Genomic DNA, 880072 nt, shown 5'->3' on the forward strand with positions numbered 1-880072 from the left:
GTGTACTGATAAAGAGGCTTGTCAAACAGTAGATAAGCAAGTAGAGGCCAGATAAGAGGACAAAGAGGCCACTCACAGGCGAAGATTGATAATTAGGAGAGGCCAATAAACCATGGAGATTATTTGATATGGGCAGGAGCTGTTAAAGATGTCTGTAGAGATTGACTGATGGTAGAGGACAAAGCAAACACAAGGAGATGATGGACGGATCCCTGAACTTTTCAGACACTCACTCCCAGTCACAGATCTGGGTTGAATCCATCATGTTCTTTAGCTCACTTCCCACCCCAGTTCAGTCCCAGCCATATGCAAATCAGCCTTGACCCTGTGCCTCATGGGAACAGTCCAGCCTCAAACGGCCAAGCCAGTATAGTAGGTGGAAAATACAGTTGTCATGTTTGTCCTGCTTTTCCTCTTCATCACAGAGGATATGTAGAGACCACACTCTACAGAGGGGAATCTTGAATGCTTACTTCCGCACCACCGTTTCTTAGCTATTATAATTTCCACAACAAATTATTGTATACTTTTATTTAGCCGTGTTTTGGATAAGTCGTGCTTAGATACGGTAAGCTCGAGAGTGCAAAGAGAAAACATGGTAAAAGCATATAGAGACTGCAACATGGAATAAAGGCTTAGAAGAATATGTTTAAGAACCCAAGACAAACGTTGTAAAAGGCAGTGGACTCGAGAGGCAGCCATTTTTAACACGCACATATACCATTACATGTCTCTTCTTACATAGTCTATAAGCTTCAGGGATGTGACATGGGCGGTGGGACAGCCACAGGAAGCCAGGTCAGGGTAGTGGCCCTCTTCCAGCCCACACTGCTCCTCTGCGGCGTCCCCTGGTGTCCTAGCAGCCAGCATCCCTACAGAACCCTGAAGAAACAGGGCATCTCTGACGTGTATTCAGTGCAGTGTCCATGGAAATGTTCACCACTGTAGGTTTGTATCAAATGTTGATGTGTATCCCTCCCAATAGGTTCCAACATAACAGGGCGTAGTGACAGGATGGTGTTATTAGTTCCTCCCCAGTCAGAAAAACATTTGTATTCTCCTTTCTGCAGGACATACTGCTCCCCGCAGAAGTGCTTTTGCTGACATGCAACCCACCTCGTTAGGTGAAACTTCCATTCTCCTCCAGCTTTCAGCTCCTGACTGGCCACGATTTGAGCTATTCCAGTCGCCGGTACTCCTTAGCTATTATTAAAATAATACGATTGATTTCGCCCTCAATGATAGTCAAGATATGAATGTTTAACTGTGGTTACAAGAAAAGGTGTGTGTTATTTATTTTGGCACATATGTGGCTTTGGGTGCTTCTCAAAGCTAGAAAAAAGGGCAATCGGGCACTGGCATGATGCCACATCAGAGCTTCACGAGATGTTCATCATAACACAGGGGAGCCGCGCGCCGCTCCAAACGTTGATTGGTAAATAACTGACCGGGGATGTCAGTTTCCACCAGCGGTGCTGGCTGAGGGGACCACGTGGTTAATAATTAAACCTTTGCGCCTGTTCTCCTTCTCTTTCTGCTGATGCTTTAATCCTGGGCCACTGGCAGTTTAAGACTGCACTGCACAGGAGCTTTTCTCCTTTTTGCCAATAGTTTCTCGCCCAGTCGCCATGCTGCCAGCATTGTTTTTGCTTGTGTTCCCTCTGGCAACCTTTGCCCAGGCTCAGCGCTGCTACCCAAGTAAGCCACTTCTGTTACCCTTTGAATATTCCCGTCTTCCGTTATTGAGACAGTGGGGGCGGATTATCAGATGGGTGGATGAAGGCGTAGATGGATTGGTGAGTTTGGATGACTGGGTGAATGGGTTGATTGATAAATGGATGGGAAATTGGGATTGGGTGAACAGGTGGGCGATAAATTGATTGTTTGCGTGATTAATGAATGGATGTGTGATTGGCTTTGCATGCATGGACGGATGGATAGTTTGCCTACGTGGGTCCTTGTAGGCGGATAACTTGATTGATTAATGCATGAATGGATGGATGAGTGGCCTTGGTCGGCATGATGGATGGGTGGGATGATGGATCGTTGACCTTGTGAGTTTAGGTGAATGCTGGATGGATGAATGGATGGGTGAGGCTGTTTAAATGCGACCACAATAAAACCAAACCTCCGTGCAGGGTTGGAGATAAGCGGTCAAAGCCATTGGTAAAATGTAAATATTTAAATATTGTATTGCATTGCAAAAGCCATGTTTCTTCTCTAATTCATATAAAAAAATTTCTGATGTTTTTAACCATATTTCGGCCCCTTTTAATAAACATTAAACGGAATACTAAGTATTCTGGGTTCTGTGTTCCTCGTGTTACGCACAGTGCGTCAGTGAACGGAAGTGCGCAACGCGCCCTTAGAAGCCTGTCTTTAAAACATATTCTGACAAGCACTTTCTGTGTGGAAACCTACTGACGTTCTTACGTCTTATCACATTTTTTTCTAGAGGCTCCGAATGCATTCCAAGTGCGGATCAGTCTCAGGGCTGCTCTGGGGGACAAAGCAGTAAGTATTCTAACAAGCTCCTCTCTCCACCCCACCCCACACTCATCCTATTATTTTATGTTTGGTCAATGAACAAACACGATTTGTGATCGCCAGCAGGAAGGTTTCGCGATATTGTGTTGTTCTTACAATATGTCGATTGATATTCTACAATAAACTCAGCTCACCATGCCCAATTTTAAAGCAAGGGTCTCCAACCGTTTCTGTAGTGAGAGCCCCTTCTGCTCCAGGAAGGTCCTCGCAAGCTATTAGCAAATTTTATAACTGTAAAATATTGATGGCGCTATGTCCTCCCTAAGCCGATTTATCAATAGTGACTACCCAAGTATTCCATGCAAGGTTACCAGCAAAAATGCCAGGGAAAAAGTTTATAAATATTAAATGCCTCCACCTGACTAATGAAGTAAAACATTCACATCTTCACACGCTGTCTGGCTTAAAGGACATAATCAGAGCACTAAGTCTCCCTTACATAACTTGAGTTATGATGAATCACTTATCAACTTAAAACATATTTTGAAATTGAAACCTTTTGTCTTCTTCATTATATCAGTTTCTGAAAATACACATATTTTTCTATCAATTAAAACTTTCCATTTTGGGAAAACAAACTCAATTTAAAAAAAAGAAAAATTGCCTTTAAAATATCAGTTTTTATTTTTAGGAAATACCCAGTCCCCAAACATCAGCTTATCATGTATATCACATACTTACACGTAAATGTCTCACATGGAGAGACTGCTTCAGATGCCCAGGTTTTACAGTCATAGGTCATGGATGCTCACCATAGCACCAAGGATGACTGTATTATGTCCATGATGCCCATCCATTATACCAGGGCCATAGTTGTGCTGAGTCGAACATCAGAAGGGCCAAAAAAGCCACCATATATTAGTCATGGCCATTATTATGCAATGGTCGGCCACCATTATTTTTAGGGATAGGTAAAGGTAGGCTAGTCCTGCTCTTAATATGTCAGTGATGGCTGCCAGTATGCCACAACTAAACTAAGAATGTCCAAAATAGTCAAGGATGGCCATTATTATGCTAGTGGCACTATTATACCATGAATGGACACAATTGTGCCAGGGATAAAACCCTTATGATGGGGGCTAGTGTACACATTTTGCTGTCCTTGACACCAGGCGTAGCTTTCAGGAAACGACAGTCTTTGTTATAGGTGCAGACATAAATGAATGCAGATGAGGCTCTTAATTTCCTCTGCTCTGGATCATATCCTGCACTTCTCAGGTCGTGGGCTGATCATGCACTCAACTGACAAATTTTCACTATGATCCTGCACTCCCACAATTTGGTAGGTTAACAATGATTACTGCTGAGGCTACAACTGCCACTCTTCTTTTATGGTCCACTGTTCACAGACATGATGTGACTGGTAAAGCAGTGACTGCAACATGGCAAATCTCCTTGTGACTTAGTTAGATTGAGATTGGATACAAGGTGGGAATGTGGCAGACTCCATATGCCTACACAATGTGTGGTTGAGGGCTAATATGAGTCCCTGCCTTATGTTTGTCTGGTGGTCACTCCAAGGGTCTTGATATGAGCAGTGCTGCCTTATTTAGTATGCACAGACTCTCTGAATGAGATGCTGGGCTTGACTTCATCTTTGAGAGCTACTTTGAGGGTACTGTCAAGGTACTAGTAGCTCCCCAGCTATTCGTTGGAGACCCTTGCAAAGTAACTTACATAGAAGTTTCAACAGAGAATCAAGATTGTTTTAAACCTCATTGTTTTAAGTACTTTCTATTGGTTTGAGTAGAATTGTTCAAGTAAAACTCTGATTTGGTTCACATGATACAGTAACATGTGGGATTCATGTTGTTGACACTATAAATTAGTAATTTCTTCTTCTTAAGAAATACCCTATAACATAATTTTTTTGGGTGATCGCCAGTAGGTAGTTATAGTTAGGACCTAGTTACCATAGGAAAATTGTAACATTCTTTTTCCAATAACTTTGGCGCCGGTTTACGAATCTTCGCGAAAGTTTCAAAACTGGTGGGGCGCACTGATCAGCTCCTATCCTGAAAGTTTGGGGGTGATTCATCAAGCGGGGGCCGAGAAAAAAGGGGGGTCCCAAAACGCGTTTTCCCCTTGTTATTTCCAATAGGAAATTTTGGACACGGCTACAGCCCGAACTGCTGAATGGAAGTACACCGAATTTAGCAAAAAGGTAGCCCTTGGTTCAGAAAGCGCCCTTTTTTTAAATGGTGTGAATCCCTTCAGTAGTTCATAAGAAATTCAAAAAATAGAGGTAAAAAAACTTAATTACCCATAGGAAACTTTAGACACGGTTATAGCAAAAACTGTTGAACGGAATTGCACCAAATGTGGCAAAAAGGTACTGTTTGGCTAAGAAAGCGTCCTTTTTAAAAAATGGTGTAAATCCGTTCAGTAGTTTTTGAGAAATTAAGAAATAAAGATAGTGATATCTATGGCCGTGGAGGATCCGCGCACCCTCCCGATCACGAGCTTCATGCTAATTGGCTGTCAACACTCCAAACCAGGAAGTGTAGGCAGCCATCATGTGCCTCAGTAGAACCGAGGCACAAGAAAACAGAAAAAGAAATGCGAAAAACAAGAAAAAGGGTCAGGGTAGAAACACCCTGACCCCCTAGGCCTGCTCAGGGGGTCCCAGAAGGACCCCCAGGGCCAAAAAAGGCATTAGTCCCACAATTTACAAAGCACCAGGGAGTGCGTTTGCGCAGTGGTGCAGGGAGGGGGCGTGGCCTGATGTCACAAGTGTGCAAACACGCCCTGTGGCGCGCTTTAAGTTAGGGAATTAAGTCCCCTTGAATCCTGAGGGTCCCTGGGGGCCAACTAACCCACCAGGTACGTCCAGTAAGTGCCACAGAGTTGCATTGCAGAGAGGTGTAAAATGGGGCATGGCCTTGAACCACCTCTTTGCAACGCAGCTTTGTGGTGCTTACTGGAGGTACGTGGTGGGCTAGTTGGACCCAGGGACTCTCAGGATTTAAGGGGACTTAATCCCCCAACTTAAAACGTGCCACAGGGCGCCTTTGCACAGTGGTAAAGGGAGGGGCGGGGCCAGAGGTGATGTGTGCAAACACGCCCTGTGGCGCGTTTTAAGTTGGGGAATTAAGTCCGCTTCAATCCTGAGGGCCCCTGGGGGCCAACTAGGCCACCAGGAACCTCCAGTAAGCGCCACAGGCCTGCGTTGCAGAGAGGTGGTCCAGACCATGCCCCTTTTTACACCTCTGTGCAACGCAGCTCTGTGGCGCTTACTGAAGGTACTTAGTGGGCTAGTTGGACCCCAGGGACCCTCAGGATTCAATGGGACTTAATCTCCCAATTTAAAACGGCCACAGGGCGTCTTTGCACACATCACCTCAGGCCCCCCCTCCCTTCACCACTGTGTAAACGCTCCCCGTGGCGCGTTTTAAGAGGTAGTTTTAATCCCCCTGCCCTATTATGTACTAGGGACTTACAGAGGAAGTCATGCTAATCACAGGGGTACCCCAACGCATAGTGTTCCCTAGTGTATGTAGGTGTTTTCACAGTATTCTAAGTGTCTTATAGCATAGCACTGGCTCTAGGCCTGGTTAGTCAGAGTCAGTTACCACCAGTACCCGTCTGAAAAAGTTGTGGGCACAGGATGATTTCCCAACAAGGCCTCTTTCTGCTCCTCTGTTGGTTCTTTCTGCACATGTCTTGCTTCTTCCTGCATTTTTCTTCATCTTTGTGGACTTCTGTTGTTTCTTTCTACATTTCTTTTGGTTTTTTCTGTGCATTTTTTCTTCTTTCTTCACATGTCATACTTCTGTAGGCATTGTTAGAAACTAGCATTTAAAAAACCTTAGAAATTCACTGAAAAAACCATAGGTTCGAGGCACGTTATAGTTAAAAATAAGCATTTAAAAAAACTTTGAAATTCACTGAAAAAACCATAGGTTTCAGGCATGTTATAGTTAGAAATTAGCATTTAAAAAACCTTAGAAATTCACTGAAAAAATCATAGGTTTCAAGGGCGTTATAGTTAGTTGGACATTTCACTCGTACAAAACCCGTGAAATTCCCCCATTATTGTTAGTTCAGCTAAATGCTAATTTCTAACTATAACGTGCCTGAAACCTATGGTTTTTTCAGTGAATTTCAAAGCTTTATTAAATGCTAATTTCTAACTATAACGTCTCTGAAACCAATGTTTTTTTTCAGTGAATTTCAAAGGTTTTTTAAATGCTAATTTTTAAGTGTGATAGTAGTTCTACCTATTTTTTTGTACTGATTTTCTACAGTTTTTTTACTGTTTATTAATAAAAATTGTATTTATTAAATAACATATATTTTTCTGAAAATTGCAAAAAAAAAAAATGCAAACTGAAATATTGATTAATTTTCTTGTTTTCATTTTTATTTTAATATATTTATATTATCTTCTTAAAAAAAAATTCAATTTTTTTTCTGAGTCGCGCACTCAAAGCGTACACATCACGGTGGGTGCGCGCATTCTAGCCGCCATTTTAGAAAAGTCGAGAAGGATCTGTGTGCGACGGCTGCGAGTTTTTCAGTTTTCAGTCCGCGACTCCTGTTCCCGCACATTCGCGACACATGCGCATTACGGTACGAGATGCTTGCGTGGTTGAGGGTCCCGCGTGACGTCCTATACGTGCTGGGACGTGCTGGGTGCGCGACTCCCGCAAAAAAATGTATGTTCCAAAATGATGTGTATGTGTCTTTAATATACATATTAGGGCAAGAGATTATCTAAGATATTCATAAAAATAATATATTTGTACTTATAATAAACTTATATTATTTTTAAATATATTTTCGTGAAGTCGGATGCATGCATCGTGAGTGCAGAGAACCAGGTCAGCAGAGCTGCTGTAGAGCCAGAGGAACCAGGTTAGCAGAGCCGTTGTAGAGCCAGAGAACCAGGTCAACTGAGCTGCTCTACAGCCTAAGAAGCAGGTCAGCAGAGCTGCTCTAGAACCAGAGACCCATGTCAGCAGAGCTGCTGTAGAGCCAGAGAAACCAGGTCAGCAGAGCTGCTTTAGAGGGAGAGAACCAGGTCAGCAGAACTGCTTTAGAGCCAGAGAACCAGGTCAGCAGAGCTGCTCTAGAGCCTGAGAACCAGGTCAGCAGAGCTGCTTTAGAGCCATAGAACCAGGTCAGCAGAGCTGCTCTAGAGGCAGAGAACCAGGTCCGCAGAACTGCTTAAGAGCCAGAGAACCAGGTCAGCAGAGCTCTTTAGAGGGAGAGAACCAGGTCAGCAGAGCTGCTCTAGAGCCAGAGAACCAGGTCAGCGGAGCTGCTTTAGAGCCATAGAACCAGGTCAGCAGAGCTGCTTTAGAGCCAGAGAACCAGGTCAGCAGAGCTGCTCTAGAGGCAGAGAACCAGGTCAGCAGAGCTGCTTTAGAGGGAGAGAACCAGGTCAGCAGATCAGCTTTAGAGCCAGAGAACCAGGTCAGCAGAGATGCTCTAGAGCCAGAGAAACCAGGTCAGCAGAGCTGCTTTAGAGGGAGAGAACCAGGTCAGCAGAGCTGATTTAGAGCCAGAGGACCAGGTCAGCAGAGCTGCTCTAGAGCCAGAGAACCAGGTCAGCAGAGCTGCTTTAGAGCCATAGAACCAGGTCAGCAGAGCGGCTCTAGAGGCAGAGAGCCAGGTCAGCAGAGCTGCTTTAGAGCCAGAGAACCAGGCCAGCAGAGCTGCTCTAGAGCCATAGAACCAGGTCAGCAGAGCTGCTTTAGAGCCAGAGAACCAGGTCAGCAGAGCGGCTCTAGAGCCTAAGAACCAGGTCAGCAGAGCTGCTCTAGAGCTAGAGAACAAGGTCAGCAGAGCTGCTCTAGAGTCAGAGAAGCAGGTCAGCAGAGCTGCTTTAGTGGGAGAGAACCAGGTCAGCAGAGCTGCTTTAGAGCCAGAGAACCAGGTCAGCAGAGCTGCTTTAGAGGGAGAGAACCAGGTCAGCAGAGCTGCTTTAGAGCCAAGGGACCAGGTCAGCAGAGCTGCTCTAGAGCCAGAGAACCAGGTCAGCAGAGCTGCTTTAGAGGGAGAGAACCAGGTCAGCAGAGCTGCTTTAGAGCCAAGGGTGCAGGTCAGCAGAGCTGCTCTAGAGCCAGAGAACCAGGTCAGCAGAGCTGCTCTAGAGCCTACGAACCAGGTCAACAGAGCTACTCTAGAGCCAGAGAAACCAGGTCAGTAGAGCTGCTTTAGAGGGAGAGAACCAGGTCAGCAGAGCTGCTCTAGAGGGAGAGCAACAGGTCAACAGAGCTGCTCTAGAGCCAGAGAACCATGTCCGCAGAACTGCTTTAGAGCCATAGAGCAGGGTCAGCAGAGCTGCTTTAGGGCCAGAGAACCAGGTCAGCAGAGCTGTTGTAGAGCCAGAGAACAAGATCAGCAGAACTGCTTTAGAGCCATAGAGCAGGGTCAGCAGAGCTGCTTTAGGGCCAGAGAACCAGGTCAGCAGAGCTGTTGTAGAGCCAGAGAACCAGGTCAGCAGAGCTGCTCTAGAGCCTAAGAACTAGGCCAGCAGAGCTGCTCTAGAGCCAGAGAACGAGGTCAGCAGAGCTGCTGTAGAGCCAGAGAAACCAGGTCAGCAGAGCCGCTTTAGAGGGAGAGAACCAGGTCAGCAGAGCTGCTTTAGAGCCAGAGAACCAGGCCAGCAAAGCTGCTTTAGAGCCAGAGAACCAGGTCAGCAGAGCTGCTCTAGAGCCTAAGAACCAGGTCAGCAGAGCTGCTCTGTAGCCTAAGAACTAGGTCAGCAGAGCTGCTCTAGAACCAGAGAACCAGGTCAGCAGACCTGCTGTAGAGCCAGAGAAACCAGGTCAGCAGAGCTGCTTTAGTGGGAGAGAACCAGGTCAGCAGAGCTGCTTTAGAGCCAAAGAACCAGGTCAGCAGAGCTGCTCTAGCTGACACCAACTGACTGACACTGACTAACTGACACTGACTGACACTGATTGACTGACACTGACTGACCGACACTGACTGACTGACACTGACTGACACTGACTGACTACTCTCTACTACTCTACTACTCACTCTCTACTACTCTCTAGTACTCTCTCTCTACTACTCACTCTCTACTACTCTCTCTCTACTACTCACTCTCTACTACTCACTCCCTACTACTCTCTCTCTACTACTCTCTACTACTCACTCTCTACTATCTACTACTCACTCTCTACTACTCGCTCTCTACTACTCACTCTGTACTACTCTCTACTATTCACTCTCTACTATTCACTCTCTACTACTCTCTACTACTCACTCTACTACTCTCTACTACTCTCTACCTCTCACTCTCTACTACTCTACAACACACTCTCTACTACTTGCTCTCTACTACTCGCTCTCTACTACTCTCTAGTACTCACTCTACTACTCACTCTCTACTACTCTCTACTACTCATTCTACTAATCACTCTCTACTACTCTCTACTACTCAATCTCTACTACTCTCTCTCTACTACTCACTCTCTACTACTCTCTCCCACTCACTCTCTACGACTCACTCTACTACTCACTCCCTACTACTCTCTAATACTCTCTCTCTGCTACTCATTCTCTACTACTCTCTACTACTCACTCTCCACTACTGTCTACTACTCTCTACCTACTACTCACTCTACTACTCTCTACTACTCACTCTCTGCTACTCTCTCTACTACTCACTCTCTATTCTCTATTACTCACTCTCTACTCTCTATCTCTCTACCTCTCTCTCTCCTACTCTCTACCTCTCTACCTCTACCTCTACGCTAGAATTACGGCCAATTTTTTTTAAAAAAATCAGCGCGGTCTCCCGCGCTGAATATTCTAATTTGCCCCCGGGGGCCAAATCCTGGGGGTTTAATTAAAAAAAAAAGTGTGGGGGGTCCCAATCCCCCCCACACTGCCCCGGGGACCGCCACCCCCCGGGGCTCTAAGATTGTATATGCGAGGGGGCTCACAGCCCCCCCGCAGCCCCGGGGACCGCCACCCCCCGGGGCTTCGTTATCATAGGTGGGGGGCTCGCAGCCCCCCCAGCCCCGGGGACCGCCAACCCCGGGGCTTAAAACTATTTGATGTGGGGGGGCTCTCAGGGGCAACTTATACATGTTGGAGGGGGGCCATGTGGCCCCCTTCCTGGAGCCTTGTATTGGCCCTGGGGACCACCACCCCCCAGGGCCGGCTACTGCAGTGTCCCGGGGTGCCCACCCCCGGAACACTGCTGTTTGCAATGGCAGGGCGGGAGCCGCGGCTCCCACCCTGCCTTTGCAAACTGCTTTGCTTCATTGAAGCGAGAGCAGGGAAACCTGCTCTCGCTTCAATGAAGCAAAGCAGATTGCTTTTCCACATGGGGAGCAGCATGTTAGCTGCTCCCCATGTGGAAAAGCAATGCCGGCTCCCGCAGGAGGCGGGGAGCCGGCTTGGACCGTGCGGGGATTGGGGACCCCCCCATGGTCTCCAACGAGAGGCCTGGCCCCGGGGGGTTGGGGTTCCCAGGGCCAGAATTGGCCCGGGAGGGGGGCAACGCGGCCCCCCTCCTAAATTAAATAAAAAAATAAATAATAAAAAAATAAACAATGGCCAGCCCTGGGGGATGGGGTCCCCGGGGCCTTAAAGTGGCCAGAGGAGGGGGGCTATGCAGCCCCCCTCCATAACAAATAAAAAAAAAAAGGCCCATGCCCCGGAGGATGGGGTCCCCGGGGCAAATTATGGCCTCGGGAGGGGGGCCACGCAGCCCCCTTCCCGATGTTTTAAAAAAAATAATAAAAATTGGGGTCAGGCCCTGGGGGATGGGGTCCCCAGGGCCAAAAAAATAGAAAAAGAAGGGGGGCTACACAGCCCCCCTTCTAAAAAATAAGAAGGAACAAAAAAAATGGTATCGGGCTGGAGGCCACGTCCCCTCCTTACACCACTCTGCAAACGCGCCCCCTGGCGCGTTTGCAGAGGGGGAACTAATTCCCCTTGAATACTGGGGGTTCCTGGGGGCCAACTAGCCCACCAGGAACCTCCAGTATGCGCCAGGGGGCTGCGTTGCAGAGAGGTGTAATGAAGCCACGCCCCTTTTTACACCTCTCTGCAATGCAGCTCCGTGGCGCTTACTGGCGGTACCTGGTGGCCTAGTTAGCCACTAGGGGACCTCAGGATTCAAGGGGACTTAATCCCCCAACTTAAAATGCACCACGGGGCGCGTTTGCACAGTGGCTATGGTTTTTTCAGTGAATAAACATATATATAATCTGCATATCTATATAAATACAAATATAAATGCATGCATACATATACATATACATATATGCATGCATATGCATGTTATGTACATGAAAGTTTGAAAAACACTTATACAAGCAAAGCTAAAAAGCCACCTAATTACGAACAGAATTGCTTTAACTTAAACGAGGGCGAGACCTATTGCATTTTCAATGCTTGTTTACTTTGGTTCCATCAAGAAGGCAGCCAGATGTGTCACACATTTGCCATCAATTCTGAATGGTAGCACTCTAGTTGCTCATTAGATCACTGTAGTAAAGCTACTGCTCACCAGGGAAGTCTGCTGCTGGTGTTCAAAGTGCATGTTTCAGTCTGCATGTCAGAATTTTTTAATGAAATAGAAGAGGATTTGAGAAGTCAAAATGTGCCCTAATTTTTCTTTCTGCAGCACTAATCATAATTTCTATGGCAAAATGAACCCCCTAATTTTGTTCCTTTGCAAATTAAATGTTTTAAGTATTGCCACTTTATTCCAATCAATATGGCTTCATGTGTGCCATACTTTTGTCATAAGTAAGACTGTTAGCCCTCTAGTTGTTCTTTAGAACACTTTGGGACATTCTGTCATTGGGCTATACTTGGGCTACATCTGGGTGATATGTGTGCTACATTTGTGCTCTTTTGTCTCTGGTGGCCATCTTGGGAGACTTCTTTGTTATGAAGTTTCCTAATTTCTTCATTTACTACAGTCTCCTCAGTAGGAAATACTTTCAGGTTTTTTACTTTGATTCCATCAAGAAGGCATTCAGATGTGTCACCCATTTGCCAAAAATTCGGAATGTTAGCACTCTAGTTGCTCATTAGATCACTGTAGTAAAACTACTGCTCACCAGGGAAGTCTGCTGCTGGTATTAAAAGTGCATGTTTCAGTCTGCATGTCCGGATTTTTTTAATGAAATAGAAGAGGATTTGAGAAGTCACTCAAAATGTGCCCTAATTTTTCTTTCTTCAGCACTAATCATAATTTCTATGGCAAAATGAACCCCCTCATTGTGTTCCTTTTAAATTAAACTACTCACTCTCTACTACTCACTTGCTACTACTCTCTACTACTCACTCTCTACTACTCTCCAATACTCTCTACTACTACTCTCTACTACTCACTCTCTACTACTCACTCTCTACTACTCACTCTACTACTCTCTACTACTCACTCTCTACTACTCTCTACTTCTCTCTCTCTACTACTCCCTCTCTACTACTCACTCTGCTACTCTCTACTACTCACTCTCTTCTACTCTCTCCCTACTACACACTTTCTACTACTCACTCTACTACTCGCTCTCTACTACTCTACTACTCACTCTCTACTACCCACACTCTCTACTACTCGTTCCCTACTACTCTCTATTACTCTACTACTCTCTACTACTCTCTCTACTACTCACTCTCTACTACTCACTCTCTACTACTCTACTACTCTCTACTACTCTCTCTACTACTCTCTACTACTCACTCTCTACTACTCTAGTACTCACTCTCTACTACTCTCTCTCTACTACTCACTCTCTACTACTCACTCTACTACTCTCTCTCTACTACTCACTCTCTACTACTCACTCTCTACTACTCACTCTCCACTACTCACTCTCTACTACTCGCTCTCTAGTACTCTCTACTACTCACTCTACTACTCACTCTCTACTCCTCTACTACTCTCTACTACTCACTCTCTACTACTCTCTATACTACTCACTCTCTACGACACACTCTCTACTACTTGCTCTCTACTACTCACTCTCTATTACTCTCTACTACTCACTCTACACTACTCCCTACTACTCACTCTACTACTCACTCTCTACTACTCTCTACTACTCACTCTCTACTACTCTCTAATACTCTCTACTACTACTCTCTAATACTCACTCCCTACTATTCACTCTCTACTGCTCTCTACTACTCACTCTACTACTCTCTACTACTCACTCTCTACTACTTTACTACTCACTCTCTACTACTCTCTACTTCTCTCTCTCTACTACTCCCTCTCTACTACTCACTCTACTACTCTCTACTACTCACTCTCTACTACACGCTCTCTACTACTCTACTACTCACTCTCCACTACTCACTCTCTACTACTCGTTCTCTACTACTCTCTACTAGTCACTCTCTACAACTCTACTACTCTCTACTATTCGCTCTCTACTACTCACTCTACTACTCTCTACTACTCTCTCTACTAATCACTCTCTACTACTCACTCTACTACTCTCTACTACTCACTACCACTCACACTCTACTACTCACTCTCTACTACTCTCTCTCTACTACTCACTCTCTGCTACTCACTCTACTACTCTCTACTACTCACTCTCTACTACTCTCTCTCTACTACTCACTCTCTACTACTCTCTACTACTCACTCTGTACTACTCACTCTCTACTACTCTCTACTACTCACTCTCTACTCTCTCTCTACTACTCCCTCTCTACTACTCTCTACTACTCACTCTCCACTACTCACTCTCTACTACTCGCTCCCTACTACTCTCTACTACTCACTCTACTACTCTCTACTACTCTCTCGACTACTCACTCTCTACTACTACTCTCTACTACTCACTCTCTACTACTTGCTCTCTACTACTCACTCTCTACTACTCTCTACTACTCACTCTACACTACTCCCTACACTCTCTACTACTCTCTACTACTCACTCTCTACTACTCTACTTCTCTCTACTACTCACTCTCTACTACTCTACGACTCCCTACAACTCTCTCTCTACTACTCACTCTCTGATACTCACTCTCTACTACTCACTCTCTACTACTCTACTACTCTCTACTACTCTCTCTACTACTCACTCTCTACTACTCACTCTACTACTCTCTACCACTCACTCTCTTCTACTCTACTACTCACTCTCTACTACTCTCAACTACTCTCTCTCTACTACTCACTCTACTACTCTCTACTACTCACTCTCTACTACTCTCTACTACTCACTCTTTATTACTCGCTCTCTACTACTCTCTACTACTCACTCTCTACTACTCTCTCTCTACTACTCACTCTCTACTACTCTCTACTACTCACTCTCCACTCCTCACTCTCTACTACTCGCTCTCTACTACCCTCTACTACTCACTCTACTACTCACTCTCTACTCCTCTACGACTCTCTACTACTCTCTCTACTACTCTCTACTACTCACTCTCTACTACACACTCCCTACTACTTGCTCTCTACTACTCACTCTACACTACTCCCTACTACTCACTCTACTACTCACTCTCTACTACTTTCTACTACTCACTCTCTACTACTCCACTACTCTCTACTACACACTCTCTACTACTCTACTACTCCCTACTACTCTCGCTCTATTACTCACTCTCTGCTACTCACTCTCTACTACTCACTCTACTACTCACTCTATACTACTCTCTACTACTCACTATCTACTACTCTCTCTCTACTACTCTCTACTACTCTCTACTACTCACTCTCTACTACTCACTCTCGACTACTCATTATCTGCTCTTCTCTCTCTACTACTCTCTACTACTCACTCTACTACTCACTCTCTGCTACTTTCTACTACTCTCTCTCTGCTACTCACTCTCTACTACTCACTCTCTACCACTCACTCTCTACTACTCACTCTCGACTACTCACTATCTACTCTTCTCTCTCTACTACTCTCTACTACTCACTCTACTACTCACTCTCTGCTACTTTCTACTACTCTCTCTGCTACTCACTCTCTACTACTCACTCTCTACCACTCTCTACTACTCACTCTCTACTACTCACTCTCTACTACTCACTCTACTACTCACTCTCTACTACTCTCTACTACTCACTCTCTATTACCCACTCTTTACTACTGTCTACTACTCACTCTCTACTACTCACTCTACTACCCTCTACTACTCACTCTCTGCTACTCTCTCTACTACTCTCTACTACTCTCTACTACTCACCCTCTACTATCTATTACTTATCCTCTACTCTCTACCTCTCTACCCCTCTCTACTTCTCTCTCTACCTCTCTACCTCTCCTCTCTACCTCTTCCTCTCTACCTCTACACCTCTACCTCTCTACCTCTCTCTACACGCACACATATGCACATATATATATGCATATATATGCATATGCATTCATATATATGTATGTGTATATATATACATACATATATAAACATATATATAATCTGCATATATATATAAATACAAATATAAATGCATGCATACATATACATATATGCATGCATATGCATGTTATGTACATGAAAGTTTGAAAAACACTAATAAAAGCAAAGCTGAAAAGCCACCTAATTACAAACAGAATTGCTTTAACTTAAACGAGGGCGAGACCTATTGCATTTTCAATGCTTGTTTACTTTGGTTCCATCAAGAAGGCATTCAGATGTGTCACACACTTGCCATAAATTCAGAATGTTAGCACTCTAGTTGCTCATTAGATCACTGTCGTAAAGCTACTGCTCACCAGGGAAGTCTGCTGCTGGTATTGAAAGTGCATGTTTCAGTCTGCATGTCAGAATAATTTAATGAAATAGAAGAGGATTTGAGAAGTCACTCAAAATGTGCCCTTATTTTTCTTTCTGCAGGACTAATCATACATTTTATGGCAAAATGAACCCCCTCATTGTGTTCCTTTTTAAATTAAATATTTTAAGAGTTACCACTTTATTCCAATTAAGATGGCTTCAGGTGTGCCATACATTTATCATAAGTAGGACTGTTAGCGCTCTAGTTGTTCTTTGGAACACTCTGGGAAGCTGCAGTAGAACACAAAGGAATCAACTGACAGTCTCTGCCCTTGTTGGATGTACATGTTTTACTGAGAATGTCAGACTTCATTCTCACATGACTGAGAAAGATAATGTGAATTTACAGAAAATATGCTCTCAGTTTAGCTTATAGATCACCTTCCAAACCTCTGTGGGAAAAGCATGAGAAAATAGTTTTCTCTCAAACATGATTCATGATATCCCAGCAGAAGGCTTTTTCACATGGTAAAATGACCTTAGAACATACCACAATTCCTAAAATGAGTATGGTAGAATGGAGTGGTGTAGAGTAGCAGGGCGTAGAGTGGAAATGCATACAGTGGAGTGATTTAGAGTAGAGTGACGTAGAGCGCAATAGCATAGTGTGGAATGCCATAGGAGAAGTTGCATACAGCGGAATAGTATAGAGTGGAGAAATGGGGACTGAATTAGAGTACAGTGGAGTAACATAGACTGGAGTGGTGTAGAGGGTGTATGGTGTAGAGCAGAGTGGGGTAAGGTATAGTGCAACTGCCATCATTCAACACCCCCTACCGTTCTGTAAATCCACACTCTCATGTAATATACAACTAGAGAATACCTGGTCTCATTCTATCTGCTCTGCCATTCTATTTGCCCACACTCCCATGTAATATACGAATATCGATTACCTAATCTGCTGTTCCCCTTTCAGCCTCCCTTAGTGTTTTCAGTTCTCTTCCTCCATCCCACATTGAAACGTATACCTGATGTCCTTCCACCCTCCCCACCTCCTACAATGCCTCTTCGTGAGTTGTGGGTGCAGTACCGCACGTGCAGAAGCTCTGTCAGAGTGTTCTATTGCCTGCCAAATGCAGAAAAATTTGCTCTGCTTATCTGTTATCTCTACAAACCCTTGGGGTGCTGGAGAGGGCAGCTCCAATACAGCTGTTTCTCTTTGCCTCTCGTCTGCTTCCCTTTTTTCTGTAGAAACTTGTGGGATGGTAGAATAGATTGTGACAATAGCAGCAGCTCCCCAACGTCCCTCTATTTTGTGTATACCCTGGGAAGGTAGATAGGTACGCGGAGTCCCACCCCAAAAATGACTCACCATTGCAATTGGTGTGACATCACAACAGGTGACAAGAGCTGCCAGACACCTTCCATGCATTTATCGACTTCATAAGGAAATAGACAACAGGCATTGACAAAGTCAGTGAATTTGACTTTTGTAGAGTGCACATAGATACACACAACCCCACATCCAGCCCCACACAAAAATACATTTGGTCAGACAGCACCCAAACAGGAACATATAGCTGAGTCAGGTGGAGAGACAGACAATGGGATGAATGAAGTGCTCGCTTGACAGTTGATGCTGGGGAAATTCAGGTTCAATATTCACTTAAATGTAACCCCATCCAGAGACAATCACTCTTGGAGGAGAGACATTCGTGGAGTTCTGACACAAAATCATTGGCCTCTCCTTGGAATAACCATTGGCTATGGCAATAGGTTTGGATTTAATGTGATGCACACTGTTTTCTCACAGGCACACCACTCACCCTGCAATCACATGGGTAGAGCCTTTTACCTCTGATGTACAGGGAATAGGATGAGCAACCAAAAACGAGTGATTTCCTGCTCTGGTGTGAGGAAATATGTGCACAACCAAGGGGCATATTTACAATATTTTGGCCTAAGGCAGCGTTGCAAGCCTTCTAGCTGCACTTCCCTCCGTCAAAAGAAAAAGGGCGGAATGTGCTGTATCTACAAGATGCGGTGTATTCCTGTCCTTTCTGCCGGTACACAAACTGCAGCTGAGCACCAATGCAGGGACCCTTGCACCATGGCGCAAGGGTGTCTGTGTTGTTGGCATGATTGTTTTTCTGCAGGAAGGGAGAAGAGACACTTTCCAGCACAAAAACAATCAAAGGAGGCGTTATCCTCGTTCTATGTTGCGCAGAATGCAGCACATTTGGAAAGAGGAAAAAATGAGGAGAAATGTAAGCATTTCTCCTCGTTACGCCGGCTGTGGAAAGTCATTAGTTTTGGTGCTGCCCCAGATTTACTCTACGTTGTAAATATGGGGCAGTGTCAAAAACCATGGATGTTGCGTGGGAACACCCACAGCAACACTTATGAAACCCCCCTTCCATGCAGAGTAAGGCATTGCCTTAATCCATATTTACAAGGCCATGAAAGTCACGCATGGTGGCTTTGCGTGGATATTAAATATGCGCCTGCACACTGCGCCTCTGGAGCGATACAACTCCCCTGTGAAGTAAACGTGCCACAGGGGCATTGCTTCCAAGAGTGCATGACTAAAGGAACAAAGCATGAAAGGGCTCTCAGCACAGGTGCCAGCAAGTGTGCTGTGCACCTTGCTAAGTGCCTTAAAAAGACCAGTTTATTGACTAGTAACCAACTGGAAGTTGAACTGAGATTTACTAAAAGCGTAATTAAGGAAAATAAAGTAACAGACATGGCAGCTGCATATTGTACAATCTGAAGGTGACAGATGAGATGTTTAGGTAAACTAAGCAAGAAAGCATTCCTAAACTCCAAGCAGAATGAGATAGTGATGTGTAACAGAGACCTAGGGGCAGAAGGTGAAATCAGTACTGAATGTAACACCAACATTTTTGGCCATAGTAGCAGGGGCTGGGAGTGGACCAGGAGCCAGTGACTACCAAACAAGGATGTTTCCCTAAAAGCAACTCCTCAGTTTTATCTGCATTCAACTTCAAAACGTATTGGTCTTCGAAAATGTCACATAAGATATTCCCAGGGAATGTTAGTAGTAATACCACTTTCTAATTTCAGAAATTGAATATTGACAGTATAGATAAAAAAAGGATTAAGACGAAACGAAGAAATTAAAGTAACTAAAGGGATTAAATAAACATTAAAAAACGCCTCAAAATGCACAATAATTCTAAATTACGTCCAGTATTTTTACTATTGTATTAAAAAGAAAAGGTACTTTAATTTACACAGAAATATTATCTCCAAATGTACATATTGAAATTGAGGGGTGTCTCTAACAGAATCCAGGGCTACTCTGCACCAGTCTTGCCTCCTTCTCTCTTCATCGCTGCCACAGCTAATCTTCATCTGCAGCGGGGCACAGCGAGAACTACAGCCCCCAAGCTCCTCAGCGGCGGAAGCCCGCCTTTGTCAGCAGCACGCCCGGAGGCGCTTAAATTGGAGGACTTCCCCGGCAGAGCGGGTGTCTCTAACAGAATCCAGGGCTACTCTGCACCAGTCTTGCCTGTATTTTGGCTGGTGACTATTGGGGCACTCACCTCCTTCTCTCTTCCTCGCCGCCACAGCTAATCTTCATCTGCCCAGCACAGCGAGAACTAAAGCCCCCAAGCTCCTCAGCGGCGGAAGCCCGCCTTCATCAGCAGCGCGCCCGGAGGCGCTTAAATTGGAGGACTTCCCCGGCAGAGCGGGTGTCTCTAACAGAATCCAGGGCTACTCTGCACCAGTCTTGCCTGTATTTTGGCCGGTGACTATTGGGGCACTCACCTCCTTCTCTCTTCATCGCCGCCACAGCTAATCTTCATCTGCCGCGGGGCACAGCGAGAACTACAGCCCCCAAGCTCCTCCGCGGCCGAAGCCCGCCTTCGTCAGCAGCGCGCCCGGAGGCGCTTAAATTGGAGGACTTCCCCCGCGACGCGGGACGCGCGCGGGTCTGCGCCGGGCTAAGCCCGGGCAAAGGGCGGGCCGTCTGAGGCCGTCCGAGGACAGGACGGGACGGGCCACATCATTTCCTTCTGATTCATTGCTTCTCCACCTTCAAGATTTAGGACATACAGGTACTGCTGCTTGTTGAGCATTACTACTCATAACACTCCGTTGGGCAACATTGTATAGAAGAGATATCTGCCTGGAAGTGTACAATACTACATACTATTATTTACGGATTGTGTCATCAAATAGATGTTCTGTAAAGTATTGCCATAACATCGTGGTAGTATGTCCAAACAAAAAAAACCCTCGATGTCGAATACTATGGATAATTATTTGGTACAGATTGACAGCAAAATTAACAATGACAGGAGGGCGTCATTAGGGCTAAATTGTTCTTCCAACCTCCCCTTGACGAATCCTCTGTCAGAATCATTGCTGGACTTTCCTTCACAGGCTAATAGTAGTACTCCAACTGACATAGAGGTCTTAGACAGTGACATTTCCGAACAAAGTGTGCCCCCAGCCAATAACCTGCAACCTAATCTTGATCCAGATTTAGTTTTGGATATCGAAGCAACAGATTCTCAGTCCCTTGCCCCTCCTCCTAGAACCAGGGCAGTTAGAGCATGTAGGAAATCCCAGACCAAAAATAATGGGTCTCGCCCAGGCAGGAAAAAGCCGACCGCTGTAACTAAAAGCTTGAATAAGGCAGAGGCATTAGGGCTATTTGATAACAAGGACCCTGAAAATGAGCTATCTACAAAAATAGTTAGTATGATCTATACTAAAATAGAGAGTATCATTATACCATTGGTGGCCAAAATTGATCAGCTTATGGCAGAGGTACTAAGATTGAGTGCTCTGATAAATAAGCCAGTGGAAGAGGTGGCTAGTGCTTTGTCCCCGGTACCAAGTAGATCAACTCTAAACGTGGTGCCCTCCAGGGGTGGAGAAAGGGCTGTAGAAAAAGAGATAGTGAATTATCCCCCTTTGCAACCTATAATTGAAAAGAATCTTTGGAAGGCATCCAAAGACGGTCCCCAACCTAACCCTACTGTCTTGCACTTAGAGAGTGACCAATTTCAATGTATCGCTGAGGCCTACCCCCTTACATTAGTTCTCGCTAATGTACCCACCCTGTTGCCTGGTAAAGTAGAATCCACATCCTCTCTGATTAGCAAATCCTTGCATTGGATGACAAACAACATAAGGATGTCCCCCTGGGGTGAGCAACAATTAGCCGGGGAAATTATCATGGCAAGAAGAGTATCATGGCTAGGGCATAACCCTAAAAAATTAGAGGGGGATTGTGTAGTTCTTAACTTTTCAAATCTAGGCGTGCTCCCCAGTGTGTTGAGCAATATACTTCCCCCCCAACGAAGGCATGGTGCTATTATTCCATTAACCCTAAAATATTTTTATTGCTTGAGAAGTGGGAAAGCTAATCGAGCGACATCGAGGCCAAGGTGGATTTCGGCCCCTAACAAAAGGGGTGACTCAACTAGCAAGTGGAACATTAGCTTGGAAAATAGGTTTGGGGTCTTGTCAGATTTAAATGAATGTGATTGACTTGATAGGGATGTTAGACCAGTGAATAAGAATATAATAATGCTTGATGGGTTGACCTTTCCTATAGCTCCCGTAATCTGTCAAGAAAAGGGAGTAGTATGTAACCCCATAGAAAAGCAGGTAGAGGTAACTGAACTACACACGTTAATATCCTCCAGCCCTTCTGAAGGTGGAAGCTTAGGATCCAAGGTATTTGTAAACAAATCACCAGGTATTCCATGCATTAATGTTGAACACGTGAACAGGTTAGCAGGTGAGATCCATGGTCCATTAACAACAAAAGAGTCTTCCTGTTTCCCCGTAACTGAGACAGGGATGACTTTTCTTTCCTGGAATATTGCAGGAATTGGCAACAAGTTGCATTCCACTGAATGGTGCAGCTTTGTTGACCAGTTTGATATCATCTTATTCCAGGAATCATGGTCACTGGTCCCAGTTTTTCGTATGGGATTCCTTAATTTTCATATACCCGCCACTAAAAAATCTAAAGGTCGTCCATCAGGTGGCTTGATAATTTGGATCCGCCAATCATTATGTTGTAAAATTAATCAACAGAGTCTTCCATCGAACGACATTTTGTCATTAAACATCACTTGGCCTAATGGCCAGGGAATGGTAATCTTTAATACTTATGCGAGAGGGATGGTTGGAGGAACTCTATCTGACGTAATCTCTTCCCTTGATTATCATCTCTTAGTACTTCCATCTGAGATGTCTATAATTATAGGAGGAGATTTTAATACAACGTTTGAGCCCCTTGGCCCTGAGGACCAGTTTCTTGCTGTCGAGGAGGACAGCAGGTGGGGTATTCCCCAGCTGGATCTTCCCGCAGTTAAGAGATGGTCAGCAGCAGCCATTCAACTCAAAGCTCTTTGCTTAGAAAGAGGGCTCAGAGCAGTTAATGGGCGCACTCAGTCAGATCGGCAGGGTGCAAGCACATTCGACAATGGTGGGTCCTCTAGTCGCATAGATTACTTCCTGGTGGATATTAGAGTCTGGCATAAGCTGAACGATATGATTATAATTCCACGGGAGAAAAGCGATCATAATCCCCTGTGTATGGAATTTAAAGCTCTTAATGGGCTTAGAGAACCCAAAATTGGAGGGGAGAAAACTACTCTGGATATTGTCGTATCGAACAATATGCGACATGTTAAATGGGATAGATTTACTGAGCAGTCAGAGAAGGTAGAGGACCTTAAAAAAGTGGTCATTGACGAAGTAGCCAATTTAAATACCCAATCTGCTAATAAAAATTTCTCCTTAATTGTGCTGGAGGCCCATACCACCTTTTTTGTAAAACTTCAAGGGTTCTTTATGAAGCCCTCTAAGATTGGGAAAGATAATAAGAGAAAACTACCCGAGGTGGGATGGTTTAATAACGCTTGTAAAGTAGCTCGCCAGAACCTGAGTGTAGCACTCAGATTTAGAAATATCAAAGGTGTGAGAGCTGCTAGAAAGTTATATAGGCAAGTACAGTTAGTGGCTAAGAAAGAGTGGGATGAGGAGCACTGGCAACATTTGAAACTTGCCTGTTTAGCCAAAGACCAAAAACAATTTTGGGCTATAGTTAAGTGGGATAGAGGTGGGATTGCACCATCACCTCAAAATAATGTTGCTAAAAATCACTGGGTGGACTTCTTCAGACCGCAATATGCTTCTAACTTATCTGAAGGAGAACCTTCACTTCCCCCCACTATTTATTTTCAAACGCAGGTGTTCTCGATTAAAGATGTTAATTTAGCACTAGATTGTGTAACCAGGGGCAGAGCCCCAGGAATGGATGGGATACATGCTGACGTGTTTTTAACTGATAGATTATCTTGGTGCCAATATTTCCAATGGCTAGCCAATTCTGTAGCTATGGGTGCACCTATCCCCTCCTCATGGAAAGGTGCGGAAATAATTCCGGTTTTTAAAAAAGGCGATAAATCACTACCAAGCAACTACAGACCTATCAGTCTTATAGACTCAGCACAAAAACTTATAGGTCGACTAGTGCAAAATAAATTACAATCTTGGGTAGAAGAAAACAACATTTTATCCCCGTATCAAGCCGGGTTTAGACCCTGTACCAGCTCTGTTGACCAGGTTTTCCATTTTTTAGCACTTTACTGGAGGAACGTGAAGCTGACTAATGGGACCCTTTATGCGGTCTTTATAGACTTGAAATCAGCTTTTGACCTAGTGCCTCGCTCAAAACTATGGAGGGTTCTCGACGATGCAGGGATGGCACCAGAACTGTTAACGTTACTTGTCCGCTTGCATGAGAACAATTATGCACGCATTAGGTGGGGAAGTCAGGGGGAGGTGACTGACCCATTTCCTGTTGAGCGTGGTGTTCGAGAGGGATGTGTCTTGGCACCTACGTTGTTCTCCTTGTATAGCAACGACATTGTTGACCATCTTAGTGGCTCCCCCACGGACACCCCTGTATTGGCAGGGTCTCGTGTGCCAGTCCTCATGTTCGCGGATGACACGCTGATAGTTTCGCGGACACCAAGCGGGCTACAAAAGGCATTAAATTTGTTTGGTGACTTCTGTCAAGAACGCGGTCTTGAGATAAATACCTCCAAAACTAAGTTCATGTGCTTAAACCAGCGGAAAAATTTTAGAGGTGTTATCAAATTTAATGGCATCCCGTTGTAACAGGTTGAGGCATTTACATACCTAGGAATATCCCTCCAGAATAATATGAAATGGACAAACCACGTCGACATGGCTGCTTTAAAATGTCATCAGCTAGCAGGTGCAATAGTCTCTAAATTCAAATCTTCTCTGACCAAGCCCATCACTCCTGCCTTGGAAATTTACAACATGAAAGTTGTTAGTGCTTCTTTGTATGGATCGGAACTATGGGGTTTTGCTAATCTGAACCAACTAAGATTGGCAGAAAATAAGTTTTTACGCTGTATAACAGGAGTTCCTCAAAGTACCCCAATGATTCCGCTCACATACGACCTAGGCAGGAAAAAAGTTGAGGATTCGGCACGATTACGCCCTCTCCTTTATTGGCGACGGATTATGGTAACTCCTGAACTAGCCCATTATGCCATCGCCTTGAAGGATATTATTAGGGCTGGCTATTTTCATTCCATCTTATGGCTCAAGGAAATTAGAGATCTGTTAATAAAATTGGAATTAGGGCATTTATGGAATGACTTAAATGGTTCAAGCTTCCCATCTAAGTCAATAGTTAAAAAATTGTACCGGGATATGACCCTGACATCTGCCTTTAGCTCTGCTCAAAAAACAAACCTTACGGGTCGCTTTTTTGACATTAAATCTATACCATCTTGTGAGGCATATTGGGATATTATAGAAAGGGCCACTGATAGAAAACTGTATTTTCAGTTTAGAATCCAGTAAAAGCGTTCACCCATAGATGGTCATCTACCCAGGATAATAAATGTCCCCACTGTAAAGATCTGATTGAGGACGCAGGACATTTGTTGTTTGTATGTCCCTTGTATATTGCTCCACGTCATAGGTGGTTAAAACCAGTATGTTCAAATTTGGGAACACGCAGTTACAAGGTGGCCCTAAGAATACTTGAATCTGATTGCACTCCCTGCCTGGCTATTGCTGTTGCTAAATTCTTAGGGTGGACCTGGATAATACACTCTCGCACCCTAAAATCCTTAGAAGCAGGTCAATGAACTTTTGACACCAAATGATGCATGATTAATTTTAAAATGAAGATTTTACTTTTTAAATAGATTAATTTTATTGATGATGTTCTCTCCTCAAACTGTTCACCAGCATCATGATTTAATGTATTTTTAAATGTATTGTTAGGATGTTTACTTGCTTTTATGACATGCAGTCGAATAAAGCTCTGAAACTTGAGAAATTGAGACCTCTATAGCACCACCTCAATTAGAGATGTATTTAAGATGGTCACTTCTGTTTAAGAAGGACTCCCAAAAGAACAGTACAGTTTTTGTTCGTCTAGGAGTTCACAACATTAAGTTCTTCCTGTTGGAGCTGTCACAGAGCTCTCATGTAAAACCCTCGACTCTTGAACTCGTCATGGAGTTTACAATGTAAATCTCATTCTTAGTGCATTTGACAAAACATTCAAAATGTAAAACTTGATTCTATGGCCATTGAGTCAGAGTAGTCTAAGGCTGACTTGGGGAGATGTTATGGACTAGAATTCAAGAACTGAGCAATACACAAATATAGCACATAACGAATCAATGCCTAACCAATGTTTTTATTTAAAAAAGAAAAGAACTTTAATGCCCGGCCAACTAAATATTATACTCAAAATTACAAATATTTACTAGATTTCAGATAGAATTAGCTTTTGGGACCCATCCTTCAGGGGTCTTGCTGACTATCCAGGGTGCATATCACATACCCTAAAGCAATTTCACATGGGACAATTAACCCTGTAAATGTAGCCTGCTCCCATTATCTGTGAGGTAACATGAGGCACTTTGCACAGAAGCAGGCTCCAATCCTAAAAAAAACAGCAATGGGCCTATATGGGTCTATTGGAAAACATGAAGCTTTTCGCAAACAAAAACGTTAAACGGACAGGCTCTACCAAGTAATTCTAAATGTAAAATGAGAGGGCTACTGCCGTTGTCACCACATTTAATAATCAATAAAGTAAGCCTGTTGCTTTAACATGAAATAAATAAACATTGGTGTGTGCCCCCTGCCTAGAGAGATCCATTGAGCATTTTAGGAAGACTCAAAGTATACATCAATATTAACCTTAAATATCTGCAGATATCAAACATTTTTCAGTGCCAAACTAAGAACATTTGTATTAAGCTCCTTCTTATTGCATTTGCCAGAGAGTTCACAACGTAAATCATCTTCTTTTTGCATTTTATCACCAGTAAAAATGTAAAGCCCATTCCTAGAGTCCTTGTTTTGGAGTTGGCAGTGAAAGATTGTTTTCAATTGTGTTTGCCAGAGACTTCACAATGTAAAGCTCCTTTCTGTGGTGTGTCATAAAGTTCACAATGTAAAAGGTATTCTTGACTTTGTTTGAGTTCACAATGTAAAAGCCCTTCCTACTGAGGTTGTCAGATAGTTCACCATATAAAACTCCTTCCTATGGTGTTTGTCAATGAGTTACATTGAAAAATCCCTTCCCAGTATATTTATTAGAGAGTTCACAATGTAAAACCCCTTCTTATTTTGTTGGAGAAATCTGGTTCAGGATGTCTCAAGGCAGTGAGAGTTAGAGGGCTCCAATTACATCAAATGTAGGTCTTTCACCTCTGATAAGATGCTCCTTTTGATAAATGTCTCTAAGAGTAATCAAGTAGAACAGTCCAAGGCTGACTTAGGAAGGTGGTGTGGACTAGAAACCAAGAAGACAGCAAAACACAACATGAACACTCAGTACATCAATATGCAACCTGTGCTTTTCAAAAAACACAAATGTAAATGTTCCTTTATGCACTGACAACTAAATGGGATAATCAAACTGAAAAATATTTGCATGCTTTCAGGTGGAATTACAAATCAAATTAAAACCACTCATAAAACTACCTTGCATATTAACCAAAATCAAATCACACACGCTAAAGCAGTCTCACAGTGGGCTAATAACTCTGTTAATGCTGCCTGCTCCCACTATCTGCGAGGTACCATGTAACACTTTTTGCACAAAAGACTTTAATCATAAAAATGAGCAATGGCTCAATATGGGCCTATTGGAAGCCATGAGGCTTTTCACAATCAAAAAGGTTATGTCTACAGACTCTGTCAAGTGATTTACAATGTAAAAGGGAGATGTCTACTGCCTTTGTCACCATTTGACAGTAAATCAAGTAAGCCTATTGACTTGAATATGAGCATAAGGATGACCATGTGTTTTTTGCCTAGAATACTCATAAAACAATTTCGGCAGACCCAAAGTATACATTATTATGGTTATTATCTCTCCTTCTGAAGACATGAAGCATTTATTGTGCTAGACCTAAAAAGGGATATATGCACAATACCACTTTCTATTACATTTGTCAGTGAGCTGACAGAGTGAAACTGATTCTTGTTCTATTTGTCAAATAGTTAAAATGGAAAGTTTCTTCTGTGGTGTCTGTTACCGAGTTCACAATGTAAAGCCTCTTCCTATTCCAATTGTGAGAGTTCACAAAATGAAACCTCTTGCTATTCCATTTGTGATAGGGTTCCAGTACTTAATTTGAGCCGGTGGTTTCCGGTGCTCAGAAGTAACACTAATGCCAGTCCCTCACATGGTGACTCTGTCACATGCCAACAGTGTTTAATACATTAAAAACTAATAATACCTGCCACCCAAACTATTCTTATCGCTTTGGAAGGTCTAACATAGTCTAAATTGCCACACTTGTAGGAGTGCAAAGGTTAGTAGTTATGTTGTTAGTGTCATCGGCAGCACTGGCAGGAGCAGTGGGTTTTGCAGGCTGCAGGGGCCTCCTGAGAAGAGTTCTGCCACTTACATTTGTACAAATTAGGCAATGGAGGGTTCATAATGTAAAGTCACTGCCTGTGGTGTTTGGCAAAAGAGTTCAAAATATAAAACTCTTTCCTATGGCATTTGTAAGAGAGTTCACAATGTAAAGCAGTTCATATGTTTGGGGCAAGTAGTTGTATAATGGCCTATAGGATTTAGCTGTTTCATTCAGGGATATTGCCTTTGTCATAACTTTTCATAACAAACGTGTCAGACCTTTAGCATATGGAATAGGGTTTTCCAATGGATCAATCAGACTTACAGTCTTGGTCATTGGCTTTCCACCATTGCTGATTCAGGCCTATCATACTGAGTATAAGGTGTGTAATACAAGCACTCTTTTCCAATTGAAGCACTCAACTTCTTCCCGATCGAATTCAGTAGGAAGGAAGATCAACATGTAGGTGCGTCAAAAGTCCTTCTGTGAGTAGTGCTGCCAGGAAGTGCACCATTTTGGCGTAAACTCAGGGTTAAAAGTCTTCGTAATTCTGGGTTTGCGTCAAAATGCATGGGTGGATGCATGGGAACGCCTACCCGACGCAAAGTAACGCAAGGCCGCACTATGCGCTGCGTTGCATAACTCTGTATTTGCTAAACCACCCAAAGCCATGCACAGTGGCTCTACATGTCTTAGTAAATGCCAAAAATGATTTTGTGTCAGGGCTGTGCCACAAAAGTGACGTAACTCAGATAGAAAATCATAATAAATCTGGACCCTGATTTCTGGCACTAAGGTCCAAATCATGAGCAACGTGCGCCTCTACATAAAATGGTATGAGCACCTCAGTTTGCAGAGGGACAGTCCCTTTTCTGTTATTGTTACACCTTCCCTATGTTTGATTAACACAGATGTGTAGATCACATTATTTACTGCTTAGTGCACGTTTTATGAAGTTGTATCTAACTGAGAATGTCTGAAAAACATTTTTCCATATTCTCAATTAGGCAAAAACGCGAAACAATAAATGAATAATGTAATGCGCGCGCCTGTGCATGCGCAAAGAAAGCACGGGCACCACTTAGTGAAATGCAACTGCACTTGTGCAAATGAAGGTGTGCACACCAATGTTTGTACAGGTGCACATTGTTCTAATACAGCTCTAAGAATAATTCTGGTTGCTTGGAAGGCTTAACTGATGAAGCAGAGACAGCAGCAATCAATCTATATGTTTAAGCAATCAAGGAGGAATAAGTCTTACAAAACAAGCATTGGCAAAAGCAAACATGTTTTGCTTGCCGTTTCAGTCAAAGCTAAATATGTATAGCCTGCTGCAGTTAGAAAAAACAACACAAAACGATTGCGTTCTGTGTACTACGGATTTATGAGATAAAGAATTAAATGGGTGATGAGTCACTGTACGGAATAATACACCAAACAGTCAATAGCAGGAGGTGAGATATAAATACTTCCTACGTGTCCGCTCTACGAATATTTTAAAGAATTGGAAACAGTTGTTTATACCTACCGCTGCACTGTCATGCCAGATTAGAAACACGTTTAAAAGATGGTACAAGTAATCAAATCGGGAAAAAACACACTGTAGATAAGAATTTTTAGATGTTAGCTTCTTTATGAAAACAAGTCTCAGCAGTTTTTCTGAGAGACTCTAAAAATTGGGAATGTTTCTCGCAAACTCGGGAACATCTCCGCATTTTTGCTGCTGAGGAAGGAATCCGCTGTCGAGGAAATAAGGACGTTTTCACCATGGGACATTTTATGCTGAACTTTTTACTGGAAAACTGGATCATGGCCAAGAATTTGGATTTAGCGCAGCCTTTGTCACAGTAAATTGATTAATACTTTAAATGAATGACAACCTTTTTAAGAATTTGCTAACTGAAGCAACAATCATTTATGCCGAAGCAGCAGCAAACAGCAAAACACAACTTAATTTGTGATCTAATAAGTTTGAAGTGCTCTTTCCAAACCTGTACATGAGTAGCTACTAGAAGCACCCTTATATTGGCTCGGAAGAAAACACATCTGAATGAACTCTGGCCGAACATGTGCCTATGCATCTCTGGCTCCGATTTGCTCTCTAATTTATATACGCTACTTAAGCTACATATAAGAGTGACTTTTATGTGGGTAAGTTTAACAAAACCTCAACATGGAATTATTCCTAATCCTGACAATACTATAGTATAGAGTAAAAGCATCAACTCTTGCAAACTACATTGGGGTCCCCCCTATTCTCAACCTGTGGGTAGTATGCCACACAGGCCCCCCAACATGACATTGGTGGGCACACTGCAGTGCTAATACTGTACCAGAAAGTATCAACAGCTCGAGGTATGGGTCTTTCGTGATTCTGTTTTACCACATAGTCCGAGTTGTAAACCTGGGGTGCAGGGCTCCAGCCGAGCTTAGACGTGGGTAGATGCCGTCTACCCACTATTTTCAGAGGGTAGACGTTATCTAACCTGCTGCAAAGCTGGCCACTTTCAGCGGAGTGCCACCTTCCTTTCCAACTCTTCCCTTAATTCACAGAAATATGCTGAACTCGTCCCGGTGTAATTTTCTGACAGCTGGACACTTTCCGCAGCGCCTGCACGTTGTTTGCTTTCATTCCCAGCAGCAACGTTCAGGTGGGTAGGGGCTTTTCAGAATCTAGTCTTCGCCCTTAGCCAAAGCTGGAGTTAAGGGACCATTGGGCCTCTTTTTGTTGGCGTATTCTGGCTAGGAGCTTTTGGAAGTCTCATACCTAGATGCAATAGAGGGGAAACAAAGCTTCACATCAGTGCTTTAAATGGGGAAAAATAAGTGCAGGTACTCACTAAAATAGGGGTGTGGCAAGTGGGCGGGGCTAGGGGCGGGTCTAAGGGTAAGATATGATCGTACCTAATGACTTCTGTACCATTTGCAGCACATATCAAAGCACACGAGAAATGCGTTCATGTCACTAAAACAGATTAACTAATTACAAGCTCCTCGGAAGCAGAGCTGCATCTGCCCTGCACTGGAGGGAAAACCTAATCTGCGCCTGCCGTGCTGATCATGGTACCGGTACTCTCTCTGGCTACAGACAGGGCCGGCTTTAGGGCGGTGCGACCGGTGCCACCGCACCGGGTGCTAGATTCCTGGGGGCGCCGTGTTTGAACGTTTATTAAGCTTTTGAAGCACCTGCTGCAGCGTTTCTTTCCGTCTGCAATTACCAGGCCTCACATAAATGTCAAGAAAACTCGTGTGATTAATTATCTTCCTGGAGAGAGATAACGGTTTTGTAAAGTTGAGGTTTTGACTTAGGTGAAGTTAGTGCAGAGGGTTAATATGCCTGCTGCAAATAACGTGTACCAAGTAGATTACAGAGTGCGTATGATGTAAACAGAACAGCAGGTTACTGCTTTTAAAAGAGGCACCCTTTTGTTACTTGCAATTTATAACTAAAGTCCTAATATAGAATAGTGAGCTATTAACTTTCATCCTAGAACTGCATACACACTGCAAAGTATACATTAGAACATTGATTAATGTTGCAAAAAGGGTTAATTTGGCTAGAAATCGATTCTTATTATTAAAGAAAACTCCCAACTATGCTGTTTCTTTTTCGACTCTGAGTTTGTGCTTCTCCACACCAAGCACTCTTAACCCCTTCAGTGCCCGCCCCTTTCCCCGCCCAGTGCCGGCCGTTGCATTAGCGGGCGGGGTCTATGACGAGCTGGACTCGTCATGGGCACAGCGCCACCGCGGCCCATGACGAGTCCAGCTCGTCATGGGCACTGAAGTGGTTAAACTATACTGCCTACCAGTATGGATGACATGTGACGCCTACACTTTCAGTCCTTTGGCTTATGTAACATTTCCTATACACGGAGTTACACACATATCATTGATTGTCTCTGTGTAATGTGTGTGTGATGCAAAGTGCTCGGACACCCTACACTGGTATGAGTGGCGCTATATAACTAATTCAATGCATCTGAGAGTGTGGTTATGGAGACTTGGTCACTGTTAAAGGGTGCTAGTAAGAGAATCCCTGGTGGAGGTGGTCATTGGGGGGGCGCCAACTAACATTGTCGCACTGGGCACCACCAGCACCTCCCTGGCTACAGAGAAGTGCCGGTACAGATGGCAAAAAAAATCGGAGGTGCCGGTACTCAGTACCGGTGAGTACCGGCCTATTTAAAGCACTGGCTCACATCTTATCACTTCACAGGTACTTAAGAGAGGCATGCGTTTAACTTTGTTCAGTCCCTGTTTATAAGAGATATGCAAACACTGTAAGAATGCCAGATGTGTTGGCCGGCCCAGTATTGAAACAAATAACAATTTAAATACCAATATTTTGTTTTATTTCTTTTATAGTGCCTTAACAGGGTGGCAGAGCGCTTTACATCACATGTACAGATTATACATTAACAATAAAGCATATGCCTGTACATCAAAATAAAGGATGTGTTACATAAGGCAGTGAGGGTTACAAGGTGTAGGAGCCACAATTCCTTCATACCTCACTGTGCTAAAGTAAAAGGATTACAATTTACAAGTAACAAAAGGATCCCTGTCTTAAAAGCAGTAACCCACTTACCTATTTACATAAAATAAACACCCGTCATCTGCGAGTTACATAATGTGCTTTGCTGGAGACATATTAACCATCTATGCTACTTTGATTCAAAACTATTACTAGGCATAATACAGATCTCTCCAGCAAATACGTTATCCTCCAGAGTTATCTTACCATTATTATTATTCCCTGAGATTTAGCTGGCACACAAAGATCTCTGCAGCAGGTGCCTTAACCACATACGATATTTTAAACTACAGACATTGCAACCAATTAAGCAGAACAGATTTAATGCCACATTTCTCCTTGTAGTCAGTTTGTTTCTGGCAGTGTTTTAAAAAAAATGTTGAGGCTCAGATTTTGCGTTGGGGAGGCATCAATATTTTGGTGCTACTCCAGTGCAAAATCTAATTTGTTAAATATTGTACTGTGCTCAAATGGACTCATGATAGACCTGCTAAACATATGTGAGGTCTTTAACTCTGATGTCACTTCCTGGGAGGTCACGGGTTGTGATGCCACTTTCTGTGGTGCCACATTCGATGTCACACGCCGGGATGTCACGCACTGTGAAGTCACTTTCATTCTGCCTAATTTGGTTAGTTTCACAGCTTTTTTCTTTTTTTTTAGTGATTGTGCTCTGCAAGGAAACGTTGATTTGTGCGGGCTGTCTTTATTGTGCAATATTTTTAAAATTACTTTGTGCTATTTTCAGGGTATTGAGCTAGAAATGTTTGCTAGCCGCCCTGTATGCAGTGTGACTGAAGCACTTAAAAGAGCAGCTTTGTCACACACATTTCCACACTATTCTGCCTCCGTAATTCACCTGCATTTGCAGAAGCTTCTATGCACAATTCTCATTTTAATGATAAACTGTTCACACAGAGCGATAGCATGTTGCTATGACCAATTTTAAAATCCTCTACTTTGTTGGCACTGGAACCCGTGATCTGTTATGCGTTAAAGTGTTGCTGGTTTAACACACTGGGCTAGTCATCCATCAGTTTGTTAAATTCCATTCATGTTTATCCAGTTTATGTGAAATACACATAGAGGTAAAATGCCTTACTGAGGTTAAAGAAACTGGAAGTCTGACTCCAAGCTTCTTGAAAATCTTGATAGGCAGGCATTTCTCCAAAAGCCAACACAAGTGCCATAACTAGTGCCTCCAATTGCACCACATGCTACTGTTGTGCACATTTTGCAAGTTTCAAAACTGAAGGTGAAGTAGAATTTCCTAGAAGGAGTGACAGTCTGTTGCTCACCTGATCGTGACTAAGTGGTGGGCACTTCCAGACACATAGCTACAATTGGTGCAGCAGGTGCAGTGGCACCAGAACCCAAAGGACTGAATGGCCCATTGATACTTGATAATTGCTGTAATGTACCACCCCAACAGTCCAAGGGATAATTTCCTTGGCTTGCACCATGGCATCTTTGGTATTCAAATTTGTACTGCTCCATTGTCTGGCCATCCCTGCAACATAGCTGCCAAGTTTCTCAGGTGTATGCCTGATGTGCTGGTCTAGTCCTGGTTTTGTCTTTGAATTTGGGGACCTGTAGTCCTGTTTTATTACGGAAAAAGCAAGACTACAAGTCCCAGGATCCCAAAAAACCTTGGACTGGAGCAGCACCATGCACGGACCTGAGAAACTTGACAGGGCTGCTGCGAGGACGCGCTAGAGACAAACAAAACAGTTGGCAGGGTCAAACATTCTTCGTACAACTACCTCTGTAAGATGATCCAGCAACAATCTTCCTTTAATGCCTGCATGACAGTGCCCAATCTCCTCCTTTAGTGTAGCAATATTGGGCTCCTTTTGATTTGCTTTGGGCTACAGGGTGCCCTGAAAATCTGGCAACACTGGAAGAGAGTTCGTAGTGTTTTGGAACAGTTTTTAAAGGACTGCCCTAGCCTGCAATGCTGACGTAAATCTTGTAGGTGTCCCATCTCATCAGCCTTTTCTGGCCATCCCCACCCTTCGCCATGCTCAGAATATCAAATACAGTGTTCAACTTGCATTTTATTTCTTATAATGATCGGAGTATTTGTAATTGTTGGTGTGTACAATGGTGCTCTCTTGGGTATATTAATACATCTTATAGTTCCCAATTAAAGTTTCTAGCATCTTTATTGCAATGTGTTATTTGCTTTGTTCTTGGTGCCAAATTTAGTATGCCACAGGCTAAAGTACTGATCAGAATATTACTTGTCAAATCTCTTAATATATTCAAGTGTACTCATGATAGGCCATGTCACTTCCTGTGATGTCAGATGCGGTGATGTCAAACGTGGTGATGCCACACCCATTCTGCCTAACTTGGTGAGTCCCCCGACTTCATTTTTTAGGACTCGTGTCCTACTGGGGTGGGAATTAACCAGTGGAATCAGTGTTCCTGCGCTGATTTCCGCATATTTTCCTCTTATTCCCCTGCCTTTTCTTGCAATAGGTTTTTTTTCCTGGAAAAAGGTGCAGTGGGGAAGGAACATAGATGAGCAGTGCTCTTGCACAACTCATAACCCAGAATCATCTGTAAACACATGGGATTACTGTAATGAAGGCCTTAGAGGAGGGACCACAAGCAGCTTTTATAGCCGTATAATCAAATCCTTCTTTATGTATATGGAAGTACTTCATATAGGTCACGCCACTTCCCATGCATGGGTGCTCACTGTCACTAATTCTATTCTAACACCCATCAATCTAGATCAGAAGTAGCTTCTCTCATAATGATCGATGCACACATCAATGTCCCCTTCCTATTTTGTTTTAAATAGCTGTTTTTATTCTCATTTTGCCTTTTCTTTTAAATTGAGTAGCTCATGGTATCACACTCTGTTTTTACGAACTTTTGGATAGTGTCACATGCTAATTGTAGTAGTGGACCTGGTTATCTGACAGAATATGGAGGAACAAAATACTGTTTGTCCAAAAATATTGTATGAAACATATTTAGGACAAGAATGTAGAGCAAGTAAGTGCAAACTGGTAAGTATAGATTTACTATTTTTAGCTCCCCACCTATGCACCTTGAAGTTATATATATCATCAAAGTACATATATGTGGCGCTAAGCATAGTAAAACTTTGCTTAACAAAAGAAAGTTACCTCAATGCAGTGGTCGAAGTATATTAAAAAAAAGGTATGGGAACTGTGATGCTGTGCGCACGGAGGATTGGGATCAAAGAAGCGGCTTAAAAACTAAATTGGTCTTTCACCTTAGGGCAACTACACATATAATAAGGTACAGCTTAAATAAAAAATAAATGCAACTTAAGTTACTCAGTGTGAAATGCACTATCATACATTATAAAACCTCTATAAGATAATGCACTGCAGAGCTTTGTGTCTGTAACCAGAGAGCCACAGAACTGAATCCTGGTTGGTACAGTGGAGAATAGTGACTTCTATATGTTTAGTGCTATGAGGTCCCACTCTATGACAGAAAGCACTGCAAATATGTAAGTCATTATTTTCAACTTGCATTACGCACAGTATAAGATAGGCCGCTACAAAATGCACAAACTAGTTTGATAAAAAAAGTTGTTCCAAAATATAGATTTTAGTAATAGCCAGACTGCACATGGTGCAATTTTTTTAGAACTGTCCCTTAATAGCACACATTCCACGTTTCACCTGTTAACTCCCTTGCAGTACTACTTAGAAAGAATACATCGGTGTCATCAGGCAGTGTCAAGGGATTCCATCAATTAAATCGAACATCAGCTTTCAAGCACGCTTTACATTTGCAGATGAACCAGTTGCGTACATTTACATTCGTACAGGCAAGCAGGCAGCCTGGCAAGAAGGCTTGTTTAGCTTGTTAAGCTGTCTGCCACTAACTGAAATATTGCATCAGCTACCTTGCCTGTTTGGGCACAAATAACACTTCAAAATTGTCCATTTGTGGCCTGTTACTGACACCCCAAAAGAGCCATCAAGCATAAGATTGGTTACAACAGATTCCTATCCCAAGCCACCTCCTCAGTAGAGGTGGTGCGGTGCGTCTCTTGATCTGCCACCAAACTGGACATTAAGACGACTTCTGGTACCAGTGAATATAAAGTGCTGCACTCCACTAAACGGTATGTCTCTATGTTAAAATAAGTCATTCAGAAGAATGAGGGATTCTTTGCGTTGGTGACGGCCTCACCTGCCTAAGCCATCCTAGGGCCCAATGTCTCCAAACAGGCTGAGGAGGTTTGGAAGACGTCACACATTGACACTTTCTCTGTAGAAAAAACACCAGACACCAACAAAATTCTGATTTTTATATTGGATAACCCTGCTTGTTCCCAGGTTATGTCAAGTCGAAATATAAATGTATGGTTAACTTGGGTAAGGAAGTAACTGAGCAGAAGCAGCTAATGTTTCAGGACATCATTGACAGAGCTACCAGTCCAATAAATATAAGTGTCTTCATCTGCCTACCAGTGATCCCGAAAAAACTCATCATTCTGTGGATCAATGGCAAAACATTTGAGATTTTTTGATCTCTCCACCATGTAGGTCATCCAGCAGTACAACACTGGCACAATCACAGTTAACTTGTTGGGTATCATCCAAGAGGTGCTGGCCAGATCCCAGTCCAGAATTCAGCTGGTAAAGATTTTCCAGTCTTTCAAGACCAAGACAACGTTTTGATGAAGTCACAGGCAGCTATGCTCTCTTCCTCGGTCTACCAGAATAAGAAGAATCTAAAAAAAAAACACCATCCTCGACCATTGTTTAGAAGTTACAATGAGTTTCATGACTCCACCTCCATCTTTGGTGCCATCTCTAGAGGTTCACTGCTCCCCAATGGGGGCAATATTTTTTCTCCACTGTGACCATGGATCCTAGGTTTCTGCCTGTGCTTGGATCCGCTAGTGTGGAATGGCTATGCTAAATACCTCCCTCAGTTGCCTTCTTGCACATCCAATCTGCCTCAGACAACAACTTGTAAGCTTTCGATCCATCACTTTTTGTATACTTTAGTGTCGGCTTTAGTGGGATGAGTATGCCCAGACGTGGGTCCCGTGCACATTGTGTCACTGGAACCAAGACATACCTGGCTGATGAGCCAATAAAAAGGGTGAAACCAGTTCTGGGTTGCTTGTGTTCTGGGTCAGAGAGGACCTGGCTTGGCAGTTCGAGCTGGACTGTTCCAATTGAACGAGGGCCAAGACTAAGTTGCATACAGGGTGGTCCGAACTGAGGTTGCATGGTGTGCAAAATAACAAATGTTCCTCTTTCCAATAGAAGAGTTAATTACTAATATTTCAGCTCTCATAATTACATCCATTTTTTTTAAACGTGTTGAGGTCATCTCGGGTAAACAATGAATTGAAAAAATGTCAAATTATTATTTGTTTTGCTGCTTAGCTGTTACATAAATAACAAACCAAAGCTCTATATTGATTGATTTTTAAACACAAAAAAAAGAGAGACTGGTTAAACAGTACTGTGGGGTGGCGCAGTATTTATCAGCATGGGTACATCCGTGCTCAAACTTTAGATCATGGTGACGAAAACACATGGAAAGAGACCTGCCGCGCTGCTTTCTGTATCTGGGACAATGGGTCAGGAAGGATGTAATGAGGGAGTGAAAAAGATTCTGGTTTGCTTTTTCAGGTGTTGCTATTGTGTTTTGTACTGTGGACAGTTGTGTTTTGTGTTATTTTGATGTTGTTGTGTGTTTGTGTCCTGTTACAGTTGTGTTATTGTGTAGCTATGTTGTTATTAGTATGTGTTTCTGTAGTTGTTTTTTCTTGCATTGTGTTGTCATGTTTGAGTGTCTTTTGAGAGTATAAGACTATATGGCAGTGCTCTGCCGCCACAAAAAGGAAAATCTGGTGTAATGTCTGTCCAATAGTTGCGTTAGAAGTGCATTGTATGAAGAGGCACACACATGAAGACTTTTGAGGGCCAAGCGTTGCTTGTTCGATAAAGGACACCTTTTATTATCAGCCCTAATATTCCAAATTGAAATATTCATCAGGAAAAACATCATTCAATTAATGATTTGAAAAATATGGTATTCTGTGTCTTATTTTCACTTTGTGTGCCAAATTAGAATATTACATTTAAAGTGAATTTATGATGGAATACTGCAACTGTAGAGATGTATTACACAATGGCAGTAGTCAGTGTGTAGTTATGGTTAAGCCTGAATTTCCATTGAAAAATCATTTTTTGTTTTCTTAATAACTTTCTGCTGTTCAATTAATCTGCACAAAACTTCCCAATAAAAAAAGTGTATGCAATTTGGGTTTGGCATTACACATGTTGCGCAGCTCAATCAGGTGGGGGTCAAAAATTGGCATTGCCCATTTTAATTCCATGTGATTCTTTACTTTCCGATACATAAAAAACAGCTGAAGGAATTTAGACTAAAATTGACTTGAAAGTAGAACTGTACTCAAATAAATACCCTAGCTTGGTTTAGTCTAAATTCATTTAACTGTTTTCCAAGAAGTAGTCTTTAAATGCATTTTTGGTGGGCTTGAAATTATAGTGTTATCTGGACAGTTGATCTGGGAGGTCTGCAAATTTGGGTTACAAATCTTCTATGTACCCACAATTTAAACAAGCATTGGCATTGGACCTTATAAGTGTTTAGCCATGCAACAGTTGCATACCTAAACACTTATAAGGTCCCAAAAGCGAGACCTATTGGCCGCAAAAGTGAAAGTGATTGCGATCAAACATCAAAGCGGCCGTGAAAGTGAAAGTAATTGCGGTAAAAGTGGCGCGCGCGCCCGCGCACATGCACTGTAGCTCTAGGCTGGCCTGGTAGCACTTTTTGGAGCCCTCTCAATAAGTATATATATATATATATATATATATATATATATATATATATATATATATATATACTTATTATATATATATATATATATATATATATATATATATATATATATATATATTCACTGAAAAAACCATAGGTTTCACACACGTTACAGTTAGGAATTAGCATTTAAAAAACCTTGCAAATTCACTTAAAAAACCATAGGTTTCACACATGTTATAGTTAGGTGGATATTTCACTCGTAAAAAACCAATGAAATTCCCCCGTTATAGTTACTTCAGATAACTATAACTCGCGCGACCGCCACTCTATCACAAGGATGATGTCATCAGTGATGTCAAGAGTGATGCCACTGACCATGTCATGAGTGATGTAATATGTGACGTCATGAGCAGAGGATTGCGGGCGCGCGAGTTATAGTTATCTGAAGTAACTATAACGGGGGAATTTCATTGGTTTTTTACAAGTGAAATATTCACCTAACTATAACATGTGTGAAACCTATGGTTTTTTAAGTGAATTTGCAAGGTTTTTTAAATGCTAATTCCTAACTATAACATGTGTGAAACCTATGGTTTTTTCAGTGAATATATATATATATATATATATATATTACCTACTGGCGGTCGCCAGTAGGTAGTTATAGTTAGGACCCTGTTTCCATAGGAAAACCGCAACATTCTATTTTGAATAACTTTGGCGCCGGTTGACGAATCCTCGCGAATGTTTCAAAACAGGTGGGGCGCTCCGCTCCGCTCCTACCCTGAAAGTCTCAGGGGGATTCATCAAGCGGGGGCTGAGATAAAAGGGGGGTCCCAAAACGCGTTTTTCCCATGCATTTTTCCATAGGACCTTTAGACACAGCTACAGCCCGAACGGCTGAACAGAATTACTTGAAATTTGGCAGAGAGGTAGTCCTCAGGTCAAGGAAGTGCCTTTTGTAGGTTTGGTGTAAATCTGTTCAGTAGATTCAGAGAAAATAGCCTTTAAATCAATATATATATCTGAGCCAGCTTACGGTGCGCTTACGGTGCGCTTACCGTACGCGTACGGTGGCGTGCGCGAGCTCGATTTTGATTGGCTGTTAGATCTTAGTAAACATTCGAATCGGTCGAAACCAGGAAGCGGCGGCCGCAATTTTCTCTCTCGCTCTCTGAGTTGGGCAGCAAAAACGATGCCAAAAAATGTCTAAAGAGGCAGTTTCTTGAGATCCTAACCACCCAGCATTGATATAGGGGTCCCCAAACAACCCCCAAGCCCAAAAAAAAAAATTTTTTTTTTCGGAAAATCGCCGATTACGCTTACCGTACGTGTACGGTAAAAGAATTTTTTTAAAAAAATTATCCACACCCTCCCCACCCCGTGTGCAAATGGTGCCCGAAGTGCACCATTTGGGCATGGCTTATTACAGGTAAGAAATAAACAAAGAATAAATTTCACAAAGATGCGCATAATATGTCCCCCATGTGCGCACGGTGCGCGAAGCGCATCGTGCGTACATGGCCCATCCCGCATAACGTGGGCATGCGGTGCGCGCAGCGCACCGCGTGACCACCGTGCGTGCACGGCACTAACTGCGTAAAGTGGGCGCGCGGTGCGCAAAGCGCACCGCGTGCTCACTGTGCGCGCACGGTGCGCGAAGCGCACCGTGCGCCCACTTTACGCAGTTAGTGCCGTGCACGCACGGTGGTCACGCGTGCCCACGTTATGCGGGATGGGCCATGTACGCACGATGCGCGCACCGCGTGCCCACGTTATGCGGGATGGGCCATGTACGCATGATGCGCGCACCGCGTGCCCACGTTATGCGGGATGGGCCATGTACGCACGATGCGCGAAGCGCATCGTGCATACATGGCCCATCCCGCATAACGTGGGCACGCGGTGCGCGCATCTGTCGCGGCCATATTGGCATGGTTAAGTAGCTACTTAACCATGCCAATATGGCCGCGACATTTGCATTATACCAGCGAGTGTTTTCTTGTAGAAAAACCATTTTTTATGTTTACTACCACGGGAAGCACGAATGGTTTACAAAAATGGTGACATTGACTTGAATTTCCATCGTGTGAACAAGGCTGTTTAGCCGAAACGCGTAGCGTGGAAATAAACGTCCCACTGGGTACTCACTTTGGAGCCTGAGAGTGTGTTTTATCGCAACTTGACGAATTACGAATATATATATATATATATATATATATATATATATATATATATATATATTCACTGAAAAAACCATAGGTTTCAGACATGTTATAGTTAGCGGAAATTTTACTGATAAAAAACCAATGAAATTCCCCCGTTATAGTTAGTGCAGGCAACTATAACTCACGCGACCGCAATCCTCTGCTGATGCTAATACTGTATTTAGACACTTATTTGCCCATGTCTTCTTCCATAAATTTTTAGCTATACATATATTAGAAATATTTTTTTTTCATAAAGACACATATGTCATCAGCAGAAGATTGCGGTCGCGTGAGTTATAGTTGCCTGCACTAACTATAACGGGGGGATTTCATTGGTTTTTTATCAGTAAAATTTCCGCTAACTATAACATGTCTGAAACCTATGGTTTTTTCAGTGAATTTGCAAGGTTTTTTAAATGCTAATTCCTAACTATAACGTGTGTGAAACCTATGGTTTTTTCAGTGAATTTGTACGGTTTTTTAAATGCTAAGTTACTTTACGCCATTCGTGGCATGCACGCCCACTTAACGCAGTTCGTTCCGTGCGCGCACGGTGCGCTTCGCGCACCGTGCGCGCACGGTGAGCACGTGGTGCGCTTCGCGCACCGCGCGCCCACTTTACGCAGTTAGTGCCGTACACGCAAGGTGGGCACGCAGTGCGCTACGCGCACTGCGTGCCCACGTTACGCACCGTGCGCACATGGAGGACATATTATGCGCTTCCTTGTGATAGGTAATCTGTTAAATTTAATTTGTAAGTGATGACAATACTATGCCATGCACAGAGAGTGTTTTTTTTTTTATTAAAATTTTTAGCGTAAGCGCACCGTACGCGTACGGTAAGCGTAATCGGCGAAATTTTCAAAAAATAAAAATTTACCGTTTTTGGCCTTTGAGGACTCAACTAACATGGCTATGTGCATGGGCGCTGTCTAAACAGCCCCTTTATATGTTTTTTGCCTTTGTTTACAGCCCCCCCCTCAGAGTGCGAGAGAGAAAATGGCGGCCGCCGCTTCCTGGTTTTGACCGATTCGAATGTTTACTTAGATGTAACAGCCAATCAGAATCGCGCTCGCGCACGCCACCGTACGCGTACGGTAAGCTTACGGTAAGCGTACCGTAAGCTGGCTCAGATATATATATTGATTTAAAGGCTATTTTCTCAGAATCTACTGAACAGATTTACACCAAACCTACAAAAGGCACTTCCTTGACCTGAGGACTACCTCTCTGCCAAATTTCTAGTAATTCTGTTCAGCCGTTCGGGCTGTAGCCCTGTCTAAAGGTCCTATGGAAAAATGCATGGGAAAAACGCGTTTTGGGACCCCCCTTTTATCTCAGCCCCCGCTTGACGAATCCCCCCGAGACTTTCAGGGTAGGAGCGGAGCGTAGCGCCCCACCTATTTTGAGAAATTCGCGAGGATTCGTCGACCGGCGCCAAAGTTATTCAAAATAGAATGTTGCGGATTTCCTATGGAAACAGGGTCCTAACTATAACTACCTACTGGCGACCGCCAGTAGGTAATATATATATATATATTTATATTTATATATTCACTGAAAAAAACATAGGTTTCAGAGACGTTATAGCTAGAAATTAGCATTTAAAAAACCCTTGAAATTCACAGAAAAAAACAGAGGTTTCAGGGGGTGTTATACTTAGCTGGCCATTTCATTCGTACAAAACCATAGAAATTCCTCCATTATAGTTAGTTCTGCTAACTATAACTTGTGCGCCCGCACTGCACTGCTGATGATGTCACATATTGCATCATTCATGACATGGTCAGTGACATCTCAATGACATCACTGAAATATTGATTAATTTTCTTGTTTTCATTTTTTATTTTAATATATTTATATTATTTTCTTTTAAAAAAATAAAAAAAAATTCGGAGTCGTGCACTCAAAGCGTACACATCACGGTGGGTGCGTGCATTCTAACCGCCATTTTAGAAAAGTCGTGAAGGATCCGTGTACGGTGTGCGACGGCTGCGTGTTTTTCTGTTACATCATATACATTCAATATTACGTGATGTGCGCGATTGGTATGCGACCAGTCCTCGACTTCTGCTCCCGCGCATTCGCGACACATGCGCATTACGGTACGAGGTGTTTGTGCGGTTACGGGTCCAGCGCGACGTCCTATACGTGGTGGGGCGCACTGGGTGCGCGACTCCCGCAAAAACAATTTATGTTCCAAAATGATATGTATGTGTCTTTAATGTACATATTAGGGCAAGAGATTATCTAAGATATTCATAAAAATAATATATTTGTACGTATAATAAACTTATATTATTTTTAAATATATTTTCGCGAAGTCGGGTACGTGCATCGTGAGTGCAGAGAACCAGGTCAGCAGAGCTGCTGTAGAGCCAGAGAAACCAGGTCAGCAGAGCCGTTGAAGAGCCAGAGACCCAGGTCAGCAGAGCTGCTCTAGGGGCAGAGACCCTAGTCAGCAGAGCTGCTGTAGAGCCAGAGAAACCAGGTCAGCAGAGCTGCTTTAGAGGGAGAGAATCAGGTCAGCAGAACTGCTTTAGAGCCAGAGACCTAGGTGAGCAGAGCTGCTCTAGAGCCAGAGAACACCAGGTCAGCAGAGCTACTTTAGAACCATAGAACCAGGCCAGCAGAGCTGCTCTAGAGGCAGAGAACCAGGTCAGCAGAAGTGCTTTAGAGCCAGAGAACCAGGTCAGCAGAGCTGCTCTAGAGCCAGAGAACCAGGTCAGCAGAGCTGCTTTAGAGGGCGAGAATCAGGTCAGCAGAGCTGCTTTAGAGCCAGAAAACCAGGTCAGCTGAGCTGCTCTAGAGCCAGAGAAACCAGGTCAGCAGATCTGCTTTAGAGGGAGAGAACCAGGTCAGCAGAGCTGCTTTAGAGCCAGAGAACCAGGTCAGCAGAGCTGCTGTAGAGCCGAAGAACCGGGTCAGCAGAGCTGCTCTAGAGCCACAGATTCAGATCAGTAGAGCTGCTGTAGAGCCAGAGAAACCAGGTCAGTAGAGCTGCTTTAGAGCGAGAGAACCAGGTCAGCAGAGCGGCTTTAGAGGGAGAGAACCAGGTCAGCAAAGCTGCTTTAGAGCCAAGGGACCAGGTCAGCAGAGCTGCTCTAGAGCCAGAGAACCAGGTCAGCAGAACTGCTTCAGAGCCATAGAACCGGTTCAGCAGAGCTGCTTTAGAGCCAGAGACCCAGGTCAGCAGAGCTGTTGTAGAGCCAGAGAACCAGGTCAGCAGAGCTGCTCTAGAGCCTAAGAAGTAGGTCAGCAGAGCTGCTCTAGAGCCAGAGAACCAGGTCAGCAGAGCTGCTGTAGAGCCAGAGAAACCATGGAGGCAGAGCTGCTTCAGAGGGAGAGAACCAGGTCAGCAGAGCTGCTTTAGAGCCAGAGAACCAGGCCAGCACAGCTGCTTTAGAGCCAGAGAACCAGGTCAGCAGAGGTGCTTTAGAGCCAGAGAACCAGGTCAGCAGAGCTGCTCTAGAGCCAGAGAATCAAGTCAGCAGAGCTGCTTTAGAGGGAGAGAACCAGGTCAGCAGATCTGCTCTAGAGGGAGATAACCAGGTCAGCAGAGCTGCTTTAGAGCCAGAGAACCAGGCCAGCACAGCTGCTTTAGAGCCATAGAACCAGGTCAGCAGAGCTGCTTTAGAGCCAGAGAACCAGGCCAGCACAGCTGCTTTAGAGCCATAGAACCAGGTCAGCAGAGCTGCTCTAGAGCCAGAGAAACCAGGTCAGTAGAGCTGCTTTAGAGGGAGAGAACCAGGTCAGCAGATCTGCTCTAGAGGGAGATAACCAGGTCAGCAGAGCTGCTCTAGAGCCAGAGAACAATGTCAGCAGAACTGCTTTAGAGTCATAGAACCAGGTCAGCAGAGCTGCTTTAGAGCCAGAGAACCAGGTCAGCAGAGTTGTTGTAGAGCCAGAGAACCAGATCAGCAGTGCTGCTCTGTATCCTAAGAAGTAGGTCAGCAGAGCTGCTCTAGAGCCAGAGAACTAGGTCAGCAGACCTGCTGTAGAGCCAGAGAAACCAGGCCAGGAGAGCTGCTTTAGAGGGAGAGAACCAGGTCAGCAGAGCTTCTTTAGAGGCAGAGAACCAGGTCAGCAGAGCTGCTCTAGCTTACACTGACTGACTGACACTGACTGACTGACACTGACTGATTGACACTGACTGACACTGATTAACTGACTGACACTGACTGACACTGACACTGATTGACTGAAACTGACTGACTGACTGACTGACAATGACTGACACTGACTGACTGACTGACACTGATTGACTGACTGACTGACTGACTGACTGACATTGACTGACTGACAATGACACTGACTGACTGACACTGACACTGACTGACACAGATTGGCTACTCTCTACTACTCTACTACTCACTTTCTACTACTCTCTACTACTCTCTCTCTACTACTCACTCTCTACTACTCACTCTCTACTACTCACTCTCTACTACTCTCTGCTACTCACTCTCTACTACTCTCTCTACTACTCACTCTATACTACTCTCTACTATTCACTCTCTACTATTCACTCTCTACTACTCACTCTACTATTCTCTACTACCCTCTACCACTCACTCTCTACTACTCTACTACTCACTCTCTACTACTCTCTACTACTCTCCCTCTACTACTCAATCTCTACTACTCTACTACTCTACTACTCACTCTCTACTACTCACTCTCTACTACTCTCTACTACTCTCTCTCTACTACTCTCTACTATTCACTCTCTACTACTCACTCTACTACTCTATACTCTCTACTACTCACTCTACTATTCTATACTACTCTCTACCACTCACTCTCTACTACTCTACTACTCACTCTCTACTACTCTCTACTACTCTCACTCTACTACTCACTCTCTACTACTCACTCTCTACTACTCTCTACTATTCACTCTCTACTATTCACTCTCTAATACTCACTCTACTACTCTCTACTACTTTTTACCACTCACTCTCTACTACTCTACTACTCACTCTCTACTACTCTCTACTACTCTCTCTCTACTACTCACTCTCTATTACTCTACTACTCTCTACTACTCACTCTCTACTACTCACTCTCTACTACTCACTCTCTACTACTCTCTACTACTCTCTCTTTACTACTCTCTACTATTCACTCTTTGCTACTCACTCTCTACTACTCTCTACTACTCTCTACTACTCACTCTACTACTCTATACTACTCTCTACCACTCATTCTCTACTACTCTACTACTCACTCTCTACTACTCTCTCTACTACTCACTCTCTACTACTCACTCACTACTACTCTCTCTTTCCTACTCCCTCTCTACTATTCACTCTACTACTCACTCTCTACTACTCGCTCTCTACTACTCTCTACTACTCACTCTCCACTACTCACTCTCTACTACTCGCTCTCTACTATTCTCTACTACTCACTCTCTACTACTCTCTCTCTACTACTCAATCTCTGCTACTCTACTACTCTACTACTCACTCTCTACTACTCACTCTCTACTACTCTCTACTACTCTCTCTCTACTATTCTCTACTATTCACTCTCTACTACTCACTCTACTACTCTATACTCTCTACTACTCACTGTACTACTCTATACTACTCTCTACCACTCACTCTCTACTACTCTACTACTCACTCTCTACTACTCTCTACTACTCTCTCTCTACTACTCACTCTCTACTACTCACTCTCTACTACTCTCTACTATTCACTCTCTACTATTCACTCTCTAATACTCACTCTACTACTCTCTACTACTCTTTACCACTCACTCTCTACTACTCTACTACTCACTCTCTACTACTCTCTACTACTCTCTCTATACTACTCGCTCTCTACTACTCTCTACTACTCTCTCTCTACTACTCACTCTCTATTACTCTACTACTCACTCTCTACTACTCACTCTCTACTACTCACTCTCTACTACTCTCTACTACTCTCTCTCTACTACTCTCTACTATTCACTCTTTGCTACTCACTCTCTACTACTCTCTACTACTCTCTACTACTCACTCTACTACTCTATACTACTCTCTACCACTCATTCTCTACTACTCTACTGCTCACTCTCTACTACTCTCTCTACTACTCACTCTCTACTACTCACTCACTACTACTCTCTCTTTACTACTCACTCTCTACTATTCACTCTACTACTCACTCTCTACTACTCGCTCTCTACTACTCTCTACTACTCACTCTCCACTACTCACTCTCTACTACTCGCTCTCTACTATTCTCTACTACTCACTCTCTAATACTTACTCTCTACTACTCTACTACTCTCTACTACTCTCTCCCTACTACTCACTCTCTACTACTCACTCTCTACTTCTCTACTACTCTGTACTACTCTCTCCACTACTCACTCTACTACTCTCTACCACTCACTCTCTACTACTCTACTACTCACTCTCTACTACTCTCTCTCTACTACTCACTCTCTACTACTCTCTACTATTCACTCTCTACTATTCACTCTCTAATACTCACTCTACTACTCTCTACTACTCTTTACCACTCACTCTCTACTACTCTACTACTCACTCTCTACTACTCTCTACTACTCTCTCTCTACTACTCACTCTCTACTACTCTCTACTACTCTCTCTCTACTACTCACTCTCTATTACTCTACTACTCACTCTCTACTACTCACTCTCTACTACTCACTCTCTACTACTCTCTACTACTCTCTCTCTACTACTCTCTACTATTCACTCTTTGCTACTCACTCTCTACTACTCTCTACTACTCTCTACTACTCACTCTACTACTCTATACTACTCTCTACCACTCATTCTCTACTACTCTACTGCTCACTCTCTACTACTCTCTCTACTACTCACTCTCTACTACTCACTCACTACTACTCTCTCTTTACTACTCACTCTCTACTATTCACTCTACTACTCACTCTCTACTACTCGCTCTCTACTACTCTCTACTACTCACTCTCCACTACTCACTCTCTACTACTCGCTCTCTACTATTCTCTACTACTCACTCTCTAATACTTACTCTCTACTACTCTACTACTCTCTACTACTCTCTCCCTACTACTCACTCTCTACTACTCACTCTCTACTTCTCTACTACTCTGTACTACTCTCTCCACTACTCACTCTACTACTCTCTACCACTCACTCTCTACTACTCTACTACTCACTCTCTACTACTCTCTCTCTACTACTCACTCTCTACTACGCTCTCTCTACTACTCTCTACTACTCACTCTCTACTACTCTCTACTGCTCACTCTCCACTGCTCACTCTCTACTACTCACTCTCAACTACTCTCTACTACTTACTCTACTACTCACTCTCTACTGCTCTACTACTATCTCTTACTCTCTCTACTTCTCACTCTCTACTATTCTCTCTACTACTCACTCTCTACTACTCTCTACTACTCAATCTCTACTACGCACTCTCTACTACTCTCTACTACTCACTCTCTACTACTCCTCTACTCTCTACTACTCACTCTCTACTACTCACTCTCTACTACTCTCTCTCTACTACTCACTCTCTACTACTCACTCTCTATTACTCTCTCTCTACTACTCTCTACTACTCACTCTCTACTACTCACTCTACTACTCACTCTACTACTCACTCTCTATTACTCACTCTCTACTACTCTCTACTACTCACTCTTTACTACTCTCTCTCTACTACTCTCTACTACTCACTCTACTACTCACTCTCTACTACTCTCTAATACTCTCTCTCTGCTACTCACTCTCTACTACTCACTCTCTACTACTCACTCTCTACTACTCTCTGCTACTCACTCTCTACTACTCACTCTCTACTACTCACTCTCTACTACTCTCTGCTACTCACTCTCTAATACTCTCTACTACTTTCTACTACTCATTCTCTGCTACTCTCTACTACTCACTCTCTACTACTCACTCTCTAATACTCACTCTCTACTACTCACTCTCTACTACTCACTCTGCTACTCTCTACTACTCACTCTCTGCTACTCTCTCTACTACTCTCTACTACTCACTCTCTTCTCTCTATTAGTCTCTCTACTCTCTACCTTTCTCTACCTCTCTCTCTACTAATCTAGACCTCTCTACCTCTCTACCTCTACCTCTCTACCTCTTCACCTCTACCTCTACACCTCTACCTCTCTAACTCTCTCTACACGCACACATATGCACATATATATGCATATAGATGCATATGCATATGTATGTGTATATATATATATACATACATATATAAACATATATATATAATCTGCATATCTATATAAATACAAATATAAATGCATGCATACATAGACATATACATATATGCATACATATGCATGTTATGTACTGTTTGAAAAGCACTAACACAAGCAAAGCTAAAAAGCCACCTAATTACAAACAGAATTTCTTTAACTTAAACGAGGGCAAGACCTATTGCATTTTCAATGCTTGTTTACTTTGGTTCCATCAAGAAGGCATTCATATGTGTCACACATTTGCCATAAATTCTGAATGGTTGCACTCTAGCTGCTCATTAGATCACTGTAGTAGTCAAAATGTGCCCTAATGTTTCTTTCTGCAGCACTAATCATAATTTCTATGGCAAAATGAACCCCCTCATTTTGTTCCTTTGCAAATTAAATGTTAAGTGTTACGACTTTATTCCAATTAAGATGGCTTCAGGTGTGCCATACTTTTGTCATAAGTAAGACTGTTAGCGCTCTAGTTGTTCTTTAGAACACTCTGGGACATTCCGTCATTGGGCTTTACTTGGGCTACATCTGGGTGATATTTGTGCTACATTTGGGCTCTTTTGTCTCTGGTGGCCATCTTGGAAGACTTATTTGTTATGAAGTTTCCTAATTTCCTCATTTACTACAGTCTCCTCAGTAGGAAATACTTTCAGGTTTTTTACATTGATTCTATCAAAAAGGCATTCAGATGTGTCACACATTTGCCATAAATTCGGAATGTTAGCACTCTAGTTGCTTATTAGATCACTGTAGTAAAACTACTGCTCACCAGGGAAGTCTGCTGCTGGTATTGAAAGTGCATGTCTCAGTCTGCATGTCAGAATTTTTTAATGAAATAGAAGAGGATTTGAGAAGTCACTCAAAACTTGCCCTAATTTTTCTTTTTTCAGCACTAATCATAATTTCTATGGCAAAATGAACCCCCTCATTGTGTTCCTTTTAAATGAAACTACTCACTCTCTACTTCTCACTCGCTACTACTCTCTACTACTCACTCTCTACTACTCTCTACTACTCTCTACTACTAATCTCTACTACTACTCTCTACTACTCACTCTCTACTACTCACTCTCTACTACTCTCTACTACTCACTCTACTACTCTCTACTACTCTCTACCACTCACTCTCTGCTACTCCACTACTCACTCTCTACTACTCTCTCTCTACTACTCCCTCTCTATTACTCACTCTACTACTCTCTACTACTCACTCTCTACTACTCACTCTCTACTACTTGCTCTCTACTACTCTCTACTACTCACTCTCCACTACTCACTCTCTACTACTCTCTCTCTACTACTCTCTACTACTCACTCTACTACTCACTGTCTACTACTCAACTACTCTCTACTACTCTCTCTACTACTCACTCTCTACTACTCTCTACTACTCACTCTACTACTCACTCTCTACTAATCCCTACTACTCACTCTACTACTCACTCTCTACTACTCACTCTACTACTCTCTACTACCCACTCTCTACTACTCACTTTGTACTACTCACTCTCTACTACTCACTTTCTACTACGCTCTACTACTCTCTCTCTACTACTCATAATTTCTATGGCAAAATGAACCCCCTCATGTTGTTCCTTTGCAAATTAAATGTTTTAAGAGTTACCACTTTATTCCAATCAAGATGGCTTCAGGTGTGCCATACATTTATCACATGTAGGACTGTTAGCGCTCTAATTGTTCTTTGGAACACTCTGGGAAGCTGCAGTAGAACACAAAGGAATCAACTGACAGTCTCTGCCCTTGTTGGATGTACACGTTTTACATAGAATATCAGACTTCAGTCTCACATGACTGAGAAAGATAATGTGAATTTACAAAAAATAAGCTCTCAGATTAGCTTATAGATCACCTTCCAAACCTCTGTGGGAAAAGCATGAGAAAATAGTTTTCTCTCAAACAATATTCATGATATCCCAGCAGAAGGCTTTTTCACATGGTAAAATCACCTTAGAACATACCACAATTCCTAAAATGAGTATGGTACCATCAACAAATGATTTATAATGTAACTAAAGTCTTAAAACCTTCTACTAACTGCAATGCATTTTAATGAGGTGCTATCATGTATATTGGTCCTAAGATGGCTGCCAACACTTCTTGGATGAAGTACTGACACCCAATCAGATCTCACGATGAGATGTGTGGTTAGGCTCCGTCCACATATATATGTGATTTTACTTTTGATTTTCTCAGGAACAACTAAATGGATTTACACGATTTAAGCAAAAGGCACGAGTCTGAACTAAGGACTACCTTTCTGCCAAATTTGGTGTAATTCCGTTCAGCAGTTCGGGCTGTAGCTGCGGCTAAAGGTTCTATGGGAAATTGCATGGGGAAAACACGTTTTGGGATCCCCCTTTTTTCTCTGCCCCCGCTACATGAATCTTCCCGAGACTTTCAGGATAGGAGCGGACCGGAGCTGGCCAAAAGTTTTGAAAATGTTCTGAAGATTCGTCAATCAGCCAAGTTATTGGGAATAGAATGTTACGGATTTCCTATGGAAAATAGGCCCTAACTATAACTACCTACTGCCGACCGCCAGCAAGTAATATATATATATATATATATATATATAATATTCACTTAAAAAGTTAAAAACCATAGGTTTCACACATGTTATAGTTAGCTGGACATTTCACTTGTAAAAAAACAATGAAATTCCCCCGTTATAGTTAGTTCAGATAACTATAACTCGTGCGCCCGCAATCCACTGCTCATGACGTCACATATTACATCACTCGACATGGTCAGTGGGATCACTCATGACATCACTGATGACATCATCCTTGTGATAGAGTGGCGGTCGCGCGAGTTATAGTTATCTGAACTAACTATAACGGGGGAATGTCATTGTTATTTTACGAGTGAAATGTCCAGCTAACTATAACATGTGTGAAACCTATGGTTTTTTAAGTGAATATATATATATATATATATATATATATAAACTGTCCTTTTGGAAAATATAAATGACCGTTCAAGCAAACAATGAACGAAAGAGCTAGCCCAAAGCACAATTTCACATGTGTGATTATTATTATGTTGTGTTATTGTTGTTATTGTCATGATTATTATTTTAATATAAAAGTCTGGCAGTATGCTAATGCTGTCTTCCGGCCATACCTACAATTCAAATACATTGAAAAAAAGTAAGTTGGAAAAAAAGTAGGTTGGAAAAAGTGAAGTATCGTATGTGAAATCAGGTACATGGGCTAAATTAGCATTAACTTTTTTTTAAAGTGCAATTGTTCAAACAATTACAGATACATCAACAATCAGGCAGCAAAAGTGTTATAGCTTGTACCAGGGGTCTCCAACCTTTTCTGTAATGAGATCTACTACTGCTCAAGGAAAGTCCACCCGAGCTACTAGCAAATGTTATCACTGTAAAGTAGTGACCACGTATATTAAATTGACAATATGACCACACTGAGCAGGATTATCAGTAGTGGCCATCCAAGCATTTCAGGTGAGGTTTCAAGCTGTATTGCCACGAAAAAGCTTATAAATATTAAATGCCTCCACTTGACTAATGAAATAACAGCCAAAGCATTGCCTGCTCTGTGGCACAAAGGACATAATCACAGCAATAACTCCCCAAACTCAGCTTCAATTATCACTCAACTATCAACTTTAAATGTATTTTGGAACTGCAACCTTTCATCTTCATCAACATGTCAGTTTTTGAAAGTACACATTTTTTTAAATCAAATACCACTTTCCACTTGAGCAAACAAGCTCCATTTTGAAGACGAAAGTCCTTTTATGAAGAAAATATTTTTTGACTGACGTGGACCTATTTAGTTTCAAATGCCCAGGGATTGTCATGAATGCTTACCACAGAACCAAAGATGCTTGCCCCATGCCAATAATGCCCACAGATATATCAGGAGAACAATTGTACCAAGGTTAAACACCATCACGGCCAGCATGTCCACTATGTAGCAGTCACTGCCATTATTATGTAATGTAAGTGGTGACCACCATTATGTCAGGAATGGCTGAAAGTAGGCCAGTCATGCTCTAAGTATGTCAATAGCACAAAGTATATCAAGGACGCCCAAAATATGTATAAAATAGTCATTAATTTGTCATTGCTCTCTCTAGGCAATGAATGGACACAATTTTGTCAGATATGACATATGATGGGGGCTAGCATATCCTTTTGGTGGTCTTTCACACCATGCATAGTTTCCAGAGAGTGACACTGTTTATTAGAGAAGAATACAATGTCTCTCACACACACAGTCACACACATAAATATGATCACATGCATACACGTACACAGATGAATACACATGAGGCTCTTACTTGATTCAGCTTTGGACCCATACTCTGCTCTCCCCAGCTCTCAGGCTGATCATGCACCCAACTGGTAAATTTTCACTCTGGCTTCTGCGGTCCCACATTTTGTGGGTGGGAGCAGCAGCACTGGTTATTGCTCAGGCTACTGCTGCATCTATTCTTTCATGGCCCACTATACACATGGTGTGACTGATAGGGCAGGGCCTACAACATGGCCAACCTCCTTGTGACTCAGTTATATTGAGAGTGGAGATAGATGGTCATTTGTAGACCCTGTTAGCAGAAACAATGTGTAATTGAGAATCCATGCCATTGATTTGGCTGGTTGCCACACTAAGTGTTGTGAGATGAGAAATCCCGCCTTTATTAATATGCACAGACTCTCTAATTGAGATACTGGGCTTGGCTTTACCTCTGTGAGCTAATTCAAGGGTACTGGAGAGCTACCAGTAGCTCCTGAGCTACTCGTTGGAGACCCCTGGGCCTTGTACCTTGCCAGCTATCAGAAATCAGAAAAGTCAACCTTTCTCAATAAACTGCTTGAAAGCTTCCCAAATCCTGTGTAACCTCTCTTGCATAAGATCAACAACCTAGAATATCCCTTCTTTTGGTTCATCTTCAGGCATATCCGAACATCATTCCAAGTACATAGAAGCCCTATTTGACTTGAAATGTATGGTTATTAGGAAAGTGCTTACCAAAATGTCATGATTTGTAGCCCTGATGTTGCCATAAAGACTATTAGAGTAGGAACTGAACAGAGCCTAGTTTTAAATTACGCTTGACCCCTAATCCAACCCACATGATTGAGTCAGATTGCAAAAGATAACTTGTCAAATAAAGATGAAACCAATGCATATGCTCCTTACTGCCGCCCATACCTTTAACCCAGTGAAAACTTAATAGAAATGGAAATTATCGCCTTTGCTACATAATTTACAGAAGAACAATTCTTTATGTTGATTGTGGAAATGATTAACTGATTTGAAGATTTGTGACTGCTTCAATAGTGCTTGAGGTTGAAAATTTAGAAAGTACCAGAACTGATCTCCGAATTACTTTAAAATGGCAAAAGGGTTTTTAAAACAACCATTGTAAAAGAAGAAGTCTTTAACAATTTTATCTAGGTCCATGATCATGATTTATTTATATCCAGCCATAGCCTGGAACTTTGGGTTCGGCTAAAACTTTGTCTTCTTGTATATATGTGGTCATGTGGATTTCATTTTTGTTTCAGGCCTTAGCAGCAAATGTCTGTTATAATGCGCAGTCCTAATTTCTTGGAGACTTTTAGACACTTGAAATGGCCCAATGACCATGAACACCTTGTGGGCTACGCACATCCAAGAGATAAGCAGTATGTTTCTGTGCATTTTTCCAGGGCTAATGAGAATTGAGTCCTGTGAAGCCACACAACCCACTAGCACAATTTCATATCTAGACTTCTGAGGTACCCTTTGGTAGCAGCCCTACATATTTATGTTTCACAATTCTGCAGATTGTTTCTTATCTCAAATAGCTTTATCTATTTTGATTTCAATCTTTCTTTAAATTGCATTGCAAAAAGGTCACAAGGATGGATTAGCCTAGATAATAACATATGAATAACATTTAATTTCATTCCAGGCCCATCTTTGGTCTTTAGTATAATGAATTTCAATGTTTTAAAACAGAATTTAGCCTTACCGCCTTCAGCCAAGGGCTATACCACTTGTTAAAGGCCCTGAACCCGAGTTGTAGACCCAAGCTGCAGACAAGGGCCTATAACGATGGTGAGGGCCTTTAACAATAGGTATAGCCTAAGACATTACGTCAAAAGGGAGAAACCTGAAGACAAACATTGGAATGATGGAGCTCCAGGCTTATACTAGCCATTATAAGCCCGGGGCTATTTCATTGTCTTCAATGTAAAACTTAACATTAATTTGTTCTAATAATTGTTATAGAATCTTTGTTTCCTGTGACATAGGAAATCTGTGCAAAGACCTCTTGAATATTGTTCTCAAACCTTCTTACAGGAAGAACACGTTTTTAACATTTGTGGAGAATGATTTCATGCAGCTTGTTTGAAAAGTATTATACTGAAGATTTCTGTTTCACTATTGAATAACAACTATATATATCAAGGGGATAATCATGATGGAAATGAAAAATTGAACATCTGAGAGTCTTATGGAATGGAGTTTGAAAATCTCCAATATTAGTGAGCATGCATACCACATAATGCAGGAATTATATTTCAGCTATTATATTCACTGGATTAGATGGACCTAGATGGACCTCATCATAAAGGAGGCACTAGAGATACTACATTAAAAAATTGGAGGCTCTCAGATAGATAAATAAAAAGTTGCTGAAACAGGCTTTAAAACTGTTAAAGAGCTACAAACTTGTCTTATGGATTAGAGATAATGAAGTCGTTCAATCAAAGAAAATAAAATCTATGTTCAGTAATTGGTGCTCGCCAGACAAGAAAGCACACAATTACAGTCAGGAGTTTTGGGATCTAGTATGTGTTACACAAAGGAAGAATACATTCGAGATGAAGACAGGTGTTTTCTGTCCGAATTTTTTGAAATACCTTTAAAACTTTCTTTCTTTTCTACAGTTGATTTTTGATCTTAAGTTTTTGATTGCTCTCACTTGTATCAAAACAAATATGGTTTGAATGTTGATGACAGTTCTTATTGTGGATTATAAATCTGTTGCATGGATTAGTATCATATCATGAGTAGCAATCAATAATATCAAACATAAAATTAGAGGTTACAGAGTATGATAGCACTGGATCACATGTAGGAGTTGTATAAGGGAAAGAGTGATAAATGCAGGAAGTTCAAATTCAAGTAAGAAACATGACAGTTCTTTTGAATAAATGTAATAATGACTATTAAAATATTAAAAAATATTCCCTGTTTGATAGTTTTATACACAAATAATTTTTTTGTTTTTTTATTTTACTCAAAACTGAGTTGCTATTGATTATGGTTTTATTATGAGTCAAACTGCTCGTTTTAAAATAATGTAGGGTATGTTGCTTTAAGGACGTATCGACAAGGGACAATGCTGATATCAACCAGCAGGTGCCATGTTTTACCACAGAATTTGGTTTCAAACTCTTATACCAACTATGTGGTATCTGCCATTTCTGAATTCCGCTATAAATTTGGTGAAAATTAGACAGGAGTATCCGAATAACCCTATGTGAACCTAGGTATATGACTGGATATAAATTAGGGTTCTCTATAGCATAGATCCACTCTATACTTAAATATTAAGCAATAGTGGAATTAGTCACTGCCGCAGATCATTTTATGAACATTGTTTACTTAATATGTATTTTCACATGTATTGCCTTTAGACTCTTGTGACAAATATGTAGCATAAGCAGTACACAAAATTGCTAACTAATTTATTCACAACATTTCAACACCTTATGCATATAAATCACATTTCATTTAAGGTATTGCACAGTCCTTCCATTCCTTTAGTAACTGGAGGGTGTCCAAATGTATACAATGTCCATGGTAATCCCGAAGAGTGGTCTAATCAGTGTAATCACACGCTGTTTATAGTCCTTCCTATTGGTGTGTTTTATTATTCTAATTGATTGCTTTACTGAATGGAACTCTAGATAGTCTACGCATTTTTACCTATATAAATCAGGCCTCTTCAGGACATTTTACAAGAAACTGAAGCATTCAACCAACCTGAAAAAATTAAGAATATACTCAATCATGTGGGCTCCAGAGCAAATATTACTAAAAAACAGTATTAACATTGTGGACCTGAACATCCCTGTGCAACACTCTAAACCGTTCAATTGTGAGTAAATTTATGTTACAGTCCTTTCTTATCAGGATATTTACACTTCTGATTGGTGTGCTACTCTGAAATAATCAGGCATTTCATTGCATTCACATGAACACCTTCACAAGTAGATTCTGACACCACATGGTACAAAATTACTCATGATGCCCCATCTCACTTGAAACAAATCTACCTCTGAATATTCCAGGACACTCACTATAGGTATCTGATAAATCCTGCTCACATAATCAGTGTCATTATCACATTGTCTACAAAACCCTTGATAGGAGGTGTTATGACCTAGTCTCCTCTGCTGTGAAATGGAATGCACTGGTCCTATCTGGTTTGAAAGATACAGGTAGGCTGCAGAAAACACCCATCTGAACCCGTTATCTGTGATCACTGGGTGACCTAAATGAGAGCGCTCTTCTCTCATGAGGAAGGAGTGTCATCCTTTAGAGACACAATCCTGCATATAATTTGCTATTACTGCATCCAGGATGATATAAGATGTCCTAATATTAAATGGTTACTCTGTAATAAAAATCATATTTGAGCAGCATCTCATAAACATTTTGGTATTTCACACAAGCTACATGTGGCATTATGATAGTCCAAGGCTGTGTGTAAGGGACGCATCTCGTTGTGAGTGTGATCGTTGGGGACCCTGCTTATGGTGCTATAACACCCTGGTGGGATTCTGGTCCCAGGGTGCAACTCCTGCCATAGCAACTGTCAGAGGGCCGTGACTGTGACTTCTCTTCTCTCCGTGGTGGGACTCCAAGTCCCAGGGTGCAACGGGCCACACGCCTGTTGCCTCTGGTGAGAGGGAGGCATGACCAATGCGCTTAAAGCACTGCCTCTTCCCCCATGGTGCAGGACTCATCTGGTTGCGAGTGTGATCGTTGGAGACCCTGCTTGCGGTGCTATAACACCCTGGTGGGATTCTAGTCCCAGGGTGCTACTCCTGCCCTAGCCACTTTCAAAGGGGCGTGACTGTGACTTCTCTTCTTAAGTCCCAGGGTGCAATGGACCACACACCTGTTGCTGCTGCCGCTGACGAGGGGAGGCATGACCAACGCGCTTAAAGCGCTGCCTCTTCCCCTGCACCGTGGGACGCACCCGGGTGAAGCCCAGGTCAAGGGCTGGCCTGTCCTTGCCCGTCATCGACCGGAAGAGGCCAGGCTGGGCCCACTCTCTTGGCTCTCTCTTGGACCAAAGGTACTGCTCACATTATTTATTGAACTGAACGCCGTCAGCAAACGCACTGTGTGTATCAACGTGAGGGGATCACCATCAACCCATGCGACCTGGTGGGCACCTAATATTGGGGTAGATCACCTCACCTAGTTGCTTCTAAGTTAGTCTACCCTACTTACATTGAGTGATTAATCCTGTTTATCGATTTGGGGTCTCAGGCAATGGGGAAACGTAAGGCATCAGACCAAGCCCAGGGAACATCGAAACCCAAAAATAAAGTGGGGGACAAGAGGAAGAGCACCCTGGAGGAAATTAATAACTTGATTGAGGAAGTGGAAACATTAATACGACAGGAGCATACTCAATCAAATCTGCCCTCGAAGGATTAGTCCCCAGGCCTAGTACAGTCAGTGGGTAAAGGGACAAAGGCGAAATCGATAGGGGCGGGCCCATCTGGGAGTAAACCAACAGCGGGACAAGGGTACACTTCCATAAAAAGATTTTTATCTACACTTCCCCCGCAAGGGGACGGGCTAAGGGGTAACCCAAGTAATACTAATCATTGTAACCGAATATTACCAATCATCCCCCAACGCAACAGCAGTAATGGCGGATTGTTAGAACAGGCCAGGAGCCCAGATTAGTGCCCACAAAGAATAGAGCGAGACCAACTTGGGTTTTGACTTATATAGCAGCAAGGCCAAGTCAAAGTAATCAGAAATAACAAAAGAAGGTGCCAATGCTGCACTGCACTTTCAAACAAAATTAAACAAATGAACTGACTTAAACAATTCCATTTTGTCCATTAAATGGTTGATTTTAATCTGATATTTTTTAGGCAAATATTCTTATTATTTTGCACGGTTGTACTTTAAATGATTCAATAATATACATACAAAATCAAAGGAACTACATACAAAAATCTTTTGCAATTATTTACATTTACATAAACAAATAAACATATCCATACAACTTTCATACCTCAAGCGATCAGACAAAAGACAACATTTAATTAGAAATTTACATTTATATACAAAAGGATAACACTTATACTTCTTGAATAACCTATTTATAAAGTGTATTATTAAGTTGAAGGCGAAGACGAGTCAAAGAGAGGTCTACGCGTTTCGAATCCCTTCACCGGGGATTCTCATCAGGACCAGAATTATCTGGGGAACAGAAACATATACAGAGCTGGATTAGACCATTGGCCCTTAAAATTAGCAGTCTATTTGAAACAAAAGTTGCTAATTTTTCAAAGGTGGAGTCTTACCTACACTTTACTGTCGCACGACCGCAATTGAAACGGATGGTGGTAAGCCTGCGAAAGAACGCATCTATAGGCGGCCAAGGTAGAAGAAAAGCAGTGTTTTAGAGTAGACAAAAGAACAGAGCAGCAGCTTGCATCTAGTCTAAGCGCTAATGTGCCAGCAAGGTCATGGGACAGACTTACAGGCAGTTTTCAAAGAAGATTCCGATCGACGTGCGTGGCTCCTCATTCAGCCAGGGCGGAACATAATGCTTCTGTGTTGAGAATTCGAGGGCAGCATCCTTGAGAATGAAATAAAATCCAACCAACTAATTACGGACACAAAGGCACTGCTTGAAAAGGTTGATAAGGATATTCTGGAGTTTAAGGACTTTACAATCAACCAAAAGAGTACCCAGTTTGAGAAGGATAAGAAGTCCTTCTCATTGGAAAAAGTTTACCCATACCTCCAACTGGATTTTTACACCAGACCAGAATCACGTAGATTCCTTTCGGACTTTCAAGGGAGATCGAGGCAAAAATTTATCACTTTTTCAGACACCACATCCTCCTCAAGTGGGAGTGATACGGATAACATCAATCCAAGTGGCGATTCGAACAGGCGCGGCAACAACAGGATTACCAATCGAATTTCCAACAACCGTCTTTTTTAGGACGGGGCCGTCAAAAACAACGAGGCAGAGCAAGATACACCAATCAACCATGGGAAATGTCCACGAGACGCCAAAATTACAAGAACTGAACACACAAGTGGCTCTGCCCCGGCGGGAATCACAAATACAGATGAGCTCACCAATTTTCAATCTTTCAGATAAAACATTGACACAGGATGAACTGGGAGTATTGGAAAAAGGTCTATCTTTTGTGCCATCTAAAACAACAAATTTCGTCCAACTGAAGACGGAATTCATTGAATTTTGTCGCAAGATACGTTTAATCACGTTTTTTTCGGGTAATCCTATCGAACAAAATAGTGAAACAACAGGCCTGAGGAAAAAATCTATTTTTTGCCCCCCGTCCTCTAAAACACCTAAGGAAGTGATCCTTTTTGAGAAAGTTGTGCTATCAGCTATCACCGAAGCGGAAAATAAAAGGAAGAGATTCGTGAAATCCAACATAACGAAAGCGCAAAAAGAAGCACTGATCTCACTCAAAAACGACCAGTCCATAGTAATCAAACAAGCCGATAAAGGTGGCTCAATTGTCATCTGGGCCACCGAACGGTATACTATGGAAGTTATGAGACAACTCTCAAATGTACATTGCTACCGGAAACTCACAAAGGACCCCACTATTGAAATGCAAGGCAAACTTTTTAACATTCTACAAAAAGGCTTTGACCAAGGTTTTCTTGGTAAAAAGGAATACGATTTTTTAAGGAATAAAAATCCAAGGATACCAATCTTTTATGTACTTCCAAAAGTACATAAGGATCAGAGGAACCCCCCAGGACGCCCGATAGTCTCGGGGTGTGAATCGCTAAATGAATCAATATCTAAATTTGTCGATTTCTTCCTTAAGCCTTTTATGAAGGATGTTAAATCATATATACAAGACACCACAGATTTTTTGGCCAAACTTAACGATATGATTTTTGAAGAAAACGTCCATCTATTAGCAACATTGGATGTCACCTCACTCTATACAGAGATCCCACAAGATGAGGGTTTGGCGGTTTTGGAGTTATTTCTCAACGGCAGACCAAAACCTGAAAAGGTCCCCACGAATTTCATTATGGAATTGGCCACATTTGCCCTCAAGAACAACTACTTTTGTTTTAAAGATGATTTTTTCCTGCAAACCAAAGGTGTTGCGATGGGGTGTCCTTTTGCCCCAGAGCTGGCAATTTTGTTCATGTCTAAGTATGAGGATCAATTTGTTTACAACAACAACCCTTTTTCAATCTATATCACGAACTGGGTCCGATATATCGATGATGTGTTCCTGACATGGACTGGTGAAGAAATGCAACTCCTTGAATTTGTCAACTGGTTAAACAACAGAACGGCTGATATAAAATTCAGCCTGAACGTTTCCAAATTTAAGATCCCTTTTTTGGACGTGGAAATTTATCCCAGCAATGGAGGCCTAGTGACCACACTCTACAAGAAAAAAACGGACAGGAACAAAGCGTTACATTACTCCAGCAATCATCCTCGCAACTTAAAAGATAATCTGCCGTACGGCCAATTCCTGCGAATTCGACGGAATTGTAGCTTCAAGGATGAATACCTTTACCATGCCGAAAATCTAAAGAACAACTTACTCCAGAGAGGATATCCTAAAAAACTCCTAAAGAAGGCAATCAAACGTGCTTGGTGGACTCCACGTGAAGCACTTCTGGAAAGAAAGTCCAAATCCAAAACCAACAGGATTGTTTGTGTATCAACCTATGGCCCAACGTCGAACTGGCTCAAAAAGACCATCTCTCAAAATTGGCATTTGATCAAAGAACTGGATGTGTCACTAAAAGAGACTCCGTTATTCGCTTTTAAAAAAGATAAAAGCATAGCCAACCAGTTAGTCAGAGCGGCACTGCCAAAAACCAAAAGTCAGGATCTAAGAAGTTTGTTGAATCTGCCCCCAATACAAGGACATCACAAATGTGGGACATGTGTCTGTTGTGATTCCACAATCGAAGGGAATTTCTTCACCCACAAGGGGGTGAATTGGAAACATGATTCCTTCTCAAATTGCAAGACAAAGTTTGTAGTTTACGGAATATTGTGCCCTTGCGACAAATTATATATTGGGAAAACTAACCAAGAGATAAAGACGAGGATACAACAGCACAAATCCAGGATACGCAAGAATGTGCCTAATGCCCCGTTGGTGAACCATTGGATAAACAAAAATCACACTGAAAGAGACGTTAGATGGACTGTAATTTCAAAAGTTACACAGGATACCCGAGGTGGCGACCTTGACGCCAAATTAGTGAGGAGAGAAGCGATGCTCATTATCAAGTTTAATACATCAGTGGCTGGTCTGAATGAGCTATCAGAGATTTTTAATTTGTAAGAACATCCTTATATATCACTCTCTCTTCAGTCAGCCAGGCATGCCTATCACCGATGTGGTCTGCATCTCAAACACGCTCCTTGTCCCCATGGACCGTATTCTTTTACGATCAAAATAGCTATGTGTCACATTTGACGGCACTCCCGCTAACAGAGAAAATCCCTGTGTGTTGGACCAAACAACCAATCACTGTGCGGCATCCACGAGTGATTAGGATTAGGAAAGCGCACGTTGCTAAACGGGATCATTCACTTACCGCCCCTGGAGGTGTGGCATGATGGTTTCAATCACGACCAAACTACAATCCCCATAATCCCTTGAGGGACTAGCTTTTTGATTGGCTTCCGTCCAAGAAGTACAAAATGGCGATGGTAGCATTACCCAAACACTGGCCCTCGCGCACGGTGCAGCTGGGACCCAAGGGCGCTTTGGAAAAAGACTGATAAGGTAATTCCGTCCTTGGAGGAGGCTGATAAACGCGCTGTTGTCTCTGCTTCAACATTTTGGACTGCCGACTGAATGTGTCCTTGCTTTCTGTTGCAGTGACCGGTCGAAAAACCACCGAGTCGCTGCCCTCGAATTCTCAACACAGAAGCATTATGTTCCGCCCTGGCTGAATGAGGAGCCACGCACGTCGATCTGAATCTTCTTTGAAAACTGCCTGTAAGTCTGTCCCATGACCTTGCTGGCACATTAGCGCTTAGACTAGATGCAAGCTGCTGCTCTGTTCTTTTGTCTACTCTAAAACACTGCTTTTCTTCTACCTTGGCCGCCTATAGATGCGTTCTTTCGCAGGCTTACCACCATCCGTTTCAATTGCGGTCGTGCGACAGTAAAGTGTAGGTAAGACTCCACCTTTGAAAAATTAGCAACTTTTGTTTCAAATAGACTGCTAATTTTAAGGGCCAATGGTCTAATCCAGCTCTGTATATGTTTCTGTTCCCCAGATAATTCTGGTCCTGATGAGAATCCCCGGTGAAGGGATTCGAAACGCGTAGACCTCTCTTTGACTCGTCTTCGCCTTCAACTTAATAATACACTTTATAAATAGGTTATTCAAGAAGTATAAGTGTTATCCTTTTGTATATAAATGTAAATTTCTAATTAAATGTTGTCTTTTGTCTGATCGCTTGAGGTATGAAAGTTGTATGGATATGTTTATTTGTTTATGTAAATGTAAATAATTGCAAAAGATTTTTGTATGTAGTTCCTTTGATTTTGTATGTATATTATTGAATCATTTAAAGTACAACCGTGCAAAATAATAAGAATATTTGCCTAAAAAATATCAGATTAAAATCAACCATTTAATGGACAAAATGGAATTGTTTAAGTCAGTTCATTTGTTTAATTTTGTTTGAAAGTGCAGTGCAGCATTGGCACCTTCTTTTGTTATTTCTCACAAAGAATAGAAGCACCAGAAGTGCCAACACCTATGTCCAATCCATCTACTAATATGAAAGTGGTCACAAAAGAAGGCTACATTGATGACCTAAAATTGCAGATCACTAATCTAACCAAGGTGGTCAGAGCTCTCAAGGTAATAGTTGGTACACTATCTGATTCTCTCAAATTAGTGGCAGTGGACACCTCAAGTATAAAGGATCAATTGTTAAGTATCAGAAGGCCACGCCCAAAGAACAGCATACCGGTAGTTTGGTTATGAATTGTAGGGTCACATAGAGTAAATCATACGATCCCCAACCACCAAGAGTGGACCGTCTCCTTCTCCAAAAGGGCATAGCCCACATTCCAGTACCCCCTAATTGTAATCAAGACAGGCCCAGTGGAATAAGGCACCAGTGCCCTGAATCTGTCGATGATTACAATTACCACCTAAGAACAACACACCCTTTGAGGAGACAGGCACAGGAAGCACATACCCCCTATGGTCAGCCACAAGCGTCCAACCCCAAACGGCATTTTTTTAAACTAATTTTTCAAAACGAACACCTAGCCTAATTAAAGAAGATGAACATTCCCTTATTAATAAATATACACAATGGTTTAGACATGTGAGGAAATGTAGATCACTTATCCAGACATAATTTCTGCCTAAAGGTTCTCCGAAACAGGCTCTGACCTGGAATATGTACGCTTAACATTAGTCAGTGCCGATCTGGTAGAGAATCTAGTGGCCTTTGTCATCTGGACCTCACATTTAAATTCCACAAAAATCAGGATGAAGTATGACCCTCCAGATGTATCGAAGAAACATGTTATGCGAAAACTTGTTCCAAATCATATTGAGGGGTCTCCCCTACGCGAAATAGATTGATGGTTACGGAGAGCTCTCCAACAATCACAACTGAACCAAATATTGGAGTTTAGTGGAAAGATCCCCGGCCGTCAATCAATTTCATGTATTAGTAGCGCATCCTAACATATCATTTTTCCTATGGTTATAGAGAGCAAGGATGGTAACCCATGGGAACCAAATGGGCTCACAGAGTCGTTGTGCCTCCCGGATTTAGCCCAGTTTTCATATCTTTCATGGAATATTGCGGGCCTGCAGTTAAAATAGAATCTTTGGACTGGTCTGACCTAATTGAAGCCCAGAATATCTGCATATTTCATGAAACACGGTCTTCAGACCCAATCCATCTTACAGGCTATCTCAACTCCTATAAACCGGCAACCCAAGGACAGAGGGACAGACCATCAGGTGGGCTAACAATCTGGGTTAAGCAGGATATACGATATAGGATTCAGGAAGTTTATATTGATAGCCCGGATATCATGGACATTTGCTTACAGAGCAGAACTCAATCACAAATAACAGTTTTTAATGTTTATGCAAGAGGTCTTAAAGGTGGAAGATTGTCTAATACCGTTTCCTTTCTAGAGGATTTCTGGATATAAATTCTGAAACTGTTAACCTTGTAATTGCAGGGGAATTTAATACCACCTTTGAGCCCCTTGACCAGGACGACAGTAAACATACCAAAGAGGAAGATGCACAATGGAACATCCCCTCCGTAGAGCTGCCCCCCATCAAGAGATGGTCAGAGGCAGTGCTACAACTAAAAACATTGTCCATGGAAAGGGTATTAGGGCAGTTAATGGGAGAACTCCATCAGGCAGATCAGGCTTAAACACAGTTAACAATGGCCACAGTATGAGCCGCACTGATTACATTTTCATCAATCTGGAACAGTGCTCTGCCCTCATTGATATGGAGGTACAGGAAAGAGCAGATAGCGACCATAACCCCCTTATACTAAAAATGAAATCGCTAGTAATTAATATGGTTCCAATACAGACAATGCAGTGTACAACAGAAAATGCCCTGCTCTGAAATGATATGAGACGGGTCAAATGGAACAAAATTGTTGAAAACAAACAAATGCTCTTATCAATAAAGACAGATGTTACTAACACCTTGGAATAGTTACAAACTGCCCATACCCAGGTACAATGAAATGAAAACATAACTAGAGCACATGATAATCTAAAGAATAATAGAAAGGAGCGGAATAATGTTACATGTTATAAACAAATAAATGTTGTAGTACAAAATGAATTTGAGTTATTTGTTTTTATTTCTTATTCTTTATAATTATTTGTGTATTTCCTTCCTAATTGTTTCAATTATTCAAAAGTATTCCAATAAACCTATACATTGGTTTCCATCTTAACCATCACATGTAGAACTGATGCATTGATTCATTTATATCAGCAATATTCAAAATTATACACTTTGTAATAAATCAATTCAAATAAATGATGCTTAGTATCTACCTATCACTTGCCAATAATTTCAGTATCTCATTCCATACCTCTGTATATCAGTTAGTTAATCCACACAGCCGGTCCGATAGCCCAGCAGGGCTATCGGACCGGCTGTGTGGAACGAGGATATGCTGAAGTAAGATTAATTATTAGCTAAGAGGAGGTTAATCAACAAACTGAAATTACGGGAATAATAATGGATGTGGAAGTGTCTGGAAAAAAGATGGTGGTTTCTAGCTATTGAGCTGGATTATCGGATCTGTTGTGGAATATATGGGGATATATTATTCCAAGATTAACTAACTGATATACAGAGGTATGGAATGAGATACTGAAATTATTGGCAATTGCTAGGAAACGAAGAATTGGAAAGAGTACGGAAGGAAAAGAGAGCATAGATTTGCAAGGATTGTTTCAAGTAACATTGAGCCCTGATGATGTCCTAGATAGGACGAAACGCGTTGGCTGTATAATTGTACATATTGAGCATTGTATTGAGCATTAAGCTGTACAACTGTATATACTAAGCATCATTTATTTGAATTGATTTATTACAAAGTGTATAATTCATTTTGTACTACAACATTTATTTGTTTATAACATGTAACATTACTCCGCTCCTTTCTATTATACTTTTGATGTTCTTTGTTAAAGTGGCTTTAACGGTAGGCCACTAGGAGTGAGCAGGAGACCATTAATTGCAAGTAAGGATATTATTACACTAGATTATACTCTCTGGTGCACACATAGTAGCAACCCTCATCGTTTTTTCTATAAGCACATGATAATCTATTTGGCAAAATAAAGGCATACTTTCTCAAGCCACTTAGACAGCCTTGCAAGTTGACAGCGAAACAAGTCAATTGGTACAACAAAGCTTGCAGACAAGCATACAAGTCACTAGCGGCAGCAATCAAATTAAAAGATCTGGCTATCATTAAACAAACACGCAAGATGTATAAAGCCATACAGCTGAAAGCCAAAAACGACTGGGATGAACAGAGATGGCAAGATCAGGCCAGCACAGGGAAAAATCTTCAAGCTTTTTGGCAACTGGTAAAACGGGGAGAGTAGGGCAAGCACCATCCCCACAAAATCATGTAGCCCCAGGTATGTGGGTCCCACACTTCTCAACACAATTTGCTGCAGAGGGGGAAACCGAGGAGCCTTTATGAATTCCACCACATGATTCAGTTTTGCATTTTGACATTGGGGAGGTAGCAGTAGCTTTGGGGGCAGTAACTGGAGGCAGAGCCCCGGGTCTAGACAGCATCCGAGCAGATTTATTTTTGCATGACAGGGATATCTGGCAAAGGTATATATTGCTGTTAGCCAACGCAATAGCTAGCGGAGCTCACATCCCTGAATCTTGGCGAGGTGCAGATATTTTACCAATTTACAAAAAAGGTGATCGATCCAGCCCCAGCTACTACAGGCCAGTAAGCCTAATTGATTTGATACAAAAGGTAGTGGCAAGATTGGTGCATGTAAGAATTCAGGATTAGATTTTGGACAACGATATAGTAACACCTCTACAGGCAGGGTTTCGTGCCCATGTTAGCACTATCGATCAGGTCTTCCGTTTTATATTACTCTAGTGATTGCAGGAGGCACAAATTACGCTGCCTTTGTGGATTTGAAGTCTGCATTCGACCTGGTCTCTCGAAATAAACTCTGGTCGGTCCTAAAGGACCTAGGAATGCTATCAGATCTATTGTCCATAGTTGTGAGATTACATGAGGGGAACTTCGCACAGGTGCGCTGGGGTACACAGGGAAATAACACAAACAGGGGGTTCGCCAAGGGTGTGTTATGGCCCCAACACTATTTTTGCTATTTTTAAACCGGGTTTTAATTACTTTTCTACCTACCCAACAGATGCACCATCACCGGCAGGTATCAAAATACCTATATTTATGTTCACAGATGACATGCTTGTCATCTCAAAAACACAGAGTGTCTTACAGCGAGCACTTCCGCGCTTTGAAGACTTCTGCAAGGTCCGGGACTTGTGATAAACGGGAACAAAACGAAATTTATGGTCCTTCATAATCATAGGGCAATCAAGGGCAGTGTACTTTTAGATAATGAGTACCTTGAACAGACAGATGTTTTTAATTACTTAGGGATAACCCTCGCAAAAAAATTTAATTGGAAACCCCAGGTAGAAACTATGGCCCTAAAACATCACCAACAGGCAGGTGCATTCATGAGAGAACATAAAACTTCACTAACTAAGCCTACACGCCCAGCTTCGAAGATTTACAACACCAAAGTCATAGTCTCAATACTCTATGGCTCAGAATTACGGGGCTTTGAAAATCTGACATCATTAGTCCCAGCCCAAAATAAATTTCTGAGAGCCATCACCGGTCTCCCGCAAAACACTCCATTAAAGCCTTTATACCATGACTTAGGATGCAATCGACTGGATGAGATAGCGAGGTTTCGCCCGATAGCATTCTGGCGTAGATTATGGACCACTCCCGAGCTATCAGATTATGCTACAGCATTTAAGGATATTTGGGAAGCCGATACCACATGTAAGATCATCTGGCTATAAAAGGTCAAAAGCAGACTGGCCAATTTGGGCTTGAGATATCTTTGGTATGATCCTGTGGGTCAACAGTTCACCTCCAAAAGGGAAATTAAAGAGCTTTATTTATCTATGATTGTAACGAATAGCACACAAACCATTGAGAGCGCATCATTGTCAGGTAAATTCATAGAGTTTAAGCCTTGCTCCTTGTACGAACCATACTGGGATTTTATTTCTAAGCCTAGAGACAGAATACTATATTTTCAATTTCGGGTCGGCACTCTATCATTAAAATCTTTTACCCACAAATGGTACAATACAAACGACAATAGATGCCATCTATGTGTAGAACATGTGGAGACCTACTCACACATTTTATTTGTCTGTCCTGCATATAAGGCCCCCCCGGGAAAAATGGCTAAAACCATTATGTAAAAATATGGGCACTAGGGCCAGTATCACTGCTCTAAGAATATTGCAGGCAAATACAAGTGAGCTGTGCGTAATATCAACTGCCAAATTTTTGAGTTGGATGTGGTAAATTCGTGATAAAATGCAAATCATGTCTGTGCCCACACAAACCAGCAGCCAACAAAATGATTAAGTCGGTTCTTAATCCGTTGGGCTATTACTATCACTTGGCTAGTAATGATTAATGACCGTTCCAGTCGTGTATAATCATAGTTGTAGCAATAGATGCTCACAGTCACCTAACACCGTATATGTATTTGTGCTACCCTGTAGCCTTGTTCAAGGGCTATATCATGTAGGCCAACTCCTGTCTCATTGGTCCAAGTACATTCCTATATTATTTAATTAATTGTACATTATCAAGATACTTTTATGAAATAGAGATATCTCTATTTTTAAAATTCTTTTAATGAAGATAAGAATGGTCTTATGGTTTCTCTTTTTTATATAATCAATCTTTTATCCAATATATATGGACTTGAAGTTGTTGAACACCATTTGTGAATTTATGTATATATGACCAGTTTTATGGTCAAAATAGGCGTACATTTCCTCTTAAAAAATGTTTTATGTATTATTGTGAATGTCTTTTATGATCTTGGTGATCGAAATAAAGATTATGAACTATAAGATTATTTATAGACATTTGCATCTGCATCTAGGACACCCAGTCAGATGACACAAAGCTTCATGAAACATGATCTGAAGCACAGTTCTGGTCCGATATCTGTCTGTTGAACACACACCACTTTTCTAAAGCCATGTTTTCCAGGTTGTGTATTATCACATACATTTCTTGTAATAACGTTACCTAGTATAGGAAAAATAATAATTTAAATATTGGCCCCATGCATTAAACAAAGATGAACCAAACAATTTCGAAATTGAAGAGGACAACATCACAGGAAAAGGTGCCCCTGACTGGAAAAATGTGTGAGCACCACACCGCAGATACTGCACATACCTAAAGCATACAAATGTGGAAACATTATGTGTGAGGACATTCCCATACTGTAAGGAAATGCCTCTTTTGTACGATTACCCAGCCATGTTTTGGTACTGATGTTGCTGGTTATTCAGCTCTGAATTGCACTGGGCCTTGCTAACTAGGCCCCATTGCAAGTGCACTGACTCCTCAAATGTATGTGCAATTGGCTAATATCTGATTGGCTTATTTAGCTTATGTGTGAGTCCTTAGTACATGGTACACTGTGTGGCCAGGGACTGTAAGTTACATGTCACAGCGAACTGCAGCATTTATTGTGCCACCACTGCAGTGACAAGGTGAAAACATGCCTCTAGGTTTGGCAGAGCAGATTATTAAAAGAAGGGCATGTGTCTTTTAGGTTTTACATGTCCTGACAGTGAAGACTCACCATTGTCGTTTTCACTGTAAAAATGCTGGTAGTCCCACTGGCTAACATGGGTTACACTGGCACTACCACTAAGTGCAAACTTACATTTGGAAACAGCAAAAATAGTACAAATTAATTGTTACATTAAATCTGACATCTTGATAAAGTCAGATTTAATGTAACTCATAATGTAAAGGTGACTTTAGAAAGTCACCACTTGCCCAAAGTTTCTAGTAGTCGTTGCTAAATAACTAGAGCAATTATCAGTTGAGACAGCGTTCTGCCCTCCTATCAGCAAGTGTGAAAGGCTCCCAGTAAAGGGGAACAAAAGGCCTGTTGGTGGGAGGATGTGTGACCTCCTCCAAACAGGATGGCCAGAGGGCTCTGGCTGCAGATGGCCGAGTTTCAAAGGGCCAGCCACCTGTCAAGGGCAAATGTGTGTCACACTTTAGCATGCCCTCTTCTTAGTCTAGGTAGACAGACTGGTATCTCTTCCAGAAGGGGGAAACATGTTGCAGAACCATTATTCATTAGGTTCTGTTCATTATAATGGACACTCCTTTGGGGTGTGTCCATAGCTCTGGCCAAGGGAGGAAAGGTTCTTACATCTTGGATTTGGGCAGAAAGGTGTACTGTGTGGTTGTTTATTGTCAATCCCCCAGGAAGTGATGTAAGAGTAGGCAGGATTGCATGTGGGAATTTTACCCTCATTTGTTAGAGAGTCTCCCCCAAATACAAACTTGAAAAAGGCATACATTTGGCACCCCTCTGTACCAGCCTCTGAACAGTACTGGGCTCAGAAAGAACAGAAGAAGGGCTGTACCTGATGAACTTGTGGAATTCAGAAAGGCAAGCTGCAACAAGGAGGATCATACCTCCTAAACCAAAGACAGGACTTCAGAAAGAGAGGACTGCACTTGCTGTTAAAGTGGTGGAGAAAGACGCAAAGTGCTGGACCTGCTCCCACTTGTACCAAGGGCCAGTGACTCCAGGGACAAGATGGCTAGCTTCCTGTTAAACATCAGGAACGGTAAAGAAGCCCTGCATCTGAAAATTCACATCTGACTAGTTACAACTGGATTTGCCCTGGACCCTACAGGTGCATCCTGAGAGATTGAGTCATAGCCCACAAGAGGTGACCCCCAGGTTCTGGACCCTTGGCTGGTGATAGGATGTACTATTTCTCCTAAAAAGAAATGCAACTTGTGAACCTAGAGCTCAAAGATAACAGTTCCCTGGGCTGCTGACTTCAGATTGCACCCGCTGGCGGTTTGTGAATAGCACAAAACTCCTGTTGAGAGCCAAGGCTCAGATCAGACAGCTGGATTTCTCCTGCAGAGGATGCATCAACGAAGCAAAGAGCCAAAAAATGTTTTAAGTGCAAAGGTAAAGGTTTGACCAGGACCAACCCAGCTCCTGCATCTGACCTGCGCTGCATTGCGGTTGGCCTGAAGATTTGACTTTGTCCAGGACCCTCACATTTGAGGCTCATAGACTAACACCAAAAGTGAAAGTAAGTGATTTATGAAACTTTTCAGTGCATTACAGTGATTTATGAAAACACTTGAAAAATCATAACTTCGGTTCCCTTCATCAGATTTTTGTCACCATGGTTTCTATATAAAGTTAAAAAAATATACAGTTAGAGTGAGATTTTTATTGTGTCATGTTTCTTACTTATTACCTGTTTTGGTATTGGTAAATGCTTAACACTTGTTTTGCTGTGATTTGAACCTGACTGCTCAGTGCCACAGATGCCCAGGACCAAGCTAAGGTTTAAATGTAAAGTAATCCAACCGGATTGGAAACAAAATAGTGACATTATTACTTGGTGGGTTCTCACAAGCCACTTTCTCACATATATGATACATACCGACCATCTTTAAAATTCAAAGTGAGGAGTTCATCATGATCGTTTAAGCCGTTTTACACAGTGCCAATTTTTCAATCATTTTGGCATCATGTCGGGCTGATTTTGCTTCAGTCTAACCAACACTCACAATTTTGAGTAATTACTGCTAGTACAGTCCAAGAAATATAATTTTCTGAGTGGTTAAAATCTTTGAAATGAGATATCATGGGGGCTCCTAATGTACTGCACCTGATCCTTGACATGTGTTGAATGGTTCTTTTCTTAACCTCTTATGAGGTTTGGTCTATATTGTGTAGTTACAAATGCATGTGATGCAGTAAACAACATTTTTCGTATTGAAACTGGAAAAGGCTAGTTAATTCAGTTTTGTTCCATTAAAAAACACTTCTTTGGTACTCTTAGTTTAACTGCACACCTCATGTAGTGCATCTCTATAGAGTCTGTAAATTCGAAGCAAGAATAGCAAAGAAGATAGATCACCATTAGGTTTCTTTGTAGTTCTCACTTCCCTCACTATGTACTGATGAATATATTTTTCCTTTTTTTAAAAAAACCAAATAGCAGTCTAGGCAAATTGAAATTCTGCAGTAATTTCCAATTCTTTTTTATAATTCTTTTTATTTTATTAGTGCATATGCTATATGTTACTACACATGCCAATGGTGTCTATTTATCTCTTTCTTTTGAGATCAGTAGCATCTCCCTAGGTATATTCCTTGCTTGTTTAAGGGCAGTACTAACCATTTCAGGTACCCCCTCGTATCCATTCTTTCTTTTAAGGAATTAGCATTACTTGAAGTACTTTTTCCTGTGGGTATAATCTCTGTGAATATGCAAGAATTGCCCGCAGTGTACAATGAGCGGAAATGTAGAATGGAAAAATGCAGCAGGGTGTTTTTATTGGTAAGCTTAGTATAGAGACTTACTGCAGGGTGGTCATCATCACACATAATCTACAAGTCAAGAAAATGTGTATTATGAGTTATAAATTTGGTGGGCATTTTAGACACAAGTCCTCTGATTATACCATGAACTAAGGTGGAATGCTATGCCCAATGTACATGCTAGGGATGAAATGCTGAAGTGTTTTTGAGGTTAGGCTTTCAAAAAACGAAAAGTAAGATTTACCAAGAGTGAAAGTAATGTTTATAATGTGTGTCTAGTTTTATACAAAAGAAAGATTAGAGCTGCACCACATGAAAAAGGTAAATTTCACAGTAGAATATATCACAGTTTGAATATAACAATTTCTGCACGATCCAATTGAGTTTCTTCCTTTATTGTTGTGTCATGTCATATTCATAAAAACATCAGCCAACACGTTTCGTACAGTAAAACATTGGACTTCTTCAGGGCTGCAAGTCAAATAAATATATATACATTGTAAACAAACTATACAAACTCACTGTACGTTTATATACACCTATGCACAACACAAAATGCGTGACACATAGTTGCAATTGAAAAAGATCAAAAAACAAACCTATGACACCCTGTTTACAAAAAGGAGGGAACAGCACATTGCTGGTCCATAACAAATGAGCCCAAAAAGCTATACAAGGTAAAACCACTCGAAAATTGACATAATATCAGGCATAATAACAACATAAAAAAGAGAGTTTAGAAACAATAGATTGTGGAAAGTGGGAAGAACTGTGTCAAGTAAGAAAGAGCAAGAAAAACAGCAAGTGTGTTGAGAAAAAGGTAGGTGCAAAAGTGCTCCCCAACATAGAACCCGGAGCAATATACAATTAATGCACAGATGATGTGTTCCAATCAAAGTATTTGAAAGACCATTCCGGCCCAGAAGACATGCCACTCAATGTTGCAGAGGCCGTCTAGGATGGAGATTGTGTGACCCTGATAGCATGATACCTGCAAGGTCTAAAAAATACAAAGCTATGGAAGAGTCCCCTATCACAGGTGAGAGGGAGAGAAGGACGATGGTGCCCGACATACATGTTGAAGGATCATATATGTAAGACACGTACCAGAAAAGATATTAAGCGTCAATGCCATTCAAATTATTTCATGAGGTGGTCGAAAAACATTCCTCAGTCTACGAGCCAAAATAAGGCATCTGTAAATAATAAACATGAGCCTTGCAAGAGCAAAGTATTCTATAATTGTTGTAGATATGCCCAGGGTAAGGGGTAATAAAATGTCTACCTGTATAGTATCAAGTTTGATGGCTATAGTCAAGCAGTCAGCGAGTCAAGAGATACATTCAAAGGTCATAAGTGGCTACTGTCCATGCAACTAGCGGGTCCAGAAAACATTCAACGGTCAATGTATGGTTTCCAATAATATATTGCCCTTGGATGGGGAATTATCCACGCTGCCGAATGCACATATAAAAAAATAAAACAACTGAGAAGCCGCACCCAGGAATGGGCAGGTTATATGGGTAGGTGAAACAGTGAAGAGGGCAATGACAAAAAGTGGGAGTGCGATTTGCCTGATGAAAAATCAAAAAATATTGCAACTAAAGGGCAGATCTGTGTACTCCTAACAAAGGGTCAATATGCAAGACTAAGGAGTCTGGCAATGAAAGACGCTGTGGCATAGCATGTTTCCACTTACTGCGATTGGTGTCAGCAGGGTCGGAAAAAACGGCTAGGAAACATGATGTCCACTTTGAAGAAATGAGCAAACCAGTATCGGCTCATCCACGTCTTTTATGTGGTCTGCTGCTTGAGGCCAGTAATGTGACATGGTCACATGATCGCCCAGGGACTCGAGTGAATGCGGTGAGCATGTCCGCCATGTTGAAATGAAGTTCGCACGGAGAAGATAAAATAAGAGAAACCTTAAAAATAAGAGAATCTCTCAGTTAAAATAAACTGAATGTCTAATCTAATGAATGTTAAGAGATGCAAGGATAATCAAAAGGACAATCAGAATAAATTCCTAAAAGCGGAGGTAGTGCGCTTTTCAATATAATAAGAAAAGACAAATTGCAGCCGTTTGAGAACGAAACAATAAGAAAAAAATCTATTTGCATTGCGAGATAGAATGCCTGATCATGGTCAAGCCAAGACTTATTAGAGCGAGAGAAATGAAATGCGGAATAACGTCAGGACGTTTACAAAAAGAAAAAGAAAAGTAACTAGAACCACCATATTAAGGCGGAGAGCCCTGCAAGTGCATCTATGGAGAAACATATTCAGTCTCTTCATCATGTAACCTGAGGTGTTCTATCTGCTCCAAAATGCTAAGGAGGTTCATGAAGAAAAATGGGAGCGAAGTTAGTCGTAAAAACAAAGGCACAACTTGTAGACGTATTTTAACAATCTGACAAAAGGCCAGTAAAAAGATGTATAACAAACCAGCCAGGCCCCCGAGGATGGGTCTCCAGTGAAATGTCCTATTACAAGGTGGAGTTATGAGTAACTGTTTAGGTCACACCAATAATATAAGAGGTGGCAAACAAAAAAGTTGTTGTGTCCCCACATGTGGTATAGTAAAAACTGTTGTATCATGCAAATGTATGCCAATTGGAAAGGTGCCTACCGGGTGCCATAGATAAATGGCTGTGCAGACCGATATAAACCCCGTACATGACGGTGCTGTCAGTAATCTCATAATAGGGACCAAATATAAAGTACCCACCTATTAAATAGGTGGTGAAAAAGCCTGGTACACTGTGAGGAGATGTATATGGGTGCCAAGGGGTTCTGTGTATTAATGTGGATGGATACCCAACGGTTCAGTGTGTCGGGTTAAGATGAAAAAGTCCAACCGAAGCAATAAATACATGCAGAGATGATACGGGAGCCCCACATAGCCCCCAGTGATAGGACATACCACAAAATATTGTGTGTGGAAACAAGTCAATACAAAGATGATGTATAGGAAATTATGTAATTCATCATCTGTGTTATGTTCCCCATCGATACATCGTAAACGACATATCCAAGTTGCCTCCCTACGCCGCAGTGCCAGCTCTCGATTCCCAACCTGTGGGTTTGGGGGGGATGTGGTCAATGCCGTAGAACCAGATTTTACAGTCCCCCCCATGATGCTCTCCCATGTTAAAAGACATTGGGTATTTTAGGTCATTGTTTTTCATAGCACGGACATGCTCTTGTATGCGCTGTTTAAGTGGCCTCACTTTTTTTTAATTTTAATTTTTTTATTTTATTTATTTAAACAGGGCAGAAATACAGAAAAACAAGTAAGAAAAGAAAAGACAGAATATTACAATGATATATCAAATAAAATATTATCGTATCTATACCGTAACATACATATCCGGTGGAGGTGCTATTATTGACATATCTTATAACCTAATACCCTCTTCTAGTATATACTTCCTTAATCTCAATTAGATTGCCCATATTATACAGTTTAGTTTCCCAGTTCTTCCTATTCCAATTATTTCCTTTCTTTCATCCATTTAATCATAGGTGCCCATATCTCAGATCCTTTTTTCTTGGCGCGATGTCCCTTAGCCTCATACAGTACCATTTCTTGAGTATACATATATGAAGGAGCCGATAAACCATGCTAAATAACTAGGCACTTCTTCCTCCTTCCAAGCTGTTGCAATCAATAACCTTGCTACTGCTACTGTCATAAATACAAAATCTATCTGTGATGGTAATAGACCTAGTTTATAATCAAATCCAAATAACATTAATGTCGAGGTTAAACTAAAAATGTTGTTAAGTGTTTCAATCCAGAATTCTTCTATGCCAGTTTTAAGGGGTGTTAGTTTACTACATGAGGAAAACATATGAATTAAATCTGCAGGGCCCACCCGACATCTAGGACATACATCATTCTCCTGTTTCCCCCATTTAAATAATTTCTACGGAGTGTAATACAAATTGAATATCGTTTTATAATGTTGTGATTTGAGATTTGCCGAGAGAAAATTCTTTTGCGCTAACTCCAATGTCCGGTCTATATCTATTTCCTCATCTTCTAAATTCTCAACCCATTTAGCCTCAATTTTTCCAATATCGTCCGGGAGATTCCTTAACAGAATATTATAATATTCCCCAATCTTAGTTTTTCCTCGAGAGGCTAACTCTAAAACTGGTATAGAATCCAATTTAAAAGTTTCCTGCGGGAGTGTTTTCAACCAACTCCAGATTTGAATATATTTAAATTGAGATTGTTCATCTATTCCTTTAGATCTAACCAAATCCCAAAATTTTATAATCTCTAATTTATTGTTAAACAAATGCCTAATTCTATCTTTCCCAGCCGACGCCCAGCCTCTTGCCATAGCATCATCCATCCCAGCTGGAAATAATGCTGAGCCCCACAGTGGTGTATACCTATTATATTTCGTGATTTTCAATTTATTCATAATTTTCTTCCATATCCCCCAGGCAGATCTTAAACATTTAAATAGAGTTTTTTTTATAATAGCTGGGTTCTATTTTCTTCAAAAACATACCCGAAGCCTCCTTGCCAATAGCTAAATGATATATTGATGGTAAATCGTTTTCAGGGGAGATCTTATCATTTAATAACGTGAACATTTGTTGTAGCCAAACTGCCCAATAGTACAGCTGTAGATTTGGTGCTGCCTACCTCTGCCCTGTGGAAGTGACAAATATTTTAATGATCTCTTAATTTTCTGAAATTGCCATACAAAATTAGAGAACATTGTCTCCATTCTTCGGCTAATAGACCCTGGTATTTCCAATGGAATTGACCGAAATAAGTATAATATTTTTGGGAAAACCTTCATTTTTAAAACATTAATCCTCCCCACAATAGTTAACTGAATTTTATCTATCCGCCTTAAATCTTTCCCAATTTCATCTAATGTTTTATCCAGGTTATTTGTCCATATTTTATCTAAATCAGCTCCTATCTTCACCCCCAGATAAGTCGCGAATTCAGTTTGTCGTTGATCTAAAATATTACACCTCTTTGAGCAAATAATTTGAGTCTTACTACTATTAAGTAAGTATCCTGATCTTTTTCCGAATTCTTCCGCCATCTTTTCAATTTCTTTTATTGCTGACTCAGGATTGGATGTCGTGATGGCTATATCGTCTGCATATGCCAATACTTTCGTTTCATATCCACTGGTTCTGATAGGTCTGATATTGACATTTCTTAATAGTTGTTCAATAAAGGGGTCTAGATAGATGGCAAAAAGAATCGGAGAACATGGACATCCTTGTCTTGTTCCTCTAGCTATTTCTATGGTTGTTGAGGTATTGCCCATGATCTGTAGTTTAGCTATTGTTTAAGTGGCCTCACTGTGCTCCCCACTTATATTTTTTCACAATCACAGACTAACACGTAGACCACATATTTTGTTTTACAGTTTATGAACTGTTGTATCTCATAGTTCTTGTTCGAGTTATAACGGAACTTCTTGATCTCGTTTTTTCCCATGTGGCAAACACTGCGCCCCTAACACGTGAAAAACCCATGAGGTGCAGGTGGTAGCCTAGTTGTATTAATAACACTTGTGATATAACTGGGACAGAGCATGTTTCTTATCGTTTTACCCTCCGATAAGTGACCTTGGGGGTGATTGTAATGGACTCCTTCAGATTAGGTACCTAATAAGCCCCAGTGTTTCTTCAAAATTTTATAAAGCCTGTCACTGTTGGTGGTGTATTGTGTGATAAAGGCCTTATGTGTGTTTATTCTTCCCTTGTTGTTCCTATTGAGTTTTTTGGCTAAGGTGTTCTCTCTAGTGATATTCATGATTCTGGTTTCAGCCTTCCTCAGGGTCTCCTCTTTGTATACCCTACTTTTGAATCAGTTTTTTATAGTTGTGATGTTATCACTAAGTGTGGTTCCGGAGCCACAATTACATCTCACCCGTACCAATTCTCCAAAGGGTATGTTCCTAATGATAGACTTGGGGTGTGAACTAGTAGCGTGCAAAGTGCTGTTACATGCACTCCGTTTCGGGAACATCGTACTTTGTATGGTGTTGTCTTCTACATAGAACAGAAGATCTAGAAATTCGATGTTAGTATGACTATTCTGAATGGTGAGATTCACGTTATAAGGATTACTATTCAAGAAAGAGTGGAATTCAAACACTTGGTTTAGCGTTCCTTTCCATGGTAAGATAATGTCGTCGTTATACCTTCCACAGTAGACAATGAAGTCCATCCAAGGGGAGGCATATCTGCCCCAGGCGTGCTCCCTCTCACACCAGCCCATAAAAAGGCTGGCGTAAGAAGGAGCAAACCAGGAGCCCACGGCGGTGCCCTGTATCGGATGGTACCAATTTCCATCATGCAAGATTTTTTTTTTTTGACAGGATGATGTCAATCATTTCAATGAGCATCTCATTGTGTTCCATATGGTCTGCCGTGTGTGTTCGCAAGAAGGATTGTACTGCCGTCATTCCAAAATGCTTTTGTATACCGGTATAGAGACCTGTAACGTCCATGATGACAAACATTAAATCATCAGACCACGACATCCCTCCAAATTTGTGTAGTATGTCCCTGCTATCTTGTATATAGGCAGGTAAGTTCACTACAAATTGGCCTATAATTATATCCAGTATAAGTTAATCTCTGCAAACCTGTTGACACCCATAAAGAATAAGATCTGTCCAAATTTAATTACAGAAGAGAGAAGAACTGGCCCAAGGCCTGTTTTCCAACAACCAAGCGAGGGACGCCAAAACAATAGAAGGACAATTAGGAGAGGCTTTAAAAATCAAATTTCGAAGACTAGAAAGGCCCCAAGAGCTAGAACTGCAGCGAGAGGAGGCAACATGGATCTGTCGTTTAAGATGTATTGATAGGGGACATAACACAGATGATGTATTACATTATTTCCTACAAATCACCTTTCTGCTGACTTGCTTCCACACACTATATTTTGTGGTATGACCTACTATCACTGGGCGCTATGTGGGGCTCACTTATCATCTCTATATGTATTTATTGCTTGGGTTTGACTTTTTCATCTTAACCCGACACACTGAACTGTTGGGTATCCATCCGCACTAATACACAGAACCCCTTGTCACCCATATACATCTCCTCACAGTGTACCAGGCTTTTTCACCATCTATTCAATAGGTGGGTACTTTATATTCGGTCCCTCTTATGAGATTACTGACAGCACCATCATGTACGGGGTTTACATCGGTCTGCACTGCCATTTATCTCTGACACCCGGTAGACACCTTTTCCAATTTGCATACATTTGCATGATACAACTGTTTTTCTATACCACATGTGGGGACACAAAAACTTTTGTGTTTGCCACGTCTTATCTTTATTGGTGCAACTTAGACACTAAACCTATAACTCCACCTTGTAACAGGACCTCTCACTGGAGTCTTATACTCAGGGGCCTGGCTGGTTTGGTATACATCTTTTTACTGGCCTTTTGTCAGATGGTTAAAATATGTCTACAAGTTGTGCCTTTGCTTTTATGACTCACCTCACTCCCATTTTTCTCCATGAACCTCCTTAGCATTTCAGAGCAGATAGAACACCTCAGGTTATATGATGAAGAGACTGAATATGTTTCTCCATAGATGCCCTTGGGGTGCTCTCCGCCTTAATATGCCGGTTCCAGTCACTTTTCTTTTTCTTTTTTATAAATGTTCTGACGTTATTGCACATTTAATTTCTCTTGCTCTGATAAGTCTTGGATTGCCCATGATCAGGTATTCCATCTTGCAATGCAAATAGAATTTTTTCGTATAGGTTTCGTTCAAAAACAGCCACAATCTGTCGTTTCTATTATTTATTGAAAAGCGCAATTCCCCCGCTTTTAGGAATTTATTCTGTTTGTCCTTTTGATTACCCTTGCATCTCTTAACATTCATTAGATTAGACATTCAGTTTATTTTAATTTAGAGATTCTCTTATTTATTTATTTTTAAACATTTTTTATTGACATTTTCAAAACAGATAAACAATCATCGGCATTGAATATGTTGAGATTCAGTCCATTGATTTGCGCATATGTATTCAGCGTCTGACATAACAATACATTAACATGACAATAACATTGAATCCCCTGCTGCCCTCGAGCCTTATCGTGGACAGTCATAGTGTTCATTATTCTACAATTTATCCTCTTTAATCCTTCAGTCACTCACGTCTAAATCTGAATTTTCTTTTGGGGGGTCGCATATATTCCCTTGATAGGTGTTCCATCCTCCCCATATCTGGGTCCATTTTTTGGGGCAGCCTCTATGTATATATACTGTCTTTTCGACGATCATTGTGGTATCCATGTCCCTACACCACTACACTACATCTTTCGGGGGGTCGCATATATTCCCTTGATAGGTGTTCCATCCTCCCCATATCTGGGTCCATTTTTTGGGGCAGCCTCTATGTATATATACTGTCTTTTCGACGATCATTGTGGTATCCATGTCCCTACACCACTGGGGAAGGATAGGAGGCTGTCGGGATCCCCATCACTGAGCTATGTTTCGCTTCGCCAGCATCATGCCCAATGTTACCCAGGTTTGTGCCGTACGATTAAGATCTGTGGGTTCCCATATGTTAAGGAAGCATCTCCTCGGTTCCGGGAGAGTCGTGATTTTTGTCACCTGCGAGAGTGTACTCATTATCTCTTTCCAGTACCGGACAACTACGGGACATAGAGGGTATGAAAGAGAGTCCCTTCTTCACCACACTGTCTAAGGCAAAGCGATGAATATGTCCGATAAGTGTATGTAGGAGTGTGCGGGTATAATAAGTGCGATGTAGATTTTTTAATTGTATCAAATTAAGTTTTGATGGTATCGCAACCTCTTTGGGGGATGAAAGTGCTTCCTGCCAATGCGTTTCGTCAAAGTCTCGTATTCTGTTTCCCATTTAGATTTAAGGGCTTTTAGGGGGTCTGGCTGGTTATTTATTATTTTCCGATATGTTTGGGATGTGGCGTTTTTAGCCAGATGTTCTGTGAGGAGTCTATCTTCCAGCGGTGAGGACTCCGCCAGCCGTGTACCCGGTGTGATCGCGGCCAGGAGTGCGTGTCTAATTTGTAGGTAGCGAAATTGTTCGGTGTCTGCCAGACCATATGTAGTCTGTAAGTGAGCAAACGTGACTATTTCCCCTTTATTCCAGAGATCTCCGACTCGCGAGATTCCTATCAGATCCCATTGTCGAAACCCCTTAGTATTGCGCATCATACCCAGTCTTTTGGGTCCCATGATGGCGTGGCATGTGTTATCTTTCCCTCCCATCCTTGCGTTCGTTGTGCCTGTATAGTATGTGCCGTTGGGCCCGTGAGGCCATGTCTCCTGATCTTGTTGTATAGCGCCCCCATAACCCCTACGGCACCCAGAAAATGTCGATCCATACGGTATGCAGGGTCGTCACCTGGTACATGTAGCATTGGTTTATAACCATGAGCTGTGAGGCCCTATAGTATGTTTTGATGTTGGGGAGGGTGATACCTCCGTCATACCAGCTTCTTGTCAGTTTATGGAGTGCTATCCGTGGTGTTTTTCCCTCCCATAATAAACTGGTCACTTCTGCGTTTATTGCGATAAAGTATGTGGGGGAGACCGGGAAGGGCGTGTTCTGCAGCACGTACAGAAATCTAGGGAGTGCCATCATTTTAAAGAGGGCTGCTCTTCCCAGCAGCGTCAGTGGTAGGGAGCGCCAATGCTTGACGCCACACCGAAACCGGGCTAAGGGTTGTGTAAGATTTTCAACGATGAATTGTGTTCTGTCCGCTGTTACATATATCCCTAAATACTTGAAACCGTTCCCCGCTATCTGTATTTCACACCCCCTTGGAAGCCGTAGTGGGGAGCCTCGGAGCACATAGAGGTAGGATTTCTCCCAATTGATGGTATACCCGGACACCCTCCCATACGACGTACATATATCTAGGAGACAGTGAATTGAGCGTGTCGGAGAGGCTAAGTATAACAAGACATCGTCCGCGTATAAGGAGATGCGATCTTCCCATCCCACTGCCCACTTCAAGCCACGGATGACCGGGTCTTGACGTATCCAGGCCACTAGCGGTTCCAACACCAGCGCAAAAAGAAGTGGCGAAAGGGGGCAACCTTGTCGTGTCCTCTGTCCCAGCGGAAAGGCGGTCGATATATGACCGTTCACCACCACCTGCGCCAATGGCCGGGTGTACAATAGCTGAATCCAAGCGCAGATCTTGGGACCAAACCCTAGGTGGCGGAGAACTGCAAAGAGGAAGGGCCATTCCACCAAATCAAACGCCATCCTAGCATCTAGTGATAAAATGACGGCATCCTCCTCTATAGTGGAGCGGCGCGCCATGACCCCATGTAGCCGCCGCAGGTTCAGGGCGGTATTACGGTTTGGCAGAAACCCGATTGATCCGGGTGTATTACTGTGGCTAGGCACGGCTGCAGTCTCACTGCCAAAACTTTTGCCAGGATCTTTGCTTCAGCATTGATCAAAGAGATCGGTCTATAGGATATGCATTCATGTGGTGGTTTATTGGGTTTATGAATGGCCACTATGGTGGCCAGTCTCTGATCTCGGGGTAGGATCCCCTTCTCTAAACTGTCAGTGTACATGTTTAGTAAGTGTGGAACAGTTGGCGTTGTTGCTTTCTTGTATAATTCCACCGAAATTCCGTTTGGCCCCATTGCTTTCCCTGTGTGAAGCGCGGCTATTGCAAATGTTAGTTCTTCAGGAGTCAAATCTTTTTCGAGGGCTGTAACCGCGGATGGGTCTAGTGTGGGCATAGCTATATCTTTAAGGAATTCCAGATTTTCCGTTATGGTGGTTGTGGCCTCCGGAGTATATATTTTTTTATAATGCGCCGCCAAAGCCTCTGCAATCCGCTGGGGCTCCGCAGTAAAACTACCATCGTCCAGTTGGATCTGTGCCACCCATCTAGTAGCCCGTTCCTTTTGTTCCAGTCAGGCCAAAAACTTACCCGCTTTATCACCTAGTTCGTATATAGTGTGTTGTGTTTTGGTGTGTCTAGTTTTCGCCGCTTCCCAGACGTAGGACTTATATTCTTGCTGCGCCATGTGTACCCGGTGTGTCGTATTGTCATCTATATGCACTGCATGTTCTGCCTCTGCCCGGGACACCCCTTGTTCAAGACTGTCTATCTCCTTTTTCTGGCTCCTCTTATGATCAGTCACCATCGAAATGGCCTGTCCTCGAAGGACTGTTTTGTAGGCTTCCCATAGTGTCGTCGGGGATGCAACTGACTGTTTGTTTTCTGCAAAATATTGCTTAGTTGTCACAAGAAGAGCTTTATTAATTTTAGGTATTTTAAGGTATCCGGGATAGATCGGGAATACCCTACGCCTCTGCGGGGTGAAGGCTGCGTATGTGATGAGGACTGGAGAATGGTCCGAAATACCCCAAGGTAAGTGTGTCACCTCTGTAGTACCCATCATCCCCGTCGCCAATGTAAAAATGTAGTCCAGCCTAGAGAGGCTATTGTGTACCCCCAAATGGAATGTATACTGTCGCTCTGTCAGACATCTGACTCTCCAAATATCTATTAGGGCTAATGCCTCTGTAAATTCGAGCAATTTAAGATTGGCACTACTGGGATCCCTAGGGGGCAGCCTGTCTATGGATGCATCCATCGTCGCGTTGAAGTCCCCTCCCATTATTAATTCTCCGTGTGGAAGTGACAGGAGGAACTCCCCCAAAGCCTGGAAGGTAGTCTGATGTAATGTCGGAGGGATATATACTGTCACTAAGTTATATATTTTCCCCTCCCATTGGCAGGTCATTGCCGCAAATCGTCCCTGGTCATCTTTTCGGGAGTCGCTTATTATCAGTGGGAACCGCTTATTCACTAGTATATCCACCCCCTGTGAACCTGTTGTAAAGTCAGAATGTATTACCATTTTGAAGCCCCACCTATCCAGGGCTCTGCAGGTCGTGCCTGTTAAGTGAGATTCTTGGATGAGTGCCACAGCCGGCCCTTTACGCTTGAGATATTGTAAGACCAGCCCTCATTTTATTTTATCCCCTAAGCCATTTACGTTCCAGTACAACACTTTAAATGGGGGGCTGGGCATTCGGGGATTCCCTATTCTTGGCCCCATGTCAGCATTTGGGGCATGCATTCGTGTTTTATCTGTCATCTATTGCAATACGAAACTGCATTAAACATACATTCCCCCTCACATCAATGCCATGTCAATATCCTGTGTGTAACTCTGAATTCCAAAACTAAACCTAAAATAACTTCTGTGATCTGCACCCATCCCTCCACCCCCCTCCCTGCCTCCCTGCCCAGCGGATGTGGAACTACCCGCCACCTCAACTCAGCAGAGTGCTTAATCCCCATAGCTTTATACTTGCGTAGGGGGGAAGAGCCACTCCTTGCCTTTCGCCCTCTCCCAAGACAGTTTGTAGTTCAGTGCGAGAAACCTGAAATTCTGGATGCCTTCTCTGCGTCTTTCTAGCTGTGTACCCTCCGCTTCCTCCAGTCCGGTGTCCTCTGATGATTTTGATGACTGAGACTGCTGTTTATGCACGGGACCCGTTCGCCTAGAGTCTTTCGCTGGGCGCCAGCCTTCCAGCCAGTCAGAGGCCTCCGCCGGTGTGGTGAAAAACCATGTCTTTCCCTCCGCCTCCACTCGTAACTTTGCTGGATATAGCATTGCATATTTGAATTCACGAGTGCGAAGTTCTTTTTTCACGTCCAGGAAATCACGGCGCTCCTTCCTCACTGCAGCAGTATAGTCCGGTTATAGGGTTACCGTACAATTGTCCACTCTCAGCGGGGGAGCAATGCGCGCAGCCTGTAGGATGGTGTCCCGGTCACGGAAATTGAATATGCGTGCCAGGATCAGCCGCGGGGAGGCTCCCGGTCTGGGCCTTCCTCCGGGCACTCGATGCGCTCTCTCCACCGAGAAAAAGTTGGACAGCCCGCGCCGCTGCAACTGATCCGTAATACGTTTTTTGACAAAGAGGTCCAGGGCCGGCCCCCTCTCGCTCTCCGGCATGCCTACCACACGTATATTATTCCTCCTGGACCTTCCCTCCTGATCGTCGAGCTTATCCAGCAGCTATTTTTGCACAATTTCTAATGTCTGTATCTTCTTTTTATACGTCGCTGTTTCTTTGGTAAGAGTCTCTGTGGTAGTTTCCACCTCCTTTAGTCTTGTGCTCATTTTAGATATGTCGGCACGCAGCAACGTGATATCAGTCAAGATTGTCCCTATGGATACCTGCATCTGGGTCAGCGTGGCCATCACATCTTGGAGGGTAATCTCCTTCGGCTTGTCAGGAGGCAGCGCGTCCGCCTGCTCCCTGTGATAAGCATATTTTTCGAGTTTGGTGTGAGACACTGTACGTTGCCCTCTGCCTCCCATGGTGATCGAGGCGGGCGATGCTACGATCCGGTTTATCAGGGGGGAACCAATAACGGGAAGCCAGCAGTCGCCGCCGGCTGCCACGGGGGTCTCCCACGTGCGGCCTGTCGGTTTTACCGGTCCCCGTTGAGCACCCCCTTTGGCAGATCTCGTAGCTAGTTTATCTTCCTCCTACTTTCCGGTCAGTCTCACACTTCAGTGCATTCCGGCCCCCTCCTACAGTCTCAATCAGCACCAGGGACCACCACCGCACAGGATAGGCCTCCAAAGCCGAGTCTGTCCCATTCACCTATGCTGCAAGCCAACCGGAAATGACCGTCCCCTGGATTCCCCCAGCAAGGAGTCCGTCCTCCACCAGGGTCACAGTGCAAACCCATCACTTCTAGAGGGGCAGACAATGTTCCGTTCGTGGCCCAGGAGTCCGCGCAGCAGAAGGTGTATCACAGGAGTCAGTAAACTGTACTGGCTTCCCGCACTTCTGTGTCTTTTTGCCTCCGATTACGGTCGCGCTGAGGCTCCCACACCCGACGGTCGGGGTACGGCCTCAATCACAGGGCGCCGGGCCTCTCCCGCAGCCGCCGCCGACCACAATACCTCAGCAAACGTCGGGTCTCGGCATTCACCTCCACATCCCCGGGGCCTCGCTATGGGGCAATCAGCGCTGCGTCCAGCGTCAGGCGCACAAGCAGTATTTCACCCAGGCATTGCGGGACCCACCTCATAGCTCCATCGGGTTCTTCCGGAGAACGGCAAATTCTTCCCTCAGGGCACAGTCTCCTCATAGGCTGTAATTTTCAATCGCTGGGCACTCGAGCAAAGCGATTGAACTTCGGGACCGCAGGGACCAGGGCACGCCAATGTGAGAGCTGCGTCCCTGGCGCACGATGAAGCGAGGCCCCGGCTTTACTTTCGCTTTTAGGCCTCCGTCACGTCGCTCCGTCACGTTTCGCCACCGATGTCGGTACCGGGCTGGAACCGCCCTCGATCACTGCCCTGGTCTTCCCGGGCTGCCGCCGACGTTCCGCCCTTGGTTTCTCACAGGATTTATGCCAGGATTGTTCAGGGAGTGGGTTTCAAACACAGAGCTGCACTAGGCTGCGGCCATCTTCGTTGGCTGCTGGCCACGCCCCCCTCGATTCTCTTATTTTTAAGGTTTCTCTCATTTGATCATCTCTGTGCGTACTTCATTGCAACATGGCGGACATGCTCACTGTATTCACTCGAGCCCCTGGGTGATCATGTGATCATATCACGTTACTCGCCTCAAGCAGCAGACCACGGAAAAGATGTAGCTGAGCCGATACCGGTTTGCTCGCTTCATCGAAGTGGACGTTGTGTTCCCTAGCCGTTTTTTCCAACCCTACTGACACCAATCGCAGTAAGTGGACACATGCTATGCCACAGTGTCTTTCATTACCAGACTCCTTAGTCTTGAGTCTTGACACTTTGTTAGGAGTACATATATCTGCCATTTAGTTGCGATCTTTTTTGATTTTTCATCAGGTGAATCGCACTCCCACCAATTGTCATTGCCCTCTTCCCTATTTCCCCTACCCATATAACCTTCTCAGTTGTTTTATTTAATTATAGGTGCATTCGGCAGGGTGGATAATTCCCCATCCAAGGGCCATATATTATTGGAAACCATACATCGACCTGTGAATCTTTTCTGGACACGCTAGTTGCATGGACAGTAGCCACTTACGACCATTGGATGTTTCTCTTGAATCACTAACTACTTGACTATAGCCATCAACCTTGATACTGTACAGGTAGGCCTCATAATGGCTCATAGACTGAGGAATGTTTTTCAACCACCTCATGAGATAATGGGAATGGCATTGACGCTTAATTTCTTTTCTGGTACGTGTCTTACATATATGATCCTTCAACACATACGTCGGGCACCGTAGTCCTGTTCTCTCCCTCACCTGTGATATTGGACTTTTCCATAGATTTTGTATTTTAGACCTTGTAGGTATCATGCTATCGGGTTCACATAATCTCCATCCTAGACGGCCTCTGCAACATTGAGTGGCATGTCTTCTGGGACGGAATGTTCTTTCGAATACTTTGATTGGAACACATCATCGGTGCATTAATCGTAAATTGCTCCGGGTTCTATGCTGGGGAGCACATATTCACCTACGTTCTTCTCAACACAATGGCTGTTTTTCTTGCTCTTTCTTACTTGACATGGTTCTTCCCACTTTCCACAATCTATTGTTTCTATGCTTTCTTTTTTATGTTGTTATTATGCCTGATATTTTGTCAATTTTCGAGTGGTTTTACCTTGTCTAGCTGTTTGGGCTCATTTGTTAAGGACCAGCAACGTGTTGTTCCCTCCTTTTCGTAAACGGGATGTCATGGGTTTGTTTTTTTATCTTTTTTAATTGCAACTATGTGTCAAGCATTTTGTGTTGTACATAGGTGTATATAAATGTACAGTGAGTTTGTATAGTTTGTTTACAATGTAAATGTATTTATTTGACTTGCAGCCCTGAAGAAGTCCAATGTTTTGCTGGACCAAGCGCGTTGGCTGATGTTTTTATGAATATGACATGACACTACAATAATGGAAGAAACACAATTGGATCGTGCAGAAATTGTTATTTTCAAACTGTGATATATTCTACTGTGAAATTTTACTTTTTTGCTTTTCACATGGTGCAGCTCTGCTCTTGTTTTTGTATTTCATATTTCCCTGGTGACGGAGGCATCTTTGGGCAGAAGGTGTACACAGAGAAGTGCACGCAAGGATACAAAATACTATCCAACAATAAAATTTAATATAGGTGATTAACAGTGTGGGTGCTGTGTTTGTGCTCAGGTCCACTGCCCACGCTTGCGTTTTAATGTGTGTCTAGTTCTTTAGCAATTAATCTTTGAGTCATTTCAAGTAAAGATTTACATAGATGAAGTGATTGGATTTTTCAGTTTTCTCTCTCTTGTAATTATTAATGAAAAAGATCACTTAAGTGCATTCATTAAATAGAAGATTACTGCTTATATATATTTTTTCTTTTTATTTGTAAAGATGGACATGTTTATTTAAAGGAATTGATAATTTGTAACCTTGCGTAATCAATGTCAAGATCATGAACACGTTTTGTTCACGATTTGATTTGGTTCGGAATTTTGACACTAAAATATCTTGACTAGTGCAGCTACCGCCTTTTGCATGTTAATCATGCTGTTGGCCTTTATAGATTACAACTATTTAGTCTTCTCCCCAATTTTATTCAATACCCAACAAAAATGGAGATCGAGTTTCCTGAGGTGTTCAAATGTTTTGAAACAATCAGGTAGAAACCTTTTGGGGATCAGAGGCTTTTTAATTTGTTCATTTAAGTAACAGCCTCCAGAAATTCCTTTTCACTAATCAGATGAAAAATAGTATACTGCTCTTTATTACATGTATGTGGTAATGTGGTTTGGAAGAACAGGCACAGTTCTTTTCATTTAAGACTGCAGAGTGCTCCAGGCATACCAAGGAGTATAGTAGTCTCTGAAAGCCTGGACTATCACATGTGATTCCACAGTGACAATACTTTAGATACAATGGAAGTAATTATTTTCCAGTTTACAGAGTGATCATTTTACTACTCTTTTTCACTTCAAGTTTCCAGTTATAGTTGAATCCAATGTGAATCCTCATCCTCCCTTTGCATTGGAAGGTGTTGCTGCGCTACAGCAGATCACTGTGACAATTAGGGGAAAATGGGGAATATGGAAGAGAAAAAACACACTGCAGGCCAGTGGTGTAGCTAGGCCTTTTGCTGCCCATGGCAGCCCCTGTGTTTGCCGCCCCGTGACAGCCGAATGTTGGAGCGGGGTTGCTGGTGATTCCTGCGTGGACACACTGCATCGGCCGCAGGTAAGAGCGGGAGAGTCCGCCGCTGCCAAAACTCCCTCCCCCCCGCACCTCCCTTGCAACGCCACTGCTGCAGGCCCATCACAGTCTTCGGTGTATTGCTTCATGCCCAGTACTTGGGTATTCAGGATGGGGAAACCTTTTGGCAGTGCAATAATGGAGGAGGCAGGTAAATATGTGTGAGAGACAACCACCTCAGCATCCCAGCTGGTTGTGCTAAGATGGACTACTTTCTACTACCAGTAGGAGAAGAGGCAACAGTCTCCACAGTGACTGTGCTGTGCAAAAGGGAACACACGCAAGACTAAAAATCTAACTCTCTGACAGTAAGCGTACAATAGAATTATGGAACTGACGTAAAGGGCAAACACAGCAAGTGTGAGGGCCTAAAATCTTGAGTGACCAACTATAATGGGAACAAGGAGCCACAGCAACCCTCAGTTGACAGGCACCAAAGAAGTGTCTGCCTTCCTCTCTTGTGCTGCTGTGCCACGCCCAACATGGAAGGCAGACCTCTGTGATACAGAACATTCTCTTAAAGTATTGAGTGGAATGCATATGCTGAAAAGCTAACTTCAGTGCGCCGGTCACCATGTTGGTAGGTGCTATAATTGCTAACTCTTTATTTAGTTTCTTCCTGCTCAGGATCTTAACGTGATAGTATGTGCGAGCAGGAAATTGTTTTTTCTTGAAACGCTCCTAGCCTTATTCATGGTTTCCTTTCTTGTTGGAGGCAATTTTCTAAGGGGCTGATTCAAGATATAGGTTAGATATTTTTTCTGCAAACACATTTAAGAGTTTATGTGCAAATTTAGAGGAAGATGGTAATAGGTAGAGTTACCGTCCGCACCTATTCTGGTATAATGATCCTGATTACTGTCCACCAGATATGGTGAGAGAAAAGCCTCCTAATCTAGGTTGACTGACCGCTACACGTTTATGGCAGAGAAAACCCCTGGAAAGATACCTTCAGAATGGTGGCAGACTTTCAGGAAAAGGTGAATATAGGGCTCCCATTTGCTAGGCTATTTTCCCCAGCATGTTAACTAGATTTCAGTGTGGCCATTAACTGTGTAGTACCTCTTTAGGCCACATTTATATTGTCCACATTTGTTGGTAGAATGCCCTCCAGCATAGTCAAACAGTTGTACATTTTCGGCTAAAATGCTTCTCCATTTAAGTCGCCCCTTTCAAGGCTCACACAGCCCACACCAGTGCGGAAATTTTCGAAACTCTAGTGGCCACATTGAAGTACGGAGGATGTTCAACAGCAGTCTTAGAAGAAGATGAAAGTCCACCAGCACGAAGGACAGAAAATCTGCTAGCCACAGTCCAAATCTATTATTGTAATTTCTAGTTTCTACGTCTTTCCCCTGTTAAAAGCAAATTTCCATAATGACTGATTTTTCATTTAGTTTTTGTGCATTGAAAGTTCAAGCCCATATTCTAAGATGATGCAACAAGTACATATTTGAAAGTACCCCAGACTGTGCAGAGGTTTTTCTGGTGTTGTATTTGTTTTTAAAGAAATTATGGCCTTTTCAACTAATTTTCTCAAACAATATTTGATAGAAGTGATCTATTCAATGTGCAGTAACGTTGAGGCTTCCCTAATTCTATCTAGACTTTAGTGGGGAGATCAGAGCATATTCGGACAGATGGTTGAGTACAGCTGAAATACTCTGACATTTGGGTATTATGCTTTTAGAACACAGCAAGTCATCTATCAGGGAGAACTGTAAGCATTCACCAAAGAAGAACACTTAGACAGAAATTGCAACTGAAATTATAATTTTATATACGCCAAGTATGGGATAGGTCTAACTCATACATTTTTGTTTGGACAGCCTATCCAGTTCAGGGAAATTTGCAAAACGTTTGTGACTTACTTTGCGATATGTTCATGTACCAATTTACCTGAAAGTCAGATCTATACAGAGCTGCTAATCTGGCCATTAATTTATATTAACAGTGGTCCCTCACAAGAAGGATACGAGTGGAAGAATTAATATAGAAATACAATGAGATCTATATTGTGTTGTCCATCCAGACAAAGGTACTTTTAATATTTTATATATTTGCGAAGAAAACAAAACAATAAAGTGGGATTACAAACCCGGCGACAATTAAAACAAGAAAAGAGGCTCAGACATTTCATAGCACTTGAAAAGGATCAATAAATTTGTCAAGCACAAATCATCCCGGTAGAACTACAGATTAGAAATATCCCCGGAGTCTTTATGGATAATAGCAAGCACCTGACCGATTTCAGTTATATTGGAACCACATGTTCCAGACACTGGATGGTGGTAGGAATAGACACAGCCACTGAAACTCAAGAACTAGCTGAGGAGATTAGCGATATAAAGAGACAAATCAAGGAGAACAGCCCTGTAGCTGAATGCAAAAAGCAGAACAAAAAGACGGTCAAGGTCAAGAAGGATATTAAATCTTACACACTGGAAAGAACATATACTTACCGAAACCAAGATTTCTACTTACATAGGAACTACACCAACCCACCAGAACAAATGACCTTGGGGCAGATTCAACAAACGTAACACTCTGGTCGGCTTCTCTGACACATAGGCAGAATTGTCCGACAGTTCTGACCTGGGAGAGGGCACAAGTGTCTCCTCCAGAACACCAAACCAGCCTTTTTTAGGGAGAGGTCAGGATGAACCCCCAAGCGAGGTCGAGTAAGACAACAGCGCTGGTTCAACATTCCAGGTGAATGGCAGACTCGCCAGACATTTTACCAATGGTAACTGGGCAGGCCCATCCTCCCTATATGAACAACCCACAGACAGGCCCCATTGTTAACCTGTCCACACATCTTCTCTCAGACTCTGAAATATCACTACTGAGCAAGGGACTCTCCTTTGTACCTACTTCTCATCCCAACTACCTGGACCTACAGACCAAACTCTTACATTTCTTTCGGAAGATCTGGTTATATGCCTACTTTCTTACCAACCCTATACAGACCAACACACCCAACACCACTCTACAACCACCCTCCACCCTCTTGCTACCCTCTAACAGTATTTCAACTGAGATACACACATTCGAGAAGGTGGTTCTCAATGAAATCTCAAACTAGAAATCTCACGACAGTTTATCCCCTACAATAACTCACTAAAGGAGAAAAAGGCCCTAACTGACCTGAAGACTAACCATTCAGTGATAATAAAACCAGCTGATAAAGGTGGCAGGATTGTCATTCAAGAGATTGAATCCTACAGAACTGAGATACTGTAACAGCTATCAAACACGGACCACTACCCCAAATTACAGACCGATCCCACATGTGAACTACAACAACTCATCCTGAACATCACAGGCGAGGCCAAAACCATGGGATTTGTAAGCCAGAAGGAGTACCACTTTTTAAATAGCAAATCTCCAAGAACTCTGGTTATCTATACACTACCAAAAATTCACAAAAATAGTGCCACTCCACCTGGACGCCCGATCGTATCTGACTGTGGATCGATCCTGGAACCCCTGGGCCAAAATGTGGATTTTGTTTATCAACAACTTTGTTCCCAAGACCTCGTTCTACATTAGAGACAGCATGGACATGATAAACAAGATAGAGCACCATCCATTTAATCCTAAATCAGACATCCTCTGTACTCTATATGTAGTATCACTTTACATAAACATCCCCCAGGCAGATGGATTACTGGTTATTGAGGACATACTGAACTCTAGACCTCGCCCACATGCCGTACCAACTCCTTTCATTCTACAACTACTGGAGATAGGTCTCACCAAAAATGTCTTCTTGTTTGATGCTCAGTTCTATCAGCAAATCAAAGGGACAACCATTGGAGCGGTTTTCGCTCCCAATTTTGCCATACTTTATGTGGATAACCTGGAAGTGACCAAAATCTTGACACCTACCTACCCATTCTATTCTGGCATTTCCATATGGAAACGTTACATTGATGATATTTTTCTGATCTGACACTGAACCGAAAACACCTTATTACAGTTCCTACACTGGCTCAATAAAAATTGCAATGGTCTGAGATTCACTCTCTTACAGAACAAGACGGAAATCGCCTTCCTTGATCTTAATTTCAATCATAGGGATGGTGAATTCATTACTTGCCTATACAGAAAACCTACAGAGCGCAACACACTGCTTAGGTATGAAAGCCACCACCCACGAGCCCTTCACGACTCGCTCCCCATTTCCCAATTCCTCCGGGTTAGGAGAAACTGCTCATTCAAGGAAGATTACTTCCATGAGGCTGACATTCTGTCTGACTAACTGATAGCAAAGGGTTATCCCTGCAAAATAATACGTAAATAATTGAAAAGAGTGAGGTACTGCCCAAGAGAATCCCTCGTGTCTCCTAAACCCAAAACAAATCAGAATCGTATGGTCCCACTAGTCTCTAACTGTCTGAGAAAATGTATTCTCAAAAACTGGCCGATTCTCAAGGCTGGTAACCTGAACCTAGAAAGACCCCTCTTTGCATTTTGCAAAAATGAAAACATAAAAGACCATCTTGTTAGAGCAGCACTACCCCGAAAAAAACAACAATGACACTCAATGGCCATTGGGGTTTGAACCCTCTATCTGGACACTCAAAATGTAATAACTGTGTGGTTTGTCAATTCACAAATGAATGCAAAGAATTCACTTTTGGCAATGTAAAGATAAAATTGAAGCAATTTTCGAACTGTAATACTACAACTGTTGTGTATGCTGTCCTTTGCCCCTGTAACATGATTTACAGTGGGCAAACCAGCCAGAAGGTAAGGATCCTAATCTGCCAACATCGCAGTTGCCTACGTTGCAAGACACCCAATGCCCCACTGGTGGATTACTTCCCCTCCAAGGGACACACAGAGAATGACATCAAATGGTTGGTCATCAGCGTAATAAAACCTCCACATAGAGGCGCAGACATGAGCTAACTACAAAGCGGAATTAAAAAGGATTTTACGAACTGGAAGCCTCCACATGGGACTCAATCAGATGGAGGATTGGACCACTTTGCTGGAACTCTGTTAAACTACTACCATTCCATGTACTCTGAGCAGCACTTTCTTATGTGAATAATGACTCTGCCTATAGGTGAATGGGACCACCTTTGATACATTCTCTTTGTCAACAGGATAAGTAAATAACATGGTCCCTGTTTATCCCTTTTCCTTGTTACTCTTTATTTTTCATTATTGAACTTTACCACCTCCATGTCAGGAAATTCACCTATAGTTTGTTCCTGGTTTTTAATATGGTTTTTAATGGATTTTTCCCAGCAGTTTTGAAAGGTGGTTATTTGAAAGACTATCCATCTCATTTTTACTTTGCTTTTTTGTCCACTCTAACCGCAGGCAGCACACAGCATTTGTCTTTTTATGCTTGCTCAGTAACAGATCCATATGATTTCACTCTTAACTGTACCCTGTGTTATATTTCTATTATTGAGGTGATTTAGCAAATCCTCAATTTCCAAAGTCTCTCTGATATATGTATTGTAATTTCTCACAAGATGTGGTGAAACCTTTTTCGGAACTGAAACAATATCTATTTAATTGATAATTTGCTGTGCATTTGAAGCGTTATGCCTATATATTTCAAGCTGGCCGCTCCCTCTAACAGCTTGCAAATCCTTATGATTAAATAATTCATTCTGACATATGTATTATCGTTATCGTTATGAAAGAATGAATGAATGAAACTTTATTGTTCAATTAATTACAATTGTTAATATTATTCAAATGATGCAATGCAATATACTAGGTCGGAATTGTAAAAATCACGACTAATTGTGTATGCGCTTGAAAACTGTTATACGTCTAGCGTGATGCCTATACCTTCCCTCCTCTTTCAATTTGGCCGCTCCTTTCTAACTGCTTTCTCCGATCTCCCAGCACTGGTTCACTCTCACGTGACCGGTGCAATGCCATCTTGACGCCGCCTTTCATAATGTCACTCCCACTACCGAACCACTTCACCTTGTTACTATTAGCGGTCTCCATATCGGTCACAGGTCATTCGTTGCCGAGGTATTACATACAGCACCCGGCTCTTTGCTATCGGTAAGTCTGGGTGTCTGTTGCACGGTTATTCTGGCACGTAGCGATTCCGTTATTTCATTGCACTTTCTCAGATTTTTTCCATAGGATTGTCATCCTTGACATTGTGGCCCAATTTTGGTTATGGATCTATCAGTTTCTATTGAAGAATTGGACCGCGAGTGTGGTAAGTCCATTCTTTATACACCACACGTAACTGTGACTGTTACAGCTGCACCACGGCTAACTTCTCTCATTCCTCAATTGTAGAGTATGTCGTTGACACATGATTTCCTTCTTAGTTATTTTCAGTACTCCTTGGGACTATACCCTTCCTCTAAAAGCGGTAAACATACCTCTTTCACAATGCTTGCCACCACAAAGACACCCTTTACTTCTATCGCCTCAGCTCTATTCCACCTAGCACAACACAATTAAGAACATGCTAGACCTACCCATGAAATAGTTCGTCCAAATGTTCCCCTCCTTTTTCACCTCCGTCATCCTTACGGGCAGGACCCATTGCTGAGCACAGAGATGTATACCAGGAATCGTCACCACCTGTGCGTGACTGCCCATGGTCTCCTATGGCCTAAACTTCAATTCCTGAAACAAACTCTTTTTCCCTCTCCCCCCCCCCCCCCCCCTCGCCTTACATTAACAGGCATCGGCCCCAGGCATATATGTCTATGTCCTTAAAATGATCCCGGTACTCCTTTTGTATGAGATCGAAATGTCGTCGACTCCTTGACACTGTTATATGAATTATTGAATTGTGCTATGGTGTTTGCCCTCATTTGTGCTTGACAAATCTATAGATACGTTTTTAAGTGCTAAGAAATGCCTGAGCCTCCTTCCTTGTTTTAATTCTCGCTGGGCTTGTGTTCCCACTTTATTGTTTTGTTTCCTTTGCAAATATATAACGTATTAAAAGTGCCGGAAGGACAACACAATATAGATCTCATTGTATTTCTATATTAATTCTTCCACTCTTATCCTTCTTGTAAGAGACCACTGTTCATGTAAATCACTTGTACCCTAGGTCCCTGACCAACCCAACTGGGTTCCCTTGTCTAGATGTAACACAATCTGGCCATTAAGGCACTTTGAAAGGTGTGTCAGATACTCTACTAAAAAATAATTTGAAAGCAATGCCAGGTCTTGGCAGCGATGAGTGAGAATGTCCATACTTGGAGGGTGACCAGTAGCATCACTGTGCAAATGTCAGTCACTTAAGATATGTGTAAATTTGAAGTTTTCCAAAGGTGCATTTTTAAAATTAAAAATATTGTTTGCTTTAAATCAGCCCATTACAAGATGTGAAGGAGTCAGCAGAAAGGTGCTCACTTCACGGATAGCTTGTGTTACTGCAACTATTTTCTGACTCCTGGGAGGCCACTCATAGTGGGTGACTTGTGTTTAAAGCTGCTGATGTTGGAATTGGAAAACCAAGGGCCAGATGTACTAACATTAGGAATAGCAATTCCCTAATTGTGATTTTCTCTATCCAAATCGCAATTAGGAAATGCTATTCTTAATGTGTGAAAATTAGAATTCTAAAATTGCGATTTCTAGTGGGTCGCAAATCGACCAACCTCATTAATATTAATGAGGTAGGTCACAATTTGCGACCCATTAGGAATGACAGTACAAAAGGGGGTGGTGATGGACGGAGCATCAGAACCAATCAAACACTCACACCCAGTCAACAGATCTGGGTTTGATCCATCACCGTTCTTTAGCCCACTCTGCCACCCCAGTTCAGACATGGCCATATGCAAATCAGTCTGACCCTGTGCCTCATGGGAACAGTCCAGCCCGAACTGCCAAGCCATGCCTTCCCTGGACCGGAAACAAGCTTCCTAGGACCAGTTTCTGGCATTTCAGCCGTCTTCAGCCAGGCTTGCTTGAATCCAGTGGCAAAGTGAGCAAGGGACTCACGTCTGAGCATACCCTGCCAACTTATGGTGAACAAAGCGGTACAAAAGGGGGTGGTGATGGACGGAGCATCAGAACCAATCAAACACTCACACCCAGTCAACAGATCTGGGTTTGATCCATCACCGTTCTTTAGCCCACTCTGCCACCCCAGTTCAGACATGGCCATATGCAAATCAGTCTGACCCTGTGCCTCATGGGAACAGTCCAGCCCGAACTGCCAAGCCATGCCTTCCCTGGACCGGAAACAAGCTTCCTAGGACCAGTTTCTGGCATTTCAGCCGTCTTCAGCCAGGCTTGCTTGAATCCAGTGGCAAAGTGAGCAAGGGACTCACGTCTGAGCATACCCTGCCAACTTATGGCGAACAAAGCGGTACAAAAGGGGGTGGTGATGGACGGAGCATCAGAACCAATCAAACACTCACACCCAGTCAACAGATCTGGGTTTGATCCATCACCGTTCTTTAGCCCACTCTGCCACCCCAGTTCAGACATGGCTATATGCAAATCAGTCTGACCCTGTGCCTCATGGGAACAGTCCAGCCCGAACTGCCAAGCCATGCCTTCCCTGGACCGGAAACAAGCTTCCTAGGACCAGTTTCTGGCATTTCAGCCGTCTTCAGCCAGGCTTGCTTGAATCCAGTGGCAAAGTGAGCAAGGGACTCACGTCTGAGCATACCCTGCCAACTTATGGCGAACAAAGCGGTACAAAAGGGGGTGGTGATGGACGGAGCATCAGAACCAATCAAACACTCACACCCAGTCAACAGATTTGGGTTTGATCCATCATCGTTCTTTAGCCCACTCTGCCACCCCAGTTCAGACATGGCCATATGCAAATCAGTCTGACCCTGTGCCTCATGGGAACAGTCCAGCCCGAACTGCCAAGCCATGCCTTCCCTGGACCGGAAACAAGCTTCCTAGGACCAGTTTCTGGCATTTCAGCCGTCTTCAGCCAGGCTTGCTTGAATCCAGTGGCAAAGTGAGCAAGGGACTCACGTCTGAGCATACCCTGCCAACTTATGGCGAACAAAGCGGTACAAAAGGGGGTGGTGATGGACGGAGCATCAGAACCAATCAAACACTCACACCCAGTCAACAGATCTGGGTTTGATCCATCACCGTTCTTTAGCCCACTCTGCCACCCCAGTTCAGACATGGCCATATGCAAATCAGTCTGACCCTGTGCCTCATGGGAACAGTCCAGCCCGAACTGCCAAGCCATGCCTTCCCTGGACCGGAAACAAGCTTCCTAGGACCAGTTTCTGGCATTTCAGCCGTCTTCAGCCAGGCTTGCTTGAATCCAGTGGCAAAGTGAGCAAGGGATCACCACTCTCTTTTGTACCACTTTGTTCGCCATAAGTTGGCAGGGTATGCTCAGACGTGAGTCCCTTGCTCACTTTGTCACTGGATTCAAGCAAGCCTGGCTGAAGACGGCTGAAATGCCAGAAACCGGTCCTAGGAAGCTTGTTTCCGGTCCAGGGAAGGCATGGCATGGCAGTTCGGGCTGGACTGTTCCCATGAGGCACAGGGTCAGACTGATTTGCATATGGCCATGTCTGAACTGGGGTGGCAGAGTGGGCTAAAGAACGGTGATGGATCAAACCCAGATCTGTTGACTGGGTGTGAGTGTTTGATTGGTTCTGATGCTCCGTCCATCACCACTCTCTTTTGTACCGCTTTGTTCGCCATAAGTTGGCAGGGTATGCTCAGACGTGAGTCCCTTGCTCACTTTGTCACTGGATTCAAGCAAGCCTGGCTGAAGACGGCTGAAATGCCAGAAACCGGTCCTAGGAAGCTTGTTTCCGGTCCAGGGAAGGCATGGCTTGGCAGTTCGGGCTGGACTGTTCCCATGAGGCACAGGGTCAGACTGATTTGCATATGGCCATGTCTGAACTGGGGTGGCAGAGTGGGCTAAAGAACGGTGATGGATCAAACCCAGATCTGTTGACTGGGTGTGAGTGTTTGATTGGTTCTGATGCTCCGTCCATCACCACTCTCTTTTGTACCATTAGGAATGACAGCCATCACAGAGCTTCTGGCCTGCTGGGGTCAGCAGGCCACCATATCTGTTATTGCTTTCAATAAATCAATCTTTTTTTTTAATGCAACTCGTTTTCTATTAAGGAATAGGGAATGCATTTAACAGAAGAAAATGAAACTTTTAAGTTTCTTGTTTTGAGAGTAGGCAGTGGTTCGCGGAACCACTGTCTGATCTTAAAAATTATATTTGTTTTACATTCTCAAAGGGGTATTAATGTTTTACGACTGGAATTTGGTCGCAAAACATTAATACATACTACTGCGAGTATTTGGAAGAGATGCCCTAAAAAGGCCCCTTCCGAATGCTGAAGTGCAAATTGCTATTCGCAAATAAGTTACTGAATCGCAAATTGCCTTTTGTACATTAAAATGAGCTATTTTACGGTTTGAAAAGGCCCAATTCTGGAAATCATTTAGTTTGCTCCAGCAGGCACAGTAGAAAATTTGGGAGTAAAGTGGGAGGCAAATCTCTCCTTTTCTGCGCAGATACAGCAAGTGACAGCCTCCTGTTTCAGCAAGCTGAGACACCTGCGGAAATTCCTACATTTGCTGCCGGAGGATTACCGCCGGGTCATAGTCCATGCCACTGTGACATCTAGGCTGGACTATGCTAGCGACCTTTACTTGGGTTTGCCAGCATACCTTATCAAAAACTACAGATGGTACAGAATGCAGCTGCGAGACTGATTAGACGTGTTCCATTTCGTCATCACATCTCTCTGCACATTAAAGAGCTTCACTGGCTGCCGGTGGCAAAAAGAATTGAATTCAAAGCCCTAACCTTGGCATTCCGGTCATTCCATGGGGAGTGCTCCAGTTATTTGAGACAATGGTTATGCATCTACAAACAGAATCGCGCCTTGAGGTCCAATTCCCAAAATCTGCTTTGTATTCCGCGAGTTAGGAAAGCCCGCCTTGGCAGCAGATCTTTTACAGTGCGGGCGTCCAAGCTATGGAACACCCTGCCTAACCGCATGCATCTGATTAAGTCAGAACCACTATGCAGGAAAGCTGTAGAAACATGGCTTTTCAGTCTAGTTTAATTGCTCTCAGGGTTCTTGCGAGTTGCGGCATGGCTGCGCGCCGTCTATTGTTTTTTAGCACCGGGACACCTCTGCTGGAGGTAGCTGTTCGCGCTATACAAATGTCGGTATTATTATTATTATTTGCGGTTTCAGAAAAGCTTTGTACATCTGCCCCCAAAGTTCGAATCCCAGCAGTACCTCAGCATCCTGTGATTATATAAAAATCACTAAATCTCCCTATGCCTAAAAGAAAAAGAATCTTATCCCATTCTGCTTCCAATGTACTCTAATTCCCATAGGTCTCGATTTCGCTTTATAGAACCGCAAAAAATGGTCTGTGTTATGCAGTCAGCAGCAAAAGTACAACCACATCGTTGTTACCAGGGCCGTCGTTGAGTGTACATCGAGGCTGAATTATGTTTTACTGACAGTAAGGGTCTTGTTGCATTTCCAAAAGGACAGCAAGTAATGTTGCTTGAAAACAAGTGCCATTTTTGTTCAGCCCTTTTTAGAAAAAAATATTTGCTTTTTGAAGATGACAGACCTCGCACCAATCTTCCCTCCATTGCCCACTATGATTGATATTTCCTTGTTTTGCTCTTCAAATAGACCTGGCCTTGCATATCTTTGTTTCTTTTTTTATGTTGTCTTTTTCTTCTTTCTTTGATGCTCTGCTTTAAGGCATAGCCATGCAGAGCAGCTTCTCCCTCATGAAAGACCTACAATTAAAAACTGTGAATGTAGAAATGCTTTATATTGCAGTTTCACATGTTTAAAAAAAAGGTGGGTGCAGGAATTCAGATCAATGCTAGAAGTTGATTTGAAGTCCACACAAGACTGTTGACCCTTAGAGGGATGTCTGTGTAACTGCTATCAGAAGCAAAACAAGCATTTGCAATGCAATAGGTCTCGCATTTACGAGAGTTTGAGCTAAAGGCTTTGTAAATGACAATGCCTTTTATTTATGTGTTGTTTTTAAAACAGATTAAATAAAAGGCACTGTCATTTACAATGGCAATGGCTTAAACTCTCACAAATGCCAGACCTATTGTACTGCAAATGGGTTCGAGGCCATGCTATGAAGTTTTTTTTAAAGCAATAGGAGCGAGCGTGTCCTGCCTGCAGGCAGGACAAAGCTATTTGAGAAAATAGTGATCGGAGCCTGTTAGTGAAGCCTGCCAAGTAACAACGCATGTAACAGGGTGTGTTCTCATAGGTGGTTACAAAATAAGACAAGGCGGTACTAAGGAGGGGCTTCTTAGTCTATTGACCAATGAAAAGCCACAGTTTACAGTGGACAATGACACAAGCCAATGAAAAACATGGGCGGTGAGTGGGCGGAGCTTCAAGTTCATACCTTAATACAGCATTCACTGCCCACCCCTCGTGTGGGGTGTACTCCTGCAGAATTCTATGCACTTGTGTCAGAGAATTGCACAATAAGTAAGTGGATTCAGGGCTACAATATCATTCTTTTTGAGTGTCTGGGAGCAGTAAATCCAGCTACTCTGAAATCTAAATTCAATTTACGTGTGCAAATGGCTTTTGTGAATCAGACCTTTAATGCTTTGAAACTTACAGTATTTTTTTTCTCTTTGTACAATGCACAAAAATCTTAAGTTCTTATGTGCGCTTCATCAACCTCGTGCAGAGGCAACGCTGATGAATCTAAGGGCCCGATTACAACTTTGGCAGTGCTGGGACCGCTGTCGCAATCTGGTGGTCTGACCACTCAGATACCTGGTGGCCCAACTGCCGAATTAGGATGCAGGCGGTGAGGCTGTCGTCAGACCGCTGCAAGACCACCACCACCACCAGGATCTCAGATCCCACAGCAGCTGTGGTGGGGAGAGCGGTGGCACCACCATGGGGATTACAAGCTTCCTTCCTGTCGACCTTTTCATGGCAGGGACCCCACCATGAAAAGGTTGGCGGAAAGGAAGGTAAGGGGCCCCAAACAGGGCCCAAGGGCGATTCAGCCCAGTGGGAAAAGTGGCTGGAGGCACATATTGTGCCCCCCTGTGCCTGCACTGTCATGGCAACAGGGTGCCTAATGTGATGCAGCGCTGGAGTGGGAAGGCATTCCCTTCAGCCTCACTCATTGAGCCGAGCATGCTGCTGCGACAGGGCCGCTGCCGGCACACTGCCAGCCCCCCAATGAACTTGTGATGCAGCAGTCGCGATGCCGCTGGCTTGGCGGTGTTCTTCCGTCTGCTACTGTCGCAAACTGGTGGTGTGCCTGCCAATATCATAATTGGGCCCTAAGACTCATATTTTTTCTTTTTCTCCTTCCTTCCAGTATGTGTGGGACAAGAGTGAGGACTATTTGTTTAAATCCATGGTTGCATGGGCAATGAGGAGCTCTCTACAGGATGAAACCTTCACGTGAGTAAACTCAAATCATTAAAGGCTCATGTCAAACTCCATAATGAACATTATGACTATTAAATAGGAACCAGCTATCAGTATGATTTAGTTCAATATCATCTGTATTTTCACACCTTTTTTTCATGTGCCACAAACAATAAATCAACAATACAGTTTATCAATAGTTTTCTACGAAAATGTTTTTTTGACAAAAAACTATGTATTTAAAATAAATTGTTAGATAAGGAGAAAGTTAGAGCCCACAGCACCTAGTGTTAAGTACATATTATCAAGAATTAATAATTAATTTCAGTACATAGAGTACAAGTTTGAGAAGGTGTAAGAATTGGGCTTATGTTGCACTGAGAGGAAAAAGTCTTCATATTATCAAAAATCAGTAATCAATTCAGATGGCTACAAAACAAAAAATAAATAACATGATAATAGGGCGAGCACTACGAACATGTTTTTTTGGTTTGGCAATATAAATATAAAGCAGTAATTTAATCAGATTTGATTCTCTATACGTGTTTCTTATGTTTCTGACATGCTGATACTTTATTATAGGGTGACTGTTGGGCAGAGTATATAGATTACAATTTCATATAGTGATAGATAACATTACTGCCTACTGAGATGTGCTTTGCCTGGGTAACATCATACAACATTGGCAATGCTTCTTCGGGGGGACTTGTACATTTTTATTTGGCATCAACTTAATATTTACCTCATTCACCAACAATTTAATTTTTTCTCTGTCGATAATTAAATGCACAGACATATATTTATCACTTTCTTTTTTTCTTAGTATAAAATTCTTAACCGGCTCTAATACCTTTAGATCATAGGTTTCCTTCAAGTACTAACATAGGAATATCCTACAACACATTTTAATTGGATTAGGAATGTGGCTGTAGAAGCTGAAATAAATGTGAGGTCTGCTGGGTGTAGGCAGGATGTTTTGAAACGGTTGGCATACGCCTAAACCTTATTTAAATATACGGGATCAAGCAAGTTGGGAGATTTTCCTGCTCCTTAATCATATAAATGCTCCCCCCCCCCCCCTTGGCGAAGTAAGGAGGGATTCATTGATTTATTTAATTTATATTCACTTTCTTCAGATTTTACATTTGGATTCTCCACAAACCGACACATTTGACTTTCTCAAAGCTTAATGGCACAACTATCATTAAAGTCCTTCAGCCCATCTGGAACCTCTCCTTCCAAGTAATTCTATATACTTTTCCTCATAAAGTGGCCTTAATGAATGCCTAGGTGCAATCCAGTGTGAACTAATACAATTTAATATATGTATATTTATTATATATTTGTGGTTACCAAAAAAGGCGAGACGCAATTGGCCCAGAATGCAGCTGCTCGAATGCATTCCCATCCCCCATTTGCCTGCCACTGGCGTAACAGATCAAATTGATGTTTTCTCCTAAATAATTCCAGAGTAGATGATCTCTGGTATCAACACACCTAGGGCTTCATTTACCGGATTTTGGCATAGGGCAGCAAGGCACCTTGCTGTGCTTCCCTACGCCAAAGTGAAAGGGCCGGAATGCATCACGCATAGAAAGAGGAAACAACGAGGAGAAATAAAGATATTTCTCCTCGTTATCCCTCACCTTGGGAGGCATTAGGATTTGGCGCTTCCCCAGGTTTACATGATTTTGTAAATCTGGGGCAGTGTCAAAATCCATGAGTGTTGCGTGGGAAAACCCACTGCAAAGCCCATGGAATGCCTCCCGGGCGCAGAGTTTGCAACGCATCGATTTGACCTGTGTTGCCGTACTCTAGTTTTATGAGGCCACTCGAAACCACACAGGGTGACTCTGCGTGGCTTCTTAAATCTGATTCAGAGCCCTGCGTCATGCATGTACCACTTTACGTGATGCAAAAGTGATGCAGGGATCTCATAAATAAACGCCCCAATAGCTTATCATCTTGTAGGTCATCAAGCAGTTTGGCGTGCTAGAACGTACCATTATTAAGAAACAGTTGAATAGGTGGGAGAGTCTATGTAGTGATTTACGCTGTACAAAAACATTAATTTTTCTCTCATCCTAACAATCGTTTATGTTGCTTATTGCAATGCAACAAAAATGTAACCTAGTTTTTCAGTTTACTATGCTCTGAAAAAAAATATAAATTTTGTGTTAAATTCTAAAGGTACCCTCAGGGTTATCAATATAACACTACAAAATTCCACTTGAAATAACCCATTAACCAAGGAACAAGTCCCAATATTTGATGAGTGCAACAAATGCCTTCAGTGTACACAAACATTGAAGCCTTTGTCGAGACAGAGAAGGTGCAGGGGAAGAGACTCCGAAGCCAGCATTGCAAGAAACTCCACTTAGTAAATCACTTTCCATTTAGTGCTCTTTCTTATGAAAAGGAAAAGTGTATTGGTACACATACCACTGGTGGCTTCTTATGAAAAGGAAAAGTACTTTGTTACACATACTACTGGTGGCTTGATTACGAGTGGGTTGTTGTTTTTCCTTCCCATGCATAAACCCTGTTTACCCAGGGGTTGGAATCATGAGTTTGGCTGTATTTAACACATTCCGTAATTATCAGATGTTTTAAGTTGCTCAACCTTCGTTAAATTTCAGCAGGTCACACTTGTCAAAATGAAAGAGGGGAAAGCATGCAGATTTTGTTGCGTTAACCACCTAATCTGAATGTTATTCCCCAGTTTCTCGTAATAGGTGCTATTTACTGCACCTGATAAATACCGTAACCTGTGGTATTGTTTTTAATCAGGTGCAATAAATAGCACCTAAACTCGCAAGCAGGGAAGTAAATACTGCACACAAGTTAACACATGTATACAGGAACACAGGTGGAAATGCCTGCTGTGAACTCACTAAAGTGCCTCAAAACCAACACAGGCACATTAAAGAAAGGTTCCACATGGTCCCCCAACGATAACCTAAACCTTTAACGATCTAAACAAAAGCAAGCTGTGAACCCTAAAAGCACAATACTCCCCCTCCCCGGGTCTAACACAACATAAGAATTACATTAATGAAAACCCTTCAAGATAATAATACCTTTCAATGACATACACCATATTCTTATTTACTATAAACAATTTATACATCAATAAAGCATTCATTCTTCAAAATAGAGTATTGTGCAAATCTCTCTTCTATTTTTAACTTGGCTTCAAATAGCCACTGTACCTAGTAATTAAGATCAATGCCCACCCAAAATTGCAAACTAAGGGGCCTATTATGATCTCAGGCGGATCGCCACGGCCGGCCAAATGTCCCTGTGTGACCCCCCTGCCATATTAGTATGGCGAGGGGCACCGCAGCGGACGGAATGACCATCCGCCGCTTTTCCGCTGGTCGGATTGCCGGCCGGGCGGAAAAGTCAGACAACATGGGCACCGCCATCCATATTATCATGTGCATTCTGAAAGGCCTTTCCATGGCGGCGATGTCGCCATGGAAAGGCCGGCGGACAATGCTTTGAGGGCCTGTTACGGGCCCCCGGGGGAGGTGGGGGAGGTGCGGGGCTGCACTTGGGGGGTACCTATGGTACCCCCCTTCATTGGCATACACAAGGTGGCAGGCACATTGTACATGCCAATGCAGAACATGCATATTTCATATTGTGGCGGGTGCTGCTTACAGCACCGCCCGACACAATGTTAAATATGCAAGATGCGACCGCCAGGGTGGCAGTCGCATCCTAATGGGCCTGGCGGGACCGCCGCACCTCTGGCGGTCGGTCCCGTTTACCGTTACGGTGGCAGGCGGACAAAGTCCACTCGCCATCGTAATGGGGCCCTAAATCCCCAGCTCAAGAAGTTCTTGCGAAACAAAGCAAAATCTATTATTCTGGTGGTGGCCATTCTTGTAGAGTTCCATGAGACTTAGTGTGACACTTACAGATTAACACTGCGGCTCCTGCAGGGGCTTGGCACTCTCCTGGTAGCACCCACAAACTGTGAATTCACTTTTGGTGGTGCACATCTTCATCTGGGCATCACCAGAAATATTTTACAGTGTTTTAATCCCACCACTGAAGCTCATGGGGTGACTTTTGTAAACCACAAATATTTGTTTCCTGAACCCTTTGACATGCCTGGGCCTGGAAATATTATCTTTTGAAAAATAAAAAATAGAAATTGCTTGCGTTCCTTGTGTGTGACACTTGTACACTTTTGCTTGGGCATGGACAGGCAAACTCCATTCCGACCCAACACACTCTGGTAAAGAGTCGGCTGTGTTTGTTCCTCTCCTTCTTCCACCTGCAGTACAGATGGGTGGCAACTGTGGTTGTGCTCCCATTTTTCCCCAGACATAGGCACGGGGAGCCAACACAGGGTCACACTGTTCTCCCCCACAGCTCTGGCTCTCTCTGGGAAACAAGTGCAAAGGGCTCATCCGAAGTTGGACCCCAGAGCACTGACCCTCCTTGGGGGTGATTAGCAGTCCCATCTGGGTCCTTACGGCTGAGTGTGACGGTGCACTAGGTTGGCTCTCCGCAGGGGTATGTAATTAGGGAACCTCTGAACAGTGTATTCATTTTCTAGGAAGATTCAATTAAGACCTTCTGGCCTCTAAAATGTTGGCACTATCTTGATGGGGCATTTCTTTCTATCTGGTTCCCATTCTGATGAGGGAGAACTCAAGGGCATGCCCTCCTCCCCCTTTAACTCCTGATATTAAACTCTGTTTAGCTGCTCCAGCACAAAGCTGCCTCATTCCAGCAGCAGAAAGCATCACAGAACCCAAGACCTGCTCTCCTGTCTGGGTTCCTGGTAACCTTCTTGGCTTGGGGACTTTGTTTAGCAGCACCCTACTACCCTGAAGGTTAAACTGGCTGCCTGCACTCCCCAGGTTCACATCCTCCTGACAAAAGTCAGGGCAACTATGTATCCAGGAGGAGTCACAGGATTGCCCAACATTTGTACCCTCCAAAAGACAGTCCCCATATGTTTTAGGGGCACCCTCTACTCCAAGGCCCCCAGAGGGTCCACCCTCTAATGTGTGCCAGATGGAGTGGAGAGGCTAATTCCACTTGCCCTGGTTGCAAAAGTCCAATAGAGTCCTTAGAAGTACAAACCCGGAGTTTTCTCCATGGAAGGGTTCATCAGGAGGCTGGTCTTTCTTCTCACAGTATATTCCTTGTGCAGGGGTTTGAAAGTGGAGGTGGAGTGTTCTAAAAGGTGGGCATCTCTGACACATCATCCCTCCACCCTTCATCCATCCACCCTTCACCCGTCCACTGCATAGTATGTAGGACTTTTCCAATATAGCGAATTCAAGCTTTGGACTGTCACAACTCTTCCAGGTCCATAACTCTAACCCCAACTCACACAGAAACCTGGTGTCTTTCTTCCAAAACTTTATAAAGGAGTCCCTTATATAAATAGTGCCAGAGTTCTGGTTGCCCCCCTTTTGTCTCAGTGAGAAAGGGCATAGCCAGGCATTTACCGAGATGGAAACACTGGATTACTGTCTCTGGCCTGAATTTAGCACATATGGCAGTGGTGGCGGCAGGCCATGTTTTGTGATTTATAGTAAGACCAGACCTTTTTATATGTGTCAGTGATTCTGTGATCTACTGACCCATTTCGTGTACAGTTACACTGTTTTATGGGACCCAGAACCATACGCTCACATCCTGTGTGCATGTCAAATGCATGTTTGTGTACAGTAAGCACATGGTGCATGTATGGTAGTAGGACTCTGCATGTTGCATGTTTGTGAGTCTGAGTATTTAGGCCCCTAATTTAGTATGGGTGGCTTCCCTAGACAGTGGAAGTGGGTATTCCTGTGGTGGGGGATTGAGATCCTGTCTAGACACTGAAGCATGGTGGATGGAGACAAGGCTACCTTTTGAAACTCTATGAAGCTTTTGTTTACCAACGGGCTGATGAATACTTCTTCTGGGGCTTTGCCATTTATTGATTAGTTCTCCATTAGCACAGCTGTTTGGTTGTTGGTAGATCTGAGGGAGGGGCAGGACTGCAGTTTCTGTTGTACAAGGACATTTCTAGGACTCCTGGTTGCTGTTCAGAAAGGCTGATGACAGCCAGGTGCAGAAATCTCACACTTCATTGTGCCCATGCTGTGGGTGATCCTGGTTGAAGACAACACCAATGCTGCCTGCTGGGCACAAAAGCTGAGTCTAAAGAGCAGCCTGAAGTTTGAGACATATGTTTCACATTCCCTGAAAAGTGAATAAAAGTGGAATCCAAACTACCCCAGTTTGTGTCAGTTCCAGATTTTTATGATCAAGGCAGGGAGTGACCTGCAAAGGACTGCTGAGTGACCAGAGCCTGTGCCTGCCTGGCACACAGTCTCCCAGAGGTGATGTCTCAAGGGACATCGCCTCAAGACTGCACTTTCTGCTGGAGGAGCTAAGAGTCTGCCAAGTGCCTAGAAGCCTGCCTGCCTGCCTACCTGCCTGACTACCTGCTGAGAGATGAAAGGAGTCTGGCCGGCCCTACAGGGAGAGAGACCATCCAAGAGGAGAAGCCAAGTTTATTCCAGGACTGAAGATAACACAGAGAAAGCAAACTGCCAGAGTGACTGAAGGTAGGAGCTATCAATGATGCAGAGCATCTCACGGTCTGCAATTGAAGCCAACAGCACCAGTGTTGTAGTGGGTCTCATAGTCTCTTTCTGTGGTTCCTATCAAACTACAACAAAAAAAGACTCAATTTTCTGCCTGCCAGGTGACCCCTCACCACTGCTGAGGGCCGCAATTTGGTGCTGCTGCTTCCAACAGTGAGAGAAGCTGTGGTTTTACTGAAGAAGAGTCATTTGGGCTAAGAAGCCAGCAGCTACCAGGAACACACATCCATCTACACTGGCCCGAGTTTGACCAAAACTGGCTTGCTGTGGAATGCACCTGGTGTGACCAACCGTGGGTTGCAACTTCCTTATTGTAGTATCCGAATGCACTAGCCCAAGGTGAATTTCAACTGCCTTCCCGTAGGATCTGTCTTCACTAGCCCAGATGTGGGCCACAACTGCTTAAGATGCCAGGATTACCGTTTTCACAACCTTCATGAGGTTCACTTATCTGTCCGCTAGGAGGCAGTGCACACAGAAGATGCGGGCTGTGCTCAAACAGACCATGCTACTGCCGAGGTAAGAACAAAGCACATTGATTGCACATTTGAACCTGTGGGGTTATTACTGGGGGTTGATAGCAACAGGGTCTCCAAGGTGGGAGAGAACATTGAGGGCAGGTGGAGGTCTGTGTGACTGAAATTACTTTCTTTAAAGACAAAAGCAAGCACTGCGCTGGATGACCAGTTATTGTGTCTGTTTGCAGATTTATTGTGTTCTGAGCTCTAGCCCTGTCTGCACTTCCTCCTTGAGAAGCCTGTGACTGCTTGCCCTATCTACTCTGCGAGCCAAGTGTGGAAAGGGTTGTTTTGCCTCAGTTTGCAGAACCAAAGTAGGATAGACTCCAAGACCTCAGCGGAAAACAATCACAGTCACACAGTTCTGTAAGTAAATGTCATTAATTGAGTCTCAATCCCTGTAAGCTTTGGGCAGCATGTGTAATTGAGTACTAACCTTAACCAGTGGTGCCTGGCTTCTAAAAAAGGTCCACTCCAACACAGCTGAAGTAGGAGGTTCTGTGCTGGTTCCAAGCAAACATGTATTCACATTGCTTGCACACGTGTCGGTGAGTGAGACTACTATCTAACTCAGCTCGGTCTCTGCTCAAAATTAGCCTATCACAGATTTGACCATGAGTAAAGTGTTTATGGCCTATACAGGTCTTATACTTTAACTGGGCATGCAATATGAATTATCCCCATTTCATTTTGATATTGTGTGAGTCTGTAGTGCATTACTATGAGGCTGTAGTGCTTCACCATATTCTCAATATAGGTGACAGCACATTACCTTTACTTTGGCTCAACACAGAGAAAAGAATAATAGGTCCATGGGACCACTGCCTGCTGTTAAAAAAATAATTTTATTTACATTCTCAAAGGGCAAGGGGTCCCAATGTGACGCCTTTGCCTTTGCGAATGGTTTACCACCAGTGTTAAACTGGTGGTAAAGTATTACTGTTTTGCGACCGGAATTTGGTCGCAAAACAGTAATACATATCATATCAATTTGGTATTTGGAAGGGACACCCTAAACACACCCCTGCCAAATACAGAATTGCAAATGTAGAATTCGAATCGCATTTTGAATTTTGTACATTTAAAAAAGCATTTTTTCCGGTCTCAAATGGCCCAATTCTGCTAATTTTGACATTTGCCACTAGAAAAATGCTTTGTACATCTGTCCCAAAGTCTCTTTCCTTTGTACATCTGCCCCAAAGTCTCTTTTCTTATGTTCAAAAAGGTCCAGACGGAAAATATAAATTCCGAGCGGTGTCAGAGAGCATGTCTGTAACTTGAGGAAATGTAAAGTTTTTGGAGGAATGAACGAAAAAAATCTTACGGAGCTCTTATCCAACGGCTTGAAGAATGATTGCAACAAAAAACATTTACCTTGAAACTTAAAATTGATGAACAAATTTTCCCCTGCCGTAAAGATAGTTCCTCTTTTGTCCTGGGGACCCAGCTTTAACTCTAGCATCTGGTATGTTGAAATCAATGGCATCGATGAGTCGGATGTTGTACAGCCGTGCCTGAACTGGTACAGCAAGTACCGTGAACAGGAAGCTATTCACCTGTGTCTAAAGCATTTTCGTTAGCACAACTACACAGAGGCTTTTGAGTCCCTTCAGAAGAAAACAAAGATTGCTTTGCAGCACCCTATGCTCACAGATCTACATGACAAACTAGTTCTGAAAGATGACTTTGATGCCTGTGAAGAGCTGATTGAAAAGGCAGTGACGGCTTGTTCAACCAATATATCAGTCGGCAGGAGTACAAGCCTTGATGGAGGCAGATCATCCCTAAAAGCATGAAAACACTAGGTGATGGAGAAGATAGCAGACCAGGGATGAGAGGTGGACATCAGAGGGTCATAGATGTGGAGTCTGAAACAGTCTATCTATTTGGTGGCTGGGATGGCACACAAGATCTGGCAGATTTTTGGGCTTACAGTGTTCCAGATAACCAGTGGACCTGCATATCGAGAGACACAGAAAAAGAGAGTGGGCCTAGTGCGCGGTCGTGTCACAGAATGTGCATTGATACTCAGCGGAGGCAGATCTACACGCTGGGACGGTACTTGGATTCCTCTGTGAGGAACAGCAAATCTCTAAAAAGCTGAAGGGCCAAAGCTGGTGTTTGATCATCAGATCTGCATGGACTCTGAGAAGCATATGATCTACACGTTCGACGGTAGAATTTTGACTTGCAACGGGACAGTGGATTACAGTCGAACCACAGAGCCCCAGTTTAGTGGTTTGTTTGCTTTCGACTGTCATTCTCATACATGGAAGTTTCTTCGAGAAGACTCTTGTAATGCTGGGCCTGAAGATATCCAGTCTAGGATAGGACATTGCATGCTCTACCATTCAAGGAAACAATGCCTATACGATCAAAGACATATCTTAATGACTTCTTCAGCTACGATGTGGACAGTGACCACGTTGAAATCATATCAGATGGCACAAAAAAAGACTGTGGCATGGTTCCAATGACAGGCTTCACCCAGAGGGCCACCATCGATCTGGAACTGAATGAAATAAATGTCTTGTCTGGTCTCAGTAAGGACCAAGAAAAGTGGGAGGAGAATGTTCGGAATTTCTTTTGGATTAATGATATTGTGCGCAACAACTGGTCCTGCGTCTACAAAAATGATCAAGCCATGAAAGACAGCCCTAACAAAAGTCTTCAGAAGGAGGAGCCCTGTCCCAGATTTGCACACCAGCTAGTTTATGATGAGATACACAAGGGTCATTATCTGTTTTGTGGCAATCCCGGAAAATCTTGTTCTCCAAAAATGAGATTGGATGACTTCTGGTCTCTGAAGCTCTGTCGACCCTCCAAGGAATACTTGCTGAGGCACTGCAAATATCTTATTCGGAAACACAGGTTTGAGGAGCAGGCACAGACAGAACCCCTTTGTGCACTAAAATACTTACAAAATGACTTGTATGCCACAGTGGATCATTCCGACCCAGAAGAGACGAAAGAATTCCAACTCCACGCCTCAGCTCTGTTTAGATCCAGCTCAGAATTCACCCCTCTTGGTTTATCCGATGTTGACCACAAGTACGCACAGAGAACACTGCTCTTTGATACACTGGTGACTATCTTCCCAGACAGCATGACCCCACCTAAGGGTAATCTTATGTACCTTATCACCCTGTAACAGAATTCTTACGGACACTTACAAGAAAATAAGAAGGAAAAGAAGATTTGAGTGTTTTTTTTCTTTCATGTACTGCGGCAACAGACTGGAAAACAGAAGTGCAAGAATACAATGATCCTTGCTCTGCAAGAGATAGTGCTCAAGTGTCAAACAACACGAGTACCCACCTGCTGTGCTTGGATTCATTCTTTAACATTTGTAAAATCACAAACCTACTGTGTGTATAAATGTATACATATATATATTTATATACGACAACTAATAGGTAGTAGTGTTCCTTATAAAGGAATAACCGCACACCAGATTGTTACACAAAATTATTGATTGAAAAAAATATATTTTCGGCGTTTAGTTTCAATTGTTCACAGTTGAATCGGCGTGCTCAAGGCAAGTTTTGACATCTACTACCTAGAGACATCGCCAGCATGTTGAACAACATGCATACATTGAAAATTAGAAAAAGCCTGAACAGCACACCCCTGTATATTAAATTTTCAGTCCAACATTAATGTAGGTTTATCACTGTATCCAAAATTACATGTACTCGTCAGTACAGGTGGGAGAGATCAGTTCCATCAATCAATGGTCTCCATTGTCAAAGAATCCAAACCCCTTCAATTTCAGTGGATTGTCATCTTTTATTGTTAAAACAGAAATCCCAGCACACGATCTAGCCGACACGTGTTTCGTCTTATACTAAGACTTTTTCAGTCTGAAACAGTCTATCTATTTGGTGGCTGGGATGGCACACAAGACTTGGCAGATTTTTGGGCTTACAGTGTTCCTTATAACCAGTGGACCTGCATATCGAGAGACACCGGAAAAGAGAGTGGTCCTAGTGCGCGGTCGTGTCACAGAATGTGCATTGATACTCAGCGGAGGCAGATCTACACGCTGGGACGGTACTTGGGTTCATCTGTGAGGAGCAGCAAATCTCTAAAAAGCTGGAGGGCCAAAGCTGGTGTTTGATCATCAGATCTGCATGGACTCTGAGAAGCATATGATCTACACGTTCAACGGTAGAATTTTGACTTGCAACAGGACAGTGGATTACAGCCGAACCACAGAGCCCCAGTTTAGTGGTTTGTTTGCTTTCGACTGTCATTCTCATACATGGAAGGTTCTTCGAGAAGACTCTTGTAATGCTGGGCCTGAAGATATCCAGTCTAGGATAGGACATTGCATGCTCTACCATTCAAGGAAACAATGCCTATACGATCAAAGACATATCTTAATGACTTCTTCAGCTACGATGTGGACAGTGACCACGTTGAAATCATATCAGATGGCACAAAAAAAGACTGTGGCATGGTTCCAATGACAGGCTTTACCCAGAGGGCCACCATCGATCTGGAACTGAATGAAATCCATGTCTTGTCTGGTCTCAGTAAGGACCAAGAAAAGCGGGAGGAGAATGTTCGGAATTCCTTCTGGATTAATGATATTGTGCGCAACAACTGATCCTGTGTCTACAAAAATGATCAAGCCATGAAAGACAGCCCTAACAAAAGTCTTCAGAAGGAGGAGCCTTGTCCCAGATTTGCACACCAGCTAGTTTATGATGAGATACACAAGGTTCATTATCTGCTTGGTGGCAATCCCGGAAAATCCTGTTCTCCAAAAATGAGATTGGATGACTTCTGGTCTCTGAAGCTCTGTCGACCCTCCAAGGAATACTTGCTGAGGCACTGCAAATCTCTTATTTGGAAACACAGGTTTGAGGAGCAGGCACAGACAGAACCCCTTTGTGCACTAAAATACTTACAAAATGACTAGTATGCCACAGTGGATCATTCCGACCCAGAAGAGACGAAAGAATTCCAACTCCACGCCTCAGCTCTGTTTAGATCCAGCTCAGAATTCACCCCTCTTGGTTTATCCGATGTTGACCACACGTACGCACAGAGAACACTGCTCTTTGATACACTGGTGACTATCTTCCCAGACAGCATGACCCCACCTAAGGGTAATCTTGTGGACCTTATCACCCTGTAACAGAATTCTTACGGACACTTACAAGAAAATAAGAAGGAAAAGAAGATTTGAGTGTTTTTTTTCTTTCATGTACTGCGCAACAGACTGTTAAACAGAAGTGCAAGGATAAAATGATCCTTGCTCTGCAAGAGATAGTGCTCAAGTGTCAAACAACATGAGTACCCACCTACTGTGCTTGGATTAATTCTTTAACATTTGTGAAATCACAAACCTACTGTGTGTATAAATGTATACATATATATATTTATATACAACAACTAATAGGTAGTAGTGTTCCTTATAAAGGAATAACGGCACACCAGATTGTTACACAAAATTATTGATTGAAAAAAATATCTTTTCGGCGTTTAGTTTCAATTGTTCACAAGGCAAGTTTTGACATCTACTACCTAGAGACATCGCCACTGAGGGTTACTTGTAGGTAACCCTCAGCAAATCGTCTAGTCGAATCAAAATCACGCGTCTCATTTTTTTGCGGGACATCCAACGTTCGGTTATACTTAACACCGTTCTGGGATAGCGTGTACACTCGTATCAGGGAGTTGTACTGAATACTGACATAACGTGATTGAAGCGTGTCGTTTTAGCATTGGGTTTACATCTCTATTTGCAACTATGATTTATTTCAAGATTCATGGTCTTCCGTAGTCGAACGTGATTTTGATTCGACTAGACGATTTGCTGAGGGTTACCTACAAGTACCAACCGGGATGATTTTTACACATTAATTGCCTTGAAAAAGTCTTTGTATAAGACGAAACACGTGTCGGCTAGATCGTGTGCTGGGATTTCTGTTTTAACAATAAAAGATGACAATCAATTGAAATTGAAGGGGTTTGGATTCTTTGATTGATGGAACTGATCTATCCCATCTGTACTGACGAGTACATGTAATTTTGGATACAGTGATCAACCTACATTAATGTTGGACTGAAAATTAATATACAGGGGTGTGCTGGTCAGGCTTTTTCTAATTTTCAATATATATATTTATATTAATGTGTGTGTGCTTGTATATACATATTTATATGTACATATATATACACACATAGATACACACGCACACTTTTCCAAGCTGATGTTTGAGAAAGAATGTCAGTGAGATAAGGGAGATCATGAGGTTTTCCCTCTGAAAACTTGAGGTTTGCAGAAGTTCATGGCTTGCATCTACCACAACAACAAATGTCTCTTCTGTGTTTGCTTCAACATAGCTGTATCATGAACTTAAACCTATTCAAGATATTCTTGTTGGTAGTGTAAACAGCACAAGACCCTTGTGAATGTCCAGGTAATGTACATGTCTTTTTTGTCTTGTAACAACCCTTTCGCAGTTATAATTGATGAGAAGCACAGGGTTCACACTTCTCAGAGGCCTGCCAAAGCAACGGAACCTGGGCATCTGGGGGTCAACCTTGCAAGCACGAATTGGAGCAACCATACTATAGATAAACAATTCTTGCCATATTTTGTATTCCTTTGTTTTTCAGTCTGACATGGAGAATGTGTGTTGCACAGCAGTGTCTGCATGTGTGCACACATTGAAGTTTTTACAAAAGTGAACTCTAAATTCTTGAGCCCTAGCATTATGTATAAACATGTAAATCAGTGAATGTGGCATACTGGTGCAATTTTGAAATATGTGAATTGGTTTTCATTTCTTGGTTATGGTTGAAGATGAAACTGTGTGCAGCAGGGCATGTGTAGGTTCCTTTTGTATTCCAGCATAATTTCATTTACAAAACACAAGTCAGAACATTGAGAGCTATATGTGAATTTAGCAGTTACGAATTCCCGTGATATTAAGTAAGCCACTAGAGCGTGCCATGAATCTGTTTTCCATGCACTCTTTCATTTTTTCTTTCCTTTTCTATACACTCTTCATGCCCTTCTCTGTTGAGCAGTGTACTGGCTGATAGGGGAAATGAAGAAGCACTTGCCTGAAAAGCAATTGGTTTGTGGGTGTTCCACAAAGCAAAATTCTTCACAGTAGTTAAAGATTGCCTTTGCCTCACAAATTACTTGTTCTTGTTATATCTACCTTTTTGTGTCTCTGGCCCTTTGCAATACATACAAATACATATGCCTGGTGTAACTATCTTTCCTCTGCATTATGGGGTGGGTACCTGCTGTCTTAATTTTACCTGCTGAAAACATGGAGCCAGAGCTAAATGCATTCTGTACATGGATAGATTAACCTTAGCAGTCTCTTTTTAGGTCGAGGGACCGTCCGGTCTGCCGAAGGCAGAACCAGAAGTCCAGAGATTTAATGATTCTTAGAGTGGCTATTTAGCCCTCCTCTCTTTTTGCTTCTCCTCCATTGGCTGGCTTCCTAAACGGAGGCCAGCCATTGGAGGAGAGAGCCGTCCCTCCAAATAGGCTCCGTCTTTTTCAGATTCGGGGGCGTGTTCCCTGCTCTTCTTTCCACTTTTTAGCCACGCCCCCGAATCTGAAATCCGCCGCTGCGTTTCTCCGAGGCATTTCTGCTTCGCCTCGGAGAAAGGCAGTGGTGTGCTTGTTACTATCTGTTCCACCGACTCCTGCGCCCTCCGCACCAATGGCGCCCACTTAGCATTCCACTCGGGGGAGACTCCTTTACGATCGTTGCATTCGGAATGAGGGGATGCCGGTGCACATTAAGGAGTAATAGGAGCCAGCTTTAGTAAAGTACTTGTCCTAACTTTTTTTTTTTTAATTTATTTATATAGAGCGAACTCGCCCGAAGGTATTGGAGCGCTTTACATGCGCGCCGGTTACGTTGCGCATTCAGGCACGAGGGGGGGTTAAGGGATTTAGCCAGGATCACGAGATGTGGACACGACCCCGAGTGTCGAACTCTGGTTTCCCGCACCAAGGTCGGCAATCTAGCCGCCGGACCGCATCCACTCCCCCGCTGCTTAAGCCCTTACCCTGCCACTGCTCTCGGCGCCAAGAACCTCCTCGTCTTCGCCTGGGGAGCTGGGGGTCGCTACTGCGCCTTTCTATCTCACTAGCTCACTTTCACTGTCTCTTTCACTACCTCTCTCTATCTCACTACATCACAACACCACTCTGCTTACATCTCACTACTTCACAACATCCCTCTCCCTCACTACCTCACTCTCTCTCACTACATAACTCTCTACCTCACTACTCCACTCTATCTCACTACCTCACTATCTCACAACTTCTCTCTCTCAAAACATCACTACCTCACTCTCTAGCTCACAACCTCACAACTTCACTCTCTCTCACTCACTACCTCAATCACTCTCTATCTCACTACCTCACTCTTTCTATCTCACTAACTCACTTTCACTCTCTCTTTCACTACCTCTCTCTCTATCTCACTACATCACAACATCACTCACTATCTCACTCTCTATCTCACTATCTATCTACCTCACTCTCTATCTCACTACTTCACTCTCTATCTACCTCACTCTCTCTCAAAACCTCACTCTCTATTTCAATACCTCACTCTCTCTATCTCACTACCTCACTCTCTCTCTGCTAATGCAATAGGTATCACATATGCAACAAAAAAAAAGCTAATGCCAATAGAAATGACAATGCCATTTATTTAGGGATACAATAATGATAAAAAAAAAATGACCAATACCAATAGCTCTACCTATAATATTGCCGAGACCATTGCATTGTAAATGCTTGTTTCTCTTTGTACTGCTGAAAGCAACTTGCTCTGGTGACAATATTTACAGAAGATGTCTTCCATCTTGGGCACACATGCTTTCTGATTCTTTTACAGACATTTGTTCATTTGTTCCCATTTAGCACTTAGGCTTCAATCTGCTGTGTGTGGTAAATCTTTGTTTGCATAGACTGTGTTTGATCCAGAATCTAGATTAGAGCTATAACCGTAATTATACTCTCTGTGTGCTTCACCCCCACACAAATTCTACCAGGTATAGTTGGAGGAACGTGTGTGGAGGAAACGGGTCAGAATGAGGGGAAATGTGCATTATTTCAATGTGGTAAATGATTTCGTTCTCTCCTTCGTTCTGACCTCGGCACCTCAAGATCAGACAGTGCAATCGTCCTGATTAAAACTGAAACATGTGATAATAGAATTACTGTCCCCTCAGATTGAGCACCCTAAGGCTTTTTTTCAGGAAGATAGTAAAATGCATACTGGTTGTCTCCTCCCTACAAGGAAAAAAAACTGTGTGCCAAAGCTACTCATTCTTTATGTATCCCCCTATCTCCCCATAAAAAAATGGATGAGAAATCTTATTTTGGTGCTATGTAATTGTAATGCAGGGAATACAGGTTTTTGCAATAGGAAGTGCTTCAGTTTTGGTCCAGTGAAGTATCTATTTGTAAACATATTATTGGGAGTCATCTGCTGTGGTATTTTCTAACTTGATTGGTTCGTAATCTGTGCTTTCGTCAATCTCATATCTTCACTGCTTCCCAATGGGTTTCCCAAGCACTCAGGTATTAATGACATTTTTGCCTCCTTAAGAGATACCGAAAATAAAATAGACTAAGCGGCTGAAGGGTAAATTCCGTGAATACAAGCACATATTTATTTACTGATGTGTCAAGAGTATCAAAGATTGAGCCGTTGTACAAAGAAAATAACTGATTGTATGTTTCCTTTTTTCATAGCCAGACTTTGGAGTGTTACATACAAATGTTTGATTTCAGAGAGTAAAAGATTTTTCATTTTTTTACCAATTTCTGTTCTTGGACGATGTTGTCACCCTCCTCTCTTAATGACAAATAAACAGCATTTTGGATTTGGAAAAAAAAAGAAAATATAAATTTACCCGTATTTGCACTCCATTATAAACTACAGGTTTTACGGTATTTTCCTGTATCAGTCCTTAATGAGATTCGGGTTTGAACTACCCTTCTGGGCCAAGTATATTCTCCGGGCCGGCAAGTAGTTGAAAGACTCCCCCTAGACAACAAACCCATTTGGGCGGGATTACATTTCTCCTTGGAGAGTAAGAGGGCAATAGAGAAATCTGCATGGGCTGATTACCTCACAGTCAATGGCTCCCTCAAATTGAGAGGATCCTTAAAGTCCCAGCTTTTTACTTTGCCATTTGAATATTCCAGACATTTTCATTAAATTCCTTTTCAATTTGATTCCAACATTCTATATGCTTCTAAAACTGGCTTCATCTTCCTCTGCCAGGATTGTCCAGACTTTTGCTTTCTAACGCATTTTCATTATTTTGAGTCATAGTTGACAGCATGTATTCTTCATTCTTGTTGGATAATCAACTGGTCGTCCTACAACAGGTTTCTGTAAAAATATCAAAGCTTTTTGAGGCAACTATAGGGTGATTAGATATGCTTTGCAAAACCCCAAATAAAATAAAATAAAATAAACTACGATAAGGCAAAGCGTAACCAGTATACATGGTGCTTGCGGTGCTGTAGTTATTCCTAACAGGGTAGCAAACTTTACTAACGCAATAAAAAATCCTCCTTAGGGATAACCTATAACTGAAGGCACAGAATGCCTAAAAAGAATCTTGCACTTTGAAATACAAAAGGTAGGCTCCTAACTTAAAAATGGTATGGACACCCAAAAAATGAGATTAAGATCTCAAATTTCTTTTAAGATTTCAGAGTCGCCAATTTGCATTTATGAATTTACCTCAGTATTGAGCTGTTTTCTATGCATGAAAAGAATGTGCAAATAAGTGGGCCAGTCTAAGTAATTCAGTCTTTTAGCATGAATATCCAATGTAGGCCTCATAAGTCTAATGTCATGCAGTGTAAAGTATTTGAACCTCTCTTTCTCCCAAATGGGTTTCCATCCCCACAGTTGACCTGAGTAGTCCCTGCACTTTCCTGAGTTTTAGTCCTTCATGTGTGGCCTCTCTCATCAGTTTTTATTACACTATTTATTGCTGAATCAGCCACCTTCTTTGTGAGTGTTGTGATCAATATCTCAAACTCCATAATATCAGCTATCAGATCGTTTACTATTCTAAGGGCCTTAGTACCAGTTTGACTGTCCAATAGACCGCCGAACCTGTGGTTGCCCTCAACCCACCGCATTCGGACTGTGGCACTTAGACCACCACAGGACCGCTGCTGCCACCAGGGATACAATGCCAGGTGGTGGTGCAATGGCCTGATGCCCCTAATATGTTGGCAGTGCCGCTGCGGCACCGCCAAGCATATTAGGAGTTTCCTCACTGTCACACTTTTCATGGCGGTGCAACTGCCATGAAAAGTATGGTGGTGAGGAAACAAAGGGTGCCTCTGCACCATGGGGTGCATGTAGGGGGGTACATTTGTGCCCCCGTCTGCATACACCGCCATGTTCTTGCACTGAACAAAATGCACATGGAGAGGTGTGGCTCACTGGTTAGAGGTGGCAGATCCGTAAGCAGAGAATCGGCCAGGGACCAGGGTTCAATTCCCGACGCGGCAGGGTCGTGGACCAGGGTCAAAACGGACTCGATAATTCTCGCCTCGGTACCTACTCTAACCAGGAACACACTCGGCAACTCTGGGCATTAAGCTTGCCTCATCTCTACAACGGCCCCCCACAGACGCTGGGGATGCCTGGTTTCACCATGGAGATACCCAGAAAGGGACCATCTCACAGGGATAGCCAGGATGGGTTCCCCAGCGGTCTATAGCGCCGGGACACTTCCGAGTAGCTGTGCGCTGTATAAATGAAAATAACAAAGGGCAATCAGTTTTAAAGTTAGATGCCTCATTTTTTAATATATTGTGCGCGTATTAAGGGCTTACTAACCGGTTTTGTGGTACAAGCTTCTCTAGATTCAGATTGTCTGTTTCCCTCAGGGTGCAGATTTCTGATGACTGTTTGGCAGGCTTTTATTGATCAGACAGTGGCCTGAGGGATGTTGACTGCCTTCTTTTTACCCATTTTTCGTCTCTAAAACTATGTTCAAGAGAGGGAGCACTGGGATTTCCCAACAATAAAATTCCACTGCTCCAGCGTTTAACCGGCAAACCTAACACATCAAGTTTATGCGCAACCTTAAAAGTTATTTGTTCTCTAAAACATATTAAGAATGTCCAAGAATCTTGTAAGGTGGCAAAAGACTCACCAATTCAAAAAGATGCCATGTCCAATGGGGCCAAGGGGATGGCCCTGCCAAGCCTCCTCTGGGCTCCTCTGGATGCAGATGGGCATGTGCTTTGGCCGGGCTTTGCTGGTGCGCGGTACATACGTTCTGCGCAGCACCTTTGTTGGGGCCTGTCTCCTCCTCTCTGCAGCATGTGGTCCTGGCATGAGGCTTAGTTGTACTTGTAGTCTCCAGCCCCATTCCAGGGTATCCTTTGCAGCAGGACTTTCATGGGCGTGATGCAGCGTTTTGGACCAATCCTCTTACTATTGGTCCTCCGATGGACCTTTCTTTCCGACTGCGAGGTGATGGGACTTACTATTACGTCAACCATTGACTGTCGCTAAGAAAGTTTATTACAAGTTAGAATCAAGTTAGGATACACACCTCTCAGCACGATGCTGTAAAGATACAGAATAACACCTAGGAAACCCAATTTTCTAAAGATGTTTAGCAGTACCAGTACAACACAAACAAGGAGCTCAGTCAGAGCAATACAAAAGATTAGCAGTAGTATCTGATGCTCAGAGAAGAGTCTCAGACTTTCTTGTCTATACATATGTAAATCTAGAATCACCTAAATTAGATTTCAAGCTAAGAGAATGGTGTTGAACCTAAAGGATCATAAAATTCAGGAAACTGCAGAACATTTGGCAAAATCTATGGTAGTACGGGAAATGGGAAAAAAGAAGTATAGGAAGTAAGGGAAGGTTTCAGCATTGCAGAAGCTTGGTCAAGAGTCTTCTTGGGTCTGGGAAGTAAGTGTTAGCCTAAGCCACACTCAGCAAGAATTAAAGGGAATAAGCATGGAGGTCTAAACCTCTCAAAGTCAAAGGAAATGTGCTTCCAAAAGTTCTGGAAAGGTTCTGAAAGTGTTCTGAAGGGAGCTGACACAAGAGTCTTTTTACAAACACCTCCATGTATGCATCATCAGGGGTTCCATTGTCCTTTTCAATTCTCACATTGTAGACTGCAAAATTAGCAAATGATTCCACACTAAACACAGGAATTACATCTTCCTTTTGATACCAGGCCAGGTTATAAAAGATTCTGAATAGGCCTTTCAGTTAACGCTCTGGCTCTCCATGTTCCTTCGTCAAGGTCTTTTTCTCAGGCTCTCCCTTCTAGCACTAACTAACAATGCGTGTGAATACCTGCAAGAAAGTCATGTTCGCAGAAAATGGATAACAGTATTTTATGCAGCATGGAAATGTAGGCCTACTTAGGACAGCTTAACGTGTTAAAGCAAGAGTGCACCTTTAATATGCGTGTGCACTTTCAAACACAAATAAATGTGAAATGGCAGTACATTAGATTCATATTACCTGTGGCATACAGTAAAATCGTTTGATAATCATGTGTAAATATGGCTAAGAAATACATTTAAATGAAATATACGTGTAACATTAGTGCACACATTACATAAACTTCAGTCGTTTCTAGAGTATTCACATTTTAAATATGTGAGGATGGTTTCTATTCAATCATCTAAACAGTAAATGTAATTTAATGTATTATGTGTTACAGCAAACAAATGATGGACGGAATGCTGACAATGCAGACATTCTCCCCCAGTCAAAAGATCTGGGTTAAATCCATTGTTCTTTTGCCCACTACGACACCCCAGTTTGGACCCAACCATATGCAAATCAGTCTTGACCCTGTGCCCCATGGGAACAGTCCAGACCAAACTGCTAGGCCAGGTCCTCCCTGGACCGGAAACAAGCATCCTGGGACCGGTTTCAGGGTATGTCACCCTTCTTCAGCCAGGCTAGCTTGAATCCAGTGGCACAGTGAGCAAGGGACCCATGTGTGGGCATACCCATCCTACTTAGGGCGAAAAGTGTTACAGCAAACAAATGATGGACGGAATGCTGACAATGCAGACATTCTCCCCCAGTCAAAAGATCTGGGTTAAATCCATCGTTCTTTTGCCTATTACGCCACCCCAGTTTGGACCCAACCATATGCAAATCAGTCTTGACCCTGTGCCCTATGGGAACAGTCCAGACCAAACTGCCAGGCCAGGTCCTTCCTGGACCGGAAACAAGCATCCTGGGACTGGTTTCAGGGTATGTCACCCTTCTTCAGCCAGGCTAGCTTGAATCCAGTGGCACAGTGAGCAAGGGACCCACGTCTTGGCTTACCCATCCCACTTACGGCGAAAGTGTTACAGCAAACAAATGATGGACGGAATGCTGACAATGCAGACATTCTCCCCCAGTCAAAAGATCTGGGTTAAATCCATCGTTCTTTTGCCCATTACGCCACCCCAGTTTGGACCCAACCATATGCAAATCAGTCTTGACCCTGTGCCCCATGGGAACAGTCCAGACCAAACTGCCAGGCCAGGTCCTTCCTGGACCGGAAACAAGCATCCTGGGACCGGTTTCAGGGTATGTCACCCTTCTTCAGCCAGGCTAGCTTGAATCCAGTGGCACAGTGAGCAAGGGACCCACGTCTGGACTTACCCATCCCACTTACGGCGAAAAGTGTTACAGCAAACAAATGATGGATGGAATGCTGACAATGCAGACATTCTCCCCCAGTCAAAAGATCTGGGTTAAATCCATTGTTCTTTTGCGCACTACGCCACCCCAGTTTGGACCCAACCATATGCAAATCAGTCTTGACCCTGTGCCCCATGGGAACAGTCCAGACCAAACTGCCAGGCCAGGTCCTCCCTGGACTGGAAACAAGCATCCTGGGACCGGTTTCAGGGTATGTCACCCTTCTTCAGCCAGGCTAGCTTGAATCCAGTGGCACAGTGAGCAAGGGACCCACGTCTGGCACACATTATGTAAATCGATTTAGTTTTATAATGAGTGCATGTCTACTAAGTAAGGATGGTTTATTCATCAAGTCTGCAAAGGATATAATTTAATACTGTTCAGGCTCACAATATAAATGCATTCGCTTATCCTACAGTGAATGCACTCTAGTAATAAATGTCAAGGGCAACCCTTATTTTAATGTTGTTAGACCATATGAGAAACATGTGCTAAGTCCACGTTTATGTTATGTAATTGTGACGTGTACATTTGTAGTCAGTTTTGCGCTGCACCAGGCGCCTTATAGTGCTTGTTGGCGCCCGCCTGCTCCCTGCGGTCCTAACACAAGGGTTAGTGGGACTTAACAATCTTATAACAGTCCAGTGTTACATAAATAAATATAATGCATATGTCACCTTGATTAAGGGCCTCATTAGGACTTTGGCGGTCTCACAATGGACTGTGCTGGCAGCCGCCAGATTAGGACTTCAATCCTGGTCTGGCGTGCAGTGCAGTCCTGCGGTGGTCTGACAGCGGCGGTCTGTTAGGATCATAAAAGATCCTAACATGCAGACCGCTGCTGTCAGAGCGCCGACTGCACCTTCCTGCACGGTGTTCCATATATGCCAAACCGTGCAGGAACTGGGGGTACAAATCCTGCATGCACCCCTGGTCCCAGGAGTAGCAAGGGGCCAGTTGCCTCTCCGCCATCCTTTTCTTGTCAGGCTCACTGCCATGAAAGGCAGCATATTAGTGCTCCTGACCTCTGTGCCACTGCCACAGGATCCTGGATCCTCGGTGGACGTAGCGGTCCTGTGGTGGTCCGACCGCCACACTCCTAATACTGTGGGCGGTCCCACAGTGCAGTGGTGGTCGGACTGCCACCATGAATATGGTGGTCCTATTGACCGCTGTACTCGTAAAAAAAGGCCTAAGTGTTAAGTTGTGACATGGCACTCTTCTTATTGAGCTGTATAGCAATACTCATGTATGTAATATTATATGTTGTCCTATATGTTTTATGCTTTTTAAAAAAATTATATTTGAACTGTCTGTGGCGACCGAAATAAATGCACATTAATGAAATGAATTGTGAATTTCGGGATTATAGTTTACAGGGACAAATTCCCAAATATTAAGGTCAGGGCTGGACTGGGAACCAAAACCGGCCCTGGCAAAGTGCTCGGCTGGCCCCCCGGGGTGTTGGGGATGTGGCTGAGCTGTTTGCCACAGCCGGTTTTGGCCGATTTCTTTACAGCGGCCGATATTGCGGCTATGCTGCAAAAAACAGCCCTGTTACAAAATCGGCCCCCAGGGGCCCAAAACCGGCCCCCAACCCTGGCGGCCCACCGGGCAAATGCCCGGTGCCTGCTACGGCCAGTGTGGCCCTGATTAAGGTAGACCATGGTGCTTTCTATTCTCTACAGCCTCTAAGTAAATGTTAGATTCTCCATTGATGTGTTTAACATGATGGCATACTATATCCATTGAATCCTCAAAATTCAAAGCAATGCTGTAGCACTGTCCATGCCACAATCTGGAAAAATATATATTGTTGATTTTTTTTTTCTTTCCTTATTTGTTTTTAGTGCCTCCAGTGTGGAGCTCTGCAATACTACCAAAAGAATTTCATTTTGGTTCGTGGTCATAAACACGACAGATTCCTCAGTTGTGCCTGAATCTAAAGTTGAAACGGCAATACGGTAAACTGTTTTACCTGTACTTTTTGCAAACAAAAGTTATACATTTCTGCTCCTCTACATCACTGTTTGTTATAAAATATGCTGGATATGGAAATATTTCAGGTTGTCACTGGGACTGCCAAGAATGCCACTACAATTAAATTTCACATGTTAAGTTCAGGGCCGGACTGGGGACAGCAACCAGGCCTGGCAGATTGAGGCTCGACCAGCCACGGGAGGGGCTTCTGGGGGGATTTGGGGTGTTAGTGAGAAGCACACTCCCACTTTTGTTACAGGAGGCCGATATTGCAGCACTGCTACAAAACCCTCCCTCTGTAACAAAATCTGACTCCACAGGTACAACACTGACCCCCACCGAATGTATGACGTTACAATGCAAACATTTACAAAGCATGCCTTTACAACGCAGTTTTTACATCGCAACATCCATCACAACGCATGATTTTACATCGCATGCCATCTCAACGCATTTTTAGAAACTACATTTACAATGTATTCCATTACATCGCATTATACCATTACAACGCATACCATTACAACGCATACCATTACATTGTTACATTGCATTTAAGGTAAGTGTTGGATAGTGTACGGGTGAAAATTACTATTCCCACTCCAGTGAGTGTAACAGTAGGGTAAGTGTTGGATAGTGTAGGGGTAAAAATTACTATTCCCACTCCAGTGAGTGCAACAGTAGGGTAAGTGTTGGATAGTGTAGGGGTAAAAATTACTATTCCCACTCCAGTGAGTGCAACAGTAGGGTAAGTGTTGGATAGTGTAAGGGTAAAAACTATGCATTGTAATGGTATGCGTTGTAGTGACGTGAGCTGTAATGACATGTGTTGTAGTGACATGTGATGTAAAGGCTGCGTTGTAATGGCATGCGATGTAAAGGATGTTGCATTGTAATGACTGCGTTGTAAAGGTTGTTTCCCGCCCCCACCACTCTGGCCCACGGAGGAAACTCCTGGTGCCCACTACGGCCAGTCCAGCCCTAGTTACATTGGTAACAAACCTTTTCTGGCTTTTAGTGATATATGATGCACTATGTGATTTATCATTTGCAAACCCTGCCAAATGCCAAATTGCAGGATTTGTGACTGCCACATCACTTATTCTTATGTTTTTTTTGTTTAAGAAATTTTTATTGAGTTTTCAGAAGAAATAAAACACAAAAAATACAAAAGGAATACACTCAAATAGGAAATCAAAATCGTACTTACAAATTATAGAAACCAATTAATAGGAAGCAATATAAAAATCCCATAAAATGATCAAACGGTAACGGAAAAGAAGAAAAGAAAGAGAACTAAAGAGAGAGGGGAAAGAAAAGTAAAAGGAGGGTAGAGATCAAAGAAATAAAGAACATAAATCATAGAATATAAATCAGAGAATAGCAAATGTCCTAAGACCATATAAGATATCAGAGAAAAGAACCAAATGAGGAAAGAGGAGCATGTGAAGAAAGATAAGATGTAAAAGGTAACCAGAGAAGATCAGATTTAATTTTTTGAGAAATGACAGAAGAAGAGACACTGGCAATCCGATGTTCATCGCAAATAAAATTCCACCACATTATGAAGATATTTTCGAATTGTCTTTCCAAGAAGATAAAATGACTTTGAATGCTAATGCAATAAAAAGATCAAACAATAAAGAAATAGACGTGGAGTCATCCAAATCAGGTGAAGAGGAACCTAAAAAAACATTATGAAATGACAAACTCAGATTACAATTAAAAATGTTCATACATTTTGACCAAACTGATTTCCAAAAAGTCAAAACATTAGGACAATCATAAAGGAGATGTCTCAAAGTGCCGGTATGCTTAGAACAAGACCAGCATAGTGGAGACGAGGAAGGGGAGAACTTGGATATGCAAACAGGAGTAATAACAGCTCTATTGTAAATAAAATACAAGGATTGAGTTATACGAGCAGCCGCAGAAATTTTAAATAACTTAGACCATAATTTATCCCAGACATCAATAATAAATGAAAGGGATAAGTATATTTCCCAAGCAAGTTCAGTAGGGGATTTAGGTCTCTCGGTTATATGCAACAACAATAGTTTATAAACAAGAGCGTCTTTAGGTTTATGCACAGGAAATAGACTGTATAAAGGTGTTGGGGGAGTAAGGGATGGTGAGGTTGCAGGAGAGTCAAAAGAAGCTAACTGTACTTGTATAGCAGCTGAAACTAAAAGATACTCGGTAAGAGAAGTGTCAGGTAGTTGAAATCGTGTTTGCAAATCAAGGAAGGGAGTAACAGAGTGTTGAAGAATTAATTGATGAACAAAAATAATACCCTTCTCCTTCCAGTGTTTGTAGTAGAATGATTTACCCTTGTATTTAAGAAATGTATTATACCAGATAGTAGAAGATAGAAAGCATTGAAAAGGAGTTAAACCCTTAGTGAATGTATTATATAATACATTTTGGGAATATTTTATAATAGGGTTATTAGAGATGAAAGTACAATTAGACATATAGAGCACATTCTGAAAAGAAAAATCTTTTAAAGAGGAACGCTCAAAAACAATCCATCTTGGTATAAGGGAAATACGTGGGTGTTTCTTATTCCATAAAAATTTTACACAAATGGAATTAATTTGTGACAAATATGAAATGGGAATGCGAATAGGCAACATAGACAATATATAAAGGACATGAGGTACAATCATCATTTTTATAGTATCTAAGCTACCCACCAAGAAAGATATAGTGGGGTCCAGGTAAGAAGCAAAGATTGAATTTTAGTAATTAATGCTGCAAATGTAAATTTAATTGTGGCAGGTAGGGAAGCGGAGAACCAAATACCAAGGTATTTAATTTTCGTGGGGCACCATGTAAAATTAGTATCATTAAACATATATTGATAACATAACGAGTTCAGGGGTAAAACTTCTGTCTTAGAGAGATTTAACTTATAACCAGAAATGCTGGAGTATAACCGAACCTCATCCAAGAATGGGGGAAGGGATGTAAGAGGATTAGCCATATATACCAATATATCGTCAGCATATGCTGATAATTTAATTTCTAAAGAGTTATATGTAAAGCCAGATATATGAGTATTAACCCGAATATGCTCGAGAAAGGGTTCGAGGCAAAGAACAAATAACAAAGGGGAGAGAGGACAGCCCTGACGCGTACCACGAGACAAAGAAAAAGATTTTGAAAAGTGATTATTTACAAAAATACTGGCCCGTGGACAGGAGTACAATAATTTAATATATGAAATGAAAGTTGGACCAAAACCAAACCATTGGAGGGTTCTAAACATAAATTGCCAATTAATACGGTCAAACGCCTTTTCGGCATCTAGAGACAACGCTGCAAGAGGAGATTTAAATTTTTTTGCATGAGAGATAACATTAGCAAACATTCGAGCATTATCTGCTGCTAATCTACCCTTAATAAATCCAACTTGATCAGTCTTAACCAATAATGGAAGAAGACTCTCAAGACGAATAGCAAGAATCTTTGCAAATATCTTACAGTCATAGTTAATTAATGAAATAGGGCGATAGTTTTTGCACAGGGAATGATCTTTGTCAGGTTTGGGAATAATAATTATTAAAGCATCCATAAAAGAGCCAGAGGCCTTCGCATCATTAATAAAGGAATTAAACAGTGCCAGCAGCTTAGGAACAAAAATCGATGCAAAGGGAGAATAAAATTCGAACGAAAAGCCATCCGGTCCGGGAGCCTTTGATTTTTTTAAAGGATTTAATGGCATTAATAATCTCTTGGGCAGTAACCGCATCCTCCAATGAATCAAATTCACTGGGTAAGGAAGGGGGAGAAGGAAGGCCAGAAAAAAAGATATCTAATTTTTGATTAGAAGGATTCGTGTCATCAGAGTAAAGGGCCTCATAGTAATCATGAAAGATATTGGCAATGTCGTCATCTGAGGACACTAAATGTTTAGTGGATTCATTTAAGATGGGACCAATGTTTTTATGTTCAGATTTGATCTTTAAATAGTTGGCTAACATCTTACCGGCTTTATTTTGGCCACCATGATATTTAGATTTAATTTTAAGGAGGATATTACAAGCTTCCACTGTCGCAAGTTTGTTAAGTTCAGATTTGGCCTTAATGAGCTCATGAAGAGCCGAGGGTGATTTGGAAGTGAAATAGTTATGCTCCAATAATTTAAGCTGTTGAAGTAAAGCTAAATATTTATTCCTAGCAATTTGCTTTTTCTTAGATACATAAGAAATAGCAAATGCCCGAAAGGAGGCCTTAAAAGCATCCCAATTATTAGAAACAGAGGTTGCTAAGGGATTGTTAAACATGAAAAACTCTTTAACAAAGGAAGTAGCTTCTGTAATGAAAGTAGAATCCGATAGTAAAGCATTATTAAGCTTCCAACGACTAAATTTTTGGAGGTTTAACGAGAGATCCAAAACAGTAAGGACTGGTGCATGGTCAGAGATGAAAATTGAACCAATCTCCGAGGATTGAATAGACGGGAGTAGCGATTTGCTGACTAGAATATAGTCAATCCTGGACCGTGTATGGTGAACATTGGAAAAGAACGTGAACTCAAGAGAATCCGGGTTACATGTTTTCCAAACATCAAATAAAGGACGGGAGGTAATGGCCGATTGAAAAGCCTTGTGGGATTTGTCTGGTTGAAACTTGGACTTAGATTGTCTATCAGAAAAGGGGTCAATCCATTGGTTAAAATCACCAGCAATAATAACATTAGGGCAGTCAAAGGAGGAAAGTAGAACCTTAATGTTATGCCAAAATTTGGGGTCAGGTTTAACCGGACCATAAATATTCAATAAGACCAAATCCTTGCCCTGCACAACAACCTTGGCCATTACCCATCTTCCATCAGCATCCTTTTGCGTAGATACAATTTCCACAGACAACGATTTGTGAAACAATATAGCAACACCCCCTTTCTTACTAGAGGCAGGGGAGTATACAACTTGACCTACCCATTGTCTTTTCAACTTAAGTGATTCCTCTTCATTGCAATGAGTTTCTTGAATGAAAGATATTTGAGAATGTAATTTGTATAAATGAGAAAGTACCTTCTGTCGTTTGACGGGGTTGCCAAGACCACGAACATTCCATGTGACAAACTTACACATAATGGAGGAGCGGAGGGGTACAAAATGTAAGAAGATGATACACTTCAGGGATACAGCTAGAAAAAAAGAGACACCAAAATTGATCAAAATAAGAAAAGTATACAGTAACACAATACACAGTTCCAAAGGACATATGCAGTAAACAGCACATTATCAAATGAGTAAAAGGACATGTAAGGGGATAAAATAACAAAGCGAAGAAAGAAAGAGAGAATAGAAAAAGAAGTGAAAGAAGATAGATCAAGGAAAGATATCCAGATCTAAAAGACAACAACAGAGACAGACGCATGGGGCGTGACAGCACTGACGAGAGATGGAACGGCAGAGAAAAAGGTAAGAATAGAAAACTAATAAACAGCCATATTAAAAGAAAGAGCTAAAGGATTAGAGGAAATTAAGGAAGGGAGGGAGAGCCAGTTGCAGGGAGTGAAGATAGGTTTTGAAGAAACGATTTCAGTTTAAGAGGGTCATCAAAAGAACGAGTGGAGCCTTCATGTGTGATTTTACACAAACAAGGATGGAGGATGCCATAATGAATATTCAACTGTCTCATTTGTGGACGAAGCGCCAGAAATTCCTTCCTTCTTGCGTTGGTAGCATTAGATAAGTCTTGTGAAATAAAGATGTTGTGACCTGACCAAGTAAGGTGACGTTTTGTTTTGGCAGCTGAGAGGACTCGCATTAAATCAGTAAATTCCCAAAACAACATGATAATACCTCTAGGTTTAGAAGCATTAGGTTGAAAACGACCAAGCCTATGGGCACGTTGAATATTTAATGCAGGATCAGGGGCAATGCCTAAGAGCTCAGACAGAAATTTCTTCAGGAAGAGAAGCAGATCTGGACCCTCAAGATTTTCTGGTAAACCATAAAGGCGCAGGTTGTTACGCCGATTGCGATTTTCAAGGTCCTCAGTGTGAAGCTTAAGACATTGGATTTCCTGTTCCAAAAGGGGAATTTTAGTAGAAATGTCCTGAACATCACTAATACGTTGCTCCATATCGAACACCTTAGCTTCCATAGTAATCCATCTATCCTCAATTAATTGGAGCTTCTCATTAGTAGTAGCCATGAAAGATTTAAGTCCCCGTACTTCATCCAAAATAGTGTCAATAACAGGATTTTGAGAGGATAGAATGGGTGAGGGAGGGTCATTCTTGGCTCTCTTGGGTTTGGTACCAGAAGAAACTGCTCTAGCCACATGTGAGGCTTCGCTAGCCATCTTGGAATGATATGACGGTCGAGAGGTGATTCTCAATAAGGACTTCCGTCTGCCCATCCGTCAGAAGAAGACACCACCCTCCTCAACAAGTCTTCTGAGACCAAAGAAATGCAAAAAGCCAAAAAAGAAGATAGCATGTGCAAGTGAAGAACGTCACCTTCCGTCAGCACTCTGGTGATAGTAGACACTCGTGAGACAAACAACGTCTCAATTAAAAATGACAAATCACCAAGAGGCTAGGAAATGTAACAAAAATAAAGTAGGCATATACTAAATATAAAACAGAGAGCCAGAAAAAGGAGAAAAGAGTGCAACTGGCAACACCTCTGGAGAGTCTATTAAAAATAACATGCTGCAACTTAGACACGCGGTGATGAAGGGAAGAGCATAATCACCATCAGCTGCGATAGGTGGTATCAGGCAACAGTCATTCCTTATTTTGACACAGCAAGTGATATGGAATGAAAAATAGAAGAAAACGTTGCCGCGCGTTCATAACCAGAAACGCCGGATTACCTCACAACATGCAGTAAGCAGCGAACGGTCCGCACAAAATGGCGGCCGCCGCTCGCATTCCACTGAGGTGAAGACACCGCCACAGCTACCGGGTCCGGGAAAGCAGAATGCAGGGTCGGAACAACCAAAATCGCCGCACCGACTCTGCAGCGCTCCAGACCCATCCTCGAGGGGTCCCCAGGGGCCAAATAACAGGCTGTAACAAGTAGAATGACTCCGCGATCGAGCGGAGCTCACAATCCAGCCGCCATCTTCTCGCGGCGCGTGACCACGCCCCCCCCTTATTCTTTTATTCTTATGTTTTAAACACATTTGGAAATGTGTACTTTTTTTCCGAATTGCAAAATAGGTTTAGAACATACAAGTTTTTCTGAATCACAAAATGTGCTTGGAACATGAGAAAAAGTGATTTAACAGTCTCCAGATCTGTAATTTAGCGATTCACGGGACTTGTGGCCATTAACAGTGGCGTAACATTTGCCCCCCACACCCCACGCTATCAGCGTCGAAGCTGCACCAACCAACGGGCCTCTTTCTGAGCTGTTCAGTGCCCCCTGTGCAAGAAAACATGGTCTGGGCCTGTGCGTGCAACGCCACCTTCGAAAAGAAACACAGACGCAGCTTTCATGCAGTAAGTCCAGTTTATTTCCATATTTACTATGCACTGGGCATTGCTTTCCTACGCCCCCACAACAATATCACACTGTCGCGGCACATTCCTCTCATTGAAAATGTTATTGATTTCACACAGAACCATTTTGCTCAGACCATCAATTTTGTTGCATGCTGCAAACTAGCGTCTTTTTTCATCAAAAACACTTTTTCAAAAATAATAAAACAAGTGCTACTGGCCTCAAGGCAATTTCTGTATGCCTTTACTGCAAAACCCCAACAGAAAAGTAGGAAGAGCAGTCAGCACAGTGCACAGTTCAAAATATGCCCGATGTTTTAGCGGTGGGGCAAACTGGTAAGCGGTGGGCTCCATGTACTTTGCAGAGGGCTCCCTCAAGTTTCATTATGCCACTGGCCATTTAAGTGCCTGATTTAGAGTTCTGCGGACGGTAACTCTCTCACAATCATGGCAGATATCCTGTCCATCGTATTACAAAAGCATTGTATCCAGTGGCATTTGTAAAATGGCGGCCGGGATGTCTATCATGTTTGTGACAGATTAACCTTTGCTCCTAGTATAGCATGCCTATACATGAGCCATTTTGAAAACCAACATATTTGGAATGCTAACCCATACACTATTAACATCTGCAAGTGGTATCGCTACATCGATGACATCCTTATGGTATGGCGTGGCGATACCCAGAGCCTTTCTAACTTTACTCTGTGGATCAATGATCTTAACCCTCATTTACGATTCACCATCAACAAAGACAGAGAAACCATCCCGTTTTTGGACATCAACATCATTGCTAAAGATGGCACACTGAGTAGCTCGCTATACACGAAACCGACTGACAGGAACAGCCTGTTGAGATTCGATAGTGCCCATCCGCGATCTCTCAGGGAAAATCTCCCGGTAGGACAATTCCTACGCATACGCAGAAATTGTTCTGAAATTCGAGACTACAAAAAAGAGGCAAAGACACTCACTAACAAACTGAAACAAAGAAACTATCCAACTAAAATAATCGAACAGGCTAATAAAAGAGCACGGAATACTCCCAGAGAGGCCCTGCTCGAGACTCAAGAAAGACAACAACCTCAAAATATGATCTGTGTTACCACTTTCAACTCGTCCTCTAACGATGTTAAAAAGATCATAAATAAAAGGTGGTCCATTCTCACCTCCAACAAACTTTCATTTAACAAACCCATGTTCTCCTTTAAAAAGAACCGTAGTCTGAGAGATACCCTGATCCATACTGACTCTTATGGAAATGTGGGTCATGTTCAAACAACATTATGGGATACGCCCCCAGTGACTGGACATTACCCTTGCGGGTCCTGTGTAGCTTGTGAATTCACTAGAGCTAGCAAAACACTTGAAAAAAAAAAAAAAAAAAAAAAAAAAATTCGGATAAGCGAGCATAGAAGTACCATCAGACGCATGATCACAGCTACCAGACTCACCACACACTTTGTCGAGAAACATCATAAAGACACTGATATACGATGGACAGTCATTGAGAAGATCAAGGGCACCAGAAACCTACAGAAAAGACTCCTAGAGAGAGAACAACGTTGGGTGTATCGTTTGGGAACACATGAAACAGGATTAAATGACTCTATACCGTGGAGTCAACTTAATAAATAATCACCCCATGGATCCTCCACCTGTTGACATTGAGCTACAGACACCCTGTCTGAACTACTAATTAACACTACTGATATTGCACATCCCCGCTCTTAATCCACTTAGATGATGGACGGGTTTTGATTGTTACCAGTGCGACAACATATTCCATCAAAGAGTCACTATAGTACTCAAGCAAGATGTCTTTCGCTAGGTTACTGATGATCATTATTGAACCAACTATTCAACCCCCGCCTCTCAACCTCTGTGTTCTATTTCTATTTTTACACCAATGTCTAACCATCTGTAGACTTCTATCGACAACGAACTAATGACTAATACCAATTTTTAGTCTTCACATCTGGGCATCACTGGCTATTTACGTTTTATCAGCGGCGTTTTTTAAATATTATGTTCTATTCATCTCATGTCCTATCCGCTGCTCACCACACACGAGCGCCTAGACTTGCACTCGTATCTTGTTTAACACTCTCTTGGTAATACACCCAGCGTAGATCGACTACCATCATTTGAGCGCTCAGACTGGCGCTCGTTTTCTTTTTGACCCTCTCTGGGATACATCCCCATAATACCCAGCGTAGATCTACTACTTTCATTTCAGCCATCAAATCAACAACAAACCACAACTCCCATCTACCCCACACGCCGTGACGTCTTACGTCACTTCCTGTAACTGAGGGGCGTGTTTTTCAATCAGCCTAAGATTCCGGCGCGCCTTCTCCGTTATTTATACTCGTCCCAGGCTTCACATCCTTGCGAAAGCCGAGGACCAGAACCAAACAGGTAGCGGGCAGGGCGTTTGATCTTAACGAAGTAAGTACTTTTACCGGTACGATGTCCCACTCATTGTATGTCAATCTCCGTTCCATGACCCCACCAATACGGAACGACCTGCTCTTCCCATTCTGCCCCGTGACACACTGTTCATTCACGGTTCCCCCAGGACCGCCCTATCTGGCCCCCTGGTCCTGAGAGATTCAGTCTACCTTCCCGATTTGGGTAAAGTATAACTGTAGATATATCACGTATGAATGTGTTGTATGCATGTGTAGTATGTAACGTTTCAGTCACTTATTTATCTGCCCACCCGTAGCATAGTTCTTGGTATCACCAGGAACATACACGGTTTTTAATGTGCACTAGTACCTGGAGACACTGTGTGCACGCTATTTTCAAAAGAACAGACATCACTCTGTTATCGCTAGAATGCGAATCATCTCGCCACGCTCACAGTATGTCTGTCACAATTTCTATGATATGTTGCAGTCATTATGAGTGGCATGATAGGAGGACACTCCTCCTCACGTGAGCATGCGCACAAGGATCCACGCATGTTCACGGGCGGTAAACACTGTACCGCTCTAAGAGAAATGACACAAGCGGCAACCCGACCGCTGGTATTTTTATATGTTGTTTGTCTCTACTTCTTCCTTTACAGATGGAGCCTGGCAGTTGACACACATCCACTGTTAATTAAACCACGTGGAGCAGCTACTCTGCCCTCACTATACTGACAGAATAGGGACACCCCATAACGAGTAATTGCACTCACATAGGGGAGTTACTACTTTTTTGCCCTGAAGAAAGTCCTGGACCATTTTTTGGCCCCTTTTCGGACTGAAACATGTCGGCACTAGGGTCCTAGGACCATAACACTCCTAAAAGACCCATTTTTTAAGTATTTTAATTACCCGGACAGACCCAAGAATAAAGGGATACTGGGGATCTGTCTGAGGTGTTTTATCTAGTTAACTCCCTCTGCCGTAAAACATATTAAAAGCACTCCCAACACTGTGGTCGAGCCCACCCAGACTTCTAGGGGTCTGGGTGACCCGATGATGAAGCATGACACCACTAGGGTGTGTGAGGGTAACTTATAAAAACACTTAGTTTCCCCACGACCACGGTTGTATTAGGCACAACCTCGTGTTATGAATTCTCATTTCTCTCCCCCTATTCCTTTATTTTACTAGATCTCCATAGATCTGCTAGAGTATTTTTTGTGCATATAGTTTCTATGGGAGGATATACTCTACACAATCCTGCCTCTCTTACCCCCTTAGTCATTGGGACTTCCCAATACTTCTGATGTGTTATAGATTAACCCGTCCACCAAACTCTAAATCTGGATCTAAACCACTTAGCTTATGTGGCGCCCGCCCAAGGGAGTAACACTGGGCCCATAGACCCTGCGGTGCTGTCGGTCACCAGGCTTCCACATCCTGGGGGGCCAACTAGGCCCTCACTGGACTTGGAGTGTAAAGTGAACAGCAGCTTTGTGAAGTCTATGTGTCTTCCCCAAGCTGAAAGTAAAAAGTAAAAACTTGAAACATCATTTTATAGATGCAAATGCCAAAGTATGGCCCAGCGAAAAGGCTACTCAGTACCTATCATTGTGATCGGGCCAAGCCAAGAGAGAGAGTTTTGGCAGAGGCAAGAGAGTGGCAGACAGTTGACTGCGCATTGGGGACAAGGGACAAGCGTGGGAACAAAGTGGAGGGGAAAAGAAGAGGACAAGACAGAGAGACAGGATTAAGAGAAAGTGGGGTGATCGGTTAAAAAAAATGGAGATAAGGGAAAGAGAAAGACCAAGGGAAGGAATAAAAGAGAGAAAAATGGATAAAGAGTGAAAGAAAACGGCAGGTGAAAGAAAAGAAAACCAGAGAGAAGAGGGGACAGCGAGGGAGTAGATAAAATGGGCTAGAAAGATGAAGAAAGAGAGAGGGAAATGAGTGAGATGAGAGGTAGAGCAACTGCAAGGCAGTGGAGAGACAGTACAGAGGAGGCGTGCAGAGCAGGAGAGAGAGGCAGATAATACAGCATTGACAAGAGAGATCATGGAGAAAAGATACAATGGTGAGTTAATATGTGTTTTCTCTTGAAAAAGCATGTGAACAAATTGATACCTTATAACATGCATGCACGTTTTTTATTTGGTGAGAGTAATCTATAGTTATTCGATGACAAAACAATGGGTATACACCTTAATAAAACGTTTGCTGCAAATTCCCTAGTGACATAATTGGCATATTTTTTCGTCGTGTCACCAATATTTTCTTTGGGCAGTAAAATGAATTGCAACGTTTTTTAAGCCTATTACGCCAAATCAGTGTTTGGGGGGACATGCAAATGGACAGCACCCATATCTAGATATTTGCAGAGGGCCCCATTCATAATTTTGTAATTCACAATTCAATTCTTTATTAAGGTTAGGAACTCAAAATGAGGTCTACTTAAAAATTCCAGGTAAAATCACAAGATGAAACAGAACTTTACATTACATATATAAATCATTTACCTGGTCTGGTGGCACAGTGGACTAATGCGTCCTTTGCAGGGGCCTGTTTCCGACCTCATGGTCACAGGTTAAAATCCCCGCAGGTCCACTCAGCCTTTCATTCATCTGAGGCCGATAAAATGAGTACCGTTGATTTGGGTAACAATGAAGATCTGCTATTCAGCGCCAAGAGAACTCTTGGTGAACGAGCGCTTTACAAATACACATGTTATGTTATAAAATTTTATTCGTAAAAAAACTTTTTTAGAGAGAAAAAGAATGCAACAGCATTTTATGAAAATTCAGATTTGTACAGACAAAATCTCTGCCACAAGAACAGCAAAGGATATGAAGTAAAAAAAATAATGAGCATATACAATTATAACCGAGACTTCATTCACCCTAGCGGCAACAGTGGAGTGCAAAATTCTGAAGGTTGCATAAAGATACTAAAGGAACCAATATTACAAAAGATGAAGACAAAAGTCATAATGCAGTTGGATTTTAAAATACAGTTAAAATGTCTTTCCCGCAAAAGGTAAATAGAATTAATTATGTACACAATTTCATAGCGAAACAAGGAGAAAGTGGGTGACATAAAATCAAATTATTCAAACCTGCAAGTAAAAGAAACTTCATTCAATCTAGCAGCAACAGTTGAGTGCAACATTCTATGAATAATATAGGTATACTAGAATAGACAACAGAAAAAAGATAAAGACAGATAATGCAATGAAAAATGGATACAAATATAATTCCTTTACGGCAACAAATAAATAGAATTTGTTATGTATACAATTTCATAAAAATACAAGAAAAAAAGTGAGGAACATAAAATCGATTAAACAAGCCTGCAAGTAGAAAAGAGAAATGTGACCAAAGGATAAAGCCTTGACCCCCTATCTAGGGCAAAGATGTTAAATAAAAATTGAGAATAGGATATGATAAGATAGAATGAAAAGTCCTGCCTCCTGCCATAAGAACCTCCTATCTAGGATGGGGGATTCGTATAAGTGGTTTATAGTACTATTATAAGGCTCTGAACTTTAAAACAAATTTAAAAATACATTAAAAAAAATATATTTTATATCAAACTAATTCATTCTTTGGGAAAAGGAGGCACTCACAAGCTGATACTACAGTTGTAATGTTATTCTGTAAAAACAATGGGCGTAACTGAAATAGGGGTTATGGAAGTAAGGCTGGGCAAACAGAATATGATCAATGCTCTGGATGGCAAGATGGCTTAAATTGCAGTATATTCCTGTGCTCAAGGGGGGCACCAACTTCCTGTTAAATCATTTAAAGGTAAAATGTTCATACGGAATAAGATCAACAAACTGAGAACCCGGTGATCTAAATTCTAGGATAGATATTTCTGGGCAACTCTTGGGTTACAGGAGTTAATTATTTTCTTTAATCTTTCCTTCAATCGGCAATACTCGAGATCTCTTTGAAAACTAATAGTGGAGCTAATGCTTTTAATAAATGCTTTGAGTTCTGAAGGTGAAAGAGAGAGCACAAGTTCCTCTTGTGTGCAAAACAATTTTAATGCTAAAGTGAAGATACGGGCAAACGAATACTTGTCTGCGATTGTACCAAAGATCTCATGACTCCGGAAGCCCCTAATTGTATTCGAGTTGCTATTCTTTAGCAAATATCCCCATCGAATCACTCTAGCTAAACCTTGAACAAAAAAGCTTATCAAACCCAATTCCATGTGCATAGCTGGAGTTGGTGCCACAGTATTAAAGTTGTTTAGTTTAAGTCAAATCTGGCCCTTTATTTTATCAAGGAAGCTCCATTCTTCTATTTGAATGAATTCGATGGCATAAATAAGTCTTGGCAGGACCTTTGCTGTAAAAACAAACAACCTGTGCAAGAAGTGCCTACGACCCATTTCATTATAGAATCTACGTAAACCATTAGCGTGTGACATTGCTTTATGAAAGCTATGGCCAATGTGAGGTTTATTCTTGGTGTTGCCAGCTATCATTTTGCCCAAATAAAGATAGGGCTCTACAGTCTCAAGTTTCTCGGAGCCTATGCTCCAAACAAAGTTGCAAGCTTTCCTGTTCTCTCTATATTTTAAAATCAAAATTTTGCTTTTCGAGGTGTGTATCTTCAGGTATTGTGGCACCGTATATTTTTGTAGAGCCTTCAACTTTTTATTCAACCCTATAGGAATCAAATCCATAATTATAATATCATCCGCATAGATTAGACACGGAAATGGGTGGCCTCCTATCTTCGGTGCGTCGCCCTCTTGTGAAGAAAAACAATCTGGAAGATTTGCTACATAAAGAAAGAAGAGAATCGGTGCTAGCAAACAGCCTTGCTTCAGGCCATTTTTGGTAGAAATTAGGGCAGAGAGGCCTTGATCTCCTCCTAGAAGAACCTGAGACCACGTATTAGAGTGCAGAGCTATAATAACAGATAAAAAGGGGGGGGGGATTACCATTTAATGACGTTTTTTTCAAAGTATTGGGTGATCAATCCTATCGAAAGGCATTGTAAAATCTATAAAAGCCACAAATATGTGTGACTTGTGAGTTAGAGTGTACTTCTCTTCAATTAATTGTAACGCGCAAATTCTATCTGTGGTACAATGGTCTTTCCTAAATCCAGCTTGTTCTACAGGAAGGTTTTTCTCTTCAAGCACCCAATCATTCAGATGATCCAGGACACTGTGCGCAAAATGTTTCCCAACTGAGTCTAAAAGGGCTATTTGCCGGTAGTTACCCGGGTGGTGCCTAAGCCCCTTTTTGAAGAGTGGAATTATAATATTGCTGGATCAGGAGGAGGGAATCTTACCTAGCCGGTAGCAATATTTAACAAGCATTGGCATAGCCAATAGGTCTCACCTTTGGGACCTTATAAGTATTTAGTTATGCAGCACAATATCCTCGGTGCAACAACATTAACTGTTGTATGGCTAAACAGTTGTAAGGTCCCAAAGGCGAGACCTATTGGCTATGCCAATGCTTGTTTCATGTACTTTCTAGTCCATCACCTTAGACTGGTCTTAAAAAAAACAATCTTCTCAAAACATTCTCAGAATTCACATCTCTGGTTGCCATTGCTAAAACCCACCTCTGTGTTTTCAATTTTCCATAAGTCCACACATAAAGCAAAACCCAGCTGTTGAATTCTGGCACTGTTCAGCACTGTCTTGGGTTGGTTCAGTTATTTTCTGACAGATATCAATTTGTTAAAACAACTTCTCTAGATCCCCTTTTGGTCAACTGCAGTGGCTAACAGCATAATCAGAGCCATGATGATCAGCTGTTACATAAAGCACGTGAGCCCTGCTTGCCCATTGACTTCTCTCCATCAATATGCTTTTGACACACAGCTGTATCTCACAATCATTTGTCCGCAACATCCAGATGCTGCCCAGACTCCATCCAAACTTTGATGTGTGCCGTCTAACAAAAGCTCAACTTAACCAAAAAGATTTCATGCTCTTTAGTAGCTGCAGGTTTCAGCTTTTTCCCAATATGAACCACAGTGACTATCCTACTTTTATTACCACCTGTGCCAAGCCAAGTTGTCTTCCATCTAAATGATAATCTGTCCATAAGGACCACGTACATGTCCGACCCCACATCTCTGCCCAATCCCAATTTTTGTATCACTGTGCCGCTTGTACTTAATTCTGCCATTGGCCTCCCTTACTAAGATCTTGTCCTGTCTCATGGCAGAGCCACTGCTGTGCTGAGTGGCTTTCCTTTAACCATTTTAGCATTATGAAAGCTGTTGCTTTCATAGCTGCCTGCCTCTTTTGCTATCAAAGGAACTTTGACCCTTTTAGCCCTAACTCAAAACTAATTTGCCTTCTCCCCCTACCAGACTACATCACATTTTCGTCATACTGCGTAATGTACAAAACCGTCTCTGCAAACAAAAAACTGTCATGCAGACAAGCTCAGCAACTTTGTCAGTCTGCGCACAATACACTGCACTTGAGATACGGAATGACCAAAAGAAAGGTTAACAAGGCAGCAGGAATGCAGCCTCGCTTACCTTTGTGTCACCAGGAGCGCGCCTCCAGATTCCTTTCCAGAAACTGAGGGGAGAAGTACGCGCCGCCCGAGAGAGACCTCTGTCCTGCAATCCACGGTCCCTAGGTGGGCTGGCACCTGCGACATATCAAAGCAACTTGGCCGGGGGGACACTTTAGGGGCCTATTGTCTGCCGTGGTCCGTGCCGCCTGCCTGTCGGCTCCCTGCCTTGCGCCAGACTTGGCATTTGCCAAGTAGCTTTCACACATGGAAGTTTGTCTCAAGCAATTGCTGACAAGCCACAAACAAGACATTATCCCTCCTCCCACCTCCTTTCCCTCCCTCATTCCTCTTCCGCCCCCGCCCTCGTCTCCCGTTCCATCCACCACCCCTCCTTCCTCCCTCCACAGAAGGCCAAGGAGAGCTCCAGTGACAGACAGTCAGGCAGCCTGGGCCCGGCCGGCAGCAGACACAGGCAGCACGCGGCTGCTGGGGACCCGGAGGCGGGGAGGAGGCAGCCTCCTCTGCACACGGAGGCTCTGCAAATAAATAAATACAAAGAGCGGGGGGAGTCAGCACTGGGGAGCTACTGGTTCTCCGCTGCTGCACAAGACATGGCAAAAGAGATGGGCTGGAACCGAGGACCGAGAAATGAAAGCAGATAATACTAACTTAATAAAAATGTCTCCAAACACATTGTGTTCTTGATAAACGCTGTCCTTCCCCGGGCACAACACCACTCATATTTTTTAGGAGGGGGTGGCTGTTGGTTTAGCGGGTTGGGATCACGAGTTCAACTAGGCGAGGAAAAGATTGGCTAAGCAGCTCCAAGTAAAGCGTGCATTCTCGAGGCTCCTTGGCTTTAATGAAGCCCCAGGAAGCAAGCTCGATGCATAAGTCACATTATAAACCTGCATGCTCTGAACCCTGCACAAATAAGTGGCGAGAAACCCAACAAGCGCTCGCCATGACGTATATTTTTCTCTTTTTCTGCCGTCCCACTTTGACGGCCTCGCCTGCTAAAAGGTTTCTTATCTTTATGGGGCCATGTGTTTGGCCCCATAAAGATAAGAAACCTTTTACTTCAGAAGGAAAGCAGGCGAGGCCGTCCAAGTGGGACGGCAGACAAAGGCGAACAAAAACATCACTACCAACTCTTTTCCAATGGCTGGCCACCGTTTAGCATAAACGGTGACGCCAGCCAATGGAAAAGAGGGGTGGGGCTTAATGCCCTTTACACAAAATACCCCAAATCATTAAATCTCACCATCGAGACTGCGCATGTGCGCAGCCTATGCCAGGCGAGACCTAAAAAGAGGGGCAAGGAATGTGGCTCATATTGCAATTCAAATCTCAAAATATTCTGCAAGCCCCTCCATTCCACCAGAGAATAAATTAGGCCTCCTTAAAGGGTGGGGGCGTCAAAGACTGTGCGCTACTCTGTTATGTGCTCTTTTTCAGAAAGTAATTATCTATTTTCAACACCTCCACTGGAGAGGGGCTTTGGGGTTCATGCAGATCTCCAAGACTACCAACCATACCAAAGCATCAAAGTCCATTAATGTTCTCAATTACACTAAATAAAGTTTCCAGCAGGGAAGGATGTGCGTGGTGCCTAACACTCATGCTTTAGCTAAGTTATTAAAGGCCGGAAGGACTCTGCATCACATGCAGAGCCGGTGACGTAACAACATTTGAGGGGGGGCCATGCAAGGTACATGAAAGGCCCCCACCGGATCCAGTCAGGATTTCTCAGGCCAGGGACCCATCACCCGTGCACAGTGCCTTATCCTTTCAGGATTATTGCAGAGAATGGTTGACAACATGGATTCTGTCTAAAGGAGCCTTCTGTTGGCTAAGATCCACCAACATTATCACAGAAAAAACAATGTCGGCACCAGTGGTAAAAGGAAAAGGTCTCTTGGTATTTGCATAGAGAGGGAATGTGAAAAAACAAGACACATGGGTCTGATGTTGGGACTTCTCAGTCCTTTGTTTGTCTTCACTGCTCCCTACATGACTTGTGCTTTTTGCAGCTGAATTGCATGGCTCATGCATAGACTAAGCAAGTCAGCTAGCAAGTGACTTGGTACATTCCTTGTTGCTCTTTTGGTACCATTCCTCTCTCTCTTTTTATGATCTCATGGTCCAGAGATCCAGCCCTAGTGACAGGTTGTTTTCTGTGCTTGTTCATCAGTTTTGGAGCAGTCTACACCTGACCTTGTGTCAAATGGTTAATCATGAAAAGAACGGTAGAACATTACAATCCCATTTGTTTTGTCAAGGTTTAGCATCTTTTTTAGACACAGATCTTGCACCATGGTATGTCAAGGAGGAAGGAGACCGTTTGCACTTTAAAGGTTTCTCTATCACTCACTTGGCAGGCTCTCATCCTACAGCCATACTAATCGGAATGACCCCCATCTCATCTAATTTCAGAAAATAACCTGGCCGGCTCAGGAAACATCTTGGATTAGGTGCTGCCTTGGAAATTCTGTTGATTTAGGCATTGCTCACAGTCAGCTTGTAGTGCTTTTAGTTATGTATTTGACCCTTTTATTTGGAGATGCTCCCTGGTTTTGCTGTTTAATTAAAGATATAAATAATAAAAATGCCCTAAGAATTTCACCAAGGTCATAATCCTGCAATATTCAGATCCAAAATCTGCCCATGCTTTGACGCTGTACAAAAAATATTAAAGAATTCAAATATTCAACAGTCAGACATTCTAAAACAGTTCCACATAGTATTGTTTCTGGGGTTCGAGCCATAGCTGCTGACAGCGGTGTTGCATCCGCTCCAGTTCTGGAGCATTTATATGACCATGCCACACACAGAGCTCTGTAACACACGTCTTTATTCTTCGGCATGCAATCGTTAACTGAACGCACTATGTCGTAACCTTTATTGACCACACCCAGATACCTTCTAACTGAATGCATAACTTTGTAAGGAGTTTGCCAAGGACCACAAGGGTCCTACTGCACATGATCGTATGACACTACAAGCGGCTGGTATGCAGGAAATTTATCTGGCAAAAGAGAGTGCCTTAGGAAAAAATAGTCTTTTGGCTTTGTGAATGCTTGTTATATTTTGTGATGGTTTTTGCAAAGTTTTATTTCTAGGGAAGCTGACAAGCCCTCATCAAACTTGCAAAAACATTGACTAAAAACAAACATATTCTTGGACTCAAAAAGCACACATTGGCGTAGTGATCCCTGGCACTTAAGGGAATTACTTTGTTTGTGAAGGTGCTCCTTGTGTAAGGCCAGAATGCCATCTTTCACACTGCATTAGCTAATGGCAGAAGTGGACATCACCTTTGTTCCGTGCTGTATGCAGTTGTGGGTGGACTTAAGATGTTACTGAAACAACACCAGACCAATGGTTGAAGAGGGCTGACAGAAAGTCCTTTTTAGTAAGTATACAATACATATAATTTTAGTAGAATCAAAGGATTTTGGTTAACACTGAAGCTAAAAATGACATTTACACAGACTGTTAAATGGCAAATTCCAAGTTTCCCAGACAGTGAAAAAGGAAACATTTTATTTGTTGCCACACTTGATTACCATACTGCAATTCTACTAGAAGAAGCTAGATAAACATTTAGCATGGTAAGTATGAAGGTCTTTACTTCTTATACAAATAGGTAAAACCCTTATTTTTAGGAAGTTAGCTTTGATCTGTACACAGGAGTATCAATGTGCCTTCTCAGCCCACTGGAAATTTGGCATGATGCCTTCTTCCAGTCTACGTAAAACATGATGGATCTAGCACACATACTCCACAGGGCACCCTCTGAACCAGAGGTCTTCAAACTGGGGGACAGGCCTCGTCTGTGGAGCCTGAATTGATCTCATGTGGGTAATAGGCACATTTACTCCTCGTCTGAGGTACCAAGGCATCATACCAAACAGAATGCTGTGTTTAAAGAACAAAAGAGAGTGGTACTGAGTCATTCATGTCCTGTAGATGTCAAAGTGAAGAGGGGATCCAAGTAATTCACAAGGTCTTTCAGACTGTGGGTAAGTTTGCCCTTTAAGTGAAACTGGGCTGGCAGTAGCATGTTGGCAAACTTGTAATCTGATTGCATTTTTATTTTAATAGAAACATCTTTATTTCAATTTCCATAACAAACAATACACCAGGTTGCTTGGTCTGAGCACATAAACTGCACATGATGGTTCACAGGTTCACAACCGTCCCCCCAACCCCTACCACACTTCCATAGCTATCGAGGCCCTCGCTGTACCCCTTTTGGGTTAACCATCTAGTTCGGGGTAATACCACCATTTGGTCCAAAACGTCTTGGGCTGTATATATACTTTCTTCCATTTTGGCACTCCAGTCCATGTCACGCCTCCATGATGTTATCAATGGAGCTACCGTAGACTGCCACTGCTTAGCTATATCACGTTTAGCCACCAACATGCCCAATACCTCAAGTATCCTGTCCCCTCGGGGACCTCTCAGTTCCTCCATTATGCCCAACAATGCCGTTCTGGGGTGTACTTCAAAATACGTCCCCATACCTGGGCTAAAGTGGATATGGCACTGTTCCAGTTAGCCGGGATGACTGGACACGATCATACCATGTGTAAAAAGTCACCTCAGGGATTGCAACACCATCAAGTAGGCCTCCTGATGAATGTTTAATTGTACAAGCAGAAGCCATGCCAAGATCGCTAGTGTGCGGGGGGCCATGCATGCATCCCTCCAATCGGCTTCATGCAATACCCCCGCTCACCCCACCCACATCTCCTGCAATGGGCCCATCAAGTGCAGGGAGTTCCACACCAGGGTTTTGTAAATTAGGGAGATGGCACCTTTCCCACAGGGCCCATAAGCAGGCAGCCCTCGAGTGGACTATATGCGGGTATATCCTTCAGCTCTTCTTTGTATTTCAAGAGTACATGTCTAAATTTATCTGTAGTGAAAAAAACTGCGAAGTGGGCATGTGAAAGTCTGCATGAAGTCCCAGACGAGAGATCTCTTTATGGTGCCACCCTTGGAAGCCCTCCAGAAACGTACCTCACACAAGGGGGTTTCAAATGTGAGCCTAGGGTCCCATCCCATCTACTTCACTTCAGCGCAGCCCTCCACACCCTGACGATCACTTAAGTCACCTCTGGAAGGGAAGTCGGGATGGGCAAGCCTTAAAGATTTGATTCCATTGTTAAAAGTGATAACTAAATATTACAGTATTGTTTTTAATTGTGAAATATGTTTAGAACTACCAACGATTGTAGAATTATTGGGAGAAAATATGTTTAGCATTCTTATTTACATAAAGTTACGTGTGGCGTTAACAGGTTTGAAGAAATTATCTCTAGAGCAATTCATTTTAACCTAGAAGCACAAGTAGTGTAGTTTTAATTCCACAAATAGAAAAAACACATACAAATAAAAATACATTTGTTATTTGCCACAGATATCAGAAAATAAAAACTGATGAACAAAGCTACTGGTTTGAAGAAAATACATCGCTAGTTTCATTAGATGATTTGGAAGAGCGTCTGGAGTGGACACTCAGATATTGTCAAAAAAAGCTGACTGTGTTTTTAGATTTCGTCAGCACAGCTCTTTGGCTTTGCTTGTGAAATCTATTGTTTTTAATATAAACTTAAAAGGGACTTACATCTCGTCTCCTCTCTTTTCTGGCTCCTCATTGGTTCCTGTGCGTGTCACTTACCTTTTCTCCATTTCTATTGGCTGTAGCATATTTTCTTGCATTTACAAATGCTTGTTTCTTTGTTGGGTCCTATGCTTACAGAAAAGGGAGGAACCGGATTAACAGTGCATTCTTGCTGAATGATGATTTCCTGGAGTTCGTGCAGATTCTTCCAACACTCAGTGCCCCGCTTGAATCCTCCGTTACGGTGTGGCTTGTGGTGTTTGGAGTCATCTTCGGCCTGGTTCTGGTTGCAGTATCTTTCCTGATTGTGTCTACCATCCGGCGACACCGAGAGTGAGTTTTAGTCCTACAACTGTTTTTTGTTAGATTTTACCAAACACAATGGAAAGTATATTTTGAGACATTCAAGCGATTATATTTTTTCATGAATTGTCTATAGAACTTTACACTATTTATGCCAACTCATGGCAACCATTGGTTAAAATGCTCTTTCGTCCTCTGCCAATGAATAGCACTATGTCTTGAATTATGCAGTTTTCGGATTCATGAAATTGTGGAAAATGAGTCTTTCATGAGCTCTGTGTTTTCTTGTTAAGAAATCTTGCCATGTACAAAGAACCACTTACATTTGCAGCCTGAAGAAGTCATCGGAAGAAATGTCATATATGTCACAGTTATGGATAAGTGTCGTGGAGGCCAACCAAGCTAATAAATAGGTTGATAGGGTGATAAACGAGGACCTGGCTTGGCTCCTAGAGCCTGAGCATGAGCCCAGACATCAAAATATAAAATGTACTACATTAGGTTACTCCTGTTTTGAGCCACATTTATTGGAATTGATACCATCTAAACATGAATACCCTTCGGCACCCCACAGCATGAGAATGATGCCACGAGAGATTTGTGAGCCAAGTCAATTGTCATGTGCTCCCTATATGTGGCCTAGGTTGTGATTATAGATAGAGCAAGTTTACAGTCTATTAAACTAGGTTCACAAGTGGTTTTAGTGTGGTCCACCTCCTGAACTAACAGATTTCAAGGTACTCTCAAATGTGATGAAGAAGGAAAAAAGGCACAGTGAAATGTATGCCCAAAACTTCAGGATTTCTCCTTCTTATTCAGAGTAGAGTACGCTGATGCCAACCAAGGGCCTAGGGCGGCACCATTTTGCGGATCAGGGACTCACTCTTGCAGTGGCCAGCAGTGCTCAGGCAGGTCCATTTGCTGGTCAAGTTGCAGCAGGTCATCTGGACAGTTGTAGGTGGACCTCTGGAGCTTGTTGTGCCCCTCAAGCTCGGAACAGGAGGTCAGTCAGCTGACCTTTTTAGGGACTCTGCCTGGGATGAAGGGAGCAGGTCCAGTCTTCCTTCTCGGGTAGCAGGGAAGGCCTCAAGCAGAAGGACAGTCCTCTGTCAGCAGGGCAGTCTTTCTTCTGCCATATACACAGGTCCAGGAGTGTACTGAAGAGTGGGTCTCAGGGTCCAACATTTATACTTGGTGGCAGCCTTCACATGTGAGAAACTTCTAGACTTCACCCCACATCTTGTTTTGGAATTTCCTCTCTTCCTATGCGTGGCCCCAAGATGTCTGAGGTGAGGAAAGGCTAGTTGAAGTTCTTTGTGAGTGCAAGAGTGTTGTGTAGTTCCTATGAATCTATATAGGATATGTGCGTTTACACAACATAAACTGTGTCCAGACTGATTCCAGACACCCCCACCGGATATGTTCGCCTGTATACCAGCTAGCTCACAGTGCCACTATGAACTCCTCTTACCAAGGAGCAAATAGTTTCTGGCAACTACCGAACATGACAACCCTGACCCCTCAGGGATCGTGGGAACAGTACAGTACTTTTTGTTCAGTCACTCATGCTCACTTTGACTCGGAGAGATACACAGAATAAACAATGGGGACGTTTTTCAATAAGCATTTATTGAACCAGCGTCATTCTAGTGTAAAATATGTGTGTTGCAATAACCATAAGACAGAGACAGATATAAACGGTTATAATCACCAAGAGAGCAAATAGATGGTAGAATTCTACCCTAGTGTTAAAACAATAGATATATACAGGTAAATGGATACATGACAGTAATAATACGTAATCCTACGATGCTAACCCTAACTCGATGTAGCTACGTTTACATAGCATGTATGTAGGTGTATAGCCAAGAATCCCCCTTGGATAAAGCCAACTCCATTACCTGAAGTGAGAAAATAAAGGACCCTGTCTTGGTCTCGAGTTGGATACCCCACAAGGGATGTCAGACCACTGCATGCTGGAGTATTGCATGCAGGTACTTCAGTGTCTCCTGTCAGCATGGAAGCATTTTCTCCTCTGCCGTCCCCAGATATGGTGCTTATATACCCAAAAGGTACCCTCAGGGGTTCTACCTTGCTGTGTCATGTCAGCCGAGGATGACGATAGGGATGACCCTTATACATAATTATCATGCAGAAGATGCAGAAGATAGTAGTCCTGCTGTGATTCTGAGAATCCTCATGCATAATAAATGAGGCTAGTTTTTGGAGAAAACCACACAACATTTATGTAGCACCTAACTAGTTAAAAGGTCAGCACAAACCTCTTATGTAGTACAATGGCAGGGTACATGTAGGTGAAAAGTTATACCCAGGCCTATATTGGGGTACACTGCGAATCATAACAGTCCCTATTCAAGTGCAAGTGTGGTAGGTGACAACTCCTCCCCCACTCATCCTGTCAGGAGGCCCCATCCTGCCAACCGTGACACTGGAAGGAATACACAAAAGGCAACTACATATGGACATGGGACCCAGGACGCAGCCTGCAGAAACCAAATTGTTAGGACAAGAAAATGCAAACTTTCTAAAAGTGGCCTTTGCAGAATGGTGATTTGAAAGTGGACTTTACTATTAAAGAGGATTTTTAAATTTAAATTCTCTAGAGACCAAACATGCCAATTTTACCTGGTCGCAAGCAAATCCTATGGGAGAGGTAGGCCTTACAGTAGTGAAAAAATAATGTAATGTTTTTTCACTACATGGACATGTAAAATCTAAAAGTACATGTACAACTTTTTAAGTACACTTCGCCCTGTCCTAAGCGCCATTTCGGACTCATCCTAGTGGTGACTTATATCTATTATGAAGGAAGGTATTTTAGTGGAGACAGGGTTCTATATAGACACATTGCTATGTTAGCATAAGCGCTTTAGATGTAAAACACCATCTTGCCACTTTGCTGCTTTTGCACACGACACTGCAGGTAGCTGTTATTACAAGTAAAACTGCTTGCTTGCTTTTTCTTCACATGAGAAGGTTCTGTTGTTCACATCCCTAGACGTGCACCGCGACCTTAGTCTGAACACTGTGTGCAAAAGCCGTCAAGGTCAAATAACAATGTGTGCTGTTGAATTCAGGTTGATTGGCCCACGCACTAGACACAACACGCACACAGCTGCAAATATCTGAAACTCAGGTGCCTTTAATATTGCATTTGCATGCATGATTCTGACACTTGGAGAAAAACCTTTCCAGCCACAAAGAGCAGAGCGGATCCTGTGATGTGATTCACCTAAGCTGATCTTTGAGGTATGGGGTTCCCCATTCAAGCCTAGAGACCTTCTATTAGTTTTATAAAACTAGTTTACTAGCGAAGGGAGGGTGGTTCACAAAGTATTATAGGACTTGTTTTCCACTATCATTTATAATATGATTTCTCCCTTCATTTTCTATGGTATTGTAACAATGCTGATGGTTTTGTTTTTAATCATTTACCTGCTTGTATTATCCAAAGTACTGCACCTTAGAGCACGTAGTTAAAATAAATATTTTAAACGTTACCGTGTCTCTGATTACTCTTATTGTGGACTGATATGAGAATAATAACGAAAAGGTGTTTCTGATTCCCACCATTCCTGAGAGTACTCTAAGTCGCTTGTTCTGGGTTGTCTAATCATTGGTAGCTTCGAAATGACACGGAGAACGAATGAGACACTGATGCTAGTCGGATAAGGGGTTCTGGGTACTGAGGTGAGTTTTTTGGTACACCACAATTCACTGAGGTCCTGGTTTCCTGTGCATAGTTCTGTGCATGAGCAGAATCCCCACAACAGTATAGGCCTAGCAGAAGGTTTACTTTGCGAGGTTGAAATTGCAGTTTAAAACTGCACACAGGCTACAGTGGCAGATCAGAGACATGTTTAGAAAGGCTACTTCAGTGGATGAATCAATGAGTGCTGCAGGCCCATCAGTAGCGTTTAATTTACAGGCTAGTGAGTACATGTAATACCACTGGGGACTTACAAGTAAATACAATTTGCCAATTGGGTGTAAGCCAACTTTACCATGTTAAAAGGAGTGAGCACAACCGCTTTAGCACTAGCAGAGGTAGAATGCACAGAGTCCTAAAAACCAACAAATATGGATCAAGTAGACAGGATGGGTGAAGGAAAAAGGTTTGGGGTAACTCCACAAAGAGGGCCAAGTCCCCCACAAGATAAATGTTACATTGCAAAGGTTTTCTCCTTTTACTCTCTAATTCTATTCACACCAGGGCACGTAGCAAGTTTTTGGAGAATGGAGTAGCTTGTGAACAAATCCTGGTGAGATGAGCATTCCCACTGGTCCCCTGACGGGATTGAACCCCCTAAGCATGAACTAGTATACGCAACACATCTCATGGGAAGGGGACGCCACCTCACCCGCTGGCTATATAGAGGTATTCAAGCTCACTCAGGGATTGCGTTACTGCCACTCTGTGTTAAATGGTCACTAGAGCTGGGACACGAATTGTCAGACAAGGACTGGTCCACTGTTTTAGAATTCCCTAAGAAAGTGTCACGCAGTGCTAAATTTAAATATATACAGTTCATGATCGTACACAGGGCATACCTCACACCACATCGCCTTAATTGTATGTTTCCTAATGCACAACTCACCTGCCCTAGGTGTCAGGAAGAAGATGCAGACCTACTCCACATGCTGTGGGGGTGACCGTGTTTACGCATATTCTGGCAAACTGTTGGATACAGGGTGCAGGAGGTCACTGGAACGACTGTTTGGCCTTCGGCGGAAAGCTGTCTGCTGGGTCTGCATAAACAACCCAAGGAGCGGAAGGTCCAATATAGATTTGCTGACTTGGCTGCGCTTATAGCAAAGCGTGCCATCACAATGCGGTGGAAATCTGCTTCCCCCCTACACCTCTCCTATGGCAAACAGAAATGGTCCACTGGGGTACTGCGGAGAGTATGGTTATTAGACAGGAGGTATTTAGAGGACTACGTAAGATCCCTATCTCTCTAGATTGGGACCATATGCTTGAAACATTCAAAGCCATTGATATGCTGACCCCTCCAGCATCGCAGAGCGGTCCTGGCCCAACCCCACATTCCACATCCCTAAGAGCTGAACTGCATGCTTCCTTTATACTACCGTTCCCCCTTATCGCTCGGAAGACCTAGAGATCTATACATATGTATGCTGTGAAACGATCTGTTATTTAATGTGTAGATACAAGCTTTATTCATCTTACGCTGTAAGTTAGTGGACCAGGAACTGGGTAGGGGGTGGGGGGTAGTCTTTTGTTTTTGTATTAAGTTTATAAAGTTTAGCTTGTTGGATATTCATGGGCCTGCTAGGATTCTGATACCTCGCTATTTTATTGGCATGCATGTCCCGATTTTTCTGCTCCTTATATAATGCATCAATGTCTTGATATGTGTTCTTGGATACGGCAGTCCACATTATCATTTACATTTTGAGAATAATATGTGCACTGTTTGATATCTTTTCATTCTTAGCGCCCAATTGCTTTGGGAATGTACCGCAATTATTATGCTATTATGAAAACTCAATAAAATTGTGTTTAAAAAAAAAAGATGACCATTCCCACTGACAGTCCCTACAGTAGTGCTTTGCAAGCCCGCTGTCAGCAGAATTGCTTCCACTGATAAATTAGAAGTAACTGCTAGGTAGGCTTTTAACAATTTACCTTCTATGCAGTTTGTCCAGGTAGAGCAGCCGTAGGTCAGCATTTAGAGTTATACAGTATATATGTAGGGAGTTTTAATTTATATATTATCTTTAGGGTGGGTGGATTTTGTTTTACCATTCCTGTTTGGAGTGTGGGTGGACCTCCTCTCATTATCATAGCCAACACATTTTGGGGGGGCCTTTCATTCTGATAGTATACCCAAATCTTGAGTTAATCTTTAATTTATTTTTGCCTGTAACATTTTACAGGACTTGTTTTCTCATTTACAAAATAAGGATTCCTGTGCAGGCATTGTACTGGGTTTGACAAAGTTGATGTTGTTACTGAACAGCAAACCATAACTTTGTTTTACTTATTTCCATGATCATATGAAAGTTAGAAATAGTGTAAAGCATTCTCACTTGGTATCACAAATTCATGTCTGTGCTCTATAGGCTGGCAATGCAATTCTATGGTTGCCCCTCCCCCCTTCACTGTTGTCTCACACTCCTCTGAGCACTGGCAGCAACGTCCAGTGTCAGCTCTGGAGGACTTTTACATTTTGTCTAGTCTTGTGATCAGTCTCTCAGAGGGATGGATCTGATGCTCACGGCGAATTGAGGGCAAGTAAAATGCAGCGACCCTTGCGGAGCAGTGCTCTGAGTGGGACCTGCTAGGGAGCAGGAGTAACATGTCTGTCAGTACATTCTGAGCCCAGATGTGTGTGAAGGTCCTTATCATACTGTATACATCTGTCCACACCATTAGTATTGCCCCTTTAATGATAGCTACGAAGTAAGGATGAGGGTCAATTGCTGGGTCACCTTTGTGCAAGCATTTTTGTTTTGACCCACACCACCATGTGAATGAGGGTCTTGAACATTGGCAGATTGGGCATGAGGGATGTAAGTGCTTAACTTTTTCCCAAACAGCATTTCAGCAGGGGATCTACTAAAAGAAGATGCTGCACTCTACACATGAGAGTGACCTGACATTTTGTCAACAATGTCACTCAGGGCCATATGTAGGTAGCAACACATTTACCGATTCATAAATACCGAATTTTACCAATTCGGTATTTATGAATCGGTAAATGTGATGTAGGTAATGAATTGGTAAATATTACCGATTCGGAAAAATTCGGTAAATATGAATCGGTATTTATCGATTCGGTAATGGGGCATACCTTCCCATTGATTCCTATGGGCCTGGAGGTAAAGGGGGGAGCATATACAAGGGTGGCAGGGTGTCACATTAACACCCTGTTGCACCCCTGATTCTTGCATGTGTTCACATGTGGCGCACATACATGCCCTAAGGGCATGTATGTCTGCCACATGGCACTCTTACAGCTGCAAAATATTGCGTTTTGCAAGGTATTCGTTATTTATCACCAACCTGTATTTGGTGGTAAATAACGAATTCTTAATTCTAATTTGCACTCTTTAGAGTGCTCCCTACATTCAGGATTCGGTATTTACCGATTCGGTATTTTACCGATCCGGTAATTTACCGAATCCTGAATTATGCCTCCTACATCACAAATAGCTAAATACCGGTCGGTAACGGGATATTTACCGAATTTCGGCCATTACCGACCGGTATTTAGCTACCTACATGAGGCCCTCAGAAAGGAAATCATAACTTCTGGGCCTGATTTAGAGTTTGGCGTATAGGGTACTCCACTGTAAACGCAACAGAGTACCAGCCCGCCTCATTTAGAGATGGGCAGAGCTTAAGTATTCTGCCAACAGAGCCCCCATTGGCTCTATTGATGGAATGCTTTCTCAAATGGGCCAGTTGATTAGGGTCTACTGTAGGACGAGCATTACGGCACCTTAGACATTGTAGTGTTTTTTTTTTCCTGTCCACTCCCGCCAGGAAAACCCTGGCAGTGAGGGACAGGAAAAAAACAGTAATAACCCCCACACCATGGGAGAAAACTCCCAGGATGTGAGGTTCAATAGGATCAATCGTTTTTTGCTTTTCAAAAGCAACGTCCTGCTTTTGGAGTTTGTTTTTGAAAAAGTTAAAGGTTTGGTGGACGGCTATCAAATTCAGTGGCAGCCATCCACCAAACATTTAATACACTGAAAATAATTGCCATGCCAGTGGTTCCCATCAAGGTGCTGAGATAACCGCTCAGCAGGCTGTCATCTCTAAATTTGGCATGCAGTGGTCCATCAGGGTGGCAGAGTTAATGACCTCCACCACCCTGACAGACTGTACTCTGCCCACCAAACTCAAAATCAGACCCTGCAATTATTTTTAGGGGTGCTTTCCGATATCTCTATTGCGGCAGGAAGACAACAGTACTTGCTGCAACCCAAACTTCACTGCTGCTCAAAAGCTTAAAAGACACTCATTATCCGTAGATGACTCCACAACATAAACATTAAATTCACCACAGTGTTTTTCGTATGAGAATAATACCTAGAAATAGCCCATGCAGGTATGGGGTTTTTGTGAACCACAGCTACATATTATGATATTTGCTGGTTTGAGGGAAATATATGTACTCATGATGGGATATTTGATGCCTTGAAAATCAATTTCTTACCCAGGTTCTATGGCATAATCATGGTCTTCATGACGTTGTGGTGTGAGTATACTCTGACTTGCCTCAGAATTGTGCTACCTGGGGATATGGAGAAATCATTTAGGGATTTCCTTTCAACTGCAGCCTTCCTGGTTTTATGACATGATCTGTGAGTGCTACCCTTGGATATTGCAGAATATTTTGGGGAAGTTGTAAGAGAGGAGCACAATTTAATTGCTTTTCACAATCTTTAAAAATGACTATTTTTACCACATGCATTGCAGTCATTAATGTTGTGGGGTATACAAGCATGTGTCAGTAATGACTACACTGCTTGCACATTCTCATTTTAGTCTGTGTTGAAAAGTGAGTGTATTTAAAAGTGCAACGCGTAATTTGAATAAAATATGTAAACAATGTCATCAGAAAACAGTCTGTTCCTGCCTAAGAGGCTTATTTTCATTTTGGCAGGCAGCTCACCAGTTCACAGGGTTGGCAGCTGTCAGGGCCCTTGTGCCACAGAAGAGGATTGTCTACTATATTTAGAGATCCCCTCGTGCCTGGTGTGGGACCTTTTTGTCATAAGCACCTCCACAAGTACCTCCACACTGAAGGCACAGATGAGTGGCGAGTGGGTGCCATGCTTGTTTGGTCTTCTCAACATTCATATTTTGTTGAGAAAAACAAAAAACCAGAATGGCCCTAATGTGCAAGGAGCTTAGGGCCATTTTTACGAAGTATTTTTGCTGCTGCAAGCAGCCCGATCCGCAAAACTGGGTGTTTGCGGTGCCAAAAATGCTTTTCCAAATGTACAAACATCCAAACTGCAATTCTGCAGATTCATAGTTTAAGTGTAGAAATCGCTATTTGGAAGGGTAGTGTTAAGGGCGTCCCTTCCGAATAGAAATTTCCAGTGTTATGTATCAAAGTTCTGCAACCAAAATGCGGTTGCAAAACCTTGATATTTTACCACCAAACTAAAGTTGGCGGTAATGCATTTGCAAATTGGAAGGGGGTCCCTATGGGACCTCTTTCCCTTTGTGAATGTTGGAAAATCATTTTTAAGAGCAGGCAGTGGTCCCACGGACCACTGCCTGCTCTTAAAAAATGAAAATAAAAGGTTTCATTTGTTATTGCTGAAATGCATTCTCGTTTTCCTATACGGAAAACAAGTTGCATTTCAAACCCCAAAAAACCTTTATTCAAAGGCAATCACAGACATGGTGTTCTGCTGACCTCAGCAGGCTGCCACTCCTGTGACGGCAGGCTTTCCTAATGGGTTGTAAACTGCGACATACCTTGTTAATATTCATGAGGTAGGTCGATTTGTGACCGGCTAAGATTCGCAAGTATAAAACAAAAAGTTTCATGCATAAGGAATAGCGATTTCCAAATAGCGATTTGGATAAAATCGCTATTTGGAATCACTATTCCTTCTCCTTGTACATCTGGGGCCGTATTACGTATTGGCATTGTATGCGCCCGGCGCACCTCTGAAAGGTGCACCCGCACAAACAATGCCAATGTGCCCCATTATGGGAAATGCGCTGCCCTGGGTACAGTCGTGTACCTGCGCTGCCATTGGGGCAGCGCATTCATGTGAAAACACTGACCAGCTGCTCCGTGTTTTCACAGTGCAGACGGCACCCGCCTGCACTTTCAAAGGGGATTAGGGATTCCCTTGCTGGCGTGTGCAGTCAGTGACTGTACATTCCTGCAAGGGGATGTCTGGAGGTCCATCGGACCCCCTTTAGACCCTGCAGAAGGCTGCTCTCAGGGGGCGCGCTGACAGTGCTCGACCTCTTAAATAGTGCACTTTCAGTGCGCCTTCTGAGGGCTTCTTTGACTCTGCGCCCATGTCTGTAATATGTATACAAAAACAATGTCTCAACTGGAAATTATTTCAGACGGCAAATTTAGAAACAGATTTAATCATAAGGAAGAATGGAAATAAAGGAGACCCAAAGAAATTCATGGTGAAACAAATAGGTTCTTATTTGCAAGTAGTTATAACAGAACTACAGTACATTGTATGTAATAGTAACCATAAGTGGGTTGTGCACTAAACGTGCTAGTGATAGTGAACGGTGCAGTGGCAGAAGAGAAAGTGAACGAACAGCGTGAATGCCGCAAAAAAATATTTACAACAAAATTGTGGTCATTAACAAAGAAATATATATACAAGGAAAATTATTTTAGAAGTTGTTTTAAATTACTTAAATTGACCACAATGGGCCCAAAAAATGACGCTGGGTAGTCAACAGCGTTTTGACCTGTCCGACTTCAGGTCGTCATCAGGACCAGGTTACTTGATTTGGTGAGAGGGCTAAATGGAACGAGTAGGCGTCCCATGCGACGGGTTTAGTAACAAGGGTACGCCAGGAAAAATCTGCAGGCGAATGAAGCAGGTAGAGAAATGGGTGAAGGTATAATCAACCGTGGGCGATGGAAATGCTTGGATGAGCCAGTGCTTTTATTTGGAGCGCCTGATCAGGAGGTGTCTGGTACGTATTGAGGTCAAAAGGGTCCTCTTACGGAATGAAGCCGCTGGGTCCGTCCGTCCGTACGGGAGTACAGCAGGCTGACTAGGGTGCTGAGCCGCGAATAGCGGTCACGGCGTGGGAGCAGTCAATGCTCGTGTAGAAACGGGAGCCAGCAATTCAGCCCATCTCGCTACCAAGTTGAGTCTTCGTTCCCACGCCCGTCGCTTGGGACGCCTACTCCTTCCATTCAGCACTATCACCAAATCAAGTAACCTGGTCCTGATGACGACCTGAAGTCAGACAGGTCGAAATGCCGTCTACCACTCAGCATCATTTTTTGGTCCCAATGTGGTCAATTTAAATAATTTAAAACAACTTCTAAAATATTTTTCCTTGTATATATCTTTCTTTGTTAATGACCACAATTTTGTTAAAAAAAAGGTTTTGCGCCATTCACGCTGTTCATTCACTTTCTCTTGTGTCAGTGCACCGTTCACCATCACTAGCACAACCCACTTATGGTTACGATTACATACAATGTACTGTAGTGCTGTTATAACTACTTGCAAATAAGAACCTTTTTGTTTCTCCACGAATTTCTTTGGGTCTCCCTTATTTCCATTCTTCCTTATGATTAAATCTGTTTCTGAATTTGCCATCTGAAATAATTTCCAGTTGAGACATTGTTTTTTGTATACATACTGTACCCTGGTCTTGACTGGATTAATGGGTTTACTCCTGTCTTTATGTTTCCATGGCTGTAATATGGCGCGGCGCAGAGTCAAAGGAATTCCTTTTTTGCATAGGGCACGCCCCTATGCAAATAAGGGAACACCCTCTGTTGATAGCGCTTGCGCTTTAAGTGTGCCAGCACTATCGGTATTATAGAAGGGGACGCACAAGTGTCTGAGCCCCCTTCTATAATACCGAAGTGCCTAGGGGGCGCGCAAGCGGGAGCAAACGCCCATTGGGCCCTGGGGCACCTTATGTAATACGACCCCTGGCCCTTTGCCATTGCACTTCAGGCTATTTGTTTGTTTTCCCTTCCCTGGTCAGCCATGCCTCCTAATGTGATCTCACGGTAGTCCAGCAGTGAACATGCTGCCTCGTTTAAAGTTTCTGACGGCTGCGGCGGGTCAGACTTTGCAGTCAGAAATCCATGGGTGCTGCTGAAATTGATTGAGGCGGGAAAACTCTGTAGGCCAGATTCACCACTTTTTCACGCAGTGCAGTGTAGCAGCCACAAATGCTGTACTGTGCTGCGTGAAAAGGAGAGAGGAGGAGAGTGCCAAATTTTCTGAAATATGCCTCTCTCCTCACTCTCCCTAGTGCCGGTGCTGAAACCAGCTACCGTGTGCCACGGAGACACCTTTGCACCATGATGGAAGGGTGTCTCAATGAGACTAGCATAGGTTTTGCACTGCAAGGGTACCCTTCCAGTACAAAATACTATACATAGACTGACCTAAGCCATTTTCCCTCTTTGTACATGTGCTGTACTGTGCAGCTCACGTACAAAATTGAAAAAGGAAGGAGAAATTAAAGCATTTCTCCTTCCTTGCACCTTTTGTGACGCAAACACGGCGTAAAATCTTAGTAAATCTCCAGGAGTGTGACAAGGCTGGAGAAACCTCCATTTATGGCGGCGCTCCCACTCCACAAATACTAAATGAGGTCCTAAATACTTAGAATACTGTTCTTCTACTCACAAAGTGCCCTTATTTCAGGGTGAGGAATGGGCACACAACACTCCAGTCTATGCAATTATATAGGCTAGGAAAGGAATCCATCCATCTGTAAAAAACATAATAAAGTGTCTATGATTCATAATTTCGAAATATCCACAAGGTTATTTTGATGAGATTAGAAATAGCACCTGACCTTTGAGTTTTTTATCTTTCTATTTAAGTAGCTTGTTGAACTTTGAAGCACACTATAAAATGAATTAATGTTTAAAACTCTGGAACAGGCCAAAGTCAAAGAGGGAATGAAGGTGTTTGAATAGGTTTATGCAGATTGCTAAATCTGAACAACTGATATCTGTCCTGCTAACGCTTGGCTACATTTCTTGGAAGTCTGAATTGTATATTATTCTGCTATATCCCAGTGACTCCAGAGCACAGAGATCCAGACCTTTCATTCTAAAACAAATAAAATGAACAATGACTGTAAAGTCTTAGGAAACTTTAATGAATCTAGGAGACCATTAACCTAAGAGTTCCACTAGTGGTTGGCGATTCGCCAAAAACCTGAACATGGAGGCATACCCCGGGTTCAAAAGTCATGTGAGATACTGTCAGTGGACTAGTTTCAAGAAATTAATGTCTGAGAGCTGCGGTTTCATTGTTATTGTAAAATATTTTCTGTTTGAACCAGTTTCTTACACAAGCAAAAATCATACAAAATTTCATGCCTGCAAAATCTCCCGAAATTTTGCAAACTGGTATCAAACACAATTTGTGAATTTAGCAATATTTCCCCTGTGTACAAATAAAATGTGGCAATTTAGTATCTACCTGTTCCGAGGTACCTTATCTAAGTCAAAGGTGAGCGGCAACCAGAAGCCTGGAATGATAGTAACTTTGTTAACTCAACACAGCGAGTGTACACATAAATGACCAATCAGAGGTTAATATGTGGCAGAAGGCTAAAAGCCAAGTCGCTTAGGGCCTGATTTCGCGTTTGGCGAAAAGGTACACAATCAGAAATTTGTTGGATATCCTGACTGTCTAATCACAAGTGCCATAGGATTTAGTATATGTTCGTGACAGAGTAACCCATCCGGCAAACTCTAAATCAGGTTTTTGGTCCTTTCCTATTTGCACACCAAGTATGGTCTAATAAACACAAATAATATTATATCTATGTAAGGCAAAATTCAGTCCATAATTTTTCTACAGGTTACTTATGCATTCGTATGTAGCCAACCAGGGCATTTAGAATTGAGGGCCTAATTCCGAGTTTGACGATCCATATGTCCGCCAAACTCACTGTGGAGGTGCAGTGGCGGTCGGGGATGCCAGTGGTCCGACCGGTGTATTATAACTACAACATCATACCACCATAGAACTACCGCAACCACCAGGGATCCACGATCCCTGGTGGTGGCACGAAGGTCTGAGTGCTACAATATGCTGATGGTGCTGCTGCGGCACTACCAAGCATTTAACAAGTTTCCCCATCGCCACAGATTTCATGGCAATTAAACCTGTGGGTGAGGAAACTAAGGGGGCCCTACAGGGGCCCCTGTTCCCTCATTGCCTGAGGATGCATGCAGGGGGGCACGTGGTGTGTCCCCCTGTCTACATGCACCCTTTTCCTGCATGGCATGGACCGCACAGTGCATGCCGTGCAGGAACGGGCTTCGGCTTTCACATTGCGGTGCCTTTTTAATAGGCACCACCGTGGAAACGCCAAAGGACCGCTCACCAGACCACGGTAAAACTCGTAATCTGGCAGGCAGCTGGCGGTGAGGTTTGGCGGTGTGAGAGCTGTGGCGTGCCGCCCCGCTCCCACACCGCCAATCTCATAATCATACCCTGAGTGTTTACCAAGTCTAAATTTAATGATGCAATAAGTTGTGCTGTACATGTATCCCTTTTAAAAGTCACATTGAAGAGTTATTGAGCTCAGTGGTGGCAGTATGTGTTCCTGACTACATATTCCCAAGGATTTAAGAGGCAAGATGTGCACTTTTTACACAATGTATAAATATTTTTTTTCCCTTTTAAGTTGAACATTCTGAATAATGCAAGAGTCAAAAGAACTCTTTATTAGGTGTGAGCAAAGTTTTAAGTACACCCACGTGGTTGGGCAAATCAGGGAAATTTGCACTTTGCAACTCTGCACGAAGTTCCGTAAATTTGTCAGAGGCCAGCATAGTTTCACTTAGTCTGTTCTGAAATTACCTGCAGTCGGTTATTCCTCCGAACATGGACAGAACTTTGGGCGACAAGGAAATGTGATTCCATGCTGTTATCTGAAAGGTAGTGCAGAAACATAATAGTCACCGCTCAGCTGCAACACATTCTTTCCTCTATGCACTAAATCCCAACCTGGTATTTCCTGCAGTGGGGAAATGAGACAAGTGCTGTGGCGTAGAAACAACAAGGTAAGTGACAAATTAGGGTCTGCATAACAGTGGGAAGCTTCCAGCTGCAGCACAACCCTCCTTTTAACCCATAATTGTGTTAAAAAAACATACTTTACCAGCTATGACGTTGCAAAGCTGACCGGAAAAAAATTGCTAAGTTGGGTGGTCAGCTTAGCCCTAATATTAATGAAATAACTAAATGAGTCTATAGAGAATGAAACAATTCTTAGACAATATCTAATTGAAATGAAGAGTATTGGGTTCCAAAAAACAGAAACAGTATTTGACTGTGATGTGGAGTCAAAGTATTATAGTTCACAGTGGATGTGAGGCCTGACTGTAATGAGGTTATCAAACGGAAATCACATGAAAATCTACTGCGCTCCCAACTTTATTTAAATTAGCAAAGTGCCTCCACAACAAAAGATTCAACGCTAAACAAGGTGTGGTGGCTTGTCATCCGCAATGTTGAAGGACAATTTTCCAATCTGCTAACTTCTGTTGTGCTGTGAGGTAAGGGGTGGTGCACCCATCTTGCTGCCTAACCTTGTTCCTGTGTTGAATTGGAATCTTGATTCCTAAATAGTTGGCGGATAAACGGACACTTTCTCTATTCTCTAAATTATGCTTAATGCTTTTTCAAGACTTGTTACAATAATGCTATGTAAAGCTTTCTCCAGATCTGAATACATAAGAGATTTAAGGGCCAAGAGGCTTTCTCGTAAGCAAATTTATATTTGGATCTGAACACAACATTGATCTCTGGTAGTTTAGCATCTGACCTGACTGGATTAGCTCAAACTTGAACTGGTTAAACCAAAGGTGGGGGTAATCCTACACCAAGCACTTTCCCTGTTGTAGACCAGATCTCCCATGTATTATTGACAGCAGTGTACTTTTGTTCAGTTTTATTGGGGATTAAAGAACAATAATGAGTAGAGAACAGAAAGAAAATAGGTATTCTTAAGTGTTAGGAGAGATGAAACAGTTGGTCACAAACAGGAAATAAGAGATGAAAGAGAAAGAAAGATGAACTGTTACTAAAAATGTGGCTGTAAAAAGAGTAGTCTCTGGGTGTGAAAAGTGAGGAGCACGTTGTAAGAGACATTGAAATTATGTAACTGACCGTGGGAGGGGGATAAGGGTTTGGTGATGACCATGGAAGAGGAGAGTGGAAGAAGACTGAAGGCCAATAAAAGGAAGATGGGAGAGAAGGATGAGAGTGGGCAATGTGATAGACAGTGATAAAAGAAGAAAAATTGAGCATGTGAAAAGTGGAGGAGCGAATGAGAAATATAGGAGATAGGCAAGAGAAAGAAAAGAATAGAGATTAAATGGGTAAGATGATATGTTATGAAAGGGGTTTGAGGTAATTGATGAGGACAAAATAGGGATATGAGAAATAAAATAATGAAAACTATTGGGGGATGAAAGATGTGTGAAGGAATGCTTTCTGTTGAACCAATTCCTGAATTCTCTAATCAAATAAGTTTATTAACAAAAGTATTTTGCTCTGCTCCATGTCCTGGCAAACATCGGGATCCGTTGTGAGCAAGTCTGTGGGTTGATGGTTTCAAATAAAACTAGGTACCCTGGTTTGAGTGCTAGGAGTGGATAGATAAAATAAAAGAGCCTTGGGTGGAGCTAAGGTATAGGAACCTCATCTTATGATGCCCCTAAATGGGCAGATTTCCCTCATCTGGTGGCTAGAGGTTAAGTGGACAAGACAATTGAGCAATCTAGGCTGAAGATCTTGGAAACACAATTAACATGTTCCTCACGATGATATGCTACATTTATGTAAGTGAGGCCTTCCTCCGCCATGGGAATACATTGACAGAGATAATTCGAGTAGAGGGTTCTCGACCCCCTAGAGAGTCCACAAACAGAACATTTGCCACTTCCTCCACAAAACGTAGGATTTTCATTTGCTACTCAATTCTAAATCTGATCCTAGCTCAAATGAGTAAATCCCCAGGACATTCTAACCGTCACATGGTGGTAATCGGAGGGGCTTCTTGACTTATTTGGAATAGAGATATTGATGACCAGGATGCGTGTTTCTAGTCCAGGGAGAACCTGGCCTGGCAGTACGGGCTGTAGATGGACTTGGCTGGGTGGATTCTTTTGAAATTGTTACAAGTCTTTTCAGCGATCATCACCCTTTGTTGATGTCACTTAATATTAAAACACAGTGGAACAAGGGACCACAAATTGTGGAACATATAGAAACCTATGGTACAAAGGGCATTACCGTGAGGTGGACAGATGTCAATGGAGCTGCCCTATTAGAACAAGCATTGGCATAGCCAATAGGTCTCGCCTTTGGGACCTTATAAGTATTTAGTTATGCAGCATAATATCCTTGGTGCAACAACATCAACTGTTGCATGGTTAAACACTTATAAGGTCCCAAAGGAGAGACCTATTGGCTATGCCAATGCTTGTTTTATTTACTGCCTGCTGTGGGTAGGAACCCCGTTCAAGATAGAGCCTGACTCACCCTGCACACCTCATGATTTTCTTTAGGTTCTAGTCATACATTTCCCAGGTCCTTGGTGAAGGGCTGCTCCAGTCCAGGTTTTTTACTTCGGACTTTAAGTCCTGGTTTTATAATGGAATAAACAAGACTACTAGACTCAGAATTCAGGAAAAAACCTGGACTGTGCAGCTCATCACAGGTGGACCACGGGAACCTGGCAGGCGTGTAGTGGTTACTAGCATTTATGGAGCTAGTGATCAGAGTGCAGGGTAAAGAAACCCTTCTCGAGCAGTGTGACCATTATGAAGGCAGTGAGTCATGGTGCTGTAGCCCAGGATACAGATGCGCTTGTCAAGAGGACAGGGCCATCCAAATATATGTCACATGTGTAGAACAATTGTGGAGCAGCAGGTATTACTTGAGAAGATTATCTCCCTCCTCACTGAATTTTTTAAAATTTGCATTTTAACATTCATCCTGTTTTTAAAAAAAAAATCGTACACCTACGTAAGGTACGGGATACTGTGAGGGAGATTTAAGCACGGTAAAAAAATTAGGACTGGCATATTGACGAATCCTGTTTCTTACAGCATTTAAGGAGGGCGTCCAAAGTATGAGTACGGCAAAAGGCAGCATTACCCCCTACATAAACCAACCTGCCATCACCGAACAGCACCTTACAGGGCTGAGGTTCGCACTTTTCATTGTTTTGTTGTTTTAACTGTACATACATTAAAATATTTTGAAGTATCATTAAACTGCTCCTCTTTACATAATTCTGGTTGGACATTCTTCATTGCAGCTGTGATAATTGTGTTTGCCGTATCTCTGCACAACCTTCATACCACCCCCTTTGAGCAAGACCCGGACTGCTTAGCCAAGCTAAGCAGAGTGCACAAGGCCTCAGGCGTGAGCTATCCATCACAGAGGACCCAGTTCTGCTCCTTTAAGGGAGCGAAAACCTATCAAATGTTTGATATTCTCTATTCCGTCTAACTGCAAGGTCAATACAAAAACACTGACACCCACCACCCCCTATGTGCAGCATTGCAGTGTAATGCAAATGGAATGTTGGCTGCAAAGTAATAATAGGAAAGAAATATAGCAAATCTGTTAAAGATGAAAAATATTCATTTTCATAAACTAAGGGGCATATCAACAAGGGCTTTATCTCTGCTTTTTTGGCTTTAAAAGCCAAAAAAGCAGAGATAAAACTAGCACCCTATCAACAACAGGGTGCTAACATGCAAATTCGCATGTTAGCACCCTTTTACTCTACGCTTCCCCTTGCATCTCTAATGAGATGCAAAGGGGGCGTTACAGAGTAAAATAATAGGAGAAATGTCGCTAAGCAACATTCCTCCTATTATCAAGAATATCGCTAACCCTGTTAGAGACAAAAAAAGCAGCGCTAACCTCGGTTAACGCTGCTTTTTTACGTCTGGTATTTTTCTGACTTAGCCATGATATCCTATGGAAGGAGGATATCATGGCTAAGTTTGTCTGTCCCTATCAACAAGCTAACGTGAGATTATCGCTGGGTTTCCAGCGATAATCTCACGTTAGCCACTTAGCACCAGGATTTTTATCGCTATTGAGATAAGCGTTGCTAATAGCACGCTATCTCAGCGATAAAAATCGGCGCTAGCCGGCGATAATTATCCGAGCGCTAAGTGCGCTTAGCGATAATTATCGCCGGTTGTTGTTGATATGCACCTAACATTTTGAAAAATCAACTGAAGGTGAATAAGAATTCTTTAAAAAAAATAATAACATGAGACCTGGTTCAGACAAAAGTCCCCGATTGTCTCTGCCAGTGGCTCTCCACCTGCCATTTTCAACTGTCCCCGAATTTCTCCAGATCTTTTAATTTTATGGCTACGTTTCAGGAGCCCTAATCCATAAAAAACACCCATACTGCCAATATAGAGCTTGCCAAGATACATCCTTAATCTTGATGTACCACACAGCAGGTGAGACCCAAAACTGGTCTCTCCATCTCTCAGGAGCACAGGTTAATGCAGTATTTGCACAGTTTTGTGGTGCAGCAGCTGCTCCCAGAGACAAGCTCCCTGTGTAAGTTAAACATAGGAAACGCTGGTAAATTTGGGACCTTTCATATTTATTTTTAATGAATGTTTGCAAACATTATGTCAAGTAATAATGATCGTAGACATCAGAATGAGGGTGCACTGAGGAATGTCTGCAATCACCTAAAGTGCTCCTGTCATTAGGGTTACCTGTAGATGATCTCAAACATCTGTTAGCATGAAGGATTGAGAAGGGCACCTGCCCATATTGCAGTGACAGGGACAGTCCATCTCCACCACTTGTCAATTAATCCCTTTTGCGCCTTTTTCCTTAGGATCTATTTGGAGGGACTGCAAAAGTTTTTTTCCATAGCTAAATCCTGCAGAACGTACGTTATTGGTGTCATCTGGGCACCAGATCTCATTAGTCATGTTGGAAAACAAGGCAAATTTGCTCCATCCACCATCTTCTCTCAGTTGGGAGACTGCCAAGACTTAACTAGCTGGATTTTACAACGTTTCTAATGCATGTGACCTGCCTGGCAGTGGGCTTCTACCACTCTGCTGAGGGCTGAGTATATAGGCTGGCATTCCCTCCACCCACAGGAAGATCTTCATTGGTTCACATTTATCTGAACCCTGCTAGGTGCTTACTAACGGTTTCCTCAGGTTTTGGCTAAACCCAATGCCCGGGTGAAGCACTGTTATTCCTGTCCAGCTACGTGAAATCCACCAGAGAGCCCATAGAGTCTTAAGTGGCAGATATAGCATACCACGGAGCCTTCTATAGCCCGGACCACAGACCAGTGAAGGGTTGTCCAACAAACATCTACAAGAGACGGCAACCCGAGTTGGGACCCTGCCAGACAAACTGCTGCTTTGTGGGTAACCCTCACCCTTGCCTTGTACCCATTAGCCGCTATATAGCATCACAGGCTCCAACGTAGAACACTGGCACCTCTCCGGAGACATGGTGGTCTTGGCAATTGATGACAATTTTCTAGAGACTGAAGGTTGGTTGCACCCTATTTAGGACGGAGGTCACTTATTTTCTTTTTCAGATGGCTGTAAGGCACTGGAAAGTAGAATGAAGATTAAACATTGTAGTACTCATTTTTTCTCCACTTCTGAAGCTGTTCCTTACAGGTCATGGAAAAGGCCATACAGCAACCTACTGTGACACACCATATATTAGAGTAACACATTTCAGAAACCTCACTAAGGAATGCTTTATGTCAGGATAGGATGGAGCACAAATTGGCCACTTCAGCAAAGATTCAGCCTGGTGTGTCCCATACATCCTGGTGCACAGTATTAAAATTCAAATTGGGAGGTATGATTCAGCAATACTGATCTAAACGTCCCTCACTATATCCTAGTTTTCTCCAGGGTGCTACAGGCCAACAACTTGGCCTGACTAAAACATACGCCATTTTACTAGCTTCTAAAAGAAGATTTATCTCGTTAACAGTTTTTTAACAGTATTTAAAAATTTCAAGAACTGCGGTATGAAGCTCTCTACAAAAATCAATCATTAGCAAAGCCAATAGGTTTGACGTCTGAGTGTTGTAAGCTTTGCAAATCCCTATTTAGGTACTAGGTAGCCAGCGCAAATAAAAACACATGAAAAATGGTAGCTCCATAAAAAAAAATTGCTTTCTGTTTTGCATGGTCCCCTTTTCAGATGCTTTAAGCCTATGCTCACTCTCCAGTGTTACAGGGATGCTAATAGTACCTAACCTTATACATTGTAATGGATGCGCAAGGACACCCCTAAAGAGCCAACTGAAAAAACTGTTATGCCAAAATACTCGGGCTGATCTAAGATGTGATTGACAATGTTGGAAGCCATTGGCTAAAGGTTATACAGCAGAAGATAACAGCTGAAGGAGGCTGACTCAATGCCCCATGGAGTACAGAGCATATGTTCATCATGAATAACGCAAGCACCATGGACGTCAAACCTTATAAGCATTTTTAATTGTGAACTAGACCAATAAAATAGACACGTCAATAAAACAGCCAAAACAGCATTTTCGAGGTAGTAGATTAAATGGCTGAAGCTAAAAAGTTGGTGCTGAGTAGTTATCTTTGCAGAACCGCATTTTTAATCAGTAAATTGATTCTGGGCATAAACGTCCTCGATAAAGAAAAGGAAGGGTCCTGTACTTTTTCTGCTTCACAATGCTAGGTGGGTATTGCCACCACTTTTCAATACATTTGCAGATAATTTAAGAAGCATGAACCTGAAAAAGTAACTTAAAATGTAGCTGCCGTATCGTCTATTGGTTAAACGCACAGTACTAAAAAATAATGTATCCTTTGTGCCTTTGCTTGCTTCATACGGGATTATTTTTTGAATATTTATGCAGTACTATGTAATGTTAACAGACATTTGCATAGCACTGTACTATCATTAGTATGTGTCGGATTCACGCATCTTTAAAATCTGTTCTCCAGGATTCTATTACAATTCAGTTTAGTGCGACTTTTAATACTAGTGATGACGGATGACACCAGAAATCATTCTTATTTACCTGTAAAAAAGGATAGTGTACAGAGACAAATGTAGACGTGTGTCTTAGGTTTTTTTGGCCAATCCAGACCACCGCTGGGTGCTTTAGAGTTTTGTTTCTACATGCAGAAGTCGAACCAACCTACCCTGATGCATCACGGGAAAAATGAACCTAAGGTGGTTGTTTAGTGACAAACAATGGGAAGTCTTGAATGAACTGCCTCTCGGATAAAAGGCAGGTCGGAGATGCAGTCCATTAGTTCAGATGCTAACCCCGGGACGAGAAATCTATGTTCAAGTTCGAATTACCAACCTGTGTGGCCATGGGAAAGTCATTTCAACTTTACTGTACCTCAATTTCTGTCACAGCCAAAAAGCTGGAGCACCTGGAATGATCATGCAGTCATTCTTAAGACTGCGAACACAAAACGCTTGGCTGTAGGAGTGACCTCTGCACCAAACTTGAGTTCGAAAGCACAATACCCCTGACACACCAAGGCCGAGCCAAATCACGGAGAATGAAAAGTAAAGGAACATTCATGAATCGTCTACTTGCACGAAGGACGGCAAGGGCACTCTCAAAATGATCAAATAAATTCTTAAATTCGGTGGGCGAGATTTCAAGCTTCAAAAAGGCTGAAACAAAAAAAATCATCATGGCCTGACTAAAAGTCTGTGTGAAAATGCGGTCATTCAACCAGTTCTGCCTCGACCTGCAACGGCGAGATTAGGCTCGCTGTGTTAGCCTGGTCACTGCACCGAGCCATCAGCCGTGCGACCTGAGGGCCTGCACAGGACGTCAGAGAGAAAGCACGGGGGCGCGCGAGGAATGAGGAAGTAGGTGACCTCCGACCCATGCGAGTGTGGAGCGGGTTCGCACATTTCTTCTCACAAGCAGAGGTGAGGGCTACGAGGGATATGCTCCTCGTGGCACCACGTAAACATACAGACAGCAGAAAAAGATCCCCAGAAGTCACTATATACTAGGTTCAAAATGTGACTATAGGACACGTCACTGCAGCCTCCTCCTTCAGAGGACTACCCTACAATCTGCACACACCCATCCTTTCACAGGTGTCACCAGTCAGGTGAGCCTCCTAATAACCAGCACAAGCGCACGCCTCGCGCGGCAGCAGGGGGAGGGGGCCTACGCGATTCCCTTGGGGGAGCAAGCAGCAAGGCACGATGATTGCGACCATATGGCCACACCATATGGCGCTGCTCGCTCCCGCAAGGGAATCTCCAGATGTGCACGCGTTGACATTGGAAGCAATGCAACGCGTGCACGTTTGTGCCCTCAAAGCTGTGCCGACGCCTAAAGGTCTTTCCTATGCAGCGCATGCGCGCTGCATAGAAACGTTTTAAGGACTACCCAGATGAATGTTCCACCTGCACTAATCAAAATTCTTTGCCTGGACAAGTTATAGATGCCTTTATTAAATTATTAACAACCATTGTGGGTAAGTTGAGACCAACTAGAAAGAGGCTTGATAATATACCCATTAGGTGGTTTAACTGGATTGCTCGAGGGCGAAACCTGAAGAAAGCCCTCCACAACCACCCCAGAAATAGGGACAAGAGTTTAACTTTAAGACTTGCCTATAAGCAAGCGCTAAGGAAAAGAAAGGTGGAGTTGCAGGACGAAGCATGAGCATAGCTGCAACAGGCAACTGCAACAAGGGATGTTGCCCTTTTCTGGGAAATTATAAATCAGCCCTTCTTAAAAGATTTGTCAGCCCCTCAGGTAGAGTCGATAGACCAACACGGCCGACAGGCTGAGTCATTATGGGGAAATATTTAGCCCAGAAAACCAAGACGAAGACTCTACCGATGTTTTGTAGGACCATCACACCTAAAACCATTTAGTCTAGAGGAGGTCACTACCTCCTTGGAAAAATTTGCTACTGTGAAGGCACCTGGCCCTGATGGGGTCCCAATTGACACATTTAAATCATGTGTTAATTTATGGACCCCTATACTGATGCAAGTTGGCAATGCGGCAGCCAAAGCATATCTGCCCACATCTTGTACATAAAGTAATATTGTTCCCTTTAAAAAAAAAGAGACAGTGGGGATGCAAGATGTTATCGCCCAATATCCGTCCTTGATTCCTCTGCAAAACTAATGGGCAGAGTCTTATTAGAAAGGTTGGAATCCTGGGTAACACATAATCAGATCCTAACAGACGCAAAATATGGTTTTAGAAGGGATGTAGGCATTTTGGAACAATGTATTAACCTTCATCTGCTCATCAGCAAATACACCCTGGCAAAAGAAGGCCACATCCATCTATGTTTTTCTGTTTTGAGCAGTGCATTTGATTTGGTTAATCACGCCAAGCTGTGGCAGTCACAGTTTAAGATGGGGGCCCCTACTGAGATTGTGAATTTTTTGTTGCAGCTATATGCACAGTTGACATCAAGGGTATCCTGTCCAAAGGGGGTTTAATAATAACTACAAAGGGTTCTAAAAGAGGAATGGATTTAAAATATATAAATTCATTACTTAACCAACCTACTTTAGGCTTGCCAGCAGCTTGAAGGCACACCCGGCCCCATTACTGCAGTTTTATTTGGTTTTTGGTAGGGAATGATGCTGGATCCCTGTTCTCCCATAGATCCTCAAGCCCTACGTTGGTTAACAAATGCTTTAAATTCTTTAGCCGCCCTAATTTGTTCTGTTTAATCAAAGACATAACTTCTCCTAGTGCTTTGGCATATGTGCTTAGCTTGAGAGTTGACCATGTTCTCTGCCAAAATAGCACTGGGCATGGCGTTGCCTTATCCACAATCGATTTCCTACCCAGATCTAACCTAAGGGGGTGAAGATGGATACTCTGGGGAAGTTGTACTAGGCTGGTTTCCTATATGAGAATCTCTGTTCTATTTGAGAAAGTTTCAGAGTGGATATGGCCACTTGGGGCGTCCACAACTTAGATTCAGAGAGGGTAATTCTCAAGTATTCAAAGGTAGTTTCCCTCTCCAGTTGAATATCTCTCAAGGTTAGTCTGCCCCTATAAGACTTGTGGGGGTTAATCATCAGAAACTTGGTTTTAGAGGTGTTAATCTCAAGAAAGCACACATCACAAAAGTGTTTGAAGCGGGAAAGCAATTTCTGTAATCCCCCCGGGGTTTTTGATGCCAGCAAGGTGTCGTCCGCAAAAGTCATGGTTTACAATAACCCAAGGAATTCGACAAGCCTGTCTCCTTGCCTCCCTTTTATTCTCACTATATTAATGAGGTAGATGAGTTTTAATAAAAGATAAATGCAGATGCTCCAAAAGTTGGTCAACATCTAACACCGGTACTCCTATACGCTGATGAAGCCATCCTAATATCTAGAACTGGTAATAGTCTCCAGCACTTGATAGACGGTTTCAGACGTAAACGGGGGACAAGGATATGAAAACCAATCTAAAGAAATCTTTTACGATGACGTATGGAAAAGGGAGAGCCAAGAAGAAAATTCATTATATCAAGGGAGTAGCACTTCCTGCAACAGAAAGTTTTACATATTTAGGTGTAACTTTCTATTGTAATGGCCAATGGGGGGCTCATGTAGAAGCGGCAAAACTGAAATTCGTTAGATCTTCAGAAGCCCTTTTTTGGTTTGCATAAAAAATTGGTAATAAGCCCATTAGATAGCTGTTGACCATATATAGAAGTAAATGTATTCCCAGTGCCAATTATGGAGCCCCATTGTGGGGACTGACAAATTGTAAATTGTTGCAGACTCAGGAAAATCTTTTCTTATGCAGACTATTAGCAGTACCCCATTCAACCTCCTCTTATATTGCTCATAAGGAGTGAGTAGTCCCCTATTTAGAGGATGGCTTGCAGACAAGCCCCACCATACTCTGGTATAACATATGGAGTAAAGATGGTATTAAATTCACCAAAAAGATAATAACAGACTGGCTTACTCTGGAACATAGAACAAAATGTACTTTGGCTGGCTTATGTAAACAGTTTGCTAAAGGAGGTAGATGGCAAATTGAGCATTGATGAGCCAGAGGGAGCATTGCAATCTAATAAAAAATGATTTAAAATCTGTTCTGATGGGGAAGGTATGGCGGATAGAGAAAAGAGAGAGTGCGTTACCGACTGTGTCATGGAACCTCTCAGGCCCCATACAAAGAAATGCCCAGACCTACCTCATCTTAGTATCAAATATTCAACACAGATTTTATTTATTAAGACTGTGAGTAGGTACATTGCACTTTTTGGTTGCTTTTCCCGAAACGTGCCTTTGTTCCCAAAAGTTACCCAAATGCCCATGTGAAGGCAATCCAACCAGACTACATTGCATTTGCTACATCTTTGTAACTTTTTTTAGTGATCTGAGGAAAGAAATACTGGGGCCATTGTTTTTTTAAAAGAAATCATTATTTATATGTAGATGCCTTTCATTTTATCTGTAATCTGTAATACTGTGAATCTGTGCTATCGAATTTAAGTCTCTGTTTCTTATGCCATCGAAAGAAGGAAACAGCTGCTATACCTGAATATTTTAGGATAATGAAAATGATTAGTCCATTAATTATCCCTCATTTGATGTTTTTGATAATGCCTTTTAACTTGATTACCATTGTGTTGATGCCTAGCCTCGTATCTGGTGTCTTGTGCCTGTACATCTAACTGTCCACGTTAGTAGATTATGTTTATGGACTTTATATCGAATTTTTATTAAGATCGTTTGTAAATTTTAGCTGTACAATTCTTTTATGTATATTTTTATCTAAATAAAGATTTATTTATTGATTGAATAGAGACATTGATTCCTCAATATTTTTTTATGTGTTCCCAGCTCAAAACAAGTTATGTATGTCCAATTTGCTCTTTCACCAAACCTTCTCTTGGCGTGGTTGTGCAGATCTGTTGTGTGGACTTTGCATGTTCATTTATAAAATGATCCCTTAGCAGTGCTTTCAGGTGTTGTGCCCATGATTGCTTTTGTGTGAACACCGAGCATAAATATATTCTGGTTGGTTAATAGATCATCCAGGTGTTGGATCTCTGTCATTTCTGGGTTCACTTCACATGGGATGCTCCATAGTGGTATTCATCTATTCACATGTTATGCTTGTTATGGTGGCCTTAACTTCAGGACACTGACTACTTCTAAAATTGGTTGGCTTGCAGAGCTGCATCTATTCGCACGCTGTCTGCAACATCTCATGCTTATGTGCATAGATGTACCCAACTTTGTGTTTGAAACACTTTTTTTGAGTATCATATAACTCATACAACACTTCACCTACAGGCCAAACTACATCTAATAATCTATCAACCCTGGGCTCTGAAAGAGTGCCAGGAACCCGGTGAAAATCGTAGTGCTGATGAAAGGTCTGGTGAGGGACATGAAGTGCTATATAAGTGTTACAGTACAATTCTGTGGTTTAGGTCAGAGGCCTCTTGTCCTTTAGGTTATTTGTGACATCATGCGTTTTGCATATTCACCTTTATGATTTGACTTTTCTTACTTTAACAGAAAAATTGTGCTGAAAGTATAAGGCTATATAATTGTTTTGTTCTATATGGTAAAGTGGTTTCAGTGACTTGATTAATAAGGATTACAAAGTTTATGTTTTGTCCAGTAACTCATCTCAAACTGTTTATTAGTAGTGGAACTATCCAAGAGATATTATTGTTTTGGGATAAAGTAACTCTGTCCGCTCTATGACTACTTGAACCATTTAAACATTGAATTTGACTGGGAAAGACTGGAAAATCTGGTTATGGAATTACTTAGCCCGCTGACTCCCTAACTCACGAAAATCGAGGAAAGACAGGTCACCTTAGCTAAAAATAATACATTAGGCTCGGCTTTGTCACCTTGTTCTAACCAAGGTGCAGCCCCTTATGTTCAAAGGGAACAGGTAGTAGTGCCTTCAGTCAAAGATCCCAGGATCTTGTCAGTGGGTGCTGTCTCCCCACCCCAAATTGTTCCATTCCCACAACCTTCCGTCCACTTGACCCAGCCGGTAAACCCCAGAGGAAATAGTCATATCCTCAGTGCCAGTTCCAGCTCAGATTACAACCAGCAACTAACCAACCTGAGGGGGAGACAAGGAAAAGAGGCAGAGAGCGGTTGTATAGCAGGACAAATAACACAGACAAAGGAGTCTTTTGAAGATCTCCTCCTGTTGCTTCCCCACTAGTCCTGGAGCTTGTAATCATGTTGACACTGAGAGGAGGCCAAAGGGAATCCACAGTTCAACTTATGGACAAATCACTCCATTGGCTAAACACCAGGGTCTCAAATGTTGGTGGTATCAGGGACCAGGCCAGACACATCATTATGGCTCGGAGAGTGGGTTGGGTGGGTCCTTCAACAAAGGTAATCCAGGGGGATTGCGTAGTAGTACATTTTAATAACAAATATGTCACAAGGTCCTTTTTTATTTTGATTCCAGGAAAACCTTTTATCTAGCTCACATATCTCTGTCCTTCCACTAGAGTACTTCTACAGACACCACTCAGGACCATATAAAAAGGCCACCGCGGCTTTGAGCTCAGGAGTGGTGGGCAGCACTAAACCAGGATACATGGTTAAGAGTGGGCTGAAGTTAGCAAATAGATTTGAGCCTTTATCCCAACTGACAGATTTGGAATCCTGCGACTGACTGGGAGGGGAAGTCGCGGTTAAATCACAAGAGCTAGAAAATATGGTAAATCCTCAGAGCCCAAATACAACAAAAGACCAGCAGGCTAGGGGGGTTGGAGCAAGGGGGGTTGTACAAACCATAAGAATAGGTACCTGGAACATATCAGGCATTGGCTCAAAGATAGGCAGCCCTGATTGGTTAGCCCAGTGGCAAAATTTGGACCTTCTATGTATACAAGAGACGTGGGCAACTGATCCTATCTTTATAGATGAGTTTCGATCATTTTAAATAGAGGCATTACCATCCACTTCAGGTAGAGTGGGGGGGGGGGCGGCTATTGACACTGATCTCGAACACTCTGCCTCTGAAAATTAAAAACGTCCAACACCGAGCCCCCATTTTTACTTTCTCTTGCTAAAGGGGAACAAGGCAGGGGACTGGTTATTAGTTAAGTTTTATAACAGCAATATTGGGGGTTACATGAAGGATGTAGTGGCTCACCTAGATGCAGAGATTCAAAAAAGCATTACAACATCTCATGGGAAAGGTGTGAACATACTGTGGGTAAGAGATTTTAATGCCCAGCCATGCAAGTATAATCTAAATAAGGTCTTTGGTCTCGCGGATACGCTGGGGGACCCTATCCGCCACTTTACTCATCACAAATATGGTAAAAGAACAGTTTAAACAAAATGCTAATAGCTAGAAACCTGAAAATCATCAATTAGGCCAACCCTAACACAGGTAATCTTGATAATACTTCTTTATGGAAAAAACTATTTAGAAGCCAGGAAATCAAGGGAGAGAATCCTTAGAGAAGAGGCATGGGAAAGAGTAGAAAAGGCAGCCCTCACTAAATGCGCCAGCGATCTCTGTAAGACAATGAATGCTCTGTTTTTTAAAAACTCAGTGGATCCTACACTGGATACCCATGTGGGTGAATAGGCCTGGGTGGCCCACTTTGAGAGGGTCTTTGGCTCAGTTGAGAACAGACCATTCGAAGATTCTCCCATGATCCTTGCCTCAACAGAGTATTTAACATTCACACTTGTGGGACACCCCCGCGCCGCACGGCCACCAGCTGCTGCGTGTGCCCCTTGCCTGCCCTCTGCCTCGCTGCTGCCTCGTCTGCCGGCTGCCGGCTGCCGCCGCTGCGGTTGTTTTTGCCCTTGTTTTGACGTTATTTTGTGCCTGCTTGGTTTAACTCTCTTTTTTTCCCTTGTTTTTCGTTTATTTGTGCCTGTTTTGTTGTAATTTCATTTTCCCTTGCCCTTGTTTTGACGTTATTTTGTGCCTGCTTGGTTTAACTCTCTTTTTTTCCCTTGTTTTTCGTTTATTTGTGCCTGTTTTGTTGTAATTTCATTTTCCCTTGCCCTTGTTTTGACGTTATTTTGTGCCTGCTTGGTTTAACTCTCTTTTTTTCCCTTGTTTTTCGTTTATTTGTGCCTGTTTTGTTGTAATTTCATTTTCCCTTGCCCTTGTTTTGACGTTATTTTGTGCCTGCTTGGTTTAACTCTCTTTTTTCCCTTGTTTTATCGCTTATTTGTGCCTGTTTTGTTGTAATATCTTTTTCCCCGTGTTTGCTATCCTTCCTTGCTGTCCGCCTACCTCGCCGCCCTCCGCCCTCCCTTCCCGCCACCGCCGCTTGTCCCCGCCCCTTTTTGTCTTCTGTAACCCTCCCCGCTCCCGCCTCCCAGCTGCTCCGCCCACCCGCGCACTTCGCCTTAAATGGCGACCGTGCGAACGCGCAGCGGCCACGCGCAGCGGGTGCGCCGATTGTGCGCCGAAGGCGCGCCAAAGGCAAGCCCGTCTGCGCCCGTCCGCGACCGGATCGCGTCCAGCGCCAGGACCCCTGGCCCTCGAAGACCCCGACCTACCCGCCTGACGTACTCCGCCGCCACCCTCATCGCTCTCAACACCGGCCGACTCCCAGAATGCCACCAAGCCACACCACGACGCACCCACGGACCTTTCAGCTGCCACGCCTGCAAGTTCTCCTGCATCCAGACCAGCCCCGCACCAGCACCCGCCATGTCGAACACCAGCAGCACCCACCTCAAGTGCATCCTGCTCAACACCCGCTCCGTCCACAGACACGCCATCGAACTCTGGAACCTCCTAGACGCCACAGCCCCTGACGTTGCCTTCCTCACGGAGACCTGGATGAACGCCTCTTCAGCTCCCGACATCGCCATCGCTATCCCAGAGGGCTACAAGATCGTCCGGAGGGACCGAAACGCTAACCAGATGGGAGGAGGCATCGCCATCATCCACAGGAACACCATCCGTCTCACGACCAGCACCGACAACACCCTGACCAGCGCCGAACACCTGCATTTCCAGATCCACACCAACCCGAACACCACCCTCAGAGGCACCCTGATCTACCGACCCCCTGGACCACGCACACAATTCAGCGAGGACATCGCCGACTTCGTCAGCCCGCATGCCCTCCCCTCCGCTGACTACATCCTCCTGGGAGACCTCAACTTCCATCTGGAGAACAACAACGACCACAACACCAGCACCCTGCTCGACAACCTGGCCAACCTGGGACTTAAGCAACTGGTGTCCACCCCCACCCACCTCGCCGGACACACACTCGACGCCATCTTCTCATCCAGCACAGACATCGACTTCAGCCACGCCACAGAGCTTCAATGGACGGACCACAGCTGCGTCCACTTCACCTTCAAGAGAACGACGACCCACCATTACCAGCAACAGGCCGCCCGCAGAAGCTGGAACAAGATCACAGCAGACCAGCTCGCCACCTCCCTGAGCCAGCACCCTCCTGCCAGCTCAGCGAACCCCAGCCAGGCCGCCGACAACCTCACGAAGTGGATCAGCAACTGCGCGGACGAACTCGCCCCGCTGAGGACCCCGCCTAGCAGACCCGGCAGCAAGAAGGCCCCATGGTTCACCGACGAACTCAAGAGCTCCAAGAAGAACTGCCGAGCCCTCGAGAAAGTCTGGAGAAGGGAACCGACACCGGACAACAGGACCTCCTACAAACTTGCCACCCGGAAACACCACCAGCTGATCCGCGCCGCCAAGAAAACAGCATTCAAGGACCGGTTGGACAACAACGCACACAACTGCAAGGAACTCTTCAACATCGTGAAAGAGCTTTCCAACCCCAGCGCAGGAAACAACGACATCACCCCATCGCAAGACCTCTGCAACTCCCTCGCCTCATACTTCCACAACAAGATCACGGACATACACAGTAGCTTCAACAACCAACCAACGCACACCATGACCGACCAACCACCCCCCCCCACCACCACCCTCCACGCCTGGACCCCGATCAGCACCGAAGACACCATCCGCACGATGAACTCCATCCACTCCGGATCACCGACCGACCCCTGCCCTCACCACGTCTTCAACAAGGCCGACGCTGTCATCGCACCCCACCTGCGAGACATCATCAACACATCCTTCGACACCACCATCTTCCCTGAGAGCTGGAATCACGCCGAACTCAGCGCTCTACTCAAGAAACCAACAGCGGACCCCACCGACCTCAAGAATTACCGCCCCATCTCGCTTCTCCCGTTTCCAGCCAAAGTCATCGAGAAGACCGTCAACAAGCAGATGGCCGCCTTCCTCGAGACGAACGGATCCCTCGACCCCTCACAGTCCGGCTTCCGAGCCAAACACAGCACCGAGACCGCCCTCATCGCCGCCACCGATGACATCCGAGCCCTGATGGACAATGGAGAAACAGCGGCCCTCATCCTCCTAGACCTCTCCGCGGCATTCGACACGGTCTGCCACCGCACCCTAGTACGGCGCCTCAGCAACATCGGAATCCAGGACAAGGCGCTGGAATGGATCATCTCCTTCCTCGACGGAAGAACACAGAGAGTCCGCCTACCACCGTACAAGTCAGAGGCCTCCGAAGTCATCTGCGGCGTCCCCCAAGGATCATCTCTGAGCCCCACCCTCTTCAACATCTACATGAGCCCCCTCGCGGCCATCGTACGCAAACACAACCTCAGCATAATCTCCTACGCCGACGACACCCAGCTGATCCTCTCCCTGACCAACGACCCCGCCGCCGCCAGAGCCAACCTGCACGAAGGGATGAAAGAGGTAGCCGAGTGGATGACGTCCAGCCGCCTGAAACTGAACTCGGACAAGACGGAGGTCCTCATCCTGGGCTCCTCACCCTCCGCCTGGGACGACTCCTGGTGGCCTCCCGCCCTGGGCACCGCACCCAAACCGACGGACCATGCACGAAACCTGGGCTTCACCCTGGACTCCTCCCTCTCCATGACCAGGCAGGTCAACAACGTCTCCTCGGCGTGCTTCAACATCCTACGCATGCTACGGAAGATCTTCTGGTGGATCCCCACAGAGACCAGGAAGACCGTCACCCAGGCCCTCGTCACCAGCCGACTGGACTACGGCAACGCCCTCTACGCCGGTACCACCGCCAAGCTCCAGAAGAGACTCCAGAGGATCCAGAACGCCTCAGCCAGACTCATCCTCGACATCCCACGATCCAGCCACATCTCCGGACATCTGAGAGACCTTCACTGGCTCCCCGTCAACAAGAGAATCACCTTCCGCCTCCTCACCCACGCACACAAAGCCCTACACGACCAAGGCCCGAGCTACCTCAACAGCCGAGTCAACTTCTACGCTCCCAAACGCCACCTCCGATCAGCCAACCACGCCCTCACCGCCGTCCCCCGCATCCGAAGAGCAACTACAGGAGGAAGGTCCTTCTCCTACCTGGCCGCCAAGACCTGGAACTCCCTCCCGACCGACCTGCGCCTGACCCAAGACCACCTCTCCTTCAGGAAGAAGCTGAAGACCTGGCTGTTCGAGCAGTAGCGGCACCCCCCCCCCCCAGCGCCTTGAGACCCTACGGGTATGTAGCGCGCTTTATAAGTGATTGATTGATTGATTGATTGACACTGGATGGGATAATATACCTAGGAAAATGTATTGGAGGGAAGGCTCCGGGCCCAGATGGAGTTCCTACTGATTTATTTTAAACACACCAGGACCTGTGGGCCCCACTTTTTATGAATGTGATAAATGCAATTGCAAAAAAGACCCACTACCCTCCTGGTCGTCCAGAATTATTATCCCGATCTTCAAAAAGGGAGACAAGGAGAACCTGCAGAATTATATGGGTTTCAAGATGGGAAAGGCACAATTGATCAATGCCTTAATTTAAGTTTGATAATCGATAAATACACCAGAGCCAAGGGAGGTCAGATTTTTATGGCATTTATGGACCTTAGTGCCGCATTCGACTACGTGTCCCACACCAAATTGTGGACCTTAATGGATTCCATGGGGATTTATGCCACTATAATAAATTGAATCCAGCAATTATACACCAGTGCAACAGCAACTGTCCGTTACGGTAAAAACTGGGAATGTACGCGCACCTTCGAGATCACCAGGGTGTGTCCTCACCCCTTTTTTATTTTCAATTTATACAAACGGGGTTGAGGCATCGTACAGGGGGTCAACACCAGTCGTCCCCATTTTTGATAGCTGTAACGTACCAATACTGGTTTATGCGGATGAAGCGGTCCTAATTGCCAGAACAGGGTTAGCCCTTCAGCGTTTAATTAAGGATTATGTAGCCTTTATGGCCTCTCCGGCCCACGGGGTAATGAATCGAAATCCTTTATTTTTACTTCAGGGGTGTCTATGGGTAAAAGAACACCCCCTCTTCCATATAGGCTCCTAAAAATTGGAGGTGGTAGAATCCTTTCCGTATCTTAGGGTCTTGTTTGATAAAATCCAATCATGGGCACAAATGGTCAAAAACAGGACCCTAGTGATGGAGAGGAGCTTAGCAGCAATCTTTGCCTTTTCCAGAAAGTTGGGTTTAAAATCTCTTGAAATGATTAAAACAGTTTACAAAGCAAAGACAGAATCTGCTGTCTCCTACGGGACAGGTGTGTGGGGTATGGTGCCCGAAAATCAACTCCAAAAACTGGATGATAGTTTCTTCAAGGGTATAGTCTCTCTCCCCAAATCTACAGCAAATTATACTTTCCATTTAGAGCTGGGTTTGCCCTACGTGACTGATTGTATCAAGTTAGCACCGATCATGCGCTGACACCTTATCTGGCGTAAAAACTCTGACTGAAATAGGACACAAAGAACAATTTGAGGATCCTAGAGCATGCCGGAAGATCTCAAAGTATGAAATCAAGATCTCCTTTCAAAAAAGGCTGCTTTTAATCGATACGAAGCCAATCGTTCAAGGAAACTGGTCACCTTCTATCAACAAATATCCCCAATTCCAGCAGGAGAAAATTTTTATTTAGGAATCACTAATATGCCCCAGCATAGATATATTTTAATCAGATTTCAGATTTCAAATGAAACTAATCCCCGTGATGTTGGGTTTCTCAGCAAACAAGTATAATCTTTCTGATTTGCCATCCTGTCCAGGTGATAAGGTATCAAAGCAGTCTGATCTTCATATAGTTTTGTTTTGTGGTTTTTATAAAGTGGAACTTGCAAGGTTTATTCTTCCCATTCTAAAACGATGTAATTTTAAACAATGCAGTGTTGCACTTTATTTTCTAAAGAGATTCTCAGAGCCTTTCATAAGCTGTTTATTAGGCTCATTTTTATGGGCTTGTATTAGAACTAGGAAAACTTTGCTCTTTAGCACCTTATGAAAAGCTACATATGTCATTTACTAGAGTAAATATTTGAAACGAAAACCCTGTACTCTTTGGATTGCCTTTGACACAAAGGATCTTCCCCTTTATATTTTAGAATTTTATACATATGTCTGATATTTTTCTTGTTAAATTAATTCTGTTTTTTAAGAGTAGTAGACCCGCAAAATTGGCACAAGAGAACATTATGACTTGATTCTAATATCCATCCTTTTCCTCAGTTCTAAGAATTATTTGTATTTAATAGGTTGTGGCCCCTCTTATTTATTTGTTTTTATGTGAACGAGTGTATTAGAATTTCGTGTAGTGTTAAATTGTCTTATGTTAAGCAATGTATATGGCTATCCTAAGTGATTCTGTAGTTGTTCTCGATTTGCTTTTATGGATTTATATATAAGTCCAAATAAAAGTTTTGATTGATTTCATTGACTACTTGAGCCAGCCTGCCTTGCCTGCCCCAGCCCCTTGGTGTAGAAATCCACCTCTTTTGCAGCCCTTAAGGGCAGTGCAGAATGGGCGCAGGACACACCCTGACAAAGACCAGGCTCAGACCAGGCCAAGACCGGACCAAGAGGAGGCCCATCTGTGCACGTCAGCATCCGCTCAAGACTGGGCCGGCCTCCCTCTTTGATTTTTAGGAGGACGCTTCTCGAATCCTCCTGCTGAAATGGGTGAGTGGAAGGTGTTAACACATGCTCACCTTCTAAGAACAATGTCAATTCAATTGATACATTTATAGTTAGAGCCGTCGTGGTGTTAAATAAAGAGATTGAACTGGCTGGAAAGAAACTTTCTATTGGGGTCCATATCTCTGAAGGGACTACCAAGACTGCCAGCCCCACAATTATGGCCTTATCACCAGACACCATATCTACTGTTCTCTCGGAAACACCTTGTTGCACCCCAAGCAAACATAGCTCCCATGTTGTTGAACCAGCAGGAAAAAGAAAGAGAAGAGGGAAAACCTGATTTCTAACTGCGACAAGGGCATTGACACGGTCTTGCCAAGCAACTAGAAGACCTCCTTCTTGAGAGAATAAGTTTGCTATTAAGTGTGCTTCTTGAGCCTGTTGTAGAAAAGCTGGACTAGCTGGAGGCTGCCTTCGATAGGGTCGTAGTGTTTAGAGTCCAGGATAAATCAAATCTCATTCCGGCCGCTCCCCTAAGGCTGGAAGCCACACAGAAAATGATCACTAGGGAAATCAGTAGCACCCCTGTTGCTGGACGACTTTCGTCAATTTCCCAGAGAATTGCCCGTGCCTGTTCCCAAAAGATTTCAGATGCTAACAACAGCGCTGCTCCCCCAGTTAGTAAGTTCATAACATACCAGCTACCTACCATAAATCTTCCTCCTAAGTCCTGTCTGTATGTGCTTACCTTAACGAATATTCCGCCCCTAAAAGAGGAGGTTTCTGAAACTCATACCAAATTTCAAAATAAAGTTGCACACTGGCTCAGTAACCACCTGGGCTACCACCCTGCAAATAAAATAATGTTTGTGCACAGAGTTTAGTGGATTGGACGTGCTATTAAACATGCTGAAGGAGATACCAATGTTGTTAATTTTAACTGTGATGACTGCGTGAGTCACCTGCTTTCACTTGTTTGCAATTTACAAGGCATTCCATGGGAAATATTGGTACACCCACTAGGTTTTTATCATCAACCAATATCCCGACCTTTTAATCATGTTTTCAATCTTATGCGTAACAATCTCCCTTCCTCAAGTACAGCTATCGCTCTCCAGAACTGGTTTTCCCCCTTGCAGGACATTACAGATATTGACTGACAACCATTCCCAGAACAATCTCTGGTTCAAAGGACTGATGTGTTTTGTCATAAGGGGCCTATCAACTGCTCAAGTCCTATCTCTGGTAATTCCAAATCCATCAAGACTTTAAGATGAAACCTTACTGGCTATGCTTCTAGGGCACAGTGTCTAAAGTGGTCTTCTGAAATCAAAAGTTACAATATTATATCATTACAAGAGACTTGGAAAACAGATGTCATTAATCAATATGGCTATAGCTGTTGGTCTATTTTCGCACAGTTTTCTAGCTCAGGGAGAGCAAGAGGTGGTCTCTGGGTAAAACTATCACTGAATTGTGAAGTCACCCCAGTCCCCGTAGACAGACGTGCATTACAAGTAATGGTTCTAAATTGCAAAAGCAGTTGCAAGCTTTGTTTGCTGAATTTTTATAACAATGATTTTTACTTTTCAAATGTCACTGATTATGAAATGTTATTTGAGGTAGTAGACTCTTTAACTAACTACCTGAGTAGGGGAATGACATGTGGCTACTTAATTCTGTGTGGAGACTTTAACTGTGTCTTGAATGCTAGCATTTTTTCCATGGAGACAATTGCTGATGATGTAAAATGTAACTCTCAATGATTTTATAGCAACAGAGTTTGGAAGACTAGTATTAGAAAGAGATCTGATTTGCACCCATGACCAAACTCATCGGTGCCAACTTTCTTTGGTCGTGGGTGCTCATCTATTATAGGTTATTTATTTCTCTCTAAACTAATACTTACTTTTGTATCGTATTGTGAAATGCTTAGTTTGAGCATGGGAGACTGTTATCCTCTCAACCTGTGCCTGGAACATCCCATTGCTTTTCACGTTCCAATTCCTGGACTTATTATCTGTCCGCTTCCTAAAGATAACAACCTCCATCTTGTATGGAAAATGCCATTTCCCTAACTCTTTTTTGAAACGCTAATCTAAAACAACCTCCAGGTTTTTCTCACCTGCCTCACCTTTGAAGGCGATGGTGGCATCATACTAGAGTCTTTCACAACTTTTGTAGGCAAGTGATAAATCTGCTTTTGAAACCAGCTATCAGACCCAACTCCCAGAACCTTAGATTTTTGTATTCAGCTTGCTCCTTGGCAAATCGCAAGCTAAAACTCCCTCTGGGCATTGTACTGAAAACATCTCACTCATTAGGAGATGTGGGGCACAGTACAAGTACACTGTAATGGATAGGAAGAAATAAGTAAGGAAAGAGAATGTAGAGCTTATATGGAAGCTAACAGAAGGAACACTAGCAAGACTTTCTAGGCAATAGTCACTTGTTTAAGGAAAAGGAACAGAAACATTTCACCCCTCAGTTCACATATTACTGTTGACGTATGGGTTAAACACTTCTCTGGTGTATATAGCCTTAGTGGCAGGGACGACTATTCAGAACCTCAGGAGCTTGTCTGAGGTGTTTGTGTCAGTTTGCAGTTTGGTTTATGTGAAGTGGTCAATGCTCTGAGGGATTGCCCACCCAACAAGCCACAGGCTCAGCTAGGGTCCCAAAAAAAAAACCTTTTAAAATGTAACTTGGATATATGGGTGTCTTTGTTAACTAACATTTTCCATATAGTGTCTAGTGCCCCCTTACCATTATCCTGGGCCTCATCCAAAATGTTACCCATCTTTAACAAGTGTGACTGATCTTACCCAAGATGTTACCAACCAATTTTTCTTATGGACTCTACTGCTACAATGTTAGGGAGAGTGATCTTTAATCAGATCAGAGACTGAGCTAAAAGGGCGTTTTGTCAGTGCAGATGCAGGGAGTGCCTTTGTACAGTGGATCATTGTCTAAACCTCAAACTGATAATTGGTACATATGTTGTGGCCAAACACTACCCACTGTGCCTGGCCTTCATGGACCTCTCTTCTGACTTTGACAGGGTAAATAGATCCAAGCTTTGGTTATTTCTCCTGAACAAAGATCTAGACCCACCCTGGTCAACTTTTTGGCTACCTTCCACCAAAATTAAAATCCAAGGGTCAGATTTGGCCCGAACATGGAACTACTGAGCCATTTAACATAGAAAGAAAAGTCCGTCAAGTGAATATTTTAGCCCCCCATCTTATTTATTCTTTATATAAATGACTTGTGCCAAAACCTAACTTCTTGTGGTCATGATGTCCCACTGATAGATAACCTCCAAGGACCAGCATTATTATACGCTGATGAAGAGCTACTGATGGTGCACACACCCATGAGCCTATCCCATCTTTTACAACGGTTTTCCATATTTATGAAGGATCTTAATATGGGTATTAACTACTCTAAATCTTATCTAATGGTCTATGGCCCCAGTAAATCCAGAATGAACTCCATTTATTTTAGCTCTAATTAGTTATCTTTGAAGGCCAGTTTTCCTTACCTGGGAATTATATTAGAAACATCTGGTCACTGTCCTCCAATATATTTGCCAGATGAAGGAAATATATCCAATCTATTGACTCCCTTTTCCAAACTGTACCCTCTGGCAGGTGGGAACCGACGGCTGCTGTTTTAAACATTTTTAAATCACATGTGTCCAAATAGCAACTTACAGGGCTGGCATTTGGGAAGTAATCCTTGTGCCCAATTCAATCAGCAATTACCTTAGATCTGAGCAGGGTCCGACCATTCCCTAGCTAGCTCAGGTGAAAAATACTTCTCCCAATTAGATTGGCCAGATCTCTTTGATAACCTACTAGCACAACAAAGCTGGATAAAACCTGGTGTAAAAGCACTTTTATGGTTGCCAGGTGTTGACATCGTGATCTCAGGGAAACCACAAAGGAATCAAATAAACAGTCCCTTTTCTTACAGATGACTATGAGAATTGAATCCTACTTATTGTATAGTTCAAGTCAGTGAAAGAGATGTTTTCTGTTGAGTTTAAGCACCAGCTCTGTTTGTGCTTTGTTATGTTTTCCGTATAGCTTCTATGGGAATGTTAACCGCCAGCCCTGTCCGTGTGATCATGTCTCAAAGCAAACATTATAACACTTTACCTTTTTTTTGCAAATGTTTTGCGCAACTTACAAGGTTGTGTTTATTGCCTATCTTAAAATTATACAATTTTAGGTCATGTAGGGCAGCTCTTATCTTCCTTCAGACTCTGAATGATAAAACAAATATGCTTTGCTGTTTCCAGATTTTCTTTTAAAACACTGCTCACTGCTATAAATCCATGTATGAAAAAGTTTAGATTTTTACTCTATGTATGTTTTATGCATTGTTGTTCCAATTAAATGTGTTTTTATGAATACGGTTCTTAATCGACTAAAGCTATTTGATAGATTGACAAATTGCTTTCAGTGACTTGATTAATATGAATTACAAAGTCAATATAGTGTTGAGTAACACATCTCAAATTACGTATTAGTATTGGATCTATTCATAAGATCTTATTGCTTGTTTTGTTGAGTTCCTTTCTATATTTATTTGTATTTGATCTAGTAATATATTAGTAATATTTAAAATAAAGTCACATGTCACATATTTTAGACGTTATATTAGTTAAGGACTATAGAATATTCTCACACAACAAAACTTGATGTTATTATTTTATTCTTCTTTAGGAAAAAGAAGACTCTAAGAGAAATTGAAGATTCAGAAGGCATCAATAAAGTAACAGAGGGAATAGAAAATAGAGTTTACTCTGATATAGAAGATTTGAAGTGTGGTCAAGTTAATGGAGTATATGTTCCAGATGATAGTGAAAATGTGACTCCAATGTGAAACACATTTGTTGCTCTTACAAAGACTTAATCCATGATGTTGTAAATCCCAAATCATCATTCCGATTGGAGGGCTGGAGAATAATGCAATGTAATTGTTTTGTTGAGTGGTGGCATAAGTGGATAATACGCACTTTGTTATTTCAACAGTGTGTGTCTGGAAGACACAAGTTAACCGCTGACATCATGCATATCTACTTGTAAATGCATGCAGCATACAATTAGTACCTGTGCATTTTCATTAAACAAAACAACTGTGTTCAATTCACACCGTTGCTTAAGGAATCCCAGTACATGGCTTGCAGTTCTCAAGTATTCAACGCACAAACCCTGGATAATTTACTTCCTGACCGTTGTAAGTGACAATGTGAATTTGCATTATTACTGCATGTAATAAGGCTTTTTCATTCAATATACTTAAAATTGGTTGGAGTTTTTTAAAACTATTTGTCACCAGCACATGAAACTTTAGAATGATGTAATGGATTTATAAATGTCGATTTAATCTGGTTGCAGATTGTCACCAGTCAATATATCATATTTGAAGAAGAAATGATAATCCGTCTTGACGGAATCTGTTTTAGTGCAAATTTTGGCTCGAGTATTTAATTGCGGTATGGAGATGACAGACCAAAACTTCCAGTATCCTAGATCTCAAAGTGGTTTGTGGCGAGCATGTAGTTTCTTCTATTGGGGAGACTTTTATTGTCATAAACGATCTTATGCTCTTCTCAAATTCTGGGCAAAGGCTAAATTCTGATTGCTTCAACAATATACTGAAATCTGGGGTGCTATCTTCACTTCCAGCATACTGTGTTAGTTATCAGGATTTACATTAAAAGGCACATTCTCCGAAACCTTATGATAATGTTCGCATGAATTAGTTGTATAATATTTAAAAAATCTTTTATGTCGTATGTAATTTGCTGACATATAGCACTAGTATAACTACCAATTAACAAACAAATATTACTTTAAAAACACATTAGTGAAATATTGTATACAAATTGCATGAACTCAAGATAAGAGTACAGGTATCTTAATGACATTATTAACTTTAGTGACACGATAACAAGTGTGGTCAGTCACCCCTTATGAGACAGCACAAAGTGCCATGGCCAGACCATGTCATTAAAACAGAGACCAACCACATCCAAATCAGCCATGGCACTGTCACAGAAGTGACTGAAAGTCAAAGCTGATCAAATAAGAATACAAGTAACAAAAGACGTTGTCCTGCCCAGATGAGACATAAAACAATGAAATGGGCTTGATTGATTAAGACTGATTCAAGCCCTTCCAACCATCAGTTTCATTGTTCTTTGCTGCCAGTTGCCAGGATCCTCCATGAAAGTCCTTGGTAAGCGTGTGTTTCTTGTTTATCATTCCATGGATGGAAATTGATCCTCAGAAAAAGACCTACTAAATGTAACTCTTTTGAAGAAATGTTTCATTTACATGGAGAATGTCAGAATATATATCGAATTCTGATTGAAGAAAGACAGTATTTGTCAGCATGCATTTGCTATTGTTTTCATGGCAGCCCACTCAGCGGATGGGAATCTTATTCATTCTTAGTGGTTATAAGACATACATTCTAAAGAGGAGACATCTCTGCTGTGGAAAATGTCTTGGCGTTTCTTTTGTGTCTTTTTTCAATAAAAGCAATACAGTTGTACTTGTGCGTCTGACTGGTACCTTGGTTCAGACATTAACTCCACTCTGCCATGGAATTGCCTCTTGCCCTGGATCCCAATTCCATTTTAAGGCAGTGTAAAAGACCAGGATAGTGGCAATCTGACAGCATTTTACTCATAACCACCCCCTATGCCAGACCGCCTACAGGGCATTTTATGGCACGAGATGGTCAAAGTCGCCATTCAAGAGTCCCTAGTAAAATTAATCTGGACAGTCATGCTCTGATTATGGGATATTTATCTATTTCATTGATTGTTTTTATTTTGTGCGAACTAGGACTTCACTTGCTTTGTAAGGGAGACGAGCTGCAAATCAGGAGGGGCTCAGCAGGTGTTTCAGGCTTCCGCTAACTGCAGATGTTCAACAGCATAGCCCCTGTGGCACATAATGTAATTTGGTGATTTAGTTGGTGGCAGCAAAGTATAATCTATCAGGAACCAGTCACTGGCCTTCTGTCCATAGGAAGGGTGGAGCAAAAGATGGGTGGTTCCTGCTGTGCAACTCCTGTGGCCCGTAGCCAGAATCCGACAGGTGTTATGTTGCGCCTCTTGCCTTTTCCTGGATGGTCTGACTCATTTCTAGTATACTTACTGCCTTACGTCTGTCTTCGTCTGGCCTAAATGTAGGGGGGTAGGTTGGAATTGGTGTAGCCTGAAGGAGTTTACGCATTCCCAAAGTAATAGGGGTTTCTGCATTAACATTGATTTTAAGATGTTTAAGTAGATATTTTGGAGTGGAAGATTCAATAGTTTGACAGAAACCGAATTTTAGGTAATAAAACTGATTGGTTAAATGTAGGCAAAATCCATATTATTTTACTGCAGGCAAAAAGACAGGGCAAGGAATCTTTTTGAGTGACCATAAATTAAAGTTTCAAAGATTCATAGGTGAACCTATAACTATCACCTTTTTTTACACTGAAAGTTAACCACTGTGCTCTCATCCATCACTTGGCATCTCTACATGCTTACGGAAGAGGTGGCCATGTAAGTTGGTGAGTTCTGCTAAAGGCACAACATATTAAATAGCCATGGATAAAAGGTGGAACCTTAGGCTCGCCATGGATAATCACATTGAAGGTGGAGACAAATCTGGATAGAGATACAGGGCTTGAGTCACAAAGTTAAACTATTAGTACAAACGTATCTTTTTCGAGCTGCGTTCTCCACACTTACAGCAGAGTCTCCACAGCCTTAAAATTACTATTAACTCATCATTTGTCGCCTTGATGCGGACTGCTGGAGATGCGGGACTCCCGGTGCTTCGTTCCTGCACATGGCCTGGAATTGCCCTGGAATAGAAACATTTTGGAAAGAGATATTTGATACAATCAATGAGATTCTGGAGACCAATATGACTCCCCCACCTGAAGTGGATCTATTGGGATATGTCAAGGAGGCCCCAATAGGACACCGTAGGCTACTTGCTGTGCTCCTACTGCCAGCCAAGCGCAGAGTTCCGATGTACTGGGGCATGCGCAAACCCCCCGACATCAAGGCCTGGTCCTAGACACCACGTTTTGTAAGGAGCAATTAAACATATATTGGAAACTATTACCACCAGCATCCAGGCCCAAAGACATCTGGGGACCGTTTCTAGCTTGGTTAGCGGTTCGAAATTTAGCTACTGTCCACGCCTCTGCAACCATTGTCGAATCACATCCAACAATAGCTAACAATCAATTTGATGCCCCATATTCTATCTACTGTCATTGAACTGCGTTACTTTCACAAAGCCTCCTCTTACTAAACAATGCTATGCAATTTATCTTCGTACATTTGAGCCTTGTCTGCTGGTGTGCAATGTAGAATTTCACTCAAGCATGTGACAACTGCTTCTGCTTTGGTTTTGTTTTACTTGTTATGTTATATTTGTTACCTTTTCACTGTAACAATATATATATATATATATATATAAACACTGATTTTCTGTACCTTTTTCTAAAATGCCAATAAACAAATATTTTTAAAAAACTCATCATTTGTGAATAGCAAAAAATGTAAACGTACACAAAAGTGTAAGTTTACCTTTGTAAATCAAGCCTATATTCTGGGATCTGCCCGATTAAAAAGAAGAAAGACACTAGTCAAAGACTCGTTCTCCAACCCTGATCTCAAGCAGTCTCTACTTGAGAATGGCATGGTCAATGGTGTTGATGCTTGTAGGAGAGTAGGGTCTGCTATCCTATGGTCACCCCAAATTTTTGCTTTTTGCTTCACTGTTTTTTGACATATTGAGGCTGTGGGCCTGCCAATCAGACCCCCAGCCTGCTGTTCTCTCTACTAAATTCACACTATGCACCCTAGGTGCATAACCAATTGGAAGCGGATCACCCTGTGAGCCCCTGTACCAGTGTACACTAGGTAACCAGGGCATTGGTGTATCTAAGGCCTGCCAGGGGCTGAAGCATGTATTATGCCACCCCAGGCTTGGCCTAACAAATTTGACACAACTGGCTGATCACTCAGCTGGGGTAAGTTGGTGTAACCACCTCTTACTTAGGTGTAGTATACCTATACCTAACCTTAAATGGGACACATGTTAACCTATAAGTCACTCCTATGGCAGGCCTTTACAATCCTGAAGGCAGAGTGCTTGGTTCCATGTGAGATGGTGCTCTGGCATGAGCTGAGCCTGTCTGCAGTGGTCGGAACAACTTGCTTCTACTGTTTCCAGATATCGTCATACCATATACTCTTAAGTGCATTATGAACCTCGCGGTTAAAATGTAAATGTAAATGTAAATGTACAGATATTTATATAGCGCAAATCACCAACCGGTCTCTAAGCGCTTGCTTAGGGAACCCGTCCTGGTATTCCCCTGTGAGATAACCCAGCAGGGAATCCACAAGGTGAAAGCCAGGCATCCCGCCGCGAGGGGCCATTGTGGAGATTAAGCAAGCTATTGCCCAGAGTCGCAGAGTGTGAACCCATGAATCGAGTATGCACTGGAGCGAGAATTATCAAGTCCATGGACAATTTATGGACTCAAGACCCAGCCGAGCCGGGAATTGAACCCTGGTCCCAGGCTGACCTCTGCTTCCAGGTCTGCCTACTCTAACCAGTGAGCCACACTTCTCTTAAATGCTATCTTTGGTTTGGCTTTATCAAAACATGTCGAGTAAGGTGTCATACGAATTGGAATACTAACCCCTCGCCAATTCTGGCGACGGGGTTAGCATTCCACCCTTCTAGAGGGACACGACATGTACAGTACCTGAAACCCGGGTAAAATCAGACATAGCCTCAGCTCCACAAAATGGATGCTGCCACCACAGACACAAGTCTGCCCTCCTGCTGCTGGGAGTCCTTCCAGCTTGGGAGGTGTGGACAAAGGGTTTCCTGCCAGGGGAGGTGCGTGCACCACCCCAGACAGGATTTTGTGTATTGGTCAGGTAGGGCTTGAAAGAAACCAGACATGCCTGAGGCTCACAAGGAGCCTCGGTGCATATGCCAGTTCAATCCGGTCCTGGGGCACACCAGTCCCGGGCCTGGGGCGAGCTGGACAAAGGATTGGGGGTGTAACCACCCCCCTTCCTGGTCCCACCCTTAGGGAGGGACCTAGCAGGTAGTCCGGCCCCTAGAATCCGCTTAAAGGTAGGAGCTGTGTCCTAAGACTTCAGACATCCTGGAATCAACTTGAAACTAAGAAGAAGACGGGAACTTCGATGCTCTGCCACACAGAGGACTGAAGCCAATCTCCCCTGTGGTCAGGGAGTGACCACCTTGCTAACGCAAGCACCATCCAGCGAATCAACGTCTGCTTTGCCGCCGCCTCCCGCCGGAGCCCGAGCCCAGAGACTGACAAGACCTGGACCTCCAGACCTCTCACTGCCCGATCCACAGTCCCTGAGAAGAGGAGACCCGTGGAGGCACCGAGACACATGGAGCCAGCCATCTTGAAAAGACCACGACAAGCTGCAAGTGCAACAACCGAGGCTCCCTCCAAGTTGTGCTTTGGGATCTGAGAAGCCCAACCCTCGAGCAGCATCTGCATCAAAGGTGAGCCCTCCAGCATCTCCACGATCTGCGTGGGGCCCTTCTGCATTTTGCCACTCGACGCGCCTAACCGGTTGCTGGCCCGCTGGCTAGTGGCCATCTTGGCGACGAACTTCAAGAAATACACCGTTGGTCTGGTTGCTCCAGACTGGCCCTTGCTCCCCTCCAAAGGAGCAATCCCTCTGACCTTGCTGGTCAGAACCATCAGCTTATTTCATCTTCCACAACAATTGCTTTTGCCAAGGCTTGTTTGCTTTGATCAAGTCGCCGACACCGCCGACAGCGAGAGCCTGCGTGGGACAGCTCGTGAACCGACTCCTGGACGTCGTCGACCTTCAGGGACCACGTGGCTGCAGAGACAAGCTACACCTTCCTTCCTGTTTGCACCCGACATCGCCTGGTACCCACCTGGTGCCACGCTGGTCACTGGCTAGTGACTGAGAACACTGTCCCCTCTGCTTACAGGTCTTCAACATCTCCGATCCACTCTTGGATCCACCGCATCTCTTCCGGGGCGACCGCCTGCAGCATCTTTGTCTACAGGCTCCATTGAACAGATAGAAGAAACCCGACGCACTTCGACGCCTATGCACCCGCTTCCTGTGGGTGAGGTAAAGCTGGCACTCCGGTGCCCAAGTGTAGAGAATCATCTCTAGTGTCTGTGTTTCGAATCTTGAGTTCATAGTCCATCCGGAAGATCCTTTTTGCAGTAACTTTGTACTTTTTACGCACCCATTGAAAACCTATGGGAGCTCGCGTGTGACTATTTGCTCTGCACACGCAACCCGTGGACCTCGAAAGACACTAGTCAAAGACTCGTTCTCCAACCCTGATCTCAAGCAGTCTCTACTTGAGAATGGCATGGTCAATGGTGTTGATGCTGCTAACAGATCTAGAAGAATCAAGGCACTGGCCCCCTCAGCTACTACTGTGAGAAGATATAGGGCAGCGACTATCAGATTCAGAGCTGTGGTGTTGCTGAGAGCCTGCCATGGCATCATCCAAGACACCGTTTTCTTCCAACATCCCCTCAACTAACTGGTCTCCAAAATGCTGGTAGTCATGAGCAAAAAGAAGAAAGAGCTGAAACTGGAGGTTTACGAAGGGTCAAGAGCAGTCTTGTTAAGTAGAAAAGTGCCGATGGCCTTATTAAGTTGTCCATTTTGAAGAGAAAAATCTGGGACTTGCCATAGTCTCAAGGAACCCAGCTTGGAAAAATGTTTTACTTTGTAAATGTATAGGTATTTATATAGCGCCGATCACCACTACGGGTATCTCAGCGCTGTACTCATACCGCTGAAGGAACCCTTCCTGGCTTTCCGTGTGGAGTGTCCACTCCTGGGCACCCCCATGGTGAAGCCAGGCATCCCAGCGCTGTTGGGGGCCGTTGTGGAGATTAAGCAAGCTATTGCCCAGAGTTGCAGCGTGGGACCCATGATTAGAATAGGCACCGAGGCGAGAATATCCGGTCCGAGGAATTTATAGCCCAAGACCCTGCCGCGGCAGGAATCGAACCCTGGTCCCAGACTGGTGCTCTGCATCGAGGTCTGCCGCTCTAACCATTGAGCCACACTTCTCCTTGATTCCTGGATCTGTGCATTCTCCCCTGGTCACTCATTGTATTTCTGTGAAGGATGCCTAACGAATTGACCATAACCGGGCCCAAAAGAACAAGTGAAGAAGGCATGGCTGTTCATTAACAGCAAAGAGCCCCACGTCAGCTCCTAGGACTGCCTTACTTGAACCTCTTCTCACTGCTAGTTGACTCCTTAAGGAAGTCTTCTCAGCTCTAAGCTCTTAGCTGTCTTTTCTGTTTCAGACATCAGGAAATGTCCACTGCATAAATGATAGGGGGCAAGCTACTGCTCTCTTCTGTCTGGTCAACATTTTCTGCCATGAGTATCAAGGGCAAGTGCTTAGCATTAGGTGACAGATGCCCCTGGCAGCTCCCTGGAGGGTACATAGAACCATTTTATAAAGGGTTGAACAAGGTATGATGTTTCTTGTATGGCAATGCATGGAATAAATACCTGATAGCATAAATTCCACCATCTGTAGTACTTAACTGCGATGGAGCACACACTCATAACTGTTCATCCAGGTTTGCACGCACTGATTCGAAGGAGCAGTGATCTTCAAGCCTGGTGTCATGCTGTTTCCTGGTGTTAGTCTTTTCCTTGGCCTCAGGAACCTTTCTGTACCGCTTTCTGTTCCCGTGATAACATACATGATACTGATTCTCAGATTCACCTGCAGTGTGAAACCTTCGATACCTACTGTGGGAGTTCAACATCATACACTTACCTACAGTATTCTCCCATTTCCCAAGCATGAAGCATTTGAGATGTCAAATTGACATACAGTTTGAACACGTTTGTGGGTTTCTTGTGTGTGCATAGGGCTTTCCCTCTCTTTTGGGGTGGACACCATCTCGTTTTCCACAGAAAGATTTCAGCCCACGCCAATTTGCATTTCATGATCCCAGACACCTTAGCAGGTTTCTTCTATGAGCTTCATAGTTGGCCCAAATGTCCAAAGTTTTGAAATGATCATGGCTGCTTTATGGTCCGCACTCTCCTGTCTGGGTGTGTTGTGCCTCTTTAATACATAAGTAAATAATGGTTCATGGATCATTGTACTAGTGTGTTACTCGCTCTTAAATTCCTCATTCTTGCTTTGCAGACCTGTTAATTTCAAAATTACCATTTCATTACAGAAGCTATGGGCAAAGGACCGGCTTCTGATCAACCACTTTAGCAAGCACACAAACTCATGTCGGAAAATTCTGATTCCACACTGCTAATGTGTTTCATTAGAAAAGGATGTAAAAGTATTTTTTTTTATAACTGAATGGATTATTACTTAGAAGGTTTTAATCCTAATTGGCTTTTTCCTTCAGTTCTTTTTGACACCACTTTCCGGTGATTATCTCTCAATAACCTGCTGTTACTGTGTGGAATCACTGTTTGTTTAGGAAGGTAAAGGATCAACCCCTTTGTCCAGGCCTTGACAGCCCCAAACCACTCAGAACCTTTCAATGAGCTCAGCCTTGATGTTATAATGCAATTTCGGATGCATGTAGAAGTGACTTTTTTGTGTGCATTTCCTGAGTCTCCTCAAGAATCAAAAGAATCAGTACAGTCCACTGGTGTATAAAAACCAACAGAATGAAGCCCTTTGTAACCACTTTATAAACAGTGCTGAACCCCTCCAGCCTGTACACTGAACCTTTGCCATGGATCTTTGAGCAGACACCAAGAACTGAAATAGGCCAATCACACTTGTGGTTCAAACTGGACCCCTTTTTAGGTTGCGAGGCTTGCTGTATTGGAGTGTGTACTTGAAGTCCCGCCCACTCTCCACCCATATTTTCCTTTGGCTTATGACTTTGTCCTTCGTAAATGCTGGCTTCTAATTCGTTAATAGGTTTGTTAGTCCCTCCTTAGTGCCACCTTGTCTTCATTTGTAACCTCCCATGGCGACTGGCACTTTTACTTCTGTTGCAGCACGGTATGTCTTACTTAGTCTGCAAGCACTATTTTCTTTAATGAGTTTCTCCTACTGCAGGCACGACATTCATTCAGTGCACCATGCACGCATTCACTTTCAAGCAGCCCCTGACAATGGCGTCCGCATCTGTGAAGTGAAATAGGTCTCGCATTTACAAGAGTTTGAGCTATTGCTATTGTAAATGACGATAGCTTAAGCTCTCGCTCTCGTAAATGCGAGTCCTTTTGCATTGCAAATGCTTGTTAAATATTTGGATGACCACAGCTTGCTCTACAGATTCTAGCACCACTCTCCTAACTAAAACCACCTTTCAAACCCAACATAACTTGTTAATAAAATATACAGGAGGTAAGATCTATTACCAGACCTAGACACCCTGTTATGTCTCTTGGCCTCCAGCTCTCATTACCTCCAGCAGGAACAATGATTTAGAAAAATGTCTTTCCCATGGCCTCCCTCCTACCTCCTTAGCTCAGTCCACTCTAATCATGTTCACTCTGTTATGGTGTAGTAAACTGGGCCCTTAATTTCTGTTTCTGGGTATATGAGTATGAATAATGGGCCTGCAAGATGGTGCCTGTCGCTGCCAGATTCCCAAATGCCCCAGGGTCTTCTGCTGCTACTGCCTTTCTTAAATTCTCCAAACCCTCACATTATCCCTCTTTTGTTTTAGCGTGAAAGGCACTTTATACCATTCCTAGGCCTTCAAAACACATTAGTGTTCCCTTGTGTAGAGTACATGACCATGTGTAGCAGCTCTCATTCCACCCCCCCCCACTCTTTAAACAGATTGGTCTCAGGGCCGACTTTAGGTCAGTGCGACTGGTGCGGCCGCAGTGGGCGCTGACCTGTAGAGGGGGGCACTGTGTTTAGCAATAGCTTATAAGTTACGATTGGAGAGATGAGGGGCACGTTTGCCCGGTGGTATTGAGAGAATCTGAGGAGGCAGTCATGGGGTGTTGGGGTGCCAAAAATGATAGTCGCACCGGGCGCCACCAGCGCGAAAGCCGGCCCTGGTTGGTCTTAATTAGTGCTGTTGTCACGTGGTTTATAGTTGTGGCTTCCATTCACGACTGGGGGGGTTCAGTACATTTGCCAGTGGCTGCTTATCGGCAAGAGCGTAGTAATGCACCTGCTATGCCAGCTTCAGTAGGGCTGTCACATTAAACTATTTTTATGGCCCCTATTAACTTTGATCTGTGACTTGTAGATAACGAGGAACAAGCTAATAAAAACCACTTCAACAAAGAAGATAGCATTGCACAGCGGTGGGGTGGGGTGGGAGTGCCAAATGGTGGCAAGGAACCAAACATGGCTACAGAGAGAAAAACAACAATAATAATTGAGAAGAAAAAATAAGTTACATGTAAATGCAATGAGAGCGCTAAGGAATGAAATAAAGACAGAAAAAAAGAAAAAAAGAAACGAAGATCAAAGAAGGCTAGAAGAGACAAAAAAAGTAAGGGGTGAAAGAAAGAACGCGGAAAAGGAGAAAGGGAAAGAAAAGGAAAGGGAAAAGATGAAGGAAGGACATTACACTGTTTGGAGATCAATTTCGGTGGACCTTCCTAGAAACAGTTGGTATGGAATTCTTTGCTCTCTCACGTAGGTGCAATGTTTCTAAGAGGAGGGCCTTTTATTTGATAGATACTCCCTTGCTTGTAGGGTTAGTAAACATTTTTTAACATCTCCCAAGCCACTAGGGCCTTTTTGTCTATGCCTACTTCCCACCTGCTCAGTTAGCTTTATTCTCTGCTGTAGGAGGAACAGTAAAGATCCATGGTGTGCTGATTCTACTTTGATGGGAAAAGAGCGGAAGCTTGAGATGAACATAGCAAAACATCTTGTCAAAACAAGGGTAATACTCTTACGTGGCATGACAGCAGTCCATGGTGCCAGTCAACAAGGCCAGCAAATGGAGAAAAATACAATACAATATTATGATAACCCCTTCAGCAAAAGTATTTTTTTAGCTTCTCCAAGTATTTATGGAGTATGTGAAGATACTGATGTTTTGTACACACAAAGTTAGCGTAACTCTTGCAAACTAATATGTAAACCACAAAAAGGCCCTGTGGTTTGGAGCAAGGGATTTTCATGTAGGAATATTAGAACTTTGCAAAGTATTTTTAAGCCTATGTTATTTGTGTTCAGTCACTCAAAATGAAAATCAAAGGATGCATTTACACACGGGCTCTCAGTTGATGTCTCTATAGCCAGTCCCATCTCCATTAACATCAGGGGCCCTGTAGGGATTCACAACAGTCGGCAGAGATCTCCTGTCTGATAATTGGGGTGTTTTGTCAGAAGAAAGTGTGGCCACTGAAACTGACACCACCACGACAAGACCACCAGCTCATACTCAGATAAGAGTTGTTGAAACATCAATGGAAGCCACAGATGTATCATCAGCGTCAAGTTCTGCTCATTTTTTAGTCAAGGGTTCAGATCCAAGTCAACCACCAGGCAAGTCCAAAACAGGAAAACCAGGAGAAGTAATCGGAAAACCCGGATGCACGAGCAGTCAGAAACAAACTTAGTTGTCAATATTTCTTCTATAGGATTAACTTCACACCAAACTCAAGTTCTCAATAAAGGGTTGGACTTTGTTCCCACATATGACACCAACGTTTTGGAATGTGAAGTAGCACTTTTCAAGTTTATGAGGATTTTACGTTTGAGGCATTTCTTCACAAATGTGTTACCAGCTAAAACTGACACTGAGAACACTGAGTTTTTGGAGTTTCGACCCAAATCTAAATTTCAGGCTCCTATTTCGCACAAAATTTTGGACTCTTTTGAACACTTGGTCCATAAAGATTTCCTTTGTATACATTTCAGTAAATCCAAGAAGAAGAATCTTTCAAAACGCGAAATCAATATGCTACATTCTTTACAAAACAACACTGAGATTCATATCCAGAAAGCTGATAAAGGGGGAGCTATTGTAATTATGGACAGAACGTTCTACATATGTTCCGTCCAGGAGCACGTTGCAGATTTACAGACATATCTGTCTCTAGACATGGATCCCACAAATGAATTAATAACCACTCTCAAGAGTATTCTAGACCATGCTCACGAGATGGGTTGGATTTCAGTCTCTACTAAACAATTTTTGATGGTTGATTACCCTAGGAGACCTCTACTGTACATGCTTCCTAAAATTCATAAAACTCTTCACAATCCTCCTATGCGGCCCATTGTAACTGGATGTGGTACCATCTTCGAGCCTCTAGGCCATTACATCGACCATTTTTTGCAACCTTTGGTTCAAGATTGGACATCGTATGTGAAAGACACCAAGGATTTTTTGTCAAAATTCAAGTCTGTTGTCTACCACGAAAAGATGCTAATTTGTACTATCGACGTCAAGTCTTTATATACTTCCATTCCGCATGTCGCAGGCATGGAAGCGGTGGAATGGGCTTTACTGCGCCAATCATCGATGAGAGCTGACAAAGTGTTTATTCTTGAAATTTTACACTTCTGTTTGTACCACAGTTATTTTTTCTGGAACGACCATTTTTTTCTACAACAACAAGGCACTTCTATGGGTTTTGCAGGGGCCCCTGCTTATGCAAATACCTTTATGGCAAAATTTGAAAATGACCATATTTACAATGATAATGGATGGACAGATAATCTACTGCTTTATTGCAGGTACATTGACGACATTTTTATACTTTGGACCAATACCCAGAAGGTTTTGGAACATAAAATAGAACAACTTATCACCTATGATGATCATGTCCAGTTTACACATACGATCAGTGATAAAAGCATTTCATTTCTAGATGTGTCCCTAACCATCCATGAAGGTATAATTCAAACTGAAGTACACAGAAAGACCACTGATGTCAACAGTGCCCTTCACTTTCGGAGTTTTCATCCCAGAAACCTCAAACAGAATTTACCTCTTTCCCAGTTCTTGCGGATCAAAAGGATCTGTTCCGAACAAAGTAGTCTGGAAAAGCATTTGGATTTTCAACAGCAAATGTTTCTAAATAGAGGATACCCCAATGAAGTGATCGAGCTGGCGAGAACACGCACTTCTAAATACACTTGTGATTGTTTGTTACAATCCAAACCTAAGAAGAAAACATCTAGACAGGTTTTCGTCTCAAAATTTTCCACGAGCTCATCAAAGATAAGGCAAATCATTACTAATAGGTGGGAAATGCTGCAGAATGAATCCGATTTCAATGGTATTTTCAAAGAGCCACCTCTATTTGCTTTTACCAGATCCAAAAATTTGAAAGAGATCATCAATACCCCGAAGAAATCTTCCATCTCTAACTTCAAAGGAATGAATAAATGTTCCAATTGTGTACATTGCAATAATGTCATCATGGGCAATCTTTTGTACCATCCTACCACCGGAGAAATCATCAAGTTATTCCACAACTTTGATTGTAATTCCAACAAATTGATTTACTACATCAAATGCCCCTGCGGGAAGCTTTACGTAGGAAAAACCGAAAGAAAAATAAAAACCCGTATAACTGAACACAAAAGTGCTATCAGACAACAAAATAAGAACAGCAGTCTAGCTACACATTGGTTAGATGAACGGCACAGCATCGCCTAATTAAAATTCGAGGTTCTAGAAAGAGTTTTATATCACTCAGACATGGACCTCACCAGGTCCCTTTTACAAAGAGAAACATTCTGGATCAGGCGTTTAGACACCTTACTTGACAAAGGAATGAATGACAAAATTGATTACTCATGTTACTTATAGACACTTTGGTACTGATCCTAGTGTTCACGCATGATCACTGTAAACCTGCCATTTTTGTACTCACACTTACGTGTTCTATGGTATTTTGTTTCTTATTCTTTATTCTTTATTTTTTATTCTGAACACTCCCTTTGAGTTTCATTCCATCAGTGGGATTTTTTCTACGAGGTTGGCTCTTTTGTATCCGTTCATAATATTCTTAGACCATGATGTGTTTGTAGTTTGCCCTTGAAAAAACTTTCATATTTCACACTCATTTTTCACTATTTTCTCCTCTCCGCTATTTTTATTTTCATGTTCCACAGTGCGGCACACTTTTTCACATTGTAGCACAGATCGGTCCGGTCAGCATTCCGTTCATCGTTTCAACATGGCGGCCGTTTCCGCCGGTCTGCTTACAGTCCGTCGTTGCTTTTTCCTTGCCGATATTGCATTCCTGCTTCCGGCACGCATTTAAACCAAACAGTTGAGCTCAGCGTCGCGTACTTCCCATTTGTCTTTTTTGATGTTCCAGCGTCTTTGCAGTGTATCTTACAGACCGTTGGCGGTTTGAAGAGGTAAAATATTGTTCGCGTGTTATTTGTTAGCTTTTTATATCGTGCGCAGCAGCTTGTGTCCTCACAGAAGTCTGTTTTATGTTGACAGGGTTCGTTTTGGTCTGCCTTTTGGCCATACAAATTTGTTGTTTGCGTTTAGAGAGGTACGATGTTTGTGTTTGTTCACGAGGGCATTGTCACAGTTTGATCGTTTTCCAATGAAATAGTTTGCATCTGTTGTTTTTCAGACCAGAAGGTTCCTAAGCTTTGTATTTGTGAGTATTTTGCCCGCATTGTTTCACATAGGTGGAGGGTCTGTTTTTCGTTTTTCTTTTTCTCTCTTTTTCTCTTTCTTATTTAAAAGTGTATCATGCAGTGCAGACTTTCATTAACTTTTGGTCATTGCTTCATGTTCGTTGCCTTGTGAATGATGATGTTTTTACCATCCACATATATTGCATTGTTTGTACACTTTGTTCACATTTTTAGATTTCAAGCCCCTGAGGAAGGGCCCATTACAGCCCGAAATGCATTGGGCACGACAAAAGCTTTTGGAGTCATAACTAATTTTCTTTGTATTTGTTTAAAAAAAATTCAAATCAACACTGAAAATTATCTGAACTATGTTTTCAATTTCATTTCGATTTGTGAGCACTGTACATAATGTTTTCAGTTGGACGTTGGATAAAATGTATTTCATCTTTTGAACTTGAGCATGGTCAAGCCTGATTATTTTGTTGTTTGTAGCTCCACTTTAGTAACAGTGCACAGAGGTTGAGTCCACAGACTCTTGTTATTGTCAGTTTTCAGTAGGCACTTGTTAGACAGTGAGTGCCATCCACTGTAGCACGCTTTGTTTTTCTAAATTTCGATTGAATAGAGTCAGTGTTGAATACACAGTAAAAGAATTGTACAAGTGTGTGCCTCTCCAACTTTTGATTATTAGTCACTAAAGGTGAGGCCATAATTCAAAGAACTGTTTGCAACTAATGAATATCTCACTACAGCATTTTCACGGCAGTGAGTGATACTTCACAGTTGCATATTAGACTGTCCCCCAACTAATGAATAAAAATAAGGCGCGACTCCTCCTTGGGGCTCAGATATCAATATTTTTCTTTTTATAATTTCTCAGGAACTACTGAATGGATTTACACCATCTTTTAAAAAGGGTGCTTTCTGAACCAAGAGCTACCTTTTTGCCAAGTTTGGTGTAATTCCGTTCAGCAGTTCGGGCTGTAGCCTGTTCCAAAAATTCCTATGGAAATTAACATGGGGAAAACGCGCTTTGGGACCACCCTTTTTTTCTCAGCCCCCTAACGAATCACCCCAAAACTTTCAGGACAGGAGCTGACCGGAGCTCCCCACCAGTTTTAATATTTTTGCGAAGATTCGTCAAACGTCGTCAAAGATATTGGCAAAAGAAAAAATACTTTTTGAATAGAAACAAGGTCCTAACTATAACTACCTACTGGCGACCTGTATATGTTCAGTGAAAAAACAAAGGCTAATGTACCACTTTAGTTAGGTGTGACAAAAAGATCAGTTTTTTCTGTTTTTGAAAAAACCCTTACAAAGTCACTGAAAAAACTAAAGGTTAAAGTAACTTTATAGTTAGGTGCGACAACATTAACATTCTTAACTAAAAAAACACAGAAAAAAAACACAGAAAATCACTTGTTATAGTTTGCAGAATTAGATATAACTTGTATCCACCATGCAATACGTATGACCTCGCATATGACATCACTCATGACATGTACAATGACATCATTTATTACATGACTGATGACATCTCAAATGACATAATTGGTGAAAAACACTGATGACATCATCCCCTAAATTCAGTGATAGGTCCAGATGTGCCTCCTTAACCACATCCACCTAGTGCATTCAAGATATGGCAACTTACTTCTGTTGCCAGAATCAGGGGAATAAGTGACAAGATAGTCGTACTAGGTGAAGAAAAGTTCAGGCAATTGAGATTTTTGGGGAAAAAACGTAACTCTATGTTGGTGCCTGGTAGATGAATGTTGGTGTGCTGTGTATCCTTCCCTGGCTAAATGAGAAACATCAGGGTTAATAGTAAATTGCTCATTAGGTCTACGATGTCTAAACAACAATCAGACATGCACTTCTCTTTCAAATTTTGAAAAGAATACTTAGCTTTGGACCACCTTACAACTCATCCCCTCCCTTTTGCAATGACCTTGTGACAAGCTGAATGATCAATCATAAATGATGAATGGATCTATGATAGAAATTGGCAAAATTAAGTAAGCTCTTTATTTCATTTACCAGTGTTGCGTACCGTCATTATACAATCACTTCAGCATTCTGCATGTACACCTCAGTAAAAGAATAATGATATAAAAGAGAAACCCTGCCACACAGTGTGGGAGGAATGGCATTTTTCCCCGAGTTGGCCAATAATGTATGGGAAAGCAATTGCTGAATAATTGCTATGCATGCTGTGTGTATTTGACCTCAGAGTTTGCATAAATATGGATCTGATCTAAATCAATGACACAAAACACACTGAAGCTTTATTTTAGAACTTTGTAAGTGAAATATTTGCAGACCGGTGGAGCATTCAATTGTCCATTGGGCATAGTTTTTTATTGGTACAGACAACATTTGGTCAAGTAGACTGCTTTCCATTCATCACCATTGCTAGAAGGACTGGTATGAAAGGCAGCTAGTATGCTATTTTATGGTCACTCAACTAATCCAGGGAAATGGTTAGATCTCTCCCTATTGTGATCACAAAAAGTAGAGTGAGGAATTTTAGAATGCTCCATTAACCTTTTTTCCATGCTTTCTTGAGATGCTCTATTCTGGGTTCTCTTAAGTGGAAGTATATTCTGCTTCAAGGTATTCCTGACCCAACTTTGATGAGATAGTACTCCTAACGAGATAAGAGTGGGGCCGATTCACAGAACTAATCTGAGATAAAATCCTAAACTTACTACTTTTGGTATACACAGAAGGCATTTAGTCGTAGTAAAGTTAGGACTCCTAACTTTCCTACTACTAAATGCCTTTTGTGAATACCGAAAGTCGTAAAGTTAGGATTTTGTCTCAGTTTAGTAGTAGTAAAGTCAGGAGTCCTAACTTTACTACTACTAAATGCCTTCTGTGAATACCAAAAGTAGTATGTTTAGGATTTTATCTCAGATTAGATCTGTGAATCGACCCCATAGTCGCTATCTATTGCTCGGTTGCAACTGTACACAAATGCATCACTGTGTCGTCCTGGTCTGTAATTATGAGCCAGGAATATCAATGAGCTGGACAATAATACTGGGTGAGTTCTCTCTATAAAACGTATTTTAGGACGTCTATGGTGGCCATTGCCCAGCCCCATCATTGACTGATGCCCAATACCCACCATGAAAAGAAGAGTATGTCCTTTTTCATATTGGCCACAATTGCAGGAAAAATGGACTGATTAATGTGAAATTGCCTGCTTACATTACCTACCCCAACATTCCCAAACTAATACTGCCTTCTAAGGCAACGCATACCCTCATGCTGCAAACTATGACATTTATGACACTGTCACGGCGGTCTCAATGTTTCATATTGCATAAAAACATTCCACTGATAGCCTATTCTGAGATTGCAGATACTGACTTTTGAGTGAAGGGTCCTCAAATAAGTGGAAGAAGGACACAGTGAAGTGTAGAAGAAGGAGACTTTAAATATCCCAAGTAAGAGAGCCCATAACCAACCTCCAACACCAGCAGAATAAATCACATTCTGACAATGAACCAAATGTGCAGGAACGCGGAACGCAGTCAAATACAAGGGTAAACACATTAAATAAATGCAACATGGTCTGTGCATCTTGTGTGACAGCACACGATGCACAGGTGCGAAAACCGACTCATGAGCATAAACATTTATATGTATACTACTATAACCTTCCCCTTATAAAAAAAAAGGGAGAGCAACGAAATAACAAAGTGAATACAACTTTATAATAATGCACTAGTACAGCAGTTATTGCAAGTAATAGTCTTTGAATCGGGTGGGAACAGAAACATTGCGAGAAACTCTAGTTCTGGCACCTTGTGAAGAACAACTTTCAGAGTTGATATTCACACCCGCACTTGAAGATTCAGAAACAGAAGTGAAACCAATCCTTGAATTGGAATAAACCGAATTATCATCACTGCTGCAGGGTCTCACAGGCAGGCCTCTAGAATGATGAGCAATGTCGCCTCCACAGTTAGAACGGGCAACATCAGTGTCCCCAGAAAACCAACATGCATCAGCAGCAAGATCATTATGTATCATGTTGCCATTACCTTTAACCTCTTGAACTTTCCTGGCTTGATCAGGTGAAGTGTTTACCAAACTCTTCCTCCTCCACCATCCTTTCTCTTCCACCAATATGGACCCTTTTGAAACCTTAGAAATTCTGAAAGGCAGAGAAAATGGAGACTCTCCCAAACACCCACATTGTAGTCAACAAACTTGCTGTTATGTTTGTTATTAAATTATTTCTCTCCGCAAGTTGTTTCTGACCCGGTCCTTTATGTTAAAATTGAACATCAGATCCAGTCAGATCTTGTATCCAATCAGGGCCCAACCTACAGCTTGGTGACCTATTGCAGAGCAATTTAAATGGAGAAACACCTGTCACACTGAGGAGTCACCCAATCATTCCATGATTTCTTTCTTAGAAAACTCTCACCCTGCACCCCAAATGACAACACCATTTGCACCCCTTCGTTAAGAAATCTATTAACCTGCTCAACAAGGCCATTGGAGGTAGGCAAGTATAAAGCACTGTGCATGCGTTTGATGTTGTTGTTGTCCACAAATTATCTCATTTGATGAGACCGAAAATGCCTACCATTATCAGTGATCAATTCCCTGGGTGAGCCTTCAACTTAACAAATTCTCCTAGGAAAGAAATGACCGAATTTGTGTCTGGTGCGGAAACATAATCAAAGCAGTAAGAAAGTTGTCAACCAAAACAATCATGTACCTTTTTTAACTCGGCAGAAGATCAAAGAGCCCCGTAAAATCAAGGAAACCCTTTACCCAAGGACCATCAGGCAAGACAACAGTATGTAACTTGGTTTTTGACGTTTCCCCATGTTTGTTAGAAAACAAGCACATTTTATAATCGGACACCCATTTATTAACCTGGGCATCCATTCCTGGCCACCAATAATACTTTACGAGGTTGCATACCAGGGCTGGACTGGCCATAGCGGGCACCAGGCGTTTCCCCGGTGGGCTGCCAGGGAGGGGCCGGTTTTAGGCCTCTGGAGGGCCGTTTTTGTTACCGGGGGTCAGCAATATCGGCCCCCGGTAACAAAATCAGCCCGAAACCGGCCCTCGCAAACAGCTCGGCTGTACCCCACCTCCCCCTGGGGGGGGGGCTGGCTGAGCAGTTTGCCAGGGCCAGTTTCGGATCCCAGTCCGGCCCTGTTGCATACAGTGGCCGTCACTCCGAAGTGACCTTCTTGCGAGATGTTAAATAAAGACTTCCTCAATGTTAGAGAAGGTGAGGCTCTGCTGGGTGCCTAGAAATTTTCCTGCCTGCTATGAGAGGGAATGAGTTTGCCTGGTCCTGCAGACGTAGAAACTGTCAATGGGAACAACCCTAGCATGTTCCGGGTGTGTGGAGCACCTAGAGGAGGCAGACTCTGGCAGAAAGCAAAGTTATGAGAGGCTTATATCTTGAAAGTCGACCCTGGTTTCTCTGTGTGGTTCCTATTGAGGAACTACCCTAAAGACTGTATCCGGCCCACTTGTCCATATCCACTGTTCACTGTATCCGTGAAACTGTGTTGCAGCAACTTCACCTCACTGCCGAAGCCTGAACTGCCCCGTAGGCCTCAACTGCACCTCACCACTGTAGTCTTTCTGACCTGGGAGGCTGCAACTGTACCATGTCTCCATGAGGGAGGCAGCACAGAGCCTGACTGACTGCAGAGAGCCTGACCGGCTGAAGAGGGCATCCCTGCTGATGAGCGGTGCCACAACATCCAGACACCCGGTGCCTATCTCCAATGCCACTGGCCCAGAGAGTGTCTACAGCAATCATGGACTGTGCCTGTGCAAGCCCACCACCCATTCTGCAGGCCCACCGCCCATCATGTTGGAGCTGGCACAGCTATTGTGTTGCTTCCCCTGTAAATGGAACATACAGACTGAAATATATTCATGGAGGATGAGCCAAGGACCAGAGACTTTCTGCCTGAAGTAAACCAAGTGTAAGATTGAATGACTGTGTTACACTCTAAGCCCCCGTTAAGGGAATAACTGTGATCATTTGCATCTGTACATAAATCATGCCTTTGCCACCAAATACTGAGGGCTATAGCCCCTATATTCAACCAGGTGGTTGGTACAATAGAGTGGGAGGTCGCATGCTATCTGAAGAGTGTAACCAGATATTCAACCCTGTATTCTTGGCTGGATTGTTTAGTATTTTATATTTTTGAGTTTGCAAAAGACATGCTCTAGGTCGGAGATTGAAATTATTGCGTCTGTTGGTTGATTGTTGAGTTCTGAGCTCTTGCCTCCTGAGAACCTTCCTGAGAAGCATTACACTGCTCGTCCCCTCTACCATGACAGTGAAGTGCGGAAGGGATTGTACTTGTCCCAATTTGCTGAGCCATAGTAGAATGGCCTCTAGGACATCAGTACCTAAAGACCACATCCACCATTGTTTTGGCTCAGTAGCCCTTGTGTTTCCTCTGAGCCTGAATGGGCTCTGAAATTAATAAACCCTTTCAAATTTCGACTGGGTAGAGACTAAGAAATAAGTCGGTTTTGGGACTGTACTGGAGAATGCCTAGAACCCCTAGCATAGATCGTAGCACATAGAAATGTGAATGACAGAGGTGAACTAATCTAGCCATCGCAGAACCTCTGTAAGTCTGTGACTTTCTGAAAACATTGGGTCAGTGTACAGGTATGACATAATTCACCTACCTCCCTCCATGAACAAAGATGGGAAAAACTACTAGTACCACCTTTATAGATCTTACCCTTCTACCCCAGCTCCTCCATGGGTTGACTTGAGGCCCAAGGCCGGGAGACACCTACCTGTGTAGTTGGTTGCAAAGGAGGGCGCAGTACTGTCATTGGGGCAGGAAAATGCAAAGTAGTAAAAGCCCCAGCAAAAGGGACTCACACCCATGTGATGTGTTAATAGTATGGAAAAAGCACATGCAAGTATATTGAATTTTGGATTAAGTGCACTAGCGGTGAGGATAAAAAGGTTTTTCATGAAGAAGGTCTTATGACATTGAGTGTATAAATATCCATTAAGAAATGGTTGACAGAGTCTGAGTATAAATCCATTCCAGAGCAATGAACAGCTTTTCTAATTCGAAACAAAGAAGTCATGAAGCCTAAGCAAGAATCTCAGTTGTGGGGACGGAAATACACCCACAAGAATCTGATGAGCCAAATTAGTCACTTAAGGGACAGGATTTGGATTTGAGTGCTCACTGTACTGCCTCATCCATATATGTTTCACCAAATCACTTGTGAAAACTTAGAAGCAGTAGAAGAAAAAGAGGAGGATGCATAATGATTTTCCCCATACCAGCAGGAGATGCTGTGGGTGCACTGCAAGGTGCACTAGAGAACAGAGCAGCACCTACCAATGGGCCAGCAGGAGGGGTGCCCAAAGTGCTATCCTCATAGGGGTGAAAGCTACTGCCTTTGCCAGGAGTTAAGGAGCACCAGGGCAGTGGTGACAGCATAATGAATAGTGATCAGAAGAAGTGTACACGCCTATTTACCTCTGTCACTGAAGTGAAACCTACAGGCTCCGCAGCTGTGTGCTTAACTAAATCTTGGCTTACTTCAAGTTAATATGAGGTGCTGTGCAGAGCATATGTGTTAAATGCATGTGCTGGGTGTATGTGTGACTGTGATTGGAACATACACGGAAGACTCTGGGTTCCAATTTGAGAGACCGAGGGCTGACTGAAAGTGCATGTGGAGGTAGAGGAATCACTCCAGACAGATTTGTGGATTGCTGCATTCCTGTGATCTGGGTGGGACAGAAGCACTAGAAGAAGAAGAGCCAGGCTCTTCAGTACACTGCAAAGGGTGCGCTTTGATTCATAGAGAGGGATCACTGGTAAGGGTTCTGGGCATATCTTTGGAAAGGTCTGGGGCTGATGAGAGAATCATAAAGAGTAGGGCTGGGGCCCTGGGATAACCTTTGATGCACATATCACTGTAGCTGACTTTCAGGTGAGAACCGCTAATCACTCCCATGGCCTGTGTTGTGGGGCTTTCAGATTTGAAGTTGCTTCTGCTGTGAAAGACTGCTTTCTGGTGGAAGGGCAGAAGAGTGGGCACTTCAAAAGGAAGCAGACACCAAACACAAAATTCAAAGACTCAAACCCTAAATCACATTTGGTGTCTGGAAATGGACTTTAAGAACGGGACCTTGAGGCTCCCAAAATTGTCAACTGCTAAGCAGTCAGCGGGTAGTGCGTGTAGGAGAAGGTCTGCAAGACTTCTGCTTGTGATATGGATTGGAGGTTAAGGCCTGCTAGTCTCCCAGCTGTGGGAGGGGACATTGTCCAGGGAAGTCCCAAAACCACCTGCCCCTGGAGCCTGGAGCACCAGTGCCGACCTGCTTACCAAGACCAGTGTGCCCTGTGAGGTGAGAAAGAGGAGATTGTTGGGGGGAGCATGGTCCAGTTGGGGATCCTGGAGACTGGATCCCTATAGTGAGGTGTGAGAAGAGGACTGTCATGCCCATCGAGCCGTTACCTGTGTGAAGTGTGAAAGTCAGTAACCTGTATGCTGGAGGGGGCCACTGTGTAGTTAACTTCGCTGATCGGGCCTCCGTGAGTGTGCTGTGTGAAAGTCGGCAACCTGTATGCCATAAGAGGCCGCTTTGGAGTTATCCATGCTGATCAGGTTATTGCCTGTGAGTGACTGTGTAAGTTGGTAATGCCATATGCCAGAGGGGGCTGCCATGAAGTTAGCCATACTGATCGGGCTGTTGCCCATGTGCAGTTGCAGAGTCAGCGACCATGTATGCCAGAGGAGGGCACCATGAGGAAATTGTTGCTGTGCTAATCGGGCCGTTGCCCGAGTGCAAAGTAAGAGTGGTGACCCTGTATGCAAAAAGAGGCCATCAGAAAGACAAGCATTGTAGTTTGGTTGATGTGGGCATGAGCCCTGGATGAGTAATGGAAACAGCAGCCTATGAGCCCACCCCACCCACACCTGTGGGAAGGATCAAAGGTAACTGACCGTTGCTCTGAAGGAGCGCTGAGGACACCCAGCTTCTGCCCCTGCAGAGCTGCAAGAATTACTCACCACAGGCAGCCACTACAGCCTCTGCACCTGAGAGTGAGATGTTCTTGGAGACTTCGGTCAGACAATCCCTGCCCTTGCTGGTAATACTGATCGAAGGGCCGAAAGGCCCTGGGGAAACTTGTCTGGGTGGTGGTTAGCTCTTCAGAGCTGGAACATTTTTGACTTTTCATCACAGAGTCTGACTCCTGTGATTTGAACTTCTAGTAGGGGGTTAACATTAATGTCACCTATAGTGAATGGGGAATAACCACTAGTGAGAGAGAAGAGGGACTCAAGGGACTTCCTACTGAAAACTAGAGCCCAGATTTTTCGGGCTGGATGTATTATTTATGTATGCCGTATTTCAGTTTGTGTTAGTTTAGAAATACGTCTTTTGTCATAAAAGAGAGCGTTTGAATGGACAATCATTTTCTGTTTCTACTGCACATGTTTTGAATTGTGACCCTGTGTTCACCCTCCTGTATCTATCTCCCCTTCCCGAGAAGCCTTATCCGGCTTGACCCACACTACCACTGAGAGTCAAGTGCTGAAAGAAAACTTGGCCCCGTTGCTCAGGTCCCAAAGTAAGTCTAGCCCTGGGATATCAGGAGTAAAAGGCATCAACCCCCTTGGTTGGGCCTAGTAGGTCCTGCTTTCCCCATATCCCTCTGAAAGGGGTCTGACAATTGGCAGCAGGCTGTGGGGTGCATAATGGTTATGAACCTTGTATACAGGTGTGACATTGCCCATATCCGATTTATGTTAGTAGTACAATAAATCCAGTTTTTACACACAAATTCAGCACACACAGACAATGGAGAACCCTGGATTGAGAAAATAACTCCTCTCTATAGATCAGTGGGATTTATATAGGTACAAAGGGTGGAGGATTCCCAGGTGTAGAGACAGAAAGGTCCATGCTAATTTAATTAGGGATCAGTTTGAGACACCGGGTGAAAGGGAAGAGGCTGTACTTGTCTCTGAGGAGTAAACCATGGTCGGAACACAAGAAGAGTGTGCTGTGGATTCAGGTTATAGTATCCCCGTTGGACAAATCTGTCCCAGTCAAACGCAGAGTGTGTCCCCAAATAAATTTTCCAGAGTTTCCCCAAGACACGCACCATCTTTCGTTTCTAAAATACCCCAGGTGTGTAAACCATCTTGAAATACTAGAGTACGACTGTCATAAGTTCCAGGAGTAAATCCCCTGGGTACATTTATTCTAGCAGAGACCCTGAGCTTGCAGTTGGCTCTCAGGAAGACTAAGGAGAAGGCCAGAGAGTCTGAGAGGGAGAAACTAAGACTAGCTCACCAGGAACAAAAGGAGATAGGAGAGACAGGAAGAACGGGCTCAGGAGGATAAATTGCAAGAGAGGTAAGAGAAACAGAGAGGAAGGGGGAGAAACAGAAGGAAAAGGAAAGAGAGCTGTAGCAGAACATTTTAGCCCCTGTGAGAGAGAAATTTAGGATGACAGCAATGACAAGTTCATCTAGGATAGGATAAGCGAAAGTGGGAAAGGAACTATCCACAGGCTGGTTCCAACCCGCGCGGTAAGGGGCAGGGTAATTCACATGGTAATCGAGGAGGGTCCAGGCGAAATGAGAATGGTAATGATGACATTCAGTGACCTTGTATTCCAGAGGCCGCTGCTGTGAAGTTAACCTTGCTGGCGTGCAATTATGTCGTTGCGCGAGTGTGGCGTAAATGTGGTGACCCTATATGCCGGGGGGAACCACTGGCAAGGGCAAGGGTCATAGTCTGGTGTATGATGTTGTCTAGAGGAGAGACCACCGCAGTCACTCATGTGGGCTTGAGCCCGGAGTGAGAACTGGAACCAACAGCCAATGACCACTCCCCCACCTGTGGGAAGGATCAAATAAGACTTACTGTTGCGCCACAAGAGTGCTGAGGCCACCGTCCCTGCAGAGCCGTAAGAATTACTCACCAAAGCCAGATGCTGCAGCCTGCGAATGAGACGCTGCTTAAGACTCCAGCCGTGCAGTGCCTGCTGGTGGGGGTAAGACTGATGAAAGGGCTGGGGAGCCCCAGGGAAAATGGTCTTCCAGTTAGCGCTTCAGGCCGGAACCTTTTTTGCTTTTCTAAAACGGTTCAGAGTGGGATTCTTGAGATTCTGACTGCTAGTGGGGCATAACCTAAATGTCACATATAATGAATGGGCAATAACTACTACCACAGGTGAGAGGGAAGTGGGGCTCAGGGCCTGCCCATTGAACACTAGAGCCCTGACCTCATGGGGTTGTGTGAATTATTTCTTTATGCTGTATTTCACTTTGAGTTTGTATATAAATACTCCTTTTGTCATAAAATAAAGTATTTGGCTGGACAATCATTTATTGCTGCTACTGAGTATGTGTTCACCCTCTGTATCTACACACCCTTTGTGGTAGATACAGAGGGTCTTTGCTGAAGAGGATTCAAGAGGTGGTAGGCTTGTAAACCAACCAGGTATGGTGTCTGTAGGGTTTGCATTGTAGATGATGCAGCTGGGTTTAAACCTGGCACCGGCAGGAATTGGGAGCCAATGAATTTCCATGACTGTGGGGGATGATGCAGTCATATTTCTCACGTCCTTGATGGCAAATGCTGATGAACCAGTGTTGATTCTGGGAGGCCATGGAGCAGAGCATCAACACCATCCAGATCAGTGCTTAACTTGTAAACAAAATAGTTGCCAGGGCTCTTGTCAGGAGGCCTCTGCAGCTTGCACCATCCATTGCCACTGCCGTCATTGCCAATGACAGTACCAACACAACTACTACTAACCAGCACACTACAAGTGTTACAACTATTCCAGGAACCCAAAGCTATAGAAAAAACTTGGGCGGCAGGTATTAATTGTTTTAATGCGTTCTGAATTCATAAACAATTGCTGGTCTGCTCATCTCTAATTTATACAAACAGCGCCACCATGTGGCATCTGTCATATGTTCCAGTGTCGACAATGAAGTGCCAGGGCCGGCACCGGAAGTCACCGGCTCAAATTAAGCACTGATCCAGGTTTGAGAAGTTGCCTTCTGGGAGAATCAGATTCACTGTAGTGGAGGAAGCAGGTGTCGGGCCTCGCTAAGGATTACGTTCAATCATTTTTATATTTTTAAAGGCAACATTTTGAGTACACCTGTGCATTTTTCATTGGAATTCTCGTTTATAGGTACACAACGCTCTGACTAACAGTCTTCAACTGATGAGTTAGACAACAAGACTTTAGTCACTAGCTGGCCGTTTGAGGGGTTAGGTAGTTGGGCTTATTACAGGTTTTTTAGTCACGTACTTTTGAATCGTCGAAAACATAAGACAAACCACCATTTAAAATCTCTATCACCTGCAAATTAGATCACTGCATGTTAATTGACCTCACGTGCATTAAACGATAGGGAAATCTTCTTAAGTATGCTGTACATGTGCCAGTGCTGTGTCACATCTGGATATTATTTGCAACATAATTAAATTGTAAGTAGGTCCGCTTTTGGTTGTTAAATAGGCCACAAAATATACTTTAATGTGCACTGTGCATACATATTTTTCGGCGTCAGCAGGCCATAAAGCCGAAAGCTCTTAGTAGCAAACTACTGCATTGCAAGTTACCACACGCCTCCAACACAACATTTTATAACCTTTGCTCACTTGCGCAAATTATTTCTTCCTAGCAACGTATTTTCTAGGCTATAAAATAGATAACGTTTATGGAAGCTTTTCAGTGATAGGCAATACGGGAGTAATGGCTTCCCTGCAGAATCCTTCCGAGAGGCTTTATTGCACGGCGGGTGATCAGCGGTCAGCTGATGTACTGAGAAGTAAGGGGGCTACAAGCTGCCCATGTATGGGCAATAAAACATAGGAAACATTTCCTGAATCACAGAGTGCTCAACACGGTGTTTACGTATCATGGTTTGGAGGGATGTGAGGACAATACTTTGTTTCATGGATTGACCCATTCCCCATCCCCCACCCTCTGTACCCAGTGCCCCGGATTCTACATCGACTCTCCCTTCTCCTAGACCCTGATTGCCAGTGCCCTTTGTTGGACGCAATAATTATAAAACTCTATAAAATCTGACTAAGATGTCATATATATCATCTGTTTGGACTTTTTGGGAAACAAATTCCAGATTCAGGTGCTTACCGCCCTAAAATCTGCACTCCCCCAACATACCAAGCCGATTACTTCTGTTAAATTCTGGCAGGCTTGAAATGCCAAAATTTAACAGAGGGTGATGTAGTGACCAGCTGGTCATGGCCTAGTGTTTCTACAATAATGGGTTTCCACCAGCCACTCCTTGAGGGCTGGCTTCCACACTCACCCCGCACCCATCCATCACAGATTTCACCGGTCAGGTGACCTGGCTAATAAAGGGGCCGGGCACACGTGCCCTCGGCCAGTTCCAGTCAGTACGGCTATGTGTCAGTGTACTTTGTATGGCTACATGAGGGCCTAGAGTCCTAGCCCTTACAGGCTTGAGCCTCATTGGACCCAATAATTGCCAGGCGCAATTAACATCACACTGCTTATAACTGAGATCCCTCCCTTTTGAACAGGGATCACAATTTAACAAGTCACTACTAATCAGGCCCTTCGAATAATTGAGTAAGAAGTCACAAACAACATGGTGTCCGCTGAGTCTATGTTAAGATTAAGCCTTACTCTCAGACCTTCACAGAACATCCTGGTTGGCCAAGAGACTTAAAGGAACTCTTGTAACAAGTATTAGCTGTTGTCTCTGGATAAAGGGAGGCTAGATAATATTGCTAATTCACTCAGAGCTGTGCCCTGTCCTTTTTTGGGCCTTGACTCTCAGGGAGGAGAAGGTAGTGATGGATATGGGCAAATGTTCAGGCTCACATTTGGAGGGTTATAAATGCGGAGGGTCCTTATAGAGTATCTACTAGGTTCTACTAAAGACGAGTATCCAGTTAGAAGTGTCTTTAAGACATATAGGTTTTAAGTCACAAAGGGTGTTATTGGAGTAACAATATGAAATGAAAACCTGAGTCCATAGCACTTTCTATGACTCAGGTGTGGCCAGAGAATATAATGTTGAGTACCTGTTAGAGCTAAACCAACTATACCATGGAGTTCTATGGTCAAAGGTAATCTATGGGCTAGAGCTTCAGGATCTTTGGAAGTCTTCTCAAAATGTTTGTTATAGGACAATAACTTACTCCATCAAAAACTTCAATTAAACCATACTTTTGCTTTTACTGTCAATAAAGCAAGGACCATCCGTAACCTGCCTGACCACTTTGCTTGGCAAGAGCACCGTGGGTTGTCTCAATGTTGTAGTAAAAAGCCACCAGAGGCCCTGTGATAGCTCAGCAACCAAAACTCCTTCTGCAGCACCTGAGGGTTAACACGAGCTCACCATCCTTCAAACCTATCGCCCAAAGAAAACAATTTGGCTTATTATCCAGTGTAAGTCTGGGTGAATTAGGGAATTTCTTTCCGTAAAGGGCTGAGGGCAATGGAAACAATGTTAAAAAGAAGAATTCTTCAACCAGAGTTGAGGCCTGTATCTTTGAAAGAGATCTCACTAGCAGTAGAGCCATTGGAGAGATGTGCAGGCCAATCATCTCCTTAATCTCACCAGGACTGGGCCATGTGGCATTCATCTATTCTCTTCATCCTGGTATCACAACAGCATCATTTTTGGCGTGGTAGCTTGCAGCATCTATCCTTGTCTTGTCAGCAGCATCTGATCACCAAATCGCAGCTCAGCTCCAAGTCTATTCTCTCTAGTGTGGTAGGTCGTCACTTCTGTTTGGAGAAGTGAACCAAAGGTACATAGAGGCAAAGCTGCATTATAATATTCCCATGACAAACTAACAATTCAATCCTAGCATAGACTAAAGGTGCATTTGACAGACTTCATCCATTGAAAGTTGCACTTTTCCTCACTTTACTTTGTAGAAAACAAAGACAGGGAAGTCCAGAGCAACAAATGGTTACTTTTATGTATTAGGTACAGGCAGACTTCTTTTTGGAGCAACTGATGTCAGGCAGAGAAATGAACTCTACCTCAATATAACAGGAAATGTGGGATGGGTAACTGGACATAAACTGTGTAGAAGTGTGAGAGTTGCTTGTAGATCTGGGGACCCAACAGTTTCCCCTTCCCCAACAGCTAGAGACCTTACTGGTGTGAGCTATTTCTGTTGCCAAGGAAGAAAATGCACAACAGAACCCCCCTCCATTTTGTTTTTTCGTAAATAGCTTCCTCATTCAGTTACATCCTATATGGATCCATTCACAGAAAGTGGCGTACAGACCCTGATTGCCAGTGCCCTTTGTTGGACGCAATAATTATAAAACTCTATAAAATCTGACTGAGATGGCATATATATCATCTGTTCGGACTTTTTGGGAAATAAATTCCAGATTCAGGTGCTTACCGCCCTAAAATCTGCACTCCCCCTAACATACCAAGTAGATTACTCCTGTTAAATTCTGGCAGGTTTGAAATGCCAAAATTTAACAGAGGGTGATGTAGTGACCAGCTGGTCACGGTCTAGTCATGATAGAAGCAAATCAGAAGCTGACAGGGGATTCCTGGGGAAGGAGGCTGCTAGAGTCCAAGGACGTAAAAGAAAGGGAGGGAGTGGTCATGCATGACCCATATTCTTCTCTAGGAAGTATTATTTTGGGTCACATTCACGGGGTTCTGCAAAGGGTAGCTGTTCTACTTATGTGAAGAAAGCCCACGCATATCACACACCAATAGAGTACTTATGGGAAGCATAGGGTCCAAGTATTGAAAGATTTATCGTATTTATGATAAGGAGTCTATCTACCTGTACTCCTGTGATTGATTCTGTCTGAAATGTCAGTGTCCCACAAAGCTGATCTGGAGGAGCAGAAGCAGCTCTCCATTTTGGGAAGGGATACATTTTGGGCATCCCTTCACTTCAACAGGACTTAGCAATATGTCAAGGCAGCAATCCAAGATATAGAAGATGCAAACAGCTCATTCGACTTGTAACAACAAAGGTACACATGAATCTTATGTGTCTCTTAAATATTGAAGCGTAGCATGTTTCCCGCTATATATAATAACAGTGGCCATCATGGTATCATTTCAGAAAGAAAATGAAATAACTTGGTGGGATATGATCAATATGTCAGAAAAGCATTAAAAGATTAAACATATAAATTTAAAGAAGGACCATGTACATAAAAGATAAATCAGTATATGCGTTTTATGATATTGCGTCAAAATACATAGATTAATAGTTAACTAATAAAAATAAACATATATGTGCCCTGGGTGAAAAGTGAACACAGTGCTGAGGAATGAGTTAACAACCTGGTAATCAAACAAGAGATAGAGCGTTAACTATGTACAGAATAATTGCACAGTGTGCAAGTATTGAGAAAATATATTCTAATCAGTTCGTTTCCATCTGCATTTTAATATTTTCTATAATATTGTCTAGCTGTGCTCAAAGTTAACATTTTCCCCTCCTTGCCCTTTGCAACGAGGCAAGTCAACCAACAATGAAATATGCAAAGGTCAGCACCTTTTAAAAAACGACTTGCTGTTTGTTGATGGGGAGTCTTTCGATTCCAACAGGAGAAACTGTGCTTTAAATGCTATTGGGTATTAAAAAGGAAAAAGTCTTTGAACACTTACCACCACTTTTACAATCTCATAGTGTAGATGCACGAAATTACAATTGTTTTACAGAAGCATGGGACAGGCTAAAGCGTCATTTCACGGAAGACCCACATATTAATTCAGATATTTAAATTGTGTACTTGTCATCAACATCTGAGTGACAAGGCTTGTCCTGGAGTAAAGAATGCTTAAAATGAGGAAACATAAATTTTCTGGTCTAAGGGATCTAGTATAAGAAGGGTGTTCAGAAAGACAATGTTGTGGCTGGAACCTAAAATATTATGATCGTATTTGTTCAAGATGAAGTATAGTGTTGAACCTATATCTTCACATGTAGTAAATAAAAACAAGTCGCTGTTAGAACCATTTGGTTAAAGCCGGGTACATTCTAACATATCTGTGGCTGTGGAAAATGTAAATATTCAAGAAAATATTGAATTAGGTATTGATGACGAGTCATATAGTCCACTTAATTATGTGATAGATACAGATGATAAAGAACTTGAAGTTATCACTGCTTTGAGTTCTCAATTTCCCATCCTGTCAGATACTTACTTTTTTCAACACTGAAAAAACAAAGATTGAATTCAAATGACATACAAGCATATGCCTGTGATAACAAAGAAATTGATGTGTTAGGGTATTTAATTACTTCTATTTTCTGTCTAGGATAACGCCTTCTGGTCAAAGTATATGTAGCCATCAATGGACAACACGTCATCGAGCAAAAATGGGTAAATCACGGAATCCCAATGCAAGTAATTCTGTGTCCTGTAGTGAACATTTTCAAAAATCAGTTTATTGCAAGACGCCATGTTAGAAGAGTTACATTAGAGATGGTTTAGGAAAAGTTCCTGTGTTTACACACAACTACGGGGCATATTATGTAGGGACAGCGATAAATAATGCAAAGCACGCTTAGCACTTTTTTATTTACCGCCGTCCATCGCTGGAATTTATCCCCCTGGTAGCACGTTATCAACAACGTGTTTCTCCAGGGCGATAAAAATTCCAGCGATAGCAGGGAAATCGCCGTTTTGCAGGGAACATCGCTGGTTTTCCAGCGATGTTCCCTGCAAAACGGCAATAACCTTGCTGATACGACCCTGTGGTCGTATGAGCATAATCCACCCCAAAAAAGTGGTGATAAGGCCCTTGATAATATGCCCCATAGTTCTCAAGATTCATGTTATTCCTTTTAAACACACGCTTAGGAGTGTTTCTTTAAGTGCAAGGAAAGATGTATCTAAGGGCCATATTATCAAGGAACGACGATAATGGGCTTAATAATATGCCCTTGTGAATTCCCAAAGAAACCCAGGTTCTGGTGTGAACCTGGGCTTCTATGGGAATTCTCAAGGGCATATTATCAAGCCCATTATCGCTGCTTTAGCGGCAGTTTCCTACCGCTAAAGCGGCAATAATGTTATCGCCGTTCCTTGATAATATGGCCTACTATATATATAAAATACTACAAGTTACTTGTGGAGGTGGTGTAATTGAGCTGGTAGATTTGGCTAATGAGGGACTCCCATAGTTTCAGTTTTAATACAAATTAGCAGGTTGAGCCTCTGTGTGTAACCTTTCACTGTAAGTAAGCAGATAGTTGTTAACTGTACCTCCATGTCCTTCATTCAAGGGTTATTGGCAATGCTGGATGGAGCAAAAGTGTTTATTTAGAACATTATAACTCAAGTAACCATACACCAGATTGAGCTAACCAATGACTTCTAATGCAGAACCACTTTTATTGCTCCTGAGGGTGCCTTCAGAGGCACCAGGATGCCATTTGGTCTGTTCTCCACCGCTTTAGTGTTTCAGAAACGGATGCACAGTTTGTTTAGAGCTACCAAAGGGAATGTGGATTTGTAGGACGATGTTTTTGTGTTTGCAGTTTGCAGTTGAAAAAAAAAATCAGATTTGGAAGAAGGTATTGTCTATTATTTTCCCAAAAGTCAATTAAATGTAAGCCATTGCAAGAGTGAAATATACCATAAACAGAGATTAGCTTAGATCTTACTTGTGGTTAGGTGAATTTTCTTCTATATTTGCAATTTTTTTTCAGCAATTGCTGCCCTGATAAAATTGCCTCGTAAGAAGAGAGCTAGATTTGTATGGTCTCAAGAACAAAATGAGGTATTCTTAAAAGCTATAATTAAAGTTAAACCTTTATTCTGCTTCTCTCAATCTGCTAAAAGTATTCTCATGGAGGTTGCCAGGTCAGAAGGATTGGGAGCTGTTTTTAGTCGAGTGGAGGCTGGTAGGTCTCTCTGAGTATTTGTGCGCGGTATAAGTACATTATAACATAATATTATAACATAGGTAGGTGGTTGTGGTATTTGCATTAAAGTCTCGCTCAAAAGCAGAATCTAAATACTTGCCAATAGAAAGAGACTCTGGCCAGTTTGTTGAGTATTGAACACTTCATAATGTAGCTGTGGGGTAGGTTATTTTCAAACAGAACTGATAACAACTTTTTGTTTCATTTCTTAACAGTAATAGCACTGAGAACATGTGTGGAGTCCTACTTACGATTTTATCAAGGTTATTATTACAATTTTATTTGAATGTCAATAATATAGGGAACACTGTGTTCTTGATAAGTCTTCCAGTTAAGAAGGCCGATGAGATATTGCACAGTAAAAGCAAAGTCATGTTTAAAGATGGCACATTTCAAGTGGTTGTTTAATGGGTCAGTTGAGAAAAGGGTGGTCAGGTTGAGTGCAGAGTATTATCTTGTGTGTATATAAGGCATGGGAGGAGAAATTATGGCATTGCTGCAGGTTCAGCAAGCGAATATACAGAAATGCCGAATACAGGTGAGTGGAGTGATGTGAGTGTTGCATTTTACATGTCATTTTTAGAATTCATATGTTAAAATTGGGCATAGGGAGAGAGTTTGTTGCATAAATGATTTAGAATAATTGTTGGGTAGTTGTTTGGTTGATGCGAGGAAGAAAACTATTGAATGATGGATTTATTGAGATGGATTGGATACACAAGAATGTTTTGTTAAGAGTGATGAGATTGAAAGGTTGATTGTGATATGGTGCGAAAGTGGAATATTGATAATTTAACCGGACTTTATTGACTGAGCAATGGACTATTTAGATTTTATGTTGGTATATGGGGGACTTACAATTCATGGCGGAGATTGGTAGCATGTACATTTGTGAAGTCTTAGTGTAAACATGCACATGTATGGGTTTATGATGGAGAGTCTCAAAACTCTATTTGGGATTGAAAACATTCTTTTAGGTATACATTTTTGACGAATTGAATGGGATACATGTTTTGAAATGTGAATTGAAATAATCGAATAATGTAATGAAGTAATGAGAAAGGGAAGATAATAGAATGAGTTTTGTAAGAGCATATGGATAATGGGTTGGGATTAATGAGTGACTTATTGAGCTGGTATCTTAACTGTGCATATGTTGATGTAGGTATCATAATTGCTAAACGATATTAAAATTGTTTTTTTAATAGTTAAACCACACGAACACTGTACAAATGTTTGGAGTATCGTTTCATCACTGAATGTTCAGCATTAATGATTGTGATTAATAATGATTAATGAGATAAATGTTTATTGCTAAAAAGACAATTACTATATGAGATTAATATTTGACTATTCAGGAGTGTAAAATGGATTTGGCTGAAAAAGCTGGAAAATACAGTGTTTGGAACTGTGAGGAAATGTGGCAATTAATTATATTAAGATTGTAATATGGTGATGGTCAGGGGTTGGGGAAATTATTGGTGGTTCAGAAATTAAAATGAAGAATATTCCCCCTATAGATGAGTTTTGATGTATATGAATGAGTTTTAAATGTATTGTATTGTAAATAGAAAAATAAGAACATTTTCTGTAAGTGTTTTGTCTAGGTCTTGATGATGTCCCATCACAGGGATGAACGGCGTTGGCTGGGCCATTGATGTGTTTATTGAAATCTAGAACAAACTTCACATTTTGTAAATTAAAGTAAGTGGAAAGAATAAAGCAATAAAAAAAAATCTGGCTTGGTTATCTCACTCATTTAATTGAACTCATTGTGGAATATATCCTGACCATCACTTCAGAATTATTTTTGGTGGACCTCTGTTCAAACAGGACATAATACTATTTAACAATGGAGCTGCGGGGAGGAGCCTAGCGCGCAACCAAGATGGCTGCGTAGGTGCGAGGCTCCCGAGGACCTCCGCAACCTCCTACGACTATCCTGAATTTATCCTGTCTCGGATGAGGGGACTGTGTGGGTGAGCCTGAGCTGAGGTGGCACCCGTTTCCTGTTGTCAAATCGGACCTCGGACACCGGAGTGAGCACCGATTGAAGTCTGCGGCCTTCTCCTCGCCAGACCCCGGATTTGCGCTGAGGGGTGACCCAGTGACAAAGTGAACAACAGCGGCGGGCCGGGCCTGGCGAGTCGCGTACCCCGCACTTTCGCTTTCGCTTTCGCACCCTCTTGCCGTCTCTGCAGGGTTGGGTCGCGGGGCTCTTTGTGTTGGTGTGGCCTCGCTGGGAGACTCGGCCTGCCCGCCGGCTGTGACCCACCCCGCCGATCTGGGGTGGCCCCCCCCGGAGCTTGTGGCCCTGATTGCCTGCCCTTCACGACGTGGCTGGTGCGACCGGGGGACTGGTGGCCATGGCCACGAAACAAGATGGAGACCGGGCAAAGACCAAGTCGACCCGGTGTGGCACCACCCATCAGGCCAACAGTATGGACCGCTATACCCTCCAGAAGGGATCTCCCGGCGGACCGCACAAGTCCCCTGAGGGCCCTCCTGATGCCCCGGACCTGCCCACGGATCTGACTCTGCGGGATGTCATGGGCGCCATTGCCGAAATGAAGGCCTCGGTGGGCCAGCGGTTCGACACACTGGCACATAAGATCGACTCGGTCCTCGTGGATGTTGGCCTGGTGAGGGCCGATCTTTCCAAGACCAACGACCGAGTTGATTCTTTGGCCCACACCGCATCGGGCCTTACTACTGAGGTGGCGGCACTACAAACAGAGGTGCGCCGGCTTAGTCAGGCGAGCGCGCTTATGGATCGGCGCCTGGAGGACTCCGAGAGTCGGGCCCGGAGGAACAACATCCGCATCATCGGGGTGCCCGAGGGACGGGAGGAAGCGGCGGCGGACCTCTTTGTGGAGGACCTGATTGCTACCCATCTCCAGCCACGGGGGCTGAGTAAATTCTTCGCGGTGGAGCGGGCCCACAGGGTTCCCGGGGGAAGGCCGAAGGTCGGAGCCCCTCCGCGACCTCTCATTGCCCGGATTTTCAACTTTCGGGACAGAGACGCTATCCTGCAAGCCTCCAGACTGCATGGGCCGGTTAAGCTTGACAATATGGAGGTGAACTTTTACCCTGATTTCACCCCAGCGGTCCAGAAGCAGAGACTGAGCTTCCTAGGCGTCAAGCGCCGTCTTCGGGACCTGAACCTTAAATACGCTATGCTCTTCCCAGCCAAGCTGCGAGTGGAGGTAGAGGGTCGCACGCACTTTTTTGATCGTCCCGAAGCGGCCAGAGACTGGCTGGACACTCTGTCTGGGGATCGTGATCGAGGGGGCGGGGGGGGCAGCGGGGGGAGACGGCACACTGGATCGGGATTGAGGGGGTAATATTGGGCTTCACTCTGGACAAAAATGATGCCACTTTCGATTAAGCGTCTGTCTGTATAATTTCCCCTCCTATGGAGGTTGTGTGGGGTCTACTGGGGGTTCTCCTTCCTCCTCTAGGGGGTTTAGCTAGTTTTACTATATATATGGGGCGACAGGCACACTGCACGTTGGGGGGGCTGTTCGGGCTCATGCAGGGGCGCAGGGAGGGGGGAGTTTTGTTGTGGCGGGTGGGCAGGGATGGGGGGGTGTTGTTCGTTTTTACCACAAGGCAAAAGTATCATTGTGTTAGCTCTATAGTGCTCTCGGGGGGACAAATGGTGGCTTCTGTCTATGATGGGGGGTAGGGAACTAACTCTGTTGTCCTGTAACGTGAATGGACTGGGGGACAGGATTAAACGTGGTGTGGTCCTGCAGTTCTTGAAGCGAATCTCGCCCGATGTAGTTTTTCTGCAGGAGACACACCTCATTGGCAACTCCTTCTGCGCCATGAATCGGCGTGGCTATCGCCTAGTGGCCCATTCGGGCTTCACGTCTGGCTCAAGGGGTGTGGGCATCATGGTTAAGAACTCGCTCCCGTTGGAGATTGATGAGGTGCTCCATGACGGCAGGGGACGTTACACGGTCTTGGTGGGAAGGATGGAGGGCAAAGTGGTCGTTTTTGTGTCAGTATACGTCCCGCCGGGGCTGCAGTTGACTACCTTTGCGGACCTGGGGCGCCTCCTCCTTGGCCTTCCGGGGGGGATTCTGGTGGTGGGGGGGATTTCAATGCGGTGGTTTCTGGGACTGTGGATCGTCACCCCCCTAGGGACCTCCCCCGGGCTCAAGCGTGGCTATCTGGCCTATTGGACACCTTGGGATTGGTGGATTGCTGGCGTTTAAAACATCCCACGCAGCTACAGTATACCTTCCATTCGGGGGCCCATGGTAGTCTCTCATGACTAGATTATGTCCTGGTCCCGGCGGCCTATGTTGGGAGGGTGGGAGAGGTGCGCCATTTGGCACGGGGTATCTCGGACCATTCCCCGCTCCTGTTACACCTGGATCTTTTTCCGAGGGGTGAGGGTAGGGTGGTCCCGATCAATCCCTGGTACCTGCGCGACCCCACCATTCGCGCTGAATTGATTAAATCCCTCCAGCGCTATTTTGACGAGAATGTGGGGTCCGTGCCTTCGGCTGTCTCACTGTGGGAGGCATTCAAGACAGTACTACGAGGAGAGGCCCTGTCCCTTATTTCCCACACCCGGAGGCGCGAGCGGGAGGAGGTGACCCGGGTGGAAGCTGAGATAGCCGAGTTGGAGGGTAATCTAGAATGTGGGGTGACGGATGCCATATTACATGTTCTCCAACTCAAGCAAGCGGCCTATCGGGCCCTCGTCACGGAGGCGGCCAGGGGCCTCAGTAGAGAGCAACAGGGGAGACTGTATGATGTGGGTGATAAGGCTGGTAAATTGATTGCGTGGCTGGACAAAAAGGAGAGAGCGAGTCGTGTAGTCCCGCTGATTGAGAAAACGGACGGTGTGTGTGTTACTGAGCCGGAAGAAATTGTCTCCTGCTTCGCGGATTATTTCCGTGGGGTGTATTCCCCGGTGTCTTCCCGCTCTGAAGAGGATTCCCGTGCCCTGCTCAGGGATATCGCGCTGCCTTCCCTTTCGGAGGAGGACAGAGTGTCGCTGGACGCCGCTCCAACCTCCGACGAAATCGCCCTCGCCATACGTTCGGTCGCTTCCGGCAAGGCCATGGGTCCTAATGGTCTCCCCATCGAGTTGTACAAGTTGCGACCGGATACGCTGGCACCACATCTCCGATCGATGTACGCGGAGCCCAAAATTCTCGCCACGGTCCTGGCCAATCGGCTGGTCGGCGTGGTGGGCGACCTGGTTCACCAGGATCAGTCCGGCTTTATTCCCCATCATAACACGGCCCTTAACTTGCGGCGTTTACATGGGGTGCTCGCACGTGTTCAGTACATACGGGAGCCGGCCATTTTGGCGTCCTTGGACGCCACCATGGCGTTTGACACGCTTGAATGGCCATACATCTGGGCGATGCTTGCGAAGTTTGGCTTTGGCGCAGGGTTCATCAGTTGGGTCAAATTGCTGTATTCGGGCCCATTGGCGCAGGTGGTGGTGAACGGTAGAGTATCGGCTCCGTTCGAGCTGGGCCAGGGCACGCGGCAGGGCTGCCCCTTATCGCCGCTCCTTTTTGCACTTGCCTTGGAGCCCCTGGCGGAGTGGCTGCGGTGGGAACCTTCTATTCGTGGTCTCCGTTGGACCCCCGAGTATGAGGACCGCGTATCCCTATACGCTGATGACATCCTCTTGTACCTAGCTTCCCCACGTAAGTCACTGATAGTACTGGTTGATGTTTTGCATTCATTTGGTCGTAACTCCGGCCTTGTCATCAACTGGGCTAAATCGTGCGTGTATGTTCTCTCTGGGGAGGCTCCTATTCTCCCGCGGGGCTGTCCGATCCAGATCGCCCCGCAGGGATTTCGGTACCTGGGTGTCTTCCTTACTCTGGACCCGGAGGCCCGGTATGATCGGAACTTGCTTCCCCCCCTCCAGCGCCTAAAGGAAGATGTCACGCGCTGGCGGCGCTTGCCGCTTTCGCCGCTCGGCCGGGCGGCATTGTTTAAGATGATGTCTCTGCCGCGTTTCCTGTACGCTTTGCAGAATACTATGGACCTCGTCCCAGCGCGCTACTTCCGCGAGGTGGAGAGTTTGCAGCGCCGCCTGTTCTGGGACGGGAGGCCGCGTATCGCCCTGGCGAAGCTGACGCTCCCATGGTATGACGGAGGGATTGCCCTCCCGGATATCAAACGGTACTATTGGGCCTCCCAGCTGGCTGCGATTAATCACGGCCTGTACGGGCCCGCCTTAAACCCGGCGTTCGAAATGGATAAGATGCTACTCCCGGGTGGGGACTATAATCGAGCGCTCTACTCCAGCGCGCCCGACGCTCGGCTGACCGGCCCCACGCGTGTCATGGTGCGAGTGTGGCACGCGGCTAATGTGGCGATGGGGTGGAAGGACCGTCTGACCCGGGCATCACCACTATACGCGTCCGAGCAGTTGGGCTCCCTGTGGACCTCGAAGGGCTTCGAGAAGTGGGACATGATAGGCATCAGCAAAGTGGGGGATCTCTGGACGAGGGGAGGATTTAAAACGTTCGAGATGCTGCAGACGGAATTCCAGTTGCATGACAGGGAGTACTTTCGGTATTTGCAGATCCGTCATGCACTGGGCTCCGTCTTCCCGGACGTTGCATCCATCCCGGAGTATTCCCCCCTGGAGGATAGAGTGCTGGATGGGCACGTTCCGGACAGCACGATCTCACTGATCTACAAAAAACTGATCAATGACCGCTCGGGATTGCTGACTGCCCTTCGTGAGGCTTGGGTTGCCGATGGACTGGAGCTGGACGACGAGGACTGGACCACTGCGGTGGCCTCCCCGAAAGAGGTGGCCATGCCGGCCCGCCTTCGCTTCGTCCAGCTCAAGATACTCCACAGAGTCTACATGACGGGGCCAAGGCTCCTCCGTATGGGCTATGCTGTGGACGGGTTGTGTAAGCGTGGGTGTGGCGCTTTGGGGACCTTTCTGCATATATTGTGGGAATGCCCGGAGGTGGAGCGATTCTGGCGTGGTGTGCATGAGGTCCTGCGTGTGGTTACGCATGTGGTGCTGCTACCCGAAGCGAGGAGATGCCTGTTGAATGTGTGGGAACCTACCGACTACTCGGCGCCACAGACGTGGTGGGTGACTCTGGGATATATGGTGGCAAAGCGCGATATTGCTCAACTGTGGGAATCCCAGAGGTCCCCGACTGTCTCGGCCTGGAAGGAACATATGGATTGGTGCATGTTTCGGGAAAAGGTGGTGTATGTGGCGAGAGGTAAGCCTGGGACATGGGTGAAAGTATGGGGCCCCTGGAACGCCTACCGCGGGGGAATCTGTGCTCCGCCGTTATTGCCCGATCCGTCGCCTGCCCCATCCCCTTAGCCGACCCATCTTCCTTGTTCCGGGCATTGAGTTTACCCAGCCCTAGTCCTGATCTCTTCCCCTTCTTGATACTCCTATGGACTGGTAGGGTCCCCCTCTCAGGGGAGCACATGCTGCTATTTCTGATTGTGGATTGCCTTGTGGGTTTGTTTTTCTGGTTGTTCTTTCAGTTTAAAATGAAACCGTACAGTTGGGGTCCGGATGGTGTGGCTATCAACGCTGCTGACTCCTGTGCATCTTCCTTAGCCGCAACACACGCTCTACAATGTGTATCATATGCTCCTTTTGTCTGCTAGCGGCCGGCCGGAAGGTTGTAGGCCCATCTTTGTATATTTTTTGAGTTTTGTAATAAACGGTTTAAAAAAAAAAAAAAAAAACAATGGAGCTGCCTTCCCTCTATTGGACTAAATTCTATCCGGAAATGGGGGTTGATGCCAGTTGGGCCACAGAGAGCGTGCACACCTTTTGCGCAATGTGAGTGATAGGCCTTTACGGTGTAGTGGTGCCACAAATGCCAATTTGCTTGTTGTATGATATGATTACAATTTTATTGTAGCTTATATTCCAGAATCTCTAAATGTAAGAGCAGATTGGTTGTCAAGGCTTTTTAAAGATGGAAAAAGTTCAATGGAAGAGGAGTTAATTAAAGGATGCACTGTATCAACTGTGAGTGACGCCATTAAAGAGGTTGGACAAGTGAATAGTGAACTAACTGGGTCAGATACCATGCAATAGGATGTTGAATTAGATACGTTCAGGGAATTTGTCTGTGTTGGTTGGCCTGAAGAGAAACTGCTGGTGCTAAAGCTGCAAGTATTGTGGAACACCAGGAGTTAAGTTTCACTGAAAGGTGACCCAAGTATGAAGAAAGGCTGTTTTATTCCACATTCCTCAGTTTGCAGCCACATTATCACATTAGTGCATGATGGACATATTGGTAAAACTGTCACTGAAAAAAAGTCTGATCAATGTTTTGGTGGCCAGACAAAGATCACTTAACACACACGCACTGCCCTTAAATGAATGGCTTAGTAGAAAGGTTTAATAGGCTTACTAAAGAAAGAGTGCAGTTATCTTTGAACTCAGGTATGAATGTCAAAAGGCATGTTGCCAAATGAACGTGGTCCTATCACAATAGTCCTCAAAACATTACCGGGTCCACACCTTCTAAATTACTGAAGGGAAGGAAGCCAAGAACTGGTTTGAATTCAAAGTGGCTATCTGGGGATGAAGATACAATTTCTTTGAAGGATACATATAAAGAGTTGAATATAGAAACTAAACGTGGCAAATTTGATGGGAATGTTCAACCTGCATCTTCTGTTTAGAGATTGAAGTTTCACATAGGTAATTTGGTTAAAGTTAAGAAAACAAGTTATAAGGAAAAGTGAGTCTATATTTTCAAAGGTGTTTGATATTGAACTCTTAGATAAGGCTTCGGCCTTAAGGAACAATAGAACCCCGTAGCGATAGTCTAGGTTCACCATGTTTAGCGGAGTTGTACATACTTATGGCTTGCATTATCTTTCAAATGCAATTCATTCATGTTCAGAAATTCAAGCTCACAGTAAAAACTTTGTGCCCACAACCAATATATTTCCGGAGAATATTGCTCAAAGTCCTGAGTAGTTAAAGGACTTTTAAAACAGCCCAGCTGTGTCTAAATTGACTATTGTAACTCATCGACGACTGCAATGTAAGATTTTTATACAAAAGACATTTCAAGGTATTGTAATAGAGAATACGTTCTAAACATGTTCCCTTGACTAGAGAGCACATATGAATTCTCTTTATTGATTTAGCTTTAGGAGTTTAGGACAGTGGAAAACCCGGATTGCAATGCATATGAATTTTAAATGTATTTTTTGCAGATACTTTCTTTGTAGACAATGCAGAGATCATATTCTGTACTTAACTTCAATTTCCATGTTGACATCAAGCAAGAAGAAGACATCTAGCGATATGTCACACTTCCCGCTCAAATGGCACATATGTGTTGCTTGAGATGCTCATTAGTTTTACAGACGGGACAGCGTGTGTTTTCTTGTATTTCAAAGCCCTGCGTCAGTGCACTGGACACTTGTATGTGTTTTCATATTGCCCTGAGATTGTTTTTTGCAATGCAGCACAAGGGGCTGGTTTGCTCACTACAGTGCTGCCTAATTGCAAATGCATGGCCAAACTGATGCCAATACTTTGATTTTCATAATATAATCCAGAGTGCTTCAAATATATGTGACCTTTGAAATAGTGTTTTGAGGCTAGGATTACATAAATTGGCTGAAGGTTTAGCTCTACTAAGTGTCACATTCCAAAAATCCCTGTTTTGATATCTCATGTAATCTAAGGATCAATTATTTTGTAGCAGCTAAATTGCACTGTGTGGAGAAGACTGGTATTTATTATCATCTACCCGCTTACTTTAGGGATCTATTTAGGCCTGAAGCGATTCACTGCCTCCATCCTGGTATAATCCTAACCAGCAGCCTGCATTTTCCCTCTAAAAGTTGCTTCCTTTATTATCTCTTAATTACATGGATCAGCAGGCAGGCTGCTGTGGAAGAATGAGGAGTCAGTGGCTGACACCAGCATCACAGAGAAAATACCACAATGCAGTTCCTGCTGTGGGCACTGCAGGGCCAGTGGCCAGAACCAATACCTAGTAGCCCCGTGCACTGTATAAGCAATGCAGTGTAGGGAGGTGTTAGAAGGTGGTTCTGACCATCTGAGCTGCCCGGATTTTTCGCTTTTTGAACACCTAATTGTTGAGCTTTTACTGTGGGAAAGCCTCATAAATTGGGACCCACCCACAGTGAACTCATGATGAAAGAGACTGCATGTGGATTTTACCTGTGTCCCCCTGGTGAGAGTAGGCCGTTGCGCTGCAGCCAGAGTAAGGGGCACCGGCTGGTTACATGCAGACATGTGTGTACAGGCGTGTGCACAAGGGTAAGGGCTGCACAGGAGAGATTCCTGGGGTGCGCAGCCCAGGAGCAGCTACAAATTGAATGGTGTGGCAGGACGTATGTAGAGCTGGGTGGTGACATGGAATAGGCTTTATACAATGGGAAGAAACATGGAAGGAAAAGTCAGTGTGCCTTTAATGTTTTCACTGAACAACCACTTCATTAGTCTCCTATGACGATGGGGACCACATGGGATAGTTTCACTTTCCTAGGGCATACAAATTCCAGACACACACTAAATTCCACTGCAACTTAGGTGAGAAGAAGTATTCTGCAGAGTCCAAAGTCATATCTGTGCTGCTTTTGGGTCATCCAGAAATTTCATATTTCTCTGAGTCAGCTCATAACCAGAGCCTGGCTGGGGCTGACCCTGCCAGGCTGGATTAATGACCTTCTTCCCCAAGCTGTAGAATCAGAGGCCTAGCCCTTCACGATAAGCATTCCAAGGGCGAAGGCCTCCTCTCCAAGAAGAGAAGATGGGTGGAGCTACGGGTTAATCCATCAGCAGCTGTCACCTGGTGCCAGGCACCAAGCTGCTCTGGAGAGAAGGCAGCAAGGAGGGAAGGGGCTTTTCAGAGACCATGTGGCATGAGACCCCTGGATGACGCCATTTTGAACTAACCCAGAGGCCTGGGCAGGAAGGAGGGAGCAGAGGCAGATAAGTGATGTGTCGCTGTTTGATAGGGCAAACAGAGACGTCCTGCCAGCCCCCTCCAAATTCTTTAAAAAGAGTTTGCACAGGAAGAGGAGCTCTCTCTGGGGTGTGGTCTGGTGCTGGAGCCTGGCACCATGGGCAGCTGGATGGAAGAACCTCCAGACTGGCCCAGGACCCTGACTTGCGCCACAAGGGAAGACCAGGACAAGGGAGCACAAGCCTGGGCCTCTGCGCAAGGAAAAGAGAGGCCCAGGAGGAGAGCCAGGTGAAAGACTGGTGCAGGAAGCCAGGGAAGACTGCTCCCTGCTGAGTTCACCCTCCTGGAGACCAAGAGGGTGAAAGAAAGTGCTCACAGTGGCTGGGGAGCAGCAAGAAGAGGCCAGAATGGAGCCGAACGGCCGCCTGGGGGCCGAGATACGCCCCCCAGAAAGTAGGCGACCTTTGAACTCTCTGAGGAACGAAAACGAAGCACGTGGGGCTCCGCCGCCGGTCCAAGATGTGCCCCCTGGGTGGGTCAGGTCCCAGGGGGCTGCCCCCGGAGGAAGGACAGCTGGGGAGCGCCATCGCGCTCCCTGTGAAAATGGCCAAACAGGGTGCCAGGAGCCCACCTTGGCCCCCAGCGACACCGGAGGGCAGGGAGCGCTGTTGCGCCCCCCCCACGAAGATGTCTTTGGGGTTCAGGAGCCCAACTATGGGCCCCGGCGCACGGAAAGGAAGCTGAGGAGCGCCGTCGTGCTCCCCATGAAGATTGTCCTGGAGGGGCCCGGGATCCCCAATTCCGGGCCCCGGTGTGCCCTGATGCGTGTAATCCAAGTCGGGGAGCGCAATGGCGCTCCCCGTGAAGATGGGCCAGAGGGGGGCCCTGGATCCTCAACTCCGGGCCCCAGTGCGGTGAAGGAGAGGGGGAGTGCTGCCACACTCCCACACGACAGCAGGAAGGTGCTAGTAGTGCCATCGCACTCCCCGAAGACCCGCCGGGAGAGGGGCCGCCTCCGTGTCTACCCGCCAGAGCGGGCAAACCGAAATGGACTGTCCGGCTCCAGCGGCCGTACCAGAGGGTGCGGGCCGAGCGGGGAGCCGGCGGGAGCCACCTGGGGTGGGCACCCCAGGTGGCTCTCCAACACAGGCACGGAGGAGAAGCAAGGGGCCCGGGTGGGACTGGGTCCCCGTAAAACAGCCAGAGCAGCCGGGGTGGGTTTCCTGACCTGCCTAACTCACCTGGGGGTCCGGGTGGGACCAAGCCCCCATCGAGGCCTGGAAGCAGAGTGAGGCAACCCGCAGGAGCAGTGCGGTTCTCCCCGAGCAGTGGGGGAGCCTCTGCTCTATTATTCACGGGGCTGGAGGAAGCGCCCCATAATGCTTTGCAGGCCCGGGCCGGCCTGCAGAAAAATGCCTGTTTTTCTGAGTGTGGTGGCCCCAGGAGGACGGAGTCACCACCAGGTGTATGCCAATGCACAGGGGGAACTGCAGGAGCAACACAGCCTCCCCAGCACGAAGAGTCAAGTCGCCCCCTAAGTATCTGGGGGACTCCAAGGAACAAACCCCTCAAGGGCTCAGCTTACAGTCTAAGCATCCCAAGGCTGGAACTTTTGTTCTGCAGCTAGGGGTGCATTAAGGACTGCCTCAAGGTGTGGAGGGCTGTGCTGGGGATGTCTGGAGAAGGGCATCCCCTGGAGGTGAAGAGGTGCAATGGCACGAAAAGTGCATTTACCAATGTTATTTCTATGGTGGGACAGAAAGTACCTGTGTAAGGTGAAATCATAAGCCAAGTGGGGTTAGTTTGCCAGACATTCCTGCTAGGGTTACTGGCTGTATATGCTTAATCCTGTGATTTTAACTGTGATGCCTTTAGGGGCTTTAATTGCAATGCATTAGAATTGTTATCAGCTATGCTGAGTACCTTGTTTAAAGTGATGCCCAAAGATGTATTCTTGCTACTGCGTTAGGGTAAGAACAACCCAGACTGTTAGCCACTAAGAGGTAGAGGTGCATACTGTATGGTCAGTATGAGATGCTCAGTCAGGGTTATGTGTCCCCAGGGCAGGTGTACCTATTTTTAATGCTTGTTGAGATGATGGGGTGGGTCGCCACTGGGAGGGTGCCAGTTGGCAAGGCCCTCGGTCCAGGTTGTGTCAACCCACTGCATTAGGGGGCAAGATGATGTGCATACATGGGAGTGGTGATACTAGACCCCAACCCCCCTGCGGGAGGGGTGGAGATGTATTGCAATGTCACAAAGTAATTCCAACAGCTTATGTATATTTGTGAATTGGTGCATAGTATTGAGTAGTGTGCGTGTTTAATAAATGTACTCTTTCTTTTATAAAGGAAAGTACAGATGGACAATCAATTATTGAGTGTTATTTCTGCGTACTTGTAAATGGCGATTACTAGCCCACACCACCTCCCTTGAGTAAGCCTTTGACTTCTCTGCAACGCTTCCCTCTGAGAGTCAAGAGCTAAAATAGGGTGTTTGGTTCCCAGTGAAGGACAAATGTGACATGATATTTGTGCAGGCCTCACAGATACTGCCTCGTTTTCCAACAGAAGGAAATCCCAAAGATTTTGCAGGCCCACTGGAGCACACAGATCTTAGAATCACTAGCACTGGGGTGAGCAAGGGCCTCCAAAAAAAGGGGGATCATTTGTATTTCTCCATTGGCACCAAGGGGGTTAGGATTGGATCAACCGGGCAGCCTGCTGTGTGCATCATCGTTGAGCACTGGAGAGGAGCAAGCAATGGGGATAGTGCCAGCTTCGAAATAATAAGCTCCACCGCCATCCTTCTTCACTACAAGACCTTGTTAAAATAGGCATGGAAGCACTTCAGCTCATTCTAACATTGTGTGTGGATGGTGGGCTGCTGGTATTGGGAGAGCTGAGCATCCTATCATCTGAACAGCTGTATCCCCACCTCCAACCATGCATTTTGATTGGTGACAGGGAGAAGGGACCTTGGTGGAATTGAGGTAGCCCTTGGGGTCACTTTGATAATGATACAACAGGGACCTACATGTAGCAGTCAGGCTTGACTTAAGAAGCAATGTGTAAAGTATTTGGGCAACAATTATTGCAGCAAAACAGTGAAAACATCACACATAGATTAGAAACATAGAGCTTAGTTTAATACACAAAATAAGACCAAAATCACAAACATACAATTAGTAGTAACAGAGTTATGAATTTTTAAAGAATGTATTGAAATATAGTGCTTAGAAACGTAAAGTGCCAACCCGGGCTATCTGGTCGCACTGGAATGGGTCAAACCTGAAAAGTCAAGCTAACCACAATGGAGGGCAGGTCTGATATAGGAGCCTTGCAGCCCCCACTGAAAAGAATAACTTCCTTGAGGAAACGTTGACATCAAGGAGCAATCTGCGTGGAGCAGTCGGAGGCGATGGTCGGCACCAATCTGTAGGATTGTAGGTGATGCTTCGGTTCTGGGGATGCGTCAGTGTCAAACCCTTGGTGGTGAAGGCCATGGAACATTGTTGATCCCTGCTGTTGGGTCCTTGAAGTGGCAATACATCAGCGTCAAACAGAATGTGTCGATTCCGACCGGCGCAAAGTCAGCACTATGGGGATTTTGCAGAAAGAGCCAGAAAACCCGCTTCTAAGGATCCAGGACGGGATTGGTACCACTTGGCTGGGCAGGACTCACACATGGCAGAGTCCAGAGGCTGTAGCAGGGTTGAATGAAGTCTTTTATGTCCCTGAGACTTCAGAAAAGGAGGCAAACCAGCAAGCCCTTGGAGTCATTTGTTTCTGGGGATCTAGAGATGCAGGTCCAGTCCTCTGCACTACCATGCAAGGAGGGCAACAGGCAACAGAGAAGGCACAGCAGTGCAGGAGTCTGCAAAGTCCAGCAGATTGACAGTTCTTTCAGCAGCACAGCAGTCCTTCTTCCTGGCATCCAGGGCATCGGTCTGACGGCTGCATTTTGATGCAGCCCGTCGGACCGCAGAGGTCGGGGGGAAGACAGCCACCTCGGACACGATCCAAGATCCAAGATCCCATCGGGGTGACAGTCAATCAATCAATCAAAAAGCTTTATTCGACCGTGATAATAATAGTCATAAAAGCACTTCATCCAACGTTATTTGCAGCTTGCCTTGATTACATTGCATAGAAATGGCACCCGGGGATTGCTGGTCAGGAAGGCCAGGTCCGTTATAAACTTTAGAGAAGTGACTGACCCAGACATTTTCCGGTATCGCAATCTCAATAGAGGGGCCTTCCCCCCCCCATACAGGGGAGGGACCATTAGCACCTTCCATAAGGCCACAGAGTCCTTCCGTTGGGCTACAGAGTGAAAAGATTCCCAAGTTTCCTCCCTCAAGGTTTGTTTTCTATCAGCAATAACCGTCTTATATTCTGCACTTGCCTGCCTTACCCCCAAAGGAGATCTGGGTAGCTTGTGCAGCTCGGCTTTCAATTTAGAGTGTGCTTTAGTGCAGGCGTTATTAAACCAACCAAAAGTTTTAGGCTTATTACGGCATTGGACACATATTAAGTTCCTAACCTCGTTAGTTATTTCGAGGAAGGAGTGTACAATGCCGTCCGATGAGGAAAGCTCACTCAGGCAGATATCAAAGGCAGGTTTACATTTCAAAATGAGTTGTTTTATCAATGCCTCACGGTCCACTTTGGACCATCGTAAAGAAAAGCCATTAATTTTTTTCAAGTCTAGGCTACCTATAACCTGGTTAGTCGATTGCTTCCTCTTGAATCTTGGGAGAGGCAAATTTAACTTTAAACAGAGCAGGTAGTGATCGCTCAGGGAAATACCCCCATCTTAAAGGAGCGCAACCTAGATGCATACGTGCATGAGGCTAACATAAAGTCAATGGTGGATGCAAGACCTCTTCTGTTGAAAGTAGAAGACATAGACTCAGGGATGGGTACAAGATCATTCACAAAACCCAAGTCATTACGAAACAAAAGTTCATTAAAATGTTCCCCGGCCTTCATATGAGTAAAATAAGTATTAAACTCCCCCTCATCATTAGGAAGTCCGCACGTTCTAAAATCAACCAATTTGCACAATGAACAATTAAAATCCCCCATCAGAATTATCATACAGTCCTTTGAGCTCATATTACAGATGGCATTCATGGCTTCACCAATTTTTGTAAGCACATACCCAAGTTCCCCAGCTGGAACATTGTTGTAAAAATGTACCAGAACCATACACTGTGAGGGATTAATAATTAGTTCAATGATATGATGATAACAATAACCTGCACAAAATGCAATCTTATCCGCCACTAGCTTGTTTGAGATATACGTGCACAAACCGCCCTTAGGCCTGCCTCCCAGACCCCTCACCCCCAGAGTATTAAAAGTCCTATAGCCGTTAATATGTATTGGATCTAAGCCCCATGTTTCCTGCAGACACAAGATATCAATGCTTTCAATGAACTCACACCACACCGGGTTTTGTATCTTAGAACGTAACCCTGCAATGTTCCAAGAGGTGATACTACATGTAGATATTGCTGCAATAGGTGTGGAACTCTCTTGTATAGAGGAGGGAAGGTGGCTAGTGCAATATTGGGACCCTGCACTGGAGCAGCGCACCCTGTAGTTTAACTGCAAGAGTGATGGGGAGTTACTTCCCTCGGTCTCCTTAAGATTCAGCAAAGTCGGTGGGGGAGATAAATTGTTCACTGTAATGGAACAATCTGACTTACTATAATGAGCTATAGAACTATCCCCTGGCAATTCGGCCCCCCCCTTCTACTGTGACAAAGGGCTGTGAGGGGATCAACAGTCAGTCAATATCTTCCAGATTGTAAAGAGGTTCAAAAAAGTTATTTACGGGAACTGGGTACATATAATGAGTAGAACCTAAGCGAGGTCCCTCAAAAGGAGGCTGAAGGGATCTGGAAGGTTAATAGAAAAAACCCAAAGGCAGGATGCTTAACCCCTTACTTCTAACTGGCCAGTTGCCCACCCTGGTCAAGATGGTTCGAACCAGGGCTTGAGATGCAAAGGAAAGCACTACACAATCTCCAGGCACTGACTTGTTGGATGCTCCCACCCACCCTATCCGACGTGCCATCCTGAATTCAGCGAAAAGATCAGTTGTCAAACCTGTTTTCCCACTTAAATAGTGCATGGATTTGTTATGTAATGTAGACCAATGTTCGAACACTCCTTGTGGCAACAGGGGGACATTCACCAGGACTACGGTAAGTGGTGTTGCTTCCGGCGGAAGGTGTAATACCTTTGGGCCCATGGTACATACCCCAGGGGGCATCTAGGGTCCTAAGCTGGATTGAATCGGAATCCCTTATCCCTCTTTACATGATGTCTACTGGTTGGAAATAGATCTTAAATCAACAACATCCGAACGTCCCTGCTGCGTTAAGTGGGAAGGCTCAAACTGCCTTGCCTGAGACTGTGAGGGGCCAGCCCCCATGGACGCAGGACATACTGGGTTATCATGCAGTCTTGAGCAAAGTGTAAACGGTCCTTATGTATAGCATTATTCTGAGGATGATTATATGCACGGTCATCCAACTAGCTGGAAGGAACCTTGGAGACATATTGGCTTGGACCTGATGGCACAACGGAAGAGCAGTTAATGAGCCTCTCCAAGTTAGCTAGCCTTCCCTCCATATTGGTTAGAGTCGCCACTAAAGGGCTAACAATGGCTGTGAGGGTTTCCTCCATCTTCCGCCAAAACTCCCCATAATTCAGACCTATAGAAAAAGTAGTAGCCACCACGGCAGGGGGTATATGGATTTGTTCAGAAGTTTACTCATGCAAACCTGTTATGGGCTCAGGCCCTGAAGGTATATGCCGCTTGGTGGTTTGCCTATTGTTAACCTGCAGCCTCCTTTTCTTCCCTGGGGGTTTGAAGCTCGTTGTTTGACTATTTTTTGCTTTTTGGCCCCAGGTAACGACTTTGGATCTAACAGCCTCATTATTCGATTCCAGTGTGTCATGTGGGTTGACGTGCAGTGACCTGCTTGTAGGGGGATCAGAAAGGGGAGATATCATAGGGACACGTGCAACTGGAAAATTGGCTTCTTGAGCAGGTGGTGACGGGTGCAGCCCAGCTGGAAGGGGCTCGATAGATAGTCTGTATTCAGTTAACGCGATTTCGTGCATTAACGCAGATTCAGCCCGTGTCAGAAAAGCATCGAGAGTTCCCACAACACCTTTCCCTAGGACTTACGCTTGCTCATTGTAGGAGCCCCTTAAAAAATAAATGAGCCTACAATAATTAAGAATTAAACAGAGCTTAGATCCCTTTGACAAAATAGCGTAATGGCACAGTAGAACAAACCAAAGAGTCTCACCATTTGGAAAAATAGAAAGTAAGTGTCAATGGGCTAGCCCAGTCCGGCCTCATACGGTCACTGACGGGCTCAGACCGGCCCGCCCTTGGCCCAGGCTTTGCCCGGGCACGGCCCAGACGCGGCCCGCACGCGTCCCGCGCCGCAGGGGGAGAGGCAGCGCTTAATGCTTGGTAGGAAAGTTGACGCCTCCCCCTCACTCGTGGCAGCTGTACAGGCAGAGTTACACCCTGGGGCTTGTAGTCCCTACCCAGGGTGTTAGCGGCAGGACTGGGGCAGGTACGATGGATCCTTGGGACTCCTGTCCCACCAAGGAATCGAGCAGAGATTGAAGGCACCGAACACAAGACAGTGAAAAACCAGCCAGATAAAATTACTCAGAGAACAGACTCCCCCAGTCAGAATCCTAACCCTAAGATGGAGGTGGTGCTTGCCTTTTCATGGCGGTCTCACTGCCATGAAAAGGTAGACAGACTACCATGAAAAGGCAGACGGAAACAGATTTTGGGGACCCCAAGCAGGGCCCCCTATTGGCCACCGCTAAGTGGACCTGGGGGCATATGTAGTGCTCCCCACACATCCATGCACCATGTGCCATGCACCACATGGTGCCTGGCACACGGTGCATGGATGTGCACAAAGTGCCTTTTTCTACTGCGACATGTGCTGCAGGCATTTTCATGGGACACAGCACAAGCTACAGTAGAAAAAAGCACTTTCCGACCACTGTACTGGCGGTTTGATCATAATAGGGCAAGTGGGAATGCCAGCTTATTGTCAGATGGTCACCTGCCAGGTGCAATGATAGTCAGCGGTCAGACTGACCGCTATCCTAATTAGGGCCTAAATGCCAAAATAGTGATTAGATGCAATAGGCATCAATTAGTATTATCTGGTTGCGCTGGACCAGGTCAAAGTCAAGCATTCAGGATGACGGTGACGGAGTGCGGGCCGGATACTGGAGCCACACAAGGGCCGCTGCACAAAGTTCCTTGATCCTGGTTGAGAGTTACTGGATGCAGTGAAGTGATGTGTCATTGTCTGTCATGTAGTTAAGGTGTTCCTTGATCCTGGTTGAGAGTTACTGGATGCAGTGCAGTGATGTGTCGTTGTCTTCCCTGTAGTTAAGGTGGTCTGTCGATTTTCTTCACGCAGTGGTAGCAATAAGCTGGTCCTGAAGCCAACCCAAGAGGCATTGGTTCCGTAGACAATATGCCAAATTTCTCAACACACTCAAGGGGATGCATCGACCTTCCCACACTGCAGAGGCGGTGATGCAGTGGTTCTGATGCATCGTTTCTTTAGGCGAAGCACTGGTTCTGAGTGCGATGTGCCAATTCTGCTCCCACAACAAGGTTGATACCCCGGTTCTGCTACACGCAGACTGGAGATGCGTCAGTTTAACTGGATTAAGCAACTGGGTCAACTTCCAGTGAACCAGGCACAGGAGAAGGAGGTGAGACTTTGATATCACTGAGTTTCAGGAATCAGGAGGCAAGGCAACAAGCCCTTGAAGATCACTCTGGGTTTATGCAGAATCCAGCTCTCCCTCAGCAGGGTCAGAGAGCAACAGGCAGCAGGGCAGCACTGCAGAAACCAGTTCTTCCAGAGTAGCAGTCCAGCAGAGTGACAGTCTTTGTTGCAGCAGCAGTTCTTCTGGCAGAGGTTCTTTACAGGCCCAGAAGTGTCTGATTTGGTGGGGTCAGAGACCCAGTGCTTATACCCAGTTGCTCCTTTGAAGTGGGGGTGACTTCAAAGAGGTTCTTTGAAATGCACAGAGGTCATTTCTTCCTAGCCCTGGCTCCAGACTCTCTACAGCAGGGCTTTCCAAACTTTTCATGTTGGTGACACACTTTTTAGGCATGCATCATTTCTAGCAAACCGGATGTTAAATTAACTGCATATAACAGATAAAGACAAATACATATGTTATAGAAATAGTAAAATAACGAAATGTATGGGGACTCAAAATATCTCACAAAAACCTTTCATTGCTATTTTTAAAAATATATGATTTGCAATAATGCCATCTGTGGAACAAAGCCAAACAAGAAGTTACAAGATGCGTCCCACTTAGTTTGCAATCTATATATTGATTGCACATGTTTCTGGAGTGTAAGAGTTTCATCTCTTTTGAACACTATATCACATTATTATACATAATGGGATGCGTTTCGTATTGCCTATTTGCCTATTTGCTTGGCTGGTTGAATTGGACCCAATACAGATTAATTGGCCACATACTTTTTCAACATATTCCTATACATTCCACAGTCAACATTAGCGAGTCATAATGACCAATGCCGTGCTTCTGACCACTTTCTTTTTGGCCATATATGTGACGCCTGCTGATTTTATTTTTCCCAATATTTTTATCGCCTATGCACGTACAACTCTACTGCGGATGCTGTTTCATTATTGCTGTTCAAGATTACACTTAAAATGTTTCCTAGGAGTTCAAAATTTGAGCGCAGCGTCATCTGCGCAGTTCTGTATAAACTCGAGTTTTGAGCTCAGATGTCCCAAGAAAAGACACAAAAACAAGGACAATTCGCAGCAATAAAACATAACTTGCAGCACAAATCTGGCTTGTTTCAAACCGAAGTGAAGCTGGTTTCTGGGGAGTACTGCGCTAACTGAACACTTTACAAACGTCTTACAGCATATGAATGACAATCAATACATCACAGTTTACTGGTAGGTCAAATGCAAGTTCAAAATGGCGAAGCAAGGTTTTGCATGTATACTATCCCCTAATGTTCTACCACCTTCACGCCGCAGTATATTACTCATCACCGGGCCCGCAGGAGAATGACATCGCGATGCTTCTCCTTTTCGCCCTCCGTAGGAACAGAATCTGCATCACTAACATGCGCAGTACCTTCCTGCTTGTTGAATAGACCGCATCTCATTGTTGTCGCGTGACACAACCACACATGGCAGGCGACACAGTACCGTGTCGCGACACAGAGTTTGGAAAGCTCTGCTCTACAGCGTTGTAATCAACCCTTTGTGTGGAGACAGGACACTGCCCAATCAGGTATAAGTATCAGCTTCTCCTGTTCCCTCCTCGCCAGCCCACTGCCTACTAAGTTTGTTCCCCATACCTCCAAACGAAGGTCACTAGCAGGTTCCTGGACCTGGCAGTTATCCTAACTAAATGGGAAATAACAAGGCATTGGAAAGCACCAGGAGGGCCCCGGATTGAAATATGGAAAACAAAATAGAGAGATGGGCGGGGTGCAAGGGGAGAGTCCTGCTTAGGAATGCCTGTGGAAATCCTAATGTTAGCCTATGAGAGGAAAAGGCCTCACAGTTGTAAGAAATTAATGTAAGTGTTTTTGCCCTATATGCTACCTAGGGCCTACCTTACAGGTGACGTATATGTAATAAAAAACAAGTTTAAGGCTTGGCAAGGGGTTTTACATGCTAAGTGACATGGCAATGTAAACTGTGCACACAGGCTTGGCAGTGGCAGGCCTGGGACATTTTTGAAGTGCTATTTGTGTGGGTGGCACAATCCGTGCTGCAGGCTTACTAGTAGCATTTAATGTACAGGCCCTGGGCACATGAAGTGCACTGTACTAGGGATTTACAACTAAAATGAATGTGGCATTTGTGGATCAATCAATTTGACCACGTTTAGGGGAGAGGCACAGGCACTTTAGCACTAGTCAGCAGTGGTAAAGTGCTGAAAGTCCCACGGTCAACAAAAAGAATCAGCAAAAAGAGGTGGTAAGCAGGCAAAGAGTTGAGGGGAAGACCAACCTAAGGCTGACAGGCCTAATATCCTATAAGTTTACCAAATGTGTGAGCCTCCACGGTGATACATTCTATAGTGTGTACAGCATCACCAGCGTATATAGCGTTATCATCTGTGTAAGCACTTAATTTAATTGTGACCCCTTTAAATACAATGTCTTCTATCTCCTAGTTGTTGCTAATATATTGTAAGTATGGCTCTAAGTAAATTGCAAATAAAATAGGAGACATTGGGCACTCCTGACGGTTACCCCGATAAATTCTGAATTACTCTGATGTATGGCACGTTAAAACTAGTATGCCTGTGGCGACCTGATAAAAAATCTAAACTTGGTTCTTAACTTGTCACTAATACGCAAATTCCTCATTGTTGCACAGCAATAGATCCATGTTGCACAGCAATAGATCCATGTTGCCTTTTTAATGCTTTTACTGCATATAAGAGGATCATATCGGCAGGTTGTTTAGTATATTAGCAGTATCAAAAATGGCTATGAGAGTATTTGCATGACAAGTAGTGTCCCTACCGGGCAAAAATCCATGTTGTTGTGTACTGGCAATTTTGGCAATGATAGCAGCTAATTAAGTGGTCAGTATCTTCACATGGATCTTAGCATCAGTATTGATTAAGGAGTTAGGCCAGTATGATCCTCTTTCTTCAGGTGGATTCCCTTTTTTTCTCTTTCAGAGATGACATGAATGAGAATGGCTATAAGTATATGGGTAAATGTTTTGAAAAATTCTAGAGGTATAGCACATCTCCTGCTGCAGCACAGCGCACTCGTTACCACTCCTTCACCTAAAGAACCGACGCATCAGAACTGGTACAGCATCACTGCTGCAGTGTGGGAAGATCAACGCAGCCCCTCAACTGTGTGAAGAAACCCGGCACATCGTCTACAGAGCCAACGCCTCTCGGCGCATCATCTTTGGAACCAGCATATTACCATCACAGCATGAAGAAAATCGACGCATCACCTCAATTGTAGGATCGACACAAACGCATCACCCAGCTGCACCGCAACCTCCTGCCTGCAATAAACATGTTATTCAGCGCCAAGATGCCCACAGGTGAGCGTGTGCTTTACAAATACACGTTATGTTATGCTTTGCTGGATGGTAGGGCAGCGATAGCCAGTCTTATTTCCGAGGCAGTAATATTGCCTTATAGCATCAACACATGTCCAGGGCAATAGTGGCACCTTAGCTCTGTTTGAATACTGACCTATTTGTACATATGATAAAATGTGATCACAGCCAATAGGTTGTGATAATATTTCTTAAATTCACTAAGAACAGCTTGTTGCTCATGTTAAATATTGCCCTCATTATCCTTGATGCATTTAATCATTTTTGTTTTGTGTTATTTTACTGCAATTGTATTAGTCAATATTTTGCCAATAGACTTCCCATACTGATAGTTTAAGTCCTTATAAGCTCTATACATAGCTATAGCTTTTGGCTTAAGCACACACATCCCCAACTTCAGTGAGTGCTGAGTAGACCTCTCGCTCACATTGATCCTGACTACATATTGCTGCTGAGTGTTCACTTTCAAGTCTAACTATTTGAGCCTGGAGTTACTGGCAGCCGCGGTGCGTCCATTGGGGCGTAGGGGCGTAGCCCCACCAGCCCTGGACCCGCGTTAAAGAATTAAAATAAATCAAGTTTTAAACTCGAAATAATTAATTACTTACCATTTTACACGGTGCCGGGCAGCACCCGACTTTATCGGGAGTGTGCAGGGGGGGGGGCGGGCCGGGCTGGCTGGTGACGTCTGTGTTTAAAAAAACGTTTTTATCCCCGCATGTATGCTTCGGGCAGCAACTTGCCCGAGCATGCGCACCCAGGCCGGCCCCATTAGCTAGTAGGGGGGGGGGTGCAGGACCTGCTGGCGGCAGCGCTGGCAGCAAAAGGGCGACAGGGCGAGGAGTCACTGTGCCCTCCAAGCCAATCCTGGTGCTGCCTGCAGCGCCACTGCGCCAGGATTGGCCGGTCACCGCAGGGGCGGGCAATCCATATTGGATGCCGAGAGCGTGACGTAAGTAACGGTCGGGTTCACTAACTTCACTCTGTCTCCACTCTCGACTGACTCGTGCGCGTCGCTGCCTGAGCCCAGCCTCGTGGTCGTGAGGGACGGTGTGTGTGCTGTGGCTACTGCTTGCGCAGGACCTTCATTAGTTCGTTCCCATAGGTAAGATACAAGTATTTATTATGGGAGAGAGTGAAAATGAGCCGTGAGGGCCGGGGTGCTGTCCGGATGTAGAAGTATGAGGCGGTGAAGGCAGGTTGGTTATAGGCCTGTGAAGGGACGGTGGCATGGGTGAGAGCCTGAGGTCTGCCAAGGGGGTGACCTAAGTGACAGCCGTCATCAGAAAATATATGCGGGGGCTGTTAAAATAGTGCTTGCTAAATATATTGAAGATGTATATATGTGTAAGCCCTTTCACGCTCACTCAGTTCCTCACCCATATCCCCCTCCCATTGAGTTTTCAGTGCCAAAAGGTGGGTGGCTGTGCATGGTAAAAGTGGGGCATACAAACGTGAAATAAGTTTGCGCACTCCCCCCATGTCCGTCAGTGTTTGATTTAGTTCATGTGTCTCCGGCTCGTGTGGGAACCCTAGCCAGACCAGCAAATGCGAGGAAGCAGATACCTGCAACATCCCATTTAGCACAGAAGTCTGCATATCCCACCATTCTGCTATCTTCATATTAGTCCCCCGAGCAGTGTGAGCCACTTCCTTCCCCCTTTGCCTTAAGAATACAGGTATCATGGGGCTAATCACAGTACACCTGAGGACTAATTGTTGCATGTAGATATGCTCCTCATTTTCCTCCCGTGTTGTGCGGTCCCGGAAATTTAACAGTGTCCAAATTTGTTCTGGTAGGGCCATTTTGCATTTGTCCGTTGCCATTGGTAGCGCCATAAGCATTCCTGCTACCCCCCCCCCCCCCCCCCCGAACAATGGTATTGTGTGTTGAAGGTGAGCTGTACAGTAATAAACCCTGAAATTCAGGGCCTGTAGTCCCCTGATGTCCCTTGGGAGTCGCGGAACCTCCAGGCTGATCCGCGTCCTCCCATGCCCCCAGCATAGCAGCCTAAGTAACTCATCCAATTTCCGAAAGCAGGACTCTGAGATACGCATTGGCATGTACTGTAGTACATGTAACACTCATCTCGCTTATGGCTATTCATCCCATTAAGGACATCAGGAATCGCAGCCATTTATGCACACTCCTTTCTGAGCTTTCAAAAGTACTCCCACATTTGAGGCATAGGTCTCGGACGTGTCTGAGCTCAGGTAGATCCCCAGGTACTTAACAGGTGTTTTCTGCACATTTGTATTAGAGACGTTCATCTCCTGCAGCCTTTGCCACCTGTATGGGAGAGAGAACTGACTTGTCGGCATTCAACCAGAACTCCGAGTGAGCCCCAACCTCTAGCAGTGTCTTGTAGTGCTCCCCATGTATCTTTTTGGTTTCTCAGTGTCCGCAATATGTCACCTGCATACAGCGGGAGGACCTCACGCTTGCCTCCCACCAGGGAACCTCTGTCTGGAGATGGACTGGGATTGAGGATGGAGGTTTGCAGAGCAGACCTCAGTGAATACTCAGCCCCTCCCCAGTCACGCGAAATAGATTTCCAATTCGGTTTCCAGCAATGTCTGACTTGGAATTTCCCATTCTCCTCGGTATAAATGGGGGAATGGTGATTGATCCTTAGCTCTGAGCAATTACTGTGGAGGTGAGATGAGTGAGTCTGCAATTACTGCTATTTAGCATGTTATGAGCGATGCAATGTGTGAGGTCACAGGCATGGCAGGGACGCAAGATAGATTTAGCTCAATAAACTATAAAGGGTGATTTTCAGTGGCTTTTCCATTTTTGCGCGTAGTTTTTGTATTATTTCAACACCTAACTATAAAACCACTTTAACTCACGAAAGGCAAAGACTAAAATGCATCATAAGTCCCCCGCCCCCACCCCCCTCTCCACCGCCCTGTTAACAAGTGCAGAGCAATTTACGCAATGGGTACATGACATCTATTCTTTCTTTATTTTTATGTTTGTCCCTTGACAGTGATTAATAATTGTGCATACTTCACCATATGTGATACATCGAGTAGTGACAATTTTCATCCAGAGGAACCCCACACTTCGTATAGTGTTTAAATTCTAACCCATATGCTTCCTTCTAATGAAGAGTACAGTAATTGATACCTAAAATAAACAAAATATGAAGACTAGTAAAGTGTGATCGAAATACAAAAACTGCGAATATAAAATAAGACTGAGGTGTGTAACAAAACACGAGGATAAAACACCCGAGGCAACCCTTCTTTTTAGGGAAGATTGTCTATTTAATACACCATGCATGAAAGAACTGACCACCGTCGCCATCTTGCCAAGATTGTTGTGGGAAGCAGAGAGCTGGGCTGCTGTGCCCTAAAACACACTGTCGCAGCTTCCGAGCCTGCCTTTATTGTTTTGTGAATTGTAATGGGTATTGTTAATATTAATGCTTATTGGAGCGTTATGTTTTTTCCCCACAGTCTTTGTTTCATTACCCTACTGTTTCAAAAATAAATTGTTATCTTTTCATTTTCAGCACCTGACAACCTGAAACATTACCGCATTTTGGGGCAATTTTCCAGCAAACAACAAGAGGACCCCAACCTCCTTTGCTGCTCTCTCACCCGACCCCGGCTACAACCCAGCAAACACCAGTGTTAAAGGTAAGGCAACTGATGCTATATATTTTTTTACATCGTAGTTAGAGCATGTATGTCATGTGGTCACTCTCAAGGCCCTCAAGCAGTGTCTTTCAGTGCCTCCAGCAACACTATGGCACAGAGAGGCAGGAGGCAGTACGGCTCTATTTTTAGCAGTCATTTGAGATGTATTAGGATAATGCACAATATATATGTATAATGTATTTATACTGAAATTTGATATTATTGCACTGCACCTTATACGTTGTACTTTGATTATTGACAGGTTTCTTTAATATATATATATATATATATATATATTGGTAAGGCCAGCAACACCTGACACCCCATCATGAATACAGTACAAGAGCTGATTACAAAGTCATTCCAGTCACGGCCACTTGAACAAAAACTGAAGTTAAAAGAATTGGGACCTCATCAGCCTGAAATAAACCTACAGCAAACTACCCAGGACAGAGGAAAAATGTCAAAACGTACATTCTCAAATGCCTGGTACACAAAAGCTGATTGGCTTACAGGCTGCCCTATACGCAATTCTCTGTTCTGCTTCCCCTGCTTGCTGTTTGGCGGTGACTTTTCTTGGACACGGCAAGGAATGGTCGACCTGAAGCACATCGCTGAAAAAATAAAGAAGCATGCGCTCACAAGAAATCATCTGGAAAACCTGACAAGACTGGGAATGTTGGGGGAAGACGCACCAATTGAGCAGCAGATAAATGATGCGTATCGCAAATCCATTCAAAAACACAATGAAGCTGTGGATAAGAACAGACAAAATCTATCCAAGATCATTGATTGCATTAGTTTCTGTGGTGCTTTCGAACTGGCATTGCGAGGCCATGATGAATCGGAAACTTCCTCAAAACCTGGGATCTTCCGAGGCCTAGTGGATTTAATGTCAACCATAGACCAGGATTTGGAAAGACATTTAGCACATGCTACAGTCTTTCAGGGCACCTCTAATACAATACAAAATGAACTCCTTGACTGTATGCTCGAAATTATAAGAAGCCATATTGTGCAAGAGTTGCGAAACACAGACTTTGTGGCTATTCAGGCTGATGACACCACTGATGTGTCCACTCAAACACAGTCCGTGTTAGTGTTTCGGTACCTTGACAGTGACAGAAACATTGTGGAAAGATTTTATGGCTTCACGCATTTAAGTGACTCTAGTGCAGCAACCATCACTGAAGCAATACTGTGTCAACTGGACTTAATTTTCCCGGACCTGCCTCAAAAACAAAAGCTTATCGCACAAAGCTATGACGGTGCATCCGTAATGAGTGGGAGCCTTAGTGGAGTTCAGAAGAGAATTCGAGATGTGTACCCTAATGCTCATTTTGTGCACTGTTACGCCCACCAACTCAATCTTATTATGCAACAGGCGGTATCAAAGATCAGAGAGACACGAGTCTTCTTTCAGGATATCGGAGGCATAGCAGCATTCTTCACACGTTCCCCCAAAAGAACAGAAGCCCTTCATGAGATTGTGGACAAAAGCGTACCAAGGGGATCCTCAACTCGTTGGAACTTTCACATTCGTACAGTCAACTTAATCTTTGAACAGAGGGAGGGCCTTGAGAAATGTTTTGTCGCCATAGCATCCAGAGCAGACTTTGATCACACAAGTCAGAATGAAGCCCATGGCTTTATTAGAACACTACAAGACAAAGAGTTTCAGTTCTTACTGTTTTTATTTCATGACATAATGATTCCTGTTGATGTGTTATACGATCAGTTGCAAAGAAAAGACCTAGATACTGTCTCTGTGAAAGCCAATACATTTGCATTTGTACAACAGATTATGAAAGTGAGAGATGGGGTTGAAGATTTAGAGAGCAAACTGCCGCAGCATTCTGTTTTTGCAAACCGCAGACAAAACATCACCTCTCTGGTTCGAATTGGAAAGGAGATATGTGACATTGTAATTGTGCAGGCGAAAGAACGCTTTTCGTTCACAAAACATTTGGTGAGTGCGACTTTATTGCAAGGTAAAGAGTTTGCACAATATGATGAATCCTTCCCTGAGCGTGCTCTGAATCAGGCTGTGGAAGCGTATCCTATGCTCAAAAAAGAGCAGCTGAGAACTGAGTTAACTGTACTCTACGGAATGCCTGTGTACCGGAAGGCCACAAGCGCCTTGACTTTGCTGAGTTTAATTCATAAACTGCATATGGAAAACTCACTTACAGAGACAGTGACTTTACTAAAAATTGTGATTACGACTCCAATGACAACAGTAGAAGCTGAACGATGTTTTTCAGCCTTAAAGCGCATAAAGACATTCCTCAGGAACACCATGCTAGAAGAAAGACTAAATGCTTTGGCGATGCTATCTGTAGAGAGCAAGCTAGTCCAAAAGATACCGGACTTCAACATGAAAGTAATTGACAAGTTTGCTACACTGAAAGAGAGACGTGCGGATTTCATCTACAAAAAGTGAATGCTGCTACTTGTTTGAATACAAAAAATTCTGATTGAGGTAAGAAATGCATTGTTATCTCTGTTTTTAAAAGTTTTCTAGTGTTTGTTCTATTTGGAGACTACACAGATTTGCTCACCTTTGTTCACTGGCCGGACCTGTCTCCCGCAGGGTGAACGATTCGTTGCTTGTGTTGCCTATCAAACCTTTCCCCTTGGCAAATTGCGAAAACCTTTATACCAGTGGTTCCCAAACTGTTTACTCCTGAGGACCCCAATTGAGTCACCACTGGAAGCCGGGGACCCCCAAGCAATTTGTATGACTTAAATTTCAAACATTAAAACAGTAATTCGAAAACAATAAACACACGTGTGCACACAAAACGGATACTCGAATTACTAAGGATTTTAGTATTTTATATTGAAAGAATTAGCAAAAAACAGGAGGGTTAGCGCTGCATCTCCATGACTAACTTTTAAATGGTTGGTTTTATTTCGCAGTATGAGACTCCTGCCAGGGCCAGACTGGAAACCCAAAGCAGCCCAGGCAAATGTTTTCAGACCAGTCCCCATACAGTGCACACCTAGTGCAGTGAGTGCGCCTGACCACTACAAAGGGGGCTTTGGGAGGCTCTCCCCCCAAGACAATTTAGGAAACAATGGTGCAGTCTACAACAAATGTATCATTATATATTGAATTGTATCAGCTTTTAAAGAGTAGTAAATGATGACCTTACTATGCACCAGGATATGACAATCTTTGTTGGGGTTCTTCAATGATTCCCATATTATCCTCCTCCAACAGTGCCTCTCATCTCTCCATAGCCCCTCTGTCACATGTATTTAATTTGTTTTATAACATCTCTCATACCATTGAAGGATGTCAGAGCACCTTAAATCACACACATATAGGGGCTGATTTACAAGCCCCTTGCGCCACAGGTGCGTCACAAAAAGTGATGCACCAGTGACGCATTTTAGTGCCCCATATTTCCAAGGCAGGAAAAGCAACCCTGCGTGACTTTTACTGGTCTTGTAAATATGGCCCAATTGCACACAGCACTTTACGTGAAAGGGACGTTCCATGAGTGTTGCTGTGGGTGTTCCCACGCATAACCCATGGAACCAGACACATTTCCAGATTTACGAGGAATCGTAAATCTGGAAATGTGTCTGAATGCTACGCCACCCCAGGGGAGGCGTAGGGAGGGGCAACTTGGAGAAATTTATTAATTTCTCCTCTTTCTATGCATGTTGCATTCTGCAGCACGCATAGAAACAGGATATTACCTCTGGTGATTGTTTATGTACAGGAAGGTGTCCCTTCCTGCACATAAACAATCAGTAAAACAATGACGTTTTGCAAGTTCTATGTGTGCTAATGCAGCACACTTAGAAGTTGAAAAACGCCATTTCTGATTGTTTACATGCAGGAAGGGTTACTTCCTGCACATAAACAATCTCCCCACGACACAGGCATCCTTGCACCATGGTGCAAATGTGCCTGTGCAGGCGTATGGCAGCAGTTTGTGCACCAGCACAGGGGGAAGCACAGAGATGCAACATATTGTTGTAAATATGTCGCATCCCTGTGCTTCGAAAGTGACTCAGTGCGGCGCAGCCAAATGGCTTGCGACACACACAGTCAATTTTCTTGCAAATCTGCCCCATGGAGACAATGATTCATACGTGTAAATCAGTGTATAGAAAATGTTACATAAGGCAAATGCGACTACAGGGTGTAGGATTCACATGTTATTCATACTGGTAGGCATTTTTAAAGAGTGCTTGGTCTGGAGAAGCACAAACTCAGGATTCAGAACATAACAGTGGTTAGCATTGACTTTAACAATAAAAATGTATTTCCACCCAAATAAACCTTTTTAGCAGGATTAGGATAATGAAAGACTTGAAACAAACATATGTTTCTAACTTGTATCATGCAGCTTGCAAGCAGCTCTTTGATGACAGTTTATAGGTCACTGTGCTAGATTACTATTGTCACTTATGAACTGCACAGTAACAAAAGAATCTGTGACTAAAGCAGTAACCCACTAACCTAGGCACATAAAAAATGTTTTTCAAAATGCATGGTACACGTTCTTTGCAGTAGGCATATTAACCCTCTGTGCTACATTAGATAAGTCAAAGCTGCCACTTGACACAACTCTCATCTCTCTCCAGCAGGTACATTAATCACCGACGTAATCTTGACACTTTTATTGTTGCTGGAAAACTGCTGATTCTACAAGGAACTTTTTTGTGCTTTTAAAATTACTGCCTGAGGACCCCCCTGGGAATGTGACCACAGTTTGGGAAACACTGCTTTATACCATTTATATTTGGGCTACTTGCGTGGACCTATGTGAAGTGTGTGTACAAAGTTCAGCTCAACCAGAATCACGGTAACAGCGCATTGCGCTGCCTCTTTTATATTCAGTATATTGTAAGACTGTTTTTCTTCCCCCGCCTTTCCTTGTTTTGTTTCCCTGTTTTCCCCTTGCTTGCCATTCGTTACTCTAGAGTCTAATATTCAGTATGTTGTAAGACTGTTTTTCTTCCCCCGCCTTTCCTTGTTTTGTTTCCCTGTTTTCCCCTTGCGTGCCATTCGTTACTCTAGAGTCTATTCTAATAGAGTCGGAAGGCCGTAGGGGAAGACTGTGGACTTGTCTTCAAGTTCCTGACGCTCCTGCGGAACGAGCCTGGCAACCATTACACTGCTGTGCAACTTCTTCTACTCTTAGAGCTGAGATTTCCATGAGTCTTATAGTCTGAATTCAGCACCTGAGCATAATAGGACAGAATGTATGAAGCTCTGTGGTAATACTGAATAAGCAGCTACCTATGTTATGCCATCTATTAATGTAATAACTGCACTTTCACAATTGCTTTATTAACCTTCCTGCTTTCTCAAATTTGCTTGAAAATGCACGATTTTTCTTCTTTTTTTCCAAAATTTTCTTGGGGGGGGGTAACCCCCCCAAACCCCCCTTTTGGGGTTCGGGCTTGCTCGCTGCGGTCGCTCGCTACGGTGCTGTATGCTAATTCGGTTGAGCCCCACCACTTTCAAATCTCACCCACCGCCCCTGGCTACTGGTGTCTCAAAGACTGAGCCTAATTTTGTTCAGCAATAAACTGTATTGTTACTCCACAAATGTATGCTTTGAGGCCTCTTAGATTATTTACAAGGGGTCTGAGCACACATTAATGTCAATATACCCCATTAAAAGACGGTAGTCATCCTATTTTTATATATTGGATTTGAAAGTAGAGGACTTGTTAGGATCCAGAATTTTAATAGTGATAACTAAAGGGTTATGATCTGATTATTTTTTTGGGGGTATAATTCTATATTGCACTGGTGATGATCCTTTGTGAGACTAGAATCATGCCTATCCAGAAGTAATATCCGTGTGGTGATCAATAATAAGTGTGTCTAGGATTCTCTTTCTTAAGGGTCCACCAGGTATCTAATAAGCCATGCACCCTTGTTAGATGTAAAATAGATCCTCTGACATTACCCATACAGGGAGTACCCCGATGATTAGTGGTGTTTATTTTATAATTCATGATACAATTAAAATCTTCCATCACTATAAGTTCCCTGGTCCGTCCAGTCAATTCTAATTTTAGTGTGTCAAAGGGCCTGGGGTCATCACTATTTGGGGCATAAACTGCTCTTAAACTATACATTGTTTTATTCGCTATAAATTAAACAATGGCCCACTGACCACTTTGGTCTGCTGGTCTGCTGTCGGCCAAATAATACTTCTATGAGCAGATCTTTAGCATAAAATAGCAATCACCATAATAGATACCTGGCGTACCACTAATTTATATCCGATCTTCCTTAAAACTGCAAAATCTTTATACAACTATTTGTGCGTAATAAATATTTTAAAATGTAGTTTTATTGATTTTAACGTTATCTCAAGTACCGTTCAGTGTGTTAACAAATACCCAGTGGTTTATACATCATAACTTTCTCCTTACCTAATCACAGTTTTAAGGGGCAATTTAATCCGCCAACATTCCAACTCTTTATTTTAAGACTTAACATAGTTTTGGACTAGGCAGTTTGGCATGGTTTTCCCAAACATGTGGCCTTCCATTCTCCTGTGATTGCTGACTTTAGGACTTTGCACACTTTACCACTGCTATTTTGTGTTAAGTGATTGTGCTCTCTCCTTCTAATGCAAAAAGGTATACAGTTCCTCTAGTCGAGAAAGGGAAAGGAACGAAGGGATAAACTGTCACTTGTCATGGGGAATAAGGCCTGAACACAGGTAGTACAGGTCAAGAAAGTGGAAGGGGGGAGGGGGGGGAAACGTTTTTTGGAACTAGGGCTCTCACACACCCAGCAAGCTAGGTGTGATGCTTCATCATTTGAGCCTGCCCCTCGTCAGGTCGGCGCTGCAATTCCTGACGGGCTCCCAATATTGGGGCTCTTTGGCAGGGATCTTTTGTTCCTGCCGAAGGGTGCCGTGGGGGTAAGGGGCCCTAGGTGGTGTAGATGTAAATGGATGTGTAAAATAGGTACTGTTAGTCCACACGTGAATTTTATTAAAGTGGTAAACAGCCTAATTAAAAACAATGAAAATTGAGGTGGGTATAGGCACTAGTGATTATGTAGCTAGTTATGCTTACCCTACTCTCAAGGAGATCGACATGTTTCGTGCCTTGGTCGCCAAAATGGTCGGGGCACTTCCTCAGGATCAAATATTAGAGACTATCTACAACAAAAGGTAAGTTACTGGTCTACATACCTAGCAGGTGCATAAAGTAACCTAAACTGCTTTCAAGGCAATCTTGCAGCAGTGACCGGCGGTTATAATGGACTCCAAAGTGGGTCCCGCGTCAAAAGGCGCCTCTGTTCCTGAACCTACCCCTGCTTTGAAAACATGTCTCAGGCTTGCCATTGCAGCCTGAATGTGCAGGTTTAAAATGTGATTTTGACTTTGCAAGATAAATCAGGTCTAAATCCTTCATTTTTAATGCATATAAGTCACCCCTAGGGTAGGCCCTAAGCAGCCCAGAGAGAAGGTGCAGTGTATAAAAAAGGCTGGACGTGTTCTTGTAAGTTTTATGTCCTGGTAGTAAAAAACTCCTACATTTGTTTTTCACTACTGAAAGCACTGTTTCTCCTATAGGATAACATTGGGTTAACTTATTACATATAATAAGTGATACCTTTCAATTGGGAGCATGAAGGAATACTGAGTTTGGTGTCTAAACAATTGTAATTGAAAACCCTCTTTAGTGATAAAGGTTAGTTTTATGTCACAATTCTCAAAATGCCACTTTTAGAAAGTTGGCCTTTTCTTGTCCTTATCATTTGGTGCCTGCAGCCTGTTTCCTGGGTCACATGACTAGGTGTAGCTGGCAGCTGTTCTCTGTATATTGCTCCCAGACAGTAAGACAAAGGGGCATACGTGTTGGTGGATCGGCTATCTTTGACTTGATGAGGGGAAGTTGCTGTCACCCACCAAACTTGCACATCATAAACATTCTAAGTGAGCACACTCCCAAAGGGTTTTACAGTAGTCCATTGTGACCCCAGACAAGCTAGGACAGGCCAGGGTGGCAGAAAATTCCAAGCAACTCTGGGGGAGAAAGCGCCCAAAACGTTCTCCTCACTTCAAAGTGGGCACCAGATCTAACTATTGGACCCTCATACACATCTCTTCAGTACACCGCTGGACCTGTAGAAGACTACGAAGGACAGCTGTGCTGCTCTGCAGGTACTGCTACTGTTGTCTGAGTGAAAGAATGGATCTGCATTTGCAACCCAGGAGCACCAGAGTGAACCCAAGGGCTAGTTGTCTGGCCTCTTGATCAGAGCCTCATGGACAGAAAAAGCTCCTACCACCTTCAATCCAGCACCACCTGGACTGTGCCTGCTGGGAGTTCTATCTCCTAAGTGGTGCCGCCCCAGTCCTGGTACCTTGTAAGGTGGCCCAAAGGTGCTCTGCCAGCCCAGCTGTAGTCCAGTGTAACAGAATTGATGCAGCGTAACGCAACTGCTTACTGGTGCATCAGAACTGCCACAGCGTGATGCATCCCAGATTCCTGACCTCCCACTGCAGCTTGCAGTCTCCTCAGAACCTCCGCTGCATGAAGCATCCTTGATGCAGGCTTTCGTATTGCAAGCCCCTTGTTGACGGCATTCTCTATGACGATGTAGAACTCCGCATTGCAACCCTGAAGCTATTCAGAACGGCCGGTGCATAATGCATCTTTGACACAGAACTTTGCATTGCAAGCCCTTCATCGGCAGCATACTCAATGATGATGCAGGGCTCTGTATTGCAGCCCAGCAGCACCTCGGAACCCCCACTGTGCGATGCATCCACGATGCATTATCTCACAACGCTTTACAAACCAGGATTTAAGGTACTTTTGTTTAGTGGGCCTAACTTGTTACCTCAAATATAGTTGGTCGCACTCTGCTCATCACACCAGCAAGTTGCCCCAAGGAACTGTGGTCAATGTAGTGGCGACGGCGAGTACGCCTATGCCACGGTGTGTATAGAAAAGTATGTGTCGCATTAGCCATCCATGGACACGTGTTTCGAGGTAGTTGCCTCTCGTCAGCAGGGAGCAGGTAAGTGTATAGGGGTGCCGCGTGGACTGCCAAAAAGTAATTAAAACAGGTAGAGTACCTCTCAAGGCGCGCAGGTGCAGGTCCAAGGCTCGTCAGCCCGCTGGCTCAAGGGAGCCGTAATAAATAAATCAAATATAGTTGGTCGCACTCTGCTCATCACACCAGCAAGTTGCCCCAAGGAACTGTGGTCAATGTAGTGGCGACGGCGAGTACGCCTATGCCACGGTGTGTATAGAAAAGTATGTGTCGCATTAGCCATCCCTGGACACGTGTTTCGAGGTAGTTGCCTCTCGTCAGCAGGGAGCAGGTAAGTGTATAGGGGTGCCGCGTGGACTGCCAAAAAGTAATTAAAACAGGTAGAGTACCACTCATGGCGCGCAGGTGCAGGTCCAAGGCTCGTCAGCCCGTTGGCTCAAGGGAGCCGTAATAAATAAATCAAATATAGTTGGTCGCACTCTGCTCATCACACCAGCAAGTTGCCCCAAGGAACTGTGGTCAATGTAGTGGCGACGGCGAGTACGCCTATGCCACGGTGTGTATAGAAAAGTATGTGTCGCATTAGCCATCCCTGGACACGTGTTTCGAGGTAGTTGCCTCTCGTCAGCAGGGAGCAGGTAAGTGTATAGGGGTGCCGCGTGGACTGCCAAAAAGTAATTAAAACAGGTAGAGTACCTCTCATGGCGCGCAGGTGCAGGTCCAAGGCTCGTCAGCCCATTGGCTCAAGGGAGCCGTAATAAATAAATCAAATATAGTTGGTCGCACTCTGCTCATCACACCAGCAAGTTGCCCCAAGGAACTGTGGTCAATGTAGTGGCGACGGCGAGTACGCCTATGCCACGGTGTGTATAGAAAAGTATGTGTCGCATTAGCCATCCCTGGACACGTGTTTAGAGGTAGTTGCCTCTCGTCAGCAGGGAGCAGGTAAGTGTATAGGGGTGCCGCGTGGACTGCCAAAAAGTAATTAAAACAGGTAGAGTACCTCTCATGGCGCGCAGGTGCAGGTCCAAGGCTCGTCAGCCCGTTGGCTCAAGGGAGCCGTAATAAATAAATCAAATATAGTTGGTTGCACTCTGCTCATCACACCAAGTTGCCCCAAGGAACTGTGGTCAATGAAGTGGCGACGGCGAGTACGCCTATGCCACGGTGTGTATAGAAAAGTATGTGTCGCATTAGCCATCCCTGGACACGTGTTTCGAGGTAGTTGCCTCTCGTCAGCAGGGAGCAGGTAAGTGTATAGGGGTGCCGCGTGGACTGCCAAAAAGTAATTAAAACAGGTAGAGTACCTCTCATGGCGCGCAGGTGCAGGTCCAAGGCTCGTCAGCCCGTTGGCTCAAGGGAGCCGTAATAAATAAATCAAATATAGTTGGTCGCACTCTGCTCATCACACCAGCAAGTTGCCCCAAGGAACTGTGGTCAATGTAGTGGCGACAGCGAGTACGCCTATGCCACGGTGTGTATAGAAAAGTATGTGTCGCATTAGCCATCCCTGGACACGTGTTTCGAGGTAGTTGCCTCTCATCAGCAGGGAGCAGGTAAGTGTATAGGGGTGCCGCGTGGACTGCCAAAAAGTAATTAAAACAGGTAGAGTACCTCTCATGGCGCGCAGGTGCAGGTCCAAGGCTCGTCAGCCCGTTGGCTCAAGGGAGCCGTAATAAATAAATCAAATATAGTTGGTCGCACTCTGTTCATCACACCAGCAAGTTGCCCCAAGGAACTGTGGTCAATGTAGTGGCGACGGCGAGTATGCCTATGCCACGGTGTGTATAGAAAAGTATGTGTTGCATTAGCCATCCCTGGACACGTGTTTCGAGGTAGTTGCCTCTCATCAGCAGGGAGCAGGTAAGTGTATAGGGGTGCCGCGTGGACTGCCAAAAAGTAATTAAAACAGGCAGAGTACCTCTCATGGCGCGCAGGTGCAGGTCCAAGGCTCGTCAGCCCGTTGGCTCAAGGGAGCCGTAATAAATAAATCAAATATAGTTGGTCGCACTCTGCTCATCACACCAGCAAGTTGCCCCAAGGAACTGTGGTCAATGTAGTCGCGACGGCGAGTACGCCTATGCCACGGTGTGTATAGAAAAGTGTGTGTCGCATTAGCCATCCCTGGACACGTGTTTCGAGGTAGTTGCCTCTCGTCAGCAGGGAGCAGGTAAGTGTATAGGGGTGCCGCGTGGACTGCCAAAAAGTAATTAAAACAGGTAGAGTACCTCTCAAGGCGCGCAGGTGCAGGTCCAAGGCTCGTCAGCCCGCTGGCTCAAGGGAGCCGTAATAAATAAATCAAATATAGTTGGTCGCACTCTGCTCATCACACCAGCAAGTTGCCCCAAGGAACTGTGGTCAATGTAGTGGCGACGGCGAGTACGCCTATGCCACGGTGTGTATAGAAAAGTATGTGTCGCATTAGCCATCCCTGGACACGTGTTTCGAGGTAGTTGCCTCTCGTCAGCAGGGAGCAGGTAAGTGTATAGGGGTGCCGCGTGGACTGCCAAAAAGTAATTAAAACAGGTAGAGTACCACTCATGGCGCGCAGGTGCAGGTCCAAGGCTCGTCAGCCCGTTGGCTCAAGGGAGCCGTAATAAATAAATCAAATATAGTTGGTCGCACTCTGCTCATCACACCAGCAAGTTGCCCCAAGGAACTGTGGTCAATGTAGTGGCGACGGCGAGTACGCCTATGCCACGGTGTGTATAGAAAAGTATGTGTCGCATTAGCCATCCCTGGACACGTGTTTCGAGGTAGTTGCCTCTCGTCAGCAGGGAACAGGTAAGTGTATAGGGGTGCCGCGTGGACTGCCAAAAAGTAATTAAAACAGGTAGAGTACCTCTCATGGCGCGCAGGTGCAGGTCCAAGGCTCGTCAGCCCATTGGCTCAAGGGAGCCGTAATAAATAAATCAAATATAGTTGGTCGCACTCTGCTCATCACACCAGCAAGTTGCTCCAAGGAACTGTGGTCAATGTAGTGGCGACGGCGAGTACGCCTATGCCACGGTGTGTATAGAAAAGTATGTGGCGCATTAGCCATCCCTGGACACGTGTTTCGAGGTAGTTGCCTCTCGTCAGCAGGGAGCAGGAAAGTGTATAGGGGTGCCGCGTGGACTGCCAAAAAGTAATTAAAACAGGTAGAGTACCTCTCATGGCGCGCAGGTGCAGGTCCAAGGCTCGTCAGCCCGTTGGCTCAAGGGAGCCGTAATAAATAAATCAAATATAGTTGGTTGCACTCTGCTCATCACACCAAGTTGCCCCAAGGAACTGTGGTCAATGTAGTGGCGACGGCGAGTACGCCTATGCCACGGTGTGTATAGAAAAGTATGTGTCGCATTAGCCATCCCTGGACACGTGTTTCGAGGTAGTTGCCTCTCGTCAGCAGGGAGCAGGTAAGTGTATAGGGGTGCCGCGTGGACTGCCAAAAAGTAATTAAAACAGGTAGAGTACCTCTCATGGCGCGCAGGTGCAGGTCCAAGGCTCGTCAGCCCGTTGGCTCAAGGGAGCCGTAATAAATAAATCAAATATAGTTGGTCGCACTCTGCTCATCACACCAGCAAGTTGCCCCAAGGAACTGTGGTCAATGTAGTGGCGACAGCGAGTACGCCTATGCCACGGTGTGTATAGAAAAGTATGTGTTGCATTAGCCATCCCTGGACACGTGTTTCGAGGTAGTTGCCTCTCGTCAGCAGGGAGCAGGTAAGTGTATAGGGGTGCCGCGTGGACTGCCAAAAAGTAATTAAAACAGGTAGAGTACCTCTCATGGCGCGCAGGTGCAGGTCCAAGGCTCGTCAGCCCGTTGGCTCAAGGGAGCCGTAATAAATAAATCAAATATAGTTGGTCGCACTCTGTTCATCACACCAGCAAGTTGCCCCAAGGAACTGTGGTCAATGTAGTGGCGACGGCGAGTACGCCTATGCCACGGTGTGTATAGAAAAGTATGTGTCGCATTAGCCATCCCTGGACAGGTGTTTCGAGGTAGTTGCCTCTCGTCAGCAGGGAGCAGGTAAGTGTATAGGGGTGCCGTGTGGACTGCCAAAAAGTAATTAAAACAGGTAGAGTACCTCTCATGGCGCGCAGGTGCAGGTCCAAGGCTCGTCAGCCCGTTGGCTCAAGGGAGCCGTAATAAATAAATCAAATATAGTTGGTTGCACTCTGCTCATCACACCAAGTTGCCCCAAGGAACTGTGGTCAATGTAGTGGCGACGGCGAGTACGCCTATGCCACGGTGTGTATAGAAAAGTATGTGTCGCATTAGCCATCCCTGGACACGTGTTTCGAGGTAGTTGCCTCTCGTCAGCAGGGAGCAGGTAAGTGTATAGGGGTGCCGCGTGGACTGCCAAAAAGTAATTAAAACAGGTAGAGTACCACTCATGGCGCGCAGGTGCAGGTCCAAGGCTCGTCAGCCCGTTGGCTCAAGGGAGCCGTAATAAATAAATCAAATATAGTTGGTCGCACTCTGCTCATCACACCAGCAAGTTGCCCCAAGGAACTGTGGTCAATGTAGTGGCGACGGCGAGTACGCCTATGCCACGGTGTGTATAGAAAAGTATGTGTCGCATTAGCCATCCCTGGACACGTGTTTCGAGGTAGTTGCCTCTCGTCAGCAGGGAGCAGGTAAGTGTATAGGGGTGCCGCGTGGACTGCCAAAAAGTAATTAAAACAGGTAGAGTACCTCTCATGGCGCGCAGGTGCAGGTCCAAGGCTCGTCAGCCCATTGGCTCAAGGGAGCCGTAATAAATAAATCAAATATAGTTGGTCGCACTCTGCTCATCACACCAGCAAGTTGCCCCAAGGAACTGTGGTCAATGTAGTGGCGACGGCGAGTACGCCTATGCCACGGTGTGTATAGAAAAGTATGTGTCGCATTAGCCATCCCTGGACACGTGTTTCGAGGTAGTTGCCTCTCATCAGCAGGGAGCAGGTAAGTGTATAGGGGTGCCGCGTGGACTGCCAAAAAGTAATTAAAACAGGTAGAGTACCTCTCATGGCGCGCAGGTGCAGGTCCAAGGCTCGTCAGCCCGTTGGCTCAAGGGAGCCGTAATAAATAAATCAAATATAGTTGGTCGCACTCTGCTCATCACACCAGCAAGTTGCCCCAAGGAACTGTGGTCAATGTAGTGGCGACAGCGAGTACGCCTATGCCACGGTGTGTATAGAAAAGTATGTGTCGCATTAGCCATCCCTGGACACGTGTTTCGAGGTAGTTGCCTCTCGTCAGCAGGGAGCAGGTAAGTGTATAGGGGTGCCGCGTGGACTGCCAAAAAGTAATTAAAACAGGTAGAGTACCTCTCATGGCGCGCAGGTGCAGGTCCAAGGCTCGTCAGCCCGTTGGCTCAAGGGAGCCGTAATAAATAAATCAAATATAGTTGGTCGCACTCTGTTCATCACACCAGCAAGTTGCCCCAAGGAACTGTGGTCAATGTAGTGGCGACGGCGAGTACGCCTATGCCACGGTGTGTATAGAAAAGTATGTGTTGCATTAGCCATCCCTGGACACGTGTTTCGAGGTAGTTGCCTCTCGTCAGCAGGGAGCAGGTAAGTGTATAGGGGTGCCGCGTGGACTGCCAAAAAGTAATTAAAACAGGTAGAGTACCTCTCATGGCGCGCAGGTGCAGGTCCAAGGCTCGTCAGCCCGTTGGCTCAAGGGAGCCGTAATAAATAAATCAAATATAGTTGGTCGCACTCTGCTCATCACACCAGCAAGTTGCCCCAAGGAACTGTGGTCAATGTAGTGGCGACGGCGAGTACGCCTATGCCACGGTGTGTATAGAAAAGTATGTGTCGCATTAGCCATCCCTGGACACGTGTTTCGAGGTAGTTGCCTCTCGTCAGCAGGGAGCAGGTAAGTGTATAGGGGTGCTGCGTGGACTGTCAAAAAGTAATTAAAACAGGTAGAGTACCTCTCAAGGCGCGCAGGTGCAGGTCCAAGGCTCGTCAGTCCGCTGGCTCAAGGGAGCCGTAATAAATAAATCAAATATAGTTGGTCGCACTCTGCTCATCACACCAGCAAGTTGCCCCAAGGAACTGTGGTCAATGTAGTGGCGACGGCGAGTACGCCTATGCCACGGTGTGTATAGAAAAGTATGTGTCGCATTAGCCATCCCTGGACACGTGTTTCGAGGTAGTTGCCTCTCGTCAGCAGGGAGCAGGTAAGTGTATAGGGGTGCCGCGTGGACTGCCAAAAAGTAATTAAAACAGGTAGAGTACCACTCATGGCGCGCAGGTGCAGGTCCAAGGCTCGTCAGCCCGTTGGCTCAAGGGAGCCGTAATAAATAAATCAAATATAGTTGGTCGCACTCTGCTCATCACACCAGCAAGTTGCCCCAAGGAACTGTGGTCAATGTAGTGGCGACGGCGAGTACGCCTATGCCACGGTGTGTATAGAAAAGTATGTGTCGCATTAGCCATCTCTGGACACGTGTTTCGAGGTAGTTGCCTCTCGTCAGCAGGGAGCAGGTAAGTGTATAGGGGGGCCGCGTGGACTGCCAAAAAGTAATTAAAACAGGTAGAGTACCTCTCATGGCGCGCAGGTGCAGGTCCAAGGCTCGTCAGCCCATTGGCTCAAGGGAGCCGTAATAAATAAATCAAATATAGTTGGTCGCACTCTGCTCATCACACCAGCAAGTTGCCCCAAGGAACTGTGGTCAATGTAGTGGCGACGGCGAGTACACCTATGCCACGGTGTGTATAGAAAAGTATGTGTCGCATTAGCCATCCCTGGACACGTGTTTCGAGGTAGTTGCCTCTCGTCAGCAGGGAGCAGGTAAGTGTATAGGGGTGCCGCGTGGACTGCCAAAAAGTAATTAAAACAGGTAGAGTACCTCTCATGGCGCGCAGGTGCAGGTCCAAGGCTCGTCAGCCCGTTGGCTCAAGGGAGCCGTAATAAATAAATCAAATATAGTTGGTTGCACTCTCCTCATCACACCAAGTTGCCCCAAGGAACTGTGGTCAATGTAGTGGCGACGGCGAGTACGCCTATGCCACGGTGTGTATAGAAAAGTATGTGTCGCATTAGCCATCCCTGGACACGTGTTTCGAGGTAGTTGCCTCTCGTCAGCAGGGAGCAGGTAAGTGTATAGGGGTGCCGCATGGACTGCCAAAAAGTAATTAAAACAGGTAGAGTACCTCTCATGGCGCGCAGGTGCAGGTCCAAGGCTCGTCAGCCCGTTGGCTCAAGGGAGCCGTAATAAATAAATCAAATATAGTTGGTCGCACTCTGCTCATCACACTAGCAAGTTGCCCCAAGGAACTGTGGTCAATGTAGTGGCGACAGCGAGTACGCCTATGCCACGGTGTGTATAGAAAAGTATATGTCGCATTAGCCATCCCTGGACACGTGTTTCGAGGTAGTTGCCTCTCGTCAGCAGGGAGCAGGTAAGTGTATAGGGGTGCCGCGTGGACTGCCAAAAAGTAATTAAAACAGGTAGAGTACCTCTCATGGCGTGCAGGTGCAGGTCCAAGGCTCGTCAGCACGTTGGCTCAAGGGAGCCGTAATAAATAAATCAAATATAGTTGGTCGCACTCTGTTCATCACACCAGCAAGTTGCCCCAAGGAACTGTGGTCAATGTAGTGGCGACGGCGAGTACGCCTATGCCACGGTGTGTATAGAAAAGTATGTGTCGCATTAGCCATCCCTGGACAGGTGTTTCGAGGTAGTTGCCTCTCGTCAGCAGGGAGCAGGTAAGTGTATAGGGGTGCCGCGTGGACTGCCAAAAAGTAATTAAAACAGGTAGAGTACCTCTCATGGCGCGCAGGTGCAGGTCCAAGGCTCGTCAGCCCGTTGGCTCAAGGGAGCCGTAATAAATAAATCAAATATAGTTGGTCGCACTCTGCTCATCACACCAGCAAGTTGCCCCAAGGAACTGTGGTCAATGTAGTGGCGACGGCGAGTACGCCTATGCCACGGTGTGTATAGAAAAGTATGTGTCGCATTAGCCATCCCTGGACACGTGTTTCGAGGTAGTTGCCTCTCGTCAGCAGGGAGCAGGTAAGTGTATAGGGGTGCCGCGTGGACTGCCAAAAAGAAATTAAAACAGGTAGAGTACCTCTCATGGCGCGCAGGTGCAGGTCCAAGGCTCGTCAGCCCGTTGGCTCAAGGGAGCCGTAATAAATAAATAAAATATAGTTGGTTGCACTCTGCTCATCACACCAGCAAGTTGCCCCAAGGAACTGTGGTCAATGTAGTGGCGACGGCAAGTACGCCTATGCCACGGTGTGTATAGAAAAGTATGTGTCGCATTAGCCATCCCTGGACACGTGTTTCGAGGTAGTTGCCTCTCGTCAGCAGGGAGCAGGTAAGTGTATAGGGGTGCCGCGTGGACTGCCAAAAAGTAATTAAAACAGGTAGAGTACCTCTCATGGCGCGCAGGTGCAGGTCCAAGGCTCGTCAGCCCGTTGGCTCAAGGGAGCCGTAATGAATAAATCAAATATAGTTGGTTGCACTCTGCTCATCACACCAGCAAGTTGCCCCAAGGAACTGTGGTCAATGTAGTGGCGACGGCGAGTACGCCTATGCCACGGTGTGTATAGAAAAGTATGTGTCGCATTAGCCATCCCTGGACACGTGTTTCGAGGTAGTTGCCTCTCGTCAGCAGGGAGCAGGTAAGTGTATAGGGGTGCTGCGTGGACTGCCAAAAAGTAATTAAAACAGGTAGAGTACCTCTCAAGGCGCGCAGGTGCAGGTCCAAGGCTCGTCAGCCCGCTGGCTCAAGGGAGCCGTAATAAATAAATCAAATATAGTTGGTCGCACTCTGCTCATCACACCAGCAAGTTGCCCCAAGGAACTGTGGTCAATGTAGTGGCGACGGCGAGTACGCCTATGCCACGGTGTGTATAGAAAAGTATGTGTCGCATTAGCCATCCCTGGACACGTGTTTTGAGGTAGTTGCCTCTCGTCAGCAGGGAGCAGGTAAGTGTATAGGGGTGCCGCGTGGACTGCCAAAAAGTAATTAAAACAGGTAGAGTACCACTCATGGCGCGCAGGTGCAGGTCCAAGGCTCGTCAGCCCGTTGGCTCAAGGGAGCCGTAATAAATAAATCAAATATAGTTGGTCGCACTCTGCTCATCACACCAGCAAGTTGCCCCAAGGAACTGTGGTCAATGTAGTGGCGACGGCGAGTACACCTATGCCACGGTGTGTATAGAAAAGTATGTGTCGCATTAGCCATCCCTGGACACGTGTTTCGAGGTAGTTGCCTCTCGTCAGCAGGGAGCAGGTAAGTGTATAGGGGTGCCGCGTGGACTGCCAAAAAGTAATTAAAACAGGTAGAGTACCTCTCATGGCGCGCAGGTGCAGGTCCAAGGCTCGTCAGCCCGTTGGCTCAAGGGAGCCGTAATAAATAAATCAAATATAGTTGGTCGCACTCTGCTCATCACACCAGCAAGTTGCCCCAAGGAACTGTGGTCAATGTAGTGGCGACGGCGAGTACGCCTATGCCACGGTGTGTATAGAAAAGTATGTGTCGCATTAGCCATCCCTGGACACGTGTTTCGAGGTAGTTGCCTCTCGTCAGCAGGGAGCAGGTAAGTGTATAGGGGTGCCGCGTGGACTGCCAAAAAGTAATTAAAACAGGTAGAGTACCTCTCATGGCGCGCAGGTGCAGGTCCAAGGCTCGTCAGCCCGTTGGCTCAAGGGAGCCGTAATAAATAAATCAAATATAGTTGGTTGCACTCTGCTCATCACACCAGCAAGTTGCCCCAAGGAACTGTGGTCAATGTAGTGGCGACGGCAAGTACGCCTATGCCACGGTGTGTATAGAAAAGTATGTGTCGCATTAGCCATCCCTGGACACGTGTTTCGAGGTAGTTGCCTCTCGTCAGCAGGGAGCAGGTAAGTGTATAGGGGTGCCGCGTGGACTGCCAAAAAGTAATTAAAACAGGTAGAGTACCTCTCATGGCGCGCAGGTGCAGGTCCAAGGCTCGTCAGCCCGTTGGCTCAAGGGAGCCGTAATGAATAAATCAAATATAGTTGGTTGCACTCTGCTCATCACACCAGCAAGTTGCCCCAAGGAACTGTGGTCAATGTAGTGGCGACGGCGAGTACGCCTATGCCACGGTGTGTATAGAAAAGTATGTGTCGCATTAGCCATCCCTGGACACGTGTTTCGAGGTAGTTGCCTCTCGTCAGCAGGGAGCAGGTAAGTGTATAGGGGTGCCGCGTGGACTGCCAAAAAGTAATTAAAACAGGTAGAGTACCTCTCATGGCGCGCAGGTGCAGGTCCAAGGCTCGTCAGCCCGTTGGCTCAAGGGAGCCGTAATAAATAAATCAAATATAGTTGGTCGCACTCTGCTCATCACACCAGCAAGTTGCCCCAAGGAACTGTGGTCAATGTAGTGGCGACAGCGAGTACGCCTATGCCACGGTGTGTATAGAAAAGTATGTGTCGCATTAGCCATCCCTGGACACGTGTTTCGAGGTAGTTGCCTCTCGTCAGCAGGGAGCAGGTAAGTGTATAGGGGTGCCGCGTGGACTGCCAAAAAGTAATTAAAACAGGTAGTGTACCTCTCATGGCGCGCAGGTGCAGGTCCAAGGCTCGTCAGCCCGTTGGCTCAAGGGAGCCGTAATAAATAAATCAAATATAGTTTGTCGCACTCTGCTCATCACACCAGCAAGTTGCCCCAAGGAACTGTGGTCAATGTAGTGGCGACGGCGAGTACGCCTATGCCACGGTGTGTATAGAAAAGTATGTGTCGCATTAGCCATCCCTGGACACGTGTTTCGAGGTAGTTGCCTCTCGTCAGCAGGGAGCAGGTAAGTGTATAGGGGTGCCGCGTGGACTGCCAAAAAGTAATTAAAACAGGTAGAGTACCTCTCATGGCGCGCAGGTGCAGGTCCAAGGCTCGTCAGCCCGTTGGCTCAAGGGAGCCGTAATAAATAAATCAAATATAGTTGGTTGCACTCTGCTCATCACACCAGCAAGTTGCCCCAAGGAACTGTGGTCAATGTAGTGGCGACGGCAAGTACGCCTATGCCACAGTGTGTATAGAAAAGTATGTGTCGCATTAGCCATCCCTGGACACGTGTTTCGAGGTAGTTGCCTCTCGTCAGCAGGGAGCAGGTAAGTGTATAGGGGTGCCGCGTGGACTGCCAAAAAGTAATTAAAACAGGTAGAGTACCTCTCATGGCGCGCAGGTGCAGGTCCAAGGCTCGTCAGCCCGTTGGCTCAAGGGAGCCGTAATAAATAAATCAAATATAGTTGGTCGCACTCTGCTCATCACACCAGCAAGTTGCCCCAAGGAACTGTGGTCAATGTAGTGGCGACGGCGAGTACGCCTATGCCACGGTGTGTATAGAAAAGTATGTGTCGCATTAGCCATCCCTGGACACGTGTTTCGACGTAGTTGCCTCTCGTCAGCAGGGAGCAGGTAAGTGTATAGGGGTGCCGCGTGGACTGCCAAAAAAGAAATTAAAACAGGTAGAGTACCTCTCATGGCGCGCAGGTGCAGGTCCAAGGCTCGTCAGCCCGTTGGCTCAAGGGAGCTGTAATAAATAAATCAAATATAGTTGGTCGCACTCTGCTCATCACACCAGCAAGTTGCCCCAAGGAACTGTGGTCAATGTAGTGGCGACGGCGAGTACGCCTATGCCACGGTGTGTATAGAAAAGTATGTGTCGCATTAGCCATCCCTGGACTCGAGCGACTTGGGCTGACGAGCCTTGGTTCCGCACCTGCGCGCCGTGAGAGGTACTATACCTTTAATATTTTGGCAGTCTATTCGGCTCCCCACATACTTACCTGCTCCCTGCTGACGAGAGGCAATTACCTCGAAACACGTGTCCAGGGATGGCATAATAATTACATACTCGTGGCATAGGCATACTCACCGCTGCCACTACATTATCCAGAGTTCTATAGGGCTATTTGCTGGTATGACGAGCAGTGTGCGACCTATTTCGTATTTGCATTTAAGCTCTCTCGAGCGACTTGGGCTGACGAGCCTTGGTTCCGCACCTGCGCGCCGTGAGAGGTACTATACCTTTAATATTTTGGCAGTCTATTCGGCACCCCACATACTTACCTGCTCCCTGCTGACGAGAGGCAATTACCTCGAAACCCTTGTCCAGGGATGGCATAATAATTACATACTCGTGGCATAGGCGTACTCACCGCTGCCACTACATTATCCAGAGTTCTATGGGGCTATTTGCTGGTATGACGAGCAATGTGCGACCTATTTCGTATTTGCATTTAAGCTCTCTCGAGCGACTTGGGCTGACGAGCCTTGGTTCCGCACCTGCGCGCCGTGAGAGGTACTATACCTTTAATATTTTGGCAGTCTATTCGGCACCCCACATACTTACCTGCTCCCTGCTGACGAGAGGCAATTACCTCGAAACACGTGTCCAGGGATGGCATAATAATTACATACTCGTGGCATAGGCGTACTCACCACTGCCACTACATTATCCAGAGTTCTATGGGGCTATTTGCTGGTATGACGAGCAGTGTGCGACCTATTTCGTATTTGCATTTAAGCTCTTTCGAGCGACTTGGGCTGACGAGCCTTGGTTCCGCACCTGCGCGCCGTGAGAGGTACTATACCTTTAATATTTTGGCAGTCTATTCGGCACCCCACATACTTACCTGCTCCCTGCTGACGAGAGGCAATTACCTCGAAACACGTGTCCAGGGATGGCATAATAATTACATACTCGTGGCATAGGCGTACTCACCGCTGCCACTACATTATCCAGAGTTCTATGGGGCTATTTGCTGGTATGACGAGCAGTGTGCGACCTATTTCGTATTTGCATTTAAGCTCTCTCGAGCGACTTGGGCTGACGAGCCTTGGTTCTGCACCTGCGCGCCGTGAGAGGTACTATACCTTTAATATTTTGGCAGTCTATTCTGCACCCCACATACTTACCTGCTCCCTGCTGACGAGAGGCAATTACCTCGAAACACGTGTCCAGGGATGGCATAATAATTACATACTCGTGGCATAGGCGTACTCACCGCTGCCACTACATTATCCAGAGTTCTATGGGGCTATTTGCTGGTATGACGAGCAGTGTGCGACCTATTTGCATTTAAGCTCTCTTGAGCGACTTGGGCTGACGAGCCTTGGTTCCGCACCTGCGCGCCGTGAGAGGTACTATACCTTTAATATTTTGGCAGTCTATTCGGCACCCCACATACTTACCTGCTCCCTGCTGACGAGAGGCAATTACCTCGAAACACGTGTCCAGGGATGGCATAATAATTACATACTCGTGGCATAGGCGTACTCACCGCTGCCACTACATTATCCAGAGTTCTATGGGGCTATTTGCTGGTATGACGAGCAGTGTGCGACCTATTTCGTATTTGCATTCAAGCTCTCTCGAGCGACTTGGGCTGACGAGCCTTGGTTCCGCACCTGCGCGCCGTGAGAGGTACTATACCTTTAATATTTTGGCAGTCTATTCGGCACCCCACATACTTACCTGCTCCCTGCTGACGAGAGGCAATTACCTCGAAACACGTGTCCAGGGATGGCATAATAATTACATACTCGTGGCATAGGCGTACTCACCGCTGCCACTACATTATCCAGAGTTCTATGGGGCTATTTGCTGGTATGACGAGCAGTGTGCGACCTATTTCGTATTTGCATTTAAGCTCTCTCGAGCGACTTGGGCTGACGAGCCTTGGTTCCGCACCTGCGCGCCGTGAGAGGTACTATACCTTTAATATTTTGGCAGTCTATTCTGCACCCCACATACTTACCTGCTCCCTGCTGACGAGAGGCAATTACCTCGAAACACGTGTCCAGGGATGGCATAATAATTACATACTCGTGGCATAGGCGTACTCACCGCTGCCACTACATTATCCAGAGTTCTATGGGGCTATTTGCTGGTATGACGAGCAGTGTGCGACCTATTTGCATTTAAGCTCTCTTGAGCGACTTGGGCTGACGAGCCTTGGTTCCGCACCTGCGCGCCGTGAGAGGTACTATACCTTTAATATTTTGGCAGTCTATTCGGCACCCCACATACTTACCTGCTCCCTGCTGACGAGAGGCAATTACCTCGAAACACGTGTCCAGGGATGGCATAATAATTACATACTCGTGGCATAGGCGTACTCACCGCTGCCACTACATTATCCAGAGTTCTATGGGGCTATTTGCTGGTATGACGAGCAGTGTGCGACCTATTTCGTATTTGCATTCAAGCTCTCTCGAGCGACTTGGGCTGACGAGCCTTGGTTCCGCACCTGCGCGCTGTGAGAGGTACTATACCTTTAATATTTTGGCAGTCTATTCGGCACCCCACATACTTACCTGCTCCCGACTGACGAGAAGCAATTACCTCGAATCACGTGTCCAGGGATGGCATAATTATTACATACTCGTGGCATAGGCGTACTCACCGCTGCCACTACATTATCCAGAGTTCTATGGGGCTATTTGCTGGTATGACGAGCAGTGTGCGACCTATTTCGTATTTGCATTTAAGCTCTCTCGAGCGACTTTGGCTGACGAGCCTTGGTTCCGCCCCTGCGCGCCGTGAGAGGTACTATACCTTTAATATTTTGGCAGTCTACTCGGCACCCCACATACTTACCTGCTCCCTGCTGACGAGAGGCAATTACCTCGAAACACGTGTCCAGGGATGGCATAATAATTACATACTCGTGGCATAGGCGTACTCACCGCTGCCACTATATTATCCAGAGTTCTATGGGGCTATTTGCTGGTATGACGAGCAGTGTGCGACCTATTTCGTATTTGCATTTAAGCTCTCTCGAGCGACTTGGGCTGACGAGCCTTGGTTCCGTACCTGCGCGCCGTGAGAGGTACTATACCTTTAATATCTTGGCAGTCTATTCGGCACCCCACATACTTACCTGCTCCCTGCTGACGAGAGGCAATTACCTCGAAACACGTGTCCAGGGATGGCATAATAATTACATACTCATGGCATAGGCGTACTCACCGCTGCCACTACATTATCCAGAGTTCTATGGGGCTATTTGCTGGTATGACGAGCAGTGTGCGACCTATTTCGTATTTGCATTTAAGCTCTCTCGAGCGACTTGGGCTGACGAGCCTTGGTTCCGCACCTGCGCGCCGTGAGAGGTACTATACCTTTAATATTTTGGCAGTCTATTCGGCACCCCACATACTTACCTGCTCCCGACTGACGAGAGGCAATTACCTCGAAACACGTGTCCAGGGATGGCATAATAATTACATACTCGTGGCATAGGCGTACTCACCGCTGCCACTACATTATCCAGAGTTCTATGGGGCTATTTGCTGGTATGACGAGCAGTGTGCGACCTATTTCGTATTTGCATTTAAGCTCTCTCGAGCGACTTGGGCTGACGAGCCTTGGTTCTGCACCTGCGCGCCGTGAGAGGTACTATACCTTTAATATTTTGGCAGTCTATTCGGCACCCCACATACTTACCTGCTCCCTGCTGACGAGAGGCAATTACCTCGAAACACATGTCCAGGAATGGCATAATAATTACATACTCGTGGCATAGGCGTACTCACCGCTGCCACTACATTATCCAGAGTTCTATGGGGCTATTTGCTGGTATGACGAGCAGTGTGCGACCTATTTCGTATTTGCATGTAAGCTCTCTCGAGCGACTTGGGCTGACGAGCCTTGGTTCCGCACCTGCGCGCCGTGATAGGTACTATACCTTTAATATTTTGGCAGTCTATTCGGCACCCCACATACTTACCTGCTCCCGACTGACGAGAGGCAATTACCTCGAAACACATGTCCAGGGATGGCATAATAATTACATACTCGTGGCATAGGCGTACTCACCGCTGCCACTACATTATCCAGAGTTCTATGGGGCTATTTGCTGGTATGACGAGCAGTGTGCGACCTATTTCGTATTTGCATTTAAGCTCTCTCGAGCGACTTGGGCTGACGAGCCTTGGTTCCGCACCTGCGCGCCGTGAGAGGTACTATACCTTTAATATTTTGGCAGTCTATTCGGCACCCCACATACTTACCTGCTCCCGACTGACGAGAGGCAATTACCTCGAAACACGTGTCCAGGGATGTCATAATAATTACATACTCGTGGCATAGGCGTACTCACCGCTGGCACTACATTATCCAGAGTTCTATGGGGCTATTTGCTGGTATGACGAGCAGTGTGCGACCTATTTCGTATTTGCATTTAAGCTCTCTCGAGCGACTTGGGCTGACGAGCCTTGGTTCTGCACCTGCGCGCCGTGAGAGGTACTATACCTTTCATATTTTGGCAGTCTATTCGGCACCCCACATACTTACCTGCTCCCTGCTGACGAGAGGCAATTACCTCGAAACACGTGTCCAGGGATGGCATAATAATTACATACTCGTGGCATAGGCGTACTCACCGCTGCCACTACATTATCCAGAGTTCTATGGGGCTATTTGCTGGTATGACGAGCAGTGTGCGACCTATTTCGTATTTGCATTTAAGCTCTCTCGAGCGACTTGGGCTGACGAGCCTTGGTTCCGCACCTGCGCGCCGTGATAGGTACTATACCTTTAATATTTTGGCAGTCTATTCGGCACCCCACATACTTACCTGCTCCCGACTGACGAGAGGCAATTACCTCGAAACACATGTCCAGGGATGGCATAATAATTACATACTCGTGGCATAGGCGTACTCACCGCTGCCACTACATTATCCAGAGTTCTATGGGGCTATTTGCTGGTATGACGAGCAGTGTGCGACCTATTTCGTATTTGCATTTAAGCTCTCTCGAGCGACTTTGGCTGACGAGCCTTGGTTCCGCCCCTGCGCGCCGTGAGAGGTACTATACCTTTAATATTTTGGCAGTCTACTCGGCACCCCACATACTTACCTGCTCCCTGCTGACGAGAGGCAATTACCTCGAAACACGTGTCCAGGGATGGCATAATAATTACATACTCGTGGCATAGGCGTACTCACCGCTGCCACTATATTATCCAGAGTTCTATGGGGCTATTTGCTGGTATGACGAGCAGTGTGCGACCTATTTCGTATTTGCATTTAAGCTCTCTCGAGCGACTTGGGCTGACGAGCCTTGGTTCCGTACCTGCGCGCCGTGAGAGGTACTATACCTTTAATATTTTGGCAGTCTATTCGGCACCCCACATACTTACCTGCTCCCTGCTGACGAGAGGCAATTACCTCGAAACACGTGTCCAGGGATGGCATAATAATTACATACTCGTGGCATAGGCGTACTCACCGCTGCCACTACATTATCCAGAGTTCTATGGGGCTATTTGCTGGTATGACGAGCAGTGTGCGACCTATTTCGTATTTGCATTTAAGCTCTCTCGAGCGACTTGGGCTGACGAGCCTTGGTTCCGCACCTGCGCGCCGTGAGAGGTACTATACCTTTAATATTTTGGCAGTCTATTCGGCACCCCACATACTTACCTGCTCCCGACTGACGAGAGGCAATTACCTCGAAACACGTGTCCAGGGATGGCATAATAATTACATACTCGTGGCATAGGCGTACTCACCGCTGCCACTACATTATCCAGAGTTCTATGGGGCTATTTGCTGGTATGACGAGCAGTGTGCGACCTATTTCGTATTTGCATTTAAGCTCTCTCGAGCGACTTGGGCTGACGAGCCTTGGTTCTGCACCTGCGCACCGTGAGAGGTACTATACCTTTAATATTTTGGCAGTCTATTCGGCACCCCACATACTTACCTGCTCCCTGCTGACGAGAGGCAATTACCTCGAAACACGTGTCCAGGAATGGCATAATAATTACATACTCGTGGCATAGGCGTACTCACCGCTGCCACTACATTATCCAGAGTTCTATGGGGCTATTTGCTGGTATGACGAGCAGTGTGCGACCTATTTCGTATTTGCATGTAAGCTCTCTCGAGCGACTTGGGCTGACGAGCCTTGGTTCCGCACCTGCGCGCCGTGATAGGTACTATACCTTTAATATTTTGGCAGTCTATTCGGCACCCCACATACTTACCTGCTCCCGACTGACGAGAGGCAATTACCTCGAAACACATGTCCAGGGATGGCATAATAATTACATACTCGTGGCATAGGCGTACTCACCGCTGCCACTACATTATCCAGAGTTCTATGGGGCTATTTGCTGGTATGACGAGCAGTGTGCGACCTATTTCGTATTTGCATTTAAGCTCTCTCGAGCGACTTGGGCTGACGAGCCTTGGTTCCGCACCTGCGCGCCGTGAGAGGTACTATACCTTTAATATTTTGGCAGTCTATTCGGCACCCCACATACTTACCTGCTCCCGACTGACGAGAGGCAATTACCTCGAAACACGTGTCCAGGGATGGCATAATAATTACATACTCGTGGCATAGGCGTACTCACCGCTGCCACTATATTATCCAGAGTTCTATGGGGCTATTTGCTGGTATGACGAGCAGTGTGCGACCTATTTCGTATTTGCATTTAAGCTCTCTCGAGCGACTTGGGCTGACGAGCCTTGGTTCTGCACCTGCGCGCCGTGAGAGGTACTATACCTTTCATATTTTGGCAGTCTATTCGGCACCCCACATACTTACCTGCTCCCTGCTGACGAGAGGCAATTACCTCGAAACACGTGTCCAGGGATGGCATAATAATTACATACTCGTGGCATAGGCGTACTCACCGCTGCCACTACATTATCCAGAGTTCTATGGGGCTATTTGCTGGTATGACGAGCAGTGTGCGACCTATTTCGTATTTGCATTTAAGCTCTCTCGAGCGACTTGGGCTGACGAGCCTTGGTTCCGCACCTGCGCGCCGTGATAGGTACTATACCTTTAATATTTTGGCAGTCTATTCGGCACCCCACATACTTACCTGCTCCCGACTGACGAGAGGCAATTACCTCGAAACACATGTCCAGGGATGGCATAATAATTACATACTCGTGGCATAGGCGTACTCACCGCTGCCACTACATTATCCAGAGTTCTATGGGGCTATTTGCTGGTATGACGAGCAGTGTGCGACCTATTTCGTATTTGCATTTAAGCTCTCTTGAGCGACTTGGGCTGACGAGCCTTGGTTCCGCACCTGCATGCCGTAAGAGGTACTATACCTTTAATATTTTGGCAGTCTATTCGGCACCCCACATACTTACCTGCTCCCTGCTGACGAGAGGCAATTACCTCGAAACACGTGTCCAGGGATGGCATAATAATTACATACTCATGGCATAGGCGTACTCACCGCTGCCACTACATTATCCAGAGTTCTATGGGGCTATTTGCTGGTATGACGAGCAGTGTACGACCTATTTCGTATTTGCATTTAAGCTCTCTCGAGCGACTTGGGCTGACGAGCCTTGGTTCCGCACCTGCGCGCCGTGAGAGGTACTATACCTTTAATATTTTGGCAGTCTATTCGGCACCCCACATACTTACCGGCTCCCTGCTGACGAGAGGCAATTACCTCGAAACACGTGTCCAGGGATGGCATAATAATTACATACTCGTGGCATAGGCGTACTCACCGCTGCCACTACATTATCCAGAGTTCTATGGGGCTATTTGCTGGTATGACGAGCAGTGTGCGACCTATTTCGTATTTGCATTTAAGCTCTCTCGAGCGACTTGGGCTGACGAGCCTTGGTTCTGCACCTGCGCGCCGTGAGAGGTACTATACCTTTCATATTTTGGCAGTCTATTCGGCACCCCACATACTTACCTGCTCCCTGCTGACGAGAGGCAATTACCTCGAAACACGTGTCCAGGGATGGCATAATAATTACATACTCGTGGCATAGGCGTACTCACCGCTGCCACTACATTATCCAGAGTTCTATGGGGCTATTTGCTGGTATGACGAGCAGTGTGCGACCTATTTCGTATTTGCATTTAAGCTCTCTCGAGCGACTTGGGCTGACGAGCCTTGGTTCCGCACCTGCGCGCCGTGATAGGTACTATACCTTTAATATTTTGGCAGTCTATTCGGCACCCCACATACTTACCTGCTCCCGACTGACGAGAGGCAATTACCTCGAAACACATGTCCAGGGATGGCATAATAATTACATACTCGTGGCATAGGCGTACTCACCGCTGCCACTACATTATCCAGAGTTCTATGGGGCTATTTGCTGGTATGACGAGCAGTGTGCGACCTATTTCGTATTTGCATTTAAGCTCTCTCGAGCGACTTGGGCTGACGAGCCTTGGTTCCGCACCTGCATGCCGTAAGAGGTACTATACCTTTAATATTTTGGCAGTCTATTCGGCTCCCCACATACTTACCTGCTCCCTGCTGACGAGAGGCAATTACCTCGAAACACGTGTCCAGGGATGGCATAATAATTACATACTCGTGGCATAGGCATACTCACCGCTGCCACTACATTATCCAGAGTTCTATAGGGCTATTTGCTGGTATGACGAGCAGTGTGCGACCTATTTCGTATTTGCATTTAAGCTCTCTCGAGCGACTTGGGCTGACGAGCCTTGGTTCCGCACCTGCGCGCCGTGAGAGGTACTATACCTTTAATATTTTGGCAGTCTATTCGGCACCCCACATACTTACCTGCTCCCTGCTGACGAGAGGCAATTACCTCGAAACCCTTGTCCAGGGATGGCATAATAATTACATACTCGTGGCATAGGCGTACTCACCGCTGCCACTACATTATCCAGAGTTCTATGGGGCTATTTGCTGGTATGACGAGCAATGTGCGACCTATTTCGTATTTGCATTTAAGCTCTCTCGAGCGACTTGGGCTGACGAGCCTTGGTTCCGCACCTGCGCGCCGTGAGAGGTACTATACCTTTAATATTTTGGCAGTCTATTCGGCACCCCACATACTTACCTGCTCCCTGCTGACGAGAGGCAATTACCTCGAAACACGTGTCCAGGGATGGCATAATAATTACATACTCGTGGCATAGGCGTACTCACCACTGCCACTACATTATCCAGAGTTCTATGGGGCTATTTGCTGGTATGACGAGCAGTGTGCGACCTATTTCGTATTTGCATTTAAGCTCTTTCGAGCGACTTGGGCTGACGAGCCTTGGTTCCGCACCTGCGCGCCGTGAGAGGTACTATACCTTTAATATTTTGGCAGTCTATTCGGCACCCCACATACTTACCTGCTCCCTGCTGACGAGAGGCAATTACCTCGAAACACGTGTCCAGGGATGGCATAATAATTACATACTCGTGGCATAGGCGTACTCACCGCTGCCACTACATTATCCAGAGTTCTATGGGGCTATTTGCTGGTATGACGAGCAGTGTGCGACCTATTTCGTATTTGCATTTAAGCTCTCTCGAGCGACTTGGGCTGACGAGCCTTGGTTCTGCACCTGCGCGCCGTGAGAGGTACTATACCTTTAATATTTTGGCAGTCTATTCTGCACCCCACATACTTACCTGCTCCCTGCTGACGAGAGGCAATTACCTCGAAACACGTGTCCAGGGATGGCATAATAATTACATACTCGTGGCATAGGCGTACTCACCGCTGCCACTACATTATCCAGAGTTCTATGGGGCTATTTGCTGGTATGACGAGCAGTGTGCGACCTATTTGCATTTAAGCTCTCTTGAGCGACTTGGGCTGACGAGCCTTGGTTCCGCACCTGCGCGCCGTGAGAGGTACTATACCTTTAATATTTTGGCAGTCTATTCGGCACCCCACATACTTACCTGCTCCCTGCTGACGAGAGGCAATTACCTCGAAACACGTGTCCAGGGATGGCATAATAATTACATACTCGTGGCATAGGCGTACTCACCGCTGCCACTACATTATCCAGAGTTCTATGGGGCTATTTGCTGGTATGACGAGCAGTGTGCGACCTATTTCGTATTTGCATTCAAGCTCTCTCGAGCGACTTGGGCTGACGAGCCTTGGTTCCGCACCTGCGCGCCGTGAGAGGTACTATACCTTTAATATTTTGGCAGTCTATTCGGCACCCCACATACTTACCTGCTCCCTGCTGACGAGAGGCAATTACCTCGAAACACGTGTCCAGGGATGGCATAATAATTACATACTCGTGGCATAGGCGTACTCACCGCTGCCACTACATTATCCAGAGTTCTATGGGGCTATTTGCTGGTATGACGAGCAGTGTGCGACCTATTTCGTATTTGCATTTAAGCTCTCTCGAGCGACTTGGGCTGACGAGCCTTGGTTCCGCACCTGCGCGCCGTGAGAGGTACTATACCTTTAATATTTTGGCAGTCTATTCTGCACCCCACATACTTACCTGCTCCCTGCTGACGAGAGGCAATTACCTCGAAACACGTGTCCAGGGATGGCATAATAATTACATACTCGTGGCATAGGCGTACTCACCGCTGCCACTACATTATCCAGAGTTCTATGGGGCTATTTGCTGGTATGACGAGCAGTGTGCGACCTATTTGCATTTAAGCTCTCTTGAGCGACTTGGGCTGACGAGCCTTGGTTCCGCACCTGCGCGCCGTGAGAGGTACTATACCTTTAATATTTTGGCAGTCTATTCGGCACCCCACATACTTACCTGCTCCCTGCTGACGAGAGGCAATTACCTCGAAACACGTGTCCAGGGATGGCATAATAATTACATACTCGTGGCATAGGCGTACTCACCGCTGCCACTACATTATCCAGAGTTCTATGGGGCTATTTGCTGGTATGACGAGCAGTGTGCGACCTATTTCGTATTTGCATTCAAGCTCTCTCGAGCGACTTGGGCTGACGAGCCTTGGTTCCGCACCTGCGCGCTGTGAGAGGTACTATACCTTTAATATTTTGGCAGTCTATTCGGCACCCCACATACTTACCTGCTCCCGACTGACGAGAAGCAATTACCTCGAATCACGTGTCCAGGGATGGCATAATTATTACATACTCGTGGCATAGGCGTACTCACCGCTGCCACTACATTATCCAGAGTTCTATGGGGCTATTTGCTGGTATGACGAGCAGTGTGCGACCTATTTCGTATTTGCATTTAAGCTCTCTCGAGCGACTTTGGCTGACGAGCCTTGGTTCCGCCCCTGCGCGCCGTGAGAGGTACTATACCTTTAATATTTTGGCAGTCTACTCGGCACCCCACATACTTACCTGCTCCCTGCTGACGAGAGGCAATTACCTCGAAACACGTGTCCAGGGATGGCATAATAATTACATACTCGTGGCATAGGCGTACTCACCGCTGCCACTATATTATCCAGAGTTCTATGGGGCTATTTGCTGGTATGACGAGCAGTGTGCGACCTATTTCGTATTTGCATTTAAGCTCTCTCGAGCGACTTGGGCTGACGAGCCTTGGTTCCGTACCTGCGCGCCGTGAGAGGTACTATACCTTTAATATCTTGGCAGTCTATTCGGCACCCCACATACTTACCTGCTCCCTGCTGACGAGAGGCAATTACCTCGAAACACGTGTCCAGGGATGGCATAATAATTACATACTCATGGCATAGGCGTACTCACCGCTGCCACTACATTATCCAGAGTTCTATGGGGCTATTTGCTGGTATGACGAGCAGTGTGCGACCTATTTCGTATTTGCATTTAAGCTCTCTCGAGCGACTTGGGCTGACGAGCCTTGGTTCCGCACCTGCGCGCCGTGAGAGGTACTATACCTTTAATATTTTGGCAGTCTATTCGGCACCCCACATACTTACCTGCTCCCGACTGACGAGAGGCAATTACCTCGAAACACGTGTCCAGGGATGGCATAATAATTACATACTCGTGGCATAGGCGTACTCACCGCTGCCACTACATTATCCAGAGTTCTATGGGGCTATTTGCTGGTATGACGAGCAGTGTGCGACCTATTTCGTATTTGCATTTAAGCTCTCTCGAGCGACTTGGGCTGACGAGCCTTGGTTCTGCACCTGCGCGCCGTGAGAGGTACTATACCTTTAATATTTTGGCAGTCTATTCGGCACCCCACATACTTACCTGCTCCCTGCTGACGAGAGGCAATTACCTCGAAACACATGTCCAGGAATGGCATAATAATTACATACTCGTGGCATAGGCGTACTCACCGCTGCCACTACATTATCCAGAGTTCTATGGGGCTATTTGCTGGTATGACGAGCAGTGTGCGACCTATTTCGTATTTGCATGTAAGCTCTCTCGAGCGACTTGGGCTGACGAGCCTTGGTTCCGCACCTGCGCGCCGTGATAGGTACTATACCTTTAATATTTTGGCAGTCTATTCGGCACCCCACATACTTACCTGCTCCCGACTGACGAGAGGCAATTACCTCGAAACACATGTCCAGGGATGGCATAATAATTACATACTCGTGGCATAGGCGTACTCACCGCTGCCACTACATTATCCAGAGTTCTATGGGGCTATTTGCTGGTATGACGAGCAGTGTGCGACCTATTTCGTATTTGCATTTAAGCTCTCTCGAGCGACTTGGGCTGACGAGCCTTGGTTCCGCACCTGCGCGCCGTGAGAGGTACTATACCTTTAATATTTTGGCAGTCTATTCGGCACCCCACATACTTACCTGCTCCCGACTGACGAGAGGCAATTACCTCGAAACACGTGTCCAGGGATGTCATAATAATTACATACTCGTGGCATAGGCGTACTCACCGCTGGCACTACATTATCCAGAGTTCTATGGGGCTATTTGCTGGTATGACGAGCAGTGTGCGACCTATTTCGTATTTGCATTTAAGCTCTCTCGAGCGACTTGGGCTGACGAGCCTTGGTTCTGCACCTGCGCGCCGTGAGAGGTACTATACCTTTCATATTTTGGCAGTCTATTCGGCACCCCACATACTTACCTGCTCCCTGCTGACGAGAGGCAATTACCTCGAAACACGTGTCCAGGGATGGCATAATAATTACATACTCGTGGCATAGGCGTACTCACCGCTGCCACTACATTATCCAGAGTTCTATGGGGCTATTTGCTGGTATGACGAGCAGTGTGCGACCTATTTCGTATTTGCATTTAAGCTCTCTCGAGCGACTTGGGCTGACGAGCCTTGGTTCCGCACCTGCGCGCCGTGATAGGTACTATACCTTTAATATTTTGGCAGTCTATTCGGCACCCCACATACTTACCTGCTCCCGACTGACGAGAGGCAATTACCTCGAAACACATGTCCAGGGATGGCATAATAATTACATACTCGTGGCATAGGCGTACTCACCGCTGCCACTACATTATCCAGAGTTCTATGGGGCTATTTGCTGGTATGACGAGCAGTGTGCGACCTATTTCGTATTTGCATTTAAGCTCTCTCGAGCGACTTTGGCTGACGAGCCTTGGTTCCGCCCCTGCGCGCCGTGAGAGGTACTATACCTTTAATATTTTGGCAGTCTACTCGGCACCCCACATACTTACCTGCTCCCTGCTGACGAGAGGCAATTACCTCGAAACACGTGTCCAGGGATGGCATAATAATTACATACTCGTGGCATAGGCGTACTCACCGCTGCCACTATATTATCCAGAGTTCTATGGGGCTATTTGCTGGTATGACGAGCAGTGTGCGACCTATTTCGTATTTGCATTTAAGCTCTCTCGAGCGACTTGGGCTGACGAGCCTTGGTTCCGTACCTGCGCGCCGTGAGAGGTACTATACCTTTAATATTTTGGCAGTCTATTCGGCACCCCACATACTTACCTGCTCCCTGCTGACGAGAGGCAATTACCTCGAAACACGTGTCCAGGGATGGCATAATAATTACATACTCGTGGCATAGGCGTACTCACCGCTGCCACTACATTATCCAGAGTTCTATGGGGCTATTTGCTGGTATGACGAGCAGTGTGCGACCTATTTCGTATTTGCATTTAAGCTCTCTCGAGCGACTTGGGCTGACGAGCCTTGGTTCCGCACCTGCGCGCCGTGAGAGGTACTATACCTTTAATATTTTGGCAGTCTATTCGGCACCCCACATACTTACCTGCTCCCGACTGACGAGAGGCAATTACCTCGAAACACGTGTCCAGGGATGGCATAATAATTACATACTCGTGGCATAGGCGTACTCACCGCTGCCACTACATTATCCAGAGTTCTATGGGGCTATTTGCTGGTATGACGAGCAGTGTGCGACCTATTTCGTATTTGCATTTAAGCTCTCTCGAGCGACTTGGGCTGACGAGCCTTGGTTCTGCACCTGCGCACCGTGAGAGGTACTATACCTTTAATATTTTGGCAGTCTATTCGGCACCCCACATACTTACCTGCTCCCTGCTGACGAGAGGCAATTACCTCGAAACACGTGTCCAGGAATGGCATAATAATTACATACTCGTGGCATAGGCGTACTCACCGCTGCCACTACATTATCCAGAGTTCTATGGGGCTATTTGCTGGTATGACGAGCAGTGTGCGACCTATTTCGTATTTGCATGTAAGCTCTCTCGAGCGACTTGGGCTGACGAGCCTTGGTTCCGCACCTGCGCGCCGTGATAGGTACTATACCTTTAATATTTTGGCAGTCTATTCGGCACCCCACATACTTACCTGCTCCCGACTGACGAGAGGCAATTACCTCGAAACACATGTCCAGGGATGGCATAATAATTACATACTCGTGGCATAGGCGTACTCACCGCTGCCACTACATTATCCAGAGTTCTATGGGGCTATTTGCTGGTATGACGAGCAGTGTGCGACCTATTTCGTATTTGCATTTAAGCTCTCTCGAGCGACTTGGGCTGACGAGCCTTGGTTCCGCACCTGCGCGCCGTGAGAGGTACTATACCTTTAATATTTTGGCAGTCTATTCGGCACCCCACATACTTACCTGCTCCCGACTGACGAGAGGCAATTACCTCGAAACACGTGTCCAGGGATGGCATAATAATTACATACTCGTGGCATAGGCGTACTCACCGCTGCCACTATATTATCCAGAGTTCTATGGGGCTATTTGCTGGTATGACGAGCAGTGTGCGACCTATTTCGTATTTGCATTTAAGCTCTCTCGAGCGACTTGGGCTGACGAGCCTTGGTTCTGCACCTGCGCGCCGTGAGAGGTACTATACCTTTCATATTTTGGCAGTCTATTCGGCACCCCACATACTTACCTGCTCCCTGCTGACGAGAGGCAATTACCTCGAAACACGTGTCCAGGGATGGCATAATAATTACATACTCGTGGCATAGGCGTACTCACCGCTGCCACTACATTATCCAGAGTTCTATGGGGCTATTTGCTGGTATGACGAGCAGTGTGCGACCTATTTCGTATTTGCATTTAAGCTCTCTCGAGCGACTTGGGCTGACGAGCCTTGGTTCCGCACCTGCGCGCCGTGATAGGTACTATACCTTTAATATTTTGGCAGTCTATTCGGCACCCCACATACTTACCTGCTCCCGACTGACGAGAGGCAATTACCTCGAAACACATGTCCAGGGATGGCATAATAATTACATACTCGTGGCATAGGCGTACTCACCGCTGCCACTACATTATCCAGAGTTCTATGGGGCTATTTGCTGGTATGACGAGCAGTGTGCGACCTATTTCGTATTTGCATTTAAGCTCTCTTGAGCGACTTGGGCTGACGAGCCTTGGTTCCGCACCTGCATGCCGTAAGAGGTACTATACCTTTAATATTTTGGCAGTCTATTCGGCACCCCACATACTTACCTGCTCCCTGCTGACGAGAGGCAATTACCTCGAAACACGTGTCCAGGGATGGCATAATAATTACATACTCATGGCATAGGCGTACTCACCGCTGCCACTACATTATCCAGAGTTCTATGGGGCTATTTGCTGGTATGACGAGCAGTGTACGACCTATTTCGTATTTGCATTTAAGCTCTCTCGAGCGACTTGGGCTGACGAGCCTTGGTTCCGCACCTGCGCGCCGTGAGAGGTACTATACCTTTAATATTTTGGCAGTCTATTCGGCACCCCACATACTTACCGGCTCCCTGCTGACGAGAGGCAATTACCTCGAAACACGTGTCCAGGGATGGCATAATAATTACATACTCGTGGCATAGGCGTACTCACCGCTGCCACTACATTATCCAGAGTTCTATGGGGCTATTTGCTGGTATGACGAGCAGTGTGCGACCTATTTCGTATTTGCATTTAAGCTCTCTCGAGCGACTTGGGCTGACGAGCCTTGGTTCTGCACCTGCGCGCCGTGAGAGGTACTATACCTTTCATATTTTGGCAGTCTATTCGGCACCCCACATACTTACCTGCTCCCTGCTGACGAGAGGCAATTACCTCGAAACACGTGTCCAGGGATGGCATAATAATTACATACTCGTGGCATAGGCGTACTCACCGCTGCCACTACATTATCCAGAGTTCTATGGGGCTATTTGCTGGTATGACGAGCAGTGTGCGACCTATTTCGTATTTGCATTTAAGCTCTCTCGAGCGACTTGGGCTGACGAGCCTTGGTTCCGCACCTGCGCGCCGTGATAGGTACTATACCTTTAATATTTTGGCAGTCTATTCGGCACCCCACATACTTACCTGCTCCCGACTGACGAGAGGCAATTACCTCGAAACACATGTCCAGGGATGGCATAATAATTACATACTCGTGGCATAGGCGTACTCACCGCTGCCACTACATTATCCAGAGTTCTATGGGGCTATTTGCTGGTATGACGAGCAGTGTGCGACCTATTTCGTATTTGCATTTAAGCTCTCTCGAGCGACTTGGGCTGACGAGCCTTGGTTCCGCACCTGCATGCCGTAAGAGGTACTATACCTTTAATATTTTGGCAGTCTATTCGGCACCCCACATACTTACCTGCTCCCTGCTGACGAGAGGCAATTACCTCGAAACACGTGTCCAGGGATGGCATAATAATTACATACTCATGGCATAGGCGTACTCACCGCTGCCACTACATTATCCAGAGTTCTATGGGGCTATTTGCTGGTATGACGAGCAGTGTGCGACCTATTTCGTATTTGCATTTAAGCTCTCTCGAGCGACTTGGGCTGACGAGCCTTGGTTCCGCACCTGCGCGCCGTGAGAGGTACTATACCTTTAATATTTTGGCAGTCTATTCGGCACCCCACATACTTACCGGCTCCCTGCTGACGAGAGGCAATTACCTCGAAACACGTGTCCAGGGATGGCATAATAATTACATACTCGTGGCATAGGCGTACTCACCGCTGCCACTACATTATCCAGAGTTCTATGGGGCTATTTGCTGGTATGACGAGCAGTGTGCGACCTATTTCGTATTTGCATTTAAGCTCTCTCGAGCGACTTGGGCTGACGAGCCTTGGTTCCGCACCTGCGCGCCATGAGAGGTACTATACCTTTAATATTTTGGCAGTCTATTCGGCACCCCACATACTTACCTGCTCCCTGCTGACGAGAGGCAATTACCTCGAAACACGTGTCCAGGGATGGCATAATAATTACATACTCGTGGCATAGGCGTACTCACCGCTGCCACTACATTATCCAGAGTTCTATGGGGCTATTTGCTGGTATGACGAGCAGTGTGCGACCTATTTCGTATTTGCATTTAAGCTCTCTCGAGCGACTTGGGCTGACGAGCCTTGGTTCCGCACCTGCGCGCCGTGAGAGGTACTATACCTTTAATATTTTGGCAGTCTATTCGGCACCCCACATACTTACCTGCTCCCTGCTGACGAGAGGCAATTACCTCGAAACACGTGTCCAGGGATGGCATAATAATTACATACTCGTGGCATAGGCATACTCACCGCTGCCACTACATTATCCAGAGTTCTATGGGGCTATTTGCTGGTATGACGAGCAGTGTGCGACCTATTTCGTACTAACTTTTTACCTATAGCCGGCCCACGCTCCATTGTAGTCGTCCTGAACTTATGACTTGGTCCCTGTCCAGCACGACCAGATAACCATAGTTGGCACTTTGTGCTTTTAGGCACTATTTTTACTTACAACTTTGAGATTGCATAGCTCCGGTTCTACTGATTGAATTTTTGTTGTTTTGGTCTCAAATAATTTATTACATTTTAATTAATTCTTCTAAATAGGTGAGGGACTTTTCTTGTGTTGTGTTTTCACTTTATTACTGTTTGTGTGCTGCATAAATACTTTACACCTTGCCTCTAAGTTAAGTGCTTTTGTGCCACACCCCCAGAAGTTTAAGCACAGATTAACTGGGGTTTGCTTGTTTTCACCCTGACAGAGATTGTGGTTTCTGCTTGAGTAGGGTTTCACCCCCGTCAAACAGTAACCTGATTTTCTACACATAGGTACTTCAATGATGTATATTTAAAAGTCATGTTTAGTCTTGTGTTCTCTCTCTTAATTAATACAGATGTTAGCTTGACAAGTCTCCAGCATAAAAGATGACATAGAAACCACTCACTTTCCCCCTTTTTCAATTCTTGAAAATGCTTTCCATTGTGTAACACCCAAACAGCAAACCACCTGACCACACCAGACCCCACCCCTCTCCACCACTCCCAGGAGCCTGCTGGGACACAAATCATCCCAACTCTCACAGTCTGTTTTCTACCACAGTTGTGTGAACCTGTTCACCCCACAGAACACACCATAGAAACCTTTAATCTCTTTGTATATATCTTAAATTAGTAAACCTATGTAAATTCAGTATTAGATTACTCCCATATTCGCACCCCTGCTAATCGACATCACACAGCACCTCACTCCTCTTTGTCTTTGTAGAGTATCCCTTCTACTTCCCCCATTGTTTCTGAAGAGCAATAGCATCTTCTTTGCGAAAACAGGAATGTATTTTACCATATCTCATGATTTTTACTTGAGGCAGTTCTTGAAAAACAATCTGACCACCAGCTGCCTGTTGAGGACCACTTATCTGGCAAAAATCTGGGCATGAAAAAATGGATACTGAGCCCGCTGTAAGGGGTGCAGGGGGTGTGCTTTAAAAAGTTGGCTTGGTGTAGCAAGAAGTTTCTAACGTAAATCAAAATTGGGCATTGTATACCAACATTAGATGAGGATTTGTTTACAACTCGAATTGTAATGTGATGAGCACACTACATCTGGCAGTCCAGGTCCAAATCAGACAGTTCCGGAAACACTTATTGAAGCAATCCACATATTTACTATTGACAAGCTTCTCCTAACCCCGCTGGAGCCCCATTACTCTGTTGTTCCGCTGCCAGCGGTTTTCCAAGTCCTGAACCTTGCGCTGGAAGCCCTTAATCTGGTCTACAAGAACCCTTCACCATTCCAGGTGTGTGAATTGTAGCCATGTCCTAGTCTGCAGTTCTCTTTCTCAATTAATCTTTTTGAGTCGTTAATATGTGAATATCACCAGCTACTAAAGTGAGAGACTGTTGAGTGCAGAGGTTATCCGCCTTGACCTCAGCATAATGTGTTGATGTCTAATGTTTTGATGCCTCTGTAGTTCTTTTAAAATAGTGGCAAGAGATGGTTCAATATTAGAGACTGGTGATTTTCTGATATTATCCTTGCTCTCAGGTCCCCCTAAAATGGCTGAGCTCTCTGAGACAGTACTGTGTATATTATTGGAAGGCAGGGTCAATTCATAGCACTTTCTAGGTCTTAGTACAGTAGTCAACTACCTTGGCTTACAGCGACTTCTATGTTGCTGGCTTCCTTTAAGCTTAATGATTCTATGGTCGTCTTCCTCTTCTGTGCTGTTGTATCCTCTTTGTTTGTATCCGTTCTCTTAGCTTTCTGGTTCAGGATATTACAATTTTCCATCTGTTTTTTAGTTTGGAATCTCCATTTTTACAGGACATTTTAACTGCCCATTTCCCCTGTAGAGTATCTTTAGGTTGGGCTCCAATTGCTTTAATATTAGTCTCATGTCTAAGTCCAGAATTTTGTATTTCACTAGAGACTGATCCCTCATCAGAGGTGATAGGGGATCCCAAGACTCTATGTTGAATTGCATATTCAGCCATTTTATATATTGTTTCTTTATCAGCTTGCGATTAGTGAGGTCAGGAAGATATGTGGCAGGTTTTCCATTAGCAACAGCAGTTTCTTTAATCAATGTGGGAGTCAAGGCCTGCATGTTTGTGCAGAGTATTACTACAATACTGACAGAGGTTGTAGCAGTAACATTTGTAGCGGTACCATCTGTATCAGCGGTAGAGAATTCAGAAACTACTACCTTTGTCTCATTGCCATTAACATTGTTACCATTGCATATGGTCTTGTAAGTTTCAGGCCTGGTAGTAGTTGCATCCTCACTGCGCGGGCCTTGTGATAAATGTTGAGTGAGTCTATGAGAGCAAGTATGTGGAAAGTAAGACCCCATGTGCGGTGTCCATCACACAGGCTGCAACTGGGGAGGCCCCTGCAGGTATCACCATCGACTGACTAAGGGGACTGGATTGTGTTGATAAGTAGGTTGGCACTGGTCTGCCGATTATTGTTCACTCTAGATTCCTATTTCGGTTGTTGTGGCTTCATTGTCGACTGGCTTCTCTTCCCGAGAACCCCAAATAGTCAGCTGGTACTGATCGTTATCCCGAACCGCATGCACTCCAGCCTGTATTCTCTCTTGGTGGTACCATGAGATTAGCAACAGACCTTGAGGTAGAAAGACTTGTATGGGAGAGATTATAAATAGCTGACAGGAATGTGGAAATCTTTATGAGCAAATTCAAAGCAGTATAACCGCATATGCAGCTGACTTTCTAGCAGGTTGGAGAGAGATGCTACAGGTCTACGCTGACAGAGCAGCCAGCCGTCACCTTTATTTCTCCTATCTCACAAATAGGTCCTGTTAGAAATTGGGTTACTGGTTGATTGGGGTGTGAGCCCTGGTCAAGCAGCAACCAGAGTCCTAGTCAGGGTAAGGCAAAAGTAAACCCAAAATTAACTTGTGCTCACCCCCCGGGTAGCTTGGCACAGAGCAGTCAGGCTTAACTTAGAGGCAATGGAAAGTATTTGTGCAACACCTCAAACAGTAAAACAGTGAAAACACTGCACAAAAAGATCCCACACAAATTTAAAAGAATGTAGCTTCATTTACTAAATAAAACAAGACCAAAATGACAAAAATCCAATCAGTAGAACTGAAGATATACATTTTTGAAGAATAAACTGCAAAATAGCACCTAAAAGCCTAAAGTGCCAACCCTGGCTTTCTGATCGCGCTGGACTGGTTCTAAGTCAAATGTTCGGGCTGACAGTGATGGAGCGTGGGTCAGATACAGTACTAGATTAGTTCTGCTGAAGGTTTACCTTCTCAAGTTTTGTGCCAAGAGTCCCATTCACGTTCGAGAGAGTTACGAGGAGCAAGGAGAGTGTTGCAGGTGGTAATCGGCATGGGGGAGCAGGCTCTGTGTCGTGGAGTGGCGGATTGGTGCTTCACACTGGCGGACCCCTGTGAGGGGTCAATGCTGCTGTACGAAGAGATGGGCTGGCAGCAGCTCACTCTCAATTTCCATGCAAGTGGTGCGGTTCTGGTGTGAATCGGCCTATTCATGGTCCAGAACAGTCCAAAAACTTGAATTTAAGATCTCAAGAGCCACACCAAGTGTCCAGAACCTGAAAGGCACCTCTTGGGAGCCAGGAAATCGCTGATGACGGGTCCAGGAACTGTTGGGCTGAGGCTCATATCAGGAGGCCAGAAGACTAGCTCTTTGAGTCACTCTGGGGTCCTGGGTTCAAAATGCAGTTGCAGGTCTAGTTCTTCTCCATGCAAGAGGGCAACAGGCCAGCACAGCAAGGTATCAGCTCCTTCCGAGTAGCAGTCCAGTAGAGTGACATTCCTTTCAGCAGCACAGCAGTTCTTCTTCCTGAAAAAGTGTTCTCAGGTCCAGAAGTGTACTGAAGTGGTTGTGTCTGAGGTCCTTCTTTTATACCCTGGTGCCCTGGTTCTGGAAGGTCGGAGAAGCTTCTAGACAGAATTCCATACCTCACTTGCACCTGGCCTCAAACTGGCTGAAAAGACAATGCAGTGTCGTCAAGCCCTTTGTGTGGACAAGACACAGCCTATTCAGGTGTAAGTGAGGCTAGGTCCAGCTCCTCTCTTCTGTCCTGCCAATGATGGCCCATTCAATCAAACCTAAGCTCCCATTGTGTGCTGCTGTCCTGGGGGAATACACAAAGCCCAAATGCCAATTACTCCCAGTCATGTGACCAGGTACAGGCTGCAGGCACCAAATGGCTAAGGCAAGAAAATTCCAACTTTCTAAAAGTGTCCTTTTCAGAATTGTAATTTGAAATTTGACTTCACAATAAATTAGGAATTTAAAATTAGGATTCCAGAGACATTAAAAGATGAACTGATTATCTCTTCCCATTTGTAAATTACTTTTATAAAATGTAATAAGGCAACTCCAATGTCATTGTATGAAGATATAGGCCTTGCAGTAGTAAAAAAAGAATTTAAGAGTTTTACACTACCAGGACATGTAAAACTTGAACGGACATATTCAAATTTCTTAACACATTGATCCCTGTCCTCTGGGCTGTAAAGGGTCTACCCTAGAGGTGACATATATATTAAAAAGAAAGGTTTGGAGACGGGCAAGAGCTTTATTTTTCCAGGTCGACATGGCAGTTTAAACTCGACTCAAAGGCTCTGCAATGCCAGGCCTTAGACATGTTTAATGGGCTACTTGAGTGGGTGGCACAATCAGTGCCTCAGACCAACTAGTAGCATCTAACTTACAGGCCATGGGCACATGTACTACCAATTTACTAGGGTCTTATAAGTAATTTAAGTAAGCCAATCGTATAATGTTTTAAGCAGAGAGTACAAGCACTTTAGCACTGGTTAGCAGTGGTAAAGTGCAGAGAGCAGTGGCGGCTGGTGAAATTTGAAAGCAGTGGGGCGTAAAATTTGTGTTTGCGTGCACCACAGCGAGCGAGTCCGAACGACCTGGTTACATGTTGAAAAATTAGTTTTTTTATTGGTTCCCCTCTCTGCCTCCCTGAGAGTGCCCACTTTCATTTTCTTTCAGTGACACACAGGGCTTTAAGTGGGATGAAAAAACAGGAGGTATGAGTATGAGAGCATAGGGGCATTGCCGCTGTAATGAAGGGCGTGGCATAAGACAGTTAAGTTAAAACTCTGTGCTGAGCATAGAGTGTGCCCCACTGGTATTTTGCTGCTTCTGTCCATTCGTCCAGATCTATAACACAAGTAACATTACACCTACATACAACAAGACAGGACTATTGGCTTTGTCAATGGCTATCAATTGCATAAGATAAATAAACAACTACTATGACTTTTTTCATATAATATATTGCAAATGCTTCCATTCTTGTGGGCGAGGTTGTGTAGTAACGCCAAAATTCAAAAGTGAGAAACGTAAAGGTCGAAATCTAACGCACTGTGAGAATGTTGTTATCGGTTTAAAAGCTGCACGACCTTTTCCCCAAATGTAATATTTTAAATGACGATATTTGTGTGGTGTTGCGTTCAGTTACTTATCCTAATCCCCCAGAAAAATCCCTATAACCCCAAGGCTTATCCAATGCTGTTATGTACCCTGAGTCATACCCCATTAGGCAATGTTTGCCACCACAGACGTGTGCTTCTGTGACTGCTACGACTGGTGTCCAGTCAAACAGTACTAATTCGCTCGACACCGGAGGGGTATTTACTTGTGACGTGCACGTCGCAGATTTCTCGGCAGCAGGTGCATTAACCAACCAACCAGCCCTTCCAGCTATAAAGGTTGGTAACAAAGTCTGCCTCCCTGAAACCCAAGCCGGAGCCGCGCAACAATGAAAGGCTACATCCATCCCACGGTATGTTATTATCATGTCTGGACACAAAGTGCTGGTTATGTACACATGACGCAAATAACGAATAACCACATGATGCAAATAACGAACACCGACCTGCCAGTGGGGGGAAATGGAAGGAACAGAAGGCGTCATCAGCTCTCGCCATGCAGCAGGGACGGGTACCATGGCAGAATTGGCAGTGCGCTCGGTGTTGTTCGAAGGGAGGTAGAGTTGGGCACCGCGTTTCATTTGCCATCAGGCTGCACGCGGCGGCTGGAGAGTCACAGTACAAACGAGGCATTTTTTAACGTACATACATAACTGTGTCTGGAGTCCAGGGGCGGCGCGTCACTATCAATAGTGCAACAGGTGCAGTGCTCCAACGCAGCGGTGTGTCAATTAAGCCAAATAATAGCGGCTTATTGGTACATGAATGTGTGTGTGTGGCGGCGGGGGTGGAGGGGGGGGGGTTAAGGGGGTGGGCAATGGTTCGGACCCTGCATAGCCAGTTCAGATTTTTTTTATAGCATTCTGGGACTTGTAGCTAGCTGTGATTTTATATTAGTGTGCACAGGACTGAAAATCCCACAATGTAAAAGCAAAAACGGACTGGGTGAGTTATACAGGTACACAGTATAGGGTTAATTGCAAATCAGAGGACGACAGCCCAGTTAAAAAACATAATACAACTATTTAATACTATAATAAAAATCGAATTCGTGGCACAATTTCAAATAGCTCCTGCTAGCTTCGAATTCATATCATCAGCGCAGTGAGAGCAGTATCATTTCATTGGGGAGCACGTGTTGGACAGAGGGTGAGGAGTATCTTACCCAATGCAGTCGGTACTATGCTCAGGAAGTTCCCAAGGCGCTGTCGGTCATGGAGGGGCTGGGGCGCTGCCACGGATGGAGGGCAGAGGGTCGCGCGGGCACAGTCCACGGGTGCAGCTGGGGGCACGGCTGCATACCCTAGAGGTCAGGGTACAGGAACGGTGCTCCCGGCATCGGTGTGCGTCAGCCTGCACGGGGAGTTCAGCGGAATCTAAACAAGGTGTATCGGCACAACCACTCCCAGGACCATTACCTGCTCACCGGGCACAGGCCCGCTGCCCCACCCACTCGGCCAGCGGCGGCCGGCATGCTCGAGGGAGGGGGTGGGGGCCGCGGGTGGGGATTAAAACAATTAAAAATAAAACATACGTAACGTACCTGAGTGTTGGGTACCTCACCGCCTCAGCTCCTGGCCGGTCACGCTGTACTGGTGCAGCGGCGGTTGGGTCCACGTGTACCTGCTGCAGGAACAGGAAGTAGCCAGCAGGCAGCTTCCTCCTCATCGCAAATCAATCGCTGCGCAGGCGCAGGCGCAGCAGGAGAGCGCCCCAGCCGGGACATTTTCTCTGCATAGAGAAATAGTGTGTGTGGGCGGTCCTATGCGAGGGCAGGGGGGAGTGGTTTACCCACACTGTTGTGGGTACTGACTGTTTGGTCGGCTCAGGGCCGACGGCCAAACAGTCAGTATCTACAACAGTGGGTAAGCCACTCCCCCCCTGCCCTCGAGCACGACCGCCCACCCTCCCGCCCCCAACCAAGCACAGAGGCACTTCTGCTTTCTCGCAATGCGAGAAGGCAGAAACATAAATGGTCGTTTTTACCATTTATGCTTCTGCCTTCTCGCACCGCGAGAAAGCAGTGGGGCAACGCCCCAACGCCCTAATGGGGGAGCCGCCACTGGCAGAGAGTCCTAAGGCCAACAAAAACGAATTCATCAAAAACTAGGAGAAAGGAAAAACGTTTGGGGGTGACCCTGAAGAGAGAGCGTCCAACAGGTCAATGCATCTTCGTTTCATGTTTGGATATCTGATTACTCTTGCACAACAAGATGGGAGTTGCCTGACGGGGGGTAGTAAGTTTCCAGTTTTCACAGGCATTATGGACCGTTACTGTCATGCCCAGACCAGGGGCACTAGGACCCTGGGACACAAGGGCAGAGGCCAAAGGACACTGGACACCAGTTCCGGTGAGGGGAGGGGGCAAGGGGAACAAAGGTCATTCAAGGGCAGGACCTGAGGGCGAGAGGTCAGGGCCCACTGGTGAGACGACGAACAAAGAATAAAGAATACCTGAAGGCTCTGGTGTGTCTCGCGTGGTCTGTGGGGTCGGGAACACGACAACTGCCGACGAAGGTGCGTGAACGAGTGCCCAGCAGAAGATCGAAGTGCAGCGGTCTGTCGCGTCGAAAGACACCGTAACAGAGACCAGGAGCCCACAGTGGCTCGTGTGTGCAGCCACTGAAGAAGACACGGCGCGGGAGCCCACCCCGACTGTAATCGAGCGCAAGAAGACTGCCCTGCATCACCCGGTAAGGAGACTGAAAAGTCGAGTGAACGCACGCTGTTTGAAGCGCGAAATATCGCGAGAAGAGGGCAGGGTCAGGCAGAAAAAAGGACATTAAGCATTTAGAAGCAGCGGGCGGCCATTTTGAAGTCAGGCAGCGCCCCGATTGGAGGAAAAGTATTGTGAGATCACCGGTGGCCATTTTGAGGTCAGGCAAACAGACCAATAGGAAGAGAGAACAGCGCGGCGGCCATTTTGAAGTCAGGCGATGATAAAGAAGTGCCAAATAGAACAGCAAAAGGAGGAAACAAGCATTGGCAATGGCAAACAAGCACCAGAAGTGACTAAAGAAGCACTGGCAAAGGCAAATAAATAAGCACCATAAGTGAGAAACAAGCATTGGCAAGGACAAACACAGAAACACCAGAAATAGAAAACAAGCACTGACAAAGACAAATAAAAAGACCAGAAGTGACTAAAGAAGCATTGGCAAGGACAAATAAAGAAACACCAGAAGTAGAAAACAAGCTTTGGCAAAGGCAAATAAAGAGGCAGCAATAAAAGAAAAGGATGGCAGAAAGACAAAATGCGCAATATCGGAGACCACTACCATTTAACCCATCAGAGCCACAAGCAGGAATACGGTGGGAGAAATGGATCAGGCGTTTTGAAAGATACATGGAAGCGACTGACGTGACAGCAGCGAAGCAACTAGGCCTATTCCTAAACCTAGCAGGGGATGAGGTTGAAGACCTACTAGTGACACTGCTAAAAGAGGAGACTACCACCTACGACAAACTACAGGCGTGCCTGACAAACAAATTTGACCCGCAGAGAAATGTTGATTTTGAGCGATACACTTTCACGATCGCTTTCCAACAACAAGATGAAACGCTGGATGACTTCGCAACGAGACTGCGAAAGCTAGTAACGCACTGTGAGTTCGACAAATTCGATAACGAACAAGCCATCAGACTGCGCATCATAGAGGGCTGCCGTGCCACGGAATTTCACGCAAGAATTCTAAAAGAACCAACGTCTTTAGAAAACATCCTATCACTAGCAAGAGCGGAAGCAAGACCGACAGCACAAGCAAAGTAAATGGAACGAGGAAAGGAACGATCAGTGGACCAAGTGCACCGAATGACAAACAACAACCGCACAAGGGGATGGAAAAAGGACAGAAATGGCCAGACAGTGAAGAAACGACCAGAAGGAACGTGCTACAGGTGCAGACTTGAATTTCCACATCGAGGGCCGTGTCCGGCGTTTGGTCAGACTTGTCGGAAATGCAATGGGAGGAATCACTATGCCAGTGTGTGTCAAGGAATGCAATTCAGGAATGACAGAGGAAGAACAGAAAGACCACGAGTACCAGCCAGCAGGCATGTTCGACACGTCGACACAGGAACAAGGAGCCCTCAATAGGATCAGAAGAAGAAGAAGAAAAAGAAGAGGGATCGACGGGACGACTATACCTCATGTCGGATGTCACTACCGAACAAAATGAGGAGGGTGAAAGCAGAGAAAGCATATGTCTGGTAGACAAAAGCAAGATCAAAAAGACAGAATCGGTGACAATAGGTGTAGGGTCACACAAAGCAAAGTTCGTTTTAGACAGTGGCGCGACGTGTAACATCATGTGTGTGTCGGAATACGAAAAGATGAAAATAAAGCCAAGCTTGAGGCCGTCCCGAATTGAAGTCTTCACCTGGGGGTCCCGAACACCAGTAACAAACATGGGGAAATTCACAGAAGAACTGACATACAAAGACCAAAAGACGAAGGAAGAAATTCATGTATTAAAGGGCGACATCCCAGCGCCATGCCTTTTGAGCAACATCACGGCTCAGATGATGGGTCTTTTTGAAATGACTTACAATATATCAGACAAAGGAAGCATCCTGAATGAATACCCCAAATTACTGCAAGGCTTAGGGAAGCTAAAGGGGCGGCAAATAACACTACACATTGATGAAACAGTAAGGCCGATTGCGCAACATCATCGGAGGGTACCAATACACCTGCAGCCACAGGTAGAAGAGGAATTGGATGCATTACTAAAACAAGACATCATAGAACGAGCAGAAGGACCAACACCATGGGTGTCTCCGATTGTGGCCGTACCAAAGAAAGATACGTCAAAAATAAGAATCTGTGTCGACATGAGGATACCAAACAAAGCAATTGAACGCGAGAGACATCCCGGACCACACATTGATGACATGATCAGCTGTCTAACAGGCATGAGGCGATTCTCTAAACTAGACCTGTGCAAGGGATACCACCAGCTAGAACTAGATCCTCAGTCTCGATACATCACGACGTTTTCCACACACCTAGGCCTGTTCAGATACAAACGTCTGAGTTTTGGCGTATCGTCGGCTGCAGAAATATTTCAAGAGACAATACGACAAGTAATAAGGCCGGTAAAGAACAGCCTAAACTACAGCGACGACATCCTGGTGTTTGGAAAATCAAACGAGGAGCACGACAAAGCGCTAAGAGAGGTGTGCTCTCACCTAGAGCAGGCGGGTCTGACACTAAACAAAGAGAAATGTGAGTTGGAGCGAGACGAACTAGTATTCTTTGGCCACATCTTCTCCAAGAAAGGAATGCGACCGGATCGCAACAAGGTAAAAACGCTGGAAAGAGCACAACAACCAAGAGACGTGGCAGAAGTGAGGTCATTTCTTGGCCTGGCCAGCTACTGTGTAAGGTACATTCAAGACTTCGCTACAGTAAGTGCACCACTGAGGGAACTAACAAAACAAGGCCAAAGTTTTGCATGGACTGAAAAGTGCAGCAAAGCGTTTGAGGAGATCAGAAGCGCCGTAACAGCAGTAGACCACCTAGCATACTTCGATCCGAGGATATGCACTGAACTGACAGTAGATGCCAGCCCAGTGGGGCTAGGGGAAATACTGGCGCAACACCAACCAGGAAAAGACTCCCCAAGACATGTAGTAGCATATGGAAGCAAAAGCCTATCGGATGTCGAAAGAGGATACTCCCAGCCAGAAAAAGAGAGCCTGGCGGTAGTATGGGCATGTGAACACTACCACATGTTCATCGAAGGAAAACCGTTCACAATAATAACAGATCACCAAGCGCTGATAACAATATATGGAAATCCAAATGCAAAAATACCGCCCAGGATAGAGAGGTGGGGGATACGGCTAATGGTCTACAATTTCAAAATAATACACAAACCAGGGAAAGAACACAATCCTGCGGATTATATGTCAAGGCACCCACTGCCACAAGCATCTCAAGCGAGAACTATGGCGGAGGAATACCTAAACTTTGCACTCAAACTCAACACACCAGCAACGATATCAATGGAAGAACTGGAACAGGAGACTAGGAAAGACCCCACCATGCAAGCAATAATGAAAGTGACGTAACAGCAAAGGTGGAGGCACGTCAACAACAACAACAACTGGGAAGAAGGAGTGAGAAAAGAAGAACTGCTCGCATTCAAAAAGATCAGCGAAGAACTCTCCGAAAGCGAAAATGGAATAATGATGAGAGGCACCCGAATTGTAATTCTGCAAACTCTGAGGAGAAGGACAGTAGAACTAGCACATGAGTCACATCGAGGGATTGTGGCAACACAAAAAATGCTACGAGAAAAAGTGTGGTTCCCGGGACTGGACAACATGGTGGAAGACACCGTGATGCACTGCCACATCTGCCAAGTAACAGGTCCCCCATCAAAGCCGGAGCCACTGCAAATGTCCAAACTACCAAAGGCAGTGTGGACAGAACTGGCAGCTGACTTCTATGGACTGCTGGAGACAGGAAATTACCTGCTGGTAATAATAGACGAATTCTCCAGATTCTCAATAGTGAGGCAGGTAGCTTCGACGTCAGCAAACGCAACACTGCCAGTCCTGTACGACATCTTCGCAGCATGGGGCTCACCACAGACACTGAAGACGGACAATGGGCCCCCATTTTCAGGCGAAGAATTCAAAAGGTTCATAGAATACCTCGGGATCAATCATCGACGAATAACTCCCCTATGGCCACAAGCAAATGGGATGGCAGAACGGTTCATGGGAACCATCAAAAAGGCAATACAAAGAGCAAAGTTGACGCAGATCTCAATAGGACAAGCTCTGTGCCAGGTCCTAAGGGATTGTCGAAACACCCCGCACAGCTCCACAGGAAGGTGCCCCGCGGAACTGGTGTTGGGGCGATCAAGCAGGACGAGGCTGCCAAAAGTGAAAGAAAAGGAAAGCATAGAGCGACATGACATAGCAACGAGAGACACCCAAGCGAAAGAAAAGATGAAGGCATATGCTGATCGGAGAAGACACGCGGCAAGCACAAGGATAGAAGAAGGAGACACCGTGGTAGTACGGCAGAGACAAGTGCGAAAGTCAGACAGTGTTTTCTCAAGGGACCCACTGACAGTGACAGGAGTCAAAGGGCCAATGATAACGGCTTCAGCCAGGCCATACCACATCACTCGCAACAGCTCGCACTTCAGAGAATTGAAATCAAAAGAAAAGGAGCTGCCAATGCATGGGCTGAAGGAAGAGACACATGAGGAAAGAGATCAAGCGGACGACAGAACGCAACGACCGAGAAGAGAATGCAAGAAAACAAAAAGACTAATTGAAGAAATGTGAGGAGACAGAGGTCCGTGGAGACACTCTCTCTCTCTCTCTCTCTCTCTCTCTCTCTCTCTCTCTCTCTCAATACAAAAAAAAAATACAAAAAAAAAAAAATGTTGTTTGCAACAAGGAGGGAGATGTCATGCCCAGACCAGGGGCACTAGGACCCTGGGCCACAAGGGCAGAGGCCAAAGGACACGGGACACCAGTTCCGGTGAGGGAAGGGGGCAAGAGGAACAAAGGGCATTCCAGGGCAGGACCTGAGGGCGAGAGGTCAGGGCCCACTGGTGAGACGACGAACAAAGAATAAAGAATACCTGAAAGCTCTGGTGTGTCTCGCGTGGTCTGTGGGGTCGGGAACACGACAGTTACCTCTGAAGTATTTGAACATGATGTAAGTACCTTCAATTGCACTGCATTTTATTTACATCAGTAGAACACATATATATCGCATTCTTATGGTATCTATGGCTTGCACTAGTTTTCGTGCTATATGTAGACCAAAGTAAATGAAGAGGTTTGTAAAAAAAATCCCTTTTGTGCCATTAATAGCACAGGCGAACAAATTGCATAAGAGAGATAAAGAAGAAACAATGGTCAAGCCTAGAGGTAGGTTTATGTTTACATCTTTATGTTACATGGTAGGATATTAGGTGAAAATGGTAGCTATTGTTGGTTTCGAGGGGCAAAAGATAGAGTTTTAAAGTCAGTCTGATCTCTGGAAGCTCCTTTGATGCTGAGCAGGTCCAATTTTCCAATTCATTTTGGAGTCTGGGTGTGTAATATACCCCTTCTTTGCATACATTACGCACACATATAAACGTATATCGCACTTATCTACATACATTATACTTCTGGAAATAATGCATAATGTAATGACGTGTATGTTGAGAATTTTTCTACTTACTGAATAAAAGAAAATTATAGGTATGGGAGTGTGGGAGATTTTGTTAGCATCCTGGTACTGAACCCCGGGGTTTAAATACAAAGGCTGCCTAGTTTTAACTCTATCCGATGCCTCTTTCTCACACCACTGTACATTTACTGCCTCTCTATCACACTCTTGCTAGTTCTTTGGCATCCCTGCTTTCTACTTTTGACACCCGTTTCTATCCTTTTCTTCTTCTTCATTTTCACCTTTTCTGCCCTTCTCTCTCTGGGTGAAAGTCTGATAATTAAACGATAGGTCTGGGCCTCCAAAACTGAACTCTGGTGCCCACGACCCGCAGCCACCGGCACACATTAAGCACTGCTAAAATGTTTTGTGTGTCAGCTCCTTTCTATTCCGATGTCCCTTATGTGAAAAATAAACAGCACTTGGAAGAGAGTAAAACGCTGTTTAGTATGACGTAAGTGCACTGAGCCTTTTTTCGCAGATAAGTTCAGATGCTTGTACTTGCTCGCTAGACGGTTTGAAATCTGCCGCTTTAAGTTCTTTGCTATCAATACACCGTTTCAAAGACTGATAAGTGTCAATTTCACGACTGTATCAGTTATGGAACTCATTTACCGCCATAAACATGGATAATGGTGCTCACGAAGATGACGCTTGCGTAAACAGGTTGATGTCCATGCCAAAGTCTGAATACCTTGGTACTGATTAGCATTCCACCTGCTGTGAGGATCAGTCATTCTACGCTTCACCTCACACGGGAGGATGTCTCTGTATCCCTGGCTCTGCCTCGCACTGCTTGCTGTAGCTTCAGCACAGAATGACGTCACAAGTCAAGCCAAGGCCTTTCTGGATACATTCAACCCAGAGGCGGAAGATTTATCGTACAAAAGTTCACTCGCGTCGTGGGCCTACAACACCAACATCACCGATGAGAACGCTATAAAGATGGTAGGTGCGCGCTGCTGTTTTTGGGGTAACTCTCGTAGGTTTTATTGTTCATTATTAAAGTTAGGATGATATGTCTGACAGTCCATTCTCATTATTTAGCATGTATCTTGTGGAGAGGTGTGGCTCACTAGTTAGAGGCGGCAGACCCGTAAGCAGAGAATCGGCCAGGGACCAGTGTCAAAAACGGACTCGATAATGTACCTACTCTAACCAGGAACACACTCGGCAACTCTGGGCATTAAGCTTGCCTCATCTCTACAACGGCCCCCCACAGACGCTGGGGAGGTCTACAGCGCCGGGACGCCCCGTTGCTGGGGTAGCTGTGCGCTTTACAAGTCTACAACATTAACATCTAATAACATTGGTTTTCTAAAGTGATTTACATTTTCTTTTGTCTGTACTTGCCTAAAGAATATTGAACTCCCTAAACTGAGATGTCAGCACATTGATTGGTTGATGAGTTAGTCAATAATAAAGTGCACATTTCTATAGTGGTACCCTGTTTTTTGCATTGAAGCACTAGAGATGATACAGTCCACTCTTACTAATAGTGCTTAGGTAACTAGCATATTAAGGACGTTGTAATACCGTGCAATTCTGTCGAGTCAAATAGGTTGCAACAGTTTTATTCCTACCCCCATTGCCAGTTTCCTCCTGACAAAGTCCTCTAGATATGTTTGGTCGTGTGCTCTTTTATGTGATGCCTCCAGTTAGCTCCCAGTGAATGTTTTTGGTGGCAGCCATTGTAAGATTCATGCTTATTATACCCGAGACCTGCACTCTCAGTATAAAATCCTGTCTCTAATTTCCTTACTACACTAGAATTGTGACATCTATACTCACCTGTAATATAGAAATGACATAGCTGCTTAACTGTAGTAACTTATTAAAGTCGAGATGTGATGTCAGAACGTCTGCTGCTAGAGCCAGCAGCCAATATGAAAGGCAGGTCACAGAGTATACTTATAGCTGTAGTTTAACTATGAACACGAGAAATTATTTTTTATTTTCTACTCTATTTTCTAAAAAGAACAGTGATCTACAGACTTGAGCTATAAATGGCAACAAGGTTAATTTTAGGGCATCACAGGAACGATGGAATCTCTCTGTATGTTTCTACACATTCTGGGCTGAAGCATTTTTTAAATCTGACTTTTATTAAACTGATACTAATTCCTTTTTTGCAACCAATTATTAATTGGTTTTTGGTGTGTTTAATTTCACACAACTGATTCTGATTTCATTCTTCATTCCTGCCACTATATTACCTCCTTCATATCAAAGAGAAAGAACCAAAGGATTTAAGTGGTTTGTGAGAAGATTAATGATGTGACAATCTATTATCAGGAATAGCTTACCCTCTACCATACATTAAATGGATATTGCAAGTCACCTTGGTATTCTATGACCAAATAAAGGAACTCCGTATTGACCTGCTATATCCTTAGTTGACTTGCAATATACTTATACTGCACATCAGTGGGTACTTCATCCCAAATAAGATTCATGGCCAAGCTGCCATGCTTGTTTTTGTCAAAGCTTAAATCTGTCCTGGTAACCTTATGTCACGGCATTTACAACACTTACACGTAGAGTAGAGAGAGGAGTTATTTGTAAAGGCGTCGGAGTATATGCTTCACAATCACGTTAGACACACAAATACACAGACAGACAGAGGGAACAGGCAGGGCAATATTATGCCTTTATGCTGACGCTATTTGTTCCATAAACATTATCTAAAGGTTCTTTTCTACGAAGGGTGTTGGACCCTCACCGACACTAGGGGCATGCCTCAGCCTCAGTCTGCTCTTCGTTGGTGACAACTCCTCTGTGACTAGAATTAATAAGGCTCTTTGGCAGAGATTTGTGAGAAGCTTCAGAATGGTGAATTGCTTCACACCGCGGTAGGGCTGAGTTATAGGGAAACTAAAATTGTGTGGCGGTGAGTAAATAAACCTCCATTCTCACAAGGTTGAAAACAAAAAACAGAGGGTTGCTCTACTGCCCTTCATTAAATGGAAAGTCGACATGTTCTTACCAGTTTGTCACTTAATGAGGTAATTGACGATCTTCAGATCTTTCACGCTGAATGCCTGATCTCTATCCATTTCTAGCCTTTATCTATCTTTGTGTGAAATATGCAGGTGTAGAGAAGAGGAACAATACAGACCCAGCTGTAAGGAATAACACATCACTAGTTAGTGACTAAACCTGGTACCTAAGATATCCTTTGCAATCTTTATGAAGTTCCCAATTTCTGAAATTCAAAATTTTTCTGAAAATTCTGAATTCAAGAACAAGGTACTTTTACCTTCGAAAACAAAATGACAGTTGGGTGAGCTAAAGAATGTCGGAAAATTGCCACATGCATTGTGTGCTAAGTGCATTTTTGGCTATTTTTCAGAAGATTTTCCACTCTTCTATGTTCACATTTACCTACCTCAGGGATGGCAGGAAATAAAAATGTAATTCCCTCATCAGCCAATCAAATTTCAAGACAAATTCAAATGTGTGCTTCACAGAATTTGGGAGTTTCTGGCTTCTTAGCTAAATAGCCAAGTTACCTTTGAATTTTAACTTTTTGATGCCTGTCTGACACACCTTTCGAATGCTGATGTCTAAAAAACAAATGGTTCCCTGGGACTCACTCATCATAGCCCATGAGGTAAAAATACATGTCAGTGTTGATCATCTACAAACTCACAGTTTTATTGTTCTTTACATGTGCTACACAATGAATCAATAAAGTGCAGACAGCGTAATGCTCATAAGTGCAATAGTGGAAAAATTAAAATGTTATACATAATGAACAACATGGGTATCCATAATTCATAATTATCAGTCCAGCACTAGTACTGATCCAGAACACTGAATTATTATGAATGATCCACACATGAGTGTCGACGTTTCGACCTAGAGATTATTTATAGCGGGTCTCCTGAGGACAAATAATCGATCTGACCAAGCACCTCTCAACTGTCTATATCTTGCCTTTGTGGGGGTCTCACTCAGTTTCAACAATGTTCCCTTCTCGCAGTGGGTCAAATTAGCCTTGTTGTCTGTATTAAATCAATAGGATGGGAACCGCGTCAGTCACACCCGCTTGCTCTAAGCGCTGAGTCAAAAAAAACTACAGTATGGATTTAGTTAAAATGGAAAAAGCATTCTTTCTGAGTGAAGTTCTAGCGTAAACCCATTCAATGTTTTTGGATAGTAGAGAGCAAAATGTCCCATGGGAAATGCCTTTTTTGACAATCCCTCTAATATTTGTTCACTGTATGAATCTGCAAAAAAAATGACATCACAAACTTTAGCCAATTTCTCTAGTGATATGCAAACATTCATTCATCATCATTTATCAAACAGCTTTAAAGTTCTTAGGAATCCTAGAAATCAATTTCAATTGCATATGAACCCTAAATAACTATAGAAACATTATATATATTTATATCTATATATTTATATTATATTTCTATCTATCTATCTATCTATCTATCTATCTATCTATCTATCTATCTATCTATCTATCTATCTATCTATCTATCTATCTATCTATCTTTATATCTATCTATCTATATATTCACTGAAAAAACCATAGGTTTCACACATGTTATAGTTAGCGGAAATTTTACTGATAAAAAACCAATGAAATTCCCCCGTTATAGTTAGTGCAGGAAACTATAACTCATGCGACCGCAATCCTCTGCTGATGCTAATACTGTATTTAGACACTTATTTGCCCATGTCTTCTTCCATAAATTTTTAGCTATGCATATATTACAAATATTTTTTTTTCATAAAGACACATATGTCATCAGCAGAAGATTGCGGTCGCGTGAGTTATAGTTTCCTGCACTAACTATAACGGGGGAATTTCATTGGTTTTTTATCAGTAAAATTTCCGCTAACTATAACATGTGTGAAACCTATGGTTTTTTCAGTGAATTTGCAAGGTTTTTTAAATGCTAATTCCTAACTATAACGTGTGTGAAACCTATGGTTTTTTCAGTGAATTTGTACGTTTTTTTAAATGCTAAGTGACTTTACGCCATTCGTGGCGTGCGCGTCCACTTAACGCAGTTCGTTCCGTGCGCGCACGGTGCGCTTCGCGCACCGTGCGCGCACAGTGAGCACGCGGTGCGCTTTGCGCACCGCGCGCCCACTTTACGCAGTTAGTGCCGTGCACGCACGGTGGGCACGCGGTGCGCTACGCGCACCGCGTCCCCACGTTACGCTAGATGGGCCATGTACGCACGATGCGCTTCGCGCACCGTGCGCACATGGAGGACATATTATGCGCTTCCTTGTGATAGGTAATCTGTTGAAATTTTTTTGGGAAATGCTGTGCTCTTATATGCCATGCACAAATGGTGGCCTTCGGACACCATTTGCACACGGGGTGGAGAGAGTGTGGATTATTTTTTTTAAAATTTTTTTACCGTACGCGTACGGTAAGCGTACGGTAAGCGTAATCGGCGAAATTTTCGAAAAATAAAAAATTACCGTTTTTTGCCTTGGGGGATCTTTGAAGACTCAACTAACATGGTTATGTGCATGGGCGCTGTCTAAACAGCCCCTTTATATGTTTTTGGCATTTGTTTATCAGCTCCCCCCTCAGAGTGCGAGAGAGAAAATGGCGGCCGCCGCTTCCTGGTTTCGACCGATTCGAATGTTTACTAAGATCTAAGAGCCAATCAGAATCGCGCTCGCGCACGCCACCGTACGCGTACGGTAAGCGTACCGTAAGCGCACCGTAAGCTGGCTCAGATATATATATTGATTTAAAGGCTATTTTCTCAGAATCTACTGAACAGATTTACACCAAACCTACAAAAGGCACTTCCTTGACCTGAGGACTACCTCTCTGCCAAATTTCTAGTAATTCTGTTCAGCCGTTCGGGCTGTAGCCCTGTCTAAAGGTCCTATGGAAAAATGCATGGGAAAAACGCGTTTTGGGACCCCCCTTTTATCTCAGCCCCCGCTTGACGAATCCCCCCGAGACTTTCAGGGTAGGAGCGGAGCGTAGCGCCCCACCTATTTTGAAAACTTCGCGAGGATTCGTCGACCGGCGCCAAAGTTATTCAAAATAGAATGTTGCGGATTTCCTATGGAAACGTGGTCCTAACTATAACTACCTACTGGCGACCGCCAGTAGGTAATCTATCAATCTATGAGAGATATATATATATAGAGAGAAAGAGGCACAGAGAGAGAGAGATTGTAGCCTCTAAGCAACTATTATGTCTGTTATGTATGGTTGCTCTTGCTGCCCTTTCTGCTAATTTCACCTTCTAAATTGCCCCAGCGCTCTATTTCCCACTCTTCATTTCTTCTTTCCAATTCCTAAATCCCCTGGTTGCCTTAACCCCGTGCACCCTCCTTGTTATGTTTCTATCCCTTCACTCCCTGGCAGACATGTGCCTACTCTTGGGTTTAACCCCTTCTTTTTCTGCCAACTTTTATGCAAGATAATATTTCCTAAAACTTTAATGCCATTCGATCGAGCACCTCAATGTATCCATTCCCAGCTTATCATGTTTCTCTAATGTTCACTTTCTACTTCTGTCCCCTTGTATCCATTTATTGCCCTCTCATAGCTTTGATATTTGAGGTAACAATCAAGCACCTGATCTTTGTCCACCAGCAACTTTTAGATCTCTATTACCCTGCTTTAACTCTCTGTCAACCTTTGGAACTTAATTTTCTTTCCTCTAATCCATCTGCGGCCTGTGTATGTAATTTATTTATTTATTTGTTATATTTCTAAAGTGCAACGGTTACCCGAAGGTGTCTTGGCGCTGGCTGCTGCCCTCTGAGCACAGGTTATTATGGAGATGCTACATATTAAAAAGCCAGGTTTTTAGTCCCTTCCTAAATGCCATAAGGTCGGTGGCAGTTTTAAGATGGAAGGGGAGTTCGTTCCAGGCCCCAGGTGATAAATCTTCGTTCTCCCCTCATGGCTTTTTTAATGGGAGGGACTGTCACCTTCTTATCTACTAAGGAGCAAAGAGTTCTTTTAGGAGTGTACCATTGAAGCCGTCGCTTCAGATATTCTGTTCCTGTGGCTTGGAGGGCCTTTAACACAGTGCATAAGGATTTAAAACATACCTGTTTTCTGACTTTTAGCCAATACAGTCTTTTTATTTCCTTAGAAACAGAAACAAATTTAGGTATGCCTGTGAGCAGTCTTGCTGCCGCTTTTTTAAAGATTTGGAGTTTATTTAGATATTGTTCTTGAATATTCAGATAGAGGCCGTTACAGTAGTCCAGCCTTGATAGAATGAGAGATGTGATGACTGCACGTTGACTCTCTACCGGCAGGAGATGGATTATTTTCTTGATCATTCTAAGAGAATGAAAGGTGGCTGAAGCAACAGCATTTATCTGATCACCAAAGTTTAGTTTATTATTAAGTATGACTCCCAGATTCTTAGCTTTCCTAGTGGGTTTAGGGAGGGTACCTAGTTTTTCCGGCCACCAGTTGGAAGTCCAGAAATTGGGATTGTTTCAAAAGGTTATGCCTTAAGTTTCAGGCAATTCTGAGTCATCCACGTCTTAACTGATTTCATACAGTCGTGAAACCGTTTACTCTTTTCTAGTTCTTGTCCTGAAAGCAGAGCCACAACAATTTGCGTGTCATCCGCATAGGAGGTAAGATAAAAGCTGAACGATCTGATCAAGGTAGCCAGGGATGGTAAATAAACATTAAAAAGAGCACAAGGTAGGGAGAAAGGTTTTGACCGAAATTCATCCAAGGACACAATTTCTGTTCTTTTAGTTAGAAAGGCTTTTAGTAACTTCCATGCTTTGCTCTGAATCCTGCATGCTGACAAACGATCCATCAAGAGATCGCGATAGACCGTGTCGAAGTCCGCAGAGAGATCCAACATAATCATTGCTGCCTTGCCTCCCTCATCTAGGGCTTCCCTAATTTCTTCCGTAGATTTTATGAGTGCCAACTCTGTGCTGTGTCCTTCTCTGAATCCATATTGAGTAGGCTCCAGCTTATGATTTGCAAGGAGAAAGTCACTAAGCTAAGAGTTCATTGCTTTCTCAAACAGTTTTGCTGGCAATGGAATGCGGGAAAGTGGTCAAAAGTTATTGGGATCCTTAGGATCCAAAGTGTGCTTTTTCAGCAAAGGAAGTATTGATGCCAGCTTCCTCGTTTTAGGGAAATGTCATGATTCAAACATAGTATTAAACAAGAGGGTAAGCGACATGGCAATAGGTTCGGGGACTAATTTGATTACAGAGACTGGACAAGGATTGTAAGGAGAGCCTGATTTAACCGATGCCAGAAGCGTGATTGTATCATTTAATGACAGTGGGGCAAACGTATCCAAGGTGGGAGGGGGGTCAATTGCTGGTTTAATCCCAGCAATTAGAACATCTGTCCCTCCCAACAGGATGAAGTTAAAAGATGAAAAGATGAGCTCCACCTTGTTTTAGGAAGAAAGTGGCAATTTCCTCACATAGCTCCTGACTAGACTGAATTTTGGGTGGGCAGGGGGAAACCAATCTAGATACAGTCTTAACTTAAACAATTCTTTTGTTGAGGACTTGGCTGAGTTAATTTTGTCTGCAAAAAATGTTCTTTTTGTGTTAAATAATAGGTTCTTATAGACAATTAGACTTTGCTTATATAGTCCTCTTTCTTCTTCCTAATATTCTTATCTCCAATTGCGTTCTTGACGCTTACAGTCGAGTTTTTGCTTCCTTAGTTCCTCAGTGTACCACAGAGCGGTAGGTTGGGATCGTTTGGGGGACACATTTTTCACTGGGGCTAGTATTTTGCAGGCTATCTCCACCCAATTTGTATGCCACCTAGTGGCCTCCTCCACCTCTGTAGGCGGTGGGCGGTTGCTGTAATGAGACCTTCTAGTTCTGTGCCCTTAATTTTATTCCATGCTCTTATTTCAACCAGACTTTTAGGGGCCCCCCTGCTATCATGTCGATCTGAAAAGTCCAATTCAAACTGGATTGCTGCATGGTCTGTCCAGACAAGTGGCAACAGCCCCGTACAGGTCAACTGTGGATGGTTAGGGAAAATCCCATGCAACGTATGTCCTGCTACATGGGTGGGCCCATTCACATGTTGTTTTAAGTCAACACCACTCATCATATCTGTCAGGGCTACTGTATCTGGGTCGGTGAGTACTTCCAGGTGGTAATTAAAGTCCCCCAGGATAGTAAAAGAATTAGCCCCTCCTCTAATAGGGTTCCAACTGTGGATAGGAATGTATTCCTAGGTCCTGGTGGTCTGTAGCCTAAAACGCCCTTGAATGAGTGATGGTGCGACAGGCCGAAGCTGAAAGACAGTGCTTCACATGCCGGATTCGAAGCTGTGTGAAAGGTGGCCTTAATCAAGTTATGGTATATAACTGCCAGCCTCCCCTCTCCTAATTGACCTATTCTGTGTGTGGCAGAGGAACCCTGGTAGGTGGCTTTGATTAGGTCAGGTCCTGAAGCCTCATCTGTCCAGGCTTCCATGACAAGAGTGGTGGGGCCACGTGGTGGGGTGGGATTTCGACAAACGACGACGAGGGCAAATTAATTATTCATGTAATTTTCCCTTGTAGTCGTTTGTTGAATCCCCCCAACCATACCGTTCTTACATGCCTGGGCCGCTGCTTCTCTAATCCCAAGACCTTCTATGACGCCTGTCTATTTCTTATTAGGTTCCCAAGACAGTCAGATTTTAGATGGTGGTTGTTGAAGACTTTGTTTGTATGATGGCAATACTTACAGTGAACTATTTTCATGTACTATTAGCACTCCATGGGAGTGTGTGTGTTTTCATGGTCTCTGCCCTATACATTATTTCTCCCCTCTTAGGCCATAGACAGGCAAGTCAAAGAGATCTCACAGATTCACAGACCAGTGCTAACACTGTTACAGAGTTCTTACACATTGCAAACAAATCATACAGGTTTGAGTCTCACAAACATCTAAAATATGCAAATGTCATAAAACATTTTTTAGAAATATCCCTGCATGATTTAGATGATAACAATCAGGAACAAGTGCCCTCTGACACACTGGGATTAAAATCAGCAATATCAAGAGCTGACAATGTCTGATCACTGAAATATGTTTGGAAATATATTTTGAAAATTAAATGTTTAGAACCCATTTTAAAGAGCAACGGGGCAAGAAGGAGCTACTAGGCCCAACCGTAGGGTGTTGCACTTTTACTCCGATGTTCTGGGCCCTGTCCATAGTAACGGTGCCCACTACTGCCCATTCAGCACTTGAATCTCAGTGGTAGCGCAGGCTGAGAAATCAAAGGTTCTTCAGGGGGAGGTAGGTGCAAAAGTATGCAAGGGCTTATATGTGACCCCCAATAGGATGATTGCCCAGTCCAATAATAATCTTTAGAGTAAAAAATAGTATTTAGTATACACGCTAAACACAGCACACAAAATAATCCAGACAATAATATCTCAAGACTAGCCCAGTTTTTCTTGTACGGGCAGTAATCTCCCTGTGGGTCCTCTCGTTCCCCGCTCTCCTAGTCCATGCTATACTCAGCGTTCTTGGAAGATTTTAGGAGATGATCCCAGGTCCTTCAAGCACTAGTGATGCACATCAAAGTCTGGGGTAATGGAAAGAAATCATATCATTGCACCAGAGTGGAACTGATTATTCCTCAGTGGCTCATGGTCTACCAGTAGTTACCACATTTAGAGGTGATCACCATCATGCTAGAAATCCCATTATCTTCCAAACATTGCCATCATTAGGCCAGCCATAGACCAGATCCTATGAGTAAAACCACAATCTGCCAAGAATTGCTATCATTATTAGAAGCGGTCATTGACACAAATTCTCTACCTAATGGTGGAGATTCAGGTTGACATGAGAGGGTTGTTTTGCTTTCTGGAAAAGGACAATATTCAAACTCATAAATCTCTTTAGGCAATTCGATATAAATCGAGTGTAATGAACTTACAACTTAATTCTCTAAAGTAAACGCTGAAAGCGATTGACGAAGTGAGCATGCAGCAGGTAAAAGAGATATGCATAAATTCACAGTTGGTTGTCATTCTTTATCAATAGGAGAGAACATGTAGAAATGAATGTTTCAAAACAACATGAAGGGTTTTGGCATTAAAGAGGGGAGCAAGGGATCAACACACCGAGTTCAGACTAAAACTTTTTAAGCAGTGGCACCACACCTTTGCGAGTCAAGGTAGGACAAATATGTCCAGACAGCTCATTAGTTCCCTTTAAGGCAAATGTAAAAGACCCTTGGGTATTTTCTGCCTTCCTTGGAATCTTTGTGTCCAAGAGAAGCCATATTTGTTGACTACTCTCATAACCCAGAGAATGTGAGCAGATATAAGCTTATTGTCATATAGCAGTGTTCTATGAAGACAAATAGGTTATCGGTGTTGCGAGGTCTGCAAATATATCAACATGTATAAGATACAGGAGGAATCTGAAGGTGGTGAATATGAGTTCAGCGTTTATGTGATAAACAGTGACAGAGGTAAAGAAACCCTTTACAAGACTAATGGCAAGGACTAAAAGGTAATCCAAAGATTAGATATGGCTGAGCCTGAGTACAGTAATATCTACGTTAGATGTGAATAAGATGTTGGTAGCTTCACACATGCTGTAGCACACAAAGGATAGCAGTTTGGTTTCTTAGTGATGTATGAGATTGTGGGAGGTTTGCGGGTAACAGGAAAATGTGAAGAAATGCGAGGCAACAAATGTTATGCTTTATTGGTTTATAGCTGGAAAACACAACAAGAATGGTTTAAATAATCCCCATTACTATAGGGATATCGATAAGAGAAATAATTATTATTCCACTAAATATGATTAAGTGTTTTTCACAGAATATAAACAGTGAGAGAGGTAAAGAAACCCTTTACAAGACTAATGGCAAGGACTAAAAGGTAATCCAAAGATTAGATATGGCTGAGCCTGAGTACAGTAATATCTACGTTAGATGTGAATAAGATGTTGGTAGCTTCACACATGCTGTAGCACACAAAGGATAGCAGTTTGGTTTCTTAGTGATGTATGAGATTGTGGGAGGTTTGCGGGTAACAGGAAAATGTGAAGAAATGCGAGGCAACAAATGTTATGCTTTATTGGTTTATAGCTGGAAAACACAACAAGAATGGTTTAAATAATCCCCATTACTATAGGGATATCGATAAGAGAAATAATTATTATTCCACTAAATATGATTAAGTGTTTTTCACAGAATATAAATGGTATCCTGCAGCCACTAAAACAATTGAAGGCCCTGGAATATAACTTTCAGAAGAAAGTTGATGGTACTGTGTTCAGGAATCACATCTACAGCTTAAAGAATGTAACTCGAGAACTGTAGGAGGCCAGAGAAGTAAGGTTGTGTCTATATGAAAGGGATTACAGTGTTGTTGCCTAGGCAGTCTATCACTGTGAAGCACACATCTACTAAACTGGGAAAATGGGTTATAGCAAAAGCAGGGCAGGGTACGCTTCTGTTACACTCACAATTTTTATGGGTCAAATATTGATGTCCCAGTATCCCACAGAAGAGGGTTGAAAATCCACCACTTGTCTGTTTTGTGCGGTATTTTAATATCCATTAAATCAGGTAAAGGGAAAAGGTGGTCCCACAAAAGAATTTTGCACTTGAATAATGCAATATAATGGAGTTGGTGTACTCTCAAACAAATAATACATTAATGTGCCTTTGATATGTCCAGAGAACCATTCATCCAAAGAATTGTGGGTCTATCTTTTCTAGTACACACAATTTAATATCTTCAATAAAGCTTAATATCGTTAGCTCTGCAAGACACAAGGGTCAAGCAGCAAATATGTAGTGGACTATATGACTAGTTTGGTCATTTTGTAAATGGTTTTTCAAAAATATTTATATCCAAAATGGACATTAACTGCAAATAGATGTCAAATATCCATTTTATAAACTTAAAAGGTAAACATATACACATATTACATGGCAGGGCAATATTGACACAATAAATGTTACCAAATGTAAGAAATGTTTAGAAATATGTATAAAGTTTTGTAGGGAGGCTATTCCTGTAAAAGCCATATGTGATGATGTAAAGCCTTTTCGATTTACACAGTTGGATTGAGTGAAAAAATACAACAGCCTGAATCCCACCCTCTTTTGGCCAAAGACTTCCCAAAAAAGTGCAAAGAAACATTAATGAGGGCAATAGACAGACTGGAGGGATAAACCATGGGAAGCAAATCAAGGAACTTTTTTAGATTTGGGAAACTTTAGTGAAGATTATAGCTAGCGAAAACATTAGCAGCTAAGGACCTGACTAATTAGAAATTGAAAAAAGATTTCAAAGGAAGCCAAGTATGGCATGTTCTTAATCGACCATGTGGGTAAAAATGGTGAAACTCCCTAGGTTTTTATATTTATTGCAGAACTTACTCATACAACATAAAGGTGACACATCCATATAGCTCCATTATCAGTATATATTATGCAGGTATGCAAAACAGCACAAATCTCGGTTCATAACATTTGTCACAAAGGCAAAGTCAGGATAGTGATTTCCAGTTTACAGCACTGTTAGTGGGCTTGTTTGTATATAGACTTTAAGTTAATTAGCCACAGGCACTAATAGTGAATTAGATACTTTTTTCAGAATGGATAAAGAATCAGAGTGAAAGGTTTCAGGTAATCAGGTCTTGGGTTCTATACTATTGTTCCTCAGGAGGACTGCAGCAATTTCTCACAAACAACGTTTAAGAAATATATGACATTTATATGTTATCTGAAGAATAAATGTTCTGATGTAGATATTATTTCCCGTGACAACCTTTTGGGATATGGGAGTCTGAGATTCCATATTAAAATATTTCATTATCCTGTTTGCTCCTTTGCTAGGCCTTGCGGTTTATAAATGCCACAAGCAAACCCCAATGGCAATTTTTACACAGTTACCCGTTATTTAATATATACATGTGTATTTATATACATGTATATATTTATTTCTTTATTTATGCCATGACAGTGACAAATACCACTTTATTTATAGCCACAGTACGAATAAACACATATTCAGAAATGTATTTACCACTGTATATATTCACAAATGTATTACTACTGTGCAAAGGTGACATTGCAGTTTACTACCGCAATATAGGTAACTTGCCATTAGAAAAACATTGTTTACTACCTCACAAATTGCATTTTACAAATGCTTATCTCATGGCCACAAAGCCTGTTCAATGTGATTTTACCTTACTGTACAATTTTAACCCCTTGCATCCTGCTATTGGTTGAATATCTATTTTTTAACTAATAAACGTAAAAAAAATGAAATGTGTAAACCATATATGCAGATGTGCAGGATGTCATATGCTTTTATTTCCATTGATGAGATAAGGGAGGGGCATCATGACCCATACGGCTTTTTTGGTTATTGTGTCCCCTCCTCACACTCAACAATGGTAATAATTAGCATGTTGCACTCTGCACCTCTATCTATTTATGTATATAAATATATATATACATATATCTATATATTCACTGAAAAAAACATAGGTTTCAGGGACGTTATGGTTAGAAATTAGCATTTAAAAAAACATAGAGATTCACTGAAAAAAACCATAGGTTTCAGGGACGTTATAGTTAATTGGACATTTCACTCATAAAAAACCAGTGAAATTCGGCCGTTATAGTTAGTTCAGCTGACTATAACTCACGCCCCCGCAATGCACTGCTGATGACGTCACATATTACATCATTCATGACATGGTCAGTGACATCACTGATGACATCACTGAGGACATCTCAAATTTTCAAATTTTGTGTGTTTGTTGATTTTGTCAAAAAAGAATGGCTTTTAATCAGCAACCCATCGACCCACTGGATATGGAGGAGGAAGAAATTATTGAAGCGGTGAAGAAAAGGAAGGAGAGCATTGTGTGGGCATTGTGTGGGCGAGAAGAAAGTGAACGCCCGTAGGGTCACTTGTACGATCTGAAAACACATTTTATCCAGGGTCTGCAAAAAATATTCATGCGGAACCAGCAGTATGAAGAAGCACCTGGAGACTCTGCACTCGGTTAACCTGGCTAGAGATGAGAGGAGGAGAGGACTTAATGAGGCGGCACAGCAAGACCCAAAGGCCCCTTCTACCTCTTCCCAGCAAGTTCCTCCAGCGCCAAGGCCCCACATCATCCCAGAACTTTTTGAAGTGGCGATCAGCTGTAAGAAGTGCGACACCAAATTCTGCATTGCAGAGCAATGTATCGATGTTGTCACAGCTGCCAAAAAAGCACATAAATATAAATGTTTTTTATAATGTGCTTTTCTTTTTGTGGAACAGCTTGTTTGCTGATTTTAATTTTGTTCTGTTCTAAAAAACAAATCAAAAGCACACAAAAAAGAAAAAAAGTTTTAAAAAATACAATTTTTTTTAATTGTGCCCCCCCCCCCCCCCAAATAAAAACGTTTCTTGCGGAACCACATCTATTGGTTACAAAAAATAATTACCTGAGCATGGGAGCAAGGACACTGTGTGGCTGATTGGAGAAGTACAAGCGTGCTGTGTGATTATTTTATGAATGTTTGGGTAGATTGAATCAGTGTATAGATAATGGCTGGGTGATTGAAGGAGTGCATTAGTAGTGCATGGGTGATTGGACTAGTGTATAAGTAGTGCCTGCGTGATTGCATGAATGCATGGGTAGTGGCTGGGTGATTGGAAGAGTGCATGGGTAGTGCCTGGGTGATTTTTATAAGAGCTTGGGTAGTGACAGATTGATTATATCAGTGCTTGGGTACTAACTGGGTGACTGGACGATTGCATGGGTACTGCATGGGTGATTCCATCAGTGCATGGGTAATGCTTGGCTTCTTGCATGAGTACTTGGGTAGTGCTTGGGTGATTGGGACAGTGCATGGGTAGTGCCTGGGTCATTTCATAAGTGCTTGGGTCGCGGCGGAGTAATTTCATGAGTGCTTGTATACTAACTGGGTGATTGGAGAATTGCATGGGTCCTGCATGTGTGATTGCATAACTGCATGAGTAATGCTTGGATTATTGCATGAGTACATAGGTAGTGCTCGGGTGATTGGGAGAGTGCATGGATAGTGCCTGGGTGATTTCATAAGTGCTTGGGTAGTGGCGGAGTGATTTAATGAGTGCTTGGATACTAACTGAGTGATTGGAGAATTGCATGGGTTCTGCATGTGTGATTGCATCAGTGCATGGCTAAATCTTTGGTTATTGCATGAGTACATTGGTAGTGCTCGGGTGATTGGCAGAGTGCATGGATAGTGCCTGGGTGATTTCATAAGTGCTTGGGTAGTGGCGGAGTGATTTAATGAGTGCTTGGATACTAACTGGGTGATTGGAGAATTGCATGGGTACTGCTTGTGTGATTGCATCAGTGCATATGTAATGCTTGGGTTATTGCATGAGTACATGGGTAGTGCTTGGGTGAGTGGGACAGTGCATGGGTGGTGCCTGGGTGATTTCATAAGTGCTTGGGTTGTGGCGGAGTGATTTCATCAGTGCTTGGATACTAACTGGGTGGTTGGAGAACTGCATGGGTACTGCATGTGTGATTGCATCAGTGCATGGGTAATGTTTGGGTTGTTGCATGAGTACGTGGATAGTGCTTGGGTGATTGAAAGAGTGCATGGGTAGTGCCTGGGTGATTTCATATGTGCTTGGGTAGTGGCGGAATGATTTCATGAGTGCTTGGATACTACCTGGGTGATTAGAGAATTGCATGGGTCCTGCATGTGTGATTGCATAACTGCATGGGTATTTCTTGGTAGATTTGACAAGTGCATACTTAATACCTGGCTAATTTCCTGAGTTTATAGGTAATCTCGAGATGATTGGTTGAATACATGGTTAGTGCCTTGCTCATTGCATGAGTACATAACTACTGCCTGGATGATTAGAGGGCCGCAAGAATAGTGCATGGTGAGTTTATAAGTGCTTAGGTATCAGCGTAGTGATTGGGGTAGTACATGCTACTGGCTGGGTGATTGTAGGAGTATATGGGGTAGTGCATGGGTGATTGGAGCAATACGTGGTTAGTGCCTGAGTTATTGCATAAGTGCATGAATAGTACCTGGGTGATTGGAGGAGTACATGGGTAGTGCCAGGGTGATTTTGTAAGTGCATGAGTATTGCTTGGATGATTGCATGAATACATTGTTAGTGCTCAGGTGATTGTAAAAGTGGAGGAGAAATATCTGCATAGTTAAAGGATTGCATAGATACTAGATGGGTTATTGCAACGTTTTACAAGTAATGTGTTTGGATGATTTTAGAGCTGTATGGGTACTACCACATTGAATAAAGGTGTATATTGGTAATGCATAGGTGATTTTGAAAGTACAGAGGTTATATTTGAGAGATTGAAGAAGAGCATAGGTTCTGGTGAAGAAAATTGGTGAATGAGATAATTTAGTTTAAAAAAATGAATGACTGCAATTAAAGTGACTGAAAATATTATTTAATAACTTTATGCTTATCACATTACTGTGTCTAACCTTCTTTATTGAAGTACATATCAAACTCATTGAAACAATTTTGCAGTTGTTTTCTTATAATCAAAATTTAAAATATTTTTAAACTTTTGAATTACTTTCTGTAAAACAGAAGAAAAAATAATGTTATTGCATATAATATAATAGTTTGAAGAACACAATATAATATTAGAATTACTTAACATATTCAGTTTGCCTTTTTGCTGTGTTCAGATTCTGTTGAATTTCACTATACACAGTGATTTCAATCTTGATCATCATGTAACGGTGGGCAAAAAAATACAATCAATAAGATTGTTAAAAAAAAACAAATCTGTGTCAAAGTCAACTGTTTATATTTTCAACAATAAACACTCTCATTAACATTGTATACAATACAAAGATCAAATATATGAACTGCTTCTTTCAAAAACAATTTTCTAAATGCAATATCAAAAAACAGAAATGAAAATTGAAACCGAAATTGTTGACATCTTCCCAATAGGCCGAATGATGTTTCCAAAACGATTTGCATTGAAAATATCCAAAATAAACTCGTTAATTGAACTTTACATCTTCCCAATAGGCCGAATTATGTTTTCAAAACTTTGGCACCAAAAACATATGAATTGGGTAATTCATTAGGCAACCGACATTTGAATTCTAAGTGGGCATCATTACAATGTGATCATCCTTTATTGCACTTTAAATACACAGTATAGTGTCCAGATGTTGTAGAAGGTCCATAATGGAAAATAATTGCCAAGCTTTGAAAGTTCTTCCTGAAATTGACAGTTGACTTGCCACAGATTTTTTTATTTTAGTTTCCAATTTTCTTCCATCTGCTCTACAAATGTGTAGCATTGAAATCACATATTGTCCAAATCTTTCTATAAATAATGTTGATAATATTTCAGATTTGCACTGAGTACATTCCATATTTTGATTAGCTGATTTTACTAATTTGTTAAAAGACACTGTTTTGCAATCTGGTAGTGTCAAATATATGAATTGTTCAGTGTCTATTTCAGTGGTAGAAGGAAATTATCAATCTTCACATTCATGATCCCATCTGTAACAAAGTCCAAACAGATTTTCAATTTGTATTCCTTCATCTTCCAATAATGCAAGCATAAACATAAGAAATTCTTGAGCACCTTGCTGTACATTATGTGTAAATTGTGAAGAACTAGAACATATATCCAGAAGATGCCGAATGCCAGAAGCACTTTGGATTTTAGTTTTATCGGTTGTCAATTTTTCAAAAATATAATGCAACAAAGAACAAAACCTTTTTTCTTGATTCTCCGTAATTTGTTGTTGAAGATTTCTAGAAAAAATATGACGTTCACAGCTATATTACCATAGCAGTTGATACCTGAACTATTTTCTAACTGATATCCTACAATATCATTAACAGAGTCCATTTTCTTTTTGTTTGGAGCCTCAACATTCTCTTGATTTTTTTTCTTATTTTCAACCTCACTTCCGAGTTTCTCATATGTTCGTTTTCGACATACTTCACGCTTTTCATATACAGGATATTCACCTAAGTTGGGAGCATACAGTCTTCTTTACCGATTATACTCTCTTACACAATTTGCATCTGCACTAATCTTTCTGTCATCAAAATCAATCAAATACAATCCAGATAAAGTTCTGACTCGGGACAATGCAACATATGCCATGCCCTCTTTAAACACTGTACTTCCAATGTTTACTAAAGCACTGTCTACACTTAAACTTTGAGATTTATTAAAGGTCGCCGCATATGGTAAAGAAAGAGCAAACTGTTTTCTACGAACATACAAGTCTTTAACAAACTAAAAACAAACAGCACAACGTCCAATCTGTTTTACCTCTTCAATCTGATCAAATTTAATCTTCAACAATTCAATTCCATTTCTATTTGGATAATTACCAAAATCAACAACTTTTCCCATTTCTCCATTTACTAAACATTTTTCCACATCCATATTACGCTGTAAAATTACCCAACAGTTTTCACATACATATAAATTATTTTGTAAACCAGCAGTCTTAGATATAGATTTTTCCAAAGAATCCAATTTTGATTTTAGTTTTTCTGACAAAATAATAGTAATTCCTTCGTGTTCTGTTTCATCAATGGCTTCCATTTTCATTATTTATTGCTTTTTCCAGCTTCAACAGTTCTTGATTGAATGTAGAACACTCTTGCAGTGTTGGCATTAGGCAAAGTATGGATTTATTTTCTCTAATTTGTTTGTATATTATTTCCGGAGCAAAATTTTCATTTGGAAACAAGTTTGTAAGTAGCCGACTTTGCAAAGGTTCTTTACCATGTTTTGTCAATACACCAATTCTCATATCTTGAAGAATGCTTCCATAATCTTCATCACTTGCCTGTCGCATATTCTTAATAAGTTGTTTATGTTCAAAATGAGACCAAATGTTGACATTTCCAATACTTCCCAAAGATTTCCTGGTGTCTTCATGCACAAGTGTTTTAAAAACTGGTTGCCCTTTAACAGGTGTAAGTTGCATTAGGTTACCAAATACAATCACATGTTTTCTTCCAAATAAGACATCATAATCTGTTTTTAAAATTTGCTGCATTCTTAAATGTACAAAGGCAAGCATTAAGTTTGAGACCATGCTCACCTTATCAATTATCAGAAATTTCAATTTTTTTAGTACTTTTGAAACTTCATAACTAACAAGCTTCTCCAGATAACCTGTGATATTCCAACTTGTTTTCATGTTCAACTAGTAGCATCAGTAAACTATGTAATGTAATCCCTTTAATGTTGTGTGCTGCTAACCCAGTTGGAGCAGTTACAACACAAGATAAATGTGATTCAGTGGTTTTATGTAGATAACTGGTCAAAACTTTAATTAACATTTTTCCTGTACCAGCTTGACCACTGATATACATTTGAATAGGTTTAAATGGTGTGCAGTTGCTTTCTTTATTTTCATGAAGTAAACCATGGTCTATCTGTTGTGTAACTTGCTGATATATTTCTTTCTGTTCAATTTTTAGTTGTACTTCCAAGTTTCCCAATACCATAATATCCTGTTCAGCTTGATGCATTGCTGTTTCTACTTCACTCATGTCTAGTGCTGCTTCATTTTCAAGAATTGGTTCTGCTAGTGGATCTTGACTCAGTGGAGCAGAACTTTGACTATCTTGAGAACTGGCTCTAGCAATCTCAGCTGCAATAGTAGCTTCTTGTTCAATTTCTTCATTCAACATTCATAGATAATTTGGAAAAACTGTATATTGAATGCTATCTTTATAGGCATTAAAATAATCTTTGTAGCACTGAAAATCTCCAAGTAATTCCATTTCAGTACGCCAAGGCTTGAAGAGTTGCAGAAGTGCTAAATAGAAAAATTCCCTTTGATCTGCAGTATCGCAACTGAGTTTCCTGTGATTAATGAGATTTCCTTTAGTATGTTTCACCAAATATCCATCAGAACCAATCACTACATATTTTTCTTCATTTATATTTACTATAATATTTCTCTTAAAGCTGTAATATTGCAGTACTTCATAGAGACATATGTTTTCAAGCTAGGGACTTATTTTAGGATAGTACGTATCCAACAATAGCTGTACTTTCCGGTTCATTTAATGCTAAATAGTAAATTTCTTGTATAGATTTCAATATTCGATTTTGTGTTGCAGCAAGACCTAGACTAACCCAAATGATTCCTCTTGACTTTTAATATAAACTTGCAGAGGTCAACTGATCTGAACATTCGTAGGATCCAATCTCTTGCTGGGACAGCATCTTCAAACTAAAGCTGTAAAATTTGTTACTAAGGTGCCGATTCCGATCCAGGTCAGAAAGCACTCCGACCAAGCCGGATCCAGAGTGTTTTCTGACCGAGCCGAAGTCCTGCAGTCCGACCGAGCGAGTATGATGCGGCCGTATGCTGCCAGACTCGGTTTGGTCAGACTCCCATAGAAGTCAATGGGAGCCGGTCGTACGACGCGTACATGGGCTCCCATTGACTGAATGGGTACGTCTTGCGCAATGGCGCCCCCTGCAGTGGGTACGCATCTGTGCCATCCACACCGTACATGTCTGTGTTGGGGGACCCTTGGGTCTCTCTTTGTGTCCGAGTCGTAGGGCTGCGGGTGACAGGGGGTCCGACGCGGACCCCCAAAGGCAACCACCTGGACATTATGAGAGCCGGACACTCCGGCTCGCGCGGGCTGTCCGACGCGTGCATCGTACTGGCTCGGTCATAAATCGCATCCATTGCACGCCACGGTTAGCTTCCGACTGAGACATACGGAGCGGTTCGGACCCGGAAACGACTCAGTCGCTGAATTTCACGTAGCTCGCATCGTACTTGCTCGCTCGTACAGCTGTACGAGTCGGGCACAAAACAAGCGTACGGCTCGTAGTTTTTCAGGCCGGATCGCGTTCGGTGCCCTTCTGACCCGGATCGTAATCGGCCCCTCTGAGTCATCTCTTGTGAAATTTCTTCCCACATTTCTTTCAACTCCATTTTTTCAGATTTTGTTATGTATGACGTAACATAGCGAGCAACAGCAATGGAATTATCTGCAACATACTAGATATCCATATTTGCATTCCACATCGACAAAATCACTGGACTGTAATCATTAATATACTTTGAATATTCACTTCTTTTTAAATTGTAAGTTTTTTTGGGAGATTTTCGAGTTACAGTATGCCTCACTGCTGACATGAAACTGCTGACTCTTCCTTTGGAAAATAATGGACGTGGGAATCGAAAACAACATTTTGTATAAAACTTTTCCTTTGACTTGTATTTCCGTCAACAGTATTTGCCACATCGATGAGTTAGAAACCGTAAAACTTGTCTTAAGGTATTTTCTTTTCCTGTTTTTGGAATACCACATGTAACATAGTCTTCAATGAAGGATAAAACAGTCTCATCAGAATCTGTTCTAAATTTGGGTGCATCCTTGATCCATAAAAGCAGATGTATATGAGGAGCACCTGTAGCTTGGTACTCCTTTCTCCAAAATAAATCAATAACTTCTCCAAGAGGTGGGTTGTTTTTATTGCAGATAAAAGACATCATAGCTTCAAACCAATGATTGAAATATCTGCACACATTTACAGGATCCAATGAACACAGTTCTCCAGCTGTCTTGAATTGAATGTTTTTAATATTTGAATTTGCTTCTCGAAGAAATTGAAGTAAAACGTCCCATGCGTATGCAGCACAGCTTAGCATAACAAACCATGTAGGGGTTCCTAAGTTCCTTAACATACATTTAAGTTCTCCATGACAATGATACCAATACTCATTAGTATCACGTTGACACAACATCAAATTAATCAATTGAGATTCTAAATTATCGTCTCTCTGTTGTACTTTGTCCATGAATTCCTTTGCAGAAACATGTTGAAGATGAACACTGCACATGGAAGTCTAGACAAGTCACTTTCAAGGAGAAAATGAAATATATATGGAATACATTGTCGAAATCTTGGATGTTCTGAGTACAATCTTGTTGTACGATATTCTGATGCTGGTATCTGCACGGGTCGCTCATCATATCGTCCACCTTTTCAATTGGGGAACAGCTGTGGAAAACAACAGGCTTCTAAACCTCTTTACCAAACACTCATAGGAGTTCCCTTCACTTTTTTCATTTGAAATAATTCAATAGTATTTCCAATCACTTCCTTTGAATGTGAAGGATGTACACTATAATGTTCATACATTTCTTCACTTTTGGAGATGTCCACTTTTTCAATTTGGCCACTTGAAATTCCACTATCATTTCCTAAAACTATTTCTTCTTCTTCCAGGTACACTTTTTTGTAATAAAGATTGTTTTTTATGAGATATAACGCAGCCTTGTGCACTTTGGTGACATCTACTAATTCTTACCATATTTTCCGACTCTTCGTAGGAACACCATTAACTAGAATAACTACAGGTTCAGTTTGTTCTTTCTCTACACCAATAGTTTCAATATTTTTCTTTAAATCTAAAGGTAAATACACACCTCTTCCTTTTAATCCTCTTTGTAAATCTGTGGGAGGCAACTTACCTGTTTTAGGCTCCATACGAACAATAGCCTGAAACGGGTGCACAGATTGAATCAGAATGGACACATACATATTTAAATCTACCAGTTCTGGAGGAATAGCTACCAACTCTAGGTTATTATGTACAGCTCTAGCTGGCATTTTGTTCTCCTCGAATTTGCTATAACAATATTGGCAAATGCGTTGATCACTACCCAACTCAAAGCAATCTTCCAACAACAAATACGCTCCAAATTCCTTCCACTTATCATTGTTTTCTTTTTCACTTTTTATATACAGATCAACATTCCTAGTTTGATTTCTATAGAGAGTACATCGACAACAAATACAAACATAGTTTGGTGTTTCACAACAACTTACCTTAAACTTCGTAATTTCTTCTTCAAACTTCTCAGTACTACTATCTTCCACCTCTTCTTCAACACCTACACTTATCAAACTGTCACTTTCTCTACACTCCTCTTCAGGATCAAAGAAACACAACTCGATATCATCACAAACTTTTTTCACATCTGATACTGACCCATGCAAAAGAGCAGTGTTTAAGTCACTTAAAATTATTGCAGGAGTTTTTACATAGTACAATCTTCTTACTAACTTCCGCATTTCAGAGTGATGTACTGCTGACATTCTCAAATGATGAAAAACACTTTGACACACTTTTCTAGAAAGACAAGCCAGAGAATGACCTTGCAAACCAGTATTTTTTCTCACTTTACAAGGATCTAGTCCTTGCAACATCTTAATCTTTTGTTTAATACTTTTTTTTACTATACTCTCGTAAGAAATTTCATAAAATATCATAGACTCCTGTCGTATACTATGAATACTACCACAATCCCAAGTATACACTGGGGCTTTACAACGTCTCCCTAGAACTTCATCAGCTATCACTTTTTCCACATTTCTAGGAACCACCTTTTCTTTTGCAATTGCACAACCGTTCTTCACTTCATAAGCACGAACACTGGTATCAACTGCGTGAACTAATGTATTGTTTTGAAACTAGCTCTCTTCATTAAAAAACAGCTCTGAACTTGAAGTGTGCTTCCAGTCACCCAAATTTGTTTTACAAAAGTTAGTTCTGTTAATTAGTCTCTTCTTTTTACTTTTGTCCTTCATTGTATGCATTGGTTTATCTAATGTTCGCATTCTGTTTAAAACTAAAATGAACAATTTTCTTTTTATTTCAAAAGCCTTTTTGACTATAGTGTCAATCTATTTTTTCTTTTTATAAAATGCAGATCTTTTATATTTCTTGCCATGTTCAATACATTTTTTAGTACTCTACTTTTATGTCAAACAATGATGGACGAACCCTATCTATGCGTGGCACTATCACTGGTAGGCAGTGTTTGGAACACATTGGGTTTGTTAAAAGACCCCTCACACACTACTCTACTTTTATACATACGTTTCCTTATATTATAAAATTGATTCATCCTTCTTTCAGCATAGATTGTTTTTATCAGAACGTGATTTGCCATTAATTTGTCCTTTATTCGTTTCATTCTTCTTTGTTCTAGAACTATTCTTTCTATTTTCTACATTGTCAAAACCCTTTCTAGTCCTTGAAAGTCTTTTAATAAATTATTTCGTTCTCTTACCGCAAGACTTTTTCTTTTTTGCCACATGTTGTAGTTCATCTAATTCCTGCTGTTTGCTTTTTCTTTAAATAGTATTGTTTCTTTTCTTGTTTTCTCTTTTCCTTTTTTTTGTCATGGTAAGTCACTCTTAATAATAATGAAGAATATCTGGAAAAAAAATATTTAAAATGAATTTAATATTATTAAAATAATTATATAGAAATATACTATTCTATTACTAAAGAAACACCTTCTATTTAAAAGCTACAAACAAGTGCATATATGTTTTTCGGAATATATTCACAATTACACATGAGCTGTAAAATAAGTGAAGAGAGTTGTAGAAAAAGAAATGCAGCAGTAATGTCTGAATGATTACAGTACTAAATATCTAGTGCCTGCATGATTGTGAGACTGCATAACAACTCCTTTGGTATTTTTATAATTGCATGAGACAAGTGCAGAAATTTGCAATAGAGATGAAGGAAGAAGTAACGGTAGTGCAAAAGAAGCAACAGAGCAGCAAAAAGAGGCAATTAATGTACAGAAAGAGGTAAGAGAACTGCAAAAAGAGGTAAGAAAGTTGCAGAAATAAACAAAAAAGGTACAGAAAGAGAGAACAGATAGGCAGAATGAAGCAAGAGAGGTGCAGAAAGAGAGAAGAAGGGTGCAGAAAAAGGGAAGAGGGATGGAGAAATTTAAAACAAAGGTACAGGAAGAACACAAAGCAGTACAGAAAGTACGAACATAGGTTTACAAAGAGGAAAGGTGGCTACATAAAAAGGCAAGTGAAGTGAAGAACGAAGCAAAAGAGGTGCAAAAAGAAGCAACAGAACTGTAAAAAGAGACAACAAGAGTGCATAAAGAGGTAGGAGATGTGCAGAATGAGGCAAGAGGGTTACACAATGAGGCAGATGGGTTGCAGAAACAGGAACAGAACTGCAATAAGAATCAACACAGGTTGTGAAAGACACACGAAGGGTGCATGAACAGACAAAGCAACATTTGTGCCTGGGTGATTACATAACTGCATGCGTTATACCTTAATGACTGCATAAGTGCATAGATAGTGCCTAAACCATTGCATCTGTGCAACAGCAATGACTGAATGATTAGAGCACTGCATATGTTGTTCCTGCATCATTGTAAGACTGCATGGCGAATACTTAGGTGTTTTTATAAGTGCATGACAGTTGGGCCTAGCCAAATATAAAGCCGCAGACTATTACATGACTCAACTATAAGTGTACCCATATTGTTAAAAGCACACATATATATGTGTCTACCTTCCCAAATCATCACGATATCTAAATGAAATGTATATTTAATATTTCTGAACTATAGGAAAGCCTAGCAACTGAGACATGTACTGCATCTGCCTGAGTGATTCCAAAACTCCATAGGTAGTGCTTGGCTGATTGAGAGCAATGGTAGTCACTGGATTTTTACAGGAGAAGATGGATAGTGGCTAGCTAATTGCCTGAGTACATACATACACATTCACTGCATGGTTAAGTGTATAAATAGCATCTGAAGGGATCGATGAGTCATTGAGTACTGCCTAGGTGAACAGACGAATGCAAGAGAAGTGCATGGGCGATTCTACGACTGCAAGGGTAGTGTGTAGGTTATTACATGACTGCATAGGTACAGCCTGCATGATTGCATGACTGTAGAGAAAGTACATTACTAGACCCTGGATAATGACCTGCTTGCAAGGCTAATTTCTGGAGGATTACTGAAGTACATAGCAAGTGAGTAGATGATTCTATAAGTTCATGAGTAGCGCCTGGATGCTTAGTGAACTATTAAGATGGTGCCTGACCGATTACAGGAGTGCAAAGGTAGTGACTGGGCGATTTTAAAACTACATGAGTAATGATTGACTGATTTCATAAGTACAAGAAAAGTGCATATGTGATTGAAAGAGAAGAAAGGGATTAAAGGAGTACATTGGTAAAACCTCGGCGATTGCATAACTGCAGGGATAATGACTGGGGATTTACATGACTACATAGCAAGTGACTGGGTGATTTTGTAAGTGCATGGGTACTTCTTGGATAGTTGCAGGACTATTGAGGTAGAGCCTGAGTAAGTAAAAGACTCCAAAAGTAGTGACTGGATGATTTCATACCAGCATAACTACTGGCTGAGTGATTACAAGAGTAGAAAGATAGTGCCTCCGTGATTGAAGGAGTGTAACAGTAGTGCATGGGTGATTATATAACTGCATGAGTTATACCTTAGTGATTGCATAAGTGCACAGATAGTGCCTAAATGATTGCATCTGTGCAACAGCAATGGCTGAGTGATTAGAGCACTGCATATGTTGTTCCTGCATCATTGTAAGACTGCATGGCGAGTACTTGGGTGTTTTTATAAGTGCATGACAGTTGGGCCTAGACAAATATAAAGCCACACACTATTACATGACTCAACTATAAGTGTCCCAATATTGTTAAAAGCACACATACATATGTGTCTACTCTTCACAAATCATCAGGATATCTAAAGGAAATATATATTCAATATTTCTGAAATATAGCAAAACCTAGAAACTGAGACATGTACTACATCTGCCTGCGTGATTCTAAAACTCCATAGGTAGTGCTTGGCTGATTGAGAGCAAGGGTAGTCACTGGATTTGTGCCGGAGAAGATGTATAGTGGCTAGCTAATTGCCGGAGTGCATACATACACATTGACTACATGGATAAGTGTATAAATAGCACCTGAAGGGATCAATGAATCATTGAGTACTGCCTAGGTAAATAGACAAATGCAAGAGAAGGGCATTGGTGATTCTACGACTGCAAAGATAGTACGTGGATGATTGGCAGAGTGCATGGGTAGTGCCTGAGTGATTTCATAAGTGCTTGTGTAGTAGTTGAGTGATTTCATGAGTGCTTGGATATTAACTGGGTGATTGGAGAATTGCATGGATATTGCATGTGTGATTGCATCAGTGCATGGGTAATGCTTGGGTTATTGCATGAGTACATGGGTAGTGCTTGGGTGATTGGGAGAGTGCATGGGTAGTGCCTGGGTGATTTCATAAATGCTTGGGTAGTGGCAGAGTGTTGAGAATCTTTATTTAGCATATAAAAATACCATAAAAGATACAATTCAGATATAATAAAAAACATAACATTTACAGTATACAGCTCTTAGAAAAATTCTTACAAGGTACCACTTCATCATAGCCATCATATCTTGTTACTTTGAAAAGTTTCAGAAAACTGGTGCCCTACCTAAATTTTAAACCAATAAACATGTATCATCCAGTAAATTCAGGTTTAGGAGCAAGGAAATAATTCATAAACAACGCAATAAAATTAAAAATACTATAAAATACTTATTACAAAACGGCAAGGTGTGAGAGGCAAGATAGTAATGTATTAAGGTCAACTGTCCCTTAAAACCCTTAATCTGAGAGCAGATCTTAAAAAGTTTGTAATACTAAAAAGAGTAAATGCATAGCCAACAGGTCTCGCCTTTGGGACTTTATAAGTGTTTAGGCATGCAACAGTTGATGTTGCACCAAGGATATTGTGCTGCATAATTAAATACTTATAAGGCCTCAAAGGTGAGACCTATTGGCTATGCCAGTGCTTGTCTTTCACTGATTCCATTCGTACTCCCTTTGCTCCCCTGCTCCCATCACCTATCAGCACTCTCCCACTGCCATTCTGCACACTCACTTTATTCACCCTTTCTCACATCCACTTCTGTGGGCACTGTTTTGACCCCCCTCACATGGGCACTGACTTGCCCCATTGTGAGTGAGTTCAGCCTAGCCCCCCTCACTTCTGGGCTTTGTCTAGTCGCTCCCCTCTCGGGCTCTGTCTTGCACCCCCTCCCCCCCTCAGGTTTTAGTGCAGACGTGGTCAGTCAAAACGCCGTCACTCAGAGTGTAAGAGAGCTAATAGCCGAGGTGAGCTGACCCACTGCACCATGCTGAATAACTGTAGAGGACGGCAGCAGAATGCGACTGCCACTTGTACAGACTCACACTGGATGAAGAGCGCTGTTTATTTATATATTCGTGGATCTTAATTATTAATTATTTTGAAAGCCTGAGACTGGCAAGTCGGCAAAACTGTCTTCAAGCCAGACCCCAAGATTCCCTCCTCTGCAGGACACGTTTTTATGAATCGAGAACTGAGCCTCCGTTCCCAGAGAAGGTCATGGCGTGCACAGATATTGGAGTTGGCTTGGCGACAACCCAGTCCTATAACCGCCATAATTTATACCCTGTTATTTGTAGCCACCAGCCAGTCCTTCTGTCCTTACCTCATGTTCTCGGATGACCTGCTCTCTGGTGACAGCATTAAGTGGCAGTCACCGCAGCCACTCAGAATGTTAACCATTCGTTGAAGGACAGCTGAGTGCATAACTGAATACATTTGAGAATCTTTGAATCTGCGAGGTGATCACACAACATTCCTTACTTTGTTCTTTTTGTTTGCGGTTTAATCCTCCAAGTCACAATGGATGTGATGTTTCATTGAAATTCAGGTAAAAAAACAGGTGAGTTAACCAGGAACTGGGAGGAGAATTGACAAAATAACTTCTGTATGCCTGGTGTTGAATGCAGAGTTCATCGGATAAAAATAGAACAACCCAATAAAAAGAAACAAACATAATTTTAAGTAAGTTACTAAAATAATAACAACTTTAAAATAGTTAAAGGGGGCAGTTAAAAAGGATATTTTTTTTTAGCAATTTGTATCATATTGTCGTCTGCACCTCGGATATGGCAAATATATACCCTAAAAGTATTAGCTACTCATCCTCAGCAAGTCACAGGTCAAGCAGACATCCGCACAAGGTAGGATAAGTAGTAATGAGCATCCCCCTCTCTGGACGTACTGCATTTTCTTAACGTTGGCGGTGGGAGGGGTTTATCATCAATGTGTGTGGCGAGTTTAATCAGTTTAGCTTCCCAAATTAACTCCGGGTTGCACCCTCCATACAGTCATTTCGGGTCTTAAGGACCACACACTCTGCTGTAACCCATCTATTGAAGCCACTCAACAGTCTAACATTGTGGGGGAAGGTGTAGATTGCAGATGGCAAGCATAGGCTTCGCTTGTAAAAAAGTTAAGTTAATATATCTACGCTCCTGACCTCACCCTTTATGGGCGATCGAGTAGAACAAGCCATCACAACTCATGGTTGTGTAAGTTTGAGTAGGAATATGGATAGGGACCAGTTCCACCACCTGCAGCTACTAATACTGAATAATAGAGCACCCCATACCATATAAAAAAAAATAACAGCAGTGTTAAGAATAAAACCAGTGGAGGAGCGGGTACTAGGGAGCACGGCAGCGAAGCGAACGTGCGCTGCTGCGCGTGTTGGCCACCGACGGGAATGGGCGGAGCAAAGAAGGGACATGCGCCCGCCTTTGCCCAATTGCATGCTAGCTTTTTTTTAAAAAAGCACGCGAAAGCCAATGGCAGTCGCGGAAAGCAAAACCACACGCACGAGCATGTGAGCAGCTTTCAGAACCCCATACAAAAGGGCTCTCGCTGCGCAAGCAGTGCTGCGCATTGCAACGCAGGCGCGAGCCTTAAAAATGCCAGAGCAACACGTGCCTGCCTAAATCTGGCTTTCTTTAAAAGGCCCATCAGGAAATATTTTCTAGGGAATGCATAATACGGGCAAAACAGAACAAAATGTAGGGTATCCTGCGGAGACCTATTGTCGCAGCCGCAGTATCCTTTCTGTTCTGTGCTTGCTGTGAAGCCTGCCGGCACCGCCAGTAGGTGCTGAAAAAGATTTAGCCTAAAACGTGTGATTAAAAATCTATCGTGAGCCCTGCATATGAGAGACAGGTAAGGTTCAATGCCATCGGTAGACTTAATTACTAAATATTTTCTCACTGAAGACTTAATAAGCTCTCTGTCCTCCCTCTGCCTCATAGAGTACTTAATAAAGCATTCCTTGACAATTACCTTTTCCCGAGTGCTCTTATTAGCTGGATTTGTGAATAAGTATAAACGCCTTATTTTATCAAAGGACTTATTCACATACCCTAGCCTGGGAATTTTAAGCCTGTGTTCGAGAGAAAGACAGTTTTGAATCACCGGCCGCCTCCTCATTTGCCCAGATCTTTACCCAATATAGTAATGGTCTAACAGCCATCAGATCCGATATATAGCTGGTTCCCAACTCTTCATGGATTATATATGCAGGAGTGCTCTGGGGGACTTTTAGTAGTCGTCTCAGATACCTATTTTCTTCATTTTGCAATTTGTTGGCTTCCACAAATCCCCAGACCTCACTTCCGTATAACACTTTGGAACAACACATTGAGCTATATAATTTTAAAACCACTTCTGTGGTCCATTGCCCTAGTCTATGTGCAAAATTCGAAATTGACCCCATTGACATCACCAAAGCTAGGCACTTTTCCTCTAGCAGATGTATAACATTTAGATGTTCATCAAATAAGATGCCCAGGTAAGAAAAATACTGTATTATGCCTAGGGTGTAGGAACCTATTGTGTAGTTATAAGATTTACGTGGCTTCTTTCCAATTTCCATAATGTATGATTTTGTGAGATTTGGAGCCATATCCAGTTTCTCCATAAAGGTCACAAAACCATCAGTTAGGAGCTGCAAACCTCTGGGAGTGCGAGCAAGCAGCACCGCATCATCTGCATACAGCAGAACCGAAACCACCCGATTACCTATCCTGGGGCTATCTGCCTGTATCAAGCTCAGTGCGGAGTCAAGAGCATTAATATATAAAGTAAAAAGGAAGGGTGCTAGTATACAGCCCTATCTCACCCCGCTGGAGCACTTGAAAGGATCCGTTACCTTCCCCTCCTGAGTGAGCCTAACCACCGCTGAGGTATTAAAATGTAAGACCTTTAGAATATTAATTAAGGCCGGGTCCCCCCCGAGTTCACACATCGTCAACCACAGTTTCCCACGGTTCACTCAGTCAAAGGCCGCAGTAAGGTCCATAAATGCTAAATACATCGTCCCTGATTTTGCAACCGTGTATGTAGCAGTAATAAGATAAAGGTTGAGGCATTGGTCTTTGGTGGATTTCCCAGGTCGAAATCCATATTGCACATCCGTAATAACCTGGTTTGCCTCCGCCCATTCCATCAACCGATTTAAGACCACCCGCCCCAAAACCTTCGCCAGCACATCAATAAGAGATATTGGGCGGTAGCATTCTGGGCTATCCATATTGCCTTTCTTGAAAATGGGGACAATGATGGCGGTGGACCAGGATGGCGGCATTACTGTGTCCACTGCTGCGTTTAGGACCCATGTTAAAAGCGGCACCCAGATCTCTATATTACTGAGGAAGAGATCTGGGGGGATCCCATCTGGGCCTGGCGCTTTGTTCCTAATGAGACCCTCAAGTCCCACTCTAACCTCATCCAGGGAGAAGGGGATTGTAATTGTAAAACATTTATAAAGCGCATGGTTACCAAAGGCATCCCAGCACTAGAGGCCATGTTCATGAACTAAGTGTCAATTTATGGAAACAGAAAGGTTTTTATGCGTTTCCGGAAGACCAGATGGTTGGTTTCACATTGAATGTCAAAGGGAAGGGAGTTCCATAGTCTTGCTGCGTTATATGAAAAAAGGCGACCCCCTGTACGTGCTTTCTTAATTCTAGGTACAACTGCCATCTGTTTATTGCCTGATCGCAGGACTCTCTTAGGCTAGTAGGAGGAAATGAGGGACCGTATAATGGGTGGGCCAGAACCCAACAGTACCTTATGTGAAATGCAGAGAGCCTTAAACTGCACTCTCTGCTGAATGGGCAGCCAGTGAAGGGCAGCCAAGGCAGCCCCTGCTTACTGTCGGCTGGGAATATTCAGGAGTTGTCGTGCCGCACAGTTCTGTACAGTTTGTAGTTTCTTAACCGTGGAGCATGGTGCTCCTAAGTATAGGGCATTGGCGTAGTCAAGCCTGGAAAGAATAAGAGACTGGTCCAACACTTTCCTTGCCGAGAAGGGGAGAAGAGAAATGATTTTCCGTGTCATCCTCATCAGCCCAAAGAAGCTACTTTCCTTACTTGCTCCCCAAGATCAGGGACAGAGACTGCTCCAGATATAGCTCCTGTAGCTGATCCGAGCTAGAATGATGATTGTACAGCCCCGCGAAATGCTGCTGCCTTTGCGCCGGGAGAATGTTGTTGCTTAGCCCGGGTCTATTCGAGTCTTTAAAGCAGGGATTATTTATAACTCTCCAAAAGCGATTAGAATCCTTCATCCCCACTGCCTCTGTGAGTTCTTCCCAGGCTTCCTGCTGCAATTGTCCCTTGCGCCCCTTGACAGCTAGCTTACATTTGTTCCGGCAAGCCAACACCCATTCTCTATCCCTCGGAGATTGCTTAAGGGCTGCTTTCAGCTCTCTTAGGGCTCGTGAGGAATGTTCATCGAATCACCTTGGGGTGTCCGATCTGGCTGTGAAAGCAGGAGTTTTCAGCAAACTATAGACTAGCTGCGCAACATTACCAAAGGCCTCCACTAGTTCTGCCCCTTGCACTTCCAGGATTGCATGAGTACATGGGTAGTGCTCGGGTGATTGGGAGATTGCATGAATAGTTCCTGGGTGATTTCATAAGTGCTTGGGTAGTGGCAGAGTGATTTAATGAGTGCTTGGATACTAACTGGGTGATTGGAGAATTTCATGGGTACTGCATGTTTGATTGCTTAAGGCCATGGGTAATGTTTGGGTTATTGCATGAGTACATGGGTAGTGCTTGAGTGATTGGTAGAGTGTGTAGGTAGTGCCTGGGTGATTTCATAAGTGCTTGGGTAGTTTCGGAGTGATTTCATGAGTGCTTGGATACTAACTGGGTGATTGGAGAATATGTAATCAGTCAATCATTACTCATGTACTTTTAAAATCACCCATTCACTACCTTTGCACTCCTGTAATCGGTCAGGCAGCCTCTTAATAGTTCACTAAGCATACAGATAACTGTATAAATATAATCTGAACAGCAAAACACACAAGATGATGGCTGGAATGTTGCACATTGGCAAAACATTCACCCCCAGTCACAGATCTGGGTTTAACCCCGAAACCGGTCCTAGGAAGCTTGTTTCCAGTCCAGGGAGGACCTGGCTTGGCAGTTCGGGCTGGACTGTTCCCATGAGGCACAGGGTCAAGACTGATTTGCATATGGCTGGGTTCAAACTGGAATGGCATGGTGAGCAAAAAAACTATGGATTTAGGCCCAGATCTCTGTACTGGAGTGGAGTGAATGTATGACATTGTTCTGCATTCTGTCCATCAACTGTTGTTTTTGCATAAATATAATCTGAAGACATAGATGAGTCATTAGGTATTACTCAGTTGAGTAGATAAGTGCAACATGCCTGCAAGGGTAATATATGATGGTTTACTTTTGAGCTACATCTTCACCATTCTAAACATATGTGACATCATTAATCTATACCTTTCAACAGACTTAAAAAAGAAGGCTAATTAACAACACCTTTTATGAGCATTTTCAAAACCACACTTTTATTCTGCATCTTCACCTTTCCATCTAAAATTATGCGGTCAGGCAGCCTCTTAATATTTCACTAAGAATAATACCTTATATGAGCATCCTAGAAAGCACACTTTTGCGATGCATCTTCACCATTCTATCTAAAAATATGTGGCATCATTTAACTTTACCTTTGTACAAACTAGAAAAAGAACCATAATTAATAACACCTCATATGAACATCTTTCAAACTGCACAGTTCTGCTGCATCTTTACCAAACTATCTAAAATTATGTGGCATGATTCAACTATACCTTTGTAGAGACAACAAAAAAGAAGCCTAATTAATTACACCTTATATGAACATCTTTCAAACTACACATTTGTGCTGCATCTTCAACAAACTATCTAAAATTATGCGGCATCATTCAACTATACCTTTGTACAGACTAAAAAAAGAAGACTAATTAATAACACCTTATATGAACATCAGTAATCCATCTTAAAAAATACACATATTACTGTACAGACTCTTTTTTAATCAACATTTAAGCACAATAAAACAAACTACAATATACAGCTCTACATTTAATAATATATTTCAAACAACACAGTTTTTGAATAATGTTAAAAGTTTAAAAATAAACCTCACAAATGTATAACTCACCTTGCAAATAAATGTGTTAAATTTAAAATCTCACAAACTCTTACAGGATTTTCTTTTACACACAATTAATATAATGCACCAGACTCAGCAAGGTAAACCCAGTAATGGCAAAGTTTGCCTCTCTTTCTCTACACAAATACATATAATGAACAAATCACATTGCTTCCTAGATTTTTTCAAATTGTAAAACACATTTCTATTGGTTACACATAAGAACCCTAGCAACTGACTTCTAAAGGTGCCCAAACTGTTTGTACATTTTTATGGAAGTCGCGACCCCATCGTGCACCACCGCGATGGAGTCACAAATTCATACGGGAGTTCAAAAAGATATAACAAAATAAACACTATTTTTTAATTAAACACCACTTCTAAAGATAGTACTGATTTGGGAAATATCATTGTAAAAACATATTACTTATATAAAAATTACAATTTCACATTTTAAAACCACAGTTAAATTTCAAGCCTTCCCCCATTCTGCTTCATGCCACTTTCCATAGTAACAGTTCATGGAACATTCAACTGAGCTCACAGGTCACACGTTCACCATATTTTCAGGTTCACCACACAATGTTGCAAATGCAAACAGCAGGTGTGGTTGACTTGGCAAAATATGATCTTATCCTTTCTACTGTACCTTGCAAACATTTTTTACTAACCAATAAGAAATATGCTTTAAAAAAAAAAGTAAAATGCACCCTATTTTTAAATGTAGAATGTTCTTAAACAGCCAATCAATTCTCCTATTTTTTTTAAAAGTTGCATCTTGTCCACCATTTTACATACCTCTCATTCTACCAACTGACTACTTTAGCTACAGACATCTTTTCATTACTTACAGACATCCCTTCAAGATACTTACAGTGTGGATTTTTGGGCCAGCTATGTTTTCTGGTGCTAAATGTGGACATTAAATGGATTGGACGGAGAGGATTAAAGTGGCACCAATTGATGCCTTTGGTTAAAGCGTTTTTGCATCTCCAACCCCCTGACCTCATGATTGTGCACTGTGGTGGCAATGACCTAGGCACATTGACTGGGGTAGGTCTGGAAATGCTAATGAAGGACTCCTTTGCACAACTGATGTTGCTTTTACCTCAAACTGTTTTTGTATATTCTAACATATGCCAAAGACAAAAATGGAAGTGGTCAAATCAATTTTGTCCACAGATTAAGGAAAGCTAGAAAAAATGTCAATGAAGCTGTTTCTGCTTACCTCAGAGACCATAGCATGGGCTCAATATATAACACAATCTACGTTTTGATATGGATGACATCTACAGGAGTGATGGAGTACATTTCACAGATCAGGGAAACAGAGTCTTTCTCAACAACCTAAAGCTCTGCATCAGGACTTACATGTAGCTACAACAAAGTCACAATGAAAACAAGGGCTCTTTTTAGAGCCTGCCTATAACAAAATACTAATTTACATTTTTTTTAAAAACATATTTTTTTAAAAATGGTTTTGGGATTTGCGCACCCAGCGCGAAGTCACAAAACAAAAGCACAAACTCAGTGTACTACTACGCAACACACTTTTCAACTTTAAATATAAATTTTTTTAATATTTATTTTTAATAACTCTATCAATTGTAATCTTGTCATTAACTTCAAGCGCAATACCTCCGTAAAACAACTTCACACACACAACACTACCTTCTATATTATATACTACTTAATTATTTATTTAAGGTGAATTCACGACGCCATCGCGATTACACAGGGGCCATGCTGAGCGCCGCGACTCCAAACTTGATCGGAAAAAAAGCGTTCCATTTCCATCATTTCATATTTGCCCCGGGGACCCCATCCCCGGAGCATAACCACACTTCTTTTTTTTATTATATATTTTTGGAGGGGGCCGCGTGGCCCCCTCCAAAGGCCAATTATCGCCCCGGGGACCCCATCCCCTGGGGCCTGGCCAGACTTCTTTTTTTATTTAAATAATTTTAGAGGGGGCCACGTGGCCCCCCTCCTTAGGCCAATTATGGCCCCAGGGACCCCATCCCCCGCTGCCTGGCCTCTCCGTTGGGGACCGTGGGGGGAGCCCCAATGCCCCTACGGTCCCAGCTGGCTCCCCGCCTCCTGCGGCAGCCGGCATTGCTTTTGCACAAGGGGAGCTTCTAACATGCTGCTCCCCTTGCGCAAAAGCAATTCAGCTTTGGTTTTTGGAAGCGAGAGCAGGTTTCCTGCTCTTGCTTCCAAAAACTGAAACAGAGTTTGCTATGTGCTCCCATCCTGCCATAGCAAACAGCAATGTTCCTGGGGTGGGCACGCCGGGACATTGCAAGAGCCGTCCCTGGGGGGTGGTGGTCCACAGGGCCATCAACGGCTCCATGAGGGGGGCAGCGTGGCCCCCACACATCGCTCCACATAGCCCCAGGAAGGTGGTGGTCCCCAGGGCTGCGGGGACACTGTGTGCCCCCCGCAAATTAACATTGAAGCCCTGGGAAGGTGGCGGTCCCCGGGGCCCCCGCTGTATAAACTGGGATTGCCCCCGGGACCTGGCCCACCCAGGGGCTTAACAATAACGAAGCGCGGGAGCCCGCAAATCTTTATTTTTTCTTTTTTCGGCGCTATTCGCCCACCCTGCACGACTTCATCCATGTTTTTTATTTTAAAAAAATGCTTTTTTTTAGCCCTGGGGGTCGCACCTCTACTGGCCTAGGGGGTCAGGGTGTTTCTACCCTGCCCCTTTTCTTGTGTTCTTACATTTTTTCAATTGTTTTCTTGTGACTCGGTTACCAAGTCACAAGATGGCTTGCCGCGTGCCCCCTGCATATGATGAACAAAGCCCCGGAGAGGTGGCGGTCCCAGGGGCTTGGTGGGGCCCATGAGACCCCCGCACTTAATTAGGAATTCCCCGGGGAGGTAGTGGTCCCCGGGGCAGCGTGGAGGGGCAGGAGCCCCCCCACACATTTTTTAAAACAACGCCCCGGGGAGGTGGCGATCCCCGGGGCTGAGGTGGCACATACCCCAGCATACAAATAACTAGGCCCCAGGAGGTGGCGGTCCCCAAGGCTGCGGGACCCCCCACGGGCCCCCGCTAATTATTTAGGCATTGCCCCCAGGACCTGGCCTACCCGGGGGCTTATAGAAAACGAAGCACGGGAGCCCGCACTTTGTTTTTTTGCATTTTTTCTTCGTCCGAATTTGTGCACTCAGTGTGAATTCTGCCAACATTTTGAAAAAAATGCTTTTTTTGGGCCTGGGCAGGCCTAGGGGGTCAGGGTGCTTCTACCCTGCCCCCTTTTCTTGTTTTTTTACATTTTTTCAACTGTTTTCTTGTGACTTGGTTGCCAAGTCACAAGATGGCTGCCAACACATTCTGGTTTGGAGTGTTGATAGCCAATCAGAATGAAGCTCGTGCCCGGGAGGCTTCGCGAATCCTTCCCGGTGCTCAGATATATACATTTTTATTTTTTGAATTTCCCAGCAACTACTGAACGGATTTACCCTCCCTAGGGACGGATGACACCTCCCTGGGGATTTGTTTTAAAAATGAGTGGGGGGGCAGGTGCCCCGGGAATTGCCACCTCCCCAGGGCATTCCTAATTAAGTGGGCAAGGGCCACACGGGTCCCCCCAAGCCCCAGAACCACCACATCCCCGGGGCTTTGATTGATTATAGGTGGGGGCCTCATAGGCCCCCCCAAGCCCAGGGGACCACCACCTCCCCGGGGCTTACTTCATTAATGAGGGGAGGGGCCTCGCGGGTCCCCAAAGCCCCGGGGACCAGCACCTCCCCGGGGCTTCCTACTTGAAGGGAGGGGGGCCGCGCGGCCCCCCTCCTGAAGCCCAAAATGGTTCTGGGGACCCCCACACCCCAGGGCTGGCCCTTGCAATGTCCCGGGTTGCCCACCCCTGGGACATTGCCGTTTACAGTGGCAGGGTAGGAGCACGGCTCCCGCCCTGTCATAGCAAACTCCTGCTTTGCTTCGTTGAAGCGGGAGCAGGAAACCTGCTCTCGCTTCAACGAAACAAAGCAGAATTGCTTTTGGGCAAGGGGAGCTGCATGTTAGCAGCTCCCCTTGTCCAAAAGCAATGCTGGCTCCTGCAGGAGGTGGGGAGCCGGCAGGGACCGTGGGGGCATTGGGCCTCCCCCCACAGTCCCCAACACTGAGGGCCGGCCCCAGGGGATGGAGTCCCCAGGGCCAGAAGTGGCCAAGGGAAGGGGGGCCACACGGCCCCCTCCCGTATTATTATTATTATTTTTTTTATATAAAAATGAGGCAGTGCCCCGGGGTTGGGGTCCCCGGGGCCATTATAGGCCTCAGGAGGGGGGCCACGTGGCCTCCCTCCAAAATAAAAATGAAAAAAAAATGCTGGCCAGGCCCCGGGGGATGGGGTCCCCGGGGCCAATAGCAGCCCAGGGAAGGGAGGCCACATGACCCCCTTCCCATTTAAAAAAAAATTTAAATGCTCAGGCCCTGTGGGATGGGGTCCCCTTCTAAAACTATATTTTTAAAGAAAAGCCGGCAACTCACCGGAGGCCCCTCCCCCTCCCTGCACCACTCTGCAAACGCGCCCCCTGGCACGTTCTAAGTTGGGGAATTAAGTCCCCTTGAATACCGAGGGTCCCTGGGGGCCAACTAGCACCACACAGCTGGATTGGAGAGAGGTGGTCCAAGGCCATGCCCCTTTTTACACCACTCTGCAAACACGCCTCTTGGCGCACTGCTGGTGAGGCGTTGAGGTCCTCTTGTGTCCTGGGGACCTCAGGACACAAGTGGACTTCATCCCCCGAGCAGCAGTACGCTAGGCGAAAAATACTCTTACCATAAAGCCAACCCCACGCCGTGCACAGCATTTGGTGGGGTACAATATGGGTCTGGTCTCCAGGCTTGACCTGCAGTCAGGCCCTATATTCAAATACCACAGGCAAGCCTCTGCATCCAACCCGTCGCAAGCAAGCAACCCCACACCGCTTATGATCTGTGGACATGCACAATGTGGGGTTGGGCGCAGGGCCTGGCCTGCAGCCAATCCCTGTGCCCATCCCCCTTATGCACGACCTGCATCCAACCCACTACAAGCATCCTACTTCCTGCAGCACACAGCCTTTCGTCATGCTGCTGGTCTCGTCAAAATGCGTCTAAAAGTCACAACACAGAAATATAAAAAGTAGGTTTATTGGGTTTATGATAGGGGGAGCATATCAAAATATCTATAAGGAAAATCCATAATCTTGGTGCCGACCCAGGACAATCACATTGTAAATTTCATTTGAGGGTGTGGTGGAGCCCCTAGACCACAGTGAGCCCAGCCGGCTCTCCTGGCAGGAGCTGGCTTTTTTATGTAGGTGGTTGCCCAAGTGTCCAATAAGAGCACCCACAATATTAGCTAGTTGGGTGCCATGGGGGAAACCTTAGGGCCCCTGCAGCCCCAGACAATTCCCCTTGCAGGAGCTGTACACTTTCTGATTTGTATGTAAATGCTGGTGTGCACTCACACTGCAGGGGATGTTGGGGCCGCAAAGGGGGGCCCAAGCTCCTTCCTCTTTGATCCCACATTATTTTACTGCTCTCGTCGGGTGAGAGCAAAGTTGAATTGCCTACCCAGGAAAGTGCGGACAGGGTATGCCGACAATCTCCCGGGCAGGGAACCGCTGTGTTGTCGGGGGTCGGCTGCACAGGACACAGGTATTGCGCCTTGGGGGATGGGGTGCCCAGGGTTGACACCGGCATGGGTGGGGAAGGCATGCACAGTCCCACTCCCCCTTTTAAAGTAATTTGGTCTGATGGAAAGACCCACTCCCCCTTTTAAAGTAATTTGGTCTAACGGAAAGATCTCAAGTGTGGCTCAGGGAGGGGGTCTATTCGTCCCCTCCCTTTTTAAAATATTGGCCTGGGGTTGGAGTCCACAGGGCCCCATTGAGACTCTGGGAGCGAGACCGCATGACCCCTCCCCTTTATGTACTATTCAGCCCCAGGGATGAGGTCGCTGGGGCCTTGTAGAGGTTGGGGAGAGGGGCGGCTTGACCACCTCCCCTTTTATTAATATGTCAGGCCCCAGGCTGAGGCCCCCAGGGATATAATCAATTCAGAGAAGGGGGCCTCACGCAAACCCCCTTCTCAAACATTAACATGTACTGACCCCAGGGACCTGGCCCACCCTGGGGGACATAATATATTAGGGTTTTATTGCGATATCATGTTAGTACCACCAAGTGTGAACATTTTTTTTTTCTAAAGATTGTAGCTCGGAGTTGGTCTTTCTGAGAACCCCACACAAGTTCTAGTGGGGGCAGGGTATCCCTACCCTGCCGATTATATATTTTTTTAAACTCTTTTCAGGACAGGAGACTAAATCCCCAGAGCCCTGTAATGACTGCAGCAACACTTTTGCTCATGTTGCTGCCAGTCCATCAGAGTGCTTGCTCCCACTGGAGCAATGTGGCCCAAGAGATAAATAGCGCTCTAGGCCAACCAGAACGCTCTATTTTATTAAGTGGAGCTCATGGGACTCTCATGAGAGTCCCGCAAGCTCAACCGTCAAGATATATATATATTTTTTGTACCTTCATTTCTCAAAAACTACTGAATGAATTTACACCAAATCGCAAAAGCATGCATGCTAAAAAGGCATTGTCTGGTAAAGAATTAGTTGTAAAGGCATGCATGTTTAAGCCAGCATTGTAGAGGCTGTTTTCCAGTTGGGTTAACCCTGTCGAATTCCAGCATTGATGGAGCAGACTTATGAGCACCGTGCATGGATAAATGTGATTATTTGTGTTGTAGCCAAAATGTTGAGGGCAAAAGAAGCCTACAGAACACTGACTGCAGGCAGAGGAACATTTTAAGGCTGGCAAGAAGCCATTCAGTGGTACAAGACTACTTAGACACTTAGTAACAGACTGAATTATTGTACCCCTGCTATGAATGTTAAAAATGTGTTCTCACATACATACATCAAGTTTAAGTAAAGAGAAATTAGGCAACATGGATATGGGACATTCTTAACAGTCAGCTACACCCATTGTCTATCTTGCATTTCGGTAAACTGAGAAAGTGGTTACAGGGATAAACTGCTTCCCAAATTATATTTTGATCACTATACTCATCCTATTTAGATTCCATTGTATTTTCTGGTATTTTGGCCAGTTGTTTATAGTGCCTCCTATGTAGAGATGCATATAGTTTAGCTTATGCTAAATTCCCATAGCATCAGTTCCTCCTAGTTTACATAGATTATACACGTCAAATCAAGTGCTTTGGAGCCTAAGTCCTCTATTACTAGAGCCCTTGAGGGGTTTGTGTTATTTAACAAACCCAGTAAATACCAACAATGTGGAATGAGGTATATATATATGAGATGTCATAAATACACTGATTTCTAGTTTTCACTTGAAACTGAGGAAAAACATGAAATGTGGTGCCTAGTGCAACACGTTCTGCCTGTTTCTGTATTTATTTGAAATATTTTACCACAATAAATGTCAGCAGGTTTGATCTACTGTAAATGGACCTAGGTAAAAGTGTGAGGTTGCGATGTATCTAGCTGTCATTTGTGGCTTGTGTTCAGAGGAAGGGAAGGTTGACGGTGCATGCAGAGTGTTGGCACGGATTGGAAAAAGGCTTTGCGTCTTCACTTGATGCGCTACACAAGATGCTGGAAGACCATCAAGGAAACTGCATGTCTCATGAAGTCACAGGACTCTCACAAGGCTTGCGAATGCTGGCAGCCATTTTAAAGTCAGAGAATTTAAGTTTCTCATGGTCCAGTGCATCCTTCTTTTTAAAGATAAGGAAAATCTTGGAAATTCTTTGTGATAATGATTTGAAATCGACATAGATCCTGAACTGAATACAGAGAAATATTCTTAGGAATCCATCTGGGTTTAGCGAGACAAACTCTATTTTCTGTGTACTGTTTCAGACCAACTTTTAAGGGGCAAGAACTCATATTTTTGTAGAGCTTGTTATTCGAGCTGAAGAACAGGAAGGATCGTCAGCACCACAAAAACGTTGATATTCATTTTCTTTTAATGCGCATGATATATTTCATTTATTAAAGACCCATGGATTTTGGTACATTTTCAGATTTAACATCAGTGATAGGCTTGGAAATGTGTCAAAATGCTATGCCTTCCCTGGGGTGGCGAAATAAGGAGAGATATGCTTATTTCTCCTCATTTGTTCCTCTTTACATGTGTGCTGCATTCTGCAGAATACATAGAAAGACAAACAAGCCTCAGAGGAAGTTTTGTGCAGGAAGGTATCCCTTCCTGCCCCAAAACAATCCTGCCTACAAAGCAGGCTCCCTAGCACCATTGTGACAGGGCGGCTAAGTTGGCGCGAGGCTGCAGGTTGTGCACCAGCGCGGGCAGAGAGCAGGAATGTGCCGTATAATGTTAAATCCGGCATATTCATGCCCTCTCCCTTCCATGCCGCACAGCTCAGCCAGTCTGCTTTCTGTGTTGCGTGAATATTTGATAAATATGCCCCAAAATAAATATATAAACCCTTATCCAGTTGAAGATATTGCCCTCAATGTTAAGTCAGAATGGCAATAGCCAGTATTTCAGTTTTCCCTCTTATCCCTCTTATCCCATTCCCCTTTCCCTAGGACTACTGCTAAGCAAAATATTACCTTGTGAATTCAGACATTTGTGGAAACTTCCATTGCTCCCTTAGAATCCAGACCACAAGGTGAGTGCTTCCTTTCAGGCAAGAGCGCCCAAAATCTATTTCTCCTTTTGTGAGGTTATGTTTTACCATATCAGCCCTATAGCAGAACATCAACAGGTAGTTTGAAAAATGATCTTTTCCTAACTCAGAGTCTGACGGAATTTTCGACAGATGAGTTCCATCAGTGCACTTGACAAACCTGAACTTGTATGACTGTCAGGATTCTCCCAAGTGGCACTCACAGGGGCCTTTGAGGTGCATCTGTTGCAGTAGTATATGACAGAACTCTGATCACTGAAATGTACTCTATTCCTGGCTTTCATGTTTACTCTCTCATACCTCCTGGTTCTACTGGTTTTCTCCTTTGCAAGCCTCAGTTCTACCTTCCCGTCATTGGTGGTTCCTTAATTCCTCGCACCTGGCTCTCTCCTTGCACCTGTGCTCCTCCCCTGAGCTTCTACCTGTTTCCGCCCTCAAAGCTCAGTGTGCATTCTCCTTGTGCTCTGTAGTGATCCTCCTGCTGTATTTCAAGCCTTGCTCTTTGATTTCTGTTTTATTGTGTTTTCTGATACTTAATTCCTGTTCTGACTAGTTAATTGTGTCTGTTGTCCATCTGTTGCTTATCTCACCTCTTTGTACCTTTGATTGATATGCTCCCTGTCTTGTTTGCACTAGTTCTGATCTGTCCTGTTATATGCAGTCTCCTTGCCTTATGTCATCTGTGTTTGTATATATGCATATTTCTGCCCTGTCTCGTTCAGGTGCACTGTTTTCCTAGTCTTTTTTCAGTATTCATAGTTCTGTGCATCCCAGTCCTGCTTGCATGCCTTATCTCCACTAAAATTGGTGCATACAGATTGTGTCCTGTGTTTTATATCAACTATAGCTCTGCAAATCGTTATTTAATGAGCACTTAAGTGATGTTGTTCGTAAAAAGGAGACAGTGGCATTGCACATGTGAATATTCAATCAATCAATCAATCAATCTACTTATAAAGCGCACTACTTGCGCTGAGGGGAGGGGGTGCCGCTACTGCTCGAAGAGCCAGGTCTTGAGGAGTCTTCTGAAGGCGAGCAGGTCTTGGGTCTGACGCAAGTGGGTAGGGAGGGTGTTCCAGGTCTTGGCGGCGAGAAAGGAGAAGGCTCTGCCGCCGGAGGTTGCTCTTTGGATGCGGGGGACAGCAGCGAGTGCGAGGCTGGTGGAGCGGAGCTGGCGGGTAGGGGTGTAGAAGCTGAGTCTGCTGTTAAGGTAGGCTGGTCCGGAGTTGTGGAGTGCTTTGTGAGCGTGGGTGAGGAGCTTGAAGGTGATCCTCTTGTCAACGGGGAGCCAGTGTAGGTCTCTCAGGTGGGGGGTGATGTGGCTGAGGAGGGGGATGTTGCGGATCAGTCAGGCAGAGGCGTTTTGGATGCGTTGTAGTCGTCGCAGGTGTTTGGCCGGGATTCCTGCATAGAGTGCGTTGCCGTAGTCCAGCCTGCTGCTTATGAGGGCCTGGGTCACCGTTCTTCTTGTTTCGGTGGGGATCCACTTGTAGATCCTGCGGAGCATGCGGAGGGTGTTGTAGCAGGAGGAGGAGATGGCGTTGACCTGTTTTGTCATGGAGAGGGAGGAGTCGAGGATGAATCCTAGGTTGCGTGCGTGGTTGGTGGGTGTCGGTGCCAGTCCCAGCGTGGTCGGCCACCAGGAGTCGTCCCAGGTGGAGGGGGTGGGTCCGAGGATGAGGACCTCCGTCTTGTCCGAGTTCAGCTTTAGGCGGCTGCTCCTCATCCAATCTGCGACGGCCTTCATTCCCTCGTGGAGGTTGGTTTTGGCAGTGAGTGGGTCCTTGGTGAGGGAGAGGATGGGCTGGGTGTCGTCAGCGTAGGAGATGATGTTGAGGTCGTGTTGGCGATGTTGTTGTCCTCGAGGTGGTGGGCCAGTTGCGTGTTGACGATTTTCTCGATGACCTTCGCCGGGAATGGGAGCAGGGAGATGGGCCGGAAGTTCTTGAGATCCTTGGGCTCCTCTTTGGGCTTCTTGAGGAGGGCGCTGATGTCGGCGTGCTTCCAGCTTTCCGGGAATGTAGCTGTCTCGAAGGAGATGTTGATGACCTTCCGTAGTTGGGGTGCGTTGGCTGCGTCTGCCTTGTTGAATACGTGGTGTGGGCAGGGGTCCGATGGAGAGCCTGAGTGGATGGAGTTCATGACCTTGCGTGTGTCGTCGTTGATGTTGGTCCAGGAGGTCAGGCGGTTGGTGCGGGTGGTGTTCGCAGGGGGGGTGGGAAGCTGTCGTGGATGTCAGCGATCTTGCAGTGGAAGAAGGTGGCCAGCGAGTCGCACAGTTCTTGTGATGGCGGGATGTCATTGGCGTTGGCGCTGGGGTTGGAGAATTCCTTCACGATGCTGAAGATCTGTTTGCTGTCGTGTGCGCTGTTATCTAGGCGTGTTTTGAAGGAAGATCTCTTGGCTAGTCTGATGAGGTGGTGATGTCTGCGGGTGGCGTCCTGGTGCGCTGCGTGGCTGTCCGGTGTATGGTCGTGGAGCAATTTCTTCTCCAGATTCCGGCATGCACGTTTGGAGGTCTGGAGCTCTTCGGTGAACCAGGTGGCTTTCTTGCTGGTGCGGCTGTTGAAGGGTTTCTTGAGCGGGCGAGGGTGTTGGCGCAGTCGTTGATCCACTGTCTGTGGTTGCGGGCGGCGGTGTCTGGGTCAGTTGGGTCGGTGGGTGGGTGCTGGGCGAGGGTGGTCGTCAGCTGGTCTGCGGTGACTTTGTTCCAGCAGCGGCGTGGTAGCTGTCGGGTGAGGTGGTGCGTGGTGGGTTTTTTGAAGGTGAAATGGATGCAGCGGTGGTCCGTCCAGTGGAGTTTGGTGGTGTGGCTGAAGGCGACATGGGTGCTCGTGGAGAAGACGGGGTCAAGCGTGTGGCCTGCGGCATGAGTGGGTGTGGTGACGAGTTGTCTGAGGCCGAGGTTGGCGAGGTTGTCGATAAGGGTGGTGGAGTTTGCGTCCTTGTTGTTCTCGAGGTGGAAGTTCAGGTCCCCGAGGAGGATGTAGTCCGTGGAGGCGAGTGCGTGTGTGCTGGCGAGGTCGGCGATGTGGTCGCTGAACTGTGCCCGGGGACCGGGGGGTCTGTAGACGAGTGTTCCTCTGAGGGTGGTTTTGGGGTCCGTGTGGATCCGGAAGTGCAGGTGTTCGGCGGTGTTGAGGGTGTCGTCTGCGTGGGTGGAGACCTGGAGGGTGGGTTTGTGGACTATGGCTATTCCTCCTCCGATTCCGTTGGTGCTATCCCTGCAGGTGATCTTGTAGCCGTCCGGGATGGCTATGGCAATGTCGGGCGCCGAGGAGTTGTTCCACTAGGTCTTGGTTAGGAAGGCGGCGTCCGGGGTGGAGGTGTCGAGCAGGTCCCAGAGCTCGACGGCGTGTTTGCGTGTTGAGGAGTATGCAGCGAAGGTGGTTGGGTCCGGTCTTTGGAGGTTTGGTGGCTCTGTTGCAGGTGAAGCTGCAGGTGCGGCAGGAGAAAGGTCCGTGGGTGCGTTTCGGGGCGGCCTGGAAGCAGCGGTAATCTCGGTCGACATTGAGTGCGTGGAGGGTGCTGGCATCGTAGCGGAGTCTGGTGTCTTGGCGTCCGCGGGGTCCAGGGGTTCTGGCGCTGGCCGCGGTCCAGGCGCGGACGGGCGCAGACGGGCTTGCCTCTGGCGTGCTTCCGGCACACCCGCTACGCGCGGCCGCACAGCGGCCGCCATAAGTGAGGGAGGTGGGTGGGAGGGGCAGCTGGGAGGCGGGTGGTGGACGGGGAATGGGAGCAGTGGGCGGGGCCGCAGGGAACACAGCGGCGGGAACGGCGAGGGACACAGAAAGGAAAAGGGGGCGGGCCGCAGGGGAGGCAGAGGCGGGACGACGGCGAAGAGGGAACAGAAGACAAAATGGGCAAAAGAGCATAGGGACAATACAGTGGAGCAGACAAGAAATACAGTGATACAGTAAGCACAATAAACACACTGAGCACACTAAAAAGAAGACCAAAGCAGGCCGTACCAAGGTAGCGATCGGAAGCACAGCTGTTCAGGGGGCTCGAACACGCTTAAGCAGAGGCAGTGGGGAACGGGTGCGGTCAGGTGGATCTGCGCGGCGTGGGGAGCGACCTGCCTGCCAGGGACAGGGTCAAGGGTCGCTATTACGTTTTTGATTTTGGCACTTGTCTGTTAAAGACACCACCAAAACTTTTCAAATGTTTTTTTTGCTGGCTTAGATTAGCTTGCCTTTGGAGCAGTAAAATAGGGCGATGTCTCTTTTTATGAGTATTTTATGGTCCATTGCCTGCAATGTCTCTTTCAGGTTCTGTTTAAGCTGATTGGTTTCCGGCACTCAGTGAGTCGGCAAATGTTTATCCTTACACTAAGGTTCCATTTTGTATATTGCTACTAAGACTTGTGCATTGAGTCCTACTAGCCAGTTTTGCAACAGGGCATTGATGGTTTTAGCTTTGAAAAGACAATTTCCTAGCTTTGACATTAATTTTTATCATTGAGCAGATTCCACTGCCTCATAAACTTGTGTAAGACTATATTTATTATATTTATAATGCCCCATATGTTAGAGGATCAAAAAACACACAGCTTTGTTATCCGACAAAGATGCTATCATGAGTGACTTCTGTGTTCATCAAAGATCACGTTTATTGTGCATTCTGTATTACAGGTAGGCCCTTTTACCTGCTGGACAATATTTACTCAGTGGTTGGTGGGTGGTTCTGGTCTATCTACCTAAATATTAGGTCACCTACAATCATGAAGGTATTATGTGTAACAATTAGGTTTGTGATAAAGATTCTCAAAGAACAAGGCACCTCAGGGAGGGTTCCTGTAGATGACCAAGAAGTGGTTGGCGTGATGGATGATGGCCAATATGATCTTAGGTCAAGAAAATATACAGTCTGGTAGGATTTACCGGTGCTTTACTATCCATAATGTTCTTTTCTGCCAGTCCAGGCCCGGAAAGGCCTGGACAGCCTTGCTGTATGCACACCACCAGCATCTTCAGCGGGCTCGTCCAACGTGCAGATGTGCAACAGGGTCTGCTCATCCAGACTAAATAATGTTGTCACTGTCCATGTGACAGTTAATGACTAATAATTACCTCCAACCATTGGCTCTGCCCTAAGCGGTATGCATTTATTAACACTTTATAAGTAGACGATGTCTTCATATCTATCAGCCAGTTACACCCAAGGGAAGGCAAATTTCACTTCCCATGGTCTTGGTAATGACATTTAAAAAAAAGTTCCCAAAATGCAATTTTGTTGTTCTGGATTTTCATTTAACAACCCAGCGGATTCTGGGAGTTGTAGTTGTGGTTCAGCTCAGTTGGAATAAAGTTTTGTATTACATTTGAGGGACTAGCATGATGTATGAAGTCTGCTAAAGTAAGGACAATTCAAATATTTGTGGGAGTCTACATACACCAGAGAACAAATACACTGGTAGGTGGCATATGTGCATGAAGGAGGACTCCTGTTCTTTTGTGAAGCAAGTTCCGATCGTGTACACAAAGATAATCTGTTCTCAATGCAAATGTCTAACTTATTCATGGATGCCAAGTTTGGTGAATTAGGCCCAGTGCTTAATTTAAAAAAAATACAGAGGCCAAATGATTTTCTTATGTGCACATTGCTGGCCCTGTCATATCGAAGCTGTCTAGTCTTGATTCCACCTCACCCCTCTTTCTTCAACCACCCACACTTGGTGTCTCTTTATCACACTCTTCCATGTTCTTTGTCATCCCTGCTTCCTACCATTGTCACTGCCTATCTTCGAATTCCTCCGAATTTCTCCCATTTCTGCCTTTCTCTCTTTCTCTGAGTCAAAGTCTGCTGACGAAAAATAAATGTATTTCCCTCCCAAAAAAAAAAAATTAGTGCTGGTGCACACCACATGCCAGAATATATTGGGGCCTATTCAGAAGGGCATTTCAGTGTGTAAAGTAGAACACCTGTAATCCTTTTACATGCCTTTGTTAACTGAGCACAAAACAAATAATATTGAAATATTCAGGGAATAGTCGCATACAATCAGTACAAGTAGAAAGGACTAACTAAACCAACCATCTATGAACTTTTACCAGTAAGGAGTCGGAAGTGTGGGGCCGATTCACAAAGGATTGTAAGAGTAACTACTCCCATACTGTTTTTATGAGTGGGCCTCTTTTTTCAGAAAGAAATCCAAAATCAAAACTAACACTGTGTTTTTTCTGGGTCGAAAATATAAATGCATTTCTGAAGAGATCAAAGATCTCCAGTCTGTTAAGACTGCTCTTTTAATTATTTCCCAGAAAGAAGTTTAGTCATTATCCTGCGGCTCCCACAGAACTCAATAATACTCAGCGAGTCTCATGTGTTATCTCCTCCAATTACATGGGATAATGCTCCGAAGTGGATAATAAACCGTGTTCCTAGAAAACATTAACTCTGCTGATGGGAGTTTTTGTCAAACAAAATCAGCAGTTTTACCCCCTTAGCTATTCCACTTTTATGCTTTGTTTGTAGGAGGTTTAGAGGAGCATGCACCCTTCTAATCTCTAATTTTCATTTCTAGCAAAATTTATTTCGGTGTTAATTTTGCATCGATTTATAAATTTAGGAGCATACATGATAACCATAGGTCTATAAGTCTGAAATGTGTTTTCAATACACTATAAGCAATTATCCTGAGTAGTAATGGGTCCAAACAAAGTGTACGTCAAACAGTTGGCGTCCCTCACTCTACAGGGACAATAAAATGAGTCTATCTCAAGCAACAGTTGTGCATTTTGTAGTTTAACTGACATGAAATAAAAAGCTAAATTTTCACTTGAGCAGCTACCCAGACATAATTGCTCAGAACAAATGCTTTAAGTGGCAAATGTGGCAGAAATGAAGTGTTCTGTTGTTCATGTTTGGTTCCTCTGGCCACATGGCTATGATTGTCTAGAATGGTTAGTGAAAGGCAGTTAAGGTGTTGGTGCAAGTTTTCTCCTGTACTTGCTGGCTTGCGAGAATAAAAAAAAGTTCACTTTGGCACAGGGGTAGTGTCATCATTATTGCACAAGAAATTGATGACAAGTTGTTAAGCAGCCGTGGTCAGAACCCTTAAGAAGCAGAACACTCAGAGCAGTTCTTTCACAAACGCACAATTGTAAATAGGTCATTATTGCGTGTGCATCTCGCTCATTGTCTCCCACAGAGGAGAAATATTCTGTGATAGAAAGAGAAACACTGGCATATATGGGGGCAATGGCGTAACACAGGTCCCCCGCAGCCCCTGCGGTGCGGGGGGGCCCGAGCTCCAGGGGGGCCCTCACCACAGTACCCTGGCCTGAGAGCTTGTAACTGAGTCTGGAGGGGGGCCCTCCATGTAGTTTGCAAGGGGGCCCCCTGAACCTTTGTTACGCTAGTGTATGGGGGATTTGAAAGCTTCAGCCAATTTATATGGGGATTTCTGTTAATCTTGAGGTGTGATCACAAACCACTCACAAAATTACTTATTACTTGTGGCATGTCTCATGCTTCCATAAACCTAGCAAGATTGTGAATGAGATTGCAGGATTTTATTTAAGACGTTCAGTATGTACTTGGAGTGGCAGATGTTTTGAGCTGCATGCTGCACAAAACCAAAGAGGTTTCTTTAAATGATTTGGATGAATGTGTGGAACAAGGAAGAAAATGGTATCAGTGTAGAGGAATGGAGAAAGGAGATAGAAGCGGATAAAGAATAAAGTGTTATGGAGAGTTACACCATGATTTGATGGCCAAAGAAGAATGGCATTATTAAACATCTGCGTGCATTTCGGGTAGTGAGGAATGAATTCGCTGTTGAAGAAGATCTTTTGTGGAGAAGAGGATAAGTGATCCCTCCCACAGCGCTGTGGAAGAGAGTTCTTGACCTTTGTCATGTAGCTCATGTAGGAATTGTTCAAATCTAAGAGAAGAATCAAAGGTCTGTACTTGTGGCCGGGACTCGATAAGGATGTTGAAAGAAAGTTCAGGAAATGTGAACGATCCGATAAGTGGAAAGCGACATTTAGACCACATTTTTGTCCCATAAGCAGCCTATGCTTGCCGGGGAAGAGGATTGGTATGAACATTGTGGGTCCTACTCAGGGGGAAAAAGATGAAATGACATACATCATTGTGATTACTGATTATCTCTCTAGATGGCTTGAAAATGATATTGTGCATGGAACAGGTACAGAAACTCTCGATTGTTTTTAGATAGGGTAGGAATATTTAAATGTGTTGTTAGTGATAGTGACCCACAGTTTTTATCCAAAGGTTTTCAGGATTGATTGAAAATGAATGGGATATTCTACAAATCAACTTTGTTTTATCACCCAAAAGGAAATAGCAATGTGGAAAGGTATAACTGTGTGATTAAGGGTGGCATTTAACTAGAGAGGAACAACATTTTGAGTTGAGTGAAAGAGGTATACATGATGGCGCGGGAATATAGGATTACACAACGCAAAATCACGGAACACAGTATGCTTGTTTTGATGAAGAGCAGGATTTAATTTCCAAAGACAACCTGGGATGGATGACTTAAATAAGAAAAGTGTTTAGCTGTTAACAAACCAAACTGATCCCGCCCAATCACAAATTGATACACTTTAATTTCCTCAGGCGCTTGTACACCACCCCATGTTTCCTGGCTAAATTGGATCCCTTGCAGTCCTCGAGTTGTCCTAAGTGCAGCAATGTAGACGCCGATTTTGCTCACACGACTTGGACATGCCCCCACTTGGGGTACTTCTGGACTGCTGTTTTGGCTCAGCTCTCACAGATTGTGTGTTTGACTGTTACATCTGACCCGCTCTCTGCGTTGTTGGGTTATGTACATGATGTTCCTAAATAGGCTTGTGGGTTCACAGCAATGGCTCTCCTACTGGGCAAACGCAAGATAATTCTGTGTTGGGGCAGCAGACTTATAGTCTGACCATGGATGGATGACCTAGGAGCCTCATGTTCTGCGATGTTACTAGCGAAATCTACGGCTCCTTGTAACCCCCCTCCTCTAGCCCACAGGACATCTGGCAAACATTTAATGCTTACTTGCAGCGACGCAAACAGCAGGGGGCTATCTGACACGGTTACCTCACTGACGAGGTTTACTGCCCCGACATACGCACATGATTCACTCCTGCCCTGTGGAAGTTTCTGTACACCTGCCTTACATATAGATGTTGTTGTTTACCTGTTGTTTTTTTCTTGTGGCATTGAACATTTTCTGAAGTGTAGTATATGTTGCAATGATGACGTTCTTACTGGTCTGGTCTTTCCACTATTGATATTACTGACAATGTACACAATTAATTCCCCATGCTGTGGGTAGTTATGTATGTTATTTGTGTCTTTAAAAGGATAAATAAAGTTTAAAAAAATAATAATAAAATAAGACAAGTAGAATGGTATCCAGAGGTAGTTAGAAGAAACCATTGTGCATGATCACACAGCTTACAAGTCAAGGTATGATGAGAAACAAGGTGTGAATAATGTTGGATTGCTAGACGGTGATTGAGTGAGAGTGTAGAGAGGTAATATGGTGAAGAAGGGAGACTGTACATTTTCCCAACCTTTGGAAGTAAGCAAGACATTGTGCAGTGCTGCAGTTCTGAGTTAAGCAGAGCAAGGCACGTGGGACAGTAACCCAAGTGTTCCCCACGTTGTGAAGAAAGAGCAGCACATGAGAAAAGGTTTGATTGGTTAAAAGATGAAGATGTCAGTGAAGTAGAAAGCGGCGTGTGGCAGCCCATAAAGTGTCAGTATCCCTGTTGGCAGAGAGAGGAGCCATTAAAAAAGAAGATTTAGCAGAATAATTTCCAGACCAAAGAAACTGGAGGACTTTTTCTGCATGTTATTGGAGTACAACCTTGCCTGGTCACATACACACAGCATATTTGAACGACCTTTAAAATATTTTTGGTTCCTTCTTGTATTATTGCAATATTGTAACATTTTCTTAATTAGTTTACCCTGAGATTGTGAGAAAGATTGGTATATTTAATCTGTCTCAACTTGTTCCTTTCTTCCTATCTTCTGTCTTTGTATTCGTATTGGTTCTTATGGGCCACTGTTTGTTCTTGGCTATGTGGGGTTCTAGAATATTTAGAGGCAAGTAGTTAAGGTTTTGATGTAAACCTGCCTGCATCTCATCACCTTCTTCCCTGCACTTGCCGGGTTGTTAGATTAAAGAAAGGTGCACTTTGGCACAGGAGTAGTGTCATCATTATTACACAAGATGAAGTCCCGTAAGCGCCTTGCACACATTTGACTCAACACACTCTAGTTTGAACTTTGCGTTCAGCATGCTTTGTTCAAATTCACTCAACCTAGTTGATAAGAAATTTCAGAAGTAATGGTTTATTTAAAAAAAACCTTCCTGGTTCTGTCTGTGGATCTGGATTTTAGCAATTGGGGCAAAGGTTGTATATAGATTTGCTAGGGTTTAGACATGCCATTCATACATTAAAGGGATCAGGCAACAATATGTATTGGAAAGTCATAAGATGTTTAACTTATACAATTGTCTCAGGTGACCATATGAGCAAGCACGCTTTCTTTTTAGGTCCGGTCACTGACAGTTTTAGTACTTTCTAGATAGACTGTATGCCATTACTTAAAAGAAAGCGTTCTTGCTCATATGAGAGAAAGGAGGCTCTGTGTCAGATGTCTCAGCCATAGCATGTTATGTGTTTTCCATGCTTTGCCTTTGTTTGGGTGACCTCTCCGTCACAGTTATGTCATTATGTAAGTGGTTACATTGTAAATTGTGTTCTTACTAGGTTTTAGTTATAGAGCAACAAGTACCCCTTTTGTTACACTGTTTCTGCACATACGTATTGCTATTTATCATTCAGACTGTAGGTGAGTGACACACAGACACCCTGGCACCAGTGGCAACAGCACAGAGCTGCTTCAGAAAATGGATATTAGAGCATGAAAAATTGGTTGTCGAGTTGTACATTTATGGTTGGGAAGATGCCTGAGTAGTATTGCCAACCAGCGTATCATGGAGCCCTTGTGATATGAGCAGTGCGCTTTCCTAAGAGGAGCTGCCATAATGTGCTCTGCCACTGGTCCTAACTCCTCCTGCCGCCACTACAATCAAGAAGGCCGTAGAGGATCAGGTGCCCAATTGGTTTGCTTTATCTTATTGTCTGTCTTTAGAGTCCCCTTTACTCTGAGTATGGTACATAGTCGGACTGGCCGGACCGGGCAGCGGGCGTTTCCCCCGGAGGCTGGAAGAGTGGGTGCCGGTTTCATTACTGGGTGCCATTTTTGTAGCAGTACAGCAGTTTTGAAAGCAGCTGCTGCAGAGTCCCTTGTATATCCAGTTGTTTTCAAGCAACAATAAAATTGTCAAGATAGCCCTCGTGATTATTGTACCTGCTGGCGAGAGATCAGAGTTATGTCTAGTGGCAGTTTTGACTCATCTAAGGTAGCACAGAGGGTTAATATGCCGGCTGCAAAGGACGTGGACCAGGCAGATCACAGAACAGTATTTTATGTACATAACTTAGTGGGTTACTGCTTTTGTCGCAGAGATCCTTTTGTTACTGTGCCGTTCGTAAATTACAATCTTAATCTAGCACAGTGAGCTGTGACTGGTCATCAAAGAGCTGTATGCAAACTACATGGTACAGGTTAGAAAGTTATGTTTTTCCAAGTCGTTAATTATCCCAATGTTGCTAAGAAGGGTTTGTTTGGGTAGAAATAAATTCATATTAGTAAGGCCAACCCTAACCACTGTTACGTTCTGAATCCTGAGTTTGTGCTTCTCCAGACTAAGCACTCTTAAAAAACACGCCAACCAGTGTGGATGACATGAATCCTACACCTTGTAGTCCCCTTTGACTTATGTAACATTTTCTACTGATTTACACATTTATGATTCATTGTCTCTGTATTGGCGTGTGATGTAAAGTGCCCTACACTCTGCACTGGTATGAGACGTGCTATAAAACAAATGAAATACATGTGAGAGAGGGCCTATGAACAGATGCGGGGCACTGTTGCAAGGTGATAGTGAGGAAATCATTGAAGGGCCCCAACAAAAATTGGCCTGTCTTTGTGCACTGTAAGGTCATCATTTACTATGCTTTAAAGGCCAATACAATTGTATATATAATGACATATGTGTTATAAAATGTGACATTTGTGCCCAACGTTTCTTGTGGCGAGAACCCCCCAAACCCTCCTGGTAGAGGTTAAGCTCGCTCGGTGCACTCACCATGCACTGTACAGGGGCTGGTCTGACAAAATTTGCCAGGGCTGTTTTGGGTTCCCAGTCCGGTCCTGGTGTGGGGGAAACAGCGTTTACAATGCTGTCATTACATCGCAGTACTATTACAACGCGATCGTTACAATGACTGCGTTGTTAGAGCACGTTGCATTTACATCGCAAGTCATTACAAAGACTTGCTGTTGGGGGCGCTGAGGTATTAGAAATGAATTCCAACACCTTCCCTACTGTTGCACAAACTTGAGTAGGAATACTAAATAATAGTATTCCTAAGTCTAGCGCGCCTTCTACTGCAAGTCGTTGTAATGACTTGCGATGTAAATGCATCGCGTACTAACAATGCCGTTGTGTAAGGACCGCGTTGTAAAAGCACGCGATGTAATACATCGCGTTTTGATGTGCTATATTCCTGGTGTGGTAGTAGCTCTCCCTTCACACGAGTTCATGCAAAATATGGCACTCAGCAGTACCATGCTTTTTCTATTGTTTGCAGCTTCTTTTATGTTCTTGATACCCACAAGTAATAGTTAGCAACAAATATAATTATTAAACCACGTTTTAGGAATGCAGACTATAACTATCAGGTTTACAGTTATATTTTATAAAGGCTACAGTTAATCTTGCATTTATTGCAGGAGTATGAAAAAAGGCTCCTTTCCAACAAGACCGCTGCGCTTCCAATTTTCCTTCACCTTAGGTGTAGACACTGCAGGGAGTTCCATGCAGAAAGCGGCTTATTATAGTACAGAGGTGGGCCTGCTGCTCCACACATGGTCGTCAAAAAAGATGTGAGCCGCAGCAGCGCCAGCGTCCTGGGAAAAGAGGGGCTCGTGGAACATCCTCATCCCTCTGCCATGCGGGCAACCAGCAGTGTCCTCTTCACTCCACCTGTTGCCTGTTCTCAGGGGCCAGCTGCAGTGGTATCCCCACTTTCCCATTAGGCTGGCAGAGCGTCACCCCACTGATGTAGGTGCAGTAAAAGTGAAAAATAAAACAGTAATTAAATGAATTACCATGATGTGCGCAGTGTAAACCTGTCCACCTAACTGTCGCAGACAGCTGGGTGAAGAGTAGGCACAGGCCTCTTGTACCTGCTGGAGCGTCGAGGCAGCCTGATCCAGCCAATCCTGGTGCTTCTCTCATGCTGCTAATCTGCAGCATGAGAGCAGCATCGGGATATGCAGGCGGGGGCTGCCTGAGGCTCCATGAGGGGCCTTCGGGCTGACGCCCGTAGAAAGAGGAAAACACAGAGGAGAGCAAAACACTGGTGATTACATTTTTAGGTCTCGCCTGAGCCAGCGTGTGCGCTGGCCTGGCGAGACATTTAGTGAGTGTGCTTTTAGAAATCCAACAACGTTTTGCTTGTGGCCTAAAGCTTGCGGTTACCTGCGCGGGCAAGCGCACAGCCGGCATCTGACTGCGACATCTGGCTTTCCTCTCTCTTTCCTCTCTCGCTCGCGGGCACCCTTACACTCGCGGGACGCTGCAGCTGCTTTCACTTTTACCGCCGCGCGCTCGCACCACTTATTTTTATTTCCTTTTAGCGCGCGCGCACACAACTCCCGGGCTTAGTGCTTTCACCTGATATTGTCCGATTACATTACATTAGGCCACACCCGCTTGCCTGTCCTGCATAATTATTGAACCAAGGGCATTATAGCGCTTCACACGGAAATCAGCTCCCCTTACACAACAGTTTTTAAGCACAGTGTAACGAAGCGATTTGCACGGAATCACAAGATGCTGCGCCTGAGCCGAGATTCTAACCTAGTTACCCAGTTCTAACATCCGCAGCCCTAGCGCAACGGGTGTGATATTAGGAGATTTGTCATAAGAAGAAGCACTCCCTGAGCTGTGAATACGTAGTGCTTTCACCTGATATTGTCTGATTACATTACATTAGGCCACACCCGCTTGCCTGTCTCGCATAATTATAGCGCAAACTTGAACCAAGGGCATTATAGCGCTTCACACAGAAACCAGCTCCCCTTACACAACAGTTTTTAAGCACAGTGTAACAAAGTGATTTGCATGGAATCACAAGATGCTGCACCTGAGCCGAGATTCTAACCTAGTTACCCAGTTCTAACATCCGCAGCCCTAGCCGCAACGGGTGTGATATTATGAGATTTGTCATAAGAAGAAGCACTTCCTGAGCTGTGAATACGTAGTGCTTTCACCTGATATTGTCCGATTACATTACATTAGGCCACACCTGCTTGCCTGTCCCGCATAATTATAGCGCACACTTGAACCAAGGGCATTATAGCTCTTCACACGGAAATCAGCTCCCCTTACACAACAGTTTTTAAGCACAGTGTAACAAAGTGATTTGCTCGGAATCAGAAGATGCTGCGCCTGAGCCGAGATTCTAACCTAGTTACCCAGTTCTAACATCCGCAGCCCTAGCCGCAACAGGTGTGATATTAGGAGATTTGTCATAAGAAGAAGCACTCCCTGAGCTGTGAATACGTAGTGCTTTCACCTAATATTCTCCGATTACATTACATTAGGCCACACCCGCTTGCCTGTCCCGCATAATTATAGCGCAAACTTGAACCAAGGGCATTATAGCTCTTCACACGGAAATCATCTCCCCTTACACAACAGTTTTTAAGCACAGTGTAACAAAGTGATTTGCTCGGAATCAGAAGATGCTGCGCCTGAGCCGAGATTCTAACCTAGTTACCCAGTTCAAACATCCGCAGCCCTAGCCGCAACGGGTGTGATATTAGGAGATTTGTCATAAGAAGAAGCACTCCCTGAGCTGTGAATACGTAGTGCTTTCACCTGATATTGTCTGATTACATTACATTAGGCCACACCCGCTTGCCTGTCCCGCATAATTATAGAGCAAACTTGAACCAAGGGCATTATAGCGCTTCACACGGAAATCAGCTCCCCTTACACAACAGTTTTTAAGCACAGTGTAACAAAGTGATTTGCATGGAATCACAAGATGCTGCACCTGAGCCGAGATTCTAACCTAGTTACCCAGTTCTAACATCCGCAGCCCTAGCCACAACGGGTGTGATATTAGGAGATTTGTCATAAGAAGAAGCACTTCCTGAGCTGTGAATACGTAGTGCTTTCACCTGATATTGTCCGATTCCATTACATTAGGCCACACCTGCTTGCCTGTCCCGCATAATTATAGCGCACACTTGAACCAAGGGCATTATAGCTCTTCACACGGAAATCAGCTCCCCTTACACAACAGTTTTTAAGCACAGTGTAACAAAGTGATTTGCACGGAATCACAAGATGCTGCGCCTGAGCCGAGATTCTAACCTAGTTACCCAGTTCTAACATCCGCAGCCCTAGCTGCAACGGGTGTGATATTAGGAGATTTGTCATAAGAAGAAGCACTCCCTGAGCTGTGAATACGTAGTGCTTTCACCTGATATTGTCCGATTACATTACATTAGGCCACACCCGCTTGCAAGTCCTGCATAATTATAGCGCAAACTTGAACCAAGGGTATTCTAGTGCTTCACACGGAAATCAGCTCCCCTTACACAACAGTTTTTAAGCACAGTGTAACAAACTCAGCGCCACCACAGCATTACTCAGCACCACCACAGCATCACTCAGCACCACCACAGCATCACTCAGGGCCACCACAGCATTACTCAGCGCCACCACAGCATCACTCAGGGCCACCACAGCATCACTCAGGGCCACCACAGCATCACTCAGCGCCACAACAATATCACTCAGCACCACCACAGCATCACTCAGCACCACCACAGCATCACTCAGCACCACCACAGCATCACTCAGCGCCACCACAGCATCACTCAGCACCACCACAGCATCACTCAGCACCATATCAGTATCACTCAGCATCGCCATTGCACTAGTGCACCACCATATCATCATCACTCAGCAAGACCTGAGTATCATTCAGCATCACCTCAGCATCGTCTCCACACCAATCACCACCACCACCACCACTACCACCTAAGCATCCCTCAGCACCACCTCAGCCTGCTCTCGGAATCTGGCATCTGTTGATTCTCCCCTAGTGTCTGGCTGCTGCTAGAGTTATAATACAGGTACTAGTTCCCAACCTTCACCCTCCGATTGTTTATGCCCCCTCAAAAAAAAGCTTTAACAAACAACCATTGGAATGAATAGGCAGAAACAAGTTGCCAGCATTGCAAGAACAAAAGAAAACTGAGGTCATTTTTTATTGTAAATACTTTTTTTAATATGGTCGTTCAGTTGTACATAATGCCTTCTTGGTCATATATAAGGTAACAAAAATGCTTCTGACACTTTTTTATTACAACTTTTCAGCAAGCTGCACAGCAGCCACACTTCTCTACAGTACAGCTTAAAGACATTGACAAAGTCAATAGCTCTGGCTAAACACTGGGGTTTGTGTCTCGGTCCCCTCTACACCGCTTCAGTGTTGACAGTCACCACCCACCACTGGCCAACCTACTGGGTGGTACAGTAAAACGGGGGGGGGGGTGTCGCCTGTCAACTGCTTCACTGACCAGGAGCACCTCCTACCAGCTTCACTCCATGGTTAAACATCCTTCCCTGCCGGATTTTTTTTTCTCCCTATCTCTTCCCCAATAAATGCAAGGTCAATTGTAACTTTTATTAAACAGAACGCTGTACGTTAGCAGTTGTTTAAATATGCCTAGAGCCGGTGCTATTCGTCGGTACTGTGCAGTACACTTCTTTTGAGGCTCTTTCTCTTGGTTTGTCTGTCGTGATTCAGGGGTTGCGAGTCACAAGAGGGTCTCATCTGTGCCTCCAAACTGTAATCTGTCTTTCAGACCCCAGTGGGCACAAGCCCTTCGAACTCTATGTATTGCATTAGTTACTTATGTCTACACGTTGAGTTTTTGTAAGAAAAAACGTTTTCTTTTTGGGTTTTTTTTGTTCATGTTCAGTTAAACAATATGCAGTTAAAGGACTCCACTGGTGACACCTGACTGTGAATTGTATACAGTGTTTTGATTTTTCCACATTTAACTGCAGTCCTAAGACCTAAATCTTTCATTTGGAAATGGGATATGAAGGTGTGTGTGGTGAAATATATTCCAATGATGAAGAACAAGTGCACTGTTGAGGAGATTCACCTTATTTCAGGCATGCACAACATAAGCACAGGAAGGATGGACAGATATCAGATTTCCATGTTATCCACATAAGATAGTTTTGTGTATAATGTATTTAAATGGAAATCGTTTGGATTTTATGTGGATATCCTCATTATCTGGCATAGATACAGCCCTAATGAATCTAAGTTGGGCACCCCTGATTTGTTTTTTATCAGAATTCTGTGATCACTCTTCTAAGAATACCTACTGGGCTTGTCTAAGGGCTAAATTGCTTTTATGTTCTGTACACATAACTGTATAGACATGTGCAAATTCACATGCTTTGCACGCTTTGCAAATCAGGCAGAGTCCACCAATGCATAAAACTGTAGTATTTTGAAAAATGTACTCCTGGTAAAATCATTGTATTTCTTCCTCAATCATCTTAATGTGGGAAGTTCAACATTTACTATGAATATAAATTTGACATCTGATAGAGTGTTTCCACATTGAAAAAAGGGTGTAAATCAAATCAAATAAAAAAAAAATACACTTTATTCGATTTAAAAACAATTAAATCATAAAAACACATCATAAAAACAAAGACTTAAAAACATGATGTATCAATCCATGTAAGAACATCAAAAATACAATACAGATTTCTTTAAACATCCTAACGTGAATAAAATCGAGAATCAGTTACGCTGGGTGCTGATTACATCGAGTTTCTAGATTTAACCACCCCTTTTAATAATATAGCTATATGGCCAGTACTGATTTCATCATCCAAATATTGCAGTTTAATGAATGCAGGTCGACACTGTCTCAGACCATGTGATTTTAAAATGGGTATGATCCATCTCTTCCTGATTATGATGTAAAACTTACAGAAACATATGACATGTATTGTCGACTGTGGGGAGACGTCATCGCACGGGCATGGGCACAAAAGATGTGACCAATCATTAATTTGGGGGAATGAAACCATGTTATGAAAATTGCCTAGACGCAAACATGTCAAAAGCATCCTAGCGTATATACTCAAATTAAAAGACAAATAAGGTTGTAACCCTGGTTCGGTCTGGATCAGTTGATTAGCACTGACCGTTGATTTCATAATGTTAGAGGAAAATCTAAGCATCTCCAGATGACTAAAACATAGGGACTTTAACTCCTTCCTCGTAATTGAAGTCAAACGGTCAGGTTTATCAAAAAACTCGGGATGACCCATGTCATACAGGCTTTTTTTGACATACACCAACCAGGAAATACGTAAAACCCCTTGTAAATTCAGACAGTCGTTTATCACATCCCGGTTGAGACTGGTGGAAATACCATTTCAGACTTTATGCCACAATAATATTGGCTGTATTTTTATTAAGTCGGACACATATGGTAGTCCCAGTTCGGCGTGACAAACATACGTAGCGGTGCTGGCTGGGACAGCTAAAAGACATTTTAAAAAACTGTTCTCGATTTTCTGAATAGACTCTACACTTGCATAGCCCCAAATGCCAGCTCCATACAGTGCAGTTGAAATGCATTTGGCCTTGTAAATTGTCAGTAGATCTATAATGGGACGCTTGCCTAGCTTCCTAGCAAAATTTAAAAGAGCTCCCACGGCTTTAGCAAAGAGCAATTTTCTGAAATTGATAGCTGGAGCCCACGAACCCCTATTTTCAAACACAATACCCAAATAAGAGAAGGACTTGGCAAATTCCAACCTGTTGTTACCAATAAAAATATCACGGCACTTGGTAGAAGGCTTAGTGCATTTCATTGTAAAAGTTTTGCCGATATTTACATTTAGGTCTAAATTAGACATATACAACACAAAACTCGTGACTAGTCTCTGCAGGCCTAGTGGTGTACGAGCTATTAAAACTGCGTCATCAGCATATAAAAGTACGCCAATAGACCGTTTGCCAACAATGGGTATATCTAGACAATCCCTAGATAGGGTATCCCCCAGGCTATTTATATAGAGGGTAAACAGGAATGGTGCTAGTACGCACCCCTCCCTTACCCCCTTTCTGACAGGGAAATTATCACTGAGTTCTCCTGTTCTCCCATAGCGAACCCTACCCCGGGCATCAAGGTATGATTGTTTTAAAAAATTAATTAAAGGGGTTTCCACCCCCATGGCCTCCAGTATGCTCCACAACTTCTGATGGTTAACACCATCAAAAGCCGAACTCAAATCGACAAAACACAGGTATAAACTCCCCTTTTTTGCCTGTGTATATTTCTCCAATAGGAGGCATAAGTTCAAACTCTGCTCCACAGTGCCAAGACCTTGGCGAAAGCCGTACTGAAGCTCAGAAATTACACCGGCATTCTCTGCCCACATTTGCAGTCTATTTAAAATAACGCACCCGGCTACCTTCACTAGAGAATCTAGCAATGAAATAGGTCTATAACAAGCCGGGTCGTTACGATCGCCCTTCTTAAATATCGGGACAAGAATTGATTCCGTCCAGGTCGGAGGGAGGCCGCAAGTACAACAGGCCCGTAGGACCAGAGTAAGCAGTGGGCCCCACAACAGGGGGCAAGATTTAAATAAGTCCACAGGTATACTATCTGGTCCTGGGGCTTTTCCGCCCTTGCTTGCATTAATGGCCAAGATTACCTCCTCCGTGTTAAAATCAATATCGATTGGGAGGAAGTTAGACAGAGCAGGTCCGGGATAATCACCCTGTGTAGCAAGAAATGGAGCGTTCACCTCCCTCCAGAACCCTTTTGTATCCTTGATGGCTGAAGCTTTCTTTTGCGCCTGCCATAGGTCATTCCTTCTGACCTCCTTTCGCTCTTTTAGGGACTTTTTATACGCCGCCCTTGCCCTTTTGATGGCTTCCTGATCTTTCATGGGCTGGTGTAGGACAGCTATCAAGGCTGCATGCGCCTATGGTCAAACCAGCCTGGCCTATCTTTAAAAGATCTTTGAGGATCTGATCTTAATTTAGTTTGTATGGCCTGTGTAATTTTACAGAAGGAGTTAACGATATTGGAGTCCAAGGCGGTCTCATCAAGACAGACAAAAAAATCAGTTTTACAACTAGTCAAAAGTGACTTAGTTAACCGAAGTGAATCTATCCCTGCCCATTTAATAGTGTAGCCATTAACCCTATCGATGGCAATATCTTGTGAGGCCTGTGCAGACGCGTGTTTTTTAGATAGCACGTTAGCTGGCAAATCCAAAATAACACTCAAAGGATAATGGTCACTGAAGGCAACTGGATACATTTTTAAAATTAGATATCCTACCAGCGTGTCTGTTTGATATTAATAAAAAATCTATGGTCGAGCACAACCCACGGCCGTTGAAAGTATGACTAAATGGGGAGGCAGGTGAACATAGATCATTGGCAAAACCCAAATCCTGGGTAAACTTTATTAATTTCAAATGATCCCCAAACATGAGTATGCAGGAAATGGGAGATATCTTTCTCATCGCCAGACAATAAACCACAATTACCGTCTGCTGCATGTGGACAAGGTCCCAAATTAAAGTCACCAACCCACATTATACAAAAATCCTTGTTATTACCCCTTTGTGCTTTATCCAAGGCCTTCTGTAGCTGATTTAATACTACCTCAGATGCCGAGTTAGGTATATTATTGTAAAAATTAACAAGAACAATACAATGTGTGCTATCAATGCTCAACTTCAGGACCTGAAAATAGGAATTAGATTCGGAAAGATCTATCTTGCTCAAATTCATCCTATGGGATAAATATATACTTAAGCCTCCCCTTTTCCTCCCACGATTAGAAGGTACGTCCGGCGTAAAAAAAGATTTGAACCCATTGATGTGATGTACCACGTCCATCCAAGTTTCTTGGAAACATAAGATATCAAAGTTATAGATGAAGTCTAACCAGGCGGGATCAGCTAGTTTAGTAGCTAGTCCCGCCAGGTTCCAAGAAAGAATATTCACTAGGCTAGGCCTAGGCTCACCCTGAGCAACAGACTTAGTACAGACAGCTATATTATTAGTAGCATTGGGTGAAGGGACCAAACTAAAAAATAAAGATGGATTTAACGTGTTCACATTACACAGCTGTGTTCCCTTGGTGATATTACCAGCGACATCACTAGATAACTTGGCACCAATCGATAACCCCAGTCCACCATAAGAATTAGTATCGGGAATAGCAGACCTCGGGCTAAGGATGTCATGAACAGGTACCCTTGCAACAGAGGGCATAGATTCTGAACAAAAAGAATTTGATAAAAAAGACCCTCTTTGCAATGTGGGGCCAAGCAAGGAAATGAGTCAGTCTATATCATCCAGGGATGGCAGGATATCAAATCTATTGTGCAAAGGTACCATAAAACCTTCATGTGTGTTAGAATTGTTAGGCCTCTGCCTTCGGGAGGGTTGGGGGATAAAAGAAACCAAGGGGCAATACATTTATGCCATTATCGACAATAAAAACATTACCAAGTCTACGTAGAATCTCCTGTACCAATTTAGGTGATCTAAAAGTAAGGACAATACAATCACTGGGAAGATTTTTATCGCTATTCCCCACCCAGTTTACTCGCCTTGCCATTTTAAACTCACCAAACAAGATCTCTGTAAGCCCGGTTTTTGTTCCGAGCCAACAGAGAGTCTTGTTTCTCAGTCCCTCCCACGTTTCGTTAGCCGTGAGAGGGAGCTGGGGTACATTGGCCAAAATGATTACATATGGGGTAGCTTCCGGGGGTAGATTCAGACTAATCTCCTCCCTAACTGTAGAGGATAAAAAGGAAATGGATATGGGCCAAGTTTCTCTTAAATTATTAAGAGTCAAGGCACCTCTAAGCGAGGTACTACTATGACCTCTAGAACTTTCTGACACATTATCTACAATATGGATGGGTTCAGTCTGCAAAGTGGGGGCTACCGTAACTTCATCCCGTATAAAATGTAGAGGTGTATTCAAAAAATTACTGGGGGTAACTCTCTGCCCTAATCTTAATAGATCCTCAATGGCAGTAACCCTAATCAACATTTTGTCAAGCGAGGCAGAAACAACATCATTAGATACATCATTAGATACAGAAACAGCAGATGTGACTGGGGCAGCTATGCCCATACCCCCCACTAAGTTAGGCGTAGACTGTAAGATTACTAATTTATCGATCAATGCGGTTAGTGTGATGTCCATGTGATCCAGACGGCCTTGTAATGGTACAAGGCTGTTATCTAATAACTCTTTAAAATCCATTAGAACGTTTCCACATTGAAAAAAGGGTGTAAATCATAATACCATGTCAAGGCTTGAATTGAACTGCCTCAAGTGGAAGGGAATGTAAAAAAGGGACCGATGGAGATAGACTGAGTAACAAAAAGAGGGCTGCTCAGAATCCCACTCATCAACACATTCCAGCTGAAGAATGATCTTGCAGGCTATCTTAAGTAGGAACCAGAGACAAAATGGGGGCAGGAGAGACACTGGTTAAGGACACGCACTGGATATCGGTTCAGGACCTTCAAGGAGACATTGCTCAGAATTCTATGAAAAATAACAAAGCACAGAAAAAAGCAATGATGCTCTAAAACATAAATATCACATCAATATATTTTGCATTCTGTAATAAACGTAGTAGTTATTCAGTGCCGATGAACACTGTTAAACCTTCTGTCTATCCTAAACCAGGCCCGAAGCTCCGTCACGCCAAGGCAGGGTAGCCAAGCTCAGAGGAAATCACAAATATGTTAGAATCAAGGCTCAGCATAAGCCCAAGAAACAGATGTTAAGGTAAGGTCAAAGGAAAGGAGGAAAGGGAACAGAAAAATGAAGTACAACATAAGTGGAGGGATGAAATCAGTGAAATAAATGGTAGCGGAGTAGCCAAAACAATGAGGAATGTTCCCTGGCACCTAAACTAGCCCTGGAGGAGGGTTTATACTGTTGTTTCATCCTTGCCCAATATGTCCCATCCTAGAAACAGGAAGTACTTCTCTATAAGTCCACTTGTATCTAGTGCACCACTCTCCAACCAGTGCACCAGATGGAATATCTTCCATGTTCTCCATTCCTGATCTTTCCTGACTTTAAAGGATGCGTGGGAACCCTTGAGTGAAGGACCGTTTCTACATTGCTTTACATCACGCCGCCCTGCATTTGGTAAACCCTGACAGCTGACAAGCTTTGATTGACAGCATACTGTGCACCAATCATTGCACCGGCTATGCCTAAGAAGCCAACTGTATTGTTTATGTATTAATAATCTGGAGTCCTGTGACTTTCAATATATTTATGGTTTGGTATGCAAACACTTATAATTAAAGGAGGTTCTGGGTGAGATAGAACTACTGGGCAAGACTGAAACAAGCCATATTTTACTTTCCAATCTAGCTTCATGATGGCCAGGCTCATGTTAGATTTTCAGGATATCCACTTGCAATAAATTTACATACAAAGAATCTTAATGAAACTCATTTACATCATTAGTATTTATTCTGAATATCTGGCATTGAACAGCCCCTTCTGGGCCTATTCTGCACACTGCTACATAGATATCTGATCAGCATTTAAGTGCAGGACTTAAAATACTGTAAAACAGTGATCTTATTGTTCTTGTTTGTTTAAGAAATAGGTGTGACAATCCTGATCCTGCCATTCTGTGCCAGGGAATACAGCTTTCTTCTAATTGCACTTTGAATTGATCTCTTACAGAATGAAGCAAGCGCAGCCTGGACTGCATTCTACAAGAGAGCCAGCGAGGAGGCGAGCAAGTTCCCACCAGACCAGATTAATAACAATACAATCAAGCTCCAAATTCTCTCCCTTGGCGAGAAAGGGACCTCTGTTTTGCCGGATGACAAATACAATCTTGTAAGTCAATGATACCTCCCAAATGCTTAGTTTTACAGACTATATAGCATCTGCCAAAAACCTAATGACCATGTTATCCTAACATACAAATGTTTGCATGCACACCTTTTCAACTTGGTACCTACCTCCTTTGCCAAAGTATTGTAGATTAATTTGTAACATATTTTTATTGGGATACTTTTAGTAATCATAGCAGTAAATAACATTTAGGACAATGAAAACAGAATATCGCTGATGTATTTTACAAAATGTGGATACTATCTTATTAACAACCACAAAAGTGGGGAAGGAGAGGAACTAATTGTCGAGGTCCAGCACACAAATGCCCCAGGTTTAAAGAGTGGACAAAATCAACAGGGGTATACCCAAATTACCCTCTTATACCTGGGTATGGGACGTAATTTTATACAATAGAAAATGGTATAAAGGAAAAAATACAGAACAATATATGAGTAGAGCACATTTAATTACCCTCTCCTCAATTATTATTATTCTTGCAGAATATATCAAAACATATTTGTCACATACATGTGCAATGACACCTAAATATTGAAGGAAACACAAAAAGGACATATATCACAACATCTGTACATAACCAAAAACAAAAATTACATGACACATTAACCCTAAAAAATATATAATAATTCTCACTAGTGTCCCCTTACAGTTCTGGACAAACCATTTAGAAGTAGTCAAGGTGACACACAAAAGGCTAGTGGACCAGTCGACCTAGTTCTAGTGTGACACCCTACAATTCCACACATTACTATAAATTCCACGACTCCTCCTTAAAAGTATCGACGTGACCACGTTTCAGCCTTTTCTTCTTAGGCCTCTTCAGGACAGGGGTTATACATTAATATTACACACAATCACAAGACCGGGATACAGAGTGTAGACCGCCGTCTAGGTGTCTCAGAGCTCTGGATACAGTAACCTCCCACTACGAGTGGTGGACCCTCCGCGTGTGTTCATATGATTAAATCACCATCCGCGGCAAAATCGTTTATTCCATCTATTCCATTAGGAACCAATCGGCTATTTCGAGCGAAGCTAATTTCCTCGATACACCTCTAATCCCTACGGTCGCCAAAGTACATCCGTTTTCAGGTTTAAAGTGTGCCATGAAAAATTAGATGCTGTTCCGTAATGCGATAGAAGATTAAGTCACAGTTGGAGACCGCTGGTGTTCCTAAATTTCGGGGATCCCAAATTCATGATGTTGTTGGGCTTGGCCCTTTTTGGCTAAAGTTCCCTAAACTTTTTGCTTTCTCCCTAGAACTTTTTTCTGACATGGTGTTGCCAACTTAGATGCTTTGGGCACTTTGCCACTGCTGGTCATTGTCAAAGTGCAAGTGCTCCCTGTATAAAGTGTAATGGTAATTGGTTGTCCATGATTGGTATGTTTGCCGTACTAGTAAAGACCCTAGTACAGTGCACTATGTGTGCCAGGGCAAGGTAATGCAACCACTACTAGTGAGCCTGCAGCACTAATTGTTCCACCCACACAAGTAGCCTTAATGAGTGAACTCAGGCCTGCTATTGCAGTGCCTGCGCGCAGTTTGTTAAACTGCCATGTTGTTCTGACAAGTGCACCCCCTTCCCTTTCTATGCACATCAGGCACCCCTATGGTAGGTCCAAGGTACCCCCTGGGTAGGGTGCAGTGCATGTGAGAGGTAGGACATGTACGAAGGTGTGTACCATGTCCTGACAGTGAAATAATCTCCATTTCATTTTTCACTGTGGAAAGGCCATCTTGCCCATAGGATAGAATGGGGAGGCTGTGTAATATGTTTTCCAGCCTATCTTCCCAAAGGATTAAGATGGAGAGGTGAAGTTTAGTGTGTCTGAACTCACAATGTAATAACACATCTTTTTTTTAAGGTGGATTTTGCATTGTGTGTTTAGAAGCTACTCTTTTAGAAGTGGCTGGGATTTTGTGCTCTAACATTTCTGTGTGTCTCTGCGTGGTTGTGGATTGACTGTCTGGATTTGAAAGTGATAGGATCTGGGGAATGTCTTGACTCAGGAGAGGAGGTGAGACAGCAACAGACTGACCTGCATCTGGAGTGTAGGAGGAGGAGTAGCCCATAGAGGTGAAGAGGCCTGGGTTGTTGCCATGAAATAATGGTCCCATCTCCTGCTGAGTGATTGAGAATCCAGACCCCCACTAATCAAAGGAAGAAAGTGCCACTGGCAAGGAGGCACCCAGAACTAGTTTTAACAGGGGTCAGTGCCCCCCTTAACACAAAGACTTCAATGACATTTAGGGGTATAACTATGAGAGCTGAAGCCCCTGAACTTTGGAGAAATGGATTGATCAAGATTGAACAAGACTGAATCTACTTCGTGGTCAAGAGTAACCTTTGCCAAGGAAGAAACAACTGAAGAGACTGAAGGAAAGGACTCACCCATGCTGTGTGTTCTGGGTCTGGCCTGCAGTTTGCTGTTTTAACCAAGGAGAGTCTAAAGGGACTTTGCTGTGTGCTGTGTCCCCCTGCTTGAAAGGACTTTGCTGTGTGCTGTGTCCGGAAGTAACTGATCCCCAAGGGCCCAAGGTGAGCTGGCTCCCTGTTGCGGAAACTCAGGAACACAAAAGTTTCCAGGAGAGTCTCAGCGACGCTGTGTGTGTGTGCTTTTTGCAGCCTGAGCCCTTCATGAGGATTGTCCTGAGATTGTGTGCACCGGAGTCCAAGTGAGTCTCAGCGATGCTGTGTGTGTGTGCTTTTTGCAGCATGAGCCCTTTGTGAGGATTGTCCTGTGATCGTGTGCACCGGAGTTCAAGTGAGTCTCAGCAACGTTGTGTGCGTGTGCTTTGTGCAGCCTGAGACCTTCATGAAGATTGCCTTGTTATCTTGCACACCCAGAGTCCAAGTGAGTCTCAGCGATGCTGTGTGCGTGTGCTTTGTGCAGCCTGAGACCTTTGCGAGGATTGCCTTGTTAACATGCACACCTGGAGTCCAAGTGAGTCTCAGCGACGCTGTGTGCGTGTGCTTTGTGCAGCTTGAGACCTTCGCGAGGATTGCCTTGTTAACATGCACACCCGGAGTCCAAGTGAGTCTCACCAACGCTGTGTGCGTGTGCTTTATGCAGCCTGAGACCTTCGTGAGGATTGCCTTGTTAACATGCACCCGGAGTTCAAGTGAGTCTCAGTGACGCTGTATGCGTGTGCTTCGTGCAACCTGAGACCTTCGTGAGGAGGGCCCGGTGATCGTGCACCCGAAGCTCAAGTGAGCCTCAGCGACGCTGTGTGCGTGTGCCCTGTTGCAGCCTGAGATCTACGTAGCATCAGCGGCCTGGACCGCCAGCCCCGGAGGAGCTGAGCCGCCTGCCCAAGCCCGCTGTTGCCAGAGCGGGACCTCGAACAACCTCGTCAAGGGAGGGCCCGAGTCCCACTGCCCAGAATTCACAAAGATTGCATCGGAGGCCCAAGTCGCTGGAAGAGGAGAGGAGAGCGAGGTTGCACCCCCCAGGTAAAGTGTGTTGACGCCTGGGGCGGGGTGCAGGCTCAGATGGAGACGCTCTCAGCCTCTCCCATTCCTGCAGCGCGAGCCTCTGCTTCGGCTCGTATCGCGGCCCGTACTTGCCAAAGGAGTGGCAGTACCGGGGCCGGTGTGCGTAGCTGCACATTTTGTTTACACCATACCCATGTGGGGGCAACTGTTGACAGAGGCTGACTGCGAGTCAGCACGATTGGCGGAGAGACCGCCTAAAGGCACCGTGATCGGTGCTGGAGTGTATTACGCATTGCATTATTTTTGCATAACAAACTACCTGATTGTCGTGTTACACATTGCATTATTTCTGCATAACGAACTACCTGATTAGTGTATTACGCATTGCACTATTCCTGCATAACGAACTACCTGATTAGTGTATTACACATTGCATTATTCCTGCATAACAAACTACCTGGTTAGTGTCTTACGCATTGCTTTATTTCTTCATAACGAAGTACCTGATTGTTGCATTACGCATTGCATTATTTTTACATTGTAAAGAGTCTGATTCTAGCATTACGAACTACATTATTTTTATATTGCAAAGTGCCTGATTCTAGCATTACGAACTGCATAGCATTGCAGTAGGACTGCAGTGGAATGGTTAGAAGCGCTCATTGATATCGCCAGAACCTACAAGGGCTGGCTGGCCTAACAACTGGTCAGGAGAAATATTACAAATATGGATATGTTGGATTTATATCGTGTGGTCTTATCGTATATCTTTTTATATAAATTTATACTCGTTTTTTATGAAACTCGTGTGGAGTCCATTTGTGGTGTCATCATTGGGTTGCTGAGAGCGTGGTTGCAAATACTTTACACATTTTCCTTGAAGGTAAGCCTGGCTGCTTGCGCCAAGCCACCGAGGGGGTGAGCGGGGCTATCTGAGAAGGTGTCCTTTCCCTGACGTGGAAACGAGGGTCCCTGTTTGGCCTATGGTACCTATCTCAGCCAAGCAGGGATCCCGGGTCTAACAGATGTAATAGACCCCACCCACCTATGTGGCATTTGTCCTCATTAGGCTAGCTACAAGCAGGCTGGGTGCTGCAGTACCCAGCGGGCTCCCTCAAAACGGGTCTCTTTATCGGAGATCCCTTTCCTGGCTTGGTGTTTGCCAAATCTTTGGTTGCAGACACATTTTTAGGTGTAAAGGTAGAAGGTAGATTGAGTGAAGTGATGGCTAAAATTGACTACGGGCACTCCTTTTACGTGATTTATTCTTGGCGAGTAACAGTGTCAAGGTTAAAAGCTAAACTGAACCAAAGCAGGCGTTGTAATGGGCCCTTAGTTGAGTTCAGTTGGGGCAACATATATCATGCCCGTCAATGCAAAAACAATCTGGGCATTTTTTCAAGACCATAGGGGGATCCTGATTACACAGTAGACCTTTTTTTCAGACCTCTGTTGAGCTGGAGCACAGATACAGCAGAAGGAGATCTAAAGGGTGCTTCAGAAGGCAAAAAAACGCTTTGATGAGGACAGATGGGAGGAGCTAACGAAAGCCTCCCATGAGAAGAATTGGACACAATTCTGGCACTTAATAAAATGGGGCAGTGGGGTGGCTGTGTCCACCCCCTACAACAACGTTCCCCCTGATAAATGGGTTTCCTATTACCAAGCCCAGTTTACCTGTCCTCCAAGTTCTGTGCCCGGTCATATCGACCTAGCAACTACGGAGGTTTTAACTTTTGGCTTGGCGGAAATTGAGGCAGCCATAGAAGCGGCACCAGTAGGTAGGGCACCAGGCCCGGACTGTATTCCCTCGGACCTTTTTAAATTTGATAGAAATAATTGGGCAAGGTACATTCTTATTTTGCTAAATGCTTTGGTTCGGGGCGCACCTTTGCCTGTCTCTTGGCTAGGCGCGGAAATTGTCCCGATTTTTAAAAAAGGAGATCGTTCTTGTCCCTGCAATTATAGACCCATTAGCCTAATTGATTCACTCCAAAAAATAGTGGCTAGGACCATATTAGCTAGGGTCCACGAATGGATAGATGAGTCTCAGGTGTTATCCATCTACCAAGCTGGCTTTCGGTCACACGTAAGCACAATTGACCAGGTATTCAGGTTTATAATGATTTACTGGCGTATGGTTATAATATCGGGGGGGACTTTGTTCACAGCCTTTGTTGATTTAAAATCTGCTTTTGATTTAGTCCCCCGCAATAAACTGTGGGATTCCCTCAAGGAAGCTGGTATGCCGTTGGCTCTTTTATCTTTTATAGTTAAACTTCATACTTCAAACTTTGCACAAGTTCGATGGGGCCAACAGGGTGGGATAACTGATAAATTCCCCGTAAATAGGGGCGTTAGGCAGGGATGCGTTTTAGCTCCAACCTTGTTCTCCCTCTACATCAATAGGGTTATCTCCTACTACACTAACTATTCAACCGACGCCCCTTCATTAGATGGTTCTAAGGTCCCACTTCATATGCTTGCAGACGACACGCTTATCCTGTCAAAAACTCAATCTGGTCTGCAGCGGGCCCTGGATCGATTTATGGTGTTCTGTAATGACCACGACCTGGTAATCAATGTTGATAAGACCAAGTACATGGTGATGCACAAACATAACACAGTTAAGAGTAAAGTGTCATTGAACGGTATTTCTTTAGAACAGACTGACACATTTACATATTTTGGCATCACCATGAGTAGAAAGCTGACCTGGAAGCCGCAAGTAGATTTATTTGTACTTAAACATAATCAGCTAGCTGGAGCTATATTGAAAGAATTTGGAGCCTCCTACACAAAATCAGTGGGGCCTGCAATTGCTTTATATAAAGGGAAAGTTAGAGCATCAACCATATATGGGGCGGAGATATGGGGCTACGATAATCTCTCGCCCCTAGTCAAAGCCCAAAATAAGTTTCTGCGTTCATTGACCGCCCTCCCCCAGTCAACACCCATTCAACCTTTAATGCTAGATCTGGGGTGCAGGGCGTTTGACGCTGATGCTGGGTATAGACCCCTCTCCTATTGGAGAAGATTGTGGACTACCCCGGAACTTCTATCCTATGCCAATGCAATTTGGTATATTAAGGATCTTGATACGCAAAGGAGAATAGTTTGGCTCCAATATATTAATAATGGCCTGTCTGATATGGGGCTGGGCCATCTGTGGTTGGATCCTAGGGGCAATCAATTCCCTAGTAAACTAGATTATAAAGTTCTATATTGGGAATCCAGGTCACGGAAACTTTGGTCTGAGACAAATAGTAGCTCACTAACTGGTCTCTTTTTGGACCATAAGTACCTGAGTAGCTTTGAACCTTACTGGAATTTCATCTCTAGAGTAGGGGACCGCAAACTATATCATCAGTTTAGAGTGGGGTCTCTCCCACTTAACTCCTTTAGTTACAAGTGGAAGGGTGGAGCTGACAGATACTGCCCCACTTGTATAACACAGGAAGAGTCTACCGCCCATGTTTTGTTTGCGTGCCCAGCTTTTGCTCTTCCTAGGCAAATATGGCTTAAGCCGATTTGCTCAAATCTAGGCACCAGATCATATAAAACAGCTATGCGTATTTTGAGAACCAACACCCGAGAGGACATAGTTATTGCTCTGGCCAAATTTTTAAGTTGGTCCTGGGCTATACGCAGGGTCCAAGAGAATAGGAACAACCCTTTAGTCCTTTAAGTTTTAGAAATTTAAATGTACTTATGCCCTGTTATTCTTAGTCTTATTTTTTTTATTAAAATTGGAAGATTGCTATGTTATGTTACTGGTTTTAGTATGACCTCTAGGGCTGGACCCGTTTTGAGGTTTTTTTTGTTTTTTTCTCCCTTTTTTTTTTTTGTTTTCACATACACACTTTTATTCTTTTATTGTAGTGTATCTTTCATGATGTAACAATCGAATACTGATTTGCTGATTGATTGATTGATTGATCCGTTTGGGTTTCCACCAACGCAATGCGATGATGATATTGTGATTTACCCTTAACAAGATCTACACACATTCAGAAATTACCTCTACATGCTTTTTACAGACTCAACTGATATAATAGCATAATTGCAAAGAATGGATGGAGGTTAGTGCTTCTCTTAGCTTCAATGCTCGCCAGAAATGAATATAAATATTAGGCTGTGCAAAAGCTGAGCTCATTAGCAAGATGGAGGAACACAAAATGGTTCTCTGCTGGTTCTAGCTGTTTTTTAATCACTCTTCCATAATCTCCAATGTAAAGACCTTTCAATTAACCCACTTAAACAGGAATCTAATTCCAGCAATCCCATAGCAAGCCAGCACTTAGGTCTATCTATGGACTCTAAAATAAGATAAATCTTTCACAAACATTTTGAGTAAACAGGCAAGAGCTTTGGTCTGTTGTTTGTGTTTCAATTTAAAAAACATTTTTAAAAATACGAGCCAGAATAATCACAATAGCACAACTCTTTGTGAGCCAAAGTTAAGTACCATAAAGATGTAAGTTGTGCGTTTTTGCTATAGAATCTAAGAAGTAGGCCTTGCACATAATAGGCTGAAGTTCTTCCAATCTCTAGAGCCTTCATCAGGAGGTAGAACATACAACTATAATGATTTCGAGACAAAAATGTATATTGTAGAGGCATATAGATTTCTGAGATATGTGGAAGAAACAGACTTCTAATCTCACTTAACTGTTTGCAATCTATAAAACAAAAAATATTTTCAGTTTTTGGCTTTGAAAGACTATTCAATGCACTTTGTTAGGCGATTTAATGTCTTCATCCACCTTACAAAATAATTTTAAAGTGTTTGTGACTTTTTATTTGTATTGTCTCTTTTAATTTTGTAGACTATAATTCAATTTAGGAATAAATGTCATGATACTATGTGCCAGGCTGTACCCCTAGAGTTCTGTTAATAGCAGCACAATAACAGTGTCTGCAAAAATAATATGTCAACTTTTAAGAAAAAAAATCATTGTAATGCTTGTCGTCCTCCCGCCTGAGCTTTGGCGAACAATGCAGATTTCTGATTTTTTAGGTGCCTGTCACGAGCCATCTAGATAAAAGAAGAAATATGCTGATGTATCAGTATCCATGTTTAATTCAGTGTCCCTCTATTCCTTTGCAGCTGAAGAAAACCCTAAATGAGATGAGCACCATTTACAGCACAGGCAAAGTATGCGATTCATCGAAATGTTTGCCGCTTGAACCAGGTAGCGTACAATAAGAGAGGTCATAGCAATCATACATATATAAATGTTTATTTCAAGCTATATATGTCTCATTTGTCCTCAAGTGCTCTCTTATGTATCAATATTGGATAACCTTTGACTGTGGCATTTTAAGGGAAAAGGGGGAAGCCACCTAGCTACGTCAACTTAAGAGTGAAACAAGGTCAACAAATGCTTAACTTTGTTATTTTTTTGTCTGATAGCAATTGCCCTCACACTTCCATTAGGTCACATGTTCTGCCAGAGACTTATATGTCATGCCATTTATTGACGTAAGGTAGTGATTTAGTCAGACTGATTTCCTTCATAAATCTCCTATGTTTTAGATTAGTCGTCTCAAAGTATTAAATCAATAGTTACACTATGCTATGCAAATGACCCCTGAATATATTGTTTCCAAAAATGTGCTCATGTAATTCATCCTTGCCAAACTTTTAAAATCAAAACAATAGAACATTCAAAAATATTATAAGCACAGTGAAGCAAGAGGGAGGAGTGCAAATGGTAAATAGAAAACATGATATGCTAAAACAATGTATTAGCCCATACAAATTCTACTTTCTAAAAACTCAATCAGGTGCAAATGCAAGCTGAAGCTTTGAAAAGGCAAACTGGGGCAATACAGCCTTCTGCTGATCTCTAAGACACCTAGAAAATGTCCCATGCAATCGAACAAAAAGAAGGATTGATCGGAAGCAAAAACAACCATAAAGCGGCACTAACGCTCTGTGGTGTATATTAATATAAAATCCTTCATTGCTTGATAGCGGCCAAGGCTTCATGCAAAGTTCCATGTCTGCTCCTATGGCAATATTTTGCATACCATGTGCGGTTATACCGCACTTAGGTGTGCGCCAACTATAATCCAAATTACTTCAAGGCATTGCTGAGCCAGGAAGCTAGACGTGGCAACAGGATATGGACCCCCCCCCCCTCTAATTTCAGCATAAAAAAGCGAAAAAGTGAAGAGAACTGTCAGTTGGTGGTGGCCATGCACAATCCATGAACCACCTACATATTTGTGAGGATTTGGAAGTTTGCAAATGTTAGAACCCCTTTCAGAGGACCAAGGGCAAGCAGGAGCTACTGGCCTGAACTGTAGTGGTTGGGGTCTTCTACTCCTGATATCCTGGCACCTAAATTACTATGAGCTTTGAACAGTTGGACCACATGCCCCTTCAGTACTTGACTCTTGAGCTGTCCAAGGCTTCTCAGGGAGGAGGAAGGTGTGGAGCAAACACAGGCTCACAACTCGAAATACATCCATCAATCCCCAATAAATGAGTGTCCCTTCAAATACTTGCTTTCAAATAAAAGGCAGTATTTATATACAAACACAAAGTATAATACAGTATACCTGGGGCCGAATTACAGATTGTGCCCCTGGGGCACTTTGGTATTATAGAAGGGGATGCAGACGCTTGTGCATCCCCTTCTATAATACCGATATCGCTGGCACACTTAAAGCGCCAGTGCTATCAACAGAGAGTGTTCCCTTATTTGCATAGGGGCGTACCCTATGCAAATGAGGCAATTCCTTTGACTCTGCGCCCCCGCCAGATTACAGACGCGGGCGCTGAGTCAAAGATGCCCTCAGGAGACGCACTGACAGTGCGCCATTAAAAAGGTGGTGCACTCAGGGGTGTAACACAGGGCCCCACAGCCCCCGCGGTGTGGGGGGTCCCCGAACTGCAGAGGGCCTCCTCAGCACAGTATTCAGGAGTGAGAGCTCCGGATTTAATACGTAGTGGGGTCCCCTCCGTATACCTTGCAGGGGGCCCCCTCAAATTTCGTTACAGCACTGGGCACACTGTCAGTGCGCCTCCTGACAGCAGCCCTCTGCAGGGCGTGAATGTGGTCCCATGAACCCCACAGATATACCCTTACAGGCGGGTGCAGTCACTGCCTGCAACCGCCTGCAAGGGGATCTTTAATCCCCTTTGAAAGTGCAGGCGGGGGCCGCCTTCACTGTGAAAACACAGAGCGGCTGCTCCGTGTTTTCACATGAATACGCTGCCCTGGGGGCAGCGCAAAGTTCGCGGCTGCCCTGGGGGCAGCGCATACACCATAATGGGGTGCATTATCACCGTTTGTGCCTGGCGCACCTTTTGAAAGGTGCGCCGGGTGCAAACAGTGATAATGTGTACTACGGCCCCTGATATTATGCACACAGTCTTCTCTAGGTAAGCCCACTAGGGCTCCCAGGGTCAGGTTCTCAAGTCCCACCTCCCCTTCTAAGGTCCGTCGCTGTTTTGTGAGGTGCTATCCATGCTAGGCCCATTAGTGAGTTCATATCTTAGAAGTTCCAAAATGGCTTGGCAAAAGTCAAAGCGCCAAAGCTCGCAAGTCAGAGCAATCCCCCCCACCCCCAATAGCCTGCGCAGCCCTGTATTTAGTATTACTCTAGCTGGGGCCAGACAGAGTGTCCAAGTGCACGTCTGCAGCCCAGCGAGGAACAGAGCCCTGGATCCTGTGGTCAGGTTGGCAGGCATGCATGGCGCTCCTCCTTCAACATGGTAAGTCAACCGGATTCGAGTAGTTGAATCATATTTCTTCTCCTTTGGGTCATGATCCGCTCCTTCTTCATGGCTTCATGCTGCCTGAGGCCAACAGTCCTTTCACTTCACCAAGGCCACCTCTTTGCATACCAGGGGTTGCAATCAGTGGCATACAGGGTGGCAGCCCATTCAGGTCACTGCACTTCACAGGGCAATGGCCGTACTCTTGTCAGATCGATGCACAAGGGTGACAGCCCTCAATCTTTTCTGAAGTCCTCACCTGGGATCGAGGGAACGTGCAAGCAATTGCAATAATGTGACACCCCTCCTCAGGTCACAGAGCTGCACAAGCCAATGCCCCTCTTGTCACAGTGTGGAACCAAGGGCGATAAACCTTATTCTTCACCTTGGCCCCCACTTGGCATATCGGGGTCACAACATTGCACATGAGCAGACAGCCTGTTCAGTGCGGTTGTCTTGATGGACCTGAATATCACACTCTCCTCCCAGGAGCCACTCATCAGGATCCCTGCTAGACCTCTCTCCCACTAGAAAAATGTATTTCTCCTCACAAGGTCCTCTGGTTTTGGATAAGGCAGAAGCTGCTACTCCAGGCGAGTGTTTTTGATTCTCCTGGATGATGTCCTCTCACTGAGCATGGGAGACTGGCAGACTCTTAGTCCCCAGTCCTGGTCACAACAGGCAGAATCATGCTGAGCATCTCCAAGTTGATGTACAGCTTCAGTTTGACAATTTGGGAGTCTCAAGCTCTCCTTTCCAAACTCCATTTCCAGACATAAATGTAATTTAGTGTCTCTGTCTTTGAATTTCATGTTATGGGGGTCATCCACTTTGAAGTGTCCACTCCTCTGTTATGCTCTTCCTCTAAAAAGCGTCTATCACAGCAGGACCATCTCCAGTCTTGATAGCCCCAAACACAGGCCTTGGGAGTGACTAGATGTTCTCACCTGGATGGCATCTTCATTGATATGTGCATCAAAAGATTATCAACCCCATCTTTTTCTTGAGATGTTCCCAGTCCCTTTTGACCAGTGGCCTCATTCAGAATCAAAATTCCCTTTTGAAGTATACTGACGAGCCAGGCCCTTCCTTCCACCAGTGCATGTCCCACACAGCTTTCAGGAATAGTAGCAATGAGCAAATCCTTCTGGAGGGGAATCCAATACCTAATCATGTCCCTCCAGCTACCCCTGGGGTTCCTTATCTGGACCGACAGGCTTCATGCACTGTACCACTTGCAGGCACTTGGGCATCCTTAGTGATGACTGCAAATCCGGGTGTAGCTTTCCAGGTACTGCTGCCACCGGCACACACACATCACAACATACCATGTAACCATGTCCGGCCCTCCATCCATCCTGAGGGAGGCCAAGGTTGAGCTAAGCACACATCAATGGAACTTCAATTGAGTGGTGCCTTAGGCCCCACTCCCATGATGCAGATTACTCATTTCAAAATGGTATGTTGCTACCACCACCCCATGTGCGTGCTACTTAGCTCTTGGTAAGGGCTGTAGCCCCACCACCATGAGGGTAAGTGCTTTGTGCGCCTCGCCCAGTTTAACCAGACTGCAATCTGTGAGACGAGCATAGGTCATGGCATACACGCAAGATCCATATTAGCCCAGGACCACAAATTGTTACAAAGAATCCACATATCACAGCAGCTAAGGCAGTCAGGGCAGAGTTACATGTCTATTACCGTGCAAGGAACTTTCTGTCCCAAAAACAAACATTCAGGCCCTCTTTAGAAGTATGTTGGAATAGGGTGGGGTATTTATACCTGTGGAAAATACCATTACCCCACACGTGGTAAATACCTCTTATTGCAGAAAAATGAGGCCGAACATGCAAAATCGTTTTTAACACAAAAATCCCTCATGTTTTGTCTTTTGTCCAGACCCTTTTCCCCGATAAATGTCAGCAGATTTGACCTGCTGGAATTTACCTGCGAAAAACTGTGAGAGTGTGCTTATTATCTCAGAACGTGTACATCTAATCCCTGTGCAAACCCTTCTTGTAGATGTTAGATTATAATAAGGACCTTAGATTTAGCATGGCCATTGCTGCCTTAGAAAGTCTCGTAGCCAGAGGCGTTTTAAGGCATGGGCAAAGTGGGATCTAGTCCAGGGTCCCAGGCTTTCATGGGGCCCCAATAGGGCCAGCTCTGTTCTGCATAGAGTCTTGCCCCGATGCCCTTTAATAATTCTTATAAAGATTGTTTTAAATACCGTTTTCCTCTAATTTATTTTTAACGTGATTGATGTGTGAGTCTAATACAGACATTTTGCAAAGAAATGTTGTGTTTATGTTTCTTGCAACATCAGTAAATAAAAGCTTCATTTAGATCAAAACAGGATCTCACAAATGAGAAATGGGGGGGGTGTCAGTGAGATAATTTGTAGTAATATTAGTGAGTCGCTGCTGTGATAGAATATTGAAAACACACATCACTAGCCATGAATATTAGATGCAAACATAGGGGCCGATTCACAGAACTGACTTAAGGCAAAATCCTAAACTTACTACTTTTGGTATTCACAGAAGGCCTTTATTAGTAGTAAAGTTAGGATTTTGTCTTAAGTTTGACTTAAGACAAACTTAAGACAAACTTAAGACAGACTTAAGACAAACTTCAGACAAAATCCTAACTTGAGTCTGTCTTAAGTCTGTCTTAAGTTTGTCTTAAGTTTGTCTTAAGTCGGTCTTAAGTCTGTCTTAAGTTTGTCTTAAGTCAAACTTAAGACAAAATCCTAACTTTACTACTACTAAATGCCTTCTGTGAATACCAAAAGTAGTAAGTTTAGGATTTTGTCTTAAGTTAGTTCTGTGAATCGGGCCCTAAGAGTTTGGACCATTGTGCCTGTGCACTGTCAGTGACCTGACCAAAGAGGGCATGAAAGAGCTGCAACTAGATCATAAATTCAAAGCTTTAAAGAATAGGGGCCCCCAAATCCTTAGGAAATGAAAAATGAATACTGCTAAATTTCATGATGGTGTTGGATATGAATTTCACAACAGAGAGGTACAGAAAAGAGGGAGTGGCAAATCTATTTCCTTAGCATATTTTCACTGGCGCTCCTTGATTTTTTTTGTGAGGCCCATAAAAGTCTGAAATCTTCTCTATCCATAAAATAGACGTTAAGTATGGAATTAGCTATTTTGTTATAGGGTTCAGCGAATGAGGCTCTTAAGCCTCAGTTTAGAGTTAACAGTTTGTACAAAAATCGTGCTGCCTGGGCTTATGTGCGCACAGACTGAGATATGTGAAGATTTAAAAGATCATTTGAATCTAAAAAATCCCTTTCTTGCCAGCTGTTATTCAGAAGTGGACACCTGGTCGCTTTAAAGATGCTTTACACGTTTTTAATATCTGCCCTTTCTGTTGATGGTGCTTTGTTACTTAACAGATTCATAAAGGTGTCTTAACGCTACTGCATGCCTGTAAATGTGAGCGATTGATTTGCTTTTCTTATTTCAGGACTAGACCTCATCATGGCTGAGAGTCAAAACTACAATGATAGGCTGTGGGCATGGGAAGGCTGGCGATCTGTGGTGGGCAAGAAAATGAGGCCACTTTATGAAACCTATGTGGACTTGGAAAATGAAGCAGCCAGAATGAACAGTGAGTAGACAAAAATGCTGACTTAAGCAGCCCTCTTAAACAAGAAACATTTCGAAATCTCAGACAATTGCAAATGCATAGTTATTCATTATGTGATTAATTAAAAAAAAAAAACGTTTTGTAAAGAATGAACGAGGCTCGAGAATGTATTAGAATGTTTCGTACAGATAGAGCTAAAAATCTAGAAAAAATATAGAAATCCTCTATGCTTTTGGCAAGAGATTCCAGTCTGGCTTGCTGAGGATGTAACATAGAAAATGATGGTCCATGGGAAAAAAGTATTTTTTAAAATAGATCAACAAGTTGGTCAACTATTAAGAGTAATTTGCAGAAAGTATGGCAAGCCATCCATAGCAGTGTGGTGCCAAAGGCAGCGTGGCAACAGGCATTCCATCAAAAAGATAATTTAGGTAGCCCAGAGTTCATAATTATGAGTCGATTTAAGACTAAAAAGATGGTATGGTTATAGGAAAGTAGGATCTGCTTCTTATGGTTACCCCCACTTTTTGCATGATGTTACACTGTTTTTGACTAGTCTGACTGGGATCCTGCAAATCAGGACCCCAGTCTATCTGCTTTCTTCTTAAAATGTTATGCATGTACTTTGGTACACTCCAGATTGGATTCTGGGGTACCCTTGTCAGTCCCTAGTATATGGTACACATGTAGCCTGGGCATAGGAACCCCAGAGGCCTCCTATGGGCTGAAGCATGTATTATGCCACCCATGAGAGGCCATGCAGAATGGAACTTCAGTTCTGCCATTGCAGCTTGTGTAGGATGGTGCATGCACCACTTATGTTAGATATAGGTTTACTATATCTATAGGTCACTACACTTAAAACCTATAAGTTACCCCTATAGCAGGCCTTAACAATCCTGAAGGCATGGTGCTGTTTTTTACGTGAGAGGGTGCCCCTGCATGAGCAGAGCCCCTCTGCAGCCTCCGGAGACCATTCTCCCGGGTTGTCTTTGACACAGCCAGACACATAGGTAGAGGTGCATTATAACCTTGCGGTAAATGCTATCTCATAAAACGGCTGAAACAAAACATGTCATATTTGGTATCAAACACCTTGGAATCATACCTCCACACCGTTAACCAGTGTGGGAGGTATGAATCCACCCCTCAGAAGCAAGCTTCTTGGGTCCCTGGTCTACCCGGTACCAGCCTTCTCGACCCGGACAGCACAAAATGGATGCTGCCGACCAGAGACACATTTCTGCTCTCCTGCTGCTGAGCCAAGCTCGAGCAGAGGAAGGCAGCACAATAGGCATCCTGTCACAGGGAGGAATGACCACCTCCCAGACAGGATTTAGTGTATTGGAGCTGGGTGGGTGTACTTCCAAAGTGCCTGAAAGTCTGCACATGGGGCACATTTGGTGGCCCTGTGCATAGTCCAGCGCAAACCAGTTCTGGGAGCCGTTGTCTACTGCTCTGGCGCTAAACTGGACAAAGGACATGGGTGTAACCACCCCCCTGTCCCCTGGGAGGGTCCCCTGAATCTGTCCAACCCTCTCCCGTGGGTACAAAAGGGCTTACCTGGCTGTAGGACCCTAGATTCGACGTAGACAAGATTATGAACAAGAAACCACTGACCTTTGTCCGTCTGGTCACTCTGGACTTCGCTGGACTTCGACTGGGCCCGACTTCATCTCCCTCTTCGTCCAAAGCATTGTCTGTGCCCGTGCACCATACAGGCTCTGTGCAGGACCTGTGGCACATCAATGACAACTGAAGTATCTCCCTTGGGGTGAAGGAGCCACTCCCCTGCATTCGCAGGCATCGTAATGTAACTGACCAGATATCTGATCCTGAGCTCCTGTGGACTCCGTAGGCTCCAGCAACACAGGAGGTGGGTTCCTACATTCCTTGAGGTTGAGCTGCCCTCTCACTAAGTTTGAGGCCAGTATCCCTCGTGGGGACCGCATAACCCAAACCCCTGTGCACTGCATACTTTTGCAATTGCATATGCTTGTTGGTGTCCCCAAACTTTGTGCATTGGGCTTTCGATAGTCCCAATCTCTGCGCACATTTCATACTAAGGACTTTGACCTCTTCACACTCTGTGCTCTTCAAGCTGTTGTTTGGTGAAACTGCTAGAGGTCCCCTCGCGACTCCTGTGCCTTCGGTCTGTGGGTCCACTTGAGGGACAATCCTGATTTTCTTGGGATCCCCTGGCTGCGCCAGGCCTGCCCTGACTCCCCTTGCTATGGTGAGTCCTCTGGTTATTGCTGGGCCAGACCATAACCTTTCTTGACCTTCTTCGTGGGTTGCTGTTGCCAAGGCTAGTTGGTGCTCCCATCAGACACTGACACCTCAGCACTCAACATCCTTCGTGGGACAACTCATATCCAGCTCCTGGCCATCCTCGACATCTCCTGGTCCCTGCAGCTGTAGAGTCAAGGTTTCCTTCTTAACACCTGAAGCACCCAAAATTAGTGGGCATTCGTCACTCCTGAGTGACCCAGACTCTGTCCCCTCTGCTTTCAGGTTCCTTCCATCAAGAATCCACCAGCGGATTCCACCGGACACTTTTCTTCTTTCCAGCAGTGGCATTTCCTTGAAGACTCCCATTGAGAACGACGGCGGTTTCCGACGCCACTTCAGACCTATGCACCCGGCTTTCCTGGGATAGGTAACTCTGATACTTCGGTATCCATGGGTGGGGTGGCTCTCCAACCTTCTATGTTCCAAAGGGTTTCCTCGTAATCCACTGGGAAGGGTCCTTTAACTTTAAAATTGCAACCGCAACTCTCCCATTGAATTGTACGTAGCACGCTGTCGTGTTCTCACACAGCACCCGTCCTCCGTGAGGTCCCTACTTAATCACCTTGGGTGGTTCCTTGGGGTCCCAGCGATTCTACACATTCTAGACATTGTCTTGACTCGAGTCGTGGTTCCTATATCACTATTTTAGTATATGGTTTGGTCTCCCCGGGAGCCCACTGTGTATTAGTGCTACTTACGATTGTTTCTGTGCTGCAGTATTGTGTGCTTTGTGTTTATCTGCGTGTTGCAGATACTGTGAGGTATTTAAGGTGTTCTGATAATAAATATATATTCTTATAACTACTGTGTGGTTATCCTTTCATTTAACCGATACAATAAGGTTGCATTCTGGTAAAACAAGCTACTTAACATTCCTTCAAGACTAAGCCCGAAGGCTGCTCTCCACAGCTACTACTTGGATAGCTTTCTAAGGGTATCTTTGACCTCTTAAATCACCATAAGGGTTGTTTGGATTGGTACAAGGTGCCCACTTTAATTAGTGGCCATCATATACCAGGCCACCTTCTCACAATGGTCCTGTTGTATGTTACTGTATAGAGTGTAATGAGGTGGTGAGATAGATGAAGTGGCTACAGGAGAGAGAACGTACATATAAGGACTGAACCCAAACTGACCATTCATATCTCTTCTAGCAATAATGTAATATGGTGTAATGTAATACTTTTTCACAAGATGCAAAATCAACACCTCTCACTAGGCACAAATAATACAAGCTCTCGTGTCATACACCTTAATCTATGCTTCTGATTTATTCTATAGGGAATATATGTATCAGGCAATTATTAAATACAAAATAAAACTACACAAGATGGAATATATGCCGATGCTAGTTACTTATTTGTAGACGTTCCTGAGCTATACTTAAGTTTGAGTTTTTACTCAGCTTACAAGTTGTTGAATATTGCCATTTTTAGATTGTTTTCCTGCATCTAAAATTCGTGGTAATTTCACTGGCCCCTGCCTCGTCCTGTCGTGTTTACATGCCTGTCAGTATTTCTGCACTGAATCTGTAGGGCATTGCCAAAATTTACAATTGAAAGAAGATTATACCACCCATTTATATAGGTGATACCATCCAGGCGCCAGGCACATGAAAACATAAAACTTCATGGGGCATATCATCAAGGAAGGGCGATAATTATCGCTCAGCGCGCTTAGCGCAAGGATAATTATCGTCGGCTATCGCTGGATTTTATCGATGAGATAGCGCGCTATCAACGACGCTTATCTCCAAAGCGATAAAATTCCAAGCGGAAGCTGCCAAATGTGCGATTATCGCTGGAAATCCAGTGATAATCGCACAACATTTGGCGATAGCTTGATAATAGGGCAGGGCAGGGCAGACTTAGCCATTATATCAACCTTCCATTGGATATAATGGCTAAGTCAGACTGAAAGCAGGCGTAAGGAAAGTAGCGATAACCGCGGTTAGCGCTACTATTCTGATCGCTACGCAGGTTAGCGATCAGCTTGCTGCTAGGAGAAATGTCTGTTAGCGACATTTCTCACGTTATTTTGGGGAGGAACGTCCACTTTGCATCTCATTAGAGATGCAAAGCTGGGTGTTAAGGAAAAAGGGCGCTAAGGCATGGATTCACGTGATAGCGTGACCTTGCTGATAGTGCGATAAAATTATCGCCACTTTTCCCCCGAAAACGGACGCTAAAGCGGCGATAATTTTATCGCCGGCCCTTGCTGATATGCCCATAAGAGCCATATTATCAAAGAACGGCAATAACATTATCGCCGCTTTACTGGCAGGAAACAGCCGCTAAAGCGGCGATAATGGGCTTGATAATATGCCCTTGTGAATTCCCATAGAAGCCCAGGTTCTGGTGTGAACCTGGGCTTCTATGGTAATTCACAAGGGCATATCATCAAGCCCATTATCGCCGCTTTAGCGGCTGTTTCCTGCCACTAAAGCGGCGATAATGTTATCGCCGTTCCTTGATAATATGGCCCCTAGTTTTTTAGAAATGCACAACGTTATTCTTTAGTTCCTAATGTAGTCGCATGTATTTTATTTTGCAGAGTTTGCCAGCGCCCGCTCTAGAAACAATTAAACGTAATCCAGTCCCTCAGCTGTGCATCCAAATCTCAATTTTGGAAGTCACAACACTGAAAATCTACTTATCCCCTGCTGCCATCCCTCTGCACTCCACAGGTGCTTCTTCAGCAGAGTTCATAGCACTAGTTACTATCTTGTTGTGTGCCAGTCTGAAATCCGGTTAAAAAAGAAAACAATAACGTAGAAAAAAGGAACTCATGTGAGCACAGACGTCTGCACCGATGAAAGCTTGCACAAACAAAAGGGACAATGCTTCTATCTGAAGCATGTATCTTAATGCTGCCTAATTGTCCCTTGAAGTAAGTCTAATGATCCTCTAAGAAAGTGATTTATTAATTGGGGTGGATGGGCGTCCACCACAGGTCATACAATCACCAACGTTTTAGGGCCAGCCAATAGTTTCAGTAATTTAAACCTGAGCTCAGTCCCTGGTAGCTATGGACTCGAGTAGACAGGATACATCAGAAAGAAAATGTGTGAAAACAGTTAAAAAGTCACCACACAATAAAAATCCTACTTCAATTTATAAAAACAGATAAAAGGGTAATGAGCAAAATGGCATCCAAATGACGAAAATACAATAAGGGGAACCAGAGATATGAATATTACAAAACTTAAGTGAAATTATGCGCCAATGATAGTCACTGGATGGGGTAGACACGCTGACCGCGATGGAGATCGGGTTGGACACATCAAGTGGATTGGTCCCAGTGAAAGTCTGGAAGTTAAAAAGTCAAAAGAAATTTAAGTTCCACTTTAGAAAGGGAGGAAATGTTGAAATTTCTTTTTGAACCCTGATTATGGGTGTAGGCGCCATTTAGGGCATGTGATAAATAACAATACCACAGGTTGCATTATTTATCGGGTGCAATAAATAGCACTTATCACGAGTTTATTTGGATTGGCATGCAGATTTTGGTGTTTATCACACTAAAATCCACACAGTATGTTAAATACCGTATGCTTTCCCCCTGTTAAATTTTGAAAGGTTGGATCCGCCGAAATATAACAAGTCTTCAGGTATTTAATGCATCCAATAATTATCGGATACGTTAAATACCTTTATACTTGTAATTAAAAAAAAAGCGTAAACAGGGGATTATACACTTTTTTAGAAGAAAACACCTCCTTGGCCACTGCTGAAATTGTAGCTGCCACCATGGAACCAAAGGTTGGATACCTGAAACTGATGGTCCCCCTGGAGCTCCGGAACGTTGGAGATTTCTTGCTGAAAAGTTTATAAGTCCCAATACAGAATGGTACTTAGTAGTGGTTTTTAGAGGCTCTGTGGGCTTTGAGAGGAACAAATTTGAAATTCAATCCAATGTTTTTGACTCTGCCATCAGATACTTTACCTGATTTGCTCTGCTGAAGCTCAGCTGCTAAGGAAGAAAAGGTTTTCAAACTTTCCAACATTTCAAATCACAAGATTACACTCCTAATGACTTCAGGACCTCGAGGGAGGCCCCTAGAGACTCTTACAGTGTCAGGTAGTGGCCATGACATGGTGTAGTCTCTACAACATGAGCCCTTAAAAGAGAGTAGGATATGCCAATAAAGGATTAACACATTTTACATGTTTTAGGGGTCAGACCAAACACTTTGGGGACTTGACAGTAGTGCCCTTCCCTGCAGTTATAACATTCTGAAACAAAAATGCCAGTAACCATGCAAAAAAGGGTATGTGCTCACATAGGCCCCTCTAAATAAAAAGGCAAAGAGCAACAGCCTTGCCAGCTCTCATATTTTAAAGAGGAAATTATGTAGAAAAACACTCTACAATTGTGGGGTCTGTTCCAGCCTCACATCCTACTGCCATGTCCACTCACTGTGGGAAGGTGGACCAACTCAACAGTTTTGGGCTACTTACCCTCAAGTTCTGCTTTTGACAGTACTGCCCCTCTGTCAAGCACAGCCCCAGCTGGTTAACTGGTCCATGGGGAACTCTTCACATCTGCAAGCTCCTCCTACATTAAAGCTAATCTCAGCCTATGCACAAAGGCCTCCCAGCAAGTGAATAGGACCTCTATGCCAACACAAGTTGGTGTAGCTCATCCGGTCTTCTAAGTCAGGCTTCTGTCCCTAAGAGTGTGCCATCTCTTCCCAGAAGGCACGAAACCAACAGACACTACTGAGAACAGCCCATGTCAGGAACCAGCACTCAAGCCATCCACTGACTGGTGGGAGATATAAGCGAGTGCCAGGAGTAGGCATCACTTCCAGTCTTTGGACTGGCAAGGAGTTCCCACTTGCTCCTGCACTTTGGCCTCTTGGGTTTCTTAAAGCGGGGGTTACAATCTTAGGTTGCAGATGCCCTCCTTGAACTCTCACTTCTGCTATACCCTGAGACTGAGCATGACCTGACAGTCGTAGACGTTTAAGGTAGACATATAGTCAACCCTCAAGGGTGACACACTCTTTGTCTTGTAGGAGTCTATTTGGCCCAGGTATGTCCCTTTTAGGACGCTACGCTCAACTTTCGCGAAACATCTGGTGATACCTAAAGCTGAAAGGATGGGCAGATGTTTTACTTTTTCCACTGCAAAATTGCTGAACAGTTTTCCACTGTGCATCTAATCTCTGACCAATTATAGCCATTTCAGGAAAGTGCTTAAAAGCTAATTGTTCTCTAACTAATATGTCCCTAGAAGGGTTACAGTTCCTTTCATTGTATTCTATTCTATTGTATTGGATTTGTTAATCAGATGGTTACCCACAGGCTTCCCAGTGCTAAACTTTCATGACACTTTTTAATGTCAAGTCTCCCATGGGCATTAGCATGTTTTAAAAAAAATCTCATTAATTCATTCAGGTCCTGTATCTCCAGCTGCTGTGACAGTCAAGGCAGTACTTCCAGGTTAGAAGTGGCCCTACCCATGCCAGTCTTGGGTTCCTCTCCTGTCAGATCAGGAACCCATGGCCCCCTGGTCTCTACATTGTGAATGGCATCCGCTGCCTACCCCCCACCCTTGTCCAGGACCTCTGACCCTACACTTAAAAACAGTTCCACCAGAAATCTGTGTTTTTCGTGTGCCATTGGCAGTCGATACCCCCAGCACTTTTCTCACCTGTGGAGTTCATTGCCAAGGATGTAGTCTATGGACATGGGGGAACTGAGAATTTCACTACTGTGGGCAAGTGCCCCTATTTTAAGGATACTTGACATGTGGCAGACATAATCCTGCCCATGGACATTCCTCACCCTGCAAACCTGTCTCGGCAGATACTGGTCTGGGGAAACCTGTTTTCAATAACCAAGGTCTGTAAGGCACAGGTATCCTACAGAACAGTGACAGGGACCTCAATCACTGTGACCCTATTTACCCTATGGAAGTCATTCCTACCACACTCAGGGATCATCAGGTTATGTTATGTTATGTTACGCTATGTTATGTTATGTTTTACTGATTTGTAGAGAGCACTATCTCCCACAGGAGAGTATACTGGTGCTGAGCAGGTGTGAGTCTAGCTAAACCTAGGGCCTAGTAGGGTGATGAGGGGCCATGCGATTAGCATTGTTTTTTTTTAATAAGATCAGGAGATGTTTTGTGATGTCTGTTGGGTCCAGTTCAGGTTTAAGTTGCTGTATATGGCGGTGATTTAGTTGCTGAAGGACTAAGAGAGATTATTGCAGAGATTCTGTGAGGGTGTGATCAAGTTGGAGGTTGCTCCTGGTGTTCTCCAGTATGGCAAAGATTTATTTGCTTCTGTTGATACTGTCAGTCAAAGCACCTGCCCAGCTCAAAGGGTTTGTTTCTCCCTAGGTTCCCACTCTCCTGCTTTTTAAAACTGGTTTGGGACTCTTTCCCTTTTTCAGTAGTGCAGTTTTAACCCTATGTAGTTTTCTTTTTGAGACTTGTTGCTCCCCTCTTTTCCATGTGTGTCCCCTCTGCCACCTTGGGATCACCTTCAGGGACTGTTTAGGCACTCTAGTGTATTCCCACACATTAGCTGCCTTACCAAGCCGTCTGGGGTCAGTCACTGTGGAATCCAATTGAGGCTGGTCTTACACCGAAGGACAATCCCGCTAGATGTGGTCTTTTATTTTCAAATGATATAGCCTATCGTACGTACTCACTGTATTTCCTTCCCTCCACCCTTCAGTGCTTTTAATCAGGTGTCTTCAAAATGTACCAATGTTTGATGTGGATGCTTGTGTGTGTACTGGAAATTCTTTAGGTTCTCGTCTGATGTAAGACCAAACTTCTGCAGTGGGACATCCTTCATTTGGATGTATGATTCAACTAGAGGTAGGCGTGTATCTCCCCAGAGCAGGTACCAATCCCCACTACAATGCCCCACCAGTGCTGTTTGTACACACTGTGCATACTTAATACTCTTTTAAAGGAGGTGAACCAGTTATCTATGTCATCCCTCACCACAAAGCTAGGCACAACATCCTTTGAAATGTGAGGGGTATGTGCCACCCTTTAGCCACTTAACCATTGCTGCCTCGATCTTAATGTGAACGGACAGGTACTAACCTGGCTCTCTTCTCTTCCAAAGCCATCTTCTGCTCTTCAAGCACTAGCCTTTTCTCCTCCAGTGCATGAACTGTTTGCTTCTCCTCCGGGTCTAGGGTAGCCGCCTGTACCCTCAGTACTCTCACAGCTTTCCTGTTTGTTAACTCTGGCTTTTGAGCTTCAGCACTGATTAAGTGAGACTGTCAGAGGACACCAGTGATGCTACTCCTTGGGAGCCACTCCCCCTTTGCACTAGCACTTCAGCCATCTCATCCTCAGAGGCAATCGGTGCTTCATGGGACTCCTCCTAGGCCTCGAGGGCCTTATCGTAGTCCAACTTCCTGGCAGTCAGGCCCATCGTCAGCATCCTTGATTTGCACATGATCATCATCTCCACCACAGTACGATTAGCCACAGTAGCCAGATCCACCTCTGTGTTCCCAAAAAAGATATAAGGTGCAAAAAGTAGACTCAGAAATAATTTAGAAATGATCCAATAAAAGACCTCATGCCAATTGAAGAACATAAAGCAATTTTTGCTGTTAATTCAATTTAGGGATTGTTAATTTCAACTTTTATAAATGAGTGGTACTGTTAAACACAAGGTCCAGATTCCACAGCGGGGCATCAATGTAAGAAAGTGAATTGTTAATTGGGGTGCATGGTAGTCCACCACAAGTGATAAAGTCACTAACCTGTTAGGCCCACTCACATTTTGCATTACTTTAAACCTGAGTTCAACTCCTGGTTACTGTGGCACGGAGCACACGGGCTTGACTTGAAGAAAATGTGTACTGAATTTAAAAGTGCCAATACAGTTACAAAGTGAAAGGAACAACACAAAATCCCACTTCAATGTATAAAAATACAGAAAAGTGTAATAAGGGAAATTCCACCAATACAACAAAACAACAAAAAACCAATAAGGGGAACCAGATATATGACCTTTTAAAGATTTAAGTGGAAAAAACATAAAGAAAAAGTAATGCGCCAATGATAGTCAACAGTGGCGATAATCGGGACCAAGTGGCAATTTCAGGCTGCCTGTGATGGAGCCCAGGTTGGATACACCAAGTGGATTGGTCTCCCGGTGAAAGTCTGGAAGTCAAAAAGTCAAAGAAAAATTCTAAGTCCCATTTTAAAAAGGGGCTTTGTCACATTTTGGAGTTAATTGTTGAATTTTCTTTAAAGTCCCAGAGCAGGAATGGGCTTTGTCATTTTTTGTGAAGAAAAATCTGGATATTTGAAGCAGGTTGGACCTGCTAGAGTTCTGGAACTTCAGATATTTCTTGCTGAACATTTTCTAGGTCCCAGCACAAAATGGTATTTTTTTTCGAGATGCTTGGAAACTTTGAGCAGAACGAAGATGATATTTGAGCTGATGCTGTGTAAATGGTGGTCAGATACTTTTTCTGGCGGGTCCTGCTGAAACTTGGGTGCTATGAGGAAACGTTTTTCAAAATTTCAAAATTTTCTTCTGTTCCCCATATATCCACAGGAGTACTCCTTAAAGGCTCCTAAGGCCTCATGGGCGGTATTTAGAGACTCCCAGGGTATAAGGAAGAGGCCACCAGGAGGGTCCAGTCCAGGTCCAGCTGCTACTAGTCAGCTGGGCACTTCAGGAAAAAGGGCTCTTGCAACTTGTTGTGTCTCGGTAACCACAAAGGAGGTCAGCCAACTGAACCATGAAGTCCACTTCATTATCCTGGGTACAAGTGGCAGCAGACCCAGACCTCGAGGTCTCCCTACAGGTCTCATACTGCCAGTGCAGTCCTTCTGTTCTTCCACTGGTTCAGAGAGTTTTCCAAAGAGAGTGCCTTGGGGTGTCCCCTTTAAGGTTGGCTCTAGGTAGTGGTTGAGGGGTGACTCCTGCTGCCTCTTCCCTAATTAACTGGGTAAATGTTCCTGGGGGCAACCCTATCCTTTTTTTCAGGATGTCCTTTTTGTCCTTCTTCAAACAATCCCATGCTGCCCCTCACACTCACATTTCAAAATGGAGAAACCCACCTTCCCTTATGCAGAGTGTGTCTGCCCATCCAGAAGTGTGGCCAGGGTAATGAGCAGCCCCCCTCCTCTGTGATCACTAAAACCCCATTCTGAGGGTGGCTTTCCTCCACTGGGTTTGCAACCAGCCTAAATATGGGCACACATGCTGGGCCTTTCCAGCCATCACCTAACAATTGAGTGTGACAATGCAGGTCCCTTTAAAGTAAATTTAGTTACTAGGCCCATACCAACTGGTCTTCCTGCCAGGGGAAGAAAACACCTCCCAAATCCTGGCCATTATCTCTCCTCTGGGAGCATGTTTCACTTCTTCATCACACCTGATTCAAGCCAAGTACAGGTTGGCAGTGACTGGGGGGCTAATGCAAATGAGCTCTCATCAGCTTCAGACAATGCAAAGGTAATTTTGTAAAAGTAATGTTTCCCATTTATTTAATAAAACTCTGACTTCACCATTAGATTAGATTTTTATTAAATATAAAAAATAAGTCTGTGATAGCAGACTGTAGCTGATACAGGTCAAAAGTTATGGATTAAAATGTATAATCTATGCTTTGACTTTTCTTATGTGCCAGTTACATCCTGACCAGTGACAATGTTGTTTCGGGCCTAGTCACTCAAGGAACATGTCATTTCTAAGGTCACACATGTCCAGCTCTTAATATTATACACCCTATCTTGTGGGCAGCAAGATGTGCGCAGGGGTGACTTTTTTAATTTTTAGATTCAGTTGTTCCTGCCTCTCAAAAGAGTAATTGTGACAGCTATGTGCAGCAGCGTTCAAGCTGCTACTATCTGGCTACATAGCGTAGACCATGTTTTGACTTGTCACACTAGCAGATGGCACAATAAGTACTGCAGTCCCCAGGTGACATTTAGCTTTCCATGCCATAGATGTAGTCTTTGCCATATGCTGTGGCTTTGCAGGAGAGTTAAACATGCTTATCAGTGATCAGCCATTATTCACATGTTTTAGGTGTCAGAGCACATACTCTGGACAGTAATGCTGCGTAGAGTCTAAAAAAACAGCAGTAAAACTCAGCAACACAAATGGGTGTGACCATGGAAACAGCATCATTCTTTTGACTCAATTTTTCATCAGCATAAATAGGCTAATGCGCTGTTCAATTTTCTTGGCGGATCTCACCCAAGCTCTGGACCAGACAAATGCCCATGCAACCAAACTAGGGGAGAAACCATTAACGAGTATGATATACACAGACAACATTGTTCTCCTCTGTAGAACCAAGGTCGGCCTACAAAGGCTGTTGCATAAATTAAGCAATTACACCTCAGCAAATAAGTTGGAAATGAATCTCGAGAAAACAGGAGTCTTAACATTCAGCAATAGATTCGTGAAGGCAGAACCTTCGCACATAAACAATCATAAACTAACCCAAGTGCAAGAGTACACGTGTCTAGGAGTCATAATCGACACAAATGCACCTTTCTACGACACAAGCAACGAATGTAAGTGACAGCTGGGTCCCTTTTAGCTGGCTTTCTGTCTCTTTAGAAGAGGATAGATAGTCACTCGCTCCTCCCTGTATTAGAGGCCATTAGAACAGAGTTCTTATCAACCAGAGCTTATAGTTATGTAGCGTTTATGGCTGTGAATCTGATTTGCTAGAAATGTTACATCTCAATATATATATTAGGGTAGGATTTGAGCTTGTGAGGCAAAAGTGCACTAGACAATGTGCCTTTATCAAATTCTGCCACAAACTGAGAGCAGCCAAGGATGAGTCCCTAGAACAAAGTCTCTGGCCTTAATTATCCTTAGACACTGGACCTTACCCATACAGAGACCACCTGCAGTCTAGTGTAGGGTCTCTACAAATAAACAGGTTATGGGACTTGACAATGTCATTCCAAACTTTTAGGGAACACATCATCAGAACTACGCATGTGCTTTTGCTTTTGGAGGCTCAAAATGCCTTTTTAACACACGCTCACTCATGGATCACCATGCACTCTTACAAAACCCTAGTGCTACAGGGATATTTAGGCTTTAGCTCATCTTCTCACATAAAAATGAAATGAATATGCCTGCTTTAGGGAGATCTCCAAACATTAGATCTGTGCTGAAAATGACTTGTAAATGAAAACAAAAGATTCTGCAGAAGATGCACTCAAGCCCTGGAAACCATTACGCATGTTATTTGTATTTGTCTAGCATTCCTGGCTGAGCGACGACAACTTCTGCACCATCTAGTCACACTGGGTGTGCGAACTTGTCGTCAAGCTGTAATTGCATATGTTAACCGGGGCAACACAAGACACTACACAGATGATTAGATTCCTGAAAAAGCAGCGACTAAATTCCAACCAAAAATTCAGATAATGAACATTATGCCCTCTATATAAAATAGCAGCTATTCCTGCCTCAAGACTGTACTTCATGTCTAGTCTTTAAGGTGGCTGTTTAATATTTTATTGTACTTTAAAGATGAGTTTCACAGTGATCTTTATGCAATGTTTTTTTATTAACTATGCATAAATAACAAATTTGAGTATACATTACAGGCTAATGCAAAAATGAAGTATAAAATTGTAAACTTATCTTTTTTTACTTCATGCTGTTTTGAAAGTAAAATATTTCTTATGCTTTCCACATTCATTCATTTTTTATTTCCCAGAACATTTACTTTTTACTTGAAAAGGATGTATAATCTTTAGAAAGTTGGATTGTAACCTGTGCAACTCCCAGGTTTTTTTCACTTTTTGATCTCTGGCTGTTGGACATCTGCCGTCAGGTGGGACCTTCCAATGGAATCTCATCTGATGTATTGATCTTTTCAAAACTCTTCTGAGTTAAAAGCTCAAGTGCCCACCTTTTAACATGAAGTCAGTTTCAGTGCAGCTGGGTTAAGAGAATGCATATAGTTTGTGCTGAACACATGTGCATAGAAGTGTTTGGCACAGGCTGGCATTTGTGCAGAATTAGCACTGTGGCAGATGAAGCCCATACTGAAAGCAACATTATTTGATTGGAGACTAAAATAGACTGCACCATCCCTTTGGAGGTAAAGTGGAAATATGTAATTCTTTATAGTACAGTCATACAAAGTCAGTGTTGCTGCTTTGCAAACAAACTACTGGACCTGGATCCACATAGAGGTCCATTTAGTCATCTCTGGATACTTTTGTTTGTTTCACAACTTTGCAAATTTCTCTAAGGAAGCCCCTGATGAGACTTGCGTTCTGAGTGAGTGGCCTGGCTGGAAGAGTTATTTTCTCAGCTGCCCTAGCTGACAACTTAAGACCCTGAACACAATAGGCCCCTTCCAGGAAACCTAGAGCATATCCTGCTGAAGGAAGGAGGCAGGATTGGACTCTTCAGCACTGTCATCACACAATTACCTGCTAAGCTAGGGCTTGGATACTCCAAAGCACAACAATGAGCATACACAGACTTCTGTCTCTGCTTTTCAACAGTCTCTTTAAAGATCTTTGGAAGGAAAAGGAAGGCTAGAGTAGGCATAGTTTGGTACAGGGAGATATGTTATTGATGTCAAGGACCACAGACCAAAGGGGGAGTAATAGTGATTCACTGTCTCATCTTTAACTTTGTATATCCTATTTAGTGTTTCTGATTATCTGATCCCAGTGGGATTCCTTTCTAAAAGGGTTTACTACTGTGGATGGCCTTGGAACCTCGTACACTTTATCCATCTCTAATGTTATTGAACATTTGGGGCCAGATGTATCAAGAATTGCTTTTGCGATTCTTAAATAGCAAATTTTACCGATTCGCTTTCACTCTCCAGTGGTCATTTCACAAATTTATGGACTGGGCTGGGGTTAGGCTTAGATTTACAAAGATTTCGCGTTAGGGTTGAGTCACTTTTTTTAAACAGACCTGCCGTAAAATCCATTTTGGTGTTTACAAAGCAACACAAATGTCGTTTTCCGTTGCTTTGGAAAAAAAAAATAACAGTGCATTGTGCCGCCTCGCTGTACCCTGCATCAGGGAGGCATTCCATTGGTGGTGCATGGGCATTCCTGTGCATCCACCCAAGGTTTTTGATGCAAGCGCATATTTACAAATAGTTGTAGACGTGGGTTTGCACTAAAATGGTGTGCCTTCCTGCGGCTGGTGTAGCGAGGAGAAATATCTTTATTTCAACTTGTCATTTCCTCTTTACAGGTGTGTTGCATTCTGCATTCAAAAGAAAAATGCCTTTAACGATATTTTTTGTGCAGGAAGATCTCCTTCCTGCACAAAAACTATCCTGACCATAACGCAGTGCAAGGGTGCCTTTATTGGCACTAGGTAGCCCAAAGTGCACCAGTGGAGGGAGAGAGCAGAGCTGCCTCATTTCCTCAAAAATGGCGTAGTTCTGCTCTCTTCCTTTCACACAATGCAGCGCTGTAACTTCACTTGCGGTGCGGGAAATGTAAATCCAGGCTTTATTATTTTTTGGGTATTTTATGCTGTTGTGATTGATCACATGACACCGCTGTCATTTTGATAGGAACATAGCTTACATCCTGTTTTAGGCCATATCCCCTAACCTCAGAGATGTACAAATCAAAAACTGACTGACCTTTTTAAACTGTTTTTAAATTTTGATATGGATGTATTTTGCAGCTTTTATGATTCACTTTGTGATTTTGAATAAAGCTTATTTTGACTTGACTTCCATGGAGACATTTTTTATTCCATTTTGCTCTCCACAGATGAATAGAAATCAGAAGAACACTGTAGTAGCACACACATTTCTGTATGTGCTGCTGCTAGAGTGGAGGTCAGATACTTGGCTTTGTGTGAACTCATTTGCAGTTGACCTATACCCAGTGGCGGCTCTCACAGGTAAGCACGGTTAGGCGGGGTGGGAGGTAGTGGAATTTTGACATACGACGGGATAGTGAGAAGCAAATAAATAAAACCACTTACCTTCTGCTCACCGCATCGCCTACTTGACGATGCGGCGAGCGCAAGGTAAATGGTTTTATTAATTTACTTTTGAATATCCTGTTGTATGTCACATTTCACTACCCCCACCATGCTCCGCCCTGCCTCACAGTCCCACCTCACTTACCTGTGCGAGCCACGTCTGCCTTTCCCTCTTTTATAAAACAATAACTTGTCAAACCCTGACTGCAAGAGGACTCTATTCTGGGTGCTGTGCAAATGTTATGGTGTTATTGCATTTACTTCCTCTGGCTAGTTACCTAAATTCTAGATTCATGATCTTTGGGGCCTAGTCTTAAGAACATAAGATGCATACTGTTGACATATTAATTTTTGGAGAGGGTGAAGGTTTGAAATGGGAGTTAAACATAACACGTGTATTTGTAAAGTGCACTTATCACCCATGGGTCTCAAGGCGCTGAATAACAAATGTTTATTGCTACCCAACTCAGGAGCCGATTCCGATCCGGGTCGGACGGGCACCGAATGCGATCTGGCCGGAAAAACTGCGAGCCGTACGCGTGTTTTCCGGCCGACTCGTACAGCTGTACGAGCGAGCCAGTACGATGCGAGCTACATGAAATTCACCGACCGAGTCGTTTCTGGGTCCGAACCGCTCCGTACATCTCGGTCGTAAGCTAACCGTGGCGTGCAATGGATGCGATTCACAACCGAGCCAGTACGATGCACGCGTCGGACAGCCTGTGCAAGCCGGAGTGTCCGGCTCGCAAAAGCTCCCGGAATCGGACTTCGGGGTCCGCATCGGACCCCCCGACACTCACAGCTGTACGATTCGCACACAGGGGGAGACCTATGGGTTTCCCCAACACAGGCATGTACGGTGCGGTTGGCACTGACGCGTACCCACTGTAGGGGGCGCACTTGTTCGAGACGTACCCATTCAGTCAATGGGAGCGCATTTACGCGTCGTACAACTGGCTCCCATTGACTTCTATAGGAGTCTGACCGAACCGAGTCCGACAGCATACGTGTGCATCGTACTCGCTCGGTCGGACTGTAGGGGTCCGGCTCGGTCGGAAAACCCTCCGGATCCGACTCGGTCGGAGTGCTTTCCGACCCGGATCGGAATCGGCCCCTCAATGGAACTCACTTTATCGACCTCAGATGGATGAAAGGTTGAGTGGACCTGTGACCAGGAGGTCGAACACAGGCCCCTGCAGTGGATGCATTAGTCCACTAAGCCACCAGACCCAGATCTTAGATTGTTTTTCCTAAGTAAGAGTAGAAGAAATGCAGCTACTACTATTTGTGTTTCCATACCAATGATACATAAGTAAAAGTGATGCCCAGGGGTGATCTTTTTAAAAACATTCAAATATTTGGGTTTTAACCAGGAGGTGAGGTAATACATTTTCTTCATTAGTAGAAACGTTGGAATATTTTGTAAATTCATTAGACAATAGCTTGGAAAATATGAACATTATTACAGGGGAAAAAATATATTGGAAAATATTCACATTTTTATAGGTGAAAGAAGAAATAAACTGAACTTAAAACAGGGTATGACCAGGGAAGTCATGGTGGGCTGTTCATATTAAAGCAAAGGGTGACAATGATGCTCTGGAATGGAGTCCGAAGTCATTGCAAGTGGCTGAAATCAACTTTACCTTTCCTTCCATCACTTTGTTGTTGGCTGCAGTAGGTGCCCTCAATGTGCAGCATGACTAGGCCGTACCTCATTGACAAGGCCTGACTAGGGTGAAATTAGTCTGGAGTTGATTGAATTTCCATCTGAAGGGGACCTGGTATGATAGTTGGACTGGACTGTTCTCATTAGAGCAGGACCAAAATTGATTTGCACAATGCTGCTCTCGGTCAAGAGTGGAATGGTGGATGAAAAGCAATAGTCTGTAAAGGGGCCCGAGTGATAGCCAGTGGCTGAGATTAATTCATGCATTCCTTCTATAACCTTGCTGTATGTTGGCCCTTCTGATATTACACATTTCTCTGGAAGCTCAATAACTAGTGGCTGCTGAGAGTGAAATAAACCACTAGCTAATAGCAGACATCCTCTTGCTCATGATAATTGGCAAATTTCAGGACATTTGTGGTTTACTATTCACTGAACATTAACTAACCTATTTCAAGTTTTTTTAAAATGATGTACTCATTAACCTGTCAATCACTCATTCCAGGCTGCTCATAGCCTTCTGCCATCCGGCCATGGGCAGAGGAGATTGCCTGCAGACCTTGCCTGGACTTTCACTTAGATTAATTTACTAACTGTCTGCCACATATCAAGAAGATTAATCAAAGAGGGGCAAAGTTATCAGTGAATGAAACTTTTATTGCCCCTCATTTATCTTTGCTCTTACCTTGATGGATCTGCTCAAAATCTGATATTACCAACAAAAAGAAAAACTTTCCAAACATCTATCAAATTCCCAAATGTATTAGGAAATGAATATTTCTTTGACCATCTTAAAATCTGCCCACCCCACATGGACCTGCCTGAGACTGAGAAAAATAATAGTAGTCTAAACATGTTGTGCTACATTTTATTCCTATCCAATAAATGGTGCCAATGTGATTAGTAAAATGAAAATGTTATGGCCACAGCCCCTTTAACTTAGCTCCCAGATTTCGTCTTGACAGGAAACTTTAAATGCCTGCACTGGGTACCTTAAGTACCTGCACTGGGTGTAACTTGCTAAATGCTTGTCACATATGATGCAGATTCATCAAACATCACTAAAGATATAAGCAAATTTATCTTTGTATCTTCAATGTGTGCTTCACTGGACACACCATCAGCCTGCAGAAAGCTGGAGGGAATATAGGCGCTTTTCCCTGACAGAATCCGCTCCATGTGACTCACTTAAAGAGAAAATGAGGCAATTCCTTTTGTCCATGTTGGGTTCCTGGATGGGCGCTAATATGTAAAGTGAAAATGAGACTAGGTGGAGACAGCAACTGCTTGTCTCTAGACCCAACAGTCCATCGGGGAAACACATGTGCACTATGCATGTCACTTTATAGGACGGCAAAGCCATTAACCAAGACAATGGTTTAATTTCTCAAACTATTTTATTTATTTATTTATAAAGTTTTATATAGCGCGAACAAGATCCCGAAGGATATCAGAGCACTTTACAATAGGATGGAAGGAAGGACATAAATGCAAAATTGTCATCAAGTAGGAGTAAAAAAGACAAAAAACAGGGTTAATCGCAGAATACAGGACAATTGCACCATGGAGGGTAAAACCGTGAAACAGGTATAAGCGGGCAATGAAGGGGGTCACAGTGTGCGGTAAAGAGGAACAGTAACAAATGATGGTACAATGGACGTAGGACACAGTGTCTTCGATCAGATCCGCCTATCCCAATTAGGGTAAGAATTTATTCAAAATGAATCTTTTGGCTTCCAGTTTGAATGCCGTCGTTGAGGAGATTCTGCGTACTGCCTGTGGAAGAGATTTCCATATCTTTGGGGCAGCGCCGGAGAAGGCTCTGTGACAAGTTCTCTTTTTGCTAAGGACGAGTGGTTTCAAGAGGAAAGTATTGGCGCTTCTTGAGGCTCTTTCACCACGAGATAGCTCAAGTTTTTGCACTAGGTACCTGGGAGTATTGAAGTGAAGGGCTTTGTGCGCCTGAATGGCAATCTTTAACTGAATTCGTGCTTCGTAGGGCAACCATTTAAGAGATTTTAGGACTGGGGATATGTGCTCATTTCGTTTAGTGCCTGTAACCAGTCTAGCCGCTGTGTTCAGTGATGCCGTTAGTGGAGCCAGGGTGTATTTGAGAAGGCCACAGAGGGTAGCGCTGCCATAGTCAAGCCAAGGCAAGACAAGCGCTTGGACCACCTGCTTGAAATCATTTTGTGGAAGGAAAGGTTTGATATTTTTGAGTGTCCTCATCAAGTGGTTTGCTCCCTTACACACCTTACTGAAATGATTTTTCATATTTAGGTGCTTGTCCATGGTGACTCCGAGCGATTTGGCTGAGTCTATGAGGAGAGGAGTGCAGTTGAAGGCAGTGATGTGACTCAGCCACAGGTCTAGCTTGGGGAAGGGGTTGGGAGGGGAGATGAGCAGGAATTCTGTTTTGGAGGTGTTGAGCAGGAGATGGTTCTCAGTTAACCAGTTTTGAGTAGACGTTAGGGTAGTGTTGAGTGAGATGATGTTTTTTCCGGGGAGGAGATTTTCAAATAGAGTTGTGTATCATCCGTGTACATATGGAAGAGAATGTTAGTGGAGTTTCATGAGTTAGCTAACGGTTCCAAGAACAGGTTGAAGAGGATAGGAGAGAGGACGGACCCTTGGGGACCCCCTTGAGAACTGGAGATTGCTGGGAGAGAGAGTGATTTGCCTTGACTCTTTGAGATCTGTGGTGAAGGAACTATGCCACTCATGGACACTTATATACAACGTAATACAGACTGAACATATTCATAAGTGTTTATTGCTAATCAACTCAAAAATAATAAATTTTATCAATAGTGCAAGAATGAAAGATTGAGCTAAATCCAGGATATAAATGTATGTCTTGCTGGCTACAATCTGTTTGCAGTGGGAACATGCATCCTAAACTAATTTGGGAACCTTTGACAAGCATAATACCCCAGGATCACTCCAGCAAACCACTCACCTGAAGGTTTCATGCAATGCTGTTTGACAGGGTTATTAAACATCTAATCTTGTTTTTGATGATTTAAACCAATGACCAAATGTTGCACACCATTCTCCTTGTTAAATGTTTAAACCCCCTGAGGTATCTTACCCATATTATATCCTCAGATGCCCTTGATACTTATAGCTGACTAAAGCTGGCATGTTAATGCCCTGCCCTATTATGAAATGTGGTCTTTTCGTGACCAATAAGTAAGATAGACAGATTTACTGTCATATATTTATTTGTTGTCAATTTACTTGGGTGGCAGACTAGGCTGAAAATGTATACGCAACTTCAGATGAAAGGCTGTCACTGATTCTGCTCTTCACTCATGGTCTTCTCTCTACTATTTCTGCCCACTTGCTGTCCTCCTCCTAACCTCATATATGGATTCCCTGAGTATATTTTTCTTTTCCAGCCAAGAGGTGTCTTTTTTGGTTTTCTGCATCACATATTAGGGATTTATTTGTGAAAACACATTTTTCAATAGGTTTGGCTAACTTTGTAAAGTTACATGCTAATTTTTTTTTACAGAATATGCAGACTATGGAGACTATTGGAGGGGGAACTATCAAACAGAAGGCTCCCAAGAATATGAATATAGTCGCGATGACTTAAAGCGAGACGTGGAACGAACATTTGAAGAGGTAAGCAGTAATAATACAATTTCCGTGTCTGTGCATTATTTTACTGGAATATGCAGCTATTGGGTAGTCAGCAGAGAACTGGGATCAATTTTCCAAGTATTTTGGTTACATGCACATTGCATGCCTTTGCTTTATTTACAATATTGAGAACTGGTCTGCTATTTGTGTTTCTTTGGCATCACAAACACGAAAAGGAGAGAGAATGAAAACTCGCCCGCCTTCACTTGACTATATATACCAAAGTACAAGAGCTCACGAGGAGGAACAGTAGGTGTATCGGAGGGTGAGACACTGTGATGAAAGTGTGACAACAGGGCCTACTGCTTGGAGATCCATGTTGTGAAGTAATTCTACACAGCAAAACCTATAGCAAAAGGTGATTCAAAAGCACTGAGTTTGAAAACAAGCTCATTTGCTCATGGTTTAGTGTGCATGCATATTATCCTTCGGTCCTGACGAAAGCCATTTTGACCCACTAGGGCACTTAGCATAAATGGCTGAAACATGTTGACCATGACAAGGGATACATGAGACCATTAATATCTCAAAAGTATCCAACACTGATCTTAAAACTTGTCCAAGGTCACCAATATTAAAATACCTTTCAGGTAGGTGACCTTGAGTCAATTTTAAATCACTTGCAATTTTTTCATCTCACTAAAAACAGTCAACTCCGCTGTAATCAGGTGTTAAAGCACTCCTTGGAGGCACTTAGCTTCCAGGGTGGGAACCCAATAATGAAGCATGTCACCGACTAGGTTGGTGAGTGACAGTTCTTTGAAAAAAAAACTTAGGGTCCCCCCATATTCCTGAGGGGTAGAGACTCTATAGTAACTCTTCTTATGTAAACAGGGTAGTCGGTCGTTTTGTGTTTCTTTGGCATCAATGATATTATTTAGAACAATAAACATGGGTTGCAATAACTTTATCAGGCAAAATAATTATCAACATTGTATCAGGTAAAGATCTGGAAGGGCAGAGGCTTACCTAAAGAGTAATTAATATTAGAATTTATATAACTTTAGGTTGGTGAGTAAAGTAATATTACACAACTGTGATTAGACCGTAGTTGAATATAAAGTTCACAGAAAGGGAACTAAGGGCCTGATTATGATTTTGGCGGACAGGGTTACTCCATCACAAATGTGACAGAAATACCATCCGCCAAATTTCAATTCCTGTATCTATCATTTGGAACTTGTAATACAGTGGATGGGATATCGCTCACGTTTGTGACGGAGTATACCATACGTCAAGATCGTAATTAGGCCCTAAATCTATTAGAGACCATTTATTTAAAATATAGTTCACAGAAAGGTTACTAAATCTATTTGAGACCAAAAGGAGTTCCTTCTTGAGTCAGGGTAGTAGTTTTACAAAATGGTGGTAGTCAAATCAGGAGTACAAACCTAGGAAGCTACACAGTCGTTTGTGAAAGGTTAATTAGTTATCTCAGAAATTAAACAGGATGCGTTCAGTAAGCACTAATTTTAGTATTTCTGTTATCCAGTTTTATCTTTGTCAGTAGAAGATAGATTTCAGCTCCAGAAAACAATTTTTTGTAATCACTAGAACTAGTTGTAATCCAAAACCTTTGAAATTTACTACATTCAAACTGTGTTTGATCATCATTAAAAGAATTATTCAATGGGGTGAATGTATGTCAAGAGATTGTGTTGAGTGTATTTTCTCGACAATACCATTCCACAAGACTGAAAGTTTTCCAGTATTGCACCAGAGTATCTTCCCTCAATTATGGTCAGACAAAAATAGTATACCCTAAATATTATTTGGAAAAAATGCCCCAGTGGAGGTAATAATAGAAAATATACCCCCAGTGCAGCAAATTTTGAGACTTATCTTTAGCCCCGAATAATCAACAGTATTCTGAAGTACAGACGGTTTGCTCCTGTTTCAAATGGGCACCAAACCGGCTTTGCAACTTTTATATCTACTTTAGACTCCATTGTTTGAGAGATTTATTTTTTGCATTCTACTTGACCAAGAACAAGTTCTCCTTAGAATGTGTTGCTGCTAGCTGTAGATTGTTTTCATATTGGTGTTTGTTTTATGAAAATTCAATAAGTATATTTGCAGAATGGTCAGAAGACTGTCAGTATTCAGATCTCTCTTGGCAACGGATCTGTGTTTGACCAACAGAAATAGATTACCATTAACTGTTAGAATTTTGTATGTTTTATAGCCAGAACAAAAGAATTTGGTGGGCTAATCAACACTGCCATTTGATTTACCTTGTGTTGGTAGTAATCATTTGATAGATCTCAACCTGATAAAATTTCAGGAAGACATTGTTTCAGCGAGCTGGTTCTGGTGGTCTTGGGGGCTAATGTAATCACTGCAGGCATCTACGTTTTACCTCATAGTCAAAGGTTTCAATTCCAGTGACTTTTCTTGGCCTTTAATCCTTCCTAGGTCGAAAAAATGAATAGCATTTAGTTGGGTAAGAATAAACAGTGCTTATTTTAGGACCAAGATATCATTGAGAGCGGGTGTGTGCTTTACAAATACATGCTATGTTCCCGTTTTTAATGCAATGAAATAAGAGAGGGTTTTTCAACTAACACGAGGGAGATATTGTCTGAATAAAAACCATATACGCCATAAATCACATTTTGACATACAGTTACCCCCATACAGGGGGCTTAGATGTAAGAGTTCTCATTTGGTTATTTATTCCTGTCAAATAACAGTAGATTGGCTTTTTGAAGAGAAACATGTCCAGCCTGTTTTAAGGAGAATTGTGGTGAGCCACAATCAATGCTGACTGTACAGCAATTGATATGAGAATGTGTAATTCTTCAGCTATGAAAACCCAATAAGGAACATTTAGTTTGTTGAGGTTACAGGTAATTTTATCTTACAGAACCAGACAAAGTTCTTCAAACAGATTATCCAGATATATATATATGGTTGGTTTTGACATGGAAAATCAATATTGTGAAATATATACAAGTTAGATAAAATATAAAAAAAATTCCATTCAGTTTGGGCCGTATATTGAAATGTAAACTTTGCTGTGCTTGTTAGTTTATTTTTTTGTTACGTAGGCTTTATCCAAGTTTGTGTTAATCAACGATTTTACATTTTTGGTAATCATATTTGCCAGATATGTCAATTCTAAAGGTTACCTTTTAAAAGGAAACAAGCACTGGTTGCTTTTTGCAACTTTTCATTGAATATGCATAATGGCTGATTGGGTCCAGTTGATTTTATACCTGGAGTATTGACTAAATGTATTAACCAATTCTTGCAAGGAAGCTATGGATTTTTCAATTTAGACAACGTAAGCAGCATTTTGTCAAGAAACAAAAGGCATTATAAGTGTTCTGAACCTATAATTTCTAGAAGATCAGCTTGGGAATCGTTATCACCAAAGGTCTCAAGATTATGTAGGAGGACTGCTTGCTTGGTACCTATGGCAATACATTTTATCTGACATGAGATCATTGTATCTGTTTTAGTAATCATGCAGTGCTTTACTGGTTTCATGAAAGTTGGTGATGAAATTCATCCTTCTTAATACCTCTAGTAGTAAAGACAAGTTGACATTATCAATTGTCTTTTCTGCATCCAGTACAAGGATAAAACGGTAAACCTGTTTGTCGCTAGCCAGTTGCAAATCATCTATAAGCATTCTTCACCTTTCTTTACATTTACAAAGCATGTTTGGTCGTTATAGATTCATTTCGAAAATGCCATATTAAATCTTCCAGCTCATATTAGATATAGTGATCAATATGGCCTATAATTAGCACATTTTAGAGGATCTTTTCATGGTTTTGGCAAAATAATTGCATAACAGTTTTATTCCACTGTAGAAAGAGAATCTCCTCATTTTTCTATAGGGTTCTATAGTATTCTTTCAACTGAGTTTTATAAAAACAAATTCAGGAATGATTGATATTGCGTCATGGTCAGGGGCATCATACAATGGATATTGAGTACAAAGCCTGACATTTTGGCAGGCCAAGTACCAAGCACTATATGGACATAACCTTTGGGACCTAACCGAGGCTTTTAGCTGTGACGCTCTGTTCATACATTATTTGCATTAAAAAAAATATCAATAACTATATAATATTATTTTGAAAAATGAATTATATTTATATAATTATATATATATATTTTCAATGTTGAAATTATTAATTTGATTTAACATTAATTACTGTGAGGTGTTATTTTAATTCCCTTCATCCATTCCATTCAATGGGAGTGTATTGCAGTAACAGGGGTTGGAGAGCTGCGGTGCTTAGTTAGACAAAAATCAAGTATATAGAAGAATACCTGCCCTTATGGAAATAGATAGAATACAGCAAGAATTCATTGTAATCCCTTATCTAGAAAAAATACTTTTTTCTAGAGACCCCTCACCCACCAGGGTTGCCCCTAGGTGGCATGCTTCATCATTGGGGTTCCTCTCAATCCTCTATGGATTGAGGCGTGCTGCGACTTGTGAATTACGTAGTAGCACTTTTTTTCGTAGACTATGTGTAGTGGAGTGATGTGGAGTGGAAAGGGAAAGAATATCAAAAAATACCTAACTAGTTGGCCACTCATTTATTCCCGCCCCTAGTTGGTATGGTTAAAAATCAGGGGTCGTTTACTGAGAAGAAACCTGACCTTCATGAGTCTGGTTGTATCAGTAATGTGTTTTTGTCAACATGTTTCGAGCTGTTCCCCTAATAGCTCTTCTTCAGGACTCCACGAGGTCCAGTCCTGTGTGTACCATTCCTAGTGAATCCTGTAATAAGGACACAAACCATGCACACCTAATGCGCACTGTATATATACGGTTCTAGTGATTAATCTGTGTTTCTGTAGATGCTATATTATTGCGTCATGGTCGAAGCCAGGGGTAGAGCGGCTTGTAGTCACACTTTCATCAAAGCCGCCTCTGGTACAGTAACCAACTTCCCTCCCTGGAGACCGCATACTGTCTAACTATGTAACTGTCAGGAGGATAAACGTAGCCTCTACCTCTGCCTCCCTCTCTACTTTGGTAACGATCTGTGGTGCTTGACATACTCTAAAGTTTGGCTGGAGTATATTTAAACCTGCTTTGACACGTTTAGGGCTCTAGTAACTATAGAAATGTATTTTGGTGCATTGTGGGTGTCTTACTCTTTAGTGGGAATATTTTTTGTGTTAGCATGTCCTTCCCAAATCTGTCCTTAATTTTTCATAAACCCCACTAATTTTAAAGAATTATTATCCAGTTTTCCACCAATCTCGTGTCCCTCCAACATTTACTACAGAGTACTATACTTACATGTAAGAAGATCTTCATCACTGTGGAGGAGATCTTAGATCAGAAAAGATAGGAGAGGCAGAGGTCTCTGGCCAGAGGTTTGTGATTTACATTTTGTAGTCAGTAGTACTAAAATACATACTATAAAATGCAGTTTGTTAATTGGGTCCCTAGTATCTATTATTCCTACCTAGTGTTTAAATACTAATAGGTTACAGACAATAAATAATATGATGTTTATTGTAATAGTCTACTCATTCACAACTAACAGTGGCTCTAAAAGAACAATACTTTGTTTTTAATTTTTGTGTGTTTTGGTGGGCGGAGCTTGCCACGAAGCGAGATGGCCACGACCTAGGCGAGCTCCTCGCAGACCCCCTAAATATCCTTCACAATCCTGCATAATAGAAACTTGACTAAAGTTGACTGGTGAAACCTGTACCTACCGAACATCAGGCACCCGTTCGTATCGGGAATTTGCAAACTGTGGCGCTTTTACAGCCCAGAACGCGGTGTGGAGTTTCTGCAGCCTGGCCGGGAGAAACCGAAACCGAAGCAGCCGTGAGTAGCGTGGCTGGGACGCAGGGCATGCAGCACGGCCCCAGTGGGGCTCCCTGCCCGGTACGATTGGAACTCCACACTTGGAGGCACCGGAGACGAAGAGGAACAATACAGTAATATAGAGGTAGAGCACCTCCGGAGTGAATGGCGGCAACAGTGCAGGCAAAGGTAATACGGGGAAGGCACCGTCTTAAATTGAATACACAGTGGGGGAGAAAATGCCACGGAGGTCTAGTACAAGCCCCAGAGTCGTACGGTGGTCTGCACACTGAAAGCTACATACTGTCATCAGATGAGAAGAAGGGCTCAGGAGAAGCTGCGCGACCGGTGGGGACTTCACGCTCAGTAATTACAACAGCCCCTGCGAGGGGGGGGTGTAATACCACGCTGGGAGCTGGAGGGAGAAGAAGCAGCGCACATCGGCCAAAACACAGAGCGGTGACAGGGGCACAACCATTTGCGGTGCCTGTCTGGAGCACTAAAACTGGCAGACCCCACCATGCTGTACCTGCGCACCACGATCCTGGCGCAGGCTTGAGGCCTGGTCTTGTGACACACGTAGGTGGTGCCGTCCCTCTTTCCTACAGCCACCGGTGAGGGCCTGGGCGCTGCCGGATTGCACCCAGACACTTATGCATTCACGGACATCGTACGACCTAAGAGCAGAAAAATTTAAGGGTGGCACGGTGGAACGACAGTCATCCCCCACTCAAATAGTAATCACCGGGGGAGACAAACAGATGCCCGAAACAAAGTAGTGAGGTGCTAGGATATCATTCGCCAAGAGTGGGAAGTGGCGCATACTGGACGCCCTGTGCCTTCACATTACAATACAGTGAAGGTGAAGTGGGACACAACAAAGGGCACAGTGACATCCCAGAATATTAGCCTGCAAGCAGAGGGATCCACTGCGCCTAGAGCCTGCTTGCAGTGCTTGCCTGTCTAGACTGGTGCCTTGACCTGCGCCGTAGTGCCCCATACCATAAAGGAGGCATACCCACACTGCAACAGCCTCTGGGACACCGCAGTTACATTCCTGCTCGGCACCGCTTTTCTCTGAGGCGCCTGGCACAGAGGCCGGGCATAGTCGGCAATATAGGCAAGACGGACAGAAACCAGCCCAAAATAACTTTTGAACAAGCAAAAAACAGCCAGATCAAGGTGCAGAGGATCAGCCACAACTGCAGACGGTGACAGGCGCTGCGGGGGGGGTCACAAACGATGACGTGCAGGCCATGTTTACCACGATACAAGCAGCCTTAACAAATATTGATGGCAACATAGACTCTCTGACGTACCGGGTTGACAGGATGTCAGAACGCCTAGACAAGCACACGGAAAGACTTGATATGGCTGAGTGCCGAATATCCGAGGCCGAAGATGGACACGAAGCAGGTGAAGTTGGACAAACATCTTGCGGCTCTAGCAGCGAAAGCAGAAGTCTTGGAAGCGAGATCCCGCAGAAACAACATCCGCCTGACGGGCATATCTGAAACTACAAATACGGGACCTAGGGAGAGATACGTTGAACAATTGCTCATCTCAATGCCTAGGATGGGAGTCGTTCTCTGAAATATTCATCGTCGAGAGAGCGCATAGATCCTTGGCACCAAAGCCACCAGCCGGCGCGAGACCAAGGCCGATCATACCACGGATATTAAACTACAGGGATCGCGGCGCAGCACTTCGGAAGGCTAGAGAGTTGGGGAAAATGAACCACGAAGGTATGGATATATCCCTATATCCTGACTTTACTGTGTCTGTATAAGAGGCAAGGAAGAAGTTTGGCCCGGCAAAACAAAAACTGAGAGAATTGAATATACAATATGCCATATTGTACCCCGCTAGGCTCAAGATCACGGACGATGGAAAGACAAAGATTTATAATGAGCCAAAGGATGTGCTGAAATTTCTCCAACAGAAAGGACAACGAGGAACGAGAAGGAGATCTCCAAGAGGGGATCAGGAAGAACAATCTACTACATCAGATATCGAATAGCTGCATTTTGAAGGAGTCAGCAGCCATCCTCATCAGAATAAACAACGCTAATCTGGACGCACAGCCTGGACCTGACAACCGAGAGGAATTGCTGCAAGATACAGGAGCATTCACTTCCCCAAAATGAATAGTTCCACGAATGCAGCCGTCGATCATAGTGTGAAAGGTTTTTCCATTCGGTCCCCGGGTAACTGCACCTGTAGCTAGATGCTGGTCGAGGCTCGGAACTGCTATGTATCTAACACAGATAAGTCAGATGTCCGTATAAATGAGTACCCTACTACAATGCTGTACTGTAAACTGTGACAGAACATGTTTGCTCTTTGGCCTCTTTAAGATATATCAAAATATTACTAATAACTTACCTTGTGATAATGTGTAGGTACGATATGCTATGTTAAGTTTCTTGATACATAAGTTAACAGGGCGTCCGCCCATGTGGGGATAATCCACAGGAAATGGGCTGGCAGTTCTCGCCCTTCTGTGTTAACCACACCAGTTTACTTTTTGGGGTTCTTTTGTTATCTGAGGGGAGGGAGGTAGTGGGACTTTATGATACACTGATCTGGGATTGGCTCCGCAAAAGGGGATGGGGCGGAGTGGGAGAGAGAGGGGGTAGGGGAAGGCAGAAAATGTCTGGTCAAGACTGAGAAATTGAACACACAGTTTTTGCTTTACACCTGGAACTTGCAGTGGAGGTGGTTACCCTATATAGGGAAGGACGAGCATGGCTGACCCTGACATGAATACCCGAAAACTAACATGCATACTTTGACAGACATGGCATAGACGCAGCGTGTACACAAGAAACACACCTTACCTCTCTTACTGAAACACGGGTGGGTACAAGATGGGCATCGTACCGCATGGCGTCCTCATACTCTACGTATGCTAGAGGTGTTCTACTGTTAATTAGGCGAAGCACCCCATTCCAGCTTATTCACACAGTGAAAGACGACCAAGGCCGTTATGTTATAGTGCGGGGAAATTTCAGAGGTACAGTGCTAACGATAATCACGTCCTACAGTCCAAACACCGATGATCCCAGTTTTTACGCAGATATATGGACTAAACTTAGGGAATTCCAGAGCGTGCCAATAATATGGGGTGAAAGCTTCAATACATGCCTGGACCCAGCCCTAGATAGGTCAACTGGTAATGAAGGGTATGGTAAACGAGCGGCCAAAGTACTAAAAGAAGGTATGGTGATGTGGGGGATGACTGATATATGGAGGCTGAGAAATGACGGACGTAAGGAGGGAACATGCACATCAACTTCATATAACACATGGTCAAGGATAGACTACTGGCTGATTACGCACGATGCATGTACGTGGACGAAAACGATCAGACACCTACCCAAGACCCTATCAGATCACTCCCCGGTCTGTCTCATGCTGGAGGTCCCCACATATATACCTAGGCACTTCACATGGAGATTGCAAGGGAACACCCTTTTAGACCAGGTGTTTCATAGCGAGCTAAGAAAAGCCATAGGGGATCATTTTGATTTAAACTCAGGATCAGTGGGCAGTGCAGGAACGTTATGGGAGGCATTCAAAGTTACAATTTGGAGTCACTGCTTTAGTAAGCATGCCGGGATCTTGAAGGATATCCAGCAGCGACTAAACATAATAGAAAGGGACATTGGCCAACTTGAGGCGGAACATACACAAATGCAAAATCCTACTTTATTGGTGACAATCAGGGAGCGGATGAATGACTACCAGAAATATGCCGCAGATGAGATAAAATATAAATCATGACGATACACAGCACGGATTTATGGGGAGGGCGGCCGGCCTGGACGTGCCTTGTCCAGCAAAATCAGACCGTCATACATAACACAGATCAGGGATGACGAAAACCAAATGTTATACGACACCACGCCCATTTTGAACTGTTTCAAGGGCTATTATTTTCAACTCTGTGACAAAAACACAAACACCACCTCAACAGATGTTAACCAATATCTTCAGGACATAGCTCTTGCATGGTTATCAGACACTCACCAAAAGTTTTTAGACTATCATATCACTAAAGAGGAACCTATAGATGCAATAAACTCCTTGCCAAATAACAAAACCCCTGGTCTAGATGGACCACCTGGGGAGTTCTATAAAGCACTTCAGGACTTGTTGATACCATATTTAGCCGCAATGTACAAAGAGGCATATGAAGAAGGTAGACTTCCTGCCTCATTGAGGGAAGCACTTCTAGTGGCGCTCCCAAAACCAGACAAGGACTTAACCAGGTGCGACTCCTATTGCCCATTGTTGTTAATCAATATTGATGTTAAAATTCTGGCAAATGTTATTGCTACCAGGAAACAGCTCCTGCAGGAGAAGCTAGTATTTCCTGATCAAGCTGGATTTGTACCAACTAGATCTACTACTCAAAACATACGCACCATATTTGCACTGTACCACCACCTGGATCCAGAGCTACCCGCAGCAGCGGCCCTGTTGGACGCTGCGAAAGCTTTTGATTCAGTGGAATGGACGTACATGTTCACAGTATTATGCAGGATGGGCTTCCCGGAACGTTTTTTGAGGTGGATAGAACTTTTATACAACGGCCCCACTGCTAGAATTAGAATAAATGGGCAAACATCTGACCCTATTAGTATAAGTAGAGGGACGAGACAGGGCTTCCCGCTCTCGCCAAACTTGTTCACGCTGATCTTGGAGCTATTAACTTGCAGAATTCATCAGCGCCACTCGGAAGCCGCTTTACAGTTTAACCTTCGCCCCCTTAGCATTTCACTATATGCTGACGACATGGTACTATTCACTCGCCACCCCAATACACATTTAAATAGTCTTATAAGAGAATATGTCTGCTTTGAACAGTATTCGGGGTTGCGAATAAACTGGGACAAGTCAGTGATCATACCTCTTACATTGGCCACAACCCAGCCGAACTTAGATTATCCCCTGAAATGGCAAACTGACCCAGTTAAATACCTGGGCATATGGATACATAGGGACCCAGAACTAGTAATAAGGGAAAATTATGGAAGGGCGATGACCAAACTTGACGAACAGATAGATAGATGGATACAGATGCCCCTATCATTAGCAGACAGGACAGCTCTGCTAAAAATGATAGTCTTACCTAAAGTTTTATTTCTATTTATTAATATTCCTATCTGGTTAACGCAGGCAATGTTCTCTAAACTACGAACGGCAATGCAGAAGCTAACGTGGGCGGGTAAACAAGCCAGAATAAGTTGGAACATACTAACGAAACCATACCACAAGGGCGGTTTCGGGGCACCAGATTTACAATTATATTTTTAATGCGCACAGGCGCAACATGCTCATTATTGGATTCAACCACATGCGTACATACCACACGTGGCAGTGGAAAAGGATAGTGTACAACCCACCCCACTGATAGCCTTTGTGTCAGACCCGAAATCCCACACAAACAGGGACAGGATTCAAACTGTGCACTGCACTTCAAGAGCATGGTATACGCTAGCATGCTGAGCAAACAAACTTCCTATTTACACCCCATCACTCCCTGTCGCAAACCATCCGAAATTATCAGTAACACAAGAGCAAAATAATCACACTACTGCTAGAGGGAATGAAGCTCTTTACAATGAAGGATGTTTTTCCACACGGTAGATTCATCCAAAGGGAAGACCCGTCATTAAGCACACATAACACACCCATGAAGATGTTTGCCCACCTGCGGCTACAAGTGGCGATCAGGAAGCTATACACCTCCTCCTTTCCGGAGGAGCCACCGACGTTGTTAGCAATACAGACACTACTGATAGCACCCACTCGCCAAAATTTGTCACACGCTTATACAACGCGTCACAGTCAGAGCACAGTGGGATTGCAAACAGGTCACTTGCTAAGTGGGAAACATTGATAGGAGACAGCATTGATGAACGGGATTGGGAATATAGTTGCACGCAGCTACAATTGATGACATCCAACTGTAATTTACGAATAATACACTTTAAATTCTTACATCAATTTTATTATACCCCGATCCAGTTATACAGATATGGCCTTCGATCACATGACAAGTGTTATAGATGTGATGCATTGAATGCAGACTTTTTGCACATGGCATGGGCATGTCCGCAGATACACAGGTACTGGCAAAATATCATGGGAGCACTTACCGCAATGTTATTAGACCTGGTACCGAATACTCCTCTAGTGTGTTTACTGGGAATATACAAACTAAAGCCTGCAAAACGACGGAAATTTCTGGCCGTAGCGCTACTGTTAGCAAAACGTTGAGTTGCTATTAGATGGGGCAGCAAACGTCCCCCTAGGTTTAAAGACTGGCTTATGGACATGTCCTATTGTAGGGAAACCATGGAGGTTTACGCGGCAGACCTACCACAGGCATCAAGGCCTCGGGATGTCTGAGAACCCCTAAAGCAATACCTTCTGTCTCTACAGGGGGACGATTGATATATGATAACTGATGGATCAGTGGATCATGTGTTACTTGTGTTGATTTTTCATGTTCAGCGGAGAGAGAAGAGATGTCAGATTTCCACATGCGTTCCGTTATGTATTTAAATGAAGCTCTGTTGTGTTGGGGGCTCTGAGAACTTTGGAGGGATTTCAGGGCTTCGAGATGTGATGATACATTTACTAACATCCCTATGTACCCAAAAAAGGTAACCACTGATGTATATTGCTGAAAAAGGTATGCTGTTATTTGTACATTATAAACAGCTGACTCTACTGTCCATGTGATTTGCAGATGTTGACGAGACGTAATAAACAAATTTAAAAAAAAATGTGTGTGTTTTAAATCTTTTGGTTATAATGAAACTGGAAGACAAACAATTGAATTTGAAAAACGTGTAAAACGATAAGGAGACAAAACATTTTGAAGTAGAACTCTCTGTTGTTCATGATCAGCAGCTTGTTTTGTATCTGGATGTTTTGGTCATGGTACCACACCTGGACAATTCAGTGGTATTCTTGCTGTGTCTGGATTCACCTCTGTTTCTTCTTACTATTTCACCTCTGGTGGAATCGTGAGGTGTTCCTGGTTAGTTTCCATTTCTTCCAGTCTCTTCTTCCATCATGCCTGATGTTATCCTAGACCTTAAATGGCAAGATATGGTAGCAGATCCAAAGTAATAGTTTTCATTTGTTTCCCTGGTAGATTTGATACTCACAGATATTGGAAATCACTTTGCAATAATTTAGTATTTTTCAGAAACTGATAGGGGAAGTACTACTATACTGATAACTCCATTGAGCTCTGCATTTTATCTCCTCCGGGGTCCACAATGGTAATGACATCAGTAGATGTTGTAGAGTTGCTGGAGGAACTGCATGCTGCGATTGTGTTGTTGTTCTCCTGATGTTCCTGGCTTTTCAGCCACCTATTCATCTGTTGATAAAAAACAAGATCAATCAAAGCGGTGTAAGATGTTGCAGTCACTCCTCTAAAAGGCAGAAAGAATCACTGTTCTAAATGGGCACTTTTTTATGTTGTCCAAGGCTATGTGAAGTTACAACCAATTGAAAGGTCAGATTGTTCTATACCTTGACAGGAAGTGCACAGACTTGACCAAAGGTCTGCAGACTTTCGGGAAGTCCTGCCCTCTTTGCTAGGTGTACCAGGTTTGTGGACTCAGGTTTGAGTTTGTGGACTCAGCACCTTTTTTTAAATAAATGTGAGATCCCCAACAAGGAACCCACATAAACTCAAAGTGACACCAGTCAACTCTAAAATCTATTTTATTTACTGAGGATATGATTCAGTTTTCAAATGTTAAATGGCCCCAAATGAGTTAATGGTTTGCAGGACTTAAAGCTGAGTCTGTAAACTTAGCACATCTAAAACAGCAACTATAGTCCACAAATTCTGAATGTAGTCTGCAGAATATAGAAGGGGACCCACATTGGGTCGATGACTCTTGTAGTTTACAAACTCTTTCCGGAGTCAGCAAGCTATGAAATAAGACCAACATGGGGTCAGGAGTTCCACAGTTTGAAGACTCTTAAAAGGGTCCACAGACTATGGATTGTGAATGCAGGTACTTGTGCCTGTCAAGGAATGTGAGCCCAGTAGAGTTTGCAAGCCCTGAAACATGATTTTGTATAATATTTAAACCGTGAGGGGTCCTTAAGGGGTATATCCAACAAGGCCTGGGGGACAGGATCTTCTCACCACGCCCCCTTATAGGTCTTTTGATCTTTCCAGGGCCCTTAGGCCATTCCCTGAATCCTGTGATGACAGCCGCAGGAGCAAATGTTCTCTTGGAGCTAGTCAATCAGAACCTTCCGATCCAAGAACTCAGATTAGAGTTTACAGACCGAAAAGAGATGAGGGGGAAAAACTCCCTTGCTGAATCAAATTTATTAAATCTTTTAATTTGGATTTGGAAAATGTCCCCGATCCTGGGCTCTATGCCATTTTGCAGGCTAATTGTCCAAATATCGCTACCTTTTTAATACTTTCAAGTCCATCCAACATGTTTTAATATTAGATTTTTCCAAACCTACTAAATGGATTTTCACCAAACAAAGCAAAGGCACTTCCTTGAGTAAAATCCTATTTACATGCCAAGTTTGATGTGATTCCATTCATTTTCATTTTCTGTATTGAGTAGCAAGGAATTTTATGGAAGTTAAAATGGGAAATCTCACTTTTGGGACCCACCTCCTCACTGCCTAGTCTGGTTTTAGGCCCAGGCTTCATAGATCTCAACAAACTTTGCCGTGCAAAAGCACAAGTTAATGCATTCATTTGTGGAAAGTGTATTGCAGATTTGCCAAACAGTGCCAAAGTTAAGAAAGCAAAAAATGCCTTTTGAATGGAAACTGCAACCTATCCATAACTTTCACTGTGTGTGTGTGTGGGTGTGTATTAAATATTTTAAAGAGGATCCTATATGATGATATTTGTTTAACATTTTAATTTTTTTAAACATTATTGCTAATTTTCAAAAGCCGTGGGAATGTTTACTGCCCTATATAAATAAATATGATGATATCAAGCTCAACAGCCTTCTTGACAATAAGGTTGTTTATTGTCTTTAGAAGCTTGTGTTGCCCGCTGCATTTAGGGATGGGCAAAGTACCAGAGCCTGGATTTACAAAGACTTTGTGTTACTTTTTTAGCACAAACTTTCTACAGTCCAATGTAAACCGCAAATTGCATAGTATTGTAACCAAAAGTAACATAAAGATGCACAATGTGTTGCATTGCATTCCATTACTTTGCTTCAAGGGGGCCTTCCATGTGTGATGTATGGGTGTTCTGTATGGACCACCAGTGGGTTTTGACACGCATCTGTATCAACAAATAATTGTAGACAGGGATTCGCATCAAATCCTGTGCCTCCTTGAAGCACGCGTAACAAAGAGAAATGTTTTCATTTCTCCATGTTTTTCCCTCTTTGCATGTGTTCTGCATTCTAGACGGCACCATTTTATACCACACATACAACGAGAGAAACTAATTTAAGCATCATTTTTTAACAGGAAGGTTCCCCATCCTGTACAAAAAAATATGCTCACCACAATGCAGACACCCTCGCAGTATGGCACATGACATTGGTGCATGCAACATAATGTGTGGCAGCGCAGGAGAGAGCAGAACATCGCCACATCATAGTAGATATAGTGCTGTTCTATTCTCTCCAGCTCATGCAACACCACAGTTCAGCATCTTTACTTGTTGTACTGCATTGCATCATTTCTAGTAAATCAGGGCCCAGGTTTCCAGTGGCAAAGACTCACATTGTTTCACTTAAGGAAAACCTCCACCAATGGGACATCCACCACTGGGCAGTCAATCATTGCACATCAGAAGGTCTACCCTATTTAGCACAATCCATCTAACGTACATTTTTCCTGTTTCAAACCACCAGGAAAGCCTGCTGGTTTAAAACAGGAAAAAACACAAATGATGCCCACTCGCTGGAAGATAATTCCCAGCAAGTCAGGGTCATTGTTTCTCAATACCAACTGCTTTGGATGTTTGTTAAAATGTTTGCAGAGGTGATGAAACAATCTGCATACCAATGTGGCAAAGTTTTCTGCCTTCAGTACCACCAACTTACTGGTAACTGTCCTCAAAGTTTAGAGATAGGTATGAATCCCTGACTATGATGGGCAGTCCACTGCTAAGCGATCAGACTCCATATCCTCTGCTGATCGGACATACCCACGAGCCACCAGTCATTTTCTACATGCCCCCTCCCCAATTTTTTTTAACAGGTTGCATGGCATCAAAAGCAGAGAGAATACCCACTTTCTATGGAGATAGGCAAATAAGATACTTTTTCCACAGTACTCCCCAGATTACTGTACCAAAGAGAAAGCTTGATAATCCTCCCGTAGAGATTGAGAAGTATAAACTACAGACATTCCAGCTCTATTATTACGACTAAGGGCCTAATTTAGATTTTGTCCACATTTACCAATTCTGGTAAATTTGAGAATGCGTCTAAACCCATGGGCGTTGCGTGGGAACACCCACACAGCGCCCATGGAACGCATCCCTTGCGCAGAGTAAGGCAGCACAGCAATTTGCACTGCGTTGTTTAACTCCAGATTTATGGAGCTACTCAGGGCCAAGCAAAGTGGCCTTGCGTGGATTCATAAATCTCATTTAGGACTTGCGGCACTCTTGCACCACCTTGCGTGCAAGAGCGACGCAGTTCCGCTCGTAAGTATGTCCCTTAGTACACGTGCAATGGTGCAGATGTAGCAATCACTGCTTGCTAGTTGTATTCTCTTGGCCCTGCCAATTTAGGCCTTGAAACTAGTGAATGGGGTGCATACTGAATTTAATTTCTGTCTCTTGCCCTTTCTGGCTTGTCTGTGTGCTTTGAGCATGGGAGGATTGGCAGCCATGGTGCACAGCGAGCCATAGTCATTGTCGAAAGAGGGGTCTCTGGCATTGCTTAATGCTTCCAGAGGGCTGTGAGCGAGAGGCAAACAATGTCTGCAGATGGCACTTCCCACCTGAAAGAAGCTGTCAAAATGGCTGTTGTGATCCTCACTAGAGGCAGCTGCAGTTGGAACAGGATGTGGCCCGCTTCTGGATAGCAGTGTTGACAGTAAGTCAGGCCAGGTAGGTGGGAGCAGTGGTCCAGCACAGGAAAGCTGTTGAAGTGCATACCGCCACAGATGGTGTTTTGGAATGTGGGGCTCACCCTCCCCTCCCAGATCAGATGGAGTGAGGGAACAAGGCATTGACAGGCAGTGTCCAATTGAGCTGCAGCAGTGGTGTGAGTACTGCAGCTTGCATGAAGAGGTCAGCCAGAGCTTCTGTCACTTGCCCACCTTCTTCTCTGGTGAGGTCACCCTTGAGCTGGACAGCTTTCATGTGGCACAGATCAACCTCCAGTACTGCAGCGCTAAAGTCAGGGATGACCAACACCTCTTCTGGGAGACAGCCATGGTATATTGGGCCCAGTGGTCTTGCCAAATGTTGTTGGTCCTATATGTGGAGAAGGCCGATTAGAACGTAGGGGCATGTCAGCTTGGTCTTCTTCCTTGGGTGGACATGGGGTGTGGGTGTGTGTTCCCTCAGCAACAGCCTCTTTTCTTCTAGCATAAATCAAGTGCAGAGTCCCTGTAAACCATCCAGCTCCTAACCCAATGGTCTATGGGGAGTGAGAAGTTATGCATGTAAAAGCTGGAAACAGGCCTAATAAAAATTCATGAGGGGGTTTTTACTTGGTGGGACCTTGGGTGGACATACCTTTTGCGGCAACAGGTGCAATGGTAGCAGTCCTGTATGAATGAGTAGATTTGGCTCCCCAAGACCGTAAGCCCAGCTACAGGCAGACCTCTGACTAATGTCTTGGGCCCTAGGCCCACATTGCAATAAGGAATAACAAAACAGAGACAAATGTCCTGTTAGCAACTGAACAGTGAGGGCGCATGAACCTAGCCCATTTTTTTATTTCCAAGGTGTTAGGAAGAAAAAGTCCCTCGCATGGTGACAGACGTGCAACCCTGTCTTGAGTTTCCCAGCTGCAACAATATCTGCTGATCTTTGGTTTTGGGTGAACACGGATCATATTTGTGTGCCATGACCTAAGCCTGTCTCACGGAGTGCGGTCTTGTTGGACCGGGAAGGGTCACCTAAAACATGAGTCTTGCAGTGGTACTGGGCTACAGCCTTTATCAGGAGTTAAGAAGCACAAGGTTGGTGGCGGCAGCATGCTGTGTTTTAGTAATGGGGATTAGTAGTGTTACTGGAGAGGGTTCTGCTGGCCCGCTCTTGCAAAGTTCTCGTACTGTGTGCTTAAGTCACCCTTGGCCTACATCATGGTATTATGTAGATCTGTACAGCGCATGTTTGTTTATCTGTGTGTGCTATGTGTGCCTAAGAGTGGTACAATACAAGAAGGCCTGTGGGTTACATATTAGAAACCCGGGGCTTGAAAAAGGCACGCGGAGAAGCCCTCCATACAGATTTGCGTCTTGCCACATTCCTGAGAGCTGGGTGGGAAACACACTGGAAGGGAGAGCCAGGCTCTCCTGTGCACTTCAAAAGGACTCTTTGATGGGCCAAAGACAGGTATGAGTAAGGATATTTTATGAGGCTGCTTAACTAGCGCTGATATTCAAGTGTTTTTCCCCAAAATAGACCCATGGATTGCTCTTGTGCAAGTGTCACAATTGAAGAAAAGCACTTTTTAAGCAAATGCCACTGCATTAAAACAGCCAATGCCGCAATTCTGCCTCTGCTGTTTGGGCTGCAGAGTGCAGCGGAGGCAGCTGTGGAGCAATTCGCCATGTCATCTGATGGCAGGTGCACCGTCTGTTATGCTTCATTACAAGGAAAACCTGGCTCCGCATTTTGGGACAAGGAGTGAAGACAACAGATATGCTTTTGCAAAACCCTGCTGTGCACTGTGGTTCACTGCCACACCCCTCCTCGCGATACAACCTAAATTCAAAATCAGGCCCTGAGTCTGACAAATGTTAATGGATACAGCTCAACTTTCTGGGGTGATAAAAGTGGTAGATTCTGTTGTGAACTTACTTTTCAGGCAGCCTAGCACTGTCAGATGGCTGAGCTTGAAAGACCCAGTGTGTGGGATGTGATTTTTTTTGGGGGGTCCCAGAGGCTGGAATAGGCTGCCAGAATGGCTAAAATGCCTACCCAATGCTTGGAAAATTGACAATTAAACAGGGCAGAGGAGCATAGCCCCACTGATTTCTCGCCGTGCGAGAAAGCCAAAACATAAAATGGTAATAACTTGTAGTTATTACCATTTTATGTTTGCTTTGCATTGCGGGCGGGCGGGGCTGCTCTGCTCTTTGAGCAGGGCAGGGGAATAGTGGTTTGCCCACTCCTGAGTTTGCAAAGACTGATTGGTCGGCCCTTTTGAGCTGCCCAAACCAGTCATGCGCACTCTGCCCTTCTCCATTGCAGCCTGCATGGATAACATGGCCACCCCGTTGGCCCCTGGCTGGGCGCCGTCCCGAAAATCCACAACTCTGCTTGCAGCGTTGGGATTGGCTGAGGGGAGGGAGCCTGGCTGCCTGCTTCCTGTTCCTGCCAGAGGCAGGAGAGCAGGAGCAGTGAAGACGTGGAACCCGGTGGAAAGGTAGTTTTTTTTAAATTGTGATCCCTTCCCTGTGCAACCCCCACTACGGTGCAACCACACCCCCCTGCACCTGCCCCCCACCCGTGAGCCATGCCGGCTGCTACTGCAATTGAATGGTGGCTTAATGTAGGAACCATGAAGGCTTCCTGAGTAATGGTAATATAGCTATTTGTGATTCAAGCTGGGAGAAAGGTGCCACTTTTAAAGATAGTTTTCATTAATGGACAGGTTCACAAGATAACATATCATTTCTATAATCCTTTAGATACAACCACTTTACAAGGAACTGCATGCCTATGTGAGGGGCAGATTACATGATTTCTACGGCCCTGCATATATAGATAAAACTGGATGCCTGCCTGCACATTTACTCGGTAAGGAATTTAAGATTATCTTAAAGTGTCTTCATTATATGTGATTTTTAGACAAATGTAAAAGGAACATGTTTCATAGCATATGATCTGTATTGATATATAATTCAGATTGAACCAATTTCCTTACCAATTTTATTCATAGACATAAACAATTTATTTGGAAAGGATACAGACGTGCAATTTTAAAAAAAAAACTATATTTTTCATATCCTAATAGACCTGTTTAGTCATATTGTTAAAATTGGGGTCAATAAATCAAGCTTCCATTCATTTTCGAAAAGAATCAGAGACTTGCCTTCCAACTAGTGCTGGCTTAGCATCACAAAATTGACACAATCTGGTGTAAAGTATTATTTTGGTATTTACTTTCCAGAGCAACGCGCTGTGAGCTACTTTGTGCTGCTTTGCATTAAGCGGGAATACCATAGTACATGAGTGTTCCCATGCATCCACCCGGGTTTTTTATGCAAATCTTTATCTACTTAAAAAGGTAGACAAGAATTTACTTAAAACACATTACGCCTCCTCTTGACCTGCGTAATGTGTGAGAAACGTTATTTTCTAAAAATATTTTTGAATTTTGCATGTGTGCTGTAATGTACAGCACAGGTACACATTAGAAACCTTTTAATGTTTCTAAGCTTAGTATTTTGCCCTGGAAACATACCCTTCCATTACCAAAACCTATATAGACATGACACATAACTTTGCACTATGGTGCAAGGGTGCATCCGTGGGCCAAAGCTGTCAAAAGGCGCACCAGCGCAGGGTGACATAGAACCAGCACCATATCTTATTTAATATGGCGGCTGCTGGAGATGGCCCTTTTTGCAGGGTTATTCCTAACCTTTTTGCTTCTTCCTCCTATTTTTTCCTGACCTGTTTGTGTTGGTTTTAGGACTCGGGGCACGTTACCACTGCCAATCAGTGCTAAAGTACATATGCAATCTGTGTAAAATGTGTATGGATTGGTGTTTCCAAGATTGGCCTATTTGATTTATGTGTCAGTCCCCAGTAAAGTGCACTGCGAGTGCCAGGGCCCATAAATCAAATGCTGTTGGTGGGCTGCAGCACTGGATAGTGCCACCCACGCAAACAGCCCATAAAGTGTAACTCTGGCCTGCCATTGCAGAGCCTGTGTGCAGTCTGGAACTGCCATGTCGACTTGGCAAGTGCACCCACTTGCCAGTCCCTAAAACTTCCCTTTTCTACATGTTAGTCACCCCTAAGGTAGGCCCAAGGTACCCCTGTGGGCAGGGTGCATTGTATGTGAAAGGTAGGACATACCCTGGTGTGTGTGGCATGTCCTGATAGTGAATTACAGCCTACTTCTTTTTTCACTATTGCAAGGCTACCTATTTCCCATAGGCCAGAATGAGCAGTTTGATTATAACATCCTATAATCCTAACTGACCCAGGGAACATGGTAGAAATTCGAGTTTAGTATGCCTGAACTCAGAATGATAAAATACATCTTTTAGTGAAGTTGGTTTTAGCATTCTGTGTTTGAAAATACGACTTTTAGAAAGTAGGTATTTTCGTACCTAACCATTCAGCCTGCCTCTGCTAGGTTGTGTATTGTCTCTCTGGTTTGTGAGTGACAGGGGCGAGGGGAGACTCCAGGAGACAGGGTGAGTCAGCACAGAGCTGAATAGACCTATCTGCATGTAGATGGGTGGGAGGAGTAGCACCTGAGTCTGCATAGGGCTGTGCCTGCCTTCCACAATGCTGGCTCCACCTCCTGTGGTGCGTCTGAGGACCCTTGCCCACACTGACAAAGGAAGAAGGTGCACACTGACAGAATGCACCCAGAATTGATTTGAACTAGGTACAGGACCCTCTGCCTTCAGAGGACAAAGGATTTGCTAGTATAAATACTGGGGCCCAGACCCCAAGATTTCAGAACTCATTTGGATCAAGAAGACTGCCAAGAAGAAGAGCCGGAGAAGCTGTGAGGAGGAACTACCACTTTGCTGTGTGCTTTGCTGTGTTGGCCTGCAGGGGCTGCTTCTGCCTTGGGCAGTGAAAGGACTGGGCTGAACTTTCTGCAATATACTTTTGTGAGTTTCTCCAAGGGCTTGAGGTAGAGCTTGCCCCCTGTTCAAGAAGTCTCAGGAACAGCAAAGACTTCAAGCTCGATGCCGTCTACGACACCGCTGCCGACTCCGTGTCCTGAAGGCACCGCAGAGGGCACCGCCGCAATGCCGCACCGCGACCCTGGTCTCATCAACGATGCCTGCTGATGCCGCCACCGAGCCGCTGCTCGCACTGTGACCTGTGGGCACCGCACTCCGCACCGCCTCGCTTTACGATGACACCTTGGTATCCCCGACAATGCCGCTTCATGCCGGAATCAACGCCGCTGCTTGCACTGTGGTTTGAGGGCACCTCTTGTAAGTTACAAGATGCACCGCCCTCATCCTGAACCGCAGCCTTGGCCTACTGACGCCGGTGCCATCGACTCCAGTTCGTCAGCCGACGACAGCGCTTCAGCAACCACAATGCCACTGCCTGCACCGTGACCTGCCAGCACCGTGACGAGCACTGCCTTCATCTCACACTGCAACCCTGGTCTCACCGACGACGCCATCTGACGCCGCCACCGAGCCACTGCTCAGACCGCGACCTGAGGGCACCGCACGCTGCATCGCTGCACTTCGCACCGCAGCACTCGGCACCTGCCGACGCCAGCGCTCCTGACTTCAACGAAGAGGAGTTTTATCTGCAACACGTGTGACTTCGAGGGCCCGACGACTCCTGCACCGACCTCCGGAACCGACGCCTTCAGATGCCGTGTGTTCGGAAGCTCAATGAGAGATCATTGACGCCCTGCATTTCGGAAAGGTACTGTTTGCGGGTCTTCCCGATGCCGCGGCTGGCCCGCGACGCCACATTCAACCAGTACTGTTTGGATTTGTTTGCTCATGACTCCGTGATAGCCCCGGACGGAGCTATTGACATCAAGGAACTGTTTTATAAGGTTATTTTGATAACTGAAGATTTTTAAATGCCGTATTGTGGATTTTTATCGTGTTTGGTCTTGTCTTAAGTATATAAAACTATTCGATATTTTTCTTAACTGGTGTGGTGTCCTTTTGTAGTGCTTACACTGTATTACTGTTGGTTATGTGCAAATGCTTTACACACTGCCTCTAAGATAAGCCGGACTGCTCTGCCAAGCTACCAAGGGAGTGAGCAAGTTTTTTTTTAGGAGTGTAACTCCCTTACCCTGACTAGGAAGAAGGGTCCCTGTTTGGACAAAGGTGCAATCCCTTGCCAACTAGAGACTCCCATTTCTAACAGCGTCGTTCTGCTCTCTCACTTTGATGCAACACTGTTGTGTCAAATCTTAGTAAATTTGGCCCTTTATTGCGAAAAGCGCAAAATGGACATCATTATAAAACTTCAAAGCAATCTGAACAAAATATTATATATATTTACAAAAAGTAACACATTGTTCAGTATTAACCAAAAATATTACGAATTTGTAATGAATGCATGCACAGATGAAGATAAACAGAGGCAGTGCGAGAGAAGAGGCTCTCTATGCTAACGCAAGATAATAAAATGGCAAGATAACTAATATTAATAAAGCAAAATTATAAGAGACAAAAAGCTTATTCTGACAAAAGAGTTAAATGTATTTATCGCCAGTCCTAGAATTTTTGTACCCTAGGCACACCTGCAGCAGTGCATCCAATCACCTCATTGTACTTGTTATAGGGGCGTGATTTGACTGCAGTTGTAGTCAAGTGATACTGCTAGACAGCTGAAGTCAATATGAATTGATAACACCAACCATTGCGAACACCATATTTAGTACATGGGAATCCTGCTTTGAAGTGAAAGACGAAAAGCGAGTTCCAGAAACTAACTATTCAACTCTTTCGAAAGTGCACACGGCATTGATGGTCAGGCACCCCTTGCACAATCTACCTCCCCTCCTGGTGTTTGCACTTCTAGGGCCAACACTGAAACAAGACTAATTAAACATCAGCCTCAAGGCCCCACGACACACTGCAACAAAAAGGCCAAAGAGTTGGGTGTTTCATGTTTTTGGGAGTGCTCCAGTGGCGAAATGTAATTTCGCCCTTCAACTACCAAACTCCCTTGTACCATTACCATGCATTCCATCCCACTCGCCCCACCTGACAAAGATACTCTATGCACCCTGCTGAATGAACTGCATCAAAATATAGTGTAGCTGGAGAATTTTGAAAACTATTGGGCTCAACAAAATTGCAACTTCATGAGGTCTGATAAGGAAATGAAATACGATAATAAGTTCCTTTTTATACAATCACTTTTTTATATAGTACGTTCAACTACTGGTTCTGGTGTTTCTTAGCACTGTAGGCCGAGTTTATAGTGCTTAATTTATTGGCCTCGGGAGGGTAGGGATGCGTCAACTTTGCCATGTTAAACGTGGGTCGCGCACGTCACATTGATGTCACTAGAGAGATCTTATTTAACCATGTCACCTTGCCAGCCATACAGTTTTAAAAGGAAAGCACAGAAGCACAAAATATTGGACGTTTAAAAATTATTATGTAGCAAACTTTACAAAATTGACTTTACTGAGAATTTTTCCACTTTGCCATGTTATGGCAATTGGCAATGCCGTCAAAGCCGCAAGATCTGTTTAGGAGAGGTATATTTCTTCTTTGGATAGCAATCCATTTTCCATGGTTTTAGAGATCAGAATATGTCATCTTTGTTGTGTATATTACTTTGTACTGCTTGCCTCCCCGTCTAACAGATTAGCTTTCCTTTATGTGTGCCTTTTAATTTGAAGCACTGCTCTGTGCCGCATTTTAATATGAAACGGTCAACTAAACAGTGACAGTGTTTAACTTGAACCGGTGTGTGTCCGGTACTTGGCACCAGCATTTAATTGTCAACACTGGTGCTTATGACAGTCTGCCTCATGGGGGCGCTGTCTGTCTAATTTAGAGATGAGCACAGTTGTTTATTAATTCAGTATACATTCAAAAGGACAATTACCTGCCGCCCAAGCCATTCTTCATAGCTTTAGGGGCGTGGAATAGTCTGCTTGTCACACTTGAAGGTGTGTGATGGTTAGTAGTTGTGTTGGTACTGTCATTGGCAGCACTGGCAGGGTCCATGGGTGGAGCAAGCTGCATTATTTTCCTGACTAGGGCCCTGGCATTTATTTTGTTACAATTTAGGCACTGAGTAGCAAGGGTACCATAGGACCTAATGCAAGCAAAGCTCCCAGTGCTATAAGTAGGTAGCAAAAGACAGCCCTAGTTGGGGTGCTGACTTTCCTTTCACAAATATGGGTCGGTGAAAGTATTTTCTAACTTGGGAAACAGGCGAAACTCATCCATTTGTTTTAATACTACTGAGGACTAAAGTTGGGCTGCAAAACTCTCAAATTCGATCCCTAGGCATCAGTGGCGGATGTCAGGCGTTTCACAAGTTTGTGCAGTTGTTTCTGTCAAAACTGAACCTAGGGAGAGCAACGCAAACTGGCGGGATTGTAAATAAACAAGACAGTTAATGTTTGTGTGCATCTATCTCCCTTTACCTAATTTTTGACTTTTTCTTCTGTGGTAGTTGCAACAAATCAGTGAACTTTTGTAGAATTGTACCCAGTGCCACAGGAAAAGAAAGCAATTTTTTGTCCAACCGAACCAGTCTTATTGGTGAACAGGTTCGTACTGGCCTATAGGGCAATCGGACAGTGCCAGAAGGGCTGGTCTGACATGTCAGTGGGAGGGCTATTTGTTTTTTTTTTTACTGTTCATGGGTCTGTTTTTATGGCTTGGTGACTGGGATTTATTGCTGATTTCTCAGACTTTACCACAAACATTGCCTGCAAAAAAGCACAAATGCATGCAGTCTCCAATACATTGAAAAAGACCGATGGTTACATATTCAAAACTGTCCCGGATTGGAAATGTGGGCCCCTTTTTGCAGCTGTCTGATTCGCTAGTGGGAGCCACTTTTATTTTGGTTGCAGGCCTATTTTCTGCCACTGGATTCAAGTTAGCTCCGAAATCGGTCCCAGGATGCTTGTTTCCGGTCTAGAGAGGACCTGGCCTTAGAGGTCGGGCTGGACTGTTCCGATGAGGAACAGGGTCAAGACTGATTTGTATATCGCTGGGCCCAAACTGGGGTGGTGTGATGAGCAAAAGAATGATAGATTAAACCCAGATCCTTATAACTGGGGATGAATGTTTGCATTGTTCAGCATTCAGTCTATCATTTGTTCCTTTTGCTTTTGTCGCCCTAAATGGGAAGGGTATGCCCAGACGCTCACTGCGTCACTGGATTCAAGCTAGCCTGGCTGATAAAGGGTGATGCCCTGAAACCGGTCCCAGAATGCTTGTTCCCAGTCCAGGGAGGACATGGCCTGGATGTTTGAGCTGGACTGTTCCCATGAGGCACAAGTTCAAGACTGATTTGAATATGGCTGGGTCCAAACTAGGGTGGCTTAGTGAGTAGAAGAATGATGATGGACTAAGCCTACATCTGTGACTGGGGGTGAGTGTCTGAAAAGTTTCAGCACTCTGTCAATCAGTTCACCTGTGAAGATGTCTCGCTGAACTACCTCGAACTAAAGAAACATCTCCCCAGGCAGAGCAGCATTAAAGCGAAATAAATCATGTGCAGTGACAAAAAAGTCCTATGTTCTCTGTATCCTAAAGCAAATGTCTCTATGCCGGGTTATTAGGGAGCTGACGCTGAACGAATACGTCTTTATGCACTTGAAATTTGTGGCAAACTTTTTCACGATCCCTCTTTGACCATAAACTTTTTTCAAATTAGACCTTCTAAAAAAATCACTTGTGCATAGCCATCTATTTTCAGCCTGCTGGTAGATTTCTAAAACTTTAATATTATTTTTGCTACCAGTGATGTCTCTCAGAGACATTACCACAGGAAGAGGTATTACCCGGAGCTGTAAATACATCCTATCCCAAGCTTTTTAACTCTGAAAACATGCAGAATTGGTCCTTTTCTGTATTTTTGGGCCTTCTTCCCTGATAAATTCCGACAGGTCAACCCTTTGACCTCCCAAAATTCGTCAGGGGAAAACATAGGCGGGTGCTAATGATCACAAATGAGGGATTATGATATGTACACAAACGCCTATGGTCTGTATGTAACCCATAGGTTGCAATCATGGCCTTTGTCACACCTCCACCACCCATCAGCCTCTAAAAGGCTCAAGCCATGCGCCTGTGCAGAACGACATAATTCCAGAAACATCAGCGTCCCTTGAGAGATGTTTAGTCCCATGTCCAATGAGTAATGAAATCTAATCTGTATGGTTAACACACACAATGCAGATTTGGTCTCTTTGTTGCGTTACTCAGCTGAGCCATTTCTAATTTCATCATGAACCTGTGTTCGTGTCTCTTGGGAATCTTATAAAATGTTGAGGCTATGAGTTTGGAAAGAGTAATATCGTTTACTGAAGAATTCCTATTTTGCACACTGCTTCGAAAAAATTGGCAGACTTTAATTGTCGCATTTAAGAATTCACAAGAGACTAATGTATTAATATACCAAAGTTAAATCAAATTGAGATTGCAACAGTACACACAACTTCAAGTCGATCTCAATTCCATACTGTGGGCTCTACACGTCAGGGTTGATCTTTTTTTGCAATGTCAGTAATGGTTTGATTATTCCCTGGGGTTTTTATATAGCATCACATTTCAAAATGCTAGTGGTAAAAAGTCAGAAGCGGCTTCTCCGCTAAGGCGGAGGAGCATTGCCCCACAGCTTTTCTGCAGTCTAAAAAAGGAAAAATAAAATGATATAACACAATGTTATTATCATTTTATTTTCCCCTGCTGAGGCAGTTTTGCATGGTGGAGCGGGGCAAGGCTGCTCACAGAGCAGGGGAGGAGTGTATGGGGCACTTTCTAAGTGCGCATGATGGTTTGGCCGGCCATCTTGGGCCAGCCTAACAGTCACGAGCACTTAGCATGCTCTCCACCTGGCTATATTGCACAGCTTGGGTGGGGAACATGCACAGGCTCCCAGTCCCTGTCTGAACGCTGAACCACAACACTCAGACCAATCACAACGCTGCTGTCATGTTGGTGACAGCAGCGTCGTGATTGACTTAGGGGAGCCTTTGTGCTTCCTGCTTCTGTTCCGGGACTTATCAGGAAGAAAAGTGGTGGAAAGATGCGGCCGTGAAGAGGTAAGTGAATTTTTTTTCTTCACCCTCCCTGCTCACCACCCCTCATCCATGCCAGCCACCACTGAAAAAAGTACAGAATAACAAGGAAAAATGTGGCTGGAATCTAACCCCTTAATAACTTGATTTTCAAGAAATAGTTAGATATGGACTGATCATTTGCGTTAATAAGCTTCTTATTGTTTCTAATTCAACCTAATGCAAGAAGTCTCTAAACAAATGAGAAGACATTTTTCTTGAAATGATTCCATACACAGGACTGTCCATCCACAGGGCTTTCTTTTGTGTTACATCGATTTTACCTACTGAAATTCGCGAAAGGGCATTCGAGCACATAGCAATTTTTATCGAATACTAATAGCATATAATCATAACTAACATTCAGCAAACGTAGAACACATATTTCATGTGAATGATGCAATATAGACTTCTAAGCTATTAGTTTTACATGTGTGTGTGGCTGCATTAAATGCTCCCACAGGACTCAGGGCAAAGAGTGGAACAGACATTCATAGATTATATGGCAAAGGTCTCACAACAGCTTAACAAAATGGACTCCACAGCGGCATTCCAAAGGTTAAGGACAGTGTCTATGGATTCATCATTTGGCGGCACTAGATGAGCTCAGAAGTTACATTTTAGAGATGTACAAGTGTGAAATAACAACAATTCAAGCAGTAAGTGTGAGAAAATTCCTCTTTATGCGTGATCATCTCCATTTTGCTTACTAGTATTGCCAGTTTTTGGCCTTTACAAACGGGCACTGCTGTCCAGGCTCTAGTCCATGTGCTAAGACCCTAAAACAAGTTAAAATTGTTTAATCCCCAAATGGTATATTAAGACTTTCCAGTAAGGCCATAGCACATGGTGCAGGAAAATACACCAAGGGCATGGAATTAAATATCACTTGTTTACTACAGAACATGTTGTGCCATCCAGTAGGCTTACAAAGAAAATACTGCTTCAGGACTACCTGTGTAGCCTGACTCCTGGAGCTTTTAAACCTGCAGAAGAACTTGCCAAAATAACCCTTTTAAACAGGAAAGCCTTTTTAAAAAAATATCTAATAAGTCACCCCTGAGTAGGCTTTCAAATCCACAAGGTAGGGAGCCTAGTATTTAAAAGTGGAACATGTAATCATTTTAGGCCAGCAGGTTCATAAAGTGACTTGCCCCCCAAAAACTATTTTCACTGTGAAGGACTTTAGCTGATACTATAAGAAACAAATAAAGTTTAGATAAAATAGTAATTCTGCTACCTTTGGTACGCGATAAGCTACACAGATGATTCAACAATTCACCCTTTTGTTTTAATGTTTATTAAAAATCCAATCCACTGGCGGTCAGATTTTCAGTAAATGTTTAGGAAAAGTAACTTTTAAAAAGTTAGACTTTATCTGCCTGAACCTCCAGTTGGCTAATTAGAGTTAACCTGCCATGCTAATTAGAATTAACCGGCCAGCAGCTGTCCTGCCAGTGCTTTCCCCTAATAAGGTGAGCTAAGTGTAGAGGGAGGCCGGGGAAAGTGAAGCCTTTTTTACCAAGAGACATTGTAGACAGTTTGGTACAAGTCTAGTGTGGGGGGGGGCTGGGCCCAGAACCAGTTTGGTGTAGTTGAAGTGGAGAGGGCTGCTTATTTCTCTAAACACGTCTGTCTGTCAAACCAGAAACCTCGAAGAAAAGTGACAGTGGTCTAGCTGAATAGGTGGGAAGGTTTGCCTTGGGAAATTGGTTTTCTCATTGTTTAGGGAGTGTTCAGGGGAACCTGCACCCACTGGTTAGAGAATCCTCACACCCAGCTCATTAGAACACATCTGGACCTATGGAAGAACAGAAGAGGACTAGACCTGCTGTCCGTGACCTGTGTGCAGATCTGAGAGGCTGGACCTTCTCCCACTTGTAACTTTAACTGAGACGTGGCCTCAAAGGGTCAATTGGCTACAGGGACACAACAAGCTGCATAGGACCTTTTTCTGCTAGGACCAGTAATAACCCGATCTGGAATTAACTCTTTGGTAGCTTCTGCTGGAGTGAGTCTTGGCCCCTCTGTGCTGTCTTGAGGTTCTGGGAGTCTTACAAGTGACAAACACAAGATGCTCCAGAAACTCAGCTAGACCTTGTGGTAAAGGTGTCCAAGTTCAAGAGGACTTTGTTGGATACAGCTTCAGGCTTTCCCTGATGGAGGATTTTGGAATTATTTCTTGTGAAGCACTCACATCCTCACTGTTGGACTTGGCCCTTCTGGCAGGTTCACCCCTGAACTTTTTTTGATTTTTACTGGTGACTTGGTGTGGTGATTTGTTTGGTTTTCTGCGCACTTTCCCTGTGTCCCAGGGTAAAGTGCGTGCGTGCTCTGAGTGCATGAGGTGAGATAGGCCTGCCCTCCCATAGGAATGCATGGGGAATGTATGTGTCCCTAGTAGTTCCTGATGCGTGGGGTGTGCAGGCCCGAGTTTGGTATGTGCGGACTCGTGGGAGTGAATGCTGCGCGATGATGTGTGCGGCGTGTATGTACCTAGTGTGGAAGTGCCACTTCTAGAAGTGGGCACTTCTGTGTGCAGTGTGTCTGTCGCGTGATTGGCTGGTCGTGTCATGTGACGGGCTAGGGATTCCCCAGTGTCAGGATGAGTCACCCAGTGGTGAATGGGGAGATCATCAGCTAGATGGGTGGGAGGAGTCCACCTGGGTCCTGAATAGGACAGGGTTTTCCAAACACAATGCTGGCCCCGCCCCCTGTGGTGCGACTGACGACCCTAGCCCTGCCAATGAATAGAGTGAGGGGCTGAGCACATCAAGGGTGCTCCCCAACCAGCTGCGACTGGTTTTCCCCCTCACCCTGAACCCAGAACAAAGGGTTTGTCTGTATAAAAATGGGGCTGTGTCCCCACAGAAGCTGTTCTCTGCCAGGATCTTACCTGAGGGGGGCTGCTGCTGCTGCCGCTGGACCAGAGGACCGCCACTTGGACTACCTCCCTGCCTGGAGGCCCAGTGAGCTGGCTCTGGGTCCAGCCTTGCCCCCCTGCCTTTTGAAGGACTTTATTGCTGGACTTTGGGCTTATTCTCCCCAGAGCGTCTGGGAGCTTTTATTGGCCTTTAGCGCTGAGAGCGCTTCTACTTTTTATCCTTAGCGCTAGGAGCGCTTTAATTCTACAAACCGGTGCCCACCCGGCGTTTGCCCCGTCTATACAGATCCTGAAATCCCCTGGCAGGTGCCCACCCTGCCAGGGACCTTGCTGTGCTCGTTGGCGGGTGCCCACCCCGCTTATTTGTTTATTTTACGGCGGGTGCCCACCCCGCCGTACATCCACTGTAACGAGGGAGCCTACCCCTCTTGTGACGGGAAAAATCACCGCTGCAGCCCGGTCCGGGCTCAAACAGGAAGTCAGGCAGCACTGACTAGGACGTGGGCGGAGCCTGACATAAAAGCAGGAAGCGGACGGGAGCCTACCCCGTGCTCCTGCACAGAGGAAGAAGATCGGGAAAGCAGGACGGCGGCAGCGGCTCCTCGCGCAGGGCTCCCGCGTGTGGAGGGAACCCTGCAGGTCACCAAGACGAGGAGGAAGCGCCGCCGGAGTCCCGGTGAGTGGGGCTCTGTGTTGAGGTGGTGGGGGGAGTGTCGGGGCACAGCTTCGGTGCCCGCCCCGTACCGCGTTCAGAGCACTGCGGGGGCAGTGCTCATTTCTCTTTTTCGCTGCCCCGCCTGACAGTGGGCAGCGGTGTGGGGGACCGAGGAGGTTCCTAAGGGCGCGTGTGCGCTCCAACGAGGGCCGCATTTGTTTGCTCACGAGCCCCGTGAGGCTCCCACGACTTGGGCAGCAATTGTCTTTAGAGCGCGAGGCGCTCCAATTTGGGATTGCTTAATCCAAGAGTCCAGAGGGACTCCAACTACGGGGGCATTCTGTTGCAAGTAAGAGCGGCCCCGAAAGGCAGCAGGCCGCTCCAACGTCGCCCCCAACTTTGTTCTAGAGCCCGTGAGGCTCCAACGTCGGGGGCAATATTTTAATAGAGCCCTGACAGGCTCTAGGAGGCATTTCCTGGTTCACGAGCCCACGAGGCTCCACGGGGGCAGAAGTTGTGTAGAGCACAAAGGCTCCGACGACGGGGGCATTTCTTTGATGATCTTGAGTCCCTGAGCAGGACTCCAACAACGCCGTGGTTGTTTGATTGAGGCCCACAAGGCAGCCCCATTGTCATAGCTCAGAGAGGGCTCCAAAGGCACAGTAGTGCCCTCACTCATTTTGTCCAGCTGCCCAGCACTTAGTGGGCAGCTGCAACGTTTAGGTTGTGGCCTCGGTGTTCTGGCTTGCGCAGCCTGCGCCGGCGCGCCCTGACTTTTCTGGACGCAGGGCGTCCTTGCCCCTACTAGGCCAGTTGGCCCAGGGACTGCCACAGTAGTGGCTAATGTGAGTTTTGGCGCTATTCCTTTCCTGCACCTGAAATGTTTTTATGCATCATGTGTTTATTTCCTTACACCCCTAAATGTATTTTATGCATCCTGTGTTTATGTGCTTAGACCCCTACAGGTAGAGTGATACTTAGGTGGTTGTTTTTCCCCTAGTACAGGTGGTACTAGTGAGGTCCTAGTTCCCTGCGTGGTATTCCTAAAGGTGGTTAGGGTTGCGTAGGTGGTACTTCCTGGTTACCAGTAGTTACTGGTTGTGTGCTATATGTTCTATTTTTAGTGCTACAGTGATTGTATGTGCTATGTTCTAAAATATTATTCCTACGTTCTAAGTGCTATTTCTAAAGAGTACTAATTCCTGACAGTGGTCCATGTGGCCCTGTCCCCTGTATATATAATCCCTTGTAAATTCTGCCCGTGCCTGTTGGCACATTGTAAAGTGTGTGTTTTTATCTAATGTGTTGTGTATAATACAAAGGTTATTTTTATATAATACCTTGTGTGGAGTTTCCTTTGTGGTGGGCCTTGGGTGTTGTTGCTGGGTGCGCGCGCAAACGCTTTACACATCGCCTCAGGGATAAGCCTGTCTGCTCGTGCCAAGCTACCAAGGGGGTGAGCAGGGGTTATCTTTGGCGTGTAACTCCCCAGCCCTGACTAGAGTGGTGGTTTCTGTCTGACTTTGGCGCAAGCCTTAGCCAACCAGAAATCCCATTTCTAACATTGGTGATCAGCGGTGGGATTTGGACTTGCGTTTGCGCTGTACCGCAGCGGCAACTGGCCGCACTACAAAACTCTGCATTTAGATAAATCACATGGTATAGGGATTATTGTTTTAAAATTGTTTTTAATTGTCATTTCCTTGGAAATGTGTTTTTGTGCACTGTGAGTTAGGTGTCCCTAGCTCGGGAGGGTAGATCATCCCCCTTAGTGCATTGTGTTTCTGGATTCACCAGAGGGTGGGATCCAGTGGTGGCAGCGTAATAGTGTCCTGTACATTTGTCCCCCGCCCTGCGCCCAGAGTTGGTACCTGTGTCACGTGGTGGTCAGGTTGAGGAATCAGGGGTGGTAGAAACTGCCTTACCAGTCCGAAGGGAGGGTTGTGTGTGGATGAATGGTGTGTGGCACTAGGCAAGTGAGTGTGAGTTCTCTGGGTTAGAGAGCTTGCTGAGTCTTTTTGTGAAGTGTGTACTCCTGTTAAGCTCAGACCCCTAGGTTCCCTGTGTGATCTTTTCTCTAGAACGTCTGCCAGAATGGAGCCTGCTTTTGATCTCAGTGATCTAGTTTATTACGGTATGCAGGAGTTGGAAAGGTTCTGTAGAGAGAGAAACATAGGGGTGAGCGAGTCAGACACTGTGTACGAATTGAGGAACTACATGATTGGATGGCAAGCAGATGAATGGGAACGTGAGCGCAGTGAGGAAGAAAGGGCCCGGGCCTCACACCTGGAGGGTGGTGGGTCCGTGGGGAGCCCTGAAGATTTAGAAGAAGATGACAGTACCTGGACTCCAGTAGAGAGTGAGGACCCCGTAGGTAGGGAGTCCCTTGCTGGGTCCAGCGTAGGAGATAGCGCCTCATCCCTTTCCTTGTCCCCTGAGTATAGTGGTAGTTTTCTGGATTCCCCAGTGAGGGTGGAGTCCAGGGGGGGCAGCGATATAAAGTGCAGTACAGAGAGTCCCAGTCCCCCGAGTGTGGTACCTTGTTCCCGAGAGGAGGAATGTAGGTTGAAGTTCAGGGGCAGTAAGAAGCTGTCTCACCAGTCTTGGGAGGAGGCTGTGGAGGAATGTCATGATGCACTGGTGGACTGGTTGGTGTTTAACCCGGAGCAGGATTTGGATGGAGTACTAAATATGATTATCAAAGAGCAGATGCTCAGTAGTTGCTCTCCAGGGTTGCGCCAACACCTGTTGAGGTATAACTCTTTTTGTCCATTTGAACTTGCAGAGGAAGCAGACCGCTGGGAAAGGGCCAGAGGTTCTCTAGTGTCATTAGTGAGTGATTCCAACAATAGTGGGTCAGAGATCCTCCAGCCCAGCGTGGTGGAGGAGGCTCAGTGTAGCCCAGCTAGGTCCCAGGATAGCGAGGAGGGTGTAGGGGCTCACTGCCTGGCTCAGTGGAGCAGGAGTGAGGGGGTGACCGAGGGTCCCCAGACGCCCGAAACCCTGCCTCAGGACTTGGATGGTTTCATGAGGGAACACCAAGTTGGGGACCTAGGCTGTCCTGTTAGTCCACTTGAGGAAGATCTCTTAGTGAGTGGAGGACCTGGGGCACCTGTAACCAGGGCTCCTGTGGTTCTGGAGTCTGGCAGTACCGCTCCGGTAGGGAGGGTACAGGAGTCCAGCGTGAGTGATTGGGGGATGAGTTCCCCAGTGGAAGAGCCGGTGGGTCAGGGACTTCCCAGTTGGGCTAGGTTCCCGTGTAGTGACCAGGGTGACACCACTTCTGTTCTGGGGGATCTCCGCGCACTGTCAGGTGGACAGGGGACGGGAGATCAGCGCCAGACAGACAGTCGCTCGACATACGTGTCATTTGATAGCCTCAGGGGGATGGAGTGGAGATCCCCAGAAGTCCTGGAGTGCCAGGCAATTATTCCACCAAAGGTTCTAGGCCGGAGGTTGGAAGGCCAGGTTCGGGATCAGCCTGACCTGAAGGGTGGGACGTCTGTAATCAGCGTCCCGACCAGTTCTTCTTCCAGAGGTACCGCCCCAGTTGGTAGGGAGCAGGGTTCTGGAAGGGGGTGCAGAGGGTGGGAGAGCCCACCTCTGCCCCCGGTACAACCTGAGGGGTTAAACCCTGGGTTGGAATGGCGTTCTAGGTGTACCCCTCGCCAGAGGAGGAGGAACCCTAGGAGAAGAGGTAGGGGGAGGAGAGCCTTCCCTGAGACTCCTGGTCCGCCTGAGGGTGTAGACCCTAGGCTGGAGAACCAGTGGCAGTCTAGTCCTGTCTTTCAGAGAGGAAGAGTGGAGAATGGCCGCTATGTGCCAGGGGTTACTACCCCCCACTCTGTGGTTAGGCAAAGACCAGTGGCACCTGGGTGGCCTAGGGCCTGGTCTTGGCCGCGGACAACTTGGGAGTACCAGTGGGGTAGCCCAGTTGGTCCAGACAGTGGTGTTAGAAAGAATTCCATGAGTTTGCCGTGGCGTAGAACCGGAGGGTGTCCCTGCAGTTGCGGGCCCGCGTCCGTGTTCTATCGCCCCAAGCAGGGAAGTCCATCACGGTGGTGATTGGGCTGCCCTGCGTTTTGGCTGGAAGGGGGTTGTGTTGGACTTGGCCCTTCTGGCAGGTTCACCCCTGAACTTTTTTTGATTTTTACTGGTGACTTGGTGTGGTGATTTGTTTGGTTTTCTGCGCACTTTCCCTGTGTCCCAGGGTAAAGTGCGTGCGTGCTCTGAGTGCATGAGGTGAGATAGGCCTGCCCTCCCATAGGAATGCATGGGGAATGTATGTGTCCCTAGTAGTTCCTGATGCGTGGGGTGTGCAGGCCCGAGTTTGGTATGTGCGGACTCGTGGGAGTGAATGCTGCGCGATGATGTGTGCGGCGTGTATGTACCTAGTGTGGAAGTGCCACTTCTAGAAGTGGGCACTTCTGTGTGCAGTGTGTCTGTCGCGTGATTGGCTGGTCGTGTCATGTGACGGGCTAGGGATTCCCCAGTGTCAGGATGAGTCACCCAGTGGTGAATGGGGAGATCATCAGCTAGATGGGTGGGAGGAGTCCACCTGGGTCCTGAATAGGACAGGGTTTTCCAAACACAATGCTGGCCCCGCCCCCTGTGGTGCGACTGACGACCCTAGCCCTGCCAATGAATAGAGTGAGGGGCTGAGCACATCAAGGGTGCTCCCCAACCAGCTGCGACTGGTTTTCCCCCTCACCCTGAACCCAGAACAAAGGGTTTGTCTGTATAAAAATGGGGCTGTGTCCCCACAGAAGCTGTTCTCTGCCAGGATCTTACCTGAGGGGGGCTGCTGCTGCTGCCGCTGGACCAGAGGACCGCCACTTGGACTACCTCCCTGCCTGGAGGCCCAGTGAGCTGGCTCTGGGTCCAGCCTTGCCCCCCTGCCTTTTGAAGGACTTTATTGCTGGACTTTGGGCTTATTCTCCCCAGAGCGTCTGGGAGCTTTTATTGGCCTTTAGCGCTGAGAGCGCTTCTACTTTTTATCCTTAGCGCTAGGAGCGCTTTAATTCTACAAACCGGTGCCCACCCGGCGTTTGCCCCGTCTATACAGATCCTGAAATCCCCTGGCAGGTGCCCACCCTGCCAGGGACCTTGCTGTGCTCGTTGGCGGGTGCCCACCCCGCTTATTTGTTTATTTTACGGCGGGTGCCCACCCCGCCGTACATCCACTGTAACGAGGGAGCCTACCCCTCTTGTGACGGGAAAAATCACCGCTGCAGCCCGGTCCGGGCTCAAACAGGAAGTCAGGCAGCACTGACTAGGACGTGGGCGGAGCCTGACATAAAAGCAGGAAGCGGACGGGAGCCTACCCCGTGCTCCTGCACAGAGGAAGAAGATCGGGAAAGCAGGATGGCGGCAGCGGCTCCTCGCGCAGGGCTCCCGCGTGTGGAGGGAACCCTGCAGGTCACCAAGACGAGGAGGAAGCGCCGCCGGAGTCCCGGTGAGTGGGGCTCTGTGTTGAGGTGGTGGGGGGAGTGTCGGGGCACAGCTTCGGTGCCCGCCCCGTACCGCGTTCAGAGCACTGCGGGGGCAGTGCTCATTTCTCTTTTTCGCTGCCCCGCCTGACAGTGGGCAGCGGTGTGGGGGACCGAGGAGGTTCCTAAGGGCGCGTGTGTGCTCCAACGAGGGCCGCATTTGTTTGCTCACGAGCCCCGTGAGGCTCCCACGACTTGGGCAGCAATTGTCTTTAGAGCGCGAGGCGCTCCAATTTGGGATTGCTTAATCCAAGAGTCCAGAGGGACTCCAACTACGGGGGCATTCTGTTGCAAGTAAGAGCGGCCCCGAAAGGCAGCAGGCCGCTCCAACGTCGCCCCCAACTTTGTTCTAGAGCCCGTGAGGCTCCAACGTCGGGGGCAATATTTTAATAGAGCCATGACAGGCTCTAGGAGGCATTTCCTGGTTCACGAGCCCACGAGGCTCCACGGGGGCAGAAGTTGTGTAGAGCACAAAGGCTCCGACGACGGGGGCATTTCTTTGATGATCTTGAGTCCCTGAGCAGGACTCCAACAACGCCGTGGTTGTTTGATTGAGGCCCACAAGGCAGCCCCATTGTCATAGCTCAGAGAGGGCTCCAAAGGCACAGTAGTGCCCTCACTCATTTTGTCCAGCTGCCCAGCACTTAGTGGGCAGCTGCAACGTTTAGGTTGTGGCCTCGGTGTTCTGGCTTGCGCAGCCTGCGCCGGCGCGCCCTGACTTTTCTGGACGCAGGGCGTCCTTGCCCCTACTAGGCCAGTTGGCCCAGGGACTGCCACAGTAGTGGCTAATGTGAGTTTTGGCGCTATTCCTTTCCTGCACCTGAAATGTTTTTATGCATCATGTGTTTATTTCCTTACACCCCTAAATGTATTTTATGCATCCTGTGTTTATGTGCTTAGACCCCTACAGGTAGAGTGATACTTAGGTGGTTGTTTTTCCCCTAGTACAGGTGGTACTAGTGAGGTCCTAGTTCCCTGCGTGGTATTCCTAAAGGTGGTTAGGGTTGCGTAGGTGGTACTTCCTGGTTACCAGTAGTTACTGGTTGTGTGCTATATGTTCTATTTTTAGTGCTACAGTGATTGTATGTGCTATGTTCTAAAATATTATTCCTACGTTCTAAGTGCTATTTCTAAAGAGTACTAATTCCTGACAGTGGTCCATGTGGCCCTGTCCCCTGTATATATAATCCCTTGTAAATTCTGCCCGTGCCTGTTGGCACATTGTAAAGTGTGTGTTTTTATCTAATGTGTTGTGTATAATACAAAGGTTATTTTTATATAATACCTTGTGTGGAGTTTCCTTTGTGGTGGGCCTTGGGTGTTGTTGCTGGGTGCGCGCGCAAACGCTTTACACATCGCCTCAGGGATAAGCCTGTCTGCTCGTGCCAAGCTACCAAGGGGGTGAGCAGGGGTTATCTTTGGCGTGTAACTCCCCAGCCCTGACTAGAGTGGTGGTTTCTGTCTGACTTTGGCGCAAGCCTTAGCCAACCAGAAATCCCATTTCTAACACTCACTAACTAATAACCCATGTTTTTTTACTGTAACACTATTAAGAGATGAGGTTCATGAACCAAAAACAATGTTTTATGAAAAGGATAACAATGTGTGAACTAGAAATCACTGAAATTAGACAAGAGAAATAGAGCTCTATATATAAATAAACTCGAGCAGTCCCAATGAAGGTCGTGGAATCACATGACAGTCAACCAAGACAATGTTAGTTTTTAAGAAGAAGGAGCCTTTCAATAGATGACTCATTTTTTGTGGATTGCCGTTACAGCCTTCAAATGGCCCGTTCTTGTTTTGTGGCTTCTATGGGGCATTGGCAGTTTCAGAGGACACTGCTTATGGGGTCAAGCTCAGGAAGTTTACAGTGGTTTGGATTGCCCATATAGGAGATCCCAATGGAACGTCTTTGCAACTTGAATTTTATGAAAGTGCAGCATTTTGTAAAGGTGCAGGTGGATGTCCCAGTGGTTTTCTGTATCACCAAACCTGGATAGCATTTTTGTAGACTGTAATCTTAAAACTTTCAAAGACCTGGCCAGGGTCACCCAAACAAATCTAAGTGAACATGATTAGACATTCTAGGCAATGATCATTGATTGTACAGGCCGATCTTGACCGCTTCCTGACTCAAGAGATTGCAAGCACTGGCAGCACAAAGCTTCCTGTCTTGCCTAGACTCATATACCAGTTTCTTTCTGGGGTTATTAGGAAGGAGGCCAAAATTGCATTGAATAATCATTTATGGGATCGCCCAGCCAGACGAGTGCTCAATTAGTTCTAGAACAGCATTCTAATATTCCCCCACAACTGGGCAATGCCAAACCATAAATATAAAGTCTGCCACTGTTGCTCGACATCGCACACAGCCCTGTGACCTGTATGGATATATCATGTGGAGTAGTCTAGGAGAGAGGTATGCAATATGTATCATGTAATAATGTGTAAGATTGAATCTCACGCACAATGCCACTGTACGTACCCCTGCATGTATTTTTGGCCAATCTTTAGTGTAAAGGGGTTCCTCACATACCTGCTGCCAGGTATCTTCAAGTGGGAGGAGAGAATACATCTATCCGCTCATAGAGCACAAAATAAATAGGTTGTGAGATTACAACCCCCGGCCATTCAAATCATAGTCAGTAACGTTTGTGTGGAGGATGAGAGAGCATGATACAGCAACATATTAAGTTGTGCTATCCTTTATAAGTTGGTTATGAAATATTACAGGAATCCCTTTGAATAACCAATTGAATACACCTAAGTCAAAATTAGAATGAGATCTGTAAGTACCTACAATGAACTATACATTTACCAATACCGTTGAAGCTTTACCCACTTTATTACTTCCTTGGAACTTATTTGCCACTTGGACCTAGTTAATTTCATCATAAACCAGATCTTCGCCAGATACTGTAGATACTGGTCTAAAGCTAGATAGTTAAATGTTAGTATTTATAACTTTCACAGACGAGGAACCTAAGCAAAAGGCAATAAATGCCAAAAAGTGCTAATGATGTACCCTGAATCTAATGGGATCAATGCATTTTTTCATATACTACCACAATCACTACTGACCACGCACATTATGATATGTCAGCTGTTGGACTTGGCCCTTCTGGCCGGTTCACCCCGAAACTTTTTGCTTAAAATGGTGACTTGGTTTAGTGATTTTAGTGACTTCTGCGCACTTTACCGCTGTGTCCCAGGGTAAAGTGCGTGCGTGTTGTGAGGTTGGCCTGCCCTCCCATAGGAATGCATGGGGGAATGTATGTGTCCCGGTAGTTCCTGATGCGTGGGGTGTGCAGGCCCGTGTTTGGTATGTGCGGACTCGTGGGAGTGAATGCTGCGCGTTGATGTGTGCGGCGTGCATGTACCTGGTGTGGAAGTGCCACTTCTAGAAGTGGGCACTTCAGTGTGCAGTCTGAAATGTGTGGCTTGTCTGGCGATTGGCTGGTGAGGTCAGGTGACGGACTAGGGAATTCCCCAGAGTCAGGAGGAGTCACCCAGTGGTGAATGGGGAGTTAGCATGTTGATGGCTGGGGAGGAGTGTACCTGGGTCCTGAATAGGACAGGGATTCCCCCACACAATGCTGGCGCCGGCCCCTGTGGTGCGTCTAATGACCTTAGCCCTGCCAGTGAATAGGGAGAGGGGCTGAGCAAAACAAAGTGCTCAGGAACCTGCTGGAACTGGTTCGCCCCTTCCCTGCACCTTAGACAAAGCCTTGTAATGTATAAAAAGGGGCTGTGTCCCCACAGAAGTTGTTCTCTTCCAGGATCCACTTGAGGGGGGGCCTGCTGCTGCTGGGCGCCAGGAGAGACCGCCACTGGGGACTGCCTCCCTGCTGGAGGGCCCTGTGAGCTGGCTCTGGGCCCAGCCTTTGCCCCCTGCTCTCTGAAGGACCTTTTTGGTGGCTGGACATTGCTTATAGCGCCTGGGAGCGCTTCCTGGACTTGGGAGCGCTGTGCGCGCTGTTTTCCTGGACTTGGGAGCGCTGTGCGCGCTGTTTTCCTGGACTTAGCCACCTTCATAGCGCTGGGAGCGCTGGTTTGCTTTATAGCGCTAAGCGCGCTGTGACCCTGATAGCGGGTGCCCACCCCGCTTATTTGCGTGTATTTCGAGGGAGCCTACCCCTCTTACGGCCGGAATAATCACCGCTGCAGCCCGGGCTGAAACCGGAAGTCAGGCGGCTGAGGGCGGGCCTCCGGGACAACCGGAACTTAGGAAAGGAGGGCGGGAGCCTACCCCGCCTCCTACTGCAGCGTCGCGGCTGCAGGCAGGAGCCTACCCTGCGCCCCGGTGTGGTCTGACCGGAAAGTACGATCCAGGCGGGAGCCCACCCCGCGCTGGACTGAGAGGAGGAGCACGGCGGCCGGAGTCGGTGCGGAGGGGGCGCGAGGCACATTGTCGGTGCCTGCCCCTCCGCGTGGAGAAGAGTCCTCCCGTCCGTCGGAGCCGAGAGAGAGAGCAGCCAACGCGGGAGTCCCCTGCAGACAGCCTGGTGAGTGATTGAGAGGGCTGGGGGACTCCGCGCATGTGCTGGGGGTGCGGGGGCAGCGTCCACGAGCCCCGTGAGGCTCCACCAGTGGGGGCATCTCTGTCGTGCCTGCGCAAGGCACCCGGGCAGTGCTTACGAGCCCCGAGGGGGACTCCAGCGAAGAGGGCGATCCTTGTCTCTTTGAGCCCGTGAGACTCCCAACGTTTGGGGGCATGCTTCGGTGAGAGCGCGAGGCGCTCCAACGTGAACACAGCTGGGTGTTCAGAGCGCTCGGAGCGCTCCAACGTGGGGATTGTGTTTTCTCGAGCCCAGTGAGGCTCCAACGTTGTGCTGAGCCACGAAGGCTCTAGGGGGCATATTTTTGAATGGTCCAAGCCCATAGAGGGCTCCAGAGGCACGCAGAGTGCCTGAAGCTCGTTTTCCAGCTGCCCAGCACTTAGTGGGCAGCTGCCACGTTTAGGTGGGGGACCATTTTCGTTTCAGCTTGCGCAGCTGGCGCAGCTTGACTAACGCAGGGCGTCCTAGCCCCTACCAGGCCAGTTGGCCCAGGGACTGCCACAAGTGGTAGCTCAGGTGGAGTCTTGCGCAGTTGTTCCTACTTGCACCTCTGAATGTGTGCTGATGCATCATGTGCCATTGCTTTTACACCTCTGAATGTTTTATGCATCATGTGTGTTCCTTCCGTGCACCTCTGAATGTGTTTTGATGCGTCATGTGCCATTGCTCTACACCTCTGAATGTTTTAAGCATCATGTGTAACGTTCTATTACCCCTACAGGTATTGTGATACGTAGGTGGTTGTTGCTTTCTCCTAGTACAGGTGGTGCTAGTGAGGTTCTAGTTCCCTGCGTAACAGTCTCCTAAAGTAGTTAGGGTTACGTAGGTGGTACTTCCCCGATACCAGTAAGTACTGGTTGTGTGCTATACATATTATTTTTGTGCTACAGTGATTTTATATATTTTGTGTGCTAAATATCTAAAAAGTGCTAATTCCTGACAGTGGTCCAGGTGGCCCTGTCTTGTACATAATCCCTTGTAAATTCTGCCCGTGCCTGTTGGCACATTGTAAAGTGTGTATTTTTATCTAATGTGTTGTGTATAATACAAAGGTTATTTTTATAGAATACCTTGTGTGGAGTTTCCTTTGTGGTGGGCCTTGGGTGTTGTTGCTGGGTGCGCGCGCAAACGCTTTACACATCGCCTCAGAGATAAGCCTGACTGCTCGTGCCAAGCTACCAAGGGGGTGAGCAGGGGTTATCTTTGGCGTGTAACTTCCTTGCCCTGACTAGAGTGGTGGTTTCTGCCTGGCTTTGGCGCAAGCCTTAGCCAACCCGAAACCGCCAGGTCTAACATTGGTGGCAGCGGCGGGATTTGGACTTGCGTTTGCGCTGTACCGCAGCAGCGACTGGCTACACCACAAAACTCTGCATTAGATAAATCACATTTTAGGGATTATTGTTTTGAAGTTCCTTTATTTCTTCTCCTGAAGGTATCATTGTGTAATTGTGTCCAGTACATTTGTCCCCCGCCCTGCGCCCAGAGTTTGGTACCTGTGTCACGTGGTGGTCAGGTTGAGGGATCAGGGGTGGTAGAAACTGCCTTACCAGTCCGAGGGGAGGGTTGTGTGTGGATGGTGTGTGGGGCACTAGACAGTGAGTGTGAGTTCTCCAGGATAGAGAGCTCACTGAAACCTTTTGTGAATTGTGTACTCCTGTGTAGCTCCGACCCCCAGGTTCCTTGTGTTGAACTCTTCTCAGGAACGTCCGCCAAAATGGAGCCTGCTTTTAACTTCTGTGGTCTGTTTAGGTACAGTAGGTTGGAGCTGGTAAGGTTCTGTGGGGAGAGGGACATAGAGGTGGGTGAGTTAGATACCCAGTCCAAACTGAGGGACAACCTGATCACTTGGCAAAAGGTTGAGTGGGAGCGAGAGCGCAGCGAGGAAGATAGGGCCCGGGCCGCACGCCGAGAGGGTGGTTGGTCTGAGGGGAGCCCTGAGGAATCTGAGGAGGAGGAAGGTTACCTGACAGGGACGTCAGTAGAGAGTGGAGACCCCGTAGATAGGAAGTCCCTTGCTGGGTCCAGTGTCAGGAGCAGCACCCCATCCCTTTCCCTGTCCCCAGAGGAGTGGGTGGATAGGAGGGAAGAGAGGGAGCATCAGCTGGCCATGGAGAAGCTCAGGTTAGAGCATGCCTGGGGGATGGCGCAGCTGACGATGGCAGAGAAAAAGCTGGAGACTGAGAGGGTCTTAGCGCAGGAGAGGATGGCGGAGGCTGAGAGGGCCTTCGCCAGGGAGAAATCAGTGCTGGAGAGTAGATTATCGCCTGCGCGCAGTCGTAGTTTTCTGGGCTCCCCAGGGAGGGTTGAGTCCAGTGGTGGCAGCGAAATAGAGTCCCGTGCGACAAGTCCCACGCCCAGTTCCCCGAGTCTGGTACCTGTTTCCCAAGAGGAGGAGTATAGGTTGAAGTTCAGGGGCAGTAGAAAACCGTCTCACCAGCCGTGGGGGTTGTTTGTGGATGACTGTCATGAGGCACTGTGGGACTGGCTGGAGGTCAACACGGAAGAGGATTTGGATATAGTGCTCAAAATGATTGTCAAAGAGCAGATGCTCAGTAGTTGTTCTCCAGGGTTGCGCCAGCACCTGTTGAGGTATGACTACTTTTGTCCTTGGGCGCTGGCAGAGGAAGCGGAGCGCTGGGAAAGCGCTAAAGGTTCTCTGGAGTCATTAGGGAGTGACTCAAGTGGTGGTTCAGGTACCTTCCAGCCCAGCGTGGTGGAAGAGGCTCCGTGTAGCCCAGCTAGGTCCCAGAGTAGCGAGGAGGGTGTAGGGGCTTACGGCCTGGCTCAGTGGAGCGGGAGTAAGTGGGTGACTGAGGGTCCCCGGACGTACGAAACCCTGCCTCAGGACTTGGGTGGTTTCATGAGGGAACACCAAGTTGGGGACCTAGGCTGTCCTGTTAGCCCATTTGAGGAGGATCACCTAGTGAGTAGAGGACCGGGAGCGCCTGTAAACAGGGCTCCTGTGGTTCTAGTGTCTGGCAGTACCGCTCCAGTAGGGAGGGTACAGAAGTCCAGCGAGAGGAGTGGCATGGGGCTGTGTTCCCCGGTGGAGGAGCCAGTGGGTCAGAGACCAGCCGGGAGGGCTGAGTCTCCTAGAAGTGACCATGGCGACTACACGTCTGGCCTGGGGGATCTTCGCGCACTGTCAGGTGGACAGGGGACGGGAGATCTGCGCCAGGCAGACGGTCATGCAACATCTGGGGCATATGTTACTCTCGGGGGGATGGTGTGCAAATCCCCAGAAGTCCTGGAGTGCCAGGCAATTATTCCACCGAAGGTTTTAGACCGGAGGTTGGAAGGCCAGGTTCAGGAGCAGCCTGACCTGAAGGGTCTGACTACGGTAACCAGTGTCCTGACCGGTTCTTCTTCCAGAGGGACCGCCCCAGTTGGTAGGGAGCAGGACTCTGGAAGGGGGTGCAGAGGGTGGGAGAGCCCACCTCTGACCCCGGTGCAACCTGAGGGGTTAAACCCTAGGTTGGTAGACCAGCTCTCAGGGAGGGGTCCTGAGCTGGTTGGTGAGGTATGTTACGAGGGTGCCTCTCAAAGGAGGAGAGGGCGGAACCCTAGGAGAAGAGGTAGGGGGAGGAGAGCCTCACCCGTGACTTCTGGTCAGCCTGAGGGTACGGGCCCTAGGCTGGAGGATCAGTGGCAGTTTAGAACTGCCCTGATGAGGGGTAGAGTGGAGAATGGCTGCTATGTGCCAGGGGTTACTACCCCCCACTCTGTGGTTAGGCAAGGACCAGTGGCACCTGGGTGGCCTAGGGCCTGGTCTTGGCCGCGGACAGCTTGGGAGTACCAGTGGGGTAGCCCAGTTGGTCCGGAGAGTGGTTTGAGAAGAAACCCCAGGGGTTCACCGTGGCGTAGAACAGGAGGGTGTCCCGGCAGTGGCGGGCCCGCGTCCGTGTTCTATCGCCCCAAGCAGGGAAGTCCATCACGGTGGTGATTGGTCTACCCTGCGTTTTGGCTGGAAGGGGGTTGTGTTGGACTTGGCCCTTCTGGCCGGTTCACCCCGAAACTTTTTGCTTAAAATGGTGACTTGGTTTAGTGATTTTAGTGACTTCTGCGCACTTTACCGCTGTGTCCCAGGGTAAAGTGCGTGCGTGTTGTGAGGTTGGCCTGCCCTCCCATAGGAATGCATGGGGGAATGTATGTGTCCCGGTAGTTCCTGATGCGTGGGGTGTGCAGGCCCGTGTTTGGTATGTGCGGACTCGTGGGAGTGAATGCTGCGCGTTGATGTGTGCGGCGTGCATGTACCTGGTGTGGAAGTGCCACTTCTAGAAGTGGGCACTTCAGTGTGCAGTCTGAAATGTGTGGCTTGTCTGGCGATTGGCTGGTGAGGTCAGGTGACGGACTAGGGAATTCCCCAGAGTCAGGAGGAGTCACCCAGTGGTGAATGGGGAGTTAGCATGTTGATGGCTGGGGAGGAGTGTACCTGGGTCCTGAATAGGACAGGGATTCCCCCACACAATGCTGGCGCCGGCCCCTGTGGTGCGTCTAATGACCCTAGCCCTGCCAGTGAATAGGGAGAGGGGCTGAGCAAAACAAAGTGCTCAGGAACCTGCTGGAACTGGTTCGCCCCTTCCCTGCACCTTAGACAAAGCCTTGTAATGTATAAAAAGGGGCTGTGTCCCCACAGAAGTTGTTCTCTTCCAGGATCCACTTGAGGGGGGGCCTGCTGCTGCTGGGCGCCAGGAGAGACCGCCACTGGGGACTGCCTCCCTGCTGGAGGGCCCTGTGAGCTGGCTCTGGGCCCAGCCTTTGCCCCCTGCTCTCTGAAGGACCTTTTTGGTGGCTGGACATTGCTTATAGCGCCTGGGAGCGCTTCCTGGACTTGGGAGCGCTGTGCGCGCTGTTTTCCTGGACTTGGGAGCGCTGTGCGCGCTGTTTTCCTGGACTTAGCCACCTTCATAGCGCTGGGAGCGCTGGTTTGCTTTATAGCGCTAAGCGCGCTGTGACCCTGATAGCGGGTGCCCACCCCGCTTATTTGCGTGTATTTCGAGGAAGCCTACCCCTCTTACGGCCGGAATAATCACCGCTGCAGCCCGGGCTGAAACCGGAAGTCAGGCGGCTGAGGGCGGGCCTCCGGGACAACCGGAACTTAGGAAAGGAGGGCGGGAGCCTACCCCGCCTCCTACTGCAGCGTCGCGGCTGCAGGCAGGAGCCTACCCTGCGCCCCGGTGTGGTCTGACCGGAAAGTACGATCCAGGCGGGAGCCCACCCCGCGCTGGACTGAGAGGAGGAGCACGGCGGCCGGAGTCGGTGCGGAGGGGGCGCGAGGCACATTGTCGGTGCCTGCCCCTCCGCGTGGAGAAGAGTCCTCCCGTCCGTCAGAGCCGAGAGAGAGAGCAGCCAACGCGGGAGTCCCCTGCAGACAGCCTGGTGAGTGATTGAGAGGGCTGGGGGACTCCGCGCATGTGCTGGGGGTGCGGGGGCAGCGTCCACGAGCCCCGTGAGGCTCCACCAGTGGGGGCATCTCTGTCGTGCCTGCGCAAGGCACCTGGGCAGTGCTTACGAGCCCCGAGGGGGACTCCAGCGAAGAGGGCGATCCTTGTCTCTTTGAGCCCGTGAGACTCCCAACGTTTGGGGGCATGCTTCGGTGAGAGCGCGAGGCGCTCCAACGTGAACACAGCTGGGTGTTCAGAGCGCTCGGAGCGCTCCAACGTGGGGATTGTGTTTTCTCGAGCCCAGTGAGGCTCCAACGTTGTGCTGAGCCACGAAGGCTCTAGGGGGCATATTTTTGAATGGTCCAAGCCCAGAGAGGGCTCCAGAGGCACGCAGAGTGCCTGAAGCTCGTTTTCCAGCTGCCCAGCACTTAGTGGGCAGCTGCCACGTTTAGGTGGGGGACCATTTTCGTTTCAGCTTGCGCAGCTGGCGCAGCTTGACTAACGCAGGGCGTCCTAGCCCCTACCAGGCCAGTTGGCCCAGGGACTGCCACAAGTGGTAGCTCAGGTGGAGTCTTGCGCAGTTGTTCCTACTTGCACCTCTGAATGTGTGCTGATGCATCATGTGCCATTGCTTTTACACCTCTGAATGTTTTATGCATCATGTGTGTTCCTTCCGTGCACCTCTGAATGTGTTTTGATGCGTCATGTGCCATTGCTCTACACCTCTGAATGTTTTAAGCATCATGTGTAACGTTCTATTACCCCTACAGGTATTGTGATACGTAGGTGGTTGTTGCTTTCTCCTAGTACAGGTGGTGCTAGTGAGGTTCTAGTTCCCTGCGTAACAGTCTCCTAAAGTAGTTAGGGTTACGTAGGTGGTACTTCCCCGATACCAGTAAGTACTGGTTGTGTGCTATACATATTATTTTTGTGCTACAGTGATTTTATATATTTTGTGTGCTAAATATCTAAAAAGTGCTAATTCCTGACAGTGGTCCAGGTGGCCCTGTCTTGTACATAATCCCTTGTAAATTCTGCCCGTGCCTGTTGGCACATTGTAAAGTGTGTATTTTTATCTAATGTGTTGTGTATAATACAAAGGTTATTTTTATAGAATACCTTGTGTGGAGTTTCCTTTGTGGTGGGCCTTGGGTGTTGTTGCTGGGTGCGCGCGCAAACGCTTTACACATCGCCTCAGAGATAAGCCTGACTGCTCGTGCCAAGCTACCAAGGGGGTGAGCAGGGGTTATCTTTGGCGTGTAACTTCCTTGCCCTGACTAGAGTGGTGGTTTCTGCCTGGCTTTGGCGCAAGCCTTAGCCAACCCGAAACCGCCAGGTCTAACATCAGCCAAATAGTAACTCTGTGCTTTGTCACTCTAGTGGGTCATGGGCATCTGCAGATTGATATGGATAGCTAAAGGCAAACAGTAGAGCATTAGCAATTTTCTAAAAACACCCTGCATCTAACTTCAGTAGTGAAAGGATATACCTTTCTGTGTCACCAACTCTCTGTGTCTTCAGCATGAAGCGGACTTTTCTGAAACTAAAATTCAACAAGATATAAGTGACCACTGGAAAAATGATTAAACTCCTTACGTATTGGCATTATTAAGTACCTATAACTTCATATGTATGCACAGTATAATATCTATTAACTTAGTTTCTGAATTGTCTTTGGCACAGCTTAAAAGTAATTAACATCTATAATGACTCTGTGATTCCTGATCTGGATGGCATAAATATTACTTACTTAACATCTCTTGTACTTAAATTCATATTGTATACACATATCACCATCAATAGTGATTTGACAATAGAAGCTTTTGTGTGCCTTCATCAAAGAATTAGGAAATATTCATGATATTTGGTTGGCTATAAAAGAGTTTAATGCTTGTTTTCCAAACAGCTTTCTCGTACAGTACTTGTATGTGATATGGATGTCTTCCAAGCAAACACTTAAGGAAGGTATTGTTCCACCAACATGAAACACAAATAGACAACGCGAAGATTCTGGGTACAGTAACATGGAAGGATGCCATGGAACATTAGGGCAGTTACAACTGGCAATCCAACATGGCGGATTCTGTATTCAAACCTTCTGAGAGTTTGGGAATTCCTAGGAACTATATATTCTGTGTGAGCAGCATCACATAGCCATCATGCGCTCATAGCCATTCGCCAGGCTGCGTCAACATTCAATGCATATTGTCGGCTTCTCTACCTTTGGAGCGCACACACAGCTCAAGTGTGCCGGTGCACTCCCCTAATCCTAATCCTAATGGTAAACCCTGCCTCCTGACAATAATGCACTGTGAGGAAATCTATATTTTGCTGCTCTACCGATTGTTCTGCCTAGACATCTGGTATCTGACTTCTGGAGTAGATGAGGCCTGTTGACCAGACCCCAGCAGTAATTGGAAAAGATAATAATTTTTACCATAAGGTTGCCACAGCTGACATTTTGGTAAGTCATCTGCAATTGTGGGCAAAGGTTTTCCACAGTAGCACAATGTAAAGAGAATGTTTTCTTTACTTGCATGTAAAACGATAACAGACTTAATATGTCCATGTCTCCCCCAGCGGTCTGTGCAGCCTGCTTAAAAACCTTAGCTACCTTCCTTTATGGAAATGTTACAAACTACCATTTGCAGCATATATACAATTCAATATGAGGAATCCAATGCAAAGATCAGATTTCAAATGCCTTTCCCACTCATCCAGGTTTTAAATCATGAACTATAAAGGGACTGAAAGTTGGTGCAGTATTTAGCAAGAGTCCCACACAAAGAGTGTAGAACAGGACATAAAACTTGCTTCAAGATCTCCACATCACATTTCCTTGTGAATAGACCCAGCAACACCATGGACTTTTGAGAACTGGAATCTTCCTCACATAAATGGGGCATACACATCCTGACAACTATCACAGATGGGGACTTTTACTTCTGATTTTCTTTGTTCCTTGCTGGGAGTATTGGGGCCAGCCTTAGGACCTGTTCAGGAAAGGATGGATGCAAACTCCAGAGGACAAGGTTGAAGGCATTGTGTTGTCCTGTGGTGAAAGGACAAGCTTTTCTCTAAAAATAGTATATTCCTTAGGGCTCATAGTGACCAAGAGAAATATTGCCCATCAATGGGGATACCTGAACCCGCCCGCACTTACTGGAGGGCTCATATGGATCTCTACGTGATAGCTGAAAAAGTGACTTACCAGACGAGAGTATGTCCCCGAAAATTTCGTAAGATCCAGACTCCTTGGATACAATTTTATGGGCTAGTGTAGAGGGGGAAGACGACGAGGCAAAGCCTGGGAGTCGAAGAGAGATGAAGAAACTCACCCCTTTCCTCCCCCTTTCCCTCAGCCTCCTAGTCCTCCTGTGTCCCTGTGCCCTTTGTAATTTTGCCAGATTTGGGGGCATATTATCAACGGCCAGCGATAATAATCGCTGGCCGTGCTTAGTGATAATATTATCGCAGGCTATCTCTGGAATTTATCGCCCTGGTAGTGCATTAGTAACAACGCGTTTCTCCAGGGCAATAAAAATTGCAGAGATAGCGAGGTTATTGCCCTTTTGCAGGGAACATCGCTGGTTTTCCAGCGATGTTCCCTGCAAAACGGCGATAACCGTATTTGAAAAGTTTAAGTTCTGTATTTCATAACCATAATGTTGGTTGGTGTTGCTGCACATGCATTCCTATGTGGAAATCTTTGTTGCTTGGCCTAAACAATCCATGGTGACCAGGCATTGCAAACAGAAACTAGTTACCTCTTAAAAGTCAGATTATTTTGGACTGAAACCAGTGGTGGCTGGCGTCTACAGGGTAGGGGGGAGCGTGAAAATAATATATAAAGAAATACACTTACCTGAAGACGAACACGACTTCCTCATCACCGGATGACTTCTTTCTTCGACTGGAGCCCCACCACCAGGAAACTCCCATGACCAATCCTGGCACTGCCTTCATGCAGCATGAGAGCTGCTCCCTGATTGGGGGGAGCAGCCTCATGTGGCACTCCACTGCGCTATGCCGACCTGCACTTGCTCTAACCCAGCTGTCTTAAGAAAGCTGGGTTAGAGATGTCTAAAGTGCGCATGTGTGGCTGGCCATAGCACGACCGCTGGCCAAAACGTCATGCACACTTTAAACAGTGCATAACAGCCTACCCTCCTCCCCACCCTCCTCCCTGCTGATGTCACTCAGCAGGCCCCACCATGTCCTGACGTTCTGTTCGGGACGGGGGTGAAAAATAAAATGGTAATGAATTACCATTTTATTTTTCATCACCTGGGATAATTTAAGTGAGGTGTCGCTCCTCTGCTCCAACGGAGGAGCCGTCCCTGATTGAGATGTCTCTCTCTTCCCTTGCCTTCTATAAGCACCTTGAAATATGACAAGAATTCCAAGGAAACAACAAATTAGATTGGAACTAACTGAGAGGGAAATAAGTGTATAAAGTGGGAAATAAGATAAGTGGATAAGATTCGGAGTTCACTAGGAGGAAGAAGAAGAAGAGGCCGATTTAGAGTTTGGCAGAGAGGGTACTCTGTTGTAAAGGCAACAGAAAACCCTCTCCACCATACTGAAGGTCCCCATGCCTCATTTACAGCCCAGCGGAACTTTAGTATGTCGATTGCGGAGGCTATTTTGTCTCCGTCACCGACATACACCTCCGATGGCCGAACAAAGTAAGGGCCGCCGGAGGTTCCAACATTTGTGCACCCTCCCCATTTAGAATGGACAAATAAATGCAAGTTTTCACTGATCGTCATTGCCAGTTAAAACCTGCCGGAAAGGGGCCCTCCCAACCCACTCCTGCACCATGGGAGAAAACTCCCATGGCGAGGGGTTCATTGCTTTTTAAAATTTTCAAAGCCATAATCCTGCTTTGGGATTGTGTTTTCAAAAATAAAACAATTTGAAATTTTGCTGCACATCTCCGTCATGTTGACAGAGCCATCCGCCAAACTTTCAATGCATCAACAGAAACTGCAGTGACAGCTGTTCCTGCCAATGTAAGAGATGTCCACTGAGCTGGCAAACATCTCTACAGTTGGCGGGTGGGTATTCCCTCAGGCTGACGGACTACTTTACTCTGACGCCCTAACAAAGTAAATCCTCTTCACCAAACTCTAAATAAGGCCCTAAGTCCTTAACTAGATGAATGTCAGGAGAAAGAGAATTCTACGTTCCTGGATCACTAACATGGAAAGTCCATTATGAGGTGACTGATCCCATGTACTGTTGCATTATAAGGTGCAATTTTGTCACATTCCCTTCCTGCAGGGAGAAACGGATCCTCTAGAGTGAAACAGGTTTTAAGCACATTAGACGGACTGGTTCACTTTGATGGCTTTAAATATAATAGAGAGAAATTTAAAGATGGCACAGCTTTGAGAGGGGCCCAGTTGAAGGAGATAGCAACATACGATATGATTGTGTTTCATTGTGTAGAGAGCCACCCGGCCTCTGCAAGACAATGTATCCTTGCATCAGCCCTCGTGACCGGCTCAGTCCGAGGGCATAAATAAACGGGCCTCAGGTCGCATGTGACCTTCCTCCGACACACAAGCTAGAGTACGCGTGTTGTGTGTTGTGCCCTTCTAGCAGGCCAATCCCTACAGTAATCAGCCCCTTTACACTGGCGTTGAGGAGTGAGACGGGCTCACGTCTTTCACACGACGCGTGCCTGCCGCCCTGCAGCCCAGTGGCTTTGCGACCTGCATGACGGGAGTCTGCTGCCACTCGACTCACCATCATCGATGCGATCCGGCTCCCGCTGACACCCAGCAGTTAAGGGCGGTGAGTCACCAGCGTGCATACCAAGGCTTGGGCGGGTGCAGCGCAGGGAGACGTCCGCCTCACCCAGGGCAGGCTCAGCACAGACGGCGAGGCCCGCCGTGTGTGCGCGTAGACACGAGGGTGGGAGCTTTCCGGCCCAGCACAAGGCGAATCCCAGGCACGAGGGGCCTTCGCAGTGCAGTGCAGGACCTCGCTGAGGAAAGGAAGGCCCAGACAGCAGCGGCAGGTGCTCGAAACCGCACCATATGGCCCTGGTCCTCTAGAGAGGCGCAAATTAAAAAAAAGGAACTATAAAACAAAAGTGAAAGCACACTCACAGTCTCCCATAAAGACTGGACAACCAACAAAGGCCAAGGGAGAAAGAGGGCTCAGGGAAGGCACAAAGGGCACACCTGCAGAACCACAGAGCACAAGGGGAAAGGTAGCATCAAGACACCAGAAGTCTGAGACAAGGGGTAAAGAGGCACCAGAACACGCACAGTGCAAGACAGCCTCTGAAAAGAAAAGCGCCACCAAATGTAAATGTAAATGTAAATTTGATACTTGTATAGCGCACTACTCACTCGCAAGGGTCTCAAGGCGCTTGTACGAATACCGCTGTGGAACCCATCCTGGCTTTCCCTGTGAGGCGTCCACTCCTGGGCACTCCCAGGGTGGAGGCCAGGCATCCTTAGCGTTGTGGGGGCCGTTGTGGAGATTAAGCAAGCTATTGCCCAGAGTTGCAGAGTGGGACTCCATGATTGGAATAGGCACCGAGGCGAGAATTATCAGGTCCGTGGAATTTTTGAGCCCAAGACCCGCCGAGGCGGGGAATTGAACCCTGGTCCCGGGCTAGACCTCTGCATCAGGGTCTGCCGCTCTAATCATTGACCACCAAGGGGTCAGCATGGGAGATCCACCACCACCCCAACAACAAGCTCAAGCACCACTAGCGCCATACACTCATGCGTCAGTGACACCGATACCGCCGTTCAGATAACTGGTGGACCTGGCCACCGCGGCACCCAGGTGGAGGCTCTGGGTAGGCCGCCTCAATCATTAGCTCACAGGGACACGCAAGACTGATGGAAGAGTGAAACTCTCCCTACTCAAGCACTTTGGGGGGGAAAAACTATACAAGCTCTTTGAGACACTGCCAGACACGGGGGCCACTCATGAGTATGATGCAGCAATTGAGGCCCTGAATAGGTACTTTGACCTGCAGATGAACCCGGACTACTAGCGGTTCAAGTTGTGCCAGGCTCAACAGACAGAAGCGGAAACAGTAGATATGTTCTACGCCCGGATCTGGAAGCTCGCCACGACATGCACGGGAATTGATCAGAATGAGGAGATCAGGGCCCAAATCATACAGGGGTGCAAGTCCGTTGCCCTGCGGCGCCAGATGCTTAGAAAACCAGGGATTTCGCTGGACGAGATTCTAATAGGAGATCAGGGCCCAAATCATACAGGGGTGCAAGTCCGTTGCCCTGCGGCGCCAGATGCTTAGAAAACCAGGGATTTCGCTGGACGAGATTCTAATACTCGCCCGCTCCCATGAGCTGTTGGACAAACAGGCAGATGAGATGGAGGCAGTTCAAGTGAGGAATACACCAACCACGTTGGCGCCAAGATCGGCGCACGTGAAGGGAGATAATGTAGACGTCGTGCAGAGGCGACCTGCACCAAACCAAAGGCGGGTCACAGTAAGCCGGCCTAGTTGCAAGTGTGGACACTTCTGGTTTGATCATAAGAAACAGGACAGACTTGCTCAAAGTGTGGCATAGACAACCACTATGCCAGTGTCTGCCGCAGTGGCAGAGGGAGGTCCCGCGGAGGCGTGACCAGAGGGCAACCAACGACCCTCAGGGACCTCATGCTAGAAGATCGGGAGAATACAGAGGCCCCACCCGAACAAGGCGCTACCGCCTACTAAGAGGACGACGATGACACGTTTGTTATCTCATTCGCAGGCATACCAAGTCGCAAAGGAAGCCCTGCCCCAAAGTGACGACATCAAAACCAACGGGATTTCAGTACAGGCCCTCATCGACACTGGGGCGTCTGTCAACTTAGTGGACTCTGACCAATATGAAAAGCTGTAGCCCAAACCGAAACTAACACCCAGCGCTGCAAAGATCTACACGTATGGTGGCACCGAACCCAAACCAGTGCGGGGATGATGGAGGACGAGATCTCCAACGCCAAGTATTCTGTGTAAACCACCTTTCACATCATGGAATGAAAGAAAGGAACGTTGCTGAGCTGCCACACAGGGGTAGACTTGGAGCTGGTATTCTTTGCCAAGCAGGTCCATGAACACCATGCTAAAGACATGATGAAGGAGTTCCCACAACTCTTCAAAGGACTGGGCAAGCTCCGGGGATGCCAAGTGAGGCTACACATCAACCAGGGCATCCAGCTACGCGCACTTCAACACCAGCGCATACCGTTCTATCTTTACCCCCTGGTGGAGCAAGAATTGCAGAACCTAGAGGACCTTGCCGTAATAGAAAAGGTGTCAGGACCCACTCAATGGGTATCCACGCTGGTGGTAGCGCCCAAGCCGAAGCAACCCAGGGCGATCCGGTTATGTGTACATATGAGGCTCCCTAACCAGGCCATCCGCGTAGAGCAGCATGTGACCCTGACGATGGATGATATTGTAGCGGACTTGAATGGCGCCCAGTGGATCTCAAAACTCGACCTGAACTCCGGTTACCATCAGCTGGAGTTAGCGCCAAAGAGCTGCTACATCACCACCTTCTCCACGCACGTGGGACTCCGAAAGTACACCCGACTCAACTTTGGATTGTCATCCGTGGCGGAGGTCTTCCAGAACGCTATCAAAGAAGCCCTCTCCGGCCTCGTCGGGGTGATAAATCTAGGTGACGATATCCTGATATATTCACAGAGCCTGGAGGAACACCACGCCAGGCTGAAAGCCACATTACAGAGGTTAGCCGACTGCAGACTCACCCTCCACAAGAAAGATTGTGCCTTCTATCAAGGGTCAATAGACTTTTCCAGCTATGTGTTCTCGAGAGATGGACTTCGTGTCGATCCTCGCAAGGCAGAAGCCCTCTGAAATGCCCCAGTGCCACAGAACCCCACAGAAATAAGAAGCTTCCTGGTGATGGTGACATATTGTGGAAGGTTTCTCCCAAACCTTGCTATGATATCTGAACCACTACAACAACTGACCAAGACCGGGACACCCTGGGAATGGACTCTTCGAGGAGAAGTGGCATTCCAAGGCATCAAGAAAGCACTTTTGGATCAAATGACGATGGCCTACTTCCACCCCAAAAGAAAGACAGAGCTGGTTGTCGACACCAGCCCGGTGGGGCTAGGGGCAGTCTTACTGCAAGAATACACCAAGGGAACCTGCATCCCAGTAGCCTATGCCAGTCGCGCACTATCTCCAACTGAAACAAGATACGCACAAATAGAGCGAGAGGTCCTCGCCATAAGATGGGCCTGCCAGCACTTTCATCTCTACGTATGTGGCCACCCTTTCAGAGTAATAATGGACCACAAACCCCTCAGTCCAACTGCAGGCTCTCATTCCAACTGCTATATCGACCGGGTGCGGTTAACCCAGCCGACTTCCTGTCGAGACACCCCACGACAAGGGAGGGGGACCAGGTCCCGGATGACACCGCAAACACCAAGGCTTTCATATGCATGATCGAAGACAATGCCTGCCCTATTGCAGTCCTCAAGGACGACTTGTGCAATGCCACGGAAGCGGACTACACCATGAGAAGAGTTAGAGAAGCCCTGGAGAAAGGGCGGTGGCATCGATTTCTGGATGGTCTCTCCTTACTCACGGCAGAAGAGCAGAACTCCCGGCGACAAATATTGAGGGTAAGACACGAGCGCAGCATCGACGGGTCCGGGCTGGTTCTCAGAGGACAGAGAATCGTAGTGCCCAAAGACTTACACCAACGGATGGTCATCCTGGCCCATCAGGGTCATCAAGGCACAGCCAAGACAAAGGCCCGGCTCTGAGCAAAGGTGCGGTTCCCCAGCATAGACAGCTTGGTGGACAAAGAAGTAAGGAAGTGCCATCCCTGCACGACCACTGGTGCGGACCCTGCGCCTGCGCCCGTGATCACTGAATAACCTTGCTACACGCCATCGGCCAAAGTAAGTGTTGACTTTGGAAGCTTCCCGGACGGGCGGCATACCATGGTCATCTTGGACTCTTTCTCTAAACTTCCGGTGGTTGAGTTGGTACCATCAACGGCGTTCACACACGTTCAACCGGCTCTAGAAAATATCTTTGCCACCTTTGGATTGCCGGAAGGAGAAAAGTCTGACAACGGACCACCCTTCCAGGGTCAGGACTTTCACAACTTTCTGAAACGGCGAGTCATCTGTCACCGCTGGATCACACCCCAATGGCCTCAAACCAATGGCGAGGTCGAGCCGTTCCCAAGGACCCTCAACAGAGCACTGCGAATAGGAGTGGAACAGCAACAGGACCCGGAGACATGCCTCCACCAATTCCTGCTCACCTACCGGCAGACACCTCACTCGACCACGGGGTGCGTCCCAGCTACGCTCTTCTTGAAACGTTCCCCAACGGACTTCATCCCCGAAGATCCCAACTGCGCACTGCCAAGTCTGGACGTAGACCGAACCCAACAGGAACGCAAAGTCACTAATGAAAAGGCCACAGCAAGCCGAGGGGCCAAGATTCCAGCTGTGTGTGTAGGATCCCGAGTGGTCCTCAAAGATCGTCACCCAGGCTGGAAGTTTCACATACCCTACGAAGCGGAGTTGTGAATTGTTACCAGGGTGGATGGCACTATGGTCATTGCTCGGCGAGGCACACGGTGGTGCGAAATTTATCCTGGTTCGAGGAAGCCATTGGTGCCCCGCACCCCAATCGGGCACCGGAGGAAGAGGAAGAACCTATAGATGTGTTCATGGGACCAACAGCAGGTCCAAGAGTGATTCTGGCGCCGGGATGCGAGAAGTACACCAAGGGAATGTCCTCGGGGCTCACCCGGAAGTGGAAAGACAGAGGTTCCAGGGGAGCATCGCAACGGACCCGGGTGAAATGCCACCTCGCAGTCAACAGTACCTGCTGAGACCCAACCCCACACCCACCCAGAAGCTAAGGGACTATGCGTGCTGAACCTCTGACGAACCTCTCCGACAGCTGCATCGAAGATATGCTGAGTTAACACTTTTGCTCTAATGTTCCTGTCCTCTTTCTTTTCCACTATATTTTTTAAATTGTGCATATTTATATAGCGCGAACTCGATTGGAGCGCTTTACATGAGCACCTTATTTACATTACACATTCAGGCACGAGGAGATTGTGATTTGCCCAGATCACAGGATGTGGACGCGACCTCGAGGCTCGAACCCTGGTTTCCAGCACCAAAGTCGGCAGTTTAGCCGACGGACCACATCCTCTCCCCTACACCCAAAGGAAAGGAGGGGTATAGAGGGCCATCCGGCCTCTGCAAGACAATGTGTCCTTGCATCACCCCTCGTGACCGGGCTCGGTCCGAGGGCATAAATACACGGGTCCCAGGTCGCACACACAAGCTACGCGTGTTGTGTGTTGCGCTCTTCTAGCATGCCAAACCCCTATAGTGATCAGCCCCTTTACACATTGTTCCTTGTGTGAGGTGGCACTGGCACACACATAATGTACTTGAGAGGAAGAAGAGACGCTATTTGTTTTATATTTCAAACTATTTTAAGTTTGAAACGTTCAGTATCAGTTAAATGGCTCCATCTTGTGGCCTAATGTGAAACCACTTCTGAATAGGTACAGAAGAGCTGTCTGTTCAACACCGCTCACACACATTTGGCTGGCTGGAGTGGCAGGAGAAAAGGAGCTGCAAAACATGTGCCACATGCCGCTAACTAGCCAGCACACTTTCTTAAATGACCCATAAGGCCAAGCAAAAGAAGATCTATTTGAGGCAACCTCTCTTCCCACATCATGAGCTATACAAGCGTTGCCAGCGTCCGCCGGTGTTGGCTGTCCCTTCTACTTCTCTGGTGTTACATGACATGGGTTGTTGGCATACTGAGTAACTGGCCAGATGGCTGACCCAAGGGCGTGACGGCTGAGACGTTTTAAGGCGTAGGCAAAGTGGGATCTGGCCCGGGGCCCCAACATTTCAGGGGGCCCCTGATCGAGCCAGCTCTGCTTTGCAGAGACTCTTGCCCTGATGACCTCCAATAATTCCTAAGCAGATTGTTTCAAATATCATTTTCCTTTCCTTTACTTTTTAAGTAGGTGATGCTTGAGAGTCATTTTTCAGAGAAATGTTGTATTATGTTTCACACAACTTCCATAAAAAAAGTTTCTTATAGATCAAAACAGACCCTCACATATCCATGTCACAGAGATTACTTGCAGTAATATTACTGCTGTGTTACAATATTGAAAACAAGTCACTATCCCTCAATATTAGCTGTCAACACATTTAGAATTTAGACCAATGTGCCTGTGCGCTGTCAGTGACCTGGCCAAAGAGGGCTCGAAAGAGATGAAACTTCAAAGCTGTTCCAAACAGGGGCTCCAAAAAACGTTTTGCCCAGGGCCCCCAAAATCCTTAAGATGTCCCTGCATGACGGTGGTAGGTGTCTGGTCTGCATACATGCTACTTCCAATTAACCCCGAGCTCTGGATGCACATTACCAAATGTGTATTGTGAACGGTCCTAGTTGTCCAAAAACCATGATCCTCTGATCGCTAAATAAGGTGGGAGATGTGTGAAATTAGTCTAGGGGTCTCCTGCAATATTTTGGGAGCTCTCTCTTCGCCACCTACATGTAAATGATCCGTTTGTTCTTTTAAACTGTGTTTTGTAATATTGGCATGTTGTACACATAGGCTCCATTAAATCCAGACAGCAAAAAATAATTAACGGCCTTTCTTGTGTTGAAAGATGAAAAAGAGGTAACCAAAATTATTGAATCAGATCTTTACATCTTTCCACGTATCTTTACATTGTGAATACATTTTTCATTTACATTTTTGTATTGGCATTTAAAAGAAATGCACAAAACAAACTTAAAACAGAACCATCATTAGCATCTAGATATATAAAAAACACGTATATAATATATCAATTATAACAAACATGTACTTGGTTGAACAGTTACTGACTGTGGTAAATGAAATATAGAAAATCAGTAGAAAAAAGAACATAATTAAAGAAAATATATAGTATAAAAGAGAAAGACAAAAGAGTCAAATTCAAATTAAAAATAGATCTTAACATAGATAGGCTCCTGTTAATATTCGTTTACCAGAGCAATAGAGAGGAAGAGAATAATAAAAGTAATACATTATAAAATAACAAGCTTGGTAGAAGATTGGTTACTAAACAATTAAGGAACAGTAGCCACAAATATCTGTCTAATCTTCACTTGAACTGTATATGCAGGAGCATTATCAACTCTATGATTCGTACAAACCCCATTCCACCATGAATGGTGTAATAATTTATATAACTGCTCCCAATAAGATATAATTTATTTGAATGCTATTGCAAAAAAAAATTAATTGCTATATTTATTCTGATAACTATTGTTTTCCTGAAAGATACGGAACCAATTAAAAACATTTTTAGAAGCTAAAGGAACATTAGTGCTAAGAATTCCATAACATTTTAACAATATCATTTTCCAACAAGAACGTAGAGTTTGTGCAATCCAATAACATATGTATCATTGCAAGAACAGTAGGCCTCAATTTTGGAGTCCATATACTTACACACAGTTGCAGGAGAATAAAGAACTCTGATATAAATGGAAATTTGAGTACATTTTTTTTTTTTTTGTCCTCATATGCCACCAAGGTTCTATATGCGCAATCAATCGGCTTACAAGCAATATGCTGTCACAGTTCATACCAACTGGGGGGGATAGTCATGGAACCGGGGCCTCGTCCCACAGCAATAGGGCTTGACATACCAGCGATCGCCATACCATAACCTCAGAAGTTCAGCCAGGGTGCTACCCAAGTGCTGAAAAAGGAATCAGAGCACCGCTTATACCAAGCAGTGGGATAGATGGCTTAATCATTGGACCTGGGGAAAAAAAAAAAAACAGAGTCTCACTGATCCCATTTAAGAAGGTGCCAAAATGATCTTTTGTCTGGATTCCCAGCTCTAGCCAAATCAAACTTAGAAACATGCAGGGCAGAGGCGTACCAATCATTGATAGAAGGACGTAAAGGGTCCTTCCACTTTCTGCATATCTCCCTTCTAGCCAATAGTATAGCGTAAAACACTAGCTTCTTCGCCGAGCTGGAGACCCCCTCTAAGATTCCAAAAATCACCAAATTTGAGTACATTTATGATGCTTATGGAATTCTCAAGGAATTCCTGACTATGTAATTGTTGAAGATTCCCAATGATACTCACAAGTAGCCATTAAGGCTCACAGAAATATAAAGGAAAAGATTCCTCATGCGGGGATGGGAACAGAAAGATGGATTTGCTGTTGGTGTTGGTGTTTTTTCTTTCTCCAACAGGATCATATTACCCCTGTACAGAAAACCATTCTCCAACATTTCTTCAAATTTGGGACTGCTGCTTTCCCTTTTGAATCCTGATCATAATTTTACTCCTTTCCTTCGTGGGTGTACATATTTGAAACTTTTTGATGTGAAAAACTACTTTTAAATATTTTATGATTATCTAGACACTTGCAATTTTTCTGGGTATTTATCTCACTTTTGCAAGTAGACCTGCTGCAGAAAGTCACATACCTGCTTTTTGGAGCAACTACATAGAAATCCCAGTGGGCAAGCAGTATTTACATGTGCAATGATCCCATTTATGAGGGCAGAATTACACCATTCCTGATTTTGTAAATTAGAAATGGAATTATACCTCTTAAATATGAATGTCTAAGTGTTTCCTACATACATCTTAGTGACTATGTCCCTAAAAGACTATACCTCATAACTATAGTCCAACGCATATTGCTATTTTAAAGGTTTAAACAATAACATTTGTGCCCAGAGATTTTGGAGAATGGATAATGATGTTCTTTTACCAAGTATGGCAGCATTCAGGAACACAAATGTGGATCTTTGAAACTTGAGGGTGAGGGCTCAATGAAATATTATGATAATTTGCACAGAGCCACCCGTGCTGGTATAGCTCAAATAGACTATATTTTTCTGTACTCTTTTTCTGTTGATCAATATTTTTTACATTCTTTTTTTCATGGTGTCTCTCATCTACGTCCCTCATTCTAAGGTCCACACTGTTACCGGGAGGTAATGCCATCCAGGAGAATACTGATGCACACGATAGAGCATCCTTTTATTCACCTCTTTTAGTAACAATGTTAACGCATTAGCTTTGTAGCAAAGTGTCAGGAATGGCCATCACATAACTTCATTTGATAATCACAAAAGATAAAACTCTTTTTCCTCTGACTCCATGTATTTTTGTACGTTAAGCACCTGACGACTGTATGACGGTACTACACATACTAATACCTCATGTGCCATTACAAAGCAGATATTACTACGCTAGTACCCCTATAACGACCTACCATTACAACGCATACTTTTACCAACCATATGCCTTTACCACGCATGCATTACAAAACAAACAAAAACAACAAGGAGATGCCAATACTGATAATCCATTTAGTTTTTACTTTAGGTAATGCCTAGAACAAATCTACAGCAGCCTTGAGCAATCTTTTGCTTAATTTTAATTTTATTGAAACTAATTTAACATTTTAAGGTTCCAAATTAATTCATTATTTGAAAAACCAAATTACTTTCATCAGAACAATATCTGTAAAAACAACCAATCAAAAATGTATTCGACAGGACGAATACATTTTTGATTGGTTGTTTTAACAGATATTGTTCTGGCTATTAAAAGGCTATTAAAAACTTGCAGCATTACATGAAAAATAAATTAATAGAAAAAGTTAACAACATTTTTTTTTTATCTTGTCATTGGCTAAATGAAAGAACATTCTATGCATCGTTACATTAATTCATACAGCATTCATATGTATGTTGATGGTTTCAAATGATAGAATGATTCCTTCTGCAGGGACTTATGGGTCGGGCTACTGGAATTATGCGTTTGTGCCGATGCTGTGTTTTTCTCATACTTGTTGATTTGCCAAATAATCCATTATCTGCTAAATAATCTGCAGATTAAAAAAATATATATTCTAGCTCAAAACCTACTAAAAAAGCAGCAACATGTGCTGGCGCTCAGTGGAAGGTCCTTTCCAAAGGTTGAGTGGTTACTTTTCTGTTGCTTATTGTTATACTTTGGTGTTAAACTGGTACCAATAAGGTGCATTCTATGCCCATACAGTGTTAACAAGTGTAAAAAAGTCAAACTAATTAAATAATACTCACAAAATGTGCAGCATCATGCCACATAATTTACCTTTTGTTGCTGTATTCTTTAGTCAACCCTGACACATAATTTAGCCTTCCCCTGCCTTATAATTCCAGTGGCCCTGCCTACGTGTAACAGGTAAGACACTTTAATTATTCTCAGCATGGTCACCGCAGGATTTCATTCTTATGAGGCTGATAAAATGGGTGTCTCATGGTCGAATAATAGGAACTCTTGTGACTATATGTAAGGCTCCCATACAATGGAATGGCCAAAAGAAGCAACATTTCAGACAAAAAGACCTGGACAGACTCAAAGCCAGATGGGAGAACGAGAGGCCCAATACAAATGGATTAAAGGAGGGGTTCCAGGGGGATAATTCTAGGGTTCAGGGTGGGTTTTAAGGGGCCAGGGGGGTAATTTTAGGGTTCCGGGTGGGTATGGGATTTGGGGTGCCAGGGGGATAATTTTAGGGTTCACGGTGGGTATGAGTTTTGGGGTAACAAGGGGGTAATTTTAGGGTTCAGGGTGGGTATGGGTTTTGGGGTGCAAGGGGGGGATATTTTAGGGTTCAGGGCGGGTATGGGTTTTGGGGTGCCAGGGGGACAATTTTAGGGGTCAGAGTGGGTATGGGTTATGGGATTTGGGGTGCCAGGGGGCTAATTTTAGGGATCAGGGTTTGTATGAGTTTTAAGGGGGGTAAATTTAGGGTTCATGTGTGCTCCAATTCTTGCCAAACATCAAATGCAGAATTCACCACTTTTTTTCTCAGCTTGCCCTGAGCATTACCCGACCCTGATTGTCTGCCATTTTAGCCCCACCCCTATTGATTAACATTAGCCACGCCCCTTCATTTGCCAGGTTAGCCCCCCCCTCCCGGAAAAATTTCTGTGGACGCCCATGCCCGACCCCTTTTACCCTAAAATAGTAAACCCCCACCCCAGGCCCTATCCCCCTTACCTGTCTCTCCTTGTGGTTTCTCTCTCTCCTCGAGGTTCCTTGTTCCTGCAGTCTGAAGGGCGGTGCACATCGTTATGAGGAATCTGAAGAGCCTCTGTTTCCTCACAACGATGTGGATCACCTATATTTTTTTTCAACGTATGTGCTTTTTCCACACATACCTTTACAACAAAATTCATTGTAAAGGAATGCGTGGTAAAAGCACATGTGTTTAAAAAAAATGCGTAGTAAAGACTACGCGTTGTTACAACGCATGCGTGGTAATGCTTGTGTTGTAATGGCATGCAGGATAACAGCCGCGATGTAATGGATGTTACCCCTTCAAGACAAACATAATGCTCATGCATTGCTTTTAGAACTGCACCAGCAGATAGAATGTTTACAAGTGTTAGTAACCTGTTACAGCAATGTACCATTTCTTGCTCACTTAACCCATTATATGTGTGAAGAGGATTCAGAATTAGCGATGAACCACAAATGTTCTGTTCTAGAGAGTGTCCATATGAAGGTGGGTGGACAGAAGTCCCTATATGAAGCCCGGTTCAAAAATATCTTGCCATGACATCCTCTTGTCGAACTCCTGACTTACTCTTGAAGTCTAGGGGTAAGGGAGGAGTAAACCGCTTGAATTCTAGAATTAAGCCTGAACTCACCCAGGTCCAATTCGGACTTAATTTCAAAATAAATCTGCCATCCATACCTTCAAACAGCAAAATCTCAGTGAATTTAGCTCAAAGTTTGGACTATCTAGACACTTCATGACATCAGGAAGAAACAAATAACTTGTAGAAAGGCAAAACCATTTCAAATGTACATTTTGGTCACGCATAGATTGGCCTGGATTCTGCCACATGCTTTCATGCATTCAATGAACAGTCAAGTTATGCTGTCATTCAATATTTTTACATGAATGCTCCTGTCTTTACACTGTATAGACCAATATCATTTAGGAGTTAAATTTACATGAATATCCAAGGGGATTACTTGCTGATTTATAAATTCAGTTTTGGTAATTTTATGAGAATACACTTTGTACAAAGGGAAGGTAAGTTCAATACTTAGGTACTTTTCCAAAACTCTTAGACCCTCCGAAGATAACTCCTTCACCTGGATAATTGTGTGAGGTATTCATTATGAAAAATGTTGAACTAAAATGGAAATCATAAACCTTTAGTTTTCTAGAAATTACATTTATGAGAGAAAACATAAATAATTTGTCCTCATTGTATTCAGGCTAAACAATCTAAATATATACTTTTATTTCTTAAAAGGTGACATGTGGGGGAGGTTTTGGACAAATCTGTACCCTCTCGTAGAGCCCTATCCAGCCCAGCAAAGCATTGATGTGACAACCACTATGATTGAACAGGTAAGAGTGAGACATGTATGTTTCACTAAAGCATGTTATTTAGCAGAAGACCTGCTGAGGAAACTTCCTTTCATAAGTAGAAAGGTTACATGTACTGAGTTCATAAAATGTGGTCTGGGTCAGATTTAGCACCCGGTGAAATCTTAATACTTGGATAAAATTGGTTAATGCTTATGGCAAAGAAATATTGGGGTGAAGTGAAAAATGTCACGGTAGGAGCAGCTTCAGACGGAGGGAGACAGATGATTAAGGCTTCTCAGGTCTATACAGTAATAATTAGTTCATTGTTCTACATATTGTAGGTTGAAGCAAAATGGGCAGGGGTTGAGGATCTTGTTGTATGCTCACAATGATGTTCTCCAGAGCTGATGTGTGTTTTTTAAAGAAAAGCTATTTTCAATTGGTGGCAGGTCACATATTTATTTTTCAGAACAATCAAGTTCTTTTTGAAGTTTTTGAAGTGGCTAGGTGACTATCTCCTGAAAGAATCTAGGCTTTCTTGTTGCAGTGCTCCCGAATGCGTCTTGCACACTCTTCTTCCTAGCACCAAGACCTTCTGGGTTTCTGGCACAGTGCCTATAGGAACCAACTTATTACCATTCCGGTGCATTTGGCTTCTCAACTGGAGCTGGCAAACCGTAACACCCTCTGGGTGTTGGGACATTGGAACTACACACAAAACGTTATTCTCCTTCCAAAGCCTCTCAGATGCGGATAAGGATAAGCGGACAGTTAACACTGTCAAAGAGTCCAACTCTGGAGGATCCTCCTAGAACTGAAGGAAAGTCTATCCCAATCTAAGCTTTTAGCAGTTCTAGGGGATTTCATCCTCAATGACGCATTAAGCCTTGTGGCTTATGCGTAGTGTGGGAAAAACAGTTGGTTTGTGATTGTGCGCCCTCACCGTGTAGTAAACTCACAAACCCTCTTGGGTCCAGTCATGCGAGTTTGCAAAACCTTAGCTAAACCCCAGGTAGCTGTGACTTTGAACAGTCGATCTTTGTCAAAGGAAACAAGTGAAAATCATTTTGAAGTAACAAAACAGTTGAAGACAGAAACATGACACAAACAGAATCTAACACCAATTTATAAAATAGATCCAATTTTTATCAATTTTTAGACATCAAAATGAACAAAATCCACCAGAGGGTTCCGGAGATATAAATAATTAACCAAATAAAAATTCACTACTTTTTCACTTGAAACACAAAGAAGCATTGACAACTACAGTGGTTCGCGGTTCACTTTGCAAACTCTGGAAAACGTTTATACAGTTGTAAACTACTACTCCAGCTCGTGTGGGTGACCAACTCCAGCAGAGAGCAGGTAACAAAGGCCAATGAGGCTTGGTAATACAGTCACCTCACAGTCAAAGCCTTCTCCAGTCCAGTTCCAGGCACTATGGATGAACTGCCATAGACTATACTGGAGTGGTCCTGGTCCTGATGCAGGATTCTGAAGGATGCTAAGGATGCTGATCTGGTAACAAGGGTCTTCCTGGGGTCTCGTCATGGTGTGGAAATGTGGATTTTCCTGATCAGTTATGTCCCCTATCTTGGACCCCAACGGTTCTATATGCATGTCACAAGTACATGTATGTTCCCTCCAGTTCCAGTTTCTAAGACGCAACATATGTGTGTCTACCGTTGACATGTTCTCTGTCAGATCCGCCATCACAGGGTTGGATATTCGATTCCTAAGTATGAAAAGCCACCGACTTTATATGGCTAAGTTACTCCATTTTTACAGTTCAGGCAAGTAGGCCCGATTCTGTCCTCAAAGCCTTTCCCTGCTCTCTGTCTTTGTCAGCTTCAGCTTGAGCTCGCATCTGTATCCATGAACTTTGTCCTACTCCCTGTGCAGCTAACGGTGACTGCCTCGGCCAGTTTTCGCCTGTCTGCCAAGAAGTTGTATTTCACCTTCGAATTATCTATTTTACTCTTCAGCCGATGCATTCCTGTCCAGTGATTTAGGTAAACATTTCCTTTAGCTCACAAGCAAAGGACTCAGCCTTTCCGTCCTCCTGCAAGTGATTCATAGCCCTGTTGCCATGGAAAGTTTTCTATCCCTCGCATCTCATATAGACACTTGGACGCTTGTACACGCACACAGTCAGTATAGAATAGATTCTGTCCGAGAGTTCTTCCTTGTGGATAACATAGTTCTTTAAACATAGGATGTTAGATATGATTTGGGATTAGGTTGACTTGACCCCAGACTTCTCGTCTCCACATGTAGAGCTAAATGTCAAGTCCCCTTCACCCCCTAGTTGCACGTCAATTACACGTCATGCTGCCGCGCGCGCATCTATGCCAAGTATTATCTTATAGATCCACCTATGTCTGATAATTCTAACCAATCATGTTTCTTTTATTCCTTATTACGCCTAGTTTCGATTATGTCACTGTTTTGTCACTTTTCTTATCAAATGTTACGCCTTCTACATTCGTTTCATTGTAATGCACTTATTATAAAAATACATGTCTGTTAATGAATTATTGTACTTCACTTCCTGAACCTTCGTGGTGACGGAACCTGAGGGCCGCGACTCGAGTCGGCCATTTTGAATGGAATAAAGCCCATTAGAAAACCTCTTATACCACGGATTCTGCCTCTTGTTATTTTGAGCTATTTACTTTATTTTAAGATTCCGTATGAAATTCAGTCCGGTAATATTTATTTTATTTACCACATAATGGCGCCCGAATAGGGACACTTTCTCATCTCACGCGCCGGCGGTGCGTTGCAGGCCCGGTCTCCTGCCACAGCTGGACGGACCATAAAACGCGTACCAGCAGGATTTCCTGTAAGCTCCCTCCGGTCAAGCGGGGGCGACTGAGGCTGCGATCAACCCAGACGAGGCGGTGAGAAGTGCGAAGTATCCCGACCAGAGCCTAGCTGAGAGAGCAAGATCCGAGGTATACAGAGGCCCACCAGGTTTTCCGAAATCCCGACGTCCAGAGGGTCCGATGTCCGCAGTTATCGAGTCCTGTCCATTCTCTGAGGCCTTCCGTTTCAAGGAGCTACTCGGTGAGTACCATCGCCGGGGAGGCGTGTTGACGCGCACATAGGTTGTGCCGGTCAAGACGGATTTGGGTACACAAATCCGGTCTGCACTGTTTAGCAGTGTATATGTACTGTTTAGCAGTATATCAAGTATTCCGAAGTATTCAGTTATTGTCAAGAATTCAGCGTGGTGATTAGTTAGGCAGACTGTCATCATTGTCGACCATTGTTATAATGTTTAATGTTTAAAGTTTAAAGTATTCAGAAATGTCTTGCATATTGTGGTATGAATGACTGTTCATTGTTCACTGTTCATTATTGTGTTTCTCGTATTAAGCAAGTTCAAGAGTAAGTATCAGGTCAGTTGTCAATATGCCGCTCTTCTCGAAGTTAAGACAGATTACTACCAGAAAAGGGGTGCTTGAAGAAGCAGTTCCTATTCCTCCTAGAGACACTCCAGGACATTTCATGTACCATAAACATGGCTTAGATGCCATATTGTTTCTTGATCTATGGGCAGATTATACCAAAGGATTACCGGAAAGTCAAAGGTGGCCCATAGCGGGAACCTGGGATGCAGAGTGCATCATGAAAGTGGAGGAAGAGTTATGGAAAAGAAAGGTCAGACAGTCACAGAAAGACGCTGTTGAGTTATGGCGTAAAGAATCTCATAGACGAACAGAAAAAGCACGTAGACAAGAAGAGAGGAGTAAAGAAAGTTCAAATAAAGTTCAAGAAAATCTATTAATTGAGGAAGGTATCCGAGTGAAATCAGAATAAGTGAATAGACAAAGAAATGCTCTTATGAATGGTATGTATCCCCTTCTAGCCGAAGGACTACCTAAGGCTGCTCCAGAGATACCAAAAGACTTGCCACCCCCATTATTTCCAATTAAGGTACATCCAAAGGGGCATCCCAGAACCGCAGAAGATGTTTTTCTTTCCTCATATCTAGACGATGCAGCTCCCGAGTATGCTAACGCCACACCACATAGACCGTCTGGCGGAGGGGTCCAACGTCAGGAGCAGGTATCTGTCCCCGTGCAACAGCAAGTCCCGATACAAGCTTCGGCAAGCACATCTGTTTCCGCATCTGTCTCCGCAGTCGACTCTACAGAGGTATCGACACCCATAGTTGCTGTGTCACGTTCAACAAACCCATTCACACCCGACGCCCCAGATAGGGCCACGGGAGGTGCTAGCAGTACTTTTACACCACCTAGAATAAATAAACTTGTCTTTCAAGAGTCAGCGCATTCACGTACACCTAAATTCGTAAGTGAACGTACGCTTAAAGAACTCCTTGTAAATTGTAGATATGACCCAGTGGTTGGTAAAGAGGACGAAATGGTCCTGGCATCATTACGTATCAGGCGAGCCGCAGAATATTTAGCAAGGTTACCAGGGATGACTACGCATCTAGATAACATATATCATTTTGTTCAAACAGGACGAGATCCAGGATGTATTAACAGAGCTATGGAATTCCAGAAAGTAGAGATACAGGGGGAACTGTTACGTTTCCTCATAAACTGTGTAATCAGAAATCAAGATCGTCCGGGGGTAGACCCGAATGCAATGCTTATTCTTACAAGATGGAGTCAGAATATATCAGAAGGGAGACACGATAAGCAAAATTGTATAATAGCCATGTGCCGAAAAATACGTAAAGAAATAGAGCGTATTCATGAAGAGAGATTGGGAACAGACGAGTTTGAGCAAGATGAAGTGTCCGAATCAGGGAATTCCGCAAGACAGTCAGAGACCATAGCTTATGTAGGCAGAGGAAGATCTTGTGAAAATACTAGATGTTTTTCTGATCCCATACACTCCGTATGTCCAAATAATAGCAGAACGTATCCGACGCCTGTAATAAATCTGAAGTCTCCTGAACATTCGTTTCAAGCCGCAGATAAGATACTACGAGAACGAAGAGGTTACCACCTCCTCGATTCTATGGATGAGCAAGAATTAGCCAGATCAGCCGTTCACTGGATTGACAGTCCTGAAAAATACGGTGATGAGACCGTAGCACACACGTTTCTCAACCTCAGTACAGATGAACAACGCTTAGCTGGAATCTATATGATTCAGCAACTTCTCATATTATATAAGAACCAACATGCTGACCCTGGTCCTTTACCTGATATATTAACGGAACTACTCACAAACAGATGGAGAGGTTCTAGTAATAAGCTAATTAAAGAGATATTAGTGTCACGTAAGCAGTACGTCCTTTTTGTAAGTCCGGATTCTCTCTCGCTGCCCCACAGAGAAAGAACGCCGTACTATATGGATAGACAAAATCCTTTACGAGAAGTGCACCCAATAAAAGGCGAAGACAATGAGTTTCACCGTGTATTTGTTTACACACCCATATCAAAAATGGAATTATTAGAAATGAAGAAAGTAGTACCTAGTCATGACAAAGACCCAGCGGGTTTCCACCGAGAAATTAAAGACATGTTACTGATGGGAGAGTACACCTTTCCTGATATTATGACGATATTAAAGGTGCTTTTGCCTGCTGGCATATATGAAAAACTGAAAGAAAAAGAGTGGGAAGTGGGAGACCAAAAGATAGACTGGACAGCATTAGCAGAGGAAGAAAGGAGCCGAGCTGCAGGTTCAGGGCTCGGGGATAAAGTTAAACTGTTACCAGGTTTACTAGTACAGGTACTGCCACGTTTATTAACTACAAAAAAGGAAGATTGGGGTGCAATCACAGCCTGCAAACAAAAGCAAGATGAAGACACAAGCGATTATTATGCTCGATTTGAAAAATGTTTTGGTATAAATAGTGGTATAAAAGCAAGTAGTGACTCATATCCACATTTATTTGTGACAAAATTGGTGGAAAATGCATTGCCTCCAGTGAAGAATAGAATATTGAAATTCGAGAGTACCTGGCAAAGTAACACTCCGTCGCAAATGCTACAAATGTTACAGTATCATCACAATAGAATTAGGGATGAACAAGAACACGAGCATAGACGCATGAAGGATACAAAAATGAAAATGCTAGTTTCTCAGACAGTACCAGCAGATGGTCACAAAAAGGGTGTGACACATTCTGGTGATTCTGCAGTTCCTGTAAAAGGAACCTGCAATTACTGTAAACAACTAGGCCATTATGTACATGATTGTCAAGTCCTGAAACGTAATATAGCTACAGGTATTGCAAAAGAGAGACCACGATTAGTTAGACAAGATCAGAATGAACAAGGAGCTATGCAGCATGGACAGTCCATGCCAGTTCAGCAACAGTCTATGCCAGCCTCACAGCAACCCATACAGTTTGTGCCAGCTGCACCACCGTTGCCTGCTACTGCCACACAAACCACAACACGACAAATGTATCAGACTGCACAGTATGAATACCCTGAGTATCAGCGCTACGCATGAACCAGCCTAGAGAGGGAAGTCGACTTACCGCTTATCGAGATTCCTGTAGATCAAGAAGGACCTTATGTACATAGTGAATTATTAGGTCAAGATAGAAAATTCTTACTCGATACAGGGGCAAGTCGAACAACCATAAAACGTAGTGAAGTTCCAGGGGCACCCCTCTCAGGCTCTCAAAATGTTTCCCTTGGTTTTTCAGGAAAACCTATTGTTAATGAAGTATCACAGCCTCTACCACTTACGTTAGGACCTTTGACACGAACTACAGATTTATTGCTTACTAAATCATGCCCAGAAAATCTGTTAGGAATTAAGACTCTGAAAGCACTAGGAGCCATAATATGTTGTTCTCCGGAAGGAGTAAGGTTGTTTTTACGTGATTTTAAAGGTCACTATGTGTCTAGAGACATGGATCCCCGACTACAGACTTTACCAGTACATCTATGGGCACAAGGCCCTACGGATGTTGGCTGCATGAACATTACACCCTATCGAGTTACATTGAAAGCAGGAGTGGTACTACCACGAATGCGACAATACAAGTTACCGCATGATGCTGTAGTGGCTTTGTTGAAAATCATTGATGAGCTAATTGCCCAGGGAGTAGTTGTAGAAACAGACTCCAATGTATGTAATTCACCGATAATTCCGATTCTTAAACGAACTGATCCTACTGCTCCGCCAGTATACCGATTGGTTATTGATTTGCGTGAACTAAACAAGTGTATTGTACCACAATTCCCTGTGGTCCCTGATATATCATCATTGTTGACAGCAATTGATTCCGAAGCAACATTCTTTACTGTAATCGATCTCAAGAATGCCTTTTTCAGCGTCCCAATAGATCCGGAAAGCCAATACTTGTTCGGATTCAGTTTAAATGGGCGCAGTTTTAAATTCTCACGCGCTCCCCAAGGATTTACAGAAAGCCCCAGCATCTACAGCCAAGCACTGAAAAGAGAACTTGACAGTATCCACATGCCAGTCAATACTGCACTGCTTCAATATGTCGATGATCTGCTGATCACCGCAAGAAGCGAGTCAGAATGTGAAAAAGCTTCTCTGACAGTTTTACATTTCCTAGCCGACAAGGGGCACAAGGTGTCCCCTTCTAAGCTGCAATTCTGTGTTCAGCGAGTTATTTATCTTGGTCACTCGCTGTCCAAGGAGGGAAGGCAGCTTACACCAGATCGCATTCAGTTAATTGCTAACATGTCAATACCCCAGACACAAAAGGAGGTGCGAGCCTTCATAGGCCTCACTTCATATTGTAGGCAGTGGATCCCTCAGTACGCATTTCTAGCAAAACCACTTATTCAGTTAACCACACAGGAGGCAGCCACATCGACTGTTCTCCCTTGGACTCAGGAACATACACAAGCTTTTGAAAGCCTAAAGGAAGCTTTATGTCAAGCACCTGTTTTAGCAACGCCATGTTATAGCAAACATTTTACACTCTTTGTTACAGAACGCGAAGGTACTGCCTTGTCAGTACTCACTCAGGATCAAGCAGGATCATGCAAGCCATGTGCTTATTTTTCCAGTACATTAGATCCCGTAGCTCAGGCTTTGCCTGCATGCCTGAAATCAGTGGCAGCGACAGCTTTAGCAATCAGACAAAGCGATGCCATAGTATTAGGACACCCATTGACAGTTCAAGTACCACATGCAGTAGAGGTTCTTGTGAACCGAACACAAACACAACACTTGACCATAGCAAGACTTACCGGTTATGAACTGACATTGTTTCAACCACACATAGAGATCCGACGGTGTAATACATTGAATCCTGCTACACTATTACCTGTAATTGGAACAGACCCACTAGCTCATGATTGTGTTGAAATCATTGAAATAAAGACGAAACCTAGACAAGACTTGACAGACGTTCCATTGTTAGATCCAGACCTGACGTTGTATGTAGACGGATCATGCATGAGAGCAAGTACAGGAGATTTAGTGGCCGCGTATGCAGTCACAACAGACACTGAAGTTATTGAAACAAATTGTATAGATACTTTGTCAGCCCAAGCAGCAGAACTCATTGCTCTAACGCAAGCCTGTATTCAAGCCACAAATAAGAAAGTTAATGTATACACTGACTCACGTTATGCATTCGGAGTTGTACACGACTTCGGCGTGCTGTGGCGAGAGAGAGGTTATTTAACGTCCCATGGTGCCCACATTCAGCACGGACCCCTCATTCATGCTTTGTTAGACGCAATACATCTACCCACTGCTATATCGATTATGAAATGTAAAGCACACACGAAGGTTACTGATACCATTTCTCAAGGCAATGATTTAGCTGACAGAACAGCTAAACAGACTGCTCAGAATCGCACATTAGACATGACAAAGCCAATAGTTCAGACACCAACACAGTGTATGACAATTAAGGATCCCGCACTTGATGTAATTGACATACAGACACATGCCACAGCAGAAGAAATAAAGAAGTGGACTGAACTAGGAGGGATCCAGACAGATCAAGGGTGGATGACAAAGGAGAAATCTGTATGGTTTCTCCCTGATTCCATGGTTCAAGCCATTATAGCTACAGTTCACAGTCCAGCACATTTAGGAGAGAAGGCTATGCTAGACAGCATTCAGCACATTTGGTTCAACAAACATTTACGAGCAGCAGCTAAACAAAAAGTTCGTACCTGTATGATATGTTGTCAGTTTAATCCAGGAAAGAGTGTTCCCGTAGAGCAGGGTGGATTTCAGCCTCCTGACCATCCTTTTGAAGTCCTCCAGATGGATTATATTCAGATGGAACGTTGTCGAGGATTCAAATATGTCCTCGTAGTTGTCTGCGCTCTCTCCCGTTGGACAGAGGCGTATCCCGTATCAGATTACACTGCCCCGACTACTGCCAAGCAGCTAGTTCGAGAATTCTTCCCACGGTACGGTTTACCACGTGTTGTATATTCAGATAACGGTCAGCCTTTCTCATCCGAATTAATGAAACATGTCTCACTCTTGTTGGGATATCAGTGGAAATTCCACTGTGTCCGACACCCCGAGGCAGCAGGTCTCGTAGAAAGACATAACCAGACACTGAAAATCAGACTGTCCAAAATATGTAGAGAGAAAGGTGTCGACTGGATAGTAGCATTACCAGTTGCACTCTTTTATATGAGAATGGTAGCACACTCTAGAACAGGGCTATCCCCGTATGAGGTGATCTTTGGTAGACCACCGAATATGTGGGGGACGCCTATACCACGCAAAATAACTGACATTGACTGTAACATGCTGACAGATTACTTGGCTTCCTTGATGTCTGCACTACAATCTTCTCGTTCACAGGTAGCTGCAGCCTTTCCCGACAACACTGAGGCGAAACCCCATGACATTGTTCCGGGTAATCTTGTCTTTGTGAGAAATTTCGACAGGAAAAGTCAATTGGAGCCCAGGTGGAAAGCACCGAAGTTGGTCCTGTTGACCACAAGAACAGCCGTGAAGATCGAGGGACGTAAAGGGTGGATTCATTCAAGTCACGTCAAAAAATTCCATGGACTACCTTCAGATATAGACACTGTGCCCTGCACTCCCTCACAGACTGATTCAAAACTTCCTTTTGTTGAAAAGAATGACTCTCAGTGCTATAAATTAAAGCTTAGGCCCAAACAGTCGAGCAATTTGATTGTTTAAGTCCTCTCCAAGGTGAAGCGGTTGAATTGTCTCCGACATGTATCCCTTGGACCTGAGTAGAGAAAATACCCGAGAAATGTTGAAACGACAGGCGTATTGTAAATCACTGCGTAGCCACTGTATTGTGACTTTATTAATTTTGTTTTTCTTGAGTTTTTTAATAGTTACTGCAAGTATATTGTTGCATATGTATTATCCTGATTCTAAACGTGTTTTCAATATAACTGATGAACACTCTTTTAGTGACCTACCGCCACATGAGTTGTCCTATAGACTTGCGCTGCGTAATAACACATTCATTAGTATGTTACATCATTCCCATCAGACTAGTAATGCCACCAATTGTTGGGTGTGTGGCCGACTCCCTCCCTATCAGAATAACAAAGGAGTTCTGCCTTTCCTTCCACATCCGTTCACACACAATGGCTCCTGTGGAGCATGGTTTAGTTTATTAAATTCCATAGACCCAGACACAGCAGTTTATCAACAACATTGGATATGGGGAAATCTGAATCTAGTTTTATTCAAAGTCTGTCACCCTAATAAGGAGGGTCACCCCAGTAGAACAGGAACTGATTTAGAAAATGAAGTGTATAAATTAGGTAATTTTACGCCTAATCTTATGATTTTGAATGTCAAATCCGAAGTTGAACTAATTCTGCCCACTATGTCAGTATTTCCAGTTAAGGGTGAATTATGTGTAAGAAAAGTTGGTTCCATACACATGGGCCATAGCCAATGCGTTACTACAGTAGAATATAGTGATCAAGGTAAATCTTCATTTAGAGCTTCTCGCCATTCTTACTTTATATGTGGTCAGACGGCATATATGCGTCTGCCTCTAGATTGGGATGGTACCTGTTACATAGCATTCCTTTTGCCACCTGTTTTCCTAGCTCCCCCTGATTATTATCGAAATGTTCATTTAGTACACAATAGAGAGCAAAGAGATCTCCCAGTTGTCGATTATACTGAAACAGCATGGGACAAGTATGTAGATTTCAATAAAGGTATCTTTCCCTATATAGGTACAATATCAAATAGTAAGCTGATACGCAGACTCACCAAGACTCTTGAAGCTGTAGTAAACGAGACTATAGCCGCCCTAGGCAATCTGACAGAGGAACAATCAGTGATGAGAATTGTTGTTCTCCAGAATCGACTTGTCCTTGACGTCATCCTGGCCGATAGGGGCGGAGCTTGCAGGGTCATCGGATCCAGCTGCTGCATATTCATACCAGAAAATTCGCCATCTGTATATAAAGCTATAACACGCCTTCATAAGATTGTAAGCCAGATACACGAGAATCCAGGCACTTGGACGTGGTCCGGGTGGTTTTGGAGTGTGACATCAGCCTGGGGATGGAGAGTTCTATCCTTCCTAGGTATTGGCCTTCTTATGCTCTTCAGTTGTTGTTTATGCCTACAAAGTGGACCAGCGATTTGTGGTCTGTGTGCCACATCGTGTATTCCACATCAAGGTTTTCGTTCAAAATACCGGAAGAAGAAGGAAGAAGAAATGATGCTCCATGAGCAAATCAATGGAATGATGAAGATTGATGTCTCGTGAAGGGCAAGAAGGGGACAAGGAGGGAATGTGGAAATGTGGATTTTCCTGATCAGTTATGTCCCCTATCTTGGACCCCAACGGTTCTATATGCATGTCACAAGTACATGTATGTTCCCTCCAGTTCCAGTTTCTAAGACGCAACATATGTGTGTCTACCGTTGACATGTTCTCTGTCAGATCCGCCATCACAGGGTTGGATATTCGATTCCTAAGTATGAAAAGCCACCGACTTTATATGGCTAAGTTACTCCATTTTTACAGTTCAGGCAAGTAGGCCCGATTCTGTCCTCAAAGCCTTTCCCTGCTCTCTGTCTTTGACAGCTTCAGCTTGAGCTCGCATCTGTATCCATGAACTTTGTCCTACTCCCTGTGCAGCTAACGGTGACTGCCTCGGCCAGTTTTCGCCTGTCTGCCAAGAAGTTGTATTTCACCTTCGAATTATCTATTTTACTCTTCAGCCGATGCATTCCTGTCCAGTGATTTAGGTAAACATTTCCTTTAGCTCACAAGCAAAGGACTCAGCCTTTCCGTCCTCCTGCAAGTGATTCATAGCCCTGTTGCCATGGAAAGTTTTCTATCCCTCGCATCTCATATAGACACTTGGACGCTTGTACACGCACACAGTCAGTATAGAATAGATTCTGTCCGAGAGTTCTTCCTTGTGGATAACATAGTTCTTTAAACATAGGATGTTAGATATGATTTGGGATTAGGTTGACTTGACCCCAGACTTCTCGTCTCCACATGTAGAGCTAAATGTCAAGTCCCCTTCACCCCCTAGTTGCACGTCAATTACACGTCATGCTGCCGCGCGCGCATCTATGCCAAGTATTATCTTATAGATCCACCTATGTCTGATAATTCTAACCAATCATGTTTCTTTTATTCCTTATTACGCCTAGTTTCGATTATGTCACTGTTTTGTCACTTTTCTTATCAAATGTTACGCCTTCTACATTCGTTTCATTGTAATGCACTTATTATAAAAATACATGTCTGTTAATGAATTATTGTACTTCACTTCCTGAACCTTCGTGGTGACGGAACCTGAGGGCCGCGACTCGAGTCGGCCATTTTGAATGGAATAAAGCCCATTAGAAAACCTCTTATACCACGGATTCTGCCTCTTGTTATTTTGAGCTATTTACTTTATTTTAAGATTCCGTATGAAATTCAGTCCGGTAATATTTATTTTATTTACCACAATGGTCCACCAACACAGGGTCCCTTGAAGTCCAGTTAAAGTCCAGCCAAGAACCAGTTGCCTCGGTCTACTGGTCTTCGGTTACAGTGATACCAGTGGCTCCCTATAACTGCTGATTAACTTCAACTTGCGCAACCTACTCTCCTGGGTCCAGCAGACCTCGGGTACAACTTTTGAGGGTTGGGACTCGATCTCCCAGGCTGCTCTGCAGCGGTCAAGCATTCTTGGCTACCAACTCACCAAGGCAGGCTACTTGAGCATTTGTTGCCCGTTTGCTGTAACAGGAAATCAGCCAACTGACTCTTAGTACCACTCCTTCAGTCTGAGGTTCAGAAACTACTTTTCCTGGAGCAGGGCACCACAGGCACAGTTCTTTCTTTGCTTGCACAAGGAGTAGCAGATGCAGTCCAGTCTTGGTTCAGCCTCTCTTTGCTGGATTCAGGGCATTCCTTCTGTACACCCTTCAGTACAGATGTGATCTAAGGTCTGGGTGTCAGGGTTGCCACCTTTATGCTGAGGTTGGGCCCTATGTAGATGTGATGACTACTAGCTAATTGGCTACCAGGTCCCCTCCCACCTAGTGACAATTTCCTGTGAATCTGTGGTATCCAGCTAGCAGAGAATGCCCTATTCTGCCCACTCACAAGATGGCAGAACCCTTCTTATGGTGTTTGGTGCTCCCTAGCCCACCCAAGAGCTGTGGCTGCATGGGGGCTACATGACCATGGAGAAACCAGTTTGGCGACTTTTCCCCCCTATGTGTTGCTGACATCAACTTGTCTGCAAGAACAAAAGAGCAGCCCCTCTCATGTGGGTCCATTTTTCCTTCATAGGCAGCTTCCCCTTTGAAGTTTGCCTTTTGGGCTCACACTCTGGCCATCACCAGGGAGAGGTCATGCCTCCTCCATCAGCAGGCCCTTTATGTTACTTCATGAGAGTCCTTCACATTTCTTCACAGGAGGGCAGATTGTTGTCTTTGACCAGCAACTGTAAACGGTCACTGGAAACTTTGGGAAAAGTGATTACATACTAAAGTTGCTTTTTGGGCAAAGGGTACATCAAATTCAACTTGACAATCAAGTCTAGTTTAACGCAACGATTCTTTTGATACATTAATGTATCAAATTTAGAAGTTCTATATAGAAGTTAGCACAAATTATTTGTCAGCATGTAAATCTGTACTCGCCAATGGGGCTACTAACATTTCCACAGTAAAAAAGACAGCGTGGGATTTTTAATGTCAGGACATGTAAAATTAAGAGAAATACATATCCAACTTTTTAATTTAATGCAATCTGTCTTTAGGGCTCGCTAGGCCTGCCCTAGGGGTGACTTAAAGTATTAAAAAGGAAGGTTTGAGGTTTGTCATTGCTTTAAATGGCAACGCTGATTTAGCAGACAGAAACTGCTCGGTCAGCCAGCACTGGCAGACTGGGAGTCATATTTTGATTTGTCTCAGTCGTGGTGGCATAATAAGTGCTACAGTCCATTAGAGGGACTTTAACTTAGAGGCCCTGGATGCCCCTTGTAACATACACCAGGGAGTTATAAATAAGTTAAATTATGACAATATTGGGTGAAGCAATCAAACTTATACCTTTTAAGGGTCAGAGCACTGGCACTGAAGTCTAGGTAGCAGGCTTAAGTGCACCTTTAGTGGTGAAAACCAGGAGCTCCAATCCAAAAACTTTGGGTGATTATTCAAAAAGAAGCATGGCAATCACTACACTACGAGTTGTAGGAACGCAATCAGCCAACAAAAACTGAGATAAACATTTACAGTTCAAGACCCTAGTATTTGAGAGCACCTAGAAGCAGGCAGAAAGAATCAGAGAATAAACATAGAATGTCAAGAATGCCGTGAAACCTCCAAAACAAAGGGTAGATTCTTTTCTGCGCCTTAGGAGGTAAGCCTTTATCATAGGTTCAATGTTAGTGGAATTAGATGCTTCAAATAGGCACACCTTAGTTCTCAGTGACCCTGGATGCAGTGAGTCAGTGTATTGTCACTTAAAGGACCAACCTGGATGAAAAAGCAGGGGTAGACACTAGTCTGAGCTACAGTAAAAAATGTAAGCCCACATGCAACCAGGGTTTGCAATAGACCACACAAAACGCTCTTGAACTAGGTAAGTAGTGGCAAGCCATCTGTTTCCTGCACCACCAGAGACACAAACACTGCAAAGTCAATGAAGCAAAAATAACAAACATCTAATCTCCAGGCAGAAACACCATTACACTCAACAGCAATGCTAAGGGTTGTTTCTTGGGATAGCCTTCTTCAGATGTCTGGTCAAAGGGGCAGGCTCCACTTTCCTGGACACCTATGACTTACTTGGTGTATCCACAATGGCAAGGTCAGCAGCAGGGCAGGTCAGTAGGCCAGCAGAATTTCAGCAAGGACATTCAGACATGTTCCTCGCCAGCAGGAAACAGATAGCACTCAACTTAACATACTGGAAAACAGCAGCAGCAAGCCCCACTCAGATCTGTGTTCAAAAGGTGTGCAAAGCTGGATGGTAGCTCCAGCTTATATATCCAGCTTCCCATAAATGGCACATGATCCACTTGCAATCAGTCAGTGCATTCTTCAATTTCAAAAGGTCCAGCCAATCAGACTGAGGAAAAGTTTATATTCTGAGAGAGACTTCTGGGAATGCCCCCTTCGCAGAATGCACAGTCTATCAGCAAATGGCCAGGTACCCGTTAGAGTGGAGTTCTATGCTGGAAAACCCTGTACATGTCCCCAGGCATCCAACTGGGAGAAGAAGTGGGCCGAGGTGTTCTTTATGTCTTTTGTAGGTGTATTCATCCTCTTTAATTCTGCCATTATTCTTACGGATACAGATATGTTGGTTAGTAACCAAGGATAAAAGTTTCACTGCGCACACATGTTCAGATGATTGGAATCAATATTGCTAATGTTATGCTTACAATGTTCATGGACATCCCAAACACACAAACAAAAGGCACAAACTCTCTAGTTAAAGTCTCTGAACTTAATCTACTTGTAAATCCCTGTATAGAACTCACGATGGGGAAGCTACCGCTCCCGAGAAGTTTAACATATATCACAAGCCAGGTGTGCAGCATGGTGTAGTGTCATGTGAGTTTACAATGACTGAATCTTCGTGGCTTCTGATGGACTCCGTAGAACTGTAACGTAAGCATTAGAGCATAGGGCAGTGAAGGCATCTTTAGAAAGTTGAGTTTACATTTACACGCAGAGGATTAAAGATGTGTTATACTAAGGTCCGTGTGTAGCGTAGTCATTGGCAAAAACCCGGGCTTGGCAGGACACTATATTGATGACGAGATAGGGGATAAGTAACCCGAAGATTGACAGTGCTCTCCCAGAAAATGTTCTGTGGTCCAGTAAATTGCTCGTGCATGCCACACATTTGGCAAATGTGGATCCAAAGCGCAGCCCTAGTTCCATGCAAATCATTTGAAGATAATGAAAGCTTCACTGAGAAGTCTACACATCGGTGGCTGAGAACCTGCTGAGAAGGCTGCACAAAAAGGAACTGCACTACTATGCAACTCAAAGCCATATATTCATAGAGTGATAACGCTATGGGTGGATGAAACCAGGTTTTGAAAGAACAGCAAAATAGCACTGCAAACAGAAGCGCTGTGAGGAAGAGATCAACCAGGAGTCAGTCAGCACAAAGAGACGCTTCAAGGCAAAGTGATACAAGAAACAGTCATCTGCTTACCAGTACTGAATAAAGATTGTCATCAAGCCACAGCACTGGAGGGAGTCACCCCAGAGAAAGCATCTGGGATTGTGCTTGAAGAGCCATCCGTATCTGAAGAGGCACCCCATCAAAGCTGCTGAGTGGGGCTCAGAACAACTCTAAAGGTTTCTGAAGTGCAGAAACTCAAGAGCGGTGATCGGAATAGTGACAGTGTTCTTCTCCCATTTCCTGTCATTATCAAAGATGGTCCAGAGGCCAGCACTTCGCAAGGCCTCATAGATGGTTTACCGAAACAAGATCACCAAGCAGTGTCGAAGAGAACTATACTCATCACGTCAGGAAGTTCCATCAATGGTTACAATGCTGCCACCTTCTTGAAACCACCACCGCCCTTTGATACCAGCAAGTAGTTGAATATTGGCTACAGATGGATTGCCTGGATAGAGTCATTTGATGATTTCATTGATGCAATTGAAGAAGCAATTAACAAGAAGATTATCTAGTACCTTAGGAATCTTGCTGTTGAGGGTGTAAAAGAAGTCATAAAGAAAATGCTGCAGTTAAAAGCAGAGGAATAAAGATGTGTTATATTATATTTTGTTACTGCTAGACTACTACTAGCTATTGCCAATACATTCCCCCCGCTCACTGAATTACCCATAGTAGGGGACATAGTGGTATCCCGAGTTACCTTGCCCAACACTGGCGGATTAGTTTTTGTAATAGTTGGGGTAGAGATGGATGCAGCATCGACAGTTGAAACATTTTTGTTAGGAGGCATAACAGATAATTTATCGCACCCCTGGCAATTGGTGACATTTTTCTGCCGAGACTGCGCTGACGAATACATCAGCTCCAAACAAGTCAATCTGTTTTCAATACCGTCCAGTCTGTCATAGATTGGTTGGCAAGTTCTATAAAATATTATCTCCATTTTTCCCCAAAAATCGTCACCCACGTTTTGCAAGTCATTGGGTGGGACTAGGGAGGGCGGTATTAAAACGCTCTCATTCCCACCGACTACAGATACTCCTGGGAGAGCAAAGGATTTCTCAGGGATATCCACGGGGGTGATTCTCCTAGTCTTTGCTGTATGTCCAACATTTTGCGGTTCTCTGCGCTTCCTCTTGGTTTTCAGATTTTTCATACTCTCTTTGTTGTTCGTGATAGGTATTTTTGCCTTGGGGTTCGTGGCGGACCGGGTCTTTACACTCTCAGGAACACCAGTGGTTTGAGTTGGGTTTGGTAGTCCCTTTTTTGGTCTAGTGTTAAGGTTGACTCCATCAGAATCTGGGATGCAATGCATAGGTCTTTCATGAGAGGGAGAATTATTTCCCGGTACCTCCATCACAAAGCTTACATCATTGATATCTATTCCCTGTTCCAAGTTTCGAGCCGGGGAATGTACATGGGACAGGTAGCCCAGCGAGGAGCGCTTGTCTATGAGAGAACCCAACGACAAGCGCTTCTCGGTAAGATCGATCTCCTTGTCCAGGATAGTTGATACTCTTACCAGAAATTGGTCTAGTGTGCCGACCAGAGACTTCCGATCAGTTACAGGGGCGGTGGTCATTGTCCGAGAGTGCTTTTGTATTACTCCTTGCTTGTGGTCACTATACACTCTATGCGCTCTATGTGGTAATGCAGGTACAGCACAATAGAAGGTTATCCCATTAGTTCCAGTGGCACAATAATAAGCAAATGTAACTGACCTTTCAACGTTTTTCAAAGAGAATTAGCCCGACCCGGCCTTACTCGGCCTCTAACGGGCTCAAACGGGCCCGCCCTTGGCCCGGGCTTCGCCTGGGCGTCGCCCGCGTGCGTCCTGCGCCGCGTTGAGCCTGTGTGGGTTTTAAACAGGCTGGGCGCAGGCTGATCTCATCACAACCGGGCGCCCAGCATCAGGGCCTCTGGGTAATGTAGTTCGCTTGGCCTCCCTTACGGCGTTTCCTCGGGAAGTAGCAAGCACAGATTTCCCCAGCAGCAGGGCCGTTCCCCTCACGGCGATAGCGACAGCAAGTTGGCCAGGTCACAGGTAGGGTCCTCAGAGAGCGCGTCCCGCGCCGCGTTGAGCCTGTGTGGGTTTTAAACAGGCTGGGCGCAGGCTGATCTCATCACAGCCGGGCGCCCAGCAGCAGGGCCTCTGGGTAATGTAGTTCGCTTGGCCTCCCTTACGGCGTTTCCTCGGGAAGTAGCAAGCACAGATTTCCCCAGCAGCAGGGCCGTTCCCCTCACGGCGATAGCGACAGCAAGTTGGCCAGGTCACAGGTAGGGTCCTCAGAGAGCATGTGTTATATTAAACTCCATGTGTAGCGTAGCCATTGGTGAGAACCCTGCTAGGGAGGACACTACAAGCAGGTCAAGGATCGGTACCCATTTCAGGCTGCAGGATGGGGCAAGAATTGGAAGCCTACCCTTCTCATTTTACGCCACAGGGTTCCCCAAGGAGTACCAGATATGTGGATTGAGTGGCCCTTATAGATTAGGAGCCCCACACACTCTGATATAAATTAAAAATGCACTGTACAAAAGGAGAATGTGTTGCAGTGATGGCATAGTTGCTGGGTAGGTTGTGGACTTTCATCCACACATTGAATTGTGAACGTTCTTTCTATGGAAGCCAATAAAGGCATTTTTAAAAGTGCTTGAAATTATCAAAATAATGAGAGCGGCTTATGGTCCTGTCAGCATGATTTTGCACTCTCTGGAGCTTTGAGAAGCATTCTTTGTTAGGCCTGAGTCTGTGGCACTGCAATGCTTCTTCAGGTATCAGGAGAGTTTAGAAATGACCCCTTTTTCCAGAATAGGAGGCCCCGAGTTAGCCTGTGGCTAGATAAATATTCAGAGTGAGCATTCACCTTTTTCAGGAGAGAGGCACCAATTGCTTATTTACTAATTTTGGGCACTTACATATTGATATCAGGAAATTTGTGAAATGGTTGTATGACGGAACCACAAGTCCTTAAACCATGAATTACCTTAACGACGACGCCGGATCAACAAAAGCTTCTCAACAACGAAAGTCTTCACAATAACTTTGTTTACCACGAATATGCCTTTACCACTAAAATGTGAATATTTTACAGGTAAGTATAGTAGGTAAGTATAAACTCTATAAATATATATATATATATATATTACCTACTGGCGGTTGCCAGTAGGTAGTTATAGTTAGGACCTATTTTCCATAGGAAATCCGCAACAATCTATTCCCAATAACTTTGGCGCCGATTGACGAATCTTCGCGAAATTTTCAAAACTTTTAGCCAGCTCCGGTCCGCTCCTATCCTGAAAGTCTCAGTAAGAATCGTGTAGCGGGGGCCGAGAAAAAAGGGGGGTCCCAAAACGTGTTTTCCCCATACAATTTCCCATAGGACCTTTAGCCGCAGCTACAGCCCGAACTGCTGAACGGAATTACACCAATTTTGGCAAAGAGGTAGTCCTCAGTTCAGACTCATGCCTTTTGCTTAAATGGTGTCAATCTGTTCAGTAGTTCCTGAGAAAATCAAAATCACATATATATCTGGGCGGAGCCTAACCCCACATCTCATCGTGAGATCTGATTGGCTGTCAGCACTTCATACAAGAAGTGTTGGCAGCCATCTTGAGACCAATATACATGATAGCACCTCATTAAAAAGCATTGCAGTTAATAGAAGGTTTTAAGACTTTAGTTACATTATAAATCATTTGTTCATGGTATCATACTCATTTTAGGAATTCTGGTGTGTTCTAAGGTGATTTTACCATGTGAAAAAGCCTTCTACTGGGATATCATGAATCATGTTTGAGAGAAAAATATTTTCTCATGCTTTTCCCACAGAGGTTTGGAAGGTGATCTGTAAGCTAACCCGAGAGCATATTTTCTGTAAATTCACATTATCTTTCTCAGTCATGTGAGAATGAAGTCTGACATTCTCAGTAAAACATGTACATCCAACAAGGGCAGAGACTATCAGTTGATTCCTTTGTCTTCTTCTGTAGTTTCCCAGAGTGTTCTAAAGAACAACTAGAGTGCTAACAGTCCTACTTATGACAAACATATGGCACACCTGAAGCCATCTTGATTGGAATAAAGTGATAACTCTTAAAACATTTAATTTAAAAAGGATCAAAATGAGGGGGTTCATTTTGCCATAGAAAGTATGATTAGTGCTGCAGAAAGAAAAATTAGGGCACATTTTGAGTGACTTCTCAAATCCTCTTCTATTTCATAAGAAAATTCTGACATGCAGACTGAAACATGCACTTTGAATACCAGCAGCAGACTTCCCTGGTGAGCAGTAGCTTTACTACAGTGATCTAATGAGCAACTACAGTGCTAACATTCTGAATTTATGGCAAATGTGTGACACATCTGAACGCCTTCTTGATGGAATCAAAGTAAAAAACTGAAAGTATTCCTCCTACTGAAGAGACTGTAGTAAATGAGGAAACTAGGAAACTTCATAACAAATAAGTCTCCCAAGATGGCCACCAGAGACAAAAGAGCCCAAATGTAGGACCAATATCACCCAGATGTAGCCCAAGTATAGCCCAATGACAGAATGTCCCAGAGTGTTCTAAATAACAACTAGAGTGCTAACAGTCTTACTTATTACAAAAGTGTGGCACACCTGGCGCCATCTTGATTGGAATAAAGTGGTAACACTTAAAACATTTAATTTGCAAAGGAACAAAATGAGGGGGTTCATTTTGCCATAGAAATTATGATTAGTGCTGCAGAAAGAAAAATTAGGGCACATTTTGACTTCTCAAATCTCTTCTATTTCATAAAAAAATTCTGACATGCAGACTGAAACATGCACTTTGAATACCAGCAGCAGACTTCCCTGGTGAGCAGTAGCTTTACTACCGTGATCTAATGAGCAACTAGAGTGCTAACATTCAAAATCTATGGCAAATGTGTGACACATCTGAATGCCTTCTTGATGGAACCAAAGTAAACAAGCATTGAAAATGCAATAGATCTCGCCCTCGTTTAAGTTAAAGCAATTCTGTTTGTAATTAGGTGGCTTTTTAGCATTGCATATATGTATATGTATGAATGCATTTATATATGTATTTATATTGATATGCAGATTATATATGTTTAAATATGAATGTATATATATACACATACATATATATATAAATGCATATGCATATATATATGTGCATATGTGTGCGTGTAGAGAGAGGTAGAGGTGTAGAGGTGTAGAGGTAGAGAGGTAGAGGTAGAGAGGTAGATGTAGAGAGGTAGAGAGGTAGAGGTAGAGAGGTAGAGAGTAGTAGAGAGTGAGTAGTAGAGTAGTAGAGAGTGGGTAGTAGAGAGTGAGTAGTAGAGAGGAGTAGAGAGTGAGTAGTAGAGAGTAGTAGAGAGTGAGTAGTAGAGTGAGTAGTAGAGTTAGTAGAGAGTAGTAGAGAGTGAGTAGTAGAGAGTAGTAGAGAGTGAGTAGTAGAGAGAGAGAGTAGTAGAGAGAGAGTAGTAGAGTGAGTAGTAGAGAGTGAGTAGTAGAGAGAGAGTAGTAGGGAGTAGTAGAGAGTGAGTAGTAGGGAGTAGTGGAGAGAGTAGTAGAGAGTGAGTAGTAGAGGGTAGTGGAGTAGTGGAGAGTGAGTAGTAGAGAGTAGTAGAGAGTGAGTAGTAGAGTGAGTAGTAGGGAGTAGTAGAGAGTGAGTAGTAGAGAGTGAGTAGTAGAGAGAGAGTAGTAGAGAGAGAGTAGTAGAGAGTGAGTAGTAGAGTGAGTAGTAGAGAGGGAGTAGTAGAGAGAGAGTAGTAGAGAGTAGTAGAGTAGTAGAGAGTGAGTAGTAGAGGGTAGAGGAGTAGTGGAGACTGAGTAATAGAGAGTAGTAGAGTGAGTAGTAGGGAGTAGTAGAGAGTGAGTAGTAGAGTGAGTAGTAGAGAGTAGTAGAGACTGACTAGTAGAAAGCAAGTAGTAGAGAGTGAGTAGTAGTAGAGAGTAGTAAAGTAGTGGAGAGTGAGTAGTAGAGAGTGAGTAGTAGAGGGTAGTGGAGACTGAGTAGTAGAGAGTGAGTAGTAGAGAGTGAGTAGTAGAGAGAGTAGAGAGTAGTAGAGTAGTAGAGAGTGAGTAGTAGAGAGTAGCAGAGAGCGAGTAATAGAGACGGAGTAGTGGAGAGTGAGTAGTAGAGAGCGAGCAGTAGAGAGTGAGTAGTAGAGAGTAGTAGAGAGTGAGTAGTAGCAAGAGTAGTAAAGAGTAGTAGAGTGAGTAGTAGAGAGAGAGTAGTAGAGTAGTAGAGAGTGAGTGGTAGAGAGTAGTAGAGTGAGTAGTAGAGAGTAGTAGAGTAGTAGAGAGTGAGTAGTAGAGAGTGAGTAGTAGAGAGTGAGTAGTAGAGAGTAGTAGAGAGTGAGTAGTAGAGAGAGAGTAGTAGAGAGTGAGTAGTAGAGAGTAGTAGAGTGAGTAATAGAGAGGGAGTAGTAGAGAGAGAGTAGTAGAGAGTAGTAGAGAGTCAGTAGTAGAGTAGTAGAGAGTTAGTGGTAGAGAGTAGTAGAGTGAGTAGTAGAGAGTAGTAGAGTGTGAGTAGCAGAGAGTTAGTAGTAGAGAGTAGTAGAGAGTGAGTAGTAGAGAGTGAGTAGTAGAGAATAGTAGCGACTGAGTAGTAGAGAGTCAGTAGTTTAATTTAAAAGGAACACAATGAGGGGGTTCATTTTGCCATAGAAATTATGATTAGTGCTGAAAAAAGATAAATTAGGGCACATTTTGATTGACTAATCAAATCCTCTTCTATTTCATAAAAAAATTCTGACATGCAGACTGAAACATGCACTTTCAATACCAGCAGCAGACTTCCCTGGTGAGCAGTAGCTTTACTACAGTGATCTAATAAGCAACTAGAGTGCTAACATTCCGAATTTATGGCAAATGTGTGACACATCTGAATGCCTTCTTGATGGAATCAAAGTAAAAAACTGAAAGTATTTCCTACTGAGGAGATTCTAGTAAATGAGGAAATTAGGAAACTTCATAACAAATAAGTCTCCCAAGATGGCCACCAGAGACAAAAGAGACCAAATGTAGCACAAATATCACCCAGATGTAGCCCAAGTATAGCCCAATGACAAAATGTCCCAGAGTGTTCTAAATAATAACTAGAGCGCTAACAGTCTTACTTATGACAAAAGTATGGCACACCTGAAGCCATCTTGATTGGAATAAAGTGGTAACACTTAAAACATTTAATTTGAAAAGGAAAAAAATGAGGGGGTTCATTTTGCCATAGAAATTATGATTAATGCTGCAGAAAGAAAAATTAGGACACATTTTGACTTCTCAAATCCTCTTCTATTTCATTAAAAAATTCTGACATGCAGACTGAAACATGCACCTTGAATACAAGCAGCAGACTTCCCTGGTGAGTAGTAGTTTTACCACAGTGATCTAATGAGCAACTAGAGTGCTACCATTCAGAATTTATGGCAAATGTGTGATACATCTGAGTGCCTTCTCGATGGAACCAAGTAAACAAGCATTGAAAATGCAATAGGTCTCGCCCTCGTTTAAGTTAAAGCAATTCTGTTTGTAATTAGGTGGCTTTTTAGCTTTGCTTGTATTAGTGCTTTTCAAACTTTCATGTACATAACATGCATATATATGCATATATGTATGCATGCATTTATATTTGTATTTATATAGATATGCAGATCATATATATGTTTATATATGTGAGTAAACAAATGCCCTGGAGCTGTTTCAGTACGCACTCGCTGCAAGCCAACCCTCTGGCTTTCACTGATTTCACTCGACCCCTGCATTGTGGTGAAAGAATGCCTGACGCGTTTCAGGGCTTGCTGCCCCTTATTCATAGGCTGTCACGAGTCATTGGGAGGTGCTCCTTTGCACCCATTGGTTGTTCGCTCTTAGTGAGGTGTTCTCATTGGATGCTGGGACTTGTATTTCCCTGGAGCCATATTTAAAATACCCTGAGTGGGTTAATGTTTATGTTTATATATGTATGTATATATGTATACACATACATATATATAAATGCATATGCATATATATGCATATATATATGTTCATATGTGTGCCTGTAGACAGAGGTAGACAGAGGTGTAGAGGTAGAGGTGTAGAGGTAGAGGTGTAGATGTAGAGAGGTAGAGAGTAGTAGAGAGAGAGGTAGAGATATAGAGAGTGGGGAGTGAGTAATAGAGATTAGAGAGTGAGTAGTAGAGAGTAGTAGAGATTACTAGAGAGAGTAGCAGAGAGTGAGCAGTAGAGAGTAGTAGAGTGAGTAGTAGAGAGTGAGTAGTAGAGAGTGAGTAGTAGAGTGAGTAGTAGAGCGTAGTAGAGAGTGAGTAGTAGAGAGTGAGTAACAGAGAGAGAGTAGTAGAGAGTGGTACAGAGTGAGTAGTAGAGTGAGTAGTAGAGAGAGAGTAGTAGAGACAGAGTAGTAGAGAGTAGTAGAGAGGGAGTAGTAGAGAGTGAGTAGAAGAGTGAGTAGTAGAGAGGGAGTAGTAGAGATTAGTAGAGAGTAGTAGTACAGAGAGTTAGTAGTAGAGAGAAGTAGAGAGTGAGTAGTGGAGAGTGAGTAGTAGAGAGTGAGTAGTAGAGTGAGTAGTAGAGAGAGAGTAGTAGAGAGTGAGTAGTAGAGAGTGAGTAGTAGAGAGTGAGTAGTAGAGAATAGTAGAGTAGTAGAGAGTAGTGGAGCAGTAGAGAGTGAGTAGTAGAGAGTAGTAGAGAGTGAGTAGTAGCGTGAGTATTAGAGAGTAGTAGAGTGAGTAGTAGAGAGTAGTAGAGAGCGAGTAGTAGAGAGCAAGTAGTAGAATGTGTAGTAGATAGTGAGTAGTAGAGAGTGAGTAGTAGAGAGAGTAGTAGAGAGTGAGAAGTAGAGAGAGTAGTAGATTGTAGTAGAGTAGTAGAGAGTGAGTAATAGAGTGAGTAGTAGAGAGTAGTTGAGAGCGAGTAGTAGAGAGCGAGTAGTGGAGAGTGAGAAGTAGAGAGTAGTAGAGAGCAATTAGTAGAGAGTAAGTAGTAGAGAGTGAGTAGTAGAGAGAGAGTAGTAGAGAGTGAGTAGTAGAGAGTGAGTGGTGAAGAGTAATAGAGAGTAGTAGAGTGAGTAGTAGAGAGTGAGTAGTAGAGAGTAGTAGAGAGTGAATAGTAGAGAGTAGTAGAGAGTGAGTAGTAGAGAGTGAGTAGTAGAGAGTAGTAGAGAGCGAGTAGTAGAGAGTAGTAGAGAGTGAGAGAGTGAGTTGTAAAGAGTGAGTAGTAGAGTGAGTGGTAGAGAGTGAGTAGTAGAGAGTGAGTAGTAGAGAGTGAATAGTAGAGAGTGAATAGTAGAGAGTGAGTAGTAGAGAGTGAGTAGAAGAGAGAGTAGTAGAGAGTAGTAGAGTAGTAGAGAGTGAGTAGTAGAGAGAGAGAGTAGTGGAGAGTGAGTAGTAGAGAGTGAATAGTACAGAGTGAATAGTAGAGAGTGAATAGTAGAGTGAGTAGTAGAACGTGAGTAGTAGAGAGAGAGTAGTAGAGAGAGAGTAGTAGAGAGTGAGTAGTAGAGTAGTACAGAGTGAGTGGTAGAGAGTAGTAGAGAGTAGTAGAGTGAGTAGTAGAGAGTATTAGAGAGTGAGTAGTACAGAGTGAGTAGTAGAGAGTAATAGTAGAGAATAGTAGTGAGTAGTAGAGAGTAGTAGAGAGTGAGTAGTAGAGAGTGAGTAGTAGAGATTAGTAGCGAGTGAGTAGTAGAGAGTGAGTAGTAGAGAGAGAGTAGTAGAGAGTGAGTAGTAGACAGTGAGTAGTAGAGAGTAGTAGAGAGTGAGAGAGTGAGTTGTAGAGAGTGAGTAGTAGAGTGAGTGGTAGAGCGTGAGTAGTAGAGAGTGAGTAGTAGAGAGTGAATAGTAGAGAGTGAATAGTAGAGAGTGAGTAGTAGAGAGTGAGTAGAAGAGAGAGTAGTAGAGAGTAGTAGAGTAGTAGAGTAGTAGAGAGTGAGTAGTAGAGAGAGAGTAGTGGAGAGTGAGTAGTAGAGAGTGAATAGTAGAGAGTGAATAGTAGAGAGTGAATAGTAGAGTGAGTAGTAGAAAGTGAGTAGTAGAGAGAGAGTAGTAGAGAGAGAGTAGTAGAGAGTGAGTAGTAGAGTAGTACAGAGTGAGTGGTAGAGAGTAGTAGAGAGTAGTAGAGTGAGTAGTAGAGAGTATTAGAGAGTGAGTAGTACAGAGTGAGTAGTAGAGAGTAATAGTAGAGAATAGTAGTGAGTAGTAGAGAGTAGTAGAGAGTGAGTAGTAGAGAGTGAGTAGTAGAGATTAGTAGCGAGTGAGTAGTAGAGAGTGAGTAGTAGAGAGTGAGTAGTAGAGAGAGAGTAGTAGAGAGTGAGTAGTAGACAGTGAGTAATAGAGAGTGAGTAGTAGAGAGTAGTAGAGAGTGAGTAGTAGAGAGTAGTAGAGTAGTAGACAGTGAGTAGTAGAGAGTGAGTAGTAGAGAGTAGTAGAGAGTGAGCAGTAGAGAGTGAGTAGTAGAGTGAGTAGTAGAGAGAGAGTAGTAGAGTGAGTAGTAGAGAGTAGTCAGTCAGTGTCAGTCAGTCCGTCAGTCAGTGTCAGTCAGTTAGTCAGTCAGTATCCGTCAGTGTCAGTCAGTGAGTGTCAGTCAGTCAGTGTCAGTCAGTCAGTGTCAGTCAATCAGTGTCAGTGTCAGTTAGTGTCAGTCAGTGAGTCAGTGTCAGTCAATCAGTGTCAGTCATTGTCAGTCAGTCAGTGTCAGTGTCAGTCAGAGTCAGTCAGTCAGTGTCAGCTAGATCAGCTCTGCTGACCTCGTTCTCTGGCTCTAAAGCAGCTCTGCTGACCTTGTTCTCTCCCTCTGAAGCCGCTCTGCTGACCTGGTTTCCCTGGCTCTAGAGCAGCTCTGCTGACCTAGTTCTTAGGCTACAGAGCAGCTCTTCTGATGTCGTTCTCTGGCTCTACAACAGCTCTGCTGGACTGGTTCTATGGCTCTAAAGCAGCTCTGCTTCCTGTTTCTCTGGCTCTAGAACAGCTCTGCTGACCTGGTTCTCTGGCTCTAAAGCAGCTCTGCTGACCTAGTTCTCTTCCTCTAAAGAGTTCTGCTGACCTGGTTCTCTGGCTCTAAAGCAGTTCTGCTCACCTGGTTCTCTGCCTCTAGAGCAGCTCTGCTGACCTGGTTCTATGGCTCTAAAGCAGCTCTGCTGACCAGGTTCTCTGGCTCTAGAGCAGCTCTGCTGACCGGGTTCTCTGGCTCTAAAGCAGTTCTCCTGACCTGGTTCTCTCCCTCTAAAGCAGCTCTGCTGACCTGGTTTCTCTGGCTCTACAGCATCGCTGCTGACCTGGTTCTCGGCCTCTAGAGCAGATCTGCTGACTTAGGTCTCTGGCTCTAGAACAGCTTTGTTGACCTGGGTCTCTGGTTCTAGACTATCTTAGATAATCTCTTGTCCTAATATGTATATTAAAGACACATACATATCATTTTGGAACATACTTTTTTTTTGTGGGAGTTGCACACCCAGTGCACCCCAGCACGTATATGACATCACACGGGACCCGCCACCGCACAAGCGTCTCGTACCATAATGCGCATGTGTCGCGAATGCACGGGGGCAGGAGTCGCGGACTGGTCGCATACCAATCGCGCACATCACGTAATATTAAATGTATATGATGTAACTGAAAAACACGCAGCCGTCGCACACCGTACGCAGATCCTTCATGACTTTTCTAAAATAGCGGCTAGAATCCACGCAGCGACCGTGATGTGTTTAAGCTTTGACTGCGCATCTCCGAAAAAAAATTGGAAAAAACATTTTTTTAAAGAAAATAATATAAATATATTAAAATAAAAAATTAAAACAAAAAATAATCAATATTTCTGTTTGAATTTTTTAAAATGTTTTTTTGCAATTTTCTGAAAAATATATAATGTTATTTAATGAATAAAATATTTATAAATGAACAGTTAAAAAACTGTAGAAAATCAGTACAAAAAAATAGGTATAGCTACTATCACACTTAAAAATGAGCATTTAAAAAACCTTTGAAATTCACTGAAAAAAACCATAGGTTTCAGAGACGTTATAGATAGAGATTAGCATTTAAGAAAGCTTTGAAATTCACTGAAAAAACCATAGGTTTCAGAGACGTTATAGTTAGAAATTAGCATTTATAAAACCTTAGAAATTCACAGAAAAAACCATAGGTTTCAGGGATGTTATAGTTAGCTGGCCATTTCACTCATACAGAACCATAGAAATTCCTCCGTTATAGTTAGTTCTGCTAACTATAACTCGCCCGCAATGCACTGCTGATGATGTCACATATTGCATCATTCATGACATGGTCAGTGACATCACTGATGACATCACTGATGACATCTCAAATGACATCACTGATGACATCATCCACGTGACAATCTGATACACCTCATCATACACTAGTATAACCTTTCATCACTCACTGTAAAATACAGAGTACCATATTTGAAACCATTGACACACCAATACCAGTTACTACATACCCACTCACTGATCCCTAAGTCTACACACTCAACTACCCATTCAACAACAGAATCATTTATACATGCAGTCACTAATTAATAGAACACTATCAAATGCACTTATACACATATATAGACATTGACACATCAGCAGTCATCTTAGTCGGTTATGCAGTCATCCTACTCACTCATGAAAAAAATTAATCACACTTATATTTACTCACTTACACAATTATCCAACAACACCTCATTTATTCAAACACATAGTAACTCATAGTTAATATGTTAAAAAATCACCATTACAATTATACACTCATTCATATAGTTACTCTCACAATCACTGACTCTTACACATACTTCTTTATATACACCAACTCTCACATACAATACCTTTTATTTTTTTACTTTGTTGAAGATGTACAACTAAAACATATATTCGCTCACCAACACACAAATAAATACACTCAGTCACCCAAACAACTGTTTCCACATGCACTCTTAAACCTATACACCTAGTCAATCAACCATTCACACATCTATGCATAGAGTTACACACACCCCTTCCAACCACACACAAACTCAGTGTCCCATACAAATACTCACCCAACTAATCAATAACTAATATACACACTCATGTAGTTAGTGACCGACTGATGAAGCATGTTATACAACAGAGACAGTGATGCACACATTCACATAGTTTAGTTACTAATCCATGTATTAAGTGAGACACTTTTAATTACTCACTTAAACAGACAGTCAGACAGCTACTAAATCCTCCATCCAGACAGTTATATATCCACTCAATCTTCAATACAGATTGGTATATATATATATATATTCACTGAAAAAAACATAAGTTTCAGGGGCGTTATAGTTAGCTGGACATTTCACACATACAAAACCATAGAAATTTCACCGTTATAGTTAGTTCAGCTAAATATAACTTGTGCCCCCGCAATGCACAGCTCATGATGTCACAGATTACATCATTCATGGCATGGTCAGTGACATCACTGATGAAATCTTAAATGACATCACTGATGACATCACTGATGACATCATCCAGTGACTGTGTGCTTCTGTACATTTTAAATTAGTTTTTTTTATATATATGCCAAACTGTATTGAAGAATGTGTGGTTGTATACGTGTCTGGATGGGGGATTTAGCAGGTGTGTGACTGATTGTATAAGTGAGTGATTAAACGTGTATTTGTGAATGCATAGGTTAGTGACTAAACTGTATGAATGTCTGTATCAGTCTGTCTGTTGTTATGTAAGCTGCTACATGGGTTGATCAGTAGCCACATGAGTGTGTATATAGGTTATTGATTGCTTGCCTGAGTATTTGTATGGGAGAGTGAGTGTGTGTGTGGATGGGTTTGAGATGTGTGACTCTGTGCATAGATGTGTGACTGGTTCATTCACTGGGTGTATGGGTTCAAGAGTGCATGTGGAAACAGCTGTATGGGTGGGTGAGTGTGTGTATGGGTGTGTTGTTGAGTGAATGGATGTCTCAGTGGTACATGTGTGAGTAACTACATATGTAAAAGGCAATATATGTGAGTGATGGTGTATATAAATAACGATATGTGAGAGTGAGTGATTGTGAGAGTGGCTGTATGGATGAATGTGTGCTTGTATAAGTGATTAAAAAAGACAGTAAGTATGTGTAGTATTTGTATAAATAAGTAAGGTGTCTGTGTATAACTGTATAGGTGAGTAAATGGGTGTGATTGATTCTTTGCATGACTGAGTAGGTGTGTGAGTAACTCTATGGATGAGTGGCAGTGTGTGAGTGTCTGAATAGATATATGAGTGCATATGATAGTGTTGTATTGATGAGTGATTGCACATATAAGTGATTGTATGGGTGAATGAATGGATGTGTGTGTAGACCTAGGAATCAGTGAGTGCGTATGTAGTAACTAGTATTGGTGTCTCGATGGTTTCGAAAATAGTAGTCTGTATTTTACCGTGGGTGTATCAAAGGTCATATTAGACTGTGAGGAGGTGCATCTGACTTTCATGTGGATGATATCATCAGTGATGTCATCAGTGATGTCATTTGAGATGTCATCAGTGATGTCATCAGTGATGTCACTGACCATGCCATGAATGATGTAATATGTGACATCATGAGCAGTGCATTGCGGGGGCGCGAGTTATAGTTAGCTAAATTAACTATAACGTTGGAATTTCTATGGTTTTGTACGTGTGAAATGTCCAGCTAACTATAACGCCCCTGAAACTTATGGTTTTTTTCAGTGAATTTCTATGGTTTTTTAAATTATAATTTCTAACTATAACGTCTGTAAAACCTATGTTTTTTTCAGTGAATTTCAAAGGTTTTTTAAAAGCTAATTTGTAACTATAACATCTGTAAAACCTATGTTTTTTTCAGTGAATTTCAAAGGTTTTATAAATGCTAATTTCTAACTACAATGTCCCTGAAAACTATATTGTTTTTAACTAAATTTTAAAAAGACGTGCATACTTTGTGAAAAACTTACTAACAGTAGTCTGTTATAAGTTATAATTTAACAATGTTTGAAACTTAATTAGCAGTAATTAACATATATGTGTGGAAAAAGTGTGACGCAGCAGCTATGATACCTGACTTCTAAAAACAGCGTTCACAGTTCGATTCCCGGCCCACCACTATGTCACTGTGGGCAACACCTTGCTTAATCTTTCCGACGCCTCCGAGCGCGGCACACCTTTCCAGGGGTAGCTGTACGCTTTACCAATGCTCGCATTTTTTTTATTTAAAAACCATAGTGATGAGAAATATTAGCACGTTTTTTTATTCTATTTCAAAGATATTTTTTTTATGTCTTCTATTTAGAATTAAGGCAATTAATAAATGTATGTAGTCATGAGAATGGAAATGACATGGTTTGCCGGGTAACAGTTTTTAAGCTGTCCAACGTATGGACATATTAAGGACCTTATACGTGTTAGAATCGAAATCGAAACCTTTACCGCTTCACATTTTGTAACTTTTCCCAACACGGGCACAAGTTAAACAGTTAAAACGTGAGCACGTGTCAACTGTAAAATGTGACATCTAAATGGGTGGAGCCGCATCTTCCTTCCATAGACTACTCAATAACCAAAAAGTATATAAACCACACTCGTTGATTAATTAGTTTCGTTTTTGCGAGTTATTTACGCGTGTCCATTCAGTGATGCAGGTGCTCTTTTCTAGAGTCGGATTCTTCTTTTGCGGCCACAAAACATAATCCAGAGTTGTAAGTTGTTTGATTATGGCATAGTAGATATTTATAATACGTAGCTATTTGTCAATATTTAAACACTTGTATTTAGAAAATAGTGTTATTGATTGTTTTTGCCATTTATATGTAACGTCAGCAGCTTGTTTTCAGAAACAGACAGAATACAGCAAACATTGTTCCTTTTTTAGCTCTTTTGAGCTCATATAGTGTGACTTTGTATATTATAATATTGACACTGAACTTGATGTCAGAGTTTATGACCCGTCCACGCGAAGACTAATAATTTATATGCAACTTTAGCAGCCTCTTGGTGTTAGTCTCTTTCCCCTTTGGGATCATATATTGTGAGTATGTATACCATAATATCCACCCATTATGATCTCAGAGGAGTTTATGACCCGTCAGCGTGAAGATAAAAGATTTTGAAGTCCCGGAGAAAAGAAGCTCTGTACATATTATTCGCTGAAAAGTATTTCATTATTGATCTTTTGTATTCATGAGTTTATGCTCCTTTTTCTTTTTGTGTGACATCGGTGATACTCTGTATATTGTAATAGAGTGTCATATTTCCACACAACAGGAAGTGGAGATTTGTCGCCGCCAGGAGTAACCAATCTGAAATACAGCTTACTAACCTGTATAACTTACTTGATCAGATATTTTCACAGTGAGAATATTTTTGGAAATTACAGTTTAAAAAAAGTTAGTTTGCATACTTTATTAGTGAATATATTTGATAAACCCTACATTTTTTGGGGGGTATTTCTATTTTTCTCTTTTGCGGTTCCTATTCACCTTCTCCCTATGGAATTTATAAGACCAGTAGTGCATATTATTATACTACTATCCTATATGCTCCTAAAGGAGTACGTGATTTGTTAGAGGAGCAGTGAACGACCTCTAAGCACTACGACAGAACTTTCCTGACTTCTACAGAATATACATTTTTAAAAACGATAAAGCGTACATTTGTATGTAATATAAACTCATTTGTGTTTAACTGTTTTTACTTCTTCTTGTTCTTCTGACCTCAGATGATGTAGTGCGGGAGTGTTTCTTGTAGCACTTCTTTTCTACTTTATCTAAAAGTAACTCATGCCCTCTTAAATTATCAAGAATATGGGGCAACACTTTTACAAACTATAGCAGGAATAAAAGGGACGCTGTGGCCACGCTTAAGGGATATTTTATTAATTGCATTTTTATTTGTCACCCCTTTGATATATACAGCTTCAGTTTCCGAAGAAAGTATCTTTGTAATTGCTTAATAAAAACTGTTTCAAACCTAGACTGAAATATTTGCTGCACAACCACAGCTCCCTGTCAGAAAAGTAAACACCACATTATAAGTAAGTAGTGCTCCTGGGAAGTATCCCACCTGCAAACTAAATAAAAAGAAGACCTCAACACACTCGTTATTTTCCCGCCGTGATTTCTACACCCCACGCCAAATATATAAATGGCCCTTAAAATATATAAAAAACAATTTTTACCTTCACAATCCCTGCCCACCACCTTGTGACCACTGTACAGAGTTAATAGTGTTCCTACCCTCCCCACTACTACTCTGTTTTCCCATACTCCATAGAAGTGCATCACAAAATGGTTCACAACAGTAAACCGTTCCCAGCCAATAATGAGCAAACTTGTACTCGGAACATCTTAGCCAATAAAATGTCCATGATGTTTCGCAGAGTTGGAAGGAATCGCTGCCAACACTTCTACTTTCAATTGTTTACAGCAAATGAACATTAAGCTTGGGAAGGTTCTGCTTGGAACATGTTACCCAATCAAATGTCCCTGCTACTCTGCGGACGGGGAGGAAATGGCTGGCAACATTTCTACTTTCAATGGTTCACAGCCAATCAACATTAAGCTTGGGAAGGTCCTGCTTGGAACACGTCAGCCAATCAGATGTCCCTGCTACTCCATGGACGGGGAGGAAATGGCTGGCAACATTTCTTCTTTTAATGGTTCGCAGTCAATCAACATTAAGCTTGGGAACGTCCTGCTTGCAACACGTCAGCCAATCAGATGTCCCAGCTACTCCGCGGAAGGGGAGGAAATGGCTGGCAACACTTCTACTTTCAATGGTTCACAGCCAACGAACATGAACCTTTGGAAGCTCCTGCTTGGAACACGTCAGCCAAGCAGATGTCCCTGCTACTCCGCGGAAGGGGAGAAAATGGATGGCAACACTTTTACTTTCAATGGTTCACAGCCAATAATCATTGAGCTCGTTGTTGGAACACCTCAGCCAATTAAACGTTAATTTTGTTCCAGGCACAGAAACAGAACACGCCCTCCCACATAATATTAAATTTCGTCTAAGAAAGTGACACTGTCTGTGATAAAAGTTAACACGGCATTATAAGTAAACATTACTGCGCATTATATTAAAGGAAAGCTGCAATACGGCGCATTGTTATTAACAGCGCACTATAAGTAAACATTACTGCGCATTATATTAAAGGAAAGCTGCAATACGGCGCATTGTTATTTTCCCGATATGATTAACACAGCCTACTGAACATTGCCGCAATACCGCACATTCACACTACCTGTGAGTGCACCGTTACACAGCCTACTGAACTTTGCCGCAATACCGCACATTCACACTACCTGTGTGTGCACCATTACACAGCCTACTGAGCATTGCCGCAATACCGCACATTCAAACTACCTGTGTGTGCACTGTTACACAGCCTACTGAACATTGCCGCAATACCACACATTCACACTACCTGTGTGTGCACCTACACAGCCCATTGACCATTGCCGCAACACCGCACATTCACACTACCTGTGTGTGCACCGTTACACAGCCTACCGAACATTGCCGCAATACCGCACATTCACACTACCTGTGTATGCACCCTACACACTGCTTGCCGCAATACGGGGCATTGTTTTCCCGACGGGATTTCCAGAGCCTACGCAACCTTGCAGCAATACCGTGCACCGTTGTTCTGTGGACGTAATTTCCACAGCCTACGCAACATTCAAACTCCCTGCCTCTGCACCGTACAGACTGCTTAAACTAAGACTACAGTGTTCCTACTATACCCTCTTATACAATTATTCTCTTTTTCTCCACCATACGCCTTTCAAATCAGTCACAAAATGGCTGCCAACACTTCCTAGTTTCAACAGTTCGCAGCCAATGAGCCGCACGCTCGTGCTCGTAACGCCTCAGCCAATCAGATGTCAGAATTCTCAAATATTGATACCATTTCAACAAAAGCGTGCTTTCTGGACCAAGTCCTTTCTCCCTGCCAAATTTGGCGCAATTCTGTTCAGCAGTTTGACCTGTAGCCTTGTCTAAAGTTTCCTATGGAAATTGCATTAAGAAAACAAATTTTGGAACCCCCATTTTTCTCAGTCCCCCCTTCACAAATCACCCCCAAACTTTCAGGATAGGAGCTGACCTAAAAAGAGGAACTTTTTGGAAAATTTCGTAAAGATTCATCACACGACGCTAAAGTTATAAGCAAATCAAAAAATACTTTTCCTATGGAAACTAGGTTCTAACTATAACTATCTACTGGTGACCGCCAGTAGCTTATGTATATATCTACATCTATATTCACTTAAAAAACCATAGGTTTCACACATGTTATAGTTAGCTGGACATTTCACTCGTAAAAAAACAATGAAATTCCCCCGTTATAGTTAGTGCAGGCAACTATAACTCACGCGACCGCAATCCTCTGCTGATGACGTCAGATATTACATCACTGTATTTAGACACTTATTTACCCATGTCTTCTTCCATTAATCTTTAGCTATACATATATTACAAATATTTATTTTTCAGAAAGACACATATGTCATCAGTGATGTAATGTCTGACGTCATCAGCAAAGGATTGCGGTCGCGTGAGTTATAGTTGCCTGCACTAACTATAACGGGGGAATTTCATTGGTTTTTTACGAGTGAAATGTCCAGCTAACTATAACATGTGTGAAACCTATAGTTTTTTAAGTGAATTTGCAAGGTTTTTTAAATGCTAATTCGTAACTATAACGTGTGTGAAACCTATGGTTTTTTCAGTGAATTTGTACGGTTTTTTTAAATGCTAAGTTATGTATTTATAAATTTTATTTTTTTTCAGGTTTTTCACCGTGCGCGCACCTCGCGATTTAAAAAAAAAATAGTTTTTTTCGCCCTTGGGGGTCCTTCTGTGACCCCTTGACCAAGGCTAGGGGGTCAGGAACAGTCCACTCTGCCCCCTTTTCACGTTCTCCACCTTTTTTTTCCACCCCCTCAGACTGCGAGAGACAAAATGGCGGCCGACACTTCCTGGTTTCGACCGATTCAAATGTTTACCGACATCTAACAACCAATCAGAATTGCGCTAGCGCTCGGCAGGGTGCGCGCACAGTGCGCGCACGGTGCGCGCGTATAGATATTGATATGCTTTTAAATGCTATTTTCTCAGGAAATACTGAACGGATTTACACCAGACCTGCAAAAGGCACTTCCTTGACCTTATGGCTACCTCTCTGCCAAATTTCACGTAATTCTGTTCAGCCGTTCGGGCTGTAGCTGCGACTAAAGGTCCTATGGAAAAATGCATGGGGAAAACGCGTTTTGGGACCCCCCCTTTTTCTCGGCCCCCGCTTGACTAATCACCCCGAGACTTTCAGGGTAGGAGCTGAATGGAGCGCCCCATTAGTTTTGAAAATTTCGCGAGGATTCGTCAACCGGCGCCAAAGTTATTCAAAATAGAATTTTGAGATTTCCTATGGAAACTAGGTTGTAACTATAACTATCTACTGGCGACCGCCAGTAGATAATATATATATATATCCATCAACACTCCACCACCACTAGAGCAGAAGGACAAGCCACTCTGGTCTATCCTATCGTATAGCGGATATTTTATTTAGCAAAGCGGGTGATCTACAAACAACTCATTTCAACCAAACTAGGTCTTGATCACGTGATTCATGATCCCACATCCTAGATTTTCAATCTTTCTCATGATATTGATAGTGAAGACAGACTATATACAATCCTTTTTTCTTTTTTCCTTCTTTTTTTTTAATTTTTTCATTTTTTGGAGGGTATTTTGTTTGTTGCAACTATAATTTCCATAACCACTCTCATTTCAAAATGTAAATTATAATCCTTGTATCCTGTAACAATTATAATGGCTTATTCTCTTCTTCTTTTTCATTTTTTTACCCTTCATGTGAAAAATGCAACAATTAGATACCATATCTTATTTTTTTACCAAAAGAAGAAAACAATTTTGAATCACTATCACGACTTATGTCACTTTTCCTAAATGTGTGGTTATCAATATTACTTGCGCAGTTCTCATTACCAATATGAAAAAAATGCCTTATGTGATATAGTCTCATACATTTTCACATAATATTTTTCCGTTATTTCACGCTCAAGTAGCATAAATTACCACATGTTTTATAGTTTCCTAAATTTCCATAATACATTTTCTTAATGTATATCAGGCTCAAGTAGCCACTTTTCCTTTACAAATTGTAAGACTATTAACCACTGTAAATCATCTTGTAATTTTCTTGATGCACATCGATTTCTTGCTGAGTTCTCAACATATTCTGCATAGAAAACATAACCACATATAATAATATTACATTCTAAAGTTTCATTCTATATCATTAAAACAGTTAAAATCTTCACAAACCAGTCCCCCTTAAAAACATTGGAAATGGAGCCTCATACTACCGTCAACTCAATAATCCTTGTCCTACAAAGGTACATGTAGTTCCTCGTCAATATTCATTCCTTCTGGGAAAACACAACCAGCTGTGAGGATCATCCTGAATTCCATCCTTCTAAGCTGTAATGTTCCAGCTCCTACCCTTGCGGGTTTAGATATCATGTTTAGGCAAAAAAAGCTGGCCGTCTTCCAATCCCCACCATGATGTGCATTGAAATGTTTTGCTGTGCTGTAACTCGCATCATTGTTAGCTATAGCACGCCAATGCTTGAGAGTCGAGAAAACCGGCGGCCCGATATTTTACTTTCCACATGGGTAAGTAATATATACCACATATTCAGTTTTGCATGTGATTAGTTTAGGTATCAACCACTTTTTCTGTGTGTGTGTCAAAACAGTTTCTCTCACATTGGTGCTCAACCTACAGGCCTTGCATTGCCCACATCTCTTGAAACCCTTAGCTTGTTGTAGCCAGGTTCCTTGTTTAGATGTTAGATGACTATGTCCCAGCATATCTCCCAAACTCATTTTATGTTGAAAGGTTACGAAAGCATATTTCCCTACTCTCTTCTGTAAGGTGGGATCAGATGTTAGTAAATCCCACCTGTTCTTCAGAATCATTTTCAGTTCACCCGATTTTCTGGTGAACTTAGTAATAAATCTAATAGGTCCTTTGTCTGATCCTTCCTTATCAGATTTCAGTCCATACAGGGCTTGCTCTCTGCCTACCTTGTCAGCTTGTTCGTTAGCTACCTTCAGGACTTCTTTGGATACCCCCTTTTTCCCATGAAGCATTCAGTCATCTATTTTTTCTCTTTTGCATAGCCTTCCTCACTGCTGCAATTACGTTTAGCGCATAAATACTCACTGTATGGTATGCTCCATTTGCAATTTATTGGATGGTTACTATGAGTGTGAAGAATTGAATTCCCTGCTGTTTCTTTCCAAAATAATTTGGTTACTAAAGCTTGATCTTGTACTGACATTTTCAAATCCCGGAATTCTATATGTTCCCTTCTCTAATTCATAGTGAACCACAAATTTAAACTGTTCACATTTAAGGCCTTCCCAAACTGTTGCAACTGATCATCGGGCCATTCCAGATGCAAAAAACATCATCTATATAGCATATCCAGACCAGTAGTTTGTCTGTCCACTGTTCTATGTTGGCCCCCAGAGCACCTGCTCCTCCAACCAGCCTACCAACAGGTTGGCACAGCTGGGGGAAAAGCAGGTGCCCATGGTCGTGCCCTGCAATTGTTTAAAATATGTTATAAAAAAAACCAAATACATTCTCTGATAGACATGTTAATCATCTCTCCAAGCATTTGTGTGTGTGATAACGAATGTGTCACTTTTTTACTTGGCAAATCTTGTAATCAAAGAGAGATTTCAGGTCCACCAACTCTTGTAGACACTGAGATCCTGTTCACAACTGCTCTTTCAGATTAACACAATTAAAAAAATGACTTTTGATGGGAGGTGCTCTCTTTATTATTGTGTACCGAAATGTGGAATTAACCGCCATCTGCATTCGATCTACAGACAAACCATTTACTGTTTAGATGAATACCCAAGACCCTCCTGTTAGTCGTTTACACGCCCATCAGTACAGATAGGCAAGAATCTTTCTCCAGCGCCACAATGCTCTTCATTTGCTTTATAAATAAATAATAAATAAAATAAATGCTCACTGAAAACTCCCTACTCTTAGAATTTAGAAAAGACAGTACAATATAACCATCATCCCTGTGGGGAACTGTCTTTTACATCATCTAAGAATATTCAAGCTGTAGCCACACAAGAAAAATGTAAGTCGTAAGATAATAAAATGCCCCAGAGCGCCGGGATGCCCAAACTCACTTAGAATGGTCTGACCAGTATAATCTGTGGGTAGCAAGATGTAATTACTATGGAAGTACAGGTCCTGTTTCAGAATAGCCACTCTCCTCAGGACCAATTAATACCAGTCGAGGTCACAATACACCAACCCTTACTGGTCCATTGTTCCTGTAGTTGGTGGGCCAGATGTTCCGAAAGGAAGTCTAAACATCCTTTGCACGACTGCAGTATGAGAGTGGTTGGAAGGTGTCAGAAATTCACCCGTAAAAATACCTCATCACCACTGTCAAGACCCTATCAGGGCCAACAAGAGTGATATCCACAGGCCTTGAATTGTTGGCTGATTTCCAGTAACTCCATTTTCCTTTCCAGTAGAAGCATGGTGCAGTTGCATCTCAGATGAAACAAAAAGTAGCTCAAAGTATCAATGAGACCCTCATCTCCCAGTAACCAGGACTCCACACCAGTTATTGTGGAATTCATCCCTAACATCCTTTGTTTCATCTCAATCGGATATGATTTAATTGCCTAATCATCTTTTTTACATCGTAAAATAATGTTTGACAATCACTTCCAAGGGTGCCATAATGCCCCTCTGGACCCTTGCCAGTTTCTGTGTGGTTATGTATTTTGTATACTTCTCTAATGTACCCCTCCCTTCATGGATTGGGGTTCTCCCATGCAGGGTGCTTTTTGGGTATTCTACTCCTAATGGCAATGCTACTGTCTCTCGCTGCTTGGGCATGCCGTGATAACCATGGTTGCTAGACCTTTCCGGGTTTGTGCTGCAGTGCGATGACACCGATTAAGCCATTGCTCACCACTTGGCCCCAAATGTCTTACTCTTCCTTTGTTTTGTCAGTGGTGCATCAACGTTTGTGAGTCCTTGGAGTTCCAGTTCCACCAGCGGAGCTGAGATCCCTGAGGCATTCCTAGCACTGCAATATTCATTTTAATTTCAACACTAGCCTTGGAGAGAGCTGCCTCCTGATGCCATGTCTTGTACACCCAATGGACTGCCAACTACATGAGTTTTACCACCCGTCCTGTAAAGGTTCACTGCCTCTATATGGAGTGGAAGTTGTCCTCACTGCCAAGCTTCTCTTTCTTGGTGGTTAGAGCTCTTAAAAACATGATATCATCAAATGGAAGGTGATTTGTGCTGGATACATACAGTGAGAATATTTCTGCTATAAAATAGCAATCTGCATTTAGCAGCAGAAGCCGGGGTAGCTTTTTCTACTGAAGTTTCTAACTCTTCATGAAATGCATGTAGTGAGGCGAGAAACTGTGGCTGATGCTGATACAAAGGAGAACTAATTATGAAGATTATTTAATGAATGACAAGGAGCTGGAGACAATTGCAGAACTTTCAAAGGGTAAAGCCCTAATATGATACCTGCTTAAGTCTTTTGGCTTGTGGGCACGCATTTTTACCATGTTATTGACAGGGATTTCACGTACTACGATATGTCCCTTGTCCTGGCTGAACAGTAAAATAATCACACTATACAAGAAAGACCCCAGAAACGATCCTAATTCATAAAGACCCATATGCCTTATTAATATAGACTGCAAAGTAGAATCTAAACTAATTCTGAAAGCCATGGTAGATTGAGTTGAGCAAGACATACTGAGCCCAATTCAAGAGAGATTTTCCCCATAAACCGAGTCTGTATCTTCTTGCATATTATGCACAGATATATTATGACAACTTCTGTGCCTCTGTATGTGACATTTCTTGATTTCATTTCAGCCCTGGACCTGGTCCACAGGGCAAGAGTGTCAAAATCTAGAAAACCTGGCAATTGATGTGGCATCATTAACTATTTTCATAATGTGTTCTAGTCAGGAACCACTGCTCAAGTAAGAGAGACTGAGCAGTCCATTTTCAACTTCATGTGGAGCCGAGCTGGGGTGATCGTTGTCCCCACTTTTGAAGTCACTATACATGCATGATGTAGAGCAGAGATGTCTTAGCAGCATTGCAGCCATTGAGAGCTTCCAGACACCAGCACTGTTGTAGGCTGATGACGCCACTCTGAGTGCCAAAATCCCCAAAAGGCTACAAGCCAATCTACCTGCAATGGCGAAGTATTGTACTGAAAATTGATTTAAGAAGAAGTCAAAGATTATGGCCTTTGGAAAACAAAGGGGTTATATCAGGAGTTTTATAATGCCAGGACGGGGGCTAAATTGGAGGAAGGGCACTCTTTCAGGTATATGGGAATAGCATTGTCCAGCAACATGCGTTGGAAAGTGCATATTTACAAAGCAATACACTAAAGTAGAAAGTCCCATTGCATATGGGGATTAATTTGGGAGTAGGCAAAAGTGCAAAGAAAACAGCCCCCATTAGAGAAATTCATTAAAAAAAGCTGCTCCATCTGCCATTAAGTTATCCCACCATAACGGAGGAGATTGGTTTTAGTAACAGTTTCGTCCAAGAAAGATGCCATCTGGCCACCTTAAAAAATGGCTAGGGCAGAGCATTAGGTATATGTGTGTGCACTTGTAGCAAAAGGTATTAGAACTCGCAACAATAAATCAAAAATGCCAAGCAGTCTCTGACACATTTGTTAAGTGCCTAGTAATACCCATGTTCTCCAGGTAAGTTTGAGAGAAATATGTGGGTCATAACTTGTTTGTTCCTTTAAGCTCTGAACTGGTAAGTTGGTTCAAACCTGCACTTGCCAAAGGCCCACGAAGAATCTACCGCGTTGTGTTCAAGTAAATCCTATAAAAATATAATTCATTTGCCTCTTGGCCTTGTTACTCTTTGACGTATATTTAAATATTATTTAAATTATTTAAATACTTATTTAAATTATTTAAACAAGCATCAAGAGCCTCTCTTTCCATTGGTCATACTGATCAGTCCATATTGAAGAATGGATGTCTATTTATCAAAGTACTGCATGCATATCAGAAGCCTTACCCAGAGGGCCTCCCAACAAACAGCACCAAATTTGGTATTGATGGGCTGGGGACAGGCATAGTATGGAAATTACAGGAAGTAAAGAGACCTTTATAGTTCTATTTACTTTTGGGTTCTATGATACCTTTAGGACCTCTGAGATCTGGGGTAGAATTTGCAGTCTCCTGGGTACCAAAATCCAAGCCTGTGATGGCAGCTGATATGTGTTGAAGAGTAGGTTACTGCTTTAGGGCTTCAGTACGACTCCTATTTTAACATTACATTCTAAGAAGCTGGAAGTAGAACGTTTGAGGCTACAAAACCGCAAGTTAATTAAGAGGTTAATTTTGTAGATGCGTGAGTGAATTTTTCAATTTTATTTAGCAATCGCCACCTTTTGTGCTACATTTTGATTTCATTCCTATGTGTGAATGAGGTGAGCCAGTTAATATACACTGGTTGAGTTTCCAGCTTCTCTGCATAAAATGCAAGACAAAGAAGCAAATATGTCTGAAAAATGAAAAAATAATTTGTCACATGACTTCAGAATCTGCTTGTCATTTGCATTCCATAGGGAACACTTGCTCTAGAATTACAATTACTTACAACAATAAACTATTTTGTTTCAGAAATGGACTGTAGACAGAATGTTTAGGGAAGCTGAGGCTTTCTTTGTCTCTGTTGGGCTCTTCGAAATGAATGACAAATTTTGGAATTTCTCCATGCTAACGAATCCTGATGATGGAAGAGAGGTTGTTTGCCATCCCACGGCCTGGGATATGGGAAATAAGGATTTCAGGTATTTAACAAATACTATTCTTACTCTTTATATTTATTTACCACTCTATATATTTATTGGTACGCTTTGTTAGAGAATGGGCCTTAGAGCACAATGCAGGAATATTCAGGACAGGAAACAGAGAGTAAAGCAACACTGATTATAGTCCACAAAATCAAGTCTAACCTGAATCAATACTATCTGATCTAATCAAATCCAATCAAATTCATTTATATAGCACCTAAACTCAATGGTATTAAGGAGGATGGGTCACATCAAATGAAAAAGTGATCTTCATATTGTTTCTTAAACTGCTTTAAGTCAGTAGTCTGTCTTAAGGAAAGAAACAGGTCATTCCTGAATCTGGATCCGATTGTCAGCAAAACCCCGTCTCCACTCTGCTGTTGAGTACAGTGCTAAACTAGCTTCAGCATAACACATGGCTCGTTTGGGACATTCCGGCCAATCAAATGAACCCAGTATTCTGGGTCTGTAAATATACAATGAAAAAAACATAAATAAAATACTGAAAAAAAAAAGTACCTGTCTTCTGATGTTCTTCTGCTCTTTGTCCTCGCTTAAGCACACAGACTCCCAGTGTCCCCTGCGGCCAACCCTGACATTGATCTCATACTTGAAAGCAGCATCTGGATTGGCCTGAGCGCCATCAATTTGCGCTCCCAGAGAGAATGGAAGTCTGTGCTTTGCTGCTTTCAACCCAGCAACGCAGCTGGGTTGGAGACAGCTCAGTGTGCTTATCAGTTTGGCCATCCTGACATGCACACTGACAGCAGTGTAACCACTTCCTCTGGTCACTGCTCTCGCGATGGCCCACTTCCAATACTCGCCGGCCCTCAGAACCTGAAAAATAAAACAACAATATATCATCATTTTATTTTACAAGTTTTGAGGCTGGCAGGGGCTGATGCTCCTCCGCCATAGCGGAGGAACCGCAACTGCCTGTCTCATGTAGGAATGTGTGCATTAAGTACAATGCCTGGAAACCCAATATTGATCCTCATAGGAAGACATCCCAGGGATGGAGAATAGGAATGATTCAGTGCAATTTACCTACACCAGACAATAATCACACTGTTATATATGATTTCTGCATCCTGCTCAGTATTGGGGGCTCCCAGGATTAGACTATCACAGCAATCCAATACCAACAAGTGCAATAGACACTTGAGTCACATCATTCAGGAATTGGACACGTTTCTAGGCAGCGTGGAGAGCCAGCAACTCATTCCTCCTGGATTCCCTGATTACATTCATTCACCCATTTAAGAAATTACCTTTGGGGGGAATAATAGGTGGGTGTCATTCATGTAAAGGTGAAACTCGCATAAACAGGAAAGTTGAGGTTGACATTTAACATTAGTCCATCTGCCAGAGAAGATACATGGACAAACCCCAGTGAAGACAAGCATATGGAATTGGGTGGCATACATAGATTTTGCATTGCAAGTCCAAATGATTATGGTGGACAGAGGCGTCACCCAAATAAGTTGTTTTTCAAACTCCAGCGATACAAAACCGTCAACAGCCACATATATGGTGAGGAAATATTTGCGATCAGTGACTGTAGGCAAGAGTGAGCTTGGAATAAACTGGGGCAGAAATTAGGCACCAAAATAAGTGCGTCCCATTAGCACACCAGGGCCTGTATTACCATAAGGGCACACTTTCTTTGTTTGTGCCATGGCGCACCTTAAAACAGGTGCGCCGGGTGCAAACAGGAAAAGTGCACACGATTATGGTGAATGTGCTTCCCTCAGGGCAGCTGCAAAGTCGTGCTACCCTGATGGCAGCATATTCAAGCAAAATACAGTGTGGCTGCTTCAAAAAAGCACCATGTTTCACGGTGCGGGCAGAAACCCACCCGCACTTTGAAGAGGGGAGAGAGATCCCCTTGCAGGCAGGTGCAGTGAGTGACTGCACCGGTCCGAAAGGGAATGTCAGGGTGTCATGTTTGTTAGGCTTGTCCTGTCATGTATACCCCTTTTTACATACATTGTCCCATCCACCTGACAATAACGGTTCAGAAGGGTGACCTTTTACCTAGTAGTTAGCTCTGTCCCTTTGTGAACAGGCTCTTGAAATATTATGAAAATAACGCTGTACCTGATGTACATAAACAGGTCCCCAGGAACTGCATACTTACTCTGTATAAGGGTCACCGCTTTTTTTTCATCCTCAGCCAACAGGCTAACTATGCATGATCACATTGTTTTGATAAACATTTATGATTGTTTGGAAAACATTTATGATTGTTTTCAAAACATATGTATTCTAGAAGAAACTCTAGAGTGACCACTCTAGTATATAAGACCCTTATTCCCCCCTGCAAATTAGAGGAGAATTCCTTCCAAGCTGACATGGGGGCGCTGCATGCTGAATCTTCGACATGCAGCGGGGTGTCATCCTCGAAGCGGAGACGGGGTCCTTTGTTCTCTACCATCAAGTGAGGGAGTTGGAGCTTCCCTAGGGGATTCTTGGCTAGCTACATACATATACATGCTACACTTACATATTTGGGCTAGGTACATTTAGGGAAATTGCGTAGGGTGCGCATTTTAGGACTATGCAAGTGCTACTGTTTTATCTGAACTGTGTATGTTCATCTTCTTAGCACTATGATAGAAATGTATCTTCTGTATACTATATTGTCACTTGCAATTTCTATCATCTGCTTCTGTCTCCTGACCACAGTTTCATGCCCAAAGTTTGGGCAGCACGGCAAAGTCTATTCTGTATGGCTTTTACTTGTTGGCTGTTGCCTTATTCACATAGGATTTGCCTTTTTGAAAATTGTTCTGAATTATCTTGGGGGAGAGGGAGGTCTACTTTTACTTAGAATACATTTGTTTAGTTGGAAACAAAACATGCGCCAAATCCGCATGATACAAATGCAGATTTCAAAACACATTTGCTATCTAAACAAATGTATCAATGTGGCACCATACGGTCTTCTTATGAGGCTTGAAACCTAAATAGATTTGAATAGGTTACAAGAAGAAAGGGTGGTTAACAATTTCTTACATCAGCATTGTTGTGAGAAATGACATTTAATAGGTAATGCTTATACGTTAATAATCTGCCAGTTGTCCTTCACTCATGTGACAAATGCATCATATACAGGATAAAGATGTGCACAAAAGTGAATATGGAAGACTTCCTGACTGTCCATCATGAGATGGGGCACATTGAGTACGACATGGCCTATTCTACGTTGCCATTCCTACTGCGAGATGGGGCAAACGAAGGATTCCATGAAGCCGTGGGCGAAATCATGTCACTATCTGCTGCTACTCCTGAGCACCTGAAATCTCTTGGTCTGTTGCCAGCTACATTTGTGGAAAATAAAGGTAAGAGAAAGAGAAAATGTGTGTGTGTGTGTGTGTCAGTGTGTGTGGTATTCATAGAGATAAGCAGAATGTAAAATGCTACGACTCATAAGTGAATGTTGAAGTGGATTGTGATGCCAACAGCATGTCCTCAACAATGATAATAATGTTATTCTCTGCCAATCTGCATATATATGTTTTATGCCTCACTTTTTTATGTGGACTGGTTATAAATAAATGTGCATCTGATACAATGAGTTAAATCTATCTATATTCCTACTAAACACACTCTGTGAATATTAGCAGAGTTTTTCTACTCTGTTCAGTTATTGTATTTTGCAGTGGATGAGTCAAAAAGCAGAGTTTTATGACATTAGGTAGTCTATACTTTGAAAATAAAACATAATTTGGCCTTTGTACTGTGATAAATGGTTAAGTTTACATTTATGAAAGCACTTATTTCAAATAACATTATATTGGGCCACCTTTATTTTTTCTCAATATGTGTGTCTGTGTGTGTTTATTGTGTTATGTTTGTGTGTGTGTGTGTTTATATATGTGAATAGGTATGTAAGTGGTTGTGTGGGTGTATGAGTGGCTCTGTTGAGAGGCTTTATTTGGGATTGACGGTGTGTGAGTAGCTGTATTGGTGAGGGAGTGGTTGTGTAAGTGTCTGTATGGGTGAGTCAGTGGCTGTGTGAGTGACTGTATGGTTGAGTGGCTGTGTGAATATGTTTATGGGTAAGTGAGTGGCTGTGTGTGGGTAAGTGGGTGTGTGAGTGGCACTGTGGATGAGTAAGTGGGTGTGTGAGTGGTTGTATAGATGTGTGAGTGGGTGTGTGAGTGGTTCTGTGGATGATGTCATCCGTGATATCATCAGTGATGTCATTTGAGATGTCATCAGTAATGTCATCAGTGATGTCACATACTATGTCATGAGTGATGTGAGGTTATAAGCAGTGCATTGCGGGGGCTTAAGTTAAAGTTAGCTCAGGTATATATAATTGCTGAATTTCAATGGTTTTGTACGAGTGAAATCTGAGCCAAACTATAACATCCCTGTAACCAAATCCAAAAAGCTTTATTCGACAAATAAATGTCATAAAAGCGAAATACATCTAATAAGATTCATTTTTGTTACAAAAAGTTTAATTGCAAATAATATAAAAAATAAAGAAAAAGATTAATAAATACACATCAATCTTACACTTGATTAAAAATCGTATTAAACATCTAGAATAAAGCATTAGATAAAAAATTGGATTGTCCTAATTAAAATTACAATAGGTAATTAAGCATACACAGCGATTAAAAAGGATAAGCTGCAGACATAGATGCCAGACATCGATTAATCAATTGGTTAAAAGAGATTTTGATCTTATAGCCCACATCCAGCTCAGATACTTGGCTACAGCTGTTGCAATACATGGGAGAGTATCCCTGTAACCACTCAGACAACGGTGAGCTCCCGTCATGCTCCATGGATGAGCTCACTTCCGGAGGAGGCGTAACAGCTGCTCTGCAGACAGCCAACTTTGGCTGGGAGCGCTTGGAGAAAATCACGAAAATGGCGAACACGAACGTGAACGCTGCATTTAGTTATTTATTTATTGATTTCAGAGTCTTATAAAGCGCTGGCCAGACTCGAAGGTATCAGAGCGCTTTATAACATTTATCATGATGCAATTGGATACACATTATTTCAATAGACAGCATTGGCTCGTGTCGAATCTTGTTAAGGCCTGGAGGGAATCATAGAAGCGAATCAAAAAGCAGGCAATGTAAATGCCTTCTTATTGAGGTGGCTGTATTATCCTCTGGGTGAGATTCCTGTGGCAGAGGAACTCTGTCTCGCTGGTTGGAAGCTATCCAGTTGGATGAGTTGGGTTGAGGTAGAGGTCTTTAAGCTGTCTTTTGAAGTTTATGAAGGAGGGGTTGGTCCTGATATGGACTGGGATGGAGTTCCAAATTTTAGGAGCATTTCCAGAGAAGGAGCGTGATAAGGTTTTCTGTTTGTGAGTTTTGGGAGGACTGAGAAGTAGTGTGTTAGTGCTCCTGAGATTCCTCATCTGACCTGCCTTTTTGAGTTTGGAAGCCAGTTAGGCGGCTCTGAGGTTGGAACGCACTTCAATCGCTAGACATTTTAGTTTAGTTCTCTTAGAGAGGGAGAGATGTGGTCGTATTTCTTTATTTCTTTGCATCTTATTCGCTTTGAGGGGAAATCATTGTTGGAAGGTGAGGCAGCCGCTGGCTCACATGGTGCATGAATAGGACATGTTACCACACAAACTTTTACAACCCATGCCTTTACAATGTGTTTTTTACATCGCAACATCCATTACAACGCATGATTTTACAACGCATGCCATCACAATGTATTTTTAGAAACTACACTTACAATGCATTCCATTACAACACATACCATTACAACGCATACCATTACAACGCATAGTACTTTTAGGGTAACAGTAGTGTAAGTGTTGGATAGTGTAGGGGTAAAAATTACTATTCACACTCCAGTGAGTGCAACAGTTGGGTAAGTGTTGGATAGTGTAGGGGTAAAAATTACTATTCTCACTCCAGTGAGTGCAAGAGTAGGGTAAGTGTTGGATAGTGTAGGGGTAAAAATTACTATTTCCCATTACTTACCTTATACTGCGTTGTAATGGCATGCATGTAGTGTCAGGCGTTGTTATGGCTGAGTTGTAATGGCATGCGATGTAAAGGATGTTGCATTGTAATGACTGCATTGTAAAGGTAGTGCGTTGTTCTGACTGCGTTGTAATGGTTGTTTCCCGTGGCGCGTGTGTGGCTGAGGAGATGCGCAGGAGGTGGGTGGTGAATGGTGGATGTTGCCTGTGCTGTTTGTGCCTCCCCTGTCACAAGATGTTGGAATGGCTGGACTGTGGCCTTTCACTTTTAGCCCTCTGTTTCACGGCGTCTATTGTGGGTCTGATGTGCATGCTCCAAGGGATGCACAGAAATATATTGGAGGCATCTAACGGGGGGAATACTAACTGCCTAGCTCCACGGAGCCCCAACCATCTGGAGGAGTTTGGAGAGATCCAAGGACTCACGCGATCTCCAGGCAAGAGGAAAAGTGAATGCAGAAAAATCGACTGGTGAGTCTCCGATGAGCTTTTGATTTCTCTGTTGGGCTGCCTTTCTGTCCTCCACTTCCCCACTGTTTCAGGGCTTCCTGTGTTCAACTAACTCCCTATAAAGCAGCCCAGGTATTCAAGGTTACTGCAGGAGGGGGACAGTAGGAGAACTTGAGGAGGCTGAGGGAGACTGAGAATCCCAAAACCCAGCTAAGAAGCAATAAACCTAACGGGCCCTAGAGCGGAGACAAGGCGAGAGAGAAGGAAGGGGGAAAAAAACCGCTGTAGGTGGTCATAGCGTATAGCTGATTTGATTAGCTATAATCACCAGGAGATTAGGAAGAGGGGTCGGAAGCAGCTCTTAGGCTCCCCCTTGAGAGGAGGAACAACCAATTCGGTTGCGGAAGCGGTTCGCCTACTGCGGATGTGGCTTGCAGCCGACCTGTGTTAACTCCGGCATTACCCTGACTCAATTCAGGCAACAAGAGACAACGAACCCTCAATGAAGCACATTTCAATAGGCCCTTCAGCAGCAAAAAAATGGGCTACAAGGAAGAAGCCAAAGCCAAAACAAAATATCGAAGGAGTCAAATCTTGTTCTTCCAATCACTCAACTCTCTCTCCATCCAGATAGAGTGGAGTATAACCTTCACAGGCTGGAAGAAACAAGATAGATGTAGGGAAAAACACAGAAAAAGGCAGTACCCCCTCCACAGTTGAGACAGCCAAGACAGGAATCGATTCCTCCAAATCGCGAACAGATCTGTTAACTGAATGCCTAGAATATATGTCTCAGAAATCAGGAAAATCAACTTATCCTCTCTTCACTTTGGGAGGGCCTAAGGAGGTGCACAAAAGCAATCTTCTCGAACCAGCCAACATGCAATTGAAGATCAATGGTGACGTACCCCTTGCCATGGCGATAGAAGTTGCTCCAGTACACAACAAAGAATTAACAATATTAATGGAACTAGAGGAAGAAACAGCAGAGATGTCTTCTCATACTATATCATCCACTACTATTGAGACAACGGTAAGCCAGATATTATGTGAGCTTCGCGCAAAGTCTTTGTTGGAATGATTGACGAGTTTAAACACCATAACGCCCCGGCTGGGATAATACAGCAATCCTAGCTAAATGTCCTGCATAAAGGCAGATCATATATATGCTGCCTTGCCCGGACCTGTGGACCTGCTGCCTGCTCCTGAGCTAATTTACCTTTCTGCTGCACCTGGGGCCCTGACGCTGTGTGCCTCCCCTGGCGGCGCTCCACACCATCGCGCGGCCTCGGCAGGGGGAGACTACAGCTCCCAGGTTGCCTAGCGGCCAACTCACGTTCTCTTCGCGCCCGGAGGCGCAGAAAAGGGAGAGGCTCCCTCGGTGGAGCGGGTGTCTTTTTTTGTGCTACCTTGCCCGGACCTGTGGACCTGCTGCCTGCTCCTGAGCTAATTTACCTTTCTGCCGCACCTGGGGCCCTGACGCTGTGTGCCACCCCTGCCGCCGCTCCACACCATTGTGCGGCCTCGGCAGGGGGAGACTACAGCTCCCAGGTTGCCTAGCGGCCAACTCACGTTCTCTTCGCGCCCGGAGGCGCAGAAAAGGGAGAGGCTCCCTCGGTGGAGCGGGTGTCTTTTTTTGTGCTGCCTTGCCCGGACCTGTGGACCTGCTGCCTGCTCCTGAGCTAATTTACCTTTCTGCCACACCTGGGGCCCTGACGCTGTATGCCTCACCTGCCGCCGCTCCACACCATCGCGCGGCCTGAGCAGGGGGAGACTACAGCTCCCAGGTTGCCTAGCGGCCAACTCACGTTCTCTTCGCGCCTGGAGACGCAGAAAAGGGAGAGGCTCCCTCGGTGGAGCGGGTGCCTTTTTTTGTACTGCCTTGCCCGGACCTGTGGACCTGCTGCCTGCTCCTGAGCAAATTTACCTTTCTGCCGCACCTGGGGCCCTGACGCTGTGTGCCTCCCCTGTCGCCACTCCACACCATCGCGCGGCCTCGGCAGGGGGAGACTACAGCTACCAGGTTACCTAGCGGCCAACTCACGTTCTCTTCGCGCCCGGAGGCGCAGAAAAGGGAGAGGCTCCCTCGGTGGAGCGGGTATCTTTTTTTTGTGCTGCCTTGCCCGGACCTGTGGACCTGCTGCCTGCTCCTGAGCTAATTTACCTTTCTACCGCACCTGGGGCCCTGACGCTGTGTGCCTCCCTTGCCGCCACTCCACACCATCGCGTGGCCTCGGCAGGGGGAGACTACAGCTCCCAGGTTGCCTAGCGGCCAACTCACGTTCTCTTCGTGCCCGGAGGCGCAGAAAAGGGAGAGGCTTCCTCCGCGTTGCGGGACGCGCGCGGGCGGCGCCGGACGAAGCCTGGACAAAGGGCGGACCGTCTGTGGCCGTCCGGGGACGACGGAGGCCGGGCCGGGCAACCCCCCTTAACCACCGGTATTCCTCTCCCTGCATCCTACGTGGGCCCTTTATTATTTCTATGACTGCATTGTGACTCTATTATACTGGTGTTTATGCTAGGGGCGCCCTTGTACATTATTGTTTTAGGGTGTATGATATACGGCCCGCAATTACCTGTGTGATTGATAAACTCCCAATAACTTTCTTTAAGGTGACGGCAGTGTTTCCTATCGAAATACACTGCGTACAAAATATAATGGCTTCTTCTCTAAGGTCCGGGAGGAAGATTGCTCAGGATAGTATAGGGGGCTCTGTGTTTGGGACTCTAGACAACTTAATCACAAGAGCGGCTAGTGTTCTTGAGCACAAAATTACCCTCACTGAGAAAATATTGTCCTTAGAGCTACTGGCTAAGAGATCCCTCCTTGGCAATATAATGGGCGCTGCCTCCCCCGAGCGCCTGTCTGTGCGCACTGATTTATATCCGACTTCAGGTACTGTGATTGTGGGGTCGGATAAATCGAACTATAGCAGTATAGATACCACACCTGATAGTATTTCCATCCTAGACCATAGACCACCAGATGTGAACTTTACAACCAACCCCTTGCTGCCCTCTGTATTGGTATCACTGCCTGATATCCCGGAAAAGGGGAGTATGATCCAGCATAATACTGGTAAAACAAAAAGGAAAAAACGTGGAGGAGGGACTCAAAAGGGAAGACGAGCCAAAGTGTCTAAACCCGATACTATCTCGAATGCAATCCCCTCCTTCCCTACTTATACCACCCCCTTACTTGCCCCCAGCCCTAGGTCTATTAAGACAACATCTTGCCAGTCATGTGCTAATCAGCTCCCTAATGGTATTTTGGAGACCCTTCAACAATTGTTAAAGTCATTATTGCTTCCCTTACTAGAGAGAGTAAAACAACTCTGTACTATTCTTGGGAACTTGGAAAGCACTGTGGTCACCAATACGGCTATTTTAAATAAACTCATTGAGCCCATTGCTGATCATGGGCAACCGACATCTCTGGGTAAAGTAATAAATGCACAGAATGATTTGACTGACACTCTTCATTCCATTTTGCCCAGCCAACCTCCTCTTGGGCCTACCCCTACCAAGTCCAAAGAGCTAGCAAATCCATCTGCTTTGGACCTTCCTAGGGATGAAGGTCAAATACTTGTCGAAACAGGTGGGACGAAATTGGCTCATAACAACCTTAGACCACAGACCGATGATAGAGGGAACACTGTGCCCCTGAGTGAAGATCCGTTTCCTAAACCCCCATGTATTAACCTACCCCCCGAATCTTTACCGTATACGGTAATTTTGGCAGGTGTTCCTGGGATATCATATGATAAGTCTGAGTCCCACAGAGAGCTTAAAAACAAGGTTATACATTGGCTCAATAGGAATAGGCTTCCTCCACTTTACATGAACCCTGAAATTTTGACCGTTAGAAGAGTGAGCTGGCTAGGTACCAAAACTAAGGACGTAGAGGGTGACTGTATAATTATAAACTTTAGAGACCCCAGAGTGGTAAAATTCATCTGTAATCAATCCAATATCCAGGGCACTAGAGGAATTCTCACCCTTGATTTGTGTTATTTTTACCCCACTATCAACCACGGTATTTACAATGCCCAGATGGATGGGTGGGAAAGGATCCACGGACGTCCACATGGCCCAATCAGACAGGATTTTCTTTTTCCCCTGTACAATCGATTTGGACCATTGAGTAGCTTGGAGGGGGTGGACTGACTGGTTGACAGCAACACGGGTCCTGATTGTGGTAGCAATTTGGGGTATGGCAGTACTAGCAGGAGAGAGCTAGTACTTTGTAGAGACAATTTGGGGGGGTTCTTAGGAGCTGGGAGCGCATCACCAAGCACGCCACTTTTTATATCACCTGCGCCATATAGTAAACCTGTCTCTTCTTCTTCTCCCCCTGTTTCTCTTAAACGTTCACAAGGCAGAAATGTATTCTGCAAAATGATAGCCGATCCAGTGTTAGTTCCCCATGTTAGAGAGGCCCAGCATAATATGGTTAATCATACTTGTCCGGAACTAAGCCCTCGTGAACCAGGGTCTCCATCTCTCGACAAAAATGCCAATTTGATTAACCCCCAGGTTTTCCCTCTGCAACATCTGCTTGTTGATAGTGCTTTTCAACAGCTTACTCTGGTTTCCTGGAATATAGCTGGCCTCAGGAGTAAAATCTCTATAGATGAGTGGATCGCTTGGGTGGAAAACTATGACATTCTGGTCTTTCAGGAGACATGGTCAGTGGATCTGGTTTATCTATCTGGCTCCCTTAACTTTTATAAAGCAGCCATCAGAGGGACTAAGGGCAGGCCCTCAGGTGGTCTTAGTATCTGGGTTAGGCAAACTATTAAGTGTAGACCCACAGAATTGGCCATAGACAGCCCAGACCTCCTAATATTACTGCTGCACCTCCAGGGCAGCCCCGACATTATGATTATTAATGTTTATAATAGAGGCCAGCCAGGAGGGCGTGGTTCCACTACCTTTTTACATCTTGATGGGTTCTTGGAATCAGTCCATCCCGATACTAACGTAATAATATTGGGAGATCTTAATTGCTGTTTTGAGCCTCTGACTGTAAATGGAGAAACACTTATGACTGACGTGGATGTTTTATGGAATATTCCCCATCTTGATTTGCCTCCTGTCAAGAAGTGGACTGAGTCCGCTATTCAGTGGACGAGTTTGTGTCTGGGGCATGGTTTTAGGGCGGCAAATGGACGGACTGACTCAGATAAAATGGGTCGGGACACCTTTGACGATGGGTTTCGCCATAGTAGAATTGATTATGCCCTTATTAAAGTGGAGTTTTGGTCCACCGTAATATGGTGATTTTGGATCGCCCTGAGAGTGACCACAACCCCCTAGCTCTATGCCTTCTGCCATGTATTGCCCACAGAAGTGCTGAGAAAACTGAGATAGCCACTGCTGATGCCCTCGCTACCAACAATCTGCGTAGAGTACGTTGGGACGGGGTAGCAATTGATACTGGAGCACTGGAGGAGATCAGCATAAAAGTTTCTTGTGCCCTGAAAGGCCTGCGCTCTCTTCCATCCCAAGTAGTTGTCAATAGGGAGATTACTAAAATTCATGAGGTCCTATTTTTGGGCCTAAAAAACTACTTCTCTAAATCCACTAAAGTAAAAAAACTAACCCAACCTAAGCGCAATCATTGGTATAATAAATCGTGCCGTGAGACCTATGGTAGATTGAAATCTGCTATTAAAACAAAGATCGTGAGTGATATCCAAATAGCTAGGCGCAATTACTTTAAAGCCAAAACCCTGGCCAAACAATCTTGGGATAATAATCATTGGCTAGAGCTTTTGGCAGCCAGTAAACCTAAAAATTTGACCAAGTTCTGGCTCATTGTAAAGTGGGGCAACTCACCAGATGCTCAGATTCCGATCAACCATGTTCCTCCTGAACTATGGGTGGAGCTTTTTGAGTCCCAGTTTTCAGGCTCTAATCTGATTGACGAAAATATTCCCTTTAATTTCTGTGATTTGAGGTCGAAGCAGCATTAGACCAGATACCCTGTGGAAAGGCTCCAGGTATGGATTGTGTCCCGCCGGACGTTTTTAAATATGACCGAGGAAACTGGGTACCATATATTGCATTCCTGGCTACTGCCACAGCCAAGGGGGCTGCCATCCCCGAATCTTGGAAGGGGGCAGAGATACTGCCTATATTTAAGAAGGGCGACCGCTCTTGTCAAGGGAATTATCGCCCGATCAGCCTGATCGACTCGATCCAAAAAATCATTGCTAGGATGGCTTTAGCAAAATTCAGATCTGGATCGAGCAGGGGGATATATTATCGCCCTTACAGGCTGGGTTTAGATCCTGTATCAGTACCATCGATCAGGTTTTTAGGTTTCAATTGGTCGTGTGGAAAACGGTCTACTTAGGCGGCGGCACTTTGTACGCCGCTTTTGTTGATCTTAGGTCAGCTTTTGACCTAGTTCCTAGGTCTAAATTATGGGGGGTTCTAGGTAGGTTAGGGATGCCCCCAGATCTCCTGAACATCGTGATTAGGCTGCACGATGCAAACTTTGCTCGGATAAGATGGGGGAATCAAGGACAGGTCACAGATAGATTTGCAGTAACTCGGGGTGTTAGGCAAGGGTGCGTCTTAGCGCCTACCCTGTTTTTGTTATTCATAAACGGGGTTGTGCAGTATTTTTCAAATATATCAACAGACGACCCTTCCCTAGGTGGTACTAAGTTTCCGCTACTTATGTTTGCGGATGACACCCTTTTATTATCGCAGACACAGAAGGGGTTACAGGCGGCCTTGGATAAGTTTGATGACTTTTGTCTTGATCACGATTTACAAGTTAACGTTTCAAAAACAAAGCTCATGGTTTTTAAGAAGGGAGGACGTATGGCAGGCCATGTTATGATGAACAATGAGAAGCTGGAACAAACTAATGTTATGACTTATTTGGGGATTGTCCTTGAAAGTAAACTGAGTTGGAAGCCCCAAATCGATATTTTATCACTTAAGTTTGCCCAGCTTTCCGGGTGTTTGGTAAAAGAACTGAGATTGTCCGTGACTAAAAGGATAGGTCCAGCAATGAAGATCTATAACTCCAGGATTAGTTCGGCCATCCTTTATGGCGCAGAACTCTGGGGGCTTGCGGAACTTTCTCCTTTGGTCAAAGTCCAAAATAAATTCTTGAAGAATCTTATTGGCCTTCCTAGTTCAAGCCCTGTGAAACCATTACTATTGGATCTTGGATGTCATTCAATAGAAAATATCGCCCGGTTTAAACCAGTGGCTTTATGGAGGAGAATTTGGACCACCCCGGAACTAGCCCTTTATGCCAAGGCCATCCAGGATGTCCGTTCTATTTTGGGCTCGGGTAACCTAGCATGGTTTAAGCAAGTTAGATTACTCCTGGAGTCCATGGGCCTGGGTATTTTGTGGTCCGACCCCGCTAACAACCCTTTCCCCTCTAAAAAACTTTTTAAAAGTTTATATTGGTCCCATATTCAGCAGAAACACTTTAGTCAAATCTCGGCTACCTCTTTGACCGGCATGTTCCTGGTGTACAAAAGCGACCCTATATTAGAATAATATTGGGATATCATCTGCAAGCACAGTGACAGGAAACTTTATCATCAGTTAAGGGTCGGCTCCCTACCCACTAGATCATTTACTAAAAACTGGAAGGGGGAGGAGTCCGACTCCTGTCATTGGTGTATTGCTCGTAGAGAAACAGTTGGACATATATTCTTCGAATGCCCAGCTTACGCCGCTCCTCGGGCAAAATGGCTTAAACCCATTTGTCGTAATATGGGCATCAGAGTGGGGTCAGTGGCAATAAGAATACTAAGATATGACTCGAGTGAACCTATTGTAATTGCTGTGGCCAAATTTCTAGGCTGGGCCTGGATTATTAGAGCAAGGCAAAAATGTTAACCATGTACTGTGTTTCATTTTTAACCAGTTTCTTTTATTACCATTGTATCGATTTTAATTCTTATTTATTACTGTGTAGTTTTATTGTTTGTTTTTAATGGGGAAGTACCTTTTAACACATTCTAATTTTTGTCTAATGTCTTTTATGATGAATTCAATCGAAATAAAGACTTATTGACTTGATATATTCCAGTCAGTAGAGTGGGCCAAATACTTCCTTCTTTCCATTAAGGGAGAGGGGGTGTTTAGGAAATAGTATCCGTATCTATAAGAGATTTGCGAGGATAATTGGCATGTTGAAGATAAGGAATAATATTGACACTTTCTTTTGTCTGTCCACGTCAGTCTAGCTCAGGGATAATAGTCTGTTTTTTACACTATCCTCAGGGAGGAAGCTCCTAGTACCATGTCACGGTACAACTGCAGGGGTAAGTAAGGAAGGGGGGTTGGGTAAGGGCACAGGGGAAAGATGGGCCCATGACAGGTAGGGGCCCGATCAAATGGAAGGGGAAGGAGATGGGATCACTTCAAGGTGGGGGAAGAAAAAAGAAAAGGCAATAACCGGCCTAGTTAGGAGCATCTTCCAAAATGTCAGGATCAGACACAATAGAACAAATTACGAGGGTAGAAGAAGACACTTAAAGAGAGCTAACAGAGGTTTGAAAGAGATAGCCTGTTTTAATGGCTGAGCAACAGGTATTGCAAATAGTCTCATGGAATATAAGCAGGGGTAATAATCAAACTAAATTGAGAGCCACACTTCAATGGCTAAGGGGAAATCAGCCCCACCTGATTTTATTGCAGGAGATTAATTTATAAAAAAGTATGCCTCCACCCAAGTGGCCAAAATTCATGAAACAGGTTTTTCTGGCCTAAGCCGAAGCAGCTGTAAGGGGGATTGCAATATTATTCACATGTTATTATCAAGGGGAAACCCTCCAGGTTATGAGCGGCCCTTGAGCGATGGGTGATGGGAAATCTGAAGATTGGGGAACAGATCTTCCACTTAGTGAGCTATTATGGCCCAATAAATGATGAGACCTTAGCCTTGGAAAAATTGGTCAACTTATTAATTCCATTACATGGAGGTATAATTATAGGAGGGGATTTTAATTTTATTCAAAATTTGGGATTGGATTCTTCTCATAGAAATAAGTCACAAAATAAACGGCTAACCTCTAGATATTTGACCAGTATGATCAGAGATTTTTCATTTGTTCTGAGACTCGGCTGAAGCTGAGTCCCAAGATGGCTGCCAACACTTCCTGGTTGAAGTTTTGGCAGCCAAACAGATCTCAGTACGAGATAGGTACGGTTCGCTAACCGCCATCCTCCAGGACCAGCCCCTTATGTCCCGGGGTGCCAACCCGGGAAATACCGGTTTGCTCTGACTGGGTGGGAGCTTTCACAGCTCTGCCAAGTCAGAGTAGACACTAACTCAGCAAGTGGGAGCTGTCTAACTGCTCCAGCTTGCTGGGAGTGGATTTTTCATCAGTTTCCCTGCCTGCTGTCATGCGGGCAGGGAAACAGACAAAACTAATGCTCCCACACAAAGGGAGCTGCATGTTTAGCAGCTCTCTGTGTGTTGGAGCCATGCCGGCTCCTGTTGGTGGCAGGGACCTGACAGGGACCGCAGCGGCATTCAGGCTCTCTGCGGCCCCAATGGTGCAGACTGTGGGCCTTGGGTGGGAACAAGGGCACCCAGCACAACAAGGCCTGGCCCCGGGGGATGGAGTCCCTGGGGCCGAAATCGGCCCAGGGAGAGAGGCTGAGCAGCCCCCTTCTCCTATTGAATTGTAGCCAATAGGGATTGGGTTCCTAAGGCCGAAATTGGTCCTAGGAGGGAGGCCACATGGCCCACTCTCCCATTTACTTGTGACCAGCCTGGGGTGGGGAGGCTGAACGCCCCCCCCCCCCCCACCCCTTTCGTATTCTTAGCAATATGCAAAGGTATTCCCACCTTTTTCCACATCAATGGACAGCTTAACAAAAGGTCCCAAGAGTGTTTCAGCTGATTTTGGTTACGCGTTATTATGAGGACATCTTCACCAAACAAAGAAGCACTTACTTCATCTAGAGAAGAGGAAGTACCCCTGCTTGGTGGAGATTCACCTCTTTGTATTCTCATTGTCTTCTCAGGATGAGGATTCACATTATCACAGACTTGTGGATGAAGACGCTTGAGTAACAATCATATTGCCAAAATTACGTACACACAAGGTCCCTGGAAATATTAACTTGTGGTCCTTTACGTAGTTGTAGTGTAGAATATGCATGAAGCCTTTACCCAATGAGCTGGCATTTACTAATTAACCAGATGAAAGTACTCCAGTTGGGTAGACATTTTCGGCAAAACTGTGGACACTTCTGGGGAAAAAATTAGGTTCCATTCTGATCCTGGTGCTCATGTCACAGAAGTTAAACCTGAATACAAATCACTTACAAATATAAACATAGCAGGTGCCCTAGTTGAAGCTTCACTTCAGTAAAGCACAAACAATCCCAACTTCGTGGGCTACTGTCCTTGTCAGGAGTTTGCTGAGAAACAAGAGATTAGGACTAGGTCCATAGTTGGCAAGGATAACTATGAACCTAGTTTTGCCTACTCTGAGTGTGAAAATAAATGGCACGTGGTTGTGTAATGGTATACAGGATATTTTGACACTTTGGTTTTGGCATCCAGATTTAAAATCAAGCTGTTTCCATTGGTGTGAAATGTGTGAGATGAAAGATGATTGAAGTGGGGGCATTGGGATGGTGTATAGAGGTACATTTTGGAAGTTCACAACAGATATGTGTATTTTGACCTATTTCCTTCATCTGATAGGTTGAACATGTTTCACATAGTAGGCCTTTTTGACTGGGATATCTTTGTGGCAACCTCACCCCTATCTCTTGTAGAATCCTTTTGTGCTCCTCTGGCAATTACATTGCTGTTCCAGGTTTCAGTGCTTACATTTCTACTTAATCAGCTTCCATTTGAACCATGAAGAAGTGATCTGACCATGCATGTCATTCAATGTGTTCCCTAGCAGTCTGAGTTCAGCCAATCGCCTCTTGGATGAGAGCCTTCAGCTTGTTAAGGAGGTCAAAAGCGAGCATGGCAAATGGAATGTGCACTGTCAAACTAAAGTGTCACATAATCAGAATTTTGTTGGATTTGACTTTACGTGAATGCTAAATTGAACAAATTTATTCAGAAAGGTGTTATGTTTGTGGGTACAGTAGGGCACTGCTGTGGTGATACAGCTGTTACTTCAGGTGTCTGTTATGTTCAAAGTATGGGAATGTTATACAGGAACTGTGGTAGAAAGTTGTGAAATGTAGGCTAGTGCTATCCCTTCTCTATTCATCTGTATGATTTTGGGGCCAGAAGGAGGAAGATCATCAGGAATGGTGGCAGGGTGCATCAGTGAAAATCTTACTAGTGCAGAAGTGTGTCGAAATAGCAAACAAGCACTGGGCAATGTAGATTCTCTAGTTGAAGGTCATGAATAGTGGTGAAGAGTTACAGTATGGAGAGTGAATTAGGAGGTGTAGAAATTTGTCAGTGTGTGGAAAGTGTCGATTCATTATCAATAATGTTGCCTTTTTAAGACTCTGGATCATCTCTTCGAAGGCATGCATCCTCTTATTTTTAACTTGATGGTCCTATTGTAGTAAGCATTGATAGAGTATTTTCTGCCAATGCTGCAATAGGTGGTGGCATCATATCTGTGACCAGTGGATTTCTGGTTTGAAAGCTGTGCCAGCTACAGCAGAACAAGAGGAGGGTGATTTTTGTCCTTGGGATGCTATCCACATCTACAATTAGAGTTTCTCGGTTTGAACTCAAAATGTCTTTCTTAATTATTTTTCTGTTATTTTCTTTAGATTGGGGTGCAAGGATAAATGACTGAAAATCTTTTTAACCCAGCACATAATAGTTACAGTTTGATATTTTCTCTGGCATTGATTCAGAAATTCACAGTAGGTCCGGATTTCTGGTATGCAGAGTGGTGTGGGATTACTGGCTACTTAGAGAGTTCAAGGTTAATGTTTAGGGCATAAACCACCAAGGCATGGAGGGAGAGTTAATAATATTAAATGATATCAGGAGCAATCTCCAAAGGGATCAGAGCTAGATCGGTGTGGCAATGCAGGTGTTTAAAATGATGCACAGTGGCAAGCTCTGATGCTGATGGAAGGTGTGACCTGCGCAAGAACGCATACCAGCAGACTAGTCCTAATTGGGGGTTCCAGTGGATGTCCAAACAACATGGTTGATTTCTTTTCTGAGTGTATCCATGCTGAGACAGGGTTTCTCTGGAAAATAATGTCAGTCAGTCAGTGATAACTTTATTTCGGTCATAAGACCATAAAAGTACACATAAGTACATCAGCCAATACAATAAAACAATAAATAAGCATAAAAGTTTAAAAGAGGAATTAAACTACAAGTTATCAGTGAAAGAGGAATAAGTACAAAATTTAATTTAAAAGAAAAATTCGTCTCCTACGCCACATGCTATGGGTGTCATAAGTTAAAGACCTACAAGCCTGCATAAAATAGTGAAATCCCAAGTTCCTGCAAATGGGAATCAACCAACGTTTTCTGATTGCATAGTAGGCAGGACAGAAGAGCAACACATGTGCAACAGTCTCTATTTTATAATTACATGCAGGGCAACTTTCCTGGTTCTGCGTCTGCCACTTAGATGAGAAGGACCTGACCGGTAGGGTACCATGTCTTAACTGAATGTATAGTTTTCGAGCAAGCGGAGGTTCAATTTGGTCCATAAATTCCTCAAGTTTTGGGTCTGGTTTAACTATGAGGAACTCTGAAGTCAGCCTACCCACCGCTGTAGAACTCGAAAATGATTGAGAATTCTGTATACATATCAGGGAAAGGAGTTCTTTCTTTGGTAGCCCAGAACAGTAGGTTTCCGGGGTTGCCCACAGCTCCGGAAGTCCTAGGCAAATACTAACTGCGTTAATATGCTGGAGCCAAGGGATCTTTTTATGTTTAAGGACAGGCCAAATCTTAGCAAATTCTGCTCTGTATGAGGCCAGTTCAGGGACTGACCACAACCTCTTCCAATACAAGATTGGTCTGGCACTTATGATCTCCTCTATTGGGACTAAACCAAGGTCAAATCTAAGGGGGATCAAAGGCGTGCTAGAAGGGAGCCCTACAAGAGTTCTTAAAAAGGACTGCTCAGCCTTTTTGAGGGTCCCTATCTGCTTATGTCCACAAAGTTCAGCCCCATAGATTGCAGCCTGCCGACAGTAAATCTCCAAAGCAGGGGACACTGGTTTGTAAGTTGATTTTTTTAAAACTTTATTTAGACCCCCCACCAACTGAGAGAGCTTAAGTGTCGACTTAGCAATCTGCACATTCCAATTAAAGTTCTCAGTTAGAGTAATGCCCAAATAAACGAAGGTTTTAACCCTTTCAAGTGGTGTGGCAAATAGAACTGGATTTGGGCGCACCCGCTTCGGGGGGTTGAAAATCATAAATTTTGTTTTCCCCAAATTGATTTCCAATCCCCGCAGCTTGCAGAACTTCACAAAACCATCCAGTGTATTTTGAATGCCCGATGATGTTCTAGACAGCAACAAAGTGTCGTCTGCAAACATCAGAGCGGGCACTCGACCTGTAGCCAATTTAGGGGCATCATTGTTTACCACACAATTCAGATGGTCGACAAGACCATTTATATAGAGGCTGAATAGCGTGGGAGCCAACACACACCCTTGGCGGACACCTATTTGAACAGGAAATCGGTCAGTAAGACCGCCATGCTTGCCACACCTTACCTGAGCAAAATTATTTTCATGGAGCCTAGATAGGACGGCCAGTAAGTAGGGCGGAAGACCCAAGTCTGCTAAGACCTGCCACAATTTAGCTCGTGGAACTAGATCAAAAGCTGCCCGCAGGTCAACAAACACAAGGTAGAGGCTGCCACCCTCCACCATAGCTGTTTTCCAGTGCAAGACCTGCAGGCGAAAGATCTGATCAAGAGTGGAGGTACCAGCCCTAAAACCTGCCTGGAATGTAGACAGAATCCCATTCTCCTCAATCCACCCCAGGACCCTGTCCAGGAGAACCCTCCCCATTATTTTTTGCGAAGTATCAATTAGGCTAATAGGCCTATAATTGGAGGGAGTTAATGGGCAGCCCTTTTTTAGGATGGGCACGATTTCTGCTCCTAGCCAGGTGGGGGGCACATCACCCCCCTGCAAGATACAATTAAATAGGATGACCAAATAGGGAGCCCATATCTTTAGTTGTGCCCTAAACAGGTCCCCAGGCAATTTATCAAGGCCAGGAGCCTTATTGGGGAGCATTTTTCCAATTGCTGTTTCTACCTCAACCAAGGTAAAAAGTTCGGGTGGAGCACAATATACAGAAGGTGGCGGAGGTTCAGGAATGCTAACAGACAATCCATCATGATCAGGCATGCCATATAGATCACCAAAGTGGCTTTCCCAGGTTGAGGAGGCAATATTGGGGGCAGGAGCATGGAATTGCCCACTAACTCCAGTTGCTACAATGGACCAAAATGATTTGGCGTCATTGCGACTAAGCGCAAAACCCAATTCTTCCCACACTGCAGCCTCCCTTTCCTTCTTCGCATCGCTGATTGCCTTTTTATACAGGAAGCGATTTACCCTGATGGCTTCTCTGTCGTTGGTTTTTAAGACCAGCAAAAGAGCCTTTTTAGCCATGCGACAAGTCGTATTGAACCATCGAGCTGTTGCGGTCCGGAACTGGATTACCCTCTTTACTGGATACAGAATATCTTTTGAAGCAGCAACCAGTTGGCCATGAATGTCAGTTGAGCAGCCCGAAGGACCAGCTCTCCCCATCTCTTCAATGAATGGTATGATGATGTCATACAGTACCGCAAGTTTACTGTCAGACATTTGAAGTTCTGGCCATTTGACCCTCCTTCTGCAGTTTGTAATTGTCAATGGATCAGTGACTTGGTTCTCATCCGGGGGAGGGTTTTTTAGTCCAAAACTCCCCGGTTTAAGGGTCAAAGCTAGAGCATTATGGTCACTGTCAAAGCTCTTAATGACCACAAACTCATAAAGCCTGTCCCAATGCCTTGCTTCAATAAAGATGTAGTCAATTATCGAGGTATGATTTAGTCTATTGAACGTTACTTTCCCAGGTCTATCTGGCTTCACCCTTCCATTGCATGCTCGTAACGCTGCAGCTAAGGAGAGCGACTGCAGTTGCAAGACAAGGGGAGTCCAGACCTTAACCAGAGGGGTCAGCGGGTCTGGAATGTTCCATAGTAAATCTACTTCATCTGAGACTCCTACATTTGGATCCCAAAGGGGCTCAAAATGACAATTAAAGTCCCCACCCAAGATTAACACAGTGGAGGGGTCAAGTGACTGTATGAGGATAGACAATACAATAATAGCCTCAGATTCCAGTCCCCGCTTAATTGGCCTTGAGTAAACATTTATCAAAGCAATATTTGGGCCATTTATTGGGTCCAGCAGAACAAGTTGTACGTCCCGACAATTAGTTGGAATTTCTAGTGCCTTCACTCCTAGATACGTGCCAACCCATATGGACAGCCCGCCCGAGGGTCTGCTCCTATTGCTCATATTTGCCAAAATGTCGTATGTTGCAAAGCCCGGAACCACACTCTTTTTAAGCATCCAAGTTTCTTGGAACATACAAATGTCAAATGAAGCAATAAACGCACCCCACTCAGGAATGGGCAATTTATTCTTGAGACCCGCCACATTCCACGAGAGAATTTTAACATATTCAACATCAGTAGCTTGCTTAGGTGTTAGGGAATCCAGGGAACCATTGGAATCGCTCAAGGTGAAGGACCCAGCACCAACCCCCTGCTCAGGTATGCAATTTGAAAGAGGACGAGAGACAAGGGAAGGAATAGATGGGTACTCGGCAGATAATTCAGATGTCAAGATCCCCTCTAGTGGTCTAAATCGTTCAATTGGGTCGGATTTTCCAATATGCAGTGGTCTAAGATTATTAATTGGGTCACATTGGCGAGGAGCGAGGGGTAAATTGATCGGTGGCCACGTCTGTCAATCACAATCGTCGAGGTCAGAAAGGGCTTCAAATCTATTTAAAGCTTCAAATGGTGTGAATGGTACCAGGTGGTCCATCCTCCCGTCTCTACTCCCATAGCTCCTGGGCGGTACAATGTCCAACCTTGGGACGTTATCAAAAATCATTGGTTTGAAATTAGGTTCAAACACTGTGTGCCCATTATTATAAAATACACGTGGGTTAGTCTTTGGGAGGACAAAAGCCCCAGGGTACCCAACTCTGGACCCTTGTATTCTGGGGTAAAAATGAGTGAGTTCCAAAGGGGCGATAGAATTTCCAGGATTCCCTACTGACCAGTTTAGAATATATCCAACGGCCTCGGGGTCTCTGAAATTAATAACAATTAAATCCCCCTTAATGTCCTTCACCCTACTTCCCAGCCAGGGGAGTCGGCGAACATGAAGGATCTCGCCATTGATGTTATAAGGGAGGGGACGATTTTGGCTCAGCCAGTGTACAGTTTTATTTTTAAGCTGAGAAAACCCTTCCCTCTTACCATTCGGAAGTATTGGGACTCCCGCTAGTACAACCACATAGGGTACAGCTTCTGGCGGTAGTTCAACTTGAGGCTCCTTACATTTCGCGACCTTAGCAGTGCTAAAGCTCCTACTCTCGTTACCCATATTTCCTGCGCCCTGTTTTTCCCCAACCCTCTGGGTTTCACTGGCAACAAGAAAAGCCGATTGCCTTACGGGTTTAGGGGGTATTAACCTCTGTTGTTTAGAATCTGTGGCCGTGCTAACTTTAGTTGGGCCTTCACGCGCAGCAGGAAAAGAAGAAGGCATGGTGGCTACGGGAGAATGGGCCTGGACCTCATGGTCCTTAACCTGCCCAGCTTTACTACTGATGGCCAGCTCTAGATTCCCAAGCCTTTCCTCAACCCTCTTCAACCTCTCAATAATTGGTAACATAAATGACCTTATAAGATGTTCAATACTTTCCAAAGGGTCAGTAAACTGTACTTCCTTTGGAGGACAATGCAAAGGAGTGCCTAATTCCGCTATTGTTGGTACTATAGTTAAAGCAGCCTTTGGGGCTGGTGCAATTATTATGGGGGGCCTTTGAGATAGATACAGCTGGTTTGACAGCCTTGGTGTTTTTCCCAAAATCGGAATGGCTGATCCTGGGTCTACATGGGTCTCCGCCCTTTTTCCTCCTTTTATTTAGTGGTGGGCCAAGAGCTTTGGACAACAATAGTTTCCTATTCTTCTTTTTCGGGATCTCCACATTTGGCAGGGAAGGGTCAACTATCGCTTCTACTTCTAATAGAGAATCGCTAGGAGGAAGGATGGTGATTGCATGTAAACTATCAGACGAATTAGGTAAAGAAAATGAAGGTGATAACTCCCGCAAAAGTACGGGAACACTATCTGTGGAAAGCAAATCATCAATTTCAATAGAGGGGCTTACATCAGGCATAATAGGTTGTTGTGATAGATCTATAAGGGGCCTATTCTTCATACATTCGACTGACTGGCGGCGCTCGGCCCGGCGCTCAGCTAATGTGTCCTCCCTCCCTAGATCCATGGAAACCTTGCTAAAGTAACGGTCTAATGTGCCTTTAGTACAACCCCCAGCCTTAACAGATGTCAAATGCTCATGACTCACGGCCATTGTAGGTTAATGAAAGACTGAACAATAAATGTCCTTCACATAGACAAAAGAGTGGCCCCAGCCCAGTCCCTTCTGGCCTCTGAGGGCCACAGAGGGCCCGCCCTCTGCCCGGGCTTAGCCCGGCGTCCCGCTCGCGTCCCGTGATGCGGAGGGTGGGGTTGCTTATCTAGTGCCTCCGGGCGCGGATAGTGGGCGTGAACTTCCGCCCTTGGTAGCAGGTGCTCCTGGGATGTGTAGTCCCCCTCCTGACCGCGGCCGCGATGATGTCGAGCGCGGCGGCGGGAGGGAGACACAGACAATGGCAAGCTGTTCGAGTCAGTCCTTGACCCAAAGAAACTGCGGCAAAGGTCGGTAGAGGTCCCCCGCTCCACCGAGGGTGGGGTTGCTTATCTAGCGCCTCCGGGCGCGGATAGTGGGCGTGAACTTCCGCCCTTGGTAGCAGGTGCTCCTGGGATGTGTAGTCCCCCTCCTGACCGCGGCCGCGATGATGTCGAGCGCGGCGGCGGGAGGGAGACACAGACAATGGCAAGCTGTTCGAGTCAGTCCTTGACCCAAAGAAACTGCGGCAAAGGTCGGTAATGAGAATGGTTTGCTGTAAAACAGAACATCACATTGTGGGAGGGTAATCCCTAAGCAAAAGACAAGCAGGGCATCAGAATTCCCTCTTGCCTATGATGGTCACCCTTGATCTTCGGCAGTTTGATCGGAGTACTTCTTGTCTTTTCTTTTTGTTGCTCTGGGAGTGTTCTAGTCTTTGGAAATGGAAATAGGGGCACTTTGAAATAGTCATTGCCTTTAGGACACTAGAAGTGATTTATCTGTGTTGCTGGGAGTAAAAACTCCACTAGTCCTGTGGCTTTCTTTAGTGGTTTATAGTCCCACTAATTCTACCCGCATCCTTATGGGTGGGGCTTGTTTCTGCCACCCCCGCAGGACTTTCAATGGGAATTTTCTAAGAGCAATCATGTGGCCTGAAGGGTAGTAGTGGGTGCCTTAATGCTCAGAGAACAGCATCCACAAATGGATCATGCCAGCTCAGAAAACCATGATAGTGACAACTCAGCTTAGTGATCAAGTGGTATCATCAGGGAGTGCCAGTCTGAGTACTCGAGGAGAGCGAGCTTCAAGTTGCTTCAGTAGACTCAAGCAGCAGATCTTTGGTATCATCGGAATGTTTATCAACAATAGCTTAAAACATATTCCATTGACTACAGCATCCGGGTTTCTTTCGATAATCTATTTTTATGGTTCTATTCTAAACAAGTTATTTTTTTTGCCCTTCTATGTGCTACTTAAAATAGATGGCACATATGCAATATATACATATAGAGGGGATATTACTTTGAAAGTGTATTGTCTGTGCTCACGCCCCAATACTCATATCAACATATAATATCATCCATATTATGTTATATACTATTGTGTTGTTTATATTCATTCGTTTAGGAGCTTTAATTAGCATTGAATATCACCTTATCTTTATTTCAGATTTATAGTATGTTACATTATTCTTCCTTATCTCAACTTACACTATGTTTTAAGTAATGTGCAACATCCACCACCAAAAGTTTGATGTATTGAGGAACAACCTTCGATGTTTGGAAGGCCAGATGTATGAAAGTACAACCAATACATTTATTTTCTAAACAATCTCAGCACAACTAGATATTTGTTGTCCAAGGATCAGAGAGGCCTAGTTGGGGGATATTATAAGAATTTGTGAGAAATAGATTAATGGTTGTGACAGTAAATGGTTTTATGGACCATAAATATGTTTAGAAGTAAGTTATTCTTGCACTTGAAGCCATTGTATTTTGTGACATTTTCTTGCCATAATTTGGTGGGCAAAATATTGTGACAAAAAAATATTATGTTGAAAATATTGAAGATAAATATACGGTTTATTAACTTGTCTTGTTTTATGTCAAAGTTTCAATTATTGGTTACTTAAATAGCATTTATTTTTTTGGGTTGCTGTCATTTATTGCGGTGGGGAGGGTAGAGCTTTTCATTAAGTGCAGTTCAATGTTAATTGGATCATTTGTTGATTTTTTAAAAATATATTTTAATTATTTATTTGTTTACTGCTTTTTACTAAAAGTTATGTTTATGTATTCAAGTTTCAGTTCGGGTATTTGGGTTTAGTGGGCTAGTGGGTAGGTAATTGTTTTTCAAATTTACATAGTCATTTAAGTCAGTTGATTAATATCTTGCTTTTTTAAAATGCTTACATTGTTATTTTTAATGTTTTACAATTTGCTGAGTTAAACTCTGGGTGTGGGTTTATTGGGGGACTGAAAGTGTCAGTTTTTAAATTTCAAACAAAATGTTTAAAAACAGGAATTGATTAAATTATTCCATATATTATTGGTAATTTGCCAACTAGTTAGTTAGTTTTATTAAATTGATTTTTTTATTGGAAATGTTATTTTATTTATTTTTTAAATCAATGTTATTATTTTAATGTTATTTATGACACTGTTTTTTGCACACTACGCCTTTTTTAATATGTGTATGTTATTGAAAACATAAAAAACTTAAAAAGTTTATGGCCCTGACAGATAACAGCATTATGTTGTTAGGTACAATCAGATGTTCAGCAAATAGCAGCATATTATAGTAAAGTGCAATCAGATGTAAACAATTTTAGCAGCATAATGATAAAGTGCATTTAAACTATAAAATGTGATCTGGCATGCGAACAGCCCTCTCTTTCAATACTCCATCCCATGAAAATGTTTATAAGTCCTAAGATTACTGTAGTCAAACATACTTATGTTTATATAGTGCATCATGCTATTAAATGGCAGAATCGTTAGTGTTCTCACAATACATTCAAAATTGTACATGGCACAACAAAGTTAATTGTGTACCAGGTAAAGATTCAGCACCTTATTTATAAAAAGTGTTGCATCACTGGGGTAAAACAGTGATGCAACACTTTTCAGTGCATCATCCTTGCAACACCATGGATGGGCTGTATTTACTGTGCTGCGCTCCATGTCACAAGGATTTACAGATAAGTCAGGAATCCTGACGTATCAGTTCGAGCAAAACTGGTGCATTGCTGGAATGTGTCTGGAAACAGACGCAACTCCAGCAATGTGTCATGTCACATTGGGCAAGCCCCATGTTAAAAGGCCTGCATCACCTCTTACGCCTGCTTCAAGCACCTCCATCAGATCCACCAGACCCAGAGGAAACCATTCCTGAAGTCACAGCGTCTCTCCCTGGCTCAGCGGGAGAGGCATACTATGATGTTCACTGCACTCTAGAATCAAGCCCCATAATGCTTTGCGGGGCCTTTGGTTGGGATTGTATTTTTATCCATAAATTTTCTTGGGGTGGGCCTAGGAGGATGGGATCACCACCGAATCGTTCAGCATGATGTGCTCTTTCTGTTCAAGGCATCTGCTTGGTCCTCTACCTAGGTTATCATCACCTTTCTCACTGCTTGATACATTTCCAAGCTCACTTTTGTGAGGTAGCTGTATGCTCTTTAGCATGTAACGGTAGAGTTGCTTTACCAAAGGTGTGTGAGGTGGGCATGAGCAGGGGCTAACTCCTCTACGCTGCAGAGTCAGAGTTTTTGCCTGAATTCCGCTTGCCCAATGGAGCGCAGAGTTGGCAAACCTCTGCTGGCGGAGCAGAATTCACCACCCAGGATTATTGGGTAAGTACGACAAGAGGAAAATCAGAGAAGAGAGGTGAAGAATTTTCCTGAGCATCCCATTCCAGCTTCAGAAGATGGATGAGGGTGAGATGGCAGAGTTTTGAAGGCAGCTGAGAGGTCCAGTAATATAAGGAGGCAAGGATCACCTTTATCTATCGTTAGGAGAGCATCATATACAATTGTGAGGTAGCTTTCGTCATGCTCTAGTGCAATTTGAAGTAGGATTCAAAGTTGTGCAGGGTATGGCTTGAGTGGATTTGATCTCAAAGTTGTGCATAGTCTGCTTTTTTGATGGACTGGTAGTAGGAAAGGTCTTCAGGGTCTAGTGTAGGTTTCATCAGGAGTGGGTGAGTCCAGCTTGTCTTGGGATGTTTTGCCCCAAATCTAGCAAAACTTTATGTAGACAATTTTGAGCAAAACATTTGGTCTATTCTGGGATAGGTTCCTCACTACGTACCCCCCCAAGACATTTCTGTATGTTCACTTGAGTGCATCATCTTTCTGAGAATCACAGCTGTGTTGTGTGCTCAGTCGATTAGCTATATCTAGCGAGGCTTCACTCATAGTCAGAAAGGAGCATAGTGGGCCCCATATATCCCCAAGTCTGGAAGTGGCATAGTCCTCAGCCCTCTCATTATGCATGGCCACATCTTGTGGCATATATCTGTTCACTTGTATAGTGTAATGAACTGGACTTCACTAAAGAGCTGCCCCAATTCCTTGATGTCCACTTTATTGAGCAAGCCCAGAACTCTACTCTTGCTGAACAATGACAATAGTGGATTGTTTGCTAACTGTTCAGAAGTGGAGTATAGAAAGGGCACACAAAATCTCTCACCAACGTGCCCCCATGCCCAGCCCAGCAGGTTGTAGCGAATGGACTCATGGCACATCGTGGATGAATCAGCCTAGCCGGAAGCAAAGCCACAAGTGGCACAGCTCTCTACCTTCTGTTAGGTATGGGAGGAAAGGGTGGAACCAGTATTGACTATAGTGAAACTACACCGTCAGATAATTCGACTCAAGGTCTAGAACCTTAAGTCCCCCACTCCCGTAGGGAACCGTCATACTGTCAAGACTTATTCTCTCCTTCCCGCATGGGCAGATTTCTGTGGCAAGATGCGCTCTAAGAGTGTGAAAACATGCCTTGTTTAGCAGGATGGGAGTGGTTCTAAAGCGGTATAAAAACCTGTGGCAGTACAATAATTTTTATAATGGTGCTATGTGGCAGTCCATTGATAGCGGCAAACTTTATCCCTGAGTCTAATTGCTTCGACAACTTCTCAATAGCTGGACCATAATTTACCCTAATAACTTCTCCAGGACTTATGTGTAATATCATCCCCAAGTACTTGACAGAGTCCTCCCTCCAGCCTATAAGGTACTCCAGTGCTGGCCTGTGTGCATTGATCGAGGGGGAAAATTCAGTCTTTTGCAAATGTATGCGTTCTCCAGACACCCTCATTTCACAGACTAGAGGTAGCATATTTTCAGTTGGTTGCTGGATGAACACAATAATATAATTTGCATACATAGAGCGCAGAATGCATCCCCTGCTGAATTGGATGCCTCTGTGTCTGTGCTGCTTCTGTAAGATTTAAGCCAATGGGTCCATAGAAAGCAAAACCAGAATGGGAGACAGTGAGCACCCCATCTAGAGGCCCCATATATTGGGAATGGGTCTGATATTAGGCCATTAGCGCAGACTTGAGTGACTGGGTGCCCATACAGCAGCTTTAAGTGTTTAAGAAATGAATGTCACCAATGCTGCAATAAGGAAAGGAAATTCTCTGCATCTAAAGGTGCCAAGGTCACCTCAGATTCAGGGTAAATTCAGTGCATAACTGAAAACACCTTGGACTAATTTATGGTGGTAGACCAATGTGGTACAGAGCCAGTCGGTGCTGGGGAGGCACTTTGTTAAATGAGAATTGAGAGGCGATTCGCAAGCACTTTCACTAGGATTGTGTTAACCAGATTCAAAGTGATACTTGGCTATATGATTTGTGGCTACTAAGGTCTTTACCCAGCTTACTCAAAACAGCGATAATGGCCTCCTACATGGAGAGTAAAATACTGCTCACCGCTAGGGCCTCATTGTAGCCTCTCAATAAGTGAGGGACTAAAATATATTTTTAAAGTTTATAGAATTCTGATGGCCGGCCATCAGAATCCTAGGTTTTTCCCCCGCAAACCTGTCGATATCTCATCTTGATTATAGGCTCATTCAGAAACAGGTTGTAGCACTTATCTAGCCAGACCATTGCCACCTCATCTAGACAGTCTGATGCTGACTGTCACTGAATGTGGAAGCATACAGACTTATATAATATGCAACAAAAGAGTTTACGATGTCCTCTCTAGCCATGACAGTCTCACCTGTTGCATTAGAGAGCTGCATTATACTGCTTTGAAGTTCGCACTTCAGTAGCCAACCTAGAGGTCTTCCCGGTCTCTTGCCTTCACCATAGAGGTGAACTTGGAAATTTGTTCCCAGCTACAGTACTTCTCTATCAGCAGGGTTATTGTATTTTTTGAACCGCTCATTTGTTTGTCTCAGATAACAGGCCCGTGGGATCACGGAAACTATAAGTTGGGTTATTGGTTGAGAGGGGAGGAAGCTCCACTCAGGCAACAAGTACAATCCTTGTTAGGGTGAACCACAAATTGTCTCTAAATTAACTTGCTAGCTTGGCACAAAAGCAGTCAGGCTTAATTTAGAGGCAATGTGTAAAGTATTTATTTACCACCCAAACAGTAATATAGTGAAAACATTAAACAAGAAAAAATCGAAACCGCTTTAGAAACATAAAGTACATTTTAATAAACAAAATGATACCTAAATGACCACAGTTCAATCAATAGAAGCGGAGATATTCAATGTTTAAAGTTTTTAGTGAAAAATAGTGCTTAAAAGCACAAAACACCACTAGCAGTCATCTGGTTGTGCCAAAGCAGGGAAAGTCACAAGTTCAGGCTGACCGTGGACTAGGTTAGTCCCACTGAAAAGCTACCGTATTATGTCTGCTGGGAAGAGTTCTGTTTGCTTTGGAGGAGGCCACGAAGAGGAGGCTTCTTGCACAAAGAGCAGGTCGAGTGTCGTGGACAGCTGTTGCTGTAGCGCGAAGATTCAGTCGTCACTGAGTTTTGCATTGGCAGTTGTGGTGGGCTGTTGTTGCTGTAGCATGTAGTGTAGGTCTCACGTTGTCGGTCATCGCAGCCGGTCCCTGTCACTGCAAAGAGTCGGCCTCACCATATCTTCGTGTTGCTAGTTGTTGGGGACAGCAGAGTTTTTCCCTGAACAGGGCAGTTTGTGGTCAGGAGGAGCACAAACATCAGGATTTTCAACTTTTTCTTTTGAGGAGCTTCCATTTATGCCAGCTAAGGGTCCAGAACCTGAGTAAGGGGAATCCTCTTGAAGATTAGGACTGTAGGAAAAACATCCTTTTTGTCCTGAGCACCCCCATTCTTTGACTGATGCTGGTAGTTACTGACTTTAAATGTGCCTTGGGCTCTGCTTACCAGGCCCAAGGCCAGTGCTCTGTCCTCATAAAAGGTATATTGTAATTGGTATATTTCTAATTTGCCTAGACAACCTACCTGTAATACCCTAGTTTATAGTAGATTTCATGGACGTTTGACCGGGCCCTGGCACTCAGCCTATCTTTATTTATTTATTTAATCTTTATTTCGGCCAATTTGGCCATAAAAGATATACAAAGAAAACACATATTACACATGTAAAACCATCAAGGAAAAATAATCAGGCAACACATCAGATAAAAGGCCATGCGATTAAAATTTTGACTTAAAATTAGGTGAGAGCCTGCGACTTTAAAATACGGGTGCGAATATACCAAACATTAGTAAGAAATTTGGCTAATGCAAACACAATTGGACCTGAAACGTCAGTTTTTAAAATTCTATACACCGGGAGGTACTCCCTAAAACCAAGGTTTCTAATGAGAGGTAGGAGCCAGTATTTCCTGGCGGCCTTGTAAGTTGGACAAAACAAGACCACATGCAGATCGCTTTCCTCGGCACACACACATGCAGGGCATTGCTTGGTAGAGGGCGATGTTGACCAGGAAAAGGTGTAAGATCGAAGAGGCAATGTACCATATCTCCATTGGAGAAATAGCTTCCTGGCCAACACAGGAGACATAGCGTCCAGAACCCACTCCAGCCTGTATGAGTCCTTGCTTTGCGCGAATACAGATGTTAATGACCCCTCATCCTTGCAGTCTAGGGCCATAGATAATTTCTGCTCGTGATAAGCATTGACCAAAGCTCTTCGTGGGATCCTTAGTGAGGCATTAGCTGGATCCGTCCACAGGTCGGGAAGCCCCAATCTTACACAGGACTTTTTTATATATTTTATCCATGGGATCTGTAAAGCTTTGGGGTGGGTTAGAAACTCCCTCAGTTCCGCCCTATAAGAAGAAAGTCCTTCACTGCTCCATAGCCTTCGCCAGAAGACTATGGTCTGAGACCTAGTTCTTCTGCTATTGGTCTCAGTCCCAGATCCATCCTCAGGGGGAGGAGCGGGGTGCTGGACGGGAGTGCTACTATCTGTCTAATGAAATTGTTCTCAGTTATAGACAAGCTGCGGGAGGGTGTATGACCCCACAGTTCCGCCCCATACATCAGAGCTCCTCTAGCCTGTGCCTTGTATATCTGGATAAGCGGCCCCAACGGTCGATATGTGGAGCTTTTCATCAACCGAGCAATGCCGCCAGTGGTCTGCACTAATTTAAGATTAGCCCTAGTCTGGTGGGTTCCCCACGACATGGTTTCATTCAATGTTACACCTAGATATTCAAAGGTGGAGACTCTCTCTAAACGTGATGCTCCCAGTAGGGGGTTCGGGCGTGATCTTAGGGTTGGGTTCAGGACCATAAACTTGGTTTTGGTGGCATTGATTTCCAACCCCCTGTCTGTGCAAAAAGACACAAAAGAATCAAGGATCCTCTGTATCCCCATAGGGGATTTGGACAGCAGCAGGGTGTCATCTGCAAACATAATTGCAGGCACCCTGCTGCCATTCAATTTTGGGGCGTCAGTGTATTCAGTTCCATTGAGATGGGCGATTACCCCGTTGACAAAGAGGCAGAACAGGGTCGGTGCCAATACACAGCCCTGTCTAACCCCCCTGTCAACGGGGAATCTGTCCGTTAATTCCCCATGTTTCCCGCACCTGACCCGGGCATAGTTATTATGGTGCAATCTCTTTAAAATTATCAAGATATCTGGGGGGACCCCCATCTCAGCCAGGACACTCCAGAGTTTCCCTCTGGGCACGAGGTCAAAGGCGGCCCTCAGGTCCACAAATATGGTGTATAAACTGCCACCTTCCAGTATCGCTGCCCTCCAATAGATAATGTTCAGACGTAAAAAACCTGATCCACTGTAGAAACTCCCTTTCTAAATCCCGCCTGGTACGGACTGAGGGCGCCCGTTTCCTCCACCCATTCCTGAAGCCGATTCAGCAGTATCCTGCCAAACAGCTTCTGTGACACGTCGATTAAACTGATCGGTCTGTAGTTGGCTGGGAGCAGGGGCGAGCCCTTTTTGAATATAGGAACCACCTCCGCCCCCAGCCAGGTGCTCGGGATTTCCATGCCATGCAAAACTCCATTAAACACAGCGGCCAGATAGGGGGCCCAAACATCGGACTCCTGTTTAAACAGGTCCCCGGGCAGGCCATCCAATCCTGGCTCAGCCTATCTGACCCACGCTCTATCGAGGTTGGCCTAAAACTTTGACTTTGTCCTAATCCAGCGCGACCTGATAGCCGCAAGAGGCGCTTTATGCTTTTGGTGCTAGAAAACACAATTTTTGATGTAAACTTTAAAAATATATACTCTGGTTCCCTACATTGGATTTTTGTCATTTTGGTGTCATTTTAAAGTGAAAAACATTCTCTATTTGTATAAATTGGTGTTAGATTTTTATTTGCGTTTTGTCGTTTATGTATTTTCTGTTTTGTTGATATTAAATGCTTTCCACATACCTGTCTCCAAAGTTAAGCCTGAATGCTCATTTGCCAAGCTGCCAAAGGTTGAGCAAGGATTAATTTATTGAGACTTGACTGGACCTATTAGTGATTAGAAACTCAGTGTGCCTCTACTGTTTGTTGAACTGGTCTGGGAGGACTCCAATCCTCAGATCATACATCAGTAAGGAGGAGGGGCTGCTTCCCACAATGCCACCATAGCGCTATAAAGTGATTGTCATCACCCCGCAGCGCGGGACGTGCCAGTGCAAAGCCGAGGTAAAGAGTAGACCTGTTTGCACCCATCCGAGGCCAGGCCCCCCCACCCCTTGGCTTTTGGATTCAGAAGACTACGGTGAGACATCCTTTGATTTTTCTAATTTGAATGAGAAGAGAATTTGGTGTGAATATGAGGAAACGTAAACAAATCCAAGAACCACAGGAAATAATGCTAATACTGCAATAACGTTAAATGTGATTAATAATTACTTAACAGATACCATGGGCATATTGGATGAGCAAATCGTCAATGTTGAGGTCAGGCTTGTGGCTACAAAATGTGCGCTAGGAGAGGTTACAGCTAAAGTTCACGTTGCTGAGCCTAGAAATCCGATTCAGGTTTTATTGCCGCCACCACAGACAGTGTAGTAATACTGGGTGATAATCCTAACATTATTTACATGTCGTCAGTTTTAAATGACAGTCTAGTTATAACAGGGTTACCAATTCCAGAAGATACAGTTGTGTCCACCATAAAAAGTAACCATTTAGTGAAAGCAGCCACTATTAGACATATGAGACAAGCAAAACTGAAAGCAAAGAAAACATCAAATCAAAATGGAAACTATACAATGTATCATGATATAGATCATGCCAAGTATTACCTCACGCTAAAAAGTTTAGAGCTTTTGTTCAAAACATTGTATAACAAAATTGATAATATCGAGCAAAAACTCTTAACTGAAACATGGGAGATAAAAGAACGCGTGACAGCAATTGAATAATCAATTGATGACTCCCTGGGGAAATATAATACATTTGCTAACACTTTGATAACTAGTGCTGCATCTGGGTTTGTTGCAACTAGTTCTCCAGTGATGGAACCGACACGTGGAAGGGGGGAGCAATCAAGTTAATCAGAAGCTAATGATAAGCCAAAATGGGAGAGGGTGTAAACAGCACCCTTACCCGCCCCAAGCATGTATTTTGGCAGAATCAGGGAAAAATAACGAGACCAATTTCTGCTGAAGCCCCCTTAGACTTGCCCCCAGAGGGCACCCCGTACGTGCTTGTTTTAAAAACTATCCCAAAATTGAAAGTCGGTACATCCAAGTTGTGGCAGAATTACTTAACAAAGCAAGGCACTGGACGTCACATGGTTTGACAAGTGCCATGTGTTGAATACTCCAGGAAATACAACACTGGAGATGGTATTGTGATACATTTCTGACGTTCATCATTGGTTAAACTACTTTCGACTGATCTCTATCATAGACAACAAAAAAGGTCTACTGCTAGAGGGGAAGAACTTTTTGCTGTAGCTCTGTGTTTTTATTTATATGCCGAACACGAGACCAGATGGAGAAGTACCTTATTGTTAAAACCCAGTGTGAATAGTCAAGCTTGGGACATTTTATGGGAATGCCCAAATAGAGGAGCAAGATTGACGCTTAAACTCTTCAACTGAAATTAATACGAATATGCCAACTGTCCCGGCAGGAAATCTTACAGCGGATGTGGGTCTTGTTCACACAGTAGTACCCTCTATAATACCAGATCATTTGTATCCAACTTTGCAGAGTAAGAACTTGCTTTTCTAAAAACTTCAGTTGTAATTTGTTTGCAAGAGACGTGGCATAAGGATCATTTTTTAATAGAGGAATATTCTACATTCATCACACTGGCTGACCCTTGGCCTAGTGGAAGAGCAAAAGGAGGCCTGGCGGTATTGATTTGCACCTTAAGCCGTTCATGTTGATTAAGTCAAATACAAGTTTCCCAACTTTTTAGATTTTGTATTTTCAATTACGTATTGAGCCGGGTGCTGATTAATTATTATAACACTAGGTTTGACAATACCAAGAGTACAGTGGTCCATTCCCTCCAGAAAACACTAGAAATGTTTGTGAAAGATCTCACAGTACCCATATTATTATTTAGGTGGGAGATTGTAAGATTATTGAATGCCAAACTCCAAAGTTTGTGAGCAGAGAAATTGCCAAATCCACACTTCAAGCACAATATATGCGGGGATTCTTTAAATCAACTAATGTTTAAGTATGATTTGGAATTGTTGATACAGAATTAAGGTCCAGAACAAAATAGTGTTACTGACCTTTCAGGGAGGGGGGCACTTCAAAATTATAGATCAAATCCTAATCTCTAGGCATGGCCTTATAGGACTAGATTGATTTAGGGTTTTACCAACCCCTTTTAGTGACCATCAACCACTTTTTCCTTGCCTATAAAGTCAAGATTAAAGATGTGATTGGAGTGCAGACATCGACTCACCTCAAAGTGGAAGGTAAAATGTGATCAGTCTAAGATGGGCCTGTATAAAAAATCTGATTTGCTGGAAAAAATAACTAGAGAAAATATGGAAGAATTTATGGAATGTACAGAATGGAATAACTGTCCATGTAAAATACTCATAACCTTCTACAAACTGACAAACGCTATCACAGATAGCTTGAAAGTAAGGGCTAAAAATAATAAAGTCAGTAAAACGGGATTGTTTGACTGCCATTGTAAATGGGCGAGTAATAAACTTACATTAGCCTTACAAGCGAGGCCTATACATTTCAGTTCAGTTAGTCTTTATTTCGATTATAACAAACATTAAAGACATAATATTTCTAAAATTTAAAAAATACATAAAAGCAAAAATATGTTAAGTTCCATGACCATCACATAGTTTAAAAATTAATAAATGTATAATAATAATATACATAAAACAATAAGGGAACATGACAAGCAAATACTATTCACACTGTTTTTCGATACTGTTGTCCCCTCTTTAGACAAAGAATTAAAATAAACACACATTTGAATTACAAATACATATGTCTAGAGAAATGTGGAACTACAGTACCAAGCATTGAGACTAAAACATTGATTAAATCTGGTGGGATTGGTATACCCTTATCTTGTTAGCGCGGATGACCCACATCCAACTCAGAAACTTAGCAACTGCAATTACTGTGGATTCCTGTGTGTTTGTCTTCAGAATCCTTAATGCCTCCATGCCTGATCTTGTACCCAAATTAAGACAAATTGGTTTAAGCCATTTTTTCCTTGGAAACTTGTAGGCAGCGTTAATATATATAAAAATACGGTACATATTTCTCCTAGCAGTTTCGGCAAAAATATATATTTTTTTCTAGGAACTTCTTAAGGAACAAGGTGTAACAGTATTTCTATACAAGTTGTTCTGATGTGCTTTCCGCGGGTTCTACATCATACACAGTTCACGATCGACGTTTAGGTATTAATCACGATGCTTAATCACGATGCTGATGATGAACAGTCTAGCCTAAGGAAGGAATATAAGGGCATAAGTGGTGTTGATTGCGGGAGGCCTACTAAAGATCTCATAAATTTATTTTGAGCTGTCGAGAGGGATGATACATTCTCAAAGCTCCAAAGCTCAGCACCATACAATACTGAGGCGCTGATTTTAGAATTATAAATCTTTAAGGCAGGGACAATAGTCTTAGTCTGTGAAAGCCTGTGTTGTTTTATTAGTGCACCAGCTAGTTGAGAATGTTTAAGGACCAGCATATCAATCAGGAGTTTCCAATTCAATCTCCTGCCTAATGTAATCCCCAAATATGTAAATACATCTGTCTGTTCCAGGAGGACGTTGTTCATAAAAACTCTCCCTTTTATAGCTTTGTGTTGATGGAAATCCATAAACTTAGTTTTCTCCACATTTACCACTAGCTCATTATCGCGGCAAAAGTCCTCAAATTGAGACAGAGAGGACCACAGCTGTTTTTGAGTTTTTGAAAGTATCAAGGTATCGTCCGTGAACATGAGCAGGGGTATCTTCATACCAGCTAATATAGGGGCATCTGTATGGTGGGTAAAAAAGTACTGAACAACCCTGTTGATAAATAAAGAAAACAGGGTAGGTGCCAACATGCACCCTTGTCTTGCCCCCTTAGAAACAGGGAACCTGTCCGTAACATTCCCCTGTATACCCCAGCGAACCTGTGCATAGTTAAACTCATTTAATTTAACTAAGATGGCCAGTAGTTCCAATGGCATCCCCATATCCACAACGGCACTCCACAGTTTGGTTTGAGGGACCAAATCAAATGCGGATTTAAAGATCGATAAAAGCTGCATAGATTGACCCCCCTCCGATAATAACAACCCGCCAGTAAATTAACATAAGTCTAAAAACCTGATCTATAGTACTAGTGTGTGGGCGGAACCCCGCATGTAAAGGAGTCAAGATATCCATTTCATCTATCCAGGTCTGGATTCTGCACAACACTAGCCTAGCAACAATCTTTGGATGGAATCAATAAGACTTATTGGCCTCCAATTGCCTGGTAGGGAACGATCACCCTTTTTATATATCGGGAGAATTTCAACACCAAACCATGTATCTGGGATAGGAGCGCCAATGGCTATTGCATTGACAAGTATCTGTATGTAAGTTACCCACATTTCTTTATCATGCAAGAACAGGTCCGCCGGAATGCAATTAGGGCCTGGGGCCGTACGTCTTGGGATTTTTTTAAGGACAGATGCGACCTCTAATCTAGTAAAGTGCAAAGCGATAGTTGGAATAGGCATTTGAAAGAGGTCATTACTGTGAGCGGCAGCAGTAAACTGAGCCTCATAATACGAAGTCCACAACTCGGGGGCTACATAATTAACTGGTGTTTGAATTAGTACGCCACTACCCCATTTAACAAGCTGCCAAAATGTTACCATGTTTTTCCCTTTACTAACTATGAGCAGACCTTGTCAATGTTGCTCGTCCCAATCCTTCTTTGCTTGATGTTTTATTTTGTTATACCCACTTCTTGCCTTATTAATATCACCCATGACTTTGGATCTAATGGCTCTGGAGAGTAACTTATAAGCCTCTCTACACGATTTGTTGTACCAGGAAGCTGCCTTTGGGCGGGTTTTTATCATCGTTTTTTGGATTTAATAATTTAAAAATATTTAACTTTCATAGACAAATCGTTATGAACCTGAAGAACAATTGCATTGATGTCCTCCTGCATATCACAATTTTGAAGGGTAGCTATCGAGCGAGCAACCATTATCTTCATCTGTTCTAGATCCCCATTGTTGTCAATGATCATAGCCCATCTAACTCTCCTGGTATCATGAGTAAGCATGCCATCTGCTATTGGCAGCTCTGCAGGCTGGTAGTTGGAATTAAATAAACCCAATGCCTGCAATGATAACACCAGAGGATTATGGTCACTTTCATTCCGCTCCTGTACTACTATATCCAATAGGGATGACCAGAATTCTATGTTGAGGAATATATAGTCTATCCAACTACTTCTCAGGCCGTTATTAAATGTGTGAGAGCCCATTCTGTCCGACTGGGACCTCCCATTTACTGCCCTCACACACCTTTCCAAACATAGCCCCTTGAGCTGCAATGCGGCCACAGTCCATTTTTTAATTGGACATAAATCTAGTTGCAGAATATTCCACTGAGCATCCTCTACACTAAGGTTACCATCATCTTGGTCTAGGGGCTCGAAGGAGCACTTAAAATCTCCTCTTATTATCAAGTTACAACATCCCCTGTTATTTTCTATAAAACTATCTATATCTATATCTATAAAACTATGTTGGATCCTCTACCACCCAGCGTCCCTCTTGCATAGACATTAATAATCAATATATCTGGTACTTGTGCCCACCGGAGCCATATAGCCATGATGTCCGAACTACCAATATATACTTACTCCACCTTATAACCTGCTTTCTGTCTGACCCACAGGTAAGTCCACCTATAGGTCTACCTCTCTGTCCCCCCAGTGCTACTTTTGAGTAGTTTAAGAACCCAGGATGGTAAATTTGCTCCAAGGACCAAGTTTCCTGGAATACCCAAATATTGTGATTTTCGATATATGCTGACGCCTCGATTGAAGTAGTTTTAGAAGATAATTCCACTATATTCCAAGAGACTATGGACAGATTTGATTTTAAGTACCCTTGAGTTGTGGCATCAGAATTTGCAGGGGTGATGGGCATATTGACATTACCCAGAACTTCCAGTCCAGAGGTACTGTTAGGAAAGGAGGATCTAACCAGAGTGGGTTTTATAGGGCCTTTCTCCCTCACCACCACCAAGCTCATATCCACCCCAATTTGGTGATCTTCCCCTGAAATACTGTTACTACAGACACAACCCCTGCCCTTATGTCGTCCCTATTTTGAAATAGATCATCATGAATTAATATAACTGTTTCTGGGCCAGACTCTCGATGTCCCTTGAATTCTTGGGTACCAGTCAAGGTGGAACAAATAGGTGTTACGAGTCAGTCTATATCTTCTAGAGACGTTAGAACTAAGGGAAAACCCAATAGTCACTGGGACCTGGGTAACAAACAGTGGAATAGAAATGGTCCCAGAACATACATAAAATTGAGAAAGATCAACAAAATAACTATTACAACGAGTAAGGCAGAACCATAGTGTTATTTAATCACACTTGGAACAGGCACATAAATGCATATGATAAATCACACTATTTACAAAAGTGTGGGGTGCCACGGGGAAGGAGAGGGAGTGACGAGTTAGGTAGGGTAGTAGGGTAAGTGACATATAAAAGTTCATAACAATGGTACACATCAATTGCTGGGCACCTTACTGTCGTGCCAGATAATCAAGATAAGAGTCATTCAGTGACAGAATTGAATGTTTTGACAAATAGCCATATACAAGTGAAAGTACACAGTGCTCAACGCACTATTGAGGGTACTGGCATGGTGAGATGTCGACGTTTCGACCCCTCTTCCAAGGTAGGTTGATTAATTCCTTACGGGTGGGGTCTTCCTCAGGACAAAAGAGGAACGGGGAAGGTAGGCACCTATAAAAAGATTGGGTGGGAATTAAAAATTGATAGTGCCAAGCGAAAATTCAACTGCGGGGCTGGATATGGATATAACTGCCATAATTACCAGTTTAAAGAACGAGCATCTAGTCAGTGACAGCTTGGCATCAGGGCAAAAAAGGCTCCACAGTCGGGTGGGAGTGAAAATCACCTAAAATGAATTTAAAAGTGACAATGAAGTCAACAATAAAGTTGACTCACAAAGAGGGGGGTGGGTTATGACTCCAAATAAATGTAAACTCACGTGTATTACTTAGCACAAAAGGGAGGATTAGATTACTCCGTCAAATCACACCGCAGCGTAGATCGGTATGTTGGGTGAAGTGAATCACCGGGAAAACAGCCTCTATAAACCAAATGGAGAGAGCGCTCTTTAAATGAGAAACCTGGTAGGTAGTCCAGAACTAGAGAAATACAAAGCAAACAGGACCTGGTCCCCCAGCCTATCATCCGTATACTAAGATGGAGAAAAGACGGGACTGGCAATTCAAAAAATGAAAAAACTAAACAAACATCGAAAAAAAGGGGAAATTGGAAAGGTCAATAAAGCGAAAATCGCTTTGACCCTATGTATGGAAAGGGCGCAATCATCTGTATACATGCGGACGGACTAATCGCGTGAGACAAGAGATACTATTGACGGGGCTGACAATTAAAAAAGGAAGTCAATAAAGGAAAAACCTAAGGCGTAATACTCATGGAAATGACAAAATAAACTGTAAATATGAAAACGGACTGATCGTATAAAACAAGGATATACTCATCGGTCGAATTAGCCAAATATAGCAGGGTATAATTCAGGAGGTTCCCTTACCTTGAGACGGCGTACGTGGCTGAACCCGCTCAACTCAGACAGCTTACTGACAGCGCGGAGCGGCTCCCTGATATGGAGAACGCTGAAACCGCGTGACGTTACACCGGGTGCAGCCGCTAGATGCTGCCCTTAACGGGAGAATGGAAGAAAGACCATTCGAGTAGTTCGTCAGTGTAACGAAATCGAGGCTTGATAAATTAGTATTGGTAAATTCATCCCGAAATAAATAAACAATAAGAATAGGTGTGGCAGTTGAAATAAGTGTGTTATTAATGATTAGGTTGGTGGAATACATCACTCGAGGAGCGTCGTCGAGGGCCGGCGGATGGGCATGATCGGCCGGGCTAAGGTTAGGAGAGGAGAATCACTATGTGAACATGTACATACGTAGGGAATCCTGAAAAGGAGTGATTGTATTTTGAAGGAGCATAGTTGATTAGCAAGCATATGAGCACATTTGGATTGCACTGTTGTACAGACTAAAGGGCGTGCAGGCACCTCTAAAAAGATTGGGTGGGAATTAAAAATTGATAGTGCCAAGCAAAAATTCAACTGCGGGGCTGGATATGGATATAACTGCCATAATTACCAGTTTAAAGAACGAGCATCTAGTCAGTGACAGCTTGGCATCAGGGCAAAAAAGGCTCCACAGTCGGGTGGGAGTGAAAATCACCTAAAATGAATTTAAAAGTGACAATGAAGTCAACAATAAAGTTGACTCACAAAGAGGGGGGTGGGTTATGACTCCAAATAAATGTAAACTCACGTGTATTACTTAGCACAAAAGGGAGGATTAGATTACTCCGTCAAATCACACCGCAGCGTAGATCGGTATGTTGGGTGAAGTGAATCACCGGGAAAACAGCCTCTATAAACCAAATGGAGAGAGCGCTCTTTAAATGAGAAACCTGGTAGGTAGTCCAGAACTAGAGAAATACAAAGCAAACAGGACCTGGTCCCCCAAGTGAATCAAATTTTTTTCTGGCTCAATGTGTCATCTTTACGTTTAGACGCCTTCAATTAATGCACCTATTGTGAAAAAGTTAATTTGCCTGTTTGTTTACCTAATAACAGATCATTAGCTTTGGCTGCACGCCCTTTAGTCTGTACAACAGTGCAATCCAAATGTGCTCATATGCTTGCTAATCAACTATGCTCCTTCAAAATACAATCACTCCTTTTCAGGATTCCCTACGTATGTACATGTTCACATAGTGATTCTCCTCTCCTAACCTTAGCCCGGCCGATCATGCCCATCCGCCGGCCCTCGACGACGCTCCTCGAGTGATGTATTCCACCAACCTAATCATTAATAACACACTTATTTCAACTGCCACACCTATTCTTATTGTTTATTTATTTCGGGATGAATTTACCAATACTAATTTATCAAGCCTCGATTTCGTTACACTGACGAACTACTCGAATGGTCTTTCTTCCATTCTCCCGTTAAGGGCAGCATCTAGCGGCTGCACCCGGTGTAACGTCACGCGGTTTCAGCGTTCTCCATATCAGGGAGCCGCTCCGCGCTGTCAGTAAGCTGTCTGAGTTGAGCGGGTTCAGCCACGTACGCCGTCTCAAGGTAAGGGAACCTCCTGAATTATACCCCGCTATATTTGGCTAATTCGACCGATGAGTATATCCTTGTTTTATATGATCAGTCCGTTTTCATATTTACAGTTTATTTTGTCATTTCCATGAGTATTACGCCTTAGGTTTTTCCTTTATTTTTTTTTTTTTTTTTTTTTTTCAAAAGTTTTTATTGAAACAATAAATCCGTTACAAGCATGGGCCTACAACCACCAGGGCCGGCCGCTAGATTCAGAAAGGATCGTACATTAGTTAAAGCAATAGGCGACACCTGGGGCCCAGCCCCGTAAATGGCTCAGGATAGCTCGAGAGAAGCAGGAGACATACATTTAACATAAATAACAACAAAAAACAAAAGGCGAGGCATACGGGCAAAAAGCGTGGGTCAGGCTACACCCGGGGGACTTTTACTCCAAACCTTCAATTAGCTATCAACAGGAGGGAGTACTGAAAGATCGGGGGGGGGTAACGGGAAAGGAACATCTATATTCGATTATTACAATCAGTTGCAAGGAACCATCAAGGGTCAGGGGGACAAGGCAATATCGGTGTCCACTAGGGGGGGCGTACAGATACCCCCACGATACACGTTCCATTGCCCCCAAATTCTACCCCATGCCCCGGGTTTACCGCGGGCCACATATACAGTCTTCTCCCTGAACATACACCAGTCCATGTTTTCCTTCCATACTGACACGGTGGGCGGCCGCTGGGAGCCCCAAAGCTGCGCTATATCCCTCTTAGCAATCATGTAGCCCAGGGCCGCCCACCGAGTCTGCGCCGCGTTATAATCATTGGGCTCCCACACATTCAAGACACAGCGACGCACCTCCGGCAGCAGCGCCACCCCGGTGACTTGTCCCATGACCCCATGAACCCGACGCCAGTATTCCGCCACCTCCCGGCACTCCCAAAGGATATGGAGAAAGGTGGCACTGAGCCCACACCCCCGCTTGCAAAGCCCATCTTCCGAGAATCCCATCGAGACCAGACGGGGGCCCGTCACATACACCCGGTGGAGAATCTTTAACTGGACCAGGCGGAGACGGGCTGGAATGGCAACTTCCTTGGGGGACGATAGTGCGGACTGCCAGTCCTCGTCGTCTAATTCCACCCCGTCCCCCGTCCACGTCTCCCGAAGGCGCACCAGTAGGTCAGCCCGATTATTAATGAGTTTTTTATAGATTAAGGAGATAGTACTGTCGGGAACATGACCATCAAGTATGCGGTCCTCGAGGGGCGAAGAGGCCGGGATCTTGGTCCCCTCCCCAAAGACAGAGAGCAGGGCATGCCGAACCTGGGCGTATCGGAAGAACTCCTTTTCCGTGAGTTCGTATTCGCTCTGGAGCGCCGCGAAGGTCTTAACCGCGCCCTTCATCCATAAGTCTCCCACTCTACTGATGCCAATCGTGTCCCAACGGTCAAACCCCTTCGTTGTCCAGAGGCTTCCCAGTCGGTCGGAGGCAAATAAAGGAGTAGCGCATGTTAGTCGCTCACTCCAGCCCATGGCTACATTGGCCGCCTTCCAAATCCGTCAGGGTCCGTCCAGCCGAGCGGGAGTAAAGCGCCCTGTTATAGTTACCGCCGGGAAGCAGGAATTTATCCATCTCATACGCCGGGTTCAAGCCAGGCGCATACGTGGCATGGTTAATGGCTGATAGCTGTGAGGCCCAATAATACCTGCGAATGTCGGGAAGCGCGATGCCCCCGTCGTACCAGGGGAGAGTGAGTTTGGCCAGGGCGATACGCGCCCGTCCGTCCCACACCAGTCTCCTCTGCAGGCTCTCTACTTCCCGAAAGTAGGCCACTGGAATGATGTCGAAGGAGTTCTGAAGTGCATAGAGGAACCGGGGAAGGGACATCATTTTAAACAATGCGGCCCGACCCAGTGGGGACAGGGGCAGCCTACACCACCGAGCCGTGTCCTCCCTCAAACGCCGAAGTGGAAGCAGGAGATTGTGCTCATAGCGAGCTACCGGGTCCAACGAGATGTGTATCCCCAGGTATTTAAAGCCGGACAGAGACATTTGGATCGGAAGCCGAGGCGGCAGGAGGGGGGGGCCACCGGAGATAGGATAGACACAGGATTTAGACCAGTTAATCGTGAGACCCGAATTTCTCCCATAGGAAGTTAGAACATCGAAGAGAACGTTAAGCGACTGCCGCGGCGAGGTAAGATACAGGAGGATATCGTCAGCATATAACGAGACCCGATCCTCAAAGCCCGGGGCCCACCGGATCCCCCTGATCGAGGGCTCCCAGCGGAGCCAAGCGGCGAGTGGCTCCAGGGCGACAGCAAAGAGCAGAGGGGACAACGGGCACCCCTGCCTCGTACCCCTACCGAGAGCGAAGGGCCGAGAGACCCGCCCATTAACCACCACCTGAGCCATGGGTCCCGTGTAGACAAGCTTCACCCAGCCAAGAAATCCCTCCCCAAAGCCGAATTTGGTCAAGACAGCCCAGAGGAATGGCCACTCGATGGTGTCAAAGGCCATCGTGGCATCTAAAGAAACCAGCACGGCCGGTTCGGAGAGGTACTCTGCCCTGGCGAGGGCGCCATGGAGACGCCGCAAGTTGAGGGCGGTGTTGCGATGTGGGATGAAGCCGCATTGATCAGGATGAATCAGATCGCAGATGACGCTCAACAAACGATTGGCAAGGACTTTAGCCAGGATTTTAGGCTCTGCATTTAGCAGTGAGATAGGCCTGTAAGAGGCACAGCGGTCCCGTGGCTTACCTTCCTTAGGGATCACGACTATCGTGGCCAGTCGCTGGTCGACCGGAAGGGAACCAGCCTCAAGGGACTCCTGAAACATACGACGGAGGAAGGGCGCTAGTTTATCCGGGCGCAACTTATATAATTCGATAGGTAGACCGTTGGGACCCATGGCCTTGCCCGAGCGAAGGGACCGAATCGCAGTCGCGATTTCATCTACCGACAAGGGAGCGTCCAGCTGCTCACGGTCCTCGGCAGAAAGGCCAGGCAAAGCAATGTCCCTCAGGAGAAGGCGAGAATCTTCCTCATCCCTATCAGTCACCGGGGAGTACACCGTCCGGAGGTGGTCGGCAAAACATTTCACAATCTCACCAGGCTCAGTCACACACACTCCATCCGAGACACGCAACTCCGGGACCACACGATTCACTCTCTCCTTCTTGTCCAGCCACGCAATCAGCTTTCCCGCCTTGTCCCCGGCATCATACAACCGACCCTGCTGCTCCCTATACATAGTTTTGGCAGCGTCGGTGACAAGAGATCTGTATTCAAACTGTTTCAGGCTGAGGGCATGGAGCCCGTCCGGAGTGACACCCGCCTCCAAGGCCGACTCCAGCCCCGAGATGTCAGTCTCCAGCTTCACCACCGACTCACTCCTGAGCTTCTTAGCCACCACGATCTGGGAGAGGGCGTGTCCGCGGATTACGGATTTAAAGGCTTCCCACAGGGACATTGCGGACAACACAGACCCCTCGTTTTCAAGAAAGTAATGGTCCATAGCCTTAACCAGACTCTCGCGGGTCGTAGGGTCTCGCAGGTACCACGGGTTAATGGGAGCGATCCGCCCTGCAGACCGCGACTCGGTGTCAAAGAGAAGCCACAGCGGGGAATGATCGGAGATACCCCTCGCCAGGTGCCTGACCTCTCGAATTCGACCCGTCTGCGCCGCGGGCATAAGGAAATAGTCTAACCTAGAAAGACTCCCATGTGCCCCAGAGTGATAGGTGTATTGACATTGGGTCGGATGCATTAATCGCCAACTATCCACCAGACCGAAGGTCTCCAACAGACCACCTAGCCAAGCCTGGGCAGCGGGGAGGGCCCTGGGTGGGTGACGATCCAGGTCACCCGAAACCACCGAATTAAAATCCCCGCCCATAAGCAAAAGGCCATCCGGAAGTTCAAGCAGCATTCGACCCAAGTCCGCGAAGGTGGAGTTCTGGAGGCCCGGTGGGACGTAAATTGAGACCAGGGCAAGGGGATGCCCCTCCCACCTCCCAGTCAGACAAACATAACGCCCTCTGTCATCTGAGACCACCCTCGTGATCTCCAACGGAAGTGAGGATCGCAGGAGAATGCCCACCCCCCTGGAGCCAGTTGTGAAACCAGAGTGAGCCACGAGGCGGTATCCCCCCCTGTTCATTGCATGGCAGACATTACCAACCAAATGAGTCTCCTGGATAAACACCACATCAGGAGTGGTTTTTCCTTTATTGACTTCCTTTTTTAATTGTCAGCCCCGTCAATAGTATCTCTTGCCTCACGCGATTAGTCCGTCCGCATGTATACAGATGATTGCGCCCTTTCCATACATAGGGTCAAAGCGATTTTCGCTTTATTGACCTTTCCAATTTCCCCTTTTTTTCGATGTTTGTTTAGTTTTTTCATTTTTTGAATTGCCAGTCCCGTCTTTTCTCCATCTTAGTATACGGATGATAGGCTGGGGGACCAGGTCCTGTTTGCTTTGTATTTCTCTAGTTCTGGACTACCTACCAGGTTTCTCATTTAAAGAGCGCTCTCTCCATTTGGTTTATAGAGGCTGTTTTCCCGGTGATTCACTTCACCCAACATACCGATCTACGCTGCGGTGTGATTTGACGGAGTAATCTAATCCTCCCTTTTGTGCTAAGTAATACACGTGAGTTTACATTTATTTGGAGTCATAACCCACCCCCCTCTTTGTGAGTCAACTTTATTGTTGACTTCATTGTCACTTTTAAATTCATTTTAGGTGATTTTCACTCCCACCCGACTGTGGAGCCTTTTTTGCCCTGATGCCAAGCTGTCACTGACTAGATGCTCGTTCTTTAAACTGGTAATTATGGCAGTTATATCCATATCCAGCCCCGCAGTTGAATTTTCGCTTGGCACTATCAATTTTTAATTCCCACCCAATCTTTTTATAGGTGCCTACCTTCCCCGTTCCTCTTTTGTCCTGAGGAAGACCCCACCCGTAAGGAATTAATCAACCTACCTTGGAAGAGGGGTCGAAACGTCGACATCTCACCATGCCAGTACCCTCAATAGTGCGTTGAGCACTGTGTACTTTCACTTGTATATGGCTATTTGGCAAAACATTCAATTCTGTCACTGAATGACTCTTATCTTGATTATCTGGCACGACAGTAAGGTGCCCAGCAATTGATGTGTACCATTGTTATGAACTTTTATATGTCACTTACCCTACTACCCTACCTAACTCGTCACTCCCTCTCCTTCCCCGTGGCACCCCGCACTTTTGTAAATAGTGTGATTTATCATATGCATTTATGTGCCTGTTCCAAGTGTGATTAAATAACACTATGGTTCTGCCTTACTCGTTGTAATAGTTATTTTGTTGATCTTTCTCAATTTTATGTATGTTCTGGGACCATTTCTATTCCACTATATCTTCTAGAGAAGCAAGGATGTCAAAGCGATTGCTTATGGGGACGAAATTATTAGATTGGCCATAAGGTAGAGGTGCCCCCCTCCTCACACTGTGCCAGGGATCACTGTTTGGTTGATAAACGAACCCTAAGGGGAAGATGTTAATGTCATCCACCTTGATATGATGATTATCTGCCCTCTCCAATATAAACGGAACCAGGCTTGGTGACCTAAAACTCAAGACCACACAGTCACCAGCTAAGGACTTGCGTGATTTTCCGACCCATGGTACTCTGCGAGCCATTTTAAATTCCGAAAAAAGATGGTCATTTAAGCCGATCCTAGTGCTCAACAAATGTAGGGCCTTGTTCCTTAGTGTTGACCAATGCTCCTGTGTGTTTGGAGAAAGCACTGGAACATTAGCCAAAACAGCTGTGTATGGGGTTGATTCCGGAGGAAGGTGAAGGGACATGTGAGCACTCGGAGCACTGCCAACATAGTGCTGGGAAGTCCGAGTACAAGTATCACTCGTCCCCTCTATCGAGGTTGATGGTTGGAATGTGCCACCTTGGGGTAAGTAGGTCGATTGGATGACTTCTGTTTCTATCCCAACTGTAGATGTGGGTCAGTGTGGTTTATTTGGGGGACCCCTGGAGAGTGTGCCTACTCCCCTCACCATATGCGTATCAGACCTACCTATTTTCCATTCACCAGGATTAATTAGAGAAACACGAAGAATACTCTGCTAAATTTTGGGAAGTCTTTCTTCTATCAAGGTCAATTTTTGTAATAAGGGATCAAGCAAAACCGAAAGTTTTGATTCTAACCGTGTGCTAAACTCATCCTCATTTAACCGAAATGGAGGATCAGTATTGCCTAAGGGAGTGCACAAATTAGTTGACAGTTTAGTAGGTACCTGGCTACCATCGCTCTCTATAATGACACCCTTGCGTTTAACTACTCTAGAAACCTGGTTGTTGGACTTGGGTGGTCCTTGAGCTTTCCTGTTTTTTCAATGGTGGTTCACAGCCATTAACCTGACTAGACTTCTTCCCCCTAGTAGTAACCATTAAAGAACGAGAGCTACTTTCCGGGCTAGAAGAGGTATGTGGCACTGGATCTAAAAGAGCCAGGAAAGTCTGGCTATGCTGGGGAAATAATTCATCTGTGTGATTACGCAAAGGATGGGATAGAGATGCTGAACTGCTGGGGAGTGGTTGTGGCTCTAGCGATAACCTGCGTTCGGTTAGTTGAATCTCATGAATTAGCGATGTCTCTGCCCTGGTGAGAAATGCATTGAGTGTCCCAACAACCCCAGAACCTACTTCCACCTTGCGTTTGCTCATATTGCCAAACCCCAACAACAATTACAATACCAAATATGGAGTTACAAACAATAGCAGTTTACAATTTTGACGTTAATAAGGTGGCCCAGCACAGTCTACTTCAGGCTCAGACGGGCCCACCCTTGGCCCGGGCTTCGCAAGGATGCGCCTGTGCGCGTCCCGTGTTGCGTATGAGAAGGCAGAGCTTTAAAGCGCGATGACCACGCCTCCCCTCGCATCAGCTGAGGCAGATTGGTAGAAAGCGGTGCACCCTGGGACAGCGAGTCCCACCAGGATGTTATAACGACAATGAGTCCCCACACAAGCTGAACCAAGGTCAGGAATGCAGTGATATGACTGTGTCCCTCACACGAAGAAAAGTAGCAGCATCCGACGACCAAGAAGGGCAGTGAAAGTACAAGCGCCTATACATAACAAAGAAGTGAGAATGTTCTGATGAATGTATAAACATACACTAGAGAAGCGGAAAAATCATTCACAAAAGAAAGCAGGGGAAGATTTGAAACAGGCAGCTTCATTGAGGGTCAGTTCCTTATTTTGGCAAAAAAATAATCAACCATTCCTCATGGATATATTACTGCACCTGCCATAGTGACCCATATACACCCAGATGATATGCCGGCATATTATAGTGCGATATTTAACCCTGAAAATATAACTGTGGGACCTATCAATGATAAGATTATCACATTTAAACCTCCCTTTTTAACTCTGATTACTGTGGGTGCAGTTAAATTGGCCTCAGGGAAATATGCAAATAAGAAGGCACCATGGCCTGATGGGGTCCCTGTATATAGGTTACACCCCATGCTTTGGGAACCTATATTAACTCAAGTATATACAGCCACTATAAAGGGATATATGCCTGCCACATGGGCAGAAAGCATGATTGGCCCTATATATAGAAAGTGAGATTGAGGAGACGTGAAATGCAATAGACCAATTTCCCTCCTTGCTACCTCAGTTAAGGGGCTTGGAAGGATACTTCTGGAGAGGCTGGAGACATAGCCCAAGGACAACAATATACTTATAGATTCACAGTTCGGTTTTAGATGAGAGGTTGGCACATTAGAGTAATGTATCAAGCGAAACCTGATCGTGATTAAATATACAGTAGCCTTCATTTATGCTTTGCAGATCTAAGCAGTGTTATAGGCCAGAGAGAAATTTTGAGAGAAACCAGAGAGAATGATAAACCATCTGTAAAGTGCAACCTTAACTGTTAGGTGCCTAATGTCATTCAGAGTTATCTAATGACTGCAACCTGTACACAGGATAGGTTTTATCTTACTAGGCTCCGGCTATGCACCTTGCACTTCATAGTTGCATTTCCAAAAATGGGGTCACGGGCAAAGAACCCACCAAATTGCCCATGCAATGGCAAATTTGCACAGCCTATCCAACATTTCATTTTTTAAAACCATTATTTGTTGTCAATAGATTGATTCATTTTAAAGATGCTTTTAATTTTGTATGTAATCAAAATACTGTGGAAGTTCTTGACTTTTGCAGATTGTTTGCACCTTTGAAATTCCAGGAAAGCAGTTTCAATGACTTACTAACCTGTACTGTTATGTGCGTGCTTAGTGCTAAAGATATCTGTGCTTTTGATTAGGTGTTGAGGGATTAGTGAGTTTGACAGAGATGTATCAATTACTAAGTCTATGTGAGCAAATGTATTCTCATTGCCCTCCCCCATCCACCTTCTGATCTTTCCAAATATCAGTGCCAAAGAAACTACTTGATCCCTATTGAACATAAGATGAATAAAGACCTGATGAAACACACCTCACGGCATGGCAGGTTAACAGCCCACCCTCCCCCCTACTGTTCAACACACAGAATAAGTATATCCTGGACTGTGTAATATTTGATGCCATTATCCTATCATGGCATAGGCCTGTAACACACTCTGGCCAGGATTCCAAGGGGCAGATTTACGTTCCCTGGCGCATCCCTGCAAATCAGCAAGGATGCGCCAGGGAAGATGCGTCACCCAAGTTTGCCCTTGTGCCACCGCTGATGCGCCGCATTTACAATGCGGTGCATCGTGGCGCAAGGATAAGCATATGCGTGACGCATCTACTGGTGTAATGTTGGCGCAGTGCTGAAGTTGCGTCGCAAGCGCGACGCAACTCCAGCACTGTTCCAACCTACCCTATCCTTAGCATGGTGCGTCAAGCCTTACACCTGCTTCAAGCAGGTGCAGGGTTTTGACGCATCAGCGTTGGGAAAGTGACTCAGAGAAATCTTATAGATTTCACTGAGTCACTTTTCAAGGGCGTTCCTGCGACGGAACGCCCCCCCTGAGTAGCAACGCCCACATGAAACCTGACGCAGGTTTCATGTGGCGCAGGGCTTTACACCGTGACGCATCTCCATAGATGTGTCACGATGTAAATGGGGCGCAACATGGCGCAGGGTTTACGCCGCCGCTGCGTCACAAAAGTGATGCAACGTTGGCGTAAAAGGGGCGCAAGTCCCTCATAAATCTGCCCCCAAATGTTTCTGTGCCCACAGGCAACTCCTCAGCAGGCATACTCGGGTCAGTCACAGCATGCCTGCTTCCAGAGCTAGCATCTGAGGATATCATGCTACCTTTTTGTGTTCATTCCATGGCATCCAAGGACGGAGACTGGCATTGGTCCTCTCCCCTCTGTGAACAACGATCTTGTCCTGGGGCGGCTTGAGACTTAAGGTGTCTTGTGTAGACCTTGGTGGTGTTGTTGATTGATGTGAAGATGTGTGCTTTTTCACCAAAGTAAACCCTCGATCTGGCAGGATAAAGCATGGCGTACTCAACACCCTTGTAATGCTGTTTAAAGTTTACAACTAGCCTTCTGCATCACTATTATAAAGTATGGGTAGATGGATTCATCTGAACCTTGACAATGTAGAAGGCCCCCACTCTCAAGCCATTCCAGGAACTGTGTTTCAGTCATGAAAGTTCAGCGACCACGCCAACACGGGGCATGGAGGAACACTGGGAGGGGATCTAGGGCTCAATGAACGATGCACATGTTCCACCAAGAACACCTCCGAAAAGGACCCCCTCCTGAATAAATCAGTGAGCAAAGACTCAACAAACTTGTCATGTTGTCCCATGTTGGTCAATTTTACAAGCCCTGTAATACACACGTTATTATGGCGTAACCATGCCTCAAGGTGTTCATATTTGACTGCGATAGATGTGAGCATTTTCTCGATTTTAGCACTTTTTCAGTAGTAGCTGTGTCATCTTCAAAACCTGAGATTCACCTCCCAGCCCTGCCTAGACTCTCATTTTCTCAGCCTAGGCACTCTGACATATGTCCAGCCTTGAGGTCACTGGATCAATACTATCACAAAGAAGAGATACAAGGGAGAGCTTAAGCCTTCTCTGACTCCCCTAGCAAACGTTTAGAACTCACTATACAGAGACGAGCTACCAAAACTTATTAGTAACTGGATCAATCTCATGTTCAATAGCGACCAGACTGGGCCTGAGGTGCAGCAGCATACCACTGTGGCGGAGCCAGGTTCCGAGTGTCAGGCCCTCTCTCCCCAGTCAGCAGCCCCCTATTCAGCGGTCTTGTTGTGATCGAAGGCCAATTTCCATGGCTTTGGATCAGTTTTCCTCATGTTTGTAAAATCTGTGAGGAGGCTAAATAGTAAGGACCAAGCAGCCTACAGTGGCTGTGACATTTGACCTGAAAGCCACATGGTGGCACCAGTCTGAGAAACCAGGCCGGCATGGGCCGTTATTGGTATCAGCAATATTCAGTCCAGTGCTGGTGAACTAGTTGAAGAGATGTCAGACAAATCCAAGCAAGATCGTCCTGCAGAGCTTGGTCCGAGTTCAAAGATATATGCGAAGGGACATTTATAGTTATTTGGTATAATCTACACTGACCCAGCCCGCCAGCAGCGTTTCAGCACTAGTAGTCACCTAAAATGGTCACCAGGGTCTCCTACTTCCTGAGTTCCAGAGTTTTCTCAGTGCACAATGGGTGTAAGGAGGATCTCCACTGTGCGGCTCCTCTGCCATCTGCAGGTTCAGCAAAAACAACCTTCCACTCAGGCTGGGCCGGTCCTGTGACCCTTCCGTCAGCCGCTGATGCGCTAACCAAGGCAGTCAGGCCTGATTTACTGAGCTGCCCAACCGCAGGGCCCGCCACGCAGCTATTGCAACCAGCGTAAGCCCACACAGTCAGCGTCAGGACCACAGTGCTCGGAATGGTGCACCTGGCACCTCCCACGGTCCACATGATTTGGCAGGTGAACAATTCTGGCGGCCTCAGGCTCACGTGCCATCCCTGTCACAGCTAGGTCTCCGAGATGGCCCACATGGAGTCAGCCCGAAGCCTATCAGGAATGCAGCCGGCCCAGGATCAAAGAAATCCACGCGCTGATCGCATCGCCATGCAAACCTGGGACTCTAGGATGGCGATGGCGAAGGATCAGTCTAGTGCCATTACTTTGAATACATATGGAAAGGGGCTCCGGAGCGCCTCACAAAGCAGCCATCTTGGCTGCTGGGTAAGCCATGTCCCCCAACTTTTTTTCCTACACTCAATCAATCAATCAATCACTGCATTTGTAAAGCGCGCTACATACCCGAGAGGGTCTCAAGGCGCTGGGGGGGGGGGGGGGGGGGCGGGTGCTACTGGTCGAAGAGCCAGCTTAACGCTCTCTTGATGCAGCAATAGCAATCTGGCCCTGTTTTATAGAGCTGAGAGTGTACAGGAGGAGTAGACATGAATATAAGAATCACAGACGACGAAGAGCATTTTCATTATGATTGTCTCTGAGGTCATTAAGGACAAGTGTGAACTGTGTAATACAGGAGCACAGAGGAGGGAGACCAATGAGTACAATGGAACTGAAACGCATAAGGGGAGGCTTGAAAAAATTCAGTTCAACTACATTTCGTGCTGATTTTTAAACATTTCCTAGCTCATATGAAAATGATGGAATTTTTCACGTGTGCAAATGTGTGGGTTATTTGAGGGGTCGAATGTTGGGCATGTATTACCAAAAGGCATGGAGTGCATCTGGGACCATTGCAAATATATTCTTAAAAAGTAAGCTATTCTTGTCTTTTGCAGTAATTTAGCCCCCTTAAGATGGCTGCCATAGCTTGCCTTTTTGGTTCAATGGCCTGGCCAATACCCTACTAGAAATATCGTTGCATGTTGAAATAAATATCATGGTCATTTTAGGCATTTATGTATTTTATATAATGTCTGTACTCACATTAGTATGCTGTATATTTATAAGAGCACAACCTGCGTATTTTTGCTGTATGACAAGGAATACTCAGGATTCAACTGCACATGCTTCTTTTCTGATGGTTCTCTTAAAAGAACACTGGAGCATATCAGCAAGGGTATTAGCGCTGCTTTAACGGCACTTTTTGCCGCTAAAGCGGCGATAATCTTAACGCCCTATCAGCATGGACACGTTAGCGCGTTTCCATGCATTTTCGCCATTTCCCTGAACGCCCTGCTGTGCATCTCTAATGAGATGCAAAGTGGGCATTCCTCTCCCAAATAACGGGAGAAATGTCGCTAACCGACAATCACGCTAACCTGCAGAGCGCTAAGAAAAGTAGCGCTAACCACGGTTATCGCTACTTTTCTTACGCCTGCTTTTAATCTGACTTATCCATTATATCCAATGGAAGGTGGATATAATGGTTAAGTCTGCCCTGCCCTATCATCATCGTTTCGCCAATCATTGTGCGATTATCGCTGGATTTCCAGCGATAATCGCACAATATGTAGCTATCGCTGGTATTTCTATCGCTTTTGAGATAAGCGTCGCTGATAGCGCGCTATCTCAGCGTTAGAAACCAGCGACAGCCGGCGATAGTTATCCTAGCGCTAAGTGCACTTAGCGATAATTATCGCCGGTTGTTGGTAATATGCCCCACTGTTCTCTCAGAAAGAAAAACCCGAGGTTATTCAGAAACATACCATGTTGTTTATTGTTAGGTGACCTGATGAGTGGCTCTATGGAGGCACTTTGCATATTAGCTCCGCCTATAGAACTTGTCTACATTATCCATCTGTAGGTCCATGAGGTGTTAAGAAAGCTGAGTAGGGGTTGCATAGCCTGATTTGCCAAACCTTGCACAGCTTTGGGATAAGCACACAGTTATTGCAATTAACTGAAAGCCTATTGTCGAAGCTGCATTTTTGGGATCTTGTTGAATGGACAGGGGAGACCGCTGGCTTCCACCCACATGCAGAGCACAGGATGGCCAGGCGTGGAGACGTACTTGGATGCTATTGAACCTCCACCATTGCAACCTTTATCATTTGAAATTCATATTATGGTTTCCTCCCGCAGCCATGTTTTCAAAGTATGAAGCTGGCTCTAGGTCCCCAGACTGGTCAGCATATGTTTTGCCCATCCATAGAAGAATCAATTCTTCTAATGGGATTGCCCGTTTAATCTTACTCCAAGAAGGAAATTAGTAAAACAATTGAGGAATAATTTCCAGTTGAGAGCAGCTGTTCCCATGAGCAACGAAAATAGTACCCTCTCTGTTACCTTTGCAGCAGCCAAGTATAGGAAGCAACTTCAAGGCTGCATTACAATCAGCTGACACCTTGCATCTGAAGGATATGTCACATCACAGAGTTTGTTTACCCTCTAGCACGCTGGTGTAGGTCTACCAAGATGTTTTAGCCTCATGCACACAGGTGGGGGTTGTTTCTGCATGGCAAAGATGGCTTCTGCCCAGATATGTCACATCACAGAGTTTGTTTACCCTCTAGCTCGCTGGTGTAGGTCTACCAAGACGTTTTAACCTCATGCACACAGCTGGGGGTTGTTTCTGCATGGCAAAGATGGCTTCTGCCCAGATATGTCACATCACAGAGTTTGTTTACCCTCTAGCACGCTGGTGTAGGTCTACCAAGACGTTTTAGCCTCATGCACACAGGTGGGGGTTGTTTCTGCATGGCAAAGATGGCTTCTGCCCAGATATGTCACATCACAGAGTTTGTTTACCCTCTAGCACGCTGGTGTAGGTCTACCAAGACGTTTTAACCTCATGCACACAGGTGGGGGTTGTTTCTGCATGGCAAAGATGGCTTCTGCCCAGATATGTCACATCACAGAGTTTGTTTACCCTCTAGCTCGCTGGTGTAGGTCTACCAAGACGTTTTAACCTCATGCACACAGCTGGGGGTTGTTTCTGCATGGCAAAGATGGCTTCTGCCCAGATATGTCACATCACAGAGTTTGTTTACCCTCTAGCACGCTGGTGTAGGTCTACCAAGACGTTTTAACCTCTTGCACACAGGTGGGGGTTGTTTCTGCATGGCAAAGATGGCTTCTGCCCAGATATGTCACATCACAGAGTTTGTTTACCCTCTAGTTCGCTGGTGTAGGTCTACCAAGACGTTTTAACCTCATGCACACAGCTGGGGGTTGTTTCTGCATGGCAAAGATGGCTTCTGCCCAGATATGTCACATCACAGAGTTTTTTGACCCTCTTGCTCGCTGGTGTAAGTCTACCAAGACGTTTTAACCTCATGCACACAGGTGGGGGTTGTTTCTGCATGGCAAAGATGGCTTCTGCCCAGATATGTCACATCACAGAGTTTGTTTACCCTCTAGCTCGCTGGTGTAGGTCTACCAAGACGTTTTAGCCTCATGCACACAGGTGAGGGGTTGTTTCTGCATGGCAAAGATGGCTTCTGCCCAGATATGTCACATCACAGAGTTTGTTTACCCTCTAGCACGCTGGTGTAGGTCTACCAAGACGTTTTAACCTCATGCACACAGCTGGGGGTTGTTTCTGCATGGCAAAGATGGCTTCTGCCCAGATATGTCACATCACAGAGTTTGTTTACCCTCTAGCTCGCTGGTGTAAGTCTACCAAGACGTTTTAACCTCATGCACACAGGTGGGGGTTGTTTCTGCATGGCAAAGATGGCTTCTGCCCAGATATGTCACATCACAGAGTTTGTTTACCCTCTAGCTCGCTGGTGTAAGTCTACCAAGACGTTTTAGCCTCATGCACACAGGTGGGGGTTGTTTCTGCATGGCAAACATGGCTTCTGCCCAGATATGTCACATCACAGAGTTTGTTTACCCTCTAGCACGCTGGTGTAGGTCTACCAAGACGTTTTAACCTCATGCACACAGCTGGGGGTTGTTTCTGCATGGCAAAGATGGCTTCTGCCCAGATATGTCACATCACAGAGTTTGTTTACCCTCTAGCACGCTGGTGTGGGTCTACCAAGACGTTTTAGCCTCATGCACACAGGTGGGGGTTGTTTCTGCATGGCAAAGATGGCTTCTGCCCAGATATGTCACATCACAGAGTTTGTTTACCCTCTAGCACGCTGGTGTCGGTCTACCAAGACGTTTTAACCTCATGCACACAGGTGGGGGTTGTTTCTGCATGGCAAAGATGGCTTCTGCCCAGATATGTCACATCACAGAGTTTGTTTACCCTCTAGCACGCTGGTGTAGGTCTACCAAGACGTTTTAACCTCATGCACACAGCTGGGGGTTGTTTCTTCATGGCAAAGATGGCTTCTGCCCAGATATGTCACATCACAGAGTTTGTTTACCCTCTAGCTCGCTGGTGTAAGTCTACCAAGACGTTTTAGCCTCATGCACACAGGTGGGGGTTGTTTCTGCATGGCAAAGATGGCTTCTGCCCAGATATGTCACATCACAGAGTTTGTTTACCCTCTAGCTCGCTGGTGTAGGTCTACCAAGACGTTTTAACCTCATGCACACAGGTGGGGGTTGTTTCTGCATGGCAAAGATGGCTTCTGCCCAGATATGTCACATCACAGAGTTTGTTTACCCTCTAGCTCGCTGGTGTAAGTCTACCAAGACGTTTTAGCCTCATGCACACAGGTGGGGGTTGTTTCTGCATGGCAAAGATGGCTTCTGCCCAGATATGTCACATCACAGAGTTTGTTTACCCTCTAGCACGCTGGTGTAGGTCTACCAAGACGTTTTAACCTCATGCACACAGCTGGGGGTTGTTTCTGCATGGCAAAGATGGCTTCTGCCCAGATATGTCACATCACAGAGTTTGTTTACCCTCTAGCACGCTGGTGTAGGTCTACCAAGACGTTTTAGCCTCATGCACACAGGTGGGGGTTGTTTCTGCATGGCAAAGATGGCTTCTGCCCAGATATGTCACATCACAGAGTTTGTTTACCCTCTAGCACGCTGGTGTAGGTCTACCAAGACGTTTTAACCTCATGCACACAGCTGGGGGTTGTTTCTTCATGGCAAAGATGGCTTCTGCCCAGATATGTCACATCACAGAGTTTGTTTACCCTCTAGCTCGCTGGTGTAGGTCTACCAAGACGTTTTAGCCTCATGCACACAGGTGGGGGTTGTTTCTGCATGGCAAAGATGGCTTCTGCCCAGATATGTCACATCACAGAGTTTGTTTACCCTCTAGCTCGCTGGTGTAGGTCTACCAAGACGTTTTAACCTCATGCACACAGGTGGGGGTTGTTTCTGCATGGCAAAGATGGCTTCTGCCCAGATATGTCACATCACAGAGTTTGTTTACCCTCTAGCACGCTGGTGTAGGTCTACCAAGACGTTTTAGCCTCATGCACACAGGTGGGGGTTGTTTCTGCATGGCAAAGATGGCTTCTGCCCAGATATGTCACATCACAGAGTTTGTTTACCCTCTAGCACGCTGGTGTAGGTCTACCAAGACGTTTTAACCTCATGCACACAGCTGGGGGTTGTTTCTGCATGGCAAAGATGGCTTCTGCCCAGATATGTCACATCACAGAGTTTGTTTACCCTCTAGCTCGCTGGTGTAAGTCTACCAAGACGTTTTAACCTCATGCACACAGGTGGGGGTTGTTTCTGCATGGCAAACATGGCTTCTGCCCAGATATGTCACATCACAGAGTTTGTTTACCCTCTAGCACGCTGGTGTAGGTCTACCAAGACGTTTTAACCTCATGCACACAGCTGGGGGTTGTTTCTGCATGGCAAAGATGGCTTCTGCCCAGATATGTCACATCACAGAGTTTGTTTACCCTCTAGCACGCTGGTGTAGGTCTACCAAGACGTTTTAGCCTCATGCACACAGGTGGGGGTTGTTTCTGCATGGCAAAGATGGCTTCTGCCCAGATATGTCACATCACAGAGTTTGTTTACCCTCTAGCACGCTGGTGTAGGTCTACCAAGACGTTTTAACCTCATGCACACAGGTGGGGGTTGTTTCTGCATGGCAAAGATGGCTTCTGCCCAGATATGTCACATCACAGAGTTTGTTTACCCTCTAGCACGCTGGTGTAGGTCTACCAAGACGTTTTAACCTCATGCACACAGCTGGGGGTTGTTTCTTCATGGCAAAGATGGCTTCTGCCCAGATATGTCACATCACAGAGTTTGTTTACCCTCTAGCACGCTGGTGTAGGTCTACCAAGACGTTTTAGCCTCATGCACACAGGTGGGGGTTGTTTCTGCATGGCAAAGATGGCTTCTGCCCAGATATGTCACATCACAGAGTTTGTTTACCCTCTAGCACGCTGGTGTAGGTCTACCAAGACTTTTTAACCTCATGCACACAGGTGGGGGTTGTTTCTGCATGGCAAAGATGGCTTCTGCCCAGATATGTCACATCACAGAGTTTGTTTACCCTCTAGCTCGCTGGTGTAGGTCTACCAAGACGTTTTAACCTCTTGCACACAGCTGGGGGTTGTTTCTGCATGGCAAAGATGGCTTCTGCCCAGATATGTCACATCACAGAGTTTGTTTACCCTCTAGCACGCTGGTGTAGGTCTACCAAGACGTTTTAACCTCATGCACACAGGTAGGGGTTGTTTCTGCATGGCAAAGATGGCTTCGGCCCAGATATGTCACATCACAGAGTTTGTTTACCCTCTAGCTCGCTGGTGTAGGTCTACCAAGACGTTTTAACCTCATGCACACAGGTGGGGGTTGTTTCTGCATGGCAAAGATGGCTTCTGCCCAGATATGTCACATCACAGAGTTTGTTTACCCTCTAGCTCGCTGGTGTAGGTCTACCAAGACGTTTTAACCTCATGCACACAGGTGGGGGTTGTTTCTGCATGGCAAAGATGGCTTCTGCCCAGACATGTCACATCACAGAGTTTGTTTACCCTCTAGCACGCTGGTGTAGGTCTACCAAGACGTTTTAGCCTCATGCACACAGGTGGGGGTTGTTTCTGCATGGCAAAGATGGCTTCTGCCCAGATATGTCACATCACAGAGTTTGTTTACCCTCTAGCACGCTGGTGTAGGTCTACCAAGACGTTTTAACCTCATGCACACAGGTGGGGGTTGTTTCTGCATGGCAAAGATGGCTTCTGCCCAGATATGTCACATCACAGAGTTTGTTTACCCTCTAGCTCGCTGGTGTAAGTCTACCAAGACGTTTTAACCTCATGCACACAGGTGGGGGTTGTTTCTGCATGGCAAAGATGGCTTCTGCCCAGATATGTCACATCACAGAGTTTGTTTACCCTCTAGCACGCTGGTGTAGGTCTACCAAGACGTTTTAACCTCATGCACACAGGTGGGGGTTGTTTCTGCATGGCAAAGATGGCTTCTGCCCAGATATGTCACATCACAGAGTTTGTTTACCCTCTAGCACGCTGGTGTAGGTCTACCAAGACGTTTTAACCTCATGCACACAGCTGGGGGTTGTTTCTGCATGGCAAAGATGGCTTCTGCCCAGACACTCCCCTTGCAGGGGCTTTTAGTTAGTTTTATATATGTGTATGCATCGTATGCTTGTCTTGCTTTAATATTTTAATGTATGTCTGTATCCCTAGCCTATGAATTCGGTTTTAGTCATATTTACACCTTATTTTGTATAGAATAAGACTGCAACGTTTTTAGGGCAGCTTAGGCCCAAACAATTATAATTAATTGAAAATGAAAAACTCCACACATTTCCATATGAGTGATTACATTAATTTCCTCTAATCTCACCGTTACACCTTTAGTGTACATTTTATGAATCAGTGCTATTTTTTATAAATCGTTTTGCCTGAAATAGTAAGTATTTTACAATTTGACTTTACAGTTATTCGATCTTCTTTCTCACCACTCATAACGGAGTTAATCCTTTTGAGCTCACCGTGTACTAACTGTAAGTTGAGACGAGGGGACTAGAAAGTTCTGCCCTGATTTCCCTTTGTCTGTACATTTCTGCATATTTAGGATTGCAGGAACGGAGTTAAAATTTAACAGACCACTGACTAGTCCTCGCCTCTGCCATACCTTTAGCTTTCTTATATGATGTAAAATTGTAGCTTGACGTATTTGTTATTTTTGCTTGTGATCATTGTATACGTATGCATGTCTAGCCAAGCTGAAACCGTATGTGTGATTATGGTGATTAAAATGGGCATTTCTTTGACAGAGACAGAAATCAACTTTTTGCTGAGGCAAGCACTCACCATTGTGGCGACGATGCCCTTCACCTTCATGCTGGAGGAATGGAGGTGGAAGGTTCTCAGTGGTGAAATCCCAAAACATCAGTGGATGGAAAAGTGGTGGGAGATGAAGTGAGTATGCGAAATAGGGAACCGCATTATTTGTTGACGTGGAGTACAGTGGTGATTACTGCTTTTTTGTTTGTTTTTTTTGTTTACATTTGCTTGCTGGTAAGTTTACCCTTGGCCATAGCACATATCTAGCAAAATCTATTAGTGATTTGTACATTATCAAATCAATTCTTTATTCGATAAAAAATTCATCATAAAAGAAAACAGTTTACAATACAAACAAAAAATATATATATATATATATATAAAACATACATTATGTGTTTTAAAGCATAAGCCATCTGAACCAATCAAACAAATCGTACCACAAAAAAACTCACGAGTCATTTCAGTCTGTGGCCCTGATAGTTAGTTGAAGTTGATGGCACAGGTTCCCTCATTCCGACTGAGCGTAATGTGAACTTGCCTGTTGAGCTTTTGATAACTAGACATCTTTTGTCAGTCCAAAGCAAGTCCGCGATTGTACGTTTTCCAACAGGGGAGTTCCTTGTACATTGTTCTTCTATGAGCCCTGGCCCACATAAGTGAACGAGTGTGGAGTGGGTGCTGGGCTTTTGCAGCAGTTACCTAGGAGGAATGGCCATGGGGCACTCACCGATGCGAATAAGGGTCCCAAACAGCCTTCAGTGCACAAAATAAAGTTAATAGTGCCGTTTGAAGGTGTGACTGGCTCCGTTAAAGCACTACCTAAATACAGATACAATTGGTGCCCGCTGCAGTATAAACACTGTTAGTCTCTGTTGAGGCGAATTCCAGCTCCAGATAGATCGGTAGTTTGCCAATCTTTATTGTAGTTGTCATTGCTGGGTTGGCACTAGACAGGTGTTTGAATATTCACAGCAAGCTGGTTAACTTAAATTCATAGAAGGAACGTGAAGCGCCCAGGGCAGGCTGTCCAGTTGGTGGAGGACACTGGTGGGGCTGGGATGGGTGATCTTTTCCTTGATTTGGAAGTAGTTTCGCTTGAAAAAGTTTCCAGCATGCGTGGTTTGTTTCTTGTTTGAAGTTTCCTTATGTAGATTAGTAGCCAGTCACGTAGGGTCTTTTCATCCCATCCTCGTCGCCAATGATGTAAGGATACAGTGTAGAATCCAAGGAAGACCAGAGGTAGCCGTGAGGTAAACCACAGTAGAGGTTTATTAACTTAGTTTCAGGTTAGTCACAGGATGGAAGATACAGGATGGCTGTTCATCAGTTCAGCTGTTAAGAGGCCCCACCAGGAGCAGCATCTTTGCCGCTCAGCCCACTCTCTCTAACTCATTCACCCCAGTCCACCAGGCACACCAACATTCTACTCAGTCATCAGGCATTCCAACATTCCACACACACACTCATGCATACTGGCTGAGCAGCAGGAAATCTAGGTACAACAGAGTGTAGTTGGTATATTTGTGCATTGTTTCTGTGTGGTGGTTTGGGCCTGTTTTTTTAGTTCTCCTGGGGCAGTCAGATGATACATGTCCTCAAATGTAACAAAATAGGTGTGTTTTCATTTGTGTCCTCAGACTGCGGTACTTATGCACTCTGACGCTTGACCTAGTACTTCACAGTAGCACTTGCCTCTTACAGTGTATGTGATAAGGCCGAGCAGCCATGGATTACTCGAATAGGTGGTGTAGGTTAGGCATTCACAATACAGTAAGACAGGAAGCACCAGCTAACAGGGGCAATAACCATTCATCTCTATACTTTAACCAGGAAAGAATTCAATTACACATACAAATGACAATCTATACATAAAACTTGAACCTAACACCTTAGGGGCCTGAGATCTGACTCCATACATAGTTGTAATGCCACAGCACAAAATCCTGAAAATCAGTAGACATTGGGTCTTTTGACCCATATAGCTCTATGCAAGTTGTCTCAGAGATTCTTGGATTGACTCTGAAATACTTGAAGAGCGAAATACAGGAGAGTTTCAAATAAAGACTAAGGGTTCATTTAAAAGAAAGAAAGATACAGTTAAAACGCTAAAGTAACAGTTTTGGAGTTTGAATAGCAGTGATGTAGTTTCACTTGGACTTTGCTGTGCAGTCAGGAATGTGGAAAGTGCAGCTTTTAAGAAGTCAGTGCACCTGCTTTGAAGCCAGAAAATCAGGGGCAAGGGAGCTTACCAACCAATGAATGGAGTGCCCACTGTTGGACTAGCAAAATAGGATAATGTCTTTGTGGATCCTAAGAGTGTCTTGTGAGCGCTATCCTGCTTCCTGTAACTTGTCGTGTACTAGGGCACAGTCCTCTGAAGGCCACCCACTTCAGTTTAAAGTGCTGTAACAATTGCACTTCTTTGTGAGGATGCTGATTGGCAAGGGTGCCAGTTCACCCTGTTCTCCCTTATGGTAAATATCATTTTAGGACCCTTGTGTATCAGAATCACCTTGGTTGTGGTCAGGGATTTCTAGTGATGGGGGCACACAGCTCCTAAGAGGGACTCAGTGTGGGCACCAGTGGCTCTAAGTCAAAAATGGACACTGGGCTGCCACTGGTAAGAGACCGCTAGTTCTAATGATGATTTCTACTGTACCTTTTGGACTAGAATGATAAGTCGAATGTTTCCAGAGACAGGTGGTAAAGCTGATGTTTCCTCAAGACCATGGGGGAACTAGCAAGGTAAATACAGACTACCCTTCACAGAGAGTGTCAAAGGCACAGCAAGCTCGGTGCCGGTGGTGGTTGAAGGCAGGCTATGGCCTTCCGTTTGTCCCAGATGTTATTGAGCTTGCATCCTGGGCTACTACCTGGAGCAGGCTCATGTCTCTGGAGAACACACAGTCCTTTGGAGGCTGTCTGACATAGCTCTTACAGGCAGCTAGGCCCTGCTCCAGGCTGGGTGTTGTCATCCCTCCCTGTAGTCTCAATCCAGCAGCTCACACAAGCAGGCAGGTGTAGGAAGGTGGATATCTGACTATGGTTACCCCCAACTTTTTGCCTAGTGTCTAGCTGGTTTTTCGACTTAGTTGGCCTGAGATCCTGCCATTCAGGGTCTCAGGCTATCTGCTCTCTCTTTTAAAATTGACTCCATGTACCCTAGGTACATACACAATTGGTAAGGATCACCTTATTGGACCCTGTACAGTGTACCCTAGGTACCCAGGGCATAGGTGTACCCTAGGCCTCCCAGGGGCTGCAGCATGTATTATGCCACCCCTGGTCTGGCCTTCCAATCGGACACAACTGGCTGATCACTCAGCTGGGGCAAGGTCGTGTAATCACCCCTTGCTTAGATATAGTATGCCTATATCTACCCTTCTATATAGACACATGTGTACCTATCAGTCACTCCTATGGCAGGCCTTAACAGTCCTGGAGGCAGAGTGCTTGGTAACATGTGAGATGGTGCTCTAGCATGAGCTGAGCCTGTCTGCAGCTTTCGGAACCATGTCCTTATAGCTGTTCTATGATATAGCCTACCATATACTCTTAAAGTGCCTTATAATCTTAAACGGTTATGGTAACTATGGTTTGGCTTTATCAAAACATGTCGTGTAAGGTGTCTAACACTTTGGAATAATACCCCCATACCATTTCTGGTGATGAGGATATTATTCCTCCCTTCTAGAGGGAGAGACATGTTAAAATCCTACTTTGCTGTTTAACTCTAACCAAAGCCTCAGCATCACAAAATGGATGCTGCTGCCACAGACACGAGTCTGACCTCCTGCTGCTAGGAGTGATCCCGGCAAGGGAGGCTTGGACAATAGGTTTCCTGCTTGGGGAGGTGCTAGCACCTCCCCAGACAGACTTTAGTGTATTGGGGCAGGGAGGGCTGAAAGGAATGAGACATGCCTGGGGCACACAAGGTGTCCCATGCATAGTCCAGTTCAAACCGGTGCTGGGGCACTCCAGCCCCAGTCCTGGCGCGAAACTGGACAAAGGGAAGGGGGTGTAACCACCCCCCTCCCAGGACCCACCCATAAGGCGTGACCTAGCAGGTAACCCAGCCCCCCAGATTAGTATAAGAGTGGTAGCTGGGCCCCAGGAGATTAGATTATCCTGAACCTGCAACTTGAACAGAAACTCTGGACCTTCGACATTCGACGAAAGAAGAAGACTGAAGAATCTCTCTTGTAGCCAAGGAGTGGCTACCCTGTGCAAACAGGCACCATCAAGAGACTACCCTTTGCTTTGCTGAAGTTCTACGAGGGACCGACTGCAGAGCCCGACCAGAGCCTTGACTTTCAGACTTTTCCGACCCTGATCCACATCCACAGCCGAGCTGAGATCCGTGGAGGCGACGAGAGACGTAGGACCGGCTACCTGGGAAAAGTGGCTAGTACCTTCCAGCGCAGCTTCTGAGGCACCCTCGAAGTTGTGCACCGGGGATTGAGAAGCCCCAACCCCAAGCACCATCTGCACCGAAGATCAGCCCCCCACACTCCACGAGTCCTGCGTGGGGCCCTTCTGCATTTTTCTGCTTGCCGCGTCTGTCCGGTTGCTTGCCCGTTGGCTAGTGGCCTTTGTGACGACGCATCCTGAAATCTTCACTGCTGGTTTGGCTCCTCCAGACTGGATCCCGCTTCCTTGCAAAAGAGAAGCACCCCAGACCTTCCTGGTCTGCACCAGAAGCAAGTCCTCCGTTCTTCGTGGGTTCCGCTTGCCAAGGCTTGGTGAGTCCTAGTTCCACTTCGACACCGCCAACAGCAAGAGCCTTTGTGGGACAGCTCGCCTCCTGGTCATCCTCGACATCTCCTGGTCCCCGTGGCTGCAGCAACAAGCTTCACCTTCACCTGCAATCTTCACGACATCGCCTGGTTCCTTCCTGGTTCCACGTGGTCACTGGCTAGTGACCTTGACTCTGTCCCTTCTGCTTGCAGGTCTCCTCTCTTCTTGATTCCAGCCTTGGGATCCACCGGACACTCTTCACTGACTGCCTGTCAGCAACTTTCCTTCAGGCATCCATAGAAGTCCACGACGAAACCCGACGCAGGTTCACACCTATGCACCCGCAGCCCGTGGGCTAGGTAACTTGGGTACTCCGGTGCTCACAAGGGTAGTGACTATCCTAGGGTCTAGTTTCCGAGTCTCGACTCTCTAGCTGCTTCAGAAGTGTCCTTAAACTGTTAATTTCTAACTGCTAGGAATCCTATCGACTTTTACGCATTACGCGTGAGTGTTTCCACTCTGCACCTGAATCCCGTGGGCCTCCCACTTCCTAACTGTTGCTAGTGTAGTGTAGCCCCAGCGATTCCCTAGGCCTAGGCCTATCCTATTTCCGTGACAGTGGTCCTTATACCACTTCTTTAGTATATGGTTTGCGTGGCCCCTAGGGCCTAACTGTATTACTTACCTGTGTGACTTAATGTATGCTTAAATAAGACTGTGTTGTACTTACCTCTAATCTCATAAAGAGTGCTGAGGGTTTGACTAGAATAAATACACTTTATTTTATATATATATCTGTTGTGGTGTCCTTTCATTTGGTATTCAAGGGATTATATATGGTATCACAGCTGGCTTCACATGCCATTCAGAGTTTAGCCTAAGACTGCTCTTGTCCATGCTACCACTAGGATAGCTGGTCTATAAGGTTGACTTTACAACCAATCACCATAAGGGTTGTTTGGACTGATATAAGGTGTACACTAGAACTAGTGACATCATACATCAGGCCAACTTCTCACAGCAGGTCTGCATGTCCATGGACTTTGGGTCTGATTTAGAATTTGGCAAACATGGTACTGCTTCACAAACATGGCTGATATCCTATTGATACTCTACCTCCCGACGTGCATTATTTCCTATGGCACTTGTAATACGGCGCAGGGGATATCAATACCATTTTTTTGCTGAGTAACCTGTCTTCCAAATTCTAATTCTAGCCCACGACAGATCAGGAAGAGTGGTAACCCAGAAAGGAGCTGCTCCTTTAGCTTCTGTTGGACACACTGGTATGTAGGCCTTTTTTGGTTGTTAAGAGGACGCTTTCAACAGTGTACTTGTAGCAGGGGTCAGTACTTACCTTCCCCTGATGGACGGTCCTGGTCAATTAGCATATCAGTACATCATCTCAAAAGCTGACCAGCTCGCGGTAAGTTCATGGAGCTTCAAAGCCCCTTCTGAGACCAGTTGCAACTGGCTCAGATGGAATGTTTGTTGCTCCCAGAGAGGAGGCCATATTCTACAGGAATGTAGATTCAGCCAGCAACCAGGTGAGGGGGTGGGGCTCACTCTGGCACGGAAACAGATCTTACTTTCAAAGGACCACACCCACATAGACAAACGGTAGACCAGAGGGGAGAGGTATATGTGTGCATGCAGATTCATAGGTTCACCCTGAGAAGCCTTACACAAGTCAAACCATCATCTTAAAGCACACAGGGATGACTGTATAGTTTTTCCTACTCTAGACCAGAAATGCCCAAGTAAACCGCATAAACCCATCCGCTTACCAGCATGCGACAACACACACAGTAATGAATTTGTTTAACAAGTACACTGGACCATTAAACAGGGACCATTAGCAATAATACATTGTGTAAGGTGCATACAAACTTCATAGCACTTTTCTACTAAACATATCTCAGCTGGCACCCATATTCCATTGACTATCCCTTCTTAGGCAAAGATTAAATATACATTTAAGTATAATGACGAAGAATTAAGAAACTATGTACTCGTAATGCTGTTATCATTGGTATTTCAAACTCAACTAAATTGGTAAGCATACATTAAAAAAAATGAGATTGTGTTGTATTTCAATAGCACTCTAAGAGCCCACCTGCTTGCCTCAGCGACATATGAAAACAACAAATAGAATAAACAGTATCATGTACATACATGTGGAAAGAACATGTAAATGCTACTTTCCCCTATTTTACGTCCCTGTATCTCTTTAACTTTTAAAGGCATAATTAGGCATAGAACCCATTCAAAGTCAAACAATTTTAAGGCAAACAGCACTTACCTTAGTTAGCTCATTTACAATATGAACTCTTCACTATCATTGTGACATCATATAAAATGCCATGCTTATGTATATTTTTGCAGGTAATGATTTGTTCATTAAGAATGAGGCATTGTTATGGATCAGTGCCATGTAAGTGTGTCAGTAGCAGCCTTTCACTTTTACCTGTCATTTGAAGGAAGCTGCAGTAACACAAAAGCAAGGAAGCTAGAATAAAATGGTTTCCTTGGTTGAAAGTAATTTGCGACCCCCTAGGGTGATGTCTAAGTGCAATATCACAAAGGAGAGAGACTAGGGAGAACAAGAGCCTTCTCTGACTCCCCTATCAAACGGTGAAACTCACTACACAGAGAAGAACTACAAAAAATTATTAGTTACAAGGCAATATGATAGTGACAAGGAAACAGTTATATCATTCACTATCTAAAACCCAGTGGTATAGTAAGAAGGAAAAAACATTATTCTTATAATACTGCCCTCACACACTTTGCAGTGTCATGCTTCATCATTGGGCCGCGTCAAACGCCCCGGTGCAGACCAACACAGAGGGCGGAGCGCAATGTTTTTTAGAATTAAGTGTATAGTGGTGAGGTTGCAGAAAGACGGACAGTGTCAACAGAAAACACAAATAGTGAAAACAAAAACAAGGATAATTTTTCCCTAAAGAAGGGACCACAAAGTGCAGACATAAACACTTAAAACTGCCTAAGAGGGGACTGTCTTCAATTTTATTCCTGTCACCCCCTGGCAGGATTAAAAATAATCTCTCGGGATAGTTAGGGGAGGTAAAGACCCCTAGATCCCTGCTGCGTTGACCAACATGTTTCTGCCACTATTAAACGCTCATGTGAGTCGTACTGGCATTCATCAGGGTGTTGGTCCCTTTATTCTCTGGTCTACACCCCTATTTGGGGTTTTTTACCTTCTATCGACAAACAGGCAATACTGCTTACGTCCTGTACTCTGGATAAGTTTCGAGAGCGAACAAGTTTCTGAAAGAGAAAGTAGAACATATACTTTATCGTTCTACTTCTCTCCTGTACCTTCCTTGAAAATGAATTTCCTCTGGACTGCAATACCACAAAATACCATGTCACCCAGGATTACACCCCACTTCACCCCTTAGTGACTATGACACAGGAAAAAGGCAGGCATCCATTACACCAGTGAGGTAAAAAATGGAAGTTGTTTTTCACCCACCTAACTCCACTCAAACACACCCAAAAGCAAAGTTGTGGTTGTAAAGCGACATGCTACTATTTGCTTGCAAACCATAGCGCAAATTAATACCCTTAGTGTAAAAAGAGAGATAGACTTACAAGGGTTTATTGGAAATTCTCCAAACCCGGGACCGTTGTGGGACCGTGGTCCTGTTTGTACCAAGTGTAGGACAATTACCCCCAGAGGTGGGGGTTTTCGAACAGGCAGTATTGAGGGATGTTGAACTGCTGGAAACCTCCGAGAAGAATAAATCATTCTCGAATCTTTCCAGAACTGAAAGAGAAGCCCTAAATGAATTAAGGGATGACCCTACGCTAATAATTAAACCTGCCGACAAGGGTGGAGCGATCGTGATCTTGGACAGAAATGTGTATAACACGGAATGTCTCCGTCTTATGGATGACAGAAGAAATTATGTAATCCTGCCTGACGATCCAACGGAGGAACTACGAGTTATGATCAGTACATATGTAGAAGAGGCAGTTGGAAATGACTGGATCAGTCAGAAGGAAGCTTCCTTCCTCTGTAAATTACATCCTACTGTGCCTTACTTTTACATCTTGCCCAAGGTGCATAAACCGACACGGCCCCCCCCTGGACGGCCGATAGTGTCAGGCACTAACTCAATTTTGGAACCATTGTCTAAATTTTGCGATGTCTTTCTACGCCCCATTGTCCAAAAAATGCCTGCTATCTCAAAGATACAAGAGAGGTTTTAAATTTGATAAAAGACTTGGAATTCGATCCTGACAAAGATCTGATGATGGGACTCGATATTGAGTCGTTGTATACGAACATTCCCCAGCAAGAAACACTAAGGGTTATTGTGAACATACTCTTTGCTGAGGAATGGAATTACAACACACCACGGCCGTTTATCCTGAGTCTTTTGGAACTGGCTCTAACAAAAAACTTTTTTAAGTTTGAAGACCGTTTCTATCTACAAACCCATGGAACTTCCATGGGGAGTTCTTGCGCCCCTAGTTTGGCATGCCTTTATGTTTCGAATTTTGAGAATGAGATGGTATTTTCAGCAACCAACCCCTATTTAGAACATATTAGGGTATGGCGCAGGTACATCAATGATGTTTTCATCATCTGGAGAGGTAGTAGAGATTTGGCAGAAACCTTTATGGATTGGTTAAATCACAAAAATCCATTTTTGTTTTTTACGAGTACACTCACGAATGAGGCGCTACCTTTTCTGGACCTTTGGATCAGAGCAGAAAATGGAGGCTTAGCTAGTAGTGTTTTTCATAAACCTACTGACAGAAACAATCTGCTATCCTTTCAGAGTTTCCATCCCCGCTCATTGAAAGAAAATTTGCCCTATGGACTGTTCCTGCGTCTTCGTAGGAACTGTTCCTCAATTGGTGATTACATAAAGGAGGCCAGTGTCCTCAGTGAGAAATTGAAACACAGAGATTATCCGGAGAAAGTAATTATTAAGGCGCAAAAGAGAGCAAGAAATTGCAACAGGGAATCCCTCCTACAAACACAAGAAAAAGAAAGAGTTGAGAGCAGCATTTGTGTTACGACTTTTAACACAGCATCTAACCACATGAAAAATATAATACAAAAGAACTGGAGGATTTTGAATTCCAATGGGTTGGAACTACCTCTCCCACTTTTTTCTTTTAAAAAAAGTGCAAGTATAAAAGACACTGTTGTCAATACACGCCCGAGATCACCGATGGTTGGCAACAGTGTATGTCACCAGGAACATTTTTTGCCTCCTGTTATGGGACATTATGCTTGTGGCTTTTGTAGGGCTTGCCCCCTGTCTTTGAATGGAAAAAAGGTGGATATTGGTACTAACCACCCATGGGAGCAGAGAAAACATACCACATGTAACACCGAGAATGTCATTTATTTGATACGGTGTCCGTGTAGCTTATTGTATGTCGGAATGACCACACGCCGAGTAAAAACTCGCATCTTGGAACACTTGAGCACAATAAGATGCGGAAAAACAAACACAAAACTAACAGCTCATTTCCAAGAAAAAAAACATAATGAACAAGATCTAAGGTGGACAGTGCTAGATAAACCCTTTATACCACCCAATACAGTTGATATTGCCAGCTTCCTGTTTATTAGAGAACAGCGTTGGGTAAACAGACTTAAAAGCAGTACGAGGGGTTTAAATGACTCTATCCCATGGTTCCATCTGTATGGGTTAGGTAAAAAATGAAGTTAAATAGAAGAATACAGTGTGACTTTAAAGTTCTCTAATATCTCTTGAGTTTTAAGATCATGTATAGTAATGTTGTTAGAAGATGGATTTGGATTGGAAAGAAGATAGGATTTGGTTGACCGTCATGGCATTGACCCTATGAGGGATCGGATTGTCCTGAGAAAGTCATTGCTTTTCCACTGATCTCCCCACCCGATGCGAGCGAATATAGGAGTAATTGGTAAATTATTATTTTTTTAGGTGCTGTGTGGGGAACTAAGAGTTTGATCGTGGTTCTAGACTCAAGACAACAGAATGGAGACGGAGAAAAAAGGAATTTTTTATTTTTTGAATAAGGACCCTTACGGAGATTCCTTGAGAATCGTTGGGGATTTAGTACTTCCAATATGTCTGCGGTTATGATCCCTACGGGGAGAATCGCGTCCGTTAGATGTCCTTCTTCCCTGTTGCCTATTATGGGTGGCCGGAAGTACTAAACAACACAGTGTTTGGGGAGTCCATACCGGAAGAGGCAGTCCCCGAGCTACCTTTAAAGGGAAGGTAACTCGGTCCCGTCAGTATCGACGGAGGACCGATGTGAGGATTATCAGTGCCGTGAGTCTTTGGAGTAGTAAGTAACGATAATGTATGGAGCATGACAGTTAATTGATTGCGGCGAACTTTTAAAGAATGGGAAGTAGAATTGATATAATGATGGCTCTGCATATTCCTTCCTGTTCGTTTGAAAAATAGAGTGTGACAACAGGACCACGGTCCCACAACGGTCCCGGGTTTGGAGAATTTCCAATAAACCCTTGTAGGTCTATCTCTCTTTTTACACTAAGGGTATTAATTTGCGCTATGGTTTGCAAGCAAATAGTAGCATGTCGCTTTACAACCACGACTTTGCTTTTGGGTGTGTTTGAGTGGAGTTAGGTGGGTGAAAAACAACTTCCATTTTTTACCTCACGGGTGTAATGGATGCCTGCGTTTTTCCTGTGTCATAGTCACTAAGGGGTGAAGTGGGGTGTAATCCTGGGTGACATGGTATTTTGTGGTATAGCAGTCTAGAGGAAATTCATTTTCAAGGAAGGTACAGGAGAGAAGTAGAACGATAAAGTATATGTTCTACTTTCTCTTTCAGAAACTTGTTCGCTCTCGAAAATTATCCAGAGTACAGGACGTAAGCAGTATTGCCTGTTTGTCGATAGAAGGTAAAAAACCCCAAATAGGGGTGTAGACCAGAGAATAAAGGGACCAACACCCTGATGAATGCCAGTACGACTCACATGAGCGTATAATAGTGTCAGAAACATGTTGGTCAACGCAGCAGGGATCTAGGGGTCTTTACCTCCCCTAACTATCCCGAGAGATTATTTTTAATCCTGCCAGGGGGTGACAGGAATAAAATTGAAGACAGTCCCCTCTTAGGCAGTTTTAAGTGTTTATGTCTGCACTTTGTGGTCCCTTCTTTAGGGAAAAATTATCCTTGTTTTTGTTTTCACTATTTGTGTTTTCTGTTGACACTGTCCGTCTTTCTGCAACCTCACCACTATACACTTAATTCTAAAAAACATTGCGCTCCGCCCTCTGTGTTGGTCTGCACGGGGGCGTTTAGATAGTGAAGGATATAACTGTTTCCTTGTCACTATCATATTGCCTTGTAACTAATAATTTTTTGATGTCTAAGTGTGGCAGGTTATCAGGCTTGCACTGGAGGCACACACATGTGCAGTCCCATAGAGTGCGCCATTCACCTGGTCATGCATACATGTGAACCTGCATAAACAGGGCTGTACTGGCTGTAGCGGGCACCGGGCGTTTTCCCAGTGGGCTGGAAGGGTGGAGGCCGGTTTTAGACCCATGGGGGCCGGTTTTGTTACTGGGGGCCACATTTGCCGCAGTGCTACAATATTGGCCCCTGTAACAAAAGCAGGAGTGGTGCAGCGGGAGTGGTGCTTCTCACTAGCACAGCAAACAGCCCCCCGTCTACGAGGGCCGATCGAACAGATTGCCAGGACTAGTTGCTGTTCCCAGTCCGGCCATGTGCACAAACACTCACATTCACATCTACACATGTATAAGAACCCTCTGTGTATGTTTCAGACCTAATGGAGGCAATGGATCCCAACTATAGAAGACTGAGTATACAGGGAGTGTACTGATACTCTGTTCCTCCTTAGACGTATAGGAAAAAAAGGCTTCTGCCCCCAAATGTGGATAACACTGTCATGACTGTCAAAATTACATAACCTTGATACAGAATCATTAGTTCTCGTCAAGTAGAACAGTACATTTTGGTTGCCGCCTTGACATCTGGCACTTGTAAAAGAGGTGTCTCTAAGTAAGCACGACAGATTATCGGCCTCAATGAGTGAAAACACCTGCAGTGCAGTCCAGAAACATACATGGGGAAGACAGTACAAATGTCTTTCACCCAAAAAGGATGCATCGCAGTGGGGTAACGTTCTACTGACCTTTTGCCTAATCAATGTCAAATGTGGCTATGTTATACATTGTTTGAGGGTTTGATTAAGCCACTACTGGACCACTTGGCAATCTTTTTTGTTGCATCAGTGATTGTATCAATGAGGTCCATTTTTGGTTGACCTTGTGTGGGTGTTCATCACCTGAACCCGGAAATGCATACTGATTATATGACCTGATCTATTCTCTGGATATTGGCGAGAGCTGTGTTGTCCAGCTCAGTCAAGTCCTTTTTCCTTTTCCTACTTTTGTTTAGTCTGTCCCTTTCAATCCTGTGCTCTTTTTGGCCCTGTACCTGGCTCTCATGTCTTCTGTCAATGTGTTCTGTTTGTGGTTTCCCAGATCCTACTTTCTGGTTTCAAAGCTCCAGATTGCTATGTGTTCAATCTGTTGTATGTCCCTTTCTTGAGGAATGTTCTTGCGATTAAGGAGCAGGGCTGGGCTTTAGAGAGGAATTGGGTTGGTTGCTGGAATGTGGGGATGCGACTTTTTGAGTGGGTTGACGTCTATTGACATTTTTGAATGGTGTAATATGGCTTTCCATGTGATGTACAGTTTTAGGTTTCCAGTGCTGTGTTCATATGTGGTGGTGAAGTGCTGTGAGTTGTGTTTATCGTAATCTGGAGATCAACGTCATTCTGTTCCACGTTATGTGATTTTATATAGCACACATTCACAGATTACTTAGTTATGGTTTGTCCAAGGGTGGCCTTATAGTGGGAGCATTTGATGGTCGGCCATTGCCGAGTAACTATGTGTTGTATGGTTATGGGGTGCATTCTACCATTTTGCTTCAAAGGGAGGTGGGTCTATCAGTGTATAAGACAAACCCATATGGCATGATGTGTGTAGAGGTATGTATATAGATGAACCAAGTCAGTAAGCAATAGAAGATATATGGGATTATGAATCGCCTTACCGGGTGTATCACATCTGACGTTCAGGCTTTAGACCCTCCCTCTAAAGTATGTCAGCAGTGACAGCATTGTTTTATTATTTTTGGGATCTAGACAGATCTTTAATGAGCAGTATGCTATTGTGAGTGCATGTTAGAGTAGTCTTTCTACACTACTTATGGCTGAGTTGCTCCACACTTGGGTGATCTGTATCCAAACTTGCATCAGTGGGGTCAATGCTAATTTCCTAAGTCTTCTTTGTTTTTAATATGGAGTGGATTCTTCCTCCATATATATTTGGTGCCTCACAATTGATGCTAGTGTTCTGTGAAGGATACCGTACTTAGCACTTCTTCCTTTCTCTTTTTTTTTATTTTTTATTGGAAATCAGGTAATACATATTTACATTATCCAGTTATTCTTACATTTGTTTTACTTCTGCACCATTATTCTCATTGTGAAATTCATCTACATTGACATTACTATTTACATCTTTACATATTTACACATCATTACATCATTCTATTCTACCATCTCTTTCTTCCAAGTCATTAGTGGATCCCATATTTTCATTCCTTTCTGCTTAGCTTTAAGACCTTAACATTTATATAGAGCCATTTCCTGCTGACCAATGTTCAATATCCTATGAACCCATTGATGATACATAGGTGGTTCCTTATCTTTCCAAACAGTGGCAACCAGTCGTCTTGCCACTGCAACCATTATAAATAAAAAATCTCTCTGTGGAGTGTCTAATTCCATCCTGTTATCATAACCCAACAGCATCAGGGTTGCGGTAATTTTTATTTCTATATTCATCACTTGGAACCGTAACTTCTCTATACCTATTTTAAGTTCATCCACTTTCCCACAAGAATAAAACATGTGAATACTATCTGCCGGTTTGCCTTGGCACCTTGGGCATTCATCCGTTTGGCTTATACCCCAGCCGAACAACTTCGCTGGCATATAGTAAAGTTTTATATTGTTGAGCTTTTAGATTTGATGACAGCAGAACCCTATTTCCTATCTCTAATATCCTATCCACATTCACCTTCCCGTCTGCAAGTTTTTCTGCCCATTTCATCTCTGTTTTTTCCATGTCATCTACTACTCTCTGTAACAATTCCACGTAAAAATCCTTAATCCTACTATCTCGATACTTCATTAATCTCAGGGTAGATACATCCTCGATTTTAATCGTTCCCCTAGCAAAACTCTTAATACGATGTTGTATCTGTATATATTTGAAGCATGAGCTTCTGCTTAGGCCAAACCTTTGAACAAGCTCCGGAAAGGTTAATTGTCCCTGATTGTTAAACAAATCTGCCACCATCACAATCCCCGTCTGTTCTCATTGCCTAGCCAGCCCATCATAGAATTCATATGGCAGTAGATCTGAGTGCCACACTGAAGTATATTTATTATATCTAGAGATTTGACAATAATTGTCACCTTTTCCCAAACTTTTATTGCCCCCTGAACACATTTATATCGAATTCTCTTACTATAAATGGGTTTAGATCATCTTTGGAAAAGACCTTATGCTTCTTTCCCCAGCGCCAACTGATATATGTTGGGTTGCTTAGATCTTTCATCCCTACCAATTTCGGAAAAATAAAGCATGCCAAAAAGTTGTAGGGTACATGCCTAGTAGTAAAATAATATATTAGGAGCCTTCCACCCTCCCTTTCTATGGGCAAAGTCAGGAATTTATATGCCCGGCGTATCTTTTTAATAGCCCCATATAAATTTTGAGAACCTAGTCTCAATTCTTTTTATTTTGCTCCCAGGTAATTCTAGCGGTGTCGCTCGCATTAAATATAAAATCTTGGGGAATATCCGCATTTTTAATACGTTAATCCTACCTATAATCGTAAAATGTAGCTTATCAATTTGTCTAAGTTCTGCGTCTATTTTCGTCTAGACACCAAAAAATAATCCAATCTAACAAACTTCCTATGGGGATGGGAAAAGTACGTATTTCCAGGGTCTTGTTGCTTCTTCTCTTTCCATACATCTATCAACCCATGAATTTCCTTGAGTATATTTATTGCTCTGTATACTTTTGCTTTTCTCCCTAAATATTTATAGGTCTTCGATTGTGTATCCATTTCTATATGTATATTAAAGTCTCCGCATATGATCAATGTTTGTGACCACGTAGCTAATTCCACCTCTAATTCTTCCCAAATAGCCGCATCATCTAGATTGGACCCATATATGTTAACCACAGTTAACCCCGTATTTAACTCCATTATAGCCCAACGCTCCCATTTGTCTGCAGCTGTGCGGATATCTCCCCCAGCTCTCTATTTCACATATATACCCACGCCCCTTATCATAGTAGTTTGCGTGGAACACACCGCAAGATTATACCCCCTGATTTCCAGAAAATCCTTATTCTTCCAGGGAATGTGCATCTCTTGGAGACATATAACATCTGGGTTTACCATTTTAAGAATCTGAAAGACCCTCTCTCTCTTTTTAATGTCATTCAAACCGGCCACATTGGATGTGCAAATTTGCAAACTATCCATCCCTATTTCTCTGTTTTCCTATTATATGTACTCGTCAATGCTTAACACACTTTATTTCCCCTTTTCCATTTTGTACTCCTGATTTCCATACTTTTTCACTTTTCTCTTCTCCAAACCTCCCCTCTTGCCCTCCTGGACTCTCCTCACCCTACCCCCCTGTGCCCACCCACTCATCCCCCACCTCTACTACCCCCAACCACCCCTGTGCTCCCAACCCACCCAAGACCCTCCACCCTTTCCCCCCTTCAGCGGCAAAAGGGCACATAGCCCTTACGATGGGAAGAAACTTGCCTCTCAGGCCCCCCTCACTTCCTATCAACTCATACTAATCAGTCCATTCGAACAGTTTTACAGTTTCAATTATTCATAAACCTTAAACTTAAACATTGAGCATTCCTTACATTCCATCTATACAGAAATCTCTATACTATATAATTTCATGCTTTTCACAGAAATGGGTATATCTCTACCCTATAGTTGCTCAAATAGTATCCAGTACATTTTTTGCCTGGATTTCTGACAACAACAAAAACGTGTTTGACCCTTCTTTACCACTTTCACTGTTGCAGGATTAAATAGAAAAGCAGCTGCACCTTTGCTCTGAAAAGGGGTCATAAGCTGTTGCAACTGCCACCTCTTTTCAACAGTGTGATGGCAGAAATCGGGTCATACGAAAAAGTATACCCCCTTTCCCAACCGCTTCCTATCGGGTTGAGCCTTGTCATACACGGCCTGACGAGCCCAAAAATTATTTAAGCATATCAATATCGCCCTATGTCTAGTTTCTGATTGGCCCTTTTTCGCTGCAGCCTGCTTAAACGGGAACTTATGGGCTCTTTGCAGTTCACAACTCCAGTCCCACATTGATAATTCAGGAAAGGCTTTCGAGAATAGTTCCACCACAAACTTATGGACATCCGCACCTTCCAACCCTTCTGGGATGCCCAGTATCCTTAAGTTATTCCTACGTAGTCGATTTTCTAAATCCACCAGTTTAAGCTGAGTATCATCGCGATGTGAAGTAGTAGCCTTCAGAGAGGCTTTATGTATGACCATTTCGTCCTCTAGCACCGATATGCGCCCCTCCGCTTCGGTTATTTTCTCTGAAAATTCGTTACAAGTTTTGGCTATCCTCCTGACGGTATTTTGCAGCTTACGACAAGCTGTGTGAGTCTTGAGATTCTACGTACAAGTTTCCACTGTATGTGCTACTATAGATTGATATATTGAGGCCAAAGATATTTCCTCGGGTTTAGCAGTTGCCCCTTCAGCACTTTGGTCATCAGCTTTATCCCCTGTGGCAGTAGCTTCCGGGGAGAGTGAGATCTCCCACATAAGACTCCTAGCTGTCCCAGTCTGCATTAGCCTCTCTTTCTCTAAATTGTGTTCTTTTCTTTGCACCATAGTGGCATCCAAATTTGGCCCTTCTAGATTGGACAGATTCATTTCACTCCCAAGGCTCACTATTGAACCATCCATAGACCCTGCTTTTATCCCTTCCGCTTGGTCTTCGTCTGAAGAGTCAGAAGGTTCAGAGAGTGAATAGAATTTCTCTCCCATATCACTCCGTCTATTACCAACTGTTTTGTCTTCTTCTGCTGTTTGCCCTACAGGAGGATCGGGCTCCCATACCCCCTGACCGTTACCTCGTCCTGATCCTGAGCCTAATCCTGTTAAATGATTTTTAGAATCTCTCTGGGTTTGCCCTTTCTGCTCCTTCTGGATCTCTTCAAGATCAGCCTCCAAGGGTACCGTTTGCGTTGTATTTGCACCTTTCTTCGCTCGATCATCTACCGGGGCATCACTCTGTACAGCCTCAGTTTTCCCATCATTGGTATTCAGCTGTTTCTTCCTGCCTGGTGCTGCAAACATTTGTGGAACCTTCTTTTTGTTGGGGCCCATATCATACTCTTCCCCCTGTGTTAAGGAGTCCAGATCTCCAGTTGACGCCTGCAGCACGGCTTTTATATTACTCCCCCCAGTCTCTGAAGCGCTTTTCTACTGCAAGCTGGGGTCCCCGACATACCACCAGCTTTGCCTCCACGCGCTGACTTTGGCGGCATATTGATTTTATTGGTTGCCCCAATATATCACCTAAGGTAGAGCTCCACCACTCAGCACAGCACAGCCAATAGCACAGCACAGCCAATAGCAACCTGGCACAGCTTCTGCCATTGTCCTGTTTTGTCACTACTACAAACCGGTGCCCAGCAATGGCACTTCCTTTCTCGGATGTAGCTCTCTCTTTTTTATTTTTTTTTATACCTTTAGCTTTAACTTTAGTGGCGAAAAAAAATCTCTGGTTATCCGCTGCTTATCAACTGTTCAAACCGCCAAATCCGCCAGTCGCCTTTAACTGTTAGCTATTAGTTCTATTAATTCTTCAGTCTTAAGTTGCCAGTTTCTCAATTACTTTAGTATCAGGAAAAGCGAGTAGTCGGTCGCAGCTCAACCATCCACCATACAGCTTCGCTGCTCACCTCTGCTCCTACCTCTGACTCCCTTGGCACGGGGACCAGCAAGAATCCACAGCTGTAAGCTACAAGCTCTGTACCTCTATTGCCATGTAGCGGTCGACTATTCTGCTAACCATCCGAGCGGTATAGCCTGCCACAATGTCTCCAGCCTTGGTATCTGTCATACACCCGTTCTGCCACTCCGCCGTTCTGCCGATAGCTCACAGGCACGGAAGCATTCAAATCATTCACCGTGATGGCCTCCACCGTGGCGGCTCCTCCAGCAATCCGAGCACCCTGCCGTCCGGTGCTCCTACCACAGCTTCCCCACAGCTTTCCAGCCCGTCAGTTCAGGTACGCTGTAATGGTTTCACACACGATATTGCAGGTTTTCTCGCTTCTCTTATTCTATTTCTTTTTCGCCTCCTTTTCTATTCAGCCACCATTTCTTTTTCCTCCGCACTCGAGTTGATACGAAGAGAGGGGAATCCTCACAAGGAGCTCATCGCTCACACGTCCGACCTGCGGACATCATCTTTGCCCCAACTGCCCTAAAGCTCAGCTTTCCTGTATGCTCCTGGAACTAAACAAGCTACCAACATATGTTACACAGAAGGTTGAGGCTATCCAACTGAGTCGCACAGTAGCGTCATCCAATAATAGGACCGCACTTCTTCCTTTCTCGATGCTTCCCTTACTAAGTCTTCTAGTTCCTGAATCCCTGTTTGTGCAGACTCCCTGTCTTAAAATAGCTGGTTGCTGAGTTTTGTTTCAATGGGTGCCTTCCTGGTTGTTGTTGCTTTAGGATCCCTATCCTTGGTGCTAGGCTCGTTGTGCTACTTGGATGGCTACTTCTGCTTAAGCAGGCAGAAATAAATCTGGGATATCCACTAGATATGGTGAAGTGAATAGTTTGCAGAGTGTTTTGGCCTTGTAATATGGTCATTGTGGCTTTTCATTGGGTTGTTCAGTGAAATGTGATTAAGTGTTGTGTGTTTAAAGTTTGGTGTGTGGGGTATGTTTTGTGTGGTGCCATAGAGAGGTGTGTGTTAACTTGTGGTGGTGAATGCACTGTTGTGGCTTGTTGTCATGTTGTTTAGGATAACTTCACGGGTGTAAATATCCAAGTAAAAGACCCTAGTAGAAGTTTCACCAAAACATTTAGATTTCACCTATGCCACATCTGTGAAGCTGAAGGTGAAATGGCAATTCACGCATATGCTGCCAGAAAAGATAATGATAGAAAGATGAGGCATTCAATGTTCTATTTCAATGTTCTATTAAGTATTCATTTGTTTTCTTGATTAGTCAAGGCTTGCACTGCCCTCGTTATGGATGTGTCCTTGTTTTGTCTCCCACAGACGAGAGATAGTTGGTGTGATGGAACCAGTGCCCCACGATGAAACATACTGTGATCCTGCAGCTCTGTTCCATGTTGCCAACGATTACTCATTCATCAGGTATGGGAAAGCATATAGTCTCATAGAACTATCTTTCATGATTTTTTCATTTAGCTTTTAACTACATATATACACTGAAACACAAAGGGGCTTCTGTACAACGAAATGATGCTACACACCACTGCGGCAAATTTTGCAGTGCCACACTGCGTCATTTAAAAAACGCAGGGATGCATCGTATTTATGACAATACAGCGCAATACGGCGCACCCCTGTGTTTTCCTTTGCACTGATGCTAAAAATAGCTGCCTAGCGCCAACAGAGACACCCTTGCAACATAGTGCAAGGGTGCCTGCATTGCAGGGAATGATTATGGGCCCGATTCACAGAACTAACTTAAGACAAAATCCTAAACTTACTACCATTTTCGTATTCACAGAAGGCACTTACTCATTTTGGTATTCACAGAAGAAACTTACTCACTTCGGTATTCACAGAAGTTAGGAGTCCTAACTTTAGGACTCCTAAATGCCTTCTGTGAATACCGAAAGTCTTAAAATTAGGATTTTTCTCAGTTTAGGAGTCCTAAAGTTAGGAGTCCTAACTATACTACTACTAAACTGAGAAAAATCCTAATTTTAAGACTTTCGGTATTCACAGAAGGCATTTAGGAGTCCTAAGGTTAGGACTCCTAACTTCTGTGAATACCGAAATGAGTAAGTGCCTTCTGTGAATACCAAAATGAGTAAGTGCCTTCTGTGAATACCAAAATGGTAGTAAGTTTAGGATTTTGTCTTAAGTTAGTTCTGTGAATCGGGCCCACTCTGCGGGAAGGGACACCTTCCTGCACATAAACAATCATTAAAGGCGTTTTGCTCTTTTTATGTGTTCTGCAGAATGCAGCACACAAAGATAAAGCAAAAACGAAGAAAAAATTAAATGTATTTCCCCTCATTCGCCATTCTAACATCTGCTTTTGCATGGTTTTAGTTTTTGGCTCTCCCTCAGATTTACAGATCCTTGTAAATCTGGGGCAGTGTCAAAAAGCAATGGGTTTTGAGGTGGAACGCCCACAGCAACATCCATTGCACGCCCCTTGTGTGAACGGGTACTATATTTACAAAGCGGTGTTAAGCCACGCAAAGTGTCTTAACGCCACTTTGTAAATATGGTACAGGGCAACACGCCACTGGAATGTCATAAAAAGTGAGGTTCCTGTGGCGCAATCACCTTGTAAATATGCCCCAAAGAGTAGAGACAACTTGAATCCTGCATTGTCCTCACTTGAATGTTGTGGAATGTTCTGGGCTGCGAATGGAAGGACACACATTGAAATTAAAGCAGCATTTATTTATATCACAATGTGAACAGTGTTGTCATTTACATGACTTTGACTTTGATATCTTTGGGTGGCCACATAGTTGACCCGAATCTCAAACTATCTGCATGTGTAGGTGAGACATACCCCCACAAATAACTTTATTTACGAGTGCAAAGCCACTCTTAATTTAGGATTAAATCAGTTTTTATTAGCAGAACATATATTAAAACATTACACCGCATCATTGCCTACAACCCAGTGGGCCGGCTATTTTAAAGGTCATCATGTAAAAACCAAGCAAGTGGTTTATATGGCATTCCGTTTGCAAATTAAATACACTGCAAGTCGCTAAAACCCATCCTGGGCCAGCCGCGTCAACAAAGAGGATAGAAGGTCAAGGTGGTGCCAGGTCCATATAAACATCAATACTTGAGCGACCAACCGCAGCCAATGTAACATGCCCCAATAATAAGACCTGAATCAGATGCAGCCGGTACTGAATCGAAAAATCTGCTTTTCCGTAAACAAATAACAAAAACATAATAGAAGGAACACTTTTGGGTCTACACTAGAGGGACCCAAAAATGCCCCACACACCCCTGCCAACCCCTCTCCAAGTGAGCCTGAGTTCAATAACAGAAGCATGGATACAGCCATACCAGGGGGCCACAGGCCAACCCTTCCCCGATGGATCCTACCCAGAAACCACGGTCCCTGTCTCTCCCTGCTGGTCCGGTATCAATTTCAAAATGCGTAGATAAATGGGACAACTTAGTTCTCGAAACTCAGAAGAAAGTATAGTTATAAAGAGGGCCTAGATCTTCGCATAGTCAGATTTATCCCCCAGGGTGGCATAGACAATCTTTCCATCCCTAAGAGAGACCACAATTGGTGGAGCCACTGTGTATGCTCCAGGATTCTATCAGACTTCCAACAAGCTAGGAGCACTCGGTGGGCGGCATTAAGTGCAAGGGCCATCTGTCTACCCTTGATTGAGCGCAAGGGAAAGGTCAGAGTGTTAGGCAGGCCCAGTATAGTATAAGCTGGGAATCTAGGGATAGAAGTGTCGAAGGCCCTGTCTATATCATCCAGACTTTTCTCCTAATATCTGGTGAGTTGTGGGCAGTTCCAAAGCAAATGAAGGAGAGTGCCAGGGCTCCCACAACCCCGCCAGCATAGACCATCACATTGGGAGTTCCATTTTGTTAATTGGGAGGGAGCATAATACCGATATGAAATAATCTTGTATGATGATTCGGTATGCCCCATGGAGTGTGCAGTGTGATGGGCCCTATAATAAATGTCCTCCCACTCCTTGTCTGAAAGTGTCCAGCCAATTTTTGCCTCCCACCGCCTCTGTCCAGCAGTTCTGATCTTGCGGATGCCCTGGGAAAGAAGCGAATACATTTTAGAAATTAGTTCTTGGTCATCTTTCTGAAGAAATAACCATTTTTTTAACAGAAGCAATGGTCTGCCTGCCAGAGGATTGGTGGGGGCTCTCAGAACCCAGTGTAACATTTGTGTGTGGAGAAAGTGGTCCGACGTAGACGGGTCATAGTCAACCACGAGTTGTGTAAAAGGGATAAAGCCATTATGGTAAAAAAGGCAGCCTAGTCTCTTGCATCCTCCCTTCACCCAGCGTGTGTCAACCCCCTTGGTCATACTAGGCGGGAAGTCAGGATTGGAGAATATCGGATACATAGGCGACTGGAACATTGTGAGATTTGCTGACTGGGACACCCTATTTCAGACCTGCAATGTTGGCTGCGTAATCGGAGAAGAGTACAGCCCCCAGGCACGGGTGGCTGTAGACAACCACGCCTCCTTCCAAATATGCTGTCCAGCTACTGTCTGATCCATAAATACCCAGTTTTTCTCCGTCATCGGACAGTTCGATTCAACCAGGTACCATAGTATTGACGCCTGAAAGTAGCGGTTAATATTCAGCAAAGAAAGGCCGCCGTCCTTTTTGGGGCGCTGCAACAGAGTCTTCTGCAACCTAGGGGAGATCGGGCCCCACATGAAGCGCTCAATCTCTCTTTGGATGTTGGGAATCACCCCCGGGGGTGGGAGAAGGGAAAGAGTCTGGAAACCGTTTAGCACCCTTGGTAGGACATTCATCTTAACTGCAGCGAACCTGCCTAACCACGGCAGCCGCTGCCAATGTGCCAAGTCTTTTTGTATGCATGCATGCAGATTAGAGTACTTTACATCAGATGTTTTTGCTAGATTTCTGTTAAGGACCAGCCCCAGGTAGGTTATTTTCTTAGATACCCAGTCAAAGTCAAACTGGGCCTATAGAGTATCTACAGTAGACTGTTTGGAAGTTAAGTTCAATATTTGTGACTTCTGCAGATTGATTTTATAACCTGAATCCCTACCAAAGGCTTGCAAGTCCGCGACTATAGCTGGAAGAGAAGTCAGGCGATAAGCGATGGAAAATATAACGTCGTCGGCATATAGGCTGATCAAATGTCGGTCAGCTCCAAATGGAATGCCCTGCGTGTTGGGGTTGTCTCGAAGTTTCTGTGCAAAAGGCTCCATGTAGAGAGCAAAAAGCAAAGGTGAGAGGGGACAGCCTTGTCTTGTCCCCCTCCTGACTGCAAAACCCTCCAATCATATTTTATTCACCTTGACCGAGGCACCAGGGGAGCTATATATGCTCGCTATCCAATTGCGGAAACGTTTGCCCAACACAAAGCGTTCTAAGGTAGCGAACAAGTAAGGCCAGTGTACCCGGTCAAAGGCCTTTTCAGCATCGACCGCTAATAACAAGGTCTCCTCTCGGGACTGCTGTACCTTATCAATTAAATGGCAGATCCTCTTAGTGTTGTCCCCACACTGTCAACCAGGGATAAAGTCAGCCTGGTCTGGGTCTACTAGGCCAGGCAGCAGGGGGTTCAAACGCTGGGCAAGGTGTTGTACTTGGCCCTTTTTGCAGGGTCATCCCTGAACTTTTTGCCTTCCTCCGGATATTTTTTCCTACCTGGTATTGGTGGTTTTAGGACTCTGGGCACTTTATCACTGCCGTCCAGTGTAACGTGCATGTGCTCTTTATTGTAAAATGTGGTAAGATTGGTCTACACCTGTTTGGCTAATTTAATTTACCTGGTAGTCCCTTGTAAAGCGGTATCCCAGATACCCAGGGCCAGGAAGTTAAATGCTACTGGTGGGCTTGCAGCGCTGATTGCTCCATCCACCAAAGTAGCCTTTCAAACCTGTCTCAGGCCTCTACCATTGCAGGGCCAGCGCACACAGTTTACTGCCGCTGTGACGTGGCACATAAAATGGGTGCCACGTCTGTCACTCCCCTTTTACTACATATCAGTCACGACTAAGGTAGGCCCTAGCTAGCCCTATTGGCAGGGTGCATTGTAGGTAAAAGGTAGGAGATGTGCCTTAATTGTGTGACATGTCCTGGTAGTGACAGGCATTTTGGTTTCTCACAACTGTGAGGCTGTCCTCTCATAGGAATGCATTGGGGATTCCCTGATATGTGCTTCAGTGGTAATTCCTGATCTGAGAGAAGTAGAGTGGTCAAGTTTGGTATGTTTGGAATAGTGGTAATAAATGCTGCACAATGTTGCTTGCAGATTTATTATCACTATTTTAGAAATGCCACTTTTAGAAGTGGGCATTTCTGTGTGCTATGTGTCTTTGTGCCTGCCTGATGTGTATTGCATGTCAGGCTCTGGAGTGGCAGAGGCTGGGTGAGTCAGCAGTAGGCTCAATAGGCCAATCTGCATTTGGAGTGGTGGGAGGAGTAGCACCTGGGACTGAATGGGACTGTGCCTGCCTTCCACAATGCTGGCTCCGCCCCCCTGTGGTGTGTCTGGGGCCAGAACCTACCCTGACAAAGTAGGTGGTGGTGCACCTTTAGAGAAAGGTGTGAGTGCCCCCTGAACTGGTTTGGACCTGGTGCAGAGAACAAAGACATTTGGAGTATAAGTATTGGGGCTGTGACCCCATGGAAATGGGCTGCTGTTGGACCTGTTTGGTGCTGAAGGACTGCTGGGTGTGTGGAGGAACCGCCGTGGGGCCCAGCTGCTGTTTCTTATGTGTCCCTACGTGCTGGCCTGCCTTTGCCCAGTTCTGCCCCCCTGGACTTTGGGCTTGCTAGTTTGCCCTGGCTGGGACGTACCAGTGCAGGTTTAGCACTGTTGTTGCCCTCCTATCTCTGCAAAGCAGCGCTGGGTGAGTGCTGGAGGTTCTGGCACTCTGCCCTGGAGTACGGAGGGTGCTGCGGGTTGCCGTGCAGCACGTAGGCTGCCTTTCTCCAGTGTGGCAGTTGATTTGTGATAGCTACTGCCACAGATGCGCTCTCCCTCTCTGGTCCCCCTACCACCATTGTTTTCTTTTTATATTGTGGCTCTGTCACACAGCCGCGGACTGTTCAACGACAGAGAGAGCAAGAATTGCCATGCCGGAAAGTCCTCTGCGTTGCCTTGCAATGCCATCATCATTGTGGGAGGGGGCCCGGCAGTGAAAGGGAGCCACGGCCCAGAAGTTAGGGGAGATGCTGCAGAAGCCTACCTTCAGGGGGGAGCCTACCCCGCTTTGCTGTGTCCAGAGGAGTTGCCTCCAAGTCCCACAGTCCGGGAGGAGCCTGCATTGGAAGAAAGGCCCGGTCGGGAAGCGGGACACTGAACCTCTGGAAGTCAGGCAAAGCCAGCCTGACAGTGGACGGGGCCTCCCCCGTGCGAGAAAACCAGACAGGATCTACGCCTGATTGTGAGTGGGGCCCCCTTGTCGACGGAGGCCCGCGTGGAGAAGAGAAGGATCCCTGCTGGGATCCGATGACAAGACGTGCCAGCACAAGAACCTTTTGGGCCCCTGGGAACCCGCATCCATGTAAGTCGGTTAGTGGGGCCTGCGAGATACACTGTAGGTGCCTAATTGTGTCACAGCTGTGTCGCCGGATTGTGGGCAGCTGCAACGTCGGGGAGCATTTTATTTTTCTCTAAAGGAAAACAATGGGTGCGTTGCACCCTCGCCCCCAACCACTGTAGTATGGGCCTGTTAGGGCCATTGTTCGGTTGGATATGCAGCTAAGGGGGGCTAAAGGAAGCCCTTTGAAGGGACCCACAGCAGGGAAAGCCCTCCCTTTGGGACAAAGGCACTTCGGGGCCAGCCTAGGACAGGCCCTCGCACAGTACTTTGGAAGCTGCCTCACAGGACAGGGAGGACAGCTGCCAGATCGGCACATAGTAATGTGTACGCCTTGTAAGGGTGGGACAAAGGTGTATTGTTGATTATGCTCAGGGTAGGTGCTTAGGCACCCTGCATTCATGTGTAATGCTTTTTAGGCTGAGTTGGTAGTATGTGCATGCTACTAGTGGGTACTCTGGTGCACTGCTGAGGTATGTATGCAATGTGGGTACCTGTGCCCTACCGTAGGTTTTGCCTAATGTGAGCCTTTGGAAGTGGGTACTTTGGGTACACTATTGCTACTGATAATGTGCTATGCTGATAATTAGGATTCATGCCTAATGCTTTGCTCTAGGTGCAGTTACAGTAATGATGGGACCTACTGATAATGTGCAGTGATGGTTCATTGGCACCCAGATGTATTGGCATAGTATGCTATACGGCACGGGTACTCATAGTACTGCCCGGCAAGCCTTCCTTGGCGGCCCGCGGACCTTGCAGACATCGTACCTGTGTTTTTTTGTTTTTTTTAAAGAGTGTCAGCAAACAACGCTGGTTGCAGCAGCGCGGACTCCAAGAAACTCTGCTCTATGGGGGCCGGGCGATTCCAGCGATAGTGTGAGTGGAGATGCAGGGGCGCTAAGAAGAGGTGAAATACAACAAAGCCTCATTAACAAGTAAATGGTCTTTTAAAGACCTGTGAAGTACTCTGGTGCAGCTGTGTGTGTGCCCGGGAAGCTGTCTCAACCCGGGCTGCCACACACATGGGGTGAGGTGACAGAGGGTGACAGAGGGCAGCAGGGAGTGAGAGCCGGGTTTGGTGACAGAAGGCAGCAGGGAGTAAGAGCTGGGTGAGGTGGCAGAGGGCAGCAGGGGGTGAGAGCCGGGTGAGGTGACAGAGGGCAGCAGGGACTGAGATCCGGGTGATGTGACAGAGGACAGCAGAGAGTGAGAGCTGGTGAGCTGACAGAGGGTTGCAGGGAGTGAGAGCCGTTGGGGTGACTGAGGGTGACAGAGGGCAGTAGGTAGTGAGAGCCTGTGATGTGATGTTTCCCACCAGCCTATATTCAGAGAGTTGAGCCAAGGACACAGAGCTCAGACCTGGTCTCCACACTCGCAGCACAGCACACAAATGCTCGCCGTCAGGTTGGCGCTATATATAATTGATGCATGCATACTTACACGGACGGGTGACTGGCGCCAAAGGGGGGCTTCGATCTGACAGCTCGGGGGTGAGAGTCAGAATTAAAGCGAGCAACAGATGTAACCCCAGGCCCAGTGGTGGGACACAAACCCCGCAAAGCAGAAAATTCAGAGAGAAAACGAGGTGGAGTGGGGGGGCTGTCGCTGGGCTGTCGCTGGGCTGTTGACGGGGACATGTAGACACAGTACGTGTGCACTGCCCAAGGCACAGAGACAGAAATAGACAGAGACAGACATAGATAGACAGAGACAGAGAGAGACAGGGCTAGACTGGCAGATAGACAGAGACAGATAGAGGCAGAGACAGAGACTGATAGAGGCAGAGACAGATAGAGGCAGAGACAAATAGAGGCAGGGGCAGACAGAGCTAGATAGAGGCAGAGACAGGGACAGACTGGCTGAGACAGATCGAGGCAAAGACAGATAGAGGTAGAGACAGAAAGAGACAGACAGTGATAGAGACAGAGAGCGAGAGACAGAAATAGAGGAAGGGACAGATAGAGGCAGAGACAGATAGAGGCAGAGACAGACAGACAGGGACAGACAGAGACAGATAGAGGCAGAGACAGGGACAGGGGCAGATAGAGTCAGAGACAGAGAGACAGAGTGGGAGACAGAGGGAGGGAGACAGAGACAGGGACAGACAGAGACATATAGAGACAGGGACAGACAGATAGAGGCAGAGACAGACAGAGACAGAGAGATGGAGAGGGAGACGGAGAGGGAGAGGGAGACTGAGGGAGAGAGAGGGAGGGAGAGGGAGGGAGACAGAGGGAGGGTGACAGAGGGTGACAGAGGGAGGGAGAGGGAGGGAGACAGAGAGAGGGAGACAGAGAGAGGGAGACAGAGAGAGGGAGACAAAGGGCGGCAGAGGGAGACAGAGGGAGGTAGTCAGGTGGAGACAGAGGACGGGAAAGGGAGACAGACAGAGGGAGACAGACAGAGGTAGACAGACAGAGGGAGACAGAGGGCGACAGAGGGTGGGAGACAGAGGGAGAGAGAGGGAAGGAGACAGAGGGAGGGAGAGAGACAGAGGGTAAGAGAGGGAGGGAGACAGAGATAGAGAGGGGTGGAGGGAGACAGAGAGAGGGAGACAGAGATAGAGAGAGGGAGGGAGACAGAGAGAGAGAGAGACAGAGGGAGACAGAGAGGGAGAGAGAGGGAGAGAGAGGGAAAGAGAGGGAAAGCGAGGGAGAAAGAAAGAGATGTGGAGACAGAGGACGGGAAAGGGAGACAGACAGAGGGAGACAGAGAGAGTGAGACAGACAGAGGGAGACAGAGGGAGACAGGGTGGGAGACAGAGGGAGAGAGAGGGAGGGAGACAGAGGGAGGGAGAGAGACAGAGGGTAAGAGAGGGAGGGAGACAGAGATAGAGAGAGGGAGGGAGACAGAGAGAGGGAGACAGAGATAGAGAGAGGGAGGGAGACAGAGAGAGAGGGAGACAGAGGGAGACAGAGAGGGAAAGAGAGGGAGAGAGAGGGAAAGAGAGGGAAAGCGAGGGAGAAAGAAAGAGATATAGAGAGGGAGGGAGACAGAGAGAGAGAGAGAGAGAGAGAGAGAGAGAGAGAGGGAGGGAGAGATAGAGAGGGGGAGAGAGAGAGAGATAGCGATAGAGAGATATATGTGTGTATGCCGGGTCTGGTAGCTCAGTGGACGAAGGCGTCCATTGCAGGGGCCTGTGTTCAACCTCATGGTCACAGTTTGTTTTGCTCCAGCCCCGCCCTCCTCCCCCACTGACCCCGCCCCCACCGGTGCGGCCCTCGGCCACAAACCAGACTGTAAATTTGGCCCGAGAGAAAGTTTGTGAGTACCCATGCTATACGGTGTCATGTGATGATATACCTGCCCAATGCTTTGCACTAGGTGCAGTTATGATTATGCCTAGGAGGGGTAGAATGTGTTATGGGTCTGATGCACTGCCAATGATATTTTATGTCTAATGCATTTGTGATAAGTGTACCCTCACCAGTAGTTACTGGTTGTTTCACTACTTGTGTAATGGTTATGACAGTGGGCGGATTGGCCCTGTAATGAATGTATATAATCCCCCGTAAAGTAATACCTAGTGCCAAGTGACACAGTGTATATTTGGGATTATGATCTAATGTGTTTATGAGTAATACAAAGGCTATTTTTATATGACCTTGTGTGGAGTTTCTTTTGTGGTGTGCCTAGTGTGTCGCTGCTGTGTGAGTGTGTTGTGCAAACACTTTACACATTGCCTCTGGGGATAAGCCTGACTGCTCATGCCAAGCTAACAAGGGAGTGAGCAGGGGTTATCTTAAGTATGTAACTCCCTTGCCCTGACTAGAGTGGTGGTTTCTGCCTGGCTTAGGCGCATGCCATAGCCAACCAGAAATCCCATTTCTAACACAAGGATACCAGAAAATAACTTTGCGTCAACATTTAACAAAGAGATCGGACGGTATGAACTGCAGTACGTGGGATCCTTACCGGACTTAGGAATTACGATAACCGAGGCTTGGAGCATCAATTCAGTAAGTGTACCGATGTCTGCGAATGAGTTGAACAAACTGGTGAGCAGTGGAGCCAATTCAGCGCAAATAGTCTTATAAAAGACCGTGCTAAACCCATCGGGACCTGGAGCCTTCAGGGGCTTCAATCGGGCAATAGCAGCTATTACTTCCTCAGCACGCAGGGAAGCGTCGAGATTTTTAGCCTCGGTAGGCGGTAGAGGGGTAACTGATGCCCCGTTAACATAGGCGTATGGATCCGAGGGGAGTAGGCACTCAGCAGAGTATAGTTCTGAGTAAAAGGCCTGTAAGGCTTCCGCAGTTTCAGAATCCTCAGAAACCGCCAACCCCTGGACTCACTGCACTGATTTTATTGCTTGCACATGTTGTTTGCTGCACAGAAAATGTGCTAGCATTGACCCCCTCTATTCGTCTCAATGAAATACTGTGCTTCAATCCCACCACAGCGTGTTCAGCTCTGTCCACATCTAATCGCCGGAGGTGGAGCCGTTTCTTCTCGTGCTGCCTCCAAATCCGGGGGGCTCCGGAGCATTTGTGAATTACCTCCTGTTCCTTCACTTTCGATTCCTGCTCCCCTATTATCCCTTCGAGTTTTGTTTTCATGTGCAGCATCAGCGATTAAGGCCCCGCGAGCAACCAATTTAAATGCCTCCCAAACTGAGGATAGTGCAGTGGAACCGTCATCACTAAGTGTGATATAGTCCATCAATGTAATTCTTATTGCATTAACAACTGTCAGAGACGACAGCAAAGAGTCCCTCAAGTGCCATTGTGGTGGGAAAGGGGCAAGGGAGGACGTCCAAATAGTCAGAGGAATGTGTGCATGATCTGAAAGTGATCGGGATTCAATAGAAGAGGCCTGAATAAGTTCCAAAACAGAAGAAATGACAGGAAAGTGGTCCAAGCAGTCGTAGGATTTGTGAGCTGCAGAATAATATGTGTAATCCCAGTCACTAAGGTGCATTCCTCGCCAGCCATCTTTAAGCCCACATCCCTCCAGCCACTCCCTACCTGACAGAGATAAAGCCCCCACACTCCCGGTCCTCAAGCCAGAGCGGTCCGTCCCGAGTCCATCACCAAATTTAAATCTTCGCCCAGCACTACTGCAGGATCAGGTGTATGAAGTACTTTAGCCATGGCTTCAATCAAAAACTCTTCCTGGTGCTCATTAGGGCAATAGATTAAAGCTACTGTGTAGTGAAAGGTGCCTATCCGTACCCTCAAAGCTAACAGATGCCCCTTAATCTCCGCCACAGAGCCCAGTATTGTCCCCCTAAAGTGCTTGGAAAACAAAATGGCGACACCACCCTTCTTACCTTTCCCTGGGGACCAATACTGACAGGGAGATTCTCTAGCTTGCATCCTATGTGTGTCCTTAGAGAGTAAATGAGTCCCCTGAAGCAGGCAGATATCCCCCCGGTTGTTTAAGTAGGGAGAGTATCCCCTTCCACTTAACAGGATTGTTAAGACCACGGACATTGAGACTAACTATTTTATTCTATGCCCAAGGGGGACAGCGACTCTATGTACACTAGGCTATAGAACCACTGGAACTTAGCTGGCCAAGGAAAGTGCTGAACATTCAAAAACACCCTAATGAACCATTCCTGGAGGGAGCGTTATGAGAGGCTCACCGCAGAGGGATCCCTACCCACCCAAAAACAAATCAAACAAAACAATAATCTACAATCAAACAAGAATATTAAGTATGTTGTGTCTATCCCGAAGGGGGGCCAAAACATATGGGGGCAGCCAAAAGAGCAAGGGACAGCTCCCCTCAAAAGAAAAAACCTGCCCGTCCCCCAGGCCATATTAAATTAAGCAGTGAACCCAACCAACAGTACCCCAATTATTAGAGTCCAGAGAGTCTCCTTCTGTGACAGTGAGTACCCGAAGCACAGCCGATCATTCTTTGACCATTGTTGCAGGGTGGGGGCTTAGTCGGTACAACCTTGATCCGGAACGTGGACCCCGCTGGTTTGTTGCTGAAGCCCCCAACCTTGTAGCTGAAGACTGGGAGGGCAAGTTATCAAGATCTAGGATTAACAGTTTTCGGGTCTCTGCCAAAGAGCGATGCTGGTGAAGTTTCCCATCATAACGAAAAATTATGCGGGATGGGTGGCCCCAAGTGTAAGCTATACCAGCCGATCTCAGATGGTTGGTCACAGGTCGGAAGTCTCTCCTCTTTTGAAGAGTGCTGGCAGCCAAATCTTGGAAGAGCTGTGGCATATGATCTCGAAATTGCAGTGTTTGGTTGGAGTGGGCTGCCTTAAGAATCTGCTCCTTCACTTTAAAGTCATTCTCACAAACTAGGATATCCGCCGGAGGACAATTGGGTTGTCAAGGGGGCCCCACTCGGTGACAGCAGTCTATTTTAACTGTGAACTCCGTCAGAGAATTCAGAACCTCTCGGAATAGCGCCTGGATGTATCCCTCTAGATCTTAACTTCTGCGCTTGTAGGGACTGCGCGGGCGCAGACATTGTTCCGTCTTGACCTGTTCTCCACGTCTTCCGAGTGCGCCTGAAGATCTCATTGTTGGTCCTGCAATCGATGACCTCTTGCTGAAGCGCGACAATTTCTTTGTCTCTAGCCGTCGTGAAATCCTCCAGAGCCGCGACTCTCGCCCACAGCATCGATGTCCCTCCGCACCTCCCTCAGGTCCGCGTGCAGGCCCGTTTTAATATCCAGAATGTTTTGTGTTGCGAGGCAAATAGGGGCTCCAGGAACTCTCAGACAACCGCCCCTTCAGCACCATCTCCAGCAGCCGCCTGTCCAATGCTTTGCAAATCCCCAGTGGACTTCAAAAGGAGATCTTGCACTGATCGTTCCTTCTTATTTTTGCCCGTCGCCATGATTTGGCCGAGGAATGGTCCCTTTGCATTTAAAGTAGCTGCTTTATTGATAGTGGGTCAGCAGAGCCCCTAGGGCTCACAGTGCGACCCAATGGGGGGGGGGAAGAGCAGTGCAAACCTGTCTCTTCTCGAGGTAGGGGAAGCTTCGGGCCTGCACGGCCTGCTAGGAATTGCTTAAGTGTTGTAGGGCCAGATGCATTACGCAGCCCAACTGCGGCCCTTCCTAGCTTGCCAAGTGGGTTCACCACTGGTGAGTCTCAGCTGAAGGTAAGTGGGTGACATCTCTCGAGGACGGTACCACCTTCTTCAGGCTACCCTCAAGTGCTACGGAAGCGAGAGTGCTTCAGTCTGTGTGCATGGATTAGGGGGCTGCTCAAGCTGCTTAATCAATGACCAAGGGCCCCTAGTTCCAGTGAAAGCACTCCTGCACAGGGCCCCTTTGGTGGAAGCGCTCACCTCTGTTTTGTGCACGCAGAGAATAGACCTTGGCAGTGCAGCCGCTCACTGTGCACTCCTGACCGCCTCAGACATGACTCCCTCAGCCACCACTCAGGGGGCCGGCAAGTGACATCAGCCTTGGGGTGGGGGGGCTGCGGTCAATAGCAAGGGGCTCGGCAGCGCCTACAGTCCCACTCGATGCCAATGCAGATGGCAGACCACAGCAGCGCAGCCGTAGTAAACAAAGGCAGTCTGCAATCCTAGGGAGCTCTCGCTGCGTCTTCTGGGCGGGTCCAGTGCACACTAATGGCGAAGTTCAGGTGGCCCGGGCCTTCTCCTCCACTTCCAGGCCCGGAGTTGATAGCCGGGGGCTCAGTGGCCCACAGACCCCGATCAGGAACGAGACAGCCAGCTGAACCCCGCTGCACGGCCCCCACCCCCACAGGTAAACTACAGGCCAAGGGAGCTCTCACCATGTCTTCAGAGCTGGCAGGCCACACCCTTATGGCGATGCTTGAACGACCCGGGCCTGGGCCTACTCCACTACTTCCAGGCCCGGATTCGATACATGGGGGCCCAGCGGGGCTCACAGCCCCAATCCGCGGCACGGGAATCAGCCGCCCCACGCGTCGGGGCTCCAAACAGAAAAGATAGCCCGCGGGGCAAGGGAGCTGTCGTCGCTTCCTCTGGGCGGGCTCGGCCACATCCCTGTGGCACAGAATAGGTGACCCGGGCCCTCTCCACCACTACCGGGCCCACGGATCTCGTAGCTCCAGCCCCACAGTCTTCAGCGTGGGGATACCCTGTTGGTGCGGTTGAATTCTATGTCCCAGACACCGGCAGAGCCGGGCGGGGATCCAAACCAGCCGCGAAGGGTCTCCCTCTCCAGGCCGCGCAGCGTCACTGGCCCACGGGAGGGACTGGAGCGTGTGGCTCCTCACTCCGGAGTGCAGATGGACCTCCCCCGACTGGGCACAGAGGCAGCGGCGGCGCACCTTGGCTGGGGTAGGTGCCCGGTGGCGAATTATGGGGCCACGGGTGCTATGGAAATGTGTTACACCCGGCAGGGACGGAGCGCGAGCAAAACACATCCGCTCACTCCGCCATCTTGGCCACGCCCCCACTCTTAATTTAGAATGGTCGTTATGCACTCATAAATAGTTTTGTTGACAGTAAACTCCTTATATGTCAATATCCATGAATTGTGGTTGAAAATACACGATAGGGATGACTTTGGGAAAACCCTTACATTTAAACATTTCTGTTTTTTCACAAATTGGCGTCTGGCATCTTCCCACCCTTAAACAACTCTTCAGATCCACTTATGTCAAGGGCAGGATATCCCTCTCCTGGTTGGGACTTGTAAGGGGTTCACCCCCAAAATTAGTGGGGTGCAGTAGGAGGGAATTTTTCTAAGGAAAAATATTTTTTCTTGTCAAAAAAAGAATAAGGTAGTGAGTGCATTTGACTTGTGCTGCCAATGATTCTCATGCACACATATGAAATATGCTCACATGTGAAAATGGAATTCACAAACGTTTTCCAGGAGTATGCTTGGGAACTTGTGACTGTGATTTCTTGGAGAAATCTGGAAAGCTTTTTTTGAATGACAAAAAGTCAAACACCTGCATTCATTGCCAGGTTGAAATCCCGCCTCTACAGACTTTCTGCTTTTTCGGGAATGAGGGCCAATGTGTTTTTTAAGAAATCTCTCTGCTGAACACCCGAAGCTACAGCATGTTCATTTGTGTTTAATTTGTGTGTTCTTTAAATTTGCATTCTACACAGAGCCTGTCAGAACCCCATTCAGAGGGCCAAGGGGTAAGCAGGACCGACTTGGCCCAACCATGGTGGTTGAGGCCTTTTACTCTTGATGTCTTGGGCCCAGCCTACTACGGACTCTGAGCAACTGGACCCAGCGGCAGCCAGCACAGGTAAAGACAATGGGGCAGTGGGGCAGGGGGCGGCAGGGGGGAGCCGGCAGACGACGGAATAGGTGTTATTATTTAATTATACCTATTCCGTCGTCTGTCGACTTCCCCCCGCTCCCACCCCGCCCCTCCCCCATCCCGCCCTACCGGTATTTACCTGTGCCGGCTGCCACTGACTGGACTAAGTACTTCTTCCACACTTGACTCCCAGTAGTAGCACAAGTCGGGCAGTCCAAGGCTTCTCGAGGAGGAACTAGGTGTAGTGAAAACCCTGGAACACAACTCAAAGTACATTCAACGACCTCAATAAATGAATGTCCAGCCAAATACTCACTTTCATAAAAAGTAGCATTGATGCGCACACACACATAGTGGAATACAGTCCACACTAAATATTAACACACTCTTCATAAGGTCGGTATTCTAGCACTGTCGGTATGGGCACCAACATCTCACTCTATTAGCTATGGCCTGGGGTCATTCCCCATTTACTTGTGGCAACATCCAGGGTAGTCCCTACTAGAAAATATTAGTCTTAGAAGTCCCACTATGACTTATCAATGTCAAAAGCATCCCAGCGCCTTTGGTGCTTCAGTCACAGCAGATTCCTCCACATTCGCTCTGCAAATCAAGGTGTAGTCCTCTGCTGAAGTAGAGATAGAGGCCCTCGGCATTCATTAGTCCTGGGTCACAGTCAACTTCAGCTGGTGCCAGCAATGAGCAGTAGTCTCATCACAGTAGGCACCGGGATCTGGAACTCCACAGTGCTCCTCTGTTGTTGCTTTAAGTACAATCTGTCCCCAATGGAAGACCTGGGGTTACTACTCGAGTTCTGAGGACAAAGTAGCAGCTTTGAGCTTACAACTGCACACTGTTCACGTGCAAAGGCCCTCTGCTTCCTCCAGACCCCCACCTGTAATACGAAGGTCACGCTCTACACAGTCAAGGCAATGTCCCTTTGGGTCACAGCTAGGCACAATGTGGTGAAGAGAGGGTTACGGCCCTATCTTAACCACAGCGCTGCACCAGGGCAGCAGCCCTTAAGATTCACTGCACCCACCACTTGGCACACGGGGGTCATGAGCCACACACTTAAGGTGGCATCCCTCTTTGACTCAAAATACTGCACAGGTAAATGACCCTATCTTCACCACAGCACCACACCAAGGCAACAGCCCTTAAGATTAACCGTAGCCCCTACTTGGCATAGAGGGATCTCAAGCCACGCACACTGGCATATGTCCCGATTGGAAGTATTCTCTCCCTCCGCTCCCAGGATCCACTCGATAGGGGCCCCACTGAACATCGCTCCCTCCAGGCAGTCTCATTCCTCTCCCAAGGTCCTCTGGTCTGATAGGCAGATGCTAGTCCTCCAGGCTCCAGGCAAGTGATCTTCATTCTCCTGAGTGATATCCCCTCACCCATCATAGGATACTGGCAGACCCCCAGACCCAAGTCCTGGTCACAACCAGCTAAACTCGTGCTGAGCTTCTTCATGCTGATGTACAGTTTCAGTTTGACAATTTAAGATTTTCAAGCTCCCTTTTTCATGATCCATTTCCATACAAAAATGTGATTTAGTGACTCTGCCTTTGAAGTTTGTGTTCTGGGTACTTTGAAGTGCCCACTCCTCTGTGTGCACTTCCTCCAGAGAGCCGTCAATTTCTACAGTAGTGTCTCAATACTTGTCAGCCCCACGCATAGGCCGTAGGAGTGACTTGAGGATCACACCTGGATGTTGGCCTCAGTGATATGTGTATCAAAAGATTGCTAAGGGCCCTAGCCCTACTTTTTATGACTCTCTTAACAACCCCATCTCCTTCCTGAGATGTGTTTAGGCCCCTTTTACCAGTGACCACATTCAGAATCAAAGAGTCTGGCTAAGGTGTACTAAAGAGTCTGACTCTACCTTCCTGTGGCGCGTGTGTGTCCCACCCAGCTCTTAGGAATGTTGCAATCCACAAATATGTATGGGGGCTCCTCTACCTCCACATGTTCCTCTAGTAGGCCCTGGGGCTCCCAAGAAGGAAACAACAGGCCCTCAGCACTGTACCCTTGCAAACATGTGTGCAGCCCTCCATGTGTTGTACCACTCAAGGGCCCGCACGCACTCTCTCCATATAGTGTTGCTGTGCACTCACACATGTACTTGTTGTCCTAATGTACAGTAGCGTTCATTGGCTCACACACATGCCAGTGCGACGAACTCACAAATGCACGTGCTGTCCCCATATCTTCCCAACTGTACACCAAGGTTGACCTGAGAGCTCAGCAGTCGAACATCTATGAGTGGGCCAGTATGTTTGACTCCCATGACATAGGTCAGAAGACCTGGCCATAATACTTGAACACTCACTATAAAACTTTATGCTGCCACCACCACACTCATGCTACTCAGCTCCCAGTGAGGATGCTAGCCCTCCATCATTATGAGGGCAGCGTGTGGTGTGCCCCTCCCTGTCTAACCAGACTGCAATCCATGACACAGGCCTAGGTCATGGCGTATACACATGATCCATGTTCGTTTATGACAAGAAATCATTACCAAATTCCAGTTTTCACTGCAGTTTGGGCACTCGGGCAGGGATTAAGTCTGCTATGATGTGAGGGACTTATTCATCCCAATAAAGCCCTTTTATCCAAATTTCACATACAATACACCAAAAAACAACCTTCTGTCCTAGGTGAACTCACTGCCTTCATGTTTTGAGATGATTTGTGCCTTTGAATTGTTCATTCAAAAAATGTTAGAACTTGATTCCTTCAAACTTGCATCTAAATTTGGAGTCAGTTTCCCAATTTTGTGGAACTCACAAGGATTCCCTAACTTTTTCTATTAGTAACAGTTGCAGTTTCGTAGTACTAGAATTCTTTTATGAATTCTAGATTACTCCCTTTCAAAGGTGTTTTCATTTATTTAAATGTAGCAGATGTACATTTGCATATGTACAAATGTGTCACCCTTGTGCAATTACTTTTTTGCTTCATAGGGAAAATATTTTCCCTCATGAAGAAACACATCCCCATTAACCTCCACCAATTTTGGGGAGGTTTCATCCTTAATTCCATCATGTCTATGGTTTTACAGCTGTCCTTCACAAGACAAAATCTGTGATGGTTTTCACCAATTTACACAGGAATCCCCGCCCTGAGAATCCGACAATGTACACTAGAGAGCAAATTTACTCACATACAATATTACACTATTTTTGTCCTACTATGTATGAGCAAATCCATTTAAGCATTTAAACTTACGTTTCACTTACATAAATCATGATTTTTACTGGGAAATCAACGTTCTCACGCAGCTAAGAACATAGAAGCAAATACCTTTGTGAATCGTACTCTGTATAGCAGTGCTTAATTTGAGCCAGTGGATTCCTGTGCCCGTCACCGCCACTTGATTTTCAACACCAGCGCTTGTGACAGTCTTCCACAAAGTGGCTCTGTCTGGATAATTTAGAGATGACTGACAGCAACAACCATTAATTATTTCTCCAATATACATTAAAACAACTAGTACCTGCCACTCAAGCCATTCTAATAGCTTGGGGGCCTGTATTAGTCAGAATTTTCACACTTGTAGGAGTGTGATTGTTTTTTTTTTTTTTTGAAAATATTTTTATTGAGCATCATATGAAGATTACACTTACATCTTTGCACTAATGTATCATACTGGACACATTTCTAAAAAGTCAGTGATCTGATATTGGATTCATAATGTCCAGCTTCCCCATCTGTGGGCTTCAACAGTTCCAGTGATGGCAATAATTATAAACGAGGGAGGCAACCAAATCATTACCCCCTGCAGCTTGTACCATTCCTGCTAAGTGCAGATCAATAGAATACTCATTTCAACCCCTTCCCTCTACCACCCTCCTCCCAACATACCCAAACAAACAAAGAACCTAGGTGCCGCTGCTTGGCCGAACCACCCCCGCCGATGTACCTGCGGCAGGTGCTCACCCAGCTCAAATACCCCCAACTAGGGGTCTGTACCGAGGGGGGAGGGAGGGGGGGGGGAAGACCGGGGCAGAGGGGGGAAAGGGGGGGGAACAGGGAGGGAGGGAAGGACACAGGGAGAGGAGACAGAGGAGGGGAGAGGGATGATAATAATAATAGGGGGGGGCCAGCACTGGAAGGAACACAGGGGGGGACCGTGTGCACAGGAGATGGTAAAGATCTCTGACAGAGAGAGGGGCCTACAATAACGGTACCTACTCAGTGCTTCGATCGCCGTGCATCCACCTGCTTTTATGCATCCACCCCACTTACTCACATGCTATTTTGTGATACTTCAGGATCTAAGGCTTCTATCGCCTTGAACTGTTCCATCAGTTGAGCCCAGTCCAGTGATATCGGTCGTTTTCTCAGGCCCCTATACTCCTCCTGGTATAAAGCCTCCCGTTCTGCCACTGCCCACCTCCTCACGCCAGGCTTCAATTCTCGGTGCCCGAGCTGCCTTCCAGCGCTTCGTAATCATGCGTTTCGCCAATATCAGAACCAGCCCTGCGAATCTACGCTGCAGTTTTGCCTTTTTGGGGAGGGGAAATAGCCCCAAAAGGCAGGCCTCAATGGTGTCCCAAGGGGTGCGCCCCGTCACCACCGCAAGCTCCTGCGTCACCCCTGCCCAAAACCCCCGCAGCTTTGAACAATACCACATCATGTGCATAAAATCAGCGTCTGGCGCTTGACATCGCGGACATGCCGCAGATGCCGTGGGGTACATCCTACGTATTGTTGCTGGGGCAAGGTATGCTGTATGAAGAATAAACAACTGGATCGTTTTTAAGCGACAGTTCCGAGAGACTCTTCGGGGATGTTCTAGCATTTGAGTCCAATCCCTATCGTCTAAATTCTGCCCCAAGACCAGGTCCCATTTCTGCCTACTATGCCTCAATGAAACCGACAAATGCTCTCTCAGGCCGCGATAGAGCCAGCACACTAAGTATCGACCATGGCCCATAATGTGTAAGGACCTCAGTAATTGGAAAGTTGGGGGCTCCGCGCGATCTGCAAACCAATACGTTCGAATGAAATGAAATGAAATGAAATTAAATGAAATGAAAAATTATATTTATATAGCGCATAGACTACCCGGAGGCCTCGCAGCGCTTTAATTGATCACTGTGGCGGGCCGCAGGGTGAGACTAGCACGTTTTTGCAAACAGGTGGGTTTTCAAAGCTTTCCTAAAAGCCAGACGGTTATTATTTATGTAATTTTATAATGTAGTGTACTATGGACGCATGTGTAAGAAATAAGGTGTCAGGCACCGAATTAGTATGCACGAACTCCTCATGTTGCATCAGTTGGCCATCAAGAAAGAAATCCCCGACTGACTCCACCCCCTCTCGAGTCCATCCCCGCAATTGGTTCTGAGTCAGTACCCCTCTCCTAGTCGGTAGCCCGCAAAGTGGGACATTTGGGGCATAAGGAGACGGTAACCCCGCCATCCTCCCTGCCCGCTTCCAATACTGGAACGCTACCCTTCACAAATAAGGAGGATCGCGCAATTTCTGTGCCCCAGGGCATAATTGCGACTGGAGTGTCCCTCTTCGTAACAGTTCTGGGGTGTAGCCGATTTCGAATAGGTTCTTACCTGCCAACCAATACGCCAGCCATTGCAGCTGCCCCGCTATACAATAAGACCTAAAATCTGGTACCCCCATGCCACCTAGAGTGGTAGGTAGCTACAGTTTAGCCAGCGCCATTCGACGTCTGCCCGTCCCCCATACTAATGATATTAATAATGTGTCAAGCAATTTAAAAATCCAAGCCGGCAGTACAACTGGTATATTCACAAAGTAATAGAGGAGGCGGGGCAGCATGACCATTTTTGATACTGCCACGCAGCCCGCTATCGTCAATGGCAATGAAGTCCAGAAAGCAATCTGGGAGCGCAACAAGTTGATGGTACGAACTACATTACCATCTATTGTATCCGCATCTGATCTGTAAATATGAATTCCTAAGTATTTGAAAGTAACAGGCTCAACTGCAAAATGCAGGTCCCCGAATTGTAGGGTAGGGGCCACTGGAGCATTGTAAAAGGCAAAGGCCACAGATTTTGTAGGATTAAGAACCAGGCCCGATATCTCCCCGAACCTAGCAAAAGCAGCAGCTACTGGGTGTTTATCGGCTTCTAGGTCGTGGAAATATAACAGCATATCATCGGCATAAAGCGATATCGAATGTATCTCCCCACGGAGTGGAATGCCGAGCGGGGCCATAATCCGACGTAGATGTTGTGCTAACGGCTCCAGGGCCAAAACAAATAACATTGGGGATAAGGGGCAACCCTGACGAGTACCCCGGGATATCAAGTACAAAGGAGAGATGGCCCTACCCGTCTTGGCACGCGCTGTGGGCCCATTGTAAAACAGTTTAATCCATGCACAATAGGACTGGGGCAGGCCAAATTTAGCTAATGCCGCCAGCATATAGTCCCAATTTAGGGTATCGAACGCTTGACGCACATCTAAGGACAAGCAGCCAACAAGCGGACAAGAGGTCGACACCGCGCGCATCAGAGCATGCAGCCGGCGAATATTCAAAGAGGTGCTGCGGTGGGGTATAAATCCACATTGGTCCGCATGAATTAAGTGGGGCAGACAGGGCAGTAGCCGCGCTGCCAGCACCTTACTGAGTACCTTATAATCAGTATTCAGAATAGAGAGGGGTCTATAAGACAGAAGATCAGTCACTACCATGTCCGGTTTCAGTAAGGATGTGAGGATCGCCTCCTTGGTAGTGTGTGGCAGAAGGCCATTTTCCAGAGAAGTAGTATAAAGTTGTAACAATCTCGGGACCAGTTTATCCGCAAAAGTGGAGTAAAACTCCACTGGGAGGCCATCCGAACCCGGCGCCTTACTCCGGGCCAATGCTTTTATTGCCGTCCTGTTTTCCCCGGTACAAAAAGGGGTGGTGATGGAGCAGCCATCTCTTCAGCCATTGCATCAGAGATCTTAGGAAGCTGAACCTCCGCCAGAAAAGCGTGCATGGGTGCTAGATCATCCATGTATGGGGCCGTATATAAGCGGGCATAGTGTTCCTGAAATGCCAGATTAATGTCCCTCTGTGACGTAACCAAAATATTATTAATGGTGTACACTGCCAGGACCGGGGTAGGACTCAATGTCCGTTGGATCATCCGAGCCAAGAGGGTGCCTGCCCTATCTGCCGTAGAGTGCGTACGTTGGGTATAAGCAGCAAAATCCAACAGACGTAAGCGCTCCAACAACTCTGCGTATTTAATCCTAGCAGACTGTAATTGTTCCGCACCGGTTACTTCTCTCTGGGCCTCAACTTCCAGGGCCTGCAGCTTCCCTTCAATATCAGTAAGGTCCCTAATCGCCTCCCTCTGGGATCCCGCCAATGCTCCCATGGCGACCCCACGGATCGTCACCTTGAAGGCCTCCCATTCAATTGCTCTAGACGAGGCTGAGCCTTCATTTTCCGCAAGAAATGTGTCCACAGCTGTAGACAGTGCCGCCCGATAGACCTGATCTTCGAGCTGTAGCGGCTGCATCCTCCATGCAGGGATGGGAGTCAGGAAAGGGCCCCAGGATAATCGCATCTCAATAGGATTATGATCAGATATTGTCTTACCCCTAAACTCACAATGCAGTACCGCTGCGGAAAGCTCAGGAGAACAAAGAAAATGATCCAACCGTGTATGTAGCTTATGGGGGTAGGAATAAAAGGAATATTCCCTCATATTCACATGTAGGGCCCTCCAGATATCTATTAAACCCCAACCCTGTGCCCAGCGGGTGAGGGCTGCCGCCTGTGTCCTGGCTGCCGTGTTGAGCAACGGAGGGTGTGAGCGGTCCAAGCTGATGTCAAATACTGCATTGAAATCACCGCCCAGCAGCCACGGGACATGGGACCACCCCGCAACCGCCCGGGATACCCGCGCTAAGAACTGTTCTTGATCTGTATTTGGGGCGTACAGAGAGCCCAGCACTACCTGCCGCCCGTCTAATGTACCCAATAAGAGGACAAACCTGCTCTGGTCATCAGTTCTACATTCAGTGAGAGAGAAGGGGATACCTGCCCTGATCCAAATGGCTGCCCCTCGGGTGAAGGCGGATTATGCCGTTGCGTACAACTGTCCACGCCATCTCCTTTGTAGTTTCGCGGTTTCAGTGGGTAGCAAGTGTGTCTCTTGAAAGCAGATTATTTGGGCTTTACATCGATGTAGTTGCGCAGCTATTCTATGTCGGTTAGAGATAGAACCCATGCCCCGCACATTCCACGAAACCATAGTGTAAGTATTAGTAGCAGACATCATCAAATACAAACAAATGAGGAAGTCCCTCCCGGATCCCACCTCAGCCCACCCAACCCCACCCCCATCCCCGGTAACATCAGATTATGCGGCATACATAGAACTAATTTAACTAACTCCCAATACTGGGTTCAATGTACAAACCTCGTTCGACCAAACTATGTGAGCCATGCAAGCATTCCACTCATCTAACCAATGCAACTGCCTTAGGGGGGAGGGTCGCTAACTGCAGTAACTGTCGTGTCACACACGTGAGAGCCCAGTACGGGGCCCGGGCCAGGGACATATTCATCTATTCCCTCCTGTCTTACCGGTGCATATATTCTTATAACAATCTATTTAACCGGCTAGGCGCGTGTATTGTGCTATGACTCGCTAGTCCAGGCAGGACAACAACAATAGGCAATGCATATTTCATGAGCTCCTGGACTAGCAACTATTAGTCCGCTGAGGCTAGAGGATCATTACTAAGCCGCGAATCAGCCGAGGGAAACAATGCAATGCTGCCCTCAGAGTCAGTGTCCGTGGGTACACCTTCAGATTGGCTAGGGCTGATGTCTGGGCGAGAGGCACGCAAAGTGGAGGCAGCCCGTAGTGGCCCCCGCCTGCCCTCATCACCTGCTGGCGGTCCAGGGTGGCCAAGACCGAACTCTGTGTAAGGAGGCCTTTCTTCCGTCTACGAGGGGGACCCTGTATCGTTGGCAAGGAAGAGTCCATACGTCTCATAGGATGTACTTCGGGGGAATTTTTTGTCTAGCCACTCCCAAGCACTGTCAGGGGTATCAAAAAACAGGGACCGCTGTTCATATAGGATTTTTAGTTTTGCAGGAAACAACAAAGCGAATGAGAGGCCCGCCGCTCGTGCCCGTGCTTTCACATCCATGAAGGAAAACCTTTTACGTTGTACTGCCAAAGTATAGTCCGGGAATATTGACACCCTGGTACTAGCGATTAACAGAGGACCCTGATTCCGTGCTGCCTGCAACAGATGGTCTTGATCCCTATAATTTAAAATCCTGGCCAGGATAGGGCGGGGGTTTGCTCCCGGCACTGGGCGCCTCGCAGGGACTCGGTGCGCCCTCTCAACTGTGAAGTGAGGAGATAGACCAGTAGGGGCCACAGTCGACTTTAACCACTCCTCTATGTATTCCGTGGGCGCCGATCCTTCCGTCCCTTCCGGCATTCCCACTATGCGGAGGTTATTCCGGCACGCACGGCCTTCTGCATCATCAGCCCGCGCCTGGCGAGAGTCAATCTGCTGGCGCATTTGCTGGATCTGCTCATCATGGGCCTGCACCCAGGGTACCATGTTATCCACCTTCTGGTCTGTCGTATGGGCTCTCTCCGCCAGTTTCTTGTGGTCGTCTTTCAGCAGGTTGAGCTCCACTGAGACGATGCCCAGCTGGGCTTCTAACACTGCGCGGGAATCACGGATCTCCCGCAGTATCATGTCTAGCTTATCCCCTGGCGCGTCGGTCTCCGCCACCCCATCCGCCCGGCGAGGCTGGGCCGACGAATGTCCTGATGCTGGAGAAGGGGTCCCCGCCCCCTCTGTCTGCGGCGGCATCCTGGGCCTTCCCTTCCCCATGGCCTGCAATAGAGTGGGGCCCAGTGCCAGTTATCCAGTGGCCGCGGCAATGCGGTGACCTCCGTTCGGCCGGTGACACAATACTCCAAGCGTGTATGCAGCCTCTTCAGAGCCGCTTTCCAAGACAACTACAGGGAGCCCCCCAAGTCAAATCCGGGGACCACCCCTGCGCCTCTACTATGACAGTCGTATATTAGCCGTTTAGTGGGGCGCCGTGAACATCTCAGCCCTATAGCAACTGCAATGGCCTTCGCGGAAAGTTCAGGGCTCTCCCACAGCATCCGGGTTGCACAGTGCAATACAGCCCTCTCCCAGCCAGCGATGAAGGCCTTATGCCCCAGTCTCCAGTGCACTCGAGTTTCTATGCTTCTCCCAGAACCTCCACCCCGCAGACTCTACCGGGACAGGCCGGGCTCCCCCGCAGTCAAAGGGGGTCTATGGCGCTTCACCAGATCACGGCCCGTCCCCAGCCCGGCACTATCGTACTCCGTCGACCGGACTGGCACCGCTTCACATTGCGGGGGGGGGCCCACCAATGCAGCCCTCCGCCGCACTCCCTCGGACAGACACAGTCAAGAAGCGCCCCCTGTATATCTTCGAGCAGTCAGTCCCACGTGCAGGGGGGGCCCCGAAGAGCTCCTCCTCACCCCAGCCTCTCCGCGCCAAGCCCTACCTTCAATGTTCCCTCTTCGTCAGTCCCGGCCCCTCCAGGGAGATCGGCGCTCCAGTCCAGCCCTTCCAGAACTCCTGTCGGGCCTGCAGAGCTAGCCCCCGGACGATCACGGACAGAGTTGTCTCCGCGCTGGCCTATCCGGGCAGCACTCCACTCGGGAGAAGTCCACGATGACGTTCGCGCTCAGGCCCAGCGCCGGGGGTCTCGCGTGGACGCCCCGCGCCGAACCCAGTCTCCAGTGCCCCGTCTGGCTCCAGGCAAGTCCGGCGCCCAGCCGTCCGTCCAGGCCCAGGCTAGGCCCCGGATCCGCTCCAGCACAGATGGCGCTCCCCAGGGAGCTTAACTGCCGGAAAACTTCGTCGGAGCTTCCCAGCCGGTACAGCACGCCTGCCGTAGTCCGCTTGCGGCTGGATCAGGTAGGGTTGTCCGGATATCTTTACGGATCGTATGCCCCGGCCCGGAGCTTGTCGCCTATGCGACCGCCATCATGGGCTGCAGAACACGCCCCCCTCAGGAGTGTGATTGTTGGTAGTTCTGTTGTTACTATAATTGGAAGAATGGCAGGAGCAGTGTGAGATGCAAGCTGCAGTGGCCTCCTGATGAGTGCCCTGGCACTTATTTTTTGTTACAAATTAAGCACTGCTGTATAGTCATTTAAATTGAGAGCTACCAATGCAAGCCATTAAAAAACTGTTACAAGCCTACCAAGATTAAACTGTTGGTATACGGACTAAGGGTGACCACCAGAATTTAATACAGAAAAAGAAAAAAAGAAAACGCTTCTGATTAGTGTAAGAAGAAATGCTTTTGGTAGGACGTCATGAACAGTGAAGGATATCTGTAGGCTCATAAATCTGCAACTGTCACAAGGCAGCACTCGAGACACACTATTCACATTTCTTTATGTGGCCTGTCAGCCATTTTAGCCCTGGTAACATCTGCCCGCTTGAAAAAAATGTAATGTGCATGTTCACACAGTAGTGTCCAATCTGGCTTGGCATTCTAGTCATTTTCTGTCAGCTGTTTGGGATGCAGTTTACATTGTTGACAATGCAATATTTGTTGCAATACTGTGTGATGTGTTTACATGAATACATTTTAAATGCAATGAAGTAAGAATTTGAAAACTGTTTCAGTAACATGTACCCGGTACTCTTGTTCTCTTTGCAGATACTACACAAGGACTATTTATCAGTTCCAGTTTCAGAAAGCCCTTTGCCAGGCTGCTAATCACCAAGGGCCTCTCCACACTTGTGACATCACTAATTCTACAGAGGCTGGAAATAAGCTGCGGTAATAAACGAAAAAATATCATAGTGAAAAAAATCAATTGAAGACATGCCCATATTCTCTCTCTCTCTCACACACACACACAAACAGAAATTTCTAATCGATTTAAGAGGGAGTTAGTCTTAAAGGTGTACATGTATGCCATTATTTAGCTGCTGACATGTTTAGCATACTTACTCCCAAATTGTGCAGGGCGCAGTTCTTCTGTAACACCGAGTTATTGGCTGGGGAACTTCACACCTGGGTTCAAAAGTTAAACAATTGAATGGGGGCTCCACAGCGGAATTGTAGTGGGGGGCAGAGGTGGCACAGATACAATTGGTGGGGCCTGCTACAGGTGCAATTGTGAAGATTGCAAGCACCGCCCGTGTGTGTAATGTGCCTCTTACTGACAAGCAAGACCTATTGCCCTTCAGCTTTCTATGTTAATTTGCAGGCTTGTCAACTTCTACAGTACCAACTTCTATAGCACCAGTCCAGAATCAAAACAAAGCATGTACTTATCATATAAAATGTTAATATGCAAATCAGTTACATTATCACAAACTCTAAGTAATCTTGAATGTAGGCTTTTTGATTTTTTGATTTCTGCTGCGTTAAAATCTATTACCTTTTGTTGGAAAGATGTTTCTAAGTTATCAGTTCATGCTTGGTGGTCATGGGTTATCTTTACAAGAAGAGGTGCTCAGTTATCTTTGTCTGGGGTTAATCATAATTCTATTTCCTATCACTCTTTTTGGATTCCTGTTGATATTTATTTTGCATCTTAACGGTATATTTATGTCTTGTACCACTTTTTACGGTTCTTATATTAATCGATATGTCATAGTAGCTCTATTTATAGCTTAAACAATAATTTGTTATTAGATGTTTCCCTCCCCCCCTCTTTTAGTTTTATAAGAATATGACTATTTTCTTTTCTATTGAAATGAATATGAAAATGATATTGTACGTATTGTATTAGATATTTTAGCTTATTATTATTCTTTTTTGTATGTCTATGTTTTTTTGTTTTTTTTTAAACCTTTATTTACACATCGAGGGGCAGATTTATGACGACTGGCGCATCCCTGCATATCAGCAGGGATGCGCCAGTTATTATGCGCCACAGCTGCGCCACCATGGATGCGCCGCATTTATAATGCGGCGCACCATGGGGCAAAAACGGCACAGATGCGTGACGCATCTGTGCTGAAAAGTGGCGCATTGCTGGAGTTGCGTCGCAAGCGCGACGCAGCTCCAGCAATGATCTGGGGGGCCCTATCTGTACAATGCTGCATCAATCCTTACGCCTGCTTCAAGCAGGCGCAGGGTTTTGACGCAGCATGGGCCTAAAAGTGACTGAGTGAAATCTTGTAGATTTCACTCAGCCACTTTTAGGAGGCGTTCCTGCGCCGGAACGCCCCCACCTGCCCTGGAACGCCTACATGTGGCGCAGGGCTTTACAACGTGACGCATCTGGGAGATGCGTCACGTTTGTAAATGCCCCGCACCATGGCGCAGGATTTGCGCCGCTGCTGCGTCACAAAAGTGACGCAACGGCGGCGCAAAAGTGCCGCAAGTGCAACATAAATCTGCCCCCAAATATTCACAGTCATGGGCCTACAACCGCCTGGGCCGGCCGCTAACGGAGAAAAAGGGGAGGAAAACAATAATACAGCAACCATGAAAGCAGGAGCGAACCGCACGCGTAACGGCTGCAGCCGCCCACAACTGAACCCAGCGCTACAGAAAGGTTTCTTATTAACTGTTTTATAAATAAAAACAACAAAAGGAAACTTAGACCAGGCAGAAGAACTCCATTAGCAGGGACTTGCTCTCTCATGAGCGGGGGACAACAGCGACAATGCAGCCCATTACACAGTTACTCGCGTTAAGAAGGGCGGGGGGGGGCAGGGAAAAGATCGGTCATCAATCCTGTAAAACGAAAGGGGAAAAAGACCAGGAACATCAAAGTCAAGGGGACATCGTTACGTCTGATGTGACCACCAAGGGGGGGGTGCATATATCCCCACGGTAGGAATTCCAGGGACCCCACATCTTACTCCATTTCTTAGGTTTGCCTCTGGCCACGTAAACCGTCTTCTCTCGGAACATGCACCAATCCATATTCTCTTTCCACTTCGTAACTGTGGGAGGCCTACCGGAACCCCAGAGCTGTGCAATGTCTCTTTTGGCGATCATGTTGCCCAAAGTCACCCAGCGTTCTTGTGCCACATCGCAGTCAGTCGGTTCCCACACATTCAACACACATCGCCGAGCCTGAGGGAGCAGAGTCACACCCGTAACCTCCTCCATCACTGCATGCACACCAGTCCAGAAACGTAGCACCTTCGGACACTCCCACAGAATATGAAGAAAAGTACCAAGCAGGCCACAACCACGCCGACATAAACCATCACTTGTGTAACCCATGTGAAGCAAGCGGGGACCGGTGACATAGACCCTATGTAATATCTTTAACTGCACAAATCGAAGGCGAGCCGGTATGGCAACCTCCCTTGGTGAGGCCATCGGCGACCCAGACCTCTCGCAAATGTGTGAGGAGGTCCGCTCGAGTATTGATCAGTTTTTTGTAGATCAGGGAAATAGTACTATCCGGCAGGTAACCATCAAGTAAACGATCTTCCAACGAGGAGGCTTCAGGGATATCTGCAGGATTCGGGAAAGCGGAAAGTAGCGCATGGCGCATCTGCGCATAGCGAAAGAACTCCCTGTCGCTCAGCTTATATTCCGTCTGAAGAGCTTCAAACGTTTTAAAAGCACCCTTCGTCCAGAGATCCCCCACACGACTAATTCCAATCAAATCCCACTTCTCAAAGCCCTTAGTACGCCATAAACCACCCAACGCATCAGACGCATACAGTGGAGTCGCACGAGACAGACGGCCCGTCCATCCCGTAGCAGCGGTGGCGCAATGCCAGGCACGTACTGCATTTTTCGTAGGACCTGTCAATTTAGTGCCTCCCTTCGTAGAATAAAGCGCCCTATTGAAATCTCTGCCCGGCAACAGTAGCTTATCCATCTCGTACGCGGGATTCACCGCCGGGCCATATGTCCCATGGTTCACCGCCACCAACTGGGACGCCCAATAATACCTTCTAATATCAGGAAGAGCTATGCCACCGTCATACCACGGAAGGGTCAATTTAGCGAGAGCAATTCGCGGTCTCCCATCCCAAACTAGTTGCCTCTGTAGGCTCTCTACCTCACTAAAATATCGGGCGGGCACCACGTCCAGCGTATTCTGCAATGCATACAAAAAGCGTGGAAGAGACATCATTTTGAATAAGGCTGCCCGGCCAAGCGGCGATAGCGGGAGCTTCCGCCAACGAGCAACATCGGCCCTCAGCCGCTGGAGCGGGGGCAGCAGATTCAGAGCATAACGGACCGCCGGATCCAGGGACACGTGGATACCTAGGTATTTAAATCCAGAATGTGAAATCTGAATCGGACAGCCAAGAGGGAGAAAAGGGGGGTCGCCAACCAGCACATAAACACAGGATTTCACCCAATTAATGACAAGCCCTGAATTGCGACCGAAGGAGTTTAATACATCAAATAACGCTATCAACGATTTCCGCAGGGAGGTGAGATAGAGCAAAATATCATCTGCGTAGAGTGACACGCGATCCTCAAACATCGGTGTCCACCGAATACCCGTCATGGAGGGTTCCCACCGGAGCCACGCCGCCAGGGGCTCCAACGCGAGAGCAAAAAGAAGCGGGGACAGGGGGCAACCCTGCCGCGTGCCCCTCCCAAGCAAAAAGGGGGCAGAAACTCTACCATTCACCACCACCTGCGCCAGCAGTTCCACGTATAACAACTTCACCCATCCAATGAATCCAATGAATCCAGGTCCAAAACCAAACTTAGCCAGCGCCGCCCAGAGATACGACCACTCCAACGTGTCGAACGCCATCGTGGCATCTAAGGACGCCAAAATGGCGGGCTCCTGAATAGAATCAACTCTCGCGAGGACTCCGTGGAGGCGCCGCAGATTCAGCGCGGTGTTGCGGTGCGGAATAAAACCAGACTGGTCCGGATGTACCAGGTCACCAATGACTTTAATCAAACGATTAGCGAGCACTTTAGCGAGAATCTTAGGTTCAGCGTTTAGGAGTGAGATAGGCCTATAAGACGCACAGCAATCACGCGGCTTGCCCTCTTTCACCACAATAGTCGCTAGACGTTGATCACGCGGAAGGGAGCCGGCCTCTCGGGATGTAATAAACATCTCATGGAGATAAGGTGCCAGCCTATCTGGACGAAGCTTGTAAAGCTCGATCGGAAGGCCGTTAGGGCCGAGAGCCTTTCCTGAACGGACCGAGCGAATCGCCGATGCTATCTCATCGTTCGTCAACGCCGCATCCAGCAATTCTTTATCATCGACAGAGAGGCACGGCAATGCAATATCTCGTAGCAGTTGACAAGAGTCGTCTTCTGGCCTCTCCGAGACCGGAGAGTAAACGTCACGCAAATGGTCCGCAAAACAGCTCACAATCTCCCCCGGATCCGTAACACTTACACCATCAGCACGCACAATCACCGGGACCACACGACTCGCTCGCTCTCTCCTCTCCAGCCATGCGATCAACTTTCCAGCCCTGTCACCAACATCATACAAGCGCCCCTGTTGTTCCCGACTAGCGAGCTTGGCCGCATCCGTAACCAACGCCCTATAATCCGATTGTTTAAGGCAAAGGGCATGGAGTTTATCCCGTGTGACACCCCGCCCGAGATCCTCTTCCAAGTCAGTTATGTCAGACTCCAGGCGTACCACCTCCTCAGTTTTACGTCTCTTAGCAAGGGAGATCAAGGATCGGGCCTGCCCACGGATGACCACCTTGAAAGCCTCCCACAATGTTACGGCCGATGAGACTGAACCCTGATTTTCTACAAAATAACGGTCAAGAGACTTAACCAAAAGGGCACGAGTTGTGGGGTCATGCAAATACCAGGGATTAATCGGTGCCACCCTCCCCCCTGCCCCCAAGACCACATCTAAGTGTAACAGGACCGGGGAGTGATCAGAGATGCCACGAGCCAGATGTCTGACCTCCCCAATCATTTGAGCTTGGGCGGCCGGCATCAGCACATAGTCCAATCTAGATAGGGAGCCGTGGGCTCCAGAGTGAAATGTAAATTTGGCGAGTCCCGGATGCATCGATCTCCAACAGTCCACAAGCCCCATAGTGTCGATAAAGCCACCCAACCAAGAGTGCGCCCCGGGGAGGTCTCTGGGAGGGTGCCGATCCTCTGTACCTGATACCACAGAATTGAAGTCGCCACCTACCAGCAGGAGGCCCTCCGGGAGCCCAAGCAGCAACCCTCCCAAGTCCGCAAAGGTGGTGGTTTGCAACCCAGGGGGGACATAAACTAAAACCAAACACAAAGTCTGTCCTTCCCACCGGCCAACCAACACCACGTAACGCCCCCGGTCATCGTGCATCACCTCATCAATTTCCAGCGGGAGAGAGGATCGAACCAAAATGCCCACCCCTCTGGAGCCGGTAGTAAAACCAGAGTGCCACCAAACGGTAGCCCCTTCTATTCATAGCATGGCATGAGTGTCCCACCAAATGCGTCTCCTGCAACAGAACTACATCAGGAGAGAGACGTTTCAGATATTGTAGCACCACCCCTCGCTTCAATCGGTCCCCCAAACCATTGACATTCCATGTTAAAATGCGCAATCCCCTACCCCCCATTTCCACCACAACGGTCACCCCACCCACGTTGAGAGCAAAAAACAGCACACTGGTTGCCTGGTACAAAACAAACACCACACAAAAACAACTCCCCTACCGCCACCCCCCCAACTCCCGTTATACACCCCCCCACCCTGCACCCCTGCACAAGACCATTCAGCCACCCCAACTCGCAGTGTGCCTGTCGCCCCAACATGAACCTACTCTACGGAAAGAAAGAAAACCCCCCGAGGAGGAAGAATCTCACCAGATACCCCGCAGCCTCCCAATGAAGAAGGAAGGGTGATACAATCCTAAAGAAGAAAAAACAATACATCAAACCCAAGTCGGAGGTGAACACAAAATTGTCTAGGAACCACCAGTCATCCGTTCACACTTGATCCGCTGATCCACCACCCTCATCCTCGGCTCGTTCTCCCCGCCGCGCCGACGGTGCAAGGTGTCAAGCCAGTCCTCAACCGCCTCGGGCTGGTCAAAAAAATAAGTCCGTTCCTCCAGTTCAATACGTAGCTTGGCCGGGAAAAGCATAGAGTACTTCAAGCCCATGTCTCTCAGCCGCCGCTTGACAGTCATAAATCCCATTCGCTGTTTTTGTACCGATTGTGTAAAATCAGGATAGAAACTGATGTCCACATTTTCATACTTCGTCGAGCCATTCACACGGGAGGCCTGCAGGATTGCGTCACGGTCCCTGAAGTTGAAGATCCTGGCAATGATAGGTCGCGGTGGGGCCCCAGGCCTCGGCCGGCCCCCCGGAACTCTGTGTGCCCGCTCCACCGTAAAGAATTTGCTGAGGCCTTTCGGCGCTAGTTTGTTCAGGATCAGATCTTCCACAAAGAGATCGACCGGCCCATCCTCTGACTTCTCCGGCACACCGATAATGCGCACGTTATTCCGCCGGGCCCTGCTTTCAAAATCCTCCAGTCTCTTAACAGAGAGGTCGCTGAGGGCCCGCAAACTGCGGATCTCCGTCTGCAGTTCAGAGACATCCGTCTTGAGGCCCGATGTCGTGAGATCGAGTGATTTGACCTTTTCACTGGTTTTCAACAGGTCTGCCCTAAGTAAGTTGACATCGATCAACACGGTGTCCAGCTTGTGGGCCAGCGAGTCGAATTGCTGGCCGACCGAAGCCTTCATGGCGTCGATGGCACCCATGACATCTTGCAGTGTCAATTCCGTCGAGGGTGACGGGCCCTCCTTGGCCGCATCCGAAAGCCCACTCGAACCGGGAGATCCCTTCTGCTGGGCATAGCGGTCCATGTTGTTCGTTTGCACGTAGCCACCTCTCCGGGTAGCTCTAGACTTTTGCTTGTCACCGTCCAGCCGGGCCGCCATTACACAGCAGGGAGAGCAGATCCAGTATACCTGTTAGGCGTAGCGATCACCCTGGGGAGTCCCGCCACCAGACTCGTAGAGGAAAGTCAAAAACGAAAGTGAAACCAGGGGGGGACGGGCCCGCCCAAGACTCTGGAACCGTTGTTGTTCAATTGGAGCTCGGGGACAGTGCCAACCCGAGTCCGGGGTGGCACCGCGGGGCAGGCCTCTTTCTGGAGTACAGAATAAGTCGAGTTCCCAAAGTCCGATTTAGGTTCCGAAAACGGGAATCACCTCAGCTTCGGTTCACCCGTAATATTCCTTCAAAATAGCAGGATTATAGCCAGGATAGAAGTGGGAGGCTGCGAGGGTCTCGGGAGCCGTGTGCCTACGCGTCCATCTTGGTTGCACGCTAGGCTCCTCCCCCGTATGTCTATGTTTTTGTTGTTCATTATAAAATTTCAATAAAATATTTTGAACACAAAAAAAAAGCATGTAAACATGTAGAAATGGCCACTAAAGTCATTTGAGAAAAAAAGATGGCACAGGCCACTCTAGCCAGGCGCTCTAGGCTGCCACCCAAAGTCCGTGCATCACAAGGTTCAAGGACATTTCACTAACAAAGCATCAGTAGAACTGATCCATCATATTGAAAAAGTCACTTCACACCGAGCAAACACGTAGAAACCATCCTTGCACAAGATAAATATATGACAAATTTCAATAGCTATTCAGTTAATTGATAAAAATTAGAACATATCTTAATGACCACCTATTAAATGATTATTTACAGCCCTTCCAAGTCCTACACATTCCGGGGCAGATTTACAAGCCCCTTGTGTTATTTTTGCGCCGCTGTTGCGTCACTTTTCGTGACGCAGCAGCAGCATAAAAATGCGGCCCATTTACAATGTGACGCATCTAGCGAGATACGTCACGTTGTAAAGCCCTGCGTCACATTATACCTGCGTCAGCTATAATGTATGCAGGGTGGGCGTTCCAACGCAAAAAAGCCTCGTTGAAGTGGCGCAGTGAAATCTACAAGATTTCACTGCGCCACTTCTAGGACGCCACTGTGTCAAATTCTTACGCCTGTTCGAAGCAGGCGTTAAGGAGTGACGCAGCACAATGATGATAGGCCTCCCCCTGCATTGCTGGAGCTGCGTCGTGCTTGCGACACCACTCCAGCAATGCGTCACTTTTGCGTCAACAGATGCGTCAGAAATTCTGATACATCTGTCAATCCTTGCGCCATGGTGCGCCGTATTGTAAATACGGCGCATCCATAGTGGCGCAAGGGTTAATAATTGTGGCGCAGGGAAAGTGACACATCTTTATAGATGCGTCACTTTCTTGTAAATCTGCCCCACAGAATGTGTGTCACTTCCACCAGCCTTGTCCGGCTTCTTCGCTAACAACCACCACAAAATGCACTAGAAAGTTCAGTTTGAGAATCAGGCCTATAAGTGTTTTTAGAAAGGCACATTGTCATATCAATTAGTTCTGACCTTTTTAGGAGGAGGTACAACACGTGTTTTCCCAGTTTTATGACGGGGAAGTATTAAGGTCAAACAAATAACTGAAAAAGAAACAGGAAGCAATGATGTAGCAGGTGTTACTAAAGCTACACTTCCAAGCATGCTTTTTTAATAAATGCGATTGCACCAGAAAAAAAATGCCACCCTATTAGGGATAGATGATGTGATGGGCACGCCCACAGAGAACCTCAATATTCGTACATGTCTTGCTGTGCTTCAGTGACTCTTTCAAGGCGTCCAAGCAGGGAGGGCTGTTCCAAATGCACCACGTCTTGAGACACCACTAGCCCAGAATTCTATACTGCCACAACATTTTTTAAATCATTCAAATCAACAGGTCAACCCAACACAAGCAGTCAATTCAGCATTTCAATGTTCTAACCAACTCAAAATATTTGAATCGATTCAAACCCCAGTGCGTTAGTTATGAATCATGCTCAAACTGGTTTGCCCATCTGAAGCTTACATATATATGTAACATTTTTATAATGACGTTTGACCAAAAAATAAAAAATCATGTGTCAGACTGCTTTAAGCGAAAGAATTCACAGAAAATGTAGAAGTGTTTCATGATAAAATGGGTATTGTGTTTTCTCAAAGTCTACCCCGCTTGGTTCTGTCATGGACATGTGCGCTGCTGCCTTCACCCTTCCAACAATGTCCTGCCATGCTTTTACTCTCAATAAATAAAGGCCGAAATCCGATTCACCAAAATGCCAGGGGTAGCAGAAGTGGCATCACAGACCTTTTGACCTTAATGACATCATAGGAAGTGACCTCATACGGAAATATTCAACTCCTTTCATGGTGCGCCAAGCCATTGACCCCATTTTTTCACAATCTGCTATGGGTGCTCTCATATATCAGAACTGGCATCTATTGTGCCAGGGTCTGCATTTTGTCACTAGTGCCCCAAGTGCCATGGGTGCTTCCAAATTGCCAGTATTTTATTATCAACTAGGAGGACTGTTGAACTTTTATGGTCCAAATTGCCAGTGCCAGAAATGTTTCCATTTATGCTGTAAATATGCCATAGGTGACAATTATTTCGCAAGTTACCTCTGTACGCCTGGGTCAGAATGATGTCATGGTTGCCAACTCCCATATGCCAGGCTGCCCTCTTTTGTGCCAGAAATTACCTCTTATGTGCTAATACCAGCATTTTGTCTTGGTGCTCCTCAAGCGCGTCAGCATCTTTCCACGGGTCTCCCTTATGCAATAATTACCTCTAGTATCCCAGTGCCAGTATCTTGCAATTGATGCCCGTTATGACAAGGATTACTGCCAGCCCCAGTATTTTGTCACAGGTATCTCATATGATAAAAATTGCCTCAAGTATGCCAGCACCAGTATTTTGCCATGGGTGTTTCTGTAAGATAAGAATTACCTGCAGTATGTGTGTCAATGACAGACTCACTCACACTCTCTAACACTCATTCATTCTTGTAGTCGCTCCTAATCCCACTTATTGTCACTCACTCGGACTCTCAGTCTCACACATGCTCACTGACAATCTTTCACTGACTCTGACTAACTTTTACTCACGTAGATGCTCACACATGGACACAGATAGTCACATAGAAACACATGCTCACATATACACACACTCTCACGCACATAAACACACGCTCACCAGCAAGCATGCACACAACATTCATTTAAAAGCAGTTTTTTTCACTTATCTAAGCTGGCACCAGCTAACTGTGCTCTCTTTTTATTACACTGATATTGGATAATCGCATATTATCCACTATTAGTATAATGACAAATTAACCGAAAATAAGGAGTGTGCAGGCACCCCTGTGTCTCTGCGACGTATTTTGCCGCTGCTGAGGTCAGGGGTCGCAAAGGCAGTGCCAGGGGTTGCAAGGGACGAGACAGGAGTCACACCTGTAACCCCTGGTGACCCCTAAATCACGTTAATGCCTAAATCACGTTTATATGGCTGTGCCTTTAATTTCGAATCATGTTTATTTTCATACGCAGAAGCATGCTTGCCCTTGGAAAGTCAGAGCCCTGGACTAAGGCTTTACAGAGCATCACAGGAGAGACGAGGATGAATGCAGCACCTCTTCTTGAATACTTTGAGCCTTTACATCAGTGGCTGCGACGGAACAACACGGAGGAAGGCAGAGCGACCTACTGGAACGCCCAATGGAACGCATGTAGGTATCGCATATCATGAGTTAGACGTATCTGCCTATCACAAGTATTACATGTTCGCTTGATGTTCATAATGTTTCGGTTAATGAAGATGGAGAAAAGTGTGCTGTGTTTTTGTGACTGGTAGTACTGGTGGAACTACGCAAAGAGTTGCCCGGTGGTTGACTAGGGCTTGTTCCCCGTATGACACAGGAGAAGGCAGTCTTTTTTCAGCTTAGTAAGTCTTGAGCATCACATTAGTGCAGTTACTCCGTTCAGGGTCATAGACAGAGTGGGGTTACAGAGGCTCGCGCTTCCCAGCAAGCCCGTGTTCATCTTTGCCCCCTAAATTACCTGGAAGGCGGCATACTTGTTGAGGGTTACACTGTGGTTCATTTGTAGTCTGGAATATCAAGTAGGGAAGAACTTGGTACCTTGATATTGTACCCAAAATATCGAAAGGTAAGTGGATATGGGGAAGTGTAGATATACTATTGCCAGCCCCATATCTATGTAGCTTGAAGATATATATAAATCTCATGAAGTTGCATGCATCCTTACTCAGCATATTTAGGACCCTCACACATGGTTTTGCAGGAAGAGCTTTCCCTTTTTGGATGTATCATAGAACTTAAAGAGTAAACCCATGGGGGAGGAGTCTGGGTTGTCCCTTTCTCTTGTTCATCAATAGAAACTGTTACCCTAGACAGGCTATTTAGCACCTGTACTTTTGTGTCTACAGTAATGACATCTTCTGTTCCTGGACGACTTTCAAGCCAAGGCTGGGTATGTCGCTCTCTCCAATGTCCGGGGTTGTTGACACAGGCCACTATATCACACCGTGCCCTGACAGCATTAGGTCTAATGATAAAGCCAACAGTGTGCAAAGAAACAGTTCCCCTCCCGTGGCCATGAGACTGTGGGCTTGTGCGCCTGTCCAAATGGGGGTGGAGTTTTCGGTAAATTGAAGGCGAGCATCATGGACATGAGTCATCACAAGGACACTACGAACATCACTTCCGGCCAGTGACTCAAACAGCCAATTTAACAGGCCTTGCTCGGGATGAGATGAATGAGAACATAAATGATCGTGTCTTCACAGCCATTGATGTATAGGGCATAACAAGTGACACAGCATAGCGCTGTGGATCTAGTAAAGGGATCTTATTATAATGCTAATGCTTCACCGGGGTCTGCAGTATATATTGCTGCCAGTGCCGGCTCGCTGCCGTGCTTTACCAAGCACCCCAAGCTCATAGGGTGCTTTCTGTTCATGTGGTTATCAGGGCCATGGATGGGAATGCAATGAAAGGCAAGCAGGTCACCTCATGGGTGTGCTTGGAGATGTCAGTCAGCTGACTAGACGCAAAGTTCTTGGTGCTTAAAACACCAAGCATTATGGCCCTTAGAAACTAGGGAGGTCCTTTCTCTCTCTCTATCTTTGTCATAGTCTGCTTGACAAGTAAGAGATCACAGATTTGTATTCTCTATATCACTGTACAATCTAGTGTGAAAGGCTTCACATGCAAGCAGCAGTGTACTTTCAATGTAGTGGGCACAGTGAACTGGTCACCCTCTACAAGCTTTGGGTCTTTGGTTCCTTAGTGCTTTAGGCATGTGATATATTAGCTGTACAAAGCTGAAACAATCTTCATCTCATTGTCAGTGGTCCTACTCTGTCTCTGCGCCTCACACGTTGTCCATTAATGCAAGTTCCACATGCTACCTGCTCATGTGCTTTAAGCTCCACACGCTGTCCAAGTGGTACATTCTACTCACATGACCAGTCCACCACACTCCTCACATTACATACTGAGCCCGAGCTCCTTACACTTTCTTGCGCTCTGTAAGCTCCACACGCTTCATGTTAATGTGATCCAAATCGTGCACTTGGTCGATGGGGTCAAAGTTCCTCACACCGTTAATGTGCCCCTCACTCTTCATAGTTTGTCCATGTGCTCACTAGCTCCTCACACCATTTGTATGTGTGTAAGCTTGTCACGCTACTTGCTCATGTGCTGTACAAGGCAAAAAAAATCTATGAAAGGGCATTTTCCTCACAATATCAGTGGCCTCACTCTGTCTCTGTGCCCAGATTTCCTCACACATTGATTGTCCATATGTGCAAGCTCCTCATGGGACCTTCTCATGTGCTCCAAGCTCCACACACAATTTACTCACATTGCTCATTTGCACCAAACTGCTTACACACTGTCCTGAGCCCCTTACACTTCTTCAGACATGTAAGCTCCTCACCCTTCCTGTTTATGTTCTCCAAATTTCACACATTGTCTATGTGTTCAAAGCTCCCCACACCGTTCATGTACCCCACACTCCTCACACTGTGTCTATGTGCCCCTAGATCATCACGGTTTGTACATGTGTGTGTAAGCTCGTCACCCTACTGGCTCATGTGCTCCAGGCTCCATACACTGTCCATGTTCTCCAAATACCTCACACTGCTCATGTGCCCCACACTCTTCACACTTGTGCTATGAGTTCCTCACACTCAGTTCAGGTGTATACGCTCCTTACACTACCTGCTCATGTGCTCCAATCCCAACACACTGTTCAAGAGACTGAAACATAGGTTTACAAACAGAGACAGAGGTATACGTTTGATGAGAGAAGCATAGCTCAGGGACTCTGACCTTAACAAGGGGTGACCCCCTGACACTGTCTGCTGGCCCCTGCACACGACAGTAGTGGAGGCAGGGTTTCATTCCATAGAGCGTTAAAGTTGGTCATGAGGGAATCATACTGTGAGAAATTGAGTGGTTTGTTAAGTGGAGTGTTAACCCTGCTTAAGCAACAGCCACAAACCCTGTCAGGGTGAACCACTAAAGTCAGTAAATAAACTTGTGCTTAACCCTGAGGTAGCTTTTCAGAAAAGCAGTCCGGCTTAACGTAGAGGCAATATGTAAAGTATTTATGCAGCACTCCAACAGTAACAAAGTGAAAATACAACACAAGAAATATCCCACACCAATTTAGAATAATAGAGCATATTTTTGATAAATTATTTGCCAGCAAAACAATAAAAATCCTATCAGTACAACACGGGTTATGAATTTTTAAAAACTGGTGCCTAAAAGATCAAAGCGCCAACCCCATATATCTAGTCGCACAAGACCGTGTCAAAGTCGGAAAATATGGCCAACTGAAGTTGAGCGTGAGTGTAAGCCAGCGCTCACCTTCAGACTTTGAAGAAATTTCAGGAAATAATCTCTGAGAAGGTAGAAGTTCAGCGGGCAAGGCTGCAGGCTGTTTCCGAGGAGGAGGCATCACCGGGGAGCCTCTGGACGAAGTCACAGTGAAGATTTCCAATTTCTGACTTTGTTTTGTCAAGGATGGAGGCTTAGCCGACGATGGTTCCACGAGGCTGGATATCTCTTCTGCGAATGACAGCATTTGCTGTTGTAGAGAAGAGCATAGTGGGAGCTCCTGCAAAGTCAGGCTGACCAGTGATGCACCTTGAACGAATAGACAAGCAGGTTGGTCTTTGTGTCCTCTCGGTTCTCAGAGCAGTTTTTAATCAAAATCTTTCTAAGTCCCAAGTTTGGGGTTTTGGCTATAGGGGCACATTTAGCACCTCTATCAGGGGCCCAGGACTGGGGATGCACCACTTGGAGGGTTAGGGCTCACTCAGGCTGGGTCCAGGTGTGGGTTCAAGATGGTTGGAGCCTTTTCTGACCTGAGGTTCTGATCAGGAGGCCAGACAACTAACCCTTGCAGGCACTCTGGTAGTTCTGGGTTCAAGCAGTGGAACAAGGCTCAAGCAGCAGGGCAGGACTCTGAGGGTTCAAGGCCGGCTTCAGGAAGCAGAACCGTCCTTCCAGGTGCAGTCAAGCAATCCTCTGAAGTGCGCAGTAGGCCACAACACCATGCAGTCCTCTGAAAGCCCTTCAGCAGGTCCAGAAAGTGAACTGAAGAGTGGGTCAAGGGTCCTATTTTTAAGCCTGATGCCTTCTTTGAAGAAGAATAAGTTTCTAGGAAATTTCCTTTGAAGTGCTTGAGGTTTCCTGCTGCCCCTGTCCTGGCTCCAGGCTGGCTGCATTATTTAATGCAGGGTTGACAAGTCCTTTATGTCAAGAAAGGGCACAGCCTATTGATTTGCAAGTGGGGCTTTGCCCAGCTCAAACTCCCCCTATCCTGCCAGTAATGGCCCATTCAGCACAATTCTATTGTGTGGCTGTCTGGGAAGAATAAACAAAGTCCAACTGCTAACTACAGAAGGCGGGTGGGGGCACGCTGCCTCAAATCCCAGGACTCAATTTTACCCAATAAATCATGGTAAATGAAGTGTTGATAACTCTTAGTAGTATTCTTTAATAGTTCACCCTTGTTGGTGCAGCTTGTGCTGTGTAACGCTAGACACTTGTTTCTGGATTCATTCCTTCATCAGTAGAGAGCAACAGGTCAATTTAGGGGTTCTGAAAATGCTTCCCAAAATCTTCTCAGGTCTTTGTACCACTCACTGGGCACAAGTGGATCAACACAAACTCATGAGCTCAGTAGCGCAATTAGGTCTTTTCAAACAGAAGGAGGATGGGAGCACATTGCCTCAAAGCCCAGCACTCAATTGACCCCAATGCATCATGGTAGATGCAGTGCATAATAACACTTACTTCAGTAGTATTTTTCACTCTTGTTGGTGCAGCTTGTGCTGTGTTACTCTGGACACATGTTTCTAAATTCATTTCTTTATCATTATGGAGCAACAGGTCACTTTGAGAGGGCTGAAAATGCTTGAGCCAACGAGCTAACAAGCTCCCCTGGGATACACCTGTGTGCCTGTGGAGTGGTACTGTTACCTATGAAGACTTGGACAGCATTTCAGCAATGCCAGATGACTTTCCTCTGCTCTCTACTACTTCTGCTCTCTACTGATGAAGGGGTAAACCCGGAAACACGTGTCTAGAGATAACAGTACTACCTGGACCAACTTTGGTAAAAAGCAACAGCAACTTTGAAGTAAGCATACTGCATTTACCAGAGGCAATGGGGTGAACTGTGCTGCAATGAGAGGCAGTGTGCTCCCTCCCCCTTCTGTTTATAATGCGCCCTGGAGCCAATGAGCTGAAAACCTTACCTGGGATGCACCTGGGTGCCTGTGGAGTGGTATTGTGACCTGCGAAAACTTGGGCAACATGTCAGCAACCCCAGATGACCTTTCTCTACTCTCTACTACTTTTGCTCTCTACTGATGAAAGACTAAACCCAGAAACACGTGTGTAGAGATTGCAGCACTATCTGCACCTACTTGGGTGAAAAACAACTTTGAAGTAAGCATACTGCATTTAGCAGAATGAGAGGCAGATGAGAGGCAGTGTGCTCCCTCCCCCTTGTGTTTAAAAGGCTCCCTGGAGCCAATGAGCCAGCTTTTCAGCAACCCCAGATGAGTTTTCTCTGCTCTTCACTATTTCTACTGTCTACTGATGAAGGGCTAGGCCCAAAAAGACACGTCTACAGATAACAGCACTACAGCATACTGCATTTACCAGAATGCAATGAAGTGAACTGTGCTGGGATGAGAGGCAGTGTGCTCCCTCCCCCTTTGTGTTTAAAAGGCTCCCTTGAGCCAGCGAGCTGACAAGCTTACCTGGGATGCTCCTGTGTGCCTGTGGAGTAGTACTGTGACTTGTGAAAACTTGGGCAGCATTTCAGCAAACCAGTCATGTGATCCACGAACAGGATGCAGGCATCAAATAGTTAAGGCAGGCAAATGCCAACTTCCTAAAAGTAGCATTTCAAAATTGCAAGTCAAAATCCGACTTTACCATTAAAAAGGATTTTAAATTACAATTTCTCAGACACCAAACATTGAATCCTTACCTGCTCCCAATCAAAATGTAGCACTTATTAAATGTAATAAAGCAACCCAATGTTATCCTATGGGAGAGTTAGGCCTCACAGAAGTGAAAAACTATTTGTGAGCTTTTCACTACCAGGACATGTAAAACTAAAAGTACATGTCTAACCTTTTAATTACATTGCACCCGCCCTTTGGGCTACCTAGGGCCTACCTTAGGGGTAACTTATATGTAATAAAAAGGGAGTTTAAAACTTGGCAATACATTTATTTTAAAAAGTCACATTGGCAGAATAAAACTACATTCTTGTTGCAATGGGAGACCTGGGACATGTTATGAGGGGCCACTTAAATGAGTGAAATAATAAGTCCTGCAGGCCCACTAGCAGCATTTACTTTGTAGGCCCTAGGTATATGGTATACCACTTTACTAGGGACTTATGAATAAATAAAATATGCCAATCAGGTGTAAGGCAATTTTACCATGTTTGAGGGATTGAGCACATACACTGTAGCACAGGATAGCAGTGGTAAAGTGCAAAGAGGCCTAAGGCCAACAAAAATGAATTCAGTCAAAAAGGTGGGGTAAAGGCAAAAAGTTTGGTTATGACCTGGCAGAAAGGGCCATATCCAACACACACGATGTCATTAGTAAGTGCAAAATCCAAAGCAATTTTTGTTACTATATATTGTATTTGTAAAGCACACTTTCACACCATGTAGTATCCTGGCACTACTAACATTTATTGCTACCCAAATCATTTTATCAACCTTAAAACAATACAAATCTGAGTGCATCATCTGGGGCTTGAATCCTTAGCTATAGGCCCTAGGATTACTACAGTAAATGCATTATTTGCCTGAAAAACCACATCCAACTTCCAAATTTTTCATTCTTAGGCCTGTACATGTAGCAATTTAATGACTGCTGTTATCTCACCTCTTGTCATCTATCGATCAGCTGTCATTATCTTTACTGCACAACACATCCCTTTCTTAAGTATTCTATTCATCTACACTTCTTGTGTATACATTAAGGATTACAGAAAAGGTGGCCCATTGAGGTTAATGATCACAACTGAGGTATACAATGATGTTCAAACACCATGTTACATGTTCAAATCGCCTCAAGGCCAACTCAGGCTTTCATTCCTTTGAGTTCCATCAAATGTGGTAATAGTAACTCCTTCCATTCTTTTTATTACCATTAAATTGGGTAACAGCAACACCTGTTATGTACAGAGCTTAACTTCATCAAAGTGCTAAAGCACAATATAACTATTATAATTAACACCAGGAGTAGAATGTTGGGAACTGTCCACCGAATCAAAATGCTCCCTTTGTGGGCCATAGCTACACTTACAGGCCTGTTCGGGGAGTATTCCGTCGATGCTAGATCTCAGTGTCCATCCAGTATGCTGATTGAGGCCTGGCTTGGTGGGACTGCTGAAGGAGCCAGTCTTTAATTTTCTGCCTAACTCCTGTTTCTCTCTAGGTACTACTTTGAAAGAAAATAAACTCTCCCTTCCCTGCTATGGGATGGCAGCTCCAACCATTACCCTGCTGAAAACAAGTCTCATCAACAAGAGAAGTAGAGAAAATTATTATACTACTATCGACATCTATTATGCATTTGGCTAAATCCCCTGAGGGCCCTTTCATATATCTCCTCTGGCACCAAATAAGTAGCCCCAGTCACAGCGTATATTTCATTATCACTCTGGTGGACCTAAAAAATGTTCAGTTTTTGAAGGCTCAGCCAGAATTTCAGATTTTGAAATTCCAAAGGATTTAAAAAACTGACCAGCAAAGAAGAGGAACTCTTGGTATTTCTTTAGTAACTGCACCATCGGTACAGTCTTCACACTGCAGATTATTTAACAGTAATTGATTTTAGTCTTTAACCTGCACATCGGAGTCCATAATTAAAAGTTAGATCCTGCCTATGAAGAGTATTCCATGTGTTCTAAACATGCTAGTACCACCACACAGGTCTGGAAACCATCAAAAGAGCTGGCATTCCTAGAGTTTTCCAGGGAATTAACAAGCCTCCAAAAGACTGAAGGTCAACAGATCCTTCGGAGGAGCAGGATTCAGCACACACACTGGCATGTGGAAAAGTAGGACAAGGACCAGTGAAAGTTCATCAAGGCATTCCCAAGCAGACCAATCCTAAGGTCCACTATGCGCATAACAACAAAGCACACAAATGTCAAAATAGCTGCAAATATTACAGAATTTACCTAACTCCATCACCAGCTGCACTCTTGTTACCAACCTGCACAAGGTAGCACTAAACAAATGTATGTGATGAGAGCAAGGGCCAGATGTACAACGGGTTTTAGTGTTTTCCTACCCTGCGAATCGGTAACTCAGAGGGTGTGCTAACACTAAAACTCTTTCTCTAATGTACTAAACCCATACAGTGATTTGGAAATCCTTTTCTGAATCACTAAAGAGATAATCGCAATTTGGAAGAGGTGTGTTTTTAGAATGTCTTCTAAATTGTGATTCCGTCCAATATGTATCAATGATTTGCAACTGTAATTCTGGTTACAAACCATTGAAGTTTATGACCGCCAAATTACAATGGTAACTCTTTAGCAAAAGAGAAGGGCTCCCGTATGGACTTGTTCCCCTTTGTGAATCATGGAAAAGGTTTCTTGGGGAGTAGGCAGCGGTTCAGGTTACTAAACTATGGAAAAGGTTGCTTGGGAAGTAGGCAACAGTCCAAATGACCCTCCAACTCTCAAAGAAACTGTAGAAAAAAGAAAAGTTATTTTTAAGCAGCCCTGTTTCTTTACCAGGAAATTACCCTGCTTTATAAAATATGTGTTGATTTATTTAGATACAGTCAGAGACATTGCAGTCTGCTTACCTTGGAGGCCACCATCCCTGTGATTGTATCCAATTGATGTGAGTCACAATTTGTGACCTACCTAATGAATATTAATAAAGGTCAGTTTGCAACCCATTCCAATTTCAGAATTATTGAAGCATCTATTAGTACATAGGTTGCTGTGCAAAATTCAATACTGGCAGCAAAAATACTTGTCACAAATTTCAACCAGTTTTTGAGGCCTTGAATAAGATTCATCTAGTTGTATATTGTCGTTTTCAAATCTCAGGTATGGAATCCCTGTACTTCAAACAAGTATAATGCCACAGAGCTGATAAAAGACACTTAACTCCTAAGCCAGTAAAGGCAATTAGATGAGCAATATGTATGTGAAATGGTTGACTGGACCCATGTGCTATAGAAAACGATGGTGGCACTGCCATCCTCACCAGAGGTCTAAAGTAGTGGGGCATATTTACACCTATGTTATTTAACTTGTATGTTTCTGACACAGGTCCAGCCCCCACACTGGCTTTTGTTCCCACCAAGACTAGGGTGCATACCATTAACCATCATGCAATACGCTGACATAACTGCTTTCTGACACAACTAGGAAAGGACTGTAATACACTCTTCAGGCATGTTTTTAACGCTGCTTGCAAGACAGGTCTTCCATTTTCCTGGTCAAGGTCTATTATCGTACCAATAGTCAAGAAAGAGGCTAGAGCAGATCCACAGTGCCACAGGCCTATTTCCATTATTGAATCAGTAGTTAAGGTACTGGGGAGAGGAATCTTAACCACACTGACCGACTGGTTAGAGCAACCAAATTTAATTTCCAACTTACATCGAGGGTTTTGGTCAAGGAAAAGCACCATCGATCAGTGCCTTAACTTGAAGTTGATTTTTGGGAAATACACTACAGCTAAGAGAGGCTAACTACACTTGGTCAAAAAGACCGAGTGAATAGGTCCATATTGTGGCTTCTGTTGATCAACCTGAGTGTGGATTGTATTATAGTTAACTATCTACATGAGCTCTATATAGACATTTCTGCTGCTGTAAGATATTACCAGACATGGAGTCTATCTTCCAGTGGCGTAACAAAAGTTTAAGGGGTCCCCATGCAATGTACACGGAGGAGCCCCTGCTCCGGATTTAACACACAGCGCTCAGGACTAAGTAGTATGCTAAGGGGGCCTCCTGCAGCTCGGGGGATGTGGAGGCCTGTGTTACGCCACTGCTCTCTTCACCTATAAAGGTACATAAGGGGTGTTAGACAGGGCTGTATATTGGCCCAACTCAGTGGTTAATTTGTAAAAAAATGAATGCTGGGGCTCTCGTCAGGAGGCAGCTTGCATCTGCCCATTTCTCCATTTAGCACAGCCTAACACAGAACCAACTACTAATCATGAAAGTGGGAAGAGGATATAGCGTAATGGCCAAAGCTGCCAACTGTGGAGCTGTGAAACCAGGTTCGAGTCTGGCATTGACTAATCATCCTGTGATTTTGGGCAAATCACTAAATCTCCCTGTAAATTAATGTGTCCCTAACAGTTGTTCATGAAAAGCGTTGGTATTGATGATTAAGTGCTGGTGCTGAGCTCCGGAAACTACCAGCTCAAATTAAGCACTCGTCCCACTTCTATTTACCTTAAATATAAATAACTTGGGGCTAAATTTATGCACACCATCTAAAGATATCCCCTGGTTGGGCTCCCAGCAAATGCCTGTGCTCTTTTATGCGATGACGCAGTGCTATTAGCCAGGGCAGCAGTAGTTCTCCAGGGTCTGCTAAACACTTTCATAGAATTTCTGAAGTCGCTGAATTTGAGTTCCAACTTTGCTAAATCCTACACAATGGTAATGGGCCTGAAAAATAAGAAATCAGTATGGGGATGGTGCTGTAATAACCAGGGTTTCTGCCTTTTCTTATTGAGGGGTTCTGTTTGACAAGAGGGGTTCATGGGTCCCGCTAAGAAAGCGGAAAGAAATGCTATGTCTAGAGCTGCAGTTGCAGTTCTTGACTTTGCTAAAAGATTAGGGTCCAAACCAGTGCAGCCCTTCTGAAAGTCAACAAGGTGAAATGCTTTTCCATTGTTTGCTATGGGAGTGACATTTGGGGCTATAAGGATCTGGTGGACCTGCAAATAGTGGAGAATACATTTCTGGGAAGTGGGTTATCTGTCCCTCATTCTGTATCCTCCCATGTTGTTCATGAGGAGTTGGGGATGTGGTACATTTCTGGTCTGATGGCTTTATCTCCATTGTTGAATTGGATTAGGATCTGGATTAATCCAGATCTGGACTTGAACCAGACAATAGCAAAAGACTGCCTGTTCTTGGAGAGGGCAAATGGTTTTCCCTGGCTCCACCATATTAAGACCTTAGTGGAGAAACTGGGTCACCACAAATTGTTTGCATCCCCTATTGGGGACGTTAAGACAGATCTGATTTGGGCAAGGAAACATTTCTTGACAATTATGTCTGTTGAGATTGAAGCAAGAGAGCTCACTAAACCCACTGTTCAGGCATAGTTTTTATTAAAAACCTCCTTCAGTAGAGTCCTAATTAGTGATGACCGTAACACCCTACAATCGCTTCCTCCTAACAAGGTTAAGATTTTACCTATTATATTGGTTGCTTGCCATACCACAGGGGCAACACAAGGTGGAGGAATTGGGCCCCTGTACTTAGTTGTGACATCTTTTCCCTCCAGGACACAATGCATTTTATGGTGTTTTGCGACCACTTTTGCTCACTGCAACAACGTTACATCATTCCATTATTGAGAGGAAAAGGCTTAAGCCGCTTTAATTTTTCTCCAGGCGTCACCCAGTCCTCTGAATGTTGTAGTGTTGCATGTTTTCTGGCTGCTGCAGTTAGAAACAGGAAGAGGCGTGCTGTGTAATTATGAGATATTGGCTGCCAAGTCAGATTTGTTACTGGAGGAGACATAGTCATTAGTGATTTCTTTATTGTGCTTGCTTTGGTGATAATTTTAAACTGTTTTTATGTCTAAACTGTTTTTATGTGTATTTTGATTTTACTCTGTGTGCTTTTATGGTTTTATTAAATCAAATGAACTATATTCTGACTCACTCTGCAGGTATTAGGAAGCAACTGTTAGGACAAATATTTGGAGGTAAATAATAAACAAGCAGTGGCATAGCCAATAGGTCTCGCCTTTGGGACCTTATAAGTGTTTAGCCATGCAGCACATTATCACCCACCGGGCAGATTTCTGTAATGGAACTAGTACTTATGTAGAGTGCTTTGATACCTTCATTCGCGCTACATAATGCAAAAAATAAAAAGGAATGAAAGGAGAAGTGCTTGCAGATTTTTTTGAGGTTGGGGATCGAAAAGATGCACTCTGTAGAGTTACGCTGTGCCTACCTCCTGTAGATGTTTGGTTTTTCCCCACAACAGTTAGGGTAAAATGCTGATTGCTAACGTTCTTCTGTTTTGTTTAACCAGAAGCATGATCATCCGGTCAACAAATGGTTAAGCATCACAATGTAGCTATATACTAAAACCCCACGAGGTTCGTTCCCTTCCTCCCCAAGACAGGAGTGGTCTTTAAGGAGCTTTAACTACTGTAGCAGCTGCTTGTTGCCTAAGGCCCGCTCATTAGACGGTGCTGACGATACCGCTGAAAAATAAGATGTCACCGTAATTGATTTCGTTTCTGTTCCTTTGTGTTTTAGAGAAAATGAAAGCGCACTCTTGTGGAGGTGGGGTGGAGGGGACGCGCCTTCTAATGAAAGCGGCATGGTCTGGAAATGAAATCTGACCCAAAACAGATGGCAGCCTGTGCGCCACCGCTGCTGGCTCCTATTATATAATGCCAGTACCAAATCAGAAAGCAAGAACAGTATAGAAAATCAGGAGCCGAATTGAAAGGAGGCGAAAGTGAGTTATCCCAGTGTGCAAGTGAAGGTGGGGCTGGAGTATGCTGCATCTTGGTGCCGAGTAACAGATGTTTATTGCCAACCAAATGAGTGTTAATTAGTCCGTCGGCCTCTAGTAGAATGAAAGGCTGAGCAGACACGCTGGGGTTCGAACCTGCGGTTGTGAGGTCAAACATAAGATTAATAGGATGCTTGCCTTAAAGTTAAGATTGCATTATTTAATGTCAGTACCAAATCAGAAAGCTAGCACAGTAGAGAAAATCAGGAGCCGTGTGTGTAAGCAGAGGCCTCGCTACCTCTGCCTCGGCCGCCAATGTCAAAACACGATTCTGCTGCCTTCCTCCTTCTACAAGTCAACAGCAATAGGCCTAGCATGAAAGCGAATGCACAAGTTTCTCATTGCAAACAGAGCATTGGCAGGGCTGTGCGTGTGCATGTGGCATGTCAAGGGAGGGTTGGTTAAAAAGAATGGCGTGAGAGAGAAGCGGGGGCGAGTGAGCACGGCAGCCCGGCGGACGCGCTAATTAAAAACAGATGGTGACATGACCCAAAACAGATGGCGCCCCTGCTCGTAACCGCAAGCCGTAGGCCATGGGCGGATACATTTCCTGGGAAAGGTTGGACATGAACCCGCCTTTGCCTAATTGTGTGCTATTTTTTTAGAAAGACGCACGCAAAGCCCAATAGAAAAAATGGTTAAAAAAACCACACGCACGTGCATGTGAAAAGTCCAGAGTGATTCCAAGAGGTCGTTTTCCTAGACAGTGCATGCGCGGTACACTAGGCTCGACCTAAAAATGAAAGTGATTGTGTTGGTAGCTGGTTTCTTAATGAGGATCAAAAATACTTAGATGTGTACATCCAGGACAAGCGGATCATATTTAATATGCTTAGAGGCAGTAAAAGCAGGATAACTTTATTAATATTCACTACGACACGATTGGCTAGACATTTATCAGGTCCGACCTTGAAGCCTCTGCTGGATGTAATAAAAGAGAAATGTTGGTCCGCTCTAGAACATGGCTTAGAAGACTTTTGGAAGTATTTGACAACTGGTTGGATGTGACTTTATGTAAATGATTTCCATACATGTTAAGTCTATTAATTTCAAATGTAGAAGTATAAGTCTGCCTAGAAATATGATACCGCAAGCAAAAACTGATATTGGGATGTTTGTTGCATTTCTGTCATAGTGCAAAGACATGCCACACATTATGTGGCAGACGTTTTTTACTATACATGCTGCGCTGGTTCCCCTTTAATTTAAAATTAAGCTATATATGCTATGGGTCTGCACGCTTTCGGATAAGAACTCATGCCATCATTTTAAAGCAAAAATGTTGCAGAACTTAGGCTAAAACACTGTGAGGCAGATATGCTTTCATTAGCAGTCAAACACCATAGCAGGTTGGCGGCTAAATTCATGTTAACAAAAGTGAAACTGCAGGCCTATCTACTGAGTCCAATAACCTGGAATACGAAAGTGGCTTGTTTGAGGCTGCGTTTTGGGCTTTTTGATCTGGGGACTTGCCACTTCAATCATCAAAAACGTAATGGGAAGAATGCTTGCATTTGTCTAACCATTGGCTGTCGCTCAGGATTTCGACCCAGCCAATTGAAAGGGGCAAGATTGATTTGCTTTTTGCTGGATTCAAACTATTGTTACATGGTGGGTAAAAGACTGATGGGTAGGAATGGTACAAAGAATGATTGCCAGTGATTGCAAGCATTCCTCCCATCACCTTTTGTGTGTTTGATGTACTGTACTGCCCTAAATGGCCAAGAGTATGACCAGGCGTGGGTCGCTTGCTCACTGCGCTATTGGAATAAATTTACACCCAACTGAGGAGCCTCAATCAGGGTGAAACGGGTCTTGGGATGCTTGTATTGCGGTTCAGAGAGGACCTGACCTGGCCTGGCAGTTCGGGCTGAACTGTTACCTTTGGAACAGGCTCAAGTCTTATTTCATATGGCTAGCTCTAAACTGAGGTGACATGGTGGGCAAAAATAATTATATATTGAAATGCTACCCTGAGAGATTGCCAGCGATTAGACAAATTGCAAGCATTCCTCCCTTCACATTTTGGGGCATATTTACAAGGGAAGTGGCGGAGTGAGGTGTTAGCCTTCCTGGCTTAACGCCTCCCTCCGCCACTTCAGAAACACAGGGCTGCACCATATTTACAAGAATATGGTGCAGCCTTGTGTTTCCCCCTGTGCTGGTGCTTCACTTAGCAGCCTAGCGCCAACCCAGGCACCCTTGTATCATAGTACAAGGGTGTCTGCATCCAGGGGAAGATTGTTTATGTGCAGGAAGGTACCCCTTCCTGCACATAAACAATCTTTAAATGCCAAAACGGCATTTAAAAAATTATTCTTTATGTACAGGAAGGGAGACCTTCCTGCACATAAAAAAACATTGGCCTTTTGCTGTTTTCATGTGTGCTGCACAATGCAGCACACATGAAAACAGCAAAAACGAGGAGAAATGAAACATTTCTCCTTGTTGCCCAGTGTAAGACCAGGTTTTCCCTTGTCTTAATTCTGGCACTGCCTACTATTTACACCTCCCTTGTAAATAGGGGGCAGCGTCAGAATCAATGGGTGTTGCGGTGAAACGCCCACAGCAACACCCATTGCCCTACTCTTTCACACTAAGAATAGCGTGAAATGGTGCCTTATTTACAAGACAGTTTTAAGCCACATTAAGTGGCTTAATGCTGTCTTGCAAATAAGGCGAAGCCCCTATCACCACAGGAACATCGTAAAAAGTGACGTTCCCGTTGAAACAGTACTTTTTGGAGCACCCTTCCCTGTAAATAGTCTCTGCCACAAAGTGTTGAGAAGCTAATCTCAAATGGGCATGGGGATGTGCTAGCAGGGGTCACAAGTGGAGACGGATCTATGATACAACAAAGGAACAGGGATACCAGGGCCCTGGTCTCCTAGCCTTTGCTTTGCCAGAGCCTGCTGAAGCAGTGTCATATTTGGGAGTGCTCTCCTCAGTTTAACTGCATGGTTTTCAAAAAGGAAGATCAATCCCAAATATGTGCAGAATACAGTAGAAATGGATACCAGGTTTTGGCAACAGACAGTGGCGTAGCTAGCCCTTGTGCCGACCGTGGCGATCCCTGCTTTTGCCGCCTGCAGCGGCCACATTGAAGAGCGGGGGGATTTGGTGCTGGTGATTCCTGCGATGGCTGCAGGTAAGAGCTGCGGGAAGGTCACCCCCCCCAAAAACTTGTGCCACCTGGAGCGAACCGTGCCCCCTCCTTGATACACCACTGGTAAACAGATCAGGAAAAAACTTGCTACAACTAATTAAAAGTCCATGCTGTGGCAATAACTGGCAGCGGGACGGCATTTTCCACTTGATTCACTCCGAGCAGGGAACATACAATAGTCCAGTTACAGGTAAATGGAGAGGTCTTAACTGTGCAGTTAAGTTAGCAGCCAACAAGTTCAAATCACTAAGGGCCCGATTCACAGAACTAACTTAAGACAAAATCCTAAACTTACTACCATTTTGGTATTCACAGAAGGCACTTACTCATTTTGGTATTCACAGAAGGCACTTACTCATTTCGGTATTCACAGAAGTTAGGAGTCCTAACTTTAGGACTCCTAAATGCCTTCTGTGAATACCGAAAGTCTTAAAATTAGGATTTTTCTCAATTTAGTAGTCCTAAATTTAGATTTAGGACTACTAAATTGAGAAAAATCCTAATTTTAAGACTTTTGGTATTCACAGAAGGCATTTAGGAGTCCTAAAGTTAGGAGTCCTAACTATACTACTACTAAACTGAGAAAAATCCTAATTTTAAGACTTTCGGTATTCACAGAAGGCATTTAGGAGTCCTAAAGTTAGGACTCCTAACTTCTGTGAATACCGAAATGAGTAAGTGCCTTCTGTGAATACCAAAATGAGTAAGTGCCTTCTGTGAATACCAAAATGGTAGTAAGTTTAGGATTTTGTCTTAAGTTAGTTCTGTGAATCGGGCCCTAACTCTATATGTGAAGCAGTGCATGGCTCAGCACTAGGGGCCAGATGTACTATGATAGGATTTGTAAAAAGTGGTCTCAATTTGCGCACCAACTGAATCCTATGGCACTTTGCAAACCGACCTATGTACTAATAGGTCAGTTCACAAAATAATGAATCGCAGTGGATCTTAATTCGACCTACCTCTTGAAGATTAATGTGGTTGATCGCAAATTGCGATCCTCTACGATTCGCTGCCATCACAGGCACGACAGCCTGCTGGGTTTAGTAGACCACCATAAGTCTGTGATTGCTTTTAAATAGATACACCCCATTTTCCCTAAAGGAAGTATGTGTTTTAAAAAAATGAAACATTTTAAAACCTTTTTTATGAGTGGTCCCATGGACCACTGTCTGCTTAAAAAAAATGTTTTTGGACCATTCACAAAGGTAAAGGAGACCCCTCCGGTTGCAAAACATTAATTTATACTATAAGGAATCGTTGTTTGTAAGGGATGCCTGAAATGTATCCCTTCCAAATAGCGGTTCCTAAAGGTTTCTTAAACTCATTTAGCGATTCAGCAAAATATTACTGAATCATTAAATGGGTTTAGTGTATTCTAAAAACCCATTTTGTTTTTGCAAACCCAGTGATTTACCGAATCGCAAGGTTTGCAACCAGAAAATGTGCAAGCACACCTGGCCCTAGACTGCTTGACAGACAGGCTGAGACGATACACTTGGTACAAACTGCCGAAAGTAAGTAGAAGCGAGTACTTGTTACTCCCTGCCATTGCTTGCTGCCTCTGGGTTCAGGAGAAGTAAGTACAGTGCCAGGGCAAGCAAAGGAACATCCCTGGTTGTCAGTTGCTACCCCTGGTCATCCGTAGTTAACATCAATGATCAGATATTCAAAAGTGGTAAATTAAGCTGCACTTCCACACTGTGTACAATCCCAGTATCTATTTATGTTTTTAAAAATTATGCCAAGAGAAGTTAAAGATCATGACACAGGTAGGCTCATTTATGTCTATTTATAATGTTTTGAGTGGATTGACAGTGATTTAAAAACAAAGCTACACTGTAAACGAGGCATGGAAGGTTTGTAGAAGATATTTTACAATAACTTACCTATGCGGACAGGTACATGCTGTTCTGACGCAAACTATCTCTATTTTTCAGATAATGACTACCAAATTAAAGTACGGATCAGTTTGAAATCAGCATTTGGTGACAATGCGGTAAGTGACATCCTAGTAAAAATCCCGATGTCTTCCGGAGAGGCGATTTTTAGGTAGAGTTGTGTATCATCAGCATACATATGGTATGAGATGTTGGATAGTTGGAGGATTTCAGTCAGGGCTTCCATAGGTAGGCTGAAAAGGATGGGGGAGAGTGAGGAACCTTGAGGGGTTCCACTTGTGACTGGCATCTGGATGCATAGAGCGTGGTTGAGCATAACTCTTTGATCTCTATTGTGTAAGAATTAGGAGAACCATCGTAGTATGGTACCCGATAAGCCCATCCTACTTTCTAGGAGGTTCTCATGTTTAACGGTATCAAATGCAGCTGACAGATCAAGCAAGACTAGTGGCAGGATTCATTCTGGTTTAAGGGTCTCAGGGCATCATCGACGATGTGGACCAGGGCATTTTTGGTATTGTGACCTAACGTGAAACCTGAGTGATGTTGGTCAAGGAGTTGGAATTGATCTATGTGGTTAGAAAGCTGTTGATGTACGCATTTATCCAGGAGCTTGGCTAGAGATGGGATGTTGGCAAAATCGGTAAGAGATCATTGTTGTTGGGCTCTGATAGATCAGCATTGGGTTTTTTTTTAGTATAGGGGTGACCTGGCCACTTTCTAGACAATCTGGTATTGAGCCTTGAGTTAGGGAAGAATTAACAATCCTGATCCATTAAGTAGGGAGTGTTTGATTTCATAGAGAAGCTTGGAAGGTAAGGGGTCCATGTAATGGTTAGAGTATTTCAGTTAGGATAGTAGATTTAAGATGTTGGTTTCATTAAATGTCTTAAAGATGGACCAAGAGGTGCTGTTTTTTGGTTTAGGGGATGGGCTTTCAGGGTGGGCTTCTTGAGAGATGCAGGGGTGACGTGGCAGTGATGGATGGGAGCTTTAGAGCAGTTTGGATTTCAGTGTCAATTTGATCCATTTTCTCAATGAAGAAGGAGGCAAATGGGCGGAGTTAAGTTCGTAGAGGACGAAGGGGGATCAGGTTTCCTACTGGTTTGATTTTTGACAAGTTTAAACTGTGTTTTAGGATGGTTTTCAGCATTGTAAAATTGTAGTTTAACGAAAGATCCATTGGATCTATTGGAATGCCTGTTGTAGGTTTGTTTCCTTCTTAGCTTCAGTACATTGAGATTAGTCAGAGAGGGACAGAATCTCCAAGTTCTTTCAGCTGCTTTCAGTGAGCGGCATTCCTTATTAAGGCTGTGGTCGAACCAAGGGTTGGACTTCTTCATCTGGAATCTTTTCAATTGTTTGGATGCTATGGCATTCATGATGTCGGACATGGAGTTGATATAATAATCAGTGAGGTCGTGTGTGTCTGAGATGCTAGTGGGTGGAGTTAGAATGTTGTTACTAAGGGTAGCTAGCATGGTAGGGTTGATGTTTCTGGTCCAACATTTGGGTTTCACTGGTTGGCCTTTAGAGATAACGACCGTTTCTGTATATAGAAAAGCATGCAGTTGTGGTCTGTCCAATCACATGGTAGGTTATATTCAATTTGGATTGTATGCTCCTTTGCTATTATTAGGTCAAAGGTTGCCCCTTTATTATGTGTAGGGCCGTTGCAGGCTTGAACCAGGTTGAGGTCATGGAGGAACGAGTTAAAGCTATTAACCAGAGGGTCATTTGTGACATTTCGGTGAATATTAAAGTCACCAAGAAAAATCTGATTATTGTATGAGCTGATGTTGGTAGAGACGATCTCCATGGTTTGTTCTATGACTGAGTGATTGTCACCAGAAGGGCGTTATATCACGTGCAGCATACACCCGGTGTTGTCATTAGTTGAGATATTGATCCCTAGATGTTCCCATGAGGACAGAGATTGGGGATATGAGAGTTTTATTAAAAGACTGTTCCAGTGAATACAGGCAATGCCCCCACCCATATGTCCAGAGCGATCCAAATGAATAACATACCCTGAACCAACAGACTCCAAAAAATGTGCACGTCCCATGTAAAAAAACGGTGATTTCGTTTGAGTGGCAACTCAGTGTTTTTTTAATACTGTGCCTAAAAGTAGAGCTTAATTTGTCCAGGTGGTTGCAGGTAGTAGGCACTGGGTACTCAGGTTTGGGGGCCAGGACTTTCTTTTCTTTCATTTTTTCTTTATCTAAATTTGACCCATAGTATGAGAGAATGACACAAAAGTGACGAAGCAGGAGAAAAAGAATGATGTGGAGCCTGGAAAAGGGAGAAGGCAGGGCTGGAAATAAATCTACAAGAGTGAGATAAAGAGATAGGAAGCTCCAAAATATGTAGACTATGCAAAATATCTCACTTGTATCCTCACTTTATTCATGTGGAGTTGGCTGTTGTTGACTTGGAACTTTATAGGAAGCCTATCGGAGTCGAAATACATACATTGATCTGCTAAGAGTGAGGGCTCTAAGCGGCCTCCTTTCCAGTTTTGGTGGACTGAGCATAGTTTGTCCTGTTTCCAAATCAAGATCACAGGCATATTTAGATGAAATATCAACAGAGCCAGGGCACATTATTGTTCTAACTTCATTGTTACAAAGCCACATACTCAGTTTTTCCAGACCCAGTTTTAGGATTGGCCACCTTTTGTGTATACTCCAATTACTATAGGTATTAGTGTTGTGTAGTTCCTAAAAATAGATAGGATCTGCTCATTTGTTGGACAACATAAACTGAGGGATTGGTGTGTAGATTGATTCCAGACAACCCCACAGGATATGTTATTATGTAGACCAGCTAGCTCATACTGCCACATAGGCCCCCTAACCTTACCAAGTAGTGAATTGTTTTGGGCAATTATTGAACATGACTCTCTTTGATCCTTCAGGGATTGTGGAAACAGTACAGTATTTTCTGCTTAGTCAATCGTGCTCACTTAGTCTCAGAGAGATACACAGAATAAACGTTGGGGACGTTTTCAATAAGCTTATATTGAACCAGCGTCATATAGTATAAAACATGTTTGCTGAGACAACGAATAGACAGAAGCAAATGTAAAACATTACAAGCACCAACAGAGCAAATAGAAGGTAGAATTCTACCATGGTGCTAAAACAATGAATATATGCAGGCATATAAACATGACAATAATCAAGCGTACTCCTATGTTGCAGACCCTACCTAAGTGTACCTAGTATGTATGTAGGTGTAAAGCCAAGAATCCCATAGAAAAGAGACAACCCCATTACCCGATGGAAGAGAGTGAAAGACCCCATCTTGGTCACGAGGTGGACACCCTGCAAGGAGGGCCGGACTGGGAACTGAAAGCAGCCCTGGCAAATTTCGGTAGACCAGCCCCCCGTATGTCGTGATAGCGTGCAAGCGCAGCGAGCGAGCCCGACCGCTACTAGGGGGGTTCTCCCCCAAGAAAATTTTGGAAAACGACAGACCAAAATGGTGAATTTTACAGCACATTTTTCATTACATATTCAATTGTATCAACTTTCAAAGCATAGTAAAAAGTAAATGATGACCTTAAAGAGCACCAGGTTACCCTCCCAGTCATATGTACCCATAGACATTCTTTCAGAGAGCACCAAAAATAGACACAAGTAGTGGATGTCGGATCCTGTGCTTGATATAAAGGGACTGAGGAATCACATGCTAGGGATGAGTGTGTGTCTGTCCCGTGTCTCTCTCCTCTTCTCACTCTTACAATTGGTTCGGGCTGGCTGAGACCTTGGGTCTGGTTGGAGCTACTACCCAAGATGGCAATATACGACCATATTACACATATTACCTGTAACGTATTTTGGGGTAAGTTGAATTGAAAAGGGGCTTTGTTGAACCGGTTATCTTAAAGGGCCTTTGCCCCAGGAACTCCTTTGATGTTGTGTTTTTAAACTGCTTCGAATGAATTATTGTGTACCTTAGTCTGTGTCTGACAGGCCTTCAGAGATTAACCAGCAATGTATCCCTTTTCATTTGCATTTCATATCTACCTTCAAACGCAATTGTTATATTTACACCTCCATATTAACTAAAGGGATGTAATCCATCCAGCAGCCATGTTGCGTATGGGCTGAAAGATTCCAGTTTGTGTGACCTTATGCACATAAATGGTAATCGCAGCTTTTACTGTACAGATCCAAACAGATCAAGTTGCTTCTGACTATTTATTAATATTTATTTTATGACTTTGCTATAGCACACACCTGGCTCCAAGGGGAATTCAAGAGCTTCTAGAGAGCCTTTCTGTTGTCAGGATTAACACCAGCTACTATCAATTAAACCAGGATGTGTGTCTGTGGGTTTTGCTTCAGACTAGATTACAGAAATTCTGAATGTGAGTGGCAGGTGAATGGGAATATTTTATTACAAACTACTTGATACCTTCAAAGGTGGCCGTCTTGGATATGCTTGCAACCGTGATTTGCCATCTTTAAACACTTTTTTTTTTTTTTTACAAATTCTGTTTAAAGAATGCTACCGTGGATGCATGCACATCCACAGTTGCACTGGATTTGTACACCTGAAACAAACCCATTTAAAGATGCCGGATGTGAATGCTTCTGCAGGAGGCCATCTTAAAATGCTAAAACATTTTTTTTTACGATGGCCAGCCACCAATAGTGTGGTGGCCAACATAAAACTAGGTGGGGCGGGGCAGGTAAAGAGGAAGCATAGTGAAAAAGAGAGGGAATGTTAAAAGAAAAAGTGCAGGCACTGAGGCTAGGAAGAAGAGAGGAGAGAGAGAGAGAGACGGGGAATCAAAATAGACCCTCATGCGCACTGCAATAAAAGGTCTGATGTCAGCAGTGGAACACCACATCAACCAAACAAAAGGCTGTGAGACCGAATGCTTGCAGGTAGGACAAACAGAAGACCAGACAAAAACTACTGAAACCAGAGTAAAGAAGTGAGCTTGAAAACAAAAACTTCCAGTCACGAGAAAGGGGCTGACCCAAACTCTACCCGGTCTCTAGAATGTATAGGAGACAATTAGACTCCAAAAGAGCCTGTAGTCAAGGTTTAAAACTATTGAATCCTGACAAGTATTAGTAAAGTTACTATTGACATTAAAGTCCCACAGCCTTGAAATATCGCTGATCAATCTGAGCTGACTCTAATATGTATTGCCACATTGCAGGACTCTCTTAGAATGCCAAACTCCCGGAAAAAAATAATTCTTGCACAACTTCAAGACCACAGATCCTAAACACAGGCCAAGCTGGCTTCCACTTCAGACAAAGAATACTACATTGATATAAGTACAGGACAAACGACTGGAAGAAGCAGACCTGAGCCCTCCTCCTGCCCCCATGTCTCCGTCACCTTCAACACTGTGACCACAAAATTCTCATCTACTGATTGCAATCAGTGGCTTTTTATCTCAGACCCTTCCACCAAGTGTTTCAAATCATTCATCTCGGACTGCAGCCAACACGTGGGAGATGATATCCCCCAACTCCAGCCTACATGCATATGAAGTTCCTCAACACCCCTTCTAAATTAACATAATACATCTCACAGACCAAACTTTCTCTCACATCTTTATCGTAGACTTAGAGTAAGGAAACTTGGTGCTGTATGGGATGCAGACCTCTACTTCCAAAGTGGAGATTTAGTAAAATGTACCCCGTTAATGGAATCTCATAAAAAAAAAATGCCTTGCATCTCTCCATAAAATCACCACGTGGTATGGGGCACTAGTCAACTAGTGAGTGAACTATGGGTGCACTATCCTGGCCTACTAGTATACCAAGTAATCTACTAGGGAGGTTGCAAGTGCCAGTGGCAACACCAGTGGCCAGTGGAAAACAAAACACTTGTGTAAAAAAAAAACACACACACTAGAAAGCCCTGTTGTCTGCTTAAAATACATTTCTCAGCACCAGCCCCAAGTTGGGGCTAGTGCTGAAAAATATATTTTAAGCAGACTTGCTGACCCCAACCTTTGCCCCAGTTACAGCCCCCAAGAGTAAAGCAGCACAGCACAGCGCCACCAAAGGGAGCACATGAGTCACAACATGTATCCTGCCTTCTTGCTGCTGGCTTGGAACATTTCAGCTGGCCTGGCCCTGCTCGGAGTCGGAGTCTCGACTCGGACACACACACACGAACAACAGACAACATCTGACGGCTGACTCTGACGAAAAGAAAACCCATAATTGTTACAGAACCTGACCTGAGCAGCTGAGCTCAGCAGGGTTTGAGCCTGAGCCCTGAGGTCGGTGCTGCACTGCTGGGGGCGGTGGGGGGGCCGTGGCAGGAGGAACCAAAGCAGGCAGGCCTGCTCACAAATAAATCCACACTCAGGGTCCAAAAATGGGGCCATGCCGATGCGGCGGGCTGTGCAGAAAACGCCGCCTCGTTTTAGCGCTATGTTGTTCACAGCACATAAACAGCATTCCTTATGAAATGTCATGTTACAAAGCAATGGCAAACAATAAAAATGCGCAGACACGCAATGAAATTATCTCTCTAATAAACTGCCTGCCCACCATAAATGACAATGGATTATGGAGCTAATACAAACATAAATGCACGCTTCCTGTCCCACTGTGGTGGCCCTCTGGTCTTCAGCTGAATGACGAATAATTATGCAGTGGTATGAAAGGAAGACGCAGAACTCCCAAACACAGATCATACTCAGTTTAGTGCAAACATCACCAGTGAAACGCCTATCATTCTAAATGAGAACATTGCTTACTTTCCAAGAGAGTATATTAATAATTAAAGGTATAATTTAAGATGGCAGAATTCACAGAAATGATGCACACGTTACATTTTTGATAATTCCCGCACATCCATCTGTACTGTTACTTTAGCTGTCATGGCCCAGTCTGTCAGGACCCATTCATTTGCAACTGAGAATGGCATGATGTGTTGTTTTCTCTTTATTTACTGGAAGATCAAATGACTTGCCACGTGGATTTATGTAATATGTGATAAGGAATTGAGCAGATGACAATTCTTGTTGAATTTTTATGGTGTCTAAGATGACTCTTAATATGACCCTTGCATATGTTTTAATATTGTTGTATAAGATGTTTGTAGTGTACATGTATGGTTTTTATTAACCGAATAAAGTGAATATGACTGACTGAGTTTGCACTTCTCTAGACAAAACACTCTAAAAACATACTGTCTGCTAGCAGGAATGACATGGTATTTCTACACCTTGTAATCCCCATTGTTTTATGTAACATTTCCTGTACACTGATTTACACACATATAAGCCTTCATCTCTGTGTAATATATGCGTGATGTAAAGTGCTCTGACATCCTACACTGGTATGAGAAACACTATAAAATAAATGAAATATATATGAGAGAGGGTCTATGGAGAGATGAGGGGCACTCTTGGGGAGTGGCAGTGGGTGAACTTGTGGAAAAGAGAGCTATGAGAGGAGGGCACCAAAAAAGAGAATTTTGCACCGGGTGCCACCCGCTAAAACTGGTCATGTGCAGCTGAGTCAACCTCAAAGTTATTTTTTGTGAAAAGATGGAATCTTCTTGCTGTAGACTGCAGGATTCATCTTCATTTGGCAAATTCAACTATTGCCAAATACTGCGGGGAACAGTGCATAATTTGTAAAACCATAAGTGCTGGGGCTCAGAAGATGTGCATTGTTTTCTTTCTGTGGCCCTGGATGAATGTTTGTTGAGGAAAAATATGTAACAGTCCCCAGAAATGAGTGCTGCTGGGCGTGGGATCACTGGATTCACTAACATGAGAGCAGAAATACACTCAAATTCAGAGCTTCCCTCGACGATGATACTCGTTGTAGGAAAGATGACTAGTACAAAGCAATTGGGCCAGGGTGCGGTTCAATTTATAGCAGGACCTCACCCGAAATCATGGCCGTCCCTCTAAGCCTTCTGCGGCGTTCGTGTTTGGTCAGTAAAGAAAATTTTATTTATAAAGACTAGTATTATTCCGATTAGCTAGCCTCGTTCTTCCATGCGCAATCTTCTAATTTGGGCTGGTTAATTGGAACCTCAGTACAGCGACAAACCGTATCTTTTTATTTCTCCACTTTCTTCCTTCTTGTTTCTCCACTTTCTTCCCATTAGCATCAGGCTTCTGAACTCCAGTGCCTTCATACATTTGCTGCAGAACCATTATTTTATTCTTTGTAGTTGTAAGAGTATGCAAGTGTTACAGATTTACCCACCATAAGCCTCAAATCTTGTTTGCACTTCAACCCCCTTATCTCTCCATACGGCTCTGAATACACCAATCATCATTGTGCACACTCATTTTATCAATTGTTTTTAAATGTTTCCAACACCTGCCACAATTGTCTCATTCTTTTTCAACCGGTTTTCATTGTTTTTCCTTTTTGAAAGGTTTTGATCTTGTTAATTGCTTCACAATTTATAAATTCCATTGAACGCTACAAAACATAAGTTTAGTTTCACAGTGTGCAAAGATTACCAATCACTTAGAAAAGATAAATTGTATAAAATATTATTTTGAATGTATTTGCTTTTTGTTTGCTTGGGCATTTGGGCTGGATTTACAAATACATTCTGAAACTTAAGGTAATAGGAATATGCCTAAACCTGTCATGCATTCTCACTTTTCTGAGTATTCAAGAAATTAAACAGGGTGGACCTGGACAACCACAATCTTTGTAGTTTTCAAGGCTTAACTGTCTCCTTTCTACAATGAGATTTTCCACTAAAACTAACATTTTTCACTAAATGAAAATCCACCAAGTTTAGGGTTAGTGAAAAGTCTGATTCCCACTCTATTTTTGCACCACTGGGAGCATGTCCTTTCATGTGGTGAAACCCTTTCTTCCACATTTCAATATTGTTTTAGATGTTTGCATAAACATACAAGTGTTTCGTGTACTTTCTGCTGCCTCTCTTCTTGCCCCCTTCAGTTGTCCGTATTCCCTTTGCTTCCACCCACGTTGTCTGTGTTGTCTTTTTTCCTGCCCCCTCCCGTTGTCACTATTCCCTTTGCTTCCACCCTCCGTTGTCTGTGTTGCCTTTCTTCCCACCCCTCTCCCGTGCTCACCCATAACTGCCTGGGGAAGAGGTGTGGAATCTGCGCTGGACAGGTAAGGGAGGGTTGTTTCTATTCTATTTACCCCGATTGCTCATTTTATTTAAATGTGTGAGTTGATTTGCCAAGCCGCAGCCGGCAGGTGGGGTGAAGAGGGAGGGGGTGATTTCCGCAGTCCTGCCGGTGGTTGCTCCTGACCTGGGCAGAAGAGCACACAATCGTGTAGCGGTCTGTCGGTGCACACTTTAATATCCAACCTCCCACTTCCTTTATTCCTTCAGGGTAAACAGATTATCAGCATGTATGGGCTGTTGCATTCATTAATTTGTATTTCTCTTGTGTAACGGCACATACAACTGACTTTATGACCAATACACTTTAGAGACATTTGCACTTTCCTTACATTTAAATTATGAAATTTTAAAATTCTGACCATATTTGCCTACATTTTCTTTCAACAGTAATGGTTCTATATACTTTTAGAAGCAGATCTCAGTGAACTACCGTTCACAGAATGTCTGGAATGTGAACATTCGGCTTCTAGTGCCCTGTGGACCACAGTTCCCAGAATCCCGAGTGCAGAAACCCTCCACCTCCAGTGTCAAAAGGCTTATAAATTCACAGGCTCAGAGATTGCCTTTGGTACAATTAACATCCTTTTTGTGCTATGGCAGCTGTTCTAAACCTTCATGTAATGCACCCCCTCCTTCGGAAAAAACCTACAGAAAGGTGCGTTTTATAAAGAAACAACCTGTTGCGTGCTTGTTAGTGAGTGAAACCATCTCTGATGGGGAACTGGGGCTGGTATCACAGAACGTTCTTCTAACCCACGCTACAAAGTTAGTGTTTGGCTACTTAAGCATTGCGATTGACATCTTTGCTCTCTCTCTCTCTCTTTGAACTACCACGGACTGCCTGATTTTCTCCCGTAGAAACCGGTGTGTCTGTCCTTTTACCCTCTCCTTGCCAGTTTATCTGCAGACAGCCGGATCCTGGCTTGACCAAAAGCATTCAACTAAATGCAGCTATTATTAGTCTGTCTTGGGGAATAGCTATTGCTATTTCTGAGGCAATGTGCCTCTGTTCTTAACAATTGTTCTCTTGGCTTCGGTTTGCTTTGTTTGGCATTCCATAATCCTGATGCTTTCTGTTGTGATTGGATTTGTTTAGGTTACTTTGGTTAAATTCTGTCTAATACAAAGTAAATGTAGCCTCACTGTTGTAATTGGACTCTGAATTCCCACACTTCTTGTTTAGTAAACAATACCTCCTTTCATTCTAGCACTTCTTCAAATTTTATGTCTGAGCATACTTATTAGACTGTAATGTAACACTTTTTGTTTAAATATGCTTTACTCCTGTTATGCTTCATTCCCCACCTGCACCCTTCATGTTGCTTCTCCCCAGGTGAGTCCTCTGTGTTACTACCACCTACAAAAATGCTTTTATGAGACATCTTTTAATTTTCCAATCCAACTTGGATCGGTAAATAATAATACGTTTTTTAAAAAGCAAAGCCATTGCGAGACTTATTTGCTTTGCAATGCTTGTTCTTTTCTTAACAGTGCACAGTTGCGGGGTTGATTGTGGGCCGTTGAGTTAGTATACATGTTAATTGCAGTGCACACAGGTGCTGCAATCAGCCCTGCCAAGTACCACCCATCAGGCGTTAGAAACACTCATTTCAATGTAGTGGTCTGCATCACCGCATTAAAATGCACTATCACGCATTTTAGCGCCTGTTGTCCACCTGCGGGCACGCCGCTGAGCCAGTAGAACTTAGCAAGTAGGGACCGCTGGTTACAGCAGCGCTGCGTCGGAGAACTAGGACAGTTGTCTGTTTCTCCGCATGTGTACTGCAATAATCAGTTCAGAACTCGTCTTGCGACACCACCACTACGAGGGAAAAATGAAGCATAACCAATCATAAAAAGAAATGTTTAAACGCATACTGTGACTTTACAGTGTCACTGCTGGTGCTGTAGTCAGTTGTGGGTACCATTGAAAGTCACTTACGTGTGCAGCCAGACCGGCATTTTAAAGCCTGTGTTAATTAACTGCTGAGACCCCGCCACTGCTGCCTGTCTGTCTTCTGGCATGTAGTTTCTTCAGTGATCGTCAGTAGACTACGTGATTTTTCTGGGGTGGCACCTTCCCGATTGCTGTTATTCCAGCAAAAGGCACCACCCCCATGCCACTGAGAGAGACCTTTCCTTTTCGTAGTTTATTCCGGCATGATTCAAAATGCTGCCAAAGTCGAAGTATCATGAGCGCCAGCATAATGATCACCACTGTAATACTGTACGTACAGTGCTTTTCTATCTTCTACGCCCAAAGGCAGACTGGAGAAACTAGCGCCTCTTAAGTCGGTCGGCTCTACACTGGGACTATTCAATGTAGTATTACAAGGCATTAAAAAACAATACCGGCTATAAACATTTGTTTATGCCCACAGAAAGCCAGTTTTACATATCTGTTTTCGTTATTTTAAGTTCTCAGTCAGGGATCATCAAGTACAGCTCTAAAGCATATTTAAAGCGCTTTCTTCATTATACCTTGAGTTCGTAGTATGTTTTAATGAGGGAGAACATACTGGCTTTTTGTGGTCTTTTTTTTCTAATTTTCTACTGGCTTGTATGGTAAAATGCGAGTTTCTGGTTGCTCAAATGGGTGTTATTTTTGACATTTATGCTCGCCTGGTCTTTATTGCTTGATTTGCTCACGAGAAAGTGTCACTAATAGTCGCAGAATGTCTCTCGTAAGTAGAGTGAAAAAATTTAAATGTCACACATAAGCAATCTGAAACCTTGGCAGCTATGTGCAATTAACATGAATACTAAATCAAAGGGTCACAATCAGCCCTGTAGCTGGGCACAATTAAGAAAAGAAAAGCACAGTCTCAAACACAGTGTGGGCTAAAGCACACGTCGTGTTTGAGACATTGTTTTTCTTTTCATAACAGTGCACAGCTGCGGGGCTGATTGTGGGCCTTTGAGTTAGTATTCATGTTAATTGCAGCGCACACGGGTGCCGCAATTAACATGAATACTAACTCAAAGGGTCACAATCAGCCCCGTAGCGCTGCATAATTAAGAAAAGAAAAGCAGAGTCTCAAACACAGCGTGTGCTAAAGCACACGTCGTGTTTGAGACACTGTTTTTCTTTTCTTAACAGTGCACAGCAGCGGGGCTGATTGTGGGCCTTGAGTTAGTATTCATGTTAATTGCAGCACCTTTGTGCGCTGTAATTAACATGAATATGGTCTTGCAGGATCAGATGTCGTTGTGTGTGCGCTAAATACAGCACATTGCATGCTTGGGGTGACTTTGTTGCACGCGCGAGGCTTATTGGGAACAGTGGGTCCAACACACATTCGTCTCTGCAAAATAGGCAGCGGAACACAGGCAAGATGCAGTCAAACCAGACTGGTCTGAACTATAGGAACCGATGCTCACTTAGATCCCGAAGCCGAGGTTGCCCAGATGAAGCACCATGCGTTCACAACAAAGACGCACCAGCAGTGCTTTTTCCATCTCTCAATGAACTGAGATGTCCATTGTTAAGCAGGAAAATTAAAACCAGGGTACCCACTACAAGTAGACCTCCAAAAACGCTTCACAATACGAAGTGCACGAATGCTGGAAAGACTGCATAGATTGTCTGAAAGGTGCTCAATTATCCAGGCCCTATATGTTTAAATATGTGTACAATCCCCCTCGTTTCAGACATGTTAAAGATATAATCAACCATTTCCCCAAAATGGAGCAGGAAGTTCGTATGGACTAGTGCCTGTATCTCAGATGAAGACCTTGCAACTTGGAGATCGAACATCTCTCGAGCTGAGGTAAAGGCCCCATCTTTCTGAAAAAGCATGGCTTTCAGTCTGCTCAGAGAAACAAACCGTATAAAGGAAACATTCAATGAAGGCCATAGCGTTGCCTCCCTAACTGTGTGGGTCGGTGGAAACAATACTTGCATACAACAAGTAACCCTGGAACTTTCTGTGACCAGATATGCGATGCCTCGTACATCCCAAAACACCCTTGATCATTCAAATAGCTCCCACTCGAGAGCAGCTCGAACACCGGATAAATCACAGCAGCTGGGGAACCCTTCAAGTGACAGGAAGAGTTAGCAACTGAAGCATTACACGTCCCATGAAGCGAAATGTCTTTGCAAACAAGGGACCCACTTAAAGCACTTTCACAGTTTGAACCACTGAGAAAAACTTCAGTGTCTCCATTCTGGCATCTAAATCTGAACGATAATTCCCAGTACTCGTGTATGTACCCTCCTCCTAGTGCTTCATATCTGCCTACCTGGTGATACTGGAGACAGTATTGCAATTGGAATGTCATGACTGCCAGTGGAATGTAGCCATAGATTAAACATTCTGTGATTCAATTTTTCAATGTACAACATAGTATATTTTGCATCTCTGCGTGCCATAACCATCTGTCTTTTCGTTAGATTGTATACAGAGAACAGAGTTGTGCTGTTAATAATAATATTAACTTTATTGCATGATTAATTAAAATCTTAGAAATAGATAATCAGTAGTACTCCGCCATTTTAAAACATAACTATAAATCCAAGATCCGTCTTAAACCATAGACGAGCGAATATCCATTGCGACTAGTAGAAAATACATTATATACACTAATTTAGTTAATCATTATTGCAAGTCAACAAGGCAAATCTTAAAATGGGAATAATTTACAGTTAATAAATTCATTACTTATGTGCAAATTTGTGTGTGCATTTCGGAATTCTATTCTAGCTATTAGTAACTTCCAAATTTACTATGCTCAAGTCACTGACTTCTAATTTCTTTTTCGCTAGAATCAAACATTTGGTAAAATTTGCATTCATTATCATATCCATAGGCTTAAAACAAACTACCAGAGCTTGTCTACATGATCGTACACCTCTATCAATAAAACAATTTTTTAAATATCTCATTCCTTCTTCCTTCAGTTGTGCTGTTGATGTAGCACCAGGGCATGTAGCCATAATGCAATGATTGTAGCGTCCAGCTTAATAATAGAATGGACCACAATTGCGATTGTCCATGTTGTAGAATAGAAATCCATTATATCTATTGCATATCTATTGCTGAAGACACAATGTTGCCCAGTGAAAAAAACCTGAATGATAGTGTGGTCATACCATTGTCGACCACAGCCATGGCCTTTTCAGGGTTAACCCTTTCTATTTCACCTAGTCTCTCAGCAGCATCTGGTTGAGAGATTTTCCATAGCTCATTGTAAATAGCATACAAGAAGCGCTTTTTACGTGGCTTCAGGGGACTTGACAAAAAATCCCTAAGATCCATGTCATCCGAGAGAATGGATAAGTGTTGTTTCACTTGGGACAGTGTTGAGGTCTTTTGCCACTCTAGGCATAACTTCCCAACACTGTAAGATGTCACCACCCCAAGTGTTTTGATTGTACATAGTGCTAGTCAGGCCTATGGATTCTAAACCCTTCAGTGGTACCCCTGAATCTTGACTGATACCTATTTGTGTCAATAGGCCAAACCAATCATTCCCTTTAATTGGGGTCTGATGAATTGTAACAACCATTGTGTAGCATGGCACCTAATGTATCCTCACTGTGTTGTGTGTAATTATGCCAACCCTCAAAGTGTGTCCTTGACCTTGGCTAGCCCAAGACAGGAAATTTGTTGCACTGTCTCTTTCAGAAAAATCCTTTGATGTGGGATGGCGCATGCTGTAAATAAGGCCTCAGTTCCCTGAATTTGCCAATTTTAGCCCCAGAAAAATGTTGTGACTATAGTGTCTCTCCAAAAGTCGAAACCCTGTAAAGACAGTTGGGAGATTAAGGAAGCACAGTATATCAGCTTATTGTTAGTGAGCATATTTTTCTTTGCAGGTGTAGGTGCAAGCTTATAGTAATAAGTAGTCGGGTCTGAGGTGTTAAACCCAGAAAAATAAGAAACCCTTTGTGCAAATGCGGTTGAACTACCTTTCGGTGGTGTTGAGCAATGTTCCCATTGTTAGTAAGTGAAAACATTCAGTGGGATACTTGCATTGTGCAATAAATGCTGACCATAGTGCTGATAACAGAACATGGTGTCAAAATTAGATGTGCCATCATATAATTCATCACTTGAAAATGCAGCAGATTATTCTAAATTAGACAGCATAGTATGCACAATTTCAATGTCCCAATCATCAGAGAAAGTACTAGAGGTGATGATATCACTAAGAGAAATTTTGAATAAATGTGGAATTCTTAAAAGTTAGGCTGGACCATATACATCATAGGAAATTCTGTTCTAAACTATTCCTTCAGGAACTGGAACTGCTGTAATGTTCACTAAGGACAGGTCTCTCTGTTCACGGTGTGATGATACATGCAGTTTCAGGACCAAGTTCACATGTTGTACTGCAGAGCATTCTGGGAGGTAATGTCCATTCAGGAGCAAGAAAAAGACAGTCACTATCCCAATCTAACGGACTAGGAACAGTATACCAAGTGCAATCCAGAGCTGTAGCCAGGGGAAAATAACGTAAGTCTTTTTCAGCCAAAGGTAGAAATCACAAATTTGTTGTTTGTGGGGAACAGGCGGTGGCGGTAATTCAAGTTCACTTGGATTCGATGAGAAATCGCCAAAATCAATGAAGTAGCCAGACGCAGTTCAATTTATCTTTGGTAGCTCAGTAGGTTTTGTGGAAATGGCAGATTCCTCCTTCCGAGACATATTCAAGTAGACGTTGGTGTTAGGCTGAATTGAGATCTGTGTGTCATTTGTAGTTTGATGTTGTTCATTTTCAACGGGTACAAGTTGCATTCCATTGTTGATAACTCCTTCAATTTGTGGAGTGGAGTCTTATTAATCTTTCCATCTGAACTTCCTTTATGGTAGCGAGAGGAGATCGGCGGCTACCCAGGAGCCCACATGGCCTACTGTTGAGTATCGGCCACACAGTGTGGTTCGATCATATCAATTGAGACAAATCTCTTATCTTTGCATCCGGCAAGAGGTGGAAGAAGTACTGTTCTTGTTCCTTCGGCAGCCAGGACAGGTACAGGCACTCTGTAAGATGACCCAAATTCCTTTTTGTCCACTATAATTTCTCTGACGAGACCCCCAATCTCCGGGACCCAGGCAGGTCTTGTCAGAATAGTCGTCAATTCTCGAGTGGCGATGCATTTTACTTGGACTTTGCTTTTTAATGCCCAGAATTCATTGAGTTCCTGTAAAACAGCCAAACGATCATTGATGTCTAATGGTTTTTCATCCGCCACTGTGCTGCCACAGTCGAGGTCTGGTACCCGCATTCTTATCCTGACGAGCACTTTGTATGGTGTAGTGCCCCCCATGGAACTTCTTGGCATGTTGTTAAGTGCCCTCTGGACCCCATATAGGTGATTGACACAACTGCCAACAGAGCCTAATACCCTCGCTGTTAAGGATTGCTTTAAGTCCTGTTTTTTCCTCTCCACAATTGAATTTCCCTCTGGATGATACAGGGAGTAGTACCGCGATGCTACACCCAAACTTCCCATGGCTTCTGTGTAAGCCTGTGAGCTAAATGCAGGGCCACGATCGGAATGTAAGGTGCCGATTGCGTATGTCCCTACGAAGACTCACATATCCTTTATAACATTTCGGGCATCAGCTGTGTGCTGAGGCCAAACTCACAGGAATCTAGAGCATGCATCCAAGATGTACTTGTAACGCCATCAGATTGTAAGGGGCCACAGTGGTCCAAATAGACACATGCAAGAGGTCTGTCTGATATCAGTAGTGGTGTTTGAGGTGGACGTGCTACGGTGGAACCTTTTATCTGCTGACACATGTTGCACTTGAGGACAAAACCCTGGTCTGTTGGGTAAGCCCTGGCCACCAATAACGCTGCTTTAGTAGTGAAACAGTTGCAGCGATACCTGCGTGTGCTGACCCCAGACCCTAGTGTGTAGCTAGAATTAATCCTAATCTGCGATCCATGTTTGGTATTACTGTATCCCCCTCTCCTGGAATTTGAGCATACGGAATGTTTTGCGCATCTAACTTGTAGGAGTACTTGAGTGGAAAACCTTTTAGCAAGGCTGAGCTGTTATTCATAGCATTTACAGTTATCATTATATGTCTGGCTATCCTCGTGCTGGAACGAGTGATTGCAGCAACGCAGCAGTTCGCTCAGTCGCCTTGGCCGCTTCACCAGCCAATGAATTCCCTTCAACGTGCACGCCAACACGCTGATGACTTAATGTGTGAATTACATGAGCCTGTGGCAAGCATTTTTTCAGCTTTGCCACCTGTTCCCAAAGCAGCTTGTGCTTTATTGTGCAACCTTTGGAATTTCTAAATTCATTCTGGCCCCAATAGTGAAGATATTCATTGTATGACTGGACACAATAAAACAAATCACACACTATGAGTGTGGGAATTCTCAATCCGTATTTTTTAGTACGGGCTTTCAGTTTTGCCAGCTGTGCTGTGCAATCTCTGAGAGACTGCGTCTGTGTATTGCTAGGACGGAAATTGCTGTCCCACATACGTACCTTCACAATCCCACATGCTGCGCTGTATTGCTGTTTACTTCCTATAGCAAGCTGGGCAGATCCGTCAGTATTAATGATCCTTTCATACTGATCGAGAGGCAGGATTTAATTCGGGAGAGGATATTCTTGTTTGTACTGCAGAAATGCTTGTGTTTTCAATGTAGAATCAAATGTGTAGTCTACATCTGTTGCAGTGAGAGAATTAGCCAACTGTATCCCTCATGGATGCAGTGCTTTAGTGTTTGAGATGCTTGCTTTTGGAACAGCCTCTAAGGTTGGTACTGGAATCACGATAACTATTCGTTTCCCCTGCGCCAGTGCTCTTTCTCTCACTACTGCAGTCTGTACTGCTGTCAAAATGTTTTCAGTGGATGCAAAACCCATCTCAGAATTTGTGTACAATTTGTATGCTATTGGTACTGTTTCACCTTCATTGAAGATGTGGTAAGTGTACCCTGATTGAACAGCGACTGCATGGATCACCAAATTAGTGGTATGTATACGTGTGTGTAAGAGTATGGAAGCTATCATGTCAGCTTGTACAGAGCAGAGAATTTCCTCTGTCTTCCTGTGTCCAATGTTGGACTGAAAAATCAGGTCTGATTAGGTCGTAGAAAGGTTTAATCCTTTCAGCTTAATCCTAAATGTATGTTCTGCCAAAATGTAGGAATCCTATAATGGATTGTAAATCTTTCAGAGTCTTTCGAGGTTAGAGCAGCGCACGTTTTTCTAAAAAATTAGCTGCTAGGCTTTTCCCGTCACTTGATAATTCAGATCCCAAAAATAAGCAATTGAGGTGGGCAATTTTTGATATTTTAAAATTACATATGTAGCCCTCAGTTGCGCACCCCCAAATTATGTTGTTCACCCTGTTCAAGTGTTCCAATAACTCATGTTCTGTCAGATAAATATCATCTACCAAGGACAATGCCTCCTCATCACAATTTTGAAGTAACTCTGTTACTCTTACGGAGAACAACCCAGGGCTATTCTTATACCCTTGGGGCAGTCTACAGAATTGTCTTTGAGCGCTGAGGGCCGAGAATGCTGTTAAATATCTGGTGTTGTTTTGTATTTTTCCCGCACAATTTTATCCATTAATGCGGCACTGTGTGCATTTTGTACTGCTGATGTTTATGTGCATGTGTTCAAATGCCTGAAGTCTAAAACTGGACGGTATTAATTGTCGGGTTTCATTAGGGAAACAAAGGATTATTAATAGAAGAGATGCAGTTTTCAATCACACCTTGATGCTCTCCCTGACTTGTCTCTTTGGGTCATGTTTTATTGGGTACAGCCTCTGTGGTGTAGGAGTAGATTTTAATGGGATTTCATGCAGAGGTGACTCAGCATCCCACTCTACATGATTGCGGTAAAGTGCGGGAACTAGCGCTAATGCCCACTCCTGTGCATATGAATTTTTAAGTGAATCTGGAACGGGGTCAGTGAAAGCCGGTAAAATTACATCTTCCCCCTTAGGGCACTCCATAACGAACTCAGGCGGACATTCTCTTTCAGCCAAATGATGTCGTATTCATTTGTCAGGTTCTCCCAAAACAGACCTTTCACTTTCCTGGGTATGTTACCCTCCATTTGGAGCGTACTTCCGTATAAACGATGTGGGACACTTACCCTTGTATCCGGTGTCTCCACCGTGATATGTTCAATTAATGCTGCTGTCACCAGAAATTCCATCAGGTTCTGGCGAGCTATTGTTACTTCTGCTACGCTGTCTAGCATTGTCAGAGCCCATTACCCGTTCAGAAGCAGGGTCTTCAGTAGCCTGGGCATTTCTTATTTTAAGGCAAGCTACCTTCTTTTCAAATTGAGGTTTTTTTGGGGGTTTATCTTCTTGTTTGATAATGTAGTCTGTAGTGCGATGTGTCTCTTTTGGCTTGATTCACTCTTCTGATCTGTGTTCTGACCATCCTTCCCTCTCCAAGTGTTTTGATTAATTCTGAAAGGAACAAGAGGAACATTTATCAGTATCCTGATACCTGTCAGGTTGTTTAATATTATTGCGGTTTCTAAGATTATATCTTTTTTCAAAGGGCTCCTGTTGAAGAGACCCACCATGTGATCGTGATGCATTCTGCTTGTTATTTTTTAATTGTTTGTTATCCCATTTCATTTTAGAAGAATCGGGTGCTTGCTTTGAGTTATACTTTTCAGGATTACCCATCACTTGTGGTTTCCCAGGTCTAGCTCTCAAGTTATCTGTACCCACCGCAGCATGGGTTTCTTCGATAATCTTAGGTAGTTTTCACTCCTGTTGTGCAGGAGTGACTTCCTTCAGGCCTTGGCGCATAGCCACTGCTGTTACCTCTCCTTTTATGTTACCTAACATAATTGCTGATTCCTGGGCAAAATTGCCTATCAGTTTCATCCCTAAATCTAGGGCAGGTTCTTCCCCATACTCATTCTGTATTTGTTTAAATATATCTGATATAACTGCTATTGAGGGGGTACCATGCGTTCTTGTGTAAATGGTAGCGAAAACTGTACCCCAAGTGGTACAATCCTCTTTCGGGGGAGCTATCCCCATTGGCAAGCACAGTGTTAGTATTCTGTGTTTTTTCCCGAGGTCGTGGGGAAGTGCTGCTTCAAGCTGTGCTATTTTCTGTGCTATCCAGAACAACATTTGCTCCCGTTTGGTGGCCATTCTTCCCAAATTTGGGTTCAGCGTTTGTGGGCTGATATTTGTTGTAGTCAATTGAGGTTGACCACCTTGGGGAATCCTCGCAGGTTGAATTGTAAGTGTTTGCATTACGAACTGTGTAAGGTTTCTGTGTAGTTTAACTATGTCTCTGTAAAGTGTACGTAATTCTGTTGCCTGCAATGAACCAATTTCTGGATGCAGTGTGTAAGCAGCTAAGACCGGCCAGGTTGCTCCTTCTCAGCTGAGCGAACCGAGTCGCACATTTGTTGTCGAGTGGGGGAGGGCGCCTTTAAACCAACTAATATGCTCATGATATGTTAATGGGACTTCTACGTCCACGCATGAAAAGTGTTCTTCAGGTGTCTAATCTTCAATGTAAGTATGAAACAGATGTGTGTGTGCATCTGCAGGCGGAATTTGACCCAAGAATACAATACCTCTGTTCTGAATGCCTCGTGTGCCTCAATCACGAAGGTAATACTACCACCCATTGCCAGGAGGCCGTATTGCATTAGTTTCATAGTAACTGCATGTCTGCAATTTTCTGTAATGTTAAGAGCACCTTCACGCTATTCTGCCTCTGCATTCGCTAAGCCGTCTCCACTGACAGACATTGTGGGAGGAAGTAGTAAGGAAAAGAGATAAGGTTTTGCACAGTGTGGGGAGCTATAATCCTTCAAACTTGAAAAACCTACAACCAATACATAGGGTCTACCTACTCAGCTGTGGCGGATTTTCCTTCCCACTCCAGACGTCTCTGGTTAAATGTGAGTAGGGGTCTCTGAGAAAGCATGACTGAACTAATCAGATTTGACCGTTAAATAAGAACCAAACCAACGTTGGTGGCGTCATGTCGTGTAGTTCCTGAAAATACATAGGATCTGCACGTTTGTTGGACAACATAAACTGCGGGATTGGTGTCTAGACTCATTCCCGACACCCCCACAGGATATGTCAGCCTGTGGACCAGCTAGCTAACAGTGCCACCATAAGCCCCCTAACCTTACCAAGGAGTGAATAGTTTCTAGCAACCATTGAACATGACAACCCTTGATCCTTCAGGGATCATGGAAACAGTACAGTACTTTTCGCTCAGTCAATCATGCTCACTTAGTCGCTGCAAGATACTCAGAATAAACGTGGTGGATGTTTCAATAAGCATTTATTGAACTAGCTTCATTCTAGTGTTAGATTATACTCGTAGATGCTCTTTCTTATGCCATGTATAAGTTAGCATTCGCTGCGCCATTTTCTCTTTCAAGCGCCTTTTTATGTATTGTTCGAAACTAATCCTGTTCGCTTCCGAGAAATGCCCTATCCTAAGTTTCGTTTCTGTTCATGCCAGTCAATCAATCAATCAATACATTTATAAAGCGCGCTACTCACCCGTGAGGGTCTCAAGGCGCTGAGGGGGGGGGTGCTGCTACTCCTCGAAAAGCCAGGTCTTGAGGTGTTTCCTGAAGGTGAGATGGTCCTGGGTCATTCGTAGGTGTGCGGGGAGGGAGTTCCATGTTTTGGCTGCCAAGTAGGAGAACGATCTTCCTCCGGTGGTGGTTCTGCGAATCCGTGGGACGGTGGCGAGGGCGAGGCTGGCGGAGCGGAGCTGGCGGGTGGGAGTGTAGAACGAGAGGCGCTTGTTGAGGTATTCGGGGCCCGTATCGTGGAGCGCTGTCAGAATGTACCTCAAGTTCCACAGAAGCAGAAGTGACGATTACTCCCAATGCCCCTGCATCAGTGCAGCCACCAAGCAAGGGTAACGGCACTAGCACGGGGGAAAGGGGAAGTGGAAGAGAAGAGAAGAGACTGCCTCAGGATGGTGTATGACCTCTAGGTGGTGATTCTGCCTTCTCTGCTGAGTCTTCTGTAGTGTGTGGTTCTTCACTGGCACGTCTTAACGAGGTACACCTAATGCACAGAGGTGAAAAGGGGATTACAAGAACATCCTACTCTCCTAATCTTCCTAATGACTTTTATATTCCTCTGCTCCTACCTTTTACTCCTACAGGCTTGCTACTCTTCTATATAGTGATATTCTTTGTAATCTTTTAATTATTACTGACTTGCACATCTGCAGGCTTGAGAAATAAGTTCCATCTTCTTACAAAGAATTTGATATGTACATCAATAATGAATTAACGGAATACTCTCTCTTTCTTGCAGATTCTGTAGTGTAGAAAGTCTCGGTAGTTTCAACAACTTCCTTTGCAAAAGATGCGCGCAAAAGGTACAGGGAAAGGTAAAATAGGGAGGAAAGGAAAAGGAAAGGTCGCCAAAGGGAGGAGAGGAAACTGGGGGTTCGGCGCAGATGCGCACTCACTGACTTTAGTCGCTGGCTCAGTCTTGGCTTCTATTAGTTCACAGAGAAATCTGATACTCAGCCACTCCGGAAAACAGCTTCCTTCTCAGATGAACAAACGAATATTCCAGCCAGTTGAATTCTCCGCAACCTTCTTGACTGAAACTTGGGTAACCGAAAACCACTTAACTTGACTACTCGACTACTAGCGGTTGATTCGGTTCTGTGGATTATTCCGAAAATATCTCTCTTCAAGTTCTAGGGCAGTTCTCCTCAGGATACCGGAGCTCACGGAAAACACTAGCTTCTCTCAGAATATCTCGATTGAAGTGCGCAGTTTGCCGCGCGCCCAACCGTCAAGTCAAAGATGTACAGCAAATGACGGCAAGAGCCGCGGCCATCTTGAAAGGTCCAACTGCACATAGAACATTATAAGTCTCGATATAAGTTCACCACTTGCGGCTTCACAAGAATCCGCTGTCTCTTTGGTTTTTGCCATATATGGTGCACTGCTGACACCACATGAGTCCGATTCCTGACAGTACCCCCTCTCAAAGGCCGATTCATCGGCCCAGGTTTGAAGGGGTATCGAATGTGAAATCTTTTTAAAAGTCGAGGAGCATGAATATTCTTAGCTAACTCCCAGGAGCGATCTTCAGGTCCATAGCCTTTCCAGTCTACTAAGTAGTAAAGCCCAACTCTAGTTCTTTTGGAATCTAATATATCTTTGACCTCATATTCAGGATGTCCATTAATCACTAGGGGCGCTAGAGGCTTCACTATTCTCGTGTTTGGAGTGCATCTTTTAATCAGAGAGACATGGAAAACTGGATGAATACCTGTATTTGAGGGCAATTTTAATTTTACCGTTACAGGGCTTAGTACTTTTTCAATTAGGTAAGGTCCCACAAAACGTGGCTGAAATTTCCGATTACCCTTGAGATGGAGATTACGTGTAGATAACCACACCAAATCACCCACCCTGTAATCTGGAGCCATTTTTCTATGTTTGTCTGCCTGTTTCTTATAACTCGCTTTAGCCTTGACTAAATTGGATTCTGCCGATTTGCGAGTGTTAACAAGATCTTGCATGAGGTCTCTTACTGCTGGAACCCCCATATCTCCCTGTCCCATGAAAGGGTTTGGATGTCTACCATAATTTAGGAAGAAAGGAGAGAACCCAGTAGACACATTTTTTGCATTATTACATGCAAACTCTGCCATCCATAAAAAATCAGACCATTCACCCTCCTGATCCAGAAGGAACATTCTCAGATATTGTTCCAACTCTTGGTTGACTCTTTCGGTCTGCCCGTCTGTTTCAGGATGATAACTGGTGGAAAATCTGGTCTCTACTCCCAACCCTTGCATGAAGGCTCTCCAAAAATGGGATACAAACTGAGACCCTCTATCTGAAATCAGGATTTTTGGGACTCCATGTATCTTAACAATGTGCTCACTGAAAAGTTTGGCTAACTCCCTCGCAGTAGGAACCCCTTTTAAAGGTATGAAATGGCTCATCTTAGTGAAGGTGTCAACAAAAACTAACACAGTGTTATACCCATGACTCGGAGGCAGATCCACTATGAGATCCATGGTGACTGTGTGCCAAGGTTGGGAAGGGGTGGGCAAGGGATGCAAAAGGCCTGATGGGGCTTGTCTCATGGCTTTTCCTTGGGCACAGGTTGGACAAGTTCCCACATATTGTATGACACTGGACCGAATCTCTGGCCACCAAAAATATCGTTGAATGAGCTCGAGAGTCTTTTGAATACCTTTATGTCCAGCCAAAGGTTGATCATGGCATGCTTGCATTGCTTTGTGCTGAAGTTCTGCAGTGGGTAAATACAGGGCACCTTGAACGTAGGGTAACTGTTCGAAGATTTCTCGTACAGAATCCTGTTGAACCCAATTCTGTATCTCTTCTGGAGACAACCTTTTCTTTACTTCTTCTTTGAAATCAACCAAATCAAGCGTACAGATGATCTTGGTTTCTGGGATGATAGTCTTTTGAGTCATTGGAGGCTCTTGAGCTTCTGTCTGAATTCGGGACAATGCATCTGCCTTTCCGTTCTTATTTCCGGGGCGGTAGGTAATCACAAAATCGAAGTCTGCAAAATAGAGAGACCATCTTAAGAGACGAGGGGTCAAAGTTCTAGCAGATTTCAAAAATTGTAAATTCTTGTGATCAGAATAAACTGTAACAGTATGACGAGCTCCCAGCAAATAGTGTCGCCACTCTTCAAACGCATCTTTCACCGCCAACAATTCCTTCTCAGCAATTGTATAATTGACTTCGGCAGGCGTAAGCTTTCTAGAACGAAAAGCCACTGGATGAAGCTGCCCCGTTGTCTTGTGACGCTGAGACAGCACTCCTCCAATGGCTAAATCTGAAGCATCCGCTTCCACAAAGAAGGGTTCTGCCGGGTCTGCATGTAGCAAAATGGGAGCAGTAGTAAAGCTCTTCTTGAGAAACTCAAAAGCCATCTCAGCCTCCTCAGTCCAATGAAATTTCTGGCCTTTCTTCAAGAGTTTGGTGATAGGAATAATTCTCTGTGAGAATCCTTGAATGAAGCGACGATAAAAATTAGCAAATCCCAAGAATCGCTGTATCTCCTTAACGTTTCCTGGAGAGGGCCAATTTATAACTGAGTGAATCTTCTTTGGATCCATGGTCACTCCTGCTGAGGAAAGGACAAATCCAAGAAACTCTACTGTTTGCACACTGAAAGCACATTTTTCCAGTTTCACATACAATTGATGCAGACGCAGCCTTTCCAAAACCCTCCTTACGTGGGTAGCATGTTCTTGTGGAATCTTGGAGAAAATCAAAATATCATCCAAATATACAATTGCGATCTTGTCAATCAAATCTCCCATGATATCATTAATAAAATGTTGAAAAGCGGCTGGGGCATTACAAAGGCCAAACGGCATAACTTGATATTCAAATAGCCCATATTTAGTTCAAAATGCCGTTTTCCACTCATGGCCTTCTTTGACACGAATAAGATGGTATGCCCCTCTTAAATCTAATTTCGTGAAAATTTGAGCTTCCTTTACTTGATCAAGAAGGACGGAAATTAGGGGTAACGGGTATCGATTCTTGATGGTCACTCGGTTGAGGGCACGATAATCAATGCAAGTCCTAAGAGATCCTTCCTTCTTGGGGATGAAGAATAAAGGAGAGGATACTGGGGACTGTGAAGGCCTAATAAATCCATTAGCCAAATATCGATCCAAATACTCCTTGAGGTAGCGATTTTCACCTTCAGTTAGGGCGTAGATCCTTGAACAAGGCAGAACCGCTCCCGGTTCCAATTCGATGGTGCAATCGTATGGACGATGTGGAGGTAATTTTTCTGCATCTTTTTCACAAAAGACTTCTTGAAACTCTTGATACTCAGGGGGAATTTCTGTAGTACTGATGACACAAATTGATTCTCCTCCGCCCGATAACAAGGTTGCTTGTGAGGGTTCGGTATCTTCCTCAGAATCATGGTAACAATGTTCTAGACAATATTGGGAATTCATGAATACTGTTCGGTTTTCCCAGTCTATAGTAGGATTATGGATAGTGAGCCATGGAAGCCCCAAAATCATCTGAAATTGAGGTGCATCAATAAGATTAAATTGAATAGTTTCACTATGGCCATCTGCTTGAATCAACTCCAAAGGTTCAGTGTGCTGAGTGATGGGCCCAGAGGAGAGATTAGTTCCATCTACTGCCCGAACCAATTCACTTCTCTCTTTACTGATGCCTTTTATACCCATTCTTCGTGCATATTTTATGTCGCAGAAGTTTCCTGTGGCTCCAGAATCTAGCATAATGGCAACCCCAGAAATTTCTTGCTCCCGAAACTGAATAGTCATATGCAAAATCAAATGAGGTGTCATGGTTTGTAAAGTGTTCATCACATAATGGGAATTCGGAGCCATCTTTTCTTCTGACACCACCAGTGTGCTCCCCTCTACTGATGGTGTTGCTCGTTTCCCTTCACCAAGGTTTTAGGCCTTTTTGGACACTCTTTTACAAAGTGTCCTGAAGTTCCACAATACATACACAGTCTTTTCTGTCTTCGTTGTTCCTTCTCTTCTTTACTCAAAGGGCCTCTTACCATTCCAATTTGCATTGGTTCCACATCCGAAGGAGACGTCTTATTGGTCTCTAGTCGACTTCGATCAAATCTAGGAGGTTGGAAACGAAATTCTTTTCTTCTTTCACCTTTCCGTTCTGTCCAACGAAAATCGATTTCTAAAGCCAGATCCACTAAAGCTGATAATTCAGTAGGACGGTTAGGAATTTGAGCTAATGTGTCTTTGAGTTCTTCTCGCAACCCTCTGTAGAAGAGAGCCGCTCTTTTCTCTTCTGGCCACTCCGTTTCCACAATCAACTTATTAAACTGGGTTAAATAAGTTACCAAATCCTTACTTCCTTGACGAAGTTCTAAAAGTTCATTGTCCGTGACTTGAGAGATCTTTCTTCTGTCAAAAATCCTCAAAAATTCGGCCTTAAAACGCTCCAGGTCATACAAAAATGGGGAGTCTTTGGACACCAATGGCATTGCCCAGTTAGCCGCATCCCCACTCAGATAAGAGAGAATAAACGCAACCTTGGATTGTGCGTCAGGGAATAACGCTGGTCGACACATGAAATGGAGGGAACATTGTGTCAAGAATAATTGCGCTTTCTGTGCGTCCCCAGAATACCTTTCAGGAGAAGCTAATGGAATTAATGGGGAAACAGAATGGACCACTTGTGCAACAGTCCTAGGGTTGGACTCTGAAGACAAATTGGGGGAAGAGGTCTGAGCTACAGGAGTGGCTCCCGATACTAACCCATCGACTCTCCGAGTTAGCAAAACCGTTTCCTCCCTTACCGCTCCTAAATCCCTTTGAATGGCCTCTAACATCTCCCCTAAGGATTTTAAACTAAAACCTTCCGCCATTCTGCTTGGGTGGAAATTACTTCGTGGGCACTTCAATCTGTCAGAATGTACCTCAAGTTCCACAGAAGCAGAAGTGACGATTACTCCCAATGCCCCTGCATCAGTGCAGCCACCAAGCAAGGGTAACGGCACTAGCACGGGGGAAAGGGGAAGTGGAAGAGAAGAGAAGAGACTGCCTCAGGATGGTGTATGACCTCTAGGTGGTGATTCTGCCTTCTCTGCTGAGTCTTCTGTAGTGTGTGGTTCTTCACTGGCACGTCTTAACGAGGTACACCTAATGCACAGAGGTGAAAAGGGGATTACAAGAACATCCTACTCTCCTAATCTTCCTAATGACTTTTATATTCCTCTGCTCCTACCTTTTACTCCTACAGGCTTGCTACTCTTCTATATAGTGATATTCTTTGTAATCTTTTAATTATTACTGACTTGCACATCTGCAGGCTTGAGAAATAAGTTCCATCTTCTTACAAAGAATTTGATATGTACATCAATAATGAATTAACGGAATACTCTCTCTTTCTTGCAGATTCTGTAGTGTAGAAAGTCTCGGTAGTTTCAACAACTTCCTTTGCAAAAGATGCGCGCAAAAGGTACAGGGAAAGGTAAAATAGGGAGGAAAGGAAAAGGAAAGGTCGCCAAAGGGAGGAGAGGAAACTGGGGGTTCGGCGCAGATGCGCACTCACTGACTTTAGTCGCTGGCTCAGTCTTGGCTTCTATTAGTTCACAGAGAAATCTGATACTCAGCCACTCCGGAAAACAGCTTCCTTCTCAGATGAACAAACGAATATTCCAGCCAGTTGAATTCTCCGCAACCTTCTTGACTGAAACTTGGGTAACCGAAAACCGCTTAACTTGACTACTCGACTACTAGCGGTTGATTCGGTTCTGTGGATTATTCCGAAAATATCTCTCTTCAAGTTCTAGGGCAGTTCTCCTCAGGATACTGGAGCTCACGGAAAACACTAGCTTCTCTCAGAATATCTCGATTGAAGTGCGCAGTTTGCCGCGCGCCCAACCGTCAAGTCAAAGATGTACAGCAAATGACGGCAAGAGCCGCGGCCATCTTGAAAGGTCCAACTGCACATAGAACATTATAAGTCTCGATATAAGTTCACCACTTGCGGCTTCACAAGAATCCGCTGTCTCTTTGGTTTTTGCCATATATGGTGCACTGCTGACACCACATGAGTCCGATTCCTGACAAGCGCTTTGTGTGCGTGGGTGAGGAGCCTGAATGTGATCCTTTTGTTGATGGGGAGCCAGTGCAGGTTTCTCAGGTGGGCGGATATGTGGTTGTGGCGAGGGATGTCGAGGATGAGTCGTGCGGAGGCGTTCTGTATGCGTTGTAGTCGTTTCTGAAGTTTGGCGGTGGTTCCTGCGTAAAGGGCGTTTCCGTAGTCCAGTCGGCTGGTGACCAGGGCTTGGGTGACGGTCTTTCTGGTTTTGGTGGGGATCCACCTGAAGATTTTCCGGAGCATGCGCAGGGTGTTGAAGCAAGAGGATGAGACGGCGTTGACTTGCTTGGTCATCGTGAGGGAGGAGTCCAGGATGAAACCCAGGTTGCGTGCGTGGTCCGAGGGTGTCGGCGCAGAGCCAAGTGCTGTGGGCCACCAGGAGTCGTCCCAGGCGGATGGGGATTGTCCGAGGATGAGGACCTCCGTCTTGTCTGAGTTCAGCTTCAGGCGACTGAGTTTCATCCATTCTGCGACGTCTTTCATTCCTTCCTGGAGGTTGGTTTTGGCGGCGGCTGGGTCTTTGGTGAGGGAGAGTATCAGCTGGGTGTCGTCGGCGTAGGAGATGATGTTGATGTTGTGTTTGCGTGCGATGGCGGCGAAGGGGCTCATGTAGATATTGAAGAGGGTTGGGCTGAGCGAGGAGCCTTGGGGTACGCCGCAGATGATCTTGATGGCCTCTGAGCGGAAGGGAGGGAGGCGGACACTCTGGGTTCTGTCGGAGAGGAACGAGGAGATCCAGTCCAGGGCCTTTCCTTGGATCCCAGTGTTGAAGAGCCGGGTTATTAGGGTGCGATGGCCTACGGTATCGAAGGCTGCCGAGAGGTCCAGGAGGATGAGGGCGGCTGTTTCTGCGTTGTCCATCAGGGTCCTGATGTCATCGGTGGCTGCGATGAGGGCAGTCTCGGTGCTGTGGTTGGCTCGAAATCCGGACTGGGAAGGGTCGAGCGAGTTGTTTGCCTCGAGGAAAGCTGTCATCTGTTTATTGACGGTCTTCTCGATGACTTTGGCCGGGAAGGGAAGAAGAGAGATGGGGCGGAAGTTCTTGAGGTCTTTGGGGTCCGCTGTGGGTTTCTTCAGAAGGGCGTTGATTTCTGCGTGCTTCCAGCTCTCGGGGAAGGCGGCTGACGCGAACGAGATGTTTATGATGTTCCGGAGATGGGGTGCGATGATGGTGTCGGCTTTGTTGAAGATATGATGGGATTTAAACAATGGGGTGACCCTGTGTCCCTCAGAACCTGGGTAGGATTATTATAAGAAAGCAGTGGTTCTGTCGGGTATAGGTAAAACAATCGCTTTGTTGAAAAGTTATTTGGCGTAGTTCAAATAAATGAGAAGAGCTCCGGTGAAAAATCGCGTCGGAGCCGATCCGAGTTCTACTTCCTATTTAGTTCTGAAAGGATAAATATAGGATCAGGATTGTTCACAACCGGGCGGGGCCCTGGGCACTTGTTATGGGGACGATGTCTTACTTTGGAAGGGAAGCGGTAACGATTCACGCTGCAGCAGCTCCTGTCTAAGTCGGGAGAAGCCGCAACTGACAGGCAGGCCGCTACATGAAGGTGAGCCGCGCTGTCCCGTCTGACGTCGACATGGTGACGTGTAAAGGGTGTTGCCTAGCAACCATGACTGCGTCTAGGAATTCCGGCCAATGGGGCGCGATGAGCGCTATGCTGACGTGGAATGAGCCAATCAGCCTAATTACTCTAAGACGATCATGTATCGTAGGGGCGTTGTCTAGCAACCAAGGCCGCCTCAGGGAAGGGCGGCCAAAGGGGCGCGGCGCGTGCTGCGCCCATGTGGAATGACAAAACTGTCAATCTGCAAAATTGCCAAGAGAATGAACAGATCGTGTAATAATAACATAGAAACTGAGCGAATGTACCAATAGTGAGAATTACGTGTAGGCAATTACAAGGGATTGCAGGCTAGTCTATCGCTATCCGAAGTCCGCAGGGTTGCGTAGCAACCACGGTAGCGTCGGTGAGGCGAGTCAGCTGAGGCAGAGTGCGCGCTATGCAGGTGTGGACTGACAATTAATGTGTCCAACAGCAGGGTAGACAGATCGTGTGCTAATACGGCAATCGGAAGTAAAGCGATATTCCAAGCACTTGGATCATATGTAGTCCACGCAACAATTGTGTAGAGACGCATGAATGCATCGAGATGCAATGAACACAACAGTTATTATTTACAAAACATATGCCTTAAAAAACAGATAAGAAGACATAAACCGAGCACAATTTAAACACAATTTGAGATCTGTCTTAGAGTCCCAGCAAATCACAAGGTAAGGTACAGAATGAAAAGTAAGCAAATCATGTATACACACTGCAGATGAGCCTACGGTTGTGCGACATTGAGTGCATGGTGGAGTGTCATAGTTGCCCCATTTCCCTGGATGTTTCCTCGAGGCTGTTAAGCCCTTGCTGGACAGTATTGAGGAAATGAATCCATCTACACTCTTTTCTCTTCAGATTCACAGTTATTGAACCCCCTCTTGGCGCAAGATTGACCTTCTCTAGTACCCACCATTTCAATTCTTCAGGTCGATGGCTTAGTGCCAGAAAATGGTCCACCATGGGGGCCCCTTGTGTTCTGCATCTGATACGGCTCATGTGCTGTAGTATCCTCACTTTTATTTTTTGCGTTGTTTGTCCCACGTATAAGAGATCACAAGGACATCTTATCACGTATATTAAACTGGAGCTGTTGCAATTCGTGAAAGTAGATGAGTTATAAGTTCTGTCATTATGGAGGAAAGAAGAACCCTCTATTGACAACGGACAGGCTTTGCATTGGCCGCATTTGTAATGGCCCACGATGGATGGTAGCCCCAACTGTTCTCTGAGACCACGAGGTTTTGGTGGTTCAAGGTATGCCTTAACAACACTGTCTTTTACATTTTTGGCCCGTTTGAACGCGAAGATGGGTTCCTCGATGGTCGGCAGTTCACTTGCAACAAGATTCCAGTACTTCTTGATGATTTTCTTCATCCCATTGCTCTTTGTGTTGAAAGATGTGACACATACAATGTTTTCACTCTTGGATCTCTTTTCTTTGACCTGTAAGAGTTCATCCCTCGGACAATACCATGCGCGTTTGCGTGCGCGTTTCAAGAGACCCAATGGATACCCACGTTCCTTTAGTCGAGTGGTAAGGATCTCGGTTTCTTTGAAGAAATCAGCTCTGCGTGTGCAGTTCCTCCTCAGCCTAAGGTACTGGCCATAGGGAAGGTTATCCCTATGGCCAGTACCATACGTTGCCGTGGTAGCTGGGGCATAAATGTTTTTCGAAAAATAATATTTCAGCCTGATTTTCCTGAAGAAACGTTGCAATTCAACCTTGACATTGAAAGAGTCAGGAACAGCCGTGGGTACAAACGATAACCCTTTGGATAGGACCATCTTTTCTTCATTTGTTAGTACATAATCAGAGAGATTGATTATGGGATCTAGAGTGTCGTGGGGTATGGAATCAGTGTTAACTTGAGTCAAAGCCAGATTGATATTGGCTTGTTGCAATGGTACTTGCTGGGAAATGTCAATTATGGTGGCAGTAGTGATCGGTTGCTCTAGCCGTGCAGTTGATATCAGTATCTCACCGGGATGTCCAGATGGTGTCCCATTTATGACAGTTGCCTGAGAATTTGGATCAGCCATTGGAGTTGAGGTGTCCTGCTGTGAGGGTAGTGACAACCGTATTGGAGGTGATGCATAATTAGCGATTGTAACATCACACTGTGGATTCACCAACGATATGTTTGCCTGCGGGTCGAGATTTCTCCATGAGCTTCCGGCTGGAAGAATCGGACACGCGAGTTGGTGCGCCGGCTGTTCCCTCCTCTTCGGTTGTTCCATCCTCTTGAGCGACCCCAGAACTGATCCTGGCCCCCACCCCTGTTTGGTTGTCGGGGGCCCTCCCCTAAAAAAAGGGACAATTGGTTATCCTGGTGGCTCGTGGAAGGTCTATCTAGATCCGAGTCTGAACCACTGCCAAATGTAGAGTCAGAGAAGGTCTTAAATCTTCTAGGGCCTTGTCTGCTTTTGTTGGAAAAGAAACCTTGACTATCCTGTTGATAGTAATCCTCTGTCAGGTAAGGATAAGTGGATTTCTTGTCGTAACTTCTAATGTCCTTAGACAACTTATCCAGCTTTTTATTCAAAGTTGTCGTATTAAACTCCACTAAAGTTTTCTCGGCTCTTTCCAGAGCCTCCTTGGCATTTGTTAGGGCACTGTCCCCCAAGATTTCCCTTTTGAGTTCCGTAATCTCCTGTGTAAGTTTTTTTACGTATTCTATTGCAGTCTCTATTCCAAGCACCATCCAGTGCCTGGAACAATTATTCGCCACAAAACTAAATCCTTCCCTGAATTTAGGTACGTCTATGAATATTGCCGGTTCATTGCGAACCTGTAAACCCTTGGGAATTATGTTAGATTCAAGATATTTGGTCAATACATGGCCATGCAGTCTAGAGCGCACTAATTTCTTTTCCAACCGCTCCAGTCTAGCCAATTTCTCATTAAGGCCCACATCTACTGATAATCTGTCGGGGCCTAGAAGGAAGCCAGAGCTCCCCTGTTCTTTTATTAGGTTGGCTATATACTCCTCAGTGTAGGACAGTGTCTCTTTTTCAGACATAATACAATAACAAATAATGTTCAAGCACAGAATTCAATTTTCAAATCTTTTGACACATTCATGAAAGACAAACAAATGAGAGAGCAAAACCCTCGCAGATCAGCATCTGCACGTATAGTATTTAAACAATGGGGTGACCCTGTGTCCCTCAGAACCTGGGTAGGATTATTATAAGAAAGCAGTGGTTCTGTCGGGTATAGGTAAAACAATCGCTTTGTTGAAAGGATGAATCAAAGAGAAAAGGGGAATCAATCAAGTTGACCACACAATCTCAAGTGCAAATCAAGATCAGGCTTGTTTTGAAGGATATAATGTCATTTTTTATATATAAATTACATCATTTATATAACGAAGCACAAATGACATTGGAAATGCAGGATTACCAAGGTAGTAAACTGTAAAGTGAGTCAGTGAATTTGTGACAGAGTGACATAAGTGACCAAATTGTGCATAATATATACAGTGAACGAATGCAGGAAAGACTTTTTATATGTACAATATGCAAGGGAAGGGCCAGTATCAAGGACAGACAATGACACTGTTTCATGGATAAATCAAAAATTGTATGAAAAACAGGTCTCGCACTGGTCCTAACAGTTTTCGTCGACGTTTCAACCCAATAAGAGCGACTTTGAATCGTCACGCAGGGTCTTCATCAGGACAATAAAATAAACGTTGGCAACCTGCAAGAGCAAGTAAAGTGTGTGTCAGACATACGTTGTGATTGTTTAGTTGTGTGATCCCGAAGAATACGGGCCATCACTCACCTAGCCGACGGTCTAGGAGGGCCTGGTAAGGAATTATTCATGCGTGGAGAAACAGAGCTCCTCATCAAATGTGGTCTCTGTAAGGCAAAGTACGTGTTGCTGTGAGTGAACAACATAAGGTTTGCGCCTGTTTAGTCGTAAGGCTAAGAGTAATTATTAAGAGTAATGGCCTCTATGTTGACCGGTTACACAAAATCGGTGATTCAATCGTTCGCGGAAGTGGTTAAAAAGCTAAGGGTAATGGTTAAGAGTAATGGCCTCTATGTTGGCCGGTTGCAGAAATCAGGTGATTCAATCGTGTGCGGAAGTGGTTAAAAGTAGCGGTCTATAAGAGGACCGGTTCAAGAATTGGAGCGATTGAATCAACCGTTTGGGGAGGGGGAAACAACTTAAATGTAAATTTGGACGCTCACCTTGGAAGGCGTAATTCAAATAAATGAGAAGAGCTCCGGTGAAAAATCGCGTCGGAGCCGATCCGAGTTCTACTTCCTATTTAGTTCTGAAAGGATAAATATAGGATCAGGATTGTTCACAACCCGACCCGCAGGCAAACATATCGTTGGTGAATCCACAGTGTGATGTTACAATCGCTAATTATGCATCACCTCCAATACGGTTGTCACTACCCTCACAGCAGGACACCTCAACTCCAATGGCTGATCCAAATTCTCAGGCAACTGTCATAAATGGGACACCATCTGGACATCCCGGTGAGATACTGATATCAACTGCACGGCTAGAGCAACCGATCACTACTGCCACCATAATTGACATTTCCCAGCAAGTACCATTGCAACAAGCCAATATCAATCTGGCTTTGACTCAAGTTAACACTGATTCCATACCCCACGACACTCTAGATCCCATAATCAATCTCTCTGATTATGTACTAACAAATGAAGAAAAGATGGTCCTATCCAAAGGGTTATCGTTTGTACCCACGGCTGTTCCTGACTCTTTCAATGTCAAGGTTGAATTGCAACGTTTCTTCAGGAAAATCAGGCTGAAATATTATTTTTCGAAAAACATTTATGCCCCAGCTACCACGGCAACGCCTTTCCGACCTATCTCGACATTCACACCAAGTGCATATATGATGAGCGAAAAAATACTCGCTTACGAAAAGATTGTACTTGAGGAGATTATGGACCTACTCCGTAAAAAGGAATACATCAGATATAACATCAGTAAACCTGAAAAACTGGCCCTCTCTACCTTGGGAACTAATGAGACCATTGTAATAAAAGCCGCAGATAAGGGTGGAGCAGTAGTGCTGCAGAACACACAAGACTATGTTGATGAAATAGAGCTTCAATTGGCGTGCATAGACAGCTATCGCCGGGTACCTAGGGATCCCACATTTGAAATCAAATCGTTGATCGAGAAGATCACGACGGATGGAGTATCACAAGGCTTCCTCAGTCAATCTGAATATGATTTCCTGAACAAACGTGAGGCTAGGATTCCGACCATATATACCCTTCCCAAGATCCACAAACGTCTTGACAAGCCTCCCGGTAGACCAATTGTCTCGGGTTGCGGTTCCATACTTGAGCCGCTTAACCAATTCATAGACTACTTTTTACAGCCATGGATACCACAGACTAAATCATATGTTCGTGATACAATGCATATCATCCAATTGTTGGAGGGACAATCATTTGATACGCAAACCCAACTGTTGGTCACATTAGATGTATCCTCGCTTTATACCTCCATTCCTCAGACGAGGGCCCTTGAAGTTATCAAAGAAATCCTTGACAAAAGAATGCGACCACACTGGATACCTACCGATTTCCTGCTGGGCTTGTTGGAGATTGCCATGAGACATAATTATTTTATTTTCATGAAGCAGTTTTATTATCAATGTAAAGGCGTGGCGATGGGGGCTACCTATGCGCCGAGCCTGGCCAATATCTTCATGGACGCATATGAGGAGGAACATCTATATAACCACCGGAATCCTTTCATTGACAACATTACCGTCTGGAAACGCTATATAGACGACGTTATAATGATCTGGTCTGGTACTGAGGACGAACTCAACCAGTTTTTTGGCTGGCTGAATGCCAGATCCAATGATATCCAGTTTACCATGTCAAATGATAACAATACCATCGATTTCCTGGACCTTACCTTTGAAGTGGATGATGGACAACTAATTTGTGACCTCTATCGTAAACCCACGGAACGGAACACCCTCCTGAAGTATGACTCTCACCATCCACGCAGCCTAAGGGATAACCTTCCCTATGGCCAGTACCTTAGGCTGAGGAGGAACTGCACACGCAGAGCTGATTTCTTCAAAGAAACCGAGATCCTTACCACTCGACTAAAGGAACGTGGGTATCCATTGGGTCTCTTGAAACGCGCACGCAAACGCGCATGGTATTGTCCGAGGGATGAACTCTTACAGGTCAAAGAAAAGAGATCCAAGAGTGAAAACATTGTATGTGTCACATCTTTCAACACAAAGAGCAATGGGATGAAGAAAATCATCAAGAAGTACTGGAATCTTGTTGCAAGTGAACTGCCGACCATCGAGGAACCCATCTTCGCGTTCAAACGGGCCAAAAATGTAAAAGACAGTGTTGTTAAGGCATACCTTGAACCACCAAAACCTCGTGGTCTCAGAGAACAGTTGGGGCTACCATCCATCGTGGGCCATTACAAATGCGGCCAATGCAAAGCCTGTCCGTTGTCAATAGAGGGTTCTTCTTTCCTCCATAATGACAGAACTTATAACTCATCTACTTTCACGAATTGCAACAGCTCCAGTTTAATATACGTGATAAGATGTCCTTGTGATCTCTTATACGTGGGACAAACAACGCAAAAAATAAAAGTGAGGATACTACAGCACATGAGCCGTATCAGATGCAGAACACAAGGGGCCCCCATGGTGGACCATTTTCTGGCACTAAGCCATCGACCTGAAGAATTGAAATGGTGGGTACTAGAGAAGGTCAATCTTGCGCCAAGAGGGGGGTCAATAACTGTGAATCTGAAGAGAAAAGAGTGTAGATGGATTCATTTCCTCAATACTGTCCAGCAAGGGCTTAACAGCCTCGAGGAAACATCCAGGGAAATGGGGCAACTATGACACTCCACCATGCACTCAATGTCGCACAACCGTAGGCTCATCTGCAGTGTGTATACATGATTTGCTTACTTTTCATTCTGTACCTTACCTTGTGATTTGCTGGGACTCTAAGACAGATCTCAAATTGTGTTTAAATTGTGCTCGGTTTATGTCTTCTTATCTGTTTTTTAAGGCATATGTTTTGTAAATAATAACTGTTGTGTTCATTGCATCTCGATGCATTCATGCGTCTCTACACAATTGTTGCGTGGACTACATATGATCCAAGTCCTTGGAATATCGCTTTACTTCCGATTGCCGTATTAGCACACGATCTGTCTACCCTGCTGTTGGACACATTAATTGTCAGTCCACACCTGCATAGCGCGCACTCTGCCTCAGCTGACTCGCCTCACCGACGCTACCGTGGTTGCTACGCAACCCTGCGGACTTCGGATAGCGATAGACTAGCCTGCAATACCTTGTAATTGCCTACACGTAATTCTCACTATTGGTACATTCGCTCAGTTTCTATGTTATTATTACACGATCTGTTCATTCTCTTGGCAATTTTGAAGATTGACAGTTTTGTCATTCCACATGGGCGCAGCACGCGCCGCGCCCCTTTGGCCGCCCTTCCCTGAGGCGGCCTTGGTTGCTAGACAACGCCCCTACGATACATGATCGTCTTAGAGTAATTAGGCTGATTGGCTCATTCCACGTCAGCATAGCGCTCATCGCGCCCCATTGGCCGGAATTCCTAGACGCAGTCATGGTTGCTAGGCAACACCCTTTACACGTCACCATGTCGACGTCAGACGGGACAGCGCGGCTCACCTTCATGTAGCGGCCTGCCTGTCAGTTGCGGCTTCTCCCGACTTAGACAGGAGCTGCTGCAGCGTGAATCGTTACCGCTTCCCTTCCAAAGTAAGACATCGTCCCCATAACAAGTGCCCAGGGCCCCGCCCGGTTGTGAACAATCCTGATCCTATATTTATCCTTTCAGAACTAAATAGGAAGTAGAACTCGGATCGGCTCCGACGCGATTTTTCACCGGAGCTCTTCTCATTTATTTGAACTACGCCTTCCAAGGTGAGCGTCCAAATTTACATTTAAGTTGTTTCCCCCTCCCCAAACGGTTGATTCAATCGCTCCAATTCTTGAACCGGTCCTCTTATAGACCGCTACTTTTAACCACTTCCGCACACGATTGAATCACCTGATTTCTGCAACCGGCCAACATAGAGGCCATTACTCTTAACCATTACCCTTAGCTTTTTAACCACTTCCGCGAACGATTGAATCACCGATTTTGTGTAACCGGTCAACATAGAGGCCATTACTCTTAATAATTACTCTTAGCCTTACGACTAAACAGGCGCAAACCTTATGTTGTTCACTCACAGCAACACGTACTTTGCCTTACAGAGACCACATTTGATGAGGAGCTCTGTTTCTCCACGCATGAATAATTCCTTACCAGGCCCTCCTAGACCGTCGGCTAGGTGAGTGATGGCCCGTATTCTTCGGGATCACACAACTAAACAATCACAACGTATGTCTGACACACACTTTACTTGCTCTTGCAGGTTGCCAACGTTTATTTTATTGTCCTGATGAAGACCCTGCGTGACGATTCAAAGTCGCTCTTATTGGGTTGAAACGTCGACGAAAACTGTTAGGACCAGTGCGAGACCTGTTTTTCATACAATTTTTGATTTATCCATGAAACAGTGTCATTGTCTGTCCTTGATACTGGCCCTTCCCTTGCATATTGTACATATAAAAAGTCTTTCCTGCATTCGTTCACTGTATATATTATGCACAATTTGGTCACTTATGTCACTCTGTCACAAATTCACTGACTCACTTTACAGTTTACTACCTTGGTAATCCTGCATTTCCAATGTCATTTGTGCTTCGTTATATAAATGATGTAATTTATATATAAAAAATGACATTATATCCTTCAAAACAAGCCTGATCTTGATTTGCACTTGAGATTGTGTGGTCAACTTGATTGATTCCCCTTTTCTCTTTGATTCATCCTTTCAACAAAGCGATTGTTTTACCTATACCCGACAGAACCACTGCTTTCTTATAATGAAGATATGATGGGGGCATGGGTCGGAGGGGGAGCCGGAGTGGATGGAGTTCATGATGTTGGCCGTGTCTTCAGTGCTGATGAGGGTCCAGGCGCTGAGGGTGGTGGTGGGGGTCGCTGGTTCGGTGACTGGAGGCGGAGTCTGGGGTCCAAAGCTGTCGTGTATATCTGCGATCTTTCAGTGGAAGAACGTGGCAAGGGAGTTGCAGAGTTCTTGTGACGGTGTGATGTTGTTGTTGCTGGCGCTGGGGTTGGAGAACTCTTTGACGATGTTGAAGAGTTCCTTGCTGTTGTGGGTGTTGTTGTCTAGATGCTCTTTGAATGATATCCTTTTGGTGGTGCGGATCAGCTGGTGGTGTTCGCGGGTGGCGCTCTTGAGGGCTATCATGTTAACTGTAGTTTGTTTGTGGCGCCAGGATTTTTAGAGGGTTCGGCAGGATTTCTTGGATTCTTTGAGGGCGTCTGTGAACCATGAGGTTTTCCTGTTGCCGGTCTTGCCTGGGGGGTTCTTCAGTGGTGCGAGGTCATCGGCGCAGTTGGTGATCCACTGTGCGATGTTGAGGGCTGCGTCGTTGGTGTCAGCGGTGTAGGCTGGCGGGTTCTGGCTCATCGATGAGAGGAGCTGGTCTGTGGTGATTTTGCTCCAGCATCTGCGGGGTATTGGTTGCGTGCGGTGGTGGGATGTGTTCTTTTTGAAGGTGAAGTGGATGCATCTGTGATCGGTCCAGTGTAGTTCAGTGGAGTGGCTGAAGGAGACGTGGTTGCTGGCGGAGAAAATGGGGTCGAGTGTGTGGCCAGTGAGGTGGGTGGGGGTGTTCACCAGTTGCTTGAGTCCGAGGTTGGCGAGGTTGTCGAGCAGGGTGGTGGTGTTGTTGTCGCTGTTTTTCTCCAGGTGGAAGTTCAGGTCCCCTAGGATGATGTATTCTGGAGATGCTAGGGCGTGCGGGCTGATGAAGTCGGCAATCGTTTCACTGAATTGTGTGCGTGTGCCCGGGGGTCTGTAGATGAGCGTTCCTCTAAGGGTGGTCTTGGGGTCGGTGTGAATCTGGAAGTGTAGGTGTTCGGCGGCAGAGAGTGTGTCTTCGGTGACGGTTGTGATGGTGCTCCTGTAGACGATGGCGATTCCTCCTCCGGTTTGGTTGACGCGGTCCTTCCGGGTGATCTTATAGCCGTCCTGGATGGCTATGGCGATGTCGGGGACCGAGGAGGCGTTCATCCACGTTTCCGTGAGGAAGGCGACGTCCGGTGCTGATGTGTAGAGGAGGTCCCATAGTTCGACGGCGTGCTTGTGGACGGAGCGTGTGTTGAGGAGGATGCACTTGAGGTGGTTGTTGTTGCGAGGTTCGGCGGGTGGTCTGCAGGTTCGGAGGCAGGTGTATTTGCAGGCTTGACAGGTGAAGGGTCCGTGGGTGCGCTTCGGGGTGGCTTGGTAGCAGGCGGGCGGTCGTCCGGTGTTGAGTGCGTTGAGGGCGGCAGAGTCATACCTCAGTCGAGTGGCCTGGCTCCGGCGGGGGCCAGGGGTTCTGGCGCTGGGCGCGGTCCAGGCGCGGATGGGCGCAGACGGGCTCGCCTTTGGCGCGCCTTTGGCGCGCCATTGGCGCGGCCGCTGCGCGGCCTCCATATGAAGGGCTGTGGGAGTGAGGAGCAGCTGGGAGGCGGGAGCGGGGCGGCGAATGGGAAGAGCGGGGGGCGGGGTCGCAGGGAAACAGCAGCGGGAGTGAGAAAGGCACAAAGGTAAACCGGGAGAACAGAACAGAGAGGCGAAATCGGGGCAAAAGGGCACAAAAGCAAAACGGGGGAGAGGGGGCACAGAGGCACAGCAGTGGGGGAGATCAAGTACAACGGGCAACAGGTGGACACAGAAGTAAAAACGGGAGACAGGACACAGAGGCGAAATCGGGGAAGAGGGACACAAAAAGCAAAATGGGGGGGAGGGGGCACAGGGGCACAGCAGTGGGGGAGAACAAGTACAGCGGGCAGCAGGTGGACACAGGAGATACAGAACCAGAGGGGCAGGATGTTGGAAAGGCGTTCGCCGGAGGGGGGTTCGATGCCCGTCTTGCCCACCCCTTTGACCCACCTCTCCCACGTAGGCCGAACCAGGGGCGCACACCCTGAGCTACACTACGAACAGAGTGACACCACACGTATTCTTTGTAGGACGATAGGTTCTTTTATCGATGATTTCAAGGGATCTTTATGATCCAAGGTGCAAGCAGTACAGCAGTGGCACAAAGTACCACAAATCGGTCGTGGGGAATGGGGGTAGCGGGACAGTCTTTCAAGATAGTGTCTCTGCGAAATACCCTGCGGATAGCTGGAGGGTGTCGTGTCTCTGGGCGATCTCTTACCGAGTCGTCCTCAAGGGGAGCGCCGCGAGTCTCTCAGCAGGCACAGGTGGTCGGAGTTCGGGAGCCGCGATTCCGTCAGCAAGGCTCAGATGGTTCAATAGCTGGGGGCCGCGAGTCACTCAGCAGGCCCAGGTGGTTCAGTGTTCGGGAGCCGCGACCTCGTCAGCAGGGCTCAGATGGTTCAATAGCGAGAGGCCGCGAGTCACTCAGCAGGCCCAGGTGACTTCAGCGTTCAGGAGCCGCGACAGCGTCAGCAGGCTCGGATGGTTCCAGGTCTTCTCTGCATTCGTTTCTCCGGCACCTCTTGTTATACTCCGCTTGCTCTTTGAAGTCCGGAGTCCTCGCAGAGGGGGGACTGGGGTGACGGAGGGGGTTCGGCGGGATTTCCTGCCGCTCACTTCTTTGGTCTTTTCAGGTGGGTCTGGGAGGGACCCCAGACGCTCGGCAGGGGAGGCGCCTGCTCCCCAGGGGCCTGGTGGCCGATCGAGTCTTCCCGGGGAAGGCGACCCGAGGTGTGACTGGGCTGGCGCCTCTGGGTCTGGCTCGAGGGTTCCCGCTCCCTCGGTCGGACATGCGTGGTAGGGTGTCGAGTCTGTCAGGGCTCTGGCCGGCCCTCGGATCTGGGTGGCTGGGGCGGCCGGAGTCGGAGATGTCGTGTCTTGAGGGTGGTTGCAGGTTGGCTGGATGATTGGGAGGGCAACGCAGTGAGGCCGGTCTCACACGCGTCCCCCCCAGCTGAAAGGCGTGGAGAACTACCCATCCACTGGGGGGGTTCTCCTCGCCGAAGCGGAAGAACCGGGACAGGCCGTCGGCGTTGGCATGATCCGTCCCGGGGCGATGTTCGACAGTGAGATCCATGCCTTGGAGAGAGATGGACCATCGTAGTAGCTTGGGGTTCTCCCCCCTCATCTGCATTAGCCACCGCAAGGGCCGGTGGTCCGTCTGTACTCGGAAATGGGTTCCGAACAAGTAGGGCCGTAGTTTCTTGAGGGCCCAGACTACGGCAAAGGTCTCTCGTTCTATAGTACTCCAACGCTGCTCTCGCGGCAGCAGCCTTCGGCTGATGAAGGCTATGGGCTGATCGATGCCCTTGTCGTCGAACTGCGAGAGGACGGCCCCGATGCCGTGTTCGGATGCGTCGGTCTGGACCACAAACTCTTGGGAGTAGTCGGGGGCCTTGAGTATGGGGGCGGTGCACATGGCGGTTTTCAAGGCGTCGAACGCCTGCTGGCACGGGGTGGTCCACTGCACCTACTTCGGGAGCTTTATGGAGGTCAACTCCGTGAGGGGCCCCGCGATACTACCATAGTTTTCAATGAACCTCCGGTAGTACCCTGTAAGGCCCAGGAAGGCCCGGACCTCCGTCTGCGTGGTGGGGGGCTCCCAGGACTTGATGGCGTCGATCTTCGGTTGGAGGGGGGCGACCTGGCCACTGCCCACCTGATGCCCCAGGTAGACCACGGAGCCTTGCCCGAGCTGGCATTTGCTGGCTTTCACTGTTAGTACTTGTCGGAGGTGCTGGAGATGCTCGTGCTATTGAGAGCTGAATACGGCGATGTCGTCAAGGTACGCTGCGCTGAACTCCTCGAGCCCGGCCAGGACCTTGTTCACCAACCGCTGGAACGTGGCTGGGGCGTTCTTCATCCCGAACGGCACGACCCTGAAGCGGTAGTGGCCATCTGGTGTGGAGAAGGCAGAGCGTTCTTACGCTCCCTCCGTGAGAGCAATCTGCCAGTATCCGCAGGTCAGGTCGAAAGTGCTGAGGAACCGGGCGGCCCCCAGGCGGTCGATGAGCTCGTCGGCACGGGGAATAGGGTGAGCGTCTGCTCGGGTGACCGCATTGAGCCCCCGGTAGTCCACACAGAATCTTAGCTCGGGGGCGACCCCAGGGGAAGCCGCCTTCGGGACCAGGAACACCGGGCTGGCCCAGGGGCTGTCGGAGGGTTCGATTACTCCAAGGGTGAGCATCTTCTGTACCTCGGTCTTGATGCAGGTGCGGACCCGGTCAGGCACCCGGTAGGCTCGGTGTCTCACAGGCGGGCTGTCGCCGGTGTCCACATCGTGGACACACCAGTCGGTGACCCTTGGAATGAGGGAGAAGAGGTCTGCGAATTGTCTGAGCAGCTGGCGGCAGTCGTCGGACTGTTGGGGAGTGAGGGTGGTTGAAAGTCTCACTCCCTCCACGGAACCATCCAGGTCTTTAGCGCACAGGGGGTCGGGCAGGGGTTCGGTGTCTTCTTCCGCCCCATCATCGGTGGCCAGTAGCAAACTTAATTCCGTTCTCACAAAGTGGGGCTTGAGACGGTTCACGTGGAGGACCCGGAGGGGGTTCCGTGGGGACTGTACATCGACCAGGTACATGACCTGGCTCTTCCGCTCGATCACCTTGAAGGGACCAGTCCATTTGTCTTGTAGGGCGCAGGGCTTCACCGGGGCCATGACCCAAACCTGCTGGCCCGGCTGGAACTCGACCAGGGTTGCGTTCTGGTCATACCAGCGCTTCATTTCTTCTTGGCTGGCCTCGAGGTTAGCCTCTGCGAGTTCTCTGAACTTCCTCGTCTGGTTGCGGAGCGCCAGGATGTAGCGGAACACATCAGGGGGTGTCCCCCGGGGGCTTGTCTCCCAGCCCTCTTTGACCAGGCTCAGGGGCCCTCGGACGGGATGTCCGTATAGCAGTTCGAAGGGGCTGAACCCCAGAGACTTTTGGGGAACTTCTCGGTATGCGAACAGGAGGCAAGGGAGGAGGACGTCCCATTTCCGGCGCAGGGGCTCTTCGAGGCCCAGGATCATTCCCTTCAGGGTTCGGTTGAAGCGTTCCACTAGGCCGTTGCCCTGGGGGTGGTAGGGGGTCGTGAACTTATACGTGACTCCGCACTGCTGCCACAGGGACTTCATGTAGCGGGATATAAAGTTAGTGCCGCGATCACTCACAACCTCACGGGGAAATCCGACACGGGAGAAGATCCCCATGAGAGCCCGGCCCACCACGGGAGCCGTCACGGTGCGGAGGGGGATGGCCTCGGGGTAGCGGGTGGCATGGTCCACCAGGACAAGGATGAATCTGTGGCCCTGGGCGGTCTTCGGATCCAGGGGTCCCACGATGTCGATGCCGACCCGCTCGAACGGGGTACTCACAACGGGGAACGGTTGTAAGGGAGCTTTGCGTTTTCCGCCACTCTTCCCACTGCCCTGGCACGTGAGGCAGGATTTGCAGTGTACTTCTACATTCGCTCGCATCTTGGGCCAATAGAAGTGGGTAACCAATCGCTGATATGTTTTGTCTTGGCCTAAGTGTCCTGCCAAGGGTACATCGTGGGCCAGGCCCAGGAGGAGGCTCCGGGAACGCAGGGGTACCACCAGTACCCGGGCTGCGCCTAGCTCGGCGGACTTTTGCTCGCTGTATAGGAGGCCATTGTCCCAATAGATCCAATGGGTTCCGGTTCGGTCACCGGCGGCCTGGGCTTCGGCTTGTTGTCTGAGTCCCACGAGGGAGGGGCAGGAGGCCTGTTCCTGGCAGAACTCTTCACGGGAGGGCCCCCCCTCACAGCGCCACTGGGCCATCTCGGGCAGTTCTCCGAGCTCAGTCAGGGCCTCCGGGGCGGAAGGTTCCGGCCCTTCACCCGGGTTAGTGTCTTCTTCTCCCTCCGAAGGAGGGTTGTCCGCTTCTGGTAGGGTGTCCCGGTTCTCGGGGATAGTGTTCGGTAGGAGGGCCTCACCGCCCTCGGAGAGAGGCAATCGCGCGGTCATGGAGCGCGTGGTGGCGCAGACCCATTCTGGTAGGCCCATCATCTCGAGATGGGCTCTTCGTTCTACTTGCCCCCACGGGGAACTCTCCAGGTCGTTGCCCAGGAGGCAGTCTACGGGCTGTGATGTCCGGACCGCTACCTTCAGTTCTCCGGAGACCCCTCCCCACTCGAAGGGCACCAGCGCCATCTGGCAGAGGCTCTCAGAATTGTCGGAGGATACGACCGGACAGAGGGCACCGGTTAGGATCTGGTCTTCTGAAATTAGGCTGCGGTGGACCGCGGTGACACTCGCCCCGGTGTCGCGGAGGCCCTCGACTCGGTGGCCGTTGATGGTCACCTGCTGTCGGTATTTCTTTGTGTTGGCGGGCAAGGGTGTCCCGGGGACCATTTCTCGATCACCAAGGGAGACCAGGGCCATGGCCGCTGGTTCCCATTCTTCGGAGTCCTCCATCTCTTCCCCCAGAGCCACGGAGGCCATCTGCCGGGCCGGGGGGTTGGTCGTTTTGGTTCGCTGATACTGGGGACACTGGGGGTCATTGGCGTAGTGTCCGGGCTGTTGGCAGCGGAAGCAGGTGATCCTAGCTCGTGGACCTAGCCGTCCTGGGGCTCCGGTGCTTGCTGGGGACGGGGCTGAACCCGCCGCTGGTGGGCTGCTGGGGGGGCTGGTTGAGGACCACCCGGGGAAGTCTCTTGGTCGGCCGTGGTTTCCTCCGCCCCTCTGGCGGGGGGGGCCTTGACTGTGGCGGCCGTAGTCCCCCACGGGGCCCCGGGTGGCTCGGGTATTCACCCAACGATCAGCCTCAGCGGCCAGCTTCCGAGGGTCGGTGAGTTTACTGTCCAGGAGATGCTGGCGCAGTTCTACAAAGCAATTGGCCGCTAAATGTTCCCAGGCAATCAGATCAAACAGTTCTTCGAAGGTGGAGACCTTGCTGCCCTTGATCCACCCGTCCAAGGCTCGGCTGTAAAAGTTCACGTATTCTACCCACGTGGTGCCCGGTATCTTCTTGCAATCTCGGAACCGTTGTCGGTACATTTCGGGGGTGAGTCCATACCGGCCCACGAGGGCTTCCTTCATGTGGCTGTAGGAGTTCATGACCGTGGAGGGCAGATCTAGCAGGGTGTCTCTTCCTTCGCTTAAGAACCGGCCCCATAGGCCAGCCCCCAATCCTTCTGCGGGACTCGGTGAGAGGTCATGGCGACTTCGTAGGCCTTAAACCACTGCTGGATATCGTCGTTCTTGTAATACTCCTTTACCACATCCTTGGGGATGTGGACTTTGGTTTCCCCGGTGGGAGCGGACGGTGGATTCCCAGGTGGCTGTGACTTTTCGTTTTTAGCCCGCCACTCGATCTCCTTCAGGCTGCGTTCATGTTCTAGCTGGAGTTTCTTTTCGTCGTGCTCTCTTTGGCGTCTCTTCTCTTCGAGTTCCCCTTGTAGCCGTAACTGCTCGACGGCCAACTTTTTCTCTGCCAGTTTTATTTCTCCCTCGATTTTTAGTTTTGCCAGTTCAAGTTCGTGGTTGCGGCTTCTCTCTCGGTCCGCTAGCTCCTCGGGGGACAGGTTCCCCTCTGGCCCGTTGTTTCTCGCCGGGATGCTTGGTGGTTCATGGGCAGAGTCTCCTTCCGTTTGGGTCGGGGGCGCCCCCGTCTCGACCCAGGTTTTCAGTACTTTCTGGAAGTCTTCCTTTGTGCTTAATCCGGTGGTAGCGATGCCAAGGTCTTTGCAAAACTGTTTTAATTCTCTATGTGTGTAATAGTCCAATTGATCCTCTCGGAACGGTGAGCTTATTTCGGTACCTGCGGCACCCAGGGAGGTTTCTCCTTCCATCTCTGTTTTGGTAGTGCGTCAGTCGTTCACTGCACGCTCTCTTTCGGTGTCGGCTCGGATCCCGTCGTCTGCCACCAAATGTTGGAAAGGCGTTCGCCGTAGGGGGGTTCGATGCCCGTCTTGCCCACCCCTTTGACCCACCTCTCCCACGTAGGCCGAACCAGGCGCGCACACCCTGAGCTACACTACGAACAGAGTGACACCACACGTATTCTTTGTAGGACGATAGGTTCTTTTATCGATGATTTCAAGGGATCTTTATGATCCAAGGTGCAAGCAGTACAGCAGTGGCACAAAGTACCACAAATCGGTCGTGGGGAATGGGGGTAGTGGGACAGTCTTTCAAGATAGTGTCTCTGCAAAATACCCTGCGGATAGCTCACAATCCTCGAGCTGGAGGGTGTCGTGTCTCTGGGCGATCTCTTACCGAGTCGTCCTCAAGGGGAGCGCCGCGAGTCTCTCAGCAGGCACAGGTGGTCGGAGTTCGGGAGCCGCAATTCCGTCAGCAAGGCTCAGATGGTTCAATAGCTGGGGGCCGCGAGTCACTCAGCAGGCCCAGGTGGTTCAGTGTTCGGGAGCCGCGACCTCGTCAGCAGGGCTCAGATGGTTCAATAGCGAGAGGCCGCGAGTCACTCAGCAGGCCCAGGTGACTTCAGCGTTCAGGAGCCGCGACAGCGTCAGCAGGCTCGGATGGTTCCAGGTCTTCTCTGCATTCGTTTCTCCGGCACCCCTTGTTATACTCCGCTTGCTCTTTGAAGTCCGGAGTCCTCGCAGAGGGGGGACTGGGGTGACGGAGGGGGTTCGGCGGGATTTCCTGCCGCTCACTTCTTTGGTCTTTTCAGGTGGGTCCGGGAGGGACCCCAGACGCTCGGCAGGGGAGGCGCTTGCTCCCCAGGGGCCTGGTGGCCGATCGAGTCTTCCCGGGGAAGGCGACCCGAGGTGTGACTGGGCTGGCGCCTCTGGGTCTGGCTCGAGGGTTCCCGCTCCCTCGGTCGGACATGCGTGGTAGGGTGTCGAGTCTGTCAGGGCTCTGGCCGGCCCTCGGATCTGGGTGGCTGGGGCGGCCGGAGTCGGAGATATCGTGTCTTGAGGGTGGTTGCAGGTTGGCTGGATGATTGGGAGGGCAACGCCGTGAGGCCGGTCTCACACAGGACTTACGTAGTAGCACAGTAAGAAACACAGGCAGCGGGCAGCAGCAGTATCAGCGGGGCAGCGTCACAGGAGGACCGCGTGGTGGCTGGGGGGGCGACCTGCCTGAGGACAGGGTCAAAGGTCGCTCCCTTCACCGCTGCGCGGCCTCCATATGAAGGGCTGTGGGAGGGAGGAGCAGCTGGGAGGCGGGAGCGGGGCGGCGAATGGGAAGAGCGGGGGGCGGGCCGCAGGGAAGCAGCGGTGGGAGTGAGAAAGGCACAAAGGTAAAACTGGGGAACAGAACAGAGAGGCGAAATCGGGGCAAAAGGGCACAAAAGCAAAATGGGGGAGAGGGGTCACAGAGGCACAGCAGTGGGGGAGATCAAGTACAATGGGCAACAGGTGGACACAGAAGTAAAAACGGGAGACAGGACACAGAGGCGAAATCGGGGCAGAGGGACACAAAAAGCAAAACGGGGGGGAGGGGGCACAGAGGCACAGCAGTGGGGGAGAACAAGTACAACGGGCAGCAGGTGGACACAGGAGATACAGAACCAGAGGGGCAGGACTTACGTAGTAGCACAGTAAGAAACACAGGCAGCGGGCAGCAGCAGTATCAGCGGGGCAGCGTCACGGGAGGACCGCGTGGCGGCTGGGGGGGCGACCTGCCTGAGGACAGGGTCAAAGGTCACTCCCTTCACCGCTGCGCGGCCTCCATATGAAGGGCTGTGGGAGTAAGGAGCAGCTGGGAGGCGGGAGCGGGGCGGCGAATGGGAATAGCGGGGGCGGGCCGCAGGGAAGCAGCAGCGGGAGTGAGAAAGGCACAAAGGTAAAACGGGGGAACAGAACAGAGAGGCGAAATCGGGGCAAAAGGGCACAAAAGCAAAACGGGGCAGAGGGGGCACAGAGGCACAGCAGTGGGGGAGATCAAGTACAACGGGCAACAGGTGGACACAGAAGTAAAAACGGGAGACAGGACACAGAGGCGAAATCGGGGCAGAGGGACACAAAAAGCAAAACGGAGGGAGGGGGCACAGGGGCACAGCAGTGGGGGAGAATAAGTACAGCGGGCAGCAGGTGGACACAGGAGATACAGAACCAGAGGGGCAGGACTTACGTAGTAGCACAGTAAGAAACACAGGCAGCGGGCAGCAGCAGTATCAGCGGGGCAGCGTCACGGGAGGACCGCGTGGTGGCTGGGGGGGCGACCGGCCTGAGGACAGGGTCAAAGGTCGCTCCCTTCACCGCTGCGCGGCCTCCATATGAAGGGCTGTGGGAGGGAGGAGCAGCTGGGAGGCGGGAGCGGGGCGGCGAATGGGAAGGGCGGGGGGCGGGCCGCAGGGAAGCAGCGGCGGGAGTGAGAAAGGCACAAAGGTAAAACGGGGAAACAGAACAGAGAGGCGAAATCGGGGCAAAAGGGCACAAAAGCAAAACGGGGGAGAGGGGGCACAGAGGCACAGCAGTGGGGGAGATCAAGTACAATGGGCAACAGGTGGACACAGAAGTAAAAACGGGAGACAGGACACAGAGGCGAAATCGGGGCAGAGGGACACAAAAAGCAAAACGGGGGGGAGGGGGCACAGAGGCACAGCAGTGGGGGAGAACAAGTACAATGGGCAGCAGGTGGACACGGGAGATACAGAACCAGAGGGACAGGACTTACGTAGTAGCACAGTAAGAAACACAGGCAGCGGGCAGCAGCAGTATCAGCGGGGCAGCGTCACGGGAGGACCGCGTGGCGGCTGGGGGGGTGACCTGCCTGAGGACAGGGTCAAAGGTCGCTCCCTTCACCGCTGCGCGGCCTCCATATGAAGGGCTGTGGGAGTGAGGAGCAGCTGGGAGGCGGGGCGGCGAATGAGAAGAGCGGGGGCTGGGCCGCAGGGAAGCAGCGGCGGGAGTGAGAAAGGCAGGGTAAAAGGTCAAAGGCCTTCTCCTCGTTAGAGAGTCTCTCCCTCCTGTCTGGTAGTGTGATCGCAGCCCAGGGTGGAACAGCCTTGAAAGTGTTCTGAGCTGTGCAAGATATGAGAGTGGGAAACTTTTTCTGTCTCTACGTTGTTCACCCACATCTGTTGGGAAAATTCCACTGTGGGCGAGTACTACTTGACCATGAAATGCATAATGTATCTTTATGCTTACTGGTCCTCAGTTCCCTCTGTAGCACTCTCTCGGGACTGGGCAGATGGAGCCCCGCTCTGAGCCCATATAATAAATAATTGTTGTTGTACATTCTCCACTGTCTCTCCGACTCTTTATTTAATATGGAAGGCTGAGTGGTGGTCCGAGGTGACCCGAAGGCCCTAAGTGGGTCGCTTCCTTCAGTTGGTGCCCGAGAAGGGACTTCATCGGGACAGTGACCCATCCCTTTTCCATAGAAGGAGGGAAGGATGGGGACATGATCAGGTCAGACTCACGGCTCAGGGATCCCTGCATGAAGAGATTCGTTTCTCACAGCTGCTGCCTCTGTCCCATCAGAGGGTGGCTTCGCCCAGTGGTCATCCCGACTGGGGTCCTGATTGGCGAAACCCGTGATCTGACTGTTTGGTCCGCAGAGTCAGCAGTAGAAAACTGGTTTATCGATGCACCTGACATCAGGTGAGTCTGTTTCGGTTTGTGTGGTACCACTGTGAATGGGTTTTGTTTCAGTATAAGGACTGTTTTGGTAAAAATGGTTTGCAAATACTTTGCCAGGAAAAATAAGGGCTTTGTTTTCTCTTTTCTTGCAATGCCTGGTTTCAGTAAGATTTGGAGTTTGTGCTGTCGTTGTTTTTCTAAAGATGCACGTTTGGAAGAGTCCCAGCCTGCACCTCCTGAGGGCCGTCCTAATTTTGATATGTATGTAAAACATGGCCTTGATTCTATTATGTTTAGTACGTTGTGACACAAATATACGAGGGACAATGCAGTTTGATAGGCTCCTTTGATGAACAAAAGATAGGGTTTCTTCAAGAACAGTTGTTCAAAAGACGCAGTAGGCAGTCTATGTTTGACTCTCTTCATACTGGGCAGAAGGAGGCCAAACAGAGGCGATTAAAAATGGAGAAGGATGCTAGAAAAAGAAATATGCAGACAATTACACAAAAGGTTGTAGCTTACGATAGGGACAAGCAGGAGAAATTAATAGAATGTGACAATAGAATATTTCGGTTGCAAATTGATAAGTCTTACATGGTCTAGGAAGATGGTGATCCTTTTATGGAGAAATTATTAGATGCCCGACCGCCGCCACCCTATGCTCCTGAACGGATATATCCTATTTTTCCGCCATAGGCAGCAAAAACCCACACCAGATGCCTCAGTCTCTGTGCTGTTACACCTACCACCCCAGTTAACATACCCCCTACTCCATCCCTTCAGTCACAGAATATGACTACGGCAACTCCCGTTACCCCTGTTACAGTCACCTATCCTTCATCAACGCTGGTTGCTGACACACCAGTGCGCGGTCCGTACGATAGAGATTTGATGAGATTCAGCAAGTGGATAGGTCCGTTAATGGGGTCTGATGTGGGGAGGAAGAGAAAAAGGTAATAGCGGAACAGGCAGTACAGTAGGCCCGTAACCCAATTTACAGTCTTGAGGACATATGGATATAAATGCGAGACCTTGACCCTTCACCTCTAATTACTTATAGAGGCAGACTACATGATAAAAGTCCCACTCAAATAACTCAGTTCCCAATGTGAGAAGTTCACCCCATTTACCACCCAGAACTACCAGCAGTTACGGATCAAGATGGGGTGATTACCAGACAGGGTGTAGCAGCCCACCTTCAGGAACAGTGGGTTTAGACTCCATGGAAAAGAAGTGAAGTTCTGGCCCTGAAGGCTACATTGCCCGATCCTAGAAAAAATCCTACTGCTTACTATAAAGAATTGCAGAAGCAGCCTCTTCTTGCGTAATGACCCTTTGAGACATTGAAATGTTTTTTGGTTTACTAGTTTCGGTTGATAGTTGGCGACAGGTACATACCCAAGACCATGTTGCTGAATTGGGCGGAACATGGGATGCGATCAAAGGTTGGGACCGGGATAGGAAGCCAGGTGAAAAGCCAAATGCTGAATTACTTACCTTGCCCGGTCGCATAATAACATACATGCAAACACTCATTCCCCCCAAGAAGAGACCAGTTCACATACCTGTAGATCAGCGTGGCCTTTATGTCAAAGTGGATCCACAAGGGTCTACTAATGACTTTTTGATTGATACAGATGCAAGAAAGAGCTCTGTTTCCCGGCATCTGGTCCCTGGGGCGGCCCTGTCTGGCCATAACAATGTTTGGGTGGGTTTTTCAGGAGTACCGGTTGTAATCCCCATCTCGCGTCCGCTTGCTCTTACTGTTGGACCTTTTACTGTTGATTCCTCATTTCTTTTAACATTTCATTGTGGTGAAAACTTAATGGGCTTGGACTTACTAAAGAAGTTGCATGCTACTATATATTGTTCGACAGATGGTGTTTATCCTGACGTGGGTACTAGACAATGTCTATCCAAAGATGCTCCCCTTCCACCTGAATTTGATCAAGTACCACCCACATTATGTGCCACTGGTGACACTGATGTAGGCTTATTGCACATACCCCCAGTTTCTATACAAGTGAAGGATAATGTTAAATTACCACGCATTCCCCAGTATAAAATACCGAAGGGAGGAGAACAAGCTCTCCTTAACATTGTTCAGGACCGTATACGTAAGGGAGTTGTCGAAGAGACTACTGGCAATATATGTAACAGTCCTATTCTTCTGGTCCTAAAGAGGGCAAGTCCAGATTCCCCGCCACTGCTGATGATGTATATCGTTTTGTGATTGATTTGCGCAAGGTTAATAAAATAGTGGTCCTGCAATTCCCAGTGGTTCCTGATATCACCACACTTTTAACAATGGTTCCATCAACTGCTAAGTTTTTCTCTGTCATTGATTTGAAAAATGCGTTCTTTAGCATTCCCATACACCCAGACATCATGTATTTGTACAGGTTTTCGCTGGCTGGCAAAAGTTTCCGATTTTGTAGAGCTCCTCAAGGGTATACTGAAAGTCCTAGCATTTATAGTGAAGCATTGAAAGGTCAGTTGGATTCACTCTCACTTTCTCCAGGCAACGCATTGGTACAGTATGTCGACGATTTGTTAATTGCTTCTGATACTGAACAAGGATGCAAAGATAGTACAGTGATATTATTGTTGCACTTGACACACCATGGTCACAAAGTTTCTCTTTCGAAATTTCAGTACTGTCGACCGGAAGTCACCAATTTGGGTCACCTTCTGTCGTAGGAGAGTAGGAGGTAACGCCAGAACACTTCAGTACCATTAATAAAATGCCCCACAGACTCAAAAGGACGTGTGTGCTTTAATAGGCATCACCTTCTTCTGCTGCCAATGGATCCCAAACTATTCCTTGAGCCGTTGCCTTGAACACCTGATTGTCAGCAATCTTTTGAAGAATTAAAAACTGCGCTTTGCTCTGGTCCAGTACTAGGCCAGCCCAACTATAATAAGTCTTTTGTGCTATATGTCCAGGCGGTGGCTGTCTGTGCTTTATCTATTCTAACACAAAAATTGGGCGATAGACAGCAACCTTGTGCTTATTTTTCTGCTTTGCTTGACCCTGTCTCAAGGGGCCTTCCGAGTTGTCTGCGAGGGGTTGCCACCATGGCCACTTCGATCAGACAATCGGCTGGACTCATACTCGATACTGACCTCACAGTCATGGTACCCCATGCTGTGGATATACTTTCGAATAAGACAAGGACACAGCACCTCACCAGTGCACGTCTTACTGGATATGAATTGACATTGTTTGCCAAACATATTACAATTAAAAGATGTGCCACTCTGAACCCAGCCACGTTACTAACCCTCCCTTCCGAGAGTGATGCAGTTGACAAACATGATTGCATTTTCCGAACAGAGGAAGAGATGAAAGGACGGGTAGACTTGACTGATGTTCCCTTATCCGATCCCCAAGGAGAACTATATGGCGATGACTCTTGTTTTAAATTACCAGATGGCACCACTACGCAGCTTATGCTAGCACTACATTGGGTACAGTGGTAGAGACGTCAAGGGTCCCCTACGAATCTACCCAGGCAGCAGAGCTTCTTGCCCTTATACGAACTTGTGAATTAAGTGAAGGGTTAGCTGTTAATATTTTTTGGGCGCCTTTGGGCAGAGAGAGGATTTCTTACATCGCATGGTACTAAGATACAGTATGGACAGTTGATAGTATGATTATTGTCTGCATGAAAACTTCCTAAGAAAGTAGCAGTCGTAAAGTGTAGTGCTCATAAGAAAGTGACAGATGATGTGGGTAGAGGGAATGTGTTTGCTGACCAGACACCCAAAGAGACGGCTCAGAGAAAGATGAAGAGAATGTTTGTTGCAGGTCCAGCTAGAAGGGTTCCCGAGAATACAATGTTCGAAAACACAGTTGAGAGTGTGAAAGAGATACAAAGAGAGGCCACAATCGAAGAATTAGCTGTGTGGCAAGAGAGTACAGCATGTTTAGATGAAGAAAGGTGTTGGATTGATTTGTCCAGTAAGCAGAAATGTATGTTACCTTATGCATACGTACTCCCTGTAGTTACTATGGCTCATGGCTCATCTCATATCAGTGCAAAGGGTATCTGTAAATTATTGGCCCCAGTTTGGTATATTGACAATATGTCCAAAACAGTTGCACACTAAGGGGCTGATTCACAGAACTAATCCGAGATAAAATCCCAAACTTAGTACTTTTGGTATTCACAGAAGGCATTTAGTAGTAGTAAAGTTAGGACTCCTAACTTTACTACTACTAAACGGAGATAAAATCCTAAACTTACTACTTTTGGTATTCACAGAAGAGATTTAGCAAATGCCTTTTGTGAATACCGAAAGTCATAAAGTTAGGATTTTGTCTCAGTTTAGTCGTAGTATAGTTAGGAGTCCTAACTTTACTACTAGTAAATGCCTTCTATGAATACCAAAAGTAGTACGTTTAGGATTTTATCTCAGATTAGTTCTGTGAATTGGCCCCTTAGTGAAAAACTTTATGATTTGTTTGATGCATTATCCAGGTAGGGCACCCCCACACCATCCGGAAACTTTGCACCACCTACATGCCCCTTTGAAGTCCTTCAAATAGATTTCATTGAGCTAGAACGTTGTAACAATCTTCAATATGTTTTAGTGGTCATATATGCATTCGATAAATGGATGGAGACAATACGGCTATCACAACAGCAAAGGTGCTCATAAAAGAGTTTTTCCCGCGTTTTAGAATGCCCTGATTTATTTGGAGTGACAATGTTTCTTATTTTAATTGGAAAGTGATTAGGCTAATATGTGAAGGTCTGCATATTAAATAGAAGTTCCATGCCGCCAACCATCCGCAGTCAGCGGGGTTGGTGAAATAATGTAATGGAACACTGAAATTAAAATTAGCAAAGATTCAGAAGACAACAGGCTTGCAGTGGCCAGATGCTCTTCCTTTAACCCTTTAGTCACCTGGAACAGCAGCACATTTTAGAACAGGCTTGTCACCTTATGAGATATTTTTCGGCTGCCCAACTAATGTCTGGGCGGTCCCTCGGCTGAAACGCTTCTCAGATATTGAATATCCCATATTGCTTGATTACCTTGGACAATTGACAGAAAGTTTGCGGTCTATTCACCAACAGGTACAAGACTCCTTACCTCCTAAGCCAGAGGGTCCCGGCCACAATATCCAGCTGGGGAATTCTGTACTTATTAGGAATTTTTAGAGAAAGAAAAGTCTGGAACCCAGATGGAAAGGTCCTGAGCACGTTCTGCTGGCAACACAGACGGCAGTAAAGATTGCTGGTCAAAATAATTGGGTCCATGTGACCCACTGCAAAAGAATACCTTTGCCGTTGACTTATGACCAGTGGGTGAGTGAGGGAAAAGGAGATGTGGAATGTGAACAGGTGTCCAGATTCGTGCCTTTCAGTGATGCAAAGTTAATTTGGGCACAAACAGATAAAGAGAACAACGACCTTTTGAATGAGGCTGTCCCACCAGAAATACAAGCTTTTCCGGAGCCTCTGTTCAGTGTTCGCACAGTGCCTGGAACTGCCAGCTACAACCTACGTCCTCAGCTGAGGACCACCGAGTCCAAGGAAAAGAAAGACTAGGGATGGACTGCACAAGGTAGGTAAGTACTGAACAGCAGTACCAACGAGGGAGTGGAATACATGAAAGAGTTGTATCTTTGTTGCTCTTGCTGTTTGAACATTAGTTAGGAAAGTATACTTTGAAAAGTATACCACCTTTATCGACATGGGATAGATTAGGAAAGATCTTAGGACGGAGCAAGCTCCACCGCCGGAGGCCAAGATTGCCAACTGATGATGGACTATAGGAGCCTGTACCAGTTAGGCTCTGACGGATACTGAGAACGCTTCCATTTCTTAGCATTTTGTGCTTTTTCTTTTGTTTCATTTTGCATTCTTTTAGTAGAGAAATTAATGGGGAGGATTAGCCAATTGCCCCTAGACAACGCAGTGTGATTTGGTCTATACAAAGTAAGATTGCGTGTGCCATTGCTCTGGTAATGGTGGTAATAATAGTATGGGGGGTATTATAGTTTCTGGAAGATACACGTAGTGTACCAACACTTGACATTAACAGACAAATTCTTCTGAGACCCGATAGGAGGGATAAGATTAATAACTTGGCCACCAAAGTTTGTGAAAGTAAAAGGTATGTTCGGACTTGGTTACCCCAGGCCATGTCTGTATCACCGGACGACACAGGGTGAGGGTTACCCCGTCTGTGATAACACGTATTGTGATAATGTTTATATGGAAGAACAGAATATAACTCTCATGCGTTGGCATTATGAAGAATTGACAGTACCCCAAAAGGCTGGCTATTATGCAGCTTGTTGCCCCATAGTGAACGTTACAGACACTTCTGTGTACATCAATTGTTCAGGAACAATACTGTACAAAAGAGCACTTTCCCTGGAGAATAAATTAGATCCAAGAACATCTGGAATGAATTCCAGATATGCTGCAGTGAGTTATGAGGGGCCGATGTATGCACACCCGGAGTTATACTTTCTGTCCAATGGGACTTATTCAAACGCCTACAATGGTACTGAAGATGTGGCTCTTAGAATGGTACTGCCTTTAGGTGTTCCATGGAAGACATCCAACCAAAAAAGAGATGGGTAAAGAGGACACTAAAAAAGATTTTGTGAAGGAGTCACCAATATAGAAGTGAATAGCTATAACAATGGTATCACATTTGGATACATCCTGTCCTCCATATTTACCTTAGGTGGTATGGCTATGGCCAGGGAAGAGAGAGCTAGAGTACATTTAGTATGTAAACTGCAGATTTTGTCCAACCCCACAGTGATGGCTTTGAGACATAATGCTACACAGTTAGAAAGCATACTGGTGTATTCCGAACAGACTAGATATGCAGTAGATTTTATATTGGCCAAGTCTGGTGGTGTGTGCGCATTAATTGGCGACCAGTGTGTTATGGGTATAGAGAATCTGGAACAGAACGTAACACAACATATTATGGATATCATTGATATTGTCAAGGGCATGGAGAGTGGAAATTGGAGTTGGTCTTTCTTTGGTAGTTAGGGTTGGATTCTGAAGGAAATTGTTTATCTCATAGCAGTAGTAATATTGTGTTGTGTTCTCATATGTCTCCCACTTTTTTGTTCCTACTGTGTCACTGCTTAACATCCAAGAAGATATCTGCCTCTGTTACAAATGCTGCTATGATGTTGCACAATGATATTGATGATCTTATTAATATAGACGAAGGAATGTTTGATGACACATCTCTCCATGCTGTTTCTGCATCAGACATCAACTGTAATAAGTGCCCCCAGCTCCATCTTGATCATGTGTCTAATTATGATGCTGTGTCAAATAATGCTAATGTCCCAGTTACCCCTGACTATGTGCCAGTTCCCCCTACTTTCTCAACAGAAAATGTCTTTAGCTCATGCTAAAAGGAGGGTTTGTTAGATTATGTTTGTAGATGCTCTTTCCTATGCCATGTATAAGTTAGCATTCGCTGCGCCATTTTCTCTTTCAGGCGCCATTTTATGTACTGTTCAAAACTAATCCTGTTTGCTTCCAACAAATGCCCTTTCCTAAATTTCTTTTCTGTAATGAATAACTGTTCGTGCCAGTGCATAGATTTCTCCTCATTCGTGAGTCTCTCTCACCTGTCTGGTAGTGTGATCGCAGCCCAGGGTGGAACGGCCTTGAAAGTGTTCCGAGCTGTGAAAGATATGAGAGTGTGAGCCTTTATCTGTCTCTACGTTGTTCACCCACATCTGTTGGGAACATTGCACTGTGGGCGTGTACCACTTGACCATGCAATGCATATAATGTATCTTCATGCTTACAGTTTCTTAGCTCCCTTTGTAGCACTCTTCGAGACTGGGCAGACGTAGCCCCGCTCTGAGCGCATATAATAAATAATTATTGGTGTATATTCTCCACTGTCTCTCCCACTCTTCATTTAGTATGGAAGGCTGAGAGTTGGTCAGAGGTGTCTCGGGTGGCCCTAAGTGAGTCACTTCCTTCACTAGTATAAAACATGTTTGCTTCAGCAATGAATAGACAGAAGCGAATGTAAAAGATTACAAGCACCAACAGAGTAAATAGAAGGTAGAATTCTACCATGGTACTAAAACAGTGAATATATGCATGCATATAAATATGACAATAGTCAAGCTTACTCCTATGATGCGGACCCTACCTAAGTATACCTAGCATGTATGTAGGTGTAAAGCCAAGAAAGAGCCAACCCCATTACCTGATGGTAGAGAATGAAAGTCCCCATCTTGGTCACGAGTTGAACACCCTGGTAGGGAGGTCAGACCGCTGCATGTTGAAGCTTCAGTGTGCAGGGACGTCAGTGTCTTGTGTCAGCATGGAAGCGTCTCCTCTAGTTACCTAGTGAAGGTGCTGTTCTTTTATACCACGAAGATAGCCTTGGGGTTCTTACCACAATCGATATGTTGTGAGTACGATTATGTAAATTAGCCTAAATCAATAATTGGGACTATGCAAAGTAGCTCTGTTGCCCTGGGATGAAGATAGCGATGACGTTTGTAAAGAGTATGTTAATCCTGTTATGTATGTCATGTGCAGGGGTTTTTACCTCATGCATAATAAAGGAGGCTAGTTTCAAGGAAAGCAATCGACATTTATTCAGCATATACCTGGGTAAAAGGTCAGTGCTAGAGCCGTTATGCAGAGCAAGGTAGGACAAATGTAGGTAAAAGGTTGCTTTGATACTTAGGCCTAGGTTGGGGAACAAACAGCTATACAAAAGTATTTGAAGCACGTTCGTCCCAGTCAAAGATTTTTACCTTCTGGCTTAGTCTCTGATATAGAACTCAGCATCCTTTAGAATGTATCCAGCAAAGTGTCTTTGAATTTTGATAAGCTGTGAGAGAGATCGAGCTAAACCTTGAGATTGGTGGGAAAAGTCCTGAGTGAGAAAAGTTAAATTTCACACCTAGCAAAGTCCTCTTGTCAGATGGATACTCTTTGCGCATTCACCCAATCAAGATTTCTACCTTTAGACTTAGTCTCCTTTTTGGAGTGTGGATTCCTCCAACAGGGCAAGGCAACAGTCTGTTCCTGGGAGGGTCGCACCAAAGTCAGATAGGCTTGAAGCGAGAATCCACTGAACTGGATTTTCAGCCAACAAAAAGTTCAGAGCAGGACTATCACTATTTTCTTGCCCAGTGAGGTCTCACCTTGACCTGGGCAGTTGGTCCCTGTCCTCTGGATGTCTTTAAGCCCAAAAATGTTTTTAAGTCTAGGTTTTTCAAAGATTTAAAGATAAGTTCTTCTAAACACCATCATGTTTCCTAAGACCTCAAGGACAGCACTTGAGGGTCAGACCTGACTCCAGCAAAGGCCACTAATCGGATTCCGTCCTCCTCCTGTTGCAGCTGGTCACTTCAGGAAAAGGTCTCTTACAGCTTTTTATGTCCCTGAAGCCACACCGGAGGTCAGCCAATTGACCCTTGGAGACCACTTCCTTGTACTGGATAGAAGTAGGAGCAAGGTCTCCTTCCAGGTTTCAAACAGCAGGTTCAGTCCTCTTCTGTACGTCCACATGTCAAGTGTTCTGTTGAGTTGTGGGTGAGGTGCCAGCTTTGTGGGTTTTACTAATCAGTTGGTGAGGGTGACTCTTCAGCACTCCCTAACCAATGAGGAAAAAATTCTCTGGTGTAACTCATCCTACTTTTTCAGCACATCCTACCTGCCATCCTGCAAACTAACCCACAGTACAGTATTGTAAAGGAAATTGAAAATGGCACATGCCTTTGCCCCTTAAGGAAGCTTGTGGACCAGCCAGGGGTGTGTTAATGAAATAGAGCAGTCTCCTCCTCCTCAGCGCACAAAACTGGCTTTGGGGTCAACTTCCCCTCCCAGGGGAATGGAGCCAGGCTGGTTACCATGTGGCCTTGAATCAAAGAGTTTCCTCTCCCAGGTCTCTCCTTACACCAAACTATGGATGGGCAGGCCTCACACCCGTCCCTTTCAAGTAAATGAAGTTCCTGGAACCTCCCCAGCGGCACTTCCTGAGCTGATAAGACTGATCTGTCCCACACCCATCCCATCTTCTCACCAGGCCTGAGCCATTTGCCTGTTCAGGGAGCAGTGTTTACATCTCATTATTGTCAAGCACTGACAGGACAGATGCTGGCCGGCTAATGCACATTAGCCTCCAGGAGCTTCATGCAGGAAAAATGTACCTTTCTAAAAGTTACGTTTCCTAAATATTTATTAAAAATCTAATGTCACTATTGAATTTTCCAAAAATTAAACTAGCTGTTCAACTATTTCTCTAGCTTGTCCCAAACCCAAGATAGCAGAATTAATATTCTAATCTGTACTCTAGGTTTCCTCAGTGAACAGTTAGAGCTTTGCACAATGAATATAGCTTTTGGGGGGCTTGTCACTGTAGGTACATATTAGCATTAAACTTCTGTACCACTTTTAAATACCATGCATCTGCCTTGTGGGTTGCAAGGCTTACATAGGGGTTACTTCTTAATATTTAAAAGGGATGTTTTTTTCTTTCAAAAAGAGTTATCTTTCCAGGCCGGACTTCATGTTTAAAATACAGCAGTTAGGCAACAATGACAGGCATGAAACCATGTTTTCCTATGTCACACTAGTGGATGGAGCAATAAGCCTGCAGTCCACAGCTGACATATAACCATACACTATCGCTCAGCAGGCCTACAGGTGAGTTTAATATGGCAATCAGGGATTAGCCAATTTTACATATTTTAGGGGCCACACCATATACACTGGATATTTGACAGCAGTGTCCAAGTGCATAGAGTCTAAAAAAACAGTGATAAAATTCAGCAACCAAATGAGGGGTGAGCACTCAAAAAGTGCATTTTCTCGCAGTATTTGAATAACCTTAAGAAAATTAACGGAAAAGACCTGGTAAGATGGAGTAAAGGTCCCAGCCAAGAAAGGGTTAAGTGTACAGTACATCATCAGACTATGCACTCAGAAGTCATTTACCCCTGTTTCGCTGTTTGTGAATAATTCTTAAAGTTTGCATGCATAAATGATGAGTTTTTCCTGGCAAGTCACACTCATGCCTAAAATATATCGTTTGTAAATTTGACCCATTGTGTTTTACAAAATTTACTGTACAATGCGCTTATTTTATTTCGGTTTACAAATCATTATCCTCATCTTACCATAGTTGGCGTAGTTGCTTGGAATTCTGCATTGTCCTGTAGATTGATTCCAAGTTTGTATCACAATTTAACTAACGTAAAAAACACTAAGTAGCGAAAACAATCTAATTTGTTGGGAAAAGGTGTGTGGTGGTACGGAGAAATAAAGAACAAAACTAATGGGAACTCCCTAGTCTTTTTTCCCCAAGCCAAGTAAAAAAATCTTGAAATATATTCAAATTAATCAAATTTAGCTGACATCTGCATGTGTTCATATAATTTGAGATGTATTTGATTTAAGTCAATGTAGGCATTTTTCAGATCCTCTACTGCTTAGATTCAGCTTCTGAGTGTTGTAATTAATCTTCTATTCATTATATATTTTGGTTTATTAGCAGTACACATGGGACAGCAGTGAGCTATACCTTTTCAGGTCTACAATGGCATACGCTGTGAGAAAATATTATGATGACATCAAAAAGGAGCTTGTTCCTTTTACGTAAGTTATATTAATTTTCCCAACTCCTCGTTGCTAGGGTATCGTACTGAATGAATGAAGGAATGAATGAATGCATTAATTAATTAATGATATGACAAACATACTGTTAGCCTACTGGGGTGAGCAGGCACTTGTAGATTCAGGCGCTCACATTAGATCGATTTCCCCAAAAAATAGGTTCCAACTTATATTCACTTTCCCGTTGCTAGGAGGAGATTTTGTACTGAATGAATGAATGAGTGAATGAAGTAGAGCATAGTGTTACCCAACTGGGGTCTCCTGGCGCTTGGAGATTCACATGCTTAGATTAAATGGATTGCCCAAAAAACTGTTTTTTTTCGAAACGATATATATACATGATTAGAGTAAATAGAAAACAGGAGACCATTCCAGGATTTGAGAACCAAAAACGAAAAGGAGTAGCTTTCCATTTGTTCTTTGGAAATAGGTGGAATGTGATTGTGTGAATGTATTGTACTAAAACCCGTCAATTACAAAATCCATCGTAAGTTTAAAAGCAATGTGCATGTCAATAATCAAAAGGCGAATACCATAAACAAACAATACATTAAGCAAAAAATTAATTCAGGTAGACTCTGATGTTTCAAGTTAAAGTGCAGCGCGTGTCAGAATAGGTGAGTCTTTCGTACGAAGAGTCGAGGTATTTCACCAGTTTACTGGTGGAACAGTTCATCTATGGCGAGAAACATCTCTTCATTGCTTCCTTGACTGATCATACTTTGCTGTCAATATAGGTTTGTCGAAGATATTTCCTTCTCAGATCCAGTAAGTTATGGCAGATACAATTAAGGGGCCAAATACGATGCGGTCGGAGCCGTTCTGACCGCATCGAAATTGCTAGTTCGGATTCCTTTCAATTTTGATGGGGTCGGACGGAAAGGAATCCTAACTGGATTTCTGAATGGCCTCCGATGGGCTTGGAGAGCCCGGCTGCCATTCAGAAATCCTCCATCAATCCCTCAGGCGGCTCTTTCCGGCCAAGGGATTTCGATGGAAGATTCCTACAGCCTTTCTGTGCTGGCCTTTCCGACACAGAAGGGCTGTGGGAATCCTACTTTGGGGGCCCCCAGTAGGGACCCCATGGGTTCAAGACCTCCGAATGGCGGCCTAGGGGGCACCTATGGTGCCCCCCTGTTGATCTCTGCACCCGGTGGCAGGCACCTTGAGGTGACAGCCACAGGGTGAGAGGGATGAACTGCACCTCTGTTCTTTGCGATGAGAGCATGCATTCCGTTCGGACACATCCTACTTGCCGGGCTGGAACCGACGCCAGGAGGTCGTTCGGTTCCACTTCCCAAATGATGTCGGATGTACTCCATTCCATCCGACATCGTAATCGGCCCCTAAGTGCTCCAAGGTTTCTAATCTGCAGCCGCGAAGCCGGCATGGTGTTCCCAAGGTCCTCCAGTGAAACAGATTTGCTACTGCAGAGAAGAATGTAGCGGGAGAAGCCGCAAAGTCAATCCGACTGGTGATGAACCTCAGGCGGATAGGCGAGCAAGTTGGCGCTGGTCTCCTGTTGGTTCTCAGAGCAGGTGTTAGTCAAAAAAATTCTACTTCCCCATTTTTTGATTTTTTGCTATGTGGCCACATTTAGCACCACTTCCAAGGGTCCAGGACTGGAGGGCCACCACTTAGAGAGTCAGGATTCACCCAGGAGGGGCCTAGGTGCAGGTTCAAGATGGAGGAAGCCTTTTGGGTACCTGTGGCACTTAACAAGAGTACAGCAAACTAGCCCTTGTGAGTCACTGTGGAGGGCCTGAAACAGATGAAGAGCCAGTCCTTGTCCCCAGGCAGAAGGTAGCAGAGCAGCAGGACAAACAGGGCAGTAGTCCAGGCAGGTAAGTAGTCTTGTAGAGCAGCAGCCCAGCAGAGTGGCAGTTCTTCCAGCAGCACAGCAGTCGTTCTTCCTGACAGAGCATCCACAGATCCAGAAGTGTACTAAAGAGTTGTTGTCTGCAGTCCTCTTTTTATACCCTGGTGCCCTGGTTCTGGAAGGTGGGAGAAGCATCTACACAGTGGCTTGTAAGTACATGGAATTTCCTGACTCCCCTGCCCTGGCTCCAAGTTGGCTGGGTTGTTAGGCCATTTGTATGAAGGCAGCACACAGGGTTTTTAGTTGCAATTGTTGCTGTGCTCAGTTCCACCTTCCCATCCTGCCAGCAGGTGGTTCATTCAGGCACAACTAATCCCTCTATTGTGTGACTGTCTGGGAGGGATTCACAAAGTCAGACTGTCAGTTACACCCAGTCATGCGACCTAAGGCAGGTATTAGGCACAAAAGGGCTAAAGAAAGAAAAATGCCAACTTTCATAAAGTAGCATTTTGAGAATTATGATCAAAAACACAACTTTACCATTAAAGACGGTTTTCCACCACAATGCCAAAGACCCCAATTATGATATAGCCACCAGCTCCTAATTGGAAATTACAGCTTATTAAAAGTAATAAGGAATACCCAATGTTATCCTATGGGAGGGGTAGGCTTCACAGTAGTGAAACATGAATTTGGGAGCTTTTCACTACCAGGCCATGGAAAACTTAAAAGTACATCTCCAACCTTTAAATTACACAGCACCCTGCCCCATGGGCTACCTAGAGCCTACCTTAGGGGTGACATATGTAATAAAAGCGGAGTTTAAGGCTTGGCAAGTGGGTGTTAATGCAAAGTCAACGTGGCAGTTTAAACCTGCATTCAGGCTGCAGTGGTAGGCCTGGGACATGTTTTAAATGGTTACTTAAGTGGGTGGCACAATAAGTGTTGCAGGCCCACAGGGAGCTTTCAATTTACAGGCCCTGGGTAGATGGTATACCATGCTACAAGGGAATTATAAGTAAATTAAGTATGCCAGTTGGGTATAAGCCAATGTAAACATGTTTTGGGGACACAGCACAAGCAACCTAGCACTGGTAAGCAGAGTCCTAAGGCCAACAAGAACAAATCTAGCCAAATGTGGAGGGTTAAAGGCATAAAGTTTGCGGGTGTACCTACAGAGAGGGCCAGGTCCTACATCTAGGATGAGACTTATGTCATCCCTTACATACACCAGGGCGGTCATAGTACAATGCAATGAGTGAAAGCCAGCTTGGCTGGTGTCAAGTAGGATGCTTATTTCAAGATGATCAGTAATTTTTCTGATTACTTAATTTCTAATGGTTTTACTTGGAAATGAAAATAATGAAATAGGACTATAACTTCTTAGGACTTTATGATGAGCTGAGGATTTCGTCAAAAGAGGGACAATACAGGTGGATTTACAGATAGAAGGACGCTGGTCTGTAGTGACAGAGATGTCAGAGATCGAGGTGAGGACTGGGCAACTGCTAGTGTAGTAATGAATATGGGACAGAGGTCAAGAAGAGGAGACTGATGTGACAGTACGATAAGTAGACAGTGTCTTGAGTGTTCAAAGGAGTAAAAGTGGTACCTTAAGGTTAGGTGGATCAGAGAATGATTGTAACTCTGTGACCTCCTCAAAATGACAGTAAATGTGTGGAATATAAAATTAAAAAAACAGGGAGAAAGTTACAAAGGTCTATGGATGGTTGAATAGTAGACACAGTAGATGTGGGTTTGAAGAGGTTCTTGACCATATTAAAAACCTCTTGGGGGGATTATTCATTGCTAAAATATGAGATGAGTAAAGCAAAGCTTTTGTAAGCGTTAATTGTTTTCAATTTTGCTGTTCGAGAATCAGATTGATATCATTTGCCCTGGTGATGCTTACGGGCCTTACACCAGGGCTGGACCAGGACAGAAAATAGGCCTGGCACCAAAATATTTAGCAAGATGTGAAATACTGCAGTGATTTCAGCTTACTGCAGGCAATGTTTTTTTTAATATTAGGGAATCAGCAATAAAAACAGACCCAGCAGTCCATAAAAGAGGCCTACAAACAGCCCACAAAATTTGTCCGCCCATTGACTTGTCTATAGGCCAGACTGACCCTGCTTTATATTGTAGTTTGGCATTATTCAAATCTATTATCTAACACAGTGCTGAAGGGGTGGTACGCATATCGTTAAGATGGGCATATTTGTGCAAAGCTGATTTGATCAACATGTGATGAAAATCAATATAAATGAATGAAATGAATATGTTCATATCATGGCTGAACCAAGCTGTTTATGGAGAGGGAAGAAGGACTGAGTTAATTTGGCGACAGTAGTTTACAAACGCTCCTGAAAGAAATCAGATTAGGGGTTAAAGAAGATTATGTAGAGGCAATAGAATAGGGAACGCAAAAGGGGATGTCAAAATTACACACTGCATAATTGTTTTAAGACATCATTCGACGTATCATACAGCCTGTCATGAATGCGTTCAGTTACAGTAATGACATATTGGTTTTCGAAGCTACACAAGAAAAACACGATAAACCTCTTACACAAGTATGTTGTTTACTTGCCAAAGTAGATTTGACTTTGAATGCAGACCAGTGTCCTCTGACATTAATGTTAGGGAGAGCAATGAAAACTAAGTTACCTAATTAGACCAATCAGAAAAAGAAAGATGAGACCGCAATTTCCATTGGCTTTTGGGCCATTGTAATGTGAGATATTTTAGCATTGGGTACCCTTTCCCTTAAAAGAGTGTCAGTTCTATTTTTGTTGTTGGTTATTTTTTTTTTTGGTAAAGTCAATATTGTCCAGCAAATGATATAGTAAAAGTAACTTGCCTTTTTAAAACATACACTACTGAAAATGTGAAAAGGTTAATACAACTAAAGTAAGCCTTGTTTGCAACAATTAAAAACACTTTAATCAGCAAGTTCATTTTGAGTTTCACTAATCAATCATCCATTAGACAGAAGGGGCTAAATTACAATGATTTTGTATGATTAAGTCCTGCAAACAATACATTTAAAAAAATGTTTCAATCAATTTAAGATTTGACATTTAGAGTGCATTTTGCAGACTATTTGGTGCAAGTATAAGAAAGGACACCCACAAAATAAACGTTTCAACCTTCCTGCCTTTCTGGTGAAGACAAAAACTATGCAGTGAGCAGGAAAAAAAATGATTCATGCTCGTCTCATTTTGTAAATCACAATATCTGCAAACTGAGGTGGCAAAATTTGCTCATTTTCCGGATACAGTGGGCAAAAACAAATATATCTATGGGTGAGTGATGAGTTCAAAGAAGTAATCCAATCTCTGAAAAATGGCTCAAATCATCTCGTCAAGGTGGACTCAGTCTTAACATGTGTTTGTTATTTTTGTACATCTAAAATCATGGGCTCTGTAAAAGTTTTTAAGTTTCATCTAAAATATTGGAGTCCACAGAGCATGATTTAAGCTGCGTTTGCAATGCTCTATAAAAATTACAAATCAACAAGGAAATTAAAATTGTAGTGCTTTTTTACCATGCTGAATGATTACTTCACTATTTAGTTCAAGGTATTGGCTTGCTCATTGGCATAAAGTGTCACATTGGTTATTCATTGTAATCAACCAGATATAGCTGTAAGAGAGATTAAAGGTTTATTATTGTCCAATTTTGCTCTACAACCAAATTTAGCTATTCCCTATGAAGCAGGAACTTTGTTCTCTTCCGGTGTTCTGATTCACCTTTTGCAAGCTTGTTCAGGTTCGATGATCAACTCTGGAGGACATGCTGAGGGATGCAGTAAACAATAAGCTCAAAGCACAGCCATGAATTGATACAGATGTAAGGAATGAACAAATGTAGTTCTACCAATACTAATAATGCGTTAAAGTTAAATTAATGGATCCATTCAAGTCTAGGGGGGTAGAACATTCCTCTAGAAAAAAAGTACCATTATGGGTCTTTTTAGTAGGATATGCTCAATGTCCAGGACACACGTTTCACTCAGGCATGCATAGGAGGTAATACTGTCATATTTTACTGTAGCTAAATTAACTCGGGTGACAGTGGGTTACATGAGCTATCTGAAAAAGGTGCTATTGCTTTTCTTCAGAGCAATTTGGTGTGGAGGAATCTTGAGATGAAGACAATTCTGTGGGCTGAAGGAAATGCTTTAGGGACCCAAAATGCAACCAGGCCTTTCAGTGAACATGGCTGTCTCTCCAGGATATTTCTATTCACAATGACTTTGTAGGCACAAATCTTTTAAGTTTCAGTGGGTCACAGATGGAGGCAGAAAAGTATTCTATGACTTATTGTTGAGGGCTCAATTGAATAAACATTTATGGTGATTACAATGATGCAGGCAGATGCTGGCACTGCTGAAGGTGTAAGCAGGATGTAAGACAATTTGCTATGCTCTTGGCTCTATGCTCCTTGTGTGGGTGTATTTCGGAGGGGCAACTGATAGTAGAAGTTGCACATTGACAGGGTTTCTCTTAGTTACATAAACAGATATTTGTAGAATTTTTGTAAGACAATGGCAATATTTTGCCTGCCCAGTTACTGTTATAGCACCAGTAGGTATGTGGTTGGCATCAACTTGATGATTCTTTTTGTTTTTCTCATCTAGTGCTTTGAGACACTGACTGTTCTAAATCAGGTCTACTTGAGAGACCTCTCAATTTGTGTTAGCAGATCTTCACACCATCTTGACCAAAGCACCCAGGCATGAAAAACACCATGCACTGCCACTCAAAGTTTATAGATAGTTTGCTTCCAATGAGCAGTTCAGCCACAGAGAAGACTGGTGGATCGTACTGTGCCTGATGACCAGTCAGGAAGTGGATAGACTCACTCAGACATCCATTTGTAACCATTAGTGTGAGTTTTTGGCCATTAAGATCTTTTGCTTAACAAATGGGGCTCTGTACCTCAGATAGTGTCGAAGTCAATAGCAAAAGGCTCCAAAATTCAGTTAAAATGGGATATGTGATTATTGCTATTTTTACTATCTCAGGTATAGAATCTGTCAAAGCACTACATTTGAAGAACTTAAAATGTATATTAACATATTTTGCCTACAGCAAAGCATACATGTCATGCATTTAACAGGTATTAAGGTTAGATTTAGGTTTGGGCAGAGAGTCAGTGTTGAGTGTTTTTCTGTTTCAATTTTGATTTAGTTTGGGTTTTTGGTTAAGGTGAGGGTTAGGGTAGGATAAGGATTACACTTCACGGTTAGGTTTTATGAATAGAGTATGTGTTAGTGATAAGGTTATCATTAGGATTAGGGTTTAGGTCTTGGAGTTAGAGTTATTAATATAGTTGACAATTTGTTATATTTATGCTTTCGATCTATGCTTTAAAACAAGTGGCCCTCCAAACTGGATCAAGCCAGGCGTGCCTACAGATATTAAATTACTAGAATGGAGAACATACCAGACACAAACAACTGCTATAGTTATCCTTATGTCCTTTTCAAATAACCAGTTTTTTGCATTACATTATGAGCATTGTGGGCTGTATTTTTTTCAAATCATGCGGAAACAAAGGTTTTTTTCCGAACTTGGTGGAGGAGAAGCACCATTGTAAAGTGCTGGTGCTCCTGTTCCGTCAAACTCAATTTACTAACTCTTGTTTTGTAGTGGTGACGCGTCTGTATACATTGGTAGAGCATCCACTGACTCCACCACTGTAAACCTCTGAACTTGTGGCCTGTCTGCTAAGACTCCCTGCACATCAGGGCAATTTTGTTTCTTTAGAGAAAAAAATCTCTCTTTGAGAATTTGTTTTCTCTAAACAAAAATAGTTGCAGAGTTGGTGGTTTAAGCAGAGCTCCCACTCTACATACCTTCAGTGTCCCTGAACAGAGCCCCTGTCTTCATAGTACAGAGGTCACCACAAGGCAGGTAGGGATTCCTAAATAGGGCTGATGGTCCTCACTAGGGTGGATTGCTGTTTACAAGACACTGATGGTCTCAATTGAGGCCCCATCCTTTTAAAAAATTAGTCTAATATTAAACAGCAAGAATTCTCTTACCAGTGCTAAAGGGAGTACATATGACTGGCGTCTCCATTGAAATAGAGGGAGGATACTGGGGAGAGGAGTTGGCCTAACGGCTAGGGCGTCGACCTCGAATCTGGGGAACTGGGTTTGAGTCTCGGCAATGACGGTGAACATCCTGTGATTCTGGGCTAATCACTTATTCTCCCCGTGCCTAACAAAAAAATGAATGTGTCCTCATGTAATGCAAATGGTGCTATGTAAAGCGCTCTGATACCCGATTCGGTTCAAGTTCACGCTATATAAAACTCTGTAAAATAAATAAATAAAATACTCACTGCCTCGCATTGCAGAAAATCAGACAATGAATTATACAAAGTTCCTGTTTGACGGTACAAGAACATGTCAGTTTTAGTATGCCATAAAGCAGTTCAGAACTTTTTCCCCTTACTCAAAGTTTGAGTTTGGGGGGGTGGCCAGCAGAGGTATGGATTAGTCACTGGGCTCGGGAGCTCTGCTCAATATCCATCCAAACTGAGTCGTTCAGACCCCCACATCAGCCTGGAAGGGCAGAATTGCTGAGCGAAATACCCCAACATACTGATGACACCGTTGTGGATGGCTGAGGGCCGGTGTTGTTGTCATCATTCGGCGGTAAAGTCTGGTATCCAGAGGCTTCGATGATGCACACCATCTTGAGCATTCCTTAGCTGATCGAAGTGCCATACAGAGGAGCCATGAGGGTGAACATCATAGAGGATGGGAGCAGCAGCTCCCGGGAGACAGAAGCAAAGAAGGATATGCTTGGCGTCCCAACGAGAATATGGACTGGGCCTGCGGCCACCACATTATATCAGAGATGCACTAGGAGATGCATGGTGACCTGACCTTGCAGCCTATCCAGTTTCGGATTTAGGCCCTGGCCATTGAGCCCTGTACAGGCCCACGAGGGGCGACCTGAACCATTGGATAAGCAGGTCTGGGCCCCTGGAGGTAGGAGGCGGTGAGCTTGGGCCGCACGATCCTAGCAGGAAAGAGAGGTGAGAGGAGTGCCCCTAAACTTTACAAAGGGATGGGAACCTTTCTTCTTTTTGCCATAGACTCACCTGTCTGGTTTGGTATGCCACTCTTGCCTTAACCACAACCCAAAAGACACACAATTGATGGATTGAATGCAGAACAAATCAAAACATTCTCCCCCAGTCAAGAGATCTGGGATAAATCCATCATTCTTTTGCTCATCATGCCACCCCAGGTTAGACCTGGCCATATGCAAATCAGTCTTGACCCTGTGCCTCATGGGAACAGTCTAGCCCGAAGTGCCAAGCCAGGTCCTCCCTGGACCGGAAACAAGCATCCTAGGACTGGTTTCGGGGTTTCACCCCTCTTCAGCCAGGATAGCTTGATTCCAGTGGCACAGTGAGCCCGGGACCTACGTCTAGGCATACCCGGCGCACTTAGGGCGAGAAAGCAAAAGACACACAATTCATGGATGGAATGCAGAACAAATCAAAACAGTCTCCCCCAGTCAAGAGATCTAGGTTAAATCCATCATTCTTTTGCTCACCATGCTACCCCAGTTTAGACCTGGCCATATGCAAATCAGTCTTAACCCTGTGCCTCAGGGGAATAGTCCAGCCCGAACTGCCAAGCCAGGTCCTCCCTGGACCGGAAGCAAGCATCCTAGGACCGGTTTCGGGGTTTCACCCCTCTTCAGCCAGGATAGCTTGATTCCCGTGCATTTGTTACCCCGAGTGGGACATGTATGCTCAGACGTGAGTCTGTGCTCTCCATGCCACTGGACTCAAGCTACCCTGGCTGAAGAGGGGTGAAACCCCGAAACCGGTCCTAGGATGCTTGTTTCCAGTCCAGGGAGGACCTGGCCTGGCAGTTCGGGCTGGACTGTTCCCATTGGGCACAGGGTCAAGACTGATTTGCATATGGCTGGGTCCAAACTGGAATGGCATGGTGAGCAAAACAACGATGGATTTAGGCCCAGATCTCTGAACTGAGATGAATGTATGACATTGTTCTGCATTCTGTCCATCCATAGTTCTTTTTGCATTAACCACAACCCAGGCACACTTTGTGAATCCCAAGTGAAGGATGGCAGTGCAGACTTCCCCGCCACGAGCTGCCAGGTATGACCAGCAGTCCTGCGCATGGGTCTCTGCACACAGCCTGGTGAGTAGAATGGAAGAGATAAGAATGGTCTTACTGGCAGCAGACCTCTATGCCAGGAAAGTGAGGATAGCAAGCCCCATGTTGAACTAAGAGTGTTATGAGCGACAATACCGAGTGGAAGGTGGTAATCCTAAGTAAGCAATACCCCCACTGCGGCTCTACACCCCAGAGGAGCTATACACACTGGTGGAAAAATGTTGATCACTAGACTTAGGAGGGAGATGACAGTAAAGGACATGTTATAACCCAGAGCAGTAAAACAGGACAAACTAGACAGAGCAGCAAAAAATGCCCACCTCATTAATGAAAACCGGTAACCCCAGCTTGGAGATGGTAGGGGTCAACATCTACCAGAACGTTTTGGAACACTTTTTGAGGGAACTAAAAGAAGAGGTCAGTACCATACATACAGATCTTAAGGGGTATTTGGAGGACATCCAGAAGGACATAACTTTTCTTGGGTCCCGAATTGGCCAGCTGAAACAGAATGAGACTCATCAACAGGGTATCCTTCCACTGGCACTGGAGAACTGATATGATGTGCTAGCCCTAAAGCAGGAGGACCTGGAGAACAGATTCCAACAAAGCAACATAAGCATTGAGGTCTCCTGAGTGGAGCAGAAGGGCCAAACATTCAACTGCATGTTCAGAAACTTCTGCACCATCTTAGGGGTCGACACGAAAATCATTCAATACATCTGGACCGCACCCATCAAGTCCCAGGAAGGGCAGAGGAAAGAGGCACAACCCAACATCTTAACCAAAGTACTGTTCTTTGAGGAAAAGGAAGCTCGTACTTGGATGAGATTGTGTCTGAAGGCCATAAACTGATTTTCCACCACAATAGTGCCATGCCAATGCTCCAAAGAAGTTGAGGTGTGAGACATATTACAGATTTCCTTTAGAGCGGCAAGGTCCTCTACCAGTAGAGACATTTTTTCAGATTCATATTTGAATGGCAAGAAGCAGAAGCACTATGTAAAGACGTCGCAAGACGCACATCTCATTTTAAAGATCCCTGATGGGGAGGATGCTAAAACCTCATCTGGCTCTGATCAGGGAGACCTGAATCCACGATGCCAATGGCACATGTTCAAAATAAACTGTAGAGCGGGGCCCCACTGCGGAAAGACATTAACAAGGCAATAAGCCAAGAAAATTAACTGAACACTATGACACCCGGAGGATGTAGAAAATGTCCATGACCCTTGGCCAAACCCTGATGAGGGTGATGACAAAAAACAGTGAGTGCACATCAGACCCGGGTTGAGGAAGGTATCGGAGGTAGGAGGAATGGCAGTTGGGATGAGGACGTATCATTCCGTCTAGATCAAGATGACCACCAGTCACACAGGACGTTGGACCTTTCCAGTTCTGTAGGCTCATGGCTTTTCTTGGGGTGGAAGGGTAAAAATATTGAGATCTCACATGGTCACTTTCAAGAGATGAGGTTGAGTGCCTACATGGTTGTCCAACACACTAGGGATGATGAATGCACTCAGTAGGACTGATAAAAAAGGCCCGACTCCGTAACAAGAAGTTCCTCCATATGGGATCAAATCTGACATTCCTAGTGTCAAAGGGCTTAACTTACCTGCCTGGAGACTGGTGATTATAAAGTTCTTAAAAAGCACAGGGGCTGATATCTGCTTATTGCAGGAGAATCACATATGCACAGAGGACCACAATAGATATTTCCCCAAGCAACACTTCTCCACAACCACAAAAAGATATGGGGTAGCAATCATATTTAAATGGGATTTCAGGGGCAAGTACTAGAAGTCTTTCCTGACATAAAAGGTAGGGCTCTGGGAGTGGAAATCCATATTGGCAACCACAAGGACATCATTCTTAACATCTACACACCTAACATACAACAGCAGCAGGCCATACTTGTAGAGTTAGAGCACACCCGGGAGGATCTGATAGTGAGAAGGAATCTGAACATACTGGTAAATAATTCAAACAACAGCCCCCCCACTCCCCCAGAAATGTGAAGGGAGTGGATAAGCCTCTGACCTCTTCAAGACCTAGCTGAGAGAGATAGGGCTACTTGATGCGTGGCGGGTTACTCATGAACAAAGCCAAGACTACATGTTCTATTCAGAGGCACATAAATCAAATGCATGGCTAGATAGTTTTCTAATATTCCAGCGCTTAAGAGCAGTAATTTTAGAGGAGAAGATAGGCCCAATCTCTCTATCTGTACACACACCCATCTCAATCTCGGTAAAGGCTCATAATCTTACCTGCAGAATGACCCCGCAAATAGAGTGGAACTTCAGTTATACACGACCAGCTATCTTCAAGAAAACTACCTGTCAGATATCATGGTCTCCACACTGTGGGACTCCCTTAAGGCCTCTCTGACTGGCATAATTATCACAATGGTGGCTAGATATCAGAAAATGTGTAAAGACAAAAAGGACCACCCTGGAAGCTTCCCTTAAGAAAGTAGAGGTGGCACATAACGTGCCCCACCCAACAGTGTATGGCGCCAGGTGGTATGCCTGCAACAACAATTAAAGGCTTTGGACTGGGATGGCTCTGAGTTCTCCAGCCTCAGAACCAAACAACACTATTATTCATTTGCTTTGAAGCAGGAAAGCTCCTCACTTCCCAGATAAATGTGCAAATGACATGGGAGAGGCTCTAAACAATCACTTTCGCCGAGTGAGTCCGAATCCATGACCACAAGTCTATTGTGGATACATTCCGCACTGATTACCATCATTTGTACAAGCATGAATAAACAGATCAGTGGAAGGTGTAGCAATACCTCCATGACTACTTACAGGGGTCACTGCCTCAGGATACACAAGACTCCCTAGACCATCTGATCCGATTGAAGAGGTTATGACCGCCAATTCAAAATTAATGAAGGGCAGTTCCCAGACACAGATGGTTATGCTAGCTCCTCTGCTGAACAGGTTATGCAACAAAATCAGGGATAGGGGTCTGCTAGCAGTTATAATCACCCCCCCTAAGTCTGGGAAAGACCCAACCCTATGCCAATCCTATAGACCCATCTCTCTGCTCATTGTTGATCTGAAACTACTTACAAGGATCTAAACATCCAGACTATGCCCCTTTATACCAAATCTTATTGAATCCCACCAATAGGGATTCATCCCAGGAAAACAATGTGGTAGAACACTTAAAAACTCATACACATAGCAGAGAACGTCCAGGAAATGAAGAAAAATGTCCTTTTCTTATCAACTGACATGGATAAAGCATTTGATAGAGTAGATCAGACACATATGATGACGCTTCTTAAACTGATGACTCAGGCCCCACTTCTTTAGAAGGACCCAGGCAAACTATCAAGCACCTCGCACCAGGATTTGGATAAGCAGGGTACCTCACAACCGATCAATATAGAGAGGGGGCTTTATCACCTCTCTTATTTGTCTTCAGAACTGTTTGCCCACACAATCAGGCAGGAAGCCACCATCAAGAGCGTCTCCATAGGCAGGGAAATGTTCAAACTTACCATGTTTGCCAACAATATCATGCTCTCCTTGATGGCCCATTATCTGCGATCAACCAGAAGCTGCAGTTGTTCCAGAGGGTCTCCAGGTGAACAAGTTACTTACCTTCAGTAACAATATAACTGTAAGAAACATAGGTTAGTTATAGATTCCTTACCTTAGAATTACCCCCAGGCGTCAGACTGGATCCGGAAAGTTTTTACGTCAGCAGTACCTCTGCACGTCGGGAGGTGGCGTCAGTCAGCTCCGCGTCCGTTGTTGGCATCGTGGTCGCCGGGATGACATCGCGGTAGCTACTTAGACGCCACTCTTGCGCGCTGACGTCAGTTCTGTACACGACGTTCACGCCAGAAACGCAGAGCCATGCAAGACACTGACCACTGGTGCACACAACTAGGGCCCTGAAAGGATGTCCTTAACCCTAGAAATCAGTTCGCAGAACGGGGATGATGGGTGGGGCGGTAAGGAATCTATAACTAACCTATTTTCCTTTCAGATATATCGTTACTGAAGGTAAGTAACTTGCTCATCTGAAAGAAACAGATAGTTATAGATTCCTTACCTTAGAATAGATACCCCAGCAATACCAACCCCGGACCTGGGTCTGCGAACCAAGATCACATCAGAAAGTCCTGGAGAACAGAACGGCCAAAGAAGCCGTCTCTCCCGGACTTGGCTGTCGAGGCAGTAGTGTCTTGTGAATGTGTGGAACGATGCCCACGTAGCTGCCTGACAGATGTCCTTTAGAAGAACTCCTTGTCCCAAGGCAGTAGTGGCTGCCATCTCACTGGTGGAATGGGCACGCAGCCCCACTGGAGGCCCCTTATTTGCTAGAGAATAGCAGGCTTTGATACACAAAACAACCCATCTGGAGGTAGTCCAGTTGTGTACTGCCTGCCCTTTCTTGGCACCCACGTAGCCAACAAAGAGCTGGTCATCCACTCGGAACTGTTTGGTGCGATCCAGATAAAAGGAAAGCACACATTTTGGGTCCAGACGGTGGAGCCTCTCTTTCTCTTTTGAAGGATGCGGAGGTGGAAAGAAGATGGGCAAAGTGAAGGTCTGCCCAATGTGAAAGGCAGTGACAACCTTGGGAAGGAAGGATGGATGAGTCCAGAGAACCACCTCGTCCAGATGTACAGACAGAAAAGGAGGCTTGGATGAAAGAGCCTGGAGCTCACTCACTCTTCTGGCAGATGAGATGGCCACCAGGAATGCAGTCTTAAGAGTCAAAAGCCTCAAAGGACAGTTGTGAAGCGGCTCAAAGGGAGCACACATTAAAAAGGTCACAACCAGATTCAAGTCCCACTGAGGCATAACGAAGGGAAAAGGAGGAAAGAGATGAGTAAGGCCTTTTAAGAAACGATTTACAACCGGGGACTTGAAGAGAGAAGGCTGATCAGGAAGCCGAAGGAAGGCAGAGATGGCCGAAAGGTAGCCCTTGATAGTGCCCAGATCAGAGCCCTGCTGGGCCAAAGAGAGGAGGAACAAGAGAACCTCAGAAAGAGGGGCAGAGAGGGGATCCACAGCCTTTGCTTGCACCATGCCAAAAATTTGTTCCACCAGCAGGCGTATACAGTCTTAGTGGAGGGATGCCTGGCTGCCAAGATTACATTACAAACATCTGGAGGCAAGTCAAAAGACGTCAACTGCCGCCGCTCAATCTCCATGCAAGGAGGTGGAGTCGGGACAGTTTCGGGTGGAGGACCGTCCCTTGCTGCTGCAACAGAAGATCCTCCAGAAGAGGCAGTCGAATCGGAGGATAGATGGCCATGTTGAGCAGCTCGGGATACCAGACTCTTCGTGCCCAATCTGGAGCCACCAGAATGACTTGGCCCGGTCGCGCTTGATCTACTTTAGCACTCTGGGCAGAAGTGGTATAGGCGGAAAGGTGTACAACAGACCACAACTCCACTTGCGACGAAAAGCGTCGCCTTGCGAATGCCGCCTTGGAAAATCCAAAGCACAGAATTGCTAACATTGCTCGTTCTCTTCGGTGGCGAATAGATCTAATCAAGGCTCTCCCCACTGTCAAAAGAGACCTTGCACCACCTCCGAGTGAAGACGCCATTCGTGATCCATCATGCACAGATTCCCCTGATGCTACGCCCACTGGAACTTTAGGTCCCACTGCAGAGCCTGCATATTCCACCTGGCATGATCGATCAGCAGGAGGCAGGAGGCCATGAGGCCCAGCAGCCTCAGGGTCATCCTGACCGAAACACGGGATAGAGGCTGAAAAATTGGAATCATAGACCGAATATTCCAGACTCGCTGTTCAGTAGGATAAACCTGAGAGGGAATCAGGTGTGACTTCGGCACATTGATGGTGAACCCCAGCGAATGCAGGAGGTCGGCCGCAGTCTGGAGGTGGGAGACGACAGCCTGGGGTGAGCCCGTCTTTGACAGCCAGTCGTCGAGATAGGAGAAGACTGGAACACCTGATCTGCACAGATGAGCTGCAACCACCGCCATCACTTTCGTGAACACCCGAGGGGCACTGGTAAGGCCAAAGGGGAGCACCGTACACTGAAAATGCTTGTGGTCTACCATGAACCGCAGGTAACGCCGGTGGGCCGGCAGGACGGGGATATGAAAATAAGCCTCCTGCAAGTCCGACGCTACCAACCAGTCTCCAGGGTCGAGGGATGACAAGACCTGAGCGAGCGTCAACATCTTGAACTTCTCCTTCCAGAGGAAGTGGTTGACGTTTCTAAGATCCAAGATAGGACGCAGGCCCTTGTCCTTTTTGGGCACCAGAAAGTAGTGGGAGTAACAACCACGACCTACTTCTGGGACAGGAACGCGCTCGATGGCTCCCTTGGCCAAGAGAGCCATAACTTCCTGTTGGAGAAGGTCCAGGTGATCCTCTGACATACGGTGATACTGGGTTGGCATGGCTGGAGGGGTAGCCTCGAAGGGGAGGGGGTAGCCCCTTTGGACTATCTGCAAAACCCACCTGCCTGACGTGATGGTGCACCAGTGGGGGAGGTGATGGCGGATCCTGCTGCCCACTGGCGTTTGATGGGCCTGAAATGGCGGACTAGGAAGGTTTGGAGGTTGCTGCAGACGGGGGGTTGGTGGACTGGCCCACCCGCTGGCCCCCTGAACCAAGGCGGTGGTTCCCACGTCCCTGGCCGCGCGAAGATTGGGAAACTTGATGCAGCCTTCCGTAGTCACAAAAGGGGCGAAAAGCAGACTGCGCAGGGTGGCTGGAGAGGCCCAAGGACTTGGCCGTAGCCCATGAGTCCGTGAAACGCTCTAAAGCACTCTCCGCTTTGTCGCCAAAAAGGCGACGGCCATCAAAAGGCATGTCCATGAGGACAGATGGTAAACTTTGCTGCATCCCTCCCAGCGGCAATAGCCTGGGAGAGCACTGTCCGGGCCTCCTCCAGACACTGAGGCAGCACCTGCGCAACCGTGTCCCACACAGAGTGGGAATAATGGCCCAATAGTCATGCGGTGTTTACCGATCGCAGTTCCAAGCTGGCGGAAGAGAAAATCTTATTCCCAAGATGATCCAGCTTCTTGGATTCCCTTTCCGGTGGAGCAGTAGGGAATGCACTCTTGGAAGTGGAGGCTTGAACCACCAAGCTCTCAGGGGTGGGGTGTTGGGAGAGGAAAGTGGGGTTGCCCGGAACCGGGCTGTGGCGTCGGGCAATCATCCTATCCACGGGAGCCCCCGTGTTGGGCCTGGACCAGGTGCCCAAAAGGATGTCGGTGAGGGCTTCATTAAACGGCAGCAGGGGCTCAGAAGAGCTCGCTGCCGGCTGAAGCACCTCTGTCAGGAGGTTAGTCCTGACCGCCACTGTAGGGAGCTCCAGGTTGAGAGCCTTGGCCGCTCTACGCAACACCACTGCGTTTGATGCTCCCTCCTCCGTAACCATGGTAGAAGGAGACAACATGCCAAGGTCAGGGGAGGTGTCCAGACCACTGGCATCCCCCAGTTTCTCTCTCCAGTCTTGATCACAGTCTAGCTGGTCAGTCAGAGGGTCACCTGACCCCTCCCAGTCCTCCTCCTTATCCTCTGGGTGCCAATCTGACCTAAAAGGGACCCCAGGAGTGAACAGGGGCAAAAACCCCTCTCTGCGCCAGATCCGGCATCAGGCGACGCCGGTCCGGCTCCGGGTTCACATCAGGATGGAGGCCGGGGTCGACGCCGGCCGGGTACATGACCAGCTTAGAATGCGTTTTGCGGTGCCGGAGGAAGCAGCGCCGGTGGTGGCGTATTAAGGTCAACCGGTGCCAATCCAGATCCAGGCCGGGATCCAAGGGGCGTTACAACAAACAAATGATGGACGGAATGCTGACAATGCAGACATTCTCCCCCAGTCAAGAGATCTGGGTTAAATCCATCGTTCTTTTGCCCACTACACCACCCCAGTTTAGACATGGCCATATGCAAATCAGTCTTGACCCTGTGCCTCATGGGAACAGTCCAGCCCGAACTGCCAAGCCATGTCTTCCCTGGACCGGAATCAAGCATCCTAGGACCGGTTTCTGGCTATCAGCCGTCATCAGCCAGGATAGCTTGACTCCAGTGGCGTAGTGAGCACGGGTCCCACGTCTGGGAATACCCATCCCACTTAGGGCTAAAAGCGTTACAACAAACAAATGATGGACGGAATGCTGACAATGCAGACATTCTCCCCCAGTCAAGAGATCTGGGTTAAATCCATCGTTCTTTTGCCCACTACACCACCCCAGTTTAGACATGGCCATATGCAAATCAGTCTTGACCCTGTGCCTCATGGGAACAGTCCAGCCCGAACTGCCAAGCCATGTCTTCCCTGGACCGGAATCAAGCATCCTAGGACCGGTTTCTGGCTATCAGCCGTCATCAGCCAGGATAGCTTGACTCCAGTGGCGTAGTGAGCACGGTCCCACGTCTGGGAATACCCATCCCACTTAGGGCTAAAAGCGTTACAACAAACAAATGATGGACGGAATGCTGACAATGCAGACATGTAGTGGGCAAAAGAACGATGGATTTAACCCAGATCTCTTGACTGGGGGAGAATGTTTGCATTGTCAGCATTCCGTCCATCAATTGTTTGTTGTAACGCTTTTCGCCCTAAGTGGGATGGGTATTCCCAGACGTGGGACCCGTGCTCACTACGCCACTGGAGTCAAGCTATCCTGGCTGATGACGGCTGATAGCCAGAAACCGGTCCTAGGATGCTTGATTCCGGTCCAGGGAAGACATGGCTTGGCAGTTCGGGCTGGACTGTTCCCATGAGGCACAGGGTCAAGACTGATTTGCATATGGCCATGTCTAAACTGGGGTGGTGTAGTGGGCAAAAGAACGATGGATTTAACCCAGATCTCTTGACTGGGGGAGAATGTTTGCATTGTCAGCATTCCGTCCATCAATTGTTTGTTGTAACGGGATCCAAGGGGGGCCTGAGGGCCCACCGGCGGGTTCGGCTGCCCAAACATGGCATGCATCGCCTTGTAAAATTTATGAAGCTGGGCAGGAGTCACTCCGGGGCCCAGGAAGGGAGGAAAACTCGGAGTCGACTCTTCAGGCTCCGCACGCAGAGCCGCGTGAGGGGCATCGCCTGCATCCCTCGTCACGTCAACCGACCGACGGGGAGAAGTCGAAGAGCGACGATGCGTCTTCGACTTCTTCTTGTGCTACGAATTACCTGACCCCGAGTGCAAAGACTTGGAAGACGAGTGATGATGGCTCGACGGCTGGTCCCTCGACCTCCCTCGTGACCAGGAACTCGGATGGCATGGAGCCGACTGCCGGTGCTCAAGAAGCTTTTGGGACCGCTCCCGCAAAGCCTTCAGAACCATGGACCGGCAGTCAGAGCACAACTTGGGGTCGTAGTCGCGCTCTAGGGAAAAGAGACACACGCGGTGCAGATCCCTAACCGACATAAGTCGAGAATAGGACCCACAAGCCTTGAAGCCGGGCATCCCTTCGTGCACCAGGAGTCGTAGGACTCAAAAAGACGTCGACAAAAGTCGCTCAAAAAGTTCAGTCAAAAAGTGACTGGAGGTACCGCTCTCTCCGGATCTGCACTGGCTGGCGCGGAAAATGAAAGAACTGACCTCAGCGTGTGAGGGCAGCGTCTAAGTAGCCACCTTGACGTCATCCCAGCGACCACGATGCCTACGACAGACGCGGAGCCGACCAACGCCACCTTCCAACGTGCAGAGGTACTGCAAACGAAAAAACTTTCCGGATCCAGTCTAACGCCTTGGGGTAATTTTAGGGTAAGGAATCTATAACTAACTGTTTCTTTCAGATATAACATTTATGCTACTAAGTCAGAGACACTTTTGTCAAACCCACTCCCATGGCAGCAGGACACCCTATATCAACACATGCCTATCTTGTGGACAGCCGATAGTGTCCGCTATCTGTGAATCTCCATTGCACGCACCACCACCTAGATGGTCACACTGAATTACTCTCATCTTCTTAGGGTTATTAAGCAGTATATCCGATGCTGGCACATCAAACAATTTTCATGGCTGGGGAGAATAGCCATAGTCAAGATAAGGGTACTTCTCCATATTGTCTACTTATTCCAAGCTATAGTGCTACCAGCCCTGTCCACCAAACTCAAATAACTTCAAGGAGAGATTAGTTCCTATATATGGTAGGGGACCTACCCTTGTATTGCGGCCTAAACATTGTACAGGACACTGGACCAAGAGGGAATAGCAGTTCTGCACATAATGTCCAACTTCCAAGCAGCTCAGCTGTGCTTTCTGATTGAATGGGGGAGAAAAAGAGACCTCAAACCAGTGGTGATTTATTGAGCAATCGAATGTGGGGACTCTGCTTTGGCTAATCCCGTGGATGCAAAGGGCGCAGAGAAGCTGTGGCCTATATATTTCTCCAACCAGTAGGGTTATTCTTGTAGTCTGGGACAAAGTTGCTTTCAGGGTGGGATTTGTCACATTCATTTCCCCATTCACCCCTATTTCTTTCACTACAGATTTCACTCTGGATGTAGACTCGATGAGCTTTCAGCAAAGGAAGGAAAAGGGGTGCCTGATGGTGGTCTCGCTGTTTTAAAGATACACGGCCCCTCCCAGCTGAGTCTCTTTGACAAACCTTTAGCCTACCGAATCAGGAGAGGTTTGCATATACACGGGTGTTGCATTGACCTATGCACCCGACTATGAAGGAGGATGCCTCCCGAACTCTCACCTTAGTAGAACATTGGTTCAAAGACGGACCTCAAGGAAATGCATTCATATTGACATAATATAAGTCTCTGATTGATACAATCAGTATGCAAAAACACAGAGTCAACAAAGACAGGAGAAGGAACTGGAAGAATCTATTTCACATTAACAGTGTGGATGATTGTTTGAGAAGGCATACAGGTCCATCCTTAATGTCTGCACTCACGAAACCCAATCTAAAATACTAACATACTGGTACCTTAACTCAGAATGGATAGGGAAATGGAATAACACCAAAGGTAAACTCTGTTGGAGACCGTGTTGAGCTGGGGATCTCACCTTCACCTTCTGTGGCACTGTCACAATTAACCATGGCATCAGTAGCAGCTACACAAGTCATACTATTGTTCTGGGGCAAAGACACAAGACCCACATTCTCAGTTTGGCTTTGGCACCTTTGGGACACCCCGACTATGGAAAAAATGTCTCCTTCCATAGATATTAACCTGAGCTCCTATGAAGTTACCTGGCACCCATTCATACATCTTCTTTTGCATGAATCCAGAGAATTGACAGACCTGAAGTATTTTAAGGTCTGTACATGTATCCCAGAGAAAGAGTCTGGACTTAAAACCAGACACCATTCATAGATTCCCTGAGTGTCTTCACTCACTGTGGTGGCACCAATACCACAATTACGCCTCCGCACTGCAGTGCACCTCTGGCTCTTGTTTTATAACACATATTCAGCTGACCATTAGGGGAGATTGTGAGAGAGGGGAAGTTTTAATTTACAGTTAAAAATATATCTTTGTTGTGTGCAACTTCCATTGCGATCCTCGCAGGCTGGATGGTCATAGGCGATGATATGTGTCAAAGCAATAAAAACACAGTTGAACTAAATTTGAGTTTTAATATTATTCTAATTATGTCCCAAAATTGGTTCATTTATCAAGCTACCACTATCACCAAGACCAAATGAAGTGCACTATAGTTTGTGGCATTGTTAAGTGGCTGCTGGCACTTGTTTTCTGCATTTGTCTACTTCAGCAGTACAGATGCACATTTATGTCTTTGTGCAAGACTTTTTCTATGTTTTAATGCTTGTCAGTTACATAGCCTTTCTCTTACAATACAGAACCAAGGCAAAATATGTAGCACTTTATTATTAAAAAGAAATATATAGGACACAGAGAGTATCCTAGATACAGTCAAAAAAATACAAGAACCTTTAAATTTCAGAACACAACCGATGAATGGATGAAAGGAAATTGGTCAGTTCCAAATGAGTCCAGAAGTGATTTGTTGCTTTTGTGTTCTCTATGTATGCTAAAGTACAAAAGACCTATAGAGAACCAGATTTGTAGAACCAGATTCTAATAAAAAATGCCATTATTCCCGATATGCTAAGATTAGAGCCATTCTCGATGTAACTTTACTAGTGTAGAGTCACGTTTTTCGTTTCGGCTCTAGACGGCGCACATAAGCGGTCTCAAAGAGAGACCTGTTGAATGTATTTTGGGGGCGAACACAAAGAGATGATGGATGGCGCGCTGAAACTTTTCAAACCTTCACCCCAAGTCGTGGGTCCCTTGCTCACTTGCCACTGGATTCAAGCTAGCCTGGATGATAAGGGATGTGCAGACAAAATACAGTTTTAAATGGCAACCCACAGAAATATCGAGTTCTAAATTTCATGAGTGAGAAATAGCAACAGCAAGAATATCGTGGTCAAGTAGTTATTAATTTTCTTTTAATTGGATTTTGCGTTTTTTAGTTCCATAGCGGGTTGTGGGTTTATAGGGGAATAGGGTGGGAATTAATTTAAGTATATTAAATTCATGAATATTTTCCATTTATTAATATATATTTAATTGAGCTTTTATAGTGTTAATTGTGTGAAGTAATTTATTATTAATTATTAAATATTTGTTGTTAATTAATATTAGTTAATTGATTAGTGCTTAATTATGGTACTTGTGTAATTAATTTTAGGTGCATGTTATGGGGTCTATAGAGGTAAAGGGTGGGAAGTAATTTATTTTTGATTAATTAATAATTAGTTGTTAATTCATTTTAATTAGTTTATTGAAAATTAATTATGGGAATTGTGTAATTAATTTTAGGTTTTTGTTGTGGGGTTTATAGTGGTAAAGGGTAGGAAGTAATTTGTGTTCAATTAATTAATAATTAGTTGTTAATTAATAATAATTTATTGATATTTAATTAGGGTAATTGTTTATTTTTGTGTGTGTGGTTTTTACTTTTAAACTGGTAAAGGTTGGGTATTAAATATATTTTACTTACTTTATAATAGTTGTTTAATAGTAATAGTTTTTATCTGTAAATCATTTTTAATTGTGTAATTAATGTTTTTATAGTTTAATTTTAACTGTGGGTTATGGGGATTATAGGGTTAAAATGTGGGAAGGTAATTAATTTGTATTAGTTTTATTTTTTTATTAGTAGTATTCTTTAATTGGTAATTAATTATGTTAATTATGGAAGTAAATTTTTTAAATAAATTTAGATGTGGGTTATGATTTGTGTGGTGTTATAGGGTAGGAAATATAATAAATAAATCTATGTAATAATGTTTTTGTTTGTAAATATTTTCTAGTTTCTTTTTTATTTTATTGTATATAATATTTGTAGGTATTTGTCATATGTAAATAACATTATAGTATGTTTTTATTTTTTTATTTTGAATATTAAATATATTTGTATTTACATTTTTACCATATTTATATATTTAGTTTTTTTTAATTTTTGTTGATTTTTTAAATATTTTGTTTGTTTTTAATTTTGAACTGACTGGAGTGGGAATAGTAAATTTTATTTCTCTGCTATCCAAAGCTTTTCCTACTGTCGCACTGACTGGAGTAGGAATAGTACATTTTATCCCTCCGCTATACAACACTTTCCCTACTGCTGCATTCACTGGAGTGAGAATAGTAAATTATACCCCTTCGCTATCCAACACTTTTCCTACTGTTACACTCACTGGAGTTGGAATAGTAATTTTTACCCCTCCGCTATCCAACACTTTCCCTACTGTTGCACTGACTGTATTGGGAAATTTAAGTTTCGATATTTTTAAATAGTTTAATGATTTAATTTATAATAGAATGTTTTTTTATTATATTTTATGTTATTGGTAAATATATATATATATATATATATATCCAAAGGTGCAAAAGCAATTCTTCGTACGCTCTCAGAAAAACAGACCACAAGCGGGGATCTCTTGAAGGGGGTGTTTTAATTCACTACGCGTTTCAGCTCAAAAGCCTTGATCACGTGAAAGATTGTGTACAAACATGGTGATTAATAAAGTTGCTTCAGTCAACATCAACATAGGACAACCAAAGGCTGGATGATGTAACAGTGGCAGACATCTTGAAGTGCAAGATTCTGTATTACAAGTGAGTCTATGTCATTCTGTATTCGTCACACACAATAAATTTATCAGCGCCAGGGTGGTATTCAAAACGTAAAATGAAATGACAGATAAAACAGCATTGTAATAATTGAGTACAAATGTGCTGAGTGACACAGTCAATAAAGTCACCATGCGCGAAAAGTCTGTTATGAAGGCAATCCTGAGCTCTGTTTATGAAAATAACATGAGATGCAGACAAATACATGCATAGTGCGCAAAATGCATTCTAACAGTTATGCCCCAGTAGTTACATGCACCATACTACCAGTGTGGTTTAACATAGTATTTGGAAAGTAAACCTGCGAACTGTCAAGTGACAAAGGGTGTGAAGGGCGTAAAAACATGTGCTGTAAATGCACGAAGTACTGTTGAAGTACAAAATAAATATAAACTGAACAAATGTCACGGAGTAAGTGTCCTCTCGTGTACACGCCCCGATGTTGGCATATGCTGTGCTGCCAATTAATGCAGTGAACTATGGAAGAACTGAGGAACTGTCACGTGAGAAATCAAAGAACGTGAGGGGCATTGAACATATGCTGCGAATGCACAAAATAACGTATGGGGACACAGAGGAGTATAAACTGGACACAATGTCACAGAGTGAATGTCCTTGTAGAAGTGTCCATCTGAAGGTGTCCATTTAGAATAGGTGTCCATCTAGAATAGGTGGCCGAGTGGCCCGTGCATGAGACACCTGTCATGACAATGCCCTTAGCTCATGGCAAAACAGTGGCGTGAAAGGGGCAGTTAAACAAAAGCTGAGTTGTAAAATACAAAAAGGATTGCACTATACCATGATCATCCAGTTGTCTTAATAGAAGAAACAAAGATCATCAATCACCGTGTTCAAGGAGTGAAGGAGGGAAGGAAGGGTAGGTAACCCGTGTGTGGTGAGTGACGGTGTTTGGGTACCTTCCTTGCTTCCTGTAAATAAAAGGAGGATAAAACAAAATGTTAAAAGTTGCTTACAAAGTAACTATCGCAATACTTTGTAAAACACAATCAAAATCAATCAAATGAGGAGAAATTTAAGAACATCTCAGATTGCAAGAAAAGGAAAAGAACCAAGGACATAATGGCAACATTGTACATTATTCTCTCAGGTGAACAGCTAATTCCTCATCTTGATTGAGGCCCCCCGGGTCTTTGGTTTGAAAATCTATTATATATTTGGACTCACACTGCCTCAATTTTAGTACCCTGTTGCCTCCTCTAGGATTCTTGGTAATCTGTTCAAGGATGAAGAATCTTAAGAGTGCAGGATTAGAAAAATGTTTGGCTTTGAAATGACGGGCCACGGGGTATTTGTCATCGTTATGTACAATGGCTCGATAGTGTTCTAGAACACGCTTTTTGGCAAGAAGAGTGGTGCTACCTATATACCACAAATTGCAAGGGCATTCTATGGCATAGATCACAAAAGTGGTACTGCATGTGAGGAATTCCTTGATCTCTTTAGTGATACCATTGTAGGTGACCTTGTTGCAAAACGTGCTATTCTTACAGGCCTTGCAGTGCCCACATGTAACTACTGGGGCATAACTGTTAGAATGCATTTTGCGCACTATGCATGTATTTGTCTGCATCTCATTTTATTTTCATAAACAGAGCTCAGGATTGCCTTCATAACAGACTTTTCGCGCATGGTGACTTTATTGACTGTGTCACTCAGCACATTTGTACTCAATTATTACAATGCTGTTTTATCTGTCATTTCATTTTACGTTTTGAATACCACCCTGGCGCTGATAAATTTATTGTGTGTGACGAATACAGAATGACATAGACTCACTTGTAATACAAAATCTTGCACTTCAAGATGTCTGCCACTGTTACATCATCCAGCCTTTGGTTGTCCTATGTTGATGTTGACTGAAGCAACTTTATTAATCACCATGTTTGTACACAATCTTTCACGTGATCAAGGCTTTTGAGCTGAAACGCGTAGTGAATTAAAACACCCCCTTCAAGAGATCCCCGCTTGTGGTCTGTTTTTCTGAGAGCGTACGAAGAATTGCTTTTGCACCTTTGGAACTTTATCACCGGCACGCTCCGCCGGAGTGTACGCCACCTCTCTCGGGTCATAGCAGCCGGAAGGAGCCATTTGGATTTGATATATATATATATATATATATATATATATATATATATATATATATATATATATATATATATATATATATATATATATATATATATATATATATATATATATATATATATATATATATATATATATATATATATATATATATATATATATATATATATATATATATATATATATATATATATATTATCTACTGGCAGTCGCCAGTAGATAGTTATAGTTAGGACCGAGTTTCCATAGGAAATCTCAAAATTCTATTTTGAATAACTTTGGCGCCGGTTGACGAATCTTTACTAAATTTTCAAAACAAATGGGGTGCTCCGTTCAGCTCCTACCCTTAAAGTCTCGGGGTGATTCGTCAAGCGGGGGCTGAGAAAAAGGGGGGATCCCAAAACGCGTTTTCCCCATGCATTTTTCCATAGGACCTTTAGTCGAAGGTACAGCCCGAACGGCTGAACAGAATTACGTGAAATTTGGCAGAGAGGTAGCCATAAGGTCAAGGAAGTGCCTTTTGAAGGTCTTGTGTAAATCTGTTCAGTATTTCCTGAGAAAATAGCATTTAAAACCATATCAATATCTATACGCGCACCCTGCCGTGCGCGAACGCAATTCTGATTGGTTGTTAGATGTCAGTAAACATTCGAATCGGTCGAAATCAGGAAGTGTCGGCCGCCATTTTGTCTCCCGCAGTCTGAGGCAGTGAAAAACAAAGGTGGAGAACGTGAAAAGGGGGCAGGGTAGGGAGTTCCTGACCCCCTAGCCTTTTGACCCCCTAGGGTGAAAAAAACATTTTTTTTTTTAATTAAAAATCGCGGGGTGCGCGCACCGTGCGCGCACGGCACGAACAACGCCTCGTGGGCACTTGGTGCGCGCAGCGCACCGAGAGCCCACAGCGCGCGCACGGTGCGCGCACAGTGAAAAACCTGAAAGAAAAAAAAAATATTAATAAATACATAACTTAGCATTTAAAAAACCATACAAATTCACTTAAAAAACCATAGGTTTCACACACGTTATAGTTAGGAATTAGCATTTAAAAAACCTTGCAAATTCACTTAAAAAACCATAGGTTTCACACATGTTATATATATATATATATATATTATTTTTTTTTTTTTAAACAAATGCCCGAAAGCTTTGGCGATGCACTCGACGGGAGGCCGTCCAACAGGACTTTCCACTTCAAAGCTTCTTGGCTTTACGGAAGAATGCTTGCCGACGCGTTTCGATGTAAAGACATCTTCTTCCTGGGCTCGTTAAAACAATTGGCAGAGTCAGGCTCTTTTTTATTTTCATTAATTTATTTCTTTGACCCTCAGTGGGTAGTCCTTCTGCAAAGCATATTGGGACTTGTAGTTATTCTTTATTGAGCCGATCGATTTCGCCGATCAATTGTTTTAGCGAGCACAGGAAGAAGATGTCTTTACATCGAAACGCGTCGGCAAGCAATCTTCCGTAATGCCAAGAAGCTTTGAAGTGGAAAGTCCTGTTGGACGGCCTCCCGTCGAGTGCATCGCCAAAGCTTTTGGGCGTTTGTTGAAAAAATTACTCACACGGCTGCCCTGCCGTGGGTGGATGTACCACTTCTGAAGGGAAGGGCTGTGGCCAGAGTTTTCTGTGACCGTGCAGCACGAGGAGCCAGAAGTAAAGGATGCTTCTGGGATGTTATGGATCCTACGAAGGAGGAACATATGCTTTAATAAAAATGGTGACAGAAACCTACTAAGGTGAAAGTGATCGGCGAAATCGATCGGCTCAATAAAGAATAACCACAAGTCCCAATATGCTTTGCAGAAGGACAACCCACTGAGGGTCAAAGAAATAAATTAATGAAAATAAAAGAGAGCCTGACTCTGCTGTGTTGCCCCCCTCCTCAGGCCACTTATGGCCCCGGGGACCCCATCCCCCGGGGCTGGCCTTTGTTTTTTTTTTTTTTTAAATATATATTTATAGAAACACCTAGGACATGCTGGACAAACCGTATGTACCTATCACCATGACGATTTGCGTGAAATTCATTAAAAGGCGACAATGCATACAATGAATCCACGTAGAATGTATTCACACCGCTAGTGAAGCTCTGACATGTCAGACACCCTACCGTGCCTAATCCCGGCGCCCCCGCTGGTGGGTACTCTCCAAGTAGACACCCTTGTCGTTTATTTATACAAACATGGGTAGCTATTGACGGGCACATTTAATACACATGCACACCAAGCCATTCAAAGGGGATTCGACAAAAATTCAACCAAACTATGCAAGAAACCCCCTCACGGTTAATAAAACACACATCCACCACCGGATGTGTAATACTTTTTATTTTACTCTCTGGAAAGCAGACAAACCTCACTTGAGAGTCACAGCGTGCTCCTGGCTGAGCCCAATGCTGTGTTACACCCACCAGTGCCTGCCGAGTGCCACACACCTCTGTGTTGTATTCCACCAGCTAGTGCGTATGCTATGACACTCTCTAGCCCATGTGCACTGTAACACCACCCTGTGAATATGTGATGCCACACTTGCCTTCGCACGGGTTATATTGCCCCATCTAACGTGCCTTCCTCGATGCCTATGTTATAAAGCACAGCGCTATGCCATACATATTGCAATCTGGGATCCATATCTTTGTCACAGTGCAAATGCAATGTTACACTACCCAGCACATATTTTATATTACAACTTTAGAGACTACTTAGGTTACACAACACTGCCCTGTGCAAATTACACTCCAAGGCGCCTATCACATAGCAAGCGCTAGTGCCTGTGCTATCTCGCGCTCTCCAATGAATCTGTCATTGCACACAATGTATTCCATAATATATTTCACGCCCTGGTTCATCTTATATCACACTTTTTGGTGCATAGTTTATGCCATATACTATATCTAGTTTTCATTTTCAATCGTGCTCTCAGGACTATGTTCTATATAACACTGCGTCCACCTACCCTTTTCACGGGCATTACATTTTGCGATGGGGGGTGGAGGGTCAGGGGATGTTTCTGCCAAGTGAGCCCGGAGCCACAGTCCCAAACGTCCTCTTCTTCCTGAATAAATGTGAGATTATGCTGCATACTTGTTCATATTTTAAGTAGTTTGCACAGACACACATTTTAAAAACAATAAAGTTCCTAATACCCACCTTCTATGAACAGTTAGCTTGCTGCCCCATCCACCTCCTCCCTATCCTCTGTTGTCTGAATCCATGGACTAGCCTCCTCCCTCCTGCCATGCATGGTCTGATGTGCTGCCACTGCCCTGCATTTAGCATGATGTGCCAGTCCACTCATCCTGCCCTCCATTGCCCAATTCTATGGCCCATCATTGACCTCCTGCTTAGCCTCTGTGCTTTGCTTGCTGCCCCTATTCTCCTTCCCCCTGCCCTCCGATGTCTTTGTGCATGCCCCTGCTCCATCCTTTTTGACCACCATGTTCCATGGACCTGCCATTCCTATCTACTCTGAGTGTTCTGTTGAGCTGCCACTCCCCTACCACCTGCCTAGCATTGTCAGATGACTGTAACCTGTCCCTGCCACCTCCACCCTGCCTGTCCACATGCCATGCCCCTATCCCCTTCCTCCTGTCCTCCATGGTCCATTTTACTGCCACACCCTTCTGCCCTCCCTGGTCTGTTGTGCTGCAACTGCTCCTCCTGCCTGCCCCGCGCGGTCTGTTGTGAGGCCCCTTCCCCTGAACTCTCTTGTCTGTGCCCAGGTCCTGACCCTCCCTTCTATCCACCATGGTCCTTTGTGCATGCCCCTGCACCCTCCTTCTTGTCCATCATAGCCATTGTGCTGCCACTAACCCCCCCGCTTGCCATGCATGGTCTTCTGTGCTGCCATGGCCCCTCCCACCTTCCCTGTGTGGTCAGCTAGCTGCTCCTTACCCCCTCCCACCTTCCCTCCATGGTCTGTGTGTATGCCATCATAGTCTCACTGTTGCTCTCCATGGTGTGTCTTGTTTCTAGTGCCCATCCTGCCTGACCTCCATGGTCATCTTGCTGCTCCTGCCCTGCCCCCTTGCCCCAGCCCTCTGTTTCCATGTGCAGACCCCTATTCCCTCCCTCCTGACTTGTCGGTTCCATTGTAATGCCCCTGATCCGTCCCTCCTGCCCTTTATGGTCTGTTATGCTGCAGCTTTCTCTCCTGTCTGTCCATTATGGTCAGCTAGCTACCATTGCCTCTTTCCCCTCTGTTGTCTGTTGTCCATGTGCATGGTCCTGTCCCCTCCCTATTGCTTTCTATGGATTGTTGTGCTGCACTCCCGTCCCGCATGCCCTGTGTGGTGTATTGTACTGCTGCAAACCCTGATGCCTGCCCTGTAGGGTCAGTTTGGTGCACCTCTCAATGTCCCTCCTGTCCTCTGTTATCAGAGTCCATGTCCCTACCCCAATTCCTCCTGCCTACCATGATCCAATGTACCATACTTGCGAACATTTTGAACTTGGTAAGAGGGAGATTTTGAAATAAAACTGGGGTGTTGATTTTCCCCTTTGAGTTACATTGAAAAAGAGAAGATTGTGGACAGGAAACAGATCAAGTAAAGCCCATTTGAGCTTAAAAACATTGAACGTTTCCTGGCTGAAACGGGTCTGTTGGCATGTATGGTTGTATGACCACTGCCTCTTCCTTCTGCCCACAATGGTCTATTATATTGCCACAGCCTCTCTTGCCAGTCCTGTATTGTTGGTTTGTTGCCCCTGCCCCCCTTTCCACTGCCCTCCATAGTCTGTTGTGCGGCCACTGCCCTTCCTGCCTGCCTAGTGTGGTCAAATTGTTGCCTCTGCACTCTCCTACCTGCCTTCAATTTTCAGAGTCCGTGCCCCTGGCCTCTGCCTCTCAACAGTATCCCAATGAACAACTAGATTGCTAACATTCTATATTTATTACAAAAGTGTGGAATGCCTGACGTCATCTTGATGTAATCAAAACTGTAATGCCTAGAGCATTTCCTTTAGAAATTACATATATGAGAGGGTCTTATTTGCATCAAAATTATGGTTAGTGCTCTAAAAAACTAAAATGAGGACATACTTTCTGAGTTTTCAAATAGCGACAAAGAACTTTTAAATTATTTGTAATCTTAGTTTTTTTATCCAGTTGACCACTTGATTAAATGTTGCATCCAAGGGGAGAAGGTGTGGTGTTACTTCCAGAGCTGCAGACTTTGCAACTGGGGAACCAGGTTGGAGTTTCTGCTTCAGCTCAACATACTGTGATTCTGGTCAAATCACTTAATCTCCCCATGTCTACAAACAAAATGAATTTGATCTTGTGTGATGTAACCAATGTTCATGTAAAGCACTCCAATACCTGACAAGTCTGCACTATATAAAACTGCAAATACACAAAAAATAAGTGTTTTGCACACTTCTGTCATTGGGCTACATTTGGGCTACATCTGGGTGATATTTGGGCTACATTTGGGCTCTTTTGTCTCTGGTGGCCATTTTAGGAGATTTATTTGTTATGAAGTTTCCTAATTTCCTCATTTACTGCAGTCTCCTCAGTAGGAAATGCTTTCAGTTTTTTACTTTGATTCCATCAAGAAGGTATTCAGATTGGTCACACATTTGCCATAAATTCTGAATGTTAGCACTCTAGTTGCTCATTAGATCACTGTAGTAAAGCTACTGCTCACCACGGAAGTCTGCTGCTAGTATTAGAAGTGCATGTTTCAGTCTGCATATCAGAATTTTTTAATGAAATAGAAGAGGATTTGAGAAGTCACTCAAAATGTGCCCTAATTTTTCTTTCTTCAGCACTAATCATAATTTCTATGGCAAAATGAACCCCCTCATTGTGTTCCTTTTTAAATTAAATGTTTTAAGTGTTACCAGTTTATTCCAATCAAGATGGCTTCAGGTGTGCCATACTTTTGTCATAAGTAAGACAGTAAGCGCTCTAGTTGTTCTTAAGAACACTCTGGGACATTCTGTCATTGGGCTATACTTGGGCTACATCTGGGTGATATTTGGGCTACATTTGGGCTCTTTTGTCTCTGGTGGCCATCTTGGGAGATTTATTTGTTATGAAGTTTCCTAATTTCCTCATTTACTGCAGTCTCCTCAGTAGGAAATACTTTCAGTTTTTTACTTTGATTCCATCAAGAAGGCATTCAGATGTGTCACACATTTTCAATAAATTCTGAATGTTAGCACTCTAGTTGCTCATTAGATCACTGTAGTAAAGCTACTGCTCACCAGGCAAGTCTGCTGCTGGTATTCAAAGTGCATGTTTCAGTCTGCATGTCAGAATGTTTTTATGAAATAAAAGAGGATTTCAGAAGTCAAAATGTGCCCTAGTTTTTCTTTCTGCAGCACTAATCATAATTTCTATGGGAAAATGAACCCCCTCATTTTGTTACCTTGTAAATTAAATGTTTTAAGTGTTACCACTTTATTCCAATCAAGGTGGCTTCAGGTGTGCCATACTTTTGTCATAAGTAAGACTGTTAGCGCTCTAGTTGTTCTTTAGAGCACTCTGGGAAGCTGCAGTAGAACACAAAGGAATCAACTGACAGTCTCTGCCATTGTTGGATGTACATGGTTTACTGAGAATGTCAGACTTCATTCTTACATGACTGAGAAAGATAATGTGAATTTACAGAAAATATGCTCTCAGTTTAGCTTATAGATCACCTTCCAAACCTCTGTGGGAAAAGTATGAGAAAATAGTTTTCTCTCAAACATGGTTCGTGATATCACAGCAGAAGGCTTTTTCACATGGTAAAATCACCTTAGAACACACCACAATTCCTAAAATGAGTATGGTACCATCAACAAATGATTTATAATGTAACTAAAGTTTTAAAACCTTCTATTAACTGCAATGCTTTTTAATGAGGTGCTATCATGTATATTGGTCCCAAGATGGCTGCCAACACTTCTTCGATGAAGTACTGACAGCCAATCAGATCTCACGATGAGATGTGTGGTTAGGCTCCGCTCAGATATGTATGTGATTTTACTTTTGATTTTCTCAGGAACTACTGAACAGATTGACACCATATATGCAAAAGGCACATGCCTGACCTGACCTGACTACCTCTTTGCCACATTTCAAGTAATTCTGTTCAGCCGTTCGGGCTGTACCTTGGACTAAAGGTCCCTATGGAAAATTGCATGGGGAAAACGTGTTTTGGGACCCCCCTTTTTTCTCAGCCCCCGCTTGACGAATCCCCCCGAGACTTTCAGGGTAAGAGCGGAGCGGTGCGCCCCACCTATTTTGAAAATTTCGCGAGGATTCATCAACCGGCGCCAAAGTTATTCCAAATAGAATGTTGCGGATTTCCTATGGAAACACGGTCCTAACTATAACTATCTACTGGCGACCGCCAGTAGATAATATATATATATATATATATATATTCACTGAAAAAAAACATAGGTTTCAGGCACGTTATAGTTAGGAATTAGCATTTAAAAAACGTTAGAAATTCACTGAAAAAACCATAGGTTTCAGGGGCGTTATAGTTAGCTGGACTTTTCACTCGTGCAAAACCATTGAAATTCCCCCGTTATAGTTAGTTCAGCTAACAATAACTCGCACGCCCACAATGCACTGCTGATGACGTCACATTACATCACTCATGACATGATCAGTGACATCACTCATGACATCTTAAATGAAATCACTGATGACATCATCCTTGTGATAGAGTGGCAGACCTCCTCTCCCCCTAATATAGCCTTTGATACACACATTCAAAAATAGAAACTAAAATTTTCAAAACAATGGACATACCAATATCAGTTACAACAACCCATTCAGTAATTCTAAGATCCACATACACATCCACTCATTCACCAACAGTCCTATACAGTCACTCATACATGTACTCACTCATCATATGTACTCATACACCTATACATCCTGTTACACAACGCCACTCATCCATAGAGTTACTCACACACATAGTCACTCATGCTAATAAAGAATCAAACATCCATTTACTTGCATATACAGTTATACACACACCACCACACTTACTTCTACAGAAACTTACACATACTTAGTCTTTTAAACAATCACTTATAGAAACACATACTTATTCATACAGGAAATCTTTCAATCACTCACTCTCACATATACTCACTTTATACACCAATAGTCACATATACTAGTTTAAAACATATGTAGTTACTCATAAAGACACTATTGAGACAGTCATTCACTCACTAACACACCCATGCACACACTCATCCACCCATACAGTCCTGCACACATGCTGTCTTCAACACATACAAACAGTTAGTCACTCATTCATGCACTTATGCACTACGTAATACCCCCCACCGAACCATACAGACACTCAGACACTCATACTGATACTCAAAAGGCCAACTAATAACCTGTATAGACACTCATGTAGCTACTCACCAACCCATGTAGCCACTTATACACAAAGTGAGAGACTGATACAGATATTTACATATTTAAACATTACTCACTAAGCCATGTATTCACTAAGATACACTTAATCAGTCAGTTATACAATCTATTTTTCAAAAACAAATCATCCATTTAGACACTTATATACCCATTTATTCTTCCATCGACCTTGAGATATACATATATAAAACATATGTAATTTTCAGAAAAACACACATTCACTGGATGATGTCATCAGTGATGTCATCAGTGATGTCATTTGAGATGTCATCAGTGATGTCATGAGTGATTCCACTGACCATGTCATGAGTGATGTAATATGTGACGTCATCAGCAGTGCATTGCGGGCGCGCGAGTTATAGTTAGCTGAACTAACTATAACAGGGGAATTTCAATGGTTTTGTACGAGTGAAAAGTCCAGCTAACTATAACGCCCCTGAAACCTATGTTTTTTTCAGTGAATTTCTAAGGTTTTTTAAATGCTAATTCCTAACTATAACGTGCCTGAAACCTATGGTTTTTTCAGTGAATTTCAAAGGTTTTTTAAATGCTAATTTCTAACTATGGCTACAGAGATAGGACATGTGAAAAAAGAAGAAAAAACGCACAGAAAGAAAAAAAAGAAATGCAGAAAGAAGCAACAGAAGTCCTCAAAGACGAAGAAAAGTGCAGGAAGAAGGATAACGTGCAGAAAGAACAAACAGAAGAACAGAAAGAAGCCTTGTTGCAAAATCATCCTTTACCCTCAACTTTTTCAGACGGATACTGGTGTTAACTGAGTCTGACTAACCAGTCCTAGAGCCAGTGCTATGTTAAAAGACACTCAGAATACAGTGAAAACACCTACATACACTAGGGAACACTATGCGTTGGTGTCCCCCTGTGATCAGCATGACCTCCTCTGTAAGCCCCTAGTATATAATAGGGCAGGTGATTAAAACTACCTCTTAAAACGCGCCACAGGGCGTGTTTGCACACGTCACCTCAGGCCCCGTCCCATCACTTCCCCACTGTGTAAACACGCCCTGTGGCCGTTTTAAGTTGGAAGATTAAGTCCCCTTGAATCCTGAGGGTCCCTAGGGTCCAACTAGACCACTAGGTACCTCCAGTAAGCGCCACAGAGCTGCGTTGCAGAGAGATGTAAAAAGGGGCACGGCCTAGACCACCTCTCTGTAACGCAGCGCAGTGGCGCTTACTGGAAGCACCTGGTGGGCTAGTTGGCCCCCAGGGTCCATCAGGATTGAAGGGGAATTATTTCCCCAACTTAAAATGTGCCACAGGGCTTGTTTGCACACGTTAACTCATGCCCCGTCCCCTCCCTTCACCACCTGTGTAAACACGCCTTGTGGCCGATTTTAGTTGGGAGATTAAGTTCATTTGAATCCTGAGTGTCCCTAGGGTCCAACTAGCCCACTAGGTACCTCCAGTAAGCGCCACAGAGCTGCATTGCAGAGAGGTGTAAAAAGAGGCACGGCCTTACCACCTCTCTGCAACGCAGCTCAGTGGCGCTTACTGGAAGCACCTGGTGGGCTAGTTAGCCCCCAGGGGCCCTCAGGATTGAAGGGGAATTATTTCCCCAACTTAAAACGCGCCATAGGGCGTGTTTGCACACATCACCTCAGGCCCCGTCCCCTCCCTTCCCCACTGTGTAAACACGCCCTGTGGCCGTTTTTTAAGTTGGGAGATTAAGTCCCCTTGAATCCTGAGGATCCCTAGGGGCAAAATAGCCCACTAGGTACATCCAGTAAGCGCCAATGCAGAGAGATGTAAAAAGGGGCACGGCCTGCACCACCTCTCTGCAACGCAGAGCAGTGGCGCTTACTGGAAGCCCCTGGTGGGCTAGTTGGCCCCCAGGGTCCCTCAGGATTGAAAGGGAATTATTTCCCCAACTTAAAACGTGCCACAGGGCGTGTTTGCACATGTCACCTCAGGCCCCGTCCCCTCCCTTCACCACTGTGTAAACGCGCCCTGTGGCCGTTCTAAGTTGAGAGATTAAGTCCCCTTGAATCCTAAGGGTCCCTAGGGTCAAACTAGCCCACTATGTACCTCCAGTAAGCGCCACAGAGCTGCGTTGCATAGAGGCGTAAAAAGGGGCGTGGCCTCAGAACACCTGTCTGCAACGCAGATCCCTGGCGCATACTGGAGATACCTGTTGGGCTAGTTGGCCCTCAGAGACCCTCAGTATTGAAGGGGAATTAATTCCCCAACTTACAACTAGCCAGGGGGTGCGTTTGCAGAGTGCTGCTAGGAGGGGGCGTGGCCTCCGGCGCCATGCCGGTCTTTTATTTATTTTATGTTTTTTAAGAAGGAGGGCTGTGTGGCCCCCCTTCTTTTTCTAATTTACTGGCCCTGGGGACCCCATCCCCCAGGGCCTGCACCCTAATTTTTTTGTTTAAAAAAAAATAATTTGGCCCTGCCAAGGCCTTAATCGGCCCCGGGGACCCCAACCCCCGGGTCATGGCCTTTTTTTTTTTAAATTCTTTTAGAGGGGGCTGCGTTGCCCCCCTCCTCAGGCCACTTATGGCCCCGGTGACCCCATCCCCCGGGGCCGGCCTTTGTTGTTAGAACATGCTGGACAAACCGTATGTACCTATCACCATGACGATTTGCGTGATAATCATTAAAAGGCAACTATGCATAGAATGAATCCACATGGAATGTATTTACGCCGCTAGTGAAGCTCTGACGTGTCTGACGCCCTAACGTGCCTAATCCCAGCGCCCCCGCCGGTGGGTACTCTCCAAGTAGACACCCTTGTCGTTTATTTATACAAACATGGGTAGCTATTGACGGGCACATTTAATATACACGCAAACCAAGCCATTCAAAGGGGATTCAACAAAAATTCGACCAAACTATGCAAGAAACCCCCCTCACGGTTAATAAAACACACATCCACCGCCGGATGTATAATACTTTTTATTTTACTCTCTGGAAAGGAGACAAACCTCACTTGAGAGTCACAGCGTGCTCCTGGCTGAGCCCAATGCTGTGTTACACCCACCAGTGCCCGCCGAGTGCCTCACACCTCTCTGTTGTATTCCACCAGCTAGTGCGTATGCTATGACACTCTCTAGCCCATGTGCACTGTAACACCACCCTGTGAATATGTCGTGCCACACTTGCCTTCGCACGGGTTATATTGCCCCATCTAACGTGCCTTCCTCGATGCCTATGTTATAACGCACAGCGCTATACCATACATATTACAATCTGGGATCCATATCTTTGTCACAGTGCATATGCAACGTTACAGTCCCCAGCACATATTTTATATTACAACTTTAGAGACCAGTTAGGTTACACAACACTGCCCTGTGCATATTACACTCCAAGGCGCATATCGCATAGCACGAGCTAGTGCCTGTGCTATCTCGCGCTCTCCAATGAATCTGTCATTGCGCACAATGTATTGCATATTATATTTCACGCCCCGGTTCATCTTATATCACACTTTTTGGTGCATAGTTTATACCATATACTATATCTAGTTTTCATTTTCAATCGTGCTCTCAGGACAATGTTCTCTATAACACTGCTCCACCTACCCTTTTCACGGACATTACATTTTGCGATGGGGGGTGGAGGGTCAGGGGGTGTTTCTGCCATGTGAGCCCGGAGTCACAGTCACAAACGTCCTCTTCTTCCTGAATAAAAGTGATATTATGCTGCATACTTGTTCATATTTTAAGTAGTTCGCACAGACACACATTTTAAAAACAATAAAGTTCCTAATACCCACCTTCTCTGAACAGTTAGCTTGCTGCCCCATCCACCTCCTCCCTATCCTCTGTTGTCTGAATCCATGGACTAGCCTCCTCCCTCCTGCCATGCATGGTCTGATGTGCTGTCACTGCCCTCCACTTAGAATGATGTACCAGTCCACTCCTCCTGCCCTCCATTGCCCAATTCTATGGCCCATCATTGACCTCGTGCTTAGCCTCTGTGCTTAGCTTGCTGCCCCTATTCTCCTTCCCCCTGCCCTCCGATGTCTTTGTGCATGCCCCTGCTCCATCCTTTTTGCCCACCATGTTCCATGGACCTGCCACTCCTATCTACTCTGAGTGTTCTGTTGAGCTGCCACTGCCCTCCCACCTGCCTAGCATTGTCAGATGACTGTAACCTGTCCCTGCCACCTCCACCCTGCCTGTCCACATGCCATGCCCCTATCCCCTTCCTCCTGTCCTCCATGGTCCATTTTACTGCCACACCCTTCTGCCCTCCCTGGTCTGTTGTGCTGCAACTGCTCCTCCTGCCTGCCCCGTGCGGTCTGTTGTGAGGCCCCTTCCCCTGAACTCTCTTGTCTGTGCCCAGGTCCTGACCCTCCCTTCTATCCTCCATGGTCCTTTGTGCATGCCCCTGCACCCTCCTTCTTGCCCATCATAGCCATTGTGCTGCCACTAACCCTCCTGCTTGCCATGCATGGTCTTCTGTGCTGCCATGGCCCCTCCCACCTTCCCTGTGTGGTCAGCTAGCTGCCCCTGACCCCCTCCCACCTTCCCTCCATGGTCTGTGTGTATGACATCATAGTCTAATTGTTGCTCTCCATGGTGTGTCTTGTTTCTAGTGCCCATCCTGCCTGACCTCCATGGTCATCTTGCTGCTCCTGCCCTGCCCCCTTGCCCCCAGCCCTCTGTTTCCAGGTGCAGACCCCTATTCCCTCCCTCCTGGCTTGCCTGTTCCATTGTAATGCCCCTGATCCGTCCCTCCTGCCCTTTATGGTCTGTTATGCTGCAGCTTTCTCTCCTATCTGTCCATTATGGTCAGCTACCATTGCCTCTTTCCCCTCTGTTCTCTGTTGTCCATGGTCCTGTCCCCTCCCTATTGCTTTCCATGGATTGTTGTGCTGCACTCCCTGATGCCTGCCCTGGAGGGTCAGTTTGGTGCACCTCTCCATGTCTCTCCTGTCCTCTGTTATCCGAGTCCATGTCCCTACCCCAATTCCTCCTGCCTACCATGATCCAATGTACCATACTCGCAAACATTTTGAACTTGGTAAGAGGGAGATTTTGAAAAAAAACTGGGGTATTGATTTTCCCCTTTGAGTTACATTAAAAAAGAGGAGATTGTAGACAGGAGACAGATCAAGTAAAGCCCATTTGAGCTTAAAAACATTGGATGTTTCCTGGCTGAAACGGGTCTGTTGGCATGTATGGTTGTACTACCACTGCCTCTTCCTTCTGCCCACAATGGTCTCTTATATTGCCACAGCCTCTCTTGCCAGTCCTGTATTGTTGGTTTGTTGCCCCTGCCCCCCTTTCCACTGCCCTCCATAGTCTGTTGTGCTGCCACTGCCCTTCCTGCCTGCCCAGTGTGGTCACATTGTTGCCTCTGCACTCTCCTACCTGCCTTCAATTTTCAGAGTCCGTGCCCCTGGCCTCTGCCTCTCAACAGTATCCCAATGAACAACTAGATTGCTAACATTCTATATTTATTACAAAAGTGTGGAACGCCTGACGTCATCTTGATGTAATCAAAACTTTAATACCTAGAGTATTTCCTTTAGAAATTACATATATGAGAGGGTCTTATTTGCATCAAAATTATGGTTAGTGCTCTAAAAAACTAAAATGAGGACATATTTTCTGAGTTTTCAAATAGCGACAAAGAACTTTTAAATTATTTGTAATCTTTATGTTTTTTTTATCCAGTTGACCACTTGATTAAATGTTGCACCTAGGGGAGAGGATGTGGTGTTACTTCCAGAGCTGCAGACTTTGCAACTGGGGAACCAGGTTGGAGTTTCTGCTTCAGCTCAACATTCTGTGATTCTGGTCAAATCACTTAATCTCCCCATGTCTACAACCAAAATGAATTTGATCTTGTGTGATGTAACCAATGCTCATGTAAAGCACTCCAATACCTGACAAGTCTGCACTATATGAAACTGCAAATACACAACAAATAAGTGTTTTGTACACTTCTGTCATTGGGCTATACTTGGGCTACATCTGGGTGATATTTGTGCTGCATTTGGGCTCTTTTGTCTCTGGTGGCCATCTTGGGAGATTTATTTGTTATGAAGTTTCCTAATTTTCTCATTAACTGCAGTCTCCTCAGTAGGAAATGCTTTCAGTTTTTTACTTTGATTCCATCAAGAAGGTATTCAGATATGTCACACATTTGCCATAAATTCTGAATGTTAGCACTCCAGTTGCTCATTAGATCACTGTAGTAAAGCTACTGCTCACCATGGAAGTCTGCTGCTGGTATTAAAAGTGTATGTTTCAGTCTGCATGTCAGAATATTTTTATGAAATAGAAGAGAATTTGAGAAGTCAAAATGTGCCCTAATTTTTCTTTCTGCAGAACTATTCATAATTTCTATGGAAAAATGAACCCCCTCATTTTGTTCCATTGTAAATTATATGTTTTAAGTGTTACCACTTTATTCCAATCAAGATGGCTTCTGGTGTGCCATACTTTTGTCATAAGTAAGACTGTTAGCGCTCTAGTTGTTCGTTAGAACACTCTGGGACATTCTGTCATTGGGCTATACTTGGGCTACATCTGGGTGATATTTGGGCTACATTTGGGCTCTTTTGTCTCTGGTGGCCATCTTGGGAGATTTATTTGTTATGAAGTTTACTAATTTCATCATTTACTGCAGTCTCCTCAGTAGGAAATACTTTCAGTTTTTTAGTTTGGTTCCATCAAGAAGGCATTCAGATGTGTCACACATTTGCCATAAATTCTGAATGTTAGCACTCTAGCTGCTCATTAGATCACTGTAGTAAAGCTACTGCTCACCAGGGAAGTCTGCTGCTGGTATTCACAGTGCATGTTTCAGTCTGCATGTCAGAATTTTTTTATGAAATAGAAGAGATTTGAGAAGTCAAAATGTGCCCTAATTTTTCTTTCTGCAGCACTAATCATAATTTCTATGGCAAAATGAACCCCCTCAGTTTGTTCCTTTGTAAATTAAATGTTTTAAGTGTTACCACTTTATTCCAATCAAGATGGCTTCAGGGGTGCCATACTTTTGTCATAAGTAAGACTGTTAGCGCTCTAGTTGTTCGTTAGAACACTCTAGGACATTCTGTCATTGGGCTATACTTGGGCTACATCTCGGTGATATTTGGGCTACATTTGGGCTCTTTTGTCTCTGGTGGCCATTTTGGGAGACTTATTTGTTATGATGTTTCCTAATTTCCTCATTTACTACAGTCTCCAGTAGGAAAAACTTTCAGTTTTTTACTTTGATTCCATCAAGAAGGCATTCAGATGTGTCACACATTTGCCATAAATTCTGAATGTTAGCACTCTAGTTGCTTATTAGATCACTGTAGTAAAGCTACTGCTCACCAGGGAAGTCTGCTGCTGGTATTGAAAGTGCATGTTTCAGTCTGCATGTCAGAATGAAATAGAAGAGGATTTGAGAAGTCACTCAAAATGTGCCCTAATTTTTCTTTCTGCAGCACTAATCATACTTTCTATGGCAAAATGAACCCCCTCATTTCGTTCCTTTTTAAATTAAATGTTTTAAGAGTTACCACTTTATTCCAACCAAGATGGCTTCAGGTGTGCCATACTTTTGTCATAAGTAGGACTGTTAGCGCTCTAGTTGTTCTTTAGAACACTCTGGGAAGCTGCAGTAGAACACAAAGGAATCAACTGACAGTCTCTGCCCTTGTTGGATGTACATGTTTTACTGAGAATGTCAGACTTCATTCTCCCATGACTGAGAAAGATAATGTGAATTTACAGAAAATATGCTCTCAGTTTAGCTTATAGAACACCTTCCAAACCTCTGTGGGAAAAGCATGAGAAAATAGTTTTCTCTCAAACATGATTCATTATATCACAGCAGAAGGCTTTTTCACATGGTAAAATCACCTTAGAACACACCACAATTCCTAAAATGAGTATGGTACCATCAACAAATGATTTATAATGTAACTAAAGTCTTAAAACCTTCTATTAACTGCAAGGCTTTTTGATGAGGTGCTATCATGTATATTGGTCCCAAGATGGCTGCCAACACTTCTTGGATGAAGTGCTGACAGCCAATCAGATCTCACGATGAGATGTTTGGTTAGGCTCCGCCCAGATATATATATGTGATTTTACTTTTGATTTTCTCAGGAACTACTGAACGGATTTACACCATATATGCAAAAGGCACATGCCTGACCTGAGGACTACCTCTTTGCCAAATTTCAAGTAATTCTGTTCAGCCGTTCGGGCTGTACCTTCGACTAAAGGTCCTATGGGAAAATGCATGGGGAAAACGCGTTTTGGGACCCCCCTTTTTTCTCAGCCCCCGCTTGACGAATCACCCCGAGACTTTCATGGTAGGAGCTGAGCGGAGCGCCCCATTAGTTTTGAAAATTTCACAAAGATAAGTCAACCGGCGCCAAAGTTATTCAAAATAGAATTTTCAGATTTCCTATGGGAACTCGGTCGTACTATAACTATCTACTGGCGACCGCCAGTAGATAATATATATATATGTATGTATGTATGTTATTCTTTTGATAATTTTAAAATTATAAAATAAATTATTAGTGTATTAATTGTTTTAAAGTAAATATATACATATATTAATTATTATTTTAATTAAGTTTGTTATATTTGTTAAAATGTATGTTAAATCTACATTATTTTGTTAAAAATACTTTTATTATTTAATATATTTAAAAAGTATTATTTCATTTTATATATTTTGTACAACTATATTTTTTGCATCAATATTTTTTTCTCAATATTTTTGTACTTACCTGTTTAAGTATAGGGAGTCTGTACTTTTGTATTCTATATTTTTTCATCTGTTTTTTACATCAATATTTTTGAGGTCGATGTGTCAGTGACCAATGATGAGGGGTGTTACACGAAACCAGTCCCAGGATGCTTGTTTCCGGTCCAGGGAAGACCTAGCTTGGCAGTTCGGGCAGGACTGTTCCCATGAGGAACAGGGTCATGACTGACTTGCATATGGCTCGGTCCGAAACTGGGGTGGCGAAGTGAGCTAAAGAACGATAATGGATTCAACCCAGATGTGTGATTGGAGGTGAGTGTCTGAAAAGTTTCAGTGCTCCACCTATCATCCCCTTGTGTTTGCTTTGTACTTTGGGGGCTTCAACATGCCCATAGGCTTGCCATTTGCTGACTCCATCTTCGCTCTCCCATTCTTTCTCCCCATTTATCCATGGCATGCATTTGTCCTGCCTTTTACTGTGTTTACTCCTCCCTGAAAGCAGGGACTAAGTACACGATCCCTCTACTATCCCGCATTGTATTACCATTTTAAGGACTTATTTTTTTCTTTGTCTACCAGTCCTCCTCAGGAGCACTGGTGTTTGCCATTGCCCTGACACCCCCAACCACCTCCCTCCCATTGCTGATTGCCAACTCGAACCCCGGTTGGTTATTTTATTTGCATTCTACCTCTCCATAAGCATGCATGTTTTTGGTCTGTCCGACCGCCTCCCTCACATTTCTTCAGCATTATTACTTTCAACCAGAGCCTCTTCCCCAATGCTGTTGCTTTCACCTGCCCCCACACACGTTCATCGTGCATTGCCTGTCTTTAAAAAAAAAAAAAAATGATTGAAAGAAAAAGGCACGGCACAATTGACAACATTGTAGCAATCAACGCGGTTCAGACAATGATCAAGCGTTAGCCTCTCCCAGAGCACCCGGTACAGTAGCCAGATTGTGGTCCCCTTGTACCCCCTCCAAACCTACACTGGCATCCTCTCTGGTCCGAGGCGGTGCACAAATTTCCCCTCTATCAGAGTTCCACTGACCCCATGTCCGAGTCCATTTATTGGGGCATCCCCTAGATTCATAGATGGATTTCTCAGTCACCATGCACCAATCCATATCATTGGACCAGTCCACTAGTTTCGGCGGGTTTGGAGCCCTACAAAGCCTTGCTATGTTACGTTTAGCGACCATGAGCCCATGTGTCACCCACAATTGTTCTGAAGAGTTCAAATCAGTAGGGTCCCAAATATTTAACAGTGCTAGCTTTATACTGCAATGAATTTGTTGCCCCAGTGCTTCCTCCATCCGGCCCACCACCCATTCCCAGTACCTCTGGATCAACTCACACTCCCAAACAATATGTATGAATGTACCTTTCTGCCTACATTGCCTCACACAACTTCCATCTGAAACATAACCCATGCAATCCAACAGGTGTCCCGACAGGTAGGATCTGTGAAGTAGCCTAAGTTGAATCAGTCTAAGTCTGGAGGAAATGGCCATCTCACGGGGGTAAGCCACCGCCAGCCGCCCCTCATCATCCAGACCTGCGACGTCATGATCCCACTTAGCCCGCAAGGTGGTCAGGGGGTCCGCCATATTGTTGATTAGTTTTTTATAAACATGGGAGATGGTCTTCTCCGGTAGATCACCTTCGAGTAGCCTATCCTCAAAAGGAGCCGGGAAGATCACCACTTTTAGGGAGAGCCGCAAGTAGGACATGCCTAATCTGAAGATACCAGAAGTACTCGGATGCGGCTAGGTCGTATTCTTGCTGCAGATGAGCGAAGGGCACCACACTTCCGGACTTCCAAAGGTCGCCAACCTTAGATATGCCAATTAGGTCCCACTTGTCAAAGCCCTTGGACCGGATCAATCTACCAAGTTTATCGCTGTGCCATAGCGACATAGCTTGAGTAATTTTTCCCTCCCAGCCCAAGCTCCTGTTGGCTGCCTTCCATATAGTCACCGAGTGCCCTGTTGGGCCAATGAGAGCGGGCCGCAAGGGTCAAGCATAAATCGCACCACTGAAGCTGCCCCCCTGGAAGGAGCCATCTGTCAATTTGAAAGGCCGGGTCGTCATGCGACCTATAGGTGCACTGATTGATCGCCGCTAAGTGCGCTGCTCAATAATATCGTTTAATGTCGGGGAGCCCAATACCCCTGTCAAACCAACCAAGTGTGAGTTTATGAGTGGCAATACATGGCGGCTTGCCCTCCCACAAAAGATCGCGCACTGCACCATCAAGGTCTCTAAAATACGATGCCGGGACCGGAAGGGGGTGTTTTGTAATGCGTATAGAAATCGGGGAAGGGACATCATCTTGAAGAGGGCTGCGCGCCCTAGGAACGTCAGCGGAAGTGACTTCCAGTGGAGAACATCGGCCTTGAAACACTCCAGCGGTGGTCGGAGATTTCTGTCTCGGGATCCTGGGAGATCTTTCGAGACTCAGAGTCCCAAGTATTTGAAACCGTCAGCTGTGGTCGCAAGCCGGCAGCCCCGGGGGAGCGAGGGCTGTGTACCACTGAGGACAGAGAGCAACAACTTGGACCAGTTGATGGTATACCCTGAAAATCTACCAAACACGCCAAATATGTCCAAGACAACATTGAGGCAGGCTGCCGGGGAGGCCAGGTACAGCAGGATGTCGTCTGCGTACAGGGGAATGCAGTCCTCCCAACCCGATGCCCAACGAAGGCCCTGGATCGTGGGGTCCCGACGGACCCGAGATGCCAGGGGTTCTAGGATCAACGCAAAGAGAAGTATAGATAAGGGACAACCCTGCCTGGTGCCCCTTCCGAGAGCGAACACTGCGGACTTCCTGTTATTGACAACGACTTGCACAAGTGGCCAGCAATAAAGAAGCCGCACAAAGTCAATGAAGTCAGATCCAAACCCCAACTTATGGAGCACGGCAAACAAATATGACCATTCAATAGTATCAAAAGCAGAGGCGGCGTCCAGGGACACCACGACCGTTTCCTCCCCCGAATCGTGGATGCTCTACCCATCACCCCGTGAAGCCTGCGCAAATTAAGAGAGGTATTCCTCGCCAGAATGAAAACCGACTGATCCAGATGGACCAGGTGTGGGAGGACCCCAAGTAACCAAGTGGCCAGGACCTTCGCCAGAATCTTCGCCCCACAGTTAAGCAAGGTAATGTGTCTATACGATGAGCATTTGTTAGGGGTTTTTCCTGCCTTGGGGATGACAACTATATTAGCCAACCGCTGATACTCTGACAGGATACCCCTGCCCTTACTTTCGCAAAACATGGCTGCCAAGTACGGCGCACTCTTGCTCGCAGCAATCTTGAACATCTCAATGGGAATACCATTGGGACCTGGCGCCTTCCCTCCCCATAGGTCATGGATGGCCTTCTCTACCTCCTCCACTGCGATCTCACGATCCAAGTCAGAGCGTTCTTCCTCGGTGAGAAGCGGCAGCGAGATATCACGAAGAAGAGAAGCAGCGTCTTCCTCAGAGTATGTCGCGCGGGACGAATAAAGTGCCTGATAGTAGTGGCCGAATGCATCTGCTATGGCTTGGGGCATGGTGAGAAGCGGAGAGGAGTCAGTCTCCAACTCCACCACAACCCGCTGGGCACCGTCCCTGCGATCCAGCCAGGCCAGCAGTTTGCCGGCTTTATCGCCCACATCGTAGATCTTACTGCATGTGGCACGGTAGTGTGTCTTAGCGGCCTCTGATGCCATTTCAGAACACTCCTTGATTTTTATGCGCAGTTTCTGAGGTGCCGACTATACCTTCCAGCTCAAGGATTTCAGCCTCCAAACGAGCCATAGCTGCTCCTCATTCCCTACATTGTCCAGCTATATAGGACAGGACCAGTCCCCGTATGACCACTTTGTAAGCTTCCCACAGCACTGTCGACGAGGCTACCGATCCAACGTTTTCCTGGAAATAGAGATCTGTCTCGGTCAGGACCTTGTCTCTGGCGGAGGGATCTACGAGATACCAGGAGTTAATCAGGGCCACGCGGCCTATTGTTGGTTCCCAAACCTCCAGGTGGCATAAAATGGGCGAATGACCCGAGATCCCCTGGCTACGTGCTGGATGCCTCTAACAGATGGAGATGCTGGGCAAGCGTAAGGACATAATCTATCCGAGACATGCTACGGTGGGGCCCCGACAAGTGTGTGTATTGGAGATCATTTGGATGCAAGCTCCTTCATACGCCTACAAGACCCAGAGCGCCAAGTAAACTATGGATCCGCTTTCGAGAGGGAGGGAGATCCTTCTGGGGCCAACGGTCAAGCGAGTCAGAGACAATTGAGTTAAAGTGACTCCCAATTAGCAGTCTGTTGTCCGGCAAACCGAGGAGATCACCGAGGTCCGTAAAGGCCTGGGAATGCAGACCTGGTGGTACGTAGACCAAAACTAAGTTAAGAGTGCACCCCTCCCATGTCCCAGAGATGGCCACATATCTATCCAGAGCATCATCATGGACCGAGGCAATAGTCAGGGGAAATGTTTTTCGGACCAAGATACCCACCTCACGGGAGCCAGAGCCAAAAGCCGAATGGGACACCAGTCGGAAACCCCAACGGGACAGGGCCTTGCAGGCATTGCCCAACAAATGTGTCTCTTGTAGGAGCACCACGTCTGGAGCATGCCGCTTCACAAATTGGAGGACCACCCCCCTCTTGATTTTGTCGCCCAGCCCATTAACATTCCACGACATCAATTTAAGATTCTGTCTGGTCGTCGTACCCATAGACTAACTCTCAAATAGGACAGATATGCGGAGGGGTCCACCGGGAGTTACTCTGGAGGGAGGACCACATCAGGTGCCACGAGCCACGAACAGAATTGAGTCTCCAAGTGGAGGAGCACACACCCGCCCACATAAATGCGCCTATAGATCGTGCCATGCCTATAAAAAAAAAAAAAACAACACATAACAAAACAATCCCCCCTCCAACCCAAAATGCCAAACCCAAAACCCCCCTCCCTGCCTCCCTGCTTGGCGGTGTAAGAACCTCTCACCCACACAAACTAGTAGAGCGCCTATCGCCCACCTCAGCCAAACTGTTGGGAGCGCGTGCCAACCGAGCCCATGTCTTAAACGACCAACGGCTGGTCCATACATATGGTGAAGAATAAAGACATTTAAAGGCAGTAACTGAACCCCCCCGAATCATAAAATGGACAACCCCATCATTGGACCAGGAATCAATGAAGAAGAGTCACAAAGCGTACATGACGGAAGATGCCCCCACCCAGGCTGAGCCTCAAACGAAGGCCTGGACAACTTCACAGGAGGAGAAGGCAAATATACAGTCAGTCCCCAGAAACAGGAGCAACCCACCCATCCCATTGGAAACCCACATACAGGCCAGTCACTTCGGCCCACCGGTTGCCACCTCTTGCTCTGCGGGTGGAGTACGTCTGCCAGGTGAGTTCACGCCCTCTTCCAGTCTTGCTCTCCGCACACGATTACCCCTCGGGCCAGCCGTCCGTCAGCCATCGGGCGAATCTCAGGCCTCTTCGGGGGTGGTGAAAAACCAAGCCTTCCACTCTGACTCCACCCTCAGCTTGGCGGGGAAGAGCATGGCATACTTCAATTCCTGTTCACGGAGCGCCCTCTTCACATCCAGGAAACTGCGATGCTGACACTGTACCTTGAGGGGGAAATCCGGGAAGAAGGTGATGCGGCTGTTCTAAAATGCACCGGCGCCAATTACCGGGCACATTGCAGAATGACATCGCGGTCACGAAAGTTGAAAATCCTGGCCAGGATTGTGCAATAACATGTGGGCGTATTAACAAGCGGCAGCGATAATTATCGCTGGCCACTCTTAGCGAGAAAAATGTTATCGCTGGCTATCGCAGGAAATTATCGCCATGCTAGCGTTGTATTAACAAAGCATAGCGCAATGGCGATAATTTCCCAGCGATAGCGATGTTTTCCATGGAACATCGCTGGTTTTCCAGCGATGTTCCATGGAAAACGGCGATAACCTTGTTGATACGACCCTGTGTTCATATCAGCATAATCCACCCCCAATGGTAAGTATAGCTAAGTCTGCATTTTAGCAGACATTAGTATTTGGAGAAAACAGCTGTTTTCTCCAAAAACTAACGTCTGCTAAAATGCGTGGGCAGCCTTGTAAATATCGCAATGTGTACATCAGTGATATTTACAAGGTTGTACTGCCCAGTGCCCATCTCATTAGAGATGGAAAGGGGGGGCGTCGGGTAAAAGGATGCTAACATGCGCTTATGCATGTTATCACCCTCTTGTAAATAGGGCGATATTTTTATCTCCGCTTTTTTGGCTTTAAAAGCCAAAAAAGCAGAGATATGGCCCTTGTAAATATGCCCCATGGAGCTAAATTCTGCAAGTTCCACCCATCTCTAGTTTTGATTACTTGATAAGATATGCGGGTGATGGCCTCCAGGAAGGTACATTTGGCATATATTGCTCATTGACAAATACAGGAACTTTGACATTTTGTACATGTATAACACACCTCTACAAAGCATGTTTTTTAGACATTCTCCAACTTCTGTTCTTCTATGAATATTCTTTGAAAAAGCAAGTGATGGCGCTTAAATGGTCTGAATTGGTATGGATTAAATGGCGTGGGAGGTGGCAATATCGTGATCAAAACATTGTCCTGCAAACAATCTCAAATTCACAATATCATCTAACACTATGACGTCAAGGTAAAAAGATGTGGGTTAAGAATATTAAATCTGTTCTTCTTTATCAATACATAACTTGTGAATATAGTGGTACCGCCTTCTAGCTTGTCTCAGGTTGATATTGTTCACATCAATATTGAGACATACAACTGGTTAAATGAGAGCACAACTTCCCCTCTTCAATTTATTTTGTAAGCTTCAAAGACATGCATTACTTTCATTAAAAGATTTGAAACTGCTGAGTATCCATATGTATAACTTGTTTTTCTTTCCTTAGGGCAGAAAATGTCATCGTAACTAAAGAAACACCAAGAATCTCCTTCTATTTTTACGTCACGGATCCAAGAAACATTTCCACTTTTATTAACAAAAGTGATGTTGAGGAAGCCATCAGGTATGATTTATTTTTTATTTGTAATATTTGAATTTGTGCTCAAAAATCACAAAGGTACGCTGGTTTTTATGCGATTATGACAGGCATGTTTTCGAATGGGTGGTGGCGCACAGTCTCAGGCCACTCCTTCCACAACTCTACCAGGTTGTTGTCTTCCTCTGTCACTGTGCTGCTCAGAAAGGCTAGTAGTGGCCATGCATATCTATGATAACGATGCAACAAGGCCTAGCGGTCGACCTCAGCATGGAGATCCATGACAACACTGTGCCAGAGTTGCCGCCACCATCGTAAGTTGACAAGGCCATGGCAGAGGATCAACATTCTTTTACTCTGTCTGCTTGCCCCCATATGAAAAATTCCTGACGCACCCCAGGTCTATATGGCTGCATCTAGGAGGGGAAGCTTACTATATAATTACCATTTCACTATATTTTTCTGACAAAGTTAGACACTGGAAATTCCGGGGGATTTCCTTTTGGTGGTGCTAATAAGGTTTATGGTGTTTTCTTTATGTTCAGGCCTGTAGCTATCAAAAAAGCAGCAGAGATGTGCTCTGGAAGAGAAACCTAATTGGAGTATAGTCCTGGGAGCAAAATCACAACATGTCTTCCAAGGAGTATACCAACTTCTGATTGTTATCCTTCTCTATCACCCCCACATTGCACTACGAGGGAGTGCGATTAGGCTCACATGCCTACACCTTGAAGCAGAGCTTGACATTGATTGCCACTTGTGGTGCCACAATTATCACTGTGTGTGAATGTGTCTGTGTATGTGTGTAGCCTAGATATTCGGATAGCTGCCTCCCACATCCATCATGATGTCCCTGCAGGCTCCATTCTCTCTTTCTCCCCCTCTCCCTGTCCAGGCAATTTTAGCAAGATTGTCATTTTCTGGGTCTTATTCATAAGACTCCCCATGGACCAAGAAGAGACACCTTTTGCTTACCCAATCGTTCAGGCTGGTTTCCTGCGGCCAACCAGTGGCCTGAAAGAAAGCATCACCTCAAATAATCTGGCCAAGAGTATGGCCACTGGAACACCTGAACAAATGAGATAGGCTGGGTCCCCACTCACACTCACTGAAGGACAGCAACAAGTACATCACACTGCTTGTGTGCTGATGACCGCGATGAGAGGACCTTGTTGCAGCCCCTACATAGTTCTCTGAGGACATCACTGTCAGCCATGAGGGTGACGTTTCACCCCAGAGGCCAGCTCATATCATGCCTCTTTTAAGAAATGATGCATGCGCTCCTGCTGTGAAGAACTGTGGTCCAGAGGGAACATTGGAATTGTTGAGACATTATGCTGGCAACCATGATCTCGCTGCAGGCTGGCTGCCTGACTGCTGCTGATCGAGAACTCTGGTAATGTGCACTTGAAGTCATCAAGCCATCTGGAAACTATCCACCAAAAAGGAAATAAATCCCTCAGCACTAGTTCCCTTTTATCTCCCTGGTAACTCCACCTGTCCTGATTTACCAATACCCAGGTCATCTGTAACTTTGCCTGCAAAGTCATGGGGGATTTCACGTATGACTCTTAGGGGCTAAAACGAGATAATATCAGTAGAATCAACAAATCCGGTCTCAATCCCTCTAGTAATTCCCCAGTTTCCTCAGTATTTCACCAAGAAACTCATTTTGCTTTTAGGAAGTGATGGATGCATCTGGATGAAACACCACAGATACACTGTGTAACATCAAGCATTGTATTCCCAATGCGACCAGTAACTTCCATTGCTCTTCTTAGCTCAGCTGCGTTTCTCAAGGAGTACTAGGTACTAGTTCCAGTGTGCCACTGTCACTGCCAATTGCTAGCCGAAGTAACAACCTCAGAGATTAATTTACCTAACTCCATCATGGAGGTCAGTCTTGAATCATCAATTGTTCATACATCTTTAAATTCTAGACATTAATGTATGAAAGTTCCCACCAACCTCAAGCATGAGTTATGGAAAGACTTGTAGTGGGAACAGCCTTCTTCTCAGTAAAGTTGTATGCTTCTTAGGAGATAAGCTTGTCTCCTCCAAAACAGTGATTTTTTAATGTTGCTGTAAATATGGGAGCACACTCCTTGTTTTCTCAAGGCAATTGAGCCCTTTCACAATGTAGCTCATGATATAGACTGTCAATTCCCCTTTAGGTTCTCTGTCTATTTGGTCTCACAGTGTAAAGCCAGTCAACAGTATGCAATCAAATACCGCATACATGAAGGCCTTTGCCACTGATATTCTGTCAAATCAATCAACCATATGAAGTAGCCTCACCAGCATGAGTTAACAGCCAATCCATTCACACTGTGATCCCCAGCATTCATTGACATCCCAGATTTCCTCCTTAACTATCAACTAACAGTTTCCACGAGGCATATTGAGACTGCCTGCTGTATAAGCAGAAGGGCGGCTGTGCATTTTCAACTTCTACGAGCCGCCATTTTGTACTTCAAATCCAGTAGCTCATTTTTGATAGAAGCTGGGTTACTGCGGTAGAAGTGAGAGGAAAGGGCCGGTATTTAATGTCTGTGGGGATTCATCACTTATACTTCGGAACAACTTCCAATGGTACTATCTACAGGTTAAACCAGGTTTGGAAGCAGAAATGTAATCAGCGCCATCTTCTAGATTGCCCAGAGTTTGTGTCACAAAATTACTAGGCAGTATTTGCTTCCACACCAATCTGCTGTCTATATGCACCACCCATTGTCCAAGACAAAGAAATTATAGTATTTGCTCATGACACATAAGCCTACATAAAATCACTGTTCCCCAATCATTGACATATTTTCCTTCCAGTAAAATGAGTTAATCCCCATTCCTGTATTTTTGAGTTTTGATCAGGAGCTCACATCCACTTACAGATAGTTGCAATATTTCTACACGTCTAGTATTAGAATCTTCCCACCACTGGCCATGCACAAAAATACATGCCATATGTTGTCAATAGAACTGGAAGTATTGTGAAATCTGCAACCCCAGTGTAACAGCACATTTCTATAAGCAGTGAGTTAGATGCATCATTTGAGCATGAATCTGGAGGTATAATCACGTCATGTCTTGATAACCCTGACTTCTCAGCCATAGCTTTCTAGGCTCTCATTTATTACCATGTAGGGTGGAGGACTCTGGGTTACCTCCAGATTTGTCTTTTCTATCTTCCTCATCTCTCCCATGACAGTGATTGAGAAAGTAATATCAAGTAAAAGCAAATAATGAAGCTTATTCTGCAAAGTGAAATTCTTAGTTTTGCGAAGTAGATTGTAACCCCCGGTGAATACTGTTGGCACAATTCTTTTTTCACCACAGCAAACAACTATCTGGCAACTTGAGATATTCCAGTAAAGTTCAGGTAGGTGGAAATTTGTGTCCCTTTAGAATGCAGGTTCCCTTTTTCTCTAACCATGTGCACTGCATGGTCTCTATAGTTCCATATTAGAACAGTGGTAGACCCGAGACGAGCCTGAGCATTAGAGATCTGTCTGCTGTTTGATCACGGACCACCTTAAAGGTTGGCGCTTCTAAATCTGTGAGTACTCCTGGATGACTGAGAGATGTAGACACATTCTGGACACTACCAGTCATGCCTACAGAAATGATCTAGCTTCAGTGAGAACCAGTTGTGGGCCTTGAATTACAATATGGAGGCTCCTAAAAGTGGAAAGTGTGTAGCCGTCCTTCGGCTCATTCGGCAGGCAGTTTCACCGATGGGAATTTACTTTCTGTTCACAGCTAGTTAATAAAGAATACCAAAATGTCAATGTTGCTAATCTCAGTGTAGTAGGGCTGGATGGTTAGCTAGTTTGGCAAGACATTTCTGGCGCAGAGTTTCTTATATGCCATATTTGATTAGACAGTGTTTACCGGTGTTCACCTATGAGAACAAACAGAAAGGCAGATGGCCAAAAGAAGAGAGTGACAGTCCATTTCCTGAGCTGGATTGTGCAAGTGCTCAATTACCTCGAGAAAGGTATGACTATGGTCTCATATTTAAACCATCATAAAAAAGGTGTCTGGACAAAATATCAAGTTTTAAATATAGGGAGACAGAAATATCGGAAACAAATACTGTGATACGAAAATAGCATGTTGCAGAAATATCGTTTTACCAGATAAGTTATATCATTATTAAGAATATTGTATTAAATAATATAGTTGTAAAGAATATTGTTTTTTAATTATGTTTATGTTTTATTTCATATATTAATTTTATGTTATTGTTTGTATAATTGTCTTTAAGTTTCTTAAATATAGTTTGTAATTGTAAGTGATTGATTTTTTTTAATTTAATTGCTAATTGTAACTTATAGTGTTGTAGCGGGTTGTTGGAACTGTAGGGGGCTAGGGTGGGCAGTAAATTATTAATTAATAATTTACATGCAAGTATGTGATTGATATTATTTATGTATATCATGTAATATTGATTTAATTTGGTGGGGTATAGGGTGGGAAGTTAACTATGTAATAATTAATTAACAACTCATTTTTAATTTATTATTAAACATTTTGTTGATTATTAATTATGTAGATTGTGTTGTAATCATATATTTCAGTTCAATCTTGAGTGTGGACTTCTGGGTATTAGGGGTATAGGGTGTGAAGTTAATTAGGTAATACTTAATTAATAATTAATGTATTATTATTGGTGTGATTATTAATGATGTTCATTATGAAGTACTGATTTATTTTAGCGATATGTTAGTTGTGTGTTGTGAGGTTTGTAGAGTATATGGTGGGAAGTTAATGAAGTAATATTTTTTTAAAAAATATTCATAACGTATAATTTAATATTTAATTATTAATTGTGTAAATTGTATAATAATTATATATTTTAGTTATATTTTAGGTGTGGGCTGCTGGTTTTGTAGGGTTGTTGGGTGGAAAGTTAATTAAGTAACTACTATTTAACAATTAATTATTAATTAGTTATTTAATTGAGTATCAATTGTGTAAATTGTGTCATACTTATTTATTTTAATTATATTTTAGGTGGGGGTTACTAGCTTTTTAGGGGTATATGGTGGCAAGTTAATTAAGTAATAATCAAATAACCATTATTTTTAAATTGAAAATTAATTATTGCGTTGTTTATGAATTTTGTAAATTGGTTAATTGTTTTTTACTTTTTTAATATATATAAATGTATATTTTATTTTAAGTAATAATGTTTATATTAGGAGTTTTATATTTTTTCTGAATTTTGAAGTGAAGAAATTTACCTATAGTTTCTAAGGGCCTGATTACGAGGTTGGACCACCAAACTCATGGTGGAGATGCGGTGGCAGTTGGGGACCGCTACACCAGTGGTCGGACTGCGGTATTACTACTACAGCGGTTGGACCTCCTTGGCACCACCACAACCACCAGGGATCAGTGATCCGTGGTGGTGGCACGGCGGTGTGAGGCCGCAATATGCGTGTCAGGGCCGCTGCGGCCCTGACAAGCATATTCCGAGTTTCCTCACTGCCAGCGGTCTCATGGTGGTGTTCATGCCATGAAACTGCTGGCAGTGAGGAAACTAATGGGGCCCTAAAGGACACCCTGGTGCCTCAGGACATGGGAATGCATGCAGGGGGACATATGGTGTGCGCCCCTGTCTGCATGCATGCCCACTTTCTGCACTTAACAGTCCATGCCATGCGGGAACTTGCTTTGTTGTTCCAATTGTGCTACCTTTTTCAAAGGCACTGCCGTGGGAACACCAATGGAATGCTCGCAATGCACCCGCACTGCCAAACTCCTAATCAGGTCCTCAGACTGGAGTGGGAAGAGTAAATTTAACCCCCTTGAAGTCCAATGCTTTCCCTATTGTTGCGCAGACTGAAGTGGGAATAGTAAATGTAACCCCAAAGAAGTCCAACACTTTCTCTACTGTTGTTCTGTTTGGAGTGGGAAGAATATGTTTAATAGATAGGTAATGTACTCAAGATGTGTAGCTGTGGGTAATTTCAATTACCAAGTTTAATTGTGTGCATCAGGGTTTCGCCTTCTGATCCTAGGCGTGGGTAAGTAAAATCAAAACCCATGTGTCAAGCATAGATTATAAATTACTATATAGATCTATATAGTAATTCATAATCCATGCTTGAAACCTGGATTTTGATTTTTGCCATTTCCTTTACCTAGCAGAATAACATTTACCCTGAAGAAGGGCCTAGCACGAAATGCATCAGGATATTTGAAATTTTGAAATTGAACATTCATTTGTATATACGACCAAACATATCTGGAATATTTCAAATCAAAGTGTTAATCAAATTAACCTAATTTGAATTAAATGTGAACATTCTACACAAAAGTTTGTAAGTTTAAATTTCTTGAAGGAACTTTTGAACAATCGGATTAAATCCCTTTTCAGGGATAAAAGTGGTGCACTAAGGGGACGTTTCCCCAGAGTGCAACTTTATTTAATAATATGCTTAACCCCTCCAAAGTCCTACACTTTCTCTACGGTTTCATAAACTTGAGTGGGAATAGTGTATGTATTATTCCCAGACTTGAATTCATTTCCTACTATTGGTTACATTTATTTAATAATAATAACTGTTTATAATTTTAATGTTATAGTATTTGTTTATATTTTTTTGTTTTGTTCGTTTTATAATATTTTGGGGGAATGTATTTTTTTGCTTTTATTTTATATTTTCATTTTATTTGCTGTGGATTTAAATTGTTAATATTTTTATGTTTCATGTAAAAACAATATATATATATATTGTCCTTTTGTAGCAGTAAATATAGAGAAATAAACAAAAAAATAATGCAATGTAAAATCTATATTTTTAATAATTGTGTTAAATTATATATATTTCAAACATACACACACATATATGTAATGTAAAATATATATTTTTAATAATTGTGGAAAATTATATCTATATATATAAAAACATACACACATATATATGTATGTGCATTTATATATGTATATATTTATATATAGCATTAAATATTAGTATGATTCATTTAACTAACATTATATTAATGGTATATAATAAAACATTCAAGATTTACTTCTTTAAACTATAAATATATTATGAAACAATACTTTTGTATGCTTTTTTAATGATATTAGATTGAAACAATAATTTTAAAAAAAAATTGTACTTACCATTATAGGAATAGGTAAACTATATTTTTGTAAATTATATTTTTGACACAATATTTTTGTTACACGATATTGTTGATTCCGGTATTGTGTCAGTAATCCCATAAAAAAATCCATGGAGATGTCAAAGAGATGTGGCCTAACGGCCATGAGTTGCACACTTTGGAACTGGGGAGTCATGTTTAAGTCCTGGCTTCCACTCAACATCCTGTGATTCTGAGCAGATCACTTAAACCTCCTGTACCTTAAAAATGTATCGTGTAACCTGGTGCTCATGTGAAGCACTCTAATGCCCTTGAGCCAAGTTCCCTCTATATAAACCTGCAAAAAAAGTAGTGTTCCTGGAATTCTTTGAAAAACTCATGGAAAGCAGAAGTTTGCTCCAAACACAGTGTAATCCTACCAGAGCTTGTTAGAGATGGCACCTGACGTCTAAATAAGTATGTTTTAATTTTAGCAAAGTACTTTGTCCATTGCATTTCTCTGGAAGATTGTGCTATATAATAGAAGGAGAAAAATATGTGTCAAAAATATTATGCACAGTTTTGCAGTTTCTTTAATTAGGGCTAGAGCAACCTGCTTTTGTTCCAAACTTAGCACTTTATTTAGTAGTCAGGTAGCCTCTAAACCTCTGAGTTGGCAGAGATACCAATTCCTACAGCTCAGGTGCAGTAGTCAAATAGATTAAAAATTTACTACCAGGTTGACTCATTTTATTTTTGCCAGGTCACTGACAAAAAAAGAGAGACAACTGGTTTGCCATGTCATGTTGGGATCGTGGCCCTTCTCAGCCCCTTTTTTTTCTACGTAGGTGAAGGGGCCTAATCTAGTCATCCTGGAACTTTTCTAGAGTCACACTTAGATGGGTATTTTAAGCAGCATGAAAGTGTGAAGGAAAGAAAATCATTAATGCGCAGACAATTTAGAAACAACGCTTCCATATACATAATAACCAAAGGCTAATTGAGGACGGTTAGTTAAGTTTATTACAAAGCCAAAAAGAGGGAATAGAAATACAAAGGAAACAGCATAAAGCCAAATCTACACACCCAATTCAGACAGTGCAACATGAGCAGAACTATTAGCTCAAGAAGGAGGATACAAACAGTCAAGGAGGAAGAGTTCAAATTCCCCTGCATCAAGAGCTGATAAATGAAGAGCATTAAAATCTATCCCTACTCTATCGCTATAGTGACATCCCTACGTTAATGAGTATGCATTCTGAATTGGGAGGAAATGTGTCAGTCGTGGAGTCTTCCTAAGAAGTCTCCCCACCGTTGAGATGGGTCAAATAGCATAAAGCCACTATCACAAGAGGAAGAGCTCATTCGGAGATGCTCCCTCTCCAAAGGCAAGGAAGATGTGTGGCACTATCCCTAATTCCAACAACCGGTTATCCACAGGTAGTATTCGCAAGATGCACTTTCATGCACATACTCCACAGTGGGTACAGTCATGAGCGTACTTTTCTACAGTGTGTTCTCCATGTACATCCCTTGCAACAATTTGTCCTTGGTTCCCATGCCTTCTCCCGTGTGAAATCCACTTCCTCCCTTATCGCCTCCTAACCATGTAATTGTAACTACTTCTCTCTTTGCTTGGCTGCTAAAACAAAGACATTAGTTGCCTAAAGAATGCTTTAACACCTGCAATGCAAAATATGAGAAAGAACAGCTTCCACAGTGCACAGGAAATTCAGAACATTAATCCTAAAGCGAGAGTTGTCAGAGATTTGAATTTCAGACCTACAACTTTGGCTAACATAAGAACATATCATTTAAACCAGACGTCATCAATGAGTAGCTTGTGACCTACCAGTAGCTCTCCAGGGACCTGTGAGTAGCTCTCCTGGGTGCAGCCCAGGCCATTATAGAAGCTTTTCCTTAATTGAATTATAATATGTTTACCAAAAGTACATAAGCATGTATTCGAGACAAAAATCTGTGTATTTTCATAACTCATAAGCTGATGTTTATAGAAAAATTGATTAATTTTCAAAATGTATTTAAAGCTGTTATTTTAGTTGGATATATTTATTACTCATAATATTACCTTGGTGCCAGGGGGGTTGCAGCTATGGCTTTTATGCATTACCCTTATAGAGGCACTCTAAATTGATAATGTTTTTTTTTAACTATACTGATGGCCATCCTGCTTAATGCACTGATGTTATCACTGCTGACAATCTTAGAAGGGGTGGTCACCATTGCATCACTACTATTAGTAGCTATGAATGATTTTCATTAAACAAAAGTGGATCTTATTACAGAAAAGGTTGGAGACCCCCTATTTAAACCTTACGAGTTGCATAATTAATTTTGCATTTCGACTAACACATTTACCAAATAATAGGAAGTATCATTACTACTAAACACATCTAATACATGAGTAGTGTCAAACTTCACTACACGATTTCGTCATGTTAGCGTGTTTTCCTACATTCATTCCTCATACTTCTTGTTAGTAACTGAAATATGTCACGTAGACACATTAACACTCACATCTACACCAGAAAGGATTAAATGTGGGTGCGCTCTACACATGATTAGGATGCACCCCCACAAATGAGAAAAATGCAAATATGAAACTTCCGCTCCATCATAGGCAAACCCTCAAAGCAGGGTTCCTTCTTGGGAAATAAAAATCAATGTTATCGACCTACTAGGTGTTTTCTCTAAGGACTTGGGGAACGTTTTTACACTTTTGAAGTCCTGGACCACCATTGACCCCTTTGGTTAGCTCATACAGGAAATAGCTGACGGACATGACGTCAGAAATTCCACCGGAAACCGAGTGGCTCTTACAGCTCTATGTTGAAAGGTGGATATTTTCCGAGATGGTTTTGTAATGAGAAAAGACAGTGAGTGGTGACTCTACCTTTGGGGAAAAAGCCACCCACACTATCATCATTTAAAGTAACATGATGTTATTTTCTTACATGCATTATTATTAACTTTAGAAAACGTTTTCACTGTTGTACCGGTATGCGCGGAATAACCTGGAATGCCCGTCAGGAGACAATGGGCTTTATTTAGAGTTTGGCAGACAGGATACTCTCTCAGAATGTGACAGATGTATTGTCCATTGTATTACAAGTGTTATTGGCAATAATTTATTTGTATGATGAACGATTGGGCATCCGCCAGTTTGTGACGAAATATCCTGTCCTATAAACTCTAAATAAGGCCCAATATCTTTAATGAAGATAGGCATTTATGCATATTTTCAATACTAATGTGTGAAGCGCTAATGACCTGCTGTGCGCGAAGGAGAATATATATTAACATTTTCTGTATTTTGTTTGATACATTTTTTATTACAGCGCATCTCGGGGTCGGGTGAACAGCGCTTTCATATTAGACGATAGCACCCTGGAATTCGTTGGCCTCCTGCCTACACTCGCACCACCTCCACAACCACCTGTCACCATCTGGCTGATTGTGTTTGGAGTAGTTATGATCATAGTGGTGGCTGCCTTCATTGCACTCATCGTCGTGGGACAGCGTGAAAAGAAAAAGTAAGAGTCATTTTGTGGAATACTCTACGATTGGTAGGGAGATTTTAGGGAATTAGCAAAGCGTGAACAATGAAATATTAAGAGATGTTCGTGAATTAAATATTTTTGTTAAAGGTCTGGGGAATTAAAAGAGCTATGCTTTCTATCTTCCTGCAAAGATTTGAGGAGAGTCAGTCTAGAGCTGGCCATTGATCAGATAACTAGTAGCAGCTGGCATGGCTCGCGGGTGGCGGGGCAGGCGCGGGTGGGAGGGGGGTATTGGAAATATAAAAATTAGGAAACTTACCTCGCAGCCAGGTCCTGCATCCTCTCTGCTTTCCTGCCTCTGACAGGAACAGGAACCAGGCAGTCTGGCTCCCTTCCCTAAGCCAATATCTGAGCGCTGTGACACAGCGCTCAGTAAGGGGCTGGAGGGGTGGACATGTTCTCCATGCAGGCTGTAATGCACCCGGCATGGAGAACAAGGAAGTGAGCATGACTGGTTTGGGCGGCCCCAGAGGGCCGACCAAACAGTCACTGCGCACTTTAGGAGTGGGCAAACCAATCCTCCCCTGCCCTGCTCGGAGAGCAGAGCAGCCCCATCCACCCACCTCCCGCAAAGCAGCAGGACACGAGACATAAAATGACAACAGCTCTGGGTTATTTTCATTTTATGTTTCTCACTGCTTAAAAGCAGGCAGTGGGGCAACGCTACTCCGCCATAACGGAGGAGCCGCCCCTTCAGATAACGCCCTGGGCGAAACAACATTTGCCCCCCCCCCCTTCCACGTGGTATCTTTAATTGCCAGTGTTTTGAAAAACAGGGGAAGGGCAGGAGGAAGGTATGGGTGGACAAGAGAAAGGAGAGAAGCAGACTTCAGAACAGTGTTAAGCACACTTTTCTTTAGAGCCAGGTTGGAGGGAGACTTTCCTGCACCCCTGTGAAAGTCATCACCCCAGCCATGGGTTCAGCTCGTCCATGCTAAAGGCAGTCCCTGACACAGTCAAAACAGACTGCATGAACAATTAGAGAGAACGGTCCGCAGTGTTGAGGATCGAAGTGTAACAATGCACCTGTGCAGGGGGCTGCATGGGTGATGGCGGGGCCTGCAGGGCAAAGCCACAGGTCTGGTAGACTGGATAAAAAAGTGACACACACGATTGGTTTTGAAGTGGGCCGGAAGACCACAAGTGGTCTCCGCCCTTTTATTATATAGCCTCTGGCCACGCCTGGCCAGAGGATTACATGGTGCGTTTCCGGGGCAGTGTTGCCATGGGGGTAGGGTTAGCTGGCTGTTACAGCACCCATTTCCTTAAAACGATGAGCAATATTAATTTTCATTTTACTATTTAGGGCCTCATTTACAATAGAATGGCGCAGCACGGTGCTGCAAGCAATTTTGCAGCGCCTTGCTGCATCATTCTAAAAGAGCAGGAAAACGCAGTATTTACAAGAATACAGTGCATTCCTGTACTGACCCCTGAGCTAAAAAAAAAGTAGCCTGTTGCCAACGCAAGCACCCTCTCGTCACATCGCAAGGGTGCCTGTGTTGCGGGGATGATTGATTTTGAGTAGGAAGGGACACCATTCTGCACAAAATCAATCGATAGAGGCGATTTCCTCCTTCTGTGTGATGCAGAATGCAGCAAACATAGAAAGAGGAAAAAACGAGGGGAAATAAGGATATTTCTCCTTGTTGCGCCTCTCTAACGCCACCCCTGGGGTGGCGTTAGAATCGAACGCATTTCCAGGTTTATGATTCCTCGTAAATCTGGGAATGCTTCAGATTCCATGGGTGTTGAGTGGGAACACCCACAGCAATACCCACGGAATGCCCCTTTCATGCAGTGTTTTGCGTGAAAGGGGCACATATTTACAAGGTCATGAAAAGCCAGGTAATGTGGCTTTGCGTGGCCTTGTAAATATGCTACAGCACATTGTGACACCAGAGCGTTAAAAAAATGCAAATGCAGTGCAAAAGTGCCTGTAGGGCCTCGTAAATGAGGCCCCAAGTTTGTAGAATTGGTACACCCCTGTCCTGTCCATAAAGACTAATAAATGCCACTTGAGCTGTATTGCTCCCTGCTGAACACCCGCTGCTGAATGCGTTAAATGCTGTTCATTACTCATACCTCAACGATGAGTCAGCCAAGAGGGCATCAGCCTTTCATTTGAGCAGATGTTTACAAGTGGATGACACAGGGACTCATGTTTGGGGATGAAAAAAAACCTGCAAGAGATAAAGGGACAGGACGTGTAGGATGGTGGAAGAAAGAGGTACGAGGGGAAATCATTAAATCCAGTATTTTGTTAAAGCATAGAATAATCACTCCAAAGGGTCTCAAGGCGCTGGATGTCATCGGGGAGATGAAGCGAGCTATTGCACAGAGTCACATGGTGCTGAGCTGAGCTGCCGCCAGCGATCGAAGTGTGAGCCCCACGCTCAGGAGTCAGCCACTCTGGCCGCTGTGCCATACCTCTCCTTGCACAAGTGGTCAGTTTCTTCCATGGTTAATACTGTTTCCCTTTTGGTATTTAACTGCTAAATCTTTTGGAATTGCACTGACCACACGAGCAGTCATCACTTGAAAGCATTTTATATATTTTAGTCAAAATTATGGCAAAATCGTTCACAATTCTTGTACAACTTCAATCCTAGGTTATCTTTTCTATTTTCTTTTCAGGCAGGGATATAATTATGGCCAAAGCTGCAGTTAGGGACTCCTGCATGAAATACTTTCCTCCCCAGATCATACAGCACATTGGCGTGATGTTGTGTGAGTCAAGAGACCCACCCATATTTTGTTATGGCTAGAGAAAGCTGTAGCTTTCTTCCAGAGTTATAGAGGGAGGTTTTTGGCCCCCACCTCTGGCTTCATCATCGTCTTTATGGCCATTTGATTGGGCTGCAGTTGTATTAGTCCACCTATGAAATAGTTCCATTACCAAGAGCTATAGAAACACTATTGACACAGACCCTGTGTCAGAAGGGCTTTAAATGGCATAACCCCATGATGAATACAGTGAAAGAGATTTCACATTGTGGACTCTGAAAATACTATACCAGGAGGTTGACATTGTCAACGCTCTGATAAATGCAATAACAGTGTTTTTCACTTTGCAATCTATGTGACAAATAGAACAGGAATGAGATTTGCTTTATGAACACCATGACAAACACCATAGGAAGGGGCTTTCCTCTATGTTAAAACTGAGAAACGTTGCACAGGTCCCTGCTTTTAGAGGGGCTAGAGAAGTCATGTTTTCATTGTGTACATTTGTAATTTTGTGTTTAATATTTAACTGTGTCTGAATTATCCGCAGTTGCCATCACCTTCCCAAAGACTTGTGATGCAGATGCCAGACCAAAAAGAGGAACCAAAAATTGATACTGAGTCATGCCCGCCGCATGCATGTACATTCTGTGGGACTCTAGGAATGGTGTATGGAAACATGTGTCTTGTAAATAGAGTGATACCATCCAGTCTCCAATCACTGTGAAGGGACAGCATCTTGAACTTCTTCTCACTAATAAAGCAATTCAAGACCCTGAGGTCCAGGATAGGATGGAAACCACCATCCTTCTTTGGAACAGGAAAGTACTGTGAGGACCATCCTTGTCCAGTCTCCTGCTCTGGCACCAACTCCACAACTCCTTTCTGAAGCAAGGGTGACACACTCTTCCTGCAGTAGGAAAAGATGTTCCTTTTTCCCCTATCTGTACAACCCATCGGCCTGATGTTATGGCCTTCCAGGTCTGTGGAAAAAGGGACACTTGGCCTCCCATCAGCCTCAAATGGCCAGACATGGGAGAACTAGGGTTGCTTCCCTGTGGTGGCTGCGGGGGGGAGGGGGGTTGAGGAAGACGTGACTGCCTGAGGTGTTGCACGGACTCTACCCTTTCCACGGCCTCGGTACTGTCTCAGCATTTGGTTCTGAGAATGCTGCTGAGAAAGTGCTGCCTGGTGTTGTTGGAAGTTGAAGCCTTTCCCAAATCCACCAAACTTATAAAACCCCTGGAATTTATTCCTTTGGGCTGTAGGCCAAGAGAGCGGGCCGTGGTGGAACTCACTTTGAAGTGTTCCAAGGCTGAGCTACACTTTTCCCCGAACAACTTAGTGCCTTTAGAAGGAAGGTTTATCAAGGTGGATTGCACTTCTGTGGTAAAACCGAAGCTCCTCAGCCAGCCCTGCCTCCAAACAGTGACGGGTGTCCCAATTGATCTGGAAACTAAATCTGCCCTGGCTAAGCTGAACTGTATCACCTGCCTTGAGGGTGCCTAGCCGTCTCTTATTAGGTCTTGGAAATGGATCTAAAGTTCCTGAGGAAGATAAGTAACCAGCAAAACTAACATATAGCAAAAGGCAAACACATTGTGCCCTAGCAGACAATTGCCATTGAGTGTCAAGGACAAGCTTCCGGCTGCAAAACCTTTTTGGCCCAAAATATTCCGTATCAGCAAGTGAAGTAGGAAAAATTTCAGACATGAGCTTAGACGAAGAAAAAACCTGAGTCGCTAAGGTTTCTGGTGTGGGATGTTCTGACAGGAATGATGGACCACAGGGGGAAGGTCTTTACCTTCTTGCAATTTACCTGTTGACTGCACTTTGGCCAAAATGAGGTCTAGGAGGGCATCATTAAATGGCAGCAGGGGCTCCAAAGTGTGAGTGGAAGGCTACAGGACGTTTGTCATTATATTGGCCATAGTTATGATAGTCGGCAAGGGCATCTTGAGAAACTTTGCCACTTTTCTGAAGATGGAGTGGTCTGATGTTGCTCCCGTAGGAAGGGACCCAGGTGGGTCCAGGAACTTAAACTCAGTGGCGGTAACTATACCACTAGACTTAGAAAGCCCCTGCAACTCCTGTAAGGGTTCTTTAAGGTCCTCCTGCTAAGAATCTGTGCCAAACAGTTCATAAAATGAATTTTTTTCTTAGAACTGACTCTCCTCCAGTTGGCATTGTACCTCCCTTCTGGACATATGTATTGTCGTTAGGAACTGGGACACCAAAGCGGCGGGCTCCAAAGTTGGGACCGGTGCCAGTGACATTGGCAGTGTGAGGGTAACTAGCATTGGTGGCACTGCAAGTGCTGAGCACCTTGGTTGGACCAGGGTTGGTGCTAGGGGTGACATCGACAGAACAATTGGTGCTGCTGGGAGGGGCTAAAAGGGACCGAATGGTGCCACCTTAAGGCCCAATGGCGAAGATCATCCATTAGCATCCCCCACAGGTCCCACCAGGCCTGAAGGCGCTCAAGAGGGTACCATAACATGCCTGAATACTTCAAACATGGTGCTGGATCTGTTCCATACACCTGAGAGTCTTGCTTGCATCCATCTACCCATCTCCATCCATTCATACTACCTCCCTTTTTCCCTTCGATCCATCACTTTATCTTTTCTCTCCATCCATTCATCTTCATCTGTCTTTCAACTCATCCTTCTCTCCTTTAGTTCTTTATCAATTTGTACCTGCATCCATCCCTTCACCATTCTCTCCATCATCCATCTTTGCACACATCTCTCCATTCATACATTCTCCCCCTGTCACTCTCCCCATCCCTCCTCTCCAAACCTCCCTCTCTCCCTTCTACTGCTAGAACTTGTATTTATGAGCTTCTAGGAGACTAAAGCCAAATGAGCCATAAACAACCAATCAAGGGGCATATCAGCAACAACAAGCGATAAACAACGCTAAGAGCGCTTAGTGCGTTTCAACTTAACGCCGGCTATCGCTGGATTCTATCGCACAGATAGCGCGCTATCAGCAACGCCTATCTCCAATGCGATAGGAAATCCAGCAATAGCGGCGAAACTGTGCAATTATCGTGACGGCGATAATCAGAACCTTGTTGATAGTGCGGGCGGACTCATCCCTACAATCCACCTCACCATTGGATGTAATGGGTAAGTCAGTTCTGAAGCTGGCGTAAACAAAGCTGCAATATTATTATCCGCGCTACGCGGGTTTGCACCCTGCTTGCTGATAGGAGTAGCTCGTGTTAGCAACATTTCTCAGGTTATTTTACTGCGGAACGCCTACTGTGCGTCTCATTAGCGGTGAGATGCTGGGCGTTAAGGAAACAGGCGCTGAGGCATGGATTCATTCGATAGCGTGACCTTGCTGATCATGCCCGAAAACGGACGCTAAAGCGGCGATAATTGTATCACGGCGCCTTGATGATATGCCCCTAAATACTTCAAGGTACGCAGAACTGCCCAGTGACACCCACCCCGCTGCTGAAGTGTGTGGGGAGGTGGAGTGGGGATGGGGGGCTAAACATATAGCTTGTGGAGCTGAAGCTGCAAAAACATTATTTTAGACTTGCAAATAGAGATCGAAAGCTAATGTGAAGTTTATTTTTGTTCACATGAATTGTTTGAGTGTCTTGTCCGTCACATTCGTTATTTCACTATGTTTTAGTATTTATGCATGTATCATTCAGTGAGTGTTCATTTGTGCCGATGGTTGCAGGTGATGGACACCAGCGCTAATTTTTGGGGACCCAAACTTATGTAGCATCGTCAGACTTTGACCCTAGAGTAAAAGATAGAAAGGCATAAAAGGGAGAAAAAAACAGAAGAGAAAGATATGAAGATAGTGACACAGATAAAAAGCTGGAATGAAAAAGAGCATGCAAAGTAGGATAAAAAAAATCAAGGAGTGTAGGCGGAGAAGAGGCATGAGGTGGAATCAAAATGTGACAGCCTTGGTACATGGCGACGTCCATATTTAGCAACGCTGCCACCAGGCTCCCCAAAAACTTTGGGGCCAGGCACTAACTTTTTTTTATTTTAATAAAAAAAATTAAATAAGGCACTGGGATTCCCCTCCCGATCATCCAATACCCGATCTCTTCTGCAGACTGTATTTCATCTTCAGGCAGCGCAGTTCAAATCCAATACACAACGTAGTCTACCTATATAGATTATATAGCGTACCTGCTGTGGAGATCTGTACATAACGTTTAGCCACAGGTTCTAAGACTAGTGTTTTGGTTTCAATGAGTACTGAGGGCATATTTACAAGAACTGACGCATAGGCATAGATGCGTCAGATTTCTTGCGCCTGCCGCAAATGCCCTAACAACACCATGGATGCGCTGTATTTATAGTACAGTGCTCCATGCCACATGAATTCACGGATCTGTCAGAAATTCTGACGCATCTTTTGGTCTAAAGTGATGCATTGCTGGAGTTGGTCGTAAGACTGTTGCAACTCCAGCAATGCATTAGAACACAAGAGGCAAGTCCCATGTTAAAAGCCCTGCGTCAATCCTAACGCCTGGTTTGAGAAGGTATAGGGATTTTGACCGTGTCAAGTCGTAGAGTGACGCAGTGAAAAGTTGAAAATTTCACTGCGTTAGTTCAATGTGGCTTTTAATGTGGGAACGCCTACCCTGCATACATTATACATGGAGCAGGTATAATGTGACACAGGCCTCTACAAACTGACGCATTATGCCCAGTGCTTCAGTTTCTAAGTATGGAGCAGTGTGGAGTACTGATTGCGCTTCCGCTGTGTCAAAAACAAATGACGCTGCTGCGGCGGCACTAGCTCCTTGTAAATATGCCCCTGAGTGTCCAGCTGTTATGCAAAGTCAGAATCAAACTAAAAAGAAACAAGCATTCGTAATGCCAATAGGTCTCAGCAACCGAGCTACTGGTTTGAGAATGCTTTCTAGGTTGAAGCCTACCGGACAGAGCAGCTTTCTGGTTTGCCAATACCATTTTTGGGACATTCTGAAAGCTTCCCCGTGAATGCATTATGTCCATTGCTTTTCATTGGCTTTATGGTTTGTAACTTATATTTGCTTGCTTTATTGTTTTAGGCTGTTTAGCTTGCGTTCGTCCCTTCCCTTGCCCAAACCCTATTTGCCTTATTCTTCCACCATTACAATACATGTCCAACCTTTTAATTACACAGCACCCTGCCCTATGGACCAACTAGGGCTATGTAATAAAAGGGGAGTTTAAGACTTGGTAATGGGATTTTAATGCCAAGTCGACCTGGAAGTTTAAAACTGCATGCATTCTGGAATGGCAGGCCTGGGACATGTTTTAAAGTGCTACTTAAGTGGGTGGCACAATAAGTGTTACATGCCCAATAGTAGCATTTAATTTACAGGTTCTGGGTATATAGTATAACACTATACAAGGGGCTTAGTTAATTATATATTCCAATTGGGTTTAAGCTAATGTAACCATGTTAAGGGTGTGAGCACAAGCACTTTAGCACTGGTTAGCACAGAGTCCTAAGGCCAACAAAAATAAGTCCAGCAAAAATGGAGGAGGTGATGCAAATCGTTGGAGGAAAGACCACCCTAAGACTGACAGGTCTAAAATGTTTTCCCCCAGCTGAAAGTGGGGAGAACTACCCAACCCCTTGGGATTTCTCTTCACTAAGGCAGAAAAACCTGGAGACCATCAGCAATGGCGTGGTCTAACCCTCAACAGTTTTCCACCGTAAATCCCAGTTCCTGTAGGGAGAGGAACCACCTTAACAATTTTGAATTCTCACCCCTCATTTGCATTAGCCACCCGAGGGGCTTGTGATCTGTACGAACTCTGAGGTAAGTCCCTGACAAGTAGGGTCTCAGCTTCTTCAGTGTCCAGACCACAGTAATGCTTTCTCTCTCAATAGCACTCCACCTCTGTTCCTGTTAAAGTAGCCTCCTAGAGACGAATGCTACAGGGTGGTCTAGGCCCTCCTAATTTAACTGTGACAAGTCTGCCTGTGGTAATCCTGTATTTAATGTTTATGATTCTGTATTTAATTTATATATTTGTCCCTTTCCGTGGTGTGGGATCTAGAATGTAGAATGTGGAAGGTGCCTAGCTACAGGGTTCCGTGGGAGACAGTTGTAGATGAACCTCCTGTGGCTGGGACGCTGTTACTGATGATCTTGAAATAAAGAAGCTTCCCTCTACACTACAACGTTGTGTAATCCTACTTATTACACTGCTCTTTTACCATGCTTCAAGTGTGTGTTTGGACAATAAACTCCTAGAAACGGGGGCTATGCACATGGCCTGTTTTAGGGAGTCAAAGGCTTTTTGATAGGCCTCTGTCCACATCACCTTCTTGGGTTGTTTCTTAGACGTCAACTCATTCAAGGGACCAACAATGGTGCCATATCCCTTGACATACCTCCTGTAGTACCCTGTGTGGCCTAGCAAGACCCTCTCTTCTGTTTGAGTTTTTGGAGGCTTCCAGGCCAGGATAGTCTTGCTTTTGGCCGGGAGGGGCTGCACCCTACCCCTGCCCGCCAGGTGTCCCAAGTACATCACAAACCCCTGCCCTATCTGGCACTTACTGGCCTTAATATTTAGGCCTGAGTGTTGCAAGGCCTGAAGCACTTCCTGCAGGTGAAATAGGTGGTCCTCTTAGGTGCTGCTGAAGACAGCTATGTCATCTAATTATGCAGCACTGAAGGCCTCCATCCCAGCTAAGACCTGGTTCTCCAGCCTCTGGAAGGTGGCAGGGGCATTCCTGAGTCCAGAGGGCATAACCTTAAACTGAAGGTGGCCTTCTGGGGTGGAGAAGGATGATCTCTCTTAAGCCTCCTCGGTCAGGGCAATATGCCAGTACCCTGAAGTCAAATCAAGCGTGCTAAGGAATTTTGCGGCCGCTAACCTACCAATGAGTTCCTCAGCTTGGGCTTCAGGGTGTGCATCAGTCTTAGTGGCTGAGTTGAGTCCCCTGTAGTCAACACAGAACCTGAGTTCTGGGGTTGTGGCTGGTGGGGCTGCCTTTGGTACCAGCACTATTGGGTTGGACCATGGACTACTGGAGGGCATGATGGCCTCCATTTACAGTATCTTAGTGACTTCTGCTTTCACGCTGGCCCTCACTCTGTCAGACAATCTGTGCAATTTGTTTTTGACAGGCAGGCTGTCCCCAGTAACTATATAATTGGTAAACAAGTGTGTAAGCACAGGAGTGAGGGAAAATAGAGAGGCAAACTGTTTGAGTAACAGGGGATAGTTTCTCTCCTGCTCTGTGGTCAGGGTAGGGGAGGGGTTGACACCCTCCACTGACTCACCCTTCTCTTTATATGACAGGAGATCATGGAGAGGTTCACTCTCCTCCTCGTCCCCATCATCTGTCACAAGCAAAATGGTGACCTCAGGTTCTCATAGTGGGGTTTGATGCGGTTGAGATGGAGTACTCGTAAGGGGTTCCTGGGGGTCTTGAGATCCACCGGGTAGATGGACTCCCCCTTCCGCTCCACCAACTCATATGGCCCAGTCCAGTGATTCTGCAGAGCCCTGGGCTCAACTAGCTCCAGCACCCAAACTTTTCTGCTCAGGTTCAAATTCTACCATGGTAGCTGTGTGGTCATATTAATGCTTAAGCACCTCTTGTTTAGCCCCCAAATTTTCAAAAGCCTTCTTCCAGAACTTGGCCATCTGGTTTCTATTGGCTAGCAAGTGGCTAACCACATTCTTTAAGGATGGGTGTCTCTGGAGATGGCCCCATCCCTCCTTGGTCAGATTGAGAGGTCACCTTATAGGATGGCCATACAGAAGTTCAAATGGGCTAAAGCCCTCTCACTTCTGTGGCACTTCACTGTAAGCAAAGAGCAGGCGTGGTAAGACAACATCCCACTTCCACCTCATGTGCTCAGGTAGGCCCATAATCACAAGTTTCCGAGTTTTGTTGAATCTTTCAACCAGCTCATTTGTTTTTGGATGGTAGGGTGTGGAGAACTTGCAAGTAACTCCACACTCCTTCCACACAGAAGTCTGTCTTGGTGTCCAAGGGTCCTACAATATTCATTCCCACCCTCTCAAAGGGTATGCCAACAACAGGTATGGGAGTCAGAGGAGCTTTTAGATTTTTCTCAGACTTCCCAGTAGCCTGACAGGTAAGACAAGTCCTACAGAATGCATCAGAGGCTGTCTTCATCCAGGGCCAATAGAAGTTGGTAACAAGCCTGGAAAAGGTCTTGTCCTGGCAGGGTTATCATGAGCCAGCCACAGTAGGAAGGCCCTGTAACATTGAGGAACTACTGAGACAAGAGTTGCACCATGCGCTAGAACCTTAAGCTCACTATATAGGAGGCCATTCTCCCAATATATGAGGTGACCTCCAGAGGAGTCATCAGCTGCCTGGGCTTCAGCATGCTGACTTAGCCTCATCAAGGGTTGGTAAATCCCTCTCTGCCTTCCAGAACTCCTCCCTGGTGGGTCCTCCTTCCACTTGCCTTCATCAAGTTTAGGCAGGGTAACAAGGGAGGTATAATCCTCCCCAGTAGGCTCTGGGATAGCCTCCTATGACGCCCCATTCACCTGTGCTGTGGGACATTCAGGGGCTGGCTTCCAACGCCCTTCTGCCAGGCTTCAGACCTTCTTGACTCTCCTCCTGGGCAGCCATAGACATAGTGGTTGCACAAATCCACTCAGGCAACCCTAACATTACCAGGTGTGACTTGAGCTCCACTTCCTTCCAGGCAGTGTGCTCTAAGTCATTCCCCAACAGACAGTCCACGGGCATAGCAAGTCTCACAGCAACGTTCAGAAGACTGAACCCCACTCAACGGGAACAAGAGCCATGGGGTAGTGGCTCTCCTTGTTGTCTGCTACCACAACCTGGTGAAATGTATTAGCTATTACCTGCTCTGAGGACACTAGATGACACCACACAGTAGTCATACTGGTTCCTGAATCCCTCATAGCCTGCACCTTCTGGCCATTGATGGTGACCCACTGCTTATACACTGAAACATATTGGAAGGCATGTGGGCTTTGCGCAGGATCTCTGGATCACCCAGGGCCACAAGGGTAACCTCACTTGCCTCCCCCTCACCAAACACCTTCTTAGACACTCTGGTGCTGACCCAGAGGTCAGCCTTCTCAATGAGCTTCCTGAGATAAGTAAGCCTGCTATCCATTAGGTGATGGAGCAGCTCTGTATAACAATTATTGAGCATTTTAGGTTGTACAGCCCAGTAAAATCATCCACTCTGATGCCCCTCATCCAGCCCTTCAGTTCCTTGGTGGCATAATATAGGAAATCTACCCCAGGACTGATTTAGGAGCTTATGGCTGTCCCTGAACGCCTGATGGTACTTCTCAGGGGGCAACCCAAACTTCACAACAAGTATTGCCTTCATGGGGGCATATCTGGCCCGATCCTCAGCTTCTAGTGTGAGAAGTGTATCCCTCACCAGCTTAGGCATGTGTTTCCACAGGCTACCCCTCCCAGTATTCCTCTGGGACCTTGTGTACCCTGAGTGCAACCTCATAAGCAGCAAACCCCTTGTCAATATCATCTTCCACCACATAGTTTGGCACAAGCTCCTGGGATATGCAAATTCTCACCTGTCCAGGAGACACTGTTGGTACTCTGCCATCATCATTGTTGGGTCCTGTAGGATGCCTTGCCTTTAGCTCCAGCTCCCTCATACTCCAACAGTAGCTTTTTCACAGCTAATGCCCTGTCAGCCTCAGCCCTCTTTCCCACCGTTTCCAGCTTTAATTTGGCCCGCTCTAACTTGAGCTTTCTTTCCTGCCTCCTTTCAGGTGTCAAGTGAACCCCCCTCAGCTGAATGTTGCCCCTCGAGACTGGCACCCAAGTCTCTTGCTTCACATCATCCTCTCTATCCTGGTCCTCCTTTGTCACTGGCAACTGGTGGGCCTCTGCCAATACCCACAATGCCTTTTGGAGCTCTGGCTTCCTGGTGCTCTTTTTGGGGGATAGCTCCCTCTCCTAGCAAAGCTCCTTGAGCCCAGCTCTGCAGATTGGCAAGCTCAAATTCCATTCTTGCTGGTGGCCACGGGCACAGTCAGGTAGAGCAGCAATGAATTTAGAAAAATAAAAAAAGGCCTATGAGGGAGAATTTAAAACTCAAACTTGTCTTAGGTATGGGATTGTAGTGCACACAAACTCACTTTATGGTACTGCAGAAACACAAGTCCTATCCTCTCCGCCGATCACCAATGTGAGATATTGGGTTACTGGTTGATGGGGGTTGGGAGCCCGGGTCAAGCAGCAACCACGATCCTTGTCAGGGTAAGGCACAAGTAAACCCTAAATTAGCCTGTGTTCAACCCTCTGGTAGCTTGGCACAGAGCAGTCAAGCTTAACTAAAAGACAATGTGTAAAGTATTTGTGCAATACCTCAAGCAGCAAAACAATGAAAACACCACACAAAAAGATCCCACACCAGGTTAGGAAAATAGAGCTACATTTAATAAATTTAACAAGACCAAAACAACAAAAGTCTAACCGTAGAACCCGAGTAATGGATTTTGAAAGAATAAAGTGAATACAGTGCTAAAAAGGACAAAACACCAACTCAGGATATCTGGTCACGCTGGACTGGGTCAAATTCAAAAGTTCAGGCCAACCGCAATGGAGTGCAGGTGGGTTACAGTCCCAGGTTAGTCCTGCTGAAGGTTTACTATCTCAAGTTAATGGCAAGAGTCCTGTTCACATTGCAAGAGGGACACAGAGAGAGTGGGGCGGGATGCTGTCAGCGAAGCAATAGAAGTCAGCCGGTGTAGCGGGTGGACGTTGCTGAAGCTTCGTCATGGTGGTCCTCGCAAGCGGTCTATGCTGCAGTGCCAATGGCTGGGCTGATGGAGCTTTTTGCTGCATTGTGGTGCAAGCGCCAAGGTCTTGTTGTGAACTGACCTGTTCACTGTCGCAAAGAGCCCAAAAGCTTGATTTCAGCACTCTTGAGCCACACCTAGGGTCCAGGACCAGAGAGGCACCACTTTGGGGGGGGTCAGGAACTCACTGCAGCTGGGTACAGGGGCTGGTTCAGGATGCTGAGGGTCCTTTTATGTCCCTGAGTTCAGCAGACTAGCCCTCGGAGTTACTCTGGGATCCTGGGTTCAAGATGATGTTGCAGGTCCACTTCTTCCCCAGGCAAGAGGGCAACATGGCAGCACACCAGGGCAGCATTTCCCTAGAGCAGCTGTCCAGCAGAGTGTCAGGCCTTGTAGCAGTCTAACTGTCCTTCTTCCCGGCAGACTATCCACAGGTCCTGAAGTGTATTGAAGAATTGGTGTCTGAGGTCTGTTTTTTATACCCTGGTGCCCTAGATCTGGAAGGTGGGAGAAGCTTCTAGACAGTGGCTTTGAAGTGCATAGAATTTCCTGCCTACCCTGCCCTGGCTCCAAGCTGGTTGAAGTGACAATGCAAGGTTGTTAGGCCCTTTGTGTGAAGACAGAGCAAAGGTTATTGGGTTTCAAGTGAGGTGTGCTCAGGTCTGCCTCCCCCTATCCTGCCAGCAGATGGTCCATTCGGGCACACCTAATCCCTGTGTTGTGTGACTATCTGGGAGGAATTCACGAAATCTAACTGTCAGTTACACGCAGTCTTGTGTCCAGACCAGACGAAAGGCACAAAAAGGCTAAGGACAGGAAAATGCCAACTTTATAAAAGTGGCATTTTCAAAATTGCAATGTAAATTCAGACTTTGCCATTAAAGAGGGCATATCATTACAATTTCATGACACCAAACATGGCATATTTAGTTTGTTTATTAACCAATTTTATTCATTTTTTAAAGAACAAAAATAACAACAAAATATATTGCATTCCAATCAGCCCCCACCACCCCACCCCACCCTCGTTGATCACTGAGATGTAGAATTGTCAACAAGTACCGTCTCCGACATGGAGGACAAGCCATAATAATCCCACAAATTACCAAAATCTTGGTAAATTTCTGAGGATAGCCCCAAGCTATATATATATATATATATATATATATATAGGTTCCTCTTGTTTGGTACACCAGTCCATACCAGATCTCCAGAGCTGCAACTCAGGGGCCTGGGACATTTTCCAGTTCTCAGTCTCTTTTAGCCACTAATGTTGTCAGACCCACCAGCTGGCGGTCGTCTCTTGAGTCATTGACATCCTTTAAAACCCCCAAAAAGGCTATTTTGGGGGCGAGCGTACCATTTGTACCCAAGACCCGAGAGAGTGTATGGCCCAACCATAACCAGTAATGATTGATCCGCTGGTAGAAGAAGTCTGCCTTGGGGGCAGAACACTTGGGATAGTTAGAGTCTGGTCAGAGGTGAGCGCGCTAATGTTGACGAGGGTTCACATACATGAGGTATAAATAGTCTAGTTGCTCAAGTTCGAGTCATGCAGAAATGTCATCCAGGTCTTCAACCCAGCCCTCCCATTTCCATCGGGTTAGGTCCAGCACCTCGGGCATTGTTGACCAGGGAGCGATACAGTTGAGAGGGCCCTCCTTTACCTAAGCTAGCCTTCAATAATCAAGCTTCAACGATGCTGTATTCTGGCAGGTCCACTAGGTAGGCAAGTTCTGCCCAAGAGCATATCAGAGTTGCAAGCACCTGTGAAATTGTTTATGGGAAAGCTAGAAGAATGGCCACATGCCCACAAAGGAATGCATTTGATCGATGTTCTGGCCAAACAGCCCCCAATAAAGTAATTCCGATCTTTTCCCACAATTGAAATACCTCACGTTGCTCTGCATGTGCTAGTTAGCGCCCTCTCCATAATGGGGTTTGCTGAGTCAAGTCTCCTTTCCCACCCAAGAAATTCTATTAGCAGCTTGACAAACAAGAAACATTGTTATGGTAAGTTCAGGCATATGAAGGCGAATGGGGCTACTGTACAAATAGTGCATCACCTCATTCAGACACAGACAGTGCAGTTCGAATTGGTATGCTGGATCATTCCATCCACCGGACATCGAGTCATTTATTACTAGGAGATGAGATGGCCAGTAGTACAGACGGATGTTAACTCTCCCAGCCCCCTGTCATAGACTGAGGAGCTGTCGGGAATGACAGCTTATTAATGAAATGAGGAATACCAAATGTTTTCATATGGGAGGGGTAGGCCTCATAGACGTGAAAAACGAATTTGGGAGTTTTTCAGTACCAGGACATTTAAAAATTAAAAGTACACGTTCAACCATTTAACTACACAGCACGCTGCTCTATGGGCTACCTAGGGCCTACCTTAGGGGTGACTTATATGTAATAAAAGGGGAGTAGAAGGCTTTCCAAGGGGATTTTGATGCCAAGTCGACATGCCAGTTTAAAACTGCATTCAGGCAGCAATGGCAGGCCTGGGACATTGTTAAAATTGCTACTTAAGTGGGTGACCCGATGAATGCTGCAGGCTCCCTAGTAGCATTTAATTTTTCAGGCCCTGGGAATACAGTGTACCATTCTAGAAGGGATTTACAAGTAAATTAAATATGTCAAATGGGTATAAGCCATTGTAACCATGTTTAGGGGGAGTGAGCACAGGCACTTTAGCACTGGTTAGCAGTGGTAAACTGCAAATATTCCTAAAACCAATAAAAATAAATCCAGCAAAAATGGAGGAGGTGAGGCAAAATGTCTGGGGAAAGACCACTCTAAGGCTGACAGGTCTAACACAAGTGTTACTATTAGGAATTAGATTGTACCCGATTCACTAAATTCTGAATGATGAAAGGCTGAGTCAGCTGTACTGCAATTCAAACTTGTGACTTTCAGAGCACTGCATAGCTAGGCTGCCACTGTTTAACTCATTGAGCTGTTCTGTGTGCAAACCAATGCAAGCACTGGCCCTTAACATCATACTCCATATATCATTAAAAAAATACCTTTGAGTAATATTATCACTAACTATTTACATCGTCTCAAAGCATGTGATATCAAACACAATGTCAAATGTACATCGATTCTGCAAGGGGGCTGATTAAAAAACTCACGTGTGCATTCCAAGTTGTTTTATTTTCTCTCAGAGCCTCTCAGTTCATGCTTGTGGGTCGGCTGGGCCGCTTCCTGCTACATTCCGCACGGTGTAGGCCGCATCAGTGTCTCCTGCTTGGTGTAAGACGCCTTTAGATAAGCTCCCTGGATAAACGTGATATTTATGGTGTTACCTTATACAGAAAAAAATCGTCCAGTCGGGTTTCAGTCAGAGCGCTGTATAATGTACGTCATAGAAGCATAGCAGACACCTTCTTTAGCATTCATATAAGCATATTTGTCAGTTCAGTTTTATTTAACACACTTCTGACTACTGGCCATTGGTTCATCACAATATACAACAGCCAAAGTTAGGAAGTCAGACATTTGAAGTCCAATAGAAAATGGTGCGTTTTAAAACAAAAACAGATAGGATATTTAGCAAAATATCTAAGCGGCTTTAAAATAATGGTGAAGCTCTTGTTAATTCTTCCCCTGCACAGTTTTAGCAGTCTGATGGCGACCTGACGTTAGCAACACACATATATATGTGCAGTGCAGAAGAGAGGGCTTACAGCCAGCCCCCTTCAGCCATTACTATTGGCATTTTTGAAAGTTGACAATGGCTACATAAGCAATTCTTAAGTCATGGAATTAACTAGCCACGGGGGTCACATCTTCACTGTGCTGCTGCCCCCGCACCCTCTACCCCATCACCCACCCTAAGCTCCCGGTAAGAAATAGTGTTAGTAGTTGAGAGGGAAGTCACACTCAAATAATAAACACAATCCTTGTCACGGTGAACCACGAAATCACTAAATAAACATATTCTTAACCTTATTGTTGCCTAACACAAAAGTAGTCAGGCTTAATTTAGAGGCAATGTGTAAAGTATTTAAGCAGCACAGAAACGGAAATAAAGTGAAAACACAATGCCAGTCAAATCTGAAACCAATTTCGAATCATAGTGTACATTTTAATAAGTAAAATGACACCAAAATGACAAAAATCCAATCAGTGGAAATGGAGATTAAATTTTTGGAAGTGTGAGGTGAAAATAGCGCCAAAAAGCACAAAGCGCCACTCATGGTTATTTGGTCCCGCTGGACCGATGGAAAGTCACAAGTTTAAGCTGACCCAGATGGAGCCCGGGTCAGATACAGGGACCAGATTCGTCCCGTTGAGGAGTTACTTCGCCATTTCAGTATTATATAATAATATAATATAATAATTATATAATTCCCCAACAGACCTACTTGATGGTAACCTCACATGCGCTGTCACACCTTGAGATCCTAGATTACCTTTTGGCGCACATCACCTCTATCAGTGATGAGACCTATAACCCTCCTAAATATGGTGGCCCTCCCCCGCCTCTTATACTACTTACTAACTTACCCCTATATCTCTCAACCTCATTTTTTCGGTCTTTTGCAAAGCACATGAGGGAAATCATCTGGAACAAATCGCGGTGCAGGGTGGCACTTCAGCAGCTTTACTTGCCCACAAACCACGACAGGCTTGCTCTGCCGAACGTAGAAAAATATTCTCTTGCCTCCCAACACCAACGGGTAGCTAAATGGGGAACTGGCCTACTACTAGTCGACACCGCCACAACATCTCCAGCCTGGACATTTCCCAGGATCCTTCACTTGTTCCACCCATTCACCTGAACATAAACACCTGACTCGGTGTTGCTGGGAGTGGCATAGCGCTGCTACTGCCGGATACTTTATCTCTTAACCCCTTTCGAGCCAGCACTAGCCCTATTAGATGCGCCTAGAGGCCGCAACTTCACCTCATCGGCGGAGATAACCAATTGGCACACAACTGGTCTGCATACCTTTGGAGATCTCTACCAAGATGGTGCTCTAATCCCATAGGAAATGCTAATGGCGGACACAGCTTTACCACCCAGCCAATTCTTATTGTACTACTCACGTCGTTGGAAAATACATGGGGCGACATGACACACGAGCATCAGATTCACCTCACCATACAGTACCTGCATGTTTTGGGACTGGGCCAACGCTTGTGGCCCTGCACTGCCACTGGGAGGGTGACTTGGCATGCCCCTCCATGGACAAGGAATGGGCTGCCCTGTTGGAAGGTACCACATACATTCCACAAAGCGCTCAATTTTGACATTATCCAAGTCTACATTATACATAGGACCTACATCACTCCTGCCAATATCAATCTCTACTTTCACCTTATAGATGCTGCATGCTACCGATGTTGCTTGGTAGATGCAGACCTGCTTTGCATTCTTTGGTGCTTGCCCATCTCTCCAACGTTACTGGCAAGGTGTCACATCTAGACTGTCCACCTGTGCAGGGTGTCCAGCACTACACAAATGGGAAACATGTCTCTTGGGGCTCTACCGTAGAGACAAGAAACACAGAGTTACTTCCCATTTTCTAGACTTGGGGTTACTGATAGCCAAACACCTCATTATCAGTTGGTGGAAATCACCCAAACCACCTCCACTTGTAGCCTGGATGCAGTCTCTCCTCACATGGGCGAAGGTGAAAAGTGTTGCACTACATAGAGAAAACAGTCTAGGAAGTTGCAAAAACCCTATAGCAATGTACTGGTACACTATCCTGATAGATGCGTTCCTTCAGACTTTTTTTTAGCCTGACCGTTAATCAATGTATTCATGTGTTCTCCCGATTTACCATATTGGGTGCGGAACACGGGAGCAGTTAGCAAACTGGACTTTTGTTTTACAGTTTGTTACCTAGTTGTTCCATTTAATTAGAACAGAATCGCTTGCTTATCCTCTGCAACGTATGCAGCAGGTCCCTCATTGGGGTCAACAAGAACATATTGTGTTCCCTTCCGTATGACAAGATGCTCAATGCAAGAAAACACTTGTTAGCTGTACTACGGCTGCTCACTCTTTGCAACTTTCTCTGATGCCAGATATGCATTGTATCCCGAAAGATGTTCGGCCGTCAAAATTTAAGCCAGGTTTACAAGCGTAACTGCCTTTGATGCCTGATTGCTCTCTTATAATCTTGATAAAATTAATAAACAGGTTAAAACAAAAAAAGTTACCTTTGCATGTCCGTGCGACTTGCTGCTGTTCACACTGGTGAGGACCGTGAGGAGGTCGTTGTCGGCCCAAGGAGCAGGTAGGGCTTCAGAAACAGTCCCCTGTTGCAGTGCAAAGAGCTGGTCATCATTGGAGATTCACGTTGTCAGTCAAAATGGGCTGTTGCTGTCAGCACGAAGAGCAGGTCTTGCTTCAGCTTCAAATTGGGAGTCATCGCGGACGGTTACTGTCAAGATGAAGAGCATGTACCGCTGGGTTCTTTGCACTGGCAGTTGTCGTAGCCAACCGGTTGTGTGGCAGTCACAAGGAACCCAAAACTTCTGTATCTTCAACTTTTCTTCAGGAGGAATACACTATGATTCCAGCCAAGGGACCAGGACCTGGGGAGCAGATCTCAGCATCCCAGGGGTAGGTTTTTGGCGCTCTCCACGTAGGACCACTCTTTTAGCAGCAGCAAGCATTTTTTTGCCTCTGACCTAAGGGTATCTTGGTCCGTTGAGACCTCATGATACCCTACTTTTCATTGTTTTTAACTCTGCCAAGGGAACCATCATATTAAAATTAATTTAGTTTCCCTGAACAGTTTACTCTGGTTTCACTTGACTCACACCTACTCCCCCTTAAACATCACATAACCTCCTCACACACGCCTTCAACAATATGGATAAAATATAAAAACAAAGAGCCGTCTTGCGGGGCCCATAGGGCATTGCAGAGCCAGCCCTACAAGGAGCACCCCCTGTGATGAAGCATGACGTCCATTTGGATGTGGGAGGGCACCAAGGAATAATCACTAGGATTCCCCGGCATTATTCACTCACTTCCAACCTAGTCTACTTCCCTCTTTTATCGGAACAGTACCTCCTTGATTAATTTAGTATATAAAATTAAACCCACATGTCCCAATTTTTAACCTTGTCTATGCACCTTTAGAGCCCACATTTGGGTAACTTACAAGTATTAAACAGGAAGGTTTGGGCCTGTCAAAAGGGCTAATTGTTCCAGTGGCAGGCCTGGTTCATGTTTTACTGTGCTACTGTAGTGAGTGGCACAATGAGTGCTGCTGTCCACTAGTAGCATTTAATTTATAGGCCCTGGGTACGGTTAGTACCATTTAATAAGGACTTACAAGTAAATTAAAAGTATCAATCAAGTGTAGGCCAATCTAACTATGCTTAGAAGAGCGGGCACAAGCACTTTACCACTGAGTAACAGGGGAAAGTGCACAGAGTCATAAAAGCCAACATAACCAGGTACAGCAACGGAAAGCAAAAATCTGGGGATACCCTGAAGAGAGGGCCAGGTCCAACATGATCCCCCTACAGCCAAAAGCAAGGGTAGACTAATCAATACCTCAATGGGCTTCCCTGCTCAGGTGATAGAACGTAGACAAAGGCCCTCTTCTGCAGAGGCACTTGACAGTTTTGTGCCCTTCTGAACCTGTTTGGTCCCCTCTGTCAATACTCTCCTAGGCCACTCGGTTAACCCATGGGGAACCCCCTCTCCTCATCTGTGGACAACATCTGTGAGACTCCTAACCTTAGTTTGCTCACAGATACATCCCAGTTGGCAGACAATACCACCATGGCCAACAAGGTACTTGGATCAGACTTCTGTTGCCAGCCCAAAAAAACTCTGCCCATAAGGACAACAATCAGCAGAAGCCACTGACAGCTCTGTGTCACAAGCCTGCCCAAGGCCATCCACTGCCAGGCGGGGGCTCCAAGTGTGGGCCTTAAGCAGGCTTAATTTCCAACCTTGCTGCTGGTTAGGAGTTCCCTTCTTGTTCCTGAGGTTTCCATGACGTCCAAGGTTTCTCAGAGTGGCAGTGGGGCCAATGGCCCTTTAGGCACCCTACTTCCACTCTTATTCCCACCATCTCAGGGGTGGTATCCTAATATTGGCCTCTCATCCCCGAGTCTGTACTCTGAGGATGAACAGGTGCCTGTCAAGTCAGGACTTGCAAGGGGAACCACGACCCTCCTCAACGGTGACAAAGTCTGTCTGTGTCTTTCAGGGATCTGCCTGGTGCAGGTCTCTGCTCCTATGTCTCTCTGAGAAGATGGGCATTTACTCAATTTTTCTAGATTGGTTTGGGATTTTATTGTTGTGTTTCACGTTATTACTGTTTGAGTGCTGCATAAATACTTTACACACTGCCTCTAAGTTAAGCTTGACTGTAACTCCAGGTTAGAAGTGGCCTCACTAGGATCAATCTTGGGGTGCTCTTCTGTGAGAGCCAGCAACTCTGATCCACTGGTCTTCTGTCTGTGGACTGTCTCTGCCTGTTGCCTCTCCATCTGGGTCCCTTACCCTCTGTTCGGGGGTAACTGAGGGAGGGCATGTTCAACTCTCTGCTCATGGGGACTACTCTCCCCCAGGACACACTGGCCATCACTGTGGAGTTCCCCTCATTTAGATGGTTTCTTAGCATAGGCAGGGTCCCCCTGCTTGTGTCCTAAATGAGAACAATCAAAGTATGGGGTTAGAAACGGGGTGCTCTGAGCCACTGCTCACCAGAACCTCCCCCCATTCTTAGAAGAGGCATGAGAAGCCTTGCCCACCGTATTTGGGGGCCCTATCTGTGTCACCTTGGACCTCTTCCCCACTCTGCTGGAAAGGTCTTGAACCACCTTTCGTGGGATCACTCCCAAGTACCTTCTTTTAGACCCTGGTACAGAGCCAGTGGTCCCCCTCCTTCGTTGGCTCCCTGGGGGTCAGTGAGCGTGGAGTCTATCAGGTGTTGGCATAGCTCTGCACACAAAATATTGAAAATATGCTCACTTGCAAAAAGTTTATACAACGTAATGGAATTATTCACTTCATTGCCCTTTCATCCAACAATTGAGTGTATTACAGAAGTAATCCGTAAAATCTATCAGGACTGGCTTGACAGATTCCAGCTTTCCTGAAACTTTAATCTATGCTTCTCAGGGGTGAGACCATATTTCTTGACAAGGGATTCCTTCATGAGCAGGTACTTCATCCTCTCGCCCTTCCCTATGGCCAACTGTGATTCCCGCCTCTCATTTGGTATAGGCCTCTAGAGACTGGGGGCCTCATTTATGAAAAGTGACGCATCGCTGCGTGAAAACAGTGATGCGTCACTTTTCATTGCGCCCTCCTTGCGACACCAATGATTCGTCATATTTACAATATGACGCATCATGTCGCAAGGAGTGACAGATGCGTCAGTATTTCTGATGTATCTGTTGGCGCAAAAGTGACGCATAGCTGGGGTGTGTCATAAAAGTGACACAACCCCAGCAATGTGTCCTTTCACATGAGGCAAGCCCCATGTGAAAGGGCCTGCGTCAGTCTTACGCCTGCTGTGAGGCAGGCGTAAGATATTGATGCATTTGCGTCCTAGAAGTGGCGCAGTGAAATCTCGTAGATTTCACTGTGTCACTTCTACGAGGCTTACTTGCGTCGGAACGCCCCCCCGCATACATTATACCTGGCGCAGGTATAATGTGGCGCAGGGGTTTAAAAAGTGACACATCTACCTAGATGCGTCACTTTGTAAATATGATGCAACATGGTGCATCTTTTACGCTGCTGGTGCGTCACAAAAAGTGAGGCACCGGCGGCGCAAAAGTTACGCAAGGGCTCATAAATAAGCCCCTGGATCACCACTCCTCCTCAGGGACCCTATGCATCTCCAGGGCAACCAAATAGACCTCAAACCATTAGTCTATATTACCCCCTACTACTAAATTAGGCACCAGGTCTTTGAGTATGTGGACCCTTCTGTCTTGATTGGACACTGTATTGTCGCTGACACCATTACCACTGGACTCTGTAAGCTTTTTCAAATACAATTCTCTCAGACTCACTTTATGAGCAAGCAAAATTAGGTTTCTTTCAAGTTAGTTAGCTGCTATCCTCTCAGATTCCAAAGTCAGCTTTTTCTCCTGCTAGGGTAGGGCTCTCTCTGCCCGAGCCCTTCCCTGGGCTAGGATTCTCTCTGCCGCAGCCCTTTTCTCTTCTGCAGCCATTTCAGCTAGACCAGCTGTGGTTCAAACATTCCTTCAGCTCTCCTGTCCTCCAGTTGCTCAGGGGATGGGTAGTGGTAAGACATACTGCTCTTTGCCCTGGATCCAGCAGGGGGCCTCTCTCCTTTGGGTCTCCTTCCCTTCTCTGGTTCTGAGGCCAGGGACAGGACGTTCTATTCATTATTATAGCTCTGGGGCCACTGCTAAGATATCTCCTTCTTTCTCCTCCATTTTTTCCATGTCATCCTCCTCATCAGTATCCTCCTCCTGTGTGGAAGCTTGCATTCTGTATACTTCTTTCTGGTATCGGAGAGCTAGCTAATACTCAAAATATGGAGAGCCATTAGCCAGCTCCAGCCCCCCTTCCCTGCACAGATTTTTTTCAGTTCTGCCATACTCTCACTGTGTAAGTTGTTAAGATCTATCCAATTCTGATGTCAGATTATTATTAGGGATTTTTGGTTTGACACAAATAACTGAGTGGCACTACACAAACACAACTACTGGTTCACTCCACTGAACACCAATGTAGAAATTGGGTATTAGTTGACAGGGGTGGAAGACCCACTCAAGTAAATAACAAAATCCTAATTAGGAACAACCACAAAAGTCAGAATATAAACCTGTGTTGAACCCTCTGGTAGCGTAGCTCAAACGCAATCAGGTTTAACTTAGACGCAATGTGTAAAGTATGTTTGCAGGACTCAAAGTACACTCTGATGCCAGCCGAGGATCCAGGACCAGGAGGCCCCCTTTTGGGGATCAGGACACAATCCAGTAGAGGTCAGCAGCAGGGCTCAGGCAGGTCCGGTGGTGCTAGTTAGCTGGGTATTTCCAGGGAGGCCCCTAAAAGCTTGTTGTGTCCCTATAGCTTAAAGAAGTCAGCCAACTGACCCTCGGATTCACTTCCGGAGAGCCTGGATTCAAGGCAAGCAGGAAAAATCTCACTTCTTCACCAGCAGTGCAGTCTTTCCTCTGAATCTTCCACAGGTCCAGGAATGTTCGGATGAAAGGTCCTAAAGGTACCAATTTTATAACCGGTGCCAGCCCTTGTGTGGATAAATCCCGTCTCCTTCCCATCAAACTGGTGCAGTTCAGTTCATCTACTTCCCCTGGTTTGGCGCCAAACAGTCAAGGGTGACAAAGGCAAGGGTAGGCATGATGTCAGGTTCCTTTGTGAATGCTTCAAGTAGAGCCTTTTGAAGTGTATTCAGGGCAGTGCACAACACCTTCTCCACCATTTTATCAGGAAGACCCTCTTCGACCACACCTACGCCTCTTTTATCTCTATCTGTAGAAGCAATACACGAAACACCAATTAAGACGCATTCACAATCATGTGACCCTAGACACAGGCAGAAAGGAACATTTGATTTAGGTCACAAAAATGCCAGCTTTCTAAAAGAAAAAAGAACAAATGATGGACGCAATGCTGAACAATGCAAACATTCACCCCCAGTCACAAAGATCTGGGTTTAATCCATAGTTCTTTTGCTCACCACGCCACCCAGTTTGGACCCACCCACATGTAAATCAGTTGAGCCTGCTCCTCATGGAAACAGTCCAGTCCCGACCTGGCAAGCCAAGTCCTCCCTGGACCAGAAACAACCACCCTGGGACTGGTTTGGGGAACTGCAGTGCGAGTAAGCTGTTAACTATCTTGTTTTTAATTATTATATTCTCGTTTTGAATATTTTCTGCACTTTCTGGTCACAGGGTTATTGTGGCCGTGCACCTCTGCGTGTTGCAGGGTGCGCTGCTTGCGGTAGCTGGGCTTTGATGACATATTTATACTATTTTAAACTGTTGAAGTGGATTATATAGTTTTTGCCTGATTGCTCTTTTGCACTTACCTGTAAAAGTGGGCACAAACTTGGTTCTTTCTGCCCTTTGTTACCAGTGTGGAGCGCCATCTTTCCTCCGCTTGTAGGGACACATTTCAGAGGCAATTTTGGTGGGTGAGCAGTCTAGCTCTTGTTGACTGGCTCCCCGGCATCTATTTAATGCAAGCCGCTACATGGACGTGTAGCGAGCACGCCACTGACAAGCCCGTCTGCGCCCGACCGCGGTCAGCACCAGCCATGCTGAACAAATTGCATGCAGTAAGACTGTAACATGGCCAAGAGAGTCTCTTATGGCTTTAAAGGGTAACTCATGTTCAGGTAATCCATGCGTAAACCTGGAGGATGGATGCTCTGAGTATCTCTGCCAAGACTGTAGTTTCAAATTTAAATCTCATGTAGGGTCAGAGGGGAGAAATGGAGTGACTTCTGAATCCTCTAACGTGAAAGACACTAGGGTAGGCGCCTGCCTAATCAACTGCAGGTCTCTGCCTAAGAATGCCGACGACGTCTGGGTGGCTTTGATGGACAAATCTTGGGACTTGATGTTTTTAACTGAAACGTGAATTAAGGAGGAATCTAATCCGGACCTGACCCTAGCTATCCCCCCGGATTTTGAATCATGTGTGCCAATCGGAATGGTGATAGGATGGGGGGAGGGGTGGCTATTATTTTGAAGGATTCTTGGGAGATCTCCACAGCTAAACTGAATAAATTAGGCAACATTGAAGGCTTAATCTTCTGAGTGAAGACCTCACCAGCTTGCTCCTTTCAGGGCTATTGCTTTTTAGGCCACCAGACTGTCCTCATAGCCGTACGCCAGAATTATGTAATACTATTGCCCAGTTGTCATTACATTATGCCAACTTTACTGTACTAGAAGATTTTAACCTACATGTAGATGTTTGCTGCACCCAGGCTTCCCAGTTAATTTCAACACTTAATGGCTTCAATCTCACTCAGTTTGTTACTTCTCCTACTCATTGAGCAGGCCATACATTAGATCTAATTTTTTCAAATATCCAAAATCTGAAAGTGGATGACCCCCTTTGCTTAGTATGGACGGACCATTTCCTAGTCCCTTTTCATTAGACATGGACACTAAGCAATAGCTTAGTGGTAATCGAACTGAATTAAAGAGGAATTGGAAAAAGGTAACTATAGATACATTGGGGTCTACCTTACAGGCAACGGAGCCACAGATGTCAGATAATCCCGACAGAGACTCCTCCCATAATAACTCATGGATTACGTCCACCCAAAATACAGTGGCACCAATTAGGTCAGTCACCACCACTAGAACATCACCTTCCGCTGCTTGGTTCTCAGTTGAACTGAAAACGGAAAAAAACAGATGCAAAAGGTTAGAGCGCTGCTGAAGAAAGAACTACAATCCCGCTTCAAACGATACTTATAAGGAGGCGTTGAAGAAACTACACAAGTGGATGTGGCTAGCAAAAAAAGAATACTTGGTTAACCGTAAAGAGAGTTCGGGAAATTCTGCAAAGGACATTTTTAATATTGTTAGATCTTTTATCAACCCGGCAGCATTGGACGGTATTGTCCACCCGTCGCCCTCTCTGTGCACAAGCCTATCAGACTTCTACCAGATAAAAAAAAAAAAAGTTGTATTCCTCATTTCCAGCTAGGGCAAAGGCTGTGGCTATACACCAATCTGCAACCTATAACACCTCAAGCTCCTTCTCAGAGTTTCTTCCTATCACAGCCGAGGAGTCATTGGCTGAGCTTCAGAGATGCAAGTCAGGCTCCCCTGCAGATCCCAGCCCCCCACAGATTTTTAGATCTTTGGCGCTACTGTTAAACCCAGGATTAAACCACATTTGGAATTCCTCACTTAAAGCTGGCATCTTTCTTGACACTTGGAAACAAGCATTCTTACTTCCACTGTTAAAGAAATCTAATGCTGACCCAGCCGTGCTAAGGAACCTTCGACAAATTTCTCTTCTGCCGGCACCAATAAAAACGCTAGAGAAGCTGGCTCAGCAACAGCTAGCTGATTTCATTGAGGCGAACGGCCTCCTTCACAATGCCCAATCTGGTTTCCGCCCTGCCTACAGCACAGAGACAGCCTTGGTAGAAGTGGCTGAGTCTATGAGGATGAATGTTGATGATGGCACATCAGCCATGTTAGTATTGTTAGACCTATCAGCAGCATGCGACACAGTTTCACACCCATTCCTACTGGAAAGACTAAATCAGTCTGGCACTCAGGGGGTGTCTCTCTCCTGGATCCGGTCTTATCTTGAAAGTCGTTCCCAACAGGTTATTGTTTGGCCATTTCAATCTACACAAAAACCTCTATTGTGTGGAGTGCCTCAGGGCTCTGCTTTGAGTCTGCTGCTCTTCAATATTTACTTGGCACCACTGTCTGCACTAATTGCATCATGGGGGGTGAAGGTGGTATCTTATGTGGATGATACTCAGTTGGTGTTCTCTTTTAAAGAACAATCCTCTGCTGCCTTCCACACATTCAAGGAATGTTTGATAAATATTTCAAGTTGGATGAATAGTAACTGCTTGCAATTAAAGGCAGATAAGACGGAGGTCCTGTTTTTTAGTCAGACACCTCCACCTGCATCTTGCCTCAGGTGGCTCACAGATATGGTACCTCAGCCGATTCCAGCATAGGCAGCAAGAAATCTTGGCATCAAGTGGGAGACAGATCTATCCTTCACGGCACAAGTATGGCAGATTTCTTCAGCGGGCTTTGGGAGGTTGAGAAGCATAAGGAAATTCCTCCACTTGCTCCCGGAGGAGAGTCGCAGGATAATAGTACATGCGCTGGTGACCTCACAATTGGATTACGCTAACAGTTTATATCTGGGGCTGCCATCCTACCTGATACACAGACTACAGATGGTTCAAAATGCTGCGGCAAGGCTGATTCGCCGGGCCCCCTTCCGTTATCATATCTCCCTCCACCTGAGACAATTACATGCTGCTTTCCAAGCCATGGGAGATATGGGCCCAGGCTACGGCTCAGCCTATATTGACAGAAATGAACTAAGATCCAACCACCAGCGCCTGCTCTGCATTCCTTGATATCCCAAGACCCGACAAGGGGGTAGTTCCTTTTTGGTCACAACCGCAAGATTGTGGAACTCTTTGCCATCTTACTTGCGTCAGTTTGAATCGGAACATGAGTTTAGGAAGGCCTTAAAAATCTGTCTCTTTAAGCAGGGATAATATCGGTCTGCTGCTATTTCGCTGCTGTAGTCTGCTTAGCGCCGGGAAATCTCTGTTTGAGGTAGCTGTGCACTTTATAAACGGCTATTGTATTGTATTGTATCGCCCCTCATTAGCCAGGCTAGCTTAAATCCAGTGGTGTAGTGAGCACAGGACCTACGTCTGGTTATACCCTTCCCACTTAGGACGACAAGAGCAAAAAACAAAAACAAATGATGGACCGAATGCTGAACAATGCAAACATTCACCCCCAGTCACAAAGATCTGGCTTTAATCCATCGTTCTTTTGCTCACCATCCACCCCAGTTTGGACCCACCATATGCAAATCAGTCTTGACCCTGCTCCTCATATGAACAGTCCGGCCGAACTGCCAAGTCAGGCCCTCACTGGACCGAAAACAAGCATCCTGGGACCAGTTTCGGGGCATCACCCCTCATCGGCAAGGCTAGCTTAAATCCAGGGGCACAGTGAGCATGGGACGCACGTCCGGACAGGGCATACCATTCCCACTAAGGGTGACAAAAGCAAAGCAAACACATGATGGACAGAATGCTGAACAATGCAAACATTCACCCCTTGTCAGAAAGCTCTGGGTTTAATCCATTGTTTTTTTGCTCACCATACCACCCCAGTTTGGACCCAGCCCATATGAAAATTAGGCTTGACCCTGCTCCTCATGGGAGCAGTCCAGCCCGAAATGCCAAGCCAAATCCTGCCTGGATCAGAAACAAGCATACTGGGACCAGCTGATGCTCATTTCTGGTCCAGGGAGGACCTGGCCTGGCAGTTCAGGCTGAACTGTTCCCATGAGGAGCAGGGTCACACCTGATTTGCATATGGCTGGGTTTAAACTGGAATGGCATGGGGAGCAAAAAAAGACCAATGGATTTAGGCCCAGATCTCTGTACTGGGGTGAATGTTTGACATTGTTCAACATTCTGGCCATCAATTGTTCTTTTTGCATTTGTCACCCCAAGTGAGACGGGTATGCCCAGATGTGGGTCACATGCTCTCCATGCCACTGGAGTCAAGCTAGCCTGGCTGATGAGGGGTGATACCCTGAAAGTGGTCCTAAGATGCTTGTTTCCGGTCCAGGGAGGGCCTGGCAGTTTGTGCTGGACTGTTCCCATGGGGAGCAGGGTCAAGACGGATTTGCATATCTCTGGGTTTAAACAGGAATGGCATGGAGAGCAAAAAGCACAATGAATTTAGGCCCAGATCTCTGTACTGGGGTGAATGTTTGACATTGTTTAACATTCTGTCCATCAATTATTCTTTTTGCAAAAGGGACATTTTGAGAAAAGTAACTTAAAATACAACTTTACCATTAAAAAGTATTTCAAATTACAAGTAATTTATATACCATGCACCTTGCGCTTTGAACATTTAGGGCCTGCCTTAGTGGTGACATACAAGTATTAAAAATGAAGGTTTAGGCCGGTCATAAGGAAAAATTCAGAAAACGCTTCTTGCAAACAATTTTTGTGTCAAAGATATTGTGATTAAGTGGAAAATAACTGTTAATTTGGTTAATTTTGGAGTTACTTTGTATGTTAAACACACAGTGCAGTGCACACAGGTTTCTTAGGTAAAGACTGACCTGACACCTTCAGGAAGACCCTCAAGACCTGGCTCTTGGGCTGAACGGATCTGCGCACCCTGCCCCCACCCCACAGCTCCTTGAGACCCTCGCGCGCTTATAATTCTCCTGATTGATTGAAATACTTTTGCCGTTACATAATGGAGAGGCAGACAGCTCTTTAATTCTGCACAGCACACGATAGTTTGATTACAGTGCCAAAATTTTTGGTTAAGAGGAAGATTAAGGTGTGCACCTCTTACAATACTATTCAATAATGGTTATTTTGCCAGGTCAAAATGGCAGCTTAGAACTGCACTACAGGCTGCAGTGGCAGGCCTGAGACATGTTTTACTGTGCTACATTAGTGGGGGACACAATGCGTGCATCTGCTTTCCACTAGTAGCATTTAATGTATAGGACCTGGGTACAGGTAGTACCATTTGCTAGTAACTTACAAGTAAATTAAAGATATCAATCAGGTGTAGGCCAATTTTACCACATTTAAAAGGAAGAGCATAGGCACTTTAACACTGGTTAGCAGGGAAAAATTAAACTGAGTCCTAAAACACAACAAAAGTGAGTTAAGCAAAGGAAGGCATTAATCTGGGGTGACCCTGCCGAGAGGGCCAGGGCCAGCACCCCCTACTATTGCAGGATATGGATCTTACTGCCCCCGTCTGACACCGTTTGACTTTTGCCAAAACTTGTTGAAGTGCTTCACAAGCATTGGTAAAACCAAATAATTCCAAAAATACTACCATGCATATATGGTGGGCATCTTACAAAGGAGTTTCGAAAAACATAAGCAACGCCATTGAAAATGGCTGATGATGCCTGCATGGGAAAGCATGATTGCCATCTTCTATTAAATTTCTATGTATTTTTTTGGAACTTTATCATAGGATGACCATTGTGAATGTACGCGAATGGAAAGTCAAAAGGTTGGTGCTCTGTAGCAAAGGTGAGACCAATTGGCTTTGCGAATGCCTGTTCTTTTTTCTTTAGTACATGAATATCAATTCTGATGGTAAATACAAATAATTAATTTCTAAGTTTGAAGGAAAAGCTAACACCAAGACTTCTGCTTTCATTTATAGGAAAATACAAGCTGCAATGAGCGTGGGAGAACAGCAAGTAGCCATCGCACCCATCTATCCCGCCGATTTTGCAGTTGCCCAGGAAAAAGATAATCTGGCTTTCCAAAGTGAAGAAGAGCAAACGTCATTTTAGAACCAAGCTGTAGATGGAATTTTAATTCCCAGTATTTTATAGTCTAGGCTATAATAATACAAGGAACTTTAATTGAAACACCCTATGAGAAAAAAATGCATGGCCCAATGTTGCTTTTTCAAACCTCGTCCTGAAGGGATGTACTAGCTAACCCAATAGATTCTCCTCTGAAACATTATTTGAATACATTATCCTTACCTTCTGTAGCACTGGCATTGCTGGGAGTTGTAAAAGAGGGGATATTTAGGTCTTCAGTATAAACAGAACAGCAGACATGGAGCCTGATTCACAAAGGTCCTCCACACTCGTGGCAGAGGCCCCGCAGTTGGGAGAGGGCGGGGGGAAGTCTCCACACTTGGGGTGGAACGTCCACAATGAGAAATCTCATGGTGGACAATCGGCACTAAGTGTGGAGTCTCCCCAATGGCTGCGGGGCCTCCACTACAAGTATGGAGGCGCTTTGTGAATGGGGCCCATGTTGTTAATGTAAGTGCACAGTACTGAGCACATTTGGCTGTTTCATGATGCCATTTTCTGCACTGTCGCAAAAGGGGTCTGTGCACTTCTTTTTGGCATCTTCAGCACATACGTTATTTTGACAAATATCCAAGTTAATTTTAATTGCATTTATATAGGAACCCAAATAGGATTAGTGGTCTTTTAGTATAGGGAAATATGAAATGAATTTGAGCGGTGGACACAATGTTTCATTTGTAAAAAAAAAGAAGTGCCGGGGCTCTAGTCAGGCGGCAACTTGCACCAGGCCATTTCTTAGGTTAACGGCACCTTAAATAGAACAAACTGCTGACCATGAAAGTGGGAGAGGATGTGGCGAACCAGGTTCGAGTCTCGGCAGTGGCTCAACATCCTGTGATTCTGGTCAAATCACTTCATCCCCCCGTGCCTACCATAAATGAATGCACCCTTAACTGGTGCTCATCAAAAGTGACACTTTTGATGATTAAGTGCTGGTGCTGAGCACCGGAAACCACCAGCTCAAATTAGGCACTGGGTGGACATGGGCATCTGTTAGTTGGATTGAAAAGGATAGTGAAGTGATAGAAGACGGAAGGGTCTAGAAAGAGTTTATTTGGAGACTGTAGCAGCAGGAGCAGGTTTGGAATGAGGGGAGGGATGAGAGTCAGAGGGAAGGGTTTTGTGTGCGAGATCCGAATAGTAAAAGAAGTTTGAGATGATGCAAGGGAGGGGTAGAGGAGGAAAGATTCTAAAATGGGTTATTTTGGGGATCATAGTATGTTTTGCTGACAGCAGAGCTCAAAACCACAGGGCAGTATTTGCCTCGGTTCCTGAGCTCTGCTCTCATCAAAACGTGCATTAACTCACAGATTTCTCAAGTTAATGACATTTGTTATAAACTCCTAATACATTTTGAAACGGACATTCTGTTTGTCGGAGTGGCCCCAACATAGCTAAAAATTACTAATATTTCAAAAAGGGAGAAGTAAAATGCTCTTTTCGGTAATATTGCACAGGCAGTGGGGAAGATTTTACCCAGCAAAAGTATAACGCGACAGGAAGAACATTCTATGAAAAGAGATAATCAGAACTAATTAAGTGCTAATGATATCTCATTTTGCACATATTTAATCTGCGCCTTTGGCTTGTAAAATTCCGCTGTTATGCATTTGGAGATGAAAAGGAAGGCCTTTTAAATGTAAAAGTGGTTTGTTGGAACATTCCAACGTCACACGACTGTACAGTTAGAACTAAGAACAAAGTTTATTCGTTACTATATAATCAGCCACCGATGTGGCGCTTTTGTTCATGAATGCCTAAATAAAAACAATATTATTATTTCAATGTTTGTGAGATGTCCTATTTCCGTTTTGTGGAAGGCAGAATGACAGAAATCATTTACATTACTCACGTGGAAAGAATGCCTTTAAAAATAATGCACAAAAGAGAAAGTCGCCAAAGCCTATGGGCCTGATGTATTGAGCATGTTTGTTGTTGCAATGCCTGTGATTGGCCAAATCACTGCCTTTGCAACAGAAAACATGTAGGTTGGTTGCAACGTACAAAGTATACTTTGCACGACTGAATTTCCTTTTGGCTTGCAAAATACACAGGAGGCAGATTTACAAGAACTGGCGCATCTCTGCATATTAGCAGAGATGCGTCAGTTCATTTGCGTCCTGTAAAAAAACCCTTGCGCCACCATGGATGCTTCGCATTTACAATGCAGCGCACCGTGGCGCAAGGATAGACAGATGCGTGACGCATCTTGTGGCGTACAGGCAGCGCATTGCCGGAGTCGTGTCGCAAGCACGAAGCAACTCCAGCAATGGTTAGGTATGCCTATTCCTAACATGCTGTGTCACTCCTTATGCCTGATTCAAGCAGGCATAAGATTTTGACTCAGTGGCGTCGTAAAGGTGACTCACCGAAATCCTGTAGATTTCACTGGATCACTTTTACGAGGCTTTCTCATGTCAGAATGCCCACCCTGCATACATTATACCTGACCCAGGTATAATGTAGCGCAGGGCTTCACAACGTGATGCATGTCCCTAGATGCGTCACGTTGTAAATATGTTGCAACGTGGCACATTGTTTACGACGCCGCTGCGTCACAGAAGTGACGCAATGGCGTCGTATAGTTGTCGCAAGGGTCTTGTAAATCTGCCCCAAAGTGCGACCCTGCTGACTCACAATGGGAAGGGTGTGCGTAATGCGCTTTCCCTCTCGTTTGAGAGTCCCTATGCAGTGCATCAATGTTTATGACTGAAAAAGGAGTAAGAAATTTGCAAAATAGGAAACTTTCCCAAAGGGACATGGATGCCGGCAACTGGAAGATCATACAGTGCTCTTGTGCTCCCCATATGTCATTTATGACATGCTGACGTCATTATTTTTGAAAGCAGCCATGCCCAGTTTTAAAGAAACAGTAGCATGCACTGAATGGAAGTGCCGGGACGAGTGTCTGCCGTCCCTAGCAGGCCTCCATTCTTACATTCGCAGACAATGACAGAAAGTAGGAAAATGGCTTCTGGATTTTTCAAACAATTAGTTAGTACTTCAGTTATATCTCAAAATGAAGGGAGGAGGTTCTCGGCAGTTAGTCGGTGTGCAAAAAACACTGATAGCTTGCAACCCTGCCTTCCTACATTAGGCCTTGTATCAAATTCCCGAGAAACATATGAAGTAAAAGTGAACAAACTGAACAATGTTGACCTCGGTTTTTTTTTTTATCAGTTCTTGGAAGTCTTCAGTCAAATCTGGAATGGTGGAAGTTGAGTGCTCCTTTGAGGTCGCTATTAACAAGTTGTAAAGACCTGCATGAAGTTCTAAAATGTGTTGCTCAATTCCTGCACACATGCAGGATTGCGTAGAGTGAGTGGCGAAAGAGTCGTAACATCTAATAGTGCAGTACCTAAAAATATGGCCCACCAAAATATTCGAGATAAAGGAGTATCAATGCTTATATTTGCTTTGATGTTCATAAAGTGATGTATGATGTCTGAATGAATGCACTTGGCTCGACACGACTTGATTTCGTTAAAAAAGGGCATGGTCACCAGAAATTAGGCGGAGATAATTTTGCAGGCCATTTAGAACCTCATAATACAGTGAGACCTCCTGATCCACAATGTGTGGTGGAGACTAAGCATCCCCCTAAACACACCTGTTTTGAAGCAGAATGTACCCGTTAAGACCTATGATATCCACCTCATTCCATCATTTCCAGCACCACAAAATTTGATGAGATCACCCCCTTAACAGGACCCTTCTGAGTCACGCTCGGAATTTAGTCGGGTGCTTCAATTGGTTGAATCCTTTACCTTCAACTAGACTGTGAATAAATATCTCAGCACTCAAATAAAATGTTGTAGTGGGCATAATTTGGTAGGCATAACTTCCACTTGATTTCAGGTCAAATCTTTCTGCAGCTACATCAGAAAGAGGGTTGATGCGGCTAATCTAAAACGTTAGACCTGGTCATCTTTTGATGAGGGACCATAATGTTGCATAGGAAGATGTAGAAATATAAACATATGGCCTTAGTATAGATGGGGGTGTAAATGATTTATGTAATCTTTAATTCTAAAATAACGGCACTTGTAAGGTCTGAGATCCTCATTTTTGGACAGTGAGACCAATAATGCAAATTACACTTTGCACAAACTGTTTGTTCAAGTATGAATTTATGTTTTGGTTTATACGAATAGTTTAAATTATTTTAAACGGAAATGAACAGTATCTTATGATGCCTCTCTAGCCATGTATGTTCTATGTAACTTTTCAAGTTATAATGCAAAAATTCGAACTACATTTTAATAAAAGTTTTGAACAATTGGCTGAAAAAATCTATTTTAGGTGAGCAGTTAAATGGACCACAAACGGTGCTTCAAGTGGAAAAAGCTAATGCTAACCAATCAGGACCCCTATGTTATATCAGTGTAGCTCTAGAAAGCTTGTTACCCTAAGCACTGTATAGAAGGAATGCAAATAAAGCTTTCAAAACAAGGGTCTGTAATGATCCCAAATCAAGAATATAAGGGTGGGCTAATCAAGGTCAAATATGATCCTACATCTTGAAGGATGCTGCCAGTGACACTACTACCACAAGCAGTGACCACCAGCCAGCAAACCCTGTGAAGGAGAGGCCAAAAAATCTGATGTAAGATGTAAAAATGGCAGTCTTTTCAGAAGATGTTATAGTCAGTGTTGCAAATAAAGAGTGGTCCTATGTCACACTCTTCTATTCTTCAGGCAGAGCACAAACAGTGCAGCAAAAGAAGTAAACATTGTACGACATTCAACAAAGATTCTGCACGTTTGTACATCACAGTTGAATGGTGGCTCTGCTCCAGATCAAATATTGTGATTCCCAATCAAGCCTTGATGCATACAAAGTATAAAAAAAGGATTACGTCAGTAAAAACATAGCAGATACTAAGCATCATGCCAGAACCAGAAGAGGTTGTGCAGTCTCCTCTCAAGAGGGCGCAAAGACAGGGAGTGTTGAAAACTGGAACAACCCAACACGGTAAAGAAGTTTACTGAGTTTCACAATAGAAGTAGATATATTTCAACAAAGAATGCCTAGCTCAGTGGAAGGCGGTCACACAACAACCCTGTTTTACAACTAACAAGAATAGGATGGTAATCTTACAAAAATGTGCCCACACTTGAGATTCTCCTGTAAAGGACAGCCACTTGGAGGACATAGGAATCTGACTGTATCTTTTGTGTTAGTTTTTTTTGTTCTTTGGTACCAGCAAATCATAGTTGTTCAACCTTCCAGCTGAACATGGGTGACACTATTTCATCATTGCCCTGATAGAAATTATTATTTTAATCAATCAGCTCGATTCACAAAGATGTTGCTAAGAGCACTATAATAGTGACACCTACTCTTACACCATTCTTTAAGATTCATGCCTAATAAAGGGACATGGGTGTCATTTTAAAACATTGTTAAAACATTTTGTAAAGAGGAAAATTATAGTCTATTCACTCTCAAACTCCTTGGTATATTTCTGTCATCTGCTCCATACAGCCCTAATGTTGCTGGCAGACCCTTTATTGTTTATTATTAAATATCCTATTTTATTGATACCAAACATAACTAGTCAAAGCTGGATACTTATGAATACAGGAAAATAATCCAAATATACACATCACATGATAAAAAGTATGCGTCAACATATCAGTATCAATAAAACTGTACATTGGAATATGAACACAAAGCCATATATTGTTTTAATGTTTTTTAATTGCCCTCAAGCATTATTCAGATTTAAAATAGGAAAAAACGGAGTTTAATAATAAAAAAAAAATACCAGGTGGTGTTAACCACAAACAGTTTGCAAAAAGATATCATGGCATTAACAATTAATTTGTTTTTGTCTGATCACAGATGTAATAACGCATGTTTCTTTATTAGAAATGTGTCTATAAATGCTGCCAAAAGAATACAAATATAACAAGTCTTTGAAAACTGTTAACAACAACTCAACTTGCAACATTTAAGTACTTTGGGCCTGAAGTACTAAACAAATTTGCGACTGCAAAATTACTAGTTCCAATTTACAAAGGCACTCCTTTGGGAAAGAAACATTTTGCAAAACGGAAAGGTGGACAGTATTTGGAGGCCAAGTAACATCTTCAGATTTACAGCATATAGGAAAATTGCTACACTAGGTCAACTTTACCGGCAATTTGTAGTGCTAATTGATAGTATCTTGATAAGAAACACATTCATCTTACTCTGTCTCTTTCTTTTCAGATAGAGGGTCTGAATTCTTGTGTAATAAAGTGTTGGTATAAGTCAACTCTTGACCATTAGCTAAATTAGTGAACCCATCCTAATTTATAATTTTGATGATTGTACATGAATGTAATGATGTTAAATATTGCACTCAGGAAAGGAGAGTGTGTTCCTGCCACTTTAGTATAGGTCCTTTTACTACTTGCAGCTTCTCTGTATTATTTGTAGCTTGGTCTGGAGCATTCAGGTTTGTGGATTCCCCACCTTATGGATCTTCCTTCAGGCATCTGACTTTCGTTCAGCATGATTGGCATTCAATGACCCACTCTCCTCTTGATCTGCTCCTTCTTAATGAACAGAACACAAGCTGTGAGCCTGGCATCTTACTACTGGGAAGCCCCGAAACTCATCTGCTTGATCGCTCAGCCCCACTCTCTCCTACGCAGACAACACTTAACTCATACTCTCCCTCTCGGAGAAGACCCCCAATACAAAAAGCAAGTTCTCTGCCTTCGTGACCAAAGTCGCAAACTGAATAAAAGCTATCTGAAGCTCAACACCGACGAGACAAAAATAGTGATCTTCGGCAAGAACACCTCACCATGGGATTCCAACTGGTAGCCCACCAAACTCCGGTTCACACCATGTGAGGAAATGAGATGTATTATATTCAGGGCCACTGGAATCATGCGGCAGGGGGAGGGCCAATATATGCAGCAAGGTAGAGTTCATTAGTTCCTAGAAATATAGATGGAGTAATCAAGAATGACATTTTTCAGCAACGTCCTCCTGCTCCTGTGCATAAGTGGCACAGCTGTAAGAATTGCAACATATGGCAAGAATCAATGGACAAGCTAAGAGTATTCCTGGTAAAGGTTCATATGAGGACTTTAAACATGAAAATATGGATTTTGCAAACTTGTGATCCTTGTAGAATAAGGATAATGTCAAAACTATAAGGACATTCGTTCGCTTGCCTCTCCAAAGAGATATGTGGCAGTTATTGCCATCATTTTCAAATGCTTTCTGTGCATTATGCAAAAATGAGCAATCCACTTAAAAGATTGTTTTGTAAAAAGTCCAGTTCTCCATTAGAAGCTTTGAATAAAGCTCTTTTATATGGTACTGTCTCTGAAATTACTAACATTTCAGAAGATATTCAAGTGACTTAATTTAGACTGGAAAGTCAGTCAGAAGTAAGTGAGGCACTAGTTGCACCTACCTCACGGTGTTAAAAGTTCGCTATAAAATTACAAAACTTCAGCAAAGAAAGGAGACACTGCTGCAACATCGGCTGGGATTCCAAACAAGATATCCATTTGTTGCAGTTGAATACACTACAAGTCAAATAAGAAAAATAGACCTATAAAATGAAGATTTCATTCAGTAGTTCAAACGTTACCTTTATTTAATTGCAGAGGACCGACTTACTCCATGTGTTAATCAAGTAGTGTGCAAAAACAGCATAACTAAGCCTGATGATACAATGCTTGCTAGAGGTATTCACAATAAGTTAGAAGTCTTCCCACTTCTTCCTGAACTAAAAAAAAAAAACTACATTTGTACGAGAGTATTTTGATTCAAACTGTGCACCCTTTTCAAGCCATTATTAGAATACAGACAAAACGTGTAAAATTACCTCAAACTGAATTAGTGAAAAGGTCAAGTTATCTTCCTAAACATTTCAACCAAAATATTGAAAGTCTAGGTGTACATCAAGAAGCAGAGAAACCATTAGAGGTTCTAGTAAATGGTGTGCCTAAAAAGATTTGGCAGGAATTGGTTAGTATAGAGAAAGTTAAAAAAGCAATAGAATAACTTAAGAGAGAAAACACATTTTAGAAAGATGTGCATGTAGACTAGCAAGTAAGATCACTGGGAACATCCACTTCAAAGTAGGCACCCTCCAGACAATTTGAAAGAGTAGATTGTGCGAAAGCTTGAGAGATATATGAGCAATACTGTATTCATTCCAGGGAGGTACTGGGTGATACTTTGAAATATCAAATGAATCAAGCTAAAGGTGAACTTATTAGTGACGGGGAAGGAGCTTAAAAGCTCTCTGCTTTCCACATCTCTTTCCAGCTGGAGAAGGAGGTTGTTATGATCGGCCAGTTCAGATTCCTGCATCAAGACTGAATTCATAAGATCCTGATTTAGACAAAATATTCCCCATCTATTTCACCTTTTGCTTGAACATGAAGTGTCAGTTTTGTCATATCCTATTGCTCATATTGTGAAAACAGGTGGATGTTTTCAAAATAGGAGTGCAAAAGAATTTGTTGAAAAAGTTCACAGAAAAGATGAGAATCTGGAGTGTAACCTTATACATTTCTTGGAATGCTTATGTGGTAATAATGTGCACGGGTTTCATCAGCATTTAGAGCTGAAGTGGATGTTACAAAATTTGGGGGCACCTACCTGGTTTGTTAATCTAAGTTGCGCAGAGTATGCTTGAGATGATTTGTATGAGTTTCTCAGAGAAGCTAACTTCAACATTCCAGGCATTAACTTTGAAACACCAGGTGAATTATGTTCAATGGATCTTGCAAATCTATGTAGGCACTTTAATCATAGATTTCAAGCCATACATAACTTCATCTGCATGCAACAACAAAAGTCATCCTCTTGGTGAGGTCACTGACTACTTTTGAAGGAAAGAATACCATGCTATGGGTGCCCCACACATTCACAGTGATGTGGGTTAAAAGTGAACCAAAAGTTGAAGAGAATACTGATGAGTCAGAACTGTCGTTCATTGAGCAGAATAGAACATGTGGGATTCCCTATGAGAGTCCCAACAGAACTCTTAAGTAGCAAGTGTTGAGATTTCAGTCCCAAAGATGTGCTGTACTGTGGTTGCAGACTTAGAAATTAAGGTGAATACTACACTAAGCGTCTCATTGGTTTGCCACAACCTGTTATCTCTAAAGGCAGAGTAAACAGTTTTAAGGTCAGACAAAGTTACTGGCAAATCACCTAAAAACACATACAACATTAAGAGAAGTGAGACTTCCAAACATATCAATGACTACAACCCTGTCATTTTGACTATGTGGAATGGCAATATGAACATTCACTTTGTGGCTGACAAATCCATTGCTGTTGCACGACATGTGACCTCTTACATTACAAAGTCTAAAGAGACAGAAATGTGGGAAGAGATTTCTGCAGGAAAACCTTTAACAACTAAGTTGTATTCCTTCAGTTTAAAGAAACCTTTTCACCGAGAGAGAAGTTTTTCAGAGGAGTGTGACAGATTACGATTTACTAGTTTATACTGAAAATCCAAATCAATCATCTGCATTAATTTGGGCTTTGCTTCTACTCATAATAGAATATTGAAGTCCTTTGATGGGATTGAATACCTTGCACACTCCAATTCGGACAGTAGAGAAATTGTGAAAACAATTATGCTGGATGCTTATCACCCAAATCAAAGTGTCCGTTTCAAAAATCTCTGTCTGAAGTAGTTCAGTTCTACAAATATGAGAACAATGTGGAAGAGAACATTGAAAGTGGCAAGTTCTCCGTGGGTGGGTATAATGGTTGTTTAGTTGGACACAGTAAAGCAAGTCTCATCAACCACCAGAAACTGTCTTGTCGAAGTGCTGATAAGGGAGAGTTCCATATTTGGCTCATCTCCAGCTTTAAAAACCTTGGCATCATGAAGAAGGACTGTTCAATCGTTATGAAGGTGCTTTCAATGCATTTAAAAAACAGATTGAATGTTCAGCGTTTCCTATTTATTTGAAAATGTTGAATGATGAGATTCAACTAGAGGATACTGCAGCAGCTGAGATTGCAAAGGATAATTCAAATGGGAGCCAAAGTTCAGATTCTCATAGTCAAGATCCACTTGGGCGGCCCATTATCAATAATGAGGCATCCACTGTAATTAATGAGGTGCAGAATGTTATGGACCAGGTCAAGACTCAAACTACAAACTCAAATGAGTTGGTAACTAGACAAAATGAAGAGCAACTAGAGATATCCCAGGAGATAACTGCATCAGTAGACAATGATAATATGCAAGATAATTGTGAAAGTACATGCACCACATTCAAGCCTATACTTGTATATGTTAGTGGTCAAGCAGAGACTTGGAAAAGTTTACTGACAAAAATGATTACTGCATATGTCCATTAATAAAAAAAAAAGATTGCATTCTTTCCTCTGTCATAAAAGTACCCACTGAACTTGCTGCACACAATATATGAGGTATTACTTTGCATTATCTACTGATATTGGCAGTTTAGCATGACAAGAAACTGGACTACAACAAGTTACCTGGTGTTGCTTGTCATGAAGTATCAAGAGTTCTTAAGTAATTGAAGGTGTTGATTATTGATCATGTAAGCGTGAAGTCAAACTTAATGCTTGCCTTTGTTGACCTGAGAGTACAAGACGTTTTCACGATAGATGGCAATATTTTGTTTGGTAGTAAACATGGTATAGTGTTCAATAAACTTCTCCATGAACAAACTAGAAATTAATTAGGCAACATTGGAAATGTTAACATTTGGTTGAATTTCAAATACACAGAGCTCACTGTAATATGAGACAGGCTGCAGATGTGGAGTATGGGGATATTTTGAGACATTAAAATAGGAACAGTGACAAAGCAAAATTGGCTTCTCAGAGTCGCAATTTAACTGCTCTGTTTCCAAACAATGACTCTTCAGCAGCTGTAAAAAAACGCATGACTTGGAGGTCTTATGCAAAATTTTGACGAATGTGCACAGTTCAATATAGACATGCTAACATTAGAGAATATGGACATTATTACCTTTCTGTGCAAAGGCAAGATGGAGCATCAAGGTATGAATGTACCACTGTGTCAATCAGTGTTTAAGATGTTGGAGGGATAAGAGAAATCCGTGTAGAACAGCAAGTTAAGAGAACAATCTAAGCCGCTAAAAATCTTAGAATCATTCTGTGTCGGAATTTGTCGAGGAGGGTTTACTGAATGATGCTAAGGGAAATGTGTTAGATTTCATCACATACCTCAATAAAAGTGAGTTTGAGGACACTCTCACACAAAACAAATAGGTAGGGGTGGTGCTAGGTTTCTCTTAGTGAAAATATTTACGTAGAGAAAGGTTTCCTCTATGTTTGTCATGTGCAGTTACTATTCATACGTCTCAAGGATTAAGCCTAGATGCACCACTTATAAATGTAGGAAAAAGTATTCAAAGAGGGGACGTGTTATATTGCACTGTCACATGTTAGGCCGCTTACTGGACTGTACCCTATAGAATTTGATGAGAGCAAAGTAAGTGCAGACAGCTCATGTGTTCAGGAATTCAATCGATTGACAAGTTTGTATGCTCCTCATATGGGTAAATACCTAATCTATGAAAAACAATCTATCTGTGCCAAACTCAGAGGCAAGAAATTGGCCAAAACAGGAATATCAACAATAGTATCGACAAAGGTGAAAGTAAAATATTTATCAAAAATGATTGGACACCAGTTGCCCAATGTATCTGGAGTTAACTGTTATCACAATTTAGTTCTTAATTTCCTTTTTGTGCTACCACCACTGCTTGAAGGAACTGGGAAAACAAAAAATAAGACATTGTGTAGAGCACTTAACTTTACTAATGACTGTACAAACCCAAAAAGAAGCTTGTCACCCCATGACAAGCATATGTGATTGTGGTGACACGTATTAGTGTCATAAAATCTACTCTCAATACACAATGGGGATGTTATACATCCTAGAAAATGAGCGTCTACCAATAAATAAAATATTTGGAGTAAGCTACTCATGGTAACATGAATGTAAGAATTGCCAATATACCACAACTACGCGCATTCAGTCAGATCAATTTGTGTATGTATCCATATCAGATTGCAAAATTGTGCCATTTGACAAATTACACAAAATAAGTGTGCAAATAAGGTATGACCAGACTGTAGCACTCACATATTAGCAATTCAAATTGTTTACAAGAGCATTACATATGCCATCTTAATGCTACCAAGGTGTAGTTCAGATGGCACTAAAATTAAAACTGAAATTTCCTACTTCAAAGCAGGCCGGATTTCTCTAGGTGGAAAAACATACGATACAGTCGCCATCATTTTCCATCAGGAAGAGGGCATTAGGTCAGGTAAATACATAGAGGCCTATTAGCCCGCCCAACACCGTTTTGGAACTGGGACCGACCGACCGACCTCCGATCTGCAGTCTCGACCTCCTGACTACGATGCGACTGAACACTGTTCAGTCGCATTGTTGCATTCCAACATTTCCCTATGGGAGCATGTATTAATGCTGCAAACCAGCCGTGGCACATGCTCCCATAGGGAAATTGGAGGTAATGTTAATACCTGCACCCTGTGGCAGGCACCACTCAGTGCCTGCAACGGGGTGTAGAGATTAACAGGGGGTCATCATGGGGCCCCCAACCGGAGGCTTGGCACACAAGGGGGCCCTGCTAGGGGCTCCCATACTCACTCTGACAGGCTTTCCATGTCAAAATCCGACATGGAAAGCCTGCCTGAGAGAGAGTATCGTAATCCAAAGGGAGGAAAGACCGCTCTTTGGGGTTACAGGCTGTTCTCCGACCGGCTCCTTGAGCCCGTCGGAAGCCAGTCAGAATGACCGGCGGGTTTAGTTTTCGACTGCCAGCAATTCAATGCTGGCAGTCGGAAAGTAAACAGAGATGCGGCTCGGACCGTCGGTCAGAGCCTTTCCGGGCCACATCGTAAATGGCCAAATATTCTTTTGGAAAACTGTATCTGGATGGACAGAGTGTAATGACACGTGTGGTATATTCTAACCAAAATTACCTTGGAAATTGCCAAACTCACATTTCATTTTCCTTCAACCAAAGTTCTAGACAAAGTAGGGATAACTGAATTAGAGATTGGTAATCAGAATGTTTTGCGCATCGTCTGGAAATTTGTCATCATGAGGCCTACCAAGTGTGATGACCACTTTAGGATTTACGTTCCTCAAAGTACTTATTTATCTGTTGTGCTCTTATTACATATAACATAGTTTAAAGGAGTAGAGTGTGAAAATGGTGTATGACAGGTAGTGGTTTGTAAATTCTACTATTTATACATTATAGTGTGGGATGTACAGACTTCATGGGTTCTTTTTATTAAAAAAAAAAATGATTTGTTTCCCACAGTTGAAGGATGTCAAACATTTTTCTGAAATGTTACCAGTGTTGTGCATGTTTGTGTTCTTGTATTCAGACTGAGAATCCACTTACTGTGTTGTGCAAGTTTAATTTGCAATGCATTTTCCTACATGTAATTTGAAATCGTTTTCCATATTACTTGTTGATTATAATTTTTTGTAAAACAACCAAATTATTTCTCTTAAAAGGTGCTCTGTTAGTAAGTTAAACCTGATATATATTCTTGTCACTCTCTTACAACATATATGCAAACATAACTCAGTCTCCCACTATGCACATTATGAATTTTTACAAACCAGAGATAAAAATCTTAAAGCCTTTAATACACACCTAATCAACTAGTAGGCATAAGGTTTTCATTGTATAGCTGTAAGTCTAACTAACTTTTAAAAACAAGAAGGCACCTCTACATCACATACACTGACTGATGGGACAAATGAATGAAAAAATGAATGAATGACACAGATTTATAAAGCGCAATAAATGCTGAAAGGCGTCAAGGCACTTATAGCAAGATAGTCACTGGAAGATGAGAAATTAAAGAAGCTAGCTGGTGGCAGTTAACGAGTTAACAGCCAGGTCTTTAAAGCCTTATGAAATAAGGTGTGGGATTGAAGGCTAGAAATTGATGGGGGAAAGAGAATTCCACAATGTGGATGCCACCACTGAGAAGACTCTTCCTACCCATCTTGATCTCTAGTACCTAGGTATCATTAGAAGCTATTTTCCTGAAGACCAAAGCTTTCAGGGGAGGTTGAAGGGGGGGGGGGGGTGGGTTGTATAGCGGTGAAATAGAACCCCGAGTTGTTGAGGGCCTCTGTTGTTAAAGGCTTTGGGGACCAAGCAAAAAGCCTTAAAGTTAATTCGCTTGGTAACAGGAAGCCAATGCAGTTTCAAATCCCTACAGAGAGACCGAAAATTAGGGATATCAAGAATCAGTGTGGCAGGTGCACTCTGGACTAGCTGCAGTTTTGCACGGACTGTCTTGTTAATGTCTAGATGAACAAGTTACTTACCTTTGGTAAAGATATAACTGTAAGAGACATATATTAGTTGTAGATTCCTTACCTTAGAATTACCCCCAGGCGTCAGACTGGATCTGGAGAATTTTTTCTCAGCAGCACCCTTGCGCATTGGTAGGTGGTGTCAGTGGACTCCGCGTTCGTAGTCGGCTTCGTGATCGCCAGGATGACATCGCAGTATCTACTTAGACGCCACCCCTGTACACTGACTTCAGTTCTTTTACCCGACATTCCACACCCGAAGCGCAGAGCCGTGCAAGGCCCTGACCACTGGTGCACAAAACTAGGGCCCTGAAAAGGAGTCTCTTACTCTAGAAGTCAGTTCGCAGAACAGGGAGGATGGGTGGGGCGGTAAGGAATCTATTACGAATATATGTCTCTTACAGATATATCATTACCAAAGGTAAGTAACTTGTTCATCTGAAAGAGACTGTTAGTTATAGATTCCTTACCTTAGAATAGATACCCCAGCAATGCCAACCCCGGAGGTAGGTCTGCAAACTAAGTTCACACCAGAAAGTCCTGGAGAACTGAACGGCCAAAGAAGCCGTCTCTCTGGACTCGACTATCCAGGCAATAATGTTTAGTGAACGTGTACAGCGATGCGCACGTGGCTGCCTGGCAGATGCCACTGAGGGGGACTCCACGTCCCGAAGCAGTAGTGGCTGCCGTCGCCCTGGTGGAATGCGCGCACAGTCCTACCGGAGGCTCCTTTTCAGCCAAGGAATAACAGATCTTAATGCAAAGGAGGACCCATCAAGAGATGGTCAGTTTTTGCACGGCCCGACCTTTTTTGGCACCCACATAGCCCACAAAGAGTTGATCGTCCACCCAGAATTGTTTTGTACGATCCCCAAAAAAATGAAAGCACACGTTTTGGAACCAGACGTTGGAGTCTTTCCTCCTCCTTGGAAGGATGTGGGGGCGGGAAGAAGGTGGGCAAAGTGATGGTCTGTCCTATTTGGAACGAGTTAACCACTTTGGTTAGAAAAGAAGGCCTAGTTCAAGGACAACTTTGTCCAGATGGACAGCAAGTAAAGGAAGTCTCAAAGATGGAGCCTGCAGCTCACTCGCAGAGGTGATGGCAACCAGGAAAAGCAATTTTCCAAAGTCAAGAGTCTGAGAGGACAATTCTGTAGTGACTTGAAAGGAGCGCACATAAGATAAGTTAAGACCACTGGGGCTTTACCAAAGGAATAGGAGGAAAGAGGTGAGTAATGCCCTTAAGAAATCTATTTATAACAGGGTAATTGAAAAGAGAAGACTGATCAAGAAGGCGAAGAAAGGCTGAAACGGCCGAAAGATAGCCTTTAAGGGTGCTTAGTGCAGAAATCTGCTGGACCAATGAAAGTATGAAGAAGAGAACCTCAGAAAGAGGGGCAGAAAGGGGATCCCCAGCCTTTGCTATGCACCATGCCACAAATTTGTTCCATCTATAGGAGTATACCGTTTTAGTGAAGGGACGCCTGGCTGCCAAGATGACATTACAGACTTTAGGAGTAAGGTTGAAAGCTGTCAACTGCCGCCGCTCAATCTCCACGCAAGGAGGCGGAGACTGGACAGGTTTGGGTGGAGGACCTTCCCCTGCTGCTGCGACAGAAGATCATCTCGAAGAGGCTGTCTGATCGGAGGATCAATGGCCATGTTCAAGAGTTCGGGATACCAGACTCTTCGTGCACAGCCAGAGCCACAAGAATGACTTGGGCCCGGTCACGCTTGATCTTCTTCAGCACTCTGGGCAGTAGTGGTATAGGCGGAAAGACATATGGAAGACCGCAATTCCACTCGCGGCGAAAAGCATCGATGAGTGAGTGCCGCCTTGGAAATTCCAACGTGTAGAACTGCTGACATTGGGCGATCTCTTTGGTGGCGAATAGATCTAACCAATGCTCTCCCCACTGCTGAAAGAGACATTGCACCACCTTCGAGTGAACATGCCATTTGTGATCAAACGTGCACCAGCGGCGGAGTTTCTCCAACCTGGCGTGCAATGAACCAGCCGGGTGTTGAACCACCAAGGACATGCCCTGATGTTCTAGCAACGTCCAGAGGTGAAGAGGCTCTTGGCACAGGGTCCACGACCCCACCCGCCCAGTCTGTTGCAGTACCACATGGCGATGGTGTTGTCTGAACATCTGCACTACCCTTCCTTTGACAAAAGGAAGGAATGCCTTCAGTGCCAGACAAATTGCCCGGAGCTCCAGAAGATTCATGTGGAGCCTGGACTCTGCCAGAGACCTCTGATCTACTCCTATCCCATGTGGCCACCCTATCCCAGGAGTCACCACTGTGAACTCTGGTTGGGGGAGGGAGAGGGATCTGCCACTGACCCAATCCTGGTCCATTAGCCACCACTACAATTGGTGTGCAGTGGCCTCCGAGATCTGGATGCAATCGGAAAGATTCCCCCAATGCTGCGCCCACTGGAACTTCAGGTCCCACTGTGGAGCCCACATATGCCATGTGAAATGATCCACCAGCAGGATGCAGGAGGCCATGAGGTCGAAATCCGGGGTAGAGGCTGAAACATCAGTATCATAGCCCGAATATCCCGGACTCGCTGCTCGGAAGGATAAGCCCGAAACTGCGATCTACCTGATAGAAGAAATAAAATTGTGACCTTTGAAGACACTAACTCGTCTGATTCAGATTTGGAGGGATATAATGTAGGAGAAGATCCTAATTACATTGACAGAAATCAAAGAGGTCATCTATCTGAACAACAGCAAAGAGGCCAACAATCGTCTCCTTTTTTATCGAGAGGCAGGGGCAGGACAAGGACAAGATTCTCGAGACCGGCGAGAAATTATTATCAACCACAAGACCATCCACATCAGCAGCCATATATGAGGACAAGGAATCATCAGTATTGGAAATGACAACATATTCCATACATGAACAAATCCCCATCTTTAATTTGTCCAAACATGAGCTGTCCATAGAAGAAACCAAACTTCTCAGCAAAGGTCTCTCGTTTGTACCTAGCACACAACTTAACACGTTCAGATTGAATAAAGATATTTTTTCGTTTTTTCGAAAAATAAGATTGAAAAAATACTTCTCTACAGTAAATCTAGACGAACAAGACACCAATTATTCAGGTTGCAAACCTCCATCCAATTTTACCCCAACTCTAGACATGGTTGGCCCGGAAGTGGCTATTTTTGAAAAGACAGTCGTAAAAGAGATAAAGAGAATAACCAAATATATCCCCAAACCGGCACCTAATCTAACCGTTAAAGAAAGAGAGGCCTTCAAATCCTTACAGAATAACTCGCTTATCACTATTAAACCTTGTGATAAAGCAGGAGGAATCGTTATCATGGATACCACTCTCTACACTGATAAAGTTAAATCCATGTTAGCAATATCTGAACATTATCAGCCATCTAACATGAGAGCGATTACCTGCCTAAAATACACTATCAATAACATTACAACTAAAGCCTTCATAGATGGCTATATTTGCCAAAAAGAACTAGACTTTCTCAATAAAACAAACACAGTAACACCTGCTCTATATGGGATACCAAAAACCCATAAAAATATCCAAGATCCTCCGCTAAGACCAATAGTTTCCTCCATTAACTCATGCACGGAGCCCCTATCACAATATGTTGACATCTTTCTTTGCCCTCTTACCACACAGTATGCTTCATACATCAAAGATACAGGGCACATGATATCAACACTGGAAAACATACCCTTTGACCAGAAAACGCAATTTCTTGTCACTCTAGACATAGAGTCTCTTTATACTAACATTCCTCAGGACCTAGCTATAGAGGCAGTGGCAGCCCTCCTGGCTAGAGTCCCTGGGGAAAGACCGGATGCTTTCATTCTAGAGTGTTTACAAATAGTGTTACAACATAACTATTTTGAATTTAAACAAGATATCTTTCATCAAATTAAAGGGACTAGTATGGGGGCTTCATGTGCCCCCAGTGTAGCCAATATCTACATGGGGGAGTATGAGAGGAAACATCTATAATGAGGCGGCGCCATTTTTTGAGAATGTCACACAGTGGCGAAGGTTCATAGATGATATTTTTTTCATCTGGTCAGGCACAGAACCAGATCTATTAGAATTCATATCCTGGCTCAATTCTAGCGATAACAATCTTAAATTCACTTGTCACTATTCATCTGACAAAGTAGAGTTTTTAGATATATGGATTATGAGCAGAGAAGGACAGCTTGCAGTTAGCCTGTACAGAAATCCTACAGCAAAAAACACGATTTTAGATCACAGCAGTTACCATCCACCATGCCAAAAAGACTCGATCCCATTCAGAGAATTTTTGAGAATCAGGAGGAACTGCACTAGCATGAAAGATTACATGATACATGCGGAACAGCTACAAGAGCGTCTCCTCCTTCGGGGCTATCCAAAAAGACTCATAAAACAATCACTCAAGAGAGCCAAATACTATAACAGAGATACCCTCTTCAATAACGAACCAAAATCTACACAAGATAAGTTAGTCTGTGTTATAGACCATTCCAATCTGAACTACAAGATTAAACAGGTCCTAGATAAAAATTGGAAAATTCTCAATGCTAGTGATGAAGAACCCACACAGAAACCGCTGGTAGCATTTAGAAGAAACCCTAACCTGAGAGACAAATTAGTACACAGCAGAGAACAACCTCAGGGAAAAACCACACAAACCACTATGGATGGTTTACCTCCACCAATAGGAAACTACAGCTGTGGCAATTGTCATGCATGCGCATCAGCCATCACCACCAAGACCTGGTCTTATAGAACAAGAAAAGGGAATCTAAAAACTATGACCAACTGCAGGAGTTCCAATATAATCTACATGATACTATGTCCTTGCGACCTAGCCTATGTAGGTGAAACATCTAGAGAATTTCGTATACGTTTGTCTGAACACAAATCTGCCATAAGAACAGGCAAACTACAAGCACCACTAGTCAGACATTTCGCAGAAAATCAACATACAGAAACAGACCTTCGTTGGTTAATTTTGGAAAGAGTGAGACTAATACCAGGCAAAGACCCAACTAAAACCCGCAAACAACGTGAAACATTCTGGATTTTTTCCTTGGATACAGTAGACCAAGGCCTTAATGAAGACATCACATGGCTAGTGACCTCCTGAATCTCTGGTACAGCTGCCCATACTAACAGTACTATCATTCGGCTAAATGCTTTGCTTGGCTTAAAAAGTAAGCAACAGTGGTGTGGTACTCAGATACAGTGTACCATGTATGTTTCCCCTTTGACATACTGGCCCATAACATCAGTCTCTACCGTTCTTATTAAATTTAGAAGCCCGTAAGCAGGCTCCCTTATGGACCAAGACTCCATGGATTGGCGTTTATATTAAAAGAAACAATCATATACTAATTTACACTTAAGAGGCACCTTTTGACCCTAAGTATTTATAGATCATGCCAATTTAGATCAATCTCTGCATTACAGAACACATTGCAAACTAGTTAGGATAATAAACTAACATATTTCACTATTCCAAGATGGCGCCTGTTTTGTTTCATTCTCAGATAGGCGTATTCATATACCCACGAGACCATTTTACTGCCAATACGAATACTTAAAAACCTATGTCCTTGCGTTTTTTTTTTTTTTTTTTTTTATTGATTCAAAACAGTGGTTGAGAGCATTAAACCACTTTATCTCCATTACTTACGTGTCTTAATAATTATTACATGCAGTAATACAATACTCTCTGTTAATTACGTTGACTTTGTCCTCGTAATTCATGCAATACTATATATAGATTTTATGTGGATATCCCTTAGCGCAGTAGATCCAGCATACATCGCAGTAAAATACCCTTTCTGTCAACTATGCTTGCAGAGATTTGCCTTCTCCAACATGTCACCCAGGCTAAATTATTGTTTAGGATTACGGTATCAGCTATGCTGAAAATATCGCGAGACTACGCTACAATCGGCAGACATTTAAACGCATCTGTAATCATCCGCCACAAACATGGCATCGGGCAACAAGAGGGTCACGTTCCATTGAATCACGAAAGGTAAGAGGTTACCATCCACGTTGATACTGTTTGTTAGGTTTACTAATCGTAACTATACTAGCTTGACTTTGTCCGTTTAATTAAGACAACTTATAGAGACTTCTTAGATTTTTTCTATGCTTTAAATTGGTATTTGTACTCAGCGAGCATTCGCTTTCCCTTTTTCTAAACCTATTAAAGCTCAAGCCTAGTTTAGGTTTAGAACGCCTTTGCTCTCTCGTGTCGGATAATTAAAGCGCTATAAACCAATTGTAAACATAGAGAGAATTCCGTGTTGTCTGTGCTAGACCCATTCCAACATGTCACCCACGGTTACTAGGCTCTTAGGAGTATAATACCGGTTACGCAGAAATTATCGCGAGACTACGCTATAATCGGCAGACATTTAAATGCGTCTGCAACCCTCCGCCACTAACTAGGCATCGGGCTACAAGAGGGTTATGCACTACTGAATCTCGAAAGGTAAGAGGATACCATCCACGCTGATACCGTTTGTTAGGTTCACGAATTATAGTCTTCCTCTGTTTGCTTAAATCTACATTGAGCTACAGTATAAGAAGACCCTTTTCCAGCCTTGATTCAAATCAATTTGTAGCGATTTTTCAGATTTTCTCCATATTCTAGCAAGCGTCTGTTTCCCATTTATAAACCTATTAAAGTTCAAGCCTAGATTTTGTTTAAAACGCTTTCATGTCGGAAATTGAATTAGCTTAAAATATCGATTTGATCTTTCCTTATTTTACAATAAAGACGAGCCATTCCGTCTGCCCAAACTATTGCCAGGTATATATTATCTTAACAGAACATCAACGATGGCCACACAGAAACAGCTAATATTTAGGCAAGCTGAGAATCAAATAATTAACTTGAAAAGATAAAGAGATTTTCTTTGTCAGAAATTTTCCAAAACATTTATCTCCAATTTTGAGTGTGTTACCGTCGAAATAAGGTAGGAAAATCAACTGAAACATTTTTTGTAATGCTACTAAATCTATCTTCTAGAACTAATACTTCGAACATCACGTATGAGGTAAACATGGACAACAGACACCCCAATACAAAATAGACAACCCTCTTGTTTGGCGTTTTGCACTCCGCTAAGAGGTAAGAACAATAATAGACTTTGTTGTACACAGCCAATGATAAATGTTAAAGCACATACGGACCTTTCCCTATATGTTTTTCCTTTGTAGCTATACTCTTATTTAAGAGATACCATATGTGCAAGGTTAATACGGGTCACACAGGACAAAATTTAACCATAACAAGACTTCCTGACTCTGAATACTTCCAAGCAGGCATAGTAAGAGACAATACTTACCCCGCTTTTTTAGCCAAACTTATCTGTCTCATAAGATCCTCTTCTCAATTAGTCTTTTTATTCCCCTCTCTAGCCTATTGCAGAGTGTGCAAACAACGGCTCTAACTTTACTAAATAGCTACCCCAGAGGACCTAGTACAGCGATTCAACTATGCATATATTCTATGCTGAAACAGGTATTCCGGAGTTAATCTTGCTCTTCTATTTCGAACACAAGGTGATTGGCTCTTTGCTTGTTCTAATTTATAGGCACATCACAAGATCCTTATGGTTATCTTCATAATCAATTGCAGTTTGTCACTCTGTAGAAGGGCTATATATAATTTTCCATTTCCCCACTTCAAATGGTTCTCTCTCCTTTGTCTACCTGAGACTTGCATGTACCAGCTCACTAGAAGAAATATACAATAACAGTCGTTTTAAAGAATACATTAAGTATCTCAATGTTCCCCATATCTGACATACAGTGGATTTGCATTTTCAGAATAAAAGTAGCCCCTCTACGGTTTTAATTCTTTGATGGTCCTGAGGAAGGTGATCTTAATCATTCTATCACCGAAACGTACGTAGACCAGACCAACTATCTCACAACTGGAAAATAAACTCCTATGGATCAACTTAAACCGAATGGAAAAAAGAAATTCAGTCTGAGAAAAATGTCAGCAGAATAATACTTTGACAACAATAATCATAAGAAGACCTTTCCAGTTGCAATATATATGTTTTATAATCTTCTTTTTGTATATTTTGTGGCATGTGGTATGGATGTTGGTATGCGAGATTAGTTAGCAAGATGTTTATGTATATATTTTTTGTTGTTCTTTGAGGGGCACTGCCAATTATTTAAGCATTGTTTTGCTTTAGATAATAATCCAATTGGTGTTCACATTTATTGACCACGTATATTCATTTTTCTTTATAATTTATGTAAAGCACAAAACAAAAAAGAAAAAATTGAAAATGCTATATGAATATATATTTTTGATACAAAAAAAAAAACTATGTTTGCTTCTGACTAAATAATAAAAACAAAGAAAAAGCATCTATGTTGTAAAGACATTGTATTTATGGGGAACATTGTGGTGTTTGTTACATTGATTTTTGAGATTTTTCTACCCACTAAAATAAGATAGGTCGGTTAAGAGGCATACAACCCAATATTCTCAATTTTTTCCCCCCTCTTGGACCTTAAATTAACCGGGGAATACCTTTTTATATAGTCTCGAAACTGCGATCTATCCAGATCTGCTCCAAAAGGAGCTTCCAAGAGGAAAATCAGGTGAGACTTCAGCATGTTGATAGTGAACCCCAGCAAATGCAGGAGGTCTGCCGTTGTCTGGAGGTTGGAGACGACAGCCTGGGGGGAGCCCGCCTTCAACAGCCAGATGTCAAGATAAGGGGTAGACTGGAACCCCTGATCTGCGCAGATGAGCTGCGACCACCGTCATCACCTTTGTGAATACCCGAGGGGTGCAGGTAAGGCCAAAGGGGAGCAAGGTAAACTGAAAATGCTTGTGGCCTACCGTGAACCGTAGGTAACGCCTGTGGGCAGGCAGGACGGGGATGTGGAAGTAAGCGTCCTGTAAGTCCAACGCTACCATCCAGTCTCCAGGGTCGAGGGCAGACAAACGTCGCCTTATGGAGGAAGCGGTTGACGTCCCTGAGATCCAAGATACGGGTGCAGGCCTTTGTCCTTCTTGGGTACCAGGAAGTAGTGGGAGTAAAAACCACAACCTACTTCTGGCACGGGGACTTGCTCGATAGCTCCCTTGGCCAAGAGATCCGTAACTTCCTGACGGAGAAGGGCCAAGTGATCCTCCGACATGCGATGGCATGTTGGTGACGTGGAGGGAGGGGTAGTCTCGAAGGGGGGGGGGCTGTAGCCCCTTCAGACTATCTGCAAAGCCCACCTGTCCGATGTGATATTGTGCCAGTGGCGGAGGTGATGGCCGATCCTGCTGCCCACTGGCAACTGGGGGCCCTGAAGGGTCAGACTAGGAAGGTTTGCAGGCTGCTGCAGAGGGGGCACTGGTGGACTGGCACGCCCGCTGGCTCCTAGACCCACGGCGCTGGGTCCCACATCCCTGGGTGCGCAGAGGCTGGGTAGCTTGCGCTGGCCTGTTGCCCTGGAAGGAACGTGGTGGGGCACCTCTTTCGTAGCCACGAAATGAGCAAAAGTCAGACTGAATGGGGTGAGATGTGGCAGCGAGCCCCAAGGATCTGGCTGTAGCTCTAGAGTCCTTCATTGTCTGCCTGGTCACCAAACATGTGACGGCCATCAAAGGGCATGTCCAAAAGGGTCTATTGAAAATCCTGGAGAAGCCAGTGGACCTCAGCCAGACGTTGCACCTCAAGACTACTGACGTAGAAATCGTTCTACCCAGCGAGTCGGCGGTATCCAGCCCACATCGAATGACGAACGGTGCTGCATCTACCCTCTGAGACCGCACGGGAGAGTACGGCCAGGACCTCCTCTGGCACTGTGGCAGCACTTGCGCAACCATGTCCTACACAGAGTGGGTGTAAGGGCCCAAGAGACATGGCGGTAGAAAACATCTTCCCAAGATGAACGAGCTTCTTGGATTCCCTTTCTGGGGGAGCAGTGGGGAACATGTCTTTCGACGTTTAGGTTTGGACTATCAAGCTCTCGGGGCAGGGTGTTGGTAGAGGAAATATGGGTCGTCCAGGCCTGGCAGTGGCGTCGGGCAATCATCCTATCACAGGAGCCCCTGGGCTGGGCCTGGACCAAGTGCCCAGAAGGATGTCTGTGAGGGCCTCATCGAACGGCAGCAGGGGCTCTGAAGAGGCCGCTGCCAGCTGAAGCACCTCAGTCAGGAAGTTAGTCCTGACTGCCACCATGGGTAGCTCAAGGCCCAAGGCCTCCAGGGCCTTACGCAACACTACAACGTAGGAGGCTCCCTCCTCTGTGGCCACAGTAGGGGGAGAAAGCATACCAAGGTCTGGGGAGGTATCCAGACCACTGGCCTCACCAAACTCCTCTCTTCAGCAACGCTCTTCAAGCTGGTCTGCTAGACCCCTCACAGTCCTCCTCACCCTCCTCTGGCTGCCACTCAATCAGAAACGCCAGGGTAGAACAGTGGTACAAATGTACCGGTCGGCAGTGGTACCGGCATCGGTCGATGCCGGTCCGGCTCCGTGTCCAAGTCGGCAAGGGGCGCAACCTGCGTCAGAGGATGTGCCAGAAGGATCGGCGCCGGGGAAGGCACTGTGACGTCGAGCGGTGCTGATCTGGATCCAGGCCTGGATCCTTGGGGGCCCTGCGGAAGTGAGGCAGGAGCCGCCGGCATCGAAGGCCTAGGGCCCACAGCCAAGTCCGTGGGGTCCGAAGGCACGCTGGCAAAGTCAGGCTGCCTAAAGATGGAATGGAGGGATTAGTAAAATGCACAAAGCTTGGCAGGGGACGCACCAGCTCCCAGAAAAGGATAGAAGCGCGGAGCCATCCCAGCAGGCTCCGAGGCGGACCCGGGGAACGACAAGCCTGTGTCCCTCATAGCATCGGCCGAACACGGAGGAGGCGAAGAGCAATGATGTTGCTTCGCCTTCTTTCTGTGCTTCAACTTACCCGAAGAGGAAGATTAAGGACGAATCGTAGCGGTGGCTTCGCGACTGGTCCAACGACCTTCCCCTTGACCGGGACCTCGAACAGCACGGAGCAGACTGCCGGGACTCCATAAGCTTTCGGGACCACTCCCGCAAAGACTTAGGATTCAAAGGCTGGCAGTCGGAGCACAACTTCGGGTTGTGGTTGCGCTCCAGGCACATGAGGTACGGATTGGAGACCGACATCAGCTTGTGACAAGAGACACAAGGCTTGAAGCTGGGTCGACTTGAAAAAAAGAGATCGACAAAAGTCAAAAAAGGTTAGTCAAAAAGTGGCTAAGGGTACCGCTCTCTCTGGATCTGCGCAAGCTGGTGCGGAAAAAGAAAACTTATGTCAGCGCACAAGGGCGGCGTCCAAGTAAATACCCCAACGTAATCCCGGCGATCACGAAGCCAACGAAGAACGCGGTGCCGACTGACGCCACCTAACGACACGCAAGGGTACTGCTGAGAAAAAAATCTACGGATTCAGTCTGACGCCTGGAGTAATTCTAAGGTAAGGAATCTATAACTAATAGTCTCTTTCAGATAAACAGCGTTACAGTAATCCAGTCTGGACATAAGTGCCAAAGTCACCTGTTTTCGTGCCTGAATAGGAAAGAAGGGAAATACTTTTCTCAGGGATTTAATTATCCAAGAACAGCTTCAAACTGTCCTGTTTTCCTGTAACTTGAAAGATAATTTTGTGTCAATCAGTACTCCAAGGTTTTTTGCCAAGTCCGTTGGGGTAAGTAAAGTCCCTAACCTGTCTGGCCACCACAGGCTGGACCATACGAAGGTTTGCCTGCCAAAAATCAGGACATCAGTCTTAGCCCCATTCAAACATAGGTAATATGGCTCCTTCCAAGTGGCAACTGCCTGCATACATATTTAAAAATTAGAGGCAGTTACCATTGAGATACTTTGAGATAGACATGATAATTTGGGTGTCATCAGCATAGGACAATATTTGAAGCCCAAAAGATCTAATGAGTTGTGCTAGTGGTGAGACATACAAATTGAAAAGGGTAGGGCTCACGAAATGGCCCTGCGGCACCCCACAAAGCAACATTATGGAGTCCAAGCAGTACTGTTCCACAATTATCATCTGAGATCTATCTTTGAGAAAAGATGCCAGACGTTTGAGTGCAGAATCTGTAACTCCTAACTGCTGGAACTGCTCTTCAAGCAGGGTAGGGGAGACTTGATCAAAAGCTGCAGCTAGGTCCAGAAAGACCAACACTGCAGCCTCCCCAACATCCATCATGGAACAGATGTTATTGACTGCAGATACTCATGCTGTCTCTGTCCCATGGTTACTCCTAAATCCAAATTGAGAAGTGTCAAGGAGTTGGAGTAGTTCGAGATAGTTCATAATTTCAGAATTCAGATGTTTCTCAAGGATTTTGGTGGGCACAGGCAGGAAGGAGATGAGATGGTGATTTGTAGGTAAAAATTGGCTTTTTTAAGCAACGGTTTAACTATCGCCTTTTTCCATATGGATGGAAAATATCCAGATGCAATTACTTTGTTGACAGTTTCTGTAAGGCGGGGGACAATACTCTTGGCTCCTAGTTGTAGGATAAAGGGGAGGGGACAGGGGTCTAGTGGGGATCCTGATTTGATATCAAACAGATAACATTATGTCTGATGTTGTGTCAGTAAACTGTGAAAGACTTAGGGCCTCATGTAGGTAAATAAATTTTACCGTTTCTTAAATACCGAGCCGTACCGAATCGGTAAATTAGAACCGGTAAGATATATGTAGGTAAAAATTCGGTAACAGTTACCGATTCGGTAACATTCGGTAATCACGAATCGGAATTCACCGAATCGGTAAATACCGAGGCGGTATTTACCGAATCGGTAAATACCGAGGTGGTATTTACCGAATCGGTAAATACCGAGGTGGTATTTACCGAATCGGAAAATACCGAGGATTCTACCACCTTCCCTTTACTAAGAAGCTAATATTATTATTATGCTAATAGAAGGTCTCTTAGGCTTGAATAGGGGACCCCATACCTCAAAGATCAGCTTAGTGAAATCACATCACAGGAGCATCAGGAGTCTTCTCGCAGGAAGGCTCGTCTTCGGTCTGAATAATAAACATGATGTCTGTGATATTAAAAGCAACAACTTTCAGGTATTTGCAGCTGCGCGTGTGTCATGGCTAAATAGTGGGTCGATCAACCTAGAGTGGAAAACATGCATTGTGTAATATTCCAGACTGTTTGTCACACCATGTACAGACCAAGGTCGCTGCGCAGAGCTTGGGATGGTAACAACAGATTGCTCTCGTGTGAAGCAAGTCTCGAGTCAGCAGTTTATTTAAGAAATAACATGTAAACTCAGTGTCGTGTGCAAAGACAAAAAGATGGCTTTCTAACATTTAACGTGGTTTTGCTAACTTAACAATGTATGTACGTATTCAGGGAGAACTCACTACACGCCCCCTTGATCGAAGCACTATTTAATAGGCAAGAAAAGAGAGAACGCAGAGTTCAGTTTCGTCAGAGCAGAACAAGGCGTAACCAATGCTGCGCCAAAGTCCGAAACTACAAAAAATAGCAGCATAGAATTCTAAAAAAAAATGCAAGTATATAAAAAAACTCAAAACGACCATCAGGAAGAGAAAAAAGAGAAATAAAAGAAATAAACGTTGCGCCAGGGTGCTGTCCAGTAGCACAGGCGCAATGGACGACAGTCCAGTTAATCCATGAATGTATAGGCAGCATATCTGGCCACTGCTTCCAACAAAAAATCGTTTGCAGGGCCACTAAAAGTCTCAGCCATCCAATTAAGTAAAGAAAAGGAACATACGTGTTCTCCAACCATCGGAGCCTCTAGCACAATCAGAGGGCACCCGGAATGTTCCTCCAAATAGCTCATAGCCAAGAAGTCGTAGGCGGCCGCAGAGATGTCCCAATTACCCAGGATACCATGCGCCACACCACAGGCCATAATCCGGACACCAGAACAGGCCAACTCGTGAGACACTAAGGGCCTCATCAGTCGATCGAAATCCGGCACCGGAGACACCATGCTGGTCAAGCACAAATCCAGAGGCCATTCAAAGGGACAATCCAGGCAGTGAAATACAGGTTGTACGCAGGTGAAGTAGGAATACCTGAAGGATAATCCATAAGCCAGGCTCAAAGTCGCCAATGGCAAAGTACCATAAAAGTCAAGCATCCTATCACGAAGAAGATGCAGACGGGACAGGTGCTCGTGTGGCACAGAAGGAGCAGCCATTCCGGAGTATAGAAAGGAAAAGCAGCACACCTGCCACTAGCGCCAGAAGCAGCGGGACACCTCCAAAGATGCTCGAGAAAAGTGAATGAAAAAAGTGCCGGAATCACACCAAAAATATTTTGGAAAGAGGTCACGAGACCCGAGCCCACAAGTTTAAAAAAATGAGCCAGGCCGGTCGTGGACGAGGCATTGCAAATAGTTTGGATCAAAGAGCCGAAATGCAGGGGGAGGTCAGTATTCAGAAGCGCCTGTACCTCAGTGCGCGTATTAGCAACGTGAAGGACAAATGTTTCACAAGAGGAAGTCAAAGGCACCTCTTTTTGGGACAATAGCGCTCTTATTCTGCTCAACTTGTTGAACTCTGCTTTCAAGGTTGGAATCGAAGGCCAGATGGAAACATCCAGCCGCCCATGCGGGGGTGGAAAAAGAACATTATTGCAGCAGTCAACTTTCTGCGAGACAGTTACTATGTACGGGATTCCCACTAACATCCCGCAGCAAGCTTCATTATTCAAAATTAAATAACTACCGTTTGCAAGCAGCGTGAAAGAAGGTGTAATCACAGGCACTGGGATACCTCGTAGGACGCACGCCAAATTCGGGGCTTGTACATTGCATGCGCCGTGTAATTGAATGTGCCTACATACCAAGGAATGGTCTGGTGTTGTGGTACATTCCTCGCCTTTCAAATAAACCTCAGTTCCGTCCCTAGTACATCTATACGTAAAGGGGAGGGACCAAACCTCATGTATGAAAGCGGTGCCCAGCGGTTCATACCTACCCAAAGCATAATGTTTCATACAAGACGTAAACTTAAAAAGCGCGAAAGGGAGAGTTATCAATCCGTGTACTAACCACGTAGCTGAATTGATCTCCGCTACAGAGAAAGGCAACGGTTCTAACTTTTCAATATGTAACAATGAATATGTAGCATCCTTCATGGACATAAATCGCTGCTTGTCAGTAAGGTTAAACGGAAGGAATAACGATGTAGTGTTCAGATAGTCCCAAGGGACCCTCCCTGCCTTTAACGTCTGCAACGTCCATGCAAACTGCATGACAGAACGCAACTGGTTTTGACCATGATATAACACAGACATATCATCATGCACAATATCAACAACCGAAGAAACAATATTGTCTAATGTATGAATCCTAGAAGAGAGAGTGCTAATGCTATTATCTATAACGGCTAAAACCTTCTCCATGTTTGCTCGGTCAATAGCTCTCAATCTGTAAGGCGCCTCAATCTGCGACAACTTCCAGACTTCGTTGTTAATAGCATACGCCCACCTTTTGGTTCTGCCACCCACAGGACCCTTAACAAAATCATTCAAATCGGTATGCACATTGATGGAGTGGGTGGACTTCCTGTTCCTGTAGATGTGCTCTGTGTCAGCTGGTGGACAGATTGGGATGTGTGTACCATCAATACAGCCGATGACATGGGGGAACTGTGCCATGTGATAAAAGTCTGTGTTTATTTTCTGCAGTGCAGCCTGTGTGTTGGGGAAGCTGATGTAGTGGTGCATTCTCTGCATCATGGCATCCAGGAACTTCCTGAAGAAACGTGACAGGCAACTCTGGGATACACCACCCACCGCAGCTATCACCACCTGATAACTGCCGGATGCCAGCAGATGTAGGCTGCAGAGCACCTGCACATGTGGGGGTATGGCGTGCGCCCTTCTTATTGGCTGGTCCAGGAGTGGGTGAAGGTCCCTGATTAAGTCCATGATGGTTTCGGGGTGTAGCCTGTACCTCTCATGTATCTCTGCATCAGTCAGCTGGAATAGTGTGATGCGCTGTCTGTAGATGCGTTCCTCCCGTCGCCAAACCCTCAGTCCTGCTGCCTGTAGACGTAGGCGCCTTGCAATGACATACATAGCGGCCATGTTGTCCACGCTGTTGCATTTTGGGATTGCTTATATGCACTGTTGATGGTTACCACCTGCTTTCAATCCGTGTTAATTACCGACTCTTATTTACCGATTTTCTTGGATTTCTTAATTACCGAGTGCTCCTACATGTCATTTTAATTTTTACCACTTCATATTTACCACTTCATATTTACCGATTCGTTAAGTATGTATTCGGTAAATCTGATTCGGTATTTTAGAATTCGGTAAATATTTTTCGGTATTTACCGCCTCATATTTACCGAAAAGTCGTTTTTGGACTCCTACATCTCACTTGTCTGAATACCGGTCGGTAACGGCATATATACCGAAAATCGGCCGTTACCGACCGGTATTTGGCTACCTACATGAGGCCCTTACTGAGGAGTTATCTAGAATGGACTGGTTGCACTGCATGTCAAGTGGTATCAGGGGCTCTGTATTTGAGATATTAGAGGGATTAGAGTTATTGAGCTCCTGAGCTTTATATATATATACATCCCACTTTGGAATGGAAAACTTTAGCCATTTGGTCTCAACATTCTAGGGAATTTTCTATGTGTGGTGGAATTAAAGGTAACGTTAAATGGATAATTACCTTAAAAAGATCTTTGGAGGACAAACAATATGCGTGTATACCTCTATAAACAAAAGTTGCATTATTACACCTGTTGCCTACTAGATGCTTTACTTTTTAATTGGTTCATCCTCTTCTACATTCAAATTTCTTCCTGGAAACAGTTCTGCCTGAAGAATTAAGTCTGGATCATACAGATCATGCACTGGTAAGTCAATTCTCTTCTACATCTGGAGACTGTCAAATGAATAATCAGAATTCAAAAGTCAGTGTCAAACCATGTACACCTCTATTTAGTATATCAATTGTTATAAATATGCAGTTATTCCTCTAAATAAAGGTCTGTATAAAAACGATACTCCACTACTAAACACATTTTGCAGCAGAATACCATCTCTATTCTATATGCACATTTCTTGTTGAACAGCGCTTCTAGTAAATATTACTATTCCACATCAATAATAGCAGGTAACGTTAGCCCAAAATTCTTCGATGCAAGATGACTATCTGAGATAGTTAAACTGGTTACATATGTATCCTGATAACTTGTTTAAAAGTGTTTAGGTAAGTTATAGTTACTCATTGTGAACCTAGAAAAGTAACGAAGATTAGATTTGGTCTACTCAAAGGTTATTCTCTAACTGTTAAGCACATTTATACTACTTGTAAGTCTTTTCACACAGTTTTCTATGTATTTTTCAGATCCCTAAAGATCCATCAATCCAATGAAGAATGACAGAGGGGTGGACTGAGATTTGTTTTCCTATGTTGCATAGATAGAGATTTTTAAATAAAGTATATAGTAATTTGTAAGTATCTAAAATGTTCACTAAAGTAATAGCAAAAAGAAGAAAAATCTACATAGGAAGATGAAGAATGGAAGGTAGAAGTGGTAAGAAAATGAGATGATTATTGGGTGTTTCTCACGTTTAATTTTGAAGGATGTTTCTCATATAGCTCTATGTATTGTGAACATGGAGAAATTGGTCAAGTATGCGTTTAATTAATAGGAGCATGGTGTAGTGCAAAGGCACACATATACCCACACACACTCATTAAGATATCCTCTCTTACTCGATACTCTACCATACATTGCATCACTGTAGAAAGCTGGCTTTGAATATACTATACCAAAGTAAGATATAGTGTGCACAGAGTCTAGTGGATCCCCAAAGCCTTATAGAGGTAAAGATAGATATAATCTTACTCTCTATTTGTGGTAGTGTGGGTGAGCAGTAAGGCTTTATCAGTGGGAAGTGTTAAGCATTTATTGCACACACTCATGCAAGAAGTTATGTCACACAAATTTATTTCTTTAGTTGTATTTTATTTTTAGAGCCAACCAGGACTTGGTACAGGTAAGTAAAGTTGCACTTTCCAAGACAGGCTGACAAGAATATGCAAGCTGAATGAAATTGGCTTTGTTATAGGTTTGTAAAAAGTTTAAAGATAGTTGACATAACGAGGTAATTACTTTGAGATTACTTTTGCTACTCCCTGTGGTATGTCTAGATATCACACTAGGACATTTCCTAGAAAAAGGTTATTAAACCACTTTTGCATTAAAACACAGTTGCTTGGGTTTTCATAAAAACACAACTCAACACGTAGAACTTTTTCAGAGGAAAAACAGTCAATGCAATCCTATGGGAGAAAACTTGGTAATCGGTTTGCAGGTAAGCAATCGGTTTTAGAGTGGAGTTTCTGGGGTTAGAACAAGGGTTCTCCAGGGTCAATGATGCACTCCAAGAGCGTACCCTAAGCTGCACTAGGGCGGCCGGGTGCAGAGTGCTGAAGCCCAATGTTAACCAGTGGGGCTATGGGGCCTTTGGTTGGTGGCTGCTCTTGAGCAAGCCACTGGTTTGTGGGAGAAAAGACCCTAGGGTTAAGCTCAGGGTAAAGGGGGATCTGAGTTAGCACACACGGGCACTCACAGCGGAAGTGGGGTGCAGGGTGCTGAGTTGGTGTCTACAGGTTGGAGAGGTATATTGGGATGCAGGGGGATGTCTGGACACGGTTGGGCCACACAAGGCTATGGGGTGTCGGTGCAGGGGTGTCTTTAGGCATCGGGTTCTCTTACCAGCTCCGGTCGTGGTCGGGGGAGGGGGGGGGGGGACTCTCTAGGTAGAGCCTGCAGGCGTCGTCTGGAGGCTTGAGGTAGGTCGGGGATCACCAGATCCCAGGTCAGGTTCGGTGGGTGGACCTCCTCGTGGGGTTCAGCCACTTGAACTCGGGCACTTGGTGTTGCGTGCAGACTTGCGGATCCGTCTGGAACCAGTCTATGGCTAGCGCAAGTCCAGTGCCGCGTCTTTGGAGGGAAGGCAGGGCAGGTCCTCCAGGTTCTCGGAGGCTGCTGGACACGCCAGGGTTCTGTGGAAATATGGATTTTTCTGGTCAGTTATGTCCCCTATCTTGGACCCCAACGGTTCTATGTGCATGTCACAAGTACATGTATGTTCCCTCCAGTTCCAGTTATGAAGACGCAAATACATGTGCGTCCACCGTCAACATGTCCTCTGTCAGATCCGCCATGAATAGGCCGGATATTCCATTCCTAAATATGAAAGGCCACCGGCTTTGTATGGTTCACTTATGCCATTTTACAGTCCAGGCAAGTAGGACCTGATTCTGTCATCAAAACTCCTCTTGCCTTCTGCCTCTGAAAGCTCCAGTCTGAGCCTGCATCTGTGACCATGAACTTTGTCTCATTCTCTGCGCGGCTCCCGAAGCCTGACATCAGCCTATTCTCTGCCAAGAACTGTATTTCACCTTCGAATTATCTGCTTCCCCCTCAGCCGATGCATTCCTGCCTAGTAGTTTAAGTAAACATTCTTCCAGTTACCGAGCAAAAGGCCCGGCTTCTCTGTCCTCATGCAAGTAATTCATAGCCCTGTTACCATGGAATATTCCTACCCCCTCGCATTCAGTGTAGACACTTAGACGCTTGTACACGTACGCACAGTCAGTATAGAATAGATTTTGTCCGAGAGTCCTTCTTTTGTGGATAACATAGTTCTTTAAACATAGGATGTTAGATATGATTTGGGATTAGGTTGACTTGACCCCCCAGACTTTTTTGTCTCCACATGTAGAGCTAAATGTCAAGTCCCCTTCACCCCCTAGTTACACGTCAATTACACGTCATGCTGCTGCGCGCGCATCTAGGCCAAGTATTATCTTATAGATCCACCTATGTATGACATCATAACCAATTATGTTCCTTTTTACTCTTTATTACACCCATTTTTGGTTACGCAGATAAATCGTCATTTTCCTTATCAATTGTTACGCCTACTGCATTCGCTTCATTGTAATGTATGTACTATAAAAGTTACTTCTTGTCAATAAAGTATGTACTTCACTTCCTGAACCCCCGTGGTGATGGAACTTGGAGCAACCGATTATAATCGATCACTGGAATAAAGCCCATTCCGAACCTCTAATATCACGGATTCTGCCTCTCATTTTACTGAGCTATTTTATAATGTTTCTGTATCAAATTCAGTCCAGGTAAAGGAATTTTATTTACCACATGATGGCGCCCGAACAGGGACACTTTCTCATCTCACGCGCCGGCGGTGAGTTGCAGGCCCGGTCTCCTGCCACAGCTGGACGGACAATTACGCGTACCAGCAGGATTTCCTGTATCTCCCTCCGGTCAAGCGGGGGCGACTGAGACTGCGATCAACACCCAGACGAGGCGGTGAGAAGTGCGAAGTATCCCGACCAGAGCCTAGCTGAGAGAGCAAGATCCGAGGTATACAGAGACCCACCAGTTCGAAGTCAAGCCCAGTTTCCGACGAGTCGAGTCGAGTCCAGTCCGGTTCAAGTTCAAGTTACCGAGGCCTTCCGTTTCCGAAGCTACCCGGTGAGTACCATTACTGGGGAGGCATTTCTGACGTGCACATAGGTTGTGCCGGTCAAGACGGGTTTGGGTACACAAATCCGGTCTGCACTGTTTTAGCAGTGTATCTGTACTGTTTAGCAGTATATCAAGTATTCCGAAGTATCTAGTTAGTGTCAAGAGTTATGCTTGGTGATTAGTTATGCAGACGATCATCATTGTTGTTTATTTTAAAGGTTAAAAAATGTTTAATGTTTAATGTTTAAGGTGTTAAACGTCCTGCATATTGTGGTATGAATGGTTGTTCATTATTGTGCTTTTGTATTAAGTGTGTTCAAGATTAAGTATCAGATCAGTTGTCAATATGCCGCTCTTTTCGAAATTAAGACAGATCACTACTAGAAAAGGGGTACTCGAAGAAGCCGTCCCTATTCCTCCTAGGGATACTCCAGGGCACTTCATGTATCACAAACATGGCTTAGACGCTATATTATTTCTTGATTTATGGGTAGACTACACCAAGGGATTACCAGAAAGTCAGAGGTGGCCCGCAGCGGGGACCTGGGATGCAGAGTGCATCATGAAAGTCGAGGAAGAGTTATGGAAAAGGAAAGTCAGACAGTCACAGAAGGACGCCGTTGAGTTATGGCGTAAAGAATCTCATAGACGTACAGAAAAAGCACGTAGACAGGAAGAGAAGAGTAAAGAGAGTTCAAACAAAGTTCGAGAAAATCTATTAATTGAGGAAGGTATCCGAGTGAAATCAGAACAAGTAGACAGACAAAGAAATGCCCTTATGAATGGTATGTATCCCCTTCTGGCCGAAGGATTACCTAAAGCTACTCCAGAGATACCGAAAGACTTGCCACCCCCATTATTCCCAATCAAGGTACATCCTAAGGGGCATCCTAGAACCGCAGAAGATGTTTTTCTTTCCTCATATCTAGATGACGCAGCTCCCGAGTATGCTAATTCCGCCCCACATAGACCGCATATCAGGGAGGTCCTACGCCAAGATCCAGCACCCGTATCCCTACAGCAACAAATCGAGTCACAAGTTCCGGCAAGCACATCTGTTTCTGTATCTGTTCCTACAGCTACTTCTATAGCTGTGTCCACACCTATAGTTGCTGTGTCACGTTCGACGAATCCTTTCACACCCGACGCCCCAGATGGGGCCACGGGAGGTGCTACCAATATTTTTTCTACGCCACCTAGAATAAATAAACTTACTTTTCAAGAGTCAGCGCATTCACGTACACCCAAACTCGTAGGTACCCGTGCGCTTAAGGAACTTCTTATAGATTGTAGATATGACCCGGTGCCCGGTAAAGAGGACGAAATGACCCTGGCATCATTGCGTATCAGACGAGCCGCAGTGTATTTAGGGAAGTTACCAGGAATGACTGCGCATCTAGATAAAATATATCATTTTGTCCAAACAGGGCGAGATCCAGAATGTATTAACAGAGCTATGGAATACCAGAAAGTAGAGATACAGGGGGAACTGTTACGTTTCCTCATAAACTGTGTGATCAGAAATGAAGACCGACCGGGGGTAGACCCGGATACAATGCAAATTCTTACAAGATGGAGCCAGAATATATCAGAAGGGAGGCATGACAAGAAAAATTGTATAATAGCCATGTGCCGAAAGATCCGTAAAGAAATAGAACGCCTACACGAAGAAAGATTAGAGGCAGACGAGTTCGAACAAAGCGAGGAAGAAGGGTCAGGACTGCCCGCAGGACAGTCGGACACCATAGCCTATGTAGGTAGAGGAAGATCTTGTAATAGGAATCAGACTAGATGTCATACTGACTCAATACGTCCGATATGTCCAGATAATAACAGGAATTTACAAATACCTATAATTAATATAAGGTCTAACGAGCATTCGTTCCAAACCGCCGACAAGCTACTCCGAGAACGAAGGGGTTATCATTTTCTCGATTCTATGGATGAACAAGATTTAGCCAGGGCAGCTGTCCATTGGGTGGACAGTCCCGGAAAATATAGTGATGATACAGTAGTACGCACATTTTTGAATCTCACCCCAGATGAACAGAGGTTAGCTGGGATCTATATGATTCAACAACTCATTATACTATATCGGAGTCAGCATTCGGACCCTGGTCCCTTACCTGACATATTGACTGAATTGCTTATGAATAAATGGAGAGGTCCAGGTACTAAATTAATTAAAGAAATTCTAGAATCAAGAAAGCAGTATATTCTTTTTGTATGCTCAGAGCATGTTTCATTGCCCGTCAAGGAAAGAACCACGTATCACATGGATAGACAGAATCCCTTACGAGAAGTGCACCCAATAAAAGGTGAGGACAACGAGTTTAGGCGCGTATTTGTATATACGCCCATATCAAAAATAGAATTGTTACAAATGAAGAAAGTGGTACCCAGTCATGACAAAGATCCAGCGGGTTTTCACCGAGAAATTAAAGACATGTTACTCATGGGAGAGTATACCTATCCCGACATTATGACAATATTAAAGGTGTTGATGCCTGCTGGCATTTATGAAAAACTCAAGGAAAAAGAGTGGGAGGTAGGAGATCAAAAGATAGAATGGTCTGTGTTAGAAGCGGAAGAAAAGGCCCGAACTGCAGGAGCAGGACTTGGGGATAAAACTAAAGCATTACCAGGTTTACTAGTACAGGTACTGCCACGTTTATTAACTACGAAAAAGGAAGATTGGGGTACAATTTCAGCCTGTAAACAGAAGCAAGATGAAGACACTAGTGATTACTATGCCCGATTCGAAAAATGTTTTGGTATAAATAGTGGCATAAAAGCAAGTAGCGAATCATACCCGCATCTGTTTGTAACAAAATTAGTAGAAAATGCCCTGCCCCCAGTAAAGAATAGAGTATTAAAATTCGAGAGTACCTGGCAAGGTAACACTCCATCACAAGTGTTACAAATGTTACAGTACCATCACAATAGAATTAGAGAGGAACAAGAACATGAACACAGACGCATGAAAGACACGAAAATGAAAATGCTAGTTTCCCAGACAGTACCAGCTGAAGGACATAAAAAGGGTATGACACATTCCGATTCAGCAGGACCTGTAAAAGGGACATGCAATTATTGTAAAAAGCCAGGTCATTACGTACACGATTGTCCAGTTTTAAAACATAATATCGCCATAGGTAAAACACAAGAAAGATCACGGCCACTCAGACAAGATCAGAATGAACAAGGAGCTATGCAGCATGCACAGGCCATGCCAGCCGCACAACAGCCAATACAGTTTGTGCCAGCTGCACCACCGTTGCCTGCTGCTGCCACACAAACCACAACACGACAAATGTATCAGACCGCACAGTATGAATATCCTGAGTATCAGCGTTACGCATGAACTAGCCTAGAGAGGGAAGTTGACTTACCCCTTATCGAGATTCCTGTAGATCAAGAAGGACCTTATGTACATAGTGAATTATTAGGTCAAGATAGAAAATTTTTACTCGATACAGGGGCAAGTCGAACAACTATAAAACGTAGTGAAGTTCCAGGGGCACCCCTCTCAGGCTCTCAGAATATTTCCCTTGGTTTTTCAGGAAAACCTATTGTTAATGAAGTATCACAGCCTCTTCCACTTACGATAGGACCTCTGACCCGAACTACAGATTTATTGCTTACTAAATCATGTCCAGAAAACTTGTTAGGAATAAAAACGTTAAAAGCCCTAGGAGCCATAATATGTTGTTCTCCGGAAGGAGTAAGGTTGTTTTTACGTGATTTTAAAGGTCACTATGTGTCTAGAGACATGGATCCCCGACTGCAGACTTTACCTACACATCTATGGGCACAAGGCCCTACTGATGTTGGTTGCATGAATATTACACCATATCGAGTCACATTAAAGGCAGGAGTGGTGCTACCACGAATGCGACAATACAAGTTACCACCAGATGCTGTAGTGGCTTTACTACAAATCATTGACGAGCTTATTGCCCAAGGAGTAGTTGTAGAAACAGACTCCAATGTATGTAATTCACCGATAATTCCGATTCTTAAACGAACAGATCCTACGGCCCCGCCAGTATATCGATTGGTTATTGATCTGCGCGAGTTAAACAAATGCATTGTGCCACAATTTCCTGTGGTCCCAGATATCTCATCATTACTGACAGCTATTGATTCCGAAGCAACATTTTTTACTGTAATTGATCTCAAGAATGCCTTTTTCAGCGTCCCAATAGATCCGGAAAGTCAATATTTGTTCGGATTTAGTTTAAATGGGCGCAGCTTTAAATTCTCACGCGCACCTCAAGGATTTACAGAAAGCCCCAGCATCTATAGCCAAGCACTGAAACGAGAACTTGACAGTATCCACATGCCAGTTAACACTGCCTTGCTTCAATATGTCGATGATCTGCTGATCACCGCGAGAAGCGAACCGGAATGTGAAAAAGCATCACTGACAGTTTTAAAATTTCTAGCCGAAAAGGGGCACAAGGTGTCCCCTTCTAAGCTGCAATTCTGTGTCCAGCGAGTTGTTTATCTTGGACACTCGCTGTCCAAGGAGGGAAGGCAGCTTACACCCGACCGCATTCAGTTAATAGCTAACATGTCAATACCCAAGACACAAAAGGAGGTACGAGCTTTCATAGGCCTCACTTCATATTGTAGGCAGTGGATCCCTCAGTATGCATTTCTAGCAAAACCACTCATTCAGTTAACCACACAGGAGGCAGCCACATCGACTGTTCTCCCTTGGACTCAGGAACATACACAAGCTTTTGAAAGCCTAAAGAAAGCTTTATGTCAAGCACCTGTTTTAGCAACGCCATGTTACAGAAAACAGTTTACACTCTTTGTTACAGAACGCGAAGGTACTGCCTTGTCAGTACTCACACAGGAACAAGCAGGAGCACACAAACCATGTGCTTATTTTTCTAGTACATTAGATCCCGTAGCTCAGGCTTTGCCTGCATGCCTGAAATCAGTAGCAGCGACAGCTTTAGCAATCAGACAAAGCGATGCCATAGTGTTAGGACATCCATTGACAGTTCAAGTACCACATGCAGTAGAGGTTCTTGTAAATAGAACGCAAACACAACACTTGACTATAGCGCGACTTACAGGATACGAACTTACATTGTTTCAGCCACATATAGAAATCAGACGCTGTAACACATTGAATCCTGCCACACTTTTACCTGTAATCGGAACAGATCCACTAGCTCATGACTGTATTGAAGTTATTACGATAACGACAAAACCCAGACAAGACTTAACCGATGTCCCATTGCCAGATCCAGACCTGACATTGTATGTAGATGGTTCATGTATGAGAACAAGTACAGGAGAGTTAGTGGCCGCTTACGCAGTCACAACAGATACTGAAGTCATTGAAACTAATCGTATAAACACCTTGTCAGCTCAAGCCGCAGAACTCATCGCTCTGACACAAGCCTGTATTCAAGCCACGAATAAAAAAGTCAACATATACACTGATTCACGTTATGCATTCGGAGTTGTACATGACTTCGGCGTGCTGTGGCGAGAGAGAGGTTATTTAACTTCCCACGGTGCCCACATTCAGCACGGACCCCTCATTCATGCCTTATTAGATGCAATACATCTACCCACTGCAATATCAATTATGAAATGTAAGGCTCATACGAAGGTTACTGATATCATTTCCCAAGGCAATGATCTAGCCGACAGAACAGCTAAACAGACTGCTCAAACTCAAACCCCCGACATGACAAAGACAATAGTCCCGATGCCGACACATTGTATGACAGTTAAAGATCCTACTCTTGACGTAATTGACATACAGACACATGCTACACCAGACGAAATAAAGAAATGGACTGAATTAGGAGGGATTCAAACGGACCAAGGATGGATGATGAAGGAAAAGTCTGTATGGTTCCTTCCTGATTCAATGGTCCAAGTTATAATTAACACTATACATAGTCCAGCACATCTAGGAGAAAAAGCTATGCTAGACAGCATCCAACACATTTGGTTCAATAAACATTTACGAGCAGCAGCCAAACAAAAGGTCCGTACCTGTATGATCTGTTGTCAGTTTAACCCAGGAAAAAGCGTTCCCGTAGAACAGGGTGGATTTCATCCTCCTCATCATCCTTTTGAAGTACTCCAGATGGACTATATCCAGATGGAACGATGTCGAGGATTCAAATATGTTCTCGTAGTTGTCTGCGCTCTGTCCCGTTGGACAGAGGCGTACCCGGTTTCAGATTACACTGCCCCGACTACTGCCAAACAGTTGGTTCGAGAATTCTTCCCACGATACGGTTTACCACGTGTTGTTCACTCAGATAACGGCCAGCCGTTCTCATCCGAATTAATGAAACACGTTTCACTTCTGTTAGGTTATCAGTGGAAATTCCACTGTGTCCGACACCCCGAGGCAGCAGGTCTCGTAGAAAGACATAACCAGATACTGAAAATCAGAATGTCCAAAATATGCAGAGAGAAAGGTGTCGACTGGGTAGTAGCGTTACCCGTTGCACTCTTTTACATGAGAATGGTAGCACACTCACGAACAGGGCTATCCCCGTATGAGGTGATCTTCGGCAGACCACCAAATATGTGGGGGACGCCTATACCACGCAAGATAACTGATGTTGACTGTAATATGCTGACAGATTACTTGGCTTCCTTGATGTCTGCACTACAATCTTGTCGTTCACAGGTAGCTGCAGCCTTTCCCGACAACACTGAGGTGAAACCCCATGACGTAGTTCCGGGTGATCTCGTCTGTGTGAGGAATTTCGACCGAAAGACTCAGCTGGAGCCCAGGTGGAAATCACCCAAGTTGGTCCTGCTGACCACAAGGACAGCCGTGAAGATCGAGGGCCGCAAGGGCTGGATTCATTCAAGTCATATCAAGAAATTTCATGGACTATCCTCGGATATAGACATTGTGCCCTGCACTCCCTCACAGACTGATACAAAACTTCCTTTTGTTGAACAGAATAACTCTGAAAACTACAAACTAAAGCTTAGGCCCAACAAGTCGAGCAATTTGATTGTTTAAGTCCTCTCCAAGGTGAAGCGGTTGAATTGTCTCTGACATGTATCCTTTGGACCTGAGTAGAGAAAATACCCGGAAAATGTTGAAACGACAGGCGTATTGTAAATCACTGCGTAGCCACTGCATAGTGACATTATTAATTTTGTTTTTCTTGAGTCTTTTAATAATTACTGCAAGTATATTGTTGCACATATATTACCCTATTTCTAGACATGTTTATAATGTTACTGCTGAACATTCCTTTAGTGACTTACCTCCGCATGAATTGTCTTATAGACTTGCGCTGCGCAATAACACTTTCATTAGTATGTTACATCATTCCCATCAGACTAGTAATGCCACCAATTGTTGGGTGTGTGGCCGACTCCCTCCCTATCAGAATTATGAAGGAGTCCTGCCTTTCTTTCCACATCCATTTACACATAATGGCTCCTGTGGAGCATGGTTTAGTTTAATCAATTCCATAGACTCAGACACAGCAGTTTACCAAGATCATTGGGTATGGGGAAACCTGAACCTAGTTTTACTCAAGGTCTGCTACCCTGACAAGGAGGGTCGCCCCAAAAGAACAGGAACTGATCTAGAAAATGAAGTATATGGATTAGGTAATTTTACACCTAATCTCATGATTCTAAATGTCGTATCCGAAGTTGAACTAGTCTTACCCACCATGTCAGTATTCCCAGCGAAGGGTGAATTGTGTGTAAGAAAGGTTGGTTCCATACATATGGGCCATAGTAAATGCACTACTATAGTAGAATTCAGTGATCAAGGCAAATCTTCATTTAGAGCTTCTCGCCACTCCTACTTTATATGTGGCCAGACTGCATATATGCGTCTACCTCTAGATTGGGATGGTACCTGCTACATTGCATTCCTTTTGCCACCTGTTTTCCTAGCTCCTCCTGATTATTACAGAAATATTCATTTAGTACACAACAGAGAGCGGAGAGATCTCCCCATTGTCGATTACACTGAGACAGCATGGGACAAGTATGTAGATTTTAATAAAGGCATCTTTCCCTATATAGGTACTGTTACTAATAGTAAGCTGATACGTAGATTAACTAGAACCCTTGAAGCAGTAGTGAATGAAACTATTTCCGCCTTAGGCAATTTAACGGAAGAGCAGTCTGCTATGCGGATTGTTGTGCTTCAAAATCGTCTTGTCCTTGACGTCATCCTGGCTGATAGGGGCGGAGCTTGTAGGGTCATCGGATCAAGCTGCTGCGTATTCATACCAGAAAATTCGCCATCCGTATATCAAGCCATCACTCGCCTTCATAAGATTGTAAACCAGATACACCAGAACTCAGGCACTTGGACTTGGTCCAGTTGGTTTTGGAGTGTGATATCAGCCTGGGGATGGAGAGTTTTATCCTTCCTAGGTATTGGCTTTCTCATACTATTCAGTTGCTGTCTATGTCTACAATGTGGACCAGCGATCTGTGGTCTGTGTACCACATCGTGTATTCCACCATCAAGATTTCATTCGTCACGAAAGAAGAAAGAAGAACAAATGATGCTATATGAACAGATCAATGGATTGATGAAGATTGATATCTCTTAACGGGCAAGTAGGGGACAAGGAGGGAATGTGGAAATATGGATTTTTCTGGTCAGTTATGTCCCCTATCTTGGACCCCAACGGTTCTATGTGCATGTCACAAGTACATGTATGTTCCCTCCAGTTCCAGTTATGAAGACGCAAATACATGTGCGTCCACCGTCAACATGTCCTCTGTCAGATCCGCCATGAATAGGCCGGATATTCCATTCCTAAATATGAAAGGCCACCGGCTTTGTATGGTTCACTTATGCCATTTTACAGTCCAGGCAAGTAGGCCCTGATTCTGTCATCAAAACTCCTCTTGCCTTCTGCCTCTGAAAGCTCCAGTCTGAGCCTGCATCTGTGACCATGAACTTTGTCTCATTCTCTGCGCGGCTCCCGAAGCCTGACATCAGCCTATTCTCTGCCAAGAACTGTATTTCACCTTCGAATTATCTGCTTCCCCCTCAGCCGATGCATTCCTGTCTAGTAGTTTAAGTAAACATTCTTCCAGTTACCGAGCAAAAGGCCCGGCTTCTCTGTCCTCATGCAAGTAATTCATAGCCCTGTTACCATGGAATATTCCTACCCCCTCGCATTCAGTGTAGACACTTAGACGCTTGTACACGTACGCACAGTCAGTATAGAATAGATTTTGTCCGAGAGTCCTTCTTTTGTGGATAACATAGTTCTTTAAACATAGGATGTTAGATATGATTTGGGATTAGGTTGACTTGACCCCCCAGACTTTTTGTCTCCACATGTAGAGCTAAATGTCAAGTCCCCTTCACCCCCTAGTTACACGTCAATTACACGTCATGCTGCTGCGCGCGCATCTAGGCCAAGTATTATCTTATAGATCCACCTATGTATGACATCATAACCAATTATGTTCCTTTTTACTCTTTATTACACCCATTTTTGGTTACGCAGATAAATCGTCATTTTCCTTATCAATTGTTACGCCTACTGCATTCGCTTCATTGTAATGTATGTACTATAAAAGTTACTTCTTGTCAATAAAGTATGTACTTCACTTCCTGAACCCCCGTGGTGATGGAACTTGGAGCAACCGATTATAATCGATCACTGGAATAAAGCCCATTCCGAACCTCTAATATCACGGATTCTGCCTCTCATTTTACTGAGCTATTTTATAATGTTTCTGTATCAAATTCAGTCCAGGTAAAGGAATTTTATTTACCACAGTTCTGCTGCAGCAGGTCGAGGTTGGGACAGGCCGGTAGGGCTGGGGTCAAAGCGGTTGGTGTACCTCTATTCCTTCATCATGGCTCTTTGGTCCTTCTCGTTTGTTGCTTATCTCAGCAGGCAAGGTTTGGGTCATCCCTAAATACTACATTTATGGGCGTTTCAGGTTGCTACAGGTCGGGACCAATGGGTCCCCTCCTTGGGGTGGGAGGGTGAACTAAGCATCTCTCTGGTTGGCTGGGTCCCCCTCCATCTTCAAGATGGGGGGGACTGAGATATATGCTTTGCCTTGCTTCCTTCACCTGAGAGGTGGAGTTGGCAAAGGTGGGCACATCTCTTCTCCTACTTTGGTTTTCCCGCCAATTCTCTCTCCCAAAGTAGGGCTCAGAACAGTTGCTGGGAGCAGCAAAGGGCAGGGTTAGCTTACAAAGATAGTAAGCCTTTGAAGCTTCCCTTGCCCATCCTGGGGGAGGAGGCTTGGCAACTCTGCCCAGGATGTGCTTTGTTTCAGGACCCCGAGAATGGAAGGTTCTCGACCCAGGGGTCCAGAAACCTCTCTGGGTGTGGCGGCTGGCGAGCAGCCACCCTGCCAGGACACTAGAGTTAGGTTGGTTTTCAAGGGGCATCTCTAAGATGCCCTTGGAGTGCATTTTGCATTAAATTCAACACTGGCATCAGTGTAGGTTTGATGTGCTGAGACGTTTGATACCAAACTTCTCAGGCTTCAGTAAAGCCATCATGGATCTTGGGAGTTTGTAGTGACAAATTCCCAGCCCATGGTTTTAGAATGGCTTCAACGCACTTACAATGTCTGTCAATAGCACAGGTACTGTAGGGGCCCAGGGCTCATGCCACTGTGTCCTTAACTGTGGTATAGTGCACCCTACCTTAGGGTGCACTATAGAGGGGTGACTGACCTATGCCACAGGCAGTGTTTTGGTGTGCATGGCACACAAGGATGGATGCCATGTCGACTTGTAGTTTTAGGGTCTCCCCCTGGCACTGGCAGTGTGTATGGGTCAGGAGAGGAGTCTCTGAGGGTGGCACAATACATGCTACAGCCCTCAGAGACTTTCTCTAGCTACAAGGCCCTTGGTACCCTAGTGCCTTTTGAACAAGTTACTTACCTCGGTAACAATATATCTGTAAGAGACACTGACCACTGGTGCGCAACAACTAGGTCCCTGCAAGGGATTCCCTATTCCTAGAAGTCAGTTCCCAGAGCAAGGAAGATGGGTGGGGCGGTAAAGAAGCTAACATATGTCTCTTACAGATATATCATTACCAAAGGTAAGTAACTTGTTCATCTGAAAGAGCCAGTTAGTTATAGATTCATTACCTTATATTAGATACTCCAGCAATACCAACCCCGGAGGAGGGTCTGCGAACCAAGTTCACACCAGAAAATTCTGGAGGACTGAACGGGCAAAATAGCCATCCCTCCGGACTTGGCTGTCCAGGCAGTAATGTCTGGTGAACACGTGCAAGGATGCCCACGTGGCTGCCTGTCAAATGTCAAAAAGTGGGACTCCACATGCCAATGCAGTGGTTGCTGCCGTAGCTCTAGTGGAATGAGCACGTAGCCCCACTGGAGGTTCCTTTTTCGCTAAGGCGTAGCAGATCTTTATGCAAAGGACAACCAATCGAGTAAAGGTAAGCTTTTGAACAGCCCGGCCTTTTTTGGCACCTACATAGCCAACGAAGAGTTGATCATTCATCCAAAAGTCCTTTGTGCGGTCAAGGTAGAAAGATGGCGCACGTTTAGGGTCCAGACGGGGGAGTCGCGCCTCCTCCTTGGAAGGGTTCAGAGGTGGGGGAAAAGGTAGGGAAAGTGATATGTTTGTCCAATGTGAAATGATGAACCACTTCAGGAAGGAATTAAGGCCTCGTCCTAAGCACTACTTTGTCAGATGCGCAGAGAAGAAAGGTGGCTTAGAAGATAGAGCTTGAAGCTCACTCACTCTGCGAGCAGAGGTGATGGCAACAAGGAAGGCAGTTTTCAGAGTGAGGAGCTCGAGAGGACAGTTGTGAAGAGGCTAGAAGGGCGCACACATAAGATAAGTTAAAATATGGTTCAATTCCCACTGGGGTATTATGAGGGGAGAAGGCGTAAAGAGATGAGTAATGCCCTTAAAAAAATCTATGTGCAATAGGGGACTTGAAAAAAGAAGGTCGATCTGGTAGCTGAAGGAAAGCAGAAATAGCTGCAAGGTAGCCTTTTAAGAGTGTCCAGGGCAGAGCCCTGCTGGGCTACAAAAAAGTAGGTACAGAAGGACCTCTGGGCAGGCGTATACCATTTTCGTGGAGCGACGCCTGACTGCCAAGATGACATTACAGACTTCCGGTGGAAGGTCAAAAGCAGTCAAGTGTCACTGCTCAATCTTCACGCAAGGAGGTGTAGGCTGGACAGGTTCGGGTGAAGAACCATCCCCTGCTGCTATGATAGAAGATCCTCCCAAAGGGGCAGTCTGATTGAAGGATCGATGGCCATGCTCAAGAGCTCGGGGTACCAAACTCTTCGTGCCCAGTCCGGAGCCACAAGAATAACTTAGGCCCGGTTGCGCTTGATCTTCTTCAGCACTCGGAACAGAAGTGGTACAGGCGAAAAGGCATATAGGAGGCCGCAACTCCACTCGCAATGAAAAGCGTCGCCGAGAGAGAGCCGCCTTGGAAACTCCCACGCGCAGAATTGCTGACATTGCGTGTTCTGCTCGGTGGCGAATAGATCTAACCAAGGCTCTCCCCACCGCTGAAAGAGACCTTGCACCACCTCCAAGTGAAGACGCCATTTGTGATCTACCAGGCACCGACGGCTGAGTTAATCTGCCCTGGCGTTCAGGGAACCTGCCAGGTGTTGAACCATCAGGGACATGCCCTGATGTTCCAGCCATTTCCAGAGGCAAAGAGCCTCTTGACAAAGGGTTCACAACACCACCCGCCTGTTGAAGTATAACATGGCAGTGGTGTTTTCTGTGAACACCTGCACCACCTTCTCTTTGTGAGCGGGAAGAAATGTTTTCAGTGCCAGGCGGATCGCTCGGAACTCCAACAGGTTGATATGGAGCTCAGACTCCGCCAGAGACCAGACTCCTCTGATCGGCCTCCTCCCCCAGATGGCTGCCTCATCCCAGGAGTGACGCATCTGTCACTACTGTGAGGTCTGGTTGTGGGAACGGAGATGAATCTGCCACTGACCAAAGCTTGGTTCGTTAACCACCACTGCAGTTGTTGTGCAGTTCCCTCCGAGATCTGAACGTAGTCGGAAAGATTCCCCTGATGCTGCGTCCACTGGAACTTCAGGTCCCACTGCAGAGCCCGCATATGCCATCTGGCATGATCCACCAGCAGGATGCAGGAGGCCATGAGGCACAGCAGCCTCAGAGTCATTCTCACCAAAACCTGGGATAGAGGCTGAAACACCGGCATCATAGCCCGAATATCCCAGAATGGCTGCTTTGGAGGATATGCCCGAAACTGCACTATGTCTAGAATAGCTCAGATGAAAGGGAGCATTTTGGGGCGAGTCCACCTTCTACAGCCAGTCGTTGAGATAGGGGAAGACTGGAATCCCTGATCTGCGCAGATGAGCTGCGACCACTGCCATCACTTTGGTGAACACCCGAGGGGCACTGGCAGGCCAAAGGGGAGCACGGTGAACTGAAAATGCTTGTGGCCTACCATGAACCATAGGTAGCATCTGTGGCAGGACGGGGATGTGGAAATGGGCATCCTGCAAGTCCAGCACCACCATCCAGTCTCCAGGGTAGACATGACCAGAGCCAACGTGAGCATTTTTAACTTCTCCTTGCGGAGTAAGCGGTTGAGGGTCCTGTGGTCTAGGATAGGATGCAGGCTTTAGTCCTTCTTGGGCACTAGAAAGTAGCACGAATAGTAACTATGTCCTACTTGTGGTGCAGGGACCCTCTCGATGGCCCCCATGGCCAAGAGAGTGCCAAATGATCCTCCGACATGCGATTGAAAGATGGTGGCATGGAGGGAGGGGAAGTCTCGAAGGGTAGGGAGTAGCCCCTTCGGACTATTTGCAAAAACCCACCTGTTCGACATGATGGATTGCCAGTGGGGGAGGTGATGGCGGATCCTACCATCCACTGGCTGTTGATGGCCCTGAAAAGTCAGACTAGCAAGGCTTGGAGGCTGCTGCAGGGGGGGGAATGGGTAAACTGGCCTGCCCGCTGGCTCCCAGACTCGCGAGATCGCTGGGTCCCACGTCTGCGCAGAGGCTGGGCAACTTGCGTGAACCGGTGGCTAGACTAGGCTGGACGTGGCTGGGTGCTCCTTTCGTAGCCATGAAAGAGACGAAAAGCAGACTGGAGTAGACGAGAATGCACGAGGCACAAAAATCTGGCCGTAGCCTGAGAAACTTTGAAGCGCTCCAGCGCCAAGTCTGCTGTTTCACCAAAGAGGTGACGGCCATCAAAAGGCATGTCCATCAAGGTAGACTGGACATCCCCCTAAAAGCCAGATGTCCTCAACATGCTACCGACGTGGCAATTGTTCTGCCTAGTGAGTCGTGATATCCAGTCCACATCTTATTGTGAATTTGGCTGCGTTCCTCCCATCCGCCACTGCCTGCGAGAGAACGGTCCGAGCTTCCTCTGGGCACTGAGGCAGCACTTGCGCAACTGAATCCCAGATGGTATGGGAGTATCGGCCCAAGAGGCATGTGGTATTCACAGACCGCAGTGCTAAACTGGAGGAAGAAAACATGTGCTTCCCAGGATGATCCAGCTTCTTGGATTCCCTATCTGGGGGAGCATAAGGGAATGCGTCCTTGGAAGAAAAGGCTTGGACCACCAAGCTCTCAGGTAAGGGTAGTGGGTGAAGAAAACTGGGTCACCCGGGGCCAGGCGAAGGCGACGGGCGATCATCCTTTCCACAGGAGCCCTTGTGCTGGACTTGGACCAGGTGCCCAGAAGGACGTCAGTGAGGGCTTTACTGAAGGGCAAAAGGGGTTCGGAAGTGGATGCTGCAGGTTGAAACACTTCTGTCAGGAGGTTAGTCCTGACCGCCACTGAAGGGAGCGCAAGGCCCAAGACCTCGGCCGCCCTTCTCAGCACCACAGCATAGGACGCTCTTTCCTCTGTAGCCACCGTAGGGGGAGAAAGCATCCATAGGTCTGGAAAAGTGTCCAGATCACTAGCGTCACCAGGGTCCTATATCCAGTCTGGCTCTTCTAGCTGGTCTGCTAAAGGGTCCAGCGCCCCCACCCAGTCCTCAACACCACCTTCTGGGTGATGGGGAACACCAGGGATGAACAGGGGAACAAAAGTACCCTTCGCATTGGATCCGACGTCGGTCCACCTCCGGGTCCATCTCTGGGGTGAGAATGGGGATGGCGTCAACCGGGGGCACGGTCGGTGCGGGGGATGTCGGAATTAACACCGGTGAAGGTTGGGTATGATTGACCGGCGTCGGTCCGGATTCAGGTATGGATCCGCGATGGCCCTTGTTGTGTTTCGATTTAGATACTGTATATAGGTTTCCCGATTTATGTCCTTATATAGGCACAATTCGCATTGCCCATATTGAGGCATAGAAATCCTACCCTTATTTAGGCATTATCCATGCTAACCAAATACAGGCATGGCCACCTACATCCGTTCATCTACGTCACAACGAGTTCTTGGAAAACCAGACTCTTAAGCCTTTAGGTCTTCCCCTTGCTTGGATATTGATTTCTCCAAGAACTCACTTATTATGCATGGACATCTATTCCTTAGGGGTTCATTCATGACGTTCCTCTGCCCGACTTTTACATCAATACTGGCATTCCTAAACACCTTCAAGGTATAAATATACCTTCACTTACCATGGCAAACCACAGTTCGGCTATCTACTTGTACGACGCGGCTCCCCGCTTGACGCACTGACCAGACGCTGTCATCGTCCAGAATCCAGCTCCAGTGTTTCTGACTCCCCTTGCGGGGTGTTAGAGATCAAGACTCGGAAAGAGATTCCAACCTCACTCATTCTAAGGTATGGAGTGAACTAGAACCTAGAGGGACTTTTGGCAAGTCTTGGCAACTATAGCTAAAACTAGACTATAGACAAACAGCACCTACTTCTTACCTCGTACTACACTTAGGTTAGGTACACTGGGGTAGAACTAGCTAGAAGCATCAGATGAGTATTAACATTTTAGACTGTGTTATTTATGTATTTTTATGAATATCTGTCAGCTATACACCATGCTATTGCAGTATTTTATCTTACTGCTAACGCTGTACATATTTGACTTTGCATTCTGTCTTACGATTGTAGCAGTTCATATCTCTTGCACGAGAAATAAGACTGTTCAATAAACCCTTTTTATTGAAACGCCCGTCTATCTATTTATGTGTAACTCTGTAGAAACGAAGCATGCAAGATTGACTGAGTGAAACTGTTATCTATTGTTTCCACGATTCTGAGATTGTTCAGATTCCAAGGGAAACAAAGTTGTCATGTTTATGCGGTTGTCAGAAACTAATTCCTTCTTGTTTATTTGAGAAGTTTCTAGTGACCTCTGAGTTAGCTGGCGCACACAAGTAATTAAGTTTAATGTACTCACACAAGTAATTAAGTTTAATGTACTCGATAGAGACATACTGACCTCAGTCCTATGTCAAAGCTATAGTGTATATTATTCCAATGCGCAGGGCCCATCAGGTATATAGGAACTACACTACATGGCGCCAAACGGTTTGGTAAGGCAGTAATTTAACGTTAGATACTGAAGTAACTCAGTCGTGCTTTTCTCAGAGACCCCTACTCATAATACTCCACAAGACGTCTGGAGTGGGTAGGGATAATATTCGCCATAGCTGAGTAGGACAAAAAAAACGATGTATTAGCTGTTTGGTTTGTTCAAAGTTGAAGGATACAGTGTTCCAAAATATTGTGCACCTTATCTTTGTTCCCTTGAAACTTGCTCTGCAATTTTCATTAAACAGGTGTCCCAAAACGAGGATAACAACACCAGAACTGTATCCGATGAAATCGCAGCAGCTTTTGATTTTACAGGTTTTGATGAAACCAATGTAAATGTGAAAATCATCGCTCCAAATTTAAGGAGAGCCATCACTCTAAAACTTATAAAACATGGCCTAACACCAAGAGGTGGTAGAGCAGTTTTGGTGATAGAGGCACATGAATCTGACCAGACAGAGGTATTCTATTCATGGATAGTATTCCCAGAATCAAATCCAGTAACTAAAATGTTTCACTTCTACAAAGAATAAGAACCACCTGAGGAATATATTCCTTTCGAGGATATTGAAATTCCACTCACATACCAGGAGCATGATCTCTGGGTTAAAGGCGCCCTAAAACATTACAATCACATTACCAGGCTCGGTCCACTAGGTAGACCAGGAGCAACATGGCCGATTTTAGCCGGTTACACACCTCATTCGGACATTGAAGAAATGTCAGACGTAGAATTACTTGCTCAACTCAAGGAGTTGAACAAAATATACAGACAAATGGTTCAATGTGTCATGCGGACTTTCACAGTCCAACCCACAATAGCCATTCCAAGACAAACCTCTCACCAGGGGAATGCGCTAAAAATCACACCACAGACTTTATATGCAGTCATGGGTAAAATGCCCACAAAACGTGAACAAATTTCATTCTGGATAGTTCAAAAAAATTACTCAAATCGAAGCGGTATTTCCAAATACCAGCCCTTATGAGAAACATAGGATTCTAACAATCTGTTTACCAATGGTGATAACACCACATCTGGAAGACTGCACCACTTGGGGCACAGTCTTTGCTGCTATCTACACTAAAACACATGGTGTTCTGTCTATGGCAGTAATACCTGATATCCTGAAACAAATTCAAAACGAATACGGGGCAGAGCTTGCTCCGATTTAGGTATGAAGTTACTCGACCAGGTCTCAACAATAATATTATCTAATATTAAAGGAGAAGCAGCATCAGTGGCAATCCTCCAGAAATTAAGGGAATTTGATGTAACAGAACAACCACACGAACTAGCCAGAATAATTGAAAAATCCTATGAAGAAATAGGCCAAGACAGTTTGGGAGGGAAGCCAGTTAAAACACAACTGTCTGAAAGTCCTGAAAAGGCCTTTACTAAAAACAATCCTACCTCTTCTAAAAAGAAGTGGGAAAATAACAAACAACATTCAAAAGAGAAAGATTCTCAATCCCGAGGTAGGTCTCCTCAAAAGGAGCCCTCTGAAAGGAGGTATAACCTCAGGAATAGGGATAATTTGAGAAAACCTGCCAGGTATCAAGATACTGATACACGTTCCCCTCGTACCTTTCAGATATCGTCACAGACATCCGAAAGAAGAGGACGGTCAGACCACAAAGAAGAACGCGTGAAGTCCAAAGACGATCAACACGTTCAGAAAAACAAACCAAAACCTCAATTCTCCAAGAAGAAAGTAGCAGGTCTGAAGATAAGACATGCCGAGGATTCTGAGAACCCAACTCAAGAACAGAGAATGGGCTCAGACAATGTTGGACAGCGCAGCAGAAGTAACAATTGTTCGCCAGAACCTGAAGGGACTTCTGGAGACAGTGGACTTGAATGAGGACATTCAAATTGAGACTGTAGACACCAGGGTTAGCTCTCCACATAGGTTATACGAAATAACACTCCGGAAGGAGGGGGACATACCAAGAAAAGTGAAAGCACTCTTTTGGGAGCATCTTTCAAAGGGTTATGATATACTTCTAGCAGAACAGGACTGGCCACCAGAATTTGTCAGAGATTGCCCACATGGCGAAGACATCATTATGCCAGCATTCTCTAACCATGTTCCAGTACATTTAAAATATACTTATGTCCAGGAAATGGGCAGTGGCTCAAGCCCCAGCATTATACAAAAATCATGTAGGATGGGATGAGGACTCACCTCACCATAAGATCCAGTTAAAAAATGAACCAGCTGCACAAAGGCAGTATCCAATTAAGCAAGAAGCTAAATAACAGGTCAGGGAGATCTTAGATCAACTTGAATACCAAGGGATGATTGAAACATGCACCTCATCAATGAACAATCCTTTGTTTCCTGTTTCCAAACCAGACAGTACATAGTCTAGTTTTGGATTACAGACATCGAAACTCTTGTTGTAAAACATTTGCAGTGCAAAATGCACATAGTACAGCATTAATGAATAATATTGTGCGTAAAAAATATAAAACCACATTAGATATTTCTAACGGTTTCATTTGTCAAAACATAGCACCTGAAAGTAGGTATTTGACAGCTTTCTCAATAATGGGGACCCAGCGCCAATTCGGTCGTCTCCTTCAGGGATTCAAGAATAGTCCAGGGTTATTCCAAGCAAGGGTAACAGAGTTACTACAAATTTATGACAAGGCATTGTCATATGTCGATGATATCTATCTGACAGACTATGACCTGAACAAGCACTTGAACAGGGTGAATACCATTATAGTAGGCTTCACCTCTGAGGGTTATAAATTCAATAAAAAAAAAAATCGAGTATTGCCCATCTCAATGTCCTTTTCCTAGGATATGAACTATCAAGTGAAGGCAAAAGCCTGGCAGGCAACTTTTTAGAAAGGTGTGCACTGCTCCAAACTCCAAAAACAATAAAAATCTTACAGTCGATTCTAGGGTTCCTAAATTTTGGAAGAACATACATTCTAAACTACACAGAAAGGGTTAAACCTCTACGAATTAATCAAACCTGAATTTAAAATCACACATTGGACACAGGAACACACAGATATCCTGCGTTCACTTCAAGCTGACATGTTAGCAACAAAACACAAACACAGGTAAACATATGCAACTTAGTGATCCAAATCATTCCGGGTCAATGTGGATTCACCTACTTAACTTTTAACGGAGGTAAAAAAGTACCAATTGCATAAAAATCACATTTGTATACGCAAGCAGAAATGAAATTCACATCGTCAGATAAAATTCTGACAGCAGTTCAAACCGCTGTAGCAAAAGAAAGAGCCCTAGCACAGGGGAAACACATTATAGTCGTAACCCATGTACCAGCCTTACAGGCAGTTACAAAAGCGAGTATTCCGAATGCAAAAGCTTTACATCCAAGATGGATACAGTGGGTTAATTCTCTTGCTGCAACTGATGTTGAATATGTTTTTGATCCTTATTTAAAAACACAAGCATTCCTGCAATACGAACACGAAATTCCTCTGCCTACTGAAATTCTCCCTCTTGACCAGTACGAATTTATACTGACGGATCTGCAAAACCCGCTACGGGGGGCGAGTAAGCAAGCTTATATTGCAGCATGCGCGATTGCTAAAGGTCGTATGCGCGATGGCAAATTCAGACCAATGGTCACAAAAACGCAATCTCTAGGAGATTGTACAGCTCAGCGAGCTGTACTACAAGCATTTAAAATGTCACTTGAAAATACAGATCGCGAATTCCCCACACTCATAGTGTGCGATTCTTTTTATTGTGTTCAATCATACAATGAATATTTACATAATTGGCTTCAAAATGGTTTCAAAGATGCAAAAGGTGGCACAATCAAGCTTAAAAAGCTTTGGGAACAAGTAGTTCAGTTACGAAACGGCCTACAAAACACTCATGTGATAAACACGCTGAGTCATCACCGTGATGGCGTTCACATCAAAGAGAATTCATTGGCTGATGAAGCCGCGAAAGGGGCTGTGCAAATGGCTTCCGTAGCTGCAATCACTCGTTCAAAAACAAAAATAGACCATGAAATAATACTGGCTGTCAATGCTTCAAGCAAAGGCAGCGGTGCAGCGTTACCTAAATAGTTTCCACTCAAATACTCATATATAATTGATGCGAACAGTGTTCCGTTTGCTCGAATCCCTGGAGTGGGGGATAGGGTAATACCAAACATGGAACATAGATTAGGACTAATCCTAGCAGCACATGAAGGGATCGCCTCTGCCCATGCAGGTGTTTCCGCTACAGTATCGTTATTAAAACAGAGATACTGGTGGCCAGGCATTAGGAAACACACCAGGAATTATGTTTTGGACTGCGAAATATGCCAGAAGATGAAAGTCTCTACTGTGAAACGTCCTGAGCAGACGCCCCTGTTAATTTCAGATAAACCATTAGCATGTGTTTACCTGGACCACTGCAGTCTCTTACAAAGGGATGGTAAATATAAATATATCATGGTCGCAGTGGATTCATGTTCAAGGCTTCTTTGGATGTGGCCTCAGCGCTCGGCTGATGCTCGAACTGTTATAAAAGATTTGAGAGTCTTTATCGGCACATACGCAATTGGCACACTACATTCTGACCAAGGTCCTGCGTTTAGCTCTCGAGCTTACAAAGAAGCCATGGCCAGTTTGGGCGTAGCATTGCGGTATTCTTCTCCATTCCATCCTGAGGGAAATTCTGTTGTGGAAACAAAAAACCGGGACATAAAGCAGTCTATAACAGCTAGGGTATTAGGTTCGGGTGATGGGTGGGTCAAACATCTTTATAGGGTCCAACGCTCAAACAATTTGCCAAGAAGTTCTCTCGGGGGTGTCACTTCATATGAAGTCCTATTTGGAACTAGAATGTTGATTCCGGACCTTGACATGAAAGGCATAGTAGTGGAAAATAAAACGTTTGATATCAAAGATCGTTTGGCTGTTTTACAGGACTTAAATGAACTAAGATCGAAACAAAGCAACGTGTTCCTAAAGCCAACCACCACTGGGGAAAAACCAACCATCCCAGCAAGGCCTGTCTGGATCCCAAAGCTTGGTGATCTAGTCAGAGAAAAGATCGTGGACAAGAAGGAATTTGGGCCTTCTTACAGAAAACCAGTACCTGTCCTAGCAATCCACGGACCAAGAACAGTACTACTGTCGCCCCTTGCTGGTAAAAAGGAGAAAGATTTGTGTCCATCGACCTGATCAAACCACACTAAGTGGCCGATACTAAGCAGTAGGCCAAGTGGACTCTGACAATGTAGCAGACGCACTCCGATGGCTACAATCCAAGAGGTTCAAACTGAGAGACTCATCACCTTTGAAGATTCTACAGTGAGAAATAAAGGACTAAGCAACAAAGCTATGGAACTTGTCCCTCTTGAGACCCAAATAACAGTTCGTCCTGATACACCTGTCTACAACGAAGTAACAAGTGATCAACTGGTTCCAGCGATTTCAACTAATCCTGATGCAATTCAAACCATTGACAGAACTGCCTCCGGCTATTTCATGAACTTTGATTCGTTTTCTGAGGATCCCAGCGAACCTGAAACAACGCCAGCACAAAGAACTTTCAAAGAACAAGCAACAGACTTTTTTCATCTTCTGAAAAAATACTTATCTGATTTCACCATGGATTGTTTTGGGAATATTCTTCTTTCTACTTTGGTTAGCTCTGGTAATAACTCTGGGTATGCTGATAAATGGAAGATATATTTAAATGGACACAGCAAGTAAAAGAGTGAACTTACTTCTCCAGTCACACAAATCATCCCATTGTGAAGCAAGAGACCTGTCAGCAGTGAACATCACAGCCGTTCCTATACCTGATGGTATAGTTTGAGACAGAACTGAATATGACATTTTTGGCCCGTCGGAACATTTGAAGATTCCACACTTATTTAAAATTGTATTAAGTGACTTTATTACCTCTAGTACCTTTTCTGATGATTGGGACTTCGAGACTGTTAATAACATGATGTCTGATCTAGAGATTTCTGCAGTATTCACAAATCATGAATATTTAGAGGGTTCATCAGACTATGAACAAATGTATTGCTATAAGCACTATGGTCATCATTTCTTGTATAAAACTGCATCACCTAGAAATTTATGTATAACCAATGGGAACATTGTCCTACACCTCCGAGGGGTAGCTCAAAAACTTTTGCAATGAAATTTCCATATTTTTCAGGGTTCAACCTATCAAATCCAGAAACATTTTATTTTCAGAATGTAAATAAGATAGGAACGAAAAATACGTTAACCAATACGAAACTGATTTATTCTGCAGCCTTTATTGCCCAACTGTCTAGACAGGGTTTCGACTTTTGGAAAGACAACATTGAGACACAATCTGTCAGGAGTACAAAAGATTGGCAAGTGCAGGGGGTAGAAGCTTTGTTTAGAGCCTGTATCATTCCTGAGCAAATTATGTTTTTGAATGACACTGTCCAACAAACATCTTGCCTTGGGTTAGCTAAGATCAAAGACATGAACACACCGACCATACCTATACCTGCAAGCGATAGCACTACACGGGGGAGGTCGACGTACATAATATTTTGCATCACAACAGATCAGATGCAGAATGGAAAAAATGGTTGCTGTGGCCCACAGACACAAACAACTGTCAAGATCGATTCCTGAACAAAACACAGGGTTTCACTATCAATAGGCCAGACCCACGCTATGTTCAAAGACAGCATCCAGGGGTAGTAACAACATACAGTGTAGGGAAACTCTGCCTTGATTGGCTACAGAAAGCTACACTGCAGGATGTTAAACAACACTTATCTTTACTTAAAGAAGGCGCAGACCTTAGGGAATTCTTGGTAGGACCAAGAAAACCGCATCAAAAACGTCTCATATATGCCGGTATCTACGCTGCTTATAATGAAATATGGAAGATTACCCACGCAGAGACTGCAGAACGAATACGAGAAATAGATCGCATTAGAGAAATCTCTCTGTAGTAGACAATGGGTTAACGACTGTCGTCCAGGATATATTCATTGGACAGCATTGTGTATTCTGCCATCGACATCATGGAACAAGACTCGGTCATGTTGCAACATGGTCAGTCGCAATTACGTTCTATAATGCTATTAGGCTGGACGCTCCAAAACTTGTGTTCAGGCTATGTGCCTTGGCGTTTAATCACTACTACGTCACTATTTTCAGAATTCAATCTCACTGATAAACAGATCAGACTGGCACAAAGGGGAGCAGACTACACGGTGCTGAGCATTGAAAAACTGCAAAAATTACCATTCACTGTGGCAGAAAAAACAGCTACTGAGTGGATCATACATGGTAAAATTACTCTGCCTGTTACAACTTTCCATTTTCAATATTGCCTAAAACATATACCAGCAGGCAAATATGAAAGGTTGGGTAAAGAATACATCAAGACATCTTGGGATTTACCTTACACACACAGATGTTGGAGTGGGGGGGCGTGAAGTGTTTCTTGGCGGTACAAACTGTGAAAACGCACTTACGGGTTCTCTCCTTTGTCAGGGTATTAATTTACACGGGGCCTGCGATGGTTCCACTACAAACTTATCCTGTCACCTGCAAGGCTCACCAGCTACAGTGATTAGTCCAATTTTTGGATTACTTTCAAATGGAAGTTACCTCATGTTGAATGATCACAGCTGCTGTGGCATGCTGCCAGGTATTCCATATCTAGTAACGGTTACATCCAGGGTCACTTGCTGTATGCAAGTCTTGTTTCCACAAATACAGACAGTCAGGGAGTCGCCTCTATGGCCTTCACTGAACATCTCTTCTATATGAATTGATACTGTACCGCTGACCTCGGCCAAAGAAATCTATGATCTACAAGTCGCAAGGACGTCTGCTGAGATACATGCCCTTTTGAATACAAACTGCCCTATACATTTCTCAGAAATGTTGGGACGTATCTTAAACATGTCTGATATGAGCGGTATTGTACATGTATTTAAGACCGTGTGTTCAGGACTGTTAGCACCTTTTCAAGCAGTCCTCGGAATAATTCCCAACTTCGTGCACTCTGTTTGGCAGACTGCCACTACTTTTTGGACTTGTTGCAGGGATCCTATTTTTGCTCCTACTGCTCCGATATGGCAAGCCAAATCACCGACGTCACTCCAATCAGCATAGAGAGAGCTCTATTGGAGATAAAGTGTTGTGAGCGCATCGTCAACATTTTCGGTTTACCTCGTCTACGAGAATTAAATACCACATGGTTTCGGTCATTCAGACCAATCTGGCAAGATTGCATCTTACCTGTTCTACGCTGCCTGCTTTGTGGTGAAGAATGCATGATAGACATCTGTCTAACACTGCCATCAGCCATGCCTACGGATATCGATACTCTGTTGGATCCAGTAACGGCCCATGCTGTGTGTTGTCACCAGCGGCTACCAATCCTGATGACGGCATTCATTGAGATCTCACAGACGCAAATTGCTACTGCTGAGGTACGAGAGGAAATAACAGGCACGCAGGTAACATCCGATACGAACATTGCTGATGCGACTAATGCTGAAGCGATGCTTCTCATCTACGTGCGGTTAGTCTTCTAAACAAGGTAATCGAACTGTCACCTACAATGGTAGACAACTTTTTGTCTACAGGATTAGACGATTTCATGTTTTCTCCACCCTCCTACACTGACTTGTGATTCGGCACACTGTGTTCCAGAATGACTCTGAAATTGGCCTTCATTTTTCTAAACAATGACTAAACTTGGAACTTTTTCCTACGATGATTTTTTTCCCCCAAAATTAGAATTTCTCTTTTTTGGCACAGTAATATGCTTATTCTTTGATACACCTTCAGAGACAATATGTCACCTTCTCAAAACACAATTGGTTTCTGTGACTTAGTATGAAATGGTCTCGGTTTTTTTTCTTCTGTATTTGTGAGCCATTTCATAATGTATATATGTATGTTCCTTCATTTAGCATTCAGTGTAAATATATGCTTGGAATGAAACATTGCTTTGATATGTACAGCACCAATGCATTTTATGCTTGGCGACAGTTTTTATGCATTTTACAAATGTATTTTTAGACATGTTCTTGGCCATCCATATGTAGCTATGTTTTAGATATGTTTAGCATATTTAGGATTTAGTAAACGACGTTCATACGAAAGTGGAGCGGGAGTTGTGTGTCGATTTAGATACCGTATATAGGTTTCCCAATTGATGTCTTTATATAGGCACAATTCGCATTGCCCATATTTAGGCATAGAATTCCTACCCTTATTTAGGCATTATCCATGCTAACCAAATACAGGCATGGCCACCTACATCCATTCATCTACGTCACAACGAGTTCTTGGAAAACCAGACTTAGTATTTAGGACTTACCCTTGCTTGGATATTGATTTCTCCAATAACTCATTTATTATGCATGGACATCTATTCCTTAGGGGTTCATTCATGACGTTCCTCTGCCCTACTTTTACGTCAATACTGGCATTCCTAAACACCTTCAAGGTATAAATATACCTTCACTTGCCATGGCTAACCACGGATTGGCTATCTAGTTGCACGACACGGCACGCCACGGCAAGTTCGGAAGGAAGTCAAGTCCCCGCCAGACGCACTGACCAGACACTGTCATCCTCTTCGCAGAGAATCCAGCTCCAGTGTTTCTGACTCCCCTTACGGGGTGTTAGAGATCGAGACTCGGAAAGAGATTCCAACCTCACTCATTCAAAGGTATGGAGCGGGCTAGAACCTAGAGGGACTTTTGGCAAATCTTGGCAACTATAGCTAAAACTAGACTATAGACAAACCACACCTACTTCTTACCTCGTACTACACTTAGGTTAGGTACACTAGGGTAGAACTAGCTAGAAGCAGCAGATGAGTATTAACATTTTAGCCAGTGTTATATATGTATGTATTTTTATGAATATGTCATAGCTATAAACCATGATACTGCAGTATTATTTCATCTTACTGCTAACGCTGTACATATTTGACTTTGCATTCTGTCTTACGATTGTAGCAGTTCATATCTCTTGCACGACAAATAAGACTGTTCAATAAACCCTTTTTATTGAAACGCCCGTCTATCTATTTCTGTGTAACTCTGTAGAAACAAAGCATGCACGACTGACTGAGTGAAACTTATCTATTGTTTCCACGATTCTGAGATTGTCCCAATTCTAAGGGAAACAAAGTTGTCATGTGTATGCGGTTTTCAGAAATGAATTCCTCCTTGTTTATTCGAGAGGTTTCTAGTGACCTCTGATTTAGCTGGCACACACAAGTAATTAAGTTTAATGTACTCGATAGAGACTTACTGATCTCAGTCCTATGTCAAAGCTATAGTGTATATTATTCCAATGTGTAGGGCATATCAGGAATATAGGAACTACACTACACCTCGGCATCAAAGGCCAAGGACCCCCGACTGGCTTCGCCGGGCCCGAAGGCATGCCAGCGGAGTCAGGCTGCCCAAAGACGAGGTGGAGGGCCTTGTAGAACTTACAAAGTTGGGCTGGAAGGGGGGAGGTGCGAAGTCGTTCCTAAAGGAGGCACCGAGATGGAGCCTTAGAGTGATGATGCTCAGGGTCCCGTGTCACGTCAGGTGACCGATGGGGAGAAGGTGAAGAGCGCCAGTGCTTCTTCGCCTACTTCTTGTGCTTCGACTTATCTGAAGACATCGAAGACTGAGCACGATGAGGTGTGGGGGCTCCACGAGTGGCCTCGAGACCTTTCTCTCGAACGAGACCGGGAGTGACAGAGCCGACCGCCGTGCCACCAAGAGCTTTCGGGAGCGCTCCCGCAATGACTTTGGATTCATGGCCGGACAGTCGGAGCACGACTTAGGGTTGTGGTCGAGTCCCAGACACCAAAGGCAAACACGGTGCGGGTCGGTTACAGACATCAGCCTGTGACAGGCCTCGAAAGGCTTGAACCCAGTCCGGCGTTGGGTCATCCCTACCGCACCAGGAGTTGAAGACTCTAAAAAGTAGTCGACAAAACGTAGAAACTGTTTGGTCAAAAAAGTGACTAAAGGGGTAGTTCTCTCCAGATCTCCGCTAGGCTGACGCGGACAAAGAAAGAATTGACGTCAGCGTGCAGGGGTGGCGTTTACTTAGACACCGCAACGTCATCCCGGCGACCACGACGCCGGATGCGGAGTCGACCGACGCCACCTACTGACACGCAGGGGTACTGCTAAGAAAACATTCTCCAGATCCAGTCTGATGCCTAAGGGTAATTCTAAGGTAAGGAATCTAGAACTAGTCTTCTCTTTCAGATACATGGGACTTATATGTAGGCCAGAGGAGTGCCAATGGGGGAGCAAAGGTACAGTTATGGGGAAAGAACACAGGCCTTGGGTACTTGATAGCAGGAACTGTGAGAAGTTGGCCTGGCCTATGCTGGTCACTAGTTAAAGTGGCCACCTTGCACCAGTCCAATTCGACTCTTATGGTAGATAGGTTTAAGACAACCTTTTAAAGAAAGCTATCCTAGTGGTAGCTGTGGAGAGCAGCCTTCAGGCATAGTCTCTGAGGAATGTAAAGCAGATTATAATCTCTTGAATTACCAAATGAAAGGACACCACACAGGTATATATATAAAATATATATGTATTTATTTCTAACACACTCTACTAATCTCTTTATGAGATTAGAAGTCAAGAACATATGTAAAAATTAACAGTTCACAACAAGGTAAGCACTTATATGGCTTTGGCCCCAGGGGCGTACCAGACCATATACTAAAAAAGAGGTATAAGAAGATCGACTTGAAAAGGGAGAAGGCCTAAGGTCTTCAGAAGCGCTGGGGCCTCACTAGTCCACCCAAGGCAGGTAAGTAAAGGACCCACTGGAGACGCATGTAGTGTGAGAACACAGCCGCGGATCCCAATAGACTTCAATGGAGCAAGTCGCGGTTGGAATTTTAAAGTTTTAGGATACTTCGGGACAGTCTACAAGCAAGTCACTTACAGGGTAAATAGTTCTAGAGCCAACACACACAGGAGCACCGGAGTGCTCGAGTTACCTCACCCAGGGAAGCCGGGTGCATAGGTGTCTTTTGGTGTCGGGTCGCGGCGTCGTTTTCAATGGGAGCTAAAGAAGACTTGCTGCTTGTGAAGACAGGAGAAGTGTCCGGTGGAATCCAAGGCTGGATTCAGAAGAAAGAAGACCTGAAAGCAGAGGAGACCGTGTTCAAAGTCACTTGCCAGTGACCAAGGCCCAGGAAGATGGATGCTTCAGGTGATCACGGGTGTCTTGACTCTTCAGCCACGAGGTCCAGGAGGCGTCGACGATGACCAGGAGCTGGATTCGGAGTGTCCCATGAAGTCTGCAGCTTACTGAGGTGTCGGCAACCGGATTGGAGCCAACAAGCCTTGGCAACAGCAAGTCTTCTGGAAAGTGAAGAAAGTCAGCGGTGCAGACCAGCAAGGTCTGAGGGACTCACCCAGCAAGGATAAGTCAGGGTAGGCCTGGAGCAACCAGGGGAGCCCTTTGGTTCTGTGGAAAAGTCTTCAGGGGACCCACAAGCCAACTGGCAAGGGATCGCGAAAACACCTCAGGAGGATTCACTTCACAGGAGCCCACAGTCACTCGGGACGAGGTAGGCCTCTGATCTTCGATGGAAATCCTGCTGGAGGCTTGGACCACACGTGGTCCAATGCACAAGTTCGTAGAACGTCGTGAAGGGATTACACTCAAAAATGGTGCACGGTACCCGGGTATTGCTGTTCCTCGTCACTCGTGGGGTCCACTCGCCTAAGTTCGGCTGGGGACTCACAATGGCCGTCGAGAGGTCAGAAAATCCACTTCCAGGGCTGCAGGGACTTCGGACTCTGGCGGGAGCGGGAAAGTTTGCGACCGTTGATGCAACGTCTTGGTGCCTGCCAAGTAGGGGAGTCACTCCTTGACTCCAAGGGAGATTCTTTAGTCTTCCAAAGGTAGTAGAACGTCGAAGGTCCAGGATTCTTCTTCATAGCGTCGTCCAGGGATATCTAGTTTGCAATGGCAAGGGTTCTGTCACTTATACTAAAAGAAAGGGAGGGACTAGCTCTATGACCACTCCTATGGGAGGGTCAGGGGAGTGGATGGTTACACCCACTTCCCTTTGTCCAGTTTCGCACCAGAGCAGGGGCAGGTAGTCCCTGAACCGGTTTGAGCTGGCATATGCACAGAGGAGCCTACTGCTCCCCCAGTGCAGGACTTCAAAGCACTCTAGGAGTGCACCCAACCAGCTCCAATACACTAAATCCGGTCTGGAAGGTGGCGACACCTCCCTGTGACAGGATGCCTATTGTTGGGCCTCCTCCACTGCGATTTTCGGTCAGCAGCAGGAGGACAGCCCAGTGTCTGTGCTGGTGGCATCCATTTTGTGATGCCAGGGCTCTTCAGGATTCTACCGTTTCCACAGTATGTACATGTCTATCCCTCTAGAAGGGTGGGATCATACTCCCACAACAGGTACTGGTGTGGGGGTATGATTCCAAAGCGTTTGACACCAAACACGACATGTTTTGATGCAGCCATCCCAGAGTTAGCATTTACCGCAAGGTTATAATGCTCTTAAGAGTATATGGTTTAACCGCATCCACAAACAGCCACAGAGAATAGACTCAGAGCTGCAGAGGGGCCCTGCTCAGGCAGAGGCACCCCCTCACATGGAAACCAAGCACCCTGCCCTCAGGATTGTTAGGGCCTGCCTTAGGGGTGACAGATAGGTTTATATGTGTGTGTAAGGTGAGATATAGGGAACCTATACCTCAGTGAGGAGTGCTAACACTACCTCACCCAGGCTGCAGTAGCAGGCCTGTGGTGTCAGATTTAGTCTGCTTCCCAGGGGTGGCATAATACATGCTTCAGCCCCTGGTAGGCCTGTGAAGTACCTATGCCCTTGGTACCTAAGGTACCATATACTAGGGGCTCAAAAGGTACCACAGTATCCAATCACTAGTGCATCTAATATGAACTCCAAGAGAACAGAGACTGGGGCCCTGATTAGCAGGGACCCAGCCAGACTATAGCCAGAAACCAGTGTTAACATCAGAAAAAAAAGTGGGGGCAACATAAGTGCAGATCCTACTCTCCTACAGGAACCCAGGGCACACAGTCAAGGAGCATCACACATCAGGCAAAAAGTGGGGGACAACCATGCAAAAAAAAGGGGCACTTTCCTACAATCACACATAAAACAAACAAAACACATAACGTTATATGTCCGCATAAACTTTCACTCACACATACACAAGTATACTTATGCACATATACTCTCACGCACTCAGTCAGACCTACAAGCATACTTTTTTCGAACATAGACCTTCAAATACACAATCGCAGAGAAGCACACGCCAGAGATGCACATAGATAAATATCCAGTTAATGATCAAAACACCCACACATACTATGAATCTCTCAAGCATGCATTAACTTTCTATACACCATCACTCACAGTTGTATACTCACACACCCATCCAGTGACTTTTTACACCCAAATACACTTGTAGACTAATAAACAGAGCAACCCATTTGCACTAAGTCACACAGATGTACAACTGCATCAAAACATACATTCCATGACACACACACATTCCCACTCTACAAACTAATTCAGTATATACAGGTACACACACACACACCCCCACAGCCAGAGTCACACCCACCCTCTCAGCACACAGTGACAACTACAGAATCTCTCATGCAGTGTTACATGCTCACTTACAGAACCACACAAAGAACAAGTTACTTACCTTAGGTAACGATGTATCTGTAAGAAACATTAGTTAGTTAGATTCCTCACCTTAGAATATCCCCAGGCGTCAGACTGGATCCGGAAGATTTTTCGTCAGCAATACCCCTTGCGCGTCGCTAGGCGTCGTCTGCGGCTCCGCGTCCGTCGTCGGCGTCGTGCCCTGGAATGACGTCGGAGTACTTCGACGCCGCCCTCGCGCGCTGACGTCAGTTCTTGTACATATCTTTCCGCGCCAGGAACGCAGAGCCCAACACTGGTGCCAAAAATAAAATCTAGGGGCCTGAAAAGGATGACCTTAACCCTAGATGTCAGTTCGCAGAACGGGGAGGATGGGTGGGTCGGTGAGGAATCTAACTAACTAATGTTTCTTACAGATACATCGTTACCGAAGGTAAGTAACTTGTTCATCTGAAAGAAACACGTTAGTTAGATTCCTCACCTTAGAATAGATACCCAAGCAATACCATCCCCGGTGGTGGGTCTGCGAACCAAGATCACACCAGAAAGTCCTGGAGGACAGAACGGCCAAAGAAGCCATCCCTCCGGACTTGACTGTCAAGGCAATAATGCCTGGCAAACGTGTGTAGCGAAGTCCACGTTGCCGCCTGACAGATGTCCTGCAAAGGGACACCCCGTCCCAAAGCAGTAGTAGCCGCCGTGGCCCAAGTAGAATGGGCGCGCAGCCCAACAGGAGGGTCCTTTTTTGCCAAGGAATAACAAATTTTGATGCACAAAACGACCCACCGAGAGATGGTCCGTTTGTGCACAGCTTTCCCCTTCTTAGCACCCACGTATCCAACGAAAAGTTTGTCGTCCACCCAGAACTGCTTCGTGCGGTCCAGATAAAAGGAGAGCGCACGTTTTGGGTCCAGACGGTGGAGCCTCTCATCCTCTTTGGAAGGATGCGGAGGCGGAAAGAAGGTGGGCAAGGTGACAGACTGCCCAAGATGAAAGGGGGTCACCACTTTCGGAAGAAAGGAGGGACGAGGCCGAAGGACAACCTTGTCCGGATGAACAGAGAGAAAAGGAGGCTTTGAAGATAAAGCCTGGAGCTCACTCACCCGTCTAGCCGAGGTGATGGCTACCAGAAAAGCAGTCTTAAGCGTCTGCAGACGAAGAGGACAATTATGAAGAGGCTCAAAGGGAGCACACATTAGAAATGTGAGAACAAGATTCAAGTCCCACTGAGGCATTACAAAAGGGACAGGAGGGAACGTGTGAGTAATGCCCTTTAGAAAGCGTGTAACTACAGGGGACTTGAAAAGAGAAGGCTGATCAGGAAGCCGCAAGAAGGCAGAGATGGCAGCAAGATAACCTTTCAGGGTGCCCAGGGCAGAGCCCTGCCGGGCCAAAGAAAGAAGAAACAGTAGAACCTCAGAAAGAGGGGCGGAAAGGGGATCCACAGCCTTTGCTGTGCACCATGCCACAAATTTGTTCCACCGGCAGGCGTATACCGTCTTTGTGGAGGGACGCCTGGCTGCCAGAATGATATCACAGACTTCAGGAGGCAAGTCAAATGGCATCAACTGCCGCCGCTCAATCTCCACGCATGGAGGTGGAGGCTGGACAGGTTCGGGTGGAGGACCGTCCCCTGCTGCTGCGACAGAAGATCCTCCCGAAGTTGCAGACGTATCGGAGGATCGGTCAACATACTGAGTAGCTCGGGATACCAGTACCTTCGTGCCCAATCCGGAGCCACCAAGATGACTTGGGCCCGGTCGTGCCTGATCTTCTTCAGCACTCTGGGCAGAAGTGGTATAGGCGGAAAGGCGTACAACAGACCACAACTCCACTCGTGACGAAAAGCGTCGCCGAGCGAGTGCCGCCTTAGAAATTCCAACGCGCAGAACTGCTGACATTGCGCGTTCTCTTCGGTGGCGAATAGATCTAACCAAGGCTCTCCCCACTGCTGAAAGAGACCTTGCGCCACTTCGGAGTTCAGACGCCATTTGTGATCCATCATGCACCGGCGGCTGAGTTCGTCTGCTCTGGCGTTCAGAGAGCCCGCCAGATGTTGAACCACTAGGGTGACGCCCTGGTGTTCCAGCCACGTCCAGAGGCGCAGAGCCTCCTGACAAAGGGTCCACGACCCCACCCCGCCCCGTTTGTTGCAATACCACATGGCGGTGGTGTTGTCCGTGAACACCTGCACGACACTTCCCCTGACAGAGGGAAGGAAGGCTTTCAGTGCAAGCCGGATCGCTCTCAACTCCAACAGGTTGATGTGGAGACGAGACTCCGCCGGAGACCAGAGGCCTCTGATCTCCGCCTCTCCCATATGGCCACCCCATCCCAGGAGGGACGCGTCCGTCACTACGACATGCTCCGGTTGGGGAACGGAGAGGCTTCTGCCCATGACCCAATCGCGGTCCGTGAGCCACCACTGCAACTGCTGTGCAGTGCCCTCCGAGATCAAGACATGGTCGGACAGGTTGCCGTGATGCTGGGCCCACTGAAACTTCAGGTCCCACTGCAGAGCCCACATGCGCCGTCTGGCGTGATGCACTAGTAGGATGCAGGAGGCCATCAGCCCCAGAAGCCGCAACACTAGCCTGACCGAAACCCAGGATAGAGGCCGAAAGATGGGAATCAGGGCCTGA

The 880072-nt window shown here is 44.6% G+C and overlaps 2 protein-coding genes and 2 pseudogenes across 5 annotated transcripts; all 4 read left to right on the top strand.

The window, feature by feature from the left end:
• The first annotated feature begins 1550 nt into the window (after nucleotides 1-1550).
• CLTRN (collectrin, amino acid transport regulator) lies at nucleotides 1551-193515 on the top strand. Its single transcript, XM_085622212.1, has 6 exons — nucleotides 1551-1698; nucleotides 2456-2514; nucleotides 105025-105110; nucleotides 128789-128902; nucleotides 151079-151273; nucleotides 191679-193515. The coding sequence occupies exons 1-6, from the start codon at nucleotides 1629-1631 to the stop codon at nucleotides 191836-191838; spliced, it is 684 nt and encodes a 227-aa protein (XP_085478338.1). The 5' UTR covers nucleotides 1551-1628; the 3' UTR covers nucleotides 191839-193515.
• LOC146805073 (muskelin pseudogene) lies at nucleotides 112182-115369 on the top strand (annotated as a pseudogene).
• LOC146805074 (muskelin pseudogene) lies at nucleotides 115795-117364 on the top strand (annotated as a pseudogene).
• A 111920-nt stretch (nucleotides 193516-305435) lies between the features above and the next one.
• On the top strand, nucleotides 305436-813133 carry ACE2 (angiotensin converting enzyme 2). 4 transcript variants are annotated; one of them, XR_014967784.1, is made up of 20 exons: nucleotides 305436-305723; nucleotides 372601-372759; nucleotides 381326-381410; nucleotides 387428-387571; nucleotides 408986-409098; nucleotides 428768-428876; nucleotides 474434-474531; nucleotides 517835-518004; nucleotides 521125-521351; nucleotides 580274-580418; nucleotides 600463-600561; nucleotides 627614-627736; nucleotides 638283-638461; nucleotides 656168-656226; nucleotides 718605-718708; nucleotides 768993-769109; nucleotides 779537-779731; nucleotides 811180-811619; nucleotides 811761-812568; nucleotides 812625-813133. XR_014967784.1 is itself a non-coding variant. In XM_085622215.1 (18 exons), the coding sequence occupies exons 1-18, from the start codon at nucleotides 305538-305540 to the stop codon at nucleotides 811310-811312; spliced, it is 2445 nt and encodes an 814-aa protein (XP_085478341.1). In that variant the 5' UTR covers nucleotides 305436-305537; the 3' UTR covers nucleotides 811313-813133. The 4 variants fall into 4 exon arrangements, 1 of the variants encoding a protein (XP_085478341.1); XR_014967783.1 differs by having other exon boundaries at nucleotides 811180-812568; XR_014967782.1 differs by having other exon boundaries at nucleotides 811761-813133.
• Nucleotides 813134-880072: the final 66939 nt, after the last annotated feature.

Source organism: Triturus cristatus, chromosome 8 (genome assembly GCF_964204655.1).
Source record: "Triturus cristatus chromosome 8, aTriCri1.1, whole genome shotgun sequence".
Lineage (NCBI taxonomy): Eukaryota > Metazoa > Chordata > Amphibia > Caudata > Salamandridae > Triturus > Triturus cristatus.

Excerpts from the sequence above, each read along its gene's own strand:
- CLTRN (XM_085622212.1), top strand. The coding sequence starts at position 1,629 with ATGCTGCCAGCATTGTTTTTGCTTGTGTTCCCTCTGGCAACCTTTGCC. Across the intron at positions 2,515-105,024 it reads CTGCTCTGGGGGACAAAGCA|TATGTGTGGGACAAGAGTGA; the intron begins GTAAGTATTCTA and ends CCTTCCTTCCAG. Across the intron at positions 151,274-191,678 it reads ACCATCCGGCGACACCGAGA|GAAAAAGAAGACTCTAAGAG; the intron begins GTGAGTTTTAGT and ends ATTCTTCTTTAG.
- ACE2 (XM_085622215.1), top strand. The coding sequence starts at position 305,538 with ATGTCTCTGTATCCCTGGCTCTGCCTCGCACTGCTTGCTGTAGCTTCA. Across the intron at positions 387,572-408,985 it reads TGAAGCAGCCAGAATGAACA|AATATGCAGACTATGGAGAC; the intron begins GTGAGTAGACAA and ends TTTTTTTTACAG. Across the intron at positions 638,462-656,167 it reads GAACGCCCAATGGAACGCAT|ATAATGACTACCAAATTAAA; the intron begins GTAGGTATCGCA and ends TCTATTTTTCAG.